This window comes from Periplaneta americana, chromosome 15, assembly GCF_040183065.1.
Source record: "Periplaneta americana isolate PAMFEO1 chromosome 15, P.americana_PAMFEO1_priV1, whole genome shotgun sequence".
Taxonomy (NCBI): domain Eukaryota; kingdom Metazoa; phylum Arthropoda; class Insecta; order Blattodea; family Blattidae; genus Periplaneta; species Periplaneta americana.
This window is the reverse complement of record NC_091131.1, coordinates 16,184,800-17,252,299: the sequence shown is the minus strand read 5'-3', so window position 1 is coordinate 17,252,299 and position 1,067,500 is coordinate 16,184,800. Positions and strand designations below refer to the sequence as shown.

Here is a 1,067,500-nt window from a genome sequence, read left to right as displayed (position 1 = left end):
TCATAGCTTTCGATTGTGGCTGTCCAAGGCCCCTTATAGACGAAGTCATTTGTTTTTTAATTCATTAAACGGCCTTAGATGGCAGTTATTTTAATTTTAAAACTCATTTATCTCATTAAATATCAGTCCTATCAAAATTTTTCAAGGAATAAAACTTATCGGAAATTATTTTTAAAGAAATGTTTGTTATGTAACATTTTTCCCAAAAATCAATAATAAGCGAGATATTTCGACTTATTTAATTCAGGCCCCCTTATAACCCCCCTTTTAAATAATGTATTTTGAATGGCATATAGCCTAAAATCTAAGTTACAACGAACATAATTTATATTCCAATTTTCATCGAAATCCGTTCATCCATTATCGCGTGAAAAGGGAACAAACATACAGACAGACAGACATACAAACAAAAATTTCAAAAAAGCGATTTTCGATTTCAGGGTGCTTAATTATATATGTTAGGACCAATTATTTTTGTAAAATCGAAAATTACCAGAAAAATTTCGGCTACAGATTTATTATTAGTATAGATATCTCAAACAGTGCAGCCTTTGATGGCCCAATTCTGTTATCCTATTTTGAATGAATGAATGAATGAATGAATGAATGAATGAATGAATGAATGAATGAAGAAACAGAAGAGACGCGATCGCTCGTCCCTGTAACGGAATTTGGGGCTGATGTGTGAGGAAATGTTTACGTAAGCTCCAAGCCTGTCGACCACTTATCTCACTCCGTTTTACATCGTTACGTCGGCCAAAGGCCTCTGTGACCTTAAGAGTACGTGTTACTGAGTTTTAGCTCATTTCATAATTTCCAAATAAGTCCCAGAAAACTTACTGCTGAGTTTAGTAAATTCTACATTATTCAATGCACTTTTTTATTTTACTGTCAGCACATAGGCCTATTACTAAAATTTATGTACACAATTTTTCATGTGTACATATACTTTATATATTCTAAATTATAGACATCAGCTCAAAGAATTTGAGTGACCACAAGGGTCCTGAATACAATAAGCATGTACAATATAATGTGATGTGATACATTAAAGAAAAAAGGAAGTTAATTGTTGAAGGCAAATATAAGTGGATTAATTGAAATAGAGATGATGGTGTAATATTTGAAGAGAATAATTGATAATATTTATAAGAATAGACATTACATAATCAAAAGGAATGTGAAGTTCCTTAAGATAATTCCATGTGACTTTGTAATTGAACCTCTACTGTCAAACAGCAAACCAAGGACAGGCCATTGTTTAAGAGGCACGTTGTACTTTTGAGAAAGATACGGCAGACAAGGTTCATATATGGACTTCTTCTGAATATCAACTTCGGTGGCCTGATTTAGGTTTCTTTCGAAACGGATAGTAGGGTCAAGAACAAGAGCCCGTTTTAAGCGTCCGTTAATAGCAATAATGTCTGCCCATCTGAAAGAACCATCTGATGATACACAATGTACTTCCTCATGAATCTCCCAATTTAAAGTTTTTAACGATGTCGCCAAAGCATGTCGTACACGATGATGTCTAGCATTGATCAGCAGCTTGCCTTTAGGGCATTGTCCAAGCACGTGTCCAATATAGGTATATGTACACTATATATATATATGTCCCTCGCCGTAGCGTCGTGATTTAAGACATGATTTTGACTAATATCACAGAATGTGTTCTGGTTCGAGTCTTCGTTGGGAATGAATTTTCTCATGAAATATCGGCCAGTGTAAGGGACCAGTACCCACCCAGCATCATGATGAATTTCAGGAGTTACGATAGGTAACGAAATCCGGTTTCAGTGACAACGACTTGGGGGGGGGGAATCATAGTACTAACCACAAGATATCTCCGTTCTGGTTGGATGATCGTTTACCTCTTCTGAAACATGTGGACGTGAGGTCACCTGCCGGTGGCGCCACGGATTATGATAATCCTACAAACTTTATAATTATTGTAAACATGAGTGAAGTCATCCATTGTTTTCTGCCAAGTGATAGGTTTTCACTGCAAACCCAGCATTCTCCAATATTTTATGTTTTCTGCCTTCCTCTTGGTCTCCACATATGATCCATAAACCTTAATGTCGTCTGTCATCTGATATATTCTTATGCCCCGAACTCTTCTTCCATTAACCATTCTTTCCTGTGTATCTTTCAGTAGGCAGCTTATTCTCATCCAGTGATTCAACCAATTTCTTTTCCTCTTTCTGATCAGTTTCAGCATCATTCTTTCTTCACCCACTCTTTCCACCACAGCTTCATTTCTTATACAATCTGTCCTCTTTTACACGCTCCATTCTTCTCCAAATCCACATTTCAAATGTTATTAGTCGCTTCTCCTTTCTTCAGCGTTATGTCCATGTTTCCGCCCCCAAACAATGTCACATTCCACACAAATCACTTCACTTGTCTCTTTCTTATTTCTTTCTCCAGAGGTCAACCGAAGATACTCTTTTTTCTGTTAAAAGCTTCCTTTGCCATTGCTATCCTCCTTTTGATTTCCTGGCAGCAGCTCATGTTACTGCTTATAGTAACTTACACCCCAAGTATTTAAAACTGTCCACTTACTCTACTGTCTCATTTAGTATTCGCAAGTTTACCTTCTTTGTTTTTCTCCCAATAACCAAGGTTCTTGTTTGAATTTATCTTCATCCCATACTGCTCACAGCTGTCATTTAGTCCCAGTAGCATTTGTCTTAGTATCGTCTTCTTTTCTGCTAACAACGCCATATCATCAGCAAATCTTATGCACTTATTCTTCTTCCTCCTACTATCACTCCTTCCATGTTCTGTAAACAGTTTTTCACTGAATCCTCCAAGTAGATGTTGAACCGGGTAGGTGATAAAGGGATCCTTGTCGTACTCTTCTCCCTATTTTAATTCCTTCAGGCATTTATTTTCCTGTCCTGACTTTGACTCGTTGATTCATAGCTATAAAGATTACTGAGCAACCTTCTCTCTTTCCAATTCACATCTACTGTATTTTCTTTAGGATCCACATCAGTTTATTCCTATCCACTCTGTCAAACGCCTTTCGTAGGTCCACAAATACTATATACCAGTACACTTTTTTTTTTCTTCTCTACTTCAATTATTTTGTTTAATAAGTCTCGAAAATTTTTTATTTGAATGTAGTATTCATTATCCTGAAGAGACTCGTATGAGTGTGAAGACCACCGGTGTAGCTCAGTCGGCTAAGGTGCTAGTCTGCCGACCCACAGTTGCGCTCGGTTGCGAGTTCGATTTCTTCTTTGACTAATTACTTGGTTAGATATTTTCCGAGGTTTTTCCCAACTGTAAGGCAACTGTCAGATAATCTAATGCGAATCCTCGGCCTCATCTCGCAAAATATCCTCTCGCTCTCACCAATCCCATCGACGCTAAAGGTCCACACCTGTGGAGTAACGGTCAGTGCGTCTGGCCGCGAAACCAGGTGGCCCGGGTTCGAATCCCGGTGGGGGCAAGTTACCCGGTTGAGGTTTTCTCCGGGGTTTTCCCTCAACCAAATACGAGCAAGTGCTGGGTAACTTTCGGTGCTGGACCCCGGACTCATTTCACCGGTATTATCACCTTCATTTCATTCAGACGCTAAATAACCTAGATATTGATACTTACTTACTTACAAATGGCTTTTAAGGAACCTGGAGGTTCATTGCCGCCCTCACATAAGCCCGCCATTGGTCCCTATCCTGTGCAAGATTAATCCAGTCCCTATCATCATATCCCACCTCCCTCAAATCCATTTTAATATTATCCTCCCATCTACGCCTCGGCCTCCCCAAAGGTCTTTTTCCCTCCGGTCTCCCGACTAACAATCTATATGCATTCCTGGATTCGCCCATACGTGCTACATGCCCTGCCCATCGCAAACGTCTGGATTTAAAGTTCCTAATTATGTCAGGTGAAGAATACGTGTGCAGTTCTGCGTTGTGTAACTTTCTCCATTCTCCTGTAACTTCATCCCTCTTAGCCCCAAATATTTTCTTAAGCACCTTATTCTCAAACACCCTTAACCTATGTTCCTCTCTCAGAGTGAGAGTCCAAGTTTCACAACCATACAGAACAACCGGTAATATAACTGTTTTATAAATTCTAACTTTCAGATTTTTTGACAGCAGACTAGATGATAAAAGCTTCTCAAGCGAATAATAACACGTATTTCCCATATTTATTTTGTGTTTAATTTCCTCCCGAGTGTCATTTATATTTGTTACTGTTGCTCCAAGATATTTGAATTTTTCCACCCCTTCGAAGGATAAATCTCCAATTTTTATATTTTTTCCATTTCGTATAATATTCTGGTCACGAGACATAATCATATGCTTCGTCTTTTCGAGATTTACTTCCAAACCGATCGCTTTACTTGCTTCAAGTAAAATTTCCGTGTTACAGCGTTGTAAAATAACCCAATAAAAAATCGACGCTAAATAACCTCGTAGTTGATACAGCGACTTTAAATAGACAAGTAAAAAAAATTAATGTGAAAAATACTTTTTAAATCAATAACGTGAACATAACAACAGGTTGGAGTAGGGTTAGTGCAACGCATATTATTTTTCTGTATGTCATCTGCGAACAAGCTCTGTTGTCGCTAACAATCAGATAGTAGAGTCGAGTCACTAAAACGGACGAGGCTGTACGCATGCGCTCCATTTGCACGTGACGGCGTATTCCATGAAACTTTGAAGTTAACGTGAAGGGGTTTCCTAGTAATTAGGGAAGCTACTGTCGATAGTTGAGTACATCACCGCAACAAACAACGCGGCGGGGCATTCGCTGTCTCCCCCAATTCATCTGGCCCTCCTGATTAACCTTCTATCGGGGGCCAGACACAGCCAATTTGCTGCTTCCCAGCGAGTGTTCAGCTGGAACAAGATATCCAGGGATAATAGCCCCATGTATCTCCTTTAATTGAACACACAGATTTAAAAAAAGAAGGGAGTGCTTTGCTTGAGGTAGATTTTTAAAAGAAGGTTAATGGTAGGAGGTAAACGATAATTCCTACTTCTCGTAAAGAAACTTAAGAGCCCCTGGAGGGTGGGATTGTTGTTAGGTAAGCTAGAGTTCCAAACCTGCTTCTGTCCCAACGCTGGGGTTTCTAGTTTCGATTCCCGGCAGAAGCGAGGCTTTCTATCCTTCACATTAACACTGTAATTAATGACTTGTGCGCAACAAATTGTTTCTCTTTCAAATTTTGCCAAAACTGAGGACTTAATCATTTCCTTAACTTCTAACAATCACAATCGTTTTGGCAACAAATTGTTTCTCTTTCAAATTTTTGCCAAAACTGAGGACTTAATCATTTCCTTAACTTCTAACAATCACAATCGTTTTGGCAACAAATTGTTTCTCTTTCAAATTTTGCCAAAACTGAGGACTTAATCATTTTCTTACCTTCTAACAACCACAATCGTTTTGGCAACAAATTGTTTCTCTTTAAAATTTTGCCAAAACTGAGGACTTAAAATCATTTCCTTAACTTGTAACAACCACAATCGTTTTGGCAACAAATTGTTTCTCTTTCAAATTTTTCCAAAACTGAGGACTTAATTATTTCCTTAACTTCTAACAACCACAATCGTAAATGGCAACACATTGTTTCTCTTTCAAATTTTGCCAAAACTGAGGACTTAATCATTTCCTTAACTTCTAACAATCACAATCGTTTTGGCAACAAATTGTTTCTCTTTCAAATTTTGCCAAAACTGAGGACTTAATCATTTTCTTACCTTCTAACAACCACAATCGTTTTGGCAACAAATTGTTTCTCTTTCAAATTTTGCCAAAACTGAGGACTTAAAATCATTTCCTTAACTTGTAACAACCACAATCGTTTTGGCAACAAATTGTTTCTCTTTCAAATTTTGCCAAAACTGAGGACTTAATCATTTCCTTAACTTCTAATAATCACAATCGTTTTGGCAACAAATTGTTTCTCTTTCAAATGTTGCCAAAACTGAGGACTTAATCATTTTCTTATCTTCTAACAACCACAATCGTTTTGGCAACAAATTGTTTCTCTTTAAAATTTTGCCAAAACTGAGGACTTAAAATCATTTCCTTAACTTGTAACAACCACAATCGTTTTGGCAACAAATTGTTTCTCTTTCAAATTTTGCCAAAACTGAGGACTTAATCATTTCCTTAACTTCTAACAACCACAATCGTAATGGCAACAAATTGTTTCTCTTTTAAATTTTGCCAAAGCTGAGGACTTAATCATTTCCTTAACTTCTGACAACCACAATCGTAATGGCAATCTCCTGATCATACAATTGGTGTCTAACTTATAATGGAAAATAGGCCTACAAATAGATTTGATTTGCAAAAAAATGTCAAAAGGAATCTTTCTGATAAGAAAACTGAAATACTCGTATACAGGGTAATTCACGAATTCCAGGCACGCAGTTTCAATGGTTGTCAAAGTATTACAGACACGCCAGGGAATGTGTACGCTTGTCGATGAAGAAACCTGCTGATGCCTGTCTTATTGTGAACGGGGGTCATATTGAGCACATGTTAAACGCTCTCTTTCTCCAGTGCATATCGAGTGTTATGTTATCTCAGACACCTGTTCTGATAGGACATAATAAAACCCAGCAGATTTCAGAGACGACTGGTTTCCGGACCTATGTTTCTATGTTTATTAGAACTTTTTGCCTTGTTTCATTGTCTTCTACTAACATCTCACTACACATAATAAGAAACTTTATAAAACATACAAATCTGATCACATAGGGATTAATTATATATAATATACTTATATATAGGGTGAAAGTAGCTAATTTAATTAATATCAGGTGGTTATTCTTCGTGATATTTCAAACAAAACATTTTAAAATTATTTTTCAGAACGAGAAGTTACATCTGTTGGGATAAAATTTCTTCACATTTTGAAGGAAAAACCTAAAATTCTTTCAATTATTTACCATAATACACTGCTCTCTTAAATTGACTGAGCATATTGGGAGTTAAATGAATGGCTTAAAAAAAACGATACGAATTATTTCACATAAAACAATTTTTATCTCCAAAAGGAAGCAGAAAATAACAAAATTGTATTAAACTTTATTGTTTGAAATATCTCAAAGACTAACATCCTGAAATTAATGACATAACTTACTGTTCTCCCTGTACATATATAATTTGAACTGGCAATGGAAATTACGGGAAAACGGCTGAACGGATTTTAATACGTGACCCCTCATCTTGAAGCTTGGAACCCAAAGTGTTTAAGAAAAATAGTAGTTTTCAGTGAAATGTCAATTTTCCTACATCATTTTCCTATTTTCCAAAATCCATCTGTCGTCAGTTTTGAGAAATAATTAATGGCTTTTAAGAATAAAACAAAACACAAACACACTGCAATAAACAATATCACACAAAGGCTACGACCTGCAGGATTTCTGACATATTTAGAGTTCATATTCTCTCACATCATAATGCCAATATGTCGATTTTCATTTGTGTAACTTTTCCAGAACGTTCCTGTAATATTGGTTATTAAAAACTTCAAGACTTACTAAAAAGAATTTAGAGGTCAGATTCTCTGCTGTGTAATTTTCTGAGTACAGCTGTCTGTGTATTGGATATTAAAAAGTACAAAACTTAAGAATGCTTGATGACATTATTACCACTAAAAATGAAATATTATTATAGTGAATGAATGCCATGATGTGAGTATTTGTTACAAGTTATAAATATTAATGCTTTATTTATGATATGAAAGTGAGACATTTTGGGGTTATATAAGTAGGCGTAGAGATTATCTGAAGTTTGATCTTCATTTCTGTAATATTTATTGTGTGACGGCTATATAGTAGTCTATACAAAACTTAAGTAAGATAACAATATTGTTATTAAAAATGAAATATTTTTTATAGTTATTATCAAGTGGTATGGGTCTTTTCCATATATTTAATGGCGATGTGGTGTAGATATTTAAAGCTGAAAGTTAGAATTTATAAAACAGTTATGCTACCGGTTGATCTTTATGGTTGTGAAACTTGAACTCTCACTTTGAGAGAGGAAGAGAGATTAAGGGTGTTCGAAAATAAAATGCTTAGGAAAATATTTGGGACTAAGAGGGATGAAGTTATAGGACAATGGAGAAAGTTACACAACGCAGAGTTACATGCATTGTATTCTTCACCTAACATAATTATTAGGAACATTAAATTCAGACGTTTGAGATGGCAGCGCATGTAGCACGTATGGATTAATCTAGAAATGGATATAGAGTGTTAGTTGGAAGACCTGAAGGGAAAAGACCTTGAGGAAGGCAGACATAGATGGGAGGATAATATTAAAATGGATTTGGGAGAGGTGGGATATGATGGTAGAGACTGCATTAATCTTGCTCATGATAAGGACCGATAGTGGGCTTATGTGAGGACGGCAATGAACCTCCGGGTTCCTTAAAAGCCATTTGTAAGTAAGTGATATAGATATTTATATGTATTTTCAGTATTGTCTGGAGGAAGCGCAAAAATTATAATGCTTAAGGAAAGACCAAAAGGTATTACTTACTGATAAAATAAGAGGCCTACAAAATGTTGTAATATCCCGATCACTTTACAGTAGCATTAAATGATTCTACCCTCTACATTTCAAGGTAGTTGACGAAACATGCAGCAGCTATACCAAGACACTATGTCTATTGTTGGAAAGCATGACAAACCTGATATTTTATTAACTCTCGCCTACAATCTGCGATGACCTGAATTAGCTACTGCTTCACTCCCACATGAAAGACCGACTGATCGTCCTGACATTGTTGCTTTCGTTTTCGCATTGGAACTCAAGAACTGAATATGTATAGGTTCAATAAAAAGTATTTAGCATAAAGAAAACCAATGAAAGGGGTGTGTTTCATTATTATGGAAGCAAATAACTTCCAAAATGTTTGGTATATTTCATTGGAAATAAATTTGAAAAATTTTAATTTGAACTTGTAATGAACTTAGTTTGCAGCATTTGCTGCACAAACCGCTAGCATATATTCTATATTCGAAAATGTATTATATGCATAATTATTTTTTAATTGTGTTGTCATGTTTCAAGTACAAACCCCTCTAGGCTGAGCGGATTAACCACTATCCTCTATGATGTAGCTACATTTCTTTGTACTTACTTCAGGCAATAGTAGAATAATCCTACTAAGACATTAATTCTAGGACCCATGTTATTTAGATTTTTGTTTTGATATTAGAGAACGCTTTTTAATAGCTCTCTATAAGCTTAAAAATGAACAAACCCTAGGGACTTGGAGATATGAGAGGAAATCATATGGCGCATAGGAGAGATTTCGTTTATCAGGGGAATACTGGCATTATATAGTGGCTTACTATTTAATCCGGACGCCAGTACTAAAATTACGCTCTGCAAGTACAGCAATATTTCATTAATTAGAGATAGGAGCCTTCACGAGTTCCGTTGTTATCATCACCGCTGCTCATTGCGACTATTTGTGTCGAAATTATTGTCGTTATCATTCATCAAAATCGTAAGTCACATACATCGTAATTGCTGTCATCGTCGTTATCGTCGTCGTAATCATCATCATCATCTTCATCATCATCATCATTTGTTGCCATCATCAGAGACGTCATATTATTTGCAGTCAGTCATAGCTGTCACCATTGTTTTCATCATCATTATCATCGTATTCAGTCATCGTCGCCATTGTTGTCACAATTGTAATTAGTTACAGATGTTGTCATATCTATAGGCAGACCCTCAACATTGTTGTCACTGTAGTCATCATTGTTGACACTTATCATTATAGTCAATCATCGCTGCCGTCATGTTACTAATCATTGCCATCACTTTAGTCACCCATCATTGTCTTCTTATCTGTAGCCACTGTCATCATTTCTGTAGTCAATTTTCATGTTGTAGCCAATGTGTCCATCCTTTCAATCAGTCGTTTTCATATTGTAGTCACTGTCGTAATCTCTATAGTCAATTATCGTCATATTGTAGTTACAATCATTTCTGTGGCCATTAAACGTCATATAGTAGTCACTGTAGTCATTTGGGTAATCACTTACCTTCACATTAAAATCGAATGTTGACACCTTTGTAATCAGTAATTTTCTTGGTATTGTAGTGAATGTCATCATCCTTGTAGCCAGTCATCAACGTGTTATTTCAAAGTCTTTGTCATCATCTTTTATTCTGTCATTCTAGTTATATTGCAGTCACTTAATCAACTTTGTAGTTAATCATCGTCGTTATATTGCAGTCACTTCATCAAATTTGTAGTCAATCATCGTCGTGATATTGCAGTCACTTCATTAACTTTGAAGTCAATCATCGTCGTGATATTGTAGTCACTTCATCAACTTTGTAGTCAATCATCGTCGTGATATTGCAGTCACTTCATCAACTTTGTAGTTAATCATCGTCATTACATTGCAGTCACTTCATCAACTTTGTAGTCAAAGGATAATGTTTGTACTATGTGGCTTGTTCTGGTGAAGATATATGGGAATAAACCCAGGAAGTTATTGAATATAATTATTAAAAATAGATAAAAATAAATGTCATCGTTGTGATATTGCAGTCACTTCATCAACTTTATGGTCGGTCATCATCGTAATATTGGAGTCACTCTCGTCATCTTCATAATCAATCATTGTCGTGTTATTTCAGGTGTTGTCGTCTTTGTAGTCAATCATTGTCATAATATTGTAGTCAATTTCATTATCATTTTAGTCATCTTCGTTGTCATCTAAGTAGTGTAAAATAATTGTCATCTTTGTAGGTAGACATTGTCGTCATCATTATAGCCACTCTCGTCATCTTTGCAATTTGTGCAATTAGTTATCGTCATCTACGTAATCTATAAACATCACCACCTTCAGTCATTCTCGTAATCTTAGCAGTCAGACTAACTCATTATTCTTACTGTTAATCAGGGGTCACCAAAAAGCGTATCGTCTTTCGTGCTCTCGATGCTGCCCGCCGAACAGAGTATGTTGTAAGGCTACAGAAGGGGAAGAGACTCGTACCTCAACAGATGGGAGCGATCAGTGGGGGATTACGGCAACAGTCTGCTTATGTTTACAAATAATAACATCAAAATAATAATAAATATCATACGTTTATACATTATTTTGACATATATGAAGCTGGAGCCCCGTCTGTTGCTATTGATACAAGCCATTGCAAATTCAACCTCTTCTGTTCTATGGTGCCTTTAGTGCCTGGAAAAGATCTTCTCCAGTTGTATTTTGTAATTACATCTAGAAGACATTCAGACACAGTAAAATGTTCAATAACTCCTCGGATGAAAATGGCTAGGTGAGCTTTGTCATTTCTATCTCTGCTTTCGTCCAATGCAAGTGAGTAAGCTAAAAACTGGTTAATTGTGGTTTCGACTTCAGATTCAATTACATTTACAATCTTGAAATTCCTTCTCTGAACTGTAATTGGAAACAATTTAATTTTCTTCAACTTTGACTTTGTTCTGGACACAGTATTTTAGTAACGTTCTGAATGCACGATTTTACAAATGATGTTTCTGTAAAGGGCTTCATTGATTTTCCAATATTCCAAGCTAGAACGTAGCTAGCAAGAAGCTTTTATTGTTTAAGACTGAGGACACGTGTGTGATTTGTGTTTGTATTTTCTCATTTTATATTTATCAAAATATTTGTAGGCCTACGCACTTCACCTAAAATTAAACGAAAAACTATATGTTTGTCATGCGGAACTGAGTGTAAACGTATTGTAATATACTGATTATTATGTATAACCAACAATTATACAGATAGCCCCAAAAATAAATTATTTTCACATGTCCAACATCTCTGTATTTGTATGATATTCTTTGTGAAGAGTCTAGTATTGTCGTCGCATGTTGAATTTTAACACACCCTTAAAGTTTTTCGAACAAATTAAGCATTTCACATTCTCCCCAATAACACAAAAATATTTCTCTTCCTATTAATCCTTGAATGTACTACGTCCATCATTAGAAGACATTGTGAAACGGTGGAACACTCCGACCAACACAATGATAATGGCAGTCCGCCACTGCTCTTCGTTTGCGCATAAACATTGAATACAGTACAGGTGGGGATGGGTGAGGCGGAGCGCGCTCATTACGTACTGGCTTCGGTTCCGTTCAGGGGCTTACTCGCGAGTACGCTTTTGGAGACGTCTGCTGTTAATAAACGTCATCATCACCATAATCATCGTCGCCATTGCCATAGCCGTCAATGTTATTGAAATCGTCATCGCAGCTAGTTACCATCATCGTTGTTGTAAATATCATTATCATCATTATAATTATCAATGTATTCAGTTGTTCTTTTCATTTTCCTCTTCATTGTTGTAATTGTTACAATTATCGCGATAATCTTCTCATTATTATCGTCATTATCGTAGTCATTATCATCATCGTAATCAGTTAACATTATCACCATTATTATCATCGTCTTCGTCATCGTAAATATTGATTATCACTTTTTGGTACTGATTTTATGTTTGTAAGCAATAACTATTGTTACTGTTATTGGTACTCAGTGGTCACTATAATGTATTTCTGTACCAAAGTAGTGATACATTAAAAAAGCAAATCGATAAAAAGTGTTAACACATGAACGAAAACTATATGCACACATATTTTTGTGACATGTAAAACCGTCCATTATATTATGACCGTAAAATCAGTCGATCACCTGGATAAATGAAAACCCATTAGACCATCCCGTACGTCCGTCTCTGACAGAATAACATTTTCAATTTCATTTTTATGAATACCCGTCGTGTGTTGTGTGTGAACCTACCCTCTTCTTGGCTCTTTTCAGCCATTCAAAGGGTTTTGTAATTATTGTTAATCTGATATGGAGGTGATATATTTTATTTTTATATTATCGGGGGTTGGATAATACCTGGAGCTTTGAATTGACAGGGGAAATAATAACATGGTGTTAATAAAACTCCATTTTGGATGCAATTGAATGTCGATTTTAAGTTCGAAATAATAGATACTGTCAGTTCAAATTTACAATAACGCACTTGATCCTTTGCAATGCTTGTATGAAAAAAAAAAATTCTTTGCAATTGTTATATTGGAATTTCTCATCATCTGTAGATCAGACAGATACTGACGAAAGAAATAGTAGGTTATTTTATGACGCTGTATCAACATCTCAGGTTATTTAGCGTCTGAATGAGCTGAAGGTGATAATGCCGGTGAAATGAGTCCGGGGTCCAACACCGAAAGTTACCCAGCATTCGCTTAAATTGGGTTGAGGGAAAACCCCAGAAAAAACCTCAACCAGGTAACTTGCCCCGACCGGGAATCGAACCCGGGCCACCTGGTTTCGCGGCCAGACGCGCTAGCCGTTACTCCACAGGTGTGGACTGTGACGAAAGAAAACTGAAGGTCAATACAGAGCAGGTATTTGGGACAGAGTTGCTTTGAAACACTCTACGGAGTCTTTTAAGTTCGTAAAACTTCATTAGTGCTCTATTATTGTCTTAATTAAGTTTAGTAGTCGGACTAATACATTCGGACTCAATTGAGTCTATGAAACTGTGTTTTTTTCCTGTAAACATACCTAGGAAAACTTACTTTCTGGACGGCTCTCGTAATTGCGCTCGAATGGCTAAAATTTACATAAGCACTTGTTTTGACATTATTAACATGTTGCAAGAAAAAAAATCAAATTTTTATCTGCTCCCCCCTCATGAGAATGTTTGCTTATTAGATTCATTGTCATTGTTTAACCTGATTGTTGCAATTTATTAAACATGGAGCATTGGACTGGCGAGTAACAAGGATTTGCTATAAAATCTTTTGTCTAAATGAGCAATGACTATTCCTGGCCTGTACGATCCCCGAATTAAGTGCGCGTGATTTATTTTTATGGGTGTATCTCAAAAGTAAGGTATACGCAAATAAACCGCGAAACAATGAATAATTTAAGACGTCAATTCTTGAAGAAATTTCAAACACCACAGTCAAAATGTTGAAAAATATAATGAGAAACTTCATAGAGCTAACATAAGAATGTACGCACGTTAGTGGAGGGTATTTCAAGTAATTTTCAAGAAGTAATTGTCATACTACTGTATATTCTATATTTTCATATAATAAAAGTTAATTTAATACAATATTTAAGTTTCGTTTCACTATTTAAAAATCTCCATTTTCTTTGGCCCACCCTCTATTTTATTTTAAATTGTACTCGTTCTATCTTTGCACTTTGTATTTCTTATCCTTGTTGTTATAGTTTATAGCTGTCTATGTTGTCATCACTGTCGATGCTTATGGTATTAAATGCAATAAAGATAATAATTTATTTAATAATAGAACATCCTTCTACTCATCATCTTTCAGCATATCTATTCCACGCCTCTGGAATTCTCTCCCTGACCACGTCAGAGACTGTCGGACAATATCAAAATTCAAATTTAAATTAAAAAATCACATTCTAGTTCGTGGAATTGTTTGTTGAACACCTGTCAGGTTGCGCGACTTCACCTTAACCCATGACATATAGTAAATATTGTAACTATGCTGTTGTAAAATTGAAATTTAATATGTAATGTATTTATTATTATTATTATTGCTATTATTATTATTATTATTATTATTATTATTATTATTATTATTGTCAGTTATCAATATCATCATTGCTATCTCTGTTTTCTTTCTTTTCGTTGTATTAGCTCGATGAGAGCACTATAATGTACTTTTGACTCTGCTGACCCTCTATAGGGCTTTAACTTAATTTGTATCATTTTCATCAGTGTTTGTATTTCTTTTTTGTATTTATATGTGCTATCTGGTAGGATGGAAGAGAAGGCCTTATGGCCTTAATCCTGTCAGATTAAATAAATTATTATTATTATTATTATTATTATTATTATTATTATTATTATTATTATTATTATCGCATAAAGGAATATCTTCAAAAAATCAAAATCTCGGATAATATAGAGGAAGAATGGAACAACTTAACAGATATTTTGAAAAAGGCTGCATTTGAAAGTATTGGCGTAAAAAATATTAAGCAGAAGAGAAAAAGAGGCATACTGAAATGGGATGAGGATATCAAGAAGGTGATAAATGATAAGCGAGAAGCATATCTCCGATTTTTGCAAACAAAAAAACTTGAAGATGAAATTGAATATAAAAGAAAGAGAGCAATTGCAAAACGGGAAACAAGAAAGCGACACCGAGAGAAATGGAGTGATTTCGTCTCAAGATTAGAAAGAGATTTAACATTACCAAGACCCAAAACTTTCAAAATTTTAAAGAAAATAAATTCGGAGATAAAAGAAAATGTTGTTATAAACCCTATTCCTAACGAATCTCTACTTGCTTACTTTAAAAATATATGGTTTCACAAAAACATCTCTCTTACATTAAAGAATTCCAACAACAACACAACAGATATTATTACTTATGATGAACTCATTGAAGTATATAAACGTTTAAAAAACGGGAAAGCCCCAGGCGAAGATAATTTAAATTTCGAGCTTTTTAAATACGCTGGAGAAGAATTTACCTATCGATTTTTATATTTCTTAAACAATATATGGGCAGGATTAAACCCCCCAGAAAGTTGGCAAAAAGCCATTGTAGTACCCATTTATAAGAAAGGAAACAAAAAACTATGTGAAAATTACAGGGGTATAAGTCTTCTCAATTCTGGATATAAGATCTATACAGCCATAATCAAAAATAAACTATCACATCTTTACGAAGACAAAATCACTGAAGAACAGAATGGATTCCGAAAAGGAAGATCATGTTGTGACAGCTATTTCACCATGAAGATTTTAATTGAAAAGCACAGAGAATTTAATATTCCAACCCACTTAGCTTTTATTGATTTCATAAAAGCTTTTGATAGAGTTGATAGAAATAAACTTTTAGAGATTTTACGCTATGATCATTTGCCAAACCAAATCATTCTCTCCATTTATAATTTATATCAACAAAATGAAATTGCCATAAGAACTGAACGCGGAACTACTAGCTGGACTTCCATCAACCAAGGTGTTAGACAAGGGTGCGGTCTTTCCCCTCTGTTGTTTATTATATATATGAACCATATTTTATACATTTGGAGGCAAAGTCATCATGCTGGAATTCAAATTAATCGAAACACAGTTCTCGATACACTAATGTTTGCCGACGATCAGGTTATTATCGCTAAAACAGAGGATGCTTTACAAAGAGCCATTTATAATTTGCAAATAATCGCCTCTGATTTCAATATGGAAATCTCAAAAGAGAAAACAAAAGTCATGGCATTTTCGGGAGAGAACCCAATTCCAAGTAAGATCATGATAAATAATACTTTAATTGAACGTGTTAACTCATTTAACTATTTAGGTTATAACCTCTCTTACATCACTGATGAAGATATGTCAAACAAAATATCTAAATTTATAAAAATCACTGGCGTCATTAATGCCGTCTTCAAATCCTCCCATGTTCAGAAACATACAAGGCTAAAGGACAGCGGAAATGAGGTTCATGAGACGAACAGCGGGATGCTCTTTGCTGGAACACCGTAAAAATGTGGACATATTGCAGGAACTCAAAATGGATCCTATAGTTAATTTTGTTCAACAATATCGACTTCAGTGGAAAAAACATGTCGAAAGGATGGATCGCACTAGATGGCCTAAATAGATTCTTACTTATGTACCAAGAGGAAAGAGGAAATTGGGAAGACCACGAAAGCGCTGGCATGAGACCGTAACAGATCCTGTAGGGTCTAATACGTGAGGGATATGATGATTATTATTATCATTATTATTATTATTATTATTTACCTGCCTTTAAAGAATTAAAAAACAATATCTACTCATATATTTATTTGTTTACTTATTTTTAAAAATATATTGCACATATTAATAACCTCAGTTTATTGAGTTATTTTTAAAAATCATAATTAATAATAGATACCTATGCTTTTTATTTTTTAATGTTTTTTTTTTAAGAAATTCGAAATAAATATTATCTTGTTTAAATAAATTGATTTAAAATAATAAGACAAAATATTTATCATACATTTTTGTTACTTTGAGAATCGCAAAACATTAATACAAATTATTTCAGTTTCTGTATTACTCATATATAGTCTTCATACGTCAAGCAAAATGTAAAACTGAATTTTGCCGAGTGGCATGTTGTGCATTCTATGTACGACTACTGTATATTGGCTTAGGAAGCTCTCAAAACTGAGATGTTGCTAGGAAACCTAACATTTGACGTCAATAATTAAACTCATAATGGAATATATGGACGGGAGCAGCGAACATCTTTACTACCATGCTTGACTTTGTTTCTGCATCATTCATGCCACAGTCTGTGAGTCCCATAGATTATTTCTCGTGGATTTAATAGAGCACCAGCCTCGTTTGAGCGTATACAGCGCTATAAAACCCATTTGCTTTATTTTTAATACTACAAGCCGGAACGAACGAAAAAAGGTATATGTGTGTTCGCTATTAGGAACTCCAAACAACTCCATATATGCACTTTCGTAATAAAGCCAAACCAGAGGAAAAAGTTCTCGTAAAAGCAATAAGTGCTAATTCTAGGAGATATACCTACTAATACATTTTTATTTCTGGTGCTTATTAATGTATTAATTTTGTTTTGCTCTTTTTCTTGTCATCTGAATTACAACAAGAAAGCATTGTGATCCTATAAAACTGGATTTTTAGATTCTCATGTAAATATAACATAGGCCTATCCTCATACAGAGCACGTTGTTTCTGACGTGTTGTTGGTCTATTTAATTAAACTATTAACAGAATATGATTATGTCTCGTGACCAGAATATTGTACGAAATGGAAATATAAAAATTGGAGATTTATCCTTCAAAGAGGTGGAAAAATTCAAATATCTTGGAGCAACAGCAACAAATATAAATGACACTCGGGAGGAAATTAAACACAGAATAAATATAGGAAATGCGTGTTATTATTCGGTTGAGAAGCTTTTGTCATCTAGTCTGCTGTCAAAAAATCTTAAAGTTAGAATTTATAAAACAGTTATATTACCGGTTGTTCTGTATGGCTGTGAAACTTGGAGTCTCACTTTGAGAGAGGAACAGAGATTGAGGGTTTTTGAGAATAAGGTTCTTAGGAAAATATTTGGGGCTAAAATGGATGAAGTTACAGGAGAATGGAGAAAGTTACACAACGCAGAGCTGCACGCATTATATCCTTCACCTGACATAATTAGGAACATTAAATCCAGACTTTTGAGATGGGCAGGGCATGTAGCACGTATGGGCGAATCCAGAAATTCATATAGAGTGTTAGTTGGGAGGCCAGAGGGGAAAAGACCTTTGGGAAGGCCGAGACGTAGATGGGAAGATAATATTAAAATGGATTTGAGGGAGATGGGATATGATGATAGAGACTGGATTAATCTTACTCAGGATAGGGACCAATGGCGGGCTTATGTGAGGGCGGCAATGAACCTCCGGGTTCCTTAAAAGCCAATAAGTAAGTAAGTAATTATTGTGTAGAACAAGGAAATGCCGCCAATTTTAAATCGTTTAATTGTTTCTGCCGAACCTTGTATTATTTCTTTATCTTTAAACTACGAATTTCGTAACAAATGGTAATCATAGGCCCCACTCAGCAACCGACAACAACTTCGGATGTCGTAAATTGATTAGCAAGTGTTTTTGTTTGACTTGAATAGGAGGCGTATCAGCACGAGAGATCTGGAAGTCGAAGCCAGGTCCAGGGCTCAATTAGTCGAGCAGCAGACGGGCTGCGAGTGTACCTTATCTCCCGGCCCAGCAGCGCCATCACACCAAATCCTCACCCCTCCCAACGCCCCTCTATTAGGTGCGGGAATTATTGAAATGACGCTGAAAATTACCATTTCTCTCTCTCCTTCCAGAGGGACGAACGCGTGGACGTCCTTCGTTGGCTGGTCGGTTTCATGTCACGAGGGATAAATGTCAGTTGGCACTCCCAAGTGTCACTTGTCTCCCCCTGACAACTCTAGGGGATGTAAAACATTGATGGGTCACTAATGTGGTCTACAAGATACGTCTTACAATCTAGCAGTGGCGGCTGATTGACTGAGGCAAGTGAGGCCGGGCCTCAGTCGCTTGGCTTAACTGAAATCAAATTTTGTGTTTTTATATAATGTATTAGTTATTTGAATGAAGCATATATCGCTGTAGAAGCATTTGAAAACTTTGATGTATATAGACCTGTTTTGCAGTAAAATTTGTCCCTGAGGCCGGAATCCCTCGTGCCGGGTCTGGCTTGTGATGTATAAAGACCTGTTTTGCAGTAAAATTTGTTCCTGAGGCCAGAATTGCTCGTGCCGGGTCTGGCTTGTGATGTACATAGACCTGTTTTGCAGTAAAATTTGTTCCTGAGGCCAGAATCGTTCGTGCCGGGTCTGGCTTGTGATGTATATAGACCTGTTTTGCAGTAAAATTTGTTCCTGAGGCCAGAATCGCTCGTGCCGGGTCTGGCTTGTGATGTATCTAGACCTGTTTTGCAGAATAATTTGTTCCTGAGACCGGAATCCCTCGTGCCGGGTCTGGCTTGTGATGTGTATAGACCTGTTTTGCAGTAAAAATTGTTCCTGAGGCCAGAATCGTTCGTGCCGGGTCTGTCAATGTATTTCATGTCCTTTTGCGGGCTTTGAGTTTACGCTTAAAACGTTGTAGCTGAGGCACAATTCGTCTGGCCTGGTCAGATTTCACTCGTCCCATCCATGGGCCGGCCTCAAGGGTAGAGTGGGATGTGAATAGCAGTGGTGACTTGTCTTCCTAACTAGGCCATAAATAATAAAATTCCAGCTCTTTGGCAAGATTCTCTCTCCTTATGTCTCAGTTTATGACATAAGCGAGGGTGTTCTACTATTGTACTTCGCAGTACAGTAGTGAATCTGGGGCAATGTTGTTATGTATTTCGGGAAAATATAAACAGAAACAAATGAGAGAAATAATGCTGGTGCAGTTAATTCATTGTTAGAGTGTCCCTTTTCGAGAAGAAATAATACTGAAAGAAAGGAAGTTTTAAATAAAGAGAGAGACTACCGAGATACCTACGACATCGCTGATAATTTTTGTGACAGATAATCTTAAAACGCGAGTTTCTATTGCATCCTGGTATGGGCAACTTAAATGGTTATGTGGTAATGTGATGCAAAATAAACTTCTCTTGGCCTTGTTTGTTGCTGTCAAAGGAAAAAAATAAAAAGAAAAGAAAGAAAGGGGAATTTCAACACATATGGGATGCTTCATCACACTGAAACAATCACTGAAACTCAGAGCATAATAACTTATTTGGTGAGTGAAATTATTATTTTTCATTGATATTAATAAGAATACACTAATAATAATAATAATAATAATAATAATACAGTAATAATGATATTAATAATATAATAACAATAATAATTAATATCATAAACAAACATTTCCTATCGGAGGCACTTATAGATGCATCTGGCCTCTCCGAGGATTTCGATCACCGGCCGCTACTGCAATCCAGTACACTTCAGATTCTTTTTTCATTATGAATTAATAGTACATTATGCAACGATCCTATAATGGTAGTAATTAAGACGCGAGTATGTTTGTTTATGAAACGAGCGCAAGCGAGTTTCATAATTTTCATACGAGCGTTTTAATTACCATTATAGGCAAGTTTCATACGACTTTTTATGCTCGACCATATTTCTAATTTGAAATTATTCATAAGTATTCATATTATTCTTATCTGACTGGGGAGCGGAAGTGACCTTGTGCAATATCTCGTAAATTGTGAGATGTGCGCAGACGCGAAAGTATTGATTTTTTCCGAGAAACAAATGTCATTGACCTTGATATAATCTAGAGAGTAAAATGAACATTAATCTTGATATAACCTGGAAATTGATTTAGACATTGAAAAACGAGATGACAAATTGAATTTATTTGAATATTATTTACAATTGACGCTAATTATTATAGTAACAGAACATAACCTTCTGCGACAGTATTGGACTTGCAGCCTCCGTGACGGTTCGCTAGTTGTCTTTCGATTGCATATCCGAGAATAATCGAAACTTGCGCTTTCATATTGCTACAATGGTGCTTTCTGATTGGTGGAAAACCTGAACTTTAATGAATAGGCGTACTTTAATGAGGTCCATTAAAGGGCTGCTACCAGGTGTATAATTACTACCTTTCGGCATGGTCGAACATAAAATATTTTTTTCAGTGGTTTTCAAATTTAATGCAAACTTATTTTTTTCTTGTATTTAAGGGGTTAGGTACAGCTTACAGCAGTAAAATTTTTTAAAATATTCAACATTTTTTTGTCTACATTACTGTATCTTATACAAAAATTTACTGTTTAAAAAAAAGTACTTATATATGTTTTTAATTCAAAATGTTGGCAGTTCACTGTGCAGTGATGAAACGTTTCCCTCATAACTCAAAAACTTGTTAACTTTTTCATGTTCTCTCTCTTTTATTTTATTGCTAAAACCCATGTTTACAATATCATGCTCTTTCAACTACATTCCTTAATAAATAATATTTCTTTTTTATTTTGTGTTAGAAGAAAATACTGATATTTGACCATTAAAAAAATGCTTTTTATTACGCAATCTATCAAAGATAGAGAAGTGATCTTGCATCATATTGCAGATATTACATGCATAAATACAAACAATTTCATCACAGAATTTTCAGTAGTTTTTTAATTATGTGGGAAACTTCATCACTACACAGTGAACTGAATTTTGAAAAAAAAAATGTAAATAATTTTTTTTAATTGTAAAAATATTTTTCTCATATAGCAGAAGGACAGTGTTTTACACATACTAATTTTCATTATTGTACAAGATACAGTAATGGAGGAAAAAACATGTTGAATATTTCTAAAATGTTACTGCTGTCAGCTGCACCTAACCCCTTAAGGGGAAAGGATGGTCTTATTTGAGTGTTTTCTTCTAACTAATACCTATTTTTCATGTTTTGTATGTCGAAATATCTTTGCTGAAATAATTTAAATTCAAGATTACTTAAAACAACCTTTTTTTGGGATATAAATTTTTGAAAAGACTACCAGGGTACAGAAATTTACTAAAATGAATATATTTCAGACATTTTAAAGATAAATTAAAAATTTATATAACATTGTATTCTTAAAGTGACGTTCTTTAAAATATCTGTAGTACAATTTTCATTTTTTTACTCTCATAATTTTTAGATAAAAAATTATTTTTTAAGAAAGAATTATAGAGGCAGTTTTATTGAAATATGGCAGCATATTTCTAAAGTGAAACAAAATTCCAAATTTATATTACAAAGAAAAGTCTCCTAATAGCTTGAAGAATGTGTGTTCCAAATATCATACGTATAGTGTTCCGAAGATATAGACCTATAACTTTTTGTATGAAGATAATTGCAATATTCAGTGTAAGATTGCGATATTGATTAAAATATTTATTGTATTTTATAAATTTATTCGTTTTAATTATGACGTAGCATTGCTATAAATACAAACTAAATAATGACGTAGTTGTTACTATGGTAATTTTGCTGTCTGCGTGTAAAGAAATGTAATTAACGACCAACCATACTAGTGCGCTTCGCTGCAGGTGTTAGAAATAAATATTGACTTAAATCTAAATATATTTTTGTAATTACTTAATAAATAATAGCTTTTTGTATGTTGTAATTCGTTTGCTCCCGAATCATTTTGAAAGTTGTATTTAAAACTATTGAATTTAACTGCCATTATCATGCAATATTTTCTGGAATCATCTTGTCAGTTTATAATACATTCCTGTATATTTCTGTCAATTTTTCAGATATTCCAAAATTCGGTGACGTGATTAACAACGTGACAGCGTCAGTGGGTCGCGAGGCAACATTGGCCTGCGTTGTTGAGGACCTTTCTACTTACAAGGTACAGTTCCATTATTTTTATTACATTTATCACATGCAAGATAAGATATTTTTAAAAGAGCTAATGTTGCATAGATATCATAGGCTATGGGTGGTTTACCAATGTATTATATAGTCGGTTTAAAAGCAAAAAAAAAAAAAACACACACATTGAGTTAAAAGTATAACTTTTGAGAAAATGTGCATAATGTATGTTTTTTAACTTATAATTGGAAAATAAAATACACATAAAGAGAAACAACTTGCTGAAATTAATATTTTGAGGTTTCAGTTTTGTTAAGAACATTCAAGCGTCTTGTCCTCAGAAATAATATTTTTTACTTAATATGTTATGTTGTAAATAGACGATGTACTCCAAATCTAAAGCGTCGTTATTTCAGAATAATTGTAATTGTTTTGACAGAGTTCATTTTTTTTTTTTTGGCAAATGGTGTTGTGTATAAAATTCAAATATGGTATCTTCAAATCAGTTTTTTCTTTATATATTTATATGCATAAAGTAGGCCTACTTTTTGTCCTTTGTGGCAGCTCACAAATGGTGAGAAGATTTCTGAAATTAATGTTTTTTCAGCATCGCTGTTGCACAATAAATATAGGCGAAGTGAATATTTTATTAAAGTATTTGTCATTTTTATTTTGATGTACTTTATTGTTTTTAGAGGATGTCATTGTAAATGCATTTTCTAGATTTATCCATTGTTTGGCAATCTTAAAACTCAGCTCATATATGCTTTTATTCATTAAGAATAAAGTAACTGCTTTGATAGTTTTCCGTTGTTACACCGCTCGCTTAAGAATAAATAGGCTGTATTATGCTCGTATGGCTTCTCCGCTATTTGAAAACTTGGTTAGGAACTATAATGTGGTTCTATAGATTTTTTTCGCATTCTTATAACAATTAGATGAAGAATCAGCGTAAGTGGTTCTATGGAATATTTCCACTATTAGAAGAATTTCATTATGTACTTATACAGGGGGGATGTAACAAATTCAGGATAATATACTTTTCGATTGCTGGTAAAATTCATGTTCTGGGAATAATAAGTTAATTAAGTACTAAAATATCGCTGCAATCTAAAAGTATTGGGAATAAATTTGAATAAGGAACAAAAATAAGTTTCCTTCCCAAGCAGGATTCGAACCACGAAAGGCTTAGTTACCAGTCTATGGTGCTCTGAGTGAACAAGGCTCTGAAAACAGCTACAAGGGTCGGTCCGGTTTTTTTTTTTTCGCCACTACTGTATACATGGTGTATTCCTCAACTTATTCAAGATTTCCGAATAGTGGTCTTCATTTATTTGTAAATAGGATTTCAGGGAAGATGCATAGCTACGACCAATGATCTTTATTAATTCTTGTTCTTGAATGCCAATGCGAGTCATATTTGAAACTGCTGTGCATCGACTTGAGTGGTTTGTAATTTTCTGTTTTTTGACGTCCAGACCAGTGCAGTTTGAAATGTTGGCAAACAAAGAAACAAATGCTAGGGTAGTGATAAAAACAAACAAATGCTAGGGAAGCGATAAAATTAAACAAATGCTAGGGACGCGATAAAATTGTGCGATAAGCAGACAAGATTGGTTGAAAGACGTCCTTTCGTGCCGTTTTATTGGTCAAAAGTAGTGTGACGTAGTAAAAGTGTAATAGTCAGTGTAATTGCTTGCATAATTTTTTACGTTATTGGATATCAGTGTTCCTCTTGTGATCAGTATAATAATGACTAATGGGTGATTTCGAAAAAGTGTATGTCTGCGAAGTATATTTCCGCAGAGAACTCTAAATATACAGGGTTAGTTAAAAGTCCCGCAACACTTAAATAACTTTTGAAGCATACGGTTCAGTGACATGAAACTTGGTATGTGAGGATAACCATATACTAAGAACTCAATAATGGTATTACCGAGTTTTTCTACTTCCGGTTTAACCAAAAGTAACTCCAACTCTCTTATTTTCAATGGAACACCCAATATATTTTATTATTTTTGAATAGTGCTCATTAAGAGCTTTTCAAAAAGTACCCACAGTCGATACTTCTATACAAATTCAGTGTTGCTAAGTCAAGAAAACAGAAAAGTGTATCGAATATTAAAATAATAAACGCACCACCTAAATAACTTTTGAAGCATACGGTTCAGTGACATGAAACTTGGTATGTGAGGATAACCATATACTAAGAACTCAATAATGGTATTACCGAGTTTTTCTACTTCCGGTTTAACCAAAAGTAACTCCAACTCTCTTATTTTAAATGGAACACCCAATATATTTTATTATTTTTGAATAGTGCTCATTAAGAGCTTTTCAAAAAGTACCCACAGTCGATACTTCTATACAAATTCAGTGTTGCTAAGTCAAGAAAACAGAAAAGTGTATCGAATATTAAAATAATAAACGCACCACCTAAATAACTTTTGAAGCATACGGTTCAGTGACATGAAACTTGGTATGTGAGGATAACCATATACTAAGAACTCAATAATGGTATTACCGAGTTTTTCTACTTCCGGTTTAACCAAAAGTAACTCCAACTCTCTTATTTTAAATGGAACACCCAATATATTTTATTATTTTTGAATAGTGCTCATTAAGAGCTTTTCAAAAAGTACCCACAGTCGATACTTCTATACAAATTCAGTGTTGCTAAGTCAAGAAAACAGAAAAGTGTATCGAATATTAAAATAATAAACGCACCACCTAAATAACTTTTGAAGCATACGGTTCAGTGACATGAAACTTGGTATGTGAGGATAACCATATACTAAGAACTCAATAATGGTATTACCGAGTTTTTCTACTTCCGGTTTAACCAAAAGTAACTCCAACTCTCTTATTTTAAATGGAACACCCAATATATTTTATTATTTTTGAATAGTGCTCATTAAGAGCTTTTCAAAAAGTACCCACAGTCGATACTTCTATACAAATTCAGTGTTGCTAAGTCAAGAAAACAGAAAAGTGTATCGAATATTAAAATAATAAACGCACCACCTAAATAACTTTTGAAGCATACGGTTCAGTGACATGAAACTTGGTATGTGAGGATAACCATATACTAAGAACTCAATAATGGTATTACCGAGTTTTTCTACTTCCGGTTTAACCAAAAGTAACTCCAACTCTCTTATTTTCAATGGAACACCCAATATATTTTATTATTTTTGAATAGTGCTCATTAAGAGCTTTTCAAAAAGTACCCACAGTCGATACTTCTATACAAATTCAGTGTTGCTAAGTCAAGAAAACAGAAAAGTGTATCGAATATTAAAATAATAAACGCACCACCTAAATAACTTTTGAAGCATACGGTTCAGTGACATGAAACTTGGTATGTGAGGATAACCATATACTAAGAACTCAATAATGGTATTACCGAGTTTTTCTACTTCCGGTTTAACCAAAAGTAACTCCAACTCTCTTATTTTAAATGGAACACCCAATATATTTTATTATTTTTGAATAGTGCTCATTAAGAGCTTTTCAAAAAGTACCCACAGTCGATACTTCTATACAAATTCAGTGTTGCTAAGTCAAGAAAACAGAAAAGTGTATCGAATATTAAAATAATAAACGCACCACCTAAATAACTTTTGAAGCATACGGTTCAGTGACATGAAACTTGGTATGTGAGGATAACCATATACTAAGAACTCAATAATGGTATTACCGAGTTTTTTCTACTTCCGGTTTAACCGGAAGTAACTTTTTTTTTAATTGGGTTATTTTACGACGCTGTATCAACATCTAGGTTATTTAGCGTCTGAATGAAATGAAGGTGATAATGCCGGTGAAATGAGTCCGGGGTCCAGCACCGAAAGTTACCCAGCATTTGCTCGTATTGGGTTGAGGGAAAACCCCGGAAAAAACCTCAACCAGGTAACTTGCCCCGACCGGGAATCGAACCCGGGCCACCTGGTTTCGCGGCCAGACGCGCTGACAGTTACTCCACAGGTGTGGACGGAAGTAACTTCAACTCTCTTATTTTAAATGGAACACACAATATATATATATATATATATATATATATATATATATATATATATATATTTTATTTTTGAATAGTGCTCATTAAGAGCTTTTTAAAAAGTACCCACACTCGATACTTCTGTACAAATTTAGTGTTGCTAAGTCAAGAAAACAGAAAAGTGTATCGAATATTAAAATAATAAAATACTCCTTCCTTAACAAAAACAAAACAAAGCTAGCTCACCTTCTAAATTATGTGTTCAAATTGGTAGCCCTCAGCTGCTTTACAATGTGTCTCTCGATCATAGAAATCAATTAAGGAATGATTTAACCAGGCTTTAGGAATATCTTGCACCACTTCCATTTTTACTTAGCAACACTGAATTTGTACAGAAGTATCAAGTGTGGGTACTTTTTGAAAAGCTCTTAATGAGCTTTATTGAAAAATTAAAAAATATATATATTTTTGGTGTTCCATTTAAAATAAGAGAGTTGGAGTTACTTCCGGTTAAACCGGAAGTAGAAAAAACTCGGTAATACCATTATTGAGTTCTTAGCATATGGTTACCCTCACATACAAAGTTTCATATCACTGAACCGTATGCTTCAAAAGCATAAAGGTGGTGCGTTTATTATTTTAATATTTGATACACTTTTCTGTTTTCTTGACTTAGAATACTGAATTTGTACAGAAGTATCAAGTGTGGGTACTTTTTGAAAAGCTCTTAATGAGCACTATTCAAAAATAAAAATATATATATTGGGTGTTCCATTTAAAATAAGAGAGTTGGAATTACTTCCGGTTAGGCGTAACCGGAAGTATAAAAAAAGCTCGGTAATACCATTATTGAGTTCTTAGCATATGGTTATCCTCACATACCAAGTTTCATATCACTAAACCGTATGCTTCAAAAGTTATTTAGGTGGTGCGTTTATTATTTTAATATTCGATAAACTTTTCTGTTTTCTTCACTTAGCAACACTGAATTTGTACAGAAGTACCGAGTGTGGGCAATTTTTGAATAGCTCTTAATGAGCTTTATTGAAAAATAAAAAAAAACATATTGGATGTTCCATTTAAAATAAGAGAGTTTCTTAAGAAAAACATTAATAAAATAAACTAGCAGCATTTCTCACAAAATAAATGCATAGAAAAATGCAGCTACCTCATAAATACTTGCAGTAAAAATTTCATCCGGATTGATTAATATTTGGCATAAGTAAGTTGGTGTTGAATCAACAAAAATGAACACAGAAAAATATATTTGAAAATAAAATGAATATTTATGTAAATTAATATTCTCCTCCGCTACATTCATCTAGTAACTTCAGGGAGTCCACAAAAAGTTACTAGATTTGTAATCAGAAATTTTAAAAAATAATTCTTCGATGAAAAACAATTTTGACAGCTCTTTAAATTCCACGCCCCCTTCCAGCCTTAATTTAAAAAGTGTAAACATACGAGTATTTGTAATCAGAATTGAGCTGAATCCATTTGGGGTATGAAAATATAACTTCTCAATAAGTGAAATAGCTAAAAAAAAAATTTGGAAAAATTTTCATGATTTTCAGTGGAGTCTTCCCTTAATCAAATAATCCCTTTTCGCAGTTTGTACACGGATTAAGAAATAACACGAAAGTCATAATAAAATAACACAGAATTGAAATAAAAGAAAACATGTAAACCATATGTGCCTATAACCAATTCTACTGCCTGGAATCGAGCTCGAGGCCTTTTTGTTGAGAAGCCGTCAGCTACCCGATTGATCTCAGTGTGGGCCGCTTTCATACCTGTCTGGGCCTCTATGATAGGTTACCGCGGCGTCAAAGGTAGACACGCCGACTGATGTGATTAGGGGGTGATACGCCCCTCCCCGGCGGGAAGTCGAAGGAAAGCTGCAGTTAGCACACTCACTCACTTAGCAAACATCGGCGGGCTGTGTTGGTCTGCCTATGCATGAGGGGTCCTTGGCGTTTCCGATTCTATTTCAAGGCAGCTTTGTGCCGTATCCAGCTTCTGGGTATGAAATTTAATTATCTGCTGTTAGTGCCCGACTGCCTGACTGTCGGGGAAAGAACAGATTCGTATTTTAAATTTAATTGTCCCTCCCCAATTCCCCCCCCCCCACTACTTCCATATTCCTTCATTCCATTCCTTGTTTAAGGTTCCCAAAAACTTTTACTTCATTTTCACAATGTCCACATTTTGCCTTCAAACTTTGTGTGTATGTATATATACAGTCTGGATATGAAAGGCGTTCTCGGAGGTCCTCGTTAAGATTCTAGACAGATCTCAAAGGGACGTGAGAGAGACGAAAATACTACATTGTATAGTACACCACTTTGATTATCAAACGCTATAAGTGGATTACTGCAGAGCTTTATCTCATTGTTATAAAAAGAAGTGTTTACTTGGTTAAATGTGAAGTTTAAAAGTCTTTTAGGCTCAGTGGCGGATTACGCTTTCCTGACGAAGTCTTTTATAGCATTTCTACATTCAAAAAGATCAGTTGTGGCCCTAGAGACATTCCTTTTCACGGATGAGCTGATTGATTGGTTGATTGAATAGTTCAGGAGTTCTCAAACGTTTGACGACGTCCTGATGCGTCACCGGTCTTTATCTGGAGTCGCATATATATGGGAAAACTAAAATCTACGCGTGTAATATATAATGAAGTGTAACTTGCTAATTTTTAGTACGTATACAGACTCAGAAACAAAATTTGGGACATCATAAAGTTCGAGTTACAACATATTCCGCATGCTAAATGCTTACTTTTCTGGGTCTGTACATGTAATAATAATAATAATAATAATAATAATAATAATAATAATAATAATAATAATAATGGCTTTATTTAACCTGGCAGAGTTAAGGCCGTAAGGCCTTCTCTTACACTCAACCAGGATTAAAACTTGCTTACATAGTTGAACATAAAACTGGATCGGAATTAAGTAATTACATACTGATAAAATTTAAGTACATAATGAGATCTAAAGAGGTAGTTACATAAAAATTTACCTCATAAAATAAAAATAAACATAGTGAAATACATATTAATGTTGTTAGAATCAAATACGAATCACATAAAAACAGAAGCCGATAATTCAATTAAAAAATATATATATTTATTTTATATTAATTTTGTATCTTTGAATTTAAGAGAATAAATCCCAGTAATGTAAAATATTATTTTCTTTAAAAAAAATACCACCAAATCGAATTGGAGCACATTTTTTTATTTTGGATACAGGTACGACGCAAGGAAAATGTGACGTATGAAGGGAGACGTGGTCTCAAAGAATATGATAACTCCTGGATTATTGAAAGGCATGTTGGTCCGACAAGTTAACAAATTTAAAGAAATAAATATCAAAAGTCCTTCAATAACTGTCTATTCAAAATACAAAATATTACATAGGTTACATGAACGTATCTTTGACTAGCGCTTTCGCTATTATAATAGCATCTTCAGGTCAGACTTGCGTGATATTAAGCTTTTCATATAAAGGCGTAGATGGACAAGTAACATCGAAATGTGTCAAGGTACTGACGTGAGAATATAAAAGTACAATGATAAGAAAAACAAGTAAAATTTGACTTATGAACAGTCGAATATATATATGTATGACAGTTACACCTTCATGAGGTCTCAAAAATTAATACATAAAAGTATTTGGAGTTAAAGCCTGCAGAAACATGTATGCAGCTTATAGATCAAAATTTGTTTAAAAATTGAAGTCTGCAAAACATATATGCAGCTTAAAATTGAGACACAGACAGTTAAAAGAATAACAAATTAAAATATTGTTTTGCATCAGTCATCACGACGTGGCAGCACATTGTAAAATCTGCAAAAATCAATAATAAGTTTTAGTGAAGGGACCTGTATAGAAACAGAAAGAAAACTGAAGTGACTTACGTCATGACGTGTTTTCTCATACTGTGTTATTGCACCAGTCATTACCACGCTACCGACCAGGCAACATTACTTCTTTTTACTACTCCAACACTAAAGATCTCGTAAGTGGTTTATCGTCACTTCATTTTTCTTTCTGTTTCTATACAGGTCCCTTCACTAAAACTTATTATTGATTTTTGCAGATTTTACAATGTGCTGCCACGTCGTGATGACTGATGCAAAACAATATTTTAATTTGTTATTCTTTTAACTGTCTGTGTCTCAATTTTAAGCTGCATATATGTTTTGCAGACTTCAATTTTTAAACAAAATTTGATCTATAAGCTGCATACATGTTTCTGCAGGCTTTAACTCCAAATACTTTTATGTATTAATTTTTGAGACCTCATGAAGGTGTAACTGTCATACATATATATATATATATATATATATATATATATATATATATATATATATTCGACTGTTCATAAGTCAAATTCCCTACTTGTTTTTCTTATCGTTGTACTTTTATATCCTCACGTCATGTACCTTGACACATTTCGATGTTACTTGTCCATCTACGTCTTTATATGAAAAGCTTAATATCACGCAAGTCTGACCTGAAGATGCTATTATAATAGCGAAAGCGCTAGTCAAATATACGTTCATGTAACCTATGTAATATTTTGTATTTTGAATATACAGTTATTGAAGGACTTTTGATATTTATTTCTTTAAACTCCTGGATTAGTTAATTGACCAATTTGTTAATTGATTGAATGATTCATTGGATGATCGGTTGATTAGATAGTTGATTGGTTGATTGATTGAATCGTTAATTGATTGGTTGTTTAAATTATTTATTGGTTGCTTAAATGATTGATTGGTTGATTATTGATTGATTTGTTGATTGATTGAGCAGTTTATAACTAGAGAAGCATTTGGGGTTTGTAAACAGCAAGTTAACTGTGTTATGCCCCAGGGCTAAAGAACGCCCTGTAATATGATTTCCTGTTGAGTATTAAATTTGAAACAGGAACAGTGTCAGCGGAATACACGGTCTTGAGCTGCTTAGCCAGCGGTATAGACAGTCTTGTTGGGCGTGTGGTAAAATCACTGCCTACAACGAAAGTATTCTTACGCTTCAGATCGTTGCTGGCCCAATCCCATTGGCCCAGTAGGGTAAAGCATGCATTTTTAATTGGTCAAATTATATCACGCATTGTTCGGATTCTTTTCTTGCGCGTAATCTCATTATAGTGACTTGTCACTATAATGCACTAAATCAAAATTAAATGTAAGAAATGATTGATTAAGACGATATTTGTAAGTACGTGAAATCAAAAGTGTTTTAAGACCATCTCACCTGGTGGATGGCGTGGTCGGTACCCCGGACGGTAAACGGGTACCGAAACATAAAAAGTGTTGGTGAGGAGACGCGTGGGGCATTTAGTTAGTTGAAGGAGATTGTCAGACAACCTAGCCTACGTGGAATCTATCCTCACAGAAGATGGCGTCGGTAGAGGAGAATGATATACCCTGTAAGTAACCTTGCACATTTTGTAAATATATAATAAATTAAGTAGAGTTACAACAACGCAATCATTACAGACTTAGTTTAGTAGTCATGTAGTTTCCTATAGTATCCTGAGAGCTCCAGCAAAGTAGTTTTCCATTGTTGTGTACAATGGTGGTGTCAGAAATCCTGATGAGGAAGAGCAGATGTCGAACGCAGTAGCCATCCAGCTAGCAACCAGTGCGACCCAAGTGACGGTCGCACAACAACTGCATCATCGACTACCTATAGGTACAACCATAAGCAGCACGTGAAGCAGTGCAGTGTGCTGTCCTCATACAAAGATGGCGGTACAGTTGTTTGAGCTACATATTTCTAGTGTTCCGTGAATGCACTTTAAAATATTAAACCACCTATTTCTTACACATCACATTAAGTTACCACGTTTATTTACAATTCGATGTGTTCCAGCATTAAAATACGAATATTTACAATTAATTTATACGTTAACCACAAATACGAAATGTATACTATCTTACTTTGCACTACTTTCCCCTCGTTCATGGTGCACTTGTTACAATGGGCAACAATACAGAGTGTCCCAATAAAATGTATACACTCTTTGAATGACTATAACGTTAAAAATTATTATGATACAGAAAAGTTTCAAAATTAAAAATAATGTGAAACAATGTAGAAATCGGCCATTTATTGAAATTATTCAAATTGTTGGCCATTGTGATCTAGGCACAGCTGATAACGCTGACAGATGGAATCCAAAACGTTCCTAATCATTTCGATTGGTATTTGGGCACATCCTCTTTCAATGGCTGCTCTCAACTCATCGATTGCAACTGGTTTTGTGCTATAAACATTATGCTTGACATGTCCCCACAGAAAAAAATCCATCGGAGTCAAATCCGGTAAGCGAGGGAAGTACTCGGTACTACCTCTTCGTCCTATACATCTGTTCTGCAGGTGGCCGTTAAGATAGGCCCTCACGTCGCGTGGTAGTGGGGAGATGCTCCGTCCCGCTGGAAGTACCATTCTTCATTCCTAAACATCTCTTGGATGCATGGTATGGCGGATTCCTTTAGCAAGTTGAGGTAAATTTCACCAGTCGCTGTACCATCAAAAAAGAAAGGTCCAATCAAACCAAATGCTGACAAACCACACCACGCTGTAACTCCTAGTAAGTTCACAGGGTGTTCCACTGTCACATGAGGATTGTTAGATGCCCAGTAGGTGCAATTGTGACGATTAATTAAGCCATTTAACTTAAATGTGGCCTTATCGCTCCAAACAATCTTGTATGGAAATTGATTGTCCGACGCACATTTTGCTTGGTACCACTCACAAAATTCAATTCTCCGGTCGTGATCATCTTCATTGAGAGCGTGGGCGAATCTAGGAATAAAACTTTACCATTGAACACGCTTCAAAACGCGATGGACACTCGACTTTGAAAGTCCAGTCTCACGAGCCGCTTGCCGAACAGATTTTCTAGGAGATTGCTGATGAATTCTCTTTCTCTTGTGGGGCTGGTGGATGTTCGTGGTCTTCCGGAATTGTTCTTATGGACATTTTGAACAGTTCCTTCATCTTCAAACTTATCTCGCAAACGAGTAATTGTGAGTAGCGTTGGTGCATCTCGTCGAAACTCCATTCTACCGTTTTTGCACTTCGCTTATGTTCTCAGTCTTCCAGCAGCACTTTAGAATGAATTTTCTTTTCTCACAGTCTTACTAATAAACCGTATATAGTTTTTATACGAGACTTATGCAGAGTTGAGACAGAAAACGTTACTAATAAACCGTGAATAAGCTATGGACGTATAAACAGGCTGTAACTATACAATTGGAATTGCTTTGCAGTAGTTATATACACGAAACCCCTTGTTTAAGCGTTTTATATAGGGAAAAAATGGCCGCCCCTTTAACAGCTGTTTGTATCGACTGAAATTTTATGATGATGGTTACCTTGTAACCACAGAAGAACAAATCAAAGATCATAGAATTATTAGAATAATATTGCTGTAGCTTGTACTCTTTGACCAAAATGTAGTGTGGTAATCGATTAGAGCCAGTTGTACTATCGATATTTAACACGCCACACTAGAGCGCTCTACCGGATCCAGTAGAGAACCTCAGATATTCTATTACCTTTCGTAACGAAGTAATGACGAAACTATGACGTAGCTGTGTAACAGTTATACTGTTATACACGACGTATGTAGTGATTATTAGTAAGGAATTTACACACGACTTATAAACGAGGTACTCATTGTATAAGTATAAGACAGTTAAACGTCTGTATATAGAGTTTTTATTAGTAAGACCGTCAAAGTTTAGTCTGACTTCAGTCGTTATTTTAAGCGGTCACACATGAAAAAAAATTAAAAAGTGAGTTATTTATGAGCTATTAAAAAGTGTATACTTTTTTTTGGGCACTCTGTATATTTCATCAGGGAATGAAAGGTGAACTTCTTATGATATTCAGTTAGGCAGTGTTTATATTGCGAGAAACTTCTCTCTACAAAGCATGATGTGATAGGGGCGAATTAAAAATATGATACCTACCGATTCATAATTATTTTAGTCTATTTCGTAATACAATATCCAATATACTTACTTACAAATGGCTTTTAAGGAACCCGAAGGTTCATTGCCGCCCTCACATAAGCCCGCTATCGGTCCCTATCCTGTGCAAGATTAATCCAGTCTCTATCATCATATCCCATATCATGTCCCTATCACCACGGCATGGCGCGTCCTCAGGTTGCGGATAGAGGAGACGGCCTCCAGATATGGAAGGGTAGCTGCGAATATATTGAATAAGCAGTCGTGGACAGCCGATAAGGGGTGGTCCTCCAGCTTGGGGGTTGGGCGAAGGGCTAACAACCCATCACCGTAAAAAACAGCTTGTTACGAATCCCTACAATAAGCCTCGGAATACTAGCTAGATACAGAATAGACTTTGTGGGATTACAGGAGGTTAGGTTAGATGGGAATGGCATGTTACAAATAGGAGATTACTTGTATTATGGGGAAGGAAACGATAATCACCAATTAGAAACAGGATTCTTTGTTCATAAAAGAATAAAATCAGCAGTAAAAAAGGTCGAATTTATCAGTGACAGGTTATCATATTTAGTACTTAAGGTTAGATGGTGCGGCATCATAGTTATAAATGCTCACGCCCCTACAGAAGAGAAATTAAATATCCAATATAAATTCTCAAAATTACGGAACAAAAAAATATAAAATCTAGAAAACTAGGCTTACGGTTAGCTATAATAAAAGTATTCTGCTGTCGCTAAAATTGTCCGGAGAGAAATGTTGAAGTCCGAACTCTTCAACAAATAACTGCAGCTTCAAATTAGGAGTCTTATTTGCTTCGGCATATCTTACCGATATTTTGGTATGAAGGTTAAAGGTAAATAAATGCTATGAAATTAAGTAAGGAAGTACGGAAAGATGGGAAGAATCACGGAAGGAAGTAAAGAAATGTTGTACGTAATGCAGAAGCACGAATAAAGAAGTGAAGACGTGTGGATGAATGCGAAGAACTAAGAGAGGAAGATAAGAAACGTACCAGAAAGTGTAAGAGAATAAGCAAAGAACTGCCGAAGAATAGTAAATAGACCTATAATGCTACGAAATCACGTCCACTATCAATGAGCGTATTCCGAATCTCAGCGCTGAGCAATCTGACGGCATCCGAATTTCACTGATGGCGACACTGATGATCCACCGGCGTCGCACCGGTGCCATCAGCTTGCAGAAGTGGTGGCAGTCTCCATCAGCCTCCATCAGTGTATCTGATTGGTTCTTGTAAAGGGCGGGAATTAGCAGACGAATGACATCGTGCACTGTTGTGTCATGGCAGTGTGTTCTGCTGTATTGTTTGTATTGTATTGTATTGTATTGTATTTATTAACATTCCATGGTATTCATACATCTTACAGCTAGAATATCGAACAAGTCAAAAAACTTAATACTATTATAAAATATTAATTTATAGTCACAGTCTAGATGAATATATACAGACGAGATTTACAATATAGTCTACTAGTACAACATAAAGTTTTAGTATCAATTTCATGCAGTGTTATTGAATGTCATGAATCACGTACAGAATAGAAGGCGTGAGAAATTAGGTACTTCTTTAATTTGGTCCTAAATAATTTTATGTTTTGATTTTCATTTTTTATATCGATAGGGAGGCTATTAAAAATTTTTACTGCCATATAACGCACTCCTTTTTGATAGCACGATAGACTTGCCGATGGAGTATGAAAGTCATTTTTTGACGTGTATTTATGCTATGAACTGTTGAATTAGTTACAAAGTTTTCACGATTACATACGAGGAAGATTATTAATGAATGAGCACAACGTAAAAACAATATGTTAATGGCTTATAAGCGAACATGTCAACGGACCAGTTATTACTACCGGTTCAAGAAATAAATTGTTTATGCTCTCTTTTCTTTGAACGAGATGGCAGTACGGAAATTTCGCAAAATTTTGCTAGCGTAGCACAGACAACAACTTATACAGTCGCCATGACAGCCATCGATCCTTCCAGCAGTTTTGTTCCTATTTCGCTGCAGCGTGACGTCATTGTTGTCCACCGGTCCGGTGAGATTCGGAATACGCTGAATGAGTTGTGAGCGGTAAAGTCAGGTACAACTCCACCAACGGTCATGACGTCATTAAAGCACTCCATGTAGTAAACTTGTCTTCTCTCAATACGTACCCCATTTACGCTCCTTATTTATAACTAGACATAGTTGAATTGCCACACGCAGCATGCAAACAGGTTGCCGATGTACGGTAGTATAGAGGAGGTGGGCGACCGCCCGGTCTCGTAGTATAAGCAGTTCATATTAAGAGTTGTGACCGGTAAAAATAGATAGAGCAGCTACAGCTAATGTATACCTATGTAAGCACTTGTTTTTGCTTTACTGTGGTTGGAATAGTCAAAGCTTAACATTTGTTCAGTGCAGACAAGAATTCAATCAAACATACTAGAATGAGAGTGTTACTGTTCCAAATAATTGCCCCTGGAATACCTTTACCCCCGCAGCCAGTCTTGACCCGTTGAGGAACGTGGTTGGATGCTGTTAATTATTATCCAGAATATTACGGCAAAATACTGGAGGTAATTGATGCATTGGATAGCACAGACAGTTCCGCTGTTGCAGCTGTAAAGGCATTGCCTTCTGAACAGCTATTGGAAGATATTCTGTTCATTGATTCTAATTTTAAAATCGTGCCCAAAAGCATCATCCTGTTAGAATCGTCTAAACTACAACTCTCAGAAGCCCTTAATATAGTGGATAAAGTATCGCAAACCGTTGTCCAAAATAACAATTCACTAATTTTAGAAAAAGTGAAATGTAAGTTGAGAAACATTATTGCTAAAAATTCTGTCTATTCACAACTTCGTATTATAAATGATGTACCATCAGGTCACGACAAGACATCTGAAGTTGGTGTACTAAAAAGTAGTTACTTTCCGTTCTTCAAATATGTACGTGTTACATCGTGTGATAAAAACTGTTTAAGTGACCATCGGAGGAGGTTACTTTGCAGTCGCTCAAAATGTACGTAACTCTTCACTGCAATGCACATATTCAAGGATGATGTAATTATCTTACATTAAATTTTAAGAGTTAATATATCTTACTACAAAATAATTGTGTATTTACATGTTTTTTTATTTTATTGCGTTATTTTACGACGCTGTATCAACATCTAGGTTATTTAGCGTCTGAATGATATGAAGGTGATAATGCCGGTGAAATGAGTCCGGGGTCCAACACCGAAAGTTACCCAGCATTTGCTCGTATTCGGTTGAGGGAAAACCCCGGAAAAACCTCAACCAGGTAACTTGCCCCGACCGGGATTCGAACCCGGGCCACCTGGTTTCGCGGCTAGACGCGCTGACCATTACTCCACAGGTGTGGACATTTACATGTTTAGATATATCTTACTTCAATGTTCATTCATTATATTTCTTGAATGCAGGATACAGGTTTTATTGTAACCGCACTATACTGCTCAGTGTTTACATTAGAGGCATACTCCATCCGTTGCACGTCCCCTTCTCATACAGTCTATACCGCGCGCGCAGTAAACCTTGCAATTCTCGTGGCAATTCCACGAAATCTATTTATAACTATAGTCCGCATCATCTTACTTTATACCCTAAGGGGAAACCTAGCCATGTGAATGTATAGACCTAAGAGTGTACATGGGCTTGTAAGTTCTGAAATTGTCGAAAAATATCGTGAGCCAATTAGTAGCTATAAAGTGACGTCTGCACGCCTAATTGGGCGCGGGGTCTACACAAGCCCTAGCAGAGCTGTGGTACTAAAACGAATCATAAAGTGGGATAAGGAGCCCTTGATGCTTGTACAGAGCCCACGGGGCGATAACAGGGAAGTATATGGCCTGCCACATTAAAACCTTCCTGTATAATATTTCAGCCTCTTCCAGCTCTCGTGTGATGTCTTGCCTTGAAATGTGTTGAACTTGACTGTCAGGTCTCAGTAACTAAATAGCTGGACGAATAATAAAACTTAATTTTATAAACCACCAGAGAAAGTGAAGATTTTACAACAACGCCTAACAACAAATAGCCTGAAAAGTGAAATTCCAATTTGAAGAACTAATTTTCAGAGTGACATAAATAAAAAATTAATGGCTTTCCATTTTTTAATAAAATAATTTGTAAATTTCTTTATCTTATATAAACATTTTCAGTCTCAACACGTCTTATGTTCCATATTAACAGATACTTGAAAACTGAGTTTATTTGGAAATTGATGTAAGTTGACTCCAATGTGTGTGTATTTCCAGAGTTTCTTATATCCGTTTCGGTCAATCCGACGTCACATATGACGCAGAAACATGGCTGCTTACAGCTGGTAGTTCAATAGTGTTGGAGAATTATTTTGTGTTTCACCATCTCCAGTACATCACGACCTCTCAGCCCAGAGAATTTTAATTATATATATATATATATATATATATATATATATATATATATATATATATATATATAGGGTATTGTTTATTAGTAGTTTAACGTAAAGGTAAAAGCGTGTTTGACTTAGATTTCAACTATTGTTTTTAAATGTTTTATTAATTGACAGAATCATAATTTTATTCGGTTAATTAGTAATTTCAGAAACAATAATTAATACTTTATTTCATCTCCAATATCAAATCACAAATAAAACTGTGTATAGAAATTTTCATTAACTTCCGACTGATAGTTCGTGAGAAAAACGGTACCAGACGAAAAAAAAAAATTACTCCATGATTTAATCATTGTCAATTGAAAAATAATGCTAGCTATTTATTGTGGGTATATATCAGCTCAGCAGGATCTATTTTATCTTTGCTAAAGTTTAGTTTCTATATCTGCTATAATTCTGTAGAAAATTATTATTTTTTTTTAGATAAGGTAAAGCATACGGAACAGCTGGCAAACTCTACCAAGTGCCCTTAACTGCTTATCTATCATATTCTTTTGTAGTCTTCCTCACCACTGATTCAATTCGGGACTTACAAGCAAACATTCTCACGGGGGCAGATAAAAAAGTTTTTTTTTTTTTCCATCATGTTAATAATGTCAAAACGACTGCTTACAAAAATGTTGGCCCTTGAGCGCAATTACAAGGGCCGTAAAAAATAAGTTTCCCTGGGGCCGTTTACAGAAAGAAAATACAATTTCATGAAAAGATTTATTGGAACAGATATAGCAACTCTTGAGCTATTTTTCAACATATTCCCCATCTAAATTGAGAAATTTGTCATAGCGTGGGATCACCTTTTGTATCCTGCGTCGTAGAAGTCTTTCGCCTGGGATCGGAACCATTGTGTGACAGTCCTCTTCATCTCTTTGTTGATTCCACAGTATGACATGTCTCAATTTCGGTGAGATATATATTGAAAAACAGCTCAACAGTTGCTGTATCTGTTCCAATAATTTTTTTCTTTTGAAATTGTGTTTTCTCTCTGTAAACGGCCCCAGGGAAACTTATTATTTATGGCCCTCGTAATTGCGTTCGAGTTTCAACATTTGTATAAGCACTTGTTCTGACATTATTAACATGATGGAAAAAAAAAAAAAAACTTTTTTATCTGCCCCCGTGAGAATGTTTGCTTGTTAGCCGAAGCTTAAGAAGTTTCCTCTGAATGTTGTGGCATTGAGACTCACATTTCAGTTAAGCGATCTTCTTGCTCATTTCCATGGCTTCTTAGATGACCAGAAATCCTCTTGAAATTGGTAATAATTCCTTCTTTGAAAGTTTGTGCCAACCGTTCTTTGCATTGCATGGTGACACAGCTTAGAAGGGTGGTATTTGTTGTTGCTGTCTGGGACTCTAATGACCAATGTTAGTTATTACCCGGTTTTTACTGCTACGTATAAATGGGAACTTTCCAATAATGGTTGTTCTGTGGTATTCCAGCTACAGTAGGCACCAAAAGAAACAGTACTGAAAATGCCTACTGCGCTTTTATGTAACTGGAAATCTATCAATTGCAGTTAAATAACTTCAATAAACTGGATCATAAAAATATCTTCGCATAACGAAACGTCCCGTTCACTGACATCTTTCTTTATATAAAACACGTGTTTAAAATGTTTCCCATTATTCAGTTCTGTTCATTTATTTATTTCTCTTTCCATTCATAACGTTCCCATAGACTCTCAAACATGTTTTCAAACAGAAGTTGCTGAAGTTGTGAAAGAGAGTCACTGTCAGATATTGACTGCATTCCAAAGTCGGTTGTTAAATAGACTACTTAGAGTGCTTAGACTAAGATCTTTCTTAAAATAGAGTTTTTCTAACATAATACGATTTTTATTTTTAATATATAAATGTTCCCCATTATTTTAATAATTCCTTCAATTCATATTGTTCTAATTGTTTGACTCTTAGACTTACATTTAACTAAACTTCTGTTCATTTTGTTGTTGCTAATGTTTGTGTATTGTTCCCGTATTGGTATTATTATATTTGCTATGTGTTCTTATACTGCTTGAGTGGAAGAGAAGGCCTTATAGCCTTAACTATGTCAGTAGGCGTAAACGTATTACATAAATAAAGTAAGTAAATAAATACATAAATAAATAAATAAATGGATGGATGGATGTGTAAATAGATGAATAAATAAGTAAATAAATAAATAACAAGTGAACGGTAAATAATTAAATAAATAAATAAGTAAGTAAATAAATAAATAAGTAAATAAATAAATAAGTAAATAAGTAAATAAATAAATAAATAAGAAAATAAATAAATAAGTAAATAGATGGGTGAATGGATGTGTAAGTGGATGAATGAGTAAATAAATAAATAAATGGATGGATGAATGGATGTGTCAATTTACGAATAAATAAATAAATAAATAAGTAAATAAATAAATAAATTGATGAGTGGATGTGTAAATGGATAAATAAATATTTAAATAAATAAGTAAATAAATAAATAAATAAATAAATAAATGGGCAAACGGAGGGAGGGATTGATGAATGGATGGGTGGGTGGGTGGGTGGGTGGGTGGGTAGATGGATGGATGGATGGATGGATGGATGGATGGATGGAGGAATGGATGGATGGATGGATGATGGATGGATGGATGGATGATGGATGGAGGGATGGACGGATGGGAGAAGGGGGGATGGATAAATAAATACATAAGTTTGTAAATAAGTAAATAAATAAATATATACATTAATATTATAAATGTATATATAAATAGTTAAGTAAGGAAGTAAATAAGTAAATAAATACGTAAATAGGTGAATAAACAAATAAATAAATAAGTGAAGAGATAAATAAATATTTTAATGTTTTAATTTTTTAACTATCTTTTCTCGTTACGCCACAATTGTGGGGTGTTTGGTATAAACGTCAGTTGTCCAAAATCATGTTTTGTGAGAATCTCGAAAAAACTTCACAGCATCGACAATTATTATTATTATTATTATTATTATTATTATTATTATTATTATTATTATTACTATTATTATTGGCATTTGCCGTCGGTAATTTGTATGAACACACTTCATAGTTATTGGATTATGTGAAGTATGTTGTTTACACATAACGTATAATATTTGGATAATGGGAGCAGAAAATCCTCTGGACAAATGACATTTTTACTTGAAAAGTTTGAAATTCATAATGCAAAATGCCTGCAGCTGCTAGTCTGGTGCGATGGTGCTGCCAACACTGTGTAGATCCATGAAACCTGGGCAACTAATATTCTTGCAAGAAATATTGTGGACTACTGACGTTTTAACAGAAACACAATTTTTTAGAAGCCATTCGACACTGTACTATTAACGTTTTTAAAGAACTGAATACCTGTGTTCATGCATGTTCCAGAGGAGCATCAGATGGCCGCCCTAACTAAAATTACCACATTTTGGACAACTGACGTTTTTGCTAAACACCCCTCAATTGTTAATGGTGGGCCCTCCATAAATTGGACGCCTTTAACATATCGAAGGCATCTGGTGGTGTAAGGTCAGGTGAATCTGATAGATAAAAAAAATGTGTTCCACGGCAAATTATGCATTCTCCAAAGTCATTGTGTGTATGGCCGTCCGTTGCCTGTACGGCTTATTTATTTATTTATTTATTTATTTATTTATTTATTTATTTATTTATTTATTTATTTATTTATTTATTTATTTATTTATTTATTGATTTATTGATTTATTTATTTATTTATTTATCTTTCTTTCTTTCTTTCTTTCTTTCTTTCTTTCTTTCTTTCTTTCTTTCTTTCTATATTTATTTATTTGTTTATTTGTTAAATTGTTTATTTACTTATTTATTTACTCATTTATTTAGTTATTATTTATTTATTTATTTATTTATTCAATTTATTTAATTTATTAATTTATTTAACTTATATAATTTTTAATTTATTTATTATTTAGGGTAAACATTGGTAATTTCGTGATAGTTTCATGAAAACTAATTTAAAATGCAAATGTATAAATATATCCTTATTCCAATTTTTTCATCTAAAAGACTATAACTTGCTGTACAAATCTGGAGACGTAAAAGATTGGATACGTTCTTGAATATGTGCCAAAAACCACTTTTACAACTTAAGCTGAAAGGTTGGTTATTTCGTGATAACCTTGGTCATTTCGTGATATTACATTGATAATTTCGTGAGAGGTAGAAGAATTGTGGAAAAATTCATTAAAGTCAAATGAAATTCTCATTTATTGTTACAAGACTTCAAACATAGTAATTCCGTCTAATATTCATAGCAAGAAAACATAGAAATACATATCAACACATAATAAGAATGAAATCAAAGTAAAAATTGAAATTGAAAAGGGATCTTCTTTGCCCTGAAAGGGTGAACACTTTTATTACGAACTTTACTACAGCCTATATTACTAGGGTAACTCCAAAAGTAATGCATAACATTTGTTTAAAAATTATATTTTTATCCTACGGCTTTGCTATTTTCACAGAATGTACATAGATGCATCCTTAAGGAACGAAATGTCACTTTTCCACATAATCCCTGTCCCTTTCAACTGCCGTACGTAACCTAGGAACGAGGGCTACAGGCCAACACGGTAAAAGTCTGGACCAACACGTCTGAGCCACTCTTTAGCAGCGTGCACAAGGGAGTCCTCTTCTAACCTCGTTCCGCGAAGGCATCCTTCAGTTTACCAAAGAGATGGTAATCGCACGGTGCCAGTTCAGGACTGTAAGGCGGACGTTTCAGTGTTGTCTATCCGAATTTTCTGATCTGGTCTGTGGTCTTGTGACTGACATATGGCTGTGCGTTGTCATGCAATAGCAGAACATCCTGCTTCTCCCGATGTCGTCGAACACGACTCAGTCGAACTAGAAGTTTCTTGAGATTTGCAAAATACCCGTCAGAATTAATGATGGTTCCGTGTGGCATGATGTCCACAAGCAAGAGTCCTTCTGAATCGAAAAACACAGTAGCCATAACGTTTCCTGCCGAAGGTGTACTTTTGAATTTCTATTTCTTTGGTGAATTTGCATGATGCCACTCCATTGTCTGCCTCTGTCTCCGGTCCAAAATGGTGGAGCCATGTTCCATCTTCTGTCACAATTCTTGCAAGTAAGTCATCTAGCACTTATCATTGACACTTAGCATGATAATAATTCAAACAGAAGCAACACTGAACCCATTGCGTTTTCCGTTTTCTTTTTTGTTATCACATCTTGTGTTCAGATTTCTAAAATTCCTATTGTAATACAATTTTTAAAATAGTATAAAATGTAACGCTTAATGCTCAACAAAATTTCGCCTCAACTAAGATTTCTATCAGTAAAGCTAAGCCTATATGGCGACTACAGATGTATCTAAAATTCCAAAAACATTTCCTAAAATTTCATGAAGATACAATAAATCTTTGTACCAAATATCATATGCTTACCTTTAGTAATAAGGCTGTAATGTAATTATAAACATCCACAAAATTTGTATGCCTGAGAAGTCGACGCAAACTTGCTCTCTCCAAACATAAAAGCTCACTGAAGCAACTACAACAGTCACACAAAGCTTAGCTGTATGTTTCTGGAAACTGGACAACATATGCAATCCCTTGGCGGAAATTCGGATTCCGTAACACCATTGGTTAGTTCACAAAAGAGCAAAGAAAAACTATCATTGAATAACCACTGCCACGAAATTACCAATATTTACCCTATTTAATTTACTTAATTTATTTAATTAATTTATTTATTACTTATTTACTTACTCACTTATTTACTGATTTAATTAATTAATTAATTAATTAGTTCATTCATTCATTCATTTATTTACAAAATAAAGCAAGAAAAATTTAAGAAACTGATTATTGCATATTTCGACATTACAATAACATTTCACGAAAGCCATCTGAAACGTGTTTCACTTTCAAGCCCATACGAACCGAAATAATACTCACGTGATCGCACTCACACGTGATTATACGTGAGGATATACAGCATAGTAAAGCTATGCATCTGTCGATTTTTTTTTCAAATCCCTGCTCATCTCTACATGTGCTACGAATTGCAGTGACAGAGGAAAAGTTTCTTCCGCAGCTACCAATTCTGTCTGTTCTCGAGAGAGATCGCGGACCAACCTGGAATGAATCTGGCGGGCTAAACGAATTACAACTAATGAAGGACGTGTTTTCGGATCCACGGTAAATTAATGCGCTGGATTGTATAATGACGTCACATTTAACGACCGCAGCGATCCACTAGAACAAATTAATGTGGGAACGCAGAATGAAAATTATGTTGGATGACTGGTTGATTACAATGACTTCCTTCGCAATTCTATGATCATTTTCTCCTTTTTATGTTGTTTCTCCTCTTTATTCATTTCTACTTACTTCCCCTGATACTTTTCCTTCTCTTACTCAATTTCTATTTACTTCTGATACTTTTCCTCCTCTTTCTTTATTTCTACAAACTTCTCCTGATACTTTACTTGCCCTATTTTTACTTACTTCTCCTGATATTTTTTCCTCCTCTTTCTCTATTTCTGCTTACTTCTTCTGATATTTTTCCTCCTCTTTCTCTATTTCTACAAATTCTCCTGATACTTTACTTCCTCTATTTTAACTTACTTCTCCTGATACTTTCCCTCCTCTTTCTCTATTTCTACTTACTTCTTATGATACTTTACCTCCTCTTTCTCTATTTCTACAAACTTCTCCTGATACTTAACTTCCTCTATTTCAACGTACTTCTGATATTTATCCTCCTCTTTCTCTATTTCTGCTTACTTCTTCTAACACTTTTCCTCCTCTTTCTCTATTTCTACAAACTTCTCCTGATACTTTACTTTGTCTATTTCAACTTACTTCTCCTGATATTTATCCTCCTCTTTCTCTATTTCTGCTTACTTCTCCTAATACTTTTCCTCCTCTTTCTCTATTTCTACAAACTTCTCCTGATACTTTACTTCGTCCTTCTATATTTCTATTTCTGGTGATACTTTCTCTCCTCTTTCTCCATTTCGACAAATTTCTCCTGATACTTTATTTCCTCTTTCTCTATTTCTACTTACTTCTTTTTATACTTTTCCTTCTGTTTCTCAATTTCTACTTAATTCTCCTGATAATTTTCCTCCTTTTCTCTGTTTATACTTATTTCTCCTGATACTTTTCCTCCGCGTTCTCAATTTCGGATACTTCTCCTGATATTTTCCCTCTTTCTCAGATTGTATTTACCTCTTATGACACTTTTTCTTCTCTTACTCAATATCTACTTACTTCCCATGTTACATTTCCTCTTTTTTCCGTTTCAACTTACTTCACCTGATACTTTTCTTCCTCTTTCTCTATTTATACTTACTTCTGCTGATACTTACCCTCCTCTTTCTCTATTTCTACAAATTTCTCCTGATACTTTATTTACACTTTATCTATTTCTACTTATTTCTTCTGATACTTTTCCCTCTCTTTCTCAATTTCTACTTACTTCTCCTGATAATTTTCCTCCTTTTCTCGCTTTCTACTTATTTCTCCTGATACTTTTCCTCCGCGTTCTCAATTTCGGATACTTCTCCTGATATTTTCCCTCTTTCTCAATTTGTATTTACTTCTTATGATACCTTTTCTTCTCTTACTCAATTTCTACTTACTTCCCCTGTTACATTTACATTTTTTCCGTTTCAACTTTCTTCTTCTGATACTTTTCTTCCTTTTTCTCTATTTATACTTACTTCTGCTGATACTTTTTCTCCTCTTTCTCTATTTCTAATTATTTCTTCTGAAACCTTTCCTTCTCATTCTCAATTTCTACTTACTTCTCCTGATAATTTTCCTCCTTTTCTCTGTTTCTACTTATTTCTCCTGATACTTTTCCTCCGCGTTCTCAATTTCGGATACTTCTCCTGATATTTTCCCTCTTTCTCAAATTGTATTTACCTCTTATGATAATTTTTCTTCTCTTACTCAATTTCTACTTATTTCCCCTGTTACATTTCCTCTTTTTCCGTTTCAACTTCTTCTGATACTTTTCCTCCTCTTTCTCTATTTCTACTAACTTTTCCTGATACTTTACTTCCCCTCTCTCTATTTATGCTTACTTCTGCTGATACTTTCCCTCCTCTTTCTATATTTCTACAAATTTCTCCTGATACTTTACTTCCTCTTTCTCTATTTCTACTTAGTTCTCCTGATGCTACTCCTCCTCTTTCTCAGTTTCTACTTACTTCTCCTGATAATTTTCCTCATTTTCTCTTTTTATACTTATTTCTCCTGATACTTTTCCTCCGCGTTCTCAATTTCTAATACTTCTCCTGATGCTTTCCCTCTTTCTCAATTTCTATTTACTTCTGCTGACACTTCTTCATTTCCTTAATTTAAACTTACTTCTCCTGATACTCTTCCTCCTCCTTCTCGATTTCTACTTACATCTGACACTTTTCCTCTTCTTTCTCAATATCTATTATACTTCTCCTAACATTTTTTTCTCTTTTTCTCCATTTCAAATTACTGCTTCTAATTCTTTTTCTCCTCTTTCTTTATTTCTACAAACAACTTTTCTGATACTTTAATTCCTCTTTCTCTATTTCTATTTAATTCTGACAATTTTCTCCTCTTTCTCCATTTCTACGTACTTCTCATTTTTTCTCCCTATTTCTTCATTTCTTATCCACCTCATGCTTTTCCTGTTCTTTCTGCATTTTTGCTTACTTCTTCCGATATTTTTCCTCCTCTTTATATATTTATACTTGCTTCCCCTGATAATTTTCCATCTCGTCAGAATTAATGGATCTATCCAGTTAGGCTAGGCCACCTTCTTCACTCCCTAAATGTCGATTTTCAGAGTCAGCTTTCATTTTGACTAGCTGGGTTTTGAACTGAAGCCTCAGGCGTTGATATCCGAGGCTTTATCCGTTCGACTGTCAACGAGAACACTTGCCGTAATGCAATTTATTGTTTTGGAAGTTGAGGGAATTGTCTCGCACATTTAGGTACATGTAACGCATTGTGCAGGCGATTCAGCGAGATACAATGCTTTGTTTATCTGCATTCGCACACTTAATATCCGTTTTCCAGAATGGAGGAGAAATAAAAGCCGTCTGCTAGTGTAATGCTTCAGATTTCGTCTGCGCAATATACTTGATCTGTATGAGGGTCGAATTACCTCGCGTATGCACCAGGACGGCAGTAAAAGAAGAGAGACTTTTATTACACAAAGAGGACATAGTGAGAAACTTAATACAAAGTAAACGGAGAACAACGTGTGTGATTATAGACTGGTGCATGTGTTACATAGGACTTTTTTCCAAAATATTTGTTATGGAAGTGGAATTATACCAATATAAACAGGATATGGGACCTAGCAATATTATACAGGTGTTTCGAAAATGCTAAGAGAAATTTAGAGAAAATCTTCAATCTTCGTAGGGCTACATAAAAAGGCTTAAATAATATACATGGTAAACCGTAAGTATTTCATTCATTTCGAGAGGTTTTTCTTTTAGATATTTCAAACATAAGAGTTTAATTCAATTTTCCATGTTTCTGCTTCCTTTTGGAGGAAAAATTTTTTTTATATGAAACATTTCATAGCGTTTTTTGGGAAAGCCATTGATGTACTTGATAATATGCTCAGCGAATTTAAGAGAGCAGTATTTGAAGTGGAATTATACCAATATAAACAGGATATGGGACCTAGCAATATTATACAGGGTGTTTCGAAAATGCTAAGAGAAATTTAGAGGAAATCTTCAATCTTCGTAGGGCTACATAAAAAGGCTTAAATAATATACATGGTGAACCGTAAGTATTTCATTAATTTCGAGAGGTTTTTCTTTTAGATATTTCAAACATAAGAGTTTAATTCAATTTTCCATGTTTCTGCTTCCTTTTGGAGGAAATTTTTTTTTTTATAAGAAACATTTCATAGCGTGTTTTGGGAAAGCCATTGATGTACTTGACAATATGCTCAGTGAATTTAAGAGAGCAGTATTTGAAGTGGAATTATACCAATATAAACAGGATATGGGACCTAGCAATATTATACAGGGTGTTTCGAAAATGCTAAGAGAAATTTAGAGGAAATCTTCAATCTTCGTAGGGCTACATAAAAAGGCTTAAATAATATACATGGTAAACCGTAAGTATTTCATTAATTTCGAGAGGTTTTTCTTTTAGATATTTCAAACATAAGAGTTTAATTCAATTTTCCATGTTTCTGCTTCCTTTTGGAGGAAAATTTTTTTTTTATATGAAACATTTCATAGCGTGTTTTGGGAAAGCCATTGATGTACTTGACAATATGCTCAGTGAATTTAAGAGAGCAGTATTTGAAGTGGAATTATACCAATATAAACAGGATATGGGACCTAGCAATATTATACAGAGTGTTTCGAAAATGCTAAGAGAAATTTAGAGGAAATCTTCAATCTACTTAGGGCTACATAAAAAGGCTTAAATAATATACATGGTGAACCGTAAGTATTTCATTAATTTCGAGAGGTTTTTCTTTTAGATATTTCAAACATAAGAGTTTAATTCAATTTTCCATGTTTCTGCTTCCTTTTGGAGGAAAAATGTTTTTTATAAGAAACATTTCATAGCGTGTTTTGGGAAAGCCATTGATGTACTTGACAATATGCTCAGTGAATTTAAGAGAGCAGTATTTGAAGTGGAATTATACCAATATAAACAGGATATGGGACCTAGCAATATTATACAGGGTGTTTCGAAAATGCTAAGAGAAATTTAGAGGAAATCTTCAATCTACGTAGGGCTACATAAAAAGGCTTAAATAATATACATGGTGAACCGTAAGTATTTCATTAATTTCGAGAGGTTTTTCTTTTAGATATTTCAAACATAAGAGTTTAATTCAATTTTCCATGTTTCTGCTTCCTTTTGGAGGAAATTTTTTTTTATATGAAACATTTCATAGCGTGTTTTGGGAAAGCCATTGATGTACTTGACAATATGCTCAGTGAATTTAAGAGAGCAGTATTTGAAGTGGAATTATACCAATATAAACAGGATATGGGACCTAGCAATATTATACAGGGTGTTTCGAAAATGCTAAGAGAAATTTAGAGAAAATCTTCCATCTACGTACGGCTACATAAAAAGGTTGAAAAAATGTACATGTTGAACCATAAGTATTTCATTAATTTCGAGAGGTTTTTCTTTTAGATATTTCAAACAAAAGAGTTTAATTCAATTTTCCACGTTTCTGCTTCCTTTTCAAGGAAAAATTTATTTCATATGAAACATTTCATCGCGTGTTTTGGGAAAGCTATTCATTTACTTGACAAGACGCTAGTGAATTTAAGAGAGCAGTGTATGTATTATGATAATAAATGATCGAGACAATTTTAGTTTTGTCTTTTTAATGTAGGCCTACAGAAATTTGAGCCGAACAAATGTAACTTTTCGTTCTGCAGAATTCTTCTTCTTTCTTCTTCTTCTTCTTCTTCTTCTTCTCCTCTTTCTCCTCCTCCTTCTTCTTCTTCTTCTTCTTGTTCTCCTCCTCCTCCTTCTTCTTCTTCTTCTTCATTTCCGGGATTAGGTCATCAATAACCTGTTCTGGTCTGAAGCCCATCTTTTCCTCGATCGTCCTGGATCTCTTCTACCATTTGGCTTGTACATATGTAGTAACAGAATTATTTCAATAATGTATTATCATAATACACTCTTCTCCTAAATTTACTGAGCATATTGGAAATTAAATCAATGGCTTTCTCAAAACAAGCTATGAAATGTTTCATATAAAACAATTTTTATCTCGAAAAAGGAGGAAAAACGAGTAAAATTGTATTAAACTTTTTTTGTTTGAAATATATCAAAGAATAACCCCCTGAAATTAATGACATTATACACGGTTCAACCTTCGTGGTGTTCAGCGTTTAGAATATTTTTGTTTCATTTAATGTACGGAATATTCTACGAGAAATGTAAAATACTTCACGATAATATAGTTAGAGTTAAAATACGTTGATTTAACCCTATAATTCCGAAGTCTTAACTTACTTATTTACTTAATTACTTTCTTACTTGCTTGCTTGCTTACTTACTTACTTACTTACTTACTTACTTACTGACTTTTAACGAACCCGCACATTCATTGCCGCCCTCACATAAGCCCGCCATTGGTCCCTATCCTGTGCAAGATTAATCCATTCTCTATCATCATATCCCACCTCCCTCAAATTAATTTTAATATTATCCTCCCATCTACGTCTCGGCCTCCCTAAAGGTATTTTTCCCTCCGGTCTCCTAACTAACACTCTATATGCATTTCTGGATTCGCCCATACGTGCTATATGCCCTGTCCATCTCAAACGTCTGGATTTAATGTTCCTAATTACATATGTCAGTGAAGAATACAATGCATGCAGTTCTGCGAAGTTTGTTTCGGAAAAATATTGGAGTATCCTCCAATTCCGTATACTCTTGTGCTACTTCAGATCTTTGCACACGGCACAGTCTGGGAACCGCAACACAGGTTGTTATTTGAAACTTACCATACCCCTTACTGTGCTGTATTATTGTTGTCCGGTTGTATCTAAAACTGTGGAAAAATGTAACTGTATTCCAGTAATCTAGCACTCTGGTACAGACTCTAGTGATGGAATGTTTAAACATTCTGTATGTCCATTGTATTTTGTTTCTGTGATTAATCATGTAGTAAAAAGAAATAAATAACCGTATCTTTACCGCAGATGCTTCCTAGGCTCTAGTTTGAAGGTCAGCGGTCACATAAATACAATAAATTCTTCTGCAGCTGTGATACAGAAACGTCAGTAATTTATCATTAATTCATTAATTCATTAATTCATTCATTCATACTTTTTTACCCAAGGGCATATGTTATACTGAAAACCCAGTATTCTCCAGTATTTCCACTTTTACGCATTCCTCTTAGTCTCCCCATTTCAACTTTTATTTATTTATTTGTTTATTTATTTATTTGTTTATTTATTTAATTATTTATTTATTTGTTTATTTATTTATCTATTTGTTTATTTATTTATTTATTTATTTATTTATTTATTTGTTTATTTATTTATTTATTTATTTCTTTGTTTATTTATTTATTTATTTATTTACTTCTTTGTTTATTTATTTATTTATTTGTTTATTTATTTATTTGTTTATTTATTTATTTATATATTTATTTATTTGTTTATTTGTTTATTTATTTATTTGTTTATTTATTTATTTATTTATTTATTTGTTTATTTATTTATTTATTTGTTTACTTATTTATTTATTTGTTTACTTATTTATTTATTTATTTATTTATTTATTTGTTTATTTATTTATTTGCCTACCTATTCGTTTATATATAAAATAAAGCAAGGAAACTTTAAGAAACTGGTTATTGCATATTTCGACATTACAACAATAGTTGTAACAGGTAAAAATGAACTGCGGTGGTCCTTTATGTTAAATACATTTTTAACTCTCTTCGCATTCTTTAAGGAGCTTTAAGGTCTTATGTACAGCTTACAGCAGTAAAATTTAGGAAATACTCAACTTTTTTTTTCCTCCATTACTGTATCTTGTACAATAATGAAAATTAATATGTGTAAAGCACTGTCTATCTGCTATATGAAAACATATATATATATATATATATATATATATATTTGTGCGAGATCGTGCGTATTTGCTTCCTTTCCGCACAGAACCAATACGCGGTAAGTGTGAAATACCACATTCAGTATTCCCAACGTAACACACGTAACAATTTCCCTCTTCTTACCGCTTAAGCGCGACATTCATTTTACTGCTTTAGGCTTTTAACATACTGTTTTTAGAGACGTTTAACATAGTAATAATTATAAATTGGAAACTTACCACTGCAATTTCACCTAAATTACAATGTTAATTATTGTTTTTAAATATTTGCAAAAATTAAGTAAAGTCTACTACTCCACGAAACTTATTGCATTCCTGATACAAGTAACATTAAGGAAGCCGTGAAAAAATCAACGAGATTCCAGTTGCCGATGTTATTACTGCAATATGTTATATAAATAATATTGTTAAAATATTAAAATGAAAAATAAATCATTACATAACCTTACCGTTTGTTTTAAGTTCGCGTTTATAGACTGGGGGAAAAAAGACAGACGTATATCACGGCCTGCTGGAGTATAGTAAACACAGAAAGCATTTTACAGCAACAATTTTGAAGAAAGATATTTTGGTGTTCCGAAGTTGGCGTCATTAAACAGAAACCAACATGGAGATTTCATTGCAACTAATTAGAAATTCGTCTTTCAGGTATGTAATAAACGATCTTCGCACAAAATAATGTACGATACACGAGCGGTATGTTTGTTTTCATGTTCTCGGAAATTAAAAAAGCTCAACTACGTTTCGCTTTTTCAATCTTTTCCTCGAACATGAAAACGTCAACATACCGCTCTTGTAACGTATATTACTATTACGTTTTAAAAAAATTATTTACATTTTTTTTTTTTTCAAAATTCAGTTTACTGTCCAGTGATGAAACTTCTCCCACATAACTAAAAAACTATCCAACATTCTGTGAAGAAATTTTTTGTGTGTATTTATGCATCCCATGTCTACAATATGATCCAAGATCACTTGTCTAGCTTTGATAGATCGTCTGATAAAAAATAAATTCTTAAAATAATAGTCAAATATTCGTATTTTCTTCTAACACAAAATAAAAAATATTACTTATTAAGGAATGTAGTTGAAAGAGCATGATATTGTAAACATGAGTTTCAGCAATTAAATAAAAGAGAGAGAACATGAAAAAGTTAACAAGTCTATGAGTTATGAGGGAAACGCTTCATCACTGCACAGTGAACTGCCACCATTATGAATTTTGAAAAAAAAAATAATAATAATAATTTTTCTCTAAATCGTAAAAATATTTTTTTTTTCCATACAGCAGAAGAACAGTGTTTTACACATACCAATTTTCATTATTGTACAAGCTACAATAATGGAGAAAAAATGTTGAATATTTCCAAAAAAAAAAAATACTGTTGTAAGCTGTACCTAACCCCTTAAGAGATTGCTTTTTTCAGGCAAGTTTAATAATAAAAAGTGTAGTGTGTAAAAGTCATTAAATATATACGTAGCTAAATGCGCTAACACTGCAATTTATGAAGCCTTAAAAACGCGTACCTGTCAGAATGACCGATACGGTTCTTTTAGTATTAAAAATAGTACTGTTTTATGAAGAAATGTGTAATAATTAACCATATCTTTCAGTAAAGTATACTGTCGTAAATTTACTTATTTTATGCGTCATAGAAACTTCGCTGCAAGTTCTCTTAATGTACAATTAAAACATCATTATTTACTGATCTAATTGAACGGATCTATTGACAATTTGGATTCTAATTGAAAATAATATATGTGTTTGCAAACTTATATTAAAAAGAATTGCATTAGTAATGGTTACTGAGATACATACGTAATTTTCTCATTTTCCTCAATATCTAAAATTATACAATTAGCAAGTTTTGTACGGGACCCCCTCACTTGTCCGAAGCAGTTGTCTTAAACAGTTTGCACCAAACCAATTGCTGCGACCAGTGAGTAACAGGACTTCCCCATGCCCTCCAAATTGTTCACATTAAGTTTCATACTTCCACGATCAATAGTTTTCCGTCTAGATCTGGTTAAGTAAGCACAATTTAAGTATATAACGAGCACAAAATTAAATCACTAATGTCATAGTTATCAGTATGTTGTTCAAAAAACATAAATAGGCCTACTTCTTAGCCGATTATCATCTTTCATGTTCATTTCACTTTTGGAAGCCGCCCTAAATAACAAATACGAAAGGGAATAGTTTTGAGCTTGGTCTAGATTAAAATACGCCATTGCGCCACCAATCACATTTTATTGTACCATCCAAGTTGAAGAGATAGACAAAAGTGACTGCAAGAGGGGATAAGGAAAAAAAAATATAATAAAGGATTGATAGAGAGAGACGGCAAGAATTCTGGAAGAGAATAAAAAATTGAAATATTGCCAGTTTCAGAACTTGTCTCATATAGGCCGTATCGTAAAATACGAAGGCTGCTGAGAGAGAGGGAAAAGATATAGAAGAGAGAAATGTGTACAAGATATTCCTTACCAAAATAACGTTTTGAATGCCAGGGAAATGAAGGTTGTTGTATTGTTGAAACAGCTGAAGATCTGAGCGCAGAAGTGCTGAGTAGTAAAAAAAAAAGTGAAGAATCGATGTACGGATTAAAATATACCGTCTGAAATGAACCCAACATAGACAGTTACATCAATACTCCTGTGAAGTATAAAAATATGTCTACAGATTCATTTGCTCGATAGATTTACCTCCAGAAAGCCTTATTCAATATCCATGTGAAGTTTAGAAATATGTTTACAGACATATTCGACAAGTCTACCAACTTCAGATATAATTGAGGTGTTTGCTGGAAAAACAACTTAACGTTCTCTATATCGTTTGCCGTTTTCAGCATATATTGGATCCTTAATAACTTTCTCCCTCCTGACAATATAATATTTCCCTCCAACAAACACAGCGCCCTCTAGAAACATTTGAATGTCGTTGTGCGCAATGCTGTTATAAAGATCTAAAATGTTTGATGTTTTGAATTTCAAATTCAAGGTTTTGCATTTAACTTCTTGCTTAGAGAACGACCCAATTACAATCACAACGTCAAATAATGACTTCAGACCATAACAATGAATTACAACAAAGAACTGTTACCATAAGCACAGTCATTTTTAAATCGAATTAAAAGAACCATTTTCTGTAGTAATCTCAGTAGAGGTTTTCATTTATCTAGAGAAAATCTAAACTCGAGTGGGATTTAATTGAGTATTACACGATTAGAAGAAAGTATATAGGAGATTAGAAGAAATAAAGTACTCTAATAAAAGTAAAATATTAATTGATTTACTAAACTGACTTGTAAATGTATTATTCTACCATTTCATCATTACAAATATTCCGTTAGATGGCAGTAGTGTATTATGAGAGCTGTTTGTTCTCTTGTTACCAGTGAATGGACGGTTACTAGTCAAGAAGGCTTTGTTGATTGTTTCCTTTTTATTAGAACAATTATTGCATTCTACTTCAATTATCAATATAATATTAAACGATCTCTGATACGTGACTTTCCATAATCTCATGCAGCAGAAGATATAACATAACCTAACCTAAATAATATAAACAAGATATATGATAGCAAAGTTTTAATTAAGGATGATGAAATAAATATGAATCATTTTGAAATATACAATTATTGAAAATACATTGTTGGCAAACAAAGAAACAAATGCTAGGGAGGTGATAGAAATAAGAAAATGCTAGGGAGGTGATAAAAATGAATGCTAGGGAGGTGATAAAATTGTAGGATAAACAGCCATAATTGATTTAAACACGTCATTCCGTACCGTTTTATTGGTCAAAAGTAGTATGACGTATTAAAAATGTAATAGTCAATAATAATCGCATTGGCGACAAAAGATTGAAATTCGCACAAACGCGATGCGATCATCCACATTTATTGACAATAGAATAATCATCACTTCAACCGATTTTACTACTGAAACAGTCTATTAAAACATTTATATCAATATTTCAACCGATTTCACTAATTCATTAAAAAATGTTAAATTTTTATTTTATACACATACATATCCCAAATTTCATTTCATGGTTGTCAGAAAACTAACGTTACTTTGTTAGTATATTTGTAAATGGAAATTTCGTTTCTTTCAGACGTTGAAATCGTCGTTTTTTTCATTCCAATTTAAATCACATATTGGCGAATGAGCATTACAAGTAGCTTCTAAAATTTCTGGAAACGAACCATACATACTTTGACATAGTATTTTTCCCAGCAGAGATCATGAAAATATTCATTGTTTTAATACTTACCTTCCAGAAAATGTAAATCCTGGAAACGTTAACAATAAAAATTATAAATTCCAACCGAAATGAAACATACCACAAAGATTTTAAGTAAAATTTTCTTCCTACAGAAGAAGAGACTGAAAGCGTTAGCCCTATTGAAATGACCTACTGCAATTGTTGTTTCATATTGTGGGTGTGATTCATCGAGAGGGTGGCAAACTCTACAGATGACATTTAACGTCAAAGTGACATTTAGGAAAATGGCAATGTCGCTCCTTGATTGCTTGCCTTGGGACCGTTTACAGTCCTCTATTATGGGTGTAGTTATAAACAGGGGGAGGCGTCTTCCTTGCTGCAAACATTAGACAGAATAAAATGTTATTACCCCTCTTGCCTTCAGAAGAAAGAAGACAGGGTAATAAAATCACGACGCCGTTTATCTATTCTGTGTATATCGCATTACTAATTTTTAAAGTTAGCATTTTGACAAAACCACAAAAAACAGAAGAATACAACACAAACACAAGAACACAAAAAATAAAAATACATCACACTAACATACGAAAACAAAAACACACATAAAATTGCAACCTCATTTAAGAAATTAAATTACATCTCATACAGAACAAATAACACTCTACAAAACATCTCCACAAACAAACAAATACAATCACACAGGCGTATACAAACTCAAATGTAACACCTGCAACAACTTCTACATAGGACAGACAGGCAGATCATTTCAAACACGTTACAAAGAACACATCACAGCCATAAAAAAATTACAAAACACCTCCACATATGCAGAACACATCACAAATGCCAACCACACCTACAGAGACAACAACACAGACATGGAAATACTGCACATCCAACCAAAAAGCCAGAAACTCAACACATTAGAACAATATGAAATATACAGACACACGAAAACACACCCCAACGATAATCTCAACACACAACTCAATTTCAAAACACATACACTCTTTGACTCTACACTACGAACGCACCCTCACTGGAAACAAGTTCTGAAGATGACCCAAAATAGGTCGAAACATGTTAACAAGACATGTTAACAAGGTATGTTAAAATTTAACACAAGAAAGTTCTTATTATACATATTCCGAAGTGATACAGTGTTAAAAGTTGTACTACTAGGTTCAAAAAGTTCCCGGAATTTTACTACCATTTTTCGTATTAATATATAACAAGGGATATTATACATTTGTTTTGTTGGTAACATTCATGATGTCATTTCCTTAAATTTTGTTGATAATGGCGATTGTTGGTTTTGAGTTGTAGGCAATTGTTTATCATAGTGTTTTGTTTGTTCGTCGCATTTTGTAATTATGTCCACAGAGCAACGTACAAACATCAAGTTCAGTGTTTTGTTACACAAAACTCCTGCAGAGACATTAAGATTGTAGGAATAAGCATATGGCGAAGCAGCAATGAAAAAAACTCAAGTGTATGCCTGGCATAAACGTTTTTCTGGTGGCAGCGATAGCATCAAAGATGACCGACCAACAACTGCAACAAATGAAGCAATCGCTCAGCGTGTGCGTATTGTTGTGAGGGACGCCCGACGTAAAACCATTAAAAAAAGAGATAGCAGCAGAGGTCGGAATATAAGTCGGAAGTGTACACAATGTTCTTCACAAGCGTCTCAACATGCATTACGTGTCTCAGAAGTTAGTTCCGAAAATGTTGTCGGCAGAAGAGAAAGAAACAAGAATGACTCTTGCTGGGGACATGATCAGTATGGCTGATGAAGATGGTGATTTCTTAAACAAAATTATTGCTGGTGATGAAACTTGGTGCTACTTGTGCGACCCAGTCCCTAAACGACAGTCATCTGAGTGGAAATCGAAAACATCTCCTCAGAAGCAAAAATTTCCTAGGGACACTTCCAAAGGCAAAGTTATGTTGGAAGTTTTCTTCGACTCTCAGGGTCTCATCCACCATGAGTTCATTCCAGAACGTCGTACTGTGACGAAAGAATTGTACGTAGAAATCCTCCGTCGCCTCCGGGCGCAGTGAGAAGGAAACGTCCAGAAAAGTGGGTAGAAAACAACTGGTCCCTTATGCATGACAATGCACCTGTTCATCGCGCAATTATTGTAAAGAATTTTCTTGCCAGGCACAACATAACTGCTTTGGATCACCCACCATACTCTCCTGATCTCTCACCACCTGATTACTTTCTGTTTCCCCGTCTGAAAAGTCATTTGAAAGGACGGAGATTCAATGCTGAAGAGGTTATCGCAAACGCGACGAGAGCACTAAGACGGGTTTCACAAAATGGCTTCCAGGCCTGCTTCCAGGAACTCTACACGCGTTGGCAAAAGTGTGTTGTTGCGGAAGGCAACTATTTTGAAGGGAATGCTGTAGAATAGCGTTTAAGGTACGTTGTTTCTATGATACTAGCAAATTCCGGGAACTTTTTGAACCTAGTAGTATAATCAAGATGCATATTTTTAAATCTATAGACGTAAATTGCCTTTGTTGGATATCTTCACAATTTATTTCATTTTCTTAAAACTGCAATTAACTATTGTTTCACGATCGTGTTTTTTTTTTTTTTTTTTTTTTTTTTTTTTTTTTTTTTTTTTTTTTTTTTTTACAACTATTGTTATTAGGACTTGGAAGTTAGAATTCCCACACGGTAACTTGTTACTAGGGAAACCATTCGTCATAACATAAAACTATACTGAAATAGACCCATTACAGTACACTTATTGTTAGTTACAGTATAGCTTTACGAAGACTTTGGAACAATATTGCTTAGGGCTAGGATTTTGATGAAATTGCATCTTTTTTCTAATAAGCCAGAAACATTACTGCTTTAGTATTTATATGTTATGTGATAAACTGAGTGTTTTAAAACGTATTTTTAGGGAATTTTTTTTGCATTTTTTGCCTTTTACAATTCATAAGAGCATTTTGTGTTTTATTCGGTCATTTTTTAGGTATTTTCAATTAATTTTGGCCATAAATCCCCATTATTAATGTAAAATATGATTTATTTCCTTTGATATTTTCTCTACATATTTTGTCCATTAATACCTATTATTTTGTATAATATTTAATCGTTTTTCTACACAAATATTGTCATTTTAACGTAGTACACCCCCACGTAATGGATCAGTCCAAACACCCCTTTAATATAGACTCCTCTATGCCTGCTAGTTCCGGATAAGAGTGGCCTTGTGGTGGACTACACGGAACTACATCAGGTAAAATAATTAATTAAAGTGTACTACTTAGAAAAAAATATGTAAAACCAAATGAACCTGAATGTTGGTACTAGAATTTAATTTAATTACTAGTCTAAATATTAATATTCCTACTGAGCCAATTAAGTAAGATCAATTTTTAGGAATTTTAAGGGCTTTTTTGAAAGATTTTTAGGTCATAAATGCATTTTTAGGACTTTTTCATGATTTATAGGTCATCAAAATCCTAGCCCTAATAATCTCTAAATTTTCAATGTAAAATATATTGTGTTCGAAATTTTGAAAATATAATCGTGCAAAAAAAAATGTTGTACAATACATGTTTGTGAAGTGCATTACAAAATTTTAGATAAAATAAGGAAACCTAATACACAAGTTACATACATGCTGACAGATAACTGAAAGAATTCCGAATACTTCACTACACTCGAAAGGAATATCATAGCTGGTATTCTAAGGCCCACTTCACGTAACAACAAAAGCGGAAGTCTTATAGTCGCGACGCTGTTATTTCCGGCGTGACTCCTCTTTGCTTACGTCTTAGGAAGTGAAGGCTCTATAAAGTCTAGGTAGGTAGTATCTTTCGCCATTTTTGTTCTTTCGTTGCCGAGCTACCAGACGAGGAATCTATTTGCCACACCGTTAAACATTATGACGTCGTAGCTCCTATGATAATAAATCAAACGCACTGTAATTGAGCAAATAATTGAGCTGCAAATAACGTCTTCGTGTGCTTTCTGCGAACGCCAACGAAAGAGCCAAAATGGCGGGCGATTATATTAAGTATTTATCGAGCCTTAAGAAGAGAATCACAAGACGCACACGTTTAAATGTAGCCAACCTGCAACGCGATTGGCTGCCGGAAATTAGAGCGACGGGACTATAATACACGTGTTACATACATGCTGACAGATAACTGAAAGAATTCCGAATACTTCACTACACTCGAAAGGAATATCATAGCTGATATTCAATCACGTAAGGCCCACTTCACGTAATATGAAAAGCAGAAGTCTTATACCTGGTAAAGTTTATCTTGTCTCAGTAGCAATAAAACCTAGTCCCTTCCAATGAGGGTAGAGATTATAGGAGGGTTGTAAATTTTCAGGATTCCTTTCAAAACCTTGTTATTGTGCAGGCTGCCGGAACTCAGTTTCTTGAAAGACAAGCTCAGTGACGGAACTACACAGTACGAAGAGAGATATTTTGTTATTTTATTTTGCGCTACAGAATGTATCAACTAGTCCCTTCCGCCACTGGATGGATGGACGGCACCGCTCCAATCCCCCATCGTCATAAAAACATAGACGAAGTAAAACATATCTCCTTTCTCTCTCTTTTCGCAGTGAGACAAGATACATCACACAGCCTTTAGTGCTTTCGATTTGCCTCCTGAAAACCACAATTTTTATATCTGCGAGCGAAATTACAATTATTGCTAGTTACTATATACAATTTAACAGTCAATTTCCAGCTCGATAAACCAAGAACATACATTTTTAATACTGCCCCACAGAACTCGATCTGGCGCGGCTTTTCATTAGGCGAATCCGGAGCACGAGTAATTGTTACGTATCAATCAGCCATCACGAACAAACACACATTTCCATAAGCACAATGCAAGCATTTATTACACAGAGCAAACACGAGCACTGACGCGTTATTACAAAGCGTCCCCTCAGAGGACTCCACAGTCGCAGCAACGCTCTGCATCCAATCAAAAACCGAGCTGATCGGCATGGGCAAGGTATTCGTCCGTTCTCACACACGGCTCTTGTTTTGTAACACATTATAAATGCATGTAATTGCATTACAGTTTCATGAACTACTGTCTATAGGTGGGATATTGCAGGTAGAGTAGTGGCCAAAAAAACCGGACCGACCTTTGTAGCTGATTTCAGAGTCACAGATTCAAATTTTGCTAGTCACAAAACACATCCATCTTGAATAATTAATTGTAACAATGAAATTTACTGCATTTTTTTCAATTCTTACCGTCATTTGTTTCCTTCAGTGTCTCAAACTTACAGACGAAAAACTTTGAGAGTTATATTTTCATCTGGCATCAATATTAAATTTCCACCTCTATTCGGCATTGATAACTGCGTATTTTTACATTAAATAGCAGTACATAGCTCTGGCTTCACTATCCATATTGAAATTACCACAGTTTGACACAAAAACAGCACAGGATTCTTTTGTATCAGCTACAAGGGTCGGTCCGGTTTTTTTTTGCCATTACTGTAGGGGAGAGTTGGGTAGTACCGGACATCGGGTAATATCGGACAGTGAGTTTCTTTCATCTACCACTAGATGATAGTACCTGAATGACATGGTTACGTTTCTGTGATGTCGCATACAGAAACGTAAACATGTTATTCAGGTACTACCATCTGGTGGTAGATGAAAGAAACGCACTGTCCGATATTACCCGATGTCCGATACTACCCAACTCTCCCCTGCATTGATATTTTAAAGCCACCAACGTAGCTCAGGCGGTAGCGGGTTTGCCTGCTGATCTGGGGCTGCACTTGAGTGTCGGTTCGATTCCCGCTTGGATTGATTACCCGGTTGGGGTTTTTTTTTTTTTCCTAGATTTTCCGCAACCGTAAGGCTTATGTCGGGTAATCTATGGCGAATCCTCGGCCTCATCTCGCTAGCAGAAATTTCATCGACGCTAAATAACTCAGTAATTGATACAGCGTCGTTAAATAATCAACTAAAATATTTGTAAACTGTGCAAAAGATTGTGTGTAGGCCGCATATTGGTTGTGTCTGCGAAATGCGGCAGCGTAGCAATGACTAATATGGTCTAGAGTTATTGATAGGCCTGTAGAACTGAATACTACAATTATTATTTTGTTTTAAATAAGTTTAAAGGGAATTTAAGTAAATCCCTATGACTCCGCGATACGTCCATACTTTAATTAGGCCTTACTTACTTACAAATGGCTTTTAAGGAACCCGGAGGTTCATTGCCGCCCTCACATAAGCCCGCCATCGGTCCCTATCCTGTGTAAGATTAATCCAGTCTCTATCATCATATCCCAGCTCCCTCAAATCCATTTTAATATTATCCTCCCATCTATGTCTCGGCCTCCCCAAAGGTCTTTTTCCCCTCCGGTCTCCCAACTAACACTCTATATGCATTTCTGGATTCGCCCATACGTGCTACATGCCCTGCCCATCTCAAACGTCTGGATTTAATGTCCCTAATAATGTCAGGTTAAGAATACAATGCGTGCAGTTCTGCGTTGTGTAACTTCCTCCATTCTCCTGTAACTTCATCCCTCTTAGCCTCAAATATTTTCCTAAGATTCCCAAACACTCTTAATCTCTGTTTCTCTCTCAAGGTGAGAGTCCAAGTTTCACAACCATACAAAACAACCGGTAATATAACTGTTTTATATATTCTAACTTTCAGATTTTTTGACAGCAGACTAGATGACAAAAGCTTCTCCACAGAATAATAACAGGCATTTCCCATAGTTATTCTGTGTTTTTTTTCCTCCTGAGTATCATTTATATTTGTTACTGTTGCTCCAAGATATTTGAATTTTTCCACCTCTTCGAAGGATAAATCTCCAATTTTTATATTTCTATTTCGTACAATATTCTGGTCACGAGACATAATCATATACTTTATCTTTTCGGGATTTACTTCCAAACCTATCGCTTTGCTTGCTTCAAGTAAAATTCCCGTGTTTTCCCTAATCGTTTGTGGATTTTCTCCTAACAAATTCACGTCGTCCGCATACACAAGCAGCTGATATAACAAATTCAATTCCAAACCCTCTCTGTTATCCTGGATTGCTCTAATGGCATACTCTAGAGCAAAGGTAAAAAGTAAAGGTGACAGTGCATCTCCTTGCTTTAGCCCACAGTGAACTGGAAACGCATCTGACAGAAATTGACCTATACGTACTCTGCTGTACGTTTCATTGAGACACATTTTAATTAATCGAACTAGTTTCTTGGGAATACCAAATTCAATAAGAATATCATATAATACTTCCCTCTTAACCGAGTCATATGCCTTTTTGAAATCTATGAATAACTGATGTACTGTACCCTTATACTCCCATTTTTTCTCCATTATCTGTCGAATACAAAAAATCTGATCAATAGTCGATCTATTACGCCGAAAACCGCACTGATGATCCCCAATAATTTCATCTACGTACGGAGTTAATCTCCTCAAAAGAATATTGGACAAAATTTTGTACGACGTCAACAAAAGTGATATTCCTCGAAAGTTACCACAGTTGGTTTTGTCCCCCTTTTTAAAAATAGGTACGATTATGGATTCCTCCCATTGTTCTGGTACAATTTCCTTTTCCCAAATAGCAAGTACAAGCTTATAAATTTCGTTAGATAATGCGCTTCCACCATCTTGCATTAATTCTGCTGGAATTTGATCGATACCTGGAGACTTATAATTTTTCAGATTTTCTATCGCAATTTCGACTTCAGAAAGTGTGAGTTCGGATACAAATGGCTCAGCAGTTTGTATTTCAATTTCTTCCCGATCATTTCTATTTGGCCTATGTATATTTAGTAGTTGCAGTAATAATAATAATAATAATAATAATAATAATAATAATAATAATAATAATAATAATAATAATAATTTTGAAAGAATATTTCATTATGTTTTATTTCATTTCAGTTGTATGAATTGTAGCACATAATTACTTTCATTCAATTCCCACCACTTTTTCCACTGGCCCACGCTCACACCAATATTAAATTTGTTTACATTTCACAGACCAAAATTAAAGGTTGTTTTGTGAATATTACCGTGTTCAATTTTTAATTATGTAAATTATAGCACACACTGAATTTATTCCCTAGCCGCCACTGTTTTGAAACGTAGACATTTCCGTTAACATTTGTTTACATTTTGCAATTGAAATGAAAGATTATTTTTTTAATTGGATCTCTTTTGTTTGGCGTTATTAACACATATAACAGGGGTTTGTAACAACGCAACCAAACCGTATATACTCTTATATCATTATAGTCATTTGCTTTACACATAAGGAACTAATAAACCGTTGCTAGGCTACGGCGCGACGTCACATTCTTAGTCATGGCCAGCATTAAACAAGTTTATATATAAATGCACGTTTATCATGACTTTAATATAGCAATTCCTTTGTTTTTTAGAACTTTGAACATGTATTTATTTTAGGTCACTTTTGTTGACGTCGTACAAAATTTTGTCGAATATCCTTTTGAGAAGATTAACTCCATATGTAGGAGAAATTATTGGGGATCATCACTGTGGTTTCAGGCGTAATAGATCGACTATTGATCAGATTTTTTGTATTCGACAGATACTGGAGGAAAAATGGGAGTATAAGCGTACAATGCATCAGTTATTCATAGATTTCAAAAAGGCATATGACTCGGTTAAGAGAGAAGTTTTATATAATATTCTTATTGAATTTGGTATTCCCAAGAAACTAGTTCGATTAATTAAAATGTGTCTTAGAGAAACTTACAGCAGAGTCCGTATAGGCCAGTTTCTATCTGATGCATTTTCCAATTCACTGCGGGCTAAAGCAGGGAGATGCACTATCACCTTTACTTTTTAACTTCGCTCTAGAATATGCTATTAGGAAAGTTCAGGATAACAGAGAGGGTTTGGAATTGAACGGGTTACACCAGCTGCTTGTCTATGCGGATGACGTGAATATGTTAGGAGAAAATCCTCAAACGATTAGGGAAAACGCGGAAATTCTTACTTGAAGCAAGTAAAGCGATAGGGTTGGAAGTAAATCCCGAAAAGTCTAAGTATATGATTATGTCTCGTGATCAGAATATTGTACGAAATGGAACTATAAAAGTTGGAGATTTATCCTTCGAAGAGGTGGAAAAATTCAAATATCTTGGAGCAACAGTAACAAATATAAATGACACTCGGGAGGAAATTAAACGCATAATAAATATGGGAAATGCGTGTTATTATTCGGTTGAGAAGCTTTTGTCATCTAGTCTGCTGTCAAAAAATCTGAAAGTTAGAATTTATAAAATAGTTATATTACCGGTTGTTCTGTATGGCTGTGAAACTTGGACTCTCACTTTGAGAGAGGAACAGAGATTGAGGGTTTTTGAGAATAAGGTTCTTAGGAAAATATTTGGGGCTAAAAGGGATGAAGTTACAGGAGAATGGAGAAAGTTACACAACGCAGAGCTGCACGCATTGTATCCTTCACTTGACATAATTAGGAACATTAAATCCAGACGTTTGAGATGGGCAGGGCATGTAGCACATAAGGGCTAATCCAGAAATGAATATAGAGTGTTAGTTGGGAGGCCGGAGGGAAAAAGACCTTTAGGGAGGCCGAGACGTAGGTGGGAAGATAATATTAAAATGGATTTGAGGGAGATGGGATATGATGATAGAGACTGGATTAATCTTACTAAGGATAGGGACCAATGGCGGGCGGCAATGAACCTCCGGGTTCCTTAAAAGCCAGTAAATAAGGAAGTAAGTATTTATATTAGGTGATTGTCAATCTCGTGACTCGAATTCGCGCCGAAGCCTGTCTTTCTCGTTAGCCACGCTATTAAACCAAGTGACAGCATTCATATAAAATTTATTATTGGTATATTAATTTTGGCTTAATTATAAAAATTATATGGAGTCCAAGAAGACATTCTTGCTTCCAGAAGTACGAATAGAGTGACAATAATTCAATTATTGACCTCAATGCTCCAGTTTAAATTGGCTATCCCAAGATGCCACTTCACGAGTTATCATTTATTTTTGCAGAGATTGCTGCCTCGCGTGGAGTACTTCTGAAGTGTGGTAGGAGGAAAGCGTCGAACTTAATAAATAGAATGAACACTCCATGCACAATTACCTTCTTTTAACCCATGATTTTTTAATAATTGCACCGACCCGTTGAAACAAAACCCATAGCCTTAATATACATAAAAAAAAAAAGATAATTCACTCAAGTTTGATGGCTGGGTTCATTCTGCTAGCAATAATACCATAGGCAATGTCCCAAATCAAGATACATAAGTGTTGTGCCCAAGGACAGGTCTTTCATTGCAAACCCAGCATTCTCCAATCTTTCCTATTTTCTGCCTTTCTCTTAGTCTCCGCATTTGATCCATATATCTAATGTCGTCTATCATCTGATATCATCTCCTTCCCCGAACTCTTCTTCCGTTCACCATTCCTTCCAGTGCATCCTTCAGTATGCAGTTTCTTCTCAGCTAGTGACCTAACCAATGTCTTTTCCCTCTTCCTGGTCAATTTCAAGACCATTCTTTCTTCACCCACTCTTTCCAACACAGTTTCATTTCTTATTCTGTCTGTCCACTTCACACGTTCCATTCTTCTCCATATCCACATTTCAAATGCTTCTATTCGCTTCTCTTCACTTCGTCGTAATGTCCATGTTTCTGCCCCATACAATGCCACACTCCACACACAGCACTTCACTAGTCTCTTCCTTAATTCTTTTTCCAGAGGTTCGCAGAAGATGCTCCTTTTTCTATTAAGAGCTTCCTTTGCCATTGCTATCCTCCTGTTGACTTCCTGGCAGCAGCTCATGTTACTGCTTATAGTACACCCCAAGTATTTGAAGCTGCCCACTTGCTCTACTGTCTCATTTAGAATTCACATGTTTACCTTCTTTATGTTTCTTGAGACGACCATGGTCTTCGTCTTATTTGCATTTATCTTCATCCCATACTGCTCCCAGCTGTCATTTAAGTATCATCCCCTCTTCTGCTAACAACGCCATATCATCAGCAAATATTATGCACTTTATTCTTCTTCCTCCTACTTTTACTCCTCCCATGTTCTGAAAATAGTTCTTCACCGAATCCTCCAAGTAGATATTGAATAGGGTAGATGATAAGGGGTATTCTTGTCGTACTCCTCTTCCTATTTCACTTCCTTCAGACATTTCTTCTTCCATCCTTACTTTGACCAAATCAGGATAGCTTTTCTAATTCTGTCTTTTGTTCTAAAACTTAAGAGTTTTATTTAATAGATAACATTAAAAATAAATACAATGTAATAAGCTGCTAATAATTTGAGTTTATTTTTCTATAATTCATCCGTTTGGGGCATCGATTAATCATTATATACTCGATACATCCATTTACTCGTATTTATTTTCGTGGTTATGGCGCCTGGACATACAGTATTTAGTTTTCTACTACTACGATACTGATAGTTCCATACCGTCAGTATCTTTAAAATCTATGTTTCTAATGTATAATTTTATCTACTACACATAATTATGTAACTGATCGCAGAAAAGCAGCGTATGCAACTTTCATAATGAGTATTAATACACTCTTACGAAGTTTACAACCTTCGCCAAGGTTCTGTACTATCAAAGCCTACTGAAATAATGGAGGAAGCTATGAATATGCTTAATAATTTATTATTTCAAAAATCGTAAAAGACTTATGAAAAACTGTCTGGCGAATTCATGGTAGAGTTAGGCAATACGATTCTTTTTCAGAAGTCGATTCCAACGATTCAATCATACATTACGAATCGATTCTAACGATTCGTTCACGATTCTTCTCAGTCTGCGATTCCAACTATTCTTTTGAATCGTCAACGAGTTCACGATTCTTTCTACTCTGCGATTCCAACGATTCGTCAACAAACGACATACAGGACACTTTCCTTTGCAAACCACGCGTAGAACAAAAACGTTCTACATCTCTCGCATAGATGGCATAAGAGGCGAGACAATGGATTGTCTCTTTCTCATTGGCTGGAACCATTCAGCATGACCTCCATTAGTCTACAAAATTACCCAAGATAATGTTTCTAAATTATAATTTAGCAACTGAACCTTATTACGAAGTACATTTTTTGCATTACATCTCTATTTAACTATGCAAATTTCAGGTTTTTGTTCATTATTTTCCATACTTAACAAATGCAGTATTTTGATTTCACTCTCGCTCGGGAGTATTCGGCACGGTTCGGAAATGTCCGTTGACAGGTTTTATCAAGCAAGTAAATAGAATCGTGGGTTACGATACCATGTCAATTCGTTACTATTCTTTTGAACGACGATTCGTTACGATTCTTTTGAACGACGATTCGTTGATACCACGAATCGATTCTTACGATTCTTTATTATTAGTCTTTCGAATGAACGATTCGTTCACGAATCGACCCAACTCTAAACAAAGGACAAACACATAGGCGTAATATCGTTTTTAGAAAATTTTATGATAGTTTACTTCGAGAAATTGACATAATAATATCACCAACAGTATAGACAAACTATTCGATATTAAATTCTACACTAAATATCAAACTTCGAGGTAATATATCCAAGTACCGGTACTTACAGAAAATCGTATGCCCTGTTAAAATGTAAATCAAAGGGATATACAGGATGTATATGAGGTTATTATTTGAGATATTTCAAACAAAAAAGTTTAATACAATAATTTTGCACGTTTTTTCTTCCTTTTCGAGATAAAAAATCTTTTATATGAAATATTTTATAGAGTATTTTGGGAAAGTCATTAATTCTATTTCCAATATGTTCAGTCAATTTAAGAGAGCAGTGTATTATGATAATAAATGATTGAAAGAATATTTTTTGGCCTTTAAATGTGCAGGAATTTTATTCGTACAAATGTGATATTGTGTAATTCCTTTACAGAACAAAAAGTTCAATTGTTCGGATCAAATTTCTGCACATTTAAAGACAAAATTAAAGTTCTTTCAATAATTCATTATAAAACACTGCTCTCTTAAATTCACTGAATATATTGGGAATTAAATCAATGATTTTTCCAAAACACGCTGTGAAATGTTTCATATAAAACAATTTTTATCTCGCAAAGGAAGCAAAAACGAGCAAAAATTGTACCAAACGTTTTTGTTTTAAATATCTCAAAGAATATCATCATCATCATCCAATTCAAGCGCTAGACCTAGTGATCTGCTGCGGTCTCAATGGTCTCATGTCATCTTTTTAATGATCTTCCAACAGATCGTTGTCCAGAAGGGCAATAATGTAGCACTGCCTTTGCCCATTTTTCTGTTGGAATTCTCTTGACATGCTGTTTCCAATTAACTCTATAGATTTGAAGAAAATTTAATATAGGTTGACGTTCAATTCTTCCAAAATTTCTGTATTTCATTTTCTATCCCAAAGTGTGTATCGTGCCGTGTTTCTCATGAATTTCATTTCGTTGGCAGTTATACGTTGATCATCTTTTTTTTGTCAAAGTCCAGGCTTGTGATCCATAGACTAAAGTTGGTCGTGCTAAAACGTTGTAGGCCTGCATCTTTAATGTTGTATGTTTCTGTGCTAAATTAGGTTTAAAAACTGAATTGATAATGCCGATAACTTTTACAAAATTATCTCAAAGAATAACTCCCTGAAATTAATGCCATTACTTACAGTTCACCCTGTATGTTAACTTGTATCGAAATAGTCTCTTATTATAACACTTACTTACTTACTTATTTACTTACTTACTGGCTTTTAAGGAATCCGGAGGTTCATTGCCGCCCTCACATAATCCCACCATTGGTCCCTATCCTGAGCAAGACCAATTCGTCTCTATCATCATATCCCACCTCCCTCAAATCCATTTTAATATTATCCTCCCATCTACGTCTCGGCCGCCTCCAAAGATCTTTTTGCCTCCGTCCTCCCAACTAACACTCTATACGCATTTCTGGACTCACCCATATGTGCTACATGCCCTGCCCATCTCAAACGTCTGGATTTAATGTTCCTAATTATGTCAGGTGAAGAATACAATGCGTGCAGCTCTGCGTTGTGTAACTTTCTCCATTCTCCTGTAACTTCATCCCTCTTAGCCCCAAATATTTTCCTAAGTACGTTATTCTCAAACAGCCTTAACCTATGTTCCTCTCTCAAAGTGAGAGTCCAAGTTTCACAACCATAAAGAACAACCGGTAATATAACTGTTTTATAAATTCTAACTTTCAGATTTTTTGACAGCAGACTGGATGATAAAAGCTTCTCAACCGAATAATAACAGGCATTTCCCATATTTATTCTGCGTTTAATTTCCTCCCGAGTATCATTTATATTCGTTACTGTTGCTCCCAGGTATTTGAATTTTTCCACCTCTTCAAAAGATAAATTTCCAATATTTATATTCCCATTTCGTACAATATTCTCGTCACGAGACATAATCATATACTTAGTCTTTTCGGAATTTACTTCCAAACCTATCTCTTTACTTACTTGAAGTAAAATTCCCGTGTTTTCCTTAATCGTTTGTGGATTTTCTCCTAACATATTCACGTCATCCGCATAGACAAGCAGCTGATGTAACCCGTTCAATTCCAAAGCCTCTCTGTTAACCTGGCCTTTCCTAATGGCATACTCTAGAGCAAAGTCTCTTATTATAACACGCAGTAAATAAGTAAATTTGAAGTAAAAATAAATAACTTTGTCTTTTGCTACCACTGACTTCTTTGCAAAGGGATTTTGTCTGTGAAGTATAAGTTACTTTCTTGCTTCGTGAAGAATGTTTGGCAGTCACCCTGTACTCGAATGTGCAGCGAGGGAATATGAAGCTGCATGTAAACAAGGCCGATATGATGTTGACAGTGAGATCTGATTATGCCGGGCCTCTTCAATTGCTCCAACAGTGCAAGACAGAGCAGCGCCGGTTCGTCAACAGCGTGCAGCTAGCTTCTCGCTTACATCATCATTGTTCTCTGACGTCATTCTTTTCCCTTACAACCACAACAGCAGAGCATCATAATCAAGTCGCTATGTTTTAGTGTTTGCGTCTGCATCCTCTACTTTATGAGGACATTGGACCAGCACTAGGCATTCAAAATTAGCGGGGACGAACTCGTTGTGTTGTCAGCATGGTGCAAGATTAGTTTAAGACGTTATTCGTGGTCTAGTGGTTATCATGATAACCCACCAGAGATTCGTAGGTGCAAAGGCGACTGAGGGTGATGGGTTTTAAATGATGATGAAACGATTAGGAATTAAATCCGCTCCTCAACAAGAAATCATCTCTAAAGCTACAAAATTGCATTCTACTTTACACATCTCTATTACGACCTCTACTGCTTTATGCCTGTCCTGTCTGGGGAGGAGCTGCAATAAGTGAAATTAAACACATCCAGTCCTTTCAAAATAAAGTCCTACGAATTTCACTCAATTCTCCTTGGTTTGTCCGTAACAGCCAACTACACAGAGAAACTGGTATTGACACAATCAAACAGTTTATTCACTCACAAGCTAAGAAGTTCTATAACAACCTAGAAAAAGTTCCAGGCGCCATCCACTACTCTCCCGGAAGGAAGTCCACATTTCCCACCAGAATCAAGAGCCGACTTCCAATGGACCTCATATTATAATCAAAATTTATCATCACACCAACCTATGTAAATAATTATTTATTAACAATTATTTTTGTTAATTGAGGAGCCCAATCTAGGCTGCCCTCAATTCAGTGTCATATATTGTATTTATATTTTATTTAGAAATGATCTGTATAGCCCTAAATGCGACGATCGATCAATAAATTGTTAAAAAAAACGATTAGGAAACCTTCCTCAGGAATGGAAGTAAAGGTATGGGTCCCGTGTAGTAGATTTACAGCATGTAAATTCATTTTTTTTCTCACGAGGAAAATGTAAAGTTGGATGGCCCATTTCTTAGATTTATGTTACCTAAAGGAATTCTGTCCCTGATCGAAGACTCCAGGAAAAGTTTGTCGGAAGACAGGTGTAAATATGAAGGCATTAAAAAAGGGTAGAATTTTGTAGATGAAATTTAATTGAATGGAAAAGTTATTACTATTTAATTGTTCTTATTTTACTGTTCTTATACTTACTTACTTACTTACTTACTTACTTACTTACTTACTTACTTACTGGCTTTTAAGGAACCCGGAGGTTCATTACCGCCCTCATATAAGCCCGCCATTGGTCCCTATCCTGAGCAAGATTATCCAGTCTTCACCATCATATTCCATCTCCCTCAAATCCATTTTAATATTATCTTCCCACCTACGTCTCGGCCTCCCTAAAGGTCTTTTTCCCTCCGGCCTCCCAACTAACACGCTATATGCATTTCTGGATTCGCCCATACGTGCTACATGTCCTGCCCATCTCAAACGTCTGGATTTTATAATAATAATAATAATAATAATAATAATAATAATAATATTATTATTATTATTATTATTATTATTATTATTATTTATTTACTAATATTTAATGTGCTGTACAATAGCCAAGGGCCAATAACAGTTCAGCACATGACAATTACATAACAAGAGCAATAATAATGATAGAAATTATAATAAAAGTGCGTAGGAATAATTATTAAAATAATGACAATTTAAAATAATTGTAATTGAAAATGAAAGGATGGAATCACATAAATGAATAAACTAAAAATGTTATAAAAGATAACGAGAATAATATGATAATACATATCTAAACAAAAGACATAAATTAATAACTGACATAAAACTCTAAAAAGTATATACTACACATTAAATCGATCCAAGTTCAATCCATGCAAATTAGTATATTTTATACATCAGCAGACCGGAGAGAGAGATTTAGAATTTCTATTGTAAACAATTTTATGAAATTTCAAACCCTTAGCAGGAATAGGAAGGCAGTATTCACAATCAATATCACCCTTAATGACTTTACGAAAAAATAAATAATCAAGATCTTGACGTCTGGCAAATAAACTACAGCAATTAAAATATTTGCATTTGAGCTCATATTATAATCATCGGAATAAGGTAAAAATCTATGAGAACACAAGGAAATAAATTTTTTCTTTGAATATTCTCCAATTTAGCCGAGTCAGTGGAACTAATGGAGTTCCTTACAACAGTTCCATATTCAAGGTTGGCTCTGACCAACGTATAGTATGAAATTAATAAAAAGAATAAGTTATAGATCTAATCAGACCAAGCATTCTTAATGAATGAGTATAAATATATTGCACATGATCATGGAAATATCATTTAGAATCAAGTAAGACACCAAGATCTCTAATACAATATTTCCTAGTAATTATGACATTATTAAGAGATATTTATGGAGTAGTTTTACGTGAGAAGGAAATGACAAAAGTTTTGGATTGATTAATTTTCATTCCATTTTTAACACACCATAGTAATAGTAGTAATAATAATACCTACTTACTTACTGACTTTTAAGGAACCCGGAGGTATGTTGCCGCCCTCACATAAGCCCGCCATTGGTCCCTATCCTGAGCAAGATTAAGCCATTCTCTATCATCATATCCCATCTCCCTCAAATCCATTTTGATATTATCTTCCCATCTACGTCTCGGCCTCCCTAAAGATCTTTTTCCCTCCGGCCTCCCAACGAACACTCTATATGCATTTCTGGATTCGCCTATACGTGCTATATGTCCTGCCCATCTCAAACGTCTGGATTTAATGTTCCTAATTATGTCAGGTGAAGAATACAATGCATGCAGTTCTGTGTTGTGTAACTTCCTCCATTCTCCTGTAACTTCATCCCTCTTAGCCCCAAATATTTTCCTAAGCACCTTATTCTCAAACACCCTTAACCTATGTTCCTCTCTCAAAGTGAGAGTCCAAGTTTCACAACCATAAAGAACAATCGGTAATATAACTGTTTTACGAATTCTAACTTTCAGATTAGTAATAATAATAATAATAATAATAATAATAATAATAATAATAATAATAGTGATAGTAATAATAATAATATATAATTATAAGTTCACATGTAAATAATTAAGTTGACGTTTACTTATATAGGTTGAAAAATTAAATTAATTTTTTCTTTAAGTATTTAGGTTTACTTTATAGATTCTTTCTCTCATCTCATGTTTATATTTATTTTTTTTTTGCTCTATTATTCTCGCAGCTATTGTTATTATTGTTACTCTGTGAAATTTATGTAAATGATTTTTCTATTAGATTATGCGGTACTACCATCTGGCATACGCCAATTCAGAATTAATAATAAATACAATACATACAATACAATGTACAATATCTCACCCAAATTAAATTTCGACACTGAATAACCTCTGCAGGAGAAAGCGTTCAGCTTGGCAACGTTAAAGACTGTGGATATATACCGCCATTGTGTAGGAATAGCGATCGGGACTAGTGCCTCATGATGCGCTCGGGAATGGGTTCGAATCCCGATTGTTAAAATATTATTATTATTATTATTATTATTATTATTATTATTATTATTATTATTATTATATTTTTGATACAGCATCGTTAAAAACTGAATGGATATGAACAGCGCCAATGAACACGATACGCCCTTCACCAGAAGTTGAGGAACTTGGGTTGCCAGTTTGTTCGGTCCTGAGTGTCGCGCATGATTCAAATATGAGGAGTAATGCGAAATTTGGCGTCGCCCGCGAACAAAGCGACGCCGCGCGACGTCAAAGACTTGCGTCCCGCAATAAGATCGCCGTAACAGCCCTCTTGAGAGACAGGGAGCTGCGCGCAACAATGGCATATGCCCATGAGCCACTGCGCTTGCGCACGCTTCTACGACGTTGAGACCGAAGTTCGTCACTCGCTTTCGTTGTGTGCGTACAGTCAGTGGCTAATATGCGCGGGCTTAGAAAGAAGTTACGATCTTCGTACTATGAACATACACATCCTTAGACTTCGGATTTTTAGGCTTGAATAGGATAGATTGCAATAATTTTATGTGAAAGTTCCTAAATGTATGCAACACGAGGAACTCTCGAGCGGTGATATCGTCTAAAACTAGGTGCATTAAAGAATACAAGTTTCGGCCTACGCTAAATAAGCTTAAAAATCCGAGGTTATGTAAAGGTACGGTCACACGTCGCTACTTTTGTACTTCAACTGCAAAAGTTGCGTGTCGTGTTCACACGTAAGCCAAAAGTAGCACGCTGCACGCTACTTTTCGTGCTGCGCAACCCGAGTGCTGCAAAAGTTGCAACTGGAGGTTGCGAGTCTGTTCACACACAAGGCGCTACTTTTGCGGCCGCAGTCATGCTGCAGGTTTCCATCTCCGTGTTGACTTCTCAATATACATTTTGTGGTTATGTTCGCATTATTAAGAAACTCATGCGAAAGCTTACTTATCTATTATTTGCTTTTCTGTCGTATCTAGTATTCAGAAATTGACATTATTTTTACTATAAAGCTTTTAAAAACGCCTATATACTTAAATGATAACCAACAGCATATTCACGTAATCAATGTTGGCAACCCTCCTGTTTGGAACTACGCTACGGAAAATTTAAAAAATGAATAATGTCGTCAGCAATTATGCTCAGACTGTGTTGTGCATTTAATAACTGTTACAAATAATTTATTTTCATCACATTTAACATTAAAATATATCCAAGCAAAAAAAGTATCATTGGCACATTTGGGTGGTAACACTGGTTGCAGCCGTAGCAAAAGTTTCAACAAAACCGATATCAAAAACGCTGCGGCTGCAACCCTGAGAACCCTGTCCACACGTCGCTACTTTTAAGCTGCGCGCAGCATGGAAAAGTAGCGGGCAGCAGGTTCGGCAGCCTCTACTTTTCGGGTTGCACCGTTGTTCACACGTCGCAGTACAAGAGTTGCGCAGTTTTTTGTACTGCAGCGCTGCAAAAGTAGCGACGTGTGACCGTACCTTTATGGAATGAATGCTACTCTGTTAATACTAACCCAAATATTTCACACGTCAGTGAGTTATAAAAACTCTGAAATCAATAGTGACAAGTCACAGATTTGTAGGAAAAACTTTCTGGTGTCTGCAAATTTTTATTGTAGCGGCTAGCTACACATTCGGCGATTGTATAACTTCAAGACGACAGAAACATAGAAAAAACTGGTAAATGACAAATACAGGTACTCCATTTCGTGTCACTGAAATAAGCAGGGTGCCAATTAACGGGAGGTTGGGGGAGATTTACCTCCTATTGGAAAGTTACCCTCTCTTATAAATTCATATTATCATCCCTAACAGGGATACCTTCTATCTCTCCCTCACAAAATATAGCCCTGCCAAGGCTCTGGAATTCGTTACCTGCTAGCATCAGGGACTGTCGAAATAAAATTGAATTCAAACGCAATCTTACTAGGCACTTGGTCAGTAATTGAGACTCGTTCAGACATGATTTCTTGTAAATAGTTCTCTTAATCTATCACAAAATATTTCAGTATATGGTAATTTAATCACTATAGAATTTTGTTATTCTAGGTTTAATTTGTAATTCAGTAAATACAAAAATATTGTTTGTTCTTAACTTCTATGATAAAATGTCTAGCTTTCATTAATCAGGTAATCTTGTCGTACTTTATTTTTTATTGTAATTGTAATTGTAAATTTAATATTAATTTTAATTTTATTCTTCATAATATACAGTAGTTTGATTGTTGGTAAATCTGAGTAGCTAAGCTCTGCAGGGGGTAAATTTTGTAATCATTCAATTGAATTTCTTGTTTGTGTTGGGAATAAAATTTGTCGATTAGTTCTTATGCTTTCTCATATGATGAAAATAAATATTAAAACTCCTACAAATGAAATTATAGATCCAATAGATGATACTACATTTGTAGTAATCTCCTGGTAGAGGGGCAGAGAAGGCCTGACAGCCTTATCTCTACCAGTTAAAATAAATAAATACTAAAATACTAATACTATAATTTTATTGTTTTAATATGAGTATACTTTATACAGTATAAAGAAAGCGAAGAAAATAATATTGATGTATTATCATCACCGGCAAGCTGACAACAATCAATAACTTAGGAATTACACATCTTATCTTAAGCCTGCTCATGGATATTATTATTATTATTATTATTATTATTATTATTATTATTATTATTATTATTATTATCAAGATGCAAGACAAGCAATTCAGTGCGACCAAGCATTGAGACGTATCGAATGAGGATAATAATACTTTTATGTATCGTATCCTATATCTAGGATTCTATCCCCACCTCATCAGAAATCTTAATTCGCACCCTGGGAATAAGTAATTAAGTCTCGACTAATCTGCAGAACGACTTGCAAGGTTTATTTCATTCTGCTTAGTAAGAAGTTTCCAGATATTCTCCCATTTTACTTAATCTGTATTTTCCCTAATTTGCGTGCTTCTCGTCATATTATTCTACCGCCACTGTTCTTCTAAATGCTGTGATCCATAACTTTTTTACTAGAGTCACGTGTACGGAGACATGAAAAAGACAGAAAATATTTGACTCTTACACCGTTCTGCCACGCACACTGTGAAACAATGCCTTTTTGTATTTAATTGGTACACAGAAGTGTAACCCCAAATTACACAATTAGAGATCCCTCTCTGATGTCTGTGGGTACTTGAAATGTGAAAAATGAAATAATTGCAGTTTGACTGTGACGTTAGCAGCAAGAGAGCAGAAGCAAGACTACTTCCTTCCCCTTAACAACGCAATCCAGCTGAAAACGAGCGGGACCCACTGGAAAATAATAACTCTGATTGTCAATTGTCCCCTAAGTATCTGTCCGTCGCTAAACGACCAAACCTTTGACTTTGATTGTGTCAAGTAATAAACTCTCAACTTTGAAAAGACTGTTGCCCAAAACTCTTACAATTTCTTTGCAGAGTTCTTTGTTTTCTTGAGTTGTAGGATTGTTTAGGTATAAAGTATGTGTTATGCTCCGTTTGAAAGTTGGGTATAGCGATAAAACTATTTTCATGAAGTTTTTAAAGTAAAACGTTTACGTGCTTGGCATTCGAGAAACCTGGAGCCTGTTACATAGGCCCTAAAAGTAAAATTACTATTTTACTAGCGAAAAATTAGTAAAGAATTAAAAAAAGTCATTTCCGTTGCATAGGTCTAAATCTGTATTGGTAAATTTTTCACGACAAATGACGAGCACTAGTAATTACTGGCAGCTTAATTTGTTTTACCAACTACATGTTGCATAGAAATTTGTTATTTGCAGAATAGAATCGCGAAAACGTTTTCTATCAATTTATTATTTGTGCTTGATAAGCTTCCTTAAAATGTAAAAATAACATTTTTAATGCAATATGACTTAATCTTCAAGCTGTGGCAGTGAAGAAGAATTCATACGTAGGCGGGGGAGAATATGTAGGCCAAAATTAAGTATTGATTTTCAGAATTCCCAGATTAAAGAAAGATTTTGCATGTCAAGAATTAAATTCTGAGATATTGTTTGCTAATGCAGAGTTTCATTTACGAGGGGGATGAAGGAAATAACGACCGTTCGCGCATACCCGCCGCGCAGCTGACTCCCCTTCCTCGTTTGAAGGTCAACTGGCTTCCTTAACATGTGTTCTCATAATGTTGTGAGTACTGGTTGCAACAAGTCGCCATTGTGCATTTTGTGTTACTTCAAAATGAGCGACGTGATTGATAATCCCGCCGACTATGAGGTGAGGAGTGTGATTCGATTTTTGAATGCCCGACATTTGAAACCTGCAGAAATTTACCGGCAATTGAAAGAAATGTATGATGATACTGTAATGAATTAAAGAAATGTGAGAAAATGGTGCGAAATGTTCAACAATGGGCGAACAAATGTCCACGATGAAACTCGACCCGGACGCCCATCACTCATCACAGAAGACCTGAAGACTAAAGTGAACGACAGAATCTTGCAAGACAGGCGCACATCACTCGACGAATTGCATATTGCCTTTCCTGACATTTCTCGTTCTTTGCTTGGTGAAATTGTGTCGCAACATCTTGCCTACCACAAAATCTGTGCACGATGGGTTCCACGGCAACTGAGTAACCAACATAAAACTCAGAGAATGGCCTCAGCATTGACATTCTTGATGCGATATCACACAGATGGAGACGCCTTTCTTGATCAAATTGTGACTGGTGATGAGACCTGGGTGTCTCACAACACCCCAGAGACCAAGCGCCAATCACGTCAGTGGCATCATCCCTCATCACCCAAGAAACCGAGAAAATTCAAACAGACTCTCTCAATACAAAAAGTCATGGCTACTGTCTTTTGGGATCGCAAAGGTGTTCTTTTGCTCGATTTTATGCCAAAAGGCACTACGATCAATGCAAATCGTTATTGTGAGACTTTACGAAAACTACGGCGAGCCATCCAATTCAAGAGTCGAGGAATGCTTTCGAGAGGAGTTGTGCTTCTTCACGACAACGCCCGCCCGCACACTGCTGCTTCAACTCGAGAATTGCTGGATCAATTCGGTTGGGAAATCTTTGATTATCCGCCCTATAGTCCAGACCTTGCTGCTAGCGATTTTCACCTTTTCACTAAGCTGAAAGACTTTCTGGGTGGTACGCGTTTTGGAAGTGATGAAGAGTTGAAGAAGACAGTGAACACCTGGCTTAATGAACTGGCGGCAGAGGAGTATAACACGGGAATTCTAAAGCTAGTGAACAGATACGACAAATGTTTAAATGTAGGTGGTGTTTATGTAGAGAAGTAAAGGAAGCTTCAGTTATGTAACAGACTTTGTTTTTTCAAATAAATATATTTTTTTAATTATTACAACAAAACGGTCGTTATTTCCTGGATCTCCCTCGTACATCCTGCAACACAGAGGATTTTGCCTATAACCAAGAGAAGGCTATTTAAAACACTGTATTTAAAAATAGTAATAATATTCATCTGAAAGATAATACGTAAATATATGCGATAGCTCTCTTTCTCAAGTTCGGTGAAATTGTCACTTTTATACATTTCCAATTGGTAGTATTTACCAATTGATTGAACATACGTGTGAAGTTGTTTCCACTTATTTATTTTGTCCGCCAAATTGGAAGAAAACTGTCAAAATAATATTTCGTTTTCTTGTCTCACTTTATCAAGATGCATGTCTTAAAGATCGTTTCGCGACATATTTACAGCAATAAAATACATAAAATGTTGAATATTTCGTATGCATCATAGACACGCGTCTTTCTTCTTTCTTAATTAAATAAATGCAAAATTAAATAATAATTGAAACTGATTTTAATATTACGACACTACATTGTTTCGTAATATTTTAGAATAGAATTTATCAATATAGCTACCTTCGACTTTTAAAATGTGCTTACTTACTTACTTACTTACTTACTTACTTACTTACTTACTTACTTACTTACTTACTTACTTACTTCTGACTTTTAGAGAACCCGCAGGTTCATTGCCACCCTCACATAAGCCCGCAATCGGTCTGTATCCTAAGCAAGATTAATCCAGTCTCTACCATCATATGCTAGTTATGACAGATTAATAAAATAGAAGACTGTGATTCCAAAACTCTATTTACTCATTTTTAAAATACAATTAATAAAGAATAACATCAGATTTGTAATTATGGGTAGTTTGATATCATGGTCTATGAAGAAAGAGGTTACTATGACAACAATAATGCAATAAATATTATACAGGGTCATTCATAAGTAACGAGTTTATCGAAAAATCAACTATTTTGGATAATGTTTTGAAATGATGTTCATCTTCACGAGAAGGAACACTTCCCGGTGCCGTACAATTGATTTGGAAACAAACACCTCCCCCCTCTCGCTGCCAGAGCTATTAAACGAAAGAAGTGTTAGTGTTTTAAACCTTTATTAAAACACATAAATGTAAAAACAGTTTCAAATGTTGTCAACTAATGGTGTACAATTTTCAAAATGTTTTCCATTCTGCTGAATGTACAAATGTAAGCGATGTATCAACTCTTCATGGACTCTGGTGAGCGTGTCAGGCGTAACCATTTGTATTGTGTATTCAATTCGTTCCACTAATTCAGAAATGGTGCGTGACTTAGTCGCATAGACACGATTCTTGAAGAATCCCCAGAAAAATAAGTCCAGGGATATCAAATCAGGTGATCGCGAAAGCCAACAAATTGGGCCTGTGCGACCGATCCACCTGCCTGGAAACTCTTAGCCTACGGAATAAACGCTTGACACTGTTTCCAAGTTCAAACCAGGCAGAAAATTGTCTCTTCTGCAATAACGTTAAGCGGCTGCGTGGCATTTTATCATTCCAGTCTATCATAACAATGTGTACAGGCATGGGCGTGTGCCATTATCCTTGGCGTATAGAAGTACACGCTCCAGGTTATTTTACGTCCTTGGCGTAAAGAAGACCATGCTCCAGGTCATTTTAAGTTGCTATCAAATGCACATTACACATGGCTAAGTAGCTCCCTCTGGCGGCGGGGGGAGCGGGTGTTTGTTTCCAAATCGACTGTACGGCACCGGGAAGGGTTGTTTCTCGTGGGGATGAACATCATCTGAAAAAGTTATCCAAAACACACTCAGGGACAAAAAAAAAAACGGACACTTCTATATTTGCTTGTATTTTGTTGCCAATTATTTCAAAATGAAACAAAACCCATTTAAACAAAATAATGTTTCATTTAACACCTTATACGACAACATTTGAAAAAAAAAACTCTGATGAGAAAATTTACAAAAAATTACAAAGGGCGTATAACTATGGCATCGTTTGGTCTAACTGTTTTTTTTTTCATTTTATGGTGCCCTAAACATTAAAAACTCTTTTTAGTAACGGGTATTACCCCCTCTTGCTTGAATAACTGCATCCATACGTCTTGGCATGCTCTCAATTTGGTTAGCAATGTCTTCTCGAGGAATAAGTTCTTATTCTTCGCCAAGTGCTCGCCTCAACTCTTGTAACGATTCTGGTCTCGGTCGTCTATTCTTAACACGCCGTCCCAGCATGTTCCACACGTGTTCAATTGGGTTCATGTCTGGACTCCTTGCTGGCCATGGAAGAACATGGATTCCCACTTCTTGGAGATAATCATGCATTATCATGCATTAAAACAAAATTATCGCCTACAAATTGGTCAAATGGCACAACATGATCAGCCAAACATTCATTTATACACCTATCAGCTGTTAGTCTTCCATTTTCAACAAAAACCAACTCTGTACGAGCATCCGTACACACTCCTGCCCACACCATCACCCCACCACCTCCATACGGCACATTTTCGGAAATGCAACACTGTGAAAATCGTTCTCCCCTCCTTCTCCAAACTCTTTCACGTCCATCAGGTGAGCACAGATTGAAACGGGACTCATCGGTGAACAGAACACAGCTCCACTGTCCATTTCTCCAATCCCTGTGATCATTTGCAAAATGCAGTCGTTCAACTCGATGCATCCTGAGAAGTCTGGGACCAGTTGCAGGTCTACTTGATATCAGTCCACTTGCTTTCAACCTCCTTCTAACTCTTTTGGACGAAATTGGGCGTCCATGCATGTTAACAAATTGCTGGGCTACACTAGTAGCTGACAGGTTGCGCTCCCTAAGAACACTCAACACCATATACCTGTCTTCATTTGGATTTGTAGCTCTTGGACGACCCGAACCTGGTCTTCTGGTATATTCTAGGGTCTCTCTATACCGTTTTATGGCATCATGGATTGTGCTTCTAGCCATATTCATAACATTTGCAATGTAACGTACACTGCGTCCATCATCGTAAAGGGCTACAGCTCGAGCCACATCTTCAGGTCGCATCTTGTTTTAAGACAAATGTTACAACCCCACTTAAACTCAGAAAATGTAAAAATAAAGAAATAACGAATGATAATGATAATGAAGCACAAAATGGTTGAGACAAAATTGTTATAGCTGAGACTCCGAAAGCAAAATTGGAATATTTGGTTGTAATGGCTTGTTTATAAAACAAAAAACAATCAACAATGTATACACGTCTCCACAACAACAGATGGCTACCATAATATTGTATGAGAAGATAATGTTTTGCAAAATACCAGCAAATATTAAAGTGTCCGGTTTTTTTTTTTGTCCCTGAGTGTAGTTAATTTTTCGATAGACTCGTTACTTATGAAAGACTATGTAGAATGGCAAATTGTTTCATAATGTTAACTTTATGGCACAAGGTATGCCGTCATAATAGAAGTCATGACATTTTCGTTGTCATGGTAATATTTTACGGCTCTGGTACAATAATGTGGCATATTATGGATGATTTTCACTAACGATAAAGACGGTTTATAATGCTGGAGTACAAAAAAATTGTGTTGTGCAACACAAAGTACTAAAACATGTCGTTCGTCATCCATATATTGGAAAATTGTCAAGTGCCACTAGTATCTTTTATGCAATAGGCCCCTGGTCACTTTCTCTTAACTTTATGTTAATTGAAGTTTTGAAACATACGCTCAGAGCGATGTTGTCACCTTTAAATCACCCTTATTTATGAAAGTGTACCCACATGGTACTTAACCCTTAATTTCACAAAGTATCCTATAGGATACAGTAGGTTAATAGGCTATATGCTATAATTTTAATAGAAAATAGAAAAAAAATTGGTAGGAAAATTAAAATTTCACGATACTGTAATATTGTACAACATAATATAAAATAGGCCTATGGACATTGCGATAGTTGTTTTCTTTACGGTCCGACACGGTTTAATAAACTAGTGTGAGAAATGAAGTTTTGCCAGTTTACTTACTTTACTTTTACTTTTGAGGGTTTCTCCACTATTTAGCGGTTACCCTGTATTCCCATTCGCCAATCTTCCCGGTCAAGCCATTCATCTCCTTCCAGGGACCTGTCACTCATCAATCTATGGATCTGTCCTCTCCAGGTTGTTCTTGGCCTACCCCGCTTCCTTCTACCATGAGGTGACCATTCCAAAAGAGTTTTAGGCCACCTACTTTCCTCCATTCTTCTGACATGTCCATACCATTGAAGAGTTCGTCTCTCAATTCTATCCATCACTGTCTCCTCCATATCCATCATCCGTCTCACTTCTTCATTTCTCCTTCTTTCTAATCTGGAAACTCTGGCACTACGTCGTATTCCGTCCATTTCCACTGCCAAAATCTTAGATTTTTTACTTTCTATCAATGTCCACCCCTCTGCGCCATATGTCATACTTTCCACAACCGCCGTCAAAAATCCTCTTCTTGGTGTCATTCAATATCGTCCTGCTCCACAGTACTCCATTCAGCATCCTTATAGCTTTTCTTGCTTGCACCAATCTACTATCTATTTCGGAGTTACAACTCCCTAAATCATCAATATATGACCCCAAATATTTAAATTTTTGAACAGCTCTAATAGTTCCTTGGTGTAAGGAGATGTCTCTTCCGTTTCCACCTACTACAAGATATTCAGTTTTTTTTCATATTTACTTGCAATCCACCTGCTTCAAATGAATCCAGGAGTTTTCTCATCATATATTTCACATCCTCACGAGATTGAGCCATTATCACTTGATCATCTGCAAATGTTAATGAATGTATTGTGCCACCTTGAACTGGTATTCCCATTTAATTTAAGGTTTAAAAAATAGTTTGAAACTATGTCCGTTTCCATGACAACCTAACAGATAATGGTTGTAAGAGTAAGCTGCTGGACTTTCCAGTTGCTGCTGCTGACCTTGAAATAGCTTACAGCGAGAGAGGCTGGGATGGAAGGCACGTGTTGCGAAGTCAGGCGCTTTCTTTCCCCGCACGTGGACTCATTGACGCGCCTTGCAGCTTATGGCAGGGACTGTACCCGGTAATGCGTCATTACCTTCACTCTCGTTACTTTGCTAAGCCGCTTAAAACACGCGCCTTGAAGGCATGCAAATGTGCAGAATATTAGGCTGTGTAAATACATGTAAATAGATGTAAATAATAATTTGAAGAGTTATCTTTATGCTTGTCCCCAAAACGTGAGAGTCGGCCCATCTCGAAGGAACGCTTAAGAAGCACTTTCCTTAATAATTAATTACTGCAAACGCTTTGTTGCTTCGCTAATTAACATTTCCCTCTCTGTGTAAATAGTTAAGACACTGTATTATTCCAGAATTATTTATAAACGTAAGATTCTGTTGAAGCACGAGGAAAATTTTTAACTTCAGAAATTTTGCGTAAAACATTTTTTCATCGTCTTATTACACTTCATGGTTTAGGCTTTGATACCTGCATCTTCTTCACATTATTTTATTCAGCTTCACCACTTCCTAGGACGCCCGATATTTATTTTTGCCTTTAACGCTATGGATCTGTGAAATTTCTAACTTCTACACTTTTACACAAAATAATCTTATGCTGGGTTGCAAGAAAACAGACCTATAAATAACGTATTGCTCCATTAGTTAGTGGACCTTTGAATTGTAGGATTGCAGAAAATCCTTAGTTCGTCCAGTAATGGAATATGGTGCTCCATGTTGGGATCCTTTCATATTAGAACATATTAAGACACTGGAAAAGATTCAAAAACGGGCTCTCAAGCGTTGTCGTAATAATTCACCATTAAAATGGGACACACTCACGGACAGGAGAACGCGAATTCGATTATGCGCACTGTTCAAAACATACAGAGGTGAGCCTGCCTGGAGAGAAATAAAAAATAGGTTGCAGCCACCAAATTACTCTTCAAGGAACGACCACTCATATAAATTGAGGGAAAGAAGACAGAGGACGGACACTGAAAAGTTTTCTTTTCTCAATCGTACTATCAGGGACTGGAATGCTTTACCTGCAGACTTACTAAAGGCTTTACCAATAACCAAAAATGTATTTAAAAAGACTTAAGGACTTTACTAATAGACGGTAGTATATTATACACACTATTTAAAGGGTGTAATTGATGTTTTATTATTTGAAGTGTTGTGTCAGTGAAGTGTGAAGTGTGTAGTGTCAGGGAAGTCTATTGTGTAAGTGAAGTGTGTTTGTGTCAGTGAAGTTCTATAGTTCATAGTGGCTATGCAAAGTATTTAAACAGTGAAATGGTTTTGAAGTGTTAGTGAAATCAGGATAGAATCAGGTGAGTGAGTTGATAGTGAAATAAGTGTAGTGCCGAAAAGTGCTTGTACAGGTATGAACTTAGGGTTAAGATACAAATTAGATTTACTTTAAATGTAATTTAAGTGATCGTGCTTCATTTAATTTAGGATGCTCCTTGTTGTTGTTGTTATTATTATTATTATTATTATTATTATTATTATTATTTATCATTATTATTAATTATTACTTACTTACTTACTTACTGGCTTTTAAGGAACCCGTAGGTTCATTGCTGCCCTCACATAAGCCCGCCATTGGTCCCTATACTGAGCAAGATTAATCCAGTCTCTACCATCATATCCAACCTCCCTCAAATCCATTTTAATATTATCTTCCCATCTACGTCTCGGCCTCCCCAAAGGTCTTTTCCTCTCCGGCCTCCCAACTAACACTCTATATGCATTTCTGAATTCGCCCATACGTGCTACATGTCCTGCCCATCTCAAACGTCTGGATTTTATGTTCCTAATTATGTCAGGTGAAGTATACAATGCGTGCAGTTCTGCGTTTTGTAACTTTCTCCATTCTCCTGTAACTTCATCCCTCTTAGCCCCAAATATTTTCCTAAGAACCTTATACTCAAACACCCTTAATCTCTGTTCCTCTCTCAAAGTGAGAGTCCAAGCTTCACAGTTATTATTATTATTATTATTATTATTATTATTATTATTATTATTATTATTATTATTATTTATCATTATTATTACTTATTACTTACTTACTTACTTACACTTACTTACTTACTGGCTTTTAAGGAATCCGTAGGTTCTTTGCCGCCCTCACATAAGCCCGCCATTGGTCCCTATCCTGAGCAAGATTAATCCAGTCTCTACCATCATATCCTACCTCCCTCAAATCCATTTTAATATTATCTTCCCATCTACGTATCGGCCTCCCCAAAGGTCTTTTCCCCTCCGGCCTCCCAACTAACACTCTATATGCATTTCTGGATTCGCCCATACGTGCTACATGTCCTGCCCATCTCAAACGTCTGGATTTTATGTTCCTAACTATGTCAGGTGAAGTATACAATGCGTGCAGCTCTGCGTTGTGTAACTTTCTCCATTCTCTTGTAACTTCATCCCTCTTAGCCCCAAATATTTTCCTAAGAACTTTATTCTCAAACACCCTTAATCTCTGTTCCTCTCTGAAAGTGAGAGTCCAAGTTTCATAACCATACAGAACAACCGGTAATATAACTGTTTTATAAATTCTAACTTTTAGATTTTTTGACAGCAGACTGGATGATAAAAGCTTCTCAACCGAATAATAACAAGCATTTCCCATATTTATTCTGAGTTTAATTTCCTCCCGAGTGTCATTTATTAATTATTATTGTTTTTTATTAGTTGTGTTTATTAATAATTGTAATTATTGAGTGTAATTAGTTTACACTGCCACCGGGTATATACCCATTTGCAGTGTGAATAAATACATACATAGCCTACATACAAATTTAACGGGCCACTAGTTATTGAATCGTTAACCAAGCATCTTTTGATTTCACAAGTGACGCAATAGTACGTGAATAAATAAAAAGTGAACATCGGCTGCTAGACTGATGTGAGGCATTGCTTTTATTGTTGTCAAAATTTGCAATAAATATAAACTGATATGGACCAGAAAGAAATCAGGAACAGAAGTTTCAGTGAAAAAGATAAATATTCCTATTTAGACCTATTATTAGAAATAGCGCACGAGTGCGTTAATTTTATAGAATTATAAAGACAGACTACAGAGCAGATAACCTCGTCGTCAGACGATGAACTAGAGTCTGTAATAAATAAATAAATAAATAAATAAAAAGTAACTTCGCTATTCGAAGAAATAATGAATAAATAAATAAGTAATCAAATTACCGTATATCGACACCTAAGAAGAGATACCTCTGTCTACAAAAGTGGTAATTTAGTTTAACTACATTCTTATTATTTAGATTAACTACATTATTGTGTTCACAAAATTGGACAGTGTACTAATATTTTGTTCTCGAATAGAAAATCTTGCAAAGCAGAAACATATAGGCCTTTAAGAAGTTTGTCAATTTTGAGAAAATAATTTCGAAGTTTTTATTTACCTGGAAATGTACAGATACGAGGTATCACTTTTTAGCCATGGATGTGCAATCTATATCTATAATTTGAACTGATAATGGAAATTACGGGAACACGGCTGAACGGATTTTAATAAATGACCCCTCATTTTGAAGCTTGGAATCCAAAGTTTTTCAGAAAAATAGTAGTTTTCAGTGAAATGTCAATTTTCCTACATCATTTTCCTATTTTCCAAAATCCATTTTTCGTCAGTTTTGAGAACTGATTAATTGCATTTCAGAATAAAACAAAACACACACTACAATAAACAATAGACTATTACACGAAGGCCATGACCTACAGGATTGCTGACATACTTAGAGTTCAGATGGGTTAGATTCTTTCACATCATAATGCCAATATCTCCATCTTCATTTGTGTAATTTTTTTATAACGTATAAAAATAATTTACAAGTCTGATTCTCTGGTCTGTAGTTTTCCGAGTACAGATGTATATTGGATATTAAGAACTACAAAACGTAAGAATGTTTAGTGACATTATTACTATTAAAAATGAAATATTATTTATTATTATAGTTAATGCAACACATAATGGTATAGTGATGATATGAAAGTGAAATCTTTTGGGGCCTTAAGTAAGTAGACGCATAGAAAGAAGATTTTATATTAGATCTTCATTTCTATAATATACTGAGTAACGGCTATATATACTGTATATATATATATATATATATATATATATATATATATATATATATATATTACTGAAAACTATAAAACTTACGTAACAGCGTGGTCGATCGACGGATGTTGCGTCAACATTTGTTGAGACTATAAATTAGGAATGCCTGTAACATCGACATCAACGTGAAGTTTCGATTTTATGCACGAGGACGTAGAATCTCATAAACTTCTTTCCATCTGACTGTAGATAATTATTTGAAGAGAAGTAATATAATGATAACGCGATACTAAGGTTATTGTTATGAACTTAACATTACTTGTATTAAACTTGTAGGATATGTGGAAATCAAACCACAGTATAGAGAACATATCTCTATACTGTGATCAAACAGTGGTTTTCTTCCTACTCACAAGGAAGTAATACTGTTTGCCGTACGTAATTTTGACGTATAATGGATAAACAATTGATCCTCACTACTTTTCCCGCCAAGAGAGCACCTCCTTCTTCTAGCTATGTCTCCGTCTTTCAGTTGCTGACTATAGTAGTCGTGACAGCAGGTTACAACTTACACGCTTGGCCATTATTATTTGGAAGTGTACGTCAGATTTACGTACGGTATCAATAGTATTAACAGAAAATTTTCTGTTACTGCAGTTTATTTATTCCCTTAAGTGTGTTTTATCTAACAAAGTAACACTGGATGAAAACTTACATGGTGATCGACACTATGCACTCTGCAGATCATAGATGAAAATTCAGATGATGATGCTGATGATGATGATGACGCTGAAGGTAATGTAGAGATTGAATATGAAACTTGTGACAATGACAAGGATCTAAGAAACAGTAGGAGAGATTGAGAATCACGTAGAAAGCAAACGAATGGAGGAAGAAGGCAAAAAAACAAGAAAACAGGAAGAAAGGAGAAGAGAAGAGAAGAGAAGAGAAGAGAAGAGAAGAGAAGAGAAGAGAAGAGAAGAGAAGAGAAGAGAAGAGAAGAGAAGAGAAGAGAAGAGAAGAGAAGAGAAGAGAAGAGAGCACGAGGGGAGAGGATATTTTCATAACTTTAACCTACAATCCACAATAACATAAAATAGCTATTGCTTCACTCCCACATGTAAAACCGACTGATCGTTCTGACATTGTTACTTGCGTTTTCGCATTGGAACTCAAGAACTGAAGATGTATAGGTTAAATAAAAAGTATTTAGCATGAAGAAAACCATTCAGAGGTGTAGGCCTATTATTATTATTATTATTATTATTATTATTATTATTATTATTATTATTATTATTATTATTATAACTATTTCTTACCAATGTTTATTATTGTCACACTAACATTACTTATCCAACTTTCATTATTTACTTTCATGTTGTTTTATGATCTAGATATTAATGTAATAACTATGTAAGCAATTGTATTCAATTAGAATTAGAGTCTGGCTGGGCGGAAGAGAAGGCCTACTGGCCTTAGCTCTGCCAGATTAAATAAATATATTATTATTATTATTATTATTATTATTATTATTATTATTATTATTATTATTGTGGAAGCAAATAACTTCGAAAATGTCTAGTATCCTTTATTGAAAATAAATTTGAACTTCTAATGAACTTAGTTAGCAGCATTTGCTGCACAAGCCACTAGTATTATTGTAATATCGTGTATATAGGCCTATTATACAAAATATCGCATGCCTGCATCTCACACAGGACACATTATGATGAAACAAAATATATTAAACTATTCGCCAATATACTAAATGTACGTAAAATGCCTGTCTAACGGAGGAATAAATGTTGTTATAGGAGGAAAATCAGATCTCTAAGTTAGTGAAGCCTTTAACAGGATCACTAACACTGAAGATGTTTCTTGCAACGCGTCTTTCGAACTTATTGGTCCGTTAGCGCCTAATGAAGGAATAAATGCGTTCTTGCAACCCACCATCAAACTTTTACCACATATTTCTTACAATGTAGACATGCAGTACACAAATTTACAGTTTAATATTTCAATTAATGTATCTATAATTAATTTTTATTTTTTTTAATACTGAATTATAATTGTTCCAATACAAAATACAATTATTAATTTATTTTCCCTTCAGGCTATATATACGTGAACGATTACAAATATTATCAGAAACTGCAAGCTCAAAATTTCTAATATTTTATAAGAAAATGAACTCACAATTGGACAAAAATTACAAGGTACCACAAAAAAATTATTAGAACTTAAATATCTGATAAAAGCATAAAAAGGTTACTAATAATATTTTTCAAACCAATTTTATCAAAATATGAAAAAAATTCTGCAGTTACATCATATTTGGTAACCATAACATTGTTATGGTCTCTCCGACATTTTTAATATATTTCCTGCATGTAATGAACACTTATTTCTGAAAGGTAGACTACTCTCAGACATGTAGAGTTGTTTATTTTAATGCAATTAATTTGTTATTTGTCCTATATAAAATATATTAAAATTTTCTATTTTCAAAGGAATGGGCATTATTGTAGTCTATCTTTTGCATAAATTCATGTTAAATCAGTGTACAAATATTAAAAATTCTATCTTTAATGGTTGTAGAGTTATGCAATAATGTGTGAAAATTTTCAAATTGTGGAAAATTTAATTTAAAGTAAAAAGAGAATTCTAAAAAACATTATCAGTAACCTTTTTTATATTTTTATCAGATATTCAAGTTCTAATAAGTCTTGTTGTGGTACCTTGTAATTTTTGTCCCATTGCGAGTTCATTTTCTTATAAAATTTTAGAAATTTAGAGCCTGCATTTTCTGATAATATTTGTGGTCGTTCACGTAACGATTCAAAATACCATAAAACGTTGTGCAATACACGACCTTCATAAGAACTCAACATGGTCGCATGTTAATTTCTACATTACGATCTTGTAATGTAATAGTATATTACGATACAAGATTGGGAAGTGCATTTTACAAAATCGAGGAGAAGTTTGAAAAACAAGTAGAGCGAATTTTTCAATTTCCGAGATTTTCTAACGCACTTCACAAACGTCTATTATACAGTATTTTTTGTGCCATAGTATATTTTGAAAATAATATTTTTAAAAATATTAATATGCAGTACCTACGTACTTTAGACTATGAACAGCTGACATTCTGAGTAAGAAGTTTGCCATAGGTGTCGGTAGACGGCAGGATTAGTTTTAATTACGACCCTAGAGCAATTATTTGTAATATTTCAACATACTTATCTAAGTTGGCAATTCTGAATTGAGTAAAATCAACTTCCAATAGTGGCGGCCGTTTGCTGTAACAACGGAAAAACACGCTATCGTGCAAAAATAACTATTACATGATTCCTCATTGATTTAATGCGCATAATTTTGTGACACGATGAATCGTTTCTAATTTGCATTTCATTGCCGATCTGAATATATCACTTCGTACGTTAGTTTTCAATGCAATTTTGTCATAAATGCAAAATAGCAATTCAAATAATATATGAAATGTATCAGTTTTTGTTCAGTGAACAAGAATTTCAACGCAATTATCAAAATGAGATCGCGACTCCAAAATAATTTAAAGAAAGATTGGATGTCGTAGGTAGAAGTGTACCTGGCAGCAGAAATGCTACATTATTAACTAATTTCGACACTTAGCGTGAAATATTTAATATTTAAGAAGAATGTCGCGTAAAAGATATGTTGTTTCACACATTATGCCCAAGATTTCAGCTTGCTTCATAATGCTGCAAAAAGTCACCATTTGTAGTTTATTTTTACTTACTTACTTACTTACTTACTTACTTACGGCTTTAAGGAACCCGGAGGTTCATTGCCGCCCTCACATAGGCCCGTCATTGGTCCCTATCCTGAGCAAGATTAATCCAGTCTCTACCATCATATTCCACCTCCCTCAAATCCATTTTAGTATTATCTTCCCATCTACGTCTCGGCCTCCCCAAAGGTATTTTTCCCTCCGGCCTCCCAACTAACACTCTATATGCATTTCTGGATTCGCCCATACGTGCTACATGTCCTGCCCATCTCAAACGTCTGGATTTAATGTTCCTAATTATGTCAGGTGAAGAATATAATGCGTGCAGCTCTGCATTGTGTAACTTTCTCCATTCTCCTGTAACTTCATCCCTCTTAGCCCCAAATATTTTCCTAAGAACCTTATTCCCAAACAACCTTAATCTCTGTTCCTCTCTCAAAGTGAGAGCCCAAGTTTCACAGCCATACAGAACAACCGGTAATATAACTGTTTTATAAATTCTAACTTTCAGATTTTTTTGACAACAAACTAGATGACAAGAGCTTCACAACCGAATAATAACAGGCATTTCCCATATTTATTCTGTGTTTAATTTCCTCCCGAGTGTCATTTATATTTGTTACTGTTGCTCCAAGATATTTGAATTTTTCCACCTCTTCGAAGGATAAATCTCCAATTTTTATAGTTCCATTTCGTACAATTGAGCGGGTTACATCAGCTTCTTGTCTATGCGGATGACGTGAATGTTTTAGGAGAAAATCCACAAACGATTAGGGAAAACGCGGAAATTCTACCTGAAGCAAGTAAAGCAATAGGGTTGGAAGTAAATCCCGAAAAGACTAAGTATATGATTATGTCTCGTGACCAGAATATGTACGAACTAGAAAACGATTCATTAATGAAAGGGATGATGAGACAAGAAAGAAATACGGAATTGTTTCTTTAATTAATGACGAACCTAGAAAAGGAACAGAAAGCTAAGAAAGGAAAGGAGAAATAAACTCAAAGACAGACAGTACGTAGGAATAAAGATAGAATGACGATTTAGCGTAGCGGAAAGACATAAATTGTCAAGCAGATACAAAAATGCCCGGCGAGTTTTATTTTATTCTGAACTGCGCGCCGTGAATGGGATTGGGGGGGGGGGGGTGAGGAGGAAGTAGTTGAGCGTCGTGTGTGATGCATAGCCCACAGGGTGGGGGCGTGATTTAATTAGCTGTCTCTTACCGGCAGGTGGCGTGGCTTCGAGTGGACACGCAAACCATCCTCACGATCGCGAGTCACGTGATCACGAAGAACCACCGCATCGGTGTGACGCACAGCGACCACAGGACGTGGTACCTGCACATCCGGGACGTGCGGGAGTTGGACCGCGGCTGGTACATGTGCCAGATCAACACGGACCCCATGAAGAGCCAAGTGGGCTACCTGGAAGTCGTGGGTGAGTCTCAGATCCTTGTATCTTCTGAACTGCTGTGAGGATTTTCACTGAATTTGGTAGCAGTGCTATTCAAATGGAGATTGTATAAATACTGTTACGTCATGCTGTATAACATAAAGAAATGACACGAATTTGGGACCGCCAATTTTGATCATTTTGTTTCGAGTTCAAGTTAATGTAAAACAATTCTTCCTCTTATTTCCTATACAAGGTATGGTCTGTATGACCTGTTCCGAGGCTATATCTACAATATTGCTTCTTCTTCTTCTTCTTCTTCTTCTTCTTCTGTCTGACAAGTTTTAGTCCTTAAGAGAACTGTTGAGTTTAAAATCGCTTTATGAATCCATGAATTAAGGTACTTACCAATCCTTGGGAGAAAAATTTGTAATTTTTATCTAGTTTTTAAAAACTCTTTTTCCCTTATTACTTGATACAAAATTAAGGATTTTCACACAAAATAAACTCCTGAAATATATTTTGGGGTGTGTGGTGAAATTAGTTTTCTTTTTCGATCCCTGTCCCACAATTTTTATGTTAGAACAAAATTTCTTTCACCGTCTTAGTCCTACAATAACACAGAATAAGCTGTGTAAACAGTTTTTTCCCTATATTATCCCATTAAGGAAAAATGCCATTTTATTTTTTGAAAATTTCAGACACAAAAATAAAAATTTAAGATTTTGAAGTTTTAAATTAACTTTAAGTACGAGGACACTGTTTGTAGTTTGTCGCGTAGCTACGTTAATCAGCTTCATTTTGGTGCAAGAATGATGAAAATATCTTAATTCTAAGTGCACTTTGTGTTAACATTAGTGTTGTAAAATGCTGTGAAACTGAACATGAAGAAAAATCATCTGTATCCTGAGGGTATGAAAAATTGTAAAACCAAACACACAGCTTCCTGACCGTGTGAAAAATAACATAGTCAAACTCTACCTCCAAATTCGAATTGTTATTACACGAAAATGTAAAAAAATTGACAAAATGTAACGGATTGACACTTGTGGAAGTGCACTTTCGGTTTAAAGAAAAGGTGTTTCCAGTCAATAAAATCTTAGCTAATTAATTAACCAAACATCATAGAAACAAAATTGATATATTTTTGAAACTAGAAAGTTCAAGCTTTCAGGTGACATAAAAGTAAAAAATCATTTTTTTTTTTAAATTAAGGTTACATAAGCAACTTGAGCATCCTCTTTGGTGCTCTTGCCAGTTTCTCTGATTATTTACAGATATAACCTAGGATTGATTCAGTTTTAAGAGATTTAAGTATATCTTCGTTTGGACATGAACAGTCTACATTCGATCAACATTAATATAAAAAATTAAACAAACAACGTAATGCTTCCATTTGAACCAAAATCTGCTAGTGGACAGTTCAGAACTCCTCTCCACACTACTCCGCCAGTGTATGATTATTACATTTTTATTGTCTGACGTTAATTAAAATGGGCTATTACGAAATAATCCGTTGGAAGTTCCTCTCCTTATTTTGGTTTAATGTTTCACCTCTCAGAGTTCTGTGTAAAGGAATTGTTTGCCTGTTGCTACGCAACCATTTCTTTGGAACGGGAACGTCTGTCGCATGAGCTAGTTCAAATGCCCGGGATTCTAGAATGTCGAGATTCTAATCAAATCAGAATATTGATTCACACCGCCGGTACTATAACCGCCGTTTAGCAAGAAAATCAAGTGTTTGTTTATATGCTTCTACTCCGCATTGTATTTCTAACTTCCTTGCCTGCACAATAGTGCTGACATCTCTCGGATCTACTCCACAACTTAATGTAAACAGTCGAATGTCTGTAACGAAGCAAAAGCAACGAGTGTAAACTTCTCTAAGAAATTCGCTTTGTGTCACAGCAACGCGACTCACTCCCCAGAGTCTCTCAAGTTCTTGCGTTGCAGCTTCGTATTAAATGTAGTGATTTGATCTAAAGTAATGGCGCCTTACAACAGAGCCCCCAAGTAAGTGAAGTTACAGTTGACAATACAGCAATGCAGAAAATGAACATTTCAAGTTTGGAGGAAGCTAGGGAGGAAGTCTCTCCCATCACGATAAAAATTATATTTCCATAACTTATATAAGTATAATATCTGGGAGCAACAGTAACAAATATAAATGATACTCGGGAGGAAATTAAACACAGAATAAATATGGGAAATGCCTGTTATTATTCGGTTGAGAAGCTTTTATCATGCAGTCTGCTGTCGAAAAATCTGAAAGTTACAATTTATAAAACAGTTATATTACCGGTTGTTTTGTATGGTTGTGAAACTTGGACTCTCACTTTGAGAGAGGAACAGAGATTAAGAGTGTTTGAGAATAAGGTGCTTAGGAAAATATTTGGGGCTAAGAGGGATGAAGTTACAGGAGAATGGAGAAAGTTACACGACACAGAACTGCACGCATTATATTCTTCACCTGACATACTGGGTGTTCATTTCAAAGTGTGTCATGACGTCACTGTTGTTGGGTCACCGATTTGAAGCGAGTTTCAGTTTATATGTTAGAGAAGTTGCCTATTATTTAAGGCGTTCTTCAATCTGAACTTGAGAATGTGTACGGTATAACTTGAACGTCGTAGCAACAGATGGCGGTCTGTACGGTCTGTGTGCTACCATAACCTCTTTCGAACTGTGTTTTGCGCCGGCAAGTCGTACGCAGGGTATTTGTTATCCTCGGTTGCGTATGGTAACATTCCACAACACAAATCAAATGCTCCGTGTCCATGTTGACCGTCGAAGTTAATGTCAACAAATACGTAAGTAATCGTCTTAACCCTCTCCCCATATCTCGACAGTACGTATTTCCAAACAGTTCACATTCCTGCCACTACCGGCGTTACCGTACGTATCGGCACGTACTCTTCAGAATGAACGCCGTACTTGCTAGCCAACTTCTCTGCCTCTTAGATTATACACCTGAGCTGCGGAAGTGTAGGAAGATTGAATTCTCTAGGCTCATCAGCTAGCCACATGACGGCATGCAGCGAGCCAAGACACATTTTGAACTGAACACCCAGTAGTTAGGAACATTAAATCTAGACGTTTGAGATAGGCAGGACATGTAGCACGTATGGGCGAACCCAGAAATGCATATAGAGTGTTAGTTGGGAGGCCGGAGGGAAAAAGGCCTTTAGGGAGGCCGAGACGTAGATGGGAAGATAATATTAAAATGGATTTGAGGGAGGTGGGATATGATGATAGAGAGTGTATTAATCTTGCTCAGGATAGGGACCAATTGCGGGCTTATGTGAGGGCGGCAATGAACCTCCGGGTTCCTTAAAAGCCAGTAAGTAAGTATATAAGTATACAAGTTAATAAGTGATAGACACATAATTGCAATTAAAATTGAGTCGGTCATTTGTAAAACCACATGAGTCACGGAAAACAAGTTTCGAGAAAAATGGAAATAACTACCTATAGGTAATGGATTTTCTGTTGGGTCTGTGAAAATTTTATAGTAGGACCATACATTAATATGTCTGATTACAAAAGCATTGTATAGTCCGACCATCGGTTCTGTGCCTCCGTGAGATATGCGAACTGAACCTTAATTCCTTTTCAGCCTCGGCAATTCATTTCTCTCCCTGTATTCCTATTTCTCTCTTTTCAATCCCTCTCTCCTTCTCTCCCCCACTACTCACAATTTTGAGCCTTCTTGCGGGACAGTTTATTTGCACTTGCAGTCCAGTGTTGTCAACTCAACATGAATACTGTAGCACGGAGTGGTGAAAGAAAATATTATTAAGCAAGTAATAGCATTTTGCATAAGTCAATCAGCGTCATTAGACCTACTTAAATTAAATTATGAATAAGTAATAATTAACCTTACAGTATTATAAGCAATATTCAAGAGAAATGACACTGTTTAACGGAAGTTGGGCAACATCCCTATTCGGCAAGGTTCGTGGCCTGCTGTTTGACGAAGTGGGAGAGAAACGGGTGGAATGGGGTTAGTAGAGGCGTGAACTTTTCCAAGAACGACGACAGCGCTGAAGTGGCACAGATCCGATGGTACGACAATATCTTAATTATCTCATTTCATATCATCTTAAAATATTTTTTAATTTCTTGGACTCATGTTGTTTTAACAAGTACGCTACCTATAATAAAAACTCCAGTATTCTGACAAAATATGGAGTGTATTGTTTGTTATAGTGTGAAATACATTATTAGGCTATACAGTTTTCAATCAATTTATATTGTTATTTTTTATTTCATATTCAAAATGATTCATATCATTCACAAATTAAAATGAAAATATCATACCCGACTTTATTCGCTCGATTTCATACTCTCTCTCGCTATCATAATATTAATACTCGAGCACAACGCGATAACACGCTAGAAATTCCACTTCACGCATCGTCTCTGTATTCCTCATCCTTCACTGTTGCTACCTCTCGTCACTGGAACTCTCTGCCGCCTGAAGTCAAGGGCTGCCGAACATTGAATTCTTTCAAATCCAAGTTAGAAAATTATCTTATGACGAGTTGCCAAACTAACTTACTATTATGACAAGTGTTGTATTGCATGTTTCCACGTATTCACATTTTTTTTATGTTCTAATGATATTCAACTTATTTTATATTTTTGTTTTCATATTTTCCGATAATGCTATATCTCTAATGTGATAAGTTAAGCTATATATAATCTTAATTTTCCTTATTGTGTGTACTTAGAAATATTGTATTCACTGTATACTTTGCACTGCACTATTTTATTACTACTATTAGTATTATTATTATTATTATTATTATTATTATCATTCTTCTTTATTATTATTATTATTATTATTATTATTATTATTATTATTATTATTATTATTATTATGAATAATTGTCTTTTTTTTTGTATGCCTCATTTATTTTGACCTGCTGTTCACATATTATTATGCTTTTTTCTTTCTTTCTGTATGTTATATATTATGTCTGATTTCTTCTTATTTGTTGTTTATTTTTTATTATTATTATTATCTTATTCAGTTTTGTGTGTAAAATTGTAGTGTAATTTGTTAATTTGTAGTGTTTTTGCAACGCAGTCTTTACTCCTGGTTGAGTGTTAGAGAAGGCCGTATGGCCTTAACTCTGCCAGGTTAAATAAATCATTATTATTATTATTATTATTATTATTATTATTATTATTATTATTATTAAATAGAAAGTTATTCGCGAATAATTAATTTTCATATCAGTGTGTCACATGTTTAATGGCAATGTGTGAGTATAGATATATCTTTAGTTCACAATAAGAAAATATCATAAATTGCATATTATCCCTCCAAAAAAGACGGTGTTTCTTGCTTTGGGATCTCTCTTCGAAGACTTTTTCTCTTTACATCATGCACTTCTACAAGTCCTTGAAGGTATTCTACACATCTTGTTCATTTTTGCTTTCAAATGACATAGTTTCCGAGTGATATAAGGGGTTGTTGGACAATAACTTCATTTAGGTCAAAATTACATAAATTCTTACTTAACAGATGAATTGCTGATTAATATTTGTTACTTATAATGAAACTAACATCTGTCCATTCTTATTATTATTATCTTTAATTTCTCTAAATAGATTTACAAAACCTCTAATGGCAATTACATTAATATTCTCATTATAGAAATAGAAATATATATATTCTCCCTGTAACATAGTCCTAGTAAGCTTATATTAAATTAATTTTCATCATTTTACTAGCTATCTCTAATATTAAATTAATTATAATTCATTGAATTAAATTAGCTCATAAATTAAGTTACTACTTTACCTTATAGATTTATCTAAATTTAAATAAATGTGTAGTGAAGATTATTGCTGGAGAACCTTTTAAGTGTAGTGAAAATATTTGTAATTTAAATTTATGTATTGTATTGATTAAGGCTGGTTGAGTGGAAGAGAAGGCCTTATGGCCTTAACTCTGCCAGCGAAAATAAAACATTATTATTATTATTATTATTATTATTATTATTATTATTATTATTATTATTATTATTATTATAGTTTTATTAAAAATGTCTATTATATCTGGTACAGGTACTTTCATAGAACACTATTGCTTATTTTTTTCTTCTACAGAACTCTTGGAACTGCACCCGCCGTCCAACACCTTGGCAAAGAAGTGCACGATAGCAATTGCGTCATGGCTCAATCAAAGCGTTAAGCGTTAAAGTCACACGAGTCCGGGACTGATGTGGTTTTGAAAGAACTCAATATTTTAAGATTCTATACAATGCTTAATAATGATCGGACTCATGTTGTTTTGACTGGAAATGATGCGTCCACCCATAGTGCTTCCTATAGTACCGGTAACTCATTTTCGTAAAAATGTGGACTCATGTGGTTTTACAAATGACCGATTCAGTTAAATGAGACAATTTTGGACTAAATGCTCGACACGACAATCTTGTATTTAGAAAGGAATGTTTTTATGGAAACAAAATAATTTTGCTACACTTAGGCCTATACGTTGTTTTGTACGCTCTTTATGTGCTCTATATATTTCATGTTGAGAAAGTGTAGGAACACCTGCTCTGGCCTTAAATTAATAGACAAACTAACAATGTCTTTAACAGTTGATTAACAATAGGAAAGACTAATCTTTTAGTGCAATTTCGGTATTTATATATTAGTTCTCATACAGAACTTACAAGTTGTTCAAACAAAATAAAAAATCTAATGCTATTTTCAGTATTAAAGCTGAAAATAAATGAGCAATTAGTTGCTGGATGATGTAGGATAATGTATTAGGCCTACTCTTTAAATTAGTAAACATCAAATATTTGTAAAACCAAATCTTTTTGAATGTCTTAGCAGTTTCTAACGTTTGAAGTTTAAAAAAAAATTAGAAAATTTTGTTATTGGTCCGTTCATCTGAAACTGATGATTGGAGGCAGTTAGAGCTCCCCCTACCACTGTGATCCCGAGGAATGGAGCTCTATTGAAAAGTTACAGATGAAACGACCAATAACAAAATTTTCCTTTCTTTAACCTTAGAAAGTGCTAGGACATTCAGGAAGATATTTTTTTTTTACAAATATTTGATCTTCACTAATTTAAAGATTAATATATCCTACATCCTCCAGCAACAGTTGAGAATCGTGCACCAATTAGTTACTTATTCATTTTCAACTTCAGTACTGAAAATGTGAGATTTTTTATTTTGTTCGAAAAATGTTTAACTCTCTCTAAGGATTAACAGTCATCATATTAATACCGAAATTGCACTAAAAATAATTAGTCTTTCTTATTGTTAATCAACAGTTAAAACATTAATAATTAATAATAATGATAACAATAATAATAATAATAATAATAATAATAATAATAACAATACTTACTTACTCGCTTTTAAGGAACCCGGAGGTTCATTGCCACCCTCACATAACCCCGCCATTGGTCCCTATCCTGAGAGAGATTAATCCAGTCTCTATCAACATATCCGACCTCCCTCAAATCCATTTTAATATTATCTTCCCATCTACGTCTCCGCCTCCCCAAAGATCTTTTTCCCTCCGGCCTCCCAACTAACACTCTATATGCATTTCTGGATTCGCTCATACGTGCTACATGATCTGCCCATCTCAAACGTCGGGATTTAATGTTCCTAATTATATCAGGGGAAGAATATAATGCGTGCAGTTCTGTGTTGCGTAACTTTCTCCATTCTCCTGTAACTTCTTCCCTCTTAGCCCCAAATATTTTCCTAAGAACCTTATTCTCAAACACCCTTAACCTATGATCCTCTCTCAAAGTGAGTGTCCAAGTTTCACAACCATAAAGAACAACCGGTAATATAACTGTTTTATAAATTCTAACTTTCAGAGTTTTCGACAGCAGACTAGATGACAAAAGCTTCTCAACCGAATAATAACACGCATTTCCCATATTTATTCTGCGTTTAATTTCCTCTCGAGTATCATTTATATTTGTTACTGTTGCTCGCGGACAGCCGACAAGGGGTGGTCCTACAGCTTGGGGGTTGGGCGAAGGGCTAACAACCCATCACCGTAAAAAAAACAGCTTGTTACGAAACCTTAGAATAATAATAATAATAATAATAATAATAATAATAATAATGGTTTATTTAACCTGGCAGAGTTAAGGTCATACAGCCTGCTCTAACACTTTACCAGGAGTTGCCAGTTAAAACATTGTTAGTTTCTCTAATAATTTAAGGCCAGGACAACGTTTTGTAAGAATTATAGGGTGTCCCTAAACTTTCTGGCAACAGTGTATATGTTCCGAACCTGAGTGGAAGAAAATGCCTCACGAACTTAATTCTGCCAGGCAAAATAGAGCTACTGCTGCTACTACAAATTAACGTAAAGATTGGTTGTGCGCCGTGAAACAAACAAACTGTAAAAGCGCTAGATGTAGTTCTTTATTGTTGGCAGCTGTTTTCGACATTTTGTTTTAGTCACTGAAAATGCAGTACACATTAAATCAACGGCTCTTCCTTGTGAAGCAGTACTGGATTACGAATTCAATTACAGCTACTCAAAGGGCATACCAGAGAGAATTCAAAGAAACACAATACTGGGACTGGTAAACAAATTGATAACAACTGGATCTCTAAAAGAATAATAATTTTGATGACTGTGGCCGGGAGGAAAAAGGTAGAAAGATTGAAATTGGTGTTAATTATAGAATTTGTTTAATTGAAAGTTTTTTCCTGGATATTATTTGTTTATATTTCTTCTAAAATAGGTAATGTTGCTCATTTAATAATTTTATTGATTATTTCCAAAAATAGCTGCACTTAAGTCCTTTTAAGATTAGAACCCAAACTGAATAGAAGGGACTATTAAACATAAGACCTTTTTCATGTCAAAATAAATGAGAAATGTAAATTATTAGGAATGCAAAATGGGTCTTAAACAATTATAGGACTGTTTACCCTGGTGTTTAAAGTTTTAAAAGGAAAGGGCATCAGTATGTGTTAAAATGGCTAAAATACAAGTTAAACCTTTTTAATAGGGAAGCATGGAAAGTAAACATGTGATGGTTTGTAAGGAATACAGTATTAAAATATATTCTTAAGTCCTTTATTCTGTGTGTGCTCGATTTAAAAAGTACTTAGAAAACTTGGTAACGCTCTATATATCCAGTTAGGAATCTTATTTGACTTTAACCGTTTGACCAGATTGTAGAGAATTTTTTCCGCTTTCCGAATATATAAAAACCTGATTTTCACTAAAAAATGACTTAAGACCTTTTTCATCCCGGCCACAGAAATATACAGAATAAAGAATAAACATTTGCGCTTCTCGTGACAGGGAATCAAATCTCCTGCTTAATTTGACATTAAAAATGGGTTTTAAGTGAATTTCCAGCCGAATAAATAAAGAATTTTCAACATTTGCTATAGAGGTTACTAATCTCGCAAAGATACTCTACATTTGAGGTATAACAAATTGTGGCTAGCGTCATTCGTTTTGAAATAAAGAAAGAAAGAAATGTGCTAGTTCTACATAAATCACTCTGTATAATTAAATGTGTACAATGGAACACAAAGTGTTAACATATTTTACAGCAAATTTTAACATAGCCAAAGGAACTTCTTCACTTTCTCACTAACGGCGATAGAAAGCAGCTGGCAACTTTTTGAAATATGTTAGTTTCTTTCGTAAGTGTAAGTAGAGTTTTGAGACACTCCCTAATAGAGTTTTACCATACAACGCATGTCGATAAGAAAACTCTTTTGCAATATATATTAGCTATACTTAGGTGCAAGTTTTCACGTTGTCGTATCTTAAATTACAGCAGATTTTCATTAGATGAAGCTCCTTTGAAACTGAAAATCATAATCTCTAACACTCTTCCATCTGTAAGTGTTTCTTCACGCCAAAAAGCCGTTTGTTTCAATGCGTTTTGTAACTTCACCAAGCACGAGCGCTCGACTGAGAACTGTTTATTTTTTTAATGAACTTTAATATTACTCCGAAGCGGGTTATAATTCTTCGAATTTTAATAAAAGCCTCTACCCCCACATATATTTTTTGTATTACATTTTTTCTCCCTCCGGCGTGGAAATGAAGATTAAGCTAACAGGGTTTGCATCGAGAAGTAAGAAAGAAACTGTTTCTCTGTCCCAGTGGGCGTAACAAAATTCAGTTCCCTAGAAAGATGGTCGCCTTAAGAAAATGACATGTTTCGTTTCTGTTTTACTGAAAATGCAAATTTTAATTACTTTCCTTGTTATTCACAATAATTTTATTATATCTTAATTGTATTTAAAACTTTTCCGCTACATTCTTTGTAGTTTTGAAGTAATTACGTTCGATGCAAGTTCAACAGAAGACTCACATAATCAACTCTCTTACTATTACAAAAGGTCACGTGTTCGGTAAATGTAAAAAAAACACCTTTATATATGAAACAAGAAATAATAATAATAATAATAATAATAATAATAATAATAATAATAATAAAAATGGGAGTATAAGGGTACAGTGCATCAGTTATTCATAGATTTCAAAAAGGCATATGATTCGGTTAAGAGAGAAGTTTTATATGATATTCTTATTGAATTTGGTATTACCAAGAAACTAGTTCGGTTAATTAAAATGTGTCTCAGTGAAACGTACAGCAGAGTTCGTATAGGTCAGTTTCTGTCAGATGCTTTTCCAATTCACTGTGGGCTAAAGCAAAGAGATGCACTATCACCTTTACTTTTTAACTTTGCTGTAGAGTATGCCATTAGGAAAGTCCAAGATAACAGAGAGGGTTTGGAATTGAACGGGTTACATCAGCTGCTTGTCCATGCGGATGACGTGAATATGTTAGGAGAAAATCCACAAACGATTAGGGAAAACACGGGAATTTTACTGGAAGCAAGTAAAGAGATAGGTTTGGAAGTAAATCCCGAAAATACAAAGTAATATGATTATGTCTCGTGATCAGAATATTGTACGAAATGGAAATATAAAAATTGGAAATTTATTTTTGAAGAGGTGGAGAAGTTCAAATATCTTGGAGCAACAGTAACAAATATAAATGATACTCGGGAGGAAATTAAACACAGAATAAATATGGGAAATGCCTGTTATTATTCGGTTTAGAAGCTTTTATCATCCAGTCTGCTGTCAAAAAATCTGAAAGTTACAATTTATAAAAAAGTTACATTACCGGTTGTTCTTTATGGTTGTGAAAGTTGCACTCTCACTTTGAGAGAGGAACATAGGTTAAGGGTGTTTGAGAATAAGGTGCTTAGGAATATATTTGGGGCTAAGAGGGATGAAGTTACAGGAGAATGGAGAAAGTTACACAACGCAGAACTGCACGCATTGTATTCTTCACCTGACATAATTAGGAACATTAAATCCAGACGTTTGAGATGGGCAGGGCATGTAGCACGTATGGGCGAATCCAGAAATGCATATAGAGCGTTAGTTGGGAGGCCGGAGGGAAAAGGACCTTTAGGGAGGCGGAGACGTAGATGGGAACATAATATTAAAATGGATTTGAGAGAGGTGGGATATGATGGTGAAGACTGGATTAATCTTGCTCAGGATAGGGACCGATGGCGGGCTTATGTGAGGGCGGCAATGAATCTGTGGGTTCCTTAAAAGCCAGTAAGTAAGTAATAATAATAATAATAATAATAATAATAATAATAATAACAATCACCACCACTTCTAACACCAACTCTCCTTCCTCTAGCATGCCATTACTAGGTCTCGGAATCTGGGTAAAACCTTACTTTGTTCCTCATATAGAGAAAATAAATTTGTTTATACGCAATTTATGGAAATATATGGTCAAATTGTGGTTCTATGTTACCTAGAACTGTTTACATTGAACTTAGAAACTATTTTTACCTATTTTACATTTTCTTATATTAAACAAATTTTGCTTAGTCAACTGTCCGAAGACAGGTCAACCTCACAAGTGATATCAAGAAGGAATCACTCAACAGGCAACTAGGCCAGGCATTAATGGAATAGGGTGGCCAGTTCCTTTCCCCCTCCATTGCATACATCGCTGATTAGTAACATATTACACTAATCAGACTTCAGATGTATGTGAACAATTGTTCTTCCTCTGACACAAATCGTCAAGTGAGATGTACTGCCTGATAATAGGCCCAGATGTATATATCAGCCAGAACCTCAGAGGAAGTAATATATATATATATATATATATATATATATATATATATCGGATTATGTATGGTAAGACTTTCCTGTGTTAAATTTCAACGTATCTCGTTTACATGTTTCGACCTAGTTATGGGTCATCTTCAGAATTGGTCGTTGTTGGTCTTGGTGCCACTTGTTCTGTTTCCTATGAGGGTGTGTTCGTGTGGTATAGTGTAGAGTCAAAGAGTGTGTGTGTGTTTTGAAGTTGAGTTTTGTGTTGAGAATTTCGTTGGGGTGTGTTTTTTGTGTCTGTATAATTCATATTGTTCTAGTGAGTTTAGTTTCTGGCTTTTTGGTTGGATGTGTAGTATTTCCATGTCTGTGTTGATATCTCTGTGGGTGTGGTTAGCATTTATGATGTGTTCTACATATGTGGAGGTGTTTTGTAATTTTGTTATGGCTGTGATGTGTTCTTTGTAACGTGTTTGAAACGATCTGCCTGTCTGTCCTATGTAGAATTTGTTGCAGGTGTTACATTTGAGTTTGTATACGCCTGTGTGGTTGTATTTGTTTGTTTGTGTTTTTTGTATGTTGAGATATTTTTGTAGAGTGTTATTTGTTCTGTATGAAGACCAACAACGACCAGTTCTGAAGATGACCCATAAATAGGTGGAGACATGTAAACGAGGTACGTTGAAATTTAACACAGGAAAGTCTTACCATACATATTCCGAAGTGACACAGTGTTAAAAGTTGTGTAATCAAGATGCATGGATATATATATATATATATATATATATATATATATATATATGTTTTGACCAAATATCTGTAGGCCTATTCCCTTAAAATCCATCGTCTTCGGCCAGATTTGAACCCGCAACGTTGGATCTAATGCCAACTACGGTAACCGCAACATCACCGAGAATGACTTGATTCGTATCAGTAGGTACATTGAATTTATTTATTGTTTTGCAGCCTAGTCTGAGAAACACTCAACATATAGATTCACTCACTCACTCACTCACTCACTCACTCACTCAGTCACTCGCTCACTCACTCACTCAACCCATAATTCCTGATAATGAACTTAAGCACCCCCTATCGGAGGCTTCAGTACCTACAATGAACTCGGTTACACCTATTTGCCGGCAGAGGGACAAGTGATAAGCTCATCGCTTCAAACGCTACCTAGTATGCAACTATGGTATTACTAGGACACGAGAGAGGATAAATTTAGTCCAGAGGCTCTAATTTAGACTTGGAGATCTTTAACGTGCCGGAAAACCTCCGAGAAGTGAAACATGGCTTGAAGTCCTTCCTGGAGGACTTATGTTCTGGATTTCTGCGTCCTGAAAAATCCATCTAACTCAGCCGAGTTTGAATCCTTAACCCTTGGGTCTAAAGAGAGCATTTTCCTCCTAGATCACTGAGGTTAATGAATAGACTGATCAACATTAATTAATTATTCTGAATTTTAGCGTTCACCGGTCTCCCTTTATATTCACAGAAGTTGTGATGTTATGTCCTCAAAATACATTGATTATCACCTGAGTCTCGTTGATTGTAAGATAACGCCGGTTCGAGTCCTGCTTGTAGCTTTGAATTAACCGAGATTCGATTACCGGTTAGAGCAAATCGATAACTCAGTATCTCGCGTGTCGGTGTGGGCCCAGTGACCTTTAAAGTGAGCGTAATTAGATGTCAATTGTCCTACGAGGTCGACAGTGGCAGGAGAGGGTTACATTTAGAACATTATCTGCAGAGATCTCACGCCATGTAGTACTACCCATGCTGAGAACATAAGACTCTATTCTAAGCAGGTGTTTCGTACGATGTGCATTTTTAATACCAATCGGTATAAATTCGACCAATTAATTAGACTTTCAAGTTCCTCCTGCAAATGAAAGGCAAGAATATTGCATTCGTAAAGCTTTGCTATCTTCAGATATCTTTAAATTGAACGTGGGATACCATGACGGCGATTTATAAACATATAATTTAACCACACAAAAGAGTTATTCTTCTGTTGGTAAATGATTCGTAATTTTAATTGAAACGGAATTTGCTATCTTGACACTATTAAGGGGAGAGGATGGAATTTTTAAAAACTTTTTTCCTATTAGGTGTAAAATATTAATTCTTTGTATGTAGAGAGCTAATAGCTGTAGGAACTCAACCAAATATATATATATATATATATATATATATATATATATATATATATATATATATATATATATATATACATATATATATATTTGGAAAAGAAATTATTTGGGGGTCCAAATTTGAAAAAAAAATATATACCCAAAGTAGGATTGTACTAAAACCGATATATCTAAACCGTTTTTAAAGATAGATTCAAACTTTCTTTTGCAATGTATTTGCAAAAGCATGTTCTACAAACTGTCTGTAACAGAATTTTGTTATTAGTCCCTACGTTTGTAAAATAAACAATTAAAATTTAATAACAATTTTCTGATTTCCTTTCTTGCAAACAAACGGATGTATTTTTAAAATGAAATCAATTAACAAAATTCGATTACAGAGAATCTATTCCTAATAATCTAAAGAATGTGTGTTCTAAATTTCATGCATGTATCTTTAATAGTTCAGAAAATATATCTATTTTTGTCTGGCAATGTAGCAAAGAAAATGAAGTTACTGGAAACCGATAAAAGTGGGCGTGTGATTTAAAAATACATAGCGCAGGAAGTTTAAAAATTACGTCTCAACATCCGATAAGGGCACAAATACCCACAAAATGATATGCAATGCATTCCACACATATCAAAGGGTATTTTAAAGAAAAAAATTGTCTTTGAAAATTGAATTTAACGGAAACAACAATAAAAGTGGCAAGTGATTTAAAAATTCATAACGCAAGAAGTTTAAAAATGGCGACTCAACATCCGATAAGGGCACAAATATCCACAAAATGTTATGCTATGCATTCCACACACATCAGAGAGTATTTTAAATTTTTTTTTTTTTTTGAAAATTTACTCATTTTTCACCAAAAAATACCATCTTCTCCCCTTAAATTATATTCTACATAATGGAACTCTTTCTCGAAAACTGTTGGAGTTAGACGGCTGATTTTTTTACAGCTCATGTACAAATAATGTGACTTTATGCTGAAACAGTATTTTTCCTTTATGTTATTTCCATATAGAGAAATAATGTCTTTCCCATTTGTATATTTTTTCAACGATTTCCAGTATATAACCTTCTAACATCTCCGAAATGTAAAACAAATTTCAAAACACAATCTTTTAGTACATGTAAAAGATCCAAAGAAACAATTCCTGAAATTTTCAGCTTTCTAAAATTAAGTAGAACATGGGAAAAGATTTATGTTTTGTAAGAATATCAAACTTCTGGAAAATGAGCGTTAAAATAAAACATATATGTAGGCTATATACACCCTCTCCTTAGATAAACGGAAAATTAACATATATAATTTTAGTATAATCATATGTGATATGGCATTTTAACCCTTTCTTATCTATAGATACCATATGGCAATAATTATCTTTATAGCATTTATATACTTGTGTGTTACATATGAAGGTAAATTTTGCTGGATAACTTCTATTTCAATACATTTTCATCAATATAGTTTTGTTTCAAATGTTGCCACTCCCGTAACTTGGTCACTGAATTGGTCCTAATACAGCTATTTGTTTCAACATGGATTGCTTGTAAATTTAATTTGGGTTAGAAAGGGTTAAAGAGGAAAAATCAAAGAAAATAGTCAGCGATGTATGCAATAGAAGGGGAAAGGATATTGCCATCTACCCACTATCTCCTGGCCTAGTTGCCTCATGAGTGGTAGCTTGTTATTGTCACTTGTGGGGTCCAGACCTGTCTTTCTAGAAGGATTAGTTGGAATTTTAAATTTTTATTCAAGTTTTCATGTCTGAAAATCTCGCGAAATCTACATTTTCACAATTTTGTTCCCTTGCGTCGAACCACGGAACCTTTCATAGATATTTGTGTAGAAACATGAACTTAACATTTCGTTTAAGTAGGAGAATCACTCTGAGATTACAGATTTTATTAGCGTTTGAATATTTGAGACAGGGAGATCAAAAATCCACTAACTCCAATTTTTTTTACAAAATTGAGTTATAGGCTCGATGATGCATTTTAGTTTGTCCCGCATGCGTGGAAGGCAAGAATACACTAATATCGACATTCATCTGCTTTCTGGGGGCTGTTTTAAAACTCGTGGAAGTCAGAACTCCACTTACTCCATGGAATAAGAGAGTTTTTGTATTCCAAGCTTAATTTCCAGGTAGGTGGCAACATTATCGCTCAACCAGCTGCGTAAAGTGATACGATATGGTATTCAGAAAGTCACAAAAATCTATGAAATGCATGTAAGTAAGACTGTTAAAGGCACAATATCGAGTCGATTAACTTCCAGAAACCCAATACAGATGCATCATTCCCCAGTCAACTAAAGTATAATTCAGCATTGTCATTGAAAGAAGAAAGCAAAAGGACTTGCAAAATTTAATTCAGTTTATTTCTGAGGAAAGTAGGATGAATTACCAAACTCTGTTTGCGGACAGTAATAATCTAGAATCTACATTCACAGGAAGAACTTGAGAGTGAGAGAAAAAAACAGAATCTGTAACATGAATGAGACTGTGTTAACATTTTGATATTGTTTGTGGTTTTATTTGTGTATTTTGGTGTGCTTTATGGTAATTTGTGATTTTCTGTCTCATATATTTGAAATTTTAAAAAATGTAGCAATGTTAATCTTAATAATAAACTTCCATTTTCTCGTATATTCCAATGTTTCATAAGGGAATTATGATATAGTTATCTTTTTTTCTTCACATGGTTCATATTTATTCACTTTTCTTAATTCATACACTGTGGAAGTCAGAAAATGTAGCGTAAGATAATGTAAAAGTTTAGGTTTTGAAGTATTTAATTGATAAAGAATGTAACTTTACACAATATTAATCGATACATGTACAATTTTTAGAGTTAGTAAGAGAAATAATAAGTTTTTTTTTCTCTCCTGTAAAATATCGTTTATTGAAGTTAGGAAGTTTTACATTTCCCTGTCTCATTTAGACACTCCAGAAAACTGTACTATTAATATTTCTGTTTGTTTGCATCGAACCCTGGAACTTCTGTTAGAAAACTGTGTAGACACATGAATTTAACACTTTCTGAAAGAAGTAGCAGAATCCTCTTGTGTTAATCAGACAAATCTGTATTTACTATTCATTTCACACTTGGTTTTTTCCCAATGTGATTCCTTTACAAGTTATAAGCTTGTCAACTCATAACTGACACAGTTTTCCTTAATATAAATTGCGCAATATAAAATATTCTTTGTGCGAGATCGTGCGTATTTGCTTGTTTTCCGCACAGAACTAATACGCGGTAAGTGTGAAATACCACATTCAGTATTCCCAACGTAACACACATAACAATTTCCCTCTTCTTACCGCTTAAGCGCGACATTCATTTTACTGCTGTAGGCTTTTAACATATTATTTTTAGAGACGTTTAACATAGTAATAATTATAAATTGGAAACTTACCACTGCAATTTCACCTAAATTGCAATGTTAATTATTATTTTTAAATATTTGCAAAAATTAAGTAAACTCTACTACTCCACGAAACTTATTGCATTCCTGATACAAGTAACATTAAGGAAGCCGTGAAAAAATCAACTAGATTCCAGTTGCCGATGTTATTACTGCAATATGTTATATAAATAATATTGTTAAAATATTAAAATGAAAAATAAATCATTACATAACCTTACCGATTGTTTTAAGTTCGCATTTATAGACTGGGGGAAAAAAAAAGACAGACGTATATCACGGCCTGCTGGAGTATAGTAAACACAGAAAACATTTTATAGCAACAATGTTGAAGAAAGATATTTTGGTTTTCCGAAGTTGCCGTCATTAAACAGAAACCAACATGGAGATTTAATTGCAACTAATTAGAACTTCGTCTTTCAGGTATGTACGATACACGAGCGGTATGTTTGTTTTCATGTTCTCGTTAATTAAAAAACCTCAACTACGTTTCGCTTTTTCAATCTTTTCCTCGACCATGAAAACGTCAACATACCGCTCTTGTAACGCATATTACTATTTTATATATGTATGTGCACACATATCTTAAGTATACTGGGAGAAATACACCTGTAGAATATAAACCTAGAACACTTTTCGTCAAATATAAGTTGTCATCTACCTCCATCTGGAAACGAAATGAGCGTTCTAAGCATGAGGAAGTACAGGTGTGAGATACAACTCTCTGAGGGTTAGTGTCCTGTCACTGCTTCTCTGCAACTGCGTGTATCTCAGATCTGATAGCAGCACAAGTCTCCTCTCCGCCTTTGTCTCTCGCTGCCGCAGTACAGCGCTCAAGATGTATTGCTGCAGTTACAAGGCCCTCAGCGTCTGCAGCGACTTCCCAATACTTTTACCTACCCTGCATAAAGTTATGATTCTCATGCATTCCAGAGTAGTTCATTCTAATTTAAAGGTTTATGCGAATATGTGTGTACTCTTGTCAGATTAATATTACTTTCTCATTATATCTCTTAACCCGAAGGAGACCGAGCATATTTAATTATTGTTCCCTTGAGAAATTTATATATTTTTAATTTAAGATAAAAAAAAATTATGAATAAACACATATTTTGCAATAATATAATTTAAAATATTCAATGCTTATAATTAAACATAAAATGTGACTTTTTCACTTTCATACTTCCTCTTCCCTCCCCTCTTCCTTATCCCCTCCCTCCTCCACTTCCTTCTGCTTCTTCTCCTCTTCCTCTTTCTCCACCTTCTACTTCTACTCTTTCTCTCCCTTCACCTTCTCATCCTTCTCATTTCCTTCTCCTCTTCATCTCCCTCCTCCTTCTTCTCCTCCTCATCTTCCTCTCCCTTCCCATCCTCCTCCTCCTCGAATTACTAAAATCATGATTAGACTGTGTTAAGGTAGAAGGTCATAACCCTCAAAAATTCATTTTCACACCATACTAATTATGGCTATTCTATAGGGTATGTAAAAGTATTACAAGGTGAATATAAAGTCTACTTTATTATAAACATTTATTACTGAAAAACTACACTTCATACTATACATTACCGTACCATACCGTATCGTATCATATCATATCATACAATACCGTACCGTTTCATAGCATATCATATTATACCGTACCGTACCATACCATAGCATACCATACAATACCGTACCGTAACACACCATACCGTATCATAGCATACCATACAATACCGTACCGTACCATACCGTACCGTTCATAGCATACCATACAATACCGTACCGTACCATACCATACCATACCGTACCGTACCGTACCATACCGTACCGTACCGTATCATAGCATACCATACAATACCGTATCGTAACATACCATACCGTATCATAGCATACCATACAATACCATACCGTATCATAGCATACCATACAATACCATACCGTACCATACCATACCGTATCATAGCATACCATACAATACCATACCGTATCATAGCATACCATACAATACCATACCGTATCATAGCATACCATACAATACCGTACCGTACCATACCATACCGTATCATAGCATACCATACAATACCGTACCGTACCATACCATACCGTATCATAGCATACCATACAATACCGTACCGTAACATACTATACCGTATCATAGCATACCATACAATACCGTACCGTACCATACCATACCGTATCATAGCATACCATACAATACCGTACCGTAACATACCATACCGTATCATAGCATACCATACAATACCATACCGTATCATAGCATACCATACAATACCATACCGTATCATAGCGTACCATACAATACCGTACCGTACCATACCATACCGTATCATAGCATACCATACAATACCGTACCGTACCATACCATACCGTATCATAGCATACCATACAATACCGTACCGTAACATACCATACCGTATCATAGCATACCATACAATACCGTACCGTACCATACCATACCGTATCATAGCATACCATACAATACCGTACCGTAACATACCATACCGTATCATAGCATACCATACAATACCGTACCGTATCATAGCATACCATACAATACCGTACCGTACCATAGCATACCATACAATACCGTACCGCACCGTACCATAGCATACCATACAATACCGTACCGTAACATACCATACCGTATCATAGCATACCATACAATACCGTACCGTACCATACCATACCGTATCATAGCATACCATACAATACCGTACCGTATCATAGCATACCATACAATACCGTACCGTACCATACCATACCGTATCATAGCATACCATACAATACCGTACCGTATCATAGCATACCATACAATACCGTATCGTAACATACCATACCGTATCATAGCATACCATACAATACCATACCGTATCATAGCATACCATACAATACCGTACCGTATCATAGCATACCATACAATACCATACCGTACCATACCATACCGTATCATAGCATACCATACAATACCATACCGTATCATAGCATACCATACAATACCATACCGTATCATAGCATACCATACAATACCGTACCGTACCATACCATACCGTATCATAGCATACCATACAATACCGTACCGTACCATACCATACCGTATCATAGCATACCATACAATACCGTACCGTAACATACCATACCGTATCATAGCATACCATACAATACCGTACCGTATCATAGCATACCATACATTACCGTACCGTACCATACCATACCCTATCATAGCATACCATACAATACCGTACCGTACCATATCATAACATAACGTATCATACCGTATTGTACCGTACCATACAATACCGTATCGTCTCATAGCATATCATAATATACCATGCAATATCACAGCGTACCATACCATACCGTATCATAACATACCATATTATACCGTACTGTATCATGCCATACCGTATCGTATCATAGCATATTATACCGTACTGTATCATGCCATACCGTATCGTATCATAGCATATTATACCGTACTGTATCATGCCATACCGTATCGTATCATAGCATACCCACTATACCGTACAGTACTTTATCATACCCTGTCATATATCATATCATACTTACCGTACTATACCATATGCTATGATATACCACACCATACCGCACCATACCACATCATACTACATCAAAATATGCTCTACCTTAATGTACCATACATCAACATATTATACCATTTATGCATTGTAGCATTCCGCACAGTGCTGTGTCATACCCTACCACGCATGCAATGGAATGAGTTGCATAACTTACGTGTACCTAAGTCAGGACTGGGCATCCAGACCCTAAACGGGGAAGCTTAATATTCATCCGTGGCTCAATCAACGCTGTGCGGTGTTCGGCGGGGAAGAAAAGGGATGAAGAGAAATCATATGGCTCCCCGTGAGAGAGTAGAATCCGCTCTTGCTGCCCAGCCCTGGCCTAAGTCATCAGCTGGCTCCTCAGTTCCTAGCATCACTCGTTCCTCTCCAGTCTTCTATATCTGTAATATATTCCCCCAGGGATGGTCTTCTGTACCTAGCTAGCTTTCTTCAGTCGTCGAGATCTCAGTAATAGCCTTATTTTTCACAAGATCTCCGAGTCCTCCAGAATCGTCACATTCGCGTACAATATCCATTTTGCGGCAGGCAGACGAGCTAGTACCAAGACAATTTTCTATTTTTAACCTGGAATTGATAATATGTTGTTTTAGTGTTTTGGTGGAATGAGGGGAAAACGGAGAACCCCAAGAAGAACTATCGCAAAGCTGGTTTGCCAGAGCTGGATATTGAACCCGGGCTCACTGGCACGACAATCTCACGCGCTAGCAGCCAGCCAGCAAGGCGGGTCACCTACCTGCTAACAAAGTTATTTGGAGAGCGTCATTGTAGAACAAACGCGGTGAGGATGTCCGTAATTAAGTTGCATGTTTTTGTGGAGGTTGGTAGTACTGCTGGACGGACGCGGCTTGCAGCCGTAAATAGAATAAACGTATACATGCAGCGGCTTATGCATGCAAACGGATTTCATCCATGCCTCGATGGCACTCCGAGCTCCTCTCCGCTTCACTTTCCACTCGATTTGTGAGGTAATAACATGCAAATGTATGTAAAACAGCCCCAGTATCGCATTGCTTTGCTGCGGGGGCAATTTAGAGCCTCTCTATGCCTGACTTGTAGATTGTTTGTGGTTTGTATACACACTCGACTCCCCCTTCCCCAAACTATCGGCGTCACCCAATCCTTGATTCGTTCGGTCCTCTTGTACACATTTTATTCCTCCATACAACTGTACTGAGAAAGTGCAATTTATATAATTATATGTATATTGAAAGTCCTCACAATGTAACCAATAAGCGCTTTTACACGACTAAGTTTTCGCCATTTGAGGTCAGAGACCCGGGTTCAAACCTCGGAATGGAATTTCTGGTTGACAAAATTATAGGCAGACTTTCTGTCTTTGCAAACCAAATGAGGGTGTACATTGTCGTTCAAATATATCTGATCTTACTAATCGATAATAATCGATAATTTCTTGGTGTAAATGTGGATTCTTTAGTTATTATTTTTATGACTAGATGGCGAAGATGTTAGTCACTGTTGCCAATAGTGGATAAATATACCCGCATTATAGAATTCAATTTTGTATCCCACTCTACTGACTGTAAAACAACAATGGGTGTAGTTTGAAACCACTGATATTGTCAATTACGAGAATATTTTCCTTAATCTACATAATCATCCCCTTCCGAAACTTTTTAATCGTCCCAATAATAGTGCCACCTATTGAGAACTAGCGGAACTCTTTCAGAGTTTGTCAATTTTTTATATCTTTGGTTCTGACATCCCATGGTTGGAAAGTTCACTTACGCGATCATAGACTCTTAGGTCAGATATCTGAACGTCAGTGTATATGGAACAAAAGCGTTAATTGAAAAAAATCTATCCTCGTAATGAACTCATCCCGAAAATTCCCCTCAACTTTGGGCACACAGATTACCGCAGAAGATAGTCAAATATAAAAGATTACCTGCTCGTATTAGAAGGGCTGTGTTCTTCAGTCAACTGTCTGAAGACAGATATGAATCTTATAAGCGACACCAATAAGGCATCAATAATCTTAGGAACTTAGTACCAAAATATTGCTTGCAAGGTGAGTATGGGTTGGGTTGGGTTTATTTATTGGGTTATATTACGACGCTGTATCAACATCTAGATTATTTAGCGTCTGAATGATATGAAGGTGATAATGCCGGTGAAATGAGTTCGGGGTCCAGCACCGAAAGTTACCCAGCATTTGGTCGTATCGGGTTGAGGGAAAACCCCGGAAAAAAACCTCAACCAGGTAACTTGCCCCGACCGGGATTCGAACCCGAGCCACCTGGTTTCGCGGCCAGAAGCGCTGACCGTTACTACACAGGTGTGAGTATGGGATGCAAATTATATGATTATGTCTCGTGACCAGAACATAGTACGAAATGTAAATATAAAAATTTAAAATTTATTCTTTGAAAAAAGTGGAAAAATTCAAGTACATTGAAGGAATAGTTACAGATATAAATGACACTCGAGAGAAAATTAAACGCAGAATAAATATGGGAAATGCCTGTTATTATTCGGTTGAGAAGCTTTTGTCATCCAGTCTGCTCTCGAAAAATCTGGAAGTTACAATTTATAAAACATTCATATTACAGGTTGTTCTGTATGATTGTGAAACTTGGAATCTCACTTTGAGAGAGGAACAGAGGTTAAGAGTGTTCAAGAACAAGGTGCTTAGGAAAATATTTGGGGCTAAGAGGAATGAAGTTACAGGAGAATGCAGAAAGTTACACAACACAAAACTGCACACATTATATTCTTCACCTGACATAATGAGGAATATTAATAGTAATATACGTTACAAGAGCGGTATGTTGACGTTTTCATGTTCGAAGAAAAGATTGAAAAAGCGAAACGTAGTTGAGCTTTTTTAATTTCCGAGAACATGAAAACAAACATACCGCTCGTGTATCGTACATTATTTTGTGCGAAGATCGTTTATTACATACCTGAAAGACGAATTTCTAATTAGTTGCAATGAAATCTCCATGTTGGTTTCTGTTTAATGACGGCAACTTCGGAACACCAAAATATCTTTCTTCCACATTGTTGCTGTAAAATGTTTTCTGTGTTTACTATACTCCAGCAGGCCGTGATATACGTCTGTCTTTTTTTCCCCTCAGTCTATAAATGCGAACTTAAAACAAACGGTAAGGTTATGTAATGATTTATTTTTCATTTTAATATTTTAACAATATTATTTATATAACATATTGCAGTAATAACATCGGCATCTGGAATCTCGTTGGTTTTTTCACGGCTTCCTTAATGTTACTTGTATCAGGAATGCAATAAGTTTAGTGGAGTAGTAGACTTTACTTAATTTTTGCAAATATTTAAAAACAATAATTAACATTGCAATTTAGGTGAAATTGCAGTGGTAAGTTTCCAATTTATAATTATTACTATGTTAAACGTCTCTAAAAATAATATGTTAAAAGCCTAAAGCAGTAAAATGAATGTCGCGCTTAAGCGGTACGAAGAGGGAAATTGTTATGTGTGTTAGGTTGGGAATACTGAATGTGGTATTTCACACTTACCGCGTATTGGTTCTGTGCGTAAAACAAGCAAATACGCACGATCTCGCACAAATAGCGATACAATCTACATTCGCTAATTTTTTGTGTTGCAGTTCCACCTGACATCCTAGACTACCCGACAAGCACGGATATGGTAGTGCGAGAAGGCACAAACGTGACCCTCCGCTGTGCTGCCACTGGGTCACCCCAGCCCACGGTCACGTGGCGCAGAGAGGGGGGTGAGAACATTCCCCTCGGCACTGGACAGGAAGGTAAGAGAGCACGCAGCATCCTTATTCAGCTGTTTTACTATACTTTTAGGTAGAATTCTTTATTCTTGAACAAGTCTTCAGATTTTTACGGAGAGCAGATATTACCATTCTGCCTGCCCATCAGTCTCCCACCTTGTATTTTGTAACATGAAGTGTTATATCTTACATTTGTCCCCAGAAGCTTTGATATTGTTTCAATAAACTTTTACACGTAAAGGATCGTGATGGAAATGCTGCGATTCATGCACATTTCTGAACGCTTGTCAGTATGACAAAAGAGCCAGCGAGCACAATATAAGATATTCTGCACTCTTTGAGAAGAACGTGGCAACTTTATCTTTGGTTTTCTTAGCATTCTCGTTGCGTGGAAGCGTTAGAACTGCTGCAGCGTCCATTTTTAAGTAATTCAAAAAATGAGAAATTTTGTGACAAACCAACAGGTGAAAAGTGATATGATATTTTTAAAATTTCAAGGAAAAAATTCATTCCGTTTGAAAATTTTCTGAAAATATTGTCATTAATCGTGCGTCTTCTAGACAGTAATTCATCAGTTGAAAGAATTTTCTCGACAGTGAACTAAATCTGGACTGATAAAAAGTCAGAAAAAAAAATTGAAACAGTTACAGCTTTGTTAAGTCTACGAATGAAAAAAAACCTTTCATTCCTCATTTGAAGAACTTAGTGTGAAGCTGTATAGGAATGAACAGATCCTTAAAAAGATACATTCTTCAGACAAGTACTTGTAAAATGTGTGTTAGAATTCAGTGTGTACAACAGGCCTATTATGTGCATGACTTCCCTGCATGTATCAGTACTGAAATTGAATTCTTAGTAACTATAATTATCTATATAGGCCTAAAGGAGTTATGTGTGTTTATGCATTTAATTCAAACCTTTAAGATACTCTGTAAATTTAATGTGCAAAGTTCTATCGTTGTATCTAATGTTACATGTATTTTCTTTAACATTTCAATGGAGAGTGACTAGGTAACCGTAAGTGGTTTTTCTTGAAATTGCCGATGTCCCCTGTTGGACCACAAAAAATCTGGTCAGCCTATCTTACATACTTTTTTTCGTAATAGCATGTTAATATTTAGTGAACAAACAAATTAAATAGGTCTACGTAATATTATCTTGTTTAATTATAATTAAACCCATTGGCTTTGGGACAATAATTGAAATTTTAAGGAGACACGTACAGTGTGTGAGTTTCAAAGGGAGAGAAAGCTATTTTTTGGTAAAAAAATGATTAAATTTAAAAAAAAATCTTTAAAATATCTGTGATATGTGTGGAATACATTGCATAATATATTGAGGATATTTGTGCCCTTATCGAATGTTGAGACGCCATTTTTTAAACTTCCTGCGCTCTGGATTTTTAAATCACAAGTCCCCTTTGATTGTTGGTTCCAGTAACTTCATTTATTCCCTAGACTATTAGGAAACTTTTCTCTATAACAGAATTTTGCTAATTCATTTCATTTTGAAAATATGTCTGTCTGTTTGCAAAAAAGAAAATCAATAAATTGTTATTAAATTTTAATTGTTTATTTTACAAATGTAATAATTACAATCATAATTATTTATTTATTTGTTTTTGTATATTTATTTATTTATTTATTTATTTATTTATTTATTTATTCATTTACTTATTTATTCTGGCAGAGTTAAGGCCATAGGGCCTTCTCTTATACTCTACCAGGTCACAAAGTAGGGACTAATATTAAAATTCTGTTACAGACAGTTTGTAGAGTATTCCTTTACAAGTAAAATGTAAAAAACTGTTCGAATGTATCATTAAAAATGGTTTGTATATATTGGTTTTAGTAAAATCCTCATTGTGTACATTTTTTTTTTCAAATCTGGGCCCCCAAATGATTTTTTCAAAATATTTGTATTTGGTAAAGTTGCTATAGCCATAAGCTCTCCATGTACAAAACATTAATATTTTACACTAAATAGGAAAAAAGTTGAAAAAAATATTGTGTTCTCCCCTTAACACTTCTATAATTTTCATCCAAAATGTATGAATTTTTAACTACATAAACATTCGTACAATACTACCACAAAATTAGTGTCATTAACTGGCGTCAGTAACTGACACTTGGAAGGAAATTAAACCCAGAATAAGTATGGAAAATGCCTGTTATTATTCGGTTACAAATCTATAAAGAAACCTGAAAGTTAGAATTTGTAACACAATAATTATATTGCAAGTTCAGAACACTAGCCAATTAAAGAAATCACGCTTCTGAATAGTCCATTCTTTATCTGTCGCCTAATATTATTTTACCCTAAACTCAAGAATAATGGTACTTTACAAACAACTTCAAATTAATGTAACTTTGAAATAGTACACATGTTTATATGAAACTTTTGCTCTGAAAGTCTTCGCAAATAAGCTCCGTAAGTGACGATAAATCCTCGTGAATCACCCTGTATAAACGGTAAGAAATTTACGGCAATTTAATGTTGAAATATGACGATTTTCATGAGTTGGTACGACGGTTGCGTTTCCTTTATGTGGCAACTCCGGGTCCGGCAGTTGATCTCCGAGGATGACGAAGGAATACGTAATACTACAACCACAACATCTATTCGTTATCCTCTTGTTTACATTGAATGGAATGTTTTATAAATCCAGTAAAGAGTGTCAGAATTTTCTGCTAATTAAACCCCACAATTGGCTTCAGTTCTTTTCCTGGTATTCCAAGTGATAGTAATTACGTCATACATTTCATTGGTGTAAGATCGGTTAAATAATTTAGACTGCAAAACTAATTTTAATTACTATGTGCAGTATTCGTGCAACTTAAACAAGTGATTAAAACATAACCTGAGTTTGATTACATTCGAAACAGGAGCCGCGAACCAGTCAGTAATGAGCGTTACGGAAAGGTGAATAACAATTAGCAGTACTTCATAGTTTCACGCCAAACAGCGTAACAAGAAATATCCTGAAGTACTGGTTTCCATAATTGAGACCTGATCTCCTTGTCTCTGTCTTTTATTTAGGCCAGTGGTTCCCAAAGTGTGGGTCATTTAAGGAGATGAGGGTGTTCACGAGATGATTTACAAAATAATGCAGAGTGAATCAAAAGTCTGGAACCATATAAATATCTTCCATACGCTTGATTTTCGATTACTACTGCGTGTTCAGTTCAAAGTGTGTCATGGCTCGCTGTATGTCGTCATGTGGCTAGCCGGTGAGCCTAGAGAATTCAATCTTCCTACACTTCCGCAGAGGCGTATTACCTAAATGCGAGAGAAGTTGCCTAGCAAGTACGGCGTTCATTCTGAAGTACGCAGAGTCCGTGGGAGTCCGTGGATACCCACGGACTCTGTAAGTACGTACCGATACGTGCGGTAACGCCGGTAGTGGCAGGAATGTGAACTGTTTGGAAACACGTACTGAGGTGAGTTTTTTTCTTACTGTCGGGATATGGCGAGAGAGTTAAGACGATTACTTACGTATTTGTTGACATTAACTTCGACAGTCAACATGGACATGTTGTGTTGTGGAATGTTGCGGTATGCAACGGATGATAACAAATACCCTGCGTACGACTTGCCCGCGCAAAACACAGTTCGAAAGAGGTTATGGTTGCACGCAGACCGTACAGACCGCCATCTGTTGCTACGACGTTCAAGTTATACAGTACACGTTCTCAAGTTCAGATTGAACGCCTTGACTAATAGGCAACTTCTCTGACATAAAAGCTGAAACACGCTTCAAATCGCTGACTCACAATAGTGACGTCATTACACACTTTGAAATGAACACCCAGTATAGGTGTTACCAGTATTTGTAAGACCAAATGCTCTACCAGTGACACATTAGATTCTAGCCCTCAGCTATCTCAAAAGCCGCCATTTTGAATGCAACTTTAAAATTTTAAATGGAAAGGGGGTCATGTAGGTACTCAAAATCATGTGAAATTTTCTGAAAAAAAAAAAAATAATGGTGCAATCAGTTTTGAGATACTCTAATCGTTTTCAAGTTATTTAAAGTTAACTGTCATAATGACACAAACATTAGTTACTGCATCTACAGATATTTTATAACATGGTGCAGTAGTAAGGAGACTTTGAAAAAGGAATTTTTAGGTAATTAACTTTTCCTGCTTTACTGTTTGGTTAACCTGTGCAAGTTTCAATGCATTGTTGTGATTATTTGAAGCTTTCCTGTAAGAAAAATCTTGATTTTCGTGATAACATTATCGAAAGAGGAAAGAATTGATATCATTCTTCATTCTGGTAGCTTAAGCCACAGAAATGTTGTAGCAGACTGAACTAACAGTTCTCTGGACATTGGATTGGTCGGCGTGGAATGGCCGCCCAGTTCTCCAGATTTAACACCCCTTGATTTTTTCTTTTGGAGTTACATAAAGAGCTTGATATATGAAGAGAAAATTGAGAATGTGGATAGAACATTTTGTAGCATTTCCGGGGTGACTTTAGTACAGGCTTCAATGATACGGTTCTTTAAATGTTTCACATTCTCAATTTTCTCTACACTCTGTGCAAAAAAAAAGTTTTATTAATATACATTTACTTTGTATTTAGAAACATAAACAATGTTGATTATAAGAATAAAATATGTTTCAGCAGTTACAAATTAAAAAATAATGTAATAAATGTGTCTGTTTTTCAGAAAGCAGCTTCTCAAATCTGGACTGCATATTTCATACACACAATAATATCATTTTCAAATCCAAGAAAATTTCTCACTTTTGTTTTGATGGTGATTGTAGACAATAAATTTATTTTGCATACATACGAGGTTGTAAATATTACAAAAAAATTAACCCTTTCGCTCCCAGCGTAGCCTGTAAGCTACATGTTCTTTGAAAACCAGAAGCTCTTATAAAATCGTAGAAATGTCAATCAGATCCAATGTAGCTTGTAAGCTACAGGTCTCTGGTATGTGTTCCTGCCAATTCTTAAAAACAACCTAAAATCATTTAAAGCAATAATTCAAAGCACAGATAAAGAAAAAAATATTTTTTTTCTATCAACAAAACCTTTTGGGTGTGAAAGGGTTAAGAACTACGTACTTTTCGAGGTATTCTTGCACTTTTTTGATCGAAAACTTGTCTATGCTTTTCCAAAAAAAAGTCTAGTTTAAACTTTCCAACAGTAAGTACACATTATTTCATCGAGTTTTTTGCGTCATATTTTCTGGAATTTCAGCCAGTTGAACGAAAATGACTAAAAGAGGTTTCACTATCCATCTGCCACTGTCGTAATTGTTGTGAGATTTTTTTCGTGAAAATGTTGTTTAAAATATTGTGGAAAATTAATTGTGTATCGGCAAAAGCTCGGTATTTGTCTATCGTACATAGCTAAATATTTTCCATGAGTTCTTTAATACACTGGAATGAATCATATTTCTTTTGTCAAGTGATGTCGACCAGAAGTCAAGTTTCTTTCTAAATCCACTAATTTTATCCCTGGCTGTTGTTATGTTAACATCTTGGCCTTGCAAACTGCTATTCAAAGTGTTTAAGTTTTCGAAAATATGAACAAGGAAGACCATTCTAAGAAACCAAAGAGAATTGGGAAATAGATTTACATTCTTCGATTTATCGTTTTGCATGTACCAGTGCAATAAAAGTTCTCTGTAAAACTCTTTTCAACACGTTACTCTATACTCCGGTATGATAAAGAATATGTTCATACAACGAACTCATGTCTTCTCAAATTTTGTAGAAAAATACGAGTTTGCTAAGCACTTCATTTGATTAAATTTACCACTTTGTATTGAACTACTACTGCAGGTGGTAGGCCCTAATAGTTTGAATTCTTATAAATGGTGTTTACGTAATATTTCATGTCACTGTTTTCTATTTTTGTCATTTTCTAGGTGGTATCCAATGGTTTTGAGTAAAATTATCGTTATTTTCAATTTTACAATAATTTGTATTTTTTCGGATGGGGTTAAGTACCGGTGCGGTAGTGGGGAAGGATCGCAAAAGATATTATCATCCAAAAGTGGATCGGCTTCAAAAAGTTTGGGAAGCACTGCTTTAGGCAATACATTTTTAATTGAAAGATGAGTTCTATTCAGTCAATACTTAACATAAACACAATAAAACATGTTATAATAACATTTACACAGATCTTAAAAACAAACGTTTTCGCCAATTTTGATTGGCATCTTCAGGTCGTGTAGGTCGAATGGAACATGTTATAAAAAGTGAACACTTGGTATATGACGTTAAAAACCAAAGTTACAACTGTAATATCACTTAAAAACAGAGAATAGAATATAGCAAAAAGCCTCCACGATGTGTGTAGAATCACTGTGTTGAAAGAGGCGTGTGTGAACCAAGGAAACAGCAAAACTCTTCTGTCATTGCAGATACAGTTTTCAAGATAGATTTGAAGGTGCTACGAACAGGTCGGTCGTGTGGCCGTTATGGAGAGCAGGAAAAATCCTGTAAATTGTAAGGTTAGAATGAAAGAATATTTAGAAGCATTTAAGTATTATTTAAATCTTCTAAAACAATACTTAACAAAAAATGGAGGAACGTCTTGAAATCCATGAGGACGGCGACACGACTGATCTTTACATTAAGTGGTAGCGTATGACGAAAACTGTATACGTTGCAAGACTGGTGGATGAGTGACCGTTACTTGCGTGTGATTTTAAACAGCGGGTTATTTGAATTTGGGTATTGTTCGTTGAGGAGCGGGCTATCATTATTATTAGAAAAGGTGGTAATATATAGTTCCTCCGCAGAATTCATATAATTATGATTGTTAATAGTCTTTAAGACCTGAAGGGCTTCTTCTATGCCAGTAAGTTCGTGATTAAGGGAAATGAGATGCGTGGCAAACTTTGATTTATTCCTATTGAATTTGAAGTCAGAGACGTGCTCTTTGTAACGCTTGCGAAAATTCCTTTTTGTTTGGCCAACGTATTTACTGGGACAGTTTTTACATTGTAATAGATAGATACCGCTATTGGCAAATTTATTGTAATTTTGAATGTTATTGGGAATTATATTATTAAGTTTGTTGTTGGTCCGGAATGCTACTTTAATTTGTTCTTTACTAAACAGGTTACCTAATTTGTATGATACATTACCGAAAAATGTCATGGGTTTCCAGTGGGTAGTTTTAGTCTTTTATGTTAAGTATTGACTGAATAGAACTCATTTTTCAATTAACGTTGAACTTAATGGAACCAATATGCCTTTGAAAATACATTTTTAGTTATTGGATCCTGGCTTCATTTTTTATTTAGTTCTTTTTTTATGCAATACTTCGTTGTTCTCAGAATTTTATTTCCACTGCATTTCACATCCATATAAATACAATAATATATTTTGAAGTGGCTACTTCTTTATTAGAGATACAAACGGGAAATCATCACATTTTATATGTAACAGGAAGCAGTGACGTCATTGGATGCTTATTAAATGGAACCGGATTTACTAGGCCACACTCACCATGACTGTGGTTTTCAGCAAAACGAGATGAATAACGTCAAAACAATGTAGGCCTAAATAGCGGGCTTTCATTTCAAAACTTCCCAGTCTAAATAACTGCTAAATTTAATTTAAACAAAAACCACGTCAATTTATTTACTGAGGGATGAGTTTGAAACCAGTGTTAATTGCATTTCAGTTTTCACACCCTCAACCTCGCCTCCCTGCCCTTTTAAATTTTATATGGCATTCCTGTATTATGAAATTATGATATTTAATTTAAATGGTATTCAGTTGTTTATACATGTCATTCATTTGTTCTCACATCTTTTGTTTTCTGTCGTTGCCTGACAATCTGGATTGTTGTTATTGTCAGTTGTTTGTAGGATGAAAAAAACAGTTTATTTTAGGATCATTTTCCAAATTTAATTACTTAAATTTACTGAATTAAATGTTCAAAATGTGTTCTGAAGACTAGATGTTGATAATGGAAACACATAGATTTCAGTTTACTTACCTTTCTGATGATTGTGACGACTCTAGTTCCGAAACGTTGACAGTTTCTACACCTACGACATTGTGCAACAATTCGAAATCCTCGCAAAAGCTTGAGTCGAAAGCAGTTTCGGATTTTCATCAATATAATATACCCAGACGCCTTTCTATTTTAGTTCACGTAAGGAAACGTAGCTTACTTAGTTAAGGCTGGTTCACAATAAACCGGGAACGAGAACCAGAATGAAAACGAGAAGCAGAGGACGTGAATATGAAAATTTTTGATTCACAATAAACCGAGAACGTAGACGATTATGCATATCGATATGTATGTCAATAACGATATGTAAAGTCGATATTACGCATTTTGATGTTATTTGTGTATAATTGACCAATGGAGTTCTCTCATGAGTAAAAGGCAGCCAACATAAACACAGGTTAACCAACTTCGAAATTTCAACTAAAACATTTCATTAGGTACGGTACTATAAATATGCCCATGCATCTTTATTATCACAACCTATTTTAAGTCTACCATAACGTAAAACAATTAGAGAAGGAACATTTGTAATAGAACAAAAATGAACACAACAGTAGTTATTGAATTGAAGCGTGAATATGTAGTGTGTAATACAACCAATACAGTAATAAAATATGATTCGCTTCCGATCGGTGTTCAAAGATGCAGCTATTGAAAGCCACGTAATCTCCTTCATTTTCTCATCTTTATACGAGGCGCGCCGCTTATCGTAAATGTGAGGATTTCAATATTAGAATCTCATCAAATAAAACTTGCTCTATGATGCACAGCACAGAACAAAATAATGCATAGCTTATGTCACGGTCTTCTTGCTACAAAATATACGACGACAAAATAGCTTTTAGATGGCAATAGAATGAATCTAGTGGGCTGTTATCGGAAACGTGAACGCCAAAGTTGAAACTTAGCCAACACTCCGTTCCCGATCTCGGGCTCCGGCAAGTTTTTCGTTAATTGTGAATGCTCACATTTAAATGTATACATTTTAACAATTATACCGTTTTCGTTTTCGTTTCGATTCTCGTTTCCGGTTTATTGTGAACCAGCCTTTATCCACACAGCGACCATTCTCTTGTGTTGCAGTAGCCAGCGTGGAGGGTCCTGTGTTCAGCATAATGAGAGTGAATCGGCTTCATATGGGAGCATATCTATGCATTGCATCCAACGGCGTGCCTCCAACCGTCAGCAAGAGGATCATGCTCATCGTACATTGTAAGATATGCTTGTTCCCAATGTAATAATACAGGGTGTAACAAATAATCTCCTTCAACTTTTAACATGTAAAGAACTAAAGACTTCGGATAAATAGAACCCGGTGCCATCACATGTTTTAATAAGTTAGATATAAATTTGTAACAATCTTATTTCCAACGTAATTATACAGGGTGTAACAAACAATCTCCTTCAACTTTTAACATGTAAAGAACGAAAGAGTCGGGATAAATGGAACCCGGTAACTTCATATATTTTAATAAGTTAGATATAAACTTGTAACATGCTTATTACCAACGTAATTATACAGAGTGCAAAATCTCATTCAATTTTTAACATGTAAAGAACGAAAGAGTGGGATAAATAGAACCAGATAACTTCACATATGTTATGAAGTTAGGTATAAATTTGAAACATGTTTATTCCTAACTTAATTATACAGGGTGTAACAAATAATCTTCTTTAACTTTTAACCTGTAAAGAACGAAAGAGTCGGGATAAATAGAACCCGGTAACTTCATATATTTTAATAAGTTAGATATAAACTTGTAACATGCTTATTACCAACGTCATTATACAGGGTGCAAAATCTCCTTCAATTTTTAATATGTAAATAACGAAAGAGTGGGATAAATAGAACCAGATAACTTCACATATGTTAAGAAGTTGGATATAAATTTGAAACATGCTTATTTCCAAAGTAATTATGCAGGGTGTAACAAATAATCTTCTTTGACTTTTAACAAATAAAGGACGAAAAAATCGGAATAAATAGAATCAGGTAACTTCACATATGTTAAAAAGTTAGATATAAATTTGAAACATGCTTATTTCCAAACTAATTATACAGGGTGTAACAAACAATCGCCTTCAACTTTTAACATGTAAAAAACGAAAGAGTTTGGATAAATAGAACCCGGTAACTTCATATGTGTTAAGAAGTTAGATATAAATTTGAAATATGTTTATTCCCAAATTAATTATACTGGATGTAACAAATAATCTCCTTTAATTTTTAACATACAAAAGACGAAAAAATCGAGATAAATAGAACCAGATAACTTCACATATGTTAAGAAGTTGGATATAAATTTGAAACATGCTTATTTCCAACGTAATTGTACAGGGTGTAACAAATAACCTTCTTCAACTTTTAACATGTAAAGAACGAAAGAGTCGGGATAAATATAACCCGGTAACTTCATACATTTTAATAAGTTAGATATAAATTTGTAACAAGCTTATTTCCAACGTAATTATACAGGGTATAACGAAGAATCTCCTTCAACTTTTAACATGTAAAGAACGAAAGAATCGGGGCAAATAAAACCCTGTAACTTCATAATATGTTAAGAAGATAGATAAAAATTTGAAACATGTTTATTCCCAATTTAATTGTAAGAGTGTAACAAATAATCTCCTTTAATTTTTAACATATAAAGGACGAAAAAATCGAGATAAATAGAACCAGGTAACTTCACATATGTTAAAAAGTTAGATATAAATTTGAAACATGCTTATTTCCAACGTAATTATACAGAGTGAAACAATCTCCTTTAATTTTTAACATGTAAAGAAAGGGAAGAGTCGGGATAAATAGAACCAGATAACTTCACCTATGTTAAGAAGTTAGATACAAATTTGGAACATGTTTATTCCTAACTTAATTATACAGGGTGTAACAAATAATCTCCTTTAACTTTTAACATATAAAGGAAGAAAATATAGGGATAAATAGAATCAAGTAACTTCACGTATGTTAAAAAATTAGATATAAATTTGAAACATGTTAATTCCGAACGTAATTATACAGGGTGTAACAATCTCCTTCAATTTTTAGCATGTAAAGAACGAAAGAGTCGGGATAAATAGAACCAGATAACTTCACATATGTTAAGAAGTTAGGTATAAATTTGAAAAATGTTTATTCCCAACTTAATTATACAGAGTATAACAAATAATATTCTTTAACTTTTAACATATAAAGGACGAAAAAAATCGGGATAAATAGAATCAGGTAACTTCACACATGTTAAAAAGTTAGATATAAATTTGAAACATACTTATTTCCAACGTAATTATACAGGGTGTAACAATGTCCTCCAATTTTTAACATGTAAAGAACAAAAGAGTGGGGATAAATAGAACCAGATAACTTTACATATGTTAAGAAGTTGGATATAATTGTGAAAAATGCTTATTTCCAACGTAATTATACAGAGTGTAACAAATAATCTTCTTTAACTTTTAACATATAAAGGACGAAAAAATCGGGATAAATAAAATCAGGTAACTTCACATATGTTAATAAGTTAGATATAAATTTGTATTTCCAACGTAATTATACAGGGTGTAACAAACAATCTCCTTCAACTTTTAACATGTAAAGAAGGAAAGAGTTGGGATAAATAGAACCCGGTAACTTCATATTATGTTAAGAAGTTAGATATAAATTTGAAATATGTTTATTCTCAACTTAATTGTATAGGGTGTAACAAATAATCTCCTTTAATTTTTAACATACAACGGACGAAAAAATCGAGATAAATAGAACCCGGTAACTTCAAATATGTTAAAAAGTTAGATATAAATTTGAAACATGCTTATTATCCAACGTAATTATACAGGGTGTAACAAATAATCTCCTTGAACTCTAACATCTAAAGAACGAAAGGATCGGGATAAAATAATAGAACCAGGTAACTATACATAATGTTAATATGTTTGAGACACGCTTATTGCCAATATAATTATGCAATGTGCAATAATTGATCTTCTTCAACATTTAACACCAAATTAAAAGTAATTTGATGAAATAAAACCAAATAATTTCACAGCCATTAATAAGTTTATGTAAAATTAAGACGTGTATTAAAATTTAAGACATGTTTGTTCCCAATTGAATTGTACAAGATATTAATAATATTAATCTCTGTTAAATAATTCTTGACATTTAAATAATGAAACAATATAAAATTACAACAGAGTAAATAATAAAAACAACTTCACGTCTGTTAACTTAGATTATAAAATACAAGACATCCTTCCTTTCAACATAATATTGTACAGAGTGTAACAAATAATATTCTTCAAATTTTAACGTTTAACATTTTTGCACACTGATTTCACATCAATTTATGCAAGAATTAGCTACAATAATGCCCATATGTTTGAAAATAAAAATTAGGTCACAAAATATGATGTAAATGTTAAAATATTTTATATAGGTCACACAAAAAATTAATTGTATTAAAATTAACAACTCTACATGTCTGAGAGTAGTCCGCTTTTTAGAAATAAGTGTTTATTAAATGCATTAAAAAACGTAAAGGTATCAGAGAAACCCTAATAATACCCTGGTTACCAAATGATATAACTGCATAATTTGTTTTCATACTCTGATGAAACTGACTTTTAAAAATATGATTAATAACGTTTTTTTATGCTTTTATCAGCTATTTTAAGTTATAAATCTTGTTATGGTACATTGAAATTTTTGTTAACTTGTGAGTTCATTTTCTTATAAAATCTTATAAGTTTAGAGTTTGCATTTTCTGATATTATTTGTTGTCGTTCACGTACATATATCCTTAAATTAATTTATTTCAGTGTAAGGATAAGAGGATACAAAATATGTTGTCTGAAACATGTAAAAGAGGAACAAAATTGAATCCAAAATGTGATATCGAGCTTTAGAACTAAAGAGAAAAATATTACACTAGCTAGCATAACGTCAAACAGAATAACTTCAAGAAATAATCTGTAAGTAAGGTCTATATTTTAATAATATTAATCAAGTTCAGAATGAATTTGCCGAAAATATATTATAATTCTTATATAAAACAAAATAAATGTTAACCCAGAGGAGGCCTAAACGAACTTATCCTTAGATGAAGGTGAAGATTAAGATGTTGTTTAATATACTGTTACGAATGTATCTGTTTAAGAATTTTCTTGTCTGTAACTTTAAATCCTTATATCACAGTAAAAGTAATTTAAAATTACTGTAAGGTCAGTCTCTAACCGGAAGATATAATAATACTGTTATAATTTAATAGCCAAAAAGTTATTTTACATTGATTAATACAAAATTTAAATCTCTTTTCAAAAATCATACCAGTTTCTTGTCATATTTTTCAGTTCCCCCGATGATTTGGATCCAAAACCAATTGGTGGGAGCACACGAGGGTCAACAAATGACCCTAGAATGCCATTCGGAGGCGTATCCCAAATCAATCAACTACTGGACGAGGGATAGAGGAGAAATTATTGTACAAGGTAAGAAGAATGTTCATATTAATTCATGGGTAATCGGATGTATTAATTTGTTGACAACTGTTCAGGGATGATAGAGAAGGCAAAGAGGAACAGTTTTTGTTTGTGACAATAACTGACAAATGTACCGTTTTCCGGTAGGAGCGTTTACAGGTTGGGTAGCAGCTGCGTACTTTGCCATCGATGCCAGGGACTTTCAGAATGCAATATTCCAAGATCGTTGGATTGGAAGAGGTGAACCTATAACTTGGCCACCTCTATCGCCCGATCTTAACTTACTTACTTACTTGCTTACTTACTTACTTACTTACTTACTTAATTACTGGCTTTTAAGGAACCCGGAGGTTCATTGCCGCCCTCACATAAGCCCGCCATTGGTCCCTATCCTGAGCAAGATTAATCCAGTCTCTACCATCATATCCCACCTCCCCCAAATCCATTTTCATATTTTCTTCCCACCTACGTCTCGGCCTCCCCAAAGGTCTTTTCCCTCCGGCCTCCCAACTAACACTCTATATGCATTTCTGGATTCGCCCATACGTGCTACATGTCCTGCCCATCTCAAACGTCTGGATTTTATGTTCCTAATTATGTCAGGTGAAGAATACAATGCGTGCAGCTCTGCGTTGTGTAACTTTCTCCATTCTCCTGTAACTTCATCCCTCTTAGCCCCAAATATTTTCCTAATCACCTTATTCTCAAACACCCTTAATCTTTGTTCCTCTCTCAAAGTGAGAGTCCAAGTTTCACAACCATACAGAACAACCGGTAATATAACTGTTTTATAAATTCTAACTTTCAGATTTTTTGACAAAAGGCTAGATGACAAAAGCTTCTCAACCGAATAATAACAGGCATTTCCCATATTTATTCTGCGTTTAATTTCCTCCCGAGTGTCATTTATATTTGTTACTGTTGCTCCAAGATATTTGAATTTTTCCACCTCTTCGAAAGATAAATCTCCAATTTTTATAGTTCCATTTCGTATAATATTCTGGTCACGAGACATAATCATATACTTTGTCTTTTCGGGATTTACTTCCAACCCTATCGCTTTACTTGCTTGAGGTAGAATTTCCGCGTTTTCCCCAATCATTTGTGGATTTTCTCCTAACATATTCACGACATCCGCATAACAAGAAGCTGATGTAACCCGTTCAATTCCAAATCCTCTGTGTTATCCTGAACTTTCCTAATGGCATATTCTAGAGCGAAGTTAAAAAGTAAAGGTGATAGTGCATCTCCCTGCTTTAGCTCACAGTGAATTGGAAAAGCATAAGATAGAAACTGGCCTATACGGACTTTGTAAGTTTCACTAAGACAGATTTTAATTAATCGAACTAGCTTCTTGGGAATACCAAATTCAATAAGAATATTATATAAAACTTTTCTCTTAACCGAGTCATACGCCTTTTTGAAACCTATGAATAACTGATGTACTGTACCCTTATACTCCCATTTTTCCTCTAATATCTGTCGAATACAAAACATCTGATCAATAGTCGATCTATTACGCCTAAAACCACACTGATGATCCCCAATAATTTCATCTACATATGGACGATCTTACCTACTATGAATTGTATTTGTGGGAGGAGATTAAACGTCTGGTATACTTTAGAACAGTGGTTTCCAAACTTTTGAAGGCGATACCCACTCTTGGGTGAGACATTTGTTTGCGACACCCCCACTACCGTACCCCATTCGAAAAATACAAATCTCTGTAAAACCGAAAACGCGATAATTTTGCTCAAAAACCAGTGTATACAAACCAAATACCTGCAAGGCAAGAAATTGGAATATGCAAACCTATTTTCCAGTTCTCTATGAAATGTTTCATATAAAACAATTTTTATCTCAAAAAGGAAGCAAAAACGAGTAAACTGTATTACATTTTTTTGTTTGAAATATCGCAAAGAATAACCCCCTGAAATTAATGACGTTGCTTACGGTTCACTCTGTGTATTTTATACTTTCGTGACATTCCTTTTAATAAAGTCAGAGGTTATAAAGTTTTCCGTTGTGTGAAAATAGGGGGGGGGGATTTAAGTTTATGCTTCATTTGGTTGCATAATACATTATTTAGTTTATGTTTATATTTTGTGTAACAGTCCAAGGGAGTTTCATTCGTAACATGATAAACGAAATGAATTGTTAAGAAACGCTAACAATAAAACTTATAAAAACACAAGAATGTGTCATTTTCGTGGCACCGAGTATTTTATTATATTTTGTCTTATATCTTCACCTGGAGTTAATCCTGCATGTTATGACTAAGGAACGGATGTTGATGGAAAATCATCTTCTTATTTTTCACATTAGGATGATGCCTATTAATATAGAAACCCTTTCTATGTTAATCTTAACGTAAAAAATTAATTTCTTATATTACATTTTTTGCATTTTTGCACTAGTAGGTCATTTTTATATTTTTTTTATTCAGAATTTTTTGGTCATTTTTAATATTCTGAAGAACTTCTAGATCATTTTGAATGCATTTTTCTTCCTTCTTTACACATAGGCCTGTTAAATCTTTTTCTAAGCAAACAGATGAGTAGTAGGCCTTACTACTGAATAAGAGTGAAGTTTGAGTTTCATAGTTTGGAACGAACTCTAAAGTCCATCCCTCATTTCACTGAAGGCTTCACCTCACACAACAGAAGTAATATAAAATGCTTGACAACAGCTTAGTTTAAGTGAGGACTTTGACCGCTACCGTTCTTTTGTTGGTACGAGAGTGTCTTTAGAATTTATTTTTGGAAGGAGGGGAACTTTCACCGTTTGGTAGACAATAAAACGTTGTGTACCCAATATGGTTCGGAAGGGATTTACTACAGTAGACAGTATTTTTAACACAAAAATTGCAAGAATGCACGCTGCGCCCACAATTTGTTTTGTCATTTGCATTCCCCATCTGGAAGGTCTCGTAACAAAAGTGAAGAGCGGAAGGAGGAGGAGACGAAGAATGAAGGCACTGACATGGACCACTCCTGATTGAAAAGCTTTGTAAACCCTCATTAAAGACTATAGTTTTCCCTTAAAGCTTTCATTTTGTTGCACGTTCTTTTCCTTTATCTTAGCCAAATTCCAGGAAGTTGCCTCCTCTCTCCGAGATTTGCAGGGCAGTCATTGAAACAAAGTGAAGTTGTGGTGCGAGTATTTTGAATAATATTTACATGTCGTTTTCTTTTAATTTTATATCTTTTTTTTTTTCATTATTTAAGGGCAATTTATTGATCATTTTAAGTAGATTTTTAGGTCATCAACATCCGCCCTCTAGTTATGACACACGCTGTATATTTCTGTCTACGATAATACTGCCACGCGTCAATTATCAGACTCCAAATAACTTAAAATGTTTTATATGTATTTTAGATGTAATTCCTCTTAATACAAAAACTATGAAACTAGCCCAGTTTTACTGTGGCCCTCAGGCTATATTTGGGGCTTGATGGCTAACTAGTAACTTGAGTTGAAAACAGATTAACACGTGTATAGAGACAGAGGGAGAAAGAGAGAGTGAGATGTTGATGTACTCGTCAATAAGGTTATTACTGTCTGCTGAGGTGATATACAAGCCCAAACACTGGTCAACAGACAGAGCGCACTATATCTCTTCAACTTTTTTGTGTGCGGAGTCCTTATAAAATATCCCAGAAGCCACAATACTCGCACCTTTGTTACACGAAGGCAAATATAAGCCCAGAGGCTTCATAGCTACATAAACATAGCGCTTAGAAGTGACGTTCAAACCCCAGGTCTGCAGATCTTGTTAGCTCGTATACTTGGGAGTAATGGGGAATAACGAGACACCTCGGTGATAGAAACTGGAATTCGATTACATTCCCCTCCCCTCCCAAGAGATGGTATAGCGCTATAAAACATGACGGCCCAACCTTTTACGATCAAAAACTTCATCTGTTTTTATGATACAGTCCTACTTCGAACTGAAGCACCGCTTGATTGGTGGCACTGCGGCCTATTTTCTTTTCGCTGTATGTTTAACATTTCAGACAGGGACTTAATCGTGTTATTTAAGGCCGAGGAAGCTTTAACATGATGGTGAAGCAAATTACGGGCCATTCCGCATTAAGTCTCCGGTCTGTATTAAGGGGGAGGGGTGTTTCCAGTGTTGCGGGAGGTTGTAGAGGCAACGCTTTGGAGGAAAACGATTTTCTTCTAGATAAGATGTTCCTTTTTGCTGTCTGCGGATGGTAATGCTCGGTGAATCCTGGCGTCTGTACAAAGAGAACATCCAGGTTCTGAAAGAAAATGTATCCAATATTGAAGCTATACATGATAACATTGCATAAATAGTCCAGATAAGCTGAAAGAAAATGGAGTTTGTATCTAAGTTTAATATATAGCCTATGTCTAACGAAAAAAATATATATATACAGGATGTTTCAAAAGTGATGGTTTAATAATAATAATAATAATAATAATAATAATAATAATAATAATACTTACTGGCTTTTAAGGAACCCGAAGGTTCATTGCCGCCCTCACATAAGTCCGCCATTGGTCCCTATCCTGAGCAAGATTAATCCAGTCTCTACCATCACATCCTATCTCCCTCAAATCCATTTTAATATTATCTTCCCATCTACGTCTCGGCCTCCCTAAAGGTCTTTTGCCCTCCGGCCTCCCAACTAACACTCTATATGCATTTCTGGATTCACCCATACGTGCTACATGTCCTGCCCATCTCAAACGTCTGGACTTTATGGTCCCAATTATGTCAGTTGAAGTATACAATGCGTGCAGCTCTGTGTTGTGTAATTTTCTCCATTCTCCTGTAACTTCATCCCTCTTAGCCCCAAATATTTTCCTAAGAACCTTATTCTCAAACACCCTTAATCTTTGTTCCCATTCCGAGGCTTACTGTTAGGTTTCGTAACAAGCTGTTTTTTACGGTGATGGTTTGTTAGCCCTTCGCCCAACCCCCAAGCTGGAGGACCACCCCTTATCGGCTGTCCACGACTGCTTATCCAATGTAATAATAATTATTTATTTATTTAATCTGGCAGAGCTAAGGCCAGTAGGTCTTCTCTTCCGCCCAGCCAGATTCTAATTCTAATTGAATACAATTGCTTACATAGTTGTTACATTAATATCTAGACCATGAAACAACATGAAAGTAAATAATGAAAGTTGGATAAGTAATGTTAGTGTGACAATAATAAACATTGGTAAGAAATAGTTATAATAATAATAATAATAATAATAATAATAATAATAATAATAATAATAGGGATGAGAAGTAAAAACGAAGAGAAGCAAAAAGTTACAGTAAATATCAGAGTGCTGCATTGGAGTTAAATCGCTCGCTTGAACTCGGTCGAGTGTCGCACCCTCGAGTGAGATTCGATCGGTCATGATACGCTCGTAATAAATAGAAGCACAGTACAAGGTCATCTCACCGACATGTCTTATCTTGTATGGAAGGCGACAGATAAGATACACATATGTTTTGCTCACACGGTAAAAATAAGGCTTTATTTTCTGCGTTTATGACAAACGTTTAATGGAACAGTCAATGGAACGTACCAAAACAGGAACATGAAGTTATAAATAAAATAGTATGAAAAACTTCGATATACGGTTATTATTGCTAATTAATAATTATTCAATATTTGATTTACCACATATATAATATGATAGGTCCATACATAGAGTTCTGCCTATACACTGCGACAATGTAGAAACGTTTTACAAAATATTATTGACATAGCAGTAGATTAATAACAATGTTAGTACAGGGATAACGTCACAGAAAATATAATAAAACGAATAATCATGCTGCACAACTGTTACAGACGCAAAGATTAATACACTAATTATTATTATTATTATTATTATTATTATTATTATTATTATTATTATTATTATTACTACTACTACTAGAAAACTTTGATACAGTTCTTGCATTATCTTGATTGTGTTCTCTGTTTATAATAATTATATATACATCCAATAACATCTATCAGATGTGGCAAAAACAAAATCACTTCTGTGTGGGGAAAAAAAGACATTTTCCTACAACATTTATATTACATTTTAAAGCAAGTTTTGTAGTTGTACTATGGAGAGGTTAGTTAAACACTGCAAAGTTTTGAAATGTTAAACATCTATGATGTTACTACACAGTTCATCACTGTAATCAGAACGAATATCTAACGCTCGGCTTATACCGTTCGAGGATTTATCGCTCGTGACAATTTTACCCATCATGCATGTGCGCTATTTATCGGATTATGCTATGAACTACTTGGCGCTCGAGCGAAAACGTCCGATGCAGACCTCTAGTAAATATGGATCCGCAAATTAACCGTTTACGAGATAATGTTATTTTGTGCTATTTGGGGGCCGCCAAATATTAAGTATACTAATTCCAACAAAATCATTGACAATTTTATTTAATTTATCAATCACGAGAAAATAACATTGATAATTTTGGCTTCAACACCACAGAAATGTGAGTGAACATAGGCCCTACACAAAATAAACATTTTTGTTTGAACAACAGTGAAGTGTGTGGCTAAAAAAGGTACAGTACAGTATGAACATGTTAACTGAAGAATTTTTCAGCAGGTGTTCAAAATGCTGACCGTGCACTTGAATACATCTGTCTTGTCTTCTCCGCAAAGACCCAAGAAAGCGCTCGAGCAATTCTGGGTCATTCTTCATTTGCTGGAAGATATCTACAGTCCGATGCTGCAATTCTTCAGGTGTGGTGATATCTGTTATGTATACTAGGTTTTTTGTATAACCCCATACACAAAAATCCAAAGGATGTAAATCCGGTAATCTAGGTAAAGGTCCTCCTCTACCTATCCACCGTTCACCATATCGTCTGTTTAGATATGGTCTCACACTTAGAAGGAAATGTGATGGGAAGAGTGCGACAATGAGAAGCGTAAATGTTGCCGCTTTACCCTATCCAGGCGCTCGGTTCAATGGCGTCCATAATTAGCAAGAAAGTGCCATTATCTTGTAAACAGTTAATTTGCGCACTCATGTTTGCTGGAACTTTCTTGTCTCTTCGGTTTTTTACTTTTCACCCTTAAGTATTTGACCATCACTTGAAACATCCTATATATACAGGGACATCATTTTATTTTTAATAACATTTTTAATATTAACCTGGCTATACCTTTAGAGAACCGGAAAACCCATTCGCTACCCCCTTCCACAACTGGAGTTCGATGATACTGGCGTAAAACACAAACAAATCACTTTACTAGCTATAGGTGGGAAGAAAAGTACTTCATCCATTTACGTAAACTAGGAAATATCTCGATTTTGAGTTCGATAATTTTCATTAGGATTTTTATTTAATCAAAATGCAGTACTGTATTAAGAATAAGTGTTTTTACTCACGAACTGAGCTATCCATGCGAACGTATTCATTATGCAGTGTATATTATACTGTCTACAGCACATTAGCGTACAATATAGAGAATAATGAAGTTCAATTGAAAAATAATCATAATATGTATATTTAAACACATTTTTGAAGATGGTAGCCATTCATTTCGATAGCCTACAGGCTTAAGTTCTTTTGTGCATATTATCGCACTATAGACTATTGCATCTAATTCCAATTACCAGTTTCGTCCTTCGTACTAGTAACTCATGTTGAAATAATTCTGTACCTACTCTATAAAAGATTACCTTATGCAATGTAAATTCAATCTTCACTTCTGCCCGACTCGCATAGATAAAATTACTCAGACATGCTATCTACTGTCCGTCCAAGTGGTTATTCCGCAGGATCGTAGAAAGGGGGGAAATCACGTGACAGTTAATTACTTAATGAGGCCCTTTTATTTAAGTTATTTTAAACAGTTGTGTAATATTACGTAAACGTCCAATTCCTAACAGAAATGAATGTTTTCAGAAAAGAGCTAAGACAGCCTAGCTTTTACAGAGGGGTGTGCAGAAGCAGGTGGGGGAAATCGGGTTGCGACGTAGGCAAACGGACAGTACTTGTGTGCGAAAATATGATTCAATATTGAAAGCTCTTTCGTCACTGGAAAACGCGAACATATTTATGTAACGTACTATACTAAGTAACTCAGTACTGTTTACTATAAGCGGCCTTGATTCTGTCTGGAAAACAGTTGAAACTTCATTAGTAGAAGGGGTGGGAGTGAAGTACATTAAAAGACTCAGATACAATAAAAATTGAAGTAAAAATAAAATGATGTCTCTATATATATATATATATATATATATATATATATATATATATAGAGAGAGAGAGAGAGAGAGAGTGAGAGTGAGAGAGTGAGAGAGAGTGAGAGAGTGAGAGTGAGAGTGAGAGTGAGTGAGAGAGTGAGAGTGAGAGTGTGAGAGAGTGAGAGTGAGAGAGTGAGAGTGAGAGTGAGAGAGTGAGAGTGTGAGAGTGAGAGTGAGAGAGTGAGAGAGTGAGAGTGAGAGAGAGTGTGTGTGTGTGTGAGTGTGAGAGAGAGTGCGAGTGCGTGCGTGTGTTTTTTTTCTCAAAAAGGGTTTCTGAAAAATGGTAGGCGATAAAATATAACATAATCATTAAAATCTCAACTTCACGGATCAGGCATCTTGCCCGTTCCGGCTTCACAGCTGTTTCCATGGCCACTCTCGATCTGTTTCTCCCCTTGGCTGTTTTAAGGAAATCTACTGCTTTCCATTCTTAATAAATGTTCAGTTCAATTTTGTCCTTTATCTATTATTTCATTACATGCTGATCTAATGTGTAATTCTTCCGTAATTTCATTATTCTTTATTTTATCCAATCGTGTACAGCCTTTAACGGTCCTAAGGAATTTAATTTCTGCCGATTCAATTTTGCACTTGTTTTTGAGTTGGTGCCCAGGTTTCTTATAATAAAGTGACGTGAATAGAGCCATTCCCTTATAGAATTTCATTTTCGTCAGATAACATTATTTCCAATAAAAATGTAAATAAACAAATCCATTAGTTTGAATCATTTCCGAAATAATTGCAGTTTAAATATTTTTACAAACGATGTCAATTATCGTGTATAGCAGCCTTTCCTTACCCCATGACTCTGGAGGGGTTGTTCTAAACCATCCGTTGTGATCCCGACCTACTGACATACGCTGTCACGCGTGCGTTTCCTTGTTAAGCTTGTATTTCCCTTATTGTCCTTGCATTCTACATTTTCTCTTTGTATTCTCCATGCTTCTTGTATTCCCATTTTCTCCCTGTTTTCCCTTGTTCCCCCTATATTCTCCTTTTCGTCTTTCATTCCCTATATTCTTCTCGCATACCCCTTGTTCTCCTTTTATTCTCATTATCCTACTTGCATTCCCCTTGCTTCCTTTGTATCCTCCTTGCCTTTGTCTTCCTCTTGTTGTCTTTATTTTCTCCTGTTCACCTTGTCTTTCCCTTGTACTTCTTGTATTTCCCTTTGTTCTTCTTACATTCCCCTTATATTCTTCTTGTTCTTCTTATATTTCCCTTAATCTTCTTGAATTCCCTTAAACCCTTCATATATTCGCTTCTTCTCATAGCCACTTTGTTCTCCTTGTATTCTGCTTTTAATTCCTGTAGTCTTCATGTTCTCATCTTCCTGTTGTATGATTCTTGTACTCCCTTGTTCTCTTTGTATTTCATTCTTTCCCCTTGATTCTTCTTGTTCTTCTTATATTTCCCTTAATCTTCTTGAATTCCTTTAAACCCTTCTTATATTCGCTTCTTCTCATAGCCACTTTGTTCTCCTTGTATTCTGCTTTTAATCCCTGTATTCTTCATGTTCTCATCTTCCTGTTGTATGATTCTTGTACTCCCTTGTTCTCTTTGTATTTCATTCTTTCCCCTTGTATTCTTCTTGTTCTTCTTATATTTCCCTTAATCTTCTTGAATTCCTTTAAACCCTTCTTATATTCGCTTCTTCTCATAGCCACTTTGTTCTCCTTGTATTCTGCTTTTAATTCCTGTATTCTTCATGTTCTCATCTTCCTGTTGTATGATTCTTATACTCCCTTGTTCTCTTTGCATTTCATTCTTTCCCCTTGTATTCTTCTTGTTCTTCTTATATTTCCCTTAATCTTCTTGAATTCCTTTAAACCCTTCTTATATTCGCTTCTTCTCATAGCCACTTTGTTCTCCTTGCATTCTGCTTTTAATTCCTGCATTCTTCATGTTCTCATCTTCCTGTTGTATGATTCTTGTACTCCCTTGTTCTCTTTGTATTTCATTCTTTCCCCTTGTATTCTTCTTGTTCTTCTTATATTTCCTTTAATCTTCTTGTATTCCCTTAAACCCTTCTTATATTCCCTTCTTCTCGTATCCACTTTGTTTTCCTTGTATTCTGCTTTTAATTCTTGTATTCTTCATGTTCTCGTCTTCCCCTTGTATGATCCTTGTACTCCCTTGTTCTCTTTGTATTTCATTCTATTTCTCCTTTATCTCTTATTATATTCTTCTCCTTGTCCTTGTATTTCCTTTGTCCTCATTATATTACATTTCTTCTCCTTGTACTTCCCCTTGTTCTGCTTGCATTCCTCTCGTTTTTGTACTCTCCTCGTTCTCCTTGCATTCCCTTTTCTTGTATTCTCATTGTTTTTATTGTAGGCTTATTCCCCTTGTTCTCCCTGTCTTCCTGTTATCTTTATATTCCCTTTGTTTTTCTTAATTTATCGCACTACACTCTCGTCGTTCTACGTAAAGATAAGCATCATATTAAAAGTATCCTATGCGCCTGTCGATTTTTTAATCCTTGCAGACTCATTTTTAGAGATTATGTAGTTCAAAAATCGGCTATGGACAAATTTTCTCTGATTGTTTCAATGTTTCCCTATATTATTCTATCGGTTCCATGATCGCTAAACCATCAACTCGTCATCTCCGAGTAGCTTCTGTATTTTAAAACGAACATTAAATGAAGACCAAAGGCAATATAAAATGAATCATTTTACACGCTATGACATTTCAGCTTCTGAAGAAGACCAACTGGTGCGTGAAACCATATGGCTCATCCGACGGTACAGATTCCAATCTAAACGGCATATTGTAAAAGGATTGATATGGTTAAGAGATGTCTTTTCTGGGAAAAGCTATTGCGCATAAAAGCACTCAAGAGAAATCAATGATCCACGGAACATAACGAAGTCTCGTAGGTTTTCAGAAGAGCTGGTTGTAGCCAACAACAAAGCTCCTCCTGACAAGTTATCTTGTTTGCCAAAATACTGCGATAAAATTAATGTTGCGTCGAGATCCTTAGATAGGAGCAAGTGGCTACCCGTATCACATTTTTGTCTACAGGACGTCCTGGAAGTCTGTAGACCCTTATAATATCTACAGAGGTGTGAAAATTATTTGAATAATCTTAATTTTAAAGGTTTTTTAATAGTTCCTTCACAAATATTCATTGAATTAATGAATATTGGTATATAATATTACTATACTGATGTAGGATATATTTACTACTAACGATGCCGGAAAGCATTGTTGTACATTGGTATTTTTCTTATTTTACAATTGTTATGGGAATTCAGAAATTATTATATTATGTTGGCGGAATTGGAAACATCAAAAATTAATTAAGAAATGCTTTAAACAAATTGTTCTTTGCGTTTACATTGTTGTGAAGGTTCAAATGAACGTATACATCTGTTTTGTGCATATAATGTTTTATGTTTCCAATTCCGCCAACATAATATAATAATTTCTGAATTCCCATAACAATTGTAAAATAAGAAAAATACCAATGTACAACAATGCTTTCCGGCATTGTTAGTAGTAAATATATCCTACATCAGTATAGTAATGTATACCAATATTCATCAATTCAATTAATAATTGTGAAGGAACTATTAAAAAACCTTTAAAATTAAGATTATTCTAATAATTTTCACACCTCTGTATATTAATAAAAAACTGTAACTAAATTTTTCTGGTAATTTTCCCTATTGCAATAATAATCGATGTAAACATATAATTAACTCCTGAGAAAATAGCATTTTTTAAATTTTTGTCTGTCTGTCTGTCTGTCTGTCTGTCTGTCTGTCTGTCTGTCTGATTTCCACGCGATACTGGCCGAATCGAATTTTATGAAAATTGGTAGGCCTATATAAACTACTTTGAATCCCAAACGTCACAATTTCTTAAATTGTAGTTCTCTGCTTCCGTACTATTCTGTTAATTTATTTTTCATTATTCCATTCTTTTCCTATAAACGGTTTATGTTTATGTTTGGTACTTATCTTTTTATCTTTACATGTACTTTCTTATTTTTGCTTGTAATAAATTTTAATTCCTATAGTCGCGTCGCTGTTATTTCCGGCGTGACTCCTCCTCTTTCCTTACGCCTTAGGAAGTGAAGGCTCTATAAAATCTAGGTGGGTAGTATCGTTCGCCATTTTTGTTCTTTCGTTGTCGAGCTAACAAACGATAAATCTATTTGCTACACCGTTAAACATGATCATGTCGTAGCTCCTATGATAATAAATCAAACGCACTGTAATTGAGCGGCAAATAACTTCCTCGTGTGCTTTCTGCGAACGCCAACAAAAGAATAAAAATGGCGGGCGATTATATTAAGTATTTATCGAGCCTTAGAAAGTGCATAACGTCATCAGCAGCACACGTTTAAATGTAGCCGACCTGCAACGTGATTGGCTGCCGGAAATAAGAGCGACGGGACTATAAATAACATGGTCGTAAGAATGGAAGAATTCATAACGTATTAATAATGTATAATGTATTTAGCAAAAGACTTGGCAACTCTGTAAAATCTGACGTTGGCACGTGTCAAAGCTTCTTTCAAGCAGGAATATGGGGCGAGGACGTTAACCCTTAAATTGATAAAGTAGCCTATAGGATACAACAGGTTAATAGGCTATATGCTATAATTTTAATAGAACAATAGAAAAAAAATGGTAGGAAAATTAAAAATTTCACAATACTATAATATTGTACAACATATAAACATATGGACATTGCGATAGTTGTTTTCTTTACGGTCCGACAAGGTTTAATAAACTAGTGTGAGAAATGAAGCTTTGCCATCTCATCCTGCCTAAGGTTTTTCCGTGGTTTTCCTAAGGCGTTAAGACAAATGTCGGGATGAGCCCTAAAAGAAATGGGCCACGGACCTGCTTTCACTTCCCCAGACATTGGTGACGGCTCAAAATTAATGATTATTCACATCGAACTCGGGCCCTAACAGAATTCAATCGTCCCCTTGTACAGATCAATGGAGTCATCAAAGAGTCAATTGGCTGGTCTCCTGATCTGAGAAAAATCAACAAAGAGCCAATTGGCTATTGCCGTTAAGATTAATCCCTATGCTTCGATTCTTCAAACAGCCAAACAGCCAAACTGGCTATTACCTTTTCGTGCCTAGACTTCTATGACTCTTCCTCCTAGTTGGTACCATCGCGTCTCTCCTCCGGATCAGGTCGCTGTACTTCTGCCCCTCCTCCCCCCCCGTATGTTGTAGCTAATCAGTTACGTCCATTTTCGGCTTATCCACTGGAAATTTCTAGCACTCCTTGACTAGGGCGGCGAAACCCGAAGTGAGACAAGTGGCCAAGAGGCTTGGAGCTCACATATTCAGTTTTTCACAGCCCCTACTCCCCCCCCTTGCAAGGACGTGTTTTCACGTACCTTTAAAGTTTCTCCTCCCACTTCCCCCTTCTTTCTTTCATTCAAGCTTTGTCAAGTCAAGGATTAAGGTTTGTCTCGAAGTAATGATCTTTGTAATCTTTAATGTTTGTTTCGAGAGGAAAATGTGAACACGGTAGGCTGTTAGCATACATACTGTGTGCATTCACATTCTTCTCTTCAGCGTTAGAGTTGAAACGGAAGACACAAATAATTATATTTCTATTGAGACATCACTCATGAGACAACTAAGCCAGTAGATAATGGGGTAGAGTGACCAATTGCTTTCCCCCTCCATCTGACTGGTAACCTTTAGGCGCATAGGCCTACAACAATTGTTGTTGGCCTATTAATTTAGGTTCGAACCCACAACTGGTCACAACCCTCTAGATTATGTGCCGTATTATAGTTACGTAATATCAGTAATGACTTGGAGGCGGATTCGTATGCACTAAAAAAAAGGGAAAATATGCAAACATGTTTGCACTTAAAAAAAACACGATATATAGCCTATGTTCTATGCACTAAAAATAACAAAATTATGCACTATTAAAATTTAAAAAAATTAGAAAGTTACTATTATTTATGGTTTTTCTGTTGTTCATAAGAATATTGAGACATCATCAGTTGCTAAATTTGCGTGTCGCACATTTTTCATCAGGCATCTTCGATAAAACTAAATCAAAATTAATAATTTTTTTGCAGTTAAGCTGTTCTAAAGTACAATGCACTCTACACACTGTCGAAGTTTTTAAGACCTACTGTAATGAAATAAAATATTCTGATTTGCCACGTTGATATGTAAAAAACAGAAGATTGCTTTATCGTGCCTATATTATTGTTGTCGGGTGGCGAAATTCGAGTTTAAGAGGGTAAAGAACTTTATGAACGTTTTCTGTAACTTCTCCTCAAATCATATCGCAGCGTTCTAGTGACAAAATCTTATGCATGTGCGTAGTAGACAATAAGGTGGCTTCTTGTTTTGAATAACTGTTCTTTTAATCGCAACTTTCATCCATCTTAACATCCAAATATTATAAATTTGCACAGAGTCAGCAACGTACTTAATTAATTGAGTGCTTTGTTGATTGCCAAGGATTTATCTAAAATGATTCACTGATAACAGAGCACTTTCTGCATGTTGTCAGATTGCAATAAATAAAATGTAAATCCTATAATCTGTTTCAATGTCTGAGTTTCTTCTGTATTCCATTTTTCCGATTTTCTGGTTTAAACACCAGATCGCTGAAAAATAACAGAATATGCTTTCATATGCGCTGAAACCTGAAATATGCATTAACCCCTTAAATATGCATATATATGCACTATAAAATATTTACCTTTGGTTACAAATAACTTTAAATGCATTTATACAGGGCTACTACAAAGGCTTTACCCGATTCCATAGCCTTGTATTATGAAAAGTATGAGACATACATTATTGAAAGTTATACCAATAAAAAGAGAAACTCATCAAGTTTTTGGTCCATCAACTGCTACAAGTGCTCGATGTGACCTCCTCGACAAACATCCACTCGGTAGTCTAACTCCCGGAGCATATCACGATCAACTCTAGCCACTGCCGCACGGATCCGGTTATTAAGTTCTTCAAGATTAACTGGCAAAGGAGGTACATACACTTGATCTTTGACAAACCCCCATAGAAAAAAATCACAGGGAGTCAGATCTGGTGACCGAGGAGGCCAACGGAGAACACACCGATCGTTGTTAGAAGCCTGTTGATGTGGTTGATGCCTCAGTTACATGAAGATAAACCAGGGTTTTTATTTCAACAAGATGGGGCTCCACCACATTTCCATCTGGAAGTGCGTGAGTATCTTAATGAGCATCTACCACAGCGTTGGTGTGGACGGGCTTCTATGGGTGTTTATCAAAGATCAAGTGTATGTACCTCCTTTGCCAGTTAATCTTGAAGAACTTAATAACCGGATCCGTGCGGCAGTGGCTAGAGTTGATCGTGATATGCTCCAGCAGGTATGGCAGGAGTTAGACTACCGAGTGGATGTTTGTCGAGGAGGTCGCGTCGAGCACTTGTAGCAGTTGATGGACCAAAAACTTGATGATTTTTTTCTTTTTGTTGGTATAACTTTCAATAATGTATGTTTCATACTTTTCATAATACAAGGCTATGGAATCGGGTAAAGCCTTTGTAGTAGCCCTGTATAATGGTAGCGTAATGATTTGCAACTAAGTAATAAAACATGCAAATATGCTAAAATCCGCCTTCTAGCCAATGAGTAATCTTTGTATTTCGTAAAGCGAATTAGACAGACGAAAAGTAATTTGTCACTCAGTAATTGAGTGCATGCTGATTTAAATCTGTAGATGACACACGTCACAAGTTTGTTACCTTCCATGAAGAATAACGACTGAATACCTTCAAAACTCTGTTTCGACTCAGGAAGGAAATTTATCGGACTTGGTGGATGTGATCACTGGTACTTCAACCCCCCCCCTCCCCCGCAGTCATAAAGGCTCCCCCAGCATCGCCCTCGTAGTCATCATCCCAATGCATCCGTGCATGATGGCAAGATGTCACGCAAATGGATATCGAATACACTGTCCCAACACTGAAGACAGCAACAAAGAGTGGCATGAACACTCGGTTTCACTATCGACCGTTTTTCTTGAAGAGGCGCACTGCCTTCCTGCTAATTTGTTTATTAGACAGTCAGTAAATCCGTTAGTCAATTAATTAATAATTTAATTAGTCAGCCACTTCACCAACATGTTACTAATCCACAATTTAACTTAAATTTTATATAGAAATGAAATTATATTTAATTTGTTTGCATTTCACCAAACTAATATCCATTTAAAATAAAGTCAATTAATGTAATTCCTAATTAAGCCATCACGGCCTTCGGAATCATAGTAAAATAGTAATTCCGAAGGCCATGTGCCTTGTTAATGTATGCAGTGATCTATATAGTTACTTCATTTGTTATATTACGACAATAAAATGTCGTAATAAACAGAGGATATCCTCAAAACATATTAAAATCATCGAAAACAAAAAGACAGATGGACAAACTTCAGAAGAAAAGAAGAAAGGTTTGAAATAAGTAGAAAGAGATTTAAATGCATGAAAACCTCATCCCAATGTCTTCAGCAACATTGAAGACAAAACGAGATAATATAAAAGTAGATGCAGGGAAATGTCATGCAACAAGCAAAATGGAAAGACTTAATGGATTTTCTCTATTCCAGTGCCTTCAAATGTAATATATTAGGCCTACATGATTATTCATGTTACTTTAGTTGCCGTGTTTTAGGCAACTGAAGATTGAATAAACGTTTCTTCAAAAATTGTATCGTTTAAATAATATTATGAAATACTTAACTATCAGTTGGAAATTCTAAATCACCTTCTGTACTATTCAAAATATACAATGCTTATGTCTTACTTAGCCTAAACTGCATTTGTAAATCTTTTTCGTCCATTGTATTAAACTAATCTTTTCTTGCGGAAATTATCCTCGCCCACGTCGGTAAGAAATCGTCATTTTCAAACATCAAGTCCATCTTTGTTCTCACCATGATGAAAATTATTGTCGTTAATGCAGGATTAATTATTTAAATGGTCAAATATTGATCAATTAACTTAAATGTAGTTTAATGAGAGCTTAAAGCCCAATTTGTGTCGATGAAATGCATTGTCCCTTTAAGTGCGAACTAAAAGGACTTTAAATAACAATTAAAGTTAAATAAATTTGGTGAAACAGGCCTTTCATCAATTAATATACCGTCAATGCTCCAGTGTTAAATTCGCTTATTTAATTACCCATTATCTCAGAAACTAATGAAGATATCAGACTGAAGATTTTTACAGGATAAAGATATAAGATTTATAAACAAACTGATGCTAAAGTATAAAAAAATACAAGTTGTAAAGACTAATTTGAATTTTAAAATACTGTTGAATTTTATTTTGTTTCTCACGCAAACGCCCAAATTTTTCGCAAATTGTAAGTAATAGAGAGATGATTTTTTAAAAATATACAAGAATTAAATAATGAATTTTCTTATTACTTAGTTGTTTAACGACGCTGTATCAACTACTAGGTCATTATAACATTTAGCGTCGATGAGATTGGTGATAGAGAGATGGTATTTGGCGATATGAGACCGAGGATTCGTCATAGAATACCTGACATTCGCTTTACGGTTGAGGAAAGCCTCGGAAAAAACCCAACTAAGTAATCCGTCCAAGAGGGAATCGAACCCCCCGCCCGAGCGCAACTTCAGATCAGCAGGCAAGCGCCTCAGCCGACAGTGATCAATTTGGCATACGACATACATACATACATACATTACGTGTTGTATGCCTGAGTTAGTATAGTACAACATAATTCAGAAGTCTTTCTACCTTTTGAATTTTCTTTTATTCTTCAATTTTCCTTCATTTCTCATTTTCTCTTCAATATTTTATCTTTCGATCCCTTTTCATTTCTTTCTTTCATTTTATCCTTTCATTTAACTTTTTCTCTTTTTTTCCTCCTACTTCATCTTTATTTTCTTTCTCCTTTGTGCCGAACATTGAAATCTTTCAAATCCAAGTTAGAAAATTATCTTATGACGAGTTGCCAAACTAACTTACTATTATGACAAGTGTTGTATTGCATGTTTCCACGTATTCACATTTTTTTATGTTCTAGTGATATTTAACTTATTTTATATTTTTGTTTTCATATTTTCCGATAATAGTATATCTCTAATGTGATAAGTTGAGCTATATATAATCATAATTTTCCTTACTGTGTGTACTTAAAAATTTTGAATTCATTGTATGCATTGTACTGCACTATTTTATTACTACTATTTATTATTATTATTATTAGTATTATTATTATTATTCTTATTTTTATCATTATTATTATTATTATTATTATTATTATTATTATCAATAATTGTCTTATTTTTTTACACTTTGTATGTCTCATTTATTTCGACCTGCTTTTCACATTTTATTATGTTTTTTTTCTTTCTTTCTCTATGTTATATATTGTCTGATTTCTTCTTACTTGTTGTTTACATTTTATTATTATTATCTTATTCAGTTTTGTGTGTAAATTTGTAGTGTACTTTGTAAATTTGTAGTGTTTTTTGTAACGCAATTTTACTCCTGGTTGAGTGTTAGAGAAGGCCGTATGGCCTTAACTCTGCCAGGTTAAATAAATCATCATCATTATTATTATTATTATTATTATTATTATTATTCTCTTCTTTCTTTCTTCTATCTTTGTTTAACTCTAAGTTCTACTGCTTCTTCCTTTTACTTTACATTTTGTATCTTTCTTCATTGTTTTATCTTTCACATTTTAATTTCTCTTTTCCTGTTTCTTAGTTTTTATTTATTTCTACTTCATTTCTGTCTTCTGTTTGTACTACTTGCTCTTTATTTACTCTCCATAGCCACAAATTATAAAAAAAAATCTGTTTATACGATTAACTCTACAACGGATAAATAGAAATAATTTTGTAGGCAACAAAATTATATTACAACTCCAGGCAAGCAGCAGATTTAAAGTTTATGTATCAACGCTACAAATATTTTCATCAACTAGCCATATCAAATCTGTTACTATGACGACCTAATTAAATAAAGTGGCTTTAAGCTCATGTTGCTACTTTTTGCGTTATATCTGATTTCTTGCTTTGTTATGCAAGTAACAAACCACACGTAATCGCGGTTCTGGCACTCGCTTTTTTTTTTTTTTTTTTTTTTCATTTCTCAAGTTAGTAAGATGCAGGAATTGTGAAATCTTCTCAGCGTCGGAGATAAGTCAAATTATTAAGATGGATGGCGGAGTGTGAAGTGAGTCACTCAAGCCGTCTCGTGCACATGACTTTGTCCTCAAAGCGCCCCGCGCCACGAAGTATGAAAATAGTAATTGTGTACGTTCATCACTCTTCTCTTGAAACTCTTTTGTTCGGTGATATTTGAAGGAGAAAAAACACAAGCTTATCATGAGGAAAATGTTGTTTGAACTTATCTCACTGCTCGAAATATATTAAAATAGCCTGAATATTTTAAGATTGGATACAAGTGCATTCTTAATCGAAGAAGAAGAAGAAGAAGAAGAAGAAGAAGAGAGGGAGCAATTAGCCTAAGCAAGACATAATGGAAGGAAAAAAGACAATGTAGAAGGGAAGATAAAAGATCAACATTAAGGAAAGATAGAAGCAAAATATATTTAAAAAAAAATGAAACAAAGTCAGTTGGAAAAATGGAGCAAATTAAGGAAATGAAGGAAAGTAAGTGAAAAAAGATTCAAGATAAGTAGGAAAATAAAGCAAAGTAAATGGAAAAAATGAAGCAAACTAAGCAGAAAAAATGAAGCAAATTCAATTGCAAAAGAAAAGCGAAGTAAGTGGGAAAAGTGAAACAAATTTATTTATTTATTTATTTATTTATTTATTTATTTATTTATTTATTTATTTATTTATTTATTTATTTATTTATTTATTTATTTATTTATTTATTTATTTATTTTATTGCTAGTAAGTTCGAAATGAATATAAGTTAATAAATACAATGAAAGATAAACAAGCCCACTCCTGAATGAGTAAGACTCGTGCTCAGGAGGGGATTCCAATACAGACAAAAATAAAATTGAAATTGAGAGTGAATACAGATTAAATAGTGTTTGATATGTTTAAACCAAAACTATAAATCCAATACAGATTTTTTTATTTATTTTTTTTATTAATTTGGAGAGGATTCGTGGTTAAAATAATATTGGAATAAAATTTGTTTAATAATCTGGGACCTTGACTCATGATATGATAAAAAGCTGCATTGGTTTTACTTTTTGGTTCAGACAAACGCAGAGAATTCATATTTTTAGTTCTATATTTATGTATATACTTTTCAAAGTTATTAAAATTTCTATGAAAATATTTTAATAAAATAAAATAATACATTTGTTTAATATTGAAAACTTTGAAGTGTTTAAACAACAATTCAGTTGGGTAATCTTTCTGCTTTTTTAAACAAATTTTTAATACTTTAAATGAAGTAACAAAAGTTTTACGATCAGGAATAATTCTATTTATTATTTCAGAAATATTCTTCTTGAGTGAAGCAAAGTAAGTAGGCAAAATGAAACAAATTAAGTAACAAATGGGAAGCAAATTAAGTAGGAAAATGAAGCAAAATAAGGAAGAAAATGAAGCAAAGTAAGTGGAAAAATGAAGAAAATAAAATAGCAAAATTGAAGCAAAATAGGAAAAATGAAAAAAAGTAGGAAAATTAAGCAAAGTAAGTGGAAAAATGAAGCAAAGTACAAAAAATCTATAAAATTAAGTAACGAAAGTGGAGTAAAGTAAGTAGGAAAGATGAAATAAAATAAGTAACGAAAGTAAAGCAAAGCAAGTAAGAAAAATGAAACAGAATAGGTAGGAAAATGAAGCAGAGTAAGTGAAAAAATGAAGCAAAGTAGCAAAAATGAAGAAATTAAGTAGCAAAAATTAAGCGAAATAGGAAGGGTAATGAAACAAAAGAAGTAAAATGAGTGAAGCAAAATATGTAGGAAAATAAAACAAAATGAGTAGAAAAAAATGAAGTGAAGGAGTCGAAAGATGAAGCAAAGAAAAAATGAACACAACAAACAAAAAAAAAGTGAAATATTTTAAACCAAGACAAAAGAAGATAAGAAATTGAATATGTACATAGAATAAAGAAAAACTAATAAGAGTAAAGCTAGAATCTTTGAAAAGAAATTATAATATTAAAATAATATATCTAAAGGAAGAGGACGAAAGATATCAAAGAACAAACAAATCTCTGCTAAAATGAAGCTCACTTTGTAAGTTTGTGCTAGACTTCCTGAGTTAGTCGGAGACTATAAACTTGTGAGATGACGCATATTATTCAAAATGGATGGAACGAGCGTTGAGATATGTCTTCAAGTCACACGTTTAATAAATGACCAGCGACCGAAACTTGTGACAGACGAGAGTTTCTTGAGTGAAGCAGGAAGAAGCTGTTTCATAACTTCAGACAATGGAGTGCCGTCCGCCAAATACAGCTCTCGAACAGTGCCACAGCTAGCTAGCTTACGAGAAGGATACTTCATAGTTAATTAGGGCGAAAAAAGAACATGATTGTATTTTAGTTTGTTCGATATTATTATACGTAAAAGTAAATAATTGTTTTTTATCTTCCTCTGTGACTTAATGTTTGAGTATTATCTTTAGAAAAATGTAATAGAATAGGACATAAAATTTAGAAATATAAAATGTTAACAAAACAGGAGAAGAAAATATGAACAGAAGAAGAAAGATAATAGTAAATGAAAACATAATAAAACCAAAAAAAATGAAACAAATAAAAACAAAATAGATAAATAAATAAGAGAGAGATTTCATAAAATCAATTTAGAAGAAGCAAAATGTCGAAAGGAAGGAGAAAAGGGAAAATAAAGAAAGTAGAATGAAAGGAAAATAGAAATAATAAAGATACGTAAAGGAAGGAACGAAAATAGGATTTTCAGAATTACTGCAGTTATAGATATAAATTTTACAAAACAAATGAGTAGAGATACAAGGGGCATTGACACACATTATAGTTATGGATCTTCATTATAAGCGAAATCGAAAGCTGTTACCATGGAAAAGCATATTGGCCGATTGCAGAATCGATGACCGATTTCAAGTTTTAGACACTTTAATTAAACGACGACTAAGCAGTGTTGCCAACAGTTCATATAATCCCGCTAGATGGCTTCCAAAAGCCCGCGATTTTCTAACAAAAATCTCTAGAATTTAATGGATATTTATAATAATAATAATAATAATAATAATAATAATAATAATAGTAATAATAACAGCAATAATAATAAAATGAGTGTTATAGCGCACAAGTTTAACTTTCGCAGAAGCTAGTCAATGAAGTTTTCGTTTCGGCACAATGTAAGACATTCAGTTTTATACCCATGCAATTAGTATTGATAAGAAACATGTAATTTAAAAATCACTCTCCGGACCATCTCCATTTGAATCCTCTAACGTAGGGGTAGTAAGTTATTCCTAGCCTGGCCACTTTCATTTCCTCCAAAATCTCTGGTGGTACCTGATAATTCTTGCAACATATTTTGTTCACACAACCCAGATCTGCCCGTATTGTCAAAATTGCATTCATTAATTCTGTCCCCATCCGTTTTCGTAGACTTCACGACATTCATCATACGAATAGGCCTATTCTTTCCACTTGAGCCTTAGACCAAGAAAACACAATAAGATCAACCAACTCTTAAAAGGATTTATGTTAGATGCGTCCCTGTAACTTGTTACATTACTCCAGAATTCAATTGTGTTTGTCTTTAAGTTGCATTTAACGTTGCCACTCTTTACGAAATCGTTGCTGATATTGAGGCCCCACATCTCAATTATTTACGGAAAAATAGCACAAAAAAAGGTTTAACGATATTGTACCGGAATATTTATAAAACGAGTAATAGTTAACACTGTCACGGTACACGTCTTACACTAATCATATTCTTTAAGCAATTGAATTTCATCTGTCTGTAATAATCTCTGTATATATTACAGTCTTTGTTGATCATGTGAAGTACTGGTGGACGGCGGCAGCAGATGTAGATATTTTCAATATGAATTTCTCTAGATACAGAATTACTTGTTATCATATTTTACAGAATATTGTTGTTAGTTAATTTGAAGCTACTTTCACACCTTATTTCAATTTCTCTTTTTTCTTTCTCTTATTTCTATTTTGTTTCAGTTTTTAATAAGTATATGTTTCCTTTTCTTTGTTTATGTTTTATCAATTAATTTGTTAGTCGTGAACATTGTAATTGGGCTTTGCCTGTTATGTTCATCAACAAATGAATAAATAAATAAATAAATAAATAAATAAATAAATAAATAAATAAATAAATAAATAAATAAATAAAAAGATGTCTTACTTTTGTACTTCATACGAGAAGAAGAATGAACATATGAAGAAGTTTATCACGTTTTTACTTAATACAAATAAGTGTGTCACGTTTACACTTAAGATAAAAGAGAGATCTATTATTTTATATCGATAATAAAGAAGTGTATTACTTTCGTGCGACATCGTGCGTATTTGCTTGCTTTCCGCACAAAACCAATACGCGGTAAGTGTGAAATACCACATTCAGTATTCCCAACGTAACACACATAACAATTTCCCTCTTCTTACCGCTTAAGCGCGACATTCATTTTACTGCTTTAGGCTTTTAACATATTATTTTTAGAGACGTTTAACATAGTAATAATTATAAATTGGAAACTTACCACTGCAATTTCACCTAAATTGCACTGTTAATTATTGTTTTTGAATATTTGCAAAAATTAAGTAAACTCTACAACACCACAAAAGTTACTGCATTTGTAATGCAAGTAACATTAAGAAAGCCGTGAAAAAAATCAACAAATCAACTTGCCGATGTTACTACTGCAATATGTTATATAAATAATATTGTTAAAATATTAAAATGAAAAATAAATCATTACATAATCTTACCGTTTGTTTTAAGTTCGCATTTATAGACTGGGGGGGGGGGAAGAAAGACAGACATATATCACGGCCTGCTGGAGTATAGTAAACACAGAAAACATTTTATAGGAACAATGTTGAAGATAGATATATCTGTTTTCCAAAGCTTCCGTCATTGAACAGAAACCAAGATGGAGATTTCATTGCAACTAATTAGAAATTCCTCTTTCAGGTATGCAATAAACGATCTTCGCACAAAATAATGTACGATACACGAGCGGTATGTTTGTTTTCATGTTCTCGGAAATTGAAAAAGCTCAACTACGTTTCGCTTTTTCAATCTTTTCCTCGAACATGAAAACGTCAACATACCGCTCTTGTAACGCATATTACTATTGTATTTATGATGAAGAAGTGTGTTACTTTTATACTCGAGAGGAAGTAGCAGTGTAGGCCTACTGCTTCTGAACTTAAAATTAAGAAGCAATTTATTGTTTATTACTTTTGTATTTTTAAATGGATTGTCGATAGAAGTCTGTACGGAATACTGGAAGGTTTTTAAACATTCTAATGAGACTGTACTTCTCTTTGAATTATACGTAAAAAACTTTTTCTGAACTTCAAGTAAATCTCGCTATCCAATTAGCATTTTTATGAGAAAGAGCGGTGTGAATGATGATATGTATTTGGTGGCCGGACTAAGGCAGGGGGGATCTTGCGTCTCGCCCTTCCATTAACCTCTACCTCCTGTGGGGAAACTCCTTAAAAGCGGTACAATCCATCTTTCGAAATTATATTTTTGAAGCAATGGCGCGGTAAATGAAATGGTGGGGGATTGAGGGGGCACACCATGTGCAACTGCATATCCTCTTTAAAGTGTACCGTTTTAATTTATTTTGCCATTACTGTACACAGGTTCCAAACGTGGGAAACGGTCATAAATCAAACTGGAGTAGAAAGAGAGAAAAAATAGAAGGACGCTTTAAGAAGTTTATGTGTAAAAAGGTTAGAGATTCGTATTCCAATGCAGGAGGATATCTTAACTCCCTTAACGAGTGTCAAAAAGTCAGATCAATGGCGGTTTGGAGAGGCCCTGAAAACCACAGGAACTATTCAATATCGAATAGGAAATCAATCATTACAAGTAAAGGGAAGGAGCGCCGGAGATGATGTAGTGTACGTACGCTCCCTCTCTGCCACGAAAAAAATTGAAATACAAAGTGATAGCACGCTATAATTCTTGTGTGGCAACTGTTTCGTTTCCATGGCAAAAGCAACATCAAGATTTCTAAACAACGACTGATGATGAATGGATTTCGAGGTACAAACTCGAAATTAATAAAAAAAAAATTAGCGAAATCAAAGTTGTTGGAGTTCGAAAAGTGGATAAAATATAAAATGTGACTAATTTAAAATATGGCGCAATTATCCTGATGTAGAAATTGCCAATCTAGAAGCAGAAATACCCTCAACTGAACTCCTCACTCCTCTCTATCCCAGGATAGTGGTAGATCCTCATGTTTCGTGGGAAATTATTTACTATCAGTCTTACTAATAAACCGTGTATAGTTTTTATACGAGTCTTATGCAGAGTTGAGACAGAAAACGTTACTAATAAACCGTGAATAAGCTTTGGACGTATAAACAGGCTGTAACTATACAATGGGAATTGCTTTGCAGTAGTTATATACACGAAACCTCTTGTTTAAGCGTTGTATATAGGGAAAAAATGGCCGCCCCTCTAACAGCTGTTCGTATCGACTGTTATTTTATGATGATGGTTACCTTGTAACCACAGAAGAACAAACCAAAGATCATAGAATTAATAGAATAATACTGCTGTAGCTTGTACTCTTTGACCAAAATGTAGTGTGGTAATCGATTAGAGCCAGTTGTACTATCGATATTTAACACGCCACACTAGAGCGCTCTACCGGATCCAGTAGAGAACCTCAGATATTCTATTACCTTTCGTAACGAAGTAATGACGAAACTATGACGTAGTTGTGTAACAGTTGTACTGTTATACACGACGTATGTAGTGATTATTAGTAAGGAATTTACACACGACTTATAAACGAGCTACTCATTGTATAAGTATATGACAGTTAAACGTCTGTATATAGAGTTTTTATTAGGAAGACCGTTTACTATATGGATATTTATTTGTACTTTCCGTTTCAAATTATTTGTAATCTCTGAGGTATGCGGATAAGTACCGGTACCACAATGTTAATATAAATTTTCGCTCGTTGTAAAATATTTTTTACTCGTCGAAAAACATCTGAAAGTTATTTCCTCTGTATTATTTATTTATTTATTTGTTTGTTTATTTGTTTATTTATTTATTTTACTTATTTTATTTATTTATTTAACCTGGTAGAGATAAGGCCGCCAGGCCTTCTCTTCCTCTCTATCAGGGGATTAAAAATAAAATATTAATACGGGACATTATTAACTTCTGAATAACTGACTATAATCTCCTTGTTTTTAATACACGATTTTACTATCACTGATTATAAAACCTTTATATTTAGTACAGGATATTAACTACAAAATCACTGGTTATTATTTTTTTGTTTTTACTTTTAGTATAGGATCTTAGGCCTACTAACTTCAAAATAATTGTGATTATAAATTATTTATTTTTGATATAGGATCTTAGTAACTGCAAAATCATTGATTATAAACTACTTATTTTTAATACACGATTTTACTGACTTAAAAATCACTGATTATAAACTCTTTATTTTTGGCACAGGATCTTACTAACATTAAAATCGCTGATTATAAACTCTTTATTTTTAATACAGGATCTTACTAACTTTAAAATCACTGATTACAAACTCTTTATTTTTAATACAGGATATTACTAACTTTAAAATCACTGATTATAAACTCTTTATTTTTAATACAGGCTCTTACTAACTTTAAAATCACCGATTACAAACTCTTTATTTTTAATACAGGATCTTACTAACTTTAAAATCACTGATTATAAACTCTTCATTTTTAATACAGGATCTTACTAACTTTAAAATCACCGATTACAAACTCTTTATTTTTAATACAGGATATTACTAACTTTAAAATCACCGATTACAAACTCTTTATTTTTAATACAGGATCTTACTAACTTTAAAATCACTGATTATAAACTCTTTATTTTTAATACAGGATATTCCTAACTTTAAAATCACTGATTATAAACTCTTTATTTTTAATACAGGATCTTACTAACTTTAAAATCACTGATTATAAACTCTTTATTTTTAATACAGGCTCTTACTAACTTTAAAATCTTCGATTACAAACTCTTTATTTTTAATACAGGATCTTACTAACTTTAAAATCACTGATTATAAACTCTTCATTTTTAATACAGGATCTTACTAACTTTGAAATCACCGATTACAAACTCTTTATTTTTAATACAGGATATTCCTAACTTTAGAATCACTCATTATAAACTCTTTATTTTTAATACAGGATCTTACTAACTTTAAAATCACTGATTATAAACTCTTTATTTTTAATACAGGATCTTACTAACTTTAAAATCACTGATTATAAACTCTTTATTTTTAATACAGGCTCTTACTAACTTTAAAATCACCGATTACAAATTCTTTATTTTTAATATAGAATATTACTAACTTTAAAATGACCGATTACAAACTCTTTATTTTTAATACAGGATCTTACTAACTGCATAATCACTGATTATAAAGTACTTATTTTTAATACACGTTTTTACAGACTTAAAAATCACTGATTATAAACTACTTATTTTTAATGCACGATTTCGCTGATTATAATTTTTTTAAAGCCGCCCTAAATAAGGGTTCGAATAGATCGGCCTACTAATCAATTCTAAAAAAATACTAGAGTAAGGGAGGGTATTGTCGGATACCATTTTGATGTTTCAAAATAAAGGTAATTGAAAAAAGTTAGAACTGGAATTATTTAGTATTATAATAACCTCTTGGGGTTCCTGCAGATTGTACATAAGTATTAGGTAATTTACATAATATGTATTTGCTGTATAACTTGTAAAGACAAAACAGAAATAATATCATCACTGACAGAATGGGAAGCTAATGTCGGATACATTAGACATTATTATTAAGAGGTATGATAATGCATTTAAAATAATATATTGCATATCAGAAACTATTACAATAGTGTTCTGTTTAGCCAACTGATATGCAAGCCTTTTAAGATCATTTCTGGTTCATCCTAAATATTTTCTCTCCATCATTAACACATAGTCAACTAGCTTCTCTTCAAGTGAAGCTGGGAGTATTGGTTTTCGTCCAAGTTTCGATTTAACGGCTTTGGTGGGCTCAGAGTTGGACCGTACATAATCAAATAATGTTGATCGAGGTACATTGAATCTTTTGGAAGCAGCAAGATAGCCCATTCTTTTCTCCCGTACTGCGACAATGGCATTTACCATATCTTCAGACTTCCATTTTTTTAGACTGAATCTCTTTTTTCTTTTACTTTAGGCATCTAAAAATATCAGAAGAAGAAACAATTCGTTACTTCATAATATTCGATTAATTAGAAAATTAATTACTTACATTAATTAAAAATACCCATGAGTAAAAATGTAGTGGTTTGTTATAGAAAACATATAAATGGGTTTAAGGCAGCTTTTATGTAGCGAGCAGCATTGAAAGATAGCCGACAATGTCCTCGGCTAGTATCCGACAATGCCCTCGGCTAGTATCCGACATTGCCCTCAGCTAGTATCCGACATTGGCCGACTCTTCACAAACAGTAAAACAAGCCAGCTACATGAAACATGTTGTCGATAGCATTTCTGCAATTAGAGAATTAAGAAGCCTTATCTATGGTATATCAAACAGTGCATACCATGTTGTGTAAATATAAGAATAACTTGTAACGAATAAATCACGTTACTTACCCTCAAAAAGTTTTTTTTTTTTTTTTTTTTTTTTTTTGCAGAAACGTTGAAAACACGCTTTTCACACACAGTGAAGCACTCAACAGTAATGGCTATTCATGCAGATGTTCGTCTGCTTGTAGAGAACGTAATGCATTATTTTCACATCAGATTGCACCATTCGATGGAAAAGAAATATGTTATCCGAGATTATCCGACATTACCAGACCTATCCGACAATCCCCTCTCTTACTCTACTTATTTTTAATACACGATTTTACTAACTTAAAAATCACTGATTATATACTAATTATTTTTAATACAAGATTTTACGGACTTAAAAATCACTGATTATAAACTCTTTATTTTTAATACAGGATCTTACTAACTGCAAACTCACTGTCTATAAAGTCTTTATTTTTGGTACAGGATCTTGCTGAACCCGGTTGAGAATAATAATACAAATTTTGTTACAATAGAAGTAATACATTTAAATTTAATTTATTTGGACAATTCTTGGCCACCCTTCGTTATCCACATCACAAAAAGATATCTTCAAATGCTAGGGTTAACTATTTAATTCCATGAAAGTAATTTATTACGCCGGTTAGAAAATCATGTAAAATTATAATTTTTTAAACCCGATGATTAACGTAAACTGGGGTAAAGAGGATCACATGTGGTAAAGTGGATCACATGTGTATTGCCTAGATAAGGCAGCGCCACATGGATCACACATGAAAAGAAAACCTTTCTTCTATAAGTGCCACTAAAAATAGTGTTCTTTGCATGTGTGATCCATGTGGCGCTGACTTACCTAACAATACACATATGATCCACTTTACCACATGTGATCCTCTTTACCCCAGTTTACGGTACGTAAAATATGTACCATGTAGTTTACGTGGCCAATCTTGTCCCTGATATAGCGCAGAATTATTTTCTCAATTGATTTTATATTCGAAAGAGACTTGGTAGTCGAGTGGTTGAAGTATCTGCAGGTCAAGACCGATTGTATTATTCAGTTAAGTAATTCAGGGACTCCCTGAGCAGGCTACAGGTGGGGAAGGCAGGCGTCTTAGATCATGTCGCTGGCCGGGAAGTGATTGCGCCGCGTGTCCGTCTTTCGATTGCAGGCAGGCCTATGAATTCTTCATTAGAAGCTCTCCGCTGAGTGTGGATGGTGCCGATCCCATTACTCCTCCTCTACACCCAACCAATTCATCCATGAACCCCGGCAGGAGTCGCTGCAGAAGCCCTTCTCTCCGCAAAGTGCTAATCCTTCCACCCTTCCCACCCGTTTCAAATATTCATTATTTCATTGGGAGAGACGTTCAACTCCGTCCGATATTGAGCCGAGCAAGAGGGAAACAGAAGTGCAGTCCGGGGTATAAGGAATCACATCACGCGATTTCTAATCGAACATCGCATTTCATCTCCAAGCACAGGTCCGCCTGTGTTTTCAACACGTCGTGACGGGGTGACTTCTTCTTGTACTAATTCAATCGACGAGCAGAATCCAAGAAAAGATTTGGGAGCACAAATTCAAAATTATATAAAACCTCGTTTACACTCACCGTGTGACCAGCGAATAGGGATTATAAAGAATGGACACTTCGCGTCGGTACTTTTGATGTAGCCGGACTGATTTCAATGACCTTCAAGCCAGCTAAAGCGTCAGATTCTGCTTTCTCCCTAGAGTTGGCGCTGACATCACACCAGCTAGCAGTCGACACAGCGGAAATATAACACACACAGTTAATACATCTAGGTACATTATGTACTCAAATGGATCCATAAAACATAAATCCTTCATTAACTGCAATGTCTAGACTCTAGAGTTCCTTTATAATGAGAGTTGAGACGTTGACCCCAACAACAATTAAAATATGTAATGATTTGATAGCGCTGAAAATGGAAAAACAAAACTCTTACGAGAAGTAAAACCATATACCTATATTATATTATTATACAAATATATTAAACGAATTCGATACTTAATTTTATAATGTATTATATTATTTTATAATATAATGTATTATATCTGAAATATAAAATATTATTATTACACTAGTTTGTCATTGAGAAATAAGGAAAAGCTGTTAACTTGAATTTATTTGAAGAAAAGCGTTACTGGATTATGCAATAAGGTAGGCGATGTTTGGATCCTGTGCCTTAACTCTATTCTCAATTATTATCTTAGCGTATGCTCGATTACACTACCTCTAGCGTTTAAAAATGGAACTAGCCGCTGGCGCACAGAGAAACAAAACACAGGAAAATTCGCTCAGTGTCCATTCTTTATAATCCCTATTCGCTGGTGTGACCAGCCAATAGGGATTATAAAGAATTTTCCTGTTTTGTTCCTCTGTGCGCCAGCGTTTAGTTCCACTTTCAAGCGCTAGAAGTTAGTGTAATCGAGCACACGCTAAGGTAATAATTGAGTATAGAGTTGAGACACAGGATCCAAACATCGCCTACCTTATTGCATAATCCAGTAACGCTTTGCTTCAAATGAATTCAAGTTAACAGCTTTTCCTTATTTCTCAGTGACAAACTAGTTGTAATAATAAGTTTTTATATTTTATAAATAATAAATTATATTTAAAATAACATAATATATTATAAAATTATGTATCAAATTCGTTTAATATTTGTATAGAATATAAAAATAGGCATATGGTTTTACTTCTCACAGAAGTCTTGTTTTTCCATTTTCAGAGCTATCAAATCATTACATATTTTAATTGTTGTTGGGGTCAACGTATCAACTCTCATTATAAAGGAACTCTAGAGTCTAGACATTACAGTTAATGACGGATTTATTATTTTATGGATCCAATTTATTTTATTTGAGTACATAATGTACCTAGATGTATTAATTATATGAGTTATATTTCCGCTGTGTCAACTGCTAGCTGGTGTGATGTCAGCGCCAACTCCTGGGAGAAAGCAGAGTCTCACGCTCAAACTAGTTTGAAAGTCATTTAAATCAGTCCTGGTACATCAAAGGTACCGACGCGAAGTGTCCATACTGTATAATTATTTATACGCTGGTGTGACCTTCAACGTATAGGTTAAAGAGATTACAATTCGAGACTACAATTGAAACGATTATTATTGAAAGGTCACATGTCCACTTGTTTGACAAATTGAGTTATGACCACCATTATATTCTTTTCAGTGTAGCGCACCGTTTACTGAAGAAAAAGCACAAGTATGTGCACTCTTCCGAATGTTACAGTGTAAAGAAGTCTCCGTTTAGTATTGAAAGGGCACGTGTTCAGGACATATGACCTATCAGTAACAAACTCTCTTCTTTTTCCATCATTCTTTGCATGATGTACAATATAAATTCTCATGAATCCATGTCAAATGTCCACTTTTTTGACAAATTGAGTTATGACCACCATTATATTCTTCGTATTGTAGCGCACCGTTTACTGAAGAAAAAGTACAAGTATGTGCACTCTACCGAATGTTACAGTGTAAAGAAGTCTCCGTTTAGTATTGAAAGGGCACGTGTTCAGGACATATGACCTATCAGTAACAAACTCTCTTCTTTTTCCATCATTCTTTGCATGATGTACAATATAAATTCTCATGAATCCATGTCAAATGTCCACTTTTTTGACAAATTGAGTTATGACCACCATTATATTCTTCGTATTGTAGCGCACCGTTTACTGAAGAAAAAGTACAAGTATGTGCACTCTACCGAATGTTACAGTGTAAAGAAGTCTCCGTTTAGTATTGAAAGGGCAAGTGTCCCGAACATTTGACCTATCAGTAACAAACTCTCTTCTTTTTACATCATTCTTTGCATGATGTACAACATAAAATCTCATGATTCCATTCTTTATTTACAGCAGTTACAAAGTGACAAGTAGTTGAATCATTAGGAAAAGAAGTGCCTAAAGGTCAAAGTATACTTTTAAATTTCACAGTATTCAATGATGGTTTTTGATGCTAAGTCCCCGGGTATTGGTTGCATATGAATATACTGATGGAGTAATGACACACACATTCAAGTTACTGCATAGAACTAATGCGATGTATCCTAATGACTTGAAACTACTTTAAAATAAACCATATTATGGAAAAGTTCCAATATTTAAGAAAAAAGTTGAAGATGTCAGCCAAGTTATTCAATATGTACTTCCTGAATATCTTCAATTTTATGAAGAAATTCCTCAGTAGCCGATAGAAGAAAAAAACAATGAAGATGATTGAAAACTTCAGAGGAAATGTTTAATGAAGAAACTTAAAAGCTTTTAAATTGCTTTATTTCAGAAATAAGATATATTGCCGTAGCGAAATATAATTTGTCCAGCCCTTCCCACTATAGAAATCCTAATAAAGTGTCCTAGTTCGCTCTTACATATCAGCTTACGCAAGGACATCCTTCCACACTCTCGTCCGGAGTTTAAATCTGCCTGTCTGCTGCGTGCTGCCGACTGACGGACATTATTTGAAACTACTTCAAAGCTCTGACACGACACCCATAAATAATTCAAAGCGAAACCTTATCAGCTTACATCGAAACAATGTGCTGTTGTTATTTTAACACCACTAGCGGGCCATGCTGTTAATGCGCACCTCTAACACCTCGTGGAAGTTAGTCATGGTTTCGAATCTCTCCAACGATATTGATATTATTTATCCTTTATTGTGCGTGTAATTTTCTCTTTTCTGATGGAGGCAAAGCATTGTGTTCACCACGCGAAGAGAGAATTCCACCACGTGCTTGCAATGTCTTACAAGGATGGTAATTTCGAGAATACATGTTGGAAAGAAACGTGTTACATTAATTTTATTTATACGAGACATGTCATTAGGATAAAATGTTATGATATAACGCCTTGGCACGTTTAATAACGTACTGAGAATTTTCAGTTACTTTTTTAATTAAAAGAAACATGTAACAATGCTCCAAAGCATAAGTAACAGTACACTGACGTTCAAAGGTATCCTTCCTACGATTTTATAAGCGTGTAATACTGGTGACAGACTACAGTCACTAATCGCGATCGGGTTTGTAGTGTGTCACCGTCCAGATTGCGATCAGGAGCTAAATCCTGTTTCCAGAACAAGATAATCGCGCTGAGACACGGCCCAGTGGACGAAAGTAACATTTTAGTAATATTTGGTTTCGAACCACCTTGATTTATATTATTTAGGAAGTCGTGATAGCTTCTGCTGTGGAATTTTGTTACCCCTTCCATTGTATTATATGAAACAGAAACGAAAATGAATGGCTAGAAAATGAATTTGGCTACTATTAGACGTAGTGGAGAAATTTAATACAGATGTGAGAAAAGTAAAAAGAAATATATTGACAAATGACAGACGAATTATGTGAGAAAAGTAAAAAGAAATATATTGACAAATGACAGACGAATTATTCATATTTCATATATATATATATATATATATATATATATATATATAGAGAGAGAGAGAGAGAGAGAGAGAGAGAGAGAGAGAGCAATAGAAGGCTGCTGAAAGATGTTTAATTTCAATAAATAATGGCTTACAAACTGGAACTGGTTTCTTTTTCAGATTTCAATTTCAGTCTCCATTACGGCGCTATCGTTGAGGTTAAGGTTGATTTTAAAAATGTTTTATTACAAAATAATATAAATTTTTGGCATGATATAAATTTTATAGGTTATAAAATCTCTTTTCAAAAGAATATAAATAGTAATGATATAAATTGTATCAGTTTACATTGTAAAGCATATAACAATTTTAACAAATAAATTCCCATATCAAGCTGCAAGAAACAACAAAAAAAAAGAAGAAAAAAAAACAATGAACAACATCAAAAGAAAGTATGAACTTTAGGTGTTGTCCAGGAGGGAAACAAACATATACGTATGTACATAGAGAAAATTCTTTCCTCTATGGTAATTCAGCTGTTGACGAGACGGGATGTAGTGTGTCACTACATTTCGGTAATCGCGATCGGGCCTGATCGCGATAAGTGCTAATCGCGATTACTACTGTAGTCTGTCACCAGTATAAGCGAACTTTCCAACCATGGGATATGTCAGAACCAGAAATATACAAAATTGACAAACTTTGAAACAGTTCCGCTACTTCTCAATAGGTGGCACCATTATTGTGAGCCGTTAAAAAGTGTCAGGAAAATGATAATGTAGCTTAAGCATAAATTATTTCTCTAATAGACAATATCAGCGGTTTCTAGCCAAACTCAGTGTTGATTTCCAATCAGTAGAGTGGGATAAAAAATTGAATTCTGTTGCACAGGTATATTTATCTACTATTGGCAGCAGTGACTATTATCTTTGCCATCTATTCATAGAAGTAATAACTAAAGAAGCAACACTTACACGAACAAGTTATCGAACATTATCGATTAGTAGAGTCGGATATTTTTGAACGTCAGTGTACGTACTCCTCTGCTTTATTATTGACTCGTAGAGAGGCGAGTTTATTTCTACCCGAGATACTTTGGCTTAAGCATTGCCGGTTTACCACAGCCTTGTTACTACAGTTGACGAGTAAAATTCGCAATTCCTCAGTCGGTTAATAAAAAATGTGCAAGTCTAAAAATAATTTATGTGACTAAATTATTACTGCAACTTGGTTGTGAACAGCTTTCTCTTTATTGCTATACAAAAAACATCTTCAAAATAATTTTCGAGAATCCGAAATCAAAATTTTAATACAAGGTCATTTTTAATCTAACATGTCATCGTTTGTCTGTCTGTCTCTACCTATCCATCCATCCATCCATCCATCCATCTATCTATCTATCTATCTATCTATCTATCTATCTATCTATCTATCTATCTATCTATCTATCTATCTATCTATCTATCTATCTATCTATCTATATATCTATCTATCTATCTATCTATCTATCTATCTATCTATCTATCTATCTATCTGTCTGTCTGTCTGTCTGTCTGTCTGTCTGTCTGTCTGTCTGTCTGTCTGTCTGTCTGTCTGTCTGTCTATCTATCTATCTGTCTATCTATCTGTCTATCTATCTGTCTATCTATCTGTCTATCTATCTATCTATCTATCTATCTATCTATCTATCTATCTATCTATCTATCTATCTATCTATCTATCTATCTATCTATCTATCTATCTATCTATCTATATATCTATCTATCTATCTATCTACCTAACTACCTACCTACCTATCTACCTACCTATCTATCTATCTATCTATCTATCTATCTATCTATCTATCTATCTATCTATCTATCTATCTATCTATCTATCTATCTATCTATCTATCTATCTATCTATCTATCTGTCTGTCTGTCTGTCTTCTGTCTATCTATCTATCTATCTATCTATCTATCTATCTATCTATCTATCTATCTATCTATCTATCTATCTATCTATCTATCTATCTATCTGTCTGTCTGTCTTCTGTCTGTCTATCTATCTATCTATCTATCTATCTATCTATCTATCTATCTATCTATCTATCTATCTATCTATCTGTCTGTCTGTCTGTCTGTCTGTCTGTCTTCTGTCTGTCTGTCTATCTATCTATCTATCTATCTATCTATCTATCTATCTATCTATCTATCTATCTATCTATCTATCTATCTATCTATCTATCTATCTACCTAACTACCTACCTACCTACCTACCTATCTATCTATCTATCTATCTATCTATCTATCTATCTATCTATCTATCTATCTATCTATCTATCTATCTATCTATCTATCTATCTATCTATCTATCTATCTATCTATCTATCCACCTACCTATTTGTCTATCTATCTGTCTCTCTGTTTATCTGTCTGTCCTTGTATCAATTCACCGTTCTACCCACCTATGTAATTCTCACTTATCTACCAGTCTGTCTGTACGCATAAGTGTCTGTCTGGTCGATAGCTAAAGAATTCAATCATGCACTATTAGATTAGAGGTAGACATTACTTTGTACCAAGTAACGACGCTTTAGCGTAACATTTTATAGAAGCTGAACTGCGTACTATTCCAACACGGCCAATCGAGATGCGTCTCAACTGTTTGCAACCCGCAGGTGCCTGGTACTACTTCTCGTCTGTCTGGCCTGCCGCCGTGTGTGAGGCAAAGTAGTACTGAATTATAAATTTGAGGAGCTTACTGGACACCTTATTTGTATGCAAAGCCTCTTTTGGGCGTCTAATTGGAACAGCAGAAAAAAATATCTGCCGCTCGAGGTCTGATTCCTATTGCTTATTAAATTGTTGCAAAGTTTGAAGGGGACATAAAGTGACGAAAGTGGAGGACTCAGTTTTGCTGTGGCATAAATTTTGTTTATTGAGCTTTGATGTTAATGTTCTGATAAAAGGGTATTATTACATGTCGAAGAATGTTTTAAAATATTGGATTTTATTTTGAAAAGAGGAGGGAAACAGGGAAAATATGCGACATTATAAAATAGTGATAGTGCACTATCACTCTAGAGTATGCCATTAGGAAAGTCCAGGATAACAGAGAGGGTTTGGAATTGAACGGGTTACATCAGCTGCTTGTCTATGCGGATGACGTGAATATGTTAGGAGAAAATCCACAAACGATTAGGGAAAACACGGGAATTTTACTTGAAGCAAGTAAAGCGATAGGTTTGGAAGTAAATCCCGAAAAGACAAAGTATATGATTATGTCTCGTGACGGGAATATTGCACGAAATGGAAATATAAAAATTGGAAATTTATCCTTTGAAGAGGTGGAGAAGTTCAAATATCTGGGAGCAACAGTAACAAATATAAATGATACTCGGGAGGAAATTAAACACAGAATAAATATGGGAAATGCCTGTTATTATTCGGTTGAGAAGCTTTTATCATCCAGTCTGCTGTCAAAAAATCTGAAAGTTAGAATTTATAAAACAGTTATATTACCGGTTGTTCTGTATGGTTGTGAAACTTGGACTCTCACTTTGAGAGAGGAAGAGAGATTAAGGGTATTTGAGAATAAGGTGCTTAGAAAAATATTTGGGATGAAGTTACAAAAGAATGGAGAAAGTTACACAACACAGAACTGCACGCATTGTATTCTTCACCTGACATAATTAGGAACATTAAATCCAGACGGTTGAGATGGGCAGGGCATGTAGCACGTATGGGCGAATCCAGAAATGAATATACAGTAGAGTTTTAGTTGGAGGCCGGAGGGAATAATACCTTTGGGAAAACCGAGACGTAGATGGGAGGATAATATAAAAATGGATTTGAGGGAGGTGAGATGTGATGCTAGGGACTGGATTAATCTTGCTCAGGATAGGGACGGATAGCGGGCAGCAATGAACCTGCGGGTTCCTTAAAAGCCACAAGTAAATAAGTAAGTATAAGTTAATAAGTATAATATATACTATCCTGGTCATCAAGTATAAATATCGTACTTACAGACCTTATTGACTTCAGTATGCTTGGTACATTGTCACCTTTTCATCTCTGCTCTGGGTATGAAGTGCTAGCCTATTCTTACTCAGCGAGATTATTTCCGCCTGATTCTAATTTACCTCTGCATAGTTGAGAAAATTGTCTCTGAAAGCAGAAGGACCTTATCAGAGTTTGTACTGCGGAGTGTTTGTAGACTGCCCTGACACTTTTGACGGAAATTAATACCGAAAATTCACGCTGCAGATACCTGCACTCTTGCAACGAGCCTCCTTTATTATTTATAGTTATTTTATGGCTGTAATCTCGCTTTTCTCTACGTTTTCTCTCTTTGTTTTACTTGCATTGGTTTTTGCTTTCAGTTTATTCTTGCTTCTTAAAAGTATTTATTTCAGTCACTGACTTCACAGCATATGTTTAAGGTGTTAAACCTTTGCATTACATGTTTAAAAAACGTATGAACGTTTTCGTTGGTCTACGCCAACATCATCAGATACGAAGTACATTTCAGCAATATCAATAATCTCTACAAATACAAAACATATTTAGTAGCATGCAGAATAAAACATACTAAAAACCAACATGGTTGTGATACGCATTGACATTCTTGTATGACTGCCAATTGTCAGTTAATTAAAATACACGTGTAAGTTACAAAATATATATGTTTGCAAGTCTTCACACATGAAATAATGAAGTAACATGATATAAAAGGAATAAAAATAATAAAATATAAAACTAAGGTAAATATGTATTATGAGTGTGAAGAGTTGCAAATTACAGTATTTAATTACATTTATTATATTCATATTTCTGTTTTCCAATAATGCACATATTTCAACCATTCAGAACGTGTGTATCATGGTGTGTGTCTCGTAATTTATCTTGAATGTTTTTCAAATTAATATGGTTGTCTTATATTATACGTTGGGTTGTTTAATGGTGATTAGTAATGTATATTTAATTTGCCGATGATACTGTTCATCCAATATGGCGATGTATGGTCGATATCCAATACTGTAATCGTAATGAACTGTGTGATAAGGCGCAAGTCAAGTGTCAGAATTAATCAGTGTAGACGTGCCTTCTTTAGATGTTGGTTGTGTGAGGACTGTGTTTTATTTTGCATGCCACTAAATATTGTGACAGCGACGTGAGATTCGAACTCACGACCAGCGTCCCGCATGAAAGCAGATCGCACAGGCTGCACGGAACATTGAGTGACGTCGCGCGGTGGAGAGAAGAGAGAGGGTGTATTACGTCACGCGACGAGTTTGCGCGCGCATCTGGTGCTGGTAGAGAGGAGAGGGCTCTGGATTTCTCTGGAATGCCATCTCTAGAGACGGGTGGAACCTTCGAGGTTACGTCACTGTGGTTATAAATTACGGTCGCGAAGGAACGACAGCAGTTTCAGAGTTTTCAGTTATTCAGTCAGTGAGAAAGCCAGAGCAAGGAAGCCAGTCTTGTGTACCGGAGTTCGACTCGAGTGTGCGTCCGCAACTGCGTCAGCAGCCGACGGCCTGAGTTCGAGTGCAGTGGACCGCAGTTGGAGGGACCTGAGTTCGAGTGCAGTGGACCGCAGTTGGAGGGACCCGAGTTCGAGTACAGTGAACTGTCTCTGAAGGTCTGTGGTTCGAGATACCGTGAACTCGAGTGACTGAGATAGAAGAACTGTGAACTGAGAACTGATAGTTCTGATTTGTAAATAGTGCTTTGTAAATATTAGTTAAGATTAACAGTTCGTTGTTGTTCGTACTAGTCCAGGTAAATTGTCATTGTCGTCGGTGGAGTGCTATAACGAATACTGTGTTAAGTGAAAATCCAATTGTTGACGAGAGCGTTTAAGGTGAATTGTAGAAAGGAATTACTGTTGTGACGAATAAGTCTCATTGTTGTTACTAATAAAATTCACAATATGTTTTGTATTTGTAGAGATTATATAGAGGTTATTGATATTGCTGAAATGTACTTCGTATCTGATGATGTTGGCGTAGACCAACGAAAACGTTCATACGTCTTTTAAACATGTAATGCAAAGGTTTAACACCTTAAACATATGCTGTGAAGTCAGTGACTGAAATAAATATTTTTAAGGTACAATACAGACTTCTCTGAAAACTATATAAAAAATGAATTGCAAAAAATTATTCTTGCTTGTTTTTTTTTTATTAATTTTTATCCTCTTTCTTCTAACTTCTTCTTATTTTTAATTTTTCTCTGTCTCCTTCCTCCTCTTCTCTTTCATAAATTCCTCCTTTTCCTAATCTATTAAATATTTTCTTTTGAGTTTCGCTCCTTGCTCTTTTCTTCATTCCTTCACCTATGAATTCTCATATGTCATCATGTATAGAAAAGATACAATATTACCAACCTTGCTGCACTTACATGACACAAAAATACGACATGGAATCCTGGGAAGTCATTGGAATTTCTTTTTGGTGCTCGTGGAACGATTCCCAGCTTTGTTCAGAAGATTTTAACTGAACATCAATCACTTACAGGAATAGTAATACGTATGCGTTACAATATCGGTATGTTGAAGTTTTCATGTTCCAGGAAAAGTTTGAAAAAGCGAAACGTAGTTGAGCTTTTTTAATTTCCGAGAATTGAAAGAAAACATACCGCTCGTGTATCGTACATTATTTTGTGCGAAGATCGTTTATTACATACCTGAAAGAGGAATTTCTAATTAGTTGCAATGAAATCTCCATCTTGGTTTCTGTTCAATGACGGCAATTTGCTAAACAAAAATATCTATCTTCAATATTGTTGCTTTAAAATTTTTTCTGTGTTTACTATACTCCAGCAGGCCGTGATAAACGTCTGTCTTTTTTTCCCCGAGTCTATAAATGCGAACTTAAAACAAACGGTAAGGTTATGTAATGATTTATTTTCTCATTTTAATATTTTAACAATATTATTTATATAACATATTGAAGTAGTAACATCGGCAAGTTTGTTGATTTTTTCACGGCTTCCTTAATGTTACTTGCATCACGAATGCAGTAACTTTAGTGGAGTTGTAGGGTTTACCTAATTTTTGCAAATATTTAAAAACAATAATTAACAGTGCAATTTAGGTGAAATTGCAGTGGTAAGTTTCCAGTTTATAATTATTACTATACAGTATTGAACATCTCTAAAATAATATGTTAAAAGTCTAAAGCAGTAAAATCAATATGTCACTTAAGCGGTAAGAAGAGGGAAATTGTTATGTGTGTTAGGTTGGGAATACTGAATGTGGAATTTTAGACTTTCCGCGGATTGGTTTTGTGCGGAAACCAAGCTAATACGCACGATCTCGCACAAATGTTCTTTTTTCAGATTAATCTTTTAGATAATTACACAAGTGATACGACTTATAAGATTGGCATCCTAATTTCTTTTGTTTCGTAATTTAATCACACAAAATTGCATATCAAAATAATTAGATGGGTGAATTAGATGATTATTTTGCATTCTTTTTTTATTATCAAAGAACATTACTGCAACTTCCTATGGAAGTCGTTGTCCATTAACTCCTGCTAGGTTTGGACTTTATAAGGGTCATATTTAATATTGAACAATATTCTACAGGGTGTCGTTTTCGAAATATCTAATTTATATTCTATTTCATACAGAGGGCAATGTGGTTTCTCTTTGAACATTAGCAAAACGTAAAGTTTCAAATCGTTGTCAGTGAACGATCTACCAGGTCTATTTATGCCTTTCATATATACATAATCTTTGAATTTTACTTCTATTCTACTCACAGTTGACTGAAGAATAGTTGACCAATTTAGATGAGTTACGTTAAAGAGTATGCATTCCTCCATTTGTATACGTCGTCTGTCACCGAATCCTTTCTTCATTAGGATCTCAAATTTCTCATTTTCTCTTAAGAACGTCTTGTTTTATATTGATTTCATCAATAAAACTGCTTTCATGATACAGGAACTAACAATGTATCAGATATAAACTGGTACCATAGTAACCAAACCATAGTGCTTGTGTATAAAACAAAATGAAGTACTGCATAGCGACATAAAAAATAAAAAACTATCAACTGAGCGAATTGCCTCAGACAGTAACTATAAATGACAATTTATTACATGTGCCGTCTATGCTTATCCTTATTTAACAAATATATTGGTTATACAATATTTTGTTACATGATATATTTATTTGAACGTTTTCGGCTCTATGGAGCCATCATCAGAAACAAGTAAGCCCATATGTATGGTGTGAGTACACTATGTGTTGCCGTACAAGTAATTTTGTATAAATTTTCCCTCTTAACAATTAATAGTTCAAACTTTTAACTAATAAACAACTGTTCCGTGCGCTCACATACATATAAAATCTCTACACGAGAAGTTCTGTAATAGATTCATGTGAATTATTAAGATCTTGGCATTAATAGCATTAAGATATGTATATACTTTGTTCTGGTAACGAGCAACATTGGAATTTTTGAGTATAGATATTACATTTGATACTTTCTTCCCCACAGCTGTTGCCCCAGCTCCTACCAAATATGGAAAGCTACATAACCATCAAACTGGACGACTATTAATTCTGATCTTAACAATTTTAAAGTATTTTAGTTAATTTTATCATCAGCAATTGTAACACTTTAGTACGGCTCATAGAGCCGCTTTGTATTTACATTGTAATTTCTGCCATACAATTATTGATTTTACATAGAAACATGTCATTTTAATTTTAATATTAATTGAGTTTACTTGTACGGCAACATATAGTGTACTCATACCATACATATGGGCTTACTTGTTTCTGATGATGGCTCCATAGAGCCGAAAACGTTCAAATAAATATACCATGTAACAAAATATTGTATAACCAATATATTTGTTAAATAAGGATAAGCATAGACGGCACATGAAATAAATTGTCATTTATAATAATTAGCTTATCGGCCCCATCATGCCTCTTAAATTTCAGACAGTAACGTTTGACACTCGCATTCGGGAGGTTCCGTGTTCAAACCTCGAAGCCAGCAAATCCTGACTGTGGTTTTTCGAGGTTTTCCTCAGTTACATAGACAAATGCCGTATTGTAAATTTTGTAAATTTATGTACCGTGTTTATCACAGTCTCAATCGCCAATATCATAAACATTAATCAAAATGTAAAATCATTTACATATACACAAGCCATCTATAAAACACTACTATAGAAACAGGAACTCAACAATATTAAAAACGACTTAAACTGATATACACAAAGATCCTAAAAATACGTGGGATGATCGAAGATGTTAAAGTGTGTATAAATAAGCTTAACTGAAAAAAAAAAAACTTAAGTTTGTCATTTAAAAATGTTGTGGATGACGTCATTACTGTCGCAACAAGTCACGGAAATGTTTTGAGTCCGTAGAAAGATTCCTTTTTAAATAGAAGGTTTGCCGTGTCTGAGCTTTTTGTGCAAAATCCCCATATTCTACTTTAACTGCAAAATATGCGTCGCTTTGAAAAACTCTTTTTGACATTATTTCGTTTTGTTTCTTTCATCTCCCACAAATGTATTAAGTTATTCGAAGACTGGACATAAAAAACCTGTGCCAATATCGTTGAAAATTAGTTCCCCTCCCCAAAAAGAGTATGTCCCTGGCTCAATCTACTAAGAAAAATTATAAGTTCCATTGTAATTTTATTTATGCCCTAGCTTCCCCCGTAGATGTGCAAAATGTATGATATTACAAGTCGGACAAGAAAGCTCTGTTTTCTGCGGTTTATTTCTTTGGCATTTACAACCCTTTCATGTTCAGACTTCATTAATATGTTGATTAATATCAAATGTGAGTCCGACGTCTTAAGAATTCATTACGCATATACAGGGTATCTCCAACCTTTAGGGTCAAAATTATACAGACGATAAAAAAAAACCTCTAAACTGAGTATTTTGATATCCGGAACCAGTGGTCGGAAATGAATATTTCGGACGCCACGAGATCTTGAAAGTGTATGTGATGGGCGTTTTCCGTAACGTGTTTTAATTTTCATAACAAACAACTGCCTGACGCTTCCATAGTGATATTTGTTACGTTATTGCTTACAGTGTATCCTCACTGTCGAAGATGGAGCATAAAGGTAAGCGTTCACTACATCGTATCGCACGCATCGGACGAATCGCACGGATCGGAAAAAGACTATCTTTGCTGTAATTGTTATGTAACCGCGTTCACTACATCGTATCGGACGCATCGCCTCTCGGCAAATCCGTCCACGTTTCTCGGATGGGCAACTTTTCCGATGCGTGCGATCATGGCCTTCTTTAATGAATCAATTTTAATTGGTCACCTATTACTATTATGTTGTGCCATGTTCAGTGTCACGCCAAAATGGCAGACGGAAAACTTATTTCGCGTGTAGAAAATTGCGAAGAATTATATAATTTGAGGCGTTCCCATTACAGTAATCAAGTCATTTCTTGCAAATATATTATGTAATCAATATCTCTTTCGTTTCTCCTCTTCAGTTAAGAAGCATGAAGCAATTACAAATTCTTATTCGCTAACAGTCATAATTAATAGACTTAACCTCAACTCCTCTGTTTTCAGCAATGTCAATATCGTACGACGTCATGTTTTAAACAGCTGATAGGGAATCCTATGTGGCGATGAGGTGACGCCGTTACAGTGAACGCACTGCACTTAAAATATCCGTTGCGTGCGATTCGTACGAGCAGTGCGATACGATGTAGTGAACGCTTACCTTTAGTCGTCACAGGAACTTGCAGACATGCATTTAATGTATGGTGCATCAGGATGTAATGTCCGGAAAGCCGAACGAATGTACAGAGAAAAATTTCGCAACAGGCGTCATCCTAACTAAAATACATTTATTGCCGTAGAGCTGGCCAGGGAGCTAAACATGTCTGCAAGTTCCTGTGACCAGTAATGGTCCTTCTTTGACAGTCAGGCTTAAACTGTGAGCAATAACAAATATCACCATGGAAGCGCCAGGCAGTTGTTTGTTATGAAAAATAAAGCAGCTTACAGAAACGTCCCTCACATACACTTTCAAGATCTCGTGTAGTCCGAAATATTCATTTCCCAGCACTGCACTGGTTCCTTATGTCGAAATGCTCAATTTAGAGTCCTGTGGAATGGGTATAATTTTGACCCTAAAAGTTGGAGACACTATGCATAAAAATTTACAGCAGGGGTAGTCAGCACAGAGCACCATGGGGCTAGCGTCTCTTACCCGCGGAGAACACAGTGCACCATGGTGCATTAGTAGCTACTAGCGGGTAAGCTCTCTATCTCTTCCTGCTGCACGATGGTGCACACGGGACGGCTCCGCTTACCCTTTGCACATTTCAGCGAGTGCTGACGACCACTGCTTTACACGTATCGGTTGTGAAACTTGGACTCTCACTTTGAGAGAGGAACAGAGATTAAGGGTGTTTGAGAATAAGGCGCTTAGGAAAAATATTTGGGGCTAAGAAGGATGAAGTTACAGAAGAATGGAGAAAGTTACACAACGGAAAACTGCATGCATTGTATTCTTCACATTACATAATTAGGAACATTAAATCAAGACGTTTGAGATGGGCAGGGCATGTAGCACGAATGGGTGAATCCAGAAATGCGTATAGAATGTTAGTTGGGAGGCCGAAGGGAATAAGACCTTTAGGGAGGCCGAGACGTAGATGGGAGAATAATATAAAAATGGATTTGAGGGAGGTGGGATATGAAGGTAGAAACTGAATTGATCTTGCTCAGGATAGGGACCAATGGCGGGCTTATGTGAGGGCGGAAATGAACCTCCGGGTTCCTTAAGCCATAAGTAAGTAAGTAAACAAAACAGGAAGGTTATAAAATAAGCTATGCATGCTTTCCTCATTTCCAGGTGGCAAGTACGAGCCCATACTGCTAGACAACGCTTATAAGGTACATATGAAGCTCACCATCAAGTCAGTGGCGCCCTCTGACTTCGGCTCCTATAAATGCGTCTCTAAGAACTCGCTCGGAGACACAGATGGCAGCATCAAACTCTATCGTGAGTATCCTAGCAACCATATGTCATTAAATAAGACTGTGGCCGAGAGGAAAAAAGTTTTAAGTCAATTTTTTGTGAAAATGAGATTTTTATATATTCTGAAAGCGGAAACAATTCTATACAATCTGGTAAAACGGTTAAAGTCAAATAAGACTCCTGACTGGATTTATAGAGCGTTATCAAATGTCCTAAGTACTTTTTTAATCTAACCCACGCAGGATAAAGGACTTAAGAATATTTAATACTTTATTCCTTACAAACATCACATGTTTACTTTCCATGCTTCCCTATCAAAAAGGTCTAACTTGTATTTTAGCCATTTTATCACATACTGATGCCCTTTCCTTTTAAAACTTTAAGCACCAGGTAAACAGTCCTATAATTGTTTAAGACCCATTTTGCATTCCTAATAATTTACATTTCACATTTATTTTGACATGAAAAAAGTCTTATGTTCAATAGTCCCTTCTACTCAGTTTGTCTTCTAGTCTTAAAAGAGCTTAAGTGCGGCTATTTTTGGAAATAATCAAGAAAATTGTTAAACGAGCAGCATTACATATTTTAGAAGAAATGTAAACATATAATTTCCAGGAAAAACCTCTTAATAAAAAAACTCTATAATTGACACCAATTTCAATCTTTCTACTGTTTTCCTGAAAAGTATAAAATTTTTACTTAAGACCTTTTTCCTCCCGGCCACAGAAGAAGAGTCAATACAGAACTTAAGGGAGAGGTTGGTGAAATTTGAAATATTTTTCCTAATTGAATAGGTCATTTGTAAAACCACATGAGTCACAGAAAATAACTTTCGAGAAAAATGGGAAAAAGACTGTCTATAGCTAATGGATTTTATGTTAGCTCTGTTACAGGACGACCATACTTTACTATATCTGATTATAAAAGCATTGTAACTCAATTATCTCATTTCATACCATCTTAAAATATTTTAAGTTCTTAGACTCATGTTGTTTTAACAAATACCAATAACAACTCCAGTATCCTGTTACAATATATGGTGTATTCTTTGTTGCAGTGTGAAATACATTATTATACAGTTTTCAATCAATTTATATTGTTATTTTTATTTAAAATTCAAAATGGCTCATTTCATTCACAAATTACATTTATTTATTTATTTATTTATTTATTTATTTATTTATTTATTTATTTATTTATTTATTTATTTATTTATTTACTTATTCATTTATTTATTTATTTATTTATTTATTTATTTATTTACTTACTACTTACTTATTCATTGATTCATTCATTCATTCATTCATTCATTCCTTTATTTATTTATTTATTTATGTATTTATTTATTTACTTACTTACTTACTCATTCATTCATTTATTTATTTATTTATTTATTTATTTACTTACTTACTTACTCATTCATTCATTCATTTATTCATTCATTCATTCATTCATTCATTCATTCATTCATTCATTCATTCATTCATTTATTTATTTACTTACTTACTTACTTACTTACTTACTCATTCATTCATTTATTTATTTATTTATTTATTTATTTATTTATTTATTTATTTATTTATTTATTTATTTATTTATTTATACAATTTCCTGAACCCTATTTTACGCGAAAGTACATTAGGGTTATAGTTATAGCCTGAGCTTATATTATTATAATGAGAATTCATATGACGTGGGTAACCCAGTCTTGCTACTTAAAATTAACACTTATATCTACTGCAATAATTTGAATTATTTACATGTTTCTTGCTTTGAGGTCTCTTTTCTAGGACGTTTCCTCTTTTCATCATGCACTTCTACAATTCTACAGCACTTGCTCAGTTTTGTTTTAAAATGATGCAGTTTTGTTAAAAATGTTTATTATATTTGGTACAGGTATTTTCATAGAACACTATTCTTTGCACATGAAAGCATAAAAAATGACAATATTATTATCTGTGCATGTTTCTGACCATAACCTTACATATTTCAAATAAATGCTTCTCGTTGACAGAACTAACAACGAGATCTTGTGACAATGTAACATATTCCCATCAAAACTTCATACCGATAACATAAATTAAACAATCGTATTGTACTTACATACATGGATCTCCTTGCTTCCTTGCAACGATATTATTCCCTCTGTGTGAGACCCTTCTCTTTTTGCAATGCTTTATCCCCTCTTTTATACACATCTCTGACAATGACACCTTTGTGCGTATTTTTTCTCCTACAAAATTCATTGAACTACACTCACTGTCTTGACAAAAAAGTGCATAGTAGCAAATGAATCACGGGTGCATCATGGCGTTATTCGTTAAAACCACATGAGTCCGGGACTGATGTGGTTTTGGAAGGAATTCAATATTTTAATATTTTATAGACTGCTTAGTAATGATCGGACTCATGTTGTTTTGACTGGAAATGATGCGTCTATCCGTAGTGCTTGCTATAATACCAGTAACTCATTTTCGTAAAAATGTGGACTTATGTGGTTTTACAAACGACCGATTCAATTTGAAGCACAATTTTAATTTTGTTTCATGTAGGAAAACCATTTCTTTAACAACTTCAATTTGAGACTAATTTAAAAGGAAATTTTTTGAAAAAAAAAAAAAAAAAAAAAAAAAAAACAAGATAGTAATTCACAAATGGGTATATCTAAGCTATTTTTAAAGATAAAGTTTTTAATTTCTATGATATTTTACTCCTAAAGAAAGTTATTTATAGTACATTATGCAACGAGCCTATAATGAAGGTAATTAAGAAGTCAGTATGGATATTTATGAAATATAATTGTATCTGACCTTCAGCAATGTTCCGTATGTTGTGAGATGTGCGCAGACGCGAAAGTATTGATTTTTTTTCGAGGAACAGATATCCACATTAACCTTGCTAGGCCATAAGAACCTACAGAGATAATATTGAAATTAAATTAGACATTGAAAAACGAGATGACAAATTGAATTTATTTGAATATTATTTACAATTAACGCTAATTATTATAGTAACAGAACATAACCTTCTGCGACAGTATTGGATTTCCAGCCTCCGTGACTTTTCGCTAATTCTCTTTCGATTGCATATCCGAGAATAATCGATACTTGCGGTTTTATAACGGTAGAAAGCTGACCTGTCATTGGCTGAAGAGTTGTAACCTGAGTCGTCATTGGCTGAAAGACCTGACCTGTAATGAGTAGGTGTACTTTAATGACATGCATTAAAGGTCTGCTACCAGGTGTATAATTACTACGTTTCGGCATGGTCGAGCATAAAAATATATGTACCACAATTCCCAATTTTTTTTTCTAAACTTTAAGATAAACAATTACAGAGAAAATAAAACAGGAAATTTATGTGTAAGGACCTTCGATCACGAAATCACAACTTCGTCTCTGGCCCTATTTCGACCACGTTTCCTCATTGACGTGAAGAGGGTCGGGCGCCCATAAAAAAGACACATGCGAGTTTGTTTGTTGCTAATACAATCGATATTTGTATTGTACCCCCGGGAATCCAACTCGGAACTGTGGATGAAGTTGCCCTCCCGTGTTGCGGGTTGCGGAGTCCCGTGGCCCTGCTCGAATAATTTATGAGGACAACTGCAAAAGTTTCCTGCGATGCATTCGCCATCACATAACTGTCCGGGGATCCCCCACCTTGGCACACTTTCCTGAAGTAGGTAGAAATACGGATGTAAAACACACAGCCATGCTTACTAGAGTCAAGATGCAATGGAAAAGATCCATGTAGCCTATATGTGTGTGTATGTAATCCGTGAAATGTGTGTAATGCATGTATATTGACATTCAAAGGTATCCTACCTACGATTTTATGATCGTGTAAGCGAAGTTTCCAACCACGGGATGTCAGAACCAAACATATGAAAAATTGACACACTTTGAAAGAGTTCCGCTAGTTCTCAATAGATGGCACTACTATTGGGAGCCGTGCAGTGATCTCAACATTATTATAGAGCTCAATGGAGCCGTGTAGGGCTCTGAGTTCTGAATTCATAACTGGCCTACGTCTGTGTTCATTGTACAACGGAGTGGGCCATGACAATTTTCGCTCTCCTTGGCAACGGTTTGTTGTTGATTGGTTTGTATCTTTCTCACTAGAAATGAAACTGTTCTTGAATTTGATTTACTTATTATATTGTATTCGCGCTACAGCCGTTAAAAAGTGTCAGGGAGCATTATTATGTAGACTAAGAATAAATTATTCTTATAATAGACAATATCAGCGGTTTCCTGCCAAATTCAGTGTTGTTTTACAATCAGAGTTGGATGAAAAATTGAATTCTATAATACGAGGTCGCCCTCGGTAGCGCAGTTGGTATAACGCTGGCCTTCTATGCTCGAGGTTATGGGTTCGATCCCGGCCGAGGTCGGTGGCATTTAAATGTGTTTAAAGGCGGCAGCCTCATGTCATGAACTCCTGCGGGACAAAAATTGCGGCACATCGGCGACGCTGCAATTGCGAGCGTCGTTAAATAAACCATAATTAATAATAATTATAAGACGGGTATATTTATCTACGATTGGCAACAATAACTGTTATCTTCGCCATCTATTCATAGACGTAATAACTAAAGAATCCACACTCTAAGCGGTTAGCAACTAAGGGTAAGAACACGTTGGAGCAACGATAAAAGAAACGACATAGCGACGCTTTGGTATTATCAAAGAATCAAGTGTTCATATCGGAGCAACGAGGACGCGGGAAGGGAACATTTTGATTTATCAGTAGAAGATATTCTATGCATCCACTTAATGAAAGAAGATATATAGGAAATATCAGCTGCTAAGTTCAAGGTTAATATAACTTAAATACGTACAGAATTTAACTCGATTCTCATCCCGAAGCTAGTATAAATTCATTGTGTTGTGATTGGTTCTTGTGATCACATAACGTATCACGAATAAATACACAACTGATCAATTTGTCAATATTCATGATAATTAATTTAATATGCCGAAATAATCGACTAATATTCGGATATATTGATAAGCACCGGTCATTATACAGATTAATATTATCTTGATCAGAAATCATATGAACGACAAGAGCGAAGAAAATTGAATTTTTCTTTTTCGTGCTTTTATCGTGTATCTTCGCTTTTATCGTTACTCCAATATGCACATCTCAATGACAATGCATGCTTCAATTCTCTCTGATATAGCATCGCTGCTTCTTTTATCGTTTATCGTCGCTCCAACGTGTACGTACCCTTAGAGTTCTAGGAACAATAGACTGTGCGATAGTGTCGATCCTAATGGCTAGCAACTGAAGTTCAAACTATCATTGGATGCATATTCCCTACGTATTGACCTTCGTGACTGTATACACTAGACTGTGGTTTTACTGCATAAGTACTATCCATACGATTCTGATTTTTACTGTTAACATTAGAGAAACTGACAAGGAATGATTAAACCTTCGCAGTTTTCAAATAAAATGGACGGTTTTCTTGCAAATTTAAGAAAGAAAAATTAACGCATATCATTGTTTCCTGCCATTAGGAAGTCTGACAACCCTGCTGCTGCAGTGACTAAGGGACTGAATACTGTTATTCAGATCAGAGTTCGTGTGTGTTTTAGCAGGTTATCTGACGATGCGCTGTTGCCAAACTAAGCAGACTTTTAGACTAATTTTGTAATTCTGCAGTGCTTGGGAAAAGTGACACAAGTCAGTTTCCACAAACCTTTTTTGATAATTCATTGACAACTTACGGAACATCTGCTTGCTTGGAAAAAAATACATAAGTATTTCTCCCATTACAATAATTCATACAGAAAAAAATCAAATCGACATAAACCAGTGTAAGTTGTCAATAAATTATCAAAAAAGGTTTGTGGAAACTGACTTATGTAACTTTTCCCGAGCACTGCAGAATTAACCATACATTTAATTACAAAACGCACAATGAAGTTTTTAAAATTGATTTAATGAAGTCTATTGACCCATTCAATTTGCATAGTCCACCAATTTGCACTTCCACCTTGTATGTACTGTATGTTGTTTAGTTAACTGTCCGAAGACAGGTCTGAACCTCATAAGTGATACCATAAGAGATCACTCATGAGGCAACTAAGTCAGGAGAAAATGGAGTACGTGGCCAGTTCCTTTCCCCCTCCATTGCATACATCGCTGACTAAACGACATTTCATACAAGTTGAGAGGATGCGAAGACATTTCTTTCCCCTTCTACTTGCCCTGAGTCCGCCAGTAACAGACCGGTAGCTGTTACTTCTTATACCTGCACCCCCCGAGTTGTACACACAAGAAAATAAAATATTAAATAAAGTACATAAGTGGATATAAAATACAGTGACACAGATGTTTGACAATTTCAGGTTTCAGTTTATTTTAGTGTTATTCTTACAGTATTTTCAACTAATAATAATTAATTAAATTAAGGGATGTTAGTTTGTATTATGTCGGGGGGAGTGACACAGTGCAGATTGTCCCATTGTGTGTGCTGTAGAGTAGCAACTAGCGGTGGAGAAAACATTTATCTTCTGCTGTCAGTAGCTTTTTAATGTGTCAGTTGATATAAACAACAATAAAATGAAATACAAACGCTTAGTATAGATTTTCGAAATATAGATTACCGGTAAACATGTTCAATAATAATAATTTTCACTATGGTCAAAGTCAATGAGCCGAACGTTAGTAACATAGACAGTAGCATCTTCCCCTTCACGGTTGGTAAAGAGTGTGAGTAGAGGGGAAAGCCTATCAACCAAACTGAAATGGGGATTAGTAACATATTACACTAGGCCTAATCAGACTTCAGATGCATACAAAAAATTGTTCTTCCTCTGACACATATCGCCAAGTGAGATGTACTGCCTGATAATAGATGTAGGCCTACATATCAGACAGGACCTCAGTCAGAGGTGCCGTTATCTATATGTATGTACAGTATACATGGTGATTCAAGAGGTTTTATCGCCACTTACGTAACTTATTTCTGAAGAAATTTGGAGCAAAAAATGTCATATAAACATGGTTTCTATTCTCAATATTTACAGAGTTACTTTCGTTATTGGAACGCATTGCTGTGAACGCGTGATTTTGGCCAGCGTGCAATCAGCAGCCAGCGCGATCGCTACGGAAATCAAAGATAGCCGTATGCAGTTACGTAGAGCGACGAGTGCCGTTCACAAGCGTGCGGCCAAATGTACTCAAGCGGACGGCGACATTTTTTAAAATGTGTTGTAAACTCTCCAAGACTGTAAATTAGAATGCAAAATTGAACTGCAAATAATCAAGAATAACATCAAACTAGAATAACATCATTGTATAGAGCACATCTAGGTCAGAAAGCATGGGTAGACATAACGGCTCGGTTAGAAAAGCCAGCGTACTATGGTAGGAACGATCATGATTTTAAAATCAAATGCAGGAAACAGAAAACGGATGTAGGTAAATTCTCATTTTTAAATAGAACTATAAATGATTGGAATGACCTACCTGCAGCGGTCTTTGAGGGCTGTCCTTCCTTAAGGCGTTTCAAGAATAATTTAAAAAGTTGTGTATCAATTGCAAATTAAAATTAAGGTGACATTTAACATTTAATTTTTTAAGGTGACATGTATTTATTTAGCCTGACGAGTTACTTCCTTGGTTTGAATTGTAAATTATTTAAAAATAGCGTGTAAGAGGGCCTTAGACTAGAAATGTTTAGTTTAAATGTAGTTCTGTTTATAAGTACAGTATGCATAAGGGTGTAATTATGTGACTTATTTGAACTGTTGTATCAGTGAAGCGAGGTGAGTCAGTGGAGTTATGGTTTTACAGTGCAGTGAATAGTTCCGATCAGTGATAATTTATAGCGTCAATGAAATGTGTTCTATAGTGTCAGTGAAATGTGTGCTAAAGTGTCAGTGAAATGTGTTATAGTGTGTCAGTGAAATGTGCCCTAAAGTGTCAGTGAAATGCGTCATAGTGCCACTACAGTGAGTGAGATGAGAGTAAAGTGAGAGACTATTGAAACTTATGTAGGGCCAATACATAATTATGTAGGTTGTAATGTAAAATTAGGTATTTTATTGATGTTTTATTATTATTGTGTTAAATTATATTGTGTATTCTTATTGTATTGTGTATTGTATAATTGTATTGTGTATTGTAAATTTATTGTGTATTGCTTATCATTTTTTGTGTATTGTTTATATTGTGTATACCACTGCCACCGGATGCTTGCCCACTTGCAGTGTAAATACATACATACATACATACATACATACATACATACATACATACATACATACATACATACATACATACATACATACATACATACATACATACATACATACATACATACATACATACATACATACATCTACACCGATGGCAGCAAGGGAGACTCGGGAGTTGGCTCAGGTGTCGCCATATTCATTGATCAAGAATTAGTCCATGAGCTGCAATATAAACTCCACAGGCGGTGCTCGATCAATTGATCAATCTCAGCCCCCCTCGCGTATGTGGTACCTAAGAGGTTACGTCCAATTTCGGCTTCCCCTTCAAAATTTTCTAGAGCTCCTTCAGGGGAGCAGCGTAACCCGGAGTGAGACTAGTGGCCAACAGGCTTGGAGCTCACATATATAGTTTTGTACAGCCCCCAACCCCTTGCAAGGACGCGTTTTGCGTACCTTTTAAATTTTCCTCCCAATTCTCCTTCGATTTTTCGATTTTTTTTTCGATTTCGCTCGAACAACCAAGCGGAACAGTACGCCATTCTCAAAGCACTAGAACAACTCGAAATACTCCAACAACTAAACGATGTTCGAAAATCAGCAGCCATTCATACCGACAGCAGAATCACACTCGATTCGTTACGAAATTTCAATAACCATCACCACTTGATAGAACATATTAGAAAACAGATAAGAAAGCTGGAAACATTAAACTGGACTATTCACTTCGCATGGGTCAAGGCGCACGTTGGACTTGCGGGGAACGAGCTGGCCGACCACTTGGCAAAGCAGGCAGCACGTAACAACGAGATACCAGTGAGCTTCGACAGGATACCAGTCAGCGACATCATGCGGGAACTTCAGGAAGAAAGTGTGGTTAAGTGGGAAAGTGAGTGGCAAAACACGAAAAATGGTGCAGTGACAAAATCGTTTTTCCCCAGTGTAAAAGAGAGGTTACGCGTTAACATTCCACTGAATGGAAAGGTCACAACTTTTCTAACTGGACATGGAAAAACCGGTGCTTACTTATACAGATTCAAGCTGAGGGACAACCCGTCGTGTACGTGTGGAGCAGAGGAACAGACCGTCGACCACCTCCTTTTCGAGTGCCCGAAATTGGACAAAGAAAGACTAGCGTTCCAGCGGGAAATGTTAAGGAAAACTGGCAAGTGGACTTTCACAAAGCTTAAAATAATGCAAGAACATGCGCATACATTCACAAACTATGTCAATGTTATAAATTTAGACGAGTAAACGTAGGATAATTTAATCTAGGATAGATAAGAGTAGGCAATAGATATAATGAAAGACTCAAATTTTCACAACAGAATAACAGACCTACATACGCCTAGAGAGTGACAGAAACGAGACATAATGTGTTATATTGTAAACATACAGGTAGCAAGGCATGTAGTATTACCTTTATTGTAATGGGACATGCCGTTCAACTAATATTAAAAAAAATATACATACATACATACATACATACATACATACATACATACATACATACATACATACATACATACATACATACATACATACATAAATACATACAAGTCTGTGGAAGTGGTGTGATTTGTAATAATTGTTGTGATAAGTGCGTAATGATAATGTAATTTTCTAGTTAAAAATAGAAAAAGATGTCTGTACGGAGCAACTAAGGAGTTCACAGCACATTTTTAGCTTCATAATACTTGCTAATTAAAGAAATGTTACTTCTGAATGGTTCATTCTCTATTTGTATTGTTCTTTTACTTTCAAACTGAAGAAAAAAACGTATTTAACAAGCAACTTTAAATTATTTTAACTTTGCAAATACTGAGAATAGGAACTACTGTATGTTTATATGACATTTTTTGCTCAAAATGTCTCCGGAAATAAGGTCCGTAAGTGGCGGTAAATCCTCGTGAAACACTCTGTATAATGTATATAGTGCATGTATGTGTGTGTGCGTGTGTCTACGGGCGAAGTATACCTATTCTTAGCAGCATATGATATTTGAAACTACTTTCATTTATACAAATTGTTTAGAAAAAAGTAATATTTTCACAATTTTGGCAGTAGGTTCAAGAAATATGGATAGGTGAAAGCGGTATATGAAAGCATATATATTGGCCTAGTTTAACTTCTCGAATCACTGTAGTAAGTTTGAAATTACATTACAATGACAACAATGCTACAAGGAGGGGAATGTCATTTAATACTTCTTACATCATGCTAAGACCAGAAATAGTGACTATAGGAAAATTAGTATATAGATACTGGATAGGAATGATAGAAAGTAGTAGGCAAATTGTTATAACACGAGAAAGTGTAGAATAATATTAGAACAAAGTTAGAGAGTAAAGTGTAGATAAGTTTAGAGGTTAATGGATATGAATATAGAATCTGAGATGTTAGTAGGGGTCAAAGTTGAAAAACTATAAGGGAAGAGGAAATAAATGTATCTAGGAGAAATACAAATGAAGTGTTAAAATGATAGTGATGTAAATGTAAATAAATGTGGTGACCAATACAAGTGGTCCGAAATAAATGCTGTTATCAAGATTTTATGAGATATGCAAATTACGTTCACAAAAGTTGTAATCTGAACACATGAAAAAATTTGTATATATCCACTGAATTATTATTATTTTTTTCTATAGTTTTTATATATTTTGCTATAAATATTTAAATTAACAGTTGATAGGAATAAATTAGGATAATAATTTAAAATAGATTCACAATAAATGTGTTGTATAAAATTTAGAAACTGCTTGTAACCAACATTGTTTAATGGAAAAATGTGTAACGTCTTCAGAGATTTCAACCCACAGAAATGTAAACTACATTCTAGTGAATATTAGGATTAGTTATTTGCTTAGGTTATAATATAGTATACATTTCATGAAACTTGTTAATTGAAATATAAAATTGTATTTTAGTATTTAATTTCATCTCATTGCATTTCATTCATTCATGTGTATAAATTATAAAACTTTGTACAGATTTGCTGAATTTATAGATATGTAAAATTTTGTTAATTTCATAATTGAAACGTAAGATTAATTCAATAGGAGACTTCATTAATCAATATCATATAAATATTATTATTATTATTATTATTATTATTATTATTATTATTATTATTGTTATTATGTATTTATAACCCTAACATACCTATCTCAGGTAAAATAGGGTTCTCTGTAAAATTGGAGTATAATAATAAAATGTGGTGCCAGAAATGTGATGTTGACAATAAATATTCACATTCATATTCAGTACTTTTTACATCACAGATCTAAAAAAAAACTGTATAGGATCCTCTCTTCACAAAGATTTATACCATAATAAAACGACAAGATTTGAACTTTAGCAATGCTTGTCGTGACACTCAGAGGTAAACTATATACAGAGTTGTAAATAATGGAGCTGGACACTGAAGATTTCATATGTTTTCAGGCATCCCATCTCCATCAACGCCTGTGAGACAGCTAACCATAACAACGCCATCGAGTTCATCAATAGACCATGGTAAGTCACAACATCGATCCGTTTGCTTACTTCTTGAAACGCTTGGAGTAGATGCCTTACATTGCGGGTTCGATCCCGGGCCAGGTCGATGGCATTTAAGTGTGCTTAAATGCGACAGGCTCATGTCAGTAGATTTACTGGCATGTAAAAGAACTCCTGCGGGACAAAATTTCGGCACATCCGGCGACGCTGATATAACCTCTGCAGTTGTGAGCGTCGTTAAATAAAACATAACATTTAACAACATTTAGATGTCTTACTTCTTCAAAGTCTTGGGATAGATATGGTACATAAACTGCATCCTTCACATACCCGCGAAGAAAGTCACAATGTCAAGTCTAGTGAACTGGGAGACCAAGGGAATAGGCCAGATCCAACGACGTGATAGATGGTCAATTTGAAAATGTCTACGAGACAACCTTTGTACATTGTCAGTGAATATGTTTTCGCAAGCTGCAACTATTATGTTGTGGAGTTGCCATTTTTCAACAGTCTCCCATGACAAGAGAAATAATACGTTCTCAGAAACTAAAAACTTGGAAGTTCGAAGTTTGATTATCAAATGACGTACCTATACTAGTTAATTTCTCGTTAATAGTTACTTAAGGGGAGAGGATGGTATTTTTTTAACTTTTTTCCTATTTGGTGTAAAATATTAATTTTTTGTATGTAGAGAGGTCATAGCTGTGGCAACTCAACCAAATAAAAATATTAAACAAAATTAGTTGGGGGCCCAAATTTGAAAAAAAATATACCCTATGCAGGATTGTACTAAAACCAATATATCTAAACCGTTTTTAAAGATACATTCAAACAATTTGATGCAATGTATTTGCAAAAGCATGTTCTACAATTTGTCTGTAACAGAATTTTGATATTAGTCCCTACGCTTGAAAAATAAATAATTTAAATTTAATAACAATTTTCTGATTTCCTTTCTTGCAAACAAACGGACCTATTTTTAAAATGAAATCAATTAAAAAATTCTGTTACAGAGAAAAGTTTCCTAACAGTCTAAAGAATGTGTGTTCTAAATTTCATGCACGTATCTTTAATAGTTCAGAAATTATGTATCTATTTTTGTCCGGCAATATAGCAAAAAAAAAAAAATGAAGTTACTGGAAACCGATAAAAGCGGGCGTGTGATTTAAAAATCCATAACGCAGGAAGTTTAAATATGGCGAATCAACATCCGATAAGGGCGCAAATACCCACAAAATGTTATGCTATGTATTCCACACGTATCACAGGGTATTTTAAATATATTTTTTTTAAATTTACTCATTTTTTACCAAAAACTACCATCCTCTCCCCTTAATAATAATAATCATAATATGAAAGTCTTGCCATCATTTTGAAACACGATGTACATGAATTTCCCGAAATGCAGGTGAATTTCTTAGAGGATTAATTTTTAAATGATAAATGAAGAAATAGAGTGATAACCGTTGGAAAATTCGTATCACGAGGTTGACACATACTTTCCCACAAAACATTTTAGTATTTTATAGCAATTAAGTTTCTTTTTCATGTTATGAATCATATTAGTGTCTACAGTTCTTATTTATTTAAATGATTACTCAAAATATTTGCACACGGACATTAAACCATTCAATATGTTTCCAAATAAGAACGTGAATTCTGATTTGATTGACGGAAAATATAAGTGCCTAACCTTCGTGAGGAACCGCATACGAGCCAACCTTCGTGCGTACCAGTGTACGGCTTAAATTTCGTGCACACTCGTGTATATACCTAACCGCCATGAGTAACCGTGTACGCAATTAACCTTCGTGCGTACTCCTGTATGTGCCTGACCTTCGTGTGTACCCGCGTACGCGTCTCAACTTCATGCGTACCCGTGTACGCGTCTAAACTTCGTGGGTACCCGTGTACGCGTCTAAACTTCGTGCGTACCCGTGTACGCGTCTCAACTTCATGCGTACCCGTGTACGCGTCTAAACTTTGTGCGTACCCGTGTACGCGTCTAAACTTGGTGCGTACCTGTGTACATGTCTAAACTTTGTGCGTACCTGTGTACATGTCTAAACTTTTTGCTTACCCGTGTACGCGTCTAAACTTCGTGCGTACCCGTGTACGCGTCTAAACTTCGTGCGTACCCGTGTACGCGTCTAAACTTCGTGCGTACCTGTGTACACGTCTAAACTTTGTGTGTACCCGTGTACGCGTCTAAACTTCGTGCGTAAACGTATACGCGTCTAAACTTCACGCGTACCCGTGTACGCGTCTAAACTTCGTGCGTACCCGTGTACGCGTCTAAACTTCGTGGGTACCCGTGTACGCGTCTAAACTTCGTGCGTACCCGTGTACGCGTCTCAACTTCATGCGTACCCGTGTACGCGTCTAAACTTTGTGCGTACCCGTGTACGCGTCTAAACTTGGTGCGTACCCGTGTATGCGTCTAAACTTGGTGCGTATCCGTGTACGCGTCTAAACTTTGTGCGTACCCGTGTACGCGTCTAAACTTGGTGCGTACCTGTGTACACGTCTAAACTTTGTGTGTACCCGTGTACGCGTCTAAACTTCGTGCGTAAACGTATACGCGTCTAAACTTCACTCGTACCCGTGTACGCGTCTAAACTTCGTGCGTACCCGTGTACGCGTCTAAACTTCGTTCGTACCCGTGTATGCGTCTTAACTTCGTGCGTACCCGTGTACGCGTCTAAAATTTATGCGTACCCGTGTAAGCGTCTAAACTTCGTGCGTACCCGTGTACGTGTCTAAACTTCGTGCGTACACATGTATGCGACTAAACTTCGTGCGTACCCGCGTACGCGTCTAAAATTTATGCGTACCAGTGTACGCGTCTAAACTTCGTGCGTGCCCGTGTACGCGTCTAAACTTCGTGCGTGCCCGTGTACGCGTCTAAACTTCGTGCGTGCCCGTGTACGCGTCTAAACTTTGTGCGTACCCTTGTGCGCGTCTAAACTTCGTGCGTACCCGTGTGCGCGTCTAAACTTCGTGCGTACCCATGTACGCGTCTAAACTTCGTGCGTACACATGTATGCGACTAAACTTCGTGCGTACCCGTGTACGCGTCTAAAATTTATGCGTACCCGTGTACGCGTCTAAACTTCGTGCATACCCGTGTACGCGTCTAAACTTCGTGCGTGCCCGTGTACGCGTCTAAACTTTGTGCGTACCCGTGTGCGCGTCTAAACTTCGTGCGTATCCGTGTGCGCGTCTAAACTTCGTGCGTACACGTGTACGTGCTTAATCTTCGTACGTATCCATGTACGCATCTAAACTTCGTGCGTACCCGTGTACGCGTCCAAACTTCGTGAGTACCCGTGTACGCGTCTAAACTTCGTGCGTACCCATGTACGCGTCTAAACTTCGTGCGTACCCGTGTACGCGTCTAAACTTCGTGCGTACCCGTGTACGCGTCTAAACTTCATGCGTACCTGTGTACGCGTCTAAACTTCGTGCGTACCCGTGTACGCGTCTAAACTTCGTGCGTACCTGTGTACGCGTCTAAACTTCATGCGTACCCGTGTACGCGTCTAAACTTCGTGCGTACCCGTGTACGCGTCTAAAATTTATGCGTACCGTGTACGCGTCTAAACTTCGTGCGTACCCGTGTACGCGTCTAAACTTCGTGCGTATCCGTGTGCGCGTCTAAACTTTGTGCGTACCCGTGTACGCGTCCAAACTTTGTGCTTACCCGTGTGCGCGTCTAAACTTCGTGCGTACACGTGTACGTGCTTAATCTTCGTACGTATCCATGTACGCATCTAAACTTCGTGCGTACACGTGTACGCGTCTAAACTTCGTGCGTACCCGTGTACGCGTCTAAACTTCGTGCGTACCCATGTACGCGTCTAAACTTCGTGCGTACACATGTATGCGACTAAACTTCGTGCGTACCCGTGTACGCGTCTAAAATTTATGCGTACCCGTGTTCGCGTCTAAACTTCGTGCGTACCCGTGTACGCGTCTAAACTTCGTGCGTGCCTGCGTACGCGTCTAAACTTTGTGCGTACCCGTGTGCGCGTCTAAACTTCGTGCGTATCCGTGTGCGCGTCTAAACTTCGTGCGTACCCATGTACGCGTCCAAACTTCGTGAGTACCCGTGTACGCGACTAAACTTCGTGCGTACCCATGTACGCGTCTAAACTTCGTGCGTAGCCATGTACGCATCTAAACTTCATGCGTACCCGTGTACGCGTCTAAACTTCGTGCGTACCCGTGTACGCGTCTAAAATTTAAGCGTACCGTGTACGCGTCTAAACTTCGTGCGTACCCGTGTACGCGTCTAAACTTCGTGCGTACCCGTGTACGCGTCTAAACTTCGTGTGTACCCGTGTACGCGTCTAAACTTTGTGCGTACCCGTGTGCGCGTCTTAACTTCGTGCGTACACGTGTACGTGCTTAATCTTCGTACGTATCCATGTACGCATCTAAACTTCGTGCGTACCCGTGTACGCGTCTAAACTTCGTGCGTACTCATGTACGCGTCTAAACTTCGTGAGTACCCGTGTACGCGTCTAAACTTCGTGCGTACCCGTGTACGCGTCTAAACTTCATGCGTACCCGTGTACGCGTCTAAACTTCGTGCGTACCCGTGTACGCGTCTAAACTTCGTGCGTACCTATGTATGCGTCTAAACTTCGTGCATACCTGTGTACGCGTCTAAACATCGTGCGTACCCGTGTACGCATCTAAACTTCATGCGTACCCGTGTATGCGTCTAAACTTCGTGCGTATGTAAGCGTTTAAACTTCGTGCGTACCACGCGTCTGAACTTCGGGCGTACCCGTGTACGCATTTAAACTTCGTGCGTACCCATGTACGCGTCTAAACTTCGCGCGTACCTGTGTACGCATCTAGACTTCGTGCGTAAACGTATACGCGTCTAAACTTCGTGCGTACCCATGTACGCGTCTAAACTTCGTGCGTACCCGTGTACGCATCTAAACTTCATGCGTACCCGTGTACGCGTCTAAACTTCGTGCGTATGTACGCGTCTAACTTCGTGCGTACCCATGTATGCGTCTAAACTTCGTGCGTACCTGTGTACGCGTCTAAACTTCGTGCGTACCCGTGTACGCTTCTAAAATTTATGCGTACCTGTGTACGCGTCTAAACTTTGTGCGTACCCGTGCACGCGTCTAAACTTCGTGCGTACCTGTGTACGCGTCTAAACTTTGTGCGTACCCGTGTACGCGTCTAAATTTCGTGCGTACCCGTGTACGCGTCTAAACTTCGTGTGTACCCGTGTACGCGACTCAATATACTGCGTATTCGTGTACGTGTTTAATCTTCCTACGTATCCATGTACGCGTCTAAACTTTGGGTGTACCCGTGTACGCATCTGAACTTCGTGTGTACCCGTGTATGTGTCTAAACTTCGTGCGTACTCGTGTACGTGCTTAATCTTCGTACGTATCCATGTACGCGTCTAAATTTCGTGCGTACCCGTGTACGCGTCTAAACTTCGTGTGTACCCGTGTACGTGTCTAAACTTCGTGCGTACACGTGTACGCGACTAAATTTCGTGCGTACTCGTGTACGTGCTTAATCTTCGTACGTATCCATGTACGCGTCTAAACTTTGGGTGTACCCGTGTACGCGTCTAAACTTCGTGTGTACCCGTGTACGTGTCTAAACTTCGTGCGTACACGTGTACGCGACTAAATTTCGTGCGTACTCGTGTACGTGCTTAATCTTCGTAAGTATCCATGTACGCGTCTAAACTTTGGGTGTACCCGTGTACGCGTCTGAACTTCGTGTGTACCCGTGTATGTGTCTAAACTTCGTGCGTCTCGTGTACGTGCTTAATCTTCGTACGTATCCTTGTACGCGTCTAAATTTCGTGCGTACCCGTGTACGCGTCTAAACTTCGTGTGTACCCGTGTACCTGTCTAAACTTCGTGCGTACACGTGTACGCGACTAAATTTCGTGCGTACTCGTGTACGTGCTTAATCTTCGTACGTATCCACGTACGCATCTAAACTTTGGGTGTACCCGTGTACGCGTCTAAACTTCGTGTGTACCCGTGTACGTGTCTAAACTTCGTGCGTACACGTGTACGCGACTAAATTTCGTGCGTACTCGTGTACGTGCTTAATCTTCGTACGTATCCATGTACGCGTCTAAACTTTGGGTGTACCCGTGTACGCGTCTAAACTTCGTGTGTACCCGTGTACGTGTCTAAACTTCGTGCGTACACGTGTACGCGACTAAATTTCGTGCGTACTCGTGTACGTGCTTAATCTTCGTACGTATCCATGTACGCGTCTAAACTTTGGGTGTACCCGTGTACGCGTCTAAACTTCGTGTGTACCCGTGTACGTGTCTAAACTTCGTGCGTACACGTGTACGCGACTAAATTTCGTGCGTACTCGTGTACGTGCTTAATCTTCGTAAGTATCCATGTACGCGTCTAAACTTTGGGTGTACCCGTGTACGCGTCTAAACTTCGTGTGTACCCGTGTACGTGTCTAAACTTCGTGCGTACACGTGTATGCGACTAAATTTCGTGCGTACTCGTGTACGTGCTTAATCTTCGTACGTATCCATGTACGCGTCTAAACTTTGGGTGTACCCGTGTACGCGTCTGAACTTCGTGTGTACCCGTGTATGTGTCTAAACTTCGTGCGTACTCGTGTACGTGCTTAATCTTCGTACGTATCCATGTACGCGTCTAAATTTCGTGCGTACCCGTGTACGCGTCTAAACTTCGTGTGTACCCGTGTACGTGTCTAAACTTCGTGCGTACACGTGTACGCGACTAAATTTCGTGCGTACTCGTGTACGTGCTTAATCTTCGTACGTATCCATGTACGCGTCTAAACTTTGGGTGTACCCGTGTACGCGTCTGAACTTCGTCCGTAATCATAAGAATATGGTTAAGTAACATAGACAGAAATGTAACTGATAACTAGATAAATTAAACTCTTTCGTAGTACACGAATTTCTAATGAGAAAGTGTTTGTCAACTTGACATGATTATTTTTTTTTTATTTAAATAGCTGTGTGGAAAACAACATTTTGCAGTGTTTCAAAGAGTGGTTGCAAAGCTAAAGGAATCGTAGGTAGCGATGTCAAGTTGTCTTCAGGAGCACGTGTGCACAAGTTAGGTCAGGCCGACATGGAAGCTTGCTCGAAGGCTGGACTCGCACCTCGTGGCGCTATCTCGAGAGCCTCCTATCGCTTCCTTAATACAACTTGATGGGCTGCATCTTGTCACGCGAGCTGGCAACATAGCCTCGGCGCACAAGGTGTTCCTTTTTTCTACTTTGATCAAATGTAGCTGCTTCTTCATTCCCTTATTATTTTAACACTCGTTTATTTGTTTCTGCGTATATTAAGGAGTTTTTTCCTCGGAATCATAGACGTAGAGAAAACAATTTCCTTTAGGGGCCACAATAGGATTATAATAATTACAGTTGACTCCCGTTTTTAGCGGTAATTAATGCACGAACTTCCGCAAAATATAGAGAATAGCGAATTATCCCCAATTTTTTTAATTATTATTTATTGTCCAGTAAAAAATTAATCTGACAGGTCCAATTACTAAAACACACTTCAAAATCAAGTGCAAAAATGCGAAACAGTGAAAAAATATTTAGAAACAGCATAATATTATACAGTACTGCATTGGGATATAATCTTAAAACAAGAAACACAAGCTTTACAAAATGTCATGACACTTTAACAAAATTAATATCATCATTTCTTTGCTTTTTGGAGAACTGTTCATGTTTCTGCTCTTAGATTCAAAATTTCTTTAGAAGGAGGGAAAGACAGTAAATCGAGTCAAAACGATAATGACGTCATCGCCCCCTCCAAAGAAAGGATCGCGAATTAACCGCATGCGAATTATCAGGATTTTACTGTATAAGGTAATTCATACATAGGGCCTACGTATTCTTATAATGAGAATGCCAATTCGCCCACAATCATAAAAATACAAATATATACATACACACGCACAATAAAAAATTAATATTTTTAAATTTGGCTTCTAAAACCTATATCTTGCTTAGCTAAGTACAGAAAATGCCAATTATATCTAATATGATATTGTCCATTTTATTAACAAGATCCGAGCCATCAGTCGACTTGCCTGCCGAGCCGGAGTTGCGCTCTGGCGTGGGTTCAAGTCCAGCTTCGGTTGATCATTTGCGTATGGTGTTAGTTGTAGGAAAATTACAGAAGAGTTTAGAACTCCTAAGCCAGCACATTTAAACATTAGCAACAATAAGACCACATATTAAATACATAGAACAGTGATGTCAACTGTTGCCCATAGGAGCAAGCGCGCGCTTTAGAGCCCAGGAGAGCCTGAGCGCTTTACAGGGAAAGAAAAGAGACAGACGAAAGAGGTAGTATATGCCGCTTGGTCGAGCTATATTCAGGGATGGCCAGCACTGATTAAATGGATAAAGGGAAGAGAACTTATTAAAACTGTATCCATGTTAATTTTTTGATTTGTCTGAGAAGTATAAGTGCATTATAAGAATGTAAGTTTTAATTTTAATGCTCATTTTTCACAAGTTTTCTTTTTTATTCAAAAGGAATATTTTCTCAACCCTTTTACAGGAAAGTGAAATTTTAAGATAAGTTTGTTTAGTAGCCTTACAGGTACTAAAATAATGTTTTCGTAAATCTAATATATCGTAAATACGTATTACTGAAGATAGTGTATTAAAATGTTTGAAAATATTCGCATGGAAAATGTCTGTATGGAAATGAATTAACAAACCAAATACTGTTACATCACAAACAAAAGGTATGTGCCTGTGTGTTGGTAAAACGTCAGCTCTATAGCTTCAGCAGATTTCGAGATAATTTAATATTCTGATAACAGAAAGTTGCGCACCAATATCACCTAAAAGCATAATGCGATAAGAGTTTTATTATGTAATATTAGTTACAGTTAAAACATATATCTAGATAACTTTGCTTTGTACTATAATATTGGTTTGATTACTTTTATAAGGCTAAAGATCAGGAGCGGCTTTCGAAGAGGGGCTGCGGAGCTGCAGCACCCTCAGACATTTGTGGCTCTTGTCTCGTTTTATGTTGTGAAAAACATTTATTATACAGTCTCTATTTAGCGGCTCGAATTTTTTTAATTTTTCCCTCTCAATGACATGCACGCAATCGTTAGTGAAGTCACTTCCTCCCCTGGTGCTGCCAGAGCGAAACCAGAGACAAGGACTATAAGGTGAAGCCACTTCCACCCCTGGAGCTGCCAGTCTCGTCTCGGATGCTTTGCGCGTTAGTTTTACCCCTCCCCCTGCTATCTCTGGCCATGAATCCAGAGTTTACTGGCGCTGCAAAATTTGCAGCAGCTTGTCAGTAGCGCGCAGTTTTAAATACATTTTCTTTAATGTTGTGAGTATAACAAGTGCAACAATGTTTAATTCTGTACAATATTTACAGTCTATTCAGTTCAGTACCTTAACAATTCAGGAGAAATGTGAAATTAAGTGCCCATCAGTTGAATGTCGTAATGGAAAGAGCCGCTAAACAAAATAGCGTACAAAGCTCGCATATTTTTTGCTAATTTATCCAGTATCCCTGCTTTCTTCTCTCGATCTCCACACAGTCTGCATTAGATTACTGTGTTTCAAAGACAATTCCATCAGCTGGGGCAACAAGATGGATTTAAAATAAGAACAGTAAATGTTGTTCATGAGAAGAAGGAGCCATTGCTAGAATGTTTTCAAACCATAATGGAATCTGAAACATCTAACAACATCACATTAAATGAGGCAAGCGACCTGGTGCGTACTCTTGAAGATCCTGAATTCAATTTCTGGCTCAGTTATTTTTTTTTTTTTTTTCATTTATTGATTTATCATGTAGATATATTATACAACCAACTACAACATCGCCAGTTAGATATTTCTAAGGTTCAAATTTGCATATAAAAAATTAAATTATGGTTTATTTAACGACACTCGCAACAGCAGGAGTTATATCAGCGTCGCCGGTGTGCCGGAATTTTGTCTGCAGGATTCTTTTAAATGCTAGTAAATCTACTGACATGAGCCTGTCTCATTTAAACACAACTTAAAGATAAGGCGCATGGAACTAATCTTTAAATAAAGTAAGTTGTGAGGTCCACATTACATGGTTGTAAATGTTGACATCAAATATATATAAAAAATAAAGTAAGTTGCTTGGTTTATTTTTGAATGCAGACCCCCTTAATTCAATACCCACGAGCCGCCACTGCTAAAGATACCATCAATATCAATTTCAACTTATCATGTCATATTCAGTGTCTTTCTTTATGAATGATGTGTTTAATTCACTTAGTACAGTATAGTTGTAGTTATTATGGAATTTGTGTGAATATTTCTTTTTTACTCTTTATTATGTTATTAACGTTTAAAACACAGCTGCAATATTAGGCTAAGAAATAGGTGTTAGTACTTTTGTTTTACAGACAATATAGAAAGTAGCAAACAGAAAGAAGCCATATAAAAATAACGACATAAAATTTCACGTTCCGTTTGAAGTTTGTGCATCACTGTTTTCTTAATCCAACAGGCTGCTTATTCCTCCTGGCATACCTAGCGCTTAATGCCCGCGCACGACGTCAAGGTCAGAAACATGCGCTTACTTTGGCATCACTGGCATAGAACAAAATTTCAGTGGGGAAAGAAAAATATTTTGAGAAACTTTCAGTGACCAACTAAATCATAAAGTATTTGAATTTTGCAGTTTCTTAACATTATGTGTAGTAATTTCCTTTCCATTGCATGCTAAAAAATGTCTACTTCTCTCTATCTTGGACACCCCGTTACGTTGGACAATTTTTTATTGAAGCACACGTGTCCAGGTTAGAGAGGTTTCACTGTTTCTGATAATTAATACGATAAAAATTTGTCTGTAATAATGTAAATTGTTACCTTTGTCATGTCCATTAATCATGTACAATGTACAGTAGATGAAATTTTCAGAGAGTGTCATAAAGTATTGACCGCCATTGTGATTAACATAGACGGATTCACTAAAAGCTTATCTGCATGCAATGCTGAAAAATAAATTTTATTTTAAAAAATGTCTTCTGTGTAGCAATGCTCACGAATTGACTATTGGATACTGTTATTTCTTTCACAGATAAATCTTCCAAAGAACATCAGAGTGATCGCGATGATCCAGGTCCATACCAGCGAGAGATCAACGAAGTCTTGGACCTCTCTGACCCTGAGAAAGTGACGAGAGAAAGAGGTACATAATGTGTAATTTTATTTTATCAATGTATATAACTCATCTTACCACTCTCCACATTGTTTAGGGCCTACAGCATACATGGGTACAATTTTCGGTTACGTGAGGCACTCGATTTGAAATAGTTTGTTTACTAGGAGAGGAGACTGCAGAGTAGGATGGGAAATATAAACTGCTGTGACCTGCGTCACCTTATCGTAATCGCTAAGGCGGTCAGTGGCGAATTATTAGGAAAGCGCTTGGTTAATGTGAGAGACTCGAAAACTTTTATCCAATTTGGCAAAATAATTCGGCAGCTTTCATCATAAACCTCTTTACTATTTCTCCATCATTGAATTGATTTAAATCACAGGCGAGAAATTGCATAACTAGCCAATAATATTCCATCACGTTGTCTACGTTTATTTCTTGAATATTCTGGCGTTTCTCAAGATTACTTAATAGATTTGCATATTCTAGACCTAAAATAATTTTAAAAAATCATATTTCGTTTTCTACGCACATTTGATATATTTTTTATTAATTTCTTTTGGAAATAATACGTACAAACAACATTTAATTCTTCGGAATAGTACGAAAAATAACATTTAATTTGTCTTACCTTCTAATTCAGCATGTTCTTTATGACATAAGGAGTAATGTCGTTGTATATTAAATTTATTAATGCCTAATAGGATTTTCGAGCATAACATACACCGTATGTTCTCCCCTTCTAAACAGCAAAAAAACTCTTCCTCCCATTTCTCATGAAATAATCGTTTTCTAACGCGTACACACTGCTTTGATAATGCTATTATGCCACCACTGATATTGCTTATGAAACTGATATAGAACCTGCCCACGCCTAGGAGCTGAGTGAGGGAGGAACGGGGTCTGTGAAGATTATGTCACTCAGAGCGATAAGCTCTGTGAAGGTCAGTGAGACACAAATTCTCAATTGAGACACGATGCCCAAGTATGGTTTACATTATTATTATTATTATTATTATTATTATTATTATTATTATTATTGTCAAATTCAGACAAGTCACTGAGGTTTTGCTGTAGAATACAACTGTTAACTGATGATGATATTATGATGATGATGATGATGATGATGATGATGATGATGATGATGATGATGATGATGATGATAAATGAGTGCTCTAGAATCATGACTCACAATATATAAAAACTTCTTTTTAACAATTAAACGAAAACTTCTTACATCTCACTAATTACCATTTGGCAGTAATTATTATTTTAAGTGTTCCATGCATTATAATTCAAAATATTAATTACTGTTTAAGTACGATCGTTTGTTTTGTATAAGTTTATGAACTATTAAAGAATAAAAATATTCTTTTGGATATTGTGAGTTACGATTCTAAAGGACTCAGATAAGGGATTTGAGTTGTGATTTCAACCACAGAAATGATTTCTTACTTTCTATATAAAATATGAAAAGCCTGAAATCCCATAAGGGCAACGGCCTCTTACAGTACTGTAGACTGAGCTGAAGGTCTACTACACTTGGGGAGCCAGTTCAAGAGAGCTTACACTATACACTTACTGTACAATCTAAATATATAAACAAACTATACAAACCAAACTCAAAAACTACACAGAATAAACACATAAATTATACAAACTAAACACAAAACTATACAGACCTAAGCGTATAAATTATATAAACTAAACACACAAAAAACTATTCAAACTAAACACAAAAAAACTATAAAGAATAAACACAAATCATACAAAATAAACACAAAAAACTACACAAAATAAACAAAAACTATGCAGACTAAACACAAATTATACAAACTAAACACACAAAAATCTATACAAATTAAAAACACATGAATTATACAAACTAAACAGACAAACAAGCTATTCAAACTATATACACAAAAAATTATACGAACTTAACATGTAAATTGTACAAACTAAACACAAACAAACTATCCAAACTAAACACACAAAAAATATGCAAACTAAACACAAGTTATACCAACTAAACACATAAATTGTACAAACTAAGCACACAAACAAATTATACAAACTTAACACATTAATTATATCAATTGATCACATAAATTGTATCGGTATCAACTAAGCACACAAAATATCCAAACTAAACACACAAACCAACAATCCAAACTAAACACACAAAAATTATACAAACTAAACGCATAAATTGTACCAACTAAGCAACAAACTATCCAAACTAAACACACAAACCACTATCTAAACTAAACACACAAAATTATACAAACTAAACACATAAATTGTACCAACTAAGCCCACAAACTATCCAAACTAAACACACAAACCACTATCTAAACTAAACACACAAAATTATACAAACTAAACACATAAATTGTACCAACTAAGCCCACAAACTATCCAAACTAAACACACAAAATTATACAAACTAAACACATAAATTGTACCAACTAAGCCCACAAACTATCCAAACTAAACACACAAAATTATACAAACTAAACACATAAATTGTACCAACTAAGCCCACAAACTATCCAAACTAAACACACAAAATTATACAAACTAAACACATAAATTGTACCAACTAAGCCCACAAACTATCCAAACTAAACACACAAAATTATACAAACTAAACACATAAATTGTACCAACTAAGCCCACAAACTATCCAAACTAAACACACAAACCACTATCTAAACTAAACACACAAAATTATACAAACTAAACACATAAATTGTACCAACTAAGCCCACAAACTATCCAAACTAAACACACAAAATTATACAAACTAAACACATAAATTGTACCAACTAAGCCCACAAACTATCCAAACTAAACACACAAAATTATACAAACTAAACACATAAATTGTACCAACTAAGCCCACAAACTATCCAAACTAAACACACAAAATTATACAAACTAAACACATAAATTGTACCAACTAAGCCCACAAACTATCCAAACTAAACACACAAAAAAATTATACAAACTGAACACATAAATTGTACGAACTAAGCACACAAACAAACTATCCGAAATAAACATACAAAAAAATTATACAAACTAAACACATAAATTATATCAACTAAACACATAAATTGTACGAGCTAAGCACACAAACAAACTATCCAAACTAAACACACAAAAAATTATACAAACTAAACACATAAATTATAACAACTAAACACATAAATTGAGGGGCTGGGCGCAAGAACGACATTTTAGAGGATGTGCCCTTTTTGAGTAAAGCGCTTTATTGTGTTCTCTGATCTGTTATGCATATTATTACCAAGTTGTAGTTCAATACTGTGATCAAAGAGGTCAGGAGTACCCAAAATGTTGTTGTTTTCTAATGCCAGGCGTTTGACAATAAAGTCATTTGACCTCTTGCACTCCAATATTTTTCAAAAGATATTATCATGGTCAGCCACTGAAGCACACATTTTGAGGTGTTCCGAATCCATTTCTTGGTTTGAGTTGCACAATGGGCAGTTAGAGGACTGACATATTCCAATTCTATGCAGGTGTTTGGCCAAACAATCATGGGTTATCACCAATCTAAATGCAGCTACAGACGATTTTCGCGGTAAATCGGGAATTAACTGTGGATTATGATGCAGAGAGTTCCATTTTCCCCTTGTGATTGTGTTATCAAATTTTGTTTATTGAAGTCTAAGTATGCAGATTTAATAACTCTTTTCACAGAGTAATACGTAGATTTAGTAACAGGTCTGTAAGTAGCAGTGCTGCCCTTCTTTGCTAAAGCATCCGCATTCTCGTTTCCCAGGATTCCACAATGGGATGGTATCCATTGGAATACAATTCTTTTATTGAGTGATATTAATGTAAAGGCGTGCGTAGGTAACATTATTACGGTTTGAATTTTTAACATCAATTTTCTCAAAATTTGCATTTGAGAGAAGTGCCTTTCTTGCACCCAACCCCTCAATTGTACCAACTAAGCACACAAACAAACTATCAAACTAAACACAAAAAGTATACAATCTAAACACACAAATTATACCAACTAAATACATAAATTGTACCTACTATGCCAGCGTTGTCAGACAGCCTAAACGGAGCGGAGCGCTCCACTATAACTCGCTGCGTGCTCGGTGCTTCCACAGACATAAGCAAGTTCACGCTCCGACTGGACGTCTCCAGCACCACAACCGATTTCGGAGCTTACAACTCTGACACTACTGAACTATGCACACAAAGACACAAAAAAATATACAAACTAAGCACGTAAATTATATTAGCTACACACACAAACAAACTATCCAAACAATACACAACTATACACAGTTTACATAGTGTTCGTAATTTCTTCCAGTCTTTTCTATGCCTGTACCTCGCTGTTCTCGTCCACTGCGCTCCAGTCTCGCTCCGGAAGGCGTCCATCCACCTTCTTCTTGGACGTGTTCTGCTACATTTCCCAATGCTTGGGTCCCTGAGGCAATACTTTCTATATACTGTAGTATACAGAATATGTTATTCACTTCTGTTCTCCTTTCAGGTGGAGCTACAGATTTGAAACTCCGTGGAAGACACAGGGGCAAGCCGAGTACCCAGTCATCTGCTTCTGATATCTCGCTAGGTTATCTTGCAATAATCATCGCTTCTGCATCTGCAGCTTGGTGAAATCTCATTTTATAAAGCGCATAAACTGGATGAGTGAGGTAACACTGCTTTTGCTCTTTGAGTGTGTTCAGATTTTCAACAAAATATCAGACTAATATTGTGGACTTTTCGAAGAGAAACTAGAAAATTGTGACTTTCAACTTAGTGGTGGACATATACGTCTGAATATGTTTTTCTTTGTGATCCCATTGTGAACCCCAAGATTTAAATGGATGCCGAAGGAATGGCTACAAAATCAGTGTGTGTATGTTTGTAAGATGAACTGAATTTTCATTCCAGAGCCCATTTTTTATCATAAATTGTGGTTATTTGTAGATGGAAATGTATATTAAAGACATGTTGTACCGGTGCAGCAGAATTTTCAGTTTGTGTGTTAATTGAAATATTGTTTTAAAAGGAGCTCATATTGAGCCGTTTATTCACCAACCACAGCAACAAATAAATGTAAAAGTATTCAATGTAGTTACTTTTTATACATGTTTTTTTTTTCTCAACAATTCTCCAGCACAGTGCAGGAGTAATGAAGTGATCATGAAGAGACGTGCAAAAATATTTATATCTCCTCTTTTCCTTTCTTCTTCTGTCACTCTCTGTTTGGACTTAATTGGCTCATCAGAAAGAATATCATAATCATCATCGTCATCATCAAAGAAACAAGGTTCCTTAGATCTTGTGGTCTGTTTCGGTTTCATTCTTTATCCAGAATTGTTTCACGAGTACAACCTCGGTTCTGTTTCCCTATTGGTTGCTACTTTAACATTAATTCCGATAACATATTCTTTGTCTCACTTCCAACATGTTCCTTCCATTTATTCCTGTGCTGATGGATTTTTCTTTTCAAAGGTAGATTTTACTTTATTCGTTCACTCTTACTTTTCTGCCCAAAGGCAGGTCTTTTACTGCAAACTCAGCATTCTCCAATCTTCCCTCTTTTCCTCCTTCCACTTAATCTCCACATATGATCCGATATCTTGTTCTAACCCGAACTTATTTCCCGTTCACCATTCCTTCCAGTGCATCCTTCAGTATCCAGTTCTGCAGTTTCTTCTCAGCCAATTTCTTTTTCCATTCCTGATCAGTTTCAGCATCATTATTTCTTCACAGCTTCATTTCTTGTTCTGAGTAGGTTCTGAGGTTACACACTGGATGGCGGATGATTCAAATTACGTGATTGTGTTGGTGTAATTTGATGAGTATGCAAATAGTTTGTCATATTTTAACGATTTAAAGTGAAGTGTTCCAACTGTGTTAATACTTACAAGGGAAGGGTTTTGGCTCGAACAGGAATTTTTGGTTAAAAATTTGTACAGACGTTTACCTCTCAATGGCGATGAAGACCGTAAAAGCAATCGTTTGTGTAACTTTCCGTTTGGTTGGTATTGCTCAATACACTTCTTTAAAAATCTACATGAGGATTCTCTATAAAATGCATGAAACAGCATGGAGCAGAGCAATAAGCACAACACGCAGAAGCAACACCTGAACAATCTTCTGAACCACACTCCAGTGCTGAAAAATCAAATGCCACCTGAATTACATTTTTGAAGTCCGAGACTTGTTTAGGATTCACGTAACCAGCTGACTGCCAGGAATACTGAAGCATAGGGCGGTATACTGGAGCAGACAACTGGTTATGAATAACAGAGTGCATTTTCATTATAAACACTCGATTTCCTAAGATAAGTTCTGGATTCTCAGCAAGAGTCCTTATGTAATGTTATCCTCCGAGCATATATTTTGTATTGTCTAAGCAAATAGAGGCTCTCCGAAATAAATATTCAGAGGCTGGATATATTTAGTTTTTTTTTAGGTGGAATGATCATACATTCCATGTCCTAGCCTTGGAATGATTAATTTATTAAGGTTGCGTCCTTGTGCGCATTCAATGACTCACACAACAGTATATACTTTTGATTAGCTACAATATTTTGAGACAGAACGTTGGAGAAAAAGTTCTTAAATGGGCTTTAGACATTTTACCACTCGCACTAGCTTCTAGGCTACGCTAGGCTTACGGGTAAGATGTCCCATCCCCTTAACTTGTGCAGTGCTCTCCCCACCCCTCAACTTGTACAGTGCTCTAACAGACAAACCACACATTACACAAACGAATGCTTTTGGGAGCTTTACAGAGATGTAAAGGTGGGCCTGTATACACATTTTGGATACGAAATTCCTGTTCGAGCCGAAACCCTTCCCTTGTTAGTGTTACTATTATTACATTATATTATTGATTACTAATACTCAGGGGCGGCTTTCGAAGGAGGGCTGCGGAGCTGCAGACATTTGTGTCTCTTGTCTCGTTTTATGTTGTGAAATACATTTATTATACAGTCTCCATTTAGCGGCTCGAATTTTTTTTTAAATTTCGCTCTCACTGACATGCACGCAATCGTTAGTGAAGTCACTTCCTCCTCTGGTGCTGCCAGAGACAAAGATAATGGGTGAAGCCACTTCCTCCCCTGGAGCTTCCAGTCTCGTCTCGGATGCTTTGCGCGTTAGTTTTACCCCTCCCCCTGCTGCCCCTGACAATGAATCCAGCGTTTCCAGGAGCTGCAAAATTTGCAGCAGCTTGTCAGTAGCGCGCAGTTTTAAATATATTTTATTTAATATTGTGAGTATAACAAGTGCAACAATATTTAATTCTGTACAATATGTACAGTCTATTCAATTCAGTACCTTAATAATTCAGGATAAAATATGTGAAATTAAGTGCCCATCAGTTGAATTTCATAATTGAAAGAGCCACTAAACAAAATACAAATGCTCGCATATTTTTTGTTGATTTATCCAGTAGGCCTAATCCCTGCTTTTTTCTCTCGATCTCCACACAGTCTGTATTAGATTAATGTGTTTCAAAGACAATTCCATCAGCTGGGGCAACAAGATAGAGTTTTGAAATAAGAACAGTAAATGTTGTTCATGAGAAGAAGGAGCCATTGCTAGAATGTTTTCAAACCTTAATGGAATCTGAAACATCCAACAACATCACAATAAATGAGGCAAGCGCCCTGGTGCCTACCCTTGAAGATCCTGAATTCAATTTCTGGCTCAGTTTTTTCATTTATTGATGTATCATGTAAATATATTATACAACCAACTACAACATCGCCAGTTAGATATTTCTAAGGTTCAAATCTGCATATAAAAATTTAAATTATGGTTTATTTAACGACACTCGCAACTGCAGGGGTTATGTCAGCGTCGCCGGTGTGCCGGAATTTTGACCCGCAGGATTCTTTTAAATGCTAGTAAATCTACTGACATGAGCCCGTCTCATTTAAACACATTTAAATGCCATCGATCTGGGCCGGGATCGAACCCGCAACCTACTATGCTACCGAGACCGACTCTGCATATCAAGCTTTGTTAATGCCATACAGACAATACGGAACAGTGCCCAGTTGAGCAGCGAGATCTGTGAAAATGAAAACCCTAAAAAGCGTCGTAAGGTCGAAGGGATTCAAACAAGGGTTGCGGCAGTCAAGGAAGTGTGTGACCTCATTATCACACAAGCTAACACCCGATACCACTTCATACTTTCTTACTTACTGGCTTTTAAGGAACCCGGAGGTTCATTGCCGCCCTCACATAAGCCCGCCATTGGTCCCTGTCCTGAGCAAAATTAATCCATTGTCTATCATCATATCTCACCTCCCTTAAATCCATTTTAATATTATCTTCCCATCTACGTCTCGGCCTCACTAAAGGTCTTTTTCTCTCCGGCCTCCCAACTAACACTCTATATGCATTTCTGGATTCGCCCATACGTACTACATGCCCTGCCCATCTCAAACGTCTGGATTTAATGTTCCTAATTATGTCAGGTGAAGAATACAATGCGTGCAGTTCTGTGTCGTGTAACTTTCTCCATTCTCCTGTAACTTCATCCCTCTTAGCCCCAAATATTTTCCTAAGCACCTTATTCTCAAACAGATTTCACTTCATAGATCATCTAATATTATCTTCTCTTCTGTGTCAAGAAAAATTTGAATGCTACAAAAGCTCATTTCCTTAAAATGGCCTAAATGTATGTGTGAAGCTTTTTCCAATGTTCGATAAAGACAAACTAAAAACAGAACTCACTATGTTGTATCAGAGACAAGAATTCAGAAATATCAGTGACGCAGTCAAGCTCTTGCAGTTTCTCTATCTGAGAACTTGCAGGCCTCATTTTCAGAAGTTGTGAAGCTACTACGCATAGCTATCACCATACCAATGACAACTTCCGAACCAGAACGTTGCTTTGCGTGTTTGAAGAGTGTAAAATCCTGCCTCAGAAATACGATGAGAGAAGAGAAACTGACCGCATTAGCTATGTTTTCCATTGTAAAGACTATGTTAAACAACATACCGGATTTTAATAAGAAGATGATTAAAAAGTTTGCATCCTACAAGACAAGGTGCATTGAACTAATCTTTAAATCAGGTAAGTTGCATGATTTATTTTTGTACGCAGTCCCCCTGAATTCAATACCCACGAGCCGCCACTGCTAATACTTATTTTCTTTGTGAACAATATATGTATTTTCGTGTTTTATGGGAGTGTTTCGAGTGATCTTTATCCTCAAGCATTGACACTACATTAGTTAATGAACAATTTGATTTATACACTGCTCTGATTTCGATTGTCTCATTACCCCATCTATTAAAAATTAGCGGAAGTAGGCTGTATCAAATTTTGTAATTTGTATGTCTTTGGTAACCTGATGTCCAAAGATAGCTGTCCTACGATTTTATGATCGTGTAAGCGAACTTTCTAACCACGGGATAAGTCAGAATCAAAGATATAAAGAATGTGTGAATAGAAAGAAGTCGCTGGTGGAATATAGTAAAGAGAAGTAACTCACACCAAACTAAATTGCACGTTTGTGCGCATTCTTTCTTATTAAAGATATAAAGAAATTGACAAACTTTGAAATATTTTCGCTAGTCCTCAATAGGTGGCACCATTATTGGGGCAATTTAAAAAAAGCGTCGGGGAAAATGATGATGTAGATTAACCATAAATAAATTATTCTCATAATTGACAATATCAGCCGTTTTCAGTTAAACGCAGTGTTGATTTGCAGTCAGTAGAGTGGTATGAAAAATTGAATTCTATAACGTGAGTATATTTGAGTACGATTGGCGACACTGACTATTATCTGCGCTATCTATTCATGGAATTAAGCCTGGTTCAGACGGTGTTAGTTTCTGTGATAGATTCCAAGGTGGCTGCGCTGATGGCTTCCCTGCGTGCTCACTTGCTGGCTCCCGTTTTGCCTACGGTGATGGTAGTTGTTCACATGGAGCTTGCTCTTTTCACAGTTCAAATTTGAAACTCATCTGCTGTTTCAACTGTTGCCAACACTCATGGTCAAAAAGAAACTAAACCATGAGTGGAAAACAACTAAAGTCCTACATTAACAGTAGTAAATGTCGCAATAAAGTAATTAAGCCATAAGTGCAAAACAGCTAAATTCCGATATTTAATTGTTGTTTCTTAGAAACTAAAGAATATAGAAAAAAACAGGTATAGTTGGAAAACAACGAACATGGCGACATGGTTTCAGTGGTGATATTATATGATCATCTTTGGATCCAGCCTGCAAACCATCACGAAAAATAGCAAGGAACCTACCAACGAGCTAGATAGCTCGTTGGAACCAAGAGGAGTAGAATATTCTACTCCTCTTGGTTGGAACCTACCCTCGAAATCAAGCAAGCCAGTCAGCCATCCAAGGACCCACCAGAGCGCATTACTTCCGGCAAGTGAGCACGCAGGCTACCCATCAGCGCAGCCACCTTGGAATCCATCACAGAAACACGCACCGTCTGAACCGGGCTTTAATCAATCAATCTTCTTAATGTAATCCAGCTGTTTTTGCTGCCAACATAAAGTCCACATAGTCCACTGTAGTCTATTCAGTTATTGTTTTTCTACTTATAGAAGTTAATAAACTAAAGAAGCCACACTAAAATTATCGTTCACTATCGATTAGTCGGGTCAGATATCTTTAAACATCAGTGACCCTACGGGTAATTAATTTTTACCACACAAGTTATGGCGGGAAGAACACCGTTGCATACGTTGGCAACATGTGTTTGTCATCATAACGAGCAGTGATAGCCTTAAAATAAATGGATGAGGTAAATATGAAGCAAATAACTAAATATTTTATTTAATAAGAAAAGGAGAAAGCTTATTGATGTATTCTGTTTATGTTACATATTCTCTTTTGCTTACCTAATCTTTACAGGGAGCAACGATATCGGGGAACCGGGTTAGGTACGTGAGAAGCATCGTGGGTGTTATTTACAGGAATTATGGAATAAATGTGAGTATTATAAGTGGTTTTTAAGGACAAATATCTCCCGATTAATAGATACTTTGCAAAGTGATTTGCTGGATAATGTGTGAATGTTTAATAATTATATTTATATAATATTTTGGTAATTATGTTAACCATCATAACAACGTCGATAAAATATAAAAATGCATTTTGAAGTTAATGTCGGTTTGAGAGCATTTATTACTTATTAAGAAGTGACAGTCAAGGAATAAAAATTCTGTTTTTGTGTTAGATTTTTTTTGAATGCTCGAGGATCAGTGACAGTTTACATTTCGTTTGTATGCCTTGCTTACATGCTATGGTAGATACAGTGGTAGTATCCAAGAAAGAGTCGCTGTTTTCCCGTTCAAGAAGTTGGATGATGTAATAGGCTTATATGACGTCATGTATGTCCACACTTTACATTGCAAGTACTGGTACGAAAAAACTGTACGATAGGCTACAGTAGAAAGTGAGTTGTTGTAAGCTCGAGGATAGTGACAGGTTAGGTTAGGCTTGGTTTGATCATGCTTTCAGTGTGCCTTGCATATATGCTTTTTGGCAGATAGGTACATAAATGAATCGATTATTATTGAATGGTCTCATGTCCATTTTCTTGACAAATTGAATTATGGCCACCATTATATTCTTCTTAGTGTAGAGCACCGTTTACTGAAGAAAAGGCACAATTATGTGCACTCTACCGAATGTTGCAGTGTAAAGAAGTTTCTGTTTAGTAATGAAACAGCACGTGTCAGGACATGTGACCTATCAATAACAAATTCTCTTCTTTTTCTATCATTCTTTGCATGATGTACAATATAAAATCTCATGATTCCATTCTTTGTTTGGAACAGTTACAAAATAGCGAGAAGTTGAAACATCACGAAATATTCTTTTAAATTTCAGAGTATTCAGTGATGGTTTTTGATGCTAAGTCCCCGGGTAGTGGTTGCATATGAATATACTGATGGAATAATGACACACACATTCAAGTTATTGCATAGAATTAATGCGAAGCATCCTAATGACTTGAAACTACTTGAAAGTAAATCATATTATGGAAAAGTTCCAATAAATAATAAGAAAGTTGAAGATGTCAGCAAAGTTACGCAATGTATACTTCTTGAATATCTTTAATTTTATGAAGAAATTCTACAGTGGCCAATAGAAGAAAAAACAATGAGGGTGACTGAAAACTTCAGAGGAAGTGTTTAATGAAGAAACTTGAAAGGTTTTATGCTTTTAAATTGCTTTATTTCAGAAATAAGAGATATTGCCTTAGCAAAATTATGTTCTTAACAGTTAAATTCTTAAGTATTTGTTAGTCAGTAATAGTTACAACACATGCAAGGACATAAAAAATTAATTATGCTTTACTTACTGTTTATTATTAAAAGGGCACAAGTCCACCATAAATATAATTTTTTTACAATTAAGTTTTAGTGATGCTACCATTAATTTATGCATGTAAATGTAACTTTATACACCTTTGTCGTCGAATAAAAAATATCTGATTACACTACAAAGTACCATTAGCAAAATAAACAGTTTTTTGCTTCTCCTGTAAAATTGATAAAAGTGGACATGTGACCTTTCAAAAATAATAATCGGTTCAAATGTAGGAGATATAAAATTGTGCTACGTTTGTGAAAATAAAGTTATGTTAGGCAATATATTTTTCTTAGAAATTGTCCATTTTAGCCTTTTTTATATTTGTAGTTTGTAATATTTCATGAGATTTTAGAAATTTAAACTGTGTTTTCCGTCATTTTTCAGAGTTTTGTTTCTGAAAAAAAAAAATAAATAAAACATGAAATAAGACAATTTTTGAAAGAGAACAAGCAAAAAGAAGCCATCTTGACAAGGTACAGTTTTACCAGTGTGTGTGTGTGTGTAATGTCTACCCACTTCACTTGCGGATTCGGGTTCCGCATACTGCAGATAGATGGCAGAACTCTGACCAATTTTCAAATTGCATGATGTTTATCTTTGAAGAGTTATGTCGTGTATTAGGATGGGTGTATGTATAAGTGTAGTGTAAGGAATGGGTGAGGATGTTGATGAAGGTGGGGAAGGGAGAAGGAGAAACCTAGTGCAGTCACGTAGCCTACTCCTGTCGAATAGCACCAAGGGGCCACCAGACTTAATGTCCCCGTCCGACAGATGAATCACTATCAACAGTGATATATTATTATGCCATCTCTTCATATGTACAGCATATTGGTGCACAATCTATGTTTTACCAATATTTTTAACATAAATTGAATTAAAAATAAATGTTGTTCGTCCTAAAACTTCTGATTGTGAAAGTAATTAAGGTAACCTATTTTCAAAATATGTTGTTGTTGTTTTCTAATGCCAGGCGTTTGACAATAAAGTCATTTGACCTCTTGCACTCCAATATTTTTCAAAGATATTATCATGACCAGCCACTGAAGCACAGATTTTGAGGTGTTCCGAATCCATTTCTTGGTTTGAGTTGCACCATGGGCAGTTAGGGGACTGATATATTCCAATTCTATGCAGGTGTTTGGCCAAACAATCATGGCCTGTTGCCAATCTAAATGCAGCTACAGACGATTTTCGTGGTAAGTCGGGAATTAACTGTGGATTTTGATGCAGAGAGTTCCATTTTTTCCCTTGAGATTGTGTTATCAAATTTTGTTTGTTGAAGTCTATTAAATGGCAAGTTGTAGTCGATTTAAGTGAACACCATATTTTAACGTTTTGGTGGCTACTTCATTCACACACAACCCCCAGAATGTCTGGAGGACCACACCTGCTGTTGGTCGATGGGTCCACTGGACCTAGCTGGGAGATCTTGTTGATCACCAGCTTTCCCTCCTTAAGCCACTGGAGGACGATTTTAGTGCCATAGCAGGTCAGCACTAGGAACAGAAAAGTACAAAGAGGAGGAAGGAAAGTGAAATGAACCCCTAGGCCTCGAATGCTCTAATGCCGTCGGGGTCGAAGAAAGTAAGAGTTCAGTCAGAGGACTGGATAGGAAAGGGTAAAGAGGGAATTAGGTATTGAATAGAGGAAAATTATACCAAATTCAGTCATTAACTCATCAAACTGACCAGTGCTAATTGATGAGTAGCCCCTCCCTTTAGTTCAGCTTGTAAAATTATGCTTATTAACAGCTGCACCACGGGAAGGTAGGGATGGGGCATTGGGTATTTGTCCAGGCTGGTTCCTTAAAGCCTTCAATGGGAAGGATTAATGGCTCTCCCCCCTGTATCTGACAGATACTCTTTTGCAGCCTATTTTCAATATATTGAAATTTTGGTAATTAACTATAATATGCTTTTGGCTCACATTTTCCGCTTTTGTACCGACAATGTGATATACGTGAAAATCTGGAGGTTACTTTACTCTTTCCTGAGAAATTATAAATATTTTTTATCGTTTCTTTCTTTTATCTTCTCTTCCCTCATTCTCCCCTACTTTTTCTCACTCACTTTCTTTATCTATTACATACATTTCATGTTAATTAATTTTTTGTTTGTTTTATGTGCAGTTACTGGGATTTGAGCCAAGAACCTTTCCAGTTACAGTCTGATGCTTTACTGCTATGCTAAGAAGCGAGTTAAAGGACGCTTCTTAAAATATTTCACTTAATATCAACTTACTTGTTTATAAATACACATCAGTAGGTGACGCCGGGTTAAAGACTACATCTTGGAACTATGGTGAGTAGAAATTATTTCGTATTAGCTCTGTGTCAGTCCAATTCTGAATGTAATTTTGTAATTGTTTGGGTGGGGAGGGGGGGCGTTGCCTTCCCAAGGCCCCCGCTTGGGGCTATCACTGTCGCTCCCAAACCTCCACAAGTGTATAATAGAAATATAAAATCAGCATTAAAAGCAAAGAAAAAACCAGTGCCATTGAGGTTAAGTTAAGTTAGTGCAGCAGATTACAACAATAATATTAAGAGTACAATTAAATTGTAATTACAATTAATATTACATTTAAAATTACAATAAGAATAAAAAATAAAATTAAAAAATCATTCGCTGTTTTTCCAGACAAATACGAATTTATTGGGGGGATTACTGCCCCAACCATCCCTGCTTTTCTTTCTCCACCCTATACCTCCTTCCTCCTGTATTTTTCTATACTTATCTCTTCCTCTCTACCTACTTTCTAATAAATTGAAATACATGACTTACCTTTGAATTTTGAATATGCCGGGATTCAACCTTAGGACCTTTCGTTTAGTCAACCACTATCCAACCACTGCCATAGCCATTAATTTATGAACAATTCTTAAAAATTTTACTTATGCACAATTAACATCAAATACTTCCGAAGGTATTAAATATATGACTTTATTATTATATATGAGTAATAGAACTGAAATCATAACTTTTCTCTTAACCTTATTACAGTTAGTGTGACAAATACATCTCGAATTAATTAACTTACTTTGTGCAAGGAACTAATATGATAAATATCGAACGATGGCGTTACTACACTTATCCACTATCAATTGTCTTACTATACGTAAATTAAATTGATTCACTATACTGTACTACTCCCTTTAATATTCTATTATTATTGAGGTAAGTTAAATTTTTATAAAACAGTTTTTCATACTAATGTAATGTGCGGACATACATGACATCATATAGGCCTATTACATCATCCACCTTATTGATCGGGGAAAACAGCAACTCCCCTGGATTCTACCGAACCAAAGTAGGTATTAAAAGATTAGGTCTAACTAATTAATAAAGGCTAAACAAATTATTTTAGAAGTTAAAAACAAAGAAAGATTTTTTTTAGTGAAGTACAAATTAAAAATAGAATAATTATATAGAGATAAAATTACTGAAGATTGAAATATTTTTTGCTGGAATAAGAGAACTATGGAGGAAGTTACTCAATGCAGAACTGCACACATTGATTGTGATCGTTGAACAGTAAAAATAGTAACACAGGAATTCTTATAGACTTTGCTCTTTACTGAGCCCCACAAACAATGATCTAATAGTGTAAGGTCAGGTGACCTCAATGGCCAAGAAATGACTCCTCCATGACCGATCCAGCACCCCGGATAGGTTCAATTGAGATAATGGATCATTGACCAGTTGCAACATGCAGGGACCAATCTTGTTGAAAATACATGCTAGCTTGTGTTACCAAAAAAAAAAAAAAAAAAAAAACCAACACACTCAAGTATTCAGCTATAACATACGCACATGAAAGTAGCCAAATAATAAAGGAAAGAGTACAATTTAATGTCATTTTGGCTGCGTTTGCATTAATGTGAGCAGTTATGCGAAGGAAGGGGAGATATTGATGTTGGTTATTTTCAAATAACTGTTTGTTGAAAACCAGTGAGAATAAGACGTATGTTTATTAATGCTTTGCCTTTAGAATCGTCTATACTTTCTCCTCCCAATATATGGTGATTTCCTCCTGAATCACTCTGTATTTTTGTATTCTATTGTTTTAATACATTTGTATGTATGAGTAGACAGTTTGGAAGGTGATATGAATATTTCTACTCATAGAATTAAGGGGAATCTGTACACTGAATTTTGACAAAAAAAAAATGAAATTTTGGTTTTTATCGTTTTTCGGTAGTTTAATATACAGGGTGAGTCAGGAAGAAAGGTACATAGTTTGAGGGATGATAATATTGATGATTTTGAATAAAAAAGTTTATGGTAAGGAGGGGTAAGAGTGCCAGGTCGGGTAAGAGTGTCATGACTGATAAAAAAGTAAATATGTTTCAGTGACTCTTTTCCTAGTTTGATAGCAATAAAAAAAATGGCGGATATGTAGTAACATTAATTTTTCTTGCTTCTTGTGAGGTAAGTTGTGTTTAAATGCATAAGATATGTTTTGATGTATTTTGAAGTAATTTTTTAAAAATGTTTGTCATCGAAAATAGATTAGATAAATAAATTGCAGCTATATTTAATAAAGGCAGTTTAAAAGTACGTATTTACGGATGCAAATTCATGTGTTATTGAAACTGTTCCGTTTATTGATGCTGGGTGGCAGAACTAAAAAGTTGCATATTATGTTTGGGGCAAGAGCATCATATAACTTTGTGGTATCACATTTCTTATTACTTAGAATAATTTTGATTAATTTTATTGAAATTATATAATAATATTAAGAATACCTAATATTTCTAATAATCTAATAATAGTAATATTATACTTCAGGTACTTTAAAATTAACAATGGTACGTAATTATGTTCGGAAGAGTACAAGGTCATCTTATTCGCAAATGGCATTAATATCTGCTATGCAGGATGTCCGAAATGGAAATAGTGAAGCTTCTGTTGCCAGAGAATATGATATTTCAAGATCTACACTCCGGAAGAGATTAAAATTGGATGGTCATGTGAGTCACAAATCCCTACAGGTTATTCTAAATGCAAGAGAATATGGAATTCATATGCTCACCTTTCCACCGCACACTTCACATATGTTGCAGCCTCTGGCCAAGTCACTTTTTGGTCCTCTAAAAACCTAATATAAACAGGAAAGCTCAACATATATGACAAATAACCCTAGCAAGAAAATTATTGAATGTGACATTGCTGATTTGTTTACCAAAGCCTATGGTAAAGCTACTATCAACAATGCAATGAAGGGTTTCAAAGTGACGGGAATAGTTGCTTTAATCCTATGGTTTTTATGAATCTGATTTTGCTGCCTCAGAAGCCTTTTCTGGTAATGTAGCACAAGACATCACAATGAACAACAACAAAACCAATGACTCTACACATTAATAAGGTAACTCAAACAACAGCACTTCAGAAAACCAAGACAGTTTACAGCATGATAAAACTCAACCTTCAGTTGTGAATGATACCAGGAAGATCAGCTCTACGCCAGAAAACCTTCAAAGGATGATTTCAAGGGCCAGTGAATCATTACCATCTACAAGTCGGTCTTTGGAAAACATCAATTCAAATGGCTCTTATAGTATTAAATCACTGTCTCCACTTCCAATTTGTAAAATGGTGCCTACAACAACACCAAAAAAAGAAGGAAGACTGAAACATCTGCTGTTCTTACAAGTAGCCCATATAAAAATGAACTGCAAAATAAAATGAATGATTCAGGGATAAAATCAAACGAAGAATGAAAACACAGAAAAAAAAAAACAAAAAGAAGAAAGAAGGTGAAGAAGCTTCGTCTCAAGCTGTTCTTGACTGCCATACTGATATAAGTGACAATTATTTTTGTGTTATTTGTAATGAAATGTTGAGTTATCCACCTGATGAACCAATGATTCAATGTGAAGAATGCAATGAGTGGTCACATATGGATTGCAGTGACTTTAAGGAACGACAGGGAACCTATACTTGTTATATTTGCAGAGAATAAACTGCAAATAAGTAGTTTTTAAAGTAATAATGTATTTGAACTCTGGTGACACTTTTGCCCCAATACTTCTGACACTCTTACCCAATGTAGGGGGGTAAGATTGTCATATGACATTCATTTATGTTTATTATATTTTTCTTAAAATGTAAGACATACTATCCTTCGAAGAGGTGGAAAAATTCAAATATCTTGGAGCAACAGTAACAAATGTAAATGACACTCGGGAGGAAATTAAACGCAGAATAAATATGGGAAATGCCAGTTATTGTTTGGTTGAGAAGCTTTTGTCATCTAGTCTGCTTAGTCTATTTAGTCTAGTAGTTAGAATTTATAAAACAGTTATATTATCGGTTGTTCTGTATGGCTGTGAAACTTGGACTCTCACTTTGAGAGAGGAACAGAGATTGAGGGTTTTTGAGAATAAGGTTCTTAGGAAAATATTTGGGGCTAAGAGGGATGAAACTACAGGAGAATGGAGAAAGTTACACAACGCAGAGCTGCACGCATTGTATCCTTCACCTGACATAATTAGGAACATTAAATCCAGACGTTTGAGATGGACAGGGCTTGTAGCACATATGGGCGAATCCAGAAATGCATATAGAGTGTTAGTTGGGAGGCCAGAGGGGAAAAGATCTTTAGGAAGGCCGAGACGTAGATGGGAAGATAATATTAAAATGGATTTGAGTGAGGTGGGATATGATGGTAGGGACTGGATTAATCTTGCTCAGGATAGGGACCAATGGCGGGCTTATGTGAGGGCGGCAATGAACCTGCGGGTTCCTTAAAAGCCAGTAAGTAAGTAAGTAAGTGTAAGAGATACTGGATTTTGTGTTTTGTTATTATAGAGTGAAAGAGTAAAACATTTTGAAATTCATTTTGTAAATAATAATTATCATTGGAAAGAGTAACAATCTATGTCAAACCTTAACATGGCACTCTTGCCCTACCTTCCCATATATGAACATATGTCCTGTTCTTAACAGTTTTGGAGAAAACTAATGAAAACAATGAATAATGGGAAAAGTGCAGGTAATAGTAAATTAAAACATTCTTATCTTATGTTCTGTTTAATTGTGTACTTTTCTTTACAGAATATGTTCAAAAAGTCCACCGTCAACTGCAATGCACTTTGCAGTTCTTGTAGAAGCTGCTGTGTTGCTGATCTGGGCTGGTTCGGACATTCCTTTCCTAGAGCACAACCATGTAAAGTGAGCGAGAAGTTCCTCCCTTGTTTCCACTTTGCGCTTGTACACTTCGTTCTTAAGCCAACCTCACATACAGTAATCCATTGGAGTAAGGTCCGGTGACTTTGGTGACCAAGAAATGACTCCACCGCGACCAATCCAACGCCCAAGATAAGTATTCTATTGATTGTATATATTAACATTCCATGGTATTCATACATGCTTACAGCTAGAATATGGAACAAGTCAAAAAACTTAATACTATTATAAAATCTTAATTTGTAGTCACAGTCTAGATGAAATATATACAGACGAGATTTACAATATAGTCTACTAGTACAACACACAGTTTTAATATCAATTTCATTAAGTGTTATTGAATGTCATGAATTCACCTACAGAATAGAAGGCGTGAGAAATTAGGTACTTCTTTAATTTGGCCCTAAGTAATTTTATGTTTTGAGTTTCATTTTTTATATCGATAGGGAGGCTATTAAAAATTTTTACTGCCATATAACGCACTCCTTTTTGATAGCATGATAGACTTGCCGATGGAGTATGAAAGTCATTTTTTGACATGTATTTATGCTATGAACTGTTGAATTAGTTACAAAGTTTTCACGATTACATACAAGGAAGATTATTAATGAAAAGATATACTGCCAAGCCATGGGCATTATTTGTAGATTTTTTAAAATACCCCTACACGACTCCCTAGATTTGGCACCTACTATTATTCTGATTACTCTTTTTTGTAATAGAAATATATTGTTACTATCTGTGGAATTTCCCCAGAATATTATTCCAAAACTCATTACCGAGTGCAAGTATGCAAAGTATATGGTTTTTAAGGTATTGATATTTACTATCTTTTGCATAGATCTAATAGCAAAACAAGCTGAATTTAGTTTGGGGGTAATTTCTTTAATATGATTTTTCCAATTTAACACATTATCGATTTTTAAGCCAAGAAATTTGGTTGTTGTTGTTTCTAATAGGGGCCTATTATTAATTATTGCGCTAGAAATTTGCGACGTTGAATTTGGACACGATTTAAATTGAATTATGTTAGTTTTGTTACAATTTAATACTAATTTATTGGCTGAGAACCAGTCACATATTTTGAAGAGAATTTCCTCTGTTGAAGATTGGAATGCGTTGGAGTTATTGGCTGTAATTACTATACTTGTGTCATCTGCAAATAATATGGGATGACCTACATCTTTTATTAAGGGGGCAAGATCATTTATAAACACTAGAAAAAGTAGGGGACCTAATATAGATCCTGGAGGAATTCCATTATTAATAGTTCCCCATGTCGATGCAGATTTCATAGTTGTATTGATTTCAACTTTCTGTTTCCTATCTATGAGATATGAGTGAAACCATTGGTGTGCAACACCTTTAATTCCATAATAATCTAATTTATCTAGCAGCATTTTATGATTTATACAGTCAAATGCTTTGGATAAATCACAGAAAATCCCTCCAACTTGTAATTTTTTATTAACTTCCTTCAGAATTTTGTCAGTTAAACTAAATGTTTCATTGATTCTACTGCATTCTAATGTCGTTTGGTTGCATCAGCATGTGAGTGCTGATGAAGGACATGAGATTGTCTGACGCCCGTGACTTTCAAACAGCTGTAGCCTATGTCAGATACTGTTAAGAATAGGGCATATCGCGGGTGATCGTGTAAAGGGGGTTAAGTCAAATTGTAAGGTATGTAAACTTCTCTCCTTTAGTACTGAACAAAACCCCTTTGTTACAAACTATGGAGCACTGTAACTGCATCATAGATGGAAGAATAACTTAACACCTTTAACACAAGAGAAAAGTAATTGTGGATAGTTCAAATCTGTACTTATTCCAGTTTAACCAATTCAGACTTAACCCCCTTTACACGAGCATCCGTGATATGTTCATATAAACTTTTTTGTCCAAAATCACCCCTCACACCATGTAACTTTCCTCCTGACTCACCTTGTATGTAAAATGATAATATGATTTTATTTCTTTTAATTGCCAGCTTTTAGCCCTATCTCCAGCAAAAATATTGTAGTAATTCTTAATGTAAAAAATGTTATCAATGAATTTTTTTTCCCCAACTGCTCAGTGGAATTTTAAATTTATTTAGCCAGTTGTATACATAAAGGTGTGTTACATACATCCTATTTTTTTTCTACATTTGTATCTTTTATAACTTCTAAGAAACGTGCACAGAAATTTGATGAATTTAACCCTGTAAGATATGAAAACATTAACATAATTTTTCTGTACTTTCTTATTTTTGTGACATTTATGCACTTTTCTCTGGAAATATTGTATCCAGAAGGCTGAAATTATTGTACAATGTCGATGTGATGGAATTTTACACAGTAGACTAAAAAAATTAAAATTATTTATATCTTCGGCAAAAATAAAAATATTTATTTGATATTTACTATCATTGACTGAGCGAAAACCAAGAAAGTGGTGAACAAAACTACGGATTAAGTAATTAAAAACATTCGGGCTCTGGCTTCCCAGTAGCGGTCGACTTCCTTGGAGGATTTCAGAGCAGGCATTTTGCAAGATGTTGTCTATCCATGTCTTCCTGTTGATGGCACAAAATGCAGGATGCTGATGGAAGGATGCCAAGACGATTGAGGTGTTTACCCAGGATGTCATGTTCAGTGTTAAGACGAAAGCTTGCAACTGCCAGTCTTCTGGGTTCAGGAGGTATATCCTTCAGTAATTTCCTACGTTGTTGCGAAATATTTATGTCCAATTCTTGTTGGTGATTATTTTTTTGTAGTTGCTTGATATATTGTTTTACTGAGCTAAATGACAAAGGTTTCCGTGGGTTTATTTTGAGATTGGCACCCTTCTTATCTAATGTGTCAGCCTGTTCATTCCCATGTAGATTACAATGTCCTGGGATCCATTGTAACACAACTGTTTTGCCACGTTCTTTTAAAGTTGCAAGTATTTTTTGACAATTATTGATTTGTTCTGTGTAGGGGTGGTCAGTTTTATTTATGGACAAAATGGCTGCTTTTGAGTCCGAGAGGATGATAGCGTTTGTGAATTTATCCATATGGAGTAAAAGTTGATTTAAGGCAACATGTATAGCTTCAATTTCTCCATCATATGCAGATAGATTATAACCAACTGGGAGATAGAAGCAAAAAAGATTGCTAAAAATACCAGCTCCTACATTTCCTTGAGGGTCGGTTTTTGAGCCATCGGTACAAATTCTTATCCAATAGTCTTCCGGATATCTGATGTTGACAGTTTCAAGGGCCAATTGTTTTAAATTTTCTTTAATGTGTTGGCTTTTCGTGATTTGTTCTAGGAGGTCTGTTTCTGATTGAATTATATCTATCTGAAGTGGGTTTTGTGCAAGCATTAGAGGTTGGAGATTGGGTATACCCAAAATAAAAATGTAATTTGTAGCAATTTTTAATGCGAAAACTGCTATCAACAAACAAATTTTTTTGCCTACCGCTCAGTGCAATTGTAAATTTATTTAGCCGGTTTTATACATAAAGATTATGTTAGGTATGCCCTATTTTTTCTATATTTGTATCTTTTATAACTAATGAGAAAAATGCACCCAAAATTGAGGAATATTAACATTGTAAGATATGGAAGTATAGGCTCAACTTATTTATAGACTTTGTTTATTTTCTTCGAAATAACTTTCGAGACAAGTTTATAGCTGTGTTCGAGTAAACAGCAGTGGCGGCTCCTGCATATTTCTTAAGAGGAGGAAAGAAGTTAACAGCGCAAAATGACACATTCTTGAGAGAAACATGCTACAAATTAGCCTACATGCATACATGTAAGACCAGATAGTGTTCGGGTTGGCCTTCTCTTTTGTATAGAAATAATCTGTTCTTGTAAACTGAGTTTCCTAAATTGTCCAAAATGTTTTGACTTCCATTCATTGTTGGATAATTGCACAAATTAACAATTACAAGGGAATTCACAAACTCGTAGCATTTTTCGCGCACACTACAGCATCACACGTGTTGGAAGAGACTAGCTACTAACACAACCTGAACCGTTTTACGGAAGTGGGAATGGGAAATAATCTGTTAGGAAAGCGAGAACACTGCACCCATTCACGTGGTCTATGTTGCCACATATACATTTTACAAGTTCAGTATCACATGTTTTTGAAGAATGTCAGTTCTTGTAAAGTCATATTACTATTATTGTTCAAAGCTGCCGGTGGCCGATTAATTTTTTATGTTAAAATAATGTAGTTTGGAGTACTTTCAATTTCAAATATATTTGTACAAAACTGACAACTTGGCTGTTGTCCTGTCTAGTAGACAATGAATGGAAGTGAATTTCAGGGGCCAAAAAGATCTGCAATACTAACGTAGAACTACTTCCTCTTTGTTTCATATAAATCTAACTTCAACTTTCAGATATCCTCGAAAGTTTCAAACCATGAGTAGTAGCTTATATAAAGTGCAATGAATAATATATTTTGTTTTATAATTGAAAAAAAAGTTTATATGGTGTCTTTCATAGCTTTGCGTTAAAACTGTTTTTATTGTGTCTCCTCCTAGATGTGTTATAGTCTGGTTGAATGCAACATCGTTAGATGGCAGCGCTAGCGAGCTTGCTGCATGACCAGTTGGTTTCTATATTTCCTGCCCATGCGCTGATTCAGAGGAGGATCTCCTCCCTAGCCGTTCATTTTCTTGCTTTAAAACTCTGCTTCTGTCTCTCGACGCTAGTGCGTTGTTGTCTATGGGTAGTAAGAATAAAGCTTAAGTACTTTCTCAAGGTTTATACTTTTGAGTATGAGCACTTCCTGTGATTATATACTCGTAACCACTAGAACATACTCATATTCATAAGAATAAAGACATTCTACCTAACCCGAATATATACTCATCTCTACAGCCTTCTTGATCGTTTAAAAGTTAGTATGTACTTGTGTTACCTATCCTCTTTGACCACATTGCACCGTGATGCTCAGTTTTTTTTTATAGACTTTCACATGCTATCCGCATACTGTAGTAGTTTGTGTTTTGCTTTTTATAAATAAATAAATAAATAAGTAAATAAATAAACTAATTAATTAATTAATTAAATAAACAAATAAATAAGTAAATAAATGAATAAATATATAAACATGAAAGAGAGAGAGAATAAGATAAGTGACGTTAATAAACAGGAAACAAGAAAATAGCACTGGGAAATCGTCATTACGGGATGTTGGATAGAGATTACAATCCATTTCTAGAATTCCAGTTATGCTAATTCTATTTTTTATTATAGAGAGTTATATATATATATTGCAATTCAAATTTTACAAAATAAACTGTAATTGTTAATTATATTTAACAATACAATCTAACCTTATAATTTGATAGCCGTTCATATTTTTATAGGTTATGTTTTTTTATGAATAACAAATACGTGTTTAACCTTTTTTCACATTCGCTTTTGTGAAGCGTTAAAGACTTCTGAAGTTCACGTCTTTTTCTGTATTTTTTCCGTGAGGTACTACATCGTTCATAAATTCTGCCATTTTTTTTTTATTTAACTTTAAACTGAACACAAATCAACAAATATTCAGAATTGAGCCTGCTACAAACCATACTCAGAATAACATGAGAACGAACTTATAAATATGAGAATATACTAGCTTTTATTCTTATCAAGCATGAGTATATATTCTGTACAAGATGGACACTTGAGTATATTCTACTATGCTTCCATGTTATGAGTATGTAATCAAAAATGAGTAGGTACTCAAATGTTTTTATTCTTATTAAGAAGAGTATATACTAAAAAAAGTCCAGTATATACTATATACTCATGTTTATTCTTACCACGGTATGTGTGTTAACTGCAGTAAAGGAGGAAAGGATTGACTTTCCTCCACACAAACAATCTCGCATCCTTCTCACAGTTTTCTAGCAGCACATGAGTGCACGTGGTTTAAAACTCGATCAACCGAGGTTTTCTTATAGCTGTGAACTTAAAAATTATCGAATCTTCCTCGAATTTCAAGGCATATATTTCATTTGGTATTTACTTTCAAAAGAAGAAAAATGTGAGGAGGACGTTCCTCCCTTCCCTCCCCCGAGAAACAGCCACTGGTAATAATAATAATAATAATAATAATGTTTTATTTTCGCTGGCAGAGTTAAGGCCATAAGGCCTTCTCTTCCACTCAACCAGCCTTAATCAATACAATACATAAATTTAAATTACAAATATTTTCATTACACTTAAAAGGTTCTCCAGCAATAATCTTCACTACACATTTATTTAAATTTAGATAAATCTTTAAGGTAAAGTAGTAATTTATGAGCTAATTTAATTCAATGAATTATAATTAATTTAATATTTGAGATAGCTAGTAAAATGATGAAAATTAATTTAATATAAGCTTGCTAGGACTATGTTACAGGGAGAATATATATATTTCTATTTCTATAATGAGAATATTAATGTAAAGTAAACAGTGTAAAGGCATTCTTAAGCAAATGACAAACTTGCTTCTTTTATAATTATGCGTGTTTCCACTGAATCCTTTTACTGAGAACAGATGTTGTCGAGTAAACCATGTTTTCACCGTCATTTTACAGAAGACATACCGGCAATATGAAAGCAAGATGAGCTCTGTGGCTGTCATAGAAGAGAGGATGCTTCAAATGGAGGCTATGAATGGTGTGGCACGTTGTCTGCAGACCCTCTGACTGCAGGACAAGACCTGCATTTGCTGCCCTCTGGAGTTCAACACCAGACTGCTAGAGCGGGGAGAAGGTGAGTAGGATGTTATCAATCAGCATTGAGGTGGTGGCCATGATTATTTTGGTTATTTCGTTATGATTGTTTTGGAAAGATACATACGCGGTGATTCTAAATGTTTGTCCTCATTTGAGGAGCATCGTTAAAATAAGTTTTCTACATCTTTGTATTTTTTTCTATGAAGTGAAAAAATCTGGTCTGCTTGTCCAATACTTGCTTTTTAATATCATATTAAAATGGGAGGAAACTCGTTTTCTTATGTCATCGTTGCAGATTTGAATTCTGCATTCATAGAAAGTTGAAAATATGCTGCATGTTAAACTTTTTAAGAATGGACAAAACACGTTTTGAAATATGATTCTACTTAATTGGAGATTTTTTTAATAGTCATGCACTGGCGTTGATTCAGAATTTTCTTTTTAAACAGAGGCTAAGTCAGAACTAAAGATACAACAAATTGACGAACTTTGAAATAGTTCCACTACTTTTCAATAGATGATACTGTTTTATATGATATTCTTATTGAATTTGGTATTCCCAAGAAACTAGTTCGATTAATTAAAATGTGTCTTAGCGAAACTTACAGCAGAGTCCGTATAGGCCAGTTTCTATCTGATGCTTTTCCAATTCACTATGGGCTAAAGCAGGGAGATGCATTGTCACCTCTACTTTTTAACTTCGCTCTAGAATATGCCATTAGGAAAGTTCAGGATAATAGAGAGGGTTTAGAATTGAACGGGTTACATCAGCTTCTTGTCTATGTGGATGACGTGAATATGTTAGCAGAAAATCCACAAACGATTAGGGAAAACACTGAAATTCTACTTGAAGCAAGTAAAGAGATAGGGTTGGAAGTAAATCCCGACTAAGTATATGACTATGTCTCGTGACCAGAATATAGTACGAAATGGAACTATAAAAATTGGAGATTTATCCTTCGAAGAGGTGGAAAAATTAAAATATCTTGGAGCAACAGTAACAAATATAAATGACACTCGGGAGGAAATTAAACGCAGAATAAATGTGGGAAATGGCTGTTATTATTTGGATGAGAAGCTTTTGTCATCTAGTCTGCTGTCAAAAAATCTGAAAGTTAGAATTTATAAAACAGTTATATTACTGGTTGTTCTTTATAGTTGTGAAACTTGGACTCTCACTTTGAGAGAGGAACAGAGATTAAGGGTGTTTGAGCATAAGGTTCTTAGGAAAATATTTGGGGCTAAAGGCTGATTCACAATAAACCGGGAAAGGAATCGACAACGAGAATGGAAATATTATTAAAATAAATGTATCTAAATGTGAGAATTCACAACTAACTATTGTGAATGCTCACATTTAAATGCATTTATTTTAACAATATTTCCGTTCTCGTTCTCGTTGTCGTTTCCATTCCCGGTTTATTGTGAACCAGCCTTAAGAGGGATGAAGTTACAGGAGAATGGAGAAAGTTACACAACGCAGAACTACACGCATTGTATTCTTCACCTTACGTAATTAGGAACATTAAATCCAGACGTTTGAGATGGGCAGGGCATGTAGCATGTATGGGCGAATCCAGAAATGCATATGGAGTGTTAGTTGGGAGGCCGGGGGAAAAAGACCTTTGGGGAGGCCGAGACGTAGATGGGAAGATAATATTAAAATGGATTTGAGGGAGGTGGGATATGATGGTAGAGACTGGATTAATCTTGCTCAGGATAGGGACCAATGGCGGGCTTATGTGAGGGTGACAATGAACATTCGGAAACTTTGCCTGCCTCTACCTCCATATGCCTTGGAGTAAAGTGTTGTCCTTTACACAACAGATAGACTTCGAGGAGCTCTATTCGCCGCACTTATCAGATTTGTTCTCACTGCACATACGGCGTAGTTATGGCTGCGAGAATATTGGCGGAATACTGTCATTGCAAGTTATCTTGAACCTTACATCCCCCAAGTCTGCCTTTGGAACTGCTCGGTACGGCATGTACTCATCAACGTAACGACACGGCAAGGATGCCCCTCCCTCGGGTAACGTGACTCTTTTCAGAAAACATTGGTTCTTTTACCTTACGGCTCTCGGTTATTTGTAAGAAGTCGTCGCTGAACGATTCACATCGTTTATAGTTCACTTCTAGGGTATTGTTACACAACAAGATGGATGCACTGAACGATTCACATCATTTATAGTTCACTTCTGCGAACGATTCCATTGTCTATTGTTACACAACACACTAAACCTGGAGTAATTTAAGCTTATTAATCAAATAAATAATTCTACTTACTGTTTTTTATATGCTCACCTGTATGTAATTTCTATTTTATACATATTTCATTGTTATTTTCCATCCGAAGGTCATTAAGAACGATGAATATTACTTAATATCTCCTATCTTTCTTCAAATAGTGTTTATATGCCATTTTAATTTTCATTTGTTTTCATAAGTTAACAATGATGCACATTGGGAGCAACTTATAAGAAATTATTTTCCTACACAATGCACGCTATATTCACGTTGTTTTGGAATTATTAATCGAAGATGGTTTGCTTATTGTTTATTACACGCACATTTGTATGTAATTTCTATTCCATACGGTTTTTTTTCTATCCCAAGATCATTAAGAATGGTGAATATCGTTCATGCTTGTTTCTTGTATTTCTTAAAATAATGTTATGTGGCATGTTAGTTTTTATTTGTCGTTATTTACGTAAAAATGATGCGCCAAAAAATAAAAAATAATAATAATTTCGTACTCACTCCACATCCTATGTATTTACATTTGTTTTTCAGTAATTTATTAAAGAATGTACCGGTATTTAAAAGACTAATAATTTAGAAACATGTCACATAAATCATCCTTGTGCCAAAAGAGAATGCTCCCTGGACCAAATTATCGTATTTTGCAGTGGTCGTCAGTACTCGCTGAAATGGGTAATAATAATATAATAAAATAATGTTGTACGTAGCATTTAGAAACATGTTACATAAATCATCCTTGTGCCATAAGAGAATGCTCCCTGGACCAAATTATCGTATTTTGCAGTGGTCGTCAGTACTCGCTGAAATGGGTAATAATATAATATAATTGTTTTGCACGTAGCAAGCGGGGTATTGGGGCTGCAAGCCCTGATGATGATCCTACGTGTAGCACATGATGTAAAAAGCGGGGTATCGGGGCTACAAGCCTCGATGATGATCCGACGTGTAGCACATGATGTAAAAAGCAGGGTATCGGGGCTCCAAGCCCCGATGATGATCCGATGTGTAGCACATGATGTAAAAAGCGGGGTATCGGGGCTGCAAGCCCCGATGATGATCCGACGTGTAACACATGACGTAGAAAGCGGGATATCGGGGTTGCAAGCCCCGATGATGATCCGACGTGTAACACATGACGTAGAAAGCGGGGTATCGGGGCTGCAAGCCCCGATGATGATCCGACATGTAGCACATGATGAAAAAAGCGGGATATCGGGGCTGCAAGCCCCGATGATGATCTGACGTGTAGCACATGATGGAATTAGCGGGGTATCGGGGCTGCAAGCCCCGATGATGATCCGACATGTAGCACATGATGAAAAAAGCGGGGTATCGGGGCTGCAAGCCCCGATGATGATCTGATTTGTAGCACATGATGAAAAAAAAGCGGGGTGTCGGGCACTTAAAAGTGCCTTTTCGAAAGCATGGTGATGCGCATTTGACAAACGCAGTGTACTTACTTTCTAATAATCCCTTTTTATTTTTCGTTATTTACGTAAAAATGATGCGCCAAGAAATAATAATTTCGTACTCACTCCACTTCCTATATTCACATTTGTTTTTCAGTGATTTATTAAAGAATGTACCGGTATTTAAAAGACTAATAATTTAGAAACATGTTACATAAATCATCCTTGTGCCAAAAGAGAATACTCCCTGGACCAAATTATCGTATTTTGCAGTGGTCGTCAGTACTCGCTGAAATGGGTAATAATATAATAATATAATATAATTATGTTGTACGTAGCAAGATCGATTATTCAATTGAGAAGATATTTTATGAGGTTGTCATGACTGAGATATCTATTGTCAATTGCTTTTATTTGTCAGAAGGCCTTGACTGACGGGTATATAAGGACCGGCGCTCTTAGGGGTGGAGGTCGGGGTTTGGGATGGCCCACAAGTAACAAGGGAGAGAGACACCTAGTATTTTAAAGATTTATATCGTTCACTAGATGAGTTGATTCAACTAACCTGGAAATAATGTGAATCGTTCAGCGACGACTTCTTGTAAATAACCCGGCTCTCTACTGTAAAAGAACTTGGTTCAATACAGACATCATCTTCTCTCGATACTCCGGTTTTGAGAGGAGAACATGGTTTCGTAGCAGGTTTTAATTCACCTGTAATGAGTAAGTATTTAAATATAATCGTGTGTACACTCCTCTCTCATCTGGGCTGGGGACCGGCAATGGCGGAGTTACTACAGCTACTTCTGTACATTATATAGGCCTGCATGACTTACACCTTCAGCTAATATGTAGTCTACATATTCTTATAACAATATTTTACAGGCTTATTATTTGAATTTACATTAATTTACAATTATACACAATCCATATCCCTATCGTTGCTGCCATCATCGCTTGTTCCAAAATTAATTATTTCGTCAATGGCATCATCCATTCGGAATTATCTTCTTAATCTTCTTTCTGAACACGATAGAATTCTTCGATTATATCCCGAATAACATGTTGATCGAAGTCGTCCACTTCAACTTTACACAAATCTAATTCTGGAATGAAATAATATGTTTAGTAGAACCATAAGAAAATAATAACTTGCAACAGTAATTCCTTATGTCACTCATAATGCACACACTATTGTACATAACTATTATAGCAATAATTTCTAAACATTACATAACTATTCTTTCCCAGAGTAGTGTGAGGTTCATTCGGTTGTAATTCAGTATTATTCTTAATTCTCTTCACGGAACTAATACTTTTGCCAGAGTATTTAGCCGCTCTCTCATATTCCTTATCAAGAGGTTCCAGCAAACATTTGTTTAATTTTTTCTCCTCGCAACGCTTAATAAATTATATTTGCGGTAATTTCTCTTTCTCGGCTATGGATAACAGCGTTACTTTTTCCCCGCGGTAGTGTGATTTCACCATAATTACTACCCTGTGGTTGCTGCTCCATGGTAGCACTACTGGTAGGCAGTGAAGGAAATAGTACTATGTTTCTTGACAAGAGATTATGCTGCGGAGCATGCGCAAACAACTCAGTTCGCTCCACCCGCTTTACGCGCTTCCTTCCCTCTGCCCCTCTGTCCCCGCTCAGAAGGTTCAAGATACCTTGCAATAACAGTACAGGTATTTGATAATTTGTTCTTGAAAATCACCTTGTGTTCGAGATTCCAATTTTGATCACATCGTCTCTGAAGTAAGTCAAGGGTCAATACAACACCGCATCCCATTCCTCGATATCGCCATTATTTACGGAGATTAGAGACTGAAACATTTTAGGTAGTCAGAAAAAAGTGTAGAAATAGAGTGCAACGGATTTGCTCGATTTTATTGGTGATTACTAGTAAACATGCGGGGATGCTACAGTGAAAAGAGCAGGTCTCTGAGTCCCTTCGTTCTCCTTGTGTAGAGAAAAGTCCGTTTTGGAAAGTCAAAATGACCATTTTTTTGAAAATTTGCCGGCCTCTACAGTCCATATGCGTGGGAGCAGATGGTTGTCCTTTGCACTACAGATAGAGTTTGAGGAGCTCTATTTGCCCCACTTATCAGCTTTGTTCTCACAACACATACGGCGGAGTTATGGCAGCGAGAATGTTGGTGGAGTAGAGGTAAAGCCTTGATTTTTTTTTTTTTTTTTTTTTTGAAAATCAGCTTGTGTTCCGAATAAAATTCCCAATTTGATGCTGTTGTGTCCAAAGTAAGTCAAGGGGGAATACAGTACCATGTCCTGTTCCTCGATATTGCCATTATTTCCGGAGATTAGAGACAAACTTTTTAGGTATTCAGAAAAAAGTCTAGAAAAAAATTGCAACGGATTTGCATATTCATTCCCAATTCACTCCTGAGGCACTCCCAATTCACTCCTAACTTCCGATCCACTCCTGAGTCATTCCCAGTTCACTCCTAAGTCACTCCTCAGTCGCTCCTGAGTCACTCCCGAGTCACTTATCGTTATCTCCCGATTCACTCCTAAGACACTCCCGATTCACTCATAAGTCACACCCAATTAACTCCTAAGTCACTCCCGAGTCACTCTCGAGTTGTTCCCGGTCCACTCCCAATTCATCCTGAGTCACTCCTAAGATACTTTTTTTCTCTACTGAGTCTCACCATAATTGCTCCCATCTACTCCCCATCCACTCCCGATTTACTCCTGTGTCACTGCAGATTCATTCACGATTTACTACTGAGTCGCTCCCGATTCACTTTGGAGTCACGCTCTATTCACTACCGATTAAGAGCTAAGTCTATCCCGATTCACTCCTAAGCCATTTCCTGTTCACTCCATACTCGCACCCGATTCACTCCTGTCAAGATTCACTCTCGAGTCACTCTCGTTTACCTCCCGGCTCATTGCCAACTCCCTCCTGCGTCAGCCGAGTCACTCCCAATTTACACAATTCACTCCCGATTCTTTCCTAAGACACTTCCGATTCAAAACCGATTCACTCCAAAATCACTCCCGATCCACTCCTGAGTCACTCTCGAGTCAATCTCTCGGTCCAGACCCGATTCGCTCTTACGTCACTCCCGGCTCACTCTTAAGTCACTCCAGATTCACTCCTTTGTCACTCGATTTTCTATTCGTCACTCCCCATTCACTCATACGTCACGATACGCTGGTGGGTCACTCTGTTCACTCTTGGGTCACTTCCGGTTCACTATTGGGACAGTCGGTTCACTACCATGTCACTCCCGATTCACTCCTGTAACTTCCGATTCAATCCTGTCGCTAACGAGCCACTCGATTCACTCTTGCGTCACTCCCGAATCACGCCTTAATAGCTCCCGAGTCAGTCGAAACAACTGACGAATCACTCCTGAGTCACTTCCAAAAAAAATAAAAAAAGAAGATTAAAAAAAATTCCAAAAAAAAAAAAAGAAAATTTTCACAAAATAATAAAAACGAAAAGATATTAGAAAAGTGGGAAAAAAAAATATATAAAAAAACAAAGAAAAAATGTAAAAAAAAATTAAAAAATCGGAAAAAAAAAATGTTCAATGAAAATACGAGACAAGTGTCCTAACAAATCAAATCTTATCAAAATCAAAAATATATTTTCAAAAGATAAACCAAAAAAAAAAAACTAAAGAAAATTGAATAACAAAAATGTTTTAGAAAAAAGGATGCCGCTACAGTTAAAAGGATAGGCCTCTGAGCCGTTTCCTTCTACTTGTGTAGAGAAAATTCTGTTTTGGAAGGGCAAAATGACCATTTTTTGTAATTTTGCCGGCCTCTACCGTCGAAACGAACGGGATAGAGAGTTGTTCTTTACACCAGAGATAGACTTCGAGGAACTGAATACAACGCACTTATCATCTTTGTTCTTACTACATGTATTGCGGAATTATGGCGGGATAGAGTGCTGTCCTTTACACCAGAGATAGAGTTCGAGGAGCTGAATTCAACGCACTTATCAGCTTTGTCCTCACTACACGTACTGGGGACTTATGGCGGCACGAATGTCAGCGGAATAGTGGTTTAAACCCTTGATAGAGAGTTGTCCTTTACACCAAAGATAGAGGTCCAGGAGCTGAATTGAACGCACTCTTCGGCTTTGTTGTCACTCCACGCACTGCGGAGTTATGGCGGCTAGAATGTCGGCGGAATAGTGGTTTAAAACCTTTCCCATTTTTTTTTTTCGAAAATCAGCTTGTTTTCGCGATTCCCATTTTGAGGCTATCGTGTAAGAAGGAAGTCAAGGGGGAAAACAGGACCGCATCCCGTTCCTCGGTAGCGCCATTATTTCCGGAATTAGAGAACAACCGCATCCCGTTCCTCGGTAGCGCTTGGAGCTGAATTTTCGAAAATCAGCTTGTGTTCACGAATCCCGTTTTGAGGCTATCGTGTAAGAAGGAAGTCAAGGGGGAATACAGGACCGCATTCCGTTCCTCGGTAGCGCCATTATTTCCGGAATTAGAGACCAAAATACTTTGGGTACCGAAAAAATAAGTGCAGAAAAAAGTGCGACGGATTTGCTCGATCTTCACGGTAATTATTGGTGGACATGCGGGGATGCTACAGTTAAAAGGACGGGTCCCTGGGCCGCTTCGTTCTCCTTGTGTAGAGAAAAGTCTCTTTCGGAAGGTCAAAATGACCGATTTTTTAAATTTGCGGGCCCCTCCCGTCCAAACGCACGGGGATAGAGAGTTGTCCTTTACACCAAAGATAGAGTTCGAGGAGCTGAATTGAACGCACTCTTCGGCTTTGTTGTCACTTCACGCACTGCGGGGTTATGGCGGCTAGAATGTCGCATTTTTTTTTTTCCAAAATCAGCTTGTGTTCGCGATTCCCGTTTTGAGGCTATCGTGTAAGAAGGAAGTCAAGGGGGATTACAGGACCGCATCCCGTTCCACGGTAGCGCCATTATTTCCGGAATTAGAGACCAAAATACTTTGGGTACCGAAATAATAAGTGCAAAAAAAAGTGCGACGGATTTACTCTATTTTCACTGTAATTATTGGTGGACATGCGGGGATGTTACAGTTAAAAGGGCGGGTCCCTGGGCCGCTTCGTTCTCCTTGTGTAGACAAAAGTCTCTTTTGGAAGGTCAAAATGACCGATTTTTTAAATTTTGCGGGCCCCTCCAGTCCAAACGCACGGGGATAGAGAGTTGTCCTTTACACCAAAGATAGAGTTTGAGGAGCTGAATTCAACGCACTCTTCGGCTTTATTCTCACTTCAAGCACTGAGGAATTATGGCGGCTAGAATGACGGCATTTTTTTTTTTCGAAAATCCACTTGTTTTCGCGATTCCCGGTTTGAGGCTAACGTGTAACAAGTAAGTCAAGGGGTAATACAGGACCGTATCCCGTTCCTCGGTAGGGTAATTATTCCCGGAATTAGAGACCGAAATACCATAGGCAGGGAACGGATTTATATGGACTAAAAATATATGAAATATGTAAATATATATGTAGTTATTTTTACCAAAATATGGAATTAAATATGGATTTTTACCAAAATATGGAATTAAATATGGACTTAAAATTATAAAAAAATGACTATGTACGTTAAATATTGGTACATTTTAATCAAACTAAACAAAAAATATAATGGACGTACCTTATCTTCCAATGTAGTTTCAACAAAACACAATTTTTATTGTCTGTTACCATAACAATAGGTTACAAACATTTCTTTCAAGTGCTGAAAAGTGAATCTTCTTCTATTGTCTCTGAGGATAGATTTATACTGACTAAAAGAGCGTTCGACGTCACAAGAAGTAACTGGTACATAATTCAATTTCACAATGTCTGCTGGGGATAAGTCCAAGTTAATCTTCACTGTTGATTCACCACTCATCACAGCAACAACCTTTTGTAGTTCTTCATATCCAGGGTTTTTTGAAAGTACAGTGTCCACCTTAGCTCTTACTGCATCTGCAACTTTACCTCTACCACGATTCAGTTGTTCCACAGTACTATTTATAATTTCAAAACTTTCAGATAGTGAAAGGTGCCTATTTTGGAGACTTTTGAGCGTTTTTATGATGCATGAAAATGTATGCTGAATGTGAGCTAAGTCATTCTTCACACTTATGTCACAGGTAACTGTTTTCGCAGTATCAATTGAGACTGCATCTTCAGAGTCCAATGCAAGGAGAACATTGTTAATAGAGTCTATATGTTCGGCATAATATTCAACTGCTTCTAGCCATGTACCCCATCTAGTTAAAATTGGCTTTGGTGGCAATGGAATTTCAGGGTACATTTCTTTCAACACGTTAACTCTACTGGGAGCTTTGAGAAATACTTTTTTCACTGATGAAATCAACAAATCTACTTTAGGGAAATTGTCTCTGACCACTTCTGCCACACGATGAAATGCATGCGCCACACAAGTAAAATGAGTCAATTTAGGATATACAACAGATAATGCTTGTCCAGCTTTGACCATATAAGGGGCAGCATCGCTAATAAAGAATAACACATTATCGTACATAATACCCTTTGGCCACAGGATACCCATAGCTTCGTTGAACAGTTTAACTATAGTTTTGTTATTGCACTTTTCTAGAACATCACAATGTAAAAGAATTCGTTCAGAATATTGTTCACTTAACAAACCGATAACTACATTACCAACAAGTCTACCTTCTTTGTCGGGAGTCTCATCAATGGAAACCCAAATTGAACTATCTTTAGTTTCATCTCTTATCTTCTGTATTGTCTCATCGTAGATGGATGGAGCATACGTCTTCCTAAGTGTTGACTCATCCGGGATTGTATGTTGAGTATATTTTTCAAGGAATTCCCTGAAGACCTTATTCTTTAGTTTGTAGAGAGGAATATCAGCAGAGATGAGAGAACGGCACAGGTCGATGTTAAACTCAGATCTTACATTCGATGTTGTTGGTTGTGTTAAAAACAATTGTCTCTGCTTGGAATTTAGTTGTTTGTTGGCCTGATGTTTACTAGTTGTAATGTGTTGTTGCACCAGGAACTTTTGTGTAGATGATACTGCACACTGACACAAATTACAAAATAATATTTTATTGTCAGTTGATAAACCATCTTCTTTAAATTCTGAAATGTAACTTGTTAGTTTTGATTTTAAATTGACTGAATGACGTACTTTTGGCATATTTACCGTCTTTATAGTATGATTTACAAAACTGAACCTATGTGTACTCTGACTGGCATTTAACTGTTGAGCTGCACAACTGAAGTCTGTTAAAAATTTTAAATTAAATTAATACAGTTTTGTAACTTACTTTCCCATTGTTGATAGGACTGCTAATTTTCAAATAACTCTGATGTTAAAGGGATTACTGAACATGTGTTTAAATCTCTATTGTTGAAATGTATTTTTAAAAGTTAATGGAATTTTGTTTTGTTTTATTGTTAAACCTAATATAATATGGACTGTTTTATATGAAATATGGAAAATATATGGAAATTAACGAAAATATGTACTAAACTCTAAAATATGGAAAAATATGGAAAATAAAAGTAGGATTTTTCAACCCTACACATTGTGAAACATAAAGATAATGCAAAATATAAATTATATTAGCTTTATAAGTAAATATGTATTTACATATAAATCCTTTCCCTGACCATAGGTACGGAAAAAAAAGTGTAGAAAAAAGTGCGGAGGATTTGCTGGATTTTCACGGTGGTTATTACTGAGTATACCTGGATGGTACAGTTAAAAGGGCGGGCCCCTGGTTCGCTTCGTTCTCCTTGTGTAGAAAAATTTCTTTTTTGGAAGCCAAAATGCCCGTTTTTTGAAATTTTGCCGGTCTCTCCTGTCGAAACGCACGGGGATAGAAAGTTGTCCTTTACACAAGGGATAGAGTTTGAGGAGCTGAATTCAACGCACTCTTCGGCTTTATTCTCACTTGAAGCACTGACGAATTATGGCGGCTAAAATGTTGGCCGAATTTTTTTTCGAAAATCAACTTGTTTTCGCGATTCCCGGTTTGAGGCTATCGTGTAACAAGCAAGTCAAGGGGGAATACAGGACCGCATCCCGTTCCTCGGTAGGGTCATTATTCCCGGAATTAGAGACCGAAATACCATAGGTACCGGAAAAAAAAGTGTAGAAAAAAGTGCGGCGGATTTGCTGGATTTTCACGGTGGTTATTACTGAGGATTCCTGGATGCTACAGTTAAAAGGGCGGGCCCCTGGTCCGCTTCGTTCTCCTTGTGTAGAAGAATTTCTTTTTTGGAAGGTCAAATTGCCCGATTTTTGAAATTTTGCCGGTCTCTCTTGTTCAAACGCACGGGGATAGAAAGTTGTCCTTTACACCAGAGATAGAGTTTGAGGAGCGGAATTCAACGCACTCTTCGGCTTTATTCTCACTTGAAGCACTGAGGAATTATGGCGGCTAGATTGTCGGCAGTATAGTGGTTTAAACCCTTCCCACTTTTTTTTTCGAAAATCAACTTGTGTTCGCGATTCCCGGTTTGAGGATATCGTGTAACAGGTAAGTCAAGGGTTAATAGACGACCGTATCCCGTTCCTCGGTAGGGTCATTATTCCCGGAATTAGAGACCGAAATACCATAGGTACCGGAAAAAAAAGTGTAGAAAAAAATGCGGCGGATTTGCTGGATTTTCACGGTGGTTATTACTGAGGATACCTGGATGCTACAGTTAAAAGGGCGGGCCCCTGGTTCGCTTCGTTCTCCTTGTGTAGCAAAATTTCTTTTTTGGAAGGTCAAAATGCCCGATTTTTGAAATTTTGCCGGTCTCTCCTGTCCAAACGCACGGGGATAGAAAGTTGTCCTTTACACCAGAAATAGAGCTTGAGGAGCTGAATTCAACGCACTCTTCGGCTTTATTGTCACTTCAAGCGCTGAGGAATTATGGCGGCTAGAATGTCGGCAGAATAGTGGTTTAAACCCTTCCCATTTTTTTTTCGAAAATCAACTTGTGTTCGCGATTCCCGGTTTGAGCCTATCGTGTAACAAGTAAGTCAAGGGGGAATACAGGACCGTATCCCGTTCCTCGGTAGGGTCATTATTCCCGGAATTAGAGACCGAAATACGATAGGTACCGGAAAAAAAAAGTGTAGAAGAAAGTGCGGCGGATTTGCTGGATTTTCACGGTGGTTATTACTGAGAATACCTGGATGCTACAGCTAAAAGGGCGGGACCCTGGTTCGCTTCGTTCTCCTTGTGTAGAAAAATTTCTATTTTGGAGGGTCAAAATGCCCGATTTTTTAAATTTTGCTGGTCTCTCCTGTCCAAACGCACGGGGATAGAAAGTTGTCCTTTACACCAGAGATAGAGTTTGAGGAGCTGAATTCAACGCACTCTTCGGCTTTATTGTCACTTCAAGCTCTGAGGAATTATGGCGGCTACAATGTCGGCAGTATAGAGCCCTTCCAATTTTTTTTTTCGAAAATCAACTTGTGTTCGCGATTCCCGGTTTGAGGCTATCGTGTAACAAGTAAGTCAAGGGGGAATACAGGACCGTATCCCGTTCCTCGGTTGGGTCATTATTCCCGGAATTAGAGACCGAAATACGATAGGTACCGGAAAAAAAAATGGTAGAAGAAAGTGCGGCGGATTTCCTGGATTTTCACGGTGGTTATTACTGAGGATACCTGGATGCTACAGCTAAAAGGGCGGGCCCCTGGTTCGCTTCGTTCTCCTTGAGTAGAAAAATTTCTTTTTTGGAAGGTCAAAATGCCCGATTTTTTAAATTTTGCCGGTCTCTCCTGTCCAAACGCACGGGGATAGAAAGTTGTCCTTTACACCAGAGATAGAGTTTGAGGAGCTGAATTCAACGCACTCTTCGTCTTTATTGTCACTTCAAGCACTGAGGAATTATGGCGACTAGATTGTCGGCAGAGTAGTGGTTTAAACCATTGTCATTTTTTTTTCGAAAATCAACTTGTGTTCGCGATTCCCGGTTTGAGGCTATCGTGTAACAAGTAAGGCAAGGGGGAATTCAGGACCGTATCCCGTTCCTCGGTAGGGTCATTATTCCCGGAATTAGAGACCGAAATACCATAGGTACCGGAAAAAAAAGTGTAGAAGAAAGTGCGGCGGATTTCCTGGATTTTCACGGTGGTTATTACTGAGGATACCTGGATGCTACAGCTAAAAGGGCGAGCCCCTGGTTCGCTTCGTTCTCCTTGAGTAGAAAAATTTCTTTTTTGGAAGGTCAAAATGCCCGATTTTTTAAATTTTGCCGGTCTCTCCTGTCCAAACGCACGGGGATAGAAAGTTGTCCTTTACACCAGAGATAGAGTTTGAGGAGCTGAATTCAACGCACTCTTCGGCTTTATTGTCACTTCAAGCGCTGAGGAATTATGGCGGCTAGAATGTCGGCAGAATAGTGGTTTAAACCCTTCCCATTTTTTTTTCGAAAATCAACTTGTGTTCGCGATTCCCGGTTTGAGCCTATCGTGTAACAAGTAAGTCAAGGGGGAATACAGGACCGTATCCCGTTCCTCGGTAGGGTCATTATTCCCGGAATTAGAGACCGAAATACGATAGGTACCGGAAAAAAAAAGTGTAGAAGAAAGTGCGGCGGATTTGCTGGATTTTCACGGTGGTTATTACTGAGGATACCTGGATGCTACAGCTAAAAGGGCGGGACCCTGGTTCGCTTCGTTCTCCTTGTGTAGAAAAATTTCTATTTTGGAGGGTCAAAATGCCCGATTTTTTAAATTTTGCTGGTCTCTCCTGTCCAAACGCACGGGGATAGAAAGTTGTCCTTTACACCAGAGATAGAGTTTGAGGAGCTGAATTCAACGCACTCTTCGGCTTTATTGTCACTTCAAGCTCTGAGGAATTATGGCGGCTACAATGTCGGCAGTATAGAGCCCTTCCAATTTTTTTTTTCGAAAATCAACTTGTGTTCGCGATTCCCGGTTTGAGGCTATCGTGTAACAAGTAAGTCAAGGGGGAATACAGGACCGTATCCCGTTCCTCGGTAGGGTCATTATTCCCGGAATTAGAGACCGAAATACGATAGGTACCGGAAAAAAAAATGGTAGAAGAAAGTGCGGCGGATTTCCTGGATTTTCACGGTGGTTATTACTGAGGATACCTGGATGCTACAGCTAAAAGGGCGGGCCCCTGGTTCGCTTCGTTCTCCTTGAGTAGAAAAATTTCTTTTTTGGAAGGTCAAAATGCCCGATTTTTTTAATTTTGCCGGTCTCTCCTGTCCAAACGCACGGGGATAGAAAGTTGTCCTTTACACCAGAGATAGAGTTTGAGGAGCTGAATTCAACGCACTCTTCGTCTTTATTGTCACTTCAAGCACTGAGGAATTATGGCGACTAGATTGTCGGCAGAGTAGTGGTTTAAACCATTGCCATTTTTTTTTCGAAAATCAACTTGTGTTCGCGATTCCCGGTTTGAGGCTATCGTGTAACAAGTAAGGCAAGGGGGAATTCAGGACCGTATCCCGTTCCTCGGTAGGGTCATTATTCCCGGAATTAGAGACCGAAATACCATAGGTACCGGAAAAAAAAGTGTAGAAGAAAGTGCGGCGGATTTGCTGGATTTTCACGGTGGTTATTACTGAGGATACCTGAATGCTACAGCTAAAAGGGCGGGCCCCAGGTTCGCTTCGTTCTCCTTGTGTAGAAAAATTTCTTTTTTGGAGGGTCAAAATGCCCGATTTTTTTAATTTTGCCGGTCTCTCCTGTCCAAACGCACGGGGATAGAAAGTTGTCCTTTACACCAGAGATAGAGTTTGAGGAGCTGAATTCAACGCACTCTTCGGCTTTATTGTCACTTCAAGCACTGAGGAATTATGGCGGCTAGAATGTCGGCAGAATAGTGGTTTAAACCCTTCCCATTTTTTTTTCGAAAATCAACTTGTGTTCGCGATTCCCGGTTTGAGGCTATCGTGTAACAAGTAAGTCAAGGGGGAATACAGGACCGTATCCCGTTCCTTTGTAGGGTCATTATTCCCGGAATTAGAGACCGAAATACCATAGGTACCGGAAAAACAAGTGTAGAAGAAAGTGCGGCGGATTTGCTGGATATTCACGGTGGTTATTACTGAGGATACCTGGATGCTACAGCTAAAAGGGCGAGCCCCTGGTTCGCTTCGTTCTCCTTGTGTAGAAAAATTTCTTTTTTGGAAGGTCAAAATGCCCGATTTTTGAAATTTTGCCGGTCTCTCCTGTCCAAACACACGGGGATAGAAAGTTGTCCTTTACACCAGAGATAGAGTTTGAGGAGCTGAATTCAACGCACTCTTCGGCTTTATTGTCACTTCAAGCACTGAGGAATTATGGTGGCTAGAATGTCGGCAGAATAGTGGTTTAAACTCTTCCCCTTTTTTTTTTTCGAAAATCAACTTGTGTTCACGATTCCCGGTTTGAGGCTATCGTGTAACAAGTAAGTCAAGGGGGAATACAGGACAGTATCCCGTTCCTCGCTAGGGTCATTATTCTCGGAATTAGAGACCGAAATACGATAGGTACCGGAAAAAAAAAGTGTAGAAGAAAGTGCGGCGGATTTGCTGGATTTTCACGGTGGTTATTACTGAGGATACCTGGATGCTACAGCTAAAAGGGCGGGCCCCAGGTTCGCTTCGTTCTCCTTGTGTAGAAAAATTTCTTTTTTGGAGGGTCAAAATGCCCGATTTTTTTAATTTTGCCGGTCTCTCCTGTCCAAACGCACGGGGATAGAAAGTTGTCCTTTACACCAGAGATAGAGTTTTAGGAGCTGAATTCAACGCACTCTTCGGCTTTATTGTCACTTCAAGCACTGAGGAATTAAGGCGGCTAGAATGTCGGCAGAATAGTGGTTTAAACCCTTCCCATTTTTTTTTCGAAAATCAACTTGTGTTCGCGATTCCCGGTTTGAGGCTATCGTGTAACAAGTAAGTCAAGGGGGAATACAGGACCGTATCCCGTTCCTCGGTAGGGTCATTATTCCCCGAATTAGAGACCGAAATACCATAGGTACCGGAAAAACAAGTGTAGAAGAAAGTGCGGCGGATTTGCTGGATTTTCACGGTGGTTATTACTGAGGATACGTGGATGCTACAGCTAAAAGGGCGAGCGCCTGGTTCGCTTCGTTCTCCTTGTGTAGAAAAATTTCTTTTTTGGAAGGTCAAAATGCCCGATTTTTGAAATTTTGCCGGTCTCTCCTGTCCAAACACACGGGGATAGAAAGTTGTCCTTTACACCAGAGATAGAGTTTGAGGAGCTGAATTCAACGCACTCTTCGGCTTTATTGTCACTTCAAGCACTGAGGAATTATGGCGGCTACAATGTCGGCAGTATAGAGCCCTTCCAATTTTATTTTTCGAAAATTAACTTGTGTTCGCGATTCCCGGTTTTAGGCTATCGTGTAACAAGTAAGTCAAGGGAGAATACAGGACCGTATCCCCTTCGTCGGTATGGTCATTATTCCCGGAATTAGAGACCGAAATACCATAGGTACCGGAAAAAAAAGTGTAGAAGAAAGTGCGGCGGATTTGCTGGATTTTCACGGTGGTTATTACTGAGGATACCTGGATGCTACAGCTAAAAGGGCGAGCCCCTGGTTCGCTTCGTTCTCCTTGTGTAGAAAAATTTCTTTTTTGGAAGGTCAAAATGCCCGATTTTTGAAATTTTGCCGGTCTCTCCTGTCCAAACACACGGGGATAGAAAGTTGTCCTTTACACCATAGATAGAGTTTGAGGAGCTGAATTCAACGCACTCTTCGGCTTTATTGTCACTTCAAGCACTGAGGAATTATGGCGGCTACAATGTCGGCAGTATAGAGCCCTTCCAATTTTATTTTTCGAAAATCAACTTGTGTTCGCTATTCCCGGTTTTAGGCTATCGTGTAACAAGTAAGTAAAGGGGGAATACAGGACCGTATCCCCTTCGTCGGTATGGTCATTATTCCCGGAATTAGAGACCGAAATACCATAGGTACCGGAAAAAAAAGTGTAGAAGAAAGTGCGGCGGATTTGCTGGATTTTCACGGTGGTTATTACTGAGGATACCTGGATGCTACAGCTAAAAGGGCGGGCCCCTGGTTCGCTTCGTTCTCCTTGAGTAGAAAACTTTCTTTTTTGGAAGGTCAAAATGCCCGATTTTTTTAATTTTTCCGGTCTCTCCTGTCCAAACGCACGGGGATAGATAGTTGTCCTTTACACCAGAGATAGAGTTTTAGGAGCTGAATTCAACGCACTCTTCGGCTTTATTGTCACTTCAAGCACTGAGGAATTATGGCGGCTAGAATGTCGGCAGAATAGTGGTTTAAACCCTTCCCCTTTTTTTTTTTTCGAAAATCAACTTGTGTTCACGATTCCCGGTTTGAGGCTATCGTGTAACAAGTAAGTCAAGGGGGAATACAGGACCGTATCCCCTTCGTCGGTATGGTCATTATTCCCGGAATTAGAGACCGAAATACCATAGGTACCGGAAAAAAAAAGTGTAGAAGAAAGTGCGGCGGATTTGCTGGATTTTCACGGTGGTTATTACTGAGGATACCTGGATGCTACAGCTAAAAGGGCGGGCCCCTGGTTCGCTTCGTTCTCCTTGAGTAGAAAACTTTCTTTTTTGGAAGGTCAAAATCCCCGATTTTTTTAAATTTGCCGGTCTCTCCTGTCCAAACGCACGGGGATAGAAAGTTGTCCTTTACACCAGAGATAGAGTTTGAGGAGCTGAATTCAACGCACTCTTCGGCTTTATTGTCACATCAAGCACTGAGGAATTATGGCGACTAGAATGTCGGCAGAGTAGTGGTTTAAACCATTGCCATTTTTTTTTCGAAAATCAACTTGTGTTCGCGATTCCCGGTTTGAGGCTATCGTGTAACAAGTAAGTCAAGGGGGAATACAGGACCGTATCCCGTTCCTCGGTGGGGTCATTATTCCCGGAATTAGAGACCGAAATACCATAGGTACCGGAAAAAAAAGTGTAGAAGAAAGTGCGGCGGATTTCCTGGATTATCACGGTGGTTATTACTGAGGATACCTGGATGCTACAGCTAAAAGGGCGGGCCCCTGGTTCGCTTGGTTCTCCTCCAGTAGAAAAATTTCTTTTTTGGAGGGTCAAAATGCCCGATTTTTTAAATTTTGCCGGTCTCTCCTGTCCAAACGCACGGGGATAGAAAGTTGTCCTTTACACCAGAGATAGAGTTTGAGGAGCTGAATTCAACGCACTCTTCGGCTTTATTGTCACTTCAAGCACTGAGGAATTATGGCGGCTACAATGTCGGCAGTATAGAGCCCTTCCAATTTTTTTTTTCGAAAATCAACTTGTGTTCGCGATTCCCGGTTTGAGGCTATCGTGTAACAAGTAAGTCAAGGGGGAATACAGGACCGTATCCCGTTCCTCGGTATGGTCATTATTCCCGGAATTAGAGACCGAAATACCATAGGTACCGGAAAAAAAAGTGTAGAAGAAAGTGCGGCGGATTTGCTGGATTTTCACGGTGGTTATTACTGAGGATACCTGGATGCTACAGCTAAAAGGGGGGGCCCCTGGTTCGCTTCGTTCTCCTTGTGTAGAAAAATTTCTTTTTTGGAAGGAAAAATGCCCGATTTTTTTAATTTTGCCGGTCTCTCCTGTCCAAACGCAGGGGATAGATAGTTGTCCTTTACACCAGAGATAGAGTTTGAGGAGCTGAATTCAACGCACTCTTCGGCTTTATTGTCACTTCAAGCACTGAGGAATTATGGCGGCTAGAATGTCGGCAGAATACCATTCCCATTTTTTTTCTTCGAAAATCAACTTGTGTTCGCGATTCCCGGTTTGAGGCTATCGTGTAACAAGTAAGTCAAGGGGGAATACAGGACCGTATCCCGTTCCTCGGTATGGTCATTATTCCCGGAATTAGAGACCGAAATACCATAGGTACCGGAAAAAAAAGTGTAGAAGAAAGTGCGGCGGATTTGCTGGATTTTCACGGTGGTTATTACTGAGGATACCTGGATGCTACAGCTAAAAGAGCGGGCCCCAGGTTCGCTTCGTTCTCCTTCTGTAGAAAAATTTCTTCTTCGGAGGGTCAAAATGCCCGATTTTTGAAATTTTGCCGGTCTCTCCTGTGCAAACGCACGGGGATAGAAAGTTGTCCTTTACACCAGAGATAGAGTTTGAGGAGCTGAATTCAACGCACTCTTCGGCTTTATTGTCACTTCAAGCACTGAGGAATTATGGCGGCTAGAATGTCGGCAGAATTTTTTTGTCGAAAATCAACTTGTGTTCGCGATTCCCGGTTTGAGGCTATCGTGTAACATGTAAGGCAAGGGGAAATACAGGACCGTATCCCGTTCCTCGGTAGGGTCATTATTCCCGGTATTAGAGACCGAAATACAATAGGTACCGGAAAAAGAATTGTAGAAGAAAGTGCGGCGGATTTGCTGGATTTTCACGGTGGTTATTACTGAGGATATCTGGATGCTACAGCTAAAAGGGCGGGCCCCTGGTTCGCTTCGTTCTCCTTGAGTAGAAAAATTTCTTTTTTGGAAGGTCAAAATGCCCGATTTTTTTAATTTTGCCGGTCTCTCCTGTCCAAACGCACGGGGATAGAAAGTTGTCCTTTACACCAGAGATAGAGTTTGAGGAGCTGAATTCAACGCACTCTTCGGCTTTATTGTCACTTCAAGCGCTGAGGAATTATGGCGGCTAGAATGTCGGCAGAATAGTGGTTTAAACATTCCCATTTTTTTTTCGAAAATCAACTTGTGTTCGCGGTTCCCGGTTTGAGGCTATCGTGTAACAAGTAAGTCAAGGGAGAATACAGGACCGTATCCCGTTCCTCGGTAGGGTCATTATTCCCGGAATTAGAGACCGAAATGCGATAGGTACCGGAAAAAAAAAGTGTAGAAGAAAGTGCGGCGGATTTGCTGGATTTTCACGGTGGGTATTACTGATGATACGTGGATGCTACAGCTAATAGGGCGGGCCCCTGGTTCGCTTCGTTCTCCTTGTGTAGAAAAATTTCTTTTTTGGAGGGTCAAAATGCCCGATTTTTGAAATTTTGCCGATATCTCCTGTCCAAACGCACGGGGATAGAAAGTTGTCCTTTACACCAGAGATAGAGTTTGAGGAGCTGAATTCAACGCACTCTTCGGCTTTATTGTCACTTCAAGCACTGAGGAATTATGGCGGCTACAATGTCGGCAGTATAGAGCCCTTCCAATTTTATTTTTCGAAAATCAACTTGTGTTCGCGATTCCCGGTTTTAGGCTATCGTGTAACAAGTAAGTCAAGGGGGAATACAGGAGCGTATCCCCTTCGTCGGTATGGTCATTATTCCCGGAATTAGAGACCGAAATACCGTAGGTACCGGAAAAAAAAAGTGTAGAAGAAAGTGCGGCGGATTTGCTGGATTTTCACGGTGGTTATTACTGAGGATACCTGGATGCTACAGCTAAAAGGGCGGGCCCCTGGTTCGCTTCGTTCTCCTTGAGTAGAAAAATTTCTTTTTTGGAAGGTCAAAATGCCCGATTTTTTTAATTTTGCCGGTCTCTCCTGTCCAAACGCACGGGGATAGAAAGTTGTCCTTTACACCAGAGATAGAGTTTGAGGAGCTGAATTCAACGCACTCTTCGGCTTTATTGTCACTTCAAGCACTGAGGAATTATGGCGACTAGAATGTCGGCAGAGTAGTGGTTTACATTGCCATTTTTTTTTTCGAAAATCAACTTGTGTTCGCGATTCCCGGTTTGAGGCTATCGTGTAACAAGTAAGTCAAGGGGGAATACAGGACCGTATCCCGTTCCTCGGTAGGGTCATTATTCCCGGAATTAGAGACCGAAATAGCATAGGTACCGGAAAAAAAAGTGTAGAAGAAAGTGCGGCGGATTTCCTGGATTTACACGGTGGTTATTACTGAGGATACCTGGATGCTACAGCTAAAAGGGCGGGCCCCTGGTTCGCTTCGTTCTCCTTGTGTAGAAAAATTTCTTTTTTGGAGGGTCAAAATGCCCGATTTTTTAAATTTTGCCGGTCTCTCCTGTCCAAACGCACGGGGATAGAAAGTTGTCCTTTACACCAGAGATAGAGTTTGAGGAGCTGAATTCAACGCACTCTTCGGCTTTATTGTCACTTCAAGCACTGAGGAAGTATGGCGGCTAGAATGTCGGCAGAATACCATTGCCATTTTTTTTTTTCGAAAATCAACTTGTGTTTGCGATTCCCGGTTTGAGGCTATCGTGTATCAAGTAAGTCAAGGGGGAATACAGGACCGTATCCCCTTCCTCGGTAGGGTCATTATTCCCGGAATTACAGACCGAAATACCATAGGTACCGGAAAAAAAAGTGTAGAAAAAAGTGCGGCGGATTTGCTGGATTTTTTCGAAAATCAACTTGTGTTCGCGATTCCCGGTTTGAGGCTATTGTGTAACAAGTAAGTCAAGGGGGAATACAGGACCGTATCCCGTTCTTCGGTAGGGTCATTATTCCCGGAAATAGAGACCGAAATAGCATAGGTACCGGAAAATAAAGTGTAGAAGAAAGTGCGGCGGATTTGCTGGATTTTCACGGTGGTTATTACTGAGGATACCAGGATGCTACACCTAAAAGGGCTAGCCCCTGGTTCGCTTCGTTCTCCTTGTGTAGAAAAATTTCTTTTTTGGAAGGTCAAAATGCCCGATTTTTGAAATTGTGCCGGTCTCTCCTGTCCAAACGCACGGGGATAGAAAGTTGTCCTTTACATCAGAGATAGAGTTTGAGGAGCTGAATTCAACGCACTCTTCGGCTTTATTGTCACTTCAAGCACTGAGGAAGTATGGCGGCTAGAATGTCGGCAGAATTTTTTTTCGAAAATCAACTTGTGTTCGCGATTCCCGGTTTGAGGCTATCGTGTAACAAGTAAGTCAAGGGGGAATAAAGGACCGTATCCCGTTCCTCGGTAGGGTCATTATTCCCGGAATTACAGACCGAAATACCATAGGTACCGGAAAAAAAAGTGTAGAAAAAAGTGCGGCGGATTTGCTGGATTTTTTCGAAAATCAACTTGTGTTCGCGATTCCCGGTTTGAGGCTATTGTGTAACAAGTAAGTCAAGGGGGAAAACAGGACCGTATCCCGTTCTTCGGTAGGGTCATTATTCCCGGAAATAGAGACCGAAATACCATAGGTACCGGAAAATAAAGTGTAGAAGAAAGTGCGGCGGATTTGCTGGATTTTCACGGTGGTTATTACTGAGGATACCAGGATGCTACAGCTAAAAGGGCTGGCCCCTGGTTCGCTTCGTTCTCCTTGTGTAGAAAAATTTCTTTTTTGGAAGGTCAAAATGCCCGATTTTTGAAATTGTGCCGGTCTCTCCTGTCCAAACGCACGGGGATAGAAAGTTGTCCTTTACACCTGAGATAGAGTTTGAGGAGCTGAATTCAACGCACTCTTCGGCTTTATTGTCACTTCTAGCACTGAGGAATTATGGCGGCTAGAATGTCGGCAGAATAGTGGTTTAAACCCTTCCCATTTTTTTTCGAAAATCAACTTGTGTTCGCGATTTCCGGTTTGAGGCTATCGTGTAACAAGTAAGTCAAGGGGGAATACAGGACCGTATCCCGTTCCTCGGTAGGGTCATTATTCCCGGAATTACAGACCGAAATACCATAGGTACCGGAGAAAAAAGTGTAGAAAAAAGTGCGGCGGATTTGCTGGATTTTTTTCAAAATCAACTTGTGTTCGCGATTCCCGGTTTGAGGCTATCGTGTAACAAGTAAGTCAAGTGGGAATACAGGACCGTATCCCGTTCCTCGGTAGGGTCATTATTCCCGGAATTAGAAACCGAAAAAGGATAGGTACCGGAAAAAAAATTGTGTAGAAGAAAGTGCGGCGGATTTGCTGGATTTTCACGGTGGTTATTACTGAGGATACCTGGATGCTACAGCTAATAGGGCGGGCCCATGGTTCGCTTCGTTCTCCTTGTGTAGAAAAATTTCTTTTTTGGAGGGTCAAAATGCCCGATTTTTTAAATTTTGCCGGTCTCTCCTGTCCAAACGCACGGGGATAGAAAGTTGTCCTTTACACCAGAGATAGAGATTGAGGAGCTGAATTCAACGCACTCTTCGGCTTTATTGTCACTGCAAGCACTGAGGAATTATGGCGGCTTTAATGTCGGCAGAATTTTTTTTTCGAAAACCAACTTGTGTTCGCGATTCCCGGTTTGAGGCTATCGTGTAACAAGTAAGTCAAGGGGGAATACAGGACCGTGTCCCGTTCCTCGGTAGGGTCATTATTCCCGGCATTAGAGACCGAAATGCCATAGGTACCGGAAAAAAAAGTGTAGAAGAAAGTGCGGCGGATTTGCTGGATTTTCACGGTGGTTATTACTGAGGATACCTGGATGCTACAGCTAAAAGGGCGGGCCCCTGGTTCGCTTCGTTCTCCTTGTGTAGAAAAATTTCTTTTTTGGAAGGTCAAAATGCTCGATTTTTCAAAATTTGCCCGTCTCTCCTGTCCAAACGCACGGGGATAGAAAGTTGTCCTTTACACCAGAGATAGAGTTTGAGGAGCTGAATTCAACGCACTCTTCGGCTTTATAGTCACTTCAAGCACTGAGGAAATATGGCGACTAGAATGTCGGCAGAATAGTGGTTTAAACCCTTCCCATTTTTTTTTTTTTCCCAAAATCAACTTGTGTTCGCGATTCCCGGTTTGAGGCTATCTTGTAACAAGTAAGTCAAGGGGGAATGCAGGACCGTATCCCGTTCCTCGGTACGGTCATTATTCCCGGAATTAGAGACCGAAGTACCATAGGTACCGGAAAAAAAAGTGTAGAAAAAAGTGCGGCGGATTTGCTGGATTTTCACGGTGGTTATTACTGAGGATACCTGGATGCTACAGCTAAAAGGGCGGGCCCATGGTTCGCTTCGTTCTCCTTGTGTAGAAAAATTTCTTTTTTGGAGGGTCAAAATGCCCGATTTTTTAAATTTTGCCGGTCTCTCCTGTCCAAACGCACGGGGATAGAAAGTTGTCCTTTACACCAGAGATAGAGTTTGAGGAGCTGAATTCAACGCACTCTTCGTCTTTATTGTCACTTCAAGCACTGAGGAATTATGGCGGCTAGAATGTCGGCAGAATACCATTGCCATTTTTTTTTTTCGAAAATCAACTTGTGTTCGCGATTCCCGGTTTGAGGCTATCGTGTAACAAGTAAGTCAAGGGGGAATACAGGACCGTATCCCGTTCCTCGGTAGGGTCATTATTCCCGGAATTAGAGACCGAAATACCATAAGTACCGGAAAAAAAAGTGTAGAAGAAAGTGCGGCGGATTTGCTGGATTTTCACGGTGGTTATTACTGAGGATACCTGGATGCTACAGCTAAAAGGGCGGGCCCCTGGTTCGCTTCGTTCTCCTTGTGTAGAAAAATTTCTTTTTTGGAATGTCAAAATGCCCGAATTTTGAAATTTTGCCGGTCTCTCCTGTCCAAACGCACGGGGATAGAACGTTGTCTTTTACACCAGAGATAGAGTTTGAGGAGCTGAATTCAACGCACTCTTCGGCTTTATTGTCACTTGAAGCGCGGAGGAATTATGGCGGCTAGAATGTCGGCAGAATAGTGGTTTAAACATTCCCATTTTTTTTTCGAAAATCAACTTGTGTTCGCGGTTCCCGGTTTGAGGCTATCGTGTAACAAGTAAGTCAAGGGGGAATACAGGACCGTATCCCGTTCCTCGGTAGGGTCATTATTCCCGGAATTAGAGACCGAAATACCATAGGTACCGGAAAAAAAAAGTGTAGAAGAAAGTGCGGCGGATTTGCTGGATTTTCACGGTGGGTATTACTGATGATACCTGGATGCTACAGCTAATAGGGCGGGCCCCAGGTTCGCTTCGTTCTCCTTGTGTAGAAAAATTTCTTTTTTGGAGGGTCAAAATGCCCGATTTTTGAAATTTTGCCGATATCTCCTGTCCAAACGCACGGGGATAGAAAGTTGTCCTTTACACCAGAGATAGAGTTTGAGGAGCTGAATTCAACGCACTCTTCGGCTTTATTGTCACTTCAAGCACTGAGGAATTATGGCGGCTACAATGTCGGCAGTATAGAGCCCTTCCAATTTTATTTTTCGAAAATCAACTTGTGTTCGCGATTCCCGGTTTTAGGCTATCGTGTAACAAGTAAGTCAAGGGGGAATACAGGAGCGTATCCCCTTCGTCGGTATGGTCATTATTCCCGGAATTAGAGACCGAAATACCGTAGGTACCGGAAAAAAAAAGTGTAGAAGAAAGTGCGGCGGATTTGCTGGATTTTCACGGTGGTTATTACTGAGGATACCTGGATGCTACAGCTAAAAGGGCGGGCCCCTGGTTCGCTTCGTTCTCCTTGAGTAGAAAAATTTCTTTTTTGGAAGGTCAAAATGCCCGATTTTTTTAATTTTGCCGGTCTCTCCTGTCCAAACGCACGGGGATAGAAAGTTGTCCTTTACACCAGAGATAGAGTTTGAGGAGCTGAATTCAACGCACTCTTCGGCTTTATTGTCACTTCAAGCACTGAGGAATTATGGCGACTAGAATGTCGGCAGAGTAGTGGTTTACATTGCCATTTTTTTTTTCGAAAATCAACTTGTGTTCGCGATTCCCGGTTTGAGGCTATCGTGTAACAAGTAAGTCAAGGGGGAATACAGGACCGTATCCCGTTCCTCGGTAGGGTCATTATTCCCGGAATTAGAGACCGAAATAGCATAGGTACCGGAAAAAAAAGTGTAGAAGAAAGTGCGGCGGATTTCCTGGATTTACACGGTGGTTATTACTGAGGATACCTGGATGCTACAGCTAAAAGGGCGGGCCCCTGGTTCGCTTCGTTCTCCTTGTGTAGAAAAATTTCTTTTTTGGAGGGTCAAAATGCCCGATTTTTTAAATTTTGCCGGTCTCTCCTGTCCAAACGCACGGGGATAGAAAGTTGTCCTTTACACCAGAGATAGAGTTTGAGGAGCTGAATTCAACGCACTCTTCGGCTTTATTGTCACTTCAAGCACTGAGGAAGTATGGCGGCTAGAATGTCGGCAGAATACCATTGCCATTTTTTTTTTTCGAAAATCAACTTGTGTTTGCGATTCCCGGTTTGAGGCTATCGTGTAACAAGTAAGTCAAGGGGGAATACAGGACCGTATCCCGTTCCTCGGTAGGGTCATTATTCCCGGAATTAGAGACCGAAATACCATAAGTACCGGAAAAAAAAGTGTAGAAGAAAGTGCGGCGGATTTGCTGGATTTTCACGGTGGTTATTACTGAGGATACCTGGATGCTACAGCTAAAAGGGCGGGCCCCTGGTTCGCTTCGTTCTCCTTGTGTAGAAAAATTTCTTTTTTGGAATGTCAAAATGCCCGAATTTTGAAATTTTGCCGGTCTCTCCTGTCCAAACGCACGGGGATAGAACGTTGTCTTTTACACCAGAGATAGAGTTTGAGGAGCTGAATTCAACGCACTCTTCGGCTTTATTGTCACTTCAAGCACAGAGGAATTATGGTGGCTAGAATGTATGCAGAATAGTGGTTTAAACCCTTCCCTTTTTTTTTCGAAAATCAACTTGTGTTCGCGATTCCCGGTTTGAGGCTATCGTGTATCAAGTAAGTCAAGGGGGAATACAGGACCGTATCCCGTTCCTCGGTAGGGTCATTATTCCCGGAATTACAGACCGAAATACCATAGGTACCGGAAAAAAAAGTGTAGAAAAAAGTGCGGCGGATTTGCTGGATTTTTTCGAAAATCAACTTGTGTTCGCGATTCCCGGTTTGAGGCTATTGTGTAACAAGTAAGTCAAGGGGGAATACAGGACCGTATCCCGTTCTTCGGTAGGGTCATTATTCCCGGAAATAGAGACCGAAATAGCATAGGTACCGGAAAATAAAGTGTAGAAGAAAGTGCGGCGGATTTGCTGGATTTTCACGGTGGTTATTACTGAGGATACCAGGATGCTACAGCTAAAAGGGCTAGCCCCTGGTTCGCTTCGTTCTCCTTGTGTAGAAAAATTTCTTTTTTGGAAGGTCAAAATGCCCGATTTTTGAAATTGTGCCGGTCTCTCCTGTCCAAACGCACGGGGATAGAAAGTTGTCCTTTACATCAGAGATAGAGTTTGAGGAGCTGAATTCAACGCACTCTTCGGCTTTATTGTCACTTCAAGCACTGAGGAAGTATGGCGGCTAGAATGTCGGCAGAATTTTTTTTCGAAAATCAACTTGTGTTCGCGATTCCCGGTTTGAGGCTATCGTGTAACAAGTAAGTCAAGGGGGAATAAAGGACCGTATTCCGTTCCTCGGTAGGGTCATTATTCCCGGAATTACAGACCGAAATACCATAGGTACCGGAAAAAAAAGTGTAGAAAAAAGTGCGGCGGATTTGCTGGATTTTTTCGAAAATCAACTTGTGTTCGCGATTCCCGGTTTGAGGCTATTGTGTAACAAGTAAGTCAAGGGGGAATACAGGACCGTATCCCGTTCTTCGGTAGGGTCATTATTCCCGGAAATAGAGACCGAAATACCATAGGTACCGGAAAATAAAGTGTAGAAGAAAGTGCGGCGGATTTGCTGGATTTTCACGGTGGTTATTACTGAGGATACCAGGATGCTACAGCTAAAAGGGCTGGCCCCTGGTTCGCTTCGTTCTCCTTGTGTAGAAAAATTTCTTTTTTGGAAGGTCAAAATGCCCGATTTTTGAAATTGTGCCGGTCTCTCCTGTCCAAACGCAGGGGGATAGAAAGTTGTCCTTTACACCTGAGATAGAGTTTGAGGAGCTGAATTCAACGCACTCTTCTGCTTTATTGTCACTTCAAGCACTGAGGAATTATGGCGGCTAGAATGTCGGCAGAATAGTGGTTTAAACCCTTCCCATTTTTTTTCGAAAATCAACTTATGTTCGCGATTCCCGGTTTGAGGCTATCGTGTAACAAGTAAGTCAAGGGGGAATACAGGACCGTATCCCGTTCCTCGGTAGGGTCATTATTCCCGGAATTACAGACCGAAATACCATAGGTACCGGAAAAAAAAGTGTAGAAAAAAGTGCGGCGGATTCGCTGGATTTTTTTCAAAATCAACTTGTGTTCGCGATTCCCGGTTTGAGGCTATCGTGTAACAAGTAAGTCAAGTGGGAATACAGGACCGTATCCCGTTCCTCGGTAGGGTCATTATTCCCGGAATTAGAAACCGAAAAAGGATAGGTACCGGAAAAAAAATTGTGTAGAAGAAAGTGCGGCGGATTTGCTGGATTTTCACGGTGGTTATTACTGAGGATACCTGGATGCTACAGCTAAAAGGGCGGGCCCATGGTTCCCTTCGTTCTCGTTGTGTAGAAAAATTTCTTTTTTGGAGGGTCAAAATGCCCGATTTTTTAAATTTTGCCGGTCTCTCCTGTCCAAACGCACGGGGATAGAAAGTTGTCCTTTACACCAGAGATAGAGATTGAGGAGCTGAATTCAACGCACTCTTCGGCTTTATTGTCACTTCAAGCACTGAGGAATTATGGCGGCTTTAATGTCGGCAGAATTTTTTTTTCGAAAACCAACTTGTGTTCGCGATTCCCGCTTTGAGGCTATCGTGTAACAAGTAAGTCAAGGGGGAATACAGGACCGTATCCCGTTCCTCGGTAGGGTCATTATTCCCGGCATTAGAGACCGAAATGCCATAGGTACCGGAAAAAAAAGTGTAGAAGAAAGTGCGGCGGATTTGCTGGATTTTCACGGTGGTTATTACTGAGGATACCTGGATGCTACAGCTAAAAGGGCGGGCCCCTGGTTCGCTTCGTTCTCCTTGTGTAGAAAAATTTCTTTTTTGGAAGGTCAAAATGCTCGATTTTTCAAAATTTGCCCGTCTCTCCTGTCCAAACGCACGGGGATAGAAAGTTGTCCTTTACACCAGAGATAGAGTTTGAGGAGCTGAATTCAACGCACTCTTCGGCTTTATTGTCACTTCAAGCACTGAGGAATTATGGCGGCTAGAATGTCAGCAGAATATCATCTTGTGTTCGCGATTCCCGGTTTGAGGCTATCGTGTAACAAGTAAGTGCAGGGGAATACAGGACCGTATCCCTTTCCTCGGTAGGGTCATTATTCCCGGAATTAGAGACCGAAATACCAAAGGTACCGCAAAAAAAAAATGTAGGAAAAAGTGCGGCGGATTTGCTGGATTTTCACGGTGGTTATTACTGAGGATACCTGGATGCTACAGCTAAAAGGGCGGGCCCATGGTTCGCTTCGTTCTCCTTGTGTAGAAAAATTTCTTTTCTGGAGGGTCAAAATGCCCGATTTTTTAAATTTTGCCGGTCTCTCCTGTCCAAACGAACGGGGATAGAAAGTTGTCCTTTACACCAGAGATAGAGTTTGAGGAGCTGAATTCAACGCACTCTTCGTCTTTATTGTCACTTCAAGCACTGAGGAATTATGGCAGCTAGAATGTCGGCAGAATACCATTGCCATTTTTTTTTTCGAAAATCAACTTGTGTTCGCGATTCCCGGTTTGAGGCTATCGTGTAACAAGTAAGTCAAGGGGGAATACAGGACCGTATCCCGTTCCTCGGTAGGGTCATTATTCCCGGAATTAGAGACCGAAATACCATAAGTACCGGAAAAAAAAGTGTAGAAGAAAGTGCGGCGGATTTGCTGGATTTTCACGGTGGTTATTACTGAGGATACCTGGATGCTACAGCTGAAAGGGCGGGCCCCTTGTTCGCTTCGTTCCCCTTGTGTAGAAAAATTTCTTTTTTGGAATGTCAAAATGCCCGAATTTTGAAATTTTGCCGGTCTCTCCTGTCCAAACGCACGGGGATAGAACGTTGTCTTTTACACCAGAGATAGAGTTTGAGGAGCTGAATTCAACGCACTCTTCGGCTTTATTGTCACTTCAAGCACTGAGGAATTATGGCGGCTAGAATGTCGGCAGAATAGTGGTTTAAACCCTTCCCATTTTTTTTCGAAAATCAACTTGTGTTCGCGATTCCCGGTTTGAGGCTGTTGTGTAACAAGTAAGTCAAGGGGGAATACAGGACCGTATCCCGTTCTTCGGTAGGGTCATTATTCCCGGAAATAGAGACCGAAATACCATAGGTACCGGAAAAAAAAGTGTTGAAGAAAGTGCGGCGGATTTGCTGGATTTTCACGGTGGTTATTACTGAGGATACCAGGATGCTACAGCTAAAAGGGCGGGCCCCTGGTTCGCTTCGTTCTCCTTGTGTAGAAAAATTTCTATTTTGGAAGGTCAAAATGCCCGATTCTTTAAATTTTGCCGGTCTCTCCTGTCCAAACGCACGGGGATAGAAAGTTGTCCTTTACACCAGAGATAGAGTTTGAGGAGCTGAATTCAACGCACTCTTCGGCTTTATTGTCACTTCAAGCACTGAGGAATTACGGCGGCTAGAATGTCGGCAGAATAGTGGTTTAAACCCCTCCCATTTTTTTTTCGAAAATCAACTTGTGTTCGCGATTCCCGGTTTGAGGCTATCGTGTAACAAGTAAGTCAAGGGGGAATACAGGACCGTATGCCGTTCCTCGGTAGGGTCATTATTCCCGGAATTACAGACCGAAATACCATAGGTACCGGAGAAAAAAGTGTAGAAAAAAGTGCGGCGGATTTGCTGGATTTTTTCGAAAATCAACTTGTGTTCGCGATTCCCGGTTTGAGGCTATTGTGTAACAAGTAAGTCAAGGGGGAATACTGGACCGTATCCCGTTCCTCGGTAGGGTCATTAATCCCGCAATTAGAGACCGAAATACCATAGGTACCGGAAAAAAAAGTGTAGAAGTAAGTGCGGCGGATTTGCTGGATTTTCACGGTGGTTATTGCTGAGGATACCTGGATGCTACAGCTAAAAGGGCTGGCCCCTGGTTCACTTCGTTCTCCTTGTGTAGAAAAATTTCTTTTTTCGAAGGTCAAAATGCCAGATTTTTCAAATTTTGCCGGTCTCTCCTGTCCAAACCCACGGGGATAGAAAGTTGTCCTTTACACCAGAGATAGAGTTTGAGGAGCTGAATTCAACGCACTCTTCGGCTTTATTGTCACTTCAAGCACTGAGGAATTATGGAGGCTAGAATGTCGGCAGAATAGTGGTTGCCATTTTTTTTTCGAAAATCAACTTGTGTTCGCGATTCCCGGTTTGAGGCTATCGTGTAACAAGTAAGTCAAGGGGGAATACAGGACCGTATCCCGTTCCTCCGTAGGGTCATTATTACCGGAATTACAAACCGAAATACCATAGGTACCGGAGAAAAAATTGTAGAAAATTGTGCGGCGGATTTGCTGGATTTTTTCGAAAATCAACTTGTGTTCGCGATTCCCGGTTTGAGGCTATTGTGTAACAAGTAAGTCAAGGGGGAATACGGGACCGTATCCCGTTCTTCGGTAGGGTCATTATTCCCGGAAATAGAGACCGAAATACCATAGGTACCGGAAAATAAAGTGTAGAAGAAAGTGCTGCGGATTTGCTGGATTTTCACGGTGGTTATTACTGAGGATACCAGGATGCTACAGCTAAAAGGGCGGGCCCCTGGTTCGCTTCGTTCTCCTTGAGTAGAAAAATTTCTTTTTTGGAAGGTGAATATGCCCGATTTTTTAAATTTTGCCGGTCTCTCCTGTCCAAACGCACGGGGATAGAAAGTTGTCCTTTACACCAGAGATAGAGTTTGAGGAGCTGAATTCAACGCACTCTTCGGCTTTATTGTCACTTCAAGCACTGAGGAATTATGGCGGCTAGAATGTCGGCAGAATAGTGGTTCCCATTTTTTTTTCGAAAATCAACTTGTGTTCGCGATTCCCGGTTTGAGGCTATCGTGTAACAAGTAAGTCAAGGGGGAATACAGGACCGTATCCCGTTCCTCGGTAGGCTCATTATTCCCGGAATTAGAGACCGAAATACCATAGGTACCGGAAAAAAAAGTGTAGAAGTAAGTGCGGCGGATTTGCTGGATTTTCACGGTGGTTATTACTGAGGATACCTGGATGCTACAGCTAAAAGGGCTGGCCCCTGGTTCGCTTCGTTCTCCTTGTGTAGAAAAATTTCTATTTTGGAAGGTCAAAATTCCAGATTTTTGAAATTTTGCCGGTCTCTCCTGTCCAAACGCACGGGGATAGAAAGTTGTCCTTTACACCAGAGATAGAGTTTGAGGAGCTGAATTCAACGCACTCTTCGGTTTATTTTCACTTTAAGCACTGAGGAATTACGGCGGCTAGAATGTCGGCATTTTTTTTTTTCGAAAATCAACTTGTGTTCGCGATTGCCGGTTTGAGGCTATCGTGTAACAAGTAAGTCAAGGGGGAATACTGGACCGTATCCCGTTCCTCGGTAGGGTCATTATTCCCGGAACTAGAGACCGAAATACCATAGGTACCGGAAAAAAAAGTGTAGAAGTAAGTGCGGCGGATTTGCTGGATTTTCACGGTGGTTATTACCGAGGATACCTGGGTTCTACAGCTAAAAGGGCTGGCCCCTGGTTCGCTTCGTTCTCCTTGTGTAGAAAAATTTCTATTTCGAAGGTCAAAATGACAGATTTTTGAAATTTTGCCGGTCTCCCCTGTCCAAACGCACGGGGATAGAAAGTTGTCCTTTACACCAGAGATAGAGTTTGAGGAGCAGAATTCAACGCACTCTTCGGCTTTATTGTCACTTCAAGCACTGAGGAATTATGGCGGCTAGAATGTCGGCAGAATAGTGGTTCCCATTGTTTTTTCGAAAATCAACTTGTGTTCGCGATTCCCGGTTTGAGGCTATCGTGTAACAAGTAAGTCAAAGGGGAATACAGGACCGTATCCCGTTCCTCGGTAGGCTCATTATTCCCGGAATTAGAGACCGAAATACCATAGGTACCGGAAAAAAAAGTGTAGAAGTAAGTGCGGCGGATTTGCTGGATTTTCACGGTGGTTATTACTGAGGATACCTGGATGCTACAGCTAAAAGGGCTGGCCCCTGGTTCGCTTCGTTCTCCTTGTGTAGAAAAATTTCTATTTTGGAAGGTCAAAATGCCAGATTTTTTAAATTTTGCCGGTCTCTCCTGTCCAAACGCACGGGGATAGAAAGTTGTCCTTTACACCAGAGATAGAGTTTGAGGAGCTGAATTCAACGCACTCTTCGGTTTATTTTCACTTTAAGCACAGAGAAAGTATGGCGGCTAGAATGTCGGCAGAATAGTGCTTTAAACCCTTCCCATTTTTTTTTCGATAATCAACTTGTGTTCGCGATTCCCGGTTTGAGGCTATCGTGTAACAAATAAGTCAAGGGGGAATACAGGACCGTATCCCGTTCCCCCGTAGGGTCATTATTCCCGGAATTAGAGACCGAAATACCATAGGTACCGGAAAAAAAAGTGTAGAAGAAAGTGCGGCGGATGTGCTGGATTTTGACGGTGGTTATTACTGAGGATACCTGGATGCTACAGCTAAAAGGGCGGGCCCCTGGTTCGCTTCGTTCTCCTTGTGTAGAAAAATTTCTTTTTTGGAATGTCAAAATGCCCGAATTTTGAAATTTTGCCGGTCTCTCCTGTCCAAACGCACGGGGATAGAACGTTGTCCTTTACACCAGAGATAGAGTTTGAGGAGCTGAATTCAACGCACTCTTCGGCTTTATTGTCACTTCAAGCACTGAGGAATTATGGCGGCTAGAATGTCGGCAGATTAGTGGTCCCATTTTTTTTCGAAAATCAACTTGTGTTCGCGATTCCCGGTTTGAGGCTATCGTGTAACAAGTAAGTCAAGGGGGAATACAGGACCGTATCCCTTTCCTCGGTAGGGTCATTATTCCCGGAATTACAGACCGAAATACCATAGGTACCGGAAAAAAAAGTGTAGAAGTAAGTGCGGCGGATTTGCTGGATTTTCACGGTGGTTATTACTGAGGATACCTGGGTGCTACAGCTAAAAGGGCTGGCCCCTGGTTCGCTTCGTTCTCCTTGTGTAGAAAAATTTCTATTTCGAAGGTCAAAATGCCAGATTTTTGAAATTTTGCCGGTCTCTCCTGTCCAAACGCACGGGGATAGAAAGTTGTCCTTTACACCAGAGATAGAGTTTGAGGAGCTGAATTCAACGCACTCTTCGGCTTTATTGTCACTTCAAGCACAGAGGAATTATGGCGGCTAGAACGTCGGCAGAATAGTGGTTTAAACCCTTCCCATTTTTTTTCGAAAATCAACTTGTGTTCGCGATTCCCGGTTTGAGGCTATCGTGTAACATGTAAGTCAAGGGGGAATACAGGACCGTAACCCTTTCCTCGGTAGGGTCATTATTCCCGGAATTACAGACCGAAATACCATAGGTACCGGGAAAAAAAGTGTAGAAAAAAGTGCGGCGGATTTGCTGGATTTTTTCGAAAATCAACTTGTGTTCGCGATTCCCGGTTTGAGGCTATTGTGTAACAAGTCAAGGGGGAATACAGGACCGTATCCCGTTCTTCGGTAGGGTCATTATTCCCGGAAATAGAGACCGAAATACCATAGGTACCGGAAAATAAAGTGTAGAAGAAAGTGCGGCGGATTTGCTGGATTTTCACGGTGGTTATTACTGAGGATACCAGGATGCTACAGCTAAAAGGGCTGGCCCCTGGTTCGCTTCGTTCTCCTTGTGTAGAAAAATTTCTTTTTTGGAAGGTCAAAATGCCCGATTTTTGAAATTGTGCCGGTCTCTCCTGTCCAAACGCACGGGGATAGAAAGTTGTCCTTTACACCAGAGATAGAGTTTGAGGAGCTGAATTCAACGCACTCTTCGGCTTTATTGTCACTTCAAGCACTGAGGAAGTATGGCGGCTAGAATGTCGGCAGAATAGTGGTTTAAACCCTTCCCATTTTTTTTTTCGAAAATCAACTTGTGTTCGCGATTCCCGGTTTGAGGCTATCGTGTAACAAGTAAGTCAAGGGGGAATACAGGACCGTATCCCGTTCCTCCGTAGGGTCATTATTCCCGGAATTAGAGACCGAAATACCATAGGTACCGGAAAAAAAAGTGTAGAAGAAAGTGCGGCGGATTTGCTGGATTTTCACGGTGGTTATTATTGAGGATACCTGGATGCTACAGCTAAAAGGGCGGGCCCCTGGTTCGCTTCGTTCTCCTTGTGTGAAAAAATTTCTTTTTTGGAATGTCAAAATGCCCGAATTTTGAAATTTTGCCGGTCTCTCCTGTGCAAACGCACGGGGATAGAACGTTGTCGTTTACACCAGAGATAGAGTTTGAGGAGCTGAATTCAACGCACTCTTCGGCTTTATTGTCACTTCAAGCACTGAGGGATTATGGCGGCTAGAATGTCGGCAGAATAGTGGTTTAAACACTTCCCCTTTTTTTTCGAAAATCAACTTGTGTTCGCGATTCCCGGTTTGAGGCTATCGTGTAACAAGTGAGTCAAGGGGGAATACAGGACCGTATCCCGTTCCTCGGTAGGGTCATTATTCCCGGAATTACAGACCGAAATACCATAGGTACCGGAAAAAAAAGTGTAGAAAAAAGTGCGGCGGATTTGCTGGATTTTTTCGAAAATCAACTTGTGTTCGCGATTCCCGGTTTGAGGCTATTGTGTAACAAGTAAGTCAAGGGGGAATACAGGACCGTATCCCGTTCTTCGGTAGGGTCATTATTCCCGGAAATAGAGACCGAAATACCATAGGTACCGGAAAATAAAGTGTAGAAGAAAGTGCGGCGGATTTGCTGGATTTTCACGGTGGTTATTACTGAGGATACCAGGATGCTACAGCTAAAAGGGCTGGCCCCTGGTTCGCTTCGTTCTCCTTGTGTAGAAAAATTTCTTTTTTGGAAGGTCAAAATGCCCGATTTTTGAAATTGTGCCGGTCTCTCCTGTCCAAACGCACGGGGATAGAAAGTTGTCCTATACACCAGAGATAGAGTTTGAGGAGCTGAATTCAACGCACTCTTCGGCTTTATTGTCACTTCAAGCACTGAGGAATTATGGCGGCTAGAATGTCGGCAGAATAGTGGTTTAAACCCTTCCCATTTTTTTTCGAAAATCAACTTGTGTTCGCGATTCCCGGTTTGAGGCTATCGTGTAACAAGTAAGTCAAGGGGGAATATAGGACCGTATCCCGTTCCTCGGTAGGGTCATTATTCCCTGAATTACAAACCGAAATACCATAGGTACCGGAGAAAAAAGTGTAGAAAATTGTGCGGCGGATTTGCTGGATTTTTTCGAAAATCAACTTGTGTTCGCGATTCCCGGTTTGAGGCTATTGTGTAACAAGTAAGTCAAGGGGGAATACGCGACCGTATCCCGTTCTTCGGTAGGGTCATTATTCCCGGAAATAGAGACCGAAATACCATAGGTACCGGAAAATAAAGTGTAGAAGAAAGTGCTGCGGATTTGCTGGATTTTCACGGTGGTTATTACTGAGGATACCAGGATGCTACAGCTAAAAGGGCGGGCCCCTGGTTCGCTTCGTTCTCCTTGAGTAGAAAAATTTCTTTTTTGGAAGGTGAATATGCCCGATTTTTTAAATTTTGCCGGTCTCTCCTGTCCAAACGCACGGGGATAGAAAGTTGTCCTTTACACCAGAGATAGAGTTTGAGGAGCTGAATTCAACGCATTCTTCGGCTTTATTGTCACTTCAAGCACTGAGGAATTACGGCGGCTAGAATGTCGGCAGAATAGTGGTTTAAACCCCTCCCATTTTTTTTTCGAAAATCAACTTGTGTTCGCGATTCCCGGTTTGAGGCTATCGTGTAACAAGTAAGTCAAGGGGGAATACTGGACCGTATCCCGTTCCTCGGTAGGGTCATTATTCCCGGAATTAGAGACCGAAATACCATAGGTACCGGAAAAAAAAGTGTAGAAGTAAGTGCGGCGGATTTGCTGGATTTTCACGGTGGTTATTACTGAGGATACCTGGGTGCTACAGCTAAAAGGGCTGGCCCCTGGTTCGCTTCGTTCTCCTTGTGTAGAAAAATTTCTTTTTTCGAAGGTCAAAATGCCAGATTTTTGAAATTTTGCCGGTCTCTTCTGTCCAAACGCACGGGGATAGAAAGTTGTCCTTTACACCAGAGATAGAGTTTGAGGAGCTGAATTCAACGCACTCTTCGGCTTTATTGTCACTTCAAGCACTGAGGAATTATGGCGGCTAGAATGTCGGCAGAATAGTGGTTCCCATTTTTTTTTCGAAAATCAACTTGTGTTCGCGATTCCCGGTTTGAGGCTATCGTGTAACAAGTAAGTCAAGGGGGAATACAGGACCGTATCCCGTTCCTCGGTAGGCTCATTATTCCCGGAATTAGAGACCGAAATATCATAGGTACCGGAAAAAAAAGTGTAGAAGTAAGTGCGGCGGATTTGCTGGATTTTCACGGTGGTTATTACTGAGGATACCTGGATGCTACAGCTAAAAGGGCTGGCCCCTGGTTCGCTTCGTTCTCCTTGTGTAGAAAAATTTCTATTTTGGAAGGTCAAAATGCCAGATTTTTGAAATTTTGCCGGTCTCTCCTGTCCAAACGCACGGGGATAGAAAGTTGTCCTTTACACCAGAGATAGAGTTTGAGGAGCTGAATTCAACGCACTCTTCGGTTTATTTTCACTTTAAGCACTGAGGAAGTATGGCGGCTAGAATGTCGGCAGAATAGTGCTTTAAACCCTTCCCATTTTTTTTTCGATAATCAACTTGTGTTCGCGATTCCCGGTTTGAAGCTATCGTGTAACAAGTAAGTCAAGGGGGAATACAGGACCGTATCCCGTTCCCCCGTAGGGTCATTATTCCCGGAATTAGAGACCGAAATACCATAGGTACCGGAAAAAAAAGTGTAGAAGAAAGTGCGGTGGATTTGCTGGATTTTGACGGTGGTTATTACTGAGGATACCTGGATGCTACAGCTAAAAGGGCGGGCCCCTGGTTCGCTTCGTTCTCCTTGTGTAGAAAAATTTCTTTTTTGGAATGTCAAAATGCCCGAATTTTGAAATTTTGCCGGTCTCTCCTGTCCAAACGCACGGGGATAGAACGTTGTCCTTTACACCAGAGATAGAGTTTGAGGAGCTGAATTCAACGCACTCTTCGGCTTTATTGTCACTTCAAGCACTGAGGAATTATGGCGGCTAGAATGTCGGCAGAATAGTGGTCCCATTTTTTTTCGAAAATCAACTTGTGTTCGCGATTCCCGGTTTGAGGGTATCGTGTAACAAGTAAGTCAAGGGAGAATACAGGACCGTATCCCGTTCCTCGGTAGGGTCATTATTCCCGGAATTAGAGACCGAAATACCATAGGTACCGGAAAAAAAAGTGTAGAAGTAAGTGCGGCGGATTTGCTGGATTTTCACGGTGGTTATTACTGAGGATACCTGGATGCTACAGCTAAAAGGGCTGGCCCCTGGTTCGCTTCGTTCTCCTTGTGTAGAAAAATTTCTTTTTTCGAAGGTCAAAATGCCAGATTTTTGAAATTTTGCCGGTCTCTCCTGTCCAAACGCACGGGGATAGAACGTTGTCCTTTACACCAGAGATAGAGTTTGAGGAGCTGAATTCAACGCACTCTTCGGCTTTATTGTCACTTCAAGCACAGAGGAATTATGGCGGCTAGAATGTCGGCAGAATAGTGGTTTAAACCCTTCCCATTTTTTTTCGAAAATCAACTTGTGTTCGCGATTCCCGGTTTGAGGCTATCGTGTAACAAGTAAGTCAAGGGGGAATACAGGACCGTATCCCTTTCCTCGGTAGGGTCATTATTCCCGGAATTACAGACCGAAATACCATAGGTACCGGGAAAAAAAGTGTAGAAAAAAGTGCGGCGGATTTGCTGGATTTTTTCGAAAATCAAATTGTGTTCGCGATTCCCGGTTTGAGGCTATTGTGTAACAAGTAAGTCAAGGGGGAATACAGGACCGTATCCCGTTCTTCGGTAGGGTCATTATTCCCGGAAATAGAGACCGAAATACCATAGGTACCGGAAAATAAAGTGTAGAAGAAAGTGCGGCGGATTTGCTGGATTTTCACGGTGGTTATTACTGAGGATACCAGGATGCTACAGCTAAAAGGGCTGGCCCCTGGTTCGCTTCGTTCTCCTTGTGTAGAAAAATTTCTTTTTTGGAAGGTCAAAATGCCCGATTTTTGAAATTGTGCCGGTCTCTCCTGTCCAAACGCACGGGGATAGAAAGTTGTCCTTTACACCAGAGATAGAGTTTGAGGAGCTGAATTCAACGCACTCTTCGGCTTTATTGTCACTTCAAGCACTGAGGAAGTATGGCGGCTAGAATGTCGGCAGAATAGTGGTTTAAACCCTTCCCATTTTTTTTTCGAAAATCAACTTGTGTTCGCGATTCCCGGTTTGAGGCTATCGTGTAACAAGTAAGTCAAGGGGGAATACAGGACCGTATCCCGTTCCTCCGTAGGGTCATTATTCCCGGAATTAGAGACCGAAATACCATAGGTACCGGAAAAAAAAGTGTAGAAGAAAGTGCGGCGGATTTGCTGGATTTTCACGGTGGTTATTACTGAGGATACCTGGATGCTACAGCTAAAAGGGCGGGCCCCTGGTTCGCTTCGTTCTCCTTGTGTAGAAAAATTTCTTTTTTGGAATGTCAAAATGCCCGAATTTTGAAATTTTGCCGGTCTCTCCTGTGCAAACGCACGGAGATAGAACGTTGTCGTTTACACCAGAGATAGAGTTTGAGGAGCTGAATTCAACGCACTCTTCGGCTTTATTGTCACTTCAAGCACTGAGGAATTATGGCGGCTAGAAGTCGGCAGAATAGTGGTCCCATTTTTTTTTCGAAAATCAACTTGTGTTCGCGATTCCCGGTTTGAGGGTATCGTGTAACAAGTAAGTCAAGGGAGAATACAGGACCGTATCCCGTTCCTCGGTAGGGTCATTATTCCCGGAATTAGAGACCGAAATACCATAGGTACCGGAAAAAAAAGTGTAGAAGTAAGTGCGGCGGATTTGCTGGATTTTCACGGTGGTTATTACTGAGGATACCTGGATGCTACAGCTAAAAGGGCTGGCCCCTGGTTCGCTTCGTTCTCCTTGTGTAGAAAAATTTCTTTTTTCGAAGGTCAAAATGCCAGATTTTTGAAAATTTGCCGGTCTCTCCTGTCCAAACGCACGGGGATAGAACGTTGTCCTTTACACCAGAGATAGAGTTTGAGGAGCTGAATTCAACGCACTCTTCGGCTTTATTGTCACTTCAAGCACTGAGGAATTATGGCGGCTAGAATGTCGGCAGATTAGTGGTCCCATTTTTTTTCGAAAATCAACTTGTGTTCGCGATTCCCGGTTTGAGGCTATCGTGTAACGAGTAAGTCAAGGGGGAATACAGGACCGTATGCCGTTCCTCGGTAGGGTCATTATTCCCGGAATTACAGACCGAAATACCATAGGTACCGGAAAAAAAAGTGTAGAAGAAAGTGCGGCGGATGTGCTGGATTTTGACGGTGGTTATTACTGAGGATACCTGGATGCTACAGCTAAAAGGGCGGGCCCCTGGTTCGCTTCGTTCTCCTTGTGTAGAAAAATTTCTTTTTTGGAATGTCAAAATGCCCGAATTTTGAAATTTTGCCGGTCTCTCCTGTCCAAACGCACCGGGATAGAACGTTGTCCTTTACACCAGAGATAGAGTTTGAGGAGCTGAATTCAACGCACTCTTCGGCTTTATTGTCACTTCAAGCACTGAGGAATTATGGCGGCTAGAATGTCGGCAGATTAGTGGTCCCATTTTTTTTCGAAAATCAACTTGTGTTCGCGATTCCCGGTTTGAGGCTATCGTGTAACAAGTAAGTCAAGGGGGAATACAGGACCGTATGCCTTTCCTCGGTAGGGTCATTATTCCCGGAATTACAGACCGAAATACCATAGGTACCGGAGAAAAAAGTGTAGAAAAAAGTGCGGCGGATTTGCTGGATTTTTTCGAAAATCAACTTGTGTTCGCGATTCCCGGTTTGAGGCTATTGTGTAACAAGTAAGTCAAGGGGGAATACTGGACCGTATCCCGTTCCTCGGTAGGGTCATTATTCCCGGAATTAGAGACCGAAATACCATAGGTACCGGAAAAAAAAGTGTAGAAGTAAGTGCGGCGGATTTGCTGGATTTACACGGTGGTTATTGCTGAGGATACCTGGATGCTACAGCTAAAAGGGCTGGCCCCTGGTTCACTTCGTTCTCCTTGTGTAGAAAAATTTCTTTTTTCGAAGGTCAAAATGCCAGATTTTTCAAATTTTGCCGGTCTCTCCTGTCCAAACGCACGGGGATAGAAAGTTGTCCTTTACACCAGAGATAGAGTTTGAGGAGCTGAATTCAACGCACTCTTCGGCTTTATTGTCACTTCAAGCACTGAGGAATTATGGCGGCTAGAATGTCGGCAGAATAGTGGTTCCCATTTTTTTGTCGAAAATCAACTTGTGTTCGCGATTCCCGATTTGAGGCTGTCGTGTAACAATTAAGTCAAGGGGGAATACAGGACCGTATCCCGTTCCAAGGTAGGCTCATTATTCCCGGAATTAGAGACCGAAATACCATAGGTACCGGAAAAAAAAGTGTAGAAGTAAGTGCGGCGGATTTGCTGGATTTTCACGGTGGTTATTACTGAGGATATCTGGATGCTACAGCTAAAAGGGCTGGCCCCTGGTTCGCTTCGTTCTCCTTGTGTAGAAAAATTTCTATTTTGGAAGGTCAAAATGCCCGATTTTTTAAATTTTGCCGGTCTCTCCTGTCCAAACGCACGGGGATAGAAAGTTGTCCTTTACACCAGAGATAGAGTTTGAGGAGCTGAATTCAACGCACTCTTCGGCTTTATTGTCACTTCAAGCACAGAGGAATTATGGCGGCTAGAATGTCGACAGAATAGTGGTTTAAACCCTTCCCATTTTTTTTCGAAAATCAACTTGTGTTCGCGATTCCCGGTTTGAGGTTATCGTGTAACAAGTAAGTCAAGGGGGAATACAGGACCGTATCCCTTTCCTCGGTAGGGTCATTATTCCCGGAATTACAGACCGAAATACCATAGGTACCGGGAAAAAAAGTGTAGAAAAAAGTGCGGCGGATTTGCTGGATTCTTTCGAAAATCAACTTGTGTTCGCGATTCCCGGTTTGAGGCTATTGTGTAACAAGTAAGTCAAGGGGGAATACAGGACCGTATCCCGTTCTTCGGTAGGGTCATTATTCCCGGAAATAGAGACCGAAATACCATAGGTACCGGAAAATAAAGTGTAGAAGAAAGTGCGGCGGATTTGCTGGATTTTCACGGTGGTTATTACTGAGGATACCAGGATGCTACAGCTAAAAGGGCTGGCCCCTGGTTCGCTTCGTTCTCCTTGTGTAGAAAAATTTCTTTTTTGGAAGGTCAAAATGCCCGATTTTTGAAATTGTGCCGGTCTCTCCTGTCCAAACGCACGGGGATAGAATGTTGTCCTTTACACCAGAGATAGAGTTTGAGGAGCTGAATTCAACGCACTCTTCGGCTTTATTGTCACTTCAAGCACTGAGGAAGTATGGCGGCTAGAATGTCGGCAGACTAGTGGTTTAAACCCCTCCCATTTTTTTTCGAAAATCAACTTGTGTTCGCGATTCCCGGTTTGAGGCTATCGTGTAACAAGTAAGTCAAGGGGGAATACTGGACCGTATCCCGTTCCTCGGTGGGGTCATTATTCCCGGAATTAGAGACCGAAATACCATAGGTACCGGAAAATAAAGTGTAGAAGAAAGTGCGGCGGATTTGCTGGGTTTTCACGGTGGTTATTACTGAGTATACCTGGATGCTACAGCTAAAAGGGCTGGCCCCTGGTTCGCTTCGTTCTCCTTGTGTAGAAAAATTTCTTTTTTGGAAGGTCAAAATGCCCGATTTTTGAAATTTTGCCTGTCTCTCCTGTCCAAACGCACGGGGATAGAAAGTTGTCCTTTACACCTGAGATAGAGTTTGAGGAGCTGAATTCAACGCACTCTTCGGCTTTATTGTCACTTCAAGCACTGAGGAATTAGGGCGGCTAGAATGTCGGCAGAATAGTGGTTCCCATTTTTTTTTTCGAAAATCAACTTGTGTTCGCGATTCCCGGTTTGAGGCTATCGTGTAACAAGTAAGTCAAGGGGGAATACAGGACCGTATCCCGTTCCCCCGTAGGGTCATTATTCCCGGAATTAGAGACCGAAATACCATAGGTACCGGAAAAAAAAAGTGTAGACGAAAGTGCGGCGGATTTGCTGGATTTTGACGGTGATTATTACTGAGGATACCAGGATGCTACAGCTAAAAGGGCGGGCCCCTGGTTCGCTTCGTTCTCCTTGAGTAGAAAAATTTCTTTTTTGGAAGGTCAAAATGCCCGATGTTTTAAATTTTGCCCGTCTCTCCTGTCCAAACGCACGGGGATAGAAAGTTGTCCTTTACACCAGAGATAGTTTGAGGAGCTGAATTCAACGCACTCTTCGGCTTTATTGTCACTTCAAGCACTGAGGAATTACGGCGGCTAGAATGTCGGCAGAATAGTGGTTTAAACCCCTCCCATTTTTTTTTTCGAAAATCAACTTGTGTTCGCGATTCCCGGTTTGAGGCTATCGTGTAACAAGTAAGTCAAGGGGGAATACTGGAACGTATCCCGTTCCTCGGTGGGGTCATTATTCCCGGAATTAGAGACCGAAATACCATAGGTACCGGAAAATAAAGTGTAGAAGAAAGTGCGGCGGATTTGCTGGATTTTCACGGTGGTTATTACTGAGGATACCTGGATGCTACAGCTAAAAGGGCTGGCCCCTGGTTCGCTTCGTTCTCCTTGTGTAGAAAAATTTCTTTTTTGGAAGGTCAAAATGCCCGATTTTTGAAATTTTGCCTGTCTCTCCTGTCCAAACGCACGGGGATAGATAGTTGTCCTTTACACCTGAGATAGAGTTTGAGGAGCTGAATTCAACGCACTCTTCGGCTTTATTGTCACTTCAAGCACTGAGGAAGTATGGCGGCTAGAATGTCGGCAGAATAGTGCTTTAAACCCTTCCCATTTTTTTTTCGATAATCAACTTGTGTTCGCGATTCCCGGTTTGAGGCTATCGTGTAACAAGTAAGTCAAGGGGGAATACAGGACCGTATCCCGTTCCCCCGTAGGGTCATTATTCCCGGAATTAGAGACCGAAATACCAAAGGTACCGGAAAAAAAAAGTATAGAAGAAAGTGCGGCGGATTTGCTGGATTTTCACGGTGGTTATTACTGAGGATACCTGGATGCTACTGCTAAAAATGCTGGCACCTGGTTCGCATCATTCTCCTTGTGTAGAAAAATTTCTTTTTTGGAAGGTCAAAATGCCCGATTTTTGAAATTTTGCCTGTCTCTCCTGTCCAAACGCACGGGGATAGAAAGTTGTCCTTTACACCAGAGGTAGAGTTTGAGGAGCTGAATTCAACGCACTCTTCGGCATTATTGTCACTTCAAGCACTGAGGAATTATGGCGGCTAGAATGTCGGCAGAATAGTGGTTTAAACCCTTCCCATTTTTTTTCGAAAATCAACTTGTGTTCGCGATTCCCGGTTTGAGGCTATCGTGTAACAAGTAAGTCAAGGGGGAATACAGGACCGTATCCCGTTCCTCGGTAGGGTCATTATTCCCGGAATTACAGACCGAAATACCATAGGTACCGGAGAAAAAAGTGTAGAAAAAAGTGCGGCGGATTTGCTGGATTTTTTCGAAAATCAACTTGTGTTCGCGATTCCCGGTTTGAGGCTATTGTGTAACAAGTAAGTCAAGGGGGAATAGAGGACCGTATCCCGTTCTTCGGTAGGGTCATTATTCCCGGAAATAGAGACCGAAATACCATAGGTACCGGAAAATTAAGAGTAGAAGAAAGTGCGGCGGATTTGCTGGATTTTCACGGTGGTTATTACTGAGGATACCAGGATGCTACAGCTAAAAGGGCGGGCCCCTGGTTCGCTTCGTTCTCCTTGAGTAGAAAAATTTCTTTTTTGGAAGGTCAAAATGCCCGATTTTTTAAATTTTGCCGGTCTCTCCTCTCCAAACGCACGGTGATAGAAAGTTGTCCTTTACACCAGAGATAGAGTTCGAGGAGCTGAATTCAACGCACTCTTCGGCTTTATTGTCACTTCAAGCACTGAGGAATTATGGCGGCTAGAATGTCGGCAGAATAGTGGTTTAAACCCTTCCCATTTTTTTTCGAAAATCAACTTGTGTTCGCGATTCCCGGTTTGAGGCTATCGTGTAACAAGTAAGTCAAGGGGGAATACAGGACCGTATCCCGTTCCTCGGTAGGGGCATTATTCCCGGAACTAGAGACCGAAATACCATAGGTACCGGAAAAAAAAGTGTAGAAGAAAGTGCGGCGGATTTGCTGGATTTTCACGGTGGTTATTACTGAGGATACCTGGATGCTACAGCTAAAAGGGCTGGCCCGTGGTGCGCTTCGTTCTCCTTGTGTAGAAAATTTTCTTTTTTGGAAGGTCAAAATGCCCGATTTTTTAAATTTTGCCGGTCTCTCCTCTCCAAACGCACGGTGATAGAAAGTTGTCCTTTACACCAGAGATACAGTTCGAGGAGCTGAATTCAACGCACTCTTCGGCTTTATTGTCACTTCAAGCACTGAGGAATTATGGCGGCTAGAATGTCGGCAGAATAGTGGTTTAAACCCTTCCCATTTTTTTTTTTTTTCGAAAATCAACTTGTGTTCGCGATTCCCGGTTTGAGGCTATCGTGTAACAAGTAAGTCAAGGGGGAATACAGGACCGTATCCCGTTCCTCCGTAGAGTCATTATTCCCGGAATTAGAGACCGAAATACCATAGGTACCGGAAAAAAAAAGTGTAGAAGAAAGTGCTTCGGATTTGCTGGATTTTCACGGTGGTTATTACAGAGGATACCTGGATGCTACAGCTAAAAGGGCGGGCCCCTGGTTCGCTTCGTTCTCCTTGTGTAGAAAAATTTCTTTTTTGGAATGTCAAAATGCCCGAATTTTGAAATTTTGCCGGTCTCTCCTGTCCAAACGCACGGGGATAGAACGTTGTCGTTTACACCAGAGATAGAGTTTGAGGAGCTGAATTCAACGCACTCTTCGGCTTTATTGTCACTTCAAGCACTGTGGAATTATGGCGGCTAGAATGTCGGCAGAATAGTGGTTTAAACCCTTCCCATTTTTTTTTCGAAAATCAACTTGTGTTCGCGATTCCCGGTTTGAGGCTATCGTGTAACAAGTAAGTCAAGGGAGAATACAGGACCGTATCCCGTTCCTCGGTAGGGTCATTATTCCCGGAATTACAGACCGAAATACCATAGGTACCGGAAAAAAAAGTGTAGAAAAAAGTGCGGCGGATTTGCTGGATTTTTTCGAAAATCAACTTGTTTTCGCGATTCCCGGTTTGAGGCTATCGTATAACAAGTAAGTCAAGGGGGAATACAGGACCGTATCCCGTTCCTCGGTAGGGTCATTATTCCCGGAAATAGAGACCGAAATACCAACGGTACCGGAAAATAAAGTGTAGAAGAAAGTGCGGCGGATTTGCTGGATTTTCACGGTGATTATTACTGAGGATACCAGGATGCTACAGCTAAAAGGGCGGGCCCCTGGTTCGCTTCGTTCTCCTTGAGTAGAAAAATTTCTTTTTTGGAAGGTCAAAATGCCCGATTTTTTAAATTTTGCCGGTCTCTTCTGTCCAAACGCACGGGGATAGAAAGTTGTCCTTTACACCAGAGATAGTTTGAGGAGCTGAATTCAACGCACTCTTCGGCTTTATTGTCACTTCAAGCATTGAGGAATTACGGCGGCTAGAATGTCGGCAGAATAGTGGTTTAACCCCTCCCATTTTTTTTTCGAAAATCAACTTGTGTTCGCGATTCCCGGTTTGAGGCTATCGTGTAACAAGTAAGTCAAGGGGGAATACTGGACCGTATCCCGTTCCTCGCTGGGGTCATTATTCCCGGAATTAGAGACGGAAATACCATAGGTACCGGAAAATAAAGTGTAGAAGAAAGTGCGGCGGATTTGCTGGATTTTCACGGTGGTTATTACTGAGGATACCTGGATGCTACAGCTAAAAGGGCTGGCCCCTGGTTCGCTTCGTTCTCCTTGTGTAGAAAAATTTCTTTTTTGGAAGGTCAAAATGCCCGATTTTTGAAATTTTGCCTGTCTCTCCTGTCCAAACGCACGGGGATAGAAAGTTGTCCTTTACACCTGAGATAGAGTTTGAGGAGCTGAATTCAACGCACTCTTCGGCTTTATTGTCACTTCAAGCACTGAGGAAGTATGGCGGCTAGAATGTCGGCAGAATAGTGCTGTAAACCCTTCCCATTTTTTTTTCGATAATCAACTTGTGTTCGCGATTCCCGGTTTGAGGCTATCGTGTAACAAGTAAGTCAAGGGGGAATACAGGACCGTATCCCGTTCCCCCGTAGGGTCACTATTCCCGGAATTAGAGACCGAAATACCATAGGTACCGGAAAAAAAAAGCGTAGAAGAAAGTGCGGCGGATTTGCTGGATTTTGACGGTGGTTATTACTGAGGATACCTGGATGCTACAGCTAAAAGGGCGGGCCCCTGGTTCGCTTCGTTCTCCTTGTGTAGAAAAATTTCTTTTTTGGAATGACAAAATGCCCGAATTTTGAAATTTTGCCGGTCTCTCCTGTCCAAACGCACGGGGATAGAACGTTGTCCTTTACACCAGAGATAGAGTTTGAGGAGCTGAATTCAACGCACTCTTCGGCTTTATTGTCACTTCAAGCACTGAGGAATTATGGCGGCTAGAATGTCGGCAGAACCCTTCCCATTTTTTTTTTCGAAAATCAACTTGTGTTCGCGATTCCCGGTTTGAGGCTATCGTGTAAGAAGTAAGTCAAGGGGGAATACAGGACCGTATCCCGTTCCTCGTTAGGGTCATTATTCCCGGAATTAGAGACCGAAATACCAAAGGTACCGGAAAAAAAAAGTATAGAAGAAAATGCGGCGGATTTGCTGGATTTTCACGGTGGTTATTACTGAGTATACCTGGATGCTACTGCTAAAAGGGCTGGCCCCTGGTTCGCTTCGTTCTCCTTGTGTAGAAAAATTTCTTTTTTGGAAGGTCAAAATGCCCGATTTTTTGAAATTTTGCCTGTCTCTCCTGTCCAAACGCACGGGGATAGAAAGTTGTCCTTTACACCAGAGGTAGAGTTTGAGGAGCTGAATTCAACGCACTCTTCGGCTTTAATGTCACTTCAAGCACTGAGGAATTATGGCGGCTAGAATGTCGGCAGAATAGTGGTTTAAACCCTTCCCATTTTTTTTTCGAAAATCAACTTGTGTTCGCGATTCCCGGTTTGAGGCTATTGTGTAACAAGTAAGGCAAGGGGGAATACAGGACCGTATCCCGTTCTTCGGTAGGGTCATTATTCCCGGAAATAGAGACGGAAATACCATAGGTACCGGAAAATAAAGTGTAGAAGAAAGTGCGGCGGATTTGCTGGATTTTCACGGTGGTTATTACTGAGGATACCAGGATGCTACAGCTAAAAGGGCGGGCCCCTGTTTCGCTTCGTTCTCCTTGAGTAGAAAAATTTCTTTTTTGGAAGATCAAAATGCCTGATTTTTTAAATTTTGCCGGTCTCTCCTGTCCAAACGCACGGGGATAGAAAGTTGTCCTTTACACCAGAGATAGAGTTTGAGGAGCTGAATTCAACGCACTCTTCGGCTTTATTGTGACTTCAAGCACTGAGGAATTATGGCGGCTAGAATGTCGGCAGAATAGTGGTTTAAACCCTTCCCATTTTTTTTTTTTCGAAAATCAACTTGTGTTCGCGATTCCCGGTTTGAGGCTATCTTGTAACAAGTAAGTCAAGGGGGAATACAGGAACGTATCCCGTTCCTCGGTAGGGGCATTATTCCCGGAATTAGAGACCGAAATACCATAGGTACCGGAAAAAAAAGTGTAGAAGAAAGTGCAGCGGATTTGCTGGATTTTCACGGTGGTTATTACTGAGGATATCTGGATGCTACAGCTAAAAGGGCGGGCCCCTGGTTCGCTTCGTTCTCCTTGTGTAGAAAAATTTCTTTTTTGGAATGTCAAAATGCCCGAATTTTGAAATTTTTCCGGTCTCTCCTGTCCAAACGCACGGGGATAGAACTTTGTCGTTTACACCAGAGATAGAGTATGAGGAGCTTTATTCAACGCACTCTTCGGCTTTATTGTCACTTCAAGCACTGAGGAATTATGGCGGCTAGAATGTCGGCAGAATAGTGGTTCCCATTTTTTTTTCGAAAATCTACTTGTGTTCGCGATTCCCGGTTTGAGGCTATCGTGTAACAAGTAAGTCAAGGGGGAATACAGGACCGTATCCCGTTCCTCGGTAGGCTCATTATTCCCGGAATTAGAGACCGAAATACCATAGGTACCGGAAAAAAAAGTGTAGAAGTAAGTGCGGCGGATTTGCTGGATTTTCACGGTGGTTATTACTGAGGATACCTGGATGCTACAGCTAAAAGGGCTGGCCCCTGGTTCGCTTCGTTCTCCTTGTGTAGAATAATTTCTTCTTTGGAAGGTCAAAATGCCAGATTTTTGAAATTTTGCCTGTCTCTCCTGTCCAAACGCACGGGGATAGAAAGTTGTCCTTTACACCAGAGGTAGAGTTTGAGGAGCTGAATTCAACGCACTCTTCGGCATTATTGTCACTTCAAGCACTGAGGAATTATGGCGGCTAGAATGTCGGCAGAATAGTGGTTTAAACCCTTCCCATTTTTTTTCGAAAATCAACTTGTGTTCGCGATTCCCGGTTTGAGGCTATCGTGTAACAAGTAAGTCAAGGGGGAATACAGGACCGTATCCCGTTCCTCGGTAGGGTCATTATTCCCGGAATTACAGACCGAAATACCATAGGTACCGGAGAAAAAAGTGTAGAAAAAAGTGCGGCGGATTTGCTGGATTTTTTCGAAAATCAACTTGTGTTCGCGATTCCCGGTTTGAGGCTATTGTGTAACAAGTAAGTCAAGGGGGAATAGAGGACCGTATCCCGTTCTTCGGTAGGGTCATTATTCCCGGAAATAGAGACCGAAATACCATAGGTACCGGAAAATTAAGAGTAGAAGAAAGTGCGGCGGATTTGCTGGATTTTCACGGTGGTTATTACTGAGGATACCAGGATGCTACAGGTAAGAGGGCGGGCCCCTGGTTCGCTTCGTTCTCCTTGAGTAGAAAAATTTCTTTTTTTGGAAGGTCAAAATGCCCGATTTTTTTAATTTTGCCGGTCTCTCCTGTCCAAACGCACTGGGATAGAAAGTTGTCCTTTACACCAGAGATAGAGTTTGAGGAGCTGAATTCAACGCACTCTTCGGCTTTATTGTCACTTCAAGCACTGAGGAATTATGGCGGCTAGAATGTCGGCAGTATAGTGGTTTAAACCCTTCCCATTTGTTTTTCGAAAATCAACTTGTGTTCGCGATTCCCGGTTTGAGGCTATCGTGTAACAAGTAAGTCAAGGGGGAATACAGGACCGTAACCCGTTCCTCGGTAGGGGCATTATTCCCGGAACTAGAGACCGAAATACCATAGGTACCGGAAAAAAAAGTGTAGAAGAAAGTGCGGCGGATTTGCTGGATTTTCACGGTGGTTATTACTGAGGATACCTGGATGCTACAGCTAAAAGGGCTGGCCCGTGGTGCGCTTCGTTCTCCTTGTGTAGAAAATTTTCTTTTTTGGAAGGTCAAAATGCCCGATTTTTTAAATTTTGCCGGTCTCTCCTCTCCAAACGCACGGTGATAGAAAGTTGTCCCTTACACCAGTGATAGAGTTCGAGGAGCTGAATTCAACGCACTCTTCGGCTTTATTGTCACTTCAAGCACTGAGGAATTATGGCGGCTAGAATGTCGGCAGAATAGTGGTTTAAACCCTTCCCATTTTTTTTTTTTTTCGAAAATCAACTTGTGTTCGCGATTCCCGGTTTGAGGCTATCGTGTAACAAGTAAGTCAAGGGGGAATACAGGACCGTATCCCGTTCCTCCGTAGAGTCATTATTCCCGGAATTAGAGACCGAAATACCATAGGTACCGGAAAAAAAAAGTGTAGAAGAAAGTGCTTCGGATTTGCTGGATTTTCACGGTGGTTATTACAGAGGATACCTGGATGCTACAGCTAAAAGGGCGGGCCCCTGGTTCGCTTCGTTCTCCTTGTGTAGAAAAATTTCTTTTTTGGAATGTCAAAATGCCCGAATTTTGAAATTTTGCCGGTCTCTCCTCTCCAAACGCACGGTGATAGAAAGTTGTCCCTTACACCAGTGATAGAGTTCGAGGAGCTGAATTCAACGCACTCTTCGGCTTTATTGTCACTTCAAGCACTGAGGAATTATGGCGGCTAGAATGTCGGCAGAATAGTGGTTTAAACCCTTCCCATTTTTTTTTCGAAAATCAACTTGTGTTCGCGATTCCCGGTTTGAGGCTATCGTGTAACAAGTAAGTCAAGGGAGAATACAGGACCGTATCCCGTTCCTCGGTAGGGTCATTATTCCCGGAATTACAGACCGAAATACCATAGGTACCGGAAAAAAAAGTGTAGAAAAAAGTGCGTCGGATTTGCTGGATTTTTTCGAAAATCAACTTGTGTTCGCGATTCCCGGTTTGAGGCTATCGTATAACAAGTAAGTCAAGGGGGAATACAGGACCGTATCCCGTTCCTCGGTAGGGTCATTATTCCCGGAAATAGAGACCGAAATACCAACGGTACCGGAAAATAAAGTGTAGAAGAAAGTGCGGCGGATTTGCTGGATTTTCACGGTGATTATTACTGAGGATACCAGGATGCTACAGCTAAAAGGGCGGGCCCCTGGTTCGCTTCGTTCTCCTTGAGTAGAAAAATTTCTTTTTTGGAAGGTCAAAATGCCCGATTTTTTAAATTTTGCCGGTCTCTCCTGTCCAAACGCACGGGGATAGAAAGTTGTCCTTTACACCAGAGATAGAGTTTGAGGAGCTGAATTCAACGCACTCTTCGGCTTTATTGTCACTTCAAGCACTGAGGAATTATGGCGGCTAGAATGTCGGCAGAACCCTTCCCATTTTTTTTTTCGAAAATCAACTTGTGTTCGCGATTCCCGGTTTGAGGCTATCGTGTAAGAAGTAAGTCAAGGGGGAATACAGGACCGTATCCCGTTCCTCGTTAGGGTCATTATTCCCGGAATTAGAGACCGAAATACCATAGGTACCGGAAAAAAAAAGTATAGAAGAAAATGCGGCGGATTTGCTGGATTTTCACGGTGGTTATTACTGAGTATACCTGGATGCTACTGCTAAAAGGGCTGGCCCCTGGTTCGCTTCGTTCTCCTTGTGTAGAAAAATTTCTTTTTTGGAAGGTCAAAATGCCCGATTTTTGAAATTTTGCCTGTCTCTCCTGTCCAAACGCACGGGGATAGAAAGTTGTCCTTTACACCAGAGGTAGAGTTTGAGGAGCTGAATTCAACGCACTCTTCGGCTTTAATGTCACTTCAAGCACTGAGGAATTATGGCGGCTAGAATGTCGGCAGAATAGTGGTTTAAACCCTTCCCATTTTTTTTTCGAAAATCAACTTGTGTTCGCGATTCCCGGTTTGAGGCTATTGTGTAACAAGTAAGGCAAGGGGGAATACAGGACCGTATCCCGTTCTTCGGTAGGGTCATTATTCCCGGAAATAGAGACGGAAATACCATAGGTACCGGAAAATAAAGTGTAGAAGAAAGTGCGGCGGATTTGCTGGATTTTCACGGTGGTTATTACTGAGGATACCAGGATGCTACAGCTAAAAGGGCGGGCCCCTGTTTCGCTTCGTTCTCCTTGAGTAGAAAAATTTCTTTTTTGGAAGATCAAAATGCCTGATTTTTTAAATTTTGCCGGTCTCTCCTGTCCAAACGCACGGGGATAGAAAGTTGTCCTTTACACCAGAGATAGAGTTTGAGGAGCTGAATTCAACGCACTCTTCGGCTTTATTGTGACTTCAAGCACTGAGGAATTATGGCGGCTAGAATGTCGGCAGAATAGTGGTTTAAACCCTTCCCATTTTTTTTTTTCGAAAATCAACTTGTGTTCGCGATTCCCGGTTTGAGGCTATCTTGTAACAAGTAAGTCAAGGGGGAATACAGGAACGTATCCCGTTCCTCGGTAGGGGCATTATTCCCGGAATTACAGACCGAAATACCATAGGTACCGGAAAAAAAAGTGTAGAAGAAAGTGCAGCGGATTTGCTGGATTTTCACGGTGGTTATTACTGAGGATATCTGGATGCTACAGCTAAAAGGGCGGGCCCCTGGTTCGCTTCGTTCTCCTTGTGTAGAAAAATTTCTTTTTTGGAATGTCAAAATGCCCGAATTTTGAAAATTTTCCGGTCTCTCCTGTCCAAACGCACGGGGATAGAACTTTGTCGTTTACACCAGAGATAGAGTATGAGGAGCTGAATTCAACGCACTCTTCGGCTTTATTGTCACTTCAAGCACTGAGGAATTATGGCGGCTAGAATGTCGGCAGAATAGTGGTTCCCATTTTTTTTTCGAAAATCTACTTGTGTTCGCGATTCCCGGTTTGAGGCTATCGTGTAACAAGTAAGTCAAGGGGGAATACAGGACCGTATCCCGTTCCTCCGTAGGGTCATTATTCCCGGAATTAGAGACCGAAATACCATAGGTACCGGAAAAAAAAGTGTAGAAGAAAGTGCGGCGGATTTGCTGGATTTTCACGGTGGTTATTACTGAGGATACCTGGATGCTACAGCTAAAAGGGCGGGCACCTGGTTCGCTTCGTTCTCCTTGTGTAGAAAAATTTCTTTTTTGGAATGTCAAAATACCCGAATTTTGAAATTTTGCCGGTCTCTCCTGTCCAAACGCACGGGGATAGAACGTTGTCGTTTACACCAGAGATAGAGTTTGAGGAGCTGAATTCAACGCACTCTTCGGCTTTATTGTCACTTCAAGCACTGAGGAATTATGGCGGCTAGAATGTCGGCAGAATAGTGGTTTAAACCCTTCCCATTTTTTTTTCGAAAATCAACTTGTGTTCGCGATTCCCGGTTTGAGGCTATCGTGTAACAAGTAAGTCAAGGGGGAATACAGGACCGTATCCCGTTCCTCGGTAGGGTCATTATTCCCGGAATTACAGACCGAAATACCATAGGTACCGGAGAAAAAAGTGTAGAAAAAAGTGCGGCGGATTTGCTGGATTTTTTCGAAAATCATCTTGTGTTCGCGATTCCCGGTTTGAGGCTATCGTGTAACAAGTAAGTCAAGGGGGAATACAGGACCGTATCCCGTTCTTCGGTAGGGTCATTATTCCCGGAAATAGAGACCGAAATACCATAGGTACCGGAAAAAAAAGTGTAGAAGAAAGTGCGGCGGATTTGCTGGATTTTCACGGTGGTTATTACTGAGGATACCTGGATGCTACAGCTAAAAGGGCTGGCCCGTGGTTCGCTTCGTTCTCCTTGTGTAGAAAATTTTTTTTTTAGGAAGGTCAAAATGCCCGATTTTTTAAATTTTGCCGGTCTCTCCTCTCCAAACGCACGGGGATAGAAAGTTGTCCTTTACACCAGAGATAGAGTTCGAGGAGCTGAATTCAACGCACTCTTCGGCTTTATTGTCACTTCAAGCACTGAGGAATTATGGCGGCTAGAATGTCGGCAGAATAGTGGTTTAAACCCTTCCAATTTTTTTTTTTCGAAAATCAACTTGTGTTCGCGATTCCCGGTTTGAGGCTATCGTGTAACAAGTAAGTCAAGGGGGAATACAGGACCGTGTCCCGTTCCTCCGTAGAGTCATTATTCCCGGAATTAGAGACCGAAATACCATAGGTACCGGAAAAAAAAAGTGTAGAAGAAAGTGCTTCGGATTTGCTGGATTTTCACGGTGGTTATTACTGAGGATACCTGGATGCTACAGCTAAAAAGGCGGGCTCCTGGTTCGCTTCGTTCTCCTTGTGTAGAAAAATTTCTTTTTTGGAATGTCAAAATGCCCGAATTTTGAAATTTTGCCGGTCTCTCCTGTCCAAACGCACGGGGATAAAACGTTGTCGTTTACACCAGAGATAGAGTTTGAGGAGCTGAATTCAACGCACTCTTCGGCTTTATTGTCACTTCAAGCACTGAGGAATTATGGCGGCTAGAATGTCGGCAGAATAGTGGTTTAAACCCTTCCCATTTTTTTTTTTCGAAAATCAACTTGTGTTCGCGATTCCCGGTTTGAGGCTATCTTGTAACAAGTAAGTCAAGGGGGAATACAGGACCGTATCCCGTTCCTCGGTAGGGGCATTATTCCCGGAATTAGAGACCGAAATACCATAGGTACCGGAAAAAAAAGTGTAGAAGAAAGTGCGGCGGATTTGCTGGATTTTCACGGTGGTTATTACTGAGGATATCTGGATGCTACAGCTAAAAGGGCGGGCCCCTGGTTCGCTTCGTTCTCCTTGTGTAGAAAAATTTCTTTTTTGGAATGTCAAAATGCCCGAATTTTGAAATTTTTCCGGTCTCTCCTGTCCAAACGCACGGGGATAGAACTTTGTCGTTTACACCAGAGATAGAGTATGAGGAGCTGAATTCAACGCACTCTTCGGCTTTATTGTCACTTCAAGCACTGAGGAATTATGGCGGCTAGAATGTCGGCAGAATAGTGGTTCCCATTTTTTTTTTCGAAAATCTACTTGTGTTCGCGATTCCCGGTTTGAGGCTATCGTGTAACAAGTAAGTCAAGGGGGAATACAGGACCGTATCCCGTTCCTCGGTAGGCTCATTATTCCCGGAATTAGAGACCGAAATACCATAGGTACCGGAAAAAAAAGTGTAGAAGTAAGTGCGGCGGATTTGCTGGATTTTCACGGTGGTTATTACTGAGGATACCTGGATGCTACAGCTAAAAGGGCTGGCCCCTGGTTCGCTTCGTTCTCCTTGTGTAGAAAAATTTCTTCTTTGGAAGGTCAAAATGCCAGATTTTTTAAATTTTGCCGGTCTCTCCTGTCCAAACGCACGGGGATAGAAAGTTGTCCTTTACACCAGACATAGAGTTTGAGGAGCTGAATTCAACGCACTCTTCGGTTTTATTGTCACTTCAAGCACTGAGGAAGTATGGCGGCTAGAATGTCGGCAGAATAGTGGTTTAAACCCTTCCCATTTTTTTTTTCGAAAATCAACTTGTGTTCGCGATTCCCGGTTTGAGGCTATCGTGTAACAAGTAAGTCAAGGGGGAATACAGGACCGTATCCCGTTCCTCCGTAGGGTCATTATTCCCGAAATTAGAGACCGAAATACCATAGGTACCGGAAAAAAAAGTGTAGAAGAAAGTGCGGCGGATTTGCTGGATTTTCACGGTGGTTATTACTGAGGATACCTGGATGCTACAGCTAAAAGGGCGGGCACCTGGTTCGCTTCGTTCTCCTGCTGTAGAAAAATTTCTTTTTTGGAATGTCAAAATGCCCGAATTTTGAAATTTTGCCGGTCTCTCCTGTCCAAACGCACGGGGATAGAACGTTGTCGTTTACACCAGAGATAGAGTTTGAGGAGCTGAATTCAACGCACTCTTCGGCTTTATTGTCACTTCAAGTACTGAGGAATTATGGCGGCTAGAATGTCGGCAGAATAGTGGTTTAAACCCTTCCCATTTTTTTTCGAAAATCAACTTGTGTTCGCGATTCCCGGTTTGAGGCTATCGTGTAACCAGTAAGTCAAGGGGGAATACAGGACCGTATCACGTTCCTCGGTAGGGTCATTATTCCCGGAATTACAGACCGAAATACCATAGGTACCGGAAAAAAAAAAGTGTAGAAAAAAGTGCGGCGGATTTGCTGGATTTTTTCGAAAATCAACTTGTGTTCGCGATTCCCGGTTTGAGGCTATTGTGTAACAAGTAAGTCAAGGGGGAATACAGGACCGTATCCCGTTCTTCGGTAGGGTCATTATTCCCGGAAATAGAGACCGAAATACCATAGGTACCGGAAAATAAAGTGTAGGAGAAAGTGCGGCGGATTTGCTGGATTTTCACGGTGGTTATTACTGAGGATACCAGGATGCTACAGCTAAAAGGGCTGGCCCCTGGTTCGCTTCGTTCTCCTTGTGTAGAAAAATTTCTTTTTTGGAAGGTCAAAATGCCCGATTTTTTAAATTGTGCCGGTCTCTCCTGTCCAAACGCACGGGGATAGAAAGTTGTCGTTTACACCAGAGATAGAGTTTGAGGAGCTGAATTCAACGCACTCTTCGGCTTTATGGTCACTTCAAGCATTGAGGAATTATAGCGGCTAGAATGTCGGCAGAATTTTTTTTCGAAAATCAACTTGTGTTCGCGATTCCCGGTTTGAGGCTATCGTGTAACAAGTAAGTCAAGGGGGAATACAGGACCGTATCCCGTTCCTCGGTAGGGTCATTATTCCCGGAATTACTGACCGATATACCATAGGTACCGGAGAAAAAAGTGTAGAAAAAAGTGCGGCGGATTTGCTGGATTTTTTCGAAAATCAACTTGTGTTCGCGATTCCCGGTTTGAGGCTATCGTGTAACAAGTAAGTCAAGGGGGAATACAGGACCGTATCCCGTTCCTCGGTTGGGGCATTATTCCCGGAATTAGAGACCGAAATACCATAGGTACCGGAAAAAAAAGTGTAGAAGAAAGTGCGGCGGATTTGCTGGATTTTCACGGTGGGTATTACTGAGGATACCTGGATGCTACAGCTAAAAGGGCTGGCCCCTGGTTCGCTTCGTTCTCCTTGTGTAGAAAAATTTCTTTTTTGGAAGGTCAAAATGCCCGATTTTTGAAATTTTGCCGGTCTCTCCTCTCCAAACGCACGGGGATAGAAAGTTGTCCTTTACACCAGGGATAGAGTTCGAGGAGCTGAATTCAACGCACTCTTCGGCTTTATTGTCACTTCAAGCACTGAGGAATTATGGCGGCTAGAATGTCGGCAGAATAGTGGTTTAAACCCTTCCCATTTTTTTTTTTTTGAAAATCAACTTGTGTTCGCGATTCCCGGTTTGAGGCTATCGTGTAACAAGTAAGTCAAGGGGGAATACTGGACCGTATCCCGTTCCTCGGTAGGGGCATTATTCCCGGTATTAGAGACCGAAATACCATAGGTACCGGAAAAAAAAGTGTAGAAGAAAGAGCGGCGGTTTTGCTGGATTTTCACGGTGGTTATTACTGAGGATACCAGGATGCTACAGCTAAAAGGGCGGGCCCCTGGTTCGCTTCGTTCTCCTTGTGTAGAAAAATTTCTTTTTTGGGATGTCAAAATGCCCGAATTTTGAAATTTTGCCGGTCTCTCCTGTCCAAACGCAGGGGATAGAACGTTGTCGTTTACACCAGAGATAGAGTATGAGGAGCTGAATTCAACGCACTCTTCGGCTTTATTGTCACTTCAAGCACTGAGGAATTATGGCGGCTAGAATGTCGGCAGAATAGTGGTTCCCATTTTTTTTTTCGAAAATCAACTTGTGTTCGCGATTCCCGGTTTGAGGCTATCGTGTAACAAGTAAGTCAAGGGGGAATACAGGACCGTATCCCGTTCCTCGGTAGGGTCATTATTCCCGGAATTACAGACCGAAATACCATAGGTACCGGAAAAAAATGTGTAGAAAAAAGTCCGGCGGATTTGCTGGATTTTTTCGAAAATCAACTTGTGTTCGCGATTCCCGGTTTGAGGCTATCGTGTAACAAGTAAGTCAAGGGGGAATACAGGACCGTATCCCGTTCCTCGGTAGGGTCATTATTCCCGGAAATAGAGACCGAAATACCATAGGTACCGGAAAATAAAGTGTAGAAGAAAGTGCGGCGGATTTGCTGGATTTTCACGGTGGTTATTACTGAGGATACCAGGATGCTACAGCTAAAAGGGCGGGCCCCTGGTTCGCTTCGTTCTCCTTGAGTAGAAAAATTTCTTTTTTGGAAGGTCAAAATGCCCGATTTTTTAAATTTTGCCGGTCTCTCATGTCCAAACGCACGGGGATAGAAAGTTGTCCTTTATACCAGAGATAGAGTTTGAGGAGCTGAATTCAACGCACTCTTCGGCTTTATTGTCACTTAAGCACTGAGGAATTACGGCGGCTAGAATGTCGGCAGAATAGTTTTTTTCGAAAATCAACTTGTGTTCGCGATTCCCGGTTTGAGGCTGTCGTGTAACAAGTAAGTCAAGGGGGAATACAGGACCGTATCCCGTTCCTCGGTAGGGTCATTATTCCCGGAATTAGAGACCGAAATACCATAGGTACCGGAAAAAAAAGTGTAGAATAAAGTGCGGCGGATTTGCTGGATTTTCACGGTGGTTATTACTGAGGATACCTGGATGCTACAGCTAAAAGGGCTGGCCCCTGGTTCGCTTCGTTCTCCTTGTGTAGGAAAATTTCTGTTTTGGAAGGTCAAAATGCCCGATTTTTGAAATTGTGCCGGTCTCTTCTGTCCAAACGCACGGGGATAGAACGTTGTCGTTTACACCAGAGATAGAGTTTGAGGAGCTGAATTCAACGCACACTTCGGCTTTATTGTCACTTCAAGCACTGAGGAATTATGGCGGCTAGAATGTCGGCAGAATAGTGGTTTAAACCCTTCCCATTTTTTTTCGAAAATCAACTTGTGTTCGCGATTCCCGGTTTGAGGCTATCGTGTAACAAGTAAGTCAAGGGGGAATACAGGACCGTATCCCGTTCCTCGGTAGGGTCATTATTCCCGGAGTTACAGACGGAAATACCATAGGTACCGGAAAAAAAGTGTAGAAAAAAGTGCGGCGGATTTGCTGGATTTTTTCGGAAATCAACTTGTGTTCGCGATTCCCGGTTTGAGGCTATCGTGTAAGAAGTAAGTCAAGGGGGAATACAGGACCGTATCCCGTTCCTCGGTAGGGTCATTATTTCCGGAATTAGAGACCGAAAAACCATAGGTACCGGAAAAAAAAGTGTAGAAAAAAGTGCGGCGGATTTGCTGGATTTTCACGGTGGTTATTACTGAGGATACCTGGATGCTACAGCTAAAAGGGCTGGCCCCTGGTTCGCTTCGTTCTCCTTGTGTAGAAGGTCAAAATGCCCGATTTTTTAAATTTTGCCTGTCTCTCCTGTCCAAACGCACGGGGATAGAAAGTTGTCCTTTACACCAGAGATAGAGTTTGAGGAGCTGAATTCACTTCAAGCACTGAGGAATTATGGCGGCTAGAATGTCGGCAGAATAGTGGTTCCCATTTTTTTTTCGAATATCAACTTGTGTTCGCGATTCCCGGTTTGAGGCTATCGTGTAACAAGTAAGTCAAGGGGGAATACTGGACCGTATCCCGTTCCTCGGTAGGGTCATTATTCCCGGAATTAGAGACCGAAATACCATAGGTACCGGAAAAGAAAGTGTAGAAGAAAGTGCGGAGGATTTGCTGGATTTTCACGGTGGTTATTACTGAGGATACCTGGATGCTACAGCTAAAAGGGCGGGCCCCTGGTTCGCTTCGTTCTCCTTGTGTAGAAAAATTTCTTTTTAGGAAGGTCAAAATGCCCGATTTTTGAAAGTTTCCCCGTCTCTCCTGTCCAAACGCACGGGGATAGAAAGTTGTCCTTTACACCAGAGATAGAGTTTGAGGAGCTGAATTCAACGCACTCTTCCGCTTTATTGTCACTTCAAGCACTGAGGAAGTATGGCGGCTAGAATGTCGGCGGAATAGTGGTTTAAACACTTCCCATTTTTTTTTCCAAAATCAACTTGTGTTCGCGATTCCCGGTTTGAGGCTATCGTGTAAGAAGTAAGTCAAGGGGGAATACAGGACCGTATCCCGTTCCTCGGTAGGGTCATTATTCCCGGAATTAGAGACCGAAATACCATAGGTACCGGAAAAAAAAGTGTAGAAGAAAGTGCGGGGGATTTGCTGGATTTTCACGGTGGTTATTACTGAGGATACCTGGATGCTACAGCTAAAAGGGCGGGCCCCTTGTTCGCTTCGTTCTCCTTGTGTAGAAAATTTTTTTTTTTGGAAGGTCAAAATGCCCGATTTTTGAAATTTTGCCCGTCTCTCCTGTCCAAACGCACGGGGATAGAAAGTTGTCCTTTACACCAGAGATAGAGTTTGAGGAGCTGAATTCAACGCACTCTTCGGCTTTATTGTCACTTCAAGCACTGAGGAATTACGGCGGCTAGAATGTCGGCAGAATAGTGGTTCCCATTTTTTTTTCGAAAATCAACTTGTGTTCGCGATTCCCGGTTTGAGGCTATCGTGTAACAAGTAAGTCAAGGGGGAATACAGGACCGTATCCCGTTCCTCGGTAGGGTCATTATTCCCGGAAATAGAGACCGAAATACCATAGGTACCGGAAAATAAAGTGTAGGAGAAAGTGCGGCGGATTTGCTGGATTTTCACGGTGGTTATTACTGAGGATACCAGGATGCTACAGCTAAAAGGGCGGGCCCCTGGTTCGCTTCGTTCTCCTTGAGTAGAAAAATTTCTTTTTTGGAAGGTCAAAATGCCCGATTTTTTAAATTTTGCCGGTCTCTCCTGTCCAAACGCACGGGGATAGAAAGTTGTCCTTTACACCAGAGATAGAGTTTGAGGAGCTGAATTCAACGCACTCTTCGGCTTTATTGTCACTTCAAGCACTGAGGAATTACGGCGGCTAGAATGTCGGCAGAATAGTGGTTCCCATTTTTTTTTCGAAAATCAACTTGTGTTCGCGATTCCCGGTTTGAGGCTATCGTGTAACAAGTAAGTCAAGGGGGAATACAGGACCGTATCCCGTTCCTCCGTAGGGTCATTATTCCCGGAATTAGAGACCGAAATACCATAGGTACCGGAAAAAAAAGTGTAGAAGACAGTGCGGCGGATTTGCTGGATTTTCACGGTGGTTACTACTGAGGATACCTGGATGCTACAGCTAAAAGGGCGGGCCCCTGGTTCGCTTCGTTCTCCTTGTGTAGAAAAATTTCTTTTTTGGAGGGTCAAAATGCCCGAATTTTGAAATTTTGCCGGTCTCTCCTGTCCAAACGCACGGGGATAGAACGTTGTCGTTTACACCAGAGATAGAGTTTGAGGACCTGAATTCAACGCACACTTCGGCTTTATTGTCACTTCAAGCACTGAGGAATTATGGCGGCTAGAATGTCGGCAGAATAGTGGTTTAAACCCTTCCCATTTTTTTTCGAAAATCAACTTGTGTTCGCGATTCCCGGTTTGAGGCTATCGTGTAACAAGTAAGTCAAGGGGGAATACAGGACCGTATCCCGTTCCTCGGTGGGGTCATTATTCCCGGAATTACAGACCGAAATACCATAGGTACCGGAAAAAAAGTGTAGAAAAAAGTGCGGCGGATTTGCTGGATTTTTTCGAAAATCAACGTGTGTTCGCGATTCCCGGTTTGAGGCTATTGTGTAACAAGTAAGTCAAGGGGGAATACAGGACCGTATCCCGTTTTTCGTTAGGGTCATTATTCCCGGAAATAGAGACCGAAATACCATAGGTACCGGAAAATATATTGTAGAAGAAAGTGCGGCGGATTTGCTGGATTTTCACGGTGGTTATTTCTGAGGATACCAGGATGCTACAGCTAAAAGGGCGGGCCCCTGGTTCGCTTCGTTATCCTTGAGTAGAAAAATTTCTTTTTTGGAAGGTCAAAATGACCGATTTTTTAAATTTTGCCGGTCTCTCCTGTCCAAACGCACGGGGATAGAAAGTTGTCCTTTACACCAGAGATAGAGTTTGAGGAGCTAAATTCAAAGCACTCTTCGGCTTTATTGTCACTTCAAGCACTGAGGAATTATGGCGGCTAGAATGTCGGCAGAATCAACTTGTGTTCGCGATTCCCGGTTTGAGGCTATCGTGTAACAAGTAAGTCAAGGGGGAATACAGGACCGTATCCCGTTCCTCGGTAGGGGCATTATTCCCGGAATTAGAGACCGAAATACCATAGGTACCGGAAAAAAAAGTGTAGAAGAAAGTGCGGCGGATTTGCTGGATTTTCATGGTGGTTATTACTGAGAATACCTGGATGCTACAGCTAAAAGGGCTGGCCCCTGGTTCGCTTCGTTCTCCTTGTGTAGGAAAATTTCTGTTTTGGAAGGTCAAAATGCCCGATTTTTGAAATTGTGCCGGTCTCTTCTGTCCAAACGCACGGGGATAGAACGTTGTCGTTTACACCAGAGATAGAGTTTGAGGAGCTGAATTCAACGCACACTTCGGCTTTATTGTCACTTCAAGCACTGTGGAATTATGGCGGCTAGAATGTCGGCAGAATAGTGGTTTAAACCCTTCCCATTTTTTTTCGAAAATCAACTTGTGTTCGCGATTCCCGGTTTGAGGCTATCTTGTAACAAGTAAGTCAAGGGGGAATACAGGACCGTATCCCGTTCCTCGGTAGGGTCATTATTCCCGGAGTTACAGACGGAAATACCATAGGTACCGGAAAAAAAGTGTAGAAAAAAGTGCGGCGGATTTGCTGGATTTTTTCGGAAATCAACTTGTGTTCGCGATTCCCGGTTTGAGGCTATCGTGTAAGAAGTAAGTCAAGGGGGAATACAGGACCGTATCCCGTTCCTCGGTAGGGTCATTATTTCCGGAATTAGAGACCGAAAAACCATAGGTACCGGAAAAAAAAGTGTAGAAAAAAGTGCGGCGGATTTGCTGGATTTTCACGGTGGTTATTACTGAGGATACCTGGATGCTACAGCTAAAAGGGCTGGCCCCTGGTTCGCTTCGTTCTCCTTGTGTAGAAGGTCAAAATGCCCGATTTTTTAAATTTTGCCTGTCTCTCCTGTCCAAACGCACGGGGATAGAAAGTTGTCCTTTACACCAGAGATAGAGTTTGAGGAGCTGAATTCACTTCAAGCACTGAGGAATTATGGCGGCTAGAATGTCGGCAGAATAGTGGTTCCCATTTTTTTTTCGAATATCAACTTGTGTTCGCGATTCCCGGTTTGAGGCTATCGTGTAACAAGTAAGTCAAGGGGGAATACTGGACCGTATCCCGTTCCTCGGTAGGGTCATTATTCCCGGAATTAGAGACCGAAATACCATAGGTACCGGAAAAGAAAGTGTAGAAGAAAGTGCGGCGGATTTGCTGGATTTTCACGGTGGTTATTACTGAGGATACCTGGATGCTACAGCTAAAAGGGCGGGCCCCTGGTTCGCTTCGTTCTCCTTGTGTAGAAAAATTTCTTTTTAGGAAGGTCAAAATGCCCGATTTTTGAAAATTTCCCCGTCTCTCCTGTCCAAACGCACGGGGATAGAAAGTTGTCCTTTACACCAGAGATAGAGTTTGAGGAGCTGAATTCAACGCACTCTTCCGCTTTATTGTCACTTCAAGCACTGAGGAAGTATGGCGGCTAGAATGTCGGCGGAATAGTGGTTTAAACACTTCCCATTTTTTTTTCCAAAATCAACTTGTGTTCGCGATTCCCGGTTTGAGGCTATCGTGTAAGAAGTAAGTCAAGGGGGAATACAGGACCGTATCCCGTTCCTCGGTAGGGTCATTATTCCCGGAATTAGAGACCGAAATACCATAGGTACCGGAAAAAAAAGTGTAGAAGAAAGTGCGGGGGATTTGCTGGATTTTCACGGTGGTTATTACTGAGGATACCTGGATGCTACAGCTAAAAGGGCGGGCCCCTTGTTCGCTTCGTTCTCCTTGTGTAGAAAATTTTTTTTTTTTGGAAGGTCAAAATGCCTGATTTTTGAAATTTTGCCCGTCTCTCCTGTCCAAACGCACGGGGATAGAAAGTTGTCCTTTACACCAGAGATAGAGTTTGAGGAGCTGAATTCAACGCACTCTTCGGCTTTATTGTCACTTCAAGCACTGAGGAATTACGGCGGCTAGAATGTCGGCAGAATAGTGGTTCCCATTTTTTTTTCGAAAATCAACTTGTGTTCGCGATTCCCGGTTTGAGGCTATCGTGTAACAAGTAAGTCAAGGGGGAATACAGGACCGTATCCCGTTCCTCGGTAGGGTCATTATTCCCGGAAATAGAGACCGAAATACCATAGGTACCGGAAAATAAAGTGTAGGAGAAAGTGCGGCGGATTTGCTGGATTTTCACGGTGGTTATTACTGAGGATACCAGGATGCTACAGCTAAAAGGGCGGGCCCCTGGTTCGCTTCGTTCTCCTTGAGTAGAAAAATTTTTTTTTGGAAGGTCAAAATGCCCGATTTTTTAAATTTTGCCGGTCTCTCCTGTCCAAACGCACGGGGATAGAAAGTTGTCCTTTACACCAGAGATAGAGTTTGAGGAGCTGAATTCAACGCACTCTTCGGCTTTATTGTCACTTCAAGCACTGAGGAATTACGGCGGCTAGAATGTCGGCAGAATAGTGGTTCCCATTTTTTTTTCGAAAATCAACTTGTGTTCGCGATTCCCGGTTTGAGGCTATCGTGTAACAAGTAAGTCAAGGGGGAATACAGGACCGTATCCCGTTCCTCCGTAGGGTCATTATTCCCGGAATTAGAGACCGAAATACCATAGGTACCGGAAAAAAAAGTGTAGAAGACAGTGCGGCGGATTTGCTGGATTTTCACGGTGGTTACTACTGAGGATACCTGGATGCTACAGCTAAAAGGGCGGGCCCCTGGTTCGCTTCGTTCTCCTTGTGTAGAAAAATTTCTTTTTTGGAGGGTCAAAATGCCCGAATTTTGAAATTTTGCCGGTCTCTCCTGTCCAAACGCACGGGGATAGAACGTTGTCCTTTACACCAGAGATAGAGATTGAGGAGCTGAATTCAACGCACTCTTCGGCTTTATTGTCACTTCAAGCACAGGGGAATTATAGCGGCTAGAATGTCGGCAGAATAGTGGTCCCCATTTTTTTTTCGAAAATCAACTTGTGTTCGCGATTCCCGGTTTGAGGCTATCGTGTAAGAAGTAAGTCAAGGGGGAATACAGGACCGTATCCCGTTCCTCGGTAGGCTCATTATTCCCGGAATTAGAGACCGAAATACTATAGGTACCGGAAAAAAAAGTGTAGAAGTAAGTGCGGCGGATTTGCTGGATTTTCACGGTGGTTATTACTGAGGATACCTGGATGCTACAGCTAAAAGGGCTGGCCCCTGGTTCGCTTCGTTCTCCTTGTGTAGAAAAATTTCTTCTTTGGAAGGTCAAAATGCCAGATTTTTTAAATTTTGCCGGTCTCTCCTGTCCAAACGCACGGGGATAGAAAGTTGTCCTTTACACCAGAGATAGAGTTTGAGGAACTGATTTCAACGCACTCTTCGGCTTTATTGTCACTTCAAGCACTGAGGAAGTATGGCGGCTAGAATGTCGGCAGAATAGTGGTTTAAACCCTTCCCATTTTTTTTTCGAATATCAACTTGTGTTCGCGATTCCCGGTTTGAGGCTATCGTGTAACAAGTAAGTCAAGGGGGAATACAGGACCGTATCCCGTTCCTCCGTACGGTCATTATTCCCGGAATTAGAGACCGAAATACCATAGCTACCGGAAAAAAAAGTGTAGAAGAAAGTGCGGCGGTTTTGCTGGATTTTCACGGTGGTTATTACTGAGGATACCTGGATGCTACAGCTAAAAGGGCGGGCCCCTGGTTCGCTTCGTTCTCCTTGTGTAGAAAAATTTCTTTTTTGGAATGTCAAAATGCCCGAATTTCAAATTTTGCCGGTCTCTCCTGTCCAAACGCACGGGGATAGAACGTTGTCGTATACACCAGCGATAGAGTTTGAGGAGCTGAATTCAACGCACTCTTCGATTTTATTGTCACTTCAAGCACTGAGGAAATATGGCGGCTAGAATGTCGGCAGAATAGTGGTTTAAACCCTTCCCATTTTTTTTCGAAAATCAACTTGTGTTCGCGATTCCCGGTTTCAGGCTATCGTGTAACAGGTAAGTCAAGGGGGAATACAGGACCGTATCCCGTTCCTCGGTAGGGTCATTATTCCCGGAATTACAGACCGAAATACCATAGGTACCGGAAAAAAAAGTGTAGAAAAAAGTGCGGCGGATTTGCTGGATTTTTTCGAAAATCAACTTGTGTTCGCGATTCCCGGTTTGAGGCTATTGTGTAACAAGTAAGTCAAGGGGGAATACAGGACCGTATCCCGTTCTTCGTTAGGGTCATTATTCCCGGAAATAGAGACCGAAATACCATAGGTACCGGAAAATAAAGTGTAGAAGAAAGTACGGCGGATTTGCTGGATTTTCACGGTGGTTATTACTGAGGATACCAGGATGCTACAGCTAAAAGGGCGGGCCCCTGGTTCGCTTCGTTCTCCTTGAGTAGAAAAATTTCTTTTTTGGAAGGTCAAAATGCCCGATTTTTTAAATTTTGCCGGTCTCTCCTGTCCAAACGCACGGGGATAGAAAGTTGTCCTTTACACCAGAGATAGAGTTTGAGGAGCTGAATTCAACGCACTCTTCGGCTTTATTGTCACTTCAAGCACTGAGGAATTATGGCGGCTAGAATGTCGGCAGAATAGTTTTTTTCGAAAATCAACTTGTGTTCGCGATTCCCGGTTTGAGGCTGTCGTGTAACAAGTAAGTCAAGGGGGAATACAGGACCGTATCCCGTTCCTCGGTAGGGTCATTATTCCCGGAATTAGAGACCGAAATACCATAGGTACCGGAAAAAAAAGTGTAGAAGAAAGTGCGGCGGATTTGCTGGATTTTCACGATGGTTATTACTGAGGATACCTGGATGCTACAGCTAAAAGGGCTGGCCCCTGGTTCGCTTCGTTCTCCTTGTGTAGAAAAATTTCTTTTTTGAAAGGTCAAAATGCCCGATTTTTGAAATTTTGCCCGTCTCTCCTGTCCAAACGCACGGGGATAGAATGTTGTCCTTTACACCAGAGATAGAGTTTGAGGAGCTAAATTCAACGCACTCTTCGGCTTTATTGTCACTTCAAGCACTGAGGAATTACGGCGGCTAGAATGTCGGCAGAATAGTGGTTTAAACCCCTCCCATTTTTTTTTCGAAAATCAACTTGTGTTCGCGATTCCCGGTTTGAGGCTATCGTGTAAGAAGTAAGTCAAGGGGGAATACAGGTCCGTATCCCGTTCCTCCGTAGGGTCATTATTCCCGGAATTAGAGACCGAAATACCATAGGTACCGGAAAAAAAAGTGTAGAAGAAAGTGCGGTGGATTTGCTGGATTTTCACGGTGGTTATTACTGAGGATACCTGGATGCTACAGCTAAAAGGGCGGGCCCCTGGTTCGCTTCGTTCTCCTTGTGTAGAAAAATTTCTTTTTTGGAAGGTCAAAATGCCCGATTTTTGAAAATTTCCCCGTCTCTCCTGTCCAAACGCACGGGGATAGAAAGTTGTCCTTTACACCAGAGATAGAGTTTGAGGAGCTGAATTCAACGCACTCTTCGGCTTTATTGTCGCTTCAAGCACTGAGGAAGTATGGCGGCTAGAATGTCGGCAGAATAGTGGTTTAAACTCTTCCCATTTTTTTTTTCGAAAATCAACTTGTGTTCGCGATTCCCGGTTTGAGGCTATCGTGTAACAAGTAAGTCAAGGGGGAATACAGGACCGTATCCCGTTCCTCGGTAGGGTCATTATTCCCGGAATTAGAGACCGAAATACCATAGGTACCGGAAAAAAAAGTGTAGAAGAAAGTGCGGCGGATTTGCTGGATTTTCACTGTGGTTATTACTGAGGATACCTGGATGCTACAGCTAAAAGGGCGGGCCCCTGGTTCGCTTCGTGCTCCTTGTGTAGAAAAATTTCTTTTTTGGAAGGTCAAGATGCCCGATTTTTGAAATTTTGCCGGTCTCTCCTGTCCAAACGCACGGGGATAGAAAGTTGTCCTTTACACCAGAGATAGAGTTTGAGGAGCTGAATTCAACGCACTCTTCGGCTTTATTGTCACTTCAAGCACTGAGGAATTATGGCGGCTAGAATGTCGGCAGAATAGTGGTTCCCATTTTTTTTTCGAATATCAACTTGTGTTCGCGATTCCCGGTTTGAGGCTATCGTGCAACAAGTAAGTCAAGGGGGAATACTGGACCGTATCCCGTTCCTCGGTAGGGTCATTATTCCCGGAATTAGAGACCGAAATACCATAGGTACCAGAAAAGAAAGTGTAGAAGAAAGTGCGGCGGATTTGCTGGATTTTCACGGTGGTTATTACTGAGGATACCTGGATGCTACAGCTAAAAGGGCGGGCCCCTGGTTCGCTTCGTTCTCCTTGTGTAGGAAAATTTCTTTTTAGGAAGGTCAAAATGCCCGATTTTTGAAAATTTCCCCGTCTCTCCTGTCCAAACGCACGGGGATAGAAAGTTGTCCTTTACACCAGAGATAGAGTTTGAGGAGCTAAATTCCACGCACTCTTCGGCTTTATTGTCACTTCAAGCACTGAGGAATTACGGCGGCTAGAATGTCGGCAGAATAGTGGTTTAAACCCCTCCCATTTTTTTTTCGAAAATCAACTTGTGTTCGCGATTCCCGGTTTGAGGCTATCGTGTAACAAGTAAGTCAAGGGGGAATACTGGACCGTATCCCGCTCCTCGGTAGGGTCATTATTCCCGGAATTAGAGACCGAAATACCATAGGTACCGGAAAAAAAAAGTGTAGAAGTAAGTGCGGCGGATTTGCTGGATTTTCACGGTGGTTATTACTGAGGATACCTGGATGCTACAGCTAAATGGGCTGGCCCCTGGTTCGCTTCGTTCTCCTTGTGTAGAAAAACTTCTTTTTTCGAAGGTCAAAATACCAGATTTTTGAAATTTTGCCGGTCTGTCCTGTCCAAACGCACGGGGATAGAAAGTTGTCCTTTACACCAGAGATAGAGTTTGAGGAGCTGAATTCAACGCACTCTTCGGCTTTATTGTCACTTCAAGCACTGAGGAAGTATGGCGGCTAGAATGTCGGCAGAATAGTGGTTCCCATTTTTTTTTCCAAAATCAACTTGTGTTCGCGATTCCCGGTTTGAGGCTATCGTGTAACAAGTAAGTCAAGGGGGAATACAGGACCGTATCCCGTTCCTCGGTAGGGTCATTATTCCCGGAGTTACAGACCGAAATACCATAGGTACCGGAAAAAAAGTGTAGAAAAATGTGCGGCGGATTTGCTGGATTTTTTCGGAAATCAACTTGTGTTCGCGATTCCCGGTTTGAGGCTATTGTGTAACAAGTAAGTCAAGGGGGAATACAGGACCGTATCCCGTTCTTCGTTAGGGTTATTATTCCCGGAAATAGAGACCGAAATACCATAGCTACCGGAAAATAAAGTGTAGAAATAAGTGCGGCGGATTTGCTGGATTTTCACGGTGGTTAATACTGAGGATACCTGGATGCTACAGCTAAAAGGCCTGGCCCCTGGTTCGCTTCGTTCTCCTTGTGTAGAAAAATTTCTTTTTTGGAAGGTCAAAATGCCCGATTTTTGAAATTTTGCCGGTCTCTCCTGTCCAAACGCACGGGGATAGAAAGTTGTCCTTTACACCAGAGATAGAGTTTGAGGAGCTGAATTCAACGCACTCTTCGGCTTTATTGTCACTTCAAGCACTGAGAAAGTATCGCGGCTAGAATGTCGGCAGAAACCCTTCCCATTTTTTTTTCGAAAATCAACTTGTGTTCGCGATTCCCGGTTTGAGGTTAGCGTGTAAGAAGTAAGTCAAGGGGGAATACAGGTCCGTATCCCGTTCCTCCGTAGGGTCATTATTCCCGGAATTAGAGACCGAAATACCATAGGTACCGGAAAATAAAAGTGTAGAAGAAAGTGCGGTGGATTTGCTGGATTTTCACGGTGGTTATTACTGAGGATACCTGGATGCTACAGCTAAAAGGTCGGGCCCCTGGTTCGCTTCGTTCTCCTTGTGTAGAAAAATTTCTTTTTTGGAAGGTCAAAATGCCCGATTTTTGAAAATTTCCCCGTCTCTCCTGTCCAAACGCACGGGGATAGAAAGTTGTCCTTTACACCAGAGATAGAGTTTGAGGAGCTGAATTCAACGCACTCTTCGGCTTTATTGTCGCTTCAAGCACTGAGGAAGTATGGCGGCTAGAATGTCGGCAGAATAGTGGTTTAAACCCTTCCCATTTTTTTTTTTCGAAAATCAACTTGTGTTCGCGATTCCCGGTTTGAGGCTATCGTGTAACAAGTAAGTCAAGGGGGAATACAGGACCGTATCCCGTTCCTCGGTAGGGTCATTATTCCCGGAATTAGAGACCGAAATACCATAGGTACCGGAAAAAAAGTGTAGAAGAAAGTGCGGCGGATTTGCTGGATTTTCACTGTGGTTATTACAGAGGATACCTGGATGCTACAGCTAAAAGGGCTGGCCCCTGGTTGGCTTCGTTCTCCTTGTGTAGAAAAATTTTTTTTTCGGAAGGTCAAAATGCCCGATTTTTGAAATTTTGCCGGTCTCTCCTGTCCAAACGCACGGGGATAGATAGTTATCCTATACACCAGAGATAGAGTTTGACGAGCTGAATTCAACGCACTCTTCGGCTTTATTGTCTCTTCAAGCACTGAGGAATTATGGCGGCTAGAATGTCGGCAGAATAGTGGTTCCCATTTTTTTTTCGAAAATCAACTTGTGTTCGAGATTCCCGGTTTGAGGCTATCGTGTAACAAGAAAGTCAAGGGGGAATACAGGACCGTATCCCGTTCCTCGGTAGGCTCATTATTCCCGGAATTAGAGACCGAAATACCATAGGTACCGGAAAAAAAAGTGTAGAAGAAAGTGCGGCGGATTTGCTGGATTTTCACGGTGGTTATTACTGAGGATACCTGGATGCTACAGCTAAAAGGGCTGGCTCCTGGTTCGCTTCGTTCTCCTTGTGTAGAAAAATGTTTTTTTGGAAGGTCAAAATGCCAGATTTTTTAAATTTTGCCGGTCTCTCCTGTCCAAACGCACGGGGATAGAAAGTTGTCCTTTACACCAGAGATAGAGTTTGAGGAGCTGAATTCAACGCACTCTTCGGCTTTATTGTCACTTCAAGCTCTGAGGAATTATGGCGGCTAGAATGTCGGCAGAATAGTGGTTTAAACCCCTCCCATTTTTTTTTCGAAAATCAACTTGTGTTCGCGATTCCCGGTTTGAGGCTATCGTGTAAGAAGTAAGTCAAGGGGGAATACAGGGCCGTATCCCGTTCCTCCGTAGGGTCATTATTCCCGGAATTAGAGACCGAAATACCATAGGTACCGGAAAACAAAGTGTAGAAGTAAGTGCGGCGGATTTGCTGGATTTTCACGGTGGTTATTACTGAGGATACCTGGATGCTACAGCTAAAAGGGCTGGCCCCTGGTTCGCTTCGTTCTCCTTGTGTAGAAAAATTTCTTTTTTCGAAGGTCAAAATGCCAGATTTTTTAAATTTTGCCGGTCTCTCCTGTCCAAACGCACGGGGATAGAAAGTTGTCCTTTACACCAGAGATAGAGTTTGAGGAGCTGAATTCAACGCACTCTTCGTCTTTATAGTCACTGCCAGCACTGAGGAATTACGGCGGCTAGAATGTCGGCAGAATAGTGGTTCCCATTTTTTTTTCGAAAATCAACTTGTGTTCGAGATTCCCGGTTTGAGGCTATCGTGTAACAAGTAAGTCAAGGGGGAATACAGGACCGTATCCCGTTCCTCGGTAGGGTCATTATTCCCGGAATTAGAGACCGAAATACCATAGGTACCGGAAAAAAAAGTGTAGAAGAAAGTGCGACGGATTTGCTGGATTTTCACGGTGGTTATTACTGAGGATACCTGGATGCTACAGCTAAAAGGGCGGGCCCCTGGTTCGCTTCGTTCTCCTTGTGTAGAAAAATTTCTTTTTTGGAAGGTCAAAGTGCCCGATTTTTTAAATTTTGCCGGTCTCTCCGGTCCAAACGCACGGGCATAGAAAGTTGTCCTTTACACCAGAGATAGAGTTTGAGGAGCTGAATTCAACGCACTCTTCGGCTTTATTGTCACTTCAAGCTCTGAGGAATTATGGCGGCTAGAATGTCGGCAGAATAGTGGTTTAAACCCTTCCAATTTTTTTTTCGAAAATCAACTTGTGTTCGCGATTCCCGGTTTGAGGATATCGTGTAACAAGTAAGTCAAGGGGGAATACAGGACCGTATCCCGTTCCTCGGTAGGGTCATTATTCCCGGAATTAGAGACCGAAATACCATAGGTACCGGAAAAAAAAGTGTAGAAGTAAGTGCGGCGGATTTGCTGGATTTTCACGGTGTTTATTACTGAGGATACCTGGATGCTACAGCTAAAAGGGCTGGCCCCTGTTTCGCTTCGTTCTCCTTGTGTAGAAAAATTTCTTTTTTCGAAGGTCAAAATGCCAGATTTTTTAAATTTTGCCGGTCTCTCCTGTCCAAACGCACGGGGATAGAAAGTTGTCCTTTACACCAGAGATAGAGTTTGAGGAGCTGAATTCAACGCACTCTTCGGCTTTATTGTCACTTCAAGCACTGAGGAAGTATCGCGGCTAGAATGTCGGCAGAATAGTGGTTTAAACCCTTCCCATTTTTTTTTCGAAAATCAACTTGTGTTCGCGATTCCCGGTTTGAGGTTAGCCTGTAAGAAGTAAGTCAAGGAGGAATACAGGACCGTATCCCGTTCCTCCGTAGGGTCATTATTCCCGGAAGTAGAGACCGAAATACCATAGGTACCGGAAAAAAAAGTGTAGAAGAAAGTGCGGCGGATTTGCTGGATTTTCACTGTGGTTATTACTGAGGATACCTGGATGCTACAGCTAAAAGGGCGGGCCCCTAGTTCGCTTCGTTCTCCTTGTGTAGAAAAATTTCTTTTTTGGAAGGTCAAAATGCCCGATTTTTGAAATTTTGCCCGTCTCTCCTGTCCAAACGCACGGGGATAGAAAGTTGTCCTTTACACCAGAGATAGAGTTTGAGGAGCTGAATTCAACGCACTCTTCGGCTTTATTGTCACTTCAAGCTCTGAGGAATTATGGCGGCTAGAATGTCGGCAGAATAGTGGTTTAAACCCTTGCAATTTTTTTTTCGAAAATCAACTTGTGTTCGCGATTCCCGGTTTGAGGATATCGTGTAACAAGTAAGTCAAGGGGGAATACAAGACCGTATCCCGTTCCTCGGTAGGGTCATTATTCCCGGAATTAGAGACCGAAATACCATAGGTACCGGAAAAAAAAGTGTAGAAGTAAGTGCGGCGGATTTGCTGGATTTTCACGGTGGTTATTACTGAGGATACCTGGATGCTACAGCTAAAAGGGCTGGCCCCTGGTTCGCTTCGTTCTCCTTGTGTAGAAAAATTTCTTTTTTCGAAGGTCAAAATGCTAGATTTTTGAAATTTTGCCGGTCTCTCCTGTCCAAACGCACGGGGATAGAAAGTTGTCCTTTACACCAGAGATAGAGTTTGAGGAGCTGAATTCAACGCACTCTTCGTCTTTATTGTCACTGCCAGCACTGAGGAATTACGGCGGCTAGAATGTCGGCAGAATAGTGGTTTAAACCCTTCCCATTTTTTTTTTTTCGAAAATCAACTTGTGTTCGCGATTCCCGGTTTGACGTTATCGTGTAACAAGTAAGTCAAGGGGGAATACAGGACCGTATCCCGTTCCTCGGTAGGGTCATTATTCCCGGAATTAGAGACCGAAATACCATAGGTACCGGAAAAAAAAGTGTAGAAGAAAGTGCGGCGGATTTGCTGGATTTTCACGGTGGTTATTACTGAGGATACCTGGATGCTACAGCTAAAAGGGCGGGCCCCTAGTTCGCTTCGTTCTCCTTGTGTAGAAAAATTTCTTTTTTGGAAGGTCAAAATGCCCGATTTTTGAAATTTTGCCCGTCTCTCCTGTCCAAACGCACGGGGATAGAAAGTTGTCCTTTACACCAGAGATAGAGTTTGAGGAGCTGAATTCAACGCACTCTTCGGCTTTATTGTCACTTCAAGCACTGAGGAATTATGGCGGCTAGAATGTCGGCAGAATAGTGGTTCCCATTTTTTTTTCGAAAATCAACTTGTGTTCGAGATTCCCGGTTTGACGCTATCGTGTAACAAGTAAGTCAAGGGGGAATACAGGACCGTATCCCGTTCCTCGGTAGGCTCATTATTCCCGGAATTAAAGACCGAAATACCATAGGTACCGGAAAAAAAAGTGTAGAAGTAAGTGCGGCGGATTTGCTGGATTTTCTCGGTGGTTATTACTGAGGATACCTGGATGCTACAGCTAAAAGGGCGGGCCCCTGGTTCGCTTCGTTCTCCTTGTGTAGAAAAATTTCTTTTTTGGAAGGTCAAAGTGCCCGATTTTTTAAATTTTGCCGGTCTCTCCGGTCCAAATGCACGGGGATAGAAAGTTGTCCTTTACACCAGAGATAGAGTTTGAGGAGCTGAATTCAACGCACTCTTCGGCTTTATTGTCACTTCAAGCACTGAGGAATTATGGCGGCTAGAATGTCGGCAGAATAGTGGTTCCCATTTTTTTTTCGAAAATCAACTTGTGTTCGCGATTCCCGGTTTGAGGTTATCCTGTAAGAAGTAAGTCAAGGGGGAATACAGGACCGTATCCCGTTCCTCCGTAGGGTCATTATTCCCGGAATTAGAGACCGAAATACCATAGGTACCGGAAAAAAAAGTGTAGAAGAAAGTGCGGCGGATTTGCTGGATTTTCACTGTGGTTATTACTGAGGATACCTGGATGCTACAGCTAAAAGGGCGGGCCCCTAGTTCGCTTCGTTCTCCTTGTGTAGAAAAATTTCTTTTTTGGAAGGTCAAAATGCCCGATTTTTGAAATTTTGCCCGTCTCTCCTGTCCAAACGCACGGGGATAGAAAGTTGTCCTTTACACCAGGGATAGAGTTTGAGGAGCTGAATTCAACGCACTCTTCGGCTTTATTGTCACTTCAAGCTCTGAGGAATTATGGCGGCTAGAATGTCGGCAGAATAGTGGTTTAAATTCTTCCAATTTTTTTTTCGAAAATCAACTTGTGTTCGCGATTCCCGGTTTGAGGATATCGTGTAACAAGTAAGTCAAGGGGGAATACAGGACCGTATCCCGTTCCTCGGTAGGGTCATTATTCCCGGAATTAGAGACCGAAATACCATAGGTACCGGAAAAAAAAGTGTAGAAGTAAGTGCGGCGGATTTGCTGGATTTTCACGGTGGTTATTACTGAGGATACCTGGATGCTACAGCTAAAAGGGCGGGCCCCTGGTTCGCTTCGTTCTCCTTGTGTAGAAAAATTTCTTTTTTGGAAGGTCAAAGTGCCCGATTTTTTAAATTTTGCCGGTCTCTCCTGTCCAAACGCACGGGTATAGAAAGTTGTCCTTTACACCAGAGATAGAGTTTGAGGAGCTGAATTCAACGCACTCTTCGGCTTTATTGCCACTTCAAGCACTGAGGAATTATGGCGGCTAGAATGTCGGCACAATAGTGTTTCCCATTTTTTTTTTTTTTCGAAAATCAACTTGTGTTCGAGATTCCCGGTTTGAGGCTATCGTGTAACAAGTAAGTCAAGGGGGAATACAGGACCGTATCCCGTTCCTCGGTAGGCTCATTATTCCCGGAATTAGAGACCGAAATACCTAGGTACCGGAAAAAAAAGTGTAGAAGTAAGTGCGGCGGATTTGCTGGATTTTCACGGTGGTTATTACTGAGGATACCTGGATGCTACAGCTAAAAGGGCTGGCCCCTGGTTCGCTTCGTTCTCCTTGTGTAGAAAAATTTCTTTTTTTCGAAGGTCAAAGTGCCCGATTTTTTAAATTTTGCCGGTCTCTCCGGTCCAAACGCACGGGGATAGAAAGTTGTCCTTTACACCAGAGATAGAGTTTGAGGAGCTGAATTCAACGCACACTTCGGCTTTATTGTCACTTCAAGCACTGAGGAATTATGGCGGCTAGAATGTCGGCAGAATAGTGGTTCCCATTTTTTTTTTTCAAAAATCAACTTGTGTTCGAGATTCCCGGTTTGTGGTTATCCTGTAAGAAGTAAGTCAAGGGGGAATACAGGACCGTATCCCGTTCCTCCGTAGGGTCATTATTCCCGGAATTAGAGACCGAAATACCATAGGTACCGGAAAAAAAAGTGTAGAAGAAAGTGCGGCGGATTTGCTGGATTTTCACGGTGGTTATTACTGAGGATACCTGGATGCTACAGCTAAAAGGCCTGGCCCCTGGTTCGCTTCGTTCTCCTTGTGTAGAAAAATTTCTTTTTTGGAAGGTCAAAATGCCCGATTTTTGAAATTTTGCCGGTCTCTCCTGTCCAAACGCACGGGGATAGAAAGTTGTCCTTTACACCAGAGATAGAGTTTGAGGAGCTGAATTCAACGCACTCTTCGGCTTTATTGTCACTTCAAGCTCTGAGGAATTATGGCGGCTAGAATGTCGGCAGAATAGTGGTTTAAACCCTTCCAATTTTTTTTTTTCGAAAATCAACTTGTGTTCGCGATTCCCGGTTTGAGGATATCGTGTAACAAGTAAGTCAAGGGGGAATACAGGACCGTATCCCGTTCCTCGGTAGGGTCATTATTCCCGGAATTAGAGACCGAAATACCATAGGTACCGGAAAAAAAAGTGTAGAAGAAAGTGCGGCGGATTTGCTGGATTTTCACGGTGGTTATTACTGAGGATACCTGGATGCTACAGCTAAAAGGGCGGGCCCCTGGTTCGCTTCGTTCTCCTTGTGTAGAAAAATTTCTTTTTTGGAAGGTCAAAGTGCCCGATTTTTTAAAATTTTGCCGGTCTCTCCGGTCCAAACGCACGGGGATAGAAAGTTGTCCTTTACACCAGAGATAGAGTTTGAGGAGCTGAATTCAACGCACTCTTCCGCTTTATTGTCACTTCAAGCACTGAGGAAGTATGGCGGCTAGAATGTCGGCAGAATAGTGGTTTAAACAATTCCCATTTTTTTTTCGAAAATCAACTTGTGTTCGCGATTCCCGGTTTGAGGCTATCGTGTAAGAAGTAAGTCAAGGGGGAATACAGGACCGTATCCCGTTCCTCGGTAGGGTCATTATTCCCGGAATTAGGGACCGAAATACCATAGGTACCGGAAAAAAAAGTGTAGAAGAAAGTGGGGCGGATTTGCTGGATTTTCGCGGTGGTTATTACTGAGGATACCTGGATGCTACAGCTAAAAGGGCGGGCCCCTTGTTCGCTTCGTTCTCCTTGTGTAGAAAAATTTCTTTTTTGGAAGGTCAAAATTCCCGATTTTTGAAATTTTGCCCGTCTCTCCTGTCCAAACGCACAAGGATAGAATGTTGTCCTTTACACCAGAGATAGAGTTTGAGGAGATAAATTCAACGCACTCTTCGTCTTTATTGTCACTGCCAGCACTGAGGAATTACGGCGGCTAGAATGTCGGCAGAATAGTGGTTTAAACCCCTCCCATTTTTATTTCGAAAATCAACTTGTGTTCGCGATTCCCGGTTTGAGGCTATCGTGTAACAAGTAAGTCAAGGGGGAATACTGGACCGTATCCCGTTCCTCGGTAGGGTCATTATTCCCGGAATTAGAGACCGAAATACCATAGGTACCGGAAAAAAAAGTGTAGAAGTAAGTGCGGCGGATTTGCTGGATTTTCACGGTGGTTATTACTGAGGATACCTGGATGCTACAGCTAAAAGGGCTGGCCCCTGGTTCGCTTCGTTCTCCTTGTGTAGAAAAATTTCTTTTTTCGAAGGTCAAAATGCCAGATTTTTTAAATTTTGCCGGTCTCTCCTGTCCAAACGCACGGGGATAGAAAGTTGTCCTTTACACCAGAGATAGAGTTTGAGGAGCTGAATTCAACGCACTCTTCGGCTTTATTGTCACTTCAAGTACTGAGGAATTATGGCGGCTAGAATGTCGGCAGAATAGTGGTTTAAAACCTTCCCATTTTTTTTTTTTCGAAAATCAACTTGTGTTCGCGATTCCCGGTTTGAGGCTATCGTGTAAGAAGTAAGTCAAGGGGGAATATAGGACCGTATCCCGTTCCTCGGTAGGGTCATTATTCGCGGAATTAGAGACCGAAATACCATAGGTACCGGAAAAAAAAGTGTAGAAAAAAGTGCGGCGGATTTGCTGGAATTTCACGGTGGTTATTACTGAGGATACCTGGATGCTACAGCTAAAAGGGCTGGCCCCTGGTTCGCTTCGATCTCCTTATGTAGAAAAATTTCTTTTTTGGAAGGTCAAAATGCCCGATTTTTTAAATTTTGCCTTTCTCTCCTGTCCAAACGCACGGGGATAGAAAGTTGTCCTTTACACCAGAGATAGAGTTTGAGGAGCTGAATTCAACGCACTCTTCGGCTTTATTGTCACTTCAAGTACTGAGGAATTATGGCGGCTAGAATGTCGGCAGAATAGTGGTTTAAAACCTTCCCATTTTTTTTTTTTTCGAAAATCAACTTGTGTTCGCGATTCCCGGTTTGAGGCTATCGTGTAAGAAGTAAGTCAAGGGGGAATACAGGACCGTATCCCGTTCCTCGGTAGGGTCATTATTCCCGGAATTAGAGACCGAAATACCATAGGTACCGGAAAAAAAAGTGTAGAAAAAAGTGCGGCTGATTTGCTGGAATTTCACGGTGGTTATTACTGAGGATACCTGGATGCTACAGCTAAAAGGGCTGGCCCCTGGTTCGCTTCGATCTCCTTGTGTAGAAAAATTTCTTTTTTGGAAGGTCAAAATGCCCGATTTTTTAAATTTTGCCGGTCTCTCCTGTCCAAACGCACGGGGATAGAAAGTTGTCCTTTACACCAGAGATAGAGTTTGAGGCGCTGCATTCAACGCACTCTTCGGCTTTATTGGCAGTTCAAGCTCTGAGGAATTATGGCGGCTAGAATGTCGGCAGAATAGTGGTTTAAACCCTTCCAATTTTTTTTTCGAAAATCAACTTGTGTTCGCGATTCCCGGTTTGAGGATATCGTGTAACAAGTAAGTCAAGGGGGAATACAGGACCGTATCCCGTTCCTCGGTAGGGTCATTATTCCCGGAATTAGAGACCGAAATACCATAGGTACCGGAAAAAAAAGTGTAGAAGAAAGTGCGGCGGATTTGCTGGATTTTCACGGTGGTTATTACTGAGGATACCTGGATGCTCCAGCTAAAAGGGCGGGCCCCTGGTTCGCTTCGTTCTCCTTGTGTAGAAAAATTTCTTTTTTGGAAGGTCAAAATGCCCGATTTTTGAAAATTTCCCCGTCTCTCCTGTCCAAACGCACGGGGATAGAAAGTTGTCCTTTACACCAGAGATAGAGTTTGAGGAGCTGAATTCAACGCACTCTTCCGCTTTATTGTCACTTCAAGCACTGAGGAAGTATGGCGGCTAGAATGTCGGAGAATAGTGGTTTAAACATTCCCATTTTTTTTTCGAAAATCAACTTGTGTTCGCGATTACCGGTTTGAGGCTATCGTGTAAGAAGTAAGTCAAGGGGGAATACAGAACCGTATCCCGTTCCTCGGTAGGGTCATTATTCCCGGAATTAGAGACCGAAATACCATAGGTACCGGAAAAAAAAGTGTAGAAGAAAGTGCGGCGGATTTGCTGGATTTTCACGGTGGTTATTACTGAGGATACCTGGATGCTATAGCTAAAAGGGCGGGCCCCTGGTTCGCTTCGTTCTCCTTGTGTAGAAAAATTTCTTTTTTGGAAGGTCAAAATGCCCGATTTTTTTAAATTTGCCGGTCTCTCCTGTCCAAACGCACGGGGATAGAAAGTTGTCCTTTACACCAGAGATAGAGTTTGAGGAGCTGAATTCAACGCACTCTTCGGCTTTATTGTCATTTCAAGCACTGAGGAATTATGGCGGCTAGAATGTCGGCAGAATAGTGGGTTGAACCCTTCCAATTTTTTTTTTCGAAAATCAACTTCTGTTCGCGATTCCCGGTTTGAGGCTATCGTGTAACAAGTAAGTCAAGGGGGAATACAGGACCGTATCCCGTTCCTCGGTAGTGTCATTATTCCCGGAATTAGAGACCGAAATACCATACGTACCGGAAAAAAAAGTGTAGAAGTAAGTGCGGCGGATTTGCTGGATTTTCACGGTTGTTATTACTGAGGATACCTGGATGCTACAGCTAAAAGGGCTGGCCCCTGGTTCGCTTCGTTCTCCTTGTGTAGAAAAATTTCTTTTTTTGAAGGTCAAAATGCCAGATTTTTTAAATTTTGCCGGTCTCTCCTGTCCAAACGCACGGGGATAGAAAGTTGTCCTTTACACCAGAGATAGAGTTTGAATACCTGAATTCAACGCACTCTTCGGCTTTATTGTCACTCAAGCACTGAGGAAGTATGGCGGCTAGAATGTCGGCAGAATAGTGGTTTAAACCCTACCCATTTTTTTTTTCGAAAATCAACTTGTGTTCGCGATTCCCGGTTTGAGGCTATCGTGTAACAAGAAAGTCAAGGGGCAATACTGGACCGTATCCCGTTCCTCGGTAGGGTCATTATTCCCGGAATTAGAGACCGAAATACCATAGGTACCGGAAAAAAAAGTGTAGAAGTAAGTGCGGCGGATTTGCTGGATTTTCACGGTGGTTATTACTGAGGATACCTGGATGCTACAGCTAAAAGGGCTGGACCATGGTTCGCTTCGTTCTCCTTGTGTAGAAAAATTTCTTTTTTCGAAGGTCAAAATGCCAGATTTTTGACATTTTGCCGGTCTCTCCTGTCCAAACGCACGGGGATAGAAAGTTGTCCTTTACACCAGAGATAGAGTTTGAGGAGCTGAATTCAACGCACTCTTCGTCTTTATTGTCACTGCCAGCACTGAGGAATTACGGCGGCTAGAATGTCGGCAGAATAGTGGTTTAAACCCTTCCCATTTTTTTTTTTTCGAAAATCAACTTGTGTTCGCGATTCCCGGTTTGACGCTATCGTGTAACAAGTAAGTCTTGGGGGAATACAGGACCGTATCCCGTTCCTCGGTAGGGTCATTATTCCCGGAATTAGGGACCGAAATATCATAGGTACCGGAAAAAAAAGTGTAGGAGAAAGTGCGGCGGATTTGCTGGATTTTCACGGTGGTTATTACTGAGGATACCTGGATGCTACAGCTAAAAGGGCGGGCCCCTGGTTCGCTTCGTTCTCCTTGTGTAGAAAAATTTCTTTTTTGGAAGGTCAAAGTGACCGATTTTTTAAATTTGGCCGGTCTCTCCGGTCCAAACGCACGGGGATAGAAAGTTGTCCTTTACACCAGAGATAGAGTTTGAGGAGCTGAATTCTACGCACTCTTCGGCTTTATTGTCACTTCAAGCACTGAGGAATTATGGCGGCTAGAATGTCGGCAGAATAGTGGTTTAAACCCTTCCCATTTTTTTTTTCGAAAATCAACTTGTGTTCGCGATTCCCGGTTTGAGGCTATCGTGTAACAAGTAAGTCAAGGGGGAATACAGGACCGTATCCCGTTCCTCGGTAGGGTCATTATTCCCGGAATTAGAGACCGAAATACCATAGGTACCGGAAAAAAAAGTGTAGAAGAAAGTGCGGCGGATTTGCTGGATTTTCACGGTGGGTATTACTGAGGATACCTGGATGCTACAGCTAAAAGGGCGGGCCCCTGGTTCGCTTCGTTCTCCTTGTGTAGAAAAATTTCTTTTTTGGAAGGTCAAAATGCCCCGATTTTTTTAAATTTGCCGGTCTCTCCTGTCCAAACGCACGGGGATAGAAAGTTGTCCTTTACACCAGAGTTAGAGTTTGAGGAGCTGAATTCAACGCACTCTTCGGCTTTATTGTCACTTCAAGCACTGCGAAATTATGGCGGCTAGAATGTCGGCAGAATAGTGGTTTAAACCCTTCCCATTTTTTTTTCGAAAAATCAACTTGTGTTCGCGATTCCCGGTTTGAGGCAATCGTGTAATAAGTAAGTCAAGGGGGAATACAGGACCGTATCCCGTTCCTCGGTAGGGTCATTATTCCCGGAATTAGAGACCGAAATAACATAGGTACCGGAAAAAAAAGTGTAGAAGAAAGTGCGGCGGATTTGCTGGATTTTCACGGTGGTTATTACTGAGGATACCTGGATGCTACAGCTAAAAGGGCGGGCCCCTGGTTCGCTTCGTTCTCCTTGTGTAGAAAAATGTCTTTTTTGGAAGGTCAAAATGCCCGATTTTTGAAATTTTGCCGGTCTCTCCTGTCCAAACTCACGGGGATAGAAAGTTGTGCTTTACACCAGAAATAGAGTTTGAGGAGCTGAATTCAACGCACTCTTCTGCTTTATTGTCATTTCAAGCACTGAGGAATTATGGCGGCTAGAATGTCGGCAGAATAGTGGTTGAACCCTTCCAATTTTTTTTTTTTTTCGAAAATCAACGTCTGTTCTCGATTCCCGGTTTGAGGCTATCGTGTAACAAGTAAGTCAAGGGGGAATACAGGACCGTATCCCGTTCCTCGGTAGTGTCATTATTCCCGGAATTAGAGACCGAAATACCATACGTACCGGAAAAAAAAAGTGTAGCAGAAAGTGCGGCGGATTTGCTGGATTTTCACGGTGGTTATTACTGAGAATACCTGGATGCTACAGCTAAAAGGTCGGGCCCCTGATTCGCTTCGTTCTCCTTGTGTAGAAAAATTTCTTTTTTGGAACATCAAAATGTCCGATTTTTTAAATTTTGCCGGTCTCTCCTGTCCAAACGCACGGGGATAGAAAGTTGTCCTTTACACCAGAGATAGAGTTTGAGGAGCTGAATTCAACGCACTCTTCGGCTTTATTGTCACTTCAAGCTCTGAGGAATTATGGCGGCTAGAATGTCAACTTGTGTTCGCGATTCCCGGTTTGAGGCTATCGTGTAACAAGTAAGTCAAGGGGGAATACAGTACCGTATCCCGTTCCTCGGTAGGGTCAATATTCCCGGAATTAGAGACCGAAATACCATAGGTACCGGAAAAAAAAGTGTAGAAGAAAGTGCGGCGGATTTGCTGGATTTTCACGGTGGTTATTACTGAGGATACCTGGATGCTACAGCTAAAAGGGCGGGCCTCTGGTTCGCTTCGTTCTCCTTGTGTAGAAAAATTTCTTTTTTGGAAGGTCAAAGTACCCGATTTTTGAAATTTTGCCGGTCTCTCCTGTCCAAACGCACGGGGATAGAAAGTTGTCCTTTACACCAGATATAGAGTTTGAGGAGCTGAATTCAACGTACTCTTCGTCTTTATTGTCACTTCAAGCACTGAGGAATTATGGCGGCTAGAATGTCGGCAGAATAGTGGTTTAAACCCTTCCCATTTTTTTTTTCGAAAATCAACTTGTGTTCGCCATTCCCGGTTTGAGGCTATCGTGTAACAAGTAAGGTAAGGGGGAATACAGGACCGTATCCCGTTCCTCGGTAGGGTCATTATTCCCGGAATTAGAGACCGAAATACCATAGGTACCGGAAAAAAAAGTGTAGAAGAAAGTGCGGCGGATTTGCTGGATTTTCACGGTGGTTATTACTGAGGTTACCTGGATGCTACAGCTAAAAGGGCGGGCCCCTGGTTCGCTTCGTTCTCCTTGTGTAGAAAAATTTCTTTTTTGGAAGGTCAAAATGCCAGATTTTTTTAATTTTGCCGGTCTCTCCTGTCCAAACGCACGGAGATAGAAAGTTGTCCTTTACACCAGATATAGAGTTTGAGGAGCTGAATTCAACGCACTCTTCGCCTTTATTGTCACTTCAAACACTGAGGAAGTATGGCGGCTAGAATGTCGGCAGAATAGTGGTTCCAATTTTTTTTTCGAAAATCAACTTGTGTTCGCGATTCCCGGTTTGAGGCTATCGTGTAACAAGTAAGTCAAGGGGGAATACAGGACCGTATCCCGTTCCTCGGTAGGGTCATTATTCCCGGAATTAGAGCCCGAAATACCATAGGTACCGGAAAAGAAAGTGTAGAAGAAAGTGCGGCGGATTTGCTGGATTTTCACGGTGGTTATTACTGAGGATACCTGGATGCTACAGCTAAAAGGGCGGGCCCCTGGTTCGCCTCTTTCTCCTTGTGTAGACAAATTTCTTTTTTGGAAGGTCGAAGTGCCCGATTTTTTAAATTTTGCCGGTCTCTCCTGTCCAAACGCACGGGGATAGAAAGTTGTGCTTTCCACCAGAAAAAGAGTTTGAGGAGCTGAATTCAACGCACTCTTCGGCTTTATTGTCACTTCAAGCTCTGAGGAATTATGGCGGCTAGAATGTCGGCAGAATAGTGGTTTAAACCCTTCCAATTTTTTTTTCGAAAATCAACTTGTGTTCGCGATTCCCAGTTTGAGGCTATCGTGTAACAAGTAAGTCAAGGGGGAATACAGGACCGTATCCCGTTCCTCGGTAGGGTCATTATTCCCGGAATTAGAGACCGAAATACCATAGGTACCGGAAAAAAAAGTGTAGAAGAAAGTGCGGCGGATTTGCTGGATTTTCACGGTGGTTATTACTGAGGATACCTGGATGCTACAGCTAAAAGGGCGGGCCCCTGGTTCGCTTCGTTCTCCTTGTGTAGAAAAATTTCTTTTTTGGAAGGTCAAAGTGCCCGATTTTTGAAATTTTGCCCGTCTCTCCTGTCCAAACGCACGGGGATAGAAAGTTGTGCTTTACACCAGAAATAGAGTTTGAGGAGCTGAATTCAACGCACTCTTCGGCTTTATTGTCACTTCAAGCACTGAGGAATTACGGCGGCTAGAATGTCGGCAGAATTTTTTTTTCGAAAATCAACTTGTGTTCGCAATTCCCGGTTTGAGGCAATCGTGTAACAAGTAAGTCAAGGGGGAATACTGGACCGTATCCTGTTCCTCGGTAGGGTCATTATTCCCGGAATTAGAGACCGAAATAACATAGGTACCGGAAAAAAAAGTGTAGAAGAAAGTGCGGCGGATTTGCTGGATTTTCACGGTGGTTATTACTGAGGATACCTGGATGCTACAGCTAAAAGGGCGGGCCCCTGGTTCGCTTCGTTCTCCTTGTGTAGAAAAATTTCTTTTTTGGGAGGTCAAAATGTCCGATTTTTTTAAATTTGCCGGTCTCTCCTGACCAAACGCACGGGGATAGAAAGTTGTCCTTTACACCAGAGATAGAGTTTGAGGAGCTGAATTCAACGCACTCTTCGGCTTTATTGTCACTTCAAGCACTGCGAAATTATGGCGGCTAGAATGTCGGCAGAATAGTGGTTTGAACCCTTCCCATTTTTTTTTTCGAAAATCAACTTGTGTTCGCGATTCCCGGTTTGACGCTATCGTGTAACAAGTAAGTCAAGGGGGAATACAGGACCGTATCCCGTTCCTCGGTAGGGTCATTATTGCCGGAATTAGAGACCGAAATACCATAGGTACCGGAAAAAAAAGTGTAGAAGAAAGTGCGGCGGATTTGCTGGATTTTCACGGTGGTTATTACTGAGGATACCTGGATGCTACAGCTAAAAGGGCGGGCCCCTGGTTCGCTTCGTTCTCCTTGTGTAGAAAAATTTCTTTTTTGGAAGGTCAAAGTGCCCGATTTTTGAAATTTTGCCTGTCTCTCCTGTCCAAACGCACGGGGATAGAAAGTTGTCCTTTACACGAGAGATAGAGTTTGAGGAGCTGAATTCAACGCACTCTTCGGCTTTATTGTCTCTTCAAGCACTGAGGAATTATGGCGGCTAGAACGTCGGCAGAATAGTGGTTTAAACCCTTCCCATTTTTTTTTTTCGAAAATCAACTTGTGTTCGCGATTCCCGGTTTGAGGCTATCGTGTAACAAGTAAGTCAAGGGGGAATACAGGACCGTATCCCGTTCCTCGGTAGGGTCATTATTGCCGGAATTAGAGACCGAAATACCATAGGTACCGGAAAAAAAAGTGTAGAAGAAAGTGCGGCGGATTTGCTGGATTTTCACGGTGGTTATTACTGAGGATACCTGGATGCTACAGCTAAAAGGGCGGGCCCCTGGTTCGCTTCGTTCTCCTTGTGTAGAAAAATTTCTTTTTTGGAAGGTCAAAATGCCCGATTTTTTTAAATTTGCCGGTCTCTCCTGTCCAAACGCACGGGGATAGAAAGTTGTCCTTTACACCAGAGATAGAGTTTGAGGAGCTGAATTCAACGCACTCTTCGGCTTTATTGTCACTTCAAGCACTGAGGAATTACGGCGGCTAGAATGTCGGCAGAATAGTGGTTTAAACCCCTCCCATTTTTTTTTCGAAAATCAACTTGTGTTCGCGATTCCCGGTTTGAGGCTATCGTGTAACAAGTAAGTCAAGGGGGAATACTGGACCGTATCCCGTTCCTCGGTAGGGTCATTATTCCCGGAATTAGAGACCGAAATACCATAGGTACCGGAAAAAAAAGTGTAGAAGTGCTGCGGATTTGCTGGATTTTCACGGTGGTTATTACTGAGGATACCTGGATGCTACAGCTAAAAGGGCTGGCCCCTGGTTCGATTCGTTCTCCTTGTGTAGAAAAATTTCTTTTTTGGAAGGTCAAAATGCCAGATTTTTTAAATTTTGCCGGTCTCTCCTGTCCAAACGCACGGAGATAGAAAGTTGTCCTTTACACCAGAGATAGAATTTGAGGAGCTGAATTCAACGCACTCTTCGCCTTTATTGTCACTTCAAACACTGAGGAAGTATGGCGGCTAGAATGTCGGCAGAATAGTGGTTCCAATTTTTTTTTCGAAAATCAACTTGTGTTCGCGATTCCCGGTTTGAGGCTATCGTGTAACATGTAAGTCAAGGGGGAATACAGGACCGTATCCCGTTCCTCGGTAGGGTCATTATTCCCGGAATTAGAGACCGAAATACCATAGGTACCGGAAAAAAAAGTGTAGAAGAAAGTGCGGCGGATTTGCTGGATTTTCACGGTGGTTATTACTGAGGATACCTGGATGCTACAGTTAAAAGGCGGGCCCCTGGTTCGCTTCGTTCTCCTTGTGTGGAAAATTTTCTTTTTTGGAAGGTCAATATGCCCGATTTTTTAAATTTTGCCGGTCTCTTCAGTCCAAACGCACGGGGATAGAAAGTTGTCCTTTACACCAGAGATAGAGTTTGAGGAGCGGAATTCAACGCACTCATCGGCTTTATTCTCTCTTGAAGCACTGAGGAATTATGGCGGCTAGAATGTTGGCAGAATATATTTTTTCGAAAATCAACTTGTGTTCGCGATTCCCGGTTTGAGGCTATCGTGTAACAAGTACGTCAAGGGTTAATACAGGACCGTATCCCGTTCCTCGGTAGGGTCGTTATTCCCGGAATTAGAGACCGGAATACCATAGGTACCGAAAAAAAAAGTGTAGAAAAAAAAGTGCGCCGGATTTGCTGGATTTTCACGGTGGTTATTACTGAGGATACCTGGATGGTACAGTTAAAAGGGCGGGCCCCTGGTTCGCTTCGTTCCCCTTGTGTAGAAAAATTTATTTTCTGGAAGGTCAAAATGCCCGATTTTTTAAATTTTACCGGTCTCTCCTGTCCAAACGCACGGGGATAGAAACCTGTCCTTTACACCAGAGATAGAGTTTGAGGAGCTGAATTCAACGCACTCTTCGCCTTTATTGTCACTTCAAACACTAAGGAAGTATGGCGGCTAGAATGTCGGCAGAATAGTGGTTCCAATTTTTTTTTCGAAAATCAACTTGTGTTCGCGATTCCCGGTTTGAGGCTATCGTGTAACAAGTAAGTCAAGGGGGATTACAGGACCGTATCCCGTTCCTCGGTAGGGTCATTATTCCCGGAATTAGAGACCGAAATACCATAGGTACCGGAAAAAAAAGTGTAGAAGAAAGTGCGGCGGATTTGCTGGATTTTCACGGTGGTTATTACTGAGGATACCTGGATGCTACAGCTAAAAGGGCGGGCCCCTGGTTCGCTTCGTTCGCCTTGTGTAGAAAAATTTCTTTTTTGGAAGGTCAAAATGCCCGATTTTTTTTAATTTGCCGGTCTCTCCTGTCCAAACGCACGGGGATAGAAAGTTGTCCTTTACACCAGAGATAGAGTTTGAGGAGCTGAATTCAGCGCACTCTTCGGCTTTATTGTCACTTCAAGCACTGCGAAATTATGGCGGCTGGAATGTCGGCAGAATAGTGGTTTAAACCCTTCCAATTCTTTTTTCGAAAATCAACTTGTGTTCGCGATTCCCGGTTTGAGGCAATTGTGTAACAAGTAAGTCAAGGGGGAATACAGGACCGTATCCCGTTCCTCGGTAGGGTCATTATTCCCGGAATTAGAGACCGAAATAACATAGGTACCGGAAAAAATAGTGTAGAAGAAAGTGCGGCGGATTTGCTGGATTTTCACGGTGGTTATTACTGAGGATACCTGGATGCTACAGCTAAAAGGGTGGGCCCCTGGTTCGCTTCGTTCTCCTTGTGTAGACAAATTTCTTTTTTGGAAGGTCGAAGTGCCCGATGTTTTAAATTTTGCCGGTCTCTCCTGTCCAAACGCACGGGGATAGAAAGTTGTGCTTTACACCAGAAATAGAGTTTGAGGAGCTGAATTCAACGCACTCTTCGGCTTTATTGTCACTTGAAGCACTGAGGAATTACGGCGGCTAGAATGTCGGCAGAATAGTTTTTCGAAAATCAACTTGTGTTCGCGATTCCCGGTTTGAGGCAATTGTGTAACAAGTAAGTCAAGGGGGAATAGAGGACCGTATCCCGTTCCTCGGTAGGGTCATTATTCCCGGAATTAGAGACCGAAATAACATAGGTACCGGAAAAAATAGTGTAGAAGAAAGTGCGGCGGATATGCTGGATTTTCACGGTGGTTATTACTGAGGATACCTGGATGCTACAGCTAAAAGGGCGGGCCCCCGGTTCGCTTCGTTCTCCTTGTGTAGAAAAATTTCTTTTTTGGAAGGTCAAAGTGCCCGATTTTTTAAATTTTGCCGGTCTCTCCTGTCCAAACGCACGGGGATAGAAAGTTGTCCTTTACACCAGAGATAGAGTTTGAGGAGCTGAATTCAACGCACTCTTCGGCTTTATTGTCACTTCAAGCACTGAGGAATTATGGCGGCTAGAATGTTGGCAGAATATATTCTTTCGAAACTCAACTTGTGTTCGCGATTCCCGGTTTGAGGCTATCGTGTAACAAGTACGTCTAGGGTTAATACAGGACCGTATCCCGTTCCTCGGTAGGGTCGTTATTCCCGGAATTAGAGACCGAAATACCATAGGTACCGGAAAAAAAAGTGTAGAAAAAAAAGTGCGGCGGATTTGCTGGATTTTCACGGTGGTTATTACTGAGGATACCTGGATGGTACAGTTAAAAGGGCGGGCCCCTGGTTCGCTTCGATCCCCTTGTGTAGAAAAATTTATTTTCTGGAAGGTCAAAATGCCCGATTTTTGAAAGTTTGCCGGTCTTTCCTGTCCAAACGCACGGGGGTAGAAAGTTGTCCTTTATATCAGAGATAGAGTTTGAGGAGCTGAATTCAACGTACTCTTCGGCTTTATTCTCGCTTGAAGCACTGTGGAATTATGGCGGCAAGAATGTTGGCAGAAAATCAACTTGTGTTCGCGAGTCCCGGTTTGAGGCTATCGTGTAAGTGGTAAGTCAAGGGTTAATACAGGACCGCATCCCGTTCCTCGTTAGGGTCATTATTCCAGCAATTAGAGACCGAAATACCATAGGTACCGGAAAAAAAAGTGTTGAAAGAAGTGCGTCGGATTAGCTGGATTTTCACGGTGGTTATTACTGAGGATACCTGGATGCTACAGTTAAAAGGGCGGGCCCCTGGTTCGCTTCGTTCTAATTGTGTAGAAAAATTTCTTTTTTGGAAGGTCAAAATGCCCGATTTTTGAAATTTTGCCGGTCTCTCCTGTCCAAACGCACGGGGATAGAAACCTGTCCTTTACACCAGAGATAGTGTTTGAGGAGCGGAATTCAACGCACTCATCGGCTTTATTCTCTCTTGAAGCACTGAGGAATTATGGCGGCTAGAATGTTGGCACAATATATTTTTTCGAAAATCAACTTGTGTTCGCGATTCCCGGTTTGAGGCTATCGTGTAACAAGTACGTCAAGGGTTAATACAGGACCGTATCCCGTTCCTCGGTAGGGTCGTTATTCCCGGAATTAGAGACCGGAATACCATAGGTACTGGAAAAAAAAGTGTAGAAAAAAAAGTGCGCCGGATTTGCTGGATTTTCACGGTGGTTATTACTGAGGATACCTGGATGGTACAGTTAAAAGGGCGGGCCCCTGGTTCGCTTCGTTCCCCTTGTGTAGAAAAATTTATTTTCTGGAAGGTCAAAATGCCCGATTTTTGAAATTTTGCCGGTCTCTCCTGTCCAAACGCACGGGGGTAGAAAGTTGTCCTTTATATCAGAGATAGAGTTTGAGGAGCTGAATTCAACGCACTCTTCGGCTTTATTCTCACTTGAAGCACTGGGGAATTATGGCGGCTAGAATGCCGGCAGAATAGTGGTTTAAACCCTTCCCATTTTTTTTTTCGAAAATCAACTTGTCTTCGCAATTCCCGGCTTGAGGCTAACATGTAACAAGTAAGTCAAGGGGGAATACAGGACCGTATCCCGTTCCTCGGTAGGGTCATTATTCCCGGAATTAGAGACCGAAATAACATAGGTACCGGAAAAAAAAGTGTATAAGAAAGTGCGGCGGATTTGCTGGATTTTCACGGTGGTTATTACTGAGGATACCTGGATGCTACAGCTAAAAGGGCGGGCCCCTGGTCCGCTTCGTTCTCCTTGTGTAGAAAAATTTCTTTTTTGGAAGGTCAAAATGCCCGATTTTTGAAATTTTGCCCGTCTCTCCTGTCCAAACGCACGGGGATAGAAAGTTGTGCTTTACACCAGAAATAGAGTTTGAGGAGCTGAATTCAACGCACTCTTCGGCTTTATTGTCACTTCAAGCACTGAGGAATTATGGCGGCTAGAATGTCGGCAGAATAGTGGTTTAAACCCTTCCAATTTTTTTTTTTTCGAAAATCAACTTCTGTTCGCGATTCCCGGTTTGAGGCTAACGTGTAACAAGTAAGTCAAGGGGGAATACTGGACCGTATCCCGTTCCTCGTTAGGGTCATTATTCCCGGAATTAGAGACCGAAATACCATAGGTACCGGAAAAAAAAGTGTAGAAGAAAGTGCGGCGGATTTGCTGGATTTTCACGGTGGTTGTTACTGAGGATACCTGGATGCTACAGCTAAAAGGGCGGGCCCCTGGTTCGCTTCGTTCTCCTTGTGTAGAAAAATTTCTTTTTTGGAAGGTCAAAATGCCCGATTTTTGAAATTTTGCCGGTCTCTCCTGTCCAAACGCACGGGAATAGAAACCTGTCCTTTACACCAGAGATTGTGTTTGAGGAGCTGAATTCAACGCACTCTTCGGCTTTATTCTCACTTGAAGCACTGGGGAATTATGGCGGCTAGATTGCCGGCAGAATAGTGGTTTAAACCCTTCCCATTTTTTTTTTCGAAAATCAACTTGTGTTCGCAATTCCCGGCTTGAGGCTAACATGTAACAAGTAAGTCAAGGGGGAATACAGGACCGTATCCCGTTCCTCGGTAGGGTCATTATTCCCGGAATTAGAGACCGAAATAACATAGGTACCGGAAAAAAAAGTGTAGAAGAAAGTGCGGCGGATTTGCTGGATTTTCACGGTGGTTATTACTGAGGATACCTGGATGCTACAGCTAAAAGGGCGGGCCCCTGGTCCGCTTCGTTCTCCTTGTGTAGAAAAATTTCTTTTTTGGAAGGTCAAAATGCCCGATTTTTGAAATTTTGCCCGTCTCTCCTGTCCAAACGCACGGGGATAGAAAGTTGTGCTTCACACCAGAAATAGAGTTTGAGGAGCTGAATTCAACGCACTCTTCGGCTTTATTGTCACTTCAAGCACTGAGGAATTATGGCGGCTAGAATGTCGGCAGAATAGTGGTTTTTTTTCGAAAATCAAGTTGTGTTCGCGATTCCCGGTTTGAGGCTATCGTGTAACAAGTAAGTCAAGGGGGAATACAGGACCGTATCCCGTTCCGCGGTAGGGTCATTATTCCCGGAATTAGAGACCGAAATACCATAGGTACCGGAAAAAAAAGTGTAGAAGAAAGTGCGGCGGATTTGCTGGATTTTCACGGTGGTTATTAATGAGGATACCTGGATGCTACAGCTAAAAGAGCGGGCCCCTGGTTCGCTTCGTTCTCCTTGTGTAGAAAAATTTCTTTTTTGGAAGGTCAAAGTGCCCGATTTTTTAAATTTTGCCGGTCTCTCCTGTCCAAACGCACGGGGATAGAAAGTTGTCCTTTACACCAGAGATAGAGTTTGAGGAGCTGATTTCAACGCACTCTTCGGCTTTATTGTCACTTCAAGCACTGAGGAATTATGGCGGCTAGAATGTCGGCAGAATAGTGGTTTAAACCCTTCCCATTTTTTTTTTTTTTCGAAAATCAACATGTGTTCGCGATTACCGGTTTGAGGCTATCGTGTAACAAGTAAGTCAAGGGGGAATACAGGACCGTATCCCGTTCCTCGTTAGGGTCATTATTCCCGGAATTAGAGACCGAAATACCATAGGTACCGGAAAAAAAAGTGTAGAAGAAAGTGCGGCGGATTTGCTGGATTTTCACGGTGGTTGTTACTGAGGATACCTGGATGCTACAGCTAAAAGGGCGGGCCCCTGGTTCGCTTCGTTCTCCTTGTGTAGAAAAATTTCTTTTTTGGAAGGTCAAAATGCCCGATTTTTTTAAATTTGGCCGTCTCTCCTGTCCAAACGCACGGGGGTAGAAAGTTGTCCTTTATATCGGAGATAGAGTTTGACGAGCTGAATTCAACGTACTCTTCGGCTTTATTCTCGCTTGAAGCACTGTGGAATTATGGCGGCAAGAATGTTGGCAGAAAATCAACTTGTGTTCGCGAGTCCCGGTTTGAGGCTATCGTGTAAGTGGTAAGTCAAGGGTTAATACAGGACCGCATCCCGTTCCTCGTTAGGGTCATTATTCCAGCAATTAGAGACCGAAATACCATAGGTACCGGAAAAAAAAGTGTTGAAAAAAGTGCGTCGGATTTGCTGGATTTTCGCGGTGGTTATTACTGAGGATACCTGGATGCTACAGTTAAAAGGGCGGGCCCCTGGTTCGCTTCGTTCTCCTTGTGTAGAAAAATTTCTTTTTTGGAAGGTCAAAATGCCCGATTTTTGAAATTTTGCCGGTCTCTCCTGTCCAAACGCACGGGGATAGAAACCTGTCCTTTACACCAGAGATTGTGTTTGAGGAGCTGAATTCAACGCACTCTTCGGCTTTATTTTCACTTGAAGCACTGGGGAATTATGGCGGCTAGAATGTCGGCAGAATAGTGGTTTAAACCCTTCCCATTTTTTTTTTTCGAAAATCAACTTGTGTTCGCAATTCCCGGCTTGAGGCTAATATGTAACAAGTAAGTCAAGGGGGAATACAGGACCGTATCCCGTTCCTCGGTAGGGTCATTAATCCCGGAATTAGAGACCGAAATACCACAGGTACCGGAAAAAAAGGGTAGAAAAAAGTGCGGCGGATTTGCTGGATTTTCACGGTGGTTATTACTGAGGATACCTGGATGGTACAGTTAAAAGGGCGGGCCCTTGGTTCGCTTCGTTCCCCTTGTGTAGAAAAATTTCTTTTTTGGAAGGTCAAAATGCCCGATTTTTGAAATTTTGCCGGTCTCTCCTGTCCAAACGCACGGGGATAGAAATTTGTCCTTTACACCAGTGTTAGAGTTTGAGGAGCTGAATTCAACACTCTTCGGCTTTATTCTCACTTGAAGCACTGAGGAATTATGGCGGCTAGAATGTCGGCAGAATAGTGGATCCCATTTTTTTTCGAAAATCAACTTGAGTTCGCGAGTCCCGGATGGAGGCTATTGTGTAACAGGTAAGTCAAGGGGGAATACATTACCGTATCCCGTTCCTCGGTAGGGTCATTATTCCCGGAATTAGAGACCGAAATACCATAGGTACCGGAAAAAAAAGTGTAGAAGAAAGTGCGGCGGATTTGCTGGATTTTCACGGTGGTTATTACTGAGGATACCTGGATGCTACAGTTAAAAGGCGGGCCCCTGGTTCGCTTCGTTCTCCTTGTGTAGAAAATTTTCTTTTTTGGAATGTCAATATGCCCGATTTTTGAAATTTTGCCGGTCTCTCCAGTCCAAACGCACGGGGATAGAAAGTTGTCCTTTACACCAGAGATAGAGTTTGAGGAGCGGAATTCAACGCACTCATCGGCTTTATTCTCTCTTGAAGCACTGAGGAATTATGGCGGCTAGAATGTCGGCAGAATAGTGGTTTACCTTTCACATTTTTTTTCGAAAATCAACTTCTGTTCGCGATTCCCTGTTTGAGGCTATCGTGTAACAAGGAAGTCAAGGGGGAATACAGGACCGTATCCCGTTCCTCGGTAGGGTCATTATTCCCGAAATTAGAGACCGCAATACCATACGTACCGGAAAAAAAAGTGTAGAAAAAAGTGCGGCGGTTTTTCTGGATTTTCACGCAGGTTATTACTGTGTATACCTGGATGCTACAGTTAAAAGTGTGGGCCCTTGGTTCGCTTCGTTCTCCTTGTGTAGAAAAATTTCTTTTTTCGAATGTCAAAATGCCCGACTTTTTAAATTTTGCCGGTCTCCCCTGTCCAAACGCACGGGGATAGAAACCTGTCCATTACACCAGAGATAGAGGTTGGGGAGCTGAATTCAACGCACTCTTCGGGGAATACAGGACCGTATCCCGTTCCTCGTTAGGGTCATTATTCCCGGAATTAGAGACCGAAATACCATAGGTACCGCAAAAAAAGTGTATCAAAAAAATCGGCGGATTTGCTGGATTATCACGGTGGTTATTACTGAGGATACTGGATATTAAAAGTTAAAATGGCGGGCCCCTGGTACGCTTCGTTCTCCTTCTGTAGAAAAATTTCTTATTCGGATGGTCAAAATGCCCGATTTTTTAAATTTTGCCGGTCTCTCCTGTCCAAACGCACGGGTATAGAAAGTTGTCCTTTATACCAGAGATAGAGTTTGAGGAGCTGAATTCAACGGACTCTTCGGCTTTATTCTCACTTGAAGCACTGAGGAATTATGGCGGCTAGAATGTCGGCAGAATAGTGGTTTACCTTCTCATTTTTTTTTTTTTTTTTTTCGAAAATCAACTTGTGTTCGCGATTCCCGGTTTGAGGCTATCGTGTAACACGTAAGTCAAGGGGGAATGCAGGACCGTATCCTGTTCCACGGTAGGGTAATTATTCCCGGAATTAGAGACCGAAATACCATAGGTACCGGAAAATAAAGTGTAGATAAAAGTGCGGCGGATTTGCTGGATTTTCACGGTGGTTATTACTGAGGATACCTGGATGCTACAGTTAAAAGGCCGGGCCCCTGGTTCGCTTCGTTCTCCTTGTGTAGAAAAGTTTCTTTTTTGGAAGGTCAAAATGCCCGATTTTTGAGATTTTGCCGGTCTCACCTGTCCAAACGCTCGGGGATAAAAAGTTGTCCTTTACACCAGTGATAGAGTTTGAGGAGCTGAATTCAAGGCACTCATCGGCTTTATTCTCTCTTGAAGCACTGAGGAATTATGGCGGCTAGAATGCCGGCAGATTAGTGGTTTACCTTTCACATTTTTTTTCGAAAATCATCTTCTGTTCGCGATTCCCTGTTTGAGGCTATCGTGTAACAAGGAGGTCAAGGGGGAATACAGGACCGTATCCCGTTCCTCGGTAGGGTCATTATTCCCGGAATTAGAGACCGAAATACCATAGGTACCGGAAAAAAAAGTGTAGAAAAAAGTGCGGCGGTTTTTCTGGATTTTCACGCTGGTTATTACTGTGTATACCTGGATGCTACAGTTAAAAGTGTGGGCCCTTGGTTCGCTTCGTTCTCCTTGTGTAGAAAAATTTCTTTTTTCGAATGTCAAAATGCCCGATTTTTTAAATTTTGCCGGTCTCTCCTGTCCAAACGCACGGTGATAGAAACCTGTCCTTTACACCAAAGATAGAGGTAGAGGAGCTGAATTCAACGCACTCTTCGGGGAATAGAGGACCGTATCCCGTTCCTCGTTAGGGTCATTATTCCCGGAATTAGAGACCGAAATACCATAGGTACCGGAAAAAAAAGTGTTGAAGAAAGTGCGGCGGATTTGCTGGATTTTCACTGTGGTTATTACTGAGGATACCTGGATGCTACAGTTAAACGGGAGGGCCCTTGCTTCGCTTCGTTCTCCTTGTGTAGAAAAATTTCTTTTTTGGAAGGTCAAAATGCCCGATTTTTGAAATTTTGCCGGTCTCTCCTGTCCAAACGCACGGGGATAGAAATTTGTCCTTTACACCAGAGTTAGAGTTTGAGGAGCTGAATTCAACACTCTTCGGCTTTATTCTCGCTTGAAGCACTGAGGAATTATGGCGGCTAGAATGTCGGCAGAATAGTGGTTTACCATCCCATTATTTTTTCGAAAATCAACTTGTGTTCGCGATTCCCGGTTTGAGGCTGTCGTGTAACAAGTCAAGGGTTAATACAGGACCGTATCCCGTTCCTCGGTAGGGTCATTATTCCCGGAATTAGAGACCGAAATACCATAGGTACCGGAAAAAAAAGTGTAGAAGAAAGTGCGGCGGATTTGCTGGATTTTCACGGTGGTTATTACTGAGGATACCTGGATGCTACAGTTAAAAGGCGGGCCCCTGGTTCGCTTCGTTCTCCTTGTGTAGAAAATTTTCTTTTTTGGAATGTCAATATGCCCGATTTTTGAAATTTTGCCGGTCTCTCCAGTCCAAACGCACGGGGATAGAAAGTTGTCCTTTACACCAGAGATAGAGTTTGAGGAGCGGAATTCAACGCACTCATCGGCTTTATTCTCTCTTGAAGCACTGAGGAATTATGGCGGCTAGAATGTCGGCAGAATAGTGGTTTACCTTTCACATTTTTTTTCGAAAATCAACTTCTGTTCGCGATTCCCTGTTTGAGGCTATCATGTAACAAGGAAGTCAAGGGGGAATACAGGACCGTATCCCGTTCCTCGGTAGGGTCATTATTCCCGGAATTAGAGACCGAAATACCATAGGTACCGGAAAAAAAAGTGTAGAAAAAAGTGCGGCGGTTTTTCTGGATTTTCACGCAGGTTATTACTGTGTATACCTGGATGCTACAGTTAAAAGTGTGGGCCCTTGGTTCGCTTCGTTCCCCTTGTGTAGAAAAATTTCTTTTTTCGAATGTCAAAATGCCCGATTTTTTAAATTTTGCCGGTCTCTCCTGTCCAAACGCACGGTGATAGAAACCTGTCCTTTACACCAAAGATAGAGGTAGAGGAGCTGAATTCAACGCACTCTTCGGGGAATAGAGGACCGTATCCCGTTCCTCGTTAGGGTCATTATTCCCGGAATTAGAGACCGAAATACCATAGGTACCGGAAAAAAAAGTGTTGAAGAAAGTGCGGCGGATTTGCTGGATTTTCACTGTGGTTATTACTGAGGATACCTGGATGCTACAGTTAAACGGGAGGGCCCTTGCTTCGCTTCGTTCTCCTTGTGTAGAAAAATTTCTTTTTTGGAAGGTCAAAATGCCCGATTTTTGAAATTTTGCCGGTCTCTCCTGTCCAAACGCACGGGGATAGAAATTTGCCCTTTACACCAGAGTTAGAGTTTGAGGAGCTGAATTCAACACTCTTCGGCTTTATTCTCGCTTGAAGCACTGAGGAATTATGGCGGCTAGAATGTCGGCAGAATAGTGGTTTACCATCCCATTATTTTTTCGAAAATCAACTTGTGTTCGCGATTCCCGGTTTGAGGCTGTCGTGTAACAAGTCAAGGGTTAATACAGGACCGTATCCCGTTCCTCGGTAGGGTCATTATTCCCGGAATTAGAGACCGAAATACCATAGGTACCGGAAAAAAAAGTGTAGAAGAAAGTGCGGCGGATTTGCTGGATTTTCACGGTGGTTATTACTGAGGATACCTGGATGCTACAGTAAAAGGCGGGCCCCTGGTTCGCTTCGTTCTCCTTGTGTAGAAAATTTTCTTTTTTGGAATGTCAATATGCCCGATTTTTGAAATTTTGCCGGTCTCTCCAGTCCAAACGCACGGGGATAGAAAGTTGTCCTTTACACCAGAGATAGAGTTTGAGGAGCGGAATTCAACGCACTCATCGGCTTTATTCTCTCTTGAAGCACTGAGGAATTATGGCGGCTAGAATGTCGGCAGAATAGTGGTTTACCTTTCACATTTTTTTTCGAAAATCAACTTCTGTTCGCGATTCCCTGTTTGAGGCTATCATGTAACAAGGAAGTCAAGGGGGAATACAGGACCGTATCCCGTTCCTCGGTAGGGTCATTATTCCCGGAATTAGAGACCGAAATACCATAGGTACCGGAAAAAAAAGTGTAGAAAAAAGTGCGGCGGTTTTTCTGGATTTTCACGCAGGTTATTACTGTGTATACCTGGATGCTACAGTTAAAAGTGTGGGCCCTTGGTTCGCTTCGTTCTCCTTGTGTAGAAAAATTTCTTTTTTCGAATGTCAAAATGCCCGACTTTTTAAATTTTGCCGGTCTCCCCTGTCCAAACGCACGGGGATAGAAACCTGTCCTTTACACCAGAGATAGAGGTTGGGGAGCTGAATTCAACGCACTCTTCGGGGAATACAGGACCGTATCCCGTTCCTCGTTAGGGTCATTATTCCCGGAATTAGAGACCGAAATACCATAGGTACCGCAAAAAAAGTGTATCAAAAAAATCGGCGGATTTGCTGGATTATCACGGTGGTTATTACTGAGGATACCTGGATATTAAAAGTTAAAATGGCGGGCCCCTGGTACGCTTCGTTCTCCTTCTGTAGAAAAATTTCTTATTCGGATGGTCAAAATGCCCAATTTTTTAAATTTTGCCGGTCTCTCCTGTCCAAACGCACGGGTATAGAAAGTTGTTCTTTATACCAGAGATAGAGTTTGAGGAGCTGAATTCAACGGACTCTTCGGCTTTATTCTCACTTGAAGCACTGAGGAATTATGGCGGCTAGAATGTCGGCAGAATAGTGGTTTACCTTCTCATTTTTTTTTTTTTTTCGAAAATCAACTTGTGTTCGCGATTCCCGGTTTGAGGCTATCGTGTAACACGTAAGGCAAGGGGGAATGCAGGACCGTATCCTGTTCCACGGTAGGGTCATTATTCCCGGAATTAGAGACCGAAATACCATAGGTACCGGAAAATAAAGTGTAGATAAAAGTGCGGCGGATTTGCTGGATTTTCACGGTGGTTATTACTGAGGATACCTGGATGCTACAGTTAAAAGGCCGGGCCCCTGGTTCGCTTCGTTCTCCTTGTGTAGAAAAATTTCTTTTTTGGAAGGTCAAAATGCCCGATTTTTGAGATTTTGCCGGTCTCACCTGTCCAAACGCTCGGGGATAAAAAGTTGTCCTTTACACCAGTGATAGAGTTTGAGGAGCTGAATTCAAGGCACTCATCGGCTTTATTCTCTCTTGAAGCACTGAGGAATTATGGCGGCTAGAATGCCGGCAGAATAGTGGTTTACCTTTCACATTTTTTTTCGAAAATCATCTTCTGTTCGCGATTCCCTGTTTGAGGCTATCGTGTAACAAGGAGGTCAAGGGGGAATACAGGACCGTATCCCGTTCCTCGGTAGGGTCATTATTCCCGGAATTAGAGACCGAAATACCATAGGTACCGGAAAAAAAAGTGTAGAAAAAAGTGCGGCGGTTTTTCTGGATTTTCACGCTGGTTATTACTGTGTATACCTGGATGCTACAGTTAAAAGTGTGGGCCCTTGGTTCGCTTCGTTCCCCTTGTGTAGAAAAATTTCTTTTTTCGAATGTCAAAATGCCCGATTTTTTAAATTTTGCCGGTCTCTCCTGTCCAAACGCACGGTGATAGAAACCTGTCCTTTACACCAAAGATAGAGGTAGAGGAGCTGAATTCAACGCACTCTTCGGGGAATAGAGGACCGTATCCCGTTCCTCGTTAGGGTCATTATTCCCGGAATTAGAGACCGAAATACCATAGGTACCGGAAAAAAAAGTGTTGAAGAAAGTGCGGCGGATTTGCTGGATTTTCACTGTGGTTATTACTGAGGATACCTGGATGCTACAGTTAAACGGGAGGGCCCTTGCTTCGCTTCGTTCTCCTTGTGTAGAAAAATTTCTTTTTTGGAAGGTCAAAATGCCCGATTTTTGAAATTTTGCCGGTCTCTCCTGTCCAAACGCACGGGGATAGAAATTTGCCCTTTACACCAGAGTTAGAGTTTGAGGAGCTGAATTCAACACTCTTCGGCTTTATTCTCGCTTGAAGCACTGAGGAATTATGGCGGCTAGAATGTCGGCAGAATAGTGGTTTACCATCCTATTATTTTTTCGAAAATCAACTTGTGTTCGCGATTCCCGGTTTGAGGCTGTCGTGTAACAAGTCAAGGGTTAATACAGGACCGTATCCCGTTCCTCGGTAGGGTCATTATTCCCGGAATTAGAGACCGAAATACCATAGGTACCGGAAAAAAAAGTGTAGAAGAAAGTGCGGCGGATTTGCTGGATTTTCACGGTGGTTATTACTGAGGATACCTGGATGCTACAGTTAAAAGGCGGGCCCCTGGTTCGCTTCGTTCTCCTTGTGTAGAAAATTTTCTTTTTTGGAATGTCAATATGCCCGATTTTTGAAATTTTGCCGGTCTCTCCAGTCCAAACGCACGGGGATAGAAAGTTGTCCTTTACACCAGAGATAGAGTTTGAGGAGCGGAATTCAACGCACTCATCGGCTTTATTCTCTCTTGAAGCACTGAGGAATTATGGCGGCTAGAATGTCGGCAGAATAGTGGTTTACCTTTCACATTTTTTTTCGAAAATCAACTTCTGTTCGCGATTCCCTGTTTGAGGCTATCATGTAACAAGGAAGTCAAGGGGGAATACAGGACCGTATCCCGTTCCTCGGTAGGGTCATTATTCCCGGAATTAGAGACCGAAATACCATAGGTACCGGAAAAAAAAGTGTAGAAAAAAGTGCGGCGGTTTTTCTGGATTTTCACGCAGGTTATTACTGTGTATACCTGGATGCTACAGTTAAAAGTGTGGGCCCTTGGTTCGCTTCGTTCTCCTTGTGTAGAAAAATTTCTTTTTTCGAATGTCAAAATGCCCGACTTTTTAAATTTTGCCGGTCTCCCCTGTCCAAACGCACGGGGATAGAAACCTGTCCTTTACACCAGAGATAGAGGTTGGGGAGCTGAATTCAACGCACTCTTCGGGGAATACAGGACCGTATCCCGTTCCTCGTTAGGGTCATTATTCCCGGAATTAGAGACCGAAATACCATAGGTACCGCAAAAAAAGTGTATCAAAAAAATCGGCGGATTTGCTGGATTATCACGGTGGTTATTACTGAGGATACCTGGATATTAAAAGTTAAAATGGCGGGCCCCTGGTACGCTTCGTTCTCCTTCTGTAGAAAAATTTCTTATTCGGATGGTCAAAATGCCCAATTTTTTAAATTTTGCCGGTCTCTCCTGTCCAAACGCACGGGTATAGAAAGTTGTCCTTTATACCAGAGATAGAGTTTGAGGAGCTGAATTCAACGGACTCTTCGGCTTTATTCTCACTTGAAGCACTGAGGAATTATGGCGGCTAGAATGTCGGCAGAATAGTGGTTTACCTTCTCATTTTTTTTTTTTTTTTCGAAAATCAACTTGTGTTCGCGATTCCCGGTTTGAGGCTATCGTGTAACACGTAAGTCAAGGGGGAATGCAGGACCGTATCCTGTTCCACGGTAGGGTCATTATTCCCGGAATTAGAGACCGAAATACCATAGGTACCGGAAAATAAAGTGTAGATAAAAGTGCGGCGGATTTGCTGGATTTTCACGGTGGTTATTACTGAGGATACCTGGATGCTACAGTTAAAAGGCCGGGCCCCTGGCTCGCTTCGTTCTCCTTGTGTAGAAAAATTTCTTTTTTGGAAGGTCAAAATGCCCGATTTTTGAAATTTTGCCGGTCTCACCTGTCCAAACGCTCGGGGATAAAAAGTTGTCCTTTACACCAGTGATAGAGTTTGAGGAGCTGAATTCAACGCACTCATCGGCTTTATTCTCTCTTGAAGCACTGAGGAATTATGGCGGCTAGAATGCCGGCAGAATAGTGGTTTACCTTTCACATTTTTTTTCGAAAATCATCTTCTGTTCGCGATTCCCTGTTTGAGGCTATCGTGTAACAAGGAAGTCAAGGGGGAATACAGGACCGTATCCCGTTCCTCGGTAGGGTCATTATTCCCGGAATTAGAGTTCGAAATACCATAGGTACCGGAAAAAAAAGTGTAGAAAAAAGTGCGGCGGTTTTTCTGGATTTTCACGCTGGTTATTACTGTGTATATCTGGATGCTACAGTTAAAAGTGTGGGCCCTTGGTTCGCTTCGTTCTCCTTGTGTAGAAAAATTTCTTTTTTCGAATGTCAAAATGCCCGATTTTTTAAATTTTGCCGGTCTCTCCTGTCCAAACGCACGGTGATAGAAACCTGTCCTTTACACCAAAGATAGAGGTAGAGGAGCTGAATTCAACGCACTCTTCGGGGAATAGAGGACCGTATCCCGTTCCTCGTTAGGGTCAATATTCCCGGAATTAGAGACCGAAATACCATAGGTACCGGAAAAAAAAGTGTTGAAGAAAGTGCGGCGGATTTGCTGGATTTTCACTGTGGTTATTACTGAGGATACCTGGATGCTACAGTTAAACGGGAGGGCCCTTGCTTCGCTTCGTTCTCCTTGTGTAGAAAAATTTCTTTTTTGGAAGGTCAAAATGCCCGATTTTTGAAGTTTTGCCAGTCTCTCCTGTCCAAACGCACGGGGATAGAAATTTGTCCTTTACACCAGAGTTAGAGTTTGAGGAGCTGAATTCAACACTCTTCGGCTTTATTCTCGCTTGAAGCACTGAGGAATTATGGCGGCTAGAATGTCGGCAGAATAGTGGTTTACCATCCCATTATTTTTTCGAAAATCAACTTGTGTTCGCGATTCCCGGTTTGAGGCTGTCGTGTAACAAGTCAAGGGTTAATACAGGACCGTATCCCGTTCCTCGGTAGGGTCATTATTCCCGGAATTAGAGACCGAAATACCATAGGTACCGGAAAAAAAAGTGTAGAAAAAGTGCAGCGGATTTGCTGGATTTTCACGGTGTTTATTACTGAGGATACCTGGATGGAGCAGTTAAAAGGGCGGGCCCCTGGTTCGCTTCGTTCCCCTTATGTAGAAAAATTTCATTTTTGGAAGTTCAAAATGCCCGATTTTTTAAATTTTGCCGGTCTCTCCTGTCCAAACGCACGGGGATAGAAAGCTGTCCTTTACACCAGAGATTGAGTTCGAGGAGCTGAATTGAACGCATTCTTCGGCTCTATTCTCGCTTGAAGCACTGAGGAATTATGGCATCTAGAATGTTGGCAGAATATATTTTTTCGAAAATCAACTTGTGTTCGCGAGTCCCGGTTTGAGGCTATCGTGTAAAAGGTAAGTCAAGGGGGAATACAGGACCGTACCCCGTTCCTCGGTAGGGTCATTATTCCCGGAATTAGAGACCGAAATACCATAGGTAGCGGAAAATAAAGTGTAGAAAAAAGTGCGGCGGATATGCTGGATTTTCACGGTGGTTATTACTGAGGATACCTGGATGCTACAGATAAAAGGGGGGGCACCTGGTTCGCTTCATTCTCCTTGTGTAGAAAAATTTCTTTTTTGGAAGGTCAAAATGCCGGATTTTTTAAAATTTGCCGATCTCTCCTGTCTAAATCCATGGGGATAGAAAGTTGTCCTTTACACCAGAGTTAGAGTTTGAGGAGCTGAATTCAACGCAGTCTTCGTCTTTATTCTCACTTGAAGCACTGTGGAATTATGGCGGCTAGAATGTCGGCAGAATAGTGGATTAAAACACTTCCCATTTTGTTTTCAAAAATCAACTTGTGTTCCCGATTCCCGGTTTGAGGCTATCGTGTAACAAGTAAGTCAAGGGGTAATGCAGGACCATATCCCGTTCCTCGGTAGGGTCATTATTCCCGGAATTAGAGACCGAAATACCATAGGTACCGGAAAAAAAAGTGTAGAAAAAAGTGCGGCGGATTTGCTGGATTTTCACGGTGCTTATTACTGAGGATACCTGGATGGTACAGTTAAAAGGGCGGGCCCCTGCTTCGCTTCGTTCTCCTTGTGTGGAGAATTTTTTTTTTTTTGAATGGTAAAAATGCCCGATTTTTTTAAATTTTGCCGGTGTCTCCTGTCCAAACGCACGGAGATAGAAAGTTGTCCTTTACACGAGACATAGAGTTTGAGGAGCTGAATTCAACGCACTCTTCTGCTTTATTCTCACTTGAAGCATTGAGGAATTTTGGCGGCTGGAATGTCGAAACGAACAATGTCGAAAATCAACTTGTGTTCGCTATTCCCGGTTTGAGGCTATCGTGTAACAAGTAAGGCAAGGGGGAATAGAGGACCGCATCCCGTTCGTCGGTAGCGCCATTATTTCCGGAGTTATTGGCAATATCGATTGACGGAATGTGTACTTTTATTCCCCCTTGACTTACTTCGGATACAATAACATCAAAATGGCAATCTCAAACACAAACTGATTATCAAGAAAAAATACTTCTATTGCTACAACATTCTCGCTCCATATCTCCGCCATATGTGTATATATAACAAAGTTGATAAATGCGGCGAATAGGTCTCGACGAACTGTATGAGTAGTGTAAAATGCAACTGTGTGTCCCCTGGCATATGGACGGTAGGGGCCGTGAAATTTAAAAAACGTGGTAATTTTTGCCTACCAACACAGAATTTTCTCTACACAAGTAGAACGTAGGTGCTCACAGACCCGTCCTTTTCACTGTAGCAACAACGCATGTTTACTAATATTTACGAATAAAATCCAGTAAATCGCTTGCACTTTTTTGTAGTGTTGTGATCTTGAGCTGGCCATTGTTTCTTCCCTTGTAGTGAGGGAATTCTTCTTGACAATGATTGTTGTTTGCCATTAGGTGCAATTGTCAATAAAAAAATTTGCCGCACTCGTGAACAGAGAATATTTTCTAAGTCCACTACGAGTCACAGCGATGTTGCACGATGCGTGTGCTTTTGGATGCAGTTCCAGAACTATGAAATCATTCTATTATATGTGTCTCTTAGACCAGTGATAGAGTGCTCGCTTAGTGATTCGAAGGTTGTGAGTTCGGGCCCATTTAATGTTTTCATTTTATTTTTTAATCGTTCTTTAGCAATATAAATACGACATTATTGAAATTATCATTTTTATTCTGTTAACATTCTTTATCGATATGAATAATATTCAAGTTATATATATTTTATCGTTCTTTTAGCGATATAATTAATATTCAAGTTATAATTTGTTATATTTTGTTATCGTTCTTTAGCGACATGAATAATATTCAAATTACCATTTGTATTCTGTAATCGTTCGTTTGCAATATAACTAATATTCAAATTATCATTGTACTCTGTTATCATTCGTTAACGATATAAATAATATTCAAATTATCATTTGTATTCTATTATCGTTCGTTAACGATATAAATAATATTCAAATTATCATTTGTATTCTGTTATCGTTCGTTACCGATATAAATAATATTCAAATTATCCTCAAAATTTTGGCAATTAGTGTTGTTTTTGTCTCATCTCGAATCTCCTTTTTTGTAGTTTTTTAAAAATATATAATTTGTACTTTGTGTACCTTACTCCATCTGCAGCGTCTCTTTCTTCTATTTCACATTTTCTGACACTTATTACCATTGCGACGGACAAAATGTAGATTTGAAATTGGGCAAAAGACTTCATTTAGTTACCAAGTCCAAGTTCAAAATTGTGGTATGTTCGAAACTGAGACTATTATTTTGAATTGAATGTAATTATTTAATTCCATGATTATAGTTATATATTCTAATGTGGGATGTGTTTGGAATGTTTGATTTTCCAGTTATGAATATTTTTCCTTTGGCATTCTTCATTTGCTTTGTCTTGTTCATGTATTTCATGATGTCTTTGTTGCATTGTTGATTTGAAACATAGAGATATTAGAGCCATAACATTGCTTATGTTTGCAGGCTGATTCCTCGGGTAGATGGTAGCATGTCGCTGGATTGCCTGACAGTGATGTTTCGTTCATGTCGCAGACTGGTGTGATCAAATTTGCAGCACTGTCCTCGTGACATGCTACAGCTGGACACGTAACAAGTTGCAATGTGAGTAGAAGGCAAGAGTGAGTGGTTTAGTTAAATAATACAAGTTAATTTCATGAAGTGTATTAAACATCTTAATTGCAGTATAGATACGAGTATGTGTAATATGTATAAAGGAATAGAGGAAAAATAATTCTTAACAATAAGAGGAGACATACTGTAAACTGCATAAAAGCTAATTTCATTGTCAATGATTTTCAGTATCCATCACGTTACAAGTGTTAATAGGAGGCTCACAGTATAAAATGTTGACGTCATTAGGATTAGTATTTCGTAAAGAGGTGTTGAAGGAATAGATGATGGAGATGCAATGTGTTATGAATAACCTTCAAAATAGTGACTATAGCATTACGTGAGTGGTGTTATAAGTTTATTATGGAATGTAGAAACAGGATATATTTAAGTCTATTTTAACAAAAGAATGTTTGTATAATGTTGAAATTTTTTAAAATGTACAGTATATTTGAATATAAATGTTTGACTATGCCCGTATACTTTGTATTTTATGACAATAAAGTTTAAGCGGATGGAATATACTTTTGATTGTATCTTTCAACATTCTAAGAGTATTATGCATTTTACAGAGACACCAGAAATGTCCAGGACCAAGAGGAGACCCGTCAGCTGCTAGGTGCCCCCTGGTACTGCATCCACTTGCACCGAACAGTGAGGTCTGGCACCGCTAGACATGGCCCCACTCGCCGTCCTGGACACACCGCAGGATGTGCCTACGAGTTTTGTCCCATGCAAATAGTGTGCGACGCCAGCAGATGGAACAGAGAGCAGCAAATCGCTGAAGCCCTTTTGAATATGTATGATGAGTAAAGATAGCGAAAAGCCGATAGTGGATTGTAATCCAGTGTAATACCACAATCTAGTGATTATGTATAGTCACGAAGCTTGAGTTGATGCCATGATGTGACTTTTTCATTAATTATACATATTAATGCTATATTATTGATATGAAAGTGAAATGTTTTGGGGTTACATAAGTAGATGTAGAGAATATCTTAAATTAGACCTTCATTTCTATAATTTACTTAGTGGCGGCTATTAAATAATATATATAAAACTACAAATCTTAATTAAGATAATATTCTTATAAAAAATCAAATATTGTTATACTTAATAATCAAGTGGGGTTGGATCTTTTTCATATACTTAATGGCGGTGTGATGTAGATATTTATATGCGTCATTCTCTTCAGTATTGACTCTAGAGAGCGTAAAAATTACAGTGCCTAAGGAAAGAGCAAAAGGTATTACTTAGTGATAAAATAAGAGATCTACAAAATTTTATAATTTCCCGATAATTTCTGCAAGATCTCTTAGCAAGATAAAATGATTTTGCCCTCTACATTTCAAGCTCTACATGCAGCAGCCATACCAATTGTTCGAAAGCATAGCAAACCTGACTTTTTTTAACTTTCACTTAAAATCCACAATAACATGAAATAGCTATTTCTTTACCCCCACATAAAAACCCACTGATCATCCTGACATTGTTACTTGCATTTTCGAGTTGAAACTCAAAAACTGAAAGTGTATAGATTAAAAAAAAGTATTTGGATAAAAAAAACCATTCAGAAGGAGTATGTTTCATTATTATGGAAGCAAATAACTTTCAAAATGGCTGGTATTCTTCATTGAAAACAAATCTGGAAAATTTTTATTTCAACGTCTAATGAACTTAGTATGCAGCATTTGCTGCACAAGCCACTAGTGTCTCCATAATATCATTTTTTTTGTTACAATTCAGGCGGAAACTCTTCACCCAATGCCATGACCAAACCATGAACAAACCTACAAATAATATGCCATTAACAACCCTATAAATGATAAATCATAAACTAGGTCACGAAATAAGCCTTAAGTAATAGAACCGTGTTTTGGTTGCAACCAAAGTTGGACATAGAGACCAGATGCCTCTTGACATTCGACAGTCAATAGTCAGTCGGTGAGACAGTTAAGTAATTGAACCGTTACTAGCAAGATGTCATCAATTCGACAAGAAGGCTTTATCCTCCCCTAAGGAAGAAACTTGGACTTTAATTCGATGGAATCAGGAGAAGAGTTCTCGCCGCCCAATGGCAGACGCCATTGGCAGAGACCAATTATATTTTGTAAGTAGAATCACATTAGTTATTTTACAACTTTAATAAATGATATTGCTATGAATTTGACTTCAATCACTAAAGTGAAGACTTCAAAATTGCGAATACCTTCACTACATTTGCAAGTAGGAAATCCCACCTTAATCCTCAATAGTTCTATTTTTTAGAATAGTGGTGTCAGAATCCTGATAGCATAACATAGAGTATAATTGTCGAATAATCAGGTATGATGAATATAGTAATCTCCGGTCGAATTTCCATCCGCCTTGTCCGAAGTAAGTTAATGCGGAATAGGTACAACACCGCATCCGCTCCTCGATAAGGCCATTATTTCAGGAGATTAGAGACTGAAATATTTTATGTGGGGGGAAAAAAATAAGTCTACAAAAAAGTCCAACGAATTTTCTCGATTTTATAGGTGAATATTAGCAAACATGTGGGGATGCTACAGTAAAAGAGCGTGTCTCTGAGCCCCTTTGTTTTCCTTGTGCAGAGCAAAATCTGCTTTTGAAAGTCAAAATGACCATTTTTTTTTTTTAAATTTTGCCGGCCTCTACCGTCCATATGCCTGGAGGCAGAGGGTTATCCCTCACATTACAGATAGAGTTCGAGGGGCTCTATTCGCCGCACTTATCAGCTTTGTTCTCACTGCACATACCAGAGAGTTTATAAATTAAATTAAAATAATTTAAAATAAAGTGAAATAAATCCATAAGAATTAAATTGAAATAAATTAAATTATAATAAAATATATGAAATAACATAAAATAAACTAAAATAGAATAACAAAACTGCAAATAAATTGGAGTAAATTAAATTAAATAGAATAAAATGAATTAAAATACATTTAATTAAAATGAAATAGTTTAAAATAAATGAAAATGAAACAAAAAAATTAAAATAAAGTAATTTAATATAAATTAAATTGAATTGAAATAAATGAAAGGATTACCTGTGTAATCCACACACAGAATTGGATTACCTATGTAATCCACACAGAATTGGAATACCTATGCAATGCACACACAGAATTGGATAACCTATGTAATCCACATACAGAATTGGATCACCATTCTAATCCACACAGAATTGTATCAGATATAGTATGTAATCCACACACAGAATTGGATTACATATGCAATCCACACACAAAATTGAATTACCTATGTAATCCACACACAGAATTGGATTACCTATATAATCGACACAGAATAGAAATACCTATGGAATCCACACAAAGAATTGGATTAGCTATATAATCTACACATAGAATTAGACTATTTATGTAATCCACACACACAGAATTGTATTACATGTGCAATCCAGAGAGAAAATTGAATTACATATGTAATCCACACATACAGCATTGAATTACCTATGTAGTCCACACAGAGTTTGATTATCTATGTAATCCACACACAGAATAGAATTGCCAATGTAATCCACACACAGAATTCGATTACCTGTGTAATCCACACACACACAGAATTGGATTACCTATGTAATCCACACACAGAATTGGATTACCCATGTAATCCACACACTGAATTGGATTACATATGTATTCCACACACACAATTGGATTACCTATGTAATCCACACACAGAATTGGATTACCTGTGAAATCCACACATACAGCATTAAATTACATATGCAGTGCACACACAGAATTGGATTATCTATGTAATCCACACACAATTGGATTACCTATGTAATCCACACACAGAATTGGATTACATATGCAGTGCACACACAGAATTGGATTACCTATGTAATCCACACATAGAATTGAATTACATATGTAATCCACACATACAGCATTGAATTACATATGCAATGCACATACAGAATTGGATTACCTATGTAATCCACACAGAACTGGATTACCTATGTAATCCACACACAGAATTGGATTACATGTGTAATCCACACACAGAATTGGATTACCTATGTAATCCACACATACAGCATTGAATTACATATGCAATGCACACACAGAATTGGATTATCTATGATACCCACACGCAGAATGGGATTACCAATGTAAACCACACACAGAATTGGATTACCTGTGTAATCCATACACACAGAATTGGATTACCTATGTAATCCACGCACAGAATTGGATTACCTATGTAATCCATACACAGAATTGGATTACATATGTATTCCACGCACAGAATTGGATTACCTATGTAATCCACATACAGAATTGGATAATCTATGTAATCCACATACAGAATTGGGTTACCATTCTAATCCACACAGAATTGTATCAGATATAGTTTGTAATCCACACACAGAATTGGATTACATATGCATTCCACACACAAAATTGAATTACCTATGTAATCCACACACGGAATTGGATTACCAATGTAATCGACACAGAATAGAAATACCTATGGAATCCTGACAAAGAATTGGATTAGCTATATAATCTACACATAGAATTAGACTATTTATGTAATCCAACACACAGAATTGTATTACATGTGCAATCCAGAGAGAAATTGAATTACATATGTGATCCACACATACAGCATTGAATTACCTATGTAGTCCACACAGAATTTGATTATCTATGTAATCCACACACAGAATAGGATTACGAATGTAATCCACACACAGAATTGGATTACCTGTGTAATCCACACACACAGAATTGGATTACCTGTGTAATCCACACACAGATTGTATTACCCATGTAATCCACACATAGAATTGGATTACATAAGTATTCCACACACACAATTGGATTACCTATGTAATCCACACACAGAATTGGATTACCTATGTAATCCACACACAGAATTGGATTACATATGTATTCCACGCACAGAATTTGATTACCTATGTAATCCACACACAGAATTGGATTACCTATGTAATCCACACACAGAATTGGATTACATATGTAATCCACATACAGAATTTGATTACATATGCAATGCACACACATAATAAAATTACCTATGTAATCCACACAATGGGGTTGCGTATATAATCCACATACAGAATTGAATTACCTATGTAATACAGACACAATAGGATTACTTATGTAATCCACACACAGAATTGGATTACCTATGTAATCCACACACAGAATTGCATTATATATGCAATATATTCACAGAATTGGATTACCTATGTAATCAACACACAGAATTGGATTACGTATGTAATCCAAAATCCTGATTTAGAGTCCCAAACTCCGTGTTCCGCTTCCCAAACACCGGGTTCGGGGTCCAAAACTCCAGGTTCTTTTCCCAAACTCTGGGTTCCAGTCCCAAATTCCGCGTTCCCATTCCAAATTCCGGGTCGAAAACTCCAGGTTCCTGTCCCAAACTCCGGGTTACCGTCCCACACTCCGGTTTCCGGTCCCAAACTCCGGTTTACGGGTACCAAATTCTGGGTTCCGTGTTACAAACTCAGGGTTGCGGTTCCCAAACTCATGGTTCCGGTTCCCAAACTCCGGTTTCCGGTCTATAACACCGGGTTCCGGTTCCCAAATTCCGGGTTACAATATAAAACTCCGGGTTCCGGTCGCAAACTCATGGTTTCGGTGCCCAAACTCCGGACCACAAATTCCGGTTTCCAAACTCCGGGTACTGCTTCCCAAACTCCATATTCCCGGCCACATTCTCTGGGTTCCGGGTATCTAACTCCGAGTTCTGGTCCCAAACTCCGGGTTACGGTCCCAAAATCCGGGTTCCTCTAACCAAACTCCGGGTTCCGGTCCCAAACTCCGGGTTCCGGTCCCAAATTCCGGGCTACGGTTCCAAACCTCCGGGTTCCGGGTCACAAATTCTGGGTTCCGGGTTACAAACTCCGGGTTCCGGTTCCCAAACTACTTGTTCCGGTTCCCAAACTCCAGGTTCCGGTCTCAAACGCCGGGTTCCGGGTCCCAAACTCCGGGTTCCGGGTCCCAATCTCCGGGTTCCGGGTCCAAACACCGGGTACCGCTACTCAAACTCCGGTTTCCAGGACCCAAACTCCGGGTTCCGGTTCCAAACTCTTGGTCCAAAATCTAGGTTCCTTTACCAAGCTCCGGGTTCCGGGTTCCAAACTCTTGGTTCCGGTCCCAAACTCCTAGTTCCGGCACCAAACTCCGGGATCCGTTCTGAAACTCCGGGTCCCGATCCGAAACTCCGGGTTCCGGCTCCCACCTTCCGGGTCCCCGGTCCCAAACTCTGGGTTCTCGTCCCGAACCCGGGTTCCGGTCCCAAAATCCAGTTTCTGCCCCAAACTCCGTCTTCCGGTCCCAAACTCCGGGTACCGGTCCCAAATTCCGGGCCACGATTCCAAACCTCAGGGTTCCGGGTCACAAATTCCGGTTTCCAAACTCCAGGTTCCGGTCTCAGACGCCGGGTTCCGGGTCCCAAACTCCGGGTTACGGGTCCGAAATCCGGGTTCCGCTACTCAAACTCCGGTTTCCAGGACCCAAACTCCGGGTTCCGGTCCACGCTCTGGGTCCAAAACCTAGGTTCCTTTACCAAACTCCGGGTTCCGTGTTCCAAGCACTTGGTTCCGGTCCCAAACTCCTAGTTCCAGTACCAAACTCCGGGTTCCGGTCTGAAACTCCGGGTCCCGATCCGAAACTCCGGGTTCCGGGTCCCAACTTCCGTGTCCCGGGATCCAAACTCTGGGTTCTCGCCCAGAACTCGGGTTCCGGACCCAAACTCCGGTTTCTGCTCCCTACCTCCGGGTTCCGTTCCCAAACTCCGGGTTCCGGTCCCAAATTCTGGGCTACGGTTCCAAACCTCAGGGTTCCGGGTCACAAATACTGGTTTCCGGGTCCCAAACTCCGGGTTCCGGTTCCCAAACTCCTTGTTCCTCCCAAACTCCGTGTTCCGGTCTCAAACTCCGGCTTCCGGGTCCCAACTCCGGGTTCCGGTCACATTCTCCGGGTCCCGCTACACAAACTCCGGGTACCAGGATCTAAACTCCGGGTTCCGGCCTTAAAACCCGGGTTCCGGTCTCAAACTCCGGGTTTCGGTACCAAACTCCGGATTCCATGTCCAAATCTCCGGGTTCCGGTTCCAAACTTCGGATCCAAACCTTAGGTTCCTTTACTAAACTTCGGGTTCCGGGTCCAAAACTCTGGGTTCCGGTCCCAAACTCCTAGTTCCGGTACCAAACTCCGGGTTCCGGTTCGAAACTCGGCGTGCCGGTCCGAAACTCGGCGTGCCGGTCCGAAACTCGGTGTTCCGGTCCGAAACTCCGGGTGACGGTCCCCAACTTCCTGGTCCTGGGTCCCAAACTCTGGGTTCTCGTCCCGAACTCTAGGTTCCGGTCCCAAACTCCGATTCCGGTTCCCCTAATTCCGGGCTACGGTTCCAAACCTTAGAGTTGCGGATCACAAATTCTGGGTTACGGCTTACAAACTCCGGGTTCCGCTTCCCAAACTCCTTGTTCCGGTTCTCGAACTCCGGGTTTCGGGTCCCAAACTCCGGGTTTCGGTCACAAACTCCGGGTTCAGCTACACAAACTCCGGGTTCCAGGACCAAAACTCAGGGTTACGGTCCAAACATCCGGGTTCCGGTCTCAAACTCCGGGTTTCCATATCCAAACTCCGGGTTACCTTTCCCAAACTCCGGGTTCCGGTTCCAAACTCCGGGTCCAAACTATGTTCCTGTACCAAACTCCGGGTTGCGGTCCCAAAGTCATAGTTCCGGCACCAAACTCCGGGTTCCGGTCCGAATCTTCGGGTTCCAGATCCCGGGTTCCAAATTCTGGGTTCTGGTCCCGAACTCATGGTTCCGGTCTCAAACACCGGGTTCCGGTTCCCAAACTCCGGTTTCTGCTACACAAACTCCGGGTTCCCGGAACCAAACTCCGGGTTCCAGGAACCAAGCTCCGGGGTCCGGTCCCAAAATTCGGGTTCCGGTCCCAAAATCCGGGTTCCGGTCCCAAACTCCAGGTTCCGGTACCCAAACTCCGGGTTCCAGATCCCAATTTCCCGGGTTCCGGTTCCAAACTCCTGATCCAAACCCTATGTTCCTTTACCAAACTCCGGGTTCCGGGTCCCAAACTCTCGGTACCGGTACCAAACTATTAGTTCCGGTACCAAACTCCCGGTTCCGTTCCGAAACTCCGGGTTCCGGTTCCAAACTTCCGGGTCCCGGGTACCAAACTCCGGGTTCTCGTCCCAAACTCCAGGTTCCGGTCCCACACTCCGGTTTCCGGTCCCAAACTCCGGGTTCCGGTCTCGAATTCAGGAGTACAGTTCTAAACCTCCGGGATCAAGGTCACAAATTCTGGGTTCCGGGTTACATACTTCGAGTTCCGATTCCCAAACTTCTTGTTCCGGTTCCCAAACTCAGGGTTCCGGTCTCAAACTCCGGGTACCGGGTCCCAAACTCCGGGTTCCGGTCCCAAAGTCCGGGTTCCACTATCCAAACTCCGGGTTCTGGTCCTAAAATCCGGGTTCCGGTCCTATACTCCTAGTTCCGGTACTAAACTCCGGATTCCGGTCCGAAACTCCGGGTTCCGTTCCGAAACTATGGGTTCCGGTTCCCATCTTCCGGGACCCGGGTCCCAAACACTGGGTTATCGTCCCAAAACTCCGGGTTCCGGTTCCACACTCCGGTTTCCGGTCCCAAACTCCGGGTTCCGGTCCCAAATTCCGGTCTACGGTTCCAAACCTCCGGGTTCCGGGTCAGAAATTCTGGGTTCTGTTACAAACTCCGGGTTCCGGTTCCCAAACTCCGTGATCCGGTTCCCTAACTCCGGGGTCCGGTATAAAACTCCGGGTTCCGGGATCTGGTCTAAAACTCCGGGTTCGGGTCTCAAACACCGGGCCAAAAATTCCCGGTACCGAACTCCTGGCTCCGGTTCCCAAACTCCGGGTACCGATTATTAAAATCCATGTTCCCAGCTACATTCTTCGGGTTACGGGTCTCTAACTCCGGGCTCCGGTCCCCAAACTCCGGGTTCCAGGTCCCAAACTCCGGGTTCCGGTTCCCAAACTCCGGGATCCTCATCCCAACCTCCGGTTCCAGTATACCAAACTCCGGGTTCCAGATATAATTCCAACATATTCTACAAGAAAATTAAAAAATATATAAATTATTAAACAAAAACTAACAAAAAATTTTTTAAAAAAGTCAAGAAAAAATGTTCAAAAAAATTATCGAAAGATATAAAAACGAAGTTAAAAAGATTTTTAAAAATTTCAATAACAGTATTAAGGAATTAAAAAATGGAATGCCCAAAAAATAATTTTTCAAAAAAATTTTGAAGAAATAATTAAAAAAAAATTATGTCAAATATTAAAAAAAATTGTCAAAAAAATTTTTTTAAATATCAAAATTTTTTTTTTTTCAAAAAAATTTTTGAAAAAGTAATTTCAAAAAAAATTTGAAAAAATATTTCAACAAGTAATTTTTCAAAAAAAGAAATTTTTTAAATTCCAAAAAATTATTGAAAAAAAAATATTTTGAAAAAATAATTTTTCAAAAAAAAAAATTTTTAAATTTATTTAAAATAATTAGAAAAATTTTTTTTATCAAAGAAATTTTTTTCGAAATATTTTGAAAAAAAATTGTTTACAAAAGAATACAAAAAAAATTTTCAAACAAAAAAAATTTAAAAAATTTTGAAAATTTTTTTTGTTTTTTTTTTTATTTTTTTGGAAATGTTTTTCAAGAACTATTTTTTAATTCCACAAAAATGAAAAAGGAAATTTTTCAAAAAATTAAAAAAATATTTTCAAAATAATTTTTTGGTTATTTTCAAAAAAATTTTAAAAATATTTTCAAAAAAATTTTTTCCAAATGGAAATTGAAGTAAAATTTCGCCAAAAATATTCTGAAAAAAAGATTTTTGAAAAAAAATTTTTTTTTTAATTTTTTTTTTTTAATTTTAAAATATTTTTGGAAACTTTTTTTTAAATTCCTAAAAAATTATTTTAAAAAAATTAAAAAAAAGATTTTCAAAAAATCCTGTATCAAAAAATGTTTTTCAAAAAATTATTTTTACAAAATTTTTTTTGGAGAATTTTTATTTCAATTTCTTTCTGGAAATAAAAACCGTGAAAAAATTTTTAAATTTTTTTTAAATATAATTTCATAATTTTTTTGAAAATATAAATTAAAAAAAATTAAAAATTTCAAATTTTTTTCTGAAATTTTTTTTAAATTTTTTTGTAAATAATTTTTTTCAAAATTTTTAAAAATATTTTTTTGTTAATAAAATTTTTTTATTTTTTTTTTGTGAATAATTATTATTTCAAATTTTTTTTTTGAAAAATTATTTTTTCGTTCTTTTTTTTTCAAAAATTTTTTCAAAAATTATTTTGGAGAATTTTTTTTCAATCCTTTTATTGGAGAAATATTTTATTCGATACTATATTGTTAATTTTTTTTTATTTGTTTTCAAAAATTTAATGAAAAAAATTTTTTCATAATTTTTTTGGAATTTAGAAAAAATTTTTGAAAATTATTTCAAATTTTTTTTAAAAATATCTTCAATTTTTTTTTAATTTCTCCAAATTTTTTTTTTAATTTTTTTGAAAATTGTTTTTATTTATTTTTGGACATTTTTTTTAATAAAAAAAAATTGTTTCGATGCTTTGAAAATTTTTTCGACTTTTTTTGAAAAATTTTCTTGAAGATTTTTTTTTTCAAAAAATTAGTTCTTCAAAATTTCCTTTTGTAAAATTATTTTTTTGGACATTTCATTATTTTATTTTTACTTTTTTTGAAAATTATTTTTTAATTCTTTTTGACAATGCTTTTTAATTGTTTTTTAATATCTTTAATTTGGTTTTTATAAATTTTGATAACTTTTTTTGAAAATTTTTTTAAATTTTTTTAAATTTTTATTTGATAATTTGTTTTTTAATTTTTTTTGGAGATTATATTTGGAATTATATCCCGTACCCGTATTTTGGTATACAGGAACCGGAGTTTGCGCACCAAAACCCACAGTTTGAGACCGGAACCCGGATTTTGGGACCGGATGTCGGAGTTTGGTTCCTGGAACCCGGAGTTTGTGTAGTAGAACCAGGAGATTTTGACCCGGAACCCGGAGTTTGCGAAACAACAAGGTGTTTGGGAGCCGGAACCCGGAGTTTTAACACGGAACCCAGAATTTGTGACCCGGAACCCGGAGATTTTGAACCGTAGCCCGGAATTTTGACCGGAACCCGGAGTTTTGGACTGGAAACCGGAGTGTGGTACCGGAACCCGGAGTTCGGGAGGACAACGTAGAGTTTGGGACCCGGGACCCAGAAGTTGGCAACCGGAACCCGAAGGATCGGACCGGAACCAGAGTTTCGGACCGGAACCCGGAGTTTATACCGGAACTATGAGTTTGGGACCGGTACCCGGAGTTTGGTACAGGAACAAGGTTTGGACCCAGAGTTTGGAACCGGAACCCGGAGTTTGGGACCTGGAACCCCTTAGTTTGGGTACCGAAATCCGGAGATTGAGACCGGAACCCGGATTTTAGGACCGGAACCCGAATTTTGGGTCCTGTAACCCGGAGTTTGGGTAGCGGAACCCGGAGTTTGGTACCGGAACCCGGAGTTTGAGAACCGGAACAAAAGGTTTGGGTACCGGAACCCGTAGTATGTAACCCGGAACCCAGAATTTGTGACCCGGAACCCTGAGGTTTGGAACCGTAGACCGGAATTTGGACCGGAACCCGGAGTTTGGGACCGGAAACCGGAGTGTGCGAGCGGAAACCGGAGTGTGGGACCGGAACCCGGAGTTTCGGACCGGAACCCGGAGTTTCGGACCGGAACCCGGAGTTTGGTACCGGAACTAGGAGTTTGGGGCCGGAACCCAGAGTTTGGGGCCGGAACCCAGAGTTTGGGACTGGAACCTGGAGTTTGGGAACCGGAACCCGGAGTTTCTAACCCGGAGCCCAGAATTTGTGACCCGGAACCCTCAGGTTTGGAACCGTAGCCCGCAATTTTGGACAGCAACCCGGAGTTTGGGACCGGAAACCGGAGTGTGGGACCGGAACCCGGAGTTGGGGACGAGAACCCGGAGTTTGGGACCCGGGATCCGGAAGTTGGGAACCGGAACCCGGAGTTTGGTACAGGTACCTATGTTTTGGAACCGGAGTTTGCAACCGGAACCCGGAGTTTGGGAAAGGGAACCGCAGTTTGGGACAGGAAACCGTAGTGTGGTACCGGAACCCGGAGTTTGGGACGGGAACCCAGAGTTTGGGACCCTGGACCCGGATGTTTGTTAAGCAGAACCTAGAGTTTCTGACCGGAACCCGGAGTTTGTTACCTGTACTAGGATTTTGGGACTTGAACCCAAAGGTTGGTTCCGGAATACGGAGTTTGAGACCGGAACCCGGAGTTTAGGAAACGGGACAAGTAGTTTGGGAAAAGGAACCCGGAGTTCGTATCCCAAATCCCAGAATTTGTGACCCGGAACCCTGAGGTTTGGAACCGTAGCCCGGAATTTGGGAGCGGAACCCGGAGAGTGGGACCGGAAACCGGAGCGTGGGACCGGAACCCGGAGTTCGGGACGAGAACCCAGAATTTTGGGACCCGGGAGCCGGAAGTTGGGACCAGGAACCCGGAGTTTCCGACCGGAACCCGGAGTTTGGTACAGGTACCTAGGTTTTGGAACCGGAGTTTGCAACCGGAACCCGGAGTTTGGGACGTGGAACAGAGTTAGGGTACCGAAACCCGGATTTTGAGACCTGAACCCGGATTTTAGTACCGGAACCCGGAGTTTGGGTCCTGGAACCAGGAGTTTGGGTAGCAGAACCCGGAGTTCTGTAACTTAAACCCGGAGTTTGAGACCGGAACCCGGTGTTTGGGAACCGGAACAAGGCGTTTGGGCACCGGAACCCGGAGTTTGTAACACGGAACCCAGAATTTGTGACCCGGAACCCTGAGGTCTGGAACCGTTCCCCGAAATTTGGACCGGAACCCGGAGTTTGTGACGAAGCCAGAGTTTGGGACCCGGGACCCTGAAGTTGGGAACCGGAACTCGGAGTTTCGGACCAGAACCCGGAGTTTGGTACCGGAACTAGGAATTACCCAGAGTTTGGGCCCGGAACCCGGAGTTTGAGACTGGAACCCGGAGATTGGGACCTGGAATCCGGAGTTTGGGTACCGGAACCCGGGGTTTCGGATCGAGGAACCCGGAGTTTGGTCAAGGAACCTATGGTTTAAACCCGGAGTTTGGAACCGGAACCCGGAGATTGGGACCTGGAATCCGGAATTTTCGTACCGGAACCCGAAGTTTGTAACCGGTACCCGGATTTTGGGACCGGAACCCGGATTTTGGTTCCTTGAACCCGGAGTTTGGGACCCGGAACTTGGAGTTTGAGTTTGGGTGCCGGAACAAGGAGTTTGGGAACCGGAACCTGGAGATTTTAACCCAGAACTTGTGACCCGTAACCAGGTGGTTTGGAACCGGAGTTTCGGACCGGAACCCGGAGTTTGGTATCGGAACTATGAGTTTGGGACCGGAACTCGGAGTTTGGTACAGGAACCTAGGGTTTGGACCCGGAGTTTGGGACCTGGAACCCGGAGTTTGGTTAACGAAACCCGGTGTTTGAGTCCGGAACCCGGATTTTAGGACTTGAACCCAGAGTTTGTGTCCTAGAACCCGGAGTTCGTGTAGCGGAACCCGGAGTTTGTGACCAGAACCCGAAGTTTGGGACCGGAACCCGGAGTTTGAGACCGGAACAGGGAGTTTTGGTATCTGAACCCGGATTTTGTGACCCGGAACCCTGAGGATTGGAACCGTAGCCCGCAATTTGCACCGGAACCCGGAGTTTGGGACAGGAAATCGGAGTGTGGGCCCGGAACCAGGAGTTTGGGACTCAGGACCCGGAAGTTCGGAAGCGGAACTCGGAGTTTCGGACCGGAACCCGGAGTTTGTTAGCTGTACTAGGATTTTGTTAGTGGAACCCAAAGTTTGGTTCCGGAGCCCGGAGTTTGGGAACCGGAACAAATAATTTGGGAGACGGAACCCGGAGTTCGTATCCCGGAACCCAGAATTTGTGACCCGGAACCCTGAGGTTTGGGACCGGAACCCGGACTTTTGGACCGGAAACCGGAGTGTGGGACCGGAACCCGGAGTTCGGGACGAGAACCCAGAATTTTGGGACCAGGGAGTCGGAATTTGGGACCCGGAACCCGGAGTTTCGGACCGGAACCGGGAGTATGGTAGCGGAACTACGAGTTTGGGACCGGAACTCACATTTTGGGACCCGGAACCCGGAGTTTGGTAAAGGAACCCGGAGATTGGGACCTTGAATCCGGAGTTTTGGTACCGGAACCCGGAATTTGAAACCTGAACCCGGAGTTTGGGACCGGAACCCTGAGCTTTGGGTAGCGGAACCCGGAGTTTGAGTCCGGAACCCGGATTTTAGAACTGGAACCCAGAGTTTGTGTCCTGGAACCCGGAATTTGTGTAGCGGAACCCGGAGTTTGAGACCGGAACCCGGAGTTTGGGAACCGGAACAAGGAGTTTTGGTACCGGAACCCGGATTTTGTAACCCGCAACCCTGAGGATTGGAACCGTAGCCCGGAATTTGGATCGGAACCCGGAGTTTGAGACAGGAAATCGGAGTGTGGGACCGGAACCCGGAGTTCGGGCCGAGAACCCAGAGTTTGGGTCACGGAAGTTGGGAAGCGGAATCCGGAGTTTCGGACCGGAACCCGGAATTTGTTAGCTGTACTAGGATTTTGGGACTGGAACCCAATGTTTGGTTTAGGAACCCGGAGTTTGAGACCGTAACCCGGGGTTTTGGAAACTGAACAAGTAGTTTGGGAACCGGAACCCAGAGTTCATATCCCGTAACCCAGAATTTGTGACCCGGAACCTTGAGGTTTCGAACCGTAGCCCGGAATTTGGGACCGCAACCCGGAGTTTTGGACCGGAACCCGGAGTGTGGGACGGGAACCCGGAGTTCGGGATGAGAACCCAGAATTTTGGGAACCGGGAGCCGGAAGTTGGGACCCGGAACCCGGAGTTTCGGAACGGAACCCGGAGTTTCGGAACGGAACCCGGAGTTTGGTAGCGGAACTAGGAGTTTGGCACCCGGAACCCAGTGTTTGGTAAAGGAAACTAGGGTTTGGACCCGGAGTTTGTAACCGGAACCCGGAGATTGGGACCTGGAATGCGGAGTTTGGGTACCGGAAGCCGGAGTTTGAAACCTGAACCCGGATTTTGGGACCGGAACTCGGTGTTTGGGATCCAGGAACCCAGAGTTTGGGACCCGGAACTTGGAGTTTGGGAACCGGAACAAGGAGTTTGGGAAACGGAACAAGGAGTTTGGGAACCGGAACCCGGAGATTGTAACCCGGAACCCGGAGGTTTGGAACCGTAACCCGGAATTTGGGACCGGAACCCGAGTTTGTGACCGGAAACCGGAGTGTGTTACCGGAACCCGGAGTTCTGGACGAGAACCCAGAGTTTGGGACCCGGGACACGGAAGTTGGTAACCGGAACCCGATGTTTCGGACCGGAACCCGGAGCTTCGGACCGGAAACTGGAGTTTGGTACCGGAACTAGGAGTTCGGAACCGGAACCCAGAGTTTGGGTCCCGGAACCCGGAGTTTTGTACAGGAACCTAGGGTTTGGACCTGGAGTTTGGAATCGGAACCCGGAGTTTGGGACCTGCATCCAGGAGTTTGGTTACCGGAACCCGGAGTTTGTGACCGGAATCCGGAGTTTTGGACTTGGAACCCGGAGTTTGGGTAGCGGAACCCGGTGTTTGGGACCGGAACTCGGAGTTAGACACCCGGAACCCGGAGAATGTGGCCGGGAACATGGAGTTTGGGAATCGATACCCGGAGTTTGGGAACCGGATCCTGGAGTTTGGTACCCCGAATTTGTGGCCCGGAGTTTGGGCTCCGAAACCCGGAGTTTGACACCGTAACCCGGAATTTGGGAACCGGAACCCGGTGTTTTAGACCGGAACCCAGAGTTTGGGAATCGGAACCCGGAGATTGGGAACCGGAACCCGGAGTTTGTAACCCGGAACCCAGAATTTGTGACCCGTAACACGGAGGTTTGGATCCGGAGACCTGAATTTGGGACCGGAAGCCGGAGTTTGGGACCGGAAACCGTAGTGTGGGACGGTAACCCGGAGTTTGGGACAGGAACCTGGAGTTTTCGACCCGGAATTTGGAATGGGAACGCGGAGTTTGGGACTGGAACCCAGAGTTTGGGAAAGGAACCTGGAGTTTTGTACCCGGAACCCGGTGTTTGGGAGGCGAAACACGGAGTTTGGGACTCGAAATCCGGGTTTTGGATTACATATGTAATCCAATTCTGTGTGTTGATTACATAGGTAATCCAATTCTGTGAATATATTGCATATGTAATGCAATTCTGTGCGTGGATTACATAGGTAATCCAATTCTGTGTGTGGATTACATAAGTAATCCTATTCTGTGTCTTGATTACATAGGTAATTCAATTCTGTATGTGGATTACATAGGCAATCCGATTGTGTGTGGATTACATAGGTAATTTAATTCTGTGTGTGCATTGCATATGTAATCAAATTCTGTGTGTGGATTACATATGTAATCCAATTCTGCGTTTGGATTACATATGTAATCCAATTCTGTGTGCGGATTACATAGGTAATCCAATTCTGTGTTGGATTACATAGGTAATCCAATTCTGTGCGTGGAATACATATGTAATCCAATTGTGTATGGATTACATAGGTAATCCAATTCTGTGTGTGGATTACATACGTAATCCAATTCTGTGTGTGTGGATTACACAGGTAATCCAATTCTGTGTGTTGATTACATTGGTAGTCCTATTCTGTGTGTGGATTACATATATAATCCAATTCTGTGTGTGCATTGCATATGTAATTCAATGCTGTATGTGTGGATTACATAGGTAATCCAATTCTGTGTGTGGATTACATAGGTAATCCAATTCTGTGCGTGGAATACATATGTAATCCAATTCTGTGTATGGATTACATAGGTAATCCAAGTCTGTGCGTGGATTACATAGGTAATCCAATTATGTGTATGGATTACACAGGTAATCCAATTCTGTGTGTGGATTACATTGGTAATATTATTCTGCGTGTGGGTATCATAGATAATCCAATTCTGTGTGTGCATTGCATATGTAATTCAATGCTGTATGTGTGGATTACATAGGTAATCCAATTCTGTGTGTGTGTGGATTACACAGGTAATCCAATTCTGTGTGTGGATTACATAGGTAATCCAGTTTTGTGTGGATTACATAGGTAATGCAATTCTGTATGTGCATTGCATACGTAATTCAATGCTGTATGTGTGGATTACATATGTAATTCAATTCTGTGTGTGGATTACAAAGGTAATCCAATTCTGTGTGTGCACTGCATATGTAATCCAATTCTGTGTGTGGATTACATAGGTAATCCAATTCTGTGTGTGGATTACATAGATAATCCAATTCTGTGTGTGCATTGCATAGGCAATCCAATTGTGTGTGGAATACATATGTAATCCAATTCTGTGTGTGGATTACATGGGTAATCCAATTCTGTGTGTGGATTACGTAGGTAATCCAATTCTATGTGTGTGGATTACACAGGTAATCCAATTCTGTGTGTGGATTACATTGGTAATCCTATTCTGTGTATGGATTACATAGATAATCAAATTCTGTGTGGACTACATAGGTAATTCAATGCTGTACGTGTGGATTACATATGTAATTCAATTTTCTCTCTGGATTGCACATGTAATACAATTCTGTGTGTGTGGATTACATAAATAGTCTAATTCTATGTGTAGATTATATAGCTAAGCCAATTCTTTGTGTGGATTCCATAGGTATTTCTATTCTGTGTCGATTACATTGGTAATCCAATTCTGTGTGTGGATTACATAGGTAATTCAATTCTGTGTGTGGATTGCATATGTAATCCAATTCTTTGTGTGGATTACATACTGTATCTAATACAATTCTGTCTGGATTAGAATGGTAATCCAATTCTGTATGTGGATTACATAGGTAATCCAATTCTGTGTGTGGATTACATAGCTTATCCAATTCTGTGTGTGCAATGCAAATGTAATCCAATTCTGTGTGTGTGGAATACATATGTAATTCAGTTCTGTCTCTGGATTGCACATGTAATACAATTCTGTGTGTGTGTAGATTATATAGGTAATCCAATTCTTTGTGTGGATTCCATAGGAATTACATAGGTATTCCAATTCTGTGTGGATTACATAGGTAATCCAATTCTGTGTGTGGATTACACAGGTAATCCTTTCATTTATTTCAATTCAATTTTATTTATATTAAATTATTTTATTTAATTTTTTTGTTTAATTTTCATTTATTTTAATCTATTTCATTTTAATTCATTTTATTCTATTTATTTAATTTATTTTGTTTCGATTTAATTTAATTATTTTCAATTAAGTTAAATTAATTTAACTTAATTAATTTTATTTATTTTGTTGTCATTTATTTTAATTTAATTTACTCCAATTTATTTGCAGTTTTGTTATTCTATTTTAGTTTATTGTATGTTATTTCATATATTTTATTATAATTTAATTTATTTCAATTTAATTCTTATGGATTTATTTCACTATATTTTAAATTAGTTTAATTTAATTTATAAACTCTCCGGTAAGTGCAGTGAGAACAAAGCTGATAAGTGCGGCGAATAGAGCCCCTCGAAGTCTATCTGTAATGTGAGGGACAACCCTCTGCCTCCAGGCATATGGACGGTAGAGGCCGGCAAAATTAAAAAAAAAATGGTCATTTTGACTTTCAAAAGCAGATTTTTCTCTGCACAAGGAGAACAAAGGGGCTCAGAGACACGCTCTTTTACTGTAGCATCCCCACATGTTTGCTAATATTCACCTATAAAATCGAGAAAATCCGTTGGACTTTTTTGTAGACTTATTTTTTTCCCCCACATAAAATATTTCAGTCTCTAATCTCCTGAAATAATGGCCTTATCGAGGAGCGGATGCGGTGTTGTACCTATTCCTCATTAACTTACTTCGGACAAGGCAGATGGAAATTCGACGGGAGATTACTGTATTCATCATACCTGATTATTCCCCAATTATGCTCTATGTTATGCTATCAGGATTCTGACACCACTATTCTAAAAAATAGAACTATTAAGGATTAAGGTGGGATTTCCTACTTGCAAATGTAGTGAAGGTATTCGTAATTTTGAAGTCTTCACTTTAGTGATTGAAGTCAAATTCATAGCAATATCATTTATTAAAGTTGTAAAATGACTAATGTGATTCTACTTACAAAATATAATTGGTCTCTGCCAATGGCGTCTGCCATTGGGAGGCGAGAACTCTTCTCCTGATTCCATCGAATTAAAGTCCAAGTTTCTTCCTTAGGGGAGGATAAAGCCTTCTTGTCGAATTGATGACATCTTGCTAGTAACGGTTCAATTACTTAACTGTCTCACCGACTGACTATTGACTGTCGAATGTTAAGAGGCATCTGGTCTCTATGTCCAACTTTGGTTGCAACCAAAACACGGTTCTATTACTTAAGGCTTATTTCGCGACCTAGTTTATGATTTATCATTTATAGGGTTGTTAATGGCATAATATTGTAGGTTTGTTCATGGTTTGGTCATGGCATTGGGTGAAGAGTTTCCGCCTCAATTATAACAAAAAAAAAATGATATTATGGAGACACTAGTGGCTTGTGCAGCAAATGCTGCATACTAAGTTCATTAGACGTTCGAATAAAAATTTTCCAGATTTATTTCCAATGAAGAATACCAGCCATTTTGAAAGTTATTTGCTTCCATAATAATGAAACATACTCCTTCTGAATGTTTTTTTTTTATCCAAATACTTTTTTTTTAATCTATACACTTTCAGTTTTTGAGTTTCAACTCGAAAATGCAAGTAACAATGTCAGGATGATCAGTGGGTTTTTATGTGGGGGTAAAGAAATAGCTATTTCATGTTATTGTGGATTCTAAGTGAAAGTTAAAAAAAGTCAGGTTTGCTATGCTTTCGAACAATTGGTATGGCTGCTGCATGTAGAGCTTGAAATGTAGAGGGCAAAATCATTTTATCTTGCTAAGAGATCTTGCAGAAATTATCGGGAAACTATAACATTTTGTAGATCTCTTATTTTATCACTAAGTAATATCTTTTGCTCTTTCCTTAGGCACTGTAATTTTTTACGCTCTCTAGAGTCAATATTGAAGAGAATGACGCATATAAATATCTACATCACACCGCCATTAAGTATATGAAAAAGACCCAACCCCACTTGATTATTAAGTATAAAAATATTTGATTTTTTATAAGAATATTATCTTAAGTAAGTTTTGTAGTTATATATATTACTTAATAGCCGCCACTAAGTAAATTATAGAAATGAAGGTCTAATTTAAGATATTCTCTACATCTACTTATATAACCCCAAAACATTTCACTTTCATATCATTAATATAGCATTAATATGTATAATTAATGAAAAAGTTACATCATGGCATTAGCTATAATAATATTTCATTTCTAATGGTAATAATGTCATCAAACCACCTCAAGTTTTGTAGTTTTTAATATCCAATACACAACTGTACCCAGAAAATTACACACCACAGAATCGAACCTGTAAATTATTTTTAGTAAGTTAAGTTTTTAATAACCAATTTAATTGAGCTCTAAATATGTCAGCATTCTTGCAGATCATGGTCTTCGTGTAATATTGTTTACTGTAGTGTGTGTTATGTTTTATTCTGAAAAGCAATTAGCTAGTTCTCAAAACTGACGACAGATGGATTTTGGAAAATAGGAAAATTATGCTGAAAATGTGACATTTCACTGAAAACTACTATTTTTCTGAAAAACTTTGAGTTCCAAGCTTCAAAATGAGGGGTCATTTATTAAAATCCGTTCAGCCATTTTCCCATAATTTCCATTACCAATTCAAATTATGTATATATGTATATAGATATAAGAAAATCAATGACATTTAGTATTACCACAGTCTAGTATATAGTCACGAAGCTCAATACGTAGTAAATATGCGTCCATAGATAGTTGCTAGCCACTAGGATCGCTAATATCGCCTCATTACAGACAATGGGAAATACTACCAGCACAGTCTACTGTTCCTAGCACCCTCACAACTCAAGCTTCATGACTATACATAATCACTAGATTGTGGTATTACACTGGATTACAATCCACTATCGGCTTTTCGCTATCTTTACTCATCATACATATTCAAAAGGGCTTCAGCGATTTGCTGCTCTCTTTTCCATCTGCTGGCGTCGCACACTATTTGCATGGGACAAAACTCGTAGGCACATCCTGCGGTGGGTCCAGGACGGCGAGTGGGGCCATGACTAGCGGTATCAGACCTCACTGTTCGGTGCAAGTGGATGCAATACCCAGGGCACCTAGCGGCTGACGGTTCTCCTCTTGGTCCTGGTCATTTCTGGGGTCTCTGTAAAATGCATAATACACTTAGAATGTTGAAAGATACAATCAAAAGTATATTCCTTCCGCTTAAACTTTATTGTCATAAAATACAAAGTATACAGGCATAGTCAAACATTTATATTGAAATCTACTGTACATTTAAAAAAATATCAACATTATACAAACATTCTTTTGTTAAAATAGACTTAAATATATCCTGTTTCTACATTCCTTAATATACTTATAACACCACTCACGTAATGATATAGTCACTATTTTGAAGGTTATTCATAACACATTGCATCTCCATCATCTATTCCTTCAACACCTCTTTACGAAATACTAATCCTAATGACGTCAACATTTTATACTGTGAGCCTCCTATTAACACTTGTAACTTGATGGATACTGAAAATCATTGACAATGAAATTAGCTTTTATGCAGTTTACAGTATGTCTCCTCTTATTGTTAAGAATTATTTTTCCTCTATTCCTTTATACATATTACACATACTCGTATCTATACTGCAATTAAGATGTTTAATACACTTCATGAAATTAACTTGTATTATTTAACTAAACCACTCACTCTTGCCTTCTCCTCACATTGCAACTTGTTACGTGTCCAGCTGTAGCATGTCACGAGGACAGTGCTGCAAATTTGATCACACCAGTATGCGACATGAACGAAACATCACTGTCAGGCAATCCAGCGACATACTACCATCTACCCGAGGAATCAGCCTGCAAACATAAGCAATGTTATGGCTCTAATATCTCTATGTTTCAAATCAACAATGCAACAAAGACATCATGAAATACATGAACAAGACAAAGCAAATGAAGAATGCCAAAGGAAAAATATTCATAACTGGAAAATCAAACATTCCAAACACATCCCACATTAGAATATATAACTATAATCATGGAATTAAATAATTACATTCAATTCAAAATAATAGTCTCAGTTTCGAACATACCACAATTTTGAACTTGGACTTGGTAACTAAATGAAGTCTTTTGCCCAATTTCAAATCTACATTTTGTCCGTCGCAATGATAATAAGTGTCAGAAAATGTGAAATAGAAGAAAGAGACGCTGCAGATGGTATAAGGTACACAAAGTACAAATTATATATTTTTTAAAAACTACAACAAAGGAGATTCGAGATGAGGCAAAAACAACACTAATTGCCAAAATTTCGAAGATAATTTCAATATTATTTATATCGGTAACGAACGATAACAGAATACAAATGATAATTTGAATATTATTTATATCGTTAACGAACGATAATAGAATACAATGATAATTTGAATATTAGATATATTGCAAACGAACGATAACAGAATACAAATGGTAATTTGAATATTATTCATGTCGCTAAAGAACGATACCAAAATATAACAAATTATAACTTGAATATTATATCGCTAAAAGAGCGATAAAATATATATAACTTGAATATTATTCATATCGATAAAGAATGATAACAGAATAAAAATGATAATTTCAATAATGTCGTATTAATATTGCTAAAGAACGATTAAAAAATAAAATGAAAACATTAAATGGGCCCGAACTCACAACCTTCGAATCACTAAGCGAGCACTCTATCACTGGTCTAAGAGACACATATAATAGAATGATTTCATTGTTCTGGAACTGCATCCAAAAGCACACGCATCGTGCAACATCGCTGTGACCCGTAGTGGACTTAGAAAATATTCGCTGTTCACGAGTGCGGCCACTTTTTTTTACTGACAATTGCACCTAATGGCAAACAACAATCATTGTCAAGAAGAATTCCCTCACTGCAAGGGAAGAAACAATGGCCAGCTCAAGATCACAACACTACAAAAAAGTGCTAGGGATTTGCTGGATTTTATTCGTAAATATTAGTAAACATGCGTTGTTGCTACAGTGAAAAGGACGGGTCTGTGAGCACCTACGTTCTACTTGTGTAGAGAAAATTCTGTTTTGGAAGGCAAAAATTACCACGTTTTTTAAATTTCACGGCCCCTACCGTCCATATGCCAGGGGACACAAGGTTGCATTTTACACTACTCATACAGTTCGTCGAGACCTATTCGCCGCATTTATCAACTTTGTTCTATATACACATAAGGCGGAGATATGGAGGCGAGAATGTTGTAGCAATAGAAGAATTTTTTCTTGATAATCAGTTTGTGTTTGAGATTGCCATTTTGATGTTATTGTATCCGAAGTAAGTCAAGGGGGAATAAAAGTACACATTCCGTTAATCGATATTGCCAATAACTCCGGAAAAAATGGCGCTACCAAGGAACGGGATGCCGTCCTGTATTCCCCCTTGCCTTACTTGTTAAACGATAGCCTCAAACCGGGAATCGCGAACCCAAGTTGATTTTCGAAAAAAAAATGCCGACATTCTAGCCTCCATAATTAATCAGTGCTTGAAGTGACAATAAAGCCGAAGAGTGCGTTGAATTCAGCTCCTCAAACTCTATCTCTAGTGTAAAGGACAACTTTCTATCCCCGTGCGTTTGGACAAGATAGACCGGCAAAATTTCAAAAATCGGGCATTTTGACCTCCCAAAAAAGAAATTTTTCTACACAAGGAGAACGAAGCGAACCAGGGGCCCGCCCTTTTAGCTGTAGCATTCAGGTATCCTCAGTAATAACCAGCGTGAAAATCCAGCAAATCCGCCGCACTTTTTTCTACACTTTTTTTTCCGGTACCTATGGTATTTCGGCCTCTAATTCCGGGAATAATGAACCTACCGAGGAACGGGATACGATCCTGTATTCCCCCTTCACTTTCTTGTTACACGATAGCCTCAAACCGGGAATCGCGAACTCAAGTTGACATTCTAGCCGCCATTATTCCTCAGTGCTTGAAGTGACAATAAAGCCGAAGAGTGCGTTGAATTCAGCTCCTCAAACTCTATCTCTGGTGTAAAGGACAACTTTCTATCCCCGTGCGTTTGGACAGGAGAGACCGGCAAAATTTAAAAAATCGGGCATTTTGACCCTCCAAAAAAGAAATTTTTCTACACAAGGAGAACGAAGCGAACCAGGGGCCCGCCCTTTTAGCTGTAGCATCCAGGTATGCTCTGTAATAACTACCGTGAAAATTCAGCAAATCCGCCGCACTTTTTTCTACACTTTTTTTTCCGGTACCTATGGTATTTCGGTCTCTAATTCCGGGAATAATGACCCTACCGAGGAACGGGATACGATCCTGTATTCCCCCTTCACTTACTTGTTACACGATAGCCTCAAACCGGGAATCGCGAACACAAGTTGATTTTCGAAAAAAAAATGGGAAGGGTTTGAACCACTATTCTGCCGACATTCTAGCCGCCATAATTCCTCAGTGCTTGAACTGACAATAAAGCCGAAGAGTGCGTTGAATTCAGCTCCTCAAACTCTATCTCTGGTGTAAAGGACAACTTTCTATCCCCGTGCGTTTGGACAGGAGAGACCGGCAAAATTTCAAAAATCGGGCATTTTGACCCTCCTAAAAAAGAAATTTTTCTACACAAGGAGAACGAAGCGAACCAGGGGCCCTCCATTTTAGCTGTAGCATCCAGGTATGCTCTGTAATAACTACCGTGAAAATCCAGCAAATCCGCCGCATTTTTTTCTACACTTTTTTTTCCGGTACCTATGGTATTTCGGTCTCTAATTCCGGGAATAATGACCCTACCGAGGAACGGGATACGGTCCTGTATTCCCCCTTGACTTACTTGTTACACGATAGCCTCAAACCGGGAATCGCGAACACAAGTTGATTTTCGAAAAATAAAATATTCTGCCGACATTCTAGCCGCCATAATTCCTCAGTGCTTGAAGTGACAATTAAGTCGAAGGGTGCGTTGAATTCAGCTCCTCAAACTCTATCTCTGGTGTAAAGGACAACTTTCTATCCCCGTGCGTTTGGACAGGAGAGACCGGCAAAATTTCAAAAATCGGGCATTTTGACCTTCCAAAAAAGAAATTTTTCTACACAAGGAGAACGAAGCGAACCAGGGGCCCGCTCTTTTGGCTGTAGCATCAAGGTATCCTCAGTAATAACCAGCGTGAAAATCCAGCAAATCCGCCGCACTTTTTTCTACTCTTTTTTTCCCGGTACCTATGGTATTTCGGTCTGTAATTCCGGGAATAATGACCCTACCGAGGAACGGGATACGGTCCTGTATTCCCCCTTGTCTTACTTGTTAGACGATAGACTCAAACCGGGAATTGCGAACATAAGTTGATTTTCGAAAAAAAAATGGAAAATACCACTATTCTGCCGACATTCTTGCCGCCATAATTCCTCAGTTCTTCAAGTGAGAATAAAGCCGAAGAGTGCGTTGAATTCAGCTCCTCACACTCTATATCTGGTGTAAAGGACAACTTTCTATTCCCGAGCGTTTGGACAGGAGAGACCGGCAAAATTAAAAAAATCGGGCATTTTGACCGTCCAAAAAAGAACTTTTTCTACACAAAGAGAACAAAGCGAACCAGGGGACTGCCCTTTTAACAGTATTCCTGTATTCCCCCCCGACTCACTTGTTACACGATAGCCTCAAACCGGGAATCGCGAACACAAGTTGATTTTCGAAAAAAAAAAAAAATGGGAAGGGTTTAAAATGGACACTATTCTGCCGACATTCTAGCCGCCATAATTCCTCAGTGCTTCAAGTGAGAATAAAGCCGAAGAGTGCGTTGAATTCAGCTCCTCAAACTCTATCTCTGGTGTAAAGGACAACGTTCTATCCCCGGGCGTTTGGACAGGCGAGACCGGCAAAATTAAAAAAATCGGGCATTTTGACCTTCCAAAAAAGAAATTTTTCTACACAAGGAGAACGAAGCGAAACTGGGGCCCGCCCTTTTAACTGTAGCATCCAGGTATCCTCAGTAATAACCAGCGTGAAAATCCAGCAAATCCGCCGCACTTTTTTCTACACTTTTTTTTCCGGTACCTATGGTATTTCGGTCTCTAATTCCGGGAATAATGACCCTACCGAGGAACGGGATACGGTCCTGCATTCCCCCTTGACTTACTTGTTACACGATAGCCTCAAACCGGGAATCGCGAACACAAGTTGATTTTCGAAAAAAAAATGGCACTATTCTGCCAACATTCTAGCCGCCATAATTCCTCAGTGCTTGAAGTGACAATAAAGCCGAAGAGTGCGTTGAATTCAGCTCCTCAAACTCTATCTCTGGTGTAAAGGACAACTTTCTATCCCCGTGCGTTTGGACAGGAGAGACCGGCAAAATTTCAAAAATCGGGCATTTTGACCTTCCAAAAAAGAAATTTTTCTACACAAGGAGAACGAAGCGAACCAGGGGCCCGCCCTTTTAGCTGTAGCATCCAGGTATCCTCAGTAATAACCAGTGTGAAAATAGAGCAAATCCGCCGCACTTTTTTCTACACTTTTTATTCCGGTACCTATGGTATTTCGGTCTCTAGTTCCGGGAAATTGAACCTACCGAGGAACGGGATACGGTCCTGTATTCCCCCTTGCCTTACTTGTTACACGAAAGCCTCAAACCGGGAATCGCGAACACAAGTTGATTTTCGAAAAAAAAAAATGGCACTATTCTGCCAACATTCTAGCCGCCATAATTCCTCAGTGCTTGAAGTGACAATAAAGCCGAAGAGTGCGTTGAATTCAGCTCCTCAAACTCTATCTCTGGTGTAAAGGACAACTTTCTATCCCCGTGCGTTTGGACAGGAGAGACCGGCAAAATTTCAAAAATCGGGCATTTTGACCTTCCAAAAAAGAAATTTTTCTACTCAAGGAGAACGAAGCGAACCAGGGGCCCGCCCTTTTAGCTGTAGCATCCAGGTATCCTCAGTAATAACTAGCGTGAAAATCCAGCAAATCCGCAGCACTTTTTTCTACACTTTTTTTTCCGGTACCTACGGTATTTCGGTCTCTAATTCCGGGAATAATGACCCTACCGAGGAACGGGATACGGTCCTGTATTCCCCCTTGACTTACTTGTTACACGATAGCCTCAAACCGGGAATCGCGAACACAAGTTGATTTTCGAAAAAAAAAAAAAAAAAAAGGGAAGGATTTAAACCACTATTCTGCCGACATTCTAGCCTCCATAATTCCTCAGTGCTTGAAGTGACAATAAAGCCGAAGAGTGCGTTGAATTCAGCTCCTCAAACTCTATCTCTGGTGTAAAGGACAACTTTCTATCCCCGTGCTTTTGGACAGGAGAGACCGGCAAAATTTCAAAAATCGGGCATTTTCACCTTCCAAAAAAGAAATTTTTCTACACAAGGAGAAGGAAGCGAACCAGGGGCCCGCCCTTTTAGCTGTAGCATCCAGGTATCCTCAGTAATAACCAGCGTGAAAATCCAGCAAATCCGCCGCACTTTTTTCTACTCTTTTTTTTCCGGTACCTATGGTATTTCGGTCTGTAATTCCGGGAATAATGACCCTACCGAGGAACGGGATACGGTCCTGTATTCCCCCTTGACTTACTTGTTACACGATAGCCTCAAACCGGGAATCGCGAACACAAGTTGATTTTCGAAAAAAAAATGGGAAGGGTTTAAACCACTATTCTGCCGACATTCTAGCCGCCATAATTCCTCAGTGCTTGAAGTGACAATAAAGCCGAAGAGTGCGTTGAATTCAGCTCCTCAAACTCTATCTCTGGTGTAAAGGACAACTTTCTATCCCCGTGCGTTTGGACAGGAGAGACCGACAAAATTAAAAAAATCGGGCATTTGGCCTTCCAAAAGAAAATTTTTCTACACAAGGAGAACGAAGCGAACCAGGGGCCCGCACTTTTAGCTGTAGCATCCAGGTGTCCTCAGTAATAACCAGCGTGAAAATCCAGCAAATCCGCCGCACTTTTTTCTACTTTTTTTTTTCCGGTACCTATGGTATTTCGGTCTCTAATTCCGAGAATAATGACCCTACCGAGGAACGGGATACGGTCCTGTATTCCCCCTTGACTTACTTGTTACACTATAGCCTCAAACCGTGAATCGCGAACACAAGTTGATTTTCGAAAAAAAAATGGCACTATTCTGCCAACATTCTAGCCGCCATAATTCCTCTGTGCTTGAAGTGACAATAAAGCCGAAGAGTGCGTTGAATTCAGCTCCTCAAACTCTATCTCTGGTGTAAAGGACAACTTTCTATCCCCGTGCGTTTGGACAGGAGAGACCGGCAAAATTAAAAAAATCGGGAATTTTGACCTTCCAAAAAAGAAATATTTCTACACAAGGAGATCGAAGCGAACCAGGGGCCCGCCCTTTTAGCTGTAGCATCCAGGTATCCTCAGTAATAACCAGCGTGAAAATCCAGCAAATCCGCCGCACTTTTTTCTACACTTTTTTTTCCGGTACCTATGGTATTTCGGTCTCTAGTTCTGGGAATAATGACCCTACCGAGGAACGGGATACGGTCCTGTATTCCCCCTTGACTTACATGTTACACGATAGCCTCAAACCGGGAATCGCGAACACAAGTTGATTTTCGAAAAAAAAAATGGCACTATTCTGCCAACATTCTAGCCGCCATAATTCCTCAGTGCTTGAAGTGACAATAAAGCCGAAGAGTGCGTTGAATTCAGCACCTCAATCTCTATCTCTGGTGTAAGGGACAACTTTCTATCCCCGTGCGTTTGGTCAGGAGAGACCGGCGAAGTTAAAAAAATCGGGCATTTTGACCTTCCAAAAGAAAATTTTTCTACACAAGGAGAACGAAGCGAAACAGGGGCCCACCCTTTTAACTGTAGCATCCAGGTGTCCTCAGTAATAACCAGCGTGAAAATCCAGCAAATCCGCCGCACTTTTTTCTACACTTTTTTTTCCGGTACCTATGTTATTTCGGTCTCTATTTCCGGGAATAATGACCCTACCGAGGAACGGGATACGGTCCTGTATTCCCCCTTGACTTACTTGTTACACGATAGCCTCAAACCGGGAATCGCGAACTCAAGTTGATTTTCGAAAAAAAAATGGGAAGGGTTTTACCCACTATTCTGCCGACGTTCTAGCCGCCATAATTCCTCAGTGCTTGAAGTGACAATAAAGCCGAAGAGTGCGTTGAATTCAGCTCCTCAAACTCTATCTCTGGTGTAAAGGACAACTTTCTTTCCCCGTGCGTTTGGACAGGAGAGACCGGCAAAATTTAAAAAATCGGGCATTTTGACCTTCCAAAAAAGAACCACTATTCTGCCGACATTCTAGCCGCTATTATTCCTCAGTGCTTGAAGTGACAATAAAGCCGAAGAGTGCGTTGAATTCAGCTCCTCAAACTCTATCTCTGGTGTAAAGGACAACTTTCTATCCCCGTGCGTTTGGACAGGAGAGACCGGCAAAATTTAAAAAATCGGGCATTTTGACCTCCCAAAAAAGAAATTTTTCTACACAAGGAGAACGAAGCGAACCAGGGGCCCGCCCTTTTAGCTGTAGCATCCAGGTATCCTAAGTAATAACCAGCGTGAAAATCCAGCAAATCCGCCGCACTTTTTTCTACACTTTTTTTTCCGGTACCTATGGTATTTCGGTCTCTAATTCCGGGAATAATGACCCTACCGAGGTACGGGATACGGTCCTGTATTCCCCCTTGACTTACTTGTTACACGATAGCCTCAAACCGGGAATCGCGAACACAAGTTGATTTTCGAAAAAAAAAAACCACTTTCTGCCGACATACTAGCCGCCATACTTCCTCAGTGCTTGAAGGGACAATAAAGCCGAAGAGTGCGTTGAATTCAGCTCCTCAAACTCTATCTCTGGTGTAAAGGACAACTTTCTATCCCCGTGCGTTTGGACAGGAGAGACCGGCAAATTTTCAAAAATCGGGCATTTTGACCTTCCTAAAAAAAATTTTTCTACACAAGGAGAACGAAGCGAACCAGGGGCCCGCCCTTTTAGCTGTAGCATTCAGGTATCCTCAGTAATAACCAGCGTGAAAATCCAGCAAATCCGCCGCACTTTTTTCTACAATTTTTTCCGGTACCTATGGTATTTCGGCCTTTAATTCCGGGAATAATGAACCTACCGAGGAACGGGATACGATCCTGTATTCCCCCTTGACTTACTTGTTACACGATAGCCTCAAACCGGGAATCGCGAACTCAAGTTGATTTTCGAAAAATAAAATATTCTGCCGACATTCTAGCCGCCATAATTCCTCAGTGCTTGAACTGACAATAAAGCCGAAGAGTGCGTTGAATTCAGCTCCTCAAACTCTATCTCTGGTGTAAAGGACAACTTTCTATCCCCGTGCGTTTGGACAGGAGAGACCAGCAAAATTTCAAAAATCGGGCATTTTGACCATCCAAAAAAGAAATTTTTCTACACAAGGAGATCGAAGCGAACCAGGGGCCCGCCCTTTTAGCTGTAGCATCCAGGTATGCTCTGTAATATCCACCGTGAAAACCCAGCAAATCCGCCGCACTTTTTTCTACACTTTTTTTTTCCCGTACCTATGGTATTTCGGTCTCTAATTCCGGGAATAATGACCCTACCGAGGAACGGGATACGGTCCTGTATTCCCCCTTGACTTACTTGTTACACGATAGCCTCAAACCGGGAATCGCGAACACAAGTTGATTTTCGAAAAAAAAATGGGAAGGGTTTAAACCACTATTCTGCCGGCATTCTAGCCGCCATAATTCCTTAGTGCTTGAAGTGACAATAAAGCCGAAGAGTGCGTTGAATTCAGCTCCTCAAACTCTATCTCTGGTGTAAAGGACAACTTTCTATCCCCGTGCGTTTGGACAGGAGAGACCGGCAAAATTTCAAAAATCCTGCATTTTGACCTTCCAAAAAAGAACCACTATTCTGCCGACATTGTAGCCGCCACAATTCCTCAGTGCTTGAAGTGACAATAAAGCCGAAGAGTGCATTGAGTTCAGCTCCTCAAACTCTATCTCTGGTGTAAAGGACAACTTTCTATCCCTGTGCGTTTGGACAGGAGAGACCGGCAAAATTAAAAAAATTGGGCATTTTGACCTTCCAGAAAAGAAATTTTTCTACACAAGGAGAACGATGCGAACCAGGGGCCCGCCCATTTAGCTGTAGCATCCAGTTGTCCTCAGTAATAACCAGCGTGAAAATCCAGCAAATCCGCCGCACTTTTTTCTACACTTTTTTTTCCGGTACCTATGGTATTTCGGTCTCTAATTCCGGGAATAATGACCCTACCGAGGAACGGGATACGGTCCTGTATTCCCCTTTGACTTACTTGTTACACGACAGCCTCAAACCGGGAATCGCAAACACAAGTTGATTTTCGAAAAAAAAATGGGACATTCTAGCCGCCATAATTCCTCAGTGTTAGAAGGGAAAATTAAGCCGAAGAGTGCGTTGAATTCAGCTCCTCAAACTCTATCTCCGGTGTAAAGGACAACTTTCTATCCCCGTGCGTTTGGACAGGAGAGACCGGCAAGTTTTCAAAAATCGGGCATTTTGACCTTCCAAAAAAGAACCACTATTCTGCCGACATTCTAGCCGCCATAATTCCTCAGTGCGTGAAGTGACAATAAAGCCGAAGTGTGCGTTGAATTCAGCTCCTCAAACTCTATCTCTGGTGTTAAGGACAACTTTCTATCCCCGTGCGTTTGGACAGGAGAGACCGGCAAAATATAAAAAATCGGGCATTTTGACCTTCCAAAAAAGAAATTTTTCTACGCAAGGAGAACGAAGCGAACCAGGGGCCCGCCCTTTTAGCTGTAGCATCCAGGTATCCTCAGTAATAACCAGCGTGAAAATCCAGCAAATCCGCCGCACTTTTTTCTACACTTTTTTTTCCGGTACCTACGGTATTTCGGTCTCTATTTCCGGGAATAATGACCCTACCGAGGAACGGGATACGGTCCTGTATTCCCCCTTGACTTACTTGTTACACGATAGCCTCAAACCGGGAATCGCGAACACAAGTTGATTTTCGAAAAAAAAATGGGAAGATTCAGTGCTTGAAGTGACAATAAAGCCGAAGACTGCGTTGAATTCAGCTCCTCAAACTCTATCTCTGGTGTAAAGGACAACTTTCTATCCCCGTGCGTTTGGACAGGAGAGGCCGGCAAAATTTCAAAAATAGGGCATTTTCACCTTCCAAAAAAGAAATTTTTCTACACAAGGAGAAGGAAGCGAACCACGGGCCCGCCCTTTTAGCTGTAGCATCCAGGTATCCTCAGTAATAACAAGCGTGAAAATCCAGCAAATCCGCCGCACTTTTTTCTACTCTTTTTTTTCCGGTACCTATGGTATTTCGGTCTGTAATTCCGGGAATAATGACCCTACCGAGGAACGGGATACGGTCCTGTATTCCCCCTTGACTTACTTGTTACACGATAGCCTCAAACCGGGAATCGCGAACACAAGTTGATTTTCGACATTCTAGCCGCCATAATTCCTCAGTGCTTGAAGTGACAATAAAGCCGAAGAGTGCGTTGAATTCAGCTCCTCAAACTCTATCTCTGGTGTAAAGGACAACTTTCTATCCCCGTGCGGTTGGAAAGGAGAGACCGGCAAAATTTCAAAAATCGGGCATTTTGACCTTCCTAAAAAGAAATTTTTCTACACAAGGAGAACGAAGCGAACCGCCGCTCTTTTTTCTACACTTGCTTTCCCGGTACCTATGGCATTTCGGTCTATAATTCCGGAAATAATGACCCTACCGAGGAACGGGATACGGTCCTGTATTCCCCCTTGTTTTACCTGTTAGACGATAGCCTCAAACCGGGAATTGCGAACATAAGTTGATTTTCGAAAAAAAAATGGAAAACACCACTATTCTGCCGACATTCTTGCCGCCATAATTCCTCTGTTCTTCAAGTGAGAATAAAGCCGAGGAGTGCGTTGAATTCAGCTCCTCATACCCTATATCTGGTGTAAAGGACAACTTTCTATTCCCGAGCGTTTGGACAGGAGAGACCGGCAAAATTAAAAAAATCGGGCATTTTGACCTTCCAAAAAAGAACTTTTTCTACACAAAGAGAACAAAGCGAACCAGGGGACTGCCCTTTTAACAGTATTCCTGTATTCCCCCCCGACTCACTTGTTACACGATAGCCTCAAACCGGGAATCGCGAACACAAGTTGATTTTCGAAAAAAAAAAAATTGGGAAGGTTTTAAAATGGGACACTATTCTGCCGTCATTCTAGCCGCCATAATTCCTCAGTGCTTCAAGTGAGAATAAAGCCGAAGAGTGCGTTGAATTCAGCTCCTCAAACTCTATCTCTGGTGTAAAGGACAACTTTCTATCCCCGGGCGTTTGGACAGGCGAGACCGGCAAAATTTAAAAAATCGGGCATTTTGACCTTCCAAAAAAGAAATTTTTCTACACAAGGAGAACGAAGCGAAACTGGGGCCCGCCCTTTTAACTGTAGCATCCAGGTATCCTCAGTAATAACCACCGTGAAAGTCCAGCACCTCCGCCGCACTTTTTTCTACACTTTTCTTCCCGGTACCTATGGTATTTCGGTCTCTAATTCCGGGAATAATGACACTACCAAGGAACGGGATACGGTCCTGTATTCCCCCTTGACTTACTTGTTACACGATAGCCTCAAACCGGGAATCGCGAACACAAGTTGATTTTCGAAAAAAAAAATGGGAAGGGTTTAAACCACTATTCTGCCGACATTCTAACCGCCATAATTCCTCAGTGCTTGAAGTGACAATAAAGCCGAAGAATGCGTTGAATTCAGCTCATCAAACTCTATCTCTGGTGTAAAGGACAACTTTCTATCCCCGTGCGTTTGGACAGTAGAGACCGGCAAATTATCAAAAATCGGGCATTTTGACCTTCCAAAAAAGAAATTTTTCTACACAAGGAGAACGAAGCGAACCAGGGGCCCGCCCTTTTAGCTGTAGCATCCTGGTATCCTCAGTAATAACCAGCGTGAAAATCCAGCAAATCCGCCGCACTTTTTTCTACACTTTTTTTTCCGGTACCTATGGTATTTCGGTCTCTAATTCCGGGAATAATGACTCTACCGAGGAACGGGATACGGTCCTGTATTCCTCCTTGACTTACTTGTTACACGATAGCCTCAAACCGGGAATCGCGAACACAAGTTGATTTTCGAAAAAAAAATGGGAAGGGTTTAAACCACTATTCTGCCGACATTCTAGCCGCCATAATTCCTCAGTGCTTGAAGTGACAATAAAGCCGAAGAGTGCGTTGAATTCAGCTCCTCAAACTCTATCTCTGGTGTAAAGGACAACTTTCTATCCCCGTGCGTTTGGACAGGAGAGACCGACAAAATTAAAAAAATCGGGCATTTGGCCTTCCAAAAGAAAATTTTTCTACACAAGGAGAACGAAGCGAACCAGGGGCCCGCACTTTTAGCTGTAGCATCCAGGTGTCCTCAGTAATAACCAGCGTGAAAATCCAGCAAATCCGCCGCACTTTTTTCTACACTTTTTTTTCCGGTACCTATGGTATTTCGGTCTCTAATTCCGAGAATAATGACCCTACCGAGGAACGGGATACGGTCCTGTATTCCCCCTTGACTTACTTGTTACACTATAGCCTCAAACCGTGAATCGCGAACACAAGTTGATTTTCGAAAAAAAAATGGCACTATTCTGCCAACATTCTAGCCGCCATAATTCCTCTGTGCTTGAAGTGACAATAAAGCCGAAGAGTGCGTTGAATTCAGCTCCTCAAACTCTATCTCTGGTGTAAAGGACAACTTTCTATCCCCGTGCGTTTGGACAGTAGAGACCGGCAAATTATCAAAAATCGGGCATTTTGACCTTCCAAAAAAGAAATTTTTCTACACAAGGAGAACGAAGCGAACCAGGGGCCCGCCCTTTTAGCTGTAGCATCCAGGTATCCTCAGTAATAACCAGCGTGAAAATCCAGCAAATCCGCCGCACTTTTTTCTACACTTTTTTTTCCGGTACCTATGGTATTTCGGTCTCTAATTCCGGGAATAATGACTCTACCGAGGAACGGGATACGGTCCTGTATTCCCCCTTGACTTACTTGTTACACGATAGCCTCAAACCGGGAATCGCGAACACAAGTTGATTTTCGAAAAAAAAATGGGAAGGGTTTAAACCACTATTCTGCCGACATTCTAGCCGCCATAATTCCTCAGTGCTTGAAGTGACAATAAAGCCGAAAAGTGCGTTGAATTCAGCTCCTCAAACTCTATCTCTGGTGTAAAGGACAACTTTCTATCCCCGTGCGTTTGGACAGGAGAGACCGACAAAATTAAAAAAATCGGGCATTTGGCCTTCCAAAAGAAAATTTTTCTACACAAGGAGAACGAAGCGAACCAGGGGCCCGCACTTTTAGCTGTAGCATCCAGGTGTCCTCAGTAATAACCAGCGTGAAAATCCAGCAAATCCGCCGCACTTTTTTCTACACTTTTTTTTCCGGTACCTATGGTATTTCGGTCTCTAATTCCGAGAATAATGACCCTACCGAGGAACGGGATACGGTCCTGTATTCCCCCTTGACTTACTTATTACACTATAGCCTCAAACCGTGAATCGCGAACACAAGTTGATTTTCGAAAAAAAAAATGGCACTATTCTGCCAACATTCTAGCCGCCATAATTCCTCTGTGCTTGAAGTGACAATAAAGCCGAAGAGTGCGTTGAATTCAGCTCCTCAAACTCTATCTCTGGTGTAAAGGACAACTTTCTATCCCTGTGCGTTTGGACAGGAGAGACCGGCAAAATTAAAAAAATTGGGCATTTTGACCTTCCAGAAAAGAAATTTTTCTACACAAGGAGAACGAAGCGAACCAGGGGCCCGCCCTTTTAGCTGTAGCATCCAGTTGTCCTCAGTAATAACCAGCGTGAAAATCCAGCAAATCCGCCGCACTTTTTTCTACACTTTTTTTTCCGGTACCTATGGTATTTCGGTTTCTAATTCCGGGAATAATGACCCTACCGAGGAACGGGATACGGTCCTGTATTCCCCTTTGACTTACTTGTTACACGACAGCCTCAAACCGGGAATCGCGAACACAAGTTGATTTTCGAAAAAAAAATGGGACATTCTAGCCGCCATAATTCCTCAGTGTTAGAAGGGAAAATTAAGCCGAAGAGTGCGTTGAATTCAGCTCCTCAAACTCTATCTCCGGTGTAAAGGACAACTTTCTATCCCCGTGCGTTTGGACAGGAGAGACCGGCAAGTTTTCAAAAATCGGGCATTTTGACCTTCCAAAAAAGAACCACTATTCTGCCGACATTCTAGCCGCCATAATTCCTCAGTGCGTGAAGTGACAATAAAGCCGAAGAGTGCGTTGAATTCAGCTCCTCAAACTCTATCTCTGGTGTAAAGGACAACTTTCTATCCCCGTGCGTTTGGAAAGGAGAGACCGGCAAAATTTCAAAAATCGGGCATTTTGACCTTCCTAAAAAGAAATTTTTCTACACAAGGAGAACGAAGCGAACCGCCGCTCTTTTTTCTACACTTGCTTTTCCGGTACCTATGGCATTTCGGTCTATAATTCCGGAAATAATGACCCTACCGAGGAACGGGATACGGTCCTGTATTCCCCCTTGTTTTACCTGTTAGACGATAGCCTCAAACCGGGAATTGCGAACATAAGTTGATTTTCGAAAAAAAAATGGAAAACACCACTATTCTGCCGACATTCTTGCCGCCATAATTCCTCTGTTCTTCAAGTGAGAATAAAGCCGAGGAGTGCGTTGAATTCAGCTCCTCATACCCTATATCTGGTGTAAAGGACAACTTTCTATTCCCGAGCGTTTGGACAGGAGAGACCGGCAAAATTAAAAAAATCGGGCATTTTGACCTTCCAAAAAAGAACTTTTTCTACACAAAGAGAACAAAGCGAACCAGGGGACTGCCCTTTTAACAGTATTCCTGTATTCCCCCCCGACTCACTTGTTACACGATAGCCTCAAACCGGGAATCGCGAACACAAGTTGATTTTCGAAAAAAAAAAAATTGGGAAGGTTTTAAAATGGGACACTATTCTGCCGTCATTCTAGCCGCCATAATTCCTCAGTGCTTCAAGTGAGAATAAAGCCGAAGAGTGCGTTGAATTCAGCTCCTCAAACTCTATCTCTGGTGTAAAGGACAACTTTCTATCCCCGGGCGTTTGGACAGGCGAGACCGGCAAAATTTAAAAAATCGGGCATTTTGACCTTCCAAAAAAGAAATTTTTCTACACAAGGAGAACGAAGCGAAACTGGGGCCCGCCCTTTTAACTGTAGCATCCAGGTATCCTCAGTAATAACCACCGTGAAAGTCCAGCACCTCCGCCGCACTTTTTTCTACACTTTTCTTCCCGGTACCTATGGTATTTCGGTCTCTAATTCCGGGAATAATGACACTACCAAGGAACGGGATACGGTCCTGTATTCCCCCTTGACTTACTTGTTACACGATAGCCTCAAACCGGGAATCGCGAACACAAGTTGATTTTCGAAAAAAAAAATGGGAAGGGTTTAAACCACTATTCTGCCGACATTCTAACCGCCATAATTCCTCAGTGCTTGAAGTGACAATAAAGCCGAAGAATGCGTTGAATTCAGCTCATCAAACTCTATCTCTGGTGTAAAGGACAACTTTCTATCCCCGTGCGTTTGGACAGTAGAGACCGGCAAATTATCAAAAATCGGGCATTTTGACCTTCCAAAAAAGAAATTTTTCTACACAAGGAGAACGAAGCGAACCAGGGGCCCGCCCTTTTAGCTGTAGCATCCAGGTATCCTCAGTAATAACCAGCGTGAAAATCCAGCAAATCCGCCGCACTTTTTTCTACACTTTTTTTTCCGGTACCTATGGTATTTCGGTCTCTAATTCCGGGAATAATGACTCTACCGAGGAACGGGATACGGTCCTGTATTCCCCCTTGACTTACTTGTTACACGATAGCCTCAAACCGGGAATCGCGAACACAAGTTGATTTTCGAAAAAAAAATGGGAAGGGTTTAAACCACTATTCTGCCGACATTCTAGCCGCCATAATTCCTCAGTGCTTGAAGTGACAATAAAGCCGAAAAGTGCGTTGAATTCAGCTCCTCAAACTCTATCTCTGGTGTAAAGGACAACTTTCTATCCCCGTGCGTTTGGACAGGAGAGACCGACAAAATTAAAAAAATCGGGCATTTGGCCTTCCAAAAGAAAATTTTTCTACACAAGGAGAACGAAGCGAACCAGGGGCCCGCACTTTTAGCTGTAGCATCCAGGTGTCCTCAGTAATAACCAGCGTGAAAATCCAGCAAATCCGCCGCACTTTTTTCTACACTTTTTTTTCCGGTACCTATGGTATTTCGGTCTCTAATTCCGAGAATAATGACCCTACCGAGGAACGGGATACGGTCCTGTATTCCCCCTTGACTTACTTATTACACTATAGCCTCAAACCGTGAATCGCGAACACAAGTTGATTTTCGAAAAAAAAAATGGCACTATTCTGCCAACATTCTAGCCGCCATAATTCCTCTGTGCTTGAAGTGACAATAAAGCCGAAGAGTGCGTTGAATTCAGCTCCTCAAACTCTATCTCTGGTGTAAAGGACAACTTTCTATCCCTGTGCGTTTGGACAGGAGAGACCGGCAAAATTAAAAAAATTGGGCATTTTGACCTTCCAGAAAAGAAATTTTTCTACACAAGGAGAACGAAGCGAACCAGGGGCCCGCCCTTTTAGCTGTAGCATCCAGTTGTCCTCAGTAATAACCAGCGTGAAAATCCAGCAAATCCGCCGCACTTTTTTCTACACTTTTTTTTCCGGTACCTATGGTATTTCGGTTTCTAATTCCGGGAATAATGACCCTACCGAGGAACGGGATACGGTCCTGTATTCCCCTTTGACTTACTTGTTACACGACAGCCTCAAACCGGGAATCGCGAACACAAGTTGATTTTCGAAAAAAAAATGGGACATTCTAGCCGCCATAATTCCTCAGTGTTAGAAGGGAAAATTAAGCCGAAGAGTGCGTTGAATTCAGCTCCTCAAACTCTATCTCCGGTGTAAAGGACAACTTTCTATCCCCGTGCGTTTGGACAGGAGAGACCGGCAAGTTTTCAAAAATCGGGCATTTTGACCTTCCAAAAAAGAACCACTATTCTGCCGACATTCTAGCCGCCATAATTCCTCAGTGCGTGAAGTGACAATAAAGCCGAAGAGTGCGTTGAATTCAGCTCCTCAAACTCTATCTCTGGTGTAAAGGACAACTTTCTATCCCCGTGCGTTTGGAAAGGAGAGACCGGCAAAATTTCAAAAATCGGGCATTTTGACCTTCCTAAAAAGAAATTTTTCTACACAAGGAGAACGAAGCGAACCGCCGCTCTTTTTTCTACACTTGCTTTTCCGGTACCTATGGCATTTCGGTCTATAATTCCGGAAATAATGACCCTACCGAGGAACGGGATACGGTCCTGTATTCCCCCTTGTTTTACCTGTTAGACGATAGCCTCAAACCGGGAATTGCGAACATAAGTTGATTTTCGAAAAAAAAATGGAAAACACCACTATTCTGCCGACATTCTTGCCGCCATAATTCCTCTGTTCTTCAAGTGAGAATAAAGCCGAGGAGTGCGTTGAATTCAGCTCCTCATACCCTATATCTGGTGTAAAGGACAACTTTCTATTCCCGAGCGTTTGGACAGGAGAGACCGGCAAAATTAAAAAAATCGGGCATTTTGACCTTCCAAAAAAGAACTTTTTCTACACAAAGAGAACAAAGCGAACCAGGGGACTGCCCTTTTAACAGTATTCCTGTATTCCCCCCCGACTCACTTGTTACACGATAGCCTCAAACCGGGAATCGCGAACACAAGTTGATTTTCGAAAAAAAAAAAATTGGGAAGGTTTTAAAATGGGACACTATTCTGCCGTCATTCTAGCCGCCATAATTCCTCAGTGCTTCAAGTGAGAATAAAGCCGAAGAGTGCGTTGAATTCAGCTCCTCAAACTCTATCTCTGGTGTAAAGGACAACTTTCTATCCCCGGGCGTTTGGACAGGCGAGACCGGCAAAATTTAAAAAATCGGGCATTTTGACCTTCCAAAAAAGAAATTTTTCTACACAAGGAGAACGAAGCGAAACTGGGGCCCGCCCTTTTAACTGTAGCATCCAGGTATCCTCAGTAATAACCACCGTGAAAGTCCAGCACCTCCGCCGCACTTTTTTCTACACTTTTCTTCCCGGTACCTATGGTATTTCGGTCTCTAATTCCGGGAATAATGACACTACCAAGGAACGGGATACGGTCCTGTATTCCCCCTTGACTTACTTGTTACACGATAGCCTCAAACCGGGAATCGCGAACACAAGTTGATTTTCGAAAAAAAAAATGGGAAGGGTTTAAACCACTATTCTGCCGACATTCTAACCGCCATAATTCCTCAGTGCTTGAAGTGACAATAAAGCCGAAGAATGCGTTGAATTCAGCTCATCAAACTCTATCTCTGGTGTAAAGGACAACTTTCTATCCCCGTGCGTTTGGACAGTAGAGACCGGCAAATTATCAAAAATCGGGCATTTTGACCTTCCAAAAAAGAAATTTTTCTACACAAGGAGAACGAAGCGAACCAGGGGCCCGCCCTTTTAGCTGTAGCATCCAGGTATCCTCAGTAATAACCAGCGTGAAAATCCAGCAAATCCGCCGCACTTTTTTCTACACTTTTTTTTCCGGTACCTATGGTATTTCGGTCTCTAATTCCGGGAATAATGACTCTACCGAGGAACGGGATACGGTCCTGTATTCCCCCTTGACTTACTTGTTACACGATAGCCTCAAACCGGGAATCGCGAACACAAGTTGATTTTCGAAAAAAAAATGGGAAGGGTTTAAACCACTATTCTGCCGACATTCTAGCCGCCATAATTCCTCAGTGCTTGAAGTGACAATAAAGCCGAAAAGTGCGTTGAATTCAGCTCCTCAAACTCTATCTCTGGTGTAAAGGACAACTTTCTATCCCCGTGCGTTTGGACAGGAGAGACCGACAAAATTAAAAAAATCGGGCATTTGGCCTTCCAAAAGAAAATTTTTCTACACAAGGAGAACGAAGCGAACCAGGGGCCCGCACTTTTAGCTGTAGCATCCAGGTGTCCTCAGTAATAACCAGCGTGAAAATCCAGCAAATCCGCCGCACTTTTTTCTACACTTTTTTTTCCGGTACCTATGGTATTTCGGTCTCTAATTCCGAGAATAATGACCCTACCGAGGAACGGGATACGGTCCTGTATTCCCCCTTGACTTACTTATTACACTATAGCCTCAAACCGTGAATCGCGAACACAAGTTGATTTTCGAAAAAAAAAATGGCACTATTCTGCCAACATTCTAGCCGCCATAATTCCTCTGTGCTTGAAGTGACAATAAAGCCGAAGAGTGCGTTGAATTCAGCTCCTCAAACTCTATCTCTGGTGTAAAGGACAACTTTCTATCCCCGTGCGTTTGGACAGGAGAGACCGGCAAAATTAAAAAAATCGGGAATTTTGACCTTCCAAAAAAGAAATATTTCTACACAAGGAGATCGAAGCGAACCAGGGGCCCGCCCTTTTAGCTGTAGCATCCAGGTATCCTCAGTAATAACCAGCGTGAAAATCCAGCAAATCCGCCGCACTTTTTTCTACACTTTTTTTTCCGGTACCTATGGTATTTCGGTCTCTAGTTCTGGGAATAATGACCCTACCGAGGAACGGGATACGGTCCTGTATTCCCCCTTGACTTACATGTTACACGATAGCCTCAAACCGGGAATCGCGAACACAAGTTGATTTTCGAAAAAAAAATGGCACTATTCTGCCAACATTCTAGCCGCCATAATTCCTCAGTGCTTGAAGTGACAATAAAGCCGAAGAGTGCGTTGAATTCCGCACCTCAATCTCTATCTCTGGTGTAAGGGACAATTTTCTATCCCCGTTCGTTTGGACAGGAGAGACCGGCGAAGTTAAAAAAATCGGGCATTTTGACCTTCCAAAAGAAAATTTTTCTACACAAGGAGAACGAAGCGAAACAGGGGCCCACCCTTTTAGCTGTAGCATCCAGGTGTCCTCAGTAATAACCAGCGTGAAAATCCAGCAAATCCGCCGCACTTTTTTCTACACTTTTTTTTCCGGTACCTATGATATTTCGGTCTCTAATTCCGGGAATAATGACCCTACCGAGGAACGGGATACGGTCCTGTATTCCCCCTTGACTTACTTGTTACACGATAGCCTCAAACCGGGAATCGCGAACTCAAGTTGATTTTCGAAAAAAAAATGGGAAGGGTTTTACCCACTATTCTGCCGACGTTCTAGCCGCCATAATTCCTCAGTGCTTGAAGTGACAATAAAGCCGAAGAGTGCGTTGAATTCAGCTCCTCAAACTCTATCTCTGGTGTAAAGGACAACTTTCTTTCCCCGTGCGTTTGGACAGGAGAGACCGGCAAAATTTAAAAAATCGGGCATTTTGACCTTCCAAAAAAGAACCACTATTCTGCCGACATTCTAGCCGCTATTATTCCTCAGTGCTTGAAGTGACAATAAAGCCGAAGAGTGCGTTGAATTCAGCTCCTCAAACTCTATCTCTGGTGTAAGGACAACTTTCTATCCCTGTGCGTTTGGACAGGAGAGACCGGCAAAATTAAAAAAATTGGGCATTTTGACCTTCCAGAAAAGAAATTTTTCTACACAAGGAGAACGAAGCGAACCAGGGGCCCGCCCTTTTAGCTGTAGCATCCAGTTGTCCTCAGTAATAACCAGCGTGAAAATCCAGCAAATCCGCCGCACTTTTTTCTACACTTTTTTTTCCGGTACCTATGGTATTTCGGTGTCTAATTCCGGGAATAATGACCCTACCGAGGAACGGGATACGGTCCTGTATTCCCCTTTGACTTACTTGTTACACGACAGCCTCAAACCGGGAATCGCGAACACAAGTTGATTTTCGAAAAAAAAATGGGACATTCTAGCCGCCATAATTCCTCAGTGTTAGAAGGGAAAATTAAGCCGAAGAGTGCGTTGAATTCAGCTCCTCAAACTCTATCTCCGGTGTAAAGGACAACTTTCTATCCCCGTGCGTTTGGACAGGAGAGACCGGCAAGTTTTCAAAAATCGGGCATTTTGACCTTCCAAAAAAGAACCACTATTCTGCCGACATTCTAGCCGCCATAATTCCTCAGTGCGTGAAGTGACAATAAAGCCGAAGTGTGCGTTGAATTCAGCTCCTCAAACTCTATCTCTGGTGTTAAGGACAACTTTCTATCCCCGTGCGTTTGGACAGGAGAGACCGGCAAAATATAAAAAATCGGGCATTTTGACCTTCCAAAAAAGAAATTTTTCTACGCAAGGAGAACGAAGCGAACCAGGGGCCCGCCCTTTTAGCTGTAGCATCCAGGTATCCTCAGTAATAACCAGCGTGAAAATCCAGCAAATCCGCCGCACTTTTTTCTACACTTTTTTTTCCGGTACCTACGGTATTTCGGTCTCTATTTCCGGGAATAATGACCCTACCGAGGAACGGGATACGGTCCTGTATTCCCCCTTGACTTACTTGTTACTCGATAGCCTCAAACCGGGAATCGCGAACACAAGTTGATTTTCGAAAAAAAAAATGGGAACGGTCACTGCTTGAAGTGACAATAAAGCCGAAGACTGCGTTGAATTCAGCTCCTCAAACTCTATCTCTGGTGTATAGGACAACTTTCTATCCCCGTGCGTTTGGACAGGAGAGGCCGGCAAAATTTCAAAAATAGGGCATTTTCACCTTCCAAAAAAGAAATTTTTCTACACAAGGAGAAGGAAGCGAACCAGGGGCCCGCCCTTTTAGCTGTAGCATCCAGTTATCCACAGTAATAACCAGCGTGAAAATCCACCAAATCCGCCGCACTTTTTTCTACACTTTTTTTTCCGGTACCTGTGGTATTTCGGTCTTTAATTCCGGGAATAATGACCCTACCGAGGAACGGGATACGGTCCTGTATTCCCCCTTGACTTACTTGTTACACGATAGCCTCACACCGGGAATCGCGAACACAAGTTGATTTTCGAAAAAAAAAATGGGAAGGGTTTAAACCACTATTCTGCCGACATTCTAGCCGCCATAATTCCTCAGTGCTTGAAGTGAAAATTAAGCCGAAGAGTGCGTTGAATTCAGCTCCTCAAACTCTATCTCTGGTGTATAGGACGACTTTCTATCCCCGTGCGTTTGGACAGGAGAGACCGGCAAGTTTTCAAAAATCGGGCATTTTGACCTTCCAAAAAAGAACCACTATTCTGCCGACATTCTAGCCGCCATAATTCCTCAGTGCTTGAAGTGACAATAACGGCGAAGAGTGCGTTGAATTCAGCTCCTCAAACTCTATCTCTGGTGTTAAGGACAACTTTCTATCCACGTGCGTTTGGACAGGAGAGACCGGCAAAATATAAAAAATCGGGCATTTTGACCTTCCAAAAAAGAAATTTTTCTACGCAAGGAGAACGAAGCGAACCAGGGGCCCGCCCTTTTAGCTGTAGCATCCTGGTATCCTCAGTAATAACCAGCGTGAAATTCCAGCAAATCCGCCGCACTTTTTTCAACACTTTTTTTTCCGGTACCTATGGTATTTCGGTCTCTAATTCCGGGAATAATGACCCTACCGAGGAACGGGATACGGTCCTGTATTCCCCCTTGACTTACTTGTTACACGATAGCCTCAAACCGGGAATCGCGAACACAAGTTGATTTTCGAAAAAAAAATGGGAAGTGTTTAAACCATTATTCTGCCGACATTCTAGCCGCCATAATTCCTCAGTGCTTGAAGTGACAATAAAGCCGAAGAGTGCGTTGAATTCAGCTCCTCAAACTCTATCTCTGGTGTAAAGGACGACTTTCTATCCCCGTGCGTTTGGACAGGAGAGACCGGCAAATTTTCAAAAATCGGGCATTTTTACCTTCCAAAAAAGAAATTTTTCTACACAAGGAGAACGAAGCGAACCAGGGGCCCGCCCTTTTAGCTGTAGCATCCAGGTATCCTCAGTAGTAACCAGAGTGAAAATCCAGCATATCCGCCGCACTTTTTTCTACACTTTTTTCTACACTTTTTTTTCCGGTACCTATGGTATTTCGGTCTCTAATTCCGGGAATAATGACCCTACCGAGGGACGGGATACGGTCCTGTATTCCCCCTTGACTTACTTGATACACGATAGCCTCAAACCGGGAATCGCGAACACAAGTTGATTTTCGAAAAAAAAAAATGCCGACATTCTAGCCGCCATAATTCCTCACTTATTGAAGTGACGATAAAGCCGAAGAGTGCGTTGAATTCAGCTCCTCAAACTCTATCTCTGGTGTAAAGGACAACTTTCTAACCCCGTGCGTTTGGACAGGAGAGACCGGCAAAATTTCTAAAATCGGGCATTTTGACCTTCCAAAAAAGAACCACTATTCTGCCGACATTGTAGCCGCCACAATTCCTCAGTGCTTGAAGTGACAATAAAGCCGAAGAGTGCGTTGAGTTGAGCTCCTCAAACTCTATCTCTGGTGTAAAGGACAACTTTCTATCCCCGTGCGTTTGGACAGGAGAGGCCGGCAAAATTTCAAAAATAGGGCATTTTCACCTTCCAAAAATGAAATTTTTCTACACAAGGAGAAGGAATCGAACCAAGGGCCCGCCCTTTTAGCTGTAGCATCCAGGTATCCTCAGTAATAACCAGCGTGAAAATCCACCAAATCCGCCGCAATTTTTTCTACACTTTTTTTTCCGGTACCTGTGGTATTTCGGTCTTTAATTCGGGAATAATGACCCTACCGAGGAACGGGATACGGTCCTGTATTCCCCCTTGACTTACTTGTTACACGATAGCCTCACACCGGGAATCGCGAACACAAGTTGATTTTCGAAAAAAAAAAAAATGGGAAGGGTTTAAACCACTTTCTGCCGACATACTAGCCGCCATAATTCCTCAGTGCTTGAAGGGACTATAAAGCCGAAGAGTGCGTTGAATTCAGCTCCTCAAACTAAATCTCTGGTGTAAAGGACAACTTTCTATCCCCGTGCGTTTGAACAGGAGAGACCGGCAAAATTCCAAAAATCGGGCATTTTGACCTTCCAAAAAAGAACCACTATTCTGCCGACATTTTAGCCGCCACAATTCCTCAGTGCTTGAAGTGACAATAAAGCCGAAGAGTGCGTTGAGTTCAGATCCTCAAACTCTATCTCTCGTGTAAAGGACAACTTTCTATCCCTGTGCGTTTGGACAGGAGAGACCGGCAAAATTAAAAAAATCGGGCATTTTGACCTTCCAAAAAAGAAATTTTTCTACACAAGGAGAACGAAGCGAACCAGGGGCGCGCCCTTTTACCTGTAGCATCCAGGTGTCTTCAGTAATAACCAGCGTGAAAATCCAGCAAATCCGCCGCACTTTTTTCTACACTTTTTTTTCCGGTACCTATGGTATTTCGGTCTCTAATTCCGGTAATAATGACCCTACCGAGGAACGGGATACGGTCCTGTATTCCCCTTTGACTTACTTGTTACACGACAGCCTCAAACCGGGAATCGCGAACACAAGTTGATTTTCGAAAAAAAAATGGGAAGGGTTTAAACCACTATTCTGCCGACATTCTAGCCGCCATAATTCCTCAGTGCTTGAAGTGACAATAAAGCCGAAGAGTGCGTTGAATTCAGCTCCTCAAACTCTATCTCTGGTGTAAAGGACAACTTTCTTTCCCCGCGCGTTTGGACAGGAGAGACCGGCAAAATTTAAAAAATCGGGCATTTTGACCTTCCAAAAAAGAACCACTATTCTGCCGACATTCTAGCCGCTATTATTCCTCAGTGCTTGAAGTGACAATAAAGCCGAAGAGTGCGTTGAATTCAGCTCCTCAAACTCTATCTCTGGTGTAAAGGACAACTTTCTATCCCCGTGCGTTTGGACAGGAGAGACCGGCAAAATTTAAAAAATCGGGCATTTTGACCTCCCAAAAAAGAAATTTTTCTACACAAGGAGAACGAAGCGAACCAGGGGCCCGCCCTTTTAGCTGTAGCATCCAGGTATCCTAAGTAATAACCAGCGTGAAAATCCAGCAAATCCGCCGCACTTTTTTCTACACTTTTTTTTCCGGTACCTATGGTATTTCGGTCTCTAATTCCGGGAATAATGACCCTACCGAGGTACGGGATACGGTCCTGTATTCCCCCTTGACTTACTTGTTACACGATAGCCTCAAACCGGGAATCGCGAACACAAGTTGATTTTCGAAAAAAAAAAACCACTTTCTGCCGACATACTAGCCGCCATACTTCCTCAGTGCTTGAAGGGACAATAAAGCCGAAGAGTGCGTTGAATTCAGCTCCTCAAACTCTATCTCTGGTGTAAAGGACAACTTTCTATCCCCGTGCGTTTGGACAGGAGAGACCGGCAAATTTTCAAAAATCGGGCATTTTGACCTTCCTAAAAAAAATTTTTCTACACAAGGAGAACGAAGCGAACCAGGGGCCCGCCCTTTTAGCTGTAGCATTCAGGTATCCTCAGTAATAACCAGCGTGAAAATCCAGCAAATCCGCCGCACTTTTTTCTACAATTTTTTCCGGTACCTATGGTATTTCGGCCTTTAATTCCGGGAATAATGAACCTACCGAGGAACGGGATACGATCCTGTATTCCCCCTTGACTTACTTGTTACACGATAGCCTCAAACCGGGAATCGCGAACTCAAGTTGATTTTCGAAAAATAAAATATTCTGCCGACATTCTAGCCGCCATAATTCCTCAGTGCTTGAACTGACAATAAAGCCGAAGAGTGCGTTGAATTCAGCTCCTCAAACTCTATCTCTGGTGTAAAGGACAACTTTCTATCCCCGTGCGTTTGGACAGGAGAGACCAGCAAAATTTCAAAAATCGGGCATTTTGACCATCCAAAAAAGAAATATTTCTACACAAGGAGATCGAAGCGAACCAGGGGCCCGCCCTTTTAGCTGTAGCATCCAGGTATCCTCAGTAGTAACCAGAGTGAAAATCCAGCATATCCGCCGCACTTTTTTCTACACTTTTTTCTACACTTTTTTTTCCGGTACCTATGGTATTTCGGTCTCTAATTCCGGGAATAATGACCCTACCGAGGGACGGGATACGGTCCTGTATTCCCCCTTGACTTACTTGATACACGATAGCCTCAAACCGGGAATCGCGAACACAAGTTGATTTTCGAAAAAAAAAAATGCCGACATTCTAGCCGCCATAATTCCTCACTTATTGAAGTGACGATAAAGCCGAAGAGTGCGTTGAATTCAGCTCCTCAAACTCTATCTCTGGTGTAAAGGACAACTTTCTAACCCCGTGCGTTTGGACAGGAGAGACCGGCAAAATTTCTAAAATCGGGCATTTTGACCTTCCAAAAAAGAACCACTATTCTGCCGACATTGTAGCCGCCACAATTCCTCAGTGCTTGAAGTGACAATAAAGCCGAAGAGTGCGTTGAGTTGAGCTCCTCAAACTCTATCTCTGGTGTAAAGGACAACTTTCTATCCCCGTGCGTTTGGACAGGAGAGGCCGGCAAAATTTCAAAAATAGGGCATTTTCACCTTCCAAAAATGAAATTTTTCTACACAAGGAGAAGGAATCGAACCAAGGGCCCGCCCTTTTAGCTGTAGCATCCAGGTATCCTCAGTAATAACCAGCGTGAAAATCCACCAAATCCGCCGCAATTTTTTCTACACTTTTTTTTCCGGTACCTGTGGTATTTCGGTCTTTAATTCGGGAATAATGACCCTACCGAGGAACGGGATACGGTCCTGTATTCCCCCTTGACTTACTTGTTACACGATAGCCTCACACCGGGAATCGCGAACACAAGTTGATTTTCGAAAAAAAAAAAAAAATGGGAAGGGTTTAAACCACTTTCTGCCGACATACTAGCCGCCATAATTCCTCAGTGCTTGAAGGGACTATAAAGCCGAAGAGTGCGTTGAATTCAGCTCCTCAAACTAAATCTCTGGTGTAAAGGACAACTTTCTATCCCCGTGCGTTTGAACAGGAGAGACCGGCAAAATTCCAAAAATCGGGCATTTTGACCTTCCAAAAAAGAACCACTATTCTGCCGACATTTTAGCCGCCACAATTCCTCAGTGCTTGAAGTGACAATAAAGCCGAAGAGTGCGTTGAGTTCAGATCCTCAAACTCTATCTCTCGTGTAAAGGACAACTTTCTATCCCTGTGCGTTTGGACAGGAGAGACCGGCAAAATTAAAAAAATCGGGCATTTTGACCTTCCAAAAAAGAAATTTTTCTACACAAGGAGAACGAAGCGAACCAGGGGCGCGCCCTTTTACCTGTAGCATCCAGGTGTCTTCAGTAATAACCAGCGTGAAAATCCAGCAAATCCGCCGCACTTTTTTCTACACTTTTTTTTCCGGTACCTATGGTATTTCGGTCTCTAATTCCGGTAATAATGACCCTACCGAGGAACGGGATACGGTCCTGTATTCCCCTTTGACTTACTTGTTACACGACAGCCTCAAACCGGGAATCGCGAACACAAGTTGATTTTCGAAAAAAAAATGGGAAGGGTTTAAACCACTATTCTGCCGACATTCTAGCCGCCATAATTCCTCAGTGCTTGAAGTGACAATAAAGCCGAAGAGTGCGTTGAATTCAGCTCCTCAAACTCTATCTCTGGTGTAAAGGACAACTTTCTTTCCCCGTGCGTTTGGACAGGAGAGACCGGCAAAATTTAAAAAATCGGGCATTTTGACCTTCCAAAAAAGAACCACTATTCTGCCGACATTCTAGCCGCTATTATTCCTCAGTGCTTGAAGTGACAATAAAGCCGAAGAGTGCGTTGAATTCAGCTCCTCAAACTCTATCTCTGGTGTAAAGGACAACTTTCTATCCCCGTGCGTTTGGACAGGAGAGACCGGCAAAATTTAAAAAATCGGGCATTTTGACCTCCCAAAAAAGAAATTTTTCTACACAAGGAGAACGAAGCGAACCAGGGGCCCGCCCTTTTAGCTGTAGCATCCAGGTATCCTAAGTAATAACCAGCGTGAAAATCCAGCAAATCCGCCGCACTTTTTTCTACACTTTTTTTTCCGGTACCTATGGTATTTCGGTCTCTAATTCCGGGAATAATGACCCTACCGAGGTACGGGATACGGTCCTGTATTCCCCCTTGACTTACTTGTTACACGATAGCCTCAAACCGGGAATCGCGAACACAAGTTGATTTTCGAAAAAAAAAAACCACTTTCTGCCGACATACTAGCCGCCATACTTCCTCAGTGCTTGAAGGGACAATAAAGCCGAAGAGTGCGTTGAATTCAGCTCCTCAAACTCTATCTCTGGTGTAAAGGACAACTTTCTATCCCCGTGCGTTTGGACAGGAGAGACCGGCAAATTTTCAAAAATCGGGCATTTTGACCTTCCTAAAAAAAATTTTTCTACACAAGGAGAACGAAGCGAACCAGGGGCCCGCCCTTTTAGCTGTAGCATTCAGGTATCCTCAGTAATAACCAGCGTGAAAATCCAGCAAATCCGCCGCACTTTTTTCTACAATTTTTTCCGGTACCTATGGTATTTCGGCCTTTAATTCCGGGAATAATGAACCTACCGAGGAACGGGATACGATCCTGTATTCCCCCTTGACTTACTTGTTACACGATAGCCTCAAACCGGGAATCGCGAACTCAAGTTGATTTTCGAAAAATAAAATATTCTGCCGACATTCTAGCCGCCATAATTCCTCAGTGCTTGAACTGACAATAAAGCCGAAGAGTGCGTTGAATTCAGCTCCTCAAACTCTATCTCTGGTGTAAAGGACAACTTTCTATCCCCGTGCGTTTGGACAGGAGAGACCAGCAAAATTTCAAAAATCGGGCATTTTGACCATCCAAAAAAGAAATATTTCTACACAAGGAGATCGAAGCGAACCAGGGGCCCGCCCTTTTAGCTGTAGCATCCAGGTATGCTCTGTAATATCCACCGTGAAAATCCAGCAAATCCGCCGCACTTTTTTCTACACTTTTTTTTTCCTGTACCTATGGTATTTCGGTCTCTAATTCCGGGAATAATGACCCTACCGAGGAACGGGATACGGTCCTGTATTCCCCCTTGACTTACTTGTTACACGATAGCCTCAAACCGGGAATCGCGAACACAAGTTGATTTTCGAAAAAAAAATGGGAAGGGTTTAAACCACTATTCTGCCGGCATTCTAGCCGCCATAATTCCTTAGTGCTTGAAGTGACAATAAAGCCGAAGAGTGCGTTGAATTCAGCTCCTCAAACTCTATCTCTGGTGTAAAGGACAACTTTCTATCCCCGTGCGTTTGGACAGGAGAGACCGGCAAAATTTCAAAAATCCTGCATTTTGACCTTCCAAAAAAGAACCACTATTCTGCCGACATTGTAGCCGCCACAATTCCTCAGTGCTTGAAGTGACAATAAAGCCGAAGAGTGCATTGAGTTCAGCTCCTCAAACTCTATCTCTGGTGTAAAGGACAACTTTCTATCCCTGTGCGTTTGGACAGGAGAGACCGGCAAAATTAAAAAAATTGGGCATTTTGACCTTCCAGAAAAGAAATTTTTCTACACAAGGAGAACGAAGCGAACCAGGGGCCCGCCCTTTTAGCTGTAGCATCCAGTTGTCCTCAGTAATAACCAGCGTGAAAATCCAGCAAATCCGCCGCACTTTTTTCTACACTTTTTTTTCCGGTACCTATGGTATTTCGGTGTCTAATTCCGGGAATAATGACCCTACCGAGGAACGGGATACGGTCCTGTATTCCCCTTTGACTTACTTGTTACACGACAGCCTCAAACCGGGAATCGCGAACACAAGTTGATTTTCGAAAAAAAAATGGGACATTCTAGCCGCCATAATTCCTCAGTGTTAGAAGGGAAAATTAAGCCGAAGAGTGCGTTGAATTCAGCTCCTCAAACTCTATCTCCGGTGTAAAGGACAACTTTCTATCCCCGTGCGTTTGGACAGGAGAGACCGGCAAGTTTTCAAAAATCGGGCATTTTGACCTTCCAAAAAAGAACCACTATTCTGCCGACATTCTAGCCGCCATAATTCCTCAGTGCGTGAAGTGACAATAAAGCCGAAGTGTGCGTTCAATTCAGCTCCTCAAACTCTATCTCTGGTGTTAAGGACAACTTTCTATCCCCGTGCGTTTGGACAGGAGAGACCGGCAAAATATAAAAAATCGGGCATTTTGACCTTCCAAAAAAGAAATTTTTCTACGCAAGGAGAACGAAGCGAACCAGGGGCCCGCCCTTTTAGCTGTAGCATCCAGGTATCCTCAGTAATAACCAGCGTGAAAATCCAGCAAATCCGCCGCACTTTTTTCTACACTTTTTTTTCCGGTACCTACGGTATTTCGGTCTCTATTTCCGGGAATAATGACCCTACCGAGGAACGGGATACGGTCCTGTATTCCCCCTTGACTTACTTGTTACTCGATAGCCTCAAACCGGGAATCGCGAACACAAGTTGATTTTCGAAAAAAAAAATGGGAAGGGTCACTGCTTGAAGTGACAATAAAGCCGAAGACTGCGTTGAATTCAGCTCCTCAAACTCTATCTCTGGTGTATAGGACAACTTTCTATCCCCGTGCGTTTGGACAGGAGAGGCCGGCAAAATTTCAAAAATAGGGCATTTTCACCTTCCAAAAAAGAAATTTTTCTACACAAGGAGAAGGAAGCGAACCTGGGGCCCGCCCTTTTAGCTGTAGCATCCAGGTATCCACAGTAATAACCAGCGTGAAAATCCACCAAATCCGCCGCACTTTTTTCTACACTTTTTTTTCCGGTACCTGTGGTATTTCGGTCTTTAATTCCGGGAATAATGACCCTACCGAGGAACGGGATACGGTCCTGTATTCCCCCTTGACTTACTTGTTACACGATAGCCTCACACCGGGAATCGCGAACACAAGTTGATTTTCGAAAAAAAAAAATGGGAAGGGTTTAAACCACTATTCTGCCGACATTCTAGCCGCCATAATTCCTCAGTGCTTGAAGTGAAAATTAAGCCGAAGAGTGCGTTGAATTCAGCTCCTCAAACTCTATCTCTGGTGTATAGGACGACTTTCTATCCCCGTGCGTTTGGACAGGAGAGACCGGCAAGTTTTCAAAAATCGGGCATTTTGATCTTCCAAAAAAGAACCACTATTCTGCCGACATTCTAGCCGCCATAATTCCTCAGTGCTTGAAGTGACAATAACGGCGAAGAGTGCGTTGAATTCAGCTCCTCAAACTCTATCTCTGGTGTTAAGGACAACTTTCTATCCACGTGCGTTTGGACAGGAGAGACCGGCAAAATATAAAAAATCGGGCATTTTGACCTTCCAAAAAAGAAATTTTTCTACGCAAGGAGAACGAAGCGAACCAGGGGCCCGCCCTTTTAGCTGTAGCATCCTGGTATCCTCAGTAATAACCAGCGTGAAATTCCAGCAAATCCGCCGCACTTTTTTCAACACTTTTTTTTCCGGTACCTATGGTATTTCGGTCTCTAATTCCGGGAATAATGACCCTACCGAGGAACGGGATACGGTCCTGTATTCCCCCTTGACTTACTTGTTACACGATAGCCTCAAACCGGGAATCGCGAACACAAGTTGATTTTCGAAAAAAAAATGGGAAGTGTTTAAACCATTATTCTGCCGACATTCTAGCCGCCATAATTCCTCAGTGCTTGAAGTGACAATAAAGCCGAAGAGTGCGTTGAATTCAGCTCCTCAAACTCTATCTCTGGTGTAAAGGACGACTTTCTATCCCCGTGCGTTTGGACAGGAGAGACCGGCAAATTTTCAAAAATCGGGCATTTTTACCTTCCAAAAAAGAAATTTTTCTACACAAGGAGAACGAAGCGAACCAGGGGCCCGCCCTTTTAGCTGTAGCATCCAGGTATCCTCAGTAGTAACCAGAGTGAAAATCCAGCATATCCGCCGCACTTTTTTCTACACTTTTTTCTACACTTTTTTTTCCGGTACCTATGGTATTTCGGTCTCTAATTCCGGGAATAATGACCCTACCGAGGGACGGGATACGGTCCTGTATTCCCCCTTGACTTACTTGATACACGATAGCCTCAAACCGGGAATCGCGAACACAAGTTGATTTTCGAAAAAAAAAAATGCCGACATTCTAGCCGCCATAATTCCTCACTTATTGAAGTGACGATAAAGCCGAAGAGTGCGTTGAATTCAGCTCCTCAAACTCTATCTCTGGTGTAAAGGACAACTTTCTAACCCCGTGCGTTTGGACAGGAGAGACCGGCAAAATTTCTAAAATCGGGCATTTTGACCTTCCAAAAAAGAACCACTATTCTGCCGACATTGTAGCCGCCACAATTCCTCAGTGCTTGAAGTGACAATAAAGCCGAAGAGTGCGTTGAGTTGAGCTCCTCAAACTCTATCTCTGGTGTAAAGGACAACTTTCTATCCCCGTGCGTTTGGACAGGAGAGGCCGGCAAAATTTCAAAAATAGGGCATTTTCACCTTCCAAAAATGAAATTTTTCTACACAAGGAGAAGGAATCGAACCAAGGGCCCGCCCTTTTAGCTGTAGCATCCAGGTATCCTCAGTAATAACCAGCGTGAAAATCCACCAAATCCGCCGCAATTTTTTCTACACTTTTTTTTCCGGTACCTGTGGTATTTCGGTCTTTAATTCGGGAATAATGACCCTACCGAGGAACGGGATACGGTCCTGTATTCCCCCTTGACTTACTTGTTACACGATAGCCTCACACCGGGAATCGCGAACACAAGTTGATTTTCGAAAAAAAAAAAAAAATGGGAAGGGTTTAAACCACTTTCTGCCGACATACTAGCCGCCATAATTCCTCAGTGCTTGAAGGGACTATAAAGCCGAAGAGTGCGTTGAATTCAGCTCCTCAAACTAAATCTCTGGTGTAAAGGACAACTTTCTATCCCCGTGCGTTTGAACAGGAGAGACCGGCAAAATTCCAAAAATCGGGCATTTTGACCTTCCAAAAAAGAACCACTATTCTGCCGACATTTTAGCCGCCACAATTCCTCAGTGCTTGAAGTGACAATAAAGCCGAAGAGTGCGTTGAGTTCAGATCCTCAAACTCTATCTCTCGTGTAAAGGACAACTTTCTATCCCTGTGCGTTTGGACAGGAGAGACCGGCAAAATTAAAAAAATCGGGCATTTTGACCTTCCAAAAAAGAAATTTTTCTACACAAGGAGAACGAAGCGAACCAGGGGCGCGCCCTTTTACCTGTAGCATCCAGGTGTCTTCAGTAATAACCAGCGTGAAAATCCAGCAAATCCGCCGCACTTTTTTCTACACTTTTTTTTCCGGTACCTATGGTATTTCGGTCTCTAATTCCGGTAATAATGACCCTACCGAGGAACGGGATACGGTCCTGTATTCCCCTTTGACTTACTTGTTACACGACAGCCTCAAACCGGGAATCGCGAACACAAGTTGATTTTCGAAAAAAAAATGGGAAGGGTTTAAACCACTATTCTGCCGACATTCTAGCCGCCATAATTCCTCAGTGCTTGAAGTGAAAATTAAGCCGAAGAGTACGTTGAATTCAGCTCCTCAAACTCTATCTCTGGTGTAAAGGACGACTTTCTATCCCCGTGCGTTTGGACAGGAGAGACCGGCAAGATTTCAAAAATCGGGCATTTTGACATTCCAAAAAAGAACCACTATTCTGCCGACATTCTAGCCGCCATAATTCCTCAGTGCTTGAAGTGACAATAAAGCCGAAGAGTGCGTTGAATCAGCTCCTCAAACTGTATCTCTGGTGTTAAGGACAACTTCTATCCCCGTGCGTTTGGACAGGAGAGACCGGCAAAATATAAAAAATCGGGCATTTTGACCTTCCAAAAAAGAAATTTTTCTACGCAAGGAGAACGAAGCGAACCAGGGGCCCGCCCTTTTAGCTGTAGCATCCAGGTATCCTCAGTAATAACCAGCGTGAAAATCCAGCAAATCCGCCGCACTTTTTTCTACACTTTTTTTTCCGGTACCTATGGTATTTCGGTCTCTAATTCCGGGAATAATGACCCTACCGAGGAACGGGATACGGTCCTGTATTCCCCCTTGACTTACTTGTTACACGATAGCCTCAAACCGGGAATCGCGAACACAAGTTGATTTTCGAAAAAAAAAATTTAAACCACTATTCTGCCGACATTCTAGCCGCCATAATTCCTCAGTGCTTGAAGTGACAATAAAGCCGAAGAGTGCGTTGAATTCAGCTCCTCAAACTCTATCTCTGGTGTAAAGGACGACTTTCTATCCCCGTGCGTTTGGACAGGAGGGACCGGCAAATTTTCAAAAATCGGGCATTTTTACCTTCCAAAAAAGAAATTTTTCTACACAAGGAGAACGAAGCGAACCAGGGGCCCGCCCTTTCAGCTGTAGCATCCAGGTGTCCTCAGTAATAACCAGCGTGAAAATCCAGCAAATCCGCCGCACTATTTTCTACACTTTTTTTTCCGGTACCTATGGTATTTCGGTCTCTAATTCCGGGAATAATGACCCTACCGAGGTACGGGATACGGTACTGTATTCCCCTTTGACTTACTTGTTACACGACAGCCTCAAACCGGGAATCGCGAACACAAGTTGATTTTCGAAAAAAAAATGGGAAGGGTCAGTGCTTGAAGTGACAATAAAGCCGAAGAGTGCGTTGAATTCAGCTCCTCAAACTCTATCTCTGGTGTAAAGGACAACTTTCTATCCCCGTGCGTTTGTACAGGAGAGGCCGGCAAAATTTCAAAAATAGGGCATTTTCACCTTCCAAAAAAGAAATTTTTCTACACAATGAGAAGGAAGCGAACCAGGGGCCCGCCCTTTTAGCTGTAGCATCCAGGTATCCTCAGTAATAACCAGCGTGAAAATCCACCAAATCCGCCGCACTTTTTTCTACACTTTTTTTTCCGGTACCTGTGGTATTTCGGTCTTTAATTCCGGGAATAATGACCCTACCGAGGAACGGGATACGGTCCTGTATTCCCCCTTGACTTACTTGTTACACGATAGCCTCACACCGGGAATCGCGAACACAAGTTGATTTTCGAAAATAAAAATGGGAAGGGTTTAAACCACTTTCTGCCGACATACTAGCCGCCATAATTCCTCAGTGCTTGAAGGGACTATAAAGCCGAAGAGTGCGTTGAATTCAGCTCCTCAAACTCTATCTCTGGTGTAAAGGACAACTTTCTATCCCCGTGCGTTTGGACAGGAGAGACCGGCAAAATTTAAAAAATCGGGCATTTTGACCTTCCAAAAAAGAACCACTATTCTGCCGACATTCTAGCCGCCATAATTCCTTAGTGCTTGAAGTGACAATAAAGCCGAAGAATGCGTTGAATTCAGCTCATCAAACTGTATCTCTGGTGTAAAGGACAACTTTCTATCCCCGTGCGTTTGGACAGGAAAGACCGGCAAAATTAAAAAAATCGGGCATTTTAACCTTCCAAAAGAAAATTTTTCTACACAAGGAGAACGAAGCGAACCAGGGGCCCACCCTTTTAGCTGTAGCATCCAGGTGTCCTCAGTAATAACCAGCGTGAAAATCCAGCAAACCCGCCGCACTTTTTTCTACACTTTTTTTTCCGGTACCTATGGTATTTCCGTCTCTAATTCCGGGAATAATGACCCTACCGAGTAACGGGATACGGTCGTGTATTCCCCCTTGACTTACTTGTTACACGATAGCCTCAAACCGGGAATCGCGAACACAAGTTGATTTTCGAAAAAAAAATGGGAAGGGTTTAAAACACTATTCTGCCGACATTCTAGCCTCCATAATTCCTCAGTGCTTGAAGTGACAATAACGCCGAATAGTGTGTTGAGTTCAGCTCCTCAAACTCTATCTCTGGTGTAAAGGACAACTTTCTATCCCCGTGCGTTTGGACAGGAGAGACCGGCAAATTTAAAAAAATCGGGCATTTTGACCTTCCAAAAAAGAAATTTTTCTACACAAGGAGAACGAAGCGAACCTGGGGCCCGCTCTTTTAGCTGTAGCATCCAGGTGTCCTCAGTAATAACCAGCGTGAAAATCCAGCAAATCCGCCGCACTTTTTTCTACACTTTTTTTTCCGGTACCTATGGTATTTCGGTCTATAATTCCGGGAATAATGACCCTACCGAGGCACGGGATACTGTCCTGTATTCCCCCTTGACTTACTTGTTACATGATAGCCTCAAACCGGGAATCGCGAACACATGTTGATTTTCGAAAAAAAAAAAAATGGGAAGGGTTTAAACCACTTTCTGCCGACATACTAGCCGCCATAATTCCTCAGTGCTTGAAGGGACAATAAAGCCGAAGAGTGCGTTGAATTCAGCTCCTCAAACTCTATCTCTGGTGTAAAGGACAACTTTCTATCCCCGTGCGTTTGGACAGGAGAGACCGGCAAATTTTCAAAAATCGGCATTTTGACCTTCCAAAAAAGAACCACTATTCTGCCGACATTGTAGCCGCCACAATTCCTCAGTGCTTGAAGTGACAATAAAGCCGAAGAGTGCGTTGAGTTCAGCTCCTCAAACTCTATCTCTGGCGTAAAGGACAACTTTCTATCCCCGTGCGTTTGGACAGGAGAGACCGGCAAAATTTAAAAAATCGGGCATTTTGACCTTCCAAAAAAGAAATTTTTCTACACAAGGAGAACGAAGCGAACCAGGGGCCCGCCCTTTTAGCTGTAGCATCCAGGTGTCCTCAGTAATAACCAGCGTGAAAATCCAGCAAATCCGCCGCACTATTTTCTACACTTTTTTTTCCGGTACCTATGGTATTTCGGTCTCTAATTCCGGGAATAATGACCCTACCGAGGTACGGGATACGGTCCTGTATTCCCCTTTGACTTACTTGTTACACGACAGCCTCAAACCGGGAATCGCGAACACAAGTTGATTTTCGAAAAAAAAATGGGAAGGGTCAGTGCTTGAAGTGACAATAAAGCCGAAGAGTGCGTTGAATTCAGCTCCTCAAACTCTATCTCTGGTGTAAAGGACAACTTTCTATCCCCGTGCGTTTGTACAGGAGAGGCCGGCAAAATTTCAAAAATAGGGCATTTTCACATTCCAAAAAAGAAATTTTTCTACACAAGGAGAAAGAAGCGAACCAGGGGCCCGCCCTTTTAGCTGTAGCATCCAGGTATCCTCAGTAATAACCAGCGTGAAAATCCAGCAAATCCGCCGCACTATTTTCTACACTTTTTTTTCCGGTACCTATGGTATTTCGGTCTCTAATTCCGGGAATAATGACCCTACCGAGGAACGGGATACGGTCCTGTATTCCCCCTTGACTTACTTGTTACACGATAGCCTCAAACCGGGAATCGCGAACACAAGTTGATTTTCGAAAACAAAAAGGGTATTCTGCCGAAATTCTAGCCGCCATAATTCCTCAGTGCTTGAAGTGACAATAAAGCCGAAGAGTGCGTTGAGTTCAGCTCCTCAAACTCTATCTCTGGTGTAAAGGACAACTTTCTATCCCCGTGCGTTTGGACAGGAGAGACCGGCAAATTTAAAAAAATCGGGCATTTTGACCTTCCAAAAAAGAAATTTTTCTACACAAGGAGAACGAAGCGAACCTGGGGCCCGCACTTTTAGCTGTAGCATCCAGGTGTCCTCAGTAATAACCAGCGTGAAAATCCAGCAAATCCGCCGCACTTTTTTCTACACTTTTTTTTCCGGTACCTATGGTATTTCGGTCTATAATTCCGGGAATAATGACCCTACCGAGGAACGGGATACGGTCCTGTATTCCCCCTTGACTTACTTGTTACACGATAGCCTCACACCGGGAATCGCGAACACAAGTTGATTTTCGAAAATAAAAATGGGAAGGGTTTAAACCACTTTCTGCCGACATACTAGCCGCCATAATTCCTCAGTGCTTGAAGGGACTATAAAGCCGAAGAATGCGTTGAATTCAGCTCATCAAACTCTATCTCTGGTGTAAAGGACAACTTTCTATCCCCGTGCGTTTGGACAGGAAAGACCGGCAAAATTTAAAAAATCGGGCATTTTGACCTTCCAAAAAAGAACCACTATTCTGCCGACATTCTAGCCGCCATAATTCCTCAGTGCTTGAAGTGACAATAAAGCCGAAGAATGCGTTGAATTCAGCTCATCAAACTCTATCTCTGGTGTAAAGGACAACTTTCTATCCCCGTGCGTTTGGACAGGAAAGACCGGCAAAATTAAAAAAATCGGGCATTTTGACCTTCCAAAAGAAAATTTTTCTACACAAGGAGAACGAAGCGAACCAGGGGCCCACCCTTTTAGCTGTAGCATCCAGGTGTCCTCAGTAATAACCAGCGTGAAAATCCAGCAAACCCGCCGCACTTTTTTCTACACTTTTTTTTCCGGTACCTATGGTATTTCCGTCTCTAATTCCGGGAATAATGACCCTACCGAGTAACGGGATACGGTCCTGTATTCCCCCTTGACTTACTTGTTACACGATAGCCTCAAACCGGGAATCGCGAACACAAGTTGAATTTCGAAAAAAAAATGGGAAGGGTTTAAAACACTATTCTGCCGACATTCTAGCCTCCATAATTCCTCAGTGCTTGAAGTGACAATAAAGCCGAATAGTGTGTTGAGTTCAGCTCCTCAAACTCTATCTCTGGTGTAAAGGACAACTTTCTATCCCCGTGCGTTTGGACAGGAGAGACCGGCAAATTTAAAAAAATCGGGCATTTTGACCTTCCAAAAAAGAAATTTTTCTACACAAGGAGAACGAAGCGAACCTGGGGCCCGCTCTTTTAGCTGTAGCATCCAGGTGTCCTCAGTAATAACCAGCGTGAAAATCCAGCAAATCCGCCGCACTTTTTTCTACACTTTTTTTTCCGGTACCTATGGTATTTCGGTCTATAATTCCGGGAATAATGACCCTACCGAGGCACGGGATACTGTCCTGTATTCCCCCTTGACTTACTTGTTACACGATAGCCTCAAACCGGGAATCGCGAACACATGTTGATTTTCGAAAAAAAAAAAAAATGGGAAGGGTTTAAACCACTTTCTGCCGACATACTAGCCGCCATAATTCCTCAGTGCTTGAAGGGACAATAAAGCCGAAGAGTGCGTTGAATTCAGCTCCTCAAACTCTATCTCTGGTGTAAAGGACAACTTTCTATCCCCGTGCGTTTGGACAGGAGAGACCGGCAAATTTTCAAAAATCGGCATTTTGACCTTCCAAAAAAGAACCACTATTCTGCCGACATTGTAGCCGCCACAATTCCTCAGTGCTTGAAGTGACAATAAAGCCGAAGAGTGCGTTGAGTTCAGCTCCTCAAACTCTATCTCTGGCGTAAAGGACAACTTTCTATCCCCGTGCGTTTGGACAGGAGAGACCGGCAAAATTTAAAAAATCGGGCATTTTGACCTTCCAAAAAAGAAATTTTTCTACACAAGGAGAACGAAGCGAACCAGGGGCCCGCCCTTTTAGCTGTAGCATCCAGGTGTCCTCAGTAATAACCAGCGTGAAAATCCAGCAAATCCGCCGCACTATTTTCTACACTTTTTTTCCGGTACCTATGGTATTTCGGTCTCTAATTCCGGGAATAATGACCCTACCGAGGTACGGGATACGGTCCTGTATTCCCCTTTGACTTACTTGTTACACGACAGCCTCAAACCGGGAATCGCGAACACAAGTTGATTTTCGAAAAAAAAATGGGAAGGGTCAGTGCTTGAAGTGACAATAAAGCCGAAGAGTGCGTTGAATTCAGCTCCTCAAACTCTATCTCTGGTGTAAAGGACAACTTTCTATCCCCGTGCGTTTGTACAGGAGAGGCCGGCAAAATTTCAAAAATAGGGCATTTTCACATTCCAAAAAAAAATTTTTCTACACAAGGAGAAAGAAGCGAACCAGGGGCCCGCCCTTTTAGCTGTAGCATCCAGGTATCCTCAGTAATAACCAGCGTGAAAATCCAGCAAATCCGCCGCACTATTTTCTACACTTTTTTTTCCGGTACCTATGGCATTTCGGTCTCTAATTCCGGGAATAATGACCCTACCGAGGAACGGGATACGGTCCTGTATTCCCCCTTGACTTACTTGTTACACGATAGCCTCAAACCGGGAATCGCGAACACAAGTTGATTTTCGAAAAAAAAAAGGGTATTCTGCCGAAATTCTAGCCGCCATAATTCCTCAGTGCTTGAAGTGACAATAAAGCCGAAAGGTGCGTTGAGTTCAGCTCCTCAAACTCTATCTCTGGTGTAAAGGACAACTTTCTATCCCCGTGCGTTTGGACAGGAGAGACCGGCAAATTTAAAAAAATCGGGCATTTTGACCTTCCAAAAAAGAAATTTTTCTACACAAGGAGAACGAAGCGAACCTGGGGCCCGCACTTTTAGCTGTAGCATCCAGGTGTCCTCAGTAATAACCAGCGTGAAAATCCAGCAAATCCGCCGCACTTTTTTCTACACTTTTTTTTCCGGTACCTATGGTATTTCGGTCTATAATTCCGGGAATAATAACCCTACCGAGGTACGGGATACGGTCCTGTATTCCCCCTTGACTTACTTGTTACACGATAGCCTCAAACCGGGAATCGCGAACACATGTTGATTTTCGAAAAAAAAAAAAAAATTGGAAGGTTTTAAACCACTTTCTGCCGACATACTAGCCGCCATAATTCCTCAGTGCTTGAAGGGACAATAAAGCCGAAGAGTGCGTTGAATTCAGCTCCTCAAACTCTATCTCTGGTGTAAAGGACAACTTTCTATCCCCGTGCGTTTGGACAGGAGAGACCGGCAAATTTTAAAAAAATCGGGCATTTTGACCTTCCAAAAAAGAAATTTTTCTACTCAAGGAGGACGAAGCGAACCAGGGGCCCGCCCTTTTAGCTGTAGCATCCAGGTATCCTCAGTAATAACCAGCGTGAAAATCCAGCAAATCCGCCGCACTTTTTTCTACACTTTTTTTTCCGGTAACTATGGTATTTCGGTCCCTAATTCCGGGAATAATGACCCTACCGAGGAACGGGATACGGTCCTGTATTCCCCCTTGACTTACTTGTTACACGACAGCCTCAAACCGGGAATCGCGAACACAAGTTGATTTTCGAAAAAAAAATGGGAAGGGGCCACTATTCTGCCGACATTCTAGCCGCCATAATTCCTCAGTGCTTGAAGTGACAATAAAGCCGAAGAGTGCGTTGAATTCAGCTCCTCAAACTCTATCTCTGGTGTAAAGGACAACTTTCTATCCCCGTGCGTTTGGACAGGAGAGACCGGCAAAATTTAAAAAATCGGGCATTTTGACCTTCCAAAAAAGAACCACTATTCTGCCGACATTCTAGCCGCTATAATTCCTCAGTGCTTGAAGTGACTATAAAGCCGAAGAATGCGTTGAATTCAGCTCATCAAACTCTATCTCTGGTGTAAAGGACAACTTTCTATCCCCGTGCGTTTGGACAGTAGAGACCGGCAAAATATCAAAAATCGGGCATTTTGACCTTCCAAAAAAGAAATTTTTCTACACAAGGAGAACGAAGCGAACCAGGGGCCCGCCCTTTTAGCTGTAGCATCCAGGTATCCTCAGTAATAACCAGCGTGAAAATCCAGCAAATCCGCCGCACTTTTTTCTACACTTTTTTTTCCGGTACCTATGGTATTTCGGTCCCTAATTCCGGGAATAATGACCCTACCGAGGAACGGGATACGGTCCTGTATTCCCCCTTGACTTACTTGTTACACGATAGCCTCAAACCGGGAATCGCGAACACATTTTGATTTTCGAAAAAAAAAAAATGGGAAGGGTTTAAACCACTTTCTGCCGACATACTAGCCGCCATAATTCCTCAGTGCTTGAAGGGACAATAAAGCCGAAGAGTGCGTTGAATTCAGCTCCTCAAACTCTATCTCTGGTGTAAAGGACAACTTTCTATCCCCGTGCGTTTGGACAGGAGAGACCGGCAAATTTTCAAAAATCGGGCATTTTGACCTTCCAAAAAAGAAATTTTTCTACTCAAGGAGGACGAAGCGAACCAGGGGCCCGCCCTTTTAGCTGTAGCATCCAGGTATCCTCAGTAATAACCAGCGTGAAAATCCAGCAAATCCGCCGCACTTTTTTCTACACTTTTTTTTCCGGTAACTATGGTATTTCGGTCCCTAATTCCGGGAATAATGACCCTACCGAGGAACGGGATACGGTCCTGTATTCCCCCTTGGCTTACTTGTTACACGACAGCCTCAAACCGGGAATCGCGAACACAAGTTGATTTTCGAAAAAAAAATGGGAAGGGTTTAAACCACTATTCTGCCGACATTCTAGCCGCCATAATTCCTCAGTGCTTGAAGTGACAATAAAGCCGAAGAGTGCGTTGAATTCAGCCCCTCAAACTCTATCTCTGGTGTAAAGGACAACTTTCTAACCCCGTGCGTTTGGACAGGAGAGACCGGCAAAATTTCAAAAATCGGGCATTTTCACCTTCCAAAAAAGAACCACTATTCTGCGGACATTGTAGCCGCCACAATTCCTCAGTGCTTTAAGTGACAATAAAGCCGAAGAGTGCGTTGAGTTCAGCTCCTCAAACTCTATCTCTGGTGTAAAGGACAACTTTCTATCCCCGTGCGTTTGGACAGGAGAGACCGGCAAAATTAAAAAAATCGGGCATTTTGACCTTCCAAAAAAGAAATTTTTCTACACAAGGAGAACGAAGCGAACCAGGGGCCCGCCCTTTTAGCTGTAGCATCCAGGTGTCCTCTGTAATAACCAGCGTGAAAATCCAGCAAATCCGGCGCACTTTTTTCTACACTTTTTTTTCCGGTACCTATGGTATTTCGGTCTCTAATTCCGGGAATAATGACCCTACCGAGGTACGGGATACGGTCCTGTATTCCCCTTTGCCTTACTTGTTACACGACAGCCTCAAACCGGGAACCGCGAACACAAGTTGATTTTCGAAAAAAAAAATGGGAAGGGTCAGTGCTTGAAGTGACAATAAAGCCGAAGGGTGCGTTGAATTCAGCTCCTCAAACTCTATCTCTGGTGTAAAGGACAACTTTCTATCCCCGTGCGTTTGGACAGGAAAGACCGGCAAAATTAAAAAAATCGGGCATTTTCACCTTCCAAAAGAAAATTTTTCTACACAAGGAGAACGAAGCGAACCAGGGGCCCACCCTTTTAGCTGTAGCATCCAGGTGTCCTCAGTAATAACCAGCGTGAAAATCCAGCAAACCCGCCGCACTTTTTTCTACACTTTTTTTTCCGGTACCTATGGTATTTCCGTCTCTAAATCCGGGAATAATGACCCTACCGAGGAACGGGATACGGTCCTGTATTCCCCCTTGACTTACTTGTTACACGATAGCCTCAAACCGGGAATCGCGAACACATGTTGATTTTCGAAAAAAAAAAAAAATGGGAAGGGTTTAAACCACTTTCTGCCGACATACTAGCCGCCATAATTCCTCAGTGCTTGAAGGGACAATAAAGCCGAAGAGTGCGTTGAATTCAGCTCCTCAAACTCTATCTCTGGTGTAAAGGACAACTTTCTATCCCCGTGCGTTTGGACAGGAGAGACCGGCAAATTTTCAAAAATCGGGCATTTTGACCTTCCAAAAAAGAAATTTTTCTACTCAAGGAGGACGAAGCGAACCAGGGGCCCGCCCTTTTAGCTGTAGCATCCAGGTATCCTTAGTAATAACCAGCGTGAAAATCCAGCAAATCCGCCGCACTTTTTTCTACACTTTTTTTTCCGTTAACTATGGTATTTCGGTCCCTAATTCCGGGAATAATGACCCTACCGAGGAACGGGATACGGTCCTGTATTCCCCCTTGACTTACTTGTTACACGATAGCCTCAAACCGGGAATCGCGAACACAAGTTGATTTTAGAAAAAAAAATGGCACTATTCTGCCGACATTCTAGCCGCCATAATTCCTCAGTGCTTGAAGTGACAATAAAGCCGAAGAGTGCGTTGAATTCAGCACCTCAAACTCTATCTCTGGCGTAAAGGACAACTTTCTATCCCCGTGCGTTTGGACAGGAGAGACCGGCAAAATTTCAAAAATCGGGCATTTTGACCTTCCAAAAAAGAACCACTATTCTGCCGACATTCTGGCCGCTATAATTCCTCAGTGCTTGAAGTGACAATAAAGCCGAAGAGTGCGTTGAATTCAGCTCCTCAAACTCTATCTCTGGCGTAAAGGACAACTTTCTATCCCCGTGCGTTTGGACAGGACAGACCGGCAAAATTAAAAAAATCGGGCATTTTGACCTTCCAAAAAAGAAATTTTTCTACACAAGGAGAACGAAGCGAACTAGGGGCCCGCCCTTTTAGCTGTAGCTTCCAGGTATCCTCAGTAATAACCAGCGTGAAAATCCAGCAAGTCGGCCGCACTTTTTTCTACACTTTTTTTTTCCGGTACCTATGGTATTTCGGTCTCTAATTCCGGGAATAATGACCCTACCGAGGAACGTGATACGGTACTGTATTACCCCTTGACTTACTTGTTACACGATAGCCTCAAACCGGGAATCGCGAACACAAGTTGATTTTCGAAAAAAAAATGGGAAGGGTATAAACCACTATTCTGCCGACATTCTAGCCGCCATAATTCCTCAGTTCTTGAAGTGACAATAAAGCCCAAGAGTGCGTTGAATTCAGCTCCTCAAACTCTATCTCTGGTGTAAAGGACAACTTACTATCCCCGTGCGATTGGACAGGAGAGACCGGCATATTTTCAAAAATCGGTCATTTTGACCTTCCAAAAAAGAAATTTTTCTACACAAGGAGAACGAAGCGAACCAGGGGCCCGCCCTTTTAGCTGTAGCATCCAGGTATCCTCAGTAATAACCAGCGTGAAAATCCAGCAAATCCGCCGCACTTTTTTCTACACTTTTTTTTCCGGTACCTATGGTATTTCGGTCTCTAATTCCGGGAATAATGACCCTACCGAGGAACAGGATACGGTCCTGTATTCCCCCTTGACTTACTTGATACACGATAGCCTCAAACCGGGAATCTCGAACACAAGTTGATTTTCGAAAAAAAATGCCGACATTCTAGCCGCCATAATTCCTCAGTGCTTGAAGTGACAATAAAGCCGAAGAGTGCGTTGAATTCACCTCCTCAAACTCTATCTCTGGTGTAAAGGACAACTTTCTATCCCCGTGCGTTTGGACAGGAGAGACCGGCAAAATTTAAAAAATCGGGCATTTTGACCTTCCAAAAAAGAACCACTATTCTGCCGACATTCTAGCCGCTATAATTCCTCAGTGCTTGAAGTGAAAATAAAGCCCAAGACTGCGTTGAATTCAGCACCTCAAACTCTATCTCTGGTGTAAAGGACAACTTTCTATCCCCGTGCGTTTGGACAGGAGAGACCGGCAAAATTTAAAAAATCGGGCATTTTGACCTTCCAAAAAAGAAATTTTTCTACACAAGGAGAACGAAGCGAACCAGGGGCCCGCCCTTTTAGCTGTAGCATCCAGGTATCCTCAGTAATAACCAGCGTCAAAATCAAGCAAATCCGCCGCACTTTTTTCTACACTTTTTTTTTCCGGTACCTATGGTATTTCGGTCTCTAATTCCGGGAATAATGACCCTACCGAGGAACGGGATACGGTCCAGTATTCCCCCTTGACTTACTTGATACACGATAGCCTCAAACCGGGAATCGCGAACACAAGTTGATTTTCGAAAAAAAAAAATGGGAATTCAGCTCCTCAAACTCTATCTCTGGTGTAAAGGACAACTTTATATCCCCGTGAGTTTGGACAGGAGAGACCGGCAAAATTTCAAAAATCGGTCATTTGGCCTTCCAAACAAGAAATTTTTCTACACAAGGAGAACGAAGCGAACCAGGGGCCCGCCCTTTTAGCTGTAGCATCCAGGTATCCTCAGTAATAACCAGCGTGAAAATCCAGCAAATCCGCCGCACTTTTTTCTACACTTTTTTTTCCGGTACCTATGGTATTTCGGTCTCTAATTCCGGGAATAATGACCCTACCGAGGAACGGGATACGGTCCTGTATTCCCCCTAGACTTACTTGTTACACGATAGCCTCAAACCGGGAATCGCGAACACAAGTTGATTTTCGAAAAAAAAATGGGAAGGGTTTAAACCACTATTCTGCCGACAATCTAACCGCCATAATTCCTCAGTGCTTGAAGTGACAATAAAGCCGAAGAATGCGTTGAATTCAGCTCCTCAAACTCTATCTCTGGTATAAAGGACAACTTTCTATCCCCGTGCGTTTGAACAGTAGAGACCGCCAAAATATCAAAAATCGGGCATTTTGACCTTCCAAAAAAGAAAATTTTCTACACAAGGAGAACGAAGCGAACCAGGGGCCCGCCCTTTTAGCTGTAGCATCCAGGTATCGTCAGTAATAACCAGCGTGAAAATCCAGCAAATCCGCAGCACTTTTTTCTACACTTTTTTTTCCGGTACCTATGGTATTTCCGTCTCTAATTCCGGGAATAATGACCCTACCGAGTAACGGGATACGGTCCTGTATTCCCCCTTGACTTACTTGTTACACGATAGCCTCAAACCGGGAATCGCGAACACATTTTGATTTTCGAAAAAAAAAAAATGGGAAGGGTTTAAACCACTTTCTGCCGACATACTAGCCGCCATAATTCCTCAGTGCTTGAAGGGACAATAAAGCCGAAGAGTGCGTTGAATTCAGCTCCTCAAACTCTTTCTCTGGTGTAAAGGACAACTTTCTATCCCCGTGCGTTTGGACAGGAGAGACCGGCAAATTTTCAAAAATCGGGCATTTTGACCTTCCAAAAAAGAAATTTTTCTACTCAAGGAGGACGAAGCGAACCAGGGGCCCGCCCTTTTAGCTGTAGCATCCAGGTATCCTCAGTAATAACCAGCGTGAAAATCCAGCAAATCCGCCGCACTTTTTTCTACACTTTTTTTTCCGGTAGCTATGGTATTTCGGTCCCTAATTCCGGGAATAATGACCCTACCGAGGAACGGGATACGGTCCTGTATTCCCCCTTGGCTTACTTGTTACACGACAGCCTCAAACCGGGAATCGCGAACACAAGTTGATTTTCGAAAAAAAAATGGAAGGGTTTAAACCACTATTCTGCCGACATTCTAGCCGCCATAATTCCTCAGTGCTTGAAGTGCCAATAAAGCCGAAGAGTGCGTTGAATTCAGCTCCTCAAACTCTATCTCTGGTGTAAAGGACAACTTTCTAACCCCGTGCGTTTGGACAGGAGAGACCGGCAAAATTTCAAAAATCGGGCATTTTCACCTTCCAAAAAAGAACCACTATTCTGCCGACATTGTAGCCGCCACAATTCCTCAGTGCTTTAAGTGACAATAAAGCCGAAGAGTGCGTTGAGTTCAGCTCCTCAAACTCTATCTCTGGTGTAAAGGACAACTTTCTATCCCCGTGCGTTTGGACAGGAGAGACCGGCAAAATTAAAAAAATCGGGCATTTTGACCTTCCAAAAAAGAAATTTTTCTACACAAGGAGAACGAAGCGAACCAGGGGCCCGCCCTTTTAGCTGTAGCATCCAGGTGTCCTCAGTAATAACCAGCGTGAAAATCCAGCAAATCCGCCGCACTTTTTTCTACACTTTTTTTTCCGGTACCTATGGTATTTCGGTCTCTAATTCCGGGAATAATGACCCTACCGAGGTACGGGATACGGTCCTGTATTCCCCTTTGCCTTACTTGTTACACGACAGCCTCAAACCGGGAACCGCGAACACAAGTTGATTTTCGAAAAAAAAATGGGAAGGGTCAGTGCTTGAAGTGACAATAAAGCCGAAGGGTGCGTTGAATTCAGCTCCTCAAACTCTATCTCTGGTGTAAAGGACAACTTTCTATCCCCGTGCGTTTGGACAGGAAAGACCGGCAAAATTAAAAAAATCGGGCATTTTCACCTTCCAAAAGAAAATTTTTCTACACAAGGAGAACGAAGCGAACCAGGGGCCCACCCTTTTAGCTGTAGCATCCAGGTGTCCTCAGTAATAACCAGCGTGAAAATCCAGCAAACCCGCCGCACTTTTTTCTACACTTTTTTTTCCGGTACCTATGGTATTTCCGTCTCTATATCCGGGAATAATGACCCTACCGAGGAACGGGATACGGTCCTGTATTCCCCCTTGACTTACTTGTTACACGATAGCCTCAAACCGGGAATCGCGAACACATGTTGATTTTCGAAAAAAAAAAAAAATGGGAAGGGTTTAAACCACTTTCTGCCGACATACTAGCCGCCATAATTCCTCAGTGCTTGAAGGGACAATAAAGCCGAAGAGTGCGTTGAATTCAGCTCCTCAAACTCTATCTCTGGTGTAAAGGACAACTTTCTATCCCCGTGCGTTTGGACAGGAGAGACCGGCAAATTTTCAAAAATCGGGCATTTTGACCTTCCAAAAAAGAAATTTTTCTACTCAAGGAGGACGAAGCGAACCAGGGGCCCGCCCTTTTAGCTGTAGCATCCAGGTATCCTTAGTAATAACCAGCGTGAAAATCCAGCAAATCCGCCGCACTTTTTTCTACACTTTTTTTTCCGTTAACTATGGTGTTTCGGTCCCTAATTCCGGGAATAATGACCCTACCGAGGAACGGGATACGGTCCTGTATTCCCCCTTGACTTACTTGTTACACGATAGCCTCAAACCGGGAATCGCGAACACAAGTTGATTTTAGAAAAAAAAATGGCACTATTCTGCCGACATTCTAGCCGCCATAATTCCTCAGTGCTTGAAGTGACAATAAAGCCGAAGAGTGCGTTGAATTCAGCACCTCAAACTCTATCTCTGGCGTAAAGGACAACTTTCTATCCCCGTGCGTTTGGACAGGAGAGACCGGCAAAATTTCAAAAATCGGGCATTTTGACCTTCCAAAAAAGAACCACTATTCTGCCGACATTCTGGCCGCTATAATTCCTCAGTGCTTGAAGTGACAATAAAGCCGAAGAGTGCGTTGAATTCAGCTCCTCAAACTCTATCTCTGGCGTAAAGGACAACTTTCTATCCCCGTGCGTTTGGACAGGACAGACCGGCAAAATTAAAAAAATCGGGCATTTTGACCTTCCAAAAAAGAAATTTTTCTACACAAGGAGAACGAAGCGAACTAGGGGCCCGCCCTTTTAGCTGTAGCTTCCAGGTATCCTCAGTAATAACCAGCGTGAAAATCCAGCAAGTCGGCCGCACTTTTTTCTACACTTTTTTTTTCCGGTACCTATGGTATTTCGGTCTCTAATTCCGGGAATAATGACCCTACCGAGGAACGTGATACGGTACTGTATTACCCCTTGACTTACTTGTTACACGATAGCCTCAAACCGAGAATCGCGAACACAAGTTGATTTTCGAAAAAAAAATGGGAAGGGTATAAACCACTATTCTGCCGACATTCTAGCCGCCATAATTCCTCAGTTCTTGAAGTGACAATAAAGCCCAAGAGTGCGTTGAATTCAGCTCCTCAAACTCTATCTCTGGTGTAAAGGACAACTTTCTATCCCCGTGCAATTGGACAGGAGAGACCGGCATATTTTCAAAAATCGGTCATTTTGACCTTCCAAAAAAGAAATTTTTCTACACAAGGAGAACGAAGCGAACCAGGGGCCCGCCCTTTTAGCTGTAGCATCCAGGTATCCTCAGTAATAACCAGCGTGAAAATCCAGCAAATCCGCCGCACTTTTTTCTACACTTTTTTTTCCGGTACCTATGGTATTTCGGTCTCTAATTCCGGGAATAATGACCCTACCGAGGAACAGGATACGGTCCTGTATTCCCCCTTGACTTACTTGATACACGATAGCCTCAAACCGGGAATCGCGAACACAAGTTGATTTTCGAAAAAAAAATGCCGACATTCTAGCCGCCATAATTCCTCAGTGCTTGAAGTGACAATAAAGCCGAAGAGTGCGTTGAATTCACCTCCTCAAACTCTATCTCTTGTGTAAAGGACAACTTTCTATCCCCGTGCGTTTGGACAGGAGAGACCGGCAAAATTTAAAAAATCGGGCATTTTGACCTTCCAAAAAAGAACCACTATTCTGCCGACATTCTAGCCGCTATAATTCCTCAGTGCTTGAAGTGAAAATAAAGCCCAAGACTGCGTTGAATTCAGCACCTCAAACTCTATCTCTGGTGTAAAGGACAACTTTATATCCCCGTGCGTTTGGACAGGAGAGACCGGCAAAATTTAAAAAATCTGGCATTTTGACCTTCCAAAAAAGAAATTTTTCTACACAAGGAGAACGAAGCGAACCAGGGGCCCGCCCTTTTAGCTGTAGCATCCAGGTATCCTCAGTAATAACCAGCGTGAAAATCAAGCAAATCCGCCGCACTTTTTTCTACACTTTTTTTTTCCGGTACCTATGGTATTTCGGTCTCTAATTCCGGGAATAATGACCCTACCGAGGAACGGGATACGGTCCAGTATTCCCCCTTGACTTACTTGATACACGATAGCCTCAAACCGGGAATCGCGAACACAAGTTGATTTTCGAAAAAAAAAAAATGGGAATTCAGCTCCTCAAACTCTATCTCTGGTGTAAAGGACAACTTTATATCCCCGTGAGTTTGGACAGGAGAGACCGGCAAAATTTCAAAAATCGGTCATTTGGCCTTCCAAACAAGAAATTTTTCTACACAAGGAGAACGAAGCGAACCAGGGGCCCGCCCTTTTAGCTGTAGCATCCAGGTATCCTCAGTAATAACCAGCGTGAAAATCCAGCAAATCCGCCGCACTTTTTTCTACACTTTTTTTTCCGGTACCTATGGTATTTCGGTCTCTAATTCCGGGAATAATGACCCTACCGAGGAACGGGATACGGTCCTGTATTCCCCCTAGACTTACTTGATACACGATAGCCTCAAACCGGGAATCGCGAACACAAGTTGATTTTCGAAAAAAAAATGGGAAGGGTTTAAACCACTATTCTGCCGACAATCTAACCGCCATAATTCCTCAGTGCTTGAAGTGACAATAAAGCCGAAGAATGCGTTGAATTCAGCTCCTCAAACTCTATCTCTGGTATAAAGGACAACTTTCTATCCCCGTGCGTTTGAACAGTAGAGACCGCCAAAATATCAAAAATCGGGCATTTTGACCTTCCAAAAAAGAAAATTTTCTACACAAGGAGAACGAAGCGAACCAGGGGCCCGCCCTTTTAGCTGTAGCATCCAGGTATCGTCAGTAATAACCAGCGTGAAAATCCAGCAAATCCGCAGCACTTTTTTCTACACTTTTTTTTCCGGTACCTATGGTATTTCGGTCTCTAATTCCGGGAATAATGACCCTACCGAGGAACGGGATACGGTCCTGTATTCCCCGTTGACATACTTGTTACTCGATAGCCTCAAACCGGGAATCGCGAACACAAGTTGATTTTCGAAAAAAAAATGGGAAGGGTTTAAACCACTATTCTGCCGAAATTCTAGCCGCCATAATTCCTCAGTGCTTGAACTGATAATAAAGCCGAAGAGTGCGTTGAATTCAGCTCCTCAAACTCTATCTCTGGTGTAAAGGACAACTTTCTATCCCCGTGCGTTTGGACAGGAGAGACCGGCAAAATTAAAAAAATCGGGCATTTTGACCTTCCAAAAAAGAAATTTTTCTACACAAGGAGAACCAAGCGAACCAGGGGCCCGCCCTTTTAGCTGTAGCATCCAGGTGTCCTCAGTAATAACCAGCGTGAAAATCCAGCAAATCCGCCGCACTTTTTTCTACACTTTTTTTTCCGGTACCTATGGTATTTCGGTCCTTAATTCCGGGAATAATTACCCTACCGAGGAACGGGATACGGTCCTGTATTCCCCCTTGACTTACTTGTTACACGATAGCCTCAAACCGGGAATAGCGAACACAAGTTGATTTTCGAAAAAAAAATGGGAACCACTATTCTGCCGACATTCTAGACGCCATAATTCCTCAGTGCTTGAAGTGACAATAAAGCCGAAGAGTGCGTTGAATTCAGCTCCTCAAACTCTATCTCTGGTGTAAAGGACAACTTTCTATCCCCGTGCGTTTGGACAGGAGAGACCGGCAAAATTTAAAAAATCGGGCATTTTGACCTTCCAAAGAAGAACCACAATTCTTCCGACATTCTAGCCGCTATAATTCCTTAGTGCGTGAAGTGACAATAAAGCCGAAGAGTGCGTTGAATTCAGCTCCTCAAACTCTATCTCTGGTGTAAAGGACAACTTTCTATCCCCGTGCGTTTTGACAGTAGAGACCGGCAAAATATAAAAAATCGGGCATTTTGACCTTCCAAAACAGAAATTTTTCTACACAAGGAGAACGAAGCGAACCAGGGGCCCGCCCTTTTAGCTGTAGCATCCAGGTATCCTCAGTAATAACCAGCGTGAAAATCCAGCAAATCCGCCGCACTTTTTTCTACACTTTTTTGTCCGGTACCTATGGTATTTCGGTCTCTAATTCCGGGAATAATGACCCTACCGAGGAACGGGATACGGTCCTGTATTCCCCCTTGACTTACTTGTTACACGATAGCCTCAAACCGGGAATCGCGAACACAAGTTGATTTTCGAAAAAAAAAAATGGCACTATTCTGCCGACATTCTAGCCGCCTTAATTCCTCAGTGCTTGAAGTGACAATAAAGCCGAAGAGTGTGTTGAATTCAGTTCCTCAAACTCTATCTCTGGTGTAAAGGACAACTTTCTATCCCCGTGCGTTTGGACAGGAGAGACCGGCAAAATTTAAAAAATCGGGCATTTTGACCTTCCAAAAATGAACCACTATTCTGCCGACATTCTAGCCGCTATAATTCCTCAGTGCTTGAAGTGACAATAAAGCCGAAGAGTGCGTTGAATTCAGCTCCTCAAACTCTATCTCTGGTGTAAAGGACAACTTTCTATCCCCGTGCGTTTGGACAGGAGAGACCGGCACAATTTAAAAAATCGGGCATTTTGACCTTCCAAAAAAAGAAATTTTTCTACACAAGGAGAACGAAGCGAACCAGGGGCCCGCCCTTTTAGCTGTAGCATCCAGGTATCCTCAGTAATAACCAGCGTGAAAATCCAGCAAATCCGCCGCACTTTTTTCTACACTTTTTTTTCCGGTACCTATGGTATTTCGGTCTCTAATTCCGGGAATAATGACCCTACCGAGGAACAGGATACGGTCCTGTATTCCCCCTAGACTTACTTGATACACGATAGCCTCAAACCGGGAATCGCGAACACAAGTTGATTTTCGAAAAAAAAAAAAATGGGAAGGGTTTAAACCACTATCCTGCCGACATTCTTGCCGCCATAATTCCTCGGTGCTTGAAGTGACAATAAAGCCAACGAATGCGTTGAATTCAGCTCCTCAAACTCTATCTCTGGTGTAAAGGACAACTTTCTATCCCCGTGCGTTTGGACAGTAGAGACCGGCAAAATATCAAAAATCGGGCATTTTGACCTTCCAAAAAAGAAATTTTTCTACACAAGGAGAACGAAGCGAACCAGGGGCCCGCCCTTTTAGCTGTAGCATCCAGGTATCCTCAGTAATAACCAGCGTGAAAATCCAGCAAATCCGCCGCACTATTTTCTACACTTTTTTGTCCGGTACCTATGGTATTTCGGTCTCTAATTCCGGGAATAATGACCCTACCGAGGAACGGGATACGGTCCTGTATTCCCCCTTGACTTACTTGTTACACGATAGCCTCAAACCGGGAATCGCGAACACAAGTTGATTTTCGAAAAAAAAAAATGGCACTATTCTGCCGACATTCTAGCCGCCTTAATTCCTCAGTGCTTGAAGTGACAATAAAGCCGAAGAGTGTGTTGAATTCAGTTCCTCAAACTCTATCTCTGGTGTAAAGGACAACTTTCTATCCCCGTGCGTTTGGACAGGAGAGACCGGCAAAATTAAAAAAATCGGGCATTTTGACCTTCCAAAAATGAACCACTATTCTGCCGACATTCTAGCCGCTATAATTCCTCAGTGCTTGAAGTGACAATAAAGCCGAAGAGTGCGTTGAATTCAGCTCCTCAAACTCTATCTCTGGTGTAAAGGACAACTTTCTATCCCCGTGCGTTTGGACAGGAGAGACCGGCACAATTTAAAAAATCGGGCATTTTGACCTTCCAAAAAAAGAAATTTTTCTACACAAGGAGAACGAAGCGAACCAGGGGCCCGCCCTTTTAGCTGTAGCATCCAGGTAACCTCAGTAATAACCAGCGTGAAAATCCAGCAAATCCGCCGCACTTTTTTCTACACTTTTTTTTCCGGTACCTATGGTATTTCGGTCTCTAATTCCGGGAATAATGACCCTACCGAGGAACAGGATACGGTCCTGTATTCCCCCTAGACTTACTTGATACACGATAGCCTCAAACCGGGAATCGCGAACACAAGTTGATTTTCGAAAAAAAAAAAATGGGAAGGGTTTAAACCACTATTCTGCCGACATTCTTGCCGCCATAATTCCTCAGTGCTTGAAGTGACAATAAAGCCAACGAATGCGTTGAATTCAGCTCCTCAAACTCTATCTCTGGTGTAAAGGACAACTTTCTATCCCCGTGCGTTTGGACAGTAGAGACCGGCAAAATATCAAAAATCGGGCATTTTGACCTTCCAAAAAAGAAATTTTTCTACACAAGGAGAACGAAGCGAACCAGGGGCCCGCCCTTTTAGCTGTAGCATCCAGGTATCCTCAGTAATAACCAGCGTGAAAATCCAGCAAATCCGCCGCACTATTTTCTACACTTTTTTTTCCGGTACCTATGGTATTTCGGTCTCTAATTCCGGGAATAATGACCCTACCGAGGAACGGCATACGGTCCTGTATTCCCCCTTGACTTACTTGTTACACGATAGCCTCAAACCAGGAATCGCGAACACAAGTTGATTTTCGAAAAAAAAATGGTAAGGGTTTAAACCACTATTCTGCCGACATTCTAGCCGCCATAATTCCTCAGTGCTTGAAGTGACAATAAAGCCGAAGAGTGCGTTGAGTTCAGCTCCTCAAACTCTATCTCTGGTGTAAAGGACAACTTTCTATCCCCGTGCGTTTGGACAGGAGAGACCGGCAAAATTAAAAAAATCGGGCATTTTGACCATCCTAAAAAGAAATTTTTCTACTCAAGGAGAACAAAGCGAATCATGGGCCCGCCCTTTTAGTTGTAGCATCCAGGTATCCTCAGTAATAACCAGCGTGAAAATCCAGCAAATCCGCCGCACTTTTTTCTACACTTTTTTTTTCCGGTACCTATGGTATTTCGGTCTCTAATTCCGGGAATAATGACCCTACCGAGGAACGGGATACGGTCCTGTATTCCACCTTGACTTACTTGTTACACGATAGCCTCAAACCGGGAATCGCGAACACAAGATGATTTTCGAAAAAAAAAATGGGAAGGTATCCTCAGTAATAACCAGCGTGAAAATCCAGCAAATCCGCCGCACTTTTTTCTACTTTTTTTTTTCCGGTACCTATGGTATTTCGGTCTCTAATTCCGGGAATAATGACCCTACCGAGGAACGGGATACGGTCCTGTATTCCCCCTTGACTTACTTGTTACACGATAGCCTCAAACCGGGAATCGCGAACACAAGTTGATTTTCGAAAAAAAAATGGGGAGGGTATAAACCACTATTCTGCCGACATTCTAGCCGCCATAATTCCTCAGTTCTTGAAGTGACAATAAAGCCGAAGAGTGCGTTGAATTCAGCTCCTCAAACTCTATCTCTGGTGTAAAGGACAACTTTCTATCCCCCTGCGATTGGACAGGAGAGACCGGCAAAATTTCTAAAATCCGTCATTTTGACCTTCCAAAAAAGAAATTTTTCTACACAAGGAGAACGAAGCGAACCAGGGGCCCGCCCTTTTAGCTGTAGCATCCAGGTATCCTCAGTAATAACCAGCGTGAAAATCCAGCAAATCCGCCGCATTTTTTTCTACACTTTTTTTTCCGGTACCTATGGTATTTCGGTCTCTAATTCCGGGAATAATGACCCTACCGAGGAACGGGATACGGTCCTGTATTCCCCCTTGACTTACTTGTTACACGATAGCCTCAAACCGGGAATCGCGAACACAAGTTGATTTTCGAAAAAAAAATGGGAAGGGTTTAAACCACTATTCTGCCGACATTCTAGCCGCCATAATTCCTCAGTGCTTGAAGTGACAATAAAGCCGAAGAGAGCGTTGAGTTCAGCTCCTCAAACTCTATCTCTGGTGTAAAGAACAACTTTCTATCCCCGTGCGTTAGGACAGGAGAGACCGGCAAAATTAAAAAAATCGGGCATTTTGACCTTCCAAAAAAGAAATTTTTCTACACAAGGAGAACGAAGCGTACCAGGGGCCCGCCCTTTTAACAGTAGCATCCAGGTGTCCTCAGTAATAACCAGCGTGAAAATCCAGCAAATCCGCCGCACTTTTTTCTACAATTTTTTCCGGTAAGTGTGCGTTGAATTCAGCTCCTCAAACTCTATCTCTGGTGTAAAGGACAACTTTCTATCCCCGTGCGTTTGGACAGGAGAGACCGGCAAAATTTCAAAAATCGGGCATTTTTACCTTCCAAAAAGAAATTTTTCTACACAAGGAGAACGAAGCGAACCAGGGGCCCGCCCTTTTAGCTGTAGCATCCAGGTATCCTCAGTAATAACCAGAGTGAAAATCCAGCATATCCGCCGCACTTTTTTCTACACTTTTTTTTCGGTTACCTATGGTATTTCGGTCTTTAATTCCGGGAATAATGACCCTACCGAGGAACGGGATACGGTCCTGTTTTCCCCCTTGACTTTCACGATACACGATAGCCTCAAACCGGGAATCGCGAACACAAGTTGATATTCGAAAAAAAAAAAATGGGAAGGGTTTAAACCACTATTCTGCCGACATTCTAGCCGCCATAATTCCTCAGTTAATGAAGTGACAATAAAGCCGAAGAGTGCGTTGAATTCAGCTCCTCAAACTCTATCTCTGGTGTAAAGGACAACTTTCTATCCCCTTGCGTTTGGACAGGAGAGACCGGCAAAATTTCAAAAATCGGGCATTTTGACCTTCCAAAAAAGAACCACTATTCTGCCGACATTGTAGCCGCCACAATTCCTCAGTGCTTGAAGTGACAATAAAGCCGAAGAGTGCGTTGAGTTCAGCTCCTCAAACTCTATCTCTGGTGTAAAGGACAACTTTCTATCCCCGTGCGTTTGGACAGGAGAGACCGGCAAAATTAAAAAAATCGGGCATTTTGACCTTCCAAAAAAGAAATTTTTCTACACAAGGAGAACGAAGCGAACCAGGGGCCCGCCCTTTTAACTGTAGCATCCAGGTGTCCTCAGTAATAACCAGCGTGAAAATCCAGCAAATCCGCCGCACTTTTTTCTACAATTTTTTCCGGTAAGATTGCGTTGAATTCAGCTCCTCAAACTCTATCTCTGGTGTAAAGGACAACTTTCTATCCCCGTGCGTTTGGACAGGAGAGACCGGCAAAGTTTCAAAAATCGGGCATTTTGACCTTCCTAAAAAGAAATTTTTCTACTCAAGGAGAACAAAGCGAACCATGGGCCCGCCCTTTTAGTTGTAGCATCGAGGTATCCTCAGTAATAACCAGCGTGAAAATCCAGCAAATCCGCCGCACTTTTTTCTACACTTTTTTTTTCCGGTACCTATGGTATTTCGGTCTCTAATTCCGGGAATAATGACCCTACCGAGGAACGGGATACGGTCCTGTATTCCACCTTGACTTACTTGTTACACGATAGCCTCAAACCGGGAATCGCGAACACAAGATGATTTTCGAAAAAAAAAATGGGAAGGTATCCTCAGTAATAACCAGCGTGAAAATCCAGCAAATCCGCCGCACTTTTTTCTACTTTTTTTTTTCCGGTACCTATGGTATTTCGGTCTCTAATTCCGGGAATAATGACCCTACCGAGGAACGGGATACGGTCCTGTATTCCCCCTTGACTTACTTGTTACAAGATAGCCTCAAACCGGGAATCGCGAACACAAGTTGATTTTCGAAAAATAATGGGAAGGGTTTAAACCACTATTCTGCCGACATTCTAGCCGCCATAATTCGTCAGTGCTTGAAGTGATAATAAAGCCGAAGAGAGCGTTGAATTCAGCTCCTCAAACTCTATCTCTGGTGTAAAGGACAACTTTCTATCCCCGTGCGTTTGGACAGGAGAGACCGGCAAATTTAAAAAAATCGGGCATTTTGACCTTCCAAAAAAGAAATTTTTCTACACAAGGAGAACGAAGCGAACCAGGGGCCCGCCCTTTTAGCTGTAGCATCCAGGTATCCTCAGTAATAACCAGCGTGATAATCCAGCAAATCCGCCGCACTTTTTTCTACACTTTTTTTTTCCGGTACCTATGGTATTTCGGTCTCTAATTCCGGGAATAATGACCCTACCGAGGAACGGGATACGGTCCTGTATTCCCCCTTGACTTACTTGTTACACGATAGCCTCAAACCGGGAATCGCGAACACAAGTTGATTTTCGAAAAAAAAATGGGGAGGGTATAAACCACTATTCTGCCGACATTCTAGCCGCCATAATTCCTCAGTTCTTGAAGTGACAATAAAGCCGAAGAGTGCGTTGAATTCAGCTCCTCAAACTCTATCTCTGGTGTAAAGGACAACTTTCTATCCCCCTGCGATTGGACAGGAGAGACCGGCAAAATTTCAAAAATCCGTCATTTTGACCTTCCAAAAAAGGAATTTTTCTACACAAGGAGAACGAAGCGAACCAGGGGCCCGCCCTTTTAGCTGTAGCATCCAGGTATCCTCAGTAATAACCAGCGTGAAAACCCAGCAAATCCGCCGCATTTTTTTCTACACTTTTTTTTCCGGTACCTATGGTATTTCGGTCTCTAATTCCGGGAATAATGACCCTACCGAGGAACGGGATACGGTCCTGTATTCCCCCTTGACTTACTTGTTACACGATAGCCTCAAACCGGGAATCGCGAACACAAGTTGATTTTCGAAAAAAAAATGGGAAGGGTTTAAACCACTATTCTGCCGACATTCTAGCCGCCATAATTCCTCAGTGCTTGAAGTGACAATAAAGCCGAAGAGAGCGTTGAGTTCAGCTCCTCAAACTCTATCTCTGGTGTAAAGGACAACTTTCTATCCCCGTGCGTTTGGACAGGAGAGACCGGCAAAATTAAAAAAATCGGGCATTTTGACCTTCCAAAAAAGAAATTTTTCTACACAAGGAGAACGAAGCGTACCAGGGGCCCGCCCTTTTAACAGTAGCATCCAGGTGTCCTCAGTAATAACCAGCGTGAAAATCCAGCAAATCCGCCGCACTTTTTTCTACAATTTTTTCCGGTAAGAGTGCGTTGAATTCAGCTCCTCAAACTCTATCTCTGGTGTAAAGGACAACTTTCTATCCCCGTGCGTTTGGACAGGAGAGACCGGCAAAATTTCAAAAATCGGGGATTTTTACCTTCCAAAAAGAAATTTTTCTACACAAGGAGAACGAAGCGAACCAGGGGCCCGCCCTTTTAGCTGTAGCATCCAGGTATCCTCAGTAATAACCAGAGTGAAAATCCAGCATATCCGCCGCACTTTTTTCTACACTTTTTTTTCGGTTACCTATGGTATTTCGGTCTCTAATTCCGGGAATAATGACCCTACCGAGGAACGGGATACGGTCCTGTATTCCCCCTTGACTTACTTGTTACACGATAGCCTCAAACCGGGAATCGCGAACACAAGATGATTTTCGAAAAAAAAAAATGGGAAGGGTTTAAACCACTATTCTGCCGACATTCTAGCCGCCATAATTCCTCAGTTCTTAAAGTGACAATAAAGCCGAAGAGTGCGTTGAATTCAGCTCCTCAAACTCAATCTCTGGTGTAAAGGACAACTGTCTATCCCCGTGCGTTTGGACTGGAGAGACCGGCAAAATTAAAAAAATCGGGCATTTTGACCTTCCAAAAAAGAAATTTTTCTACACAAGGAGAACGAAGCGAACCAGGGGCCCGCCCTTTTAGCTGTAGCATCCAGGTATCCTCAGTAATAACCAGCGTGAAAATCCAGCAAATCCGCCGCACTTTTTTCTACACTTTTTTTCCGGTACCTATGGTATTTCGGTCTCTAATTCCGGGAATAATGACCCTACCGAGGAACAGGATACGGTCCTGTATTCCCCCTTGACTTACTTGAGACACGATAGCCTCAAACCGGGAATCGCAAACACAAGTTGATTTTCGAAAAAAAAAATGGGAAGGGTTTAAACCACTATTCTGCCGACATTCTAGCCGCCATAATTCCTCAGTTCTTGAAGTGACAATAAAGCCGAAGAGTGCGTTGAATTCAGCTCCTCAAACTCTGTCTCTGGTGTAAAGGACAACTTTCTATCGCCGTGCGTTTGGACAGGAGATACCGGCAAAATTAAAAAAATCGGGCATTTTGACCTTCCAAAAAAGAAATTTTTCTACACAAGGAGAACGAAGCGAACCAGGGGCCCGCCCTTTTAGCTGTAGCATCCAGGTATCCTCAGTAATAACCAGCGTGAAAATCCAGCAAATCCGCCGCACTTTTTTCTACTTTTTTTTTTCCGGTACCTATGGTATTTCGGTCTCTAATTCCGGGAATAATGACCCTACCGAGGAACGGGATACGGTCCTGTATTCCCCCTTTACTTACTTGTTACACGATAGCCTCAAACCGGGAATCGCGAACACAAGTTGATTTTCGAAAAAAAATGGGAAGGGTTTAAACTACTATTCTGCCGAGATTGTAGCCGCCATAATTCGTCAGTGCTTGAAGTGACAATAAAGCCGAAGAGTGCGTTGAATTCAGCTCCTCAAACTCTATCTCTGGTGTAAAGGACAACTTTCTATCGCCGTGCGTTTGGACAGTAGAGACCGGCAAAATTAAAAAAATCGGGCATTTTGACCTTCCAAAAAAGAAATTTTTCTACACAAGGAGAACGAAGCGAACCAGGGGCCCGCCCTTTTAGCTGTAGCATCCAGGTATCCTCAGTAATAACCTGCGTGAAAATCCAGCAAATCCGCCGCACTTTTTTCTACACTTCTTTTTCCGGTACCAATGGTATTTCGGTCTCTAATTCCGGGAATAATGACCCTACCGAGGAACGGGATACGGTCCTGTATTCCCCTTTGACTTACTTGTTACACGACAGCCTCAAACCGGGAATCGCGAACACAAGTTGATTTTCGAAAAAAAATGGGACATTTAGCCGCCATAATTCCTCAGTGCTTGAAGTGACAATAAAGCCGAAGAGTGCGTTGAATTCAGCTCCTCAAACTCTATCTCTGGTGTAAAGGACAACTTTCTATCCCCGTGCGTTTGGACAGGAGAGACCGGCAAAATTTCAAAAATCGGGCATTTTGACCTTCCTAAAAAGAAATTTTTCTACTCAAGGAGAACAAAGCGAACCATGGGCCCGCCCTTTTAGTTGTAGCATCCAGGTATCCTCAGTAATAACCAGCGTGAAAATCCGGCAAAACCGCCGCACTTTTTTCTACACTTTTTTTTTCCGGTACCTATGGTATTTCGGTCTCTAATTCCGGGAATAATGACCCTACCGAGGAACGGGATACGGTCCTGTATTCCACCTTGACTTACTTGTTACACGATAGCCTCAAACCGGGAATCGCGAACACAAGATGATTTTCGAAAAAAACAATGGGAAGGTATCCTCAGTAATAACCAGCGTGAAAATCCAGCAAATCCGCCGCACTTTTTTCTACTTTTTTTTTTCCGGTACCTGTGGTATTTCGGTCTCTAATTCCGGGAATAATGACCCCACCGAGGAACGGGATACGGTCCTGTATTCCCCCTTGACTTACTTGTTACACGATAGCCTCAAACCGGGAATCGCGAACACATGTTGATTTTCGAAAAAAAAAAAAAAATGGGAAGGGTTTAAACCACTTTCTGCCGACATACTAGCCGCCATAATTCCTCAGTGCTTGAAGGGACAATAAAGCCGAAGAGTGCGTTGAATTCAGCTCCTCAAACTCTATCTCTGGTGTAAAGGACAACTTTCTATCCCCGTGCGTTTGGACAGGAGAGACCGGCAAATTTTCAAAAATCGGGCATTTTGACCTTCCAAAAAAGAAATTTTTCTACTCAAGGAGGACGAAGCGAACCAGGGGCCCGCCCTTTTAGCTGTAGCATCCAGGTATCCTCAGTAATAACCAGCGTGATAATCCAGCAAATCCGCCGCACTTTTTTCTACACTTTTTTTTTCCGGTACCTATGGTATTTCGGTCTCTAATTCCGGGAATAATGACCCTACCGAGGAACGGGATACGGTCCTGTATTCCCCCTTGACTTACTTGTTACACGATAGCCTCAAACCGGGAATCGCGAACACAAGTTGATTTTCGAAAAAAAAATGGGGAGGGTATAAACCACTATTCTGCCGACATTCTAGCCGCCATAATTCCTCAGTTCTTGAAGTGACAATAAAGCCGAAGAGTGCGTTGAATTCAGCTCCTCAAACTCTATCTCTGGTGTAAAGGACAACTTTCTATCCCCCTGCGATTGGACAGGAGAGACCGGCAAAATTTCAAAAATCCGTCATTTTGACCTTCCAAAAAAGGAATTTTTCTACACAAGGAGAACGAAGCGAACCAGGGGCCCGCCCTTTTAGCTGTAGCATCCAGGTATCCTCAGTAATAACCAGCGTGAAAACCCAGCAAATCCGCCGCATTTTTTTCTACACTTTTTTTTCCGGTACCTATGGTATTTCGGTCTCTAATTCCGGGAATAATGACCCTACCGAGGAACGGGATACGGTCCTGTATTCCCCCTTGACTTACTTGTTACACGATAGCCTCAAACCGGGAATCGCGAACACAAGTTGATTTTCGAAAAAAAAATGGGAAGGGTTTAAACCACTATTCTGCCGACATTCTAGCCGCCATAATTCCTCAGTGCTTGAAGTGACAATAAAGCCGAAGAGAGCGTTGAGTTCAGCTCCTCAAACTCTATCTCTGGTGTAAAGGACAACTTTCTATCCCCGTGCGTTTGGACAGGAGAGACCGGCAAAATTAAAAAAATCGGGCATTTTGACCTTCCAAAAAAGAAATTTTTCTACACAAGGAGAACGAAGCGTACCAGGGGCCCGCCCTTTTAACAGTAGCATCCAGGTGTCCTCAGTAATAACCAGCGTGAAAATCCAGCAAATCCGCCGCACTTTTTTCTACAATTTTTTCCGGTAAGAGTGCGTTGAATTCAGCTCCTCAAACTCTATCTCTGGTGTAAAGGACAACTTTCTATCCCCGTGCGTTTGGACAGGAGAGACCGGCAAAATTTCAAAAATCGGGGATTTTTACCTTCCAAAAAGAAATTTTTCTACACAAGGAGAACGAAGCGAACCAGGGGCCCGCCCTTTTAGCTGTAGCATCCAGGTATCCTCAGTAATAACCAGAGTGAAAATCCAGCATATCCGCCGCACTTTTTTCTACACTTTTTTTTCGGTTACCTATGGTATTTCGGTCTCTAATTCCGGGAATAATGACCCTACCGAGGAACGGGATACGGTCCTGTATTCCCCCTTGACTTACTTGTTACACGATAGCCTCAAACCGGGAATCGCGAACACAAGATGATTTTCGAAAAAAAAAAATGGGAAGGGTTTAAACCACTATTCTGCCGACATTCTAGCCGCCATAATTCCTCAGTTCTTAAAGTGACAATAAAGCCGAAGAGTGCGTTGAATTCAGCTCCTCAAACTCAATCTCTGGTGTAAAGGACAACTGTCTATCCCCGTGCGTTTGGACTGGAGAGACCGGCAAAATTAAAAAAATCGGGCATTTTGACCTTCCAAAAAAGAAATTTTTCTACACAAGGAGAACGAAGCGAACCAGGGGCCCGCCCTTTTAGCTGTAGCATCCAGGTATCCTCAGTAATAACCAGCGTGAAAATCCAGCAAATCCGCCGCACTTTTTTCTACACTTTTTTTCCGGTACCTATGGTATTTCGGTCTCTAATTCCGGGAATAATGACCCTACCGAGGAACGGGATACGGTCCTGTATTCCCCTTTGACTTACTTGTTACACGACAGCCTCAAACCGGGAATCGCGAACACAAGTTGATTTTCGAAAAAAAATGGGACATTTAGCCGCCATAATTCCTCAGTGCTTGAAGTGACAATAAAGCCGAAGAGTGCGTTGAATTCAGCTCCTCAAACTCTATCTCTGGTGTAAAGGACAACTTTCTATCCCCGTGCGTTTGGACAGGAGAGACCGGCAAAATTTCAAAAATCGGGCATTTTGACCTTCCTAAAAAGAAATTTTTCTACTCAAGGAGAACAAAGCGAACCATGGGCCCGCCCTTTTAGTTGTAGCATCCAGGTATCCTCAGTAATAACCAGCGTGAAAATCCGGCAAAACCGCCGCACTTTTTTCTACACTTTTTTTTTCCGGTACCTATGGTATTTCGGTCTCTAATTCCGGGAATAATGACCCTACCGAGGAACGGGATACGGTCCTGTATTCCACCTTGACTTACTTGTTACACGATAGCCTCAAACCGGGAATCGCGAACACAAGATGATTTTCGAAAAAAACAATGGGAAGGTATCCTCAGTAATAACCAGCGTGAAAATCCAGCAAATCCGCCGCACTTTTTTCTACTTTTTTTTTCCGGTACCTGTGGTATTTCGGTCTCTAATTCCGGGAATAATGACCCCACCGAGGAACGGGATACGGTCCTGTATTCCCCCTTGACTTACTTGTTACACGATAGCCTCAAACCGGGAATCGCGAACACATGTTGATTTTCGAAAAAAAAAAAAAATGGGAAGGGTTTAAACCACTTTCTGCCGACATACTAGCCGCCATAATTCCTCAGTGCTTGAAGGGACAATAAAGCCGAAGAGTGCGTTGAATTCAGCTCCTCAAACTCTATCTCTGGTGTAAAGGACAACTTTCTATCCCCGTGCGTTTGGACAGGAGAGACCGGCAAATTTTCAAAAATCGGGCATTTTGACCTTCCAAAAAAGAAATTTTTCTACTCAAGGAGGACGAAGCGAACCAGGGGCCCGCCCTTTTAGCTGTAGCATCCAGGTATCCTCAGTAATAACCAGCGTGATAATCCAGCAAATCCGCCGCACTTTTTTCTACACTTTTTTTTTCCGGTACCTATGGTATTTCGGTCTCTAATTCCGGGAATAATGACCCTACCGAGGAACGGGATACGGTCCTGTATTCCCCCTTGACTTACTTGTTACACGATAGCCTCAAACCGGGAATCGCGAACACAAGTTGATTTTCGAAAAAAAAATGGGGAGGGTATAAACCACTATTCTGCCGACATTCTAGCCGCCATAATTCCTCAGTTCTTGAAGTGACAATAAAGCCGAAGAGTGCGTTGAATTCAGCTCCTCAAACTCTATCTCTGGTGTAAAGGACAACTTTCTATCCCCCTGCGATTGGACAGGAGAGACCGGCAAAATTTCAAAAATCCGTCATTTTGACCTTCCAAAAAAGGAATTTTTCTACACAAGGAGAACGAAGCGAACCAGGGGCCCGCCCTTTTAGCTGTAGCATCCAGGTATCCTCAGTAATAACCAGCGTGAAAACCCAGCAAATCCGCCGCATTTTTTTCTACACTTTTTTTTCCGGTACCTATGGTATTTCGGTCTCTAATTCCGGGAATAATGACCCTACCGAGGAACGGGATACGGTCCTGTATTCCCCCTTGACTTACTTGTTACACGATAGCCTCAAACCGGGAATCGCGAACACAAGTTGATTTTCGAAAAAAAAATGGGAAGGGTTTAAACCACTATTCTGCCGACATTCTAGCCGCCATAATTCCTCAGTGCTTGAAGTGACAATAAAGCCGAAGAGTGCGTTGAATTCAGCTCCTCAATCTCTATCTCTGGTGTAAAGGACAACTTTCTATCCCCGTGCGTTTGGACAGGAGAGACCGGCAAAATTAAAAAAATCGGGCATTTTGACCTTCCAAAAAAGAAATTTTTCTACACAAGGAGAACGAAGCGTACCAGGGGCCCGCCCTTTTAACAGTAGCATCCAGGTGTCCTCAGTAATAACCAGCGTGAAAATCCAGCAAATCCGCCGCACTTTTTTCTACAATTTTTTCCGGTAAGAGTGCGTTGAATTCAGCTCCTCAAACTCTATCTCTGGTGTAAAGGACAACTTTCTATCCCCGTGCGTTTGGACAGGAGGGACCGGCAAAATTTCAAAAATCGGGGATTTTTACCTTCCAAAAAGAAATTTTTCTACACAAGGAGAACGAAGCGAACCAGGGGCCCGCCCTTTTAGCTGTAGCATCCAGGTATCCTCAGTAATAACCAGAGTGAAAATCCAGCATATCCGCCGCACTTTTTTCTACACTTTTTTTTCGGTTACCTATGGTATTTCGGTCTCTAATTCCGGGAATAATGACCCTACCGAGGAACGGGATACGGTCCTGTATTCCCCCTTGACTTACTTGTTACACGATAGCCTCAAACCGGGAATCGCGAACACAAGATGATTTTCGAAAAAAAAAAATGGGAAGGGTTTAAACCACTATTCTGCCGACATTCTAGCCGCCATAATTCCTCAGTTCTTAAAGTGACAATAAAGCCGAAGAGTGCGTTGAATTCAGCTCCTCAAACTCAATCTCTGGTGTAAAGGACAACTGTCTATCCCCGTGCGTTTGGACTGGAGAGACCGGCAAAATTAAAAAAATCGGGCATTTTGACCTTCCAAAAAAGAAATTTTTCTACACAAGGAGAACGAAGCGAACCAGGGGCCCGCCCTTTTAGCTGTAGCATCCAGGTATCCTCAGTAATAACCAGCGTGAAAATCCAGCAAATCCGCCGCACTTTTTTCTACACTTTTTTTCCGGTACCTATGGTATTTCGGTCTCTAATTCCGGGAATAATGACCCTACCGAGGAACAGGATACGGTCCTGTATTCCCCCTTGACTTACTTGAGACACGATAGCCTCAAACCGGGAATCGCGAACACAAGTTGATTTTCGAAAAAAAAAATGGGAAGGGTTTAAACCACTATTCTGCCGACATTCTAGCCGCCATAATTCCTCAGTTCTTGAAGTGACAATAAAGCCGAAGAGTGCGTTGAATTCAGCTCCTCAAACTCTGTCTCTGGTGTAAAGGACAACTTTCTATCGCCGTGCGTTTGGACAGGAGATACCGGCAAAATTAAAAAAATCGGGCATTTTGACCTTCCAAAAAAGAAATTTTTCTACACAAGGAGAACGAAGCGAACCAGGGGCCCGCCCTTTTAGCTGTAGCATCCAGGTATCCTCAGTAATAACCAGCGTGAAAATCCAGCAAATCCGCCGCACTTTTTTCTACTTTTTTTTTTCCGGTACCTATGGTATTTCGGTCTCTAATTCCGGGAATAATGACCCTACCGAGGAACGGGATACGGTCCTGTATTCCCCCTTTACTTACTTGTTACACGATAGCCTCAAACCGGGAATCGCGAACACAAGTTGATTTTCGAAAAAAAATGGGAAGGGTTTAAACTACTATTCTGCCGAGATTGTAGCCGCCATAATTCGTCAGTGCTTGAAGTGACAATAAAGCCGAAGAGTGCGTTGAATTCAGCTCCTCAAACTCTATCTCTGGTGTAAAGGACAACTTTCTATCGCCGTGCGTTTGGACAGTAGAGACCGGCAAAATTAAAAAAATCGGGCATTTTGACCTTCCAAAAAAGAAATTTTTCTACACAAGGAGAACGAAGCGAACCAGGGGCCCGCCCTTTTAGCTGTAGCATCCAGGTATCCTCAGTAATAACCTGCGTGAAAATCCAGCAAATCCGCCGCACTTTTTTCTACACTTCTTTTTCCGGTACCAATGGTATTTCGGTCTCTAATTCCGGGAATAATGACCCTACCGAGGAACGGGATACGGTCCTGTATTCCCCTTTGACTTACTTGTTACACGACAGCCTCAAACCGGGAATCGCGAACACAAGTTGATTTTCGAAAAAAAATGGGACATTTAGCCGCCATAATTCCTCAGTGCTTGAAGTGACAATAAAGCCGAAGAGTGCGTTGAATTCAGCTCCTCAAACTCTATCTCTGGTGTAAAGGACAACTTTCTATCCCCGTGCGTTTGGACAGGAGAGACCGGCAAAATTTCAAAAATCGGGCATTTTGACCTTCATAAAAAGAAATTTTTCTACTCAAGGAGAACAAAGCGAACCATGGGCCCGCCCTTTTAGTTGTAGCATCCAGGTATCCTCAGTAATAACCAGCGTGAAAATCCGGCAAAACCGCCGCACTTTTTTCTACACTTTTTTTTTCCGGTACCTATGGTATTTCGGTCTCTAATTCCGGGAATAATGACCCTACCGAGGAACGGGATACGGTCCTGTATTCCACCTTGACTTACTTGTTACACGATAGCCTCAAACCGGGAATCGCGAACACAAGATGATTTTCGAAAAAAACAATGGGAAGGTATCCTCAGTAATAACCAGCGTGAAAATCCAGCAAATCCGCCGCACTTTTTTCTACTTTTTTTTTCCGGTACCTGTGGTATTTCGGTCTCTAATTCCGGGAATAATGACCCCACCGAGGAACGGGATACGGTCCTGTATTCCCCCTTGACTTACTTGTTAAACGATAGCCTCAAACCGGGAATCGCGAACACATGTTGATTTTCGAAAAAAAAAAAAAAATGGGAAGGGTTTAAACCACTTTCTGCCGACATACTAGCCGCCATAATTCCTCAGTGCTTGAAGGGACAATAAAGCCGAAGAGTGCGTTGAATTCAGCTCCTCAAACTCTATCTCTGGTGTAAAGGACAACTTTCTATCCCCGTGCGTTTGGACAGGAGAGACCGGCAAATTTTCAAAAATCGGGCATTTTGACCTTCCAAAAAAGAAATTTTTCTACTCAAGGAGGACGAAGCGAACCAGGGGCCCGCCCTTTTAGCTGTAGCATCCAGGTATCCTTAGTAATAACCAGCGTGAAAATCCAGCAAATCCGCCGCACTTTTTTCTACACTTTTTTTTCCGGTAACTATGGTATTTCGGTCCCTAATTCCGGGAATAATGACCCTACCGAGGAATGGGATACGATCCTGTATTCCCCCTTGACTTACTTGTTACACGATAGCCTCAAACCGGGAATCGCGAACACAAGTTGATTTTAGAAAAAAAAATGGCACTATTCTGCCGACATTCTAGCCGCCATAATTCCTCAGTGCTTGAAGTGACAATAAAGCCGAAGAGTGCGTTGAATTCAGCACCTCAAACTCTATCTCTGGCGTAAAGGACAACTTTCTATCCCCGTGCGTTTGGACAGGAGAGACCGGCAAAATTTCAAAAATCGGGCATTTTGACCTTCCAAAAAAGAACCACTATTCTGCCGACATTCTGGCCGCTATAATTCCTCAGTGCTTGAAGTGACAATAAAGCCGGAGAGTGCGTTGAATTCAGCTCCTCAAACTCTATCTCTGGCGTAAAGGACAACTTTCTATCCCCGTGCGTTTGGACAGGACAGACCGGCAAAATTAAAAAAATCGGGCATTTTGACCTTCCAAAAAAGAAATTTTTCTACACAAGGAGAACGAAGCGAACTAGGGGCCCGCCCTTTTAGCTGTAGCTTCCAGGTATCCTCAGTAATAACCAGCGTGAAAATCCAGCAAGTCGGCCGCACTTTTTTCTACACTTTTTTTTTCCGGTACCTATGGTATTTCGGTCTCTAATTCCGGGAATAATGACCCTACCGAGGAACGTGATACGGTACTGTATTACCCCTTGACTTACTTGTTACACGATAGCCTCAAACCGGGAATCGCGAACACAAGTTGATTTTCGAAAAAAAAATGGGAAGGGTATAAACCACTATTCTGCCGACATTCTAGCCGCCATAATTCCTCAGTTCTTGAAGTGACAATAAAGCCGAAGAGTGCGTTGAATTCAGCTCCTCAAACTCTATCTCTGGTGTAAAGGACAACTTTCTATCCCCGTGCGATTGGACAGGAGAGACCGGCATATTTTCAAAAATCGGTCATTTTGACCTTCCTAAAAAGAAATTTTTCTACACAAGGAGAACGAAGCGAACCAGGGGCCCGCCCTTTTAGCTGTAGCATCCAGGTATCCTCAGTAATAACCAGCGTGAAAATCCAGCAAATCCGCCGCACTTTTTTCTACACTTTTTTTTCCGGTACCTATGGTATTTCGGTCTCTAATTCCGGGAATAATGACCCTACCGAGGAACAGGATACGGTCCTGTATTCCCCCTTGACTTACTTGATACACGATAGCCTCAAACCGGGAATCGCGAACACAAGTTGATTTTCGAAAAAAAAATGCCGACATTCTAGCCGCCATAATTCCTCAGTGCTTGAAGTGACAATAAAGCCGAAGAGTGCGTTGAATTCACCTCCTCAAACTCTATCTCTGGTGTAAAGGACAACTTTCTATCCCCGTGCGTTTGGACAGGAGAGACCGGCAAAATTTAAAAAATCGGGCATTTTGACCTTCCAAAAAAGAACCACTATTCTGCCGACATTCTAGCCGCTATAATTCCTCAGTGCTTGAAGTGAAAATAAAGCCCAAGACTGCGTTGAATTCAGCACCTCAAACTCTATCTCTGGTGTAAAGGACAACTTTCTATCCCCGTGCGTTTGGACAGGAGAGACCGGCAAAATTTAAAAAATCGGGCATTTTGACGTTCCAAAAAAGAAATTTTTCTACACAAGGAGAACGAAGCGAACCAGGGGCCCGCCCTTTTAGCTGTAGCATCCAGGTATCCTCAGTAATAACAAGCGTGAAAATCAAGCAAATCCGCCGCACTTTTTTCTACACTTTTTTTTTCCGGTACCTATGGTATTTCGGTCTCTAATTCCGGGAATAATGACCCTACCGAGGAACGGGATACGGTCCAGTATTCCCCCTTGACTTACTTGATACACGATAGCCTCAAACCGGGAATCGCGAACACAAGTTGATTTTCGAAAAAAAAAAAATGGGAATTCAGCTCCTCAAACTCTATCTCTGGTGTAAAGGACAACTTTATATCCCCGTGAGTTTGGACAGGAGAGACCGGCAAAATTTCAAAAATCGGTCATTTGGCCTTCCAAACAAGAAATATTTCTACACAAGGAGAACGAAGCGAACCAGGGGCCCGCCCTTTTAGCTGTAGCATCCAGGTATCCTCAGTAATAACCAGCGTGAAAATCCAGCAAATCCGCCGCACTTTTTTCTACACTTTTTTTTCCGGTACCTATGGTATTTCGGTCTCTAATTCCGGGAATAATGACCCTACCGAGGAACGGGATACGGTCCTGTATTCCCCCTAGACTTACTTGATACACGATAGCCTCAAACCGGGAATCGCGAACACAAGTTGATTTTCGAAAAAAAAATGGGAAGGGTTTAAACCACTATTCTGCCGACAATCTAACCGCCATAATTCCTCAGTGCTTGAAGTGACAATAAAGCCGAAGAATGCGTTGAATTCAGCTCCTCAAACTCTATCTCTGGTATAAAGGACAACTTTCTATCCCCGTGCGTTTGAACAGTAGAGACCGCCAAAATATCAAAAATCGGGCATTTTGACCTTCCAAAAAAGAAACTTTTCTACACAAGGAGAACGAAGCGAACCAGGGGCCCGCCCTTTTAGCTGTAGCATCCAGGTATCGTCAGTAATAACCAGCGTGAAAATCCAGCAAATCCGCAGCACTTTTTTCTACACTTTTTTTTCCGGTACCTATGGTATTTCGGTCTCTAATTCCGGGAATAATGACCCTACCGAGGAACGGGATACGGTCCTGTATTCCCCCTTGACATACTTGTTACTCGATAGCCTCAAACCGGGAATCGCGAACACAAGTTGATTTTCGAAAAAAAAATGGGAAGGGTTTAAACCACTATTCTGCCGAAATTCTAGCCGCCATAATTCCTCAGTGCTTGAAGTGATAATAAAGCCGAAGAGTGCATTGAATTCAGCTCCTCAAACTCTATCTCTGGTGTAAAGGACAACTTTCTATCCCCGTGCGTTTGGACAGGAGAGACCGGCAAAATTAAAAAAATCGGGCATTTTGACCTTCCAAAAAAAAATTTTTCTACACAAGGAGAACCAAGCGAACCAGGGGCCCGCCCTTTTAGCTGTAGCATCCAGGTGTCCTCAGTAATAACCAGCGTGAAAATCCAGCAAATCCGCCGCACTTTTTTCTACACTTTTTTTTCCGGTACCTATGGTATTTCGGTCCTTAATTCCGGGAATAATTACCCTACCGAGGAACGGGATACGGTCCTGTATTCCCCCTTGACTTACTTGTTACACGATAGCCTCAAACCGGGAATAGCGAACACAAGTTGATTTTCGAAAAAAAAATGGGAACCACTATTCTGCCGACATTCTAGACGCCATAATTCCTCAGTGCTTGAAGTGACAATAAAGCCGAAGAGTGTGTTGAATTCAGTTCCTCAAACTCTATCTCTGGTGTAAAGGACAACTTTCTATCCCCGTGCGTTTGGACAGGAGAGACCGGCAAAATTTAAAAAATCGGGCATTTTGACCTTCCAAAAATGAACCACTATTCTGCCGACATTCTAGCCGCTATAATTCCTCAGTGCTTGAAGTGACAATAAAGCCGAAGAGTGCGTTGAATTCAGCTCCTCAAACTCTATCTCTGGTGTAAAGGACAACTTTCTATCCCCGTGCGTTTGGACAGGAGAGACCGGCACAATTTAAAAAATCGGGCATTTTGACCTTCCAAAAAAAGAAATTTTTCTACACAAGGAGAACGAAGCGAACCAGGGGCCCGCCCTTTTAGCTGTAGCATCCAGGTATCCTCAGTAATAACCAGCGTGAAAATCCAGCAAATCCGCCGCACTTTTTTCTACACTTTTTTTTCCGGTACCTATGGTATTTCGGTCTCTAATTCCGGGAATAATGACCCTACCGAGGAACAGGATACGGTCCTGTATTCCCCCTAGACTTACTTGATACACGATAGCCTCAAACCGGGAATCGCGAACACAAGTTGATTTTCGAAAAAAAAATGGGAAGGGTTTAAACCACTATTCTGCCGACAATCTAACCGCCATAATTCCTCAGTGCTTGAAGTGACAATAAAGCCGAAGAATGCGTTGAATTCAGCTCCTCAAACTCTATCTCTGGTATAAAGGACAACTTTCTATCCCCGTGCGTTTGAACAGTAGAGACCGCCAAAATATCAAAAATCGGGCATTTTGACCTTCCAAAAAAGAAACTTTTCTACACAAGGAGAACGAAGCGAACCAGGGGCCCGCCCTTTTAGCTGTAGCATCCAGGTATCGTCAGTAATAACCAGCGTGAAAATCCAGCAAATCCGCAGCACTTTTTTCTACACTTTTTTTTCCGGTACCTATGGTATTTCGGTCTCTAATTCCGGGAATAATGACCCTACCGAGGAACGGGATACGGTCCTGTATTCCCCCTTGACATACTTGTTACTCGATAGCCTCAAACCGGGAATCGCGAACACAAGTTGATTTTCGAAAAAAAAATGGGAAGGGTTTAAACCACTATTCTGCCGAAATTCTAGCCGCCATAATTCCTCAGTGCTTGAAGTGATAATAAAGCCGAAGAGTGCGTTGAATTCAGCTCCTCAAACTCTATCTCTGGTGTAAAGGACAACTTTCTATCCCCGTGCGTTTGGACAGGAGAGACCGGCAAAATTAAAAAAATCGGGCATTTTGACCTTCCAAAAAAAAATTTTTCTACACAAGGAGAACCAAGCGAACCAGGGGCCCGCCCTTTTAGCTGTAGCATCCAGGTGTCCTCAGTAATAACCAGCGTGAAAATCCAGCAAATCCGCCGCACTTTTTTCTACACTTTTTTTTCCGGTACCTATGGTATTTCGGTCCTTAATTCCGGGAATAATTACCCTACCGAGGAACGGGATACGGTCCTGTATTCCCCCTTGACTTACTTGTTACACGATAGCCTCAAACCGGGAATAGCGAACACAAGTTGATTTTCGAAAAAAAAATGGGAACCACTATTCTGCCGACATTCTAGACGCCATAATTCCTCAGTGCTTGAAGTGACAATAAAGCCGAAGAGTGTGTTGAATTCAGTTCCTCAAACTCTATCTCTGGTGTAAAGGACAACTTTCTATCCCCGTGCGTTTGGACAGGAGAGACCGGCAAAATTTAAAAAATCGGGCATTTTGACCTTCCAAAAATGAACCACTATTCTGCCGACATTCTAGCCGCTATAATTCCTCAGTGCTTGAAGTGACAATAAAGCCGAAGAGTGCGTTGAATTCAGCTCCTCAAACTCTATCTCTGGTGTAAAGGACAACTTTCTATCCCCGTGCGTTTGGACAGGAGAGACCGGCACAATTTAAAAAATCGGGCATTTTGACCTTCCAAAAAAAGAAATTTTTCTACACAAGGAGAACGAAGCGAACCAGGGGCCCGCCCTTTTAGCTGTAGCATCCAGGTATCCTCAGTAATAACCAGCGTGAAAATCCAGCAAATCCGCCGCACTTTTTTCTACACTTTTTTTTCCGGTACCTATGGTATTTCGGTCTCTAATTCCGGGAATAATGACCCTACCGAGGAACAGGATACGGTCCTGTATTCCCCCTAGACTTACTTGATACACGATAGCCTCAAACCGGGAATCGCGAACACAAGTTGATTTTCGAAAAAAAAAAAATGGGAAGGGTTTAAACCACTATTCTGCCGACATTCTTGCCGCCATAATTCCTCGGTGCTTGAAGTGACAATAAAGCCAACGAATGCGTTGAATTCAGCTCCTCAAACTCTATCTCTGGTGTAAAGGACAACTTTCTATCCCCGTGCGTTTGGACAGTAGAGACCGGCAAAATATCAAAAATCGGGCATTTTGACCTTCCAAAAAAGAAATTTTTCTACACAAGGAGAACGAAGCGAACCAGGGGCCCGCCCTTTTAGCTGTAGCATCCAGATATCCTCAGTAATAACCAGCGTGAAAATCCAGCAAATCCGCCGCACTATTTTCTACACTTTTTTTTCCGGTACCTATGGTATTTCGGTCTCTAATTCCGGGAATAATGACCCTACCGAGGAACGGGATACGGTCCTGTATTCCCCCTTGACTTACTTGTTACACGATAGCCTCAAACCGGGAATCGCGAACACAAGTTGATTTTCGAAAAAAAAATGGTAAGGGTTTAAACCACTATTCTGCCGAAATTCTAGCCGCCATAATTCCTCAGTGCTTGAAGTGATAATAAAGCCGAAGAGTGCATTGAATTCAGCTCCTCAAACTCTATCTCTGGTGTAAAGGACAACTTTCTATCCCCGTGCGTTTGGACAGGAGAGACCGGCAAAATTAAAAAAATCGGGCATTTTGACCTTCCAAAAAAAAATTTTTCTACACAAGGAGAACCAAGCGAACCAGGGGCCCGCCCTTTTAGCTGTAGCATCCAGGTGTCCTCAGTAATAACCAGCGTGAAAATCCAGCAAATCCGCCGCACTTTTTTCTACACTTTTTTTTCCGGTACCTATGGTATTTCGGTCCTTAATTCCGGGAATAATTACCCTACCGAGGAACGGGATACGGTCCTGTATTCCCCCTTGACTTACTTGTTACACGATAGCCTCAAACCGGGAATAGCGAACACAAGTTGATTTTCGAAAAAAAAATGGGAACCACTATTCTGCCGACATTCTAGACGCCATAATTCCTCAGTGCTTGAAGTGACAATAAAGCCGAAGAGTGTGTTGAATTCAGTTCCTCAAACTCTATCTCTGGTGTAAAGGACAACTTTCTATCCCCGTGCGTTTGGACAGGAGAGACCGGCAAAATTTAAAAAATCGGGCATTTTGACCTTCCAAAAATGAACCACTATTCTGCCGACATTCTAGCCGCTATAATTCCTCAGTGCTTGAAGTGACAATAAAGCCGAAGAGTGCGTTGAATTCAGCTCCTCAAACTCTATCTCTGGTGTAAAGGACAACTTTCTATCCCCGTGCGTTTGGACAGGAGAGACCGGCACAATTTAAAAAATCGGGCATTTTGACCTTCCAAAAAAAGAAATTTTTCTACACAAGGAGAACGAAGCGAACCAGGGGCCCGCCCTTTTAGCTGTAGCATCCAGGTATCCTCAGTAATAACCAGCGTGAAAATCCAGCAAATCCGCCGCACTTTTTTCTACACTTTTTTTTCCGGTACCTATGGTATTTCGGTCTCTAATTCCGGGAATAATGACCCTACCGAGGAACAGGATACGGTCCTGTATTCCCCCTAGACTTACTTGATACACGATAGCCTCAAACCGGGAATCGCGAACACAAGTTGATTTTCGAAAAAAAAATGGGAAGGGTTTAAACCACTATTCTGCCGACAATCTAACCGCCATAATTCCTCAGTGCTTGAAGTGACAATAAAGCCGAAGAATGCGTTGAATTCAGCTCCTCAAACTCTATCTCTGGTATAAAGGACAACTTTCTATCCCCGTGCGTTTGAACAGTAGAGACCGCCAAAATATCAAAAATCGGGCATTTTGACCTTCCAAAAAAGAAACTTTTCTACACAAGGAGAACGAAGCGAACCAGGGGCCCGCCCTTTTAGCTGTAGCATCCAGGTATCGTCAGTAATAACCAGCGTGAAAATCCAGCAAATCCGCAGCACTTTTTTCTACACTTTTTTTTCCGGTACCTATGGTATTTCGGTCTCTAATTCCGGGAATAATGACCCTACCGAGGAACGGGATACGGTCCTGTATTCCCCCTTGACATACTTGTTACTCGATAGCCTCAAACCGGGAATCGCGAACACAAGTTGATTTTCGAAAAAAAAATGGGAAGGGTTTAAACCACTATTCTGCCGAAATTCTAGCCGCCATAATTCCTCAGTGCTTGAAGTGATAATAAAGCCGAAGAGTGCGTTGAATTCAGCTCCTCAAACTCTATCTCTGGTGTAAAGGACAACTTTCTATCCCCGTGCGTTTGGACAGGAGAGACCGGCAAAATTAAAAAAATCGGGCATTTTGACCTTCCAAAAAAAAATTTTTCTACACAAGGAGAACCAAGCGAACCAGGGGCCCGCCCTTTTAGCTGTAGCATCCAGGTGTCCTCAGTAATAACCAGCGTGAAAATCCAGCAAATCCGCCGCACTTTTTTCTACACTTTTTTTTCCGGTACCTATGGTATTTCGGTCCTTAATTCCGGGAATAATTACCCTACCGAGGAACGGGATACGGTCCTGTATTCCCCCTTGACTTACTTGTTACACGATAGCCTCAAACCGGGAATAGCGAACACAAGTTGATTTTCGAAAAAAAAATGGGAACCACTATTCTGCCGACATTCTAGACGCCATAATTCCTCAGTGCTTGAAGTGACAATAAAGCCGAAGAGTGTGTTGAATTCAGTTCCTCAAACTCTATCTCTGGTGTAAAGGACAACTTTCTATCCCCGTGCGTTTGGACAGGAGAGACCGGCAAAATTTAAAAAATCGGGCATTTTGACCTTCCAAAAATGAACCACTATTCTGCCGACATTCTAGCCGCTATAATTCCTCAGTGCTTGAAGTGACAATAAAGCCGAAGAGTGCGTTGAATTCAGCTCCTCAAACTCTATCTCTGGTGTAAAGGACAACTTTCTATCCCCGTGCGTTTGGACAGGAGAGACCGGCACAATTTAAAAAATCGGGCATTTTGACCTTCCAAAAAAAGAAATTTTTCTACACAAGGAGAACGAAGCGAACCAGGGGCCCGCCCTTTTAGCTGTAGCATCCAGGTATCCTCAGTAATAACCAGCGTGAAAATCCAGCAAATCCGCCGCACTTTTTTCTACACTTTTTTTTCCGGTACCTATGGTATTTCGGTCTCTAATTCCGGGAATAATGACCCTACCGAGGAACAGGATACGGTCCTGTATTCCCCCTAGACTTACTTGATACACGATAGCCTCAAACCGGGAATCGCGAACACAAGTTGATTTTCGAAAAAAAAAAAATGGGAAGGGTTTAAACCACTATTCTGCCGACATTCTTGCCGCCATAATTCCTCGGTGCTTGAAGTGACAATAAAGCCAACGAATGCGTTGAATTCAGCTCCTCAAACTCTATCTCTGGTGTAAAGGACAACTTTCTATCCCCGTGCGTTTGGACAGTAGAGACCGGCAAAATATCAAAAATCGGGCATTTTGACCTTCCAAAAAAGAAATTTTTCTACACAAGGAGAACGAAGCGAACCAGGGGCCCGCCCTTTTAGCTGTAGCATCCAGGTATCCTCAGTAATAACCAGCGTGAAAATCCAGCAAATCCGCCGCACTATTTTCTACACTTTTTTTTCCGGTACCTATGGTATTTCGGTCTCTAATTCCGGGAATAATGACCCTACCGAGGAACGGGATACGGTCCTGTATTCCCCCTTGACTTACTTGTTACACGATAGCCTCAAACCGGGAATCGCGAACACAAGTTGATTTTCGAAAAAAAAATGGTAAGGGTTTAAACCACTATTCTGCCGACATTCTAGCCGCCATAATTCCTCAGTGCTTGAAGTGACAATAAAGCCGAAGAGTGCGTTGAGTTCAGCTCCTCAAACTCTATCTCTGGTGTAAAGGACAACTTTCTATCCCCGTGCGTTTGGACAGGAGAGACCGGCAAAATTAAAAAAATCGGGCATTTTGACCTTCCAAAAAAGAAATTTTTCTACACAAGGAGAACGAAGCGAACCAGGGGCCCGCCCTTTTAACTGTAGCATCCAGGTGTCCTCAGTAATAACCAGCGTGAAAATCCAGCAAATCCGCCGCACTTTTTTCTACAATTTTTTCAGGTAAGAGTGCGTTGAATTCAGCTCCTCAAACTCTATCTCTGGTGTAAAGGACAACTTTCTATCCCCGTGCGTTTGGACAGGAGAGACCGGCAAAATTTCAAAAATCGGGCATTTTGACCTTCCTAAAAAGAAATTTTTCTACTCAAGGAGAACAAAGCGAACCATGGGCCCGCCCTTTTAGTTGTAGCATCCAGGTATCCTCAGTAATAACCAACGTGAAAATCCAGCAAATCCGCCGCACTTTTTTCTACACTTTTTTTTTCCGGTACCTATGGTATTTCGGTCTCTAATTCCGGGAATAATGACCCTACCGAGGAACGGGATACGGTCCTGTATTCCACCTTGACTTACTTGTTACACGATAGCCTCAAACCGGGAATCGCGAACACAAGATGATTTTCGAAAAAAAAAATGGGAAGGTATCCTCAGTAATAACCAGCGTGAAAATCCAGCAAATCCGCCGCACTTTTTTCTACTTTTTTTTTTCCGGTACCTATGGTATTTCGGTCTCTAATTCCGGGAATAATGACCCTACCGAGGAACGGGATACGGTCCTGTATTCCCCCTTGACTTACTTGTTACACGATAGCCTCAAACCGGGAATCGCGAACACAAGTTGATTTTCGAAAAATAATGGGAAGGGTTTAAACCACTATTCTGCCGACATTCTAGCCGCCATAATTCGTCAGTGCTTGAAGTGACAATAAAGCCGAAGAGAGCGTTGAATTCAGCTCCTCAAACTCTATCTCTGGTGTAAAGAACAACTTTCTATCCCCGTGCGTTTGGACAGGAGAGACCGGCAAAATTAAAAAAATCGGGCATTTTGACCTTCCAAAAAAGAAATTTTTCTACACAAGGAGAACGAAGCGAACCAGGGGCCCGCCCTTTTAGCTGTAGCATCCAGGTATCCTCAGTAATAACCAGCGTGATAATCCAGCAAATCCGCCGCACTTTTTTCTACACTTTTTTTTTCCGGTACCTATGGTATTTCGGTCTCTAATTCCGGGAATAATGACCCTACCGAGGAACGGGATACGGTCCTGTATTCCCCCTTGACTTACTTGTTACACGATAGCCTCAAACCGGGAATCGCGAACACAAGTTGATTTTCGAAAAAAAAATGGGAAGGGTTTAAACCACTATTCTGCCGACATTCTAGCCGCCATAATTCCTCAGTGCTTGAAGTGACAATAAAGCCGAAGAGAGCGTTGAGTTCAGCTCCTCAAACTCTATCTCTGGTGTAAAGGACAACTTTCTATCCCCGTGCGTTTGGACAGGAGAGACCGGCAAAATTAAAAAAATCGGGCATTTTGACCTTCCAAAAAAGAAATTTTTCTACACAAGGAGAACGAAGCATACCAGGGGCCCGCCCTTTTAACTGTAGCATCCAGGTGTCCTCAGTAATAACCAGCGTGAAAATCCAGCAAATCCGCCGCACTTTTTTCTACAATTTTTTCCGGTAAGAGTGCGTTGAATTCAGCTCCTCAAACTCTATCTCTGGTGTAAAGGACAACTTTCTATCCCCGTGGGTTTTGACAGTAGAGACCGGCAAAATATAAAAAATCGGGCATTTTGACCTTCCAAAACAGAAATTTTTCTACACAAGGAGAACGAAGCGAACCAGGGGCCCGCCCTTTTAGCTGTAGCATCCAGGTATCCTCAGTAATAACCAGCGTGAAAATCCAGCAAATCCGCCGCACTTTTTTCTACACTTTTTTGTCCGGTACCTATAGTATTTCGGTCTCTAATTCCGGGAATAATGACCCTACCGAGGAACGGGATACGGTCCTGTATTCCCCCTTGACTTACTTGTTACACGATAGCCTCAAACCGGGAATCGCGAACACAAGTTGATTTTCGAAAAAAAAAAAATGGCACTATTCTGCCGACATTCTAGCCGCCTTAATTCCTCAGTGCTTGAAGTGACAGTAAAGCCGAAGAGTGTGTTGAATTCAGTTCCTCAAACTCTATCTCTGGTGTAAAGGACAACTTTCTATCCCCGTGCGTTTGGACAGGAGAGACCGGCAAAATTAAAAAAATCGGGCATTTTGACCTTCCAAAAATGAACCACTATTCTGCCGACATTCTAGCCGCTATAATTCCTCAGTGCTTGAAGTGACAATAAAGCCGAAGAGTGCGTTGAATTCAGCTCCTCAAACTCTATCTCTGGTGTAAAGGACAACTTTCTATCCCCGTGCGTTTGGACAGGAGAGACCGGCACAATTTAAAAAATCGGGCATTTTGACCTTCCAAAAAAAGAAATTTTTCTACACAAGGAGAACGAAGCGAACCAGGGGCCCGCCCTTTTAGCTGTAGCATCCAGGTATCCTCAGTAATAACCAGCGTGAAAATCCAGCAAATCCGCCGCACTATTTTCTACACTTTTTTTTCCGGTACCTATGGTATTTCGGTCTCTAATTCCGGGAATAATGACCCTACCGAGGAACGGCATACGGTCCTGTATTCCCCCTTGACTTACTTGTTACACGATAGCCTCAAACCAGGAATCGCGAACACAAGTTGATTTTCGAAAAAAAAATGGTAAGGGTTTAAACCACTATTCTGCCGACATTCTAGCCGCCATAATTCCTCAGTGCTTGAAGTGACAATAAAGCCGAAGAGTGCGTTGAGTTCAGCTCCTCAAACTCTATCTCTGGTGTAAAGGACAACTTTCTATCCCCGTGCGTTTGGACAGGAGAGACCGGCAAAATTAAAAAAATCGGGCATTTTGACCTTCCTAAAAAGAAATTTTTCTACTCAAGGAGAACAAAGCGAACCATGGGCCCGCCCTTTTAGTTGTAGCATCCAGGTATCCTCAGTAATAACCAGCGTGAAAATCCAGCAAATCCGCCGCACTTTTTTCTACACTTTTTTTTTCCGGTACCTATGGTATTTCGGTCTCTAATTCCGGGAATAATGACCCTACCGAGGAACGGGATACGGTCCTGTATTCCACCTTGACTTACTTGTTACACGATAGCCTCAAACCGGGAATCGCGAACACAAGATGATTTTCGAAAAAAAAAATGTGAAGGTATCCTCAGTAATAACCAGCGTGAAAATCCAGCAAATCCGCCGCACTTTTTTCTACTTTTTTTTTTCCGGTACCTATGGTATTTCGGTCTCTAATTCCGGGAATAATGACCCTACCGAGGAACGGGATACGGTCCTGTATTCCCCCTTGACTTACTTGTTACACGATAGCCTCAAACCGGGAATCGCGAACACAAGTTGATTTTCGAAAAATAATGGGAAGGGTTTAAACCACTAATCTGCCGACATTCTAGCCGCCATAATTCGTCAGTTCTTGAAGTGATAATAAAGCCGAAGAGAGCGTTGAATTCAGCTCCTCAAACTCTATCTCTGGTGTAAAGGACAACTTTCTATCCCCGTGCGTTTGGACAGGAGAGACCGGCAAAATTAAAAAAATCGGGCATTTTGACCTTCCAAAAAAGAAATTTTTCTACACAAGGAGAACGAAGCGAACCAGGGGCCCGCCCTTTTAGCTGTAGCATCCAGGTATCCTCAGTAATAACCAGCGTTATAATCCAGCAAATCCGCCGCACTTTTTTCTACACTTTTTTTTTCCGGTACCTATGGTATTTCGGTCTCTAATTCCGGGAATAATGACCCTACCGAGGAACGGGATACGGTCCTGTATTCCCCTTTGACTTACTTGTTACACGATAGCCTCAAACCGGGAATCGCGAACACAAGTTGATTTTCGAAAAAAAAATGGGGAGGGTATAAACCACTATTCTGCCGACATTCTAGCCGCCATAATTCCTCAGTTCTTGAAGTGACAATAAAGCCGAAGAGTGCGTTGAATTCAGCTCCTCAAACTCTATCTCTGGTGTAAAGGACAACTTTCTATCCCCCTGCGATTGGAGAGGAGAGACCGGCAAAATTTCAAAAATCCGTCATTTTGACCTTCCAAAAAAGAAATTTTTCTACACAAGGAGAACGAAGCGAACCAGGGGCCCGCCCTTTTAGCTGTAGCATCCAGGTATCCTCAGTAATAACCAGCGTGAAAATCCAGCAAATCCGCCGCATTTTTTTCTACACTTTTTTTTCCGGTACCTATGGTATTTCGGTCTCTAATTCCGGGAATAATGACCCTACCGAGGAACGGGATACGGTCCTGTATTCCCCCTTGACTTACTTGTTACACGATAGCCTCAAACCGGGAATCGCGAACACAAGTTGATTTTCGAAAAAAAAATGGGAAGGGTTTTAAACAACTATTCTGCCGACATTCTAGCCGCCATAATTCCTCAGTGCTTGAAGTGACAATAAAGCCGAAGAGAGCGTTGAGTTCAGCTCCTCAAACTCTATCTCTGGTGTAAAGAACAACTTTCTATCCCCGTGCGTTTGGACAGGAGAGACCGGCAAAATTAAAAAAATCGGGCATTTTGACCTTCCAAAAAAGAAATTTTTCTACACAAGGAGAACGAAGCGTACCAGGGGCCCGCCCTTTTAACAGTAGCATCCAGGTGTCCTCAGTAATAACCAGCGTGAAAATCCAGCAAATCCGCCGCACTTTTTTCTACAATTTTTTCCGGTAAGTGTGCGTTGAATTCAGCTCCTCAAACTCTATCTCTGGTGTAAAGGACAACTTTCTATCCCCGTGCGTTTGGACAGGAGAGACCGGCAAAATTTCAAAAATCGGGCATTTTTACCTTCCAAAAAGAAATTTTTCTACACAAGGAGAACGAAGCGAACCAGGGGCCCGCCCTTTTAGCTGTAGCATCCAGGTATCCTCAGTAATAACCAGAGTGAAAATCCAGCATATCCGCCGCACTTTTTTCTACACTTTTTTTTCGGTTACCTATGGTATTTCGGTCTCTAATTCCGGGAATAATGACCCTACCGAGGAACGGGATACGGTCCTGTTTTCCCCCTTGACTTTCACGATACACGATAGCCTCAAACCGGGAATCGCGAACACAAGTTGATATTCGAAAAAAAAAAAATGGGAAGGGTTTAAACCACTATTCTGCCGACATTCTAGCCGCCATAATTCCTCAGTTAATGAAGTGACAATAAAGCCGAAGAGTGCGTTGAATTCAGCTCCTCAAACTCTATCTCTGGTGTAAAGGACAACTTTCTATCCCCTTGCGTTTGGACAGGAGAGACCGGCAAAATTTCAAAAATCGGGCATTTTGACCTTCCAAAAAAGAACCACTATTCTGCCGACATTGTAGCCGCCACAATTCCTCAGTGCTTGAAGTGACAATAAAGCCGAAGAGTGCGTTGAGTTCAGCTCCTCAAGCTCTATCTCTGGTGTAAAGGACAACTTTCTATCCCCGTGCGTTTGGACAGGAGAGACCGGCAAAATTAAAAAAATCGGGCATTTTGACCTTCCAAAAAAGAAATTTTTCTACACAAGGAGAACGAAGCGAACCAGGGGCCCGCCCTTTTAACTGTAGCATCCAGGTGTCCTCAGTAATAACCAGCGTGAAAATCCAGCAAATCCGCCGCACTTTTTTCTACAATTTTTTCCGGTAAGAGTGCGTTGAATTCAGCTCCTCAAACTCTATCTCTGGTGTAAAGGACAACTTTCTATCCCCGTGCGTTTGGACAGGAGAGACCGGCAAAATTAAAAAAATCGGGCATTTTTACCTTCCAAAAAGAAATTTTTCTACACAAGGAGAACGAAGCGAACCAGGGGCCCGCCCTTTTAGCTGTAGCATCCAGGTATCCTCAGTAATAACCAGAGTGAAAATCCAGCATATCCGCCGCACTTTTTTCTACACTTTTTTTTCGGTTACCTATGGTATTTCGGTCTCTAATTCCGGGAATAATGACCCTACCGAGGAACGGGATACGGTCCTGTATTCCCCCTTGACTTACTTGTTACACGATAGCCTCAAACCGGGAATCGCGAACACAAGATGATTTTCGAAAAAAAAAAATGGGAAGGGTTTAAACCACTATTCTGCCGACATTCTAGCCGCCATAATTCCTCAGTTCTTGAAGTGACAATAAAGCCGAAGAGTGCGTTGAATTCAGCTCCTCAAACTCTGTCTCTGGTGTAAAGGACAACTTTCTATCGCCGTGCGTTTGGACAGGAGATACCGGCAAAATTAAAAAAATCGGGCATTTTGACCTTCCAAAAAAGAAATTTTTCTACACAAGGAGAACGAAGCGAACCAGGGGCCCGCCCTTTTAGCTGTAGCATCCAGGTATCCTCAGTAATAACCAGCGTGAAAATCCAGCAAATCCGCCGCACTTTTTTCTACTTTTTTTTTTCCGGTACCTATGGTATTTCGGTCTCTAATTCCGGGAATAATGACCCTACCGAGGAACGGGATACGGTCCTGTATTCCCCCTTTACTTACTTGTTACACGATAGCCTCAAACCGGGAATCGCGAACACAAGTTGATTTTCGAAAAAAAATGGGAAGGGTTTAAACTACTATTCTGCCGAGATTGTAGCCGCCATAATTCGTCAGTGCTTGAAGTGACAATAAAGCCGAAGAGTGCGTTGAATTCAGCTCCTCAAACTCTATCTCTGGTGTAAAGGACAACTTTCTATCGCCGTGCGTTTGGACAGTAGAGACCGGCAAAATTAAAAAAATCGGGCATTTTGACCTTCCAAAAAAGAAATTTTTCTACACAAGGAGAACGAAGCGAACCAGGGGCCCGCCCTTTTAGCTGTAGCATCCAGGTATCCTCAGTAATAACCTGCGTGAAAATCCAGCAAATCCGCCGCACTTTTTTCTACACTTCTTTTTCCGGTACCAATGGTATTTCGGTCTCTAATTCCGGGAATAATGCCCCCACCGAGGAACGGGATACGGTCCTGTATTCCCCTTTGACTTACTTGTTACACGACAGCCTCAAACCGGGAATCGCGAACACAAGTTGATTTTCGAAAAAAAATGGGACATTTAGCCGCCATAATTCCTCAGTGCTTGAAGTGACAATAAAGCCGAAGAGTGCGTTGAATTCAGCTCCTCAAACTCTATCTCTGGTGTAAAGGACAACTTTCTATCCCCGTGCGTTTGGACAGGAGAGACCGGCAAAATTTCAAAAATCGGGCATTTTGACCTTCCTAAAAAGAAATTTTTCTACTCAAGGAGAACAAAGCGAACCATGGGCCCGCCCTTTTAGTTGTAGCATCCAGGTATCCTCAGTAATAACCAGCGTGAAAATCCGGCAAATCCGCCGCACTTTTTTCTACACTTTTTTTTTCCGGTACCTATGGTATTTCGGTCTCTAATTCCGGGAATAATGACCCTACCGAGGAACGGGATACGGTCCTGTATTCCACCTTGACTTACTTGTTACACGATAGCCTCAAACCGGGAATCGCGAACACAAGATGATTTTCGAAAAAAACAATGGGAAGGTATCCTCAGTAATAACCAGCGTGATAATCCAGCAAATCCGCCGCACTTTTTTCTACACTTTTTTTTCCGGTACCTATGGTATTTCGGTCTCTAATTCCGGGAATAATGACCCTACCGAGGAACGGGATACGGTGCTGTATTCCCCCTTGACTTACTTGTTACACGATAGCCTCAAAAAGGGAATCGCGAAAACAAGTTGATTTTCGAAAAAAAAATGGGGAGGGTATAAACCACTATTCTGCCGACATTCTAGCCGCCATAATTCCTCAGTGCTTGAAGTGACAATAATGCCGAAGAGAGCGTTGAGTTCAGCTCCTCAAACTCTATCTCTGGTGTAAAGGACAACTTTCTATCCCCGTGCGTTTGGACAGGAGAGACCGGCAAAATTTAAAAAATCGGGCATTTTGACCTTCCAAAAAAGAAATTTTTCTACACAAGGAGAACGAAGCGTACCAGGGGCCCGCCCTTTTAACAGTAGCATCCAGGTGTCCTCATTAATAACCAGCGTGAAAATCCAGCAAATCCGCCGCACTTTTTTCTACAATTTTTTCCGGTAAGAGTGCGTTGAATTCAGCTCCTCAAACTCTATCTCTGGTGTAAAGGACAACTTTCTATCCCCGTGCGTTTGGACAGGAGAGACCGGCAAAATTTCAAAAATCGGGCATTTTTACCTTCCAAAAAGAAATTTTTCTACACAAGGAGAACGAAGCGAACCAGGGGCCCGCCCTTTTAGCTGTAGCATCCAGGTATCCTCAGTAATAACCAGAGTGAAAATCCAGCATATCCGCCGCACTTTTTTCTACACTTTTTTTTCGGTTACCTATGGTATTTCGGTCTCTAATTCCGGGAATAATGACCCTACCGAGGAACGGGATACGGTCCTGTTTTCCCCCTTGACTTTCACGATACACGATAGCCTCAAACCGGGAATCGCGAACACAAGTTGATATTCGAAAAAAAAAAAAATGGGAAGGGTTTAAACCACTATTCTGCCGACATTCTAGCCGCCATAATTCCTCAGTTAATGAAGTGACAATAAAGCCGAAGAGTGCGTTGAATTCAGCTCCTCAAACTCTATCTCTGGTGTCAAGGACAACTTTCTATCCCCTTGCGTTTGGACAGGAGAGACCGGCAAAATTTCAAAAATCGGGCATTTTGACCTTCCAAAAAAGAACCACTATTCTGCCGACATTGTAGCCGCCACAATTCCTCAGTGCTTGAAGTGACAATAAAGCCGAAGAGTGCGTTGAGTTCAGCTCCTCAAACTCTATCTCTGGTGTAAAGGACAACTTTCTATCCCCGTGCGTTTGGACAGGAGAGACCGGCAAAATTAAAAAAATCGGGCATTTTGACCTTCCAAAAAAGAAATTTTTCTACACAAGGAGAACGAAGCGAACCAGGGGACCGCCCTTTTAACTGTAGCATCCAGGTGTCCTCAGTAATAACCAGCGTGAAAATCCAGCAAATCCGCCGCACTTTTTTCTACAATTTTTTCCGGTAAGAGTGCGTTGAATTCAGCTCCTCAAACTCTATCTCTGGTGTAAAGGACAACTTTCTATCCCCGTGCGTTTGGACAGGAGAGACCGGCAAAGTTTCAAAAATCGGGCATTTTGACCTTCCTAAAAAGAAATTTTTCTACTCAAGGAGAACAAAGCGAACCATGGGCCCGCCCTTTTAGTTGTAGCATCCAGGTATCCTCAGTAATAACCAGCGTGAAAATCCAGCAAATCCGCCGCACTTTTTTCTACACTTTTTTTTTCCGGTACCTATGGTATTTCGGTCTCTAATTCCGGGAATAATGACCCTACCGAGGAACGGGATACGGTCCTGTATTCCACCTTGACTTACTTGTTACACGATAGCCTCAAACCGGGAATCGCGAACACAAGATGATTTTCGAAAAAAAAAATGGGAAGGTATCCTCAGTAATAACCAGCGTGAAAATCCAGCAAATCCGCCGCACTTTTTTCTACTTTTTTTTTTCCGGTACCTATGGTATTTCGGTCTCTAATTCCGGGAATAATGACCCTACCGAGGAACGGGATACGGTCCTGTATTCCCCCTTGACTTACTTGTTACAAGATAGCCTCAAACCGGGAATCGCGAACACAAGTTGATTTTCGAAAAATAATGGGAAGGGTTTAAACCACTATTCTGCCGACATTCTAGCCGCCATAATTCGTCAGTGCTTGAAGTGATAATAAAGCCGAAGAGAGCGTTGAATTCAGCTCCTCAAACTCTATCTCTGGTGTAAAGGACAACTTTCTATCCCCGTGCGTTTGGACAGGAGAGACCGGCAAATTTAAAAAAATCGGGCATTTTGACCTTCCAAAAAAGAAATTTTTCTACACAAGGAGAACGAAGCGAACCAGGGGCCCGCCCTTTTAGCTGTAGCATCCAGGTATCCTCAGTAATAACCAGCGTGATAATCCAGCAAATCCGCCGCACTTTTTTCTACACTTTTTTTTTCCGGTACCTATGGTATTTCGGTCTCTAATTCCGGGAATAATGACCCTACCGAGGAACGGGATACGGTCCTGTATTCCCCCTTGACTTACTTGTTACACGATAGCCTCAAACCGGGAATCGCGAACACAAGTTGATTTTCGAAAAAAAAATGGGGAGGGTATAAACCACTATTCTGCCGACATTCTAGCCGCCATAATTCCTCAGTTCTTGAAGTGACAATAAAGCCGAAGAGTGCGTTGAATTCAGCTCCTCAAACTCTATCTCTGGTGTAAAGGACAACTTTCTATCCCCCTGCGATTGGACAGGAGAGACCGGCAAAATTTCAAAAATCCGTCATTTTGACCTTCCAAAAAAGGAATTTTTCTACACAAGGAGAACGAAGCGAACCAGGGGCCCGCCCTTTTAGCTGTAGCATCCAGGTATCCTCAGTAATAACCAGCGTGAAAACCCAGCAAATCCGCCGCATTTTTTTCTACACTTTTTTTTCCGGTACCTATGGTATTTCGGTCTCTAATTCCGGGAATAATGACCCTACCGAGGAACGGGATACGGTCCTGTATTCCCCCTTGACTTACTTGTTACACGATAGCCTCAAACCGGGAATCGCGAACACAAGTTGATTTTCGAAAAAAAAATGGGAAGGGTTTAAACCACTATTCTGCCGACATTCTAGCCGCCATAATTCCTCAGTGCTTGAAGTGACAATAAAGCCGAAGAGAGCGTTGAGTTCAGCTCCTCAAACTCTATCTCTGGTGTAAAGGACAACTTTCTATCCCCGTGCGTTTGGACAGGAGAGACCGGCAAAATTAAAAAAATCGGGCATTTTGACCTTCCAAAAAAGAAATTTTTCTACACAAGGAGAACGAAGCGTACCAGGGGCCCGCCCTTTTAACAGTAGCATCCAGGTGTCCTCAGTAATAACCAGCGTGAAAATCCAGCAAATCCGCCGCACTTTTTTCTACAATTTTTTCCGGTAAGAGTGCGTTGAATTCAGCTCCTCAAACTCTATCTCTGGTGTAAAGGACAACTTTCTATCCCCGTGCGTTTGGACAGGAGAGACCGGCAAAGTTTCAAAAATCGGGCATTTTGACCTTCCTAAAAAGAAATTTTTCTACTCAAGGAGAACAAAGCGAACCATGGGCCCGCCCTTTTAGTTGTAGCATCCAGGTATCCTCAGTAATAACCAGCGTGAAAATCCAGCAAATCCGCCGCACTTTTTTCTACACTTTTTTTTTCCGGTACCTATGGTATTTCGGTCTCTAATTCCGGGAATAATGACCCTACCGAGGAACGGGATACGGTCCTGTATTCCACCTTGACTTACTTGTTACACGATAGCCTCAAACCGGGAATCGCGAACACAAGATGATTTTCGAAAAAAAAAATGGGAAGGTATCCTCAGTAATAACCAGCGTGAAAATCCAGCAAATCCGCCGCACTTTTTTCTACTTTTTTTTTTCCGGTACCTATGGTATTTCGGTCTCTAATTCCGGGAATAATGACCCTACCGAGGAACGGGATACGGTCCTGTATTCCCCCTTGACTTACTTGTTACAAGATAGCCTCAAACCGGGAATCGCGAACACAAGTTGATTTTCGAAAAATAATGGGAAGGGTTTAAACCACTATTCTGCCGACATTCTAGCCGCCATAATTCGTCAGTGCTTGAAGTGATAATAAAGCCGAAGAGAGCGTTGAATTCAGCTCCTCAAACTCTATCTCTGGTGTAAAGGACAACTTTCTATCCCCGTGCGTTTGGACAGGAGAGACCGGCAAATTTAAAAAAATCGGGCATTTTGACCTTCCAAAAAAGAAATTTTTCTACACAAGGAGAACGAAGCGAACCAGGGGCCCGCCCTTTTAGCTGTAGCATCCAGGTATCCTCAGTAATAACCAGCGTGATAATCCAGCAAATCCGCCGCACTTTTTTCTACACTTTTTTTTTCCGGTACCTATGGTATTTCGGTCTCTAATTCCGGGAATAATGACCCTACCGAGGAACGGGATACGGTCCTGTATTCCCCCTTGACTTACTTGTTACACGATAGCCTCAAACCGGGAATCGCGAACACAAGTTGATTTTCGAAAAAAAAATGGGGAGGGTATAAACCACTATTCTGCCGACATTCTAGCCGCCATAATTCCTCAGTTCTTGAAGTGACAATAAAGCCGAAGAGTGCGTTGAATTCAGCTCCTCAAACTCTATCTCTGGTGTAAAGGACAACTTTCTATCCCCCTGCGATTGGACAGGAGAGACCGGCAAAATTTCAAAAATCCGTCATTTTGACCTTCCAAAAAAGGAATTTTTCTACACAAGGAGAACGAAGCGAACCAGGGGCCCGCCCTTTTAGCTGTAGCATCCAGGTATCCTCAGTAATAACCAGCGTGAAAACCCAGCAAATCCGCCGCATTTTTTTCTACACTTTTTTTTCCGGTACCTATGGTATTTCGGTCTCTAATTCCGGGAATAATGACCCTACCGAGGAACGGGATACGGTCCTGTATTCCCCCTTGACTTACTTGTTACACGATAGCCTCAAACCGGGAATCGCGAACACAAGTTGATTTTCGAAAAAAAAATTGGGAAGGGTTTAAACCACTATTCTGCCGACATTCTAGCCGCCATAATTCCTCAGTGCTTGAAGTGACAATAAAGCCGAAGAGAGCGTTGAGTTCAGCTCCTCAAACTCTATCTCTGGTGTAAAGGACAACTTTCTATCCCCGTGCGTTTGGACAGGAGAGACCGGCAAAATTAAAAAAATCGGGCATTTTGACCTTCCAAAAAAGAAATTTTTCTACACAAGGAGAACGAAGCGTACCAGGGGCCCGCCCTTTTAACAGTAGCATCCAGGTGTCCTCAGTAATAACCAGCGTGAAAATCCAGCAAATCCGCCGCACTTTTTTCTACAATTTTTTCCGGTAAGAGTGCGTTGAATTCAGCTCCTCAAACTCTATCTCTGGTGTAAAGGACAACTTTCTATCCCCGTGCGTTTGGACAGGAGAGACCGGCAAAATTTCAAAAATCGGGGATTTTTACCTTCCAAAAAGAAATTTTTCTACACAAGGAGAACGAAGCGAACCAGGGGCCCGCCCTTTTAGCTGTAGCATCCAGGTATCCTCAGTAATAACCAGAGTGAAAATCCAGCATATCCGCCGCACTTTTTTCTACACTTTTTTTTCGGTTACCTATGGTATTTCGGTCTCTAATTCCGGGAATAATGACCCTACCGAGGAACGGGATACGGTCCTGTATTCCCCCTTGACTTACTTGTTACACGATAGCCTCAAACCGGGAATCGCGAACACAAGATGATTTTCGAAAAAAAAAAATGGGAAGGGTTTAAACCACTATTCTGCCGACATTCTAGCCGCCATAATTCCTCAGTTCTTAAAGTGACAATAAAGCCGAAGAGTGCGTTGAATTCAGCTCCTCAAACTCAATCTCTGGTGTAAAGGACAACTGTCTATCCCCGTGCGTTTGGACTGGAGAGACCGGCAAAATTAAAAAAATCGGGCATTTTGACCTTCCAAAAAAGAAATTTTTCTACACAAGGAGAACGAAGCGAACCAGGGGCCCGCCCTTTTAGCTGTAGCATCCAGGTATCCTCAGTAATAACCAGCGTGAAAACCCAGCAAATCCGCCGCATTTTTTTCTACACTTTTTTTCCGGTACCTATGGTATTTCGGTCTCTAATTCCGGGAATAATGACCCTACCGAGGAACGGGATACGGTCCTGTATTCCCCCTTGACTTACTTGTTACACGATAGCCTCAAACCGGGAATCGCGAACACAAGTTGATTTTCGAAAAAAAAATGGGAAGGGTTTAAACCACTATTCTGCCGACATTCTAGCCGCCATAATTCCTCAGTGCTTGAAGTGACAATAAAGCCGAAGAGAGCGTTGAGTTCAGCTCCTCAAACTCTATCTCTGGTGTAAAGGACAACTTTCTATCCCCGTGCGTTTGGACAGGAGAGACCGGCAAAATTAAAAAAATCGGGCATTTTGACCTTCCAAAAAAGAAATTTTTCTACACAAGGAGAACGAAGCGTACCAGGGGCCCGCCCTTTTAACAGTAGCATCCAGGTGTCCTCAGTAATAACCAGCGTGAAAATCCAGCAAATCCGCCGCACTTTTTTCTACAATTTTTTCCGGTAAGAGTGCGTTGAATTCAGCTCCTCAAACTCTATCTCTGGTGTAAAGGACAACTTTCTATCCCCGTGCGTTTGGACAGGAGAGACCGGCAAAATTTCAAAAATCGGGAATTTTTACCTTCCAAAAAGAAATTTTTCTACACAAGGAGAACGAAGCGAACCAGGGGCCCGCCCTTTTAGCTGTAGCATCCAGGTATCCTCAGTAATAACCAGAGTGAAAATCCAGCATATCCGCCGCACTTTTTTCTACACTTTTTTTTCGGTTACCTATGGTATTTCGGTCTCTAATTCCGGGAATAATGACCCTACCGAGGAACGGGATACGGTCCTGTATTCCCCCTTGACTTACTTGTTACACGATAGCCTCAAACCGGGAATCGCGAACACAAGATGATTTTCGAAAAAAAAAAATGGGAAGGGTTTAAACCACTATTCTGCCGACATTCTAGCCGCCATATTTCCTCAGTTCTTAAAGTGACAATAAAGCCGAAGAGTGCGTTGAATTCAGCTCCTCAAACTCAATCTCTGGTGTAAAGGACAACTGTCTATCCCCGTGCGTTTGGACTGGAGAGACCGGCAAAATTAAAAAAATCGGGCATTTTGACCTTCCAAAAAAGAAATTTTTCTACACAAGGAGAACGAAGCGAACCAGGGGCCCGCCCTTTTAGCTGTAGCATCCAGGTATCCTCAGTAATAACCAGCGTGAAAATCCAGCAAATCCGCCGCACTTTTTTCTACACTTTTTTTCCGGTACCTATGGTATTTCGGTCTCTAATTCCGGGAATAATGACCCTACCGAGGAACAGGATACGGTCCTGTATTCCCCCTTGACTTACTTGAGACACGATAGCCTCAAACCGGGAATCGCGAACACAAGTTGATTTTCGAAAAAAAAAATGGGAAGGGTTTAAACCACTATTCTGCCGACATTCTAGCCGCCATAATTCCTCAGTTCTTGAAGTGACAATAAAGCCGAAGAGTGCGTTGAATTCAGCTCCTCAAACTCTGTCTCTGGTGTAAAGGACAACTTTCTATCGCCGTGCGTTTGGACAGGAGATACCGGCAAAATTAAAAAAATCGGGCATTTTGACCTTCCAAAAAAGAAATTTTTCTACACAAGGAGAACGAAGCGAACCAGGGGCCCGCCCTTTTAGCTGTAGCATCCAGGTATCCTCAGTAATAACCAGCGTGAAAATCCAGCAAATCCGCCGCACTTTTTTCTACTTTTTTTTTTCCGGTACCTATGGTATTTCGGTCTCTAATTCCGGGAATAATGACCCTACCGAGGAACGGGATACGGTCCTGTATTCCCACTTTACTTACTTGTTACACGATAGCCTCAAACCGGGAATCGCGAACACAAGTTGATTTTCGAAAAAAAATGGGAAGGGTTTAAACTACTATTCTGCCGAGATTGTAGCCGCCATAATTCGTCAGTGCTTGAAGTGACAATAAAGCCGAAGAGTGCGTTGAATTCAGCTCCTCAAACTCTATCTCTGGTGTAAAGGACAACTTTCTATCGCCGTGCGTTTGGACAGTAGAGACCGGCAAAATTAAAAAAATCGGGCATTTTGACCTTCCAAAAAAGAAATTTTTCTACACAAGGAGAACGAAGCGAACCAGGGGCCCGCCCTTTTAGCTGTAGCATCCAGGTATCCTCAGTAATAACCTGCGTGAAAATCCAGCAAATCCCCCGAATTTTTTTCTACACTTCTTTTTCCGGTACCAATGGTATTTCGGTCTCTAATTCCGGGAATAATGACCCTACCGAGGAACGGGATACGGTCCTGTATTCCCCTTTGACTTACTTGTTACACGACAGCCTCAAACCGGGAATCGCGAACACAAGTTGATTTTCGAAAAAAAATGGGACATTTAGCCGCCATAATTCCTCAGTGCTTGAAGTGACAATAAAGCCGAAGAGTGCGTTGAATTCAGCTCCTCAAACTCTATCTCTGGTGTAAAGGACAACTTTCTATCCCCGTGCGTTTGGACAGGAGAGACCGGCAAAATTTCAAAAATCGGGCATTTTGACCTTCCTAAAAAGAAATTTTTCTACTCAAGGAGAACAAAGCGAACCATGGGCCCGCCCTTTTAGTTGTAGCATCCAGGTATCCTCAGTAATAACCAGCGTGAAAATCCGGCAAATCCGCCGCACTTTTTTCTACACTTTTTTTTTCCGGTACCTATGGTATTTCGGTCTCTAATTCCGGGAATAATGACCCTACCGAGGAACGGGATACGGTCCTGTATTCCACCTTGACTTACTTGTTACACGATAGCCTCAAACCGGGAATCGCGAACACAAGATGATTTTCGAAAAAAACAATGGGAAGGTATCCTCAGTAATAACCAGCGTGAAAATCCAGCAAATCCGCCGCACTTTTTTCTACTTTTTTTTTCCGGTACCTATGGTATTTCGGTCTCTAATTCCGGGAATAATGACCCCACCGAGGAACGGGATACGGTCCTGTATTCCCCCTTGACTTACTTGTTACACGATAGCCTCAAATCGGGAATCGCGAACACATGTTGATTTTCGAAAAAAAAAAAAAATGGGAAGGGTTTAAACCACTTTCTGCCGACATACTAGCCGCCATAATTCCTCAGTGCTTGAAGGGACAATAAAGCCGAAGAGTGCGTTGAATTCAGCTCCTCAAACTCTATCTCTGGTGTAAAGGACAACTTTCTATCCCCGTGCGTTTGGACAGGAGAGACCGGCAAATTTTCAAAAATCGGGCATTTTGACCTTCCAAAAAAGAAATTTTTCTACTCAAGGAGGACGAAGCGAACCAGGGGCCCGCCCTTTTAGCTGTAGCATCCAGGTATCCTTAGTAATAACCAGCGTGAAAATCCAGCAAATCCGCCGCACTTTTTTCTACACTTTTTTTTCCGGTAACTATGGTATTTCGGTCCCTAATTCCGGGAATAATGACCCTACCGAGGAACGGGATACGGTCCTGTATTCCCCCTTGACTTACTTGTTACACGATAGCCTCAAACCGGGAATCGCGAACACAAGTTGATTTTCGAAAAAAAAATGCCGACATTCTAGCCGCCATAATTCCTCAGTGCTTGAAGTGACAATAAAGCCGAAGAGTGCGTTGAATTCACCTCCTCAAACTCTATCTCTGGTGTAAAGGACAACTTTCTATCCCCGTGCGTTTGGACAGGAGAGACCGGCAAAATTTAAAAAATCGGGCATTTTGACCTTCCAAAAAAGAACCACTATTCTGCCGACATTCTAGCCGCTATAATTCCTCAGTGCTTGAAGTGAAAATAAAGCCCAAGACTGCGTTGAATTCAGCACCTCAAACTCTATCTCTGGTGTAAAGGACAACTTTCTATCCCCGTGCGTTTGGACAGGAGAGACCGGCAAAATTTAAAAAATCGGGCATTTTGACCTTCCAAAAAAGAAATTTTTCTACACAAGGAGAACGAAGCGAACCAGGGGCCCGCCCTTTTAGCTGTAGCATCCAGGTATCCTCAGTAATAACCAGCGTGAAAATCAAGCAAATCCGCCGCACTTTTTTCTACACTTTTTTTTTCCGGTACCTATGGTATTTCGGTCTCTAATTCCGGGAATAATGACCCTACCGAGGAACGGGATACGGTCCAGTATTCCCCCTTGACTTACTTGATACACGATAGCCTCAAACCGGGAATCGCGAACACAAGTTGATTTTCGAAAAAAAAAATGGGAATTCAGCTCCTCAAACTCTATCTCTGGTGTAAAGGACAACTTTATATCCCCGTGAGTTTGGACAGGAGAGACCGGCAAAATTTCAAAAATCGGTCATTTGGCCTTCCAAACAAGAAATTTTTCTACACAAGGAGAACGAAGCGAACCAGGGGCCCGCCCTTTTAGCTGTAGCATCCAGGTATCCTCAGTAATAACCAGCGTGAAAATCCAGCAAATCCGCCGCACTTTTTTCTACACTTTTTTTTCCGGTACCTATGGTATTTCGGTCTCTAATTCCGGGAATAATGACCCTACCGAGGAACGGGATACGGTCCTGTATTCCCCCTAGACTTACTTGATACACGATAGCCTCAAACCGGGAATCGCGAACACAAGTTGATTTTCGAAAAAAAAATGGGAAGGGTTTAAACCACTATTCTGCCGACAATCTAACCGCCATAATTCCTCAGTGCTTGAAGTGACAATAAAGCCGAAGAATGCGTTGAATTCAGCTCCTCAAACTCTATCTCTGGTATAAAGGACAACTTTCTATCCCCGTGCGTTTGAACAGTAGAGACCGCCAAAATATCAAAAATCGGGCATTTTGACCTTCCAAAAAAGAAACTTTTCTACACAAGGAGAACGAAGCGAACCAGGGGCCCGCCCTTTTAGCTGTAGCATCCAGGTATCGTCAGTAATAACCAGCGTGAAAATCCAGCAAATCCGCAGCACTTTTTTCTACACTTTTTTTTCCGGTACCTATGGTATTTCGGTCTCTAATTCCGGGAATAATGACCCTACCGAGGAACGGGATACGGTCCTGTATTCCCCCTTGACATACTTGTTACTCGATAGCATCAAACCGGGAATCGCGAACACAAGTTGATTTTCGAAAAAAAAATGGGAAGGGTTTAAACCACTATTCTGCCGAAATTCTAGCCGCCATAATTCCTCAGTGCTTGAAGTGATAATAAAGCCGAAGAGTGCGTTGAATTCAGCTCCTCAAACTCTATCTCTGGTGTAAAGGACAACTTTCTATCCCCGTGCGTTTGGACAGGAGAGACCGGCAAAATTAAAAAAATCGGGCATTTTGACCTTCCAAAAAAGAAATTTTTCTACACAAGGAGAACCAAGCGAACCAGGGGCCCGCCCTTTTAGCTGTAGCATCCAGGTGTCCTCAGTAATAACCAGCGTGAAAATCCAGCAAATCCGCCGCACTTTTTTCTACACTTTTTTTTCCGGTACCTATTTTATTTCGGTCCTTAATTCCGGGAATGATTACCCTACCGAGGAACGGGATACGGTCCTGTATTCCCCCTTGACTTACTTGTTACACGATAGCCTCAAACCGGGAATAGCGAACACAAGTTGATTTTCGAAAAAAAAATGGGAACCACTATTCTGCCGACATTCTAGACGCCATAATTCCTCAGTGCTTGAAGTGACAATAAAGCCGAAGAGTGCGTTGAATTCAGCTCCTCAAACTCTATCTCTGGTGTAAAGGACAACTTTCTATCCCCGTGCGTTTGGACAGGAGAGACCGGCAAAATTTAAAAAATCGGGCATTTTGACCTTCCAAAGAAGAACCACAATTCTTCCGACATTCTAGCCGCTATAATTCCTCAGTGCGTGAAGTGACAATAAAGCCGAAGAGTGCGTTGAATTCAGCTCCTCAAACTCTATCTCTGGTGTAAAGGACAACTTTCTATCCCCGTGCGTTTTGACAGTAGAGACCGGCAAAATATAAAAAATCGGGCATTTTGACCTTCCAAAACAGAAATTTTTCTACACAAGGAGAACGAAGCGAACCAGGGGCCCGCCCTTTTAGCTGTAGCATCCAGGTATCCTCAGTAATAACCAGCGTGAAAATCCAGCAAATCCGCCGCACTTTTTTCTACACTTTTTTGTCCGGTACCTATGGTATTTCGGTCTCTAATTCCGGGAATAATGACCCTACCGAGGAACGGGATACGGTCCTGTATTCCCCCTTGACTTACTTGTTACACGATAGCCTCAAACCGGGAATCGCGAACACAAGTTGATTTTCGAAAAAAAAAAATGGCACTATTCTGCCGACATTCTAGCCGCCTTAATTCCTCAGTGCTTGAAGTGACAATAAAGCCGAAGAGTGTGTTGAATTCAGTTCCTCAAACTCTATCTCCGGTGTAAAGGACAACTTTCTATCCCCGTGCGTTTGGACAGGAGAGACCGGCAAAATTTAAAAAATCGGGCATTTTGACCTTCCAAAAATGAACCACTATTCTGCCGACATTCTAGCCGCTATAATTCCTCAGTGCTTGAAGTGACAATAAAGCCGAAGAGTGCGTTGAATTCAGCTCCTCAAACTCTATCTCTGGTGTAAAGGACAACTTATTATCCCCGTGCGTTTGGACAGGAGAGACCGGCACAATTTAAAAAATCGGGCATTTTGACCTTCCAAAAAAAGAAATTTTTCTACACAAGGAGAACGAAGCGAACCAGGGGCCCGCCCTTTTAGCTGTAGCATCCAGGTATCCTCAGTAATAACCAGCGTGAAAATCCAGCAAATCCGCCGCACTTTTTTCTGCACTTTTTTTTCAGGTACCTATGGTATTTCGGTCTCTAATTCCGGGAATAATGACCCTACCGAGGAACAGGATACGGTCCTGTATTCCCCCTAGACTTACTTGATACACGATAGCCTCAAACCGGGAATCGCGAACACAAGTTGATTTTCGAAAAAAAAAAAATGGGAAGGGTTTAAACCACTATTCTGCCGACATTCTTGCCGCCATAATTCCTCGGTGCTTGAAGTGACAATAAAGCCAACGAATGCGTTGAATTCAGCTCCTCAAACTCTATCTCTGGTGTAAAGGACAACTTTCTATCCCCGTGCGTTTGGACAGTAGAGACCGGCAAAATATCAAAAATCGGGCATTTTGACCTTCCAAAAAAGAAATTTTTCTACACAAGGAGAACGAAGCGAACCAGGGGCCCGCCCTTTTAGCTGTAGCATCCAGGTATCCTCAGTAATAACCAGCGTGAAAATCCAGCAAATCCGCCGCACTATTTTCTACACTTTTTTTTCCGGTACCTATGGTATTTCGGTCTCTAATTCCGGGAATAATGACCCTACCGAGGAACGGGATACGGTCCTGTATTCCCCCTTGACTTACTTGTTACACGATAGCCTCAAACCGGGAATCGCGAACACAAGTTGATTTTCGAAAAAAAAATGGTAAGGGTTGAAACCACTATTCTGCCGACATTCTAGCCGCCATAATTCCTCAGTGCTTGAAGTGACAATAAAGCCGAAGAGTGCGTTGAGTTCAGCTCCTCAAACTCTATCTCTAGTGTAAAGGACAACTTTCTATCCCCGTGCGTTTGGACAGGAGAGACCGGCAAATTTAAAAAAATCGGGCATTTTGACCTTCCAAAAAAGAAATTTTTCTACACAAGGAGAACGAAGCGAACCAGGGGCCCGCCCTTTTAACTGTAGCATCCAGGTGTCCTCAGTAATAACCAGCGTGAAAATCCAGCAAATCCGCCGCACTTTTTTCTACAATTTTTTCCGGTAAGAGTGCGTTGAATTCAGCTCCTCAAACTCTATCTCTGGTGTAAAGGACAACTTTCTATCCCCGTGCGTTTGGACAGGAGAGACCGGCAAAATTTCAAAAATCGGGCATTTTGACCTTCCTAAAAAGAAATTTTTCTACTCAAGGAGAACAAAGCGAACCATGGGCCCGCCCTTTTAGTTGTAGCATCCAGGTATCCTCAGTAATAACCAGCGTGAAAATCCAGCAAATCCGCCGCACTTTTTTCTACACTTTTTTTTTCCGGTACCTATGGTATTTCGGTCTCTAATTCCGGGAATAATGACCCTACCGAGGAACGGGATACGGTCCTGTATTCCACCTTGACTTACTTGTTACACGATAGCCTCAAACCGGGAATCGCGAACACAAGATGATTTTCGAAAAAAAAAATGGGAAGGTATCCTCAGTAATAACCAGCGTGAAAATCCAGCAAATCCGCCGCACTTTTTTCTACTTTTTTTTTTCCGGTACCTATGGTATTTCGGTCTCTAATTCCGGGAATAATGACCCTACCGAGGAACGGGATACGGTCCTGTATTCCCCCTTGACTTACTTGTTACACGATAGCCTCAAACCGGGAATCGCGAACACAAGTTGATTTTCGAAAAATAATGGGAAGGGTTTAAACCACTATTCTGCTGACATTCTAGCCGCCATAATTCGTCAGTGCTTGAAGTGACAATAAAGCCGAAGAGAGCGTTGAATTCAGCTCCTCAAACTCTATCTCTGGTGTAAAGGACAACTTTCTATCCCCGTGCGTTTGGACAGGAGAGACCGGCAAAATTAAAAAAATCGGGCATTTTGACCTTCCAAAAAAGAAATTTTTCTACACAAGGAGAACGAAGCGAACCAGGGGCCCGCCCTTTTAGCTGTAGCATCCAGGTATCCTCAGTAATAACCAGCGTGATAATCCAGCAAATCCGCCGCACTTTTTTCTACACTTTTTTTTTCCGGTACCTATGGTATTTCGGTCTCTAATTCCGGGAATAATTACCCTACCGAGGAACGGGATACGGTCCTGTATTCCCCCTTGACTTACTTGTTACACGATAGCCTCAAACCGGGAATCGCGAACACAAGTTGATTTTCGAAAAAAAAATGGGAAGGGTTTAAACCACTATTCTGCCGACATTCTAGCCGCCATAATTCCTCAGTGCTTGAAGTGACAATAAAGCCGAAGAGAGCGTTGAGTTCAGCTCCTCAAACTCTATCTCTGGTGTAAAGGACAACTTTCTATCCCCGTGCGTTTGGACAGGAGAGACCGGCAAAATTAAAAAAATCGGGCATTTTGACCTTCCAAAAAAGAAATTTTTCTACACAAGGAGAACCAAGCGAACCAGGGGCCCGCCCTTTTAGCTGTAGCATCCAGGTGTCCTCAGTAATAACCAGCGTGAAAATCCAGCAAATCCGCCGCACTTTTTTCTACACTTTATTTTCCGGTACCTATGGTATTTCGGTCCTTAATTCCGGGAATAATTACCCTACCGAGGAACGGGATACGGTCCTGTATTCCCCCTTGACTTACTTGTTACACGATAGCCTCAAACCGGGAATAGCGAACACAAGTTGATTTTCGAAAAAAAAATGGGAACCACTATTCTGCCGACATTCTAGACGCCATAATTCCTCAGTGCTTGAAGTGACAATAAAGCCGAAGAGTGCGTTGAATTCAGCTCCTCAAACTCTATCTCTGGTGTAAAGGACAACTTTCTATCCCCGTGCGTTTGGACAGGAGAGACCGGCAAAATTTAAAAAATCGGGCATTTTGACCTTCCAAAGAAGAACCACAATTCTTCCGACATTCTAGCCGCTATAATTCCTCAGTGCGTGAAGTGACAATAAAGCCGAAGAGTGCGTTGAATTCAGCTCCTCAAACTCTATCTCTGGTGTAAAGGACAACTTTCTATCCCCGTGCGTTTTGACAGTAGAGACCGGCAAAATATAAAAAATCGGGCATTTTGACCTTCCAAAACAGAAATTTTTCTACACAAGGAGAACGAAGCGAACCAGGGGCCCGCCCTTTTAGCTGTAGCATCCAGGTATCCTCAGTAATAACCAGCGTGAAAATCCAGCAAATCCGCCGCACTTTTTTCTACACTTTTTTGTCCGGTACCTATGGTATTTCGGTCTCTAATTCCGGGAATAATGACCCTACCGAGGAACGGGATACGGTCCTGTATTCCCCCTTGACTTACTTGTTACACGATAGCCTCAAACCGGGAATCGCGAACACAAGTTGATTTTCGAAAAAAAAAAAATGGCACTATTCTGCCGACATTCTAGCCGCCTTAATTCCTCAGTGCTTGAAGTGACAATAAAGCCGAAGAGTGTGTTGAATTCAGTTCCTCAAACTCTATCTCCGGTGTAAAGGACAACTTTCTATCCCCGTGCGTTTGGACAGGAGAGACCGGCAAAATTTAAAAAATCGGGCATTTTGACCTTCCAAAAATGAACCACTATTCTGCCGACATTCTAGCCGCTATAATTCCTCAGTGCTTGAAGTGACAATAAAGCCGAAGAGTGCGTTGAATTCAGCTCCTCAAACTCTATCTCTGGTGTAAAGGACAACTTATTATCCCCGTGCGTTTGGACAGGAGAGACCGGCACAATTTAAAAAATCGGGCATTTTGACCTTCCAAAAAAAGAAATTTTTCTACACAAGGAGAACGAAGCGAACCAGGGGCCCGCCCTTTTAGCTGTAGCATCCAGGTATCCTCAGTAATAACCAGCGTGAAAATCCAGCAAATCCGCCGCACTTTTTTCTGCACTTTTTTTTCAGGTACCTATGGTATTTCGGTCTCTAATTCCGGGAATAATGACCCTACCGAGGAACAGGATACGGTCCTGTATTCCCCCTAGACTTACTTGATACACGATAGCCTCAAACCGGGAATCGCGAACACAAGTTGATTTTCGAAAAAAAAAAAATGGGAAGGGTTTAAACCACTATTCTGCCGACATTCTTGCCGCCATAATTCCTCGGTGCTTGAAGTGACAATAAAGCCAACGAATGCGTTGAATTCAGCTCCTCAAACTCTATCTCTGGTGTAAAGGACAACTTTCTATCCCCGTGCGTTTGGACAGTAGAGACCGGCAAAATATCAAAAATCGGGCATTTTGACCTTCCAAAAAAGAAATTTTTCTACACAAGGAGAACGAAGCGAACCAGGGGCCCGCCCTTTTAGCTGTAGCATCCAGGTATCCTCAGTAATAACCAGCGTGAAAATCCAGCAAATCCGCCGCACTATTTTCTACACTTTTTTTTCCGGTACCTATGGTATTTCGGTCTCTAATTCCGGGAATAATGACCCTACCGAGGAACGGGATACGGTCCTGTATTCCCCCTTGACTTACTTGTTACACGATAGCCTCAAACCGGGAATCGCGAACACAAGTTGATTTTCGAAAAAAAAATGGTAAGGGTTTAAACCACTATTCTGCCGACATTCTAGCCGCCATAATTCCTCAGTGCTTGAAGTGACAATAAAGCCGAAGAGTGCGTTGAGTTCAGCTCCTCAAACTCTATCTCTGGTGTAAAGGACAACTTTCTATCCCCGTGCGTTTGGACAGGAGAGACCGGCAAAATTAAAAAAATCGGGCATTTTGACCTTCCAAAAAAGAAATTTTTCTACACAAGGAGAACGAAGCGAACCAGGGGCCCGCCCTTTTAACTGTAGCATCCAGGTGTCCTCAGTAATAACCAGCGTGAAAATCCAGCAAATCCGCCGCACTTTTTTCTACAATTTTTTCCGGTAAGAGTGCGTTGAATTCAGCTCCTCAAACTCTATCTCTGGTGTAAAGGACAACTTTCTATCCCCGTGCGTTTGGACAGGAGAGACCGGCAAAATTTCAAAAATCGGGCATTTTGACCTTCCTAAAAAGAAATTTTTCTACTCAAGGAGAACAAAGCGAACCATGGGCCCGCCCTTTTAGTTGTAGCATCCAGGTATCCTCAGTAATAACCAGCGTGAAAATCCAGCAAATCCGCCGCACTTTTTTCTACACTTTTTTTTTCCGGTACCTATGGTATTTCGGTCTCTAATTCCGGGAATAATGACCCTACCGAGGAACGGCATACGGTCCTGTATTCCACCTTGACTTACTTGTTACACGATAGCCTCAAACCGGGAATCGCGAACACAAGATGATTTTCGAAAAAAAAAATGGGAAGGTATCCTCAGTAATAACCAGCGTGAAAATCCAGCAAATCCGCCGCACTTTTTTCTACTTTTTTTTTTCCGGTACCTATGGTATTTCGGTCTCTAATTCCGGGAATAATGACCCTACCGAGGAACGGGATACGGTCCTGTATTCCCCCTTGACTTACTTGTTACACGATAGCCTCAAACCGGGAATCGCGAACACAAGTTGATTTTCGAAAAATAATGGGAAGGGTTTAAACCACTATTCTGCCGACATTCTAGCCGCCATAATTCGTCAGTGCTTGAAGTGACAATAAAGCCGAAGAGAGCGTTGAATTCAGCTCCTCAAACTCTATCTCTGGTGTAAAGGACAACTTTCTATCCCCGTGCGTTTGGACAGGAGAGACCGGCAAAATTAAAAAAATCGGGCATTTTGACCTTCCAAAAAAGAAATTTTTCTACACAAGGAGAACGAAGCGAACCAGGGGCCCGCCCTTTTAGCTGTAGCATCCAGGTATCCTCAGTAATAACCAGCGTGATAATCCAGCAAATCCGCCGCACTTTTTTCTACACTTTTTTTTTCCGGTACCTATGGTATTTCGGTCTCTAATTCCGGGAATAATGACCCTACCGAGGAACGGGATACGGTCCTGTATTCCCCCTTGACTTACTTGTTACACGATAGCCTCAAACCGGGAATCGCGAACACAAGTTGATTTTCGAAAAAAAAAATGGGAAGGGTTTAAACCACTATTCTGCCGACATTCTAGCCGCCATAATTCCTCAGTGCTTGAAGTGACAATAAAGCCGAAGAGAGCGTTGAGTTCAGCTCCTCAAACTCTATCTCTGGTGTAAAGGACAACTTTCTATCCCCGTGCGTTTGGACAGGAGAGACCGGCAAAATTAAAAAAATCGGGCATTTTGACCTTCCAAAAAAGAAATTTTTCTACACAAGGAGAACGAAGCATACCAGGGGCCCGCCCTTTTAACTGTAGCATCCAGGTGTCCTCAGTAATAACCAGCGTGAAAATCCAGCAAATCCGCCGCACTTTTTTCTACAATTTTTTCCGGTAAGAGTGCGTTGAATTCAGCTCCTCAAACTCTATCTCTGGTGTAAAGGACAACTTTCTATCCCCGTGCGTTTTGACAGTAGAGACCGGCAAAATATAAAAAATCGGGCATTTTGACCTTCCAAAACAGAAATTTTTCTACACAAGGAGAACGAAGCGAACCAGGGGCCCGCCCTTTTAGCTGTAGCATCCAGGTATCCTCAGTAATAACCAGCGTGAAAATCCAGCAAATCCGCCGCACTTTTTTCTACACTTTTTTGTCCGGTACCTATGGTATTTCGGTCTCTAATTCCGGGAATAATGACCCTACCGAGGAACGGTATACGGTCCTGTATTCCCCCTTGACTTACTTGTTACACGATAGCCTCAAACCGGGAATCGCGAACACAAGTTGATTTTCGAAAAAAAAAAAATGGCACTATTCTGCCGACATTCTAGCCGCCTTAATTCCTCAGTGCTTGAAGTGACAGTAAAGCCGAAGAGTGTGTTGAATTCAGTTCCTCAAACTCTATCTCTGGTGTAAAGGACAACTTTCTATCCCCGTGCGTTTGGACAGGAGAGACCGGCAAAATTAAAAAAATCGGGCATTTTGACCTTCCAAAAATGAACCACTATTCTGCCGACATTCTAGCCGCTATAATTCCTCAGTGCTTGAAGTGACAATAAAGCCGAAGAGTGCGTTGAATTCAGCTCCTCAAACTCTATCTCTGGTGTAAAGGACAACTTTCTATCCCCGTGCGTTTGGACAGGAGAGACCGGCACAATTTAAAAAATCGGGCATTTTGACCTTCCAAAAAAAGAAATTTTTCTACACAAGGAGAACGAAGCGAACCAGGGGCCCGCACTTTTAGCTGTAGCATCCAGGTATCCTCAGTAATAACCAGCGTGAAAATCCAGCAAATCCGCCGCACTTTTTTCTACACTTTTTTTTCCGGTACCTATGGTATTTCGGTCTCTAATTCCGGGAATAATGACCCTACCGAGGAACAGGATACGGTCCTGTATTCCCTCTAGACTTACTTGATACACGATAGCCTCAAACCGGGAATCGCGAACACAAGTTGATTTTCGAAAAAAAAAAATGGGAAGGGTTTAAACCACTATTCTGCCGACATTCTTGCCGCCATAATTCCTCAGTGCTTGAAGTGACAATAAAGCCAACGAATGCGTTGAATTCAGCTCCTCAAACTCTATCTCTGGTGTAAAGGACAACTTTCTATCCCCGTGCGTTTGGACAGTAGAGACCGGCAAAATATCAAAAATCGGGCATTTTGACCTTCCAAAAAAGAAATTTTTCTACACAAGGAGAACGAAGCGAACCAGGGGCCCGCCCTTTTAGCTGTAGCATCCAGGTATCCTCAGTAATAACCAGCGTGAAAATCCAGCAAATCCGCCGCACTATTTTCTACACTTTTTTTTTCCGGTACCTATGGTATTTCGGTCTCTAATTCCGGGAATAATGACCCTACCGAGGAACGGCATACGGTCCTGTATTCCCCCTTGACTTACTTGTTACACGATAGCCTCAAACCAGGAATCGCGAACACAAGTTGATTTTCGAAAAAAAAATGGTAAGGGTTTAAACCACTATTCTGCCGACATTCTAGCCGCCATAATTCCTCAGTGCTTGAAGTGACAATAAAGCCGAAGAGTGCGTTGAGTTCAGCTCCTCAAACTCTATCTCTGGTGTAAAGGACAACTTTCTATCCCCGTGCGTTTGGACAGGAGAGACCGGCAAAATTAAAAAAATCGGGCATTTTGACCTTCCTAAAAAGAAATTTTTCTACTCAAGGAGAATAAAGCGAACCATGGGCCCGCCCTTTTAGTTGTAGCATCCAGGTATCCTCAGTAATAACCAGCGTGAAAATCCAGCAAATCCGCCGCACTTTTTTCTACACTTTTTTTTTCCGGTACCTATGGTATTTCGGTCTCTAATTCCGGGAATAATGACCCTACCGAGGAACGGGATACGGTCCTGTATTCCACCTTGACTTACTTGTTACACGATAGCCTCAAACCGGGAATCGCGAACACAAGATGATTTTCGAAAAAAAAAATGGGAAGGTATCCTCAGTAATAACCAGCGTGAAAATCCAGCAAATCCGCCGCACTTTTTTCTACTTTTTTTTTTCCGGTACCTATGGTATTTCGGTCTCTAATTCCGGGAATAATGACCCTACCGAGGAACGGGATACGGTCCTGTATTCCCCCTTGACTTACTTGTTACACGATAGCCTCAAACCGGGAATCGCGAACACAAGTTGATTTTCGAAAAATAATGGGAAGGGTTTAAACCACTAATCTGCCGACATTCTAGCCGCCATAATTCGTCAGTGCTTGAAGTGATAATAAAGCCGAAGAGAGCGTTGAATTCAGCTCCTCAAACTCTATCTCTGGTGTAAAGGACAACTTTCTATCCCCCTGCGATTGGACAGGAGAGACCGGCAAAATTTCAAAAATCCGTCATTTTGACCTTCCAAAAAAGAAATTTTTCTACACAAGGAGAACGAAGCGAACCAGGGGCCCGCCCTTTTAGCTGTAGCATCCAGGTATCCTCAGTAATAACCAGCGTGAAAATCCAGCAAATCCGCCGCATTTTTTTCTACACTTTTTTTTCCGGTACCTATGGTATTTCGGTCTCTAATTCCGGGAATAATGACCCTACCGAGGAACGGGATACGGTCCTGTATTCCCCCTTGACTTACTTGTTACACGATAGCCTCAAACCGGGAATCGCGAACACAAGTTGATTTTCGAAAAAAAATGGGAAGGGTTTAAACCACTATTCTGCCGACATTCTAGCCGCCATAATTCCTCAGTGCTTGAAGTGACAATAAAGCCGAAGAGAGCGTTGAGTTCAGCTCCTCAAACTCTATCTCTGGTGTAAAGAACAACTTTCTATCCCCGTGCGTTTGGACAGGAGAGACCGGCAAAATTAAAAAAATCGGGCATTTTGACCTTCCAAAAAAGAAATTTTTCTACACAAGGAGAACGAAGCGTACCAGGGGCCCGCCCTTTTAACAGTAGCATCCAGGTGTCCTCAGTAATAACCAGCGTGAAAATCCAGCAAATCCGCCGCACTTTTTTCTACAATTTTTTCCGGTAAGTGTGCGTTGAATTCAGCTCCTCAAACTCTATCTCTGGTGTAAAGGACAACTTTCTATCCCCGTGCGTTTGGACAGGAGAGACCGGCAAAATTTCAAAAATCGGGCATTTTTACCTTCCAAAAAGAAATTTTTCTACACAAGGAGAACGAAGCGAACCAGGGGCCCGCCCTTTTAGCTGTAGCATCCAGGTATCCTCAGTAATAACCAGAGTGAAAATCCAGCATATCCGCCGCACTTTTTTCTACACTTTTTTTTCGGTTACCTATGGTATTTCGGTCTCTAATTCCGGGAATAATGACCCTACCGAGGAACGGGATACGGTCCTGTTTTCCCCCTTGACTTTCACGATACACGATAGCCTCAAACCGGGAATCGCGAACACAAGTTGATATTCGAAAAAAAAAAAATGGGAAGGGTTTAAACCACTATTCTGCCGACATTCTAGCCGCCATAATTCCTCAGTTAATGAAGTGACAATAAAGCCGAAGAGTGCGTTGAATTCAGCTCCTCAAACTCTATCTCTGGTGTAAAGGACAACTTTCTATCCCCTTGCGTTTGGACAGGAGAGACCGGCAAAATTTCAAAAATCGGGCATTTTGACCTTCCAAAAAAGAACCACTATTCTGCCGACATTGTAGCCGCCACAATTCCTCAGTGCTTGAAGTGACAATAAAGCCGAAGAGTGCGTTGTGTTCAGCTCCTCAAACTCTATCTCTGGTGTAAAGGACAACTTTCTATCCCCGTGCGTTTGGACAGGAGAGACCGGCAAAATTAAAAAAATCGGGCATTTTGACCTTCCAAAAAAGAAATTTTTCTACACAAGGAGAACGAAGCGAACCAGGGGCCCGCCCTTTTAACTGTAGCATCCAGGTGTCCTCAGTAATAACCAGCGTGAAAATCCAGCAAATCCGCCGCACTTTTTTCTACAATTTTTTCCGGTAAGAGTGCGTTGAATTCAGCTCCTCAAACTCTATCTCTGGTGTAAAGGACAACTTTCTATCCCCGTGCGTTTGGACAGGAGAGACCGGCAAAGTTTCAAAAATCGGGCATTTTGACCTTCCTAAAAAGAAATTTTTCTACTCAAGGAGAACAAAGCGAACCATGGGCCCGCCCTTTTAGTTGTAGCATCCAGGTATCCTCAGTAATAACCAGCGTGAAAATCCAGCAAATCCGCCGCACTTTTTTCTACACTTTTTTTTTCCGGTACCTATGGTATTTCGGTCTCTAATTCCGGGAATAATGACCCTACCGAGGAACGGGATACGGTCCTGTATTCCACCTTGACTTACTTGTTACACGATAGCCTCAAACCGGGAATCGCGAACACAAGATGATTTTCGAAAAAAAAAATGGGAAGGTATCCTCAGTAATAACCAGCGTGAAAATCCAGCAAATCCGCCGCACTTTTTTCTACTTTTTTTTTCCGGTACCTATGGTATTTCGGTCTCTAATTCCGGGAATAATGACCCTACCGAGGAACGGGATACGGTCCTGTATTCCCCCTTGACTTACTTGTTACAAGATAGCCTCAAACCGGGAATCGCGAACACAAGTTGATTTTCGAAAAATAATGGGAAGGGTTTAAACCACTATTCTGCCGACATTCTAGCCGCCATAATTCGTCAGTGCTTGAAGTGATAATAAAGCCGAAGAGAGCGTTGAATTCAGCTCCTCAAACTCTATCTCTGGTGTAAAGGACAACTTTCTATCCCCGTGCGTTTGGACAGGAGAGACCGGCAAATTTAAAAAAATCGGGCATTTTGACCTTCCAAAAAAGAAATTTTTCTACACAAGGAGAACGAAGCGAACCAGGGGCCCGCCCTTTTAGCTGTAGCATCCAGGTATCCTCAGTAATAACCAGCGTGAAAACCCAGCAAATCCGCCGCATTTTTTTCTACACTTTTTTTTCCGGTACCTATGGTATTTCGGTCTCTAATTCCGGGAATAATGACCCTACCGAGGAACGGGATACGGTCCTGTATTCCCCCTTGACTTACTTGTTACACGATAGCCTCAAACCGGGAATCGCGAACACAAGTTGATTTTCGAAAAAAAAATGGGAAGGGTTTAAACCACTATTCTGCCGACATTCTAGCCGCCATAATTCCTCAGTGCTTGAAGTGACAATAAAGCCGAAGAGAGCGTTGAGTTCAGCTCCTCAAACTCTATCTCTGGTGTAAAGGACAACTTTCTATCCCCGTGCGTTTGGACAGGAGAGACCGGCAAAATTAAAAAAATCGGGCATTTTGACCTTCCAAAAAAGAAATTTTTCTACACAAGGAGAACGAAGCGTACCAGGGGCCCGCCCTTTTAACAGTAGCATCCAGGTGTCCTCAGTAATAACCAGCGTGAAAATCCAGCAAATCCGCCGCACTTTTTTCTACAATTTTTTCCGGTAAGAGTGCGTTGAATTCAGCTCCTCAAACTCTATCTCTGGTGTAAAGGACAACTTTCTATCCCCGTGCATTTGGACAGGAGAGACCGGCAAAATTTCAAAAATCGGGCATTTTCACCTTCCAAAAAAGAAATTTTTCTACACAAGGAGAAGGAAGCGAACCAGGGGCCCGCCCTTTCAGCTGTAGCATCCAGGTCTCCTCAGTAATAACCAGCGTGAAAATCCAGCAAATCCGCCGCACTTTTTTCTACACTTTTTTTTCCGGTACCTGTGGTATTTCGGTCTTTAATTCCGGGAATAATGACCCTACCGAGGAACGGGATACGGTCCTGTATTCCCCCTTGACTTACTTGTTACACGATAGCCTCAAACCGGGAATCGCGAACACAAGTTGATTTTCGAAAAAAAAAAATGGGAAGGGTTTAAACCACTTTCTGCCGACATACTAGACGCCATAATTCCTCAGTGCTTGAAGGGACAATAAAGCCGAAGAGTGCGTTGAATTCAGCTCCTCAAACTCTATCTCTGGTGTAAAGGACAACTTTCTATCCCCGTGCGTTTGGACAGGAGAGACCGGCAAAATTTCAAAAATCGGGCATTTTGACCTTCCTAAAAAGAAATTTTTCTACTCAAGGAGAACGAAGCGAACCAGGGGCCCGCCCTTTTAGCTGTAGCATCCAAGTATCCTCAGTAATAATCAGCGTGAAAATCCAGCAAATCCGCCGCACTTTTTTCTACACTTTTTTTTTCCGGTACCTATGGTATTTCGGTCTCTAATTCCGGGAATAATGACCCTACCGAGGAACGGGATACGGTCCTGTATTCCCCCTTGACTTACTTGTTACACGATAGCCTCAAACCGGGAATCGCGAACACAAGATGATTTTCGAAAAAAAAAAATGGGAAGGGTTTAAACCACTATTCTGCCGACATTCTAGCCGCCATAATTCCTCAGTTCATAAAGTGACAATAAAGCCGAAGAGTGCGTTGAATTCAGCTCCTCAAACTCTATCTCTGGTGTAAAGGACAACTGTCTATCCCCGTGCGTTTGGACTGGAGAGACCGGCAAAATTAAAAAAATCGGGCATTTTGAACTTCCAAAAAAAAAATTTTTCTACACAAGGAGAACGAAGCGAACCAGGGGCCCGCCCTTTTAGCTGTAGCATCCAGGTATCCTCAGTAATAACCAGCGTGAAAATCTAGCAAATCCGCCGCACTTTTTTCTACACTTTTTTTCCGGTACCTATGGTATTTCGGTCTCTAATTCCGGGAATAATGACCCTACCGAGGAACGGGATACGGTCCTGTATTCCCCCTTGACTTACTTGAGACACGATAGCCTCAAACCGGGAATCGCGAACACAAGTTGATTTTCGAAAAAAAAAAACGGAAGGGTTTAAACCACTATTCTGCCGACATTCTAGCCGCCATAATTCCTCAGTTCTTGAAGTGACAATAAAGCCGAAGAGTGCGTTGAATTCAGCTCCTCAAACTCTATCTCTGGTGTAAAGGACAACTTTCTATCGCCGTGCGTTTGGACAGGAGATACCGGCAAAATTAAAAAAATCGGGCATTTTGACCTTCCAAAAAAGAAATTTTTCTACACAAGGAGAACGAAGCGAACCAGGGGCCCGCCCTTTTAGCTGTAGCATCCAGGTATCCTCAGTAATAACCAGCGTGAAAATCCAGCAAATCCGCCGCACTTTTTTCTACTTTCTTTTTCCGGTACCTATGGTATTTCGGTCTCTAATTCCGGGAATAATGACCCTACCGAGGAACGGGATACGGTCCTGTATTCCCCCTTTACTTACTTGTTACACGATAGCCTCAAACCGGGAATCGCGAACACAAGTTGATTTTCGAAAAAAAATGGGAAGGGTTTAAACCACTATTCTGCCGAGATTGTAGCCGCCATAATTCGTCAGTGCTTGAAGTGACAATAAAGCCGAAGAGTGCGTTGAATGCAGCTCCTCAAACTCTATCTCTGGTGTAAAGGACAACTTTCTATCGCCGTGCGTTTGGACAGTAGAGACCGGCAAAATTAAAAAAATCGGGCATTTTGACCTTCCAAAAAAGAAATTTTTCTACACAAGGAGAACGAAGCGAACCAGGGGCCCGCCCTTTTAGCTGTAGCATCCAGGTATCCTCAGTAATAACCAGCGTGAAAATCCAGCAAATCCGCCGCACTTTTTTCTACTTTTTTTCCCGGTACCTATGGTATTTCGGTCTCTAATTCCGGGAATAATGACCCTACCGAGGAACGGGATACGGTCCTGTATTCCCCCTTGACTTACTTGTTACACGATAGCCTCAAACCGGGAATCGCGAACACAAGTTGATTTTCGAAAAAAAATGGGAAGGGTTTAAACCACTATTCTGCCGAGATTCTAGCCGCCATAATTCGTCAGTGCTTGAAGTGACAATAAAGCCGAAGAGTGCGTTGAATTCAGCTCCTCAAACTCTATCTCTGGTGTAAAGGACAACTTTCTATCCCCGTGCGTTTGGACAGGAGAGACCGGCATTTTTAAAAAAATCGGGCATTTTTACCTTCCAAAAAAGAAATTTTTCTACACAAGGAGAACGAAGCGAACCAGGGGCCCGCCCTTTTAGCTGTAGCATCCAGGTATCCTCAGTAATAACCAGCGTAAAAATCCAGCAAATCCGCCGCACTTTTTTTTACACTTTATTTTCCGGTACCTATGGTATTTCGGTCTCTAATTCCGGGAATAACGACCCTACCGAGGAACGGGATACGGTCCTGTATTCCCCTTTGACTTACTTGTTACACGACAGCCTCAAACCGGGAATCGCGAACATAAGTTGATTTTCGAAAAAAAAAAAAGGGACATTTAGCCGCCATAATTCCTCAGTGCTTGAAGTGACAATAAACCCGAAGAGTGCGTTGGATTCAGCTCCTCAAACTCTATCTCTGGTTTAAACGACAACTTTCTATCCCTGTGCGTTTGGACAGGAGAGACCGGCAAAATTTCAAAAATCGGGCATTTTTACTTTCCAAAAAAGAAATTTTTCTACACAAGGAGAACGAAGCGTACCAGGGTCCCGCCCTTTTAACTGTAGCATCCAGGTGTCCTCAGTAATAACCAGCGTGAAAATCCAGCAAATCCGCCGCACTTTTTTCTACAATTTTTTCCGGTAAGAGTGCGTTGAATTCAGCTCCTCAAACTCTATCTCTGGTGTAAAGGACAACTTTCTATCCCCGTGCGTTTGGACAGGAGAGACCGGCAAAATTTAAAAAATCGGGGATTTTTACCTTCCAAAAAAAATTTTTCTACACAAGGAGAACGAAGCGAACCAGGGGCCCGCCCTTTTAGCTATAGCATCCAGGTATCCTCAGTAATAACCAGAGTGAAAATCCAGCATATCCGCCGCACTTTTTTCTACACTTTTTTTTCGGTTACCTATGGTATTTCGGTCTCTAATTCCGGGAATAATGACCCTACCGAGGAACGGGATACGGTCCTGTTTTCCCCCTTGACTTACACGATACACGATAGCCTCAAACCGGGAATCGCGAACACAATTTGATTTTCGAAAAAAAAAAATGGGAAGGGTTTAAACCACTATTCTGCCGACATTCTAGCCGCCATAATTCCTCAGTTCTTGAAGTGACAATAAAGCCGAAGAGTGCGTTGAATTCAGCTCCTCAAACTCTATCTCTGGTGTAAAGGACAACTTTCTATCCCCGTGCGTTTGGACAGGAGAGACCGGCAAAATTAAAAAAATCGGGCATTTTGACCTTCCAAAAAAGAAATTTTTCTACACAAGGAGAACGAAGCGAACCAGGGGCCCGCCCTTTTAGCTGTAGCATCCAGGTATCCTCAGTAATAACCAGCGTGAAAATCCAGCAAATCCCCCGCACTTTTTTCTACACTTTTTTTCCGGTACCTATGGTATTTCGGTCTCTAATTCCGGGAATAATGACCCTACCGAGGAACAGGATACGGTCCTGTATTCCCCCTTGACTTACTTGAGACACGATAGCCTCAAACCGGGAATCGCGAACACAAGTTGATTTTCGAAAAAAAAAATGGGAAGGTTTAAACCACTATTCTGCCGACATTCTAGCCGCCATAATTCCTCAGTTCTAGAAGTGACAATAAAGCCGAAGAGTGCGTTGAATTCAGCTCCTCAAACTCTATCTCTGGTGTAAAGGACAACTTTCTATCGCCGTGCGTTTGGACAGGAGATACCGGCAAAATTAAAAAAATCGGGCATTTTGACCTTCCAAAAAAGAAATTTTTCTACACAAGGAGAACGAAGCGAACCAGGGGCCCGCCCTTTTAGCTGGAGCATCCAGGTATCCTCAGTAATAACCAGCGTGAAAATCCAGCAAATCCGCCGCACTTTTTTCTACACTTCTTTTTCCGGTACCAATGGTATTTCGGTCTCTAATTCCGGGAATAATGACCCTACCGAGGAACGGGAAACGGTCCTGTATTCCCCTTTGACTTACTTGTTACACGACAGCCTCAAACCGGGAATCGCGAACACAAGTTGATTTTCGAAAAAAAAATGGGATATTTAGCCGCCATAATTCCTCAGTGCTTGAAGTGACAATAAAGCCGAAGAGTGCGTTGAGGTCAGCTCCTCAAACTCTATCTGAGGTGTAAAGGACAACTTTCTATCCCCGTGCGTTTGGACAGGAGAGACCGGCAAAATTAAAAAAAATCGGGCATTTTGACCTTCCAAAAAAGAAATTTTTCTACACAAGGAGAACGAAACGAACCAGGGGCCCGCCCTTTTAGCTGTAGCATCCAGGTATCCTCAGTAATAACCAGCGTGAAAATCCAGCAAATCCGCCGCACTTTTTTCTACAATTTTTTTCCGGTACCTATGGTATTTCGGTCTCTAATTCCGGGAATAATGACCCTACCGAGGAACGGGATACGGTCCTGTATTCCCCTTTGACTTACTTGTTACACGACAGCCTCAAACCGGGAATCGCGAACACAAGTTGATTTTTGAAAAAAAAAATGGGGAGGGTTTAAACCACTATTCTGCCGACATTCTAGCCGCCATAATTCCTCAGTGCTTGAAGTGACAATAAAGCCGAAGAGTGCGTTGAATTCAGCTCCTCAAACTCTATCTCTGGTGTAAAGGACAACTTTCTATCCCCGTGCGTTTGGACAGGAGAGACCGCCAAAATATAAAAAATCGGGCATTTTGACCTTCCAAATAGAAATTTTACTACACAAGGAGAACGAATCGAACCAGGGGCCCGCCCTTTTAGCTGTAGCATCCAGGTATCCTCAGTAATAACCAGCGTGAAAATCCAGCAATTCCGCCGCACTTTTTTCTACACTTTTTTTTCCGGTACCTATGGTATTTCGGTCTCTAATTCCGGGAATAATGACCCTACCGAGGAACGGGATACGGTCCTGTATTCCCCCTTGACTTACTTGTTACACGATAGCCTCAAACCGGGAATCGCGAACACAAGTTGATTTTCGAAAAAAAAATGGGAACCACTATTCAGCCGACATTCTAACCGCCATAATTCCTCAGTGCTTGAAGTGACAATAAAGCCGAAGAGTGCGTTGAATTCAGCTCCTCAAACTCTATCTCTGGTGTAAAGGACAACTTTCTATCCCCGTGCGTTTGGACAGGAGAGACCGGGAAAATTTCAAAAATCGGGCATTTAGACCTTCCAAAAAAGAACCACTATTCTGCCGACATTCTAGCCGCCATAATTCCTCAGTGCTTGAAGTGACAATAAAGCCGAAGAGTGCGTTGAATTCAGCTCCTCAAACTCTATCTCTGGTGTAAAGGACAACTTTCTATCCCCGTGCGTTTGGACAGGAGAGACCGGGAAAATTTCAAAATTCGGGCATTTTTACCTTCCAAAAAAGAAATTTTTCTACACAAGGAGAACGAAGCGAACCAGGGGCCCGCCCTTTTAGCTGTAGCATCCAGGTATCCTCAGTAATAACCAGAGTGAAAATCCAGCATATCCGCCGCACTTTTTTCTACACTTTTTTTCCGGTACCTATGGTATTTCGGTCTCTAATTCCGGGAATAATTACCCTACCGAGGAACGGGATACGGTCCTTTATTCCCCGTTGACTTACTTGATACACGATAGCCTCAAACCGGGAATCGCGAACACAAGTAGATTTTCGAAAAAAAAAAAATGGGAAGGGTTTAAACCACTATTCTGCCGACATTCTAGCGGCCATAATTCCTCAGTTATTGAAGTGACAATAAAGCCAAAGAGTGCGTTGAATTCAGCTCCTCAAACTCTATCTCTGGTGTAAAGGACTACTTTCTATCCCCGTGCGTTTGGACAGGAGAGACCGGCAAAATTTCAAAAATCGGGCATTTTGACCTTCCAAAAAAGAACCACTATTCTGCCGACATTGTAGCCGCCACAATTCCTCAGTGCTTGAAGTGACAATAAAGCCGAAGAGAGCGTTGAGTTCAGCTCCTCAAACACTATCTCTGGTGTAAAGGACAACTTTCTATTCCCGTGCGTTTGGACAGGAGAGACCGGCAAAATTAAAAAAATCGGGCATTTTGACCTTCCAAAAAAGAAATTTTTCTACACAAAGAGAACGATGCGAACCAGGGGCCCGCCCTTTTAGCTGTAGCATCGAGGTGTCCTCAGTAATAACCAGCGTGAAAATCCAGCAAATCCGCCGCACTTTTTTCTACACTTTTTTTTCCGGTACCTATGGTATTTCGGTCTCTAATTCCGGGAATAATGACCCTACCGAGGAACGGGAGACGGTCCTGTATTCCCCTTTGACTTACTTGTTACACGACAGCCTCAAACCGGGAATCGCGAACACAAGTTGATTTTCGAAAAAAAAAATTCTGCCGACATTCTAGCCGCCATAATTCCTCAGTGCTTGAAGTGACAATAAAGCCGAAGAGTGCGTTGAATTCAGCTCCTCAAACTCTATCTCTGGTGTAAAGGACAACTTTCTATCCCCGTGCGTTTCGACAGGAGAGACCGGCAAAATATCAATAATCGGGCATTTTGACCTTCCAAAAAAGAAATTTTTCTACACAAGGAGAACGAAGCGAACCAGGGGCCCGTCCGTTTAGCTGTAGCATCCAGGTATCCTCAGTAATAACCAGCGTGAAAATCCAGCAAATCCGCCGCACTTTTTTCTACACTTTTTTTTCCGGTACCTATGATATTTCGGTCTCTAATTCCGGGAATAATGACCCTACCGAGGAACGGGATGCGGTCCTGTATTCCCCATTGACTTACTTGATACACGATAGCCTCAAACCGGGAATCGCGAACACAAGTTGATTTTCGAAAAAAAAAAAAAATGGGAAGGGTTTAAACCACTCTTCTGCCGACATTCTAGCCGCCTTAATTCCTCAGTTCTTGAAGTGACAATAAAGCCGAAGAGTGCGTTGAATTCAGCTCCTCAAACTCTATCTCTGGTGTAAAGGACAACTTTCTATCCCCGTGCATTTGGACAGGAGAGACCGGCAAAATTTAAAAAATCGGGCATTTTGACCTTCCAAAAAAGAAATTTTTCTACACAAGGAGAACGAAGCGAACCAGGGGCCCGCCCTTTTAGCTGTAGCATCCAGGTATCCTCAGTAATAACCAGCGTGAAAAGCCAGCAAATCCGCCGCACTTTTTTCTACTTTTCTTTCCAGTACCTATGGTATCTCGGTCTCTAATTCCGGGAATAATGACCCTACCAAGGAACAGGATACGGTCCTGTATTCCCCCTTGACTTACTTGTTACACGATAGCCTCAAACCGGGAATCGCGAACACAAGTTGATTTTCGAAAAAAAAATGGGAAGGGTTTAAACCACTTTCTGCCGACATACTAGCCGCCATAATTCCTCAGTGCTTGAAGGGACAATAAAGCCGAAGAGTGCGTTGAATTCAGCTCCTCAAACTCTATCTCTGGTGTAAAGGACAACTTTCTATCCCCGTGCGTTTGGACAGGAGAGACCGGCAAAATTTAAAAAATCGGGCATTTTGACCTTCCAAAAAAGAACCACTAATCTGCCGACATTGTAGCCGCCAAAATTCCTCAGTGCTTGAAGTGACAATAAAGCCGAGGAGAGCGTTGAGTTCAGCTCCTCAAACTCTATCTCTGGTGTAAAGGACAACTTTCTATCCCCCTGCGTTTGGACAGGAGAGACCGGCAAAATTTCAAAACTCGGGCATTTTGACCTCCTAAAAAGAAATTTTTCTACTCAAGGAGAACGAAGCGAACCAGGGGCCCGCTCTTTTAGCTGTAGCATCCAGGTATCCTCAGTAATAACCAGCGTGAAAATCCAGCAAATCCGCCGCACTTTTTTCTACACTTTTTTTTTCCGGTACCTATGGTATTTCGGTCTCTAATTCCGGGAATAATGACCGTTCCGAGGAACGGGATACGGTCCTGTATTCCCCCTTGACTTACTTGTTACACGATAGCCTCAAACCGGGAATCGCGAACACAAGATGATTTTCGAAAAAAAAATGTGAAGGGTTTAAACCACTATTCTGCCGACATTCTAGCTTCCATAATTCCTCAGTTCTTAAAGTGACAATAAAGCCGAAGAGTGCGTTGAATTCAGCTCCTCAAACTCTATCTCTGGTGTAAAGGACAACTTTCTATCCCCGTGCGTTTGGACAGGAGAGACCGGCAAAATTTAAAAAATCGGGCACTTTGACCTTCCAAAAAAGAAATTTTTCTACACAAGGAGAACGAAGCGAACCAGGGGCCCCCCCTTTTAGCTGTAGGATCCAGGTATCCTCAGTAATAACCAGAGTGAAAATCCAGCATATCCGCCGCACTTTTTTCTACACTTTTTTTTCCGGTACCTATGGTATTTCGGTCTCTAATTCTGGGAATAATGACCCTACCGAGGAACGGGATACGGTCCTGTATTCCCCCTTGACTTACTTGATACACGATAGCCTCAAACCGGGTATCGCGAACACAAGTTGATTTTCGAAAAAAAAAAATGGGATGGGTTTAAACCACTATTCTGCCGACATTCTAGCCGCCATAAATCCTCAGTTATTGAAGTGACAATAAAGACGAAGAGTGCGTTGAATTCAGCTCCTCAAACTCTATTTCTGGTGTAAAGGACAACTTTCTATCCCCGTGCGTTTGGACAGGAGAGACCGGCAAAATTAAAAAAATCGGGCATTTTGACCTTCCAAAAAAGAAATTTTTCTACACAAGGATAACGAAGCGAACCAGGGGCCCGCCCTTTTAGCTGTAGCATCCAGGTGTCCTCAGTAATAACCAGCGTGAAAATCCAGCAAATCCGCCGCACTTTTTTCTACACTTTTTTTTCCGGTACCTATGGTATTTCGGTCTCTAATTCCGGGAATAATGACCCTACCGAGGAACGGGATACGGTCCTGTATTCCCCTTTCCTTACTTGTTACACGACAGCCTCAAACCGGGAATCGCGAACACAAGTTGATTTTCGAAAAAAAAATGGGAAGGTTGTAAACCACTATTCTGCCGACATTCTAGCCGCCATCATTCCTCAGTGCTTGAAGTGACAATAAAGCCGAAGAGTGCGTTGAATTCAGCTCCTCAAACTCTATCTCTGGTGTAAAGGACAACTTTCTATCCCCGTGCGTTTGGACAGGAGAGACCGGCAAAATTAAAAAAATCGGGCATTTTGACCTTCCAAAAAAGAAATTTTTCTACACAAGGATAACGAAGCGAACCAGGGGCCCGCCCTTTTAGCTGTAGCATCCAGGTATCCTCAGTAATAACCAGCGTGAAAATCCAGCAAATCCGCCCCACTTTTTTCTACTTTTTTTTTCCAGTACCTATGGTATCTCGGTCTCTAATTCCGGGAATAATGACCCTACCAAGGAACGGGATACGGTCCTGTATTCCCCCTTGACTTACTTGTTACACGATACCCTCAAACCGGGAATCGCGAACACAAGTTGATTTTCGAAAAAAAAAAATGGGAAGGGTTTAAACCACTTTCTGCCGACATACTAGCCGCCATAATTCCTCAGTGCTTGAAGGGACAATAAAGCCGAAGAGTGCGTTGAATTCAGCTCCTCAAACTCTATCTCTGGTGTAAAGGACAACTTTCTATCCCCGTGCGTTTGGACAGGAGAGACCGGCAAAATTAAAAAAATCGGGCATTTTGACCTTCCAAAAAAGAAATTTTTCTACACAAGGAGAACGAAGCGAAACAGGGGCCCGCCCTTTTTAGCTGTAGCATCCAGGTATCGTCAGTAATAACCAGAGTGAAAATCCAGCATATCCGCCGCACTTTTTTCTACACTTTTTTTTCCGGTACCTATGGTATTTCGGTCTCTAATTCCGTTAATAATGACCCTACCGAGGAACGGGATACGGTCCTGTATTCCCCTTTGACTTACTTGTTACATGACAGCCTCAAACCGGGAATCGCTAACACAAGTTGATTTTCGAAAAAAAAATGGGAAGGGTGTAAACCACTATTCTGCCGACATTCTAGCCGCCATAATTCCTCAGTGCTAGAAGTGACAATAAAGCCGAAGAGTGCGTTGAATTCAGCTCCTCAAACTCTATCTCTGGTGTAAAGGACAACTTTCTATCGCCGTGCGTTTGGACAGGAGAGACTGGCAAAATTTCAAAAATCGGGCATTTTGACCTTCCAAAAAAGAACCACTATTCTGCCGACATTGTAGCCGCCACAATTCCTCAGTGCTTGAAGTGACAATAAAGACGAAGAGAGCGTTGAGTTCAGCTCCCCAAACTCTATCTCTGGTGTAAAGGACAACTTTCTATCCCCGTGCGTTTGGACAGGAGAGACCGGCAAAATTAAAAAAATCGGGCATTTTCACCTTCCAAAAAAGAAATTTTTCTACACAAGGAGAACGAAGCGAACCAGGGGCCCGCCCTTTTAGCTGTAGCATCCAGGTGTCCTCAGTAATAACCAGCGTGAAATTTCAGCAAATCCGCCGCACTTTTTTCTACACTTTTTTTTCCGGTACCTATGGTATTTCGGTCTCTAATTCCGGGAATAATGACCCTACCGAGGAAAGGGATACGGTCCTGTATTCCCCCTTGACTTACTTGTTACACGACAGCCTCAAACCGAGAATCGCGAACACAAGTTGATTTTCGAAAAAATAAAATGGGAAGGGTTTAAACCACTATTCTGCCGACATTCTAGCCGCCATAATTCCTCAGTGCTTGAAGTGACAATAAAGCCGAAGAGTGCGTTGATTTCAGCTCCTCAAACTCTATCTCTGGTGTAAAGGACAACTTTCTATCCCCGTGCGTTTGGACAGGAGAGACCGGCAAAATTTAAAAAATCGGGCATTTTGAACTTCCAAAAAAGAAATTTTTCTACACAAGGAGAACGAATCGAACCAGGGGCCCGCCCTTTTAGCTGTAGCATCCAGGTATCCTCAGTAATAACCAGCGTGAAAATCCAGCAAATCCGCCGCACTTTTTTCTACTTTTTTTTTTCCAGTACCTATGGTATCTCGGTCTCTAATTCCGGGAATAATAACCCTATCAAGGAACGGGATACGGTACTGTATTCCCCCTTGGCTTACTTGATACACGATAGCCTCAAACATAGAATCGCGAACACAAGTTGATTTTCGAAAAATTTCTGCCGACATTCTAGCCGCCATAATTCCTCAGTGCTTGAAGTGACAATAAAGCCGAAAAATGCGTTGAATTCAGCTCCTCAAACTCTATCTCTGGTGTAGAGCACAACTTTCTATCGCCGTGCGTTTTGACAGTAGTGACCGGCAAAATATCTAAAATCGGGCATTTTGACCTTCCAAAAAAGAAATTTCTCTACACAAGGAGAACGAAGCGAACCAGGGGCCCGCCCTTTTAGCAGTAGCATCCAGGTGTCCTCAGTAATAACCAGCGTGAAAATCCAGCAAATCCGGCGCACTTTTTTCTACAATTTTTTTCCGGTTCTATGGTATTTCGGTCTCTAATTCCGGGAATAATGACCCTACCGAGTAACGGGATACGGTCCTGTATTCCCCTTTGACTTACTTGTTACACGACAGCCTCAAACCGGGAATCGCGAACACAAGTTGATTTTCTAAAAAAAAATGGTAAGGGTTTAAACCACTATTCTGCCGACATTCTAGCCGCCCTAATTCCTCAGTGCTTGAAGTGACAATAAAGCCGAAGAGTGCGTTGAATTCAGCTCCTCAAACTCTATCTCTGGTGTAAAGGACAACTTTCTATCTCCGTGCGTTTGGACAGGAGAGACCAGCAAAATTTAAAAAATCGGGCATTTTGACCTTCCAAAAAAGAACCACTATTCTGCCGACATTATAGCCGCCATAATTCCTCAGTGCTTGAAGTGACAATAAAGCCGAAGAGTGCGTTGAATTCAGCTCCTCAAACTCTATCTCTGGTGTAAAGGACACCTTTCTATCCCCGTGCGTTTGGACAGGAGAGACCGGCAAAATTAAAAAAATCGGGCATTTTGACCTTCCAAAAAAGAAATTTTTCTACACAAGGAGAACGAAGCGAACTAGGGGCCCGCCCTTTTAGCTGTAGCATCCAGGTGTCCTCAGCAATAACCAGCGTGAAATTCCAGCAAATCCGCCGCTCTTTTTTCTACACTTTTTTTTCCGGTACCTATGGTATTTCGGTCTCTAATTCCGGGAATAATGACCCTACCGAGGAAAGGGATACGGTCCTGTATTCCCCCTTGACTTACTTGTTACACGACAGCCTCAACCCGGGAATCGCGAACACAAGTTGATTTTCGAAAAAAAAAAAATGGGAAGGGTTTAAACCACTATTCTGCCGACATTCTAGCCGCCATAATTCCTCAGTGCTTGAAGTGACAATAAAGCCGAAGAATGCGTTGAATTCAGCTCCTCAAACTCTATCTCTGGTGTAGAGCACAACTTTCTATCGCCGTGCGTTTGGACAGTAGAGACCGGCAAAATTTCAAAACTCGGGCATTTTGACCTCCTAAAAAGAAATTTTTCTACTCAAGGAGAACGAAGCGAACCAGGGGCCCGCTCTTTTAGCTGTAGCATCCAGGTATCCTCAGTAATAACCAGCGTGAAAATCCAGCAAATCCGCCGCACTTTTTTCTACACTTTGTTTTTCCGGTACCTATGGTATTTCGGTCTCTAATTCCGGGAATAATGACCCTTCCGAGGAACGGGATACGGTCCTGTATTCCCCCTTGACTTACTTGTTACACGATAGCCTCAAACCGGGAATCGCGAACACAAGATGATTTTCGAAAAAAAAATGTGAAGGGTTTAAACCACTATTCTGCCGACATTCTAGCTTCCATAATTCCTCAGTTCTTAAAGTGACAATAAAGCCGAAGAGTGCGTTGAATTCAGCTCCTCAAACTCTATCTCTGGTGTAAAGGACAACTTTCTATCCCCGTGCGTTTGGACAGGAGAGACCGGCAAAATTTCAAAAATCGGGCATTTTGACCTTCCAAAAAAGAACCACTATTCTGCCGACATTGTAGCCGCCATAATTCCTCAGTGCTTGAAGTGACAATAAAGCCGAAGAGTGCGTTGAGTTCAGCTCCTCAAACTCTATCTCTGGTGTAAAGGACAACTTTCTATCCCCGTGCGTTTGGACAGGAGAGACCGGCAAAATTAAAAAAATCGGGCATTTTGACCTTCCAAAAAAGAAATTTTTCTACACAAGGAGAACGAAGCGAACCAGGGGCCCGCCCTTTTAGCTGTAGCATCCAGGTGTCCCCAGTAATAACCAGCGTGAAATTCCAGCAAATCCGCCGCACTTTTTTCTACACTTTTTTTTTCCGGTACCTATGGTATTTCGGTCTCTAATTCCGGGAATAATGACCCTACCGAGGAAAGGGATACGGTCCTGTATTCCCCCTTGACTTACTTGTTACACGACAGCCTCAAACCGGGAATCGCGAACACAAGTTGATTTTCGAAAAAGAAATGGGAAACCACTATTCTGCCGACATTCTAGCCGCCATAATTCCTCAGTGCTTGAAGTGACAATAAAACCGAAGAGTGCGTTGAATTCAGCTCCTCAAACTCTATCTCTGGTGTAAAGGACAACTTTCTATCCCCGTGCGTTTGGACAGGAGAGACCGGCAAAATATAAAAAATCGGGCATTTTGACCTTCCAAAAAAGAAATTTTTCTACGCAAGGAGAACGAAGCGAACCAGGGGCCCGCCCTTTTAGCTGTAGCATCCAGGTATCCTCAGTAATAACCAGCGTGAAAATCCAGCAAATCCGCCGCACTTTTTGTACACTTGTTTTTTCCGGTACCTATGGTATTTCGGTCTCTAATTCCGGGAATAATGACCCTACCGAGGAACGGGATACGGTCCTGTATTCCCCCTTGACTTACTTGTTACAAGATAGCCTCAAACCGGGAATCGCGAACACAAGTTGATTTTCGAAAAAAAAAAATGGGAAGGGTTTAAACCACTATTCTGCCGACATTCTAGCCGCCATAATTCCTCAGTTCTTGAAGTGACAATAAAGCCGAAGAGTGCGTTGAATTCAGCTCCTCAAACTCTATCTCTGGTGTAAAGGACAACTTTCTATCCCCGTGGGTTTGGACAGGAGAGACCGGCAAAATTAAAAAAATCGGGCATTTTGACCTTCCAAAAAGAAATTTTTCTACACAAGGAGAACGAAGCGAACCAGCAGCCCGCCCTTTTAGCTGTAGCATCCAGGTATCCTCAGTAATAACCAGCGTGAAAATCCAGCAAATCCGCCGCACTTTTTTCTACTTTTTTTTTTCCAGTACCTATGGTATCTCGGTCTCTAATTCCGGGAATAATGACCCTACCAAGGAACGGGATACGGTCCTGTATTCCCCCTTGACTTACTTGTTACACGATAGCTTCAAACCGGGAATCGCGAACACAAGTTGATTTTAGAAAAAAAAAATGGGAAGGGTTTATACCACTTTCTGCCGACATACTAGCCGCCATAATTCCTCAGTTCTTAAAGTGGCAAATAAGCCGAAAAGTGCGTTGAATTCAGCTCCTCTAACTCTATCTCTGGTGTAAAGGACAACTTTCTATCCCCGTGCGTTTGGACTGGAGAGACCGGCAAAATTAAAAAAATCGGGCATTTTGACCTTCCAAAAAAGAAATTTTTCTACACAAGGAGAACGAAGTGAAACAGGGGCCCGCCCTTTTAGCTGTAGCATCCAGGAATCCTCAGTAATAACCAGCGTGAAAATCCAGCATATCCGCCGCACTTTTTTCTACACTTTTTTTTCCGGTACCTATGGTATTTCGGTCTCTAATTCCGGGAATAATGACCCTACCGAGGAACGGGATACGGTCCTGTATTCCCCCTTGACTTACTTGTTACACGATAGCCTCAAACCGGGAATCGCGAACACAAGATGATTTTCGAAAAAAAAATGGGAAGGGTTTAAACCACTATTCTGCCGACATTCTAGCCGCCATAATTCCTCAGTTCTTAAAGTGACAATAAAGCCGAAGAGTGCGTTGAATTCAGCTCCTCAAACTCTATCTCTGGTGTAAAGGACAACTTTCTATCCCCGTGCGTTTGGACTGGAGAGACCGGCAAAATTAAAAAAATCGGGCATTATGACCTTCCAAAGAGAAATTTTTCTACACAAGGAGAACGAAGCGAACCAGGGGCCCGCCCTTTTAGCTGTAGCATCCAGGTATCCTCAGTAATAACCAGCGTGAAAATCCAGCAAATCCGCCGCACTTTTTTCTACACTTTTTTTTCCAGTCCCTATGGTATTTCGGTCTCTAATTCCGGGAATAATGACCCTACCGAGGAACGGGATACGGTACTGTATTCCCCCTTGACTTACTTGATACACGATAGCCTCAAACATAGAATCGCGAACACAAGTTGATTTTCGAAAAAAAAAATGGGAAGGGTTTAAACCACTATTCTGCCGACATTCTAGCCGCCATAATTCCTCAGTGCTTGAAGTGACAATAAAGCCGAAGAATGCGTTGAATTCAGCTCCTCAAACTCTATCTCTGGTGTAGAGCACAACTTTCTATCGCCGTGCGTTTGGACAGTAGAGACCGGCAAAATATCTAAAATCGGGCATTTTGACCTTCCAAAAAAGAAATTTCTCTACACAAGGAGAACGAAGCGAACCAGGGGCCCGCCCTTTTAGCAGTAGCATCCAGGTGTCCTCAGTAATAACCAGCGTGAAAATCCAGCAAATCCGGCGCACTTTTTTCTACAATTTTTTTCCGGTTCCTATGGTATTTCGGTCTCTAATTCCGGGAATAATGACCCTACCGAGTAACGGGATACGGTCCTGTATTCCCCTTTGACTTACTTGTTACACGACAGCCTCAAACCGGGAATCGCGAACACAAGTTGATTTTCTAAAAAAAAATGGGAAGGGTTTAAACCACTATTCTGCCGACATTCTAGCCGCCATAATTCCTCAGTGCTTGAAGTGACAATAAAGCCGAAGTGTGCGTTGAATTCAGCTCCTCAAACTCTATCTCTGGTGGAAAGGACAACTTTCTATCTCCGTGCGTTTGGACAGGAGAGACCAGCAAAATTTAAAAAATCGGGCATTTTGACCTTCCAAAAAAGAACCACTATTCTGCCGACATTATAGCCGCCATAATTCCTCAGTGCTTGAAGTGACAATAAAGCCGAAGAGTGCGTTGAATTCAGCTCCTCAAACTCTATCTCTGGTGTAAAGGACACCTTTCTATCCCCGTGCGTTTGGACAGGAGAGACCGGCAAAATTAAAAAAAAAACGGGCATTTTGACCTTCCAAAAAAGAAATTTTTCTACACAAGGAGAACGAAGCGAACTAGGGGCCCGCCCTTTTAGCTGTAGCATCCAGGTGTCCTCAGTAATAACCAGCGTGAAATTCCAGCAAATCCGCCGCTCTTTTTTCTACACTTTTTTTTCCGGTACCTATGGTATTTCGGTCTCTAATTCCGGGAATAATGACCTTACCGAGGAACGGGAAACGGTCCTGTATTCCCCTTTGACTTACTTGTTACACGACAGCCTCAAACCGGGAATCGCGAACACAAGTTGATTTTCGAAAAAAAAATGCGACATTTAGCCGCCATAATTCCTCAGTGCTTGAAGTGACAATAAAGCCGAGGAGTGCGTTGAGTTCAGCTCCTCAAACTCTATCTCTGGTGTAGAGCACAACTTTCTATCGCCGTGCGTTTGGACAGTAGAGACCGGCAAAATATCAAAAATCGGGCATTTTGACCTCCCAAAAAAGAAAATTTTCTACACAAGGAGAACGAAGCGAACCAGGGGCCCGCCCTTTTAGCTGTAGCATCCAGGTGTCCTCAGTATTAACCAGCGTGAAAATCCAGCAAATCCGCCGCACTTTTTTCTACACTTTTTTTTCCGGTACCTATGGTATTTCGGTCTCTAATTACGGGAATAATGACCCTACCGAGGAACGGGAAACGGTCCTGTATTCCCCTTTGACTTACTTGTTACACGACAGCCTCAAACCGGGAATCGCGAACACAAGTTGATTTTGGAAAAAAAAATGGGACATTCTAGCCGCCATAATTCCTCAGTGCTTGAAGTGACAATAAAGTCGAAGAGTGCGTTGAATTCAGCTCCTCAAACTCTATCTCTGGTGTAGAGGACAACTTTCTATCCCCGTGCGTTTGGACAGGAGAGACCGCCAAATATTAAAAAAATCGGGCATTTTGACCTTCCAAAAAAGAAATGTTTCTACACAAGGAGAACGAAGCGAACCAGGGGCCCGCCCTTTTAGCTGTAGCATCCAATTGTCCTCAGTAATAACCAGCGTGAAAATCCAGCAAATCCGCCGCACTTTTTTCTACACTTTATTTTCCGGTACCTATGGTATTTCGGTCTCTAATTCCGGGAATAATGACCCTACCGAGGAACGGGATACGGTCCTGTATTCCCCCTAGACTTACTTGATACACGATAGCCTCAAACCGGGAATCGCGAACACAAGTTGATTTTCGAAAAAAAAAAAAATAGGAAGGGTTTAAACCACTATTCTGCCGACATTATAGCCGCCATAATTCCTCAGTGCTTGAAGTGACAATTAAGCCGAAGAATGCGTTGAATTCAGCTCCTCAAACTCAATCTCTGGTGTAAAGGACAACTTTCTATTCCCGTGCGTTTGCACAGTAGAGACCGGCAAAATATCAAAAATCGGGCATTTTGACCTTCCAAAAAAGAAATTTTTCTACACAAGGAGAACGAAGCGAACCAGGGGCCCGCCCTTTTAGCTGTAGCATCCAGGTATCCTCAGTAATAACCAGCGTGAAAATCCAGCATATCCGCCGCACTTTTTTCTACACTTTTTTTCCGGTACCTATGGTATTTCGGTCTCTAATTCCGGGAATAATGACCCTACCGAGGAACGGGATACGGTCCTGTATTCCCCCTTGTCTTACTTGTTACACGATAGCCTCAAACCGGGAATCGCGAACACAAGTTGATTTTCGAAAAAAAAATGAGAAGGGTTTAAACAACTATTCTGCCGACATTCTAGCCGCCATAATTCCTCAGTTCTTGAAGTGACAATAAAGCCGAAGAGTGCGTTGAATTCAGCTCCTCAAACTCTATCTCTTGTGTAAAGGACAACTTTCTATCCCCGTGCGTTTGGACAGGAGAGACCGGCTCAATTTCAAAAATCGGGCATTTTGACCTTCCAAAAAAGAACCACTATTCTGCCGACATTGTAGCCGCCATAATTCCTCAGTGCTTGAAGTGACAATAAAGCCGAAGAGTGCGTTGAGTTCAGCTCCTCAAACTCTATCTCTGGTGTAAAGGACAACTTTCTATCCCCGTGCGTTTGGACAGGTGAGACCGCCAAAGTTAAAAAAAATCGGGCATTTTGACCTTCCAAAAAAGAAATTTTTCTACACAAGGAGAACGAAGCGAACCAGGGGCCCGCCCTTTTAGCTGTAGCATCCAGGTATTCTCAGTAATAACCAGCGTGAAAATCCAGCAAATCCGCCGCACTTTTTTCTACACTTTTTTTTTCCGGTACCTATGGTATTTCGGTCTCTAATTCCGGGAATAATGACCCTACCGAGGAACGGGATACGGTACTGTATTCCCCCTTGACTTACTTGATACACGATAGCCTCAAACAGGGAATCGCGAACACGAGTTGATTTTCGAAAAAAAAAAAAATGGGAAGGGTTTAAACCACTATTCTGCCGACATTCTAGCCGCCATAATTCCTCAGTGCTTGAAGTGACAATAAAGCCGAAGAGTGCGTTGAGTTCAGCTCCTCAAACTCTATCCCTGGTGTAAAGGACAACTTTCTATCCCCGTGCGTTTGGACTGGAGAGACCGGCAAAATTAAAAAAATCGGGCATTTTGACCTTCCAAAGAGAAATTTTTCTACACAAGGAGAACGAAGCGAACCAGGGGCCCGCCCTTTTAGCTGTAGCATCCAGGTATCCTCAGTAATAACCAGCGTGAAAATCCAGCAAATCCGCCGCACTTTTTTCTACACTTTTTCTTCCGGTCCCTATGGTATTTCGGTCTCTAATTCCGGGAATAATGACCCTACCGAGGAACGGGATACGGTACTGTATTCCCCCTTGACTTACTTGATACACGATAGCCTCAAACATAGAATCGCGAACACAAGTTGATTTTCGAAAAAAAAAATGGGAAGGGTTTAAACCACTATTCTGCCGACATTCTAGCCGCCATAATTCCTCAGTGCTTGAAGTGACAATAAAGCTGAAGAATGCGTTGAATTCAGCTCCTCAAACTCTATCTCTGGTGTAGAGCACAACTTTCTATCGCCGTGCGTTTGGACAGTAGAGACCGGCAAAATATCTAAAATCGGGCATTTTGACCTTCCAAAAAAAAATTTCTCTACACAAGGAGAACGAAGCGAACCAGGGGCCCGCCCTTTTAGCAGTAGCATCCAGGTGTCCTCAGTAATAACCAGCGTGAAAATCCAGCAAATCCGGCGCACTTTTTTCTACAATTTTTTTCCGGTTCCTATGGTATTTCGGTCTCTAATTCCGGGAATAATGACCCTACCGAGTAACGGGATACGGTCCTGTATTCCCCTTTGACTTACTTGTTACACGACAGCCTCAAACCGGGAATCGCGAACACAAGTTGATTTTCTAAAAAAAAATGGGAAGGGTTTAAACAACTATTCTGCCGACATTCTAGCCGCCATAATTCCTCAGTGCTTGAAGTGACAATAAAGCCGAAGAGTGCGTTGAATTCAGCTCCTCAAACTCTATCTCTGGTGTAAAGGACAACTTTCTATCTCCGTGCGTTTGGACAGGAGAGACCGGCAAAATTAAAAAAATCGGGCATTTTGACCTTCCAAAAAAGAACCACTATTCTGCCGACATTATAGCCGCCATAATTCCTCAGTGCTTGAAGTGACAATAAAGCCGAAGAGTGCGTTGAATTCAGCTCCTCAAACTCTATCTCTGGTGTAAAGGACAACTTTCTATCCCCGTGCGTTTGGACAGGAGAGACCGCCAAATATTAAAAAATCGGGCATTTTGACCTTCCAAAAAAGAAATTTTTCTACACAAGGAGAACGAAGCGAACCAGGGGCCCGCCCTTTTAGCTGTAGCATCCAGGTGTCCTCAGTAATAACCAGCGTGAAAATCCAGCAAATCCGCCGCACTTTTTTCTACACTTTTTTTTTCCGGTACCTATGGTATTTCGGTCTCTAATTCCGGGAATAATGACCCTACCGAGGAACGGGATACGGTCCTGTATTCCCCCTAGACTTACTTGATACACGATAGCCTCAAACCGGGAATCGCGAACACAAGTTGATTTTCGAAAAAAAAAAAAATGGGAAGGGTTTAAACCACTATTCTGCCGACATTCTAGCCGCCATAATTCCTCAGTGCTTGAAGTGACAATTAAGCCGAAGAATGCGTTGAATTCAGCTCCTCAAACTCAATCTCTGGTGTAAAGGACAACTTTCTATTCCCGTGCGTTTGCACAGTAGAGACCGGCAAAATATCAAAAATCGGGCATTTTGACCTTCCAAAAAAGAAATTTTTCTACACAAGGAGAACGAAGCGAACCAGGGGCCCGCCCTTTTAGCTGTAGCATCCAGGTATCCTCAGTAATAACCAGCGTGAAAATCCAGCATATCCGCCGCACTTTTTTCTACACTTTTTTTCCGGTACCTATGGTATTTCGGTCTCTAATTCCGGGAATAATGACCCTACCGAGGAACGGGATACGGTCCTGTATTCCCCCTTGACTTACTTGTTACACGATAGCCTCAAACCGGGAATCGCGAACACAAGTTGATTTTCGAAAAAAAAATGGGAAGGGTTTAAACAACTATTCTGCCGACATTCTAGCCGCCATAATTCCTCAGTTCTTGAAGTGACAATAAAGCCGAAGAGTGCGTTGAATTCAGCTCCTCAAACTCTATCTCTTGTGTAAAGGACAACTTTCTATCCCCGTGCGTTTGGACAGGAGAGACCGGCTCAATTTCAAAAATCGGGCATTTTGACCTTCCAAAAAAGAACCACTATTCTGCCGACATTCTAGCCGCCATAATTCCTCAGTGCTTGAAGTGACAATAAAGCCGAAGAGTGCGTTGAGTTCAGCTCCTCAAACTCTATCTCTGGTGTAAAGGACAACTTTCTATCCCCGTGCGTTTGGACAGGTGAGACCGCCAAAAATTAAAAAAAATCGGGCATTTTGACCTTCCAAAAAATAGAAATTTTTCTACACAAGGAGAACGAAGCGAACCAGGGGCCCGCCCTTTTAGCTGTAGCATCCAGGTATTCTCAGTAATAACCAGCGTGAAAATCCAGCAAATCCGCCGCACTTTTTTCTACACTTTTTTTTTCCGGTACCTATGGTATTTCGGTCTCTAATTCCGGGAATAATGACCCTACCGAGGAACGGGATACGGTACTGTATTCCCCCTTGACTTACTTGATACACGATAGCCTCAAACAGGGAATCGCGAACACGAGTTGATTTTCGAAAAAAAAAAAATGGGAAGGGTTTAAACCACTATTCTGCCGACATTCTAGCCGCCATAATTCCTCAGTGCTTGAAGTGACAATAAAGCCGAAGAGTGCGTTGAGTTCAGCTCCTCAAACTCTATCCCTGGTGTAAAGGACAACTTTCTATCCCCGTGCGTTTGGAATGGAGAGACCGGCAAAATTAAAAAAATCGGGCATTTTGACCTTCCAAAGAGAAATTTTTCTACACAAGGAGAACGAAGCGAACCAGGGTCCCGCCCTTTTAGCTGTAGCATCCAGGTATCCTCAGTAATAACCAGCGTGAAAATCCAGCAAATCCGCCGCACTTTTTTCTACACTTTTTTTTCCGGTCCCTATGGTATTTCGGTCTCTAATTCCGGGAATAATGACCCTACCGAGGAACGGGATACGGTACTGTATTCCCCCTTGACTTACTTGATACACGATAGCCTCAAACATAGAATCGCGAACACAAGTTGATTTTCGAAAAAAAAAATGGGAAGGGTTTAAACCACTATTCTGCCGACATTCTAGCCGCCATAATTCCTCAGTGCTTGAAGTGACAATAAAGCCGAAGAATGCGTTGAATTCAGCTCCTCAAACTCTATCTCTGGTGTAGAGCACAACTTTCTATCGCCGTGCGTTTGGACAGTAGAGACCGGCAAAATATCTAAAATCGGGCATTTTGACCTTCCAAAAAAGAAATTTCTCTACACAAGGAGAACGAAGCGAACCAGGGGCCCGCCCTTTTAGCAGTAGCATCCAGGTGTCCTCGGTAATAACCAGCGTGAAAATCCAGCAAATCCGGCGCACTTTTTTCTACAATTTTTTTCCGGTTCCTATGGTATTTCGGTCTCTAATTCCGGGAATAATGACCCTACCGAGTAACGGGATACGGTCCTGTATTCCCCTTTGACTTACTTGTTACACGACAGCCTCAAACCGGGAATCGCGAACACAAGTTGATTTTCTAAAAAAAAATGGGAAGGGTTTAAACAACTATTCTGCCGACATTCTAGCCGCCATAATTCCTCAGTGCTTGAAGTGACAATAAAGCCGAAGAGTGCGTTGAATTCAGCTCCTCAAACTCTATCTCTGGTGTAAAGGACAACTTTCTATCTCCGTGCGTTTGGACAGGAGAGACCGGCAAAATTAAAAAAATCGGGCATTTTGACCTTCCAAAAAAGAACCACTATTCTGCCGACATTATAGCCGCCATAATTCCTCAGTGCTTGAAGTGACAATAAAGCCCAAGAGTGCGTTGAATTCAGCTCCTCAAACTCTATCTCTGGTGTAAAGGACAACTTTCTATCCCCGTGCGTTTGGACAGGATAGACCGCCAAAAATTAAAAAAATCGGTCATTTTGACCTTCCAAAAAAGAAATTTTTCTACACAAGGAAAACGAAGCGAACCAGGGGCCCGCCCTTTTAGCTGTAGCATCCAGGTATTCTCAGTAATAACCAGCGTGAAAATCCAGCAAATCCGCCGCACTTTTTTCTACACTTTTTTTTTCCGGTACCTATGGTATTTCGGTCTCTAATTCCGGGAATAATGACCCTACCGAGGAACGGGATACGGTACTGTATTCCCCCTTGACTTACTTGATACACGATAGCCTCAAACAGGGAATCGCGAACACAAGTTGATTTTCGAAAAAAAAAAATGGGAAGCGTTTAAACCACTATTCTGCCGACAATCTAGCCGCCATAATTCCTCAGTTCTTGAAGTGACAATAAAGCCGAAGAGTGCGTTGAATTCAGCTCCTCAAACTCTATCTCTTGTGTAAAGGACAACTTTCTATCCCCGTGCGTTTGGACAGGAGAGACCGGCTCAATTTCAAAAATCGGGCATTTTGACCTTCCAAAAAAGAACCATTATTCTGCCGACATTCTAGCCGCCATAATTCCCCAGTGCTTGAAGTGACAATAAAGCCGAAGAGTGCGTTGAGTTCAGCTCCTCAACCTCTATCTCTGGTGTAAAGGACAACTTTCTATCCCCGTGCGTTTGGACAGGTGAGACCGCCAAAAATTAAAAAAAATCGGGCATTTTGACCTTCCAAAAAAGAAATTTTTCTACACAAGGAGAACGAAGCGAACCAGGGGCCCGCCCTTTTAGCTGTAGCACCCAGGTATTCTCAGTAATAACCAGCGTGAAAATCCAGCAAATCCGCCGCACTTTTTTCTACACTTTTTTTTTCCGGTACCTATGGTATTTCGGTCTCTAATTCCGGGAATAATGACCCTACCGAGGAACGGGATACGGTACTGTATTCCCCCTTGACTTACTTGATACACGATAGCCTCAAACAGGGAATCGCGAACACAAGTTGATTTTCGAAAAAAAAAAAATGGGAAGGGTTTAAACCACTATTCTGCCGACATTCTAGCCGCCATAATTCCTCAGTTCTTGAAGTGACAATAAAGCCGAAGAGTGCGTTGAATTCAGCTCCTCAAACTCTATCTCTGGTGTAAAGGACAACTTTCTATCCCCGTGCGTTTGGACAGGAGAGACCGCCAAAAATTAAAAAAATCGGGCATTTTGACCTTCCAAAAAAGAAATTTTTCTACACAAGGAGAACGAAGCGAACCAGGGGCCCGCCCTTTTAGCTGTAGCATCCAGGTGTCCTCAGTAATAACCAGCGTGAAAATCCAGCAAATCCGCCGCACTTTTTTCTACACTTTATTTTCCGGTACCTATGGTATTTCGGTCTCTAATTCCGGGAATACTGACCCTACCGAGGAACGGGATACGGTCCTGTATTCCCCCTAGACTTACTTGATACACGATAGCCTCAAACCGGGAATCGCGAACACAAGTTGATTTTCGAAAAAAAAAATGGGAAGGGTTTAAACCACTATTCTGCCGACATTCTAGCCGCCATAATTCCTCAGTGCTTGAAGTGACAATAAAGCCGAAGAATGCGTTGAATTCAGCTCCTCAAACTCTATCTCTGGTGTAAAGGACAACTTTCTATCCCCGTGCGTTTGGACAGGAGAGACCGGCTCAATTTCAAAAATCGGGCATTTTGACCTTCCAAAAAAGAACCACTATTCTGCCGACATTCTAGCCGCCATAATTCCTCAGTGCTTGAAGTGACAATAAAGCCGAAGAGTGCGTTGAGTTCAGCTCCTCAAACTCTATCTCTGGTGTAAAGGACAACTTTCTATCCCCGTGCGTTTGGACAGGTGAGACCGCCAAAAATTAAAAAAAATCGGGCATTTTGACCTTCCAAAAAATAGAAATTTTTCTACACAAGGAGAACGAAGCGAACCAGGGGCCCGCCCTTTTAGCTGTAGCATCCAGGTATTCTCAGTAATAACCAGCGTGAAAATCCAGCAAATCCGCCGCACTTTTTTCTACACTTTTTTTTCCGGTACCTATGGTATTTCGGTCTCTAATTCCGGGAATAATGACCCTACCGAGGAACGGGATACGGTACTGTATTCCCCCTTGACTTACTTGATACACGATAGCCTCAAACAGGGAATCGCGAACACGAGTTGATTTTCGAAAAAAAAAAAAAATGGGAAGGGTTTAAACCACTATTCTGCCGACATTCTAGCCGCCATAATTCCTCAGTGCTTGAAGTGACAATAAAGCCGAAGAGTGCGTTGAGTTCAGCTCCTCAAACTCTATCCCTGGTGTAAAGGACAACTTTCTATCCCCGTGCGTTTGGAATGGAGAGACCGGCAAAATTAAAAAAATCGGGCATTTTGACCTTCCAAAGAGAAATTTTTCTACACAAGGAGAACGAAGCGAACCAGGGTCCCGCCCTTTTAGCTGTAGCATCCAGGTATCCTCAGTAATAACCAGCGTGAAAATCCAGCAAATCCGCCGCACTTTTTTCTACACTTTTTTTTCCGGTCCCTATGGTATTTCGGTCTCTAATTCCGGGAATAATGACCCTACCGAGGAACGGGATACGGTACTGTATTCCCCCTTGACTTACTTGATACACGATAGCCTCAAACATAGAATCGCGAACACAAGTTGATTTTCGAAAAAAAAAATGGGAAGGGTTTAAACCACTATTCTGCCGACATTCTAGCCGCCATAATTCCTCAGTGCTTGAAGTGACAATAAAGCCGAAGAATGCGTTGAATTCAGCTCCTCAAACTCTATCTCTGGTGTAGAGCACAACTTTCTATCGCCGTGCGTTTGGACAGTAGAGACCGGCAAAATATCTAAAATCGGGCATTTTGACCTTCCAAAAAAGAAATTTCTCTACACAAGGAGAACGAAGCGAACCAGGGGCCCGCCCTTTTAGCAGTAGCATCCAGGTGTCCTCAGTAATAACCAGCGTGAAAATCCAGCAAATCCGGCGCACTTTTTTCTACAATTTTTTTCCGGTTCCTATGGTATTTCGGTCTCTAATTCCGGGAATAATGACCCTACCGAGGAACGGGATACGGTACTGTATTCCCCCTTGACTTACTTGATACACGATAGCCTCAAACAGGGAATCGCGAACACAAGTTGATTTTCGAAAAAAAAAAATGGGAAGCGTTTAAACCACTATTCTGCCGACAATCTAGCCGCCATAATTCCTCAGTTCTTGAAGTGACAATAAAGCCGAAGAGTGCGTTGAATTCAGCTCCTCAAACTCTATCTCTTGTGTAAAGGACAACTTTCTATCCCCGTGCGTTTGGACAGGAGAGACCGGCTCAATTTCAAAAATCGGGCATTTTGACCTTCCAAAAAAGAACCATTATTCTGCCGACATTCTAGCCGCCATAATTCCCCAGTGCTTGAAGTGACAATAAAGCCGAAGAGTGCGTTGAGTTCAGCTCCTCAACCTCTATCTCTGGTGTAAAGGACAACTTTCTATCCCCGTGCGTTTGGACAGGTGAGGCCGCCAAAAATTAAAAAAAATCGGGCATTTTGACCTTCCAAAAAAGAAATTTTTCTACACAAGGAGAACGAAGCGAACCAGGGGCCCGCCCTTTTAGCTGTAGCATCCAGGTATTCTCAGTAATAACCAGCGTGAAAATCCAGCAAATCCGCCGCACTTTTTTCTACACTTTTTTTTTCCGGTACCTATGGTATTTCGGTCTCTAATTCCGGGAATAATGACCCTACCGAGGAACGGGATACGGTACTGTATTCCCCCTTGACTTACTTGATACACGATAGCCTCAAACAGGGAATCGCGAACACAAGTTGATTTTCGAAAAAAAAAAAATGGGAAGGGTTTAAACCACTATTCTGCCGACATTTTAGCCGCCATAATTCCTCAGTTCTTGAAGTGACAATAAAGCCGAAGAGTGCGTTGAATTCAGCTCCTCAAACTCTATCTCTGGTGTAAAGGACAACTTTCTATCCCCGTGCGTTTGGACAGGAGAGACCGCCAAAAATTAAAAAAATCGGGCATTTTGACCTTCCAAAAAAGAAATTTTTCTACACAAGGAGAACGAAGCGAACCAGGGGCCCGCCCTTTTAGCTGTAGCATCCAGGTGTCCTCAGTAATAACCAGCGTGAAAATCCAGCAAATCCGCCGCACTTTTTTCTACACTTTATTTTCCGGTACCTATGGTATTTCGGTCTCTAATTCCGGGAATACTGACCCTACCGAGGAACGGGATACGGTCCTGTATTCCCCCTAGACTTACTTGATACACGATAGCCTCAAACCGGGAATCGCGAACACAAGTTGATTTTCGAAAAAAAAAAATGGGAAGGGTTTAAACCACTATTCTGCCGACATTCTAGCCGCCATAATTCCTCAGTGCTTGAAGTGACAATAAAGCCGAAGAATGCGTTGAATTCAGCTCCTCAAACTCTATCTCTGGTGTAAAGGACAACTTTCTATTCCCGTGCGTTTGCACAGTAGAGACCGGCAAAATATCAAAAATCGGGCATTTTGACCTTCCAAAAAAGAAATTTTTCTACACAAGGAGAACGATTCGAACCAGGGGCCCGCCCTTTTAGCTGTAGCATCCAGGTATCCTCAGTAATAACCAGCGTGAAAATCCAGCATTTCCGCCGCACTTTTTTCTACACTTTTTTTTCCGGTACCTATGGTATTTCGATCTCTAACTCCGGGAATAATGACCCTACCGAGGAACGGGATACGGTCCTGTATTCCCCCTTGACTTACTTGTTACACGATAGCCTCAAACCGGGAATCGCGAACACAAGTTGATTTTCGAAAAAAAAATGGGAAGGGTTTAAAACACTATTCTGCCGACATTCTAGCCGCCATAATTCCTCAGTTCTTGAAGTGACAATAAAGCCGAAGAGTGCGTTGAATTCAGCTCCTCAAACTTTATCTCTGGTGTAAAGGACAACTTTCTATCCCCGTGCGTTTGGACAGGAGAGACCGGCTCAATTTCAAAAATCGGGCATTTTGACCTTCCAAAAAAGAACCACTATTCTGCCGACATTCTAGCCGCCATAATTCCTCAGTGCTTGAAGTGACAATAAAGCCGAAGAGTGCGTTGAGTTCAGCTCCTCAAACTCTATCTCTGGTGTAAAGGACAATTTTCTATCCCCTTGCGTTTGGACAGGAGAGACCGCCAAAAATTAAAAAAATCGGGCATTTTGACCTTCCAAAAAAGAAATTTTTCTACACAAGGAGAACGAAGCGAACCAGGGGCCCGCCCTTTTAGCTGTAGCATCCAGGTATCCTCAGTAATAACCAGCGTGAAAATCCAGCAAATCCGCCGCACTTTTTTCTACACTTTATTTTCCGGTACCTATGGTATTTCGGTCTCTAATTCCGGGAATAATGACCCTACCGAGGAACGGGATACGGTCCTGTATTCCCCCTAGACTTACTTGATACACGATAGCCTCAAACCGGGAATCGCGAACACAAGTTGATTTTCGAAAAAAAAAAATGGGAAGGGTTTAAACCACTATTCTGCCGACATTCTAGCCGCCATAATTCCTCAGTGCTTGAAGTGACAATAAAGCCGAGGAATGCGTTGAATTCATCTCCTCAAACTCTATCTCTGGTGTAAAGGACAACTTTCTATCCCCGTGCGTTTAGACAGTAGAGACCGGCAAAATATCAAAAATCGGGCATTTTGACCTTCCAAAAAAGAAATTTTTCTACACAAGGTGAACGAAGCGAACCAGGGGCCCGCCCTTTTAGCTGTAGCAGCCAAGTATCCTCAGTAATAACCAGCGTGAAAATCCAGCAAATCCGCCGCACTTTTTTCTACTCTTTTTTTTCCGGTACCTATGGTATTTCGGTCTCTAATTCCGGGAATAATGACCCTACCGAGGAACGGGATACGGTCCTATATTCCCCCTTGACTTACTTGTTACACGATAGCCTCAAACCGGGAATCGCGAACACAAGTTGATTTTCGAAAAAAAAATGGGAAGGGTTTAAACCACTATTCTGCCGACATTCTAGCCGCCATAATTCCTCAGTTCTTGAAGTGACAATAAAGCCGAAGAGTGCGATGAATTCAGCTCCTCAAACTCTATCTCTGGTGTAAAGGACAACTTTCTATCCCCGTGCGTTTGGACAGGAGAGACCGCCAAAAATTAAAAAAATCGGGCATTTTGACCTTCCAAAAAAGAAATTTTTCTACACAAGGAGAACGAAGCGAACCAGGGGCCCGCCCTTTTAGCTGTAGCATCCAGGTATCCTCAGTAATAACCAGCGTGAAAATCTAGCATATCCGCCGCACTTTTTTCTACACTTTTTTTTCCGGTACCTATGGTATTTCGATCTCTAATTCCGGGAATAATGACCCTACCGAGGAACGGGATACGGTCCTGTATTCCCCCTTGACTTACTTGTTACACGATAGCATCAAACCGGGAATCGCGAACACAAGTTGATTTTCGAAAAAAAAATGGGAAGGTAAACGGAACGGGATACGGTCCTGTATTCCCCCTAGACTTACTTGATACACGATAGCCTCAAACCGGGAATCGCAAACACAAGTTGATTTTCGAAAAAAAAAATGGGAAGGGTTTAAACCACTATTCTGCCGACATTCTAGCCGCCATAATTCCTCAGTTCTTGAAGTGACAATAAAGCCGAAGAGTGCGTTGAATTCAGCTCCTCAAACTCTATCTCTGGTGTAAAGGACACCTTTCTATCCCCGTGCGTTTGGACAGGAGAGACCGGCAAAATTTCAAAAATCGGGCATTTTGACCTTCCAAAAAAGAAATTTTTCTACACAAGGACAACGAAGCGAACCAGGGGCCCGCCCTTTTAGCTGTAGCATCCAGGTATCCTCAGTAATAACCACCGTGAAAATCCAGCAAATCCGCCGCACTTTTTTCTACACTTTTTTTTCCGGTACCAATGGTATTTCGGTCTCTAATTCCGGGAATAATGACCCTACTGAGGAACGGGATACGGTCCTGTATTCCCCCTTGACTTACTTGTTACACGATAGCCTCAAACCGGGAATCGCGAACACAAGTTGATTTTCGAAAAAAAAAATGGGAAGGGTTCAAACCACTATTCTGCCGACATTCTAGCCGCCATAATTCCTCAGTGCTTGAAGTGATAATAAAGCCGAAGAGTGCGTTGAATTCAGCTCCTCAAACTCTATCTCTGGTGTAAAGGACAACTTTCTATCCCCGTGCGTTTGGACAGGAGAGACCGGCAAAATTTAAAAAATCGGGCATTTTGACCTTCCAAAAAGAAATTTTTCTACACAAGGAGAACGAAGCGAACCAGGGGCCCGCCCTTTTAGCTGTAGCATCCAGGTATCCTCAGTAATAACCACCGTGAAAATCCAGCAAATCCGCCGCACTTTTTTCTACACTTTTTTTTCCGGTACCAATGGTATTTCGGTCTCTAATTCCGGGAATAATGACCCTACCGAGGAACGGGATACGGTCCTGTATTCCCCCTTGACTTACTTGTTACACGATAGCCTCAAACCGGGAATCGCGAACACAAGTTGATTTTCGAAAAAAAAAATGGGAAGGGTTTAAACCACTATTCTGCCGACATTCTAGCCGCCATAATTCCTCAGTGCTAGAAGTGACAATAAAGCCGAAGAGTGCGTTGAATTCAGCTCCTCAAACGCTATCTCTGGTGTAAAGGACAACTTTCTATCCCCGTGCGTTTGGACAGGAGAGACCGGCAAAATTTCAAAAATCGGGCATTTTGACCTTCCAAAAAGAAATTTTTCTACACAAGGAGAACGAAGCGAACCAGGGGCCCGCCCTTTTAGCTGTAGCATCCAGGTATCCTCAGTAATAACCACCGTGAAAATCCAGCAAATCCGCCGCACTTTTTTCTACACTTTTTTTTCCGGTACCAATGGTATTTCGGTCTCTAATTCCGGGAATAATGACCCTACCGAGGAACGGGATACGGTCCTGTATTCCCCCTTGACTTACTTGTTACACGATAGCCTCAAACCGGGAATCGCGAACACAAGTTGATTTTCGAAAAAAAAATGGGAAGGGTTCAAACCACTATTCTGCCGACATTCTAGCCGCCATAATTCCTCAGTGCTTGAAGTGATAATAAAGCCGAAGAGTGCGTTGAATTCAGCTCCTCAAACTCTATCTCTGGTGTAAAGGACAACTTTCTATCCCCGTGCGTTTGGACAGGAGAGACCGGCAAAATTTAAAAAATCTGGCATTTTGACCTTCCAAAAAAGAAATTTTTCTACACAAGGAGAACGAAGCGAACCAGGGGCCCGCCCTTTTAGCTGTAGCATCCAGGTATCCTCAGTAATAACCACCGTGAAAATCCAGCAAATCCGCCGCACTTTTTTCTACACTTTTTTTTCCGGTACCAATGGTATTTCGGTCTCTAATTCCGGGAATAATGACCCTACCGAGGAACGGGATACGGTCCTGTATTCCCCCTTGACTTACTTGTTACACGATAGCCTCAAACCGGGAATCGCGAACACAAGTTGATTTTCGAAAAAAAATGGGAAGGGTTTAAACCACTATTCTGCCGACATTCTAGCCGCCATAATTCCTCAGTGCTAGAAGTGACAATAAAGCCGAAGAGTGCGTTGAATTCAGCTCCTCAAACTCTATCTCTGGTGTAAAGGACAACTTCCTATCCCCGTGCGTTTGGACAGGAGAGACCGGCAAAATTTCAAAAATCGGGCATTTTGACCTTCCAAAAAAGAAATTTTTCTACACAAGGAGAACGAAGCGAACCAGGGGCCCGCCCTTTTAGCTGTAGCATCCAGGTGTCCTCAGTAATAACCAGCGTGAAAATTGAGCAAATCCGCCGCACTTTTTCCTACACTTTATTTTCCGATACCTATGGTATTTCGGTCTCTAATTCCGGGAATAATGACCCTACCGAGGAACGGGATACGGTCCTGTATTCCCCCTAGACTTACTTGATTCACGATAGCCTCAAACCGGGAATCGCGAACACAAGTTGATTTTCGAAAAAAAAAAAATGGGAAGGGTTTAAACCACTATTCTGCCGACATTCTAGCCGCCATAATTCCTCAGTGCTTGAAGTGACAATAAAGCCGAAGAATGCGTTGAATTCAGCTCCTCAAACTCTATCTCTGGTGTAAAGGACAACTTTCTATTCCCGTGCGTTTGCACAGTAGAGACCGGCAAAATATAAAAAATCGGGCATTTTGACCTTCCAAAAAAAAAAAATTTTTCTACACAAGGAGAACGAAGCGAACCAGGGGCCCGCCCTTTTAGCTGTAGCATCCAGGTATCCTCAGTAATAACCAGCGTGAAAATCTAGCATATCCGCCGCACTTTTTTCTACACTTTTTTTTCCGGTACCTATGGTATTTCGATCTCTAATTCCGGGAATAATGACCCTACCGAGGAACGGGATACGGTCCTGTATTCCCCCTTGACTTACTTGTTACACGATAGCCTCAAACCGGGAATCGCGAACACAAGTTGATTTTCGAAAAAAAAATGGGAAGGTAAACGGAACGGGATACGGTCCTGTATTCGCCCTAGACTTACTTGATACACGATAGCCTCAAACCGGGAATCGCGAACACAAGTTGATTTTCGAAAAAAAAAATGGGTAGGGTTTAAACCACTATTCTGCCGACATTCTAGCCGCCATAATTCCTCAGTGCTAGAAGTGACAATAAAGCCGAAGAGTGCGTTGAATTCAGCTCCTCAAACTCTATCTCTGGTGTAAAGGACAACTTTCTATCCCCGTGCGTTTGGACAGGAGAGACCGGCAAAATTTCAAAAATCGGGCATTTTGACCTTCCAAAAAAGAAATTTTTCTACACAAGGACAACGCAGCGAACCAGGGGCCCGCCCTTTTAGCTGTAGCATCCAGGTATCCTCAGTAATAACCACCGTGAAAATCCAGCAAATCCGCCGCACTTTTTTCTACAATTTTTTTTCCGGTACCAATGGTATTTCGGTCTCTAATTCCGGGAATAATGACCCTACTGAGGAACGGGATACGGTCCTGTATTCCCCCTTGACTTACTTGTTACACGATAGCCTCAAACCGGGAATCGCGAACACAAGTTGATTTTCGAAAAAAAAATGGGAAGGGTTTAAACCACTATTCTGCCGACATTCTAGCCGCCATAATTCCTCAGTGCTTGAAGTGATAATAAAGCCGAAGAGTGCGTTGAATTCAGCTCCTCAAACTCTATCTCTGGTGTAAAGGACAACTTTCTATCCCCGTGCGTTTGGACAGGAGAGACCGGCAAAATTTAAAAAATCGGGCATTTTGACCTTCCAAAAAAGAAATTTTTCTACACAAGGAGAACGAAGCGAACCAGGGGCCCGCCCTTTTAGCTATAGCATCCAGGTATCCTCAGTAATAACCACCGTGAAAATCCAGCAAATCCGCCGCACTTTTTTCTACACTTTTTTTTCCGGTACCAATGGTATTTCGGTCTCTAATTCCGGGAATAATGACCCTACCGAGGAACGGGATACGGTCCTGTATTCCCCCTTGACTTACTTGTTACACGATAGCCTCAAACCGGGAATCGCGAACACAAGTTGATTTTCGAAAAAAAAATGGGAAGGGTTTAAACCACTATTCTGCCGACATTCTAGCCGCCATAATTCCTCAGTGCTAGAAGTGACAATAAAGCCGAAGAGTGCGTTGAATTCAGCTCCTCAAACTCTATCTCTGGTGTAAAGGACAACTTTCTATCCCCGTGCGTTTGGACAGGAGAGACCGGCAAAATTTCAAAAATCGGGCATTTTGACCTTCCAAAAAGAAATTTTTCTACACAAGGAGAACGAAGCGAACCAGGGGCCCGCCCTTTTAGCTGTAGCATCCAGGTATCCTCAGTAATAACCACCGTGAAAATCCAGCAAATCCGCCGCACTTTTTTCTACACTTTTTTTTCCGGTACCAATGGTATTTCGGTCTCTAATTCCGGGAATAATGACCCTAACGAGGAACGGGATACGGTCCTGTATTCCCCCTTGACTTACTTGTTACACGATAGCCTCAAACCGGGAATCGCGAACACAAGTTGATTTTCGAAAAAAAAAATGGGAAGGGTTCAAACCACTATTCTGCCGACATTCTAGCCGCCATAATTCCTCAGTGCTAGAAGTGACAATAAAGCCGAAGAGTGCGTTGAATTCAGCTCCTCAAACTCTATCTCTGGTGTAAAGGACAACTTTCTATCCCCGTGCGTTTGGACAGGAGAGACCGGCAAAATTTAAAAAATCGGGCATTTTGACCTTCCAAAAAAGAAATTTTTCTACACAAGGAGAACGAAGCGAACCAGGGGCCCGCCCTTTTAGCTGTAGCATCCAGGTATCCTCAGTAATAACCACCGTGAAAATCCAGCAAATCCGCCGCACTTTTTTCTACACTTTTTTTTCCGGTACCAATGGTATTTCGGTCTCTAATTCCGGGAATAATGACCCTAACGAGGAACGGGATACGGTCCTGTATTCCCCCTTGACTTACTTGTTACACGATAGCCTCAAACCGGGAATCGCGAACACAAGTTGATTTTCGAAAAAAAAAATGGGAAGCGTTCAAACCACTATTCTGCCGACATTCTAGCCGCCATAATTCCTCAGTGCTTGAAGTGATAATAAAGCCGAAGAGTGCGTTGAATTCAGCTCCTCAAACTTTATCTCTGGTGTAAAGGACAACTTTCTATCCCCGTGCGTTTGGACAGGAGAGACCGGCAAAATTTAAAAAATCGGGCATTTTGACCTTCCAAAAAAGAAATTTTTCTACACAAGGAGAACGAAGCGAACCAGGGGCCCGCCCTTTTAGCTGTAGCATCCAGGTATCCTCAGTAATAACCACCGTGAAAATCCAGCAAATCCGCCGCACTTTTTTCTACACTTTTTTTTCCGGTACCAATGGTATTTCGGTCTCTAATTCCGGGAATAATGACCCTACCGAGGAACGGGATACGGTCCTGTATTCCCCCTTGACTTACTTGTTACACGATAGCCTCAAACCGGGAATCGCGAACACAAGTTGATTTTCGAAAAAAAAATGGGAAGGGTTTAAACCACTATTCTGCCGACATTCTAGCCGCCATAATTCCTCAGTGCTAGAAGTGACAATAAAGCCGAAGAGTGCGTTGAATTCAGCTCCTCAAACTCTATCTCTGGTGTAAAGGACAACTTTCTATCCCCGTGCGTTTGGACAGGAGAGACCGGCAAAATTTCAAAAATCGGGCATTTTGACCTTCCAAAAAAGAAATTTTTCTACACAAGGAGAACGAAGCGAACCAGGGGCCCGCCCTTTTAGCTGTAGCATCCAGGTATCCTCAGTAATAACCACCGTGAAAATCCAGCAAATCCGCCGCACTTTTTTCTACACTTTTTTTTCCGGTACCAATGGTATTTCGGTCTCTAATTCCGGGAATAATGACCCTACTGAGGAACGGGATACGGTCCTGTATTCCCCCTTGACTTACTTGTTACACGATAGCCTCAAACCGGGAATCGCGAACACAAGTTGATTTTCGAAAAAAAAAATGGGAAGGGTTTAAACCACTATTCTGCCGACATTCTAGCCGCCATAATTCCTCAGTGCTTGAAGTGATAATAAAGCCGAAGAGTGCGTTGAATTCAGCTCCTCAAACTCTATCTCTGGTGTAAAGGACAACTTTCTATCCCCGTGCGTTTGGACAGGAGAGACCGGCAAAATTTAAAAAATCGGGCATTTTGACCTTCCAAAAAGAAATTTTTCTACACAAGGAGAACGAAGCGAACCAGGGGCCCGCCCTTTTAGCTGTAGCATCCAGGTATCCTCAGTAATAACCACCGTGAAAATCCAGCAAATCCGCCGCACTTTTTTCTACACTTTTTTTTCCGGTACCAATGGTATTTCGGTCTCTAATTCCGGGAATAATGACCCTACCGAGGAACGGGATACGGTCCTGTATTCCCCCTTGACTTACTTGTTACACGATAGCCTCAAACCGGGAATCGCGAACACAAGTTGATTTTCGAAAAAAAAATGGGAAGGGTTTAAACCACTATTCTGCCGACATTCTAGCCGCCATAATTCCTCAGTGCTAGAAGTGACAATAAAGCCGAAGAGTGCGTTGAATTCAGCTCCTCAAACGCTATCTCTGGTGTAAAGGACAACTTTCTATCCCCGTGCGTTTGGACAGGAGAGACCGGCAAAATTTCAAAAATCGGGCATTTTGACCTTCCAAAAAGAAATTTTTCTACACAAGGAGAACGAAGCGAACCAGGGGCCCGCCCTTTTAGCTGTAGCATCCAGGTATCCTCAGTAATAACCACCGTGAAAATCCAGCAAATCCGCCGCACTTTTTTCTACACTTTTTTTTCCGGTACCAATGGTATTTCGGTCTCTAATTCCGGGAATAATGACCCTACCGAGGAACGGGATACGGTCCTGTATTCCCCCTTGACTTACTTGTTACACGATAGCCTCAAACCGGGAATCGCGAACACAAGTTGATTTTCGAAAAAAAAATGGGAAGGGTTCAAACCACTATTCTGCCGACATTCTAGCCGCCATAATTCCTCAGTGCTTGAAGTGATAATAAAGCCGAAGAGTGCGTTGAATTCAGCTCCTCAAACTCTATCTCTGGTGTAAAGGACAACTTTCTATCCCCGTGCGTTTGGACAGGAGAGACCGGCAAAATTTAAAAAATCGGGCATTTTGACCTTCCAAAAAAGAAATTTTTCTACACAAGGAGAACGAAGCGAACCAGGGGCCCGCCCTTTTAGCTGTAGCATCCAGGTATCCTCAGTAATAACCACCGTGAAAATCCAGCAAATCCGCCGCACTTTTTTCTACACTTTTTTTTCCGGTACCAATGGTATTTCGGTCTCTAATTCCGGGAATAATGACCCTACCGAGGAACGGGATACGGTCCTGTATTCCCCCTTGACTTACTTGTTACACGATAGCCTCAAACCGGGAATCGCGAACACAAGTTGATTTTCGAAAAAAAAATGGGAAGGGTTTAAACCACTATTCTGCCGACATTCTAGCCGCCATAATTCCTCAGTGCTAGAAGTGACAATAAAGCCGAAGAGTGCGTTGAATTCAGCTCCTCAAACTCTATCTCTGGTGTAAAGGACAACTTTCTATCCCCGTGCGTTTGGACAGGAGAGACCGGCAAAATTTCAAAAATCGGGCATTTTGACCTTCCAAAAAAGAAATTTTTCTACACAAGGAGAACGAAGCGAACCAGGGGCCCGCCCTTTTAGCTGTAGCATCCAGGTGTCCTCAGTAATAACCAGCGTGAAAATTGAGCAAATCCGCCGCACTTTTTCCTACACTTTATTTTCCGATACCTATGGTATTTCGGTCTCTAATTCCGGGAATAATGACCCTACCGAGGAACGGGATACGGTCCTGTATTCCCCCTAGACTTACTTGATTCACGATAGCCTCAAACCGGGAATCGCGAACACAAGTTGATTTTCGAAAAAAAAAATGGGAAGGGTTTAAACCACTATTCTGCCGACATTCTAGCCGCCATAATTCCTCAGTGCTTGAAGTGACAATAAAGCCGAAGAATGCGTTGAATTCAGCTCCTCAAACTCTATCTCTGGTGTAAAGGACAACTTTCTATTCCCGTGCGTTTGCACAGTAGAGACCGGCAAAATATAAAAAATCGGGCATTTTGACCTTCCAAAAAAAAAATTTTTCTACACAAGGAGAACGAAGCGAACCAGGGGCCCGCCCTTTTAGCTGTAGCATCCAGGTATCCTCAGTAATAACCAGCGTGAAAATCTAGCATATCCGCCGCACTTTTTTCTACACTTTTTTTTCCGGTACCTATGGTATTTCGATCTCTAATTCCGGGAATAATGACCCTACCGAGGAACGGGATACGGTCCTGTATTCCCCCTTGACTTACTTGTTACACGATAGCCTCAAACCGGGAATCGCGAACACAAGTTGATTTTCGAAAAAAAAATGGGAAGGTAAACGGAACGGGATACGGTCCTGTATTCGCCCTAGACTTACTTGATACACGATAGCCTCAAACCGGGAATCGCGAACACAAGTTGATTTTCGAAAAAAAAAATGGGAAGGGTTTAAACCACTATTCTGCCGACATTCTAGCCGCCATAATTCCTCAGTTCTTGAAGTGACAATAAAGCCGAAGAGTGCGTTGAATTCAGCTCCTCAAACTCTATCTCTGGTGTAAAGGACACCTTTCTATCCCCGTGCGTTTGGACAGGAGAGACCGGCTCAATTTCAAAAATCGGGCATTTTGACCTTCCAAAAAAGAACCACTATTCTGCCGACATTCTAGCCGCCATAATTCCTCAGTGCTTGAAGTGACAATAAAGGCGAAGAGTGCGTTGAGTTCAGCTCCTCAAACTCTATCTCTGGTGTAAAGGACAACTTTCTATCCCCGTGCGTTTGGACAGGTGAGACCGCCAAAAATTAAAAAAATCGGGCATTTTGACCTTCCTTTTTCTATTCAAGGAGAACGAAGCGAACCAGGGGCCCGCCCTTTTAGCTGTAGCATCCATTTATCCTCAGTAATAATCAGCGTGAAAATCCAGCAAATCCGCCGCACTTTTTTCTACACTTTATTTTCCGATACCTATGGTATTTCGGTCTCTAATTCCGGGAATAATGACCCTACCGAGGAACGGGATACGGTCCTGTATTCCCCCTAGACTTACTTGATACACGATAGCCTCAAACCGGGAATCGCGAACACAAGTTGATTTTCGAAAAAAAAAAAACTATTCTGCCGACATTCTAGCCGCCATAATTCCTCAGTGCTTGAAGTGACAATAAAGCCGAAGAATGCGTTGAATTCAGCTCCTCAAACTCTATCTCTGGTGTAAAGGACAACTTTCTATTCCCGTGTGTTTGCACAGTAGAGACCGGCAAAATATCAAAAATCGGGCATTTTGACCTTCCAAAAAAGAAATTTTTCTACACAAGGAGTGCGAAGCGAACCAGGGGCCCGCCCTTTTAGCTGTAGCATCCAGGTATCCTCAGTAATAACCAGCGTGAAAATCCAGCATATCCGCCGTACTTTTTTCTACACTTTTTTTTCCGGTACCTATGGTATTTCGGTCTCTAATTCCGGGAATAATGACCCTACCGAGGAACGGGATACGGTCCTGTATTCCCCCTTGACTTACTTGTTACACGATAGCCTCAAACCGGGAATCGCGAACACAAGTTGATTTTCGAAAAAAAAATGGGAAGGGTTTAAACCACTATTCTGCCGACATTCTAGCCGCCATAATTCCTCAGTGCTAGAAGTGACAATAAAGCCGAAGAGTGCGTTGAATTCAGCTCCTCAAACTCTATCTCTGGTGTAAAGGACAACTTTCTATCCCCGTGCGTTTGGACAGGAGAGACCGGCAAAATTTCAAAAATCGGGCATTTTGACCTTCCAAAAAAGAAATTTTTCTACACAAGGAGAACGAAGCGAACCAGGGGCCCGCCCTTTTAGCTGTAGCATCCAGGTGTCCTCAGTAATAACCAGCGTGAAAATTGAGCAAATCCGCCGCACTTTTTCCTACACTTTATTTTCCGATACCTATGGTATTTCGGTCTCTAATTCCGGGAATAATGACCCTACCGAGGAACGGGATACGGTCCTGTATTCCCCCTAGACTTACTTGATTCACGATAGCCTCAAACCGGGAATCGCGAACACAAGTTGATTTTCGAAAAAAAAAATGGGAAGGGTTTAAACCACTATTCTGCCGACATTCTAGCCGCCATAATTCCTCAGTGCTTGAAGTGACAATAAAGCCGAAGAATGCGTTGAATTCAGCTCCTCAAACTCTATCTCTGGTGTAAAGGACAACTTTCTATTCCCGTGCGTTTGCACAGTAGAGACCGGCAAAATATAAAAAATCGGGCATTTTGACCTTCCAAAAAAAAAAATTTTTCTACACAAGGAGAACGAAGCGAACCAAGGGCCCGCCCTTTTAGCTGTAGCATCCAGGTATCCACAGTAATAACCAGCGTGAAAATCTAGCATATCCGCCGCACTTTTTTCTACACTTTTTTTTCCGGTACCTATGGTATTTCGATCTCTAATTCCGGGAATAATGACCCTACCGAGGAACGGGATACGGTCCTGTATTCCCCCTTGACTTACTTGTTACACGATAGCCTCAAACCGGGAATCGCGAACACAAGTTGATTTTCGAAAAAAAAATGGGAAGGTAAACGGAACGGGATACGGTCCTGTATTCGCCCTAGACTTACTTGATACACGATAGCCTCAAACCGGGAATCGCGAACACAAGTTGATTTTCGAAAAAAAAAATGGGAAGGGTTTAAACCACTATTCTGCCGACATTCTAGCCGCCATAATTCCTCAGTTCTTGAAGTGACAATAAAGCCGAAGAGTGCGTTGAATTCAGCTCCTCAAACTCTATCTCTGGTGTAAAGGACACCTTTCTATCCCCGTGCGTTTGGACAGGAGAGACCGGCTCAATTTCAAAAATCGGGCATTTTGACCTTCCAAAAAAGAACCAGTATTCTGCCGACATTCTAGCCGCCATAATTCCTCAGTGCTTGAAGTGACAATAAAGGCGAAGAGTGCGTTGAGTTCAGCTCCTCAAACTCTATCTCTGGTGTAAAGGACAACTTTCTATCCCCGTGCGTTTGGACAGGTGAGACCGCCAAAAATTAAAAAAATCGGGCATTTTGACCTTCCTTTTTCTACACAAGGAGAACGAAGCGAACCAGGGGCCCGCCCTTTTAGCTGTAGCATCCATTTATCCTCAGTAATAATCAGCGTGAAAATCCAGCAAATCCGCCGCACTTTTTTCTACACTTTATTTTCCGATACCTATGGTATTTCGGTCTCTAATTCCGGGAATAATGACCCTACCGAGGAACGGGATACGGTCCTGTATTCCCCCTAGACTTACTTGATACACGATAGCCTCAAACCGGGAATCGCGAACACAAGTTGATTTTCGAAAAAGAAAAAACTATTCTGCCGACATTCTAGCCGCCATAATTCCTCAGTGCTTGAAGTGACAATAAAGCCGAAGAATGCGTTGAATTCAGCTCCTCAAACTCTATCTCTGGTGTAAAGGACAACTTTCTATTCCCGTGTGTTTGCACAGTAGAGACCGGCAAAATATCAAAAATCGGGCATTTTGACCTTCCAAAAAAGAAATTTTTCTACACAAGGAGTGCGAAGCGAACCAGGGGCCCGCCCTTTTAGCTGTAGCATCCAGGTATCCTCAGTAATAACCAGCGTGAAAATCCAGCATATCCGCCGTACTTTTTTCTACACTTTTTTTTCCGGTACCTATGGTATTTCGGTCTCTAATTCCGGGAATAATGACCCTACCGAGGAACGGGATACGGTCCTGTATTCCCCCTTGACTTACTTGTTACACGATAGCCTCAAACCGGGAATCGCGAACACAAGTTGATTTTCGAAAAAAAAATGGGAAGGGTTTAAACCACTATTCTGCCGACATTCTAGCCGCCATAATTTCTCAGTGCTTGAAGTGACAATAAAGCCGAAGAGTGCGTTGAATTCAGCTCCTCAAACTCTATCTCTGGTGTAAAGGACAACTTTCTATCCCCGTGCGTTTGGACAGGAGAGACCGGCAAAATTTAAAAAATCGGGCATTTTGACCTTCCAAAAAAGAAATTTTTCTACACAAGGAGAACGAAGCGAACCAGGGGCCCGCCCTTTTAGCTGTAGCATCCAGGTATCCTCAGTAATAACCACCGTGAAAATCCAGCAAATCCGCCGCACTTTTTTCTACACTTTTTTTTCCGGTACCAATGGTATTTCGGTCTCTAATTCCGGGAATAATGACCCTACCGAGGAACGGGATACGGTCCTGTATTCCCCCTTGACTTACTTGTTACACGATAGCCTCAAACCGGGAATCGCGAACACAAGTTGATTTTCGAAAAAAAAATGGGAAGGGTTTAAACCACTATTCTGCCGACATTCTAGCCGCCATAATTCCTCAGTGCTTGAAGTGATAATAAAGCCGAAGAGTGCGTTGAATTCAGCTCCTCAAACTCTATCTCTGGTGTAAAGGACAACTTTCTATCCCCGTGCGTTTGGACAGGAGAGACCGGCAAAATTTCAAAAATCGGGCATTTTGACCTTCCAAAAAAGAAATTTTTCTACACAAGGAGAACGAAGCAAACCAGGGGCCTGCCCTTTTAGCTGTAGCATCCAGGTATCCTCAGTAATAACCACCGTGAAAATCCAGCAAATCCGAAGCCCTTTTTTCTACACTTTTTTTTCCGGTACCAATGGTATTTCGGTCTCTAATTCCGGGAATAATGACCCTACCGAGGAACGGGATACGGTCCTGTATTCCCCCTTGACTTACTTGTTACACGATAGCCTCAAACCGGGAATCGCGAACACAAGTTGATTTTCGAAAAAAAAATGGGAAGGGTTTAAACCACTATTCTGCCGACATTCTAGCCGCCATAATTCCTCAGTGCTAGAAGTGACAATAAAGCCGAAGAGTGCGTTGAATTCAGCTCCTCAAACTCTATCTCTGGTGTAAAGGACAACTTTCTATCCCCGTGCGTTTGGACAGGAGAGACCGGCAAAATTTCAAAAATCGGGCATTTTGACCTTCCAAAAAAGAAATTTTTCTACACAAGGACAACGAAGCGAACCAGGGGCCCGCCCTTTTAGCTGTAGCATCCAGGTATCCTCAGTAATAACCACCGTGAAAATCCAGCAAATCCGCCGCACTTTTTTCTACACTTTTTTTTCCGGTACCAATGGTATTTCGGTCTCTAATTCCGGGAATAATGACCCTACCGAGGAACGGGATACGGTCCTGTATTCCCCCTTGACTTACTTGTTACACGATAGCCTCAAACCGGGAATCGCGAACACAAGTTGATTTTCGAAAAAAAAAAGGGAAGGGTTTAAACCACTATTCTGCCGACATTCTAGCCGCCATAATTCCTCAGTGCTTGAAGTGACAATAAAGCCGAAGAGTGCGTTGAATTCAGCTCCTCAAACTCTATCTCTGGTGTAAAGGACAACTTTCTATCCCCGTGCGTTTGGACAGGAGAGACCGGCAAAATTTAAAAAATCGGGCATTTTGACCTTCCAAAAAAGAAATTTTTCTACACAAGGAGAACGAAGCGAACCAGGGGCCCGCCCTTTTAGCTGTAGCATCCAGGTATCCTCAGTAATAACCACCGTGAAAATCCAGCAAATCCGCCGCACTTTTTTCTACACTTTTTTTTCCGGTACCAATGGTATTTCGGTCTCTAATTCCGGGAATAATGACCCTACCGAGGAACGGGATACGGTCCTGTATTCCCCCTTGACTTACTTGTTACACGATAGCCTCAAACCGGGAATCGCGAACACAAGTTGATTTTCGAAAAAAAAATGGGAAGGGTTTAAACCACTATTCTGCCGACATTCTAGCCGCCATAATTCCTCAGTGCTTGAAGTGATAATAAAGCCGAAGAGTGCGTTGAATTCAGCTCCTCAAACTCTATCTCTGGTGTAAAGGACAACTTTCTATCCCCGTGCGTTTGGACAGGAGAGACCGGCAAAATTTCAAAAATCGGGCATTTTGACCTTCCAAAAAAGAAATTTTTCTACACAAGGAGAACGAAGCAAACCAGGGGCCTGCCCTTTTAGCTGTAGCATCCAGGTATCCTCAGTAATAACCACCGTGAAATCCAGCAAATCCGAAGCCCTTTTTTCTACACTTTTTTTTCCGGTACCAATGGTATTTCGGTCTCTAATTCCGGGAATAATGACCCTACCGAGGAACGGGATACGGTCCTGTATTCCCCCTTGACTTACTTGTTACACGATAGCCTCAAACCGGGAATCGCGAACACAAGTTGATTTTCGAAAAAAAAATGGGAAGGGTTTAAACCACTATTCTGCCGACATTCTAGCCGCCATAATTCCTCAGTGCTAGAAGTGACAATAAAGCCGAAGAGTGCGTTGAATTCAGCTCCTCAAACTCTATCTCTGGTGTAAAGGACAACTTTCTATCCCCGTGCGTTTGGACAGGAGAGACCGGCAAAATTTCAAAAATCGGGCATTTTGACCTTCCAAAAAAGAAATTTTTCTACACAAGGACAACGAAGCGAACCAGGGGCCCGCCCTTTTAGCTGTAGCATCCAGGTATCCTCAGTAATAACCACCGTGAAAATCCAGCAAATCCGCCGCACTTTTTTCTACACTTTTTTTTCCGGTACCAATGGTATTTCGGTCTCTAATTCCGGGAATAATGACCCTACTGAGGAACGGGATACGGTCCTGTATTCCCCCTTGACTTACTTGTTACACGATAGCCTCAAACCGGGAATCGCGAACACAAGTTGATTTTCGAAAAAAAAATGGGAAGGGTTTAAACCACTATTCTGCCGACATTCTAGCCGCCATAATTCCTCAGTGCTTGAAGTGATAATAAAGCCGAAGAGTGCGTTGAATTCAGCTCCTCAAACTCTATCTCTGGTGTAAAGGACAACTTTCTATCCCCGTGCGTTTGGACAGGAGAGCGGCAAAATTTAAAAAATCGGGCATTTTGACCTTCCAAAAAAGAAATTTTTCTACACAAGGAGAACGAAGCGAACCAGGGGCCCGCCCTTTTAGCTGTAGCATCCAGGTATCCTCAGTAATAACCACCGTGAAAATCCAGCAAATCCGCCGCACTTTTTTCTACACTTTTTTTTCCGGTACCAATGGTATTTCGGTCTCTAATTCCGGGAATAATGACCCTACCGAGGAACGGGATACGGTCCTGTATTCCCCCTTGACTTACTTGTTACACGATAGCCTCAAACCGGGAATCGCGAACACAAGTTGCCGACATTCTAGCCGCCATAATTCCTCAGTGCTAGAAGTGACAATAAAGCCGAAGAGTGCGTTGAATTCAGCTCCTCAAACTCTATCTCTGGTGTAAAGGACAACTTTCTATCCCCGTGCGTTTGGACAGGAGAGACCGGCAAAATTTCAAAAATCGGGCATTTTGACCTTCCAAAAAGAAATTTTTCTACACAAGGAGAACGAAGCGAACCAGGGGCCCGCCCTTTTAGCTGTAGCATCCAGGTATCCTCAGTAATAACCACCGTGAAAATCCAGCAAATCCGCCGCACTTTTTTCTACACTTTTTTTTCCGGTACCAATGGTATTTCGGTCTCTAATTCCGGGAATAATGACCCTACCGAGGAACGGGATACGGTCCTGTATTCCCCCTTGACTTACTTGTTACACGGTAGCCTCAAACCGGGAATCGCGAACACAAGTTGATTTTCGAAAAAAAAATGGGAAGGGTTTAAACCACTATTCTGCCGACATTCTAGCCGCCATAATTCCTCAGTGCTTGAAGTGATAATAAAGCCGAAGAGTGCGTTGAATTCAGCTCCTCAAACTCTATCTCTGGTGTAAAGGACAACTTTCTATCCCCGTGCGTTTGGACAGGAGAGACCGGCAAAATTTAAAAAATCGGGCATTTTGACCTTCCAAAAAAGAAATTTTTCTACACAAGGAGAACGAAGCGAACCAGGGGCCCGCCCTTTTAGCTGTAGCATCCAGGTATCCTCAGTAATAACCACCGTGAAAATCCAGCAAATCCGCCGCACTTTTTTCTACACTTTTTTTTCCGGTACCAATGGTATTTCGGTCTCTAATTCCGGGAATAATGACCCTACCGAGGAACGGGATACGGTCCTGTATTCCCCCTTGACTTACTTGTTACACGATAGCCTCAAACCGGGAATCGCGAACACAAGTTGATTTTCGAAAAAAAAAATGGGGAGGGTTTAAACCACTATTCTGCCGACATTCTAGCCGCCATAATTCCTCAGTGCTAGAAGTGACAATAAAGCCGAAGAGTGCGTTGAATTCAGCTCCTCAAACTCTATCTCTGGTGTAAAGGACAACTTTCTATCCCCGTGCGTTTGGACAGGAGAGACCGGCAAAATTTCAAAAATCGGGCATTTTGACCTTCCAAAAAAGAAATTTTTCTACACAAGGAGAACGAAGCGAACCAGGGGCCCGCCCTTTTAGCTGTAGCATCCAGGTATCCTCAGTAATAACCACCGTGAAAATCCAGCAAATCCGCCGCACTTTTTTCTACACTTTTTTTTCCGGTACCAATGGTATTTCGGTCTCTAATTCCGGGAATAATGACCCTACCGAGGAACGGGATACGGTCCTGTATTCCCCCTTGACTTACTTGTTACACGATAGCCTCAAACCGGGAATCGCGAACACAAGTTGATTTTCGAAAAAAAATGGGAAGGGTTTAAACCACTATTCTGCCGACATTCTAGCCGCCATAATTCCTCAGTGCTTGAAGTGACAATAAAGCCGAAGAGTGCGTTGAATTCAGCTCCTCAAACTCTATCTCTGGTGTAAAGGACAACTTTCTATCCCCGTGCGTTTGGACAGGAGAGACCGGCAAAATTTCAAAAATCGGGCATTTTGACCTTCCAAAAAAGAAATTTTTCTACACAAGGAGAACGAAGCGAACCAGGGGCCCGCCCTTTTAGCTGTAGCATCCAGGTATCCTCAGTAATAACCACCGTGAAAATCCAGCAAATCCGCCGCACTTTTTTCTACACTTTTTTTTCCGGTACCAATGGTATTTCGGTCTCTAATTCCGGGAATAATGACCCTACCGAGGAACGGGATACGGTCCTGTATTCCCCCTTGACTTACTTGTTACACGATAGCCTCAAACCGGGAATCGCGAACACAAGTTGATTTTCGAAAAAAAAATGGGAAGGACACCACTATTCTGCCGACATTCTAGCCGCCATAATTCCTCAGTGCTTGAAGTGACAATAAAGCCGAAGAATGCGTTGAATTCAGCTCCTCAAACTCTATCTCTGGTTTAAAGGACAACTTTCTATCCCCGTGCGTTTGGACAGGAGAGACCGGCAAAATTTCAAAAATCGGGCATTTTGACCTTCCAAAAAAGAAAATTTTCTACACAAGGAGAACGAAGCGAACCAGGGGCCCGCCCTTTTAGCTGTAGCATCCAGGTATCCTCAGTAATAACCACCGTGAAAATCCAGCAAATCCGCCGCACTTTTTTCTACACTTTCTTTTCCGGTACCAATGGTATTTCGGTCTCTAATTCCGGGAATAATGACCCTACCGAGGAACGGGATACGGTCCTGTATTCCCCCTTGACTTACTTGTTACACGATAGCCTCAAACCGGGAATCGCGAACACAAGTTGATTTTCGAAAAAAAAATGGGAAGGGTTTAAACCACTATTCTGCCGACATTCTAGCCGCCATAATTCCTCAGTGCTTGAAGTGACAATAAAGCCGAAGAGTGCGTTGAATTCAGCTCCTCAAACTCTATCTCTGGTGTAAAGGACAACTTTCTATCCCCGTGCGTTTGGACAGGAGAGACCGGCAAAATTTCAAAAATCGGGCATTTTGACCTTCCAAAAAAGAAATTTTTCTACACAAGGAGAACGAAGCGAACCAGGGGCCCGCCCTTTTAGCTGTAGCATCCAGGTATCCTCAGTAATAACCACCGTGAAAATCCAGCAAATCCGCCGCACTTTTTTCTACACTTTTTTTTCCGGTACCAATGGTATTTCGGTCTCTAATTCCGGGAATAATGACCCTACCGAGGAACGGGATACGGTCCTGTATTCCCCCTTGACTTACTTGTTACACGATAGCCTCAAACCGGGAATCGCGAACACAAGTTGATTTTCGAAAAAAAAATGGGAAGGGTTTAAACCACTATTCTGCCGACATTCTAGCCGCAATAATTCCTCAGTGCTTGAAGTGACAATAAAGCCGAAGAGTGCGTTGAATTCAGCTCCTCAAACTCTATCTCTGGTGTAAAGGACAACTTTCTATCCCCGTGCGTTTGGACAGGAGAGACCGGCAAAATTTCAAAAATCGGGCATTTTGACCTTCCAAAAAAGAAATTTTTCTACACAAGGAGAACGAAGCGAACCAGGGGCCCGCCCTTTTAGCTGTAGCATCCAGGTATCCACAGTAATAACCACCGTGAAAATCCAGCAAATCCGCCGCACTTTTTTCTACACTTTTTTTTCCGGTACCAATGGTATTTCGGTCTCTAATTCCGGGAATAATGACCCTACCGAGGAACGGGATACGGTCCTGTATTCCCCCTTGACTTACTTGTTACACGATAGCCTCAAACCGGGAATCGCGAACACAAGTTGATTTTCGAAAAAAAAATGGGAAGGGTTTAAACCACTATTCTGCCGACATTCTAGCCGCCATAATTCCTCAGTGCTTGAAGTGATAATAAAGCCGAAGAGTGCGTTGAATTCAGCTCCTCAAACTCTATCTCTGGTGTAAAGGACAACTTTCTATCCCCGTGCGTTTGGACAGGAGAGCGGCAAAATTTAAAAAATCGGGCATTTTGACCTTCCAAAAAAGAAATTTTTCTACACAAGGAGAACGAAGCGAACCAGGGGCCCGCCCTTTTAGCTGTAGCATCCAGGTATCCTCAGTAATAACCACCGTGAAAATCCAGCAAATCCGCCGCACTTTTTTCTACACTTTTTTTTCCGGTACCAATGGTATTTCGGTCTCTAATTCCGGGAATAATGACCCTACCGAGGAACGGGATACGGTCCTGTATTCCCCCTTGACTTACTTGTTACACGATAGCCTCAAACCGGGAATCGCGAACACAAGTTGCCGACATTCTAGCCGCCATAATTCCTCAGTGCTAGTAGTGACAATAAAGCCGAAGAGTGCGTTGAATTCAGCTCCTCAAACTCTATCTCTGGTGTAAAGGACAACTTTCTATCCCCGTGCGTTTGGACAGGAGAGACCGGCAAAATTTCAAAAATCGGGCATTTTGACCTTCCAAAAAGAAATTTTTCTACACAAGGAGAACGAAGCGAACCAGGGGCCCGCCCTTTTAGCTGTAGCATCCAGGTATCCTCAGTAATAACCACCGTGAAAATCCAGCAAATCCGCCGCACTTTTTTCTACACTTTTTTTTCCGGTACCAATGGTATTTCGGTCTCTAATTCCGGGAATAATGACCCTACCGAGGAACGGGATACGGTCCTGTATTCCCCCTTGACTTACTTGTTACACGATAGCCTCAAACCGGGAATCGCGAACACAAGTTGATTTTCGAAAAAAAAATGGGAAGGGTTTAAACCACTATTCTGCCGACATTCTAGCCGCCATAATTCCTCAGTGCTTGAAGTGATAATAAAGCCGAAGAGTGCGTTGAATTCAGCTCCTCAAACTCTATCTCTGGTGTAAAGGACAACTTTCTATCCCCGTGCGTTTGGACAGGAGAGACCGGCAAAATTTAAAAAATCGGGCATTTTGACCTTCCAAAAAAGAAATTTTTCTACACAAGGAGAACGAAGCGAACCAGGGGCCCGCCCTTTTAGCTGTAGCATCCAGGTATCCTCAGTAATAACCACCGTGAAAATCCAGCAAATCCGCCGCACTTTTTTCTACACTTTTTTTTCCGGTACCAATGGTATTTCGGTCTCTAATTCCGGGAATAATGACCCTACCGAGGAACGGGATACGGTCCTGTATTCCCCCTTGACTTACTTGTTACACGATAGCCTCAAACCGGGAATCGCGAACACAAGTTGATTTTCGAAAAAAAAAATGGGGAGGGTTTAAACCACTATTCTGCCGACATTCTAGCCGCCATAATTCCCCAGTGCTAGAAGTGACAATAAAGCCGAAGAGTGCGTTGAATTCAGCTCCTCAAACTCTATCTCTGGTGTAAAGGACAACTTTCTATCCCCGTGCGTTTGGACAGGAGAGACCGGCAAAATTTCAAAAATCGGGCATTTTGACCTTCCAAAAAAGAAATTTTTCTACACAAGGAGAACGAAGCGAACCAGGGGCCCGCCCTTTTAGCTGTAGCATCCAGGTATCCTCAGTAATAACCACCGTGAAAATCCAGCAAATCCGCCGCACTTTTTTCTACACTTTTTTTTCCGGTACCAATGGTATTTCGGTCTCTAATTCCGGGAATAATGACCCTACCGAGGAACGGGATACGGTCCTGTATTCCCCCTTGACTTACTTGTTACACGATAGCCTCAAACCGGGAATCGCGAACACAAGTTGATTTTCGAAAAAAAATGGGAAGGGTTTAAACCACTATTCTGCCGACATTCTAGCCGCCATAATTCCTCAGTGCTTGAAGTGACAATAAAGCCGAAGAGTGCGTTGAATTCAGCTCCTCAAACTCTATCTCTGGTGTAAAGGACAACTTTCTATCCCCGTGCGTTTGGACAGGAGAGACCGGCAAAATTTCAAAAATCGGGCATTTTGACCTTCCAAAAAAGAAATTTTTCTACACAAGGAGAACGAAGCGAACCAGGGGCCCGCCCTTTTAGCTGTAGCATCCAGGTATCCTCAGTAATAACCACCGTGAAAATCCAGCAAATCCGCCGCACTTTTTTCTACACTTTTTTTTCCGGTACCAATGGTATTTCGGTCTCTAATTCCGGGAATAATGACCCTACCGAGGAACGGGATACGGTCCTGTATTCCCCCTTGACTTACTTGTTACACGATAGCCTCAAACCGGGAATCGCGAACACAAGTTGATTTTCGAAAAAAAAATGGGAAGGGTTTAAACCACTATTCTGCCGACATTCTAGCCGCCATAATTCCTCAGTGCTAGAAGTGACAATAAAGCCGAAGAGTGCGTTGAATTCAGCTCCTCAAACTCTATCTCTTGTGTAAAGGACAACTTTCTATCCCCGTGCGTTTGGACAGGAGAGACCGGCAAAATTTCAAAAATCGGGCATTTTGACCTTCCAAAAAAGGAAATTTTCTACACAAGGAGAACGAAGCGAACCAGGGGCCCGCCCTTTTAGCTGTAGCATCCAGGTATCCTCAGTAATAACCACCGTGAAAATCCAGCAAATCCGCCGCACTTTTTTCTACACTTTCTTTTCCGGTACCAATGGTATTTCGGTCTCTAATTCCGGGAATAATGACCCTACCGAGGAACGGGATACGGTCCTGTATTCCCCCTTGACTTACTTGTTACACGATAGCCTCAAACCGGGAATCGCGAACACAAGTTGATTTTCGAAAAAAAAATGGGAAGGGTTTAAACCACTATTCTGCCGACATTCTAGCCGCCATAATTCCTCAGTGCTTGAAGTGACAATAAAGCCGAAGAGTGCGTTGAATTCAGCTCCTCAAACTCTATCTCTGGTGTAAAGGACAACTTTCTATCCCCGTGCGTTTGGACAGGAGAGACCGGCAAAATTTCAAAAATCGGGCATTTTGACCTTCCAAAAAAGAAATTTTTCTACACAAGGAGAACGAAGCGAACCAGGGGCCCGCCCTTTTAGCTGTAGCATCCAGGTATCCTCAGTAATAACCACCGTGAAAATCCAGCAAATCCGCCGCACTTTTTTCTACACTTTTTTTTCCGGTACCAATGGTATTTCGGTCTCTAATTCCGGGAATAATGACCCTACCGAGGAACGGGATACGGTCCTGTATTCCCCCTTGACTTACTTGTTACACGATAGCCTCAAACCGGGAATCGCGAACACAAGTTGATTTTCGAAAAAAAAATGGGAAGGGTTTAAACCACTATTCTGCCGACATTCTAGCCGCCATAATTCCTCAGTGCTAGAAGTGACAATAAAGCCGAAGAGTGCGTTGAATTCAGCTCCTCAAACTCTATCTCTTGTGTAAAGGACAACTTTCTATCCCCGTGCGTTTGGACAGGAGAGACCGGCAAAATTTCAAAAATCGGGCATTTTGACCTTCCAAAAAAGAAATTTTTCTACACAAGGAGAACGAAGCGAACCAGGGGCCCGCCCTTTTAGCTGTAGCATCCAGGTATCCTCAGTAATAACCACCGTGAAAATCCAGCAAATCCGCCGCACTTTTTTCTACACTTTTTTTTCCGGTACCAATGGTATTTCGGTCTCTAATTCCGGGAATAATGACCCTACCGAGGAACGGGATACGGTCCTGTATTCCCCCTTGACTTACTTGTTACACGATAGCCTCAAACCGGGAATCGCGAACACAAGTTGATTTTCGAAAAAAAATGGGAAGGGTTTAAACCACTATTCTGCCGACATTCTAGCCGCCATAATTCCTCAGTGCTTGAAGTGACAATAAAGCCGAAGAGTGCGTTGAATTCAGCTCCTCAAACTCTTCTCTGGTGTAAAGGACAACATTCTATCCCCGTGCGTTTGGACAGGAGAGACCGGCAAAATTTCAAAAATCGGGCATTTTGACCTTCCAAAAAAGAACTTTTTCTACACAAGGAGAACGAAGCGAACCAGGGGCCTGCCCTTTTAGCAGTAGCATCCAGGTATCCTCAGTAATAACCACCGTGAAAATCCAGCAAATCCGCCGCACTTTTTTCTACACTTTTTTTTCCGGTACCAATGGTATTTCGGTCTCTAATTCCGGGAATAATGACCCTACCGAGGAACGGGATACGGTCCTGTATTCCCCCTTGACTTACTTGTTACACGATAGCCTCAAACCGGGAATCGCGAACACAAGTTGATTTTCGAAAAAAAAATGGGAAGGGTTTAAACCACTATTCTGCCGACATTCTAGCCGCCATAATTCCTCAGTGCTTGAAGTGACAATAAAGCCGAAGAGTGCGTTGAATTCAGCTCCTCAAACTCTATCTCTGGTGTAAAGGACAACTTTCTATCCCCGTGCGTTTGGACAGGAGAGACCGGCAAAATTTCAAAAATCGGGCATTTTGACCTTCCAAAAAAGAAATTTTTCTACACAAGGAGAACGAAGCGAACCAGGGGCCCGCCCTTTTAGCTGTAGCATCCAGGTATCCTCAGTAATAACCACCGTGAAAATCCAGCAAATCCGCCGCACTTTTTTCTACACTTTCTTTTCCGGTACCAATGGTATTTCGGTCTCTAATTCCGGGAATAATGACCCTACCGAGGAACGGGATACGGTCCTGTATTCCCCCTTGACTTACTTGTTACACGATAGCCTCAAACCGGGAATCGCGAACACAAGTTGATTTTCGAAAAAAAAATGGGAAGGGTTTAAACCACTATTCTGCCGACATTCTAGCCGCAATAATTCCTCAGTGCTTGAAGTGACAATAAAGCCGAAGAGTGCGTTGAATTCAGCTCCTCAAACTCTATCTCTGGTGTAAAGGACAACTTTCTATCCCCGTGCGTTTGGACAGGAGAGACCGGCAAAATTTCAAAAATCGGGCATTTTGACCTTCCAAAAAAGAAATTTTTCTACACAAGGAGAACGAAGCGAACCAGGGGCCCGCCCTTTTAGCTGTAGCATCCAGGTATCCTCAGTAATAACCACCGTGAAAATCCAGCAAATCCGCCGCACTTTTTTCTACACTTTTTTTTCCGGTACCAATGGTATTTCGGTCTCTAATTCCGGGAATAATGACCCTACCGAGGAACGGGATACGGTCCTGTATTCCCCCTTGACTTACTTGTTACACGATAGCCTCAAACCGGGAATCGCGAACACAAGTTGATTTTCGAAAAAAAAATGGGAAGGACACCACTATTCTGCCGACATTCTAGCCGCCATAATTCCTCAGTGCTTGAAGTGACAATAAAGCCGAAGAATGCGTTGAATTCAGCTCCTCAAACTCTATCTCTGGTTTAAAGGACAACTTTCTATCCCCGTGCGTTTGGACAGGAGAGACCGGCAAAATTTCAAAAATCGGGCATTTTGACCTTCCAAAAAAGAAAATTTTCTACACAAGGAGAACGAAGCGAACCAGGGGCCCGCCCTTTTAGCTGTAGCATCCAGGTATCCTCAGTAATAACCACCGTGAAAATCCAGCAAATCCGCCGCACTTTTTTCTACACTTTCTTTTCCGGTACCAATGGTATTTCGGTCTCTAATTCCGGGAATAATGACCCTACCGAGGAACGGGATACGGTCCTGTATTCCCCCTTGACTTACTTGTTACACGATAGCCTCAAACCGGGAATCGCGAACACAAGTTGATTTTCGAAAAAAAAATGGGAAGGGTTTAAACCACTATTCTGCCGACATTCTAGCCGCCATAATTCCTCAGTGCTTGAAGTGACAATAAAGCCGAAGAGTGCGTTGAATTCAGCTCCTCAAACTCTATCTCTGGTGTAAAGGACAACTTTCTATCCCCGTGCGTTTGGACAGGAGAGACCGGCAAAATTTCAAAAATCGGGCATTTTGACCTTCCAAAAAAGAAATTTTTCTACACAAGGAGAACGAAGCGAACCAGGGGCCCGCCCTTTTAGCTGTAGCATCCAGGTATCCTCAGTAATAACCACCGTGAAAATCCAGCAAATCCGCCGCACTTTTTTCTACACTTTTTTTTCCGGTACCAATGGTATTTCGGTCTCTAATTCCGGGAATAATGACCCTACCGAGGAACGGGATACGGTCCTGTATTCCCCCTTGACTTACTTGTTACACGATAGCCTCAAACCGGGAATCGCGAACACAAGTTGATTTTCGAAAAAAAAATGGGAAGGGTTTAAACCACTATTCTGCCGACATTCTAGCCGCAATAATTCCTCCGTGCTTGAAGTGACAATAAAGCCGAAGAGTGCGTTGAATTCAGCTCCTCAAACTCTATCTCTGGTGTAAAGGACAACTTTCTATCCCCGTGCGTTTGGACAGGAGAGACCGGCAAAATTTCAAAAATCGGGCATTTTGACCTTCCAAAAAAGAAATTTTTCTACACAAGGAGAACGAAGCGAACCAGGGGCCCGCCCTTTTAGCTGTAGCATCCAGGTATCCTCAGTAATAACCACCGTGAAAATCCAGCAAATCCGCCGCACTTTTTTCTACACTTTTTTTTCCGGTACCAATGGTATTTCGGTCTCTAATTCCGGGAATAATGACCCTACCGAGGAACGGGATACGGTCCTGTATTCCCCCTTGACTTACTTGTTACACGATAGCCTCAAACCGGGAATCGCGAACACAAGTTGATTTTCGAAAAAAAAATGGGAAGGGTTTAAACCACTATTCTGCCGACATTCTAGCCGCCATAATTCCTCAGTGCTAGAAGTGACAATAAAGCCGAAGAGTGCGTTGAATTCAGCTCCTCAAACTCTATCTCTGGTGTAAAGGACAACATTCTATCCCCGTGCGTTTGGACAGGAGAGACCGGCAAAATTTCAAAAATCGGGCATTTTGACCTTCCAAAAAAGAAATTTTTCTACACAAGGAGAACGAAGCGAACCAGGGGCCCGCCCTTTTAGCTGTAGCATCCAGGTATCCTCAGTAATAACCACCGTGAAAATCCAGCAAATCCGCCGCACTTTTTTCTACACTTTTTTTTCCGGTACCAATGGTATTTCGGTCTCTAATTCCGGGAATAATGACCCTACCGAGGAACGGGATACGGTCCTGTATTCCCCCTTGACTTACTTGTTACACGATAGCCTCAAACCGGGAATCGCGAACACAAGTTGATTTTCGAAAAAAAATGGGAAGGGTTTAAACCACTATTCTGCCGACATTCTAGCCGCCATAATTCCTCAGTGCTTGAAGTGACAATAAAGCCGAAGAGTGCGTTGAATTCAGCTCCTCAAACTCTTCTCTGGTGTAAAGGACAACATTCTATCCCCGTGCGTTTGGACAGGAGAGACCGGCAAAATTTCAAAAATCGGGCATTTTGACCTTCCAAAAAAGAACTTTTTCTACACAAGGAGAACGAAGCGAACCAGGGGCCTGCCCTTTTAGCTGTAGCATCCAGGTATCCTCAGTAATAACCACCGTGAAAATCCAGCAAATCCGCCGCACTTTTTTCTACACTTTTTTTTCCGGTACCAATGGTATTTCGGTCTCTAATTCCGGGAATAATGACCCTACCGAGGAACGGGATACGGTCCTGTATTCCCCCTTGACTTACTTGTTACACGATAGCCTCAAACCGGGAATCGCGAACACAAGTTGATTTTCGAAAAAAAAATGGGAAGGGTTTAAACCACTATTCTGCCGACATTCTAGCCGCCATAATTCCTCAGTGCTTGAAGTGACAATAAAGCCGAAGAGTGCGTTGAATTCAGCTCCTCAAACTCTATCTCTGGTGTAAAGGACAACTTTCTATCCCCGTGCGTTTGGACAGGAGAGACCGGCAAAATTTCAAAAATCGGGCATTTTGACCTTCCAAAAAAGAAATTTTTCTACACAAGGAGAACGAAGCGAACCAGGAGCCCGCCCTTTTAGCTGTAGCATCCAGGTATCCTCAGTAATAACCACCGTGAAAATCCAGCAAATCCGCCGCACTTTTTTCTACACTTTTTTTTCCGGTACCAATGGTATTTCGGTCTCTAATTCCTGGAATAATGACCCTACCGAGGAACGGGATACGGTCCTGTATTCCCCCTTGACTTACTTGTTACACGATAGCCTCAAACCGGGAATCGCGAACACAAGTTGATTTTCGAAAAAAAAATGGGAAGGGTTTAAACCACTATTCTGCCGACATTCTAGCCGCAATAATTCCTCAGTGCTTGAAGTGACAATAAAGCCGAAGAGTGCGTTGAATTCAGCTCCTCAAACTCTATCTCTGGTGTAAAGGACAACTTTCTATCCCCGTGCGTTTGGACAGGAGAGACCGGCAAATTTTCAAAAATCGGGCATTTTGACCTTCCAAAAAAGAAATTTTTCTACACAAGGAGAACGAAGCGAACCAGGGGCCCGCCCTTTTAGCTGTAGCATCCAGGTATCCTCAGTAATAACCACCGTGAAAATCCAGCAAATCCGCCGCACTTTTTTCTACACTTTTTTTTCCGGTACCAATGGTATTTCGGTCTCTAATTCCGGGAATAATGACCCTACCGAGGAACGGGATACGGTCCTGTATTCCCCCTTGACTTACTTGTTACACGATAGCCTCAAACCGGGAATCGCGAACACAAGTTGATTTTCGAAAAAAAAATGGGAAGGGTTTAAACCACTATTCTGCAGACATTCTAGCCGCCATAATTCCTCAGTGCTTGAAGTGATAATAAAGCCGAAGAGTGCGTTGAATTCAGCTCCTCAAACTCTATCTCTGGTGTAAAGGACAACTTTCTATCCCCGTGCGTTTGGACAGGAGAGACCGGCAAAATTTCAAAAATCGGGCATTTTGACCTTCCAAAAAAGAAATTTTTCTACACAAGGAGAACGAAGCGAACCAGGGGCCCGCCCTTTTAGCTGTAGCATCCAGGTATCCTCAGTAATAACCACCGTGAAAATCCAGCAAATCCGCCGCACTTTTTTCTACACTTTTTTTTCCGGTACCAATGGTATTTCGGTCTCTAATTCCGGGAATAATGACCCTAACGAGGAACGGGATACGGTCCTGTATTCCCCCTTGCCTTACTTGTTACACGATAGCCTCAAACCGGGAATCGCGAACACAAGTTGATTTTCGAAAAAAAAATAGGAAGGGTTTAAACCACTATTCTGCCGACATTCTAGCCGCCATAATTCCTCAGTGCTAGAAGTGACAATAAAGCCGAAGAGTGCGTTGAATTCAGCTCCTCAAACTCTATCTCTGGTGTAAAGGACAACTTTCTATCCCCGTGCGTTTGGACAGGAGAGACCGGCAAAATTTCAAAAATCGGGCATTTTGACCTTCCAAAAAAGAAATTTTTCTACACAAGGAGAACGAAGCGAACCAGGGGCCCGCCCTTTTAGCTGTAGCATCCAGGTATCCTCAGTAATAACCACCGTGAAAATCCAGCAAATCCGCCGCACTTTTTTCTACACTTTTTTTTCCGGTACCAATGGTATTTCGGTCTCTAATTCCGGGAATAATGACCCTACCGAGGAACGGGATACGGTCCTGTATTCCCCCTTGACTTACTTGTTACACGATAGCCTCAAACCGGGAATCGCGAACACAAGTTGATTTTCGAAAAAAAATGGGAAGGGTTTAAACCACTATTCTGCCGACATTCTAGCCGCCATAATTCCTCAGTGCTTGAAGTGACAATAAAGCCGAAGAATGCGTTGAATTCAGCTCCTCAAACTCTATCTCTGGTTTAAAGGACAACTTTCTATCCCCGTGCGTTTGGACAGGAGAGACCGGCAAAATTTCAAAAATCGGGCATTTTGACCTTCCAAAAAAGAAAATTTTCTACACAAGGAGAACGAAGCGAACCAGGGGCCCGCCCTTTTAGCTGTAGCATCCAGGTATCCTCAGTAATAACCACCGTGAAAATCCAGCAAATCCGCCGCACTTTTTTCTACACTTTCTTTTCCGGTACCAATGGTATTTCGGTCTCTAATTCCGGGAATAATGACCCTACCGAGGAACGGGATACGGTCCTGTATTCCCCCTTGACTTACTTGTTACACGATAGCCTCAAACCGGGAATCGCGAACACAAGTTGATTTTCGAAAAAAAAAATGGGTAGGGTTTAAACCACTATTCTGCCGACATTCTAGCCGCCATAATTCCTCAGTGCTTGAAGTGATAATAAAGCCGAAGAGTGCGTTGAATTCAGCTCCTCAAACTCTATCTCTGGTGTAAAGGACAACTTTCTATCCCCGTGCGTTTGGACAGGAGAGACCGGCAAAATTTCAAAAATCGGGCATTTTGACCTTCCAAAAAAGAAATTTTTCTACACAAGGAGAACGAAGCGAACCAGGGGCCCGCCCTTTTAGCTGTAGCATCCAGGTATCCTCAGTAATAACCACCGTGAAAATCCAGCAAATCCGCCGCACTTTTTTCTACACTTTTTTTTCCGGTACCAATGGTATTTCGGTCTCTAATTCCGGGAATAATGACCCTACCGAGGAACGGGATACGGTCCTGTATTCCCCCTTGACTTACTTGTTACACGATAGCCTCAAACCGGGAATCGCGAACACAAGTTGATTTTCGAAAAAAAATGGGAAGGGTTTAAACCACTATTCTGCCGACATTCTAGCCGCCATAATTCCTCAGTGCTTGAAGTGATAATAAAGCCGAAGAGTGCGTTGAATTCAGCTCCTCAAACTCTATCTCTGGTGTAAAGGACAACTTTCTATCCCCGTGCGTTTGGACAGGAGAGACCGGCAAAATTTAAAAAATCGGGCATTTTGACCTTCCAAAAAAGAAATTTTTCTACACAAGGAGAACGAAGCGAACCAGGGGCCCGCCCTTTTAGCTGTAGCATCCAGGTATCCTCAGTAATAACCACCGTGAAAATCCAGCAAATCCGCCGCACTTTTTTCTACACTTTTTTTTCCGGTACCAATGGTATTTCGGTCTCTAATTCCGGGAATAATGACCCTACCGAGGAACGGGATACGGTCCTGTATTCCCCCTTGACTTACTTGTTACACGATAGCCTCAAACCGGGAATCGCGAACACAAGTTGATTTTCGAAAAAAAAAATGGGAAGGGTTTAAACCACTATTCTGCCGACATTCTAGCCGCCATAATTCCTCAGTGCTAGAAGTGACAATAAAGCCGAAGAGTGCGTTGAATTCAGCTCCTCAAACTCTATCTCTGGTGTAAAGGACAACTTTCTATCCCCGTGCGTTTGGACAGGAGAGACCGGCAAAATTTCAAAAATCGGGCATTTTGACCTTCCAAAAAAGAAATTTTTCTACACAAGGAGAACGAAGCGAACCAGGGGCCCGCCCTTTTAGCTGTAGCATCCAGGTATCCTCAGTAATAACCACCGTGAAAATCCAGCAAATCCGCCGCACTTTTTTCTACACTTTTTTTTCCGGTACCAATGGTATTTCGGTCTCTAATTCCGGGAATAATGACCCTACCGAGGAACGGGATACGGTCCTGTATTCCCCCTTGACTTACTTGTTACACGATAGCCTCAAACCGGGAATCGCGAACACAAGTTGATTTTCGAAAAAAAATGGGAAGGGTTTAAACCACTATTCTGCCGACATTCTAGCCGCCATAATTCCTCAGTGCTTGAAGTGACAATAAAGCCGAAGAGTGCGTTGAATTCAGCTCCTCAAACTCTATCTCTGGTGTAAAGGACAACATTCTATCCCCGTGCGTTTGGACAGGAGAGACCGGCAAAATTTCAAAAATCGGGCATTTTGACCTTCCAAAAAAGAACTTTTTCTACACAAGGAGAACGAAGCGAACCAGGGGCCTGCCCTTTTAGCTGTAGCATCCAGGTATCCTCAGTAATAACCACCGTGAAAATCCAGCAAATCCGCCGCACCTTTTTCTACACTTTTTTTCCGGTACCAATGGTATTTCGGTCTCTAATTCCGGGAATAATGACCCTACCGAGGAACGGGATACGGTCCTGTATTCCCCCTTGACTTACTTGTTACACGATAGCCTCAAACCGGGAATCGCGAACACAAGTTGATTTTCGAAAAAAAAAATGGGAAGGGTTTAAACCACTATTCTGCCGACATTCTAGCCGCCATAATTCCTCAGTGCTAGAAGTGACAATAAAGCCGAAGAGTGCGTTGAATTCAGCTCCTCAAACTCTATCTCTGGTGTAAAGGACAACTTTCTATCCCCGTGCGTTTGGACAGGAGAGACCGGCAAAATTTAAAAAATCGGGCATTTTGACCTTCCAAAAAAGAAATTTTTCTTCACAAGGAGAACGAAGCGAACCAGGGGCCCGCCCTTTTAGCTGTAGCATCCAGGTATCCTCAGTAATAACCACCGTGAAAATCCAGCAAATCCGCCGTACTTTTTTCTACACTTTTTTTTCCGGTACCAATGGTATTTCGGTTTCTAATTCCGGGAATAATGACCCTACCGAGGAACGGGATACGGTCCTGTATTCCCCCTTGACTTACTTGTTACACGATAGCCTCAAACCGGGAATCGCGAACACAAGTTGATTTTCGAAAAAAAAATGGGAAGGGTTTAAACCACTATTCTGCCGACATTCTAGCCGCCATAATTCCTCAGTGCTAGAAGTGACAATAAAGCCGAAGAGTGCGTTGAATTCAGCTCCTCAAACTCTATCTCTGGTGTAAAGGACAACTTTCTATCCCCGTGCGTTTGGACAGGAGAGACCGGCAAAATTTCAAAAATCGGGCATTTTGACCTTCCAAAAAAGAAATTTTTCTACACAAGGAGAACGAAGCGAACCAGGGGCCCGCCCTTTTAGCTGTAGCATCCAGGTATCCTCAGTAATAACCACCGTGAAAATCCAGCAAATCCGCCGCACTTTTTTCTACACTTTTTTTTCCGGTACCAATGGTATTTCGGTCTCTAATTCCGGGAATAATGACCCTACCGAGGAACGGGATACGGTCCTGTATTCCCCCTTGACTTACTTGTTACACGATAGCCTCAAACCGGGAATCGCGAACACAAGTTGATTTTCGAAAAAAAAATGGGAAGGGTTTAAACCACTATTCTGCCGACATTCTAGCCGCAATAATTCCTCAGTGCTTGAAGTGACAATAAAGCCGAAGAGTGCGTTGAATTCAGCTCCTCAAACTCTATCTCTGGTGTAAAGGACAACTTTCTATCCCCGTGCGTTTGGACAGGAGAGACCGGCAAAATTTCAAAAATCGGGCATTTTGACCTTCCAAAAAAGAAATTTTTCTACACAAGGAGAACGAAGCGAACCAGGGGCCCGCCCTTTTAGCTGTAGCATCCAGGTATCCTCAGTAATAACCACCGTGAAAATCCAGCAAATCCGCCGCACTTTTTTCTACACTTTTTTTTCCGGTACCAATGGTATTTCGGTCTCTAATTCCGGGAATAATGACCCTACCGAGGAACGGGATACGGTCCTGTATTCCCCCTTGACTTACTTGTTACACGATAGCCTCAAACCGGGAATCGCGAACACAAGTTGATTTTCGAAAAAAAAATGGGAAGGGTTTAAACCACTATTCTGCAGACATTCTAGCCGCCATAATTCCTCAGTGCTTGAAGTGATAATAAAGCCGAAGAGTGCGTTGAATTCAGCTCCTCAAACTCTATCTCTGGTGTAAAGGACAACTTTCTATCCCCGTGCGTTTGGACAGGAGAGACCGGCAAAATTTCAAAAATCGGGCATTTTGACCTTCCAAAAAAGAAATTTTTCTACACAAGGAGAACGAAGCGAACCAGGGGCCCGCCCTTTTAGCTGTAGCATCCAGGTATCCTCAGTAATAACCACCGTGAAAATCCAGCAAATCCGCCGCACTTTTTTCTACACTTTTTTTTCCGGTACCAATGGTATTTCGGTCTCTAATTCCGGGAATAATGACCCTAACGAGGAACGGGATACGGTCCTGTATTCCCCCTTGCCTTACTTGTTACACGATAGCCTCAAACCGGGAATCGCGAACACAAGTTGATTTTCGAAAAAAAAATAGGAAGGGTTTAAACCACTATTCTGCCGACATTCTAGCCGCCATAATTCCTCAGTGCTAGAAGTGACAATAAAGCCGAAGAGTGCGTTGAATTCAGCTCCTCAAACTCTATCTCTGGTGTAAAGGACAACTTTCTATCCCCGTGCGTTTGGACAGGAGAGACCGGCAAAATTTCAAAAATCGGGCATTTTGACCTTCCAAAAAAGAAATTTTTCTACACAAGGAGAACGAAGCGAACCAGGGGCCCGCCCTTTTAGCTGTAGCATCCAGGTATCCTCAGTAATAACCACCGTGAAAATCCAGCAAATCCGCCGCACTTTTTTCTACACTTTTTTTTCCGGTACCAATGGTATTTCGGTCTCTAATTCCGGGAATAATGACCCTACCGAGGAACGGGATACGGTCCTGTATTCCCCCTTGACTTACTTGTTACACGATAGCCTCAAACCGGGAATCGCGAACACAAGTTGATTTTCGAAAAAAAATGGGAAGGGTTTAAACCACTATTCTGCCGACATTCTAGCCGCCATAATTCCTCAGTGCTTGAAGTGACAATAAAGCCGAAGAATGCGTTGAATTCAGCTCCTCAAACTCTATCTCTGGTTTAAAGGACAACTTTCTATCCCCGTGCGTTTGGACAGGAGAGACCGGCAAAATTTCAAAAATCGGGCATTTTGACCTTCCAAAAAAGAAAATTTTCTACACAAGGAGAACGAAGCGAACCAGGGGCCCGCCCTTTTAGCTGTAGCATCCAGGTATCCTCAGTAATAACCACCGTGAAAATCCAGCAAATCCGCCGCACTTTTTTCTACACTTTCTTTTCCGGTACCAATGGTATTTCGGTCTCTAATTCCGGGAATAATGACCCTACCGAGGAACGGGATACGGTCCTGTATTCCCCCTTGACTTACTTGTTACACGATAGCCTCAAACCGGGAATCGCGAACACAAGTTGATTTTCGAAAAAAAAAATGGGTAGGGTTTAAACCACTATTCTGCCGACATTCTAGCCGCCATAATTCCTCAGTGCTTGAAGTGATAATAAAGCCGAAGAGTGCGTTGAATTCAGCTCCTCAAACTCTATCTCTGGTGTAAAGGACAACTTTCTATCCCCGTGCGTTTGGACAGGAGAGACCGGCAAAATTTCAAAAATCGGGCATTTTGACCTTCCAAAAAAGAAATTTTTCTACACAAGGAGAACGAAGCGAACCAGGGGCCCGCCCTTTTAGCTGTAGCATCCAGGTATCCTCAGTAATAACCACCGTGAAAATCCAGCAAATCCGCCGCACTTTTTTCTACACTTTTTTTTCCGGTACCAATGGTATTTCGGTCTCTAATTCCGGGAATAATGACCCTACCGAGGAACGGGATACGGTCCTGTATTCCCCCTTGACTTACTTGTTACACGATAGCCTCAAACCGGGAATCGCGAACACAAGTTGATTTTCGAAAAAAAATGGGAAGGGTTTAAACCACTATTCTGCCGACATTCTAGCCGCCATAATTCCTCAGTGCTTGAAGTGATAATAAAGCCGAAGAGTGCGTTGAATTCAGCTCCTCAAACTCTATCTCTGGTGTAAAGGACAACTTTCTATCCCCGTGCGTTTGGACAGGAGAGACCGGCAAAATTTAAAAAATCGGGCATTTTGACCTTCCAAAAAAGAAATTTTTCTACACAAGGAGAACGAAGCGAACCAGGGGCCCGCCCTTTTAGCTGTAGCATCCAGGTATCCTCAGTAATACCACCGTGAAAATCCAGCAAATCCGCCGCACTTTTTTCTACACTTATTTTTTCGGTACCAATGGTATTTCGGTCTCTAATTCCGGGAATAATGACCCTACCGAGAACGGGATACGGTCCTGTATTCCCCCTTGACTTACTTGTTACACGATAGCCTCAAACCGGGAATCGCGAACACAAGTTGATTTTCGAAAAAAAAATGGGAAAGGGTTTAAACCACTATTCTGCCGACATTCTAGCCGCCATAATTCCTCAGTGCTAGAAGTGACAATAAAGCCGAAGAGTGCGTTGAATCAGCTCCTCAAACTCTATCTCTGGTGTTGTAAAGGACAACTTTCTATCCCCGTGCGTTTGGACAGGAGAGACCGGCAAAATTTCAAAAATCGGGCATTTTGACCTTCCAAAAAAGAAATTTTTCTACACAAGGAGAACGAAGCGAACCAGGGGCCCGCCCTTTTAGCTGTAGCATCCAGGTATCCTCAGTAATAACCACCGTGAAAATCCAGCAAATCCGCCGCACTTTTTTCTACACTTTTTTTTCCGGTACCAATGGTATTTCGGTCTCTAATTCCGGGAATAATGACCCTACCGAGGAACGGGATACGGTCCTGTATTCCCCCTTGACTTACTTGTTACACGATAGCCTCAAACCGGGAATCGCGAACACAAGTTGATTTTCGAAAAAAAATGGGAAGGGTTTAAACCACTATTCTGCCGACATTCTAGCCGCCATAATTCCTCAGTGCTTGAAGTGACAATAAAGCCGAAGAGTGCGTTGAATTCAGCTCCTCAAACTCTATCTCTGGTGTAAAGGACAACATTCTATCCCCGTGCGTTTGGACAGGAGAGACCGGCAAAATTTCAAAAATCGGGCATTTTGACCTTCCAAAAAAGAACTTTTTCTACACAAGGAGAACGAAGCGAACCAGGGGCCTGCCCTTTTAGCTGTAGCATCCAGGTATCCTCAGTAATAACCACCGTGAAAATCCAGCAAATCCGCCGCACCTTTTTCTACACTTTTTTTCCGGTACCAATGGTATTTCGGTCTCTAATTCCGGGAATAATGACCCTACCGAGGAACGGGATACGGTCCTGTATTCCCCCTTGACTTACTTGTTACACGATAGCCTCAAACCGGGAATCGCGAACACAAGTTGATTTTCGAAAAAAAAAATGGGAAGGGTTTAAACCACTATTCTGCCGACATTCTAGCCGCCATAATTCCTCAGTGCTAGAAGTGACAATAAAGCCGAAGAGTGCGTTGAATTCAGCTCCTCAAACTCTATCTCTGGTGTAAAGGACAACTTTCTATCCCCGTGCGTTTGGACAGGAGAGACCGGCAAAATTTAAAAAATCGGGCATTTTGACCTTCCAAAAAAGAAATTTTTCTTCACAAGGAGAACGAAGCGAACCAGGGGCCCGCCCTTTTAGCTGTAGCATCCAGGTATCCTCAGTAATAACCACCGTGAAAATCCAGCAAATCCGCCGTACTTTTTTCTACACTTTTTTTTCCGGTACCAATGGTATTTCGGTTTCTAATTCCGGGAATAATGACCCTACCGAGGAACGGGATACGGTCCTGTATTCCCCCTTGACTTACTTGTTACACGATAGCCTCAAACCGGGAATCGCGAACACAAGTTGATTTTCGAAAAAAAAATGGGAAGGGTTTAAACCACTATTCTGCCGACATTCTAGCCGCCATAATTCCTCAGTGCTAGAAGTGACAATAAAGCCGAAGAGTGCGTTGAATTCAGCTCCTCAAACTCTATCTCTGGTGTAAAGGACAACTTTCTATCCCCGTGCGTTTGGACAGGAGAGACCGGCAAAATTTCAAAAATCGGGCATTTTGACCTTCCAAAAAAGAAATTTTTCTACACAAGGAGAACGAAGCGAACCAGGGGCCCGCCCTTTTAGCTGTAGCATCCAGGTATCCTCAGTAATAACCACCGTGAAAATCCAGCAAATCCGCCGCACTTTTTTCTACACTTTTTTTTCCGGTACCAATGGTATTTCGGTCTCTAATTCCGGGAATAATGACCCTACCGAGGAACGGGATACGGTCCTGTATTCCCCCTTGACTTACTTGTTACACGATAGCCTCAAACCGGGAATCGCGAACACAAGTTGATTTTCGAAAAAAAAATGGGAAGGACACCACTATTCTGCCGACATTCTAGCCGCCATAATTCCTCAGTGCTTGAAGTGACAATAAAGCCGAAGAGTGCGTTGAATTCAGCTCCTCAAACTCTTCTCTGGTGTAAAGGACAACATTCTATCCCCGTGCGTTTGGACAGGAGAGACCGGCAAAATTTCAAAAATCGGGCATTTTGACCTTCCAAAAAAGAACTTTTTCTACACAAGGAGAACGAAGCGAACCAGGGGCCTGCCCTTTTAGCTGTAGCATCCAGGTATCCTCAGTAATAACCACCGTGAAAATCCAGCAAATCCGCCGCACTTTTTTCTACACTTTTTTTTCCGGTACCAATGGTATTTCGGTCTCTAATTCCGGGAATAATGACCCTACCGAGGAACGGGATACGGTCCTGTATTCCCCCTTGACTTACTTGTTACACGATAGCCTCAAACCGGGAATCGCGAACACAAGTTGATTTTCGAAAAAAAAATGGGAAGGGTTTAAACCACTATTCTGCCGACATTCTAGCCGCCATAATTCCTCAGTGCTTGAAGTGACAATAAAGCCGAAGAGTGCGTTGAATTCAGCTCCTCAAACTCTATCTCTGGTGTAAAGGACAACTTTCTATCCCCGTGCGTTTGGACAGGAGAGACCGGCAAAATTTCAAAAATCGGGCATTTTGACCTTCCAAAAAAGAAATTTTTCTACACAAGGAGAACGAAGCGAACCAGGGGCCCGCCCTTTTAGCTGTAGCATCCAGGTATCCTCAGTAATAACCACCGTGAAAATCCAGCAAATCCGCCGCACTTTTTTCTACACTTTTTTTTCCGGTACCAATGGTATTTCGGTCTCTAATTCCTGGAATAATGACCCTACCGAGGAACGGGATACGGTCCTGTATTCCCCCTTGACTTACTTGTTACACGATAGCCTCAAACCGGGAATCGCGAACACAAGTTGATTTTCGAAAAAAAAATGGGAAGGGTTTAAACCACTATTCTGCAGACATTCTAGCCGCCATAATTCCTCAGTGCTTGAAGTGATAATAAAGCCGAAGAGTGCGTTGAATTCAGCTCCTCAAACTCTATCTCTGGTGTAAAGGACAACTTTCTATCCCCGTGCGTTTGGACAGGAGAGACCGGCAAAATTTCAAAAATCGGGCATTTTGACCTTCCAAAAAAGAAATTTTTCTACACAAGGAGAACGAAGCGAACCAGGGGCCCGCCCTTTTAGCTGTAGCATCCAGGTATCCTCAGTAATAACCACCGTGAAAATCCAGCAAATCCGCCGCACTTTTTTCTACACTTTTTTTTCCGGTACCAATGGTATTTCGGTCTCTAATTCCGGGAATAATGACCCTAACGAGGAACGGGATACGGTCCTGTATTCCCCCTTGACTTACTTGTTACACGATAGCCTCAAACCGGGAATCGCGAACACAAGTTGATTTTCGAAAAAAAAATAGGAAGGGTTTAAACCACTATTCTGCCGACATTCTAGCCGCCATAATTCCTCAGTGCTAGAAGTGACAATAAAGCCGAAGAGTGCGTTGAATTCAGCTCCTCAAACTCTATCTCTGGTGTAAAGGACAACTTTCTATCCCCGTGCGTTTGGACAGGAGAGACCGGCAAAATTTCAAAAATCGGGCATTTTGACCTTCCAAAAAAGAAATTTTTCTACACAAGGAGAACGAAGCGAACCAGGGGCCCGCCCTTTTAGCTGTAGCATCCAGGTATCCTCAGTAATAACCACCGTGAAAATCCAGCAAATCCGCCGCACTTTTTTCTACACTTTTTTTTCCGGTACCAATGGTATTTCGGTCTCTAATTCCGGGAATAATGACCCTACCGAGGAACGGGATACGGTCCTGTATTCCCCCTTGACTTACTTGTTACACGATAGCCTCAAACCGGGAATCGCGAACACAAGTTGATTTTCGAAAAAAAATGGGAAGGGTTTAAACCACTATTCTGCCGACATTCTAGCCGCCATAATTCCTCAGTGCTTGAAGTGACAATAAAGCCGAATAGTGCGTTGAATTCAGCTCCTCAAACTCTATCTCTGGTGTAAAGGACAACATTCTATCCCCGTGCGTTTGGACAGGAGAGACCGGCAAAATTTCAAAAATCGGGCATTTTGACCTTCCAAAAAAGAACTTTTTCTACACAAGGAGAACGAAGCGAACCAGGGGCCTGCCCTTTTAGCTGTAGCATCCAGGTATCCTCAGTAATAACCACCGTGAAAATCCAGCAAATCCGCCGCACTTTTTTCTACACTTTTTTTTCCGGTACCAATGGTATTTCGGTCTCTAATTCCGGGAATAATGACCCTACCGAGGAACGGGATACGGTCCTGTATTCCCCCTTGACTTACTTGTTACACGATAGCCTCAAACCGGGAATCGCGAACACAAGTTGATTTTCGAAAAAAAAATGGGAAGGGTTTAAACCACTATTCTGCCGACATTCTAGCCGCCATAATTCCTCAGTGCTAGAAGTGACAATAAAGCCGAAGTGTGCGTTGAATTCAGCTCCTCAAACTCTATCTCTGGTGTAAAGGACAACTTTCTATCCCCGTGCGTTTGGACAGGAGAGACCGGCAAAATTTCAAAAATCGGGCATTTTGACCTTCCAAAAAAGAAATTTTTCTACACAAGGAGAACGAAGCGAACCAGGGGCCCGCCCTTTTAGCTGTAGCATCCAGGTATCCTCAGTAATAACCACCGTGAAAATCCAGCAAATCCGCCGCACTTTTTTCTACACTTTTTTTTCCGGTACCAATGGTATTTCGGTCTCTAATTCCGGGAATAATGACCCTACCGAGGAACGGGATACGGTCCTGTATTCCCCCTTGACTTACTTGTTACACGATAGCCTCAAACCGGGAATCGCGAACACAAGTTGATTTTCGAAAAAAAAATGGGAAGGGTTTAAACCACTATTCTGCCGACATTCTAGCCGCCATAATTCCTCAGTGCTTGAAGTGACAATAAAGCCGAAGAGTGCGTTGAATTCAGCTCCTCAAACTCTATCTCTGGTGTAAAGGACAACTTTCTATCCCCGTGCGTTTGGACAGGAGAGACCGGCAAAATTTCAAAAATCGGGCATTTTGACCTTCCAAAAAAGAAATTTTTCTACACAAGGAGAACGAAGCGAACCAGGGGCCTGCCCTTTTAGCTGTAGCATCCAGGTATCCTCAGTAATAACCACCGTGAAAATCCAGCAAATCCGCCGCACTTTTTTCTACACTTTTTTTTCCGGTACCAATGGTATTTCGGTCTCTAATTCCGGGAATAATGACCCTACCGAGGAACGGGATACGGTCCTGTATTCCCCCTTGACTTACTTGTTACACGATAGCCTCAAACCGGGAATCGCGAACACAAGTTGATTTTCGAAAAAAAAATGGGAAGGACACCACTATTCTGCCGACATTCTAGCCGCCATAATTCCTCAGTGCTTGAAGTGAGAATAAAGCCGAAGAATGCGTTGAATTCAGCTCCTCAAACTCTATCTCTGGTTTAAAGGACAACTTTCTATCCCCGTGCGTTTGGACAGGAGAGACCGGCAAAATTTCAAAAATCGGGCATTTTGACCTTCCAAAAAAGAAAATTTTCTACACAAGGAGAACGAAGCGAACCAGGGGCCCGCCCTTTTAGCTGTAGCATCCAGGTATCCTCAGTAATAACCACCGTGAAAATCCAGCAAATCCGCCGCACTTTTTTCTACACTTTCTTTTCCGGTACCAATGGTATTTCGGTCTCTAATTCCGGGAATAATGACCCTACCGAGGAACGGGATACGGTCCTGTATTCCCCCTTGACTTACTTGTTACACGATAGCCTCAAACCGGGAATCGCGAACACAAGTTGATTTTCGAAAAAAAAATGGGTAGGGTTTAAACCACTATTCTGCCGACATTCTAGCCGCCATAATTCCTCAGTGCTTGAAGTGATAATAAAGCCGAAGAGTGCGTTGAATTCAGCTCCTCAAACTCTATCTCTGGTGTAAAGGACAACTTTCTATCCCCGTGCGTTTGGACAGGAGAGACCGGCAAAATTTCAAAAATCGGGCATTTTGACCTTCCAAAAAAGAAATTTTTCTACACAAGGAGAACGAAGCGAACCAGGGGCCCGCCCTTTTAGCTGTAGCATCCAGGTATCCTCAGTAATAACCACCGTGAAAATCCAGCAAATCCGCCGCACTTTTTTCTACACTTTTTTTTCCGGTACCAATGGTATTTCGGTCTCTAATTCCGGGAATAATGACCCTACCGAGGAACGGGATACGGTCCTGTATTCCCCCTTGACTTACTTGTTACACGATAGCCTCAAACCGGGAATCGCGAACACAAGTTGATTTTCGAAAAAAAATGGGAAGGGTTTAAACCACTATTCTGCCGACATTCTAGCCGCCATAATTCCTCAGTGCTTGAAGTGACAATAAAGCCGAAGAGTGCGTTGAATTCAGCTCCTCAAACTCTATCTCTGGTGTAAAGGACAACATTCTATCCCCGTGCGTTTGGACAGGAGAGACCGGCAAAATTTCAAAAATCGGGCATTTTGACCTTCCAAAAAAGAACTTTTTCTACACAAGGAGAACGAAGCGAACCAGGGGCCTGCCCTTTTAGCTGTAGCATCCAGGTATCCTCAGTAATAACCACCGTGAAAATCCAGCAAATCCGCCGCACTTTTTTCTACACTTTTTTTCCGGTACCAATGGTATTTCGGTCTCTAATTCCGGGAATAATGACCCTACCGAGGAACGGGATACGGTCCTGTATTCCCCCTTGACTTACTTGTTACACGATAGCCTGAAACCGGGAATCGCGAACACAAGTTGATTTTCGAAAAAAAAATGGGAAGGGTTTAAACCACTATTCTGCCGACATTCTAGCCGCCATAATTCCTCAGTGCTAGAAGTGACAATAAAGCCGAAGAGTGCGTTGAATTCAGCTCCTCAAACTCTATCTCTGGTGTAAAGGACAACTTTCTATCCCCGTGCGTTTGGACAGGAGAGACCGGCAAAATTTCAAAAATCGGGCATTTTGACCTTCCAAAAAAGAAATTTTTCTACACAAGGAGAACGAAGCGAACCAGGGGCCCGCCCTTTTAGCTGTAGCATCCAGGTATCCTCAGTAATAACCACCGTGAAAATCCAGCAAATCCGCCGCACTTTTTTCTACACTTTTTTTTCCGGTACCAATGGTATTTCGGTCTCTAATTCCGGGAATAATGACCCTACCGAGGAACGAGATACGGTCCTGTATTCCCCCTTGACTTACTTGTTACACGATAGCCTCAAACCGGGAATCGCGAACACAAGTTGATTTTCGAAAAAAAAATGGGAAGGGTTTAAACCACTATTCTGCCGACATTCTAGCCGCCATAATTCCTCAGTGCTTGAAGTGATAATAAAGCCGAAGAGTGCGTTGAATTCAGCTCCTCAAACTCTATCTCTGGTGTAAAGGACAACTTTCTATCCCCGTGCGTTTGGACAGGAGAGACCGGCAAAATTTAAAAAATCGGGCATTTTGACCTTCCAAAAAAGAAATTTTTCTACACAAGGAGAACGAAGCGAACCAGGGGCCCGCCCTTTTAGCTGTAGCATCCAGGTATCCTCAGTAATAACCACCGTGAAAATCCAGCAAATCCGCCGCACTTTTTTCTACACTTTTTTTTCCGGTACCAATGGTATTTCGGTCTCTAATTCCGGGAATAATGACCCTACCGAGGAACGGGATACGGTCCTGTATTCCCCCTTGACTTACTTGTTACACGATAGCCTCAAACCGGGAATCGCGAACACAAGTTGATTTTCGAAAAAAAAATGGGAAGGGTTTAAACCACTATTCTGCCGACATTCTAGCCGCCATAATTCCTCAGTGCTAGAAGTGACAATAAAGCCGAAGAGTGCGTTGAATTCAGCTCCTCAAACTCTATCTCTGGTGTAAAGGACAACTTTCTATCCCCGTGCGTTTGGACAGGAGAGACCGGCAAATTTTCAAAAATCGGGCATTTTGACCTTCCAAAAAAGAAATTTTTCTACACAAGGAGAACGAAGCGAACCAGGGGCCCGCCCTTTTAGCTGTAGCATCCAGGTATCCTCAGTAATAACCACCGTGAAAATCCAGCAAATCCGCCGCACTTTTTTCTACACTTTTTTTTCCGGTACCAATGGTATTTCGGTCTCTAATTCCGGGAATAATGACCCTACCGAGGAACGGGATACGGTCCTGTATTCCCCCTTGACTTACTTGTTACACGATAGCCTCAAACCGGGAATCGCGAACACAAGTTGATTTTCGAAAAAAAATGGGAAGGGTTTAAACCACTATTCTGCCGACATTCTAGCCGCCATAATTCCTCAGTGCTTGAAGTGACAATAAAGCCGAAGAGTGCGTTGAATTCAGCTCCTCAAACTCTATCTCTGGTGTAAAGGACAACATTCTATCCCCGTGCGTTTGGACAGGAGAGACCGGCAAAATTTCAAAAATCGGGCATTTTGACCTTCCAAAAAAGAACTTTTTCTACACAAGGAGAACGAAGCGAACCAGGGGCCTGCCCTTTTAGCTGTAGCATCCAGGTATCCTCAGTAATAACCACCGTGAAAATCCAGCAAATCCGCCGCACTTTTTTCTACACTTTTTTTCCGGTACCAATGGTATTTCGGTCTCTAATTCCGGGAATAATGACCCTACCGAGGAACGGGATACGGTCCTGTATTCCCCCTTGACTTACTTGTTACACGATAGCCTCAAACCGGGAATCGCGAACACAAGTTGATTTTCGAAAAAAAAATGGGAAGGGTTTAAACCACTATTCTGCCGACATTCTAGCCGCCATAATTCCTCAGTGCTAGAAGTGACAATAAAGCCGAAGAGTGCGTTGAATTCAGCTCCTCAAACTCTATCTCTGGTCTAAAGGACAACTTTCTATCCCCGTGCGTTTGGACAGGAGAGACCGGCAAAATTTCAAAAATCGGGCATTTTGACCTTCCAAAAAAGAAATTTTTCTACACAAGGAGAACGAAGCGAACCAGGGGCCCGCCCTTTTAGCTGTAGCATCCAGGTATCCTCAGTAATAACCACCGTGAAAATCCAGCAAATCCGCCGCACTTTTTTCTACACTTTTTTTTCCGGTACCAATGGTATTTCGGTCTCTAATTCCGGGAATAATGACCCTACCGAGGAACGAGATACGGTCCTGTATTCCCCCTTGACTTACTTGTTACACGATAGCCTCAAACCGGGAATCGCGAACACAAGTTGATTTTCGAAAAAAAAATGGGAAGGGTTTAAACCACTATTCTGCCGACATTCTAGCCGCCATAATTCCTCAGTGCTTGAAGTGATAATAAAGCCGAAGAGTGCGTTGAATTCAGCTCCTCAAACTCTATCTCTGGTGTAAAGGACAACTTTCTATCCCCGTGCGTTTGGACAGGAGAGACCGGCAAAATTTAAAAAATCGGGCATTTTGACCTTCCAAAAAAGAAATTTTTCTACACAAGGAGAACGAAGCGAACCAGGGGCCCGCCCTTTTAGCTGTAGCATCCAGGTATCCTCAGTAATAACCACCGTGAAAATCCAGCAAATCCGCCGCACTTTTTTCTACACTTTTTTTTCCGGTACCAATGGTATTTCGGTCTCTAATTCCGGGAATAATGACCCTACCGAGGAACGGGATACGGTCCTGTATTCCCCCTTGACTTACTTGTTACACGATAGCCTCAAACCGGGAATCGCGAACACAAGTTGATTTTCGAAAAAAAAATGGGAAGGACACCACTATTCTGCCGACATTCTAGCCGCCATAATTCCTCAGTGCTTGAAGTGAGAATAAAGCCGAAGAATGCGTTGAATTCAGCTCCTCAAACTCTATCTCTGGTTTAAAGGACAACTTTCTATCCCCGTGCGTTTGGACAGGAGAGACCGGCAAAATTTCAAAAATCGGGCATTTTGACCTTCCAAAAAAGAAAATTTTCTACACAAGGAGAACGAAGCGAACCAGGGGCCCGCCCTTTTAGCTGTAGCATCCAGGTATCCTCAGTAATAACCACCGTGAAAATCCAGCAAATCCGCCGCACTTTTTTCTACACTTTCTTTTCCGGTACCAATGGTATTTCGGTCTCTAATTCCGGGAATAATGACCCTACCGAGGAACGGGATACGGTCCTGTATTCCCCCTTGACTTACTTGTTACACGATAGCCTCAAACCGGGAATCGCGAACACAAGTTGATTTTCGAAAAAAAAATGGGTAGGGTTTAAACCACTATTCTGCCGACATTCTAGCCGCCATAATTCCTCAGTGCTTGAAGTGATAATAAAGCCGAAGAGTGCGTTGAATTCAGCTCCTCAAACTCTATCTCTGGTGTAAAGGACAACTTTCTATCCCCGTGCGTTTGGACAGGAGAGACCGGCAAAATTTCAAAAATCGGGCATTTTGACCTTCCAAAAAAGAAATTTTTCTACACAAGGAGAACGAAGCGAACCAGGGGCCCGCCCTTTTAGCTGTAGCATCCAGGTATCCTCAGTAATAACCACCGTGAAAATCCAGCAAATCCGCCGCACTTTTTTCTACACTTTTTTTTCCGGTACCAATGGTATTTCGGTCTCTAATTCCGGGAATAATGACCCTACCGAGGAACGGGATACGGTCCTGTATTCCCCCTTGACTTACTTGTTACACGATAGCCTCAAACCGGGAATCGCGAACACAAGTTGATTTTCGAAAAAAAAATGGGAAGGGTTTAAACCACTATTCTGCCGACATTCTAGCCGCCATAATTCCTCAGTGCTTGAAGTGACAATAAAGCCGAAGAGTGCGTTGAATTCAGCTCCTCAAACTCTATCTCTGGTGTAAAGGACAACATTCTATCCCCGTGCGTTTGGACAGGAGAGACCGGCAAAATTTCAAAAATCGGGCATTTTGACCTTCCAAAAAAGAACTTTTTCTACACAAGGAGAACGAAGCGAACCAGGGGCCTGCCCTTTTAGCTGTAGCATCCAGGTATCCTCAGTAATAACCACCGTGAAAATCCAGCAAATCCGCCGCACTTTTTTCTACACTTTTTTTCCGGTACCAATGGTATTTCGGTCTCTAATTCCGGGAATAATGACCCTACCGAGGAACGGGATACGGTCCTGTATTCCCCCTTGACTTACTTGTTACACGATAGCCTGAAACCGGGAATCGCGAACACAAGTTGATTTTCGAAAAAAAAATGGGAAGGGTTTAAACCACTATTCTGCCGACATTCTAGCCGCCATAATTCCTCAGTGCTAGAAGTGACAATAAAGCCGAAGAGTGCGTTGAATTCAGCTCCTCAAACTCTATCTCTGGTGTAAAGGACAACTTTCTATCCCCGTGCGTTTGGACAGGAGAGACCGGCAAAATTTCAAAAATCGGGCATTTTGACCTTCCAAAAAAGAAATTTTTCTACACAAGGAGAACGAAGCGAACCAGGGGCCCGCCCTTTTAGCTGTAGCATCCAGGTATCCTCAGTAATAACCACCGTGAAAATCCAGCAAATCCGCCGCACTTTTTTCTACACTTTTTTTTCCGGTACCAATGGTATTTCGGTCTCTAATTCCGGGAATAATGACCCTACCGAGGAACGAGATACGGTCCTGTATTCCCCCTTTACTTACTTGTTACACGATAGCCTCAAACCGGGAATCGCGAACACAAGTTGATTTTCGAAAAAAAAATGGGAAGGGTTTAAACCACTATTCTGCCGACATTCTAGCCGCCATAATTCCTCAGTGCTTGAAGTGATAATAAAGCCGAAGAGTGCGTTGAATTCAGCTCCTCAAACTCTATCTCTGGTGTAAAGGACAACTTTCTATCCCCGTGCGTTTGGACAGGAGAGACCGGCAAAATTTAAAAAATCGGGCATTTTGACCTTCCAAAAAAGAAATTTTTCTACACAAGGAGAACGAAGCGAACCAGGGGCCCGCCCTTTTAGCTGTAGCATCCAGGTATCCTCAGTAATAACCACCGTGAAAATCCAGCAAATCCGCCGCACTTTTTTCTACACTTTTTTTTCCGGTACCAATGGTATTTCGGTCTCTAATTCCGGGAATAATGACCCTACCGAGGAACGGGATACGGTCCTGTATTCCCCCTTGACTTACTTGTTACACGATAGCCTCAAACCGGGAATCGCGAACACAAGTTGATTTTCGAAAAAAAAATGGGAAGGGTTTAAACCACTATTCTGCCGACATTCTAGCCGCCATAATTCCTCAGTGCTAGAAGTGACAATAAAGCCGAAGAGTGCGTTGAATTCAGCTCCTCAAACTCTATCTCTGGTGTAAAGGACAACTTTCTATCCCCGTGCGTTTGGACAGGAGAGACCGGCAAATTTTCAAAAATCGGGCATTTTGACCTTCCAAAAAAGAAATTTTTCTACACAAGGAGAACGAAGCGAACCAGGGGCCCGCCCTTTTAGCTGTAGCATCCAGGTATCCTCAGTAATAACCACCGTGAAAATCCAGCAAATCCGCCGCACTTTTTTCTACACTTTTTTTTCCGGTACCAATGGTATTTCGGTCTCTAATTCCGGGAATAATGACCCTACCGAGGAACGGGATACGGTCCTGTATTCCCCCTTGACTTACTTGTTACACGATAGCCTCAAACCGGGAATCGCGAACACAAGTTGATTTTCGAAAAAAAATGGGAAGGGTTTAAACCACTATTCTGCCGACATTCTAGCCGCCATAATTCCTCAGTGCTTGAAGTGACAATAAAGCCGAAGAGTGCGTTGAATTCAGCTCCTCAAACTCTATCTCTGGTGTAAAGGACAACATTCTATCCCCGTGCGTTTGGACAGGAGAGACCGGCAAAATTTCAAAAATCGGGCATTTTGACCTTCCAAAAAAGAACTTTTTCTACACAAGGAGAACGAAGCGAACCAGGGGCCTGCCCTTTTAGCTGTAGCATCCAGGTATCCTCAGTAATAACCACCGTGAAAATCCAGCAAATCCGCCGCACTTTTTTCTACACTTTTTTTCCGGTACCAATGGTATTTCGGTCTCTAATTCCGGGAATAATGACCCTACCGAGGAACGGGATACGGTCCTGTATTCCCCCTTGACTTACTTGTTACACGATAGCCTCAAACCGGGAATCGCGAACACAAGTTGATTTTCGAAAAAAAAATGGGAAGGGTTTAAACCACTATTCTGCCGACATTCTAGCCGCCATAATTCCTCAGTGCTAGAAGTGACAATAAAGCCGAAGAGTGCGTTGAATTCAGCTCCTCAAACTCTATCTCTGGTGTAAAGGACAACTTTCTATCCCCGTGCGTTTGGACAGGAGAGACCGGCAAAATTTCAAAAATCGGGCATTTTGACCTTCCAAAAAAGAAATTTTTCTACACAAGGAGAACGAAGCGAACCAGGGGCCCGCCCTTTTAGCTGTAGCATCCAGGTATCCTCAGTAATAACCACCGTGAAAATCCAGCAAATCCGCCGCACTTTTTTCTACACTTTTTTTTCCGGTACCAATGGTATTTCGGTCTCTAATTCCGGGAATAATGACCCTACCGAGGAACGAGATACGGTCCTGTATTCCCCCTTGACTTACTTGTTACACGATAGCCTCAAACCGGGAATCGCGAACACAAGTTGATTTTCGAAAAAAAAATGGGAAGGGTTTAAACCACTATTCTGCCGACATTCTAGCCACCATAATTCCTCAGTGCTTGAAGTGATAATAAAGCCGAAGAGTGCGTTGAATTCAGCTCCTCAAACTCTATCTCTGGTGTAAAGGACAACTTTCTATCCCCGTGCGTTTGGACAGGAGAGACCGGCAAAATTTAAAAAATCGGGCATTTTGACCTTCCAAAAAAGAAATTTTTCTACACAAGGAGAACGAAGCGAACCAGGGGCCCGCCCTTTTAGCTGTAGCATCCAGGTATCCTCAGTAATAACCACCGTGAAAATCCAGCAAATCCGCCGCACTTTTTTCTACACTTTTTTTTCCGGTACCAATGGTATTTCGGTCTCTAATTCCGGGAATAATGACCCTACCGAGGAACGGGATACGGTCCTGTATTCCCCCTTGACTTACTTGTTACACGATAGCCTCAAACCGGGAATCGCGAACACAAGTTGATTTTCGAAAAAAAAATGGGAAGGGTTTAAACCACTATTCTGCCGACATTCTAGCCGCCATAATTCCTCAGTGCTAGAAGTGACAATAAAGCCGAAGAGTGCGTTGAATTCAGCTCCTCAAACTCTATCTCTGGTGTAAAGGACAACTTTCTATCCCCGTGCGTTTGGACAGGAGAGACCGGCAAAATTTCAAAAATCGGGCATTTTGACCTTCCAAAAAAGAAATTTTTCTACACAAGGTGAACGAAGCGAACCAGGGGCCCGCCCTTTTAGCTGTAGCATCCAGGTATCCTCAGTAATAACCACCGTGAAAATCCAGCAAATCCGCCGCACTTTTTTCTACACTTTTTTTTCCGGTACCAATGGTATTTCGGTCTCTAATTCCGGGAATAATGACCCTACCGAGGAACGGGATACGGTCCTGTATTCCCCCTTGACTTACTTGTTACACGATAGCCTCAAACCGGGAATCGCGAACACAAGTTGATTTTCGAAAAAAAATGGGAAGGGTTTAAACCACTATTCTGCCGACATTCTAGCCGCCATAATTCCTCAGTGCTTGAAGTGACAATAAAGCCGAAGAGTGCGTTGAATTCAGCTCCTCAAACTCTATCTCTGGTGTAAAGGACAACTTTCTATCCCCGTGCGTTTGGACAGGAGAGACCGGCAAAATTTCAAAAATCGGGCATTTTGACCTTCCAAAAAAGAAATTTTTCTACACAAGGAGAACGAAGCGAACCAGGGGCCTGCCCTTTTAGCTGTAGCATCCAGGTATCCTCAGTAATAACCACCGTGAAAATCCAGCAAATCCGCCGCACTTTTTTCTACACTTTTTTTTCCGGTACCAATGGTATTTCGGTCTCTAATTCCGGGAATAATGACCCTACCGAGGAACGGGATACGGTCCTGTATTCCCCCTTGACTTACTTGTTACACGATAGCCTCAAACCGGGAATCGCGAACACAAGTTGATTTTCGAAAAAAAAATGGGAAGGACACCACTATTCTGCCGACATTCTAGCCGCCATAATTCCTCAGTGCTTGAAGTGACAATAAAGCCGAAGAATGCGTTGAATTCAGCTCCTCAAACTCTATCTCTGGTTTAAAGGACAACTTTCTATCCCCGTGCGTTTGGACAGGAGAGACCGGCAAAATTTCAAAAATCGGGCATTTTGACCTTCCAAAAAAGAAATTTTTCTACACAAGGAGAACGAAGCGAACCAGGGGCCCGCCCTTTTAGCTGTAGCATCCAGGTATCCTCAGTAATAACCACCGTGAAAATCCAGCAAATCCGCCGCACTTTTTTCTACACTTTTTTTTCCGGTACCAATGGTATTTCGGTCTCTAATTCCGGGAATAATGACCCTACCGAGGAACGGGATACGGTCCTGTATTCCCCCTTGACTTACTTGTTACACGATAGCCTCAAACCGGGAATCGCGAACACAAGTTGATTTTCGAAAAAAAATGGGAAGGGTTTAAACCACTATTCTGCCGACATTCTAGCCGCCATAATTCCTCAGTGCTTGAAGTGACAATAAAGCCGAAGAGTGCGTTGAATTCAGCTCCTCAAACTCTATCTCTGGTGTAAAGGACAACATTCTATCCCCGTGCGTTTGGACAGGAGAGACCGGCAAAATTTCAAAAATCGGGCATTTTGACCTTCCAAAAAAGAAATTTTTCTACACAAGGAGAACGAAGCGAACCAGGGGCCTGCCCTTTTAGCTGTAGCATCCAGGTATCCTCAGTAATAACCACCGTGAAAATCCAGCAAATCCGCCGCACTTTTTTCTACACTTTTTTTTCCGGTACCAATGGTATTTCGGTCTCTAATTCCGGGAATAATGACCCTACCGAGGAACGGGATACGGTCCTCTATTCCCCCTTGACTTACTTGTTACACGATAGCCTCAAACCGGGAATCGCGAACACAAGTTGATTTTCGAAAAAAAAATGGGAAGGGTTTAAACCACTATTCTGCCGACATTCTAGCCGCCATAATTCCTCAGTGCTAGAAGTGACAATAAAGCCGAAGAGTGCGTTGAATTCAGCTCCTCAAACTCTATCTCTGGTGTAAAGGACAACTTTCTATCCCCGTGCGTTTGGACAGGAGAGACCGGCAAAATTTAAAAAATCGGGCATTTTGACCTTCCAAAAAAGAAATTTTTCTACACAAGGAGAACGAAGCGAACCAGGGGCCCGCCCTTTTAGCTGTAGCATCCAGGTATCCTCAGTAATAACCACCGTGAAAATCCAGCAAATCCGCCGCACTTTTTTCTACACTTTTTTTTCCGGTACCAATGGTATTTCGGTCTCTAATTCCGGGAATAATGACCCTACCGAGGAACGGGATACGGTCCTGTATTCCCCCTTGACTTACTTGTTACACGATAGCCTCAAACCGGGAATCGCGAACACAAGTTGATTTTCGAAAAAAAATGGGAAGGGTTTAAACCACTATTCTGCCGACATTCTAGCCGCCATAATTCCTCAGTGTTTGAAGTGATAATAAAGCCGAAGAGTGCGTTGAATTCAGCTCCTCAAACTCTATCTCTGGTGTAAAGGACAACTTTCTATCCCCGTGCGTTTGGACAGGAGAGACCGGCAAAATTTCAAAAATCGGGTATTTTGACCTTCCAAAAAAGAAATTTTTCTACACAAGGAGAACGAAGCGAACCAGGGGCCCGCCCTTTTAGCTGTAGCATCCAGGTATCCTCAGTAATAACCACCGTGAAAATCCAGCAAATCCGCCGCACTTTTTTCTACACTTTTTTTTCCGGTACCAATGGTATTTCGGTCTCTAATTCCGGGAATAATGACCCTACCGAGGAACGGGATACGGTCCTGTATTCCCCCTTGACTTACTTGTTACACGATAGCCTCAAACCGGGAATCGCGAACACAAGTTGATTTTCGAAAAAAAAAATGGGAAGGGTTTAAACCACTATTCTGCCGACATTCTAGCCGCCATAATTCCTCAGTGCTAGAAGTGACAATAAAGCCGAAGAGTGCGTTGAATTCAGCTCCTCAAACTCTATCTCTGGTGTAAAGGACAACTTTCTATCCCCGTGCGTTTGGACAGGAGAGACCGGCAAAATTTCAAAAATCGGGCATTTTGACCTTCCAAAAAAAGAAATTTTTCTACACAAGGAGAACGAAGCGAACCAGGGGCCCGCCCTTTTAGCTGTAGCATCCAGGTATCCTCAGTAATAACCACCGTGAAAATCCAGCAAATCCGCCGCACTTTTTTCTACACTTTTTTTTCCGGTACCAATGGTATTTCGGTCTCTAATTCCGGGAATAATGACCCTACCGAGGAACGGGATACGGTCCTGTATTCCCCCTTGACTTACTTGTTACACGATAGCCTCAAACCGGGAATCGCGAACACAAGTTGATTTTCGAAAAAAAATGGGAAGGGTTTAAACCACTATTCTGCCGACATTCTAGCCGCCATAATTCCTCAGTGCTTGAAGTGACAATAAAGCCGAAGAGTGCGTTGAATTCAGCTCCTCAAACTCTATCTCTGGTGTAAAGGACAACATTCTCTCCCCGTGCGTTTGGACAGGAGAGACCGGCAAAATTTCAAAAATCGGGCATTTTGACCTTCCAAAAAAGAACTTTTTCTACACAAGGAGAACGAAGCGAACCAGGGGCCTGCCCTTTTAGCTGTAGCATCCAGGTATCCTCAGTAATAACCACCGTGAAAATCCAGCAAATCCGCCGCACTTTTTTCTACACTTTTTTTCCGGTACCAATGGTATTTCGGTCTCTAATTCCGGGAATAATGACCCTACCGAGGAACGGGATACGGTCCTGTATTCCCCCTTGACTTACTTGTTACACGATAGCCTCAAACCGGGAATCGCGAACACAAGTTGATTTTCGAAAAAAAAATGGGAAGGGTTTAGACCACTATTCTGCCGACATTCTAGCCGCCATAATTCCTCAGTGCTTGAAGTGACAATAAAGCCGAAGAGTGCGTTGAATTCAGCTCCTCAAACTCTATCTCTGGTGTAAAGGACAACTTTCTATCCCCGTGCGTTTGGACAGGAGAGACCGGCAAAATTTCAAAAATCGGGCATTTTGACCTTCCAAAAAAGAAATTTTTCTACACAAGGAGAACGAAGCGAACCAGGGGCCCGCCCTTTTAGCTGTAGCATCCAGGTATCCTCAGTAATAACCACCGTGAAAATCCAGCAAATCCGCCGCACTTTTTTCTACACTTTTTTTTCCGGTACCAATGGTATTTCGGTCTCTAATTCCGGGAATAATGACCCTACCGAGGAACGGGATACGGTCCTGTATTCCCCCTTGACTTACTTGTTACACGATAGCCTCAAACCGGGAATCGCGAACACAAGTTGATTTTCGAAAAAAAAATGGGAAGGGTTTAAACCACTATTCTGCCGACATTCTAGCCGCCATAATTCCTCAGTGCTTGAAGTGATAATAAAGCCGAAGAGTGCGTTGAATTCAGCTCCTCAAACTCTATCTCTGGTGTAAAGGACAACTTTCTATCCCCGTGCGTTTGGACAGGAGAGACCGGCAAAATGAAAAAAATCGGGCATTTTGACCTTCCAAAAAAGAAATTTTTCTACACAAGGAGAACGAAGCGAACCAGGGGCCCGCCCTTTTAGCTGTAGCATCCAGGTATCCTCAGTAATAACCACCGTGAAAATCCAGCAAATCCGCCGCACTTTTTTCTACACTTTTTTTTCCGGTACCAATGGTATTTCGGTCTCTAATTCCGGGAATAATGACCCTACCGAGGAACGGGATACGGTCCTGTATTCCCCCTTGACTTACTTGTTACACGATAGCCTCAAACCGGGAATCGCGAACACAAGTTGATTTTCGAAAAAAAAATGCCGACATTCTAGCCGCCATAATTCCTCAGTGCTAGAAGTGACAATAAAGCCGAAGAGTGCGTTGAATTCAGCTCCTCAAACTCTATCTCTGGTGTAAAGGACAACTTTCTATCCCCGTGCGTTTGGACAGGAGAGACCGGCAAAATTTCAAAAATCGGGCATTTTGACCTTCCAAAAAAGAAATTTTTCTACACAAGGAGAACGAAGCGAACCAGGGGCCCGCCCTTTTAGCTGTAGCATCCAGGTATCCTCAGTAATAACCACCGTGAAAATCCAGCAAATCCGCCGCACTTTTTTCTACACTTTCTTTTCCGGTACCTATGGTATTTCGGTCTCTAATTCCGGGAATAATGACCCTACCGAGGAACGGGATACGGTCCTGTATTCCCCCTTGACTTACTTGTTACACGATAGCCTCAAACCGGGAATCGCGAACACAAGTTGATTTTCGAAAAAAAATGGGAAGGGTTTAAACCACTATTCTGCCGACATTCTAGCCGCCATAATTCCTCAGTGCTTGAAGTGACAATAAAGCCGAAGAGTGCGTTGAATTCAGCTCCTCAAACTCTATCTCTGGTGTAAAGGACAACTTTCTATCCCCGTGCGTTTGGACAGGAGAGAGCGGCAAAATTTCAAAAATCGGGCATTTTGACCTTCCAAAAAAGAAATTTTTCTACACAAGGAGAACGAAGCGAACCAGGGGCCTGCCCTTTTAGCTGTAGCATCCAGGTATCCTCAGTAATAACCACCGTGAAAATCCAGCAAATCCGCCGCACTTTTTTCTACACTTTTTTTTCCGGTACCAATGGTATTTCGGTCTCTAATTCCGGGAATAATGACCCTACCGAGGAACGGGATACGGTCCTGTATTCCCCCTTGACTTACTTGTTACACGATAGCCTCAAACCGGGAATCGCGAACACAAGTTGATTTTCGAAAAAAAAATGGGAAGGACACCACTATTCTGCCGACATTCTAGCCGCCATAATTCCTCAGTGCTTGAAGTGACAATAAAGCCGAAGAGTGCGTTGAATTCAGCTCCTCAAACTCTATCTCTGGTGTAAAGGACAACTTTCTATCCCCGTGCGTTTGGACAGGAGAGACCGGCAAAATTTCAAAAATCGGGCATTTTGACCTTCCAAAAAAGAAATTTTTCTACACAAGGAGAACGAAGCGAACCAGGGGCCTGCCCTTTTAGCTGTAGCATCCAGGTATCCTCAGTAATAACCACCGTGAAAATCCAGCAAATCCGCCGCACTTTTTTCTACACTTTTTTTCCGGTACCAATGGTATTTCGGTCTCTAATTCAGGGAATAATGACCCTACCGAGGAACGGGATACGGTCCTGTATTCCCCCTTGACTTACTTGTTACACGATAGCCTCAAACCGGGAATCGCGAACACAAGTTGATTTTCGAAAAAAAAATGGGAAGGACACCACTATTCTGCCGACATTCTAGCCGCCATAATTCCTCAGTGCTTGAAGTGACAATAAAGCCGAAGAGTGCGTTGAATTCAGCTCCTCAAACTCTATCTCTGGTTTAAAGGACAACTTTCTATCCCCGTGCGTTTGGACAGGAGAGACCGGCAAAATTTTCAAAAATCGGGCATTTTGACCTTCCAAAAAAGAAATTTTTCTACACAAGGAGAACGAAGCGAACCAGGGGCCCGCCCTTTTAGCTGTAGCATCCAGGTATCCTCAGTAATAACCACCGTGAAAATCCAGCAAATCCGCCGCACTTTTTTCTACACTTTCTTTTCCGTTACCAATGGTATTTCGGTCTCTAATTCCGGGAATAATGACCCTACCGAGGAACGGGATACGGTCCTGTATTCCCCCTTGACTTACTTGTTACACGATAGCCTCAAACCGGGAATCGCGAACACAAGTTGATTTTCGAAAAAAAAATGCCGACATTCTAGCCGCCATAATTCCTCAGTGCTTGAAGTGATAATAAAGCCGAAGAGTGCGTTGAATTCAGCTCCTCAAACTCTATCTCTGGTGTAAAGGACAACTTTCTATCCCCGTGCGTTTGGACAGGAGAGACCGGCAAAATTTCAAAAATCGGGCATTTTGACCTTCCAAAAAAGAAATTTTTCTACACAAGGAGAACGAAGCGAACCAGGGGCCGACATTCTAGCCGCAATAATTCCTCAGTGCTTGAAGTGATAATAAAGCCGAAGAGTGCGTTGAATTCAGCTCCTCAAACTCCATCTCTGGTGTAAAGGACAACTTTCTATCCCCGTGCGTTTGGACAGGAGAGACCGGCAAAATTTCAAAAATCGGGCATTTTGACCTTCCAAAAAAGAAATTTTTCTACACAAGGAGAACGAAGCGAACCAGGGGCCCGCCCTTTTAGCTGTAGCATCCAGGTATCCTCAGTAATAACCACCGTGAAAATCCAGCAAATCCGCCGCACTTTTTTCTACACTTTTTTTTCCGGTACCAATGGTATTTCGGTCTCTAATTCCGGGAATAATGACCCTACCGAGGAACGGGATACGGTCCTGTATTCCCCCTTGACTTACTTGTTACACGATAGCCTCAAACCGGGAATCGCGAACACAAGTTGATTTTCGAAAAAAAAATGGGAAGGGTTTAAACCACTATTCTGCCGACATTCTAGCCGCCATAATTCCTCAGTGCTTGAAGTGATAATAAAGCCGAAGAGTGCGTTGAATTCAGCTCCTCAAACTCTATCTCTGGTGTAAAGGACAACTTTCTATCCCCGTGCGTTTGGACAGGAGAGACCGGCAAAATGAAAAAAATCGGGCATTTTGACCTTCCAAAAAAGAAATTTTTCTACACAAGGAGAACGAAGCGAACCAGGGGCCCGCCCTTTTAGCTGTAGCATCCAGGTATCCTCAGTAATAACCACCGTGAAAATCCAGCAAATCCGCCGCACTTTTTTCTACACTTTTTTTTCCGGTACCAATGGTATTTCGGTCTCTAATTCCGGGAATAATGACCCTACCGAGGAACGGGATACGGTCCTGTATTCCCCCTTGACTTACTTGTTACACGATAGCCTCAAACCGGGAATCGCGAACACAAGTTGATTTTCGAAAAAAAAATGCCGACATTCTAGCCGCCATAATTCCTCAGTGCTAGAAGTGACAATAAAGCCGAAGAGTGCGTTGAATTCAGCTCCTCAAACTCTATCTCTGGTGTAAAGGACAACTTTCTATCCCCGTGCGTTTGGACAGGAGAGACCGGCAAAATTTCAAAAATCGGGCATTTTGACCTTCCAAAAAAGAAATTTTTCTACACAAGGAGAACGAAGCGAACCAGGGGCCCGCCCTTTTAGCTGTAGCATCCAGGTATCCTCAGTAATAACCACCGTGAAAATCCAGCAAATCCGCCGCACTTTTTTCTACACTTTCTTTTCCGGTACCTATGGTATTTCGGTCTCTAATTCCGGGAATAATGACCCTACCGAGGAACGGGATACGGTCCTGTATTCCCCCTTGACTTACTTGTTACACGATAGCCTCAAACCGGGAATCGCGAACACAAGTTGATTTTCGAAAAAAAATGGGAAGGGTTTAAACCACTATTCTGCCGACATTCTAGCCGCCATAATTCCTCAGTGCTTGAAGTGACAATAAAGCCGAAGAGTGCGTTGAATTCAGCTCCTCAAACTCTATCTCTGGTGTAAAGGACAACTTTCTATCCCCGTGCGTTTGGACAGGAGAGAGCGGCAAAATTTCAAAAATCGGGCATTTTGACCTTCCAAAAAAGAAATTTTTCTACACAAGGAGAACGAAGCGAACCAGGGGCCTGCCCTTTTAGCTGTAGCATCCAGGTATCCTCAGTAATAACCACCGTGAAAATCCAGCAAATCCGCCGCACTTTTTTCTACACTTTTTTTTCCGGTACCAATGGTATTTCGGTCTCTAATTCCGGGAATAATGACCCTACCGAGGAACGGGATACGGTCCTGTATTCCCCCTTGACTTACTTGTTACACGATAGCCTCAAACCGGGAATCGCGAACACAAGTTGATTTTCGAAAAAAAAATGGGAAGGACACCACTATTCTGCCGACATTCTAGCCGCCATAATTCCTCAGTGCTTGAAGTGACAATAAAGCCGAAGAGTGCGTTGAATTCAGCTCCTCAAACTCTATCTCTGGTGTAAAGGACAACTTTCTATCCCCGTGCGTTTGGACAGGAGAGACCGGCAAAATTTCAAAAATCGGGCATTTTGACCTTCCAAAAAAGAAATTTTTCTACACAAGGAGAACGAAGCGAACCAGGGGCCTGCCCTTTTAGCTGTAGCATCCAGGTATCCTCAGTAATAACCACCGTGAAAATCCAGCAAATCCGCCGCACTTTTTTCTACACTTTTTTTCCGGTACCAATGGTATTTCGGTCTCTAATTCAGGGAATAATGACCCTACCGAGGAACGGGATACGGTCCTGTATTCCCCCTTGACTTACTTGTTACACGATAGCCTCAAACCGGGAATCGCGAACACAAGTTGATTTTCGAAAAAAAAATGGGAAGGACACCACTATTCTGCCGACATTCTAGCCGCCATAATTCCTCAGTGCTTGAAGTGACAATAAAGCCGAAGAGTGCGTTGAATTCAGCTCCTCAAACTCTATCTCTGGTTTAAAGGACAACTTTCTATCCCCGTGCGTTTGGACAGGAGAGACCGGCAAAATTTTCAAAAATCGGGCATTTTGACCTTCCAAAAAAGAAATTTTTCTACACAAGGAGAACGAAGCGAACCAGGGGCCCGCCCTTTTAGCTGTAGCATCCAGGTATCCTCAGTAATAACCACCGTGAAAATCCAGCAAATCCGCCGCACTTTTTTCTACACTTTCTTTTCCGTTACCAATGGTATTTCGGTCTCTAATTCCGGGAATAATGACCCTACCGAGGAACGGGATACGGTCCTGTATTCCCCCTTGACTTACTTGTTACACGATAGCCTCAAACCGGGAATCGCGAACACAAGTTGATTTTCGAAAAAAAAATGCCGACATTCTAGCCGCCATAATTCCTCAGTGCTTGAAGTGATAATAAAGCCGAAGAGTGCGTTGAATTCAGCTCCTCAAACTCTATCTCTGGTGTAAAGGACAACTTTCTATCCCCGTGCGTTTGGACAGGAGAGACCGGCAAAATTTCAAAAATCGGGCATTTTGACCTTCCAAAAAAGAAATTTTTCTACACAAGGAGAACGAAGCGAACCAGGGGCCGACATTCTAGCCGCAATAATTCCTCAGTGCTTGAAGTGATAATAAAGCCGAAGAGTGCGTTGAATTCAGCTCCTCAAACTCCATCTCTGGTGTAAAGGACAACTTTCTATCCCCGTGCGTTTGGACAGGAGAGACCGGCAAAATTTCAAAAATCGGGCATTTTGACCTTCCAAAAAAGAAATTTTTCTACACAAGGAGAACGAAGCGAACCAGGGGCCCGCCCTTTTAGCTGTAGCATCCAGGTATCCTCAGTAATAACCACCGTGAAAATCCAGCAAATCCGCCGCACTTTTTTCTACACTTTTTTTTCCGGTACCAATGGTATTTCGGTCTCTAATTCCGGGAATAATGACCCTACCGAGGAACGGGATACGGTCCTGTATTCCCCCTTGACTTACTTGTTACACGATAGCCTCAAACCGGGAATCGCGAACACAAGTTGATTTTCGAAAAAGAAATGGGAAGGGTTTAAACCACTATTCTGCCGACATTCTAGCCGCCATAATTCCTCAGTGCTAGAAGTGACAATAAAGCCGAAGAGTGCGTTGAATTCAGCTCCTCAAACTCTATCTCTGGTGTAAAGGACAACTTTCTATCCCCGTGCGTTTGGACAGGAGAGACCGGCAAAATTTCAAAAATCGGGCATTTTGACCTTCCAAAAAAGAAATTTTTCTACACAAGGAGAACGAAGCGAACCAGGGGCCCGCCCTTTTAGCTGTAGCATCCAGGTATCCTCAGTAATAACCACCGTGAAAATCCAGCAAATCCGCCGCACGTTTTTCTACACTTTTTTTTCCGGTACCAATGGTATTTCGGTCTCTAATTCCGGGAATAATGACCCTACCGAGGAACGGGATACGGTCCTGTATTCCCCCTTGACTTACTTGTTACACGATAGCCTCAAACCGGGAATCGCGAACACAAGTTGATTTTCGAAAAAAAAATGGGAAGGGTTTAAACCACTATTCTGCCGACATTCTAGCCGCCATAATTCCTCAGTGCTTGAAGTGACAATAAAGCCGAAGAGTGCGTTGAATTCAGCTCCTCAAACTCTATCTCTGGTGTAAAGGACAACTTTCTATCCCCGTGCGTTTGGACAGGAGAGACCGGCAAAATTTCAAAAATCGGGCATTTTGACCTTCCAAAAAAGAAATTTTTCTACACAAGGAGAACGAAGCGAACCAGGGGCCTGCCCTTTTAGCTGTAGCATCCAGGTATCCTCAGTAATAACCACCGTGAAAATCCAGCAAATCCGCCGCACTTTTTTCTACACTTTTTTTTCCGGTACCAATGGTATTTCGGTCTCTAATTCCGGGAATAATGACCCTACCGAGGAACGGGATACGGTCCTGTATTCCCCCTTGACTTACTTGTTACACGATAGCCTCAAACCGGGAATCGCGAACACAAGTTGATTTTCGAAAAAAAAATGGGAAGGGTTTAAACCACTATTCTGCCGACATTCTAGCCGCCAGAATTCCTCAGTGCTAGAAGTGACAATAAAGCCGAAGAGTGCGTTGAATTCTGCTCCTCAAACTCTATCTCTGGTGTAAAGGACAACTTTCTATCCCCGTGCGTTTGGACAGGAGAGACCGGCAAAATTTCAAAAATCGGGCATTTTGACCTTCCAAAAAAGAAATTTTTCTACACAAGGAGAACGAAGCGAACCAGGGGCCCGCCCTTTTAGCTGTAGCATCCAGGTATCCTCAGTAATAACCACCGTGAAAATCCAGCAAATCCGCCGCACTTTTTTCTACACTTTTTTTTCCGGTACCAATGGTATTTCGGTCTCTAATTCCGGGAATAATGACCCTACCGAGGAACGGGATACGGTCCTGTATTCCCCCTTGACTTACTTGTTACACGATAGCCTCAAACCGGGAATCGCGAACACAAGTTGATTTTCGAAAAAAAAATGGGAAGGGTTTAAACCACTATTCTGCCGACATTCTAGCCGCCATAATTCCTCAGTGCTTGAAGTGATAATAAAGCCGAAGAGTGCGTTGAATTCAGCTCCTCAAACTCTATCTCTGGTGTAAAGGACAACTTTCTATCCCCGTGCGTTTGGACAGGAGAGACCGGCAAAATTAAAAAAATCGGGCATTTTGACCTTCCAAAAAAGAAATTTTTCTACACAAGGAGAACGAAGCGAACCAGGGGCCCGCCCTTTTAGCTGTAGCATCCAGGTATCCTCAGTAATAACCACCGTGAAAATCCAGCAAATCCGCCGCACTTTTTTCTACACTTTTTTTTCCGGTACCAATGGTATTTCGGTCTCTACTTCCGGGAATAATGACCCTACCGAGGAACGGGATACGGTCCTGTATTCCCCCTTGACTTACTTGTTACACGATAGCCTCAAACCGGGAATCGCGAAAACAAGTTGATTTTCGAAAAAAAATGGGAAGGGTTTAAACCACTATTCTGCCGACATTCTAGCCGCCATAATTCCTCAGTGCTAGAAGTGACAATAAAGCCGAAGAGTGCGTTGAATTCAGCTCCTCAAACTCTATCTCTGGTGTAAAGGACAACTTTCTATCCCCGTGCGTTTGGACAGGAGAGACCGGCAAAATTTCAAAAATCGGGCATTTTGACCTTCCAAAAAAGAAATTTTTCTACACAAGGAGAACGAAGCGAACCAGGGGCCCGCCCTTTTAGCTGTAGCATCCAGGTATCCTCAGTAATAACCACCGTGAAAATCCAGCAAATCCGCCGCACTTTTTTCTACACTTTTTTTTCCGGTACCAATGGTATTTCGGTCTCTAATTCCGGGAATAATGACCCTACCGAGGAACGGGATACGGTCCTGTATTCCCCCTTGACTTACTTGTTACACGATAGCCTCAAACCGGGAATCGCGAACACAAGTTGATTTTCGAAAAAAAAATGGGAAGGTTTTAAACCACTATTTGGACAGGAGAGACCGGCAAAATATCAAAAATCGGGCATTTTGACCTTCCAAAAAAGAAATTTTTCTACACAAGGAGAACGAAGCGAACCAGGGGCCCGCCCTTTTAGCTGTAGCATCCAGGTATCCTCAGTAATAACCACCGTGAAAATCCAGCAAATCCGCCGCACTTTTTTCTACACTTTTTTTCCGGTACCAATGGTATTTCGGTCTCTAATTCCGGGAATAATGACCCTACCGAGGAACGGGATACGGTCCTGTATTCCCCCTTGACTTACTTGTTACACGATAGCCTCAAACCGGGAATCGCGAACACAAGTTGATTTTCGAAAAAAAAAAAACTATTCTGCCGACATTCTAGCCGCCATAATTCCTCAGTGCTTGAAGTGATAATAAAGCCGAAGAGTGCGTTGAATTCAGCTCCTCAAACTCTATCTCTGGTGTAAAGGACAACTTTCTATCCCCGTGCGTTTGGACAGGAGAGACCGGCAAAATTTCAAAAATCGGGCATTTTGACCTTCCGAAAAAGAAATTTTTCTACACAAGGAGAACGAAGCGAACCAGGGGCCCGCCCTTTTAGCTGTAGCATCCAGGTATCCTCAGTAATAACCACCGTGAAAATCCAGCAAATCCGCCGCACTTTTTTCTACACTTTTTTTTCCGGTACCAATGGTATTTCGGTCTCTAATTCCGGGAATAATGACCCTACCGAGGAACGGGATACGGTCCTGTATTCCCCCTTGACTTACTTGTTACACGATAGCCTCAAACCGGGAATCGCGAACACAAGTTGATTTTCGAAAAAAAAATGGGAAGGGTTTAAACCACTATTCTGCCGACATTCTAGCCGCCATAATTCCTCAGTGCTTGAAGTGACAATAAAGCCGAAGAGTGCGTTGAATTCAGCTCCTCAAACTCTATCTCTGGTGTAAAGGACAACTTTCTATCCCCGTGCGTTTGGACAGGAGAGACCGGCAAAATTTCAAAAATCGGGCATTTTGACCTTCCAAAAAAGAAATTTTTCTACACAAGGAGAACGAAGCGAACCAGGGGCCCGCCCTTTTAGCTGTAGCATCCAGGTATCCTCAGTAATAACCACCGTGAAAATCCAGCAAATCCGCCGCACTTTTTTCTACACTTTTTTTTCCGGTACCAATGGTATTTCGGTCTCTAATTCCGGGAATAATGACCCTACCGAGGAACGGGATAAGGTCCTGTATTCCCCCTTGACTTACTTGTTACACGATAGCCTCAAACCGGGAATCGCGAACACAAGTTGATTTTCGAAAAAAAAAATGGGAAGGACACCACTATTCTGCCGACATTCTAGCCGCCATAATTCCTCAGTGCTTGAAGTGACAATAAAGCCGAAGAGTGCGTTGAATTCAGCTCCTCAAACTCTATCTCTGTTGTAAAGGACAGCTTTCTATCCCCGTGCGTTTGGACAGGAGAGACCGGCAAAATTTCAAAAATCGGGCATTTTGACCTTCCAAAAAAGAAATTTTTCTACACAAGGAGAACGAAGCGAACCAGGGGCCCGCCCTTTTAGCTGTAGCATCCAGGTATCCTCAGTAATAACCACCGTGAAAATCCAGCAAATCCGCCGCACGTTTTTCTACACTTTTTTTTCCGGTACCAATGGTATTTCGGTCTCTAATTCCGGGAATAATGACCCTACCGAGGAACGGGATACGGTCCTGTATTCCCCCTTGACTTACTTGTTACACGATAGCCTCAAACCGGGAATCGCGAACACAAGTTGATTTTCGAAAAAAAAATGGGAAGGGTTTAAACCACTATTCTGCCGACATTCTAGCCGCCATAATTCCTCAGTGCTTGAAGTGACAATAAAGCCGAAGAGTGCGTTGAATTCAGCTCCTCAAACTCTATCTCTGGTGTAAAGGACAACTTTCTATCCCCGTGCGTTTGGACAGGAGAGACCGGCAAATTTTCAAAAATCGGGCATTTTGACCTTCCAAAAAAGAAATTTTTCTACACAAGGAGAACGAAGCGAACCAGGGGCCTGCCCTTTTATCTGTAGCATCCAGGTATCCTCAGTAATAACCACCGTGAAAATCCAGCAAATCCGCCGCACTTTTTTCTACACTTTTTTTTCCGGTACCAATGGTATTTCGGTCTCTAATTCCGGGAATAATGACCCTACCGAGGAACGGGATACGGTCCTGTATTCCCCCTTGACTTACTTGTTACACGATAGCCTCAAACCGGGAATCGCGAACACAAGTTGATTTTCGAAAAAAAAATGGGAAGGGTTTAAACCACTATTCTGCCGACATTCTAGCCGCCAGAATTCCTCAGTGCTAGAAGTGACAATAAAGCCGAAGAGTGCGTTGAATTCTGCTCCTCAAACTCTATCTCTGGTGTAAAGGACAACTTTCTATCCCCGTGCGTTTGGACAGGAGAGACCGGCAAAATTTCAAAAATCGGGCATTTTGACCTTCCAAAAAAGAAATTTTTCTACACAAGGAGAACGAAGCGAACCAGGGGCCCGCCCTTTTAGCTGTAGCATCCAGGTATCCTCAGTAATAACCACCGTGAAAATCCAGCAAATCCGCCGCACATTTTTCTACACTTTTTTTTCCGGTACCAATGGTATTTCGGTCTCTAATTCCGGGAATAATGACCCTACCGAGGAACGGGATACGGTCCTGTATTCCCCCTTGACTTACTTGTTACATGATAGCCTCAAACCGGGAATCGCGAACACAAGTTGATTTTCGAAAAAAAAATGGGAAGGGTTTAACCACTATTCTGCCGACATTCTAGCCGCCATAATTCCTCAGTGCTTGAAGTGATAATAAAGCCGAAGAGTGCGTTGAATTCAGCTCCTCAAACTCTATCTCTGGTGTAAAGGACAACTTTCTATCCCCGTGCGTTTGGACAGGAGAGTCCGGCAAAATTAAAAAAATCGGGCATTTTGACCTTCCAAAAAAGAAATTTTTCTACACAAGGAGAACGAAGCGAACCAGGGGCCCGCCCTTTTAGCTGTAGCATCCAGGTATCCTCAGTAATAACCACCGTGAAAATCCAGCAAATCCGCCGCACTTTTTTCTACACTTTTTTTTCCGGCACCAATGGTATTTCGGTCTCTACTTCCGGGAATAATGACCCTACCGAGGAACGGGATACGGTCCTGTATTCCCCCTTGACTTTCTTGTTACACGATAGCTTCAAACCGGGAATCGCGAAAACAAGTTGATTTTCGAAAAAAAATGGGAAGGGTTTAAACCAATATTCTGCCGACATTCTAGCCGCCATAATTCCTCAGTGCTAGAAGTGACAATAAAGCCGAAGAGTGCGTTGAATTCAGCTCCTCAAACTCTATCTCTGGTGTAAAGGACAACTTTCTATCCCCGTGCGTTTGGACAGGAGAGACCGGCAAAATTTCAAAAATCGGGCATTTTGACCTTCCAAAAAAGAAATTTTTCTACACAAGGAGAACGAAGCGAACCAGGGGCCCGCCCTTTTAGCTGTAGCATCCAGGTATCCTCAGTAATAACCACCGTGAAAATCCAGCAAATCCGCCGCACTTTATTCTACACTTTTTTTTCCGGTACCAATGGTATTTCGGTCTCTAATTCCGGGAATAATGACCCTACCGAGGAACGGGATACGGTCCTGTATTCCCCCTTGACTTACTTGTTACACGATAGCCTCAAACCGGGAATCGCGAACACAAGTTGATTTTCGAAAAAAAAAAACTATTCTGCCGACATTCTAGCCGCCATAATTCCACAGTGCTTGAAGTGATAATAAAGCCGAAGAGTGCGTTGAATTCAGCTCCTCAAACTCTATCTCTGGTGTAAAGGACAACTTTCTATCCCCGTGCGTTTGGACAGGAGAGACCGGCAAAATTTCAAAAATCGGGCATTTTGACCTTCCGAAAAAGAAATTTTTCTACACAAGGAGAACGAAGCGAACCAGGGGCCCGCCCTTTTAGCTGTAGCATCCAGGTATCCTCAGTAATAACCACCGTGAAAATCCAGCAAATCCGCCGCACTTTTTTCTACACTTTTTTTTCCGGTACCAATGGTATTTCGGTCTCTAATTCCGGGAATAATGACCCTACCGAGGAACGGGATACGGTCCTGTATTCCCCCTTGACTTACTTGTTACACGATAGCCTCAAACCGGGAATCGCGAACACAAGTTGATTTTCGAAAAAAAAATGGGAAGGGTTTAAACCACTATTTGGACAGGAGAGACCGGCAAAATTTCAAAAATCGGGCATTTTGACCTTCCAAAAAAGAAATTTTTCTACACAAGGAGAACGAAGCGAACCAGGGGCCCGCCCTTTTAGCTGTAGCATCCAGGTATCCTCAGTAATAACCACCGTGAAAATCCAGCAAATCCGCCGCACATTTTTCTACACTTTTTTTTCCGGTACCAATGGTATTTCGGTCTCTAATTCCGGGAATAATGACCCTACCGAGGAACGGGATACGGTCCTGTATTCCCCCTTGACTTACTTGTTACATGATAGCCTCAAACCGGGAATCGCGAACACAAGTTGATTTTCGAAAAAAAAATGGGAAGGGTTTAACCACTATTCTGCCGACATTCTAGCCGCCATAATTCCTCAGTGCTTGAAGTGATAATAAAGCCGAAGAGTGCGTTGAATTCAGCTCCTCAAACTCTATCTCTGGTGTAAAGGACAACTTTCTATCCCCGTGCGTTTGGACAGGAGAGTCCGGCAAAATTAAAAAAATCGGGCATTTTGACCTTCCAAAAAAGAAATTTTTCTACACAAGGAGAACGAAGCGAACCAGGGGCCCGCCCTTTTAGCTGTAGCATCCAGGTATCCTCAGTAATAACCACCGTGAAAATCCAGCAAATCCGCCGCACTTTTTTCTACACTTTTTTTTCCGGCACCAATGGTATTTCGGTCTCTACTTCCGGGAATAATGACCCTACCGAGGAACGGGATACGGTCCTGTATTCCCCCTTGACTTTCTTGTTACACGATAGCCTCAAACCGGGAATCGCGAAAACAAGTTGATTTTCGAAAAAAAATGGGAAGGGTTTAAACCAATATTCTGCCGACATTCTAGCCGCCATAATTCCTCAGTGCTAGAAGTGACAATAAAGCCGAAGAGTGCGTTGAATTCAGCTCCTCAAACTCTATCTCTGGTGTAAAGGACAACTTTCTATCCCCGTGCGTTTGGACAGGAGAGACCGGCAAAATTTCAAAAATCGGGCATTTTGACCTTCCAAAAAAGAAATTTTTCTACACAAGGAGAACGAAGCGAACCAGGGGCCCGCCCTTTTAGCTGTAGCATCCAGGTATCCTCAGTAATAACCACCGTGAAAATCCAGAAAATCCGCCGCACTTTATTCTACACTTTTTTTTCCGGTACCAATGGTATTTCGGTCTCTAATTCCGGGAATAATGACCCTACCGAGGAACGGGATACGGTCCTGTATTCCCCCTTGACTTACTTGTTACACGATAGCCTCAAACCGGGAATCGCGAACACAAGTTGATTTTCGAAAAAAAAAAACTATTCTGCCGACATTCTAGCCGCCATAATTCCACAGTGCTTGAAGTGATAATAAAGCCGAAGAGTGCGTTGAATTCAGCTCCTCAAACTCTATCTCTGGTGTAAAGGACAACTTTCTATCCCCGTGCGTTTGGACAGGAGAGACCGGCAAAATTTCAAAAATCGGGCATTTTGACCTTCCGAAAAAGAAATTTTTCTACACAAGGAGAACGAAGCGAACCAGGGGCCCGCCCTTTTAGCTGTAGCATCCAGGTATCCTCAGTAATAACCACCGTGAAAATCCAGCAAATCCGCCGCACTTTTTTCTACACTTTTTTTTCCGGTACCAATGGTATTTCGGTCTCTAATTCCGGGAATAATGACCCTACCGAGGAACGGGATACGGTCCTGTATTCCCCCTTGACTTACTTGTTACACGATAGCCTCAAACCGGGAATCGCGAACACAAGTTGATTTTCGAAAAAAAAATGGGAAGGGTTTAAACCACTATTTGGACAGGAGAGACCGGCAAAATTTCAAAAATCGGGCATTTTGACCTTCCAAAAAAGAAATTTTTCTACACAAGGAGAACGAAGCGAACCAGGGGCCCGCCCTTTTAGCTGTAGCATCCAGGTATCCTCAGTAATAACCACCGTGAAAATCCAGCAAATCCGCCGCACTTTTTTCTACACTTTTTTTTCCGGTACCAATGGTATTTCGGTCTCTAATTCCGGGAATAATGACCCTACCGAGGAACGGGATACGGTCCTGTATTCCCCCTTGACTTACTTGTTACACGATAGCCTCAAACCGGGAATCGCGAACACAAGTTGATTTTCGAAAAAAAAATGGGAAGGGTTTAAACCACTATTCTGCCGACATTCTAGCCGCCATAATTCCTCAGTGCTTGAAGTGACAATAAAGCCGAAGAGTGCGTTGAATTCAGCTCCTCAAACTCTATCTCTGGTGTAAAGGACAACTTTCTATCCCCGTGCGTTTGGACAGGAGAGACCGGCAAATTTTCAAAAATCGGGCATTTTGACCTTCCAAAAAAGAAATTTTTCTACACAAGGAGAACGAAGCGAACCAGGGGCCCGCCCTTTTAGCTGTAGCATCCAGGTATCCTCAGTAATAACCACCGTGAAAATCCAGCAAATCCGCCGCACTTTTTTCTACACTTTTTTTTCCGGTACCAATGGTATTTCGGTCTCTAATTCCGGGAATAATGACCCTACCGAGGAACGGGATAAGGTCCTGTATTCCCCCTTGACTTACTTGTTACACGATAGCCTCAAACCGGGAATCGCGAACACAAGTTGATTTTCGAAAAAAAAATGGGAAGGACACCACTATTCTGCCGACATTCTAGCCGCCATAATTCCTCAGTGCTTGAAGTGACAATAAAGCCGAAGAGTGCGTTGAATTCAGCTCCTCAAACTCTATCTCTGGTGTAAAGGACAACTTTCTATCCCCGTGCGTTTGGACAGGAGAGACCGGCAAAATTTCAAAAATCGGGCATTTTGACCTTCCAAAAAAGAAATTTTTCTACACAAGGAGAACGAAGCGAACCAGGGGCCCGCCCTTTTAGCTGTAGCATCCAGGTATCCTCAGTAATAACCACCGTGAAAATCCAGCAAATCCGCCGCACTTTTTTCTACACTTTTTTTTCCGGTACCAATGGTATTTCGGTCTCTAATTCCGGGAATAATGACCCTACCGAGGAACGGGATACGGTCCTGTATTCCCCCTTGACGTACTTGTTACACGATAGCCTCAAACCGGGAATCGCGAACACAAGTTGATTTTCGACATTCTAGCCGCCATAATTCCTCAGTGCTAGAAGTGACAATAAAGCCGAAGAGTGCGTTGAATTCAGCTCCTCAAACTCTATCTCTGGTGTAAAGGACAACTTTCTATCCCCGTGCGTTTGGACAGGAGAGACCGGCAAAATTTAAAAAATCGGGCATTTTGACCTTCCAAATAAGAAATATTTCTACACAAGGAGAACGAAGCGAACCAGGGGCCCGCCCATTTAGCTGTAGCATCCAGGTATCCTCAGTAATAACCACCGTGAAAATCCAGCAAATCCGCCGCACTTTTTTCTACACTTTTTTTTCCGGTACCAATGGTATTTCGGTCTCTAATTCCGGGAATAATGACCCTACCGAGGAACGGGATACGGTCCTGTATTCCCCCTTGACTTACTTGTTACACGATAGCGTCAAACCGGGAATCGCGAACACATTCTAGCCGCCATAATTCCTCAGTGCTAGAAGTGACAATAAAGCCGAAGAGTGCGTTGAATTCAGCTCCTCAAACTCTATCTCTGGTGTAAAGGACAACTTTCTATCCCCGTGCGTTTGGACAGGAGAGACCGGCAAAATTTCAAAAATCGGGCATTTTTTTTACCTTCAAAAAAGAAATTTTTCTACACAAGGAGAACGAAGCGAACCAGGGGCCCGCCCTTTTAGCTGTAGCATCCAGGTATCCTCAGTAATAACCACCGAAAAATCCAGCAAATCCGCCGCACTTTTTTCTACACTTTCTTTTCCGGTACCAATGGTACTTCGGTCTCTAATTCCGGGAATAATGACCCTACCGAGGAACGGGATACGGTCCTGTATTCCCCCTTGACTTACTTGTTACACGATAGCCTCAAACCGGGAATCGCGAACACAAGTTGATTTTCGAAAAAAAAATGGGAAGGGTTTAAACCACTATTCTGCCGACATTCTAGCCGCCATAATTCCTCAGTGCTTGAAGTGATAATAAAGCCGAAGAGTGCGTTGAATTCAGCTCCTCAAACTCTATCTCTGGTGTAAAGGACAACTTTCTATCCCCGTGCGTTTGGACAGGAGAGACCGGCAAAATTTCAAAAATCGGGCATTTTGACCTTCCGAAAAAGAAATTTTTCTACACAAGGAGAACGAAGCGAACCAGGGGCCCGCCCTTTTAGCTGTAGCATCCAGGTATCCTCAGTAATAACCACCGTGAAAATCCAGCAAATCCGCCGCACTTTTTTCTACACTTTTTTTTCCGGTACCAATGGTATTTCGGTCTCTAATTCCGGGAATAATGACCCTACCGAGGAACGGGATACGGTCCTGTATTCCCCCTTGACTTACTTGTTACACGATAGCCTCAAACCGGGAATCGCGAACACAAGTTGATTTTCGAAAAAAAAATGGGAAGGGTTTAAAACCACTATTTGGACAGGAGAGACCGGCAAAATTTCAAAAATCGGGCATTTTGACCTTCCAAAAAAGAAATTTTTCTACACAAGGAGAACGAAGCGAACCAGGGGCCCGCCCTTTTAGCTGTAGCATCCAGGTATCCTCAGTAATAACCACCGTGAAAATCCAGCAAATCCGCCGCACATTTTTCTACACTTTTTTTTCCGGTACCAATGGTATTTCGGTCTCTAATTCCGGGAATAATGACCCTACCGAGGAACGGGATACGGTCCTGTATTCCCCCTTGACTTACTTGTTACATGATAGCCTCAAACCGGGAATCGCGAACACAAGTTGATTTTCGAAAAAAAAATGGGAAGGGTTTAACCACTATTCTGCCGACATTCTAGCCGCCATAATTCCTCAGTGCTTGAAGTGATAATAAAGCCGAAGAGTGCGTTGAATTCAGCTCCTCAAACTCTATCTCTGGTGTAAAGGACAACTTTCTATCCCCGTGCGTTTGGACAGGAGAGTCCGGCAAAATTAAAAAAATCGGGCATTTTGACCTTCCAAAAAAGAAATTTTTCTACACAAGGAGAACGAAGCGAACCAGGGGCCCGCCCTTTTAGCTGTAGCATCCAGGTATCCTCAGTAATAACCACCGTGAAAATCCAGCAAATCCGCCGCACTTTTTTCTACACTTTTTTTTCCGGCACCAATGGTATTTCGGTCTCTACTTCCGGGAATAATGACCCTACCGAGGAACGGGATACGGTCCTGTATTCCCCCTTGACTTTCTTGTTACACGATAGCCTCAAACCGGGAATCGCGAAAACAAGTTGATTTTCGAAAAAAAATGGGAAGGGTTTAAACCAATATTCTGCCGACATTCTAGCCGCCATAATTCCTCAGTGCTAGAAGTGACAATAAAGCCGAAGAGTGCGTTGAATTCAGCTCCTCAAACTCTATCTCTGGTGTAAAGGACAACTTTCTATCCCCGTGCGTTTGGACAGGAGAGACCGGCAAAATTTCAAAAATCGGGCATTTTGACCTTCCAAAAAAGAAATTTTTCTACACAAGGAGAACGAAGCGAACCAGGGGCCCGCCCTTTTAGCTGTAGCATCCAGGTATCCTCAGTAATAACCACCGTGAAAATCCAGAAAATCCGCCGCACTTTATTCTACACTTTTTTTTCCGGTACCAATGGTATTTCGGTCTCTAATTCCGGGAATAATGACCCTACCGAGGAACGGGATACGGTCCTGTATTCCCCCTTGACTTACTTGTTACACGATAGCCTCAAACCGGGAATCGCGAACACAAGTTGATTTTCGAAAAAAAAAAACTATTCTGCCGACATTCTAGCCGCCATAATTCCACAGTGCTTGAAGTGATAATAAAGCCGAAGAGTGCGTTGAATTCAGCTCCTCAAACTCTATCTCTGGTGTAAAGGACAACTTTCTATCCCCGTGCGTTTGGACAGGAGAGACCGGCAAAATTTCAAAAATCGGGCATTTTGACCTTCCGAAAAAGAAATTTTTCTACACAAGGAGAACGAAGCGAACCAGGGGCCCGCCCTTTTAGCTGTAGCATCCAGGTATCCTCAGTAATAACCACCGTGAAAATCCAGCAAATCCGCCGCACTTTTTTCTACACTTTTTTTTCCGGTACCAATGGTATTTCGGTCTCTAATTCCGGGAATAATGACCCTACCGAGGAACGGGATACGGTCCTGTATTCCCCCTTGACTTACTTGTTACACGATAGCCTCAAACCGGGAATCGCGAACACAAGTTGATTTTCGAAAAAAAAATGGGAAGGGTTTAAACCACTATTTGGACAGGAGAGACCGGCAAAATTTCAAAAATCGGGCATTTTGACCTTCCAAAAAAGAAATTTTTCTACACAAGGAGAACGAAGCGAACCAGGGGCCCGCCCTTTTAGCTGTAGCATCCAGGTATCCTCAGTAATAACCACCGTGAAAATCCAGCAAATCCGCCGCACTTTTTTCTACACTTTTTTTTCCGGTACCAATGGTATTTCGGTCTCTAATTCCGGGAATAATGACCCTACCGAGGAACGGGATACGGTCCTGTATTCCCCCTTGACTTACTTGTTACACGATAGCCTCAAACCGGGAATCGCGAACACAAGTTGATTTTCGAAAAAAAAATGGGAAGGGTTTAAACCACTATTCTGCCGACATTCTAGCCGCCATAATTCCTCAGTGCTTGAAGTGACAATAAAGCCGAAGAGTGCGTTGAATTCAGCTCCTCAAACTCTATCTCTGGTGTAAAGGACAACTTTCTATCCCCGTGCGTTTGGACAGGAGAGACCGGCAAAATTTCAAAAATCGGGCATTTTGACCTTCCAAAAAAGAAATTTTTCTACACAAGGAGAACGAAGCGAACCAGGGGCCCGCCCTTTTAGCTGTAGCATCCAGGTATCCTCAGTAATAACCACCGTGAAAATCCAGCAAATCCGCCGCACTTTTTTCTACACTTTTTTTTCCGGTACCAATGGTATTTCGGTCTCTAATTCCGGGAATAATGACCCTACCGAGGAACGGGATAAGGTCCTGTATTCCCCCTTGACTTACTTGTTACACGATAGCCTCAAACCGGGAATCGCGAACACAAGTTGATTTTCGAAAAAAAAATGGGAAGGACACCACTATTCTGCCGACATTCTAGCCGCCATAATTCCTCAGTGCTTGAAGTGACAATAAAGCCGAAGAGTGCGTTGAATTCAGCTCCTCAAACTCTATCTCTGGTGTAAAGGACAACTTTCTATCCCCGTGCGTTTGGACAGGAGAGACCGGCAAAATTTCAAAAATCGGGCATTTTGACCTTCCAAAAAAGAAATTTTTCTACACAAGGAGAACGAAGCGAACCAGGGGCCCGCCCTTTTAGCTGTAGCATCCAGGTATCCTCAGTAATAACCACCGTGAAAATCCAGCAAATCCGCCGCACTTTTTTCTACACTTTTTTTTCCGGTACCAATGGTATTTCGGTCTCTAATTCCGGGAATAATGACCCTACCGAGGAACGGGATACGGTCCTGTATTCCCCCTTGACGTACTTGTTACACGATAGCCTCAAACCGGGAATCGCGAACACAAGTTGATTTTCGACATTCTAGCCGCCATAATTCCTCAGTGCTAGAAGTGACAATAAAGCCGAAGAGTGCGTTGAATTCAGCTCCTCAAACTCTATCTCTGGTGTAAAGGACAACTTTCTATCCCCGTGCGTTTGGACAGGAGAGACCGGCAAAATTTAAAAAATCGGGCATTTTGACCTTCCAAATAAGAAATATTTCTACACAAGGAGAACGAAGCGAACCAGGGGCCCGCCCATTTAGCTGTAGCATCCAGGTATCCTCAGTAATAACCACCGTGAAAATCCAGCAAATCCGCCGCACTTTTTTCTACACTTTTTTTTCCGGTACCAATGGTATTTCGGTCTCTAATTCCGGGAATAATGACCCTACCGAGGAACGGGATACGGTCCTGTATTCCCCCTTGACTTACTTGTTACACGATAGCGTCAAACCGGGAATCGCGAACACATTCTAGCCGCCATAATTCCTCAGTGCTAGAAGTGACAATAAAGCCGAAGAGTGCGTTGAATTCAGCTCCTCAAACTCTATCTCTGGTGTAAAGGACAACTTTCTATCCCCGTGCGTTTGGACAGGAGAGACCGGCAAAATTTCAAAAATCGGGCATTTTTTTTACCTTCCAAAAAAGAAATTTTTCTACACAAGGAGAACGAAGCGAACCAGGGGCCCGCCCTTTTAGCTGTAGCATCCAGGTATCCTCAGTAATAACCACCGAAAAATCCAGCAAATCCGCCGCACTTTTTTCTACACTTTCTTTTCCGGTACCAATGGTACTTCGGTCTCTAATTCCGGGAATAATGACCCTACCGAGGAACGGGATACGGTCCTGTATTCCCCCTTGACTTACTTGTTACACGATAGCCTCAAACCGGGAATCGCGAACACAAGTTGATTTTCGAAAAAAAAATGGGAAGGGTTTAAACCACTATTCTGCCGACATTCTAGCCGCCATAATTCCTCAGTGCTTGAAGTGACAATAAAGCCGAAGAGTGCGTTGAATTCAGCTCCTCAAACTCTATCTCTGGTGTAAAGGACAACTTTCTATCCCCGTGCGTTTGGACAGGAGAGACCGGCAAAATTTAAAAAATCGGGCATTTTGACCTTCCAAAAAAGAAATTTTTCTACACAAGGAGAACGAAGCGAACCAGGGGCCCGCCCTTTTAGCTGTAGCATCCAGGTATCCTCAGTAATAACCACCGTGAAAATCCAGCAAATCCGCCACACTTTTTTCTACACTTTTTTTTCCGGTACCAATGGTATTTCGGTCTCTAATTCCGGGAATAATGACTCTACCGAGGAACGGGATACGGTCCTGTATTCCCCCTTGACTTACTTGTTACACGATAGCCTCAAACCGGGAATCGCGAACACAAGTTGATTTCGAAAAAAAAATGGGAAGGGTTTAAACCACTATTCTGCCGACATTCTAGCCGCCATAATTCCTCAGTGCTTGAAGTGACAATAAAGCCGAAGAGTGCGTTGAATTCAGCTCCTCAAACTCTATCTCTGGTGTAAAGGACAACTTTCTATCCCCGTGCGTTTGGACAGGAGAGACCGGCAAAATGTCAAAAATCGGGCATTTTGACCTTCCAAAAAAGAAATTTTTCTACACAAGGAGAACGAAGCGAACCAGGGGCCCGCCCTTTTAGCTGTAGCATCCAGGTATCCTCAGTAATAACCACCGTGAAAATCCAGCAAATCCGCCGCACTTTTTTCTACACTTTTTTTTCCGGTACCAATGGTATTTCGGTCTCTAATTCCGGGAATAATGACCCTACCGAGGAACGGGATACGGTCCTGTATTCCCCCTTGACTTACTTGTTACACGATAGCCTCAAACCGGGAATCGCGAACACAAGTTGATTTTCGAAAAAAAAATGGGAAGGGTTTAAACCACTATTCTGCCGACATTCTAGCCGCCATAATTCCTCAGTGCTTGAAGTGACAATAAAGCCGAGGAGTGCGTTGAATTCAGCTCCTCAAACTCTATCTCTGGTGTAAAGGACAACTTTCTATCCCCGTGCGTTTGGACAGGAGAGACCGGCAAAATTTCAAAAATCGGGCATTTTGAGCTTCCACAAAAAAGAAATTTTTCTACACAAGGAGAACGAAGCGAACCAGGGGCCCGCCCTTTTAGCTGTAGCATCCAGGTATCCTCAGTAATAACCACTGTGAAAATCCAGCATATCCGCCGCACTTTTTTCTACACTTTTTTTTCCGGTACCAATGGTATTTCGGTCTCTAATTCCGGGAATAATGACCCTACCGAGGAACGGGATACGGTCCTGTATTCCCCCTTGACTTACTTGTTACACGATAGCCTCAAACCGGGAATCGCGAACACAAGTTGATTTTCGAAAAAAAAATGGGAAGGGTTTAAACCACTATTCTGCCGACATTCTAGCCGCCATAATTCCTCAGTGCTTGAAGTGACAATAAAGCCGAAGAGTGCGTTGAATTCAGCTCCTCAAACTCTATCTCTGGTGTAAAGGACAACTTTCTATCCCCGTGCGTTTGGACAGGAGAGACCGGCAAAATGTCAAAAATCGGGCATTTTGACCTTCCAAAAAAGAAATTTTTCTACACAAGGAGAACGAAGCGAACCAGGGGCCCGCCCTTTTAGCTGTAGCATCCAGGTATCCTCAGTAATAACCACCGTGTAAATCCAGCAAATCCGCCGCACTTTTTTCTACACTTTTTTTTCCGGTACCAATGGTATTTCGGTCTCTAATTCCGGGAATAATGACCCTACCGAGGAACGGGATACGGTCCTGTATTCCCCCTAGACTTACTTGTTACACGATAGCCTCAAACCGGGAATCGCGAACACAAGTTGATTTTCGAAAAAAAAATGGGAAGGGTTTAAACCACTATTCTGCCGACATTCTAGCCGCCATAATTCCTCAGTGCTAGAAGTGACAATAAAGCCGAAGAGTGCGTTGAATTCAGCTCCTCAAACTCTATCTCTGGTGTAAAGGACAACTTTCTATCCCCGTGCGTTTGGACAGGAGAGACCGGCAAAATTTAAAAAATCGGGCATTTTGACCTTCCAAAAAAGAAATTTTTCTACACAAGGAGAACGAAGCGAACCAGGGGCCCGCCCATTTAGCTGTAGCATCCAGGTATCCTCAGTAATAACCACCGTGAAAATCCAGCAAATCCGCCGCACTTTTTTCTACACTTTTTTTTCCGGTACCAATGGTATTTCGGTCTCTAATTCCGGGAATAATGACCCTACCGAGGAACGGGATACGGTCCTGTATTCCCCCTTGACTTACTTGTTACACGATAGCCTCAAACCGGGAATCGCGAACACAAGTTGATTTTCGAAAAAAAAATGCCGACATTCTAGCCGCCATAATTCCTCAGTGCTTGAAGTGATAATAAAGCCGAAGAGTGCGTTGAATTCAGCTCCTCAAACTCTATCTCTGGTGTAAAGGACAACTTTCTATCCCCGTGCGTTTGGACAGGAGAGACCGGCAAAATTTCAAAAATCGGGCATTTTGACCTTCCAAAAAAGAAATTTTTCTACACAAGGAGAACGAAGCGAACCAGGGGCCCGCCCTTTTAGCTGTAGCATCCAGGTATCCTCAGTAATAACCACCGTGAAAATCCAGCAAATCCGCCGCACTTTTTTCTACACTTTTTTTTCCGGTACCAATGGTATTTCGGTCTCTAATTCCGGGAATAATGACCCTACCGAGGAACGGGATACGGTCCTGTATTCCCCCTTGACTTACTTGTTACACGATAGCCTCAAACCGGGAATCGCGAACACAAGTTGATTTTCGAAAAAAAAATGGGAAGGGTTTAAACCACTATTCTGCCGACATTCTAGCCGCCATAATTCCTCAGTGCTTGAAGTGACAATAAAGCCGAAGAGTGCGTTGAATTCAGCTCCTCAAACTCTATCTCTGGTGTAAAGGACAACTTTCTATCCCCGTGCGTTTGGACAGGAGAGACCGGCAAAATTTCAAAAATCGGGCATTTTGACCTTCCAAAAAAGAAATTTTTCTACACAAGGAGAACGAAGCGAACCAGGGGCCCGCCCTTTTAGCTGTAGCATCCAGGTATCCTCAGTAATAACCACCGTGAAAATCAAGCAAATCCGCCGCACTTTTTTCTACACTTTTTTTTCCGGTACCAATGGTATTTCGGTCTCTAATTCCGGGAATAATGACCCTACCGAGGAACGGGATACGGTCCTGTATTCCCCCTTGACTTACTTGTTACACGATAGCCTCAAACCGGGAATCGCGAACACAAGTTGATTTTCGAAAAATAAATGGGAAGGGTTTAAACCACTATTCTGCCGACATTCTAGCCGCCATAATTCCTCAGTGCTTGAAGTGACAATAAAGCCGAAGAGTGCGTTGAATTCAGCTCCTCAAACTCTATCTCTGGTGTAAAGGACAACTTTCTATCCCCGTGCGTTTGGACAGGAGAGACCGCCAAAATTTCAAAAATCGGGCATTTTGACCTTCCAAAAAAGAAATTTTTCTACACAAGGAGAACGAAGCGAACCAGGGGCCCGCCCTTTTAGCTGTAGCATCCAGGTATCCTCAGTAATAACCACCGTGAAAATCCAGCAAATCCGCCGCACTTTTTTCTACACTTTTTTTTCCGGTACCAATGGTATTTCGGTCTCTAATTCCGGGAATAATGACCCTACCGAGGAACGGGATACGGTCCTGTATTCCCCCTTGACTTACTTGTTACACGATAGCCTCAAACCGGGAATCGCGAACACATTCTAGCCGCCATAATTCCTCAGTGCTAGAAGTGACAATAAAGCCGAAGAGTGCGTTGAATTCAGCTCCTCAAACTCTATCTCTGGTGTAAAGGACAACTTTCTATCCCCGTGCGTTTGGACAGGAGAGACCGGCAAAACTTCAAAAATCGGGCATTTTGACCTTCCAAAAAAGAAATTTTTCTACACAAGGAGAACGAAGCGAACCAGGGGCCCGCCCTTTTAGCTGTAGCATCCAGGTATCCTCAGTAATAACCACCGTGAAAATCCAGCAAATCCGCCGCACTTTTTTCTACACTTTTTTTTCCGGTACCAATGGTATTTCGGTCTCTAATTCCGGGAATAATGACTCTACCGAGGAACGGGATACGGTCCTGTATTCCGCCTTGACTTACTTGTTACACGATAGCCTCAAACCGGGAATCGCGAACACAAGTTGATTTTCGAAAAAAAAATGGGAAGGGTTTAAACCACTATTCTGCCGACATTCTAGCCGCCATAATTCCTCAGTGCTTGAAGTGACAATAAAGCCGAAGAGTGCGTTGAATTCAGCTCCTCAAACTCTATATCTGGTGTAAAGGACAACTTTCTATCCCCGTGCGTTTGGACAGGAGAGACCGCCAAATTTTCAAAAATCGGGCATTTTGACCTTCCAAAAAAGAAATTTTTCTACACAAGGAGAACGAAGCGAACCAGGGGCCTGCCCTTTTAGCTGTAGCATCCAGGTATCCTCAGTAATAACCACCGTGAAAATCCAGCAAATCCGCCGCACTTTTTTCTACACTTTTTTTTCCGGTACCAATGGTATTTCGGTCTCTAATTCCGGGAATAATGACCCTACCGAGGAACGGGATACGGTCCTGTATTCCCCCTTGACTTACTTGTTACACGATAGCCTCAAACCGGGAATCGCGAACACAAGTTGATTTTCGAAAAAAAAATGGGAAGAGTTTAAACCACTATTCTGCCGACATTCTAGCCGCCAGAATTCCTCAGTGCTAGAAGTGACAATAAAGCCGAAGAGTGCGTTGAATTCTGCTCCTCAAACTCTATCTCTGGTGTAAAGGACAACTTTCTATCCCCGTGCGTTTGGACAGGAGAGACCGGCAAAATTTCAAAAATCGGGCATTTTGACCTTCCAAAAAAGAAATTTTTCTACACAAGGAGAACGAAGCGAACCAGGGGCCCGCCCTTTTAGCTGTAGCATCCAGGTATCCTCAGTAATAACCACCGTGAAAATCCAGCAAATCCGCCGCACTTTTTTCTACACTTTTTTTTCCGGTACCAATGGTATTTCGGTCTCTAATTCCGGGAATAATGACTCTACCGAGGAACGGGATACGGTCCTGTATTCCCCCTTGACTTACTTGTTACACGATAGCCTCAAACCGGGAATCGCGAACACAAGTTGATTTCGAAAAAAAAATGGGAAGGGTTTAAACCACTATTCTGCCGACATTCTAGCCGCCATAATTCCTCAGTGCTTGAAGTGACAATAAAGCCGAAGAGTGCGTTGAATTCAGCTCCTCAAACTCTATCTCTGGTGTAAAGGACAACTTTCTATCCCCGTGCGTTTGGACAGGAGAGACCGGCAAAATTTCAAAAATCGGGCATTTTGACCTTCCAAAAAAGAAATTTTTCTACACAAGGAGAACGAAGCGAACCAGGGGCCCGCTCTTTTAGCTGTAGCATCCAGGTATCCTCAGTAATAACCACCGTGAAAATCCAGCAAATCCGCCGCAATTTTTTCTACACTTTTTTTTCCGGTACCAATGGTATTTCGGTCTCTAATTCCGGGAATAATGACCCTACCGAGGAACGGGATACGGTCCTGTATTCCCCCTTGACTTACTTGTTACACGATAGCCTCAAACCGGGAATCGCGAACACAAGTTGATTTTCGAAAAAAAAATGGGAAGGTTTTAAACCACTATTTGGACAGGAGAGACCGGCAAAATATCAAAAATCGGGCATTTTGACCTTCCAAAAAAGAAATTTTTCTACACAAGGAGAACGAAGCGAACCAGGGGCCCGCCCTTTTAGCTGTAGCATCCAGGTATCCTCAGTAATAACCACCGTGAAAATCCAGCAAATCCGCCGCACTTTTTTCTACACTTTTTTTCCGGTACCAATGGTATTTCGGTCTCTAATTCCGGGAATAATGACCCTACCGAGGAACGGGATACGGTCCTGTATTCCCCCTTGACTTACTTGTTACACGATAGCCTCAAACCGGGAATCGCGAACACAAGTTGATTTTCGAAAAAAAAAAAACTATTCTGCCGACATTCTAGCCGCCATAATTCCTCAGTGCTTGAAGTGATAATAAAGCCGAAGAGTGCGTTGAATTCAGCTCCTCAAACTCTATCTCTGGTGTAAAGGACAACTTTCTATCCCCGTGCGTTTGGACAGGAGAGACCGGCAAAATTTCAAAAATCGGGCATTTTGACCTTCCGAAAAAGAAATTTTTCTACACAAGGAGAACGAAGCGAACCAGGGGCCCGCCCTTTTAGCTGTAGCATCCAGGTATCCTCAGTAATAACCACCGTGAAAATCCAGCAAATCCGCCGCACTTTTTTCTACACTTTTTTTTCCGGTACCAATGGTATTTCGGTCTCTAATTCCGGGAATAATGACCCTACCGAGGAACGGGATACGGTCCTGTATTCCCCCTTGACTTACTTGTTACACGATAGCCTCAAACCGGGAATCGCGAACACAAGTTGATTTTCGAAAAAAAAATGGGAAGGGTTTAAACCACTATTCTGCCGACATTCTAGCCGCCATAATTCCTCAGTGCTTGAAGTGACAATAAAGCCGAAGAGTGCGTTGAATTCAGCTCCTCAAACTCTATCTCTGGTGTAAAGGACAACTTTCTATCCCCGTGCGTTTGGACAGGAGAGACCGGCAAAATTTCAAAAATCGGGCATTTTGACCTTCCAAAAAAGAAATTTTTCTACACAAGGAGAACGAAACGAACCAGGGGCCCGCCCTTTTAGCTGTAGCATCCAGGTATCCTCAGTAATAACCACCGTGAAAATCCAGCAAATCCGCCGCACTTTTTTCTACACTTTTTTTTCCGGTACCAATGGTATTTCGGTCTCTAATTCCGGGAATAATGACCCTACCGAGGAACGGGATAAGGTCCTGTATTCCCCCTTGACTTACTTGTTACACGATAGCCTCAAACCGGGAATCGCGAACACAAGTTGATTTTCGAAAAAAAAAATGGGAAGGACACCACTATTCTGCCGACATTCTAGCCGCCATAATTCCTCAGTGCTTGAAGTGACAATAAAGCCGAAGAGTGCGTTGAATTCAGCTCCTCAAACTCTATCTCTGGTGTAAAGGACAGCTTTCTATCCCCGTGCGTTTGGACAGGAGAGACCGGCAAAATTTCAAAAATCGGGCATTTTGACCTTCCAAAAAAGAAATTTTTCTACACAAGGAGAACGAAGCGAACCAGGGGCCCGCCCTTTTAGCTGTAGCATCCAGGTATCCTCAGTAATAACCACCGTGAAAATCCAGCAAATCCGCCGCACGTTTTTCTACACTTTTTTTTCCGGTACCAATGGTATTTCGGTCTCTAATTCCGGGAATAATGACCCTACCGAGGAACGGGATACGGTCCTGTATTCCCCCTTGACTTACTTGTTACACGATAGCCTCAAACCGGGAATCGCGAACACAAGTTGATTTTCGAAAAAAAAATGGGAAGGGTTTAAACCACTATTCTGCCGACATTCTAGCCGCCATAATTCCTCAGTGCTTGAAGTGACAATAAAGCCGAAGAGTGCGTTGAATTCAGCTCCTCAAACTCTATCTCTGGTGTAAAGGACAACTTTCTATCCCCGTGCGTTTGGACAGGAGAGACCGGCAAATTTTCAAAAATCGGGCATTTTGACCTTCCAAAAAAGAAATTTTTCTACACAAGGAGAACGAAGCGAACCAGGGGCCTGCCCTTTTATCTGTAGCATCCAGGTATCCTCAGTAATAACCACCGTGAAAATCCAGCAAATCCGCCGCACTTTTTTCTACACTTTTTTTTCCGGTACCAATGGTATTTCGGTCTCTAATTCCGGGAATAATGACCCTACCGAGGAACGGGATACGGTCCTGTATTCCCCCTTGACTTACTTGTTACACGATAGCCTCAAACCGGGAATCGCGAACACAAGTTGATTTTCGAAAAAAAAATGGGAAGGGTTTAAACCACTATTCTGCCGACATTCTAGCCGCCAGAATTCCTCAGTGCTAGAAGTGACAATAAAGCCGAAGAGTGCGTTGAATTCTGCTCCTCAAACTCTATCTCTGGTGTAAAGGACAACTTTCTATCCCCGTGCGTTTGGACAGGAGAGACCGGCAAAATTTCAAAAATCGGGCATTTTGACCTTCCAAAAAAGAAATTTTTCTACACAAGGAGAACGAAGCGAACCAGGGGCCCGCCCTTTTAGCTGTAGCATCCAGGTATCCTCAGTAATAACCACCGTGAAAATCCAGCAAATCCGCCGCACATTTTTCTACACTTTTTTTTCCGGCACCAATGGTATTTCGGTCTCTACTTCCGGGAATAATGACCCTACCGAGGAACGGGATACGGTCCTGTATTCCCCCTTGACTTTCTTGTTACACGATAGCCTCAAACCGGGAATCGCGAAAACAAGTTGATTTTCGAAAAAAAATGGGAATATTCTGCCGACATTCTAGCCGCCATAATTCCTCAGTGCTAGAAGTGACAATAAAGCCGAAGAGTGCGTTGAATTCAGCTCCTCAAACTCTATCTCTGGTGTAAAGGACAACTTTCTATCCCCGTGCGTTTGGACAGGAGAGACCGGCAAAATTTCAAAAATCGGGCATTTTGACCTTCCAAAAAAGAAATTTTTCTACACAAGGAGAACGAAGCGAACCAGGGGCCCGCCCTTTTAGCTGTAGCATCCAGGTATCCTCAGTAATAACCACCGTGAAAATCCAGCAAATCCGCCGCACTTTATTCTACACTTTTTTTTCCGGTACCAATGGTATTTCGGTCTCTAATTCCGGGAATAATGACCCTACCGAGGAACGGGATACGGTCCTGTATTCCCCCTTGACTTACTTGTTACACGATAGCCTCAAACCGGGAATCGCGAACACAAGTTGATTTTCGAAAAAAAAATGGGAAGGGTTTAAACCACTATTTGGACAGGAGAGACCGGCAAAATTTCAAAAATCGGGCATTTTGACCTTCCAAAAAAGAAATTTTTCTACACAAGGAGAACGAAGCGAACCAGGGGCCCGCCCTTTTAGCTGTAGCATCCAGGTATCCTCAGTAATAACCACCGTGAAAATCCAGCAAATCCGCCGCACATTTTTCTACACTTTTTTTTCCGGTACCAATGGTATTTCGGTCTCTAATTCCGGGAATAATGACCCTACCGAGGAACGGGATACGGTCCTGTATTCCCCCTTGACTTACTTGTTACATGATAGCCTCAAACCGGGAATCGCGAACACAAGTTGATTTTCGAAAAAAAATTTTTAAGGGTTTAACCACTATTCTGCCGACATTCTAGCCGCCATAATTCCTCAGTGCTTGAAGTGATAATAAAGCCGAAGAGTGCGTTGAATTCAGCTCCTCAAACTCTATCTCTGGTGTAAAGGACAACTTTCTATCCCCGTGCGTTTGGACAGGAGAGTCCGGCAAAATTAAAAAAATCGGGCATTTTGACCTTCCAAAAAAGAAATTTTTCTACACAAGGAGAACGAAGCGAACCAGGGGCCCGCCCTTTTAGCTGTAGCATCCAGGTATCCTCAGTAATAACCACCGTGAAAATCCAGCAAATCCGCCGCACTTTTTTCTACACTTTTTTTTCCGGCACCAATGGTATTTCGGTCTCTACTTCCGGGAATAATGACCCTACCGAGGAACGGGATACGGTCCTGTATTCCCCCTTGACTTTCTTGTTACACGATAGCCTCAAACCGGGAATCGCGAAAACAAGTTGATTTTCGAAAAAAAATGGGAAGGGTTTAAACCAATATTCTGCCGACATTCTAGCCGCCATAATTCCTCAGTGCTAGAAGTGACAATAAAGCCGAAGAGTGCGTTGAATTCAGCTCCTCAAACTCTATCTCTGGTGTAAAGGACAACTTTCTATCCCCGTGCGTTTGGACAGGAGAGACCGGCAAAATTTCAAAAATCGGGCATTTTGACCTTCCAAAAAAGAAATTTTTCTACACAAGGAGAACGAAGCGAACCAGGGGCCCGCCCTTTTAGCTGTAGCATCCAGGTATCCTCAGTAATAACCACCGTGAAAATCCAGCAAATCCGCCGCACTTTATTCTACACTTTTTTTTCCGGTACCAATGGTATTTCGGTCTCTAATTCCGGGAATAATGACCCTACCGAGGAACGGGATACGGTCCTGTATTCCCCCTTGACTTACTTGTTACACGATAGCCTCAAACCGGGAATCGCGAACACAAGTTGATTTTCGAAAAAAAAAAACTATTCTGCCGACATTCTAGCCGCCATAATTCCACAGTGCTTGAAGTGATAATAAAGCCGAAGAGTGCGTTGAATTCAGCTCCTCAAACTCTATCTCTGGTGTAAAGGACAACTTTCTATCCCCGTGCGTTTGGACAGGAGAGACCGGCAAAATTTCAAAAATCGGGCATTTTGACCTTCCGAAAAAGAAATTTTTCTACACAAGGAGAACGAAGCGAACCAGGGGCCCGCCCTTTTAGCTGTAGCATCCAGGTATCCTCAGTAATAACCACCGTGAAAATCCAGCAAATCCGCCGCACTTTTTTCTACACTTTTTTTTCCGGTACCAATGGTATTTCGGTCTCTAATTCCGGGAATAATGACCCTACCGAGGAACGGGATACGGTCCTGTATTCCCCCTTGACTTACTTGTTACACGATAGCCTCAAACCGGGAATCGCGAACACAAGTTGATTTTCGAAAAAAAAATGGGAAGGGTTTAAACCACTATTTGGACAGGAGAGACCGGCAAAATTTCAAAAATCGGGCATTTTGACCTTCCAAAAAAGAAATTTTTCTACACAAGGAGAACGAAGCGAACCAGGGGCCCGCCCTTTTAGCTGTAGCATCCAGGTATCCTCAGTAATAACCACCGTGAAAATCCAGCAAATCCGCCGCACTTTTTTCTACACTTTTTTTTCCGGTACCAATGGTATTTCGGTCTCTAATTCCGGGAATAATGACCCTACCGAGGAACGGGATACGGTCCTGTATTCCCCCTTGACTTACTTGTTACACGATAGCCTCAAACCGGGAATCGCGAACACAAGTTGATTTTCGAAAAAAAAATGGGAAGGGTTTAAACCACTATTCTGCCGACATTCTAGCCGCCATAATTCCTCAGTGCTTGAAGTGACAATAAAGCCGAAGAGTGCGTTGAATTCAGCTCCTCAAACTCTATCTCTGGTGTAAAGGACAACTTTCTATCCCCGTGCGTTTGGACAGGAGAGACCGGCAAAATTTCAAAAATCGGGCATTTTGACCTTCCAAAAAAGAAATTTTTCTACACAAGGAGAACGAAGCGAACCAGGGGCCCGCCCTTTTAGCTGTAGCATCCAGGTATCCTCAGTAATAACCACCGTGAAAATCCAGCAAATCCGCCGCACTTTTTTCTACACTTTTTTTTCCGGTACCAATGGTATTTCGGTCTCTAATTCCGGGAATAATGACCCTACCGAGGAACGGGATACGGTCCTGTATTCCCCCTTGACGTACTTGTTACACGATAGCCTCAAACCGGGAATCGCGAACACAAGTTGATTTTCGACATTCTAGCCGCCATAATTCCTCAGTGCTAGAAGTGACAATAAAGCCGAAGAGTGCGTTGAATTCAGCTCCTCAAACTCTATCTCTGGTGTAAAGGACAACTTTCTATCCCCGTGCGTTTGGACAGGAGAGACCGGCAAAATTTAAAAAATCGGGCATTTTGACCTTCCAAATAAGAAATATTTCTACACAAGGAGAACGAAGCGAACCAGGGGCCCGCCCATTTAGCTGTAGCATCCAGGTATCCTCAGTAATAACCACCGTGAAAATCCAGCAAATCCGCCGCACTTTTTTCTACACTTTTTTTTCCGGTACCAATGGTATTTCGGTCTCTAATTCCGGGAATAATGACCCTACCGAGGAACGGGATACGGTCCTGTATTCCCCCTTGACTTACTTGTTACACGATAGCGTCAAACCGGGAATCGCGAACACATTCTAGCCGCCATAATTCCTCAGTGCTAGAAGTGACAATAAAGCCGAAGAGTGCGTTGAATTCAGCTCCTCAAACTCTATCTCTGGTGTAAAGGACAACTTTCTATCCCCGTGCGTTTGGACAGGAGAGACCGGCAAAATTTCAAAAATCGGGCATTTTTTTTACCTTCCAAAAAAGAAATTTTTCTACACAAGGAGAACGAAGCGAACCAGGGGCCCGCCCTTTTAGCTGTAGCATCCAGGTATCCTCAGTAATAACCACCGAAAAATCCAGCAAATCCGCCGCACTTTTTTCTACACTTTCTTTTCCGGTACCAATGGTACTTCGGTCTCTAATTCCGGGAATAATGACCCTACCGAGGAACGGGATACGGTCCTGTATTCCCCCTTGACTTACTTGTTACACGATAGCCTCAAACCGGGAATCGCGAACACAAGTTGATTTTCGAAAAAAAAATGGGAAGGGTTTAAACCACTATTCTGCCGACATTCTAGCCGCCATAATTCCTCAGTGCTTGAAGTGACAATAAAGCCTAAGAGTGCGTTGAATTCAGCTCCTCAAACTCTATCTCTGGTGTAAAGGACAACTTTCTATCCCCGTGCGTTTGGACAGGAGAGACCGGCAAAATTTAAAAAATCGGGCATTTTGACCTTCCAAAAAAGAAATTTTTCTACACAAGGAGAACGAAGCGAACCAGGGGCCCGCCCTTTTAGCTGTAGCATCCAGGTATCCTCAGTAATAACCACCGTGAAAATCCAGCAAATCCGCCACACTTTTTTCTACACTTTTTTTTCCGGTACCAATGGTATTTCGGTCTCTAATTCCGGGAATAATGACTCTACCGAGGAACGGGATACGGTCCTGTATTCCCCCTTGACTTACTTGTTACACGATAGCCTCAAACCGGGAATCGCGAACACAAGTTGATTTCGAAAAAAAAATGGGAAGGGTTTAAACCACTATTCTGCCGACATTCTAGCCGCCATAATTCCTCAGTGCTTGAAGTGACAATAAAGCCGAAGAGTGCGTTGAATTCAGCTCCTCAAACTCTATCTCTGGTGTAAAGGACAACTTTCTATCCCCGTGCGTTTGGACAGGAGAGACCGGCAAAATGTCAAAAATCGGGCATTTTGACCTTCCAAAAAAGAAATTTTTCTACACAAGGAGAACGAAGCGAACCAGGGGCCCGCCCTTTTAGCTGTAGCATCCAGGTATCCTCAGTAATAACCACCGTGAAAATCCAGCAAATCCGCCGCACTTTTTTCTACACTTTTTTTTCCGGTACCAATGGTATTTCGGTCTCTAATTCCGGGAATAATGACCCTACCGAGGAACGGGATACGGTCCTGTATTCCCCCTTGACTTACTTGTTACACGATAGCCTCAAACCGGGAATCGCGAACACAAGTTGATTTTCGAAAAAAAAATGGGAAGGGTTTAAACCACTATTCTGCCGACATTCTAGCCGCCATAATTCCTCAGTGCTTGAAGTGACAATAAAGCCGAGGAGTGCGTTGAATTCAGCTCCTCAAACTCTATCTCTGGTGTAAAGGACAACTTTCTATCCCCGTGCGTTTGGACAGGAGAGACCGGCAAAATTTCAAAAATCGGGCATTTTGACCTTCCAAAAAAGAAATTTTTCTACACAAGGAGAACGAAGCGAACCAGGGGCCCGCCCTTTTAGCTGTAGCATCCAGGTATCCTCAGTAATAACCACCGTGAAAATCCAGCATATCCGCCGCACTTTTTTCTACACTTTTTTTTCCGGTACCAATGGTATTTCGGTCTCTAATTCCGGGAATAATGACCCTACCGAGGAACGGGATACGGTCCTGTATTCCCCCTTGACTTACTTGTTACACGATAGCCTCAAACCGGGAATCGCGAACACAAGTTGATTTTCGAAAAAAAAATGGGAAGGGTTTAAACCACTATTCTGCCGACATTCTAGCCGCCATAATTCCTCAGTGCTTGAAGTGACAATAAAGCCGAAGAGTGCGTTGAATTCAGCTCCTCAAACTCTATCTCTGGTGTAAAGGACAACTTTCTATCCCCGTGCGTTTGGACAGGAGAGACCGGCAAAATGTCAAAAATCGGGCATTTTGACCTTCCAAAAAAGAAATTTTTCTACACAAGGAGAACGAAGCGAACCAGGGGCCCGCCCTTTTAGCTGTAGCATCCAGGTATCCTCAGTAATAACCACCGTGAAAATCCAGCAAATCCGCCGCACTTTTTTCTACACTTTTTTTTCCGGTACCAATGGTATTTCGGTCTCTAATTCCGGGAATAATGACCCTACCGAGGAACGGGATACGGTCCTGTATTCCCCCTAGACTTACTTGTTACACGATAGCCTCAAACCGGGAATCGCGAACACAAGTTGATTTTCGAAAAAAAAATGGGAAGGGTTTAAACCACTATTCTGCCGACATTCTAGCCGCCATAATTCCTCAGTGCTAGAAGTGACAATAAAGCCGAAGAGTGCGTTGAATTCAGCTCCTCAAACTCTATCTCTGGTGTAAAGGACAACTTTCTATCCCCGTGCGTTTGGACAGGAGAGACCGGCAAAATTTAAAAAATCGGGCATTTTGACCTTCCAAAAAAGAAATTTTTCTACACAAGGAGAACGAAGCGAACCAGGGGCCCGCCCATTTAGCTGTAGCATCCAGGTATCCTCAGTAATAACCACCGTGAAAATCCAGCAAATCCGCCGCACTTTTTTCTACACTTTTTTTTCCGGTACCAATGGTATTTCGGTCTCTAATTCCGGGAATAATGACCCTACCGAGGAACGGGATACGGTCCTGTATTCCCCCTTGACTTACTTGTTACACGATAGCCTCAAACCGGGAATCGCGAACACAAGTTGATTTTCGAAAAAAAAATGCCGACATTCTAGCCGCCATAATTCCTCAGTGCTTGAAGTGATAATAAAGCCGAAGAGTGCGTTGAATTCAGCTCCTCAAACTCTATCTCTGGTGTAAAGGACAACTTTCTATCCCCGTGCGTTTGGACAGGAGAGACCGGCAAAATTTCAAAAATCGGGCATTTTGACCTTCCAAAAAAGAAATTTTTCTACACAAGGAGAACGAAGCGAACCAGGGGCCCGCCCTTTTAGCTGTAGCATCCAGGTATCCTCAGTAATAACCACCGTGAAAATCCAGCAAATCCGCCGCACTTTTTTCTACACTTTTTTTTCCGGTACCAATGGTATTTCGGTCTCTAATTCCGGGAATAATGACCCTACCGAGGAACGGGATACGGTCCTGTATTCCCCCTTGACTTACTTGTTACACGATAGCCTCAAACCGGGAATCGCGAACACAAGTTGATTTTCGAAAAAAAAATGGGAAGGGTTTAAACCACTATTCTGCCGACATTCTAGCCGCCATAATTCCTCAGTGCTTGAAGTGACAATAAAGCCGAAGAGTGCGTTGAATTCAGCTCCTCAAACTCTATCTCTGGTGTAAAGGACAACTTTCTATCCCCGTGCGTTTGGACAGGAGAGACCGGCAAAATTTCAAAAATCGGGCATTTTGACCTTCCAAAAAAGAAATTTTTCTACACAAGGAGAACGAAGCGAACCAGGGGCCCGCCCTTTTAGCTGTAGCATCCAGGTATCCTCAGTAATAACCACCGTGAAAATCAAGCAAATCCGCCGCACTTTTTTCTACACTTTTTTTTCCGGTACCAATGGTATTTCGGTCTCTAATTCCGGGAATAATGACCCTACCGAGGAACGGGATACGGTCCTGTATTCCCCCTTGACTTACTTGTTACACGATAGCCTCAAACCGGGAATCGCGAACACAAGTTGATTTTCGAAAAATAAATGGGAAGGGTTTAAACCACTATTCTGCCGACATTCTAGCCGCCATAATTCCTCAGTGCTTGAAGTGACAATAAAGCCGAAGAGTGCGTTGAATTCAGCTCCTCAAACTCTATCTCTGGTGTAAAGGACAACTTTCTATCCCCGTGCGTTTGGACAGGAGAGACCGCCAAAATTTCAAAAATCGGGCATTTTGACCTTCCAAAAAAGAAATTTTTCTACACAAGGAGAACGAAGCGAACCAGGGGCCCGCCCTTTTAGCTGTAGCATCCAGGTATCCTCAGTAATAACCACCGTGAAAATCCAGCAAATCCGCCGCACTTTTTTCTACACTTTTTTTTCCGGTACCAATGGTATTTCGGTCTCTAATTCCGGGAATAATGACCCTACCGAGGAACGGGATACGGTCCTGTATTCCCCCTTGACTTACTTGTTACACGATAGCCTCAAACCGGGAATCGCGAACACATTCTAGCCGCCATAATTCCTCAGTGCTAGAAGTGACAATAAAGCCGAAGAGTGCGTTGAATTCAGCTCCTCAAACTCTATCTCTGGTGTAAAGGACAACTTTCTATCCCCGTGCGTTTGGACAGGAGAGACCGGCAAAACTTCAAAAATCGGGCATTTTGACCTTCCAAAAAAGAAATTTTTCTACACAAGGAGAACGAAGCGAACCAGGGGCCCGCCCTTTTAGCTGTAGCATCCAGGTATCCTCAGTAATAACCACCGTGAAAATCCAGCAAATCCGCCGCACTTTTTTCTACACTTTTTTTTCCGGTACCAATGGTATTTCGGTCTCTAATTCCGGGAATAATGACTCTACCGAGGAACGGGATACGGTCCTGTATTCCGCCTTGACTTACTTGTTACACGATAGCCTCAAACCGGGAATCGCGAACACAAGTTGATTTTCGAAAAAAAAATGGGAAGGGTTTAAACCACTATTCTGCCGACATTCTAGCCGCCATAATTCCTCAGTGCTTGAAGTGACAATAAAGCCGAAGAGTGCGTTGAATTCAGCTCCTCAAACTCTATATCTGGTGTAAAGGACAACTTTCTATCCCCGTGCGTTTGGACAGGAGAGACCGCCAAATTTTCAAAAATCGGGCATTTTGACCTTCCAAAAAAGAAATTTTTCTACACAAGGAGAACGAAGCGAACCAGGGGCCTGCCCTTTTAGCTGTAGCATCCAGGTATCCTCAGTAATAACCACCGTGAAAATCCAGCAAATCCGCCGCACTTTTTTCTACACTTTTTTTTCCGGTACCAATGGTATTTCGGTCTCTAATTCCGGGAATAATGACCCTACCGAGGAACGGGATACGGTCCTGTATTCCCCCTTGACTTACTTGTTACACGATAGCCTCAAACCGGGAATCGCGAACACAAGTTGATTTTCGAAAAAAAAATGGGAAGAGTTTAAACCACTATTCTGCCGACATTCTAGCCGCCAGAATTCCTCAGTGCTAGAAGTGACAATAAAGCCGAAGAGTGCGTTGAATTCTGCTCCTCAAACTCTATCTCTGGTGTAAAGGACAACTTTCTATCCCCGTGCGTTTGGACAGGAGAGACCGGCAAAATTTCAAAAATCGGGCATTTTGACCTTCCAAAAAAGAAATTTTTCTACACAAGGAGAACGAAGCGAACCAGGGGCCCGCCCTTTTAGCTGTAGCATCCAGGTATCCTCAGTAATAACCACCGTGAAAATCCAGCAAATCCGCCGCACTTTTTTCTACACTTTTTTTTCCGGTACCAATGGTATTTCGGTCTCTAATTCCGGGAATAATGACTCTACCGAGGAACGGGATACGGTCCTGTATTCCCCCTTGACTTACTTGTTACACGATAGCCTCAAACCGGGAATCGCGAACACAAGTTGATTTCGAAAAAAAAATGGGAAGGGTTTAAACCACTATTCTGCCGACATTCTAGCCGCCATAATTCCTCAGTGCTTGAAGTGACAATAAAGCCGAAGAGTGCGTTGAATTCAGCTCCTCAAACTCTATCTCTGGTGTAAAGGACAACTTTCTATCCCCGTGCGTTTGGACAGGGGAGACCGGCAAAATGTCAAAAATCGGGCATTTTGACCTTCCAAAAAAGAAATTTTTCTACACAAGGAGAACGAAGCGAACCAGGGGCCCGCCCTTTTAGCTGTAGCATCCAGGTATCCTCAGTAATAACCACCGAAAAATCCAGCAAATCCGCCGCACTTTTTTCTACACTTTCTTTTCCGGTACCAATGGTACTTCGGTCTCTAATTCCGGGAATAATGACCCTACCGAGGAACGGGATACGGTCCTGTATTCCCCCTTGACTTACTTGTTACACGATAGCCTCAAACCGGGAATCGCGAACACAAGTTGATTTTCGAAAAAAAAATGGGAAGGGTTTAAACCACTATTCTGCCGACATTCTAGCCGCCATAATTCCTCAGTGCTTGAAGTGACAATAAAGCCGAAGAGTGCGTTGAATTCAGCTCCTCAAACTCTATCTCTGGTGTAAAAGACAACTTTCTATCCCCGTGCGTTTGGACAGGAGAGACCGGCAAAATGTCAAAAATCGGGCATTTTGACCTTCCAAAAAAGAAATTTTTCTACACAAGGAGAACCAAGCGAACCAGGGGCCCGCCCTTTTAGCTGTAGCATCCAGGTATCCTCAGTAATAACCACCGAAAAATCCAGCAAATCCGCCGCACTTTTTTCTACACTTTCTTTTCCGGTACCAATGGTACTTCGGTCTCTAATTCCGGGAATAATGACCCTACCGAGGAACGGGATACGGTCCTGTATTCCCCCTTGACTTACTTGTTACACGATAGCCTCAAACCGGGAATCGCGAACACAAGTTGATTTTCGAAAAAAAAATGGGAAGGGTTTAAACCACTATTCTGCCGACATTCTAGCCGCCATAATTCCTCAGTGCTTGAAGTGACAATAAAGCCGAAGAGTGCGTTGAATTCAGCTCCTCAAACTCTATCTCTGGTGTAAAGGACAACTTTCTATCCACGTGCGTTTGGACAGGAGAGACCGGCAAAACTTCAAAAATCGGGCATTTTGACCTTCCAAAAAAGAAATTTTTCTACACAAGGAGAACGAAGCGAACCAGGGGCCCGCCCTTTTAGCTGTAGCATCCAGGTATCCTCAGTAATAACCACCGTGAAAATCCAGCAAATCCGCCGCACTTTTTTCTACACTTTTTTTTCCGGTACCAATGGTATTTCGGTCTCTAATTCCGGGAATAATGACCCTACCGAGGAACGGGATACGGTCCTGTATTCCCCCTTGACTTACTTGTTACACGATAGCCTCAAACCGGGAATCGCGAACACAAGTTGATTTTCGAAAAAAAAATGGGAAGGGTTTAAACCACTATTCTGCCGACATTCTAGCCGCCATAATTCCTCAGTGCTTGAAGTGACAATACAGCCGAAGAGTGCGTTGAATTCAGCTCCTCAAACTCTATCTCTGGTGTAAAGGACAACTTTCTATCCCCGTGCGTTTGGACAGGAGAGACCGGCAAAATTTCAAAAATCGGGCATTTTGACCTTCCAAAAAAGAAATTTTTCTACACAAGGAGAACGAAGCGAACCAGGGGCCCGCCCTTTTAGCTGTAGCATCCAGGTATCCTCAGTAATAACCACCGTGAAAATCCAGCAAATCCGCCGCACTTTTTTCTACACTTTTTTTTCCGGTACCAATGGTATTTCGGTCTCTAATTCCGGGAATAATGACCCTACCGAGGAACGGGATACGGTCCTGTATTCCCCCTTGACTTACTTGTTACACGATAGCCTCAAACCGGGAATCGCGAACACAAGTTGATTTTCGAAAAAAAAATGGGAAGGGTTTAAAACCACTATTCTGCCGACATTCTAGCCGCCATAATTCCTCAGTGCTTGAAGTGACAATAAAGCCGAAGAGTGCGTTGAATTCAGCTCCTCAAACTCTATCTCTGGTGTAAAGGACAACTTTCTATCCCCATGCGTTTGGACAGGAGAGACCGGCAAAATGTCAAAAATCGGGCATTTTGACCTTCCAAAAAAGAAATTTTTCTACACAAGGAGAACCAAGCGAACCAGGGGCCCGCCCTTTTAGCTGTAGCATCCAGGTATCCTCAGTAATAACCACCGAAAAATCCAGCAAATCCGCCGCACTTTTTTCTACACTTTCTTTTCCGGTACCAATGGTACTTCGGTCTCTAATTCCGGGAATAATGACCCTACCGAGGAACGGGATACGGTCCTGTATTCCCCCTTGACTTACTTGTTACACGATAGCCTCAAACCGGGAATCGCGAACACAAGTTGATTTTCGAAAAAAAAATGGGAAGGGTTTAAACCACTATTCTGCCGACATTCTAGCCGCCATAATTCCTCAGTGCTTGAAGTGACAATAAAGCCGAAGAGTGCGTTGAATTCAGCTCCTCAAACTCTACCTCTGGTGTAAAGGACAACTTTCTATCCCCGTGCGTTTGGACAGGAGAGACCGGCAAAACTTCAAAAATCGGGCATTTTGACCTTCCAAAAAAGAAATTTTTCTACACAAGGAGAACGAAGCGAACCAGGGGCCCGCCCTTTTAGCTGTAGCATCCAGGTATCCTCAGTAATAACCACCGTGAAAATCCAGCAAATCCGCCGCACTTTTTTCTACACTTTTTTTTCCGGTACCAATGGTATTTCGGTCTCTAATTCCGGGAATAGTGACCCTATCGAGGAACGGGATACGGTCCTGTATTCCCCCTTGACTTACTTGTTACACGATAGCCTCAAACCGGGAATCGCGAACACAAGTTGATTTTCGAAAAAAAAATGGGAAGGGTTTAAACCACTATTCTGCCGACATTCTAGCCGCCATAATTCCTCAGTGCTTGAAGTGACAATAAAGCCGAAGAGTGCGTTGAATTGAGCTCCTCAAACTCTATCTCTGGTGTAAAGGACAACTTTCTATCCCCGTGCGTTTGGACAGGAGAGACCGGCAAAATTTCAAAAATCGGGCATTTTGACCTTCCAAAAAAGAAATGTTTCTACACAAGGAGAACGAAGCGAACCAGGGGCCCACCCTTTTAGCTGTAGCATCCAGGTATCCTCAGTAATAACCACCGTGAAAATCCAGCAAATCCGCCGCACTTTTTTCTACACTATTTTTTCCGGTACCAATGGTATTTCGGTCTCTAATTCCGGGAATAATGACCCTACCGAGGAACGGGATACGGTCCTCTATTCCCCCTTGACTTACTTGTTACACGATAGCCTCAAACCGGGAATCGCGAACACAAGTTGATTTTCGAAAAAAAAATGGGAAGGGTTTAAACCACTATTCTGCCGACATTCTAGCCGCCATAATTCCTCAGTGCTTGAAGTGACAATAAAGCCGAGGAGTGCGTTGAATTCAGCTCCTCAAACTCTATCTCTGGTGTAAAGGACAACTTTCTATCCCCGTGCGTTTGGACAGGAGAGACCGGCAAAACTTCAAAAATCGGGCATTTTGACTTTCCAAAAAAGAAATTTTTCTACACAAGTGAACGAAGCGAACCAGGGGCCCGCCCTTTTAGCTGTAGCATCCAGGTATCCTCAGTAATAACCACCGTGAAAATCCAGCAAATCCGCCGCACTTTTTTCTACACTTTTTTTTCCGGTACCAGTGGTATTTCGGTCTCTAATTCCGGGAATAATGACCCTACCGAGGAGCGGGATACGGTCCTGTATTCCCCCTTGACTTACTTGTTACACGATAGCTTCAAACCGGGAATCGCGAACACAAGTTGATTTTCGAAAAAAAAATGGGAAGGGTTTAAACCACTATTCTGCCGACATTCTAGCCGCCATAATTCCTCAGTGCTAGAAGTGACAATAAAGCCGAAGAGTGCGTTGAATTCAGCTCCTCAAACTCTATATCTGGTGTAAAGGACAACTTTCTATCCCCGTGCGTTTGGACAGGAGAGACCGGCAAAATGTCAAAAATCGGGCATTTTGACCTTCCAAAAAAGAAATTTTTCTACACAAGGAGAACGAAGCGAACCAGGGGCCCGCCCTTTTAGCTGTAGCATCCAGGTATCCTCAGTAATAACCACCGAAAAATCCAGCAAATCCGCCGAACTTTTTTCTACACTTTCTTTTCCGGTACCAATGGTACTTCGGTCTCTAATTCCGGGAATAATGACCCTACCGAGGAACGGGATACGGTCCTGTATTCCCCCTTGACTTACTTGTTACACGATAGCCTCAAACCGGGAATCGCGAACACAAGTTGATTTTCGAAAAAAAAATGGGAAGGGTTTAAACCACTATTCTGCCGACATTCTAGCCGCCATAATTCCTCAGTGCTTGAAGTGACAATAAAGCCGAAGAGTGCGTTGAATTCAGCTCCTCAAACTCTATCTCTGGTGTAAAGGACAACTTTCTATCCCCGTGCGTTTGGACAGGAGAGACCGGCAAAATTTCAAAAATCGGGCATTTTGACCTTCCAAAAAAGAAATTTTTCTACACAAGGAGAACGAAGCGAACCAGGGGCCCGCCCTTTTAGCTGTAGCATCCAGGTATCCTCAGTAATAACCACCGTGAAAATCCAGCAAATCCGCCGCACTTTTTTCTACACTTTTTTTTCCGGTACCAATGGTATTTCGGTCTCTAATTCCGGGAATAGTGACCCTATCGAGGAACGGGATACGGTCCTGTATTCCCCCTTGACTTACTTGTTACACGATAGCCTCAAACCGGGAATCGCGAACACAAGTTGATTTTCGAAAAAAAAATGGGAAGGGTTTAAACCACTATTCTGCCGACATTCTAGCCGCCATAATTCCTCAGTGCTTGAAGTGACAATAAAGCCGAAGAGTGCGTTGAATTCAGCTCCTCAAACTCTATCTCTGGTGTAAAGGACAACTTTCTATCCCCGTGCGTTTGGACAGGAGAGACCGGCAAATTGTCAAAAATCGGGCATTTTGACCTTCCAAAAAAGAAATTTTTCTACACAAGGAGAACGAAGCGAACCAGGGGCCCGCCCTTTTAGCTGTAGCATCCAGGTATCCTCAGTAATAACCACCGTGAAAATCCAGCAAATCCGCCGCACTTTTTTCTACACTTTTTTTTCCGGTACCAATGGTATTTCGGTCTCTAATTCCGGGAATAATGACTCTACCGAGGAACGGGATACGGTCCTGTATTCCCCCTTGACTTACTTGTTACACGATAGCCTCAAACCGGGAATCGCGAACACAAGTTGATTTTCGAAAAAAAAATGGGAAGGGTTTAAACCACTATTCTGCCGACATTCTAGCCGCCATAATTCCTCAGTGCTTGAAGTGACAATAAAGCCGAAGAGTGCGTTGAATTCAGCTCCTCAAACTCTATCTCTGGTGTAAAGGACAACTTTCTATCCCCGTGCGTTTGGACAGGAGAGACTGGCAAAATGTCAAAAATCGGGCATTTTGACCTTCCAAAAAAGAAATTTTTCTACACAAGGAGAACGAAGCGAACCAGGGGCCCGCCGTTTTAGCTGTAGCATCCAGGTATCCTCAGTAATAACCACCGAAAAATCCAGCAAATCCGCCGCACTTTTTTCTACACTTTCTTTTCCGGTACCAATGGTACTTCGGTCTCTAATTCCGGGAATAATGACCCTACCGAGGAACGGGATACGGTCCTGTATTCCCCCTTGACTTACTTGTTACACGATAGCCTCAAACCGGGAATCGCGAACACAAGTTGATTTTCGAAAAAAAAATGGGAAGGGTTTAAACCACTATTCTGCCGACATTCTAGCCGCCATAATTCCTCAGTGCTAGAAGTGACAATAAAGCCGAAGAGTGTGTTGAATTCAGCTCCTCAAACTCTATCTCTGGTGTAAAGGACAACTTTCTATCCCCGTGCGTTTGGACAGGAGAGACCGGCAAAATTTCAAAAATCGGGCATTTTGACCTTCCAAAAAAGAAATTTTTCTACACAAGGAGAACGAAGCGAACCAGGGGCCCGCCCTTTTAGCTGTAGCATCCAGGTATCCTCAGTAATAACCACCGTGAAAATCCAGCAAATCCGCCGCAATTTTTTCTACACTTTTTTTTCCGGTACCAATGGTATTTCGGTCTCTAATTCCGGGAATAATGACTCTACCGAGGAACGGGATACGGTCCTGTATTCCCCCTTGACTTACTTGTTACACGATAGCCTCAAACCGGGAATCGCGAACACAAGTTGATTTTCGAAAAAAAAAAAAAATGGGAAGGGTTTAAACCACTATTCTGCCGACATTCTAGCCGCCATAATTCCTCAGTGCTTGAAGTGACAATAAAGCCGAAGAGTGCGTTGAATTCAGCTCCTCAAACTCTATCTCTGGTGTAAAGGACAACTTTCTATCCCCGTGCGTTTGGACAGGAGAGACCGGCAAAATTTCAAAAATCGGGCATTTTGACCTTCCAAAAAAGAAATTTTTCTACACAAGGAGAACGAAGCGAACCAGGGGCCCGCCCTTTTAGCTGTAGCATCCAGGTATCCTCAGTAATAACCACCGTGAAAATCCAGCAAATCCGCCGCACTTTTTTCTACACTTTTTTTTCCGGTACCAATGGTATTTCGGTCTCTAATTCCGGGAATAATGACCCTACCGAGGAACGGGATACGGTCCTGTATTCCCCCTTGACTTACTTGTTACACGATAGCCTCAAACCGGGAATCGCGAACACAAGTTGATTTTCGAAAAAAAAATGGGAAGGGTTTAAACCACTATTCTGCCGACATTCTAGCCGCCATAATTCCTCAGTGCTTGAAGTGACAATAAAGCCGAAGAGTGCGTTCAATTCAGCTCCTCAAACTCTATCTCTGGTGTAAAGGACAACTTTCTATCCCCGTGCGTTTGGACAGGAGAGACCGGCAAAACTTCAAAAATCGGGCATTTTGACCTTCCAAAAAAGAAATTTTTCTACACAAGGAGAACGAAGCGAACCAGGGGCCCGCCCTTTTAGCTGTAGCATCCAGGTATCCTCAGTAATAACCACCGTGAAAATCCAGCAAATCCGCCGCACTTTTTTCTACACTTTGTTTTCCGGTACCAATGGTATTTCGGTCTCTAATTCCGGGAATAATGACCCTACCGAGGAACGGGATACGGTCCTGTATTCCCCCTTGACTTACTTGTTACACGATAGCCTCAAACCGGGAATCGCGAACACAAGTTGATTTTCGAAAAAAAAATGGAAGGGTTTAAACCACTATTATGCCGACATTCTAGCCGCCATAATTCCTCAGTGCTTGAATGACAATAAAGCCGAAGAGTGCGTTGAATTCAGCTCCTCAAACTCTATCTCTGGTGTAAAGGACAACTTTCTATCCCCGTGCGTTTGGACAGGAGAGACCGGCAAAATTTAAAAAATCGGGCATTTTGACCTTCCAAAAAAGAAATTTTTCTACACAAGGAGAACGAAGCGAACCAGGGGCCCGCCCTTTTAGCTGTAGCATCCAGGTATCCTCAGTAATAACCACCGTGAAAATCCAGCAAATCCGCCGCACTTTTTTCTACACTTTTTTTTCCGGTACCAATGGTATTTCGGTCTCTAATTCCGGGAATAATGACCCTACCGAGGAACGGGATACGGTTCTGTATTCCCCCTTGACTTACTTGTTACACGATAGCCTCAAACCGGGAATCGCGAACACAAGTTGATTTTCGAAAAAAAAATGGGACATTCTAGCCGCCATAATTCTTCAGTGCTTGAAGTGACAATAAAGCCGAAGAGTGCGTTGAATTCAGCTCCTCAAACTCTATCTCTGGTGTAAAGGACAACTTTCTATCCCCGTGCGTTTGGACAGGAGAGACCGGCAAAATTTCAAAAATCGGGCATTTTGACCTTCCAAAAAAGAAATTTTTCTACACAAGGAGAACGAAGCGAACCAGGGGCCCGCCCTTTTAGCTGTAGCATCCAGGTATCCTCAGTAATAACCACCGTGAAAATCCAGCAAATCCGCCGCACTTTTTTCTACACTTTTTTTTCCGGTACCAATGGTATTTCGGTCTCTAATTCCGGGAATCATGACCCTACCGAGGAACGGGATACGGTCCTGTATTCCCCCTTGACTTACTTGATACACGATAGCCTCAAACCGGGAATCGCGAACACAAGTTGATTTTCGAAAAAAAAATGGGAAGGGTTTAAACCACTATTCTGCCGACATTCTAGCCGCCATAATTCCTCAGTGCTTGAAGTGACAATAAAGCCGAAGAGTGCGTTGAATTCAGCTCCTCAAACTCTATCTCTGGTGTAAAGGACAACTTTCTATCCCCGTGCGTTTGGACAGGAGAGACCGGCAAAACTTCAAAAATCGGGCATTTTGACCTTCCAAAAAAGAAATTTTTCTACACAAGGAGAACGAAGCGAACCAGGGGCCCGCCCTTTTAGCTGTAGCATCCAGGTATCCTCAGTAATAACCACCGTGAAAATCCAGCAAATCCGCCGCACTTTTTTCTACACTTTTTTTTCCGGTACCAATGGTATTTCGGTCTCTAATTCCGGGAATAATGACCCTACCGAGGAACGGGATACGGTCCTGTATTCCCCCTTGACTTACTTGTTACACGATAGCCTCAAACCGGGAATCGCGAACACAAGTTGATTTTCGAAAAAAAAATTCTGCCGACATTCTAGCCGCCATAATTCCTCAGTGCTTGAAGTGACAATAAAGCCGAAGAGTGCGTTGAATTCAGCTCCTCAAACTCTATCTCTGGTGTAAAGGACAACTTTCTATCCCCGTGCGTTTGGACAGGAGAGACCGGCAAAATTTAAAAAATCGGGCATTTTGACCTTCCAAAAAAGAAATTTTTCTACACAAGGAGAACGAAGCGAACCAGGGGCCCGCCCTTTTAGCTGTAGCATCCAGGTATCCTCAGTAATAACCACCGTGAAAATCCAGCAAATCCGCCGCACTTTTTTCTACACTTTTTTTTCCGGTACCAATGGTATTTCGGTCTCTAATTCCGGGAATAATGACCCTAACGAGGAACGGGATACGGTCCTGTATTCCCCCTTGACTTACTTGATACACGATAGCCTCAAACCGGGAATCGCGAACACAAGTTGATTTTCGAAAAAAAAATGGGAAGGGTTTAAACCACTATTCTGCCGACATTCTAGCCGCCATAATTCCTCAGTGCTAGAAGTGACAATAAAGCCGAAGAGTGCGTTGAATTCAGCTCCTCAAATTCTATCTCTGGTGTAAAGGACAACTTTCTATCCCCGTGCGTTTGGACAGGAGAGACCGGCAAAATTTCAAAAATCGGGCATTTTGACCTTCCAAAAAAGAAATTTTTCTACACAAGGAGAACGAAGCGAACCAGGGGCCCGCCCTTTTAGCTGTATCATCCAGGTATCCTCAGTAATAACCACCGTGAAAATCCAGCAAATCCGCCGCACTTTTTTCTACACTTTTTTTTCCGGTACCAATGGTATTTCGGTCTCTAATTCCGGGAATAATGACCCTACCGAGGAACGGGATACGGTCCTGTATTCCCCCTTGACTTACTTGTTACACGATAGCCTCAAACCGGGAATCGCGAACACAAGTTGATTTTCGAAAAAAAAAAAATGGGAAGGGTTTAAACCACTATTCTGCCGACATTCTAGCCGCCATAATTCCTCAGTGCTTGAAGTGACAATAAAGCCGAAGAGTGCGTTGAATTCAGCTCCTCAAACTCTATCTCTGGTGTAAAGGACAACTTTCTATCCCCGTGCGTTTGGACAGGAGAGACCGGCAAAACTTCAAAAATCGGGCATTTTGACCTTCCAAAAAAGAAATTTTTCTACACAAGGAGAACGAAGCGAACCAGGGGCCCGCCCTTTTAGCTGTAGCATCCAGGTATCCTCAGTAATAACCACCGTGAAAATCCAGCAAATCCGCCGCACTTTTTTCTACACTTTGTTTTCCGGTACCAATGGTATTTCGGTCTCTAATTCCGGGAATAATGACCCTACCGAGGAACGGGATACGGTCCTGTATTCCCCCTTGACTTACTTGTTACACGATAGCCTCAAACCGGGAATCGCGAACACAAGTTGATTTTCGAAAAAAAAATGGGAAGGGTTTAAACCACTATTATGCCGACATTCTAGCCGCCATAATTCCTCAGTGCTTGAATGACAATAAAGCCGAAGAGTGCGTTGAATTCAGCTCCTCAAACTCTATCTCTGGTGTAAAGGACAACTTTCTATCCCCGTGCGTTTGGACAGGAGAGACCGGCAAAATTTAAAAAATCGGGCATTTTGACCTTCCAAAAAAGAAATTTTTCTACACAAGGAGAACGAAGCGAACCAGGGGCCCGCCCTTTTAGCTGTAGCATCCAGGTATCCTCAGTAATAACCACCGTGAAAATCCAGCAAATCCGCCGCACTTTTTTCTACACTTTTTTTTCCGGTACCAATGGTATTTCGGTCTCTAATTCCGGGAATAATGACCCTACCGAGGAACGGGATACGGTTCTGTATTCCCCCTTGACTTACTTGTTACACGATAGCCTCAAACCGGGAATCGCGAACACAAGTTGATTTTCGAAAAAAAAATGGGACATTCTAGCCGCCATAATTCTTCAGTGCTTGAAGTGACAATAAAGCCGAAGAGTGCGTTGAATTCAGCTCCTCAAACTCTATCTCTGGTGTAAAGGACAACTTTCTATCCCCGTGCGTTTGGACAGGAGAGACCGGCAAAATTTCAAAAATCGGGCATTTTGACCTTCCAAAAAAGAAATTTTTCTACACAAGGAGAACGAAGCGAACCAGGGGCCCGCCCTTTTAGCTGTAGCATCCAGGTATCCTCAGTAATAACCACCGTGAAAATCCAGCAAATCCGCCGCACTTTTTTCTACACTTTTTTTTCCGGTACCAATGGTATTTCGGTCTCTAATTCCGGGAATCATGACCCTACCGAGGAACGGGATACGGTCCTGTATTCCCCCTTGACTTACTTGATACACGATAGCCTCAAACCGGGAATCGCGAACACAAGTTGATTTTCGAAAAAAAAATGGGAAGGGTTTAAACCACTATTCTGCCGACATTCTAGCCGCCATAATTCCTCAGTGCTTGAAGTGACAATAAAGCCGAAGAGTGCGTTGAATTCAGCTCCTCAAACTCTATCTCTGGTGTAAAGGACAACTTTCTATCCCCGTGCGTTTGGACAGGAGAGACCGGCAAAACTTCAAAAATCGGGCATTTTGACCTTCCAAAAAAGAAATTTTTCTACACAAGGAGAACGAAGCGAACCAGGGGCCCGCCCTTTTAGCTGTAGCATCCAGGTATCCTCAGTAATAACCACCGTGAAAATCCAGCAAATCCGCCGCACTTTTTTCTACACTTTTTTTTCCGGTACCAATGGTATTTCGGTCTCTAATTCCGGGAATAATGACCCTACCGAGGAACGGGATACGGTCCTGTATTCCCCCTTGACTTACTTGTTACACGATAGCCTCAAACCGGGAATCGCGAACACAAGTTGATTTTCGAAAAAAAAATTCTGCCGACATTCTAGCCGCCATAATTCCTCAGTGCTTGAAGTGACAATAAAGCCGAAGAGTGCGTTGAATTCAGCTCCTCAAACTCTATCTCTGGTGTAAAGGACAACTTTCTATCCCCGTGCGTTTGGACAGGAGAGACCGGCAAAATTTAAAAAATCGGGCATTTTGACCTTCCAAAAAAGAAATTTTTCTACACAAGGAGAACGAAGCGAACCAGGGGCCCGCCCTTTTAGCTGTAGCATCCAGGTATCCTCAGTAATAACCACCGTGAAAATCCAGCAAATCCGCCGCACTTTTTTCTACACTTTTTTTTCCGGTACCAATGGTATTTCGGTCTCTAATTCCGGGAATAATGACCCTACCGAGGAACGGGATACGGTCCTGTATTCCCCCTTGACTTACTTGATACACGATAGCCTCAAACCGGGAATCGCGAACACAAGTTGATTTTCGAAAAAAAAATGGGAAGGGTTTAAACCACTATTCTGCCGACATTCTAGCCGCCATAATTCCTCAGTGCTTGAAGTGACAATAAAGCCGAAGAGTGCGTTGAATTCAGCTCCTCAAACTCTATCTCTGGTGTAAAGGACAACTTTCTATCCCCGTGCGTTTGGACAGGAGAGACCGGCAAAATTTCAAAAATCGGGCATTTTGACCTTCCAAAAAAGAAATTTTTCTACACAAGGAGAACGAAGCGAACCAGGGGCCCGCCCTTTTAGCTGTAGCATCCAGGTATCCTCAGTAATAACCACCGTGAAAATCCAGCAAATCCGCCGCACTTTTTTCTACACTTTTTTTTCCGGTACCAATGGTATTTCGGTCTCTAATTCCGGGAATAATGACCCTACCGAGGAACGGGATACGGTCCTGTATTCCCCCTTGACTTACTTGTTACACGATAGCCTCAAACCGGGAATCGCGAACACAAGTTGATTTTCGAAAAAAAAATGGGAAGGGTTTAAACCACTATTCTGCCGACATTCTAGCCGCCATAATTCCTCAGTGCTAGAAGTGACAATAAAGCCGAAGAGTGCGTTGAATTCAGCTCCTCAAATTCTATCTCTGGTGTAAAGGACAACTTTCTATCCCCGTGCGTTTGGACAGGAGAGACCGGCAAAATTTCAAAAATCGGGCATTTTGACCTTCCAAAAAAGAAATTTTTCTACACAAGGAGAACGAAGCGAACCAGGGGCCCGCCCTTTTAGCTGTATCATCCAGGTATCCTCAGTAATAACCACCGTGAAAATCCAGCAAATCCGCCGCACTTTTTTCTACACTTTTTTTTTTCCGGTACCAATGGTATTTCGGTCTCTAATTCCGGGAATAATGACCCTACCGAGGAACGGGATACGGTCCTGTATTCCCCCTTGACTTACTTGTTACACGATAGCCTCAAACCGGGAATCGCGAACACAAGTTGATTTTCGAAAAAAAAATTCTGCCGACATTCTAGCCGCCATAATTCCTCAGTGCTTGAAGTGACAATAAAGCCGAAGAGTGCGTTGAATTCAGCTCCTCAAACTCTATCTCTGGTGTAAAGGACAACTTTCTATCCCCGTGCGTTTGGACAGGAGAGACCGGCAAAATTTAAAAAATCGGGCATTTTGACCTTCCAAAAAAGAAATTTTTCTACACAAGGAGAACGAAGCGAACCAGGGGCCCGCCCTTTTAGCTGTAGCATCCAGGTATCCTCAGTAATAACCACCGTGAAAATCCAGCAAATCCGCCGCACTTTTTTCTACACTTTTTTTTCCGGTACCAATGGTATTTCGGTCTCTAATTCCGGGAATAATGACCCTACCGAGGAACGGGATACGGTCCTGTATTCCCCCTTGACTTACTTGATACACGATAGCCTCAAACCGGGAATCGCGAACACAAGTTGATTTTCGAAAAAAAAATGGGAAGGGTTTAAACCACTATTCTGCCGACATTCTAGCCGCCATAATTCCTCAGTGCTTGAAGTGACAATAAAGCCGAAGAGTGCGTTGAATTCAGCTCCTCAAACTCTATCTCTGGTGTAAAGGACAACTTTCTATCCCCGTGCGTTTGGACAGGAGAGACCGGCAAAATTTCAAAAATCGGGCATTTTGACCTTCCAAAAAAGAAATTTTTCTACACAAGGAGAACGAAGCGAACCAGGGGCCCGCCCTTTTAGCTGTAGCATCCAGGTATCCTCAGTAATAACCACCGTGAAAATCCAGCAAATCCGCCGCACTTTTTTCTACACTTTTTTTTCCGGTACCAATGGTATTTCGGTCTCTAATTCCGGGAATAATGACCCTACCGAGGAACGGGATACGGTCCTGTATTCCCCCTTGACTTACTTGTTACACGATAGCCTCAAACCGGGAATCGCGAACACAAGTTGATTTTCGAAAAAAAAATGGGAAGGGTTTAAACCACTATTCTGCCGACATTCTAGCCGCCATAATTCCTCAGTGCTAGAAGTGACAATAAAGCCGAAGAGTGCGTTGAATTCAGCTCCTCAAATTCTATCTCTGGTGTAAAGGACAACTTTCTATCCCCGTGCGTTTGGACAGGAGAGACCGGCAAAATTTCAAAAATCGGGCATTTTGACCTTCCAAAAAAGAAATTTTTCTACACAAGGAGAACGAAGCGAACCAGGGGCCCGCCCTTTTAGCTGTATCATCCAGGTATCCTCAGTAATAACCACCGTGAAAATCCAGCAAATCCGCCGCACTTTTTTCTACACTTTTTTTTTTCCGGTACCAATGGTATTTCGGTCTCTAATTCCGGGAATAATGACCCTACCGAGGAACGGGATACGGTCCTGTATTCCCCCTTGACTTACTTGTTACACGATAGCCTCAAACCGGGAATCGCGAACACAAGTTGATTTTCGAAAAAAAAAAAATGGGAAGGGTTTAAACCACTATTCTGCCGACATTCTAGCCGCCATAATTCCTCAGTGCTTGAAGTGACAATAAAGCCGAAGAGTGCGTTGAATTCAGCTCCTCAAACTCTATCTCTGGTGTAAAGGACAACTTTCTATCCCCGTGCGTTTGGACAGGAGAGACCGGCAAAATTTCAAAAATCGGGCATTTTGACCTTCCAAAAAAGAAATTTTTCTACACAAGGAGAACGAAGCGAACCAGGGGCCCGCCCTTTTAGCTGTAGCATCCAGGTATCCTCAGTAATAACCACCGTGAAAATCCAGCAAATCCGCCGCACTTTTTTCTACACTTTTTTTTCCGGTACCAATGGTATTTCGGTCTCTAATTCCGGGAATAATGACCCTACCGAGGAACGGGATACGGTCCTGTATTCCCCCTTGACTTACTTGTTACACGATAGCCTCAAACCGGGAATCGCGAACACAAGTTGATTTTCGAAAAAAAAATGGGAAGGGTTTAAACCACTATTCTGCCGACATTCTAGCCGCCATAATTCCTCAGTGCTTGAAGTGACAATAAAGCCGAAGATTGCGTTGAATTCAGCTCCTCAAACTGTATCTCTGGTGTAAAGGACAACTTTCTATCCCCGTGCGTTTGGACAGGAGAGACCGGCAAAATTTCAAAAATCGGGCATTTTGACTTTCCAAAAAAGAAATTTTTCTACACAAGGAGAACGAAGCGAACCAGGGGCCCGCCCTTTTAGCTGTAGCATCCAGGTATCCTCAGTAATAACCACCGTGAAAATCCAGCAAATCCGCCGCACTTTTTTCTACATTTTTTTTTCCGGTACCAATGGTATTTCGGTCTCTAATTCCGGGAATAATGACCCTACCGAGGAACGGGATACGGTCCTGTATTCCCCCTTGACTTACTTGTTACACGATAGCCTCAAACCGGGAATCGCGAACACAAGTTGATTTTCGAAAAAAAAATGGGAAGGGTTTAAACCACTATTCTGCCGACATTCTAGCCGCCATAATTCCTCAGTGCTTGAAGTGACAATAAAGCCGAAGAGTGCGTTGAATTCAGCTCCTCAAACTCTATCTCTGGTGTAAAGGACAACTTTCTATCCCCGTGCGTTTGGACAGGAGAGACCGGCAAAATTTCAAAAATCGGGCATTTTGACCTTCCAAAAAAGAAATTTTTCTACACAAGGAGAACGAAGCGAACCAGGGGCCCGCCCTTTTAGCTGTAGCATCCAGGTATCCTCAGTAATAACCACCGTGAAAATCCAGCAAATCCGCCGCACTTTTTTCTACACTTTTTTTTCCGGTACCAATGGTATTTCGGTCTCTAATTCCGGGAATAATGACCCTACCGAGGAACGGGATACGGTCCTGTATTCCCCCTTGACTTACTTGTTACACGATAGCCTCAAACCGGGAATCGCGAACACAAGTTGATTTTCGAAAAAAAAAATGGGAAGGGTTTAAACCACTATTCTGCCGACATTCTAGCCGCCATAATTCCTCAGTGCTTGAAGTGACAATAAAGCCGAAGAGTGCGTTGAATTCAGCTCCTCAAACTCTATCTCTGGTGTGAAGGACAACTTTCTATCCCCGTGCGTTTGGACAGGAGAGACCGGCAAAATTTCAAAAATCGGGCATTTTGACCTTCCAAAAAATAAATTTTTCTACACAAGGAGAACGAAGCGAACCAGGGGCCTGCCCTTTTAGCTGTAGCATCCAGGTATCCTCAGTAATAACCACCGTGAAAATCCAGCAAATCCGCCGCACTTTTTTCTACACTTTTTTTTCCGGTACCAATGGTATTTCGGTCTCTAATTCCGGGAATAATGACCCTACCGAGGAACGGGATAATAATAATAATAATAATAATAATAATAATAATAATAATAATGATTTATTTTAGCTGGCAGAGTTAAGGCCGTAAGGCCTTCTCTTCCACACAACCAGCAAAAAGTGTATATACATATGCATGAACTTACAAAGAATTCAACAATTTGATTTAGATGAGAGTTACATGTATACAAGAGTTATTTACGAATTAAACAACAAAATACTATGAACTATTAATTAAACACTGAAATAAACTGGGTAGCAGAATTAAACTAAAATACATAGAATGTTAATATATTTCAAATTATATTAGATAATAGAAAGAGATTATTATGAGACAATTTTGAAAATGCAGCACAATCAGGATGATGTCTAAAGAAAAAAAGCAACAGTGTAGTCAGTAATATTTTAAATCAGTATGATTGGAGTGAAATGCTAATAAGGTTATCTTTTAAGCTGTTCTTAAAGGTGTTTGTTGTCTTGCAGCCCCTAATACTTTGTGACAAGGAATTCCATTGACGCGAGGTGGATATTGTAAAAGATGAGGAATAACAAGATGTTCTATGAAGAGGTATATTTAGCGTGCCACAGATAAGTGATCTGGTATTTACGTCGTGGTTAGAGTATAGATAAGAGAAACGAGACGAAAGGTAATTTGGTGTTGAGGTGTGCAGAATTCGAAAGAGTAAAGACAAAGAGTGTAAAGTTCTGCGTTCTTTAAGTCGGAGCCACGAGAGACTTGCGAAGGACGGTGATATGTGATCATATCGTCGGATGTTGCACACGTATCTGATGCACATATTCTGAGCTCGCTGTAACTTGACTGACAGTTCAGAACTTAGATCACTTAACAAAACGTCACAATAATCGAAGTGCGGCCTGTATTCCCCCTTGACTTACTTGTTACACGATAGCCTCAAACCGGGAATCGCGAACACAAGTTGATTTTCGAAAAAAAAAAATGGGAAGGGTTTAAACCACTATTCTGCCGACATTCTAGCCGCCATAATTCCTCAGTGCTAGAAGTGACAATAAAGCCGAAGAGTGCGTTGAATTCAGCTCCTCAAACTCAATCTCTGGTGTAAAGGACAGCTTTCTATCCCCGTGCGTTTGGACAGGAGAGACCGGCAAAATTTAAAAAATCGGGCATTTTGACCTTCCAAAAAAGAAATTTTTCTACACAAGGAGAACGAAGCGAACCAGGGGCCCGCCCTTTTAGCTGTAGCATCCAGGTATCCTCAGTAATAACCACCGTGAAAATCCAGCAAATCCGCCGCACTTTTTTCTACACTTTTTTTTCCGGTACCAATGGTATTTCGGTCTCTAATTCCGGGAATAATGACCCTACCGAGGAACGGGATACGGTCCTGTATTCCCCCTTGACTTACTTGTTACACGATAGCCTCAAACCGGGAATCGCGACCACAAGTTGATTTTCGAAAAAAAAAAATGGGAAGGGTTTAAACCACTATTCTGCCGACATTCTAGCCGCCATAATTCCTCAGTGCTTGAAGTGACAATAAAGCCGAAGAGTGCGTTGAATTCAGCTCCTCAAACTCTATCTCTGGTGTAAAGGACAACTTTCTATCCCCGTGCGTTTGGACAGGAGAGACCGGCAAAATTTCAAAAATCGGGCATTTTGACCTTCCAAAAAAGAAATTTTTCTACACAAGGAGAACGAAGCGAACCAGGGGCCCGCCCTTTTAGCTGTAGCATCCAGGTATCCTCAGTAATAACCACCGTGAAAATCCAGCAAATCCGCCGCACTTTTTTCTACACTTTTTTTTCCGGTACCAATGGTATTTCGGTCTCTAATTCCGGGAATAATGACCCTACCGAGGAACGGGATACGGTCCTGTATTCCCCCTTGACTTACTTGTTACACGATAGCCTCAAACCGGGAATCGCGAACACAAGTTGATTTTCGAAAAAAAAAATGGGAAGGGTTTAAACCACTATTCTGCCGACATTCTAGCCGCCATAATTCCTCAGTGCTTGAAGTGACAATAAAGCCGAAGAGTGCGTTGAATTCAGCTCCTCAAACTCTATCTCTGGTGTGAAGGACAACTTTCTATCCCCGTGCGTTTGGACAGGAGAGACCGGCAAAATTTCAAAAATCGGGCATTTTGACCTTCCAAAAAAGAAATTTTTCTACACAAGGAGAACGAAGCGAACCAGGGGCCTGCCCTTTTAGCTGTAGCATCCAGGTATCCTCAGTAATAACCACCGTGAAAATCCAGCAAATCCGCCGCACTTTTTTCTACAATTTTTTTTCCGGTACCAATGGTATTTCGGTCTCTAATTCCGGGAATAATGACCCTACCGAGGAACGGGATACGGTCCTGTATTCCCCCTTGACTTACTTGTTACACGATAGCCTCAAACCGGGAATCGCGAACACAAGTTCATTTTCGAAAAAAAAATGGGAAGGGTTTAAACCACTATTCTGCCGACATTCTAGCCGCCATAATTCCTCAGTGCTAGAAGTGACAATAAAGCCGAAGAGTGCGTTGAATTCAGCTCCTCAAACTCAATCTCTGGTGTAAAGGACAGCTTTCTATCCCCGTGCGTTTGGACAGGAGAGACCGGCAAAATTTCAAAAATCGGGCATTTTGACCATCCAAAAAAGAAATTTTTCTACACAAGGAGAACGAAGCGAACCAGGGGCCCGCCCTTTTAGCTGTAGCATCCAGGTATCCTCAGTAATAACCACCGTGAAAATCCAGCAAATCCGCCGCACTTTTTTCTACACTTTTTTTCCGGTACCAATGGTATTTCGGTCTCTAATTCCGGGAATAATGACCCTACCGAGGAACGGGATACGGTCCTGTATTCCCCCTTGACTTACTTGTTACACGATAGCCACAAACCCGGAATCGCGAACACAAGTTGATTTTCGAAAAAAAAATGGGAAGGGTTTAAACCACTATTCTGCCGACATTCTAACCGCCATAATTCCTCAGTGCTTGAAGTGACAATAAAGCCGAAGAGTGCGTTGAATTCAGCTCCTCAAACTCTATCTCTGGTGTAAAGGACAACTTTCTATCCCCGTGCGTTTGGACAGGAGAGACCGGCAAAATTTCAAAAATCGGGCATTTTGACCTTCCAAAAAAGAAATTTTTCTACACAAGGAGAACGAAGCGAACCAGGGGCCCGCCCTTTATGCTGTAGCATCGAGGTATCCTCAGTAATAACCACCGTGAAAATCCAGCAAATCCGCCGCACTTTTTTCTACACTTTTTTTTCCGGTACCAATGGTATTTCGGTCTCTAATTCCGGGAATAATGACCCTACCGAGGAACGGGATACGGTCCTGTATTCCCCCTTGACTTACTTGTTACACGATAGCCTCAAACCGGGAATCGCGAACACAAGTTGATTTTCGAAAAAAAAATGGGAAGGGTTTAAACCACTATTCTGCCGACATTCTAGCCGCCATAATTCCTCAGTGCTTGAAGTGACAATAAAGCCGAAGAGTGCGTTGAATTCAGCTCCTCAAACTGTATCTCTGGTGTAAAGGACAACTTTCTATCCCCGTGCGTTTGGACAGGAGAGACCGGCAAAATTTCAAAAATCGGGCATTTTGACCTTCCAAAAAATAAATTTTTCTACACAAGGAGAACGAAGCGAACCAGGGGCCTGCCCTTTTAGCTGTAGCATCCAGGTATCCTCAGTAATAACCACCGTGAAAATCCAGCAAATCCGCCGCACTTTTTTCTACACTTTTTTTTCCGGTACCAATGGTATTTCGGTCTCTAATTCCGGGAATAATGACCCTACCGAGGAACGGGATAATAATAATAATAATAATAATAATAATAATAATAATAATAATAATGATTTATTTTAGCTGGCAGAGTTAAGGCCGTAAGGCCTTCTCTTCCACACAACCAGCAAAAAGTGTATATACATATGCATGAACTTACAAAGAATTCAACAATTTGATTTAGATGAGAGTTACATGTATACAAGAGTTATTTACGAATTAAACAACAAAATACTATGAACTATTAATTAAACACTGAAATAAACTGGGTAGCAGAATTAAACTAAAATACATAGAATGTTAATATATTTCAAATTATATTAGATAATAGAAAGAGATTATTATGAGACAATTTTGAAAATGCAGCACAATCAGGATGATGTCTAAAGAAAAAAAGCAACAGTGTAGTCAGTAATATTTTAAATCAGTATGATTGGAGTGAAATGCTAATAAGGTTATCTTTTAAGCTGTTCTTAAAGGTGTTTGTTGTCTTGCAGCCCCTAATACTTTGTGACAAGGAATTCCATTGACGCGAGGTGGATATTGTAAAAGATGAGGAATAACAAGATGTTCTATGAAGAGGTATATTTAGCGTGCCACAGATAAGTGATCTGGTATTTACGTCGTGGTTAGAGTATAGATAAGAGAAACGAGACGAAAGGTAATTTGGTGTTGAGGTGTGCAGAATTCGAAAGAGTAAAGACAAAGAGTGTAAAGTTCTGCGTTCTTTAAGTCGGAGCCACGAGAGACTTGCGAAGGACGGTGATATGTGATCATATCGTCGGATGTTGCACACGTATCTGATGCACATATTCTGAGCTCGCTGTAACTTGACTGACAGTTCAGAACTTAGATCACTTAACAAAACGTCACAATAATCGAAGTGCGGCCTGTATTCCCCCTTGACTTACTTGTTACACGATAGCCTCAAACCGGGAATCGCGAACACAAGTTGATTTTCGAAAAAAAAATGGGAAGGGTTTAAACCACTATTCTGCCGACATTCTAGCCGCCATAATTCCTCAGTGCTAGAAGTGACAATAAAGCCGAAGAGTGCGTTGAATTCAGCTCCTCAAACTCAATCTCTGGTGTAAAGGACAGCTTTCTATCCCCGTGCGTTTGGACAGGAGAGACCGGCAAAATTTAAAAAATCGGGCATTTTGACCTTCCAAAAAAGAAATTTTTCTACACAAGGAGAACGAAGCGAACCAGGGGCCCGCCCTTTTAGCTGTAGCATCCAGGTATCCTCAGTAATAACCACCGTGAAAATCCAGCAAATCCGCCGCACTTTTTTCTACACTTTTTTTTCCGGTACCAATGGTATTTCGGTCTCTAATTCCGGGAATAATGACCCTACCGAGGAACGGGATACGGTCCTGTATTCCCCCTTGACTTACTTGTTACACGATAGCCTCAAACCGGGAATCGCGACCACAAGTTGATTTTCGAAAAAAAAAAAATGGGAAGGGTTTAAACCACTATTCTGCCGACATTCTAGCCGCCATAATTCCTCAGTGCTTGAAGTGACAATAAAGCCGAAGAGTGCGTTGAATTCAGCTCCTCAAACTCTATCTCTGGTGTAAAGGACAACTTTCTATCCCCGTGCGTTTGGACAGGAGAGACCGGCAAAATTTCAAAAATCGGGCATTTTGACCTTCCAAAAAAGAAATTTTTCTACACAAGGAGAACGAAGCGAACCAGGGGCCCGCCCTTTTAGCTGTAGCATCCAGGTATCCTCAGTAATAACCACCGTGAAAATCCAGCAAATCCGCCGCACTTTTTTCTACACTTTTTTTTCCGGTACCAATGGTATTTCGGTCTCTAATTCCGGGAATAATGACCCTACCGAGGAACGGGATACGGTCCTGTATTCCCCCTTGACTTACTTGTTACACGATAGCCTCAAACCGGGAATCGCGAACACAAGTTGATTTTCGAAAAAAAAAATGGGAAGGGTTTAAACCACTATTCTGCCGACATTCTAGCCGCCATAATTCCTCAGTGCTTGAAGTGACAATAAAGCCGAAGAGTGCGTTGAATTCAGCTCCTCAAACTCTATCTCTGGTGTGAAGGACAACTTTCTATCCCCGTGCGTTTGGACAGGAGAGACCGGCAAAATTTCAAAAATCGGGCATTTTGACCTTCCAAAAAAGAAATTTTTCTACACAAGGAGAACGAAGCGAACCAGGGGCCTGCCCTTTTAGCTGTAGCATCCAGGTATCCTCAGTAATAACCACCGTGAAAATCCAGCAAATCCGCCGCACTTTTTTCTACAATTTTTTTTCCGGTACCAATGGTATTTCGGTCTCTAATTCCGGGAATAATGACCCTACCGAGGAACGGGATACGGTCCTGTATTCCCCCTTGACTTACTTGTTACACGATAGCCTCAAACCGGGAATCGCGAACACAAGTTCATTTTCGAAAAAAAAATGGGAAGGGTTTAAACCACTATTCTGCCGACATTCTAGCCGCCATAATTCCTCAGTGCTAGAAGTGACAATAAAGCCGAAGAGTGCGTTGAATTCAGCTCCTCAAACTCAATCTCTGGTGTAAAGGACAGCTTTCTATCCCCGTGCGTTTGGACAGGAGAGACCGGCAAAATTTCAAAAATCGGGCATTTTGACCATCCAAAAAAGAAATTTTTCTACACAAGGAGAACGAAGCGAACCAGGGGCCCGCCCTTTTAGCTGTAGCATCCAGGTATCCTCAGTAATAACCACCGTGAAAATCCAGCAAATCCGCCGCACTTTTTTCTACACTTTTTTTCCGGTACCAATGGTATTTCGGTCTCTAATTCCGGGAATAATGACCCTACCGAGGAACGGGATACGGTCCTGTATTCCCCCTTGACTTACTTGTTACACGATAGCCACAAACCCGGAATCGCGAACACAAGTTGATTTTCGAAAAAAAAATGGGAAGGGTTTAAACCACTATTCTGCCGACATTCTAACCGCCATAATTCCTCAGTGCTTGAAGTGACAATAAAGCCGAAAGAGTGCGTTGAATTCAGCTCCTCAAACTCTATCTCTGGTGTAAAGGACAACTTTCTATCCCCGTGCGTTTGGACAGGAGAGACCGGCAAAATTTCAAAAATCGGGCATTTTGACCTTCCAAAAAAGAAATTTTTCTACACAAGGAGAACGAAGCGAACCAGGGGCCCGCCCTTTATGCTGTAGCATCGAGGTATCCTCAGTAATAACCACCGTGAAAATCCAGCAAATCCGCCGCACTTTTTTCTACACTTTTTTTTCCGGTACCAATGGTATTTCGGTCTCTAATTCCGGGAATAATGACCCTACCGAGGAACGGGATACGGTCCTGTATTCCCCCTTGACTTACTTGTTACACGATAGCCTCAAACCGGGAATCGCGAACACAAGTTGATTTTCGAAAAAAAAATGGGAAGGGTTTAAACCACTATTCTGCCGACATTCTAGCCGCCATAATTCCTCAGTGCTTGAAGTGACAATAAAGCCGAAGAGTGCGTTGAATTCAGCTCCTCAAACTGTATCTCTGGTGTAAAGGACAACTTTCTATCCCCGTGCGTTTGGACAGGAGAGACCGGCAAAATTTCAAAAATCGGGCATTTTGACCTTCCAAAAAAGAAATTTTTCTACACAAGGAGAACGAAGCGAACCAGGGGCCTGCCCTTTTAGCTGTAGCATCCAGGTATCCTCAGTAATAACCACCGTGAAAATCCAGCAAATCCGCCGCACTTTTTTCTACACTTTTTTTTCCGGTACCAATGGTATTTCGGTCTCTAATTCCGGGAATAATGACCCTACCGAGGAACGGGATACGGTCCTGTATTCCCCCTTGACTTACTTGTTACACGATAGCCTCAAACCGGGAATCGCGAACACAAGTTCATTTTCGAAAAAAAAATGGGAAGGGTTTAAACCACTATTCTGCCGACATTCTAGCCGCCATAATTCCTCAGTGCTAGAAGTGACAATAAAGCCGAAGAGTGCGTTGAATTCAGCTCCTCAAACTCAATCTCTGGTGTAAAGGACAGCTTTCTATCCCCGTGCGTTTGGACAGGAGAGACCGGCAAAATTTCAAAAATCGGGCATTTTGACCTTCCAAAAAAGAAATTTTTCTACACAAGGAGAACGAAGCGAACCAGGGGCCCGCCCTTTTAGCTGTAGCATCCAGGTATCCTCAGTAATAACCACCGTGAAAATCCAGCAAATCCGCCGCACTTTTTTCTACACATTTTTTCCGGTACCAATGGTATTTCGGTCTCTAATTCCGGGAATAATGACTCTACCGAGGAACGGGATACGGTCCTGTATTCCCCCTTGACTTACTTGTTACACGATAGCCTCAAACCCGGAATCGCGAACACAAGTTGATTTTCGAAAAAAAAATGGGAAGGGTTTAAACCACTATTCTGCCGACATTCTAGCCGCCATTATTACTCAGTGCTTGAAGTGACAATAAAGCCGAAGAGTGCGTTGAATTCAGCTCCTCAAACTCTATCTCTGGTGTAAAGGACAACTTTCTATCCCCGTGCGTTTGGACAGGAGAGACCGGCAAAATTTAAAAAATCGGGCATTTTGACCTTCCAAAAAAAAAAATTTTTCTACACAAGGAGAACGAAGCGAACCAGGGGCCCGCCCTTTTAGCTGTAGCATCCAGGTATCCTCAGTAATAACCACCGTGAAAATCCAGCAAATCCGCCGCACTTTTTTCTACACTTTTTTTTCCGGTACCAATGGTATTTCGGTCTCTAATTCCGGGAATAATGACCCTACCGAGGAACGGGATACGGTCCTGTATTCCCCCTTGACTAACTTGTTACACGATAGCCTCAAACCGGGAATCGCGAACACAAGTTGATTTTCGAAAAAAAAATGGGAAGGGTTTAAACCACTATTCTGCCGACATTCTAGCCGCCATAATTCCTCAGTGCTTGAAGTGACAATAAAGCCGAAGAGTGCGTTGAATTCAGCTCCTCAAACTCTATCTCTGGTGTAAAGGACAACTTTCTATCCCCGTGCGTTTGGACAGGAGAGACCGGCAAAATTTCAAAAATCGGGCATTTTGACCTTCCAAAAAAGAAATTTTTCTACACAAGGAGAACGAAGCGAACCAGGGGCCCGCCCTTTTAGCTGTAGCATCCAGGTATCCTCAGTAATAACCACCGTGAAAATCCAGCAAATCCGCCGCACTTTTTTCTACACTTTTTTTTCCGGTACCAATGGTATTTCGGTCTCTAATTCCGGGAATAATGACCCTACCGAGGAACGGGATACGGTCCTGTATTCCCCCTTGACTTACTTGTTACACGATAGCCTCAAACCGGGAATCGCGAACACAAGTTCATTTTCGAAAAAAAAATGGGAAGGGTTTAAACCACTATTCTGCCGACATTCTAGCCGCCATAATTCCTCAGTGCTAGAAGTGACAATAAAGCCGAAGAGTGCGTTGAATTCAGCTCCTCAAACTCAATCTCTGGTGTAAAGGACAGCTTTCTATCCCCGTGCGTTTGGACAGGAGAGACCGGCAAAATTTCAAAAATCGGGCATTTTGACCTTCCAAAAAAGAAATTTTTCTACACAAGGAGAACGAAGCGAACCAGGGGCCCGCCCTTTTAGCTGTAGCATCCAGGTATCCTCAGTAATAACCACCGTGAAAATCCACCAAATCCGCCGCACTTTTTTCTACACATTTTTTCCGGTACCAATGGTATTTCGGTCTCTAATTCCGGGAATAATGACTCTACCGAGGAACGGGATACGGTCCTGTATTCCCCCTTGACTTACTTGTTACACGATAGCCTCAAACCCGGAATCGCGAACACAAGTTGATTTTCGAAAAAAAAATGGGAAGGGTTTAAACCACTATTCTGCCGACATTCTAGCCGCCATAATTACTCAGTGCTTGAAGTGACAATAAAGCCGAAGAGTGCGTTGAATTCAGCTCCTCAAACTCTATCTCTGGTGTAAAGGACAACTTTCTATCCCCGTGCGTTTGGACAGGAGAGACCGGCAAAATTTAAAAAATCGGGCATTTTGACCTTCCAAAAAAAAAAATTTTTCTACACAAGGAGAACGAAGCGAACCAGGGGCCCGCCCTTTTAGCTGTAGCATCCAGGTATCCTCAGTAATAACCACCGTGAAAATCCAGCAAATCCGCCGCACTTTTTTCTACACTTTTTTTTCCGGTACCAATGGTATTTCGGTCTCTAATTCCGGGAATAATGACCCTACCGAGGAACGGGATACGGTCCTGTATTCCCCCTTGACTTACTTGTTACACGATAGCCTCAAACCGGGAATCGCGAACACAAGTTGATTTTCGAAAAAAAAATGGGAAGGGTTTAAACCACTATTCTGCCGACATTCTAGCCGCCATAATTCCTCAGTGCTTGAAGTGACAATAAAGCCGAAGAGTGCGTTGAATTCAGCTCCTCAAACTCTATCTCTGGTGTAAAGGACAACTTTCTATCCCCGTGCGTTTGGACAGGAGAGACCGGCAAAATTTCAAAAATCGGGCATTTTGACCTTCCAAAAAAGAAATTTTTCTACACAAGGAGAACGAAGCGAACCAGGGGCCCGCCCTTTTAGCTGTAGCATCCAGGTATCCTCAGTAATAACCACCGTGAAAATCCAGCAAATCCGCCGCACTTTTTTCTACACTTTTTTTTCCGGTACCAATGGTATTTCGGTCTCTAATTCCGGGAATAATGACCCTAACGAGGAACGGGATACGGTCCTGTATTCCCCCTTGACTTACTTGTTACACGATAGCCTCAAACCGGGAATCGCGAACACAAGTTGATTTTCGAAAAAAAAATGGGAAGGGTTTAAACCACTATTCTGCCGACATTCTAGCCGCCATAATTCCTCAGTGCTTGAAGTGACAATAAAGCCGAAGAGTGCGTTGAATTCAGCTCCTCAAACTCTATCTCTGGTGTAAAGGACAACTTTCTATCCCCGTGCGTTTGGACAGGAGAGACCGGCAAAATTTCAAAAATCGGGCATTTTGACCTTCCAAAAAAGAAATTTTTCTACACAAGGAGAACGAAGCGAACCAGGGGCCCGCCCTTTTAGCTGTAGCATCCAGGTATCCTCAGTAATAACCACCGTGAAAATCCAGCATATCCGCCGCACTTTTTTCTACACTTCTTTTTCCGGTACCAATGGTATTTCGGTCTCTAATTCCGGGAATAATGACCCTACCGAGGAACGGGATACGGTCCTGTATTCCCCCTTGACTTACTTGTTACACGATAGCCTCAAACCGGGAATCGCGAACACAAGTTGATTTTCGAAAAAAAAATGGGAAGGGTTTAAACCACTATTCTGCCGACATTCTAGCCGCCATAATTCCTCAGTGCTAGAAGTGACAATAAAGCCGAAGAGTGCGTTGAATTCAGCTCCTCAAATTCTATCTCTGGTGTAAAGGACAACTTTCTATCCCCGTGCGTTTGGACAGGAGAGACCGGCAAAATTTCAAAAATCGGGCATTTTGACCTTCCAAAAAAGAAATTTTTCTACACAAGGAGAACGAAGCGAACCAGGGCCCGCCCTTTTAGCTGTAGCATCCAGGTATCCTCAGTAATAACCACCGTGAAAATCCAGCAAATCCGCCGCACTTTTTTCTACACTTTTTTTTCCGGTACCAATGGTATTTCGGTCTCTAATTCCGGGAATAATGACCCTACCGAGGAACGGGATACGGTCCTGTATTCCCCCTTAACTTACTTGTTACACGATAGCCTCAAACCGGGAATCGCGAACACAAGTTGATTTTCGAAAAAAAAAATGGGAAGGGTTTAAACCACTATTCTGCCGACATTCTAGCCGCCATAATTCCTCAGTGCTTGAAGTGACAATAAAGCCGAAAAGTGCGTTGAATTCAGCTCCTCAAACTCTATCTCTGGTGTAAAGGACAACTTTCTATCCCCGTGCGTTTGGACAGGAGAGACCGGCAAAATTTCAAAAATCGGGCATTTTGACCTTCCAAAAAAGAAATTTTTCTACACAAGGAGAACGAAGCGAACCAGGGGCCTGCCCTTTTAGCTGTAGCATCCAGGTATCCTCAGTAATAACCACCGTGAAAATCCAGCAAATCCGCCGCACTTTTTTCTACACTTTTTTTTCCGGTACCAATGGTATTTCGGTCTCTAATTCCGGGAATAATGACCCTACCGAGGAACGGGATACGGTCCTGTATTCCCCCTTGACTTACTTGTTACACGATAGCCTCAAACCGGGAATCGCGAACACAAGTTGATTTTCGAAAAAAAAAATGGGAAGGGTTTAAACCACTATTCTGCCGACATTCTAGCCGCCATAATTCCTCAGTGCTAGAAGTGACAATAAAGCCGAAGAGTGCGTTGAATTCAGCTCCTCAAACTCAATCTCTGGTGTAAAGGACAGCTTTCTATCCCCGTGCGTTTGGACAGGAGAGACCGGCAAAATTTCAAAAATGGGGCATTTTGACCTTCCAAAAAATAAATTTTTCTACACAACGAGAACGAAGCGAACCAGGGGCCCGCCCTTTTAGCTGTAGCATCCAGGTATCCTCAGTAATAACCACCGTGAAAATCCAGCAAATCCGCCGCACTTTTTTCTACACTTTTTTTCCGGTACCAATGGTATTTCGGTCTCTAATTCCGGGAATAATGACTCTACCGAGGAACGGGATACGGTCCTGTATTCCCCCTTGACTTACTTGTTACACGATAGCCTCAAACCCGGAATCGCGAACACAAGTTGATTTTCGAAAAAAAAATGGGAAGGGTTTAAACCACTATTCTGCCGACATTCTAGCCGCCATAATTACTCAGTGCTTGAAGTGACAATAAAGCCGAAGAGTGCGTTGAATTCAGCTCCTCAAACTCTATCTCTGGTGTAAAGGACAACTTTCTATCCCCGTGCGTTTGGACAGGAGAGACCGGCAAAATTTAAAAAATCGGGCATTTTGACCTTCCAAAAAAGAAATTTTTCTACACAAGGAGAACGAAGCGAACCAGGGGCCCGCCCTTTTAGCTGTAGCATCCAGGTATCCTCAGTAATAACCACCGTGAAAATCCAGCAAATCCGCCGCACTTTTTTCTACACTTTTTTTTCCGGTACCAATGGTATTTCGGTCTCTAATTCCGGGAATAATGACCCTACCAAGGAACGGGATACGGTCCTGTATTCCCCCTTGACTTACTTGTTACACGATAGCCTCAAACCGGGAATCGCGAACACAAGTTGATTTTCGAAAAAAAAATGGGAAGGGTTTAAACCACTATTCTGCCGACATTCTAGCCGCCATAATTCCTCAGTGCTTGAAGTGACAATAAAGCCGAAGAGTGCGTTGAATTCAGCTCCTCAAACTGTATCTCTGGTGTAAAGGACAACTTTCTATCCCCGTGCGTTTGGACAGGAGAGACCGGCAAAATTTAAAAAATCGGGCATTTTGACCTTCCAAAAAAGAAATTTTTCTACACAAGGAGAACGAAGCGAACCAGGGGCCTGCCCTTTTAGCTGTAGCATCCAGGTATCCTCAGTAATAACCACCGTGAAAATCCAGCAAATCCGCCGCACTTTTTTCTACACTTTTTTTTCCGGTACCAATGGTATTTCGGTCTCTAATTCCGGGAATAATGACCCTACCGAGGAACGGGATACGGTCCTGTATTCCCCCTTGACTTACTTGTTACACGATAGCCTCAAACCGGGAATCGCGAACACAAGTTCATTTTCGAAAAAAAAATGGGAAGGGTTTAAACCACTATTCTGCCGACATTCTAGCCGCCATAATTCCTCAGTGCTAGAAGTGACAATAAAGCCGAAGAGTGCGTTGAATTCAGCTCCTCAAACTCAATCTCTGGTGTAAAGGACAGTTTTCTATCCCCGTGCGTTTGGACAGGAGAGACCGGCAAAATTTCAAAAATCGGGCATTTTGACCTTCCAAAAAAGAAATTTTTCTACACAAGGAGAACGAAGCGAACCAGGGGCCCGCCCTTTTAGCTGTAGCATCCAGGTATCCTCAGTAATAACCACCGTGAAAATCCAGCAAATCCGCCGCACTTTTTTCTACACATTTTTTCCGGTACCAATGGTATTTCGGTCTCTAATTCCGGGAATAATGACTCTACCGAGGAACGGGATACGGTCCTGTATTCCCCCTTGACTTACTTGTTACACGATAGCCTCAAACCCGGAATCGCGAACACAAGTTGATTTTCGAAAAAAAAATGGGAAGGGTTTAAACCACTATTCTGCCGACATTCTAGCCGCCATAATTACTCAGTGCTTGAAGTGACAATAAAGCCGAAGAGTGCGTTGAATTCAGCTCCTCAAACTCTATCTCTGGTGTAAAGGACAACTTTCTATCCCCGTGCGTTTGGACAGGAGAGACCGGCAAAATTTAAAAAATCGGGCATTTTGACCTTCCAAAAAAAAAAATTTTTCTACACAAGGAGAACGAAGCGAACCAGGGGCCCGCCCTTTTAGCTGTAGCATCCAGGTATCCTCAGTAATAACCACCGTGAAAATCCAGCAAATCCGCCGCACTTTTTTCTACACTTTTTTTTCTGGTACCAATGGTATTTCGGTCTCTAATTCCGGGAATAATGACCCTACCGAGGAACGGGATACGGTCCTGTATTCCCCCTTGACTTACTTGTTACACGATAGCCTCAAACCGGGAATCGCGAACACAAGTTGATTTTCGAAAAAAAAATGGGAAGGGTTTAAACCACTATTCTGCCGACATTCTAGCCGCCATAATTCCTCAGTGCTTGAAGTGACAATAAAGCCGAAGAGTGCGTTGAATTCAGCTCCTCAAACTCTATCTCTGGTGTAAAGGACAACTTTCTATCCCCGTGCGTTTGGACAGGAGAGACCGGCAAAATTTCAAAAATCGGGCATTTTGACCTTCCAAAAAAGAAATTTTTCTACACAAGGAGAACGAAGCGAACCAGGGGCCCGCCCTTTTAGCTGTAGCATCCAGGTATCCTCAGTAATAACCACCGTGAAAATCCAGCAAATCCGCCGCACTTTTTTCTACACTTTTTTTTCCGGTACCAATGGTATTTCGGTCTCTAATTCCGGGAATAATGACCCTAACGAGGAACGGGATACGGTCCTGTATTCCCCCTTGACTTACTTGTTACACGATAGCCTCAAACCGGGAATCGCGAACACAAGTTGATTTTCGAAAAAAAAATGGGAAGGGTTTAAACCACTATTCTGCCGACATTCTAGCCGCCATAATTCCTCAGTGCTTGAAGTGACAATAAAGCCGAAGAGTGCGTTGAATTCAGCTCCTCAAACTCTATCTCTGGTGTAAAGGACAACTTTCTATCCCCGTGCGTTTGGACAGGAGAGACCGGCAAAATTTCAAAAATCGGGCATTTTGACCTTCCAAAAAAGAAATTTTTCTACACAAGGAGAACGAAGCGAACCAGGGGCCCGCCCTTTTAGCTGTAGCATCCAGGTATCCTCAGTAATAACCACCGTGAAAATCCAGCATATCCGCCGCACTTTTTTCTACACTTCTTTTTCCGGTACCAATGGTATTTCGGTCTCTAATTCCGGGAATAATGACCCTACCGAGGAACGGGATACGGTCCTGTATTCCCCCTTGACTTACTTGTTACACGATAGCCTCAAACCGGGAATCGCGAACACAAGTTCATTTTCGAAAAAAAAAATGGGAAGGGTTTAAACCACTATTCTGCCGACATTCTAGCCGCCATAATTCCTCAGTGCTAGAAGTGACAATAAAGCCGAAGAGTGCGTTGAATTCAGCTCCTCAAACTCAATCTCTGGTGTAAAGGACAGCTTTCTATCCCCGTGCGTTTGGACAGGAGAGACCGGCAAAATTTCAAAAATCGGGCATTTTGACCTTCCAAAAAAGAAATTTTTCTACACAAGGAGAACGAAGCGAACCAGGGGCCCGCCCTTTTAGCTGTAGCATCCAGGTATCCTCAGTAATAACCACCGTGAAAATCCAGCAAATCCGCCGCACTTTTTTCTACACATTTTTTCCGGTACCAATGGTATTTCGGTCTCTAATTCCGGGAATAATGACTCTACCGAGGAACGGGATACGGTCCTGTATTCCCCCTTGACTTACTTGTTACACGATAGCCTCAAACCCGGAATCGCGAACACAAGTTGATTTTCGAAAAAAAAATGGGAAGGGTTTAAACCACTATTCTGCCGACATTCTAGCCGCCATAATTACTCAGTGCTTGAAGTGACAATAAAGCCGAAGAGTGCGTTGAATTCAGCTCCTCAAACTCTATCTCTGGTGTAAAGGACAACTTTCTATCCCCGTGCGTTTGGACAGGAGAGACCGGCAAAATTTAAAAAATCGGGCATTTTGACCTTCCAAAAAAAAAAATTTTTCTACACAAGGAGAACGAAGCGAACCAGGGGCCCGCCCTTTTAGCTGTAGCATCCAGGTATCCTCAGTAATAACCACCGTGAAAATCCAGCAAATCCGCCGCACTTTTTTCTACACTTTTTTTTCCGGTACCAATGGTATTTCGGTCTCTAATTCCGGGAATAATGACCCTACCAAGGAACGGGATACGGTCCTGTATTCCCCCTTGACTTACTTGTTACACGATAGCCTCAAACCGGGAATCGCGAACACAAGTTGATTTTCGAAAAAAAAATGGGAAGGGTTTAAACCACTATTCTGCCGACATTCTAGCCGCCATAATTCCTCAGTGCTTGAAGTGACAATAAAGCCGAAGAGTGCGTTGAATTCAGCTCCTCAAACTGTATCTCTGGTGTAAAGGACAACTTTCTATCCCCGTGCGTTTGGACAGGAGAGACCGGCAAAATTTCAAAAATCGGGCATTTTGACCTTCCAAAAAAGAAATTTTTCTACACAAGGAGAACGAAGCGAACCAGGGGCCTGCCCTTTTAGCTGTAGCATCCAGGTATCCTCAGTAATAACCACCGTGAAAATCCAGCAAATCCGCCGCACTTTTTTCTACACTTTTTTTTCCGGTACCAATGGTATTTCGGTCTCTAATTCCGGGAATAATGACCCTACCGAGGAACGGGATACGGTCCTGTATTCCCCCTTGACTTACTTGTTACACGATAGCCTCAAACCGGGAATCGCGAACACAAGTTCATTTTCGAAAAAAAAATGGGAAGGGTTTAAACCACTATTCTGCCGACATTCTAGCCGCCATAATTCCTCAGTGCTAGAAGTGACAATAAAGCCGAAGAGTGCGTTGAATTCAGCTCCTCAAACTCAATCTCTGGTGTAAAGGACAGCTTTCTATCCCCGTGCGTTTGGACAGGAGAGACCGGCAAAATTTCAAAAATCGGGCATTTTGACCTTCCAAAAAAGAAATTTTTCTACACAAGGAGAACGAAGCGAACCAGGGGCCCGCCCTTTTAGCTGTAGCATCCAGGTATCCTCAGTAATAACCACCGTGAAAATCCAGCAAATCCGCCGCACTTTTTTCTACACATTTTTTCCGGTACCAATGGTATTTCGGTCTCTAATTCCGGGAATAATGACTCTACCGAGGAACGGGATACGGTCCTGTATTCCCCCTTGACTTACTTGTTACACGATAGCCTCAAACCCGGAATCGCGAACACAAGTTGATTTTCGAAAAAAAAATGGGAAGGGTTTAAACCACTATTCTGCCGACATTCTAGCCGCCATAATTACTCAGTGCTTGAAGTGACAATAAAGCCGAAGAGTGCGTTGAATTCAGCTCCTCAAACTCTATCTCTGGTGTAAAGGACAACTTTCTATCCCCGTGCGTTTGGACAGGAGAGACCGGCAAAATTTAAAAAATCGGGCATTTTGACCTTCCAAAAAAAAAAATTTTTCTACACAAGGAGAACGAAGCGAACCAGGGGCCCGCCCTTTTAGCTGTAGCATCCAGGTATCCTCAGTAATAACCACCGTGAAAATCCAGCAAATCCGCCGCACTTTTTTCTACACTTTTTTTTCCGGTACCAATGGTATTTCGGTCTCTAATTCCGGGAATAATGACCCTACCGAGGAACGGGATACGGTCCTGTATTCCCCCTTGACTTACTTGTTACACGATAGCCTCAAACCGGGAATCGCGAACACAAGTTGATTTTCGAAAAAAAAATGGGAAGGGTTTAAACCACTATTCTGCCGACATTCTAGCCGCCATAATTCCTCAGTGCTTGAAGTGACAATAAAGCCGAAGAGTGCGTTGAATTCAGCTCCTCAAACTCTATCTCTGGTGTAAAGGACAACTTTCTATCCCCGTGCGTTTGGACAGGAGAGACCGGCAAAATTTCAAAAATCGGGCATTTTGACCTTCCAAAAAAGAAATTTTTCTACACAAGGAGAACGAAGCGAACCAGGGGCCCGCCCTTTTAGCTGTAGCATCCAGGTATCCTCAGTAATAACCACCGTGAAAATCCAGCAAATCCGCCGCACTTTTTTCTACACTTTTTTTTCCGGTACCAATGGTATTTCGGTCTCTAATTCCGGGAATAATGACCCTAACGAGGAACGGGATACGGTCCTGTATTCCCCCTTGACTTACTTGTTACACGATAGCCTCAAACCGGGAATCGCGAACACAAGTTGATTTTCGAAAAAAAAATGGGAAGGGTTTAAACCACTATTCTGCCGACATTCTAGCCGCCATAATTCCTCAGTGCTTGAAGTGACAATAAAGCCGAAGAGTGCGTTGAATTCAGCTCCTCAAACTCTATCTCTGGTGTAAAGGACAACTTTCTATCCCCGTGCGTTTGGACAGGAGAGACCGGCAAAATTTAAAAAATCGGGCATTTTGACCTTCCAAAAAAGAAATTTTTCTACACAAGGAGAACGAAGCGAACCAGGGGCCCGCCCTTTTAGCTGTAGCATCCAGGTATCCTCAGTAATAACCACCGTGAAAATCCAGCATATCCGCCGCACTTTTTTCTACACTTCTTTTTCCGGTACCAATGGTATTTCGGTCTCTAATTCCGGGAATAATGACCCTACCGAGGAACGGGATACGGTCCTGTATTCCCCCTTGACTTACTTGTTACACGATAGCCTCAAACCGGGAATCGCGAACACAAGTTGATTTTCGAAAAAAAAATGGGAAGGGTTTAAACCACTATTCTGCCGACATTCTAGCCGCCATAATTCCTCAGTGCTAGAAGTGACAATAAAGCCGAAGAGTGCGTTGAATTCAGCTCCTCAAATTCTATCTCTGGTGTAAAGGACAACTTTCTATCCCCGTGCGTTTGGACAGGAGAGACCGGCAAAATTTCAAAAATCGGGCATTTTGACCTTCCAAAAAAGAAATTTTTCTACACAAGGAGAACGAAGCGAACCAGGGGCCCGCCCTTTTAGCTGTAGCATCCAGGTATCCTCAGTAATAACCACCGTGAAAATCCAGCAAATCCGCCGCACTTTTTTCTACACTTTTTTTTCCGGTACCAATGGTATTTCGGTCTCTAATTCCGGGAATAATGACCCTACCGAGGAACGGGATACGGTCCTGTATTCCCCCTTAACTTACTTGTTACACGATAGCCTCAAACCGGGAATCGCGAACACAAGTTGATTTTCGAAAAAAAAAATGGGAAGGGTTTAAACCACTATTCTGCCGACATTCTAGCCGCCATAATTCCTCAGTGCTTGAAGTGACAATAAAGCCGAAAAGTGCGTTGAATTCAGCTCCTCAAACTCTATCTCTGGTGTAAAGGACAACTTTCTATCCCCGTGCGTTTGGACAGGAGAGACCGGCAAAATTTCAAAAATCGGGCATTTTGACCTTCCAAAAAAGAAATTTTTCTACACAAGGAGAACGAAGCGAACCAGGGGCCTGCCCTTTTAGCTGTAGCATCCAGGTATCCTCAGTAATAACCACCGTGAAAATCCAGCAAATCCGCCGCACTTTTTTCTACACTTTTTTTTCCGGTACCAATGGTATTTCGGTCTCTAATTCCGGGAATAATGACCCTACCAAGGAACGGGATACGGTCCTGTATTCCCCCTTGACTTACTTGTTACACGATAGCCTCAAACCGGGAATCGCGAACACAAGTTGATTTTCGAAAAAAAAATGGGAAGGGTTTAAACCACTATTCTGCCGACATTCTAGCCGCCATAATTCCTCAGTGCTAGAAGTGACAATAAAGCCGAAGAGTGCGTTGAATTCAGCTCCTCAAATTCTATCTCTGGTGCAAAGGACAACTTTCTATCCCCGTGCGTTTGGACAGGAGAGACCGGCAAAATTTCAAAAATCGGGCATTTTGACCTTCCAAAAAAGAAATTTTTCTACACAAGGAGAACGAAGCGAACCAGGGGCCCGCCCTTTTAGCTGTAGCATCCAGGTATCCTCAGTAATAACCACCGTGAAAATCCAGCAAATCCGCCGCACTTTTTTCTACACTTTTTTTTCCGGTACCAATGGTATTTCGGTCTCTAATTCCGGGAATAATGACCCTACCGAGGAACGGGATACGGTCCTGTATTCCCCCTTGACTTACTTGTTACACGATAGCCTCAAACCGGGAATCGCGAACACAAGTTGATTTTCGAAAAAAAAAATGGGAAGGGTTTAAACCACTATTCTGCCGACATTCTAGCCGCCATAATTCCTCAGTGCTTGAAGTGACAATAAAGCCGAAAAGTGCGTTGAATTCAGCTCCTCAAACTCTATCTCTGGTGTAAAGGACAACTTTCTATCCCCGTGCGTTTGGACAGGAGAGACCGGCAAAATTTCAAAAATCGGGCATTTTGACCTTCCAAAAAAGAAATTTTTCTACACAAGGAGAACGAAGCGAACCAGGGGCCTGCCCTTTTAGCTGTAGCATCCAGGTATCCTCAGTAATAACCACCGTGAAAATCCAGCAAATCCGCCGCACTTTTTTCTACACTTTTTTTTCCGGTACCAATGGTATTTCGGTCTCTAATTCCGGGAATAATGACCCTACCGAGGAACGGGATACGGTCCTGTATTCCCCCTTGACTTACTTGTTACACGATAGCCTCAAACCGGGAATCGCGAACACAAGTTGATTTTCGAAAAAAAAAATGGGAAGGGTTTAAACCACTATTCTGCCGACATTCTAGCCGCCATAATTCCTCAGTGCTAGAAGTGACAATAAAGCCGAAGAGTGCGTTGAATTCAGCTCCTCAAACTCAATCTCTGGTGTAAAGGACAGCTTTCTATCCCCGTGCGTTTGGACAGGAGAGACCGGCAAAATTTCAAAAATCGGGCATTTTGACCTTCCAAAAAATAAATTTTTCTACACAAGGAGAACGAAGCGAACCAGGGGCCCGCCCTTTTAGCTGTAGCATCCAGGTATCCTCAGTAATAACCACCGTGAAAATCCAGCAAATCCGCCGCACTTTTTTCTACACTTTTTTTCCGGTACCAATGGTATTTCGGTCTCTAATTCCGGGAATAATGACTCTACCGAGGAACGGGATACGGTCCTGTATTCCCCCTTGACTTACTTGTTACACGATAGCCTCAAACCCGGAATCGCGAACACAAGTTGATTTTCGAAAAAAAAATGGGAAGGGTTTAAACCACTATTCTGCCGACATTCTAGCCGCCATAATTCCTCAGTGCTTGAAGTGACAATAAAGCCGAAGAGTGCGTTGAATTCAGCTCCTCAAACTCTATCTCTGGTGTAAAGGACAACTTTCTATCCCCGTGCGTTTCGACAGGAGAGACCGGCAAAATTTCAAAAATCGGGCATTTTGACCTTCCAAAAAAGAAATTTTTCTACACAAGGAGAACGAAGCGAACCAGGGGCCCGCCCTTTTAGCTGTAGCATCCAGGTATCCTCAGTAATAACCACCGTGAAAATCCAGCAAATCCGCCGCACTTTTTTCTACACTTTTTTTTCCGGTACCAATGGTATTTCGGTCTCTAATTCCGGGAATAATGACCCTACCAAGGAACGGGATACGGTCCTGTATTCCCCCTTGACTTACTTGTTACACGATAGCCTCAAACCGGGAATCGCGAACACAAGTTGATTTTCGAAAAAAAAATGGGAAGGGTTTAAACCACTATTCTGCCGACATTCTAACCGCCATAATTCCTCAGTGCTTGAAGTTACAATAAAGCCGAAGAGTGCGTTGAATTCAGCTCCTCAAACTCTATCTCTGGTGTAAAGGACAACTTTCTATCCCCTGCGTTTGGACAGGAGAGACCGGCAAAATTTCAAAAATCGGGCATTTTGACCTTCCAAAAAAGAAATTTTTCTACACAAGGAGAACGAAGCGAACCAGGGGCCCGCCCTTTTAGCTGTAGCATCCAGGTATCCTCAGTAATAACCACCGTGAAAATCCAGCAAATCCGCCGCACTTTTTTCTACACTTTTTTTCCGGTACCAATGGTATTTCGGTCTCTAATTCCGGGAATAATGACTCTACCGAGGAACGGGATACGGTCCTGTATTCCCCCTTGACTTACTTGTTACACGATAGCCTCAAACCCGGAATCGCGAACACAAGTTGATTTTCGAAAAAAAAATGGGAAGGGTTTAAACCACTATTCTGCCGACATTCTAGCCGCCATAATTCCTCAGTGCTTGAAGTGACAATAAAGCCGAAGAGTGCGTTGAATTCAGCTCCTCAAACTCTATCTCTGGTGTAAAGGACAACTTTCTATCCCCGTGCGTTTGGACAGGAGAGACCGGCAAAATTTCAAAAATCGGGCATTTAGACCTTCCAAAAAAAAAAATTTTTCTACACAAGGAGAACGAAGCGAACCAGGGGCCCGCCCTTTTAGCTGTAGCATCCAGGTATCCTCAGTAATAACCACCGTGAAAATCCAGCAAATCCGCCGCACTTTTTTCTACACTTTTTTTTCCGATACCAATGGTATTTCGGTCTCTAATTCCGGGAATAATGACCCTACCGAGGAACGGGATACGGTCCTGTATTCCCCCTTGACTTACTTGTTACACGATAGCCTCAAACCGGGAATCGCGAACACAAGTTGATTTTCGAAAAAAAAATGGGAAGGGTTTAAACCACTATTCTGCCGACATTCTAGCCGCCATAATTCCTCAGTGCTTGAAGTGACAATAAAGCCGAAGAGTGCGTTGAATTCAGCTCCTCAATCTCTATCTCCGGTGTAAAGGACAACTTTCTATCCCCGTGCGTTTGGACAGGAGAGACCGGCAAAATTTCAAAAATCGGGCATTTTGACCTTCCAAAAAAGAAATTTTTCTACACAAGGAGAACGAAGCGAACCAGGGGCCCGCCCTTTTAGCTGTAGCATCCAGGTATCCTCAGTAATAACCACCGTGAAAATCCAGCAAATCCGCAGCACTTTTTTCTACACTTTTTTTTCCGGTACCAGTGGTATTTCGGTCTCTAATTCCGGGAATAATGACCCTACCGAGGAACGGGATACGGTCCTGTATTCCCCCTTGACTTACTTGTTACACGATAGCCTCAAACCGGGAATCGCGAACACAAGTTGATTTTCGAAAAAAAAAAATGGGAAGGGTTTAAACCACTATTCTGCCGACATTCTAGCCGCCATAATTCCTCAGTGCTTGAAGTGACAATAAAGCCGAAGAGTGCGTTGAATTCAGCTCCTCAAACTCTATCTCTGGTGTAAAGGACAACTTTCTATCCCCGTGCGTTTGGACAGGAGAGACCGGCAAAATTTCAAAAATCGGGCATTTTGACCTTCCAAAAAAGAAATTTTTCTACACAAGGAGAACGAAGCGAACCAGGGGCCCGCCCTTTTAGCTGTAGCATCCAGGTATCCTCAGTAATAACCACCGTGAAAATCCAGCAAATCCGCCGCACTTTTTTCTACACTTTTTTTCCGGTACCAATGGTATTTCGGTCTCTAATTCCGGGAATAATGACCCTACCGAGGAACGGGATACGGTCCTGTATTCCCCCTTGACTTACTTGTTACACGATAGCCTCAAACCGGGAATCGCGAACACAAGTTGATTTTCGAAAAAAAAATGCCGACATTCTAGCCGCCATAATTCCTCAGTGCTTGAAGTGACAATAAAGCCGAAGAGTGCGTTGAATTCAGCTCCTCAAACTCTATCTCTGGTGTAAAGGACAACTTTCTATCCCCGTGCGTTTGGACAGGAGAGACCGGCAAAATTTCAAAAATCGGGCATTTTGACCTTCCAAAAAAGAAATTTTTCTACACAAGGAGAACGAAGCGAACCAGGGGCCTGCCCTTTTAGCTGTAGCATCCAGGTATCCTCAGTAATAACCACCGTGAAAATCCAGCAAATCCGCCGCACTTTTTTCTACACTTTTTTTTCCGGTACCAATGGTATTTCGGTCTCTAATTCCGGGAATAATGACCCTACCGAGGAACGGGATACGGTCCTGTATTCCCCCTTGACTTACTTGTTACACGATAGCCTCAAACCGGGAATCGCGAACACAAGTTGATTTTCGAAAAAAAAATGGGAAGGGTTTAAACCACTATTCTGCCGACATTCTAGCCGCCATAAGTCCTCAGTGCTAGAAGTGACAATAAAGCCGAAGAGTGTGTTGAATTCAGCTCCTCAAACTCTATCTCTGGTGTAAAGGACAACTTTCTATCCCCGTGCGTTTGGACAGGAGAGACCGGCAAAATTTCAAAAATCGGGTATTTTGACCTTCCAAAAAAGAAATTTTTCTACACAAGGAGAACGAAGCGAACCAGGGGCCCGCCCTTTTAGCTGTAGCATCCAGGTATCCTCAGTAATAACCACCGTGAATATCCAGCAAATCCGCCGCACTTTTTTCTACACTTTTTTTTCCGGTACCAATGGTATTTCGGTCTCTAATTCCGGGAATAATGGAACGGGATACGGTCCTGTATTCCCCCTTGACTTACTTGTTACACGATAGCCTCAAACCGGGAATCGCGAACACAAGTTGATTTTCGAAAAAAAAATGGGAAGGGTTTAAACCACTATTCTGCCGACATTCTAGCCGCCATAATTCCTCAGTGCTTGAAGTGACAATAAAGCCGAAGAGTGCGTTGAATTCAGCTCCTCAAACTCTATCTCTGGTGTAAAGGACAACTTTCTATCCCCGTGCGTTTGGACAGGAGAGACCGGCAAAATTTCAAAAATCGGGCATTTTGACCTTCCAAAAAAGAAATTTTTCTACACAAGGAGAACGAAGCGAACCAGGGGCCCGCCCTTTTAGCTGTAGCATCCAGGTATCCTCAGTAATAACCACCGTGAAAATCCAGCAAATCCGCCGCACTTTTTTCTACACTTTTTTTTCCGGTACCAATGGTATTTCGGTCTCTAATTCCGGGAATAATGGCCCTACCGAGGAACGGGATACGGTCCTGTATTCCCCCTTGACTTACTTGTTACACGATAGCCTCAAACCGGGAATCGCGAACACAAGTTGATTCTGCCGACATTCTAGCCGCCATAATTCCTCAGTGCTTGAAGTGACAATAAAGCCGAAGAGTGCGTTGAATTCAGCTCCTCAAACTCTATCTCTGGTGTAAAGGACAACTTTCTATCCCCGTGCGTTTGGACAGGAGAGACCGGCAAAATTTCAAAAATCGGGCATTTTGACCTTCCAAAAAAGAAATTTTTCTACACAAGGAGAACGAAGCGAACCAGGGGCCCGCCCTTTTAGCTGTAGCATCCAGGTATCCTCAGTAATAACCACCGTGAAAATCCAGCAAATCCGCCGCACTTTTTTCTACACTTTTTTTCCGGTACCAATGGTATTTCGGTCTCTAATTCCGGGAATAATGACCCTACCGAGGAACGGGATACGGTCCTGTATTCCCCCTTGACTTACTTGTTACACGATAGCCTCAAACCGGGGATCGCGAACACAAGTTGATTTTCTAAAAAAAATGCCGACATTCTAGCCGCCATAATTCCTCAGTGCTTGAAGTGACAATAAAGCCGAAGAGTGCGTTGAATTCAGCTCCTCAAACTCTATCTCTGGTGTAAAGGACAACTTTCTATCGCCGTGCGTTTGGACAGGAGAGACCGGCAAAATTTCAAAAATCGGGCATTTTGACCTTCCAAAAAAGAAATTTTTCTACACAAGGAGAACGAAGCGAACCAGGGGCCTGCCCTTTTAGCTGTAGCATCCAGGTATCCTCAGTAATAACCACCGTGAAAATCCAGCAAATCCGCCGCACTTTTTTCTACACTTTTTTTTCCGGTACCAATGGTATTTCGGTCTCTAATTCCGGGAATAATGACCCTACCGAGGAACGGGATACGGTCCTGTATTCCCCCTTGACTTACTTGTTACACGATAGCCTCAAACCGGGAATCGCGAACACAAGTTGATTTTCGAAAAAAAAATGGGAAGGGTTTAAACCACTATTCTGCCGACATTCTAGCCGCCATAATTCCTCAGTGCTAGAAGTGACAATAAAGCCGAAGAGTGTGTTGAATTCAGCTCCTCAAACTCTATCTCTGGTGTAAAGGACAACTTTCTATCCCCGTGCGTTTGGACAGGAGAGACCGGCAAAATTTCAAAAATCGGGCATTTTGACCTTCCAAAAAAGAAATTTTTCTACACAAGGAGAACGAAGCGAACCAGGGGCCCGCCCTTTTAGCTGTAGCATCCAGGTATCCTCAGTAATAACCACCGTGAATATCCAGCAAATCCGCCGCACTTTTTTCTACACTTTTTTTTCCGGTACCAATGGTATTTCGGTCTCTAATTCCGGGAATAATGGAACGGGATACGGTCCTGTATTCCCCCTTGACTTACTTGTTACACGATGTCCTCAAACCGGGAATCGCGAACACAAGTTGATTTTCGAAAAAAAAATGGGAAGGGTTTAAACCACTATTCTGCCGACATTCTAGCCGCCATAATTCCTCAGTGCTTGAAGTGACAATAAAGCCGAAGAGTGCGTTGAATTCAGCTCCTCAAACTCTATCTCTGGTGTAAAGGACAACTTTCTATCCCCGTGCGTTTGGACAGGAGAGACCGGAAAAATTTCAAAAATCGGGCATTTTGACCTTCCAAAAAAGAAATTTTTCTACACAAGGAGAACGAAGCGAACCAGGGGCCCGCCCTTTTAGCTGTAGCATCCAGGTATCCTCAGTAATAACCACCGTGAAAATCCAGCAAATCCGCCGCACTTTTTTCTACACTTTTTTTTCCGGTACCAATGGTATTTCGGTCTCTAATTCCGGGAATAATGACCCTACCGAGGAACGGGATACGGTCCTGTATTCCCCCTTGACTTACTTGTTACACGATAGCCTCAAACCGGGAATCGCGAACACAAGTTGATTCTGCCGACATTCTAGCCGCCATAATTCCTCAGTGCTTGAAGTGACAATAAAGCCGAAGAGTGCGTTGAATTCAGCTCCTCAAACTCTATCTCTGGTGTAAAGGACAACTTTCTATCCCCGTGCGTTTGGACAGGAGAGACCGGCAAAAATTCAAAAATCGGGCATTTTGACCTTCCAAAAAAGAAATTTTTCTACACAAGGAGAACGAAGCGAACCAGGGGCCCGCCCTTTTAGCTGTAGCATCCAGGTATCCTCAGTAATAACCACCGTGAAAATCCAGCAAATCCGCCGCACTTTTTTCTACACTTCTTTTTCCGGTACCAATGGTATTTCGGTCTCTAATTCCGGGAATAATGGCCCTACCGAGGAACGGGATACGGTCCTGTATTCCCCCTTGACTTACTTGTTACACGATAGCCTCAAACCGGGAATCGCGAACACAAGTTGATTTTCGAAAAAAAAATGGGAAGGGTTTAAACCACTATTCTGCCGACATTCTAGCCGCCATAATTCCTCAGTGCTAGAAGTGACAATAAAGCCGAAGAGTGCGTTGAATTCAGCTCCTCAAACTCTATCTCTGGTGTAAAGGACAGCTTTCTATCCCCGTGCGTTTGGACAGGAGAGACCGGCAAAATTTCAAAAATCGGGCATTTTGACCTTCCAAAAAAGAAATTTTTCTACACAAGGAGAACGAAGCGAACCAGGGGCCCGCCCTTTTAGCTGTAGCATCCAGGTATCCTCAGTAATAACCACCGTGAAAATCCAGCAAATCCGCCGCACTTTTTTCTACACTTTTTTTTCCGGTACCAATGGTATTTCGGTCTCTAATTCCGGGAATAATGACCCTACCGAGGAACGGGATACGGTCCTGTATTCCCCCTTGACTTACTTGTTACATGATAGCCTCAAACCGGGAATCGCGAACACAAGTTGATTTTCGAAAAAAAAAAATGGGAAGTGTTTAAACCACTATTCTGCCGACATTCTAGCCGCCATAATTCCTCAGTGCTTGAAGTGACAATAAAGCCGAAGAGTGCGTTGAATTCAGCTCCTCAAACTCTATCTCTGGTGTAAAGGACAACTTTCTATCCCCGTGCGTTTGGACAGGAGAGACCGGCAAAATTTCAAAAATCGGGCATTTTGACCTTCCAAAAAATAAATTTTTCTACACAAGGAGAACGAAGCGAACCAGGGGCCCGCCCTTTTAGCTGTAGCATCCAGGTATCCTCAGTAATAACCACCGTGAAAATCCAGCAAATCCGCCGCACTTTTTTCTACACTTTTTTTTCCGGTACCAATGGTATTTCGGTCTCTAATTCCGGGAATAATGACCCTACCGAGGAACGGGATACGGTCCTGTATTCCCCATTGACTTACTTGTTACACGATAGCCTCAAACCGGGAATCGCGAACACAAGTTGATTCTGCCGACATTCTAGCCGCCATAATTCCTCAGTGCTTGAAGTGACAATAAAGCCGAAGAGTGCGTTGAATTCAGCTCCTCAAACTCTATCTCTGGTGTAAAGGACAACTTTCTATCCCCGTGCGTTTGGACAGGAGAGACCGGCAAAATTTCAAAAATCGGGCATTTTGACCTTCCAAAAAAGAAATTTTTCTACACAAGGAGAACGAAGCGAACCAGGGGCCCGCCCTTTTAGCTGTAGCATCCAGGTATCCTCAGTAATAACCACCGTGAAAATCCAGCAAATCCGCCGCACTTTTTTCTACACTTTTTTTTCCGGTACCAATGGTATTTCGGTCTCTAATTCCGGGAATAATGGCCCTACCGAGGAACGGGATACGGTCCTGTATTCCCCCTTGACTTACTTGTTACACGATAGCCTCAAACCGGGAATCGCGAACACAAGTTGATTTTCGAAAAAAAAATGGGAAGGGTTTAAACCACTATTCTGCCGACATTCTAGCCGCCATAATTCCTCAGTGCTAGAAGTGACAATAAAGCCGAAGAGTGCGTTGAATTCAGCTCCTCAAACTCTATCTCTGGTGTAAAGGACAGCTTTCTATCCCCGTGCGTTTGGACAGGAGAGAGCGGCAAAATTTCAAAAATCGGGCATTTTGACCTTCCAAAAAAGAAATTTTTCTACACAAGGAGAACGAAGCGAACCAGGGGCCCGCCCTTTTAGCTGTAGCATCCAGGTATCCTCAGTAATAACCACCGTGAAAATCCAGCAAATCCGCCGCACTTTTTTCTACACTTTTTTTTCCGGTACCAATGGTATTTCGGTCTCTAATTCCGGGAATAATGACCCTACCGAGGAACGGGATACGGTCCTGTATTCCCCCTTGACTTACTTGTTACATGATAGCCTCAAACCGGGAATCGCGAACACAAGTTGATTTTCGAAAAAAAAAAATGGGAAGTGTTTAAACCACTATTCTGCCGACATTCTAGCCGCCATAATTCCTCAGTGCTTGAAGTGACAATAAAGCCGTAGAGTGCGTTGAATTCAGCTCCTCAAACTCTATCTCTGGTGTAAAGGACAACTTTCTATCCCCGTGCGTTTGGACAGGAGAGACCGGCAAAATTTCAAAAATCGGGCATTTTGACCTTCCAAAAAATAAATTTTTCTACACAAGGAGAACGAAGCGAACCAGGGGCCCGCCCTTTTAGCTGTAGCATCCAGGTATCCTCAGTAATAACCACCGTGAAAATCCAGCAAATCCGCCGCACTTTTTTCTACACTTTTTTTTCCGGTACCAATGGTATTTCGGTCTCTAATTCCGGGAATAATGACCCTACCGAGGAACGGGATACGGTCCTGTATTCCCCCTTGACTTACTTGTTACACGATAGCCTCAAACCGGGAATCGCGAACACAAGTTGATTCTGCCGACATTCTAGCCGCCATAATTCCTCTGTGCTTGAAGTGACAATAAAGCCGAAGAGTGCGTTGAATTCAGCTCCTCAAACTCTATCTCTGGCGTAAAGGACAACTTTCTATCCCCGTGCGTTTGGACAGGAGAGACCGGCAAAATTTCAAAAATCGGGCATTTTGACCTTCCAAAAAAGAAATTTTTCTACACAAGGAGAACGAAGCGAACCAGGGGCCCGCCCTTTTAGCTGTAGCATCCAGGTATCCTCAGTAATAACCACCGTGAAAATCCAGCAAATCCGCCGCACTTTTTTCTACACTTTTTTTCCGGTACCAATGGTATTTCGGTCTCTAATTCCGGGAATAATGACCCTACCGAGGAACGGGATACGGTCCTGTATTCCCCCTTGACTTACTTGTTACACGATAGCCTCAAACCGGGAATCGCGAACACAAGTTGATTTTCGAAAAAAAATGCCGACATTCTAGCCGCCATAATTCCTCAGTGCTTGAAGTGACAATAAAGCCGAAGAGTGCGTTGAATTCAGCTCCTCAAACTCTATCTCTGGTGTAAAGGACAACTTTCTATCGCCGTGCGTTTGGACAGGAGAGACCGGCAAAATTTCAAAAATCGGGCATTTTGACCTTCCAAAAAAGAAATTTTTCTACACAAGGAGAACGAAGCGAACCAGGGGCCTGCCCTTTTAGCTGTAGCATCCAGGTATCCTCAGTAATAACCACCGTGAAAATCCAGCAAATCCGCCGCACTTTTTTCTACACTTTTTTTTCCGGTACCAATGGTATTTCGGTCTCTAATTCCGGGAATAATGACCCTACCGAGGAACGGGATACGGTCCTGTATTCCCCCTTGACTTACTTGTTACACGATAGCCTCAAACCGGGAATCGCGAACACAAGTTGATTTTCGAAAAAAAAATGGGAAGGGTTTAAACCACTATTCTGCCGACATTCTAGCCGCCATAATTCCTCAGTGCTAGAAGTGACAATAAAGCCGAAGAGTGTGTTGAATTCAGCTCCTCAAACTCTATCTCTGGTGTAAAGGACAACTTTCTATCCCCGTGCGTTTGGACAGGAGAGACCGGCAAAATTTCAAAAATCGGGCATTTTGACCTTCCAAAAAAGAAATTTTTCTACACAAGGAGAACGAAGCGAACCAGGGGCCCGCCCTTTTAGCTGTAGCATCCAGGTATCCTCAGTAATAACCACCGTGAAAATCCAGCAAATCCGCCGCACTTTTTTCTACACTTTTTTTTCCGGTACCAATGGTATTTCGGTCTCTAATTCCGGGAATAATGACCCTACCGAGGAACGGGATACGGTCCTGTATTCCCCCTTGACTTACTTGTTACATGATAGCCTCAAACCGGGAATCGCGAACACAAGTTGATTTTCGAAAAAAAAAAATGGGAAGTGTTTAAACCACTATTCTGCCGACATTCTAGCCGCCATAATTCCTCAGTGCTTGAAGTGACAATAAAGCCGTAGAGTGCGTTGAATTCAGCTCCTCAAACTCTATCTCTGGTGTAAAGGACAACTTTCTATCCCCGTGCGTTTGGACAGGAGAGACCGGCAAAATTTCAAAAATCGGGCATTTTGACCTTCCAAAAAATAAATTTTTCTACACAAGGAGAACGAAGCGAACCAGGGGCCCGCCCTTTTAGCTGTAGCATCCAGGTATCCTCAGTAATAACCACCGTGAAAATCCAGCAAATCCGCCGCACTTTTTTCTACACTTTTTTTTCCGGTACCAATGGTATTTCGGTCTCTAATTCCGGGAATAATGACCCTACCGAGGAACGGGATACGGTCCTGTATTCCCCCTTGACTTACTTGTTACACGATAGCCTCAAACCGGGAATCGCGAACACAAGTTGATTCTGCCGACATTCTAGCCGCCATAATTCCTCAGTGCTTGAAGTGACAATAAAGCCGAAGAGTGCGTTGAATTCAGCTCCTCAAACTCTATCTCTGGTGTAAAGGACAACTTTCTATCCCCGTGCGTTTGGACAGGAGAGACCGGCAAAATTTCAAAAATCGGGCATTTTGACCTTCCAAAAAAGAAATTTTTCTACACAAGGAGAACGAAGCGAACCAGGGGCCCGCCCTTTTAGCTGTAGCATCCAGGTATCCTCAGTAATAACCACCGTGAAAATCCAGCAAATCCGCCGCACTTTTTTCTACACTTTTTTTCCGGTACCAATGGTATTTCGGTCTCTAATTCCGGGAATAATGACCCTACCGAGGAACGGGATACGGTCCTGTATTCCCCCTTGACTTACTTGTTACACGATAGCCTCAAACCGGGAATCGCGAACACAAGTTGATTTTCGAAAAAAAAATGGGAAGGGTTTAAACCACTATTCTGCCGACATTCTAGCCGCCATAATTCCTCAGTGCTAGAAGTGACAATAAAGCCGAAGAGTGTGTTGAATTCAGCTCCTCAAACTCTATCTCTGGTGTAAAGGACAACTTTCTATCCCCGTGCGTTTGGACAGGAGAGACCGGCAAAATTTCAAAAATCGGGCATTTTGACCTTCCAAAAAAGAAATTTTTCTACACAAGGAGAACGAAGCGAACCAGGGGCCCGCCCTTTTAGCTGTAGCATCCAGGTATCCTCAGTAATAACCACCGTGAATATCCAGCAAATCCGCCGCACTTTTTTCTACACTTTTTTTTCCGGTACCAATGGTATTTCGGTCTCTAATTCCGGGAATAATGGAACGGGATACGGTCCTGTATTCCCCCTTGACTTACTTGTTACACGATAGCCTCAAACCGGGAATCGCGAACACAAGTTGATTTTCGAAAAAAAAATGGGAAGGGTTTAAACCACTATTCTGCCGACATTCTAGCCGCCATAATTCCTCAGTGCTTGAAGTGACAATAAAGCCGAAGAGTGCGTTGAATTCAGCTCCTCAAACTCTATCTCTGGTGTAAAGGACAACTTTCTATCCCGGTGCGTTTGGACAGGAGAGACCGGAAAAATTTCAAAAATCGGGCATTTTGACCTTCCAAAAAAGAAATTTTTCTACACAAGGAGAACGAAGCGAACCAGGGGCCCGCCCTTTTAGCTGTAGCATCCAGGTATCCTCAGTAATAACCACCGTGAAAATCCAGCAAATCCGCCGCACTTTTTTCTACACTTTTTTTTCCGGTACCAATGGTATTTCGGTCTCTAATTCCGGGAATAATGACCCTACCGAGGAACGGGATACGGTCCTGTATTCCCCCTTGACTTACTTGTTACACGATAGCCTCAAACCGGGAATCGCGAACACAAGTTGATTCTGCCGACATTCTAGCCGCCATAATTCCTCAGTGCTTGAAGTGACAATAAAGCCGAAGAGTGCGTTGAATTCAGCTCCTCAAACTCTATCTCTGGTGTAAAGGACAACTTTCTATCCCCGTGCGTTTGGACAGGAGAGACCGGCAAAAATTCAAAAATCGGGCATTTTGACCTTCCAAAAAAGAAATTTTTCTACACAAGGAGAAGGAAGCGAACCAGGGGCCCGCCCTTTTAGCTGTAGCATCCAGGTATCCTCAGTAATAACCACCGTGAAAATCCAGCAAATCCGCCGCACTTTTTTCTACACTTTTTTTTCCGGTACCAATGGTATTTCGGTCTCTAATTCCGGGAATAATGGCCCTACCGAGGAACGGGATACGGTCCTGTATTCCCCCTTGACTTACTTGTTACACGATAGCCTCAAACCGGGAATCGCGAACACAAGTTGATTTTCGAAAAAAAAATGGGAAGGGTTTAAACCACTATTCTGCCGACATTCTAGCCGCCATAATTCCTCAGTGCTAGAAGTGACAATAAAGCCGAAGAGTGCGTTGAATTCAGCTCCTCAAACTCTATCTCTGGTGTAAAGGACAGCTTTCTATCCCCGTGCGTTTGGACAGGAGAGACCGGCAAAATTTCAAAAATCGGGCATTTTGACCTTCCAAAAAAGAAATTTTTCTACACAAGGAGAACGAAGCGAACCAGGGGCCCGCCCTTTTAGCTGTAGCATCCAGGTATCCTCAGTAATAACCACCGTGAAAATCCAGCAAATCCGCCGCACTTTTTTCTACACTTTTTTTTCCGGTACCAATGGTATTTCGGTCTCTAATTCCGGGAATAATGACCCTACCGAGGAACGGGATACGGTCCTGTATTCCCCCTTGACTTACTTGTTACATGATAGCCTCAAACCGGGAATCGCGAACACAAGTTGATTTTCGAAAAAAAAAAATGGGAAGTGTTTAAACCACTATTCTGCCGACATTCTAGCGGCCATAATTCCTCAGTGCTTGAAGTGACAATAAAGCCGAAGAGTGCGTTGAATTCAGCTCCTCAAACTCTATCTCTGGTGTAAAGGACAACTTTCTATCCCCGTGCGTTTGGACAGGAGAGACCGGCAAAATTTCAAAAATCGGGCATTTTGACCTTCCAAAAAATAAATTTTTCTACACAAGGAGAACGAAGCGAACCAGGGGCCCGCCCTTTTAGCTGTAGCATCCAGGTATCCTCAGTAATAACCACCGTGAAAATCCAGCAAATCCGCCGCACTTTTTTCTACACTTTTTTTTCCGGTACCAATGGTATTTCGGTCTCTAATTCCGGGAATAATGACCCTACCGAGGAACGGGATACGGTCCTGTATTCCCCCTTGACTTACTTGTTACACGATAGCCTCAAACCGGGAATCGCGAACACAAGTTGATTCTGCCGACATTCTAGCCGCCATAATTCCTCAGTGCTTGAAGTGACAATAAAGCCGAAGAGTGCGTTGAATTCAGCTCCTCAAACTCTATCTCTGGTGTAAAGGACAACTTTCTATCCCCGTGCGTTTGGACAGGAGAGACCGGCAAAATTTCAAAAATCGGGCATTTTGACCTTCCAAAAAAAAATTTTTCTACACAAGGAGAACGAAGCGAACCAGGGGCCCGCCCTTTTAGCTGTAGCATCCAGGTATCCTCAGTAATAACCACCGTGAAAATCCAGCAAATCCGCCGCACTTTTTTCTACACTTTTTTTTCCGGTACCAATGGTATTTCGGTCTCTAATTCCGGGAATAATGGCCCTACCGAGGAACGGGATACGGTCCTGTATTCCCCCTTGACTTACTTGTTACACGATAGCCTCAAACCGGGAATCGCGAACACAAGTTGATTTTCGAAAAAAAAATGGGAAGGGTTTAAACCACTATTCTGCCGACATTCTAGCCGCCATAATTCCTCAGTGCTAGAAGTGACAATAAAGCCGAAGAGTGCGTTGAATTCAGCTCCTCAAACTCTATCTCTGGTGTAAAGGACAGCTTTCTATCCCCGTGCGTTTGGACAGGAGAGACCGGCAAAATTTCAAAAATCGGGCATTTTGACCTTCCAAAAAAGAAATTTTTCTACACAAGGAGAACGAAGCGAACCAGGGGCCCGCCCTTTTAGCTGTAGCATCCAGGTATCCTCAGTAATAACCACCGTGAAAATCCAGCAAATCCGCCGCACTTTTTTCTACACTTTTTCTTCCGGTACCAATGGTATTTCGGTCTCTAATTCCGGGAATAATGACCCTACCGAGGAACGGGATACGGTCCTGTATTCCCCCTTGACTTACTTGTTACATGATAGCCTCAAACCGGGAATCGCGAACACAAGTTGATTTTCGAAAAAAAAAAATGGGAAGTGTTTAAACCACTATTCTGCCGACATTCTAGCCGCCATAATTCCTCAGTGCTTGAAGTGACAATAAAGCCGTAGAGTGCGTTGAATTCAGCTCCTCAAACTCTATCTCTGGTGTAAAGGACAACTTTCTATCCCCGTGCGTTTGGACAGGAGAGACCGGCAAAATTTCAAAAATCGGGCATTTTGACCTTCCAAAAAAGAAATTTTTCTACACAAGGAGAACGAAGCGAACCAGGGGCCCGCCCTTTTAGCTGTAGCATCCAGGTATCCTCAGTAATAACCACCGTGAAAATCCAGCAAATCCGCCGCACTTTTTTCTACACTTTTTTTTCCGGTACCAATGGTATTTCGGTCTCTAATTCCGGGAATAATGACCCTACCGAGGAACGGGATACGGTCCTGTATTCCCCCTTGACTTACTTGTTACAAGATAGCCTCAAACCGGGAATCGCGAACACAAGTTGATTCTGCCGACATTCTAGCCGCCATAATTCCTCAGTGCTTGAAGTGACAATAAAGCCGAAGAGTGCGTTGAATTCAGCTCCTCAAACTCTATCTCTGGTGTAAAGGACAACTTTCTATCCCCGTGCGTTTGGACAGGAGAGACCGGCAAAATTTCAAAAATCGGGCATTTTGACCTTCCAAAAAAGAAATTTTTCTACACAAGGAGAACGAAGCGAACCAGGGGCCCGCCCTTTTAGCTGTAGCATCCAGGTATCCTCAGTAATAACCACCGTGAAAATCCAGCAAATCCGCCGCACTTTTTTCTACACTCTTTTCCGGTACCAATGGTATTTCGGTCTCTAATTCCGGGAATAATGACCCTACCGAGGAACGGGATACGGTCCTGTATTCCCCCTTGACTTACTTGTTACACGATAGCCTCAAACCGGGAATCGCAAACACAAGTTGATTTTCGAAAAAAAATGCCGACATTCTAGCCGCCATAATTCCTCAGTGCTTGAAGTGACAATAAAGCCGAAGAGTGCGTTGAATTCAGCTCCTCAAACTCTATCTCTGGTGTAAAGGACAACTTTCTATCCCCGTGCGTTTGGACAGGAGAGACCGGCAAAATTTCAAAAATCGGGCATTTTGACCTTCCAAAAAAGAAATTTTTCTACACAAGGAGAACGAAGCGAACCAGGGGCCCGCCCTTTTAGCTGTAGCATCCAGGTATCCTCAGTAATAACCACCGTGAAAATCCAGCAAATCCGCCGCACTTTTTTCTACACTTTTTTTTCCGGTACCAATGGTATTTCGGTCTCTAATTCCGGGAATAATGACCCTACCGAGGAACGGGATACGGTCCTGTATTCCCCCTTGACTTACTTGTTACACGATAGCCTCAAACCGGGAATCGCGAACACAAGTTGATTCTGCCGACATTCTAGCCGCCATAATTCCTCAGTGCTTGAAGTGACAATAAAGCCGAAGAGTGCGTTGAATTCAGCTCCTCAAACTCTATCTCTGGTGTAAAGGACAACTTTCTATCCCCGTGCGTTTGGACAGGAGAGACCGGCAAAATTTCAAAAATCGGGCATTTTGACCTTCCAAAAAAGAAATTTTTCTACACAAGGAGAACGAAGCGAACCAGGGGCCCGCCCTTTTAGCTGTAGCATCCAGGTATCCTCAGTAATAACCACCGTGAAAATCCAGCAAATCCGCCGCACTTTTTTCTACACTTTTTTTCCGGTACCAATGGTATTTCGGTCTCTAATTCCGGGAATAATGACCCTACCGAGGAACGGGATACGGTCCTGTATTCCCCCTTGACTTACTTGTTACACGATAGCCTCAAACCGGGAATCGCGAACACAAGTTGATTTTCGAAAAAAAAATGGGAAGGGTTTAAACCACTATTCTGCCGACATTCTAGCCGCCATAATTCCTCAGTGCTAGAAGTGACAATAAAGCCGAAGAGTGTGTTGAATTCAGCTCCTCAAACTCTATCTCTGGTGTAAAGGACAACTTTCTATCCCCGTGCGTTTGGACAGGAGAGACCGGCAAAATTTCAAAAATCGGGCATTTTGACCTTCCAAAAAAGAAATTTTTCTACACAAGGAGAACGAAGCGAACCAGGGGCCCGCCCTTTTAGCTGTAGCATCCAGGTATCCTCAGTAATAACCACCGTGAATATCCAGCAAATCCGCCGCACTTTTTTCTACACTTTTTTTTCCGGTACCAATGGTATTTCGGTCTCTAATTCCGGGAATAATGGAACGGGATACGGTCCTGTATTCCCCCTTGACTTACTTGTTACACGATAGCCTCAAACCGGGAATCGCGAACACAAGTTGATTTTCGAAAAAAAAATGGGAAGGGTTTAAACCACTATTCTGCCGACATTCTAGCCGCCATAATTCCTCAGTGCTTGAAGTGACAATAAAGCCGAAGAGTGCGTTGAATTCAGCTCCTCAAACTCTATCTCTGGTGTAAAGGACAACTTTCTATCCCGGTGCGTTTGGACAGGAGAGACCGGAAAAATTTCAAAAATCGGGCATTTTGACCTTCCAAAAAAGAAATTTTTCTACACAAGGAGAACGAAGCGAACCAGGGGCCCGCCCTTTTAGCTGTAGCATCCAGGTATCCTCAGTAATAACCACCGTGAAAATCCAGCAAATCCGCCGCACTTTTTTCTACACTTTTTTTTCCGGTACCAATGGTATTTCGGTCTCTAATTCCGGGAATAATGACCCTACCGAGGAACGGGATACGGTCCTGTATTCCCCCTTGACTTACTTGTTACACGATAGCCTCAAACCGGGAATCGCGAACACAAGTTGATTCTGCCGACATTCTAGCCGCCATAATTCCTCAGTGCTTGAAGTGACAATAAAGCCGAAGAGTGCGTTGAATTCAGCTCCTCAAACTCTATCTCTGGTGTAAAGGACAACTTTCTATCCCCGTGCGTTTGGACAGGAGAGACCGGCAAAAATTCAAAAATCGGGCATTTTGACCTTCCAAAAAAGAAATTTTTCTACACAAGGAGAAGGAAGCGAACCAGGGGCCCGCCCTTTTAGCTGTAGCATCCAGGTATCCTCAGTAATAACCACCGTGAAAATCCAGCAAATCCGCCGCACTTTTTTCTACACTTTTTTTTCCGGTACCAATGGTATTTCGGTCTCTAATTCCGGGAATAATGGCCCTACCGAGGAACGGGATACGGTCCTGTATTCCCCCTTGACTTACTTGTTACACGATAGCCTCAAACCGGGAATCGCGAACACAAGTTGATTTTCGAAAAAAAAATGGGAAGGGTTTAAACCACTATTCTGCCGACATTCTAGCCGCCATAATTCCTCAGTGCTAGAAGTGACAATAAAGCCGAAGAGTGCGTTGAATTCAGCTCCTCAAACTCTATCTCTGGTGTAAAGGACAGCTTTCTATCCCCGTGCGTTTGGACAGGAGAGACCGGCAAAATTTCAAAAATCGGGCATTTTGACCTTCCAAAAAAGAAATTTTTCTACACAAGGAGAACGAAGCGAACCAGGGGCCCGCCCTTTTAGCTGTAGCATCCAGGTATCCTCAGTAATAACCACCGTGAAAATCCAGCAAATCCGCCGCACTTTTTTCTACACTTTTTTTTCCGGTACCAATGGTATTTCGGTCTCTAATTCCGGGAATAATGACCCTACCGAGGAACGGGATACGGTCCTGTATTCCCCCTTGACTTACTTGTTACATGATAGCCTCAAACCGGGAATCGCGAACACAAGTTGATTTTCGAAAAAAAAAAATGGGAAGTGTTTAAACCACTATTCTGCCGACATTCTAGCGGCCATAATTCCTCAGTGCTTGAAGTGACAATAAAGCCGAAGAGTGCGTTGAATTCAGCTCCTCAAACTCTATCTCTGGTGTAAAGGACAACTTTCTATCCCCGTGCGTTTGGACAGGAGAGACCGGCAAAATTTCAAAAATCGGGCATTTTGACCTTCCAAAAAATAAATTTTTCTACACAAGGAGAACGAAGCGAACCAGGGGCCCGCCCTTTTAGCTGTAGCATCCAGGTATCCTCAGTAATAACCACCGTGAAAATCCAGCAAATCCGCCGCACTTTTTTCTACACTTTTTTTTCCGGTACCAATGGTATTTCGGTCTCTAATTCCGGGAATAATGACCCTACCGAGGAACGGGATACGGTCCTGTATTCCCCCTTGACTTACTTGTTACACGATAGCCTCAAACCGGGAATCGCGAACACAAGTTGATTCTGCCGACATTCTAGCCGCCATAATTCCTCAGTGCTTGAAGTGACAATAAAGCCGAAGAGTGCGTTGAATTCAGCTCCTCAAACTCTATCTCTGGTGTAAAGGACAACTTTCTATCCCCGTGCGTTTGGACAGGAGAGACCGGCAAAATTTCAAAAATCGGGCATTTTGACCTTCCAAAAAAAAATTTTTCTACACAAGGAGAACGAAGCGAACCAGGGGCCCGCCCTTTTAGCTGTAGCATCCAGGTATCCTCAGTAATAACCACCGTGAAAATCCAGCAAATCCGCCGCACTTTTTTCTACACTTTTTTTTCCGGTACCAATGGTATTTCGGTCTCTAATTCCGGGAATAATGGCCCTACCGAGGAACGGGATACGGTCCTGTATTCCCCCTTGACTTACTTGTTACACGATAGCCTCAAACCGGGAATCGCGAACACAAGTTGATTTTCGAAAAAAAAATGGGAAGGGTTTAAACCACTATTCTGCCGACATTCTAGCCGCCATAATTCCTCAGTGCTAGAAGTGACAATAAAGCCGAAGAGTGCGTTGAATTCAGCTCCTCAAACTCTATCTCTGGTGTAAAGGACAGCTTTCTATCCCCGTGCGTTTGGACAGGAGAGACCGGCAAAATTTCAAAAATCGGGCATTTTGACCTTCCAAAAAAGAAATTTTTCTACACAAGGAGAACGAAGCGAACCAGGGGCCCGCCCTTTTAGCTGTAGCATCCAGGTATCCTCAGTAATAACCACCGTGAAAATCCAGCAAATCCGCCGCACTTTTTTCTACACTTTTTTTTCCGGTACCAATGGTATTTCGGTCTCTAATTCCGGGAATAATGACCCTACCGAGGAACGGGATACGGTCCTGTATTCCCCCTTGACTTACTTGTTACATGATAGCCTCAAACCGGGAATCGCGAACACAAGTTGATTTTCGAAAAAAAAAAATGGGAAGTGTTTAAACCACTATTCTGCCGACATTCTAGCCGCCATAATTCCTCAGTGCTTGAAGTGACAATAAAGCCGTAGAGTGCGTTGAATTCAGCTCCTCAAACTCTATCTCTGGTGTAAAGGACAACTTTCTATCCCCGTGCGTTTGGACAGGAGAGACCGGCAAAATTTCAAAAATCGGGCATTTTGACCTTCCAAAAAAGAAATTTTTCTACACAAGGAGAACGAAGCGAACCAGGGGCCCGCCCTTTTAGCTGTAGCATCCAGGTATCCTCAGTAATAACCACCGTGAAAATCCAGCAAATCCGCCGCACTTTTTTCTACACTTTTTTTTCCGGTACCAATGGTATTTCGGTCTCTAATTCCGGGAATAATGACCCTACCGAGGAACGGGATACGGTCCTGTATTCCCCCTTGACTTACTTGTTACAAGATAGCCTCAAACCGGGAATCGCGAACACAAGTTGATTCTGCCGACATTCTAGCCGCCATAATTCCTCAGTGCTTGAAGTGACAATAAAGCCGAAGAGTGCGTTGAATTCAGCTCCTCAAACTCTATCTCTGGTGTAAAGGACAACTTTCTATCCCCGTGCGTTTGGACAGGAGAGACCGGCAAAATTTCAAAAATCGGGCATTTTGACCTTCCAAAAAAGAAATTTTTCTACACAAGGAGAACGAAGCGAACCAGGGGCCCGCCCTTTTAGCTGTAGCATCCAGGTATCCTCAGTAATAACCACCGTGAAAATCCAGCAAATCCGCCGCACTTTTTTCTACACTCTTTTCCGGTACCAATGGTATTTCGGTCTCTAATTCCGGGAATAATGACCCTACCGAGGAACGGGATACGGTCCTGTATTCCCCCTTGACTTACTTGTTACACGATAGCCTCAAACCGGGAATCGCGAACACAAGTTGATTTTCGAAAAAAAATGCCGACATTCTAGCCGCCATAATTCCTCAGTGCTTGAAGTGACAATAAAGCCGAAGAGTGCGTTGAATTCAGCTCCTCAAACTCTATCTCTGGTGTAAAGGACAACTTTCTATCCCCGTGCGTTTGGACAGGAGAGACCGGAAAAATTTCAAAAATCGGGCATTTTGACCTTCCAAAAAAGAAATTTTTCTACACAAGGAGAACGAAGCGAACCAGGGGCCCGCCCTTTTAGCTGTAGCATCCAGGTATCCTCAGTAATAACCACCGTGAAAATCCAGCAAATCCGCCGCACTTTTTTCTACACTTTTTTTTCCGGTACCAATGGTATTTCGGTCTCTAATTCCGGGAATAATGACCCTACCGAGGAACGGGATACGGTCCTGTATTCCCCCTTGACTTACTTGTTACACGATAGCCTCAAACCGGGAATCGCGAACACAAGTTGATTCTGCCGACATTCTAGCCGCCATAATTCCTCAGTGCTTGAAGTGACAATAAAGCCGAAGAGTGCGTTGAATTCAGCTCAAACTCTATCTCTGGTGTAAAGGACAACTTTCTATCCCCGTGCGTTTGGACAGGAGAGACCGGCAAAAATTCAAAAATCGGGCATTTTGACCTTCCAAAAAAGAAATTTTTCTACACAAGGAGAACGAAGCGAACCAGGGGCCCGCCCTTTTAGCTGTAGCATCCAGGTATCCTCAGTAATAACCACCGTGAAAATCCAGCAAATCCGCCGCACTTTTTGCTACACTTTTTTTTTTCGGTACCAATGGTATTTCGGTCTCTAATTCCGGGAATAATGACCCTACCGAGGAACGGGATACGGTCCTGTATTCCCCCTTGACTTACTTGTTACACGATAGCCTCAAACCGGGAATCGCGAACACAAGTTGATTTTCGAAAAAAAAATGCCGACATTCTAGCCGCCATAATTCCTCAGTGCTTGAAGTGACAATAAAGCCGAAGAGTGTGTTGAATTCAGCTCCTCAAACTCTATCTCTGGTGTAAAGGACAACTTTCTATCCCCGTGCGTTTGGACAGGAGAGACCGGCAAAATTTCAAAAATCGGGCATTTTGACCTTCCAAAAAAGAAATTTTTCTACACAAGGAGAACGAAGCGAACCAGGGGCCCGCCCTTTTAGCTGTAGCATCCAGGTATCCTCAGTAATAACCACCGTGAATATCCAGCAAATCCGCCGCACTTTTTTCTACACTTTTTTTTCCGGTACCAATGGTATTTCGGTCTCTAATTCCGGGAATAATGGAACGGGATACGGTCCTGTATTCCCCCTTGACTTACTTGTTACACGATAGCCTCAAACCGGGAATCGCGAACACAAGTTGATTTTCGAAAAAAAAATGGGAAGGGTTTAAACCACTATTCTGCCGACATTCTAGCCGCCATAATTCCTCAGTGCTTGAAGTGACAATAAAGCCGAAGAGTGCGTTGAATTCAGCTCCTCAAACTCTATCTCTGGTGTAAAGGACAACTTTCTATCCCCGTGCGTTTGGACAGGAGAGACCGGCAAAATTTCAAAAATCGGGCATTTTGACCTTCCAAAAAAGAAATTTTTCTACACAAGGAGAACGAAGCGAACCAGGGGCCCGCCCTTTTAGCTGTAGCATCCAGGTATCCTCAGTAATAACCACCGTGAAAATCCAGCAAATCCGCCGCACTTTTTTCTACACTTTTTTTTCCGGTACCAATGGTATTTCGGTCTCTAATTCCGGGAATAATGGCCCTACCGAGGAACGGGATACGGTCCTGTATTCCCCCTTGACTTACTTGTTACACGATAGCCTCAAACCGGGAATCGCGAACACAAGTTGATTTTCGAAAAAAAAATGGGAAGGGTTTAAACCACTATTCTGCCGACATTCTAGCCGCCATAATTCCTCAGTGCTAGAAGTGACAATAAAGCCGAAGAGTGCGTTGAATTCAGCTCCTCAAACTCTATCTCTGGTGTAAAGGACAGCTTTCTATCCCCGTGCGTTTGGACAGGAGAGACCGGCAAAATTTCAAAAATCGGGCATTTTGACCTTCCAAAAAAGAAATTTTTCTACACAAGGAGAACGAAGCGAACCAGGGGCCCGCCCTTTTAGCTGTAGCATCCAGGTATCCTCAGTAATAACCACCGTGAAAATCCAGCAAATCCGCCGCACTTTTTTCTACACTTTTTTTTCCGGTACCAATGGTATTTCGGTCTCTAATTCCGGGAATAATGACCCTACCGAGGAACGGGATACGGTCCTGTATTCCCCCTTGACTTACTTGTTACATGATAGCCTCAAACTGGGAATCGCGAACACAAGTTGATTTTCGAAAAAAAAAAATGGGAAGTGTTTAAACCACTATTCTGCCGACATTCTAGCCGCCATAATTCCTCAGTGCTTGAAGTGACAATAAAGCCGAAGAGTGCGTTGAATTCAGCTCCTCAAACTCTATCTCTGGTGTAAAGGACAACTTTCTATCCCCGTGCGTTTGGACAGGAGAGACCGGCAAAATTTCAAAAATCGGGCATTTTGACCTTCCAAAAAATAAATTTTTCTACACAAGGAGAACGAAGCGAACCAGGGGCCCGCCCTTTTAGCTGTAGCATCCAGGTATCCTCAGTAATAACCACCGTGAAAATCCAGCAAATCCGCCGCACTTTTTTCTACACTTTTTTTTCCGGTACCAATGGTATTTCGGTCTCTAATTCCGGGAATAATGACCCTACCGAGGAACGGGATACGGTCCTGTATTCCCCCTTGACTTACTTGTTACACGATAGCCTCAAACCGGGAATCGCGAACACAAGTTGATTCTGCCGACATTCTAGCCGCCATAATTCCTCAGTGCTTGAAGTGACAATAAAGCCGAAGAGTGCGTTGAATTCAGTTCCTCAAACTCTATCTCTGGTGTAAAGGAGAACTTTCTATCCCCGTGCGTTTGGACAGGAGAGACCGGCAAAATTTCAAAAATCGGGCATTTTGACCTTCCAAAAAAGAAAATTTCTACACAAGGAGAACGAAGCGAACCAGGGGCCCGCCCTTTTAGCTGTAGCATCCAGGTATCCTCAGTAATAACCACCGTGAAAATCCAGCAAATCCGCCGCACTTTTTTCTACACTTTTTTTCCGGTACCAATGGTATTTCGGTCTCTAATTCCGGGAATAATGACCCCACCGAGGAACGGGATACGGTCCTGTATTCCCCCTTGACTTACTTGTTACACGATAGCCTCACACCGGGAATCGCGAACACAAGTTGATTTTCGAAAAAAAATGCCGACATTCTAGCCGCCATAATTCCTCAGTGCTTGAAGTGACAATAAAGCCGAAGAGTGCGTTGAATTCAGCTCCTCAAACTCTATCTCTGGTGTAAAGGACAACTTTCTATCCCCGTGCGTTTGGACAGGAGAGACCGGCAAAATTTCAAAAATCGGGCATTTTGACCTTCCAAAAAAGAAATTTTTCTACACAAGGAGAACGAAGCGAACCAGGGGCCCGCCCTTTTAGCTGTAGCATCCAGGTATCCTCAGTAATAACCACCGTGAAAATCCAGCAAATCCGCCGCACTTTTTTCTACACTTTTTTTTCCGGTACCAATGGTATTTCGGTCTCTAATTCCGGGAATAATGACCCTACCGAGGAACGGGATACGGTCCTGTATTCCCCCTTGACTTACTTGTTACAAGATAGCCTCAAACCGGGAATCGCGAACACAAGTTGATTCTGCCGACATTCTAGCCGCCATAATTCCTCAGTGCTTGAAGTGACAATAAAGCCGAAGAGTGCGTTGAATTCAGCTCCTCAAACTCTATCTCTGGTGTAAAGGACAACTTTCTATCCCCGTGCGTTTGGACAGGAGAGACCGGCAAAATTTCAAAAATCGGGCATTTTGACCTTCCAAAAAAGAAATTTTTCAACACAAGGAGAACGAAGCGAACCAGGGGCCCGCCCTTTTAGCTGTAGCATCCAGGTATCCTCAGTAATAACCACCGTGAAAATCCAGCAAATCCGCCGCACTTTTTTCTACACTCTTTTCCGGTACCAATGGTATTTCGGTCTCTAATTCCGGGAATAATGACCCTACCGAGGAACGGGATACGGTCCTGTATTCCCCCTTGACTTACTTGTTACACGATAGCCTCAAACCGGGAATCGCGAACACAAGTTGATTTTCGAAAAAAAATGCCGACATTCTAGCCGCCATAATTCCTCAGTGCTTGAAGTGACAATAAAGCCGAAGAGTGCGTTGAATTCAGCTCCTCAAACTCTATCTCTGGTGTAAAGGACAACTTTCTATCCCCGTGCGTTTGGACAGGAGAGACCGGCAAAATTTCAAAAATCGGGCATTTTGACCTTCCAAAAAAGAAATTTTTCTACACAAGGAGAACGAAGCGAACCAGGGGCCTGCCCTTTTAGCTGTAGCATCCAGGTATCCTCAGTAATAACCACCGTGAAAATCCAGCAAATCCGCCGCACTTTTTTCTACACTTTTTTTTCCGGTACCAATGGTATTTCGGTCTCTAATTCCGGGAATAATGACCCTACCGAGGAACGGGATACGGTCCTGTATTCCCCCTTGACTTACTTGTTACACGATAGCCTCAAACCGGGAATCGCGAACACAAGTTGATTTTCGAAAAAAAAATGGGAAGGGTTTAAACCACTATTCTGCCGACATTCTAGCCGCCATAATTCCTCAGTGCTAGAAGTGACAATAAAGCCGAAGAGTGTGTTGAATTCAGCTCCTCAAACTCTATCTCTGGTGTAAAGGACAACTTTCTATCCCCGTGCGTTTGGACAGGAGAGACCGGCAAAATTTCAAAAATCGGGCATTTTGACCTTCCAAAAAAGAAATTTTTCTACACAAGGAGAACGAAGCGAACCAGGGGCCCGCCCTTTTAGCTGTAGCATCCAGGTATCCTCAGTAATAACCACCGTGAATATCCAGCAAATCCGCCGCACTTTTTTCTACACTTTTTTTTCCGGTACCAATGGTATTTCGGTCTCTAATTCCGGGAATAATGGAACGGGATACGGTCCTGTATTCCCCCTTGACTTACTTGTTACACGATAGCCTCAAACCGGGAATCGCGAACACAAGTTGATTTTCGAAAAAAAAATGGGAAGGGTTTAAACCACTATTCTGCCGACATTCTAGCCGCCATAATTCCTCAGTGCTTGAAGTGACAATAAAGCCGAAGAGTGCGTTGAATTCAGCTCCTCAAACTCTATCTCTGGTGTAAAGGACAACTTTCTATCCCCGTGCGTTTGGACAGGAGAGACCGGAAAAATTTCAAAAATCGGGCATTTTGACCTTCCAAAAAAGAAATTTTTCTACACAAGGAGAACGAAGCGAACCAGGGGCCCGCCCTTTTAGCTGTAGCATCCAGGTATCCTCAGTAATAACCACCGTGAAAATCCAGCAAATCCGCCGCACTTTTTTCTACACTTTTTTTTCCGGTACCAATGGTATTTCGGTCTCTAATTCCGGGAATAATGACCCTACCGAGGAACGGGATACGGTCCTGTATTCCCCCTTGACTTACTTGTTACACGATAGCCTCAAACCGGGAATCGCGAACACAAGTTGATTCTGCCGACATTCTAGCCGCCATAATTCCTCAGTGCTTGAAGTGACAATAAAGCCGAAGAGTGCGGTGAATTCAGCTCAAACTCTATCTCTGGTGTAAAGGACAACTTTCTATCCCCGTGCGTTTGGACAGGAGAGACCGGCAAAAATTCAAAAATCGGGCATTTTGACCTTCCAAAAAAGAAATTTTTCTACACAAGGAGAACGAAGCGAACCAGGGGCCCGCCCTTTTAGCTGTAGCATCCAGGTATCCTCAGTAATAACCACCGTGAAAATCCAGCAAATCCGCCGCACTTTTTGCTACACTTTTTTTTTTCGGTACCAATGGTATTTCGGTCTCTAATTCCGGGAATAATGACCCTACCGAGGAACGGGATACGGTCCTGTATTCCCCCTTGACTTACTTGTTACACGATAGCCTCAAACCGGGAATCGCGAACACAAGTTGATTTTCGAAAAAAAAATGGGAAGGGTTTAAACCACTATTCTGCCGACATTCTAGCCGCCATAATTCCTCAGTGCTAGAAGTGACAATAAAGCCGAAGAGTGTGTTGAATTCAGCTCCTCAAACTCTATCTCTGGTGTAAAGGACAACTTTCTATCCCCGTGCGTTTGGACAGGAGAGACCGGCAAAATTTCAAAAATCGGGCATTTTGACCTTCCAAAAAAGAAATTTTTCTACACAAGGAGAACGAAGCGAACCAGGGGCCCGCCCTTTTAGCTGTAGCATCCAGGTATCCTCAGTAATAACCACCGTGAATATCCAGCAAATCCGCCGCACTTTTTTCTACACTTTTTTTTCCGGTACCAATGGTATTTCGGTCTCTAATTCCGGGAATAATGGAACGGGATACGGTCCTGTATTCCCCCTTGACTTACTTGTTACACGATAGCCTCAAACCGGGAATCGCGAACACAAGTTGATTTTCGAAAAAAAAATGGGAAGGGTTTAAACCACTATTCTGCCGACATTCTAGCCGCCATAATTCCTCAGTGCTTGAAGTGACAATAAAGCCGAAGAGTGCGTTGAATTCAGCTCCTCAAACTCTATCTCTGGTGTAAAGGACAACTTTCTATCCCCGTGCGTTTGGACAGGAGAGACCGGCAAAATTTCAAAAATCGGGCATTTTGACCTTCCAAAAAAGAAATTTTTCTACACAAGGAGAACGAAGCGAACCAGGGGCCCGCCCTTTTAGCTGTAGCATCCAGGTATCCTCAGTAATAACCACCGTGAAAATCCAGCAAATCCGCCGCACTTTTTTCTACACTTTTTTTTCCGGTACCAATGGTATTTCGGTCTCTAATTCCGGGAATAATGGCCCTACCGAGGAACGGGATACGGTCCTGTATTCCCCCTTGACTTACTTGTTACACGATAGCCTCAAACCGGGAATCGCGAACACAAGTTGATTTTCGAAAAAAAAATGGGAAGGGTTTAAACCACTATTCTGCCGACATTCTAGCCGCCATAATTCCTCAGTGCTAGAAGTGACAATAAAGCCGAAGAGTGCGTTGAATTCAGCTCCTCAAACTCTATCTCTGGTGTAAAGGACAGCTTTCTATCCCCGTGCGTTTGGACAGGAGAGACCGGCAAAATTTCAAAAATCGGGCATTTTGACCTTCCAAAAAAGAAATTTTTCTACACAAGGAGAACGAAGCGAACCAGGGGCCCGCCCTTTTAGCTGTAGCATCCAGGTATCCTCAGTAATAACCACCGTGAAAATCCAGCAAATCCGCCGCACTTTTTTCTACACTTTTTTTTCCGGTACCAATGGTATTTCGGTCTCTAATTCCGGGAATAATGACCCTACCGAGGAACGGGATACGGTCCTGTATTCCCCCTTGACTTACTTGTTACATGATAGCCTCAAACCGGGAATCGCGAACACAAGTTGATTTTCGAAAAAAAAAAATGGGAAGTGTTTAAACCACTATTCTGCCGACATTCTAGCCGCCATAATTCCTCAGTGCTTGAAGTGACAATAAAGCCGAAGAGTGCGTTGAATTCAGCTCCTCAAACTCTATCTCTGGTGTAAAGGACAACTTTCTATCCCCGTGCGTTTGGACAGGAGAGACCGGCAAAATTTCAAAAATCGGGCATTTTGACCTTCCAAAAAATAAATTTTTCTACACAAGGAGAACGAAGCGAACCAGGGGCCCGCCCTTTTAGCTGTAGCATCCAGGTATCCTCAGTAATAACCACCGTGAAAATCCAGCAAATCCGCCGCACTTTTTTCTACACTTTTTTTTCCGGTACCAATGGTATTTCGGTCTCTAATTCCGGGAATAATGACCCTACCGAGGAACGGGATACGGTCCTGTATTCCCCCTTGACTTACTTGTTACACGATAGCCTCAAACCGGGAATCGCGAACACAAGTTGATTCTGCCGACATTCTAGCCGCCATAATTCCTCAGTGCTTGAAGTGACAATAAAGCCGAAGAGTGCGTTGAATTCAGTTCCTCAAACTCTATCTCTGGTGTAAAGGACAACTTTCTATCCCCGTGCGTTTGGACAGGAGAGACCGGCAAAATTTCAAAAATCGGGCATTTTGACCTTCCAAAAAAGAAATTTTTCTACACAAGGAGAACGAAGCGAACCAGGGGCCCGCCCTTTTAGCTGTAGCATCCAGGTATCCTCAGTAATAACCACCGTGAAAATCCAGCACATCCGCCGCACTTTTTTCTACACTTTTTTTCCGGTACCAATGGTATTTCGGTCTCTAATTCCGGGAATAATGACCCTACCGAGGAACGGGATACGGTCCTGTATTCCCCCTTGACTTACTTGTTACACGATAGCCTCACACCGGGAATCGCGAACACAAGTTGATTTTCGAAAAAAAATGCCGACATTCTAGCCGCCATAATTCCTCAGTGTTTGAAGTGACAATAAAGCCGAAGAGTGCGTTGAATTCAGCTCCTCAAACTCTATCTCTGGTGTAAAGGACAACTTTCTATCCCCGTGCGTTTGGACAGGAGAGACCGGCAAAATTTCAAAAATCGGGCATTTTGACCTTCCAAAAAAGAAATTTTTCTACACAAGGAGAACGAAGCGAACCAGGGGCCCGCCCTTTTAGCTGTAGCATCCAGGTATCCTCAGTAATAACCACCGTGAATATCCAGCAAATCCGCCGCACTTTTTTCTACACTTTTTTTTCCGGTACCAATGGTATTTCGGTCTCTAATTCCGGGAATAATGGAACGCGATACGGTCCTGTATTCCCCCTTGACTTACTTGTTACACGATAGCCTCAAACCGGGAATCGCGAACACAAGTTGATTTTCGAAAAAAAAATGGGAAGGGTTTAAACCACTATTCTGCCGACATTCTAGCCGCCATAATTCCTCAGTGCTTGAAGTGACAATAAAGCCGAAGAGTGCGTTGAATTCAGCTCCTCAAACTCTATCTCTGGTGTAAAGGACAACTTTCTATCCCCGTGCGTTTGGACAGGAGAGACCGGAAAAATTTCAAAAATCGGGCATTTTGACCTTCCAAAAAAGAAATTTTTCTACACAAGGAGAACGAAGCGAACCAGGGGCCCGCCCTTTTAGCTGTAGCATCCAGATATCCTCAGTAATAACCACCGTGAAAATCCAGCAAACCCGCCGCACTTTTTTCTACACTTTTTTTTCCGGTACCAATGGTATTTCGGTCTCTAATTCCGGGAATAATGACCCTACCGAGGAACGGGATACGGTCCTGTATTCCCCCTTGACTTACTTGTTACACGATAGCCTCAAACCGGGAATCGCGAACACAAGTTGATTCTGCCGACATTCTAGCCGCCATAATTCCTCAGTGCTTGAAGTGACAATAAAGCCGAAGAGTGCGTTGAATTCAGCTCCTCAAACTCTATCTCTGGTGTAAAGGACAACTTTCTATCCCCGTGCGTTTGGACAGGAGAGACCGGCAAAAATTCAAAAATCGGGCATTTTGACCTTCCAAAAAAGAAATTTTTCTACACAAGGAGAACGAAGCGAACCAGGGGCCCGCCCTTTTAGCTGTAGCATCCAGGTATCCTCAGTAATAACCACCGTGAAAATCCAGCAAATCCGCCGCACTTTTTTCTACACTTTTTTTCCGGTACCAATGGTATTTCGGTCTCTAATTCCGGGAATAATGACCCTACCGAGGAACGGGATACGGTCCTGTATTCCCCCTTGACTTACTTGTTACACGATAGCCTCAAACCGGGAATCGCGAACACAAGTTGATTTTCGAAAAAAAATGCCGACATTCTAGCCGCCATAATTCCTCAGTGCTTGAAGTGACAATAAAGCCGAAGAGTGTGTTGAATTCAGCTCCTCAAACTCTATCTCTGGTGTAAAGGACAACTTTCTATCCCCGTGCGTTTGGACAGGAGAGACCGGCAAAATTTCAAAAATCGGGCATTTTGACCTTCCAAAAAAGAAATTTTTCTACACAAGGAGAACGAAGCGAACCAGGGGCCCGCCCTTTTAGCTGTAGCATCCAGGTATCCTCAGTAATAACCACCGTGAATATCCAGCAAATCCGCCGCACTTTTTTCTACACTTTTTTTTCCGGTACCAATGGTATTTCGGTCTCTAATTCCGGGAATAATGGAACGGAATACGGTCCTGTATTCCCCCTTGACTTACTTGTTACACGATAGCCTCAAACCGGGAATCGCGAACACAAGTTGATTTTCGAAAAAAAAATGGGAAGGGTTTAAACCACTATTCTGCCGACATTCTAGCCGCCATAATTCCTCAGTGCTTGAAGTGACAATAAAGCCGAAGAGTGCGTTGAATTCAGCTCCTCAAACTCTATCTCTGGTGTAAAGGACAACTATCTATCCCCGTGCGTTTGGACAGGAGAGACCGGCAAAATTTCAAAAATCGGGCATTTTGACCTTCCAAAAAAAAATTTTTCTACACAAGGAGAACGAAGCGAACCAGGGGCCCGCCCTTTTAGCTGTAGCATCCAGGTATCCTCAGTAATAACCACCGTGAAAATCCAGGAAATCCGCCGCACTTTTTTCTACACTTTTTTTTCCGGTACCAATGGTATTTCGGTCTCTAATTCCGGGAATAATGACCCTACCGAGGAACGGGATACGGTCCTGTATTCCCCCTTGACTTACTTGTTACACGATAGCCTCAAACCGGGAATCGCGAACACAAGTTGATTTTCGAAAAAAAAATGCCGACATTCTAGCCGCCATAATTCCTCAGTGCTTGAAGTGACAATAAAGCCGAAGAGTGCGTTGAATTCAGCTCCTCAAACTCTATCTCTGGTGTAAAGGACAACTTTCTATCCCCGTGCGTTTGGACAGGAGAGACCGGCAAAATTTCAAAAATCGGGCATTTTGACCTTCCAAAAAAGAAATTTTTCTACACAAGGAGAACGAAGCGAACCAGGGGCCTGCCCTTTTAGCTGTAGCATCCAGGTATCCTCAGTAATAACCACCGTTAAAATCCAGCAAATCCGCCGCACTTTTTTCTACACTTTTTTTTCCTGTACCAATGGTATTTCGGTCTCTAATTCCGGGAATAATGACTCTACCGAGGAACGGGATACGGTCCTGTATTCCCCCTTGACTTACTTGTTACACGATAGCCTCAAACCGGGAATCGCGAACACAAGTTGATTTTCGAAAAAAATTGGGAAGGGTTTAAACCACTATTCTGCCGACATTCTAGCCGCCATAATTCCTCAGTGCTAGAAGTGACAATAAAGCCGAAGAGTGTGTTGAATTCAGCTCCTCAAACTCTATCTCTGGTGTAAAGGACAACTTTCTATCCCCGTGCGTTTGGACAGGAGAGACCGGCAAAATTTCAAAAATCGGGCATTTTGACCTTCCAAAAAAGAAATTTTTCTACACAAGGAGAACGAAGCGAACCAGGGGCCCGCCCTTTTAGCTGTAGCATCCAGGTATCCTCAGTAATAACCACCGTGAATATCCAGCAAATCCGCCGCACTTTTTTCTACACTTTTTTTTCCGGTACCAATGGTATTTCGGTCTCTAATTCCGGGAATAATGGAACGGGATACGGTCCTGTATTCCCCCTTGACTTACTTGTTACACGATAGCCTCAAACCGGGAATCGCGAACACAAGTTGATTTTCGAAAAAAAAATGGGAAGGGTTTAAACCACTATTCTGCCGACATTCTAGCCGCCATAATTCCTCAGTGCTTGAAGTGACAATAAAGCCGAAGAGTGCGTTGAATTCAGCTCCTCAAACTCTATCTCTGGTGTAAAGGACAACTATCTATCCCCGTGCGTTTGGACAGGAGAGACCGGCAAAATTTCAAAAATCGGGCATTTTGACCTTCCAAAAAAGAAATTTTTCTACACAAGGAGAACGAAGCGAACCAGGGGCCCGCCCTTTTAGCTGTAGCATCCAGGTATCCTCAGTAATAACCACCGTGAAAATCCAGGAAATCCGCCGCACTTTTTTCTACACTTTTTTTTCCGGTACCAATGGTATTTCGGTCTCTAATTCCGGGAATAATGACCCTACCGAGGAACGGGATACGGTCCTGTATTCCCCCTTGACTTACTTGTTACACGATAGCCTCAAACCGGGAATCGCGAACACAAGTTGATTTTCGAAAAAAAAAATGGGAAGGGTTTAAACCACTATTCTGCCGACATTCTAGCCGCCATAATTCCTCAGTGCTTGAAGTGACAATAAAGCCGAAGAGTGCGTTGAATTCAGCTCCTCAAACTCTATCTCTGGTGTAAAGGACAACTTTCTATCCCCGTGCGTTTGGACAGGAGAGACCGGCAAAATTTCAAAAATCGGGCATTTTGACCTTCCAAAAAAGAAATTTTTCTACACAAGGAGAACGAAGCGAACCAGGGGCCCGCCCTTTTAGCTGTAGCATCCAGGTATCCTCAGTAATAACCACCGTGAAAATCCAGCAAATCCGCCGCACTTTTTTCTACACTTTTTTTTCCGGTACCAATGGTATTTCGGTCTCTAATTCCGGGAATAATGACCCTACCGAGGAACGGGATACGGTCCTGTATTCCCCCTTGACTTACTTGTTACACGATAGCCTCAAACCGGGAATCGCGAACACAAGTTGATTCTGCCGACATTCTAGCCGCCATAATTCCTCAGTGCTTGAAGTGACAATAAAGCCGAAGAGTGCGTTGAATTCAGCTCCTCAAACTCTATCTCTGGTGTAAAGGACAACTTTCTATCCCCGTGCGTTTGGACAGGAGAGACCGGCAAAAATTCAAAAATCGGGCATTTTGACCTTACAAAAAAGAAATTTTTCTACACAAGGAGAACGAAGCGAACCAGGGGCCCGCCCTTTTAGCTGTAGCATCCAGGTATCCTCAGTAATAACCACCGTGAAAATCCAGCAAATCCGCCGCACTTTTTTCTACACTTTTTTTCCGGTACCAATGGTATTTCGGTCTCTAATTCCGGGAATAATGACCCTACCGAGGAACGGGATACGGTCCTGTATTCCCCCTTGACTTACTTGTTACACGATAGCCTCAAACTGGGAATCGCGAACACAAGTTGATTTTCGAAAAAAAAAAATGGGAAGGGTTTAAACCACTATTCTGCCGACATTCTAGCCGCCATAATTCCTCAGTGCTAGAAGTGACAATAAAGCCGAAGAGTGTGTTGAATTCAGCTCCTCAAACTCTATCTCTGGTGTAAAGGACAACTTTCTATCCCCGTGCGTTTGGACAGGAGAGACCGGCAAAATTTCAAAAATCGGGCATTTTGACCTTCCAAAAAAGAAATTTTTCTACACAAGGAGAACGAAGCGAACCAGGGGCCCGCCCTTTTAGCTGTAGCATCCAGGTATCCTCAGTAATAACCACCGTGAAAATCCAGCAAATCCGCCGCACTTTTTTCTACACTTTTTTTTCCGGTACCAATGGTATTTCGGTCTCTAATTCCGGGAATAATGGAACGGGATACGGTCCTGTATTCCCCCTTGACTTACTTGTTACACGATAGTCTCAAACCGGGAATCGCGAACACAAGTTGATTTTCGAAAAAAAAATGGGAAGGGTTTAAACCACTATTCTGCCGACATTCTAGCCGCCATAATTCCTCAGTGCTTGAAGTGACAATAAAGCCGAAGAGTGCGTTGAATTCAGCTCCTCAAACTCTATCTCTGGTGTAAAGGACAACTTTCTATCCCCGTGCGTTTGGACAGGAGAGACCGGCAAAATTTCAAAAATCGGGCATTTTGACCTTCCAAAAAAGAAATTTTTCTACACAAGGAGAACGAAGCGAACCAGGGGCCCGCCCTTTTAGCTGTAGCATCCAGGTATCCTCAGTAATAACCACCGTGAAAATCCAGCAAATCCGCCGCACTTTTTTCTACACTTTTTTTTCCGGTACCAATGGTATTTCGGTCTCTAATTCCGGGAATAATGACCCTACCGAGGAACGGGATACGGTCCTGTATTCCCCCTTGACTTACTTGTTACACGATAGCCTCAAACCGGGAATCGCGAACACAAGTTGATTTTCGAAAAAAAAATGGGAAGGGTTTAAACCAGTATTCTGCCGACATTCTAGCCGCCATAATTCCTCAGTGCTTGAAGTGACAATAAAGCCGAAGAGTGCGTTGAATTCAGCTCCTCAAACTCTATCTCTGGTGTAAAGGACAACTTTCTATCCCCGTGCGTTTGGACAGGAGAGACCGGCAAAATTTCAAAAATCGGGCATTTTGACCTTCCAAAAAAGAAATTTTTCTACACAAGGAGAACGAAGCGAACCAGGGGCCCGCCCTTTTAGCTGTAGCATCCAGGTATCCTCAGTAATAACCACCGTGAAAATCCAGCAAATCCGCCGCACTTTTTTCTACACTTTTTTTTCCGGTACCAATGGTATTTCGGTCTCTAATTCCGGGAATAATGGAACGGGATACGGTCCTGTATTCCCCCTTGACTTACTTGTTACACGATAGCCTCAAACCGGGAATCGCGAACACAAGTTGATTTTCGAAAAAAAAATGGGAAGGGTTTAAACCACTATTCTGCCATAATTCCTCAGTGCTTGAAGTGACAATAAAGCCGAAGAGTGCGTTGAATTCAGCTCCTCAAACTCTATCTCTGGTGTAAAGGACAACTTTCTATCCCCGTGCGTTTGGACAGGAGAGACCGGCAAAATTTCAAAAATCGGGCATTTTGACCTTCCAAAAAAGAAATTTTTCTACACAAGGAGAACGAAGCGAACCAGGGGCCTGCCCTTTTAGCTGTAGCATCCAGGTATCCTCAGTAATAACCACCGTGAAAATCCAGCAAATCCGCCGCACTTTTTTCTACACTTTTTTTTCCGGTACCAATGGTATTTCGGTCTCTAATTCCGGGAATAATGACCCAACCGAGGAACGGGATACGGTCCTGTATTCCCCCTTTGCTTACTTGTTACACGATAGCCTCAAACCGGGAATCGCGAACACAAGTTGATTTTCGAAAAAAAAAATGGGAAGGGTTTAAACCACTATTCTGCCGACATTCTAGCCGCCATAATTCCTCAGTGCTAGAAGTGACAATAAAGCCGAAGAGTGTGTTGAATTCAGCTCCTCAAACTCTATCTCTGGTGTAAAGGACAACTTTCTATCCCCGTGCGTTTGGACAGGAGAGACCGGCAAAATTTCAAAAATCGGGCATTTTGACCTTCCAAAAAAGAAATTTTTCTACACAAGGAGAACGAAGCGAACCAGGGGCCCGGCCTTTTAGCTGTAGCATCCAGGTATCCTCAGTAATAACCACCGTGAATATCCAGCAAATCCGCCGCACTTTTTTCTACACTTTTTTTTCCGGTACCAATGGTATTTCGGTCTCTAATTCCGGGAATAATGGAACGGGATACGGTCCTGTATTCCCCCTTGACTTACTTGTTACACGATAGCCTCAAACCGGGAATCGCGAACACAAGTTGATTTTCGAAAAAAAAATGGGAAGGGTTTAAACCACTATTCTGCCGACATTCTAGCCGCCATAATTCCTCAGTGCTTGAAGTGACAATAAAGCCGAAGAGTGCGTTGAATTCAGCTCCTCAAACTCTATCTCTGGTGTAAAGGACAACTTTCTATCCCCGTGCGTTTGGACAGGAGAGACCGGCAAAATTTCAAAAATCGGGCATTTTGACCTTCCAAAAAAGAAATTTTTCTACACAAGGAGAACGAAGCGAACCAGGGGCCCGCCCTTTTAGCTGTAGCATCCAGGTATCCTCAGTAATAACCACCGTGAAAATCCAATGGTATTTCGGTCTCTAATTCCGGGAATAATGACCCTACCGAGGAACGGGATACGGTCCTGTATTCCCCTTGACTTACTTGTTACACGATAGCCTCAAACCGGGAATCGCGAACACAAGTTGATTTTCGAAAAAAAAATGGGAAGGGTTTAAACCACTATTCTGCCATAATTCCTCAGTGCTTGAAGTGACAATAAAGCCGAAGAGTGCGTTGATTTCAGCTCCTCAAACTCTATCTCTGGTGTAAAGGACAACTTTCTATCCCCGTGCGTTTGGACAGGAGAGACCGGCAAAATTTCAAAAATCGGGCATTTTGACCTTCCAAAAAAGAAATTTTTCTACACAAGGAGAACGAAGCGAACCAGGGGCCTGCCCTTTTAGCTGTAGCATCCAGGTATCCTCAGTAATAACCACCGTGAAAATCCAGCAAATCCGCCGCACTTTTTTCTACACTTTTTTTTCCGGTACCAATGGTATTTCGGTCTCTAATTCCGGGAATAATGACCCTACCGAGGAACGGGATACGGTCCTGTATTCCCCCTTTGCTTACTTGTTACACGATAGCCTCAAACCGGGAATCGCGAACACAAGTTGATTTTCGAAAAAAAAATGGGAAGGGTTTAAACCACTATTCTGCCGACATTCTAGCCGCCATAATTCCTCAGTGCTAGAAGTGACAATAAAGCCGAAGAGTGCGTTGAATTCAGCTCCTCAAACTCTATCTCTGGTGTAAAGGACAACTTTCTATCCCCGTGCGTTTGGACAGGAGAGACCGGCAAAATTTCAAAAATCGGGCATTTTGACCTTCCAAAAAAGAAATTTTTCTACACAAGGAGAACGAAGCGAACCAGGGGCCCGCCCTTTTAGCTGTAGCATCCAGGTATCCTCAGTAATAACCACCGTGAAAATCCAGCAAATCCGCCGCACTTTTTTCTACACTTTTTTTTCCGGTACCAATGGTATTTCGGTCTTTAATTCCGGGAATAATGACCCTACCGAGGAACGGGATACGGTCCTGTATTCCCCCTTGACTTACTTGTTACACGATAGCCTCAAACCGGGAATCGCGAACACAAGTTGATTTTCGAAAAAAAAATGGGAAGGGTTTAAACCACTATTCTGCCGACATTCTAGCCGCCATAATTCCTCAGTGCTTGAAGTGACAATAAAGCCGAAGAGTGCGTTGAATTCAGCTCCTCAAACTCTATCTCTGGTGTAAAGGACAACTTTCTATCCCCGTGCGTTTGGACAGGAGAGACCGGCAAAATTTCAAAAATCGGGCATTTTGACCTTCCAAAAAAGAAATTTTTCTACACAAGGAGAACGAAGCGAACCAGGGGCCCGCCCTTTTAGCTGTAGCATCCAGGTATCCTCAGTAATAACCACCGTGAAAATCCAGCAAATCCGCCGCACTTTTTTCTACACTTTTTTTTCCGGTACCAATGGTATTTCGGTCTCTAATTCCGGGAATAATGACCCTACCGAGGAACGGGATACGGTCCTGTATTCCCCCTTGACTTACTTGTTACACGATAGCCTCAAACCGGGAATCGCGAACACAAGTTGATTTTCGAAAAAAAAATGGGAAGGGTTTAAACCACTATTCTGCCGACATTCTAGCCGCCATAATTCCTCAGTGCTTGAAGTGACAATAAAGCCGAAGAGTGCGTTGAATTCAGCTCCTCAAACTCTATCTCTGGTGTAAAGGACAACTTTCTATCCCCGTGCGTTTGGACAGGAGAGACCGGCAAAATTTCAAAAATCGGGCATTTTGACCTTCCAAAAAAGAAATTTTTCTACACAAGGAGAACGAAGCGAACCAGGGGCCCGCCCTTTTAGCTGTAGCATCCAGGTATCCTCAGTAATAACCACCGTGAAAATCCAGCAAATCCGCCGCACTTTTTTCTACACTTTTTTTTCCGGTACCAATGGTATTTCGGTCTCTAATTCCGGGAATAATGACCCTACCGAGGAACGGGATACGGTCCTGTATTCCCCCTTGACTTACTTGTTACACGATAGCCTCAAACCGGGAATCGCGAACACAAGTTGATTTTCGAAAAAAAAATGGGAAGGGTTTAAACCACTATTCTGCCGACATTCTAGCCGCCATAATTCCTCAGTGCTTGAAGTGACAATAAAGCCGAAGAGTGCGTTGAATTCAGCTCCTCAAACTCTATCTCTGGTGTAAAGGACAACATTCTATCCCCGTGCGTTTGGACAGGAGAGACCGGCAAAATTTCAAAAATCGGGCATTTTGACCTTCCAAAAAAGAAATTTTTCTACACAAGGAGAACGAAGCGAACCAGGGGCCCGCCCTTTTAGCTGTAGCATCCAGGTATCCTCAGTAATAACCACCGTGAAAATCCAGCAAATCCGCCGCACTTTTTTCTACACTTTTTTTTCCGGAACCAATGGTATTTCGCTCTCTAATTCCGGGAATAATGACCCTACCGAGGAACGGGATACGGTCCTGTATTACCCCTTGACTTACTTGTTACACGATAGCCTCAAACCGGGAATCGCGAACACAAGTTGATTTTCGAAAAAAAAATGGGAAGGGTTTAAACCACTATTCTGCCGACATTCTAGCCGCCATAATTCCTCAGTGCTTGAAGTGACAATAAAGCCGAAGAGTGCGTTGAATTCAGCTCCTCAAACTCTATCTCTGGTGTAAAGGACAACATTCTATCCCCGTGCGTTTGGACAGGAGAGACCGGCAAAATTTCAAAAATCGGGCATTTTGACCTTCCAAAAAAGAAATTTTTCTACACAAGGAGAACGAAGCGAACCAGGGGCCCGCCCTTTTAGCTGTAGCATCCAGGTATCCTCAGTAATAACCACCGTGAAAATCCAGCAAATCCGCCGCACTTTTTTCTACACTTTTTTTTCCGGTACCAATGGTATTTCGGTCTCTAATTCCGGGAATAATGACCCTACCGAGGAACGGGATACGGTCCTGTATTCCCCCTTGACTTACTTGTTACACGATAGCCTCAAACCGGGAATCGCGAACACAAGTTGATTTTCGAAAAAAAAATGGGAAGGGTTTAAACCACTATTCTGCCATAATTCCTCAGTGCTTGAAGTGACAATAAAGCCGAAGAGTGCGTTGAATTCAGCTCCTCAAACTCTATCTCTGGTGTAAAGGACAACTTTCTATCCCCGTGCGTTTGGACAGGAGAGACCGGCAAAATTTCAAAAATCGGGCATTTTGACCTTCCAAAAAAGAAATTTTTCTACACAAGGAGAACGAAGCGAACCAGGGGCCTGCCCTTTTAGCTGTAGCATCCAGGTATCCTCAGTAATAACCACCGTGAAAATCCAGCAAATCCGCCGCACTTTTTTCTACACTTTTTTTTCCGGTACCAATGGTATTTCGGTCTCTAATTCCGGGAATAATGACCCAACCGAGGAACGGGATACGGTCCTGTATTCCCCCTTTGCTTACTTGTTACACGATAGCCTCAAACCGGGAATCGCGAACACAAGTTGATTTTCGAAAAAAAAAAATGGGAAGGGTTTAAACCACTATTCTGCCGACATTCTAGCCGCCATAATTCCTCAGTGCTAGAAGTGACAATAAAGCCGAAGAGTGTGTTGAATTCAGCTCCTCAAACTCTATCTCTGGTGTAAAGGACAACTTTCTATCCCCGTGCGTTTGGACAGGAGAGACCGGCAAAATTTCAAAAATCGGGCATTTTGACCTTCCAAAAAAGAAATTTTTCTACACAAGGAGAACGAAGCGAACCAGGGGCCCGCCCTTTTAGCTGTAGCATCCAGGTATCCTCAGTAATAACCACAGTGAAAATCCAATGGTATTTCGGTCTCTAATTCCGGGAATAATGACCCTACCGAGGAACGGGATACGGTCCTGTATTCCCCTTGACTTACTTGTTACACGATAGCCTCAAACCGGGAATCGCGAACACAAGTTGATTTTCGAAAAAAAAATGGGAAGGGTTTAAACCACTATTCTGCCATAATTCCTCAGTGCTTGAAGTGACAATAAAGCCGAAGAGTGCGTTGATTTCAGCTCCTCAAACTCTATCTCTGGTGTAAAGGACAACTTTCTATCCCCGTGCGTTTGGACAGGAGAGACCGGCAAAATTTCAAAAATCGGGCATTTTGACCTTCCAAAAAAGAAATTTTTCTACACAAGGAGAACGAAGCGAACCAGGGGCTGCCCTTTTAGCTGTAGCATCCAGGTATCCTCAGTAATAACCACCGTGAAAATCCAGCAAATCCGCCGCACTTTTTTCTACACTTTTTTTTGCGGTACCAAAGGTATTTCGGTCTCTAATTCCGGGAATAATGACCCTACCGAGGAACGGGATACGGTCCTGTATTCCCCCTTTGCTTACTTGTTACACGATAGCCTCAAACCGGGAATCGCGAACACAAGTTGATTTTCGAAAAAAAAATGGGAAGGGTTTAAACCAGTATTCTGCCGACATTCTAGCCGCCATAATTCCTCAGTGCTAGAAGTGACAATAAAGCCGAAGAGTGCGTTGAATTCAGCTCCTCAAACTCTATCTCTGGTGTAAAGGACAACTTTCTATCCCCGTGCGTTTGGACAGGAGAGACCGGCAAAATTTAAAAAATCGGGCATTTTGACCTTCCAAAAAAGAAATTTTTCTACACAAGGAGAACGAAGCGAACCAGGGGCCCGCACTTTTAGCTGTAGCATCCAGGTATCCTCAGTAATAACCACCGTGAAAATCCAGCAAATCCGCCGCACTTTTTTCTACACTTTTTTTTCCGGTACCAATGGTATTTCGGTCTTTAATTCCGGGAATAATGACCCTACCGAGGAACGGGATACGGTCCTGTATTCCCCCTTGACTTACTTGTTACACGATAGCCTCAAACCGGGAATCGCGAACACAAGTTGATTTTCGAAAAAAAAATGGGAAGGGTTTAAACCACTATTCTGCCGACATTCTAGCCGCCATAATTCCTCAGTGCTTGAAGTGACAATAAAGCCGAAGAGTGCGTTGAATTCAGCTCCTCAAACTCTATCTCTGGTGTAAAGGACAACTTTCTATCCCCGTGCGTTTGGACAGGAGAGACCGGCAAAATTTCAAAAATCGGGCATTTTGACCTTCCAAAAAAGAAATTTTTCTACACAAGGAGAACGAAGCGAACCAGGGGCCCGCCCTTTTAGCTGTAGCATCCAGGTATCCTCAGTAATAACCACCGTGAAAATCCAGCAAATCCGCCGAACTTTTTCTACACTTTTTTTTCCGGTACCAATGGTATTTCGGTCTCTAATTCCGGGAATAATGACCCTACCGAGGAACGGGATACGGTCCTGTATTCCCCCTTGACTTACTTGTTACACGATAGCCTCAAACCGGGAATCGCGAACACAAGTTGATTTTCGAAAAAAAAATGGGAAGGGTTTAAACAACTATTCTGCCGACATTCTAGCCGCCATAATTCCTCAGTGCTTGTAGTGACAATAAAGCCGAAGAGTGCGTTGAATTCAGCTCCTCAAACTCTATCTCTGGTGTAAAGGACAACATTCTATCCCCGTGCGTTTGGACAGGAGAGACCGGCAAAATTTCAAAAATCGGGCATTTTGACCTTCCAAAAAAGAAATTTTTCTACACAAGGAGAACGAAGCGAACCAGGGGCCCGCCCTTTTAGCTGTAGCATCCAGGTAGCCTCAGTAATAACCACCGTGAAAATCCAGCAAATCCGCCGCACTTTTTTCTACACTTTTTTTTCCGGTACCAATGGTATTTCGGTCTCTAATTCCGGGAATAATGACCCTACCGAGGAACGGGATACGGTCCTGTATTCCCCCTTGACTTACTTGTTACACGATAGCCTCAAACCGGGAATCGCGAACACAAGTTGATTTTCGAAAAAAAAATGTGACATTCTAGCCGCCATAATTCCTCAGTGCTTGAAGTGACAATAAAGCCGAAGAGTGCGTTGAATTCAGCTCCTCAAACTCTATCTCTGGTGTAAAGGACAACTTTCTATCCCCGTGCGTTTGGACAGGAGAGACCGGCAAAATTTCAAAAATCGGGCATTTTGACCTTCCAAAAAAGAAATTTTTCTACACAAGGAGAACGAAGCGAACCAGGGGCCCGCCATTTTAGCTGTAGCATCCAGGTATCCTCAGTAATAACCACCGTGAATATCCAGCAAATCCGCCGCACTTTTTTCTACACTTTTTTTTCCGGTACCAATGGTATTTCGGTCTCTTTTTCCGGGAATAATGGAACGGGATACGGTCCTGTATTCCCCCTTGACTTACTTGTTACACGATAGCCTCAAACCGGGAATCGCGAACACAAGTTGATTTTCGAAAAAAAAATGGGAAGGGTTTATACCACTATTCTGCCGACATTCTAGCCGCCATAATTCCTCAGTGCTTGAAGTGACAATAAAGCCGAAGAGTGCGTTGAATTCAGCTCCTCAAACTCTATCTCTGGTGTAAAGGACAACTTTCTATCCCCGTGCGTTTGGACAGGAGAGACCGGCAAATTTTCAAAAATCGGGCATTTTAACCTTCCAAAAAAGAAATTTTTCTACACAAGGAGAACGAAGCGAACCAGGGGCCCGCCCTTTTAGCTGTAGCATCCAGGTATCCTCAGTAATAACCACCGTGAAAATCCAGCAAATCCGCCGCACTTTTTTCTACACTTTTTTTTCCGGTACCAATGGTATTTCGGTCTTTAATTCCGGGAATAATGACCCTACCGAGGAACGGGATACGGTCCTGTATTCCCCCTTGACTTACTTGTTACACGATAGCCTCAAACCGGGAATCGCGAACACAAGTTGATTTTCTGCCGACATTCTAGGGCATTTTGACCTTCCAAAAAAGAAATTTTTCTACACAAGGAGAACGAAGCGAACCAGGGGCCCGCCCTTTTAGCTGTAGCATCCAGGTATCCTCAGTAATAACCACCGTGAAAATCCAGCAAATCCGCCGCACTTTTTTCTACACTTTTTTTTCTGGTACCAATGGTATTTCGGTCTCTAATTCCGGGAATAATGGAACGGGATACGGTCCTGTATTCCCCCTTGACTTACTTGTTACACGATAGCCTCAAACCGGGAATCGCGAACACAAGTTGATTTTCGAAAAAAAAATGGGAAGGGTTTAAACCACTATTCTGCCGACATTCTAGCCGCCATAATTCCTCAGTGCTTGAAGTGACAATAAAGCCGAAGAGTGCGTTGAATTCAGCTCCTCAAACTCTATCTCTGGTGTAAAGGACAACATTCTATCCCCGTGCGTTTGGACAGGAGAGACCGGCAAAATTTCAAAAATCGGGCATTTTGACCTTCCAAAAAAGAAATTTTTCTACACAAGGAGAACGGAGCGAACCAGGGGCCCGCCCTTTTAGCTGTAGCATCCAGGTATCCTCAGTAATAACCACCGTGAAAATCCAGCAAATCCGCCGCACTTTTTTCTACACTTTTTTTTCCGGTACCAATGGTATTTCGGTCTCTAATTCCGGGAATAATGGAACGGGATACGGTCCTGTATTCCCCCTTGACTTACTTGTTACACGATAGCCTCAAACCGGGAATCGCGAACACAAGTTGATTTTCGAAAAAAAAATGGGAAGGGTTTAAACCACTATTCTGCCGACATTCTAGCCGCCATAATTCCTCAGTGCTTGAAGTGACAATAAAGCCGAAGAGTGCGTTGAATTCAGCTCCTCAAACTCTATCTCTGGTGTAAAGGACAACTTTCTATCCCCGTGCGTTTCGACAGGAGAGACCGGCAAAATTTCAAAAATCGGGCATTTTGACCTTCCAAAAAAGAAATTTTTCTACACAAGGAGAACGAAGCGAACCAGGGGCCCGCCCTTTTAGCTGTAGCATCCAGGTATCCTCAGTAATAACCACCTTGAAAATCCAATGGTATTTCGGTCTCTAATTCCGGGAATAATGACCCTACCGAGGAACGGGATACGGTCCTGTATTCCCCCTTGACTTACTTGTTACACGATAGCCTCAAACCGGGAATCGCGAACACAAGTTGATTTTCGAAAAAAAAATGGGAAGGGTTTAAACCACTATTCTGCCATAATTCCTCAGTGCTTGAAGTGACAATAAAGCCGAAAGAGTGCGTTGAATTCAGCTCCTCAAACTCTATCTCTGGTGTAAAGGACAACTTTCTATCCCCGTGCGTTTGGACAGGAGAGACCGGCAAAATTTCAAAAATCGGGCATTTTGACCTTCCAAAAAAGAAATTTTTCTACACAAGGAGATCGAAGCGAACCAGGGGCCTGCCCGTTTAGCTGTAGCATCCAGGTATCCTCAGTAATAACCACCGTGAAAATCCAGCAAATCCGCCGCACTTTTTTCTACACTTTTTTTTGCGGTACCAAAGGTATTTCGGTCTCTAATTCCGGGAATAATGACCCTACCGAGGAACGGGATACGGTCCTGTATTCCCCCTTTGCTTACTTGTTACACGATAGCCTCAAACCGGGAATCGCGAACACAAGTTGATTTTCGAAAAAAAAAATGGGAAGGGTTTAAACCACTGTTCTGCCGACATTCTAGCCGCCATAATTCCTCAGTGCTAGAAGTGACAATAAAGCCGAAGAGTGTGTTGAATTCAGCTCCTCAAACTCTATCTCTGGTGTAAAGGACAACTTTCTATCCCCGTGCGTTTGGACAGGAGAGACCGGCAAAATTTCAAAAATCGGGCATTTTGAACTTCCAAAAAAAAAATTTTTCTACACAAGGAGAACGAAGCGAACCAGGGGCCCGCCATTTTAGCTGTAGCATCCAGGTATCCTCAGTAATAACCACCGTGAATATCCAGCAAATCCGCCGCACTTTTTTCTACACTTTTTTTTCCGGTACCAATGGTATTTCGGTCTCTATTTCCGGGAATAATGGAACGGGATACGGTCCTGTATTCCCCCTTGACTTACTTGTTACACGATAGCCTCAAACCGGGAATCGCGAACACAAGTTGATTTTCGAAAAAAAAATGGGAAGGGTTTATACCACTATTCTGCCGACATTCTAGCCGCCATAATTCCTCAGTGCTTGAAGTGACAATAAAGCCGAAGAGTGCGTTGAATTCAGCTCCTCAAACTCTATCTCTGGTGTAAAGGACAACTTTCTATCCCCGTGCGTTTGGACAGGAGAGACCGGCAAATTTTCAAAAATCGGGCATTTTGACCTTCCAAAAAAGAAATTTTTCTACACAAGGAGAACGAAGCAAACCAGGGGCCCGCCCTTTTAGCTGTAGCATCCAGGTATCCTCAGTAATAACCACCGTGAAAATCCAGCAAATCCGCCGCACTTTTTTCTACACTTTTTTTTCCGGTACCAATGGTATTTCGGTCTTTAATTCCGGGAATAATGACCCTACCGAGGAACGGGATACGGTCCTGTATTCCCCTTTGACTTACTTGTTACACGATAGCCTCAAACCGGGAATCGCGAACACAAGTTGATTTTCTGCCGACATTCTAGGGCATTTTGACCTTCCAAAAAAGAAATTTTTCTACACAAGGAGAACGAAGCGAACCAGGGGCCCGCCCTTTTAGCTGTAGCATCCAGGTATCCTCAGTAATAACCACCGTGAAAATCCAGCAAATCCGCCGCACTTTTTTCTACACTTTTTTTTCCGGTACCAATGGTATTTCGGTCTCTAATTCCGGGAATAATGGAACGGGATACGGTCCTGTATTCCCCCTTGACTTACTTGTTACACGATAGCCTCAAACCGGGAATCGCGAACACAAGTTGATTTTCGAAAAAAAAATGGGAAGGGTTTAAACCACTATTCTGCCGACATTCTAGCCGCCATAATTCCTCAGTGCTTGAAGTGACAATAAAGCCGAAGAGTGCGTTGAATTCAGCTCCTCAAACTCTATCTCTGGTGTAAAGGACAACTTTCTATCCCCGTGCGTTTCGACAGGAGAGACCGGCAAAATTTCAAAAATCGGGCATTTTGACCTTCCAAAAAAGAAATTTTTCTACACAAGGAGAACGAAGCGAACCAGGGGCCCGCCCTTTTAGCTGTAGCATCCAGGTATCCTCAGTAATAACCACCTTGAAAATCCAATGGTATTTCGGTCTCTAATTCCGGGAATAATGACCCTACCGAGGAACGGGATACGGTCCTGTATTCCCCCTTGACTTACTTGTTACACGATAGCCTCAAACCGGGAATCGCGAACACAAGTTGATTTTCGAAAAAAAAATGGGAAGGGTTTAAACCACTATTCTGCCATAATTCCTCAGTGCTTGAAGTGACAATAAAGCCGAAAGAGTGCGTTGAATTCAGCTCCTCAAACTCTATCTCTGGTGTAAAGGACAACTTTCTATCCCCGTGCGTTTGGACAGGAGAGACCGGCAAAATTTCAAAAATCGGGCATTTTGACCTTCCAAAAAAGAAATTTTTCTACACAAGGAGATCGAAGCGAACCAGGGGCCTGCCCGTTTAGCTGTAGCATCCAGGTATCCTCAGTAATAACCACCGTGAAAATCCAGCAAATCCGCCGCACTTTTTTCTACACTTTTTTTTGCGGTACCAAAGGTATTTCGGTCTCTAATTCCGGGAATAATGACCCTACCGAGGAACGGGATACGGTCCTGTATTCCCCCTTTGCTTACTTGTTACACGATAGCCTCAAACCGGGAATCGCGAACACAAGTTGATTTTCGAAAAAAAAAATGGGAAGGGTTTAAACCACTGTTCTGCCGACATTCTAGCCGCCATAATTCCTCAGTGCTAGAAGTGACAATAAAGCCGAAGAGTGTGTTGAATTCAGCTCCTCAAACTCTATCTCTGGTGTAAAGGACAACTTTCTATCCCCGTGCGTTTGGACAGGAGAGACCGGCAAAATTTCAAAAATCGGGCATTTTGACCTTCCAAAAAAAAAATTTTTCTACACAAGGAGAACGAAGCGAACCAGGGGCCCGCCATTTTAGCTGTAGCATCCAGGTATCCTCAGTAATAACCACCGTGAATATCCAGCAAATCCGCCGCACTTTTTTCTACACTTTTTTTTCCGGTACCAATGGTATTTCGGTCTCTATTTCCGGGAATAATGGAACGGGATACGGTCCTGTATTCCCCCTTGACTTACTTGTTACACGATAGCCTCAAACCGGGAATCGCGAACACAAGTTGATTTTCGAAAAAAAAATGGGAAGGGTTTATACCACTATTCTGCCGACATTCTAGCCGCCATAATTCCTCAGTGCTTGAAGTGACAATAAAGCCGAAGAGTGCGTTGAATTCAGCTCCTCAAACTCTATCTCTGGTGTAAAGGACAACTTTCTATCCCCGTGCGTTTGGACAGGAGAGACCGGCAAATTTTCAAAAATCGGGCATTTTGACCTTCCAAAAAAGAAATTTTTCTACACAAGGAGAACGAAGCGAACCAGGGGCCCGCCCTTTTAGCTGTAGCATCCAGGTATCCTCAGTAATAACCACCGTGAAAATCCAGCAAATCCGCAGCACTTTTTTCTACACTTTTTTTTCCGGTACCAATGGTATTTCGGTCTTTAATTCCGGGAATAATGACCCTACCGAGGAACGGGATACGGTCCTGTATTCCCCCTTGACTTACTTGTTACACGATAGCCTCAAACCGGGAATCGCGAACACAAGTTGATTTTCTGCCGACATTCTAGGGCATTTTGACCTTCCAAAAAAGAAATTTTTCTACACAAGGAGAACGAAGCGAACCAGGGGCCCGCCCTTTTAGCTGTAGCATCCAGGTATCCTCAGTAATAACCACCGTGAAAATCCAGCAAATCCGCCGCACTTTTTTCTACACTTTTTTTTCCGGTACCAATGGTATTTCGGTCTCTAATTCCGGGAATAATGGAACGGGATACGGTCCTGTATTCCCCCTTGACTTACTTGTTACACGATAGCCTCAAACCGGGAATCGCGAACACAAGTTGATTTTCGAAAAAAAAATGGGAAGGGTTTAAACCACTATTCTGCCGACATTCTAGCCGCCATAATTCCTCAGTGCTTGAAGTGACAATAAAGCCGAAGAGTGCGTTGAATTCAGCTCCTCAAACTCTATCTCTGGTGTAAAGGACAACTTTCTATCCCCGTGCGTTTCGACAGGAGAGACCGGCAAAATTTCAAAAATCGGGCATTTTGACCTTCCAAAAAAGAAATTTTTCTACACAAGGAGAACGAAGCGAACCAGGGGCCCGCCCTTTTAGCTGTAGCATCCAGGTATCCTCAGTAATAACCACCTTGAAAATCCAATGGTATTTCGGTCTCTAATTCCGGGAATAATGACCCTACCGAGGAACGGGATACGGTCCTGTATTCCCCCTTGACTTACTTGTTACACGATAGCCTCAAACCGGGAATCGCGAACACAAGTTGATTTTCGAAAAAAAAATGGGAAGGGTTTAAACCACTATTCTGCCATAATTCCTCAGTGCTTGAAGTGACAATAAAGCCGAAAGAGTGCGTTGAATTCAGCTCCTCAAACTCTATCTCTGGTGTAAAGGACAACTTTCTATCCCCGTGCGTTTGGACAGGAGAGACCGGCAAAATTTCAAAAATCGGGCATTTTGACCTTCCAAAAAAGAAATTTTTCTACACAAGGAGATCGAAGCGAACCAGGGGCCTGCCCGTTTAGCTGTAGCATCCAGGTATCCTCAGTAATAACCACCGTGAAAATCCAGCAAATCCGCCGCACTTTTTTCTACACTTTTTTTTGCGGTACCAAAGGTATTTCGGTCTCTAATTCCGGGAATAATGACCCTACCGAGGAACGGGATACGGTCCTGTATTCCCCCTTTGCTTACTTGTTACACGATAGCCTCAAACCGGGAATCGCGAACACAAGTTGATTTTCGAAAAAAAAAATGGGAAGGGTTTAAACCACTGTTCTGCCGACATTCTAGCCGCCATAATTCCTCAGTGCTAGAAGTGACAATAAAGCCGAAGAGTGTGTTGAATTCAGCTCCTCAAACTCTATCTCTGGTGTAAAGGACAACTTTCTATCCCCGTGCGTTTGGACAGGAGAGACCGGCAAAATTTCAAAAATCGGGCATTTTGACCTTCCAAAAAAAAAATTTTTCTACACAAGGAGAACGAAGCGAACCAGGGGCCCGCCATTTTAGCTGTAGCATCCAGGTATCCTCAGTAATAACCACCGTGAATATCCAGCAAATCCGCCGCACTTTTTTCTACACTTTTTTTTCCGGTACCAATGGTATTTCGGTCTCTATTTCCGGGAATAATGGAACGGGATACGGTCCTGTATTCCCCCTTGACTTACTTGTTACACGATAGCCTCAAACCGGGAATCGCGAACACAAGTTGATTTTCGAAAAAAAAATGGGAAGGGTTTATACCACTATTCTGCCGACATTCTAGCCGCCATAATTCCTCAGTGCTTGAAGTGACAATAAAGCCGAAGAGTGCGTTGAATTCAGCTCCTCAAACTCTATCTCTGGTGTAAAGGACAACGTTCTATCCCCGTGCGTTTGGACAGGAGAGACCGGCAAATTTTCAAAAATCGGGCATTTTGACCTTCCAAAAAAGAAATTTTTCTACACAAGGAGAACGAAGCGAACCAGGGGCCCGCCCTTTTAGCTGTAGCATCCAGGTATCCTCAGTAATAACCACCGTGAAAATCCAGCAAATCCGCCGCACTTTTTTCTACACTTTTTTTTCCGGTACCAATGGTATTTCGGTCTTTAATTCCGGGAATAATGACCCTACCGAGGAACGGGATACGGTCCTGTATTCCCCCTTGACTTACTTGTTACACGATAGCCTCAAACCGGGAATCGCGAACACAAGTTGATTTTCTGCCGACATTCTAGGGCATTTTGACCTTCCAAAAAAGAAATTTTTCTACACAAGGAGAACGAAGCGAACCAGGGGCCCGCCCTTTTAGCTGTAGCATCCAGGTATCCTCAGTAATAACCACCGTGAAAATCCAGCAAATCCGCCGCACTTTTTTCTACACTTTTTTTTCCGGTACCAATGGTATTTCGGTCTCTAATTCCGGGAATAATGGAACGGGATACGTTCCTGTATTCCCCCTTGACTTACTTGTTACACGATAGCCTCAAACCGGGAATCGCGAACACAAGTTGATTTTCGAAAAAAAAAAATGGGAAGGGTTTAAACCACTATTCTGCCGACATTCTAGCCGCCATAATTCCTCAGTGCTTGAAGTGACAATAAAGCCGAAGAGTGCGTTGAATTCAGCTCCTCAAACTCTATCTCTGGTGTAAAGGACAACTTTCTATCCCCGTGCGTTTCGACAGGAGAGACCGGCAAAATTTCAAAAATCGGGCATTTTGACCTTCCAAAAAAGAAATTTTTCTACACAAGGAGAACGAAGCGAACCAGGGGCCCGCCCTTTTAGCTGTAGCATCCAGGTATCCTCAGTAATAACCACCGTGAAAATCCAGCAAATCCGCCGCACTTTTTTCTACACTTTTTTTTCCGGTACCAATGGTATTTCGGTCTTTAATTCCGGGAATAATGATCCTACCGAGGAACGGGATACGGTCCTGTATTCCCCCTTTGCTTACTTGTTACACGATAGCCTCAAACCGGGAATCGCGAACACAAGTTGATTTTCGAAAAAAAAAATGGGAAGGGTTTAAACCACTGTTCTGCCGACATTCTAGCCGCCATAATTCCTCAGTGCTAGAAGTGACAATAAAGCCGAAGAGTGTGTTGAATTCAGCTCCTCAAACTCTATCTCTGGTGTAAAGGACAACTTTCTATCCCCGTGCGTTTGGACAGGAGAGACCGGCAAAATTTCAAAAATCGGGCATTTTGACCTTCCAAAAAAAAAATTTTTCTACACAAGGAGAACGAAGCGAACCAGGGGCCCGCCATTTTAGCTGTAGCATCCAGGTATCCTCAGTAATAACCACCGTGAATATCCAGCAAATCCGCCGCACTTTTTTCTACACTTTTTTTTCCGGTACCAATGGTATTTCGGTCTCTATTTCCGGGAATAATGGAACGGGATACGGTCCTGTATTCCCCCTTGACTTACTTGTTACACGATAGCCTCAAACCGGGAATCGCGAACACAAGTTGATTTTCGAAAAAAAAATGGGAAGGGTTTATACCACTATTCTGCCGACATTCTAGCCGCCATAATTCCTCAGTGCTTGAAGTGACAATAAAGCCGAAGAGTGCGTTGAATTCAGCTCCTCAAACTCTATCTCTGGTGTAAAGGACAACTTTCTATCCCCGTGCGTTTGGACAGGAGAGACCGGCAAATTTTCAAAAATCGGGCATTTTGACCTTCCAAAAAAGAAATTTTTCTACACAAGGAGAACGAAGCGAACCAGGGGCCCGCCCTTTTAGCTGTAGCATCCAGGTATCCTCAGTAATAACCACCGTGAAAATCCAGCAAATCCGCCGCACTTTTTTCTACACTTTTTTTTCCGGTACCAATGGTATTTCGGTCTTTAATTCCGGGAATAATGACCCTACCGAGGAACGGGATACGGTCCTGTATTCCCCCTTGACTTACTTGTTACACGATAGCCTCAAACCGGGAATCGCGAACACAAGTTGATTTTCTGCCGACATTCTAGGGCATTTTGACCTTCCAAAAAAGAAATTTTTCTACACAAGGAGAACGAAGCGAACCAGGGGCCCGCCCTTTTAGCTGTAGCATCCAGGTATCCTCAGTAATAACCACCGTGAAAATCCAGCAAATCCGCCGCACTTTTTTCTACACTTTTTTTTCCGGTACCAATGGTATTTCGGTCTCTAATTCCGGGAATAATGGAACGGGATACGTTCCTGTATTCCCCCTTGACTTACTTGTTACACGATAGCCTCAAACCGGGAATCGCGAACACAAGTTGATTTTCGAAAAAAAAAAATGGGAAGGGTTTAAACCACTATTCTGCCGACATTCTAGCCGCCATAATTCCTCAGTGCTTGAAGTGACAATAAAGCCGAAGAGTGCGTTGAATTCAGCTCCTCAAACTCTATCTCTGGTGTAAAGGACAACTTTCTAACCCCGTGCGTTTCGACAGGAGAGACCGGCAAAATTTCAAAAATCGGGCATTTTGACCTTCCAAAAAAGAAATTTTTCTACACAAGGAGAACGAAGCGAACCAGGGGCCCGCCCTTTTAGCTGTAGCATCCAGGTATCCTCAGTAATAACCACCGTGAAAATCCAGCAAATCCGCCGCACTTTTTTCTACACTTTTTTTTCCGGTACCAATGGTATTTCGGTCTTTAATTCCGGGAATAATGATCCTACCGAGGAACGGGATACGGTCCTGTATTCCCCCTTGTCTTACTTGTTACACGATAGCCTCAAACCGGGAATCGCGAACACAAGTTGATTTTCGAAAAAAAAATGGGAAGGGTTTAAACCACTATTCTGCCGACATTCTAGCCGCCATAATTCCTCAGTGCTTGAAGTGACAATAAAGCCGAAGAGTGCGTTGAATTCAGCTCCTCAAACTCTATCTCTGGTGTAAAGGACAACTTTCTATCCCCGTGCGTTTCGACAGGAGAGACCGGCAAAATTTCAAAAATCGGGCATTTTGACCTTCCAAAAAAGAAATTTTTCTACACAAGGAGAACGAAGCGAACCAGGGGCCCGCCCTTTTAGCTGTAGCATCCAGGTATCCTCAGTAATAACCACCTTGAAAATCCAATGGTATTTCGGTCTCTAATTCCGGGAATAATGACCCTACCGAGGAACGGGATACGGTCCTGTATTCCCCCTTGACTTACTTGTTACACGATAGCCTCAAACCGGGAATCGCGAACACAAGTTGATTTTCGAAAAAAAAATGGGAAGGGTTTAAACCACTATTCTGCCATAATTCCTCAGTGCTTGAAGTGACAATAAAGCCGAAAGAGTGCGTTGAATTCAGCTCCTCAAACTCTATCTCTGGTGTAAAGGACAACTTTCTATCCCCGTGCGTTTGGACAGGAGAGACCGGCAAAATTTCAAAAATCGGGCATTTTGACCTTCCAAAAAAGAAATTTTTCTACACAAGGAGATCGAAGCGAACCAGGGGCCTGCCCGTTTAGCTGTAGCATCCAGGTATCCTCAGTAATAACCACCGTGAAAATCCAGCAAATCCGCCGCACTTTTTTCTACACTTTTTTTTGCGGTACCAAAGGTATTTCGGTCTCTAATTCCGGGAATAATGACCCTACCGAGGAACGGGATACGGTCCTGTATTCCCCCTTTGCTTACTTGTTACACGATAGCCTCAAACCGGGAATCGCGAACACAAGTTGATTTTCGAAAAAAAAAATGGGAAGGGTTTAAACCACTGTTCTGCCGACATTCTAGCCGCCATAATTCCTCAGTGCTAGAAGTGACAATAAAGCCGAAGAGTGTGTTGAATTCAGCTCCTCAAACTCTATCTCTGGTGTAAAGGACAACTTTCTATCCCCGTGCGTTTGGACAGGAGAGACCGGCAAAATTTCAAAAATCGGGCATTTTGACCTTCCAAAAAAAAAATTTTTCTACACAAGGAGAACGAAGCGAACCAGGGGCCCGCCATTTTAGCTGTAGCATCCAGGTATCCTCAGTAATAACCACCGTGAATATCCAGCAAATCCGCCGCACTTTTTTCTACACTTTTTTTTCCGGTACCAATGGTATTTCGGTCTCTATTTCCGGGAATAATGGAACGGGATACGGTCCTGTATTCCCCCTTGACTTACTTGTTACACGATAGCCTCAAACCGGGAATCGCGAACACAAGTTGATTTTCGAAAAAAAAATGGGAAGGGTTTATACCACTATTCTGCCGACATTCTAGCCGCCATAATTCCTCAGTGCTTGAAGTGACAATAAAGCCGAAGAGTGCGTTGAATTCAGCTCCTCAAACTCTATCTCTGGTGTAAAGGACAACTTTCTATCCCCGTGCGTTTGGACAGGAGAGACCGGCAAATTTTCAAAAATCGGGCATTTTGACCTTCCAAAAAAGAAATTTTTCTACACAAGGAGAACGAAGCGAACCAGGGGCCCGCCCTTTTAGCTGTAGCATCCAGGTATCCTCAGTAATAACCACCGTGAAAATCCAGCAAATCCGCCGCACTTTTTTCTACACTTTTTTTTCCGGTACCAATGGTATTTCGGTCTTTAATTCCGGGAATAATGACCCTACCGAGGAACGGGATACGGTCCTGTATTCCCCCTTGACTTACTTGTTACACGATAGCCTCAAACCGGGAATCGCGAACACAAGTTGATTTTCTGCCGACATTCTAGGGCATTTTGACCTTCCAAAAAAGAAATTTTTCTACACAAGGAGAACGAAGCGAACCAGGGGCCCGCCCTTTTAGCTGTAGCATCCAGGTATCCTCAGTAATAACCACCGTGAAAATCCAGCAAATCCGCCGCACTTTTTTCTACACTTTTTTTTCCGGTACCAATGGTATTTCGGTCTCTAATTCCGGGAATAATGGAACGGGATACGTTCCTGTATTCCCCCTTGACTTACTTGTTACACGATAGCCTCAAACCGGGAATCGCGAACACAAGTTGATTTTCGAAAAAAAAAAATGGGAAGGGTTTAAACCACTATTCTGCCGACATTCTAGCCGCCATAATTCCTCAGTGCTTGAAGTGACAATAAAGCCGAAGAGTGCGTTGAATTCAGCTCCTCAAACTCTATCTCTGGTGTAAAGGACAACTTTCTATCCCCGTGCGTTTCGACAGGAGAGACCGGCAAAATTTCAAAAATCGGGCATTTTGACCTTCCAAAAAAGAAATTTTTCTACACAAGGAGAACGAAGCGAACCAGGGGCCCGCCCTTTTAGCTGTAGCATCCAGGTATCCTCAGTAATAACCACCGTGAAAATCCAGCAAATCCGCCGCACTTTTTTCTACACTTTTTTTTCCGGTACCAATGGTATTTCGGTCTTTAATTCCGGGAATAATGATCCTACCGAGGAACGGGATACGGTCCTGTATTCCCCCTTTGCTTACTTGTTACACGATAGCCTCAAACCGGGAATCGCGAACACAAGTTGATTTTCGAAAAAAAAAATGGGAAGGGTTTAAACCACTGTTCTGCCGACATTCTAGCCGCCATAATTCCTCAGTGCTAGAAGTGACAATAAAGCCGAAGAGTGTGTTGAATTCAGCTCCTCAAACTCTATCTCTGGTGTAAAGGACAACTTTCTATCCCCGTGCGTTTGGACAGGAGAGACCGGCAAAATTTCAAAAATCGGGCATTTTGACCTTCCAAAAAAAAAATTTTTCTACACAAGGAGAACGAAGCGAACCAGGGGCCCGCCATTTTAGCTGTAGCATCCAGGTATCCTCAGTAATAACCACCGTGAATATCCAGCAAATCCGCCGCACTTTTTTCTACACTTTTTTTTCCGGTACCAATGGTATTTCGGTCTCTATTTCCGGGAATAATGGAACGGGATACGGTCCTGTATTCCCCCTTGACTTACTTGTTACACGATAGCCTCAAACCGGGAATCGCGAACACAAGTTGATTTTCGAAAAAAAAATGGGAAGGGTTTATACCACTATTCTGCCGACATTCTAGCCGCCATAATTCCTCAGTGCTTGAAGTGACAATAAAGCCGAAGAGTGCGTTGAATTCAGCTCCTCAAACTCTATCTCTGGTGTAAAGGACAACTTTCTATCCCCGTGCGTTTGGACAGGAGAGACCGGCAAATTTTCAAAAATCGGGCATTTTGACCTTCCAAAAAAGAAATTTTTCTACACAAGGAGAACGAAGCGAACCAGGGGCCCGCCCTTTTAGCTGTAGCATCCAGGTATCCTCAGTAATAACCACCGTGAAAATCCAGCAAATCCGCCGCACTTTTTTCTACACTTTTTTTTCCGGTACCAATGGTATTTCGGTCTTTAATTCCGGGAATAATGACCCTACCGAGGAACGGGATACGGTCCTGTATTCCCCCTTGACTTACTTGTTACACGATAGCCTCAAACCGGGAATCGCGAACACAAGTTGATTTTCTGCCGACATTCTAGGGCATTTTGACCTTCCAAAAAAGAAATTTTTCTACACAAGGAGAACGAAGCGAACCAGGGGCCCGCCCTTTTAGCTGTAGCATCCAGGTATCCTCAGTAATAACCACCGTGAAAATCCAGCAAATCCGCCGCACTTTTTTCTACACTTTTTTTTCCGGTACCAATGGTATTTCGGTCTCTAATTCCGGGAATAATGGAACGGGATACGTTCCTGTATTCCCCCTTGACTTACTTGTTACACGATAGCCTCAAACCGGGAATCGCGAACACAAGTTGATTTTCGAAAAAAAAAAATGGGAAGGGTTTAAACCACTATTCTGCCGACATTCTAGCCGCCATAATTCCTCAGTGCTTGAAGTGACAATAAAGCCGAAGAGTGCGTTGAATTCAGCTCCTCAAACTCTATCTCTGGTGTAAAGGACAACTTTCTAACCCCGTGCGTTTCGACAGGAGAGACCGGCAAAATTTCAAAAATCGGGCATTTTGACCTTCCAAAAAAGAAATTTTTCTACACAAGGAGAACGAAGCGAACCAGGGGCCCGCCCTTTTAGCTGTAGCATCCAGGTATCCTCAGTAATAACCACCGTGAAAATCCAGCAAATCCGCCGCACTTTTTTCTACACTTTTTTTTCCGGTACCAATGGTATTTCGGTCTTTAATTCCGGGAATAATGATCCTACCGAGGAACGGGATACGGTCCTGTATTCCCCCTTGTCTTACTTGTTACACGATAGCCTCAAACCGGGAATCGCGAACACAAGTTGATTTTCGAAAAAAAAATGGGAAGGGTTTAAACCACTATTCTGCCGACATTCTAGCCGCCATAATTCCTCAGTGCTTGAAGTGACAATAAAGCCGAAGAGTGCGTTGAATTCAGCTCCTCAAACTCTATCTCTGGTGTAAAGGACAACTTTCTATCCCCGTGCGTTTGGACAGGAGAGACCGGCAAAATTTCAAAAATCGGGCATTTTGACCTTCCAAAAAAGAAATTTTTCTACACAAGGAGAACGAAGCGAACCAGGGGCCCGCCCTTTTAGCTGTAGCATCCAGGTATCCTCAGTAATAACCACCGTGAAAATCCAGCAAATCCGCCGCACTTTTTTCTACACTTTTTTTTCCGGTACCAATGGTATTTCGGTCTCTAATTCCGGGAATAATGACCCTACCGAGGAACGGGATACGGTCCTGTATTCCCCCTTGACTTACTTGTTACACGATAGCCTCAAACCGGGAATCGCGAACACAAGTTGATTTTCGAAAAAAAAATGGGAAGGGTTTAAACCACTATTCTGCCGACATTCTAGCCGCCATAATTCCTCAGTGCTAGAAGTGACAATAAAGCCGAAGAGTGCGTTGAATTCAGCTCCTCAAACTCTATCTCTGGTGTAAAGGACAACTTTCTATCCCTGTGCGTTTGGACAGGAGAGACCGGCAAAATTTCAAAAATCGGGCATTTTGACCTTCCAAAAAAGAAATTTTTCTACACAAGGAGAACGAAGCGAACCAGGGGCCCGCCCTTTTAGCTGTAGCATCCAGGTATCCTCAGTAATAACCACCGTGAAAATCCAGCAAATCCGCCGCACTTTTTTCTACACTTTTTTTTCCGGTACCAATGGTATTTCTGTCTCTAATTCCGGGAATAATGACTCTACCGAGGAACGGGATACGGTCCTGTATTCCCCCTTGACTTACTTGTTACACGATAGCCTCAAACCGGGAATCGCGAACACACGTTGATTTTCGAAAAAAAAATGGGAAGGGTTTAAACCACTATTCTGCCGACATTCTAGCCGCCATAATTCCTCAGTGCTAGAAGTGACAATAAAGCCGAAGAGTGCGTTGAATTCAGCTCCTCAAACTCTATCTCTGGTGTAAAGGACAACTTTCTATCCCCGTGCGTTTGGACAGGAGAGACCGGCAAAATTTAAAAAATCGGGCATTTTGACCTCCCTCCCAAAAAAGAAATTTTTCTACACAAGGAGAACGAAGCGAACCAGGGGCCCGCCCTTTTAGCTGTAGCATCCAGGTATCCTCAGTAATAACCACCGTGAAAATCCAGCAAATCCGCCGCACTTTTTTCTACACTTTTTTTTCCGGTACCAAAGGTATTTCGGTCTCTAATTCCGGGAATAATGACCCTACCGAGGAACGGGATACGGTCCTGTATTCCCCCTTGACTTACTAGCCGCCATAATTCCTCAGTGCTTGAAGTGACAATAAAGCCGAAGAGTGCGTTGAATTCAGCTCCTCAAACTCTATCTCTGGTGTAAAGGACAACTTTCTATCCCCGTGCGTTTGGACAGGAGAGACCGGCAAAATTTCAAAAATCGGGCATTTTGACCTTCCAAAAAAGAAATTTTTCTACACAAGGAGAACGAAGCGAACCAGGGGCCCGCCCTTTTAGCTGTAGCATCCAGGTATCCTCAGTAATAACCACCGTGAAAATCCAGCAAATCCGCCGCACTTTTTTCTACACTTTTTTTTCCGGTACCAATGGTATTTCGGTCTCTAATTCCGGGAATAATGACCATACCGAGGAACGGGATACGGTCCTGTATTCCCCCTTGACTTACTTGTTACACGATAGCCTCAAACCGGGAATCGCGAACACAAGTTGATTTTCGAAAAAAAAATGGGAAGGGTTTAAACCACTATTCTGCCGACATTCTAGCCGCCATAATTCCTCAGTGCTAGAAGTGACAATAAAGCCGAAGAGTGCGTTGAATTCAGCTCCTCAAACTCTATCTCTGGTGTAAAGGACAACTTTCTATCCCTGTGCGTTTGGACAGGAGAGACCGGCAAAATTTCAAAAATCGGGCATTTTGACCTTCCAAAAAAGAAATTTTTCTACACAAGGAGAACGAAGCGAACCAGGGGCCCGCCCTTTTAGCTGTAGCATCCAGGTATCCTCAGTAATAACCACCGTGAAAATCCAGCAAATCCGCCGCACTTTTTTCTACACTTTTTTTTCCGGTACCAATGGTATTTCTGTCTCTAATTCCGGGAATAATGACTCTACCGAGGAACGGGATACGGTCCTGTATTCCCCCTTGACTTACTTGTTACACGATAGCCTCAAACCGGGAATCGCGAACACACGTTGATTTTCGAAAAAAAAATGGGAAGGGTTTAAACCACTATTCTGCCGACATTCTAGCCGCCATAATTCCTCAGTGCTAGAAGTGACAATAAAGCCGAAGAGTGCGTTGAATTCAGCTCCTCATCTCTATCTCTGGTGTAAAGGACAACTTTCTATCCCCGTGCGTTTGGACAGGAGAGACCGGCAAAATTTCAAAAATCGGGCATTTTGACCTCCCTCCCAAAAAAGAAATTTTTCTACACAAGGAGAACGAAGCGAACCAGGGGCCCGCCCTTTTAGCTGTAGCATCCAGGTATCCTCAGTAATAACCACCGTGAAAATCCAGCAAATCCGCCGCACTTTTTTCTACACTTTTTTTTCCGGTACCAATGGTATTTCGGTCTCTAATTCCGGGAATAATGACTCTACCGAGGAACGGGATACGGTCCTGTATTCCCCCTTGACTTACTTGTTACACGATAGCCTCAAACCGGGAATCGCGAACACACGTTGATTTTCGAAAAAAAAATGGGAAGGGTTAAAACCACTATTCTGCCGACATTCTAGCCGCCATAATTCCTCAGTGCTAGAAGTGACAATAAAGCCGAAGAGTGCGTTGAATTCAGCTCCTCATCTCTATCTCTGGTGTAAAGGACAACTTTCTATCCCCGTGCGTTTGGACAGGAGAGACCGGCAAAATTTAAAAAATCGGGCATTTTGACCTTCCAAAAAAGAAATTTTTCTACACAAGGAGAACGAAGCGAACCAGGGGCCCGCCCTTTTAGCTGTAGCATCCAGGTATCCTCAGTAATAACCACTGTGAAAATCCAGCAAATCCGCCGCACTTTTTTCTACACTTTTTTTTCCGGTACCAATGGTATTTCGGTCTCTAATTCCGGGAATAATGACCCTACCGAGGAACGGGATACGGTCCTGTATTCCCCCTTGACTTACTTGTTACACGATAGCCTCAAACCGGGAATCGCGAACACAAGTTGATTTCCGAAAAAAAAATGGGAAGGGTTTAAACCACTATTCTGCTGACATTCTAGCCGCCATAATTCCTCAGTGCTTGAAGTGACAATAAAGCCGAAGAGTGCGTTGAATTCAGCTCCTCAAACTCTATCTCTGGTGTAAAGGACAACTTTCTATCCCCGTGCGTTTGGACAGGAGAGACCGGCAAAATTTAAAAAATCGGGCATTTTGACCTCCCTCCCGAAAAAGCAATTTTTCTACACAAGGAGAACGAAGCGAAACAGGGGCCCGCCCTTTTAGCTGTAGCATCCAGGTATCCTCAGTAATAACCACCGTGAAAATCCAGCAAATCCGCCGCACTTTTTTCTACACTTTTTTTTCCGGTACCAAAGGTATTTCGGTCTCTAATTCCGGGAATAATGACCCTACCGAGGAACGGGATACGGTCCTGTATTCCCCCTTGACTTACTAGCCGCCATAATTCCTCAGTGCTTGAAGTGACAATAAAGCCGAAGATTGCGTTGAATTCAGCTCCTCAAACTCTATCTCTGGTGTAAAGGACAACTTTCTATCCCCGTGCGTTTGGACAGGAGAGACCGGCAAAATTTCAAAAATCGGGCATTTTGACCTTCCAAAAAAGAAATTTTTCTACACAAGGAGAACGAAGCGAACCAGGGGCCCGCCCTTTTAGCTGTAGCATCCAGGTATCCTCAGTAATAACCACCGTGAAAATCCAGCAAATCCGCCGCACTTTTTTCTACACTTTTTTTTCCGGTACCAATGGTATTTCGGTCTCTAATTCCGGGAATAATGACCCTACCGAGGAACGGGATACGGTCCTGTATTCCCCCTTGACTTACTTGTTACACGATAGCCTCAAACCGGGAATCGCGAACACAAGTTGATTTTCGAAAAAAAAATGGGAAGGGTTTAAACCACTATTCTGCCGACATTCTAGCCGCCATAATTCCTCAGTGCTAGAAGTGACAATAAAGCCGAAGAGTGCGTTGAATTCAGCTCCTCAAACTCTATCTCTGGTGTAAAGGACAACTTTCTATCCCTGTGCGTTTGGACAGGAGAGACCGGCAAAATTTCAAAAATCGGGCATTTTGACCTTACAAAAAAGAAATTTTTCTACACAAGGAGAACGAAGCGAACCAGGGGCCCGCCCTTTTAGCTGTAGCATCCAGGTATCCTCAGTAATAACCACCGTGAAAATCCAGCAAATCCGCCGCACTTTTTTCTACACTTTTTTTTCCGGTACCAATGGTATTTCTGTCTCTAATTCCGGGAATAATGACTCTAACGAGGAACGGGATACGGTCCTGTATTCCCCCTTGACTTACTAGTTACACGATAGCCTCAAACCGGGAATCGCGAACACACGTTGATTTTCGAAAAAAAAAATGGGAAGGGTTTAAACCACTATTCTGCCGACATTCTAGCCGCCATAATTCCTCAGTGCTAGAAGTGACAATAAAGCCGAAGAGTGCGTTGAATTCAGCTCCTCATCTCTATCTCTGGTGTAAAGGACAACTTTCTATCCCCGTGCGTTTGGACAGGAGATACCGGCAAAATTTCAAGAATCGGGCATTTTGACCTTCCAAAAAAGAAATTTTTCTACACAAGGAGAACGAAGCGAACCAGGGGCCCGCCCTTTTAGCTGTAGCATCCAGGTATCCTCAGTAATAACCACTGTGAAAATCCAGCAAATCCGCCGCACTTTTTTCTACACTTTTTTTTCCGGTACCAATGGTATTTCGGTCTCTAATTCCGGGAATAATGACCCTACCGAGGAACGGGATACGGTCCTGTATTCCCCCTTGACTTACTTGTTACACGATAGCCTCAAACCGGGAATCGCGAACACAAGTTGATTTTCGAAAAAAAAATGCGAAGGGTTTAAACCACTATTCTGCTGACATTCTAGCCGCCATAATTGCTCAGTGCTTGAAGTGACAATAAAGCCGAAGAGTGCGTTGAATTCAGCTCCTCAAACTCTATCTCTGGTGTAAAGGACAACTTTCTATCCCCGTGCGTTTGGACAGGAGAGACCGGCAAAATTTAAAAAATCGGGCATTTTGACCTCCCTCCCAAAAAAGAAATTTTTCTACACAAGGAGAACGAAGCGAACCAGGGGCCCGCCCTTTTAGCTGTAGCATCCAGGTATCCTCAGTAATAACCACCGTGAAAATCCAGCAAATCCGCCGCACTTTTTTCTACACTTTTTTTTCCGGTACCAAAGGTATTTCGGTCTCTAATTCCGGGAATAATGACCCTACCGAGGAACGGGATACGGTCCTGTATTCCCCCTTGACTTACTAGCCGCCATAATTCCTCAGTGCTTGAAGTGACAATAAAGCCGAAGAGTGCGTTGAATTCAGCTCCTCAAACTCTATCTCTGGTGTAAAGGACAACTTTCTATCCCCGTGCGTTTGGACAGGAGAGACCGGCAAAATTTCAAAAATCGGGCATTTTGACCTTCCAAAAAAGAAATTTTTCTACACAAGGAGAACGAAGCGAACCAGGGGCCCGCCCTTTTAGCTGTAGCATCCAGGTATCCTCAGTAATAACCACCGTGAAAATCCAGCAAATCCGCCGCACTTTTTTCTACACTTTTTTTTCCGGTACCAATGGTATTTCGGTCTCTAATTCCGGGAATAATGACCCTACCGAGGAACGGGATACGGTCCTGTATTCCCCCTTGACTTACTTGTTACACGATAGCCTCAAACCGGGAATCGCGAACACAAGTTGATTTTCGAAAAAAAAATGGGAAGGGTTTAAACCACTATTCTGCTGACATTCTAGCCGCCATAATTCCTCAGTGCTTGAAGTGACAATAAAGCCGAAGAGTGCGTTGAATTCAGCTCCTCAAACTCTATCTCTGGTGTAAAGGACAACTTTCTATCCCCGTGCGTTTGGACAGGAGAGACCGGCAAAATTTAAAAAATCGGGCATTTTGACCTCCCTCCCAAAAAAGAAATTTTTCTACACAAGGAGAACGAAGCGAACCAGGGGCCCGCCCTTTTAGCTGTAGCATCCAGGTATCCTCAGTAATAACCACCGTGAAAATCCAGCAAATCCGCCGCACTTTTTTCTACACGTTTTTTTCCGGTACCAATGGTATTTCGGTCTCTAATTCCGGGAATAATGACCCTACCGAGGAACGGGATACGGTCCTGTATTCCCCCTTGACTTACTAGCCGCCATAATTCCTCAGTGCTTGAAGTGACAATAAAGCCGAAGAGTGCGTTGAATTCAGCTCCTCAAACTCTATCTCTGGTGTAAAGGACAACTTTCTATCCCCGTGCGTTTGGACAGGAGAGACCGGCAAAATTTCAAAAATCGGGCATTTTGACCTTCCAAAAAAGAAATTTTTCTACACAAGGAGAACGAAGCGAACCAGGGGCCCGCCCTTTTAGCTGTAGCATCCAGGTATCCTCAGTAATAACCACCGTGAAAATCCAGCAAATCCGCCGCACTTTTTTCTACACTTTTTTTTTCCGGTACCGATGGTATTTCGGTCTCTAATTCCGGGAATAATGACCCTACCGAGGAACGGGATACGGTCCTGTATTCCCCCTTGACTTACTTGTTACACGATAGCCTCAAACCGGGAATCGCGAACACAAGTTGATTTTCGAAAAAAAAAATGGGAAGGGTTTAAACCACTATTCTGCCGACATTTTGCCGCCATAATTCCTCAGTGCTTGAAGTGACAATAAAGCCGAAGAGTGCGTTGAATTCAGCTCCTCAAACTCTATCTCTGGTGTAAAGGACAACTTTCTATCCCCGTGCGTTTGGACAGGAGAGACCGGCAAAATTTCAAAAATCGGGCATTTTGACCTTCCAAAAAGAAATTTTTCTACACAAAGAGAACGAAGCGAACCAGGGGCCCGCCCTTTTATCTGTAGCATCCAGGTATCCTCAGTAATAACCACCGTGAAAATCCAGCAAATCCGCCGCACTTTTTTCTACACTTTTTTTTCCGGTACCAATGGTATTTCGGTCTCTAATTCCGGGAATAATGACCCTACCGAGGAACGGGATACGGTCCTGTATTCCCCCTTGACTTACTTGTTACACGATAGCCTCAAACCGGGAATCGCGAACACAAGTTGATTTTCGAAAAAAAAATGGGAAGGGTTTAAACCACTATTCTGCCGACATTCTAGCCGCCATAATTCCTCAGTGCTTGAAGTGATAATAAAGCCGAAGAGTGCGTTGAATTCAGCTCCTCAAACTCTATCTCTGGTGTAAAGGACAACTTTCTATCCCCGTGCGTTTGGACAGGAGAGACCGGCAAAATTTCAAAAATCGGGCATTTTGACCTTCCAAAAAAGAAATTTTTCTACACAAGGAGAACGAAGCGAACCAGGGGCCCGCCCTTTTAGCTGTAGCATCCAGGTATCCTCAGTAATAACCACCGTGAAAATCCAGCAAATCCGCCGCACTTTTTTCTACACTTTTTTTTCCGGTACCAATGGTATTTCGGTCTCTAATTCCGGGAATAATGGAACGGGATACGGTCCTGTATTCCCCCTTGACTTACTTGTTACACGATAGCCTCAAACCGGGAATCGCGAACACAAGTTGATTTTCGAAAAAAAAATGGGAAGGGTTTAAACCACTATTCTGCCGACATTCTAGCCGCCATAATTCCTCAGTGCTTGAAGTGACAATAAAGCCGAAGATTGCGTTGAATTCAGCTCCTCAAACTCTATCTCTGGTGTAAAGGATAACTTTCTATCCCCGTGCGTTTGGACAGGAGAGACCGGCAAAATTTCAAAAATCGGGCATTTTGATCTTCCAAAAAAGAAATTTTTCTACACAAGGAGAACGAAGCGAACCAGGGGCCCGCCCTTTTAGCTGTAGCATCCAGGTATCCTCAGTAATAACCACCGTGAAAATCCAGCAAATCCGCCGCACTTTTTTCTACACTTTTTTTTCCGGTACCAATGGTATTTCGGTCTCTAATTCCGGGAATAATGACCCTACCGAGGAACGGGATACGGTCCTGTATTCCCCCTTGACTTACTTGTTACACGATAGCCTCAAACCGGGAATCGCGAACACAAGTTGATTTCCGAAAAAAAAATGGGACCACTATTCTGCCGACATTCTAGCCGCCATAATTCCTCAGTGCTTGAAGTGACAATAAAGACGAAGAGTGCGTTGAATTCAGCTCCTCAAACTCTATCTCTGGTGTAAAGGACAACTTTCTATCCCCGTGCGTTTGGACAGGAGAGACCGGCAAAATTTCAAAATTCGGGCATTTTGACCTTCCAAAAAAGAAATTTTTCTACACAAGGAGAACGAAGCGAACCAGGGGCCCGCCCTTTTAGCTGTAGCATCCAGGTATCCTCAGTAATAACCACCGTGAAAATCCAGCAAATTCGCCGCACTTTTTTCTACACTTTTTTTTCCGGTACCAATGGTATTTCGGTCTCTAATTCCGGGAATAATGACCCTACCGAGGAACGGGATACGGTCCTGTATTCCCCCTTGACTTACTTGTTACACGATAGCCTCAAACCGGGAATCGCGAACACAAGTTGATTTTCGAAAAAAAAATAGGAAGGGTTTAAACCACTATTCTGCCGACATTCTAGCCGCCATAATTCCTCAGTGCTTGAAGTGACAATAAAGCCGAAGAGTGCGTTGAATTCAGCTCCTCAAACTCTATCTCTGGTGTAAAGGACAACTTTCTATCCCCGTGCGTTTGGACAGGAGAGACCGGCAAAATTTCAAAAATCGGGCATTTTGACCTTCCAAAAAAGAAATTTTTCTACACAAGGAGAACGAAGCGAACCAGGGGCCCGCCCTTTTAGCTGTAGCATCCAGGTATCCTCAGTAATAACCACCGTGAAAATCCAGCAAATCCGCCGCACTTTTTTCTACACTTTTTTTTCCGGTACCAATGGTATTTCGGTCTCTAATTCCGGGAATAATGACCCTACCGAGGAACGGGATACGGTCCTGTATTCCCCCTTGACTTACTTGTTACACGATAGCCTCAAACCGGGAATCGCGAACACAAGTTGATTTTCGAAAAAAAAATGGGAAGGGTTTAAACCACTATTCTGCCGACATTCTAGCCGCCATAATTCCTCAGTGCTTGAAGTGACAATAAAGCCGAAGATTGCGTTGAATTCAGCTCCTCAAACTCTATCTCTGGTGTAAAGGACAACTTTCTATCCCCGTGCGTTTGGACAGGAGAGACCGGCAAAATTTCAAAAATCGGGCATTTTGACCTTCCAAAAAAGAAATTTTTCTACACAAGGAGAACGAAGCGAACCAGGGGCCCGCCCTTTTAGCTGTAGCATCCAGGTATCCTCAGTAATAACCACCGTGAAAATCCAGAAAATCCGCCGCACTTTTTTCTACACTTTTTTTTCCGGTACTAATGGTATTTCGGTCTCTAATTCCGGGAATAATGACCCTACCGAGGAACGGGATACGGTCCTGTATTCCCCCTTGACTTACTTGTTACACGATAGCCTCAAACCGGGAATCGCGAACACAAGTTGATTTTCGAAAAAAAAAATAGGAAGGGTTTAAACCACTATTCTGCCGACATTCTAGCCGCCATAATTCCTCAGTGCTTGAAGTGACAATAAAGCCGAAGAGTGCGTTGAATTCAGCTCCTCAAACTCTATCTCTGGTGTAAAGGACAACTTTCTATCCCCGTGCGTTTGGACAGGAGAGACCGGCAAAATTTAAAAAATCGGGCATTTTGACCTCCCTCCCAAAAAAGAAATTTTTCTACACAAGGAGAACGAAGCGAACCAGGGGCCCGCCCTTTTAGCTGTAGCATCCAGGTATCCTCAGTAATAACCACCGTGAAAATCCAGCAAACCCGCCGCACTTTTTTCTACACTTTTTTTTCCGGTACCAATGGTATTTCGGTCTCTAATTCCGGGAATAATGACCCTACCGAGGAACGGGATACGGTCCTGTATTCCCCCTTGACTTACTAGCCGCCATAATTCCTCAGTGCTTGAAGTGAGAATAAAGCCGAAGAGTGCGTTGAATTCAGCTCCTCAAACTCTATCTCTGGTGTAAAGGACAACTTTCTATCCCCGTGCGTTTGGACAGGAGAGACTGGCAAAATTTCAAAAATCGGGCATTTTGACCTTCCAAAAAAGAAATTTTTCTACACAAGGAGAACGAAGCGAACCAGGGGCCCGCCCTTTTAGCTGTAGCATCCAGGTATCCTCAGTAATAACCACCGTGAAAATCCAGCAAATCCGCCGCACTTTTTTCTACACTTTTTTTTCCGGTACCAATGGTATTTCGGTCTCTAATTCCGGGAATAATGACCCTACCGAGGAACGGGATACGGTCCTGTATTCCCCCTTGACTTACTTGTTACACGATAGCCTCAAACCGGGAATCGCGAACACAAGTTGATTTTCGAAAAAAAAATGGGAAGGGTTTAAACCACTATTCTGCCGACATTCTAGCCGCCATAATTCCTCTGTGCTTGAAGTGACAATAAAGCCGAAGAGTGCGTTGAATTCAGCTCCTCAAACTCTATCTCTGGTGTAAAGGACAACTTTCTATCCCCGTGCGTTTGGACAGGAGAGACCGGCAAAATTTCAAAAATCGGGCATTTTGACCTTCCAAAAAAGAAATTTTTCTACACAAGGAGAACGAAGCGAACCAGGGGCCCGCCCTTTTAGCTGTAGCATCCAGGTATCCTCAGTAATAACCACCGTGAAAATCCAGCAAATCCGCCGCACTTTTTTCTACACTTTTTTTTCCGGTACCAATGATATTTCGGTCTCTAATTCCGGGAATAATGACCCTACCGAGGAACGGGATACGGTCCTGTATTCCCCCTTGACTTACTTGTTACACGATAGCCTCAAACCGGGAATCGCGAACACAAGTTGATTTTCGAAAAAAAAATGGGAAGGGTTTAAACCACTATTCTGCCGACATTCTAGCCGCCATAATTCCTCAGTGCTTGAAGTGATAATAAAGCCGAAGAGTGCGTTCAATTCAGCTCCTCAAACTCTATCTCTGGTGTAAAGGACTGCTTTCTATCCCCGTGCGTTTGGACAGGAGAGACAGGCAAAATTTCAAAAATCGGGCATTTTGACCTTCCAAAAAAGAAATTTTTCTACACAAGGAGAACGAAGCGAACCAGGGGCCCGCCCTTTTAGCTGTAGCATCCAGGTATCCTCAGTAATAACCACCGTGAAAATCCAGCAAATCCGCCGCACTTTTTTCTACACTTTTTTTTCCGGTACCAATGGTATTTCGGTCTCTAATTCCGGGAATAATGGAACGGCATACGGTCCTGTATTCCCCCTTGACTTACTTGTTACACGATAGCCTCAAACCGGGAATCGCGAACACAAGTTGATTTTCGAAAAAAAAATGCCGACATTCTAGCCGCCATAATTCCTCAGTGCTTGAAGTGACAATAAAGCCGAAGAGTGCGTTGAATTCAGCTCCTCAAACTCTATCTCTGGTGTAAAGGACAACTTTCTATCCCCGTGCGTTTGGACAGGAGAGACCGGCAAAATTTCAAAAATCGGGCATTTTGACCTTCCAAATAAGAAATTTTTCTACACAAGGAGAACGAAGCGAACCAGGGGCCCGCCCTTTTAGCTGTAGCATCCAGGTATCCTCAGTAATAACCACCGTGAAAATCCAGCAAATCCGCCGCACTTTTTTCTACACTTTTTTTTCCGGTACCAATGGTATTTCGGTCTCTAACTCCGGGAATAATGACCCTACCGAGGAACGGGATACGGTCCTGTATTCCCCCTTGACTTACTTGTTACACGATAGCCTCAAACCGGGAATCGCGAACACAAGTTGATTTTCGAAAAAAAAATACTGCCGACATTCTAGCCGCCATAATTCCTCAGTGCTTGAAGTGACAATAAAGCCGAAGAGTGCGTTGAATTCAGCTCCTCAAACTCTATCTCTGGTGTAAAGGACAACTTTCTATCCCCGTGCGTTTGGACAGGAGAGACCGGCAAAATTTCAAAAATCGGGCATTTTGACCTTCCAAAAAAAAATTTTTCTACACAAGGAGAACGAAGCGAACCAGGGGCCCGCCCTTTTAGCTGTAGCATCCAGGTATCCTCAGTAATAACCACCGTGAAAATCCAGCAAATCCGCCGCACTTTTTTCTACACTTTTTTTTCCGGTACCAATGGTATTTCGGTCTCTAATTCCGGGAATAATGACCCTACCGAGGAACGGGATACGGTCCTGTATTCCCCCTTGACTTACTTGTTACACGATAGCCTCAAACCGGGAATCGCGAACACAAGTTGATTTTCGAAAAAAAAAGTGAAGGGTTTAAACCACTATTCTGCTGACATTCTAGCCGCCATAATTCCTCAGTGCTTGAAGTGACAATAAAGCCGAAGAGTGCGTTGAATTCAGCTCCTCAAACTCTATCTCTGGTGTAAAGGACAACTTTCTATCCCCGTGCGTTTGGACAGGAGAGACCGGCAAAATTTAAAAAATCGGGCATTTTGACCTCCCTCCCAAAAAAGAAATTTTTCTACACAAGGAGAACGAAGCGAACCAGGGGCCCGCCGTTTTAGCTGTAGCATCCAGGTATCCTCAGTAATAACCACCGTGAAAATCTAGCAAATCCGCCGCACTTTTTTCTACACTTTTTTTTCCGGTACCAATGGTATTTCGGTCTCTAATTCCGGGAATAATGACCCTACCGAGGAACGGGATACGGTCCTGTATTCCCCCTTGACTTACTAGCCGCCATAATTCCTCAGTGCTTGAAGTGACAATAAAGCCGAAGAGTGCGTTGAATTCAGCTCCTCAAACTCTATCTCTGGTGTAAAGGACAACTTTCTATCCCCGTGCGTTTGGACAGGAGAGACCGGCAAAATTTCAAAAATCGGGCATTTTGACCTTCCAAAAAAGAAATTTTTCTACACAAGGAGAACGAAGCGAACCAGGGGCCCGCCGTTTTAGCTGTAGCATCCAGGTATCCTCAGTAATAACCACCGTGAAAATCTAGCAAATCCGCCGCACTTTTTTCTACACTTTTTTTTCCGGTACCAATGGTATTTCGGTCTCTAATTCCGGGAATAATGACCCTACCGAGGAACGGGATACGGTCCTGTATTCCCCCTTGACTTACTTGTTACACGATAGCCTCAAACCGGGAATCGCGAACACAAGTTGATTTTCGAAAAAAAAATGGGAAGGGTTTAAACCACTATTCTGCCGACATTCTAGCCGCCATAATTCCTCAGTGCTTGAAGTGACAATAAAGCCGAAGATTGCGTTGAATTCAGCTCCTCAAACTCTATCTCTGGTGTAAAGGACAACTTTCTATCCCCGTGCGTTTGGACAGGAGAGACCGGCAAAATTTCAAAAATCGGGCATTTTGACCTTCCAAAAAAGAAATTTTTCTACACAAGGAGAACGAAGCGAACCAGGGGCCCGCCCTTTTAGCTGTAGCATCCAGGTATCCTCAGTAATAACCACCGTGAAAATCCAGCAAATCCGCCGCACTTTTTTCTACACTTTTTTTTCCGGTACCAATGGTATTTCGGTCTCTAATTCCGGGAATAATGACCCTACCGAGGAACGGGATACGGTCCTGTATTCCCCCTTGACTTACTTGTTACACGATAGCCTCAAACCGGGAATCGCGAACACAAGTTGATTTTCGACATTCTAGCCGCCATAATTCCTCAGTGCTAGAAGTGACAATAAAGCCGAAGAGTGCGTTGAATTCAGCTCCTCAAACTGTATCTCTGGTGTAAAGGACAACTTTCTATCCCCGTGCGTTTGGACAGGAGAGACCGGCAAAATTTCAAAAATCGGGCATTTTGACCTTCCAAAAAAGAAATTTTTCTACACAAGGAGAACGAAGCGAACCAGGGGCCCGCCCTTTTAGCTGTAGCATCCAGGTATCCTCAGTAATAACCACCGTGAAAATCCAACAAATCCGCCGCACTTTTTTCTACACTTTTTTTTCCGGTACCAATGGTATTTCGGTCTCTAATTCCGGGAATAATGACCCTACCGAGGAACGGGATACGGTCCTGTATTCCCCCTTGACTTACTTGTTACACGGTAGCCTCAAACCGGGAATCGCGAACACAAGTTGATTTTCGAAAAAAAAATGGGAAGGGTTTAAACCACTATTCTGCCGACATTCTAGCCGCCATAATTCCTCAGTGCTTGAAGTGACAATAAAGCCGAAGAGTGCGTTGAATTCAGCTCCTCAAACTCTATCTCTGGTGTAAAGGACAACATTCTATCCCCGTGCGTTTGGACAGGAGAGACCGGCAAATCTTCAAAAATCGGGCATTTTGACCTTCCAAAAAAGAAATTTTTCTACACAAGGAGAACGAAGCGAACCAGGGGTCCGCCCTTTTAGCTGTAGCATCCAGGTATCCTCAGTAATAACCACCGTGAAAATAAAGCAAATCCGCCGCACTTTTTTCTACACTTTTTTTTCCGGTACCAATGGTATTTCGGTCTCTAATTCCGGGAATAATGACCCTACCGAGGAACGGGATACGGTCCTGTATTCCCCCTTGACTTACTTGTTACACGATAGCCTCAAACCGGGAATCGCGAACACAAGTTCATTTTCGACATTCTAGCCGCCATAATTCCTCAGTGCTAGAAGTGACAATAAAGCCGAAGAGTGCGTTGAATTCAGCTCCTCAAACTGTATCTCTGGTGTAAAGGACAACTTTCTATCCCCGTGCGTTTGGACAGGAGAGACCGGCAAAATTTCAAAAATCGGGCATTTTGACCTTCCAAAAAAGAAATTTTTCTACACAAGGAGAACGAAGCGAACCAGGGGCCCGCCCTTTTAGCTGTAGCATCCAGGTATCCTCAGTAATAACCACCGTGAAAATCCAGCAAATCCGCCGCACTTTTTTCTACACTTTTTTTTCCGGTACCAATGGTATTTCGGTCTCTAATTCCGGGAATAATGACCCTACCGAGGAACGGGATACGGTCCTGTATTCCCCCTTGACTTACTTGTTACACGATAGCCTCAAACCGGGAATCGCGAACACAAGTTGATTTTCGAAAAAAAAATGGGAAGGGTTTAAACCACTATTCTGCCGACATTCTAGCCGCCATAATTCCTCAGTGCTTGAAGTGACAATAAAGCCGAAGAGTGCGTTGAATTCAGCTCCTCAAACTCTATCTCTGGTGTAAAGGACAACTTTCTATCCCCGTGCGTATGGACAGGAGAGACCGGCAAAATTTCAAAAATCGGGCATTTTGACCTTCCAAAAAAGAAATTTTTCTACACAAGGAGAACGAAGCGAACTAGGGGCCCGCCCTTTTAGCTGTAGCATCCAGGTATCCTCAGTAATAACCACCGTGAAAATCCAGCAAATTCGCCGCACTTTTTTCTACACTTTTTTTTCCGGTACCAATGGTATTTCGGTCTCTAATTCCGGGAATAATGACCCTACCGAGGAACGGGATACGGTCCTGTATTCCCCCTTGACTTACTTGTTACACGATAGCCTCAAACCGGGAATCGCGAACACAAGTTGATTTTCGAAAAAAAAATGGGAAGGGTTTAAACCACTATTCTGCCGACATTCTAGCCGCCATAATTCCTCAGTGCTTGAAGTGACAATAAAGCCGAAGAGTGCGTTGAATTCAGCTCCTCAAACTCTATCTCTGGTGTAAAGGACAACATTCTATCCCCGTGCGTTTGGACAGGAGAGACCGGCAAAACTTCAAAAATCGGGCATTTTGACCTTCCAAAAAAGAAATTTTTCTACACAAGGAGAACGAAGCGAACCAGGGGCCCGCCCTTTTAGCTGTAGCATCCAGGTATCCTCAGTAATAACCACCGTGAAAATCCAGCAAATCCGCCGCACTTTTTTCTACACTTTTTTTTCCGGTACCAATGGTATTTCGGTCTCTAATTCCGGGAATAATGACCCTACCGAGGAACGGGATACGGTCCTGTATTCCCCCTTGACTTACTTGTTACACGATAGCCTCAAACCGGGAATCGCGAACACAAGTTGATTTTCGAAAAAAAAATGGGAAGGGATTAAACCACTATTCTGCCGACATTCTAGCCGCCATAATTCCTCAGTGCTTGAAGTGACAATAAAGCCGAAGAGTGCGTTGAATTCAGCTCCTCAAACTCTATCTCTGGTGTAAAGGACAACTTTCTATCCCCGTGCGTTTGGACAGGAGAGACCGGCAAAATTTCAAAATTCGGGCATTTTGACCTTCCAAAAAAGAAATTTTTCTACACAAGGAGAACGAAGCGAACCAGGGGCCCGCCCTTTTAGCTGTAGCATCCAGGTATCCTCAGTAATAACCACCGTGAAAATCCAGCAAATTCGCCGCACTTTTTTCTACACTTTTTTTTCCGGTACCAATGGTATTTCGGTCTCTAATTCCGGGAATAATGACCCTACCGAGGAACGGGATACGGTCCTGTATTCCCCCTTGACTTACTTGTTACACGATAGCCTCAAACCGGGAATCGCGAACACAAGTTGATTTTCGAAAAAAAAATGGGAAGGGTTTAAACCACTATTCTGCCGACATTCTAGCCGCCATAATTCCTCAGTGCTTGAAGTGACAATAAAGCCGAAGAGTGCGTTGAATTCAGCTCCTCAAACTCTATCTCTGGTGTAAAGGACAACATTCTATCCCCGTGCGTTTGGACAGGAGAGACCGGCAAAACTTCAAAAATCGGGCATTTTGACCTTCCAAAAAAGAAATTTTTCTACACAAGGAGAACGAAGCGAACCAGGGGCCCGCCCTTTTAGCTGTAGCATCCAGGTATCCTCAGTAATAACCACCGTGAAAATCCAGCAAATCCGCCGCACTTTTTTCTACACTTTTTTTTCCGGTACCAATGGTATTTCGGTCTCTAATTCCGGGAATAATGACCCTACCGAGGAACGGGATACGGTCCTGTATTCCCCCTTGACTTACTTGTTACACGATAGCCTCAAACCGGGAATCGCGAACACAAGTTGATTTTCGACATTCTAGCCGCCATAATTCCTCAGTGCTAGAAGTGACAATAAAGCCGAAGAGTGCGTTGAATTCAGCTCCTCAAACTGTATCTCTGGTGTAAAGGACAACTTTCTATCCCCGTGCGTTTGGACAGGAGAGACCGGCAAAATTTCAAAAATCGGGCATTTTGACCTTCCAAAAAAGAAATTTTTCTACACAAGGAGAACGAAGCGAACCAGGGGCCCGCCCTTTTAGCTGTAGCATCCAGGTATCCTCAGTAATAACCACCGTGAAAATCCAGCAAATCCGCCGCACTTTTTTCTACACTTTTTTTTCCGGTACCAATGGTATTTCGGTCTCTAATTCCGGGAATAATGACCCTACCGAGGAACGGGATACGGTCCTGTATTCCCCCTTGACTTACTTGTTACACGATAGCCTCAAACCGGGAATCGCGAACACAAGTTGATTTTCGAAAAAAAAATGGGAAGGGTTTAAACCACTATTCTGCCGACATTCTAGCCGCCATAATTCCTCAGTGCTTGAAGTGACAATAAAGCCGAAGAGTGCGTTGAATTCAGCTCCTCAAACTCTATCTCTGGTGTAAAGGACAACATTCTATCCCCGTGCGTTTGGACAGGAGAGACCGGCAAATCTTCAAAAATCGGGCATTTTGACCTTCCAAAAAAGAAATTTTTCTACACAAGGAGAACGAAGCGAACCAGGGGCCCGCCCTTTTAGCTGTAGCATCCAGGTATCCTCAGTAATAACCACCGTGAAAATTCGGCAAATCCGCCGCACTTTTTTCTACACTTTTTTTTCCGGTACCAATGGTATTTCGGTCTCTAATTCCGGGAATAATGACCCTACCGAGGAACGGGATACGGTCCTGTATTCCCCCTTGACTTACTTGTTACACGATAGCCTCAAACCGGGAATCGCGAACACAAGTTCATTTTCGACATTCTAGCCGCCATAATTCCTCAGTGCTAGAAGTGACAATAAAGCCGAAGAGTGCGTTGAATTCAGCTCCTCAAACTGTATCTCTGGTGTAAAGGACAACTTTCTATCCCCGTGCGTTTGGACAGGAGAGACCGGCAAAATTTCAAAAATCGGGCATTTTGACCTTCCAAAAAAGAAATTTTTCTACACAAGGAGAACGAAGCGAACCAGGGGCCCGCCCTTTTAGCTGTAGCATCCAGGTATCCTCAGTAATAACCACCGTGAAAATCCAGCAAATCCGCCGCACTTTTTTCTACACTTTTTTTTCCGGTACCAATGGTATTTCGGTCTCTAATTCCGGGAATAATGACCCTACCGAGGAACGGGATACGGTCCTGTATTCCCCCTTGACTTACTTGTTACACGATAGCCTCAAACCGGGAATCGCGAACACAAGTTGATTTTCGAAAAAAAAATGGGAAGGGTTTAAACCACTATTCTGCCGACATTCTAGCCGCCATAATTCCTCAGTGCTTGAAGTGACAATAAAGCCGAAGAGTGCGTTGAATTCAGCTCCTCAAACTCTATCTCTGGTGTAAAGGACAACTTTCTATCCCCGTGCGTTTGGACAGGAGAGACCGGCAAAACTTCAAAAATCGGGCATTTGGCCTTCCAAAAAAGAAATTTTTCTACACAAGGAGAACGAAGCGAACCAGGGGCCCGCCCTTTTAGCTGTAGCATCCAGGTATCCTCAGTAATAACCACCGTGAAAATCCAGCAAATCCGCCGCACTTTTTTCTACACTTTTTTTTCCGGTACCAATGGTATTTCGGTCTCTAATTCCGGGAATAATAACCCTACCGAGGAACGGGATACGGTCCTGTATTCCCCCTTGACTTACTTGTTACACGATAGCCTCAAACCGGGAATCGCGAACACAAGTTGATTTTCGAAAAAAAAATGGGAAGGGTTTAAACCACTATTCTGCCGACATTCTAGCCGCCATATTTCCTAAGTGCTTGAAGTGACAATAAAGCCGAAGAGTGCGTTGAATTCAGCTCCTCAAACTCTATCTCTGGTGTAAAGGACAACTTTCTATCCCCGTGCGTTTGGACAGGAGAGACCGGCAAAACTTCAAAAATCGGGCATTTTGACCTTCCAAAAAAGAAATTTTTCTACACAAGGAGAACGAAGCGAACCAGGGGCCCGCCCTTTTAGCTGTAGCATCCAGGTATCCTCAGTAATAACCACCGTGAAAATCCAGCAAATCCGCCGCACTTTTTTCTACACTTTTTTTTCCGGTACCAATGGTATTTCGGTCTCTAATTCCGGGAATAATGACCCTACCGAGGAACGCGATACGGTCCTGTATTCCCCCTTGACTTACTTGTTACACGATAGCCTCAAACCGGGAATCGCGAACACAAGTTGATTTTCGAAAAAAAAAAATGGGAAGGGTTTAAACCACTATTCTGCCGACATTCTAGCCGCCATAATTCCTCAGTGCTTGAAGTGACAATAAAGCCGATGAGTGCGTTGAATTCAGCTCCTCAAACTCTATCTCTGGTGTAAAGGACAACTTTCTATCCCCGTGCGTTTGGACAGGAGAGACCGGCAAAATTTCAAAAATCGGGCATTTTGACCTTCCAGAAAAGAAATTTTTCTACACAAGGAGAACGAAGCGAACCAGGGGCCCGCCCTTTTAGCTGTAGCATCCAGGTATCCTCAGTAATAACCACCGTGAAAATCCAGCAAATCCGCCGCACTTTTTTCTACACTTTTTTTTCCGGTACCAATGGTATTTCGGTCTCTAATTCCGGGAATAATGACCCTACCCAGGAACGGGATACGGTCCTGTATTCCCCCTTGACTTACTTGTTACACGATAGCCTCAAACCGGGAATCGCGAACACAAGTTGATTTTCGAAAAAAAAAATGGGAAGGGTTTAAACCACTATTCTGCCGACATTCTAGCCGCCATAATTCCTCAGTGCTTGAAGTGACAATAAAGCCGAAGAGTGCGTTGAATTCAGCTCCTCAAACTCTATCTCTGGTGTAAAGGACAACTTTCTATCCCCGTGCGTTTGGACAGGAGAGACCGGCAAAATTTCAAAATTCGGGCATTTTGACCTTCCAAAAAAGAAATTTTTCTACACAAGGAGAACGAAGCGAACCAGGGGCCCGCCCTTTTAGCTGTAGCATCCAGGTATCCTCAGTAATAACCACCGTGAAAATCCAGCAAATTCGCCGCACTTTTTTCTACACTTTTTTTTCCGGTACCAATGGTATTTTGGTCTCTAATTCCGGGAATAATGACCCTACCGAGGAACGGGATACGGTCCTGTATTCCCCCTTGACTTACTTGTTACACGATAGCCTCAAACCGGGAATCGCGAACACAAGTTGATTTTCGAAAAAAAAATGGGAAGGGTTTAAACCACTATTCTGCCGACATTCTAGCCGCCATAATTCCTCAGTGCTTGAAGTGACAATAAAGCCGAAGAGTGCGTTGAATTCAGCTCCTCAAACTCTATCTCTGGTGTAAAGGACAACATTCTATCCCCGTGCGTTTGGACAGGAGAGACCGGCAAAACTTCAAAAATCGGGCATTTTGACCTTCCAAAAAAGAAATTTTTCTACACAAGGAGAACGAAGCGAACCAGGGGCCCGCCCTTTTAGCTGTAGCATCCAGGTATCCTCAGTAATAACCACCGTGAAAATCCAGCAAATCCGCCGCACTTTTTTCTACACTTTTTTTTCCGGTACCAATGGTATTTCGGTCTCTAATTCCGGGAATAATGACCCTACCGAGGAACGGGATACGGTCCTGTATTCCCCCTTGACTTACTTGTTACACGATAGCCTCAAACCGGGAATCGCGAACACAAGTTGATTTTCGAAAAAAAAATGGGAAGGGTTTAAACCACTATTCTGCCGACATTCTAGCCGCCATAATTCCTCAGTGCTTGAAGTGACAATAAAGCCGAAGAGTGCGTTGAATTCAGCTCCTCAAACTCTATCTCTGGTGTAAAGGACAACTTTCTATCCCCGTGCGTTTGGACAGGAGAGACCGGCAAAATTTCAAAATTCGGGCATTTTGACCTTCCAAAAAAGAAATTTTTCTACACAAGGAGAACGAAGCGAACCAGGGGCCCGCCCTTTTAGCTGTAGCATCCAGGTATCCTCAGTAATAACCACCGTGAAAATCCAGCAAATTCGCCGCACTTTTTTCTACACTTTTTTTTCCGGTACCAATGGTATTTCGGTCTCTAATTCCGGGAATAATGACCCTACCGAGGAACGGGATACGGTCCTGTATTCCCCCTTGACTTACTTGTTACACGATAGCCTCAAACCGGGAATCGCGAACACAAGTTGATTTTCGAAAAAAAAATGGGAAGGGTTTAAACCACTATTCTGCCGACATTCTAGCCGCCATAATTCCTCAGTGCTTGAAGTGACAATAAAGCCGAAGAGTGCGTTGATTTCAGCTCCTCAAACTCTATCTCTGGTGTAAAGGACAACATTCTATCCCCGTGCGTTTGGACAGGAGAGACCGGCAAAACTTCAAAAATCGGGCATTTTGACCTTCCAAAAAAGAAATTTTTCTACACAAGGAGAACGAAGCGAACCAGGGGCCCGCCCTTTTAGCTGTAGCATCCAGGTATCCTCAGTAATAACCACCGTGAAAATCCAGCAAATCCGCCGCACTTTTTTCTACACTTTTTTTTCCGGTACCAATGGTATTTCGGTCTCTAATTCCGGGAATAATGACCCTACCGAGGAACGGGATACGGTCCTGTATTCCCCCTTGACTTACTTGTTACACGATAGCCTCAAACCGGGAATCGCGAACACAAGTTGATTTTCGACATTCTAGCCGCCATAATTCCTCAGTGCTAGAAGTGACAATAAAGCCGAAGAGTGCGTTGAATTCAGCTCCTCAAACTGTATCTCTGGTGTAAAGGACAACTTTCTATCCCCGTGCGTTTGGACAGGAGAGACCGGCAAAATTTCAAAAATCGGGCATTTTGACCTTCCAAAAAAGAAATTTTTCTACACAAGGAGAACGAAGCGAACCAGGGGCCCGCCCTTTTAGCTGTAGCATCCAGGTATCCTCAGTAATAACCACCGTGAAAATCCAGCAAATCCGCCGCACTTTTTTCTACACTTTTTTTTCCGGTACCAATGGTATTTCGGTCTCTAATTCCGGGAATAATGACCCTACCGAGGAACGGGATACGGTCCTGTATTCCCCCTTGACTTACTTGTTACACGATAGCCTCAAACCGGGAATCGCGAACACAAGTTGATTTTCGAAAAAAAAATGGGAAGGGTTTAAACCACTATTCTGCCGACATTCTAGCCGCCATAATTCCTCAGTGCTTGAAGTGACAATAAAGCCGAAGAGTGCGTTGAATTCAGCTCCTCAAACTCTATCTCTGGTGTAAAGGACAACATTCTATCCCCGTGCGTTTGGACAGGAGAGACCGGCAAATCTTCAAAAATCGGGCATTTTGACCTTCCAAAAAAGAAATTTTTCTACACAAGGAGAACGAAGCGAACCAGGGGCCCGCCCTTTTAGCTGTAGCATCCAGGTATCCTCAGTAATAACCACCGTGAAAATTCGGCAAATCCGCCGCACTTTTTTCTACACTTTTTTTTCCGGTACCAATGGTATTTCGGTCTCTAATTCCGGGAATAATGACCCTACCGAGGAACGGGATACGGTCCTGTATTCCCCCTTGACTTACTTGTTACACGATAGCCTCAAACCGGGAATCGCGAACACAAGTTCATTTTCGACATTCTAGCCGCCATAATTCCTCAGTGCTAGAAGTGACAATAAAGCCGAAGAGTGCGTTGAATTCAGCTCCTCAAACTGTATCTCTGGTGTAAAGGACAACTTTCTATCCCCGTGCGTTTGGACAGGAGAGACCGGCAAAATTTCAAAAATCGGGCATTTTGACCTTCCAAAAAAGAAATTTTTCTACACAAGGAGAACGAAGCGAACCAGGGGCCCGCCCTTTTAGCTGTAGCATCCAGGTATCCTCAGTAATAACCACCGTGAAAATCCAGCAAATCCGCCGCACTTTTTTCTACACTTTTTTTTCCGGTACCAATGGTATTTCGGTCTCTAATTCCGGGAATAATGACCCTACCGAGGAACGGGATACGGTCCTGTATTCCCCCTTGACTTACTTGTTACACGATTGCCTCAAACCGGGAATCGCGAACACAAGTTGATTTTCGAAAAAAAAATGGGAAGGGTTTAAACCACTATTCTGCCGACATTCTAGCCGCCATAATTCCTCAGTGCTTGAAGTGACAATAAAGCCGAAGAGTGCGTTGAATTCAGCTCCTCAAACTCTATCTCTGGTGTAAAGGACAACTTTCTATCCCCGTGCGTTTGGACAGGAGAGACCGGCAAAACTTCAAAAATCGGGCATTTGGCCTTCCAAAAAAGAAATTTTTCTACACAAGGAGAACGAAGCGAACCAGGGGCCCGCCCTTTTAGCTGTAGCATCCAGGTATCCTCAGTAATAACCACCGTGAAAATCCAGCAAATCCGCCGCACTTTTTTCTACACTTTTTTTTCCGGTACCAATGGTATTTCGGTCTCTAATTCCGGGAATAATAACCCTACCGAGGAACGGGATACGGTCCTGTATTCCCCCTTGACTTACTTGTTACACGATAGCCTCAAACCGGGAATCGCGAACACAAGTTGATTTTCGAAAAAAAAATGGGAAGGGTTTAAACCACTATTCTGCCGACATTCTAGCCGCCATATTTCCTAAGTGCTTGAAGTGACAATAAAGCCGAAGAGTGCGTTGAATTCAGCTCCTCAAACTCTATCTCTGGTGTAAAGGACAACTTTCTATCCCCGTGCGTTTGGACAGGAGAGACCGGCAAAACTTCAAAAATCGGGCATTTTGACCTTCCAAAAAAGAAATTTTTCTACACAAGGAGAACGAAGCGAACCAGGGGCCCGCCCTTTTAGCTGTAGCATCCAGGTATCCTCAGTAATAACCACCGTGAAAATCCAGCAAATCCGCCGCACTTTTTTCTACACTTTTTTTTCCGGTACCAATGGTATTTCGGTCTCTAATTCCGGGAATAATGACCCTACCGAGGAACGCGATACGGTCCTGTATTCCCCCTTGACTTACTTGTTACACGATAGCCTCAAACCGGGAATCGCGAACACAAGTTGATTTTCGAAAAAAAAAAATGGGAAGGGTTTAAACCACTATTCTGCCGACATTCTAGCCGCCATAATTCCTCAGTGCTTGAAGTGACAATAAAGCCGATGAGTGCGTTGAATTCAGCTCCTCAAACTCTATCTCTGGTGTGAAGGACAACTTTCTATCCCCGTGCGTTTGGACAGGAGAGACCGGCAAAATTTCAAAAATCGGGCATTTTGACCTTCCAGAAAAGAAATTTTTCTACACAAGGAGAACGAAGCGAACCAGGGGCCCGCCCTTTTAGCTGTAGCATCCAGGTATCCTCAGTAATAACCACCGTGAAAATCCAGCAAATCCGCCGCACTTTTTTCTACACTTTTTTTTCCGGTACCAATGGTATTTCGGTCTCTAATTCCGGGAATAATGACCCTACCCAGGAACGGGATACGGTCCTGTATTCCCCCTTGACTTACTTGTTACACGATAGCCTCAAACCGGGTATCGCGAACACAAGTTGATTTTCGAAAAAAAAAATGGGAAGGGTTTAAACCACTATTCTGCCGACATTCTAGCCGCCATAATTCCTCAGTGCTTGAAGTGACAATAAAGCCGAAGAGTGCGTTGAATTCAGCTCCTCAAACTCTATCTCTGGTGTAAAGGACAACTTTCTATCCCCGTGCGTTTGGACAGGAGAGACCGGCAAAATTTCAAAATTCGGGCATTTTGACCTTCCAAAAAAGAAATTTTTCTACACAAGGAGAACGAAGCGAACCAGGGGCCCGCCCTTTTAGCTGTAGCATCCAGGTATCCTCAGTAATAACCACCGTGAAAATCCAGCAAATTCGCCGCACTTTTTTCTACACTTTTTTTTCCGGTACCAATGGTATTTCGGTCTCTAATTCCGGGAATAATGACCCTACCGAGGAACGGGATACGGTCCTGTATTCCCCCTTGACTTACTTGTTACACGATAGCCTCAAACCGGGAATCGCGAACACAAGTTGATTTTCGAAAAAAAAAAATGGGAAGGGTTTAAACCACTATTCTGCCGACATTCTAGCCGCCATAATTCCTCAGTGCTTGAAGTGACAATAAAGCCGAAGAGTGCGTTGAATTCAGCTCCTCAAACTCTATCTCTGGTGTAAAGGACAACATTCTATCCCCGTGCGTTTGGACAGGAGAGACCGGCAAAACTTCAAAAATCGGGCATTTTGACCTTCCAAAAAAGAAATTTTTCTACACAAGGAGAACGAAGCGAACCAGGGGCCCGCCCTTTTAGCTGTAGCATCCAGGTATCCTCAGTAATAACCACCGTGAAAATCCAGCAAATCCGCCGCACTTTTTTCTACACTTTTTTTTCCGGTACCAATGGTATTTCGGTCTCTAATTCCGGGAATAATGACCCTACCGAGGAACGGGATACGGTCCTGTATTCCCCCTTGACTTACTTGTTACACGATAGCCTCAAACCGGGAATCGCGAACACAAGTTGATTTTCGAAAAAAAAATGGGAAGGGTTTAAACCACTATTCTGCCGACATTCTAGCCGCCATAATTCCTCAGTGCTTGAAGTGACAATAAAGCCGAAGAGTGCGTTGAATTCAGCTCCTCAAACTCTATCTCTGGTGTAAAGGACAACATTCTATCCCCGTGCGTTTGGACAGGAGAGACCGGCAAATCTTCAAAAATCGGGCATTTTGACCTTCCAAAAAAGAAATTTTTCTACACAAGGAGAACGAAGCGAACCAGGGGCCCGCCCTTTTAGCTGTAGCATCCAGGTATCCTCAGTAATAACCACCGTGAAAATTCGGCAAATCCGCCGCACTTTTTTCTACACTTTTTTTTCCGGTACCAATGGTATTTCGGTCTCTAATTCCGGGAATAATGACCCTACCGAGGAACGGGATACGGTCCTGTATTCCCCCTTGACTTACTTGTTACACGATAGCCTCAAACCGGGAATCGCGAACACAAGTTCATTTTCGACATTCTAGCCGCCATAATTCCTCAGTGCTAGAAGTGACAATAAAGCCGAAGAGTGCGTTGAATTCAGCTCCTCAAACTGTATCTCTGGTGTAAAGGACAACTTTCTATCCCCGTGCGTTTGGACAGGAGAGACCGGCAAAATTTCAAAAATCGGGCATTTTGACCTTCCAAAAAAGAAATTTTTCTACACAAGGAGAACGAAGCGAACCAGGGGCCCGCCCTTTTAGCTGTAGCATCCAGGTATCCTCAGTAATAACCACCGTGAAAATCCAGCAAATCCGCCGCACTTTTTTCTACACTTTTTTTTCCGGTACCAATGGTATTTCGGTCTCTAATTCCGGGAATAATAACCCTACCGAGGAACGGGATACGGTCCTGTATTCCCCCTTGACTTACTTGTTACACGATAGCCTCAAACCGGGAATCGCGAACACAAGTTGATTTTCGAAAAAAAAATGGGAAGGGTTTAAACCACTATTCTGCCGACATTCTAGCCGCCATATTTCCTAAGTGCTTGAAGTGACAATAAAGCCGAAGAGTGCGTTGAATTCAGCTCCTCAAACTCTATCTCTGGTGTAAAGGACAACTTTCTATCCCCGTGCGTTTGGACAGGAGAGACCGGCAAAACTTCAAAAATCGGGCATTTGGCCTTCCAAAAAAGAAATTTTTCTACACAAGGAGAACGAAGCGAACCAGGGGCCCGCCCTTTTAGCTGTGGCATCCAGGTATCCTCAGTAATAACCACCGTGAAAATCCAGCAAATCCGCCGCACTTTTTTCTACACTTTTTTTTCCGGTACCAATGGTATTTCGGTCTCTAATTCCGGGAATAATAACCCTACCGAGGAACGGGATACGGTCCTGTATTCCCCCTTGACTTACTTGTTACACGATAGCCTCAAACCGGGAATCGCGAACACAAGTTGATTTTCGAAAAAAAAATGGGAAGGGTTTAAACCACTATTCTGCCGACATTCTAGCCGCCATATTTCCTAAGTGCTTGAAGTGACAATAAAGCCGAAGAGTGCGTTGAATTCAGCTCCTCAAACTCTATCTCTGGTGTAAAGGACAACTTTCTATCCCCGTGCGTTTGGACAGGAGAGACCGGCAAAACTTCAAAAATCGGGCATTTTGACCTTCCAAAAAAGAAATTTTTCTACACAAGGAGAACGAAGCGAACCAGGGGCCCGCCCTTTTAGCTGTAGCATCCAGGTAACCTCAGTAATAACCACCGTGAAAATCCAGCAAATCCGCCGCACTTTTTTCTACACTTTTTTTTCCGGTACCAATGGTATTTCGGTCTCTAATTCCGGGAATAATGACCCTACCGAGGAACGCGATACGGTCCTGTATTCCCCCTTGACTTACTTGTTACACGATAGCCTCAAACCGGGAATCGCGAACACAAGTTGATTTTCGAAAAAAAAAAATGGGAAGGGTTTAAACCACTATTCTGCCGACATTCTAGCCGCCATAATTCCTCAGTGCTTGAAGTGACAATAAAGCCGATGAGTGCGTTGAATTCAGCTCCTCAAACTCTATCTCTGGTGTAAAGGACAACTTTCTATCCCCGTGCGTTTGGACAGGAGAGACCGGCAAAATTTCAAAAATCGGGCATTTTGACCTTCCAGAAAAGAAATTTTTCTACACAAGGAGAACGAAGCGAACCAGGGGCCCGCCCTTTTAGCTGTAGCATCCAGGTATCCTCAGTAATAACCACCGTGAAAATCCAGCAAATCCGCCGCACTTTTTTCTACACTTTTTTTTCCGGTACCAATGGTATTTCGGTCTCTAATTCCGGGAATAATGACCCTACCCAGGAACGGGATACGGTCCTGTATTCCCCCTTGACTTACTTGTTACACGATAGCCTCAAACCGGGAATCGCGAACACAAGTTGATTTTCGAAAAAAAAAATGGGAAGGGTTTAAACCACTATTCTGCCGACATTCTAGCCGCCATAATTCCTCAGTGCTTGAAGTGATAATAAAGCCGAAGAGTGCGTTGAATTCAGCTCCTCAAACTCTATCTCTGGTGTAAAGGACAACTTTCTATCCCCGTGCGTTTGGACAGGAGAGACCGGCAAAACTTCAAAAATCGGGCATTTTGACTTTCCAAAAAAGAAATTTTTCTACACAAGGAGAACGAAGCGAACCAGGGGCCCGCCCTTTTAGCTGTAGCATCCAGGTATCCTCAGTAATAACCACCGTGAAAATCCAGCAAATCCGCCGCACTTTTTTCTACACTTTTTTTTCCGGTACCAATGGTATTTCGGTCTCTAATTCCGGGAATAATGACCCTACCGAGGAACGGGATACGGTCCTGTATTCCCCCTTGACTTACTTGTTACACGATAGCCTCAAACCGGGAATCGCGAACACAAGTTGATTTTCGAAAAAAAAAATGGGAAGGGTTTAAACCACTATTCTGCCGACATTCTAGCCGCCATAATTCCTCAGTGCTTAAAGTGACAATAAAGCCGAAGAGTGCGTTGAATTCAGCTCCTCAAACTCTATCTCTGGTGTAAAGGACAACTTTCTATCCCCGTGCGTTTGGACAGGAGAGACCGGCAAAACTTCAAAAATCGGGCATTTTGACCTTCCAAAAAAGAAATTTTTCTACACAAGGAGAACGAAGCGAACCAGGGGCCCGCACTTTTAGCTGTAGCATCCAGGTATCCTCAGTAATAACCACCGTGAAAATCCAGCAAATCCGCCGCACTTTTTTCTACACTTTTTTTTCCGGTACCAATGGTATTTCGGTCTCTAATTCCGGGAATAATGACCCTACCGAGGAACGGGATACGGTCCTGTATTCCCCCTTGACTTACTTGTTACACGATAGCCTCAAACCGGGAATCGCGAACACAAGTTGATTTTCGAAAAAAAAAAAATGGGAAGGGTTTAAACCACTATTCTGCCGACATTCTAGCCGCCATAATTCCTCAGTGCTTGAAGTGACAATAAAGCCGAAGAGTGCGTTGAATTCAGCTCCTCAAACTCTATCTCTGGTGTAAAGGACAACTTTCTATCCCCGTGCGTTTGGACAGGAGAGACCGGCAAATCTTCAAAAATCGGGCATTTTGACCTTCCAAAAAAGAAATTTTTCTACACAAGGAGAACGAAGCGAACCAGGGGCCCGCCCTTTTAGCTGTAGCATCAAGGTATCCTCAGTAATAACCACCGTGAAAATCCAGCAAATCCGCCGCACTTTTTTCTACACTTTTTTTTCCGGTACCAATGGTATTTCGGTCTCTAATTCCGGGAATAATGACCCTACCGAGGAACGGGATACGGTCCTGTATTCCCCCTTGACTTACTTGTTACACGATAGCCTCAAACCGGGAATCGCGAACACAAGTTGATTTTCGAAAAAAAAATGGGAAGGGTTTAAACCACTATTCTGCCGACATTCTAGCCGCCATAATTCCTCAGTGCTTGAAGTGACAATAAAGCCGAAGAGTGCGTTGAATTCAGCTCCTCAAACTCTATCTCTGGTGTAAAGGACAACTTTCTATCCCCGTGCGTTTGGACAGGAGAGACCGGCAAAATTTCAAAAATCGGGCATTTTGACCTTCCAGAAAAGAAATTTTTCTACACAAGGAGAACGAAGCGAACCAGGGGCCCGCCCTTTTAGCTGTAGCATCCAGGTATCCTCAGTAATAACCACCGTGAAAATCCAGCAAATCCGCCGCACTTTTTTCTACACTTTTTTTTCCGGTACCAATGGTATTTCGGTCTCTAATTCCGGGAATAATGACCCTACCGAGGAACGGGATACGGTCCTGTATTCCCCCTTGACTTACTTGTTACACGATAGCCTCAAACCGGGAATCGCGAACACAATTTGATTTTCGAAAAAAAAAAATGGGAAGGGTTTAAACCACTATTCTGCCGACATTCTAGCCGCCATAATTCCTCAGTGCTTGAAGTGATAATAAAGCCGAAGAGTGCGTTGAATTCAGCTCCTCAAACTCTATCTCTGGTGTAAAGGACAACTTTCTATCCCCGTGCGTTTGGACAGGAGAGACCGGCAAAATTTCAAAAATCGGGCATTTTGACCTTCCAAAAAAGAAATTTTTCTACACAAGGAGAACGAAGAGAACCAGGGGCCCGCCCTTTTAGCTGTAGCATCCAGGTATCCTCAGTAATAACCACCGTGAAAATCCAGCAAATCCGCCGCACTTTTTTCTACACTTTTTTTTTCCGGTACCAATGGTATTTCGGTCTCTAATTCCGGGAATAATGACCCTACCGAGGAACGGGATACGGTCCTGTATTCCCCCTTGACTTACTTGTTACACGATAGCCTCAAACCGGGAATCGCGAACACAAGTTGATTTTCGAAAAAAAAATGGGAAGGGTTTAAACCACTATTCTGCCGACATTCTAGCCGCCATAATTCCTCAGTGCTTGAAGTGATAATATAGCCGAAGAGTGCGTTGAATTCAGCTCCTCAAACTCTATCTCTGGTGTAAAGGACAACTTTCTATCCCCGTGCGTTTGGACAGGAGAGAAAGTAAAATTTCAAAAATCGGGCATTTTGACCTTCCAAAAAAGAAATTTTTCTACACAAGGAGAACGAAGCGAACCAGGGGCCCGCCCTTTTAGCTGTAGCATCCAGGTATCCTCAGTAATAACCACCGTGAAAATCCAGCAAATCCGCCGCACTTTTTTCTACACTTTTTTTTCCGGTACCAATGGTATTTCGGTCTCTAATTCCGGGAATAATGACCCTACCGAGGAACGGGATACGGTCCTGTATTCCCCCTTGACTTACTTGTTACACGATAGCCTCAAACCGGGAATCGCGAACACAAGTTGATTTTCGAAAAAAAAATGGGAAGGGTTTAAACCACTATTCTGCCGACATTCTAGCCGCCATAATTCCTCAGTGCTTGAAGTGACAATAAAGCCGAAGAGTGCGTTGAATTCAGCTCCTCAAACTCTATCTCTGGTGTAAAGGACAACTTTCTATCCCGTGCGTTTGGACAGGAGAGACCGGCAAAATTTCAAAAATCGGGCATTTTGACCTTCCAAAAAAGAAATTTTTCTACACAAGGAGAACGAAGCGAACCAGGGGCCCGCCCTTTTAGCTGTAGCATCCAGGTATCCTCAGTAATAACCACCGTAAAAATCCAGCAAATCCGCCGCACTTTTTTCTACACTTTTTTTTCCGGTACCAATGGTATTTCGGTCTCTAATTCCGGGAATAATGACCCAACCGAGGAACGGGATACGGTCCTGTATTCCCCCTTGACTTACTTGTTACACGATAGCCTCAAACCGGACATCGCGAACACAAGTTGATTTTCGAAAAAAAAAAATGGGAAGGGTTTAAACCACTATTCTGCCGACATTCTAGCCGCCATAATTCCTCAGTGCTAGAAGTGACAATAAAGCCGAAGAGTGCGTTGAATTCAGCTCCTCAAACTCTATCTCTGGTGTAAAGGACAACTTTCTATCCGCGTGCGTTTGGACAGGAGAGACCGGCAAAATTTCAAAAATCGGGCATTTTGACCTTCCAAAAAAGAAATTTTTCTACACAAGGAGAACGAAGCGAACCAGGGGCCCGCCCTTTTAGCTGTAGCATCCAGGTATCCTCAGTAATAACCACCGTGAAAATCCAGCAAATCCGCCGCACTTTTTTCTACACTTTTTTTTTCCGGTACCAATGGTATTTCGGTCTCTAATTCCGGGAATAATGACCCTACCGAGGAACGGGATACGGTCCTGTATTCCCCCTTGACTTACTTGTTACACGATAGCCTCAAACCGGGAATCGCGAACACAAGTTGATTTTCGAAAAAAAAATGGGAAGGGTTTAAACCACTATTCTGCCGACATTCTAGCCGCCATAATTCCTCAGTGCTTGAAGTGACAATAAAGCCGAAGAGTGCGTTGAATTCAGCTCCTCAAACTCTATCTCTGGTGTAAAGGACAACTTTCTATCCCCGTGCGTTTGGACAGGAGAGACCGGCAAAATTTCAAAAATCGGGCATTTTGACCTTCCAGAAAAGAAATTTTTCTACACAAGGAGAACGAAGCGAACCAGGGGCCCGCCCTTTTAGCTGTAGCATCCAGGTATCCTCAGTAATAACCACCGTGAAAATCCAGCAAATCCGCCGCACTTTTTTCTACACTTTTTTTTCCGGTACCAATGGTATTTCGGTCTCTAATTCCGGGAATAATGACCCTACCGAGGAACGGGATACGGTCCTGTACTCCCCCTTGACTTACTTGTTACACGATAGCCTCAAACCGGGAATCGCGAACACAATTTGATTTTCGAAAAAAAAAATGGGAAGGGTTTAAACCACTATTCTGCCGACATTCTAGCCGCCATAATTCCTCAGTGCTTGAAGTGATAATAAATCCGAAGAGTGCATTGAATTCAGCTCCTCAAACTCTATCTCTGGTGTAAAGGACAACTTCTATCCCCGTGCGTTTGGACAGGAGAGACCGGCAAAATTTCAAAAATCGGGCATTTTGACCTTCCAAAAAAGAAATTTTTCTACACAAGGAGAACGAAGCGAACCAGGGGCCCGCCCTTTTAGCTGTAGCATCCAGGTATCCTCAGTAATAACCACCGTGAAAATCCAGCAAATCCGCCGCACTTTTTTCTACACTTTTTTTTCCGGTACCAATGGTATTTCGGTCTCTAATTCCGGGAATAATGACCCTACCCAGGAACGGGATACGGTCCTGTATTCCCCCTTGACTTACTTGTTACACGATAGCCTCAAACCGGGAATCGCGAACACAAGTTGATTTTCGAAAAAAAAATGGGAAGGGTTTAAACCACTATTCTGCCGACATTCTAGCCGCCATAATTCCTCAGTGCTTGAAGTGACAATAAAGCCGAAGAGTGCGTTGAATTCAGCTCCTCAAACTCTATCTCTGGTGTAAAGGACAACTTTCTATCCCCGTGCGTTTGGACACGAGAGACCGGCAAAACTTCAAAAATCGGGCATTTTGACCTTCCAAAAAAGAAATTTTTCTACACAAGGAGAACGAAGCGAACCAGGGGCCCGCCCTTTTAGCTGTAGCATCCAGGTATCCTCAGTAATAACCACCGTGAAAATCCAGCAAATCCGCCGCACTTTTTTCTACACTTTTTTTTCCGGTACCAATGGTATTTCGGTCTCTAATTCCGGGAATAATGACCCTACCGAGGAACGGGATACGGTCCTGTATTCCCCCTTGACTTACTTGTTACACGATAGCCTCAAACCGGGAATCGCGAACACAAGTTGATTTTCGAAAAAAAATGGGAAGGGTTTAAACCACTATTCTGCCGACATTCTAGCCGCCATAATTCCTCAGTGCTTGAAGTGACAATAAAGCCGAAGAGTGCGTTGAATTCAGCTCCTCAAACTCTATCTCTGGTGTAAAGGAGAACTTTCTATCCCCGTGCGTTTGGACAGGAGAGACCGGCAAAATTTCAAAAATCGGGCATTTTGACCTTCCAAAAAAGAAATTTTTCTACACAAGGAGAACGAAGCGAACCAGGGGCCCGCCCTTTTAGCTGTAGCATCCAGGTATCCTCAGTAATAACCACCGTGAAAATCCAGCAAATCCGCCGCACTTTTTTCTACACTTTTTTTTCCGGTACCAATGGTATTTCGGTCTCTAATTCCGGGAATAATGACCCAACCGAGGAACGGGATACGGTCCTGTATTCCCCCTTGACTTACTTGTTACACGATAGCCTCAAACCGGGAATCGCGAACTCAAGTTGATTTTCGAAAAAAAAAATGGGAAGGGTTTAAACCACTATTCTGCCGACATTCTAGCCGCCATAATTCCTCAGTGCTTGAAGTGATAATAAAGCCGAAGAGTGCGTTGAATTCAGCTCCTCAAACTCTATCTCTGGTGTAAAGGACACCTTTCTATCCCCGTGCGTTTGGACAGGAGAGACCGGCAAAACTTCAAAAATCGGGCATTTTGACCTTCCAAAAAAGACATTTTTCTACACAAGGAGAACGAAGCGAACCAGGGGCCCGCCCTTTTAGCTGTAGCATCCAGGTATCCTCAGTAATAACCACCGTGAAAATCCAGCAAATCCGCCGCACTTTTTTCTACACTTTTTTTTCCGGTACCAATGGTATTTCGGTCTCTATTTCCGGGAATAATGACCCTACCCAGGAACGGGATACGGTCCTGTATTCCCCCTTGACTTACTTGTTACACGATAGCCTCAAACCGGGAATCGCGAACACAAGTTGATTTTCGAAAAAAAAATGGGAAGGGTTTAAACCACTATTCTGCCGACATTCTAGCCGCCATAATTCCTCAGTGCTTGAAGTGACAATAAAGCCGAAGAGTGCGTTGAATTCAGCTCCTCAAACTCTATCTCTGGTGTAAAGGACAACTTTCTATCCCCGTGCGTTTGGACAGGAGAGACCGGCAAAACTTCAAAAATCGGGCATTTTGACCTTCCAAAAAAGAAATTTTTCTACACAAGGAGAACGAAGCGAACCAGGGGCCCGCCCTTTTAGCTGTAGCATCCAGGTATCCTCAGTAATAACCACCGTGAAAATCCAGCAAATCCGCCGCACTTTTTTCTACACTTTTTTTTCCGGTACCAATGGTATTTCGGTCTCTAATTCCGGGAATAATGACCCTACCGAGGAACGGGATACGGTCCTGTATTCCCCCTTGACTTACTTGTTACACGATAGCCTCAAACCGGGAATCGCGAACACAAGTTGATTTTCGAAAAAAAAAATGAGAAGGGTTTAAACCACTATTCTGCCGACATTCTAGCCGCCATAATTCCTCAGTGCTTGAAGTGACAATAAAGCCGAAGAGTGCGTTGAATTCAGCTCCTCAAACTCTATCTCTGGTGTAAAGGACAACTTTCTATCCCCGTGCGTTTGGACAGGAGAGACCGGCAAATTTTCAAAAATCGGGCATTTTGACCTTCCAAAAAAGAAATTTTTCTACACAAGGAGAACGAAGCGAACCAGGGGCCCGCCCTTTTAGCTGTAGCATCCAGGTATCCTCAGTAATAACCACCGTGAAAATCCAGCAAATCCGCCGCACTTTTTTCTACACTTTTTTTTCCGGTACCAATGGTATTTCGGTCTCTAATTCCGGGAATAATGACCCTACCGAGGAACGGGATACGGTCCTGTATTCCCCCTTGACTTACTTGTTACACGATAGCCTCAAACCGGGAATCGCGAACACAAGTTGATTTTCGAAAAAAGAATGGGAAGGGTTTAAACCACTATTCTGCCGACATTCTAGCCGCCATAATTCCTCAGTGCTAGAAGTGACAATAAAGCCGAAGAGTGCGTTGAATTCAGCTCCTCAAACTCTATTTCTGGTGTAAAGGACAACTTTCTATCCCCGTGCGTTTGGACAGGAGAGACCGGCAAAATTTCAAAAATCGGGCATTTTGACCTTCCAAAAAAGAAATTTTTCTACACAAGGAGAACGAAGCGAACCAGGGGCCCGCCCTTTTAGCTGTAGCATCCAGGTATCCTCAGTAATAACCACCGTGAAAATCCAGCAAATCCGCCGCACTTTTTTCTACACTTTTTTTTTCCGGTAGCAATGGTATTTCGGTCTCTAATTCCGGGAATAATGACCCTACCGAGGAACGGGATACGGTCCTGTATTCCCCCTTGACTTACTTGTTACACGATAGCCTCAAACCGGGAATCGCGAACACAAGTTGATTTTCCAAAAAAAAAATGGGAAGGGTTTAAACCACTATTCTGCCGACATTCTAGCCGCCATAATTCCTCAGTGCTTGAAGTGACAATAAAGCCGAAGAGTGCGTTGAATTCAGCTCCTCAAACTCTATCTCTGGTGTAAAGGACAACTTTCTATCCCCGTGCGTTTGGACAGGAGAGACCGGCAAAATTTCAAAAATCGGGCATTTTGACCTTCCAAAAAAGAAATTTTTCTACACAAGGAGAACGAAGCGAACCAGGGGCCCGCCCTTTTAGCTGTAGCATCCAGGTATCCTCAGTAATAACCACCGTGAAAATCCAGCAAATCCGCCGCACTTTTTTCTACACTTTTTTTTCCGGTACCAATGGTATTTCGGTCTCTAATTCGGGGAATAATGACCCTACCGAGGAACGGGATACGGTCCTGTATTCCCCCTTGACTTACTTGTTACACGATAGCCTCAAACCGGGAATCGCGAACACAAGTTGATTTTCCAAAAAAAAATGGGAAGGGTTTAAACCACTATTCTGCCGACATTCTAGCCGCCATAATTCCTCAGTGCTAGAAGTGACAATAAAGCCGAAGAGTGCGTTGAATTCAGCTCCTCAAACTCTATCTCTGGTGTAAAGGACAACTTTCTATCCCCGTGCGTTTGGACAGGAGAGACCGGCAAAATTTCAAAAATCGGGCATTTTGACCTTCCAAAAAAGAAATTTTTCTACACAAGGAGAACGAAGCGAACCAGGGGCCCGCCCTTTTAGCTGTAGCATCCAGGTATCCTCAGTAATAACCACCGTGAAAATCCAGCAAATCCGCCGCACTTTTTTCTACACTTTTTTTTTCCGGTACCAATGGTATTTCGGTCTCTAATTCCGGGAATAATGACCCTACCGAGGAACGGGATACGGTCCTGTATTCCCCCTTGACTTACTTGTTACACGATAGCCTCAAACCGGGTATCGCGAACACAAGTTGATTTTCGAAAAAAAAAAAATGGGAAGGGTTTAAACCACTATTCTGCCGACATTCTAGCCGCCATAATTCCTCAGTGCTTGAAGTGACAATAAAGCCGAAGAGTGCGTTGAATTCAGCTCCTCAAACTCTATCTCTGGTGTAAAGGACAACTTTCTATCCCCGTGCGTTTGGACAGGAGAGACCGGCAAAACTTCAAAAATCGGGCATTTTGACCTTCCAAAAAAGAAATTTTTCTACACAAGGAGAACGAAGCGAACCAGGGGCCCGCCCTTTTAGCTGTAGCATCCAGGTATCCTCAGTAATAACCACCGTGAAAATCCAGCAAATCCGCCGCACTTTTTTCTACACTTTTTTTTCCGGTACCAATGGTATTTCGGTCTCTAATTCCGGGAATAATGACCCTACCGAGGAACGGGATACGGTCCTGTATTCCCCCTTGACTTACTTGTTACACGATAGCCTCAAACCGGGAATCGCGAACACAAGTTGATTTTCGAAAAAAAAAAAACTATTCTGCCGACATTCTAGCCGCCATAATTCCTCAGTGCTTGAAGTGACAATAAAGCCGAAGAGTGCGTTGAATTCAGCTCCTCAAACTCTATCTCTGGTGTAAAGGACAACTTTCTATCCCCGTGCGTTTGGACAGGAGAGACCGGCAAATCTTCAAAAATCGGGCATTTTGACCTTCCAAAAAAGAAATTTTTCTACACAAGGAGAACGAAGCGAACCAGGGGCCCGCCCTTTTAGCTGTAGCATCCAGGTATCCTCAGTAATAACCACCGTGAAAATCCAGCAAATCCGCCGCACTTTTTTCTACACTTTTTTTTCCGGTACCAATGGTATTTCGGTCTCTAATTCCGGGAATAATGACCCTACCGAGGAACGGGATACGGTCCTGTATTCCCCCTTGACTTACTTGTTACACGATAGCCTCAAACCGGGAATCGCGAACACAAGTTGATTTTCGAAAAAAAAATGGGAAGGGTTTAAACCACTATTCTGCCGACATTCTAGCCGCCATAATTCCTCAGTGCTAGAAGTGACAATAAAGCCGAAGAGTGCGTTGAATTCAGCTCCTCAAACTCTATCTCTGGTGTAAAGGACAACTTTCTATCCCCGTGCGTTTGGACAGGAGAGACCGGCAAAATTTCAAAAATCGGGCATTTTGACCTTCCAAAAAAGAAATTTTTCTACACAAGGAGAACGAAGCGAACCAGGGGCCCGCCCTTTTAGCTGTAGCATCCAGGTATCCTCAGTAATAACCACCGTGAAAATCCAGCAAATCCGCCGCACTTTTTTCTACACTTTTTTTTCCGGTACCAATGGTATTTCGGTCTCTAATTCCGGGAATAATGACCCTACCGAGGAACGGGATACGGTCCTGTATTCCCCCTTGACTTACTTGTTACACGATAGCCTCAAACCGGGAATCGCGAACACAAGTTGATTTTCCAAAAAAAAATGGGAAGGGTTTAAACCACTATTCTGCCGACATTCTAGCCGCCATAATTCCTCAGTGCTTGAAGTGACAATAAAGCCGAAGAGTGCGTTGAATTCAGCTCCTCAAACTCTATCTCTGGTGTAAAGGACAACCTTCTATCCCCGTGCGTTTGGACAGGAGAGACCGGCAAAACTTCAAAAAACGGGCATTTTGACCTTCCAAAAAAAAATTTTTCTACACAAGGAGAACGAAGCGAACCAGGGGCCCGCCCTTTTAGCTGTAGCATCCAGGTATCCTCAGTAATAACCACCGTGAAAATCCAGCAAATCCGCCGCACTTTTTTCTACACTTTTTTTTCCGGTACCAATGGTATTTCGGTCTCTAATTCCGGGAATAATAACCCTACCGAGGAACGGGATACGGTCCTGTATCCCCCTTGACTTACTTGTTACACGATAGCCTCAAACCGGGAATCGCGAACACAAGTTGATTTTCCAAAAAAAAAATGGGAAGGGTTTAAACCACTATTCTGCCGACATTCTAGCCGCCATAATTCCTCAGTGCTAGAAGTGACAATAAAGCCGAAGAGTGCGTTGAATTCAGCTCCTCAAACTCTATCTCTGGTGTAAAGGACAACTTTCTATCCCCGTGCGTTTGGACAGGAGAGACCGGCAAAATTTCAAAAATCGGGCATTTTGACCTTCCAAAAAAGAAATTTTTCTACACAAGGAGAACGAAGCGAACCAGGGGCCCGCCCTTTTAGCTGTAGCATCCAGGTATCCTCAGTAATAACCACCGTGAAAATCCAGCAAATCCGCCGCACTTTTTTCTACACTTTTTTTTCCGGTACCAATGGTATTTCGGTCTCTAATTCGGGGAATAATGACCCTACCGAGGAACGGGATACGGTCCTGTATTCCCCCTTGACTTACTTGTTACACGATAGCCTCAAACCGGGAATCGCGAACACAAGTTGATTTTCCAAAAAAAAATGGGAAGGGTTTAAACCACTATTCTGCCGACATTCTAGCCGCCATAATTCCTCAGTGCTAGAAGTGACAATAAAGCCGAAGAGTGCGTTGAATTCAGCTCCTCAAACTCTATCTCTGGTGTAAAGGACAACTTTCTATCCCCGTGCGTTTGGACAGGAGAGACCGGCAAAATTTCAAAAATCGGGCATTTTGACCTTCCAAAAAAGAAATTTTTCTACACAAGGAGAACGAAGCGAACCAGGGGCCCGCCCTTTTAGCTGTAGCATCCAGGTATCCTCAGTAATAACCACCGTGAAAATCCAGCAAATCCGCCGCACTTTTTTCTACACTTTTTTTTTCCGGTACCAATGGTATTTCGGTCTCTAATTCCGGGAATAATGACCCTACCGAGGAACGGGATACGGTCCTGTATTCCCCCTTGACTTACTTGTTACACGATAGCCTCAAACCGGGTATCGCGAACACAAGTTGATTTTCGAAAAAAAAAAAATGGGAAGGGTTTAAACCACTATTCTGCCGACATTCTAGCCGCCATAATTCCTCAGTGCTTGAAGTGACAATAAAGCCGAAGAGTGCGTTGAATTCAGCTCCTCAAACTCTATCTCTGGTGTAAAGGACAACTTTCTATCCCCGTGCGTTTGGACAGGAGAGACCGGCAAAACTTCAAAAATCGGGCATTTTGACCTTCCAAAAAAGAAATTTTTCTACACAAGGAGAACGAAGCGAACCAGGGGCCCGCCCTTTTAGCTGTAGCATCCAGGTATCCTCAGTAATAACCACCGTGAAAATCCAGCAAATCCGCCGCACTTTTTTCTACACTTTTTTTTCCGGTACCAATGGTATTTCGGTCTCTAATTCCGGGAATAATGACCCTACCGAGGAACGGGATACGGTCCTGTATTCCCCCTTGACTTACTTGTTACACGATAGCCTCAAACCGGGAATCGCGAACACAAGTTGATTTTCGAAAAAAAAAAAACTATTCTGCCGACATTCTAGCCGCCATAATTCCTCAGTGCTTGAAGTGACAATAAAGCCGAAGAGTGCGTTGAATTCAGCTCCTCAAACTCTATCTCTGGTGTAAAGGACAACTTTCTATCCCCGTGCGTTTGGACAGGAGAGACCGGCAAATCTTCAAAAATCGGGCATTTTGACCTTCCAAAAAAGAAATTTTTCTACACAAGGAGAACGAAGCGAACCAGGGGCCCGCCCTTTTAGCTGTAGCATCCAGGTATCCTCAGTAATAACCACCGTGAAAATCCAGCAAATCCGCCGCACTTTTTTCTACACTTTTTTTTCCGGTACCAATGGTATTTCGGTCTCTAATTCCGGGAATAATGACCCTACCGAGGAACGGGATACGGTCCTGTATTCCCCCTTGACTTACTTGTTACACGATAGCCTCAAACCGGGAATCGCGAACACAAGTTGATTTTCGAAAAAAAAAAAACTATTCTGCCGACATTCTAGCCGCCATAATTCCTCAGTGCTTGAAGTGACAATAAAGCCGAAGAGTGCGTTGAATTCAGCTCCTCAAACTCTATCTCTGGTGTAAAGGACAACTTTCTATCCCCGTGCGTTTGGACAGGAGAGACCGGCAAATCTTCAAAAATCGGGCATTTTGACCTTCCAAAAAAGAAATTTTTCTACACAAGGAGAACGAAGCGAACCAGGGGCCCGCCCTTTTAGCTGTAGCATCCAGGTATCCTCAGTAATAACCACCGTGAAAATCCAGCAAATCCGCCGCACTTTTTTCTACACTTTTTTTTCCGGTACCAATGGTATTTCGGTCTCTAATTCCGGGAATAATGACCCTACCGAGGAACGGGATACGGTCCTGTATTCCCCCTTGACTTACTTGTTACACGATAGCCTCAAACCGGGAATCGCGAACACAAGTTGATTTTCGAAAAAAGAATGGGAAGGGTTTAAACCACTATTCTGCCGACATTCTAGCCGCCATAATTCCTCAGTGCTAGAAGTGACAATAAAGCCGAAGAGTGCGTTGAATTCAGCTCCTCAAACTCTATCTCTGGTGTAAAGGACAACTTTCTATCCCCGTGCGTTTGGACAGGAGAGACCGGCAAAATTTCAAAAATCGGGCATTTTGACCTTCCAAAAAAGAAATTTTTCTACACAAGGAGAACGAAGCGAACCAGGGGCCCGCCCTTTTAGCTGTAGCATCCAGGTATCCTCAGTAATAACCACCGTGAAAATCCAGCAAATCCGCCGCACTTTTTTCTACACTTTTTTTTCCGGTACCAATGGTATTTCGGTCTCTAATTCCGGGAATAATGACCCTACCGAGGAACGGGATACGGTCCTGTATTCCCCCTTGACTTACTTGTTACACGATAGCCTCAAACCGGGAATCGCGAACACAAGTTGATTTTCCAAAAAAAAATGGGAAGGGTTTAAACCACTATTCTGCCGACATTCTAGCCGCCATAATTCCTCAGTGCTTGAAGTGACAATAAAGCCGAAGAGTGCGTTGAATTCAGCTCCTCAAACTCTATCTCTGGTGTAAAGGACAACCTTCTATCCCCGTGCGTTTGGACAGGAGAGACCGGCAAAACTTCAAAAAACGGGCATTTTGACCTTCCAAAAAAAAATTTTTCTACACAAGGAGAACGAAGCGAACCAGGGGCCCGCCCTTTTAGCTGTAGCATCCAGGTATCCTCAGTAATAACCACCGTGAAAATCCAGCAAATCCGCCGCACTTTTTTCTACACTTTTTTTTCCGGTACCAATGGTATTTCGGTCTCTAATTCCGGGAATAATAACCCTACCGAGGAACGGGATACGGTCCTGTATCCCCCTTGACTTACTTGTTACACGATAGCCTCAAACCGGGAATCGCGAACACAAGTTGATTTTCCAAAAAAAAAATGGGAAGGGTTTAAACCACTATTCTGCCGACATTCTAGCCGCCATAATTCCTCAGTGCTAGAAGTGACAATAAAGCCGAAGAGTGCGTTGAATTCAGCTCCTCAAACTCTATCTCTGGTGTAAAGGACAACTTTCTATCCCCGTGCGTTTGGACAGGAGAGACCGGCAAAATTTCAAAAATCGGGCATTTTGACCTTCCAAAAAAGAAATTTTTCTACACAAGGAGAACGAAGCGAACCAGGGGCCCGCCCTTTTAGCTGTAGCATCCAGGTATCCTCAGTAATAACCACCGTGAAAATCCAGCAAATCCGCCGCACTTTTTTCTACACTTTTTTTTCCGGTACCAATGGTATTTCGGTCTCTAATTCGGGGAATAATGACCCTACCGAGGAACGGGATACGGTCCTGTATTCCCCCTTGACTTACTTGTTACACGATAGCCTCAAACCGGGAATCGCGAACACAAGTTGATTTTCCAAAAAAAAATGGGAAGGGTTTAAACCACTATTCTGCCGACATTCTAGCCGCCATAATTCCTCAGTGCTAGAAGTGACAATAAAGCCGAAGAGTGCGTTGAATTCAGCTCCTCAAACTCTATCTCTGGTGTAAAGGACAACTTTCTATCCCCGTGCGTTTGGACAGGAGAGACCGGCAAAATTTCAAAAATCGGGCATTTTGACCTTCCAAAAAAGAAATTTTTCTACACAAGGAGAACGAAGCGAACCAGGGGCCCGCCCTTTTAGCTGTAGCATCCAGGTATCCTCAGTAATAACCACCGTGAAAATCCAGCAAATCCGCCGCACTTTTTTCTACACTTTTTTTTTCCGGTACCAATGGTATTTCGGTCTCTAATTCCGGGAATAATGACCCTACCGAGGAACGGGATACGGTCCTGTATTCCCCCTTGACTTACTTGTTACACGATAGCCTCAAACCGGGTATCGCGAACACAAGTTGATTTTCGAAAAAAAAAAAATGGGAAGGGTTTAAACCACTATTCTGCCGACATTCTAGCCGCCATAATTCCTCAGTGCTTGAAGTGACAATAAAGCCGAAGAGTGCGTTGAATTCAGCTCCTCAAACTCTATCTCTGGTGTAAAGGACAACTTTCTATCCCCGTGCGTTTGGACAGGAGAGACCGGCAAAACTTCAAAAATCGGGCATTTTGACCTTCCAAAAAAGAAATTTTTCTACACAAGGAGAACGAAGCGAACCAGGGGCCCGCCCTTTTAGCTGTAGCATCCAGGTATCCTCAGTAATAACCACCGTGAAAATCCAGCAAATCCGCCGCACTTTTTTCTACACTTTTTTTTCCGGTACCAATGGTATTTCGGTCTCTAATTCCGGGAATAATGACCCTACCGAGGAACGGGATACGGTCCTGTATTCCCCCTTGACTTACTTGTTACACGATAGCCTCAAACCGGGAATCGCGAACACAAGTTGATTTTCGAAAAAAAAAAAACTATTCTGCCGACATTCTAGCCGCCATAATTCCTCAGTGCTTGAAGTGACAATAAAGCCGAAGAGTGCGTTGAATTCAGCTCCTCAAACTCTATCTCTGGTGTAAAGGACAACTTTCTATCCCCGTGCGTTTGGACAGGAGAGACCGGCAAATCTTCAAAAATCGGGCATTTTGACCTTCCAAAAAAGAAATTTTTCTACACAAGGAGAACGAAGCGAACCAGGGGCCCGCCCTTTTAGCTGTAGCATCCAGGTATCCTCAGTAATAACCACCGTGAAAATCCAGCAAATCCGCCGCACTTTTTTCTACACTTTTTTTTCCGGTACCAATGGTATTTCGGTCTCTAATTCCGGGAATAATGACCCTACCGAGGAACGGGATACGGTCCTGTATTCCCCCTTGACTTACTTGTTACACGATAGCCTCAAACCGGGAATCGCGAACACAAGTTGATTTTCGAAAAAAGAATGGGAAGGGTTTAAACCACTATTCTGCCGACATTCTAGCCGCCATAATTCCTCAGTGCTAGAAGTGACAATAAAGCCGAAGAGTGCGTTGAATTCAGCTCCTCAAACTCTATCTCTGGTGTAAAGGACAACTTTCTATCCCCGTGCGTTTGGACAGGAGAGACCGGCAAAATTTCAAAAATCGGGCATTTTGACCTTCCAAAAAAGAAATTTTTCTACACAAGTAGAACGAAGCGAACCAGGGGCCCGCCCTTTTAGCTGTAGCATCCAGGTATCCTCAGTAATAACCACCGTGAAAATCCAGCAAATCCGCCGCACTTTTTTCTACACTTTTTTTTCCGGTAACAATGGTATTTCGGTCTCTAATTCCGGGAATAATGACCCTACCGAGGAACGGGATACGGTCCTGTATTCCCCCTTGACTTACTTGTTACACGATAGCCTCAAACCGGGAATCGCGAACACAAGTTGATTTTCCAAAAAAAAATGGGAAGGGTTTAAACCACTATTCTGCCGACATTCTAGCCGCCATAATTCCTCAGTGCTAGAAGTGACAATAAAGCCGAAGAGTGCGTTGAATTCAGCTCCTCAAACTCTATCTCTGGTGTAAAGGACAACTTTCTATCCCCGTGCGTTTGGACAGGAGAGACCGGCAAAATTTCAAAAATCGGGCATATTGACCTTCCAAAAAAGAAATTTTTCTACACAAGGAGAACGAAGCGAACCAGGGGCCCGCCCTTTTAGCTGTAGCATCCAGGTATCCTCAGTAATAACCACCGTGAAAATCCAGCAAATCCGCCGCACTTTTTTCTACACTTTTTTTTTCCGGTACCAATGGTATTTCGGTCTCTAATTCCGGGAATAATGACCCTACCGAGGAACGGGATACGGTCCTGTATTCCCCCTTGACTTACTTGTTACACGATAGCCTCAAACCGGGAATCGCGAACACAAGTTGATTTTCGAAAAAAAAATGGGAAGGGTTTAAACCACTATTCTGCCGACATTCTAGCCGCCATAATTCCTCAGTGCTTGAAGTGACAATAAAGCCGAAGAGTGCGTTGAATTCAGCTCCTCAAACTCTATCTCTGGTGTAAAGGACAACTTTCTATCCCCGTGCGTTTGGACAGGAGAGACCGGCAAAACTTGAAAAATCGGGCATTTTGACCTTCCAAAAAAGAAATTTTTCTACACAAGGAGAACGAAGCGAACCAGGGGCCCGCCCTTTTAGCTGTAGCATCCAGGTATCCTCAGTAATAACCACCGTGAAAATCCAGCAAATCCGCCGCACTTTTTTCTACACTTTTTTTTCCGGTACCAATGGTATTTCGGTCTCTAATTCCGGGAATAATAACCCTACCGAGGAACGGGATACGGTCCTGTATTCCCCCTTGACTTACTTGTTACACGATAGCCTCAAACCGGGAATCGCGAACACAAGTTGATTTTCGAAAAAAAAATGGGAAGGGTTTAAACCACTATTCTGCCGACATTCTAGCCGCCATAATTCCTCAGTGCTAGAAGTGACAATAAAGCCGAAGAGTGCGTTGAATTCAGCTCCTCAAACTCTATCTCTGGTGTAAAGGACAACTTTCTATCCCCGTGCGTTTGGACAGGAGAGACCGGCAAAATTTCAAAAATCGGGCATTTTGACCTTCCAAAAAAGAAATTTTTCTACACAAGGAGAACGAAGCGAACCAGGGGCCCGCCCTTTTAGCTGTAGCATCCAGGTATCCTCAGTAATAACCACCGTGAAAATCCAGCAAATCCGCCGCACTTTTTTCTACACTTTTTTTTCCGGTACCAATGGTATTTCGGTCTCTAATTCCGGGAATAATGACCCTACCGAGGAACGGGATACGGTCCTGTATTCCCCCTTGACTTACTTGTTACACGATAGCCTCAAACCGGGAATCGCGAACACAAGTTGATTTTCCAAAAAAAAATGGGAAGGGTTTAAACCACTATTCTGCCGACATTCTAGCCGCCATAATTCCTCAGTGCTTGAAGTGACAATAAAGCCGAAGAGTGCGTTGAATTCAGCTCCTCAAACTCTATCTCTGGTGTAAAGGACAACCTTCTATCCCCGTGCGTTTGGACAGGAGAGACCGGCAAAACTTCAAAAAACGGGCATTTTGACCTTCCAAAAAAAAATTTTTCTACACAAGGAGAACGAAGCGAACCAGGGGCCCGCCCTTTTAGCTGTAGCATCCAGGTATCCTCAGTAATAACCACCGTGAAAATCCAGCAAATCCGCCGCACTTTTTTCTACACTTTTTTTTCCGGTACCAATGGTATTTCGGTCTCTAATTCCGGGAATAATAACCCTACCGAGGAACGGGATACGGTCCTGTATCACCCTTGACTTACTTGTTACACGATAGCCTCAAACCGGGAATCGCGAACACAAGTTGATTTTCCAAAAAAAAATGGGAAGGGTTTAAACCACTATTCTGCCGACATTCTAGCCGCCATAATTCCTCAGTGCTAGAAGTGACAATAAAGCCGAAGTGTGCGTTGAATTCAGCTCCTCAAACTCTATCTCTGGTGTAAAGGACAACTTTCTATCCCCGTGCGTTTGGACAGGAGAGACCGGCAAAATTTCAAAAATCGGGCATTTTGACCTTCCAAAAAAGAAATTTTTCTACACAAGGAGAACGAAGCGAACCAGGGGCCCGCCCTTTTAGCTGTAGCATCCAGGTATCCTCAGTAATAACCACCGTGAAAATCCAGCAAATCCGCCGCACTTTTTTCTACACTTTTTTTTCCGGTACCAATGGTATTTCGGTCTCTAATTCCGGGAATAATGACCCTACCGAGGAACGGGATACGGTCCTGTATTCCCCCTTGACTTACTTGTTACACGATAGCCTCAAACCGGGAATCGCGAACACAAGTTGATTTTCCAAAAAAAAATGGGAAGGGTTTAAACCACTATTCTGCCGACATTCTAGCCGCCATAATTCCTCAGTGCTAGAAGTGACAATAAAGCCGAAGAGTGCGTTGAATTCAGCTCCTCAAACTCTATTTCTGGTGTAAAGGACAACTTTCTATCCCCGTGCGTTTGGACAGGAGAGACCGGCAAAATTTCAAAAATCGGGCATTTTGACCTTCCAAAAAAGAAATTTTTCTACACAAGGAGAACGAAGCGAACCAGGGGCCCGCCCTTTTAGCTGTAGCATCCAGGTATCCTCAGTAATAACCACCGTGAAAATCCAGCAAATCCGCCGCACTTTTTTCTACACTTTTTTTTTCCGGTACCAATGGTATTTCGGTCTCTAATTCCGGGAATAATGACCCTACCGAGGAACGGGATACGGTCCTGTATTCCCCCTTGACTTACTTGTTACACGATAGCCTCAAACCGGGAATCGCGAACTCAAGTTGATTTTCGAAAAAAAAATGGTGGTTATTCTGCCGACATTCTAGCCGCCATAATTCCTCAGTGCTTGATGTGATAATACAGCCGAAGAGTGCGTTGAATTCAGCTCCTCAAACTCTATCTCTGGTGTAAAGGACAACTTTCTATCCCCGTGCGTTTGGACAGGAGAGACCGGCAAAATTTCAAAAATCGGGCATTTTGACCTTCCAAAAAAGAAATTTTTCTACACAAGGAGAACGAAGCGAACCAGGGGCCCGCCCTTTTAGCTGTAGCATCCAGGTATCCTCAGTAATAACCACCGTGAAAATCCAGCAAATCCGCCGCACTTTTTTCTACACTTTTTTTTCCGGTACCAATGGTATTTCGGTCTCTAATTCCGGGAATAATGACCCTACCGAGGAACGGGATACGGTCCTGTATTCCCCCTTGACTTACTTGTTACACGATAGCCTCAAACCGGGAATCGCGAACACAAGTTGATTTTCGAAAAAAAAATTCTGCCGACATTCTAGCCGCCATAATTCCTCAGTGCTAGAAGTGACAATAAAGCCGAAGAGTGCGTTGAATTCAGCTCCTCAAACTCTATCTCTGGTGTAAAGGACAACTTTCTATCCCCGTGCGTTTGGACAGGAGAGACCGGCAAAATTTCAAAAATCGGGCATTTTGACCTTCCAAAAAAGAAATTTTTCTACACAAGGAGAACGAAGCGAACCAGGGGCCCGCCCTTTTAGCTGTAGCATCCAGGTATCCTCAGTAATAACCACCGTGAAAATCCAGCAAATCCGCCGCACTTTTTTCTACACTTTTTTTTCCGGTACCAATGGTATTTCGGTCTCTAATTCCGGGAATAATGACCCTACCGAGGAACGGGATACGGTCCTGTATTCCCCCTTGACTTACTTGTTACACGATAGCCTCAAACCGGGAATCGCGAACACAAGTTGATTTTCCAAAAAAAAATGGGAAGGGTTTAAACCACTATTCTGCCGACATTCTAGCCGCCATAATTCCTCAGTGCTTGAAGTGACAATAAAGCCGAAGTGTGCGTTGAATTCAGCTCCTCAAACTCTATCTCTGGTGTAAAGGACAACCTTCTATCCCCGTGCGTTTGGACAGGAGAGACCGGCAAAACTTCAAAAATCGGGCATTTTGACCTTCCAAAAAAAAATTTTTCTACACAAGGAGAACGAAGCGAACCAGGGGCCCGCCCTTTTAGCTGTAGCATCCAGGTATCCTCAGTAATAACCACCGTGAAAATCCAGCAAATCCGCCGCACTTTTTTCTACACTTTTTTTTCCGGTAGCAATGGTATTTCGGTCTCTAATTCCGTAAATAATGACCCTACCGAGGAACGGGATACGGTCCTGTATTCCCCCTTGACTTACTTGTTACACGATAGCCTCAAACCGGGAATCGCGAACACAAGTTGATTTTCCAAAAAAAAATGGGAAGGGTTTAAACAACTATTCTGCCGACATTCTAGCCGCCATAATTCCTCAGTGCTAGAAGTGACAATAAAGCCGAAGAGTGCGTTGAATTCAGCTCCTCAAACTCTATTTCTGGTGTAAAGGACAACTTTCTATCCCCGTGCGTTTGGACAGGAGAGACCGGCAAAATTTCAAAAATCGGGCATTTTGACCTTCCAAAAAAGAAATTTTTCTACACAAGGAGAACGAAGCGAACCAGGGGCCCGCCCTTTTAGCTGTAGCATCCAGGTATCCTCAGTAATAACCACCGTGAAAATCCAGCAAATCCGCCGCACTTTTTTCTACACTTTTTTTTTCCGGTACCAATGGTATTTCGGTCTCTAATTCCGGGAATAATGACCCTACCGAGGAACGGGATACGGTCCTGTATTCCCCCTTGACTTACTTGTTACACGATAGCCTCAAACCGGGAATCGCGAACTCAAGTTGATTTTCGAAAAAAAAAATGGTGGTTATTCTGCCGACATTCTAGCCGCCATAATTCCTCAGTGCTTGAAGTGATAATACAGCCGAAGAGTGCGTTGAATTCAGCTCCTCAAACTCTATCCCTGGTGTAAAGGACAACTTTCTATCCCCGTGCGTTTGGACAGGAGAGACCGGCAAAATTTCAAAAATCGGGCATTTTGACCTTCCAAAAAAGAAATTTTTCTACACAAGGAGAACGAAGCGAACCAGGGGCCCGCCCTTTTAGCTGTAGCATCCAGGTATCCTCAGTAATAACCACCGTGAAAATCCAGCAAATCCGCCGCACTTTTTTCTACACTTTTTTTTCCGGTACCAATGGTATTTCGGTCTCTAATTCCGGGAATAATGACCCTACCGAGGAACGGGATACGGTCCTGTATTCCCCCTTGACTTACTTGTTACACGATAGCCTCAAACCGGGAATCGCGAACACAAGTTGATTTTCGAAAAAAAAATGGGAAGGGTTTAAACCACTATTCTGCCGACATTCTAGCCGCCATAATTCCTCAGTGCTTGAAGTGACAATAAAGCCGAAGAGTGCGTTGAATTCAGCTCCTCAAACTCTATCTCTGGTGTAAAGGACAACTTTCTATCCCCGTGCGTTTGGACAGGAGAGACCGGCAAAACTTCAAAAATCGGGCATTTTGACCTTCCAAAAAAGAAATTTTTCTACACAAGGAGAACGAAGCGAACCAGGGGCCCGCCCTTTTAGCTGTAGCATCCAGGTATCCTCAGTAATAACCACCGTGAAAATCCAGCAAATCCGCCCCACTTTTTTCTACACTTTTTTTTCCGGTACCAATGGTATTTCGGTCTCTAATTCCGGGAATAATAACCCTACCGAGGAACGGGATACGGTCCTGTATTCCCCCTTGACTTACTTGTTACACGATAGCCTCAAACCGGGAATCGCGAACACAAGTTGATTTTCGAAAAAAAAATGGGAAGGGTTTAAACCACTATTCTGCCGACATTCTAGCCGCCATAATTCCTCAGTGCTAGAAGTGACAATAAAGCCGAAGAGTGCGTTGAATTCAGCTCCTCAAACTCTATCTCTGGTGTAAAGGACAACTTTCTATCCCCGTGCGTTTGGACAGGAGAGACCGGCAAAATTTCAAAAATCGGGCATTTTGACCTTCCAAAAAAGAAATTTTTCTACACAAGGAGAACGAAGCGAACCTGGGGCCCGCCCTTTTAGCTGTAGCATCCAGGTATCCTCAGTAATAACCACCGTGAAAATCCAACAAATCCGCAGCACTTTTTTCTACACTTTTTTTTCCGGTACCAATGGTATTTCGGTCTCTAATTCCGGGAATAATGACTCTACCGAGGAACGGGATACGGTCCTGTATTCCCCCTTGACTTACTTGTTACACGATAGCCTCAAACCGGGAATCGCGAACACAAGTTGATTTTCCAAAAAAAAATGGGAAGGGTTTAAACCACTATTCTGCCGACATTCTAGCCGCCATAATTCCTCAGTGCTAGAAGTGACAATAAAGCCGAAGTGTGCGTTGAATTCAGCTCCTCAAACTTTATCTCTGGTGTAAAGGACAACTTTCTATCCCTGTGCGTTTGGACAGGAGAGACCGGCAAAATTTCAAAAATCGGGCATTTTGACCTTCCAAAAAAGAAATTTTTCTACACAAGGAGAACGAAGCGAACCAGGGGCCCGCCCTTTTAGCTGTAGCATCCAGGTATCCTCAGTAATAACCACCGTGAAAATCCAGCAAATCCGCCGCACTTTTTTCTACACTTTTTTTTCCGGTAGCAATGGTATTTCGGTCTCTAATTCCGTAAATAATGACCCTACCGAGGAACGGGATACGGTCCTGTATTCCCCCTTGACTTACTTGTTACACGATAGCCTCAAACCGGGAATCGCGAACACAAGTTGATTTTCCAAAAAAAAATGGGAAGGGTTTAAACCACTATTCTGCCGACATTCTAGCCGCCATAATTCCTCAGTGCTAGAAGTGACAATAAAGCCGAAGAGTGCGTTGAATTCAGCTCCTCAAACTCTATTTCTGGTGTAAAGGACAACTTTCTATCCCCGTGCGTTTGGACAGGAGAGACCGGCAAAATTTCAAAAATCGGGCATTTTGACCTTCCAAAAAAGAAATTTTTCTACACAAGGAGAACGAAGCGAACCAGGGGCCCGCCCTTTTAGCTGTAGCATCCAGGTATCCTCAGTAATAACCACCGTGAAAATCCAGCAAATCCGCCGCACTTTTTTCTACACTTTTTTTTTCCGGTACCAATGGTATTTCGGTCTCTAATTCCGGGAATAATGACCCTACCGAGGAACGGGATACGGTCCTGTATTCCCCCTTGACTTACTTGTTACACGATAGCCTCAAACCGGGAATCGCGAACTCAAGTTGATTTTCGAAAAAAAAATGGTGGTTATTCTGCCGACATTCTAGCCGCCATAATTCCTCAGTGCTTGAAGTGATAATACAGCCGAAGAGTGCGTTGAATTCAGCTCCTCAAACTCTATCCCTGGTGTAAAGGACAACTTTCTATCCCCGTGCGTTTGGACAGGAGAGACCGGCAAAATTTCAAAAATCGGGCATTTTGACCTTCCAAAAAAGAAATTTTTCTACACAAGGAGAACGAAGCGAACCAGGGGCCCGCCCTTTTAGCTGTAGCATCCAGGTATCCTCAGTAATAACCACCGTGAAAATCCAGCAAATCCGCCGCACTTTTTTCTACACTTTTTTTTCCGGTACCAATGGTATTTCGGTCTCTAATTCCGGGAATAATGACCCTACCGAGGAACGGGATACGGTCCTGTATTCCCCCTTGACTTACTTGTTACACGATAGCCTCAAACCGGGAATCGCGAACACAAGTTGATTTTCGAAAAAAAAATGGGAAGGGTTTAAACCACTATTCTGCCGACATTCTAGCCGCCATAATTCCTCAGTGCTAGAAGTGACAATAAAGCCGAAGAGTGCGTTGAATTCAGCTCCTCAAACTCTATCTCTGGTGTAAAGGACAACTTTCTATCCCCGTGCGTTTGGACAGGAGAGACCGGCAAAATTTCAAAAATCGGGCATTTTGACCTTCCAAAAAAGAAATTTTTCTACACAAGGAGAACGAAGCGAACCAGGGGCCCGCCCTTTTAGCTGTAGCATCCAGGTATCCTCAGTAATAACCACCGTGAAAATCCAGCAAATCCGCCGCACTTTTTTCTACACTTTTTTTTTCCGGTACCAATGGTATTTCGGTCTCTAATTCCGGGAATAATGACCCTACCGAGGAACGGGATACGGTCCTGTATTCCCCCTTGACTTACTTGTTACACGATAGCCTCAAACCGGGAATCGCGAACACAAGTTGATTTTCCAAAAAAAAATGGGAAGTTTTTAAACCACTATTCTGCCGACATTCTAGCCGCCAGAATTCCTCAGTGCTTGAAGTGACAATAAAGCCGAAGAGTGCGTTGAATTCAGCTCCTCAAACTCTATCTCTGGTGTAAAGGACAACCTTCTATCCCCGTGCGTTTGGACAGGAGAGACCGGCAAAACTTCAAAAATCGGGCATTTTGACCTTCCAAAAAAAAATTTTTCTACACAAGGAGAACGAAGCGAACCAGGGGCCCGCCCTTTTAGCTGTAGCATCCAGGTATCCTCAGTAATAACCACCGTGAAAATCCAGCAAATCCGCCGCACTTTTTTCTACACTTTTTTTTCCGGTACCAATGGTATTTCGGTCTCTAATTCCGGGAATAATAACCCTACCGAGGAACGGGATACGGTCCTGTATTCCCCCTTGACTTACTTGTTACACGATAGCCTCAAACCGGGAATCGCGAACACAAGTTGATTTTCCAAAAAAAAATGGGAAGGGTTTAAACCACTATTCTGCCGACATTCTAGCCGCCATAATTCCTCAGTGCTAGAAGTGACAATAAAGCCGAAGTGTGCGTTGAATTCAGCTCCTCAAACTCTATCTCTGGTGTAAAGTACAACTTTCTATCCCTGTGCGTTTGGACAGGAGAGACCGGCAAAATTTCAAAAATCGGGCATTTTGACCTTCCAAAAAAGAAATTTTTCTACACAAGGAGAACGAAGCGAACCAGGGGCCCGCCCTTTTAGCTGTAGCATCCAGGTATCCTCAGTAATAACCACCGTGAAAATCCAGCAAATCCGCCGCACTTTTTTCTACACTTTTTTTTCCGGTAGCAATGGTATTTCGGTCTCTAATTCCGTAAATAATGACCCTACCGAGGAACGGGATACGGTCCTGTATTCCCCCTTGACTTACTTGTTACACGATAGCCTCAAACCGGGAATCGCGAACACAAGTTGATTTTCCAAAAAAAAATGGGAAGGGTTTAAACCACTATTCTGCCGACATTCTAGCCGCCATAATTCCTCAGTGCTAGAAGTGACAATAAAGCCGAAGAGTGCGTTGAATTCAGCTCCTCAAACTCTATTTCTGGTGTAAAGGACAACTTTCTATCCCCGTGCGTTTGGACAGGAGAGACCGGCAAAATTTCAAAAATCGGGCATTTTGACCTTCCAAAAAAGAAATTTTTCTACACAAGGAGAACGAAGCGAACCAGGGGCCCGCCCTTTTAGCTGTAGCATCCAGGTATCCTCAGTAATAACCACCGTGAAAATCCAGCAAATCCGCCGCACTTTTTTCTACACTTTTTTTTTCCGGTACCAATGGTATTTCGGTCTCTAATTCCGGGAATAATGACCCTACCGAGGAACGGGATACGGTCCTGTATTCCCCCTTGACTTACTTGTTACACGATAGCCTCAAACCGGGAATCGCGAACTCAAGTTGATTTTCGAAAAAAAAATGGTGGTTATTCTGCCGACATTCTAGCCGCCATAATTCCTCAGTGCTTGAAGTGATAATACAGCCGAAGAGTGCGTTGAATTCAGCTCCTCAAACTCTATCCCTGGTGTAAAGGACAACTTTCTATCCCCGTGCGTTTGGACAGGAGAGACCGGCAAAATTTCAAAAATCGGGCATTTTGACCTTCCAAAAAAGAAATTTTTCTACACAAGGAGAACGAAGCGAACCAGGGGCCCGCCCTTTTAGCTGTAGCATCCAGGTATCCTCAGTAATAACCACCGTGAAAATCCAGCAAATCCGCCGCACTTTTTTCTACACTTTTTTTTCCGGTACCAATGGTATTTCGGTCTCTAATTCCGGGAATAATGACCCTACCGAGGAACGGGATACGGTCCTGTATTCCCCCTTGACTTACTTGTTACACGATAGCCTCAAACCGGGAATCGCGAACACAAGTTGATTTTCGAAAAAAAAATGGGAAGGGTTTAAACCACTATTCTGCCGACATTCTAGCCGCCATAATTCCTCAGTGCTAGAAGTGACAATAAAGCCGAAGAGTGCGTTGAATTCAGCTCCTCAAACTCTATCTCTGGTGTAAAGGACAACTTTCTATCCCCGTGCGTTTGGACAGGAGAGACCGGCAAAATTTCAAAAATCGGGCATTTTGACCTTCCAAAAAAGAAATTTTTCTACACAAGGAGAACGAAGCGAACCAGGGGCCCGCCCTTTTAGCTGTAGCATCCAGGTATCCTCAGTAATAACCACCGTGAAAATCCAGCAAATCCGCCGCACTTTTTTCTACACTTTTTTTTCCGGTACCAATGGTATTTCGGTCTCTAATTCCGGGAATAATAACCCTACCGAGGAACGGGATACGGTCCTGTATTCCCCCTTGACTTACTTGTTACACGATAGCCTCAAACCGGGAATCGCGAACACAAGTTGATTTTCCAAAAAAAAATGGGAAGGGTTTAAACCACTATTCTGCCGACATTCTAGCCGCCATTATTCCTCAGTGCTAGAAGTGACAATAAAGCCGAAGTGTGCGTTGAATTCAGCTCCTCAAACTCTATCTCTGGTGTATAGGACAACTTTCTATCCCTGTGCGTTTGGACAGGAGAGACCGGCAAAATTTCAAAAATCGGGCATTTTGACCTTCCAAAAAAGAAATTTTTCTACACAAGGAGAACGAAGCGAACCAGGGGCCCGCCCTTTTAGCTGTAGCATCCAGGTATCCTCAGTAATAACCACCGTGAAAATCCAGCAAATCCGCCGCACTTTTTTCTACACTTTTTTTTCCGGTAGCAATGGTATTTCGGTCTCTAATTCCGTAAATAATGACCCTACCGAGGAACGGGATACGGTCCTGTATTCCCCCTTGACTTACTTGTTACACGATAGCCTCAAACCGGGAATCGCGAACACAAGTTGATTTTCCAAAAAAAAATGGGAAGGGTTTAAACCACTATTCTGCCGACATTCTAGCCGCCATAATTCCTCAGTGCTAGAAGTGACAATAAAGCCGAAGAGTGCGTTGAATTCAGCTCCTCAAACTCTATTTCTGGTGTAAAGGACAACTTTCTATCCCCGTGCGTTTGGACAGGAGAGACCGGCAAAATTTCAAAAATCGGGCATTTTGACCTTCCAAAAAAGAAATTTTTCTACACAAGGAGAACGAAGCGAACCAGGGGCCCGCCCTTTTAGCTGTAGCATCCAGGTATCCTCAGTAATAACCACCGTGAAAATCCAGCAAATCCGCCGCACTTTTTTCTACACTTTTTTTTTCCGGTACCAATGGTATTTCGGTCTCTAATTCCGGGAATAATGACCCTACCGAGGAACGGGATACGGTCCTGTATTCCCCCTTGACTTACTTGTTACACGATAGCCTCAAACCGGGAATCGCGAACTCAAGTTGATTTTCGAAAAAAAAATGGTGGTTATTCTGCCGACATTCTAGCCGCCATAATTCCTCAGTGCTTGAAGTGATAATACAGCCGAAGAGTGCGTTGAATTCAGCTCCTCAAACTCTATCCCTGGTGTAAAGGACAACTTTCTATCCCCGTGCGTTTGGACAGGAGAGACCGGCAAAATTTCAAAAATCGGGCATTTTGACCTTCCAAAAAAGAAATTTTTCTACACAAGGAGAACGAAGCGAACCAGGGGCCCGCCCTTTTAGCTGTAGCATCCAGGTATCCTCAGTAATAACCACCGTGAAAATCCAGCAAATCCGCCGCACTTTTTTCTACACTTTTTTTTCCGGTACCAATGGTATTTCGGTCTCTAATTCCGGGAATAATGACCCTACCGAGGAACGGGATACGGTCCTGTATTCCCCCTTGACTTACTTGTTACACGATAGCCTCAAACCGGGAATCGCGAACACAAGTTGATTTTCGAAAAAAAAATGGGAAGCTATCCCCGTGCGTTTGGACAGGAGAGACCGGCAAAATTTCAAAAATCGGGCATTTTGACCTTCCAAAAAAGAAATTTTTCTACACAAGGAGAACGAAGCGAACCAGGGGCCCGCCCTTTTAGCTGTAGCATCCAGGTATCCTCAGTAATAACCACCGTGAAAATCCAGCAAATCCGCCGCACTTTTTTCTACACTTTTTTTTCCGGTACCAATGGTATTTCGGTCTCTAATTCCGGGAATAATGACCCTACCGAGGAACGGGATACGGTCCTGTATTCCCCCTTGACTTACTTGTTACACGATAGCCTCAAACCGGGAATCGCGAACACAAGTTGATTTTCGAAAAAAAAATGGGAAGGGTTTAAACCACTATTCTGCCGACATTCTAGCCGCCATAATTCCTCAGTGCTAGAAGTGACAATAAAGCCGAAGAGTGCGTTGAATTCAGCTCCTCAAACTCTATCTCTGGTGTAAAGGACAACTTTCTATCCCCGTGCGTTTGGACAGGAGAGACCGGCAAAATTTCAAAAATCGGGCATTTTGACCTTCCAAAAAAGAAATTTTTCTACACAAGGAGAACGAAGCGAACCAGGGGCCCGCCCTTTTAGCTGTAGCATCCAGGTATCCTCAGTAATAACCACCGTGAAAATCCAGCAAATCCGCCGCACTTTTTTCTACACTTTTTTTTCCGGTACCAATGGTATTTCGGTCTCTAATTCCGGGAATAATAACCCTACCGAGGAACGGGATACGGTCCTGTATTCCCCCTTGACTTACTTGTTACACGATAGCCTCAAACCGGGAATCGCGAACACAAGTTGATTTTCCAAAAAAAAATGGGAAGGGTTTAAACCACTATTCTGCCGACATTCTAGCCGCCATTATTCCTCAGTGCTAGAAGTGACAATAAAGCCGAAGTGTGCGTTGAATTCAGCTCCTCAAACTCTATCTCTGGTGTATAGGACAACTTTCTATCCCTGTGCGTTTGGACAGGAGAGACCGGCAAAATTTCAAAAATCGGGCATTTTGACCTTCCAAAAAAGAAATTTTTCTACACAAGGAGAACGAAGCGAACCAGGGGCCCGCCCTTTTAGCTGTAGCATCCAGGTATCCTCAGTAATAACCACCGTGAAAATCCAGCAAATCCGCCGCACTTTTTTCTACACTTTTTTTTCCGGTAGCAATGGTATTTCGGTCTCTAATTCCGTAAATAATGACCCTACCGAGGAACGGGATACGGTCCTGTATTCCCCCTTGACTTACTTGTTACACGATAGCCTCAAACCGGGAATCGCGAACACAAGTTGATTTTCCAAAAAAAAATGGGAAGGGTTTAAACCACTATTCTGCCGACATTCTAGCCGCCATAATTCCTCAGTGCTAGAAGTGACAATAAAGCCGAAGAGTGCGTTGAATTCAGCTCCTCAAACTCTATTTCTGGTGTAAAGGACAACTTTCTATCCCCGTGCGTTTGGACAGGAGAGACCGGCAAAATTTCAAAAATCGGGCATTTTGACCTTCCAAAAAAGAAATTTTTCTACACAAGGAGAACGAAGCGAACCAGGGGCCCGCCCTTTTAGCTGTAGCATCCAGGTATCCTCAGTAATAACCACCGTGAAAATCCAGCAAATCCGCCGCACTTTTTTCTACACTTTTTTTTTCCGGTACCAATGGTATTTCGGTCTCTAATTCCGGGAATAATGACCCTACCGAGGAACGGGATACGGTCCTGTATTCCCCCTTGACTTACTTGTTACACGATAGCCTCAAACCGGGAATCGCGAACTCAAGTTGATTTTCGAAAAAAAAATGGTGGTTATTCTGCCGACATTCTAGCCGCCATAATTCCTCAGTGCTTGAAGTGATAATACAGCCGAAGAGTGCGTTGAATTCAGCTCCTCAAACTCTATCCCTGGTGTAAAGGACAACTTTCTATCCCCCTGCGTTTGGACAGGAGAGACCGGCAAAATTTCAAAAATCGGGCATTTTGACCTTCCAAAAAAGAAATTTTTCTACACAAGGAGAACGAAGCGAACCAGGGGCCCGCCCTTTTAGCTGTAGCATCCAGGTATCCTCAGTAATAACCACCGTGAAAATCCAGCAAATCCGCCGCACTTTTTTCTACACTTTTTTTTCCGGTACCAATGGTATTTCGGTCTCTAATTCCGGGAATAATGACCCTACCGAGGAACGGGATACGGTCCTGTATTCCCCCTTGACTTACTTGTTACACGATAGCCTCAAACCGGGAATCGCGAACACAAGTTGATTTTCGAAAAAAAAATGGGAAGCTATCCCCGTGCGTTTGGACAGGAGAGACCGGCAAAATTTCAAAAATCGGGCATTTTGACCTTCCAAAAAAGAAATTTTTCTACACAAGGAGAACGAAGCGAACCAGGGGCCCGCCCTTTTAGCTGTAGCATCCAGGTATCCTCAGTAATAACCACCGTGAAAATCCAGCAAATCCGCCGCACTTTTTTCTACACTTTTTTTTCCGGTACCAATGGTATTTCGGTCTCTAATTCCGGGAATAATGACCCTACCGAGGAACGGGATACGGTCCTGTATTCCCCCTTGACTTACTTGTTACACGATAGCCTCAAACCGGGAATCGCGAACACAAGTTGATTTTCGAAAAAAAAATGGGAAGGGTTTAAACCACTATTCTGCCGACATTCTAGCCGCCATAATTCCTCAGTGCTTGAAGTGACAATAAAGCCGAAGAGTGCGTTGAATTCAGCTCCTCAAACTCTATCTCTGGTGTAAAGGACAACTTTCTATCCCCGTGCGTTTGGACAGGAGAGACCGGCAAAACTTCAAAAATCGGGCATTTTGACCTTCCAAAAAAGAAATTTTTCTACACAAGGAGAACGAAGCGAACCAGGGGCCCGCCCTTTTAGCTGTAGCATCCAGGTATCCTCAGTAATAACCACCGTGAAAATCCAGCAAATCCGCCCCACTTTTTTCTACACTTTTTTTTCCGGTACCAATGGTATTTCGGTCTCTAATTCCGGGAATAATGACCCTACCGAGGAACGGGATACGGTCCTGTATTCCCCCTTGACTTACTTGTTACACGATAGCCTCAAACCGGGAATCGCGAACACAAGTTGATTTTCGAAAAAAAAATGGGAAGCTATCCCCGTGCGTTTGGACAGGAGAGACCGGCAAAATTTCAAAAATCGGGCATTTTGACCTTCCAAAAAAGAAATTTTTCTACACAAGGAGAACGAAGCGAACCAGGGGCCCGCCCTTTTAGCTGTAGCATCCAGGTATCCTCAGTAATAACCACCGTGAAAATCCAGCAAATCCGCCGCACTTTTTTCTACACTTTTTTTTCCGGTACCAATGGTATTTCGGTCTCTAATTCCGGGAATAATGACCCTACCGAGGAACGGGATACGGTCCTGTATTCCCCCTTGACTTACTTGTTACACGATAGCCTCAAACCGGGAATCGCGAACACAAGTTGATTTTCGAAAAAAAAATGGGACATTTTCTACCGACATTCTAGCCGCCATAATTCCTCAGTGCTTGAAGTGATAATAAAGCCGAAGAGTGCGTTGAATTCAGCTCCTCAAACTCTATCTCTGGTGTAAAGGACAACTTTCTATCCCCGTGCGTTTGGACAGGAGAGACCGGCAAAATTTCAAAAATCGGGCATTTTGACCTTCCAAAAAAGAAATTTTTCTACACAAAGAGAACGAAGCGAACCAGGGGCCCGCCCTTTTAGCTGGAGCATTCAGGTATCCTCAGTAATAACCACCGTGAAAATCCAGCAAATCCGCCGCACTTTTTTCTACACTTTTTTTTCCGGTACCAATGGTATTTCGGTCTCTAATTCCGGGAATAATGACTCTACCGAGGAACGGGATACGGTCCTGTATTCCCCCTTGACTTACTTTTTACACGATAGCCTCAAACCGGGAATCGCGAATACAAGTTGATTTTCGAAAAAAAAATGGGAAGGGTTTAAACCACTATTCTGCCGACATTCTAGCCGCCATAATTCCTCAGTGCTAGAAGTGACAATAAAGCCGAAGAGTGCGTTGAATTCAGCTCCTCAAACTCTATCTCTGGTGTAAAGGACAACTTTCTATCCCCGTGCGTTTGGACAGGAGAGACCGGCAAAACTTCAAAAATCGGGCATTTTGACCTTCCAAAAAAGAAATTTTTCTACACAAGGAGAACGAAGCGAACCAGGGGCCCGCCCTTTTAGCTGTAGCATCCAGGTATCCTCAGTAATAACCACCGTGAAAATCCAGCAAATCCGCCGCACTTTTTTCTACACTTTTTTTTCCGGTACCAATGGTATTTCGGTCTCTAATTCCGGGAATAATGACCCTACCGAGGAACGGGATACGGTCCTGTAATCCCCCTTGACTTACTTGTTACACGATAGCCTCAAACCGGGAATCGCGAACACAAGTTGATTTTCGAAAAAAAAATGGGAAGGGTTTAAACCACTATTCTGCCGACATTCTAGCCGCCATAATTCCTCAGTGCTTGAAGTGACAATAAAGCCGAAGAGTGCGTTGAATTCAGCTCCTCAAACTCTATCTCTGGTGTAAAGGACAACTTTCTATCCCCGTGCGTTTGGACAGGAGAGACCGGCAAAATTTCAAAAATCGGGCATTTTGACCTTCCAAAAAAGAAATTTTTCTACACAAGGAGAACGAAGCGAACCAGGGGCCCGCCCTTTTAGCTGTAGCATCCAGGTATCCTCAGTAATAACCACCGTGAAAATCCAGCAAATCCGCCGCACTTTTTTCTACACTTTTTTTTCCGGTACCAATGGTATTTCGGTCTCTAATTCCGGGAATAATGACCCTACCGAGGAACGGGATACGGTCCTGTATTCCCCCTTGACTTACTTGTTACACGATAGCCTCAAACCGGGAATCGCGAACACAAGTTGATTTTCGAAAAAAAAATGGGACATTTTCTACCGACATTCTAGCCGCCATAATTCCTCAGTGCTTGAAGTGATAATAAAGCCGACGAGTGCGTTGAATTCAGCTCCTCAAACTCTATCTCTGGTGTAAAGGACAACTTTCTATCCCCGTGCGTTTGGACAGGAGAGACCGGCAAAATTTCAAAAATCGGGCATTTTGACCTTCCAAAAAAGAAATTTTTCTACACAAAGAGAACGAAGCGAACCAGGGGCCCGCCCTTTTAGCTGTAGCATTCAGGTATCCTCAGTAATAACCACCGTGAAAATCCAGCAAATCCGCCGCACTTTTTTCTACACTTTTTTTTCCGGTACCAATGGTATTTCGGTCTCTAATTCCGGGAATAATGACTCTACCGAGGAACGGGATACGGTCCTGTATTCCCCCTTGACTTACTTTTTACACGATAGCCTCAAACCGGGAATCGCGAATACAAGTTGATTTTCGAAAAAAAAAATGGGAAGGGTTTAAACCACTATTCTGCCGACATTCTAGCCGCCATAATTCCTCAGTGCTAGAAGTGACAATAAAGCCGAAGAGTGCGTTGAATTCAGCTCCTCAAACTCTATCTCTGGAGTAAAGGACAACTTTCTATCCCCGTGCGTTTGGACAGGAGAGACCGGCAAAATTAAAAAAATCGGGCATTTTGACCTTCCAAAAAAGAAATTTTTCTACACAAGGAGAACGAAGCGAACCAGGTGCCCGCCCTTTTAGCTGTAGCATCCAGGTATCCTCAGTAATAACCACCGTGAAAATCCAGCAAATCCGCCGCACTTTTTTCTACACTTTTTTTTCCGGTACCAATGGTATTTCGGTCTCTAATTCCGGGAATAATGACCCTACCGAGGAACGGGATACGGTCCTGTATTCCCCCTTGACTTACTTGTTACACGATAGCCTCAAACCGGGAATCGCGAACACAAGTTGATTTTCGAAAAAAAAAATGGGAAGGGTTTAAACCACTATTCTGCCGACAATCTAGCCGCCATAATTCCTCAGTGCTTGAAGTGACAATAAAGCCGAAGAGTGCGTTGAATTCAGCTCCTCAAACTCTATCTCTGGTGTAAAGGACAACTTTCTATCCCCGTGCGTTTGGACAGGAGAGACCGGCAAAACTTCAAAAATCGGGCATTTTGACCTTCCAAAAAAGAAATTTTTCTACACAAGGAGAACGAAGCGAACCAGGGGCCCGCCCTTTTAGCTGTAGCATCCAGGTATCCTCAGTAATAACCACCGTGAAAATCCAGCAAATCCGCCGCACTTTTTTCTACACTTTTTTTTCCGGTACCAATGGTATTTCGGTCTCTAATTCCGGGAATAATGACCCTACCGAGGAACGGGATACGGTCCTGTAATCCCCCTTGACTTACTTGTTACACGATAGCCTCAAACCGGGAATCGCGAACACAAGTTGATTTTCGAAAAAAAAATGGGAAGGGTTTAAACCACTATTCTGCCGACATTCTAGCCGCCATAATTCCTCAGTGCTTGAAGTGACAATAAAGCCGAAGAGTGCGTTGAATTCAGCTCCTCAAACTCTATCTCTGGTGTAAAGGACAACCTTCTATCCCCGTGCGTTTGGACAGGAGAGACCGGCAAAACTTCAAAAATCGGGCATTTTGACCTTCCAAAAAAAAATTTTTCTACACAAGGAGAACGAAGCGAACCAGGGGCCCGCCCTTTTAGCTGTAGCATCCAGGTATCCTCAGTAATAACCACCGTGAAAATCCAGCAAATCCGCCGCACTTTTTTCTACACTTTTTTTTCCGGTACCAATGGTATTTCGGTCTCTAATTCCGGGAATAATAACCCTACCCAGGAACGGGATACGGTCCTGTATTCCCCCTTGACTTACTTGTTACACGATAGCCTCAAACCGGGAATCGCGAACACAAGTTGATTTTCGAAAAAAAAATGGGAAGGGTTTAAACCACTATTCTGCCGACATTCTAGCCGCCATAATTCCTCAGTGCTAGAAGTGACAATAAAGCCGAAGAGTGCGTTGAATTCAGCTCCTCAAACTCTATCTCTGGTGTAAAGGACAACTTTCTATCCCCGTGCGTTTGGACAGGAGAGACCGGCAAAATTAAAAAAATCGGGCATTTTGACCTTCCAAAAAAGAAATTTTTCTACACAAGGAGAACGAAGCGAACCAGGGGCCCGCCCTTTTAGCTGTAGCATCCAGGTATCCTCAGTAATAACCACCGTGAAAATCCAGCAAATCCGCCGCACTTTTTTCTACACTTTTTTTTCCGGTACCAATGGTATTTCGGTCTCTAATTCCGGGAATAATGACCCTACCGAGGAACGGGATACGGTCCTGTATTCCCCCTTGACTTACTTGTTACACGATAGCCTCAAACCGGGAATCGCGAACACAAGTTGATTTTCGAAAAAAAAATGGGAAGGGTTTAAACCACTATTCTGCCGACATTCTAGCCGCCATAATTCCTCAGTGCTTGAAGTGACAATAAAGCCGAAGAGTGCGTTGAATTCAGCTCCTCAAACTCTATCTCTGGTGTAAAGGACAACTTTCTATCCCCGTGCGTTTGGACAGGAGAGACCGGCAAAACTTCAAAAATCGGGCATTTTGACCTTCCAAAAAAGAAATTTTTCTACACAAGGAGAACGAAGCGAACCAGGGGCCCGCCCTTTTAGCTGTAGCATCCAGGTATCCTCAGTAATAACCACCGTGAAAATCCAGCAAATCCGCCGCACTTTTTTCTACACTTTTTTTTCCGGTACCAATGGTATTTCGGTCTCTAATTCCGGGAATAATGACCCTACCGAGGAACGGGATACGGTCCTGTATTCCCCCTTGACTTACTTGTTACACGATAGCCTCAAACCGGGAATCGCGAACACAAGTTGATTTTCGAAAAAAAAATGGGACATTTTCTACCGACATTCTAGCCGCCATAATTCCTCAGTGCTTGAAGTGATAATAAAGCCGAAGAGTGCGTTGAATTCAGCTCCTCAAACTCTATCTCTGGTGTAAAGGACAACTTTCTATCCCCGTGCGTTTGGACAGGAGAGACCGGCAAAATTTCAATAATCGGGCATTTTGACCTTCCAAAAAAGAAATTTTTCTACACAAAGAGAACGAAGCGAACCAGGGGCCCGCCCTTTTAGCTGTAGCATCCAGGTATCCTCAGTAATAACCACCGTGAAAATCCAGCAAATCCGCCGCACTTTTTTCTACACTTTTTTTTCCGGTACCAATGGTATTTCGGTCTCTAATTCCGGGAATAATGACTCTACCGAGGAACGGGATACGGTCCTGTATTCCCCCTTGACTTACTTTTTACACGATAGCCTCAAACCGGGAATCGCGAATACAAGTTGATTTTCGAAAAAAAAAATGGGAAGGGTTTAAACCACTATTCTGCCGACATTCTAGCCGCCATAATTCCTCAGTGCTAGAAGTGACAATAAAGCCGAAGAGTGCGTTGAATTCAGCTCCTCAAACTCTATCTCTGGTGTAAAGGACAACTTTCTATCCCCGTGCGTTTGGACAGGAGAGACCGGCAAAATTAAAAAAATCGGGCATTTTGACCTTCCAAAAAAGAAATTTTTCTACACAAGGAGAACGAAGCGAACCAGGGGCCCGCCCTTTTAGCTGTAGCATCCAGGTATCCTCAGTAATAACCACCGTGAAAATCCAGCAAATCCGCCGCACTTTTTTCTACACTTTTTTTTCCGGTACCAATGGTATTTCGGTCTCTAATTCCGGGAATAATGACCCTACCGAGGAACGGGATACGGTCCTGTATTCCCCCTTGACTTACTTGTTACACGATAGCCTCAAACCGGGAATCGCGAACACAAGTTGATTTTCGAAAAAAAAATGGGAAGGGTTTAAACCACTATTCTGCCGACATTCTAGCGGCCATAATTCCTCAGTGCTTGAAGTGACAATAAAGCCGAAGAGTGCGTTGAATTCAGCTCCTCAAACTCTATCTCTGGTGTAAAGGACAACTTTCTATCCCCGTGCGTTTCGACAGGAGAGACCGGCAAAATTTCAAAAATCGGGCATTTTGACCTTCCAAAAAAGAAATTTTTCTACACAAGGAGAACGAAGCGAACCAGGGGCCCGCCCTTTTAGCTGTAGCATCCAGGTATCCTCAGTAATAACCACCGTGAAAATCCAATGGTATTTCGGTCTCTAATTCCGGGAATAATGACCCTACCGAGGAACGGGATACGGTCCTGTATTCCCCCTTGACTTACTTGTTACACGATAGCCTCAAACCGGGAATCGCGAACACAAGTTGATTTTCGAAAAAAAAATGGGAAGGGTTTAAACCACTATTCTGCCATAATTCCTCAGTGCTTGAAGTGACAATAAAGCCGAAAGAGTGCGTTGAATTCAGCTCCTCAAACTCTATCTCTGGTGTAAAGGACAACTTTCTATCCCCGTGCGTTTGGACAGGAGAGACCGGCAAAACTTCAAAAATCGGGCATTTTGACCTTCCAAAAAAGAAATTTTTCTACACAAGGAGAACGAAGCGAACCAGGGGCCCGCCCTTTTAGCTGTAGCATCCAGGTATCCTCAGTAATAACCACCGTGAAAATCCAGCAAATCCGCCGCACTTTTTTCTACACTTTTTTTTCCGGTACCAATGGTATTTCGGTCTCTAATTCCGGGAATAATGACCCTACCGAGGAACGGGATACGGTCCTGTATTCCCCCTTGACTTACTTGTTACACGATAGCCTCAAACCGGGAATCGCGAACACAAGTTGATTTTCGAAAAAAAAATGGGAAGGGTTTAAACCACTATTCTGCCGACATTCTAGCCGCCATAATTCCTCAGTGCTTGAAGTGACAATAAAGCCGAAGAGTGCGTTGAATTCAGCTCCTCAAACTCTATCTCTGGTGTAAAGGACAACTTTCTATCCCCGTGCGTTTGGACAGGAGAGACCGGCAAAATTTCAAAAATCGGGCATTTTGACCTTCCAAAAAAGAAATTTTTCTACACAAGGAGAACGAAGCGAACCAGGGGCCCGCCCTTTTAGCTGTAGCATCCAGGTATCCTCAGTAATAACCACCGTGAAAATCCAGCAAATCCGCCGCACTTTTTTCTACACTTCTTTTCCGGTACCAATGGTATTTCGGTCTCTAATTCCGGGAATAATGACCCTACCGAGGAACGGGATACGGTCCTGTATTCCCCCTTGACTTACTTGTTACACGATAGCCTCAAACCGGGAATCGCGAACACAAGTTGATTTTCGACATTCTAGCCGCCATAATTCCTCAGTGCTTGAAGTGACAATAAAGCCGAAGAGTGCGTTGAATTCAGCTCCTCAAACTCTAGCTCTGGTGTAAAGGACAACTTTCTATCCCCGTGCGTTTGGACAGGAGAGACCGGCAAAATTTCAAAAATCGGGCATTTTGACCTTCCAAAAAAGAAATTTTTCTACACAAGGAGAACGAAGCGAACCAGGGGCCCGCCCTTTTAGCTGTAGCATCCAGGTATCCTCAGTAATAACCACCGTGAAAATCCAGCAAATCCGCCGCACTTTTTTCTACACTTTTTTTTCCGGTACCAATGGTATTTCGGTCTCTAATTCCGGGAATAATGACTCTACCGAGGAACGGGATACGGTCCTGTATTCCCCCTTGACTTACTTGTTACACGATAGCCTCAAACCGGGAATCGCGAACACAAGTTGATTTTCGAAAAAAAAAATGGGAAGGGTTTAAACCACTATTCTGTCGACATTCTAGCCGCCATAATTCCTCAGTGCTAGAAGTGACAATAAAGCCGAAGAGTGCGTTGAATTCAGCTCCTCAAACTCTATCTCTGGTGTAAAGGACAACTTTCTATCCCCGTGCGTTTGGACAGGAGAGACCGGCAAAATTTCAAAAATCGGGCATTTTGACCTTCCAAAAAAGAAATTTTTCTACACAAGGAGAACGAAGCGAACCAGGGGCCTGCCCTTTTAGCTGTAGCATCCAGGTATCCTCAGTAATAACCACCGTGAAAATCCAGCAAATCCGCCGCACTTTTTTCTACACTTATTTTTCCGGTACCAATGGTATTTCGGTCTCTAATTCCGGGAATAATGACCCTATCGAGGAACGGGATACGGTCCTGTATTCCCCCTTGACGTACTTGTTACACGATAGCCTCAAACCGGGAATCGCGAACACAAGTTGATTTTCGAAAAAAAAAATGCGAAGGGTTTAAACCAATATTCTGCCGACATTCTAGCCGCCATAATTCCTCAGTGCTAGAAGTGACAATAAAGCCGAAGAGTGCGTTGAATTCAGCTCCTCAAACTCTATCTCTGGTGTGAAGGACAACTTTCTATCCCCGTGCGTTTGGACAGGAGAGACCGGCAAAATTTCAAAAATCGGGCATTTTGACCTTCCAAAAAAGAAATTTTTCTACACAAAGAGAACGAAGCGAACCAGGGGCCCGCCCTTTTAGCTGTAGCATCCAGGTATCCTCAGTAATAACCACCGTGAAAATCCAGCAAATCCGCCGCACTTTTTTCTACACTTTTTTTTCCGGTACCAATGGTATTTCGGTCTCTAATTCCGGGAATAATGACTCTACCGAGGAACGGGATACGGTCCTGTATTCCCCCTTGACTTACTTTTTACACGATAGCCTCAAACCGGGAATCGCGAATACAAGTTGATTTTCGAAAAAAAAAATGGGAAGGGTTTAAACCACTATTCTGCCGACATTCTAGCCGCCATAATTCCTCAGTGCTAGAAGTGACAATAAAGCCGAAGAGTGCGTTGAATTCAGCTCCTCAAACTCTATCTCTGGTGTAAAGGACAACTTTCTATCCCCGTGCGTTTGGACAGGAGAGACCGGCAAAATTTCAAAAATCGGGCATTTTGACCTTCCAAAAAAGAAATTTTTCTACACAAGGAGAACGAAGCGAACCAGGGGCCCGCCCTTTTACCTGTAGCATCCAGGTATCCTCAGTAATAACCACCGTGAAAATCCAATGGTATTTCGGTCTCTAATTCCGGGAATAATGACCCTACCGAGGAACGGGATACGGTCCTGTATTCCCCCTTGACTTACTTGTTACACGATAGCCTCAAACCGGGAATCGCGAACACAAGTTGATTTTCGAAAAAAAAATGGGAAGGGTTTAAACCACTATTCTGCCATAATTCCTCAGTGCTTGAAGTGACAATAAAGCCGAAAGAGTGCGTTGAATTCAGCTCCTCAAACTCTATCTCTGGTGTAAAGGACAACTTTCTATCCCCGTGCGTTTGGACAGGAGAGACCGGCAAAACTTCAAAAATCGGGCATTTTGACCTTCCAAAAAAGAAATTTTTCTACACAAGGAGAACGAAGCGAACCAGGGGCCCGCCCTTTTAGCTGTAGCATCCAGGTATCCTCAGTAATAACCACCGTGAAAATCCAGCAAATCCGCCGCACTTTTTTCTACACTTTTTTTTCCGGTACCAATGGTATTTCGGTCTCTAATTCCGGGAATAATGACCCTACCGAGGAACGGGATACGGTCCTGTATTCCCCCTTGACTTACTTGTTACACGATAGCCTCAAACCGGGAATCGCGAACACAAGTTGATTTTCGAAAAAAAAATGGGAAGGGTTTAAACCACTATTCTGCCGACATTCTAGCCGCCATAATTCCTCAGTGCTTGAAGTGACAATAAAGCCGAAGAGTGCGTTGAATTCAGCTCCTCAAACTCTATCTCTGGTGTAAAGGACAACTTTCTATCCCCGTGCGTTTGGACAGGAGAGACCGGCAAAATTTCAAAAATCGGGCATTTTGACCTTCCAAAAAAGAAATTTTTCTACACAAGGAGAACGAAGCGAACCAGGGGCCCGCCCTTTTAGCTGTAGCATCCAGGTATCCTCAGTAATAACCACCGTGAAAATCCAGCAAATCCGCCGCACTTTTTTCTACACTTCTTTTCCGGAACCAATGGTATTTCGGTCTCTAATTCCGGGAATAATGACCCTACCGAGGAACGGGATACGGTCCTGTATTCCCCCTTGACTTACTTGTTACACGATAGCCTCAAACCGGGAATCGCGAACACAAGTTGATTTTCGACATTCTAGCCGCCATAATTCCTCAGTGCTTGAAGTGACAATAAAGCCGAAGAGTGCGTTGAATTCAGCTCCTCAAACTCTAGCTCTGGTGTAAAGGACAACTTTCTATCCCCGTGCGTTTGGACAGGAGAGACCGGCAAAATTTCAAAAATCGGGCATTTTGACCTTCCAAAAAAGAAATTTTTCTACACAAGGAGAACGAAGCGAACCAGGGGCCCGCCCTTTTAGCTGTAGCATCCAGGTATCCTCAGTAATAACCACCGTGAAAATCCAGCAAATCCGCCGCACTTTTTTCTACACTTTTTTTTCCGGTACCAATGGTATTTCGGTCTCTAATTCCGGGAATAATGACTCTACCGAGGAACGGGATACGGTCCTGTATTCCCCCTTGACTTACTTGTTACACGATAGCCTCAAACCGGGAATCGCGAACACAAGTTGATTTTCGAAAAAAAAAATGGGAAGGGTTTAAACCACTATTCTGTCGACATTCTAGCCGCCATAATTCCTCAGTGCTAGAAGTGACAATAAAGCCGAAGAGTGCGTTGAATTCAGCTCCTCAAACTCTATCTCTGGTGTAAAGGACAACTTTCTATCCCCGTGCGTTTGGACAGGAGAGACCGGCAAAATTTCAAAAATCGGGCATTTTGACCTTCCAAAAAAGAAATTTTTCTACACAAGGAGAACGAAGCGAACCAGGGGCCTGCCCTTTTAGCTGTAGCATCCAGGTATCCTCAGTAATAACCACCGTGAAAATCCAGCAAATCCGCCGCACTTTTTTCTACACTTATTTTTCCGGTACCAATGGTTTTTCGGTCTCTAATTCCGGGAATAATGACCCTATCGAGGAACGGGATACGGTCCTGTATTCCCCCTTGACATACTTGTTACACGATAGCCTCAAACCGGGAATCGCGAACACAAGTTGATTTTCGAAAAAAAAAATGGGAAGGGTTTAAACCAATATTCTGCCGACATTCTAGCCGCCATAATTCCTCAGTGCTAGAAGTGACAATAAAGCCGAAGAGTGCGTTGAATTCAGCTCCTCAAACTCTATCTCTGGTGTGAAGGACAACTTTCTATCCCCGTGCGTTTGGACAGGAGAGACCGGCAAAATTTCAAAAATCGGGCATTTTGACCTTCCAAAAAAGAAATTTTTCTACACAAGGAGAACGAAGCGAACCAGGGGCCCGCCCTTTTAGCTGTAGCATCCAGGTATCCTCAGTAATAACCACCGTGAAAATCCAGCAAATCCGCCGCACTTTTTTCTACACTTTTTTTTCCGGTACCAATGGTATTTCGGTCTCTAATTCCGGGAATAATAACCCTACCCAGGAACGGGATACGGTCCTGTATTCCCCCTTGACTTACTTGTTACACGATAGCCTCAAACCGGGAATCGCGAACACAAGTTGATTTTCGAAAAAAAAATGGGAAGGGTTTAAACCACTATTCTGCCGACATTCTAGCCGCCATAATTCCTCAGTGCTAGAAGTGACAATAAAGCCGAAGAGTGCGTTGAATTCAGCTCCTCAAACTCTATCTCTGGTGTAAAGGACAACTTTCTATCCCCGTGCGTTTGGACAGGAGAGACCGGCAAAATTAAAAAAATCGGGCATTTTGACCTTCCAAAAAAGAAATTTTTCTACACAAGGAGAACGAAGCGAACCAGGGGCCCGCCCTTTTAGCTGTAGCATCCAGGTATCCTCAGTAATAACCACCGTGAAAATCCAGCAAATCCGCCGCACTTTTTTCTACACTTTTTTTTCCGGTACCAATGGTATTTCGGTCTCTAATTCCGGGAATAATGACCCTACCGAGGAACGGGATACGGTCCTGTATTCCCCCTTGACTTACTTGTTACACGATAGCCTCAAACCGGGAATCGCGAACACAAGTTGATTTTCGAAAAAAAAATGGGAAGGGTTTAAACCACTATTCTGCCGACATTCTAGCCGCCATAATTCCTCAGTGCTTGAAGTGACAATAAAGCCGAAGAGTGCGTTGAATTCAGCTCCTCAAACTCTATCTCTGGTGTAAAGGACAACTTTCTATCCCCGTGCGTTTGGACAGGAGAGACCGGCAAAACTTCAAAAATCGGGCATTTTGACCTTCCAAAAAAGAAATTTTTCTACACAAGGAGAACGAAGCGAACCAGGGGCCCGCCCTTTTAGCTGTAGCATCCAGGTATCCTCAGTAATAACCACCGTGAAAATCCAGCAAATCCGCCGCACTTTTTTCTACACTTTTTTTTCCGGTACCAATGGTATTTCGGTCTCTAATTCCGGGAATAATGACCCTACCGAGGAACGGGATACGGTCCTGTATTCCCCCTTGACTTACTTGTTACACGATAGCCTCAAACCGGGAATCGCGAACACAAGTTGATTTTCGAAAAAAAAATGGGACATTTTCTACCGACATTCTAGCCGCCATAATTCCTCAGTGCTTGAAGTGATAATAAAGCCGAAGAGTGCGTTGAATTCAGCTCCTCAAACTCTATCTCTGGTGTAAAGGACAACTTTCTATCCCCGTGCGTTTGGACAGGAGAGACCGGCAAAATTTCAATAATCGGGCATTTTGACCTTCCAAAAAAGAAATTTTTCTACACAAAGAGAACGAAGCGAACCAGGGGCCCGCCCTTTTAGCTGTAGCATCCAGGTATCCTCAGTAATAACCACCGTGAAAATCCAGCAAATCCGCCGCACTTTTTTCTACACTTTTTTTTCCGGTACCAATGGTATTTCGGTCTCTAATTCCGGGAATAATGACTCTACCGAGGAACGGGATACGGTCCTGTATTCCCCCTTGACTTACTTTTTACACGATAGCCTCAAACCGGGAATCGCGAATACAAGTTGATTTTCGAAAAAAAAAATGGGAAGGGTTTAAACCACTATTCTGCCGACATTCTAGCCGCCATAATTCCTCAGTGCTAGAAGTGACAATAAAGCCGAAGAGTGCGTTGAATTCAGCTCCTCAAACTCTATCTCTGGTGTAAAGGACAACTTTCTATCCCCGTGCGTTTGGACAGGAGAGACCGGCAAAATTAAAAAAATCGGGCATTTTGACCTTCCAAAAAAGAAATTTTTCTACACAAGGAGAACGAAGCGAACCAGGGGCCCGCCCTTTTAGCTGTAGCATCCAGGTATCCTCAGTAATAACCACCGTGAAAATCCAGCAAATCCGCCGCACTTTTTTCTACACTTTTTTTTCCGGTACCAATGGTATTTCGGTCTCTAATTCCGGGAATAATGACCCTACCGAGGAACGGGATACGGTCCTGTATTCCCCCTTGACTTACTTGTTACACGATAGCCTCAAACCGGGAATCGCGAACACAAGTTGATTTTCGAAAAAAAAATGGGAAAGGTTTAAACCACTATTCTGCCGACATTCTAGCGGCCATAATTCCTCAGTGCTTGAAGTGACAATAAAGCCGAAGAGTGCGTTGAATTCAGCTCCTCAAACTCTATCTCTGGTGTAAAGGACAACTTTCTATCCCCGTGCGTTTCGACAGGAGAGACCGGCAAAATTTCAAAAATCGGGCATTTTGACCTTCCAAAAAAGAAATTTTTCTACACAAGGAGAACGAAGCGAACCAGGGGCCCGCCCTTTTAGCTGTAGCATCCAGGTATCCTCAGTAATAACCACCGTGAAAATCCAATGGTATTTCGGTCTCTAATTCCGGGAATAATGACCCTACCGAGGAACGGGATACGGTCCTGTATTCCCCCTTGACTTACTTGTTACACGATAGCCTCAAACCGGGAATCGCGAACACAAGTTGATTTTCGAAAAAAAAATGGGAAGGGTTTAAACCACTATTCTGCCATAATTCCTAAGTGCTTGAAGTGACAATAAAGCCGAAAGAGTGCGTTGAATTCAGCTCCTCAAACTCTATCTCTGGTGTAAAGGACAACTTTCTATCCCCGTGCGTTTGGACAGGAGAGACCGGCAAAACTTCAAAAATCGGGCATTTTGACCTTCCAAAAAAGAAATTTTTCTACACAAGGAGAACGAAGCGAACCAGGGGCCCGCCCTTTTAGCTGTAGCATCCAGGTATCCTCAGTAATAACCACCGTGAAAATCCAGCAAATCCGCCGCACTTTTTTCTACACTTTTTTTTCCGGTACCAATGGTATTTCGGTCTCTAATTCCGGGAATAATGACCCTACCGAGGAACGGGATACGGTCCTGTATTCCCCCTTGACTTACTTGTTACACGATAGCCTCAAACCGGGAATCGCGAACACAAGTTGATTTTCGAAAAAAAAATGGGAAGGGTTTAAACCACTATTCTGCCGACATTCTAGCCGCCATAATTCCTCAGTGCTTGAAGTGACAATAAAGCCGAAGAGTGCGTTGAATTCAGCTCCTCAAACTCTATCTCTGGTGTAAAGGACAACTTTCTATCCCCGTGCGTTTGGACAGGAGAGACCGGCAAAATTTCAAAAATCGGGCATTTTGACCTTCCAAAAAAGAAATTTTTCTACACAAGGAGAACGAAGCGAACCAGGGGCCCGCCCTTTTAGCTGTAGCATCCAGGTATCCTCAGTAATAACCACCGTGAAAATCCAGCAAATCCGCCGCACTTTTTTCTACACTTATTTTCCGGTACCAATGGTATTTCGGTCTCTAATTCCGGGAATAATGACCCTACCGAGGAACGGGATACGGTCCTGTATTCCCCCTTGACTTACTTGTTACACGATAGCCTCAAACCGGGAATCGCGAACACAAGTTGATTTTCGACATTCTAGCCGCCATAATTCCTCAGTGCTTGAAGTGACAATAAAGCCGAAGAGTGCGTTGAATTCAGCTCCTCAAACTCTAGCTCTGGTGTAAAGGACAACTTTCTATCCCCGTGCGTTTGGACAGGAGAGACCGGCAAAATTTCAAAAATCGGGCATTTTGACCTTCCAAAAAAGAAATTTTTCTACACAAGGAGAACGAAGCGAACCAGGGGCCCGCCCTTTTAGCTGTAGCATCCAGGTATCCTCAGTAATAACCACCGTGAAAATCCAGCAAATCCGCCGCACTTTTTTCTACACTTTTTTTTCCGGTACCAATGGTATTTCGGTCTCTAATTCCGGGAATAATGACTCTACCGAGGAACGGGATACGGTCCTGTATTCCCCCTTGACTTACTTGTTACACGATAGCCTCAAACCGGGAATCGCGAACACAAGTTGATTTTCGAAAAAAAAAATGGGAAGGGTTTAAACCACTATTCTGTCGACATTCTAGCCGCCATAATTCCTCAGTGCTAGAAGTGACAATAAAGCCGAAGAGTGCGTTGAATTCAGCTCCTCAAACTCTATCTCTGGTGTAAAGGACAACTTTCTATCCCCGTGCGTTTGGACAGGAGAGACCGGCAAAATTTCAAAAATCGGGCATTTTGACCTTCCAAAAAAGAAATTTTTCTACACAAGGAGAACGAAGCGAACCAGGGGCCTGCCCTTTTAGCTGTAGCATCCAGGTATCCTCAGTAATAACCACCGTGAAAATCCAGCAAATCCGCCGCACTTTTTTCTACACTTATTTTTCCGGTACCAATGGTATTTCGGTCTCTAATTCCGGGAATAATGACCCTATCGAGGAACGGGATACGGTCCTGTATTCCCCCTTGACGTACTTGTTACACGATAGCCTCAAACCGGGAATCGCGAACACAAGTTGATTTTCGAAAAAAAAAATGCGAAGGGTTTAAACCAATATTCTGCCGACATTCTAGCCGCCATAATTCCTCAGTGCTAGAAGTGACAATAAAGCCGAAGAGTGCGTTGAATTCAGCTCCTCAAACTCTATCTCTGGTGTGAAGGACAACTTTCTATCCCCGTGCGTTTGGACAGGAGAGACCGGCAAAATTTCAAAAATCGGGCATTTTGACCTTCCAAAAAAGAAATTTTTCTACACAAAGAGAACGAAGCGAACCAGGGGCCCGCCCTTTTAGCTGTAGCATCCAGGTATCCTCAGTAATAACCACCGTGAAAATCCAGCAAATCCGCCGCACTTTTTTCTACACTTTTTTTTCCGGTACCAATGGTATTTCGGTCTCTAATTCCGGGAATAATGACTCTACCGAGGAACGGGATACGGTCCTGTATTCCCCCTTGACTTACTTTTTACACGATAGCCTCAAACCGGGAATCGCGAATACAAGTTGATTTTCGAAAAAAAAAATGGGAAGGGTTTAAACCACTATTCTGCCGACATTCTAGCCGCCATAATTCCTCAGTGCTAGAAGTGACAATAAAGCCGAAGAGTGCGTTGAATTCAGCTCCTCAAACTCTATCTCTGGTGTAAAGGACAACTTTCTATCCCCGTGCGTTTGGACAGGAGAGACCGGCAAAATTTCAAAAATCGGGCATTTTGACCTTCCAAAAAAGAAATTTTTCTACACAAGGAGAACGAAGCGAACCAGGGGCCCGCCCTTTTAGCTGTAGCATCCAGGTATCCTCAGTAATAACCACCGTGAAAATCCAATGGTATTTCGGTCTCTAATTCCGGGAATAATGACCCTACCGAGGAACGGGATACGGTCCTGTATTCCCCCTTGACTTACTTGTTACACGATAGCCTCAAACCGGGAATCGCGAACACAAGTTGATTTTCGAAAAAAAAATGGGAAGGGTTTAAACCACTATTCTGCCATAATTCCTCAGTGCTTGAAGTGACAATAAAGCCGAAAGAGTGCGTTGAATTCAGCTCCTCAAACTCTATCTCTGGTGTAAAGGACAACTTTCTATCCCCGTGCGTTTGGGACAGGAGAGACCGGCAAAACTTCAAAAATCGGGCATTTTGACCTTCCAAAAAAGAAATTTTTCTACACAAGGAGAACGAAGCGAACCAGGGGCCCGCCCTTTTAGCTGTAGCATCCAGGTATCCTCAGTAATAACCACCGTGAAAATCCAGCAAATCCGCCGCACTTTTTTCTACACTTTTTTTTCCGGTACCAATGGTATTTCGGTCTCTAATTCCGGGAATAATGACCCTACCGAGGAACGGGATACGGTCCTGTATTCCCCCTTGACTTACTTGTTACACGATAGCCTCAAACCGGGAATCGCGAACACAAGTTGATTTTCGAAAAAAAAATGGGAAGGGTTTAAACCACTATTCTGCCGACATTCTAGCCGCCATAATTCCTCAGTGCTTGAAGTGACAATAAAGCCGAAGAGTGCGTTGAATTCAGCTCCTCAAACTCTATCTCTGGTGTAAAGGACAACTTTCTATCCCCGTGCGTTTGGACAGGAGAGACCGGCAAAATTTCAAAAATCGGGCATTTTGACCTTCCAAAAAAGAAATTTTTCTACACAAGGAGAACGAAGCGAACCAGGGGCCCGCCCTTTTAGCTGTAGCATCCAGGTATCCTCAGTAATAACCACCGTGAAAATCCAGCAAATCCGCCGCACTTTTTTCTACACTTCTTTTCCGGAACCAATGGTATTTCGGTCTCTAATTCCGGGAATAATGACCCTACCGAGGAACGGGATACGGTCCTGTATTCCCCCTTGACTTACTTGTTACACGATAGCCTCAAACCGGGAATCGCGAACACAAGTTGATTTTCGACATTCTAGCCGCCATAATTCCTCAGTGCTTGAAGTGACAATAAAGCCGAAGAGTGCGTTGAATTCAGCTCCTCAAACTCTAGCTCTGGTGTAAAGGACAACTTTCTATCCCCGTGCGTTTGGACAGGAGAGACCGGCAAAATTTCAAAAATCGGGCATTTTGACCTTTCAAAAAAGAAATTTTTCTACACAAGGAGAACGAAGCGAACCAGGGGCCCGCCCTTTTAGCTGTAGCATCCAGGTATCCTCAGTAATAACCACCGTGAAAATCCAGCAAATCCGCCGCACTTTTTTCTACACTTTTTTTTCCGGTACCAATGGTATTTCGGTCTCTAATTCCGGGAATAATGACTCTACCGAGGAACGGGATACGGTCCTGTATTCCCCCTTGACTTACTTGTTACACGATAGCCTCAAACCGGGAATCGCGAACACAAGTTGATTTTCGAAAAAAAAAATGGGAAGGGTTTAAACCACTATTCTGTCGACATTCTAGCCGCCATAATTCCTCAGTGCTAGAAGTGACAATAAAGCCGAAGAGAGCGTTGAATTCAGCTCCTCAAACTCTATCTCTGGTGTAAAGGACAACTTTCTATCCCCGTGCGTTTGGACAGGAGAGACCGGCAAAATTTCAAAAATCGGGCATTTTGACCTTCCAAAAAAGAAATTTTTCTACACAAGGAGAACGAAGCGAACCAGGGGCCTGCCCTTTTAGCTGTAGCATCCAGGTATCCTCAGTAATAACCACCGTGAAAATCCAGCAAATCCGCCGCACTTTTTTCTACACTTATTTTTCCGGTACCAATGGTTTTTCGGTCTCTAATTCCGGGAATAATGACCCTATCGAGGAACGGGATACGGTCCTGTATTCCCCCTTGACGTACTTGTTACACGATAGCCTCAAACCGGGAATCGCGAACACAAGTTGATTTTCGAAAAAAAAAATGGGAAGGGTTTAAACCAATATTCTGCCGACATTCTAGCCGCCATAATTCCTCAGTGCTAGAAGTGACAATAAAGCCGAAGAGTGCGTTGAATTCAGCTCCTCAAACTCTATCTCTGGTGTGAAGGACAACTTTCTATCCCCGTGCGTTTGGACAGGAGAGACCGGCAAAATTTCAAAAATCGGGCATTTTGACCTTCCAAAAAAGAAATTTTTCTACACAAGGAGAACGAAGCGAACCAGGGGCCCGCCCTTTTAGCTGTAGCATCCAGGTATCCTCAGTAATAACCACCGTGAAAATCCAGCAAATCCGCCGCACTTTTTTCTACACTTTTTTTTCCGGTACCAATGGTATTTCGGTCTCTAATTCCGGGAATAATGACCCTACCGAGGAACGGGATACGGTCCTGTATTCCCCCTTGACTTACTTGTTACACGATAGCCTCAAACCGGGAATCGCGAACACAAGTTGATTTTCGAAAAAAAAATGGGAAGGGTTTAAACCACTATTCTGCCGACATTCTAGCCGCCATTATTCCTCAGTGCTTGAAGTGATAATAAAGCCGAAGAGTGCGTTGAATTCAGCTCCTCAAACTCTATCTCTGGTGTAAAGGACAACTTTCTATCCCCGTGCGTTTGGACAGGAGAGACCGGCAAAATTTCAAAAATCGGGCATTTTGACCTTCCAAAAAAGAAATTTTTCTACACAAGGAGAACGAAGCGAACCAGGGGCCCGCTCTTTTAGCTGTAGCATCCAGGTATCCTCAGTAATAACCACCGTGAAAATCCAGCAAATCCGCCGCACTTTTTTCTACACTTTTTTTTCCGGTACCAATGGTATTTCGGTCTCTAATTCCGGGAATAATGACTCTACCGAGGAACGGGATACGGTCCTGTATTCCCCCTTGACTTACTTGTTACACGATAGCCTCAAACCGGGAATCGCGAACACAAGTTGATTTTCGAAAAAAAAATGGGAAGGGTTTAAACCACTATTCTGCCGACATTCTAGCCGCCATAATTCCTCAGTGCTTGAAGTGACAATAAAGCCGAAGAGTGCGTTGAATTCAGCTCCTCAAGCTCTATCTCTGGTGTAAAGGACAACTTTCTATCCCCGTGCGTTTGGACAGGAGAGACCGGCAAAATTTCAAAAATCGGGCATTTTGACCTTCCAAAAAAGAAATTTTTCTACACAAGGAGAACGAAGCGAACCAGGGGCCCGCCCTTTTAGCTGTAGCATCCAGGTATCCTCAGTAATAACCACCGTGAAAATCCAGCAAATCCGCCGCACTTTTTTCTACACTTTTTTTTCCGGTACCAATGGTATTTCGGTCTCTAATTCCGGGAATAATGACCCTACCCAGGAACGGGATACGGTCCTGTATTCCCCCTTGACTTACTTGTTACACGATAGCCTCAAACCGGGAATCGCGAACACAAGTTGATTTTCGAAAAAAAAAATGGGAAGGGTTTAAACCACTATTCTGTCGACATTCTAGCCGCCATAATTCCTCAGTGCTAGAAGTGACAATAAAGCCGAAGAGTGCGTTGAATTCAGCTCCTCAAACTCTATCTCTGGTGTAAAGGACAACTTTCTATCCCCGTGCGTTTGGACAGGAGAGACCGGCAAATTTTCAAAAATCGGGCATTTTGACCTTCCAAAATAGAAATTTTTCTACACAAGGAGAACGAAGCGAACCAGGGGCCTGCCCTTTTAGCTGTAGCATCCAGGTATCCTCAGTAATAACCACCGTGAAAATCCAGCAAATCCGCCGCACTTTTTTCTACACTTATTTTTCCGGTACCAATGGTATTTCGGTCTCTAATTCCGGGAATAATGACCCTACCGAGGAACGGGATACGGTCCTGTATTCCCCCTTGACTTACTTGTTACACGATAGCCTCAAACCGGGAATCGCGAACACAAGTTGATTTTCGAAAAAAAAATGGGAAGGGTTTAAACCACTATTCTGCCGACATTCTAGCCGCCATAATTCCTCAGTGCTAGAAGTGACAATAAAGCCGAAGACTGCGTTGAATTCAGCTCCTCAAACTCTATCTCTGGTGTAAAGGACAACTTTCTATCCCCGTGCGTTTGGACAGGAGAGACCGGCAAAATTTCAAAAATCGGGCATTTTGACCTTCCAAAAAAGAAATTTTTCTACACAAGGAGAACGAAGCGAACCAGGGGCCTGCCCTTTTAGCTGTAGCATCCAGGAATCCTCAGTAATAACCACCGTGAAAGTCCAGCAAATCCGCCGCACTTTTTTCTACACTTTTTTTTCCGGTACCAATGGTATTTCGGTCTCTAATTCCGGGAATAATGACCCTACCGAGGAACGGGATACGGTCCTGTATTCCCCCTTGACTTACTTGTTACACGATAGCCTCAAACCGGGAATCGCGAATACAAGTTGATTTTCGAAAAAAAAATGGGAAGGGTTTAAACCACTATTCTGCCGACATTCTAGCCGCCATAATTCCTCAGTGCTTGAAGTGACAATAAAGCCGAAGAGTGCGTTGAATTCAGCTCCTCAAACTCTATCTCTGGTGTAAAGGACAACTTTCTATCCCCGTGCGTTTGGACAGGAGAGACCGGCAAAACTTCAAAAATCGGGCATTTTGACCTTCCAAAAAAGAAATTTTTCTACACAAGGAGAACGAAGCGAACCAGGGGCCCGCCCTTTTAGCTGTAGCATCCAGGTATCCTCAGTAATAACCACCGTGAAAATCCAGCAAATCCGCCGCACTTTTTTCTACACTTTTTTTTCCGGTACCAATGGTATTTCGGTCTCTAATTCCGGGAATAATGACCCTACCGAGGAACGGGATACGGTCCTGTATTCCCCCTTGACTTACTTGTTACACGATAGCCTCAAACCGGGAATCGCGAACACAAGTTGATTTTCGAAAAAAAAATGGGAAGGGTTTAAACCACTATTCTGCCGACATTCTAGCCGCCATAATTCCTCAGTGCTTGAAGTGACAATAAAGCCGAAGAGTGCGTTGAATTCAGCTCCTCAAACTCTATCTCTGGTGTAAAGGACAACTTTCTATCCCCGTGCGTTTGGACAGGAGAGACCGGCAAAATTTCAAAAATCGGGCATTTTGACCTTCCAAAAAAGAAATTTTTCTACACAAGGAGAACGAAGCGAACCAGGGGCCCGCCCTTTTAGCTGTAGCATCCAGGTATCCTCAGTAATAACCACCGTGAAAATCCAGCAAATCCGCCGCACTTTTTTCTACACTTCTTTTCCGGTACCAATGGTATTTCGGTCTCTAATTCCGGGAATAATGACCCTACCGAGGAACGGGATACGGTCCTGTATTCCCCCTTGACTTACTTGTTACACGATAGCCTCAAACCGGGAATCGCGAACACAAGTTGATTTTCGACATTCTAGCCGCCATAATTCCTCAGTGCTTGAAGTGACAATAAAGCCGAAGAGTGCGTTGAATTCAGCTCCTCAAACTCTAGCTCTGGTGTAAAGGACAACTTTCTATCCCCGTGCGTTTGGACAGGAGAGACCGGCAAAATTTCAAAAATCGGGCATTTTGACCTTCCAAAAAAGAAATTTTTCTACACAAGGAGAACGAAGCGAACCAGGGGCCCGCCCTTTTAGCTGTAGCATCCAGGTATCCTCAGTAATAACCACCGTGAAAATCCAGCAAATCCGCCGCACTTTTTTCTACACTTTTTTTTCCGGTACCAATGGTATTTCGGTCTCTAATTCCGGGAATAATGACTCTACCGAGGAACGGGATACGGTCCTGTATTCCCCCTTGACTTACTTGTTACACGATAGCCTCAAACCGGGAATCGCGAACACAAGTTGATTTTCGAAAAAAAAAATGGGAAGGGTTTAAACCACTATTCTGTCGACATTCTAGCCGCCATAATTCCTCAGTGCTAGAAGTGACAATAAAGCCGAAGAGTGCGTTGAATTCAGCTCCTCAAACTCTATCTCTGGTGTAAAGGACAACTTTCTATCCCCGTGCGTTTGGACAGGAGAGACCGGCAAAATTTCAAAAATCGGGCATTTTGACCTTCCAAAAAAGAAATTTTTCTACACAAGGAGAACGAAGCGAACCAGGGGCCTGCCCTTTTAGCTGTAGCATCCAGGTATCCTCAGTAATAACCACCGTGAAAATCCAGCAAATCCGCCGCACTTTTTTCTACACTTATTTTTCCGGTACCAATGGTATTTCGGTCTCTAATTCCGGGAATAATGACCCTATCGAGGAACGGGATACGGTCCTGTATTCCCCCTTGACGTACTTGTTACACGATAGCCTCAAACCGGGAATCGCGAACACAAGTTGATTTTCGAAAAAAAAAATGGGAAGGGTTTAAACCACTATTCTGCCGACATTCTAGCCGCCATAATTCCTCAGTGCTAGAAGTGACAATAAAGCCGAAGAGTGCGTTGAATTCAGCTCCTCAAACTCTATCTCTGGTGTGAAGGACAACTTTCTATCCCCGTGCGTTTGGACAGGAGAGACCGGCAAAATTTCAAAAATCGGGCATTTTGACCTTCCAAAAAAGAAATTTTTCTACACAAGGAGAACGAAGCGAACCAGGGGCCCGCCCTTTTAGCTGTAGCATCCAGGTATCCTCAGTAATAACCACCGTGAAAATCCAGCAAATCCGCCGCACTTTTTTCTACACTTTTTTTTCCGGTACCAATGGTATTTCGGTCTCTAATTCCGGGAATAATGACCCTACCGAGGAACGGGATACGGTCCTGTATTCCCCCTTTACTTACTTGTTACACGATAGCCTCAAACCGGGAATCGCGAACACAAGTTGATTTTCGAAAAAAAAATGGGAAGGGTTTAAACCACTATTCTGCCGACATTCTAGCCGCCATAATTCCTCAGTGCTTGAAGTGATAATAAAGCCGAAGAGTGCGTTGAATTCAGCTCCTCAAACTCTATCTCTGGTGTAAAGGACAACTTTCTATCCCAGTGCGTTTGGACAGGAGAGACCGGCAAAATTTCAAAAATCGGGCATTTTGACCTTCCAAAAAAGAAATTTTTCTACACAAGGAGAACGAAGCGAACTAGGGGCCCGCCCTTTTAGCTGTAGCATCCAGGTATCCTCAGTAATAACCACCGTGAAAATCCAGCAAATCCGCCGCACTTTTTTCTACACTTTTTTTTCCGGTACCAATGGTATTTCGGTCTCTAATTCCGGGAATAATGACTCTACCGAGGAACGGGATACGGTCCTGTATTCCCCCTTGACTTACTTGTTACACGATAGCCTCAAACCGGGAATCGCGAACACAAGTTGATTTTCGAAAAAAAAATGTGAAGGGTTTAAACCACTATTCTGCCGACATTCTAGCCGCCATAATTCCTCAGTGCTTGAAGTGACAATAAAGCCGAAGAGTGCGTTGAATTCAGCTCCTCAAACTCTATCTCTGGTGTAAAGGACAACTTTCTATCCCCGTGCGTTTGGACAGGAGAGACCGGCAAAATTTCAAAAATCGGGCATTTTGACCTTCCAAAAAAGAAATTTTTCTACACAAGGAGAACGAAGCGAACCAGGGGCCCGCCCTTTTAGCTGTAGCATCCAGGTATCCTCAGTAATAACCACCGTGAAAATCCAGCAAATCCGCCGCACTTTTTTCTACACTTTTTTTTCCGGTACCAATGGTATTTCGGTCTCTAATTCCGGGAATAATGACCCTACCCAGGAACGGGATACGGTCCTGTATTCCCCCTTGACTTACTTGTTACACGATAGCCTCAAACCGGGAATCGCGAACACAAGTTGATTTTCGAAAAAAAAAATGGGAAGGGTTTAAACCACTATTCTGTCGACATTCTAGCCGCCATAATTCCTCAGTGCTAGAAGTGACAATAAAGCCGAAGAGTGCGTTGAATTCAGCTCCTCAAACTCTATCTCTGGTGTAAAGGACAACTTTCTATCCCCGTGCGTTTGGACAGGAGAGACCGGCAAATTTTCAAAAATCGGGCATTTTGACATTCCAAAAAAGAAATTTTTCTACACAAGGAGAACGAAGCGAACCAGGGGCCTGCCCTTTTAGCTGTAGCATCCAGGTATCCTCAGTAATAACCACCGTGAAAATCCAGCAAATCCGCCGCACTTTTTTCTACACTTATTTTTCCGGTACCAATGGTATTTCGGTCTCTAATTCCGGGAATAATGACCCTACCGAGGAACGGGATACGGTCCTGTATTCCCCCTTGACTTACTTGTTACACGATAGCCTCAAACCGGGAATCGCGAACACAAGTTGATTTTCGAAAAAAAAATGGGAAGGGTTTAAACCACTATTCTGCCGACATTCTAGCCGCCATAATTCCTCAGTGCTAGAAGTGACAATAAAGCCGAAGAGTGCGTTGAATTCAGCTCCTCAAACTCTATCTCTGGTGTAAAGGACAACTTTCTATCCCCGTGCGTTTGGACAGGAGAGACCGGCAAAATTTCAAAAATCGGGCATTTTGACCCTCCAAAAAAGAAATTTTTCTACACAAGGAGAACGAAGCGAACCAGGAGCCCGCCCTTTTAGCTGTAGCATCCAGGTATCCTCAGTAATAACCACCGTGAAAATCCAGCAAATCCGCCGCACTTTTTTCTACACTTTATTTTCCGGTACCAATGGTATTTCGGTCTCTAATTCCGGGAATAATGACTCTACCGAGGAACGGGATACGGTCCTGTATTCCCCCTTGACTGACTTGTTACACGATAGCCTCAAACCGGGAATCGCGAACACAAGTTGATTTTCGAAAAAAAAATGGGAAGGGTTTAAACCACTATTCTGCCGACATTCTAGCCGCCATAATTCCTCAGTGCTTGAAGTGCCAATAAAGCCGAAGAGTGCGTTGAATTCAGCTCCTCAAACTCTATCTCTGGTGTAAAGGACAACTTTCTATCCCCGTGCGTTTGGACAGGAGAGACCGGCAAAATTTCAAAAATCGGGCATTTTGACCTTCCAAAAAAGAAATTTTTCTACACAAAAAGAACGAAGCGAACCAGGGGCCTGCCCTTTTAGCTGTAGCATCCATGAATCCTCAGTAATAACCACCGTGAAAATCCAGCAAATCCGCCGCACTTTTTTCTACACTTTTTTTTCCGGTACCAATGGTATTTCGGTCTCTAATTCCGGGAATAATGACCCTACCGAGGAACGGGATACGGTCCTGTATTCCCCATTGACTTACTTGTTACACGATAGCCTCAAACCGGGAATCGCGAACACAAGTTGATTTTCGAAAAAAAAATGGGAAGGGTTTAAACCACTATTCTGCCGACATTCTAGCCGCCATAATTCCTCAGTGCTAGAAGTGACAATAAAGCCGAAGAGTGCGTTGAATTCAGCTCCTCAATCTCTATCTCTGGTGTAAAGGACAACTTTCTATCCCCGTGCGTTTGGACAGGAGAGACCGGCAAAATTTCAAAAATCGGGCATTTTGACCTTCCAAAAAAGAAATTTTTCTACACAAGGAGAACGAAGCGAACCAGGGGCCCGCCCTTTTAGCTGTAGCATCCAGGTATCCTCAGTAATAACCACCGTGAAAATCCAGCAAATCCGCCGCACTTTTTTCTACACTTTTTTTTCCGGTACCAATGGTATTTCGGTCTCTAATTCCGGGAATAATGACCCTACCGAGGAACGGGATACGGTCCTGTATTCCCCCTTGACTTACTTGTTACACGATAGCCTCAAACCGGGAATCGCGAACACAAGTTGATTTTCGAAAAAAAAATGGGAAGGGTTTAAACCACTATTCTGCCGACATTCTAGCCGCCATAATTCCTCAGTGCTAGAAGTGACAATAAAGCCGAAGAGTGCGTTGAATTCAGCTCCTCAATCTCTATCTCTGGTGTAAAGGACAACTTTCTATCCCCGTGCGTTTGGACAGGAGAGACCGGCAAAATTTCAAAAATCGGGCATTTTGACCTTCCAAAAAAGAAATTTTTCTACACAAGGAGAACGAAGCGAACCAGGGGCCCGCCCTTTTAGCTGTAGCATCCAGGTATCCTCAGTAATAACCACCGTGAAAATCCAGCAAATCCGCCGCACTTTTTTCTACACTTTTTTTTCCGGTACCAATGGTATTTCGGTCTCTAATTCCGGGAATAATGACTCTACCGAGGAACGGGATACGGTCCTGTATTCCCCCTTGACTTACTTGTTACACGATAGCCTCAAACCGGGAATCGCGAACACAAGTTGATTTTCGAAAAAAAAATGGGAAGGGTTTAAACCACTATTCTGCCGACATTCTAGCCGCCATAATTCCTCAGTGCTTGAAGTGACAATAAAGCCGAAGAGTGCGTTGAATTCAGCTCCTCAAACTCTATCTCTGGTGTAAAGGACAACTTTCTATCCCCGTGCGTTTGGACAGGAGAGACCGGCAAAATTTCAAAAATCGGGCATTTTCACCTTCCAAAAAAGAAATTTTTCTACACAAGGAGAACGAAGCGAACCAGGGGCCCGCCCTTTTAGCTGTAGCATCCAGGTATCCTCAGTAATAACCACCGTGAAAATCCAGCAAATCCGCCGCACTTTTTTCTACACTTTTTTTTCCGGTACCAATGGTATTTCGGTCTCTAATTCCGGGAATAATGACCCTACCCAGGAACGGGATACGGTCCTGTATTCCCCCTTGACTTACTTGTTACACGATAGCCTCAAACCGGGAATCGCGAACACAAGTTGATTTTCGAAAAAAAAAAATGGGAAGGGTTTAAACCACTATTCTGTCGACATTCTAGCCGCCATAATTCCTCAGTGCTAGAAGTGACAATAAAGCCGAAGAGTGCGTTGAATTCAGCTCCTCAAACTCTATCTCTGGTGTCAAGGACAACTTTCTATCCCCGTGCGTTTGGACAGGAGAGACCGGCATAATTTCAAAAATCGGGCATTTTGACCTTCCAAAAAAGAAATTTTTCTACACAAGGAGAACGAAGCGAACCAGGGGCCTGCCCTTTTAGCTGTAGCATCCAGGTATCCTCAGTAATAACCACCGTGAAAATCCAGCAAATCCGCCGCACTTTTTTCTACACTTATTTTTCCGGTACCAATGGTATTTCGGTCTGTAATTCCGGGAATAATGACCCTACCGAGGAACGGGATACGGTCCTGTATTCCCCCTTGACTTACTTGTTACACGATAGCCTCAAACCGGGAATCGCGAACACAAGTTGATTTTCGAAAAAAAAATGGGAAGGGTTTAAACCACTATTCTGCCGACATTCTAGCCGCCATAATTCCTCAGTGCTAGAAGTGACAATAAAGCCGAAGAGTGCGTTGAATTCAGCTCCTCAAACTCTATCTCTGGTGTAAAGGACAACTTTCTATCCCCGTGCGTTTGGACAGGAGAGACCGGCAAAATTTCAAAAATCGGGCATTTTGACCTTCCAAAAAAGAAATTTTTCTACACAAGGAGAACGAAGCGAACCAGGGGCCTGCCCTTTTAGCTGTAGCATCCAGGTATCCTCAGTAATAACCACCGTGAAAGTCCAGCAAATCCGCCGCACTTTTTTCTACACTTTTTTTTCTGGTACCAATGGTATTTCGGTCTCTAATTCCGGGAATAATGACCCTACCGAGGAACGGGATACGGTCCTGTATTCCCCCTTGACTTACTTGTTACACGATAGCCTCAAACCGGGAATCGCGAACACAAGTTGATTTTCGAAAAAAAAATGGGAAGGGTTTAAACCACTATTCTGCCGACATTCTAGCCGCCATAATTCCTCAGTGCTTGAAGTGATAATAAAGCCGAAGAGTGCGTTGAATTCAGCTCCTCAAACTCTATCTCTGGTGTAAAGGACAACTTTCTATCCCAGTGCGTTTGGACAGGAGAGACCGGCAAAATTTCAAAAATCGGGCATTTTGACCTTCCAAAAAAGAAATTTTTCTACACAAGGAGAACGAAGCGAACCAGGGGCCCGCCCTTTTAGCTGTAGCATCCAGGTATCCTCAGTAATAACCACCGTGAAAATCCAGCAAATCCGCCGCACTTTTTTCTACACTTTTTTTTCCGGTACCAATGGTATTTCGGTCTCTAATTCCGGGAATAATGACTCTACCGAGGAACGGGATACGGTCCTGTATTCCCCCTTGACTTACTTGTTACACGATAGCCTCAAACCGGGAATCGCGAACACAAGTTGATTTTCGAAAAAAAAATGGGAAGGGTTTAAACCACTATTCTGCCGACATTCTAGCCGCCATAATTCCTCAGTGCTTGAAGTGACAATAAAGCCGAAGAGTGCGTTGAATTCAGCTCCTCAAACTCTATCTCTGGTGTAAAGGACAACTTTCTATCCCCGTGCGTTTGGACAGGAGAGACCGGCAAAATTTCAAAAATCGGGCATTTTGACCTTCCAATAAAGAAATTTTTCTACACAAGGAGAACGAAGCGAACCAGGGGCCCGCCCTTTTAGCTGTAGCATCCAGGTATCCTCAGTAATAACCACCGTGAAAATCCAGCAAATCCGCCGCACTTTTTTCTACACTTTTTTTTCCGGTACCAATGGTATTTCGGTCTCTAATTCCGGGAATAATGACCCTACCCAGGAACGGGATACGGTCCTGTATTCCCCCTTGACTTACTTGTTACACGATAGCCTCAAACCGGGAATCGCGAACACAAGTTGATTTTCGAAAAAAAAAAATGGGAAGGGTTTAAACCACTATTCTGTCGACATTCTAGCCGCCATAATTCCTCAGTGCTAGAAGTGACAATAAAGCCGAAGAGTGCGTTGAATTCAGCTCCTCAAACTCTATCTCTGGTGGCAAGGACAACTTTCTATCCCCGTGCGTTTGGACAGGAGAGACCGGCAAAATTTCAAAAATCGGGCATTTTGACCTTCCAAAAAAGAAATTTTTCTACACAAGGAGAACGAAGCGAACCAGGGGCCTGCACTTTTAGCTGTAGCATCCAGGTATCCTCAGTAATAACCACCGTGAAAATCCAGCAAATCCGCCGCACTTTTTTCTACACTTATTTTTCCGGTACCAATGGTATTTCGGTCTCTAATTCCGGGAATAATGACCCTACCGAGGAACGGGATACGGTCCTGTATTCCCCCTTGACTTACTTGTTACACGATAGCCTCAAACCGGGAATCGCGAACACAAGTTGATTTTCGAAAAAAAAATGGGAAGGGTTTAAACCACTATTCTGCCGACATTCTAGCCGCCATAATTCCTCAGTGCTAGAAGTGACAATAAAGCCGAAGAGTGCGTTGAATTCAGCTCCTCAAACTCTATCTCTGGTGTAAAGGACAACTTTCTATCCCCGTGCGTTTGGACAGGAGAGACCGGCAAAATTTCAAAAATCGGGCATTTTGACCTTCCAAAAAAGAAATTTTTCTACACAAGGTGAACGAAGCGAACCAGGGGCCTGCCCTTTTAGCTGTAGCATCCAGGTATCCTCAGTAATAACCACCGTGAAAATCCAGCAAATCCGCCGCACTTTTTTCTACACTTATTTTTCCGGTACCAATGGTATTTCGGTCTCTAATTCCGGGAATAATGACCCTACCGAGGAACGGGATACGGTCCTGTATTCCCCCTTGACTTACTTGTTACACGATAGCCTCAAACCGGGAATCGCGAACACAAGTTGATTTTCGAAAAAAAAATGGGAAGGTCTGCCGACATTCTAGCCGCCATAATTCCTCAGTGCTTGAAGTAACAATAAAGCCGAAGAGTGCGTTGAATTCAGCTCCTCAAACTATATCTCTGGTGTAAAGGACAACTTTCTATCCCCGTGCGTTTGGACAGGAGAGACCGGCAAAATTTCAAAAATCGGGCATTTTAACCTTCCAAAAAAGAAATTTTTCTACACAAGGAGAACGAAGCGAACCAGGGGCCTGCCCTTTTAGCTGTAGCATCCAGGTATCCTCAGTAATAACCACCGTGAAAATCCAGCAAATCCGCCGCACTTTTTTCTACACTTTTTTTTCCGGTACCAATGGTATTTCGGTCTCTAATTCCGGGAATAATGACCCTACCGAGGAACGGGATACGGTCCTGTATTCCCCCTTGACTTACTTGTTACACGATAGCCTCAGACCGGGAATCGCGAACACAAGTTGATTTTCGAAAAAAAAATGGAAAGGGTTTAAACCACTATTCTGCCGACATTCTAGCCGCCATAATTCCTCAGTGCTAGAGGTGACAATAAAGCCGAAGAGTGCGTTGAATTCAGCTCCTCAGACTCTATCTCTGGTGTAAAGGACAACTTTCTATCCCCGTGCGTTTGGACAGGAGAGACCGGCAAAATTTCAAAAATCGGGCATTTTGACCTTCCAAAAAAGAAATTTTTCGACACAAGGAGAACGAAGCGAACCAGGGGCCCGCCCTTTTAGCTGTAGCATCCAGGTATCCTCAGTAATAACCACCGTGAAAATCCAGCAAATCCGCCGCACTTTTTTCTACACTTTTTTTCCCGGTACCAATGGTATTTCGGTCTCTAATTCCGGGAATAATGACCCTACCGAGGAACGGGATACGGTCCTGTATTCCCCCTTGACTTACTTGTTACACGATAGCCTCAAACCGGGAATCGCGAACACAAGTTGATTTTCGAAAAAAAAATGGGAAGGGTTTAAACCACTATTCTGCCGACATTCTAGCCGCCATAATTCCTCAGTGCTTGAAGTGACAATAAAGCCGAAGAGTGCGTTGAATTCAGCTCCTCAAACTCTATCTCTGGTGTAAAGGACAACTTTCTATCCCAGTGCGTTTGGACAGGAGAGACCGGCAAAATTTAAAAAATCGGGCATTTTGACCTTCCAAAAAAGAAATTTTTCTACACAAGGAGAACGAAGCGAACCAGGGGCCCGCCCTTTTAGCTGTAGCATCCAGGTATCCTCAGTAATAACCACCGTGAAAATCCAGCAAATCCGCCGCACTTTTTTCTACACTTTTTTTTTCCGGTACCAATGGTATTTCGGTCTCTAATTCCGGGAATAATGACCCTACCGAGGAACGGGATTCGGTCCTGTATTCCCCCTTGACTTACTTGTTACACGATAGCCTCAAACCGGGAATCGCGAACACAAGTTGATTTTCGAAAAAAAAAACTATTCTGCCTACATTCTAGCCGCCATAATTCCTCAGTGCTTGAAGTGACAATAAAGCCGAAGAGTGCGTTGAATTCAGCTCCTCAAACTCTATCTCTGGTGTAAAGGACAACTTTCTATCCCCGTGCGTTTGGACAGGAGAGACCGGCAAAATTTCAAAAATCGGGCATTTTGACCTTCCAAAAAAGAAATTTTTCTACACAAGGAGAACGAAGCGAACCAGGGGCCCGCCCTTTTAGCTGTAGCATCCAGGTATCCTCAGTAATAACCACCGTGAAAATCCAGCAAATCCGCCGCACTTTTTTCTACACTTTTTCTTCCGGTACCAATGGTATTTCGGTCTCTAATTCCGGGAATAATGACCCTACCGAGGAACGGGATACGGTCCTGTATTCCTCCTTGACTTACTTGTTACACGATAGCCTCAAACCGGGAATCGCGAACACAAGTTGATTTTCGAAAAAAAAAAATGGGAAGGGTTTAAACCACTATTCTGCCGACATTCTAGCCGCCATAATTCCTCAGTGCTAGAAGTGCCAATAAAGCCGAAGAGTGCGTTGAATTCAGCTCCTCAAACTCTATCTCTGGTGTAAAGGACAACTTTCTATCCCCGTGCGTTTGGACAGGGGAGACCGGCAAAATTTCAAAAATCGGGCATTTTGACCTTCCAAAATAGAAATTTTTCTACACAAGGAGAACGAAGCGAACCAGGGGCCCGCCCTCTTGGCTGTAGCATCCAAGTATCCTCAGTAATAACCACCGTGAAAATCCAGCAAATCCGCCGCACTTTTTTCTACACTTTTTTTTCCGGTACCAATGGTATTTCGGTCTCTAATTCCGGGAATAATGACCCTACCGAGGAACGGGATACGGTCCTGTATTCCCCCTTGACTTACTTGTTACACGATAGCCTCAAACCGGGAATCGCGAACACAAGTTGATTTTCGAAAAAAAAAATGGGAAGGGTTTAAACCACTATTCTGCCTACATTCTAGCCGCCATAATTCCTCAGTGCTTGAAGTGATAATAAAGCCGAAGAGTGCGTTGAATTCAGCTCCTCAAACTCTATCTCTGGTGTAAAGGACAACTTTCTATCCCCGTGCGTTTGGACAGGAGAGACCGGCAAAATTTCAAAAATCGGGCATTTTGACCTTCCAAAAAAGAAATTTTTCTACACAAGGAGAACGAAGCGAACCAGGGGCCCGCCCTTTTAGCTGTAGCATCCAGGTATCCTCAGTAATAACCACCGTGAAAATCCAGCAAATCCGCCGCACTTTTTTCTACACTTTTTCTTCCGGTACCAATGGTATTTCGGTCTCTAATTCCGGGAATAATGACCCTACCGAGGAACGGGATACGGTCCTGTATTCCCCCTTGACTTACTTGTTACACGATAGCCTCAAAACGGGAATCGCGAACACAAGTTGATTTTCGAAAAAAAAATGGGAAGGGTTTAAACCACTATTCTGCCGACATTCTAGCCGCCATAATTCCTCAGTGCTTGAAGTGACAATAAAGCCGAAGAGTGCGTTGAATTCAGCTCCTCAAACTCTAGCTCTGGTGTAAAGGACAACTTTCTATCCCCGTGCGTTTGGACAGGAGAGACCGGCAAAATTTAAAAAATCGGGCATTTTGACCTTCCAAAAAAGAAATTTTTCTACACAAGGAGAACGAAGCGAACCAGGGGCCCGCCCTTTTAGCTGTAGCATCCAGGTATCCTCAGTAATAACCACCGTGAAAATCCAGCAAATCCGCCGCACTTTTTTCTACACTTTTTTTTTCCGGTACCAATGGTATTTCGGTCTCTAATTCCGGGAATAATGACCCTACCGAGGAACGGGATTCGGTCCTGTATTCCCCCTTGACTTACTTGTTACACGATAGCCTCAAACCGGGAATCGCGAACACAAGTTGAATTTCGAAAAAAAAATGGGACATGCCGACATTCTAGCCGCCATAATTCCTCAGTGCTTGAAGTGAGAATAAATCCGAAGAGTGCTTTCAATTCAGCTCCTCAAACTCTATCTCTGGTGTAAAGGACAACTTTCTATCCCCGTGCGTTTGGACAGGAGAGACCGGCAAAATTTCAAAAATCGGGCATTTTGACCTTCCAAAAAAGAAATTTTTCTACACAAGGAGAACGAAGCGAACCAGGGGCCTGCCCTTTTAGCTGTAGCATCCATGTATCCTCAGTAATAACGACCGTGAAAATCCAGCAAATCCGCCGCACTTTTTTCTACACTTTTTTTTCCGGTACCAATGGTATTTCGGTCTCTAATTCCGGGAATAATGACCCTACCGAGGAACGGGATACGGTCCTGTATTCCCCCTTGACTTACTTGTTACACTATAGCCTCAAACCGGGAATCGCGAACACAAGTTGATTTTCGAAAAAAAAATGGGAAGGGTTTAAACCACTATTCTGCCGACATTCTAGCCGCCATAATTCCTCAGTGCTAGAAGTGCCAATAAAGCCGAAGAGTGCGTTGAATTCAGCTCCTCAAACTCTATCTCTGGTGTAAAGGACAACTTTCTATCCCCGTGCGTTTGGACAGGGGAGACCGGCAAAATTTCAAAAATCGGGCATTTTGACCTTCCAAAAAAGAAATTTTTCTACACAAGGAGAACGTAGCGAACCAGGGGCCCGCCCTTTTAGCTGTAGCATCCAGGTATCCTCAGTAATAACCACCGTGAAAATCCAGCAAATCCGCCGCACTTTTTTCTACACTTTTTTTTCCGGTACCAATGGTATTTCGGTCTCTAATTCCGGGAATAATGACTCTACCCAGGAACGGGATACGGTCCTGTATTCCCCCTTGACTTACTTGTTACACGATAGCCTCAAACCGGGAATCGCGAACACAAGTTGATTTTCGAAAAAAAAATGGGACGGGTTTAAACCACTATTCTGCCGACATTCTAGCCGCCATAATTCCTCAGTGCTTGAAGTGACAATAAAGCCGAAGAGTGCGTTGAATTCAGCTCCTCAAACTCTATCTCTGGTGTAAAGGACAACTTTCTATCCCCGTGCGTTTGGACAGGAGAGACCGGCAAAATTTCAAAAATCGGGCATTTTGACCTTCCAAAAAAGAAATTTTTCTACACAAGGAGAACGAAGCGAACCAGGGGCCCGCCCTTTTAGCTGTAGCATCCAGGTATCCTCAGTAATAACCACCGTGAAAATCCAGCAAATCCGCCGCACTTTTTTCTACACTTTTTTTTCCGGTACCAATGGTATTTCGGTCTCTAATTCCGGGAATAATGACCCTACCGAGGAACGGGATACGGTCCTGTATTCCCCCTTGACTTACTTGTTACACGATAGCCTCAAACCGGAAATCGCGAACACAAGTTGATTTTCGAAAAAAAAAAATGGGACATTCTAGCCGCCATAATTCCTCAGTGCTTGAAGTGACAATATAGCCGAAGAGTGCGTTGAATTCAGCTCCTGAAACTCTATCTCTGGTGTAAAGGACAACTTTCTATCCCCGTGCGTTTGGACAGGAGAGACCGGCAAAATTTCAAAAATCGGGCATTTTGACCTTCCAGAAAAGAAATTTTTCTACACAAGGAGAACGAAGCGAACCAGGGGCCCGCCCTCTTGGCTGTAGCATCCAGGTATCCTCAGTAATAACCACCGTGAAAATCCAGCAAATCCGCCGCACTTTTTTCTACACTTTTTTTTCCGGTACCAATGGTATTTCGGTCTCTAATTCCGGGAATAATGACCCTACCGAGGAACGGGATACGGTCCTGTATTCCCCCTTGACTTACTTGTTACACGATAGCCTCAAACCGGGAATCGCGAACACAAGTTGATTTTCGAAAAAAAAAAATTCTGCCTACATTCTAGCCGCCATAATTCCTCAGTGCTTGAAGTGACAATAAAGCCGAAGAGTGCGTTGAATTCAGCTCCTCAAACTCTATCTCTGGTGTAAAGGACAACTTTCTATCCCCCTGCGTTTGGACAGGAGAGACGGGCAAATTTTAAAAAATCGGGCATTTTGACCTTCCAGAAAAGAAATTTTTCTACACAAGGAGAACGAAGCGAACCAGGGGCCCGCCCTCTTGGCTGTAGCATCCAGGTATCCTCAGTAATAACCACCGTGAAAATCCAGCAAATCCGCCGCACTTTTTTCTACACTTTTTTTTCCGGTACCAATGGTATTTCGGTCTCTAATTCCGGGAATAATGACCCTACCGAGGAACGGGATACGGTCCTGTATTCCCCCTTGACTTACTTGTTACACGATAGCCTCAAACCGGGAATCGCGAACACAAGTTGATTTTCGAAAAAAAAACTATTCTGCCGATATTCTAGCCGCCATAATTCCTCAGTGCTAGAAGTGCCAATAAAGCCGAAGAGTGCGTTGAATTCAGCTCCTCAAACTCTATCTCTGGTTTAAAGGACAACTTTCTATCCCCGTGCGTTTGGACAGGGGAGACCGGCAAAATTTCAAAAATCGGGCATTTTGACCTTCCAAAATAGAAATTTTTCTACACAAGGAGAACGAAGCGAACCAGGGGCCCGCCCTCTTGGCTGTAGCATCCAAGTTTCCTCAGTAATAACCACCGTGAAAATCCAGCAAATCCGCCGCACTTTTTTCTACACTTTTTTTTCCGGTACCAATGGTATTTCGGTCTCTAATTCCGGGAATAATGACCCTACCGAGGAACGGGATACGGTCCTGTATTCCCCCTTGACTTACTTGTTACACGATAGCCTCAAACCGGGAATCGCGAACACAAGTTGATTTTCGAAAAAAAAAATGGGAAGGGTTTAAACCACTATTCTGCCTACATTCTAGCCGCCATAATTCCTCAGTGCTTGAAGTGACAATAAAGCCGAAGAGTGCGTTGAATTCAGCTCCTCAAACTCTATCTCTGGTGTAAAGGACAACTTTCTATCCCCGTGCGTTTGGACAGGAGAGACCGGCAAAATTTCAAAAATCGGGCATTTTGACCTTCCAAAAAAGAAATTTTTCTACACAAGGAGAACGAAGCGAACCAGGGGCCTGCCCTTTTAGCTGTAGCATCCATGTATCCTCAGTAATAACGACCGTGAAAATCCAGCAAATCCGCCGCACTTTTTTCTACACTTTTTTTTCCGGTACCAATGGTATTTCGGTCTCTAATTCCGGGAATAATGACCCTACCGAGGAACGGGATACGGTCCTGTATTCCCCCTTGACTTACTTGTTACACTATAGCCTCAAACCGGGAATCGCGAACACAAGTTGATTTTCGAAAAAAAAATGGGAAGGGTTTAAACCACTATTCTGCCGACATTCTAGCCGCCATAATTCCTCAGTGCTAGAAGTGCCAATAAAGCCGAAGAGTGCGTTGAATTCAGCTCCTCAAACTCTATCTCTGGTGTAAAGGACAACTTTCTATCCCCGTGCGTTTGGACAGGGGAGACCGGCAAAATTTAAAAAATCGGGCATTTTGACCTTCCAAAAAAGAAATTTTTCTACACAAGGAGAACGTAGCGAACCAGGGGCCCGCCCTTTTAGCTGTAGCATCCAGGTATCCTCAGTAATAACCACCGTGAAAATCCAGCAAATCCGCCGCACTTTTTTCTACACTTTTTTTTCCGGTACCAATGGTATTTCGGTCTCTAATTCCGGGAATAATGACTCTACCCAGGAACGGGATACGGTCCTGTATTCCCCCTTGACTTACTTGTTACACGATAGCCTCAAACCGGGAATCGCGAACACAAGTTGATTTTCGAAAAAAAAAATTCTGCCTACATTCTAGCCGCCATAATTCCTCAGTGCTTGAAGTGACAATAAAGCCGAAGAGTGCGTTGAATTCAGCTCCTCAAACTCTATCTCTGGTGTAAAGGACAACTTTCTATCCCCGTGCGTTTGGACAGGAGAGACCGGCAAAATTTCAAAAATCGGGCATTTTGACCTTCCAAAAAAGAAATTTTTCTACACAAGGAGAACGAAGCGAACCAGGGGCCCGCCCTTTTAGCTGTAGCATCCAGGTATCCTCAGTAATAACCACCGTGAAAATCCAGCAAATCCGCCGCACTTTTTTCTACACTTTTTCTTCCGGTACCAATGGTATTTCGGTCTCTAATTCCGGGAATAATGACCCTACCGAGGAACGGGATACGGTCCTGTATTCCCCCTTGACTTACTTGTTACACGATAGCCTCAAACCGGGAATCGCGAACACAAGTTGATTTTCGAAAAAAAAAAATGGGAAGGGTTTAAACCACTATTCTGCCGACATTCTAGCCGCCATAATTCCTCAGTGCTAGAAGTGCCAATAAAGCCGAAGAGTGCGTTGAATTCAGCTCCTCAAACTCTATCTCTGGTGTAAAGGACAACTTTCTATCCCCGTGCGTTTGGACAGGAGAGACCGGCAAAATTTCAAAAATCGGGCATTTTGACCTTCCAAAAAAGAAATTTTTCTACACAAGGAGAACGAAGCGAAACAGGGGCCCACCCTTTTAGCTGTAGCATCCAGGTATCCTCAGTAATAACCACCGTGAAAATCCAGCAAATCCGCCGCACTTTTTTCTACACTTTTTTTTTCCGGTACCAATGGTATTTTGGTCTCTAATTCCGGGAATAATGACCCTACCGAGGAACGGGATACGGTCCTGTATTCCCCCTTGACTTACTTGTTACACGATAGCCTCAAACCGGGAATCGCGAACACAAGTTGATTTTCGAAAAAAAAATGGGAAGGGTTTAAACCACTATTCTGCCGACATTCTAGCCGCCATAATTCCTCAGTGCTTGAAGTGACAATAAAGCCGAAGAGTGCGTTGAATTCAGCTCCTGAAACTCTATCTCTGGTGTAAAGGACAACTTTCTATCCCCGTGCGTTTGGACAGGAGAGACCGGCAAAATTTCAAAAATCGGGCATTTTGACCTTCCAAAAAAGAAATTTTTCTACACAAGGAGAACGAAGCGAACCAGGGGCCCGCCCTTTTAGCTGTAGCATCCAGGTATCCTCAGTAATAACCACCGTGAAAATCCAGCAAATCCGCCGCACTTTTTTCTACACTTATTTTTCCGGTACCAATGGTATTTCGGTCTCTAATTCCGGGAATAATGACCCTACCGAGGAACGGGATACGGTCCTGTATTCCCCCTTGACTTACTTGTTACACGATAGCCTCAAACCGGGAATCGCGAACACAAGTTGATTCTGCCGACATTCTAGCCGCCATAATTCCTCAGTGCTTGAAGTGACAATAAAGCCGAAGAGTGCGTTGAATTCAGCTCCTCAAACTCTATCTCTGGTGTAAAGGACAATTTTCTATCCCCGTGCGTTTGGACAGGAGAGACCGGCAAAATTTCAAAAATCGGGCATTTTGACCTTCCAAAAAAGAAATTTTTCTACACAAGGAGAACGAAGCGAACCAGGGGCCCGCCCTTTTAGCTGTAGCATCCAGGTATCCTCAGTAATAACCACCGTGAAAATCCAGCAAATCCGCCGCACTTTTTTCTACACTTTTTTTTCCGGTACCAATGGTATTTCGGTCTCTAATTCCGGGAATAATGACCCTACCGAGGAACGGGATACGGTCCTGTATTCCCCCTTGACTTACTTGTTACACGATAGCCTCAAACCGGGAATCGCGAACACAAGTTGATTCTGCCGACATTCTAGCCGCCATAATTCCTCAGTGCTTGAAGTGACAATAAAGCCGAAGAGTGCGTTGAATTCAGCTCCTCAAACTCTATCTCTGGTGTAAAGGACAATTTTCTATCCCCGTGCGTTTGGACAGGAGAGACCGGCAAAATTTCAAAAATCGGGCATTTTGACCTTCCAAAAAAGAAATTTTTCTACACAAGGAGAACGAAGCGAACCAGGGGCCCGCCCTTTTAGCTGTAGCATCCAGGTATCCTCAGTAATAACCACCGTGAAAATCCAGCAAATCCGCCGCACTTTTTTCTACACTTTTTTTTCCGGTACCAATGGTATTTCGGTCTCTAATTCCGGGAATAATGACCCTACCGAGGAACGGGATACGGTCCTGTATTCCCCCTTGACTTACTTGTTACACGATAGCCTCAAACCGGGAATCGCGAACACAAGTTGATTTTCGAAAAAAAAATGGGAAGGGTTTAAACCACTATTCTGCCGACATTCTAGCCGCCATAATTCCTCAGTGCTAGAAGTGACAATAAAGCCGAAGAGTGCGTTGAATTCAGCTCCTCAAACTCTATCTCTGGTGTAAAGGACAACTTTCTATCCCCGTGCGTTTGGACAGGAGAGACCGGCAAAATTTCAAAAATCGGGCATTTTGACCTTCCAAAAAAGAAATTTTTCTACACAAGGAGAACGAAGCGAACCAGGGGCCCGCCCTTTTAGCTGTAGCATCCAGGTATCCTCAGTAATAACCACCGTGAAAATCCAGCAAATCCGCCGCACTTTTTTCTACACTTTTTTTCCCGGTACCAATGGTATTTCGGTCTCTAATTCCGGGAATAATGACCCTACCGAGGAACGGGATACGGTCCTGTATTCCCTTTGACTTACTTGTTACACGATAGCCTCAAACCGGGAATCGCGAACACAAGTTGATTTTCGAAAAAAAAAATGGGACATTCTAGCCGCCATAATTCCTCAGTGCTTGAAGTGATAATAAAGCCGAAGAGTGCGTTGAATTCAGCTCCTCAAACTCTATGTCTGGTGTAAAGGACAACTTTCTATCCCCGTGCGTTTGGACAGGAGAGACCGGCAAAATTTCAAAAATCGGGCATTTTGACCTTCCAAAAAAGAAATTTTTCTACACAAGGAGAACGAAGCGAACCAGGGGCCCGCCCTTTTAGCTGTAGCATCCAGGTATCCTCAGTAATAACCACCGTGAAAATCCAGCAAATCCGCCGCACTTTTTTCTACACTTTTTTTTCCGGTACCAATGGTATTTCGGTCTCTAATTCCGGGAATAATGACTCTACCGTGGAACGGGATACGGTCCTGTATTCCCCCTTGACTTACTTGTTACACGATAGCCTCAAACCGGGAATCGCGAATACAAGTTGATTTTCGAAAAAAAAATGGGAGGGGTTTAAACCACTATTCTGCCGACATTCTAGCCGCCATAATTCCTCAGTGCTTGAAGTAACAATAAAGCCGAAGAGTGCGTTGAATTCAGCTCCTCAAACTATATCTCTGGTGTAAAGGACAACTTTCTATCCCCGTGCGTTTGGACAGGAGAGACCGGCAAAATTTCAAAAATCGGGCATTTTAACCTTCCAAAAAAGAAATTTTTCTACACAAGGAGAACGAAGCGAACCAGGGGCCTGCCCTTTTAGCTGTAGCATCCAGGTATCCTCAGTAATAACCACCGTGAAAATCCAGCAAATCCGCCGCACTTTTTTCTACACTTTTTTTTCCGGTACCAATGGTATTTCGGTCTCTAATTCCGGGAATAATGACCCTACCGAGGAACGGGATACGGTCCTGTATTCCCCCTTGACTTACTTGTTACACGATAGCCTCAGACCGGGAATCGCGAACAAAAGTTGATTTTCGAAAAAAAAATGGAAAGGGTTTAAACCACTATTCTGCCGACATTCTAGCCGCCATAATTCCTCAGTGCTAGAGGTGACAATAAAGCCGAAGAGTGCGTTGAATTCAGCTCCTCAGACTCTATCTCTGGTGTAAAGGACAACTTTCTATCCCCGTGCGTTTGGACAGGAGAGACCGGCAAAATTTCAAAAATCGGGCATTTTGACCTTCCAAAAAAGAAATTTTTCGACACAAGGAGAACGAAGCGAACCAGGGGCCCGCCCTTTTAGCTGTAGCATCCAGGTATCCTCAGTAATAACCACCGTGAAAATCCAGCAAATCCGCCGCACTTTTTTCTACACTTTTTTTCCCGGTACCAATGGTATTTCGGTCTCTAATTCCGGGAATAATGACCCTACCGAGGAACGGGATTCGGTCCTGTATTCCCCCTTGACTTACTTGTTACACGATAGCCTCAAACCGGGAATCGCGAACACAAGTTGAATTTCGAAAAAAAAATGGGACATGCCGACATTCTAGCCGCCATAATTCCTCAGTGCTTGAAGTGAGAATAAATCCGAAGAGTGCTTTGAATTCAGCTCCTCAAACTCTATCTCTGGTGTAAAGGACAACTTTCTATCCCCCTGCGTTTGGACAGGAGAGACGGGCAAATTTTAAAAAATCGGGCATTTTGACCTTCCAGAAAAGAAATTTTTCTACACAAGGAGAACGAAGCGAACCAGGGGCCCGCCCTCTTGGCTGTAGCATCCAGGTATCCTCAGTAATAACCACCGTGAAAATCCAGCAAATCCGCCGCACTTTTTTCTACACTTTTTTTTCCGGTACCAATGGTATTTCGGTCTCTAATTCCGGGAATAATGACCCTACCGAGGAACGGGATACGGTCCTGTATTCCCCCTTGACTTACTTGTTACACGATAGCCTCAAACCGGGAATCGCGAACACAAGTTGATTTTCGAAAAAAAAACTATTCTGCCTACATTCTAGCCGCCATAATTCCTCAGTGCTTGAAGTGACAATAAAGCCGAAGAGTGCGTTGAATTCAGCTCCTCAAACTCTATCTCTGGTGTAAAGGACAACTTTCTATCCCCGTGCGTTTGGACAGGAGAGACCGGCAAAATTTCAAAAATCGGGCATTTTGACCTTCCAAAAAAGAAATTTTTCTACACAAGGAGAACGAAGCGAACCAGGGGCCCGCCCTTTTAGCTGTAGCATCCAGGTATCCTCAGTAATAACCACCGTGAAAATCCAGCAAATCCGCCGCACTTTTTTCTACACTTTTTCTTCCGGTACCAATGGTATTTCGGTCTCTAATTCCGGGAATAATGACCCTACCGAGGAACGGGATACGGTCCTGTATTCCCCCTTGACTTACTTGTTACACGATAGCCTCAAACCGGGAATCGCGAACACAAGTTGATTTTCGAAAAAAAAAAAATGGGAAGGGTTTAAACCACTATTCTGCCGACATTCTAGCCGCCATAATTCCTCAGTGCTAGAAGTGCCAATAAAGCCGAAGAGTGCGTTGAATTCAGCTCCTCAAACTCTATCTCTGGTGTAAAGGACAACTTTCTATCCCCGTGCGTTTGGACAGGGGAGACCGGCAAAATTTCAAAAATCGGGCATTTTGACCTTCCAAAATAGAAATTTTTCTACACAAGGAGAACGAAGCGAACCAGGGGCCCGCCCTCTTGGCTGTAGCATCCAAGTATCCTCAGTAATAACCACCGTGAAAATCCAGCAAATCCGCCGCACTTTTTTCTACACTTTTTTTTCCGGTACCAATGGTATTTCGGTCTCTAATTCCGGGAATAATGACCCTACCGAGGAACGGGATACGGTCCTGTATTCCCCCTTGACTTACTTGTTACACGATAGCCTCAAACCGGGAATCGCGAACACAAGTTGATTTTCGAAAAAAAAAATGGGAAGGGTTTAAACCACTATTCTGCCTACATTCTAGCCGCCATAATTCCTCAGTGCTTGAAGTGACAATAAAGCCGAAGAGTGCGTTGAATTCAGCTCCTCAAACTCTATCTCTGGTGTAAAGGACAACTTTCTATCCCCGTGCGTTTGGACAGGAGAGACCGGCAAAATTTAAAAAATCGGGCATTTTGACCTTCCAAAAAAGAAATTTTTCTACACAAGGAGAACGAAGCGAACCAGGGGCCCGCCCTTTTAGCTGTAGCATCCAGGTATCCTCAGTAATAACCACCGTGAAAATCCAGCAAATCCGCCGCACTTTTTTCTACACTTTTTTTTCCGGTACCAATGGTATTTCGGTCTCTAATTCCGGGAATAATGACCCTACCGAGGAACGGGATACGGTCCTGTATTCCCCCTTGACTTACTTGTTACACGATAGCCTCAAACCGGGAATCGCGAACACAAGTTGATTTTCGAAAAAAAAATGGGAAGGGTTTAAACCACTATTCTGCCGACATTCTAGCCGCCATAATTCCTCAGTGCTAGAAGTGACAATAAAGCCGAAGAGTGCGTTGAATTCAGCTCCTCAAACTCTATCTCTGGTGTAAAGGACAACTTTCTATCCCCGTGCGTTTGGACAGGAGAGACCGGCAAAATTTCAAAAATCGGGCATTTTGACCTTCCAAAAAAGAAATTTTTCTACACAAGGAGAACGAAGCGAACCAGGGGCCCGCCCTTTTAGCTGTAGCATCCAGGTATCCTCAGTAATAACCACCGTGAAAATCCAGCAAATCCGCCGCACTTTTTTCTACACTTTTTTTCCCGGTACCAATGGTATTTCGGTCTCTAATTCCGGGAATAATGACCCTACCGAGGAACGGGATACGGTCCTGTATTCCCTTTGACTTACTTGTTACACGATAGCCTCAAACCGGGAATCGCGAACACAAGTTGATTTTCGAAAAAAAAATGGGACATTCTAGCCGCCATAATTCCTCAGTGCTTGAAGTGATAATAAAGCCGAAGAGTGCGTTGAATTCAGCTCCTCAAACTCTATGTCTGGTGTAAAGGACAACTTTCTATCCCCGTGCGTTTGGACAGGAGAGACCGGCAAAATTTCAAAAATCGGGCATTTTGACCTTCCAAAAAAGAAATTTTTCTACACAAGGAGAACGAAGCGAACCAGGGGCCCGCCCTTTTAGCTGTAGCATCCAGGTATCCTCAGTAATAACCACCGTGAAAATCCAGCAAATCCGCCGCACTTTTTTCTACACTTTTTTTTCCGGTACCAATGGTATTTCGGTCTCTAATTCCGGGAATAATGACTCTACCGTGGAACGGGATACGGTCCTGTATTCCCCCTTGACTTACTTGTTACACGATAGCCTCAAACCGGGAATCGCGAATACAAGTTGATTTTCGAAAAAAAAATGGGAGGGGTTTAAACCACTATTCTGCCGACATTCTAGCCGCCATAATTCCTCAGTGCTTGAAGTAACAATAAAGCCGAAGAGTGCGTTGAATTCAGCTCCTCAAACTATATCTCTGGTGTAAAGGACAACTTTCTATCCCCGTGCGTTTGGACAGGAGAGACCGGCAAAATTTCAAAAATCGGGCATTTTAACCTTCCAAAAAAGAAATTTTTCTACACAAGGAGAACGAAGCGAACCAGGGGCCTGCCCTTTTAGCTGTAGCATCCAGGTATCCTCAGTAATAACCACCGTGAAAATCCAGCAAATCCGCCGCACTTTTTTCTACACTTTTTTTTCCGGTACCAATGGTATTTCGGTCTCTAATTCCGGGAATAATGACCCTACCGAGGAACGGGATACGGTCCTGTATTCCCCCTTGACTTACTTGTTACACGATAGCCTCAAACCGGGAATCGCGAACACAAGTTGATTTTCGAAAAAAAAAAAATGGGAAGGGTTTAAACCACTATTCTGCCGACATTCTAGCCGCCATAATTCCTCAGTGCTAGAAGTGCCAATAAAGCCGAAGAGTGCGTTGAATTCAGCTCCTCAAACTCTATCTCTGGTGTAAAGGACAACTTTCTATCCCCGTGCGTTTGGACAGGGGAGACCGGCAAAATTTCAAAAATCGGGCATTTTGACCTTCCAAAATAGAAATTTTTCTACACAAGGAGAACGAAGCGAACCAGGGGCCCGCCCTCTTGGCTGTAGCATCCAAGTATCCTCAGTAATAACCACCGTGAAAATCCAGCAAATCCGCCGCACTTTTTTCTACACTTTTTTTTCCGGTACCAATGGTATTTCGGTCTCTAATTCCGGGAATAATGACCCTACCGAGGAACGGGATACGGTCCTGTATTCCCCCTTGACTTACTTGTTACACGATAGCCTCAAACCGGGAATCGCGAACACAAGTTGATTTTCGAAAAAAAAAATGGGAAGGGTTTAAACCACTATTCTGCCTACATTCTAGCCGCCATAATTCCTCAGTGCTTGAAGTGACAATAAAGCCGAAGAGTGCGTTGAATTCAGCTCCTCAAACTCTATCTCTGGTGTAAAGGACAACTTTCTATCCCCGTGCGTTTGGACAGGAGAGACCGGCAAAATTTAAAAAATCGGGCATTTTGACCTTCCAAAAAAGAAATTTTTCTACACAAGGAGAACGAAGCGAACCAGGGGCCCGCCCTTTTAGCTGTAGCATCCAGGTATCCTCAGTAATAACCACCGTGAAAATCCAGCAAATCCGCCGCACTTTTTTCTACACTTTTTTTTCCGGTACCAATGGTATTTCGGTCTCTAATTCCGGGAATAATGACCCTACCGAGGAACGGGATACGGTCCTGTATTCCCCCTTGACTTACTTGTTACACGATAGCCTCAAACCGGGAATCGCGAACACAAGTTGATTTTCGAAAAAAAAATGGGAAGGGTTTAAACCACTATTCTGCCGACATTCTAGCCGCCATAATTCCTCAGTGCTAGAAGTGACAATAAAGCCGAAGAGTGCGTTGAATTCAGCTCCTCAAACTCTATCTCTGGTGTAAAGGACAACTTTCTATCCCCGTGCGTTTGGACAGGAGAGACCGGCAAAATTTCAAAAATCGGGCATTTTGACCTTCCAAAAAAGAAATTTTTCTACACAAGGAGAACGAAGCGAACCAGGGGCCCGCCCTTTTAGCTGTAGCATCCAGGTATCCTCAGTAATAACCACCGTGAAAATCCAGCAAATCCGCCGCACTTTTTTCTACACTTTTTTTCCCGGTACCAATGGTATTTCGGTCTCTAATTCCGGGAATAATGACCCTACCGAGGAACGGGATACGGTCCTGTATTCCCTTTGACTTACTTGTTACACGATAGCCTCAAACCGGGAATCGCGAACACAAGTTGATTTTCGAAAAAAAAATGGGACATTCTAGCCGCCATAATTCCTCAGTGCTTGAAGTGATAATAAAGCCGAAGAGTGCGTTGAATTCAGCTCCTCAAACTCTATGTCTGGTGTAAAGGACAACTTTCTATCCCCGTGCGTTTGGACAGGAGAGACCGGCAAAATTTCAAAAATCGGGCATTTTGACCTTCCAAAAAAGAAATTTTTCTACACAAGGAGAACGAAGCGAACCAGGGGCCCGCCCTTTTAGCTGTAGCATCCAGGTATCCTCAGTAATAACCACCGTGAAAATCCAGCAAATCCGCCGCACTTTTTTCTACACTTTTTTTTCCGGTACCAATGGTATTTCGGTCTCTAATTCCGGGAATAATGACTCTACCGTGGAACGGGATACGGTCCTGTATTCCCCCTTGACTTACTTGTTACACGATAGCCTCAAACCGGGAATCGCGAATACAAGTTGATTTTCGAAAAAAAAATGGGAGGGGTTTAAACCACTATTCTGCCGACATTCTAGCCGCCATAATTCCTCAGTGCTTGAAGTAACAATAAAGCCGAAGAGTGCGTTGAATTCAGCTCCTCAAACTATATCTCTGGTGTAAAGGACAACTTTCTATCCCCGTGCGTTTGGACAGGAGAGACCGGCAAAATTTCAAAAATCGGGCATTTTAACCTTCCAAAAAAGAAATTTTTCTACACAAGGAGAACGAAGCGAACCAGGGGCCTGCCCTTTTAGCTGTAGCATCCAGGTATCCTCAGTAATAACCACCGTGAAAATCCAGCAAATCCGCCGCACTTTTTTCTACACTTTTTTTTCCGGTACCAATGGTATTTCGGTCTCTAATTCCGGGAATAATGACCCTACCGAGGAACGGGATACGGTCCTGTATTCCCCCTTGACTTACTTGTTACACGATAGCCTCAGACCGGGAATCGCGAACAAAAGTTGATTTTCGAAAAAAAAAATGGAAAGGGTTTAAACCACTATTCTGCCGACATTCTAGCCGCCATAATTCCTCAGTGCTAGAGGTGACAATAAAGCCGAAGAGTGCGTTGAATTCAGCTCCTCAAACTCTATCTCTGGTGTAAAGGACAACTTTCTATCCCCGTGCGTTTGGACAGGAGAGACCGGCAAAATTTCAAAAATCGGGCATTTTGACCTTCCAAAAAAGAAATTTTTCTACACAAGGAGAACGAAGCGAACCAGGGGCCCGCCCTTTTAGCTGTAGCATCCAGGTATCCTCAGTAATAACCACCGTGAAAATCCAGCAAATCCGCCGCACTTTTTTCTACACTTTTTTTTCCGGTACCAATGGTATTTCGGTCTCTAATTCCGGGAATAATGACTCTACCGAGGAACGGGATACGGTCCTGTATTCCCCCTTGACTTACTTGTTACACGATAGCCTCAAACCGGGAATCGCGAACACAAGTTGAATTTCGAAAAAAAAATGGGACATGCCGACATTCTAGCCGCCATAATTCCTCAGTGCTTGAAGTGAGAATAAATCCGAAGAGTGCTTTCAATTCAGCTCCTCAAACTCTATCTCTGGTGTAAAGGACAACTTTCTATCCCCCTGCGTTTGGACAGGAGAGACGGGCAAATTTTAAAAAATCGGGCATTTTGACCTTCCAGAAAAGAAATTTTTCTACACAAGGAGAACGAAGCGAACCAGGGGCCCGCCCTCTTGGCTGTAGCATCCAGGTATCCTCAGTAATAACCACCGTGTAAATCCAGCAAATCCGCCGCACTTTTTTCTACACTTTTTTTTCCGGTACCAATGGTATTTCGGTCTCTAATTCCGGGAATAATGACCCTACCGAGGAACGGGATACGGTCCTGTATTCCCCCTTGACTTACTTGTTACACGATAGCCTCAAACCGGGAATCGCGAACACAAGTTGATTTTCGAAAAAAAAACTATTCTGCCTACATTCTAGCCGCCATAATTCCTCAGTGCTTGAAGTGACAATAAAGCCGAAGAGTGCGTTGAATTCAGCTCCTCAAACTCTATCTCTGGTGTAAAGGACAACTTTCTATCCCCGTGCGTTTGGACAGGAGAGACCGGCAAAATTTCAAAAATCGGGCATTTTGACCTTCCAAAAAAGAAATTTTTCTACACAAGGAGAACGAAGCGAACCAGGGGCCCGCCCTTTTAGCTGTAGCATCCAGGTATCCTCAGTAATAACCACCGTGAAAATCCAGCAAATCCGCCGCACTTTTTTCTACACTTTTTCTTCCGGTACCAATGGTATTTCGGTCTCTAATTCCGGGAATAATGACCCTACCGAGGAACGGGATACGGTCCTGTATTCCCCCTTGACTTACTTGTTACACGATAGCCTCAAACCGGGAATCGCGAACACAAGTTGATTTTCGAAAAAAAAAAAAATGGGAAGGGTTTAAACCACTATTCTGCCGACATTCTAGCCGCCATAATTCCTCAGTGCTAGAAGTGCCAATAAAGCCGAAGAGTGCGTTGAATTCAGCTCCTCAAACTCTATCTCTGGTGTAAAGGACAACTTTCTATCCCCGTGCGTTTGGACAGGGGAGACCGGCAAAATTTCAAAAATCGGGCATTTTGACCTTCCAAAATAGAAATTTTTCTACACAAGGAGAACGAAGCGAACCAGGGGCCCGCCCTCTTGGCTGTAGCATCCAAGTATCCTCAGTAATAACCACCGTGAAAATCCAGCAAATCCGCCGCACTTTTTTCTACACTTTTTTTTCCGGTACCAATGGTATTTCGGTCTCTAATTCCGGGAATAATGACCCTACCGAGGAACGGGATACGGTCCTGTATTCCCCCTTGACTTACTTGTTACACGATAGCCTCAAACCGGGAATCGCGAACACAAGTTGATTTTCGAAAAAAAAAATGGGAAGGGTTTAAACCACTATTCTGCCTACATTCTAGCCGCCATAATTCCTCAGTGCTTGAAGTGACAATAAAGCCGAAGAGTGCGTTGAATTCAGCTCCTCAAACTCTATCTCTGGTGTAAAGGACAACTTTCTATCCCCGTGCGTTTGGACAGGAGAGACCGGCAAAATTTCAAAAATCGGGCATTTTGACCTTCCAAAAAAGAAATTTTTCTACACAAGGAGAACGAAGCGAACCTGGGGCCCGCCCTTTTAGCTGTAGCATCCAGGTATCCTCAGTAATAACCACCGTGAAAATCCAGCAAATCCGCCGCACTTTTTTCTACACTTTTTCTTCCGGTACCAATGGTATTTCGGTCTCTAATTCCGGGAATAATGACCCTACCGAGGAACGGGATACGGTCCTGTATTCCCCCTTGACTTACTTGTTACACGATAGCCTCAAAACGGGAATCGCGAACACAAGTTGATTTTCGAAAAAAAAATGGGAAGGGTTTAAACCACTATTCTGCCGACATTCTAGCCGCCATAATTCCTCAGTGCTTGAAGTGACAATAAAGCCGAAGAGTGCGTTGAATTCAGCTCCTCAAACTCTAGCTCTGGTGTAAAGGACAACTTTCTATCCCCGTGCGTTTGGACAGGAGAGACCGGCAAAATTTAAAAAATCGGGCATTTTGACCTTCCAAAAAAGAAATTTTTCTACACAAGGAGAACGAAGCGAACCAGGGGCCCGCCCTTTTAGCTGTAGCATCCAGGTATCCTCAGTAATAACCACCGTGAAAATCCAGCAAATCCGCCGCACTTTTTTCTACACTTTTTTTTTCCGGTACCAATGGTATTTCGGTCTCTAATTCCGGGAATAATGACCCTACCGAGGAACGGGATTCGGTCCTGTATTCCCCCTTGACTTACTTGTTACACGATAGCCTCAAACCGGGAATCGCGAACACAAGTTGAATTTCGAAAAAAAAATGGGACATGCCGACATTCTAGCCGCCATAATTCCTCAGTGCTTGAAGTGAGAATAAATCCGAAGAGTGCTTTGAATTCAGCTCCTCAAACTCTATCTCTGGTGTAAAGGACAACTTTCTATCCCCCTGCGTTTGGACAGGAGAGACGGGCAAATTTTAAAAAATCGGGCATTTTGACCTTCCAGAAAAGAAATTTTTCTACACAAGGAGAACGAAGCGAACCAGGGGCCCGCCCTCTTGGCTGTAGCATCCAGGTATCCTCAGTAATAACCACCGTGAAAATCCAGCAAATCCGCCGCACTTTTTTCTACACTTTTTTTTCCGGTACCAATGGTATTTCGGTCTCTAATTCCGGGAATAATGACCCTACCGAGGAACGGGATACGGTCCTGTATTCCCCCTTGACTTACTTGTTACACGATAGCCTCAAACCGGGAATCGCGAACACAAGTTGATTTTCGAAAAAAAAACTATTCTGCCTACATTCTAGCCGCCATAATTCCTCAGTGCTTGAAGTGACAATAAAGCCGAAGAGTGCGTTGAATTCAGCTCCTCAAACTCTATCTCTGGTGTAAAGGACAACTTTCTATCCCCGTGCGTTTGGACAGGAGAGACCGGCAAAATTTCAAAAATCGGGCATTTTGACCTTCCAAAAAAGAAATTTTTCTACACAAGGAGAACGAAGCGAACCAGGGGCCCGCCCTTTTAGCTGTAGCATCCAGGTATCCTCAGTAATAACCACCGTGAAAATCCAGCAAATCCGCCGCACTTTTTTCTACACTTTTTCTTCCGGTACCAATGGTATTTCGGTCTCTAATTCCGGGAATAATGACCCTACCGAGGAACGGGATACGGTCCTGTATTCCCCCTTGACTTACTTGTTACACGATAGCCTCAAACCGGGAATCGCGAACACAAGTTGATTTTCGAAAAAAAAAAAAAAATGGGAAGGGTTTAAACCACTATTCTGCCGACATTCTAGCCGCCATAATTCCTCAGTGCTAGAAGTGCCAATAAAGCCGAAGAGTGCGTTGAATTCAGCTCCTCAAACTCTATCTCTGGTGTAAAGGACAACTTTCTATCCCCGTGCGTTTGGACAGGGGAGACCGGCAAAATTTCAAAAATCGGGCATTTTGACCTTCCAAAATAGAAATTTTTCTACACAAGGAGAACGAAGCGAACCAGGGGCCCGCCCTCTTGGCTGTAGCATCCAAGTATCCTCAGTAATAACCACCGTGAAAATCCAGCAAATCCGCCGCACTTTTTTCTACACTTTTTTTTCCGGTACCAATGGTATTTCGGTCTCTAATTCCGGGAATAATGACCCTACCGAGGAACGGGATACGGTCCTGTATTCCCCCTTGACTTACTTGTTACACGATAGCCTCAAACCGGGAATCGCGAACACAAGTTGATTTTCGAAAAAAAAAAATGGGAAGGGTTTAAACCACTATTCTGCCTACATTCTAGCCGCCATAATTCCTCAGTGCTTGAAGTGACAATAAAGCCGAAGAGTGCGTTGAATTCAGCTCCTCAAACTCTATCTCTGGTGTAAAGGACAACTTTCTATCCCCGTGCGTTTGGACAGGAGAGACCGGCAAAATTTCAAAAATCGGGCATTTTGACCTTCCAAAAAAGAAATTTTTCTACACAAGGAGAACGAAGCGAACCAGGGGCCCGCCCTTTTAGCTGTAGCATCCAGGTATCCTCAGTAATAACCACCGTGAAAATCCAGCAAATCCGCCGCACTTTTTTCTACACTTTTTCTTCCGGTACCAATGGTATTTCGGTCTCTAATTCCGGGAATAATGACCCTACCGAGGAACGGGATACGGTCCTGTATTCCCCCTTGACTTACTTGTTACACGATAGCCTCAAAACGGGAATCGCGAACACAAGTTGATTTTCGAAAAAAAAATGGGAAGGGTTTAAACCACTATTCTGCCGACATTCTAGCCGCCATAATTCCTCAGTGCTTGAAGTGACAATAAAGCCGAAGAGTGCGTTGAATTCAGCTCCTCAAACTCTAGCTCTGGTGTAAAGGACAACTTTCTATCCCCGTGCGTTTGGACAGGAGAGACCGGCAAAATTTCAAAAATCGGGCATTTTGACCTTCCAAAAAAGAAATTTTTCTACACAAGGAGAACGAAGCGAACCAGGGGCCTGCCCTTTTAGCTGTAGCATCCATGTATCCTCAGTAATAACGACCGTGAAAATCCAGCAAATCCGCCGCACTTTTTTCTACACTTTTTTTTCCGGTACCAATGGTATTTCGGTCTCTAATTCCGGGAATAATGACCCTACCGAGGAACGGGATACGGTCCTGTATTCCCCCTTGACTTACTTGTTACACTATAGCCTCAAACCGGGAATCGCGAACACAAGTTGATTTTCGAAAAAAAAATGGGAAGGGTTTAAACCACTATTCTGCCGACATTCTAGCCGCCATAATTCCTCAGTGCTAGAAGTGCCAATAAAGCCGAAGAGTGCGTTGAATTCAGCTCCTCAAACTCTATCTCTGGTGTAAAGGACAACTTTCTATCCCCGTGCGTTTGGACAGGGGAGACCGGCAAAATTTCAAAAATCGGGCATTTTGACCTTCCAAAAAAGAAATTTTTCTACACAAGGAGAACGTAGCGAACCAGGGGCCCGCCCTTTTAGCTGTAGCATCCAGGTATCCTCAGTAATAACCACCGTGAAAATCCAGCAAATCCGCCGCACTTTTTTCTACACTTTTTTTTCCGGTACCAATGGTATTTCGGTCTCTAATTCCGGGAATAATGACTCTACCCAGGAACGGGATACGGTCCTGTATTCCCCCTTGACTTACTTGTTACACGATAGCCTCAAACCGGGAATCGCGAACACAAGTTGATTTTCGAAAAAAAAATGGGAAGGGTTTAAACCACTATTCTGCCGACATTCTAGCCGCCATAATTCCTCAGTGCTTGAAGTGACAATAAAGCCGAAGAGTGCGTTGAATTCAGCTCCTCAAACTCTATCTCTGGTGTAAAGGACAACTTTCTATCCCCGTGCGTTTGGACAGGAGAGACCGGCAAAATTTAAAAAATCGGGCATTTTGACCTTCCAAAAAAGAAATTTTTCTACACAAGGAGAACGAAGCGAACCAGGGGCCCGCCCTTTTAGCTGTAGCATCCAGGTATCCTCAGTAATAACCACCGTGAAAATCCAGCAAATCCGCCGCACTTTTTTCTACACTTTTTTTTCCGGTACCAATGGTATTTCGGTCTCTAATTCCGGGAATAATGACCCTACCGAGGAACGGGATACGGAACTGTATTCCCCCTTGACTTACTTGTTACACGATAGCCTCAAACCGGAAATCGCGAACACAAGTTGATTTTCGAAAAAAAAATGGGACATTCTAGCCGCCATAATTCCTCAGTGCTTGAAGTGACAATAAAGCCGAAGAGTGCGTTGAATTCAGCTCCTGAAACTCTATCTCTGGTGTAAAGGACAACTTTCTATCCCCGTGCGTTTGGACAGGAGAGACCGGCAAAATTTCAAAAATAGGGCATTTTGACCTTCCAGAAAAGAAATTTTTCTACACAAGGAGAACGAAGCGAACCAGGGGCCCGCCCTCTTGGCTGTAGCATCCAGGTATCCTCAGTAATAACCACCGTGAAAATCCAGCAAATCCGCCGCACTTTTTTCTACACTTTTTTTTCCGGTACCAATGGTATTTCGGTCTCTAATTCCGGGAATAATGACCCTACCGAGGAACGGGATACGGTCCTGTATTCCCCCTTGACTTACTTGTTACACGATAGCCTCAAACCGGGAATCGCGAACACAAGTTGATTTTCGAAAAAAAAACTATTCTGCCTACATTCTAGCCGCCATAATTCCTCAGTGCTTGAAGTGACAATAAAGCCGAAGAGTGCGTTGAATTCAGCTCCTCAAACTCTATCTCTGGTGTAAAGGACAACTTTCTATCCCCGTGCGTTTGGACAGGAGAGACCGGCAAAATTTCAAAAATCGGGCATTTTGACCTTCCAAAAAAGAAATTTTTCTACACAAGGAGAACGAAGCGAACCAGGGGCCCGCCCTTTTAGCTGTAGCATCCAGGTATCCTCAGTAATAACCACCGTGAAAATCCAGCAAATCCGCCGCACTTTTTTCTACACTTTTTCTTCCGGTACCAATGGTATTTCGGTCTCTAATTCCGGGAATAATGACCCTACCGAGGAACGGGATACGGTCCTGTATTCCCCCTTGACTTACTTGTTACACGATAGCCTCAAACCGGGAATCGCGAACACAAGTTGATTTTCGAAAAAAAAAAATGGGAAGGGTTTAAACCACTATTCTGCCGACATTCTAGCCGCCATAATTCCTCAGTGCTAGAAGTGCCAATAAAGCCGAAGAGTGCGTTGAATTCAGCTCCTCAAACTCTATCTCTGGTGTAAAGGACAACTTTCTATCCCCGTGCGTTTGGACAGGGGAGACCGGCAAAATTTCAAAAATCGGGCATTTTGACCTTCCAAAATAGAAATTTTTCTACACAAGGAGAACGAAGCGAACCAGGGGCCCGCCCTTTTAGCTGTAGCATCCAGGTATCCTCAGTAATTACCACCGTGAAAATCCAGCAAATCCGCCGTACTTTTTTCTACACTTTTTTTTCCGGTACCAATGGTATTTCGGTCTCTAATTCCGGGAATAATGACTCTACCGAGGAACGGGATACGGTCCTGTATTCCCCCTTGACTTACTTGTTACACGATAGCCTCAAACCGGGAATCGCGAACACAAGTTGATTTTCGAAAAAAAAATGGGAAGGGTTTAAACCACTATTCTGCCGACATTCTAGCCGCCATAATTCCTCAGTGCTTGAAGTGACAATAAAGCCGAAGAGTGCGTTGAATTCAGCTCCTCAAACTCTATCTCTGGTGTAAAGGACAACTTTCTATCCCCGTGCGTTTGGACAGGAGAGACCGGCAAAATTTCAAAAATCGGGCATTTTGACCTTCCAAAAAAGAAATTTTTCTACACAAGGAGAACGAAGCGAAACAGGGGCCCGCCCTTTTAGCTGTAGCATCCAGGTATCCTCAGTAATAACCACCGTGAAAATCCAGCAAATCCGCCGCACTTTTTTCTACACTTTTTTTTTCCGGTACCAATGGTATTTCGGTCTCTAATTCCGGGAATAATGACCCTACCGAGGAACGGGATACGGTCCTGTATTCCCCCTTGACTTACTTGTTACACGATAGCCTCAAACCGGGAATCGCGAACACAAGTTGATTTTCGAAAAAAAAATGGGAAGGGTTTAAACCACTATTCTGCCGACATTCTAGCCGCCATAATTCCTCAGTGCTTGAAGTGACAATAAAGCCGAAGAGTGCGTTGAATTCAGCTCCTGAAACTCTATCTCTGGTGTAAAGGACAACTTTCTATCCCCGTGCGTTTGGACAGGAGGGACCGGCAAAATTTCAAAAATCGGGCATTTTGACCTTCCAAAAAAGAAATTTTTCTACACAAGGAGAACGAAGCGAACCAGGGGCCCGCCCTTTTAGCTGTAGCATCCAGGTATCCTCAGTAATAACCACCGTGAAAATCCAGCAAATCCGCCGCACTTTTTTCTACACTTTTTTTTCCGGTACCAATGGTATTTCGGTCTCTAATTCCGGGAATAATGACCCTACCGAGGAACGGGATACGGTCCTGTATTCCCCCTTGACTTACTTGTTACACGATAGCCTCAAACCGGGAATCGCGAACACAAGTTGATTTTCGAAAAAAAAAATGGGACATTCTAGCCGCCATAATTCCTCAGTGCTTAAAGTGATAATAAAGCCGAAGAGTGCGTTGAATTCAGCTCCTCAAACTCTATCTCTGGTGTAAAGGACAACTTTCTATCCCCGTGCGTTTGGACAGGAGAGACCGGCAAAATTTCAAAAATCGGGCATTTTGACCTTCCAAAAAGAAATTTTTCTACACAAGGAGAACGAAGCGAACCAGGGGCCCGCCCTTTTAGCTGTAGCATCCAGGTATCCTCAGTAATAACCACCGTGAAAATCCAGCAAATCCGCCGCACTTTTTTCTACACTTTTTTTTCCGGTACCAATGGTATTTCGGTCTCTAATTCCGGGAATAATGACTCTACCGAGGAACGGGATACGGTGCTGTATTCCCCCTTGACTTACTTGTTACACGATATCCTCAAACCGGGAATCGCGAACACAAGTTGATTTTCGAAAAAAAAAATGGGAAGGGTTTAAACCACTATTCTGCCGACATTCTAGCCGCCATAATTCCTCAGTGCTTGAAGTGACAATGAAGCCGAAGAGTGCGTTGAATTCAGCTCCTCAAACTATATCTCTGGTGTAAAGGACAACTTTCTATCCCCGTGCGTTTGGACAGGAGAGACCGGCAAAATTTCAAAAATCGGGCATTTTGACCTTCCAAAAAAGAAATTTTTCTACACAAGGAGAACGAAGCGAACCAGGGGCCTGCTCTTTTAGCTGTAGCATCCAGGTATCCTCAGTAATAACCACCGTGAAAATATAGCAAATCCGCCGCACTTTTTTCTACACTTTTTTTTCCGGTACCAATGGTATTTCGGTCTCTAATTCCGGGAATAATGACCCTACCGAGGAACGGGATACGGTCCTGTATTCCCCCTTGACTTACTTGTTACACGATAGCCTCAAACCGGGAATCGCGAACACAAGTTGATTCTGCCGACATTCTAGCCGCCATAATTCCTCAGTGCTTGAAGTGACAATAAAGCCGAAGAGTGCGTTGAATTCAGCTCCTCAAACTCTATCTCTGGTGTAAAGGACAATTTTCTATCCCCGTGCGTTTGGACAGGAGAGACCGGCAAAATTTCAAAAATCGGGCATTTTGACCTTCCAAAAAAGAAATTTTTCTACACAAGGAGAACGAAGCGAACCAGGGGCCCGCCCTTTTAGCTGTAGCATCCAGGTATCCTCAGTAATAACCACCGTGAAAATCCAGCAAATCCGCCGCACTTTTTTCTACACTTTTTTTTCCGGTACCAATGGTATTTCGGTCTCTAATTCCGGGAATAATGACCCTTCCGAGGAACGGGATACGGTCCTGTATTCCCCCTTGACTTACTTGTTACACGATAGCCTCAAACCGGGAATCGCGAACACAAGTTGATTTTCGAAAAAAAAATGGGAATGACCACTATTCTGCCGACATTCTAGCCGCCATAATTCCTCAGTGCTTGAAGAGATAATAAAGCCGAAGAGTGCGTTGAATTCAGCTCCTCAAACTCTATCTCTGGTGTAAAGGACAATTTTCTATCCCCGTGCGTTTGGACAGGAGAGACCGGCAAAATTTCAAAAATCGGGCATTTTGACCTTCCAAAAAAGAAATTTTTCTACACAAGGAGAACGAAGCGAACCAGGGGCCCGCCCTTTTAGCTGTAGCATCCAGGTATCCTCAGTAATAACCACCGTGAAAATCCAGCAAATCCGCCGCACTTTTTTCTACACTTTTTTTTCCGGTACCAATGGTATTTCGGTCTCTAATTCCGGGAATAATGACCCTACCGAGGAACGGGATACGGTCCTGTATTCCCCCTTGACTTACTTGTTACACGATAGCCTCAAACCGGGAATCGCGAACACAAGTTGATTTTCGAAAAAAAAATGGGAAGGGTTTAAACCACTATTCTGCCGACATTCTAGCCGCCATAATTCCTCAGTGCTAGAAGTGACAATAAAGCCGAAGAGTGCGTTGAATTCAGCTCCTCAAACTCTATCTCTGGTGTAAAGGACAACTTTCTATCCCCGTGCGTTTGGACAGGAGAGACCGGCAAAATTTCAAAAATCGGGCATTTTGACCTTCCAAAAAAGAAATTTTTCTACACAAGGAGAACGAAGCGAACCAGGGGCCCGCCCTTTTAGCTGTAGCATCCAGGTATCCTCAGTAATAACCACCGTGAAAATCCAGCAAATCCGCCGCACTTTTTTCTACACTTTTTTTCCCGGTACCAATGGTATTTCGGTCTCTAATTCCGGGAATAATGACCCTACCGAGGAACGGGATACGGTCCTGTATTCCCTTTGACTTACTTGTTACACGATAGCCTCAAACCGGGAATCGCGAACACAAGTTGATTTTCGAAAAAAAAATGGGACATTCTAGCCGCCATAATTCCTCAGTGCTTGAAGTGATAATAAAGCCGAAGAGTGCGTTGAATTCAGCTCCTCAAACTCTATGTCTGGTGTAAAGGACAACTTTCTATCCCCGTGCGTTTGGACAGGAGAGACCGGCAAAATTTCAAAAATCGGGCATTTTAACCTTCCAAAAAAGAAATTTTTCTACACAAGGAGAACGAAGCGAACCAGGGGCCTGCCCTTTTAGCTGTAGCATCCAGGTATCCTCAGTAATAACCACCGTGAAAATCCAGCAAATCCGCCGCACTTTTTTCTACACTTTTTTTTCCGGTACCAATGGTATTTCGGTCTCTAATTCCGGGAATAATGACCCTACCGAGGAACGGGATACGGTCCTGTATTCCCCCTTGACTTACTTGTTACACGATAGCCTCAGACCGGGAATCGCGAACACAAGTTGATTTTCGAAAAAAAAATGGGAAGGGTTTAAACCACTATTCTGCCGACATTCTAGCCGCCATAATTCCTCAGTGCTAGAAGTGACAATAAAGCCGAAGAGTGCGTTGAATTCAGCTCCTCAGACTCTATCTCTGGTGTAAAGGACAACTTTCTATCCCCGTGCGTTTGGACAGGAGAGACCGGCAAAATTTCAAAAATCGGGCATTTTGACCTTCCAAAAAAGAAATTTTTCGACACAAGGAGAACGAAGCGAACCAGGGGCCCGCCCTTTTAGCTGTAGCATCCAGGTATCCTCAGTAATAACCACCGTGAAAATCCAGCAAATCCGCCGCACTTTTTTCTACACTTTTTTTCCCGGTACCAATGGTATTTCGGTCTCTAATTCCGGGAATAATGACCCTACCGAGGAACGGGATACGGTCCTGTATTCCCCCTTGACTTACTTGTTACACGATAGCCTCAAACCGGGAATCGCGAACACAAGTTGATTTTCGAAAAAAAAAATGGGAAGGGTTTAAACCACTATTCTGCCGACATTCTAGCCGCCATAATTCCTCAGTGCTTGAAGTGACAATAAAGCCGAAGAGTGCGTTGAATTCAACTCCTCAAACTCTATCTCTGGTGTAAAGGACAACTTTCTATCCCCGAGCGTTTGGACAGGAGAGACCGGCAAAATTTAAAAAATCGGGCATTTTGACCTTCCAAAAAAGAAATTTTTCTACACAAGGAGAACGAAGCGAACCAGGGGCCCGCCCTTTTAGCTGTAGCATCCAGGTATCCTCAGTAATAACCACCGTGAAAATCCAGCAAATCCGCCGCACTTTTTTCTACACTTTTTTTTTCCGGTACCAATGGTATTTCGGTCTCTAATTCCGGGAATAATGACCCTACCGAGGAACGGGATTCGGTCCTGTATTCCCCCTTGACTTACTTGTTACACGATAGCCTCAAACCGGGAATCGCGAACACAAGTTGATTTTCGAAAAAAAAATGGGACATGCCGACATTCTAGCCGCCATAATTCCTCAGTGCTTGAAGTGAGAATAAATCCGAAGAGTGCTTTGAATTCAGCTCCTCAAACTCTATCTCTGGTGTAAAGGACAACTTTCTATCCCCCTGCGTTTGGACAGGAGAGACGGGCAAATTTTAAAAAATCGGGCATTTTGACCTTTAAAAAAAGAAATTTTTCTACACAAGGAGAACGAAGCGAACCAGGGGCCTGACTTTTTACTGTAGCATACAGGTATCCTCAGTAATAACCGCCGAGAAAATCCAGCAAATCCGCCGCACTTTTTTCTACACTTTTTTTTTCCGGTACCTATGGTATTTCGGTCTCTAATTCCGGGAATAATGACAATAGCGAGGAACGGGATACGGTCCTGTATTCCCCCTTGACTTACTTGTTACACGATAGCCTCAAACCGGGAATCGCGAACACAATTTGAATTTCGAAAATAAAAATGGGAGGGTTTAAACCACTATTCTGCTGACATTCTAGCCGCCATTATTCCTCAGTGCTTGAAGTAAGAATAAATCCGAAGAGTGCTTTGAATTCAGCTCCTCAAACTCTATCTCTGGTGTAAAGGACAACTTTCTATCCCCCTGCGTTTGGACAGGAGAGACGGGCAAATTTTAAAAAATCGGGCATTTTGACCTTTAAAAACAGAAATTTTTCTACACAAGGAGAACGAAGCGAACCAGGGGCCCGCCCTTTTAACTGCAGCATCCAGGTATCCTCAGTAATAACCACCGTGAAAATCCAGCAAATCCGCCGCACTTATTTCTACAACTTTTTTTCCGGTACCTATGCTATTTCGGTCTCTAATTCCGGGAATAATGACCCTACAGATGAACGGGATACGGTCCTGTATTCCGCCATGACTTACTTGTTGCACGATAGCCTCAAACCGGGATTCGCGAACACAAGTTGATTTTCGAGAAAAAAAAATAGGAGAGGTTTAAACCACTATTCTGCTGACATTCTAGCCGCCATTATTCCTCAGAGCTTGAAGTGAGAATAGAGCCGAAGAGTGCTTTGAATTCAGCACCTCAAACTCTATCTCTGGTGTAAAGGACAACTTTCTATCCCCGTGCGTTTGGACAGGAGAGACCGGCAAAATTTCAAAAATCGGGCATTTTGACCTACCAAAAAAGAAATTTTTCTACACAAGTAGAACGAAGCGAAACAGGGGCCCGCCCTTTTAACTGTAGCATCCAGGTATCCTCAGTAATAACCACCGTGAAAATCCAGCAAATCCGCCGCACTTTTTTCTACACCTTTTTTTCCGGTACCTATGGTATTTCGGTCTCCAATTCCGGGAATAATGACCATACCGAGGAACGGGATACGGTCCTGTATTCCCCCTCGTCTTACTTGTTACACGATAGCCTCAAACCGGGATTCGCGAACACAAGTTGATTTTCGAGAAAAAAAAATGGGAGAGGTTTAAACCACTATTCTGCTGACATTCTAGCCGCCATTATTCCTCAGAGCTTGAAGTGAGAATAGAGCCGAAGAGTGCTTTGAATTCAGCACCTCAAACTCTATCTCTGGTGTAAAGGACAACTTTCTATCCCCGTGCGTTTGGACAGGAGAGACCGGCAAAATTTCAAAAATCGGGCATTTTGACCTACCAAAAAAGAAATTTTTCTACACAAGGAGAACGAAGCGAAACAGGGGCCCGCCCTTTTAACTGTAGCATCCAAGTATCCTCAGTAGTAACCACGGTGAAAATACAGCAAATCCGCCGCACTTTTTTCTACACTTTTTTTTCCTTTACTTATGGTATTTCGGTCTCTAATCCTGGGAATAATGACCCAACCAAGGAACGGGATACGGTCCTGTATTCCCCCTTGACTTACTTGTTACACGATAGCCTCAAACCGGGAATCGCGAACAAAAGTTGATTTTCGAAAAAAAAATGGGAAGGGTTTAAACCACTATTCTGCTGACATTCTAGCCGCCATTATTCCTCAGAGCTTGAAGTGAGAATAAAGCCGAAGAGTGCTTTGAATTCAGCTCCTCAAACTCTATCTCTGGTGCAAAGGACAACTTTCTATCCCCGTGCGTTTGGACAGGAGAGACCGGCAAAATTCCTAAAATCGGGCATTTTGACCTTCCAAAATAGAAATTTTTCTACACAACGAGAACGAAGCGAACCAGGGGCCTGCCTTTTTACTGTAGCATACAGGTATCCTCAGTAATAACCACCGAGAAAATCCAGCAAATCCGCCGCACCTTTTTCTACACTTTTTTTTTTCCCGTACCTATGGTATTTCGGTCTCTATTTCCGGGAATAATGACAATACCGAGGAACGGGATACGGTCCTGTATTCCCCCTTGACTTACTTGTTACACGATAGCCTCAAACCGGGAATCGCGAACACAAGTTGAATTTCGAAAAAAAAAATAGGAGGGGTTTAAACCACTATTCTGCTGACATTCTACCCACCATAATTCCTCAGTGCTTCAAGTGAGAATAAAACCGAAGATTGCGTTGAATTCAGCTCCTCAAACTCTATCTCTGGTTTAAAGGACAACTTTCTATCTCCGTGCGTTTGGACAGGAGAGATCGGCAAAATTCCAAAAATCGGGCATTTTGACCTTCCAAAAAAGAAATTTTTCTACACAAGGAGAACGAAGCGAACCAGGGGCCCGCCCTTTTAACTGTAGCATCCAGGTATCCTTAGTAATAACCACCGTGAAAATCCAGCAAATCCGCCGCACTTTTTTCTACACCTTTTTTTCCGGTACCTATGGTATTTCAGTCTCTAATTGCGGGAATAATGACCATACCGAGGAACGGGATATGGTCCTGTATTCCCCCTTGACTTACATGTTCCACGATAGCCTCAAACCGGGAATCGCGAACACAAGTTGATTTTCGAAAAAAAAAATAAGAAGGGTTTGAACAACAATTCTGCCGAAATTCTACCCGCCATAATTCCTCAGTGCTTCAAGTGAGAATAAAGCCGAAGATTGCGTTGAATTCAGCTCCTCAAACTCTATCTCTGGTTTAAAGGACAACTTTCTATCCCCGTGCGTTTGGACAGGAGAGACCGGCAAAATTCCAAAAATCGGGTATTTTGACCTTCCAAAAAAGAAATTTTTCTACACAAGGACAACGAAGCGTACCAGGGGCCCGCCCTTTTAACTGTAGCATCCAGGTATCCTCAGTAATAACCACCGTGAAAATCCAGCAAATCCGCCGCACTCTTTTCTACATTTTTTTTTCCGGTACCTATGGTATTTCGGACTCTAATTCCGGGAATAATGACCCTACCGAGGAACGGGATACGGTCCTGTATTACCCTTTGACTTACTTGTTACACGATAGCCTCAAACCGGGAATCGAGATCACAAGTTGATTTTCGAAAAAAAATTGCAAGGAAATACCAATATACCACTATTCTGCCGACATTCTAGCCGCCATCATTTCTCAGTGCTTGTAGTGAGAATATAGCCAAAGAGTACTTTGAATTCAGCTCCTGAACCTCTATCTCTGGTGTAAATGACAACTTTCTATCCCCGTGCGTTTTGACAGGAGAGAACGGCAAAATTTCAAAAACCGGGCATTTTGACCTTCCAAAAAAGAAATTTTTCTACACAAATAGAACGAAGCTAACCAGCGGCCCGCTCTTTTAACTGTAGCATTCAGGTATCCTCAGTAATAACCACCGTGAAAATCCAGCAAATCCGCCGCACTTTTTTCTACACTTTTTTTCCGATACCTATGGTATTTCGGTCTCTAATTCCGGGAATAATGACCCTACCGAGGAACGGGATACGGTCCTTTGTTCCCCCTTGACTTACTTGTTACACGATAGCCTCAAACAGGTAATCGCGAACACAAGTTGATGCCGACATTCTAGCCGCCATAATTCCTCAGGGCTTCAAGTGAGAATAAAGCCGAAGAGTGCGTTGAATTCAGCTCCTCAAACTCTATCTCTGGTGTAAAGGACAACTTTCTATCCCCGTGCGTTTGTACAGGAAAGGCCGGCAAATTTAAAAAATCGGGCATTTTTACCTTCCAAAAAAGATATTTTTCTACGCAAGGAGAACGAAGCGAACCAGGGACCCGCCCTTTTAGCAGTAGCATCCAGGTATCCTCAGTAATAACCACCGTGAGAATCCAGCAAATCTGCTGCACTTTTTTCTACCTTTTTTTTTTCCGTTACCTATGGTATTTCAGTCTCTAATTCCGGGAATAATGACCCTACCGAGGAACGGAATACGGCCCTGTAATCCCCCTTCACTCACTTGTTACACGACAGCCTCAAAGAGGGAATTGCGAACACAAGTTGATTTTCGAAAAAAAAAATGGGAAAGGGTTTAAACCACAATTCTGCCGAAATTCCACCCGTCATAATTCCTCAGTGCTTCAAGTGAGAATAAAGCCGAAGATTGCGTTCAATTCAGCTCCTCAAACTCTATGTCTGGTGTAAAGGACAACTTTCTATCCCCGTGCGTTTCGACAGGAGAGACCGGCAAAATTTCAAAAATCGGGCCTTTTGACCTTCCAAAAAATAAATTTTTCTACACAAGGAGAACGAAGCAAACCAGGGGCCCCCCCTTTTAACTGTAGCATCCAGGTATCCTCAGTAATAACCACCGTGAAAATCCAGCAAATCCGCAGCACATTTTTCTACACTTTTTCTTCCGTTACCTATGGTATTTCGGTCTCTAATTCCGGGAATAATGACAATACCGAGGAACGGGATACGGTCCTGCATTCCCCCTTGACTTACTTGTTCCACGATAGCCTCAAACAGGGAATCGCGAACACAAGTTGATTTTCGAAAAAAAAAAATTGGAAGGGTTTAAACCACTATTCTGTCGACATTCTAGCCGCCATAATTTCTCAGTGCTTCAAGTGAGAATAAAGTTGAAGAGTGCGTTGAATTCAGCTCCTCAAACTCTATCTCTGGTGTAAAGGACAATTTTCTATCCCCGTGCGTTTGGACAGGAGAGACCGGCAAAATTTCAAAAACCGGGCATTTTGACCTTCCAAATAAGAAATTTTTCTACACAAATAGAACGAAGCTAACCAGCGGCCCGCTCTTTTAACTGTAGCATTCAGGTATCCTCAGTAATAACCACCGTGAAAATCCAGCAAATCCGCCGCACTTTTTTCTATACTTTTTTTCCGGTACCTATGGTATTTCGGTCTCTAATTCCGGGAATAATGACCCTACCGAGGAACGGGATACGGTCCTTTGTTCCCCCTTGACTTACTTGTTACACGATAGCCTCACACCGGTAATCGCGAACACAAGTTGTTGCCGACATTCTAGCCGCCATAATTCCTCAGGGCTTCAAGTGAGAATAAAGCCGAAGAGTGCGTTGAATTCAGCTCCTCAAACTCTATCTCTGGTGTAAAGGACAAGTTTCTATCCCCGTGCGTTTGTACAGGAAAGGCCGGCAAAATTTCAAAAATCGGGCATTTTTACCTTCCAAAAAAGAAATTTTTCTAGGCAAGGAGAACGAAGCGAACCAGGGACCCGCCCTTTTAGCAGTAGCATCCAGGTATCCTCAGTAATAACCACCGTCAGAATCCAGCAAATCTGCTGCACTTTTTTCTACCCTTTTTTTTCCGTTACCTATGGTATTTCAGTCTCTAATTCCGGGAATAATGACCCTACGGAGGAACGGAATACGGTCCTGTAATCCCCCTTGAATTACTTGTTACACGATAGCCTCAAAGAGGGAATTGCGAACACAAGTTGATTTTCGAAAAAAAAATGGGCAGAGTTTAAACCACAATTCTGCCGAAATTCCACCCGCCATTATTCCTCAGTGCTTCAAGTGAGATCAAAGCCGAAGATTGCGTTGAATTCAGCTCCTCAAACTCTATCTCTGGTTTAAAGGACAACGTTCTATCCCCGTGCGTTTGGACAGGAGAGACCGGCAAAATTCCAAAAATCGGGCATTTTGACCTTCCAAAACAGAAATTTTTCTACACAAGGACAACGAAGCGAACCAGGGGCCCGCCCTTTTAACTGTAGCATCCAGGTATCCTCAGTAATAACCACCGTGAAAATCCCGCAAATCCGCTGCACTTTCTTCTACACTTTTTTTTCCGGTACCTATGGTATTTCCGTCTCTAATTCCGGGAATACTGACCCTACCGAGGAACGGAATACGGTCCTGTAATCCCCCTTGACTCACTTGTTACACGATAGCCTCAAAGAGGGAATTGCGAACACAAGTTGATTTTCGAAAAAAAAAATGGGAAGGGTTTAAACCACAATTCTGCCGAAATTCCACCCGCCATAATTCCTCAGTGCTTCAAGTGAGAATAAAGCCGAAGATTGCGTTGAATTCAGCTCCTCAAACTCTGTCTCTGGTGTAAAGGACAACTTTCTATCCCCGTGCTTTTGGACAGGAGAGACCGGCAAAATTTAAAAAATCGGGCATTTTGACCTTCCAAAGGAAATTTTTCTACACAAGGACAACGAAGCGAAACAGTGGCCCGCCCTTTTAACTGTAGCATCCAGGTATCCTCAGTATTAACCACCGTGAAAATCCAGCAAATCCGCCGCACTTTTTTCTACACCTTTTTTTCCGGTACCTATGGTATTTCAGTCTCTAATTGCGGGAATAATGACCATACCGAGGAACGGGATACGGTCCTGTATTCCCCCTTGACTTACTTGTTCCACGATAGCCTCAAACCGGGAATCGCGAACACAAGTTGATTTTCGAAAAAAAAATGGGAAGGGTTTAAACCACTATTCTGCCGACATTCTAGCCGCCATAATTCCTCAGTGCTTGAAGTGACAATAAAGCCGAAGAGTGCGTTGAATTCAGCTCCTCAAACTCTATCTCTGGTGTAAAGGACAACTTTCTATCCCCGTGCGTTTGGACAGGAGAGACCGGCAAAATTTCAAAAATCGGGCATTTTGACCTTCCAAAAAAGAAATTTTTCTACACAAGGAGAACGAAGCGAACCAGGGGCCCGCCCTTTTAGCTGTAGCATCCAGGTATCCTCAGTAATAACCACCGTGAAAATCCAGCAAATCCGCCGCACTTTTTTCTACACTTTTTTTTCCGGTACCAATGGTATTTCGGTCTCTAATTCCGGGAATAATGACCCTACCGAGGAACGGGATACGGTCCTGTATTCCCCCTTGACTTACTTGTTACACGATAGCCTCAAACCGGGAATCGCGAACACAAGTTGATTTTCGAAAAAAAAATGGGACATTCTAGCCGCCATAATTCCTCAGTGCTTGAAGTGACAATAAAGCCGAAGAGTGCGTTGAATTCAGCTCCTGAAACTCTATCTCTGGTGTAAAGGACAACTTTCTATCCCCGTGCGTTTGGACAGGAGAGACCGGCAAAATTTAAAAAATCGGGCATTTTGACCTTCCAGAAAAGAAATTTTTCTACACAAGGAGAACGAAGCGAACCAGGGGCCCGCCCTCTTGGCTGTAGCATCCAGGTATCCTCAGTAATAACCACCGTGAAAATCCAGCAAATCCGCCGCACTTTTTTCTACACTTTTTTTTCCGGTACCAATGGTATTTCGGTCTCTAATTCCGGGAATAATGACCCTACCGAGGAACGGGATACGGTCCTGTATTCCCCCTTGACTTACTTGTTACACGATAGCCTCAAACCGGGAATCGCGAACACAAGTTGATTTTCGAAAAAAAAAATGGGAAGGGTTTAAACCACTATTCTGCCTACATTCTAGCCGCCATAATTCCTCAGTGCTTGAAGTGACAATAAAGCCGAAGAGTGCGTTGAATTCAGCTCCTCAAACTCTATCTCTGGTGTAAAGGACAACTTTCTATCCCCGTGCGTTTGGACAGGAGAGACCGGCAAAATTTCAAAAATCGGGCATTTTGACCTTCCAAAAAAGAAATTTTTCTACACAAGGAGAACGAAGCGAACCAGGGGCCCGCCCTTTTAGCTGTAGCATCCAGGTATCCTCAGTAATAACCACCGTGAAAATCCAGCATATCCGCCGCACTTTTTTCTACACTTTTTCTTCCGGTACCAATGGTATTTCGGTCTCTAATTCCGGGAATAATGACCCTACCGAGGAACGGGATACGGTCCTGTATTCCCCCTTGACTTACTTGTTACACGATAGCCTCAAAACGGGAATCGCGAACACAAGTTGATTTTCGAAAAAAAAATGGGAAGGGTTTAAACCACTATTCTGCCGACATTCTAGCCGCCATAATTCCTCAGTGCTTGAAGTGACAATAAAGCCGAAGAGTGCGTTGAATTCAGCTCCTCAAACTCTAGCTCTGGTGTAAAGGACAACTTTCTATCCCCGTGCGTTTGGACAGGAGAGACCGGCAAAATTTCAAAAATCGGGCATTTTGACCTTCCAAAAAAGAAATTTTTCTACACAAGGAGAACGAAGCGAACCAGGGGCCTGCCCTTTTAGCTGTAGCATCCATGTATCCTCAGTAATAACCACCGTGAAAATCCAGCAAATCCGCCGCACTTTTTTCTACACTTTTTTTTCCGGTACCAATGGTATTTCGGTCTCTAATTCCGGGAATAATGACCCTACCGAGGAACGGGATACGGTCCTGTATTCCCCCTTGACTTACTTGTTACACGATAGCCTCAAACCGGGAATCGCGAACACAAGTTGATTTTCGAAAAAAAAAAATGGGAAGGGTTTAAACCACTATTCTGCCGACATTCTAGCCGCCATAATTCCTCAGTGCTAGAAGTGCCAATAAAGCCGAAGAGTGCGTTGAATTCAGCTCCTCAAACTCTATCTCTGGTGTAAAGGACAACTTTCTATCCCCGTGCGTTTGGACAGGGGAGACCGGCAAAATTTCAAAAATCGGGCATTTTGACCTTCCAAAATAGAAATTTTTCTACACAAGGAGAACGAAGCGAACCAGGGGCCCGCCCTTTTAGCTGTAGCATCCAGGTATCCTCAGTAATTACCACCGTGAAAATCCAGCAAATCCGCCGTACTTTTTTCTACACTTTTTTTTCCGGTACCAATGGTATTTCGGTCTCTAATTCCGGGAATAATGACTCTACCGAGGAACGGGATACGGTCCTGTATTCCCCCTTGACTTACTTGTTACACGATAGCCTCAAACCGGGAATCGCGAACACAAGTTGATTTTCGAAAAAAAAATGGGAAGGGTTTAAACCACTATTCTGCCGACATTCTAGCCGCCATAATTCCTCAGTGCTTGAAGTGACAATAAAGCCGAAGAGTGCGTTGAATTCAGCTCCTCAAACTCTATCTCTGGTGTAAAGGACAACTTTCTATCCCCGTGCGTTTGGACAGGAGAGACCGGCAAAATTTCAAAAATCGGGCATTTTGACCTTCCAAAAAAGAAATTTTTCTACACAAGGAGAACGAAGCGAAACAGGGGCCCGCCCTTTTAGCTGTAGCATCCAGGTATCCTCAGTAATAACCACCGTGAAAATCCAGCAAATCCGCCGCACTTTTTTCTACACTTTTTTTTTCCGGTACCAATGGTGTTTCGGTCTCTAATTCCGGGAATAATGACCCTACCGAGGAACGGGATACGGTCCTGTATTCCCCCTTGACTTACTTGTTACACGATAGCCTCAAACCGGGAATCGCGAACACAAGTTGATTTTCGAAAAAAAAATGGGAAGGGTTTAAACCACTATTCTGCCGACATTCTAGCCGCCATAATTCCTCAGTGCTTGAAGTGACAATAAAGCCGAAGAGTGCGTTGAATTCAGCTCCTGAAACTCTATCTCTGGTGTAAAGGACAACTTTCTATCCCCGTGCGTTTGGACAGGAGAGACCGGCAAAATTTCAAAAATCGGGCATTTTGACCTTCCAAAAAAGAAATTTTTCTACACAAGGAGAACGAAGCGAACCAGGGGCCCGCCCTTTTAGCTGTAGCATCCAGGTATCCTCAGTAATAACCACCGTGAAAATCCAGCAAATCCGCCGCACTTTTTTCTACACTTTTTTTTCCGGTACCAATGGTATTTCGGTCTCTAATTCCGGGAATAATGACCCTACCGAGGAACGGGATACGGTCCTGTATTCCCCCTTGACTTACTTGTTACACGATAGCCTCAAACCGGGAATCGCGAACACAAGTTGATTTTCGAAAAAAAAATGGGACATTCTAGCCGCCATAATTCCTCAGTGCTTAAAGTGATAATAAAGCCGAAGAGTGCGTTGAATTCAGCTCCTCAAACTCTATCTCTGGTGTAAAGGACAACTTTCTATCCCCGTGCGTTTGGACAGGAGAGACCGGCAAAATTTCAAAAATCGGGCATTTTGACCTTCCAAAAAGAAATTTTTCTACACAAGGAGAACGAAGCGAACCAGGGGCCCGCCCTTTTAGCTGTAGCATCCAGGTATCCTCAGTAATAACCACCGTGAAAATCCAGCAAATCCGCCGCACTTTTTTCTACACTTTTTTTTCCGGTACCAATGGTATTTCGGTCTCTAATTCCGGGAATAATGACTCTACCGAGGAACGGGATACGGTGCTGTATTCCCCCTTGACTTACTTGTTACACGATATCCTCAAACCGGGAATCGCGAACACAAGTTGATTTTCGAAAAAAAAAATGGGAAGGGTTTAAACCACTATTCTGCCGACATTCTAGCCGCCATAATTCCTCAGTGCTTGAAGTGACAATGAAGCCGAAGAGTGCGTTGAATTCAGCTCCTCAAACTATATCTCTGGTGTAAAGGACAACTTTCTATCCCCGTGCGTTTGGACAGGAGAGACCGGCAAAATTTCAAAAATCGGGCATTTTGACCTTCCAAAAAAGAAATTTTTCTACACAAGGAGAACGAAGCGAACCAGGGGCCTGCTCTTTTAGCTGTAGCATCCAGGTATCCTCAGTAATAACCACCGTGAAAATATAGCAAATCCGCCGCACTTTTTTCTACACTTTTTTTTCCGGTACCAATGGTATTTCGGTCTCTAATTCCGGGAATAATGACCCTACCGAGGAACGGGATACGGTCCTGTATTCCCCCTTGACTTACTTGTTACACGATAGCCTCAAACCGGGAATCGCGAACACAAGTTGATTCTGCCGACATTCTAGCCGCCATAATTCCTCAGTGCTTGAAGTGACAATAAAGCCGAAGAGTGCGTTGAATTCAGCTCCTCAAACTCTATCTCTGGTGTAAAGGACAATTTTCTATCCCCGTGCGTTTGGACAGGAGAGACCGGCAAAATTTCAAAAATCGGGCATTTTGACCTTCCAAAAAAGAAATTTTTCTACACAAGGAGAACGAAGCGAACCAGGGGCCCGCCCTTTTAGCTGTAGCATCCAGGTATCCTCAGTAATAACCACCGTGAAAATCCAGCAAATCCGCCGCACTTTTTTCTACACTTTTTTTTCCGGTACCAATGGTAATTCGGTCTCTAATTCCGGGAATAATGACCCTACCGAGGAACGGGATACGGTCCTGTATTCCCCCTTGTCTTACTTGTTACACGATAGCCTCAAACCGGGAATCGCGAACACAAGTTGATTTTCGAAAAAAAAATGGGAAGGGTTTAAACCACTATTCTGCCGACATTCTAGCCGCCATAATTCCTCAGTGCTTGAAGTGACAATAAAGCCGAAGAGTGCGTTGAATTCAGCTCCTCAAACTATATCTCTGGTGTAAAGGACAACTTTCTATCCCCGTGCGTTTGGACAGGAGAGACCGGCAAAATTTCAAAAATCGGGCATTTTGACCTTCCAAAAAAGAAATTTTTCTACACAAGGAGAACGAAGCGAACCAGGGGCCTGCCCTTTTAGCTGTAGCATCCAGGTATCCTCAGTAATAACCACCGTGAAAATCCAGCAAATCCGCCGCACTTTTTTCTACACTTTTTTTTCCGGTACCAATGGTATTTCGGTCTCTAATTCCGGGAATAATGACCCTTCCGAGGAACGGGATACGGTTCTGTATTCCCCCTTGACTTACTTGTTACACGATAGCCTCAAACCGGGAATCGCGAACACAAGTTGATTTTCGAAAAAAAAAAATGGGAAGGGTTTAAACCACTATTCTGCCGACATTCTAGCCGCCATAATTCCTCAGTGCTAGAAGTGCCAATAAAGCCGAAGAGTGCGTTGAATTCAGCTCCTCAAACTCTATCTCTGGTGTAAAGGACAACTTTCTATCCCCGTGCGTTTGGACAGGGGAGACCGGCAAAATTTCAAAAATCGGGCATTTTGACCTTCCAAAATAGAAATTTTTCTACACAAGGAGAACGAAGCGAACCAGGGGCCCGCCCTTTTAGCTGTAGCATCCAGGTATCCTCAGTAATTACCACCGTGAAAATCCAGCAAATCCGCCGTACTTTTTTCTACACTTTTTTTTCCGGTACCAATGGTATTTCGGTCTCTAATTCCGGGAATAATGACTCTACCGAGGAACGGGAGACGGTCCTGTATTCCCCCTTGACTTACTTGTTACACGATAGCCTCAAACCGGGAATCGCGAACACAAGTTGATTTTCGAAAAAAAAATGGGAAGGGTTTAAACCACTATTCTGCCGACATTCTAGCCGCCATAATTCCTCAGTGCTTGAAGTGACAATAAAGCCGAAGAGTGCGTTGAATTCAGCTCCTCAAACTCTATCTCTGGTGTAAAGGACAACTTTCTATCCCCGTGCGTTTGGACAGGAGAGACCGGCAAAATTTCAAAAATCGGGCATTTTGACCTTCCAAAAAAGAAATTTTTCTACACAAGGAGAACGAAGCGAAACAGGGGCCCGCCCTTTTAGCTGTAGCATCCAGGTATCCTCAGTAATAACCACCGTGAAAATCCAGCAAATCCGCCGCACTTTTTTCTACACTTTTTTTTTCCGGTACCAATGGTATTTCGGTCTCTAATTCCGGGAATAATGACCCTACCGAGGAACGGGATACGGTCCTGTATTCCCCCTTGACTTACTTGTTACACGATAGCCTCAAACCGGGAATCGCGAACACAAGTTGATTTTCGAAAAAAAAATGGGAGGGGTTTAAACCACTATTCTGCCGACATTCTAGCCGCCATAATTCCTCAGTGCTTGAAGTGACAATAAAGCCGAAGAGTGCGTTGAATTCAGCTCCTGAAACTCTATCTCTGGTGTAAAGGACAACTTTCTATCCCCGTGCGTTTGGACAGGAGAGACCGGCAAAATTTCAAAAATCGGGCATTTTGACCTTCCAAAAAAGAAATTTTTCTACACAAGGAGAACGAAGCGAACCAGGGGCCCGCCCTTTTAGCTGTAGCATCCAGGTATCCTCAGTAATAACCACCGTGAAAATCCAGCAAATCCGCCGCACTTTTTTCTACACTTTTTTTTCCGGTACCAATGGTATTTCGGTCTCTAATTCCGGGAATAATGACCCTACCGAGGAACGGGATACGGTCCTGTATTCCCCCTTGACTTACTTGTTACACGATAGCCTCAAACCGGGAATCGCGAACACAAGTTGATTTTCGAAAAAAAAATGGGACATTCTAGCCGCCATAATTCCTCAGTGCTTAAAGTGATAATAAAGCCGAAGAGTGCGTTGAATTCAGCTCCTCAAACTCTATCTCTGGTGTAAAGGACAACTTTCTATCCCCGTGCGTTTGGACAGGAGAGACCGGCAAAATTTCAAAAATCGGGCATTTTGACCTTCCAAAAAGAAATTTTTCTACACAAGGAGAACGAAGCGAACCAGGGGCCCGCCCTTTTAGCTGTAGCATCCAGGTATCCTCAGTAATAACCACCGTGAAAATCCAGCAAATCCGCCGCACTTTTTTCTACACTTTTTTTTCCGGTACCAATGGTATTTCGGTCTCTAATTCCGGGAATAATGACTCTACCGAGGAACGGGATACGGTGCTGTATTCCCCCTTGACTTACTTGTTACACGATATCCTCAAACCGGGAATCGCGAACACAAGTTGATTTTCGAAAAAAAAAAAATGGGAAGGGTTTAAACCACTATTCTGCCGACATTCTAGCCGCCATAATTCCTCAGTGCTTGAAGTGACAATGAAGCCGAAGAGTGCGTTGAATTCAGCTCCTCAAACTATATCTCTGGTGTAAAGGACAACTTTCTATCCCCGTGCGTTTGGACAGGAGAGACCGGCAAAATTTCAAAAATCGGGCATTTTGACCTTCCAAAAAAGAAATTTTTCTACACAAGGAGAACGAAGCGAACCAGGGGCCTGCTCTTTTAGCTGTAGCATCCAGGTATCCTCAGTAATAACCACCGTGAAAATATAGCAAATCCGCCGCACTTTTTTCTACACTTTTTTTTCCGGTACCAATGGTATTTCGGTCTCTAATTCCGGGAATAATGACCCTACCGAGGAACGGGATACGGTCCTGTATTCCCCCTTGACTTACTTGTTACACGATAGCCTCAAACCGGGAATCGCGAACACAAGTTGATTCTGCCGACATTCTAGCCGCCATAATTCCTCAGTGCTTGAAGTGACAATAAAGCCGAAGAGTGCGTTGAATTCAGCTCCTCAAACTCTATCTCTGGTGTAAAGGACAATTTTCTATCCCCGTGCGTTTGGACAGGAGAGACCGGCAAAATTTCAAAAATCGGGCATTTTGACCTTCCAAAAAAGAAATTTTTCTACACAAGGAGAACGAAGCGAACCAGGGGCCCGCCCTTTTAGCTGCAGCATCCAGGTATCCTCAGTAATAACCACCGTGAAAATCCAGCAAATCCGCCGCACTTTTTTCTACACTTTTTTTTCCGGTACCAATGGTAATTCGGTCTCTAATTCCGGGAATAATGACCCTACCGAGGAACGGGATACGGTCCTGTATTCCCCCTTGTCTTACTTGTTACACGATAGCCTCAAACCGGGAATCGCGAACACAAGTTGATTTTCGAAAAAAAAATGGGAAGGGTTTAAACCACTATTCTGCCGACATTCTAGCCGCCATAATTCCTCAGTGCTTGAAGTGACAATAAAGCCGAAGAGTGCGTTGAATTCAGCTCCTCAAACTATATCTCTGGTGTAAAGGACAACTTTCTATCCCCGTGCGTTTGGACAGGAGAGACCGGCAAAATTTCAAAAATCGGGCATTTTGACCTTCCAAAAAAGAAATTTTTCTACACAAGGAGAACGAAGCGAACCAGGGGCCTGCCCTTTTAGCTGTAGCATCCAGGTATCCTCAGTAATAACCACCGTGAAAATCCAGCAAATCCGCCGCACTTTTTTCTACACTTTTTTTTCCGGTACCAATGGTATTTCGGTCTCTAATTCCGGGAATAATGACCCTTCCGAGGAACGGGATACGGTCCTGTATTCCCCCTTGACTTACTTGTTACACGATAGCCTCAAACCGGGAATCGCGAACACAAGTTGATTTTCGAAAAAAAAATGGGAATGACCACTATTCTGCCGACATTCTAGCCGCCATAATTCCTCAGTGCTTGAAGAGATAATAAAGCCGAAGAGTGCGTTGAATTCAGCTCCTCAAACTCTATCTCTGGTGTAAAGGACAATTTTCTATCCCCGTGCGTTTGGACAGGAGAGACCGGCAAAATTTCAAAAATCGGGCATTTTGACCTTCCAAAAAAGAAATTTTTCTACACAAGGAGAACGAAGCGAACCAGGGGCCCGCCCTTTTAGCTGTAGCATCCAGGTATCCTCAGTAATAACCACCGTGAAAATCCAGCAAATCCGCCGCACTTTTTTCTACACTTTTTTTTCCGGTACCAATGGTATTTCGGTCTCTAATTCCGGGAATAATGACCCTACCGAGGAACGGGATACGGTCCTGTATTCCCCCTTGACTTACTTGTTACACGATAGCCTCAAACCGGGAATCGCGAACACAAGTTGATTTTCGAAAAAAAAATGGGAAGGGTTTAAACCACTATTCTGCCGACATTCTAGCCGCCATAATTCCTCAGTGCTAGAAGTGACAATAAAGCCGAAGAGTGCGTTGAATTCAGCTCCTCAAACTCTATCTCTGGTGTAAAGGACAACTTTCTATCCCCGTGCGTTTGGACAGGAGAGATCGGCAAAATTTAAAAAGTCGGGCATTTTGACCTTCCAAAAAAGAAATTTTTCTACACAAGGAGAACGAAGCGAACCAGGGGCCCGCCCTTTTAGCTGTAGCATCCAGGTATCCTCAGTAATAACCACCGTGAAAATCCAGCAAATCCGCCGCACTTTTTTCTACACTTTTTTTCCCGGTACCAATGGTATTTCGGTCTCTAATTCCGGGAATAATGACCCTACCGAGGAACGGGATACGGTCCTGTATTCCCTTTGACTTACTTGTTACACGATAGCCTCAAACCGGGAATCGCGAACACAAGTTGATTTTCGAAAAAAAAATGGGACATTCTAGCCGCCATAATTCCTCAGTGCTTGAAGTGATAATAAAGCCGAAGAGTGCGTTGAATTCAGCTCCTCAAAAACTATGTCTGGTGTAAAGGACAACTTTCTATCCCCGTGCGTTTGGACAGGAGAGACCGGCAAAATTTCAAAAATCGGGCATTTTGACCTTCCAAAAAAGAAATTTTTCTACACAAGGAGAACGAAGCGAACCAGGGGCCCGCCCTTTTAGCTGTAGCATCCAGGTATCCTCAGTAATAACCACCGTGAAAATCCAGCAAATCCGCCGCACTTTTTTCTACAATTTTTTTTCCGGTACCAATGGTATTTCGGTCTCTAATTCCGGGAATAATGACTCTACCGTTTAACGGGATACGGTCCTGTATTCCCCCTTGACTTACTTGTTACACGATAGCCTCAAAACGGGAATCGCGAACACAAGTTGATTTTCGAAAAAAAAATGGGAGGGGTTTAAACCACTATTCTGCCGACATTCTAGCCGCCATAATTCCTCAGTGCTTGAAGTAACAATAAAGCCGAAGAGTGCGTTGAATTCAGCTCCTCAAACTATATCTCTGGTGTAAAGGACAACTTTCTATCCCCGTGCGTTTGGACAGGAGAGACCGGCAAAATTTCAAAAATCGGGCATTTTAACCTTCCAAAAAAGAAATTTTTCTACACAAGGAGAACGAAGCGAACCAGGGGCCTGCCCTTTTAGCTGTAGCATCCAGGTATCCTCAGTAATAACCACCGTGAAAATCCAGCAAATCCGCCGCACTTTTTTCTACACTTTTTTTTCCGGTACCAATGGTATTTCGGTCTCTAATTCCGGGAATAATGACCCTACCGAGGAACGGGATACGGTCCTGTATTCCCCCTTGACTTACTTGTTACACGATAGCCTCAGACCGGGAATCGCGAAAACAAGTTGATTTTCGAAAAAAAAATGGGAAGGGTTTAAACCACTATTCTGCCGACATTCTAGCCGCCATAATTCCTCAGTGCTAGAAGTGACAATAAAGCCGAAGAGTGCGTTGAATTCAGCTCCTCAGACTCTATCTATGGTGTAAAGGACAACTTTCTATCCCCGAGCGTTTGGACAGGAGAGACCGGCAAAATTTCAAAAATCGGGCATTTTGACCTTCCAAAAAAGAAATTTTTCGACACAAGGAGAACGAAGCGAACCAGGGGCCCGCCCTTTTAGCTGTAGCATCCAGGTATCCTCAGTAATAACCACCGTGAAAATCCAGCAAATCCGCCGCACTTTTTTCTACACTTTTTTTCCCGGTACCAATGGTATTTCGGTCTCTAATTCCGGGAATAATGACTCTACCGAGGAACGGGATACGGTCCTGTATTCCCCCTTGACTTACTTGTTACACGATAGCCTCAAACCGGGAATCGCGAACACAAGTTGATTTTCGAAAAAAAAATGGGAAGGGTTTAAACCACTATTCTGCCGACATTCTAGCCGCCATAATTCCTCAGTGCTTGAAGTGACAATAAAGCCGAAGAGTGCGTTGAATTCAGCTCCTCAAACTCTATGTCTGGTGTAAAGGACAACTTTCTATCCCCGTGCGTTTGGACAGGAGAGACCGGCAAAATTTCAAAAATCGGGCATTTTGACCTTCCAAAAAAGAAATTTTTCTACACAAGGAGAACGAAGCGAACCAGGGGCCCGCCCTTTTAGCTGTAGCATCCAGGTATCCTCAGTAATAACCACCGTGAAAATCCAGCAAATCCGCCGCACTTTTTTCTACACTTTTTCTTCCGGTACCAATGGTATTTCGGTCTCTAATTCCGGGAATAATGACTCTACCGAGGAACGGGATACGGTCCTGTATTCCCCCTTGACTTACTTGTTACACGATAGCCTCAAACCGGGAATCGCGAACACAAGTTGATTTTCGAAAAAAAAATGGGAAGGGTTTAAACCACTATTCTGCCGACATTCTAGCCGCCATAATTCCTCAGTGCTTGAAGTGACAATAAAGCCGAAGAGTGCGTTGAATTCAGCTCCTCAAACTCTATCTCTGGTGTAAAGGACAACTTTCTATCCCCGTGCGTTTGGACAGGAGAGACCGGCAAAATTTAAAAAATCGGGCATTTTGACCTTCCAAAAAAGAAATTTTTCTACACAAGGAGAACGAAGCGAACCAGGGGCCCGCCCTTTTAGCTGTAGCATCCAGGTATCCTCAGTAATAACCACCGTGAAAATCCAGCAAATCCGCCGCACTTTTTTCTACACTTTTTTTTTTCCGGTACCAATGGTATTTCGGTCTCTAATTCCGGGAATAATGACCCTACCGAGGAACGGGATTCGGTCCTGTATTCCCCCTTGACTTACTTGTTACACGATAGCCTCAAACCGGGAATCGCGAACACAAGTTGATTTTCGAAAAAAAAATGGGAAGGGTTTAAACCACTATTCTGCCGACATTCTAGCCGCCATAATTCCTCAGTGCTTGAAGTGAGAATAAATCCGAAGAGTGCTTTGAATTCAGCTCCTCAAACTCTATCTCTGGTGTAAAGGACAACTTTCTATCCCCCTGCGTTTGGACAGGAGAGACGGGCAAATTTTAAAAATCGGGCATTTTGACCTTTAAAAAAAGAAATTTTTCTACACAAGGAGAACGAAGCGAACCAGGGGCCTGACTTTTTACTGTAGCATACAGGTATCCTCAGTAATAACCGCCGAGAAAATCCAGCAAATCCGCCGCACTTTTTTCTACACTTTTTTTTTCCGGTACCTATGGTATTTCGGTCTCTAATTCCGGGAATAATGACAATAGCGAGGAACGGGATACGGTCCTGTATTCCCCCTTGACTTACTTGTTACACGATAGCCTCAAACCGGGAATCGCGAACACAATTTGAATTTCGAAAATAAAAATGGGAGGGTTTAAACCACTATTCTGCTGACATTCTAGCCGCCATTATTCCTCAGTGCTAGAAGTGAGAATAAATCCGAAGAGTGCTTTGAATTCAGCTCCTCAAACTCTATCTCTGGTGTAAAGGACAACTTTCTATCCCCCTGCGTTTGGACAGGAGAGACGGGCAAATTTTAAAAAATCGGGCATTTTGACCTTTAAAAAAAGAAATTTTTCTACACAAGGAGAACGAAGCGAACCAGGGGCCCGCCCTTTTAACTGCAGCATCCAGGTATCCTCAGTAATAACCACCGTGAAAATCCAGCAAATCCGCCGCACTTATTTCTACACCTTTTTATCCGGTACCTATGGTATTTCGGTCTCTAATTCCGGGAATAATGACCCTACAGATGAACGGGATACGGTCCTGTATTCCGCCATGACTTACTTGTTGCACGATAGCCTCAATCCGGGATTCGCGAACACAAGTTGATTTTCGAGAAAAAAAAATGGGAGAGGTTTAAACCACTATTCTGCTGACATTCTAGCCGCCATTATTCCTCAGAGCTTGAAGTGAGAATAGAGCCGAAGAGTGCTTTGAATTCAGCACCTCAAACTCTATCTCTGGTGTAAAGGACAACTTTCTATCCCCGTGCGTTTGGACAGGAGAGACCGGCAAAATTTAAAAAATCGGGCATTTTGACCTACCAAAAAAGAAATTTTTCTACACAAGGAGAACGAAGCGAAACAGGGGCCCGCCCTTTTAACTGTAGCATCCAGGTATCCTCAGTAATAACCACCGTGAAAATCCAGCAAATCCGCCGCACTTTTTTCTACACCTTTTTTTCCGGTACCTATGGTATTTCGGTCTCCAATTCCGGGAATAATGACCATACCGAGGAACGGGATACGGTCCTGTATTCCCCCTCGTGTTACTTGTTACACGATAGCCTCAAACCGGGATTCGCGAACACAAGTTGATTTTCGAGAAAAAAAAATGGGAGAGGTTTAAACCACTATTCTGCTGACATTCTAGCCGCCATTATTCCTCAGAGCTTGAAGTGAGAATAGAGCCGAAGAGTGCTTTGAATTCAGCACCTCAAACTCTATCTCTGGTGTAAAGGACAACTTTCTATCCCCGTGCGTTTGGACAGGAGAGACCGGCAAAATTTCAAAAATCGGGCATTTTGACCTACCAAAAAAGAAATTTTTCTACACAAGGAGAACGAAGCGAAACAGGGGCCCGCCCTTTTAACTGTAGCATCCAAGTATCCTCAGTAGTAACCACGGTGAAAATACAGCAAATACGCCGCACTTTTTTATACACTTTTTTTTCCTTTACTTATGGTATTTCGGTCTCTAATCCTGGGAATAATGACCCAACCGAGGAACGGGATACGGTCCTGTATTCCCCCTTGACTTACTTGTTACACGATAGCCTCAAACCGGGAATCGCGAACAAAAGTTGATTTTCGAAAAAAAAAATGGGAAGGGTTTAAACCACTATTCTGCTGACATTCTAGCCGCCATTATTCCTCAGAGCTTGAAGTGAGAATAAAGCCGAAGAGTGCTTTGAATTCAGCTCCTCAAACTCTATCTCTGGTGCAAAGGACAACTTTCTATCCCCGTGCGTTTGGACAGGAGAGACCGGCAAAATTCCTAAAATCGGGCATTTTGACCTTCCAAAATAGAAATTTTTCTACACAACGAGAACGAAGCGAACCAGGGGCCTGCCTTTTTACTGTAGCATACAGGTATCCTCAGTAATAACCACCGAGAAAATCCAGCAATTCCGCCGCACCTTTTTCTACACTTTTTTTTTTCCCGTACCTATGGTATTTCGGTCTCTATTTCCGGGAATAATGACAATACCGAGGAACGGGATACGGTCCTGTATTCCCCCTTGACTTACTTGTTACACGATAGCCTCAAACCGGGAATCGCGAACACAAGTTGAATTTCGAAAAAAAAAATAGGAGGGGTTTAAACCACTATTCTGCTGACATTCTAGCCGCCATTATTCCTCAGTGCTTGAAGTGAGAATAAATCCGAAGAGTGCTTTGAATTCAGCTCCTCAAACTCTATCTCTGGTGTAAAGGACAACTTTCTATCCCCCTGCGTTTGGACAGGAGAGACGGGCAAATTTTAAAAAATCGGGCATTTTGACCTTCAAAAAAAATAAATTTTTCTACACAAGGAGAACGAAGCGAACCAGGGGCCCGCCCTTTTACCTGCAGCATCCAGGTATCCTCAGTAATAACCACCGTGAAAATCCAGCAAATCCGCCGCACTTTTTTCTACACCTTTTTTTCCGGTACCTATGGTATTTCGGTGTCTAATTCCGGGAATAATGACCCTACAGATGAACGGGATACGGTCCTGTATTCCGCCTTGACTTACTTGTTGCACGATAGCCTCAAACCGGGATTCGCGAACACAAATTGATTTTCGAAAAAAAAAATGGGAGGGGTTTAAACCACTATTCTGCTGACATTCTAGCCGCCATTATTCCTCAGAGCTTGAAGTGAGAATAAAGCCGAAGAGTGCTTTGAATTCAGCTCCTCAAACTCTATCTCTGGTGTAAAGGACAACTTTCTATCCCCGTGCGTTTGGACAGGAGAGACCGGCAAAATTTCAAAACTCGGGCATTTTCACCTACCAAAAAAGAAATTTTTCTACACAAGGAGAACGAAGCGAAACTCGGGCCCGCCCTTTTAACTGTAGCATCCAGGTATCCTCAGTAATAACCACCGTGAAAATCCTGCAAATCCGCCTTACTTTTTTCTACACTTTTTTTTCCGGTACCTATGGTATTTCGGTCTCTAATTCCGGGTATAATGACCCTACCGAGGAAAGGGATACGGTCCTGTATTCCCATTTAACTTACTTGTTACACGATAGCCTCAAACCGGGAATCGCGAAAACAAGTTGATTTTCGAAAAAAAAAAAAAATGGGAAGGGTTTAAACCACTATTCTGCCGTCATTCTAGCCGCCATTATTCCTCAGTGCTTGAAGTGAGAATAAAGTAGAAGAGTGCTTTGAATTCAGCTCCTCAACCTCTATCTCTCGTGTAAAGGACAACTTTCTATCCCCGTGCGTTTGGACAGGAGAGATCGCGCAAAATTCCAAAAATCGGGCATTTTGACCTTCCAAAAAAGAAATTTTTCTACACAAGGACATCAAAGCGAACAAGTGGCCCTCCCTTTTAAATGTAGCATCCAGGTATCCTCAATATTAACCAGCGTGAAAATCCAGCAAATCAGCGGAACGTTTTTCTACACTTTTTTTTCCGGTACCTATGGTATTTCGGTCTCCAATTCCGGGAATAATACCGAGGATCGGAATACAGTCCTGTATTCCCCCTTGACTTACTTGTTACAAGATGGCCTCATACCGGGAATCGCGAACACAAGTTGATTTTCGAAAAAAAAATGCGAAGGGTTTGAACAACAATTCTGCCGAAATTCTACCCACCATAATTCCTCAGTGCTTCAAGTGAGAATAAAGCCGAAGATTGCGTTGAATTCAGCTCCTCAAACTCTATCTCTGGTTTAAAGGACAACTTTCTATCTCCGTGCGTTTGGACAGGAGAGATCGGCAAAATTCCAAAAATCGGGCATTTTGACCTTCCAAAAAAGAAATTTTTCTACACAAGGAGAACGAAGCGAACCAGGGGCCCGCCCTTTTAACTGTAGCATCCAGGTATCCTCAGTAATAACCACCGTGAAAATCCAGCAAATCCGCCGCACTTTTTTCTACACCTTTTTTTCCGGTACCTATGGTATTTCAGTCTCTAATTGCGGGAATAATGACCATACCGAGGAACGGGATATGGTCCTGTATTCCCCCTTGACTTACATGTTCCACGATAGCCTCAAACCGGGAATCGCGAACACAAGTTGATTTTCGAAAAAAAAATAAGAAGGGTTTGAACAACAATTCTGCCGAAATTCTACCCGCCACAATTCCTCAGTGCTTCAAGTGAGAATAAAGCCGAAGATTGCGTTGAATTCAGCTCCTCAAACTCTATCTCTGGTTTAAAGGACAACTTTCTATCCCCGTGCGTTTGGACAGGAGAGACCGGCAAAATTCCAAAAATCGGGTATTTTGACCTTCCAAAAAAGAAATTTTTCTACACAAGGACAACGAAGCGTACCAGGGGCCCGCCCTTTTAACTGTAGCATCCAGGTATCCTCAGTAATAACCACCGTGAAAATCCAGCAAATCCGCCGCACTCTTTTCTACACTTTTTTTTCCGGTACCTATGGTATTTCGGACTCTAATTCCGGGAATAATGACCCTACCGAGGAACGGGATACGGTCCTGTATTACCCTTTGACTTACTTGTTACACGATAGCCTCAAACCGGGAATCGCGATCACAAGTTGATTTTCGAAAAAAAATTGCAAGGAAATACCAATATACCACTATTCTGCCGACATTCTAGCCGCCATCATTTCTCAGTGCTTGTAGTGAGAATATAGCCAAAGAGTACTTTGAATTCAGCTCCTGAACCTCTATCTCTGGTGTAAATGACAACTTTCTATCCCCGTGCGTTTTGACAGGAGAGAACGGCAAAATTTCAAAAACCGGGCATTTTGACCTTCCAAAAAAGAAATTTTTCTACACAAATAGAACGAAGCTAACCAGCGGCCCGCTCTTTTAACTGTAGCATTCAGGTATCCTCAGTAATAACCACCGTGAAAATCCAGCAAATCCGCCGCACTTTTTTCTACACTTTTTTTCCGATACCTATGGTATTTCGGTCTCTAATTCCGGGAATAATGACCCTACCGAGGAACGGGATACGGTCCTTTGTTCCCCCTTGACTTACTTGTTACACGATAGCCTCAAACCGGTAATCGCGAACACAAGTTGATGCCGACATTCTAGCCGCCATAATTCCTCAGGGCTTCAAGTGAGAATAAAGCCGAAGAGTGCGTTGAATTCAGCTCCTCAAACTCTATCTCTGGTGTAAAGGACAACTTTCTATCCCCGTGCGTTTGTACAGGAAAGGCCGGCAAATTTAAAAAATCGGGCATTTTTACCTTCCAAAAAAGATATTTTTCTACGCAAGGAGAACGAAGCGAACCAGGGACCCGCCCTTTTAGCAGTAGCATCCAGGTATCCTCAGTAATAACCACCGTGAGAATCCAGCAAATCTGCTGCACTTTTTTCTACCTTTTTTTTTTCCGTTACCTATGGTATTTCAGTCTCTAATTCCGGGAATAATGACCCTACCGAGGAACGGAATACGGTCCTGTAATCCCCCTTGACTCACTTGTTACACGATAGCCTCAAAGAGGGAATTGCGAACACAAGTTGATTTTCGAAAAAAAAAATGGGAAGGGTTTAAACCACAATTCTGCCGAAATTCCACCCGCCATAATTCCTCAGTGCTTCAAGTGAGAATAAAGCCGAAGATTGCGTTGAATTCAGCTCCTCAAACTCTGTCTCTGGTGTAAAGGACAACTTTCTATCCCCGTGCTTTTGGACAGGAAAGACCGGCAAAATTAAAAAAAACGGGCATTTTGACCTTCCAAAGGAAATTTTTCTACACAAGGACAACGAAGCGAAACAGTGGCCCGCCCTTTTAACTGTAGCATCCAGGTATCCTCAGTATTAACCACCGTGAAAATCCAGCAAATCCGCCGCATTTTTTTCTACACCTTTTTTTCCGGTACCTATGGTATTTCAGTCTCTAATTGCGGGAATAATGACCATACCGAGGAACGGGATACGGTCCTGTATTCCCCCTTGACTTACTTGTTCCACGATAGCCTCAAACCGGGAATCGCGAACACAAGTTGATTTTCGAAATTCTAGCCGCCATAATTTCTCAGTGCTTCAAGTGAGAATAAAGCCGAAGATTACGTTGAATTCAGCTCCTCAAACTCTATGTCTGGTGTAAAGGACAACTTTCTGTCCCCGTGCGTTTCGACAGGAGAGACCGGCAAAATTTCAAAAATCGGGCATTTTGACCTTCCAAAAAAGAAATTTTTCTACACAAATAGAACGAAGCTAACCAGCGGCCCGCTCTTTTAACTGTAGCATTCAGGTATCCTCAGTAATAACCACCGTGAAAATCCAGCATATCCGCTGCACTTTTTTCTACACTTTTTCTTCCGTTACCTATGGTATTTCGGTCTCTAATTCCGGGAATAATGACCCTACCGAGGAACGGGATACGGTCCTGTATTCCTCCTTGACTTACTTGTTACACGATAGGCTCAAACAGGGAATCGAGAACACAAGTTGATTTTCCAAAAAAAATGGGAAGTGTTTAAACCACTATTCTGTCGACATTCTACCCGCAATAATTCCTCAGTGCTTCAAGTGAGAATAAAGCCGAAGATTGCGTTGAATTCAGCTCCTCAAACTCTATCTCTGGTGTAAAGGACAACTTTCTATCCCCGTGCGTTTGGACAGGATAGACCGGCAAAATTAAAAAAATCGGGCATTTTGACCTTCCAAAAAAGAAATTTTTCTACACAAGGACAACGAAGCGAAACAGTGGCCCGCCCTTTTAACTGTAGCATCCAGGTATCCTCAGTATTAACCACCGTGAATATCCAGCAAATCCGCCGCACTTTTTTCTACACATTTTTTTCCGTTACCTATGGTATTTCGGTCTCTAATTCCGGGAATAATGAACCTACCGAGGAACGGGATACGGTCCTGTATTCCCCTTTGACTTACTTGTTACTCGATAGCCTCAAACCGGTAATCGCGAACACAAGTTGGTTTTCCAAAAAAAAATGGGTAGTCGACATTCTACCCGCCATAATTCCTCAATGCTTCAAGTGAGAATAAAGCCGAAGAGTGCGTTGAATTCAGCTCCTCAAATTCTATCCCTGGTGTAAAGGACAACTTTCTATCGCCGTGCGTTTGTACAGGAGAGACTGGCAAAATTTCAAAAATCAGGCATTTTGACCTTCCAAAAAAAGAAATTTTTCTACACAAGGAGAACGAAGCGAACCAGGGGCCCGCCCTTTTAACCTTAGCATCCAGGTATCCTCAGTAATAACCACCGTGAAAATCCAGCAAATCCGCTGCACTTTTTTCTACACTTTTTTTTCCGGTACCTATGGTATTTCCGTCTCTAATTCCGGGAATAATGGCCCTACCGAGGAACGGGATACGGTCCTGTATTCCCCCTTGACTTGTTTGTTACACGATAGCCTCAAACCGGGAATCGCAAACACAAGTTGATTTTCGACATTCTAGCCGCCATTATTCCTCAGTGCTTGAAGTGAGAATATAGCCGAAGAGTGCTTTGAATTCAGCTCCTCGACCTCTATCTCTGGTGTAAAGGACAACTTTCTATCCCCGTGCGTTTGGACAGGAGAGATCGCGCAAAATTCCAAAAATCGGGCATTTTGACCTTTCAAAAAAGAAATTTTTCTACACAAGGACATCAAAGCGAACAAATGGCCCTCCCTTTTAACTGTAGCATCCAGGTATCCTCAGTATTAACCAGCGTGAAAATCCAGCAAATCCGCCGAACGTTTTTCTACACTTTTTTTTCCGGTACCTATGGTATTTCGGTCTCCAGTTCCGGGAATAATAACGAGGATCGGGATACAGTCCTGTATTCCCCCTTGACTTACTTGTTACACGATGGCCTCATACCGGGAATCGCGAACACAAGTTGATTTTCGAAAAAAAAATGGGAAGGGTTTGAACAACAATTCTACCGAAATTCTACCCGCCATAATTCCTCAGTGCTTCAAGTGAGAATAAAGCCGAAGATTGCGTTGAATTCAGCTCCTCAAACTCTATCTCTGGTGTAAAGGACAATTTTCTATCCCCGAGCGTTTGGACAGGAGAGACCGGCAAAATTCCAAAAATCGGGTATTTTGACCTTCCAAAAAAGAAATTTTTCTACACAAGGACAACGAAGTGTACTAGGGGCCCGCACTTTTAACTGTAGCATCCTGGTATCCTCAGTAATAACCTCCGTGAAAATCCAGCTAATCCGACGCACTTTTTTCTACACTTTTTTTTCCGGTACCTATGGTATTTCGGACTCTAATTCCGGGAATAATGACCCTACCGAGGAACGGGATACGGTCCTGTATTCCCCTTTGACTTACTTGTTACACGATAGTCTCAAACCGGTAATCGCGAACACAAGTTGATGCCGACATTCTAGCCGCCATAATTCCTCAGGGCTTCAAGTGAGAATAAAGCCGAAGATTACGTTGAATTCAGCTCCTCAAACTCTATGTCTGGTGTAAAGGACAACTTTCTGTCCCCGTGCGTTTCGACAGGAGAGACCGGCAAAATTTCAAAAATCGGGCATTTTGACCTTCCAAAAAAGAAATTTTTCTACACAAATAGAACGAAGCTAACCAGCGGCCCGCTCTTTTAACTGTAGCATTCAGGTATCCTCAGTAATAACCACCGTGAAAATCCAGCAAATCCGCTGCACTTTTTTCTACACTTTTTCTTCCGTTACCTATGGTATTTCGGTCTCTAATTCCGGGAATAATGACCCTACCGAGGAACGGGATACGGTCCTGTATTCCTCCTTGACTTACTTGTTACACGATAGGCTCAAACAGGGAATCGAGAACACAAGTTGATTTTCCAAAAAAAATGGGAAGTGTTTAAACCACTATTCTGTCGACATTCTACCCGCAATAATTCCTCAGTGCTTCAAGTGAGAATAAAGCCGAAGATTGCGTTGAATTCAGCTCCTCAAACTCTATCTCTGGTGTAAAGGACAACTTTCTATCCCCGTGCGTTTGGACAGGATAGACCGGCAAATTTAAAAAAATCGGGCATTTTGACCTTCCAAAAAAGAAATTTTTCTACACAAGGACAACGAAGCGAAACAGTGGCCCGCCCTTTTAACTGTAGCATCCAGGTATCCTCAGTATTAACCACCGTGAATATCCAGCAAATCCGCCGCACTTTTTTCTACACATTTTTTTCCGTTACCTATGGTATTTCGGTCTCTAATTCCGGGAATAATGAACCTACCGAGGAACGGGATACGGTCCTGTATTCCCCTTTGACTTACTTGTTACTCGATAGCCTCAAACCGGTAATCGCGAACACAAGTTGGTTTTCCAAAAAAAAATGGGTAGTCGACATTCTACCCGCCATAATTCCTCAATGCTTCAAGTGAAAATAAAGCCGAAGAGTGCGTTGAATTCAGCTCCTCAAATTCTATCCCTGGTGTAAAGGACAACTTTCTATCGCCGTGCGTTTGTACAGGAGAGACTGGCAAAATTTCAAAAATCAGGCATTTTGACCTTCCAAAAAAGAAATTTTTCTACACAAGGAGAACGAAGCGAACCAGGGGCCCGCCCTTTTAACCTTAGCATCCAGGTATCCTCAGTAATAACCACCGTGAAAATCCAGCAAATCCGCTGCACTTTTTTCTACACTTTTTTTTCCGGTACCTATGGTATTTCCGTCTCTAATTCCGGGAATAATGGCCCTACCGAGGAACGGGATACGGTCCTGTATTCCCCCTTGACTTATTTGTTACACGATAGCCTCAAACCGGGAATCGCAAACACAAGTTGATTTTCGACATTCTAGCCGCCATTATTCCTCAGTGCTTGAAGTGAGAATATAGCCGAAGAGTGCTTTGAATTCAGCTCCTCGAACTCTATCTCTGGTGTAAAGGACAATTTTCTATCCCCGTGCGTTTGGACAGGAGAGACCGGCAAAATTCCAAAAATCGGGTATTTTGACCTTCCAAAAAAGAAATTTTTCTACACAAGGACAACGAAGCGTACCAGGGGCCCGCACTTTTAACTGTAGCATCCAGGTATCCTCAGTAATAACCTCCGTGAAAATCCAGCAAATCCGCCGCACTTTTTTCTAGACTTTTTTCCGGTACCTATGGTATTTCGGTCTCTAATTCCGGGAAAAATGACCCTACCGAGGAACGGGATACGGTCCTGTATTCCCCCTTGACTTACTTGTTACACGATAGCCTCAAACCGGGAATCGCAATCATAAGTTGATTTTCGAAAAAAAAATGGGAAGGGTTTAAACCACTATTCTGCCGACATTCTAGCCGCCATAATTCCTCAGTGCTTGAAGTGAGATTAAAGCCGAAGAGTCCTTTGAATTCAGCTCCTTAAACTCTATCTCTGGTGTAAATGACAACTTTCTATCCCCGTGCGTTTTGACAGGAGAGACCGGCAAAATTTCAAAAACCGGGCATTTTGACCTTCCAAAAAAGAAATTTTTCTACACAAATAGAACGAAGCTAACCAGCGGCCCGCTCTTTTAACTGTAGCATTCAGGTATCGTCAGTAATAACCACCATGAAAATCCTACAAATCCGCCGCACTTTTTTCTACAATTCTTTTTCCGGTACCTATGGTATTTCGGTCTCTAATTCCGGGAATAATGACCCTACCGAGGAACGGGATACGGTCCTGTATTCCCCCTTGACTTACTTCTTACACGTTAGCCTCAAACCGGGAATCGCGATCACAGGTTGATTTTCGAAAAAAAAATGGGAAGGGCTTAAACCACTATTCTGCCGACATTCTAGCCGCCATTATTCCTCAGTGCTCGAAGTGAGAATAAAGCCGAAGAGTGCTTTGAATTCAGCTCCTCAAACTCTATCTCTGGTGTAAATGACAACTTTCTATCCCCGTGCGTTTTGACAGGAGAGACCGGCAAAATTTCAAAAACCGGGCATTTTGACCTTCCAAAAAAGAAATTTTTCTACACAAGGAGAACCAATCGAACCAGCGGCCCGCTCTTTTAACTGTAGCATTCAGGTATCCTCAGTAATAACCACCGTGAAAATCCAGGAAATCCGCCGCACTTTTTTCTACACTTTTTTCCGGTACCTATGGTATTTCGGTCTTTAATTCCGGGAATAATGATCCTACCGAGGAACGGAATACGGTCCTGTATTCCCCCTTCACTTACTTGTTACACGATAGCCTCAAAGAGGGAATTGCGAACACAAGTTGATTTTCGAAAAAAAAAATGGGAAGGGTTTAAACCACAATTCTGCCGAAATTCCACCCGCCATAATTCCTCAGTTCTTCAAGAGAGAATAAAGCCGAAGATTGCGTTGAATTCAGCTCCTCAAACTATATCTCTGATGTAAAGGACAACTTTCTATCCCCGTGCGTTTGGACAGGAGAGACCGGCAAAATTCCAAAAATCGGGCATTTTGACCTTCCAAAAAAGACATTTTTCTACACAAGGACAACGAAGCGAACCAGGGGCCCGCCCTTTTCACTGTAGCATCCAGGTATCCTCAGTAATAACCACCGTGAAAATCCAGCAAATCCCCTGCACTTTTTTCTACACTTTTTTTTCTGGTACCTATGGTATTTCGGTCTCTAATTCTGGGAATAATGACCCTACCGAGGAACGGGATACGGTCCTGTATTCCCACTTGACTTACTTGTTACACGATACCCTCAAACCGGGAATCGCGAACACAAGTTGATTTTCGAAAAAAAAACCACTTTTCTGCCGACATTCTAGCCGCCATTATTCCTCAGTGCTTGAAGTGAGAATAAAGCCGAAGAGTGCTTTGAATTCAGCTCCTCAAACTCTATCTCTGGTGTAAAGGACAACTTTCTATCCCCGTGCGTTTGGACAGGAGAGACCGGCAAAATTCCAAAAATCGGGCATTTTGACCTTCCGAAAAAGATATTTTTCTACACAAGGACAACGAAGCGAAACAGTGGCCCGCCCTTTTAACTGTAGCATCCAGGTATCCTCAGTATTAACCACCGTGAAAATCCAGCAAATCCGCCGCAATTTTTTCTACACCTTTTTTCCGGTACCTATGGTATTTCGGTCTCTAATTCCGGGAATAATGACCCTACCGAGGAACGGGATACGGTCCTGTATTCCTCCTTGACTTACTTGTTACACGATAGGCTCAAACAGGGAATCGCGAACACAAGTTGATTTTCCAAAAAAAATGGGAAGTGTTTAAACCATTATTCTGTCGACATTCTACCCGCAATAATTCCTCAGTGCTTCAAGTGAGAATAAAGTCGAAGATTGAGTTGAATTCAGCTCATCAAACACTATCTCTGGTGTAAAAAATAACTTTCTATCCCCGTGCGTTTGGACAGGAGAGAACGGCAAAATTAAAAAAATCGGGCATTTTGACCTTCCAAAAAAGAAATTTTTCTACACAAGGACAACGAAGCGAAACAGTGGACCGTTGTTTTAACTGTAGCATCCAGGTATCCACAGTATTAACCACCGTGAAAATCCAGCAAATCCGCCGCACTTTTTTCTACACCTTTTTTCCGATACCTATGGTATTTCGGTCTCCAATTCCGGGAATAATGAACCTACCGAGGAACGGCATACGGTCCTGTATTCCCCCTTGACTTACTTGTTACAGGATAGCCTCAAACCGGTAATTGCGAACACAAGTTGATTTTCGAAAAAAAAAAATGGGAACCACTATTCTGCCGACATTCTAGCCGCCATAATTTCTCAGTGCTTCAAGTGAGAATAAAGCCGAAGATTGCGTTGAATTCAGCTCCTCAAACTCTATCTCTGTTGTAAAGGACAACTTTCTATCCCCGTGCGTTTGGACAGGAGAGACCGGCAAAATTAAAAAAATCGGGCATTTTGACCTTCCAAAAAAGAAATTTTTCTACACAAGGACAAAGAAGCGAAACAGTGGCCCGCCTTTTTAACTGTAGCATCCAGGTATCCTCAGTAATAACCACCGTGAAAATCCTGCAAATCCGCCGCACTTTTTTCAACACCTTTTTTTCCGTTAGCTATGGTATTTCGGTCTCTAATTCCGGGAATAATGACCCTACCGAGGAACGGGATACGGTCGTGTATTCCCCCTGGACTTACTTGTTACACGATAGCCTCAAACCGGGACTCGCGAACACAAGTTGATTTTCGAAAAAAAAAAAAAAAAAAAAAAAGGATGGGGTTAAACCACTATTCTGCCGACATTCTAACCGCCATTATTCCTCAGTGCTTGAAGTGACAATAAAGCCGAAGAGTGCTTTGAATTCAGGTCCTCAAACTCTATCTCTGGTGTAAAGGACAACTTTCTATCCCCGTGCGTTTGGACAGGAGACACCGGCAAAATTTCAAAAATCGGGCATTTTGACCTTCCAAAAAAGAAATTTTTCTACACAAGGAGAACGAAGCGAACCAGGGGCCCGCCCTTTTAACTGTAGCATCCAGGTATCCTCAATAATGTCCTCCGTGAAAATCCAGCATATCCGCCGCACTTTGTTCTCCAATCCTTTTTCCGGTTTCTATGGTATTTCGGTCTCTAATTCCGGGAATAATGACCCTACCGAGGAACGGGATACGGTCTTGTATTCCCCCTTGACTTTCTTGTTACACGATAGCCTCAAATCGGGAATCGCGAACACAAGTTTATTTTCGAAAAAAAAATTCTGCCGACATTCTAGCCGCCATAAATCCTCAGTGCTTGAAGTGAGAATAAAGACGAAGAGTGCGTTGTATTCAGCTCCTCAAACTCTATCTCTGGTGTAAAGGACAACTTTCTATCTCCGTGCGTTTGGGCAGGAGAGACCGGCAAAATATCAAAAATCGGGCACTTTGACCTTCCAAAATAGAAATTTTTCTACACAAGGAGAACGAAGCGAACCAGGGGCCCGCCCTTTTGATTGTAGCATCCAAGTATCCTCAGTAATAACCACCGTGAAAATCCAGCAAATCCGCCGCACTTTTTTCTACACCTTTTTTTCCGGTACCTATGGTATTTCGGTGTCTAATTCCGGGAATAATGACCCTACAGATGAACGGGATACGGTCCTGTATTCCGCCTTGACTTACTTGTTGCACGATAGCCTCAAACCGGGATTCGCGAACACAAATTGATTTTCGAAAAAAAAAATGGGAGGGGTTTAAACCACTATTCTGCTGACATTCTAGCCGCCATTATTCCTCAGAGCTTGAAGTGAGAATAAAGCCGAAGAGTGCTTTGAATTCAGCTCCTCAAACTCTATCTCTGGTGTAAAGGACAACTTTCTATCCCCGTGCGTTTGGACAGGAGAGACCGGCAAAATTTCAAAACTCGGGCATTTTCACCTACCAAAAAAGAAATTTTTCTACACAAGGAGAACGAAGCGAAACTCGGGCCCGCCCTTTTAACTGTAGCATCCAGGTATCCTCAGTAATAACCACCGTGAAAATCCTGCAAATCCGCCTTACTTTTTTCTACACTTTTTTTTCCGGTACCTATGGTATTTCGGTCTCTAATTCCGGGTATAATGACCCTACCGAGGAAAGGGATACGGTCCTGTATTCCCATTTAACTTACTTGTTACACGATAGCCTTAAACCGGGAATCGCGAAAACAAGTTGATTTTCGAAAAAAAAAAAAAATGGGAAGGGTTTAAACCACTATTCTGCCGTCATTCTAGCCGCCATTATTCCTCAGTGCTTGAAGTGAGAATAAAGTAGAAGAGTGCTTTGAATTCAGCTCCTCAACCTCTATCTCTCGTGTAAAGGACAACTTTCTATCCCCGTGCGTTTGGACAGGAGAGATCGCGCAAAATTCCAAAAATCGGGCATTTTGACCTTCCAAAAAAGAAATTTTTCTACACAAGGACATCAAAGCGAACAAGTGGCCCTCCCTTTTAAATGTAGCATCCAGGTATCCTCAATATTAACCAGCGTGAAAATCCAGCAAATCAGCGGAACGTTTTTCTACACTTTTTTTTCCGGTACCTATGGTATTTCGGTCTCCAATTCCGGGAATAATACCGAGGATCGGAATACAGTCCTGTATTCCCCCTTGACTTACTTGTTACAAGATGGCCTCATACCGGGAATCGCGAACACAAGTTGATTTTCGAAAAAAAAATGCGAAGGGTTTGAACAACAATTCTGCCGAAATTCTACCCACCATAATTCCTCAGTGCTTCAAGTGAGAATAAAGCCGAAGATTGCGTTGAATTCAGCTCCTCAAACTCTATCTCTGGTTTAAAGGACAACTTTCTATCTCCGTGCGTTTGGACAGGAGAGATCGGCAAAATTCCAAAAATCGGGCATTTTGACCTTCCAAAAAAGAAATTTTTCTACACAAGGAGAACGAAGCGAACCAGGGGCCCGCCCTTTTAACTGTAGCATCCAGGTATCCTCAGTAATAACCACCGTGAAAATCCAGCAAATCCGCCGCACTTTTTTCTACACCTTTTTTTCCGGTACCTATGGTATTTCAGTCTCTAATTGCGGGAATAATGACCATACCGAGGAACGGGATATGGTCCTGTATTCCCCCTTGACTTACATGTTCCACGATAGCCTCAAACCGGGAATCGCGAACACAAGTTGATTTTCGAAAAAAAAAATAAGAAGGGTTTGAACAACAATTCTGCCGAAATTCTACCCGCCACAATTCCTCAGTGCTTCAAGTGAGAATAAAGCCGAAGATTGCGTTGAATTCAGCTCCTCAAACTCTATCTCTGGTTTAAAGGACAACTTTCTATCCCCGTGCGTTTGGACAGGAGAGACCGGCAAAATTCCAAAAATCGGGTATTTTGACCTTCCAAAAAAGAAATTTTTCTACACAAGGACAACGAAGCGTACCAGGGGCCCGCCCTTTTAACTGTAGCATCCAGGTATCCTCAGTATTAACCACCGTGAAAATCCAGCAAATCCGCCGCATTTTTTTCTACACCTTTTTTTCCGGTACCTATGGTATTTCAGTCTCTAATTGCGGGAATAATGACCATACCGAGGAACGGGATACGGTCCTGTATTCCCCCTTGACTTACTTGTTCCACGATAGCCTCAAACCGGGAATCGCGAACACAAGTTGATTTTCGAAATTCTAGCCGCCATAATTTCTCAGTGCTTCAAGTGAGAATAAAGCCGAAGATTACGTTGAATTCAGCTCCTCAAACTCTATGTCTGGTGTAAAGGACAACTTTCTGTCCCCGTGCGTTTCGACAGGAGAGACCGGCAAAATTTCAAAAATCGGGCATTTTGACCTTCCAAAAAAGAAATTTTTCTACACAAATAGAACGAAGCTAACCAGCGGCCCGCTCTTTTAACTGTAGCATTCAGGTATCCTCAGTAATAACCACCGTGAAAATCCAGCATATCCGCTGCACTTTTTTCTACACTTTTTCTTCCGTTACCTATGGTATTTCGGTCTCTAATTCCGGGAATAATGACCCTACCGAGGAACGGGATACGGTCCTGTATTCCTCCTTGACTTACTTGTTACACGATAGGCTCAAACAGGGAATCGAGAACACAAGTTGATTTTCCAAAAAAAATGGGAAGTGTTTAAACCACTATTCTGTCGACATTCTACCCGCAATAATTCCTCAGTGCTTCAAGTGAGAATAAAGCCGAAGATTGCGTTGAATTCAGCTCCTCAAACTCTATCTCTGGTGTAAAGGACAACTTTCTATCCCCGTGCGTTTGGACAGGATAGACCGGCAAAATTAAAAAAATCGGGCATTTTGACCTTCCAAAAAAGAAATTTTTCTACACAAGGACAACGAAGCGAAACAGTGGCCCGCCCTTTTAACTGTAGCATCCAGGTATCCTCAGTATTAACCACCGTGAATATCCAGCAAATCCGCCGCACTTTTTTCTACACATTTTTTTCCGTTACCTATGGTATTTCGGTCTCTAATTCCGGGAATAATGAACCTACCGAGGAACGGGATACGGTCCTGTATTCCCCTTTGACTTACTTGTTACTCGATAGCCTCAAACCGGTAATCGCGAACACAAGTTGGTTTTCCAAAAAAAAATGGGTAGTCGACATTCTACCCGCCATAATTCCTCAATGCTTCAAGTGAGAATAAAGCCGAAGAGTGCGTTGAATTCAGCTCCTCAAATTCTATCCCTGGTGTAAAGGACAACTTTCTATCGCCGTGCGTTTGTACAGGAGAGACTGGCAAAATTTCAAAAATCAGGCATTTTGACCTTCCAAAAAAAGAAATTTTTCTACACAAGGAGAACGAAGCGAACCAGGGGCCCGCCCTTTTAACCTTAGCATCCAGGTATCCTCAGTAATAACCACCGTGAAAATCCAGCAAATCCGCTGCACTTTTTTCTACACTTTTTTTTCCGGTACCTATGGTATTTCCGTCTCTAATTCCGGGAATAATGGCCCTACCGAGGAACGGGATACGGTCCTGTATTCCCCCTTGACTTGTTTGTTACACGATAGCCTCAAACCGGGAATCGCAAACACAAGTTGATTTTCGACATTCTAGCCGCCATTATTCCTCAGTGCTTGAAGTGAGAATATAGCCGAAGAGTGCTTTGAATTCAGCTCCTCGAACTCTATCTCTGGTGTAAAGGACAACTTTCTATCCCCGTGCGTTTGGACAGGAGAGATCGCGCAAAATTCCAAAAATCGGGCATTTTGACCTTTCAAAAAAGAAATTTTTCTACACAAGGACATCAAAGCGAACAAATGGCCCTCCCTTTTAACTGTAGCATCCAGGTATCCTCAGTATTAACCAGCGTGAAAATCCAGCAAATCCGCCGAACGTTTTTCTACACTTTTTTTTCCGGTACCTATGGTATTTCGGTCTCCAGTTCCGGGAATAATAACGAGGATCGGGATACAGTCCTGTATTCCCCCTTGACTTACTTGTTACACGATGGCCTCATACCGGGAATCGCGAACACAAGTTGATTTTCGAAAAAAAAATGGGAAGGGTTTGAACAACAATTCTACCGAAATTCTACCCGCCATAATTCCTCAGTGCTTCAAGTGAGAATAAAGCCGAAGATTGCGTTGAATTCAGCTCCTCAAACTCTATCTCTGGTGTAAAGGACAATTTTCTATCCCCGAGCGTTTGGACAGGAGAGACCGGCAAAATTCCAAAAATCGGGTATTTTGACCTTCCAAAAAAGAAATTTTTCTACACAAGGACAACGAAGTGTACTAGGGGCCCGCACTTTTAACTGTAGCATCCTGGTATCCTCAGTAATAACCTCCGTGAAAATCCAGCTAATCCGACGCACTTTTTTCTACACTTTTTTTTCCGGTACCTATGGTATTTCGGACTCTAATTCCGGGAATAATGACCCTACCGAGGAACGGGATACGGTCCTGTATTCCCCTTTGACTTACTTGTTACACGATAGTCTCAAACCGGTAATCGCGAACACAAGTTGATGCCGACATTCTAGCCGCCATAATTCCTCAGGGCTTCAAGTGAGAATAAAGCCGAAGATTACGTTGAATTCAGCTCCTCAAACTCTATGTCTGGTGTAAAGGACAACTTTCTGTCCCCGTGCGTTTCGACAGGAGAGACCGGCAAAATTTCAAAAATCGGGCATTTTGACCTTCCAAAAAAGAAATTTTTCTACACAAATAGAACGAAGCTAACCAGCGGCCCGCTCTTTTAACTGTAGCATTCAGGTATCCTCAGTAATAACCACCGTGAAAATCCAGCAAATCCGCTGCACTTTTTTCTACACTTTTTCTTCCGTTACCTATGGTATTTCGGTCTCTAATTCCGGGAATAATGACCCTACCGAGGAACGGGATACGGTCCTGTATTCCTCCTTGACTTACTTGTTACACGATAGGCTCAAACAGGGAATCGAGAACACAAGTTGATTTTCCAAAAAAAAATGGGAAGTGTTTAAACCACTATTCTGTCGACATTCTACCCGCAATAATTCCTCAGTGCTTCAAGTGAGAATAAAGCCGAAGATTGCGTTGAATTCAGCTCCTCAAACTCTATCTCTGGTGTAAAGGACAACTTTCTATCCCCGTGCGTTTGGACAGGATAGACCGGCAAATTTAAAAAAATCGGGCATTTTGACCTTCCAAAAAAGAAATTTTTCTACACAAGGACAACGAAGCGAAACAGTGGCCCGCCCTTTTAACTGTAGCATCCAGGTATCCTCAGTATTAACCACCGTGAATATCCAGCAAATCCGCCGCACTTTTTTCTACACATTTTTTTCCGTTACCTATGGTATTTCGGTCTCTAATTCCGGGAATAATGAACCTACCGAGGAACGGGATACGGTCCTGTATTCCCCTTTGACTTACTTGTTACTCGATAGCCTCAAACCGGTAATCGCGAACACAAGTTGGTTTTCCAAAAAAAAATGGGTAGTCGACATTCTACCCGCCATAATTCCTCAATGCTTCAAGTGAAAATAAAGCCGAAGAGTGCGTTGAATTCAGCTCCTCAAATTCTATCCCTGGTGTAAAGGACAACTTTCTATCGCCGTGCGTTTGTACAGGAGAGACTGGCAAAATTTCAAAAATCAGGCATTTTGACCTTCCAAAAAAGAAATTTTTCTACACAAGGAGAACGAAGCGAACCAGGGGCCCGCCCTTTTAACCTTAGCATCCAGGTATCCTCAGTAATAACCACCGTGAAAATCCAGCAAATCCGCTGCACTTTTTTCTACACTTTTTTTTCCGGTACCTATGGTATTTCCGTCTCTAATTCCGGGAATAATGGCCCTACCGAGGAACGGGATACGGTCCTGTATTCCCCCTTGACTTATTTGTTACACGATAGCCTCAAACCGGGAATCGCAAACACAAGTTGATTTTCGACATTCTAGCCGCCATTATTCCTCAGTGCTTGAAGTGAGAATATAGCCGAAGAGTGCTTTGAATTCAGCTCCTCGAACTCTATCTCTGGTGTAAAGGACAATTTTCTATCCCCGTGCGTTTGGACAGGAGAGACCGGCAAAATTCCAAAAATCGGGTATTTTGACCTTCCAAAAAAGAAATTTTTCTACACAAGGACAACGAAGCGTACCAGGGGCCCGCACTTTTAACTGTAGCATCCAGGTATCCTCAGTAATAACCTCCGTGAAAATCCAGCAAATCCGCCGCACTTTTTTCTAGACTTTTTTCCGGTACCTATGGTATTTCGGTCTCTAATTCCGGGAAAAATGACCCTACCGAGGAACGGGATACGGTCCTGTATTCCCCCTTGACTTACTTGTTACACGATAGCCTCAAACCGGGAATCGCAATCATAAGTTGATTTTCGAAAAAAAAATGGGAAGGGTTTAAACCACTATTCTGCCGACATTCTAGCCGCCATAATTCCTCAGTGCTTGAAGTGAGATTAAAGCCGAAGAGTCCTTTGAATTCAGCTCCTTAAACTCTATCTCTGGTGTAAATGACAACTTTCTATCCCCGTGCGTTTTGACAGGAGAGACCGGCAAAATTTCAAAAACCGGGCATTTTGACCTTCCAAAAAAGAAATTTTTCTACACAAATAGAACGAAGCTAACCAGCGGCCCGCTCTTTTAACTGTAGCATTCAGGTATCGTCAGTAATAACCACCATGAAAATCCTACAAATCCGCCGCACTTTTTTCTACAATTCTTTTTCCGGTACCTATGGTATTTCGGTCTCTAATTCCGGGAATAATGACCCTACCGAGGAACGGGATACGGTCCTGTATTCCCCCTTGACTTACTTCTTACACGTTAGCCTCAAACCGGGAATCGCGATCACAGGTTGATTTTCGAAAAAAAAATGGGAAGGGCTTAAACCACTATTCTGCCGACATTCTAGCCGCCATTATTCCTCAGTGCTCGAAGTGAGAATAAAGCCGAAGAGTGCTTTGAATTCAGCTCCTCAAACTCTATCTCTGGTGTAAATGACAACTTTCTATCCCCGTGCGTTTTGACAGGAGAGACCGGCAAAATTTCAAAAACCGGGCATTTTGACCTTCCAAAAAAGAAATTTTTCTACACAAGGAGAACCAATCGAACCAGCGGCCCGCTCTTTTAACTGTAGCATTCAGGTATCCTCAGTAATAACCACCGTGAAAATCCAGGAAATCCGCCGCACTTTTTTCTACACTTTTTTCCGGTACCTATGGTATTTCGGTCTTTAATTCCGGGAATAATGATCCTACCGAGGAACGGAATACGGTCCTGTATTCCCCCTTCACTTACTTGTTACACGATAGCCTCAAAGAGGGAATTGCGAACACAAGTTGATTTTCGAAAAAAAAAATGGGAAGGGTTTAAACCACAATTCTGCCGAAATTCCACCCGCCATAATTCCTCAGTTCTTCAAGAGAGAATAAAGCCGAAGATTGCGTTGAATTCAGCTCCTCAAACTATATCTCTGATGTAAAGGACAACTTTCTATCCCCGTGCGTTTGGACAGGAGAGACCGGCAAAATTCCAAAAATCGGGCATTTTGACCTTCCAAAAAAGACATTTTTCTACACAAGGACAACGAAGCGAACCAGGGGCCCGCCCTTTTCACTGTAGCATCCAGGTATCCTCAGTAATAACCACCGTGAAAATCCAGCAAATCCCCTGCACTTTTTTCTACACTTTTTTTTCTGGTACCTATGGTATTTCGGTCTCTAATTCTGGGAATAATGACCCTACCGAGGAACGGGATACGGTCCTGTATTCCCACTTGACTTACTTGTTACACGATACCCTCAAACCGGGAATCGCGAACACAAGTTGATTTTCGAAAAAAAAACCACTTTTCTGCCGACATTCTAGCCGCCATTATTCCTCAGTGCTTGAAGTGAGAATAAAGCCGAAGAGTGCTTTGAATTCAGCTCCTCAAACTCTATCTCTGGTGTAAAGGACAACTTTCTATCCCCGTGCGTTTGGACAGGAGAGACCGGCAAAATTCCAAAAATCGGGCATTTTGACCTTCCGAAAAAGATATTTTTCTACACAAGGACAACGAAGCGAAACAGTGGCCCGCCCTTTTAACTGTAGCATCCAGGTATCCTCAGTATTAACCACCGTGAAAATCCAGCAAATCCGCCGCAATTTTTTCTACACCTTTTTTCCGGTACCTATGGTATTTCGGTCTCTAATTCCGGGAATAATGACCCTACCGAGGAACGGGATACGGTCCTGTATTCCTCCTTGACTTACTTGTTACACGATAGGCTCAAACAGGGAATCGCGAACACAAGTTGATTTTCCAAAAAAAATGGGAAGTGTTTAAACCATTATTCTGTCGACATTCTACCCGCAATAATTCCTCAGTGCTTCAAGTGAGAATAAAGTCGAAGATTGAGTTGAATTCAGCTCATCAAACACTATCTCTGGTGTAAAAAATAACTTTCTATCCCCGTGCGTTTGGACAGGAGAGAACGGCAAAATTAAAAAAATCGGGCATTTTGACCTTCCAAAAAAGAAATTTTTCTACACAAGGACAACGAAGCGAAACAGTGGACCGTTGTTTTAACTGTAGCATCCAGGTATCCACAGTATTAACCACCGTGAAAATCCAGCAAATCCGCCGCACTTTTTTCTACACCTTTTTTCCGATACCTATGGTATTTCGGTCTCCAATTCCGGGAATAATGAACCTACCGAGGAACGGCATACGGTCCTGTATTCCCCCTTGACTTACTTGTTACAGGATAGCCTCAAACCGGTAATTGCGAACACAAGTTGATTTTCGAAAAAAAAAAATGGGAACCACTATTCTGCCGACATTCTAGCCGCCATAATTTCTCAGTGCTTCAAGTGAGAATAAAGCCGAAGATTGCGTTGAATTCAGCTCCTCAAACTCTATCTCTGTTGTAAAGGACAACTTTCTATCCCCGTGCGTTTGGACAGGAGAGACCGGCAAAATTAAAAAAATCGGGCATTTTGACCTTCCAAAAAAGAAATTTTTCTACACAAGGACAAAGAAGCGAAACAGTGGCCCGCCTTTTTAACTGTAGCATCCAGGTATCCTCAGTAATAACCACCGTGAAAATCCTGCAAATCCGCCGCACTTTTTTCAACACCTTTTTTTCCGTTAGCTATGGTATTTCGGTCTCTAATTCCGGGAATAATGACCCTACCGAGGAACGGGATACGGTCGTGTATTCCCCCTGGACTTACTTGTTACACGATAGCCTCAAACCGGGACTCGCGAACACAAGTTGATTTTCGAAAAAAAAAAAAAAAAAAAAAAGGATGGGGTTAAACCACTATTCTGCCGACATTCTAACCGCCATTATTCCTCAGTGCTTGAAGTGACAATAAAGCCGAAGAGTGCTTTGAATTCAGGTCCTCAAACTCTATCTCTGGTGTAAAGGACAACTTTCTATCCCCGTGCGTTTGGACAGGAGACACCGGCAAAATTTCAAAAATCGGGCATTTTGACCTTCCAAAAAAGAAATTTTTCTACACAAGGAGAACGAAGCGAACCAGGGGCCCGCCCTTTTAACTGTAGCATCCAGGTATCCTCAATAATGTCCTCCGTGAAAATCCAGCATATCCGCCGCACTTTGTTCTCCAATCCTTTTTCCGGTTTCTATGGTATTTCGGTCTCTAATTCCGGGAATAATGACCCTACCGAGGAACGGGATACGGTCTTGTATTCCCCCTTGACTTTCTTGTTACACGATAGCCTCAAATCGGGAATCGCGAACACAAGTTTATTTTCGAAAAAAAAATTCTGCCGACATTCTAGCCGCCATAAATCCTCAGTGCTTGAAGTGAGAATAAAGACGAAGAGTGCGTTGTATTCAGCTCCTCAAACTCTATCTCTGGTGTAAAGGACAACTTTCTATCTCCGTGCGTTTGGGCAGGAGAGACCGGCAAAATATCAAAAATCGGGCACTTTGACCTTCCAAAATAGAAATTTTTCTACACAAGGAGAACGAAGCGAACCAGGGGCCCGCCCTTTTGATTGTAGCATCCAAGTATCCTCAGTAATAACCACCGTGAAAATCCAGCAAATCCGCCGCACTTTTTTCTACACCTTTTTTTCCGGTACCTATGGTATTTCGGTGTCTAATTCCGGGAATAATGACCCTACAGATGAACGGGATACGGTCCTGTATTCCGCCTTGACTTACTTGTTGCACGATAGCCTCAAACCGGGATTCGCGAACACAAATTGATTTTCGAAAAAAAAAATGGGAGGGGTTTAAACCACTATTCTGCTGACATTCTAGCCGCCATTATTCCTCAGAGCTTGAAGTGAGAATAAAGCCGAAGAGTGCTTTGAATTCAGCTCCTCAAACTCTATCTCTGGTGTAAAGGACAACTTTCTATCCCCGTGCGTTTGGACAGGAGAGACCGGCAAAATTTCAAAACTCGGGCATTTTCACCTACCAAAAAAGAAATTTTTCTACACAAGGAGAACGAAGCGAAACTCGGGCCCGCCCTTTTAACTGTAGCATCCAGGTATCCTCAGTAATAACCACCGTGAAAATCCTGCAAATCCGCCTTACTTTTTTCTACACTTTTTTTTCCGGTACCTATGGTATTTCGGTCTCTAATTCCGGGTATAATGACCCTACCGAGGAAAGGGATACGGTCCTGTATTCCCATTTAACTTACTTGTTACACGATAGCCTTAAACCGGGAATCGCGAAAACAAGTTGATTTTCGAAAAAAAAAAAAAATGGGAAGGGTTTAAACCACTATTCTGCCGTCATTCTAGCCGCCATTATTCCTCAGTGCTTGAAGTGAGAATAAAGTAGAAGAGTGCTTTGAATTCAGCTCCTCAACCTCTATCTCTCGTGTAAAGGACAACTTTCTATCCCCGTGCGTTTGGACAGGAGAGATCGCGCAAAATTCCAAAAATCGGGCATTTTGACCTTCCAAAAAAGAAATTTTTCTACACAAGGACATCAAAGCGAACAAGTGGCCCTCCCTTTTAAATGTAGCATCCAGGTATCCTCAATATTAACCAGCGTGAAAATCCAGCAAATCAGCGGAACGTTTTTCTACACTTTTTTTTCCGGTACCTATGGTATTTCGGTCTCCAATTCCGGGAATAATACCGAGGATCGGAATACAGTCCTGTATTCCCCCTTGACTTACTTGTTACAAGATGGCCTCATACCGGGAATCGCGAACACAAGTTGATTTTCGAAAAAAAAATGCGAAGGGTTTGAACAACAATTCTGCCGAAATTCTACCCACCATAATTCCTCAGTGCTTCAAGTGAGAATAAAGCCGAAGATTGCGTTGAATTCAGCTCCTCAAACTCTATCTCTGGTTTAAAGGACAACTTTCTATCTCCGTGCGTTTGGACAGGAGAGATCGGCAAAATTCCAAAAATCGGGCATTTTGACCTTCCAAAAAAGAAATTTTTCTACACAAGGAGAACGAAGCGAACCAGGGGCCCGCCCTTTTAACTGTAGCATCCAGGTATCCTCAGTAATAACCACCGTGAAAATCCAGCAAATCCGCCGCACTTTTTTCTACACCTTTTTTTCCGGTACCTATGGTATTTCAGTCTCTAATTGCGGGAATAATGACCATACCGAGGAACGGGATATGGTCCTGTATTCCCCCTTGACTTACATGTTCCACGATAGCCTCAAACCGGGAATCGCGAACACAAGTTGATTTTCGAAAAAAAAAATAAGAAGGGTTTGAACAACAATTCTGCCGAAATTCTACCCGCCACAATTCCTCAGTGCTTCAAGTGAGAATAAAGCCGAAGATTGCGTTGAATTCAGCTCCTCAAACTCTATCTCTGGTTTAAAGGACAACTTTCTATCCCCGTGCGTTTGGACAGGAGAGACCGGCAAAATTCCAAAAATCGGGTATTTTGACCTTCCAAAAAAGAAATTTTTCTACACAAGGACAACGAAGCGTACCAGGGGCCCGCCCTTTTAACTGTAGCATCCAGGTATCCTCAGTATTAACCACCGTGAAAATCCAGCAAATCCGCCGCATTTTTTTCTACACCTTTTTTTCCGGTACCTATGGTATTTCAGTCTCTAATTGCGGGAATAATGACCATACCGAGGAACGGGATACGGTCCTGTATTCCCCCTTGACTTACTTGTTCCACGATAGCCTCAAACCGGGAATCGCGAACACAAGTTGATTTTCGAAATTCTAGCCGCCATAATTTCTCAGTGCTTCAAGTGAGAATAAAGCCGAAGATTACGTTGAATTCAGCTCCTCAAACTCTATGTCTGGTGTAAAGGACAACTTTCTGTCCCCGTGCGTTTCGACAGGAGAGACCGGCAAAATTTCAAAAATCGGGCATTTTGACCTTCCAAAAAAGAAATTTTTCTACACAAATAGAACGAAGCTAACCAGCGGCCCGCTCTTTTAACTGTAGCATTCAGGTATCCTCAGTAATAACCACCGTGAAAATCCAGCATATCCGCTGCACTTTTTTCTACACTTTTTCTTCCGTTACCTATGGTATTTCGGTCTCTAATTCCGGGAATAATGACCCTACCGAGGAACGGGATACGGTCCTGTATTCCTCCTTGACTTACTTGTTACACGATAGGCTCAAACAGGGAATCGAGAACACAAGTTGATTTTCCAAAAAAAATGGGAAGTGTTTAAACCACTATTCTGTCGACATTCTACCCGCAATAATTCCTCAGTGCTTCAAGTGAGAATAAAGCCGAAGATTGCGTTGAATTCAGCTCCTCAAACTCTATCTCTGGTGTAAAGGACAACTTTCTATCCCCGTGCGTTTGGACAGGATAGACCGGCAAAATTAAAAAAATCGGGCATTTTGACCTTCCAAAAAAGAAATTTTTCTACACAAGGACAACGAAGCGAAACAGTGGCCCGCCCTTTTAACTGTAGCATCCAGGTATCCTCAGTATTAACCACCGTGAATATCCAGCAAATCCGCCGCACTTTTTTCTACACATTTTTTTCCGTTACCTATGGTATTTCGGTCTCTAATTCCGGGAATAATGAACCTACCGAGGAACGGGATACGGTCCTGTATTCCCCTTTGACTTACTTGTTACTCGATAGCCTCAAACCGGTAATCGCGAACACAAGTTGGTTTTCCAAAAAAAAATGGGTAGTCGACATTCTACCCGCCATAATTCCTCAATGCTTCAAGTGAGAATAAAGCCGAAGAGTGCGTTGAATTCAGCTCCTCAAATTCTATCCCTGGTGTAAAGGACAACTTTCTATCGCCGTGCGTTTGTACAGGAGAGACTGGCAAAATTTCAAAAATCAGGCATTTTGACCTTCCAAAAAAAGAAATTTTTCTACACAAGGAGAACGAAGCGAACCAGGGGCCCGCCCTTTTAACCTTAGCATCCAGGTATCCTCAGTAATAACCACCGTGAAAATCCAGCAAATCCGCTGCACTTTTTTCTACACTTTTTTTTCCGGTACCTATGGTATTTCCGTCTCTAATTCCGGGAATAATGGCCCTACCGAGGAACGGGATACGGTCCTGTATTCCCCCTTGACTTGTTTGTTACACGATAGCCTCAAACCGGGAATCGCAAACACAAGTTGATTTTCGACATTCTAGCCGCCATTATTCCTCAGTGCTTGAAGTGAGAATATAGCCGAAGAGTGCTTTGAATTCAGCTCCTCGAACTCTATCTCTGGTGTAAAGGACAACTTTCTATCCCCGTGCGTTTGGACAGGAGAGATCGCGCAAAATTCCAAAAATCGGGCATTTTGACCTTTCAAAAAAGAAATTTTTCTACACAAGGACATCAAAGCGAACAAATGGCCCTCCCTTTTAACTGTAGCATCCAGGTATCCTCAGTATTAACCAGCGTGAAAATCCAGCAAATCCGCCGAACGTTTTTCTACACTTTTTTTTCCGGTACCTATGGTATTTCGGTCTCCAGTTCCGGGAATAATAACGAGGATCGGGATACAGTCCTGTATTCCCCCTTGACTTACTTGTTACACGATGGCCTCATACCGGGAATCGCGAACACAAGTTGATTTTCGAAAAAAAAATGGGAAGGGTTTGAACAACAATTCTACCGAAATTCTACCCGCCATAATTCCTCAGTGCTTCAAGTGAGAATAAAGCCGAAGATTGCGTTGAATTCAGCTCCTCAAACTCTATCTCTGGTGTAAAGGACAATTTTCTATCCCCGAGCGTTTGGACAGGAGAGACCGGCAAAATTCCAAAAATCGGGTATTTTGACCTTCCAAAAAAGAAATTTTTCTACACAAGGACAACGAAGTGTACTAGGGGCCCGCACTTTTAACTGTAGCATCCTGGTATCCTCAGTAATAACCTCCGTGAAAATCCAGCTAATCCGACGCACTTTTTTCTACACTTTTTTTTCCGGTACCTATGGTATTTCGGACTCTAATTCCGGGAATAATGACCCTACCGAGGAACGGGATACGGTCCTGTATTCCCCTTTGACTTACTTGTTACACGATAGTCTCAAACCGGTAATCGCGAACACAAGTTGATGCCGACATTCTAGCCGCCATAATTCCTCAGGGCTTCAAGTGAGAATAAAGCCGAAGATTACGTTGAATTCAGCTCCTCAAACTCTATGTCTGGTGTAAAGGACAACTTTCTGTCCCCGTGCGTTTCGACAGGAGAGACCGGCAAAATTTCAAAAATCGGGCATTTTGACCTTCCAAAAAAGAAATTTTTCTACACAAATAGAACGAAGCTAACCAGCGGCCCGCTCTTTTAACTGTAGCATTCAGGTATCCTCAGTAATAACCACCGTGAAAATCCAGCAAATCCGCTGCACTTTTTTCTACACTTTTTCTTCCGTTACCTATGGTATTTCGGTCTCTAATTCCGGGAATAATGACCCTACCGAGGAACGGGATACGGTCCTGTATTCCTCCTTGACTTACTTGTTACACGATAGGCTCAAACAGGGAATCGAGAACACAAGTTGATTTTCCAAAAAAAAATGGGAAGTGTTTAAACCACTATTCTGTCGACATTCTACCCGCAATAATTCCTCAGTGCTTCAAGTGAGAATAAAGCCGAAGATTGCGTTGAATTCAGCTCCTCAAACTCTATCTCTGGTGTAAAGGACAACTTTCTATCCCCGTGCGTTTGGACAGGATAGACCGGCAAATTTAAAAAAATCGGGCATTTTGACCTTCCAAAAAAGAAATTTTTCTACACAAGGACAACGAAGCGAAACAGTGGCCCGCCCTTTTAACTGTAGCATCCAGGTATCCTCAGTATTAACCACCGTGAATATCCAGCAAATCCGCCGCACTTTTTTCTACACATTTTTTTCCGTTACCTATGGTATTTCGGTCTCTAATTCCGGGAATAATGAACCTACCGAGGAACGGGATACGGTCCTGTATTCCCCTTTGACTTACTTGTTACTCGATAGCCTCAAACCGGTAATCGCGAACACAAGTTGGTTTTCCAAAAAAAAATGGGTAGTCGACATTCTACCCGCCATAATTCCTCAATGCTTCAAGTGAAAATAAAGCCGAAGAGTGCGTTGAATTCAGCTCCTCAAATTCTATCCCTGGTGTAAAGGACAACTTTCTATCGCCGTGCGTTTGTACAGGAGAGACTGGCAAAATTTCAAAAATCAGGCATTTTGACCTTCCAAAAAAGAAATTTTTCTACACAAGGAGAACGAAGCGAACCAGGGGCCCGCCCTTTTAACCTTAGCATCCAGGTATCCTCAGTAATAACCACCGTGAAAATCCAGCAAATCCGCTGCACTTTTTTCTACACTTTTTTTTCCGGTACCTATGGTATTTCCGTCTCTAATTCCGGGAATAATGGCCCTACCGAGGAACGGGATACGGTCCTGTATTCCCCCTTGACTTATTTGTTACACGATAGCCTCAAACCGGGAATCGCAAACACAAGTTGATTTTCGACATTCTAGCCGCCATTATTCCTCAGTGCTTGAAGTGAGAATATAGCCGAAGAGTGCTTTGAATTCAGCTCCTCGAACTCTATCTCTGGTGTAAAGGACAATTTTCTATCCCCGTGCGTTTGGACAGGAGAGACCGGCAAAATTCCAAAAATCGGGTATTTTGACCTTCCAAAAAAGAAATTTTTCTACACAAGGACAACGAAGCGTACCAGGGGCCCGCACTTTTAACTGTAGCATCCAGGTATCCTCAGTAATAACCTCCGTGAAAATCCAGCAAATCCGCCGCACTTTTTTCTAGACTTTTTTCCGGTACCTATGGTATTTCGGTCTCTAATTCCGGGAAAAATGACCCTACCGAGGAACGGGATACGGTCCTGTATTCCCCCTTGACTTACTTGTTACACGATAGCCTCAAACCGGGAATCGCAATCATAAGTTGATTTTCGAAAAAAAAATGGGAAGGGTTTAAACCACTATTCTGCCGACATTCTAGCCGCCATAATTCCTCAGTGCTTGAAGTGAGATTAAAGCCGAAGAGTCCTTTGAATTCAGCTCCTTAAACTCTATCTCTGGTGTAAATGACAACTTTCTATCCCCGTGCGTTTTGACAGGAGAGACCGGCAAAATTTCAAAAACCGGGCATTTTGACCTTCCAAAAAAGAAATTTTTCTACACAAATAGAACGAAGCTAACCAGCGGCCCGCTCTTTTAACTGTAGCATTCAGGTATCGTCAGTAATAACCACCATGAAAATCCTACAAATCCGCCGCACTTTTTTCTACAATTCTTTTTCCGGTACCTATGGTATTTCGGTCTCTAATTCCGGGAATAATGACCCTACCGAGGAACGGGATACGGTCCTGTATTCCCCCTTGACTTACTTCTTACACGTTAGCCTCAAACCGGGAATCGCGATCACAGGTTGATTTTCGAAAAAAAAATGGGAAGGGCTTAAACCACTATTCTGCCGACATTCTAGCCGCCATTATTCCTCAGTGCTCGAAGTGAGAATAAAGCCGAAGAGTGCTTTGAATTCAGCTCCTCAAACTCTATCTCTGGTGTAAATGACAACTTTCTATCCCCGTGCGTTTTGACAGGAGAGACCGGCAAAATTTCAAAAACCGGGCATTTTGACCTTCCAAAAAAGAAATTTTTCTACACAAGGAGAACCAATCGAACCAGCGGCCCGCTCTTTTAACTGTAGCATTCAGGTATCCTCAGTAATAACCACCGTGAAAATCCAGGAAATCCGCCGCACTTTTTTCTACACTTTTTTCCGGTACCTATGGTATTTCGGTCTTTAATTCCGGGAATAATGATCCTACCGAGGAACGGAATACGGTCCTGTATTCCCCCTTCACTTACTTGTTACACGATAGCCTCAAAGAGGGAATTGCGAACACAAGTTGATTTTCGAAAAAAAAAATGGGAAGGGTTTAAACCACAATTCTGCCGAAATTCCACCCGCCATAATTCCTCAGTTCTTCAAGAGAGAATAAAGCCGAAGATTGCGTTGAATTCAGCTCCTCAAACTATATCTCTGATGTAAAGGACAACTTTCTATCCCCGTGCGTTTGGACAGGAGAGACCGGCAAAATTCCAAAAATCGGGCATTTTGACCTTCCAAAAAAGACATTTTTCTACACAAGGACAACGAAGCGAACCAGGGGCCCGCCCTTTTCACTGTAGCATCCAGGTATCCTCAGTAATAACCACCGTGAAAATCCAGCAAATCCCCTGCACTTTTTTCTACACTTTTTTTTCTGGTACCTATGGTATTTCGGTCTCTAATTCTGGGAATAATGACCCTACCGAGGAACGGGATACGGTCCTGTATTCCCACTTGACTTACTTGTTACACGATACCCTCAAACCGGGAATCGCGAACACAAGTTGATTTTCGAAAAAAAAACCACTTTTCTGCCGACATTCTAGCCGCCATTATTCCTCAGTGCTTGAAGTGAGAATAAAGCCGAAGAGTGCTTTGAATTCAGCTCCTCAAACTCTATCTCTGGTGTAAAGGACAACTTTCTATCCCCGTGCGTTTGGACAGGAGAGACCGGCAAAATTCCAAAAATCGGGCATTTTGACCTTCCGAAAAAGATATTTTTCTACACAAGGACAACGAAGCGAAACAGTGGCCCGCCCTTTTAACTGTAGCATCCAGGTATCCTCAGTATTAACCACCGTGAAAATCCAGCAAATCCGCCGCAATTTTTTCTACACCTTTTTTCCGGTACCTATGGTATTTCGGTCTCTAATTCCGGGAATAATGACCCTACCGAGGAACGGGATACGGTCCTGTATTCCTCCTTGACTTACTTGTTACACGATAGGCTCAAACAGGGAATCGCGAACACAAGTTGATTTTCCAAAAAAAATGGGAAGTGTTTAAACCATTATTCTGTCGACATTCTACCCGCAATAATTCCTCAGTGCTTCAAGTGAGAATAAAGTCGAAGATTGAGTTGAATTCAGCTCATCAAACACTATCTCTGGTGTAAAAAATAACTTTCTATCCCCGTGCGTTTGGACAGGAGAGAACGGCAAAATTAAAAAAATCGGGCATTTTGACCTTCCAAAAAAGAAATTTTTCTACACAAGGACAACGAAGCGAAACAGTGGACCGTTGTTTTAACTGTAGCATCCAGGTATCCACAGTATTAACCACCGTGAAAATCCAGCAAATCCGCCGCACTTTTTTCTACACCTTTTTTCCGATACCTATGGTATTTCGGTCTCCAATTCCGGGAATAATGAACCTACCGAGGAACGGCATACGGTCCTGTATTCCCCCTTGACTTACTTGTTACAGGATAGCCTCAAACCGGTAATTGCGAACACAAGTTGATTTTCGAAAAAAAAAAATGGGAACCACTATTCTGCCGACATTCTAGCCGCCATAATTTCTCAGTGCTTCAAGTGAGAATAAAGCCGAAGATTGCGTTGAATTCAGCTCCTCAAACTCTATCTCTGTTGTAAAGGACAACTTTCTATCCCCGTGCGTTTGGACAGGAGAGACCGGCAAAATTAAAAAAATCGGGCATTTTGACCTTCCAAAAAAGAAATTTTTCTACACAAGGACAAAGAAGCGAAACAGTGGCCCGCCTTTTTAACTGTAGCATCCAGGTATCCTCAGTAATAACCACCGTGAAAATCCTGCAAATCCGCCGCACTTTTTTCAACACCTTTTTTTCCGTTAGCTATGGTATTTCGGTCTCTAATTCCGGGAATAATGACCCTACCGAGGAACGGGATACGGTCGTGTATTCCCCCTGGACTTACTTGTTACACGATAGCCTCAAACCGGGACTCGCGAACACAAGTTGATTTTCGAAAAAAAAAAAAAAAAAAAAAGGATGGGGTTAAACCACTATTCTGCCGACATTCTAACCGCCATTATTCCTCAGTGCTTGAAGTGACAATAAAGCCGAAGAGTGCTTTGAATTCAGGTCCTCAAACTCTATCTCTGGTGTAAAGGACAACTTTCTATCCCCGTGCGTTTGGACAGGAGACACCGGCAAAATTTCAAAAATCGGGCATTTTGACCTTCCAAAAAAGAAATTTTTCTACACAAGGAGAACGAAGCGAACCAGGGGCCCGCCCTTTTAACTGTAGCATCCAGGTATCCTCAATAATGTCCTCCGTGAAAATCCAGCATATCCGCCGCACTTTGTTCTCCAATCCTTTTTCCGGTTTCTATGGTATTTCGGTCTCTAATTCCGGGAATAATGACCCTACCGAGGAACGGGATACGGTCTTGTATTCCCCCTTGACTTTCTTGTTACACGATAGCCTCAAATCGGGAATCGCGAACACAAGTTTATTTTCGAAAAAAAAATTCTGCCGACATTCTAGCCGCCATAAATCCTCAGTGCTTGAAGTGAGAATAAAGACGAAGAGTGCGTTGTATTCAGCTCCTCAAACTCTATCTCTGGTGTAAAGGACAACTTTCTATCTCCGTGCGTTTGGGCAGGAGAGACCGGCAAAATATCAAAAATCGGGCACTTTGACCTTCCAAAATAGAAATTTTTCTACACAAGGAGAACGAAGCGAACCAGGGGCCCGCCCTTTTGATTGTAGCATCTAGGTATCCTCAGTAATAACCACCGTGAAAATCCAGCAAATGCGCCGGACTATTTTCTACACTTCTTTTTCCGGTACCTATGGTATTTCGGTCTCTAATTCCGGGAATAATGACCCTACCGCGGAACGGGATACGTTCCTGTATTCCTCCTTCACATACCTGTCACACGATAGCCTCAAACCGGGAATCGCGAACACAAGTTGATTTTGGAAAAAAAAAATGGGAACCACCATTCTGCCGACATTCTTGCCGCCATAATTCCTCAGTGCTTCAAGTGAGAATAAAGGCGAAGAGTGCATTGAATTCAGCTCCTCAAACTCTATCTCTGGTGTGAAGGACAGCTTTCTATCCTCGTGCGTTTGGACAGGAGAGACCCTCAAATTTAAAAAAATCGGGCATTTTGACCTTCCAAATAAGAAATTTTTCACACAAGGAGAACGAAGCGACAACTTTCTATCCCCGTGCGTTTGGACAGGAGAGACCGGTAAAATTTAAAAAATCGGGCATTTTGACCTTCCAAAAAAGAAATTTTTCTACACAAGGAGAACGAAGCGAACCGGGGGCCCGCCCTTTTTACTGTAGCATCCAGGTATCCTCAGTAATAACCACCGTGAAAATACAGCAAAAACGCCGCACTTTTTTCTACACCTTTTTTTCCGGTACCTATGGTATTTCGGTCTCTAATTCCGGGAATAATGACCCTACCGAGGAACGGGATACGGTCCTGTATTCCCCCTTGACTTACTTGTTACACGATAGCCTCAAACCGGGAATCGCGAACACAAGCTGATTTTCGAAAAAAAAAAAAAAAAAAAAACACTATTCCTCCGACATTCTAGCCCCCATAACTCCGCAGTGCGTGGAGTGACAACAAAGCAGAAGAGTGCGTTCAATTCAGCACGTCGAACTCTATCTTTGGTGTAAAGGACAACTCTCTATCCCCGTGCGTTTGAACGGGAGGGGGCTGCAAAATATAACAAATCTGTCATTTTGACCTTCCAAAAGAGACTTTTCTCTACACAAGGAGAACGAAGCGGCCCAGGGACCCGCCCTTTTAACTGTAGCATCCCCGCAGGTCCACCAATAATTACCGTGAAAATCGAGCAAATCCGTCGCACTTTTTTCTGCACTTATTTTTTCGGTACCCGAAGTATTTTGGTCTCTAATTTGCGAAATAATGGCGCTACCGAGGATCGGGATGCGGTCCTGTATTCCCCCTTGACTTCCTTCTTACACGATAGCCTTAAAACGGGAATCGCGAACACAAGCTGATTTTCGAAAAAAAATGTGAAGGGTTTAAACCACTATTTCGACATTCTAGCCGCCATAAACCCGAAGTGCGTGGAGTGACAACAAAGCCGAAGATTGCGCTCAATTCAGCGCCTCGATCTCTATCTTTGGTGTAAATTATAACTCTCTATATCCGTGCGTTTGGACGAGAGAGACCCGCAAAATTTCAAAAAATCGATCATTTTGACCTTCGAAAAGAGAGAAAATCCGTCGCACTTTTTTCTGCATTTATTTTTTCGGTACCTAAGGTATTTTGGTGTCTAATTCTGGAAATAATGGCGCTACCGAGGAACGGGATGCGGTCGTGTATTCCCGCTTGACTTCCTTCTTACACGATAGCCTCAAAACAGGAATCGCGAACACAAGATGATTTTCTATCCGCCATAACTCCGCAGTGCGTGGAGTGACAACAAAGCCGAAGAGTGCGTTCAGTTCAGCTCCTCGAACTCTGATTTTCGATAAAAAAAAATGGGAAGGTTTTATACCACTATTCCGCCGACATTCTAGCCGACATAACTCTACAGCAAAGCCGAAGATTGCAGTCCAGTCTACAATATGACATGTAAATATTCCCACATATTTATATTGTGTCTGTGGTATTCCATATTGTCCCGCCTATATCATTAATTGATTCAGTTCAGCCTACAATATGACATGTAAATATTCCCACATATTCTGATCGTGCCTGTGGTATTCCATATTGTCCCGCCTATATCATTAATTGATGCAGTCCAGTCTACAATATGACATGTAAATATTCCCACATATTTAGATTGTACCTGTGGTATTCCATATTGTCCCGCCTATATCATAAATTGATGCAGTCCAGCCTACAATATGACATGTAAATATTCCCACATATTTAGATTATGCCTGTGGTATTCCATATTGTCACGCCTATATCATTATTTGATGCAGTCCAGTCTACAATATGACATGTAAATATTCCCACATATTTAGATTCCGTCTGTGGTATTCCATATTGTCCCGCCCTTATCATTAATTGATTCAATCCAACCTGCAATATGACATGTAAATATCCCCATTTATTTAGATTGTGCCTGTGGTATTCCATATTGTCCCGCCTATATCATTAATTGATGCAGTCCAGCCTACAATATGACATGTAAATATTCCCACATATTTAGATTGTGCCTGTGGTATTCCATATTGTCCCGCCTATATCATTAATTGATGCAGTCCAGCCTACAATATGACATGTAAATATTCCCACATATTTAGATTGTGCCTGTGGTATTCCATATTGCCACGCCTATATCATTAATTGATTCAGTCCAGTCTACAATATGACATGTAAATATTCCCACATATTTAGATTGCGTCTGTGGTATTCCATATTGTCCCGCCCTTATCATTAATTGATTCAGTCCAACCTGCAATATGACATATAAATATTCCAATATATTTAGATTGTGCCTGTGGTATTCCATATTGTCACGCCTATATCATTATTTGATGCACTCCAGTCTACAATATTACATGTAAATATTCCCGCATATTTAGATTGCGTCTGTGGTATTCCATATTGTCCCGCCCTTATCATTAATTGATTCAGTCCAACCTGCAATATGACATGTAAATATTCCCATTTATTTAAATTGTGCCTGTGGTATTCCATATTGTCCCGCCTATATCATTAATTGATGCAGTCCAGCCTACAATATGACATGTAAATATTCCCACATATTCTGATTGTGCCTGTGGTATTCCATATTGTCACGCCTATATCATTATTTGATGCAGTCCAGTCTACAATATGACATGTAAATATGCCCGCATATTTAGATTGTGCTTGTGGTATTCCATATTGTCACGCCTATATCATTAATTGATGCACTCCAGCCTACAATATGACATGTAAATATTCCCACATATTTAGATCGTGTCTGTGGTATTCCATATTGTCACGCCTGTAATATTAGATACAATACTGTCTACAGTGTGTCATGTAAAAATTCCTACATATTTAGATCGTTCCTATGGTATTCCATACTGTCACACCTGTAATATTAGATGCAATACTGTCTGCAATGAGTCATGTAAAAATTCTTACATATTTAGATCGTGCCTGTGTATTCCATATTGTCACGCCCTTATTATTGAATGATGCAGTATAGCCTACAATAAGTCCTGTAAATATTCCCAAATTTATGAAATCGCCGCTATAGAGTTCCAAGTAATTGCAGGTATAGTATTCTACGTAGTTAATTTCATTAACTATTCAAGATTTTTTTTTTCTGTCCTTTCAGTTCATTTTGTTGCAACAAATATTACTTTACCAACACATTGATGAATTTATCTGATACGTCGTGTAATATCTTAATGCTACAATCATCATGAATGTGTTCTCTCTTCCTTGTACATGGATTGGTTCTACTTGTTGGTATCGACTGTGACGTGTACCTCAGAGTTGGAACTGTATCAGGTTTGAGTTTAAATTGCGAAAAGTAATCAAGCTTTACTACAATAACTCTCTTTGAAAAATATTTAGAAAAGTTACATAACCTACAGTCCTTGATTCTTGAACTTACCCCTGACTGAAGAGTTTTGGAATCTTTCTTGATAATGTGATCTGAAGACATCTTATAGGTCTTGTACATCTTGAAAGGTCCTTGCTCTTTACATAAAAGGTGTAGATAACGCCTGCATTTCAGCACCCACTGAACACATCTGCAATATAAAAAAAATGTCTGTGTCTATAAACTTAATTCGGCTCTTAATCTCGTTTACATTGAATACGTCGATCTGTTTTGTCAGAACAGAACAGCCTAAATATACATAAAGCATGCACAAAATAAGTAATTTATACATTTGTTTCATTATAAGAAATCCGTTACTCTGAAACAAATTAAATAGGCTACTTAACCTACATATATATCTCTCTCCAGAAATGGAAATATGACCATATATTATTTTCATTGTCCTGCAATGCTCGAACATGAGAGAAACAACCAAGATATTACAAAATTCGTCTTATTCCACACGAAAAACTAATGGCAAGATCTGTGCTAAAATCCTTAAGAGGTTAAAACATGAGGGCTTGAGAATAACAGCAAGTATTTTCTAAACAAAACCGAACAGACAGACCACGTTCTGTAGATCGAACAATGGTGATTATCGATCTTCACCATTCTGGGGAAATTCCACAGATAGTAACAGTATATTTCTATTACCAAAAAGAGTAATTAGAATAATAGTAGGTGCCAAATCTAGGGAATCTTGTAGGACTATTTTCAAAAAACTACAAATAATGCCCATGGCTTGTCAGTATATCTTTTCATTAATAGTCTTCCTCGTATGTAATCGTGAAAACTTTGTAACTAATTCAACAGTTCATAGCATAAATACACGTCAAAAAAATTACTTTCATACTCCATCGGCAAGTCTATCGTGCTATCAAAAAGGAGTGCGTTATATGGCAGTAAAAATTCTTAATAGCTTCCCTATCGATATAAAAAATGAAACTCAAAACACAAGATTATTTAGGGCCAAATTAAAGAAGTACCTAATTTCTCACGCCTTCTATTCTGTAGGTGAATTCATGACATTCAGTAACACTTCATGAAATTGATACTAAAACTAAGTGTTGTACTAGTAGACTATATTGTAAATCTCGTCTGTGTATATATATATATATATATATATATATATATATATATATATATATTTTTCATCTAGACTGTGACTATAAATTAAGACTTTTTAATATTATTAAGTTTTTTGACTTGTTCCATATTCTAGCTGTAAAGCAATGTATGAATACCATGGAATGTTAATAAATGCAATACAATACAATACAATACAGCACAAACTTAGACCTAACATAGCGCTCGTAATGCATTACGCTAGCTCTTTTCAATCTCATAATTGCTGTAATCAAATATTGCACAACCTTTCCATGGATGTCTGGTGAATTAATCTGATGTCATAGATAATCTGGAACAAAAAACAATAATTATTGATATTCAGAAGAATTTTGGGGACACTGTATTTAAAATATTAAATTATACATGCGCTTAGCTGTTATACCCCCCCTAATGAGGTCTAGTCACTTCCTTAGAATTCCATGTAGTTGCGCCTACACATTCCATGTGGTCACTCCTACATTATGCAACCGCCGCTATATAATGTCATGTAGTAGATTCTCTATTATTCCATGTAATCACACCCACATTGTGCAATCCCACCTGTAGTATCCCATGTAGTAGCGCCTAAGATATTCCATGTAGTCATCCATATCCATGTAGTCACGCCTGTATTACTTTATGTTGTTCCCATATTACTGCATGTTGTTGCCCCTATATTATTACATTATTCCATGTTTTGTTCCTATATTATTCCATGCAGTTGTCCCTATATTATTGCATGTTGTTGTCCCTATATTATTCAATGCTGTCACTATATTATTCCATGTTGTCACTATTATTCCATATTGTTGTCCCTATATTATTCCATACTGTTGTCCCTATATTATTCCATATTGTTCTCCCTATATTATTCCACGTTGTTGTCCCTATATTATTCCATGTTGTTGTCACTATATTATTCTATGTTGTTGTCACTATATTATTCCATGTTGTTGTCACTATATTATTCCATGTTGCTGTCCCTATATTATTCCACGTTGTTGTCCCTATATTATTCCATGTTGTTGTTACTATATTATTCCATGTTGTCACTATTATTCCATATTGTTGTCCCTATATTATTCCATACTGTTGTCCCTATATTATTCCATATTGTTGTCCCTATATTATTCCATACTGTTGTCCCTATATTATTCCATGTTGTCCCTATATTATTCCATGTTGTTGTCCCTATATTATTACATTTTGTTGTCCCTATATTGTTCCATGTTGTTGTCACTATATTATTCCATGTTGTTGTCCCTATGTTATTCCATACTGTTGTCCCTATATTATTACATATTGTCCTCCCTATATTATTCCACGTTGTTGTCCCTATAATATATTCCATGTTGTCCCTATATTATTCCATGTTGTTGCCCCTATATTATTCCATGTTGTTATCCCTATATTATTCCATGTTGTCACTATATTATTCCATGTTGTTGTCGCTATATTATTCCATGTTGTTGTCCCTATATTATTCCATGTTGTTGTCACTATATTATTCCATGTTGTTCTCACTATATTATTCCACGTTGTTGTTCCTATAATATTCCATGTTGTTGTCACTATATTATTCCATGTTGTTGTCACTATATTATTCCATGTTCTTGTCCCTATATTATTCCACGTTGTTGTTCCTATAATATTCCATGTTGTTGTCACTATATTATTCCATGTTGTTGTCACTATATTATTCCACGTTGTTGTTCCTATAATATTCCATGTTGTCACTATATTATTCCATGTTGTCCCTATATTATTCCATGTTGTTGTCCCTATATTATTCCACGTTGTTGTTCCTATAATATTCCATCTTGTTGTCACTATATTATTCCATGTTGTTGTCACTATATTATTCCATGTTGTTGTCACTATATTATTCCATGTTGTTGTCACTATATTATTCTATGTTGTTACTATATTATTCCATGTTGTTGTCACTATATTATTCCATGTTGTTGTCCCTATATTATTCCACGTTGTTGTCCCTATATTATTACATGTTGTTGTTACTATATTATTCCATGTTGTCACTATTATTCCATATTGTTGTCCCTATATTATTCCATACTGTTGTCCCTATATTATTCCATATTGTTGTCCCTATATTATTCCATACTGTTGTCCCTATATTATTCCATGTTGTCCCTATATTATTCCATGTTGTTGTCCCTATATTATTACATTTTGTTGTCCCTATATTGTTCCATGTTGTTGTCACTATGTTATTCCATGTTGTTGTCCCTATGTTATTCCATACTGTTGTCCCTATATTATTACATATTGTCCTCCCTATATTATTCCACGTTGTTGTCCCTATAATATTCCATGTTGTCCCTACATTATTCCATGTTGTTGCCCCTATATTATTCCATGTTGTTATCCCTATATTATTCCATGTTGCCACTATATTATTCCATGTTGTTGTCGCTATATTATTCCATGTTGTTGTCCCTATATTATTCCATGTTGTTGTCACTATATTATTCCATGTTGTTGTCCCTATATTATTCCATGTTGTTGCCCCTATATCATTCCATATTGTTGTCCATATATTATTCCATGTTGTTGTCCATATATTATATTTTGTTGTCCCTATATTATTCCATGTTGTTGTCCCTATATTATTCCATGTTGCCACTATATTATTCCATGTTGTCACTATATTATTCCATGTTGTCACTATATTATTCCATATTGTTGTCCCTATATTATTCCACGTTGTTGTCCCTATATTATTTCATGTTGTTATTACTATATTATTCCATGTTGTTGTCACTATATTATTCCATGTTGTTGTCACTATATTATTCCATGTTGTTGTCCCTATATTATTCCACGTTGTTGTTCCTATAATATTCCATGTTGTTGTCACTATATTATTCCATGTTGTTGTCCCTATACTATTCCATGTTTTTGCCCCTATATCATTCCATATTGTTGTCCCTATATTATTCCATGTTGTTGCCCCTATATTATTACATTTTGTTGTCCCTATATTATTCCATGTTGTTGTCCCTATCTTATTCCATGTTGTTGTCACTATATTATTCCATGTTGTCCCTATATTATTCCATGTTGTTGTCACTATATTATTCCTTGTTACGTAGATTCATAGTTTTCTGTCCAAAGGCAGGTCTTTCACTGCAAACCCATCTTCCTCCAATATTTTCTATTTTCTGTCATCCTCTGTTTCCGCATATTACCCATATATTTTAATATCGTCTATCATCTGATTTCTTCTGCCCCGAATTCTTCTCCCGCTCACCATTCCTTCCAGTGCAATCTTTAGTAGGCAGCTTCTTCTCAGCCAGTGACCCAACGAATTTCTTTGTCTCTTTCTGATCAGTTTCAGCATAATTCTTTCTTCATTCACTCTTTTCAACACAACTTCATTTCTTATTGTCTATCCACTTCACACGCTACATTCTTCTCCATATCCACATTTCAAATGCTTCTAGTCGCTTCTCTTCATTTCGACGTAATGTCCATGTTTCTGATTGATACACAAAGCACTTCACTAGTCTCTTCCTTATGTTTTTGTCGCTATATTATTCCATGTCGTTGTCCCTGTAGTATTCCATGTAGTCACGCCTATGGTATTCCACGTAGTCAACTTCATTACATATTCTTGCATTTTATTTTGTGATCTTGGAAACATGTTTCTGCCCTTCAGTTAATTTTGTTATAGCAAATAATACTTCATCAACACATTGATTAATTTATCTGGAACGTCTTTATGTTTCAATGCTACAGGCATCATCATTGTGTTATACCTTCCAAGTTCTACTTGTTGGTACTGAATGTCTCGCTTCCACCCTTCTTACAATAGTTTAGTACGGTAGGAATTCTCTCCCACAAACTTCTTGTAATGCCCTAAAGCAGCGGTCATCACAACAATGCACTCTCGAGCTAGCGTCTCGTACCCCTGCTTACCCGTAACTCATTTCAGCGAGTGCTGACGACCACTGTCCTAAAGCAATGAGTTGCATTTTTTCCTCTTGCAACTTGGATTTTTATGAAGCACCTACCGAACATTTTTTAGGGCTGTATTACTACAAATCAGAAACAGTCACTGTATTTACAAAATATGGTTACTTCGAGACTTTCAATACTGCAGATTTATGAAACAATGGCTGCTCTATTACATATTACAATGTTCCAGTGGTCACCGATAGGAGCGCAGATTTACAGCATTGTTGCCATTACTCATCGAATGCCCTAGTAAAAACTCCTTACAAAACAATTCATAAACTACTTTAAAATGTTATCTAATCTACAGTACTCGATTCTTAAACTTACCCCTTACTGACGAGTTCTTAAATATTTCTTGATAATATGATCTGAACACATCTTGTAGATCTTGTAGATCTTGTACATCTTGAAAGGTTCTTCCTCTTCACATAAAAGGTTTAGATCACTCCTGCATTTCAGCACTCACTGGACACATCTGCAAATATAAATGTCTGTGTCTATAAACTTAATTCAGTTCTTAACCTCATTTACATTAAATAGATCGATTTGTTTTGTCAGTACAGAACAGCCTAAATATACATACGGGAGTAATTTATACAATTTGTTTCATTATAATAAATCCGTACATCTGAAACTAATTCAATAGGCTACTTACAAATTTTTATCTCTCCAGAAATGTAAATATGAGCATGTATTATTTTCATTGTATACCCTTTGGAGTGAAGGACAGCAAAAATATTCTCAAAACAAGGCATCGTTCTGTAGATCGAATATGGGCGATTATCGAACTTCATCATACTCGACAAACTTGAACCTAAGTTCGTAGTAATGCACGACGCTAGTTCTTTTCAATCTCATAACTACTGCAAAAAAATATTGCACAATGTTTCCAGACATTTCTGGTAAATTAACTTGGTGTCATACAGAATCTGGAGCAAAAAATAATTATAAATACCATACAGACGTAGAGGATACCGTATTGGCGTTCAAAGATACCTGACCTCCAATTCTCTGATCGTGTAAGCGAACTTTCTAACCACGGTGGTATAAGTCAGAACCAAAGATAATCTAGTTAAACTTTGAAATAGTTTCGTTAGTTCTCGATAGAAGACCCTATTATTGGGACGGGTAAAGAAGTATTTAAGAAAATGTTGATGTAGATTAAGTATAAATAATTATTTTTTATAATTTACAGTATCAGCGTTTTCTCGCAAAACTTAGTGCTTTTTGCAATCAGAAAGGAATGAAATTTTGAAGTCCATAATGTGAATATATTTATGTACTATTGGTAACACTGACTATCATCTTCGCCATCTATTCTTAGAAGTAATAACTAAATAAGCCACACTTACATGAACAATTTAGCGATCACTATTGATTAGTAGGGATTAGGTATCTTTGAAGCCGGTGTACATTCATTCAAAGCTCTGACATCACAGAATCAACATTGGAACAGTTAAAGAAGCAACATTTGGTAACAAATGAATGGGTTATCGCGGTCCCGACTCATGGCCTGCACGATCTCCGGACATTAATCCACTTGACTTCTCTTGGGGACATATAAAGACCCTTGAGAACGCCACACCAGTCGATGATCTTCCTCCAAGAACTGTTGCTGCCTCTAACGCCATTTGCACTGTCACCTGGCATCTTTGAACGAGTGCGGAAACATTTACCTGTGTTTATTCAACGTCTTTGGTTTATTCAAATCGAGTGATTTTATGTGCATCAGCTTTAACTTCTATTTATTCAAAACAAGTGATTTTATAACTACATGTTTAAAGTTCAATAAGTTTTTCTTGGTTTCAGGTAGAATTTTGTTTGAAAAGTACTATAGATTTAGTATTAAATCCTCTTTCAGAATGTGACAAAAAGTAAATTAGGAGGTTATCATAAGGTCCCTTTTCCTGTGGAACATCATATAAAAGTTTGTGATATAAGATCCAATGAAGCAAAGTGAAATTACACAACACTCTCCTGTCTTTCTATTCAATTATATACGTACCTTCTTCTCCTTCTTGCCAGTCAGTAGTAGGCCTAGTAGCAGCTCAGTGTACAAACGCGAAAAATGGTAATTAAGAGGTCCTGAGTTCGACACATACTTTGCCATGTAAAGCTCGGTTCAGACGGTGCTTGTTTCCGTGATGGATTCCAAGGTGGCTGCGCTGATGGCTACCTTGCGTGCTCACTTGCTAGTAGTAATGCGCTTTGGTGGCTAGCTTGCTGGATTTCGAGGGTAGGTTCCTTGCTATTTTTCGTGTTGGTTTGCAGGCTGGAACCAAAGATGATATAGTAACACCACTGAAACCATGTCGCCATGTTCGTTATTTTCCAACTAAACCTGTTTTTTTCTACATTTTTTAGTCTCTGAGAAACAGCAATTAAATATCGGACTTTAGCTGTTTTGCAATTATGCCTTAATTACATTATTACGACATTTACTACTGTTAATGTAGGACTTTAGTTGTTTTCCACTCACGGTTTAGTTTCTTTTTGACCATGAGTGTTGGCAACAGATGAAACAGCAGCTGATTAAGGGTACGTACACGTTGGAGCGACGATAAACGATAAAAGAAGCAGCGATGCTACATCAGAGAGAATTGAAGCATGCATTGTCATTGAGGTGTGCATATTGGAGTAACGATAATTCATTCATTCATTCATTTTATTCCATAGATCTTACATGAGCAATGAAGCTTTAAGATGTGGAACATGTCAACATTTTACAATATTACAATTACAATTTTTACAAATTTTTATAGTTTTACAATTTAGTAATTTTCTACAATTTTTACAATTTTGTACAATTTTTTACATTTTTTTTTTTTTTTTTTTTTTTTTTTTTTTTTTTTTTTTTTTTTTTTTTTTTTTTGGCGAGATGTAGTGAGATGAGATGAGGTCCGAGGATTCGCCAAAATATTACCCGGCATTTGCCTTTTCGGTGGGGGAAACCTCGGAAAAACCCAACCAGGTAATCAAATCAAAGGGGGTAATCAAATCAAAGGGGTAATCAAATCAAAGCGAAGATACACGATAAATGCGACGAAAAAGATGAGTTCCATTTTCTTCGCTCTTGTCGTTTATATGATCTCTGATTAAGATAATATTGATCTGTATAATTACCGGTGGTTGTCAATATATCCGAATACTGATCGATTTATTATTTCGGCATATTAAATTAATTATTGTAGATATTGGCAAATTGATCAGTTGTGTATTTATTGGTGATATGTTATGTGATCAGAAGAACCAATCACAACACAAAGAATTTATACTATCTTTGGGATGAGAAACGGATTTAATTTTGTACGTATTTAAGTTACATTAACCTTGAACTTAGCAGCTGATATTTCCTATATATCTTCTTTCATTAAGTGAATGCATAGAATATCTTCTACTGATAAATTAAAATGTTCGCTTCCCGCGTCCTCGTTGCTCCGATATGAACACTTGATTCTTTGATAATACCAAATCGTCGCTAGATCGTTTCTTTTATCGTTTATCGTTGCTCCAACGTGTACGTACCCTTAAACTGTGAAAAGAGCGAGCTCCGTGAGAACAACTACCATCACCGTAGCCAACACGGGAGCCAGCACCGTCTGAACCGGGCTTAAATGCAAAGTTTCAGGAGCCAGGGCGAAAATACGCGTTGCCTGGATGTCATTCGGATTTTTACTCTGATTTCCTACAACCAAGCAAGTTGCCAGATGAACACTAGCCCAGATCACATAGAGATTGCTCATTTCTATGTTAAAATCCGTTGCACTTTGAAGAGAACCGCCAGGATCGCCATCAGTCTGCCGCAAACGAACATGAGATGGCAGTCCAGTCGCTAATGCAATTCAAATGGAAGTTATGACGTGACTCCTTATGTAACAACATCGGTTCGTATCTTTGTTGTGAGAATAGACTGAACTATAGCGCTGTGAAGAAGCAACATTAATGAAATTAATCAAACCACCAAAATTGTTATTATAATAATAAATGTAGCATAAGTACAGGGTGCGGCATTTAACGTTTCCTATTTTCAAACCCCCATAACTTATTTAGTTTACAAGTAAAGTACAAGAAATTAATCAGTTTACAACCATTATAATCTTGGAATTGCAGTACATCTTATGTTTTGAAAATAATGTCTTTAAGATGTCCTCCATTGGCGTCAATGCATTGTTGCAATCTTCCCTGCACACCGGCCATTACTCGCAGCAATGTTTCAGGTGTAACACCAGCAATTTCTTCACGAATCGCGGTTTTAAGGTCCTCGATGTCATGAAGGATACGACCGTAGACTCTACTCTTAAGATACCCCCACAAAAAGAAGTCTGGTGCAGTGAGATCAGGGGAAACAGAGAGCCGCTGAATGTCACCTAATCTGGAGATAAGTCGCCCAGGGAAAGCAGCACGAAGTATGTTCATTGAAACACGTGGTGTATGGGATGTGGCTCCATCCTGTTGAAACCACAGGCGCTGAATGTTCCAGTTACGGCGTCTCAACTCAGGCAGAAAAAAAGTTGTCAACATTATGTTGTAACGCTCAGAGTTCACAGTCACCGCAGCACCATTATAGTCCTCGCTGACGCACCCATACACTGATTATTTTTCGTGATGGTGCAACTCCACGTTGATTATCACCAACAATCCGCCTAAACTCGCGCTGGACAGCAACAATTGACTTGGTTGAAACAAACTGTTCAACACAGAAAATGCGCTGTTGCACCGGCCAACGTTCCATGGTTAACTAAAGGCTTTGCTACACCGAATCCCTGTATTGGGATGTGGCTAACTAAATCCAAGGCTTTGCTACACCGAATCCCTGTGTTTGCAAACATGTTTTACCAACAATGTGAACAGAATCGCCAACTTAAAATGGGAAACGTTAAATGCCGCACCCTGTATATCTTAGGTCTCCCTTTACTGTAATAGAGAGAGGGAGGGAGGGGTGGGGAGGGGAAGGGAGAGAGAGCATAACAATCTGTCCGCATCTGGGAGGTGTCCTTTATTGGGAAGGAGCTTTCCAATCTAACAGGAATTTAACATGCATGATATATTCCTTCATATGCGGCAACAGAAAGGCAGAAAATAGGAGACTGGAGGATGCTGGGTTTGCAGTGAAAGACCTGCCCTTGGGCAGAACACTATGAATGAATAAATATATCCCTTCGTGCTTTAAATAAAATTTTGTTTATCCATCCGCTTCCAGCTAACAAGAAGGAGCCAGCTGGGCTAAGGGTAGCCTGCAAGACCCTCGTCTTCTTTTATGTTAAAGAATTGCACATGCTTCCAACTAACGATATTTTCTTCTTTCATGTCAAGGAATTTCTGTACAGTCCTCAGAAGTAAATTTTCCATTTCTGTAACACGTTAGATCTTGAAATCCAAGTTCTGTCCGTAGTCGAAGGTAAAGCAAGCTTTAGGACTGACAGTTGTCCGTGTCCGCGTCTGAAAGTGTCCGTAAACGAGAGTTGAATTTATCATTATTTCTATATTATTTCAGTTGGGACATAAACATCTGATTGTATAATATGAGGAGTGTCCGTATCTTGGGGGGGTGTCCATAAGGAGAGGTTTCACTGTACATCATTTCTCTGAAGTAAGTCCCAATTTCAGTGCATAGTCTGGTGGATAGACTACGATGAACCATGTGTAAGATAGCCCTTTTCCTTTGTTCACATTAAACCATCGACAACACTGTCATGAAATGGCCTCCACGATCTCCTGATTTAACCCCACGCGACTTTTTTTTGTGGGGTTACATAAAGGACAGAATCTATGTGGCACCACTACCACGAGAACTGCAGGAACTCGGAATGAGGACTGAAGAAACCTCAGCCACGGTGACACCTGAAATGTTATCTAGAGTCTGGTCGGAGTTGATTATCATGCTGATGTTTGTTGCATCACACACAGCACTTACATCAAGTCAGTCCAATGAAACAAAACCTGGATACACGTGTACATACCATATGAGCCATCAAACATTGCCTATGTCAGGGCCGGGCATGAGAGCGGCTCCATTTAGTCGGCCAGAGCTGCTCTCGCTCCGCAAGGCACTTCAATTCCAAGCCAGAGCAGAACGCTCACGCAGTGGCGGACTCGCATTACAGCTACCTTCCCTGCATTAATATAACAAGAGCCACGGTTGTTCTAGTCATTCAGTCTGTCAGTACATAATAGTTTATAAGGATATTACATCAATCCATTGTACATTACAGACTTTATAACACTCTTATTAATTTAATGAAATAAACTTCGCTCTATGCACACACACAAATCGTTAGGCTTATTTACATAACCCATACACAAATACTGCAATCTCCTCACCACGGTTCTACGAGACAGGCGTATGGCTTCCACTTCCCCTACTTGCTGTGGACAGAGTTCATCTGCCAATATAATTAAACATCGCTTGATGAAGTTACCTTCGTTGAATGTTTTCAATTCCTTTGCAATTTCGTGGCAAATTTTGTAGCTAATTCTCATAGCCGATTCACTAAGTGCATTATTGTCATTCTGTTAATATACAATATAATATATGATATGATATATGATATCGTTACGTGAATGCAAGAACTAGGTAACTCGAAATTTGCGTTTTTTAGTTACCTCTTATAAAGCATAGCAAAAATCGCACAAAATGTAATCTAGGATCTAGGTAACTGATCGAACGATACCAGCGACATCTATTTTCCAATATAACAAATAGGTAAAAGAAAACGAGACATATTCCTTAGTGCAATAAATAAGTAAATAGGCAATGTCACAAAATATGAAAAATCAAGTTACCTAGTTCTTGCATTCAGGCGATGATATGATATGATATGATATGATATGATATGATATGATATGATATGATGATATGATATACGATATGATATGATATTATATATGATATGATGTGATATGATATATATTATATATATGATATGATATGATATTATATATGATATGATATGATATATTATATATGATATGATATATGATATATATGATATGATATTATATATGATATGATATGATATTATATATGATATGATATATGATATGATATGATGTGATATGATATGACTATAAATTAATACAACTTAAAGAAAATGTTTCTCAGATACATTATATTAAAGTATTTATTCGATAATTATTATATTGCATTATAAGTTGTTATAGTACAATTAGTAATATATAATTTTAAATTATACAAATATTATGATATATCATGAACTGTAATATACTATACTATGATATATCATAATACTTGTATAATTTAAAATTATATATTACTAAATGTATAATAACCTATAATGCAATGTAAATATCAAATAGATATTCTGGTATAAAGTACCTGGGAAACATTTTCTTTAAGTTATATTACTTTATGGCGTTCATTACCAACATATTTGTCATATTCAGTAGCATGTTGTAAAGAATAATGTCGTTGGATATTGAACCTCTTAATCAGTTGGAGTGTTTTATGCCAAATTAAACACTTTGCTAATCCATTGCCCTCTGCCAAAAAGAACACCTCTTCCCATGATACATTAAAAGCATTGGGAATAGCGGGACGGTTTAGTGTATGGGCGGAAGCTCCGTCTTCAAAGTTCGCCATCATACTGCAGAGTCACCACTGCACTGACACTGAATGACGCACAGTATGCATACGTCACAGCGCTCGCAATACCCGCTCTTTAAAGCACACAGCGCTCATTTCTCAGAATCACGTAATGTGCCCTAAGGTAATATTGTATGTGAATAAAAGAATTAATGAAGTGAAACTTACTTTAGAGACAGGGTATATTTCACCAGCAATTAAAAAAGTCACATCTGAAACTCCTATTCCATTTACATCGACCAGATTCTGATGCTTGTTCTAAAACCTTCATAAGTAAAAAAAAAAAAATATATATATATAAACATAATCTTTGAAAACGCTTATGAAATCAGCTTTAAAAAACATATGAATGGAATTACTGTAATATATGTAGTAAGCTGAATATTAAAGAATTTTACACCATTTCTGAATTACGCTCCACAATTCTGTCATAACATCTAAAATGTAAGCCTTCTTACAACATAAAAAGAACAAAATCTACAGTTACATTGTCACTAGCACCAAAAACACTGGACAAATTATATTTACATTTTATTCATTTTTAAGGAAATATTTCTGAATAACAAATTGTCGTCTTTAAGAAAGTTTCTGTGAAAGAAAACTGTGTACATCTATTGCAGAAATAATACAAAATTTAACTTGTATTAAAATTATTATTCTTCATTCAATTGTATGCGGGAAAATTCCTGTGGAAAAGGAAAACAGCAAAACATTGAGATCATGCTTCACATAATAGACAACAGAGTTTGTCTGTTTGAGCGGTTTTGGACCCAGATTAAGGGAAAACGTGCATTTTCCCTTAAATATATACCGTTTTTTACAGAACTATAAATAATCACTGGTTACGGTGGCTTCAGATCTTCGTTAACATTATGTAACTTATTACGTTTTTTTTTTTTTTTTTTTTTTCAATAATCCTTGAATATATTCCAAGTCTGGAGTAAGAAGATAGTCTGTGTACAGGCTATAATATCTGCAGGCAATATTTCATTAGTGAACTGAAACAACAGCTATTCCTTCTTTACTTGTGACCATTGCTGTATTAAGGCGGTTTCTGAAGCAAAACATACATTGTGTTTCATAAATATTTGAGGGGTTACAAAACTTCACTGCAAGTAAATTATTGAACTTACATTAATGAAATCTCATAGATTTGAGATCTCATGAGATTCCTCACTAATATTAACAGTATCAAAATGACAATAGAAGAAAAAGCACTGATTCAATATGAAAAACTTATCAGATTACCAGGAAACAATTGGCATTCATACAGTCCTCTCCGTAGATTGAAAACTCAAAAAAGTTTCATATCCATTGTTCAAGAATTAAAACAGAAAATCAATATCCCGAATTTAAAAGAAAACTTACAAATTAAACCAAACCCTTTAACTCTATTAAATATAGAATATAATCTAAATTTAACAGAAGAAATACTGAAATCAGAAGTAAACCTGAAATAATGAAACAATTGTCTTTAGAGACAATTAATATTAGGTACCCTCCACAAAACTCGCTTCATTTATACACCGACGGATCCTTGATCTCCAGAGAACAAGGTGCCGGTGCAGGTGTTACGTGCTGTCTCTTCTCACTTTATAGATCACTTGGATATGGAACAACAAGTTTTGATGGAGAAATCATTGCAATAAGTGAATGTCTCAGGAATATTCTATGCCACATCAATAAATTTAGGAATGCAGTTATATTGTCAGACTCCAAAGCAGCTATTCTATCAATCGTCTCTAAACACACACCTTCATCTCAAACAGCAGAAATAACTAAAATGCTCTCTCAATTAATATCACTCAATACAAGAATTGTATTCCAATGGATACCATCCCATTGTGGAATCCTGGGAAACGAGAATGCGGATGCTTTAGCAAAGAAGGGCAGCACTGCTACTTACAGACCTGTTACTAAATCTACGTATTACTCTGTGAAGAGATTTATTAAATCTACATACTTAGACTTCAACAAACAAAATCTGATAACACAATCCCAAGGGAAAAAATGGAACTCTCTGCATCAAAATCCACAGTTAATTCCCGATTTACCACGAAAATCGTCTGTAGCTGCATTTAGATTGGCAACAGGCCATGATTGTTTGGCTAAACACCTGCATAGAATTGGAATATATCAGTCCCCTAACTGCCCATTGTGCAACTCAAACCAAGAAATGGATTCGGAACACCTCAAAATCTGTGCTTCATTGGCTGGTCATGATAATATCTTTAAAAATATTGGCGTGCAAGAGGTCAAATGACTTCATTGTCAAACGCCTGGCATTAGAAAACAACAACATTAATGAAATCAATCTAGAAGGAACAAGGAACTCAAACAATTTGTGTGTGTGTGTTTTGTTAAGCCGAGAGCTTACATTCCTGCCGCTAGGCTGTTTTGTTTTTTTAAGTTGCAACTGAAGCTCGTATTCTGCTGCTACGCCGTCACTCACATTATTCTGTTCAACTGCAGATCATATTCCTTATTGTTGTGCAATGGCTGCTATGCCTGTGGAGAAATTGTACTGCGCTTTGAAATTTCACATTACTAGGTCAGTGATTCTGTCCAATGTCCATTTCATAGAAAATTCCAAAAGAACCCACATGCATCTGAAAATGACCAGCACCTAATTCTGTGGCCCCCAAGATCGCCGGACCTCAACCGTGTGACTTCTTTTTGTGGGGTTATATCAAAGACAGGGTATTCATCTCACCAATGCAGCGTAATGTCGCACACCTACGGGAGCGCGTCATTGCAGCAGTTGACACTATTGACAGGTCAATAATGATGACAGTTTGGCAAGAACTAGAGTATCGTCACAATTTAGTATATACAGCTGCGAAGCTCAATACTTACTAAATATGCAAACATAGACAGTTGAAATATGTATCCATAGATAGTTACTAGCCACCAGGATCGCTACTATCGCCTCATCACAGACTCTTTCCGTAGCAGACGATAAAATGTATTGTACTTTTGATATCGTGTTCTTTTGAAAAATTAACACCTTCCTTCCACTATTGAAATATGAAATACATAAGGTTTATATATTATTTTCATAAGTATATATTATATTTTATAACTCACCTTCCTGGATCTTTTGGAAGGATAACTCCGACCTCTTTTTCTTAGAATTCAGTGCAACAAACGTCTCCTTGTCCCATATTATTACTCAAATTATTGTATTTTAGCCATTTACAGTTATTACAACCGATAACGAACATTTCACAGTTTACACAACTTTTCACAACAATGCGAAATATGGCACAGTCAATGCCTTTTCGATCTAGACCAGGCCGTAATATATGTTCAGGTTTTCTATTTCAGTGTATGGAGCTCAGTGAATTATTATATTATAACTTTATTGCATATCACAGCTAAGTTTTATTTAGTGTAATGTGTCCATAAGTTCCCTTTACTTCTTGTTGTATAATATGTTGCAGAAATAATTACAAAACAGTGTTATTTTAATGTGAAGAGAATTTTACATGTTAACATAATCTTTTCGCATAAACATTTTACGTTTAGAATGGAAGCTATTTTGAGGTTTAATAAAAAAGAATTTATATTGTGATTTTAATATAGCACATCTACATTCCTGACCTGGTTGGCAAGTTGGTATAGCACTGGCCTTCTATGCCCAAGGTTGCGGGTTCGATCCCGGGCCAGGTCGATGGCATTTAAGTGTGCTTAAATGCGACAGGCTCATGTCAGTAGATCTACTGGCATGTAAAAGAACTCCTGCGGGACAAAATTCCGGCACATCCGGCGATGCTGATATAGCCTCTGCAGTTGCGAGCGTCGTTAAATAAACCATAACATTTTTAACATCTACATTCCTTGATAAAGACAGAAAATTTATCATACCACTCTTATGAAATTAGTGTACGTACGATTGTTACTTCGTCTCTTAGGTAGTAAATAAATACAATAATTCAATAGTCAATTGTAGTATTAAAATACAGACAAATTGAATGTGCGGAGTATCGTACATGACATTATGCTTAATTATAATGTATAATTGCGAATTTAGGAATATAAGATATAGTAAACATAACCTATATATGAATGGCAGGGCATTGGAGACCACTAAAATTAGACAGAAAGGGGCAATGGGACAGTAAACATAACCTATAATTTCAACATATCGTGCAGTGCAACTGAAAATTATTGAATCGTGCATAAATGAATGTACAATAATTTCGCAATATTTAATCGAAATAAAGGCAGGTATTACACATACGAACAACGTAATTTTCACATCAAAAATAATATTACACCTTAACTCCAAGGAATTATGTCTGAAGTCTCCTAATCATTATTTTAAATTTTATTAATGCAATAAATTACACTACATTTTAGAGACATATATGTTACTTTTTATGCATTCCAATTAATTTATATGGTTGAAACGCCGCCCTTCGTGATCGGGTTAAACGAGTCACATGGTCTGCCTTACTGCCTGTATTAGATCACGATGGCTGTGACACAGTCTATCGTTCCTAGTACACACAGCGCTCCAAGCGGCTAGCAACTATCACAAGAAATGCAAAAAATCACCCCAAGCTTCGCGACTGTATATACTAGACTGTGGTATTGTGTGGGTGTGTGCCATTTCAGTCTTGATACACATTGAATATTTGTTGGTGTCAAAATAAAGTCTGAGTTCCTTGTTTGTTCTGCACCGGTTTCATTAAGGCAAATTCAATAGTAGTTTACTTTCAATTAAGTTTTGTAACCCCTCAAATCTTTATGAAACACGGTGTAAAATGTATATATTTCATACCAACATTTAAAACAATTCCCGCCATCTCCATCATAAATTGAGCTAGTAACATGTTTCAACACTCTTCCTTTAGGTCTTTACAGGTTCATGTAAAAACATTCCACTTCTAACGAAAATGCATTTTTAGCAATAATAAAAATGTGGCTCATTTAAGAACCAAGTTATGAAAAAATGACATCCAAATTGTCGATAACAAAGCTATTTTTCAACAACCCCTTATTCCTTCTAGCTATATATACCTATATATGCTGGACAGCAGAAAAAATATCTCAGTTCACTACATAGTTACTACATCACAGGAATTATTACAGCTTCTATGTAATACTGCGTATCACATAAACTCTTCTCCCAGCTTTCAATCGCTGCTGCTAAGGCTCGAAGTGACGAGTCTGATATTTTTAAATATTTTTCCTCACATTTTGGAGTTTTCTTCATATGTTGAAGAGAAATTTGCAGTCTTATTGGCTTGAGTGTGGCAACAAGCTCCAGTAACCTATTCATAAGGCATTAAGTAGTTCTTAATGAGGCCGTTGTGGCTGAGTCAGCTGTTGACAGAAGCCAGTTTTCTTATTTTCTATAACGATGCACCTGCCAAGAGCACCGATCTCAAAGTCCGTTTCACAACACGATGTCGAGATAAGGCAGAGTGCATGTAGTTGGGGATGCGTGGGCAAACCGACTACATCCCTGGAACAAGTTTTCAACAATTAGGCTGTGCTGAGACCTAGTTCAGCAAGCTTCATGACGTTTTCTGCGGCGAAGACACAGCCTTGTCTAAGCCCAGTGCCTGCTTCAATAACCGGACAACGTTCTTTGCTTCTGCTGGCTCGTTTTCTGAAACAAGGAAAATGACATCTATTTTAACAACTGGATAATAACAGTGTTGTCTCAATGTAGCACATTTTAGTTTAATGTATTTTTCATTTTTCCGAACATATTTTACAGTGACGGTTCCTCAGGGGAGGGAAGGGAGGAACCTCCTCCTCACATTTTCTTCTTTTGAAAGTAAATACCAAATAAAATATGGGTCTTAAAATTCGAGGAAGATTCGATAATTTTTAAGTTCACAGCTATAAGAAAAACTCGGTTGATCGAGTTTTAAACTACGCGCACTCATGTGCTGTAGAAAACTGTGAGAAAGATGCGAGATTGTCTGTGTAGAGGAAAGGCACTCCATTCCCCCTCTACTGCAGTTAACACACATAGACAACAGAGCACTAGCGGCCAGAGAAAGAAGCAGAGTTTTAAAGCAAGTAAATGAACGGAGAGGGAGGAGATCCTCCTCTGAATTAGTAATGGGCGGGAAGTAGAACCGACTGGTCATGCAGCAAGCTCGCTACCGCTGCCACCTAACGATGTTGCATTCAACCGGACTGTAATACATCTAGGAGGAGACACAACAAAAACAATTTTAACGCAACACTATGAAAGACACCATGTAAATTTTTTTAAAATTATAAATCAAAAATATTATTCATTGCACTTTATATAGGCTACTATTCATGGTTTGAAACCTTCGTGGATATTTGAAAGTTAAAGTCAGGTTTATGTAAAACAAAGAGGAAGTAGTTTTACGTAGTTGGCCCCTGAAATTCACTTCTATTCATTGTTTACTAGACAGGGCAACAGCCAAGTTGTCAGTTTTGTACAAATATATTTGAAACTGAAAGTAGGTACTCCAAACTACATTATTTTTAACATAAAAAAATTAATCGGCCACCGGCAGCTTTGAACAATAATGATAGTATGACTTTACAAGAACTGACATTCTTCAAAAGCATGTGATACTGAACTTGTAAAATGTACATGTGGCAATACAGACCACGTGGGTGGGTGCAGTGTTCTCGCTTTCCTCAGATTATTTCCCATTCCCATTTCCAATTTCCATAAAACGGTTCCGGTTACGAGTTAGTAGCTATAGTCTCTTCCAACACGTGTGATGCTGTAGTGTGCTCGAAAAATGCTACGAGGTTGTGAATTTCCTTGTAATTTTTAATTTGTGCAATTATTCAACAATGAATGGAAGTGAAATCATAATACATTTTGGACAATTTAGGAAACTCAATTTACAAGAACAGATTATTGCTATATAGAAGGGAAGGCCAACCCCAACACTACCTGGTCTTACATGTATGCAAATTTGTAGCATGTTTCATTCAAGAAGGTGTCATTTAGTGCTGTTAATTTCTTTCCTCCTCTTATGATATATGCAGGAGCCGCCACTGATATTTTAAATTCTCTACTAAAATCCCTGATTTCCTACGTGAATACAGAGCTAGATGGAAGAGCCATGTAGAAAGAATGCCAGAGAGCAAATGGCCGAAAACAGTCTTAGGTTATTTTCCTTTTAGAAGACGATCTATTGGAAGATACTTAAAAAGATAGCCTGAAATCATTGACCACAATGGATCACTACCTCCAAAGTTTGAAGTGGTTGATGATGATGATGTCCACCGCTGTGGAGTAACGGTTAAACAAGCGGGCCCAGGTTAAAATTCTGGTTGGGGCAAATTACCTGGTTGAGGTTTTTTTCCAAGGTTTTCCCTCATCCAAATGAAGCAGAATTGCTGGGTAAATTTCAGCATTGGACCTCGGATTCATTGCCAAACTTGGACGTCATGGATATATGTTGTTGTTGTTGTTTTATAATGCCAGGCATTTGACAATAAAGTCATTTGACCTCTTGCACTCCAATATTTTTCAAAGATATTATGGCCAGCCACTGAAGCACACGAAAATGGCAAGTCGTACCCGATTTAAGTGAACACCATATTTTAACGTTTTGGTGGCTACTTCATTTACACACAACCCCCAGAATGTCTGGAGGACCACGCCTGCTGTTGGTCAATGGGTCCATTGGACCTACCTGGGAGATCTTGTTGATCACCAGCTTTCCCTCCTTAAGCCACTGGAGGACGATTTTAGTGCCATAGCAGGTCAGCACTAGGAACAGAAAAGTAGAAAGAGGAGGAAGGAAAGTGAAATGAACCCCTAGGCCTCGAATGCTCTAATGCCGTCGGGGTCGAAGAAAGTAAGAGTTCAGTCAGAGGACTGGATAGGAAAGGGTAAAGAGGGAATTAGGTATTGAATAGAGGAAAATTATACCAAATTCAGTCATTAACTCATCAAGCTAACCAGTGGTGGTATAGTGAGGGTCACATAAGAACAGTTCCTAAACAGCAAATATTGCCATCTTGTCAGTGTTGCCAACTGTTACCAGATATCACACGATCCTACGTACTAAATGACTTATTTATTTTTACCTACTTTATGTTGGAAGGTTATTCTAAATAATTCAATAATTTGTAACATATTTTCGTAGGCAAACTATACGAGAAAGGGATCAACATGTCAACTATTTTGTCTTACTTACTTACAAATGGCTTTTAAGGAACCCGAAGGTTCATTACCGCCCTCACATAAGCCCGCCATCAGTCCCTATCCTGTGCAAGATTAATCCAGTTTCTATCATCATACCCCACCTCCCTCAAATCCATTTTAATATTATCCTCCCATCTAAGTCTCGGCCTCCCTAAAGGTCTTTTTCCCTCCGGTCTCCCAACTAACACTCTATATGCATTTCTGGATTCGCCCATACGTGCTACATGCCCTGCCCATCTCAAACGTCTGGATTTTAAGTTCCTAATTATGTCAGGTGAAGAATACAATGCGTGCAGTTCTGTGTTGTGTAACTTTCTCCATTCTCCTGTAACTTCATCCCTCTTAGCCCCAAATATTTTCCTAAGCACCTTATTCTCAAACACCCTTAACCTATGTTCCTCTCTCAGAGTGAGAGTCCAAGTTTCACAACCATACAGAACAACCGGTAATATAACTGTTTTATAAATTCTAACTTTCAGATTTTTGGACAGCAGACTGGATGATAAGAGCTTCTCAACCGAATAATAACACGCATTTCCCATATTTATTCTGGGTTTAATTTTCTCCCGAGTGTCATTTATATTTGTTACTGTTGCTCCAAGATATTTGAATTTTTCCACCTTTTCGAAGGATAAATCTCCAATTTTTATATTTCCATTTCGTACAATATTCTGGTCACGAGACATAATCACATACTTTGTCTTTTCGGGATTTACTTCCAAACCGATCGCTTTACTTGCTTCAAGTAAAATTTCCGTGTTTTCCCTAATCGTTTGTGTATTTTCTCCTAACATATTCACGTCTTCTGCATAGACAAGAAGCTGATGTAACCCATTCAATTCCAAACCCTGCCTGTTATCCTGAACTTTCCTAATGGCATATTCTAGAGCGAAGTTAAAAAGTAAAGGTGATAGTGCATCTCCTTGCTTTAGCCCACAGTGAATTGGAAAAGCATCAGATAGAAACTGACCTATACGAACTCTGCTGTATGTTCCCACGAAGTCTATTCTATATCTAGCTAGTTCTTTTGCTACTAATGTTACCCTCCTGTTCTATAAAGACTAGTCACGTTCCAAGTGCCAAATCTCAAAACCTTATTCCTTTGCTGTGGTCGTGCCAGAGAATCAGTCCTATACCGAGGCTTAGTGTAGGGATTCGTAACAAGCTGTTTTTTACGGTGATGGGTTGTTAGCCCTTCGCCCAACCCCCAAGCTGGAGGACCACCCCTTATCGGCTGTCAACGACTGCTTATTCAATATATTCGTAGCTACCCTCCATATCTGGAGGCCGTCTCCTCTATCCGCAACAAGTATTTTGTCTGGCAATACGAAATTCATTGGTTTGATTAAACCAGTAGTGTCAGAGTTGTAAGCTCCAATACCGGTTGTGGAGCTTGAACTTGCTTATGTCTGTGGAAACACTGGAGCATGCAACCAGTCTAGTGGAGCGGTCCGCTCCATTTAGTCTCTGTCTGACAGCGCTGGATTAAACAATTCACTCACGAGACCTAACCTAAAAATGTATTTTGTTTGACCACATTAAATTATTAGTACTAACTCCGAAAACCTACCTGACTGTAGTCTTGAATTATAACCACAATGCAACACGTAAAATAACTATTATGTATTAATACTGATATTAATTAATTAATTATTAGTATGTTCAAATTTCATTAGCTTCCAGTAACCGGCTCAGAAATCTAGTACAATTTTAATTTCATGGAACTCCAGTACCGACAAATATTGTCGATATTTGTTTTAGCTGCCAACATACCAGGTACAAGATCACTACCATTTGTAGTATTTGTCAGTATCGAAATTCGAAACGAAGTTGGCAAAAGAAAATTCAACCTGCAAACTAGAAAATCACCACAATCCACTAGCATATGTGGTAATGGGGGAAAAACGGTTAGGTTTCACCCTTAGGGTATGAAGTAAGCTGACCCACACTATAATTGATGAGTAGCCCCTCCCTTTAGTTCAGCTTGTAAAATTATGCTTATTAACAGCTGCACCACGGGAAGGTAGGGATGGGACATTGGGTATTTGTCTGGGTTGGTTCCTTAAAGGCTTCAATGGGAAGGATTAATGGCTCTCCCCCGTATCCGACAGATACCCTTTTGCAGCCATGGATATATGGTCATCGTTGTTGGTAGTGCTATATACCATGGACTCAGCCACTGCACTCTTGGTAACTTGTGAGACCAGGGTTGAGGAATCACGGTGAGGGCTACGTGGAATGGTAAAGGGATCATTTAGGCTGTAGGGGAGTTCAGGTGGTGGTGCACAGGGACCTTAGGACATGCACACCATGCCATGCCGGGTAGTACAATGGGCCCACTCAAACGGCCTGCATGCGAGGACAGTCCCAGTCCTGCCCTCCTCTATAGCAGGAATAATAGATAGGCGATGATGATGATGATGATTATGATCAGGGCTGGGCAAAATACTGACATCCAAGTATTTCAAATACAAATACAAAATACTTTAAAAAGATTAACCGAAATACATTTGTATTTCAAATACCCGATACAATATATAAAGAAATAAGAATATTACCAAAAATCTAAAATATTATATTAACATTAAAATTATTTTTATCTCGAAGTTTTATATAAACACTGTAACTGAACATTCTACATATGGAGTTAATCTTCTCAAAAGGATATTCGACAAAATTTTGTACGAAGTCAACAAAAGTGATATTCCTCGAAAGTTACTACAGTTAGTCTTGTCCCCCTTCTTAAAGATAGGTACGATTATGGACTCCTTCCATTGTTCTGGTACAATTTCCTTTTCCCAAATTGCAAGTACAAGTTTATAAATTTCGCTAGATACTGCCCTTCCACCCTCTTGTATTAATTCTGCTGGAATTTGATCAATACCTGGAGACTTGTACTTCTTCAGATTTTCTATCGCAATTTCGACTTCAGAAAGTGTGGGTTCCGGTATAAATGGCTCAGCAGTTTGTATTTCAATTTCGTCCCGATCATTTCTATTTGGCCTATGTATATTTAGTAGTTGCTCAAAATAAGAGAGAAGTTTTATATAATATTCTTATTGAATTTGGTATTCCCAAGAAACTAGTTCGATTAATTAAAATGTGTCTTAGTGAAACTTACAGCAGAGTCCATATAGGCCAGTTTCTATCTGATGCTTTTCCAATTCACTGCGGGCTAAAGCAGGGAGATGCACTATCACCTTTACTTTTTAACTTCGCTCTAGAATATGCCATTAGGAAAGTTCAGGATAACACAGAGGGTTTGGAATTGAACGGGTTACATCAGCTTCTTGTCTATGCAGATGACGTGAATATGTTAGGAGAAAATCCACAAACAATTAGGGAAAACGCGGAAATTCTTGTTGAAGCAAGTAGAGCGATAGGGTTGGAAGTAAATCCCGAAAAGACTAAGTATATGATTATGTCTCGTGACCAGAATATTGTACGAAATGGAACTATAAAAATTGGAGATTTATCCTTCGAAGAGGTGGAAAAATTCAAATATCTTGGACCAACAGTAATAAATGACACTCGGGAGGAAATTAAATGCAGAATAAATATGGGAAATGGTTATTATTCGGTTGAGAAGCTTTTGTCATGTAGTCTTCTGTCAAAAAGTCTGAAAGTTAGAATTTATAAAACAGTTATATTACCGGTTGTTCTGTATGGTTGTGAAACTTGGACTCTCACTTTGAGAGAGGAACAGAGATTAAGGGTGTTTGAGAATAAGGTTCTTAGGAAAATATTTGGGGTTAAGAGGGATGAAGTTACAGGAGAATGGAGAAAGTTACACAACGCAGAGCTGCACGCATTGTATTCTTCATCTGACATAATTAGGAACATAAAATCCAGACGTTTGAGATGGGCAGGACATGTAGCACGTATGGGCGAATCCAGAAATGCATATAGAGTGTTAGTTGGGAGGCCGGAGGGAAAAAGACCTTTGGGGAGGCCGAGACGTAGATGGGAAGATAATATTAAAATGGATTTGAGGGAGGTAGGACATGATGGTAGAGACTGAATTAATCTTGCTCAGGATAGGGACCAATGGAGGGCTTATGTGAGGGCGGCAATGAACCTACGGCTTCCTTAAAGGCCAGTAAGTAAGTAAGTAACTGAACATTCTTCCTTTTCCCAGTCAACAATGAAATTGTGCTACATATGAATAATTACTGCTCCCTTTCAAAAAAGCCAGTTTCTCAAAAAGTTCATCAGGTAAGGATCCCCTTGCTGGTGAATGAATAAATCCTGCAAAACAAATCAGTCTCTCTACAGGCGCAGAGGAACACAAACTTGTATTATACTTTATAAAAGCTTGTTTCACTGTTGGGTAATTCTCTAGAGTGCACAGGATTGTCCCTTTGCCATTGAAGAATTGTATGGGCTCATACTCCGCAGTAGACAAGTTCTTTTCTTTTTGCTTTTCAAAGTCTGTTGTACTTGAGTTGAAAACATAAAAATTGTTTTCATCGTCTTCATCGTCTGAACTGATCAAAGGTGTAGCAGAGAACTGCTCAGCTGATTTCACACACATATTCTGTATCCTCTTCTTATCATTTGGTGAGGCAGTGTCAGGTAGCCATCTCATCTTAAATGATGGGTGGAAGCAAGCTGCCAAAATAGCTCAATTTGCTTCTAGGGTCAGATCAAACATCGCTTTAAATCTTGATGAAAGCGAACTCATTAGGATTGGAGTTACTTGGAACAGATGGCGTAGATTACTAGGTAACATAATATGTAATCTGTTTTTGAGGGAAATTAATGTGGATAGAAGTTGGCCGTAATAGCACGTCTTCTTATTTTGCATTAAATCAAGGGTTACAGCAATGGGTTTCAGAACTGCACACTATACTTCAAGGTACTAAAACTCAACATCTTTGAAGGTTGGCAATCCCAATTTTTTCACATGTATTGTTTATATCATGTTTGAATTGCAATATTTGAGAGATTGAGCCATAAAGAGAATTCCATCGAGTTGGGCAAGGAAACTTTAGTGAATATTTCAAGACATCTGATATAATTTCTGAGGATTTGGGTCTCCTAGACGCATTCCATAATGCTGAACACTTAGCAAGTGTTGGGTGATGGATCCTTGATGCTGCTGGAGATTTCTTTATGGTATTAAGGAGATCAGTTGTGGCAAGAAAACTAAGTGTATGGCTAGCACATCTGAAATGGGTAGGCAAATAAGACAGAAGTTCATTCTTCAAATACAAATCCAAAACTTGAAGGACAAGAAGAAGAAAAAAGTATTTTGAGTATTTGAAATACAAAATACATCAATTTTATGTATTTAAATACAAAATACAAAATACTTTTTAAAATCCTTGCAAATTACAAAATACAAATGTATTTCAAATACTGCCCAGCCCTGATTATGATAATGTATCACTGAATACTTTGAAAGTGCCAATGGTCAGTAACTCGAAGCTAGAGATAAAATACCAATGTCTCACCTTCTGGATTGCTAATTTCTCGTTCTAGGTTAAGTTTCTCCTGTGCTACTTGGTGGATTCCCTCTTCTATGGTGCCTTCACTTAACAGCCGCATAACTGACACACTCCTATAAAGAACGCAACACAATTAGCGACATGGATCCTGACCACAATTCAAAAATTAATTTCAGAAAAACAATCAATTCAAAAACAAAGTTTCTTTTGTGCTAATGGAGGGTACTTGAACTGTTCGTCATTCACCCTTACAAAACCGGTTCTGTAGACCAATTTACCGAGTGTCGTTGTCCAGGATGCACCACACCAGTGATGAGAAAAGATGATGATGGTTTGTTGGTATGCCACAGGAGAATCAGAGCTTCCGCAGAAAAACTATTTTCATCAATCCCTAACCAAGTAATCTTCCCATGTAATTATATAATCAGAAAAAATGTTCCCCTTATTGAACAGTTTCGTTTTATTTAGCAATTCAGACATAAATTCAAATTTGACAGGAAGTGGAACAGGCCAAGGGCTTATGCCGTGAAGTTGATGATGACGATGATAATAATAATAATAATAATAATAATAATAAAGTAGAACTTGGTTATAGCGACCTCGTTTTGTGCGACACCTCGCCTATAACGTCAAATATTCTGTGGTCCCAACTAGAGTCCACAGCAATACGGAAGGCGGGTTGTCTGCTAGCGTTTGCGTCGAGAGAGACAGATAGAGAGAGCAAGGCAGTGTACAACATTGCCACATCGTACTTCACGCACGTGCAATACAAATAGCGCAGGAGAGAATTTAAATTATCAAAAGACAATAATGACCTTAGCCGTTGATTACTGTAAGCATGACACCAAACAAACCCTCTTTCCTTCACTAACAATATTCTTTGCACAGTTCTCAATCCCACACCACATGCTTCTGCAATCGTTTCTTGCATGTTGGCAACATTGCTGCCAGCATCAAGATGGCCGGCAGCGTTCTGCTCGTTAACATTTTTATAATAATTATACACCTTAAACACTATTTTCCGCGCCTGCTTGTGTAATACTTGTGTTTTTACAGTCTCTTCTTCCATTTATTTACCTTACATACACACAGTAAATGTTAGTTTTACTTATTCAATGTATTGAAACACTCACACGTGAACAAACGAACTCAGGAAGTGCTTGTTATAGACTGATTCTGATTGGTTCTACTGTACAAGCTTGTGACGTCACATACCAGAAATGCTATGGCGCATATAGAAGCTAACCGCCTTCCGAAATGACGTCTAGTCTAATTCCCCATAAGACATATGCTTTCCTACCTTGCTTAATACGACAAACATATATGCGTCTACCTCGCATATAACGTCATTTTCAACCTCAGTTTGGAATACAATTTTCTAAGAACCAAAGTATTTTAAGAAATATTTTGTTGAAATCTGGCAAATCCTTTATTGTTCCCTTCTATCATAGACCAGGCAGATTCCCCATCCAATTGCAACCTGCCCGAATTCATGCAGTATTAATGGTACCTGCATGCGGTCAGTTTCGACAGGAAGTTTTCACTAAGTGCACGCAGTATGGCCACTAAAAGAAGTGAGTGATGCTTTAGAAGCCATTAGAATTGTGAACATTTCTATGAAGCCAGAGGAGGGAGTATGAAGCTAGGAGAAGGAGCAGTGAAATTGCAACTGAAATAATGAACATAGAATTTAATTTAGAAAGTGTATATTGGGCAAGTAGGAGACAACAGAGTAAAATGACTGATTACTTCACTCCTCAGTAAATAAGTTTGTTGAGTAATGAACAAACTGTTTTAATACAGAATACTGTATTTATAATTGTACGTGTATTTTATTGTGTTCATGGTATGCTTAAAAGTGAATAGGTACATAAATCTAAAATAAGCCTAATTATGTTTATTATTTTTCATTTTCCACCTCATTAGACTGATAATGTGAATCTCGGTTACTACGACACTCGTTTATAACAACATAATTTTCAAGGTCCCTTGGATGTCATTATAACCAAGTTCTACTGTAATAGTAAAAAAAATAACGCTGTAGGTAACACCAATGATGATGTTGGCTGACCTGGTCTGTCCAACACGATGACAGCGATCTTCAGCCTGCTTGTCATTGTAAGGGTTGAAGTCCACATCGTGGATGATAACTGTGTCAGCTGCCGTCAAGTTAATGCCCAGCCCACCAGCGCGGGTAGACAACAGGAATGCAAAAATCGACTCATCTGCATTGTAAGTGTCTATTAATTCTTGCCTGAAACACAATACACATAATCAAGCTATAGTCGCGACGCTGTTATTTCCGGAGTGACTCCGCCTCTTTGCTTACGACTTAGGAAGTGAAGGCTCTATGAAGTCTAGGTAGGTAGCATCGTTCGCCATTTTTGTTCTTTCGTTGCCGAGCTAACAAACGATAAATCTATTTGCTACACCGTTAAACATTATCATGTCGTAGCTCCTATGGTAATAAATCAAACGCACTGTAATTGAGCGGCAAATAACGTCCTCGTGTGCTTTCTGCGAACGCCAACGAAAGAGTCAAAACGGCAGGCGATTATATTTAAGTATTTATCGAGCTTTAGGAAATGCATGACGTCTTCATCACCGAATCAGAAGACGCACATGTTTAAACGTAGCCGACCTGCAACGTGATTGGCTGCCGGAAATTAGAGCGAAGGGACTATTATAACAAACATTCATGAAGTACGAGAATAAGTTGCGGAAGCGACAGGAATCGACACGTTGGATAAATAACCGAAAGAATAGATATGCTGAAATAAAAAAATACGTAATTCGATAATCTACGAGATTCGATCCGATACTGTGGATTGAGTCTCGGCGTAGCTCAGTGGTTAGAGATTCTAGTGTGTGTAACTGGGAGTCAAGAGTTCGATACCCGGTCCCGGAGCGAATTTTTCTCAATTAATAACCTGTGGTAATTCGATAAACCAAGCAAGAAGTGGTTATGTGCATTGTTTTTGAAGATGACTGTCCATCTGAGTCCACTAGGATAATCAGGAATGTATCTTTACTCTTATGTCTCACCCATCCCAGCTGCAGTTTGCTTGCGACGAAGATAACAACCGACCTTGCAGCTAAGAGTAACTCACTCTGGAGTTCTGATTAATAAAATCCATCTGCCAAAATCGATGGCGTCAACTATACACCCAAAGCATGCAATCTTTTAATTAAACATCGGCGAAACAACTGATTGAAAGGACATATCTCTGAACCATATAGAATTTTTTAACGTTAAAAAAAAAATCTTCAACATGACAAAATTTCACCTCAGTGTATCCTTAAGAGCTTGTACACCCACCAAGATATGTGTATGACAAGTCTTACAGTCAAGAGAAAAAGTACAGTTGTTTCTCTTTGGTAAATCTTGTTATGTATCTTCTACAGCATACCAGTGAACTGTCATGAAGAGATAATTGTACTTTACAAACGAAAATTACATCTCACTCATAAATTTCAAAGAAAGAGTTTCATTATTAGGAAGCGGATTTTTATGTGCTATAAATTTAAATATATATATTTTTTATGTGCTGAAAAGTATGAAAATATTTGCTAAAATATATATATTTTTTAAATATGACAAAAATACCTTACTTAGCTTGGAAAAAAATGTTACTAGGTACTCACCAACCACACTTGAGTGCTAGTAGTTGGCCGAGAATTGCAGTGAACAACATAGGTCATCTCCAAATTCTCCTTCACAAATGCATGCCGATTATCTCTGAATAACGTCAATTTCGCCTACAGACACATCCTCCAATACTTGAGCAACTTTACACATTTTTTTATATCCACTGTTTTTCCCAAAAACATTCTAGAATTTGTCCCTTAGTAATTGTGCTTTTGAACCTGGTAGCGAGTCTAGTTTAATTTTCACGGCACGCACCTCCCTGTTTCAGACAACAGGTTTTTGGATGTTTCGAGTATTTTATGGTGTCACACAAAAACCTTAGATTTGCTAATAGGAAAGCCAAATCGTTTTTTAAACAACCATCTTTCAGTATATCTTGAAGGATATTGATTGACGAAGCCCGATAACAGGGAATCACAAGAAGATATATTGCCTTACTTGATAGACATGAGCGAGAGGCGAGAGATTTGTTTAAATTAAATAATATTCATACCCGAGCTCTTATCTGTTGTGTTCCACAAACAAAGCGTGGAATGATATCATCTTCAGCAACAATAAACATTCCTAATTATATGTTGCAAGATCTCTCCTCCTTGTCCATGTTAATTTATTCTCTAATAATAACACTTATATGGTGCCTAGCAGTTCTCAGAACTTGAGGCGATACTATTATGAAAATGGATCACGGATACACCACACATCGCTTAGAAACACGAAGCAACCAAGAATTCTTAAAAAAGATAACATACTTCTGAGTGATATAATTGATTTAGTTTTAAAATATTTAAAATTTCTTGTAAAAAAATTATTTAAGTAAAAAAACTACAAGATTTATGTGTTTATAATAGATTTCCTGAAAATATGTAATCGTCTATGCGGATGACGTGAATATGCTAGGGGAAAATCCACAAATGATTAGGGAAAACGCGGAAATTCTAGTTGAAGCAAGTAAAGCGATAGGGTTGGAAGTAAATCCTGAAAAGACTGAGTATATGATTATGTCTCGTGACCAGAATATTGTACGAAATGGAACTACAAAAATTGGAGATTTATCTTTCGAAGAGGTGGAAAAATTCAAATATCTTGGAGCAACAGTAACAAATATAAATGACACTTGGGAGGAAATTAAACGCAGAATAAATATGGGAAATGCATGTTGTTATTCGGTTGAGAAGCTTTTGTCATCTAGTCTTCTGTCAAAAAATCTGAAAGTTAGAATTTATAAAACAGTTATATTACTGGTTGTTCTATACAGTTTTGAAACTTGGACTCTCACTTTGGGTGAGGAACATAGGTTAAGGGTGTTTGAGAATAAGGTTCTTAGGAAAATATTTGGGGCTAAGAGGAATGAAGTTACAGGAGAATGGAGAAAGTTACACAACACAGAGCTGCACGCATTGTATTCTTCACCTGACATAATTAGGAACATTAAATCCAGACGTTTGAGATGAGCAGGATATGTAGCACGTATGGGCAAATCCAGAAATGCATATAGAGTGTTAGTTGGGAGGCCAGAGGGAAAAAGATCTTCAGGGAGGCCGAGACGTAGATGGGAAGATAATATTAAAATGGATTTGAGGGAGGTGGAATATGATGGTAGAGACTGGATTAATCTGGCTCAGGATAGGGACCGATGGCGGGCTTATGTGAGGGCGGCAATGAACCTCCGGGTTCCTTGAAAGCCAGTAAGTAAGTAAGTAAGTATTTACATAATTTTTTTGTGAAAATATGTATTTTTATGTGAAATAAAATTCGGGTTTTAAACTTGAAACTTCATGTTTGGAATTTTTAACTTTGTTAATTGTGTTTTATCACACGCAAAAAGAATATTTAATTACACAGGAATCCACTCCTTATTCATTATAAGATCTGTAGATGATGAAGGATGTGTATAAATAAAATATCAACAAATCAAATTCATAAAATGGTGACATGTATACCTTGACGTGACAGGGGTGCTGCCGTCCAGCCGCAAATAACGATGTCCACGGATGCGCATGTACTCTTGCAGCACATCCAGCATCACAACGAACTGACTGAAGATTAGCACCCGGTGGCCTTCACTCTTCAGCTTGGGTAATATCTCATCCAGCTTGCAGAATTTGCCAGACTCAACTAGAATCTCCGTAGGTAGTCGATAGCCTGACAGGCACTATTGAAGAAAATCAGAAACCTTCAGATCAATGTGTGATCAGCAATGGTTAACAGGATTCCTTTAGACAGGGACTCAAATGTACATTCAACTGTCTCTTATCTAAGCCATAACACGAGGCTGAGTCAAAAAGTAACCTTAACATATTGTGACAATTTTACCTTAATGGTACTCATTTCATATTGGAGCGGTTAAATGCCAAGCTGTAGCCGATTTAAGTGGACACCATATTTTAACGTTTTGGTGGCTACTTCATTCACACACAACCCCCAGAATGTCTGGAGGACCACACCTGCTGTTGGTTGATGGGTCCATTGGACCTAGCTGGGAGATCTTGTTGATCACCAGCTTTCTCTCCTTAAGCCACTGGAGGGCGATTTTAGTGCCATAGCAGGTCAGCACTAGGAATAGAAAAGTAGAAAGAGGAGGAAGGAAAGGGAAATGAACCCCTAGGCGTCGAATGCTCTAATGCCGTCGGAATGGAAGAAAGTAAGAGTTCAGTCAGAGGACTGGATAGGAAAGGGTAAAGAGGGAATTAGGTATTGGATAGAGGAAAATTATACCAAATTCAGTCATTAACTCATCAAGCTGACCAGTGCTAATGGATGAGTAGCCCCTCCCTTTAGTTCAGCTCGTAAAATTATACTTACTAACAGCTGCACCACGGGAAGGTAGGGATGGGACATTGGGTAACATAAGCCATAACACGAGGCTGAGTCAAAAAGTAACCTTAACATATTGTGACATAATTCCCGATTTACCACGAAAATCGTCTGTAGCTGCATTTAGGTTGGCAACAGGCCATGATTGTTTGGCTAAACACCTGCATAGAATTGGAATATATCAGTCCCCTAACTGCCCATTGTGCAACTCAAACCAAGAAATGGATTCGGAACACCTCAAAATCTGTGCTTCAGTGGCTGGTCATGATAATATCTTTGAAAAATATTGGAGTGCAAGAGGTCAAATGACTTTATTGTCAAACGCCTGGCATTAGAAAACAACAAAAACAACATATTGTGACAGCCACGTAGAGACTCGATCACGTGTCCCGCAAAAGGGAGGATGCGTGTGGAAGGAACGAGGCCAGCGCTGGTGAGCACGGACGGACGTAAGGGGAACGTCTGCATGCCGAGAGGGCAAGGGAAGGTGCGGTGGGCCCACGGCCGAGAGGGGAAGAAACGAAGCAGCAAGAACAAGTCTCTAGAAGCAAAAAGTTCCAGGGTCGTAGTTTCTGGAAAGTGTGGTTTAACTAATAAATACAGGACGCGAGGAGAAGAGAGTTCAGTTTTTGGTCAGCAAGCCAGTCAGTCTTGTGTAGCAGTGAAGCCAGTTCGACTTGAGTGTGTGTCTGCAACTTGAGCAGCATCCAGGCGGAAGCAACGCAGTTGGAAGACTTGAGTTCGAGTGCAGTGGACTATCTCTAGAAGCCTTGGGTTCGATATACTGTGAACTTGAGTGAATGAGCTAGAAGAACTAGGCAAGGCAACGAACTGTGAACTGAGAACTGACAGTTCTGTTTTGTAAATAGTGCTTTGTGAACATTAGTTGAGATTAGCAGTATATTGTTGTTTTCAATAATAAAAGTGAATTGTCATTGTCCTCTGTGGAGTGCAATAACGAATACTGTGTTGCTGTGTGGAGTGCAAACCCCATTGTTGACGGGAGTATTTAAATTAAATAATAGAAAGTGATTACTGTTGTGACAAATAAAGTTACATTATTGTTTGAATTAAAAGTCACAATATAAATAAAAAATGAGACTCAGGTAGTTTTTTTTAGTTGGTTATTTAACGACGCTGTATCAACTACTAGGTTATTTAGCGTTGATGAGATTGGTGATAGCGAGATGAGGCCGAGGATTCGCCATAGATTACCTTGCATTCACATTACGGTTGGGGAAAACCTCGGAAAAAACCCAACCAGGTAATCAGCCCAGTCGGGGATCGAACCCACGCCCGAACGCAACTTCAGACTGGTAGGCAAGCACCTTAACCGACTGAGCCACACTGGTGGCTGCTCAGGTAGTAGATCGTAGTACTACATAAATATATAACATCTGTACATAGCTTGGGGGTTGGACAAAGAGCTAACAATCCATCACCATAAAAAGAGGTTGTTACGAAATCCCAACATAAGCCTTGGAATGGGAGTGATTCTTTGGTGCGACCACAGCAGTAAAGTTAAGGGTATTCGAGAATAAGGTGCTCAGAAAAATATTTGGGGCTAAGAGAGATGAAGTTACACAACGCACAACTGCACGCATTGTATTCTTCAGCTGATATAATGAGGAACATTAAATCCAGACGTTTGATATGGGCAGGGCATGTAGCACATATGGGTGAATCCAGAAATGCATATAGAGTGTTAGTTGGGAGGCCGGAGGGAAAAAGACCTTTGAGGAGGCCGAGCACAGACGGAAGGATAATATTAAAATGGATTTGAGGGAGGTGGGATATGATGGTAGAGATTGGATAAATCTTGCTCAGAATAGGGACTGATGGCAGGTTATGTGAAGGTGGCAATGAACCTCCGGGTTCCTAAAAGCCTAAGTAAATAAGTGACTGTTTTACGAAGTACGAAATTCCTTACCTTGTGAGTAGAACCCATGCTATGAATCTGATAATCCGACATTATAGCTAGGTCCTGAACGATGTATTCAGAATTAGTTTCTTTGTAAGTAGGATCAGCAGCCAGTCGTTTGGCTATATCCTCCAGCTGATCATCAGTAAAATGGTACCGCAGCAGTACAGGGTGGTTAGCCATTTTTCGCAACTGCATCATCATTGCCATTCCACTGAGTTCTCCATTGCTCCCAGTCAACTGTAACAGCATTTACGTACATAACAGATATTGTTTGGTCAACTGTCCAAAGACACGTTGGAACCTCGTCAATGAGATTAACTCTAGAGAACATACTGAATTGGTGTACATAAATTCAAGAAGCTTCAAAGCTATACCTGCCCAATAATATACTGACCTCTTGTGCACTCTGCTGGGAGAATGTCTGGATCAGATCGTCATACTTCTCACGCTGGCTGGGTGTAAGAGGACACAGGAGGGTGGCGTCTGTCTTGGTGGGCAGATCTTTGAGGACTTCTCGTTTCAGACGTCGTAATACAAAAGGCTTCATGATCCTCCGAGCCTGTGCCACTTGTTCTTGCTCGAACCGAGGCAGTTCGTCCTCTTTGGTGTTCTTTGTACCATCGCGCTGTACACAGAAATGCGAAATCATTATCTTCATAGCAACGGGGGAAACAACGAAAGGAGTTAAACAAGAACACGTCCCTTCTTTGACATAACTCAACACCTATACAGTCATCACTAAATTGCATTAGAATATTTTACCATCAACATAATTATACACTATTCCCTTATTTATTTATTCACTCTGGTGGAGTTAAGGCCATCAGGCCTTCTCTTTCATACCACCAGCAATGCAATACAAGTACAAGAAAAAAAAATTCGCATTTGCGAAATCCGCGAACTTTTAAGTTGTGGAGCAGAAAGTATTTTTCTTTGATTATAGTTCAGGTTAACACTTTGTTTGTTAAAAACAAAAAATTGTTTAGTCACGCATTAAAAAGTGTTAAAATTTTTAAAAAAGGTATATACTTTGGACAGACGGCCCGTTTCGACGTGATGTTACGTCTTCATCAGTGTCTCCTGAACTACTGGTGATCTTGAATTCTGCGATGTGCATTTGTCGGTTGTAGGGGTGGGGGTGTGTTGCTCTTATGGTGGGGGCTGGTTGTTTGTGTGTTGTGACGTATCATGACGTCGAATAATGTGTGGGTATTGAACTGTAATTGTGTATTAAGTATATGTTGTGGGTATGTTATTGTATGTTTATATATTTCGTATTGTTCTAAGATGTATTTTTCTTCATCTGTAAGGTGATTTAGGATGATTTTCTAGCAGAATTGAAAGCACGAAAAATGCGAATTTCCTATCAAATTGCGAAATCACGAGAAAATGCTATTTAATGGCGATTTATCAGTGAAATGCTACTTTTCAAGCAAAAGGCACACTATATAAATTAAAGGTCCTTAAATACTCAAAACATGTCGATCGATTATCTCTTTATCACTTACTGTCTGCTTGATTCAGAGTCCAGCAGTATTCCACTCATGGACTCTATGCTTCAGATCCTAAGACAATTTTTTGTAAATCCTGTAAATGCCACGTTGGAGAATAAAGCATTTTCAATAAACAATGTTGATAGTGAACGTGTTTTATCACAGTATGGTGCTGCTGTTTCAGACAGACGATGTAATTTGAAGGAGGAAAATGCTGAACTGTTCACAATATTATCTTTAGAGAAATGAAAAGTAGAATGCACAAAGTTTCCTTTGAAAAAAAATAGATGCTAATTTGGAAAAAGTAGATGCTAATGTTTTGCTATTACATTCATGCAAGAGATAGTAAATATCAATAACGTCAAATGGGGTGATATCGAACATTAGTGACTTTTTGTGTTTCAGTGTTGGTAGCAGCCTGCTGGATGTAAATTTACTGCGCTTTTGCAATGTGCTTGTTGAATTATCTTTCATGTGAGAACATTTTTTTAATTTTTTCGTGCCACAGAATATCCATTGTTAAGACACAATACAAAATCATAAAAAACAATTATTTTCATTCTAAGAATAGGCCTACTTTCAAATGTGCACTCCCAACCATTGTCGATTAAGACCCAATTAATTTAACATTACTTTCTGCTACTTCTTTGCAAAAGATCACCATTCTTCCTTGTGTGAAGTGAGGTAATCTTATTGTATTTCGAGTCAGTTGTTTGAAAAACAAGAAAACTAAAGAGTGTTATCACACAATGTGCATAATGTGACAAAGGTACAAAACTAAGCTAGGTGTGAAGCGCAGGTGAAATTATGATCTTGGAAATATGAAAAAGGCTAATGTCGCTGTAAAAACAGGCAAACTGTCTTATCAAAAGGCTTTGGAGAGTTTGTAATAGACATACTGAATAAGTATTTTTCTCAGGTTGGTTATTTAATTTATTTTGTAACAATTAATATCATTGTATGTTACGTAATTAAGGCTGTATTTGTTATAAAAGTTTAAAATAAAGCAGCAATAATTTCTGTATTTTTTAAAAACCTAAAAATGTGTCCGAAATAACCCCATAGAGGCAAGAACATTGGACAGTTATTTATAAAAATTAGTGTCCGAAATCACCCCAACTGTGGGGTGGCACCGGAAAATTTTTAAATTACTGTATTATGCTCATTTCTGAATGCCAGCACATCATTTGTAGACTGTCACATTCAATTGCTATCAATCATTACACAAGTGGTATCTCAAAAAAATATTAAAAAACCGTCCAATATCACCCCATTTGATAGGACCTTAAAAACAATATACATTACATACTTCCACTCGACAATGAGTTTTGGAATAATATTCTGGGGAAATTCTACAGATAACAACAGTATATTTCTACTACAAAAAAAAGAGTAATTAGAATAATAGTAGTGCCAAATCTAGGGAATCATGTAGAATCATTAAATTTTTTTTTTTTTAGTAGGTTATTTTACGACGCTTTATCAACATCTCAGGTTATTTAGCATCTGAATGAGATGAAGGTGATAATGCCAGTGAAATGAGTCCGGGGTCCAGCACCGAAAGTTACCCAGCATTTGCTCGTATTGGGTTGAGGGAAAACCCCAGAAAACACCTCTACCAGGTATCTTGCCCCGGCCGGGAATCGAACCCGGGCCACCTGGTTTCGCGGCTAGACGCGCTGACCATTACTCCACAGGTGTGGACGAATCATTAATAATAATGCCCATGGTTAGTCAATATATTTTTCCATTAATAAACTTCCATTAATAAACTACCTCGTATGTACTTGTGAAAACTTTGTAACTAATTCATCAGTTCACAGCATAAATACTCATCAAAAAATGACTTTCATATTTCATCGGCAAGTCTATCGTGCTATCAAAAGGAGCGTGTTATATGGCAGTAAAAGTTTTAATAACCTCTTTATGGATAAAAATCAATTCAAAACATAAGATTATTTAGGGCCAAATTAAAGAAGTACTGGTACCTAATTTCTCACACTTTTTATACTGTAGATGAATTTACGACATTCAACAACACTGCATGAATATTTCTGTCTTGTATTAAGTATCGATACTTGTACTGTACTATATATAACATATTTCAACTAAACTGTTGCTCTAAATTAAGACTTTGTAGTACTATTAAGATTTTTTTTTACAAGTCCCATATTCTAACTGTGAAGTGATGTATGAATTGCATATAAAACAACTATACTCACCGGGCATTTCGAGAATAAGCTCTTAAGAATGTCCTTTTTTCCCTCGAACATGTGTGGCATAACAAATATCAGGAGTGACATCAGTTCTATGAGATTGTTTTGTAATGGTGTGCCAGTCAACAATATCCGATGTTCAGCCTAGAACAATATGAAAAATAAGAACAATATTTACGAATAGACTCTTAAATTTAAGGTTTCAGAAAGACTTTTCATTAATTTTCGTTGGTTGGACTTTGTTATAGTCGCGACGGTGTTATTTCCGGCGTGACTCCGCCTCTTTGCTTACGTCTTAGGAAGTGAAGGCTCTATAAAGTCTAGGTAGGTAGTATCGTTCGCCATTTTTGTTCTTTCGTTCCCGAGCTACCATATGAGGAATCTATTTGCCACACTGTTAAACATTATCATATCGTAGCTCCTATGATAATAAATCAAACGCACTGTAATTCAGCAAATAATTGAGCGGTAAATAACGTCTTCGTGTGCTTTCTGCAAACGCCAATGAAAGAGCCAAAATGGCGGGCTATTATATTAAGTATTTATCGAGCCTTAAGAAATGAATAACGTCTTCATAAGCGAATCACAAGATGCACACGTTTAAATGTAGCCGACCTGCAACGCGATTTGCTGCCGGAAATTAGAGCGATGGGACTATAATTTGGCAAATTGTTTATAAGGTAGGAATAGTAGTCACCACCACCACCACCACCACCACATTCATCATCATCATCATCATTATTATAGTGACATGGCATTTTGCAAAATGAGTCAGATGGTTGGGGAAAACTTTGGAAAAAAACTGACTAGATAACCATCCAAAGAAAGTTTTCAACCCATGCCCAATGCAGCCTCAGATCACGAAAATTGGTTGATAGTGTATGAGCTACATTAGTGACCATGATGTATTAATATACTTGTGTATGCATTGAATTTTTCCCACTGCTACAGAAATACAATAAAACTTCGTTTACACATTTCAGGTTTTTCACACATATGTTGTTCCCTGAAGTCCCGGTAAAATTCCTATACATCTCATACTAATTTATTTCGTTGAATAACTTTATGATATCTTTACTGTGTTAACTTTTGAAATTTACCTGGCTGACTAGTTTTGAAGTGGTGGAAGGCTTCGGACAATGAAAGATACCACTTCGAAGCTAGTCAGCCACGTTATTTGCAAAAGTTAACACAGTAATGCTGGGTTGCAAGAAAGCATTTATAGGTTTGTTAAACACTATTGGTCCTATAATTGTTCATTTAGCATCAGTAAGCGTTGCAAGAACAATCTTTAAAGCTATCGGTTCGTTAAAGCACTCTTTAAACTATAGGTCGGAAATCGGAGCTATAAACTGTTAACAAATCGTTAGCCGCCATATTGTACGTATATTTCTTGTTTTTGTATCTGACAGTATTAAGTAATTTCATGGATATGTTATCATCAGAAGTAAGTAAGTGAAATGTAATATACATATCACAGTGAACTCGAGATTCATGTGTGCATAGGAAAAGTTTTGTGAATAAAACAATTTTATTACTATTATAGAATCGTTCGACGTAGAGGTTATGTTCGATATGGTACAACATCTACCAAGACCAAGAATACTGAGAGACAGATCGAATCCTCTAGAAGAATATGATAATATTGATTTTAAGGTTAGATTTAGATTATCGAAAGACACATTCATGGCTTTCTTGCATGAAATAGGGCATTATATTGGAAAACAAATCGCACGCAGTAAATTGCCTTACTCTATTACGCAATAGGAGCGTTTCAGAATGTGATAGTGCATCATATTCACGTTTATAAATCTACAGTTTGTAGAATAAGATGTGTGACTGCATTGCAAGAATGAGAGAACAATACATTATTATGTCTCAAGGAAATTCTGAACAAACAGTAAAACAGGATTTCTTCTCAATTTGCAATTTTTCCAACGTTATTGGTGCATAGACTGTAGCCATATGAAAATTCAAAGCCCTAGTGGACACTTGAATGAGATGTACCGAAACAAGAAGGGTTACTTCTCTATCAATCTGTACCAAGAATCGTTACATGTTGGCCTGGGTCAGTATTTGATGCCTGTCTTAGCGACATGCACATATAATAAGCGAATTATTTGCGCCGGCTACGATGGCTCTGTCGTTTTGAATCTTTTCCATTTCAAGATGGAATAGCTAACAGATCGTTAAATATCACATTTGCATCGACATATACTTTAAAGACTGGAATAGTTTAAAGGTCCGTTCTTAACGATAGAATAGCAATTTATGGAACAGGTTTCTTGCAACCCAGCATAAAGATATCATATAGTTATTCATTGGTTATAAGTGTTAAAGAGTGTATTGAACAATGAATAATTTAATTTCGCTTGTACGTTTTTCGTTTATACGCTTTTTTTTACAGTTACACAATCGTATTTTAAAGCCCAAGAGATAAGTTCCAAACATATTTTTTCTCGAAATTAGATTTGGCCCGGAAAATACAGTCTGTGTTCATTATTAAGACGTGAGCCAATTTCAAATTCGTGGAAATTCGAACCTACCCATACTTACCTCCCCCAATCTAGTGTCCTTTAATGACACTGTTACTGCTGGACTGCTGAAACTTCAAACTTAATTTTCTAATTAACTATGCATTTGAAGACATTATTATATTACAAAAACAACCCTTGCTATTTTTCAGGAGAACAATAAAAATAAATAGAACAACACATGTCAGCTGTTTCCATACAAATGATGTTTATCCTTGCGGCTATTACACCTGACATGTGTCATTTTTTAAGTCTATAAACATTTGAAATAGTATCAAATGTGTCCTTAACTCAATTTCATTAAAAATGACTAGAGCTGTTTTTGTAATAATGTCTTCATTTGATCACAAAACGCAATATAGGTGTACCCTATCATCCCTTTCTATATGGAAAGTTATTTCACTTCCATCCTATATACAGAAAAAGAGAAAAATACTTCAATTGCAGTCAAATTAAACCCCCATCAGTTTCCATGAGTGCCATACACCATTTATTTTATATGGGCCTCCCCACCTTTCACCACAGGTTTCAATTGACTGCAATAGCTGGGGTCTGAACATACGATCTTAGACTAGTCATGTTGGTCACTCATAAATGACATGCTTCAGACTGCACAGCTACCAAAACCGAGCGCTTGTTGACCCTTCTGCCAGGTATAAAAAACCAGGCTAAAGAGATAGATCAAAAGTGGCATCGCAAACAAATTTGGTCAATAGAGAGTTAAGAAAGAACTACGAGTCTTCATTGGAACAATTTGCTTCTATTGTGCCTGAAAGGAAGTTATGTTTCCTATAAAATTCTGCACATACAGTAATGTAGTCTCAAACCAGAGTTAAAATTAATTTTAAAAGCTACTTTTACTCACATTAATTCTTGCCAGATTGTCGTATCTCTGCGTGGCCATATTTTTCAGCATGTGTGCCTCATCTAGAACAACATACTGCATACGTAACACTCGGAACATCTTTCTTTCTTCTGGAGAACTGCTCACTATGCTGTAACTGTAATAAAAACTCATAAGTTATCAAAGCATTGGATAAATTTGAATATAAAACTGAATTCTATGAACGATATTTTTCAAATTGCTGATTAAATTTTTACTCTCTCTTTACATGACGTTTGAAGAGAAAGTAAAGTAACACTAAAAATGTAGTTGCTTGTATTTGTAAAATAAGGTTCTTGTACTTTCTATTACAGCAGGTGATGAGAATACTTACTTACTTACTTACTTGCTTACTTACTGGCTTTTAAGGAACCCGGACGTTCATTGCCACCCTCACATAAGCCTCCCATCGGTCCCTATCCTGAGCAAGATTAATCCAGTTTCTATCATCATATCCCACCTCCCTCAAATCCATTTTAATATTATCTTCCCATCTACGTCTCGGCCTGCCTAAAGGTCTTTTTCCCTCCAGCCTCCCAACTAACACTCTATATGCATTTCTGGATTCGCCCATACGTGCTACATGCCCTGCCCATCTCAAACGTCTGGATTTAATGTTCTTAATTATGTCAGGTGAAGAATACAATGTGTGCAGTTCTGTGTTGTGTAACTTTCTCCATTCTCCTGTAACTTCATACCTCTTAGCCCCAAATATTTTCCTAAGCTCCTTATTCTCAAACACCCTTAACCTAAGTTCCTCTCTCAAAGTGAGAGTCCAAGTTTCACAACCATAAAGAACAACCGGTAATATAACTGTTTTATAAATTCTAACTTTCAGATTTTTTGACAGCAGACTGGATGATAAAAGCTTCTCAACCGAATAATAACAGGCATTTCCCATATTTATTCTGTGTTTAATTTCCTCCCGAGTATCATTTATATTTGTTACTGTTGCTCCAAGATATTTGAACTTCTCCACCTCTTCAAAAGATAAATTTCCAATTTTTATATTCCCATTTCGTACAATATTCTCGTCACGAGACATAATCATATACTTTGTCTTTTCGGGATTAACTTCCAAACTTATCTCTTTACTTGCTTCCAGTAAAATTCCTGTGTTTTCCCTAATCGTTTGTGGATTTTCTCCTAACATATTCACTTCATCCGCATAGACAAGCAGCTGATGTAACCCGTTCAATTCCAAACCCTCTCTGTTATGCAGGTGATGAGAATAAATAAATAAATTAATTAATTGTTTAAAAATAATAATTGACATTTGATGCAATAACAATTTCCTTTGTGTGTTTTATTTCAATGTAAGTGAAAGTGTTTTCTGATAACTAAAAAAATAGAAACAAAGATACAGAATAAATAATCAGCCATTACTATAATTAACATAAATAATGACGTCACTGGCGAATCCTCGACCTCACCTCATCTCAATCTCGCCAAAAAATTGTAGAAAATTGTAAAAATTGTAGTTTTCTAATGTCAGGCATTTGACAATAAAGTCATTTTGCACTCCAATATTTTTCAAAGATATTATCATGACCAGCCAATGAAGCACAGATTTTGAGGTGTTCTGAATCCATTTCTTGGTTTGAGATGAACAATGGGCAGTTAGGGGACTGATATATTCCAATTCTATGCAGGTGTTTGGCCAAACAATCATGGCCTATTGCCAATCTAAATGCAGCTACAGATGATTTTCGTGGTAAATCGGAAATTAACTGTGAATTATGATGCAGAGAGTTCCATTTTTTCCCTTGACATTGAAAATGGCAAGTTGTAGCCGATTTAAGTGACCTCACATTTTAACGTTGTGATGGCTACTTCATTCACACACAACCCCCAGAATGTCTGGAGGACCACACCTGCTGTTGGTCGACGGGTCCAATGGACCTAGCTGGGAGATCTTGTTGGTCACCAAAAAAATGTAAAAATTGTAAGAAATTTTAAAAAATTGTAATTGTAATCTTGTAAAATTTTTACTCGTTTCATATCTTAAAGCTTCACTGCTCATGTAAGATCTATGGAATATAATAAATGAAATGAAAATAAACATGAGTAACTCTAGGCGCAAAAAAAAAAAAACTTTTAATTTCTTTATGTATGTATAAAAAATAATGCATTAACCTGTAAAATGTCATACTTATTTACAACAAATGTGCTTGGAGTAAGAAACAGATAAGTAGCATGAAATTCTAAAGCACTCAAGTTGCGAGGGTTAAATAGAATTAATATAGAAGAAATTAAAATTAAACTGAATGTATCTAAGAATTGTATGAAGTTATAGTTTTTCTAACTACTTTATTTCAATAACAGATAAGCAAGACAATTATTGAGCAATCAACCAAGAAGAAATGTTTGCATTACTACATAGTACTTACGTAGTCAAGATGATATCAACGTTTTCAAGTCCACCCTTCGTCCAATTAATGCGCATGGCCTTCCGATCTTCTGGTGACCCATAGTAAGTCTCCACATTAAGTGAGGGACACCATCTTGCGAATTCATTGCTCCAATTCTCTGTAATACAAGTTGTAATGATAATCTTTCGTTTTAACTCAGCAAGAACTCGTTAAAATGTTCGATGAACACATACAAGACAGACAGATAAATATACAGACCAATCAGGAAATATATGTAACAAATAAATACATAAATAAAATTTAAAAAATTAATAAATAAACAATCTACCATGTCCTGCACTTCAAAAATTGATCTTTTTTACTCGTTCAATTCTTACTCTTCAACACTTCGGAGATTTCGAAACAACAGTGACATTTACAAGTAGGACGATTCACTGATGCAACACAGAATAAATGCATGACCAGGTAGAGTAGATGCAAGAAGAGCTTGCCTCGGAAAGCTGCGCGAACTTTCGGAAACGTTCGGGTGCACTCGGCCTCGCTTCGATTCGATTGGCAAACTGTCGTCAGTTCTCAGTCGTCTGCTGGCTTGATGTTTCGAGTGAGATTTATCACAGCGCATGTAACGTAACCTAAACCTAGTTGCAGAGTAACTAATAACATAACATTGTTGAAAATACAGAAGCACGAATTTTTTTACATATAAAATCACTGAATGAAATTGCAAAGTTATAAGAAATACGTGATCGTATAATAATTGATATTTGACACTGTAATAAAATACTAATAACTAATACTATGTGATTTTATTAAAATGTTCTGATAACTAGTTTGGTACTATGGTCGATTTATTTTAATCTGTATATACTTCTTACGTTACGACCGGAGCCTGTTTCGTTTTTCATACATTTATAAACGTTATAAATAATTCCCTAGTTTGACTGTGTAATGTTTCATTAGCACTTCCTAATTTAGAGCCAACAGGGGGCAATGTTAAGTACATAGAATGTTATACAGTACTCTGTTATTTTACAAACACACTTTGAACTCTATAAAAATCCTGATATGAGGGATAAAATGCAGAATATGTAACGCAAACGCTAGCTTCTACCCGCTCTGCACAATACATTTCACAATACGAACAGTTCAAGACCACGCTTTCGAATGCGCCCTGTAATCAGCATTGCGTGATTAATAGGAGCCCTGTAACGAGCATGGCGGCAAGAGGACCGAATATCGTTCTCTGCGCATCAGTCAAATGGGCAAGCTTTCTTTGCGCTTCCTCTACAGACATACTAAATCTCTACAAGAGAGTAAAGTCACTACTGCCCTGGCAGGAACCAAATTCAAGTCTGCTAGATTTGTAGCCATAAACACCACAAAAAATGTAGTGGAAAAATTGCAAGAATAAATTAGCACTCCACGAGCAGGTCATTTAGTCACTTAGTTTGTCAGGACTGTGATACAGTAAAACCTCCCTAAAACGAAACACGATCGTTTCAGAATTTTTTTTCCGTTTTCACAGGTTTTCATTTTACAAAGCATTGAGTTTTGGCAAAACTAAGAATAAACTACCGCAATATGCTTACTACTGCAATATACTCACTGTAGGAAGAACACAATGAAGAAATAATTTGAAATAAAAGTTACTACAGTACATGCAAAGTTAATTTTATTTTCATAATTATTAACTTACGTAATTGCAGCCTCTCCCACTCTCTGCGCCCTAGTTTCTTGGGCCCCATATTTCTTTTAAAGTGTATTGCCACAACTTTTTTTTAAGGGAACATTGTACGATTTCCTTCGTGTCCTGCATCAATTCAGAGTGTAAATTGCGCCCTGATCCATCGGTTGTGTAACTGAAGTTGTATTTGAAGAAAAATAGATTAACCTCACGTTAGACAAAATCAATCCTTGGATGGCAGGTAGCATTGTCTAGAAAAGGTATGACCTTACGACCTTGACGTTTCATTGCTCCATTAAAATTATGAAGCCACTCTTCCATGACAGAACTGGTCATCTAGACTTTTTTATTAAATTGCACAGTTTCACTTTATTTGCACTGTTATTAACACTGTATTGGCATATTAACACAAAACTCAGAAAAATAAACGGAAATATGAAACTAAATTGACACTACACTACAATTATTCAGTTTTATTCTACACTCACTGTCCTTTATCACTGTATTGGCTTGTTAGCACAAAACTGAGAATAAATGAACGAAAATGCAAAGAGGGTTGGAAGAAGTAACCTGCAGGGGTCCTTGACAATAAGCACAGAATAGTGACATGGTTAGAGAAGCTTCACCCCAACGCCTGACAAAGAATAGCGAAAGTCTCCCAGAGCATTGCATGTACAGTTACACAAAAAATTATGCTTCGTACAGTATTATCACAAAATTAAAAATGGTTTGAAAGAATTTAGCAACAGTTACACTTAAATTTATCTGTTTTAGTCAGGTTTTTTACCTAACTGGTACCCAAAAATGATTCTGTTTTCGCATTAGGCAGTTTTCAGTTTTAAAATATTATTTTACATAGGAAATCATTCCATTCCCAAATTTATTTTTCGTTTATGCAGGTTTCCTTTTTATAAAGGGTACGTTTTAGCAAGTTTTACTGTATTATCTCCTTTAGTGCTATCTGATAACAGTTGAGAACATTGAAAGGACGGCTATTTTAGCTTTGTAGGAACTAATCTTACGTGAACTCCAATCTTATAAACACTGACCAAGAGTGGATGATGGCACAACCACAAGATGAGGTCCTTCCCCATTCATGCCAGTCTCCTTGAGATGCGCCAGGAAGGCTATGACCTGAACAGTCTTCCCAAGGCCCATCTCGTCAGCCAGGATTCCATTCAGACCCTGACTGTGCATCACCAATAGCCAATTCAACCCCACCATCTGGTAGCCTGCCAATGTGAGACTGAAACAAAATTCAGGTTTCATTCATCTTCAGGACAAACAGAGAATATGTATGAGGAAAGGAAATTAGGGTACAATAACAATTTATTTGACAGACTGGATTGGAATAAACTGATGTGGATCCTAAAGAAAATTGGTGTGGATTGGTAAGAGAAACAACGAGTCAAAGTCAGGATAGGAGAAGAAATGTCTGAAGAAGTGAAATAGGGAGAGGAATACGACAAGGATGTCCTTTATCAGCTACCCTCTTCAACATCTACTTGAAGGATTTAGTGAAGAACTGTTTTCAGAACATGGGAGAAGTGATAGTAGGAGGAAGAAGAATAAAGTACATAAGATTTGCTGATGATATGGCGTTGTTAGCAAAAGAGATGATACTAAGGGATATGCTACTGGAGCTAATTGACAGCTGTGAGCAGAATGGGATGAAGATAAATGCCAACAAGACGAAGGTCATGGTCATAGGAAGAAAAGTCATCATCAATAGCTATCAGGGTTTAGGCCACTTGGCCTGTTCCGTCTCAGGTGAAAAGCTGGTCTCTCCATCGCTTCTTTGGGCGTCCACGATCTCGGTAGGAAGAAAAGTAAAGAAGGTAAACTTGCGAATTCTAAATGAGGCAGTAGAGCAAGTGGACAGCTTCAAATACTTAGGATGTATTATAAGCAGTAACATGAGCAGCTGCCAGAAAGTCAAAAGGAGTATCTTCTGCGGACCTCTGGAAAAAGCACTAGGGAAGAGACTAGTGAAGTGCTTTGTATGGAGTATGGCGTTATATGGGACAGAAATATGGATATAGGGTTTATGCCAATCTTCATCAACAAATTAAAAAAAAAAAAAATTGACAAACTCTATGCCCATAATATTGCAGATATATTAATAATTTTGGTAGGGTGTGTTTTAGTATCTATTAGCAGTAAGTGGCTAAAATTTCAATTCAATGAGTACTATAATAAGTGAATAGAGTGTACCTAATCATAGGCATGTAGTGAATTTATATAAAAAAATATATATATATGCTTAAATTTAAACATTATTTTAAGGGTAAATATTTACTTTAGAGCAACCATTCTTTTCTTTTTATTCTAAAGGTTTTTCTAAAAAAATGGAAGAGTTCTGATAAATAGTATTATATTTAGGACTGCATTGAAGATAGGCTATTTTTACCATTATTCTGCATGCGATAACTTCCAACTCTCCTTAAACAAAGGAATAAATATGTCGTTCTCCAGTGGATTCCTGGTCACTGCAAACTCTTTGGCAAAGAACAAGCAGATGCCTTAGCTAAGAGGTGTGTCCTTATCAAGCAGCCCCCACTGCGACCGATGTCTTACCTTTCAGCGAAGCGTTACATTAAAAATGTTCTTCAAAATAAATTCTATTAAGAAATAAATTGTGCATCATCTCAACACCACTGGGGAAACAAAATATTAAACACCACTGATGGTCCTAGAAGATCATCAGTCGCCATATTCCATCTTTCTACCAGACATGATATACTGGGCAAACACCTAAATCGCATTGGGATAATGCAGCGTTTCTCAAACTATGGTCCGCAGACCACAGGTGGTCCTAGAGGTCTGACCTTGTGGTCCTCCAAAAAAGACAGAAGAAAATATAAAACTCGAACGAACTGCGTATCACACTATAGCTTAAAATCTCAGAGTTTGGAAATGACACATGGCAATCGAATTTCACTTTTTCTCCCAGTACAGACATTTCATGAAATTTATTACCCTACCCGTCTATCGACTTCCCACTCTACTCTCAGCAACAAAAGAGAGAGTTAAAGCACTATATACATGGTGTTTCTCGACATCTTTTCCCTGCACATCTGGTGCCGCGCCTGTAACCTAGCCAGGGACCACCCGACTTCATAACAGTGGACCAAAGTACAGAATCTTAATTCTATTTTAAAATATAAGTATAGGGGAGAGTCGGGTAGTATCGGACATCGGGTAATATCGGATAGTGAGTTTCTTTCATCTACCACACGATGATAGTACCTGATTGACATGGTTACGTTTCTGTGATGTCGCATAGAGAAACGTAATCATGTCATTCAGGTACTACCATATGGAGGTAGATGAAAGAAACGCACTGTCCGATACTACCCGATGTCCAATACTACCCGACTCTCCCCTACTGGTATTAAAATATGCTATGAAACTTATAAATTTGCTTTCGAAGGGAACAAGAGTAAGGTGGTCCGTGGAATTGTTCTCACTTTAAAAAGTGGTCCTCATTTCAAAAAAGTTTGAGAAATGCTGGAATGCAATCCCCAAATTGTATGCTCTGCAATCTTAATGAAGAGATGGACCGTCATCACCTGGGAAAGTTTCCAGCCCTCCAATCCTCCTCCTATTTCCTATAGAGGCTACTCAAACAGCTCACCTTGGTGAAAGTAACGAGGGTTGCTTCATGACACTCGAAGCACCAGCTGCCACAGCACGCTCCATCTGAGCAGCCAGTTTTGAGCATTTCTTCATCAAGGCCTGTACCACCTGCCGGGCCCTTAGTACATCTTGTGCAGAATTGAGCAACTCCGTGCCAAGAAACTTCCCTTCCTGGAATTTCTCAACCTGCAAGTTCAGTACAGCATTTTACAGGGCAACTCTACATGAACACAGACACATGGCATTAGTCTAACCCAGTGGTTCCCAAAGTGAAGAGCTGAGGGGAGTCGAGAGATGATATACAAAATAAAACAAAAACTTTTAATCAACATACATTTTGTATTTAGAAATAAACTATGCTGGACATAAAAATAACGTCATGAGCAAGCAGATGCTGCGTTGCTCCACAAGATCGTCTGTGATGATGGTTGGCCTCCCACTGCGCTCCTAGTCGTGTACATTTTGGCGTCCTGCTGAAAATTGTCTACAGCAGCAACGCACCATCTGCTTGCCCATAGACCTGGCACAGCTGACGATCAATTTCAATCGGCGCTATGCCCTGTGCATTCAAAAACTTTATCACTGACCGCACTTCACGCGGCGGGAGCTGGAATAGGAACGTTCATCTTCAACCAATGCAACGAAGCTACTGAGAGCACTCGGGAAGTTCCGCTAGCGCATGCGCCATGCCAGGACATTACTCTATCACGTACACGCAGTCACTTCGCGCAACATATGGTTTGCTAGCTGAGGGACGAGTGGGAAAGTTACTTTGTGGACGCGCCTCATACATCCGAGATAGAACATTGTCACACACTCGTCCTGTGTCTCCTTTCATAAACAGCTACTTTCACCTTATGCCAATCTAACTGTACTGATGGATTTGTAACTGAAATTCTGTTCCTAACTCACCAGATCCTTCCATCCAGAGAAAGGTCTCTGCTCTATGATCGCTTCTGCTTTCTTCTGCGAACAGTGGGGCATGACTCTAAGCTCTCCCACAGTGGCTGTCGAAAGGAACTCCAGAACTTCCTTCTTGTCTCCTGTCAGCTCATCTGAGATGTCTTGATCTGAGTCATCGCTAAAGCAAACAAAGCACATTCTTACATGTCCACTGCTAATCGTCTGAAGGAGAATTAATCACACAATCCACAATATCTCACCTGTCAAACACTTTGTCATCTGCATATGGATTGTGGTTGTCATCATTATCATCATCTCTATCTTCCTCAATATCTTCTATCCTTCGCCGTTTTGCTGAAACAAAGATAAACAATTTTGAAAAATACATTGTTTTGAGCATTTGATTAATTAATTTAATGAATTTGTTTATTTTTGTAGTTATTATCAACATTGTCACTATCATTATCACCTTCGTAATTTTTTTATTCTTCTTCTCCTCCCCCTCTTTTACAGAGAAGGGGCCCAACATCAACATCAGTCCCCTAGTGATTAATAAATAATCGATCACATACAGTGACTTACTAAAACCGTATTTGCTTCAGAAATAATGCATCCACTCACCTTTCTTGCGTGGTCGGACATCAGCAGGCCGTTTCTTTGAGTCCCCTGATGAACCACTCTCACAGAGAAGTGCCATTGCTGCTTCCACGCTCCAACTGCTGGACACCAGTGCATCCTGCAACACCTGCAGCCCACAACACTAAGGTCACATACTCTGACACAGTGGCAACCAACTCGTTCTTCGCTGCACATGTGCAGTATATGAAGGCAGATCATCCCAATGCCAACGCTGCTCTTTATTGCTCGCGAGTACGCACATTGCTTTGTAAGAGCAACTAAGAGAAACAGAGAAGATGACAACAAAAAAAAAAAAAGGAAACTGAAAATGATGAGGTCAAAGAGGAGTAAAGAAGGAAAAGAAAGGCATGAGCCTGAAATGAAGACAAAACTACAGATGACAAATGAGGAGAAAGAGAAAAAAGTAGAAGGAAAGAGTATAAGGATAAAGGTGAAGCCACAGTATTTCTGTTCAGAAGTGACCAAACATAAAATGAGTGGAAAACAATTGTGTAATACATCATTTTAAAGTTTGAAATCTCTGCTACTTAGATCCATGGATAATTTTGCAAAAATGTACAGAATTTTGAAAGGGAGCTTGAAAATGTTTCCACTGGTGTAATTTTGTGTTACGTATGGGACAAAGTTTAAAAAAGGCTTAAATTTTAAATAATTTATTTGAAATATTTCTACCTATATTTTCAAAGAAATGTACTTAAAAGTCTTTCAAACCATATATTTACAAGATTTATTCAATTTAAAAGTTAGTGATATTCTGTTAAAAATGAAGTCGGTGTCCCATACGTAACAAATTAATCGACATTTTTAAACTTTGTGCCTTGTTAACAATGCAGACAATTTTTTACTATTTATTTTTTAAAGTACATTGTAACTGAAAATACATTAACATAAAAAATGTGGGGTATGAAATAGGCATTAAATTTTATTTTAAAATCTGTTACTAATGGGACTGTTTCCTTACATATTAAGGAAATTTAATTTTAGGGAGATATATGTTTTGTAAAATTTGAAAATTTATCAGGTAGTCAGGTTTCTAGCATTATAGAGGAAAAGTCATCCTCCTATTATGGCTTTGGTATACATTATAGCAACATATAATTAGTATATATTATTTTAATGTACCGAAGTACATATGATATTTCCATGCAGATATTCTGCGTCATCATACGATGAAAGAATAATGTAAAAGAGAAAAATTCTCTCCGGCGCCGGGATTTGAACCTGGGTTTTCAGCTCTACGTGCTGAATCTTTATCCACTAAGCCACACCGGATACCATAGGACTGAAGTCCACACATGTGCTGAGGTGCACTCGTTATGAGTGACTAGTTGGCCAGGATCCGATGGAATAAGCACCGTCTTAAATCACGAAGTGATTTGCGCATATCATATATATGTTATTTTAATGTACCGAAGTACATATGATATTTCCATGCAGAAATTCTGCGTCATCATACAATGAAAGAGTAATGGAACGGAGAAAAATTCTCTCTGGAGCCGGGATTTGAACCCGGGTTTTCAGCTCTACGTGCTGATGCTTTATCCACTAAGCCACACCGGATACCCATATCCTACGTTCATAGACATCTATGACGTAGTGTAGAGGGCGGCCACTAGAGGGAACCCAAAGAGTTGGAACTTAATCTGAGACGATTCTGTCTGATGCCGGGGTGGGTATCCGGTGTGGCTTAGTGGATAAAGCATCAGCACATAGAGCTGAAAACCCGGGTTCAAATCCCGGCGACGGAGAGAATTTTTCTCCGTTCCATTACTCTTTCATCATATATAATTAGTAGCCCATACATAAAAAACTTGCTAATTAAAAAGATAAGTTTCATTACTTACACAGTTTTAGAAGGGCTGCTTGAACTAATGTGATTTTGATCATTATAATAATTTAACTTGCGAAGGAAGTTTTTGTTTCACTTGTTTCATTAGTTATTTTTTTATTCATAAATATTGGTTACATAATTTTGAGGTTAAGAAGCAAAAATATTTAGGTACAAAATTTATTGTAAATGTTATATGGGCCTACAATATGATGTAATACTTTCATAGTGTGCCATTATTATCCACTTGTAAAGTATGGCTCCTATGACAGTTGCAGAAAGAATGAGAAAACATAGGCAAAAAATAAAATAAAATAAAGAAAATCCAGAGCTTCGGGAAAGTTAAAAAGAAGAAACAAGGAGAGAGACTGCGAGTATATAGAAATACATAAGAGATGTAAAATGAATAAGAGCGAGATTGATCGAGAAAGAATTTGGGAAAGAGAGAGAAAAAGAGTTAAAAGAGAGAGAAAACAGTTACAAGCTGCTCAACCTCAGATAACAGAGCATCAACATCAAAGATTTCACAAGTAATAAGCAAGGCATTCAAGAGGGTTGAATGCAATCTTCCAACATGTCGGCCTCAGTAGCGTAGTTGGTATAGTGCTGGCCTTCTATGCCCGAGGTTGCGGGTTCGATCCCGGCCCAGGTCGATGGCATTTAAGTGTGTTTAAATGCGACAGGCTCATGTCAGTAGATTTACTGGCATGTAAATGAATTCCTGCGGGACAAAATTCTGGCACACTGGTGACGCTGATATAACCTCTGCAGGTGCGAGCATCGTTAAATAAACCATAATTTAATTTTTCTTCCAACATCTCCAACAAAACAAGTTCATGTTCTTTCTGACACCATTCAAAATCTGTCACCTTCAAAGGTAAAAAATACTTTATGCTCGACCATGCCGAAATGTAGCAATTATTAGACATCGGATTTTTAGGCACTAAAAATTGCAGTTTTAGGCGCCTAAAATAAGCTCAAAATTTGTAAAATTAGGCTCTATTTTAATGAAAATAGGCATTTTAGGCACATCAAGGTATCATACTTATTTCTTTCACTGAAATTTTTAGTTATACACTAAAATACGCACAAAAAAGTATGTTTAAACATTAAAAAAGAATACTATATTATATTTATAAACAGAGCTGCACAAATTTAATATATTGAAACTAATGAAATAATGATTATTGATATCAAGATTACTCATTTTAAGTTATTGAAATTCAGTTCCATGCTCAGACTTTATTATAATTATCTGCACAGTACACCACCAGAATTTTTTCTAAATTCTCCACAGTTAACCTTTGCCTTTTGTCACTGAGAATCATTTTGAAAGCAGAAAAACTTCTTTCAACCGAAACTGATGTGAGAGGCGCAAATTTTAAATTAGGTACAATAGAAACATCAATACTTACTGGAACATTTACACTTTCCCCCGATATCACTCTTGATACTTTTTCCAACAATGAAAATCCTACATTCTTATTTAATACGTTGTCCCACTTATTTTTAACTTTTTTCCCAGTTTCGCCCAAAGCAGAATGTATGTTCACTTGAGCTTCCTTTACTATTGCTATTTGGCTACAAAGAGATTGTTTTTCACGTTCTAATTGTTCAATGCTTGCAGGTATGAAAGAAAAGTTTGATGTTATGTAGGCAATATCGTTTTTCACTCGTGAGTCATTCAGACAATCTTTCACTGCTTTCACACACGCTGCACTATCAGTTTCAGGTAATTTATCAATAACTGTGACCACTTCTTTAAAATACTTAGAATAATACACCACTGACTGAATCCAGGTTCCCCATCGTGTAACAACCGGCTGAGGTGGGAGTGGGATATCTGGAAAGTTCTCTCTGAATATTGAAATCCTGGATGGGGCTTTACAAAAACATTTTTTTGTGTTAGAAATAAACGAATTGACAAGAGGAAATTCATTCCGGATTGTTTCAGAAACCCTGTGAAGGCCATGTGCTAGACAGGTTACATGCGTGAGGTTAGGATAAAATGTTTTAAGAAGTGGAGCTGCAGCAACCATGTATGAGGCAGCATCAGTACAAAACAACAGAACTTTAGAATCGTCTATATTACCTGAGTATAAAGACTGTAGGCTTTTATTTACAAAATAAGCAATGGCTTTGCTATTCACTTTCGAAAGTTCCTTAACACATACGAGGTGTGGAATCGAAGGTCCATCAGGACTAAGTTTTCCTACTACCATATTTGCTATACGAGTATACCTATTCATAGGATCTGAGGTTTCATCCACAGAGACCCATATGTAAGAATCACCTATATCCTCCCGAATGGAAGCTAAAGTTTCATTGTATATTCTGTCTAAGTCGACTCAGATGGGATATTTTGTTTGCAGTATTTTTGTAAAAACTGTCTTAAAACCGGATTTTCAATTGCATTCCAGGGAATGTTAGCAGCAACAAACGCTCTGGTTAAATCAGCATAGAAATTGCTGCTGAGATTGGATGAAGTAGGCTGTGTTAGTAAAGTTTGTTGCAGTTGATTTTTCTGCTGAGCTTTAGCCTTATGAGCCGCTCCTTGCACATGCTGCTTTAGGTGGCACTTCTTTTCTTGCGAAATCTAAAAATGTAAAGTAAACTGAATTAAAATAAAATCCTAATTGTTGTATTGCCGTATTTCTATCACAAAGTTAGTGGGTTCGAACAATCAAAATTTTAATGACCTGCAAATACTTTAACTATCGGAATTTAAAAGGTTAAAGTGTAGTGGTCTTAAAAAGCATTATACCTCAGGATAGCTCAGTCAATGTATAAATATTATAGGCCTACTCATTAAAATTAATAGAATTTATATATTTCAACTATTGTTACATACCTGTTTGCTACAAATCTTGCAGAATATTATTTTTCCATCATAAGTGAATTCTGAATATTCTGTTAGCCATTGCCGGATCAATGTAGATTTTGCACTTATATTTTTTGGCATTATCGCGTTAAACTTCACAGGAAAACGTCCTACCGCTCAAAACTTCTCAACACAAATAAAGTGAGGGAAAGAGCAACTGTTAACGAGCATTCAAATGAACCGTTGTTATTGAGATTTAATTGGACAAAAATACAAAGTTCCACTTATTGTTGCATTTCCTGGTAGTGTTAATACTAGGAGGGCCATTCTTTTAAATATTTTGTAACGGTTTACCCTACTAATTCGCAGTTTTACGACTTTTCATAAATATTTCAAAAACACTCTTTCTCCAAAAATTGTGATTTTATGACACTCTGAAGGGCAGTACAGCTAATCGGTGTCGGACCGAAAACAGTCATTTTTATAGTATAGTATATCTCTGAATCGGTAGCAGCACATGTTGTGATTGTTGCCTGCTTCAAAACTAAGGTTGGTTCTTTGTCGGCATTTATGCCTCCAAACATGTTAAATTCGGTGAAATCTATTGCGAGTGTCGTGAGATTCAAAACATTTTGTTCCCTTTATCAATGGTTTCATGGCCGGTGTGAAGCAAACTTTCCACTTTTTAAATGCCTTAAATTTCGCAGTGAATGCATGTATAAATTATAAAAAGTAAGAGTAAAATGCGAAACTTTACAGTGAGTTAGGCATTTTTAGGCGAATATTAACAAATTAGGCTCTAATAACCGTTTTAGGGCATTTTAGGGCACTATAAAACTCTTTGAATACCTTTCAATTTCCATGAAACACAAATATTAATAATTATTTTTACTTTTCTCCTAAAGAAACAAAATAGGCATTTGCCCTAGAATCCGATGTCTGGTAATTATACACCTGGTAGCAGTCCTTTAATGCATGTCATTAAAGTACACCTATTCATTGAAGTTCAGATTTTCGATTATTCTCGGATATGCAATCGAAAGACAATGAGGGAAACGTCATGGAGGCTGGAAATCCAATACTGTCGCAGAAGGTTATGTTCTGTTACTATAATAATTAGCGTTAATTGTAAATAATATTCAAATAAATTCAATTTGTCATCTCGTTTTTCAATCCTAAATCAATTTCCAGGTTATATCAAAATTTGTTCATGTTATTCTCTACTGTGCGACCACACTAACAAAAATTGCGGAAAGTATGCGAACTAACACAGGCGATGAGAGGGAGGGTAAGAGGGCACTCCGCCTACGTTTAGTTGATGCTCTCTTGAACCCAGATAAACTAGTGGGTAAACGTACAGTCTGTGCAGTGAGTATAGTGCGCTATGTACGTGATTGTGTAAGCGATAATTATTGTACAATGTCCTCCAAAGTGAAACCAACTATTCACAGCGAGGGCCGTGAGATCATCAGAAAAGTGATAGAGTACTGTGATTCAGAAAAGTTTTCCGGAACACTTAAACATCCCATCGAAAATGCGACTAAAAGCGCTGCTGCTCTTACTGGGAAATCCGAATCCACCATATGTAAAATTAGAAAAGAATCGAAATTAGCGGATATTGCTGGTGACAAACTACAATCCCCGGGTAAGAAACGGAAATGCAGTTCCAAGAAAATAGACCTCGATGACTTCGATTTGTGTGGAATTCGAGAAACAGTTCACAATTATTATGCGATAAAGAAGGAGGTTCCAACTTTAAAAAATGTGTTAGCCAGTCTAAAAAGTGAACGTAATATCCTTGGAGGACGAGAATTCTTGCGCAAATTGCTTCGAGATATTGGATTCAAATTTAAGAAATGCAAGAATAGAAGATTATTTCTAATGGAAAGGAATGATATTGTTGAATGGAGGGCAAAATATCTTAGAAGAATAAAGAACAATGACAATGCGGGTGAGAACAAGAAAACAGTGATATTTCTGGACGAAACGTGGATTCACCCTACTTACACCGTGAGCAAATGTTGGCAAGACAATACAACGGATGGTGTGTTAAAGAATGACAGTGTCGGACAATGCTGGATAATTGTTCATGCTGGGAGTGAAGAAGGGTTTGTTCCTGGAGCATTTCTAATCTTCAAATCGAAGACCAAGAGTGGCGATTACCACGATGAAATGAATTTTGATAATTTTTCAAAGTGGATCCAAGAAATGCTCATCCCCAATCTCCCGCCAAACTGTCTCATTGTTTTGGATAATGCTCCATATCACTCCGTGCAGTATGATAAACCTCCAACAATGGCGTCGACAAAAGCAGAAATTCAAGCTTGGCTGGACAGACATAATGTTGCTTACGAAGCCGACATGACGAAGGTAGAATTAGTGGACCTTGTGCGGGTTCGACGTCCACCACCGAAGTACCGAGTAGACTCTATTTTCGAAATGTACGGACATGAAACTATAAGATTACCACCGTATCATTGCGACCTAAACGCCATTGAGTACATCTGGAGTATTATAAAACGGAGAATTGCGAACCGTAATGTGGATCAGAGTGCAGCTGAAATACGGAATCGCACAATACAAGCCGTGTCAAGTGTAACAGTAGACGAGTGGAAAAACGCTGTAACTCACGTAAAACGACTCGAAAGTGCTTATTGGGAACGTGATCACTTGATGGACGACGAAATCGAGCAACTTGTCATTAATCTTGGTGGGCTGGATTCCGAGAGTGACTCCGATTCTGATAGCGAATCATCTGCTTCCAGTCTAGACGTACATAAAGCTTAATAAGGTATGAAATTATTATTACTAAATTATTATTATTATTATTATTATTATTATTGTCATAAACAGCATTATTCATCACTCATGAGTGGCAGACGTAATAGTAACTTGAAGATAACTGTTTAGTTTTAGTAAATGCGTTGTGCTGCTATTGCTATTCTACAGTACTGTAAACTTGACTGTACGGTCTCCTCTCCTTCATTCCTTGCCAACCCAGGTTGCCCCCGACCACTCTGCTCGTAGCGCTCTTACCTCCCCTCTCGCGATTGAATGTTAACGTGGTCGCAGTGTACATTACATCAAGGTCAATGTCATTATTGTTCCTCGGAAAAAATCAATACTTCCGCATCTGCGCACATCTCACAATTAACGAGCTACGCACAAGGTCACTTCCAATCTTCTGTCAGATGCGAATAAAATGAATACTTTGAATAATTTCAAGTTAGAAATATGGTCGAGCATAAAAAGTCGCATGAAACTTGCCTATAATGGTAATTAAGATGCTTGTATAGGTCGCGCCAGGGATTTTGGCAGATGGATTTTCTGAATGTGAACTGGAGAGCGAGTCCTCACCGAGCTGCAAGATCGGCTGTTATCTCTGTCGCAGTGGAATGGGTAGGACATAAGAGTAAACATGCACGCCCGAGTATTTGTGCACTCTGGACAGTCACCTCCAAAAACTAAACAAATATTACAGTAGTCTATATGTGTCTTTGGTATTCCCAAGAAAGTAGTTCGATTAATTAAAATGTGTGTCAATGATACTTACAGCAGAGTCCGTATAGGCCAGTTTCTATCTGATGCGTTTCCAATTCACTGCGGGCTAAAGCAAGGAGAGCACTATCACCTTTACTTTTTAACTTCGCTCTAGAGTATGCCATTAGGAAAGTTCAGGATAACAGAGAGGGTTTGGAATTGAACGGGTTACATCAGCTGCTTGTCTATGCGGATGACGTGAATATGTTAGGAAAAACTCCACAAACGATTAGGGAAAACACGGAAATTTTACTTGAAGCAAATAAAGCGATAGGTTTGGTAGTAAATCCCGAAAAGACAAAGTATATGATTATGTCTCGTGACCAGAATATTGTACGAAATGGAAATATAATCTGTTATATATATATGGAAATATATATGTATATGGAAATATGTTAATCCTTAGTCAATAGATAAGACTGAGTTTTACGAAATTCGAACATTAAGGGATGGAAAATGGGAGGCAGTAATGATCAAAATAATTATACCGATTTATTTTTTTTAACCAGCAGACGTGCAGCCTTTAAATTTAAAACAAAGATTCACTCTCTCAGAATTGTTTCTAAAATGTATAAGGAAAGTAAAAAAATTCAATTTCATGTAGGCTACTCCCTTGAAATAACTTCAGGGGTTTTTTTTTTCTACTAAAAATTCACTAAACTATATTTAACTAGAGATGTAAAATTTAAAATGAAGGTTACTCTCTACAATATTGGTTAAACATTCTTAGATTTTTTAAATACCATATCCTAAGGTACTGATGAAAAGGCAGAAGGGAGTGAGAAATCTCATGTCATCCGATCTCGCTGAAAGTCGATATCTGGGGATCTTTATGATCACAGAATACGAATAAGGTATTATTTAGTCCGACTTTGTCCCTAAAGTGGTGGAGTGGGACAAAAATGGGTGAAAAATTAAATTAGATATCTTAGGGGTTTTGGAGACGAAAATTACGAATAATACAATTTATGCGAATTCATTATGGCAGTTTCAGTACTATGAATTACATTTAGAAAAATTAAACATCGGATATCGCACAGGTAACACATGTACAGTATTTAAGGGGGTATGTAACACCTTTTGATATTAGACCTCTACATTTAGTAAAATCCAAAGTGTAATTTCTACATATTCTGAATGAATGTTGTGCTGGAATTTAATAGAGTCATCAGTCAATACCTCTAGATTAATAAACAACTTTTTAGAATCCATAAAATACAGTATTTATTGTGAATGGTAATTATACTTTTCAATTTGTGCAATTTGTGCAGGGAAAATTGGTTTCTCCGATATTTTGTACGATTTCGAATATTTTAAAATGCTTTCTTCTCTGTTCTGTTCACAATGTGCGTGTGAAGAAGTTATTGCCCTTGTAATGTCCATTACAATCCTATTTATTGTACTCTTTTATAAATCTAACTTCCACAGCATGCAATTTTACCCAGTTAACCAAATTATATTTTGATTATTAAGAAGAATCGTAATTTTATTAACTTGAATTGTCGCACCACCCGTAGACGATCCCTAGATTATTACTGGACAAATCTTGTATATTGATCTGGTAAGGGTAGGATTATATATACATATATGCGCAATGCAATGCTTTTTCCTTTTAATTAAGAATTAATTTAATTTAGAAAATGTAGGAGACGTATTGTAAAGTCATTGCGAACGGAAGTCATTTACATTTATTAAAGGTATTCTTTGAGTAGGACTGTACCGTGGTATGTTTCATAATAAGGATAATTGATATGAGCTGCTGTTATGAAAATATGAATGACTCAGAATGTTATCGCATCTCATTCTCGCAGCTTACACAAACAATATTGGCTCGCCTACTGGAAATGTCATCGAGGTCATCTGCCAAAATCGGTGCCTCCGACTATATGAAAATTATGAAATGAGCGCAAGCGAGTTTCATAAACAAACATACTCGCGTCTTAATTACTATCATTATAGGCTCGTTGCATAATGTACTATTATGAAAACCTTAAACTCTATTTGATAAGTGATCTAAAGGAAAGAATGAAATGAAGTGAAGAATAAGACCAGGAAAGAAGGAATATGTTTCTGTGAAAAATCGTGAATCTTGTAAGCGGAAATAAACACAAAAGCATATTTTAAACGTGACAATTCAACAGGGATACAGTTTGCTAAAAGAAATCATAATTTTAAAATAGGATTATCCATGTTTAAAACACTGAGACCAGAACCATTTCCAACATCATGCACAGTTCATAATGTATGCATGTGCTCATATGAAAACATAGAAATGCTTGTGGAAGGGCTGAATAAAATAAATGCCAATATTTTCAATTCCAGCTGATGAAATTAAGATGATTGAAACCAAAATTAAAAATTTTGGTATGTAAGGCACACTCTGAAACAAGCTTTTAGTTATTATTGTTAAGCTGACTAGGATAACTTAATACTAGTGTGTCCCATATGTAACCAAATACTTGTCCCATATGTAACTTACACGTCTCAGAAATTATATTTTTGTGATTGGAACATGTAAAGAAAAATCTTTGATCAGGGGCCTGTTTCTCAAAAATACTAGTTTAGTAGTTCACCAGTTACTAGTTACCAGAGTATATTTCACCAGCTCTAGTAGATTCTGTTTCTCAAACTATTTCACCAGTCTAGTAACTTGTGACAATTTTTCACTAGTCACATGATCTCTTTCACTAGTCAGCTGATTGAGTTCATTTGTTTATACCCATTGGTAGGTATTGTTATTTGAGGTTAGGAGGCTAAGTTGTTTGTGTTTTGGTTCTTACTTCTCTCTTCTCTTGAAATTCCATCAATTGAAAGCAAATTAACTATACTCAATATGATTAATGACTCAAAGGATATATCATTCGGTGTTTTTCAAGCATAATAACAAAAATGATAAAGTAAACGACTGGACAAAAAAATTTGTAATAAGTGAGGCTATGGAACTGATACTTAAGAACAGAGATTATGCATACGTTAGGGACACTTACTGGCCCAACATTAAGAAAGCAACTTTGACGAGTACCAATTCAAGTTCACAGTATCATAATATGAACACATTATGTAGCTAGTGAGTCTACTGGCGACATGGATGCCACTTATGACTTGAAAAAATCGCTATTTTTTTTTTCAGTTTTACGTTTGATCTATTCATTAAGTAGTGTCGTTTTGTATTTAATTTGTAGGCTAAAGTTGACAATGTCAGAAGAACTGGCAGTGGAGAAGGAAAGCCAGCAAAAATTACTCCAGTTGATGAATTGGTATTAGATTATTAGGAAAAAAATCTGCATGTGTTGCTGGTCTAGGGCAGAAAAACCAGATGGCATTGGAAAATAATCAACATCCCGATTTGTAGAGCAATTTGTATTTGAAACTTTGCTGATAATGCATGACTTCTATTTGTATGTCTTGTTATGGCAGGTCCCACTATATTTAACAACTCTCCAAGCTTTTCAGCACTTTATTTAAACCGTTCATTATATTTAAACAATGCTCCCGTAAAGGAATAATAATTGTTCTTTCTCGATATAGGTTTAGCTCTTCTCACAACAACTTCTTTACTACTTCAATCGAAATCACTAAACCACATTTATTAAAAAAATTTGTTTTGATTATCTGAGAAAGATTGCCACTGGTAACTGATAATATAGAAATCACCAGTCTTTAGAGTCTTGTAGGAATATTCCTGTTAAATACTAGTATAATCAACTAGATTAGCATTTTGAGAAACAGAATCATTTTTGAACTGGTGAAATCGACCAATATTACTAGTCTGTGAACTGGTAACTACTACTTTACCCTTGTAGTTTCTAGAAACACAGACTTGTAAAATAAACTAATATTACTACTGTACAGACTAGTATTACTAGTCCGTGAGTTTTGAGAAACAGGCCCCTGATAGCACATGTTAAGTATATATTGTAAAGTAATGCTGAGCACCAAAAAGCATTTTTAACTGTAAGTAATTTCAGAAAAAATTAAGTGGAAATAAACCAGCTAATAAAGGCTGATTTTCTACTGTCCCGTATGTAACAGGTACTAATATTTTTTATCCATGACCATAACGAAAAGCATGCCTTTACTATATACGTTTGCAAAGTAGGCTTTTATTCAACATTACTTTATTCCACTAGTGAGATAAAGACTTTACCTCACAGTGTGAACTTTATCTCACAGTTCATTAGTATTTTCCTAGTACCCGGGTACACACGTATACTTTTCCATTCAACTATTCTATTACTCAAGAAGTTAATATATTAGTTACTAGATGTCACTACCTCTACTTCTCTATTATTATTTCTTAAATATACATACACTCAATCTCCTTCTCTTTTCTCTATCTACTACATCGTAATTTGTGCATTGCATCCATATCTACTATGTTTTTTTTTTTAATTTGTAATAATTTACCTTTCGGGAGGCGAGGAGAGTTGAACCTGCGAAGTTGGGTTTATAGGATTGTATATAACAACACACGTTAGCCAATTGAGCTAAACAGACACGATGATTAATTACGTTTCAACATTCCTCTTAAGTTTACAGAAGTAAAATGTGAAATTATTTTAATCACATTAGTCCCGTGAACACTTCTAAATAATCCCTGAAACTTCAAAAAGACGAAAATACACGTTTAAAATGAAAAAATGTATATTAAAATTATATAATTAATTATAATTTGTTATTTATCCAACGCCTTAGATACCATTCTTCACTAATCATGGCCTCCTACATCATGACCTACCTAGTTCACATATCGATTCTAAAATCCATGCCATGATATGTGATTATTTGAGAACTTATTTTCAACGTATTTTCTTTTATAAAACATAATTTTTCTTTATGGTCATGGATAAAATTACGTATGGTACTTGTGAGCGTGATCTTTATTGTGCTCGTGTAATTTAAGCACTCGGCTGACGCTTCGTGCTTAAATCTTTCCACTCGCGCAATAAAGATGCACTTACCTCACAAGTACCATAAATAACTATTTTTTGTTTTGCACTGAAATGAGATTTTGGATTCCTGACTTCGTTACGGGTAAAGCCACAGTATTTGTGTGTTAAGTATACGACATTTTGCAATACATTTTCTTGAACTGGAATATAGGCTAATTTACAGTTTTTAAAAATACAGACTCACATATAATTCAATAGAATGCTTTTCCTTACATTATACTGAAGTAGGAGAGGAAGGCAAAAGTACGAGGAAGAGGAAGACGAGAAAACTGAAAACAAAGAAGAGGCAGTGATGGAATGTACTCAATCATCAGAATGAAGATAACAATCATGATCACCGTCAATCTCTCATATAGCCAAACTTAAAACCGTTTGCTTCTTTTCCGGCCAGGGAGACTGACAGGGCTGGACTCGGTGCATGGCCCACCTAGCATCCAAAATGTTTTTTTTTTTTAATACAAAGAAGGGCTCTAAGGCTTGCACAACCTGAGGTTTATTGTGCTTACCTCCTTTGATAGAGATGATCGTTTGAAGTCTGCAGGAGTTTACAGGAGGAGAATGAGTGGCAGAAATTATATTGCACTCACCATCTTGTCCAGAGAAGGAAAGGCATCTTCCAGGAACTTCAGGTTGTTCTCCTTGACAGCACTATCAGCCTCGGACTCATCTGATTCGTCACTCTCCTGGATACGTGCCACTGGTTTCTTACGCTGCACGACTATCGACTCCGGACTCGACAGACTCTCTGATCCTGCAGACACGTGATCGTCTGAAACATCATACATTAGCCATTAGTCGTAGTGGTGCCAATCATAGCATTATTATGGTACTCATTGCACCATATATCATAATACTTTCATTATGATACGCAAAAATACCATAATTTACTTACTTACTGGCTTTTAAGGAACCCAGAGGTTCATTGCCGCCCTTACATAAGCCCGCCATTGGTCCCTATCCTGAGCAAGATTAATCCAGTCTCTATCATCATATCCCACCTCCCTCAAATCCATTTTAATATTATCTTCCCACCTACGTCTCGGCCTTCTTAAAGATCTTTTTCCCTCCGTCCTCCCAACCAACACTCTATATGCATTTCTGGATTCGCCCATACGTGCTACATGCCCTGCCCATCTCAAACGTCTGGATTTAATGTTCCTAATTATGTCAGGTGAAGAATACAATGCGTGCAGTTCTGTGTTGTGTAACTTTCTCCATTCTCCTGTAAATTCATCCCTCTTAGCCCCAAATATTTTCCTAAGCACCTTATTCTCAAACACCCTTAACCTATGTTCCTCTCTCAAAGTGAGAGTCCAAGTTTCACCATAATTTGCTTAGTAGTACAAAAATGTAATATGAAAATGTTATATTATACTTCTCTGTTCAACTTAATGTAATGTAACAATTGAATAATTTCAAGAGAAAAAATGTTCCGGGGCCAGATACCTAACTACTTTATAACTTTACAAGGCTCGAATTCTGGAAATAATGCTCTCACAGATTTCAAACTATAGCTTGTTACTATAGGGGCAAGGGTCTATATAAATCTCGACTTTTTTTAACCACTCCTTTATAGGCAGACTCGAGCACCCTACACCAACCTACAACTTTTATTTTAAAGAATTTAAAGTTAAACAGTGCTGAGACAGTTCCGGTAATTTCTGAAGTGAAAATTGTTGAATTTATATATATATATATATTTTTTTTTTGGAGATGTAGTTGATCGTATAAGTTATGCAAGATATAACAAAACCTAACCAACCACGTCTAACCTGTCACAGATTCGTATATGCAAGGTGTACAAGCGGGGTACGAAGGGAACTAACTCAGTGCTACTTTAAACGAATTTAAAATTTCTTAAAAGTAAACTTCTTAATTGTGCAATGTTTCCATATCTGTATAAGTCTAGATAGAAAATCTGGAGAGGATGGTATTACGTAATATTGCACATATCTTACAGGCACAGCTATTAAAATAAGTAACTTAAACGGGCACGCTTCCGAACAGGGGCAGCGGCATTTCCTCTAAGATTAGAGCCCAGTTTAGGTATGTGTGTGTATTAATCGAAAATTAGGGGGTAGAAAATATTGAGAATAGGACGCAAGTTTATACGACATTTTTTCGATTAATACACACACACCTAAACTTGACTCTAACCTTAGGGGAAATGCCGCTGCCCCTGTTCGGAAGCGCGCCCAGGGCTTTTACTATGTACTCGTAAATATATATACATTATACTCATTAGAAAAAAAAGGAGCTTATAAAATATATCTTGGTAACTTAAGTTATGTACATTTCTAAGAGAAAGCTAAGTATTGAGTAGCCTACATAGAAAAAAAATGTATAGGCTAGTTTCTTATATTTTTAATTATTTAAAAGTAACTTTGTACCGTGATATAATCATATTTTAAACCCAATACATTAAACAAGTAACTTTTTCTCCTCGTAGTTAAGCTATATTTATGTTTTTCCTTTATCTTATTCAAGAACGACCAGGTTATAACTTGTTTCTACCGGTATTGCAGCAGATACCATATTTTAAGACTGAAATTCGATAACTGTAATCATAAAACATAAAAAGAAAAGAAAGACTTTAATTTCGAAATCATGGAACAATGAGCACTGTTGCTAGTTCACATTATTACAAATATAAAAACAATCATAGGCCTACGCATATACTTACTAGGTGTTCCATTGTTAACCATCCCATTTGACCGGTTCGTTTCTATTTTGAGTGTTGATTTCTTCTGAAACCGAAACTGACGAAGGTTGTTTAAAAGGCTTGGACTTGGGGCATCCTGCACCCCAGATCCAGAACTGGACTCTTGTGACATTTTGACGATGTCTTCACTGATAATCGCCTATAATATTTGCAGAGGGAAGTCGTTTAGGTACTATTAAATTACTGTTTTCATGTATAATCATTTCTCTGAAACACATTCATTACTGGCAGAGTTATGTTAGAAAACGTAAAGGTTAAATTAAAATTCACTTACCCTTTATTCCGAGTTGGCTGTGTACATACACGGAAGATAGTCACGATCCTACAGTGGGTAATCGATAAAGTAAGTTATCGTTCCGATACCGCAGTTCGAGAGTTCATTTTTTGACATTTTTTTGTTTATAGCTTGAGACGGAATGTGGTTGCCAACCTTCGACCATGAATACCGGGAGTTGCCAACACAATAACAATGGGCACAAATTCCCTCTCTTTTTGTTATTATTTTAACAGTTTTCAGAAATGTTTGGAGACAAAAGGAACTGTAGATATCGTTGAACCAAGTGGAACAAGCAAGAGTATCGGGCGACAGTATTATTTTCAGGAGTGAACATCAAATGGATTTCAGTTTGAATAGCTGATCGCTAGTGACGTAGCGTGGCTTCCGAAAAAGGAGAAGTAATCAAGAAGAATTTAGTAATAATAATTATCCTTAAAATTCAATATAAATAGGGATATAATTTTACATCTATAATTAAGAATCACAGATGTTTGAATACCTAAATAAAAGTAATACCCACTCTGCTAACCTTATCGTTTATAGTGCAGTACTCAACAAAATAGTAACATTTTGTAATTTGAGACTAGTTAAGAAGAGAAGAGAAGAGAAGAGAAGAGAAGAGAAGAGAAGAGAAGAGAAGAGAAGAGAAGAGATATTGATAACAATTATTATGAATATCAACAACTATTATAGGAAAATATTCCATTTAAACTTTCTCCTTATCAACAATTAAAACCCTCGTGAAGACCTGTAAAATGTAAAAACGTTTTTCGTTCTTCAGAATATTGATTTGCCATTTAACTTCTAAGAGACAGATTTATGTTTATTTATGAAGCTGAAAGTTTGAAGAGTTCGCATTAAATTATTTTTTATTTTATTGAACTTCCTCAAATTAGAGGCTGCCATTAGACAAAGCATACAAAACAATACAAGAAGAAATAGATGATGAAAGATATCAGAGTAAGAAAAAAGTAAACAAGTACACAAACAAACAATGACAATTTACAGAATAAAAAAAGTTACAAGTAAAGAAACAATCAAAGCTATGATGAAAAGGAAAGTGCAAGTAATTTATAGTAACTGTTGGCATTTAATGGATATTATACTGACGAGAAATAATTTTCTTTGTATTTATTAACGGTACGTTTCAGAAGTCGACAAATTAAGTTTTCAGTAGTTTGTCTATATCTGTATGCTTATCAGATTTGAATAACTGGTTGATATTTATCATGTATCTGAAAGCAGCACAGTCTGGCGCAGGTCGGCGAAACACAACAGTCATTTCGGTCACTATTAGGACTGTTTGACGTCACGTGCAACCACACTGCCTGTCTGTTTGTGAGGGAAAGTTGACGGCAGGTGTGCGTTAGCCAACTCATGAAGTTAAACGATTAAGGGCAGGCTTGAAAGAAGATTTGCCGGTCTCTGATCAAGAGATACGCGGAAGGGAGGAGTTGAGGTACGAATTGGATACTCGTGAGGCAGCCGAGGCAGTGTAACTCGAGAATGCGAAGAAATAGAACCAGTGTTGCCAACAGTTCGTATAATCTCGCTAGAAGGCTTTCGAAAACCCGCGATTTTCTAATAAATATCTCTAGATTTTAATGTATACTTATTATTCAATAATAATAATAATAATAATAATAATAATAATAATAATAATGGTCAAGATAGAGGATCCACCGCCAATGTAACGGCATTCGTCCGCCAATGTAACGAATATTGCACACTTTTATCATTTCCAATGAGCGCTACAAAGTAATTTTGAACACTTTTATCACAGACACAACATATTTAAATTCTTATTGAACTATATATGTTACCGTTAAAACCCAAAATCCGACAAAACCAGTTTCAACTAGTAAAAATTAGTTTAAAAAATATATAGCTAGAAAGCGAATTTTCGTAAAATCTAGAAACAGTGACAGGTTAAGTTTGGTTTGTTTAGGTTTTTTTTAGGCTTTTACCAAACAAAAACCTAAACAAACCAAACCTAACCCGACATTGATTCTAGATCATACGAAAACTGACTTTCTATCTATCTTTATTTGCTTAAACTAGATTTTACTAGTTGAAACTGGTTTTGATGGATTTCGGGTTTTAACGGTAACATATGAAGAGTTCGCGGGAAAAACGATGAATGTCACATTTCTGTTAAGGATTAGATAATGATCTAATTGAGTCTATAACTGCAAGATGTAGTGCTGTTTCTATAGAAAATAAAGGAAAGGATTACTGTATTCACGGTGATAATTCTCCTTTTTACCATTTTTCATAAGAACAACATTAAATTTCGCAGTGATCCATTGAATTAGATAATGACATCAACCTTAAGAAACCTTGACATTCATTGTTTTTCCCGCTAACTCTTCATATATAATATGGCATTATTACTACATTAACACATCCATTATTTTACAAAACACACACTGAACGAATTAAATGTAATTATGAAAGCCGCTTATAATGCTAATATGAATTTCATTTCAGAAACTTTAAAGATTAAAAACCGCTAGTATTCCCGCTAAGCGGAATAATATAATTTTACCCGCGAGACGGTTATCCAAAAAAGCTAGATTTAGCGGGAAAACCGCTGAATTGGCAACACTGAATAGAACGTTGGAAACGTTGCCAAACGATTCGTAACAAACCAGACTACAATATCAGTTGAGCAACAATCAATAGTTGAGAAGCTAAGTTGGAAAAATTCGCAAGTGAAATTGAGAGAAGAGAGAAAATTGACATTGTTGAGGCATATACAGCACAAATAGGCGTATAAGCAGCGCGTAGCAAACGACAAGCACGATGGTTACTATGGTTACTACAGCATGACATGTTTACTCGATTGCGTAGGTACAAGATGGCTATTCTCAGGAGTTCCAGCACAGCGAAGATGTATCAGGTTTACTGAGTATCTGGAAAGAAGAGATGTTGATTGTCACTATTGACGTTCACCTCAACAACAATCCTATCTCCTTTGATGTGGATACGTCTATAAGTTCGGTTCAATACTAAGCTGTCATCCCAGAAAGTCACCGAGACATTTTCACACGAGTTGTGTCCTAAACTACACGACATATTCCAATGAAGTAAACGGCGATCGACAGACGAAGAATCAATGTATTTGTTTATTTAGTATTTATGTATTTAACCTTGTAGAGATAAATTAAAATGTGTCTCAGTGAAAAGTACAGCAGAGTTCGTATAGGTCAGTTTCTGTCGGATGCTTTTCCAATTCACTGCGGGCTAAAGCAAGGAGATGCACTATCACCTTTACTTTTTAACTTTGCTCTAGAGTATGCCATTAGGAAAGTCCAGGATAACAGAGAGGGTTTGGAATTGAACGGCTTACATCATCTGCTTGTCTATGCGGATGACGTGAATATGTTAGGAGAAAATCCACAAATGATTAGGGAAAACACGGGAATTTTACTGGACGCAAGTAAAGAGATAGGTTTGGAACTAAATCCCGAAAAGACAAAGTATATGATTATGTCTCGTGACGGGAATATTGTACGAAATGGAAATATAAAAATTGGAAATTTATCTTTTGAAGAGGTGGAGAAGTTCAAATATCTTGGAGCAACAGTAACAAATATAAATGATACTCGGGAGGAAATTAAACACAGAATAAATATGGGAAATGCCTGTTATTATTCGGTTGAGAAGCTTTTATCATCTAGTCTGCTGTCAAAAAATGTGAAATTAGAATTTATAAAACAGTTATGTTACCGGTTGTTCTTTATGGTTGTGAAACTTGGACTCTCACTCTGAGAGAGGAACATAGGTTAAGGGTGTTTGAGAATAAGGTGCTTAGGAAAATATTTGTGGCTAAGAGGAATGAAGTTACAGGAGAATGGAGAAAGTTACACAACACAGAACTGCACGCATTGTATTCTTCACATGACATAATTGGAAACATTAAATCCAGACGTTTGAGATGGGCAGGGCATGTAGCACGTATGGGCGAATCCAGAAATGCTTATAGATTGTTAGTTGGGAGGCAGGAGGGAAAAAGACCTTTAGGGAGGCCGAGACGTAGATGGGAAGATAATATTAAAATGGATTTGAGGGAGGTGGGATATGATGATAGAGACTGGATTAATCTTGCTCAGGATAGGGACCAATGGCGGGCTTATGTGAGGGCGGCAATGAACCTCCGGGTTCCTTAAAAGCCAGTACGTAAGTAAGTATGTAGAGATAAGGCCATCAGGCCTTCTCTGCCCCTCTACCAGGGTATTACAACTACAATATGAAGAATAAAAAAGAATGTACTTGACTACTGGACATGAGTGCATTTCTTCATTCTTATATTTTAGGCTACATTCAACACCTCATCCGGAGAGATATATTAACGCATAAAACTTGAGGCTTTGTCTCCGATACAACATAACTCGATTTTTTCTTTATGGTATTGTTAGAATATGGGAAGGAAATAATTCTTTTCGGGTTCTCAGCTGAATGAGTTGGATTTTTATTCCAAGCTTTTGATGACTAGCTCCGCCATCATCTTCAGGGATTGAAGTGCCGTGGGATCAAGTCAGTTAGCCTTTCCGCTGCGGATCAATCAGAAGCTAGTACCTAGTCCGACCGCTTGTCTTGTTCTGGTTGGTCTAAACGTGTTGATTACAGGTTTCGCGCTGTGTTCACATGGAAGGCTCATCACGTGATATGGATTGTACCCCCATACGTTTCATCTGAAATAAGAAACCTCCCTATAAATTTCTACATCCGGAGAAGATCTGGCCTTAGAAATACAAGGACATCATTTTATTTTTACTAACATTTTTAATATTAACTTGGCTATACCTCTGGATCAACGCCGTTTGCTACCCCCTTCCACGACTGGAGTTCGATGATACTGGCGTAAGATACAAACAAATCACTTTACTAGGTATAGGAGGGAAGAAAAGTAGTTCATCCACTTACGTAAATTAGGAAATATCGCGCTTTTGAGTTTGATCATTTTCATTAGGTTTTTGTTTAATCAAAATACAGTACAGTATTAACAATGAGTGTTTTTACTCACGAACTGAGCTGTCCATGTGGACGTATTCATTATGCAGTGTATATTATACTGTACACAGCACATTAGCGTACAATATAGAGAATGAAGTTAAATTGAAAAATAATCATAATATGGATATTTAAACACATTTTTGAAAATGGTGGCCTTTCATTTCGATACAGGGTTCAGTTCTAATGTGCATATTACTGCACTATAGACTATTGTACCTAATCCCAATTACCAGTTTCGTCCTTCGTACTAGTAACTCATGTTGAAATAATCCTGTACCTACTCTATAAAAGAGTACCTTACGTACTGTAAATTCAATCTTCACTTCTGCCCGATCTGAAAAGATAAAATTACTCAGACATACTATCTACTGTCCGTCCAAGTGGTTATGTTGTAGGGTCGTATAAAGGGAGGAAGTGACGTGACAGTTAATTACTTAACGAGGCACTTTTATTTCAATTATTTTAAACACTTGTATAGCCTAATATTACGTAGACGTCCAATTCCCAACAGAAATTAATGTTCTCAGAAAAGAGCTAAGACAGCCCAGCACTAGCTGGCGAATAGAAGCTGGTGGGGGAAACCGGGATACGACATAGGCAAACGGACGACAGTACCAGTGCGAAAATGGTTCAATATTGAAAGCTCTTTCGTCGCTGGAAAACGGGAACATATTTTTGGAACGTACTGTTTACTATGACCGTAAGGCTACTATGACTGTATATGCGGTCTTGGATCTGTGTGGAGGACGGTTGAACTTCATTAGTAGAAGGGGTGGGAGTGAAGTACATTAAAAAACTCAGGTACAATAAAAATTGAAGTAAAAATAAAATGATGTCCCTGTATGATTTTTCAAAATAATCGCTGGACAATCATATAAGTTTCATATCTCCATTGCGATCATGAAGAACAAAATGTTTGAGGCCCCAAATGGTGTGGAAACTCACCTCTTCAATTGGTGTCCAGAAGTGTACTTCGATCTGTCAGTGATCATAGCATTCTTTTTGTAGACTCGTGGACCAGTTACCGATGTAAACAGGCTATTGAAAGAATAACTCCAGACGGTAAAACGTGGAAGTGTTAACAATTCCAAAGCACACAACTCCGGTTGTTCAGCCCCTTGACGTTTATGACTTTAGGCCTTGGAAAAATTTCATTCGGAAGTTCTCTGACAGTGTTTTGTTACTCGGCAACAATATTATATTGCATTAAAGAGATAATGTGATAAAATTGCAGTCCTTCACACATAATCAGTTTTCATTTCCTAGATGTGTAAATATGTTCAAATATGATTGGCATAAAGCTGGGTGCCTTGATAACAAATCTGATAAATTCGTCACTCCTATAGAATCCTGTTCTTACGTTGATGTACAGAACTGCTTTAAACTGTGAGAAACTTGCTTCTTTGTCTGAAATGTTCATGGTGCAAAGTTTAACTATGTTTAGAGCATTTTTACAACGATTTCCATTACTGTAATCAGTACAATGAGTAATTTCAGGTATGCTTACATTTCCTTATCATTTCTTCATAGACTATTCTATACTCAATTTAATTAATTATTTAATTTAATTTATCTAACTAGCTAGCTAGCGAGTACAAATTAAAATTATAAACAAAAATGTTCCTAGCCACTACCGTAAGAGCCAGGCTCTTGTACGGTGTGGTCTTAGCCAATGATATAACATAAAATTTACAAGGACAATTTACTAAATACAGTAAGCAACTTAATTCAAACCAATAAATAACACACAAGAGTAAAAAAAAAAAGAAGAAAGAGAAAAAGAAAGAAAAAACACATTTATTATAAATTCACAATCAGACAGAAGACAGTGATATTCAATAAAAACATTAATACAGTCGACAGAAATAAAAGGTAAAGAAATACACACATTTGTTAATATTATATATATATATATAAAATGAATCAATATTTATAAATTTCTTTTTTAAAAGCTTCAATTTTAAAATATTTCAAATTTGGAAAATGGTTTGTAATTTTATTATAAAGTCTTGGGCCGAAACTAGCGCCATGTTTAAGAGCTGCGCTTGTATGACATTTAGGCTCAATTAATGGGAAAGTAGACTTTTGTCTTCCAGTACGATATTCATGTCGATTAGATTTATGTTTTATTTTATTTCTGTGGTAGTAAGTTAGTAAACTATATTTGTAAATTTCTTCAATTAGTTGATACTTTAAAATCTGTACTTACTTACTGGCTTTTAAGGAATCCGGAGGTTCATTGCCACCCTCACATAAGCCCGCCATTGGTCCCTATCATGAGCAAGATTAATTCAGTCTCTGTCATCATATCCCACCTCCCTCAAATCCATTTTAATATTATCTTCCCATCTACGTCTCGGCCTCCCCAAAGATCTTTTTTCCTCCGGCCTCCCAACTAACACTCTATATGCATTTCCGGATTCGGCCATATGTGCTACATGCCCTGCCCATCTCAAACGTCTGGATTTAATGTTCCTAATTATGTCAGGTGAAGAATACAATGCGTGCAGTTCTGTGTTGTGTAACTTTCTCCATTCTCCTGTAACTTCATCCCTCTTAGCCCCAAATATTTTCCTAAGCATCTTATTCTGAAACACTCTTAACCTATATTCCTCTCTCAAAGTGAGAGTCCAAGTTTCACAACCATATTGAACAACCGATAATATAACTGTTTTATAAATTCTAACTTTCAGATTTTTTGAGAACAGACTGGATGATAAAAGCTTCTCAACCGAATAATAATAGGCATTTCCCATATCTATTCTGTGTTTAATTTCCTCTTAAGTATCATTTATATTTGTTACTGTTGCTCCCAGGTATTTGAATTTTTCCACCTTTTCAAAGGACAAATTTCCAGTTTTTATATTTCCATTTCGTACAATATTCTCGTGACGAGACATAATCATATACTTTGTCTTTTCGGGATTTACTTCCAAACCTATTTCTTTACTTGCTTCAAGTAAAATTTCCGTGTTTTCCCTAATCGCTTGTGGATTTTCTCCTAACATATTCACGTCATCCGCATAGACAAGCAGCTGATGTAACCCGTTCAATTCCAAACCCTCTCTATTGTCCCGAACTTTCCTAATAGCATACTCTAGAGAAAAAGTAAAGGTGATAGTGCATCTCCTTGCTTTAGCCCATAGACTTTAAAATCTGTATAAATTAAATTTGTTGGGTAATCTATATTTTTGGTTAGACAAATTTTTATTAATCTTCTCTGTAATAAAATTAATGGATTAAGTACAGATGATGCTACTCCACCCCAATTTATTATACTATGCATTATATTATATTATATTAATATGTATTATATTATATTAATATATATTATATTATATTGTATTATATATTACATTAGATTGTATTATATTGCATTATATTATATTATGTTATATTACATTATATTATTATTATATTATATTGTATTATATTATATTATATTGTATTCTATCTAAATCTAGCTATCTATATTATGTTATATATTGTATTGTATTGTATTATATTATATTACTAGCCGTACCTGTGCGCTCCGCTGCACCCGTTAGAAATAAATATAAAGTAATTACATAATTAAAATAGGACGTTTGATCCAGGGAACATTCGTGTTTGATAGAAGGATAAATCGTTTAATATGTTACTTAATTTAAATTGCTCCAAATAATTGAAATGCGATCATTTTGGTCCAGAGACCACTCATTTGATGCAATGACAATTCCTTTAACATGTTTCTTAATTATATTATATTCTATTCTATTATATTATATTATATTACATTACATTATATTATATCAGAAGTTACTGTAAAAACATTATAGCATTATGTCCATTAGAGAAACTACACTTTCCCATGGTGAAATAATAATTAATTATGCAAATCGGTTAATTTAGCTTCCGATATTACTTCATACAAACACAGAAACAATGTCTGTAGGCTATCTTTCATAGCTTTCGATTGTTGTGTCCAAGGCCCCTTATAGACGAAGTCATTTGTTTTTTATTTCATTATACGGCCTTAGATGGCAGTTATTTTAATTTTAAAACTAATTTATCTCATTAAATATCAGTCCTATCAAAATCTTTTAGGGAATAAAACTTATCGCAAATTATTTTTAAAGAAACTTTTGTTATGTAACATTTTTCACAAAAATCAATAATAAGCGAGATATTTCGATTTATTTAATTCAGTCCTCCTTATAACCCCCCTTTTTAAATAATGTATTTTGAATGCCATATAGCCTAAAATCTAAGTTACAACGAACATAATTTATATTCCAATTTTCATCGAAATCCGTTCAGCCATTATCGCGTGAAAAGGTAATAAACAGACAGACAGACATACAAACAAAAATTTCAAAAAAGCGATTTTCGGTTTCAGGGTGGTTAATTATATATGTTAGGACCAATTATTTTTGGAAAATCGAAAATTACCAGAAAAATTTCGGCTACAAATTTATTATTAGTATAGATATTATATTATGTTATACTATATTATATTATATATCAGGTATGTCATTTTCATAACCTACATTATTCAAGGAGATTCTCACAGTACGGTATGCAGCTAGATGAGACCTATTGCCTGACATGTCTAGCATATAGCACTGTTTGCATTAGCCGTTATAGCTATGGAGCGAAGATTTTGAAAAAAAATTCATAACTCGAAAACTAGGCCATTTCCGGATGTATAAATTTATAGAGAGGTTTCTTATTTCAAATGGGGCGTTTGGGAACAATCGTTGTGAAAATCCATTCTCACTTGTTCAGCTATAGGCCCACATCTCTGTTGAAATTATTGCCATCTAGCTGGATTTCAACGACTTCCTTGATAACCAGGTCCCAATAACCCGATGCCTGGTCCAAGACAGTGATGGCGTCAAATCCATCTTGCGGCCCATTTCCAAGTTGTGTTGCGATGCTGCCGACTTTTCAGGGTGGCGTAGTCCAGCGGCGTAGCATGAAATTTTGAGCAGGGGAAGCTAACTCAAGTTGTCTTTCATGCAATATGAGAAAACGTATTACAAAAATACAGTCTTAAAATAAATAGTAGTCAATTTCAAGTCAGCAGTCGAAGATTGGTTGGAACCTCGTAAGTAACACCAATAAGGCATGACCTCAAATGATACGTAGTAAAATATGATTTCACTGTTTACACATATCTCTTAACAAATAGACACGTATACGTATAACATTAGCTCACTCCCTGTCATATTTAGAGAAATCACAATATTAGTATCATTACGTAAGTATGCGTCTGTCTTTTGGTTGTGTCCTTCATTGACAGCAAGGGAGTCGGTCATTTGTTTTTTATATCACACTTTTGTTCGTAAGTCAGTGTTGATAATATAATTGTCCTAAAAATTCAAGTAAATCAGTGTCAGGAACTGTTATTTCACTCATTATTTATTATATCAGCCACAATGCACACTAACACTTCAACTGAACACAACTGACGAAAGGGGATAACTCGGAAACTACTTATTTTAAATGTTAAAGCTAGCTTCTTGCGAGCCTTGCGACTAGGGTAGTTTAGTTAGAAAGGGATGGAAAATTTGCGGGGTGGATTATACAGAAGAAACCAGTCTGCTTGAAAGCTGGTGTGTGCAGGGTTCTTGTTTACTGCTGCATCACAAATCATCCTGAGCTGCCGCATCACAATATTTAACGCGTAAATATAAATTCTATTAAAATTAATAAATAATTTTCTCCATAAACTGCAGGTTTATTATGAAATTATTATTAACTGGGGAAGCTAAGCTTTTTAGCTTATATTGACGCTACGCCACTGGCATAGTCTCGTGCCGGGAAAGTCTCAAATGCTGCATTAGAATATGGAAAGTTTGAGCGATACACGTTGTATTTCATAAAACAATTGACTGTAGCTATTGTACAGTAGATTTTCGTATTAATTTTTTTTATCTGAAGTTGATATCTGTGTGGACATCATTAACAGGAATCAGTGACTTGCTGTATAATTTAGTGGATTTTTATCTCCTAATCTGATGATTAAATATTATTTTTATCTACAGAAATATGTCGTGGTTGATGGGAACTGTTTCATACAGAATGAGGGGCGAGATGCGAAGCTCAAACTGAATGGATTGCCATATTGTCTTGGGATTACCTTTAGTGTTTTCAGGTTTAATGCCTTGCAACTCAGCTGACAGACTTTCACCAAAGAGACTGGGGTTCGGCTACGGGTAAATTCTATGAGGAGAAACCGCGAATGAGGAGTATTTTCCCATGGTACTTCTGTCCCCTTTGATAATGTTACTGCGCCATTTCTCCGCTATTGTGACATCACTTAAGGAACTAACAATAATCTGTATAGTTTGTAAATGAAGAAGATTTATACTGTAAGTATATGAGGCCTTATCCAAAATTAAAAAAAAAAAAAAAAAAAAAAAAAGAGTTACATGTGGGATGTTGTACTTCTCGCAGCTCTCTATCTACTGATATAGTGGGTTTGTGCAAATCTTGTCTAATTCCTTTTCCATAGAGCTCCGAAAACTACTATCAAATGCAAAACTGTCCATATCCATAACGGTTTTTCCTGTTTTCTGACAAATCACTTTACCTGGCTAAGGCGAGTTTTGCATTTGATAGCCTCATATGTCAGATACATGCGATTTCTATGAGCAATGAAAGGTAGAAAGAGAGACGACTTCAGAAATTAAAATATTATTTTACAATTAAGTATGTGGCAGAGAAGTTGCTACAAGATTTAGTAGGCCTACATATAGGAAGCCATTAAATAATACAAAATTACAACAGACTTAGTCGAAATAAAAATTCATTATTTATACATCTTGATTACACAACTTTTAACACTGTATCACTTCGGAATATGTATACAGAAAACCCACAACAACAACAACAACAACACACATACACAACACATCCAACCACTCCACACAACACAAACAAGCTGCATTGCGAACAATGGTACACAGACTACTCAACATACCAATGAACCAACAGGATTACAACAAAGAGCTGAACACAATCAAATACATAGCACAAGAAAACGGATACAACCCCAACATAATAGACAACATAATACGTAAGACAAAACATAATCACAAAAAACAGAAGAATACAACACAAGCACAAGAACACAAAAAAATACATCACACTAACATACGAAAACAAAACCACACATAAAATTGCAACCTCATTCAAGAAATTAAACTACAACATCGCATACAGAACAAATAACACTCTACAAAAACATCTCAACACACAAACAACACAAACAAACAAATACAACCACACAGGCGTATACAAATTCAAATGTAACACCTGTAACAACTTCTACATAGAACAGATAGGCATATCATTTCAAACACGTTACAAAGAACATATCAGAGCCATAAAAAAATTACAAAACACCTCCACATATGCAGAACACATCACAAATGCCAACCACACCTACAGAGACATCAACACAGACATGGAAATACTGCACATCCAACCAAAAAGCCAGAAACTCAATACACTAGAACAATATGAAATATACAGACACACCCCAACGATATTCTCAACACACAACTCAATTTCAAAACACATACACTCTTTGACTCTACACTACGAACGCACCCACACAGGAAACAAGATGCGCCAAGACCAACAACGACCAGTTCCGAAGATGACCGAAAATAGGTCGAAACATGTTAACAAGGTACGTTAAAATTTATCATCATTATTTATATCTAATTAAGTAATGATTATATTAACATTCAATATTATATTCGTGTACTGTTTAAAGATTTGCTAAAAACCATATATTTTAATTTAGTTTTAGAAGCTCTAATATTGTTGATGTTTCTAAGGTTAAGATCAATTTTATCAAGAAGTTCCACACCCACAACAAAATGGCTATTACAATTCTTGGTTAATCTATATTTGGGAACAGCTAGGTTACCGTAATTTCGAGTCTTATGGAAATGTGCAGTGTTACCATAAACATATTATTCATCTACATTTTCAGGTACGAACATTATATTGGAGTAAACATTACAACGAAGATAGAGTTGAAGTAAAAATTTAATTGAATAAGGCGTTACAATGTTCTCTTGGACCACAACCCGTAAAAACACCCACGGCGTTTGTCCGAAAAAGGAAAATATCGGTATGTTTTGCAGCGACACTATTTTCCAACAGTAAAATTCCACCAGGCCTGTCCTGCGTGGACGTAAGGGCCAGGGACGGCGTGCGACTACTTCAAGCAAATTAAAAAACGCATTAAAATGGTACCTTATGTACCACGTGACTGTAGCAACCAATACAGCAGAACCTCTATTATCCGTGGTAATGAAGGGGATGGACTGAACGGTTGATCGAAAAAATCGGATAATCCGTACCATGAAAGATTTGTAATTTCCTCCATGGTCTTGTATTTAACTCGCTAGGTAGTGGATCAGAAGTTCACTAATTTAAGTCTGGTTGTAAATGACGGGTTTTTAAGGGACAAGGGTCCACACCTGTGGAGTAACGGTCAGCGCGTCTGGCTGCGAAACCAGGTGGCCCGGGTTCGATTTCCGGTCGGGGCAAGTTACTTGGTTGAGGTTTTTTCCGGGGTTTTCCCTCAACCCAAGATGAGCAAATGCTGGGTAACTTTCGGTGCTGGACCCCGGACTCATTTCACTGGCATTATCACCTTCATCTCATTCAGACGCTAAATAACCTAAGGTGTTGATAAAGCGTCGTAAAATAACCTACTAAAATAAAATTAAAGGACAAGGAAGCCCTTTGTAATGATTGTCTTAGGAAAGATAGGAATAAAGGAGGTCTCATGTTGTAGATGTACATACTTTTTTACATTTTATCTTTGTTTTTTATTAAATCGCCCAGTTGTAACTCCAATCTCGTATTCTGATGTGAGATAAACCACACTTTCTCTTTCTCAAACCAATTATTTCCATTGTTTTCGATACTTAGAACAAGTTTTCGGTTAACACCCATGGAAGACATTTTATATACAAGTGACAGTATTTTATAGAACGGCAATTCGAACAGTAGATAATGCTGTGTAATGATGAAGGCCTGTAATAACATTTTCTAGTAAAAATAACGATAAAGGATTGTATTGTATTGTATTGTATTTATTAACATTCCATGGTATTCATACATGCTTACAGTTAGAATATGGAACAAGTCAAAAAACTTAATACTATTATAAAATCTTAATTTATAGTCATAGTCTAGATGAAATATATATATATATATATATATATATATAGACGAGATTTACAATATAGTCTACTAGTACTACACAAAGTCTTAGTATCAATTTCATGAAGTATTATTGAATGTCATGAATTCACCTACAGAATAGAAGGCGTGAGAAATTAGGTACTTCTTTAATTTGGCCCTAAATAATCTTATGTTTTGAGTTTCATTTTTTATATCGATAGGGAGGCTATTAAAAATTTTTACTGCCATATAACGCACTCCTTTTTGATAGCACGATAGACTTGCCGATGGAGTATGAAAGTCATTTTTTTACGTGTATTTATGCTATGAACTGTTGAATTAGTTACAAAGTTTTCACGATTACATACGAGGAAGATTATTAATGAAAAGATATACTGCCAAGCCATGGGCATTATTTGTAGTTTTTTGAAAATAGCCCTACACGATTCCCTAGATTTGGCACCTACTATTATTCTAATTACTCTTTTTTGTAATAGAAATATATTGTTACTATCTGTGGAATTTCCCCAGAATATTATTCCAAAACTCATTACCGAGTGGAAGTATGCAAAGTATATTGTAATAACACTCTCTAGCAAAAACATAAGTAGAACCTACTAATATGATGTACAAAACAGTAATTCATATAAGTTATTTATCTCTGAAGAAAAAAAAGAGCGAGAAATAGACAGTCGGATAAACCGCCAATCGGTTAAAAGGGTGACGGATAATCGGGGTTCTACTGTATTATAAGGGTAACAAGCTTGCCAATCTCTTGTGCGGAAGGAAGGTTGTTTGGAAAAGAAACACGTTATCTTCTTTTGTATACTGGTAATTGTAAGCTACCCATTTCTTCTCAATACTTTTCCTGGTGTGCTACGATATAAGCTGCAAAGCAGAAATATCTAACTCTCAATCAAGATTATGGAAGGGAAACAAGGAAAACTGTATGTTAAATACAGGTACGTGTTTTACGCCATTCATATATCTGGAGAAACAAAACGTAATATTAAGTATTTCAACACAAACAAGTGCCCATTATTATCAATTATGGAGAAAATCTGATTCCAAATTATCTCAAGATTAGAAGGGATTAAGCGAGCTGAGCGTCCTCAGTGACGAAGGTTAAAATCGTCTCTAGCAAGGTAACAGAGAAAAATGTGAAAACAAGTCTTATCACATATTAAACGATAAAGAGATTGATAAACTTTGCTTTACAAGAAAATAATGATGGATGTTGCATGTATAACGGATAAATATACAGGGCCTTTCATAAGTAACGAGTCTATCGAAAAATTAAGTAAGGTAGGTGTTCCTGATATGGCCATGCTAAGGTTTGAGAATTTTTCTAGCCGCCATTTTGAAAGAAAATGTAAACCACTTTTTTCTTACTCGTTTTCAGTCTAATGGACTTTCTTAAAACAATTTCCTTTCCCCATAAAAATACCTTTAATTGTCCAAAAGGTCCCAAATTCCAAAAGTCTACCTAATGGCCATATCAGGAACATGTGCACATGATATGGCCATGGCCACCCTTGTTGCATGTTCTACAAATCGTGATTGTTGTCAGTTTGATAGCGCAGTTGTATGTATGTATGTATGTATGTATGTATGTATGTATGTATGTATGTATGTATGTATGTATGTATGTATGTATGTATGTATTTACACTGCAAGTGGGCAAGCACCCGGTGGCAGTGGTATACACAATATAAACAATACACATTAAAATGATAAGTAATACACAATAAATTTACAATACACAAAACAATTTTATACACAATACAATTAACGCAATAATAATAAAACATAAATAAAATACCTAAGTTTACATTACAACCTACATAATTATGTATAGGCCCTACATAAGTTTCAATAGTCTTTCACTTTACTCTCATCTCACTCACTGTAGTGGCACTATGACGCATTTCAGTGACACTTTAGCACACATTTCACTGACACTATAGAACACATTTCACAGTTGTGTTAAAATTAAATACTTTTGGTGTAAAATGAATAAAAATTACACTTAATAATCTTTTTTATAATTCAAAAGTGTAGTCAAAACAGGTTTTTCCATAAAAATTAAGTTGTTTTTCTTAAAATACAAAATTTTTGCGTAATCCCAGCTATAAGGCATGTAAATTTGTCAGGTGAAAAAATAAAAGTGAAATGAACTTGATATGGCCATGGTGCATTTGATATGGCCATATCAGGAGCAGGTAAGCTTTCACAAAAATCGTTTGATTATGAACAACTCGTAAAAGATACGCCATCAACTACAACACCAATCAACAGAACATTAAAAACTGAATGGAGTACGATGGTTTTCATGGAACAAGTCTTTGAAAAACATGCATAAAACAAAGGAGACTTACCAGAGAAAAATAAGAAGAGGTCACATGAAAACCGCAAAACAGGCAACTGACGCCATATTGCTCAACCTGAATGGATGGAAAACGATCAAGTGACATACCAGGATGCCCTTTCACTGGATGCTGCTGCAATTTAGCGGATTTTTTGGTTAACTAACTCACAATAAGGGGGGTGGTCATATCAAGAACATGGCCATAACAGGAGCACCCACCTTATTTTGGATAATTTTTTGAAATGATGTTCATCCTCACGGGAAAGAACTCTTCCCGGTGCCGTACAGTCGATTTGGAAACAAACACCCGCTCCCCTCACCGCCAGACCTATTAAACGAAATAATGGTTAGTGTTTTAAACCTTTATTAAAACACATAAATGTAAAAAACAGTTTCTAACCACCGAAATGTTGACGGAATAAACGCTTAATTTGAGTGACACTGTTTCCAAGTTCAAACTAGGCAGCAATTTTTCTCTTCTACAATAACGCTAAGCGGCTGCGTGGCATTTTATCATTCCAGTCTATCACAACAATGTGTATATGCATGACCGTGTGCCATTATCCTTGGCATATAGAATGCCATGCTCATTTTAAGTCCTTGGCGTATAGAAGGCCATGCTCCATGTAATTTTAATTTGCCATCAAATGCACATTACACATGGCTTTCTCTGGCGGCGAGGGGAGGGAGTGTTTGTTTCCAAATCGACTGTACGGCTCTTTCTCGTGAGGATGAACATCATTGCAAAAAATTATCCAAAATAGTTGATTTTTCAATAGACTCGTTACTTCTGAAAGACTCTATTACGCATTATCTGAGGCGTTAACATTTTGCTGAAATTCTCTTCCTGCGATGATGTCTGCAACTCGGAAAAAATACGATGGTAACGTAAACCAATGATGTTTAATAGTGATGGTTACATAAATCTATATTATTTAATAGAGATTATAACATAAAATATGTTCAATAGAGATGATAACGTACACCAATAATGTTTAATAGTGATGGTTATATAAACCTAGATTATCCATTTTAAATCTTGCGTACACTACTTTTAACACTTGAATATAATTAATAGCTGTTTCAGTGCTTCACGCACCATCCTCAGAGCCTACTAGATCACGGCGTCATCTCGAACTTCTCTGCCTGTTATGTGGGTGTGCTTGATTGTTGAAAGGTGTCATTATTTGACTCCACTCTTCAACACCTTTCAACAATCAAACACACCCACATAACAGGCAGAGAAGTTCGAGATGACGCCGTGAACTAGTAGGCTCTGAGGATGGTGCGTGAAGCACTGAAACAGCTGTAAGCCGCACAAATCTTACATGAGTAAGTCCACTAGTTAATCAATTAAACCTAGATTGTTTAGTAGCGATGATAATGTAAAAATACGATGTTCAATGGCGATGATAACGTAAAAATATGATGTTCAATAGCGATAACGTAAAAATATGATATCCAATGGCGATGATAACGTAAAATATGTTCAATAGCGATGATAACGTAAACCAATAATGTTTAATAGTGATGGTTATATAAACCTATATTGATTAGTAGTGATGATAAGGTAAAAATATGATGTTCAATGGCTTTGATAACGTAAAAATATGGTATTCAATGGCGATGATAACTAAAATATGTTCAATAGCGATGATAAAGTAAAAATAGGATGTTCAATGACGATGATAACGTAAAATATGATGTTCAATAGCGATGGTAACGTAAAAATATAATGTTCAATAACGATGAAGCCACCTGAATAGCTCAATCGGCAAGGCACTTGCTTGCCGATCCGGAGTTGCGCTCGGACACGGGTTCGATCCCTGCTTCGACTGATTACCTGATTACCTGGTTGGGTTTTTTCCGAGATTTTCCCTAACTGTTAGGCGAATATCAGGTAATCTCTGGGGAACTCTCGGTCTCATCTCGCCATATACCATTTCGCTATGTTAATCAACAGCAATTATGACGTCAACCTATGGTAATCAACAGCGATGGTGATATGAATGTACGATAATCAGCGATAATTACGCCAACGTATGATAAACAAAAACGATGACAACATGAACTTATGACAATCAACAATTTTTTGCCTACTAATCTGTCCAGTGATTTTTTTATTTGAAGAACCCTCCCATGCAATTTTTAGTTGATTTAACAACGCTGTATCAACTAGTAGATTATTTAACGTCGATGGAATTGGTGACAGTGAAATGGTTATTTGGTGAGATGAGGCCGAGGATTCGCCATAGATTACTAAATATTCGCCTTACAGTTGAGGAAACCCTCGGGAAAACCCGAACCAGATAATCAGCTCAAGCGGTAATCGAACCCGCGCCCGAGCAAGTGACAGGCAAGCGCATTGCCGACTGAGCTACCCCGGTGGCTCTCATTCATTAAATTTATTGTTTCGTTAATTTTATTTATTAATTCATTTACTTATTTTAATTTGTCTCTTCATAATTAATTCATTCGTTCATTTAGTTCCAACATAAATTAATTTCCGTAATAGTCTATAATCGCACATTTCTTCGTTGTCTTGTTCTTTTACACTTTCATTAATTAAATCAATCAGTCATTACTAGTCATGGCCTACTATGAATGCTTAGATAAAGAAAAATGATAGAATGGAATAAAAAAGAGATGAGCAGTTAGGTCTACATTAATATAGTATATTGTGGGGGTATTTGTAAGGCCTGCATAATGCCGTGGGAATGCGTCTTATCAGCAAGTTCGCTTATTGTTCTGCCTGTAGTTGGAAGCTGAAACGAAGCACATTGCGGAATCTTGCTATCTATACGCAATATCTAAAGCTAATCCTCCCAATACCGTCACATCAAGATATGCAACAAATAACAATATGGAGAATTTAGCTTAGATTCTTACAAAATTAATGAATAGGACACGGTGCAATTTCTTTTTATGATTGTGACATAAGCCATGTCTTACTTCATATTGATAATAAAACAACTACTGTAACAAGAAAAAAGACCAAAAGAATCTGCACCTCTCTGAAAAAAGTTATAAATTGCAGACGAAACGGACGCACATATTATGAACATGTTGCAGTATCTGTACCAAAAAATGTTTAGGTTAGTGAGCAGAACATCACAGTAATCGAAGTGAGACATCACGAGTGTTTGCACTAAAATATTTTTAAGACAAAAGGATAGAGAATTTTTTAATCGCCTAGACGAGTGGATTTGTAAGAATAATTTTTATAAATTATACCAATATGCAGTGGCGTAGCGTCAATATAAGCTAAAAAGCTTAGCTTCCTCAGTGAATAATAATTTCATAATAAACCTGCAGTTTATGGAGAAAATTATTTATTAATTTTAATAGAATTTATATTTACGCGTTAAATATTGTGATGCGGCAGCTCAGGATGATTTGTGATGCAGCAGTAAACAAGAAGCCTGCACACACCAGCTTCCAAGCAGACTGGTTTCTTCTGTGTAATCCACCCCGCAAATTTTCCATCCCTTTCTAACTAAACTACCCTAGTCGCAAGGGTCGCAAGAAGCTAGCTTTGACATTTAAAATAAGTAGTTTCCGAGTTATCCCTTTTCGTCAGTTGTGTTCAGTTGAAGTGTTAGTGTGCATTGTGGCTGATATAATAAATAATGAGCGAAATAACAGTTCCTGACACTAATTTACTTGAATTTTTTAGGACAATTGTATTATCAAGACTGACTTACGAACAAAAGTGTGATTTAAAAAATAAATGACCGACTCCCTTGCTGTCAATGAAGGACACAACCAAAAGACAGACACATACTTACGTAATGATACTAATATTTCTCTAAGTATGACAGGGAGTGAGCTAATGTTATACGTATACGTGTCTATTTGTTAAGAGATATGTGTAAACCGTGAAATCATATTTTATTGGTGTTACTTGCGATGTTCCAACCAATCTTCGACTGCTGACTTCAAATTGACTACTATTTATTTTAAGACTGTACTTTTGTAATACGTTTTCTCATATTGCATGAAAGACAACTTGAGTTAGCTTCCCCTGCTCAAAATTTCATGCTACGCCACTGCCAATATGTCCACACTACTTTGGAAGTGATCAATTTTATTCCAGAATTTCTTCAGCTGAATTGTTAACATAACAAATTACCTGTAAGTGGTACAATTTATTCTGTATAGGGACAATAATTTGAGATGAGTTTTCTATTTCTGAAGGGGCCTAAATTTACGTATAAAATGGTTACTCCACGCCATGGAAATGATATTCATTTCATCATCATGAACCTCGTCCTTTAGACCAGCGGTCGTCAGCACAGAGCATCCTGGGGCTAGCGTCCCTTACCCGCGGAGAACACAGTGCACCATGGTGAATTTGTAGCTGCTAGCGGGTATGCTCTCTACCTCTTCCTGTTACATGACGGGGCACACGGGACGGCTCCGCTTATCCTTTGCACATTTCAGCGAGTGCTGACGACCACTGCTGTAGACCATGAGATCCATGACAGTATTCTAAGAAAGATGGCTTTGATCACACCATAGACATTTCCGTCATTTAAGCATCGTAAACTCTACCCGCATAATATAGAGTAGAGTGCAGTAACTGGCAGAAGTCATGAAAACTTTTGAGAAAATTTACAAGATTTTATGCACGTTGGCGGTGGTCATTTGATTACATGGTAGTCTGCAAATGACATTTTTATAATTGTTCTATATTTTCATATAATTAGAGTTAAATGGATAAGATATTTAAAGTTTAATTTTAGTATTGAAATGTTTCCTCTTTCATTAGTCCACCTTGTATTTAGCAGCAAAATTCTTTACTTAAATGAAGAGTCTCCCGTTTGACATATTTAAGAATGCATTTTTATGTGCAATGCAGCGAAATAAAGAATTATCTTATCTGGGTTCAAAGTAGATGATTTGATACATATATGATTGACAGCTCATGAAAATAAGCTACAAACGGGATATCATTCGCGACATGACAATCAACTGAAGATAGACATAATTAGAAATTACGTGTCATACCCGTGACAGTGAATTGTTTTAGTAAAATGACTGTAACTAAGTTGGTGTGCATTGTTTTCATAGAGGTAGTCATCTTCTGAATTTATGTAATGATATTTAATAAGACTATTTCGCCAGTAGAATAATGAATAAATAATAAAATACAAATAATAATGCAATCGTATATTTTATTCGAAATAGTAAAGAAAGAATGAAACTATTTATTTATAAATACAACTAGAGCCATCTACTGTTAAGTACTCTAACCACATATGGATGACAAAAACAATGGAATAATGGAAATATTCACTTTATTATAAAACCAATGACATTTAAAAAGTGGACATTTAATTACAAGTAGAATTTTATTTCAGAAGTGACACTTTGTTAATATGAAAACATCCGACAGAATCTGGCCTATACGGACTCTGCTGTATGTTTCATTGAGACACATGTTAATTAATTGAACTAGTTTCTTGGAAATACCAAATGAAATAAGAATATCATATAAGACTTTTTTCTTAAGCGAATCATATGCCTTTTTTAAATCTATGAATAACTGATGTACAGTAGTGGCAAAAAAAAAAAAACCTGACCGACCCTTATAGCTGATTTCAGAGCCTTGTTCACTCCAGACCACGATAGACTGGTAACTAAGACTTTCGTGGTTCGAATCCTACCTGGGAAGGAAACTTTTTTTTTGTTCCTTATTCAAATTTATCCCGAATACTTTTCGATTGCTGGTAAAATTCATGTTCTGGGAATAATAAGTTAATTAAGTAGTAAAAAATATCGCTGCAATCGAAAAGTATTGAGAATAAATTTGAATAAGGAACAAAAAAAAGTTTCCTTCCCAGGCAGGATTCGAACCACGAAAGTCTTAGTTACCAGTCTATCGTGCTCTGGAGTAAACAAGGCTCTGAAATCAGCTACAAGGGTCGGTCCGTTTTTTTTTTTGCCACTACTCGTCGTCTCGCTCCACTTACCTTTCTTCCCACCATAACCTGAACACACGCTCTCGTCATGAAACAATACTAACAATACCATCCCATCGCAACTCCTCATACTCATCCGCTTTCACAATAGCCCTGCCAAGACTCTGGAATTCGCTACCTGCTAGCATTCAGGGACTGTCGAAATAAAATTGAATTCAAACGCAAACTAACTAGGCACTTGGTCAGTAATTGATTTCTTATAAATAGTTTCCTTAATCTATCACAAAATATTTCAATATCCAGTAATTTCATCACTATACAATTTTGTTATTCTAGGTTTAATTTGTAATTCAGTAAATATAAAATATTCTTTGTTTTTCTATGATAAATTATCTAGCTTTAATTATTGTGGGTGGTTGTCGTTATTGAGGCCCCACGTTGGGCGCCATTTGTGGGTGGTTGTCGTTATTGAGTTCCCACGTTGGACGCCATTTGAGGGTGAGTGGTTATTGTGACCACACGTTGGGCGCCATTTGAGGGTGGGTGCGTCTCGATGTTGCGTGAGATTCACTCAGGGTAGCCGAGGTACTGTTGTGGTATAGGGTGATGTCGGGAATAATACCAAGCCGGCTACTTAAATAAAAGGCAGCGTAAACTTCAAAACTATAAGTTTATTGTCGTATCCACTTGGTAAACCCTAGAATATGTATTTCCGGCTGACATATAATTCAATCGTTGGTCGCCTTTTGTATCGACTCTATGGCGGCTCTGAATAAGCTCTATCCGATACTACAAATTCAATACTCTGTCCAGTACACTATGACACGAAGCGAAATAGTAGTCCTGTCGACACCAAACGAAGTAGTTATTCTGCCCTGTATGTAGGGCCGCCGACACGATGTAAAGTTGTTTTGATGATCTCCGCTCCGAAGCGGAATAGTAGTCGTTATCTCCGCTCCCCGTCACCCTTATTTATAAAAACCTATCCTACGCTAAAACTAACTATCCTATTGGTTAAAAACTACGTCACTAACTGGCCTAAAATCTATTCCCTATTGGTCCAAAGTGACCTCATAAGCTGGACCAAGATCTCTTCTTATTGGGCGCGAAATATGTCATCTCTAAATTTAGACTTTGGATTTCCCATAACATCTAATTAGTTTGTATATCTCACAAGAATACCCGTTCCTTGGAAAACCCAAGCTTGGCAGTATCTTTCCCACGGGTCTAGTCCGACTTCGGCTTTATGCTTCATCGAGTCTCTATACGAAACCCCGCTCAAGGTGGCCCTAAATCTGTCCGATGCTGACAAGTGACGAAACACCTGTGTGGGAAGCTAATTCTAACGAAGTCGCCAGAACATCCCCGCGAATACATGTAATAAAAATATGGAGATATCACTTCGCTAATAAATCGGTCTCTCCCTCTCCTAATTACTGCTTCATTATTCAGGTAATCTTTTCGTATTTTGATTTTTATTGTAATTGTAATTGTAAATTTAATACTAATTGTAATGTTATTTGTAATTGTAATTGTAAATTTAATACTAATTGTAATTTTATTGTTCATATTATAGTTGGAATGTCCTGGTAGAGGGGCAGAGAAGTCCTGACGGCCTTATCTCTACCAGATTAAATAAATAAATACTAAATACTAAATAAATACTAAATACTGTACTGTATCCTAATTCTTTAAACACTACAATTTATAAAAAAGATCAAATGTATTTAATTTTGAGGTTATAAAGAATGCCTTTTGCGAGCAACCCATGTTAACGAAAGTTCATATTGTGTACTTATTAAATTATATAATATTATTTGCATATCTTTTGAATACGTTCGAGAAAAACTGTGTACCCTAATACAATTTGCAATACGATGAAGAATAGACATTGTTCCGAAACATACGAAGCATATGATGGTAAAATGTGTTTCACGTTCATAATATTTATTTTTTTAGTTTAAGCTTATAATTTTATCCTTTGAATACTTATTCAATAGTATGGCGTAAGAAATAGATACAGCATACAACACAAGTATCTGGGATTATACGCAGCTTACATATTACATACATCTCTGTATCATATCTTGCATCTCATCAGATGATATATCGATCTGATTATCAGATTAAATGTCGCTGGTTGTGTAACAGGTCGAGTTTGAAACAATGACCGTCGACTGAAGACGTCGGATTTAACATTTATTCAGCGTCTGCTAACGCACCGAAGCTTCTACAGGGCGATCCATATTTATATCCTACTTTTTATTCCAATGTAGTAGCGTAAACAATCAGGTGAAGTGACTCATTCCACCGCTCGCTGAAACGTACTGAAGAAGATTTAATTTAATTTCATTCTCAGTGCGGTCCGAAACATATGCATTTAATCAGAAAATTTACTGGGAATTGTTTTACATAAAGAATTAAGGCCCAATTGTATAAAACTCCCTGACTAAAGATCAACTTTGATCGAAGATCGAAAAGTAAACCGAGTTCAGACACTTCTTCTATTGTATAAAACTTTTCTGCGATCAAATTACCTTGGTTCAAATGCAATCTAAGTTCACGTGAAAAGGATTTGGCAACATCGCATAAACAGGTGAAATACGTGATGCGCGGACCATGTTATACAGGTTTGTTCAGTGTTGCCAATCTAGCGATTTTAACTCTTTTTCAACAACAATTTCTTTTAACTTTTATATTGCTTAAATAGGGATTTAGTGACCTTTTTAGCACCCCATAGTGACCAAATTTAATCTTTCTTTGTTGATAATGAGAAATCTAGCGACTTTACAACTACTTTTTCGCGACTTTCCGTATTACACTCTGTTGGAGACACTGTTTTTTTTTTTTTGCAATGTAAATAATGGCTGACAATAAGAAGAAGTTTGACCGTTCTCCAAGTTGTTATCATGTTATGATGTTTGATACTGCTAAACATAATAAAGCTTTATAAAACGACAATTTTCGTTTAGTAATACAGTTAATTGAACATTTATGAATGTACCTATCATATCCATTAATAATTAATGATTGTTATAAACATAATATAATTATAGGTTATGTTATTTGATACTGCTGAACACGATAGAGCCTTATAAAATATAAGAATGTTTGTGTATTAAGGCAAGAAATTGAAAGAAATAGATATAAATGTACCTATCATATCTATTAATATTAATAATAATGGATATTTTATTTGCACAATCTGTCACTCGTATATTTCAAACAGAAAAGAAATAACTGAACTTGGATCATCTAACTTAATCGGAGAAATTTCTTCAGTCAAAGTTGACTTTAGTTTGAGACAAATTAATCTCAGATTAGACTTTATACAACACAAAATTCCAAGTTCAGCTGAAACAAGGATCAATTTAACCTCTGATCTAAGATTAAATGGTTTATACAATCGGGCCTAAATCTTGTAGCAGTAACCAGCGAATAGAGATTATAAAGAATGGACACTTCGCGTCGGTACCTTTGATCACAATATACAGCCACGTAGCTTGAGTTTTGAGGGTGCTAGAAACAATAGATTGTGACGGTACTATTTTGCATTGCCTGTAATGACGCGATATTAGCGATCCTAGTGGTGAGCAACTATCTAATGTTTGCATATTTACTACGTATTGAGCTTCGCGACTGTGCTTTGATGTAGCCGGACTGATTTCAATTACCTTCAAGCCAGCTAGAGTGTGAGATTCTGCTTTCTTCCTAGAGTTGGCGCTGACATCACACCAGCTAGCAGTCGACACAGCGGAATATAACAATTAATACATCTAGGTACATTATGTACTCAAATAAAATAAATTGGATCCATTAAATAATTAATCCGTCATTAAATGTAATGTCAAGACTCTAGAGTTCCTTTATAATGAGAGTTGAGACGTTGACCCCAACAACAATTAAAATACTCGTATTTAATGATTTGATAGCAGTGAAAATGGAAAAAGAAAACTCTTATAAGAAGTAAAACCATATACCTATATTATATTATATACAAATATTAAACAAATTTGATACATAATTTTATAATATATTATATTATTTTATAATATAATTTATTATATCTGAAATATAAAAAATTATAATTACTACTAGTTTGTCACTGAGAAATAAGGAAAAGCTGTTAACTTGAATTTACTTGAAGCAAAGCGTTACTGGATTATGCAATAAGGTAGGCGATGTTTGGATCCTGTGTCTCAACTCTATACTCAATTATCTTAGCGTATGCTCGATTACACTAACCTCTAGCGGTTGAAAGTGGAACTAAACGCTGGCGCACAGAGAAACAAAACACAGGAAAATTCGCTCAGTTCCATTCTTTATAATCCCTATTCGCTGCAGTATCCATGGCGACAAGACTGTCTGCGTACGATCGTACCCGGATTTCTGCTCGTATGGAGGTGTGGCAATCGCAAATTCTGGTGCAGAAATGATGCATCGATAACACTGAATCGGCTTAACAATACGTTCCCTGGAGGGATCATCGGGCGCCGTGAGAATTTTAAATGACCTGCAAGAAGTCCAGATTTAACACCGTTGGACTTTTTTCTGTGGGGATACCTTAAATAAAAGGTGTACACCAAGAAAACTCGGGATGTGATTACTTTACAAGCGGTAATTCGAGAGGAGTATGGTCGGGTGCAAAATGAAATGTCTGTGAGGGCGGTACAGAACGTTTAGCCACGTCTGAAAAAATGTGCAGCAAATCGTTGTTGATTTTATGAAACCTTCTGTGTGACAGTACAGAGCATAATGTTTTCAGGAGGGAGAAAAAAGCAATTAGGGGAGAGTCGGGTAGTATCGGACATCGGGTAATATGGGACAGTGAGTTTCTTTCATCTACCACATGATGATAGTATCTGATTGACATGGTTATGTTTCTGTGATGTCGCATAGAGAAACGTAACCATGTCATTCAGGTACTACCATATGGTGGTAGATGAAAGAAACGCACTGTCCGATACTACCCGACTCTCCCCTACTCGTAAATATCAATAGGCTCGCTTGGATATAGTGTTGTAAAGGTAAGGATAGATCATTTTTGTATCGTACTAGTTAACAGTAGGATAAACAAGGTACGTAAGAGTTAGAACCTAACCTAAAAATTATTATGTTTTTTTCAAGTATCTAATATAAGAGTCTAGTAATATGAAATCCTAATTTTAGATAGGGTCTCATTTTAAGACCCATACGTTTACAACTAATTTTTTGTTTATGAGCAATAAATAAAATTTAATATCTACAACCGGATAATTTTAACATAACAAAACTATTAATTTACACTACAGACTTTATTTTTTATTACAAGTGAAAAATTTATTTTTTACATTAATATAAAGATGCTCAATTTTGTACATGTCTGCTTCTTAACTAAGTGTATAGTTTTTCAATAAATTTTCAGAAAAAAATATGAGTGTAGGCCTATTGTAATGCAAGTTTTGGAGCAAAATAGTTATTTATGATACAAGTTTTAAAGGTTCTCTTTTTGGCACGAGTGTAAAGTTTGTATAGCGAGGCGAAGCCAAAAAGATAAATTTAAGAATGTGTATCATACAATGTATTTTGTACGACAGCACAGATTTACTTTAAATAAATATGTAAAGTTGAATATAATAAGATCACGATTTCACCGCCGTCAGAACAATTAAGAAATGAGTATCCATGGAATTAGAGCCTATTTTATTCATAATCACGATTTCATGCCTTTCTAAACCGGCCATATAATCAACAAACCGGTTAGGAAAAGTTGAATGCTAAAACTTGTTGCTATAGATATAACTTCATAATAACAAGGACTAAAATGTAAACATGAACGTTAAATTTGTTATTTATTTGTGTCATACGTATAATATTTACGTCATGAAAGATCGAGGTAATGCATTAATTTCTTAGTGAATGAAGTTGTAGACATTGAATGTTGAATTTTCTTTGACAGTGCGTAAAATGAATAGCAGTGCATAAGTAATTACTTACTTTTTACGCACTAGTGTTTTAAAGAATCACTTTACGCACTGATAACAGTAGATAAAACACAACTTTACACTTTGTCGTAGAAAAAATATGTTTTGAACAAAGAATGAATGGTCTCATGTTATAAACCAAATTCAAAATATAAGATTTGCTAACATTTTAAAATAACCTGTACATTAAATACTTTATTTCAATATTAGGATTACTGTGGCATGATGTACTCAAACACCAAATTATAAATTAAATAAATAACATTTTATTTTTTGAAACTCTAGGATTTATAGCACTTTTTGAAAAGGGGCATCATATTGGGCGTCTTTACCCTAATGCCTCAATCACAATGAAAATGTAAGCGTTAACTTAACATTATCGTCAAATTAAAAAATCGTAACTTCAGTCATTCACGATGGGAATATAAATATAACCACAGAGATGCTAATAATTTATCAGCATATCAATAACAACCTCATAAAATTACTTACAAAAAACACTCCCAAAAATAATATACACTTATGAAAAAAATAAATAAATAAATAAAAAATTATTTGATTAACAATATTTTCACCGTTACAATTACACATATATAAAAATTAAATATAAACATTTACATAGAGATAATAAAATTTACAGGAGAAAAAGTTCGTCCAAAGGGATGGACTCTGGAAGAGTACCCAAAACGCTCATTGCATTTCCGCGTTGAATAACAATACTTAAGCGTTGACGCAAATAAGTAGTGCAACGACGACCACCAGTAATGGAGATCAAAATTTGGCCGATTTGAGATACCAAAACTTTAGCATCATGACTCCAAGGACCGAAGGTCTCGACAGCAAAGGGGACAAAGATATAATTGTCTAAAAGATGACCATATTTATTGACTTTCTTCTTCACGGCTAATTCAGCAGCAGATGCTGCGCGTCTGGAGGTATTCGGTAAGTGAGATGGAGCTAGAGTGTCAACGCAACTGGAGTCCCAAATTAAAGATTTTCCTCCAGACCATGGAATTAAGGTGAGGCCATCGGGTCGTTTACCATCCGCGCGACTAACACCTGGTGGTTCCAAAAGAGACGGGATGCCACAAGAAGTCAGAGATCTTTTAATGATATCATTGAGTGATGTATGTCTGGGAATGCGACCCTTGCTCCTCGCACAGCTGAGTGCATGATGGCCGTAAATATCAGCAATTCCTCCGCAAATACATTGGTAACCATGGAAACATAACAACGACGTCATTTCATTATATTGTTGGAACGTATACTTCAGCGCTGTATGATTGTGTGTTGTTTTAAAATAACGTAAGCATAAAGATGTAATATTTATGTAAATCTTTGTGTTTGGCCCCTTTAAATAATAGCCTGACCCCAAAATTTCAAACTTCTGTGTTTATATTTAATTTTCACTATGAATGAGGTATAATTTCTTATCCTACTTCTCATTTATTTGATGATGAAGGAAACTTTATCCTAAGAGAAGTCGGCCTATCTCTGCTATCTCAAATCCTTTTCATGACTAGTTCGCCATCGTCCATACGACTGGCCATATGCCAGCACTCGAATCACCATTTTCCCCATACAATCTGAGGACTACGTCCACTCTCACTATTTTTAGCAATTTTTATTTTTTATCCTACCCATTAATTTCGTGAATTCTGACAGATTGTTATCTTTATTATCATCTCTGGATATTCTAAAGACTTCCGCCTATTTGTTGAGCGTTCTATCACTCCAGGATTATCTTGAAGAGTAAATCAGTTTTCGTGGAATGAAATGACAATTGTTCTTGAAATCTTTTCTGAGAAGGATAACGCAATGTATGCAATTGATGAGGCACGCAATGTTACAGAATAATCCCTCTGACATCAATGAAGAGAGTCAGTAGGCCTACTGTTTAAGTGAAGGTTCGATGTAAAATTTTTGGACAGTTCGCATGCTGTCGTAAGAAATATACATGCCAAGATTGAAGACCAAACTGTATCACACAAATCTCATCAAAAACCCTCTCTCTTGCCACTCTTAAGCACATGTAGCTATCATAGCGATAACTTTATATTTTACATCATTAACTCTCATACACTACACACATAATTACGTGATTCTTGTTTCCTCTAAAGTCTCCATTCCCTCTTTCCTACAATTACGTATTACTTACTTTTTAGATTCATTTTCTCTCTTTCTCGCTTGTTTTTTCACAATCTTCTTTCCTTCTTCCACCTTTCTTTCCATTCTATATCCTGTTTTCCTTAATTCTCTCAAAGATTGTTTATTCCAGCCATTCTTTACGTTCCTTTTTACCTTCTTTATTTTTTGTTTTTAATCGCTCTTGTAATTACAATCGTAGTTGTATTCTTGATACTGTAGTTGTGGTCTCCTGGTAGAGGGGAAGAGAAGGCCTGATGACCTTATCTCTATAAGGTTAAATAAATGGATGGATCGACAGACAGACAGACAGACAGACAGACAGACAGACAGACAGATAGATAGATAGATAGATAGATAGATAGATAGATAGATAGATAAATAAAAAATAAATAAATAATAAATAAACATAAATAAATTAAATAAAAAAATAAACAATTTAATAAATAGAGTGAGTGAGTGAATGAATGAATGAATTAATTAGTACTAATTTCTACTCCATTTACTCTTTATCTCTGTTTTCTTCTTTAACTAATTCCTTGCCTCAATCGCTACTCAAACGTTCGCGTAGAATTATTTCATAAATATATGTTGTATGTGCCTTGAATAAGTTAAGTCTTCGGAAACGTGGTTCAGAACCTTCGGAAAATTGGTTCAGAATCCTTCGGTAATGTGGTTCAGAAACCTTCGGAAATGTGGTTCAGAAACTTTCGGTAAAATGTGGTTTAGAAATCTTCGAAAATATCATTCAGAAACCTTCGAAAAAGTGCTTCAGAAACTTTCGGAAATGTGGTTCAGAAACCTTCGAAAATGTGGCTCAGAAACCTTTGAAAATATAGTTCAGAAACCTTCAGAAACCTTGAAATGTGGTTCAGAAAATTCGGGAATGTGGTTCAGATACCTTCGGGATTATGGTTCAGAAACCTTCGGAAACGTGGTTCAGAAACCTTAAGAAATGTGGTTAAGAAACCTTCGAAAATGTGGTTCATACACCTTGAAATGTGGTTCAGAAATCTTCGGAAATGCTGATCAAGAATTTTCGGAAATGTGGTTCTGAAACCTTCGGAAATATGGTCCAGAAACCTTTGGAAATATGGTTCAGAAACCTTCGAAAATATGGATCACAAACCTTCGAAATTATGGTTCAGAAACATTTTGAAAATATGGTTCAAAAACATTGAAATGCGATTCAGAACCTCGGAAAAGTGATTCAGAATCCTTCGGAAATATGGTTCAGAAGCGTTGAAATGTGGTTCAGAAACTTTCGGAACTGTTGTTCAGAAACTTTGGGAAGTGCTGTTCGGAAACCTTTGGAAATGTGGTTCAGAGACCTTCGGAAACGTGACTCAGCAACCTTCGGAAATGTGGTTCTGAAACCTTCGGAAATATGGTTCAGAAACCTTTGGAAATGTGGTTCAGAAACCTTCGAAAAAATGGATCACAAACCTTCGAAATTACGGTTCAGAAACATTTAAAAAATATGGTTCAAAAACATTGAAATGCGATTCAGAACCTCGGAAAAGTGATTCAGAATCCTTTGGAAATGTGGTTCAGAAACCTTCGGAAATGTGGATTAGAAACTTTCGGAAATTATGTTCGGAAACCTTCGGAAATATGGTTCAGAGACCTTCGGAAACGTGACTCAAAAACCTTCGGAAATGTGGTTCAGAAAACTTCGGAAATGATGTTCAAGAACCTTCGGAAATACGGTTCAGAAACCTTCGGAAATGTGATTCAGAAACCTTCGGAAATGATGTTCAAGAACCTTCGGAAATACGGTTCAGAAACTTTCGGAAATGTGGTTCAGAAACATTCGGAAATGTGGTTCATACACCTTGAAATGTGGTCCAGAAATCTTCGGAAATATGGTTCAGAAACCTTTGGAAATGTGGTTCAGAAACCTTCGAAAATATGGATCACAAACCTTCGAAATTACGGTTCAGGAACATTTTGAAAATATGTTTCAAAAACATTGAAATGCGATTCAGAACCTCGGAAAAGTGATTCAGAATCCTTCGGAAATGTGTTTCAGAAACCTTCGGAAATGTAGTTCAGAAACTTTCGGAAAAGCTGTTCGGAAACCTTCGGAAATGTGGTTCAGAGACCTTCGGAAACGTGACTCAGAAACCTTCGGACATGTGGTTCAGAAACCTTCGGAAATGATGTTCAAGAATCTTCGGAAATACGGTTCAGAAACCTTCGGAAACGTGATTCAGAAACCTTCGGAAATGAAAGACCACATCGCATCGAGAAAAAACGAATTCGTACTGAAGGGGAGAGGATGGTATTTTTTGGTGAAAAATGAGTAAATTTAAAAAAAAAAGAATTGTTTAAAATACTCTGTGATATGTGTGGAATGCATAGCATAACATTTTGTGGGTATTTGTGCCCTTATCGGATGTTGAGTCGCCATTTTTAAACTTCCTGCGTTATGGATTTTTAAATCACTCGCCAACTTTTATTGTTGTTTCCAGTAAATTAAATTTTCAATTTTTTTTTCTTTAAAATACCCTTTGATATGTGTGGAATGCATTGCATAACATTTTGTGGGTATTTGTGCCCTTATCGGATGTTAAGACGTCATTTTTAAACTTCCAGCGCTATGGATTTTTAAATCACACGCCCGCTTTTATCGGTTTCCAGTAACTTCATTTTTTTTTGCTACATTGCCAGATAAAAATGGATATAATTTCTGAACTATTAAAGATACATGCATGAAATTTAGAACACATATTCTTTAGACTATTAGGAAACTTTTCTCTGTAACAGAATTTTGTTAATTGATTTCATTTTAAAAATACGTTCGTTTGTTTGCAAGAAAGGAAATAAAAAAATTGTTATTAAATTTTAGTTGTTTATTTTACAACGTAGGGACTAATATCAAAATTCTGTTACAGACAGTTTGTAGAACATGCTTTTGCAAATACATTGCAAAAAACTGTTTGAATCTATCTTTAAAAACGGTTTAGATATATCAGTTTCAGTACAATCCTGCATTGGGTATATATATTTTTTTAAATTTGGGCCCCCAAATATTTTTTTTTATTTTTATTTAGTTGCATTGCAACAGCTATGAGCTCTCTACATACAAACAATTAATATTTTACATCAAGTAGGAAAAAAGTTAAAAAAAAATACCATCCTCTCCCCTTCAGTACGAATTCGTTTTTTCTCGATGCGATGTGGCCTTTCATTTCCGAAGGTGTCTGAATCACGTTACCGAAGGTTTCTGAACCGTATTTCCGAAGGTTATTGAACATCATTTCCGAAGATTTCTGAACCATATTTCCGAAGGTTTCTGAGTCACGTTTCCGAAGGTCTCTGAACCACATTTCCGAAAGTTTCTGAACCACATTTCCGAGGTTCTGAATCGCATTTCAATGTTTTGAACCATATTTTCAAAATGTTTCTGAACCGTAATTTCGAAGGTTTGTGATCCATATTTTCGAAAGTTTCTGAACCACATTTCCAAAGGTTTCTGAACCATATTTCCAAAGGTTTCAGAACCACATTTCCGAAGATTGCTGAGTCACGTTTCCGAAGGTCTCTGAACCACATTTCCGAAGGTTTCCGAACAGTATTTCCGAAGGTTTCTGAACCACATTTCAACGTTTCTGAATCATATTTCCGAAGGATTCTGAATCACTTTTCCGAGGTTCCGAATCGCATTTCAATGTTTTTGAACCATATTTTCAAAATGTTTCTGAACCATAATTTCGAAGGTTTCTGAACTACATTTCCAAAGGTTTCTGAACCACATTTCCAAAGGTTTCTGAAGACACACGTATTTCGGAAATATTAGTATTTGGATGCTGGAATCGGAAGTAACAGCGGTAATCATCTTACGCATGCGCGGATGATTTTCGTTAGACACGCCTCAGGGTCAAGAGGTACAGTATGTGCCCCTATGAGGCACCATATAAACATTACGAAGGATCTAATAATAATCCAACGACAAGCAGCGGCCTGTCGAGATATTCGCCACTCAATGACATTCGGCAGCCTTGCCAGTGATAAGCAGATAGTGGGTGTGGACTTCGCATAAAAGCGACACCAGATCGCTGCTGGGCAGTACTACGAGGACATGGCTGCGAAGTGTGTGGCGGTGTTGGGGCTGCTCCTGCTGGCCTCGTCTCCTGGTACGTGTGGTTAACACGACATCAATTTTTTTCTACAAGCAACATATTGTTATACGAACTATGATGGGACTCCAAACGTACACTTCCACGATTTCGAATGGAATGCGTGAAGTCGCAAGTGCGTTACAAACTGCGGTACGCCGTGCTATTGCGGCAACTTCACCGACAGGCTCCTGTCGTTGGTTGCCGCCACAGCAAGGAGCTACGTACGAGCCACTGGTGTTCAAAGAAATTTGACCTATAATTTTGTGATAGTGCAAGCGAACTTTCTAACCGCGGGATGTGAGAACTAAAGATACAAGGTGGGGCATAGGAACCAAGTGTTTTTAAAATAACCATAAAATAGTTTTTGTTTTCAACACACTTTATTGGTAGAACAGCGTTTGTGAGAACATACCATTTCAATTATGAGCGAAAAATTACATCTGGCATGTGATGTCCGTCTGTGTTGACGCATTGTTGAAGAGCTGACGAAAATTGGCCTCTGTTCTTTCTAGGAGATCTCTGTTGCAATAGTTTTTAATAAATTAATCGATTTCTATTAAATTTCGATCCGAAAAATTCTAACGTATTCTTCAATTACGATATGGGCTGAATGTTAGTCGCTTCTTCTTTGTAACTCAGGGATGAAAAAGGTATGAATTGTCTCAATGTAACGCACAGAGTTTACAGTAATTGTAATCCCATTTTCTTGAAAAAAGTAGGGACCGATGACGCCAAACTGTTTCTTTAGGACTATGCATAGGTTTTTCGTGTAAATGACGCGGATTTTCAGCATTCCAATACCGAAAATTTTATCTGTTAACGGCTGCATTAAGATGGAAATGGGCTTCATCACTCATTGCAACCATCATGTTTTCATACTGCTCGTGGAGTGCAAAGAATTTTCCTGTGTGAAATTCACTGTTGGGGGTAATCCTTTACATTGAATTTCTGCACAACCATCCATCTTGTATGGGTGTACATGTAAATCGTCTTGCAAAATCCGCCTTACCGTACGATTGCTGATTCCAAGTGCAGCTGAATGTCTATGAGCAGAAGGACCTGGGCTGCGAATTATCGCTTTCTGACTCAAAATTTTCTGGAGCACGCACTCTGCGTTGGGAGCCGGGCGGTTTATTCTTCAGTATTGCGCCTTTTGGTCAAAGATTTTTAACCCAACATAAGATTGTGTCACGCAAGGGAACAGAATCATTGTCATTAATATTGAATCCGTAGCAAAATTCACGCGGTATCGCAGTCACAGACTCGCCATTCCTAACAAAATAATCATATGCAAACTTGCGTCCACTGCTCCATGATGCCGACTGCAGGTGAAATGCTATGAGCCACGAAATGGAATGTCACATGCCGCACGTCTCTCCCTTTCATAACGACCGAGTATAAGCCATTCCATAAACACTTGGTTCCCATGTCCCACTCTGTATAACAAATTGACAAACTTTTAAATAGTTCCGATAGTTCTCAATAGGTGACACTATTATTGGGACGGGTAAAAAAAGTGTTCGGGAAAATTGTGATGTAGATTAAGTATAAACTATTCTCATTTGACAGTATCAGAGGTTTCCCGATAAACCTAGTGCTTTTTTTACAATCGTTAGAGAGTGATGAAAGTTTGAATTGAACATTGCATCTTCTTTGTGCTGAAGTTGACGTTTTATTCATGATTCAAAGCTAGACAGCGAAGACTGTTGAAAATGCATTCTACTGATAAAAATTGTCACTACGATGACCTTTTCTACAATTTAAATTATTTGTTGATTTGTTTATTTCATTTATTTTTACTGGTACTGGCAGAATTAAGATTATAAGGCCTTCTATTCCACTCAACCAGTTACAAATACATAACAAATCATAAATACACAAAACAATGGAATAATAATAATAATAATAATAATAATAAATTTATTTATTTATTTATTTTATTTAATCTAATTTAATATTTAATTTATATTTAATTTTTATTTGAATTTTATTTAAATTTTATTTAAGTTTTGTTTAAATTTTATTTAAAATTTATTTATTATTTATTTATTTACTTATTTATTTATTTACTTACTTACTTACTGATTTACTTACTTATTTACTTACTTACTGATTTACTTATTTATTTATTTATTTATTTATTTAATTTAATCTAATTTCATTTATATTTAATTTTTATTTGAATTTTATTTAAATTTTATTTAAATTTTGTTTAAATTTTATTTAAAATTTATTTATTATTTATTTATTTATTTACTTATTTATTTATTTACTTATTTACTTACTGATTTACTTACTTACTGATTTATTTACTTACTGATTTACTTACTGATTTACTTACTTACTGATTTATTTATTTATTTATTTATTTATTTATTTATTTATTTATTCATTTATTCATTTATTCATTTATTCATTTATTCATTTATTCATTTATTCATTTATTTATTTATTTATTTATTTATTTATTTATTATTCATATTTGTGTGCTGAACAACAGCCAGAGGCCAATTTATAGTTCAGCACAATACAAAAACAGAAGATAGAAAGGTGTAAAAATAAATAAATAATATCTTAAATAAGAAAAACATACATAAATAAAATTGGGAACAAGAAACAGTATATACTAATAATCAAAACGAAACTATATCTTAAAAGGATCTAAATTGTTTCCATGCAAATTGGCATATTTTATGGATCTACAGACTGGAGAAAGTGATTTTGAATTTCTGTTATAAAAGCTTTTTTGAAATCTTAAACCTTTTGTAGGAATACGAAGGCTGATGTTGTTTATGATAGACTCACAATCAATATCACCCTTGATAACTTTGCAAAGAAATTGATAATCAAGATTTTGACGTCTAGAATAAAGGCTACAATAGTTAAAATATTTACAGGTAATCTCATAATTGAAGTCAGAGGAATTGGGTATAAATCGAGAAGCACATAAGGAAATATATTTTCTTTGAATATTTTCCAATTTAACCGAATCAGTTGAAGCAATGGAATTCCAGGCTACAGATGCATATTCAAGTTTAGATCGAACCAAAGTAAAGTATAGAATTAATAGAGACTCTGGAATAGAAAAAGAATAAGTTATAGACCTTATTAAATCAAGCATTCTTATTGAATGATTATAAATATATTGAACATGATCATGAAAATATAATTTAGAATCGTGTAATAGACCAAGATCTTTAATAGAATTTTTCCTAATATTACAGACGTTATTGAGAGAATAATTAAATTTTATGGAAGTAGATTTTCGTGAGTACGAAATGACAAAAGGTTTTGTATGATTTGAGGCTTTCTCGGCGTTGGTTCGCTAATATGTTTTCGCGGGATATCAGCCGAGTTAAGATTTTGGAATGCTCCAAGCTTTCGACTGCTATCTCTGCAGCCATCTTCAGGGAAGTGATGTCCGAACAGAAAGTCGAAAGGTTATATAGATGTGGCTGTCTCAGGTGAAACGGGATTGGTTGGCGGATCGGCCAATCCGGGGCCGGGAATTGTAATCGCTCGTAAGCTCCGCCCCTCCCGGGATTGCTGCGTGAAGTTTGGCGGGCGGCGAGCCCTGTTCCGTCGGTTGGAATCGGTTGCCGTCCTCGGTCCGTGATCTTCATGACCTTGATTGTAAGAGGGCCTGAGTTGGTCTAAGGCCGGTGTCCATGCCTGACTGAGCTGGAGTCCACTGTCTCTGTTAATACTGTTTGACCACACCAAGGTCATTAACAAATCAAGCCACTACTGGGATCGTACAATCAAGGAGGCCATAGAGATCAAGCTGGAGAAAAACAACTTTAACAGAGACAGTGGACTCCAGCTCAGTCAGGCATGGACACCGGCCTTAGACCAACTCAGGCCCTCTTACAATCAAGGTCATGAAGATCACGGACCGAGGACGGCAACCGATTCCAACCGACGGAACAGGGCTCGCCGCCCGCCAAACTTCACGCAGCAATCCCGGGAGGGGCGGAGCTTACGAGCGATTACAATTCCCGGCCCCGGATTGGCCGATCCGCCAACCAATCCCGTTTCACCTGAGACAGCCACATCTATATAACCTTTCGACTTTCTGTTCGGACATCACTTCCCTGAAGATGGCTGCAGAGATAGCAGTCGAAAGCTTGGAGCATTCCAAAATCTTAACTCGGCTGATATCCCGCGAAAACATATTAGCGACAAAAGGTTTTGTTTCATTAATTTTCATTCCATTATCGTCAGACCAAAGTTCAATAGAGTTAATATCATTTTGAAGAGTTTGGCAATCGGCAGAACTATTTATTGAGCGACAATTTTGATAATAATAACAGTAAGAACAAAGTGTAGATGTGTTCAGTTACATGTAATTCTAAGAATTAAATAATTACACAAAGCTGTACATAAGCTTAATAGTGTATATAATTCATCAATGTAGACCTACATTCTTTATTAATGTGTAAACAGTAAAAGTAGTGAATTCTAATGTACATAGTGTAAATAATGTAAATTATAAATATTAGTATAATTGTTAAAGTGGTCCATGTTTTGTTCTACTCCACTTTACGAAACAAGAGACGTATGAACCGTCAATCAACTACTTCACTTGCTAGATGGACGTGCGTCGTCCACTTAAAAACACGAGTAATACTTAATCTTGTAGCCTCCTGGAACAAAGTAAGGTCCCTGGTAATAACTAAAGAAGCCACACTTACACGAAAAAATTGTCGATCTCTATCGATTAGTAGAAGTGAGGTATCTTTGAACGCCAGTGTACCTGCATATTACAGGGTTACTACAAAATAAATTGACACTTTCAATGTTGTATAAAGCAAAAACTATCTGTGATAAGGACATGCATTTTGCGCTGTTAGGTTGAGAAGCTGTTTAGAAGGAAGACTATCTCATCTTCCAACAGGATGGAGTACTTCCCCACTCGCACCTAGAAATTAGAAATTATCAGGACGAAACACTTCCATAGCGCTGGATTTGCCGTGCAAGAGACGACAACCGCGCTCTAGCACGGTGGCCACCAAGGAGCCCCGATTTCACACGGTGCAACTTTTTTCTTGGAGATTTGTGAAAGACAAGGTTTACGTCCTTCACTCCCTAATGATGTAGATGCGTTGCTATCACGATACCTTTGGTAGTGTTGATGCAGTTATATTACCTAGAGTTGAAGATGAACTATCATCTTGATGTGTGCCGTGTGACACAAAAATAACATCTTGAATTTTTGTGAGTTCACAAAGTAAACGTGTAGAACTACTTTATGAAACACTGTAAACTGGTTCATGAAAATATTAGTAGTTTGGATTTATAAAGCATTGAAGGTGTCTATTTTTTTGTACTAACTCTATACGGAGTGAACCGTGAGTAACGTCATTAATTTCAAGGGTTATTCTTTGAGGTATATGAAACAAAATAGTAATATGCGTTACAAGAGCGGTATGTTGAAGTTTTCATGTTCGAGGAAAAGTTTGAAAAAGCGATTGAAAGAAAACATACCGCTCGTGTATCGTACATTATTTTGTGCGAAGATCGTTTATTACATACCTGAAAGAGGAATTTCTAATTAGTTGCAATGAAATATCCATCTTGGGTTCTGTTCAATGACGGCAAATTTGCAAAACAAAAATATCTATCTTCAACATTGTTGCTTTAAATTGGTTTCTGTGTTTACTATAATCCAGCAGGCCGTGATATACGTCTGTCTTTTTTTTCCCCCAGTCTATGATGAGTCTGGAATCTTGTTGATTTTTTCACGGCTTCCTTAATGTTACTTGTATCACAAATGCAGTAACTTTAGTGGAGTTGTAGACTTCACTTAATTTTTGCAAATATTTAAAAACAATAATTAACAGTGCAATTTAGGTGAAATTGCAGTGGTAAGTTTCCAATTTATAATTATTACTATATTGAACGTCTCTAAAAATAATATGTTAAAAGCCTAAGGTAGTAAAATCAATATGTCACTTAAGCGGTAAGAAGAGGGAAATTGTTATGTGTGTTAGGTTGGGAATACTGAATGTGGAATTTTATACTTTCCGCGGATTGGTTTTGTGCGGAAACCAAGCAAATACGCACCATCTCGCTCAAAAGCTTTATACAATTTTGCACGTTTTTTACTTCCTTTTCGATAAAATATAATTTTATGTGAAACATTTCTGAGCGTATTTTGGGAAAGCTATTAAATTAATAGCCAATAAGCTCAGAAAATTTAAGAGAGTATGTATTATGATAATAAATAACAAAGAATTTTACTTTGATCCTCTAAATGTGCAGAGATTTGATCCGAACTAGTGTAACTTTTCGTTCTGCAAAGGAATTTTAAAATGTAATGCACTCTGACAACGCTGGAAAAGGTTATTGCCTGAAGAGAGGTCTTAATGTGTGTGTTTTTTTTAATTCATATCAGAAAATAATGGTTTAGATACTACAAATGAAAATTGGCTTATTCAGTGTTATTATAAATGTAATATAGATTATTCCAGCCCACAGAGAAGATTTAGAACCCGAAATTGATTGAGATATAGATCCTGTAATTTGTAGTCAATATGGAAACTTGTAAAAAATAAAGATATATATAATTTGAACTGGTAATGGAAATTACGGGAAAACGGCTGAACGGATTTAATAAATGGCCCCTCATTTTGAAGCTTGGAACCCAAAGTTTTTCGGAAAAATAGTAGTTTTCAGTGAAATATCAATTTTCCTACATAATTTTCCTATTTTCCAAAATCCATCTGTCGTCAGTTTTGAGAACTAGCTAATTGCGTTCAGGAGAAGCGAAGCGAGCATCAAGTCGGCCGTGTTCCATTTCAGAATAAAACAAAACACACACTACAGTAAACAATATTACACGAAGGCCATAATCTGCAAGGATACTGACATATTTAGAGCTCAAATTAAATTGGTTATTAAAAACTTAACTTAATAAAAATAATTTACAGGTTCGATTCTGTGGTGTGTAATTTTCTGGGTACAGCTGTGTATTGGATATTAAAAACTACAAAACTTGAGGTGGTTTGATGACATTATTACTATTAGAAATGAAATATTATTGTAGTTAATGCCGTGATGTGACTATTTTTCATTAATTATACATATTAATGCTATATTGATTATATGAAAGTGAATCTTTTTGGGGTTATATAAGTAGATGTAGAGAATAACTTAAATTAGATTTTGATTTCTATATTTTACTGATTGGCGGCTATATAGTATATATAGTATATGTTACTGAAAGCTATAAAACTTACGTAAGATAATAATATTATTAAAAATCAAATATTTTTATAGTTATTAATCAAGTGGGGTTGGGTCTTTTTCATATATTTAATGGCGGTGTGGTGTAGATATTTATATGCGTGGTTCTCTTCAGTATTGGCTCGAGAGAGAGTATCTTTCATTATTATGGAAGCAAATAACTTTCAGAATGTCTGGTATTCTTCATTGAAAATAAATCTGAAAAATGTTTATTTGAACGTCTAATGAACTTAGTTTGCAGCATTTGCTGCACAAGCCACTAGTAAAGATATATTGATCAAATAAAAAAACTGTATGAATAAATAATATTTTAAAATAAATTATTCATTTTACATTAAAAAATTTAAAGTACCTATATGCTGTTCACATGGAAGAACTATACATGCGTGAAAAACTGTATTAAAGCATCTTATTTAATTTATGAGTTATGCGGTAAACGCTGACCGGCTGAACAAAATACTGCACAAATTTTCAAAATTAAAACAAATAAGTATTATATTAGCGAAAGGCGACATACCGCTTAATTGAAGTTGTAATTCTGCTGTGAATGATCAATATCTTATAGTATTCATGTCAATATTCATGACCGATTTTCGTCTATTGTATAGAGAAATTATATTACGATCGATTGGAATATGCGCAGAGTTTTATCATGGGACTTTGTGAAAATTATTTGCTTGCATATGCTTAAATTGTAGAAATTACAGTATTATTAAAGACAAATATATCTCCAATTTTAAATTATTCTATTGCGCAGAATGTAGAAAATTAAAATTTCCATAGTCTTCTAATTTATAGATCAATAAATTAAAATACAGACAGAAATATAATTTATAAATGATAAAGAATAAATTGTTGCGAAACAAGTCAAATGTAGAGAAAGTATGGGCAACTTTATGACATTAATTTCTCTTGGATGTATACATAATGAACCGTAAGTAATTTTATTAATTTTAGGGGTTATTCTTTGACCAAAATAAGTTTATGAAACAATATTTATTAAATCAAATTTCTAATACGACAAATAAAGCAATCGTGAATATTAAAAATAACATCTTTAACATCAACTCTTTCAACTCTTAAGAAAACACTTAAAACTACGGACCAAAAAAAAAAAAACTGAAGCATTCACCTCAACGTATAATAAAATTATCCTTTCTCTTTAATACTAACAGTATAACTACAGATCTCATTTTTTTTCTTAATTATTAAAATGAGATCTGTAGTTATACTGTTACTATTATTTATACATTAAAGGTTTAACATTACTATCAATAATATTTATATTCCATCAATTATTTATTTTATACTACTAGGTTCAAAAAGTTCCCGGAATTTTACTACCATTTTTCGTATTAATATATAACAAGGGATATTATACATTTGTTTTGTTGGTAACATTCATGATGTCATTTTCTTTAAGTGTGTTGATAATGGCGATTGTTGGTTTTGAGTTGTAGGCAATTGTTTATCATAGTGTTTTGTTTGTTCGTCGCATTTTGTAATTATGTCCACAGAGCAACGTACAAACATCAAGTTCTGTGTTTTGATACACAAAACTCCTGCAGGGACATTAAGATTGTTGGAAGAAGCATATGGAGAAGCAGCTCAAGTGTATGCCTGGCATAAACGCTTTTCTGGTGGCCGCGATAGCATCAAAGATGACGTACGCAGCGGCCGACCAACAACTGCAACAAATGAAGCGTGTGCGTAATGTTGTGAGGGACGACCGACGTAAAGCCATGAAAGAGATAGCAGCAGAGGTCGGAATATCAGTCGGAAGTGTACACAATGTTCTTCACAAGCATTTCAACGTGCATTACGTGTCTCAGAAGTTAGTTCCGAAAATGTTGTCGGCAGAACAGAAAGAAACAAGAATGACTCTTGCTGGGGACATGATCAGTATGGCTGATGAAGATGGTGATTTCTTAAACAAAATTATTGCTGGTGATGAAACTTGGTACTACTTGTACGACCCAGTCCCTAAACGACAGTCATCTGAGTGGAAATCGAAAACATCTCCTCGGAAGCAAAAATTTCCTAGGGACACTTCCAAAGGCAAAGTTATGTTGGAAGTTTTCTTCGACTCTCAGGGTCTCATCCACCATGAGTTCATTCCAGAAGGTCGTACTGTAACGAAAGAATTGTACGTAGAAATCTTCCGTCGCCTCCGGGACGCAGTGAGAAGGAAACGTCCAGAAAAGTGGGTAGAAAACAACTGGTTTCTTATGCATGGCAATGCACCTTGCTCATCGCGCAATTATTGTAAAGAATTTTCTTGCCAGGCACAACATAACTGCTTTGGATCACCCACCATACTCTCCTGATCTCTCACCACCTGATTACTTTCTGTTTCCCCGTCTGAAAAGTCATCTGAAAGGACGGAGATTCAATTCTGAAGACGTTATCGCAAACGCGACGAGAGCACTAAGACGGGTTTCACAAAATGGCTTCCAGCCTGCTTCCAGGAACTCTACACGCGTTGGCAAAAGTGTGTTGTTGCGGAAGGCAACTATTTTGAAGGGAATGCTGTAGAATAGTGTTTAAGGTACGTTGTTTCTATGATAGTAGCAAATTCCGGGAACTTTTTGAACCTAGTATGTATAAGTATATATATATATATATATATATATATATAAGGTCCTATTTTAAATAATCAATTATTGATAAATAGATTTAACAAGAATATATTTTTTATATAAATAATATATATATATATCAATAATTTAGATTTATATTAATATAAATCATATATATTATATATATATATACCTCTATTTTTCAACAATAATGCTGTATATTCATAGATGATCTGTATTATATATAAATTAATTATTATAATATAAATAAATCTATTTTTTAGTAAAATAGGTTATTTTATTTAAATAATTAATTTATATATACAACCTTATATTAACAAAAAATCGAATTGCCAACATTTAATAGAATACTCATTATAATCTATAAATGTAAGACCAACAAAGAAAACATTATCTTAAAATACATAGACAAGACTAATGGAGGAAATGCAAGAGAAGACATGAGAAGAACGAGTGTAGGAAGGAAGCGACTACCAGATATTAGTGATTGTGAGGACTGAATAGATAGGGCGTTGGAGAGGTTATAGCGAAGAAGAAGAAGAGTGCTAAAAAGTGAGTGCAGAAAAGTTAGGGGTGGCAAAAGTGTAAGAAAAGGAACAGAGAAGAAAGTGTTAGTGTAAGAAGATAGGGTAAGAGTGTAATAAGGTAAACTATCAAACAATGAATACAATGATATCTGAACAAATGTGAAGTGGAATGAGAGAGAAATTGGAAGTGTAATTTAAGTGAATTAGATATTTGATGTTTTTCAATGTTTTGGATTGGGAGTAGTAGCAGGGGTACTATAACTGTAGGAGTATTATCGAAATAAATATATGGATAGGGGTGATAAAATAGGAAATTTAGGAATGGAAGGGAAACAGTCTAGGTAGGAGGGAGAGAATAGAAGAGGATAGAGGGGGAAGGACATATAGCAATTCAGTCATAATAGAACATTAGAAAGCAATCAAGAAATTCTCGGCAAAGAATACCTTAATAGAAAAGGGTTATATGTATTAAAGGGATGGTGGATCGAAAAACAGAAATGTGAAGGTCCACCATAACTGTGAATTGTAAAGTTGAATGACAAATAAATATCAATATCAATATCTTAAAATAACAAAAATAAAGTGCCTGAATAAAGGGTTATCGTGATAGGATAAATAAAGTAATCTAAAATTACCTTTATTACATTTAATAGAATTAAAATATTACCTAAAATATCAAAAATTTTTGTGCACCATACACCAAAATGTATAATAAAATATACATTATATTAGAGAAGTAAGCTAAGTAAGCTAATGGGTTCATACCCCATTTATAGAGGAAATCCTCTCTTCTCTAATGACCAACAATTCAACAAAAATCCTCTTAACAACAACTCTAATAAGAGGTATAATTATTAATTTCAATTTCATCAAATTCATGATTAGGGGCATGAATAGGATTAGAAATTAATTTATTATCATTTATTCCTCTAATATCAACTAATAAGAATGTATACACAACAGAAGCTTCAATGAAGTACTTTATTATACAAACTCTAGCATCATCAACTCTGCTATTCCTAATTATTAGAAAATCAATAATTGAAGAATTATATAGGAAATAGGAAGGTGAACAAATACTGATTGTAACTACACACTAGAATGAGTTGAGTCTTGCACAAAACTAAAAGCAAGTGCAAGATAAAACAAAAAAATAATGTTTATTAAATATGTAAATTGTAGAAATCGTATTTAAATAATACTATATCTTTGTGTAAAAAATATTATAAAGTGTGTAATGTAAGGGTTCAATTGATTACTTGTATGTACTTTGTCTGTGATCTATAATATAATAAAAATACACTGCTCTCTTAAATTGAATACTCCCCAGAATAAGGGTCTAAGTAAAAAGGGAAACAATCTATCATATACCCTTATTTCGGGAGGGTGGTATTCAATTGGCTGAGGATATTGGGAATTAAATCAATTGCTTTCTCAAAACACGCTATGTCCTACTTTTCACGTGCGATATTATTTTTCTCTAGTGTTAATATTATATTATATAATTCCATTGCCGCTGTAATTATATTTTAGTTCCTATTTTATTTTACTTATTTATTTATATTATTATTATTATTATTATTTTTTTTATTTTAATATTATATCTGAACTGCGACCGAGCACGAGCGCTGCCCATTCGGTCTCAAATTTTGTTAATACTACTGTATCTTCTTTTTACATGGTACAGTCATTAAGTTCTGACACTGACGCCTGAAGGGTAGGCACCCACAATTATCTGGGTGTCTCAGAAGATGCCGCGTGATACGGCGTACACTTAAACAGATCGACATCCTCCCTCAATATAGTCGCCGTTGGCCGCTATGCACGTCTGCCAACGTTGGTGTAGCTGCTGGAAGCACCGCTGAAAGATGTTGGCAGGAAGATGCCGTACGGCTTCTCTTGTGGCAGTCATGATCTTTTCGGCAGCACAAAAATTACGCCCACGTAGGATTGATTTCATGAGGGTAAAGAGAAAAAAAATCGCATGGTGCGAGATCAGGTGAGTACGGAGGGTGTGGCAAAACAGCGACCTGTTGCCTTGCAAGTTCCTCTTGGACAATGATGGAGCGATGTGCAGGGGCGTTGTCGTGTAGCAACAGCCAATTCTTCCTATGCCAAAGCTCAGGACGCTTACGACAAATTGGATTGCGCAAACGGCCAAGAATCTCTTTGTAGAGGATCTTGTCTACAGTTGCACCTTGTGGGATGAATTCTATGTGAACAATTCCATTTGAATAAAAAAAAAAACTGTTAAAGCATCACCTTGCCTTTTGACCTGTCTTGTTGCGGATTTTTCTGTCGTGGAAATAATGGCGTTTTCCAAGTGGCGGATTGTTGCTTCAGTTGCGGATCGTAAAGGAAACACCATGTTTCGTCTCCAGTTATGATCGGTTATAGCAATTTCGCCTAATTTCTGACAGAACGTGAGTGTTTGCCCGTTGCTCAAACTGCAACATACTCGAGTTCCGACGCGCGCATTCAAATCACCGTCACAACAAAGACCGTAGTTCTGCTTACACTATATGCACGTAACTGTATGATGCTGGGACGAGAGACTAACTGACAAGGTACCCTATCACTGCGCCACCTATTCGTTCTAGTGCACCACACCGCCACTATGCCCTCAGTCTCAGAACTTAATGAATGTACCACGTATATTGCTTGTATTATTTTATTTGTATTTCTCTTTGTTTTGTTTTGTAATTATATTTCTTTATTCTGTATATTTGAATTTAAATAAATAAATAAATAAATAAATAAAATAAATAAATTAAAAATTAAAAAATGTTTCACATAAAACAATTTTTATCTCGAAAGGAAGCAAAAAACAAGTAAAATAATTGTATTAAACATTTTGCTTGAAATATCTCAAAGAATAATCCCTTGAAATGAATGATATTACTTATGGTTTACTCTTAAGTATATCCGTTAAAATCTTGCGGTCGGCGATGTGAGTGGAGGCATAGCACGTGTTCATTATTTCACTTTCTGTCTGCAGTTCTCGGGAAGACGAGGAGCATATTTCACCCAGGGGGATCCCTGGAGATGAACAGTACGATGAAGGCGAGAAGCTGCAACCTAGAGCTGCCCAACGGCGAGTCCTGCCAGTACACCCTGGGGGTGACGCCACCTGCCCACGACACCTGCTCGTTCCCCGACTACAACGACGAATATTGCCACGTCAGTGTGGATATCGTCGACGTCGCTCTCACGGGAATGTACACGCTGACAGCGACTGAGTTGAGCGGATTCGCCAAGATCGACATCTTCGTTGTATATCTCAAAACTGGTAAGAAGTAATTGCAGTAAGTAAGAGGAGCACCAGAAACCAACCTTGCCCTCTGTCACGACTTCTTGACACCACACCATGTACAATAAAAACAGATGACTGCGTGAATAATTTCGAGTTTCGAATCACAAAATCCCAGTGATTTTTAAGAGGAATAATTAATAACTGTTGCAATGTGGCGTTTGAAAGTTAATTTATTATCACATTCTATACTTAAGTCGTTTATTCTTGAAACACATTCCAAATTTTTGCACACTAATAGAATGAAGTGTGAAAATACAGAGTGTAACAAAAAGGTATGTCAAAACTTTAGAGAAATATTTTTCACATGCAGATGATGAAAATGTTTTAATGTAAATATGGGTCCAGAAACGCTTTATTTCCGTGTTAGAGCTCATTTTCCACAACTAGTCCTCTCCAAACTTGTAATCTGACTGTAGTAGTGTTTACGTCTGATTAGTGGTGGTAGGGTCGTGACGTAATTCTTAGATTCACCACCAGTGTTGATTTGCAACTGTACGTACAAAGGTTGTGCGGCTCACTTCATTGCTTGACTACGTCGGTTGCTAAATGAAAGTTTCCGTGACATGAATAGGGACAGGTGGACCAATTACTTGGCCTTCCCGGTCTCCGGACCTAAACCCACTAGGCTTTTACATATGGGGACATTTGAAAGCTCTTGTTTATGAAACGTCCCGCACCGTGGCGTCGCGGTCTAAGGCATCCCGCCTAGGACTCGCGTTACGGAATGCGCGCTGGTTCGAGTCCTCATGGGGGAAGAAATTTTCTCATGAAATTTCGGCCAGTGTATGGAACCGGTGCCCACCCAGCATCGTGATGCACTTGGCGCTACGATAGGTAGTGAAATCCGGTTGCGAATGCCAGCTATAACGGCTAGGGGGGATCATCGTGCTAATCACACGATACCTCCATTCTGGTTGGATGATCGTCCACCTCTGCTTCGACATGTGGGCCTGAGGTCAGCAGCCGGCTGGTAGCGCCACGGATTATTATTATTATTATTATTATTATTATTATTATTATTATTATTATTATTATTGTTGTTGTTGTTGTTGTTTATGAAACCCCGGCGCAAGATATAGAGAATCTTCGCACTCGTATTGTGGAAGGGTGTGAAACAATACATTGTCCAGGAATACATCAGCGTATCCAGGATTCAATGGGACGGCGGGTTGATGCATGTAGTGCTAATGGAGAATATTTTTTAACACTTCTTGTAAAGCAGAATTTCATGCGGTATGTTCCTGAGTCTTTCCTATGATATGTAGCCGAAATTGTAGAAAATGAACTCTAATACGGAAATAAAGCGTTTCCGAACCCATCTTTATATAACATTTTCATCCTCGCGTGTGAGAAATATTTCTCTAAAGTTTTGATATACCTTTTTGTTACACCCTGTATATTCTTTCTTCCTGGATGTCTCCAAATTCTACTACATAGATGAAATGCTGGTGAAGTGTAGGAAGCCACGGCATAGCTCAGTCAGCTGAGGCACTTGCCTGACGATCCTGAGTTGGGCCCGGGTGTGGGTTCGATTCCCGCTTGGGCTGATTACACGGTTGAGTTTTTCCGAGGTTTTCCCCGACCGTAAGGCGAATATCAGTTAATCTATGGTGAATCCTCGGCCTCATCTCGCCAAGTACCATCTCGCTATCACCAATACTATCGACGCTAAATAACTCGGTAGTTGATATAACGTCGTTAAATAACCAAGTTAAAAAAAAGTGTGCAGCAAGTTCAGACTCTGACTTTGGCCTACTAAATGTTGACGGGGAGAAATGATCGATTCGTTCTGCATACAGCCTCAGGGGTCTGTGATGTGCTACAATGCTCAGTTTCATTTCAGCCATGCTGAGAAACGTCATGCTCCTTAAAATGAAATGGTCCGCGGCTGTCAGGTGACAGGAAGATATCCTAAAGCCAGAAAACACGAGAAAATATAAAAGTATAATAGGACTATGATTAAGGAGATAAACGACAATTAGAAGGCTGCTATATTGCCACTAATGTCCTAGAAACAAAGACCTGTACAGTGTTTTGCCCTTTAATCAACTGAATACCAAGAGCTGACCACTTGGGAGAGACAGCGAGACAAAGTAATGAGACAGCCAGGACAGGTAATGAGACAGACGAGATAATTGTTGAGAAAGACGAGACAGATAAGAGGCATGGACAGGTGGACGAATATAACGGGCAAGTGGGTAGGTAGATCTGTAACAGCCAGAGAGATATTGATAGCTATGTATTAGATAGCTAGAGAGATGACTAACGAGCCAGACATATTCATGCATGCATACATACATACATACATACAGACATAAGATAGAACCAAACAGATAGACGGATGGACAGACGGAGAGACGACGGACGGACAGAAAGAGAGACGGACGGATAGACGGACAGAAAGAGAGATGGACGGACAGAAAGATAGACAGACGGACAGAAAGAGGGACGGACGGACAGAAAGAGGGACGGACGGATAGACGGACAGAAAGAGAGACGGACGGACAGATAGACAGAAAGAGAGACGGACGGACAGACAGAAAGAGAGACGGACGACAGACAGACAGAAAGAGAGACGGACGGACAGACGGACAGAAAGAGAGACGGACGGACAGACGGACAGAAAGAGAGACGGACGGACAGATAGACAGAAAGAGAGACGGACGGACGGACAGAAAGAGAGACGGACGGACAGACGGACAGAAAGAGAGACGGACGACAGACAGACAGAAAAAGAGACGGACGGACAGACGGACAGAAAGAGAGGCGGACGGACAGACAGACAGAAAGAGAGACGGACGGACAGACAGACAGAAAGAGAGAGGACGGACAGACGGACAGAAAGAGAGGGGGACGGACAGACAGAAGAAAGAGAGACGGACGGACATACGGACAGAAAGAGAGACGGACGGACAGACGGACAGAAAAAGAGACGGACGGACAGAAAAAGAGACGGACGGACAGACAGACAGAAAGAGAGACGGACGGACAGACAGAAAGAGAGATGGACGGACGGAAAGAGAGACAGATGGACAGGAAGAGAGACGGACGGACAGACAGAAAGAGAGACAGGCGGACATGCGGACAGAAAGAGAGAGACGGACGGACAGACAGACAGAAAGAGAGACAGACAGACAGAAAGAGAGACGGACAGACAGAGAGAAAGAGAGACGGACAGACAGACAGAAAGAGAGACGGACGGACAGAAAGAAAGAGAGATGGACGGACAGACAGAAAGAGAGATGGACGGACAGACAGACAGAAAGAGAGACGGACAGACAGACAGAAAGAGAGACGGACGGAGACACGAACGGACAGAGACGGACGGACGGATAGAGAGAAGGGTTGTGAAGGCGGAATGTTGTAGGAAAACGATAGAGTCCCGAGAAAAACCCGCAGGAATCTTGGCTTTATTAATGACTAATAATACTTCGCCATGACTGGAATTCGAACATGGATCAGCAGCCATCGTCAGATCACGCCAACTGTGCTACAAGGCTTCTGAAGATCTGCATGCAGTTAACATTGTTTATGTGACATGAGCTAAGATAAACTAATATAAGATTTCTTCATATTGTGCAACATAAAATGGATGCGGTATTCAAAGTCAATCAATCAATACGACATCTGACTGACTTAACTTGTCTTGCAAGTGCTTAAAATAATACTTTAAACGAACTTTTGACAGCGCAACATGCAAATAGACTTCAACGACAGAAAGACGAAATCTTTTGCTCATTTCATTTTGTTTGACGCCAAGAATCTCTGTTCACAATAGTATGAGGTTGGGACAGCTATAATCCAACCCACTCAAGAATGAAAGATGATGTCTACAAGTGCACGTGTTGAGATATTTCATGATTGGCCGTCTACCGCAGTACACCTCTTGGCGTAAAGACTGTAGTCCGATATATATTTTACCATTTATTTTTTTTTCAAATAAATAACGCTATAGTAATAAAATACATGTTAAATTAATAATTATATTTTAATTTCAAATATATTCACGGTAAGATTACAGCTTCAATTACAATGTGCGAAGGGCTGTAATGCCTTACGGCAGCGGTGGCGAAAATGTGATCGTGCGCCGAGCCACTGTGTAACCTGCAGCTTGCATAGCACCTATGGAGGGGGCGAACACCCGAAGGGAAGTCAAGCAACTGTCTGACTTATTAACGGATTTTCATTTTCCTTACGTCAAGCACTTAAATATAATTTATACAGTACAAGGCTACAAACTAATGTTTAATACGTGCAACGAAGAAAGAAATGAACAATAAATGAACAATATCACAACCTAAAATTAACTGTCTTCAGAATGTCTCTGCGACAGAGTTTCAAAATCAGGAATTATGTCACTTACTGTCAGTCGTAGTTGATCACGAAGGTATTTGTCTGTCAGTCGTGATCTAAATTTGATTTTTACTATTCTAATTGTTGAAAATAATTTTTCACAAACGTAAGTTGTGGCTTCAATAGAGCAAGCGAAAGAACGAAGCTTCGGATATTTATTTTTTGGCAAAGATTTGAAAGTTCAACATTTGTCAAGTCCTTACATCTAGCTTTCATTTGACATCACATAGTAAATCAGCGAGTTCAAATTGAAGATCTAATCGCATTATTCGTACATCTGTTGAAAAAGGGTCGACGTACAGAGATGATGATGATAATGATGATGATATGATGATGATAACAACAACAATAACACTTAACCTTTTACTGTTTCATGAGTAACATGTAGTACAATGCCGTTTTATGTTGTACAACCGTTTTCCTCGTAATACTTGCGAACAAATCATACATTTAATACTCTCATCATATTGACAGCAAAAAAATGCGTCCTCCCATCCTGCTTGGAACTTTCATACATGGTTTCGAGAGAGACATATGCCACTCGCAGGTCAGAGACAAATGCAAATGGAAACGGAGTTTGATTCAGTGAGTGAGAGGTGGGGGTTGGCGGACGTTAGAAGCAAGAGAAATGCACAGATATCACTGCGAGCCACAATGTCTCGCGAGTCACGTTCTCGCCACGGCTGCCTTACGGACGTGCTTCTCTTCTGAATGACGTCATTCGAGAGGCGGCCGTTGAATATATCACTTCACATTGGCGGCTTATGAATTGTGTAATCTTATGGTACATGCATTTCAAGTTAAAATATAATTATTAGCTTAACATATATTTTATTACCTTAACATTATATTCGAAGAAAAGAAAGAAACAGTAATAATTATCAGCCAATATTGTTTTAAGCCAAGAGATGTACTACGGCAGACAGTCAATCACGAGACATCAAAAAGCGTGGATTTGTTGACATCAGGTTTCTCTCTTGATATGGATAGATTACAGCAACAATGTTATCGCTTTTAATTAAGCTCACCCTCGAAGCAGAATCACATGATAGAACTGTGCAATGAGCGAGTGCGGAACACTGATTTAGCTCACAAGCAAACATTCTGATGGGAGCAGATGAAAAAGGTAATTTTTTTATTCCACCATGTTAATAATGTCAAAATAAGTGCTTATACAAATTTTGACCACTCGACCGCAATTACGATGGCCGTAAAAAATAAGTTCGCCAGGGGCTGCCAACAGAAAAAGAACACAATTTCATTGGACAAATTTATTGGAACAGACACAACAATTATTGTTAAGCTATTTTTCCAACATATTGTTAATCTGAATTGAGACATTTCTCTTATCTTGGGATCGACAGACGCAGTCAAACGCTGGTTACGAACTGAAGCGCCTCACTTCTACGACACAAAAATTGATCTCATTTTATGACAAATGTCTCAATTCCAGTGGTGGATATGTTGAAAAATAATGCAACAATTGCTGTATTTTATGCAAATCTAGTCTTTCAGGTAAGGCTCCCTGTAAAGCAGATTTGAATAATTTCAAGGGAAAAAATTGTTCCGAGGCCGGGTATAGATCCCGGGACCTCTGGTTAAACGTACCAGCGCTCTTTCCAACTGAGCTACCCGGGAACTCCACCCGACACCGTCTCTTGAAATTATTCAAATCTGCTTTACAGGGAGCCTTACCTGAAAGACTAGATTTGCATAATATATACGTCACTGTGTACGTTAACAGAAAACCACAATTCCAAGTCACACAGAGATTGTGTGCACTCGAGGTGGGTCTCTGGCGTTTCGTCAGCCCACGCGAGTTGTGTGGATGTAAAGGGAAAAGTTGAGACGGTGTCGGGTGGAGTTCCCGGGTAGCTCAGTTGGAAAGAGCGCTGGTACGTTCAACCAGAGGTCCCTGGATCTATACCCGGCCCCGGAACAATTTTTCCCTTGAAATTATTCAAATTGCTGTATTTGTTTCAATAAATATTTCCATGCAATTGTGCTTTTTTTCTATAAACGACCCCAGGGAAAATCACTTTCTGGACGGCCTCATAATTGCGGTCGAGTGGCCAAAATTTGTATAATCACTTCTTTTGACATTATTAACATGGTGGAAGAAAACCATTTAACTTTTTTTCTGTCCCCATCAGAACGTTTGCTTGTCAGTCTCCACTTTGGACACATATGAGTCTAGTTTTTAAACGGACTGCGCTCAACCAAATAAAACATTGGTACCAACCCAAACTCAGCTCATACAGCGGCGTTAAGATGGACTGGATAGTTCCGAGTCTCACTCGCTAGCCCGGTGAGTGGGTTCTACGTCCAGTTGTATTCCGAATCAGCTTACTTAATACCCTAAGGGTGAAACCTAACCATTTTCCCCCCCATTACTACATATGCTAGTGGATTATAGTGATTTTCTAGGTTGCAGGTTGAATTTTCCTTCTTAGCCCCAAATATTTTCCTAAGCACCTTATTCTCAAACAGCCTTAACCTATGTTCCTCTCTCAAAGTGAGAGTCCAAGTTTCACGATCATAAAAACCTGTTTTACTGAGGTAAAACAAATATTAGTGAATAGTATTTTTCGAGTTAATGAATGACCGATATTAGTGAACTGTAAAAGATTAAGAAAAGAGTAGATGGCAAGACTAATATCAAGGCATCAGAGTAACGAAGGTGTGAATAGTATGAATTATTGATGGTGCACATAAGTCATTACAGCGAATAGTGAACTGAATAACGAATCGGCTGTAGAAGTGAACTGGTATAAACAGTAAGGAATATGTGAAGTGGTAAATAAATAATGAATACCTAAAAATAAGGTAGGATAAGTATTAAATAGACAATGGACTGAGCAGCAAGAGAGAAGATATCTAGCAGTTTTATTAAAGTATACTGCAAGAATAGTAATATGCGTTAAAAGAGCGGTATGTTGAAGTTTCATGTTCGAGGAAAAGTTTCAAAAAAGCTGCACGTAGTTGAGCTTTTTTAATTTCCGAGAATTGAAAGAAAACATACCGCTCGTGTGTCGTACATTATTTTGTGCGAAGATCGTTTATTACATACCTGAAAGAGGAATTTCTAATTAGTTGCAATAAAATCTCCATATTGGTTTCTGTTCAATGACGGCAAATTTGCAAAATATATACCTATATATCAATCTTCAACATTGTTGCTTTAAAATGTTTTCTGTGTTTACTATACTCCAGCAGGCCCTGATATACGTCTGTCTTTTTTTTCTGTTTTTGCGAACTTAAAACAAACGGTAAGGTTATGTAATGAGTCTGGAATCTTGTTGATTTTTTCACGGCTTCCTTAATGTTACTTGCATGACGAATGCAGTAACTTTAGTGGAGTTGTAGAGTTTACTTAATTTTTGCAAATATTTAAAAACAATAATTAACAGTGCAATTTAGGTGAAATTGCAGTGGTAAGTTTCCAATTTATAATTATTACTATAGTGAACGTCTCTACAAATAATATGTTAAAAGCCTAAAGCAGTAAAATCAATATGTCACTTAAGCGGTAAGAAGAGGGAAATTGTTATGTGTGTTAGGTTGGGAATACTGAATGTGGAATTTTAGACTTTCCGCGGATTGGTTTTGTGCGGAAACCAAGCAAATACGCACGATCTCGCACAATAGTAATATACGTTACAAGAGCGGTATGTTGACGTTTTCATGTTCGAGGAAAAGATTGAAAAAAGCGAAACGTAGTTGAGCTTTTTTAATTTCCGAGAACATGAAAACAAACATACCGCTCGTGTATCGTACATTATTTTGTGCGAAGATCGTTTATTACATACCTGAAAGACGAATTTCTAATTAGTTGCAATGAAATCTCCATCTTGGTTTCTGTTTAATGACGCCAACTTCGGAACACCAAAATATCTTTCTTTCAACATTGTTGCTATGAAATGTTTTCTGTGTTTACTATACTCCAGCAGGCCGTGATATACGTCTGTCTTTTTTTCCTCCAGTCTTTAAATGCGAACTTAAAACAAACGGTAAGGTTATGTAATGATTTATTTTTCATTTTAATATTTTAACAATATTATTTATATAACATATTGCAGTAATAACATCGGCATCTGGAATCTTGTTGATTTTTTCACGGCTTCCTTAATGTTACTTGCATTACAAATGCAGTAACTTTTGTGGTGTTGTAGAGTTTACTTAATTTTTGCAAATATTTAAAAACAATAATTAACAGTGCAATTTAGGTGAAATTGCAGTGGTAAGTTTCCAATTTATAATTATTACTATGTTAAACGTCTGTAAAAATATTATGATAAAAGCCTAAAGCAGTAAAATGAATGTCGCGCTTAAGCGGTAAGAAGAGGGAAATTGTTATTCGTGTTACGTTGGGAATACTGAATGTGGTATTTCACACTTACCGCGTATTGGTTCTGTGCGGAAAACAAGCAAATACTGACGATCTCGCACAAATGTTATTTGTAATGATTGTTAATGGCGGTATATATGTGTAAAAATGTGAGGTCCACCATTGCATGTAAGAAATGCTGTGACGAAATATGTCATATTATAATACATTTATAGCCACAGTAAAGATTAAAAAAAGAAAACATGACAATACTAGTCTACAAAAATTAGTTTTTTTTATGTTGCAGATGGTTTACCCAAAAATACATTGCAAGTAATAGAGGCCGAGAACCTGTACCTTCGGGCCGCGAACGCCGCGAGTCCGCAATACTGTGACGTCATGTACCCCGAGGGCAAGACAGAGATGCTGATCTACAACTATGTCAAAGCTTCCAACAATTTCTGGGGAGCGAGCGGTAAGCCGAGTGTCGTACTTGTTACTCGATATTGTACGCCATAAGAATTCACGTCGAGATACCGGTACGTAATAGTTTGAAATTAGAGAAATGCTAAGGTTGTCTGAAAAGTTATTGGGCTCACCTTAAGATTCAGAATCTAAAGGTCCATTCACAATGAAAATTAAAAATAACGTAAGAGTTAACTTAAAATGTGAACGTTACCTTAAGGGGAAAGGATGGTATTTTTTGCTGAAAAATGAGTAAATTAAAAACAAAAATTCTTTAAAATACTCTGTGATATGTGTGGAATGCATAGCATAACATTTTGTGGGTATTTGTGCCCTTATCGGATGTTGAGTCGCCATTTTTGAACTTCCTGCGTTATGGATTTTTAGATCACACGCCCACTTTTATAGTTGTTTCCGGTAAATTAAATTTAAAAAAAATTACCTTTAAACTAACCTTTGATATGTGTGGAATGCATTGCATAACATTTCTATGGGTATTTGTGCCCTTATCTGATGTTGAGTCGCCATTTTTAAACTCCCTGCGTTATGGATTTTTAAATTACTCGCCCACTTTTATTGTTGTTTCCAGTAAATTAAATTTTCAAAAAAAAATTACCTTTAAAATACCCTTTGATATGTGTGGAATGCATTGCATAACATTTCTATGGGTATTTGTGCCCTTATCTGATGTTGAGTCGCATTTTTAAAATTCCTGAGTTATGGATTTTTAAATCACTCACCCACTTTTCTTGTTGTTTCCGGTAAATTAAATTAAAAAAAAATTTTTTCTTTAAAATACCCTTTGATATGTGTGGAATGCACTGCATTACATTTTTTTTGGGTATTTGTGTCCTTATAGGATGTTGAGACGTCATTTTCAAACTTCCTGCGCTATGGATTTTTAAATCACACGCCCGCTTTTATCGGTTTCGAGTAACTTCATTTTTTTTTTTCCTACATTGCCAGACAAAAGTGGATATAATTTCTGAACTATTAAAGATACATGCATGACATTTAGAACACACATTCTTTAGACTATTAGGAAACTTTTCTCTGTAACAGAATTTTGTTAATTGATTTCATTTTAAAAATACGTCCGTTTGTTTGCAAGAAAGGAAATTAGAAAATTGTTATTAAATTTTAATTGTTTATTTTACAAACGTAGGGACTAATATCAAAATTCTGTTACAGACAGTTTGTAGAACGTGCGGTTGCAAATACAGTGCAAAAACAGTTTGAATCTATCTTTAAAAACGGTTTAGATATATCGGTTTTAGTATAATCCTGCATTAAGTTTTTTTTTTTCAAAATTGGGCCCCCAAATAATTTTTTTTTTTATATTTTTATTTGGTTGAGTTACCACAGCTTTGAGCTCTCTACATACAAAAAATTAATATTTTACACCAAATAGGGAAAAAGTTAAAAAAAATACCATCCTCTCCCCTTAAAATCAAAAGGTCATACCATCATTCACGATGGGAATATAAACATAACCGCAAAAATATTTCGTAACTATGGAAACATAACAACGACGTCATTTCATCATATTTTGTTCTATACTTCAGCGCTCCACGATTGTGTACTGTTTCCAAATCAAGTAAGCATAAACATGAAAGTTTGTAGTTTGCAGACTTTCATGTTAACGTCTAACGGTAATGTCAGTGTTTATGTGAATCATTGTGAATGATCCCATTTGTTAATCTGACCGCAAACTTCTGTGTTTATGTTACGTTTGTGTTTAATTTTCATTATGGATGTGCCTTAAGTTGATGTTGGTAAGATATTTTGTAATTAGGAAAGACGACATGTAAGTCCTTCACAACGAATTTTACAGAAACTCCATGGAAACAAAACAAAACAGCAACATCTGTATTTTATGTAATTATAATTCTTGTATTTTAATGTTCATATCAGACGAATGTGGAGTGAAGGCTGAAGGGGTGTCCAAACTGCAGGAAGGAACGTGGAGGCTCGTTCAGTCCAATGACCATGTTTTCCAGTACGTTGAATTCGACGTCCAAATAATATGTAAGTAGCAGACTTACGTCTGTCATCCACGCTCAGATAGGGAGGAATGTCAGGTTTTTTTTCACAAAAAAAAAATAACTATGATATTGAAGAACGGGATCCATTTTTATGAAAGGTCTAGTCTAGTATTTTTTTTTTTATTTACCGGTATACTGACTGAACAAGTTCGCAAGTGACATGCACAATGACACAAACTTTTATACAAGGATTGGCGTTATTTTCAAAGAAAGAAACTTAAAATATAATGACAGACATCTAATTAGAGAAACTAACAATGTTTATACCTGTTGATTAACAATAGGAAGACTAATTTTACTGTATGATATCTGTTAGTCCGTATAGATAATTTATGTTTTCAATCAAACTAAAAGGAATCTCACAATTTCAGTATTAAAGTTGAAAATGAATGAGTAACTAATTAGTGCACGATTCTCAACTGTTGCTGGATGATGTAGGATACACTTACTTACTTACTGGCTTTTAAGGAACCCGGAGGTTCATTGCCGCCCTCACATAAGCCCGCCATTGGTCCCTATCCTGAGCAAGATTAATCCAGTCTCTACCATTATATCCCATCTCCCTCAAATCAATTTTAATATTATCTTCCCATCTACGTCTCGACCTCCCTAAAGGTCTTTTTCCCTCCGGCCTCCCAACTAACACTCTAAATGCATTTCTGGATTCACCCATACGTGCTGCATGCCCTGCCCATCTCAAACGTCTGGATTTAATGTTCCTAATTATGTCAGGTGAAGAATACAATGCGTGCAGTTCTGTGTTGTGTAACTTTCTCCATTCTCCTGTAACTTCATTCCACTTAGCCCCAAATATTTTCCTAAGCACATTATTCTCAAACACCCTTAACCTATGTTCCTCTCTCAAAGTGAGAGTCCAAGTTTCACAACCATACAGAACAACCGGTAATATAACTGTTTTATAAATTCTAACTTTCCGATTTTTTGACAGCAGACTGGTTGATAAAAGCTTCTCAACCGAATAATAACAGGCATTTCCCATATTTATTGTTTGTTTAATTTCCTCCCAAGTAGCATTTATATTTGTTACTGTTGCTCCCAGTTATTTGAATTTTTCCACCTCTTCAAAAGATAAATTTCCAATTTTTATATTTCCATTTCGTACAATATTCCCGTCACGAGACATAATCATATACTTCGTCTTTTCGGGATTTACTTCCAAACCTATCTCTTTACTTGCTTCCAGTAAAATTCTCGTGTTTTCCCTAATCGCTTGTGGATTTTCTCCTAACATATTCACGTCATCCGCATAGACAAGCAGCTGATGTAACCCGTTCAATTCCAAACCCTCTCTGTTATCCTGGACTTTCACATGCCTGAAACCAGATGTAGGATATATTACTCTTTAAATTAGTAAAGATCGAACATTAAAAAAAAATGTGAATGTCGTATCAGTTTCTAAGGTTTGAAGTTTCAACAAAAATGAGAAACTTTTCTTATTGGTCGATTCATCTGTAACTGTATGAGGTTTGCACAACTGCTCCTCCCTACCACTGTGATCCCAAGGAACGCAGCTCCATTCAAGAGTTACAGATGAAACGGCCAATAACAAAATTCCCCCATTTTTTTTAATCTTCAAACCTTGAAAACTGCTAGGACATTCACAAAGAAAATTTTTTACAAACATTTGATCTTTACTAATTTAAAGAGTGATATATCCTACATCATCCAACAAGAGTTCAGAATCGTACCCCAATTACTTACTCATTAATTTTCAACTTTAATACTGAAAATGTAAGGTTTCTTTTATTTTGATTGAAAAATTACAAATTCTCTACAAGCACTAACAGTGATCATATAAATACCGAAATTGCACTAAAAATTAGTCCTTGCTATAATTAATCAAGAGCTAAAAACATTGTTAGATTCTCTAATTATTTAAAGCCAGGGCAGCCATTTATAAGAAATTTTGTGTTCCTAAACTTTCTGGCAACATTGTATATTATGTATTAATGATAAAATGGTCAAATGGGATTACAATCTTCAATTGTTGTTCATACAAATTTAGGTAAGTCATCAATATATTTTATATTTACATAAGTAATAAGAATTAATCGACGTAATCAACATAATGATAATAATTACAATAATCAAACATAGCCATAATGATAATCATAAAAAAATAATTATAACTATCAGGATTACCTTATACCTCAAGCCAGAGAGGAAAAACACATCAACACTTATCACTTTGTGAGTATCCTAATTCATTCAGTAATTCAATAGATTAATTTTCATTTCATGCATTCATTATTTCAGAATGTAAAGCAATATCTGCATCAGACATTTTGTACATCAAGTTAGAGAATCTTTGCAAGACAAGGTATAAATATTCATCTATACCAACAAATCTGTCTTGTCCACACCTGTGGAGTAACGGTCAGCGCGTCTGGCCGCGAAACCAGGTGACCCGGGCTCGAATCCCGATCGGGGCAAGTTACCTGCTTGAGGTTTTTCCGGGATTTTCCCTCAACCCAATACGAGCAAATGCTGGGTAACTTTCGGTGCTGGACCCCGGACTCATTTCACCGGCATTATCACCTTCATTTCATTCAGACGCTAAATAACCTAGATGTTGATACAGCGTCGTAAAATAATCCAATAAAATAATAAAATCTGTCTTAAGTAAATTCGCTGTTACTTCCAAGCCATTTGAAAAAACACACCCTGTAGAAATCCTCTGTAAATTCAATCTACTTCAACTAAACTTGCAATCAGAAAAAAATGTCCGTTAGCTTTCTGTAGCATTTTACGTGCATTTAGCTTCTTAGTGGGGAGCGTACCAATGCAACCCGCAACATGTCATTGCCCCTTTGCAGCAATGGACCGAAGCAACCCGCAATATAGCATAAAGGATAATAAATAAAATAACTCCTAATAATGCAACATGTAGGTATGTATGTTTAGTGAGCATCCCGAAAACTGATTGACACCAATAAGGCATCATTCATGAAGCAACTAGACCAGACGTTAATGGAGTAGGGTGGCCAGTTCCTTTCCCCCCTCCATTGCATACATCGCCGATTAGGTATATATATTACACTAATCAGACTTCAGATGTATACAAACAATTATTGTTCTTCCACTGACACATCGTCAAGTGAGATGTACTGTATGATAATTAATAGACGTACATATCAGCCAGAACCTCAATCAGAGGTGTAGAAGGTTATACTGATACATACATTTTTCACTACTAAGATTTCAACATCCTCTGTACATTCTCTAATCACTACACATTTATTACACTCATCACTAAAACTTACTGAACTGGATCTGTAGCTCACCGCACTTTCACTACATAAACTCTATATAACTCACGGTACTTACATTACTACTAACTGAGCACTCACTGTAACTCACTTACTTCAACTATAAATCTCACGCACCTCTCGGACAGTTAAAACTTACTGAACTAGATCTGTAGCTCACCGCACTTTCACTATATAAACTCTATTTAACTCACGGTACTTACATTACTACTAACTGAGCACTCACTGTAACTCACTTACTTTAACTATAAATCTCACGCACCTCTCGGACAGTTAAAACTTACTGAACTGGGTCTGTAGCTCACCGCACTTTCACTACATAAACTCTATATAACTCACGGTACTTACATTACTACTAACTGAGCACTCACTGTCACTCACTTACTTTAACTATAAATCTCACGCACCTCTCGGACAGTTAAAACTTACTGAACTGGGTCTGTAGCTCACCGCACTTTCACTACATAAACTCTATATAACTCACAGTACTTACATTACTACTAACTGAGCACTCACTGTAACTCACTTACTTTAACTATAAATCTCACGCACCTCTCGGACAGTTAAAACTTACTGAACTAGATCTGTAGCTCACCGCACTTTCACTATATAAACTCTATATAACTCACGGTACTTACATTACTACTAACTGAGCACTCACTGTAACTCACTTACTTTAACTATAAATCTCACGCACCTCTCGGACAGTTAAAACTTACTGAACTAGATCTGTAGCTCACCGCACTTTCACTATATAAACTCTATATAACTCACGGTACTTACATTACTACTAACTGAGCACTCACTGTCACTCACTTACTTTAACTATAAATCTCACGCACCTCTCGGACAGTTAAAACTTACTGAACTAGATCTGTAGCTCACCGCACTTTCACTATATAAACTCTATATAACTCACGGTACTTACATTACTACTAACTGAGCACTCACTGTAACTCACTTACTTTAACTATAAATCTCACGCACCTCTCGGACAGTTAAAACTTACTGAACTAGATCTGTAGCTCACCGCACTTTCACTACATAAACTCTATATAACTCACGGTACTTACATTACTACTAACTGAGCACACTGTAACTCACTTACTTTAACTATAAATCTCACGCACCTCTCGGACAGTTAAAACTTACTGAACTGGGTCTGTAGCTCACCGCACTTTCACTACATAAACTCTATATAACTCACGGTACTTACATTACTACTAACTGAGCACTCACTGTAACTCACTTACTTTAACTATAAATCTCACGCACCTCTCGGACAGTTAAAACTTACTTAACTAGATCTGTAGCTCACCGCACTTTCACTACATAAACTCTATATAACTCATGGTACTTACATTACTACTAACTGAGCACTCACTGTAACTCACTTACTTCAACTATAAATCTCACGCACCTCTCAGACAGTTAAAACTTACTGAACTGGGTCTGTAGCTCACCGCACTTTCACTACATAAACTCTATATAACTCACGGTACTTACATTACTACTAACTGAGCACTCACTGTAACTCACTTACTTTAACTATAAATCTCACGCACCTCTCGGACAGTTAAAACTTACTGAACTAGATCTGTAGCTCACTGCACTTCCTTTCACTATAATTCTCTCAGGATGGATGGACCAGTCCTCCAGGGATGTGAGAGTCTTCCAGTATACAGAGTGTACTAACACGCGGTAATTTAAAGGCTCAAGTCACTGTTTTTCCCGCAGCCCTGACCGACATCGCCGTGGAGCCTCTCGCACCTCTGCTGTGGCTGGCCGATGGCGCGGGTACCCTGGGTCTGAGGCGCAGCAACATGAGGTACTGCGAGGTGAGGAGTCCGGGGGACGAGCTGGTGGCTACGTCGGCCGATTCCTGCGACTTCACGCGGTACCCAGTAACGGAGGCCGACGAGGGTGGCTGGAAGCTGATAGTCGGCATGACCGGCAAGGTGACGGAGGACGAGTTCCAGCAGGATGTCACGGTGACGAGAGGTGAGACATTATCAGGTGTGCCCGGCAGCAACACAACGCCGGGCGGAACAGCTTTTTATACATGTGTAAACGGTTAAATAAAGGGGTAAAGAAAAGGCGCCCCCAAAACGCAGCTGTCTATACAAATTATAAGAAGCAAACTTAAATTTCAAATACAGTAGAACTTGGTTATAACGACATCCAAGGGACCTTAAAAATTATGTTGTTATAAACGAGTGTCGTAGTAACCGAGATTCACATTATCAATCTAGTGAGGTGGAAAATGAAAAATAACAAAATTAATTAGACTTATTTTAGATTTATGTATTGATTTTTAAGCCTACAATGAACATAATAAAATACACGTAGGTCTACAATTATAAATAGAGTATTCTGCATTAAAACAGTTTGTTCAGTGCTCACCAAACTACTTTACTTAGAAGTGAAGTAATCAGTCATTTTACCCTGTTGTCTCCTACTCGCCCAATACACACTTTCTAGGGCTAAATTACGTTCTATGTTCATAGTTTCAGTTGCAATTTCACTGCTCCCTTCCCTAGCTTCATAGAACATGTTCATAATTCTAATGACTTCTAAAGCGTCACTCACTTCTTTTAGTGGCCATACTGAGTTAAAATGCGTGTACGTAGTGAAAACTTCCTGTCGAAACTGATCTAATACCGTATGAATTCGAGCAGGTTACAATGGGGTGGGGAATCCGCCTGTATTCCAGAGGTCTATGACAGAAGGAGACTGTAAATAATTTGTCAGGGTCAGATTTCAACAAAATATTTCTTAAAATACTTTGGTTCTTAGAAAATCTTATTCCAAACTGAGGTTGAAAATGACATATGCGAGGTAGACGCATGTGCGTTTGTTGTATTAAGCAAGGTAGGAAAGCATATGTCTTATGGGGAATTTGTTGGGACCACAGAATATTTGACGTTATAGGCGAGGTGTCGCACAAAACGAGGTCGCTATAACCAAGTTCTACTGTATAGTGTAAAGTGTTGCATAATACTAATACATACTGTGTGTTCATTTCAAAGTGTGTCATGGCTCGCTGTATGCCGTCATGTGGCTAGTCGATGAGCCTAGAGAATTCAATCTTCCTACACTTCCGCAGAGGTGTATTACCTATGTGCCAGAGAAGTTGCCTCGAAAGTACGGCGTTCATTCTAAATAGTACTTACCGATACGTACGGTAACGGCGGTAGTGGCAGGAATGTGAACTGTTTCGAAACATGTACTGAGGTGAATTTTTTTTTTCTTACTGTCGAGCTATCGAGAGAGGGTTAAGACGATTACTTACCTATTTGTTGACATTAATTTCGACGGTCAACATGGACACGGAGCATTTGATTTGTATTGTGGAATGTTGCCGTACGCAACCGATGATAACAAATACCCTGCGTACGACTTGCCCGCGCAAAACACAGTTCGAAAGAGGTTATGGTAGCACACTGACAGTACAGACCGCCATCTGTTGCTACGACGTTCAAGTTATACCGTACACGTTCTCAAGTTCAGATCGAACGCCTTGAATAATAGGCAACTTCTCTGACATAAAAGCTGAAACTCGCTTCAAATCGCTGACTCATCAACAGTGACGTCATGACACACTTTGAAATGAACACCCAGTAGTCACGTCCACATCGCCTTACTTATTTACTTACTTACTTACTGGCTTTTAAGAAATCCGGAGGTTCATTGCCGCCCTCACATAAGCCCGCCATTGGTCCCTATCCTGAGCAAGATCAATCCAGTCTCTATCATCATATCCCACCTCCCTCAAATCCATTTTAATATTATGTTCCCATCTACGTCTCGGCCTCCCCAAAGGTCTTATTCCCTCCGGCCTCCCAACTAACACTCTATATGCATTTCTGGATTCGCCCATACGTGCTACATGCCCTGCCCATCTCAAACGTCTGGATTTAATGTTCCTAATTATACAATGCGTGCAGTTCTGTGTTGTGTAACTTTCTCCATTCTCCTGTAACTTCATCTCTCTTAGCCCCAAATATTTTCCTGAACACCTCATTTTCAAACACCCTTAACCTATTTTCCTCTCTCAAAGTGAGAGTCCAAGTTTCACAACCATAAAGAACAACCGGTAATATAACTGTTTTAGAAAGTCTAACTTTCAAAATAGATTTCAATTATAGAGTAAAATGTTCCCTAATACTATGTAGATAGTTACGTTCACGCCTCCTTGTGAAGTGAACAACAGAATCGCAGCTGTCAATACAAGCTGTGAGACTCGAAAATAGATTTGAAATATAGGAAGGCTCACATTAAGGCATTTTGTAAAGTTAGTTCAAATTGTTCAAATAAAATAAATCCCAAAATTAAATAAACATTCGAGTTGTTTAAATCTAGATTTGATTCACTTCAAAATATTTCATTTCATTTAGACGTATTTTTTTTAGGGGAGAGTTGCAGAGTGTTAGTTTTGGTAATTTTCTTCATTGTTTAAATATGGTGTTAATAATCTGCGGTTTCTTAAGAGAACACTTATGTGAGTTTTAAATCTTCTACAATTTTCATCCGAAATTTATGAATTTTAAATTACATAAACATGCCTACATACAAAATTTTCAAGAAGATAAAATGTATAAATTACAAAAACTCACAAGGGAAGGGTTTTGGCTCGAACAGGAATTTTTGGTTAAAAATTTGTACAGAGACTTACCTCACAATGGTGATGTGAAGACCGTAAAAGCATTCATTTGTGTAACTCTCCGTCTGGTTGGTATTGGTCAATACATTCCTTTAAAAATGTACATGAGGATTCTCTATAAAATGCATGAAACAGCATGGAGCAGAGCAATAAGCACAACACGCAGAAGCAACACCTGAACAATCTTCTGAACCACACTCCAGTGCTGAAAAAACAATTACCACCTGAATTACATTTTTGAAGTCCAAGACTTGTTCAGGATTCACGTAACAAGCTGCCAGGAATTCTGAAGCATAGGGCGGTACACTGGAGCAGACAACTAGTTATGAATAACAGAGTGCATTTTCATTATAAACACTCGATTTCCCAAGTTAAGTTCTGGATTCTCAGCAAGAGTCCTTATGCAATCTGTTATCCTCCGAGCATAATATTGTCTAAGGAAATAGATATTCAGAGGCTGGATATATTTAGTTTTTTTAGGCGGCATGATCATACGAGGGATGAAGTTACAGGAGAATGGAGAAAGTTACACAACGCAGATCTGCACGCATTGTATTCTTCACCTGACATAATTAGGAACATTAAATCCAGACGCTTGAGATGGGCAGGGCATGTAGCACGTATGGGCGAATCCAGAAATGCATATAGAGTGTTAGTTGGGAGGCCGGCGGGAAAAAGACCTTTGGGAAGACCGAGACGTAGATGGGAAGATAATATTAAAATGGATTTGAGGGAGGTGGGATATGATGGTAGAGACTGGATTAATCTTGCTCAGGATAGGGATCAATGGCGGGCTTATGTGAGGGCGGCAATGAACCTCCGGGTTCCTTAAAAGCCAATAAGTAAGTAAGTAAGTAAGTAAGTAAGTAAGTAAGTAAGTAAGTGAGTAAGTAAGTAAGGCATGATCATACATTCCATGTCCTAGTCTTGGAATGATTCATTTATTAAAGTCGTGTCCTTGTGCGCATTCAATGACTCACACAACAGTGTACATTTTAGATTAGCTGCAATATTTTCGGATAGAACGTTGGAGAGAAATGTTTTTAAATGGGCTTCAGACATTTTACCACTCGCACTAGCTTCTAGGCTAGGCTAGGCTTACGGGTAAGGTGTCCCATCCCCTTAACTTGTGCAGTGCTCTCCCCACCCCTCAACTTGTACAGTGCTCTATCAGACAAACCACATATTACACAAACGAATGCTTTTGTGAGCTTTACAGAGATGTAAAGGTGGGCCTGTATACACATTTTGGATACGAAATTTCTGTTCGAGCCGAAACCCTTGCCTTGTCCCTTCTCCTTCACATATTGCATTTCTCCACGCCTGTCTATCATGCGTCTCGTTTTCAAAATTTATCCATCCATCATAACCTAGACACACGATCACAACACTCCTCAATATTATCCATTCCCTCCCACCGAACATCCTCATATTCATCTTCTTTTACTGTCCCCGATTAAAATACACGGCACCGAAATTCCGTTCAGTGAATAAGTAAAGAATCTAGGTATTTATATGGATAAAAGTTTAAATTGGAACATTCAAGTTGCAGAAACCTGCAAAAAAGTATTCTCATTAATCCACTCGTTTAGACGATTGAAGAATTTTCTACCCTTTTTCATGAAAAAAAAAATGTTAGTGCAAACAGTCGTGATGCCCCACTTCGATCACTGTGATATTCTGTTTACTGACCTAAGCGTTACTTCGGCGCAGAGACTACAACGTGTTCATAATATGTGCGTCCGTTTCGTCTGCAATATTCGCCGGGCTGATCACGTAACACCATCCCTCGAAATGATGTCCTGGCTCCGTCTAGAAGATCGTAGGAAAATCCACTGTTTTTCCCTTCTCTTTCACATATTGCATTTCTCCACTCCTGTCTATCTTGCGTCTCGTTTTCAAAATTTATCCACCCATCATAACCTAGACACACGATCACAACACTCCTCAATATTATCCATTCCCTCCCACCGAACATCCTCATATTCATCTTCTTTCACTGTGGCTGTTCCTCGGCTTTGGAATTCCCTACCGAGTAATGTCAGGGACTGTCAGACATCAAACCAATTTAAGAATAGGCTAACGAAATATTTTTCTAACAATAATAGCTGTTTCAGGTTTCTCAATGTTTAATGGTTATATATATATCACAGATAAATATCTAAATTATCTCATTATTATTATTACTATTATTATTATTACTACTATTATTATTACTACTATTATTATTATTACTATTATTATTATTATTATCATTATTATTATAACTATTTCTTACCAATGTTTATTATTGTCACACTAACATTAGTTATCCAATTTTCATTATTTACTTTCATGTTGTTTTATGGTCTAGATATTAATGTAATAACTATGTAAGCAATTGTATTTAATTAGAATTAGAGTCTGGCTGGGCGGAAGAGAAGGCCTACTGGCCTTAGCTCTGCCAGATTAAATAAATAAATTATTATTATTATTGTCAGTACCGTATCACCTTAAAAAATGACGAAAATATGAGCTCAAGGACTTGGCATTCGCCTTATAACTGGGAAAATCTCTGAATTAAGCCCAAACAAGTAATCGGCCCAGAGTTTTGAGCCGAGCTCCTTGTCTCGTTTTGGTTTCAACCAGACGTCAAAAGAAGGAAAGCGGCGTACAAAACGTGGATGACTGTGTTGCAGAGGCTCTGTCGGTCAGCGTGACGGACTCGACGCGGTTCACGGGCGGCCTGGACCTGCTGTGCAGCCTGACGCCCAGCGCCGCCGTGCAGGACTGCCGCTTCACGCGCCCCGACGGCGAGGTCATCCTGCCTGACGAAGGCATAGGCAACGCGCACTACACCTACTTCGGAAGCGGCCTCGCCAACGGAGACTGCGGGCTGAGCATACAGCAGGTGCAGCAGGTGGACCGGGGCTGGTGGAACTGCTCGCTGCTGCATGGCGCGGTGCAGAGCTTCAGCCTGCTCAACGTGTCCGCCACAGACGGTAGGTAAACATTTCAACTTCTGTTAGAAATTTATTTTTTCAGTCGTTGGCTTTACTACTTTATATATTTTGTTAGGTGTTAACCTTTACATAATAAATTGTGTGATGTATGAACGTTTTCGTTGAGCATGTCAGCATCATCAGATACAAACTGTCATTTCACTTTCTCTCCTCTATCGAATTATGCACACTTCATCCCCCTATTATTTATTCGCTCGTTTTCATACTCTCTCTCGCTATCATAATATTAATACTCGATCACAACGCGATAACACGCTAGAAATTCCACTTCACACATCATCTCTGTATTCCTCATCTTTCACTGTTGCTACCTCTCATCACTGGAACTCTCTGCCGCCTGAAGTCAAGGGCTGCCGAACATTGAATTCTTTCAAATCCAAGTTAGAAAATTATCTTATGACGAGTTGCCAAACTAACTTACTATTATGACAAGTGTTGTATTGCATGTTTCCACGTATTCACATTTTTTTATGTTCTAGTGATATTTAACTTATTTTATATTTTTGTTTTCATATTTTCCGATAATGGTATATCTATAATGCGATAAGTTGAGCTATATATAATCATAATTTTCCTTACTGTGTATACTTAAAAATATCGTATTCATTGTATGCTTTGTACTGCACTATTTTATTACTACTATTAGTATTATTATTACTATTAGGCCTGTTATTATTATTTTATTATTATTATTATCATTACTATTATTATTATTATTATTATTATTATTATCAATAATTGTCTTATTTTTTTATACTTTGTAGGCCTCATTTATTTTGACCTGCTGTTCACATTTTATTATGCTTTTTTCTTTCCTTCTCTATGTTATATATTATGTCTGATTTCTTCTTACTTGTTATTTACATTTGATTATTATTATCTTATTCAGTTTTGTGTGTACTTTGTAAATTTGTAGTGTTTTTGTAACGCAGTTTTTACTCCTGGTTGAGTGTTAGAGAAGGCCGTATGGCCTTAACTCTGCCAGGTTAAATATATCATCATTATTATTATTATTATTATTATTATTATTATTATTTTACAATATCAATACTCTCAGTATTATCTACACAATCTACACATACAATACATGTTTACTATCATATGGGGATAAACCCTATTAAAATTATATGAATTAGTTTTATAATGTTCAATTGTGGATACCCCAACTGTCAACAATTAAAATATACTTATATTATCATGGATATTTTTTTTGCAAGTCATCACATGTGAACAATATTATGAGCGATGTAATGATAGGAGACTAAAAGTGAGATTAAAATATAAAAATGAGCTAACTCTATTCAATGCTTTCCTATGCATGTGAGGATTTGCAAATTACAATGTTTGTTACAAGGTATTCACTTTTCCATATCATGATGTAAGATTCTAGCCTGTTATAACTGCCTATATTTTGCAGATCTTGGTGTTATTATTTATGCCAATATGTTGGGTTTAAATTGTTTATAGTTAATTAGATGATCGGCGTATGTTCTGTTGTTGTTCATGTTACGCTGAAAATAATCAAAGTCGTAGGTAGTTAATCTAATTTTGAAACTGATGGATTTAATTTTAGTATTTGTAATGTATTAAATGAAACTTACGGATGATTATTCAATCCAGTAGTGATGTTGTAGAAGTTTATTTAACATGGCGTGAATCGAATGTCTGAGATCGCTGAAAGAAATTAAGTGTTCAAAATTAATATTAGCTTAGTTAAAACAAATGGTGCAATTTGTTATATAAATTTGACTGAAAGTCCGGTTTCAATTGATGTTGGAAAAATGGGATGGCTACGAAATAAACATATTCATGGACTTTTCTGAAAATTACGCAAAATGAATTGCAAAATACTTCAACTTCTGTTTTTGTAGATAATATTCATACATTCAGTGTTCTGCACAAGGGAAGGTCTTTTACTGTAAACCCAGCATTCTCCAGTCTTTCCTGTTTTCTGCCTTCCTCGCTGTCTCCTCATATTCATAAGCGAGACTTTGGATGAAGACTTTCCAAAGTCGACTTTCGTAGTAAAGTTCAACTTTGTTAAAAGTCCTATTCATAGACAATACTTCAAAGACTTTGACTTTGGCTTTGGTAAGTCGAGATTTGACAATCTTGGTCTAATGTTGGCAATCACAATCACTGCCTTCTAAACGAATTAAATTAACAGATAGTTGAAATAGAGTAGGCATTGCCACAATCAAAGCCATCTTTTGAGTCTCAAATCAATGAAACAATTGAACATCGGTATAAGTTAAGCAATTGTTAACCGTTACTGCAGCTTTACATAACAATAATATTATTCTAGGGCTTATTGTGAAACTAACGTAAGTACAAAAATTGACATTTTTACATCTTTAAACCAATCGATAATAATTTGTTCTTCTACCTGGCCATAAAAAATCGTAACTCAGTTCGAACGGTCTTGTATATAACACAATTCATAACTACAAAACATGATGGTAGGCCTATAGTTTATCTGAAATAGTATTGGCTGTTAAGAATTTTGTTGTGAATAAAACATCTATTGCAGTTACGTTAGTTACACAGAAAGCCGTGAAATTATTTCATTGTAAAATAGTTTTGTTGTGAAGATATGGAAGGTAAGGTTCCACCAATGACAGACTATGAAAGAGATATATTATCCTGCTGACAGTTGGGTTATTCCCTGCATGTCTGCAGAAACTACTTAAAATTATCTGAAATTAATATGTAGAAAACATTATTATGACGACCGCAAAGATTATAAATTAACTGAATTTCCAAAGTATAACCTATCCTCTATATAATTAAAGAGTAAGAATCAATATTAAGCTATTAATCCTTACCTATAGTGTAAAATCGCGATGAAATAAGTTGTATTATTTATTGGTGGAACAGATAATCCTCTTTGATTGTTCATCAATGGGAGTTGAAACATGAGGATATTTAATACTGTTTATCAAATCTGTATCTTGATTTGAATTTATAATCTATAATAATACGCTAAGGAACATGAGCAGTTTTAATAATCTCCTAGATGTCCTCAATATTCTCGGAAAATTCAACAATTTTCCAAATATCAGTCATTTTCCTTTTGTCCACGAAAGAAAGTCAAAGTCAAAGTCTAGATTTTCGGCGACTTCGAAGTAAAGTCACGATTAAAGTTTACTTTCCTCAAAGTGTCGACTGGGAATAGGAAAATGGTGACTTTGTACTTTCCAAAGTCAAATTTGGTCCAAAGTCTCGTCTATGAATACGACCCTAAGTCGTCTATCATCTGATATCTTCTTCTGCCCCGAACTTTTCTCCCGTTCACCATTCCTTACAGTGTATCCTTCAGTAGGCAGTTTCTTCTCAGCCAATTCCTTTTCCTCTTCCTGATCAGTTTCAGCATCATTCTTCCTTCACCCACTCTTTCCAACACAGCTTCATTTCTTATTCTGTCTGTCCATTTCACACGTTCCATCCTTCTCCATATCCACATTTCAAATGTTTCTATTCGCATTTCTTCACTTCGTCGTAATGTCCATGCTTCTGTCCCACATAATGCTACACTCTACACAAAGCACTTCATTAGTCTCTTCCTTAGTTATTTCTCCAGAGGTGCGCAGAAGATGCTTCTTTTTTCTATTAAAAGCTTTCTTTGCCATCGCTATCCTCCTTTTGACTTCCTGGCTGCAGCTCATGTTACTGCTTATAGTACACCCCAAGAGTTTGAAGCTGTTCACTTGCTGATAAATATTATGATAAAAATTAATGATAAATAAAATAAATAAATAAATAAATAAATAAAATAAGTAAATAAATAAATACATAAATCAATGAATAAGTGAGTGAATGAATGAAAGAATAATTAATGTATGAATTAATGAATAAATAAATAAATACATAAATTAATGACTGAGTGAGTAAATGAATGAATAAAAAATAAATAAAGATAATAATAAATAAATAATTAAATCAATTAGTGAGTGACAGTGAGAGATTGGACGAATAGATAAATAAATGAATAAATAAATAAATAAGTAAATAAATAAATAAGTAAGTAAATAAATAAATAAATAAGTAAATAAATAAATAAGTAACTAGATAAATAAGTAATAAATAAGTAAGTAATAAATACACATCGGATTTTTAGGCACTAAAAATTGCAGTTTTAGGCGCCTAAAATAAGCTCAAAATTTGTAAAATTAGGCTCTATTTTAATGAAAATAGGCATTTTAGGCACATCAAGGTGTCATACTTATTTCCTTCACTGAAATTTTTAGTTATACACTAAAATACGCACAAAAAAGTATGTTTAAACATTAAAAAAGAATACTTTATTATATTTATAAACAGAGCTGCACAAATTTAATATATTGAAACTAATGAAATAATGATTATTGATATCAAGATTACTCATTTTAAGTTATTGAAATTCAGTTCCATGCTCAGACTTTATTATAATTATCTGCACAGTACACCACCAGAATTTTTTTTAAATTCTCCACAGTTAACCTTTGCCTTTTGTCACTGAGAATCATTTTGAAAGCAGAAAAACTTCTTTCAACCGAAACTGATGTGAGAGGCGCAAATTTTAAATTAGGTACAATAGAAACATCAATACTTACTGGAACATTTACACTTTCCCCCGATATCACTCTTGATACTTTTTCCAACAATGAAAATCCTACATTCTTATTTAATACGTTGTCCCACTTATTTTTAACTTTTTTCCCAGTTTCGCCCAAAGCAGAATGTATGTTCACTTGAGCTTCCTTTACTATTGCTATTTGGCTATAAAGAGATTGTTTTTCACGTTCTAATTGTATGAAAGAAAAGTTTGATGTTATGTAGGCAATATCGTTTTTCACTCGTGAGTCATTCAGACAATCTTTCACTGCTTTCACACACGCTGCACTATCAGCTTCAGGTAATTTATCAATAACTGTGACCACTTCTTTAAAATACTTAGAATAATACACCACTGACTGAATCCAGGTTCTCCATCGTGTAACAACCGGCTGAGGTGGGAGTGGGATATCTGGAAAGTTCTCTCTGAATATTGAAATCCTGGATGGGGCTTTACAAAAACATTTTTTGTGTTAGAAATAAATGAATTGACAAGAGGAAATTCATTCCGGATTGTTTCAGAAACCCTGTGAAGGCCATGTGCTAGACAGGTTACATGCGTGAGGTTAGGATAAAATGTTTTAAGAAGTGGAGCTGCAGCAACCATGTATGAGGCAGCATTAGTACAAAACAACAGAACTTTAGAATCGTCTATATTACCTGAGTATAAAGACTGTAGGCTTTTATTTACAAAATAAGCAATGGCTTGGCTATTCACTTTCGAAAGTTCCTTAACACATACGAGGTGTGGAATCGAAGGTCCATCAGGACTAAGCTTTCTTACTACCATATTTGCTATATACCTATTCATAGGATCTGAGGTTTCATCCACAGAGACCCATATGTAAGAATCACCTATATCCTCCCGAATGGAAGCTAAAGTTTCATTGTATATTCTGTCTAAGTAATTTTTTCTTAGGGTCGACTCAGATGGGATATTTTGTTTGCAGTATTTTTGTAAAAACTCTCTTAAAACCGGATTTTCAATTGCATTCCAGGGAATGCAACAAACGCTCTGGTTAAATCAGCATAGAAATTGCTGCTGAGATTGGATGAAGTAGGCTGTGTTAGTAAAGTTTGTTGCAGTTGATTTTTCTGCTGAGCTTTAGCCTTATGAGCCGCTCCTTGCACATGCTGCTTTAGGTGGCACTTCTTTTCTTGCGAAATCTAAAAATGTAAAGTAAACTGAATTAAAATAAAATCCTAATTGTTGTATTGCCGTATTTCTATCACAAAGTTAGTGGGTTCGAACAATCAAAATTTTAATGACCTGCAAATACTTTAACTATCAGAATTTAAAAGGTTAAAGTGTAGTGGTCTTAAAAAGAATTATACATCAGGATAGCTCAGTCAATGTATAAATATTATAGGCATACTCATTAAAATTAATAGAATTTATATATTTCAACTATTGTTACATACCTGTTTGCTACAAATCTTGCAGAATATTATTTTTCCATCATAAGTGAATTCTGAATATTCTGTTAGCCATTGCCGGATCAATGTAGATTTTGCACTTATATTTTTCGGCATTATCGCGTTAAACTTCACAGGAAAACGTCCTACCGCTCAAAACGTCTCAACACAAATAAGGTGAGGGAAAGATCAACTGTTAACGAGCATTCAAATGAACCGTTGTTATTGAGATTCAATTGGACAAAAATACAAAGTTCCACTTATTGTTGCATTTCCTGGTAGTGTTAACACTAGGAGGGCCATTCTTTTAAATATTTTGTAACGGTTTACCCTACTAATTCGCAGTTTTACGACTTTTCATAAATATTTCAAAAACACTCTTTCTCCAAAAATTGTGATTTTATGACACTCTGAAGGGCAGTACAGCTAATCGGTTTCAGACCGAAAACAGTCATTTTTATAGTATAGTATATCTCTGAATCGGTAGCAGCACATGTTGTGATTGTTGCCTGCTTCAAAACTAAGGTTGGTTCTTTGTCGGCATTTATGCCTCCAAACATGTTAAATTCGGTGAAATCTATTGCGAGTGTCGTGAGATTCAAAACATTTTGTTTCCTTTATCAATGGTTTCATGGCCGGTGTGAAGCAAACTTTCCACTTTTTAAATGCCTTAAATTTCACAGTGAATGCATGTATAAATTATAAAAAGTAAGAGTAAAATGCGAAACTTTACAGTGAGTTAGGCATTTTTAGGCGAATATTAACAAATTAGGCTCTAATAACCGTTTTAGGGCATTTTAGGGCACTATAAAACTCTTTGAATACCTTTCAATTTCCATGAAACACAAATATTAATAATTATTTTTACTTTTCTCCTAAAGAAACAAAATAGGCATTTGCCCTAGAATCCGATGTCTGGTAATAAATAAGTAACTAAATAAATAAGTAAATAAATGAATAAATGTATAAGTAAATAAATAAATAAGTAAATAAATGAATAAGTAAATAAATAAATAAGTAAATAAATAAATGATTAAATAAATAAGTAAATAACTAAATAAATAAGTAACTAAATAAATACGTAAGTAATAAATAAGTAATTAATATATAAGTAACTAAATAAATAAGTAAATGAATAAATGAATAAATAAGTAAATAAGTAACTAAATAAATACGTACGTAAGAAATAAGTAAGTAATATATAAGTAACTAAATAAATAAGTAAATCAATGAATAAATGAATAAATAAATGAATAAATAAATAAATAAGTAACTAAATAAATACGTACGTAAGAAATAAGTAATATATAAGTAACTAAATAAATAATTAAATAAATAAATGAATGAATAAATAAATAAATAATAAATAAATAAATAAATAAATAAATAAATAAATAAATAAATAAAGGTATGATCCTCTACCTTGTGTACTGAATATTTTTTTAAATTTATGTGAAGGCTGTGACAGATTTGTGACGATTGTGTCTTTGCAATATATAGTATGAATCATATACTATATCTATATCTGCAATATACTATATCTGCATGTGATTGATGTTACAAGATTTGTGAACTTACTTCACACCTTGTTAACAAAAAGTGTTAAAACTCTGGTTTCTGCCTCAAGCAAAAAGAGATGCATTCTCATAGTGTTCATGTGAAAGCTTTGTAATTATCATGGCATCCAATTAGTTCACACAAGAAAATCGGTAAATATTTTATAATTATTTCTTTCACGTCACGGATGTTACAGAGGAGTTAATGTCTTCATTTTCCCAGTTTCGAAACAACTGTGACATTTCTAAGTCAAGATATTCACTTGAATTGTAAGATTAATTGTTATTAACCCAAAGTACTAGAAATAAAAACAGAGTAAAAACTTTCTCGATCCTGGAGCTCTGGAATTAACAGTGGAGAGCCTCAATTTTTTTTCAACAATAGGTCCTTGAAAAACACAGATTAACAGCTGATCTATCTATGAGTAAGTGTTGCAAACTTCATGGAAACAAAACAATACCCAGCCAAGACCACTTGGATTCAATGCCCTTGTAAAATATTTTCATTTTGAAAATAAAACATTAGAATATTTAATTTTAGAGCCTTATCTGTCTATGTCTTAGACTAATAATAAACAAATATTTCTGAAAAAGACTTTTTCATTGGAATTTCCAGTTTCCACGGACAGGCTGAGATATAAACATTACAATAATTTTCCCCTTACGGAGCTTATTTCCGAAGACATTGTGAGCAAAAAATGTCAATATTTTCAGAGTTACACTAATTTGAAATTGTTTGTAAACTACCATTATTCTTGAGTTTTAAAGGTAAAAGAACATTAGAGATAAAGAATGAACTGTTCAAGAGTATCATTTTTTTAATTAGCTAATATTCTGATGCTAAAAATGTGTTGCGAATACCATAGTTGCTTCGTACAGATTTTGTTTTCGATTTTTAATTCCAAAATTACATTTTCTTATGCATTTATCACAACGATTTTTACAAATCACGCCGCTCTTGTAAATTCTTCAAGACTGTACATTAGGATGTGTAATTAAACTGTAAAGAATCAACTGTTCCGGGGCCGGGTATCGAACCCGGGACCTTTGGTTAAACGTACCAACGCTCTCCCAACTGAGCTACCAGGGAACTCTACCCGAAACCGATCCAATTTTTCCCTCTATATCCACAGACCTCAAAGTGGGCTGACAACCGTCAAGCAACCAACATTGAGTGCACACTAACTCTGTGTGACTTAAATTGTGGTTTTCTGTTACGTACAGTGACTGTATTATGCAAATCAAACTTTCAGGAATAACTCCCTGTAAAGTTAATTTAGACAATTTTCAAATTAACTTTACAGGGAGTTATTCCTGAAAGTGTGATTTGTGTAAAGAATCAAGTTCCTAAAGTTGTATGATTTGTAACAATTTTTGTGATAAGTGCGTAAGAATTATATCATTTTTAGTTAAAAACTGAAGCAAAATCTTTACAAAGCAGCTGATAACACATTTTTAGTTTCGGAATATTACCCAATTAAAGAAATGATACTTCTGAATATTTCCTATTTGTAATATTCTTTTACCCTTAAAACTAAAGAAAAAAGATATTTTACATACAAATTCAAATTAATGTAATTTTGAAAATATTGAGATTAGGACACATGTTTGTATGACTCTTTGCTCAGAATGTCTTCGGAAATAAGTTCCGTAAGTGACGGTAAATCCTCGTGAATCACCCTGTATACAGGACGATTCGCGACTAATGATCCGCGCTTTGGAATCAGTTCCATGGGCCATTTAGAACATAAAATGTCATATGGACATGAATACGATTATCAATCGTTACAGAATTACAGCTGATTGAATCCTACGGAAGTAGCAGTGGTTTTGAGCTGAACTAAGAATTATTCACTTAAAATACACATACATATTAATTCAAAATGCCTACTAAATATGTTGTTGTTCTTTTCTAATGCCAGACGTTTAACAATAAAGTCATTTGACCACTTGCACTCCAATATTTTTCAAAAATATTATTATTGTCAGCCACTGAAGCACAGATTTTGAGGTGTTCCGAATCCATTTCTTGGTTTGAGTTGCATAATGGGCAGTTAGGGGGCTGATATATTCCAATTCTATGCAGGTGTTTGGCAAAACAATCATGGTCTGTTGCCAATCTAAATGCAGCTACAGACGATTTTCGTGGTAAATCGGGAATTAACTGTGGATTATGATCCAGAGAGTTCCATTTTTTCCTTGAGATTGTATTATCAAATTTTGTTTGTTGAAGTCTAAGTATGTAGATTTAATAAATCTTTTCACAGAGTAATATGTAGATTTAGTAACAGGTCTGTAAATAGCAGTGCTGCCCTTCTTTGCTAAAGCATCCGCATTCTCGTTTCCCAGGATTCCACAATGGGATGGTATCCATTGGAATACAATTCTTTTATTGAGTGATATTAATTGAGAGAGCATTTTAGTTATTTCTGCTGTTTGAGATGAAGGTGTGTGTTTAGAGACTATTGATAGAAAAGCTGCTTTGGAGTCTGACAATATAACTGCATTCCTAAATTTATTGATGTGAAATAGAAGATTCCTGAGACTTTCATTTATTGCAACGATTTCTCCATCAAAACTTGTTGTTCCATATCCAAGAGATCTATAAAGTGAGAAGAGACAGCACGTAACACCTGCACCGGCACATCAGTTTGGAAGTAGATTTTCAAATATCTCACCTCCCACTTGAATGCACTTGGTCGCACAGATGTGAATGGCGCGCGTAGCATTCCGTACCTCGTCACGGCTGTCCCTGATAAGCGCAGCTGATAATCTTCCTCTTCTACCCCGTACTTCACGTCACAGTGCAACCCTCCGTTTAATTTACATTCCAACGTTTCCATTGCGATGCACTCCAAAACCTGATTCACAGTATGATGTTCGGGTTTTTACGAATAGCTTTCAAACTAATGATAATCGGATCCATGTTAATAGGACATTTTTTGCTCAAAATTTCCTAGAGAACAGATTCCTAAAGCGAGAGTAATTATTTGTGAATCACTCTCTATAAGAAAAGATAGAAATTGTTTAGTCTACTACGTCAATTAACATGACTATCTCGTTATATGACGTCATTCCATTTTCGACCAATGAAGTGTAATGCAATTTTGAATTCCAACCAATCACAGTCAGACTTTGCGATAATTTTTGCAGCTAGATTTATCGCTATCAATTTATCGCATGGTCGTTCTTTTGTTTAGTCGTTGTCCCCAACTGTTTCCCTGTAAATTGATGATCATGAATACATTAAGATGCAACTACACGGTTAAACTTTTCTTTCAACTTTAAAGCAATGAATTCAAGATTGATATTTCATCATCATCATCATCATCCTTCACGAATTAGGCCTCTGTAGACCTGTTTCGGCCCCATCTAGCAGTCTTCTTAACGGTCTTCCTGGTCGACGATGTCCTCTAGGTTTATATTGCATCATAATTTTTGGGATTCTTGAATTTTCCATTCTTCTTACATGATCTAGCCAATTGAATTTGTATCTGGTGATTTTTTCTTCTACTGACTCTACTTCTAATTGTTCTAAAATTTCTTCATTCCTTTTTCGGTCTAAAAGAGTATATCCTGCTGTTCTCCTGAAAAATTTCATTTCCGTTGCTTTGATTCTGTTCATGTCTTTTTTCTTTAATGTCCAAATCTCGCTTCCGTATAGAAGGGTGGGTAATGCTAGTGTATTATATATTTTTATTCTTGTAGATTTTTGTACTAATTTAGCTTTTAATGTATTGTTTATTATTCCTAGAATTTGTGTAAATTTGGTAATTTTCTTGTTCACATCTTTTTCATTTTGATAAGATATTTCACAACCCAGATAATTGAAATTTTGCACTTGTTCGAGGCATTGGTTATTGTGTATTATCTTACTTCTCACTGGGTCTTGTCCTAAAAATGCCATTACTTTTGATTTTTGTGCTGAAATTTCCATCCCAAAATCTTTTAATATTTCATTTAATGTATACAATCCTCTTTGTAAATTATCCTCTGAATTGGAAATTATGACTTGATCATCGGCATAGAGTAAGGTATTTAATGTTAGAGCACTGGTTATTTTGATTCCTGATGTGTAGATTTGGTTCCATTTTAAAATAATTTCATTTATATAAATATTAAATAAAGTTGGTGATAGTGGACAACCTTGTCGAACTCCATTATTAACTAATTTTCTTTCGGATATACAGTTATTTATTTTGACACTTATTTTGCTGTCCGTGTAGATTTCTATTATATTTTGGAATAGCAAATTTGGAATATTTTTTTCTTGTAATATGTCGAATAAAAGGTCTCTTCGGACTTTATCAAAAGCTTTCACAAAATCAATAAAAGCTATATGGGTTTCTAAATTAAATTCTCTTCTTTTTTCCAACAATAGTTTAATACTAAATAATGGATCTACACATGATCTTCCTTTTCTAAAGCCATTTTGACACTCCAGAAGGAAAGTTTCAGCATGTTTTTTTAATTTTTCATTTAAAATCCTACTAAATATCTTATAACATGTGTTGAGGATACTAATCCCTCTATAGTTTTCAACATTCTGTTTATCTCCTGTTTTATATATGGGAATAATTACACTATTTTTCCATTCTTCCGGTAAAGTGGCAGTCAGATATATTCTGTTTTGATATTTAATATTAATTAATATATTTATGCTGTGACGACGACGTTCAAAACGGCGCACCATGTAGACACAAAATGTTCATGCATCTTAATTGAACGTACCTTTTAAACTCGATTCTTTCAATATTCTTCCCAGATTGCACGCATACTCGATTGGAATATTGAACTGTGTAGATGCAGCTTTAGTTCCGTTACACATTACAACGATTATGAGTTTGTCGAGCTATAAAAAATGCTTTCGTGTAGCACTCATTGTAAGTAACGGTCGAAATAAGACACAGCTGACGTTGGTCCTGCTTCCACAGGTAACATAATCTATAAAATTGTAGCCTATAACATTTGTATTGAAATTAAACAATTAATAGACGTTCAATTTTATGTAACATCATCGCATATCAAACCCAAAGACCTTGCATAGTAATAATGTCTTTGATCAAACTGCCTTCCGTATGGCGTAATAAAATTTGTGTTTTAATTAGGCCTATCTATACAGAGATGGCTTCACTTTGTAGCAACATGTCTCGCTGTGAATTCATAAGCATTGGTATATTGCTGTCCCCACTGTTACTGTTAAATTAAATTATGATTTCAGCAGATAATGAAAATGTATTTATGTTATAATAATAAGAGGAAAGTGCAGTACATGTAATTAACATTGTTAAACCTGTATTTCGCAATTGGCATTACTGAATAATAACATCGAATTTCTTTATTGCAGTAATCGATATTCATCTACGAGTATTTCAACTTCACAATGTCTGAATAGGTTAAGTATTCGTTAATAAACAGTTATTAACATTTTGTGATCGAATTTTAGGGATATATTATATATATATTTTTATTTTATTCACGAAATAATCCTAATAAATGTCACTCGAGGTCTGAGATTTCCTAGATAAATCTCGGACCTCTCGTGACATTACTACAGATTATCTTCCAGAAGCAATATTCGTGACTTAAAGTGTTTTATCAGAATATCAAGGGGTCTGGACGGAGGAGGGCAACCTGGCGGTACTGAATGGTGCGCAGATGACCCTGTCTTGCCGGGCGGGCACCCCTCTGGAGTACTGTTGGTTCCGACATCCCTCTGGAGAACACCTTCGCTTCAGCATCCCCAAACAGCCACTGCAGCGAGATCCGTTCCGCTTTTACTGGTTCGCAGACTCCCTGCATCTAGGGGTGTGCGCCCTCAGTGTGTCGCAGGTAGACTTGTATGTGGATTCGGGGCAATGGGGCTGCTACGTCAACGACCCGGACAACGCAGATGAAGACCTGGAAGTACTCATCAATGTCACTGTCGCTAGTAAGTAAGGTCCAGACAGTTGCAATATAATATACTGCTATCACATTATAGGTAATCTTATTGCGGAAGTTTCCATACCTAAAGTGTTCCCATTGATGAATGTTAATGTAAGATTGAGTCAATCAATGCACGGCTGAATGAATTAACGTACGATTAGATGAATTAACGCATAATGAAATAATTATATATGCCAATACGAAATAATGTACGACTGAAGGAATTAGTATACGAATGAATGAATGAATAAATGAATGAATGAACGACTAAAGAAATTAATATTTGACTGAATGAATATACGACTGAATGAATTAACATTCGTGCACTACTGTACTTATGTCGTGTGCTACTGTACTGTGCCCTGCACTACCGGTACTCTAATATGTTGTGCACTACTGTACTACGTCGTGCATAACTCTAATACTTCGTACTCTACTGCACTTATGTCGTGAGCTACTGCACTTCGTCGTCCACTACTGTACTACGTCGTGCACTACTGTACTACGTCGTCCACTACTGCAATACGTCGTGCACTACTGAACTACGTCGTGCACTACTGTACTACGTCGTCCACTACTGTAATACGTCGTGCACTACTGCAATACGTCGTGCACTACTGTACTACGTCGTGCACTACTGTACTACGTCGTCCACTACTGTAATACGTCGTCCACTACTGTAATACGTCGTGCACTACTGTACTACGTCGTGCACTACTGTACTACGTCGTGCACTACTGTACTACGTCGTCCACTACTGTACTACGTCGTCCACTACTGTAATACGTCGTGCACTACTGTACTACGTCGTGCACTACTGTACTACGTCGTCCACTACTGTAATACGTCGTCCACTACTGTAATACGTCGTGCACTACTGTAATACGTCGTGCACTACTGTAATACGTCGTGCACTACTGTACTACGTCGTGCACTACTGTACTACGTCGTCCACTACTGTAATACGTCGTGCACTACTGTACTACGTCGTGCACTACTGTACTACGTCGTGCACTACTGTACTACGTCGTCCACTACTGTAATACGTCGTCCACTACTGTAATACGTCGTGCACTACTGTACTACGTCGTGCACTACTGTACTACGTCGTCCAGTACTGTAATACGTCGTCCACTACTGTACTACGTCGTGCACTACTGTACTACGTCGTGCACTACTGTAATACGTCGTGCACTACTGTACTACGTCGTGCACTACTGTACTACGTCGTCCACTACTGTAATACGTCGTCCACTACTGTAATACGTCGTGCACTACTGTACTACGTCGTCCACTACTGTAATACGTCGTGCACTACTGTAATACGTTGTGCACTACTGTACTACGTCGTGTACTACTGTACTACGTCGTCCACTACTGTAATACGTCGTGCACTACTGTAATACGTCGTCCACTACTGTAATACGTCGTGCACTACTGTACTACGTCGTCCACTACTGTAATACGTCGTCCACTACTGTAATACGTCGTGCACTACTGTACTACGTCGTGCACTACTGTACTACGTCGTCAACTACTGTAATACGTCGTCCACTACTGTACTACGTCGTGCACTACTGTACTACGTCGTCCACTACTGTAATACGTCGTCCACTACTGTAATACGTCGTGCACTACTTTACTACGTCGTCCACTACTGTAATACGTCGTGCACTACTGTAATACGTTGTGCACTACTGTACTACGTCGTGCACTACTGTACTACGTCGTGCACTACTGTACTACGTCGTCCACTACTGTAATACGTCGTGCATTACTGTACTACGTCGTCCACTACTGTAATACGTCGAGCACTACTGTAATACGTCGTGCAATACTGTACTACGTCGTGCACTACTGTACTTATATATATTATTTTAATGTACCGAAGTACATATGATATTTCCATGCAGATATTCTGCGTCATCATACGATGAAAGAGTAATGGAACGGAGAAAAATTCTCTCCGACGCCTGGATTTGAACCCGGGTTTTCAGCTCTACGTGCTGATGCTTTATCCACTAAGCCACACCGGATACAACCCCGACGCCGGTTAGAATCGTCTCAGATTAAGCTCCAACTCTTGGGTTCCCTCTAGTGGCCGGATCCCGGCCAACTAGTCACTCATATCGAGTGCACCGCAGCACATGTGTGGACTTCGGTCCTGCGTTCATAGACATCTATGAGGTAGTGCAGAGGGCGGCCACTAGAGGGAACCCAAGAGTTGGAGCTTAATCTGAGACGATTCTAACCGGCGTCGGGGTTGTATCCGGTGTGGCTTAGTGGATAAAGCATCAGCACGTAGAGCTGAAAACCCGGGTTCAAATCCCGGCGCCGGAGAGAATTTTTCTCCGTTCCATTACTCTTTCATCGTATACTGTACTTATGTCGTGCACTGCTGTACTGACTGAATGAACTATTATAAGACTAAAGGAATTAATATAAGACTGTAATATAATACTGAAAGAATTTATATAAGACTGAAGGAATTAATGTAAGACTGAAGAATTAATAGAAGACTGAAGGAAATATTATAAGACTGAAGGAATTAATATAAGACAGAAGGAATTAATGTAAGACTGAAGAATTAATAGAAGACTGAAGGAATTATTATAAGACTGAAGGAATTATTATAAGACTGAAGGAATTATTATAAGACTGAAGGAATTATTATAAGACTGAAGAATTAATAGAAGACTGAAGGAATTATTATAAGACTGAAGGAATTATTATAAGACTGAAGGAATTATTATAAGACTGAAGGAATTAATGTAAGACTGAAGAATTAATAGAAGACTGAAGGAATTATTATAAGACTGAAGGAATTATTATAAGACTGAAGGAAATATTATAAGACAGAAGGAATTAATGTAAGACTGAAGGAATTAATATAAGACAGAAGGAATTAATGTAAGACTGAAGAATTAATAGAAGACTAAAGGAATTATTATAAGACTGAAGGAATTATTATAAGACTGAAGGAAATATTATAAGACTGAAGGAATTAATGTAAGACTGAAGAATTAATAGAAGACTGAAGGAATTATTATAAGACTGAAGGAAATATTATAAGACTGAAGGAATTAATGTAAGACTGAACGAATTAATACAAGACTGAAGGAATTATTATAAGACTGAAGGAAATATTATAAGACTGAAGGAATTAATGTAAGACTGAACGAATTAATACAAGACTGAAAGAATTAATATAAGACTGAAGAAATTAATGTACGACAGAAAATAGTATTGTATGATTTAACGGATTAATGTACGACAGAAGAAATTAATGCATAAATGAACTAATGTACGGCAAAAGAAATGATTGAAGGAATTAATGTACGACAGAAGAAATTAATGAATTTATTAATGTACGACAGAAGAAAGGATTGAAGGAATTAATGTACGACATAAAATATTATTTATGAATGAATGCATGAATGTACGACAGAAGAAATTAATGCATGACTGAATAAATTAATAGGCCTATACGACAGAAGAAACTAATGAGCGAATGAATTAATGTATGACAGAAGAAATTAATGACTGAATTAATGTACGACAGAAGAAATTAATGACTGAATTAATGTATGACAGAAGGAATTAATGACTGAATTAATGTACGACAGAAGAAATTAATGACTGAATTAATGTACGACAGAAGAAATTAATGACTGAATGATTTAATGTACGACAGAAGAAATTAATGACTGAAAGATTTAATGTACGACAGAAGAAATTAACATATCACTGAAGAAATGTATTGTAATATTTCTTTGCAGAGCGAAAAGTTACATTTGTTCGAACCAAATTTCTGCATATTTAAAGGAAAAAGTTTAAATTCTTTCAATCATTTATCATTGTAATACAATGTTCTCTTAAATTGGCAAAGTATATTGGGAATTAAAACAAAGGCTTTCCGAAAACACGCTATGAAATATTTCATATAATACTAATATGCGTTACAAGAGCGGTATTTTGAAGTTTTCATGTATGAGGAAAAGTTTGAAAAAGCGAAACGTAGTTGAGCTTTTTTAATTTCCGAGAATTGAAAGAAAACATACCGCTCGTGTATCGTACATTATTTTGTGCGAAGATCGTTTATTACATACCTGAAAGAGGAATTTCTAATTTGTTGCAATGAAATCTCCATCTTTGTTTTTGTTCAATGACAGCAAATTTACAAAACAAAAATATCTATCTTCAACATTGTTGCTTTAAAATATTTTCTGTATTTACTATACTCCAGCAGGCCGTGATATACGTCTGTCTTTTTTCCCCCCAGTCTATAAATGCGAACTTAAAACAAACGGTAAGGTTATGTAATGATTTATTTTTCATTTCAATATTTTAACAATATTATTTATACAACATATTGCAGTAATAACATCGGCATCTGGAATCTTGTTGTTTTTTTCACGGCTTCCTTAATGTTACTTGCATCACAAATGCAGTAACTTTAGTGGAGTTGTAGAGTTTACTTAATTTTTGCAAATATTTAAAAACAATAATTAACAGTGCAATTTAGGTGAAATTGCAGTGGTAAGTTTCTAATTTATAATTATTACTATATTGAACGTTTCTAAAAATAATATTTTAAAAGCCTAAAGCAGTAAAATCAATATGTCACTTAAGCGGTAAGAAGAGGGAAATTGTTATGTGTGTTAGGTTGGGAATACTGAATGTGGAATTTTAGACTTTCTGCGGATTGGTTTTGTGCGGAAAACAAGGAAATACGCACGATCTCGCACAAAACAATTTATCTCTCTAAAAGGAAGCAGAAGCGAGCAAAACTGTATCGAACTTTTTATTGGAAATATCTCAAAGAATAACCCCCTTGAAATTTATGACATTTCTTATCGTTCACTCCGTACATTAGTAATGAAATCAATTTTCGTCCCTACAGGAACAAACGTGGTGAGTCTGGTGGAGGAAGTGTTGTTCTCCCCGGAAGATACGATTCTTCAGTGCTACTCTGTACCATTGGGAAGTCCCTTGCAGTACTGCCGCTTTATTCGTCCTGATGGAAAGGGCTTCAACGTCGTCCCAGGAAGTGTGTGAGTACCAATACGATCACGTCGAATTACGGCAAATCTTCACGATAAGGAGAAATTGAGAAATGTGGTAATTTAACGGACACGTTCAGAATAGCGTCACTTCCTATTGTTATTTATTTAAATTTAAATATACAGAATAAAGAATATAATTACAAACAAACAAGAGAAATAGAAATAAAACAATACAATCAATATAAAAAGGAGATACAGTAGTATTAACAAAATTTGAGACCGAATGAGCAGCGATCGTGTTCGGTCGCAGTTCAGATATAATATTAATAGGCCTATAAGAGAATATAAAATAAAATAAAATAGGAAATAAAATTAAAATTACAGTTACAGAAATTATATAATAAAATATTAATATAAGAGAAATATATAATATAAAAAAATAAAATAAGTAATAATAATAAAAATAAATAAGTAAAATGAAATAGGAACTAAAATTTAAATTACAGCGGCAATGGAATTATATAATATAATATTAACACTAGAGAAGAATAATATCGCACGTGAAAAGTAGGTCTATATATATTTCTAAATCATAGAATACAAATATAATATAGGTTGATTAATTCATACACATAGGCTATAAATTTATTTAATCAAATTGAAGATATTAACATGTTTCTAATTTTCTTATTATATGTTAGTGGGTTACATGTTAGAAGTTCTGGGTGTAATTTAGTTAAAGCATTGTACAACCGAGGGCCAAAATTTATGCTATGCTTTAGACCAGCAGATGTGAGACATTTAGGTTCTACTAATGTTGAATTAATATTTCGTCTTGTGTCATAATTGTATGTCTGTAATACAAACTTATTACGATTTTTATGATAAAATTTTAACAGCGTATACTTATAAATTTGTTCAATATTAAATACATTAAATTCAGAATAAATTAATTTAGTTGGATAATCGAAACGTTTCTTCAAACAAATTTTAATTATTCGTTTTTGCAGTAAATTTAATGGACTAAGATTAATTTTAGTACTTCCACCCCAAACGATTATTCCATATTGAATGATAGACTGAATAATGGTCAAATAAACATTTCGTAGAACTCTCATGGGTAAGTAGCTTCGAAGATTAACGAATTTATAAATTGTTTTACGAAGCCTCTTACAAAGATAAGTAATGTGATGAGACCATTTTAAATTCTGATCAATAATGATACCCAGATATTTGACATACGTGGCTTCTTTCAATGGTGGACATTTACAACTTTTGGGATCTAAACAATTTTCACTGTGTATTATTTGATGCAGCTCCGTACGTAGATGAAATTATTGGAGATCATCAGTGCGGTTTTAGGCGTAATAGATCGACTATTGATCAGATTTTTTGTATTCGACAGATAATGGAGAAAAAATGGGAGTATAAGGGTACAGTACATCAGTTATTCATAGATTTCAAAAAGGCATATGACTCGGTTAAGAGGGAAGTATTATATGATATTCTTATTGAATTTGGTATTCCGAAGAAACTAGTTCGATTAATTAAAATGTGTCTCAGTGAAACATACAGCAGAGTCCGTATAGGTCAGTTTGTATCTGATGCTTTTCCAATTCACTGCGGGCTAAAGCAGGGAGATGCACTGTCACCTTTACTTTTTAACTTCGCGCTAGAATATGCCATTAGGAAAGTTCAGGATAACAGGCAGGGTTTGGAATTGAACGGGTTACATCAGCTTCTTGTCTATGCGGATGACGTGAATATGTTAGGAGAAAATCCACAAACGATTAGGGAAAACACGGAAATTTTACTTGAAGAAAGTAAAGCGATCGGTTTGGAAGTAAATCCCGAAAAGACGAGGTATATGATTATGTCTCGTGACCAGAATATTGTACGAAATGGAAATATAAAAATTGGAGATTTATCCTTCGAAGAGGTGGAAAAATTCAAATACCTTGGAGCAACAGTAACAAATATAAATGACACTCGGGAGGAAATTAAACACAGAATAAATATGGGAAATGCGTGTTATTATTCGGTTGAGAAGCTCTTATCATCCAGTCTGCTGTCCAAAAATCTGAAAGTTAGAATTTATAAAACAGTTATATTACCAGTTCTTCTGTATGGTTGTGAAACTTGGACTCTCACTCTGAGAGAGGAACATAGGTTCAGGGTATTTGAGAATAAGGTGCTTAGGAAAATATTTGGGGCTAAGCGGGATGAAGTTACAGGAGAACGGAGAAAGTTACACAACACAGAACTGCACGCATTGTATTCTTCACCTGACATAATTAGGAACATTAAATCCAGACGTTTGAGATGGGCAGGGCATGTAGCACGTATGGGCGAATCCAGAAATGCATATAGTGTGTTAGTTGGGAGACCGGAGGGAAAAAGACCTTTAGGGAGGCCGAAACGTAGATGGGAGGATAATATTAAAATGGATTTGAGGGAGGTGGGGTATGATGATAGAGACTGGATTAATCTTGCACAGGATAGGGACCGCTGGCGGGCTTATGTGAGGGCGGCAATGAACCTTCGGGTTCCTTAAAAGCCATTTGTAAGTAAGTAAATGATACCCAGATATTTCACATACGTGGCTTCTTTCAATGATGGAAATTTACAACTTTGGGATCTAAACAATTTTCACTGTGTATTATTTGATGCCCAGTTCGTTGCTGAATAAATAGAGACTGACATATACTGAGTTCGTACTCCGGCATGTTACTACATGGGCAAGGGTCATTGCTCATATCAATTTTTGTATCTTTTCAATTACTCCTTCACAGCTAGACTCAACGTAATCGGGTAATTATTATGTAGCCGAAGTTATGTTTTCTTTGACTTATTTAGAGACATTCTATAAAAGCGATACCGCTAGAAATTTTAATGTGTCTGTTAATTCTATTTTGGAAATCAAAATCAATATCAACTAGTGGCTTGTGCAGCAAATGTTGCAAACTACGTTCATTATACGTTCAAATAAACATTTTTCAGATTTATTTTCAATGAAGAATACTAGACATTCGGAAAGTTATTTGCTTCCATAATAATGAAAGATACTCTCTCTCGAGCCAATACTGAAGAGAACCACGCATATAAATATCTACACCACACCGCCATTAAATATATAAAAAAGACCCAACCCCACTTGATTAATAATTATAAAAATATTTGATTTTTAATAATATTATTATCTTACGTAAGTTTTATAGCTTTCAGTAACATATACTATATATACTATATAGCCGCCACTCAGTAAAATATAGAAATCAAAATCTAATTTAAGTTATTCTCTACATCTACTTATATAACCCCAAAACCTTTCACTTTCATATCATCAATATTACTTACTTACTTACTTACTTACAAATGGCTTTTAAGGAACCCGAAGGTTCATTGCCGCCCTCACATAAGCCCGCCAGCGGTCCCTATCCTGTGCAAGATTAATCCAGTCTCTATCATCATACCCAACCTCCCTCAAATCCATTTTAATATTATCCTCCCATCTACGTCTCGGCCTCCCTAAAGGTCTTTTTCCCTCCGGTCTCCCAACTAACATTCTATATGCATTTCTGGATTCGCCCATACGTGCTACATGCCCTGCCCATCTCAAACGTCTGGATTTAATGTTCCTAATTATGTCAGGTGAAGAATACAATGCGTGCAGTTCTGTGTTGTGTAACTTTCTCCATTCTTCTGTAACTTCATCCCGCTTAGCCCCAAATATTTTCCTAAGCACCTTATTCTCAAACACCCTGAACCTATGTTCCTCTCTCAGAGTAAGAGTCCAAGTTTCACAACCATACAGAAGAACCGGTAATATAACTGTTTTATAAATTCTAACTTTCAGATTTTTGGACAGCAGACTGGATGATAAGAGCTTCTCAACCGAATAATAACACGCATTTCCCATATTTATTCTGCGTTTAATTTCCTCCCGAGTGTCATTTATATTTGTTACTGTTGCTCCAAGATATTTGAATTTTTCCACCTCTTCGAAGGATAAATCTCCAATTTTTATATTTCCATTTCGTACAATATTCTGGTCACGAGACATAATCATATATCGATATAGCACTGATATGTATAATTAATGAAAAATAGTCACATCAAGGCATTAACTACAATAATATTTTATTTCTAATAGTAATAATGTCATCAAACCACCTTAAGTTTTGTAGTTTTCAATATCCAATACACAGCAGTACCCAGAAAATTACACACCACAGAATTGAACCTGTAAATTATTTTTAGTAAGATAAGTTTTTAATAACCAATTTAATTTGAGCTCTAAATATGTCAGCATTCTTGCAGATCATGGCCTTCGTGTAATATTGTTTACTGTAGTGTGTGTTTTGTTTTATTCTGAAATGGAACACGGCCGACTTGATGCTCGCTTCGCTTCTCCTGAATGCAATTAGCTAGTTCTCAAAACTGGCGACAGATGGATTTTGGCAAATAGGAAAATTATGTAGGAAAATTGACATTTCACTGAAAACTACTATTTTTTTCGAAAAACTTTGGGTTCCAAGCTTCAAAATGAGGGGTCATTTATTAAAATCCGTTCAGCCGTTTTCCCGTAATTTCCATAACCAGTTCAAATTATATATATAGATATAGATATAGTCAATAACATTTTATTATATCCATTGTTGACATTGTAACTTCACCGAAACGGATGCCATGATCTATGTAACTAATAGTTCAATATTACCTTACCTACATAAGCATCTACCAGTGAATAATAATTTTGATGATGTTTACATGCGGAAGTAATTATTATTACGGTCATGTTGCCATTCCTTCGCTTCATGCCTTTCAAATTGTTAAAAGATGAGTAATAAATGTTTCAGTTAATATTGAATTATGCCAGCCCTGTCGGATTCCTTATGTAGATGGAGAACCATCTGGTGGAGATTCCAGATATTAAACTCTGTTTCGTGATATGCGCACTCAGAATTCGTCTCCACGAAATAGGCTAAATGTCTCTACTGTATCTTCTTTATACTGTGGTCAGTCTATCTACAACACGTGTACCCAACAGAACATGATAGGAAATGGACAGTTCCATTCTTCCGCCCAGCCTCAGATTAGATAAGCAACCTTGTTAGTCTGCCATGTCATGAAAGGTAGGCCTACTTTCTGTTATCCGTATTTACATTTCGGTTTTGTAATATTCTTTATCAATACAAGAACTGACAATAGAAGCGTTTTGTCCTTGAAATGAGTAATTTGTGACTTGAATCTTCTTCCTTATCGATTCATTTTCTTTTATATGCCGTTATTGGAGAACGCATATTATACCTATATAGTTGTAACCGAATGAATGAATTCATAGATGAATGGTTGGGCGAATGAATACCTGGTATGATTGCTGTATAAATGAAACAATTGAGAACTAAATGAATGTTTGAATTAATCCAGAAATGCATATAGAGTGTTAGTTGGAAGAACTGTGGAGAAAAGACCTTTGGGTAGGCCAAGGCGTAGATGGGAGGATAATATTAAAATGGATTTGAGGGAGGTGGGATATGATAGAGAGACTGGATTAATCTTGCTCAGGATAGGGACCAATGGCGGGCTTATGTGAGGGCGGAAATTAATCTGCGGGTTTCTTAAAAGCCATTTGTAAGCAAGTATGAATGCTTGAATTAACAAGTAAATGGAGAGTTGGATGAATGTACTGTTGGATCGTTGAAAGAACCTATGAACTGTGGTTGGGTGAAAGGGTTGTTGGATGGTGGAATGAATAGTTTGTTGTTAGATGATGGAGTGAACAGATGAATGGAGGATTGAATGAATAAGTCAATGAATGGTTTCTTAGATTTGTGAACGAATACATTTTTAGGGGCTTGAATGAATAATTTGTTGGACAGTTGAATGAATAAGTTGTTGAATATATAAAGGAACATATTGTTGGATGGTTGAGTGAATAAGTTTTGAGTGGTTGAATGAACAGGTTATTGGATGGTTGAAAGTGCAGATTGTTTGATGGTTGGATAAATAGGTTATTCGATGGTTGAATGAATAGGTTGTTGGATGGCTGAATGAATAGTTTGTTAGATGGTGGAATGAATAGGTTACTAAGTGATTGAATGAGCAAGTTGTTGGATGGCTGAATGAACAGGTTGTTGGATGGTGGAATGAATAGGTTACTGAGTGATTGAATGAGCAAGTTGTTGATGGCTGAATGAATAGTTTGTTGGATGGTGGAATGAATAGGTTACTGAGTGATTGAATGAGCAAGTTGTTGGATGGCTGAATGAATAGTTTGTTGGATGGTGGAATGAATAGGTTTCTGAGTGATTGAATGAGCAAGTTGTTGGATGGCTGAATGAACAGGTTGTTGGACGGTTGAGTGAATATGTAATAATAATGATAATAATAATAATAATAATAATAATAATAATAATAATAATAATAATAACTTTATTTAACTTCGTAGAGTTAAGGACGTAAGGCCTTCTCTTACACTTAACCAGGATTAAAACTTGCTTACATAGTTGAACATAAAACTGGATCGAATATAGTAATTACATACTGATACAATTTAGGTACATAATGAGATCAAAAGAGGTAGTTACATAAAAATTTACCTCATAAAATAAAAATAAACATAGTGGAATACATATTAATATTGTTAGAATCAAATACGAATCACATAAAAACAGAAGCCGATAATTCAATAAAGAAATGTACACAGTAAAAATAAAAATAAACGCATTAGTATACATATTAGTATTGGATTAAAATTAAGTAGGATTTACATGATTAAACCAGAAACCGACAATTGAATAAAATGTACACAAAAAATAGATTAAGAGTTGGTTGGATGGTTGAGTGAATAGGTTGTTGGATGGTTGAATGAATAGGTTATTGGATGGCTGAATGGTTTGTTGGATAGTTGAATGAATAGATTGTTGGGTGGTTGACTAAACGTGTTGGATGGTTCAAGGATTTGCTTGATTGATGGTTGAATCACTACATTGTTGGTTGGTTGGTTAAATGTATATATAGGCCTATGATTATCGGATGGTTGAATGAGTATATTGTTAGATAGTTGAATGGATAAGTGCATGCAAGAAATGCACCAATAGTGGTTGAATGAATACTTGATGACGGTTTGATGGGTTGAATGATTTTTTTGGTTTTAATTGGTTATTTAACGACGCTGTATCAACTACTCGGTTATATCTTTCAAGAGATTGATGATAGCGAGATAATACTTGGCACAAATTATTCTATTGCAAATCGTTACCAAATAGCTATAAAAACCCTTAACAATCTCTTTCTCTTCAATTTTCGAACTACATCTTCCGCATTCCAACATTGCTGTTAGGGAAGGTAGGGATATTCGGGGATGCTTCTTGTTGTGCAGTAGTTCAATCTCCTGAACTCTCGACTCAAGGGCAAGTGTAACAAAAGCTGAGAATAGTTGCTTTGCTTTTTCCACATCTGTCCTTGATATGCAAGCAATTCCCAGCCATCGAATACAGTTCATCATGAAATATTGTGTTGACAACCAAACAACTCAGAATGTACTTTTTTCTTAAAAATGTGTAAATTTGGGAGATTATGCAAGAAAATCCTGTAAAATATGCATCAATGTATGCACAATAGTCTTTTATGTGCAGAGATGGCTGACATATACAAAATTATGCATGATTAACTTTGCGTATTCGTCAACTCAGACATTCAAAGGAGTGTCGGTATAAAATACTTTTGTGTGACTATCAATTACTCAGTAAGCACATGCTTTTGTATACCTCTGGGTATAACAGAGGAAGTGAAAGGGACGGAGGACCCCCTGCCCATGTGCTTTTCGCTTCCACCGCCTTATGAACAAACGCAGAGTAGGGTTCTGTGCATCAGTGGTGGATTTTAGGCGCTCAGCGAGGTCTGAAAGTTCGTAAAATCTATGATGCACGCCTGATACAATCCGTCACTGACGTTTCTGTCTGCTCGTACCTCACCAAAACATTACTGTCTCAGCCGGGGAACGTGAAGTCGGGAGTTAAGGGGTGGTCTGTAGTGACTCAATCGAGTTAATAGCGCCCAGGCCTGCTTTTGCATATCAATCCCGGCCATCGTATAGCCTATAAGGCTATACAGAGTGAATCGTAAGTACGTATTTCTTTAATTTCATGGGGTTATTCTTTGGGATATTTGAAACAAAAAAGTTTAATAACATTTTGCTCGTTTTGGTTCCTTTTCGAGATAAAAATTGTTTTATATTAAATACTTCATAGCATGTTTTGGAGAAACCATTGATTTAATTCCCAATATGCTCAGTCAATTTAAGAGAGCAATGTATTATGATAATAAATGATTGAAAGGATTTTAGTTTTGTCCTTTAAATGTGTAGAAATTTGATCCGAACAAATGTAACTTTTTCATTGATTATAGTTCACGTTAACACTTTGTTTGTTAAAAACATAAAATTGTTTAGTCACACATTAAAAAGTGTTAAAATTTTAAAAAAAGGACAGACGGCCCGTTTCGACGTGATGTTACGTCTTCATCAGTGTCTCCTGAACTACTGGTGATCTTGAATTCTGCGATGTGCATTTGTCAGTTGTAGGGATGGGGGTGTATTGCTCTTATGGTGGGGGCTGGTTGTTTGTGTGTTATGACGTATCATGACATCAAATAATGTGTGGGTATCGAACTGTAATTGTGTATTAAGTATATGTTGTGGGTATGTTATTGTATGTTTATATATTTCATATTGTTCTAAGATGTAACTTTTTGTTTTACAAATAAATTTTTCAATGTTACATTTGTTCGGAACAAATTTCTGCACATTTAAAGCCCAAACTAATATTCTTTCAAAAATTTATTGCTACTCTTTGGGACATTTCAAACAAAAAATAGTTAAATAAAATTTTGCTCGTTTTTGTTTTCTTTCCGAGATAAAAATTGTTTTATATGGAACTTTTCATAGCGTGTTTTGAGAAAGCCATTGGTTTAATTCCCAATACGCTCAGTCCATTTAAGAGAGCAGTGTATTATGGTAATAAATGATTGAAAGAATTTTAGTTTCATCCTTTAAATGTGTATAAATTTGAGCCGAACAAATGTAACTTTTCGTTATAAAAGAAAATTTTTCAATGTTACATTTCTTCGGATCAAATTCGTACACATTTAAAGCCCAAACTAAGATGCTTTCAATCATTTATTATCGTAATACACTGCTCTCTTAATTTGAGTGAACATGTTGGGAATTGAATCATTGACTTTCCAAAATGAAATGTTTCACATAAAACAATTTTTATGTGAAAAAGGAAGCAAAATTGTATTAAACATTTTTGTTCGAAATATCCAAAAGAATAACCTAGGAATAATATTTAGCAGCGATCTCGGCTGTGGGGAACACGTTACTGACACAGCGGGAAAGGCATGGAGGGCGTTACACTTTGTGATGAGGGTACTAAGGAAAGGCTCTGATAAATCCAAAGAGATTGCATATAAATCACTAGTTCGTCCAGTAATGGAATATGGTGCTGCATGTTGGGATCCTTACAGATTAGAACATATTAAGACACTGGAAAAGATTAAAAAACGGGCTCTCAAGTGTTGTAATAATTCACCATTAAAATGGGACACACTCACGGACCGGAGAAAGCGAATTCGATTATGCGCAATGTTCAAAACATACAGAGGTGAGCCTGCCTGGAGAGAAATAAAAAATAGGTTGCAGCCGCGAAATTACTCTTGAAGGAACGACCACTCATATAAATTGAGGGAAAGAAGACAGAGGACGGACACTGGAAAGTTTTCTTTTCTCAATCGTACTATCAGGGACTGAAATGCTTTACCAGCAGACTTACTAAAGGCTTTACCAATAACCAAGAATGTATTTAAAAATAGGCTTAAGGACTTTACTAATAGACGGTAGTATATTATACACACTACTTAAAGAGTGTGATTGATATCTTGTTATTTGAAGTGTTCTATCAGTGAGGAAGTGTGTTGTGTCAGTGAAGTGTGTAGTGCCAGTGAAGTCTATTGTGTAAGTGAAGTGTGTTTGTGTCAGTGAAGTGGCTGTGCAAAGTATTTGAACAGTGAAATGGTTAGAAGTGTTAGTGAAATCAGGTAGAATCAGTGCAGTGAGTGAGTTGACAGCGAAATAAGTGTAGTGCCGATAGGTACTTGTGCAGGTATGAACCTGTCACACTCGTGGGTCTTAGTTCGAATTTAGGGATAAGATAAAAATTAGATTTACTTTAAATGTTATTTTAAGTGACCATGCTTCATTTAATTTAGGATGCTCCTTGTTATTATTATTATTATTATTATTATTATTATTATTATTATTATTATTATTATTATTATTATTATTGGTTTTTTATTAGTTGTGTTTATTATTAATTGTCATTATTAAGTGTAATTAGTTACACTGCCACCAGGTACATATCCATTTGCAGTGTGAATAAATACATACACATACATACAATAACCCTCAGAAATTAATTATATAACTTACGTTTATTCTGAATATTTCAGCCGTCATTTGTATTCCGGAACTGCATTCTTATGACGTCTGAGATTGTAAGCCAGGTGTGTCTTCTTCAGGGCTGTGTTGGAGCGCTACGTGTACGAGGCAGGCGGTCTGGACCAAGGCGAGTGTGGCCTGAGGATCATTTCCTATAACCTGACGCAGGAGGACGAGGGCGAGTGGACCTGCGTGGCACGACTGCAGGGCAGCGACCAGGAGGGCCAAGACTCTATCATGCTGCTTGCTGACAATATTCAGGAGACCAGTACCGGTAAGTGGAGAAGGAAATGTATGTACAGCATTCCTCAAAAATATCAATTAAATTCATATAATTTTTATACGAAATGTCAAGAAAAAAAATGTGTGAGCCAGCAGAAATCTATTTCCATTCTCATCGAAAAACAATTATGTACAGCCTTACAGAAAAAAACGTGTGCCAAAGAGCTCGTAATTCATTTAATGTCCTCCCCAAAAATTACATTTATAATTCCAAAGATAAGGAATTTGACATCGCATATAATTTAGTGTACTGTTTAAGGGGAGAGGATGGTATTTTTGGGTGAAAAATTAGTAAATTTTCAAAAAAAAAATTCTTTAAAATACTCTTTGATATGTGTGGAACGCATAGCATAACATTTTGTGGGTATTTGTGCCCTTATCGGATGTTGCGTCGCCATTTTTAAACTTCCTGCGTTATGGATTTTTAAATCACTCGTCCATTTACTGTTGTTTCCGGTAAATTAAATTTAAAAAAAAATAATTTCTTTAAAATATTCTTTGATATGTGTGGAATGCATAGCATAACATTTTGTGGGTATTTGTGCCCTTATCGGATGTTGAGACGTCATTTTTAAACTTCCTGCGCTATGGATTTTTAAATCACACGCCCACTTTTATCGGTTTCCAGTAACTTCATTTTTTTTTTTTGCTACATTGCCAGAGAAAAATGGATATAATTTCTGAACTATTAACGATATATGCATGAAATTTAGAACATACATTCTTTAGACCATTAGGAAAGGTTTCTCTGTAACAGAATTTTGTTACTAGATTTCGTTTTAAAAATACATCCGTTGGTTTGCAAGAAAGGAAATCAGAAAATTGTTATTAAATTTTAATTGTTTATTTTACAAACGTAGGGACTAATATAAAAATTCTGTTACAGACAGTTTGTAGAACATGCTTTTGCAAATACATTGCAAAAAAAAGTTTGAATCTATCTTTAAAAACGGTTTAAATATATCGTTTTTAGTACAATCCTGCATTGGGTATATATTTTTTCAAATTTGGGCCCCCAAATAATTTTTTTTTTTTTTTCAAAATATTTATATTTGGTTGAGTTCCTACAGCTATTAGCTCTCTACATACAAAAAATTAATATTTTACACCAAATAGGAAAAAAGTTTTAAATAATGCCATCCTCTCCCCTTAAGTAGTTGCATGTAATTTATTCTAAACCAATATACATAGGCTAAGCCACACTTCTGCAAACAAACTGTTTCAGGCTACTCGGAAAAAATGTTTGTTGATGTTTCAAACGTCTTCAATACACACTGCAGCAAAGAAGTTATTCCCAAACACAAGTTGCTGTGATCCTTCCAGTTAACAGGACGTTTTTCTATTCACACAATGAGCTTCTCGGCATCACAATTCACCTAAAAATTAGTTTATTCTACTTTAGATAAAAAGCTCAATTTGTTACATTATCTAATTCATTCTTTCATAGTGTTTTGCCCAAGGGCAGGTCACTACAAACTCAACTTTCTCCAATCTTTCCTATTTTCTGCCTTTCTCCGCATATGATCCACATAGCTTAATGTCGTCACGTATCTAATGACATTTACTTTTGTTTCTATACATTAATATAACTATTTTATTTTATTAATCTATATATTGAACAGTATATATTTTAAAATCTGTAATAGTTATTTCATGTTTCGAATTATACTGTATCGAAAATAATAAATCAGTTGTAAAATATACGTAATCTACAAATAAAACGAAGGAAATGGGGATGGATTGGCTATACTCTTCGAAAAGAAAATTATACGGAGAAAGAAGCTTTAAGATGGAACCCACAAGACAGCAGAAAGGAAGGAAGGAAGGAAGGCCAAATGTTACCTGGAGAAGAACAGTAGAAGAGGAAATACGGAAGGTAGGAACATCATGGCTCGAAATTTTCAATATCGCTCAGAGTAGAAGAATGTGGCGAAAGTTTGTTGAGGCCATTTGCTCCAAAGGGAGATATAGGATATGATGATGATGATGAAAATATACGTAAGTGGTAGTAAGAATGTAAATAACGTATCGATAAGTGGTGATACATTGATATAGAAAAACCATTTTCCTGAAATTTGGATTCCTTGCTATGGAGCTGGAAAGATGTGTCTACTTATTTGCAGCAGTAAAAATCGAGGTATGAAGTAACTCTCGGCGGATTCTCCCTGCTTGAAACTAAAGCTATTTCACGCAATCATAATAATGTATTTGACATGGGAACTAATCCTCTAAAAAGTAAGTGTGGTATTCTGGCGTTGTGTTATAGGGTTGGGTGTGCTCTTGTGTATAGCAATAGACTGTTACTCACTGTGTTCATGCAGGTCAAGCTCTTTAAACATTTAAATACAAAATTGTCTACTTTACTTGAGCTTTATCATTATAGTGAAAAAAATGGGCAATGAACTACGATTTCAAATAGCTATTCAACCACCGCTTCCGAGACTCTCGACAAGAACGCTAGGACAAACGTTCCTTTCAACAACGACATGCCACACAGCTAGTCCATTTGTCGCACAGAATCTTATCTGGCGTTCGTGTATCTGACACCACTGACCAACATATGTTTTGAATTCGAAATAAGCATGACTTCGACCAACAATGAGAGTATACTGAAATGTATGCGTGATGTCAGGTGATATTTTATTTTAACAATGTATTTCTTTATCTGTTTCAGAGCCTGTGACCGAGACCGAGACCGAGACCGAGACCGTGACCGTGACCGAGCCCGTGATCGAGGCCGTGACCGAGGCGAACGATGTAGGACTGTCCACAGGGACCATCGTAGCCATTGCTATAGGAGGTGCAGGGATACTTCTGCTGCTGGGAGGCATTGCATTTTGCATTGCCAGACGAATGACGTCGACCAAGACACCAACAAGCGACGCCAGACACTGATACCTTGTGCACCAAGTTCCAGATCTTGTCTGCTTGTGATAAACGTCTGTCAGCGCCTCTAAGCATACTTGGGAAATGGCATACTCTGGCCATGATATGAAAAGAATTAAAACTGTGAAGTGAATCTGAAATGGGCTTGGATTTAATGTTGTATATAGTACAAGTGCTTTCGTCTCGTCTTTTTGGGACTAAATATACTATAAATCTATTTCATTTCCAATATAAAGTTGTGCAAGCAAAAGTAAACAATCACATTAAATGCATAGTAAGAAGAGTGACAAGGAATTCTGTAAATTGTTTATATGGACTGTACGGAAATGAGATTTGGAAATTAAATGACGATTACTAAATATGATTACTTATAGCAGAAATGAGACTAATATAGAATTCAGATTGGTAAAATAAGAAATTCAGACATAGGATTACAAATAACATAATTACAGACTGTGTACATGAAATTACAATACAACGTTAGGCAAACTGATTGATTCATGTAAATCAGGGATGAGACGATATTAGCTCCCAATCATGGTAGAAGAGCTCGACCTTAATCACGAGCGCATAGTGCATCCACTGTACCGTAGACAACAGGGATGTACATGCACATGCAGCGAATAAAGGCAGCAATTATTACAATAACTTGCGTTACTAAATTTCTGGCTATGTAATAGGGCTAATTACTCAGTTATTTAATATACATGTACATATATAAACAAATCGCAAAGGGAAGGGTATTTTAGGAACAAAAAGAGAAATAGCAAAGTTAATTGTATGTAAACCATTTTATTGTTAAAAGCAATTATTTATTATTTAAATACTTCACTTCATTGGTTAGAAGAAACTAATAGGGTCTACCTGCTCGACGTGTGTGATCTGTAAGTACTTTTGAGTATTTGTTGAAAAAATAATAATGGCAATATTGATTGAAATAGAGTATATTGATTGTGTGATTGTGAAAATGCAGTCCTTACTCGCCAGTCGTGATTATGTAATGAGTTTTTTTAGAGTGATTTGTGAGATGCACGTAACACGAAAAAACAAATTGATTAAATTAAGATATTGAAGCCATCGTAATTTTTAGGGTCAATCATTTAAGGGGATATGTATGACTTTTAAAACTTCCACAATTTCGGACAAAATTTGTGAAATTTAAACTAACTTACATAAACAGATCTCTAATAATATCATCTGTACAAAATTTGGCGCAATTAGGTCTAATAGTTTTGAAATTATATTTTTAAGTATATTTTATATAGTTTAGTTTAGGGTTTAGTTTAACCTCCAAATTAAACCAAACCCTTTAACTCTATTAAATATAGAATATAATCTAAATTTAACAGAAGAAATACTAAAATCAGAAGTAAACACTGAAATACTAAAACAATTGTCTTTAGAGACAATTAATATTAGGTACCCTCCACAAAACTGGCTTCATTTATACACCGACGGATCCTTGATCTCCAGAGAACAAGGTGCCGGTGCAGGTGTTACGTGCTGTCTCTTCTCACTTTATAGATCTCTTGGGTATGGAACAACAAGTTTTGATGGAGAAATCATTGCAATAAGTGAAAGTCTCAGGAATCTTCTATGCCACATCAAAAATTTAAAAATGTAGTTATATTGTCAGACTCCAAAGCAGCTATTCTATCAATATCTCTAAACACACACCTTCATCTCAAACAGCAGAAATAACTAAACTGCTCTCTCAATTAATATCACTCAATAAAAGAATTGTATTCCAATGGATACCATCCCATTGTGGAATCCTGGGAAACGAGAATGCGGATGCTTTAGCAAAGAAGGGCAGCACTGCTACTTACAGACCTGTTACTAAATCTACGTATTACTCTGTGAAGAGATTTATTAAATCTATATACTTAGACTTCAACAAACAAAATTTGATAACACAAGCTCAAGGGAAAAAATGGAACTCTCTGCATCAAAATCCACAGTTAATTCCCGATTTACCACGAAAATCGTCTGTAGCTGCATTTAGATTGGCAACAGGCCATGATTGTTTGGCCAAACACCTGCATAGAATTGGAATATATCAGTCCCCTAACTGCCCATTGTGCAACTCAAACCAAGAAATGGATTCGGAACACCTCAAAATCTATGCTTCAGTGGCTGGCCATGATAATATCTTTGAAAAATGTTGGAGTGCAAGAAGTCAAATGACTTAATTGTCAAACGCCTGGCATTAGAAAACAACAACAAACAACAACATATTTTATATTGACATTACTAAAAAGCTCCTTGCTTCAAAGTTTTCAAAATGTTTAGTTCATATTTGCTAAAAATCCTGAAAATAGTTATTGGAATAAAAGTGAATTAGCATTTTGAGTTTAGTAATAGTATAAGTTAAAGTGCAATCAAAGATAAAATATTATTTCTAAATTAAAGAAACACGCAGTCTAATAAAAGTAAATATCCAGAAACAAGCAACAAATAAAACATCAACAATACATTTAAAATAAAGAAATAAAAGGAATCTAGATACTATCTACTGACCCAAATGTAAATTAATTTACCTTCGATGTCAATTCCGAAATTAATTTATTTCTCTTTTCTACTGAATAATGCCTATATTTTTTTTTTCATGTTGCATCTCATAATGCCGTTTTATGTTGCTTTTTTGTAAATGATATTTTTTTTGCACAACAAACACTGGACTTCATCACCATGTTCGAAGCATAAATATTGTATCTTCCACTCTTCCTTGAAAGCTTTAAGCGCTTCCGTTCCGTCATGATGCGCTGTGTTCTAAGATCTGTACATCCTTTAGCAATGTTTACAGGTAAAAGAGCTCCGCGCAGCGGGCATAAAATAGCTCTCGCTCGCGATTATTAGTCACCATCGCAAAAAAATAGTAAATAGAGGAGAATACTACAAAAGCGAAGTTAAAACCCTGCTGGAAGAAGAAACGTATATCGATCAAAAAGGCAAATGATGGATCAAAATCTGGTGGAAGTAATTCTTTCAACTTCTTTCCATATAACTGAATTTATAAGCTGCTGATGATGGAAACACCATCAATATTCACTTCTACAGCTTAGAAAGATTATTAAGTTACCGACAAAGCACAGAATCAGCTCTCAAAAGTAAAGTTGACAGTATCGAGGAAGAACCTGAATAGTTTGGTTGCGTGACAACGTGCTGGTATGCGTAACCAAGAACGGATACTCTAGGATTTCTCGCAGTTTACTCAGGAAAAATATTAGACACCGGTATATTTGCATAACATAAGTTAGGATAACTTCATGACTTAAGATATGTCAATCATAATCCACTCATCATATCAACGAAATTGCAGTTGAAAGTGTAGGTAAATAAATTATTGTAATATAGAAATTATAGGTAAAAGGTAAAGGTAAAGGTATCCCCGTAACATGCCATGAAGGCACTTGGGGGGCATAGAGGTAGAGCCCCATGCTTTCCATGACCTCGGCACTAGAATGAGGTGGTGTGGTCGGCACCACGCTCTGACCGCCTTTTACCCCCGGGAAAGACCCGGTACTCAATTTTATAGGAGGCTGAGTGAACCTCGAGGCCGTTCTGAAAGTTTGGCAACGAGAAAAAATCCTGTCACCATCTGGGATCGAACCCCGGACCTTCCAGTCCGTAGCCAGCTGCTCTACCAACTGAGCTACCCGGCCGCATAGAAATTATAGGTTATATACAAATCAATACAGAGCGATGTTGCAAAACTAAACAGAAATATCATACATTGTGGAATTTAAGATCACTCTGAACCACAATCAACAGTTCCTATTCATTACACTGCATTGTATTAAAAAAATTAAGTTTGCGTTTTGAGCTTAGGCAGACGGAGGAGTGCATATAGCTCTTTATGCTCGACCATGCCGAAATGTACTAATTATACATCTGGTAGCAGACCTCATTAAAGTACACCTGTTCATTAAAGTTCAGGTTTTAGATTATTCTCGGATATGCAATCGAAAGATGAGGGAAACGTCACGGAGGCTGGAAATCCAATACTGTCGCAGAAGGTTATGTTCTGTTACTAAAATAATTAGCGTTAATTGTGAATAATGTTCAAATAAATTCAATTTGTCATCTCGTTTTTCAATTCTAAATCAATTTCCAGGTTATACATTCTCTGCATTACATCAAGGTCAATGACATTATTGTTCCTCGAAAAAAATCAATACTTTCGCGTCTGCGTACATCTCACAATTCAAAAGCTATGAACAAGGTCACTTCCGATCTTGTCAGATACAAATAAAATGTATACTTCTGAATAATTTAAAGTTAGAAATATGGTCGAGCATAAAAAGTCGTATGAAACTTGCCTATAATGGTAATTAAGACGCTCGTATGAAAATTATGAAACTCGCTTGCGCTCGTTTCATAAACAAACGTACTTGCGTCTTAATTACTATCATTATAGGCTCGTTGCATAATGTACTATTAAGTCACATTCACATGATTTGTAACTACTATATCAACTAGCCTACTATGTTATTTATAACTTTGATGGGATTTGTGATGGCGAGATTTTTGGCGAGATGAGATCGAAGATTCATCTTGCATTCGCCTGACAGTTGGGTGAAAGCTCGCAAACACAACCAGGTAATCAGGCCAAGATACTGGTTTACGTCTCGGGAACACCACTTTCCAGGTTTTACGGTTTAGTTTTGCAACACACTGTATATTAATAGACTTAAGTCAACTGAAGAAGTAATGCGAACTAATGTCAAGATGATTCTTGCGTCTCGAGCTGCTACACAATCTAAATCAGTGCAGTCTCTGTAGAAAGCTAGTATTTCATCAGACCATCTTCAAAATAGCAGACCTAATTGAAGAGGTGGATTTCAAATTGTAATTTTTATTTAAATATTTTAACATGTTTCATTCACATTTTAATTTATCCTTTCAAGCCCATACATAACTAAGTTTATGTAGGGAAGAAGTGGGGTACAGTGAGACAGGGAGAACAGTGAGACATTTTTTATTAGATGGTAAATTTTGATGTTGAAATGTTTGTAACAGTGGAATTTTATGTTGCATGAGTAAAGTAACAGTATTTTCATACTAGATTTGATTCTAGTTATAAAGGTGAGTAATGAAAAAATAATTCGTAATTTTTTACTCTATAAGTAAAATTTTGGCTTGTGTTTAATGAAGGTTATATTGGATATAAAAATTAAATAGAAATATGAATGTTTTGTTACCTAATACTATGGCATTTGACGTTATGTCTGACAAAGTTTCGTCTTTCTTGTTTTGATTTTGAAGTGATGGCGTCATTTTTAAACGAACTATGCATAAAGGGAACAGTGAGACATGCCATTGAAGGGTACACTGAGACGTCTCACTGTTCCCATGTATCAATGATTTGCAAAAATAAATTGTAATTATATTACATTTACCGGTAACTAACATAAAAAATGAACATACTAGTAACCAATTTAGGAACTATAGCTTAAAATAATGGATACATTACATTTTAATGGTTTCTTAAATAAAAAAATATTTACAAAATTTAAGAAAATATTAAAAAGATAATAAAGAATTAAATTAAATTCTTATAATTATAAGCTTTGTTGCCACCGAAAATTCATTTTATTTTTTCGCAATAGTTTGAAAAGTCATGGAAAATTCACTTTTCCAAATGTTCCAAATGTTTCAATGGTTTCGAAGTCAGACATCAGATGATTCTAAATAAGCCTACAGAACATGGCAAGATAAAGAGACAGCAAGGTTTCTTTTCTTTTGAAATAAATTTAAATCATTTCAATATCCGTTAATAGACACTGTGGTGTCTCGCTGTACCCACCTGAATGGGAACAGTGTGACATTTGCATTTTTTTTGACAAACACGCATTGTATATTATGTCCTTTATCTATTAACATTTCTGTTTATGTATTATTGTACTACATGTTTTAATGTATAATTCTTTTGCACTTGATTTTTAAAAAACTTGAAATTTCACTTGCATGCATATGTCTTAATATTTTGTGTCTCACTGTACCCACTACTCCCCTAACTGACTCTCCTAGGTCTTTACTTAGGTCCGTCTGAAGACTCATAATGCAGGCACTAGAAGCGCCAAATTTGTTTTATTTTTTGCCATTATTCTCATAACTTGTCATTTTGACTTACGCCAGATTAGAATCCACCTCTTCAATAAGTGTAGGTATAGATTGTAGTTATGTCGGAAGTATTGAGAATCATTCAATGTGTCTTTACGTCAACAAAAATGGTTTTCTTTGTAAATAACTTGTATATATTGTAAATTACTGACGCTTACAAAATTAAAAACTTCTTTCAATACCGTTCTTCCAGACTTTTAACATTACGCATAGTATTTATTTTATTGTATTATATTATTCCTTCGTAAAAATATAATATACCTAATATTTAGTCCACACCTGTGGAGTAACGGTTAGCGCGTCTGCCCGCGAAACCAGGTGGCCCGGATTCGACTCCCGGTCGGGGAAAGTTACCTTGTTGAGGGTTTTTCCGGGGTTTTCCCTCAACTCAATATGAGCAAATGCTGGGTAACTTTCGGTGTTGGACCCCGGACAAATTTTACCGGCATTATCACCTTCATCTCATTAAGACGCTAAATGACCTAAGCTGTTGATAAAGCGTCGTGAAATAACCTACTAAAATAAAAAAAAAATCATAATATTTACTCCTTTACATTACAACAAAATAATGTCCGGAAACGATTCTAAAATACACGTTAAGTAATTAACAACTGTCCTGCAACGTTACGAGAAATCAAGGCCAACTACATAGAGAACTTCGTAATCATTCCAGTGAAAGTACTTCCTTTCATTCTCTTTTATTTATTTTTTTGTACGAAGAAAATACAAGTGTGTCAAGGTTAAGGGTGTTTGAGAATAATGTGCTTAGAAAAATGATGAAGTTACAGGAAAATGGAGAAAGTTACACAACGCAGAACTGCACGCATTTTATTCTTCAACTAACATAATTATTATTGTTGTTGTTGAGTCGATTGTCCGAAGACAGATTTGAACCTCAAGTGATACCAATAAGGCACCACTTATGAGGCAACTAGACCCGGAAATAATAGGATGGCATGGCCAGTTCCTTTTACCCTCCATTGCATTCATCGCCGATTAGCTATATATTACACTAATCAGACTTCAAATGTATACAAATAATTGTCCTTCCTCTGACACATATCGTCAAGTGAGGTGTACAAGACAATTAAATATTTCAACTTGTAACCAGAAATTTTACATATGATATGTTTAGGAAAATGGACGTAAGATGAGCGAAATATTTCGATTTTTATAACTCGATATTTCTCCTTTCACGAATAAGTTCATAGCTTTTGCTAACAGATGGTATAAGAAATCAATTCTAGATTAGGTATGAAGATAAACCAAGGCATACAACTGATAGTACATAAGTCAAGTGCCCCATTGACGTACAGGGATCATGACGTGAAAATGAAATGTATGCTCATCAGTCGGCAGCGGATATTTATATCCTGAAAATTATGATTACGTGCCCAAAAAATATTTATCCAACACTTCTTCATGAAATGGATAGTTGCCATGTTTATATTTAACCCTTAAATATATCCTTTATATTCATGTGACAGTAGCTAAGAACAAGGAATGGCTATTTGTATGTTTGTTGTTTTATTTACTGGATACCGTTGCTGCGAGTGATTTCCGTAAACTTTCATCTACTCCTTGATTCTAGCAACAGTAACATGAATATGAAGATAACTTTATATATACACGGTGTTTCAAAAATAACTTATAATAATTGTAATTAATATGGGGGGATTTTGAGCGTAAACCTCAGACACGTTACAACTTATATTTAAAGGGACTATTACACTTTTACTACGTCACACTACTTTTGACCATAAAACGGTACGAAAGGACGTCTTTCAACCAATCATGGCTGCTTATCGCGTCCCTAGCATTTGTTTAATTTTATCGCGTTCCTAGTATTTGTTTATTTTTATCACTACCCTAGCATTTGTTTCTTTGTTTGCCAACATTTCAAACTGCACTGATCTGGACGTCAAAAAACAGAAAATTACAAACCACACTAGTCGATGCACAGCACTTTCAAATATGACTCGCATTGGCATTCAAGAACAAGAATTAATAAAGATCACTGGTCATATATGAAGAGCACCATTCGGAAATCCTGAATAAGTTGAGAGATACACCATGTACATCACGAGTTCACTGCTTTTACGCACACGTCCAATATAACATCAACTGAACCACCAACCACTAAAACATTCAAATTTGAAAATTGTACCTACTTTCAATAATTGTTTCTTTTAAAATTATCATGTTTATTTTTTATTTCATCATCGTTAATTAAAATGTTTCTTGTTTATTTCATCATCCCTAATTAAAACTTTTCTAACACTCGTTTATATTATTTAGGTTATGTTATAGCTTCTGCTATATGATATTATGGATAGTCACGTATCAGAGATTGTTTAATACTAAGATTTATTGAAAATCATCTGTCAAAGTGACGTTGATTACTGGGATCGGGATAATTGAAGTGGAATGCAACTGTTTTAATAAAAATGAAACTGAATCAACAAAGCCTTCTTGACCAGTAACCGTCCACAGAGTTCAATGAAGATTCCGTAGTTGGCACAACTGATAAGAAAACAGCTATTCATAACACGCTACTGCCATCTACTAGCATTATATTTATAATGTTGAGATGGTACAAATTTGAAGATAGTTTTGTATTTTCGTAAGTCAATTAATATTTTATTTATTGGAGTACTTCGTTACTTCTAATCTTTATATACTTTCTTCTAATCGTGTAATAGTCAGTTAAATCCCACTCGAGTTTTGATTTTCTATAGATAAATCAAAACCTCTAGTGAGATTACTGTTGAATATTTTTATGGAAACAAAATATTTTTGAGACTGCAATGTGATTTATGACATCATTGAGATCATTTTTAAATGGCACCCTATAGTTTTTTAGTGTCATCGGAAAGAGCATATTTGTTATGTAATACTTCATTTTCTTCGTACAGAAACACTGTGGTTATGGTTACTATGGTAACAATTTTATTGTTGATATATTTTATTCCCTGTATTATGGTAGCAGTATTATTAATGGAATCAACGAAAAACAAGATATTCTTAAGAGAATATGATAGAATTCAGATCCTGGTGAAGTTACACAACAAGTGGTATGCACACTTTTTAACGATACTCATCCAAACCGGCCACCTATTTGTCTGTCAAGTGTGAGTAGAATAAAAGCGTAATTCAGGCAACGTGGAGATGTCTGAGACACAAAAACAACAGTTATTCTAAAAATAGCTTCTTTTATGTTTATTTAATCCATAAAACTGCTTCCACAATACACGGACTAACAAAATACAATAATATTATTGCCATAGTAACCATAATGCTTACTTACTTACTTACTTACAAATCGCTTTTAAGGAATCCGAAGGTTCATTGCCGCCCTCACATAAGCCCGCCATAGGTCTCTATCCTGTGCAAGATTAATCCAGTCCCTATCATCATATCCCACCTTCCTCAAATCCATTTTAATATTATCCTCCCATCTACGTCTCGGCCTACCCAAAGATCTTTTTCCCTCCGGTCTCCCAACTAACATTCTATATGCATTCCTGGATTCGCCCATACGTGCTACATGCCCTGCCCATCGCAAACGTCTGGATTTAATGTTCCTAATTATGTCAGGTGAAGAATACAATGCGTGCAAGTCTGCGTTGTGTAACTTTCTCCATTCTCCTGTAATTTCGTCCCTCTTAGCCCCAAATATTTTCCTAAGCACCTTATTCTCAAACACCCGTAACCTATGTTCCTCTCTCAGAGTGAGAGTCCAAGTTTCACAACCATAAAGAACAACCGGTAATATAACTGTTTTATAAATTCTAACTTTCAGATTTTTTGACAGCAGACTAGATGATAAAAGCTTCTCAACCGAATAATAACAGGCATTTCCCATATTTATTCTGCGTTTAATTTCCTCCCGAGTGTCATTAATATTTGTTACTGTTGCTCCAAGATATTTGAATTTTTCCACCCTTCCGAAGGATAAATCTCCAATTTTTATAATTTCATTTCGTACAATATTCTGGTCACGAGACATAATCATATACTTTGTCTTTTCGGGATTTACTTCCAAACCGATCGCTTTACTTGCTTCAAGTAAAATTTCCGTGTTTTTCCTAATCGTTTGTGGATTTTCTCCTAACATATTCACGTCATCCGCATAGGCAAGAAGCTTATGTAACCATAATGCTTCTATATAAAAACAAATTTAATGAAATATTACATAAAAGTATGTTTTCTGATAACATTAAAAACTATAGGAGCCATACGTGGCTCGAAGCTACGGTGCGACATCACATTCTTAGTCATAATATGGCCAACAGTGAACAAGTTTATTTGTAAATACACGTTTAACATGAGTTTAATATAGAAATTCCTTTTTTTTTTTAACTTTGAACATATATTTATATCAGGCTATTGTCAAGAGGGCCATGATAACCACGTGACTCCGATTCGTGCCGAAGCCTGTCTTTCTCGTTAGCCACGGGAGCCATATAAAATACATCATAACTCGCACAACAATAATCACAAAAATATTTTGTTTCTAAATATAAGCTTTGATGTGTGTGAGCTTTATGTCCAAAACCTAGTGTTGTGGGATTTAATCGATTAATCGATCAATTTCTATTAAATTATGAGATAAGAAAGTACTGAATTATATTAAATTATACTAGATTATACAAAATAATAATAAATATAATTTTGACACGCACAGAAAATCAACAAGCGGGACAACGTAATGAACTGTAGCATATGACATAATATAGCCAAAAAAAAAAAAAACATGTGTCGCATGGAACGCTCCTGTCATCTAACGGTAAAACTTCGCATAATATATCCCTATTAGGGCTAATAGTTTTGAAATTATATATTTTTAAAAATATACTTTATATTGACGTCACTAAAAAGGCTCCTTGAGTTAAAGTTTGCCCAAAATCTTTATAAACCATGGGAATAAAAATGAATTAGCTTTTTGAGCTAATCTAAATAGAGAGTCATAATACATTTCTTTTTAATTTATTGAATTTACCATTACAGCATATTTTAATATGAATATACCCCGAAATAACATAATATTAATATTTCATACAAAAGCTAATTAAATTTCCTTTATCAACATTTAATTAACCTCTGTGATAAGTTTCAGACCAATCTGAAAATGACTGTTGAATGCAAGGAGCTTTTTACATTCAATACGACGTAAACTGCTTACAATTTTTAAGTAAATAAAACAGCATAGGAAAAAAAAAACATTTCTATTAACTCACTTCTGCAACGCGTGTTTGGCCACATTTCATTATATGGCAGCCTTACATGTCTTATATTGCCTCTTCCTTGAATAAAGACTTAGGCTGGGATATATCCTCGGACTAACACTACACAGGCATACATTGCACATCCTGGTTCTATGAATAGCACGGAACAGGGCACAGCAAATCATTCCCGTGGACGGCAGATAAACCTTTTCCTTTATCTACGCAGGAAATCGAACCACGGGCCGCTTGAATGTGAAGCATTATTTACTAAATCACATATTTTGTTATAATACAGTAGAGTTAAATGAATATCCGGCGAGATTTGACATAGAGTGGTGACGCGTAATTACGTCAACGAAAACACATAACTTTCAGTTGATCAGTTAGGAATGGACGCAAGTCCAATGAGCTTTGTACGTACTAGGTGCTTGAGTCATTCATAATTCCGTGAGATCTGTAGATAAAGATTAACAGGAAACTTTGGAGGCTTTACAACATCTTGTGCACAAGGACTGTGTTGAATTTCCACAAAGGCAAGCTGTTCTAGGAACAATAAAAACAAAAAGAATCAGCCAGGAGTTCATTTTTTTTTTTTTTTCGAAAATTCCACACCTGTCATGCGAATGTCAAGTAATACCATGGAAGATCGTCTGAGAATCATCTTGCTAAATACCATCTTGATATAATTATCTAATAGACGCTAGGTTACCGTCTAGTAGTTAAATAACCTATTAGAATGTAGTCATAATGTGACGCGCAAAGAGAACAGGGACCGCTTGTCTCCCAAGTAAATTGCACAGGAGAGCTGAAAAGCGAAGTTCATGTCATAAATATCTATTTTCTGTTTTTGTTGATCTCTTTTTATTAGTATATTATTTTCTACCTATTAAATATTCAGTTAATTGTATATTTCAACGTTAGATGGCAGAGAAGTCTTCAAGAAGGAGCACTCCAAGGAAAAAAAAAATAATTAACTCTATCCACTCCTTCCCAAACTGAAATACCAAGCTGAGAACTATTGATTATTGTTACAGGCAGGTGGGCTGGGAAAGGAGGATAAAATTATAATCAAAATGCAATATAAATAGTGCTGTACATTGTTGTACGTGATTTTTTCAAATGTACCTCCGCCTTTTACAAGATGTATATACAATCGTGTTATCAACATGGTGTTGTATTTGCTCTGCAATTTGCCAATTATAGCTACGCCTACATTTTGCATTTTTGGCTGTGATGTCTGTACTTGGCTCTTTTTGATTTGTTTTATTTGGTGTTTTTCATTTATATCTTTATCTGTCTTTTTTATTTAGGTGGTATCTATTTGTTTTTTTTCCCTTCTCTTTTCCATTTTTAATTTGTAATTACACTTGTACCTGTTTTACCTCTTTCTTCGTGTTGTATGCAATATGTTTTTTTTTATCTGTACTGTCTATTGTAATTGGGGCTTTGCCCTGTTATGGACATAAATAGATAAATAAATAAATAAATAAATAAATAAATAAATAAATAAATAAATAAATAAATAAGTAAATAAATAAATAAATATTGTATATTATTCAATATAAAAAAATAAAAATTGCATTCAAACATTTCCACCAAAACTGAAGCGTTTTAAAAGAAATAATTCATTCTGTACTAGTAAATAGAATGGCCTGGTATAGTAGTGAACGTAGTTACCGACACAGCAGTAGAGGTGGGTGGTAAAATGCTGTTACCTACTTTGTTTACACAAGACGATGGCTCTACGGTCGTTCTGGCAGCCTATGTTGGCATCGTTTTAGCATTGACCTGCATATCTATCTGTTTGTGATCTGTGAGGAAAAATGATTGAAATACGTGCGACGGATATGACATCAAACTACACCTTTTACGCCTCGTAATCCTCCGTGAAATACAGCCAAATATTCAATTACTACTATCGGTTTAGGTCATACGGAAACGGTTTAGAATGGATGTGGAGGTAACAGGAGTATTATTAGATTAATCTATTAATGTATATTTCACTGTATATTTATTAAACCTGTTATGGGTGTTACATGAACTGAACATTCATTTCTACTTTCTTTTATTATTTCACTATATTCACCAACAGAACAGAACATAAGCTTATTTATAAAAATAACACCCGCTGAATTTTACTGAATTCTGAAATATTCACAACAACACAAAACAGAATTCATAATCGTAATAATACGAAAAAAAAAACAGCTGATTAACACACCGGAAAAGTGATGAACTATGGGTAATATACTACACATTTTTTATTGCACCGTTTCAAGCTTATGCTCCCTCCTATCTTTCTAGCCTCTCAGGTTCACACTGACTTCTGCTAAAAGGAACCTCATGTCGCAATGGACAATTTATATTGAAGCGACAGCACAGTCTACTATATACAGTCACGAAGCTTGAGTTTTGAGGGTGCTAGAAACAATAGACTGTGACGGTACTATTTTGCATTGCCTGTAATGAGGCGATATTAGCGATGCTAGTGGTGAGCAACTATCTAATATTTGCATATTTACTACGTATTGAGCTTCGCGACTGTATATACTAGACTGTGGCGACAGTAAGTTCCATTTTGCGGTATCAGGTTCATTTTTGTGTCAGGGCTTTCACTTCAAAACTTCCCAGTCTAAATAACCAATTATTTAAACTGAATTCAATTTAAACAAAAAAACACGTCAATTTAGATATTGAGGGGGAAGTCTGAAACCAGGCTTAACTGCATTTTAGATTCCACCCTCCACCGCCAGCCTCCCCCACTTTGAAATTTCAAATGGTACCCCTATATTTTTATACTTAAATATGAAAGAGCATTCAATTATTTATATATATATATATATATATATATATATATATATATATATTGAATTAAGCAGTCGTGGACAGCCGATAAGGGGTGGTCCTCCAGCTTGGGGGTTGGGATGTGATGGTAGGGACTGGATTAATCTTGCTCAGGATATGGACCAATGGCGGGCTTATGTGAGGGCGGCAATGAACCTCCGGGTTCCTTAAAAGCCAGTAAGTAAGTATTCAATTATTTATACACCTCAGTCATTTTTTTTCCATATTTTGTTTGTTATCGTCGCTGGAAACCTGTATTTTTGTTATTATCAGTTGATTTTAGGATGAAAACACAGCTTATTTTGTGTAATTTCCTACATTTAATCAATAAGGATGATTTATATTCTCTATTGAAGATTATAATAATAAATAATAATAATTTATTTATTTAATCTGACAGGATTAAGGCCATAAGGCCTTCTCTTCTATCCTACCAGATAGCACATATAAATACAAAAAAGAAATACAAACACTGATGAAAATAATGCATATTAAGTTAATTAATAGAGGGTCAACAGACTCAAAAGAACACTATAGAGCTCTCATCGAGCTAATACAAGAAAAAAGAAAGAAAACAGAGATAGCAATGATGATAGTGATAACTGATAATAATAATAATAATAATAATAATAATAATAACAATAATAATAATTTTCAATTTTACAACAGCATAGTTACAATATTTACTATATGTCTTGGGTTAAGCCGAAGTTGCGCAACCTGACAGGTGTTCAACAAGCAATTCCATGAACTAGAATGTGATTTTTTAATTTAAATTTGAATTTTGATATTGTCCGACAGTCTCTGACATGGTCAGGGAGAGAATTCCAGAGGCGTGGAATAGATATGCTGAAAGATGATGAGTAGAAGGATGTTCTGTGCAGAGGAATAGAGAGAAGGTACATGTTCCGGGTTCGAGGTAGTGAAAGGTAAACAAAACAAGATGCTAGGTAAGAGGGTGTGGAGGTGTGGATGATTTTAAATAGTAATAAGAGAGAGTTGAAGTATCTTCTTTCTTTAAGTGGACTCCAAGACAACAATTCTAGTGACGGTGTTACATGATCGAATACCATTATACACCACTATGCACCATTTTAAAATAATTTAATACACAAACACAGCTAGTAAATGAAATGCTCAATAAGTTTTTGTAGCTTTATTCTCTTCAGCTCTAATCTATACTAATAATAAATCTGTAGCCGAAATTTTTCTGGTAATTTTCGATTTTCCAAAAATAATTGGTCCTAACATATATAATTAACCACCATGAAACCGAAAATCGCTTTTTTGAAATTTTTGTTTGTATGTCTGTCTGTCTGTCTGTATGTTTGTTACCTTTTCACGCGATAATGGCTGAACCGATTTCAATGAAAATTGGAATATACTTTAAGTTCGTCGTAACTTAGATTTTAGGCTATATGGCATTCAAAATACATTATTTAAAAGGGGGGTTATAAGGGGGCCAGAATTAAATAAATCGAAATATCTCGCTTACTATTGATTTTTGTGAAAAATGTTACATAACAAAAGTTTCTTTAAAAATAATTTTCGATAAGTTTTATTCCTTGAAAAATTTTGATAGGACTGATATTTAATGAGATAAATGAGTTTTAATATTAAAATAACTGCCATCTAAGGCCGTGTAATGAATTAAAAAACAAATGACTTCATCTATAAGGGGCCTTGGACAGCAACAATCGAAAGCCATGAAAGATAGCCTACAGAGAATGTTTCTGTGTTTGTATGAAGTAATATCGGAAGCTAAATTAACCGATTTGTATAATTAATTATTATTTCACCATTGGAAAGTGTAGTTTCTCTGGATGGACTTAATGCTATAATGTTATTACAGTAACTTCTGATATAATATAATATAATATAATATAATATAATATAATATAATATAATATAATATAATATAATATAATATAATATGATATAATATAATATAATATAATATAATATGTAATATTATATAATATAATTTAAGTTATTTGAAGGGTTCACAACAATAGTGGGCCAAGCACCATTTACTGAATACGTAGAAAACAAGGGTTAAAATTAAGTTATTAACATAATTCAATGGAAACCTATAACAAGTAAAATAAAGTATACACATTAAATCTAAATTATGTCAATCTTCATTAAACTATGGATGCATGTAATAAAAATTAAGAAACGTGTTATAGGAATTGTCATTGTACTAAATGAGTGTCTCTGGACCAAAATGATCGCATTTTAATTATTTGGATGCAATTTAAATTAAGTAACATATTAAACGATTTATCCTTCTATCAAACACGAATGTTCCCTGGATCAAACGTCCTATTTTAATTATGTAATTACTTTATATTTATTTCTAACAGGTGCGGCGGAGCGCACGGGTACGGCTAGTTTAAGTATAAAAATATAGGGGTGCCATTTGAAATTTCAAAGTGGGGGTGGCTGGGGTTGGGGATGAAATCTAAAATGCAATTAAGCCTGGTTTCAGACTTCCCCCTCAATATCTAAATTGATGTGTTTTTTGTTTAAATAGAATTCAATTTATAAGTTATTTAGACTGGGAAATTTTGAAATGAAAGCTCGGTATTTTTACTCTCTACAAGAAAAAGCAAAGAAGTCAGTTTTGAATTTTTAAGACAATAGGTTCCTTTTTCCCTTATCGCATCACAAATTATAAGATTAGCTCGAAGTCCTGCCTGCGGATGTGACATGGAAAGTCAAGCTGAGGAGTTCCTGATTTCTTGCAAGAAAGCAACTAACCGTTTCTTACAAAAACCTGTCTTGGTCGTGTCTGTTCATCTGTTCATTTCGACGTTAAGTTGAGAGTTATTTAATTACTAGCCGTACCCGTGCGCTCCGCTGCACCCGTTAGAAATAAATATAAAGTAATTACATAATTAAAACAGGACATTTGATCCAGATAACATTCGTGTTTGATAGAAGAATAAATCGTTTAATATGTTACTTAATTTTTTAATTGTATTTAAATAATTAAAATGCAGTCATTTTGGTCCAGAGACACTCATTTGGTGCAATGACAATTCCTTTAACATGTTTCTTAATTTTTATTACATGCAACCATAGTTTAATGAACATTGACATCATTAGATTTAATGTGCATACTTTATTTTATTTGCTATATGTTTCCATTGAATTATGGTAATAACTTAATTTTAACCCTTGTTTTCTACGTATTCAGTAAATGGCGCTTGGCCCACTATGGTTCTGAACCCTTCAAATAACTTAAATAACAAATTATATTATATTATATTATATATTATATTATATTATATTATATTATATTATATTATATTATATTATATTATATTATATTATATTATATTATATTATATTATATTATATTATATTATATAAAAAGTGTGTTGATAACGGATGTAACTTACATAAACATTATTTTAAGAAATACAGGAAACGAATATACAGAATAGCCTATCAAGTTTTCTGTGCATAAGAAGCTATTTTAATCTTACCTGTCCTCAATTCACTCAGAAGTTACTGTAATAATATTATGGCATTATGTCCATCTAGAGAAACTACACTTTCAAACGGTGAAATAATAATTAATTATACAAATCGCTTAATTTAGCTTCCGATATTACTTCATACAAACACAGAAACATTATCTGTAGGCTGTATTTGATAGCTTTCGATTGTTGTTGTCCAAGGCCCCTTATAGACGAAGTCATTTGTTTTTTAATTCATTACACCGCCTTAGATGGCAGTTATTTTAATTTTAAAACTCATTTATCGCATTAAATATCAGTTCTATCAAAATTTTGCATAGAATGAAACTTATCGGAAATTATTTTTAAAGAAACTTTTGTTATGTAATATTTTTCACGAAAATTAATACTAAGGGAGATATTTCGATTTATTTAATTCAAGCCCCCATATAACCTCCCTTTTAAATAAAATATTTTGAATGTCATATAGCCTAAATTCTAAGTTACAACGAACTTAATTTATATTCCAATTTTCATATAAATCGGTTCAGCCATTATCGCGTGAAAAGGTAACAAACATCCAGACAGACATAGGCTACAAACAAAAATGTCAAAAAAGCGATTTTCGCTTTCAGGGCGGTTAATTATATATGTTATGACCAATTATTTTTTGAAAATCGAAAATTACCAGAAAAATTTCGGCTACAGATTTATTATTAGTATAGATGTATCTACGTGAGTTGCGAGCAGGCTATTCGTGTTTAATAAATTTTACGAGATAGGTAGCATAAGCCATGGAAATCCTGCATCTTCACGGGTTCTTCCGGTATTCTGTAACTGTCATGTCTCAAACGAGGATGAGCCAGATATTGTGATAATAACTTTTATCTCACTTCTGCATGACGCAACTCTGAAATTGATGCAATCTTGTCACAAGTACGGTTGTCTTCAATAACAGTTTAAAACGATTAGTGATGAGTTCGCGATAAGATAAAGTTTTTTTTACACGAAAGAAGAACGCAGATCGTACGACGTCGTTTATAAAATTACTCATTGTTTAAAAATATTCTTCGAAACACACAAAAATTGATTTACTACTAGATTACCAGTACCACTATTATTGCTGATATTGCTAAGAGAGAACGTCAGTAATATGTTACAAATCGAAATAGCCGCATTCATTTTATAATGAGAAACCTTCAGCGATCACCGCTAGATGGCAGTGTTATCGACTTGCGCACAACCGAAACAAAAAAGCGTCAGTTGCAAGATAGCGGCGTGGCACCTCTGAAAGAGTGTACCATTCGCTACTTGATGCCCGCATTTCTCTGGCTGATAATGCTTTACCCAAGACTCATCTCCTGTGGCTATTCGGGCTAGAATATCGTTCCCTTCATCCTGTCTGCTCGGATCAAGTCGCCAACCTGTTGCACATTTGCCTTCGTAACAATCTCCACTGGTTGACCAACTCGTTACTTGGTCACCATTCAGAGAACTGCACTCAATTGAAGAGTGTGATCCCAAAACGCGTGAAGTCCATTTTTATGAGAGGACTGGGCTAGTTTTTTTTTTATCCACTATTCTACGGACTGGATGAGTTTTCAAGTGACATGCACAATAACACAGACTTTTAGACAAGGATTGGCGTTGTTTTGCAAGAAAATAAGCTTAAAATATATTGATAGAAGTCTAAAAAAATGATACCATTTATTAATGTTATTGTGCTCAATGGACTCTCTTAATTTTGTGATATACTGTATTTTGTATAACTGATCTGAACTGAGCCCGAGCACGAGCTTCTGCTCTTTCGGGCTGCAATGCCTAATGTAGCTCAAGTGTAAATAAATAAATAAGTAAATAAATAAGTAAATAAGTAACTAAGTAAGTAAATAAATAAGTAAATAAGTAAATAAATAAGTGAATAACTAAGTAAATAAGTAAATAAATAAGTAAATAAGTAAATAAATAAGTAAATAAGTAAATAAATAAATAAATAAGTAAATAAATAAGTAAATAAGTAACTAAGTAAATAAGTAAATAAATAAGTAAATAAATAAATAAGTAAGTAAATAAATAAGTAAATAAGTAACTAAGTAAGTAAATAAATAAGTAAATAAGTAAATAAATAAGTGAATAACTAAGTAAATAAGTAAATAAATAAGTAAAAAAGTAAATAAATAAATAAGTAAGTAAATAAATAAGTAAATAAATAAGTAAATAAATAAATAAATAACTAAGTAAATAAATAAGTAAATAAGTAACTAAGTAAGTAAATAAATAAGTAAATAAATAAGTGAATAACTAAGTAAATAAGTAAATAAATAAGTAAATAAGTAAGTAAATAAATACGTAAATAAGTAAGTAAATAAATAAATAAATAAATAAATAAATATGCAAATCATAAAAATAGCTAAATGAACTGTGCGAGTTTTGGGAACACATTCTTCAACTGTAAACAGCTTCACTTGATAAGCAATGCTCTCTATACACGGACAGTATTTTTTTTATGAATATCCTTTGCAACCAGACCTTTTTTCCAGAAAAATACCACAAAGAAACGCTGCTCGATAGTGGTACAGTTGTGTACAGTGCTACCATCTTGCAACTGATTTTTTTTTTAATTGTGCCTTTACGCCGGGTCCTACGTGGGCGACCGCAGCGACGCGACATGAGCGACGAAATTACAAACCAATGGCAATGCATGGGAGCGTTCAATGTGGCCGAACATAGCGACGCGACATGAGCGGGCGATGCGAGCGTATTTTGAAAATTCAAATCAGTTTGTCTTTGGTCGCTTCGTCCGCTCGAGTCGCGTCGCTCCTGTCGTTCGTGTCGCCCGTGTCGCCCACGTAGTACGGTGATGCGCCAGCGATGCTGACGGCGCCACCGATGTCAGCTGTTGGCCGGTAGATGGGACTTGAGAAAACAGTGTAATACAGTTCCGGTCTGTGTGACTTCATGAGTTATCATTATGTCTGTTGAAGAAATTATTTCAATGGTGCAAAAGTACCCATCTTTGTGGAATATGCGTCATATGCATTACCATAATAAGTTGATGAATGAACGATTGTGGAATAAAGTAGCAGAAGAAGTTCATGAATCCAGTAAGTAACCTTTAATTATTGTCTTACAAAAGTAAGGTTAAGTTAGTACAAGTTTATGTTTACTTTGGTTGTCGTGGTATAACAGTCATACTCATACAGTACAATTTTACCGGATACTTAATAAATACTGCAAATATGGTTAATCTTATATGGTTTTATTTACAACAATTCTGCATTACAATATTTGAAACTAGGGTCTTTACTCACATTGCGCACACAACAGTCACTGAATGTTTAATGTTTACCCAACAGTCATCCACTAGTGTAATTCTCACGCTGGCTGTTGATGAGGGAGGAGATTTTTGATGAAGTATGAGGAAAACAGCTCTGGAATTTCCTTAGCACGTTTCTTCATGCTATTGTGTTTTCTTGAAGTTGCCATAGCAGTTTGTGGATCACGTTCAACATTAATGAATGTAGAAATTTCTTCATCCGTAAACCCATCTCGGTCTCTGATAATGTTGTGAAGAAGGGTCATGGCTTGGACTATATGTATAGTGTTGTGAATGTCGGTTGCAATAGGGAATGATAATATATTGAATTTTGATAGGAGACTTCCATAAGAACACTCAACAACCATTCGAGCCCTGGCCAATCGATAATTGAAAACATCTTTCTCACCACCCTCTACTAATTGGTTTCTTGGGAAAGGTCGTAAGAGATATGGTCGTAGAGGAAAGCCTTCGTCTGCAATTATAACAAATGGTGCTTCAATTTCTGAGTTTGGCAGTTTTTGTGGGCGCGGCAGATTTAATGTTTTTGATTCAAGTTGTTCACTTAAGGCCGAGGCAGCAAACATTCCACCATCGCTGTCTTTGCCATAGCCACCAATATCAACTACAACAAACTTGTAATTTGCATCAGTCACAGTTAACATGTTTGTTGAATAAAAACCTTTGTAGTTCCTATACATGTTTTGCGAATTATTGGGCCGTTTGATTCGAATATGTTTTCCATCGAGAGCACCCACACAGTTTGGAAAACCCCATTTCTTACCAAATTCTTCACCATTTTTCTTCAAAGTCTTCTGAGTCGGTACTGGCATATAAATTGGATGCAAGTTTAACCAGATGGACTTGCAAATATCAACGATCATGGTGCTAACTGCTGTTTTTGATATCCGGAAAGAACATGCCAACTGCTTGAATTGCATTCCTGTGACCAGATACCTGGAAATAACCATTATATCATTATAACAAAGGAGGCCGATTATAAATGTAATTTTTATGCACAAAAATTTTGTTACTGTAATTAGTTTAGTAACTATCAGTTTTACAATTTAAATAATGTTACAAACTGCCTTATCACACTAACTTTAGCACATATCTTTGAGAATGTCTTAAGTAATTTTGTACGATTGCACAGTTCTGTAATTCGTTTTTTAACAACTTAAACTTCTGAAAATGGCAAATAAAAGAAAACTTTCTTTTTTCAGCTGCAGCCGCCGTGAAGAAAAAATGGAAAAATTTGAGAGATACATTTAACAGGGAGTACAAGAAAGTACCCATTCCAAAGTCTGGGGATTCAGCTGATTCGGCTCCTGTCTACAACGGAAAATGGCCCTATTTCCAGTCGATGCTTTTTTTGAAAGATATGGCTCAGCCTCGATCAACTAGCTCCAATTTGTAAACTGTGGAAGACTCGACCTCCTCTCTTGACGATACTCTACTGGATGAGGGACATGAGGAAACGGAAGATAATGTCATCTCTGAATCAGTGCTTGCCAACATTACATCCGACATTCTAGCACCACCTACTCCAAAACAGCGTAAAAGTGATACTACTGTACATATCGCACCACAAACAGTCCGCCCTCAAAAAAACAAGCAGAAACAAAGTTCACTCTCTACTTTTGAATGTGAATTATTGAAGAAAGAGGACTTGAAACTTGAACTACTCAAAGACCCAGACGATGATGATCTTAATTTTTTTAAGTCACTTCTTCCTTACTTTAAAACTATGAACCCCATAAAAAAACTGAAACTTCGAAGCAAGATCCAAGATTTGGTTATACAGGAATTAGATAGTGCTACACCTTCACCAATGCCTTCACCAGGACAGTCTTCAGCTTCACATTCATCTTCAAGCAGTTACGTACCTTCATGTTTCAATCAATACAACTACGAGTATGAAGTCAACGTCGAACAGGATCAGCAATCACTGACTGTGACCGACGTACTAATTAATCCGTTTAATTAACAACCTTGGCATTAAAAAGCCCATTAAGCGAGTAACAACACCCTGTTATTTGTAACTTTTACAACCTTTTGTGTAAATACAGTAAGCGTGCAAAGATGTAAAAATCCGAGAGCACATAAAATTTGTACACTAAATTTTAACCAAGATTGAACTATTTATTTACCTTCCACCATCTTTGATGTTATACAATTTCTATTTACTCAATAATAATTGTATTTTCTTTACATAAGTAAAAAAATCATTTTGATGACTGAAAAATAATAAATTTAATGATGCTTACCTGAGAGTAACAATAAGCCGTTCCTCCAATGATATTGGCCTTTGAAAGTTGGTTGTCCTCAAAGTAAAACCATTTTTTAGAACACTGACAATGTAATCGAATGTTTCTATTGTCATTCTCGTGTAATTACGAAACAATTCCGGATACTGCCGCAATCTTCTATAAAGGTGATGAAACTCGCCATAAATTGGACGTTCTTTATAAATAATGTTTGTTTGACGTCGTTCACTCTTCCTTTTTAAATATGCATACGTTAGCACCGAACTGTCTAAAAGTATTAAGTTACGTCTTTTCTCCTTGGAGATCATGGTGAAATAGTTTTGAATATGATCGCCGGTGTCGCCCGCATCGTCAGTCCACGTAGAACACAATAACCTACATAAATAATTGCGACACAAGCGTATCGCTGGGCCGCTCCGTCCGCTTGTGTCGCGTCGCTGCTGTCGCCCACGTAGGAACCGGCGTTAGTGTGCACATCGATTATCTTAACACCCGGCTAATACTGCCATCTAGCAGTGATACTATCTGAGAACTCATTAAAAATGGAGGTCACCACTTTAATTTGTAGCTTTTTTTACTTGCTTATTTAACGATGCTGTTTCAACTACTAGTTCACTTACCGTCGTTGGGATTGGTGATAACGAGATAGGCTGAGGATTCACCATAGATTACCTGGTATTTGCCTTACGGTTCTGAAAAACCTCGGAAAAAACCCAACCAAGTAATCAGCCTAAGCGGGAATCGAACCCATGCCCGAGAGCAACTCTGGATCGGCAGGCAAATGTCCTAGCGTTCCGGTGGCCTAATTTATAACTTATTGAGTTGCCTGTGTATTACCATTACAGTCGCTATTGTAATTACTACTAATGCTAATGTTGCTAGTAGGTATTACTACTACTATTGAAGCTATTACTACTTTAGCAGTAGTTATTAAACTGCTCCAATGATACCACCACAATATCATCACTAATACCATTCTGACATCTACAAAGATTTGGGCTGCAATGTTCGAACATGAGAGGCAATCGTCTTTTTTCATATGAAAAAATAATTGCAAGATCTGTGTTAAAATCCATGAGAGGTTAAAACATGAAGGGGATAGGAGTGGAGGACAGCAAATATTTTTATAGCGAGCTGGAACAAAAACGATTGGTCTCCTTCTGTAGAGTGGACATCGACGAACATCGAACTTCGCCATACTGGATGAACTTGAACCGAATATAGCGCCGGTAATGCACGACGCTAACTCCTCTTATCAACACCACCACTACTACTAATTCCAGACCTGTTTCGGTCTCATAAAGCAGCCATTATCAGAATGAACGAATTACTTTCACCCAGAAGTATTTTCAGTTCTTCATCTAACGACATGATGGCTCATTGAATTTAAAGACATCTTGTTGAGATATGACAAACATAAATACGAGCAATATTCCTGGGTCTGATACTGTCAACTTATCGCGTAATCAATTGTGCAATATCTTGAGGCAATCACCTTCAATACCCGTTCTCGTTATTCCATTGATATCAGTGATCCCCAGCTTCAAGAGCTGTAGATTAGATTGTCACGTTCTATGAAATATCTTATCGCTCTCTTGCAAAACAACACGTTCCACCACCCAACGCTTCTTCAAAAAGTATCTTTCGTAGAGTGGTCTGAAATTGCCTGAAGCACGGAGAGTTATTCATCTGGTACATCATACACCTCACCCAGAAAAAATTAAAGAGGGGAAGCCAGAAGAAAAAAAACATACATACGTTCGAATTCCTAGAAGCCAAAGAGCATTTCTAAACATTATCTTGGGGTCGTATTCATAGAAAAGACTTTGGACCAAAGTTTACTTTGGAAAGTACGAAGTCACCATTTTCCTATTCACAGTCGACACTTTGACAAAAGTAAACTTCAATCGTGACTTTACTTCGAAGTCGCAGAAAATCTAGACTTTGACTTTGACTTTCGTTCGTGGACATAAGGAAAATGGCTGATATTTCGAAAATTGTTGAATTTTCCGAGAATATTTAGGATATCTAAGGGATTATTAAAGCTGTTCATGTTCCTTAGCGTATTATTAGACATAGATAATAAATTCAAATCAAGGTACAGATTTGATAAACAGATAGCATTAGATATCCTCGTCATGTTTCAACATTCATTGATGAATAATAATCAAAGAGGATTATCTGTTCCAACAATAATTGAATTTCTTATTTCATACCGATTTTACGCTACAGGTAATTGATGGCTTAATATTGATTTTACTGTTTAATTCTATAGAGAATATGTTATACAGTTGGATATCCAGTTAATTTTTAATCCTGCGGTCGTCATAATAATGTTTTCTGAATATTGATTTCAGTTAATTTTTAAGTAGTCTTCATTAGTGGCATCTTCTTATCTTCCTTATTTTCAGAATAAAATTATTTTATAATGAAATAATTCGAGGGCTTAATGTGAACCTAACGTAATTACAATCGATGTTTTATTCACAACATAATTCTTAGCAGGCAGAACGAATTATTATCTATTGGCGTAAAGATCTAAAAATGCCAAGTTTTGTACTCGCGTTAGTTTCACACTAATCCCCAAGAATAATTATTCTTATGTAAAGCTGCAAGAACGGCTAACAATCGCTTAACATGTACCGATGTTCAATTGTTTCATTGATTTGTGAATGAAAAGGAAAAGATGGCTTTGATTGTGACAATACCTACTCTAGTTCAACTATTTATTAAATTTAATTCGTTTAGAAGGCAGCGATTTTGATTGCCAACATTAGAACAAGAGCGTCAAATCTCGACTTCCCAAAGCCAAAGTCAAAGTCTCAGAAGTATTGTCTATGAATAAGACTTTCAACAAAGTTAAACTTTACTACGAAAGTCGACTTTGGGAAGTCTTCATCCAAAGTCTCGTTTATGAATACGGCTATTAGTGTAACTCTACCACTTCAGAATATCTGCTTAGTCAATAATTAATTAGGATGACAATATTTTGTACAGGGATTGAAGTTATTCGAAGTATGTGTGTCTGATAATCTGGTCCATTATGCGTCTCATCCAGAGAGTTTACACAGGGAATCCAGATGCAAACACAAACTGCATTCTTTGACTTTCTTAATCCCTTCAAATCCACAAGACTCAAAGAGCAGTTTTGACGGTATCTTTCTGTGACTCACCCACTTCAGAAGAATTGCATACGCCTTCTTCTGGATTCGAATTTCGATAGTTACGGTACTTACTTATTTACTTACTGGCTTTTAAGGAACCCGGAGGTTCATTGCCACCCTCATATAAGCCCGCCATTGGTCCCTATCCTGAGCAAGATTAATCCATTCTCTATCATCATATCCCACCTCCCTCAAATCCATTTTAATATTACCTTCCTATCTAAGTCTTGGCCTCCCTAAAATGTCTTTATTTCCCTCCGACCTCCCAACTAACACTCTATATGCATTTCTGGATTCGCCCATACGTGCTACATGCCCTGCCCATCTCAAACGTCTGGATTTAATGTTCCTAATTATGCCAGGTGAAGAATACAATGCGTGCAGTTCTGTGTTGTGTAACTTTCTCCATTCTCCTGTAACTTCATCCCTCTTAGCCCCTAATATTTTCCTAAGCACCTTATTCTCAAATACCCTTAATCTCTGTTCCTCTCTCAAAGTGAGAGTTCAAGTTTCACCACCATACAGAACAACCGGTAATGTAACTGTTTTATAAATTCTAACTTTCAGATTTTTCGACAGCAGACTGGGTGATAAAAGCTTCTCAACCGAATAATAACAGGCATTTCCCATATTTATTCTGTGTTTAATTTCCTCCCGAGTATAATTTATATTTGTTACTGTTGCTCCCAGATATTTGAACTTCTCCACCTGTTGGAAAGATAAATTTCCAATTTTTATAGAATTTCGTTAGTAGGGTGACCAAAAGTTGGCTAAAGACAACAGTCCTATTAATCAGGTCCAATGTGTGTCTCATCCAGAAAATTTCAACAGGAAATCTACAGGAAGAATAAATTGCATTAGTTGACTCACTTAGTACCATTCAAATCCACTTGAACAGGCGAGCCCAACAAGTGAAATCCGGGGCAAAGTGTAACTTGCTGTTCTCAGTGTGCCCTGTTAGCATAAGCTGACGTAAGCGCTGGAGTTGAAGTGTCCGACTGGTAACTAACTTAGCACTCCCTACAGATCTACACCGTCATGCATGTCTAACAATAGTTTAAACTAGTCTAGTCTTAACATATAAACAGTAGATATACACAAAATATAAAAAAAAAAAACAATATCTACTTTGAAACGAAAGTCATCATTGCCTACAATTTATTCTAATGTTCAATGGGAAGAGATGTATTTGTCGAATTTGACGGTGTGGCCAAATGTTTAGTTTGTGCAAAAATTATGCATAAACTCACAAAATTTAACTTGCAGAGACATTTTTATATAATAACATAGATTATGATAAATACGAAGACAAGGAACTGGCGGCTGTTCTTGATATGGTCAATAATAAGTTGGAGGTAATAACTACATATTTTATTATTATTATTATTATACAGAGTTTTTCATAAGTAAGGAATAATGCAAATAGAACTAAAATTAACTCTCTTTTTTAAATCCTCGGACAAGTAAAATTTAATATTTTGAAAGGAAAAATTTTACAAAAAAGAAACAAAATTTTAACAACACTTTCAACCATTATTGTATAGGGTGTGACATCATCGACAACATTTTTAAAAGGCAACATATTATTTTTTTTTCTGAAAGGTTGGTATCATATTTAGTTATTTATTTAGTTTCATTTGTTTCACACGAAACGTTTAGTTGCTATGAGAAACAATGAAACTATTCCCATAGCAACCAAACGTTTTGTATGAAACAAATGAAACTAAATAAATAACTAAATAAAACACCGGTACCAACCTTTCAGAAAAAAAAAATAACATGTTGCCGTTTAAAATGTCGTCGATGATGTCACATCCTGTACAATAATGGCTGAAAATTTTGTCTCTTTCGTAAAATTTTCCTTTCAAAATATTAAATTTGACGGGTCCGTGCATTTCAAGAAATGAGTTAATTTTAGTTTTATTTGCTTTATTCCTTACTTATGAAAAACCCTGTAATCAATACATTGCATTAAGATTTACTGTTGTTTTCTTCTTGTTTTTTTTATCTTTTTTCTTTTTGTTCCTCTTTCTATTATTATTGTTATTATTATTATTACTATTACTATTACTATTATTATTATTGTTATTATTATTATTATTATTATTATTATTATTATTATTATTATTATTACTATTGGATTCATTACTGTTTTAACAAACTTATCCTTGCTGGTAAAATTCATGTTCTGAGAATAATAAGTTAATTAAGTAGTAAAATATCGCTGCAATCGAAGAGTATTGGGAATAAATTTGAATAAGGAACAAAAAAAAGTTTCCTTCCCAGGCAGGATTCGAACCACGAAAGTCTTAGTTACCAGTCTATCGTGTTCTGGAGTGAACAAGGCTCTGAAATCAGATACAAGGGTCGGTCCGGTTTTTTTTGCCACTACTGTACATCGTGTGCCATACAACAAAAAATCGTATAAACCTAGAAACTGTAAATCACGGGGAATGAAAAATTAAAACAATAAAAATATTTTTCCAGCAGACATTAAACACTAATCTCTTGCATATGAGACCAGAGTTCTACCCTCTATAGTTTTTCTTGTGACTTAGTCGATGTTAGTGATGGTAAGTTAAATATTGCATGCATCCAGGCAAAATATTGTAGCCACATAGAAGATGAGACGTATGAACTAAGTCACGTGAAAAGCATTATAGATCACAGACAGCGTTATGAAGATTATCCGAGTGACGAACATTCACTTAATCCTCGATGATCGATTATTATCTAATAGGCCACATACCCGTCTTCCTTTGAAACAATGTGTGAACCGCATATTGAATCAAATCCGGTCATTTTTCTTGGGACTAATGTACAGGGACATCATTTTATTTTTACTTGCATTTTTATTGTACCTGCATTTCTGAATGTACCTCACTCCCACCCCTTCACTAATGTCCTTGCTCCCGTCAGACACACAAACTTACGGCCGCTGTTGCATTCGATGTCTTCAAGCAGTGACGTAAACACTGCAGTGTATAGTGTGTTTCATAAATATGATTGCGTTTTCTATAGAAGAAAGAATCTATATTAATAATATCGTACTAAAAAATTATATTCAAGAAACGATAAATTCAATTTCAGAGAATATGCTTCAAAATGTTTTTAATAATATGCGTACTGAATTGAAGCCTGCATTGTAATGAACGGCAACCATTTTCAGCAACTTGTTTAAAAATTCAGATTAGCTTATTTTGAATTGAGGTGGCTAGAAGCAAAGGAATGCTAGTGACATTTGTAATAACATGAGTTAAGTGCATCCAGTGTAAGCAAAAGTATCTAAAAGTTTAGTGGCAAAGGGATATTTTAATCGCATCACACATTAAAATTTAAATAAAAATTTCACCGATTTTACGAAAACTTAAATATTTAAACCCCATTTTCTCAAAAGTAACTTAAGTGCACTTACAGCCCTTTACATATGAGCCCCTCAATTTAAATGCACCCTCTATATTGTATGTTAACATCAATAATTAATATGCTAAATAAAGTAGACATTACATAACGAACATAGCCGCCTGAAAAGTTGAGTTTTTGAAAAAAAATGTTACTACTCTACTGTATTTTGATAAATTCCGTAAAAGTGATGATCAAACTGAAAATCGTAATATCGTATTTCCCTACAACATAAATGGATACACTACTTTTCTCTCCTCCTATACCTAGTAAAATGATTTGTTTACATATTGCACTAGTAACATCAAACTCCTGTAATGGAAGGGGGCAACAGTGTTTCCGAGTATAGCCAGGTTAATGTTAAAAATGTTGGTAAAAATAAAGTGATGTCCCTGTACAAACTGAAAATGTGTCATATCAGAGATGTCTGCATCGCCATTTTATTAGGTGGCAATGTTCCCGCGGTAATGTGACTTATGAATCTCCCAATTACATCTGTTGTTTCACCTGAAGAAAATCATATTTTCTTACCTGCTATAACGTCCCTTATGCGAATTAAAATATTTTCGTAGCAGGACCAGTGGCGGCTCGTACCTGAAAATAATAGCGTGCTAAAAATATTTTTAGACTCTCCTAATTTTTGAAGGTGAAATCCATCCGTCGACATTTTGAATCGACTTAGAATTTCCTTTAAACAATTTGCTATTTTCAATGTATTCTCTCACTACACTGTCCACGCTGCTTATCCGATTACTGAGACCTATGAACACACGAGATTATCTGACTTTTCCGTCTCACCGTGACCACGTAGCGCTAGTTCAAATTTCCCACAACATTTAATACAATCAATTATTTTCGATAAAATATATTCATTTTTTCGGCTTTCTCGTTATGTTTCTGTGCTGATTCTTGATAAGCTCTGTTAGCTGCGCTGCAATATTTGCGGTACCAATCGTACAAAGATCAAACGAGTTCATGTTTCTTGCTGTGTGAATGTTTCTTTGTACAGGGACACCATTTTATTTTTACTAACATTTTTAATATTAACCTGTCTATACCTTTAGAGAACCGGAAACACCGCTTGCTCCCCCCTCCAAGACTGGAGTTCGATGATACTGGCGTAAAACACAAATCACTCTACTAGGTATAGGAAGGAAGAAAAGTAGTTCATCCATTTACGTAAACTAGGAAATATCGCGATTTTGAGTTTGATAATTTTCATTAGGTTTTTCTTTAATCAAAGTACAGTACTGTATTAAGAATAAGTGTTTTTACTCACGAAGTGAGTTATCCACGCGAACTTATTCATTATGTAGTGTATATTATACTGTCTACAGCACATTAGCGTACAATATAGAGAAAGAAGTTAAATTGAAAAATAATCATAATATGAATATTTAAACACAATTTTGAAAATGGTGGCCGTTCATTTCGATACAGGCTTCAGTTCTTTTGTGCATATTATCGCACTATAGACTATTGCATCTAATTCCAATTGCCAGTTTCGTCCTTCGTACTAGTAACTCATGTTGAAATAATTCTGTACCTACTCTACGTACTGTAAATTCAATCTTCACTTCTGCCCGACCCGAAAATATAAAATTACTCAGACATGCTATCTACTGTCCGTCCAAGTGGTTATGCCGCAGGATTGTAGAAAGGGAGGAAATCACGTGACAGTTAATTACTTAACGAGGCCCTTTTATTTAAGTTAAATTAAACAGCTGTATAATATTACGTAAACGTCCAATTCCTAAGAGAAATTAATGTTTTCAGAAAAGAGCTAAGACAGCCCTGCTTTTACAGAGGGGCGAGCAGAAGCAGGTGGGGGAAATAGGGATGCGACGTAGGCAAACGGACAGTACCTGTGCGAAAATATGATTCAATATTGAAAGCTCTTTCGTCACTGGAAAACGCGAACATATTTCTGGAACGTACTATACTCAGTAACTCAGTACTGCTTACTATCTGCGGTCTTGGTTCTGTGTGGAGTTGGAACTTCCTTAATAGAAGGGGTGGGAGTGAAGTACATTCAAAAACTCAGGTACAATAAAAATTGAAGTAAAAATAAAATGATGTCCCTGTATATTCATTCAGAGGCCAAGATCTTTGACACCTGTCGTAGAATGAATCACCGCTACTAAATAAATAGGAGGCAAGGGAAGCAGAAAAGAGCATTTCGTATTTCGCATCCACATATCCAGTCACTGTTGTCATAAACTCTTCTGCTTCATTTCCTAGTGTACACATAGTTTTTACCATTCTTTACTTTCTGTACAATATTGGTGCTGGCCGCCCTAGATTTTTAATTCTAATTTAATCTTCTTTGGCTGCTTGGAGAAAGCAGTTTTGAGTAATGAATCGATGGAGTTCATCATGATATAACTACAGTAATTTTTGAAACTGTTTATAATCCCAATATTAAAACCTGTCTCTGGATTAACATACACATTAAACTTATATTATATATTTGAATTACACTTGGCACAAAATATAGACAGACACACAGCAGAATATACATTTAAAATGACCCCAGTATAAAAGATAATGAATCCAATAAACCTGCACACACTGTTTTGAAAGTGGAAAATAATCCATATTTTAACGGACTCCCGCGAAAAGGTATGCCAACATAGACCCCGTAACACGTAGATAATAAACTCAAAACTATCTGCTGAGATTATATAAAAGTAAACCTGTTTACACAAACGTTCAAAAATGTATTTCAATATGATTATATTGTGACAGCTGCACCGGGGTTCGAACACGCGTCCGACAGGGCGCGCGGCAGACGAAACGCTGGTACGGGGAGCGTCAGGATGCTGTGAGGGTAGAGGGGCAGTGTACTACTGCGACGCGCGAGGGGAGGCTGCGCGCGCAGCTGCTACGTGCGGAGTGAAGGGGGGGGGACGGACCCTCCCGACTCTTCCAGAAGTCCGTCCGAAGTGGAGATATCCAGATAATTCGAGAGGACACCCGTAGAAGTTTCTCGTAACTATGGTTTAGCTATAAAAGAAGAAACGCGAGCGAACTTGAGCAGTTTTCAGTTTATTCAGCCAGTCAGTCAGTAAGCCAGTCAACAGAGCAAGCCAGCCAGTCTTGTGTACCGGAGTTCGACTTGAGTGTGCGTCCGCAACTGTGTCAGCATCCGAAGGCCTGAGTTCGAGTGCAGTGGACCGCAGTTGGAGGGACCTGAGTTCGAGTACAGTGGACTGTCTCTGAAGGTCTGTGGTTCGAGATACTGTGAACTCGAGTGACTGAGCTAGAAGAACTGTGAACTGAGAACTGACAGTTCTAATTTGTAAATAGTGCTTTGTGAACATTAGTTAAAATTAACAGTCCATTGTTGTTCGTAATAGTCCAAGTAAATTGTCATTGTCGTCAGTGGAGTGCTATAACGAATACGGTGTTGAGTGAAAATCCTATTGTTGACGAGAGCGGTTAAGGTGAATTGTAGAAAGGAATTGTTGTTGAGATAATAAAGTTACATTGTTGTTTAGTTTAAAAAGTTACAATATTTATGAAAAACACAAAAAGGAAAAATAAGCTACATATATAAAACGTATTTTCTCTATTTCAAAGTTATATCTTTAGCGGTGTCTAGGCAGCACTGTTCCGTCGACTGCTACGAACCAAAGAATATAGAAGGGAAGAGAGAAAGTTTCACCATAACAAAGTGAAGAAGAGCGTACCGGGCTGCACAATAGTGAGCACGGTGTTGTGTGAAAAAGCAGGACAAAATATCAAGGAGGGGCGAGGTGAAGTGCTGTTCTGAGCATGAGCAGACACTGCTAGCCGGGCTGAATTGGGAATTAGCACGTAGAGTAAGGATGGATTCCATTGAGTCTATAGCACCAAATTATCGAAAATAGTGAAATATTATAAGTAGAATTTGTATTATGTGCGTTTTTTTTACAATATTATTTCGACGATAATTTTATGGCGTGCTACAGCACGTTAGCACGTAGGGAGGAGCCGCCACTGAGCAGGACGCAAAATAATGTTTATGCAGTGTTATTGCACAGGAAGTTTGTATTTACTACATTTTTCTATAAATATCTTCAAATTGGCTTTAGACTTCATTGGAATAAGGTATTAGCTAAGACCATCATACAGAGTGATTTATATAGAACTGACACATTTCTTTCTTTAATTATTCCGTTGGAAATTCATTCAATGGCCCAATTTTAGCACCAAATTAAGCAGGATGTTCTGGAGTTTCGATTCCTTGTCACTAGATGCGCAGATGTTTATGTTTTATTCCTATTGTTGGCAGCACTAGATGCGCAGATGTTTATGTTTTATTCCTATTGTTGGCAGCACTAGATGCGCAGATGTTTATGTTTTATTCCTATTGTTGGCAGCACTAGATGCGCAGATGTTTATGTTTTATTCCTATTGTTGGCAGCACTAGATGCGCAGATGTTTATGTTTTATTCCTATTGTTGGCAGCACTAGATGCGCAGATGTTTATGTTTTATTCCTATTGTTGGCAGCACTAGATGCGCAGATGTTTATGTTTTATTCCTATTGTTGGCAGCACTAGATGCGCAGATGTTTATGTTTTATTCCTATTTTTGGCAGCACTAGATGCGCAGATGTTTATGTTTTATTCCTATTGTTGGCAGCACTAGATGCGCAGATGTTTATGTTTTATTCCTATTGTTGGCAGCACTAGATGCGCAGATGTTTATGTTTTATTCCTATTTTTGGCAGCACTAGATGCGCAGATGTTTATGTTTTATTCCTATTGTTGGCAGCTGTTTTCGACTTTTGTGTCAACGTGAAAATGCAGTACACATTAAATCAACGACTCTTCCTTGTGAAGCAATACTGGATTACGAATTCAATTACAGCTACTCAAAGGGCATACCAGAGAGAATTTGGTGTTCGCAATCCTCCCAAAAGAAACACAATACTGGGACTGGTAAACAAATTGGAAACAACTGGATCTCTGGTGAATGAAAAGGGCAAGCATCGTTCATCTAGGCTTCCCACGGTTGTTGTTGACGTAAGAGCACGACTGGAGCAGTCACCCAAAAATCATTAAGACGTTTGTCGCAGGAGACAGGGTACACCTACTCAATGTGTCAGAGAGACAGACATTGGACTATCTGAAGCACAACATCACACAGGAGATTCAAGCTATTGACAAGAGAGTCCTCCAACGAGTGGCCAGTAACATGGAACGACGTGTTGAGTTGTGCCTTATGCAGGATGGAGGACATTTTCAACATTTGCTATAGAGGTAAATAATCTCTCAAAATTCCTCTATATGTTAGGTATAATAAGTTGTCGCTAGCACATTTCGTTTTGAAACAATTAATGAAAGAAATGTGTCAGTTCTATATAAATCACTCTGTATTACACAAGTCATATCAGAAACTGACCGAGTAGCAGCAACCAAATTTGAAGAGGAAAAAGATCTGTTTTGAGTATTCTTGGGAAACACTTCCACTTTTTATTGTATGTTTTGGTATGTCAGGGAATCTGTAAGAAACATCGTTTGTCTGCTCCAATTTCAGAATGATACAATTGTTATTTAA

The 1,067,500-nt window shown here is 40.6% G+C and overlaps 4 protein-coding genes and 4 long non-coding RNA genes across 11 annotated transcripts in view; 5 read left to right on the top strand and 3 right to left on the bottom strand.

Annotated features, from left to right (window-relative positions):
• LOC138714686 (neurotrimin-like) overlaps positions 1 to 208,138 on the top strand; it is a 292,805-nt gene extending 84,667 nt beyond the window's left edge. The window contains exons 2-10 of one of the 2 annotated variants that reach the window (XM_069846748.1): positions 22,827 to 22,924; positions 95,008 to 95,215; positions 120,093 to 120,251; positions 129,309 to 129,434; positions 133,575 to 133,712; positions 179,981 to 180,130; positions 191,764 to 191,835; positions 202,940 to 203,050; positions 207,561 to 208,138. In XM_069846748.1, the coding sequence (XP_069702849.1) occupies positions 22,827 to 22,924; positions 95,008 to 95,215; positions 120,093 to 120,251; positions 129,309 to 129,434; positions 133,575 to 133,712; positions 179,981 to 180,130; positions 191,764 to 191,835; positions 202,940 to 203,050; positions 207,561 to 207,685 (1,187 nt within the window). In that variant the 3' untranslated portion in view covers positions 207,686 to 208,138. Of the gene's footprint in view, positions 1 to 22,826; positions 22,925 to 95,007; positions 95,216 to 120,092; positions 120,252 to 129,305; positions 129,435 to 133,574; positions 133,713 to 179,980; positions 180,131 to 191,763; positions 191,836 to 202,939; positions 203,051 to 207,560 lie in introns of both variants that reach the window. The other variant, XM_069846747.1, reaches the window with a different exon arrangement.
• A 5,654-nt stretch (positions 208,139 to 213,792) lies between these two features.
• Positions 213,793 to 215,855, top strand: LOC138715618 (uncharacterized). Its single transcript, XR_011336514.1, has 3 exons — positions 213,793 to 213,817; positions 213,928 to 214,005; positions 215,779 to 215,855. It is a non-coding gene; the product is annotated as an uncharacterized lncRNA (long non-coding RNA).
• A 13,078-nt stretch (positions 215,856 to 228,933) lies between these two features.
• On the top strand, positions 228,934 to 338,889 carry LOC138714685 (uncharacterized). Of its 2 annotated transcripts, none has more exons than XR_011336062.1 (3): positions 228,934 to 229,325; positions 336,437 to 336,574; positions 337,156 to 338,889. It is a non-coding gene; the product is annotated as an uncharacterized lncRNA (long non-coding RNA). The 2 variants fall into 2 exon arrangements; XR_011336061.1 differs by having other exon boundaries at positions 336,437 to 336,591.
• A 16,918-nt stretch (positions 338,890 to 355,807) lies between these two features.
• Positions 355,808 to 867,691, bottom strand: LOC138715617 (uncharacterized). 2 transcript variants are annotated; one of them, XR_011336512.1, is made up of 5 exons: positions 867,619 to 867,691; positions 863,497 to 863,620; positions 862,216 to 862,354; positions 358,667 to 358,821; positions 355,808 to 358,102 (listed from the first exon to the last, which is right to left on the bottom strand). It is a non-coding gene; the product is annotated as an uncharacterized lncRNA (long non-coding RNA). The 2 variants fall into 2 exon arrangements; XR_011336513.1 differs by lacking the exon at positions 863,497 to 863,620.
• An 11,945-nt stretch (positions 867,692 to 879,636) lies between these two features.
• On the bottom strand, positions 879,637 to 929,520 carry Etl1 (SWI/SNF-related, matrix-associated actin-dependent regulator of chromatin, subfamily a, containing DEAD/H box 1). Its single transcript, XM_069846746.1, has 17 exons — positions 929,399 to 929,520; positions 929,086 to 929,263; positions 926,990 to 927,171; positions 913,244 to 913,367; positions 912,883 to 912,976; positions 912,632 to 912,800; positions 911,718 to 911,905; positions 909,130 to 909,326; positions 906,415 to 906,553; positions 904,007 to 904,142; positions 900,614 to 900,751; positions 897,293 to 897,523; positions 896,905 to 897,135; positions 894,101 to 894,312; positions 890,583 to 890,765; positions 888,518 to 888,624; positions 879,637 to 880,514 (listed from the first exon to the last, which is right to left on the bottom strand). Exons 2-17 carry the CDS (start codon positions 929,234 to 929,236, stop codon positions 880,420 to 880,422), a joined length of 2,577 nt encoding a protein of 858 aa, XP_069702847.1. The 5' UTR covers positions 929,237 to 929,263; positions 929,399 to 929,520; the 3' UTR covers positions 879,637 to 880,419.
• A 34,526-nt stretch (positions 929,521 to 964,046) lies between these two features.
• On the top strand, positions 964,047 to 1,032,501 carry LOC138714683 (uncharacterized). Its single transcript, XM_069846745.1, has 10 exons — positions 964,047 to 964,154; positions 977,513 to 977,803; positions 986,815 to 986,982; positions 988,887 to 989,000; positions 994,045 to 994,308; positions 999,649 to 999,951; positions 1,013,140 to 1,013,469; positions 1,018,369 to 1,018,519; positions 1,029,053 to 1,029,246; positions 1,031,929 to 1,032,501. Exons 1-10 carry the CDS (start codon positions 964,100 to 964,102, stop codon positions 1,032,147 to 1,032,149), a joined length of 2,091 nt encoding a protein of 696 aa, XP_069702846.1. The 5' UTR covers positions 964,047 to 964,099; the 3' UTR covers positions 1,032,150 to 1,032,501.
• A 20,268-nt stretch (positions 1,032,502 to 1,052,769) lies between these two features.
• Positions 1,052,770 to 1,054,865, top strand: LOC138714682 (uncharacterized). The gene is made up of 2 exons (XR_011336060.1): positions 1,052,770 to 1,052,909; positions 1,054,345 to 1,054,865. It is a non-coding gene; the product is annotated as an uncharacterized lncRNA (long non-coding RNA).
• Positions 1,052,902 to 1,055,849, bottom strand: LOC138714681 (uncharacterized). Its single transcript, XM_069846743.1, has 2 exons — positions 1,055,389 to 1,055,849; positions 1,052,902 to 1,054,078 (listed from the first exon to the last, which is right to left on the bottom strand). Exons 1-2 carry the CDS (start codon positions 1,055,694 to 1,055,696, stop codon positions 1,053,181 to 1,053,183), a joined length of 1,206 nt encoding a protein of 401 aa, XP_069702844.1. The 5' UTR covers positions 1,055,697 to 1,055,849; the 3' UTR covers positions 1,052,902 to 1,053,180.
• Positions 1,055,850 to 1,067,500: the final 11,651 nt, after the last annotated feature.

What these genes read in the sequence shown, in the direction of transcription:
- LOC138714683 (XM_069846745.1), top strand. Translation starts at nt 964,100, where the DNA reads ATGGCTGCGAAGTGTGTGGCGGTGTTGGGGCTGCTCCTGCTGGCCTCG. An exon ending in CAATTTCTGGGGAGCGAGCG is followed by an intron (nt 986,983 to 988,886) that starts GTAAGCCGAGTG and finishes TGTTCATATCAG; the next exon opens with ACGAATGTGGAGTGAAGGCT. An exon ending in ATTCGACGTCCAAATAATAT is followed by an intron (nt 989,001 to 994,044) that starts GTAAGTAGCAGA and finishes TTTTTCCCGCAG; the next exon opens with CCCTGACCGACATCGCCGTG.
- LOC138714681 (XM_069846743.1), bottom strand. Translation starts at nt 1,055,696, where the DNA reads ATGATCTCCAAGGAGAAAAGACGTAACTTAATACTTTTAGACAGTTCG. An exon ending in CGGCTTATTGTTACTCTCAG is followed by an intron (nt 1,054,079 to 1,055,388) that starts GTAAGCATCATT and finishes GGTTATTTCCAG; the next exon opens with GTATCTGGTCACAGGAATGC.
- Etl1 (XM_069846746.1), bottom strand. Translation starts at nt 929,236, where the DNA reads ATGTCACAAGAGTCCAGTTCTGGATCTGGGGTGCAGGATGCCCCAAGT. An exon ending in GATGACAAAGTGTTTGACAG is followed by an intron (nt 912,801 to 912,882) that starts GTGAGATATTGT and finishes TGTTTGCTTTAG; the next exon opens with CGATGACTCAGATCAAGACA. An exon ending in CCCTCGTTACTTTCACCAAG is followed by an intron (nt 909,327 to 911,717) that starts GTGAGCTGTTTG and finishes ATTTTGTTTCAG; the next exon opens with TCTCACATTGGCAGGCTACC.